The following is a 1,103,169-nucleotide window of genomic DNA, read 5'->3' on the forward strand; positions in this document are numbered from 1 at the left end:
CTCCAAGATCTTATAAAATAAATATAAGATTTTATGAAATTGATGGGCGTATCAAAGGATATCGCACCACGCACGACTATTAAAAATACTTAATTTCCAGCTAAATGTCAAAGATAGACAGCTTGCAGGATTGAAATGGAATCAAAAAAAAATAATTGAAAACTGAAATAAGACATTTCATTTTAGTTGGGAATATTACTTTTCTACGATATGCATCGGAAGATTGCGGGTCACTTCTGGATGAGATTGGCTCGGGACCGGGATAAGTGGCGTACTCGAATAGAGGCCTATGCGGGCATTTTCACTTAACTGTGCACCTTTAACGGCCGGTTAGCAATCTTTACAAAACTGACGGTCAATGTCAAATCCCATATATTTTGTCAGGAATGTAACGGTTAGACGATACTGAAACACGACTTAAGGCGCGTTTTAAAGTGCAAGTTAAAATGAAAATGCCTATGCTCAGCAGTGAGCGAAAAAAAGCTGATATGATGATGATGATGATGATGATGATGATGATGATGATGATGATGATGATGATGATGATGATGATGATGATGATGATGATGATGATGATGATGATGTGAATAAATAGATCATTAATATCAATTACTTTTTTAAAGGTTGAATGCTATGATGCTGTATCAAATTTGTTACACAAGTGCAGCAGACTTGTATTAATGTACAAATTTCCATTACAGACACCTTTACTAATTGCGTAAATCGTAGTCTATTATTAAGAATATAAACATAATGACTAAACCTTATTTACCTCGTATGCTTGAGAAAAAAAATTCATCCGCATATACCTAAAACTCCACGATCTCTGGAACCCCAGCAAAACGGGCTAACATATTCATAACAATTTATAAGCATTCATAATGAGCGAATCGCTTACAGCAAGACGAATGTCCGGAACCATGCTACGTCGTTAGTTACCGGCGACCATTTTATCAAGACCCTTTATTTTTGAGCAAGAAGACCTTCTAGCCAAAGAAGAAGAGGATAAGATAGGTCTACAAATAGTGGTGCATCTGGTAAGAATTGTGTTGTACATCATTTTGCATGTTAAGGTTTTGAGTGCTGTATAGATAGAGTAGGTATGGGGTTTCGTTTGCGAGATGCTATGATATTAGTAAGATTGCATATTTGCATTGGGTCGTTCGCTGAAATTTCTGAATGACGCCGAATTGAATAATTTTATAGTTTGGATCTTTAGGTATTTAAATAAAAGTAAACAAACAATTTGTAAATTTTCGGGCAGTTATAACATTTATTGGTTAACCGACCAAATACAAAACCGCCTGAACCAGTCACTGAACAACCTGACTTTAACCTACATTATTTGATCATTCCGCATTGGGACAGCGTGGGGACTATAGTCCAAATCCTCTCATGCCTGAGAGGCCTGTGCCCAGCAGTGGGACGTATATAGCCTAAATTATGTTATGTTTATGTTATTTGATCATGTAATCTTTTCATCACCCTCAATTGAGTTGGCTTAAGTTTTGAGGGTAGATTTTGTTTACTTTTATTTAAATACCTAAAGATACAGAGTATAGTGTTACTTCATGACGTCGCCGCTCAAAATGAAAGGATATGAGGAGAGGATATGAAAGTTGCATCACTTTTTATGCCTTGCTTGATTCAAAACAGCGCCTTCTGTTTTTAATTTTCTTAAGCGTGGTCTGAAATTTCTAATGCACCAAGCTTTCCACTAAAAGTAAATATCCTGCACGAAACTGTTTCTGTTTAGCCCAATGGTTGACAGGTAAATAATGCCTTAAAGCGTTAAGTCCGTCATTTGTACTCTTTCTTGTAAATCTGTGCAATAAAGTTTAAATAAAAGTTCTTAAATATTTAACGTTTGGTCTGTTTACTTAGAAATGCTAAATAGACTTACCGTGGGAATGCTAATGCAGTGACTGGCTCAAATTAAGGAGAGCAAAAGAAACAAGATTAAAACAGGTCAATGGATTAGAAACCTTAATAGTTACAAGATAGGGTGTGTTTTTAAGTGTAGGTGTTACTTGAATCCGTATAATGAATGCGGAATTAATGGAGTGTTTCCCATTTTTTATTTACCGCCCGGCGTTTGATTCGAAGGATTTGCGAGTAAATCTTGTTTTTGTTAATTTTGTTTCATAGTTTGGTACGGTTTTGTTTTCAGAAGACTTTAAGCCTTGGCTTCCTGAAAAGAACGCGCTTTACTTAGCTTCCTAAATAGAACGTACTAACAAAACAACTGACACAGAAAAAGCTAATCTTAAGATGGACATGGGTAATGTGTTGTAACGTAGATACGTTACGTAACCTAGGTTACATTTATAAAATTAAATTAGATTGATAAATAACTTGTAACACTTTAATATTATTTTTACAAAACTGTTCCTTCTTATTACGACTCACTGTACTTCGTGCAACACTCTTTTGTTCGAAGTAAACCGGCTAGCGGCGTCCCCGTCCCGCGGACCCTCTCTCCGCGCGGGCCCGCGCGCGAGTCGATCATAGTCAGGACAGATCTAGCTTTCGTCGCCGGCGCACGCTCGCTTGCCTTCGCGCAGCGACGTCTGTCGTGCCCGGCGAGAATTAATTTGTTCGATTGTATTTATTCATTCCGTTCCTGCACTCATTTAGTGCAAATGGAATCATTTTTTAGTGTTTTAAATCCCCTTTGGGTAAGTGTTGAACATTTCTTACGCTTATTCTAAGCAGGTAGATTTAAATGTTATTGCTAACGGCTATTTCGCTATGCTATTTCTTTGTGTGATTTTGCTTGCCACTTAATTTAGGTACTCTTGCAATCATTCCACTCTTATTTCATCTCGTTTTAATTGCTAAATTGTGTTTATTTAAAGTCTATGAGATAATTTAATTTCCAGTAATTTTTTAAATTCAAAATTTGACCGTTAGATCCTATACTCAGTTTTGTTTTATAACTTGTTCTTTTAAACATAACATCAGTGCAAAGTGTAAACTCCGTCTGACTGTACCATTCCGCACATCACCAAACTTTCACCATCATCATCACGCAGTACTGCTTCCTGCTTTGCTTCTTGCCGTGCCGGGTACAGTCAGCGGAGACATATTAAGAACTTTCCTTTACACAATGGAAATAAATTCCAGGGAGCCTAGTTACGGCTAAGACCGTAGCCGTGAAGACCAGCCGGCAGTTCCTGAGCGGCCCCAGCTGACGTCCCTCAGCTCGTCCGTCTCCTAACCCGCAGTGGCTCCGGCAGCTTCAGGGGAGTACTTGCGTGGTGGAACTGTCCTCGGAGCAAAATCAGTACCGGCCTAGAACGTACCCTACCCTACGACGTAATCGTGTGCTTGCGGCGGAGAATAAAATTAGTTACTTTTCTTGACTCTTTGTTTAATTTCCTCTCCGCCTACCCGTAGCACTGGCGCCCAACGTGGGGCCACGCGCCGGGGTATTGTAACGTAGATACGTTACGTAACCTAGGTTACATTTATAAAATTAAATTAGATTGATAAATAACTTGAAACACTTTAATATTATTTTTACAAAACTGTTCCTTCTTATTACGACTCACTGTACTTCGTGCAACACTCTTTTGTTCGAAGTAAACCGGCTAGCGGCGTCCCCGTCCCGCGGACCCTCTCTCCGCGCGGGCCCGCGCGCGAGTCGATCATAGTCAGGACAGATCTAGCTTTCGTCGCCGGCGCACGCTCGCTTGCCTTCGCGCAGCGACGTCTGTCGTGCCCGGCGAGAATTAATTTGTTCGATTGTATTTATTCATTCCGTTCCTGCACTCATTTAGTGCAAATGGAATCATTTTTTAGTGTTTTAAATCCCCTTTGGGTAAGTGTTGAACATTTCTTACGCTTATTCTAAGCAGGTAGATTTAAATGTTATTGCTAACGGCTATTTCGCTATGCTATTTCTTTGTGTGATTTTGCTTGCCACTTAATTTAGGTACTCTTGCAATCATTCCACTCTTATTTCATCTCGTTTTAATTGCTAAATTGTGTTTATTTAAAGTCTATGAGATAATTTAATTTCCAGTAATTTTTTAAATTCAAAATTTGACCGTTAGATCCTATACTCAGTTTTGTTTTATAACTTGTTCTTTTAAACATAACATCAGTGCAAAGTGTAAACTCCGTCTGACTGTACCATTCCGCACATCACCAAACTTTCACCATCATCATCACGCAGTACTGCTTCCTGCTTTGCTTCTTGCCGTGCCGGGTACAGTCAGCGGAGACATATTAAGAACTTTCCTTTACACAATGGAAATAAATTCCAGGGAGCCTAGTTACGGCTAAGACCGTAGCCGTGAAGACCAGCCGGCAGTTCCTGAGCGGCCCCAGCTGACGTCCCTCAGCTCGTCCGTCTCCCAACCCGCAGTGGCTCCGGCAGCTTCAGGGGAGTACTTGCGTGGTGGAACTGTCCTCGGAGCAAAATCAGTACCGGCCTAGAACGTACCCTACCCTACGACGTATTCGTGTGCTTGCGGCGGAAGTTAAGGGAGAATAAATTTAGTTCGTTATTTTAAAAAACTACAGTTTTATTTATTCTCACCGCCTACCCGTAGCAGTGTGAACAGTCTTTATATAATAATATGATCCTTGAGGAATGCTTTAAAAAAATGCTCTGACAGCACTTAAAACAAAATGTAGGTAGAGTTAGACCAAGATAAGTCTGCAGCGATTTTGATAGCACAGACATTGCAAGTGTTATTCATACGTCTTATTTTCACAAGTTTGACGTTTAATATAACACTTGCAATGCGTGTGCTATCAAAATCGTTGCAGACTCTTCTTGGTTTAACTCTACCTAAATTTTGTTTTAAGTGCGGTCAGAGCATTTTTTTAAAGCATTCTTCAAAGATTATATTATTATATAAAGATTGTTCACACATTACCCATGTCCATCTTAAGATTAGCTTTTTCTGTGTCAGTTGTTTTGTTAGTAGCATTGCAAGTGTTATATTAAACGTCAAACTTGTGAAAATAAGACGTATGAATAACACTTGCACTGTGTGTGCTATCAAAACCGCCGCAGACTTATCTTGGTCTAACTCTATGTATCTGATGTAGAACCAGATTTTTTTGCTATGTTTGGGGTTAATGTTGGTTACCTATATCAAATACTATTTAAATAATGCCGTTACTGTATATTTTTGTAAATAATACATAATTTCAAGTAAAACCATAACCTAAAAAGAACCGTAAGCAAAATATTTACGGAGCAGAAACGACACAAACAGTTCTGAACTTGCTAACTTCACAACTCCGCCATAGTTTTTATTAAGTTAATGTCAAACTCGCGGAATTTTTCAAAGTTGCCAGCCTCGGGCGTGTCTCTTTCACCTAGAAGTTCCTATTCAATTAACACAACTTTAAATACAGTCCTTTAAAATAGTCGGCCATTCTGGTATTAAGAAGTCCTATGTGGCTTAAAAGTATTGTGACTTAAGGCAGTTTTATTTATAACATAACCACCCAAGCGCATAAGAATAAAATGCCATAACTGTTACAAAAATCCAAGAAGCTTAGACTATTTCATTTTAAACCATAAAATGCCAAGAAAAATGATGTAAAAGGCGAGAATTCTCAGATAAGTTGCTCTCTTAAGCAGGATTAGGTCTTAAAAAAGTTTCTGAATGCCTCAGACAGCGAAGGTAAAGTTTCTTTTCCCGGCTACTTCTTCAAAATATTAAACATTGGAAAAGATACGTTTTAAGGGTAATATTTTTGCTTTGAAAGCTATTTTATAAATTGTCGGAAGTGAAAACAGAGATATGAAAACACCAGTTCAAAACAATAAAATAACTATGAGGTGGGACGATGTCTTAATTATCTAATACAGCACCTAATCCGTGAAAAGTTATTTCAGAATTCCTTGGTTCCTGGAAAAAAAGCTTCAAAAATATATATTTGATTAGGGTTATTTCGTAGCGGCTTTCTTTTTAATAGTTTCGTCGTAGTCTAATATTTAGGTCGAGTAGGTATAACCTAAGACCGTGACATACTAATTCAACTAAACTCCAACTGAATAAGTTATCATTCAATGCAAGCCCAGTCTAAAAATTAAAACGTTATGAGAAACGCAACAGAAAACTAATGCCTTGCTTCAGGTGTAAAACTCGGCAAAACCTAGCAACACTAGCGCCAACGGAGCAAGAATTCTAAATTCAAATCAGTTCGTGAGCGGAATGCAGAGCGCGAGGACGTCTTTATTATTCCGTTACAACGTTCTTAAAGCTAAATATACCGAGGAAAACGAGAATTGTGGCCTGTTTGCATAATTTACCTGTGCAAACAATCTTGTGGAGATTTGATTAGGTTAATTTATAATAAGATTTGCTTTGAGATTTTGTATGGGAGAAATACTTTGCAGGAAGTAAGTACTATTTCTACAGTAAATGATGTACCTATTATTGTTATATAAAAACACGTAGATATATAAGAATTATCTAAGTAATATACTTTTTACGATGGGATAGTTTCTAATAATAAAATCTAATTGTTTCAAAGGTTGGTTTTCAGGAAAGCAAATTTATTATTTTATAAAAATAATGGTATAACGTCTATTAGCCATTTAAAGGAATTTCTTATCATCAATAATCATCATAATATAAAGGAGGTGGATTCGTTAGGACGACACAGACTGCCTCTCTCATAGGTATAATTATATTAACCTCATATTAACAAATCGTTTTCTTCATAGAAACAGTAGTCTATTTCCGTGTTACCTAATACCTGTATACAATTTTTGAATGCTGGCCCGCCAGCCCTAATGAATAGTAGGTTAACTTTAATTTATTGCAATCCTTTAGATTAAATTACTCAAATTTTATTAGTAAAAATGCATCGCTTATGTTTATCCTTACATTTTATAACGAACGTAGCTTCCGATCAACATAAGAAAATATTAAGTAACCGAAGAGAACCTATCACCTATACTTTTCCCTACAAAAGAGCGTTCAAAGTTCCCCCGAGAATTTTCAAGCGATTAAAGACGAGCGTTTGATGTATTCATCCCACTGAAGAATGTCGGGGAATCCGGAGATAAAACGAGGCTCCCCAGGGAAAGAGTCTGTAAGTGAATCGCGGTCGACTTTGCATCGTAACCGCATTTTGAACCGACAGCATTCAACTTTGCCCCGCCTGCCACTTGGATGCGTTTTATTTTGAACCTTGACTTGATTACAGGAAAGCGTCATTCGCTTGTTTATGCTTGAAGAAATTTGTTTTGGGATATAATGAGATTTATAGTCGATAACCGGAGATTCTTTGGTTGTTACCCGTCGTAATTGGACGATGAAAGTGACGTGATACTATGAAGCGCCATGCATTTACGAGTGAGCAAACTGAAAGCCTACTTGATTAGTGTAACTGACAGTTTATAACGAGACTACTAAATATTGTATCCTTTAATAAAGTAGAAAGGTAAAAACACACATGAAATATTATGTAACCCAAGACTTACTAGATTTGTGACTTTGACGTAAGTCATAGGCCCTCTGATCTATTACTATTATTACACTCTTAATTAAAATCTCCGTAAGACACACACAGCACAACATTTTAAACTTCTTAGGACGAGTACTAAAATCAAAGATAATAAGATGTAACCTCATAAAGACTGTACCGTCTACCTCGAATACTTGTCCATTTAGTCAGCAACACGTTCCTGCATTTGCTTAAAGAAACCGTCTAGTCACACGTTGGGCGCAAATTTTCACTGTCAATCGACAGCGCCACCTCTCGCCCAATAGCGGAACGCAGAGCATCCGTGACCGAACTCCGCAATAAGTAGATATGTCACGTTTAACAGTAACAAAATACGCGTCGTAATTTTCCAATCCTACTAACTTACTCGCGTCTTAATAAAAGCAACCTTAACTTTAGTAAAATAGAGTTGAATATCCTTGTTATGCCAGGGAAGAGTAGAGGTTTGAAAAGTAAGTTGATATACGAATTCGTATTCAGTTGTAGTGCTAGGATGCCATTGAATGTATTTTGCGACGCTGGTGAAAAGCTTTGAGTAAATTTGGAGGTATTTGCGTCAGACATGGAATTCAATAAAGCTGTACCAACTGACTGGGTTCCATGTGTATGGGAATGACGTTACTTAGTGTTATTGATTTGTAAGTTTTACTCATAGAAGGGGACACCATATTAAATTTACTCTACTATTATAAAAAAGACAATTTGCGATAAATACCATATGTATCTGCTTTAACTTTAAGAAAGTTTTGTATATCACGGTAGAAATTCGTCTTGGTACAGCCACCTGCAATAATATGTTACTCTTCGAAGGATGCAAAAATATGTGACACACTCTTATGTATGTATGTATGTATGTATTAAAAGTATGTTTATTTCAACAACAAAAGCACGTGTTTATCATGTTTCTATCGTAAGCAATAAGCGTGATAAAATTCTTTCACTGTCACCAAAGGTTTATCTGCCCACAAACAATATTATCACGGGGTGTTAGGTGGTATTATTTCATTGAATTTACGTCAGTAAAAAGTGATAAAAACGGAGAAAAGGATGGATTGGAAGCAATAGTCTGATCCGTATATCCTAATAGTTACAGCCTTAATCTGAACAGATTGGATTCGAGGAGGATTGCAAATGGCAAAATGCCAACAGAAGTCTCGAACTTGTTTCAGGGTTATTCCAGGGTAAAAAAGTGCAGTAAGCAACTAAGCAGTCAAATACTCTTTAAGAAAATGTCGAAATTATTCGTTACTGTGAAGTTTTTATGAGAAACGAAGACATTGATGTCACAATGAATCCACTTCTTTCAATTAATTTTCAAAACCCTTTTCCAAGCCGCACCAAACTACAATTTTTTTCCAAAAAATGCAAATACATTAATTATTATTATTCTCTTTATTTATTTTTCATCTCAAGTTAGGTTATTTATAATATGAATATAAAAGTAAAATATAAAAACACTTACAAAACGATAAAAAATACATATAAACACATTATAAAAAACCTAACCTAGGGTGCCGCCAGCAGCGGGGCAAGGCCCAAGCTACCGGTGGTCAGGGCCGCAGAGAGAGGAACCGGCGGACTATCCGCGCCGTGTCCAAGATCACCGCCTTCTGCATCTGACCCTTGATCCAACCACCTAGCGAGAGTCTCTCAAGATGTTGGTCGAGACTCTTCGCTATTAGACCGTTCACTGAAACGACTATCGGGACAATGATCGTCAAATCAACATCCCACATGGCGGTTATCTCGTGAGCCAAGTCTAGGTACTTACTGGACTTGTCCTTCTCGGCCTTCACGAGATTCTCATCATGGGGGATGGTGATGTCAACGAGCACAGCCCGACGTTGCGATCGATCTATTATCACTATGTCAGGCTTATTGGCTACAATAGTCCTGTCAGTGATGATAGATCGATCCCAATAGAGCGTGGCACGACCATTCTCGAGAACAGGCGCAGGTAAGTACTTGTAGTACGGTACTTCGCGGTCCACAAGGCCATATAGAAGAGCAAGTTGCTGGTGAATAATCCTGGCTACGAGATTATGTCTGTGCAAGTACTCGCCGTTAGCAAGATGAGAACAACCGGAAATGATATGCCTGAGTGACTCTCCGGGACGGCGGCATGCCCGACAAATGTCGACCGTACCGTCCTTCAGGATATATTTCCGATAGTTGTTCGTCATCATCACTTCGTCCGCAATTGCACAGGCAAAACCCTCGGTTTCTCCGAAGAGGTCCCCGAATCGTAACCAGTTCACCGACGCGAGCAGGTCCACATCGGGTCCCGTGAGGGCCTTGTAGTACCGCCCGTGTAGCACCTTACTCTCCCATGCCGCCTTGCGATCCGCAGTACTTAGTACCACAGGTTTGCGCCAGTTCTCGTTTGCCAAGGAGAGCGGCGTGAGGTTCCTGTCTACTGCCACTACATCACGATGCATCCCACACTCGTTGTTAAGGAAATAATTCCTGAGATTGTACACCTCGCGGTTATGGAGATCCTTGGCGTTTAGGAAGCCTCGGCCTCCACACTTCCGTGGGATGTACAATCTCATAACTGACGAGCGTGGGTGCAGCATGCGATGTGCGGTGAGCAGTGACCGGACCCTCATTATTATTATTATTATAAATAGCTTTCTTAAATTACATTATACAATATTGGATGACCAATTTTTTGACCTCTAAAATGGGATTATAATTTATGTTCTAGAAATTCGCCGTCATGTTTTACACATTTTTGAGCACCTTGGCAACTCCAATGTATCTGATGGCGACTACTAATACCAATGCATATTGACCTTTACTTCTTTGCAAAGCGGGCAATAAATTGATGTGATGTTGATGATGTTGTTATAACTTTGGCTAAAGCGCTCATTTAGGTAAGTGGGTAACTTATTTTAATTCAGGTTCATTCGGTATGGTACAGTCATCGAGAAAGTAGCTAAGCGAGTGAAGTGGTCAAAATGATCTACGCATGTTTCTAGTCCCTTGTTGTGCAACAAGTTGTGCTCGGGTCATTTTAAATATCTCTCACAACTTCTTTGACTCATACAGGACCTCTGACAAATAACCAGATTAGTTTTATGGCAGACCGAAAAGGACATGGCGGGATGACTTGGACGCATTCTACCCCAAATGGTGGGAAAATGCCGATGACAGGGTCGAGTGGAGAAAACGAGGGGAGGCCTTTGCCCTTCAGTGGGACACCAAAGTAGGCTAGAAAAAAAAAAGTTTTATAGCATAATAGTCCAACTAGCTACATAAAAAAACGTCCATAATAATGATGTTATTTTTGATTCTCTTATAAAAGATACATTTTATAACAAAAGAAAAGAATCCAAACTTTGTATCCCTCAAAGTTAAATCCTCCCAACGTCGAATAAGATCGTATCTCATCCCATCCAAGCGCCAGACAGAAAGGCTGGCATAAAAGGAATCTAGGCTTATATACAAACCTTTCAAGTATATAGATCTCTATATTATATCCTCATGTATTATCGGACTTGAGAAGAAAATGACGATTCTTATTCTTAAGAAGTTTTCTATACGCATGCGTGGGCTATAAGCCACGCCTTGGAGGGAAAGGGATGAATATAATTTTCTGGGCTCTGAAAAGTTTAATCTGATTCAACTGAAGATTGATTTCAGATAAATTTGAGACGAGGTCTTTAAGGTCATCCGCAGATGTGGAATTCTTTTGATGTGTTGATGGGGTGACAATAAAATGGAAAACAATTTAGATAAGTTTGAATTTCGTTTATTTATTTGTATGTTGTGTTGTACTCAGTAAGATTGGCAGAAATTTTAAGCACTGTGTTGAAGTTGACGGTGACAGACTGCATTTTGTACTAGTTGTAGAGTTGAACAGAACAAAGTGAGTAAATGTCAGTATTTAGACGACCAGTCTGGCCTAGTGGGTAGTGACCCTGCCTATGAAGCCGATGGTCCTGGGTTCGAATCCCGGTAAGGGCATTTATTTGTGTGATGAATACACATATTTGTTCCTGAGTCATGGGTGTTTTCTATGTATATAAGTATGTTTTTATCTATATACGTATGTATATCGTCGCCTAGCACCAATAGTACAAGCTTTGCTTAGTTTGGGGCTAGGTTGATCTGTGTAAGATGTCCCCTAATATTTATTTAGTTATTATGAACGTCATATGTTCATAGAAATTTGACATTAATGATATGGCAACATCTTATTTGCCTACCTACACGGACATTTTCGTGGATACCATTTTGGTGGATCATGTTAGTAATACTAGAGGTTTTACGGTTTAAAAAAAACGATCGTAGTTCATAGTACTGTCTGCATTCTAATTAATCCCGATTAGCACGTAGGCCATACGCTTGGTTAAGATATTTATTTAATATATAAAATGTATATAAAAGTAATGAATCTTGCTGTGCTGAACTATATAACTTTATCTTAGGATTTTGGCCGGAATAGAAGTAATATCTTCGGAAAGAGAAGAGAGTCGTAGAATGTATGGGCTCCCTTACATTCCACGACTCTTCTCTTTCCGCACAGACTCTAAGCAATACATATCCATAATTAGTTTTTCTTGTTATTCAAGAAGTATGTTAGTTTTATTTTATTGTGCTTATTACGAGTTTGGGTAGAGATTACGACCAGGCAGCCATACGAACGGAATGGCGGGCAGCAATAAATGCCAACGTAGAGTCGGACCAAAAAAAAGTCTGCAGCGGATTTGATAGCCCACGCAGTGCAAGTGTCATTTATACGTCATAATTTCATAGAATTTTGACGTTTAAAATAACACTTTCACTGCGTGGGCTATCAAATCCGCTGCAGACTATTCTTGGTCTGACTCTAACCGAATTTGAATCGCGACGGCGCTTAGAGCTGGATGCCAAGCGCCACGAAGTAAAAGCCAGACCACCTGCGGCAATACATTATAATTACACAAATGGTGTGCTCACATTGTTCGCGAACTTTAAGTAACAAGATCGGTTACGTCAGCCACTTGCGAGCACACCAGAGACAGCAACGGAGTTGATAGCAGTCGCCGTGGCCGAATCGGCCGTGGGGTTATTATTATTATTATTTTCTCTCCGATAAATACGACTGTTTATTAAAAAGGTCAAGGTGAATTGTTCTAAATGTTATCAATGTTTACAAAAGTAATGTATCTGCGCACTATCGTGTTTTAATTATAACTTCAATAAGACGAAAATTTAAGATTATTATTTGTTTTTTAATACGCAATCAAATTCATTTTATAAAACTTATCTTAATTGCTGATCTCAATGGAAGAAAAATAATATAGAGAAAAAATTAAGTAGGCAGCGAGGTCTAGAAAACGTTAGATAGCCGAAATTAAAGATATTTATCTCTGGTTTCTTAGTTCTTTACTAACCTCCAAATATATTTTTGGGTTTCAAAAAAATTCTGTGTCGAATCCTGGCACGGTCGTCATGTAACGATAGCGTTAGCGAAGGCATAATATGTTTGAATTTGAATTACTTTTTTATCAAATTGGGCATAATATACGTTTAGATAGACATAACATAATGTACTAATTATTCCTATACTTACGTTTGACAATTTTGTGGACAATTCGGTGAATATAACCATACTAATATTATAAATGCTAAAGTAAATGAAGAAACTGTCTGTCTGTCAGTTGACTCTTCACGCTTAAACTGCTGAACCGATTACGATGAAATTTGGTATGGAGATAGTTTGAGGCCTGCGGAAGGACATGGAGACAGGATGGGCAGGAGAACATATTTTTATCAATTATCGTCATCATCATTATCATCCCACGACAAAGTAAGTAATGAAAGTCGCTATCGATTTTTTTTATTTTGAATGACTTACTAAGTACTGAAATAAATATTTGAAGCATACTTTTAGAACTTCCAAAAGTAAGTCTACTACTCTGGTAACTCACGTAAAACCTGTACTGAAAAATGTAGCTAGAAACAAAACTTCATGAAAGCCCGGGTATCTCAGTTGGTATTTACACTTTTTTTCATTAGTTTTCAAAGCCTCTTCGTCCTTCAGATTTTTGCAACTTCAACTCATTACACAGGAAGCAAAGTTGCCGTTTTAATTAAAGATATTCAGTGAAAACCCGCCCCAAAGCCTTAACTCAGTGAATCGTGGTTGGCTTCTTTTTTTTGACACACTCATTCCCGCCTCTGCGACCCTCCCAAACAAACAACGAAGTACAACGAAAACAAATTCTAACACAAATAAAAGTCAACCTTTTTACGTCTAGATAAGTTCCCTTATCCTTTATCAAAAAAATTGCTTAAAGCTCTTTTGCTTTTGAGTGGGACCTTTCAGTTCATTTCGTGAAAGTGGAGACAGCCAGGCAAGTTAGTTGACCGCGAGCATTCGCGCGGGTGGCCGTGTCTGGGGAAAGGTGTCGCTTGTCGCTAAAAATTACGGAAAACTTTTTCGTAAGTGTAACCTGAAGGTGAAAGTGAGAATTTTTGATTTTGCGAAGTGAATATTGAGTGTGTGCTTGTTTTGAAGGGTGAGTTTTCATTATATATTAAAGCTAGTAAAGATAAAAACATACTATATAAAGTAGATAATAAAGACATAGTAATATATAGATGAGATAATATTTAACTTTGTTTATAAGAGGTTGGTACTTTCCGAAATAAATACGGATAATGAAAAACAAATCCTGAACACAGACAATTTCTTCTTAAACAGATAACACTTAAAAATCGCAAAATCTCATCACCGAAATACATAAATGGAACGCCTTAACTTTTTTATGGTTTTTTATGGTGGTAAAAATCTAAAAGGACTAATCTAAAGAGATTTATTTAGTGATCTTCTTCTTCCTCGCGCTATCCCGGCATTTTGCCACGGCTCATAGTCTGGGGTCCGCTTGACACCTAATCCCTTGATTTGACGTAGGCACTAGTTTTTACGAAAGCGACTGGCACTTGACCTTCCAACCCATCCAACCCAAAGGGGAAACTATGTCTTATTGGGATTGTCCGGTTTCCTCACGATGTTTTCCTTCACCGAAAAGCTACTGGTACTTAAATATCAAATGATATTTACCAGTGCCAGAGATTTATTTAACTATACGAAATTAAAAGTTTATATATGCCCACTTCAAGGAGAACTGAATTAAAAATTTCACTCTAAAATACATTGAAATGCAGAACTAAATCAATCAATTATTTGTGCAACTTCGAAAACTTCCCGCTTCAAGTTCTAGCATATTACTTCAAGTGTAAAAGGACCTATGTCTTTTAGAAATTCACTTAAGTTACGTATTTCTGTGCTCAGGACAGAATTCTAACTTATTATTGTTAAGAGTTCCGACTTCTAGTTCCCTTGCCGTTTGCTTCGTTGGGAAGTTTGTACGAACTTGGATCAAAGACTTAATATAAACTTAGAATTAAAGTTAACATGAAATTTTAAAAGTTTTGAATAGGTATTCTACAGTCAGCAGCATAAGTTGCTAAGCGGGCGAGGTGTTAGAAATTACCTTGACACGCTCTTAATTAACAATAAAGTCGCGTGAAGTTCATTTTGAACACCTCGCCCGCTTAGCAACTTGTGCTGCTGACTGTACAAGGTATAACAAAAATAATGGGGATCCGTTTAAGGTCATATTCTGTATCGTGTTCTGATGAGGAAAATGTATAGCAAAATATTTGAAGGCGTTTATTTTTTCTATATTGATAAACGGATTAGGTAGTAAGATTTTCTTAATTCCACTCAAAATTTTAATTTATTTCTCTGTTGTAGTAAAAATTAAAAACTTCTACCAGCTCTATTTTCTTTGTATAACAATTTTTCGTACCTCCTAACAAAACTAGTAGGCCAGGGGCCCGTTTCTCAAAATCTTGTAACTTGTAATACAAGTGGAAGTCCCTTTCTAACAAAAGCTGTCAAAAAGTGACATCCGCTTGTATTACAATTTACAAGCTTTTGAGAAACTGGCCCCAAGCATAGATATATGTTACATAAATGTTCATGCCAAGTTTCATTATTATTTTTATTTTAAATTAATAATGAAACTAACTTGAGAGCGTAATTTCGTTTGTAGGAAGCGGTTTTTTGGCCGTGGGACTTGTGGACCTCATCTCTAATTCAATCTCACAGAAAACCACCGAATAGACCTAACTCCAATGCCCTTTGACTGACTTTGATCATTGACATGGATACATGTATAAGTGTTAATTATCAATCATATTAAAAATGATAACGATGTAGCTCATGTAGCAAAACACGCAAAGTGATTTGGATTTCCGGTGATTATCCTCATTATACTTCACTGGGCATTAATAATGTAACATATACCATTCACGAATGTACAATCAGTATCAAATAGACAGTGACGGCGAAGGTGGCCAAATATATCTTAACAACACCTTTATTACCATACATAAGGATTCAATAATGAAATAAAACTATAAGTTACATATTATTATTAACCTGTACTTTATTTCGCAATAATTTCTAATCACAAACGTAACAAATATAAGAGCCTCGGTAGAGAGTACCATTTTGTACCATTTGGTGTTGAAACTCTAGGTCCATGGGGTCCCAGCGCGCATAAGTTGTTCGCAGAAATCGCGAAGCGTCTGGTTGACGTAACTGGTGACCGAAGAGCTGGCGGCTACCTCGCACAACGTATCAGCCGTAAATGCCGCCAGCATCCTTGGTACAATGCCTCAAGGGCCTATTTTAGATTTAAGCTAGTTATTAATTTCGTTTAGTAGTACCACTGTATATATATTGTATGTAAATAAATGATTTAAAAAATCACAAACACATATAAAAAACAAGATTAAAAAATAATCGTAGGGGAAAAAATTACCTACTATGATACTGGTTAATAGGGTATTTGACTACTAGTCAAATCAGTTTCTTTTTTCCAACTGTCGAAACGATTTTGTTAGTATGAAATTTATATGAAACACTAGCATGTGACGTCACAATCAAACTACCTATTACTCTTTATAGTTTTATACGGGTTTAAAATATAAATTGTGTCTAAAAATAACTGCTGTCTACGTTTCTCTATTAATCTTCTGGTGCTTTATTTCATGCATGGTGTAAAATAATTTATTTTAAATACAGTCAAATACCCTATTGTGGTAAAAAGCGACTGGATTATTGTAGCAGAACCTAAAGTATTCCAATTTACTCAGGGCGATAAGATTTCCCACAAGTTTTCGAAATAAAATTAATACCTTGAAAAAACACAGATATGTATAAAAACACTTTTCAACTTAGGCTCGACTTTTAGACTAAACTGTCAATGTAAATAATTATTCAGAAAAATTGTGATTCGAGCATTAAACTTTAAGTCAAAATTGCAGATTAGGTTTGAGCCGCCCACAAATTAAAACTTGGCAAGACAATTGCAAATTTTATTTGTCAAATTAAAGATTCTTAATAGATATAATTGAATGGAAGACCTTTTTATAAGCCATTGGGTGGCTGTAGATTATATGTAGATCGTTGCTGATCGTAGTCGATCGTTAAAGAAGATCAGTGATATAACCGCGAAAATCAATGTTCGAAAATTGCGGGCATCTTTCCCTGTCACTCCAATCACTCCTTTATTGGAGAAAAAGAGAAGGATCATTCCCGCAATTTGCAAATTTCGGTTTTCGCGGTAAACCCTCTGTACTCTGTGGTTACCGTCCCCAGTTCGTTACCTTACTAGCAATTCCTGTTGGTACATAGGATCTGAAACCAAATGAAAGGTAAAAATTTAATGTTGCCTCGGTTGCTGCGATATACTGCGGATTTTTTTAAATGTTAGTAGCTTTGATATAAATTATAATATATTCTGTTAAAATAATAGCCGCAACATATCGGTATTCTATATTTCTCTAAGATTCCCACGTCACAGGCTGAGCCTATAGTGTGGGGATCACTGTACTGCCTCTCTTGGAATGCTACTTTCTTGAACTAAATATATTTTGAATTTTGAATTTGAATTGCTATTATCTACTAAGCAAGTTGCATATTTCCGGTTGCAGTTCAGTCAGTTACTCAGTTTACCAAGGCAATTCATCGATTTTGTTTACAATATTAGTACCTTATTTGATGATACAGTGGGAATTCCTCCGCCAGAAAAAGCAACCACATAGAGTTTCATTTGATTAGAAAACTTGGGAGTAATACATGATAGGGAAAGATCATGAATGATGAATGATTATTATATAAAAGCTTTAAAACAAGAAAATACACTCACCAGTCGAGCGACATTCATTACACTATTCAATTCCAAATCATCTAGTCATTGCGTGTCTGTTTTACTTGGTTGAGTTGTAGTGAATGAGGTGTATGACTGAGAATTGAAGCTCTCCCTTATTCCATTCATCAGACCGTCCACCAGTAAAGTAAACACATCTGGCATAGGGCCGATTTGATTGACGCTATTTTGTTGTAAATTTGGTCTCGGCATCCCTAGCCCGTTTAGGAAGCCAGAAACGTTGACTCCCATCTCGTTTAGAACTTGTACACCTCTGTCTCTAAACTCATTTAGGAGGCTTCTGATTACTAGTAGCAATTCCTTTACCAGTCCTCTTACTAGTTGTAGTAACTCGTTTAGCAAGCCTCTTATGACTTAGCAAGTCGTTTAGGAGATTTATACCCAACTCGTTGATCTGAGCCCCTGCTGGGGCAAATACCTGTGCTGCTGAGTTCCCAATTCGTCCTGAATTAGGGTTGGTGGACAACTGTGCTAAACTGCCTGAGACCCCGCAGATCAAAAACAACAGGCAAAATTCCTTCATGGCGGTTTGCTTCTTTCGATGATCGAAATAAACTGCACATGCGAGTGAACGGTGTGTTTTTATACATGCAATTGAAAATAATTATATGTCTATTCGATAGATTTATATACAATTATTCAAATCTAAATATATTTATAAGAAATAAAATAAGGTTAAGAGAATATTAATTATTTATAGTGGTTTTAGAGTTGGCTTGGAACCATATAAATAAGAAGTAACTATTAATAAATTTAAGAATTATGTAAAGCGTAAACTTATTTCTAAAGCTTATTATACCACACAAGACTACATGAATGATATTACAACGTGGGATTAATTGTTATTCGAAATGATTATTTATTTATTAGGTATATTTGATTATTGATGAGGAAATGGATATTCCGATGTACTACTATCTACTTCTTTTGTTACTTATGCTTTTTTTTTTGACATTTAGATTTTATTCTAGAAATTCTAGACTAGTATTTTTTATACAATCTTTTTAATGTTTGACGATCCTTTTGTGAAATTCTTAGTGTTAAATTTGATATGTATAATAATCCAATTTTATTATGGAATAATATTAACATCAACAAATTGCTCTGATAATTAGATTAAGATTAATTACGATTCATAAGAGCTTGTTGCTAGGCCTACATAAATAAAGTATATTTTTGATTTTGATTTTGATTTTGATGGTTGGATATATTATAAAGTAGAAAAAATAATACTAGATTAATGTTTAATTCGAAATTTTGAACGAAATGTGTTTCAAAGCACGAGGGTTAAACAAATTTTGCCCCCGAGTGAAACACAAAATTAATAGAGTTAGACCAAGAAAAGTCTGCAACGATTTTGATAGCACACGCAGTGCAAGTGTTATTTTAAACTAATTTATGACGTATAAATAACACTTGCACTGCGTGTGCTATTAAAATAATTGCAGACTTGTCTTGGTCTAACTCTAGGGTCTTTAATTTTAACTTTGACATAAATAATCATTTTAATCTCATCCAAAGCCTTATAATTATTGACTTGGACGTTTAGGGCTAGAAAAAATCACTACCCAAGATTTTTAATATGTCCAAACAAGGGCCAAGTAGAATACCCCGAATAAGCCTTAATTAAATAATCCTCAACAAACTAATTTCAGTGGTACCTATGATAATTTGAGAGTTAACACCGGGGAAGAGAGACGCAAACGCGGTGGGCACCTAGAGGAAATGTAAACAGTAGGTAAGCTGATTTGTGCGAGGTGCGAGACGTGGGTGACATCATCACCAAGCTTAAATGGAGTTGGGCGGGACATGTTGCTAGGCAGAGTGATGGCAGGTGGACCAAAATGTTGACGGAATGGTGGACGCTTTCGGACGAAAGAAGCGCCTGGCGTCCGTTGGCTCGTTGGGTGGATGACATTCGGAAAATCGCAGGGCACTTTTGGATGAGACTAGCCCAGGACCGGGATTAGTGGCGTACACGAAGAGAGGCCTATGCTCATCAGTGGGCGACTGAAGGCTAGAATGATGATGAAGCTGATTTGTATGAGAGATTCGAAATAATATATTCTATTAGATAAGAGAAAAAAAATCTTCATATTGTGATCTTTACGCAATTAGGTCAGTAAGCCTCCAGCTGTTTAAAATAAGCTTTGAGTGATGTGTTAAAAACGTTCTAAAAAACGTACATTTTATTATGAAATTCATGATACAAGTCGTGAAAATTAGTAGGTTTGAACATGCCTAAGGACCCAGGAAGAAAGGCAGGCTTTAAAGTTTTTACGACGTTTACAGAAAATACTCTTAACTCTAACTCATACTTAAATATTTTCACCCTGACATACTGTAACAGCCCAACTGTGTAAACCGCAGAACGCTCGAGTCTTCCCAACTTCACGGCTGGCAGGTGCGAGCACTTTTAAAATATGCTAATCTGACCGAATCTGACGACTAACTTCAGCCAACTTGACGAGCAAAAATAAAAAGTTACAAAACTAATTGTAGATGGCGCCCTTCTGGATTTCATACGACAAGAGAATGAAAGAGATGAATTGGGACCATTCTGTCTATATATGTACCTACATAGTTCCTATGAAAAGTCAGTTGCCTTCTACATATAACAAATAAGGTTTTTTTTTTACCTTGACCTACCTTTTTCGTAAAATGATGGATTCCTATTATAGAGCAACGCGGAATAACTACCTACTTCCTGCCATACAAATTTAGGAACTATTTTCTTTTAGGAACCATTGTTAGGAATGAAATTTTGACAGTTGTCTTTCGCATTTTAAGTAGGTAGGTAACGAATGGTTTGCTAGACTATATTTTCAAATTGCTTGTACACATGTGCAAATTCCCACCTACATTTTTCTTCCCCAAAAGCTTAAGCAATGTTATTCTTAAACTATAAAACCCCTCACGTGCAGACAAACAGTGAAAGTTAGCATATTGTTTACGGAGGTGAAAGACGTTTTATTAAACCCCGCACTCAATTTCATGGAAAAACTTAAAACGATTCGACGCATAAAGTTTCTGAGGATGGATGTGGCATTGCGTGGTTTTTTTTTCATTTATTTATACGCTTTTAACTTTCACAAACATACCCATGTCATAATAGGGAATATTACGCGAAACACTGCGTAAGGGGCACCACTACCAGATTCCATTACAATCACCCCCAGGGGTCTACCGGGGAACGCAAAAATCGAAATTTAGTTATCTGCCTCTTAGAACAAACCGCCTTGATGCATCAATGTCATATTTTATTGTATGTGAAAACTTGCCAAACAACAGTTTAAGGCACAGTATGTATAAGTTACTCTATGGTTTACTATAGGCGCTAGTGCTGCACTCTGGCGGCAGAACATTGCAGTAATGCCCCATATTGAAAGGTTTTTAAAAGGGCAGCCTAATTAGAATAGAGTTCGTCTACGCGAAATCTTTAACTAATACCGACTTGGTGAAATCTTTCGTGGTCGTGCTATACTTGTAGATTTAAAAGTTTAACAGAAGGCCGTACAGGACCGCAACCTTGATCCGGTCAGCTTATCTCTTTCTCGCTTTAACTTCAAGTACATCCTTGACAGACGTACGGCGAACCACCTTCCACTCGATCCAACAGGCCTCGGACCGTACCAAGGTCGCGGTCCGGTACGCCCGTCTATTAGTGCATTAGTGTAGACGTGTACTCCCAATAAAGAGGGACTTACCTAATCATGTCAATACGTAGTTTTAAACATCGCTCAAGTCTACGCCAAATGGTAACAGTCTTAACTAGATATTTACAGGACGGAACAGAAAAAACTTGACAGTGTAATTTTTTTATGAACTTAGATAATTTTGATATGTGTCGTTGCCATTAGAGCTGACATTTTAGTGCAAGGTATGGGTTTAGTTTCCTTTAATCTCTCGATTAGTACAAAAGCAAGATTAATTCAATATCTGTACGTCTAATTGTTGATGAAGCAGGAGTCTTTCCACTGCTATTAGGACAAGAAACCTAGGCATCAAGCCATGTAAAGGTTAAGATACGCTAGATTTAAAATCAAAATTCCATGCTCTACTCGTACTGTAAAAGTTCTACATGAAAATAAAATACTACCGCATTTGAAATTCTTCGCGCATCGCCATCGCAAAGATAGGAGTAACTTTTTGACGTAGTCATGGCAGAAGGTTCTTTGTAAGAGTACTCTTTTAACCAAAGTTATGGCTTCTGGATTAAATTTTCTTTTTCTTTAACACTTCGGGCGTGTGTTTGAACTTTGTTCATAAGATAAGTGAACTAGGTATTTTACGGTTTTTAATATAAGTTTTAGTAAGTTTTTACACGACTGCCCAAAACAAGGAGTGTATTGTTTTCAGCGTTCATGTTTGTATGTAGGTATATAAGTATGTAAGTATGTATGTGAGTTTCTTTTGTAAGACTGTAGGTATAAAGAGTAACAGGCTAATTTGAACGTAGGTACATTGACATTATAATGTTAATTGGATCATGTTATTTGGGTATCGTGCATGTCGCTCGTACTTGTACGTACATGTATTAGCGCAAGCGAGACGCACGATTACTAAATAACATTATTCAAATTTACAGTGCGACATGAATGAGTAGAAATTAAATAAAATGGAACTAAACATTTTGCATACTGAATGGTTGCCATGTTTGCCATGGTTGCATTTTACGTCAAAAATGTGCCAGTTACGAAGAAAGTGGCGCCCTCATTTAATTTCTACTCTTTTATGTCGCACTGTGGCAAAGTGGCTTACCTTCATATTGGGGCCTTTTTACACATTGTTTAGTGTTTATTGCGAATCTCGTTCGCGTCTAGGTAATTTCAAAAGTGATAATTTTTACACAACTTCTGCAACAATTCTCACACCACTTCTGGAAAACTTTCGCTCAAAGGAAAGCTTAAAGTGCGAGCTCGAGTACTCTTAGTTCACCGTATAAGCAATTGAAAGTCAACAAGTTCAACAACAGTCCAGCGGTATTAATTAATATGGATTTCCGCAAAGTAACGCCTGATTCTATTCATTACTTAAATTAGCATTAGCATTTTCTAAAAATATCAGTAATCAAAATAGGTTATCCAACATTATAAAGATAATAGCAGATCCACCCAAATCAGGAATTATAGGCTACAACAGACTTCCCTTTGTAATACTATTGTCTCAAATGGGGTGTAAACAGGGTTAATAGTCAACCCTCCAACACGGGTTTAATTTTATCCTTTTTGTGAAAACACCTGGCTATTTCAATATGTAGGTATGTTTACTTAAGACCTCCAGAAACGTCACTGATAATTATTGGTGCATGCAATTTATGTGACATAGCGGCATTTGATCGATCGATTGAATATGTATAATAGGTAACTTGCACCTACTTAGCCGGCAATTCTAAAATTGTATTTTTCGCAACATAATTGGAGCACTTTAGTTACAAGTCAAATTACCGTTTTCGAACTGTAAATATCAATCGTCGTCATCGTCAATCTATGCGTCCAAAGTTAAAACGGCCGTTTTAGTTTTGAGTTCATAGATCTATGAATCCAGCAACATAAAAACTAGTTTGATGTATTCAAAAGGTACTTAAATACACAATACAGTCAGTAGCGGCCCCCTTTTTTAAATATCTTTCGTTAACTTTAAATAATCACGATTATTTAGCAGTGGCGCTAGTGTGCACGTTGATGGGCTCTTAAGAAATGCAGACAATACAGTGACATCTCGAAGACGACAATCGGTTGAAAATTGCGACCTGCAGAAGAAAATAGCCGGATAGACATACGGAATCATTTTTACCGAGGCTGGAACGAGACTTTTGCTTTCACTTGGTCAATAAACAGCCTAAAGCTAGGTTCACACGGTGTAATTTTTTCCGTATATCGTATACTAATATCGAATACCGTAGTGACAGCAAAATTTCTATGGCAATTTTCAAAGTCGTCCACACTGCTAGACGGCTTTCCCCTTAGAGGATATAACCAACGGAGACGCCATGTCTATAATTTTCGGTACAAAATAGTCTGCCGTCTTTTGCGGGGGAGGGGCACATCAAATGTATACGTAACGTAGCCATGTCAGATAAACGTCAGTCCATACATGTGGTTGACATGTCGTTGACCATTGGCCGCCTATTTTCGACTGAGGGGAACGCCTGTTAATGACCACTACGTTTGGTTATATTCTCTAAGGCTTTCCCGCATGGACGCTGTGTGAACGATATTAAACGTTGTCATACAAATGTTGCTGTCACTACCGTATTCGATAAAATCCCGTATACGATATACGGGAAAAATTAACACCGTGTTTTGAAATAAGTTGCTACGTTACCAATACCAATCATTTATTCCCGTATTTGATAGTTATATATAACTGTCACGATCAACTACCGTTACCTAGTTTGCGTTGTAACAGCGCCATCTTTTATGAAATTTGGATATCAAACTAAACACCGTGTGAACCTAGCCTAAAGCTCTAACTAAAACAGATCACTAGCATAAAGGCGAGTCATCCTGTCTCATTTGGTGGTTTTGTATAACATCATTAGTATTAATTAACGCGTTATAAATGGCTTTTCATCCGTTCTTAAAACAACGGCTTTTGCGGATTCATTGTGTGGCGATTAATTATGTTTAGCACAAACAAAAGACTACGTAGCAGCGGTACGTTCGGAAAAAATATAAAAAAAGGCCAACCAACAACGGCCTAGCCTAGTTGGTAGTGACCCTACCTATGAAGCAGGAGATCCCGGGTTCGATTTCTGGTAAGGACATGAACTAACACTACGAACGGGTTATTCCCACTAGTTACCACCAAGTTTTTACCAGTGGTAACTACTGGGAATTTTTTTCCCACCTTTTACCACTGGTAACTACTGGGAATAAAAATTACAAAACCAAAACCTTACAAGTCCAAACCAACCAAAACTTTGTTAGTGTTAAATACTAATAAAAACAGTAGGTATGAATAGTATAAATAGAGTTATTTTGAATTACCTAATAAAATCACTTGAAAAATCATCTAAATGGATTATTAAATTTATCCTTTAGTACATATATCATAGTTTTTGTACTAGTACCGGTTAAACTGTTTCAGTATTTTTGGTCACTTTTAAGGGAGTTTACTAAAACACTAATCGACTTATAATTATTTATTAAATTACTCTATATATTTATACTACACTATTTATAGTGTTTTTATTAGTATTTAAGTCTAACAAAATTTTGGTGGTAACTACTGGGAATAAAAATTCCCAGTAGTTACCACTAAACCGAGTTTGTGGTAACTACTGGGAATTTTTATTCCCAGTAGTTACCAGTGGTAAAAGGTGGGAAAAAAATTCCCAGTAGTTACCACTGGTAACAACTTGGTGGTAACTAGTGGGAATAACCCCTACGAACCATATCATTTATAAAATCGGCCATCATGCCCTGCTGAGCGCTAGAATTACCACATATGGCCAGGCATTGTGCGGACAGAATAACGTTAGAAACCAAAGCCACATTACAGGCTAGCTAGTATTTTATGCACTGGGTATATTTACTGGATATACTTTAGTATTCACTGGGCCAAAAATCGCTCTATTTTTGAGCACTGATGATGGGTCTCCACAGTCGTCACGTCCCTCAAGATGGATACGACAAAAAAAGAAGAGTTATCACTCGCAGTGGACCTATGGACATGGCCTAAGATACACTTGTAAGTTTTACTTACGTAAGCAGGGACAAAACTATTTGTTAGAATAAGATAATGAGATTCATCTCTCATTCTGTAGTATAGCTTACGTAAATAAAACTTAGAATAAATTTAAAAGTGTTTCGTTCACAGACGTTCCTGCTTGTTAAAAATTAAAAGTAAATAAAACTTACAAGTACTGCACGGCCAGTATTACCAAAATGAGTAAAATTTTTAATAGGCCAGTTTTCATACCCCAAAGTTATTTATCTCTTACCCTACCGTAAAACGGGGTGAGTAGGTTTCGCGGGGAGAGGTGGGTTATGAATGGGGGGAGAAGATTTGAGAGGGGGGTGAGAAGGGATTTTAAGGCTACTGCTACAAAAATAATGTATTCCAATTTACAATGGAGCTATAGTAATACGCATAATAATAAAAATCGATCCAACATTTTTCCAAAATTACCTTTGTATGAAAACCCCTCTCACCCCAAATACGAGGCACTACGGGGTGAGGTGGGTTTTCCTCTTTATCGTCAAAGTTATGAAATAGAACTACCCAAAATAAAATAAAAACTAAAATACAAACGTCCGGAACACTTATTATATACACCATTCAGTTTTCATATGTAAAAATAAAATGTTATCGAGGTTTGATTTTCAGTTTTGACCCTACTCACCCCATTTTACGGTACTAGTTTTTCCCTCCTACACGACCTACGGTGCTTATTAATTCAGCGGGCGCAATCTCACGGCATCTCAGACGGAGGTGTAACGCCGTAATCCAGGATAATTAGAGTGTGCAATATTAAGCTGTGCTGCTTCTGCCCCGGATTATTTAATACAATAGATACGCCAGCCAAATTTGTTCCCGAATTTTGATTAGTGGGCGATTGTCCACGACATTTGATATTTATTCAGGGATATTTTTACAGCATGCATTGCATTTATAGACGGCCAAGCAAATCTTGTCAGTAGAAAAAGGCGCGAAATTCATATTTTCAATGAGGCGATATCCCTTCGCGCCTACATTTTTCAAATTTGCCGCCTTTTTCTACTGACAAGATCTGCTTGACCAACTATAGATATGCAATTCGCTTAGAGCATTTAATAACTGGAGTCGCCTTTGAAAGCTTACCCCTCTGCCGAAAACCTTGCACAATTGTGCAAACTTTTGTATGGCCTGACGTTTACCTGATATGGCTATTTGTACGTTACGTACAAATCATGTAGAAATAGCCATACATTTGACGTGGCCCTCCTCCACAAAAATCGGCAGACTGTTTTGTACAGAAAATGACAGCCAAGGCGTCTCCAGTTACTAAATACTGTAATGCAATTCGTTCCGCGCGATGATAATTAACCGTAATTTAAACTGTCAGCATGTGTAATGTCTGTAATGAGTATTTAACATGATTTGTTAAGTAAATGTTCAAAATGGTAGAATAAACAAGCCAATACAAATTATAACAGTCGTTATATAGACCGGGAGCTTATAATTAACTACCTATTTGCTAGAAAGAGATAGATACTTACTTAGAAAAAAATGCATTGTAGTATTATAGTATTAACATCACAAAAATTACGCATAGAATTGGCACAGAGAACCACTATTTTGCGCCATGAGTTGATGTTTTGACATCAAACTAAACGCGTAAGCGCGATGAAATTTACGGGGCTGACGACTTTTTGGTCGCGTGGTACAGGTTGTGATTACGACAATTTCATTGTTTTCTATGGCTTCTCTTTAGTAAATAATAACTCAATTATTTTAATTGAATTTATTTGTAAATGCTGTTTTTCTAACGCCTAGATAGCGGCATTGATGCTTTATCTGCTTTAGTTACTCGTATTTAATCTGTGAACCTGGCTTATTCACTACTCTAGAGAATACAATACCGCCTAAAGTCAAAACACAGTATGTCATTACGAAAGTTGTTTGGCGATACGGCATTTTGGCTAGGAACGAAAATTGAATGTGGGAAAGATTGTAGCTAGACTAAAAGAAATTACAAATGTATGATGCTTTAGGCTCGTACGAGTATTTACACTGATTTAAGTGGGTTCAGAGGCGTAAGGTGATGGTACTAGTGCTCGACATAAATTTGTTATCTTTTAGTTACTGTTATATTATTTTTTTCCTGTATGTGTTGTCAATGTAATTATCCTCTGTATTCCTTATTACTAATAAGTTATTAGTTTTAAGTTAGTGATAAGTTAGGTCCCCACTGAAAATCAGCGCTGCGGCTTACCGTTCGTAGCATTACGCTGAGTGGGGGTCCTATTTAACGTCTATGTATGTGCCTATGTAAAATTTGTAATTTAACTGGTTGGTTGACGTAAATAAATGTATTTAAATTCTTTCTTTCTTTCTTACATGCTAATGCCCAATAGATGACACCCTGTTAAGTTTCAAGATGACATGTACTGTGACCGCGTCGAGCACCAGTATCACCACCTTAATTTGTGTCAGATAAGCACACTTAGCGTTTCGCTTTGATTGGTAGGTAATATTTTAAGTCGGTGCTATTTTATCATAATTATATTTTTTTTTACTTTTTTAGGAACAACTGATTAAGAACTGGTTTTTTAACAACTGATTTTATTTTGATACGACCTTGATCACTCACGCTGATTAGTGCATGCGAAATGTTAACTTTATATTCTAGATATTTTTAAATTAATTTTTAAATCAAATTTCAATAAAAAAAAATACACCATGTATGTAATTGCATGAATTCTACATTAATTTAATTGTATTTTTTCTTATTTACTCGTAATGCATGTTAATTATAAGATGTAGGTAATATTTTGAAAAGACGTGTCCCGAGTTTGTTGCCGGTTCCATATTGGGATACCCTCCTCCAATTGAGAGGGGATTTAAATCTTCTTCATAAGTTCATAAGCGCATTGCCATATTCCTACTTGAATAATAAACTATATTTATCTTTAGGTAACAAATTTCCAGCTACTTGCAATACCTATAGCCATGCGTTCTATTTTTACGACAACAATACTACAATAACTATTCAAAGCAACAAAGCTACATACCCACACATTCTCACTATTCATGTGAATAAGTTTATTAAAGTGGCGTTGTTCCTCAAGTTTAATACCATTAGTCGGTCGGCCGACGATAAACAAGCGTTGACAATGGCAAATCCACTCAGCTAAATTAACTCACTGGTCGGCTGGCACTCACAATGTACTGGAATTTGCCTTATTGTAAAAAATAAAAGCTGGATTTTGCCTTATTGTAAAAAATAAAAAGTACGAGTCGGACTCGCGCACGGCAAAAAAATCACGTTTGTTGTATGGGAGCCCCACTAAAATACTTATTTTATTCTGTTTTTAGTATTTTTTGTTATAACGGCATCAAAAATACATCATTTGTGAAAATTTCAACTGACAGACAGATAGACGGACATTCGGACAGACGGACAGCGGAGTCTTAGTAATAGGGTCCCGTAGGGTTTGGGTACGGAACCCTAAAAAGGAAATAATTAGTTTTTAATAAATGGGTCATTCTCTGACTGTAATTGCGTCTAATTGCCAAGACCATACCTTTTGTATTGGTCGCGGCAATCAGACCGCAGACATATTTTTTGAGAATGACCCTAATTATGTTATTACTTTTAAAGTAAAACAAAGATTTATATTGGTCTAATGAAGTTGCTATTCAAATAAAATGGTCTCTGCCCACCCCTCCGGGAAATAGGCGTGATTATATGTATGTATCAAATAAAATACAGCAAAAGAAAAAAACTTTATTACCCCTCCACGTACTTAACGCTACGTCTTACGTAAGCGAACAACTCGCGAACGCGACGCGGCGCGGCGCGGCGGGCCCAAGGCGTTCGCGTTCGCAACGAGATCGCCCACGTAGGACACTTCTATAGGTATCAAAGGATTGATTCACCCCGCGCCGCATCGCTTCGCTTCGCGTTCGCGTGTTGTTCGCCTACGTAATAATAGGCCTTTATCATCTGTGTCAGATGTTTTAAGCAGCATCCTGGTTACGACACTTGCGTTCGTGGCTGTAAAGCCCTATACGAGAGAGGATCCCTCGGCCACACACGCGGCAGGTGTATGCTCCCCCAGGTGGGCGGGGGTTGGAGGCCTGCTCGTGGCGCCTCATGCGTTTTTCTTTTAATGAGGAAAACCAGGCATCGTCGTGCTTGAATTGACCATCGTGAATAGCACGACGCCACACGGGTCGGTCTTCGGCCAGTTTCTGCCATTGGTTGCATGAGATGTTAAAGGCAACCATGTCACGTTTCGCGCAATCTTTAAAGCGAGCAGTCATTTTGTCATGCTATAAATTGAATGTCATACCAGTGACGTCCAAACAAATACCAATAATCAAGAATATGATCAAAACGGTGTAATAGGCGGCAACATTTATTTGTATTTCGTTTGCGGGAATCCGATATCTTCCCCCATGTGAGCATTGAGCCACTGAGTACTTGCAGACCGTACTGTGACGTATCTGTGGCTTTATACTAATCTGAATCAATAGCTATATACATGGGCTTTACTTTATTATTGAACGAGAAATACTTACAAGGATTAAGAGGGGGCTTACGCAAAATTGAAGTTTTTATCTTGTATTTTTAGACACGGAAACTAGACCATATTTTCAAGAGCAGACTCCCACCAAAATCTTAAAGGGTTAAAGTTGGCTAGATAGAAAAAATCGCGAAAACATGTCCAATTTGTCATTTATTTTGAGTTGTATTATCGTTACCCTGCATACCATAGCAGTGTAATTTTAGTATATGCAGCATAGCAGATTAACATTTCAGAATAGGTACCTACCTACTTCTAATTAGTATTTTTCAAATAACTTGGGTATTGTGTAGGTGAGTCTTGCCACTTGCAGCCTTGATCAATACATTTTTAGGGTTGCGTACCCAAAGGGTAAATACGGGACCCTATTACTAAGACTTCACTGACCGTCTGTCTGTCACCAGGCTGTATATCATGAACCGTGATAGCTAGAGAGTTGAACATTTCACAGATGATGTATTTCTGTTGCCGCTGTAACAACAAACACTAAAAAGTACGGAATCCTCGGTGGGCGAGTCCGACTCGCACTGGTCCGGTTTTCTTCATTTTAAGGCTATTAATTGTATTGTTGCGGAGACGCCTGTCACCGTACTGAGCTATGTAAAAAATACTATAATGAGTCCACACTCATCCCTTATATTTAGTAGCTACTAGTCTAGTACTTAGGATAAAAAAAAACATATGTAAGCAATATCTGTTACAAGCATGCCGTGTGTTGCCTGTAATTAGGTGAATACTCTAGCAATATTATTTTATAACTTGTTATTTATAAGTATTTTTTGTATTGCACCTGTTGGCGAACCTAATAATAGTAGATTGTACAACAAGGGCATAAAGTGACCCATTTATACCCGAGGCAATTTTTGGTCTGAGCGAAGCGAAGACCAAAATAGTTAGACGAGGGTAAAAATTGACATTTATGCCCTTGTTGAACACTCTGCTTTTCTCTTCGATTGCGAGGAAATTATATTTTTCACGGCAATTTACACCACGAAATTGTCGTAAAGCGAAAGAACATAATACATAACCAATTCCCGCCAACTAACTTTTTAATTTTTTTTTTAATTTTGAACATGTGATCAGAGTTTCAGACGCTTGGTTTTCTGCCAAGTCAAACATTTCGGAGCATTCATGAACGATAATCGACTCCTATTTTATGTGATTTACTAAATTTAATGACAGAAAATACGGAATAAACGGAGCAAAAATAAAATAATATAACAAGTTTTGTCATCTACACAATTTTATTGCTCAGCAAAATTGTGTAATATGTTTTAACAGTTTGGCTGTTGAGACCGATTACCTTTTTACTTTTATGCTCTAGAGCATAAAATGCGATTTTATGTCGTCTACGCACGACATAAAGGTGCACTTTTTGAGCATGAGAAGTGAAAATAAATAAATAAATCCCACGAACAACCCATATTCATTAAACGACATTCACATTAAATTGAAATTGCATTGGCATCAACTGTCTGTGTCTGAATAAGGCCGCAGTTTAATTTCGTCAGTATTTTTGCCGTCTACACAACACATCCGGTGGTCGCTATCTAATTTCCTCTAATGTAACATAATCCTTTGTCCCTCCGTCATTTTACAGTACAAAAAGACTTATTTGACAAAAGCACACAGTTTTTGGTGACGGAACATCGCATTACGGCAAACGGGGTTAAATGTAGCGGTTATTTTTAAATTTAAGGGCCAAATAGAATTTTGAGGAGTTGACCTTATTTTGGGGTAGTTTTGCATACTAATGTAGGTTGTTAAAAACACACCGGGCGAAGCGAGAGCGTTTCATATTGTCCGATCTGATATCGGATGTCAAATACGACCACAAACAGGCCCCGGTAGGCAAATTGCCGGATCATAATGGAAATTCATAATGTACCTAATGATTGTCAGATTATCATTAATCATAATTCTAAAACCGTTAATTTTCAGGATTTTCGTAAGGTTATCCTATATATAGGTTAGGTTAGGTTAGGTTTGTTTTATGGCAATACTGAAAAATTACGCGTTTCTGAGAAAAAACAAATTATGACTAACGAAAATGCGGACAACCAATGCATTATGACCAGGGATCGTACATTTTCCAGCATTTTTGGTGCACGAAGTGTTGTTAACGGAATTGGTATAAATAATTTCAACCCTAATGATTAATTAGCGTTTATTACGTTGATATTAACCATAATTTACCATTTCAGTTGAAATTATCTATACCAATTCCGTTAACACCACGCGAATCGATTTGGTGCAGTGGAGTGGTGTTAACGGAATTGGTATAAATAATTTCAACTCTAATGATTAATTAGCGTTAATTACGTTAAAATTAACCTTAATTTACCATTTCAGTTGAAATTATCTATACCAATTCCGTTAACACCACTCTGCTGCACCAAAAATGCTGGAAAATGTACGATCACTGATTATGACTTAACACTTTATGGGAAACAATAGCTTAGCGCTTACACCGCAGCCACACTTAGGTACCCGTATTGAGCTTATGTGATTAGGGCTTGCATTCCGGAATTCCGGAATTCCGAAATTCCGGAATCTCGGACAAATTTTCCGATATTACAATTCCGGAATTGATACCACTCAATATCGAAAATTCCGGAATTAGATTTAAGTACTTTTTGTACGTTTTAATACATTTATTATTAAAAATTGTTAAGAAACTACACTGTACGGGTATTTTTTGTCGTTATTAAGTGCTTCTTAATCATTCAGTGAACTACCTATAGTATAGGTATATGTATTTTACTTTTCCGTTTGCTAAAGCAGTGGGACAATATAGGCTCAGAGCGATTTACTAAGAATATTCAGAATAGTCTGAATCCTACATAAGCGAATTTGTAGAATTGAAATTTAAAAATATTTGGACTTTTTATCTTGAATTCAGAGAGAAAGAGGTTTTCTCTATTAACTATTTCGAATCCTGTAGAAGTGATAATATATAATATATGATATCCTGAATCATAATTAGGAACTAGGAAGGAAAAAGCCAAACTTAGACCTTCAACTTCTTAAACAACACCACTACCTACTAGGTTAGGAAGAGTAGGAAGCTATTATATTTAACTATTTTATAAAATTATGCATCGAATGGTTTGCTAGCAACTATAGTTTCCCCAAATAAATACCCCGTATCATAGAAGTGAATAATTGTAACCATTTTAATAAGTTGGTATGGGTGGTAAAAAAAACGTACCTACTTCAAATTAAATTTTTCTTAAACATTACTAACTTTAATAAACGTAAAGTATCAGAATTTCACATATTTTGTTGTTTTTTTACTAAAAAATCGAATAAAAATATGATAAACCCTAATTCCGGAACCAGTTCCGGAATTCCGGAATTGGACTCCAATATCGAAAATCAGTTCCGGAATTGAAAACCATCCGATATTGCAAGTCCTATATGTGATACATTAGTATATCTAGATAGTTGCCCTCTATATAGTTAGTGTTATCACTATTCAGTGGTTGCGTTAAGGTATTAAACTGGTGTCGCGTCCCCCGGGCCCCATCCATAGTAATTTACTAGTGCCGTCTGATGAATGAGTTCGGAGCGTTCACGTTTTTCTACTGAAGCATTTTACCTAGTATCTAGTTTAAAAAAATATTAGTTAGAAGGTAGCACCGAAATTAACGAAAATCAAACTACTTGTCAAAAGTACCTATTTACCATTCTCTAATAACGTGAAAAAAATATCTCTATACATAGAACAATTAGACTGTGAAAAATACCTACGTATGAACCATTTACAAGGTGGCTAAAAAATAAGTGCATTCCCGTTGCCAGGGACGTTTTGGGATTATACTGAGCAACTTTTACTATGGGACCAACCCCAAATTTGCGAAAAAAAATGTATCCTCCCATTGAAAATGGACCAGCCAATTATTACTCAACTGTTAGTATACTCCCAAAACCTCCCTGGCAACGGGAATGCAGTTATTTTTTAGACACTCTGTATATTACTTCGTAAAGACGAGCCTTACGGGCACTAAGAATGGTGCCAATTCAGCGGTGTCATTTTAAATGTCATTTTGGGTGTGATGCAAACTCATCAACCAATCACGTTGTAGCATTCCACCCAGGCACACCAAACGAGAATGTTAGGTTGTAATTATATGAACGGGCATATCTTTACTTTTGAAATTTATTTATTTATTTATTATTGATCAAATAAGTAACACAGCATTACAGTATAAAACCAAGGCACTGTGAAACTAAAAAGTAAAAGAAGAGACAAAGAAAAACAATACACATAAAAATGAAATTAACTAAATATTAGATTTGGGCGACGACGTAACGGCGTGGCTCCGTAGCGTCGTCTGACTCGGCGTAGGGTTCGGCAGGTTGCCCCATTCAAAAATCACCCTAAAATGAAATGAATGAATGATGGTATGGTTGAAATCATTGTTTTGAACGCGAACTGTAGAGTTATATCTGTTTTTGGAAATATATTCCAGAGTGGCATGGCAGATACTTTTGGCGCGTTGTTTCATTTGTTACTATTGATGCTGACTGTACGACAAGCCATACAGCGCCATCTGTTGATTATTTAAATATTTAGTAGAATAAAGTGACGTCACACCCCCATTTTGAAAGCACCCTTATCTGCGATAGAGATACATTCCGGCAGTCGCGACGTTTTGGCGCCACGAAGGCAATGACCCGACTACTACCTACCCCTGCTTTTATGGAACGGAAACTTAGTTTTGGCACTATCATAGTTAATAAGTGGACATTTTAACTCGCGGTAGCTGGAAGTGTTGGTCATATGGTAGCAAAACTATTTCGGCGTTGGGCGATAACTAGGCTTAGGACTTTTCATAGCATACCGTGGTTCTAAAATCCTTGGAGCCGCCATATGTAAAATTTTCAAAGTCAAAGTCAAAGTCAAAAAGTATGATGTCATATTAAATATAATGATTTATACATAGGTACTGTCACATCGTTACTGAGTTCATTTTAATCGAACGTAATTAATTTTATCATAAAACTATATAATAATACTAATTACTGATCACATGTGATGCTACAATATTATTTATCTAGTTATACATCCTCTTTAATGCCCATGTTTAGTGAGTAGTGCAAATTCATTCGCAATTTCAAATTAAAAAATACGTTTGATAATTGTAGAACTCGTTTAACCATGGAAAATATTGGGAAAATCATAACTATCCATTTCTATTACCATTTCAATGACGAAAATGAAGTAATAATTGATGAGGATTATGACACACTTATTCCAACAGCCAGTACTTTCTCAAATATGTATAATTATTGCTTGTAAATAACTGACAGAGTTGACCTAAAACTGTTTCATTCATTAATTTTGTTATAGCCCCTTGAAGCTTCAGTTTAAGTTTGATTTGTTGAGTAAAGCTTAGCGAGATATATTATAGCTTTTGACCGATCGCGTTTCGTCTGCTGAAATTAACGTTATATTTTCTAGGTTTTTTTTTATATCACCGTTTCACCGTTATAAAATGCATTGTAAATGAATATACATATTATATTATACTATTTATATTAAATGTCCTTTTTTTACTTTATTATATATTATTTTACAACTAAAAATTCCATAGAATCTAGAACCACGGTATGCTTCAAAAGTCCTTTAAAATAACTTCATACTTTTTGAGTTCGACTTTGACTTCGAAAATTTCACATAATATGGCGGCTCCAAGGATTTTAGAACCACGATATGCTACGAAAAGTCCTAAGCCTAGCTAAAACACTTGAATCCTGAGCGTAGTGAGTCCTAAATAGGTAGGTGTATCTCATTTTGCTTCATTGTGACAGAATCCGTAAATCTCGAATACTTAATCTTGATGAATCTTGTTGCTTCCGAATAAAGTAATTAATTGAATATATATTAAAGAAAAAACTATGGTATATGTCATATTTAAAAAAAAATATCGGCCTTGGTCAAAACAAATAAGTAACACAATAAGGTTTTTTCCATACTTATATACTTAAATTTTCTCATACCACCCCGTAATACGGAGTAATATTTTCAATATATTAAAACAGCTGGCATGAAAAGTGGCACCGATTTACACACCTAATGTTATATTAAAGAGTCTTAATTACACATAACTAGTTAGTTAATTATGCATTCGAGTACAATAGATACATAATTAATGTGATATTCGGTTACGGAAAGCAGGCCAAGGCAGCGATCGCACGCTGTTCATTAAAGGTATCATTCGGATCCAGACTGCATCAGCGTTACTGCTGCAGTATTGCGGCGAGACACCATCACCACAGAATAATAATAGTACTACCGTACAGAAAGGAAACTTCCTACAGAACCGAAGTTTGACAGCGGTTCAAGGTCGAATCATGCTGTCCCTTTCTATAGTTCGTTTTTTTTAGCATTAGAAAGAACTTGAAAGATGGTAAGCGATCTTGACAAATGTCTGTTAATTGAAAAACGCTTTTTAAAAATCAGTAACTATTACTTATGAAAGCAGAAGAATATAAAATGATCGTACTAGATTCATAATTGTTACATATTTTTGCCCACACTTATTTTTTAAATGTTCAATTCAATTTCAATCAAATTTCAATTTCAATTAAAAGACACATCAAGATTGTTTACCTTATTTCTAATGCTAAAAAAAACGAACTTTAACATATGGCACTATCCCTTTCGGTTATTTATTAGGGTTGTCAAAATTCAGGTCTTTATCTCATCTGCAGTCGTGCACGCAAAGAGACGTCAAGTTGTGTCAACACTAACAATTGCTCGGAGCAATGCTGAGCCGAATGGAGCCGAGTTTGCCCGAAGGGAGGAGTTTCGCACCCCTGACACCACTGCTAACTGCCGCAATGCTGGAAATGTCAAAAATCAATTATGATTTTTGCGGCGTAATGTCGCGTCGCAATAAGAGTGACATTCGATTTCCAACTGCAGCTGCAATACTGTTCATTTTACTATGGAAATTGACAATGACAGCGACGCGTTCAGTACTGGTAGTGCAGCTGCGGTTAGAAATGGAATGTTACCATAATGCAGTCGACTGCATTGCTGCCACAAATGTCAAAATAGGTAATTTCATCGGGACATTGATAGAGTTAGACCAAGAAAAGTCTGCAACGATTTTGATAGCCCACGCAGAGCAAGTGTCATTTTATACGTCATCATTTCATAGAAGTTTGACGTTTAAAATAACACTCGCACTGAATAACTTGTTCACAAACATGTGATTCGGTAGATCGGCAACAAAAATCGGCAATCTATTATTTAAGTGACCTAATTTCATTTATGCAATTTATGCACTGCGTGGGCTATCAAAATCGCTGCAGACTTTTCTTGGTCTAACTCTATAATCATCGTCAGAGAAAGAGAGAGAATAAGCATACTGGATCTTATCTTTCAGATAACTCAAGTCTAAACTAAACAATAGGGTAGAAAAACACTTGTATTGCATTAACAAGTAACGTAACTTGCAGATACACCCACTTCCGGTGCAGAACGAGCTTTGTCTACCAACCGCTGTTTACTTCCGGTTGCGAGGAATACTTTTAACGACCACCCAACGCATTCTGATCTTTACCATGCTAAAAACAAACATTAAAATTGCGTGAGTCGTGGAGAAAGTAAAGATTTATTATTTCTACCTTTTTCTGTTGGAAACAAGTTCACATTTAATGAGCTATTCGTAAGGCGTTTTTTATGTTACGACATCTTATAAAATAAAGATTTCTTGTTGTAGCTGCTCCTTAAAGCTAAATTTTGGATATGAAGTCGACGTCCCAGATAAATTGCAGAAGCGCCAACTGAGTGCAGTTCCCAACAATTTGAGCGAACAAGAAAGTATCTGTCCCAATTCTCTCGGGGTACGGGCGCAGACAGACTGGCGCCCGCCGCGCTGGCGTCGGGGGGACCCAAATGTTATTATTGGGGGATATGGCTTGTTCACTTGCTTATCGATTTGCAGTTCAATGCCAACGCTTTTGCAAAATATCAGATGACTAAGAGTTAAGAGTCATACCTAGCCGCCGCCATACAATCTAAGTTACCAACTCTCTCATTTTAAAACGACATTCGGAAATAACATAATAATATATAATTTATATAATTTGGGATCAAGAATCCAAGATGTCCCTTAGCAGAACGCGAACCCAGGTCCACCGGATTCATAAGCGTGATCACTGTCAACTAGGATGACTTGAAAGTAAATCTATAAAGTGCATTCAAATGTTACAACCCACCACCATAATAATATCGCAATACTCCTTATCAAAGACTCAGAGTCAAATTCGAATTTAACAAATTGTTATGGTTTGGAACTGGTTTTGATACGACCTTCACGGCCGTTTGGTAATTAGCGCTCTTCTAGCACACGGCACGACTTTCACTTTCATTTCGCATGCACCAAACCAGGGATGTTGCGAATATTCGCATCCGCATCCGCATCCGCGGAACATCAGCATATTAATTTTCAACATCCGCATCTGCATCCGCATCCGCATAAAATCGATGCGGAGCATCCGCATGAAGCGGATGTCGACCAAGTCGGTAACAGGAACGTATTAGCGGCGGCGCCGACGGCGTAAGTGCTAGGTAGGTAATTTCGTCATTATATATAACGAAATCGTCTAGATCCCGAAAAGTCTGCCAAGTTACTGTTTATTAAATAAAACACACCTATATTCTTGCTCAAATACTAAACGTTACGTTTTTTTAATAAAAAATGCTGAAAATGTAATATTTGACATTTTTTAAGTACCAAATCTTGACATCCGCATCCGCATCCGCGGATGTGAGGCTTTAAATATCCGCATCCGTATCCGCGGATGTCATAAAATCTGCATCCCCAACATCCCTGCACCAAACAGCGTAAGAGATATTCAAACTCGTATCAAAATAAGGTCAAAACCATATCTAGTTGCTATATCTGAATCGAGCCCCTTGTATCCTTAACAAAAAAGATTCTTCGGAGAGGAAATTAACCGTATCTCCGTTCTGCAGATAACGCTAATGCCAAGCAAATTAAACGCTCGTACTTATTTACAGCGCTCATAACTCGAGGCGGGGGATGGTGCATGTTATGCAGTGGTGCAAACTTAGAATGTTATTACTAAGTATTAGCAAAAAGTATAGATAGTATAGAGGGGTCCTGTCATTGTAAATTTTGTAGTCACTGTAAATTTACTGCCATCTATCGACACACGACTAAAACTCAAAATGAAAACGTATAAAGTTATCAAATAATCTATACATATAATAAAGCTGAAGACGGTCGAAAGTCTGTACATGGAAGATATTTGAAAAAAAGTTGGCTGGGGATACTTAGAATCGATAACAGAACACGTTCCAAAAGTTTTTAGAATTTTTGTCTGTTTATCTGTTTGTCTGTTTGTCTGTTTATTTGAACGCGCATCACGTGAAAACGGCTGAACGGATTTTGATGAAAACTTTACTAATCTGTCGAGAAAATCCCCGGTCAGGTTATAGGCTATAAAAATTCAACCCCTAAAAGGGGGGGTAGCCACAATACCCGATTGACTTAAGTTTGCCCCTGAATCTTATGGCGCTACTTAGGAAGGAGGGGCAAACTTTTTTCAAATATGTGCTACCACTATTGAGTACCCTGGTAAACTAACAGATGGCGCTGAATTTAATACGTTGTGGCATGAATACGCAACCGAGGAAAGATTTTGCCAAATTAACTCTAAGTTTAGAAGACACGGATATCAACAAAAATAATTGAAGAATTATGTTGATTTAATAAATTAATAATATATCGAAAAATGTTCGCGCTCGCTTCGCTCGCGTTTTCAATAACTTTCTAAGATGTGGCGACTGCAGCAGCATTACTCTGTTGCAACGTTACTGCTGTAGCACTGTCAATTTTCGTGATAAAATTATGTGACTGACTTCCATACTAAAAGTAAAAATGTACAACTATCTATCAAATTGCCCATTTATATCGAAAAAATTTCGCGCTCGCTTCGCTCGCGTTTCCAATCACTTTCTAAGATATGGTGACTGCAGCAGCATTACTCTGTTGCAACGTTACTGCTGTAGCACTGTAAATTTTCGTGATAAAATGATGTGACTGATTTCCATACTAAAAGTAAAAATGTACAACTGTCTAACTGTCTATCAAATTGCGTTTGTATATCGAAACATTTTCGCGCTCGCTTCGCTCGCGTTTTTTAACACTTTCTAATATATGGCGACTGCAGCAGCATTACTCTGTTGCAACGTTACTGCTGTAGCACTGTAAATTTTCGTGATAAAATGATGTGACTGATTTCCATACTAAAAGTAAAAATGTACAACTGTCTAACTGTCTATCAAATTGCGTTTGTATATCGAAACATTTTCGCGCTCGCTTCGCTCGCGTTTTTTAACACTTTCTAATATATGGCGACTGCAGCAGCATTACTCTATTGCAACGTTACTGCTGCAGCACTGTGAATTTTCGTGATAAGATGATGTGATTGATTTCCATACTAAAAGTAAAAATGTACAACTGTCTATCAAATTGCGTTTTTATATCGAAAAATTTTCGCGCTCGCTTCGCTCGCGTTTTTTATGCCTATCTAAATGTATGGCGACTGCAGCAGCATTACTCCATTGCAAAGTTACTGCTGCAGCACTGTCAATTTTCGTGATAAAATGATGTGACTGATTACCGTACTAAAAGTAAAAATGTACAACTGTCTATCTAATTGCGTTTTTATATCGAAAAAATTTCGCGCTCGCTTCGGTCGCGTTTTCAATAACTTTCTAAGATATGGCGACTGCAGTAGCATTACTCTGTTGCAACGTTGCTACTGCAGCACTGTCAATTTTCGTGATAAAATAATGTGAATGATTTCCATACTAAAAGTAACAAGGTACAACTGTCTATCAAATTGCCTATTTATATCGAAAAAATTTCGCGCTCGCTTCGCTCGCGTTTTCAATTACTTTCTAAGATATGGCGACTGCAGCAGCATTACTCTGTTACAACGTTACTGCTGTAGCACTGTCAATTTTCGTGATAAAATGATGTGACTGATTTCCATACTAAAAGTAAAAATGTACAACTCTGTCTATCAAATTGCGTTTTTATATCGAAAAATTTTCGCGCTCGCTTCGCTCGCGTTTTCAATAACATTCTAAGATATGATAAAGGTGACATTCGGTGGCGACTGCAGCAGCATTAGGTACTCTGTTGCAACGTTACTGCTGCGGCACTGTCAATTGTCGTGATAAAAAAATTATGTGATTAATTTCCATTATCAGTTGTAATGCGGCAATGAACGTCACTCAATATACCAAAAAAATTCAATGTAATCTTGATGACCCTAGGGAGAGGGGGCACCATGGTCTAGGAATGCTTAGGGTATCAAAATATCTTAATCCGGCACTGGTCGTTTGCGGAGTCAAACGATTTGGAACTCGCATTTTATACGCATTAACTACCATGCATTCCCGAAAAAAATCGAATCATTCCCGAAAGTCTCGCAACGCATTGAGGTTACAAGGAGCCACGTGCCTTCCTCAGGAGTCTGAAGAAGACCACGGTGAGTGGCGGTCTAGCCAGGCAGGCCGCTTCGCTTTCGCTCGCGCGCGTATACCTTACGGCTTACTGTATCGTCCGATATATACACCTACTACTCTGTCGCTTAAATCACGTGTAAAATTTGAATAAGGCCGAAACAACTATTGACTTTGGAGTGTAGTTTTATTTAGTGGTACCTAATTGTAAAATATTTTATCTGGACTACAGTCCTCTAGCATATCCATCTGTCAACTTTACTTCAAGTTCCGCCTCCAGGGGAGAGGGAGAGAAATTAAGATTAGAAATTAGCCGCTTACTGACACAGACCGAATTCCACGCGGGCGGAGCCGCGGGCACAGCTAGTGTATATATATGGATAAATAATTTTATTATTTTTATATCATTTTGATCTATGTTCATTCACTGATATCTATGTGTTAAAATTGTTAAATATGAAACGGTGTCGTCACGCCATCTAGCCGAGGATAGGCTAAAGGTGTGTGCGGCATCTATTCGAGAATGACTTTTACTTGAATTCCGAGGCACGTTTTTTCCTTAGACTTTATTCGTCTTATACGAAGTTACATATGTCTTTGGTATTAGCAATCTTCCTAGCATGGTACCTAGAGTATTGCTAAGGAAAAGCATTCAATATGAAACCATGAGAGGAATTAATGGAAACTTTATATCGAGATAACCTAAGTTTGACTTGAGAATTTGTTATTAATTGCAACTTGATACCTTAACACAAGAAAATAACTTGACAGACTGGCAAACAAGATGGACTAAATCTGATCCTTTAAGAGTTCAGGGGCATTATAGTTTTACCTTTCGATTGGCGTTGACGATTTTCATCTTGGCTTCGTCCCCAGGCTACGATTTAATATTCCTTACTAAACTCTACTTAAAGAATAACAACAACAGGTCCCTAACGGTGTGGAAATCCCATATAAAGTGACCCGTGTCACTTGGTCTAAATTGTAATAATTAGTAGTGAAAATCCATCTACATAAGTGACCTGCGCCTACAAACATGAATCAGTGGTTGTAATTAACGCTAAAGACAAATATGAGTTCGAGGTAATTGCGAGTGGACACGCGAACTGGACGGTGGGACCGCTGGAGTAAAATTATTACAAAGGCGACTACTTCAAATTCAATAGGGAGTATTACTGCAATGTTCTGCCCCCAGAGCGCAGCACTAATTTTATCTTTATCTGCCTCTCTATCGATCGAATAAGCAAGACTAATAGAGAGGCAGAAACCGAACTTTCCAATGTCGTGTTTCACGGTAGGCCATGTGATTGGCCTAGTGACGCCCTCTACGCAGTTTTGCGTAATATTCCCTATTTTGTATGAGTAACCAACAAATGTAATAATGTGGGAATTGTCTAGGTGCGAAGTCGGTGGACGGAGAAGTGGCGCTGATTGTCACAAACGTAGTCTTATGGAATGTCAAACATTAATGCTAGCGGCGGCCGTTGGAACTAATTATACTCCATAAGATTTAACGTAGAAAAGCCGACAAAATGAGGGCAGCACCAGTCGTGCAGGAATAGCAAGTCCGTGAGTATAATCAGTAGGCTGGGAACTGATTCTGAATCAATTTTTTACATATGCAGATACATTTGCGAGCGATATTCCAAATTTTATATTAATTAATATAAAATTAAGATTCTGAAGTCTAAAAAGTAAGATTTCCTGTGGTACCCTTGCCATTATTCTAATAGCTCTTTTCTGCGCAATGAAAGCAGCCTGCACATTATATTTACTATTGCCCCAGAGTTGGATACTATAACGCAATTTGGATTCCACCAGTGCATGGTAAACCATTTTCAGTTGAGTAAGGATTGTAAGATTCGGCAGCTTAAGAATATTTACTTCAGTACTTAACTGTAAGGTTGCGGGTTCATGTCCCGCTAGAGCTTTTCTATTCAGACTTTTTTGCTTTATAAAACACTAGCTTTTGCCCGCGACTTCGTCTGCGTGGAGGTAGTAATTTGGGTACCTAGCTTATAATATCCAATCTGCTTTTTATCGATTCCCCATTCAAACTTCCACCCCTCTTTTTACCCCCAAAACTACCCTATACCAAATTTCAATTAAATCGGTTCACTGGTTTAAGCATGAAGAGGTAACAGACAGACAGACGTACTTTCGCAATTTTGATTGTTTTGTATAGATTGTATAAGGATAATTTAAATAATCACTTAAGAAAACGGCGTAAACACGGCCGATACAACCCCGTGGGACGATTACAATCTTTAACGAAAGCTTTCGCGCCAAATATCTTTTAGAGCCGCGGGCAATCTTTGGTCGTTAGCCACTCCTACTTGCGTCGGTGTTACACAAGGCATGAGCGCTATGCGTGAAATAAAAATATATTTTTTAAGTGTAGGTACGGGCGTCATGTCTGTACCTACACGCACCAATGTTTTTATTTTATTTTATTTTATTTTATGAGAGTGTAAACTTGTAAAGGTACCGTTCAGTTCAAGCTGCACCAGCTTTACTGCAGCACAGCACAGAATCAGTGAGAGCGAGGTTTTGAATACAAGCTAATCTGATGATGCATTTTTTAATTTATCATTGTAGGTAAATGAAAGTGACACTGCTACTTACGCGTATTGTTAGTGATAACTAATATAAGTAGGTGCCTACTAGCATAATAATTTAAAATAAGAACGCTAAGCACGAAACATTTTGTGCATTCACATGTCATTTTATATCTCTATCGCACGCGCATAACTATATTGCTGTCCCGCTGATGATACTTGCGCTCAAGCCACTCTGCGATCCAGACAGCAATATGATTTATGCGCGTGCAATAAAAATAGGAAGTGGCGTGTCAATGTACGAAATTCTTCATGCTCAGCGTCTTTACTTTAGTCACAGAATAAATAATAGTACTAGGTACAGAAGACTCACTCTCTAACAAAACGCGTCTGTTACGATTACGACGGATATGACCGCTAGGTGGCGCAAGCGCCACGCGCGGCTTATGGCTAGCCACCAAAATTGGTGTGGGACGGATGTACTTGTAGCTACTTGTTGCGACGCGACGAAATCGCGGAGTGAGCATCGCCTGCTTTAGTAAGGCCATTCCCGCTATCGCTCATGCCTAAGGCCGCGCCGTTAGCCCGCTGATAGCGGTTCCGGCGCGGCTACCCTTTAACGAGCCGCGCTATCATTTGAATTCATTTATAAGCTCTCAACAATGCCCGTGATTGCAGGTTGGCTTGATTAAGTGAATTGATTGCACTTTACACCTGTTTGGATTACCTAAGGCGAAGTTTAAGTTGCGGAAGTGTGTTTTGTTTCGAATAACTCGATTGTAATGGATCGTACACGCCGATCTTGTAACAGCTCAGACGTGAAATTATTAACTGAGCCTTAGCTTGCTAAAACAATTATGCACTATACTCCGTGCATTCTTATTTGCGTTATTTGACACATTATGACTGACGTATATAGAGATGTAACTAACCCAAATCGATTGTCACAGCAAGCGATTACGATTGGATGGCACGTAGACTGAGGTATCGAATTGTGACGTATAACGAATTTTTATTTGAGATTTAAATTTTAGATTTTAAAGTTTATTTATGTTATTTCTGTGTTAAATTTGTTGTTTGTTAGGTGACGATAAATAAATAAATAAATAAATAAATATTATAGGACAATTTTACACAGATCAATCTAGTCCCACAGTAAGCTCAATAAGGCTTGTGTTGTGGGTACTAGACGACGATATATATAATACATAATTATATATAAATACTTATATACATAGAAAACATCCATAACTCAGGAACAAATACTTGTGATAAACACACAAATAAATGCCCTTACCAGGATTCGAACCCGGGACCTCTGCTTCGTAGGCAGTGTCACTAACGACTAGGCTAGGAGGCCGTTGAATATATCCATATTTACTTTTAATTATGCACCTTTTCCTTATTTTTATTAAAAGAAAAATGAAAAATTCATATCGATTTACTTAGACGACTAACAATTCATAACGGTGGTGTCCGGCCAACCCTAAATTAAAAAAAAACGTAGAACGTAAACGTTTGCAGTGCAATTGTCTTCCTTTGTGATTTCGATGTGCAAGACATTTTACGTTGTATTGCTGTTGTGAGTGACATGTGTCAAATAACGCAAATAAGAATGCACGGAGTATAGGTACATCTGTAAATAAGTAATTAAAACGCCGTGATGAATTTCTATAGCAAACTGTACACATTAAGTAGGTAGGTGGTAGGTACCTACTTACTATTATAAAATACCGTCAGCGGGTTTATTGCATCTGTATTCGAATATAGGCCTCCATTTATCCAGGCATGTCGAACTATTATCATCTGCAAATCTGCATCTAATTTTCACTAGCTCGGTGGTAGATTTGGTTAGGTTGTGTTGATGTAGGTAAATTGGTGGAGCGTGGAAATACGTTGTAATTTATGACTGACATGCACTGATCAAATGCAACCATTTTTAACTGACTTGAAAAAAGGAGGAAGTTATCAATTCGACAGCTTTTTGTATGTACAGTCGCCATCAGATATATCGGATCGGACAAGGTGCTCACTAAAATCTGAACATTTTCGTAATTTACAGCCCGCTAACCTTACGTTCTATAGCCTTTATAGCGGCCGCTAGTAGCTAGTTTTTTTTTTCATATCTAATTTACCTCTTTTGCACTCCTGAAATGTAATAAACGTGATGTCTCCCATACTCCCTGGTCCCTCATTGCTGAGGATCGTGACTCCGTTTGATTCCGTCAACTAGTTGTCTCCATCGGTCCCGTTCTGTAGCTTGGACTTTGGAGGAGTGCACGTGCGTGGAGTTTTGCATACTACAATTATCATTAAGTGTCATTTTAGACCTTTAGAAAAATATTGTATGAATTACATATAATTATTTTTTGTTGTTACAGCTCCAGACCCGATGCTGACGTGACCTCAAGCACCATGCACCAATGCTCGCTCTTCATACTCACGCTGCTCTGTGTTTCAGTCAAAGGTCAGTTGCTAAACTAAAGTTAGGACGCTAAGCTGTTTCATATAAATTCCATAGTAGCAAAATCGTTTTAACAGTTCAAAAAAAGAAACTGATTTGACTAGTAGTCAAATACTAGTGTAGTAAATAAAGGTATAGTGGACCCCGCATTAATTCCTCTGCCAGAAAAAACTTTACAATATGATAAAGTATAACTTATTTTGTACAAAAAATTTGGACGGAGGAATTACTCGGTTAAATATATAAACAGATTTGTATTTTTACGTATACATACCTACTTTAGGAGTGTTTTTAGGGTTCCGTACCTCAAAAGGAAAAAACGGAACCCTTATAGGATCACTCGTGCGTCTGTCTGTCTGTTTGCCATAGCCTATTTTCTCGGAAACTACTGGACCAATTAATTTGAATTTGGTACACATATGTAAATTAGTAACCCAAAGATGGACATATTTTTTTATAATTTTATAATACATATGTTCGAAGTTATTTAAGAAAATATAAATAGCCATAAAATGACCAATCCCCCCTTAATCTCCGAAACTACTGGGTCTAAAATTTTGAAAAAAATACACAAAATACTTCTTTACCTATAGATGACAAGAAAACCTATTAGAAATGTGCAGTCAAGCGTGAGTCGGAATTATGTACGGAACCCTAGAAACGCGAGTCAGACTCGCACTTGGCCGGTTTTTTTTTTTGGATATTTATATGTTACTTTCGTCACATACTATACAATAACCAAGCAAAATTTCATCGACTGAGAAATTAATGCATGGGTCTCCATACAACAACTTGCTTCGTTTCCTACACTATACCCTGTCCCGCCGATAACGCCGGCGCGGCGGTCATAATGCCACTGGACGAGCGGAAGAGCCATATAATTATGCGCATTCGATATAAATAGAAAATCGCGAATCAATGTACGAAATTTTTCGTGCTTTTATCACTACTTTACTTTTATCTTATTAATCTTTCCGAATTAGGTAACTTTATAAACGTAAAGCTAAAAAAATCCTGAAGTTTTGTTTGAAATCAATCTACTTTAGCAATAATTTGTGTTTGTGCGTGTGGCTTACTTCACTTCCGCTTTAACGTGAACTTTCTTGATATTGTGGGTTCTATTGTTTTTGTATGGAATGAAAAATAAAAGGTTTTTTGTATAAAAAAAATACTCATCCGTATTCTCCATTTTGAAAGTAGGTAAGTAAAGTACCTATTATATTTCTTCTATTTTATTTCCTTACAGATATATCAGGAAGCTGGGAGGAATGGTGGACGTACGATGGAATTTCCGGTAAGCGTTTTCTACATTTCTCAGTCATTTTCCATGTAAACCAATAAACTTATGATATTTTTAGAAATCTAATAGTTTTGTAATTACCATTCTGTACTATCAAATGACACTATCATATCAATTCTCATTCATTCCCCTAATCACGTTCACTCGAAAAACTACCCGGCACGGTAATGACACGGGGTAATGACGGAGATACCATCTTAATGACGGCCCGTGTCATTTGTATCGGCTAGTGTCCGACCCGGGTGACATTTATCTACAGTCAAAGGACATTGGAATCTGATGACATGGTAATGACTGTGTTGCGCGATTAACCTCTAGCCAAACATAATTATTTTAGGAAATATTCAAACAGTCATGTTTTGGTTGGAATATATTTATCTTTCCGGGCGTATCTATGTAGTCATTTAAGGGTAAATTTTCAAATTGGCATTTTTTGTTGTCCCACGGCTAAAACTAGAAGTCCATAGGACTAAAAGACTGGGTATGTATATATTTTCATTCAATGTATTATAAGCTTTAAAAAAATGTAAAACTGTACCTTAAATATTATTTGTGTCCGACAAAATCGCATTTGTAGTTCCAAAAACGGCGAAATTTACTGTTTTTCGCGTGTAACAGTGGCCGCATAGCCCATTAAAAAAATTATAACTTTGAATGTACGCAACGTATTATGAATAACTTTGAATTTTTATAAAGAGCATTTTCTAGAGAAGTGATTTAATCCTTTCGATAAATTAATGCGTTATTTGACGACCGGTCTGGTCTAGTGGATAGTGACCCTGTCTGCTAAGCCGATGGTCCTGGGTTCGAATCCCAGTAAGGGCATTTATTTGTGTGATGAACACTAATATTTGTTCCTGAGTCATGGTTGTTTTCTATGTATATAAGTATGTATTTATCTATACAAGTATGTATATCGTCGCCTAGTACCCATAGTACAAGCTTTGCTTAGTTTGGGGCTAGGTTTGATCTGTGTAAGATGTCCCCTAATATTTATTTATTTATTTATTTAATAAAACAAGGGAAGCCTTTTTATCATTGTCCCGCACGGCACTTGTTTTGTTATGAGTTAAAGATACCCCCCAAAATCTTCTTTGTCTAATGAATAACGGTTAGATTAAATTTATGACGCAATAGTGCGGTTAGTTGGGCGTCGATTGCCATGGAATGTGGACGCAGAAACAGTTTAATTTATATAAAAACAGGTGAGAACCTCTTTCGATATATTTTGGTACGACTACAATGACATTTGTATGGACGCTTAATATGATGGTACACAGTCGAAATAAAAATGTGTATTTTATAATAATAGTTGCAAATATAGTGTTAAAATATATAGTAAAATATATAAGTGAATCGATTGTATTGTGTAGGAAATTTCGCAAAAAAAATATTATTGGCGACATTTGTATGGCGACATTTATACGGCTATTTTGACCATACTAATGTCGATTGTGGCATACAATTGTCGACATAGTGATATATAAATGTCGAAAAGGTGCCACACAAATGTCGCTAGGGTCTTATACATGCCGCAAAAATAATAAATAGTGGCATAAAAAAATTTATACTGCCATACAATGTCGAAAAAATGCCATATACATGTCAAAAGCGCCTTACAAATGGCTAAATAGTGCCATAAAAATGTCGATCTTTAAACGTCCATATCTAACTAACTATAAAAAGTAGAGTGGTGCCTCGTACAGTATATTTTTTGTTGTTAAAAACCCTTCCTAAAACTATGAAAATAATTGCCATACAAATGTCGAAAAAACACCCTCTTCAAATATTGACCCTTAAGGTCTTGGGACATAAGTTTAAAGGGTCAGAATTAGATTACATAATTTACACACTCATAGGTATATAACAAAAAAAAAATATCATTGGCTTTCGGGTATTGCAGACGGTTTAAGGAGAAATATCGGATAGACACTGTTTATAATGGCTGTATAAATTTATGTGAAAATGACATAGAATAACATATAAAAAATTCATAATGTAATTGATAAATTATTTTTCAACAATAATTCAACTATATGTACTAGTTAGTAGGTGAGGTTATTTGGCAAATTATTTTAGATTTATTTACACCATTAATATTGAATAAACAAACATAATAAAACATTATCAAACTACACAACGGGACTTAATCGCGTATTTAAGTTTTAAGGTTTATTTAGATTTGTGTAGTTTGATAATGTTTAATAATCGTGAAAGTTTAAATCAGTGTTAAACATAATAAAATTTACTATTTAAATACAAAAAAAACTACAGATATAAAATTTGGCCTCGATCGCTACCAGATATTGAATGCCTACAGTAACCGGTTTGATCATAATTATTTATACTCTTACGGACTCATAAATAATACATGACCGTATGAATTGTAAAATATATTTGTTGAGTGCATTTTCAGATACATGTCCCGAAATATTTTTATAAAATATTTCTAGCAACGCTCCATTAGACATGCATGATACTATAAATTAGATTACACACACTGAAACCCAGCACGTATAATTATGCTAGCCTAATTACACCGTATCTCCAATCTATCTTTAATAACACATCGCCAAACTATTCATACCTAAACAAGAGTGGGTATTTTCGTTATAAACACATGCTTTTATCACGTTTGGTTTTTACAAAGCAAAATAATTACCGTTATGTATATTTTATTTGACCTACAAAAATCTCAATGTAACGGTAATGACGGGACCCCGGTAATGACACGGACACCCTACTAACATTACGTACGTTTCAATGCACAGCGATGGCCGAATTTTGCGGTCCCGATTTCCCATTGAATTGGATAGTGTATTACGTGGGCTTGGATAGCCCATTCTGTTTGAGTAGCGAGGATAATTTTGGTGCGTCATCGTTTTAAATATGCCCATTCGTAGGATTCGTTTAAATGTTAATTCAGTTGTAAAATGTAGGGTTAGTGAAGAGTCTAGTAAATATATAAGACTGACAGCCTTCATACAACGCAGCGAGAATAGTCAATGTTGTCGATGGTATTCAATATTTTTTTGTTTTTTGAGTATGAAAACTGCCACTCTGTTATCTTTAATTTCAAAACGAAAAATTATTTGATTGACCGTACTTTAGTCACAAAAGTAGATTTAAAGAGTAAATAAAGCATTTTGAGCCCTTAGAAAAGGTTTAAAAATCTTAAAACTAGCTCCATTAAATAAGAATATGTCTAAAATTCTTTTAAAAAATAATAATATGAATTCAGCCTATATACGTCCCACTGCTGGGCACAGACCTCTCATGCGTGAGAGGGCTTGGGCTATTATAGTCCCCACGCTAGCCCAATGCGAATTGGGGACTTCACATACACCTTCACATTACCTTTGAATTTCTTCGCAAATGCTTTTATTATTATTTAAATTATATTTTGGTGCATATTTCAGAGGCTAGAAAAGTTGAATTTTAAATTAAGAAGTCATAAAAGCAAGAAATTTTATACGTACCTATAAAGCTATAATGAAAAAAATGTAAAAAGACACGCGAGGAATGGAGGTTGTGGAGCTGTATGGAGGTTATTCGTCTTGAATATTTACTAGCCTTTGTGGAATACAGGTTTTGTGTCGATGCGGTAGTTCGGATGGAAATGATTATGAAGCTGGGAACTGTTCAGCTTTTGTATGCTTTCACTGAAAATCGCTGTAATTTGACGGACAACGGTTATTTTGCTCTCGAAAATGGAGCCGCTATGGATAAAGGAACAATACGTAGGTATTTACCTATTGTTTTAGTTTTAGTTTTGGATGATATATGTATAACATAATACTGTCAGACTATAGTATCATGGACTTTTGTCCGGCTGCACCAATTTTAATATTACTCAACTAACAGCTTAGAACTAATACGCTTATCGTCGGTGCGAATAAAAAAATCGCTATGTTTTTTTTTACGATTTTTTTGATTGTGGCATATTTGAAATCCTTTTTCAATTTCCCGTCGACCTAAATATATAAATATGTTATTTATATCTTTATTAGTTTTGAAAATAACTAACAAAATTTGTACAAAAAAATAGTTATGTGATTTTTTTAGCACATAACGAAATTAAATGCCTTGTTTTCCGTCGAGGGCGAGTTTAGTGGAACTGGTTCTTTTCTTACTTATACTTTTAGTCCTCAAGTAAGGTAAACGTACTAGTGTTCGACATACTAATGCCCAATAGATGACACCTTGCTGTCACCTCTATTGACAATGACTTAAGTTTCAAGATGACACGTACTGGGACCGCGTCGAGCACCAGTAAGTTTACCTAGGTTTACCTTACGGTAGGTAGAATAGCTAGTGAGATAACCGAGGGACCTGACAAGCAAAATTTAAATAAGATGTATATTTTTAAAGTAATTGAGATAAAAGTTATTTAAACACCCATGCAATCGCCATATCTTCTCTCACAGGTTTCGCGCGGCGCGCCATATCTTTTATTCCCTTCTAATTTCCTGGCTTTACCTACTATTTAAACACCGTTGGCAATCGATACCTTTCAAACTTTACCGCGAACTATAAACTTCTCTATTCCACTGTTACTTATCTGGAGATCGCTTTGCGTGCGTTTTGGAATGGCAGATAAGGGGGACTATGGGGAAAAATAGTGCGGATACACATTCTTTTAGGAATTTGGTTATTTAAGATTTAATTATTTTTTTTCTTTTACAATTATAGTACTCATAGCGTTCATTTTTGCATCACTACACCTTATAAAACAAAGTCCCCCCGCCGTGTCTGTGTGTTTGTGTGTTTCGCGATAAACTCCAAAACTACTGAACGGATTTTCATGCGGTTTTCACCTATCAATACTTGAGGAAGGTTTAGGTGTATAATTTGTTAATCCCTGCGAAGCCAGGGCGAGTCGCAAGTTTTCAATATAGAAGTAGACATCCACTCGATAGTGGATCTTAAGAATTTTGGGTTATTCGCGGATGGTCTAGAACGCAAAATGGCTAGTGTAATATTTTGCCTATATCACGTTTAGTCTACATCGCGAACGGTCCAGAACGCAAAACGCCTACTCGTTTTATCTTTACGTTACCGATGTCGACGGAGCCCCGCTGTCACGGGGCTCCTATTCTGTGCTGTTTGGCCTTCGGCCATTTGAAGATAACTAACGAACCTAACCTACCCTAGTGGTATTAAAAAAGTGGTCATTTTGCGTTCTAGACCGTTCGCGACTATACCAGAATTGTCTACATCGCGAACGGTCCAGAACTGACTTGACTTGTTTCAACCGTAACCAATTGTCAAATTTCGATTAGACCTCGAGGTCAAACGACTAACCTACGAGCTACGTACTTAAAGTTTTAAAACTTTTTTTTTTCAAATTGTCATGTTGTTATTTATTTATTTCCACTTCCGTTCTACAGGTCCCGGCTTCTGGGGTCTGATCAACCCGCAGTGGAGCATGTGCAACAAGGGGCGGCGGCAGAGCCCCGTCAATATAGAACCCGACAAACTGCTCTTCGACCCCTGGCTCAGGGACATACAGTTTGACAAGCATAAGGTACGTTAAAAAAAACCGACTTCAAAAACGATAAAATAAAATATTATTCCGTTTTATATGCGCTAGCAACTGAAACGTTTGAAGTCGGTGCCAAGCTAAATACTTATTATATACTGGTTCCTTCTTTCTTATCAAACTACACCAGGGTTGGCATTCGATTTAACGGGGTGTTGACGCTTTTAAAATTTGGCAGCAAAACGTTGTACAAAAGTCAATCGGTCTGCAATTCCGGCGGCTACTTTAGTTAGCAGGCTAGTTCAAAAAAAAATCGCATGTGTGAGACATGGATTTGTTGCATCCTATTCTGGGATTCCAAATAGGTTAAGGTTTATACCTTAAAATATAGTTTGTACTTATGTACAAACTATATTTTAAAAACCAATACACTACATAGGTTTTAGAAATATGCGTTCCAAAAACAAATTTTAGGGCACTTCAACCCAGCCTACCGTTTCACGGAATTTTTATTAACATCGAACATGAACAGAATTTCCCAAAAGCAAGTTTGCACGTAAATTTACTTTAACACCAGAGCGAAGTTCGAAAAAAATGCAGCTAAATAAATCAAAAGCATACCGATTCGGCCATTCTGACTGAACCGAAAGAAAGTAAGTCCCTGTGTGATTCGTATGGGATTGCCGCTTTTTCATTAAACTTTACACGTACACGATATAAAGTGCATACGGGCACTAAATGTGAGACTGTTTATTTATTTGAACCATTAACGGCACGTGGATTTTACGATTTGCCGTTAAATAACCGTGTTTTATATTTCATTGGAGTGGAATTATTTCGCATAACTAGTAGGTGAACTGAAACACTTAGGCCATATATGACCAAACCAGAATAAAGACTTTTCTCATTTTTAGTTTTCGCATTTACTTTATGAATTTACCTCTTCTAGCTTTTGAATTTATCAGACTAGTGAGGAAAGTAAGTGCAGTGAGTTTGCACTTTTGTCTCAGGCGACGCAGCTTGGCACAATCGTCCCTTGTATCTTACTAAGTAAGCTGATCTAATGCCCTAGCCAAGACTGCCACGAAATTTTCTTTTGGCTACCCACCAACAAGGGACGGGGAAAAGTCTGCTCAGGCGCTCCAGTTCACGTCTGATACAACTCCATACATTTCTGCACTTGATTCTCCTAAACCAAATAAATTAGCTCTGACACAAAGCCTAAATCTCACTCACAAGAACGAAATTGCCAATAAAAAATGCAAGGAGCACTGCGCCGCCAATCTAGCTCTAACAAAACACTAACCACGAAAACGTACGCTATTCAACCTTACCGTTAATACTTTAAAGCCCATAATCGCTTGCAATGTTTGGCTAATGAATATTGTAACGGCTCAGTTCATGCAGAATTATTCATTTAGAGTGTATTACGGAGGTAATGCTATGGAAATGTATGCGTGCGATAGGCTATCGGGCTGGATATCGAAGGCGTTTTTGCAACACACTGGATTAGCACGGCTTACGATGTATCCTCGAACGGGTTTTGCATACAGTAAAGTGGGGTGACTTAAGGAAAAACGGGGTTACGTTGACTGTGGGTTATCAGGGAAACGAAAAATTGTTACAAAATACTAAGAAAAAATTCAATGTCGGTAGGTCATCGTTCCCGTGGCAATATTCAAAATCAACGAAATTAATAGTCCGCTGCTTTAAACAAATGGATGTAACCGTATTTCCCCCACGGGATAGGCTTTGCCTAGTATGGGGTTCAGCATAAATGAAACACTGTTATTATTATATTATCGAAATTAAAAAAAAGAAATGTATACTTAGTTGATAAAGTGAAATCTGCATCTAATCTATTCTACCTACTGTTTTACCTGTAATCGTATTTAATCTGTGGTACGGGTAGCTAATGTTGGATGCAGGTAATCCGTGAAAAGCGGGGATTACTGCCGCGGCCGATTGGTCCTATCGCTTTACGTACCCACCCAAATTAACCGACCAAATCTGAACCTTATCGCAACTAAATAAGGTCTACGAATGATCAGGTAGTTGATGGTACCGCAGCTAGATTTGTCAACTCTATTCAGATTTATCTATTTGTGTCCAAATGAGGATTTTAACCAAAGGATTGAACGTGGATAGTATTCTGTTGGGCAACTAATGCGTAAATCTCGGCTCGCATGTAATTTGCCGCGCTAATTTTCCCGTTAAAGTATGTGACCACACGTTACACATTTTATGAATCGAATTTAAACAATTCAGAAGCTGTTTTTTTAAACGACGAAAGTTTTTAATTTAGTAATGGGATTTGCCCCTCCAAAGGGGTCTTACGGCTCGGCCAAGACATCGAGCGACTTGCGACGGCGCTGTGTCACGTTCCAACCTATGGTTATCGCTCCCGCCGTCGCAAGTCGCTCGATGTCGTGGCCGAGCCGTTTCGAATGCTGAGTTTCTCGTAGGGCCAAAAGTGTCCAAGCGTGACACCCTCGAACGAGGCTAAAGGAAAGCTAAGATCGAGCATAAGATGTAAGAGGAATACTGAACAAAATAACATGTTTCACGTACTTCACTGTGACTGCATTAGTGACACAAATGTAGCCGTTTTTTTTACCCGACAATGCAAAGGATGGTAATTTGTTTATCAGTCTTTGTAAGTATGTATGTATGTTTATTTGTTCCTTTGTGCTACTCTAGAGATCAAACCAAACTTTGATGATGACGTCACTCGTTTTCCAAGTCGAAGCTTACAGAATCTCTTATCTACAAGTATGATTCTAGTCTTTAAGCCCCATTTAAACGGATCATGAATTTTCATGCGTGTTTCGTTACATTGCGGTATTTGATCGATGGACTGAGTTATTGTACCTACTCTGTAGTTAACAATGTATCGAATATTGGATGCAAGTTATCACGCCTTGTAAACGGGACCTTATTGACGCGGATAGCGATGACGTCACTAGTATTTATAGATCATAACGCCACGGGCGGTGGATCCTATCAATCAATGGTCGCACCTTGATTAAATCCAGAAAGTTGCTTTGAGTGGGGATGACGTATTGCTCGTTGACACGCGAACGATGACTTACGGAACTAGATAAGGCGTGCATAACAGCACGCTATTTAAAACCGTGAGGCCAATCCAAACTTATAGTTGGTCAAACCAATTTGTCAGTCAGTAAGAACCAGGAAAACTATACTCATCCTTTTCTTTTGGGTACACTAGTGTAAAACAAAGATAGTATGATTCTCTCTGTCTATAATTGAAATGAGACAGTCCTTTATACATTTTGACATGATAATGATGTCATTTTATTATAATTTTGATTGCAATGTAACATCATAACATCATTGAGATATCAAAATGGACGTTCGAATTGCCCTCCGTGTATCATTTGTTCTTCACGTGACTTCTGACGTCAGAGTCTGCACTAACGCTATTACGGGTTTGACGGTATCTCTGAATGTATCTTGGATTGAGCTTAAGACGAACAGAACACCAAAAGAACCTGTCGAAACTACAACAGAACTTTGTGAACTATACAAAAATGCCTTTGTTAAGCAATACACAACATGTCAATGCAAATTGTGGTTTCCTAATCTATATCCGCGTTGGCCTATTTCAGTCCACTACTCTTTGTGATGCCAATGGCTGTTATCATTCATAACAGAGCCAAATTAAAGTTACCCTAGTGGCTTTTAAAATTCAACGCGGTTTTAATGGCAATTTGAATTAGTTTTCGAGTTGATTACATTTAGGGGCTTATTTTAATCTAGTGTGATTAATGTTTGGGTCGGGCTCTTCAACAGCGATAGTGATTTTCAGCGCTAATGACTTTGTGCATTGTTTCGGGACCAAATTATAACTGGGAAGCCACTTATAACGCAATATGATTATAAAATTATTACGCGTAACAGATTATACATCAGACAGAAATAACATCTGTCCCTTTACATATTTTACAGTACATCTGGTGCTACATTATGACACCAGTGCCATAATAAGCACATTACGTAACTACGTCCAAAATTTAAAGGGCCGTATGTAGTAAAACGTTGTACGATACACGTGCGAATAGGTAATTCGCAAATTTCCTATTTTTCGCACTTGTATCGTAAATAACTATTTCGATCGTGTCATATAACGAATAAGTTCTTATTACCTTTTCTATCTTAGTCTGAAATTCGTAAATTAACCTTAACCTTTAACCTTATAGATTGAGTTTGTAATAACCGCACAAAAAAAAAATTGTATTGCCCAACAGTATTTACAATATTAAATTCAACGGCTAAGCAAAATAGATCGACATTTCTTATTGACGTGCCGAGACGATGACATAGAGCGAGGTACAGGCATGCGCGCACTATGTATTCCGTTAAATGGACCTTTTAAAATTAAATTATTATCTGTTTTACCAGGTCAGCGGAGTCCTCCAAAACACTGGCCAGTCCCTCGTGTTCCGAGTGGAGAAGGACTCAAAACATCAAGTCAACATTAGCGGAGGGCCGCTCTCCTACCGCTACCAGTTTGAGGAGATATACTTCCACTATGGGCTTGAGGATAATCGGGGCTCAGAGCATCAAATTGACCACCATACATTTCCTGGAGAGGTAGGTTCCTACTTAAAAAAAAGACATTTACTAATGATCCCCATAATGGATGACATACACCTACACATTCGAGGATTTTTCAAATTTGATCAGGTAGTCAGACCACGTTGTTAGGGCATTTCACACTGCCTTAACAAATATATAAGGGCTTATTTAGACGGTGCGAGAAGTCGCATGCGAGTTTCATTACATTGTGGTTTTTGATCGGTCGGTTGAATTGGACATACCCAACAGTACGCAATGTAACTGAAATCGCATGCGAGTTCGCACGCCGTCTAAATCAGCCCTAATTATGGTCGCCACTAGAAAAACTTCCCACGCAAAATAGTTTTGTGCTGCAAATATGCCCCTTGCCCATTCATTTGCGGGACCGCTCTCTCGCCGCTACCGGGTTGAGGAGATACTCGTACTTCCACTATGGGTTTGTGGACAACCGGGGCTCAGAGCACCAGGTCGACCATCATACGTTTCCTGGCGGCCTAGCCAAGTTGACGATCGCTTGCGCTTCGCCATCGAATCGCTTTGTGTCTCTCTATCACTCTTCCATATTAGTGTGACAATGACAGTTTTGTTTCGTTCGCTAAGTAGATCTAGCGATTGGCATGTTGTCTACGGGGCCCGGAAAGGTAAGTACACTGCACAGGAGAGTCGAAGAAATTGTAGGGGATAATCTGGTATTATTCAATGAGTAGGTAACTGGTTTTAGCTATGCCCACTTGCCCAGACAAGGAGAATACTTCCTGGTAATATTGGTAAAATACCGAGTAACATTGGGAATATTCCCAGTAGTTTTGGTAATTTACCAGAAAAGTAAACCTATGTTGATATTTTGCACATCGTATAATGCATTTGTTGACAAGTAATGATTTAATGTAACAATTTATGTTGAGATTTACTTAATTTTAATATTACCGTAAATTACTGATTATTGGGAATCTTACCGGTAACGTTACTGGGAATTTTCCCACCTTGGGTATTTTACCGGTAACGGCACATCACTAGGGGATTTACACACTATGTAGCCAATTCTAATTTAAGAATTTGTTATAGTTTTGATCATGTTATGATACGACAATTTTTTTTGCGTATGCGTAATGTTGACAAATCTAAGAGCTCGTTAGGCGTCTAATTGAATACTTAACTAAAGAGACACAAAATTCGCTCAGTACTTCGTGGTACTTCGGATTAGCTACAAAGACGTTTAAAATAAATATTCCAAAAGAATTTCCCAAAGAATTCCCTAATAAGATTATTGGACCTTAAAATCGTTAAAGCCAAGTTTTAGCAAATTAACACGTCCAAGTTTCACCCCATCGCCGTTATCGCGATCCGTTTGTTCAACTTCTGGACCCCCGGTTCCAACTTTTGTGCTAATTGCAAATGAAAGAGTTTAATTTTTAAGTGCCTCGATTGTGAAATTTTAAATGCGAGGTTTCTATGATAGGAATTGTTCATTGAAATGATACATGCGAGTTTTTATAGATCGAGCGTTTATTTAATTTCAAGTTATTATGTTAGAAACTGTATCTTAAATTACACGTATACATTATTTATGTAATGCCAGAAATAATTATTTTAATAACAAAACTCGGTACGGAGTGAAAAATGTCGAGCGTTTTTCGAACTTAAAATACGTGAGTGACCCGTTCTTAATATATTTAATATGCCAGAAAAAACGTTTAAGAAGTAATATCTACTTAACTTGAGGTGCAATACTTCGAGGTTTATTAACATTTATATAAAGACGATAGATATTTCTATGATTTTGTGAAATTCTGTCTTCTTTTGTATTACACAGTCTGGTAAAAAAACAAGCTTTTCGACAACTTTAACCAAAACCATCCCAACCAAATGAAAAAATATATATTGCTGTACATGTACACGATAGATGTAATGACTTTCTTTTTCTATGTCATATAGATCCAGTTATACGGCTTCAACAAGGAGTTGTACCACAACATGTCCGAGGCGCAACACAAGTCGCAGGGCATCGTGGGCATCTCGCTCATGGTTCAAGTAAGATTCCTTTCTACTTTCTACGTAAGTAATCTATGTTGCCAACATTTTTTTAGGATGGTAGATGCATGCATTTTTGCATGCGTTTCCGCAAAGAGTACCAGTGCACTGTTTATCAAATGCTTGTAAGTTGTAATACAAGCGGATGTCACATTTTGACAGCTTTTGTTAGAAAGGGACTTCCACTTGTATTACAAGTTACAAGCTTTCGATAAACGGGCCCCTGGTGGTTTTAAAAGTTGCTAGAAAGTTTTCACTTCAGTCAGGATAGGTACAGGTAACAAAGATGAGATAAAAAAAGAAAGAACCAAAAATCTGTTGTAGGTACTACCTATATAAGAACGTTGCTATTTTGTTCCTATTTTTCATTTTGCTTTTGGCTCTCAATTTTCACAAGCACTGGGTGATACCGAGCTGCGGGAATACCGCGATATAGTACAATCAGTAGTACAGTCACCTGCAATAATATGTTACTCTTCGAAGGCCGCAAAAATATGTGACACGCTCTTATGACTCTACATATAAGATCGTGTCAGATATTTTTCCGGCCTTCGTTGTGTAACATATTATTGCAGGTGATTGTACAATGCATTTAAAAATCTAAACAGAGAAGGGTAAGAAGGGAGCCATGCTACATGGATGCTGTTGAAACTTTTTTAAAGCGAGATGTAAAAAATGTGTAGGTACTGCATATTTTTTTTTACAAGTGATAAAATTTATTCATCAAAAATGTAAAATTATAAAAAAACTGAATGAGCAACAACAAAAACATGGCGATAGTGCAGAGTGGAGGTAGACGGGTTAGGTAGGGCTGCACCGTCATTAAGACCGAAGAACAAAAACAAAGAACCGTCATTCAAAACAAATTGTTTATTTATTATTGAGCATTTTTTCTTTATTTATCTGCTTATGTTAGAGACATCAAATATGAAATGAAATGAAATGAAATGAAATGAAATGAAATGAAATGAAATGAAATGAAATGAAATGAAATGAAATGAAATGAAATGAAATGAAATGAAATGAAATGAAATGAAATGAAATGAAATGAAATGAAATGAAATGAAATGAAATGAAATGAAATGAAATGAAAATATTTATTTCAGACACCAAGTATCCATATTTTTGTCTACAAAACGAAGTATTAGTAGTATTAGTAGGTAACAAAGAAATATAAAAACTATACAGATAAACTCTAATATTAGTGTTAGTAAAACATATAATGCTCATTGGACCGAACATGCATTGTCATCCAGTGAGTTATAAGAGGGCTGTCGACCCTTTCCGCAATCACCTTCAGGAGTGTGTTGGTGCTGCCCCGCACGCGTTGCCACAGGGACGCCACCCTTTTGCGCAGCACTGCGTGGAAGCCGTCTGTGCTCCACTCGGCGAACATCCCCGACGCGCTGCATCGCCAGGGCAGCCCCAACAAACCCCTGAAGGCGTTGTTGTACTGGACACGCAGAGCACTAAACGTTTTTTTGGTGTAGTTGCTCCACAGGTTGCACGTGTACAGGTTTTGGCAGTATGTTTTGAATAGTGTAATTTTGACCTCACGGGAACAACGTGCAAACCTGCGTGACAACATGTTACCCCTAACCGATAGTGCTCTGCGTTCCCTTTCAACGTCTTCATCATCTTTGAGAGTGTCTGTGACCCAATGGCCAATGGCCAATGGCAATAATAGCCTTTTTCATGAAGTTAGCTGTATACATAAACAATTTATAATTAGATCAAGAGGGATCTAAATAAAACGTACTTTCTATATTTCAATATGCTTACTTGGAATTTTAGGTGCGCTATTAACTTCCAGTACATGAGTCCCCACTTTACAGGCTAAACTGGATAGTTGTCCAAAGTCTGAGAACTATTCTCATAGTTGCATATTTGTTCCAGATCGGTGAGCCGACTAATAAAGAGCTCAGGTTAATAACTAGTGCTTTCAACAGAGTCAATTATAGAGGTAAGTGTTTTAGCTTAAATTTAAGCTCTCAATTATCTAAAATTACTCTATAAGTCTACATGCCACGATAATTGTCTAGATTTAATTTACAAAAGCCTTGTGACATGTGTGACACCTTATGTGACATGAGAATTGATGAAAATTAAATATCTTTCTCACTTTGTAACATTTTATTAATTGCATTTTAAAGCCATATCAATCGCTCTTTTAAATTAAAAAAAAAACACCGTATGTTCTACCACAATGTCCACCGAAACCTCCTGACTGTATCACTCAGCATATGATACAATATCTATGTCTTACTTACTCAGTTATTAGATACCCCCCGTGATCATATTGCATGAGGGTTAGTTGAATACTTTCCATACCACGGAAATAGCTCTTTAATAGCGTGAATAGATCAAGATTGGAATAAATAAAAGAAATTATAAAACTGATAATTTGTACCAAAACTAAAGAGTAAATAACAAAACTACCACTTTTTCTATTACCGTGGCATACCACGGAATTACTCATGTTTATCTACTGTTAACGTCCTTCAATACAGTGAAGTATGTATTGTATTTAATTAATAGAAAATGTACAAAGGTTTCTCAAATATAGGTACCATCGTCCAAACTATGATTTGTGATTTGTGATTCAAACGGTGATTTGCAGCTCTTATTACAAGGGACCTTCCTTCACGATCAACATAACTCATCACGTATCGTCAGCTTTATATTTCAAGTTGCTAGGAAATGTGGCCCGCCTACGTCATCTGAAGCAAAAAAGAGAACACCTCAATATTTGATTAAGATAGCTAGGTTACTTTTAATTAGTTCACCAATGTTCAGTAGAATTTTACAGTTAGTCCGTACCTTAACCAATTTTAACATCACAGGTAGCTCGGTCTCTATCAAGCATCTGCCGCTGAGTTCGTTGCTTCCCAACACTCAGCAGTATCTCACGTACGAAGGGTCGACCACGCACCCCGGCTGCTGGGAGACCGCAGTGTGGATCATCTTTAACAAGCCCATTTATATCTCCAAGCAAGAGGTAAATACTCTCTCTCTGATCCCTAGTATCCATTGAACATCACCATCATCACCACTAATTATTTACTACACACTCTCACGTTTGCTAACACGTTTTTGATCTTCCGAAAATGAATTTCCGAACCTTTCCCAGTCTCTTGTCTGTATCTTTAGTAGTTATAAGATTTATTGGTTAACCAACCAAATACAAAACCACCTGGATCTGTCACTGAGCGACCTGACTGTAACCTACATTATTTGATCATGTAATGTTTTCATCTACCCTCAACGGGCTTAAGGAGCCATTTAAGGGTACATTTTGTTTACTTTTATTTAAATACCTAAAGACACAGAGTATAGCTTTACCTCTTAGGGCCACATGCACCATCCAGGGTTAGTAACTAACTCGGAGTTAACCGTTAACACAGGGTTAACTGTACTGGTAACTCCGGGTTTAACCGGTTAACCCATACTTGCGTAATTGTAGATGATAATTGTTGTTCCCACAGATGTACGCCCTCCGCCGCCTGATGCAAGGTTCGGACATATCTCCAAAAGCTCCACTGGGGAATAATGCGCGTCCTACTCAGCCACTGCACCACCGCACCGTCAGAACTAACATCAACTTCAACAAGCAAGGCTCTCAGGTAAATCGTCTTTTATCATTACCACATCAGCCAAAAGATATCATCACTAGCCTTTCACATGAACAGGATGATTACCTACTTTTAAACCTCCAAAAGTCATCCCTAGCCTTTTCTTTTACATCAACGTAATGATTACTTTTACACCTCTAAAAGTAGCACTTCCTTAAGAGACTTGTAATTTCCACTTGGAAGAGACAACCCAGGCAGCATGGACAAGCAAATGTCTTGACAATAAATGGGCGAAAGCCTAATTTAATATTAGTGAAAAAAAATCCTTCGCCCGGGATTTTCAACCGGTGGTCATGATCTTAAGTTAAATTTCTTAGTTGGTGGGTTCGATCCGTTCTTCGACTTCTCCAATAGTAGGTACGGCATTTAGTATATCGTTGCATCATGTACTTAAGTCAATCATATCCAGTATGAGGTAGACACATCGAAGATTATATTAATCATCATCATTCTCTTGCCCTTGTCCCATTCATTTGGGGTCGGCGCAGCATGTCTTTCACTTCCATACCTCTCTGTCGCCCGTCATCTCATCATTCACTTGCGTTCATTTCATATCAGCTCTCACACAGTCAATCCACCTTTTCCTAGATTTTCCTTTCCTCTTATCTCCCTCCACAAAAATAAATAAATAAATAATTAATAATTTCGAAGATATTAATAGGACTCTAGCCAAAGACTACAAGAAAATTGCTTAAAGCAATTCTCAGCGGTATCCACATTTTTATGCGAACAATAAAAACGCGATATCAACCGCAACTGCAGTGAGCAATAAAACGGGCTGTGATAGCAAAAACAGCACGGTTTATCAAACGCAAATGAGCTGTTTAGAACGTGTGAACAAGAACTAGACAGAGATTGTGCTGCACTTGGAACAATGGTTACATGGAGTCGGTGGGTCTCTATTGTTTCCCATAACTTTTTAAGTCATAATGTATTGTTTGTCCGAATTTTCGTTAGTCATAATTTGCTTTCCTCAGAACCGCATAACTTTTCAGGATTGCCATAAAACAAACCTAGCCTAACCTAACCTATCTATTAGTGATGTACCGACTATTGATTTGGCCGACTAGTCGGCTAGTCGGCCAGATCATTAGTTTCGTATAAGTTCAGGTGCAAAACTATATTTTTGCTCCTTTGGTTGCGCTATTCATCATATTAGCTTGGCTAAAAGGTGTTCTCTACAGGTTCAAAGACCTATCACAACAATCCTCGTTCAATTTCTGTCTTTAGATCTTTTATTTTGCGATCCTGAACAGACCGTCAGTACAGCTTGTAGGAGGTATTTCCAAGGCTCTATTTCCTGTACGTAATCGCCAGTTAAGAACCTATCCCCTGTGGTCAGCGTCTTTACGAGCAACGTGCCCTGTCTAAGTCTCTAAATTTAGCAATAACATTAATAGTTCCTCGTGGCTCCACCATTAAAAAAAAACCAAAAACAGAATAACGATAATAAAAAATTTACTATAGAAGTTGCACATGAAATTACACGAGAATCAGTTGAGATCGACCTGTAGAGGAAAAAACCAGCCCCCCAACATACGATAACGATCAAACGGTAAATAAACATAAACATAAACATAAAACGTATGGTAAATATTGACTGTTGATTTCTATTTTTTCTGTTTTTCTTTCACTAATAAAGTGCCGACTAATCGGCCATTTTTGCCGACTAGTCGCCGACTAATCGCCGACTACAAATGGCTTTCCCGACTAGTCGGCGACTAGTCGGTACATCCCTACTATCTATTTATGAGATAACCTTGCGAAAATCCTAAAGAGTTAACGGTTTCAGAATTACCTATGACTAATGATAATCTGACAATCATTACATTATGACTTTCAATAATTATGTCAAACAAAAGGGATACGGGAGTCGGTATCTAGTTGAAAATATTTGTTTTATACTCAATAGGAATAGGTATTAATCATTTGACGATTTTACAAAAACGTTATGTGAATGTAAAAGTTGTAAATATATTATTATGTAGATCGTCGTTAGTGCTGTCGTGTCACTTTTTAGGGTTCCGTACCCAAAGGGTAAAAACGGGACCCTATTACTAAGACTTCACTGTTCGTCTGTCTGTCACCAGGCTGTATCTCATGAACCGTGATAGCTAAAAATAATAAAATAAAGTTAGTACGGCACCCCCCGGTGGGCGATCCGACTCTCACTTGACCGGTTTTTATCTAAAAGTTACTTGATTAGAACAATTCACTGTCATAATTGTGCACTTAGTGATTGTGTACCGATGGGTATTAAATAAATCTCAATGAGGTGAGCTTGATGTCGAATTCCGTGTCATAAATTAAATAATCCCACCCTTAATTGATATTTACTATGGAATGTCACGACATGCATTTTAATCATTTGATATGTTGTGAAACTAAAGACTAAACTATAGAAGACTTGAGACTGCCAAATAATTCGCATGACATCTCCACGGACGCCATAAGTCCGAGTTTCTATTACAGTTTATTTACTGCTTCTAGTTCCAAGACAGTCCTTGGATAAGTTCAGTCGCCTGTGTCACAGACAAGACGCTTCTCCGTTTTATTCCCTAAAGACTGGAATTAAGATAAAGGAATTAGGAACATTTTACCAACGTTACTTTTACAACTGAATGGACAAGCTCCTTTGACTTTTGTATTTAAATATAAAGCGCATCGTAATTCTAAATTCTAAAAACTTTGAAAAATGGCGGAGCCATACATTTGTTGAGTTTAAAATGTTTAGTTCTACACGTTAGTCTCGCGAGGTCTACACCGCACAGAGCCAAAAGTTCTATTAAAGTGTTCTTTCGAAGTTAATGTTTGCATTAAGTACCTACTTGTAAGTGTGCTGGCGTAAGTTGTAAACTTATAATATAAACAAATAAATAGTCATCATATCAATTTCAAGATTTTAGAGCCCCATAAACTAATGCCCTAACTCACTATCCAAGTGCGCCTAGACACAATACAAGCCAGGAGATAATATCGACATCTCTTGGTCCGACCGGAGGCAAGGCCTGTTAAATACCGCACGGCGGCGGTGTACAATCGAACTCTGGTAACAATGTACTAAGCGATGCTATAACTCAAGGGGGTGTTACTGTCAAACTGAACATATCGCAGCTTACACTGCGATATGACTGCACTGCAGTGCACTGCACTGTAGAAAATATTTGATATTTGGTTACCTGTATGAACTGCCCCCCGCTACACAATGTTTTTAACATACGAAATAAAGAATAAGGGCGATTGTGCACTACAATGAATTTTACCGTCCTGCAGTCCGAGTTTTCAAGGTCCGATATGGCATGAAAAAAACGGATGATTGGCTTGTGCACTACTTGTCCGTCTTTTTACTCGCAAGTGCGGCGCAGTGGCATGAAACACACACCCCCCTAGCCCGCTCCCGCCCGGCCAAGTCATGAATAATACTAATTCCAGACGCAGTGCACAAGCATAAACACGTTATTCATAGCTGTCATTTCGGACCGGAAAAAATCTGTCCGGAATGGGGAAAAGTAAAATGTCGGACGCTAAAATTACGTCTAGTGCACAAGCTACTATATACATTTAATGGCGTGCCATATCGGACCGTAAAAACTCGGACTGCCGGACAGTAAAATTCATTGTAGTGCACAATCGCTCTACCTCACGCTAGAATGGTCCGGATCCGGGGCGAGGCGTCCGATGCTTCGTTTTCTATAGAATTGATCACGTGGTCACCGATCGGCCATAGAAAACGAAGTGTTGGACGCTTGGGCCTGGACCCGGACTGCTCTTGCATGAGTCATCCTTAAGTCTCACCACAAATATTCTTCGAAATTGAGCGAACGAGCTTCGAACGAACAGTCCAATAAAATAGAACTATTAGAGTTCCATTTCAGCCATTTTTGCCAGTGAACTCTAATAAGCATAAACAATTTATCAAGGTCAAAGCCCTATAGCCAATAACCTAAAGCTACCAGCCCTCAAGCCACAACCGCAGCACTGCAGAATTAATTAACATCGGGTGTAAATTATATTTACGCCGTGAGTCGAACAAGCTCGTCTTAGCCGGGGATCCCCCGCGATTTATAGGCGGAAGTCCGGTGCACAACATCTGTAGTCTGGCCGGTATAGTCTACATCTATAATGGCGTAGACTATAGTAAGGAAAACAATATGGCTGGTCGAGTTTGGTAACTATACTCTGGCAAGCCAGCTTTTTAGTAGAATAAGGTGGCAGATTTTAAAAAGGCGCGCTGTATGGAGAACCCATGCTAATTTTTTTTTAACTCCGATTCCTTTACTACAGAAAAAGTTGGCTTGCCAGAAAAAAAAATCACAATTTGCCTTTAAATTGTTTTCAAAACTTAAAAAATATATATATCTTAACGAGTTGCACAATGTGTACCTTTCTTATTATGTAATGAATAGAGTCATAAGTAAAAAGATAACGTAATATTTAAATACCAGTAGGAATATTGAGTATGTCGCAGCGTGACTTCAGAAGGACGTATTGCAACGTTACAACGTTACTGCGCACACCGCCTTAGGCAATCTCTTCGTCAGAGCATAAAAGTTAAATTTCATAGTTACACAAAACACATAATTCTGCTCGACACGATAAAAGAAGTAAAAATTAAATATAACGTGCCGAACCGCGCCGCAACCACATCTTACCCTCAAATACTGCAACAGATACCAAATTGCTTGCGGCTATTCTATCAGCCAATATATATTGGCTAAACCAGGTTCCACACTTAATTGAACGATTCAAACTATTCCCACCAAAACCGCTCAAAAAATCCTATGTCCATCAAACTAGTTACGGTAAAAACGACCTAAGCGAAAGCTGATTAAAGGTTAAATTAGATTAAGCGGGGCAGTGAGATAGGGTTTTGCAGGTGGAGTGTGGTAGGAGAGAATGCATATGACGTCATTTAAACGTGCGACTTGGTAACCGTCGCATTGCGCATATGCGCAATTTAATATCGAACTAGCAACACATGACCGTAATGACTAAAAACGGGAGATTTTAATGCTGGATTTTATTTTATTCGTTTCTTATCTAGCGAAATTGACTACAGGTAAAATTGTATGTTTAATTTTTAAGGATGACTCACGCTAGACCGGCTGATCGGTGATCACGTGTTGCTTTTCATAGAAAACGAAGCTCCGGAAGCTCCGGCCCGGCCACGGCCCGGTCCTGCAATTTTTTGTTTTTGTAATTAGTCACTTTTGCTTGTCACCTGATGATATATGTTGTATGTCTTCCACAGATCAACAGCAACTGTCCCGACATGTACCGGAATATGCATTATACAGGTATTTATTAATAAGTTTTATACTTAGGTACTTATTATTATTACCCAATATCAAAAATCAACTGGCACATATAAATGAACGAAGCATGACAGAAAAGTTGAAAAATTCCATAATTCTTCCATGAAATTGTAACATTTTCACTTCTATGTCTATCTGCACTAGCATGTAGCATAACAATATTTTATTACCTTCATTGTATCCTATTCGTTAATGATTGTTATAATATATTATAAAACTTCCATCGATACCTTTCATATGTGTAAATGCACGAAGCATGTTGAAAGTTTTCTAACTTTACAAAAAGGGGTAAGAAATGGGATAAAACAACACTTATTAAAAAACTAACGCGTCGGCTACAAAACCCACGCTTTGAGCGTACACGCTCGACGCTGACGCCGACCGCCATACGCCATCATTAGTTAAAACAAATGTATGGCGATATTTGACGATCGGCCGAGCGTCAAGCGTCACGGTCCGAGCGTGCGTTCCGTGGCCCTTGAGCTAGATATTATGCACCAACAAAATATTTAGTTGTTATAAATATTTTTAATAATTTTAATGTTACATGTTTTCAGCACGATATTCACGCAAGATTCGTACCAAAAAAAGTATTGCATGTAAACCCAAGCATGTGCAAAAAAAGTGTCACAAAAAAGTAGGTATTGCTGGTTCGCACTTGTTAATACATTTTTATGCTTTAGATAGTTTTTTTTAAATTTACTATAAGTATTTTCAAAACTACCCTGTTACCTGCACGAGTGTTATTAATTTGCTTTCTTTGTTGTTTTATTAAATTATTTTAATAATAGATGCATGCCAGTAAAAAAAAACAACTTAAAATGTTTCAATCAAATAATTTGTAGGTAAGGCTCTGCATATAGATTGCTCATTTGTAAGTGCATATGATTTGCTCGGAGCTTCTGCGAAGACGTTATTCACGTTAGCCAATTCTGATATAAATATTGGTAACGTTAGCTAGCGGCCGGTATGATGCTCAAAAGTGGTCACTTTTTTTAATTTTTAGTCTGTCTCTTTTGCGCTCATGAAATGATAACATAATTATGTGCTTCCCTTTTGCACACTTCAATTATCTTTCAGCGTGCGCGTAATAAAGTCGCCATCAGATATATCTGAGCGGCTAAGCCGCACACAAATATCTGAACACGCCTCTATTGTCAGGGCGTTAGAGTGCCTGTTCAGATATTGTGAACACCTTGGCCGCTCCGATATATCCGCGACTGTACCTGTAGGTAAATCAGCATGAGCGGCTCAAAATGAAAATCTTACCAAATCCTTAGATCAGAATCGGTATCTTTGACCTTTTAATGTCCGTGTTATTACCTAAGAGCCACTTGCACCATTTCACTAACCCGGGGTTAGCCCGTTAAACCTAAAGTTACCATGGTTACCAGTACAATTTGACACTGGGTTAACGGTTTAACCGCTTAACCCCGGGTTAGAGGGATGGTGCAAGTGGCCCTAATGTGTTATTTTTTCAGCAACTCAATGGCCTCGTGAACACAACCTTCGGTACAGGAGCGCGGAAGACCTAGCCATGCTGCAGCCCAATTAGAGCCTTACCTGTTTCTAATAGAGTCCATATTTAATTGAACCTAATGTGACGTTCTTGTAAATGATACCATGTTGTTGGTTACCTATCAACAAAACCTTAAAATATTGCATATTTACGACAAAAAGTAGGATAACGAAGAGCCTTATGGTAACATTCCATTTCTAACCGCAGCTGCACTACCAGTACTGAACGCGTCGCTGTCATTGTCACTTTCCATAGTAAAATGAACAGTATTGCAGCTGCAGTTGGAAATGGAATGTCACCTTTAACCTGGAGACGCCTTGGCTGTCCTCTTCTGTACAAAACAGTCTGCCGATTTTTGCGGGGGAGGGGCATGTCAAATGTATGGCTATTTCTACATGATTTGTACGTAACGTACAAATAGCCATGTCAGTCCATACAAAAGTTTGCACAATTGTGCAAGGTTTTCGGCAGACGGGTAAGCTTTTAAAGGCGACGCCGGTTAAAATGCTCTAAGGCCTTAACCCTTCATAATAATATGTTTGTGGTGGTCAAAAATCGTTGGTACAGTCAGCAGCAGAAGTTGCTAAGCGGGCGAGGTGTTCAAAATGATCTTAATGCGACTTTATTGTTAAGAGAATAAGAGCGTGTCAAGGTAATTTTGAACACTTCGCCCGCTTAGCAACTTCTGCTGCTGACTGTACAGTCGCCATCAGATATATCGGAGCAGCCATGGCGCTCACATATATCTGAACACGCCTCTATTGTCAAGGCGATAGAAACCATGTTTAGATATTTTTGAGCACCTCGGCCGCTCCGATATATCTGATGGCCACTGTCTAAACCTCGATTGCGCTGTATTTAGCAAAAAAATCGTTCTCAAAAAATGCAAAATATTACTTAAAATTCGGTCAGGATCCTTATCAAATCATACACAGTCTGGAGGTCATGGTAATCGACAAAATTGTAACTTTTGCGAAAAGAACGATAATATCTTGTAAAACTGCATGCATGTTGTATTTATTGGTGAAGCATGCCGTTGTTTAGAAGATTGTTTTACCTAAATCTGTAATATCCATCTATAAAAAGTCGTATGTGAAATTATAATACGAGTATTTAGGTGCGTCGTAATTTTTTAAGCTTTGTAAATAGGAATGTTTTATAGAATTTAGATTCAATTTGTAACTTTTTTTCTTTGCCTAAATATTAAGTAATATTCAAAATATAATTTATTAGGCCTGTGCCCTGTTTATCAGAAGCTTGTAACTTGTAATGCAAGTGGAAGTCCCTTTCAAACAAAAGCTGTCAAAAAGGGACTTCCACTTGTATTACAAGTTACAAGCTTTTGATAAACAGGGCACTAAGGTAAGTTATGCGGTATTTGAAACAATACCAGCAGGTCAATTCTACTTGAACCGTCACTGGTAACAGTGGTAACCGTTGCAGTTATTAGTCTACTAGCATTGGTACTAGTAGATTTTTAACCCATACCCCAAACCCATTATTCCTCAGGTTGTTCTATATTATTATTATTCTGTTATTATTGTAATACGTCAATTGTGTAGACAATATCTTCCTGGATAACAAACTAAGCAATATGAAAGTGTAACAATGCTTTTAACTATGATTAGTACGCTGGATCACAGATAAAACCTTGGAGCAATAAACTCACTTTACACGTTTTATAATTTAAATGAATTTATTATAATTTAAAAACAAACACAAGTCAGAAACAATACATTAAAAAAATATTTACATTATCCTAAATACAAACTAAAACTAACCTAAATCTAAAAAAGGCCCCTCTGGCAAGGCTCTGAAGAAGCTGGCTGCATTACCCCGCTGAACTGCAAGACTAATGAGCGAGGTAGCTGCCAGCTCTCCGGTCGCCAGTTGTGTCCCTGAGTCTCTGTGAGTGAGTTGCGTTTTATAATTGAATTAATCGAGTTGAAATTCGATATAATTGCCACTGAGTCGCACTTTTAGCGATGCCCTTAAAGTTGATAAGTTGAGAGAAAATTGAAACGTCATTGAAATTTGATCCTAAAGTCCGGTTACCAAACTGTTTGTAATCCTAGCAATTTTTTGTTCGTTTCAATTAGCTTAATTCCATTGCTTGACAATTAAAGAAATGACAGCTGGGTCGTGCTAAATTTATTCGCAGTGCAGTAGGACTAATATGGTCGGCTCTTTATCATTTGTCACCATTCCTGTCACGTTCTAACAAATATGTAAGTGCGAAAGTGACGCATGGCATGACAGGTGATAAAAATGCGACAATGATACCGTTGCAGGCTACCTTAAATCCGTCATAATATAATGCGAGAATTAATGCATTTTTAGTAAATATGACATTGGTACAACAATAGGGTATTTTCCTACTAGTCAAATCAGTTACTTTTTTAGAACTGTCAAAACTATTTGCTAATTATGGATTTTATATGAAACATTACATCGTGACGTCACGGTCAACTCACCTACTTTTTATATTTCTATCCGATTTATTAAATATAACTTGTGTTTAAAATTAACTCCTATCTGTGTTTTTATAATAAATATCTGGTGCTTTATTTCATGCATGGTGTAAAATAATTTATTTTAAATACAGTATAATACCCTATTCCCACATAAAATGTAAAGTGTAAAGTGAGCCTACTGTTCTGACTGTTATTTGCGTAAATGTAGTTGTAGATCTAAACCATAACTTTATAAGTATATGTATGTACTACCTACCTGTATATATGTATAGGTGTTTTATAGGTTAATTATAAATGGAAGTATCGGATTTCGTCCACAATTTAATTGTATTTATCCAAAACATAAGTATACAGGAATATTATACCTATGAGTAAGCTTTGGCAAAACTATTATTAATATTATTATGGTATGAGGTTAATGCTTCAAAAGAAACGCCAGTAGGCGATGTAAATTTTAAATTTTGACACCAGACAATCGAATTGTAATATACGGCTAAGAATAAATGTAAATAATATATCTCTATTTGGTAGAGATATGCGTAGATTAGTCTTAAGGGAGCAAAATATAAACATTCATGAGAAAACAGACATTAGATCTTTAGCGTAAAGAGTGCTTCTAATAATGGTATTTGTTTTCAAATTTAATGACTTATTATTGATTTTTAGAGTACTGTTATTTGTTTTTACAGAGCCTTCGCCATTTAAATAAAAGTCTTAAAGTTTAGTACGGTGTGTTATTAAGACTATTATTCTTCTTATAGCTGTGAATATGATATGATAATTCAATGTTATAATCATTTACTTAATATACTTGGTAGGTACATATTAAGTAATAAGTATGGTAAAATTGAAAAAAACTAATTATTAGACTTAAAAAAAAGCTTATGACTAGGTAACTACTGTTAAGATGGAAACAATATTTTTACGACTATGCGTATGCGTAATCTATGAATTAAGTGTAGAAATATAACCGTACTCACTGTTTCTGATACTTAGGTACTGCCCGATTCTAACTTTAAGATACGTCAAATATTACGTCTAGATACGATATAGATTAGATATGTCAGTGTTAAATATGACATTTCTTCAAAAAAAACGTCACTTTTGACACTGACATAATCTATATCGTATCTAACCGTAATATTTGACGTACGAGTATCCCAACAATGTTCGAATCGGGCCGTAACTATAGGTACCTATAGAAAAAATGTTAATTTTAATTTAATTTTTAACACATAGTGTGCTATTTTGTTCCCTAATATTAGTTTAATTCACATCATTTAATCGTAAAATTGTTCCAACAAATCAAAGCATTTAATACGTTTGCATTTTTATAAATATTTGTTTATAAATATACTCTAACAAACTACTGCTATTAGGTAGCTGTTATTTTTAAATGTTAAGATTTTATATAGACGTTCTTAAAAAGCTCATGTATTGTATAAATACTGTAAAAACTGTATCCTTCGTGTATACTATTGTAGATCTAGGCTTGTGTCGTCTTAAATCTGATAAAAATATTAAACAATTATAGAAACTAAACGTATTTTATTTTAGTATAAGCTATTCCACAAAAAGTTGCCCAGAAATTTAATTAAACAACTGAATGATAAAAATTTCCAACACAACAGCTAAATTAGGCTATAAGAGAGACATAAAGCTAACGTGTAGGTATATTTATGTCGCTTTTTAGGGTTTCGTACCTAAGGGTAAAAACGGGACCCTATTACTAAGACTTCGCTGTCCGTCTGTCTGTCCGTCTGTCTGTCCGTCTGTTTGTCCGTCTGTCCGTCTGTCTGTCACCAGGCTGTATCTCATGAACCGTGATAACTAGGCGGTTGAAATTTTCACAGATGATGTATGTGTTTTTAATATTAATAATATACGTTATTTTAACGAGCAAACGACGTGTCTTTAACAACGTTCTCGAGGCTATTTTCTATTAAAGCGGAAATAAATCATGTAGGTGTATTATTAAAAAGCTAGCTTTACTGACTTAAAAAAATACCACCCTGAATATAAAAAATACTGTATGCATAACCCTATCAGAAAGACATCATTGCACAAAATTTACATACGCCTCGGCTGCGACATTTTTAAAACTTATTACATCCACTGGAAAGCTAAAACCGGAAACTGAGCCGGCGGAAGTGGCCGGCGGCCATGTTGTCTGCGGCTGAACTTCCGGTTCCGCTGTCGGTTGTCTTCCTGCTGAAGTTGTGTAACACTTTAACATGTTTTTAAACATGGCGGCGTGCACGGGAAGTGCATTAGCGTTTGAAAGTGCCTGGTGCTATACATCATAATATAATATGGACTGTCAGCCCGAGTCGAGCTTTAAGATCCTTCAAATATTACGTCTAGATACGCCATCTTTAGCGGTCACGCACACTACAACAAGCATTATGCTTACACGTACGCACACAAACAAATATTATCGGTCTGAAAGATGACGGGGGGCTCCAACGTGGCTGAATTTATCGGAAGGGCCTTTCCGATGACAAAAACAGCTGCAGGAGAGTGCCATTGGCATTAAGTCCGCCTTTTTTGCGTTATTTCTCGTTTTTAGTGTTCGGTACAAAACTTTGTTCACGGAACACTTATGGGATCACTTCGGTCTTGCAAATTAGTTATTGACAAGCTTTTATTAGGTCGACCTGTATGTAATGGAATCTAAGGTAACTAATTTAACCATCTTCCAAGGATCATAGCGTCATGAAAATTGGCAGCTATATGTAGTTCTGATGACAATACAATAATATGGTATTGTCGAACTGATCTGATGATGGAGACAGGAGGTGGCCATAGGAACTCTGTGATGAAACAACGCAACCTAATTGTGTTAGGGGTTTTTAGAATTGTCTCGATTAGTATTAGTTGTCTGTCGTAAGAAAAAAACAGTCAGCGATAAAAGCTTGTACCAAAAATGAAATTTTTGCCAAAAACTTATTTTTAGTAATAATGATTTATTAAATGCATAAATAAATACAGAGAAACACATATATCTTACATTTTACTTGCTTCCGACATCCGATATCGGATCGGACAATGTGTAAAAGCTCTTAAGGTCTTATCAAAACCATTTCAAAAACGGAGCTAATTGTTAAATCTAAATGGGATCTAGAGTGGCCCGTTTTTACTGTTCCGTACCCAAAGGGTAAAAATGGGACCCTATTAAGACTCCGCTGTCCGTCTGTCCGTCTGTCGGTCACCAGGCTGTATCTCATGAACCGTGATAGCTAAATTTTCACAGATACAACAACAACAAATACTTACTAAAAAGTACGGAATCCCCGGTGAGCGAGTCCGGCTCGCACTTGTCGGGTTTTCTAGGTTTCCGTAGCTAAAATGGCAGAAACAGAACCCTTACAGTTTCCTCATTTCCGTATGTCCGTCCGTTCATCTGTCATAAAATGCTATCAAACTTACATTAATGAGCAAATAACGATAAGAAAATAATTTTGATTAATTTTCGCCATTAACAAATGGAAATCCAAGCCAAATTCTATCCTTGTAAGCATAGCAATCGTAAGTGACATTGGAAAATCAGTTGAACTTGAAGTTTAAAGCACTACGGTAAAAAAAATTGTTTTTAATGTCACCTTTAGTTTTTATACGAAATGGGACAAAATTTGTCTTTGTACGATTTAAAAATGATTTACTATGTGTTATGATTAAACAAAACCAGATTAAAATGTTGCAATATTTACCATTAGGAAAATATTTAACGTGTTTCCTCGTATTTATGGTAAAAGTGCCATAAAACTCAGTAATAATTCGATTAAAAATACTTTCAGCAAAATATTTGGCACTAACTTTGTTTTGCCTGGATGCCCCTGATGGGTGTTTTAGCACAATGTAGCGTCAGCAAACGTTATCAGATTTTTATTACAATAATTACAGTCTTAATACAAGTTTTCTTCCAAGCAAAGTAACAATAAGTACCTACGTTTTTAAACTTTTACGATTTTACACATAATTTTTTACTTAAACTGGATTTCCACATTTTCTCCACAACATTTGTAACGCCGTATGGTCCACACACCAATGGCCTTCAGACTGGGTACACTCATCGATACTTCCACTGCACAAGAAAGGTTCTGTCAAGAACTGTAACAATTACAATCCCATGCTAGCAAGGTGCTACTACACGTCATTAACAGCCGTTTGAGGTATTTCTTAGATTGGCAAATACCTCAAGAACAGGCAGGGTTTGTTAAAGGCCGAGGCACACGCGAGCAAATTCTCAACGTCAGACAGATCATTGAAAAGTGCTATGAATTCAAACAACCGTTGGTCATGTGCTTCGTGGATTACCAGAAAGCCTTTGACTGTGTAAAGTGGAACAAACTTTGGGAAGTCCTGAGCGAGTTTGGTGTCCCGCAGCATTTGGTTAAACTAATACAAAACCTGTACGACTCTGGCTTTGGAACGGTGAGGGTGGAGAACACAACATCTAGTCGTTTAGTGTTCCAGAAGGGTGTTCGACAAGGCTGTATCATATCCCCGATACTATTTAACATTTACGGAGAGCACATCATGCGACGTACATTGGAGGACTGGGATGGAGGTGTTACGGTGGGTGGATGCAAAATCTCTAACCTCAGATATGCCGACGACACCACACTCTTTGCTTCGACGGAATACGAAATGAGAACATTGCTGGACCGCCTTGAAGACACAAGCCGAGAATACGGACTAACTATCAATAAGACAAAAACCAAAATCATGATAGTTGACAGATTCAATACCCGTCAGCAAACAGACGCCCTTAACAGCTATGAAGTAGTTGAAGAGTTCACATACCTAGGCGCTGTTCTGAGCAACAGGGGCGGATCTGAGGCCGAAATCAGACGAAGAACCGGTATGGCAAAATCGGCAATGTCTCAGCTGCAAAGAATATGGAAAGACAGAAATATTCTCAACAAAACCAAAACCAGAATAGTTAGGACCCTTGTCTTTTCCATATTTCTCTACGGGGCGGAAATCTGGACACTAAAAGCGGATCTACGGAAAAAAGTCGATGCATTTGAGATGTGGGTGTGGCAGCGTATGCTCCGAATACCCTGGACGGCACGCCGCACTAATGTATCCATATTAGCGCAGCTCAAATTGGAAAAGGAACCTAGACTATCCACCATCTGTCTTCAACGAGTACTGAGATACTTCGGTCACATAGCTCGCAGAGACTCTGACAAATTGGAGAGACTTGTGGTGATGGGAAAGGTGGACGGCAGACGGCCTAGAGGACCAAGTCCAACGAGATGGTGTGACAAAATATCCGCCCAGATGGACATCATACTAAGCAACGCTTTCCACAAAGCAACCGACAGGGAGAAGTGGAGAGCTGCCATAGGAAAAATTTGTAAGCGGAGTCACGATCCTCAGCAGTGAGGGACCGACTTAGAAGAAGAAGAAACTGGATTTAATCGGCATAATATTGCCAGTTGAAATAAAAAAACATCGTGAGTGTTGTGTGTCGACCGAGTGACATCACAATGTGCGCAACGTTCAAGGTGATGAGCGGGGGTGGGGACTTCAAAAACAGTAATTAGCCGGATGGTTATTAATTTTCCTATTATGTATTAGGTATTCATTACTTTTTGGCAGAAATTTACTTTACGACGAGATAGGGACTGGAAAAGAATAGGGGTGTGGTACATAAAAAAATATTTTGTGCTTTTCAGTGGATTGGTGTTTTAAAATTAAGTTATCTCGGAAACGTTCGTATTTGTCATGCTACTTCAGCAAGTTCAGTACTTTTTTTACTGAGACTGACTGAAATAGCATAACATGTTCGTGTGTTTCCGTGAAAGTACGATGGTGTAGGATTATGCACTACATCTGTACCATGGTAGCATGAAATTGTAATTTTATTGTATTACCGCTCGTGGCATTACCGCTTGTTCTGCTGACGCTCGGGCCCGGTCGCAACTAAGTTACCCTTCATTGACAGCATAATGCAGCACTCATTGTTCCAACAACCTTGTTAGCGAGTAATGTACGGTGTACAAAGTTAGCGTGACGATATTGTTAAGGCAAATAAATTATAATAAAAACCGGCCAAGTGCGAGTCGGAATAGAGCACGAAGGGTTCCGTACCATTACGCAACAAACGGCATAAAAAACACGTTTGTATGGGAGCCCCACTTAAATATTTATTATATTCTGTTTTTAGTATTTGTTGTTACAGCGGCAACATAAAAACATCATCTGTGAAAATTTCAACTGTCTAGCTATCACGGTTCATGAGATACAGCGTGGTGACAGACAGACAGACGGACAGTGGAGTCTTAGTAATAGGGTACCGTTTTTACCTTTTGTGTACTGAACCCTAAAAAGACGATTCTAGTCACAGAGAACCTAGCTGCCTCCATACAATCGAACTTACGATCTCATAATGTATCGGACCAATGTTTTAGTTACTCGTTGTTTTAATTACTTAAAATTTAACTAAACTACACTTTAAACTAGTTAAACTAAATTGTTCACAACTAATAAATAACAAAGTTCCGTTCCGCCTATAGTCGTAAAACACACGGAGCATGTGTTAAATGGTATTTAAATTATAATGTAACCCTAAATTGCCTTCGAAGAAGAAAGTTCATAAATTAGCACGTAGCGAAGATGTGTTCCACTTTGCGCTATTTAATGAGGTACAGTCCACCAAAGAATTAAAGTGCTTTAGGGCTTTATTTTAGAACACGAAGACGCATTATCAATTGCGCAAAAATGAAAATGAAAATGGTGTGGCCATACAGCACGTACGCATAAAGAGAGGTGGGCGAAAATACGAGTAACCACCCTATGGCGGGGCCCTTCGGGGACAAGGAATAGAGGGAAGGCTAAAGAAAAATGGCTCGACGAAATCGTGGCTACAGCCGGTCAAGACTGGTCACAGAAGGCCAAGGACAGGCAAAACTGGCTCAATCTGGAGAACGCCTTCACCCGAAGAGGGGTCTTTACAAAATATTTTTTTTTTTACTTTTTTAAACCTTTTTAATTTTTTATGTACTTAGGTAATAAGTAAGTAAGTAAGTAAATATTCTTTATTGCACCATTAGTTATACAATACTATAATAATATAATATTGTAGAGTGTTTTGTAAGTGTTTCTATAATTTACTTTTATACTCACATTGTAAAATCCTAACTTAGGGTAGGTACAACTTAGGTCTTAGGACCCTAGTTGAATAAAGGAAATAATATTGTGGAGAATAAATAAAGATTTTATATTTTATTAATTTTATCTTGGTATTTATTGCAGCCCGCCATTCAATCAGCTAATAATCATATCATGATCAGCTAAACCGCGGAATGAACTTACAGCATTTACTTTTTAGAGAATTAAATTTAGCACGTTAAAAGTAATCACAGTAAAATAATAAGCAGTACAAAGTGCAGAGAGCCAGGCCGCTAACTAGGTGTTAAATCACGCGCGAGCGAATGTTTACTGTGATTTACACTTAGAGCGCACTTAGACAGAGAACATAGACACAATCAACGCGTGACACCGACTTATTTATGTAATAACTAGCGACCCGCCCCGGCTTCGCACGAGTTACACAAAACCTTAACAAATTATACACGTATAACTGCCTCACTCTATCGAGGTGAAAACCGCATGAAAATCCGTTCAGTAGTTTTTGAGTTTATCGCAAACATACAAACACACAAACAGACAGACGCGGCGGGGGACTTTGTTTTATAAGGTGTAATGATATTGCTTCTCATATACGTAATCTCTGACATAGTCACCTCCACCCCATCTGTTCTTTAGCCAACGTCGGTAAGTACATAGGTAAAGGTCGGTAAGACCAAGATAAGTCTGGAACTTCTATGAAATTATGACGTATGAATAACACTTGTACTGCGTTTTGCTATCAAAATCGTTGCAGACTTATCTTAGTCTAACTCTAGCTACCTATTTTTTATATATCATGTTGTTCTATCGAGACAACCTGGGGGTTATGAAATACAATTTAAAGTGCCTCAAAAAGGTGAATCAACAAAAAAGATGAGGCAAAAAGTTTACTTAAAAGTAGGTAGTAATTAGTAAATTTCTTAAAGGAGAATGTGGGTAGCAGAGCCAGCTGTGTTATGTTAATAGCAAATTAGTGCAGGTAGACTATATTTAAAACTCGCAGCACTTTGTTACCGTGAATATAGTGTCATAATATCAGGAAGTCGCTAAAACAAATATACCATTTGGAGTCGAAACTCTAGGTCCATGGGGTCCCAGCGCGCATAAGTTGTTCGCAGAAATCGCGAAGCGTCTGGTTGACGTAACTGGTGACCGAAGAGCTGGCGGCTACCTCGCACAACGTATCAGCATTGCGATACAGCGAGGAAATGCCGCCAGCATCCTTGGTACAATGCCTCAGGGGCCTATTTTAGATTTAAGCTATTTTAGTATTCATTTCGTTTAGTAGTACCACTGTATATATTATTGTATGTAATTAAATAAATGATTTTTATATCCCTTAATAATCGTAATGATGTGACTTGTTATTTTAACTTTAAACTGACATGATTTGGTAGGATTTATTATAAGTAGGTGCAAGATTAGCATTTCCGCTCCGCTTATGCGTTGAAACCGCGATGTTAAGCAAACAGCGGCGGTCGCAGTTTCGTCGGCCACATAAATGGGTTTACGTTGAGACAATTCGTCTGCTCCCTAATTGCCTTCAAGCTGTCCAGTCTAAAGAAAATAATGATTTGTTTTTTATGATATCACTCGTAACGCATCTCACTCGCACCTAACTACGAGCGGGCAGCCGGGCGAGTGAAAAATTATATCAAATCAACTTCAACTTGTAAATTCGAATCGAACTCCCGGTTTTCGATTGAGAAGAAGTTTTGCATACTATGCTGATCTGCTTGTTTGACACTGACATATCCGATCCATATCGTTTCAATATCTAGTATTTGACGTATATCATTGTTCGAATACGGCTGAAACTCGTTTTAATGAGTAGTATGTGCCTGTTATGTATGTGTATGTTAATTAGTAGTACCTATGTGTAGTATGTGTCTTCATTACGTGTCTCGTCGTAAGCGATACCTACTCAAAAACTCATTAAATTACCATGTTCTTGCACAAGTGATTTATAAATGAAACTGAATTTCAAAAACTGTAGGTACGTTTATGGCGCACGTACTTTCCCGCACTAGTGCGAGAATGAGCTCTTTCCGTGCCTATGTCAAAAGTTTAAAGGGCCTTTATGTATTGTAAAACGTTGTACGATACACGTGCAAATAGGTAATTCGCAACTCGTGTCGATTTAAAATACCGACGGGAGTATTTTAAATCGACACGAGTTGCGAATTACCTACTTTCCGCACTTGTATCGTAAATAACTATTTTCCGTTTATGGCAGTAATAAACTAGTTTTATTTAACCTCCTACTTCACATAACCTGTATATCTAAACCGCGGGTGCGGTTGTACAAACGAAATTGAATTGAACAAGTGATCCTTTTCTTGTGCTCTCTATTTGATTGGTCGCTTTGTGTTAGACATCCAATGCACTCGGAAACTTCACGTCAGGTTTTATTCGCTCTATTTTATACGCGTTCGGTTTTTCGTATTTGGTTACGCGTAAATTGGAGTGGGAATGGAGATATTAATGCAATAATATTTAACATAATTTTAGTTCTACTAAATTGTAACGTTTTTTAGGGTTCCGTAGCCAAATGGCAAAAAACGGAAGCCTTATGGATTCGTCATGGCTGTCTGTCTGTCCGTCCGTATGTCACAGCCACTTTTTTCCGAAACTATAAGAACTATACTGTTGAAACTTGGTAAGTAGATGTATTCTGTGAACCGTATTAAGATTTTCACACAAAAATAGAAAAAAAAAACAATAAATTTTGGGGGTTTCCCATACTTAGAACTGAAACTCAAAAAATTTTTTTTCATCAAACCCATACGTGTGGGGTATCTATGGATAGGTCTTCAAAAACGATATTGAGATTTCTAGTATATTTTTTTTCTAAACTGAATAGTTTGCGCGAGAGACACTTCCAAAGTGGTAAAATGTGTGCCCCCCCCCCCCCCCCCCCCCTGTAACTTATAAAATAAGAGAATGATAAAACTAAAAAAAATATATGATGTACATTACCGTGCAAACTTCCACCGAAATTTGGTTTGAACGAGATCTAGTAAGTCGTTTTTTTTTAATACGTCAAAAATCGTAAACCGCAATTTTATTATGTTACTTGCTGCTACGGAACCCTTCATGGGCGAGTCCGACTCGCACTTGGCCGCTTTTTATAATTTATATCCATATATCCAGTTACATCTTTTGATTGCTACTTAATTAGGTACATGACAACATTTAAACAAGACATTTTTTGAAATACATACATATTTTTATCTAGTCATTTTACCCATAAATAAAATAGCTACGTTTATTTTTTACTTAGTACCTACTTCGCCTTCACAAAATTGAATAAAACCGTTTGCATGTACTGACAGGTCAACATGATCACGCTCATAATGCATCGTCGTGCAACATGCAAGCCATAAACACAGTAACACGTGTTAATATGTGTTATCATGGCAGGCGTCTCAATTATATGCAGTGTACCTAACTAAGTATGCAAATCAGAGACCAAAGTGATCACCTCGATTACCAGATTTAAGTATTAATTAGACAACTCGCGGTCATCCAACATAGACTCACCCATATTTTTGTATAAGAGTGCGACCGTTTTTGCTTTGCTGTAAACATCACCTTTACGGGAGTTTTCAGAAAAAATGGTACAATTTAGGTATTTTTTTTTTCGAAAAATCATCAACTTTATTATTTAAAAGACTCAGAATCACGAGTACTATTGAATAAGACACAGAAAAAAGTATCCCCAGATTGAAAATAAATTTTGTGTGTCAGTTTTGTGAAAAATGCGTCACAAATCTGACATATTTTGGGACACGTTTTTTTTCTTTTTAAATCGATAGTCCTCGTGATTTTGAGTAGAAATAACCCAAAAGTTAATGCATTTTCAAAAAAAGTAAATTGTACACTTTTTAAGTGAAAATGAGTACATATTAAGGACGCACGCCTAACACTTTAGGTTTTGCAACACTACTTACTTTTGATTTAAAACATAATTTAGTTGGTACCAACTTTGCTGGGACTTCGGCGCAAAAAAAACGTACTTAATATCCTATGTCCCCTAGATGGGGCAGAGGGCATCCACAGTGCTACGCCATCCCGTTCGGTCTTGAGCTACGCGCTTCATTTCGCTTCACGTCTTGCTAATGGTCGCCGCCTCTGCGTAAAAAAAACTTAACACTAATATATTATTTAAAACAAAGCAAAGCTTTGTGAATCCCCCGCAGGCTGGTACAAAGGTACAATTACTGGCATCGCTATTAGGTGCACAAACGTATCGTCGTAATGGCAGCACTTCAAACGGACTCAAAGAAATCATTATTCTGCGAGCTCCGCGACCACTTGGAAACATACGGGGGGGTGGGAATATGTCGATAGTTTTGATATCGATACTTACTTCAACTACACCGGGTATGATACTCGTATAACTCACAATATGTTTTTTTTGTCACAAATATCGTTTACGCATGCACTGCCAGCAATCCGCCAGGGCGCTCAGTCTGTATTCACTTTTCGCTACATACGGGTTTCACATGTGTTAACACGGGTTTTACCTGGTAAGCTACGCTCGTAGCGCGTAGCACTCGCTGGCCCTGAATGTGTTAAGCTACGGTCGTAGCGCTACACCGTGACCGATAACATGGGTTTCCGAATGTAGCGAAATGCTGCGTGGAGGCAAAACGACAACGTGACAAGCTCTATATGACTAAAGCAAGCTATGACTCAGTGAATCGAAAACAATCGCGTCAAACATGATAATAAATTTCTTTATCTAGGGTTTTTATTAAATAAAACTTTACTTATAAGGTTATAAGTATAAATACTACCTATCATTAATTGGAAAGAATCGGTAAGACAGCTAAAACGTAAGTTATTCTTACACAATCAAGCAAAAAAATATTGAAATATATTTTCGTCTGTTCTTAAAAGTTATGGATGCTGATCCTAATTTCTGGTTGTGACTTTTGTCCCCAAAATGTGTTCCGATGTAGTTTAGTGTTGAAATTGTGGGTACGTATTTTATCCAATATCCCTATATCTAATGTCCTTAATTTTTGGTAAGTTATGTCTTCTTCTTCTTCCTCGGTCCCTCATTGCTGAGGATCGCGACCATGTATGCTACGTCTCCACAGTGTGCAATCATAGGCCATATGGGTCACGCACTGCATGTTGCCGCCAACCACCCTCTTCACAACATCAGACCATCTTGTGGGTGCTTTTCCTCGCGCTCGCTTGCCCTCTATTTGGCCCAAGATAATCTGCCTTTCTAGGTCGTGCTTTTTAGACCGCATGATATGACCAAAGAAGCTGAGTGCGCGTTCTTGATATTTTGTAGAGAGCCGTGTGGTGATCTTCAGCTCCTCTAGGATAGACTTATTAGGGTTATTAAATTATGTAGGTAAATGATAAATGAGATGAATGTAAATGCGTAGGGCAAGCCTTGGCTATTCGGTGATACGTAGTTATTCGGTGACAGTCAGTTTTATTGTCTTTTAGCCGAGTTGCCCGGTAATTATATTGCTTAGGTAAATCAATGTTTAAGAGATACCATAGATGAAGCTAATGTGATATAATATGGTTTAACATTAATAAAATTACCAGGTAACTCGGCTTAAAGACATTAAAACTGACTGTCACCGAATAACTACGTATCACCGAAAAATCATTTAAATATGTGTGTTTGTCGCAATTACACGCGTTCGCGAGGCAAATGTCGAGGTGAAAAGCAAACCTGTGGAAAAACGGAGCTCTCGCTATTTACCTCATCAATCGCTCCTTTACTTGCACGAATATGTAACCCCGCTGTTATAGTAATCATCTATCTGTGGGCGGCCGTAAGATCAGGCATATCGTGAAATTCCTAGGCATATCGTGAAACTTGAAAATCTTTGTCTCGTTCCCTGAGTCGACGAAGCCCCGCTACGCGGGGCTCCTATTTCTGGGCAGTTTGCCCTTCGGGCATCTGAAGCAACCTAACGAACCTATCCTACCTATATATTGGTTTGATGTGACTATCGTCAAAACATTACACAGGAATATTACGATCTGCCTGATCGTACGATCGGCCTACGACATATCGATAGCGTTCCCCTCCCTAAAGCCAGGTACGCTCCAGCGCAGGGTAACGAAGCTAATCTGTACTCAAGTGTCGACAATTTGAGGCGTAACAACGGAAAATAAGCGTCTCGCGTTTAATACGATGCACGCTTACAATCTACAACACAAGTAATGGTCTCGCTTTCAATTCATTAAAATGTTGCTCCAGTTTTGTAGAATAGTAGGTACGCCTAGTGTAATATTTATTTCGATAGCATGACGTGCCGTACGTGTTTGCGTTAAGTGTCATTTTGTATGGAATTTTGAGTTTTCAAAACGGCCCACTTGCAAATGCGAACGTTCATCAGCTTGACACGCTATCGAATAAAATTTACACTAGGGGTTCTGTAATAAAGAAAAATAGACTGACATACATACAATACAAGTACGTACATACCTACTTCAAAAATAAAGAATAATCTCTCTGCTTTGCCTTAAGGTTGACTGGTAGAGAATGCTTTTTGCTTTTGGCATTAAGTCCGCCTTTTGTACGATAAGTTTTTCTTTTATGCAACAAAGTTTAAATAAATAAATAATAATTTAATATATTCCTGCTGCCGGAGAAACGCCTGAAATTATATAGATATTTCGCTACCTATAAGATGTGTCAGATAAAGTAGGTGTAAAGTATGACTCGCGCTAGAACGGTCCGGGGCCGGGACGAAGCGACCGAAACATCAGTTTTCTAGACAAAGCATCATGTGATCACCGATCACCCATCATAAAAAACGAGGTGTCGGAAGCCTCGGCCCGGACCCAGACCGTTCTAGCATGAGAGGCCAAGTTCCGTTTTACGGATAAGTCCGAGCTAAATGAACGTGAGAATGATAACTACCTAACTGACATTTAGATACCTATTGTTTTGATGTCAAGTGTACAGTTCGGACTGGCCTATGTGTCGTAACTGAGTTTGAATCGCGACGGCGCTTAGCCAAGCGCGATAAATTAAAATACAGACTACCTGCGGCAATACATTATAATTACACAAATGGTGTGCTCACATTCACATGCCCACAATGTTCGAGAAGTTTTAGTAACAAGATCGGCTACGTCAGCCACTTGCGAGCACACCAGAGGCAGCAACGGAGTTGATAGCAGTCGCAGTGGCCGAATCGGCCGTGGAGTTATTATTATTGTGTCGTCCTCAAAATAAGTATTGAGGGTAGAACTTGAGGGATTTATTCAGAAAAAATATAACTTGAAATACACGTTCGGAGTCCCTCCTCAATTTAATCCGCGCGCAAAAAACAAAGAAAAGTAAATCATATTATTACCTCACATTCGCGACAAAATTAATATCAGAACGCTTTTCTCTCACTTCAAAACGGACTTAAGTACATTCAAATATCCCTACATTTAAGTCGTTTATATTCTTTGATTAGCAGAAGCGTACGTTACAATAACGCGCGTTCAGCGAGATATTTTTTCGCTATAAATTAAAAAGGTTTGGCGAAGTTTTATTTTCCTCATTTTGGCGGCAGTCGGTTAACTTTGCGACTTCATTTTGGAAAATTGGACGCATAAATTACCGTGTAAATGGTTTTTTCATGTATGTTACATTTCAGTTTGTGTTTAGTGGGTAAGTAACGTAAATATTTCCGTAATAAAAAAATGCGAGTAGGATTTCGTTAAAGAGAATTGAATTTGCTTGAAAAATAACGGTGTACCTAACCAACAAACCATACATATTCAATAGGTATATTAGGTTTTACAAGTGCGAGTAAGCATACTAAAGACTGCCATTGGCATGCCGCCAGTTGTCAAATATTCTTCAACAAAGCTAGAAAGTGTCTTAAATATGTGCTTATTTTTTCTCTCCGCGTCTACAACAATCGTAACCAAACAGCCATTCTTTCACTTAAAAGTATTCACAAACATCTTTCACTGTCAACATTCGTTACTACTTTAGAGCTAAACCATCCTCTCCCAGTTCAGTCTTAGTTTAAGCTAACTTGCGGTGAAGTCTAGTCTTTAGAAATAGATAGAATGTACTCCTATCAAGTGAAAGAACTTAGTTTCAGTCAAGAGAAAAAGAAATCTTGGATTAAATATGCTATCGCTATAACTTTATTATGCTGCGTGTTGGCGTCCACTTTTGTGCCAAACTTCCTGCTATACTATGCAAGTAGCAACAAATATCACCCTCAGATGCAAAGATTTGCATCAGACCTGAAGTATATATTAATTTGGACGACGAGCGAAGATCATTCGTACTTGGACCACAACGAGGGACAGAAAGATTTTGTGAGACAACAGTGCCCGATTTACAACTGTTATATTTCGTACAACAAGAGTTTGCTCAGAGGTGATGTTCGCAACTATGACGCTGTTATTGTCAACATAAGAGAAGTTTTAAAATCTTACATGCTGCAGCCTCATCAAAATTTTCAACGATCCCCTCATCAAGTTTACGTGTTCCATGCTTTAGATCCATCTTCAAAATATTCGATCTGCAATCCCAATCTCGACCAATTCTTCAACTGGACCTGGTCCTACAAACTTAACTCAGATATTCCGCATCCATTTTTCAACATCCATAATTTGAAAAGAGAAATTATCGGCCCTAAGATAAATATAACCTGGCTTGATAAGTTAAAGCATGATTCTAGAAATAAAGATTTGATAAAGCGGAAGACAAAATCAGTTGCCTGGTTACTAACGGAATGCTCATCGAAAGTGCTACATGAGAAGTTTGTAACCCAATTCCAAGCTGAATTAGCCAATTACAACTATACCTTAGACGTATACGGTGCTTGTGGACATCAAAGCTGTTCTGAGAAAGGAAAATTCAAATGTTACAAGATGATAGAAAAGAACTATTTTTTCAGTTTAGTAACAGAAGAGATAAACTGCGAAGATTGGGTGACTGATAGAATCATTAATACTTTGAACCACATCTCTATCCCCATAGTTGTCGGACGAGCTAATTACTCGAGGTACATTTTGAACTTTGCTCGTTAAAATTTACGATAGTCAGATCGAAGTTTTTAAGTAGCGGTCATTTGAGTGTGTTTTCATAAAGTCTTAATTCTTTAGTTCCTCTTCTTCGAGATGGAACCTTACTTCACCATTAATAAGGTTCACAATCCATTAACTTTTCTTATGAGTTGCTGTTTTCCAAAATCGCCTCTCATTTGGAAGACCATTGGTTTCTACTGATTGGAATTAAAGTTACTGAATGAGGGAACTACACTTTCGTCCAGCTACAATTTTCAGATAAAGAACTATCTTAAACTTTTAAACCTCATCAATACATTTAATGTAAATCCTTTCGTTAAGAGTGTATGAATTATGTTAAGTATATTTTGTAGTTCATTTTAGGTAAGATATTGTGATTAATTATCTCGATTTATTTTCATAACAGCATAGATAGGTTAAGGGAAAATGTACTTACAAGCAATATCAAAGGGTTCATTTAGCTTACAGCGTTTGTCTCCTTCTAAGGCCTAGCCAAAATGGCAACCATTGATTGAAAACTCCAATGGAAACTAAAATAATGTATACAGGGTGGCCAAAAAATAACTGCATACCCGTTACCAGGGAGATTTTGGGATTATACTGAGCAACTTTTAGTATGGGACCAACCGCGAAATTGCAAAAAAAATTTTGGCTGTTTCATACATTTTGGCTAGTTCATTTTAGGGTAATTTTTTTTTTTGCTACCGTGTAGAAATAGTCACGTGATTTTTCGTAGCATGTGTCTTACCGATACATTTTTTTTTCATTTGGCGTTTGTCAATGTACGATTGTCATCTTTGTGGCTATCGGTTTTATAAACAAAATGACCCACGCCCACTACCATTTAACCTGGTTCTAACCTATGTCGACTAAGGGCCACTTGCACCATCCCACTAATCCGGAGCTAACCGGTTAAACCGTTAACCCAGTGTCAAATTGTACTGGTAACCATTGTAACTCCAGGTTTAACCGGTTAACCCCGGGTTCCTGGGATGGTGCAAGTGGCCTTAAGTAGCATAACTTTTTTTTTCAGTTTCCTTCCTCCCGGCTCCTACATCGACGCGAAAGCCCACACAATGAAAGAACTGGTCGGTATCATGAACTACCTCATGACTTACCCTGACACCTACTCTTTCTTCTTCGATTGGAAGAACCACTATTACTACACACCTCGACCGAGGAACTACATCTGCGATCTGTGTTCCAGGATGAATGAGAACTATAAGCCTCAAACGCTGAGTAATGTGAGAAAGTGGTGGAATCCGAATTATATAAACAGGTGTGCTGCTATGAGTGATCCGTTCCTTGAAGGGGATTATGATTAATTACAATATCTTACCTAAAACTTATACTTAAATGTATATTTTTTAACGACACATTGAAAATCCGATCAAGTATATATTTATAAGGATGGAAGTGTACAACGGGATTTACTTTTAAAGTTAACTGTGTAAGTGTGGGAATTTTCACCAGGACTATATTTTTAAGGGATTCCAAAAAGAAGAATAAGGTTTTCAAATGTTTTAGTTGCGTGATTTACCTATATTTGTTATTAATTTTGTTTTAGAAACAGTGTTATATAAATATATATGTATTATGTGCAATCCAAAGAAATACCAATTTTTACCTCTATAATATCAAATCGTAGCACGCAGTCCTTTTTTTTTTACAAAATTAGATTATTATACGTACCTACCTATGCCTTGGCACTCAATTTCAAGTACGTAGAACAACATACACGTGCCCAACGAACAGTTATATGTATAACAGGCAATATTGGAACTATTTAGGGGACTCAGGTGGCCGCTGAAGCCAATTAAGAGTTCGGCCGGGCTCCAACACCGTGCGAGCCAATCTACCATACAGTGCCGAATTGCCGGGTTGACAAATGGGACCCGAACTGAGATTTCCAAAAAATGGGCGATAATAAAACGCAGTCTATCTGTAGGTACTACTAGTATATACATTAAGTCCGCTTTTTGTAATTGTATATTTTTTTTGGGGCCTACCTGAACCACTGTGGTGCACTCCACATATTATGCTTAAATAAATATTAATATGTAAGTATGTAGTTAGATAGTTAATAAGTTTGTGTGTGTACCTACTAACATTCGTTGTAAGATTAAAATGTGTCACTAACGAAATTCGTCCTTTGTTGGTCTTAAATAAATTTAATTTTTAATTTTACGGTGTAATAAAGATTAAATAAATGTCGACGGACGTCGTGATAGCGAACAATATCACACCTGAGGATGCCGAAGACCGGGCAAAGCGGACCCTGGCGCTAGGCCGGGAAAACGGTTAAAGTAGGTTAAAGAAGAAAAATAAAGATTAAATAAATAAGATACCTACCTATAAGTATAAATCAATACGAAATGTAAAACTAAAAGGACACAAAAGCAAACGTCTGTTAAACTTAGTTGAGGTAGGTAACTTAGTTTTGTCTAATTTGAAACCAAGTTTGAAACTAAGTCGAAATAATACAGCCAGCAGCAGAAGTTGTTAAGCGGGTGAGGTGTCATTAATGTAAATATTTGGGAAACCGAGCTTTGCTCGGTAAGCGTATCAAAATCAAAAATGCTCGTTTTCCCAGACATAAGACCTAGCTATAAATCGATTTTTCGCCCACGAAAACCACTATATAGCAATTTAATCCAGAATCGTTTTCGAGATCCCCTAAATATTTATAAATATATGTATATACAAGAATTACTCGTTTAAAGATATAAGATATGTTAGTCTCTATAGAGTACCTATGTATCTAATAATTTCGATTTCATAAGCAGCAAAATAAATCACTTACCACAAATTTCATCTCTAATTACATCAACAATCTATTGTTTTGGCGAGTACCTTTTCGCCGGGTTGACGGCAAAGCTCCCGTAATCCCAGCTGTCATCAATCATAATCTACATTAACTTTCTAACAGTGATACGCCCGGGAGCCGATCAGTTATTTAACGTGATTATTAGGAGGCGAAGTAATGGCACGGTAAGTAATTGATAATCTAAATGCTAAATACGCTTCTAGGTATAATTATGAATAGGATTTGTCAAAAAAAGCTTTCAAGTCACACCCGCCGCAGAAAAGCCGCTTCCAAAATGCTTACTGACATGAAACTCGACATAAACATGTACGTAACGTAAGTAATAAATCTATATCTGATTCTAGTTTTCATTGCTAAAAATTGTTAAACAAAGAAAATAACGCCAAAAAAATTGTATGTAATACCGGTACCAGATATAATATTAGGTAAGTACTTGAATGATTCATGTTATTTCAGAATATCGTTTTAAATTGAGAGTGTTACTTCGATTTTACGGCTGCGGCTAGATTCGTGTTACTCTTTAACCTCAATTTTCATATAATTTTAATTAAAACACTGCCTATAATAAATGTTATTATTATTGAAAAATAATGCATCTACTATAAAATCGACTGTAAGATAAAGAACCGTCAGCACAGACTGAGAGCTAGTTATATCCAAAAGTACCGTCGGCAGCCCCTCTGGTTAGCATACCGCCGACGCGCATATTCATCAGGCCCTACTTACCCACTACGGTATGCTAATTCACAGTCAAGAGGGTTGTGTACTATCGGCGTCTATTTTCAACCAGGGACCCAATACCGGTATATTTTTCATACATAAACCGGTATTCAATTTCAGTATCACGGTTTATGTATATTTATGCACTTAATTTAGCTAATATGATCAATCATTATGTAGGTACTATTCTATAATATCAAAGAAATATTGTGAAAAATTAAATATTTTGATTTTTAGTTATACCCGTAACGGTCCCTGTTTTCAACAGTAACGGGAAAAGGTTTCAACAAATTTTCAATAGGACTTTAATAGCTTATTTACTACATAAGTTAATTATATCTCTATTCTTTTTTATACAGCTTGGATACCTATGGTAATACCAGATATGTGACGTAATTAGAGAACGTTTTTTATTTATAGGCCCTTTATTTGAAGTTTATTTATAAATAGTCTTTATTATTATTTTTAAGGTAATTCAATGTTTTATTTTTATTTAATTGTGTGGTAATAAATATAGTTTTCCTTTTTGATATGTTTAAAACTGGCCAAAGGAGACCGAAAAATATATGGCACTTTCAATTGAAACAGTTTTAAAATTAAACAAACGATTTATTGCGGATTAATTTTATTAAAATCTTCATATCAATTTATTTCATACCAATCGACAATACAATGCCAAATATGTAGTAGGTACGTATAGGTAGTGACGTTGCAGATGTAGTGCATAATTATTTTCTAACGTTTTTTCACGGAAACGTACGAATATGTCTTGCTATTTCAGTCAGTCTTGGTACGAAAAGTAGTGAGGTTGACTGAAGTAGCATGATAAATACGAACGTTTCCGAGAAAATCCGATGGAAAACACCTGGCCCCTATTTCACCACCGTGACAGGTGCGACAATTGTCGACATCACTGTTACTGACGTCACAGACCTCCATAGGCTACGGTAACCGCTTACCATCAGCCGGGCGGTGTGCTTGTTTGCCACCAACATGTTAATTTAAAAAAACTCCACTATATCGCCAGTTAATAAGTACTTATTTTGCGAAGCTAATGACAATTGTCACAAGAAACACGACATTTGCTGTCAAGAAATTATCGAAAAAAACTTTTAAATCTTGTGACAATTGTCATCATTATCATCATAAACATCGCAAGAGAAATACCTGTTTTTTGCCGATATAATAAAGTTTTTTTTAATAATACTATGATGGTGACAAATAGGAATACGGCCCGCCCGATGGTAAGCAGTAACCGTAGCCCATGGATGCCTGTCACGTCAGCAACAGTGAGATTTGTCGAATTGTCGCACCTGTCACCGTGGTGAAATAGGGGCCTGAAGGTAACATTTGCGTGGCCTCTTTAACCGGTACAATAGCTACTATTTATTCGCTTTGATTTTGCCGTAATCGGGTAAAAAAGACTCAAGACTGACCCCGCACAGCTAACAATTCGTACTCGTATTGCTAAGACAAAGGTCCACCAATAACCAGAGGGCCTACCGCGAACGACGTCCGACCTGTTGCCTGCCTATCACACTCACGTACGAATTTACAAGTGCGACAGAGAGGCAACACGTCGAACGTAGTTCGCGGTAGGCCTTCAGTGCGGCTGCTGGTATATAGGTATACAGGTAGATTCAGCGACAATCGTTTTAGCCAAGTCTGTGATCAACACCCTGTTGAATATTCGAGAAGGCTCGACGGTGAGTGGCTGAGCTTGCTCGGGCCTTGTTATTACTGGGGGAAGCATGACATTATCAATTGGCATAGTTGCTTAGAAAATAGTCAGGCCATGCGTGATCCTAAAAAAGTATCGCTATTTAGAAATAGGTATTCCGAATGCAGGCCAGACGCTACCTAAAGGGGCCCACAGATTACCAGTTCGCTGGACGATATCAGCCTGTCAGTTATACGCAAAAGGTGACAGCTCGTCCGGCGAACTGGTAATCTGTGGGCCCCTTAAGTATAAATGGAGTTGGCCGGTCGAAGTATTTTGCAAATGGCGCCAACATAGGTTTTACAAATAGTCCAACAAATAGTGTAAATTTTTTTCGTTTCTGGAATTGGATGGTCTTTTTTGGAGCTATGAAATTTATCTCCATCCAACTTAAAGGATATAATCAAACGGAGTAGACATTAACAGGCGTTCCCCTCTGTCGAAAATAGGTGGCCAATGGTCTTACACATTGTATGGGCTGACTTTTATCTGACATGGCTATTTTTACTTTACGTATACATTTGACGTGCCCCTCCCCGACTAAAATCGGCAGACAGTTTTGTACAAAAACTTACTGACAAGGCGTCTGCGTTTGATTATATCCTTTAAGATTATTAAGCCAGAACAAAACTAAAGATGAGTAAAACCTTTGCTAGCGCCATCTATGAAAACCTTTAACAGTTGCTAACCCCATTACTGGTGATAATATATTATGAGTTAGTATAAAAATTAAGAGTGAAATAAAGGAATAACAATGCCTTCACAACCTATAGTCCGTGGCGCTCACGACAAAAAAGTGTGATTTACGGCAAATGATGATAATGGAATTTCCTTTTGCAGAGTTGTTCCTTTTGACTCACTAATTGATTTAGGGAGCCAACCAAATTTTTCATGCAAAATTTTGACTTAATGGGGGGTGCCCCCCGAAATTTGTAAAAAATAAAGTTTTGCTATGTGCCTAATGTGCCCAAGTTTGGTATCATTTTCAGGTAAATCAAGGATGCTAAATTCATTTCTGATATTTAATTTATACGGTTTCATATACATAATTAAAAAAAAAACGAGAAATAAAAATTTGCAACTTTATTTTTTTCCGAATAAATGCCTAAATTTTTCTTATTTTTTATATATGCACACAAAAAAATTCATGAAAAAGCCCTACTATTCCTCGTTTTAAAAAGTATACACATGGCATATTTATTTTTAAAAAATGTAGGGAAAAAAAAATGAAATGTAGACCTACTTTCGACCACCAGCTCACTGAATAGACAAAGATGTGAGTTACAGCTATGAGAATTAAGGCGTTTGATGATGATGAGATACCCTTTAGCATAGTGAGTCCTTAAAATAGAACCATATAAATAATCCGATTTAAGGATACGGAGGAAAATAATGTAAATATTAGTCAATCTTTACATATTACTTTGTATTTTAAAGATTAAATTACCTAAATGATTTCATGCTTTTGATTTACTCGAAAATGTCACCAAACTTATTGCAGAAACCTAAACAGGTGCTTGCATAAATTTATGATTGTATGGGACAAATCATCCCAACTCTTTCATCCCCACCCCACCGTACCAAAAATCAATGTGGCTCTCCTTTCTAAAATGATCTAAGGGTTCTAAGGACTCACTATGTAAAAAGGGATCTCATCATCATCAAACGCCGTAAATCACTTAGCTGTAGCCTGCCGTAGCTCACGTCATTGTATCTTGTTCAATGAGTGGTCGAAAGTAGGTTTACATTTCATTTTTTTCGTTCATATTTTGTAACATAAATAAGCCATAATTATGTATACTTTTTATAACAAGGAACTTTTTATAACAAGGGGCTTTCTCATGAAATTTTTATTTTTTATGTGTATATTAAAATAAGAACAATATAGGCTTTTCTTCGGCAAAAAATTAAATAGCAAATTTTTATTTCTCCTAAATTAAATAGCAGAAATGAATTTAGCATCCTTGAGTTACACGAAAATGATACCAAACTTGACCACATAGCAAAACTTTATTTTCTACAAATTTCGGGGGGCACCCCCCCTTAAGTCAAAATTTTGCATCAAAAATTCGATTGGCTCCCCTTCCTAAATCAATCTGTGAGTCAAAAGGAGCAACTCTGCAAAAGGAAATTCCATCATCATCATTTGCCGTATAATTAAGTGAATACCAGGGACTACTAGCCACAGCGCAAAAAATAATGTTTACCATTTTAAATAATGATTAAAAACTTATACAAAACCTATAAAGTTAAGCAGGCCACTGACGAGCCTTCCAAATGGATGCCGTTACAATGGATTCATCCAAATGGACGGCATCCTAATTGACCGAAGCGAAGCGAAGGTCTACGTTTTGACTCGGGCATTTTGCTTTCGTATGTCTGGATGTTCTCCTCTACAGGTCGCAATTCTTAACCGATTCTCGTGAAATTTTGTGACCGAATTTTATGACTAAATAAAATTTTTTTGTCAATCCGGTTTTTGGAAATTTTCAAAAATGGCGGAATCGTGATACCTGGCGCCTAAACAAATAGTCGTATCGATATCATAAGAGTTTTTTCTTTTTGAGACATGTTTACAGAGTTAATAGCAAAAAATGCAGAAAAAAATTAACGCTGGTTTAGGCGGTATTTAGATATTTAGTTTTGTATTTCCGGATGTTCTCCTCTACAGGTCGCAATTCTTAACCGATTCTCATGAAATTTTGTGACCAGGTTCTATGACTAAATAAAATTTTTTTGTCAATCCGGTTTTTGGAAATTTAAAAAAATGGCGGAGTCGTGATACCTGTCGCCTAAACAAATAGTCGTATCGATATCATAAGAGTTTTTTCTTTTTGATATATGTTTATAGATTAAATGGCCAAAAATTCAGAAAATTTGTATCACTGGTTTCGGCGGTATTTAGATATTTAGTTTTTACTTGAGAATGAGTAGCTAAATTTCGTCAGCTTTAGTAAGAACTATCATGGCGCATTTTGCAAACGTTCGCTTTTTTGTTTGCATAGGGAGGTTCCTGGTTCCATCCCCAGTAATTGTATGCTGCTACATAACTTTTTGTATTTTTTTATACTTAAATTTCGTATCAATTGTTGTTTTTTATTTTATTTTTTTATTTTGAAAAAATGAAAAAAATCGTATTTTTTATTTATCAAGCGCGGGCTAAGCGCATTCGTTTATTTTTTGCAACAGATGATGGCTTTTTGCGCTTTAAAGAAAATTTGATTCTTGAATATACGGCGCCATACCTTTGACCTATGCTCGTCTAGATGGCGACACCATTTTATATTTAACAATTTTTACTCATATCAGTAAAAGAACATGGGTCAAAATCATATGGCGTTCTAAAAATAAAAAAAATCATTTATCCATACATATATACATTTATTTATATTTTTTTTTCATTTTCATTTTAATCCTGTATCGAAAGATGGCAGTAAATTTACTGTAACTACAAAATTTAGTATGACAATAACCCTCTACTACATATGCAACGGAGCCACGCCGTTTTGTCGACTAAATAGTGTTTAGTTTTAAGTTTATAAAATACATATGTATGTTAGTCTGTAAGGTATTTGTAATATGGGCCTTGTTGCCTGAATTAAATTTCTAAATAAATAAATATAGGGACCGTGCGCGTTGGAGGGTCTGCCATCTTGTGGCCTGAATCGGAAACATGTACATTGCCAAAACAAGTTCTACCATCTACCGTTCTTGTAGGTACGTTTCCTTATGCATAGTAGGTTCTGTCATCTTGTGGGCTACATCGGAATCATAAACTACACATCTACGCTTCGCGCCAAAGATCTGACGGCTCCTGTGCTGCCCCCTATAGTTCATGCACGTCCCCTATACACTTTATTCTCTTTAGATTAGATATTTAAATTCTTACTCGAGAATAAGTAACCAAATTTCGTCAGCTCATCTAAATGCTATCATAGCGAAGTTGGAAAGACGCTTACAAGCAAGGATATGGGAATAGGTACCCGGTTCGATCCCCAATAAATGCAATTTTTTTTTTTTTTTTTTTGCACTTAAACATCGTATTGCTGATTGATCAAGCGAGCGCGAAGCGCGAGGTAAGCGTATTCGTTTGAGTTTTTGTTTGAACATTTTTTAGCGGTTTTAGTTCAAGGGCATGGCTGTTCCAGGAGTCAATTTCCACTTACGTTTATAGCATGGGCGGTCACCATCCATAAATCGCAGGGGTTAACATTGCCTAGGGCTAGAACTAGCTGTAGGTTGCTCGTACGTTGCGCTTTCCCGGGCTCAAAGTCTAACTAACAATAATGTTAGTTAAACAAGAATGTTAGTTAGACTGAGCCTTTTAATTTGGATCGCCTCGCTAAAATGGCCCATAATTTCCGCAAATAATTTTTTCTTCGAGGCAATTACTCCGTTCTCATTTTTTCCCAGTGGAATTTCTTCGCTTTATTTAATTTTTCGTGTACATTTTTTCATAAACTAAATTTTCCTTTTCTCAATTTATTCCCTTTTCCTTTTAATCCCAGTAGTAGTTAAAATAACCAGTAGGTTTTTTTTTCACTAACTAAATATTCTCTATCTCCATATTTTCTCTTTTTTTTAATGCTAGTGGTAGAAATAACCAGGTTTTTTTCAAATAGGTAGGTTAGGGTTATTTTTTTTGATGACCCTATAAACGAAACTGCTCCCGGAGATAGGTAGGTTAGGGTTATTTTTTTTTTGATGACCCTAAAAACGAAACTGCTCCCAGAGATAGGTAGGTTAGGGTTATTTTTTTTTGATGACCCTAAAAACGAATCTGCTCCCAGTGATAGGTATGGTTAGAGTTATTGGCTGACAGCGTTTGGTTTTTTACTTGTAGTTTTTTAGATTATGTTTTAATTTTAGTGTTTTTGATATTTGTTGTATGTGAAATACCTACAAGTAACAAATATAATTACTACACTATTAACATACAGTAACAAGAAAATATTATCCTAGATATTTAAAAGAACGAAAACTATAAGGAAAAGATTAATTTAAAAATATTAAAAATAGGCGATTGCGGAAGAAAACCATTGGGAAAATATGGGAACGGAGTAATTGCTACCGAGAATGAATCATCATCATCTCAGCCATAAGACGTCCACTGCTGAACATAGGCCTCCCCCTTGGACCTCCATACGTGCCGGTTGGAAGCGACCCGCATCCAGCGTCTTCCGGCGAGAATGAATGATTTCGGGAAATTATGGGCAACGCAAAATATGAGAACGGAGTAATTGCCTCGAAGAAAAAATGATTTTCGGAAATTATGGGCCACGCTCGCGCACAAAGATTCTTAGTTGCAGTTTACAGGTTAATTCAAAGGTAATGTTGGTTTCCTAACATAGGTAGAGTTAGACCAAGAAAAGTCTGCAGAGATTTTGACACTGGCACAAATAACATTGGCACTGCGTGTGCTGTCAAAATCTCTGCAGACTTTTCTTGGTCTAACTCTATCCACTTTTCTATACAATTAGTATGGCGACGTGTATACTTAAGGGGCATCGACCGTACACTGACATCGGGATGATATTTTTATCATGTTATTTAGTAGTCATCGTGCGTCTCGCTTGCGCCAATACATGTACGGACAAGAACGAGTGAAATGCACGATAACTAAATGACATCAGTTAGATGTCTTTCTGATATCAGTGTAAGTTTGAATTGGCCTGTTAGCCAAAAATTGTTTCGTATGTCCATATGTTCTACTCTACAGGTCGCATATCTAAACCAATTCCCGAATTTTGTAAGCAATTGATAGCTAAGTTTTTATGGTCAAATTAGATTCTCTAAATTCTTCAAAACAACGGAACCATACATTTATTCAGTTTTAAACTCTGCTCGCGAGGTCTACAGCTCACAGAGCCACTAGTATTAAACATTGTAGGTTTTTGACATTCACGGACCGATTTTGGATTGCAGCCAAGCTATTTGGACTGTTGGAAGGCTCGTCAGTGCCCACTTTTATATAAAAATTCCAAATAGCCTCACTGGACGGCAGGTACCATCTTTCTTATATCATAAACTTATTCAAAACTTAAAATAAATCAGAACACCCCAAACGCCCATCCTGAATAAACAACCTAAAAATCCAAGGAAGAAAACGAAGGAAGATGGATGGACAATCGTCGTATTGTCAGGTTACGGCACGTGTAGATTACCTCCCCTGGATACAGTGGATACCGCTTTTGGAAGGCACTCGGCACACATACACCAGAAAAATTAAACAGACATTTTTGGGAGCGTATATTAAGTATTTAATGATATTTAACTACTACGTTATTTTTTATTTTATGCTACGCCAGTAGCAAACAAATATAAGGCCTGGCTAATGTGAAGCGACTACCGTAGCTCATGGACACGTGCAAGGGTGGCTTCAGGAGTGTCACGTTGCCGACCTTTGAAAAACCTATACGCTGCTTATTTGAAGTGCTGTACCTACTCTCTTACGTAATATCATTTTATTTAATGGGGTCATCCATTAATTACGTCACACGTTTAGGGGGAGGGAGGGGGTCAAGAAAATGTGACATGTTGTGACATGGGGGAGGGGGGAGTCACAAACATTGTGATGTCACTTTAACTTCATCAGTAACCGAAAATTAATTTATATTTTTTTATTCGCTGTACAGTTAAATAATGAGATTTTGGATGTAACTTTCGTTGTGTTATAAAATTACTAATATTTATATATCAAAAATATTTTTTTATTAAAAAAATAATGCCGAGTTAATATTGTCGATTTCGTTGAAAACAAAATTGCCTAAAATGTGACGTCACACCAGGGGGGGAGGGGTTTGTAAAATGTGACCAAGTGTGACAAGGAGGGGGGAGGGGTAAAAAAACCTAGAAATTCGTGTGACGTAATTAATGGATGATCCCTTAGTAATTTTTCAAAATAGCGGATCTAAGTATATGGGTTCGCGAAGTTTAAGTCTACACGTCACAGAGCCACCTAGTTTTAGTAGTTTTACTTCTCCTATCGGTCAAATTTGTCAATATTACTTACACTAACATTAATAAAATTATGAAAGTAAGTTTTACCTGGCGACCAACATTATAATTACTGACTGCCCGGCTTATAGAATGCAATATTTTTTATGTTCTCCTCTATATTAGCGGCATTTCTCAGCCGGTGTTCGTGAAATTTTAAAGTACATAGGTATGGAAACAATAATCTGCATATTTTCACTACGTCAAGCGTCATCGATTTTAATTTCCCCATAGCACACAGTATTCTCCACAATATAATATATATGCACTATCTAGAGTGTAGATACTGTGTGTATGAAGTAGGGATAAAAAGTATTCAATAATAAATCTGTCTCGGGGGATGTCTATCACAGGCGCGCCATTCTGATGCAAAAGAAATATACAAAAGGTGACTTTAATAATTCAAGTGATTGATATTGGGAGACAGTTCCTGGAGCTTGAATATTATTCGGGGAATTTCGTTTGTAATGTTTGTGATTTAGAAAATTACACGCGTGCTTTCTTTGACTTCGTTTTTGAAGTAGATTAGTGTAGAATCAAAGAATTAAAATCGAAATACAATGGAGTAATAAAGGAACTATAAGAGGCAGTTAGTTAATTTTGTTTTTATTAACTAAAAGAGGTATATAATAGTTATCTAATTTTGTTTTTAGGAATCACAAGAATATTTTTATATTTATAAAACTAGGTTCTGAGTTAAGCAGTTTGCAGCTATTTTATTAAAATAAATGTAGATTGTAGAATTATGTTAATATTCGTGTAATTCCAACAATTCATAATGCCGGCTAATTCTGAAACCAAACTGGTTATGCTGCAAAAGTTATCAATTCCTATTAACGGGTATTTTAACTTGTCATATAGTAAGTATTTAGAATGAACGATAATATCCCACGTGGATTAAAATATGAAAGTATTGTGTGAGCCAAGAGTCATCATCATCATCATTCTAGCCCTCAGTCGCCCACTGCTGAGCATAGGCCTCTCTTCGTGTACGCTACTTATTCCGGTCCTGGGCTAGTCTCATCCAAAAGTGCCCCGCGATTTTCCGAATGTCATCCACCCAACGAGCTAGCGGACGCCAGGCGCTTCTTTCATCCGAAAGCGGCCACCAATCCGTCAACATTTTGGTCCACCTGCCATCACTCTGTCTGAGAGTATTATTGCTGAATGAAATTATGCACCTTAAACGCGTCTCCGGTTTTGTGGATTGGATCATTTACCTTAAACTGCGTCTAAATATGAAAGCACCGATTTTTATTAATGTTCTTTAGGATAGGGTTGATATGATATTTCAGTAGACTAATTTCTTAACGTCGTACATTTTCCAGAAATAATTAGGAAATTTAAACTCTATCATGTTCCAAATAAGGTTCAAATTGCCATGAAATACGAGGGTAAGAAATAAATCGATTTAAGTTAAATGTCAAGATTATTTTCTTCGGAAATTTCGGGACAAGAAAATGTCACTGAAATGATAAAATGTCATTAATACAGAAAGGGATATCTTCATAAGTTCAAGGGCGATTTGTTTAATACCTACTATAATATATTACTTTTATGTTTATATTTTAAATCCTTCAGGTAAACCATCTTTATCTTTTGAATAGGGGATATTACTGCAATGTTCTGCCGCCAGAGTGCAGCACTACTGACTCTAGTAAATTCATAGACTAACTTATACATACTCTGCCTTAAACTGTTTTTTGACAAGTTTTCACAGACAATAAAATATGACATTGATGCATCAAGGCGGTTTGTTAACAAGGGCCTACCGGTAAACGCGAAAATCGAGATTCGAGTGATAGAGAGATTAGATAACGAAATTTCGATTTTCTTGTTTCGCGGTAGGCCATGTGATTGACGTGACGTGTGATTTGTCAATGTGGTTTGTTTGTGCCACAAAGGTGCCACCTACGCAGAGCTTTGCCTACTATTCCCTATTAGTGACATAATTTGTGCGTTTTTTCTTACAAATATAAAATAATAGTAGTTTATGTGACTGCTACATAATGAAAGGCATTAAAATACGAGTGTGGGTTTATGAAACGAATGAAATGAGTTTCATAATAGTATCACACGAATGTTTTAATGCCTAATTATGTACAGTTACATACACTGCTTGATCTACACACATATAAACTTTCTATGATATATTCACTAACCACATATTACAGCCGACATTGGGGCACTTTCCTCTCTGGCGGAACTCGCGGATATGAGCTGGCGTCTCCGAAATATTTTTATCGCACATTTTACACGAAACTTTTATTATAGTTACTTTAAAAACAACAAAACAAATTATTGTTTACTTACAAACTAATTAAAATATAAACTGTACGTCAAATGGCGGCAAAAGAAAACTTTTTTCACGCATGTCACGCATCCGTAGTTTTTTTTTAATTCAGAGACAAACTAGAGTCGGGGTCAATTACCATATCGTCCGATACCAACTTACATGCGGGATTTGTCAATATTGTATCCAATTGTCATTTGATTTCGAATAAAACGTCATCTCGACTGATATTAGAATAGGGGTCAAATCAAATTGTTTTTTTTTTCAGAGATGTTCGAAATTTGAATGCATTACCAAATCGATTTTGATATAGTAATGAAGCTATTACCACATTTTCACAGATAAGAAATTTGCTGTAACAAAACAGTTTATCGTAATGTGGGCCATTATTTACGGATTTTGACAGCGTCATAGAGGGTTTATGATATGTGTGTAGATAAAAATTGTTATAGTTCTACATGGCATAAAAGCTCTCCAAAGGGCATCTACGTGTTGCATCTATATCCCCACGCCAGCCTATCAAAAGAAAAGGAAGGGATTTATAGGCCCGTGAAATACAAGACGGAGATACAAAAATAGTTATAATAATAATAATTGGGAAGGTACTAAGTAAATTCTTTATTAAAATTAACATGTAACAACCGCAGCACGTAATAATTTTATCAAAATTAAACACAAAACTGAAAATATTCAGTAAGTATAAGAAAACAGAGCCCTTCATATCACGATAATTATTCGCGTTGATAATCATTACCTTGAGCTGCACTAACTTTATCATTTTAGTTAATACCACTGTATGTACACTATGTACAATCAGCATCAAATATATTGTAATAGCCACATCGCCAAATATATCGTAACACATCTTTGATACTACGCACGACGATAAGAGATCTTTTTAGTACTAGTCCGACCGAAGATTCGGTTTCGGTTTCGGCCAATTTCGGCAAAAAGATCATGTTTCGGCCGTAGTTTCGGTTTCGTCCAAAAAACGGCCGAACCATTCGGCCGGGCCGAAACTTATGTAATGGTACCTACTTCGTACTATAAACTAAACTATGTGACAAAGACCAAAAGTCGGGGAACAAGTAGGACAACAATATTAATACATAATATACCGATTTATTTATACAGAAATTAATTGGTTTATTATAAAACACAATTCCACTAATTACTAATTAATTACTAATTAGTGGAATTGTGTTTTATAATAAACCAATTAATTTCTGTATAAATAAATCGGTATATGTATTAATAAGGGGGAGGCCTATGTTCAGCAGTGGACGTCTTATGGCTGAGATGGTGATGATGATGATGATGATGATGTATTAATATTGTTGTCCTACTTGTTCCCCGACTTTTGGTCTTTGTCACATAGTTTAGTTTCATAGTACGAAGTAGGTACGTGACTGGACTGGACGTGACTGGATAAATTTATATTTTGTATTCACAGCACTAATGACTAAGTGCATTGATTATACCAGTAAAAAATAAATACTTTACAATAAAACAAAATTTCACATTTTGTAATTGCACTGACTTTAACCTACATTATTTGATCGTGTAATGTTTTCATCTACCCTCAACTGGCTTAAGGAGCCATTTGAGGGTAGATTTCGTTTACTTTTATTGAAATACCTAAAGATACAGACTATAATAGGGATGGTGGCCAGTAAATCTAATTTTGGTGGCAATCAATTTTTAAAATCATAATATCTCGAAAACTACTATGTATAATGAAAGGCCATTACTACACAATATCGATTGTGACTAGTTACGTACGTATTATCGATACATAATTTAGACATAAACTTCAAAAATAAAAAATCCCACCAAAATTAGGTAAATTTTGGACCTGTTGAAATTCACCCCAAAATACCTACGGCGCGATTCGGGAAATGAATAAGAGATTCACTAGATATGAAATACTTGAAATAGTAAAGATATGTGACGTTCCACGGAAAAAGGTACCTTATGGCGGTTGGCGCTTGCTCTAATTCATTTCCCGAATCGCGCCGCTACACACATAACACATAACATACACGTCACATAACAGATTTACCACACCGTCCATTTAAAAGAGTTATGAAAACCAATTTAACTAAGAGGCTTTATTAGTTAAATTAGTTTTAACAACTTATCTATAATTAACAAATCAACGACTATAAAATATCAGATTTTTTAACTGATAAAAATATTTGGGATGATTGTGATATTGTAACGTAAAGAGTAGATACTAAGTCTGTATAAGTGTTTAATTGTTACTACTAATAATACAAACTGATATATGTAACAACAATGTATTGTACACGACGGACACCACTGTATCTTGTATACTTATGTGGGAAAAATAAAATATAAAAAAAATAAGATACCATAGAAATAAGGATTTTTTCCGATATATTTGGCCGTCACCATACTATTTGATGCCGAATGTACTAACATCGGTTCAATATTTAAAAAAAGAAACATAGTTTAATACGCACATTTAATTTTACTTATGCTACTGGACTCCCACCACTCTCTCAAATGCGCACTGGAATTGGAGTAAAACAAAGCATTATCATTGAGAAGCCTGCAGATTTGGCAGATCCCGTCGAACTCCTCTCGTTTGTGGAAGGTGTAGAAGTTCCGCCACTTGAAGAAGCTTCGGTAAACGGACGGGTTGTTGATGCTGTAGTGGACGATGGCTGCGATCTGCCCGGGGGTGTGGAGATGAGCGTTGATGTAGGACCCTGTAGGGAGGAACCTGAAAAGTGAATTTGGGATTAATCTTTTTTAAAGGCATAGGTAAGCGCTGGTGGCCCAGCGGTAAGAGCGTGCGACTTGCAATCCGGAGGTCGCGGGTTCAAACCCGGCTCGTACTAATGAGTTTTTCGGAACTTATGTACGAAGTATCATTTGATATTTGCCAGTCGATTTTCAGTGAAGAAAAACATCGTGAGGAAACCGGACTAATCCCAATAAGGCATAGTTTACCTGTGTTGGAAGGTCAGATGGCTGTCGCTTTCGTAAAAACTAGTGCCTACGCCAATTCCTGGGATTAGTTGCCAAGCGGACCCCAGGCTCCCAAGAGCCATGGCAAAATGCCGGGACAACACGAGGAAGAAGAAGAAGAAAGGCATAATTATACCTATAAACTGTCTTTTTAACCGAGTACTTACCTACGGAAAAAGTTATGAATTTAGCAGTTTATGTGAGTAACATATTACTCATGTTTGTATCGTGTGTTCGACGGTAATAGATTTTGATAGAATGAAGTGTCAGTCGAGTCGCTTTTATAATGCATTTTTACTAACTTTGAAAGAAGTATACGCGAAAGTTTTTTCTAATTTTTGCTCGTTAGCCAGTAGAAGTGAACATTCACTCGCAATGTTTGTGTACTGAAATTCAACGTACGATCTCCAAATATTCTATGAAAACGTTGACAGTTCAGGACACAATATGGTGCTAACTATTGTATTAATACCTGTGTATAAAATAGTATACAAAATCTATTCAAATGGCTTCTTTAGCCAGTTGAGGGTAGATGAAAACATTACATCATCAAATAATGTAGGTTAAAGTCAGATCGTTCAGTGACAGATCCAGGAGGTTTTGTATTTCATTCTTTTAAAATTATGGCTTCAGCCCATTGGGGCTATTTCGCCAGTGTCAAGTTCGTAGTAGCAGGGTAAAACGATTGAAATTGTACGGTTAGTACAAGACAGTGTACGGTGATTTAGCTCTTGTAAAGCGATAGCGGGCTTTACAAGAAACACGTGGACAACCGGCCATTGACTCCAAAATGATGGTTAAACGTGCTTCAAGATAAATTCTCCATTCACTGCACACTACCAAATTAGTTTACTGTATAATAGGCTATCGATATTACACTTTAAACAATATTAATGAGCAAAAAACAAAGCAATTGATCCCGACGCGTGCCATCAAGATGGCGCTCGAACCGGAAGTCCGGTTTTGTATTTGGTTGGTTAATCAATAAATGTTATAAGTACCCGAAAATGTTCAAATTATATGTTTACTTTTATTTAAGTACCTAAAGATACAGAGATAGATAGAGGTAGACAACAGCCAGTCATATCGCTAAAAAGCGATTTCATCCCATTGTAAACTTGTGCTCAATTCTTGCATATGCTAATGATATATTTTATGATGCAAATTGAATTGGGTCGTGCGCTTGCGGCAAAAGGTTGAATTTTAATTAAATTATTTAATTGTTGCGGAATACAGACATACTGCGATTACTGCGAATAAAGTCACGTCATAAGCAAAATTGTGTTATTATATAAGGTGCTACTTTATTAGTTGCAGATATTTTAACAGGTGATAGTTTACTTTAAAACAATTACTTAACTTTAAATAAAAATTAAGAATATTTAATTAATTTTTCTTTTGTTTTAATTTACCGAAAAAAAAAATTATAAGGAAAACTGCAAAAGGTTATTAGGATAAAGTGGCCAGACAGTTAGGTGCCAGGTAAAATAGGTACTAGAATCTGTTCAATGAGTTCACATTTAATAATCACATTAACAGGGTGTTTTTACGTAGCAAATTAGTTTTTCAGTTTCCTCCAAAAAACATCGTAAAGGCTATAATGTTTCATACTTAAATATACTCCAGGAACAAAGTACTATCAGCTGTATAAATATCTGCAACTAATAAAGTAGCACCTTATATAAAGTGCCATGGGTCAGTTGGCGGTCTCAATACCTACACATTTATTAATAAAAATAAAATAAATAACTACCTATATTTACACACTTACTTCGTATAGGTACAACGACGTTGGTGTGACAACAACTATAATACAATCATAATATTTATTTTCACACGTGTGTAAAAATAGATGTTATAATAAAATAAAAAAAAAAAACAAAACTTACTTGGTAAGATCCGCTCGTGCCCTAATAATAGGCACAGCATTATTCCAATACGCCTTCAATACTTTATCCGTAACATAGTCCTGAGCCGTCCCTGCCGTCACCAGAACATAGTAATACTCCCTTGCAATAACTGCACCACTGCCTGCCAGTGGGTAACTCCTTTTACATCCAAAAACATCCAATTCTTCCGAATACACTTTCAAAGCCTTTCTTAATTTTTCAGCAAAGATTCTTCCTTCATTATCTTTACAGCCTTTAACGAGCATAGCAACAGCTTTATTTTTATTCTTAAACTTCATGACTTCTTCCAGCTTTTGAGATGATTTAGGCAAGCTCATTGTCCATTCAGCATACAGACTTGGAGCGACAGCAGAGCCGTTCATATCACGCACCACAAAAAACGGACTTACAATATCTGAGTCCAGTTTATAAGACCACGTGTAGTTAAAAAAGTTATCAGCGTGCGGATTGCAGACAGGCACTTCATCTGATGGTTCCATGCCATAGAATATATATCGTTGATTCTTTGGTCGTGATAGAGGCAAATAATTTTTAGACACATCAGTCACATTTATGATCACAGCGTCAAACTCTTGTTTAGCACTTATCCGATTCTTATTCGTTGTCAAATAACACAAGAAATGCGGGCATTGGTAATCGAAAAACAGTTTTTGGCCTTCTATATGTGAAAATAACTCTGGATTTTTCGTCTCCAGCAATATGTATTTCAAGCTTAGATCAATCTTTTGGGAAACATCTTGCCAATTTCTTCTTTCTTCGGCGGTATGCTCACTCATTTGTGCTTTGTGAAGAGAATAAAAAGCCAATACTACATACATAACTAAACCGGAGAAAGTAAGTATGAAGAATAGTTTTGCCACTTTTCTAGACTTTGTAATGACCATTGCGGTGTCTTAATAACGTCGATTGCGAAGAATGACTGATGTCTGGAGATTGCACACAACCAATGCTTGTAAACAAATAACTTTGTATCAAACAAACGAAATGCGTAATAAGACTTTGGTATTTCTCCTCGCGTACCATTTCCTAGTAACCTCCGTGATATGTTGTAATTACAATGAGAGATTTATTCTTGGAATAATGTGTAAATAATTTTGTAATTATTTATATGACGGTGACACGAAATGTCAATGTGTCCGAATTAGATCCACAAAGTTTTTTTGTTAGAGTATATGTGCCTCGGAGTAAGATATGTGCGGAAAGAGAAGAGTCATGGAATATAAGGGAACCAATACATTATATCCGACTTTAAAGTGGGACCGAGCTAAAGTCAGACCAAGAATAGTCTGCAGCGGATTTGATAGCCCACTAAGCCCACGCAGTGAAAGTGTTATTTTAAACGTCAAACTTCTATGAAATTATGACGTATAAATGACAATTTCATAGAAGTTTGACGTTTAAAATAACACTTTCACTGCGTGGGCTATCAAATCAGCTGCAGACTTTTTTTGGTCCGACAACTCTGTATGGTATTTGCAATCACAAAGTGTGATAATGTCATCATTAATGTCAAATTTCTACGAAAAGTACGAAAACTTCTGTGACGTTTAAATGACACTCATCACTTTGTTCTGTACAAGTCAGTGCAAAGTTAACTTAGACGGGTTCTTGGTATTATAATAAACTAGTATAATAAGCTCATAAACTGAAATAAATTATGAAGCTTATTAGCTTATTTTTTATGAAATCATACATTCTATAGGTACTATCAAGTACTATAATAAAATAAAAATAAAAAAGCCTTTAATCTATCATAAAACACTTTACAATTTAAAAATACTACATTAAACTTAAAAATATTGTACTGTGATTTTTGGATTATAAAACTAACTTAAAATATAAAACTAAATTCTAAAACACGTACTATATTATTTAAAGTTTTTCACTACATAATGTTTATTTACAAATTCTACTTCTATTAAACACGTTTGTTTATGAAAGTCGCCTGAGCGGCGTAGGCCTCCCCCGTTTCTCTCCAATCCTCTCTGTCCATAGCCCGTCTTCTCCATGTTGGTCCACATACTTCGCGGAACACGTCTTCCCAACGTTTCCTGGGTCTACCTCTTTTCCTGTGGCCGTTGCGAGGTGTCCAGTCTGTCACTGTTTTAGTCCACCTGCCATCATTTATGCGACAGATATGCCCAGCCCATTTCCACTTTAGGATTCTTATTTGTTTTACGACATCAGGCACTCTCGTTCTGTTCCTAATTTGTAAGTTGCTTATTCTGTCCGATAGCCGAATTCCTAACATGCTCCTTTCCATTTTCCTCTGTTGTATGGCAAGTTTATTTTCTTCTTGTTTTCGCAGTGCCCATGTTTGACACCCATACGTCAAACAAGGCAAAATAGCTACTTCATATAATCTACTTTTAATTTTTATATCTATGTCTTTGTTCTTGAGAACTTCTTTTAAACTCCAGTATTTTTTCCAACTTAAAGCTATCCTTCTATTTATTTCCTTTACGGTTAAATCATCAAATGAAATGGCTTGGCCTAAATATATGTACTCTGTCACGTGCTCTATTTTCTCGCCGTCTACTTTTATGTCGTGGTGCATATTTCTACTATTTGTTAGTATTTTAGTTTTCGTCGCGTTTAGTGCTAGACCAACTTTCCTGCTCTCGTTTGCTAGGTCTTGGAGCATGCTTTGCAAGTCATCTGGGTTTACAGCAAAGATAATAATGTCATCGGCGAATCGCAGATGGATTAGGTATACGCCGTCAATCTTGATGCCTTTATTACTAAGTACTATACTACATTAATATTTTCGACACTTCAGCTTCTTGCTACTTTAAAGAAGGGTTAAATAAAAAAATAAGGCGAAATTAACCCATAAACAAAGTAAAGGCCATCACACGCCGAAGGCAAACAGCGAGCACTTTGCCGTCAAAGGCGACAGTGCGCCGAAAAGCTCCCGTTTTTTTCCTATCCGTCGATGTCTCCCTCTATTTGCTAAGACCTGTTTCGTTAGAGGCGGTGCGCAGTTCCATTGTCAAACAATACGAAATATTTCTCCAAATCACTAGAGTCTGTTCGGAAAGTAAAGATTCGTGGAATGTGTTGGGCCCCATACATGGCTACGACTCTTTCCGCACAGACTCTATTCATTACAATTTTATATACTTATCGATTCTTCTCAACGATTGTTCATCCATTTTGTGCTACATATGGAGTGCCTAAAACATACATCAATATCTTTATCTAACGGTTATTATGTTATTAATCACAAACATTCAAATTCTATACATTCTATATCATATTCTTGACATTACGGACGTGTCACCATTCTCCACATTCCTAGATGGCTAATGTATATTGAGCCATGGGTATGTATACGAAAGTACAATAACCTCACGAAATGTACTTAAAAACCATCCATTCCATCCATCTTCCCCTTGCTTTTCTTTGCTCTTACGAATGTACGAGTAGTATAATTATTTTCCATCGTATTTTCTCGGATAGGTACGTTCGTATTTGTCATACTACTTCAGACAACCTAAGTGATCCGTGATCACCATCTATTTATTATTTAATCCTGACTTTCACATGCGTGCTTGTGGCTTAGGCGAATGACGAAGTAAATAGGAAGAGGTCCATTTTCTGGTATCCAACTGTCCACATATTCGTGTTCGCTATTCGGCTCGTTATGTATAATATGTTAGGTATACTATAAAATATCGTGACGGTATCGGACAACTATGGACACATGCCCAGCTCTTTGCATGTAGGACGTGGAGTCTTCGGCAAATATGGACATCGCGTATGAAGTCAAACAAAATTACGTATTCCATAAAAATATACCCCTTTTGAGGCACGTGACAACTGGGAGGCTGCCTTCACACTTGGAGGCATATGTATAGTTTTATAAAGGGTGAAGTCTAAGACGTGTTCAGAAATCACTTTTAGTTTCTCCCTTTGAACATGATATCACCATAGAAAATGCGTAAAGCAGTACTTTTGACTTCGAATAACGTTTCAGTGTCTGAAACTAGACTTTATTTTTCAGAAAAGTATGGTACATTTTAAACCTATATTAGGTTCGCCAAACTTACGTTTAACGGTGACATGATGCACTCATTTTCAACGTTAGTACCTTAACCTAACTTTCATTACTAAGCTTAATACATAATAATAACACATGAACACAGTATAAGCTGTATTTGCAAGAGCAGGCGCTAACCAAAACCTTAAAAGGTTGAAGTTGGCTTAATAGAAAAAAATCCCGAAAACATGTTTAATGTTCATTTATTTCCAGTAGTAAAAGTATCGATAAATAAATAAGTAGTATACTTATCGTAACCCTGCATACGCATACCATATAACCAAGGTATCTGACGAACGAAACATAAAACTAATTTGTCAAAATACTGTAACTCCGATTTTAACTACTTATTTATGCCTTATTCCCGTATCTTTAGTTACCACAAATAAGCTTAACAAGCGCGACACGCTCGAGGTTTGCCAATCTGCGGAAACTTTCGATAGGTAGCACGGTAGTAGGCAGGTACATGATTTTGGCGTAACCGTACTTGTAGATACCTGTCGCGAGCGCAGCATGTGTAAGTTACGGCTTGATGGTTTAATGGTCAAATTATAAATTTTTATGTTCCAAAAAAAAGTGATATCAAAAATTATGTTGAAATTACAGATTAAGTACTATGTTTGTTATAGAGGTCCCTGGAGGTTTGGTGACCATTTTTTATTTCAAACAGAATTTACCAATTATTTTTAATTATTACTGTATTCATTAAACTACTTTCCCAAAAATGTGACTTTTCTTTTAGTGTTACCTATGTGATTTCAAAGCACTATTAAGATACTGGAGATCGGCATAACACCGTCCGTATCGGTTGTGCTACCAACGGAGTAAAGGCCGACGCCATATTACCGTATCTGTAGATACCGCATTTCGCGTAACTTAAAAATGGATGCAAATTTAGACCGTCCATATTTTTAATTTGGCATAATTAATTAATATAAATAGAATTTTAGTTTTAAATACGTCTCGTCGGTGGTTCCTGTACTTCTTATTCGTATTATATAAAAAAATCAAAAATGGAGCATTATTTTGTAAGTTATGATAAGTTCTTTGTTTTAAACTTTAACGTCGTTTTTTTTCGAAATGGCCATTTCAAAGATACGTGAGTTTGGCTTGACTCGGCACCCTTTTACCTACTGTAGGTGGGTAAAAGGTAAAAACCCATTTGTAAGTATTTAACGATTTTTATGAAAGGAATATATTTCCGGTTAAAATCCCTTATTTGTATTTTTAACAAACATAGGAGTGGAAAATACTGTAAGCCTTGTAATACCCAAAGCTCACTGTGACAATTCTGATTTTGACTACAAATTTCAAAAAAGCGTAAGCGCCATTAAAGCCAAATGTACTTGTCTTTTTATGTAAACATAGGAATAAAATCTGACAGTTTGAGTGTTTCGTTCAGTGATATGGAAATGGTAAAGTAGGTAGAGTCTGTGTGGAAAGAGAAGAGTCGTGGAATATAAGGGAACCGATACATTATATGACTCTTCTCTTTCCGCACAGACGCTATCTGCGATATTTATCTCCATTTGTCGTTTGTCTTCATGGAGGAAATTATAAAAATTACTGGGCCGTATTGCATAACAAACTACAACTAGTATTACAAGCGGAACTCATTTTTTAATTATTGATATTAGAAAAGGAGTTCCGCTTGTAATATTAGTTGTAGTTTGTTATGCAATACGGCTCTGGTATTTGGTATTTTTTAGGTCATGGAATAGAGAAGAACAACACAATACTATTTTTTTAATACCTACCTAATAGAAGAAAATAGTAAGTACAGAAAAACATCAACACAAGTTGATGTAAACAATAGGCGGTTCCATCGCTAAAAAACGATTTTTTCCAGACACCAAAGCATGTCTGGAAAAAATCGTTTTTTCAGACATTCAGATTCAGACTCTAAATTTCTGGCAAATTTAGCCCGTGTGTGGTGCGCCATATAGTAGTTAAATCGATTTGTCAGTATAAAGGATGACTCACGTTAGAACGGGCCGTGTCCGGGTCGGAGCTTCTGGCGCATAATTTTCTATGGAAAGCATCACGTGATCGCCTGTCATGTCATAGAAAAGGTACCACGTGCTTACATTTGTCAAATTGGCCGCATTTTTGTACTGACTAGGTAAATAGGCGTACCGTACTGCAGAAATTTACTTATAAAACTATACCGAAGCCACTATTAGCAACTATCGCTGATTGCCATGCCAGCCAGAATTCCAGTAAAATTCGCGGAATACCAGCGATGCCCTGCATGCCTGCGCGTCCGCCATCTTGGAATATTTGTGACGTAGCGCTAATCTGTGGTAGCTGCGAATGGCTGGGATTCTAGTTGGTGTAAATATTTCGTTACATCGTTATACGGGGTTAATTAGGGTGAAAGGATACATTCCTTTAAAATTAGTTAACCCAAGAAAAGTCTGCAGCGATTTTGATAGCCGCATCTGCAGACTTTTCTTGGTCCAACTATAATACAGATTCATACTAAGAAGAATATGGATATATTTAATTGATTTAAGAAATATTCATTCCCATAAAACCTACTTTTAAGAAATCGGTTAAAGATGAAATCTATTTCAGGCCTCATGGATCCCATCATCAGAACCGAGTTTTGACAAAAACGGGACAACTAGGGACTGCATTAAAATATAAAAAAAAATCTAAATCGGTTCAGAAATGACGGAGTTCGGAGGTAACATACCTACATACAAAAAAATATGGTCAAATTGATCACCTCCTCCTTTTTAGAAGTCCGTTAAAAATAGAAGTTGCATCAAGACATAAGAAAATTAATTCATTTGGGCCTATAATACTGACTCTCCATATAATATGTAGTTGTATCAAAAATATACGATGTACATGCACAAACAAGCCCGTTGTTCATCGGACATTGTTTCCAACGGATAGGACGTTATAAATGACAATTTGTTGGTCCGTATCCCGTTGTTATTGTTGTTCAGTATTGATAACGGGAAATAAATTGTGTATTCAACTTTTGGGCTTTTTGACCGACTTCCAATAGCATAACTTTTAACACAATGTCTGTAACAGGCTGGCCTTCACCACAAGTCAAGAATGACGCTCACGCTTTAAGAAAATTGAAGTTAGCTAAAGGGAGCGATGTAGTATATGAACATTTCATGAGTGCGAAAGAGGCAGACAATAAATGGAAAACGTGACTACTGTCAAGCTTCATAGCGGCCGTTGCCCTTGATTTAGAACATATTAAAATTCAGAATAAAAACCACAATTTTGCGTTAACTCACAACAATTGCCACTAGAAGTTGCTACTCGGAAATATCACAGCTATTCAATAACTGACAGTCGACCACAGATTCTAAGATTACAAAATAGATGTTTTAATCATATTAATTGCCGTGAAAGTAATTAACGCTTTCACGAGTTTCGTTAAAAACTGGAGTCTGCCGCGACTGCAGAAGGCGGGATGGCATTATACATTACTGGAACTAAGAAATGTATTAATCAATACCATGGACCTTGTTGTCTGAAAATAAACGCTTTTTATTTTATTTTTTATTTTATTAAGTAGATTTAAGCATAGGTAATAGAAATAACTTACTGAAAGCTGCGAAACATTAATTTTATCATCATACCACTATTGTCCTCATTACCATATACCATTTTCCAGGTCTAGCTCTTAGTCTATAAAGGCTTGTTACCGACAATATCACGGAGACGATATAATAATATGCTTTCAATTTGTGTGCAAAAACAAATCTTCATATTTATGTCCAAACCGAATCGACCGACTGAATAGTTGCGGTTTTCTTTAAAGGTTTGGACGTCAGCAATGATTTTAGATACATCATCAATCAGGTGACTTTCAGTAAATTTAAATTTATATTTATTACTGGTTCCTTTTCGCATGTGCCGTCCAAGCGCGAGCCGCGAGGCAACATCTTGCACTAATTGGTCCGCGGGAGGATGGTCTCAATTTATGGCGCTCTGGTACCTGCGTTGCTTAGCCTTTATCTGGCTCTGAGGAAATCTTACTTCTTTTCACTGTTTTGAGGGTCATTAAGGAGTATTTGTCAAAGTAGGACAGCCTAGGATGCAAATAGGCTTCCAAAAACGTCACTAATGATTGCATTCCATTTGCGGTACAGTGCGACTTCGGTATTGTCGGTATTTGATCGATCGATTGAAATCGTTGCACCATCTTAGCCGGCAATTATCTAACTTCACATGCAATTTTATTCTATTTCTTCTTCAGGTGCCTCTCCAACTAGTGAAGATTAGCAGTCATCTCAGCATATTTTTGTTTGCCCTTGGACTCCTTAGCGAGGTGAAAGAGTTCGGCCACCCTTTGAATATTTTTTTGCGATTTGTTGCAATATGAATGGAGCTGTGAAGCCCCTTTAGATGTATGACAATTTTTTCCCTTTTTTGACAGCTTTATTGGTGGCGAGATCGAGTGAAGGATCACGCAAAAACGCATCTTAGTGACATTCATAAAATGGTCTATTAAGCGAGAAAACGTATTAAGTCTAACGACCGGTCTGGCCTAGTGGGTAGTGAACCCTGCCTGTGAAGCCGATGGTCCTGGGTTCGAATCCCGGTAAGGGCATTTATTTGTGTGATGAACACAAATATTTATTCCCTAGTCATGGGTGTTTTCTATGAATATAAATATATAGTACAAAGCTTTGCTTAGTTTGGGGCTAGGTCTATGTAACATGTCCCTATTTATAAAATAAAAATAAATAAAGTAAATCTACCTACTGTATTTCTAGGTATTTACAGGTCCCACAATAGCTTACATCAGTGTATCGCGAGTGTATCACGATTGTGGGCGACACAATGAGCCCTAATCAATCCGGGTGACCACGCTCCTGCCCGACTTGGATTACTCGATTAAGCTTCTAGATTACAGGATTTAACCCTTAAGGCCCACTTGCACCATTCCACTAACCCGGGGATAACCGGTTAAACCTGGAATTGCCATGGTTACCAGTACAATTTGACACTAGGTTAACGATTTAACCGCTTAACCCCGGGTTAGTGGGATGGTGCAAGTGGGCCTAAGCCCATAGATGCAATATTACTTGCTATCGTACTTACTCGTAAAACAAAAACGCATCTCTAAAATAAGAATTACTGTTCAAAGTCGAATAGAGTTAGACCAAGAAAAGTCTGCAGCAATTTTGATAACCCACGCTGTGCAATTGTCATTTATACGTCATATTTTCATAGAAGTTTAGCGTTTAAAATAGCACTTGCACTGCGTGGGCTATCAAAATCTCTGCAGACTTTTCTTGGTCTATCTAACTCTATCTAGAAAGGAATGTCAAATGGTTTAAGGGTTAAGGTCATTTTTAGGGTTCCGTACCTCAAAAGGAAAAAACGGAACCCTTATAGGATCACTCGTGCGTCTGTCTGTCTGTCCGACCATTCCTCCCCTTTATCTCTGAAACTACTGGGTCTAACTTTTTGAAAAAAAATACACAAAATAGTTCTTTACCTATAGATGACAGGAAAACCTATTAGAAATGTGCAGTCAAGCGTGAGTCGGACTTATGTACGGAACCCTTGGAACTAGGGTTGCCAACTTTTTTTTGGTGGAATATAGTATTTTCCAGAATATGGCATCAAAAATATAGTACATTTAAAAAAAATATAGTACTTTTAGATAAAATACTAAACATGAGTGTAATATACGTTTAATCGGAAATATAGTATTTTAGCGTACTATATATTTTTCAAAAAGTATATAGTATAGAGAGCCAAAATATAGTACAATACTATATAATATAGTACGGTTGGCAACCCTACTTGGAACGCGAGTCCGACTCGCACTTGACCGGTTTTTAAATACCTAGATTCGCTGTGTCTCGGTTTATCGAATAAAAGTAACCCCAGTTTACCGGTAATTGCGCGATATTTTTGTAGTACAAATAAATAGCTTTAAATGAAATTATAGTAGGTACGTATGTTGCTTGAAGGTGACAGTCCATTTCCAACAACAGAGCAGCACCATTACCATTCATTTTACTATGGAAATTCGTACACAATAAACATCGACGCGTTCGTACTAGTAGTGCAGCTGCGATCAAAAATGGAATGTTACCCTGAATGTTCGTGTCAAAGTTCATGTTATTTTCGAATATTCCTTTAAAATGAGAGTTCTTTCAACTTCTATTATATGGCAGCGGCTAATAGATATGTGTGACTCTTACTTACAATCGGGTGGTCTACCTAAACACATCGAAGGCAGTGAATCATCGCATATTGTGGCTGGTCTGTACGGACAAAGGTGGCTATGGTTTAGACTAACTTGTGTATTTTAGATGCGGAGTTTCAAGCATTTCTACTACAGATATAAAGTTAATATTGTTTGTTGTTTGACCCCTCTCCAGAGCCCACATCTAAGTAAATACAGACGCAATACGCACGATCTAACTATGAAATAAACGATTTTAATTTTGTTTGTTGTTAAAATGGTTGATGTCTTAAATTCTTGGCGTTAGAGGAAACCTTGGGACCAATAAATATCCAATTTGAGTATACGCAGATGCGAATACTAGTAAAGTTGTAGATACCGTAAAATGGGGTGAGTAGGGTCAAAACTGAAATTCAAACCTCGATAACATTTTATTTTTACATATGCAAACTGAATGGTGTATATAATAAGTGTTCCGGACATTTGTATTTTAGTTTTTATTTTATTTTGGGTAGTTCCATTTCATAACTTTGACGATAAACAGGAAATCCTACCTCACCCCGTAGTCCCTCGTATTTGGGGTGAGTTGGGTTTTCATACAAAGGTGATTTTGGAAGATTGTTGGGTCGATTTTTTTTATTATGAGTATTACTATAACTCCATTTTAAATTGGAATACATTAGTTTTGTAGCAGTAGCCTTAAAATCCCATCTCACCCCCCTTTCATCTCTTCTCTCCCCATTCATAACCCAACTCTCCCCGCGAACCCTACTCACCCCATTTTACGGTATGTTTATAAATGAAATAAAAAACATGGAGTAAACCAAAAGGAACATTGGTATTGACATTTCCTTTTGTACCTGTGGACCATAGAGTTGCAGTATTGGACTATAGTTGGTAGGTTTTACATTAAAGCTTGCATCTACCCCGTCTTGAATCTATGGCCGCATGAATATTGTTTGCGGCTACAACTCAGTGCCCTGGGACGGCGTAGGCAGTCTGAGATGCAACAGAAGCCAAGATAACACTGACACTATTGTCGTCTGTGTCATAAGATCTTATGTCACAGACTTTGTATTGTTTAGGGTATCTTACTTTGGAAGATATTGGCCTGAGTCACCATGATGGCGCCGTTACTTACGTATGTGTCGATAGTACATAATTATGACATTTTTGTTCTATTAAGGCCGCAGTACACAGTGGTCAAGGATGGTTCCATGACAAGCCAGCGCCATTCTGTACAGGGGAAATGGTATACAATGGCGGACGACTGACCATGAGTTGTCTAAAGTGGTGCGCAATCGGGAAGTTGTCGGTTTTTTTGACACTTCAAAAGAATCGTGGCTTAGCGTGATCTGTGGTGTTGACACAGTGGCCACTGTGTATGGGGCCAAATATAGAGTTTGTAACTGAGTTTGATAATACCTCTTTAACCTCTTAATTAAAAATAAACAGATAATTTTATTTTTTCATTAAAGTTCTCATTTCCTCAAGCCTTGCCCTGTCATCGCTTGCCCTTCCGCCAACCACGTGCTTTGCAAAACAAACGTTACAGACTTGAACCCTGAAGTAAATACATTTAATGCATTGCAAAAGTAAAGGTAATAAATTAATGCACGGCATGCATAGTAATTTCTTTCTTCGCAACTTATGATTGGAAGCGGAATACTAGTTGGGACCGCCAACTTTACTCAACTGTACCTTTAGGTACATCTAGACACGTTGGTATTATATGGACAAGCTTTTATAGTTTGGCCAGGGACTGTCTCATTTCAAACATAGACAGAAAGAATCGAACTCTGTCTTACACTAGTACTAGCACCCAAAAAAGGGGTGAGTATTGATAGTTTTTTTTTTCTAATAAAAAAAAAATTGGTTTGACACACAATATTTCTACTATATTTCGGGCCTTTCCTTTTTTAACAAAACTGCTAGCTAGGCCTCATTTTGCAACTCAGAACTTCTCATTTTGGAGGATTGGAGTGGAGTGGTGGTAGGTAGGTACTCTCTTTAATGCCTGCTCTTCGGTAAACGATATTAAAGAGAGACCATCCACAATAGTTCATCAATAGTATAAATGCGACTAATGGTCCGCCATGAGCTTTATTACAGTGGTGTTACTAATGACATTAGCTGCGTTTATGCTCACGATTTTGCGTAGTTTTGCATAATTCCACATACCTATAAATGTTCAAAATTTCGACCTATTATTGTGTTTAAAGTGTAATGTGGCTCTAGATCTATAATGTACTAAGTCTTAAGACTATCTAGATAGCCCAGCGCATCTCAGACTTATTATTAATGCAATCTATTTCTGGAACCTACTAGTAAGTATATGATGGTCACGTCGCACACAGTGCAGTGTTGAAAGAATTTCCTTCCGTGAAAGTTCTAGCCATGGAATCAACTCCCAGTCAAGGTTTTCTTCAGGGAGTACATTATTAAGTTCTCAAAAAAAGGAGTGTACAGGTTGCTGGGGCTCGGCAACGTACATTTGTGACCTCTGAAATTGCAGGCCATATTACGATAACCACTTACCATCAGCCAGCCGTATGCTTGTTTGCCACACGTGGTACAAAAAAAGCTTATCCACACTATTCTTACCTACCTCCCAGCGCGCCGTACCCAGGTCGCGTATGAAGGAAAATTAGACTTTTAAAAGTCTTACCGGCGAACTTCGATTCTGCCTGCCTACACTTCGAAACTAAAAGGACTTATCTTCGTATTAAATTCTTATATAGTTACAGCGTTTTTCTTTGAGAGAGACCACTCTTGAGATTCCCAGGTGCCCTGAATGCTTATTACGGGGCTTTTTGTAGGCTCTGTATAGGTATTATTACCATGAAATCACAGTTACATCCTTTATATTAGTATTTGTAAATAACTATAATTATATATTACTGATGACCCACAAAACAGAACTAAGCAAAAACGCGTAAATCCGTTTTTAGGGTTCCGTACCCAAAATTATTAAGACTCCGCTGTCCGTCCGTCTGTCTGTCCGTCTGTCTATCACCAGACTGTATCTCAATGAACCGTGATACCCTCGGTGGTCGAGTCCGACTCGAACTTGTCCGCTTTTTTATATTCGTATTATGTTTGACCGATGTGTAACATAGCCCATATTATTATTAATATATACGTATTTATGCGAATAAGTGTTTCAAAGATTTTCTTTTCAGCCTGTGAAGCAGTCTGTATTGAATTTCGAGCACTCGATTTCGTCACTCGGAAATCGGTGGAAAACAGCCAAATGCAAATTTTTGAAATACGGGCGATAGAAACTGGGAATCGAGTGGTATTGACCACTCGTTTTAAATTCTATTAGTAGAATTTAAATGCCGGGTACTGGAGATATTATTGAACGAAAAACACGAAATCGAGCGGTCGAAATTCAAAAATCGGCCCCCTCCCATACAACCATTTCCAGTCGCCGTTACGACGCGGTGTTGACACATCTTTACGGTTACCATCAGTTTGTCACTGACGTAAACGCCGTCGAGAACGTAATTTACTTTCTATACATCCCGTTTGCAGTAATATGCGAGTGCGAGCGAGATGTATAGAAAGTAAATTACGTTCTCGACGGCGTTTACGTCAGTGACAAACTGATGGTAACCGTACTTGTGTCGACACCGTCTGTTTCGGTCACAATTCCAGTCGCAGAGTCGTCGCCGTGTCGACACAGTTACCAGAAATGGGGAAGGGTCGACACATGACACAAAGTGACATAAAGTGTGGTCGCCGTGTGCACACATTGTTTCGGGTTTGCGACTACTTTATGCCAAAATCATTCGTTCATTCGTTCATTTTGTTCCTGTCAAATGGAAACTGTCAGATGGAAAAATACTTAAATAAAAATAAGTGACATTAATACGCCATCTCTAAAACGGATTACAAGACGTAATTATATATTGTTTGCATTTATATTACAATATGACTTAAATTATTATGGGGAATTAAACTGCTCGAGTGATTTGATAAACTAAGTGTAATATAATCAACGCGCCACCACATTGTTTTAGTTTAGCCGGAAATGAAATTGTTTACTTCTCAGTGCCCGTGTTCATAACTATATTATTTGAAGCATTTTTAGTACTTCGATGCGTATACTATACTTAAATAACAGAAATAATGCTTTACATACTACGAAACTTGTTAATTATGATGTATAAATATGGTTTAAGGCTGAGAAATATTGCAGTCACAAAGTAGTTGCAATGTTTCGACTTTGTGTCGACTCTGTGTTGACACATGACACGCGCTGTCAAAAGTAATAACAAAGTTACTGGATTTGCAAAATGGCTCCTTGTGTTGATTTGTTTTCAGATATTCTCAAAGTGTAAAAATGCCGTGGTCAGAGATGGGCATTAATCGATTAACTGTTTATTCGACTAATTAATGGAATAAAAAAAGTTAATTCTCAAATTTTAATCGCGATTAGTTTAGTCGACCTAACATAGATTGAAATTGAATTAATCTGAATATTAATCGAATAAATTATCGATTAAATCTCGATTGAAAGTTGACAGGGGGCCATTTTTGTACGTAAAAATAATAGAAATGTCTTGCATGCAGATGGTAGCAAAACACTTTGTCATAAAAGTCGAGATGGGTGTCGATATATAGGTTTTAGGGAGTGCCGATTTCGAAAATAATGACCATTTTGGAATCCGAAATGGCGGCCATGCACTGTGTCATAAAAGTCGTCATGGATGTCGTTTTATACGTTTTAGGGGGCCTCAATTTTGAAAATGATGACCATTTTGGAATCCAAAATGGCGGCCATGCACTATGCCATAAAAGTCGTCATGGGTGTCGTTTTATAGGTTTTAGGGGGCGCAGATTTCGAAAATGATAACCATTTTGGATTCCAAGATGGCGGCCATGCACTATGTCATAAAAGTCGTCATGGATGTCGTTTTATAGGTTTTAGGGGGCCCCGATTTAGAAAATGATGACCATTTTGAAATCCAAAATGGCGGCCATGCACTATGTTATAAAAGTCGTCATGGGTGTCGTTTTATAGGTTTTGGGGGGCGCAGATTTAGAAAATGATAACCATTTTGGATTCCAAAATGGCGGCCATGCACTATGTCATAAAAGTCGTCATGGGTGTCGTTTTATAGGTTTTAGGGGGCGCAGATTTCGAAAATGATGACCATTTTGGATTCCAAGATGGCGGCCATGCACTATGTCATAAAAGTCGTCATGTATGTCGTTTTATAGGTTTTAGGGGGCGCAGATTTCGAAAATGATAGCCATTTTGGATTCCAAGATGGCGGCCATGCACTATGTCATAAAAGTCGTCATGGATGTCGTTTTATAGGTTTTAGGGGGCCCCGATTTAGAAAATGATGACCATTTTGAAATCCAAAATGGCGGCAATGCACTATGTCATAAAAGTCGTCATGGATATCGTTTTATAGGTTTTAGGGGGCGCAGATTTCGAGGAATCATCTGTATTTTTGCTTGTTTCATTACCTCCTCGCTTCTTTTTTGTCCTTTGTATTCTGTAGCAATTTGTTAGATCTGAAAATAAAGATAACTTGCGTCGTCACGGATGTCGATTTATAGGTTTTAGGGAGTGCAGAATTCGAAAACGATGATCATTTTATAATCCAAGATGGCGGCCATGCACTATGTCATAAAAGTCGTCATGGATGTCGTTTTATAGGTTTTAGGGGGCGCAGATTTCGAAAATGATGACTATTTTGGATTCCACTTTTATGACAAAATACGTAGCCGCCATATTGGATTATAAAATGATCATCGTTTTCGAATTCTGCACTCCCTAAAACCTATAAATCGACATCCGTGACGACGCAAGTTATCTTTATTTTCAGATCTAACAAATTGCTACAGAATACAAAGGACAAAAAAGAAGCGAGGAGGTAATGAAACAAGCAAAAATACAGATGATTCCTCGACGCAATTGGGTGATTCTTAAATTGTGTCCAGATTTTTTTTGTCATAAAAGTTTATATTTTTCACATATTACTCTCACAAGTTCCGTGACATTTCGACCTTGTAATTTTTTAAGTAAATGTTTTTGTTTATCTATGAGGATCTCACTAGAATAGTATAATCAAGGTATGTTTATATTTGATGAATGTAATAGTAACGCAAAAAAAAATATATTTGTGTCTTATATTCCTGCCGAAGACTTTTATTTTACCTTTTCCTTCTACACAAGTTTGGCCAAGTAATAAGAATTTAGGGGTTTTCAATTTTATTTTGACTTCTACAACAGTAAAGCTACGAGGCCATGTTTGGTATCGTTTTCGTATAAATTCGCAGTACCAAATTTAGTTAAGGTATCACATTGACACCATTCCGAAGTAAAAACATATAAACTTATTAAAATACTTTCTTTTAAACTCCTCTTCACGCTTAAACTGCTGAACAGTTTTAATTTAAATTTGGTACACATATATTTTGAGTCCCGAGACAGGATATAATAAGTTATCTCAAAAATCATCCTTTAAAGGTCATACGTTCTTATACTTTATACTTTAAAAATCATACGTTAACGACCTAATCGACGGACTCAGCAGCACCCATGTCGGATGCCATATTGACAGAGTCTGTTTTAATAATATAAGTTATGCGGATGACATGGTGTTGCTGAGCCCATCGGTTGGAGGATTGAACATACTAATAAACATGTGCGAATCGTACGCTCGTGACCATAACTTAAAGTATAATGCGCTTAAAAGCGAATATATGGTTTTTAAAGCCGGAACCAAGAGTCCATCGTATGTCCCTCCTATACTTCTTGATGGCCAGGAACTAAATAGAGTGAGCTCATTTAAATATTTTGGGCATTTGGTTACCGAAGATCTGCGCGATGATGCAGACATCGAGAGGGAACGCAGAGCTTTAGCGATGAGAGCAAACATGATAGCGCGCAGGTTCAGCCGATGTACAGCCCAAGTAAAGATAACCTTATTTAAAGCGTACTGTACATCGCTGTACACCTGTAGCCTATGGACAAGATACACTCAGCGATCGTTAAACGCTCTGCGAGTCCAGTATAATGACGCTTTCAGGGTCCTGTTGCGGCTGCCGCGGCACTGTAGCGCGTCCGGAATGTTTGCGGACGCGAGCGTGGACGGTTTCCACGCCACGCTCCGCAAGCGTTGCGCCGCGATGCTAAGCAGGGTGCGTGACAGCCGCCACAGCCTCCTGGCTATAGTGGGTAACTGGTGGGACAGTGGCTTGCTAAAGCACTGGTCCTCCCTACATGTTAGTTTTAATAATTGTAAATTTAATTTAATCTAATGTTATTTATGAATGTTAATAGTAATTTCAAATTTAAATTGTATTTTAATTATGTGTAAGTTGTTTGTTAATTTTAATATTTTATCTTTAATTTAATTGTAATTTTAATTTTATTTCATTTAAAATATGGACTGTCAACTGTCTGAAATAAATTATTTTTATTTTTATTTTTATTTTATTTTATTTATTATTTATTTATTTAAAGGTGTGAAATGAGGTGTAGGGGGGAAGTCAGAATTGACTTCTTGAAGTTAATACTGTTTATGTTTAGGTTTGAAGTCATGTTTTTTCATCATTTTTAACTAAATCAAAGATGTAGACCATCCCAAATTTCATATAAATCGGTTCAGCGGTTATTGATTGACAAATTTCCACGCCACTTTTCACACCTTCAAAAGATGATTTTGGTTATAAGATCTATCCTATGTCCTGTTCCGGGACGCAAACTATTTCTATACCAAATTTCAACGAAATCGGTTCAGCGGTTAAGCGTCAAGAAGAGTTTAAAAAAAACCGGCCAAGTGCGAGTCGGACTCGCGTATTAAGGGTTCCGTACATTAAGTCCGACTCGCGCTTGACTGCACATTTCTAATAGGTTTTCCTGTCATCTATAGGTAAAGAACTATTTTGTGTATTCAGACGGACATACATACAGACGCACGAGTGATCCTATAAGGGTTCCGTTTTTTCCTTTTGAGGTACGGAACCCTAAAAAGATTTATTTTTATTTTGTGGAATGGTGTCAATGTGATATCTTAAATGGATTCAGCACCCCAGATTTATACGAAAACGATACCAAACACGGCCTAGCACCTTCACTGATATAGATATATCAAGATAAAATTGAGAGCCCTAAATAAACTTTCAAGAGCGGATATCTCAAAAACTATTCAACATATCGAAAAAATTGACTGAATAAACTTGTAACAAATTAAATTAACTTTCATTTTGTATAAGTGGCCATGTCGCTGAGATGCATAGTTTCCGAGATATAATCGAAAAACGGGAAAATGGGACCTTCAAAGCCCCCTCTCTCTCCCCCGCTCAAGGGCTACGGCCGGGGACTTTTGATATGTTCACCTCCTAACTTGTCAAACCGAGTTACGGAGTCAAAAATTGTGTTCCGAGCATTTCCCTCTACAACTTTTGGAGCATTCGTTGCCTGACCTAAGTAGCTTATTGAATTTCTTTAAAAACTTTTCTGTAAAAGGTTGACGGGTGTTGGGTGTTTATATGGTTTCGGTCGATTATTATCATTTGCATTGCCCATGATGACTTACTAGAATTACGAGCACACGAGACACTAATAGTAGTTTGAGAAACCTTGGTTTTCAAGAGGTATTTTATATTGACATTTGCTGTCACAAATTTGCTGTCAGATTTAGTCGCAAACCGCACGCAAAGTGCACACAAATGTGTCGACACCTTGTTACGGAAAAGTGTAGACACGGCGACGACACTTTGTTTCGAAACAATTCTAGACACATTGTGTGGACTCTGTTACGACACATCTGACATTTAGTTACCACTTTGTGATTCTGCGACTGGAATGGTTATATGGGCTGTTTAGGGTTCCGTACCCAAAGGGTAAAAACGCGGGACCCTATTACTAAGACTCCGCTGTCCGTCTGTCTGTATGTTACCAGGCTGTATCCGTGATAGCTAAACAGTTGAAATTTTCACCAATACTGTATTTCTGTTGCCGCTGTTATAGCGCAACTACTAAAAACACAAATACTAAAAAGTACGGAATCCTCGGTGGGCGAGTCCGACTCGCACTTGTCCAGTTTTTCATATCATATATCAATCTAAACTAAAACCCGCGCTCACCCTTCTTACAAGCGAATAAAAAGAATCAGCCTAAAAGGCAAAAACTACCCAACATGCACAACTTCTATAGACCCTCGCTCTCTTTCCCTCTAAAAAGCGCAAGCGGGACGCAAGATAGACATTCACTGAGGGAGATGGGGGCACTTGAAAACTTGCTTTTTCCAAGTAATGCCTTTGAGGAAATTAAATAAACTGCAACACCGCATCATAAGCGTACTTACGAGACGCGCGGAGCGGCGCGCGTTCGCATTGACATACACGACACAGGTACACCGCACACCGAAGTGTTTGCATGCGAACACAAAAAGCTACTATTTATCATGATGGGGGAAACAGTAGTAAAGGATGACCCACGCTAGAACGATCCGGATCCGGAAGTGTCGAATGCCTCGGCCCGGACCCGCTCCGTTATAGCGTGAGTCATCCTATAGGCGTATTAGATGCCACGCGGTTAATACACCTATAGCCAATAGTACCTTCAACAGTGTGCGTGTGTTAATGACGTCGCACTCGCAGTCGCAAGTGCGACAAAGTCACTTTATGAATTAATTTCTTACATACCTAATGTTTCCATGCAATTTTGCAGCTCGCTGTGTTATAGTTTCGGCGGATTTAGGACATTGAACCGTTTTAAGTAAGCCCAATTCCACAGCAAAGATTTATATAATCTCTTATAGTTTCGAAGGCCTCAACCCACATGTTAATAGGTCGAGTTACGGCCCGATTCTAACGTTAAGATACGTCAATTGATCTATCAATCTTGAAACGATATGGATTAGATATGTCAGTGTCAAATGTGACGTTTCTTCAAACAAATACGTCACTTTTGACACTGACACATCTAATCCATATCGTTTCTAGATCTATTAATTGACGTATCTTAAAGTTCGAATCCGGCTGTTAGACTTTTATTAAGTACCTGGCTTATTACATGGTTATCTACTGGCAATCTACCGGGTGTAGCCTGTAACACGAGCAAATAATTAAAACATAGATTGTACACCTCAAACGGTGACACTTTTGTTCTACAACTTTAAAAAATTATGAAGTATCTAGACTCCCTATTTTTCATACAAAATAAATATTATCTTCAATGGACGCCATCGCCACGCCATATCATTGTGATTGACGTTGCTTGTCACGCCTTAAACATAACAAAATTCGCAATACATTGCGTCTTAGAATAAACTTAGAAGTGTATTAAAAATCAAACCACAAGTTATTTTTAAAAGTCGCTGAACAAATGTTTGTCAGCATGAGGAGTACAGCCTACAGTTTAATTTTTTGCTCATATTACAGGCCACACCTGGTATAGGTACAAATTTTCTAAAGCCTTCCTTAGGCTTTTTGAGTATTTATTTAGGAAGGGACTTCGTCATGGGAGTACTATTAAGGTGGAGGTCAGGGCTCGGAACCGGTATTTAAAAAAAACCCCAAATAGACCAATATTTTGAATTATTTTATGCTCTTTACGTAAGACTGGATCATGTATTTAGGAAACGAATTTGTTATCAGATTGTCCAATTAAAAAAGAAATAATAAACCAAAGAACGAAAAAGAACGTAATAATACCGGTATTTTTGTATGGAGCAAATACCGGTTTCCGAGCCCTGGTGGAGGTACTGATGCTCGACGCGGTCCCAGTACATGTCATCTTGAAACTTAAGTCATTGTCAATAGAGGTGATAGCAGGGTGTCATCTATTGGGCATTAGCATGTCGAGCACTAGTACCACCACCTTATACATATCTATAACGTTATGCAGTGGACACGCGCGCTTCATATCGCAATGTACGGATGCCGCGCGATGTTGAGCTTCCCTCAGTAAATATACGGCAAATACGATTTTATCTCGAGATACGACAAAAATGCGAGGGACGTAAGTAGTTACCCGAAAACAGCCGAAACAGGGAATCTTGGGCATGGCTATTTGGAAATTAAATTCTGAGATTTGAGCTTAGAATTTGAACTGAACTCTTACCGCGCTTGTGTGTGCGAACATTTGTTTCTGAGTTAAGCATGTTTTCTGTGTATCTAAAGAAGCCCACTGATTAACAATCCGCCGAACGGTATCGGCCTGTCAGTTAGAACAAAATTTTGACAGTTCCGAACAACTGACAGGCCGATACCGTCCGGCGGACTGTTAATCAGTGGGCCCCTTTAGTAAGGTGCATTGAGTTAATTTGGAAAGCGGAGTAATTTTGAAAAGGGCTAATATCTATATAACCATAAGCACAGTTTTGAATGATTGATGGTTACACCCACCCGCTATCTTCAGTTACCCGTGAACAAGATGCATGTAACTGCGTCGAAATATCGGGAGCTCGAACACAATACAAAATGTAATCACAGTTCATATCCCGGTCGATATAAGTCTAGTAAAACCATAAGGACTTCATACATTAGCAACACTTACGCTACTGTTGCTAAAGTAAAAGTGCTTCCTGTTTAGTAAGTAGATATATACCTAAACCATTTTCTAAATTAACCTTTCGTAGTTGCCCCAATGCACCTTATATATTAATCTATTGAGGTATAGTTCGTAGCTTTCTAATAGAGCCCGACGGCTAATCCTATTGTCTATTGTTAAGTAAAACAGCTCGTGCCACGTGCCACAACCACCTGCATAAAAAGTACAGTACTTCGGTTACTGAGTGCCGGCGAGTCGAACACTACAGAACCAGTCTAAAATGTGTCATCGAGATGCGTAACAAAGGCGCGTTATCGGAGCGGATTTTTTGAGCGTTGGACTAGCCCGCGCTCAGATGCCAAATAGAATAATTAAGACCCTTTTTTGCAGGTAACTAGCGCGTGCGGTTTTACTTAACAATAGACAATAGGATTAGCCGTCGGGCTCTATTAGAAAGCTACGAACTATATGTTTGTATGTCGTCTTCTAGTAGGTACCTACGTTAAACATTTTCACTCTGGTGCTATATTGTAAAATATCCAATAACACTTTTTTTGCTTTTTTTGTACTTTCTTTGCAACAAAATTGGCTGCGGGAATCTGAGTTTGAACTATTTCTTCTACCATTTCCCATTAAATAAAAAGTTTTTTTAAGGCCACCTTTCAGTTAACGTTTTTATATTTTCCTTCGCTCTACATTACATATGTTACTTTATTCTAGAGGTGACTAAGTTATATTGACATTAATGGGAAACTAGTCACCGGAACAATAAGAGAGTACGGCCGTGTATAAAAACATCGGCCATCATAGTTGTAAACATTTTTCGCTAATAAAAGTGCGCGTTTGTAGGTACTCTTTAGTGCTGATTCGACCGTAGAATGGTTACAATGTGTGCTTGTGCGAAGTTCATAGTGATTCTTCTTATTATGGTTAGTGTACTATTTGTTAACAAAGAGTTATTGATTGTAATAGTGAGATAAAGTCTAAGACAAAATAGTTCCTCCTAGTTTGACAGCTGAACCAGATTGCGCTGTACTGCGCCATATGTTTTGTGATCACTTTTGACTTCTAGCTATCGCATAGTGTGCCGGGTCGTATAGCGCCATCTATGACAATTCCAGACAGTCGTAGACTTTACACATATTACACAATCAATGGATCTTTGCCATTAGGTACGGTCAGCCAAGAAAGTGGTCTATCAATCAGATGATAGAGTCGTAAAGTGGTAGACCACTTTCTTGGCTGACTGTACTTACAAGTCGTAACTTACACACACGACTTTTACTTCATTTGCACTAATCAGCCCAAGTGGTCTTCAAGGTCTCTGTCATTTCCTCTGTCAAGGAGATAGGATCTCGTATTTAACATATGATTTTAATTCACAGTGAAAATTGTTTATCGTGTGACGTAGTGTGACGTAGTGTGACGTGTAGATCGTTGTTCTTCTCGTCAAAGTATGAATAGCTTCTGGTTTAGATATTAGTGGTTTTCAAAACTACCTAGTCTTCGGAGTTGCCCCTTAGTTCACCTTAGTTCTACCCGAAATTTGCGCACGATGACTGACATTTACTCGTTTTTAGGGCTCCATACCCAAAGGATAAAAACAGAACCCTATTATAAGACTCCACTGTCCGTCTGTCCGTCTGTCCATCCGTCTGTCTGTCACCAGGCTGTATCTCATGAACCGTGACAGCTAGACAGTTGAAATTTTCACAGATAATATATTTCTGTTGCGCCGCTATAACAACAAATACTAAAAACCGAATAAAATAAATATTGAAGTGGAACAAACTTGTTTACTTTTTTTTACATAAAAAAAACTTGTTTTTTTGCTGCATTTTGCGCACTGGTCCGGAACCCTTCTTGCGCGAGTCCGATTCGCACTTCTCCGGTTTTTTCAAAATGTTTTGCTTATAGCACATCTGCTGTATGCTGATCTGCAACGCCGAGCCCTGTCACGGCACCCCCGCCAATAGTTGTGCAACCAACACTAGACGTTGCAAAAGCTGTCACAAGGTGCTCTGTTTTACTGTAAATGCCCAAAGTGACTAACTTAGAGATTAGTGTACTGCATCTCCATACGTACCTAGTCCCCATTTTCCTTCCTGGATATTAACTTCATGGAAAATATTTCTACACAATTTATTGTATATTCTATGAGCTATAAGTATACGAGTTTCACTTTTATCGATTTTTTAATTATTCAATCTAATTCAATACAGATCTTACCCCCACCCAGTCCAAAAGTGCTAAAGATACTAGCGGCATTACCGCGCTGGATGGCAAGCGATATCTGTTGGACTAAGTAGGAGCCTGAACGGGGATCGCACCCTCTGTCACGTAGACGCCGCCCCAAGACTCTAACAAACTTCCTTGCCTCCGAACACCACGGCCCAGCGGTTTCCACCGCGACCGGGACAAAATCGTACGCTGGTTCCAAGTTGGCGTATTTTAAGCGTTTGAGCTAGGGCATGCAGTACCGGTTCCGGTACCAAGAATTTCATTTCCCGGTTCTGGGCAAGGCCGGAACCGGGAATCCCGGTTCTTCCCGGCTCTCAAGGCATCTTTTGATTACTTTTAAGAAATTGTTTGTGTTAGCATCTTTATGAATGACTTATTTTCATATAAATAATTGCATAAGAATTAATAAATGACTAATTTTATTATAAACAAACACTTAATTGGCGTTTCAACCTATTTTACGAAACTAACCGGCACACATTGGCCTGGGCCGAGCCACACGGCCGTAGCGTAGTCGCTGCACTCAGCACTATATGACGGCACGGCCTGCCTGCACGAACGCCTACTTTACTAAGTTAGTTTGTGGGGTTATTTGGGTCCCCCAATTTCATAGCACCATTATTAAATGTTATATAATGTCCCGAGCTAAAGTACTAAAACATTACTACTATTGAAATGGGAATAAATAGTCATATGATGAGAACCGGGAAGTACCGGTACCGGGTCTTCAGTACCGGTTCTTTTAACACTAAAATTCCCGGGAATATGAGAACCGGGAATTCCCGGGAGCATGCCCTAGTTTGAGCCTCGCGGCGTTTGCCACGGCTGCGCCTGCCAGCCGGCTACCGGGAGCATTATATGGAGATTACGTTTGTGTGGAGAGGCGATCGTTTCTAATTCCGTAGATGCCTCGAATTGTAGTTAGGTTTAAAGTAACTCCACTATAGGCTATTACTATTGCCAAAGAGAATAGATAATATATAGGGGTTCTGTCATAGTAAATTTTGTAGTCACAGTAAATTTACTGCCATCTATAGACACACGACTAAAACTCAAAATGAAAACGTATAAAATTATCAAAAAAATGTGATGAAAAATGATTTTATTATTTTTATATCATTTTGACCCATGTTCATTCACTGATATATATGTGTTAAAATTGTTAAATATGAAACGGTGTCGTCACGCCATCTAGCCGACCATAGGCCAAAGCTGTGTGCGCCATCTATCCGAGAATGACTTTTTCTTAATTTCCGAGGCACGTTTTTTTCCTTAAACTTTATTCATCTTATACGAAGTTACATATGTCTTTGCTATTGCCAATAAACTGTTTCTAAGTTTCACGTGACGAGATTTAACCGATGTTCTTACTGGGCAAATATTTCAAAACGTATTTAAGATTTTTTTATCTTTTTGTTCCATATAACTTTGTGCAGGTACCTATATGTTATTCATATTAAATAATTTATATACCTAGAGTTAGACAAAGAAAAGTCTGCAACGATTTCATTTCATAGAAGTTTGACGTTTAAAATAACACTTGCACTGCGTGTGTTTGCAAAATCTTTGCCGGCTTTTCTTGGTCTAGCTCTACCTTTGTGTTTAACAACTGTTTAGTTTTTGTCACCACGTTGATTCTACAAAACGGTTGTAATAATCTTTTCAGAACGTCAATACTGAAGCAGAAAAGAACCAAACACATACAAAGCGGGATACTTCAAGAATAAATCGACCTCAAAGATCTAACAACTACGCCAAAGCGACTTATAGAATCATGGACAACGAAATCTCAAACACAGATGTTATTAACATACGAAGCTCAGAAGTTGACACACAGACATCAGTAACACTAATATTCTTAAATGCTTCTTACGCAACAGAAGTAACTAGTGTTAACACTGTCGAAACGCAGAAGGATTCGGAAGAGAACTCATCTACAGAAGAAAAAAGTAAAACAGCACAATCTACGCCATGGATAGAAGAAGAAACTACCAAACAAACTACAGAAAAAGTACCAGAAACTTTAGTAAACAAAAAATACAGTAAAACTACTAAAAAACCTTGCCAGAGAGGCATACTTGACTTGCTCTTGCCAGCCGAAAGAGTGCGGATATTTAAGTCATATTTCGATTCTTTCAAAAGATTTTTATCATCAACATTTTAATATTACGAAACAGTGTCACCATCAAAAGTAATAGATTAGACTACGCGTCAAAGTATCTTCATTCTCGAATAGAGGGTATTTGATTAAATCAGTGGGTATTCGGTATGCATTTAAAGTCAAAAACTTGCAAAACGAAGGAACTTTTGTCTCGATTCCGCACCATCGGGTCTTTCATCGCATTACTGGTAATTAAATCGACTTGTGTTTAGTGATGGACCGTAGCCGGAAATATTGCATTAAATTGAAACTAGGGCCAGTTAAATTGGTAATATTGATCTCAAAGAGTTCACTTTATTGTAGTTAATAACACAGGGAAAGACTAAACAAAGAATACGAAAATTTATAAATTGTAACCCACTGATTTATTAAGAAACGCTTCATATGACACGTTAGGATAAAAAAAAATGTAAATATTCTTGTTTCCGCTTATGTTCAGCAATTATACATACAAAAAGATGAATGTATATAAAAAATACTTATACCTAATTCTGACTTTGGATTACTATATATTTGCCCACTTTGACCGTCACTATGTTATGAGCAATGCGTGATGAGTAGTGATTCGGAAACGCGGTTTATTTACGAGTATAAGGCCGTGCAGTTGAGTTAAAGGAATATCCGACCGTGCTAAAACCGATTTTTGATAATATTTCATAACTAAGCTAACACTGAGACACCACCAGTCTTACAACGTTTTATGATTTAAAATAAATCATATTTGATTTAGGTATTACTAGTAGGTATAATACTGAGCGATGACCTCAGTAAAGCTTCCGAGCGAGTTGGTCTCAGGATGAACATGGACAAGACGAAGATCATGTCAAATGCCCGTGTAGAACCAACTCCCGTTACAATCGGAGACTTTACACTTGAAGTTGTAGACGATTATATATACCTAGGACAGACTGTCCAGTTAGGTAGGTCCAACTTCGAGAAAGAGGTTAATCGACGAATCCGACTCGGTTGGGCAGCGTTTGGGAAGCTACGGCACATCTTTTTGTCCAATACTCCGCAGTGTCTCAAGACGAAAGTCTTCGACCAGTGTGTGTTGCCAGTGATGACATATGGAACTGAAACGTGGCCACTTACTGTGTGCCTCATAAGAAGGCTCAAAGTCACCCAAAGGGCAATGGAGAGGGCTATGCTTGGAGTCTCTCTGCGTGATCGCATCAGAAATGAGGCCATCCGCAGCAGAACCAAAGTAACCGATGTAGCCCTCCGAATCGCTAAACTTAAGTGGCAGTAGGCGGGGGGCACGGGCAGTTGCCCGTAGAACCGATGGCCGTTGGGGCGGAAAGGTTCTCGAGTGGCGACCACGTACCTACCGGAAGGCGCAGCGTGGGAAGACCCCCAAGAAAACAAGGTGTACTGACGACCTGGTAAAGGTCGCGGGAGTCCGCTGGATGCGGGTGGCACAGGACCGGTCATTGTGGCACTCTTTGGGGGAGGCCTATGTCCAGCAGTAGACGTCCTTTGGCTGATATGATGATGATGATGATGATAATACTGAGTGAAAAACATTGATCTACATATTATGACGTTTCGGTCGCGTGGTAAAGGTTGCGATTGCGATAATTTCATTATTTGGTTTGGCTTCTTTATAATAATAATAACGCAATGGTGAAAAATTGGTCATAAATGCCGGTGGCTGGGATGGTGCCGGATCAACCGACTTCGAACTGAGCATGGACGCTGTGCCGATTATATGTTCAAGTGCGGGTGGCGAGACTCGCCAGAGTGTGACTGCGGAGCTCCAAAGCAGACTATCCACCACATAACAGTCGACTGCCCTAAGAGAAAGTTGATTGGTAACCATGAAGACTTGCTCGCTCCTAGTGAAGACGCAGCCCTATGGGCCAAGACATTGGATATAGTTATTTAATTCTTTATTACTTTCTAATACTTTAAGCGACTCGAATCTTGCCATACGATTAAATAAATGCCGGTGGCAATATTCCCGGGAACTCGGACGCATCGGACAACACTAGTTGTATTCAGCGGTCTGCGCTCATTTCGCGTTAACTTGAAAACTTGGCTTAATCTGATGGAAACTCGTCATTTCATGAATTTTCACTACGTGCAGTGCAGTTTACAATTTCATCGTTTTGTACATACTGGTGTTATTTTTATTAATACACAAATTTCCGAACTAAATAAAAAGTGTTTTTATTTTATTTTATTTTGGTAAGGTGCACCAAAAGTGGCAACAACAACTTATGGACTAACACACTTGCGTGCTTTTAAATGAAGGATGACTCACGTTAGACCGGGCCGTGTCCGGGCCGGAGCTTCCGGCGCATCCTTTTCTATGGAAAGCATCACGTGATCGCCTGTCATGTCATAGAAAAGTAAGTGCCGGACACGGCCCGGTCTAAAGTGAGTCATCCTTTATTATTGCGCCGCCAATTACAGGCAAACACAGCATACATTTTACTTTAAACATTTTAATAAGGTAAGAAGAATTACCATTATGCCTTTAGCTATGTTTTTTCTACTTATAGTGAACGAAACTTCATTTATATTAAACTAGTCAGGTACCTATTTGTTTTTACAAGGGGGGAAAGCTGTTGTTTAGCCCCCCATGCAAGCACATCACTTAGTCATTCTAGAGGATAAAATGCAATTATGTACCTACTATCAGTTTTTAAAGAATAAAGATAAGCTTTACGAGCTGGTGCATTGAAAACGTCATTTATTATAGTTGTGATCGTTAATGTTTTGGTCATAAAAAATACATTAACAGTTATCGAATAGTCTAGCTCTTTATCTATATGAATACCCATTAATATTTCGTATTCACAGTCCAAATCTAACTTTCAACAAATTAACATTCTACCTTTGAGCTGCCCTAGTTAAAGTAATGACTTATCACTTCAGAACTACGCGAAAAAACCGCACAAAACTTCCAAAGCCCCGCAGAATATTAGCAAAAAGTCATTAAAAAGTGAGCGCTGTTCATCACCTTAAAGTCGGTATTACGGAACCCTAAGTTATAAAAGTTCATTCATTTAACGGTTCCGCGCCTCCGCCGAGCGACAACACTGAATTTCAAATTTCACTAAATAGTCCGAGAGCCCGATGTGCTTAGTTGAAAAAATAATAAAAAAAATATGTTTTTACCGTATTTTTATTACTTATATGTTACATCTCTAAAGGAATGAATGTGCTAAACTTTCCATAAATGTCTACAAACATTTTACGTGATAGCTACCTATGTGGCTACCACTCGTTTGGCACTCGGATGGCATAAACGCCATCGAAAACTTAATTTATTAAGTTCTCGATGGCGTTTATGTCAGTGCCAAAAGAGTGGCATAAACCTACTCGCATATTAATGCGAGTGAGTAGTAAAGAAAGTAAATTACGTTCTCGATAGCATATTTATAGTTCAGTTTTGACACTGTCAGTGACTCATGGTACGGGCTCTACTCCGTGTAAAACTGAACTGTCATATGGACTATTCTCATATTTATAGATGGTCAAGCAAATCTTGTCAGTAGAAAAAGGCGCGAAATTCAAAATTTATATGAGACGATATCCCTTCGCGCCTACATTTTTCAAATTTGCCGCCTTTTTCTACTGACAAGATCTGCTTGACCAACTATATGATCACCTATTTAATTTCACGTTTGTCTCACGAACAATACTCAGGGTTTTACGTACCTAACGATGGAAACTGCGTAAACGTAGTTGCAGGATCGAATCGGGCTGAAGTTGCTTGTGGTAGGAAATGTTTCTTTTGAAAATATTCCTTGTTAATTGCTGTCTGTCCAAGTTTCTATAAGAAAAAATCGGATTTTATAATTTTTATTAAAATGTTCGTTAAGTAGATGACTTGTACGATTTCTTGTATTTACAATTTGTATTTAATGTACATTAAAGCTGTAGCGAATAACAATTGTAAACTTTTTATAACCACTTTCAAGAGGTAGGTACATAATTTGATTTAAGTAGGAATGTAGTACTTAGGTACGTACATTGAAAGAAAAAAGCTTTTCGTTTCATAAAAATTACACCGACAAAAACAATACCTAGCTAGAACTATGGGGCTGTCCATAAATTACGTCATCGATTTTTGACGATTTTCGACCCCCCCCCCCCCTCCCTAACATCATCCAAAAATCATGCTTCGAATGACCCCGTTTCCTCCTACGTCATGCTACCATCATCCGATGTCCAGACCCCCCCTGCCCTAATTTGAAATGACGTAATTTATGAATAGCCCCTATTCTTAGAAATACGATGTCAAAAAATATGTTCAAGGAGCCTAAAGGTAGGTACAGTAAAAAAGACTCATACAAGATGTCCTGGAATACATAAAAATCATAAAGAAAAAAGACAAAAAATTTACTGGTAAATTTTTAGAACCCTTCAAAATACTTATTGTTAAAATAAAACTTAATATTATTCAGCACTTTGTTTAAATCATAACAGGTTAATTTAAAATAAAGGAATAATTAACACGGCCTACCATCCACAAACTTCAAAAGCGTCGAATTCATTAAAATCGTAGCTTTAAGCCCTCTGCGCGCGTTGTGATTATAAATGCTTATTACGATTTCGGCGATTTAAAACGAAATGTCGAATAGCATTTTGTCTCTTTGCCTCGTCGATTTTATTAATAGTAGGCCCGAGAGCCCTACACAATCTTAATTATTTTTAGTGAACATTAAAGTAATTCCGTCCACGAGCGTATAGGTATTTCTTTGATTTTCAATCGTAGGAAAAAAACCATTTGCTTTTCATTGCTGAAACAATCGCTGTTTTGTCGACGAAATTAGCAATGTTGTTCGTAGTTCGAGAAAAACGCTAGTGGACGGAATAGTCCCTATGACAGAATTAGCCACATTGACCTTAGACTACACGATTTTCACTTACTTATTAGGGCACGTATTCACTAGTTGATAATTAATTATAGCAGATAGAGCAGGTGTAAGCTGACGTCACGGCATTGTTTGAAGAGCTACAAACTGGTACACGCTCTCGAGAGCAGTTTACGCTGTGTAGTGTCCGCTACTAGGTGCACTCGAATGCTACTCATTGGTAAACAATGCACCAAATTGTTGGGAAAGTCAGGAGCGAACTGAAAAAAAACTTTTTATAGCCTGTATGTAACACTGTGTGTATTAGTTGTCAAAACGGACCTCAGGCTCCCATGATGATCCCAGGCAAAATGCCGGGATAACGCGAGGAAGAAGAGGAGAGGTACACTGTGTGCCATCGCTGCGTAGAATTCTCCCCCGTTTTCTGCCACTCGTTATGTAAATACATGTTCCTACTAGTCGTCCCACGACATGAGGTCGTCTCGTTGTTTCCTGGGTACTTAGCCAACGTGCTAATCGTTAACTACGTGCTAGCGTATTACCTCTCTCTATCGCTCTTCCATATTAGTGCGACAGCGACAGTTGCGTTTCGTTCGCTGCGGAGCGTCAACGATTGGTACGTTGGCTAGGTACACAAACTGTTTTGTTTTGTCTCCTGTCGCCTGCCTCTGCCTCAACCGGTCATTCTTTACAGAGGCATAGGTAGGTACAGATCTACTTTTCCAGTCGAATCCCACTTGAGCTTCTGCTAAATGTATGTCGCAGTTCAGACGGTAATCAGATTATAGGCCAGGTGCTCTACATATTTCACCACCTCAGGCTTTTCCGTCTATTGCAGACCATTTATGCATTGCTGTTTATACAACGGGTTTGGTGACTGTGGAGGCCGATGCGTGAGTGGCACCTCCCATATTTTTGGCAGAGAAAGCTCATACCACCTGAGGTTCCAGTCCCGGTTTGCTTTCTGCGACACCTTCTGCTATCTAAAGCATTAAACCAGGCTTGGTCGCATAACCTTCTCCCCTCCACAACACAGGAATGCAGAGGGGTGTACGACAAGGCTGTGTTTTAGCTTTAGCACCCACACTGTTTAATATTTTCTATATATTTACACAAGAACTATATAGTTCTAAGAGTATAGTTATAAGAGTGATGAAAAATATTTTTCTAAGCTATATTATAATTTTATTTTATCATATAGTATAAATTGTAGATTAAAGTTAAGGCAACTAAGTCAATTGATGTTTTCCCTCAACAAAACAAGGAAAAAGGTAAGGGCAAATATCTCGCCGCCTCACTAAAACGTGATTCCCGCTGATTGCACTAATTACGCCTGCAAACGTTGAGCATCCGAGCAGTTTGAGCATTCAAGCATTCGAGCATCGAGCACTTGAGCACTCGACTGTCTCCAATTATTTTTTGGAGCGCGGACTAGTTTGGCTGATTCGTGATTGTCGTTAGCGCCTTGTTTTGGTACTCTTAGCAAATTTAAAAAGGCAAAGTGCTAACCATATAAATCGAAGCGCCAGAAGCTCCGGCCTGACCTCGGCCCGGTATAGCGTGAGTCATCTTTTAATCCAAACCTCGTGATTTTAAACAAGTTTTTAGTTAGGCAGCCCGAACGCTAATGATACGCTTTTAAAATCAGATTAGATGATAGCAAGCTTCTTATTATTTGAACTAAAATGGAACTGCTAAGAACTTAGCAACCTGCTTGTATCCTTTTGACCTAATTTCTTTATCCGAAGATTGTCTACTGTACTTAAAAACTTAATCATTACCTAGAGGTAGATTTCAAATGGAAATTATTTTTGTATCATGCTTGCATCATGTACCTATGTTTGTCTGTTTATTTGGCATGCCTCACTCCAAACGGCGCAGATTGAAACGTCCAAAATACGAGTGCAAAAATGATTGTACAAGATGAAAATATTTAAAAAATAAACCCTGTCAGCACCCCCGACAGTTGAATATGAAATTATCGCCGTAGACTCAGCAGATAACTTCATTTTATTAAAAATGCGACAGAGAATTACGTCGACGGTTCGTTCCCGTATTCTGAAAGCTTTTCAAGCGAAGGCGAACAGAGGAGCTGAGAAAAAACACGTTTCTGCGTGTGTAGTTATGATCTAATTACCCATAAGTACTTTTAAATCGGAACTCATTAGAGGGAATAGACGATCCAACTCTGAATTTAGATGTGACTATGTGCCGTATTTAAGTGTACCTAGCTAATCTTCTGCGAACCGAACTAGATCAGTATCAGACTTGTAGAACTCGGGAACCCACATGACTATTAGAATAATTCCCAAGAATTGATACGACAATTTGCTTGGCTTGGGCAATAAAAATTTAAACTACGTGTTAAGTATAACATTGGAATGAAATGAAATGATTGAAAAGGTAATAAAACGAAAGGAAGACAGGGAGAGATAAGATAAAAAATGATAAGATAATGTTTAGAGTAATATGCATGCTGTGTTCGCCTGTAATTGGTGGCGCAATCACAATTGAATAGTACGCAAGTGTGTTAGTGCATAAGTTGTTGTTGTCACTGTTGGTGAACCTTAATAATAAAATAAAATAAATAAATAAATAAAATACCTGTCATATTTTTCTTACGGGTCTTATTTCGGATATAAATTGGTTTGCCCGAGAATAATAATTTGTAAGCGATGAGAAGAACATTACAGTTGATTTTCTTTCTCAGCGCTTTTCAACCGTCAATTTAATGAACAAATCGACGTTTCTGTGTTACGGATATATATTTTTATTGAAGAAATTATACGATTTTTTAAGAACACCTTTGATGTTGTACTCCAATTCTTAATCTTTTACTATATAAATAATTCCATAAATTCCCGGGCTCTTGACGTCTTCGTTATAAACAAGACTTTTACAAGACCAAAGTGTTCCCATGAGATTTCCGTGAATTAAGTTTAACACGTTGCTCTAAAAATCATATTACCTATTAATTAAATAGGTATGTAATACTTCAGCCCAATCTAATAGAGTACTATACTCTATACCTAAGTACGGTCAACATCTTTAGACACTGGCATGTCAACAGCAGCTGACGATGTCGGTTCGGGAGCCTGTTTTGCATACCGTACCGGTTTTACATTACAATGTACTGAGAGCCCGTACTGAATATATTTTGACATGAATGGAGTTGTGCCGGCTATGTTAGAATAGTTAAACAGAGAGTTAAATCATTAACTTAATTTTGTTTAGCATATATTTTACTGTAAGTACATAAGAAAGATTACAAACACAATTAATACTAATACATTATTTTACAAAATGTCATTAAACATTAAAACCATAATCATTTAAAATTAATAATAAATACAGACCTAAAAACTAAGAAATAAGTAAGCAATGAATTATAAAACAATAAAATACAATATACATACAATTTCATTCAATATTATAAAATTAAATCTAAAATAACCCGTCCTGGATCGTACATGGCTCAAATGTCCCCATTATTCCCGCGAGAGCGTTAAATTATTTTCATAAAAAGTATAAGTAGGTACAGTCAGACCATGATAACTACGCAGCGATTTTGATAGCCTAGACTATGCAAGTGTTATTTTAAACGTCAAACTTCTATGAAATTATGACGTTTAAATAACCCTTGCTCAGTGTGTGCTATCAAAATTGCTGCAGAATTTTCTTGGTCTAACTCTAGTCACATAGTTTATTCACATAGAATGTAACGCCATTATTTTATTCTATTTTCCGAATATCTTTCCGCACTATTTTACACTAAATGCCATTATAATTGACAGATGTAAAATATTAAAAAAACATACGTGCCCCCATGATTAATGCCTCAACAAGCGACGTAGAACCTTCACCTTCACAAAAGAAGGCCCGGATCTTAATCTTGCTAACTTCGAAAATTTCATACTTTTATAAGTGTGAATGAGTTCAAATTGTATGTCCATGTTCGCTAGAACCATAGACAAAACCGCAAGTTGATATTAAACTAAGTATGTACATACATATGTTAGAAAATAATGATGGGCCTTCTTTAGTGCAGATAACTTATTGCTACAGTACAATTACTTAAAGCGTGACCAGTAACATAATTTATAATCACGCGCCATATTGCAGAATTTCACTGGAACAATTTTTTTCAAACTATGAACTGTCACCGAATAACAAATGAGAATAACAGCGCCCTCTTGACAATGATCATATATTACTGGCCAGGCTTTACTTATATTACTGACCATTATATTCTCTCTATCTACAAAATTGTAATATGTACTGTTTGTGTATAAATACGTGACCAGTCACAGCTCCTCTTATATACAGATATATTAATTTTAATGTAGGTACCTATATACCTATTATGTCAGTCGCAGTCGTATGTCAAGTGTAAAGGCCTGCGCAAACCGGCGGAGCGCAGCGCAGTTCTCTTTAAAATTATCAATTTATTTTCTTCTCTATTTCAATTACCTTCAGGTATAAATTTAAATGCTTTGAGACCGACCGACCTCGGAGCATCACGAAGGATTGTTACCCCGCGGCATCGAGGAGCACGTGAGAGGATACCGCGGCAGTACGCGCCGGCATGCCGCGGCATCCCCCGGTATGCGCCGAGGCCTCCCGAGTGCGCCGGAGTAGCGCCGGGACGACGGGGGAGAACTCGTGCACTCTAGTCACTAATAGTGATAGTGTGATAGAGTACACGCGGCGGTATGCCGCGGCATCCCCCGGCCTGCGCCTAAGTGCTCCCTGGAGCGCCGGCCGCCAGCGTTCGGGCTGGCGGGCGCTCGCGGTATCGCAGGGGATTTTACCTCGCCGGTGTGCGCTGCGCGGCGTAAATCTTCCTCGGTGATCTGCGCTGCGCTTCGCCGGTTTGCGCTGGCCTTAAGGCCCCTTCTGTTTTTTTTCACCTTTCATGTAAATCCACTAAATGCAATTTGAGCCTTGATAAATTTTATTGAAGTGCATTAAAGTACAAGTGCATTAAATCATACGGCTATTAATTTTTCACTCTGAATTGTCACTTTATTGCATTTCATATTCAATATCGACTATAAAATTTACCGTTTCAACGCTTTAACTATTTGTCTTGGAATTTTGATAGTTATTTCATACGGCATTAGATCGCTTTTACAATGAACAATCGGTATAGCATATTGAACATTTAAAATATAATATCTTAACGATTTTGGTCCGATTAATATGTGAAATTCTAGTTCCATTTATTTTTAGTTAAAGGACATAATGTCTAAATTAGCAGTTTATGACATTCTGCTATATTTCACTTGATTTTTCGAATTAAGAGCCAACAGGAGTGGTCATTCCTCCATACAAACGTAGTCCTCGTTTTCCTCCGTGGTTTTTGAAGCTAGAGCAATGATTTTTTCAACACAGATTAATATTGTCAATATCTGTGTCGGACCGTTTAGCTTTTTTTGATATTTTTGTTTTTTAAGGCGCTAGAGCCCTTCAAAAACGGCCAAAATGGCCTAATAGACTATGCCGCAATGAGAGGCGTGGTATTCAAAACTGATATCAATTAGCCAAAAAAGCAAAACGGTCCGACACAGATAATTTCATAATCATTTAGATTTCCAAATTTGGTTACGATTGGTTAAGTTTTGGGGGAGGAAAAAGAGGACTACGAAACCTCGATTTTTGTCATTTTTACGCAGGATTTTTCGCCTCAGCTGCAGTTGTCCCTATCGCACTAATTTTAGGGGCGGAGTCAAGTTTCTAAATACGTACACAGCCAGAAAAGTGATGGGCAATAGTCGACATTTAATGTCGATAATCTAGTGATGTAAGAAGTTATCGATAAACCGTCTTGTGTGAAAATATCTAGATCCTAAGATACAAGGGGTTTTGGGTTGAGAGTAGGGAACACATTTTTGTAGTTATGATATACAATCTATTATGAACTTTTTGATTCTAATATTTCAAATTAGAAATCAAAATCAAAAATATTTTATTGCATGGTTAAAATGGGTTAACAAAATTTTTAGGTACCTACAGGCACGCTTCGTAATTGTCGAGCAATTTAGGGTCCTAGCTGAATTGGTTGTTCCATACTTACTCGTGCTCTATGGAATGTCCAATTTAGCTAGAACCCTAAATGGCTCAACAATCACGGAGCGTGACAGTACAAATGATTCATGTTCTGTATATCCTGCCCTACAATGGCGTTAATATTTGGTTGTCATGTCTATACTTCGTTTTTAAGCATTATTGAAAAAAAAAATAGTAAATACTAATATTAACCACTAAGTACATAACTATTACAAAAAAAAGCTAAATAATTATACGATTGCACGTCACCTTCACTCTAATGCTAAATAAACGAAGAATAAGAACTAACAGCGATAAGACCGCCTGTTGCTACCTTTATCTACATTGTAAATCGGTTTTAGGGTTCCGTACCCAAAGGGTAAAACACGGGACCCTATTACTAAGATTCCGCTGTCCGTCCGTCCGTCTGTCACCAGGCTGTATCTCACGAACCGTGATAGCTAGACAGTTGAAATTTTCACAGATGATTTATTTCTGTTGCCGCTATAACAACAAATACTAAAAACAGGATAAAATAAAAAATTTAGTGGGGCCTCCCATACAACAAACGTGATTTTTGACCGAAGTTAAGCAACGTCGGGCGGGGTCAGTACTTGGATGGGTGACCGTTTTTATAAATAATGGTACGGAACCCTTCGTGTGCGAGTCCGACTTGCACTTCGCCGGTTTTTTTTAAATTTGTTTTTATGTTTGTGGTGTAATAAAGAATATTTTAGAGTCAGACCAAGAAAAGTCTACAGCAATTTTGATAGCACACGCAGTGCAAGTGTTATTTATATGTCATAATTTCATAGAAGCGACGTTTGAAATAATACTTGCACTGCGTGTTCTATCAAAATCGCTATAGATTTTTCTTGGCCTAACTCTACTTTAAATTACAAAGTAAGGCCTAAATTATAAAATAAGGCCCATCAATGTTTTTTTTTTGTGTTTATTAAACTTGATATTTTGTCTATAGTATTAGCGGACATGGCCTCAAAATTTAAACCCGCTTAAGAATCGGGCCTTATTTCGTGCATTATATACAATACTACCCATTTTTGTGTAGTCATTATTTATACTATAGAAGCATTGTTTGAGTAGCCAATTATTTAAACAGTATTTTTTTAAAGGGCAACGGTGGCAATATTTTAAGGTCTGGATAATAAGATACAGATCTTAATAAGGATATCAATGTAAGTGAATGTTACCATGACTACCAAACAAACAAATGTGATAGAATTTGCCAGCTGGCATTGTAACATTCAGACAGTTACCTATGTACCTAATCTGAAATATGAATAAATTAGTAATATTTTAAACAGGAAAGTAAACCGAATTTTGGCCTTTTGCTGGACACAATCACAATAGTAATTTGTTTTACAAGAGGGCAAAGTTTATCGCCACCGGTTGATGCATTTGCAGCACCAATGGTAGAAAATGCAAGCTCATCATCAACTGCATAATCGACGTTTGATATGACTATTGAATCCGAGCTTTTTGATCATGAATCATGATAAAACAAAATTTTAGAAGGTCGCAGAATAGTGGATTTAAAATATTTATTTTCTGTGATCTCAAATATCAGGCACGATCATACAAATTGTACATTTGCTGATCTTGCCTTTGTCATTGAAAGACGTAAGGGTTTACACAGAGAATATATATTTAAGTGTAATATGTGCAAAAAAAAGGAAACGATACACTCTGAAGACCCAAAAAGAAAATGTTAGTAAATACTGCTCCTCCCCATGGTTACTTGGTTCCTTATTCAACCTACCTGAAATTAAACGAGTAGGTTAGTAAATTATATCATTTTACATTATAAAGTTAAATGTTTAGGTATCTCAATCACTTACTCACTGGTGGACATGGACGCAAAATTTTTGCCCATCTACTTATACTATCTTATAAAAAATGAAATTTTGAAAGTTAGCACGCTTAAAGTTCGTTTTTTTTTGCATTAAGGTAACAGATTTTGACATGTCTTATTAAAAATTACCATTGAAAAATAAGTCATAGCAAATATGTTAGAATAATAAATCATATTAATCATATTAATGAGCAAGAGCACCCTAAACCGGCGAGCGTGTATGAGGAATGTTATGAATGTGAAGGAAGCGAAAGTGGTATGTCAGGATCGTAGCAAGTGGAAATCCGTGGTCTCTGCCTACCCCTCCGGGAAATAGGCGTGATTGTATGTATGTATATATGTATGTATTAATCATATACTTTTTTATATTCTTTTGCTTTCATAAGTAATATAAACTAATTTTTGAAAGCGTTTTTCAATAATTATTAATAAAAAGACACGTCATGATTGTTTACCTTCTTTCTAATGCTAAAAAATAACGAACTATAATAACCGGGCCTTATTTGGTACAGAACCTTGATTTGATAGGTACATCGGATATTCTGGGCCCCTGAGTTTGTTACGTAAAGGACAAAATGGTGACATGTGGTTAGAGCTGATACTGTTAAACTAGTGGTTCTGTGCGCTAAGTATAAAAAATAAGCTTCAGCGAACTCATTAAGCCTAGAAAAAACCCTACACCCTACTGCCACTTAAGTCAGTCTTGAGTCTTTGAATCAATTTCCGTAGTAGTACTACTACTACTAAGGTACTAGGAGGTAATAAGGCCTATAGTAGGTATAATAAGGCCTACCTGAAAAATAATGTTCTTACAACAGTGTAACCGTGTTAGTTATTTGAGTAACATATATGTAAAGTGATACAATTAAAAGCTAACAGCAAACCAGTACATAAATTATATCTTATGTACTTCTTATGAATTACACTCTTATAAAGGTTTCGGCTAATTACGCTTAATTACTTGAATAAAGGTAGATGAATTGCGTGCGGTCCAATAGGTAACCACAACTCACGGAGTCCAAAACAATAAGCTGATCAGCAAAGTCAAGTAAACAAAGCCAAGTCACAGTAGTAGAAAGATTATCGAGTTCCGTAAACGTAAGCCGGGTCAAAAAATTCAATCGCAACACAGTAAGTAATAAGTGAACGCCTCGTGGCAGTAACGCACGAAAAATAACATTGCAAATTGTCGGCAATGAGGCGCGCGCGGGTGCAAGCGTACGCATCTGTGTGCGTGCATTACACACACAAATACAGTCTCTCACGCCCCGTCAGAGCGACGGGTATATTCAGCTTGAAATCTCAAAATTGACTTTTAGCTCAGCTCCCGTTTCGTCTTAAGATGACGCGCAAATTGAGTACTTAGTGAGTTTTTTGGGACCAAATTCTATTAGCAAACTTTAGGTAGGTATCTAATCTTGTAGGTTGACATTGACACTGCCTCTGTGCTAAAAAAAATATATTCAATCCGAACGTTGGGAAACGGCCTGTATTTCTTACTATAATTCCATAAACATTTTTTAAGTATGTGATTTATAAATAATGACTGAAATTCAATAGCGGAGAGAAATATGGAGAGCGAATTTAATATATAGAATAATAATAAAAAAAATTAAATAGCGAGTGCGGAGTTTTCTCTACGTTCCATGAAGGTACATAAAGCAAAAGCACTACGCACTTTCTTCTAGAAAATATAATCCACATAATCTCCAAATACCCGTAATTCAAATATTTACCTTACCTATACCAAAAAATCTAGACACTTAAAATATATTTCAATTTCAACAAACGTTCTGTATAATTTCCCGGTAAAACTCACGTATGCAAATAGTACAAAAACTACACAGAGCGAAATATGTCGGCAATTATACTAAACAGAAAATTAAATATGAAAATCTCTTTGTTCGGACGAGCGCGTGTCGAATAAGGACGTAGAAACCATACTGCGGCGAAATGTTTTATACTTTTTAGGTTAGAATCGCGTACACGAGACGTGCGCTCCTCTCGGCGGACGCTATGCAAATCCTCCTAAATAGACGAGTAGCGCCGGGTAGCGTACAGCGTACTATTTCTGTGACATGAGCGATTGAAAATGGACTTTGTTCACAGCCAATTGTGTTTAATTTCCTTCCGCAGTGACGTATATGTATACAGATTGTTTATTTCAATTTGTCGTGTACTTGCTTTTTACAACTTTTAAATATATTTTATACTCGTACTTTAAAAATATGGTTGTCTGTTAAGTCGGTTTACGGAAGATAATTTTGCTTGATAACGTCATTAGAAAACACGTGGCCGTAACGTTACCATGGAGATCTGTCCACAACGTTACCATGGAGATTTGTCCACAACGTGACACTTTTTCGTGCATGCTACCGGTGTTCATCGATTTATAAAACGTTATCACGTCAAAAATACCTAGGTACATGTTTGTATAAATTGTTAAATCAAGCTACTTAACGCTAAGTATAAATCAACTTTTAGTTTAAAGTTGAAACCAGTTTAAACTTTATCGTGTTGTCTGATCTCGGATAATTTTGCTGGCGGCGAACCTCTTATTTACAGGAGAAACAATAGGAAGAAACAAATACTAAGCATTCAACCTTTCCACGTAAACCTGATCATTTAACGTCATACATTCCGCATTCATCCCACAATCACGCAACATAAGTAATTTGTAAACAACAGTCATTTAAGAGAACACACGCAGTCTGGCACTCGCGTCTCGAACATGTCTCAAATACTGAAGGCCGTATTATTTGCCGCCTATATAGCGCTTCTCATACACTTCCTCAAACTCCTACGCCCACAGCAGAAAGCAATCGAAATTGAATACATCGTCAGACCTCCCGGCAGTTACAAGAAGATAATGAGAGAAATTAAAAAGATTAATGAGAAAAAGCAGAGCAAATATCGGATTAAAATCGTTGATCTAACCTTTCAGAAACCGCTTAGATTACCAACAGATTTAATATATATTTTAAAGTGGACGCAAGCTATGACTCACTACTCAAGTCCGGACTTTATTAACGGACAGAGGCCATTTTTGGACAACGACTGCCCAGTTTATAATTGTTTTATGACAAACGATAAAGGCCTGCTCCAAGATCCTAGATATTTTGACGCTATATTATTCGACGTTGAAAACAATTGGGATTATCATCCGAACATCAGAACATTGCATCAGAAATACATATTTACTGCTTCTGAACCAGCCGGCATATTTCCTGTCTGCGAACCTTTATATAACAACTACTATAACTGGACATGGAGCTACAGACTTGACTCAACAATTCCCCAACCATTTTTCAATATCTATTTCAAAAACGGTACTATTGCAGGACCTCAATTAAAAATGCAGTGGCTTGATAATTCTTACCCACTCTCCAACTCTGTAAAATCGAAGCTAAATAGCAAAACAAAGATGGTCGCTTGGTTTGTATCACACTGCAAAACAAAAAGTAAACGGGAACATCTTGTATCCGACTTGAATAAATATCTGGAAATGTATAATTTCACAATAGACATTTATGGTATGTGCGGTAAACATGCTTGTCCTAAGGATGATACGAATTCTTGTTTGGAGATGTTACAAAGGGACTATTACTTTTATCTGGCGTTTGAAAACTCGTTAGATGAGGATTACGTGACGGAAAAAGTGTCTAATGCGTTGAATTATTATACTGTGCCTATAGTTTATGGAGGTGCTGATTATTCTAGGTGAGTTGATACATCCTAAGTGCCTTTTTTTGTTGCTAATACCTTGTAGTTGTCAATATAACTCATAACTACTTAACTTATTCTACAATAACTCAATCTCTACATATCGGTTAATATCATATTCTATTAAATAATAAATATTCCTGTTTAACCTAGAGACTGATTGTCTGTAAAGTGATCAACTTGGAGATATCTTCCATTGTAAGGATACTAAGCACGAACCAAATTTTTATTTTATTTATGTAATAAAATACAGGGGTATTCTTAAAAATAGTCAACTCAAAGATGAGTTTGACTGTGGGGTCATCAGTCTCTAGTTAGTAACTTAATAACTTATAGTATAGAGAGCTTATAATGCCCTAAGAGTGCAGTATAATAATGCCTTCAAAATGCTGTTGGGGCTACCTAGGTGGTGCAGTGCTTCAGGCATGTTTGCTGAGGCCCGAACGGATGACTTCTATGCAATCATGCGCAAAAAAATTGCATCCATCTTGAGTCGGGTAAGAAATAGCCACAACAGCATTCTGAAATTGATTGCAGACAGATTCGACTGTCCAATTCAAAATTACTGGGTTGTGCAAGTCAAATCAGTATGGCAATATGTTAAGTAGAATAATTTGTGTTTTTATTTTATATTTTTAATGTATTTTAATTGATTTCGATTTTAATTGTTTTATTATTTTTAATGTAATTTAATTTTAATTTAATATATTGGTTTTACAATTTATGTACTCAACTAACATATTTTAAGCACCGTGTATACTAACAGAATATGGGTCGACAGACCTGAAATAAAGATTTTCAATTTCAATATAGTAATTATTGTTTTGCTTTCAGGTTTTTGCCACCAGACTCGTATATTGACGCGAAAGAAATGACCCCAGTGGCGCTGGCATCGCTGATGTTTGAGATCATTAAGGATCCGGCCACTTATTCCACATATTTCGGGTAAGTTTAACATAAAGGATGGCTAACGCTAGAACGGTCCGGGTCCTGGCCTAAGCCATAGAGTTAAAAATACTTACATAGAGTGCTCACTCCGTACTTCAGTTTTAGTACCAAAAAGACTATTATTTTCGTAGTCGACATCTAGCATCGAGTAGCGTAATTATCGCGTAGGTAGGTACTGCAGACCTGCTAGCATGAGTTCCGTTCTCGCGCGCGACTCCATACATCTAGCGCGACTTCAAGTATGTGGACACGCGCGCGAGTTTTATATATGCCCACCGACAGCACAGCTACACCCAAGAACACAAACAAGATCATCGTTGTCTAACACGGACAATTGTCCAGTGAAAAGAACGGACGTATAGCGGTCTTAGGCACTCCATCAGATACAAACTTCTGTTAAATAATGACTGACTGGTAAAATATCAAATTACATAATTAGATTCTCACTGGGTGGTTGGATCAAGGGCCAGATGCAGAAGGCGGTGATCCTCGACACAGCGCGGATAGTCCGCCGGTTCCTCTCTCTGCAGCCCTGACCACCGGCAGCTTGGGCCTTGCCCCGTTGCCGGCGGCACCCTAGGTTAGGTTTTTTATAATGTGTTTATATGTATTTTTTATTGTTTGTTATGTGTTTTTGTATTTTACTTTTATATTCATATTATAAATTACCTAGCCTAAGAAGAAAGATAAATAAAGGATAACTCCTCGGCCGATTCGGCCACGGCGACTGCTATCAACTCCGTTGCTGTCTCTGGTGTGCTCGCAAGTGGTTGACGCAGCCGATCTTGTTGATCAATGACATATCGTACATAGGTAGGGTTAGGTTAGGGCTCATTTAGACGGCGCGCGAACTCGTATTACGATTTTAGTTACATTGCGGACCATTGAGGTTACATCAATTCAGCCGACCGATGAAATAACGCAATGTAATGAAACTCGCATGTGAGTTCTCGCACCGTCTAAATGAGCCCTTACCCTTACACCATATGTTTCTTTACAGGTGGCACAATAACTACAACTACAAAGCCAACTCGCTGGGGTCCCACCTCTGCCGGCTCTGCGAAATGCTGAACCACTCCCATCAGCGTTCTGAACTTAGGAACTTCACCCAGTGGTGGAACACTGAGGGCGCCTGCCAGGAACAGGTGGCTGATGCAAAGGTATTAGATGATCAAATAAATTCCAGCAGTGCCAAGGTATAATTTATGATGAATTAATAAATTGTTTATACTTAGTCTTTTTTTAATATAATATTAATCATTAATTTATTTCAATCCAAAAATATGTTTTTTTTATATACCTAGGTTAATCCTTTTGTATAAATAAATTATTTTTATTATTTTATGATTTAAAAAAAATATCCAAAGATATTAATAGTAGTTTATAATTTTTTGTTTATATTACATGTATTTTGGATAGAGATTTGATATAGTACATGCCTCTATCCAAAAAATACAATCATAAAAATATCCTAAGAACTAAGAAATATTTATTATTATTTATCTAATAAGTTAAAGTTTATTTACTTATAGGTACTTCTTTTACTTTATTTACTTACACACTTATAATTATTTTTTAGAAGAAAGCTACGTGAATCTTGAAAATTATCCTAGAGGAGGAGGAGGGAAGGAGAATTTTATTTTACTATATTGTAAAAAATACTATAAATTAAAAAAAAACTCCATGACGTACCCATATTTTGTTCCCGTTCGGCTTAACTGGACTAATTTGAACCATCAGCAAAAACAAAGTTTATGTTAAGTATGTAGGTGTGTATGTTAATTATGTTTGGTACTATTTGTCTGTGACGTAAACGTCTGCGTCACCTAATAACTATACTAGTTAATTATAAGCCTACTAAAATTATAATTTTCACTTCCATCCGTAAATTCAACCGTCCTATCGAACCGAGAGGCCGTCATCATAATATAATAGCCTTAGCGGCGAAGGTGTCAGCAAAAATTTTAATTATATTCGTAAAAAAATGGCGGCCAACGGTAACGACTCTGTAATTGGAATTATCCCGAATTGAGGCTTTGAATAATGAGTCTTAACGAGCGCGGTAAGAGGATTGGGAATAAACGTTTGGGGACTGCTTTTGCTGTTGCTACTGTTACCAGGTCAGGGTTTTTTTTTTTAAATATAATGGCACACGCAATTGTTTAGTTACAATTTCAGAATTAAATAACCGTCGTATAATTACAGTAAACGTACTAGTGCTCGACATGCTAACTTGCTGTCATCACCTCTATTGATAGGTAAGCATGTAAGCAAGGCGTCATCTATTGGGCTGATTAGGCATTTCGTTTCAAGATGGCATACTAAGTATATTGGGACCGCGTCGAGCACCAGTACGAGTACGTTTACCATACCTATAATGATCCTGGTCATCTTAACTGCCCCACCTGCAACAGTGTTTAAGAGTAAGTTCGGCTTTGCAAGCCATGTTAGAGCTCACGCTCGTAATTAGCTAGGGTCGCCGTTGCCGATCACGGCATGGATAGCTATATACCTATATTAAAATTACAGCGTTTTAGGCATTTTAACGTGAAGATTTCTACACGAAAGAGTGGGACCATGCAAATAAGTGAATTACCTACTTTATGTTTTGCTATCGCCGTGTTGCCCAATACCAAACTGCGACGTTTTTTACTTTATCGCTTTAGGTATAACTTACTCGGCTTATTCGCGCTCTCTTGGTTTTGCTAGTCAAGTTAATAGTATTCGATAACTGAAATCGGGAGCTGCGCGTGCGTACATCTGTACTTGCTTTACGCAATACACAGTCGGTATTTATATCAAAACATTAATTTTATCTCTCAACATATAAATCCTGGCTATACTTCATACAACATCGTATAAGTACGGTAAGGTAAAAGTACTGGTGCTCGAAGCGGTCCCAGTACATGTTATCTTGAAATAGAGTCAATAGAGGTGACAGCAAGATGCCATCTATTGGGCATTAGCATGTCGAACACTAGTACGTTTACCTTACCTACATTGTTTCTGAAGATTTCTGGAAAATTGCTATAGATGGAAGAGTTACCTACGCCTCATAAACAACACGATTACACCTCAGCAACTCGATAATTTTGATACTATTATACAATGGAAATCAAAACAAATCTATGTGCATACTAGCCATCATTCATACATAATTATTTACAAAATAACAATTATGCGAACTAGGATCATTATTATGCTACTGCCCGCACTGGCTTTTGGCAGAATTATCGTCAATATTAAAGCAGCAGCAAAAAACGAGTCGTCGGTAACCATTGCTGGGACTGACCGAAACATCATCAGCGACATCGAAATGATAAGCTTCGACATTACTACTTCAAATCTAAAGGCAGCAGTGCGTGCATACTCAGGTGGCAGCCCTAATGATGTCTTTGTGAAAAGACCTACGCCATGGGGAAACTTGTACGAAAGGTTCAATTGGACAGAAGTTACAAGAGTAACAAATGTTAAAAGAGCAAAGATTATTAATATCGCAACTGAGGTAGTAACACTATCTAAATATAACTGTATCAACCAGTCAAACAGTACTGAAATAGTTTGTGATGTTAAAGCAGATGTTAATAACTATGTTAGCAACAACTTCACTGGTAAACGAATGTCTATAAACGCTGAATATAATATAGATTTAGTATGTTTAAATCGGAAATTGATGTTGCGTTTAGGTGTCAATAACTTTACCGAAGATGCTATGAATTTGCAAATTAAAGAAAAAATCAGTTTAGAACCCACCCAAAGTGCTGTGTACGTATTAAACGCTACTAAAGTTAATATAGACGTGTTAGTGGATTATGAGTCAAGTGTTTTTGGAGATGTGGCTGCTAACTTTTATCCAAGATATAAGGGTCATCATTTCTGGGTATATAATGTAAGAGAGCTCATAAAGACCATTGGCAGTATGTCGGCTGTCCAGAATAATACTGATATAATCACCATGGAATATTTTATCAACGCATTTGCATACGCAATTGATTAAAATACTGGGAAGATGATTAGTGGAAAAAGTCACATCGTGCCGCCCAGTGTTCAGCAAATTGACACTTGATTGATTGAAATGACACTTAGAAGTGTCCAGACTCAAGCAACAAAACAGCACGCGTGTACGCATGTCTACCGTATCAAATTTTCCCTCTATTCCTCAAAGCTGGAAGAGATCCCTTAAAGGGATAAGTTCGCCTTTGTACTAATGACGAATGTTATTTTTCCTCTATTGTTTTGATTTTGGTACACTAAAGTGTTTTATTACTATTACTACTACAAAAATTTAAGTTTATCATTTCCTAATAGTGAGAAACAAAGAGATGTTTAACATCATCATTTTGTATTTGAGTACAATCTTTCAGAATTAAGACAACGAAAATTCTAACCAAACGAAAAAAGGAGCCCAAATAACAATGTATTTTTGTGATCTTGACAAGTACTTAGGTCTACTCTAGGTCTACCGTTTTTTGTCATTTACATACAGTTTCCATAAAAAAAATCGTTTCCATGACGTTTAAAAATGTATAGTGGATAAAACCTTACTTTATTAGTTACTGAATCCCTATTACTATGCACCGTATTAAAAATTACCTACATATTTTGATCATCATGAATTACGTATACTCATTTTAGTTTTAGTTTTCAAATAAACATACCAACGCAAACCCCCTGTAGTGTTTTGCTAGCAAACGAAACAAGTCAGTGACATACATCATTAGTCGCAGTTCTCCAACTTTATTTGACTGCAACTTTGGCGGCGCCGAACGAGTTCTGCTTAAAACCGCTATGGACATTCCCAGGATTTTCTTCTAATCAACTAGAAAAAAAAATGGTTGTCTGTAAAGTCGGTTTACGGACGATAATTTTGCGTGATAACGTCATAAGAAAACTTTACCATTACATTACGTAACGTTATCATGGAGATCTGTCCACAACGTGACACTTTTTCGTGCATGCTACCGGTTTTCATCGATTTATAAGACGTTATCACGTCAAAAGAACCATTTCGTTATACAAAGTAGTGTTAGACCATGCATTTTTTTAACATCAATTGTCACTATTTAAATAGCACATCTTTGACAAGCCACAGATGAAAGGTTAAGAGTTGGTTCTGTATGAGAGACATAAAAAGGTGATTTCTGCAGATGTCACCTGTATATACTTTCTTAAATCATCGGATACATCGACATCGGCTAAACTTTTGTCAGTTTTAAATGGAATTTTTAAGCATTTTTTTTTTACCCCAGGAAACCTTAATCCTTAATAATCTCTAATTATGAAGCCATATCCACTGTAAGCTGTCAGTCGAGGTAAGGATCCCAATCATAGCTCGAGCACACTTCCCACTTCAGCAAACTGCAAAAATAAACTCACAGCAAACTCTACCTGGCTAACATAATGAATGTTGTAACAGACTGACATCTACATTCATTTATTTACTCTCTCGGAAATTACTGAATCTGTTAGGATTGAATTTCCCGCGTTATATTGGCACTGTTAATGCGACAGTGGAGTCGGAGCGCCATCTGGCCTTCAATGGGTAAACTAGTAGGTAGCTTAGTTTTGGTTCACTATTTGCTACCCTGCAAAATTATATAATTTAATATTTTAGATGAAAATTATTAGAGCAATATTTATTGTTTAATTAATTAAATACTACTACTCCTTCATTGTGCTTTTTAATTTATTCATGTTATCCTTAGAGATGCCATCTGTTGTAAGGTAGATGAATCAAAATACGCGGGAATGAAGTAGACCAATCATATGCAAGGGTGGCAAATGTTAACCAATCAAAACTTTCGATTTTGGTTCAACCATTGAGGAACTTGCATTAACATGGCGGTTTAGGGGTTCTCATGGAACCCGCGAGCGAGGTTATTTAAGGAATCGAAAAGAGGATTCGAGGCTTTTTTCCGTCAGCAGAGCGTCGAGTCAATAAGGAGTCCTGTGAGTGTTAGTTTGTAAGGAAAACCATGTGTTAAGCTTGTTTGCAGATATGAGGATTAGCTGCTGTCTTCACGAGTTCAAGATTTGGACAAGAGCCAGCAACCTCCAATGGGCGAGACGCCGCTGACAGCACCTGGTACCATGGTTGAGCCATGGGCGTGAAGACTGGGCGTGTGGTCACCGCGGGGCAGCTACCAAAAGATGCAGATTTCGCAATCATCAAGCGAAGCTTCACCCGGGCCGTGGGCGTGTATGATTACACGAATCCATCACGTGACCGCTGCCCATTGACTACTTGTACGTTAATTCATTTAAACTTAATTATTTGCATGTCATTTTATATCTTGAGGAAAACCTACATACATGTTGCGTTCGTCCATAGGCTGCATTGATGGCATACTATCCGTAGAATTGTAGGTTTGTTTGATACTGGCGAGTTAAAAATAGAATCATTATTTTTATATTATCGTTGTGTGAATATAGCGGGTAGTTTGCATAGACCGCGTTTTATACCCTCCATTGTGCGACAGAAGCACCTAGGTACAATATCTGTTCATGGTGATTGTAAGTTCGATCCTCATACGATAGTGTTATTCTAATAACTATGACAGAGAGGGTTGTAGTTTAATATATTCAAATATATTTATTTGGTGAAAACATAAATCGTGTATGTGCTTATGTGCTTACATTAACTCAATATTGAAGATAGGTGTTTCAGTGTTCGTGTGAAATGTGGATATAGGATATATGCATTCAATTGCAATGACGTGAGAGAGGTTGGTATGTTTTGTCAAGTACATAATATTTGAGCTGTGAATCTTTTAGCTGTAATTTAAAGTATGCTTAGTAGCAAATGAGCGTGGTTATGATTGTGGGTTAACTAACAACCCTTCTAGTGTTACAGGTTACGGGTGTTACTCAATTTACGAATACCACATATGTAATTAGTGTTCAATATTTATTGTTAATCGAAATATTTACCACTATCGATAGAAAATTCAGAAAGGAAATAATTAGTGTGTAGGTATGTATTTTTGACGTTTTATTTAATGAGTAATTGTGGGACTTGCTTTGATTTTAGATATAAATGAAGCTATATTTTTATCATTGAATGTAGGTATTTAGTTACTTTAGCCATAAATATCACTCATAGATTTATATAAATAGTATGGGCGCGAGATTAACGAACGTTGTAGGTACAATCATTAAATGTTTTAGCATATAACTATAACTATTTATTTATCAAATTCTCGGTTTACGTCTTCTTCGAGCTTCGAGTCCCGCCATCGGTTCCAGGCTGCTTCCGCTTCCGAGAGTATACTCGTCACCTTGGAAACTCCTCTGCATGGGCTCCAAGTCAAGATGCAGATTTCGCACATAAGGCATCAAGGAGATTTACTTGTGGACAAGGTGGCCGAAGCTAGTTCAAACGGTGCGTTGGTTCCGATTTAATGTTATCTCAATGTTGATTTGACATGCCTTTATACTCTATGCTTTCATGTACATATAATTTACCTTTTAACCATAGTTCGAATAATAATTGGTTGTTTAATTGCATAAGAAAGTATACCAGTGTTTAGGGACATAAACCAACGTCTTAATACTTTATTAAACACTATTTATTTCTCAATTCCCGGTTCACGAGTGAGTGCGGCAGCTAGCCCTGTTCCATCGGCGGCTTCGGAGTGGCTGTCTCAGAGCATCCTCGTCTGAAGCTGACCAATCCCACTGCTGCAACGGGCGCCCCTACCTTCTACATGAAGAAGCGACCGGCAGCGCTACGCCGCATCTGAACCTTCACTCTACTCATTGGATCCGGTGCAGTATTCACCTGCGTGGGATGAGCAAGCTTTGGCTTCTCCACGACGTGAGAGCATCGTAGCCCACCAATCAGATCCTAATACGGAAACGGTGACGTATATCATTACCAATCATGTTAGGTGTACTAAAACGGTTAAATAGGATTATTAATTTATTACGGTATTTATCTGTAGGTAGAATTATTGTAGGACATTCGCCATATTTGTATGTTTATATTATTGCGGTTTTAATAAATTAATAGGTAGAGATATTTTATTATGGACTCTGGTTTCAAATGTAGGTACGGATTTTATTTCTTAACGTTCATTATTGATTTAGAAATCTAGTCAATAATTCTTGTGATTATCTGATGATTTATTTGAAAGCATATGACTCCTTGACGATGTGAGACTTCTAGGACATTCGGTAAAGCCATCTGTGTGATAATTGATACCTATTTAATGATCGTGATTATGTATTCATATTTTAATGCAAGTATTTACTAGTTCATACAAACGTATGACTTTGAGCTAATCATATACATATATATCTCTCTCTCCTACGATCTGGTTCAGCTTTAGCTGGTTGCGAATCACTGTATCATTTGTAAAGCATTGTAGTTACATTGCTAATGCGTATCATTTTATCTATTATTACTGATAATATTTGGTAAACAAATTGGTATATTTCTTATGGTCTTACAATTATACTTGAGCTACGAGTCCGTGTGATTCGCAAATAGCTATATGCTATACAGTTCAAGAGTCGTGAAATGCTATTGTGGGTGTATATTTTGAATATTTGGTATATAGTTTGATCTATATTTAGTCAATATTTTATACTTGCCCCAAATTCATTTGTCATATTGAATCAAGTCATTTGACTAGTGTGGTTATTAGTACCTATTACTACCATTTTGGATTACGTCCAATTGAAAGTATATTATATTTATTTACTTTCTTCAAGGTTCTTCGAATTACCCATAATTCAATTATTTTAAATATCGCTAATAAGTCAATTATTTTAAATATCGCTAATAAGCGATGGTTTCACTCCAGGTTGATGGAGTACAGCATGAGTGCATGTATCATTGAGTATGATTCAATCTGGACGCAAGCCGTGATGCAAATGCTTGGCTTTTAATTACATTAATGGGTAAAGGTAGCAAATCCTATCCACAACTGGCTTTTAACTTAAATAACAGTTGTTTTACCCTTTGCGTGATATTGCGTAATATATTAATATAATAAAATGGCTGATCTCATGATAGTAGGGGCAACGCTTATATCATTGTCTTGTTTATGGTCGTTCTTGGCACTCATGTCAATTACTTACTTGGTATAAGTCTCGGTTTCTGTACTCGATAGTATAAACCATTACGTGATATATTCCATTTAGGCGACGGGCCTAAGGTACTGCAGACGGTGCAGGTCCTAGTGACATACCTATGGATATATTCTCGTAGAGACTTGCGGCTCGACATATAGGAGTTGTCCATGGATCGACGTATGCATGATAATTTTATGAGACTTAAAAGGTTGCCTTATAGTTGACTGCAACCAGCTATTTTATGTTACAATATACTTAATTAAGATAATAAAATCGTGCGATGCCAGAATTCACCCGTCAGTCCTATCTCATGCTAACATATCGTTATATATTATATCTGAACTTGTTAGTAAATCTTATATTTTCATATTTGATCATTTTGTCAGAAACACATTTAAATCTTTTACTTGTTTTCATAATTTTCAGGCACCCTTTTATATAAATTAGAAATATATTAAATTCTGATATATCTCACAATGGCATTTTATATGAAGAAGGTAGGGTTTATAATAGCCGTTTGTTAATAAATAATATTCAATTATTTGGATAGGATTTTATAAATTCTTCTCTAGGGGCGTTACCTGATATTTCTAGTTCTTTGAGGTTTTATTTATTAGGTAATACTTGAGGTTTTTATTTATTAGGCAATATTTAGGATCCTTGTGACATATGTTAGCTTCATCCTATTTTAGGAGCGTTATCCGTTAAATCTCGTATTTTAGGTTGTTATTTACGTATTAGGAAATATTTAGAATTATGTATTGCGCTTGTTGGAACATATTCCAGATTTTATGTTATGTAGTAACATGTCTCACACCTCGGAGAGCTTAGGTTATTACTTGTCATAATGTTGGTCTATATTTCCCAACTAGATGATCTTGGCATACTTTCCTTATATATTTACATAAGGTTTTATTTATTACTGTGACATATTTTATTATGGTTGTGTACAGGTTAAACTTGGGCAGTCAGGTTTTTGTCCCGTCTTGTTTTCCTGACTTAGGTATTTGGCCCTAGCAATCAAGGCGGTATATCCTAATGCGTCCTAACCAGACGTCATTGGATATAGAGCTTATAAATTATTGAATTAATTCAGCTTACAAACTTAATATATTTGAATGCAATAAATCAAATTCGTTAGCATTCAATACCTTGTTTAATTTATATTTCATCCCCTCTAGCCCAGACCCTTATATATTAAATTTCAGTATTATTTTCCAAAGGTTTCAATAATAGAGAAAGCTGAGGAAAATTTCAGTATTTCAGGTTATAAAGGTTATAAAGTAGAGCTTAGACTGGGTAAGACGTTACAATGTGAACTTCGAACGCTTGACTTTTAAGGGTAAACCCAGAAGGTAATGTTAAAAGGTCCAAGGTTCCGTACCATGATCAAAAAATCACGTTTGTTGTATGTGAGTTAAATAGTTATTTTAATTCTGTTTTTACTATTCGTTGTTGTAGCGGCAACAGAAATACATAATCTGTAAAAATTTCAACTGTCTAGCCGACAGGCCGTGTTAGACATAACACGGTTCATGAGATACAGCCTGGTGACAGACAGGCAGAAGGACAGTGGAGTCTTAGTAATAAGGTCCCGTTTTCATTTCACCCTTTGGGTACGGAACCCTAAAAAGTATCATAAACATTGAATTAAAGAATTGTCGTTGTGTTTGAAGCGCATCTTTTCACTTCATTTCGCATGAAATCTTGACCTGGAAGGTCGTATCAAAATAATCTAAAAACCGTAACAAGTTAAGTCTGAATCGAGTTGTTGCTATACCCTTGCAGGGTTTATGTTGAGAGTGTATTTATATCATAAGATCCTCTGTACACATGAAATGCAATAAAATATATGAGTATGAATATAAGTATGAGTATGAGTATGAGAGCTCCCGCTTTCCTCGTAACTCTTGTGAAAGCGCAGGTTGCGCGACTTCCATAACTTCTGTTTCTTAATTTATGTTTTGATTAAGTTGAGGAAGCTTTGAAACTCGAAGAGACTATTTGTCAACTTTTAATAGCTATTTTATACTTCTTTTTCCCTATTTTTAGTATGTATTTTGTACTTTGTAAAAAAAATAAATAATAATTAATGTTGTTGCAGTAAATGTTTTTTACACAAATAGATTCTAACCTTGGTGATAAATTGTCATTGATTTTGTAAATAACCAAAGACAAAAGTCGCAATGTAATTAGCGAAGTTAAACAATGAGTACCTAGCCAAAACTAATACTCTATTTTACTAAAATACCAACTTATAAATTTAATATAACAAAACTTGGTGGATTAACCGCTATTTCTGTTAGTTAATGCTGTTATTATTGTTATTAGCGAAGAAACAATATACAAATATAAATTCGTAGAAGAGTCTATTAGGAAATCCCAATTAACTATGTTTTTCAAACTGTAAGGATAGGATGACACCTGTCATTTCAATACATTTTCGCGAGATTTGGCGTATTAGGTTATAAATTATATGGAGATGACAGGTATCATCCTACCCTACTAGTTTGAAAAATATATACGCCATAATATGTATTATGGCCCATATATTATATTACAAATAGTACTCAATAAAGTGCGCTTTTGCCACCTTACCAAACAGCGTATATCATTACTATAGTTACGCCATTTACGACCTTATATCAAACTAGAAAGGTTCTAGTAACAGGCTCAAGCATATTAGTAGTTCGTGGAAAGAAATACCTTTTGGATTCGATATTAGTTTTAGTGGCAAAGTTCGGTTGATAACTGTGGCGTTAACAAAATCACCGCTCGGCTATTATTATTATTGCTTACTTAGCGCAGGCGAGCGTCTGCTTCTGCAAACCAGTTAAGAGTCCGCAGCAAACTAGGCCGAATTTTACTTTAAACCAATTTTTAAACAAGCATATACGTCTGCGAGCGATATTCCAAATTTTGAGGTTCTGGTACGCTTCCGTAGCTCAATTGGTTACAGCAAACGATTGCGGAGGTTGCGGGTTCAAGTTTTGCCGGACACGGAGTTTCGTTCTCATTTTAAAACTACGTGTTGGATTTTAATGAAACTTTGCACATACTCATGGGGTATATCTAGGCCTGTAATATACAAATTATTGGTTTACTTTTATTTAAGACTAAATGCATTTATTCAACAATCCAAATATTACATACACCATCAATACAACTAATCCTATTAGAAATTAAAACTTATGCCTGTAATTAGTTTATATAGCGCCAGCCTTAAACAAACGAAATTGAGCCAAGACAAGTTTTGTATGAAAAACTTAAAATCGCTGTATTTTTTCACTATGGTATCTAAAGCTACATATACTAAATACAGATATAGATCTCCCTTATCCCATTGTAAGTACAAAGTTTCAGTGCAATCTAGCTAGAGAGTCGTTTTAATGTGAGCGTATTAACTACGTTTGTAAGGAGAACCGCGCTTTCTGCGTTTTTGAGAGAGTAGGTATCGTATATAATGTATGGAAGGCACATTTCCACCCACACGACGATGCGAATGAACATTGATATGGTAATTCGATTGGCGTAAAAGTTTTTTTTACTAAAGAAAGTGAAAGGTACCTCTTACTTTTTCTGTTACCATAATATGGTGGCCGGTGTATAATGTATATTATACACCGGCTCCTCCGAGTCCAAAGCCAGGAATACGAGGGGAATACAGACGCTGGGCTCCAACTTGTTAATTAGTTTCGTTCACTACTTTGCTGGCCGTACTTACGGGGACTCTTGAGATATTGGAGGTGATTAGGTTGGAGCAGGATTTGGCCGCTCGCCGAAATCGAATGAAGTGTTTAAGAAGCATGCTCATAGTTTTGTACTCTGGTACAAAACTATGAGCATGCTTCTTAAACGCTTGAGGAGACGACGAATAGCCAAGCAGAAATGGGGGAAGTTAAATCATTGAATAACTGTCGAACTTTAAGAAGGTATTATAGTCTGTTGAGAAACTGATTTGTATTGTTATGTAACACACAATGTAACATAACATAAACTACATAGTTTTAGTTCCAAAACACAGCTATTATCTACTAGAAAATCACTTATTTATCGACGCCTGGGATAAGTATCAGTACATATACTTAACTCTCCCTTAGTTACACAAAATATTTCTAAATTAAGTCAATTCGGGTACCCAGTTAATATTCGAGTTAGTGGCACTATTTAGACAGTAAAAATCGTTTTACGGACCCATAAATAGTTAGGTTGGAAAGCAAACGAATCTTACTCAACAAAAGAAAATGCTTAGAAGAGAAACGTAATATGCGTGAACAAAGTTTAAGCCAAAAACTAACCTTTCGTTATTGAACGATGTTTTAGTCCTGAGTCATCGGTGCACGCCCTTTCCGTGTATAGAGAACGTTACTTTTCTAAACAGTGCAACGATTTTATGTGAAAAAGATAGGTTGCCCACCGAAGAAAAAAGCCGAGAGTAAAATGGAGCCATTTTCAATTATAGTATATGTACAGTCACCAGCAGAAGTGGCTAAGCGTTCGAGGTGTTCAAAATTACCTTGACACGCTCTTATTCTCTTAACAATAAAGTCGCGTCAAGATCATTTTGAACACCTCGCCCGCTTAGCAACTTCTGCTGCTGACTGTACGGGGGTTACTGAGGGATAAAGAAATGGAACATGGTGTGATGGTGTTGTTCATGAGGCGTTTATTTCAGAACTGATTTTTATAAATAAATAAATAAATATTATAGGACATTCTTACACAGATTGACTAAGTCCCACAGTAAGCTCAAGAAGGCTTGTGTTGTGGGTACTCAGACAACGATATATATAATATATAAATATGTACGTAAATACATAGAAAACAACCATGACTTAGGAACAAATATCTGTGTCATCACACAAATAAATGCCCTTACTGGGATTCGAACCCAGGACCATCGGCTTCACAGACAGGGTCACTACCCACTAGGCCAGACTGGTCGTCAAACTGATGGTGGTGGTGGTGGTGGTTTTATAGAATTACCTACATTATAAATTACAAACAAAATTGAGATTAGGTACCCTTAGTAAATATTTCACATCAATCTTCGGTCTGATGATTGTTTTTAGTTGAACCATTTTTGTTTTTCGTGAACCAATGTGGTCCAACGCAATGTAAGATTATTCAAATTTTTATTACATAGGTAATAATTAATAATGGTGTATTAAAAATGCACCGCTTAGGTACAAGGTATGTACTAAGTATATAAATCAAAGAATAGGTATTTATACACAAGGAATAGTTACGTAACTCTCAAAAAGGTCAATAAATAAAATGTACTCTATTTATATTAGATTAAACCCATATGCTACATTTATGATGTAAAATTTTATATATAAATTTAATCAAAAAAAAATTGTCCCCTTATTTTTTTATATAATGTCTATTCCAATCAATGGGGATACGACTCTGAAGAAATTACAAATTGATAAAAATAAGAATTATTTCATCATCATCATCATCATCATCATCATCATATCAGCCAGAGGACGTCCACTGCTGGACATAGGCCTCCCCCAAAGAGTGCCACAATGACCGGTCTTGCGCCACCCGCATCCAGCGGACTCCCGCGACCTTTACCAGGTCGTCAGTCCACCTTGTGGGGGGTCTACCCACGTTGCGCCTTCCGGTACGTGGTCGCCACTCGAGAACCTTTCCGCCCCAACGGCCATCGGTTCTACGGGCAATGTGCCCCGCCCACTGCCACTTAAGTTTAGCGATTCGGAGGGCTATATCGGTTACTTTGGTTCTGCTGCGGATGGCCTCATTTCTGATGCGATCACGCAGAGAGACTCCAAGCATAGCCCTCTCCATTGCCCTTTGGGTGACTTTGAGCCTTCTTATGAGGCACACAGTAAGTAAATTGTAATACTAATTCTTTGAATACAACGTGTTGCTGTAGAAGAATAAGTACAAATTCAAACCACATCACATTCATTAAATTATATACGCAAATAAATTATAAGTTTAAAATGACAAATGAAATCGGAATTCATTTTAAAAGTGTGCCGTAAATAACACACCCACATCAGCGTAAAATGTCAACTGAGAATAATCCACGTTCCGGCGCACCTGCGGCAAAGAAATGTATTTGTTTGGTAAGTTGGTTGTATGATAGGGCTCTAGATCTACTGATGTGCCGTTGGAAACTTTCCAAATTTGCGATATTTCGACATGGAAACATTTCAGAAACTGGTCATATTTTTTTAGGAATCGTAAGCTTCCATTTCCAAAATGATCGTTTCATTTGTCACATTTGTGAAATTTTACTGAAAATTCCGAGAACTTTTCGGAAACTTTCTGCAACTTACACTTATGTTACGTAAGTACATACTACAGTTTAATACAGTTTCTTCAAAATACACAAAAAAAGAAATTCACTACTGCAAAAAGCACGAATCCAAAGAAGATCCGTAAGATACCAAGGAATCCAACGAAGAAAGTTTAAATAGACTATCGAAAACGGAAGTGTCCAATCAGCAAATTAAAGCCGTTTTATACTTTTTCATATCTCATGCTCTGAAAGTGGGTCGTTGTTGTTCTAAAAGGTGCGCAGAAAGTGATACGTTTATGCTCTAGCGCAGAAAAGTGGTGTACTCCTCTGGGTCCCCGTCCCACGAACAACTGGGTGGAAACAAAATGGAAAAATAGTGTCTTTATTTCCTCGCCTGGAACAATTGGTAATTGTTTAATTTTACTAATCCCACGTTGATAGTTTTTTTAATAAAAAATGATGTAAGTAAATTGTTAAAAACAAATTATTCTTGATTTCTTTCGTTGAATTCTATTTACTCGATTTCATAAGGCGGGAACCAAAAGGAATACACCAAAAATTTTTTTTTAAACCTTACACTTGCGTAAATGAGCAAAGGCAGAATCTTATACAGCCACAGTTAAACGTTTGTACGATATTAAATTGGTTTTTAAAGTTATTTAGCACTATATTCATGAAATAAAGTAAAATACAATATAATAATTTCTTATATTATTAATTAAATTGTTATTTAATATTTAAAATACTTTTATTATGTTATTACGTGGTGCGGCGCACCAAGGTCGCGGTGCGGTCCGGTAGTCTGTTGCGGCTTTAAGAATAAAATTAAAAAGTAATTAAAAAGTAAGAGGCGATCCCGCTGATTTTCATACTATAATGAACAAATCATTTTAAAATTACTGCAGTTTCTTAAAAAATGTGTGTTTTCGTAAATTATATTGCAATCTAAATGATTTTCGCTAGGGGTTATTAATCTTCACACATGTAAAGTCTCCGATTGCAAGTAAGTCCTAAGGAAAAAATCATGGCCGTAGGTCTATTGGGTACTTCAATTACTGATTTTGCGAAATTGCCTTGTCTTTTTTGGTTTCCTCGCATTCGATATGAAAAGTAGAGTGTTTAACTCGGGTGAAAGGCACCATTTCCGTCTCGGACTATTGGCGCTCTCACTGCGTTCGAGCGCCAAACTACCTCGACAGAAATGGGTGCCTTTCAACCCTTGGTTAACAATCTACTATTTACATTCCATAATTATTTTGATTATTCAACAATTTAAAAAACATAAATGTACCATCACGCTCCGCGACTGTTGCGCCATTGAGGTCCTAGCTAAATTGGTTGGTCAATACTTACAATTTCCAATTTAGCAAGAACCCTAAATGGCATAAAAATCCCGTGTGGTGACTGTACCACAAATACATGTATATGTATTAGATAAGACACCTACATCAGCGTAAACTGTCAACGGGGTAATCCACCGGCCACACGTACGCACCTGCTGCAAAGACATCTCTGCAAAGAAATATATCTGTATAAAACGCCTAATTAGATATGTTTACTTAATTTCCCGGTATATGTCACTTTTTATTTCTACAACTAGCGAACGGTTGTCTATCGTGGATTTTATATTAAATTGATTTATTTTTGTATATTAAGATGATATGTGTGAAGCCAGATTAAACATACTTCTGTTTATAAAGTTAAGTTAAGTTTGTTTGTTTTGTTTGTTTGTTTTTGTTTGTTGTTTATTGTTCAAGGTGTTTGATTTAAGCTTTCCCTTCGAAACCAGAGTCCAAGATTATATATCTTTTCGGTCGTGTTATATAGGTATAGTCCTCCACATCGATTTCGATGACAGTGACCTAAGCAAGATTTTTCCTCTCCTGAGCTAATGTGGCTGGCCGGGCCAAACTTGCTCTGCACCCTTTCACATTCACGACAACAGAGTTGACCGGCCGTGTTGTACAGTCAGCAGCAGAAATTGCTAAGCGGGCCAGGTGTTCAAAATGATCTTGACGCGACTTTATTGTCAAGAGAACAAGAGCGTGTCAAGGTAATTTTGAAAACCTCGCCCGCTTAGCAACTTTTGCAGCTGACTGTACGTATACACGAAGGAAGGCTTAGGTATCGGTCGTGTGACCAGGGACGCCTATATCTCTTTCTGAGTGTTGCTTAAAACAGTCAAATCTAGCCTCCTCAAACATCCCTGATGCGCTGCAGAAGCGAGGCCGCATTGCTTTTCTTTTATCCATTGTTTTTTTTTTCTCTCTCTGCACCAATTGTAAGTATCTCTGTTTGGCTCTATGGTTGACTAGTAGAGAATGCCATTTGGCATTAAATCCGCCATTTGTACATTGTTGTATATATTTTGTGCAATAAAGTTTAAATAAATAAATAAACAGTAGCACATTACTGTCCGCAAGCACCGACCTCAAAACTGTTTTTGCGCACATTTATTGTACTCCGCTGAATACTGTTATCGCCGCCAATGGCTGCCCACAAGCAAACTCGATTCACAACTAATATTTTACACATTCACTCGAAAGTAAAAAGTATAGGCCATCGGCGCGTTTTGTTGCCAGTAACAAAAATCAGGTACATGCTTTTTTCTCGTAAACCGTAAGATGTATTAATGTTTAAAAAAACCTGTAAAAATAACATTGTGTATTTTATAACATTATGTATTTTGAGTTATGGAGGACCAGGGAAGAGAGAAGAGGCTAAGATTTTTGAAGTGAAAACTTCTTTAGCGGCGCTGAGCACTTTTTGAGGTGGGGAAAAAACGATAAACTCGGGACAGCGTAACGCGTAACGCGAAGGCGTCTCTCCTCTCTTTTTACCGCACGGCGAAAATGAATGCCTGAGCCGGCTGTTTCATGTAGGCGGCGCAGTGCGCTTACGTGACTTATGTCATGTGTGACGGACAATGTTATTCACCAAAGAACTTTAGTCATAACGTATCATAATCAGGTCAATTATTTAAAATTGGACTTTTATATTAAGCAATAAAGCTCAATGTTCTAATCTTGTACGGGCTGAAATACGAGGATCTCACAGTTACATTCTAACTTTATATCACTCCAATATAATTCAATAATTCAATAAAGTCTCATCTTGATGAAATCGCTAATAAAAGTGAACTCTAGTACCTACTGGTGAATAAAACTCAAAATATCATGACCAAATATATTTAGATGCGAGGTCTGCAAGGTAACTTTACAATTTCTATTCGAATTTTAAACAATTAACGCTACAAATTTAAGTTCACTGGCCAGCAATTTCGGAACTAAAGTTTTTCAATAGAAAGGAGGATGGGTCAATTATACATAGTGCTGCAAACATTTTGGACTAGTTATTGAGTTTTCACTTCTGTCGGCATTCCCGGAGTGCAACCCGTTGTTTGTTTTTTTTTTATAAGCATATAAGCATAAGTTCTCTAGATCAACACATTAATTTAAATATGGCGATAGACAGTCATGAATATGATCTGACTGTGTCTATAGTGACATATCTGGTTAATAAATAATCACTTTTGACACTGACAGATCATGTCCATAACAAATCCAGATCAAAATCATATCCTCGAACAGAATAAGCCTCCTGGATGGCTAATTTCGTAATACTACGCCGTAGTGCGTAGAAGTCCCCTTTCGTAGCGAAAACTCATTCCAACATTACCAACGCAACTTTTCGTCGAATATCCCGTCATGGACGACGTCTAAGATAAAAATATGACTTGTTTTTATTATAATACACACGACTCGAAGTGCATCTCGAGCGTACTAATAAAAGCGAGCGAGATGCCTAATGAACTCGCAGTATATTGCGCGCGCACCAATAAGCGTGAGCATTATTGTTTCAATATCAAACCCATTTAAACATTTTAACACATTCACTGCCCCCGACGCACATGTGCGTCCACCGACATACAAGTTTGTTCCTAGGCCACGCCCCATGGCAGTGAATGCGTTAAAGCATCAAACAAGAGAACAAAAAATTAACCTGACCATAAAATGTCACATACCCAGTTATCACCGTCAACAGTAACAACTGGCGCGGGCGACCGCTCAAATGAAAATTAAATGGTGAACAGATATGCGGTCGCCGGCAAAAACCGCCATTAATTCTACTGACACTCGCTGCGCTCTGTTGTTACTTACTCTGTTTTGATTTTTGTCGGTATCAAATAACACATTCAGGGCCAAGAACCCGACTGTCGGGTACACTGTTCGTAGCGACTACGCGCTCCATACGGCGAAACCGTGGCTACGCGCTACCAGCGTAACCCGTAGCACTTAGTGGCAATGAATGTGATAAGCATACAGTCCTAGTAGCCTGTGGACACCTGCAAATAATTAACTTGGCTCATTAATGTTTATATCTGTCCTTAACCATAAGCTGCCAAGCTGCACTTGCATGTTGAATGGCGTTATGCTATATGTGACAATTATTTAAAATACTTATTAAAGTTCCCGTGAAAGTGTTAGTTAAGTTTATTTTTCAACGAATGAATCACGCCACGGTTTGACGATAAAGATTCTGAAAACTAACTCTAGTTAGCTCTAATAATTATCTGCTAAATTATTTCTGCGTTTTTAATTGACCGGAGCGTAGCGAAGGTCTACGTTTCGACTGGAGCATTTTGCTTTTGTATGTCCGGATGTTCTCCTCTACAGGTCGCAATTCTTAACCGAATCTCGTGAAATTTTGTGACTGGATTCTATGTCTAAATAATTTTTTTTTGTCCGTCCGGTTTTTTGAATTTTTTTAAAATGGCGGAGTCGTGATAGCTCGCGCCTAAACAAATAGTGGTATCGGTACCATACGAGTGTTTTCTTTTTGAAATATGTTTATAGATTAAATGGCAAAAAATTCAGAAAATTTATTTCGCTGGTTTCGGAGGTATTGAGATATTTAATTTTAACTAATTTTAATTTGAGAAGGAGTAGCTAAATTTCGTCAACCCATCTTAGAACTATTTGGCTCAGTTTGTAAACGTTCGCTTTTTCTGTTTGCACAGAGGGTCTGGGTTCGATCCCCAGTAATTGTATGCTGGGATATTATAACTTTTTGTATTTTTTTACACATAAATTTCGTATTGTTTTTTTTTTAATTTACTATATTTAAAGCTCTTAGCACCATGTTATTTAAAGCTCTGCTCGCGAGGTCTACAGCTCACAGAGCCACTAGTTTATTATTTATCAATTAAAATATATTGACCATGTAGTCCATGTATTGTAAGCATAATGAAAAAATTAATTAATTTATTTAAATATCATAGGTACCACGCATATATTACATCAGTTTAATAGCAAAACACTTTTTCTTACTATTCAGTTACATAATACAATCACGATAAAATTATTAAAGTATCACCTATCACAAGCATAATCCGACACAAGACTAGACGATTCAACGGAGCCACGCCATTTTGTCGCCTAAATAGTGTTTAGTTTTTTAAGTTTATAAAAATGCATATATATGTTAGTCTGTAAGGTATTTGTAACATGGGCCTTGTTGCCTGATTTAAAATGTTAAATAAATAAATAATAATGATGAACTCATTGGTCTCGGACCGATACGACGAGCGTACCTACTCCCATGTTAAATTTCGGCAACGCAATTGCAACCCCCTGGTATTGCAGGTATCCATGGGCAACGGTAATTGCTTACCATCAGGCAATTTGTGTGCTCGTTTGCCTCCTGTACCTATTCATAATAAAACTATTCATTGTAATAGTCAACTTAGTAACGTATGAAACTCTAGGCCTATTTTTAGTAAATTTTGTAAGACTTATTTGTAAAAGGCTGTATGTTTTCTAAAAAAAAAAAAGTAACAAGTGGTAAAATCATAATCAATCATATTCTTTATTCCCACAAATAGAATTGCTACATCCTACCCAGAATCCATTTTACCCATATAAGTATTATTAAATTGTACAACGGGACTTAATCGCGTATTTAAGTTTTAAGATTTACCTCCGACGTTTCGAGGACGGCGTTGCCCCGTGGTCTCGGACAAGACTGGCTCAAGTTGACTTCAACATCTTCTAGCCGCCCGAGTTTTTCGAACTACCCGCACTTGGTATTGTTTATCAGTTTGAACGTTTTTCGCACTAGGGATGTTACTGTGTCGACATACAACACTAACGATAATCGATTTATCGACTGTCGAATTTAGTAATGTGTAAAAATCGTGAAAGTTTAAATCAGTGTTAAACCCATATAATAACAATAATATCTCAAATTGCTTCCCCTAAATTTAGGAGTCCGCTCTAATTAAAGTAGATACGTTCTTTAATAGCCCTTCATTAACGTAATTATTGAAACATAAACTGTCTGCCGACGTTAATTCCTTTGAAACATGGCTACGATTTGGGCACGCGAAATTATTAGGTAGGTTCATATTTACAAAATCAAATAAGGCAAGAAAATAAAATATACCTACCGTAGAGTCGAATCTTCAGTTTTTGTCGTATTTCATATTTTCTAGGGTTCCGTACCCAAAGGGTAAAAACGGGACCCTCTATTATTAAGACTCCGCTGTCCGTCTGTCCGTCTGTCCGTCTGTCTGTCTGTCTGTCACCAGGTTGTATCTCATGAACCGTGCATGATAACTAGGCAGTTGAAATTTTCACAGATATTATGGTTTTAAAATTGCGTAAAAAATACGACCGATTGCAATTATAGTTTCTTGGTCACCTTCAACATATCGTCTTCTAAGTTTGGATTTGGCAAACGTTTCTAATTACACTGTGAATGCATAATTACAGTCAGAAATTATCTCAGAAACTATAATATGTAAATCATAAGATTAATTATTATTTATATGATTAGGCCCTTGTCCTTTGTTGTTCATGTTCAGCAATGTTCTTTTCAGTTGTTTTTTCGTAGTTCATTATCTCATATATGAAAAAAATTTGCCTCAGTTTAAATAATAATATTTTTAATAGTCTCAGTTATGATATTCTTATTACTTTTAGACCATATTTGGGAGATTTTTGACTATAGTTGGGTATACGGTATTTAATTATAAAAAAGCCTAATATAAAACGACTAATATTACCATTGACATGACGGTGCAGTCTAAATACGGCCGCTATCGCTGGCGCCGCGCCAGCCCTAACGACGACGGCGGAATCTTGCAAATGCCCCGCAATATCGACTCCGGCACTTCCTATCACTGAAAATGTACTGTTTAATATTGTAAAATTAGTTTGCTAGCTTAATAACTTGAAATGCGTGATATATTATGAGCATCGGTGATCACGTGATGCTTTCCGACGTTCACGGAAAAGTGAACTGCCGCCATCATGGAATCCAAAACGGAATTTCGAAATCCGAACTCTGGATGCGTAGCTGCAAATCGTTTACGCTCTGTAGCGAACGAAACGCAACTGTCATTGTCGCACTAATATGTGAGAGTGACATAGTGTTTCCTTGTCGTAGCGCAAGCGATTGTCACCTTGGCTAGGCACCCTAGTAACCAAGGGAAACAACGTGGTGATGGATTAGACGACGGTGACGTTTTTGTTTGATGAAACCTCACATTTGACACTGACATATCTAATCCATATCGTTTCTAGATCTATTAACTGACGTATCTTAAAGTTCGAATCGGGCCGCATATCTTTGTAGCGTAACATCGATTTTATAGAGGCGGCTAGATTCGTATGATTCTTATTAGAACTACTCTGGTATTTCGCGATGTTTTCAATGCAGCAAAAATTCTTAGAACTATACAGGGTGATTCAGGAGACGTGAGCAGGACTAACACTGCGCATATCGTTAATTATAAGCAACTGTTTCGTATCAGTATTAGTGAGGTTAACGTTAATTTTCTAGTCGTGTTGAAAAAAAAAGTTATTAATTTTTTTACGACATGCATGGTCACCCTAAAATTAGAATACTAAACTACCGAGATTCTGTGTCAAATTGAATGTTATTACTGACATCACGGTCTGGTTACTTTTGAAAACTCGTATCTCACTCAAGTTTGACAGTTTATTTTCTTCGTAATCAAAATGTCATTACGGTTAAAGAGGTTTTATGTTTATTAATTAGGTCCTGTAGGGTGACCATGATTGTTGAGAATTAAATTTGCCCTCACCAAAAAGTAAAAAAATAGGAAAAAGTGTTGTTTGTTTCTCCTAAATACGACGGTGATCGATCAATTATCAGTTACTGAGTGTGCAGGATTAGTCCTGCTCACGTCTCATGAATCATCCTGTATAGTTCGAGTAGTTCGACAAGAAATTGTAGAAGAAAATGAGGGCGCCACTTCCTACGTAACTGTAAAATGCTAACATGGCAACAATTTAGTATGGAATTTGTTTAGTTCCATTTTATTTAATTTCTACAATTTTTTGTCACACTATAATCTAGTTTATCCGCACTTTCGTCTTACGAGTGAAGCCAGTATCTTACATTAAGTAAACGTTACCACAATATTAATCTCCAAAGGATTTTCTTATAAATAGAAAATCACATTTTTCTTGGCGTGGAGCTTCAAAGTGAAGTTTTTCCTTTAACATGCCAGGAGGTTCACAAAGTACACAATTACAGTAGGTCAATAAAATCTTTGCTTGTTAAGGTTACCTGGTTATTTATACCGCGCAGATAAAGATTGAGAATTTGTTGAAATTCCCAATTTATCAATAAGCTTTCTATTTGATTAGTATTTCTTAATAAATCAGTTATATATACATTTTATTGTAAAAACAGCTATTCTCCAAAAAACCGAGCAATTTAACAGCTGTCTTATGTAGAGATATTTTAATGTTAACTTAAGTTCCATATGATTTATAATCATACTCAGCTACTGTATATACCTATAGCATTTTTCACATAGCTTAACGCATAAATTGTATGAAATGACCGCAATCACCGTACCCAAGCTATGTAAAAATACTATAGGTACGAAACATAAAGACATGAACGAAGCCCAAAGCTTAGGAAACAAAACATAAAATCATAGCATAAATACGAGTATGAGGCGTAATAGCTGACGTAGCTTTATGAGACATTCATAAAAGTGCATTGTAATATGCCTACTTGTAAAATAAACTATCTTTAATAGCTCCTAATGCCTAATTCATCATTATCTTTAACTTTTCGTATTTTCATGAATAAAAACAAATAAAAAATGCCTTTCTTTTGTCGGTGTAAAGGTTACCTACAAATTCTGACCTACTGTGACTGTCTCCCCTATAGAACTAGTTCTAATTAGTTAAAAGCAAACCCAGACGCCAGTAAATACTTATACCAATGGCCGTTCGGTGAAAACAGTGACCTCGGCTATAGAGGTAATTAATTTCACCACAGATAGTTGTGGCCACAGCTTTATTGGTGGTTTTAAATAAATCATGGTATTTCTAGAGTTCCGCACCCAGGTGGTAGAAACTCTATTATAAGTACTAAGACTCCACTGTCCGTCGCCTGTCTATCTGTCTGTCACCAGGCTTCTCTCTAACTCTAGTTATTAGGTAAGTACTTAGCTTAAGATAAACTAACAAAATCTATGGATTGTTGTGACCTGAAATAAATGATTATTTAATATTAATGTATATTTTGTCTACTATCCGTTAGGCCCTCATCTTGCCTGGAAATGGTGAATCAGTGAAAAGTCCTTTATTTGTCATATACAAACAGTTCAATTCCAATAAACTCCCATTAAGGGTCATACAGAAATAAGGAATTTGAAAATAAAAAAAATAAAAAGTCTTCAGATCAAAATCAAATCAATATTATATTTTTCTGACGTCAAAAACAGCGTTTTAAAAAATCAGTCTTTAAATTTAGGGTTAAAACTAGTGGTTTTATGTTTTTCTACGTCCACAGTGGAGACTAACTTGTCTACAGGAGATAACAGTTTTAAGCATATACTTAGTAGGGAACGACGTATCACCGGTAGCTATACAACTTATACTACTAAGTATTGGGTCAAACAATATAATGTCAATATGTTCCAGATAATAGTAGTAATTAAAGCGAAATATTTTTTTTTTAAATGTCCACAGAAATGGCATCTCTTCTGAAGACGATGCTACAGAAGATATCCAAATCGTACACAGAAGATAACAAAAACAATCATTATGTATGGTAGGTTAAGTTCTAACTCGCGAGATTTGAGTTGTTAACACTCTTTAGCGTAATCAGGATTATTGAATTAAGTTTCTTAATCGTACAATTCTTGTTTGATAAAAAAATCAAAAATTTTCACATTGTCCTCAGAAGATACATCTCCTTCTGTGGATATACCACAGAAAAGTTTTACTTATCCACAGAAGATAGCACAAAGTAAACTAATTATAACTGGGTAAGTTGCGTCTCGTGAAATAAATGATAGTGTACTGCTTATTATAGTCATGATTATGCTTATGATAGTTCACTTACTACAAATACGTTGTATAAAAAACAAAAACAATATTCCAAAATGTACACATGAGTGACATATACTTCTGTGGACGTTAACAGATGAGATCAAATTGCCCACAGAAGATAACAAACACGATTATTTAGCATATAAATATGTGTGGTAAATTCGTGAGATCAAAGCTTAAAGTATTTACCTACCCTTAACAATCGTCATAAAAAAAATCTTAAAGATAAATTAACATTCTCTTATCTTTTTTTTATAATTAAACAGATCACCTTCTGTGGTCATGTAGGTACATAATAGTATAAGAGATCAAATCAACAGTTCTTTCATTTAAAGTACTAATGGAATATATTTAAGTAATACGGAATAAAGTATTACTTACGTAACATTGAGTTAATATATTTTTCCTTAAATTTACGTAATCAACATTGCACACATTTAATAAAAATGTTTAATTAAAAAGAACACAATAGTAAACAAATCAAAATAATTATTTGTAAACAAAATAGAAATCTACTTACGTTAATTACCTTAGTAGGAACTGAAAAGCTAGGAATAGGTTTTTTACGCATTACAGGAGCAAACTCGACTTATCTCAACTGTAAAACTAACTATCGGAGTCAGTATCAGTATCGAAGAAAAATGTTTTGCGTCGAGCCCTCTTTGGCAAGTCTTCATTAACTATTGAGTCTGACTCGTGCGAGTTGATAGTTGCAGCAGACCGTTTTCTATTATTACGCAACGTATATATTGAGCGACCTGGTGATATATCAGAATCAGTATCAGAGTTAAATAATAATCCTGGGTGTTTTGCTGGCCTCGTGTTTCTAGTTTCGGTTAAGACATCCGGTGTTATTCGTCCAGAAAATCCCGGCGAGTTGGGTTCCGTCGATGCGGATGATGTATTATGGCTGCGACGCGGTGACTCGTCAGGTATGTTCAAAAAGTCAGGCACCTCAAAAAAGGCTTCAATATCAATATCTGGAGATTCAGGCGATTTAGGTGAGTTAGGCATCTTAGACTGAATTTGAACTTGTCCTATTTCGTAGTAGATATGAGCGCCGATAGGCATTTAGCCGGCGGCGGCGCGCCGGTCAAAATCGGTCGGCGGCGGCGGCGAATCGGCGGCGTGGCCTTGAAACACATTTGAATAATGAAAAACAAATTCAAACTAAAATTTTACCGAAAAAACATGGTTATGCTGTAAGAAAGTTATAAAATAAGTGCATTTTTCAATTACAAGCAAAATTGATTGAATAAAGGTACGAAAAAAGTTTTATATAGCATAAACGGGTATCGCGCCGATCGCGCGGCAACAGTGGCGGTCTTAATCTTGGCGAGGCCCTGGCCGGAAGATCTATGCGAAGCTCTTATCTTTTGTGCTAAGTAAAAAGTAGCGGATTGACTGTATCAGGGGAACGTCTGGTCGACATTCCAAAGAGCCGAAGTGAGGAAAATTCAAGCTCCGTCATTAGCCAATATCGACCCAACAAACCGATTTATGGTAAAAAGTGAGGCCCAAGGCCGAGCTCCACCTAAAACCGTAGACCTGATTTCGACGCCTTCCCATGCGAGGCCAGAGGCTGAGCTGCAGGTAAGCATACAGCTTAGAATCGAACGCCAAATATGAGCTTGGCTGTCGGCCGAATGCCCGGAGCGCCTTTTACGGCGCGCCTCTATGTGAGGCCGAAGGCCAAGCTGCAAGAGAGCAGAGCTTGGAATTGAACTATTGGTCCAGTGTAACCAATTCCGAAGGCCGATAAAGACCGAGGTCATAGTGTTATAGACCTGGAGCTTTCCTGCAGGTGCATTCGTGTGAGACCAAAGGCCGTGCTGCAGTGAAGCTAAGATCGGAGAAGAACCAATGACCAGGCATTTTAAAAGCGAGCCCGAAAGTTAAGCTCCAAACAGGGCCGAAAACTTACGAGGTTCCGATAGCGTCTTCGTCAAAGATTGGGGTGTAAGAGAGCACATTTTGAAATTTGAACAATGGCCAAGCTTAAATGAGTAATTTCCGATGCCCTTCCGTGCGAAGCCAATGGCCGAACCTTTGGGCGTGAAAAGGCTTAATATCTGAAATTAACCCCATTTTACACCTTTTAAAGACATTAAAACAATGCTTGCAATGATTAAATTCGCGGTGAATGACGGATGAGCTAGCCAGCTGGCAAAATTAGTCATTTCGTTGCCCTAACACTAGCAGCACGGTTACCAAACAGAAAAGTTTGAATTTACCATCAATATTTTTTTGAATTATATGGACCTAAAATACCTTTTGAATGTCTATAAGCTATTCAGAGTTGCGCCGTTAAACATCTAAACTAGATAAAATATATATTATCTGATTCTGAAAGTAGTAGTATCTAACAAGGTCACGCCGATGCCACGCCGATAGGGCAGCGTCGGCGGCGGCGGCGCGAAAATTTTGTCGGCGGCGGCGGCGCGCCGGCGCGGCGCTCATATCTATTTCGTAGTGGGGACATATTCTATGAGCCGCACATACTAAGCAACTTAGACGTCTTGCATGTAGAATTTCGGGCTCTTTCTTACTCCATGTCAGCTGGTGAATGTCAAGCGTACCTTTAAATGGCCGCGTTATGCTAGAATCCGCAATTTGTTTTACTTGAGTAACAATTCCTTCGTCGATAGGAAAAGTTTCGATTCCTTTGCAATTTTCATCTAAGCATGACATCAAGGCTTGTAAGTCTGCTACATCATTGCCTCTTGCGACAGAGTTGTCACAAATTCTTTTAATACAGCCGCCGACACCGTCCGGAGCGCCTTTCCCGTGACCTTTTTCGCTGTAGTGCCACGTAAGTGTTTCGATGTCAAAGATTTTACTTAAAAATACTGCGATAAGGTGAAACATAGTTTTGTTTCTGTACTGCGTCAGAGGACCGTCGCTAAGAATGTGAAGGTGTTTTAAATTAGGAGAAAACTCTCTGATTCGTTTTAGTAACGGTTCCAAATGAGCACATACCATGACAGGATCATGGTTTAGATTATCTGTAGCAGTACAAAATGATGTGGTTTTTAGGAAATTTATAGGTGGATCTTCGTTAGTACTATAGTATACAGACGTATGTAACGATATTTGGCCTTTAGATCCTCCGAAATGTGCCGCTTGTACCTCACTACTATATTTACAATTATAGTTTTCGGAGAAATCTATATGAAGGAGTCCATGATCAGGGCATAGTTTTTGTTTCAAATTTTGAATACTTTTCATTTGATGGAGCATGTTACCTACATGCTTCATAAAAGTAGGCAAATTTGAACTCAAAGACTCAGTAAGTGCCTTTTTTGTAGTAGATACTGTTTCTTTCATAGTTTTCCTACATGTTTTAGATTGACCCTTTATATCTACTACGACGTTTTTGGTTACCCACCTTTCGTATAAAATGGTATCGTTATCGTTAAAATCGTCACAGGGGATTGATTTGTCCTTACAATTTGGGCATTTCGCCTCCAAACAATTAATATTCAATGACCCATTACAGCACACCGATCTTACGAGCTCGGTGGCAGATTTAAACGGTATTATTTTAGCATTATAAAGCGCTCTTACCATAAAGTCGCTATTGGTATGTAAGGCGCATAAGCAAGTATTTCGAGAAGTATATTTGGGAAACAAAACCCAAAATGGTCTATGCTTGCGGAAGGTTTCATAGGCGATATCAATACCTGTTTTGTTGACAAAAGCTTTATGCAGGTTCAAAAGGGAATCGTTTAGCAAACGAATCTGCTTTTTTACTTTTTTTCGAGTTATTGTTTCTTTTTTTCCAGAGGTTGATCTACTCTGTTCGTCTTGTAAAAGAAAATCATGAATAGCTTTTTCAGTTTTCTTATTTACTAACCTTTTTTCTCGGGGTCGTCTATCCTTAGGTACTTTGGACAATGCTGAAGTCAGTCTTTTTGATGTTCTACAAAGACGCATCCGATATTTAGCGATTGTAGTTCTTAAGGATTTTACTTCAGCTTTCAGGTTGTCACGTTCGCGTTTTAATTTTCTTTTGTTCCGTAAGCGTACCATTTTGCCAGCATTAACACGCGAGAACGAAGGACTCGCTGGTGGTGTTTCGTTTTGCATGAAGTTAAGAGCGATTTTCATATTCTTTTTCTTTTGTCTTGCTTTAACTGCTTTCTCCCTCCACACTTTACGCATCTGTCGTTGTTGCCTAGGCGTGAAATCTTTAATTGTTTTTATCAAACCTTTACTCTTCTTCAGTTTATATCTCTGTGTCGTCTTTACGTCGTTTTTCAAGATCAGTTTTACTCATTTTTGCACGGGCTCTTTGCATACTAATTTTCTTTTGTTCTCTGCGCCGTTTCTTTTTTTCTTCCTCAGAAAGGACTTCCCTCTCCCTCCCTCGTGGCATTGTTGCTACAACAATACATTAACATGCGTTACATGCCATAAAACAAGAATCAAACAATGAAAACAGCAGAAAACAAAGTAAAATTTACCAAAGAAAGTCTTTTCTGGGGACATTTTTCTTTCCTGTGGACACCTTGACCACAGAAAATATGTCCACCGAAGAGATGCACACGTATGAATTTTGAATTTACCCGCTAAAATATCACGCCACTATTAAACCAACGCTGTCTGTGACTTTTGCTCCCAATTAGATGTAGCAGCCAATAAGCCAATAATTAATAAATACATTACTTACCAGTTCAATTGCAGAACAGGAAAGACGCACTGAACTTTTACATGCACAGTTTATGAAACAATAATATATATTTTTGATTATAAATTGCGCGTACGCGTCCATCAATCGTTTGGTATTATTGACAGGGAATCAGGAGTTGCCAGGTGAAAAAAAGTTAAGGATGCGATCACTCGTTTGGCTTCTAGGTCAATTGAGCTTACGTCCACAGAAAAGACTCGTAAAGTTATAACACATAATATATTAACTTTTTTTCATAGTAGAAGTTCAGATTATTTTTTAATTATACGTATACTAGATTATTAGTTATTTTCTATAGCTCATAAATATGAAAAAAAGCTCAATTCTAATTGTTTAATATTTTTAATGCTTGATCGATGAAAAATAAAGTTCCTCATAACTGACCACAGGAGGAGATTTTGGAACGAAAAAAAATTTTTTTCTATCTTATTATCAACTACATAATACTACAGCAATGACAAAAACATAGGTTTGCATAAATACATACTTGACAAAAAATGAATTGAGCGGTAGGCACACAAAGTATTTTTTTATGCGATGTGAACGCTTTTTGTACCGAATTTCTGTATGACCCTTAAATCCGGCTTCGAACATGTTTATACTTCTACAAACAGCTATGACTCCGACCGCCGACCAGAGTATGTGGATTAGACGTGTGCGCCGCGCCGGCGCGCGCCGCCGCCGGGCTTTTTGACCACGCCGCCGCCGCCGATAAATGATCGGCGTGAAATCGGCGTGACCTTGAGTGGTGTTAATTAGCTATTCCAAGTTGGTTTTTCGATTAGAATATGGATTTTTTTTTTATTATTTATGTTACAGTTGTCAAATATACATCAATTATTAATTAAATGAAACTAAATAGCCAGTTGCAGAAACTATTTGACACACCAATTAAAGTGAATGAGTAATCCTAAGTATTCACCGTCTACTGTTAACGAACGAATGAAAACTGCTGCTTATACCTTGGACAGCTAGAAGAAGAAACCCATTCTCAGAGAGCTCTATATCGCCACTCAGCTCTTCCCAACATGTCATGGGTGAGCCCTTAGATTCCTCGGACATATCATCCAACGCATGATGTGGAGAAACACTTGAATTTAAAGCCTAATAAATGGCAGACGTGCCCGAGTTGGAGCATGTATGAGATGGTCGAACGCTATGAAGAGTGCAGCAGTCTGCACCGTGCAGTCCATACGGCTTATGACCGCATGAAATGGTGACAAATTACATGTCACGATCCTCAGAAATGAGAAAACGAGAAAGAAGATACGGCTCAGTGAGCCTGGTGCTTGTTCGACAACAAAACCATTAAAAAGAAGCCATAGCAGTGCAGCTATGTCTAGCAAATTTCAAGGATATGTGGAGTTCTGTTTTGTTAAAGTATGTCATTTTTAATAGGATAAGCCATGGAAAACTTGAGAAAACGGAGAGTTACAGATCGGATCGAAGGTCATTGGGACCAGGTACTTTTTAATGCAAGCCAATGTTAAGGAAATCAAGTTATTATACCTATCTTATATTCATTTACAAACCCTATTTTACTCACAGCATATTCAAACTATACGTAGTTCACTGACCAGCAACCTGCATTGATAAAATTTTCAAGAAAAACAACAAATTAATGATTTTTCTTAAGAAACCTGAAAATCAATGTCACGCCGATTTCACGCCGAAAAAACGCCGCCGCCGCCGATTTTTTGGCAAACGCCGCCGCTGATCATTTCTTAATCGGTGCACACGTCTAATGTGGATGTCCTTAAAACTGGGCCGGGCTTGAATTCTGTACATTTGATTGTAAATATACCTTGGTACCTACTTATTTCGGTTGTAGCTACAGATGTGCAAGTTAAGGGAAGAAATGAAAAAGTTGGAAAATTTCTCGAAAATTTAAACAAATTTTTCATTTTTGAAGTGGAATTTGTCGTTTCCCACACAAACATATGAGATGTTGACGATGTTTTTCAATACGGAAATTTTGCAATTTTGGTAACTTTTCGACAGTACATGATAGAGTAGACCTAGGTACTTGTCATATTTACGTGGTACAAGTATTCCAATTTAGTCCGTTGTACAAAATAGCATGTTGTCAGTGCAATGAATAACTAGTGTGGCCAGATTACATGCGGCGGCTTAGCACGCGGCCGTGGTGCTTGATGAAACTATTACTATTTTTACAGTAGGTACATATTGCTACTTTACCTCCCTAGGGCGGGATTAAGGACAATACGTGCCTAAGGCAAAAATTTAAAGGGCCATATGTACTGTAAAACGTTGTACAATACACGTGAGAAAAGGTAATTTGCAACTTGTGTCGATTTAAAACACTCCCTTCGGTCGTGTTTCAATTTATCGCCACTCGTTGGGAATTTTCTACTTATCGCACCTGTATCGTAATGTAATGTACTATGATTATAGTGACGTTTCGCGTCGCATATAGGGATACATTGATGTAGAAAAAGGAAAAGAAACAACCCGAACGCACGCACGCACGCATGTACGCAAACACGCACAAAGAAGGTATTCCTTTTTTAACTAATGAAAATATTTATTTAATAAACACATTATTACATTTATTACACACATTATAAACTAAACTTAAGAAATAAAACTAAATATTTCCAAACTTAAATAAAAATATAAACAAAATGTTCATATATAGGTTTCAGGTAAACACACACACTACACAAACACACACACTACACACTACACACACACACACTACACAAACTACACTAGTCAAATTAATAAAAGTAAAAGGCGTGCACCTACACAACTATTGAATTGGTCTTACATTGACACGACTAACTGAAGTTTATGATTACAATGCCTACAACTCCTACCTACAACCCTACAAGCTTATAAAAATGCTGATATTTATCACTTCGGTATCATATGTTGCGTATCCGAATATGCCCCCAGGCGCCATATTAAAACTTCTGACCCCGCAATGTTTTCGGCTTAGCGGGGTCAATAGTGTCGTTCACATGTTCAGCTTTAAGCCTACTTTGGGTGACTCTGAGCTTTATTTGAGCTAACTGGATACAAATTAATTAAACACTGTTTATTAACCGACTTCAAAAAGAGGAGGTGCGTATATGCAGGGTCAGGTGGGGTAAATATAAGACACAGGTAAAATAATAAGTTTTACACACAAGCCTTCTTCTTAAATGGAATAGGAATGAAGTAGAATAAGTTTTCGAGTGTTAAAAACTTACGGTGCGATTCGGGAAATGAATTCGAGATTCACTAGATATGAAATAGTAAAGATATCTGACGTTCAACGGCAAGAGGTACCTTATGGCAGCTGGCGCTTACGCTATTATTAACGCCGCTCCAATATTCAGCCGAGGCAATGGTACCTTTTGCCGTGGAACGTCACATATCTTTACTATTTCATATCTAGTGCATTTCTAATTCATTTCCCGAATCGCGCCGTAAGTCTTATTTTTATCCGTCCGTCTTATATTTGCCCCACCTGGCTCCAATTTCACCACGGTGACAGGTGCGACAATTGTAAAACATCACTGTTGCTTACGACACAGGCATCCATGGGCTACGGTTACCGCTTAGCATCGGGCGGGCCGTATTCCTGTTTGCCACCATCATTGTTTTATTAAAAAAAACTTTATTACTTATATCGGAAATAAACAGATATTTCTCTTGCTAAGTTTATGACAATTGTCACAAGAAACATTACAATTGTCACGAAATTCCGACATATACCTCATTACCTGTCAAGAATTACCTACAATTCTTCTAAATCTTGACAATTGTCAGAAACTTCGCAAAAGAAATATCTGTTTTTTTCCGATATAATAAAGTTTTTTTAAATAATACAATGATGGTGGCAAACAGGAATACGGCCCGCCCGATGGTAAGTGGTAACCGTAGCCCATGGATACCTGTGACGTCAGCAACACTGATTTTACAATTGTCGCACCTGTCACTGTGGTGAAATTGGGGCCTGACCCTATGTTCCACAATTTCTCTAAGACGCCATCAAAAGTCCTAGCCACGATGATTATCGTTGATAGAATACGATAATCGAAACTTTAATGATGTATGGAAATAGTCGCGTGACTTTTCGTATCATCTGTCATCCAGTTACATTATTACTTTTCGTTTGGCGTTTGTTTTTACATGTTTGTAACCTCCATAGAAAACCTCAAACGTCCGTCGTTTCTCAGCCGATTTGAAAAACAATTGTCATGTTGGCTGGCCCTCCTGGAGTAGATAGTTTTTTTTTTTGTAAAGGACATTTTTACACAAATTGACTAAGCCCCACGGTAAGCTCAAGAAAGCTTGTGTTGTGGGTACTCAGACAACGATATGTATATAATATATAAATACTTAAATACATAGAAAACAACCATGACTCAGGAACAAATATCTGTATCATCATACAAATAAATGCCCTTACCAGGATTCGAACCCGGGACCATCGGCTTCATAGGCAGGGTCACTACACGCTAGGCCAGACCGGTCGTCAGTTTATTTGTTTAAAATTCGAACCCCGGAATCCCAGGTTCTCCAGCTTCGAAGGCAATCACTACTGATTAGGCTAGGAGATCATTCCATTTTATTGCTAGAGTACTGATAGGCTTATTTTTTTTTAAGTTAAACTATTTCAGTTGCGTATCATTGACCAATAGTTGACGTAACTGGTGACTGAAGAGCTGGCGGCTTCCTCACATAACGTATCAGCATTGCGATACAACGAGGAAATGCCGCCAGCATCCTTGGTACAACGCCTCAAGGGCCTATTTAACATTTAAGCTAGTTATTAATTTAGTAGCACCACTATTCTCCTTCTCTGTCGTATCGATCTTGACAAAGCAGTCGTGGTCACATTGAGGCGTCCGCATCGGTAGTAGAGGCGGACACAGCTCTTCGCACGATCTCCCGCCATCTCTCCCTGTTGGCTGACTGTCTGGCACAGTCAGATACGCGGTTGCCCACTGCGGATTTTATTTGGTCAATCCAGCGCATAGGTGATCTGCCGCGACCACTATATATATCTTTTATGTAAATAAATGCCTCCCCACATAACTAATGTATAATATCATATGTGCAATATGTAGAGCACATTGGATAACTGATAGGGTAATTATATAAAACGGGGTTTAACACCGGGCAATTAAGTTTAAATTAGTAAGTTAACTACATTTGCAAGTATTAAACGTTAGTTTCTGGTTGAACGCAGCTTAATTAGGGACATTTGTATTTAGTTGGGATATGTAGCAGGAAAGAGTAGGTAAATAAAGTTATGATCTCTATAGAAATACGTAAGTACTTATAAAAATCATAACAAAACCTACACTGCCAAGTTATTATATAGATAACAGGCTGATCACAATTTGTCCTTCCAAATACAAATCCTACACAAGTTTTACGCAATAAACACAAAATCCTTTATAAACCACCAACGCACGGGTGCTCAGTGCTCACCCAACAACTTTCACAACCACCTACTACATTCCCCTTTCACATAAATATAAACCTTACCGACAAAGCTACTAGACTGGTTTACCAATCCCATGTTGAAGTTAGATAGGAGGGTTTGAACGTAATGTTCGAAATCCAACCCAAGGGCTCAACGAGATTATGGTATCTTAAAAGCGTGTCACTCTTACACTATTTGTCATATGCTAAGTGATTTCCCTGGTAGTTCCACCGTTTCGCTGAATCACGGCCTGACGTGGATGTATGGGCTTTTTCTGCAAAACTAAGTATATTTGGGTAGACAGATATTGCTTAGGGAGCAGTTTGTAGTCGATCAACGACACTTTTATTTCCACCCCGGGATATGTCAGCTTGAGTTTTGCAGCTTCTAAACGGATATTTTTAAGGTAAGTAGGTATACACGCCTATACGGGGTCGAAATATGCCCCGACGATTAGAATCCCGTTTCAAAAATAATTTGATTCAAACCACGTCTTAATTCTTAATCTTCATTCATAACAATGGTCCCTACCCAATGTAAATTAGAATTTATAATAAGCTACCTAATCACATAAAAAATGAGCTAAATGATAATAAATTCCTGAAAAGTTTAAAGGCATTCCTCGTAGACAAAGCATTCTAGTCTGTAATTGAATATCTAGACTCCGTGTCGACCTCTACACCACCCTTATCTACGGCCGGTCATTACACTATATATTTAATGACTAGTGTTATTAGGAGTAGTTGATTAGTTTGTAATTTTATTGCAGTGCCCGGACAGGGTTGTGTTGAATGAATGAATGAAATTAATTTATTCCAGAATGTGGATCCATATGTGATTAAAACATTTAAAACTAATTACATAATAAAATGTGATGATTAAATTAAATTAAATTAAGACGTACGCAAACACAACAATTAATTATAAGAACCTGAGTCTCGGGTCACCCCGATCCCGATACGACAGGCTTGTGGTAGGCCCTCCATCGCTCGTGCAGCGGACTGGCGTCCCACTCTCTGACCGCCGACAGTAGCGTGTTGGAGGAGAAGTAGATCGCCTTTCTGGCGGTGGCGCTCCTTACGCGCAGCAGCGCGTCCCAGCCCGGCGCGCGCCCTTCTGCGAACATGGCGCTCGCACTGCACCAGCGCGGCAAGCGGAACAGCGCCCGCCATGCGTTGTTGTACTGCACGCGGAAGTCTCTGATCGCCGCGCAGGTGTAGTCTGCCCATAGCTCCACCGTGTAGACGCTTGTACAGAAACTGAGGAACAGCTGCCTTTTTACCTCGTTGCTACACTTGGCGAATCTACTAGCCAGCATATTCGCCCGTACCGCAGTAGCTCGCCTTTGCCGTTTAAACATAATATAATAATCATAAGATATTTTTGTACCTACACACAAAGCAATGATTAAATGAAATGAATAGCGGCTTGGAAAAGCGTTGATGAAGAGTGTTCACAGTCGTCACATCCATCAGTCGTGAATGAAGATACGACGACGGAAGAGATTTTTTTAAGTATAATGACTAGGTTAAGATTAGATAAGATGAATGGAGGTTTCCTACATATGAAACTCCGACCGTCAGATCCAGCATAAGCCCTAAATGAAGTACAAACAGCAACACTCCTAACTGTACATCGGTGGACCTTATTACAAAAGGCATAAGGTCTACCGAGGTACAGTTAACAGTGTTGGCGATGGTACAACTGGCCGCCGCTGGACTTAGCAAGAGTTCGTTCAAAAACTTCTCTCATTTGCGGCTGCCCAGTCTTCATCCAAACGCTTAACGAACGCGGGCAATTCGAGATTAAATAATCGTTCATTTGCTTATCTTTCGCTCTTATGATAGAGATGTAAATAGACGAACGGAGTCAGTTCTCGGTTATAACCCCGGTGACCCGTTTATAAATAGGGAGAGTTTACCCTTCTCTGGCGATCTATAGCATAAGTTGCGTTTTCGCGCGCGACTCCATACATCTAGCGCGACTTCAAATATGGACTGGCGCGCGAGAACGCAACTTATGCTAGACCACCTTTACTTACTTGATTTAAACCAATTATTTTCCAAGGATCTCGAAAACCATGAGGACAATTCAAACTTAAATTTTGACTTCTAAATGATTTAATTTTATTGTCATTCGCTCATGCGTCTCCCTCGCGCCAATGAGTTCGGACAAGTATGAGCGAAATGCATATATAGGTACGAGAATGATAACTAAAAGACATAATTTAAATATCAAAATGTACGTTCGAATCGGCCTCATTGCTACGGTTATACTGGACACAGCATTGGACATGTCTGCATGCAAGTAATCAGAATTACACTGCCAGCTTAAAGCCCGCATGGCCGATGTGTTGGGATTAGGTTTCCGAACGTTTTCAATGAGTCGGTGTGTCTGGCCGAGATAATGGAGTCCGTAAAACCAGCTTGAAATATTGAAGCACAGGCAGGCGAGTGGATTCTGAACTGGGGGTGGAAGGTTCGAACCCCGGCTCATACATCCTTATGATCTTGGAACTTAATTTCATTAACTAGGGGCCCGATTCGGATTTTGAAATAGACATCTATTAGATACCTTTTAGACATCACCAAGATACGATAACGATATGCTTAAGATCTAACCTGTCAAATTTTACGTTTGCGCGATTCTAGAGATACTCTTGAACGATTTCCACAGGATATGACTTAGAGATCCAATTCACATAATAGATATCTTACTATATCGCGTAAAAGTGACATTGGTTGCCCGAATCGCGCTGCAAAAGAGAACTAGTTGATATCTAAACTATAACGTATCTAGAATGTATCTAGTACGTGTCGTCTCTTGTGAATATCTTGAAGTTCGAATACGGCAGTCGCTTCTGTAGCGCATCAGGGATGTTCGCGGAGGCGCGCGTCGATTGTTTTCAGGCGACCTCGCGTCGCGCCGCATCCCTAAGGGCCTACCGTGAACCACGTTCGACTTCTTGCCTCCCTGTCACACTTACGTACGAATTTACAAGTGCGACAGAGAGGCAACACATCGAACGTGGTTCGCGGTAGGCCCTCTGGTGCGCCGGGTGCGGGACAGTCCCAACACCATCTTGAGAATAGCGGACAAATCAGTCTGTCCGATAATGCCCCACTGTGCGGGTTGAATGAGTTTTTCGAATGTCGCTAATCGTTTCTATGCGTGATGATGAAGCATAAATACTAGGATGTATTAAAAGACTTTAAAGAAAAAAAAATATATTTTCAGCGAATCCAGGTCCAGGTGTTGTAAAATAGCTAAAGTGTCATTCTATGGAACTTGCTAACTATGTAAACAAACCGAACCGCCATATTGAAATTGTCAAAGAATGATGAATTTACTAGTGACTTTTGTTTACTTAAATAGTTAGCAAGTTCCATTGACTGAGACTTTACAAGATGTGATGATAAATGTCATATATATTTAAAAACCAAACTTTTGAATTTCGAACGCAATTGACTTGACAAGCCAATCCAATACCGTTACACTGTAAACCTCCAGATGTTTGCGGACCGCTCCAGTCACTGGCCCCTGTGAAATGAAATGCGGCTTGCTATGTTACCCGATACAGACCGGGGCTACCGTGAAAATCGGAAATCGAAATTTCGTTATCTGCGTCTCTATCACTCTTGCGTATTCGAACGATAGAGAGGCAGATAGCGAAATTTATATTTTGTATTTTCGCGTACACCCTCAGTTTTCGAATTGAAATTAGATCTAATATAAGTCATAATGAGCAATTTTTATTATGGAACCCACTACGAAACTGCGAAAAAAGGTTTGGCTCCCTCATAAAAAACTTCAATTTGCCATATTGTACGAAACAGTTTTTTTTGCGACGAGGTTGCAGTATGACACAGATTCACCTCGCAAAATAAAGCTAAGAGCATAGTCTAATAAAACATGGTCTTCTCCAGTGTTGCCAGATGGTCACAAAAGTCACATTTTTCGTGACTTTTCGCCTTCTCGTGTGACATGTGCGTGACTTACGATCTTGAGGCAATTTTTGTGACTTTTTAAGCTAGTCGAATTTTGGACAAGTTTAGTTCTGCAATTTGTATTAGTTAGGAACGCGGTGAACGCACCCAAGTTGACACTTGCACTGACACCTTGACGTTAAGCCCCCTCCAGACTATGCGCGTGAATCGCGGGCGAAGCCGCGAATGCGAGTGTGGAGTCGATTTCGTTGTCTGCGAAAATCGACTCCACACTCGCGTTCGCGGCTTCGCGCCGTGATTCGCGCACGAGTGTGGGGGAGGCTTTACATCCACCATCACATGTTTATTATAATAGTCGTGGCAAGATGAGACTTGTTACCTTGACATGACGGTGTCATTTAGTTTGATAGTAGTAGTTATTTTTAGGGTTCCGTACCCAAAGGGTAAAACGGGACCCTATTACTAAGACTTCGCTGTCCGTCTGTCCGTCCGTCTGTCACCAGGCTGTATCTCACGAACCGTGATAGCTAGACAGTTGAAATTTTCACAGATGATGTATTTCTGTTGCCGCTATAACAACAAATACTAAAAACAGAATAAAATAAAGATTTAAATGGGGCTCCCATACAACAAACGTGATTTTTATGGGTGACCGTTATTTTTTTTTTTGCTTTTTTTTTGTTTTTTTTTTTTTTTTGAATTTTTGTACGGAGCCCTTCGTGCGCGAGTCCGACTCGCACTTGCCCGGTTTTTTTTTAGTGTATGATTCATTTCTTTTGGCCTCATATCTCGAATATCTGTACGAATAGCATTATAATTACTTCGGACAAAAGTTTTATCACAAAATTTTCTACAAATTTGGTTATGTTTATTTTTACTCTGCGATCAATACTTTAGGAGCTACAGGCTGTTAAAGTTAAATAACAGATAAAAATAGACGGTTTAAGAAAACGTCGTTTTTTCGTAATTGTTCATCATAAATAAAAAAAAATAGTTTAGGATAAGCAACCTAAGCGACCTGCTGATATAATATTTAAAAAAACCGGCCAAGTGCATGTCGGGCAATGCTCAGTGTAGGGTTCCGTGGTTACCCGTCCGTCAAAATAGACTATTTGCAAAAACTCAAAAACTGCTAAACCGATTAGGTTCGCTCTATTTTTCCTTGAAAGTCTTTACTAAGTTTTACTTTCACGATTTTTTAAATATTTTTTGGACCCATGGTTAAAATGCTAGGGGAACTAAAGTGGAAAACACAACTTTTTTTCTTTCAGATCGATTATTTCCGAAAATATTAAGTTGATCAAAAATGGTCCTTAAAGACTCTTATTCATTTTAAAAGACCTATCCAAGACATCCCACACTATAGGGTTAAAGCGAAAAAAAAAATCATCCCCACTTAATGTAGGGGTCACCCTAAAAAAATATTTTTCTAGTTTATATCTTACGACTTTGTCAGTGTAACAAATTTATATATTTATGCCAAATTTAATAATAGAAACTAGAAAAAAATATTTTTTTATGGTGGCTGCCCTACATTAAAGTGGGGATGAAATTTTTTTTCGCTTCCACCCTATAGTGTGGGATGTCGTTAGATAGGTCTTTTAAACGAATACGGGTCTTCAAGAACCATTTTTTGATCAACTTAATATTTTCGGAACTAATCGATCTGAAAGAAAAAAAGTTGTGTTTTCCCCTTTAGTTCCCCTAACTTTTGAACCATGGGTTCAAAAAATATGAAAAAAAAATCATAAAAACATAGCTTAGTAAAGACTTTCAAGGAAAAATATAGCGAACCTAATCGGTATAGCTGTTTTTGAGTTTTTGCGAATAGTCTATTTTGACAGACGGGTAACTACGGAACCCTACACTGAGCATGGCCCGACATGCTCTAAGCCGGTTTTTTTTTTATATTTGATCAGCAGGTCACTTAGCTTGCTTACTCCAAACTATCATTTTTATTTATGATGAACAATTACGATAAAAACGACGTTTTCTTAAATCGTCTATTTTTTATCTCTAATTTAACTTTAACAGCCTGAAGCTCCTAAAGTATTGATCGTAGAGTAAAAATAAACATAACCAAATTTGTAGGAAATTGTATGATAAAACTTTTGTCCGAAGTAATTATAATGCTATTTGTAAGTACATATATTCGAGATATGAGCAAAAATAAGAAAAAAGGTACCTTTAACCCTCCCTGCACCCTCAGCACAACACCCCCTACCCTCGAGGACTTTTAGTATGTTTATCTGGACACCACAACTGTACCAATTTTCAAAACTACACGAAATATTTCCGCAGATTTTTCTAATTTGCTTGGGTTATTGAAAATCTGATTTTTTTAACTTTCTCATTGACCCCCCCAAGAGTAGCCCCCATGCTTAAAATTCATTTGTTTACGTTACATGACTTACATGTCCGTCTTTGGGTCACTAATTTCCATCAATTTGTACCAAATTTCAACTTAATTGGTCCAGTAGTTTCCGTGAAAATAGGCTGTGACAGACGGACAGACAAACAGACAGTCGCACGAGTGATCCTATAACGGTTCCGTTTTTTCCTTTTGAGGAAAAATCATAAAAGGTTAGTAGATTTTTTTTTAAATATATTATTTTCTGAATTTCTTCTAACAAAATCGATTTCATTTTCATTTTTTTCATTTTCATTTATTCACCATAAAGTAATATGTGCATTACATGGTATGTCGTTACAGACGTTACAGGCAATCGAATACTTAAATTAAGTACAATACATTACAATAAATAGAAATTAATATAAAAGCAATTGTTGTCAATCAAAATAATTATAAAATTTCCCTTCAATAGCTTATTTAACATTATGCAAAGTTATTCATGTCAATATTACAGTTTAAATATTCGGTCACAGAGTAGAAGGCACGCTTCCTGAAATAATTAGATATTTTATTTCTAAAACTATGTATTGGCAGGTTAGTTATTTCCAATGGCAGTTTATTGAACATTTTCATCTTTAAGTAAACGCCCTGTTTACCTACCTACCCATTACTACCTACCCATACATTTACCTACCCATACAATACAATAATATAAAAATGTGACTTGAGCAGCAAAAACGTGACTTTTAGGGAAACGAAACGTAACTTATGGTTTCAGAGCCCTGGCAACACTGGTCTTCTCTTCCCAGAGTGACACAGGCCTACGTCACAATAACATGGCCGCTATATATAGCGCTATCGCATATTATCATATAGCGCGCATGATGACGTAGGCTTGTGTCAGTTAGGTGACCTAGAAAAGACGGGAAGAGAGTACCAGGCGGAGTATATTATTATACCATGACTAAGAGTTCAAAAAAACGCCCTGTACTGTACTCGAGTAGTGGACCCTACTTACCAATACGTACGGAAGTCCCGTGTTCGAATCCCGGTAGGGACATTTATTTGCGTAACGTGCACACATATGCAATTTGTTCTTGAGTTATGGATGTTTTCTATACATTAAAATACTGGTGTGATAAAGATGCCTAATAAAATATTTACATACGAATAACAAGAGAATAGGGTATTGTACAGTCAAATGCCGAGATAGTTCGGTTACAAACAAACTACTATGCATAGGGATCAACTATTTCCGCAGCTGACTGTACTTTAGCAGACCAGAGCCGAGGAAGGATCATTCTGAACACAGCATTCCTTTGATGGTACGCGTGTAGCTAACTTACACAAGCTAGGCAAAATTAAACCTTAAATCAATGACATAAAGGTACATGATGCTTCTCACATTGTCCGTCAGCGGTCACGCTCTGTTCAATAGTATAGTTACTTTGTCTGACCGCTCCGAACGGCAAACAACGAAAACTTCCCGCACAAAAGAAAGTAAACAGAAATAGAGCGCTGGAAGTTAGCTAGTTAGCGCACGTGGCTGCCCAAATGGGGGCCCGGTTGTGGTAGGTATAAGTAACGTGGCCAGTAAGTTATCTAAGGATGTAACGCCAAAATCGAAATTTCGTTAGCTGTCTGTTATTTAGCTAGCTAGTTAGAGTGTCATTCTATGGAACTTGCTAACTATGTAAACATAAGTCACTAGTAAATTCATCATTCAGAGGCAATTTCAATATGGCGGTTTGTTTACATAGCAAGTTCCATAGAATGACACTTTAGTTAATTATTACATTACATCGTTAATTTATTAGCTCGAATATGCAATGAATAATTGATCGCCTGATTCTAATTTTAATAAACGTCAATCATACAATCAATCTTTGGGTAATATGGCTCCATCGATACTGTCGATGATTTCGCCAACGTCAAAGTGGATCCCACGTGGAATCGAATTAATATTATTTGTAATAAATAAACTTCAGCCAGTGTACGGTTGATAAAATTGTGGCCTCTGGGGCTCTAGCCAGTCACGGTTAGAGGTAGAAATACCAAATGCTCGTAGAGCACGACGTTGTTCGGTAGTTGGGTTTTGAGGCTCTTGTAAGGCGATAGCTGGACATTACAAGGACCCGCGTGGGCTACCCGGCGTTGATGACAGAATGGTGGTTAAACGCGTTTCATGATAAATTTTTCATCATCAGCACACTTCCACATAAATTTACTACATAATACGCTATCAATATTACACTTTAAACAACATTACTGCGCAAAAACAAAGAAATGAATCACGAGGCGATGTTACCAATATAGCGGTCGACGAATAACCCTCTTAATAAACGTCAAAAAGTTCGCGATACATTAAGAATCGAATCTGTCAGTGTCAATAATGTGTGTTTTTTTTTAAACAAAAGTTATTGACATTTATTCAAATTAGAATCAGGCCGTGAGACAGATCACGATTTTTTTCGTTTTTCGCGGTAGGGCCCTCTGATTCTACATAGTTGCGTTGCAACAAATAGACGGGGATAGTAAAGGAAATTTGATCATGATTAATTATAATAATTATTTTGCATCGATATATTGAAAAGAAAAGGTTTAAAAAAGTTTTATTTTTAATATAAAAATCAGCAAGTACCTAATTGACTAACATTTGGCACAAACTTAATGCAAGCAACAATTGTTACGATTTAACCAATCCGATTTCACGGTGAAATTGGTATCCGGTTTCACTCGCATACAAGTGGTGAAATTTTCACCACTTGTATGCGAGTGAAACCGGATACCAACATTTCTGAGTTAAACACTCTACTTTTCATTTTAATACAAGGAAAGCAAAATAGGTAAAAATATGTCATAGTTGTTAGAGTTTCCACGTCCATCTTTGTCGAAATGCAAGTATTGGACACGGGCTAGTATTTATAGTCAATGTACTGTTAATGAAATATAAACTGTGCGCTAATATAACAAAGTTGCTACCAACTTGTTATTTATCTAATTCGGGTCGGGTGTTGTGGGGAAAAATGAAGTAGGCTTGTAAGGATGTAGCTGACAACTATCTCTATTGTCTTTTATTTAATTATATCGAATAAACGTCCACAAATAATATAAACCTACATGTCCTTCTAACTATAGTTCGTTTTTTTTAGCATTATAAAGAAGATAAGCGATCTTGACATGTCTTTTAATTGAAAAACGCTTTTTAAAAATCCGTAACTATTACTTATGAAAGCAGAAGAATATAAATGATCGTATTAGATTCATAATTGTTACATATTTGCCGTAACTTATTTTTAAAACGTGTTTTTCACTAAAAAGACACGTCAAGATTGTTTACCTTATTTCTAATGCTAAAAAAAACTATAAAGTAAAGGCGCATATCTACTTGGACCAGGAGGATCAGGCGTCTCTATAAATATATTTTATTGACGATATTAATATTTACATACATATTTTAACTATATTATGTAACATAAGTATTCTTCTAGATTACATATAGTACATAATTTTATATGGCATATGTACAAGTAGCAGGGTCAAAATTCTTTACGTTGTCTTGTTTTTTGTCCCTAAAAATGTGACGGAGCTTTTTGTATCGGGTGAAATTTAGTTTTTAATTTTTCTCAAGAGAATCATTAATCTATTAAGGCATGCAGTAGCACTCAACCTTTTTTATTTACTTTCATTCATTCATTCTTTTATAATTATGGCTTCAGTCCAGGTGGGACTAGTTTGCCAGTTTATCAAGGTATTAGGAGCTAAATACGACGACTAAACTTGTACCTACGGTTAGTACAAGACAGGTACGGTGATTTTATTAGCTGTTGTGAAGCGATAGCTGTACTTTACAAGTAGCACGTGGACTACCGGCCGTTGACTCCAAAATGGTGGTTAAACGCATTTCAAGATTAATTCTCCATTCACTACACACTACCACACTAGTTTACTGTATAATAAGCTATCGATATTACACATGAACAAAAAACAAAGGAATTACTCACGACGCGTGACTATCAAGATGGCGCTCGAACCGGAAGTCCTTTTTATTTACTTGATAAAATACAAATATAAAAGCGTGACAGAGTGGTCAGAAACAAGACTACCTACGAGATTTACGAAAAGAATTTGGAACCAGCATTACTCGTATCTCCGTGAATCATTTCTTCCTTTCAGCTCTGGGTGGTTTTCGCCTAATTTCGGTTCGACGACCTTAAGATGAGGGCAGCGCAGGACCAGTCGTTGTGAAGATCCTTGTGGAGGTTTATGTCCAGCTGTGTTCGTCTTCCAATGTAAGTATTACTCTTGTTTCTTATCAACATTAATATTGAGATTACATACATATTGAATAATAACGAAAGTGTTTAAAATTTGCACTCCTGCATGCAGGTTGACAATGCATGGACAACATAGCGATAATATCTTGCCTTTGATTTTGATGGATTTTGATTTTTCTTAATTTCACATTAAACACTCTCAGCATTTTCTGTTTTATCTATCCGATCAACTAGTGACCCAGAATAAGAGGTCAAGTAATACACTAATGGCACCACGACTAGAAGAGTGAGGCATTTTTGCGCCAGCAAACTAAAGATCATCATCGTGTGGTCGTCAATCTTATACTAATCTAGCTACGCAGAAATCCTCTCATTTTATACTCGACCAGTATGTTTTGTCTATACTCAAAAATGTTATATCACTTCTTTAAAATGCAACCTTACTCGTGTGAACATAAAGGCTAGATTTGTGAAGGCTTTTTTAAAAGCAGTGTCGAAAAATCATGGATATTTCGAATTTTAGGATGTTTGGATGTCTTTGTTCCAGAACAATGGAATGCCAATATCGTTGACAAACAAATGACATTTTTGTTTCTAAGTAACTAAGTAAGTAAGGACGAGTACAGTCGAGCCAATATAAGGTGAAATGTCACATTATATTGGCTACCTGGCCACCTACTACCAGCCCAAGCCGAAAAATTCGCTCAATATTAATGACTAGGGCAGTAGGGTGAGGGTGACACTCCTCCTTTCGGGCATTCTCAGCTCCGTTCGGCACAGCATTGCTCCGAGAAATTATTATGGTTGACACAACTTGACGTCCCTTTGCGTGCACAACCACTAATAAGATAATGACTTGGATTTGGACAAACCTAAATGGCCGAAAGGGATAGTGCCACATTAGAAAGGAACAGCATGATTCGTCCCTGATGAATCGCTGTCAAACTTCGGTTTTGTAGGAAGTGTCCTTTCTGTACGATAGTACTATTATAGTTTGTCAAAGGACTGTCTCATTTCAATCATAGACAGAGAGAATCGTACTATCTTTATCTTACACTAGTACTAACAGCCAAAAGAAAAGGATGAGTATAGTTTTCATGGTTCTTACTGACTGACAAATTGGTTTGACCAACTATATTTATTCTGCGTCATGATGCCGATCCGATCATGACTGAGGGACGTGACGACTGAGGTGGACACTTCGCACATAGCATGGTATAATAATATACTCCGCCTGGTACTCCATTCCCGTCTTTTCTAGGTCACCTAACTGACACGGGCCTACGTCATCATGCGACAGCGCTATATGATAATATGCGATAGCGCTATATATAGCGGCCATGTTGTTGTGACGTAGGCCCGTGTCACTCTGGGAATGGAAGACCATGTTTTATTAGACTATGGCACATAGCTCTTATCCAGGGACCTAGGGTTGCCAGATGGTCGGGATTTGGCGGGATTCTGCCGATTTCTAGCATGTGTTCCCGATTCCCGACAAAGTGAAAACTGTCCCGAAAAACAGCTTCACGTTATAAAACAATAATTTCAAGTTCCGGACTGTCGTCGAGCGAGCGAGCGACCCGCGTCGAGCGCGTCAGCGTATAATAATGTAAAATATCGTTGTTTTTAATACAATGACTTTAATTTGAATGTTTTTTGTTTTCCCGACTTAAGTCCCAAAATCCCGAAAAATTTATAATTTATCCCGATAATAGCGCCTTTCGATCTGGCAACCCTATCCCTACCAAATCAATATCAATCTCCATGATCGCCTATTATCGGTGTACCAATATGACGAACACTCCCGTGTTTGCGTTCGGCACCGCATTCGTCATTCGTCGGTATTAGCTGTCCATAGACATATAGTTGGTTATACTTCGTACCAGTCCAAGATAACTTGTCGTTTATGCATTTAAGAGCCACTTGCACCGCCCAGGGTTAGCCACTAACTCGGAGTTAACCGTTAACACGGGGTTAAATTGTACTGGTAAGTCCCGGCTTCACCGGTTACCCCCGAGTTAGTGGCTAACCCTGGATGGCGCAAGTGGCCTAACCTAACTTATATTGGTCTCGGAGAAGGACTGGCCAAAGTTGACATGAACACCTTCTAGCTGCCCGACTTTTTCGAACTACCCGCACTTGGTCTAGTTTATCAACTTGAACGTTTTGCATAGGTAATTAGTCTGTACCTGTCAGGTATTTAAAAAAGAGTAAACAAAATCTACCCTCAAATGGCTTCTTAAGCCAGTTGAGGGTAGATGAAAATATTACATGATCAAGTAATGTAGGTTAAAGTCAGATCGTTCAATGTTAGATCCATGAATGAATGTATAGTCCTCTCATTTCCGTCTTAGTGCAAAAGGCAGCCTTAGAAGTTAGACGGGCACTAATAGTGTTCCTAGATATCTGCGGTGTTAGCTAATGGCGTCGATATGCCCTGAATTATTGTAATTGCCGCGGCACGAGCCGCAAACACGACGTGCCGCTGAATATGCGTATGTATAAGACAATAGGCAGCTTTGGTTAGAACCTGCCTTAGTCATGAGTCTAACCCCTACTTATATTCAGGGTAGGCACCATATTGGCGAAAAACTTCGCCTAATTTCATGTCCCAATGGCAAAGCGTTTAGTTCGGAAATGTAAATGTAACGTATAATGGATTCTTAATACTTATTTCGCGGATTACCAATGGCATAGATAGGGTTGGCATAGGCACATAAATTAGGTAGTCAGTCAGTGCACGCTAAGTTTTCACGACAATGCTACGACTAAGTAGGTATAGATGGTCAAGCAAATCTTGTCAGTAGAAAAAGGCGCGAAATTCAAATTTTCTATGAGACGATACCCCTTCGCGCCTACATTATTCAAATTTGCCGCCTTTTTCTACTGACAAGATCTGCTTGACCAAGTATATATGTTGCCTTGAAAACCAGTTTCCCCTTGTATAAAGTTATTTCCAAAAAGCCCAAGCTTACGTTCGTGACATTGACAAACAATGCACTTACATTTCCAGAAAACACTATTCAACCAATTATTACATCAAACTCGCATCCAACTTACACTTATAGTTCAATAAACAACCTTAACACTAACACATAGAGTTTAAATTTGAACAGACAACAGACAAACGACAAACGAATATAATAGCCATTCGATTTTCGAACACGGAGCAATCGAAGAGGCGTTTTCCGGACAATGCAAATTGTGTCGCGAAACAGCGATAGTAGCTGTCAAAGCCAACGGACACTTTTGAATGGTTAAAAAGAAAAAATACCTTTAAGGCCGGAAGTTCCTGTCGGATTCCTTTGATGCACGGTAGGTAAGTACAATAGTGGCATGAAAATGAGAAAAAGTCTCCGTAACTAGCAAAAAGAATAGATAGTATAGAGGGGTCCTGTCATTGTAAATTTTGTAGTCACTGTAAATTTACTGCCATCTATCGACACACGACTAAAACTCAAAATGAAAACGTATAAAGCAAGTATAAAGTTATCAAAAAATGCATATACATGGATAAATGATTTTATTATTTTTATATCATTTTGATCCATGTTCATTCACTGATATCTATGTGTTAAAATTGTTAAATATGAAACGGTGTCGTCACGCCATCTAGCCGAGGATAGGCTAAAGGTGTGTGCGCCATCTATTCGAGAATGAGTTTTACTTGAATTCCGAGGTACGTTTTTTCCTTAGACTTTATTCGTCTTATACGAAGTTACATATGTCTTTGGTAACTAGACTTAAAGTTCAGAACTGAGAAGGCAATTTTCACATGCACCTTTATACATCTAGACACGCGGTAGCGTGTCCAGCCAAGTTCAAAGAAAAAGGAACTGGCGACGCAGCAACCGTGTGTAATATTACACGAACCATTTCGAGCTACTTTTGACCCCTTCACAACTTGAAACCTACTTAACCTACACTAATGAAATTTGGCACATGTATTCAAGCCCCTTAGCTTGTCCAAAATACAAAATTTCATAAACGTAGCTCAAACAGTTACTGATAAATTAACGTTTAAAAACCGGCATTTTTGTGACTGACTGACATATAGATCATAAACCTAACCCACTTCCAGATGACCTAGAAACTTGAAATTTGGCATCAAGGTAGACAATTAGGTGTATATAGAGGGAAAAATCTGAAAAGTGGAAATTATTGATATTTCGATGGAAAAAAAATAATTAATACTTATAGACCAAAAACCTAACCCACTTCTAGATCACTTAGAAACTTCCCAAGTAGCATGGAAGTGTCGGCAACATCAATATAGCAGCCAATTAAGAACTTAGAGTGATTTAAGGGACGTATAAGAGTATCAGAAAAGATTTAAGCTGTATAAAAGGTACTTTACAGACATTATACAGCTCAAGCTATATAAAATCATTATAAAGGATTCTGCGGAAGCATGGGGTGCTTTATCAGAATATAAAAAATCTACTATAAAACTAAAAGTGTTGTGAGAGACTACAAGCTAATTCTATCGTAAAAGCTGTATACAGGCTGTATTGTAGTAACACTTGGCACTTTTAGCTGTACAAAAGTATCTGTCAACTCCGTTTTAAAACATTAAGTGTTGTGAAACACTACAAGCTAATTTTATCGTAAAAGCTGCATACAAGCTGTATTGTAGTATCACTTGGCACTTGTAGCTGTACAAATGTATCTGTCAACCCCGTTTTAAAGCTATTTCTTATGGCGTAATCTTACTCTCCTATAAGAATAGTAGTTGTATAACTTCTGTCTGTAAGGGTATTATAAAACCAAATGAATAAATGGCAGCTATAGTACAGCTTTTTTCTGTATTACTGATAGAGTCGCTTATAACAATCTTTTGGCGTAATTTTACACTCGTATAAGTATAGTAGTGTAATGATTTCTGAAAATAAGTGTATTATAAAACTAAAGGAATATATGACAGTTACAGTACAGGTTTTTTATTTGTTATACGGATCTCTAAAGAGAATTATAACTTATGTACGGAGAACCGAAATACAGCCAAACGAATACAAATATTCTATTATAAAGCTGTTTTAATTACAAAAGCTGTAAAAGACACTCCATTTATTACACAGCACAGCTACTAAGATTATAATGCTCTCCAACTATCCTGTAGGCTGTTTAAAAATTGTCGCCATTTTACAATAAAAAAAAACGTATTTGTAAATATAATTAAAGAAATACTTGCAAATATTTAGCAGACTAACGCCGTGTTATGATTACCAGCTAAAATAAATTGTTTAGCCTTAGAATTAATATTTATAAATATTTTTGATACTCTAACCTTAAAAACAAACAGTAACTTTACCGATTTTTGATATTTTCCTTATGGTTTCTCTTTGTTATTTTGTAGGCGCGTAAATATTTTGCCAGAAAAGATACACAGGTTCACAATAAATAATAATCCGCACTTACCAATAATGTAATATTCCATTCAAGTCCTGTATAATATTTACTTTTACTTTTACCATCCACTATAACACTTTATTGTCGCCATTACTATTATATTACGAATGAACAAGATTAAGACATTTTAGTTTCTTAAATGATTATTATTCTCTTGTAATTCTTTCTTATAACTCATTTAAAACTTATATTCTTATATCGTACTTATAAGAGATTATCTGTAGTGTTAAGGTTTCCTGTTACACCGAAATATAGCTGTAATGCAGCTATTATGCAGCTTATGTATTGCTTATACAGCTACTCTACAGCTCTAATAACGCCAAAGGCTGTTTAATTTGGGCCCTTTTTTTACTTATAAGGGCTGTATAAGCGCTTATACAGCCTTTGTACAGCCTAACTGTACAGCTTATAGTGTACAAATAAACTTTAATACAGCTTATATACAGCTTGCAATGCTACTTGGGTTGATATTTGGCACCAAGATAGACTATTAGGTGTATATAGAGGAAAAAATCTGAAAACTGGAAATTATTGACATTTCGAGGGAAAAAAAAATAATTTATAGTTTTAGACCAAAAACGTAACCCACTTCTAGACCACTTAGAAACTTGATATTTGGCATCAAGGTAGACTATTAGGTGTATATAGAGGGAAAAATCTGAAAACTGGAAATTATTGAGATTTAGATGGAAAAAATAATAATTAATACTTATAGACCAAAAATCTAACCCACTTCTAGATCACTTAGAAACTTGATATTTGGCATCAAGGTAGACTATTAGGTGTATATAGAGGGAAAAATCTGAAAAATGGAAATTATTGATATTTCGATGGTAAAAAAAGAATTAATACTTATAGACCAAAAACCTAACCGCTTCTAGATGACTTAGAAACTTGATATTTGGCATCAAGGTAGACTATTAGGTGTATATAGAGGGAAAAATCTGAAAACTGGAAATTATTGATATTTCGATGGAAAAAAAATTAATACTTATAGACCAAAAACCTAACCCCTCTTCAAGATCACTTAGAAACTTGATATTTGGCATCAAAGTAGACTATTAGGTGTATATATAGGGAAAAATCTGAAAACTGGAAATTATTGATAATTCGATGGAAACAAAAAAAAATAATACTTATAGACCAAAAACCTAACCCACTTCTAGATGACTTAGAAACTTGATATTTGGCATCAAGGTAGACTATTAGGTTTATATAGAGGGAAAAATCTGAAAACGGGAAATTATTGATATTTACATGTAAAAAAATTAATTAGGTAATACTTATAAACCAAAAACCTAACCCACTTCTAGATCACTTAGAAACTTGATATTTGGCATGAAGCTAGACTATTAGGCGTATAAAAAAGAAAAAAATGTGAAAACTGAAACTTTTTAACAATTGACCGCGCGTTAGCTAGGGTCTCCTTTTCAGCTTAGGGGCTGTCCATAAATTACGTCATCGATTTTTGACGATTTTGGACCCCCCCCCCCCTATAATCATCCAAAAATCATGCTTCAAATGACCCCATTTCCTCCTACTTCACGCTACCGTCATCCGATGTCCAGAATTTTTGATATAAAAACGCAATTTAATAGACAGTTGTACATTTCTACTTTTAGTATGGAAATCAGTCACATAATTTTATCACGAAAATTGACAGTGCTGCAGCAGTAACGTTGCAACAGAGTAATGCTGCTGTAGTCGTCATATCTTAGAAAGTAATTGAAAACGCGAGCGAAGCGAGCGCGAAAATTTTTCGATATAAAAACGCAATTTGATAGACAGTTGTATATTTCTACTTTTAGTATGGAAATCAGTCACATAATTTTATCACGAAAATTGACAGTGCTGCAGCAGTAACGTTGCAACAGAGTAATGCTGCTGTAGTCGTCATATCTTAGAAAGTAATTGAAAACGCGAGCGAAGCGAGCGCGAAAATTTTTCGATATAAAAACGCAATTTGATAGACAGTTGTACATTTCTACTTTTAGTATGGAAATCAGTCACATAATATTATCACGAAAATGACAGTGCTGCAGCAGTAACGTTGCAACAGAGTAATGCTGCTGTAGTCGTCATACCTTAGAAAGTTATTGAAAATGCGAGCGAAGCGAGCGCGAAAATTTTTCGATATAAAAACGCAATTTGATAGACAGTTGTACATTTCTGCTTTTAGTATGGAAATCAGTCACATCATTTTATCACGAAAATTGACAGTGCTGCATCAGTAAAGTTGCAACAGAGTAATGCTACTGCAGTCGCCATATCTTTGAAATATATTAATAACGCGAGCGAAGCGTGCGCGAAAATTTTTTGATATAAAAACGCAATTTGATAGACAGTTGTACATTTTTAATTTTAGTATGGAAATGAGTCACATAATTTTATCACGATAATTGACAGTGCTGCAGCAGTAACGTTGCAACAGCGTAATGCTGCTGGAGTCGTCATATCTTAGAAAGTTATTGAAAACGCGAGCGAAGCGAGCGCGAAAATTTTTCGATATAAAAACGCAATTTGATAGACAGTTGTACATTTCTACTTTTAGTATGGAAATCAGTCACATCATTTTATCACGAAAATTGACAGTGCTGCAGCAGTAACGTTGCAACAGAGTAATGCTACTGCAGTCGCCATCCGAATGTCACCTTTATCATATCTTATAATGTTATTGAAAACGCGAGCGAAGCAAGCGCGAAAATTTTTCGATATAAAAAACGCAATTAGACTTAGAAAGTTATTGAAAACGCGAGCGAAGCGAGCGCGAAAATTGTTCGATATAAAAACGCAATTTGATAGACAGTTGAAGTACATTTTTACTTTTAGTATGGAAATCAGTCACATAATTTTATCACGAAAATTGACAGTGCTGCAGCAGTAACGTTACAACAGAGTAATGGTAACATTCCATTTCTAACCGCAGCTGCACTACCGGTACTGAACGCGTCGCTGTCATTGTCAATTCCATAGTAAAATTGACAGTATTGTAGCTGCAGTTAGAAATGGAATGTCACCATAAAGCTGCTGCAGTCGCCACCCGAATGTCACCTTTTTTTATATCTTATAATGTAATTGTAAATGCGAAAATTTTTCGATATATAAAACGCAATTTGATAGACAGTTGTACATTTTTACTTTTAGTCCCAACCAGGCGCGAATCCAAGATGACATACAGAGAAGGGATGGGACAGTTTTCTATCAGCCTAGCTTCGCATGGGGCTCGATATTTAAGGGTCTCAGCGAGGTTGTTTTACCTCGAAGACTACAATGCTGATGCAGCCTGCGCGTTTTTTTGCCTATGATGGTTGGTTTTGGTGCCCCCTAGACGTGGTGCCCTAACCAATTGCTTATTTTGCTTAAAAGGATTAATCCGGCACTGCAAATGACAGAGGTCAATGCTTTTTTTTTTCAAAGTACCCACCCACCTTCGTGGCTATTATTAAGTGCGAGACGATACCTCCGTATGAATATGGATTTGATATGGGTGCGATATAATTACGATTAGGTATAATTCATGATGGAGAAAATTTATAATTTTAAATAATTATGCAATTATACGCGTGTTGATATGTGTGTTTATTTTACCACTACTTACGTAACTATGTAAACTCATTTTTAGTTTTCTTGATTACTTAATGTTTACTCAGTTCCCCAAAAGATGGCACTGTGCAATGAGGGGCAATTAATTTACTGTCGTTTAATTTTGTTGTATTATTAATTTATTAAATTTATTTATTATTCAATTATTTTTGTTGATATCCGTAACCCCTCTTCTAAACTTAGAGTTAATTTGGCAAAATCTTTCCTCGGTGGCTTATTCATGTCACAACGTATTAGATTCAGCGCCATCTGTTAGTTTACCAGGGTACTCAATAGTGGTAGCACATATTTGACAAAAGTTTGCCCCTCCTTCCTAAGTAGCGCCATAAGATTCAGGGGCAAACTTAAGTCAATCGAGTGTTGTGGCCTTTTAGGGGTTGAATTTTTATACCCTATAACCTGGCCGGGAATTTTCTCGACAGATTAGTAAAGTTTTCATTAAAATCCGTTCAGCCGTTTTCACGTGATGCGCGTTCAAATAAACAGACAAACAGATAAACAGATAAACAGATAAACAGATAAACAGATAAACAGACAAACAGACAAAAATTCTAAAAACTTTTGGAACGTGTTCTTATTGGGTTTAGAGTGGAATTCTACCAGGATTGAATAGAGTAAAGCATTATTTGTGCAGACAGAAAAACGATATATATATTCATTTGTTCAAGTAAACTGACAAAATAGAAAAACCACAGACAAAACAAAATAGTCGCCAGCTCATGGCGTAAGGTTTACAACCTGATAGGTTTATATGTTCTAACACCTGCCCTTAAACCGAACAGTTTAAACCGAGATTAAAAACACAATTAAAATGTTTGTCCTTGGTTAGAGGCTTTGTCAAAACATCCGCAGGCATTTGATCAGTAGACAAGTATTCTAAGTTAATAATTTTATCACTTACGACTTGCCGCACATAATGATGTCGAATGTCTATATGTTTACTTCTACTATGGTTGATTTGACTGTTGCAAATCTTCTGCGCCGACTGACTATCGTTGTATAGAGTAATGGGTAAGTATTTACCTAGGCATTCATGTAAAAAGGTCCTTATGAATGCAGCTTCCTTCGCTCCTTCACATAACCCCATGTACTCAGATTCGGTTGAAGACAAGGCAATGGTTCTTTGCTTACGACTCTCCCATGACACTGCTGAGCCGCTAATCTTGTACACATACCCTGTATACGAACGTCGGTCTAGCGGGTTGGATGCCAAATCAGCATCTACATATCCTGTAACAGATAATATTGATTTCTCATATTGTAAGGAATAATCCATTGTTCCTTTTAAATATCGAAGAACACGCTTCGCCGCTTTCCAGTGCGTTTCAGAATAACAGTTGTTGAACTGGCTTAATAGGCTTGCTGCATGGGCAATATCTGGTCTTGTGCACATCGCTAAATACATAATACATCCAATCAGGCTTCTGAACTTTGAGTCAGGATCAGTCTGTTCTCCCTTTTCAAATTTCAAGCCGGTCTCTAAAGGTGTGCTCACAGGTTTGCAGTCCGCCATATTAAATTGTTCTAATACTTTCTGTATGTAATTTTTCTGATCAAGAGTAATTTTATTTTTATCTTGAGTCAATCTCATGCCCAGTACATGCGTAGCACGACCAAGATCCTTCATCTCAAATATTCTCATCAGTTCTTCCTTCAGCTTTTTCTTCTCTGGTGTATCTTTACTGAAAATCAGAATGTCATCAACATATAGTGCTAATATAATGAGGTTACCACTATCATTCGATTTTATGTAAACACAGGGCTCGCTGAGTGATTTTCTGAACTTGAGAACCTTCAGGGCATTATCAATTTTGTCGTACCAGGCCTTTGATGCCTGTTTCAGTCCATAGACTGCTTTGTTAAGCTTGAATACGTAGTTTTCTTTACCTTTTACTTTGTACCCATCTGGCTGTTCCATATACACAGTCTCCTTTAAATCACCATTAAGAAAGGCTGTCTTCACATCCATGTGATCAACTTTCATGTCTAAGTTGACTGCCAGGGCAAGTAAAGTACGTATGGTTGAGTATCTTACCACAGGAGAGTAGGTCTCATTGTAGTCTACGCCATATTTCTGGGTAAATCCTTTAGCTACAAGTCTAGCTTTGTAACGAAGTAGCTGACCTTCCAATCCAAGTTTCTTTTTGAAAATCCATTTGCATTTTACAGCTTTCTTTCCAACAGGCAATGTTGTCAATGTCCAGGCTCTGTTCTTTTCAAATGACTTGTACTCATCCGCAATTGCTTCCTTCCAATGTTCTTTTTCAGGTCCTGACAGCGCTTCATGAATTGTCTTTGGTTCAGCACCTTGACAAGCAGCTGTCATTGCAATCGCAGCATTAGCGGAGTCTGTCATTTCCTCATACTCACTGGAGCCTTGATCCGTAGTCATATCAGGATTCCAAGTGACATCGTTAGGATCATCCACAAAACTGGAACTAGAAGTGCTCGATTCATTTTCAGATACTTCAGGTACTTCCTCAATAAGATCAGCTGGCAAAGGATCTGCAGGTAAAGGTTCTGCATTTCTAGTAGTATTATCCATGCCATCACTAAGTAAATGTAACTGACCATCAGTAGTAGGATTTTGCTGATTCAGTTTTATATCTTTAAACATTTTCTCTTCAAAGAACTGTACATCTCGAGACTTAATACATTTAGACGGGTTTTGAGGGTCAATCAGTCTATATCCTTTTGATCCATCGCAATATCCCACAAATACATACATTTTGCTTTTTGCATCTAATTTCTTACGTTTTTCACTAGGGATCATTGCATAGGCAACACAGCCAAATACTCTCAAATTGGATAAATTAACTTTATTACCTGACCATAGCTCTTCAGGTGTGGTCCCTCTTACCGCCTTACTTGGTGACTTATTCTTAATGTATATTGCTGTATTCAACGCCTCGGCCCAGAACCTCGGGTCCATTCCAGCATCCTGCAGCATGCAGCGTCCTGCCTGCATAATTGTGCGGTTGGCGCGTTCCGCGACTCCATTCTGGGCTGCAGAATATGGTATGGTTGTCTGGTGCTGGATGCCGTGCTCTCTCAGAAACATCTGGAACTGTTTATTCACATATTCAGTGCCGTTATCTGAACGAATTGCTTTTATCTTTAAGTCAGTTTGATTCTCAACAAAACTCTTAAAGGTTTTAAATACAGACAATACTTCATCTTTACTTTTAATAAAATATCCAAAAGTCATTCTAGAATAATCATCAATGAAAGTCAAGAGATATCTACTGCCACTGAATGAGGAAACTGGCATAGGTCCCATTAAGTCAGTATGAATCAGACCAAGTTTCTCAGTAGCTCTGGTATAAGACCTTTTAGGGAATGGTAATCGACTTTGTTTCCCTTCAAGACATGCTACACACGGAGTATGTTTATCATTAGTGTAATCAATTCCACTAGCCATACCTTGTTTCAGTAAATCCATACTCCTTCTGTTCAGATGTGAAAGTCTGCGATGCCACAACTCCTGGGATGGCTTCGTTTCACACAGATTAGCAGCTTCCGGAACCCTTGAAAGAACCTCAGGCACTCGCTCACCCAAAACCTCAGAGTGACATGCCGCAGCTAGCTCGCATCCATGTGACGGTTGACTCGCCATGTCCAGTTCATAGACGCCGTTCACCTTCGTGGCACTGGCAATTACGTCTTTGCCACAGTAAATATAGCACTTTTGCTTCTTAAAAAGCACCTCAAGTCCTTTGTCTACCATCTTGCCAACGGAAATAAGATTTGTTGACAATCCCGGCACGTAAACAACGTCGCTTAGTTTCGTTGTTTCACTGTGTCCTTTTAACAACAATTCCACGGTTCCATGTCCCTCACTATGTAACTTTTCTTTATTCGCCACTGTTACTGAACGCGGAGTTTCCAAAACATAATTTTGCAATAACGTTTTATCGTTTGACATGTGACTTGTAGAGCCACTGTCAACGTAGAACGAGTTTGACTTGACGTCAACTGTCAAAGCGGTTAGCAACGTTCCGTTCCATGCTTTTTCACTCTTCTCACTGCGTTCCTTACTTTTATTGGCTTTGTTCGGACAGTTTTTCGCATAATGATTTGGTTTCTTACATATGAAGCACTTAACCTTCGATGGATGTTTGTTGACACTTTTTGTACTAGAACCCCGGTTTGTAAACATAGAACTTTCTTCGGTCTTATCGTCTCTTCGTAAATTTTCTTGTAGTAATTTACTTCTAACTGTTTCACTGCACAATGTAACGTTCAAGTTTTCCAATGCCATTATAAGTGGATCATAGTCTGGTGGTAGACCACTTAACATAATGACTGACAGGAAATCGTCATCTAATGGAGAATTTATGTCTCGTAGTTGTTGATCTATATCCATGATCTTCAAGAGATACGCCTCCATATCTTTACATTGCTCTAGTTTCAATCCAAATAAAGTACGTAGCAGGCCTAGTTTTCTACATAGCCCTTTGTCTTCGTAGGCCTTTTTTAAATTGTTCCAAGCTTCGTATCCAGTCTTTGCGTTACGTACATGTGAAAACGATGACGGTTGCACCATCAGGCATATTTTTGCAAGCGTTCTCTGTTGTCGACGCTCATCGCTGATCTTGGGAACGCCGGGTGACGCTTCCTCTGTGCAATCCCATAGATTCTCGTGAATCAAATACATACGCATCGAAAACTTCCAGTTTCCATAGTTGGCTATGCCACTGAGCTTTTCAAAGTTGACTGCGATCCCGGAACTCGACCCGGAAGACGAGGTCGTCGTCGACAAATTTTCATTCGACATTTTCGAATTAATTTTGTACTTTTTGCCGAAAACTATTTACGTACTAATTAATCGCGTATCCTGGGCCCAAACCTATTGGGTTTAGAGTGGAATTCTACCAGGATTGAATAGAGTAAAACATTATTTGTGCAGACAGAAAAACAATATATATATTCATTTGTTCAAGTAAACTGACAAAATAGAAAAACCACAGACAAAACAAAATAGTCGCCAACTCATGGCGTAAGGTTTACAACCTGATAGGTTTATATGTTCTAACAGTTCTGTTATCGATTTTAAGTATCCCCAGCCAACTTTTTTTCAAATATCTTCCATGTACAGACTTTCGACCGTCTTCAGCTTTATTATATGTATAGAATGATAGCAAGTGACTCAAAGAGGCAACGCAATAAGTTTCAAATCGTGTTACTTGAAAATGCTGAAAGCTGCTTTGCAAATTCAAAGTTATTTAACACTTTTTTTTTTAAACTTGCCGCAAAAGTTCGCGTAAACTTAGCCCTATAAGAGTTAAACATCGGCAATATAGACTCAACTAAAGCCCCGGCACCTTTAAACCGCCTTCAAACAAAGAGCTAACTCCCAACCTCAACTGCCACGCTAAAAAGCAGTAATTTCAATGAAACTTTAATGCAAACATGTACCTTAAAATCTTAACCTGAAAGTTCAATTTTCAAGTTCATTTGTTTTTGACATGCCGCTTTATAGTTTAGGAGCACAGAACTCGAACTGCCAAGTACCGCCGCGGCGTCATTTAAAAAATAAAAATGTTTTAAAATTCCTGAAGTTGGCGGGGAATCCCGCGGAACTCGGCTTAGCAGTTGGGAACTTTCAATCGGCGTTAGGGATATTAAGGGGAGGTTTCTGGGAGCGTAAGGCTGATCATAAAAAGTCAGTATTTAAAAGTAGGTAAACTTATGTTAGGTACCTAAGTATAAGAATCTTTCGTAATAATGTCTAAGAAATTTTGGATTCAGGAATTAATAGGTACCTTACCTAATAACTAGACCTACTTACCTAATTATTACGTGTTAATAAAAAAGTTTTTAATTTTCAGGCCTTGTAGAATTTTTTTATTAATATTAGGCTTCATAAAGTACATAGTAGTATTGCCCTTTTTTAGGGTTCCGTACCCAAAGGGTAAAACGGGACCCTATTACTAAGACTCCGCTGTCCGTCCGTCCGTCTGTCACCAGGCTGTATCTCACGATTAATACCTACATAATATATCTGTAATTAAGTAGGTAAGTATATAATTAATACAACTAGTGGGAGGACTTACTTAATCAAATGTTGACATTAAGTACGGCATATTTTAAGTTTTTAAATGGCAGTACAATAGTAAGTTTGTCTCATCGGACAGAATTTAACAACAACAACGTTAATAATCATAATCCTTAATCAACGGACACAGATAGTCGGTTCCAAATTGAATGCCTCGCGCTATCTATTGTGATCAATCTTGATTGACAGCTTGATTGATGGGCTATTTCGTCACGAGCGCCGATCGTAATCAGGATTTTGTGCGCATGATCAGATCGCAGCGGGCGGCGGCGTCAGTCGAGACTCGGTCGCCAATGGAGATGGACGTGCCTGTAACGCCGCCCGCGGCTGTGGCCGTAAAACCTACATTTGACGAACAGTTTATAACCGAATTCGAGACTCTCTCGGAACTATGGAACTCCCAGCATACGGATTACACGAACAAACTAAAAAGGCAGAAAGGATACAATAAGTTGTTGACAATTTTTAAACGGTACAAGCCGAATGCCACGGTGGACGATGTGCGGAAGAAAATAAACAGCTTGAGATCGAATTATAGGCGGGAGTTGAGAAGGATTGCGGAGACGCATAGAAACGGGGATGTTTATACGCCAAGGTCGAAGTCGTTTAAGCTGCTTAGTTTTTTGTATGACACGGAGATGCCAGATTACACTGAACAGGTAAGACCTTGTTATATCTATGAAAAGGGAAATTATTGTCGATGGCGCTTACGCCATTATTAATGATGCTCCGATATAAATACAATGCCGCGCGACGTTGTGTGGCCTAAGAGCAAACAATAAGGTCCCTTTTCATAATAGATAATACCTCATCGATGATTTTAGTGGAAACTAAACTTATGGACCGGCCAGGTACTTAAGCGCTAACCATAGCCTCTTAATTACTGCCGCGATGCAATTTTTAATCCTTCTAAAAATAGCTAGGCATTTAAAAATAAATCTCACCCGTGGATTTCAATGGGACCGGATGGAGCATTTTACAGATGGCACCAGCATAGGTTTTACCTAGTCAATCCTAATAGAGTATTTAATGTTATGGCCTGAATGCCAAATCTCATAGAACAAAACTAGAGACAGGAAAAATGTATGCTGGCGCCATCTATAAAAACCGTTGACAGTTGCCAACCCAGTGTGCCAACCTCATTGTCGAGCCATTTACAATTTACTTTACTTTGGTCAAGTTTGGTCATTCATTTCATAATGTAAGTACCTATTAAGTAACCAAATTAACTTGAACCCTAAGTCCGTCAATGCCACAGCATGGTCTTTCTCATTTTGCAAATTATTATTGTAATAATTATGGTATTCAACATCTTAATTTATTTCAGAGCCCTCAGACAGTAGATGTGTTTGTAAAATGTGAAGAACCAGAAACCACGGAGTCACTCCATCTTTCAATGTCTCCCGTCAACGATACCTTTGACTACAACAGCATATCACCTACAACACAGACCAAAGACGAATGCCAACCACCCTTTCTACCAGTTCGCAGTCCAATGTATGTACAAGTTCATCATCCTTCAACAACTGATGAAACATTTAACAACTACAATAGCATATCATCAACACAAACCAAAAGCGAAGCATGTCAAGCCTTTCTGTCATCAGCTCGAAATCAACAACAACCTTTCCAGCACACTACAGCTTGGTCACTAGCGCACATTTGGTCTCAAAAGCTGGAGAAAATGGAGCCGATGCAAAGGTTATTGGCAGAGAAAGCTATCAATGATGTGTTGTTTGAGGCGGAATTGGGGAATTTGAACAGGCATTCTGTTAAGATTAATGAATGTAACGAGGGGGACAAATAGGAATATTAAAATTTACTAAGAATTTTCTAAGGATTTTATTTATAACCAATTGACAGTACCTATTAATAAATTTGATATTCCCGATATTCCTATAATAGTACATTACGGTACAAGTGCGAAACATTGGAAATTCGCAACGAGTAACGATAAATTAAGGTAGTAGGTACTTGAAAAGTTCTGGAGGAGCTTTTACAATGTTGCAACAAGGCAATTATCATAAGCGGCGAATACGAATATTGGAAATATGCCCAATACCGAATAATTACCGAATATTCGGCCCATCTCTAGTAGACAGTTTAGGTACAGAAGGTGAAAGTAGGAATATTTACTATCTACCTAAGTAGGTACCTACTAAATATTCCTACATTCTAACCAATTTGGTATGCTGCTCGCCGGTCTGGTGATTTTTCACCGTAAAACATAAATTCCTCTTACAAGTTTGAGTGATCTTCCTGAGGTTTATACCTAATTTTACGGCAAAACTTTTGGAGGGGGCGTGTTCCAATTTGGCTATTTTGTGGCCAGGAGGTCTATTCGAACGTACAATTTAAATTAATGGAAGTAAGCTATATAGCATTTAGCATTTGCAGCATTTTTTTTCTTTCATAACTTAAGACAAGACACATATTGTAAAGAGTGGCGGAAATGAGCATCGGATAGGACCAAATGGCGGGAAAAAGGGAGACCTTTGCCCAGCAGTGGGACACTCTTATAGGCTACTAAATAAATAAAAAACATAACTGGACTACGGCTACTCCATACCATACAAACCAAATACAAACTTAGTCCCCTTTTTCCATCATGGAAAATATTTTTACACAATTTGTTGTATATTACTTAACAAAATACATAACAATATGTCTTATAATTTTAATATCCAAAGGGAAAAATTACGTGATGCCGTCCCCTTTCCTCTAAGGCAGCGGTCTGCAACCAGCGGCCCGCGGGCCGCATGCGGCCCGCGAACCTCTCACTTGTGGCCCGCGAGCCTCCCTGGCTATTTTGTATGTAATCAATGACAAACGACAATATCTGATAAAGTCATAAATACTAACAAAGTGCGGCCCGCGTCCGCTTCGTTAACTGCTATTTGGCCCTTGGCTGCTAAAAGGTTGCCGACCGCTGCTCTAAGGAGTCTAAGGAGTCACACAAAATTTCAATATTAAAATTTTTAGTAGCACTTGTTTGACACCTTTTGTTAGAAAGGCACTTCCACTTGTATTACAAGTTACAACCTTCGAGAAACGGGCCCCTGCTAGACATAGATATTTGTTACGTAAAAATTTAAATCGGGAGCGTAACTGCGATTGTGTGATAGCTGCTTTATGGCTATGGCTGTGGGTTCGTATGACTTGTAATGTAAGAATAACAAAACTTAGTAAAAGGTAACAAAACTTAGTAAGTAGGTACCACAATATGAACAGCGCAGAAACCGGCCGTTTGGTAATATAGCACACTTATTACGGTTCGTAATATAGCTCCTTCATAACTTGTGATTTGGTTGCGCTAACGGCGGTTGTTCAATGTGTTTTGTGATATACGGAGTACGGAGGCATTGATGGTGAACTAGCGCGTTAAGAGTGATTTAAGCTGAATAAAGGAATAAAGATTGGGAAACCTATTTGGAATTGGGAAAATTATCTAATCGCAAATTTATTGGTAAATGAAAACCTATTTAATTTAATTGATACATTCTTAAAAGTGTCGTTTTTAAGAAATTAACGATTAACACAAAAACAGATTAATCACATAATGTCGTTTTTAAGAATGTATCAATTAAATTAAATAGGTTTTCATGGTTAACAAAGTGACCTTGGAGGGCTAAAGTACCCCGACCTTACGGTATTAACAGCGTAAGAGGGTTTTGGGCACCTATATACCTACCCCCTTAAGGATGATTCACGTTAGCCCGGGCCAGGTCCGGGCCGAAGCTTCCGGCGCTTCGTTTTCTATGGAAAGCATCACGTGATCACCGGTTATCTGTCATAGAAAAATAAGCTCCGGAAGTTCCGGCCTGCACCCGATCCGGTCTAACGTGAGTCATCCTTTATGCTCCTGGGTCAATTTTCAAATAGGCATTTTTTGCTGTCCCACGGCTATAACTCGAAGTCCATAGGACTGAACGACTGGGTACGTATATATTTTCATCCATTGTATTGTAAACTTTAAGTATATGTACAACTGTACTCTAACTATTATTTGTTTCTGACAAAATCTCATTTGAAGTTCCAAAAACGGCGAAATTTGCCGTTTTTTCCGTGTCCCAGTGGCGGCACGCACCCAATAAAAAAATCATAACTCTGGATGTAGGCAACGTATTATTAACAACTTTATATTTTTATAAAGAGCATTTTCTAGAGAATTGATTTAATAGTTTCGATAATTTAATGAGTTATTTAATAAAACAAGGGAAGCCTTTTTATCGTTGTCCCGCGCGGCACTTGTTTTGTTATGACTTAAAGATACCCCCCAAAATTTTCTTTGTCTATTGAATAACGGTTAGATTAAATTTACGACGCAATAGTGCGGTTAGTTGGGCGTCGATCAACATCGAATGTGGATAGGGTTGCCAGATGGTCGGGATTTGGCGGGATTCTCCCGATTATTAGCATGTGTTCCCGATTCCCGACAAAGTGAAAATTGTCCCGAAAAACAGCTTCACGGTATAAAACAATAATTTCAAGTTCCGAACTGTCGTCGAGCGAGCGAGCGACCCGCGTTGATAATATAGGTAGATAATGAGAAGACATTTTTTTTGTTTGTTCAAGATTTCAAAGAATTAATACCTACTATTTTTATATAAAAACGTTTATGGGCAGAGCAGCTGACGTAATGTAAAATATCGTTGTTTTTAATATAATTACTTTAATTTGAATGATTTTTTTTCCCGACTTAAGTCCCAAAATCCCGAAAAATTGATATTTTTTCCCGATAATAGCGCCATTCGATCTGGCAACCCTAAATGTGAACGTGGAAGCAGATTTATTTATATAAAAACAGGCATGAATCGCTTTCGATATATTTTGGTACAACTACAACGACATCTGTATGGACGCTTAATATGTTGGTATATACAGTCAAAATAAAAATTTGTATTTTACAATAATAGTTACGAATACAGTGTTTAAATATATCGTAAAATAAATAAGTGAATCCGTTATATTGTGTAGGAAATATCGCAAAAAAATACTATCGGCAACATTTGTATGGCGACATTTGTACGGCTATTTTGACCGTATAAATGTCGATTGTGGTATACAAATGTCAATATACTGCCATACAAATGTCGAAAAGGTGCCATACAAATGTAGTCAGGGCCTTACAAATGCCACAAAAACAATAAATAGTACCATAAAAATGTTGATACTGACATACAATGTCTAAAAAATGCCATATACATGTCAAAAGCGCCTTACAAATGGCTAAATAGTGCCATACAAATGTCGATATTTAAACGTCCATATCTAGCTAACTATAGAAAGTAGAGTGGTGCCTCATACAGTTTATTTTTTGTTGTTAAAACCCCTTTCTAAAGCGATGATTATAAATCTGATTTTCCAAAAATAAAAAATTGCCATACAAATGTCGAAAAAACACCCTCTTCAAAAATTGACCCTCCTCTACTGCTGACTGTTCTTAAATAAATGATCATTTTTAACCGACTTCAAAAAAGGAGGAGGTTATCGTTTCGACCGTATTTTTTGTATTTATGTCACCTCAGAACTCCGTATTTTTTTTTTGTTTGAAATAGGTCAGTCCGAGTGAGTTTGGACTGCGATCGAGTTTACGTAGTCGCTAACGTAAACTTCAAGTGTCAATGGAATCACAAAACGGGATGCATATTCTCTGCTCAGCAAGTTAGAAAAAACGAGAGCAACCGAGTGGTGGAAGTTCGTTAAAGGACAAGAACACTCGAAAGCTCTAATCAAAGGGTTCAACAGCAGAACTGCTAAGGAGCTTTTAGGACTCAAAAGGCACAAAACCTGCGCGGTGACCAGAATACTGACTGGACACTGTAAGTTGAATAAACATATGTTTCAAATTGGGAAGAAACAAGATGCGACATGCAGGTTCTGTCAGGAGTCAGAGGAGACTGCAATGCACATTCTCTGCTCTTGTGGACCACTAATGTCAAAAAGAAGTACCTACCTAGGGCGACACGTAGTGCAACCCTATGAGGTACAGAACATTACGGCCCAAAGAATCTGGAACTTTCTGGATGCAACGGGCATTAGTAATGAACTTTAAAGGGCCGTCACAATAGATCAATGCTGGTCGATGCGACACTCAAAGGCCCACAACACCACAATAATAATAAAATAAATGTCAACTCGTGGTACAGTCAACTGTAAATATATTAAATATTATAGGACATTTTTTACACAAATTGACTAAGCCCCACGGTAAGCTCAAGAAGGCTTGTGTTGTGGGTACTAAGACAAGGGTATTGTATATATAATATATAAATACTTAAATACATAAAAAACAACCATGACTCAGGAATAAATATCTGTATCATCATACAAATAAATGCCCTTACCAGGATTCGAACCCGGGACCATCGGCTTCGTAGGCAGGGTCACTACTCACTACCCACTAGGCCAGACCGGTCGTCAAACTGTAAAAATATGGATGCACAAATCATCTCAAAAATATGTCCCATAGCTCTTATGACAGCGAATTAAGAACTATGGGACATATTTTTGTATAAGTTGGCTACACCCATATTTTTACAGTTGACTGTACAGCATACTTATAATGCGACAGTTTTATTTAGATCATGGTATAATAATATACTCCGCCTGGTACTCCACTCCCGTCTTTTCTAGGTCACCTAACTGACACAAGCCTACGTCATCATGCGACAGCGCTATATGATAATATGCGATAGCGCTATATATAGCGGCCATGTTATTGTGACGTAGGCCTGTGTCACTCTGGGAATAGAAGACCATGTTTTATTAGACTATGATTTAGATGAGCCTACCTAGGTAGGTAGGTACTTGTACTACAGATAAGTCGCCGTGGACACTGAAGCCTGTAGCATTACTCTGTTGTCGGCTCCTCAGAGTTTAGCTGTTTTGACATGTAAATAGATCTGCCCAATACACAGCTTCATTATAAACAGATATTGTATTTGTGGTATTTAACGCCTTGTTGTTTTCTTTTGCAGGAGTTAACTCGATTGGTTGTATAACTGAGCTCCATAATTGATATTGCAATTGCAGATATGGGCGGCGTGAAGGATAGATGTGGTCCAGCTTAATACCTGATTAGGAAATGCATGAAGCTATTGTTGTCCGCCGCCTACATCTAAATTTGCTTTGTGCACTGTAGAAATGCGTCTCCAAATGCAAAAAACCTATACCTATCGTAATTTTAATGTTTTAAGAGAGTCTTTCAAAGTTCGGCTTCAGGTAAGTATTTGTATTAGTTTTGTTTCAATTGCCTCTATTGTTTTAATCTGTGCAAACATGCAAATTACTGAATAAGCCGCTTATTGGAATGCGACGACAATCAGTCGCTCTGTCGTAGGCGACAGTTGTTCTCCATCGACCCGACAACTTTTAGAAGGATTCGTTTGGCATCGCTCACCGATTTATGCAAATGAATTATCTGTTCTATTTTGCTTCTGTGACTCGTATTTTATATTGATAAGATTTTAGTACCTACATTATTATATGCGCTTTTTCATAGGTATAATTTTTCAAAAGAATAAGTACCTACTAATCATTCAAATGTTATTATGCGTTGGACACAGGATTGTAATTTAAAATCAATTTAAAACCTACAAAGAGCGTACTCCCATCTTAAATTCCGGCAGCGCACTTATAACTCCTCTGGTGTCCATGGGCGAGGTTAATCGCTTACCATCAGGCGATTCGTCTGCTCGTTTGCCACCTAAATCATAACCGACTTCAAATTTCCAAAAGGAGGAGCTTCTAAATTCGGTTCTCTGATTTTTGATACTTGGTAGTTTTGGTACCCACTCATCACAGAAAAGGATGTGTCGGACGCCTCGGCCCGGACCCAGATCGTTCTAGCGTAAGTAGACTTAATACCTGACATATTTAGGTTTTAATTTAACTTTTTTGTTCCGAAAGTGATCAGGTAGGTATAAGTAAGTAGCAGTGGCGGCGCGTCCATAAAAGCCGATTCCCACCGGCTTGCCTGTTTTTGGACGTTTGAGCAGAGTTGTTAAGGAGATATCTAAGCCAAATTAGCCCCGGCTTGCCTATGGATATGTTTGACGCACCGCCACTGGTAAGTAGTTCCCTATACGCACACTATTTATTTCCACCTTTAAAAAGCCTCAGAGACCCATGGCTCTCTCAATATCAATTTGTAAACGCCGTATTTAACCAAATGGCTCGAAAAAAGTCAATCAATAACGTACATGTTGCTCCATCGATCAGCAGTAGAACTAACTTGTCAGATTGGAGCGTGATCACTCAATCCGACCATTACGCGGGACTATCCGTCAGTGTGGGGTACATTTCCATTGGTATACGGTACTTAGTACTTACTTCAACCCTCACATTACCTTTGACCATTTTTTTGCATTTTTTTTCTGAAGGAGAATCAATTAGCATCACGGAGCTTCGACTTACTAACGCCACGTTTGGACCTTTTTATCGCCAAAGATATCAACTGACTCGCGGCTACAGCCTAATATCAACCCTCGCGCATTTCCGTCAAATCGTGCATGAATTGAGATTTAGTTTAAGTACTTAATTACGCGGAAGATGGCGCTGTTACGTGAGGAGAGAATCCTACATCGCCCAAGCGTTTGTTTTCTCTAGATGGTAGTTATATAAGGTTTTGCAAAAACGTGTTTCAGTAGTTTGTTGTCCTTTATCTGTAAGCAGTCAGAACCAACTTGTCAGATTGGAGCGTGATCACTCAATCCGGCCATTACGCGGGAATATCCGTCAGTGTGGGGCATATTTCCATTGGCATGCGTTAAAATAGGCACCTAATTTATACAGGCGTTATTATAAATCAATACTATTATTATTCACTATTTCCCCGAATTTTAACTTTTCGGTGAACGAAACCTCGTGAGGAAAGCTGCATACGTCCGCAAATAAGTTTAAAGTCCCAAACCAGCGGGCTCAGCACGGTTCAATTTTTATCGACTATCACTATGCGCGTCCCTTTCGCACTTACATACTTGTTAGAACGTGACAGGCATGGTGACAAGGGATAAAAACGCGACCGTGCTAAGCCGCCAGCATATGGCTAGCATATGAGCACTATTATAGTCGTAACCCTCTCGCGCATGATATAGGAGGCTATTAGTGGCCAGCAGTGGAACTATTATTATTGATAATTGATCAATAGAAATCAATTCGGCTTAGCCATATTCGACGTATCACGGAAAATGCACAAAAAGCTCCCGACGAATTGAGAAACCCTTTTCATGAAAATTCCGAACGTAAATACGAGTAATCCTTCAAATTCCTCTTGCATAAAAAACCAACCAAACAAATGGCACTCAACATTGTTGATCAATTCATCAAACACGGTGTCCACACGGAACAATCGGAGGACAATGGACACGCGCGGCCGAGATGAAGACAGATCGAGTCCGGACGAGACGCGTGGTCACCGTGTCTGCGTGAGGGCTAAAGCGAGACATAGCTCTGCGATTAAGCGACTGAATTACCTAAAATTATTTTTATGCCAAAAGCTAAAGCTAACTTTGCATAGAAAAAAGAGAGAGAGTGTAATTTTATAAACATCATATTTTCATAGAAATTTGACATTAGGGCCGGTACAGACGGACTGCAACCCGGCTGCAATTTGTATGGAAACGTTACAGTAAGGCGGCCTAGCCAAGGTGACGATCGCTTGCGCTTCGCCATCGAATCGCTTTGTGTCTCTCTATCACGTGTGACAGTGACAGATGTGTTTCATTCGCTACGTAGCGTTAGCTTTTGCCATCTACGGCATCTATACAGTCGTCGTGCAGTCAACGTGCGGTTCCTATATAAATTGCCTACCGGTTGCAGGCCGTCTGTGCCGGCTCTGACATTTCCACACTTTGCCATTGCAAATGCCATGCATGCACTAGTTAGCTTGGCCGATGTAGCGTCCTTTTATCAGTCATCGCATTTGTCCTTATTGCGGAGACCGATGGTTCCCGTTTTATTAATGGATACCGCAAAACTTTCCAACATAGTTCAAAGCTCCCAAATATGGTCCAAAACTTACTTGGTACTTTTACTGTACTTACCTATTTTTTGTAGTTCTAAGGCAAGGTATATTTATAAATGGAAGAAAAAACCAAAAGGAACATTGGTATTATTATTATATACTTAATTTTCTTTTGAACTTGTAGAACATGGTTGCAGTATTGGAGTATGTTGGTTTACGGTCTGGAGGAGGTTTTACGGTAACATCCTCCAGAGTTGTGTCCGAGTCCGGACGGCCGCTGGCGAGGTTGCGGAAGAGTCGACACTCTTCCGCAACCTCGCCAGTGTCCCTGTGACCTCGCCATATTGCGTTGAGCCGGCCAAGAGGGGTTTTAGTGGGTATACCGTGGGCCTCATTAGCCTATACGGGAGTCCCACATAACCACCCAGGCCCGTCCCCGCGCCTGGGTGGCATGCGTAACGCATTTCCCCTCGATAAAAAAAAAGAAAAAAAACATTTGCAAGTCGTTCGTGTGGCTCTGCCCTTATATCCGCTCAGATCGGGTGATCGATGCGCGCCTTGTTAGAGAACGTTGCCTTTGTTTTGTAACCCGACCTTTTAAAGCAATACATCCCGATATAATACCCAGGTATACTTAGGTCTCACAAATTAAAGATATAGAAGAAGATAAAGATACATTTAAGAACATAAATGGAATTGACATAGACATAGACATAGAAAAACTTTATTTAACATCACAAACATCACTTAATGGTACATTTGAACATAGATCTAATCTAATAATGTGTATTTAGTCTAAGCATTTGAACATAAAATCTTAAAAACTTGCACACACAGGTAAACTTTATTATACGTATAATAATAGCGTTTTTTTTTCATCTAAACACCTAAAATGCGATTTAAACTACTCGACGACAAGTATTTTAGGTCATAGGGCTAATTGTAATTGTTATGAGCACAATGCATGTAAATAATATTAATTTTTGACTTTTCAGTTTTATGGAGTCGGTTTTTTATTTCTTTTAAGGATTTAATTATTTCTAATGGTATAGGTATATTAAAGCCACAGTGTAGCCTTTTAAAATTACTCTGAATTAGTCAATGCGATGGCGGCCCAACATTGTAGAAGACTCACTCGCAATGTCGCAACCATAAAAATAAAGTGAAAACTTGAATAAAACTATCACATAATACATTATGGCGACAAAAAGTCGCATGTTGAGCAAATGTATTCAAGGGGCCCATTTTGGATTCAGCGTCGCATCTGTCATAGACAGTGGGCCCCTGGGGAGCAAAAACTGAATATTACAGATACGAGTATTATGCTGCGTTACTACGGTTTCGAAAAGTGAGAATTATTATAAAATTAGCAGGTATGTAATAATCTGTCAAACTTTGTCAGTAGAAAAAGGCCCTAGCATTAAATTTGCTATGGGATGATGATCCTTCACGCCTACATTTTTTAAATTTGCCGCTTTTTTCTACTGACGTAAATGGATTGACAGACTATAATATAAAAAATCCTATATGGAATCTTAAATGGTCATTCAAAATTAATTTTGAACTGTCGGAAGCCGGTGTTGCTCGAAGATTTTGAATGACCATTTAAGATTCACGTCTTTTCATTCTCGCTTAAATTTTGCTTGTTCATATGTAACTTATACTCATTTATAAAACTACATAATTACTAGACACCTTACCTAAACCGATTATCATTTTTTTTTTCCTTTTTTCACAATAAAAAAGATTTTGGTGACTGATCGTCGCCATATTGTTTAGTTTTGCTATTTAGTGACGGTCGGACAATGAGAAATCAAACAAAAAACATCAAAACTCGGCCCACGCGTTTGGTCAACAATGGAACGCATACTCGTACATAGACTAATAAGTACCTGCCTACATTACCCTCCTTTGCGTTGCTCAATCGGATAGAGTTAAACCAAGAAAAGTCTGCAGGAATGTTGATAGGCTACGCAGTGCAAGTGTTATTTATACGTCATAATGTCATAGGAGTTTGACGTTTAAAAACCACACTTGCACTGCGTGGGCTATCTCTGCAGACTTTTCTTGGTCTAACTTATATACTATTAAAAAGGCAGTTTTAATAACCGTTTTAAAAACTTTGTTTTAAATATATTTCTACCATGTGCAACACTAGTAGGGTGCCCACGCCGCCCCGAGCGTCTAATACATAATGGATAACGGCCAGGCTAGTTTCAATAAAAGGATTTTTTGTATGCCCCCACATTCTAGGATATTGTAACATCGTTTTCTTCTTCATATTTATTCTCTTTTTACACGAGTCACGTTTTAGCGCCGTTTATAAATGATTTATGGACTATTATGGAAGTCTATGCTGTCATTAGAGGTTATTTGAAGTACTAGCCGTAGCGTGCGTAGAGTAGTAGGTAGGTAGGTATCTTTGTCCTGACCTAAAAAGTTTTTTTTTTTATATTGTAACGTGTTACTTACTCCTTTTTTTGGAGTGACTTGTGTACCTAAGTAAAAATTCTTACCTATGTATTTTACTTACTGAAAACTCTTATATACTCTTGAAATTAAAAAACCGGGCAAGTGCGAGTCGGACTCGCGCACGAAGGGTTCCGTACCATAATGAAAAAAAAAACGGAAAAAATGCAAAAAAAAAACGGTCACCCATCCAAGTACTGACCACGCCCGACGTTGCTTAACTTTGGTCAAAAATCACGTTTGTTGTATGGGAGCCCCATTTAAATCTTTATTTTATTCTGTTTTTAGTATTTGTTGTTATAGCGGCAACAGAAATACATCATCTGTGAAAATTTCAACTGTCTAGCTATCACGGTTCGTGAGATACAGCCTGGTGACAGACGGACGGACGGACGGACGGACGGACGGACGGACGGACGGACGGACGGACGGACGGACGGACGGACAGCGAAGTCTTAGTAATAGGGTCCCGTTTTACCTTTTGGGTACGGAACCCTAAAAATACATAATATTACAAGTTATTTTTAATTTGAATGGTTTGTTTCAATAAAAATACTTTCAAACATTTAAAAGTTCCTAGAAAGTTAAAATTATTCTGTTAATTTATTTTATTTTTATATTTATCTTAGTATTTTTAGTCATTATTTTTTTATTTACCGATGACAATTAAGTATTTTACGCCAAATTTTACGAAAATAATTCAACGAGAACAAAATAAAAGTACCTACTCAACCAACCTATTTTTAAACAAGATTTAAGAAAACTGTAGGTACATTTTAAGTGAATCCTTTGAAATGTATTCAAACTCATTCTTCCTGAAAAATAATTGTCACGAAACTGAAACGGTTGTCCGCGAAGATTTATTTAAAGTTTCAGCTTAAAAAGGCAAAGTGCCTATCTACATTTCTCGCTAGGTACAGTCAAGTGTAAAAATATGGGTGCACAAATCATCTCAAAAATATGTCCCATAGCTCTTATGATTGTCAGCAAATTAAAACATGACATACTATGGGACATATTTTTGAATAAGTTATATATTATGCACCCATATTTTTACACTTTACTGTACAATTGATAATGACCATTTACAGGTAGATAAAATAATAATTGGAATCAAAACCATCAGACACCTCAAGGAAACCAGTAAGAAGGCGTAGTTTTAGGTATAAAATATTAATCCACTAGATTTTGGCAACATAGACAAATTAAGACGGTAATAATAATAATTCATTTTCATCATCATATTATGATTCGTACATACCTACAATGTATACTTAAGTTTTACTCGTACTGTGATAAAACTTTAACGCGGTAAATAACGTCTTTAGCAAGAAAATTATCAATTTTCACCATGAATCTAATACAATTATTATGCATTGCAGTAGCGAAAAATATAATATTCAGCTCACACCTGGCCCCGCATTGTCTCTGTATTAATATCGCAGATTACCTGCAAAACAAATTCTAGTGCAGATACGCCACTTGGAATCAAATGCGTCCTCTTCTTACTCTCACAACTAGCCGTTTTGTGTTCGTGAATTGTTTGCAAATACCTAATATACCTAAATATCTTTCAATTTTCGAAACTGGAGAAATATGACATTCGCTAAATTGCGATCTTATCTATTTCGCGGAAATTAATTACCATTATCAAACTGCACTCGGGACTTAATCGCGTATTTAAGTTTTAAAATTGACCTCCGACGTTTCGAGGACGGCGTTGTCCCCGTGGTCTCGGAGAAGACTGGCTCAGGTTGACATCAACATTTCGTTGTCAAAAATCGTCAGGTGAACAAGTCTGCCGTGGCTGAGCATTTCCTTTTTTTTAAGCCAGTCTTCTCCGAGACCACGGGGACAACGCCGTCCTCGAAACATCGGAATTAAATTTTAAAACTTAAATACGCGATTAAGTCCCGACTGCAGTTCGATAATGTTTAATAATCGTGAAAGTTTAAATCAGAATTAATTACCATAAGTACCATAACCAAAGCGACTACTGTCCGTGAGTTCAAAATCAAAGAATAAAACTTAGAAAAAAACTGCGCTATTTTATAACTTATGTCCTGCCGAGTCGAATTTTAAAATTTAAGATGTCAATTCGTTGTAAAAAGTTTAGTTTTAGTTTTACATACGTTAGGTTCAAATGTTGATAATATTAGAAAAATATTACCCTTCTGATAGTTTGCTAAGTTAACAACTCGAAAAAAGATGCGAGGAAAGCTGCGAGGTCCTTGGATTAATTATTTTTGAACAGTGTAAATTTCATCCGACAGCGTGACGAGCTGATGAGCGTTTGCGTTATGTCTATTTTTGTATGGGATTTTGAACAACTCGCCAAGCGGGACGTTTTAGAAACTCAAAATCCCATAATATAAAATTACACTTAACGCAAATTCGTACCTACGTCAAGTTATCAAATGAAATTTACAGGTACAGGATAATTCAGAAAAGTTTTTTTTTTCTGAAGTAACACATCTGCTGCAATAATGTAATCCTTGTTAATACCCGGTTCGGTATGCCGCGGGCGGCAGTGATTTGCCGATGAGTGGGCTGGAATGCAAAGACGCGATGTCTTCAGCTTCGCTGCGGGCATATTCTGGAAGCCTAGTTAAGTCGCCACATGGGCGTAGCGTGACGCCCCTTGCCAAGTTGTGAGACCTGTACGGCTACCACCAGTTTTGGCATTGACATAACGCTCACGTTTACGCAATTTACTTTCTGTACATCTCGCTTGCCCTAATATGCCAGTACGAGCGAGATGCATAGAAAGTAAGTTACGTAAACGTGAGCATAATGTCAATGTCAAAACTGGTGGTAGCCGTACTTGTGAGTACCTATGCCTATGACTCTCGACAGTTTATTCGAATACAAGCGTATTCCGAGTGTTGAGTATAATATCACACTGACAATTTTTTCAATATTATTAATAGCACTACAAAACCAACTCTGTTTTTTGACAAAGATTCATTCTTCATCTTTACTTACTGCGCGAATCCACGTTCCGACATTCGAGAGGTTAAAGTTTACCGTTACCATTTAACACAATCATTTATGATGATTTTAGTAATGAAAGGTACTAAAATGATGACGTCCTATTATTTTCAATGGTCAATGAATGAATGAATATTTATTTATTACGTGTAACACATGGACACAATTTTTATTAGTAATGCTTACAAAGTAAGGGGTTAGTAGGTACAGGGTTTTTTAAAACAAAACAACACTGATGGGCGAATGCAATCCCTCACAGTGTAACAAGTAGGGACAGTCAACCCTATCCGCTATCATGCGAAGGATGCTGTTGGGACTGCCACGCACACGGCGCACCAGGGATGCTGCGCGTGCACGCATGGTAGTATAGAAACAATCCACGCGCGCCGCCGCGAACATCCCTGGGGGCCTAGCCAAAACGCATTTCGAAAAAAGATATCGCTAACGAATCGATAAAAAATGTATGGGAATGACAGGTACCGTAGATGAGTCTGTCGAAAAATATTAACGAATACAAAAATGTTAGCCAAGTTGCAATGTTGTAACGAAACGCAAAACTTTCGTTACCGGGATTCGACATCTGTCATACATTGTCTAGCCAAGTGACACTTTTGACAAGCGTTATCGCCTCCTAGGTGTCGATACGTAGCGCGAGCTATCCCCTTGCAGATAACTTACCGAAGCACAAGAAAATACCGAATAATAGTGTTTGTAAATTAGAATTTGTAATAAAAAGCATACTTCAACATTATTGTGGGCGGCGAACAACGCGGAAGTGTCGCTTAGACGCAGGCGCCGTCTGAAAAATCGCCTCTATTGAAACTTGAAACTGCTTAGGAAAGGACTGCCCTTAGCTGGTGATCTTATCATGTATGCTACGATCAAAGGATTGTGGGCCGTACGCAGCATTTCACCCAAAGGATCCAATGTGACCGAGGCGCTGAATATCTACCTATCTATAGTGCCAGTGTCATGGAAAAATGGATTATGCACCCACAAATGCAACACGAAACAATGTCCCTACAAAGGTAAGAGTGAGTCAATAACTTATCCCTACTATACCTACTAATAAGTATATAAAATATGTTATTAATGCTAAAATAACTAATGTGTTCCTGTTACGTCATCAAATATAAACCGATGAACTGTGTAGATTAAATTTGGTACCCATATGCGCAATGGCAAGCACTTGTTTTTCAATAGGAAAGTGAATTGAATGTGTAAAGGCAAAGGTATATAGGTAAAGGCTTTACAAATATAGATAAAGACTCGGGAACAAAAGTTCTTCACACAAATAAATGCCCTTCCCAGGAAGCAAAACCATCACCTTCATAGGCAAGGTCACTAACAACTAGCAATATTGTAGTGTCATCCCATTTTCTTAAATTGATTTGAAAGGGATGAGACTACAGTGTTGCTACTTTTTAATTTCTACAATTTCTAGTCGGACTCTACAGTAAGCTCAAGAAGACTTGTGTTGTGGGTACTTAGGGTACTTAGATAACTATATATAGATGGTCAAACCAATTTGTCAGTCAGTAAGAACCAGGAAAACTATACTCATACTTATCTTTTGGGTGCTAGTACTGGTATATGACAAAGCTAGTATGATTCTCTCTGTCTTTGTTTGAAATGAGACAGTCCTTTGACAAACTATACTTAAATACATAGACAACACCCATGACTCAGGTACAAAATATCTGTGCTCATTACACAAACAAATTTCCTTACCGGGGATTCAAACTCAGGATTATCAGCTTAACCGGCAGGGTCACTAGTCACTACCAACTAGGCCAGACGGGCTGTTGTCATACATATACATTATCAACCATATTAATGAAACTTTTTCATATTATGAAACATTGTATATGACTTCTTTTGGCAGGCGCAGATACAGTCAGCTGCAGAGAAAAGGTCCCACCCCTGCATACAAACTTCTATGTAGTGGTGGTACCTTTTCTCTGCAGCTGACTGTACCTACACACTATATAAAAATAATCATAACATGTACTTACACAAAACATTTAATTTTTTTTTGTCATATGACTGGTAGAGAATAAGTATTATAACCAAATGTTACAGAGTTTGTTGAAAAACTAAGCATTCATTTTGTTTCAGGTGACTTGGATATTCATTGCAGCCTTGGCATATGAACCAATACTTTATGGTGCTCCAAAGTCAGGGTCAAGGGAAGAAACTATGTCACATGTACAACCACAAAAATATATTGAGTGTTGTTTTACTACTTTAATACACTGTACATAATATATGTACAAACAAGAAAAGAATGCTTGGCTACTGATTTCATGCTGCTGGCAAAAAATACCTGCTGCATCTTTCATTAATAGATTTTCAATAAAATAAATTAACTTTTTAACCCAATCATTGTGTCATTTATTTATGGTGGTTACCACCTTAACTTTTGGTATGCTTAGGAGCAGATCTGCTCCCATGTACTTACCTATATTCAACTCTAAAAAATGCATTAATTTTTAAAAGTTGTCTTTGTAAAACGACCGGTCTGGCCTAGTGAGTAGTGACCCTGCCTGTTAAGCCGATGGTCCTGGGTTCGAATCCCAGTAAGGGCATTTATTTGTTCCTGAGTTATGGGTGTTTTCTATGTATAGATGGTCAAGCAAATCTTGTCAGTAGAAAAACGCGCGAAATTCAAATTTTCTATGAGACGATATCCCTTCGCGCCTACATTTTTCAAATTTGCCGCCTTTTTCTACTGACAAGATCTGCTTGACCAAGTATATATAAGTTTGTATTTGTCTATATAAGTATGTGTATCGTCGCCTAGCACCCATAGTACAAGCTTTGGTTAGTTTGGGGCTAGGTTGATCTGTGTAAGATGTCCCCAATATTTATTTATTTTATTTTATTCAATTATGATTGATATATAAATTACAAATTTTTGACAGGAGCATACAAAAGGTTAAATATGAACAGCCAGTAGCTTAGCGGGTGAGATTACCTTCCCAAATTTCCATTGACTATAAATAATAAAGATGTGTTTAATTCATTTTTAACGCCTCACTCACTTAGGTATTTCTATTACTGAGTAAACAAAAATCAAAGACAGGTAGGTAATAAAAAATAATATTAAGTAACAATATGATTTATTAGTTTTGGTTTCACAGGCAGCTTTTATCTTATCTAATGCATCTTCTTAGTCGGCGTCTTCATTGCTGAAGGTCGTGTCTAGTTTGAAGAGTTTCCTGCGCGATGTACCATGCTTTTCCAAGTGTTCCTGTCCTCGGCGATCTTAATAGATAAATCTAATGCATAACATCTATGTATTCAATGTCCGCTTGACTTTTGTTAATTTCGAAAATGTTTGAAGTCTATGAAGTAAATGAATTCACTGAGGTTACACTGATTCGGGCAAACCTGTCCACAATTTCACTTCACGGTTTGAATCAATACTAACGCTTAAAGTATTGTCTCTTCTGGTCAAGTAAGCCAGCAGTGCACGTCCTTAGCACTGGTAACTGCCATGAAGGCGTCATTGCAGCGGCAGCTCTGACTGTACGTGCCAACTTGGCGAGGACTTCTCAGCGTGGAAGAAGAGCCCGCGGAGCCGCTCTTGCCCGCTCTGGCTGCGTCGCCGCCTTGGTTGGGGCTGCGGGGACGACGGCTGTCTGAAATTGTTAAACTTTAGGTCAAAATTATATGCAATTAACAACGCACTCTTCAAATATTACACTATATAGAGTTATCTTATCACGAAATTGTGATAAACTAAGTTAAACAAATACCAACATATTTAATTTGCTTACCGATCACGTTTGTTGTATGGGAGCCCCATTTAAAGCTTTATTTTATTCTGTTTTTAGTATTTGTTGTTATAGCGGCAACAGAAATACATCATCTGTGAAAATTTCAACTGTCTAGCTATCACGGTTCGTGAGATACAGCCCGGTGACAGACGGACGGACGGACGGACGGACGGACGGACGGACGGACGGACGGACGGACGGACAGCGAAGTCTTAGTAATAGGGTCCCGTTGTACCCTTTGGGTACGGAACCCTAATAAATGACACAATGATTGGGTTAAAAAGTTAATTTATTTTATTGAAAATCTATTAATGAAAGATGCAGCAGGTATTTTTTGCCAGCAGCATGAAATCAGTAGCCAAGCATTCTTTTCTTGTTTGTACATATATTATGTACAGTGTATTAAAATAGTAAGACAACACTCAATATATTTTTGTGGTTGTACATGTTACATAGTTTCTTCCCTTGACCCTGACTTTGGAGCACCATAAAGTATTGGTTCATATGCCAAGGCTGCAATGAATATCCAAGTCACCTGAAACAAAATGAATGCTTAGTTTTTCAACAAACTCTGTAACATTTGGTTATAATACTTATTCTCTACCAGTCATATGACAAAAAAAAAACTAAATGTTTTGTGTAAGTACATGTTATGATTAATTTTATATAGTGTGTAGGTACAGTCAGCTGCAGAGAAAAGGTACCACCACTACATAGAAGTTTGTATGCAGGGGTGGGACCTTTTCTCTGCAGCTGACTGTATCTGCGCCTGCCAAAAGAAGTCATATACAATGTTTCATAATATGAAAAAGTTTCATTAATATGGTTGATAATGTATATGTATGACAACAGCCCGTCTGGCCTAGTTGGTAGTGACTAGTGACCCTGCCGGTTAAGCTGATAATCCTGAGTTTGAATCCCCGGTAAGGAAATTTGTTTGTATAATGAGCACAGATATTTTGTACCTGAGTCATGGGTGTTGTCTATGTATTTAAGTATAGTTTGTCAAAGGACTGTCTCATTTCAAACAAAGACAGAGAGAATCATACTAGCTTTGTCATATACCAGTACTAGCACCCAAAAGATAAGTATGAGTATAGTTTTCCTGGTTCTTACTGACTGACAAATTGGTTTGACCATCTATATATAGTTATCTAAGTACCCTAAGTACCCACAACACAAGTCTTCTTGAGCTTACTGTAGAGTCCGACTAGAAATTGTAGAAATTAAAAAGTAGCAACACTGTAGTCTCATCCCTTTCAAATCAATTTAAGAAAATGGGATGACACTACAATATTGCTAGTTGTTAGTGACCTATGAAGGTGATGGTTTTGCTTCCCGGGAAGGGCATTTATTTGTGTGAAGAACTTTTGTTCCCGAGTCTTTATCTATATTTGTAAAGCCTTTACCTATATACCTTTGCCTTTACACATTCAATTCACTTTCCTATTGAAAAACAAGTGCTTGCCATTGCGCATATGGGTACCAAATTTAGTCTACACCGTTCATCGGTTTATATTTGATGACGTAACAGGAACACATTAGTTATTTTAGCATTAATAACATATTTTATATACTTATTAGTAGGTATAGTAGGGATAAGTTATTGACTCACTCTTACCTTTGTAGGGACATTGTTTCGTGTTGCATTTGTGGGTGCATAATCCATTTTTCCATGACACTGTCACTATAGATAGGTAGATATTCAGCGCCTCGGTCACATTGGATCCTTTGGGTGAAATGCTGCGTACGGCCCACAATCCTTTGATCGTAGCATACATGATAAGATCACCAGCTATAAGGGCAGTCCTTTCCTAAGCAGTTTCAAGTTTCAATAGAGGCGATTTTTCAGACGGCGCCTGCGTCTAAGCGACACTTCCGCGTTGTTCGCCGCCCACAATAATGTTGAAGTATGCTTTTTATTACAAATTCTAATTTACAAACACTATTATTCGGTATTTTCTTGTGCTTCGGTAAGTTATCTGCAAGGGGATAGCTCGCGCTACATATCGACACCTAGGAGGCGATAACGCTTGTCAAAAGTGTCACTTGGCTAGACAATGTATGACAGATGTCGAATCCCGGTAACGAAAGTTTTGCGTTTCGTTACAACATTGCAACTTGGCTAACATTTTTGTATTCGTTAATATTTTTCGACAGACTCATCTACGGTACCTGTCATTCCCATACATTTTTTTACGATTCGTTAGCGATATCTTTTTTCGAAATGCGTTTTGGCTAGGCCCCCTGATGCGCTACAGAAACGAGGCAGTCCCATCAACACCCGGAACGCATTATTGTACTGGACCCTAAGGGCCCCATATGCCATATGCAATAATAAAACAATTGCAATTCACAAATTGATATTTCAATTGAGCAAAATAGAAACTACGAGTATATTTGCGAACCGATACTAGGTAATGTTTGGGCCCGTTCGGTTAACTATGTTTGTACACAAACATCAATACCTGCTCTGCTGTAAATAATGATATTATATTTGATTGGTTTTACTTTATGGTCCTAATTTCATTTAGGTACTAATGGAATACAATAATTTTAAGTATGAACTATTTTTAAGTACGTATATAAATGTCTCTAAATCCTGGTTACCTAAGGCCTGTCGAAACTGCTTCTTGCAAAAGTGGAAAAATAAGTTTAAATGAAGTTATAATTACCTGGAGCTAGAGATTTTTTTTTAAATTACTTAACCCGAGTTCAGGCTCGAGGTCGACTAATGAGATTCTTTGGCTCGCGGTTCGCATTTCAGAATAATTTCAAATACCTACTGTTGAGCTAACTTTCTAAAGCTTATTATCAACACTAAAATGAATCCTGACTTTTCATATATAGTTTCAGAACCAGTGTTTAATTTGGAGCCATTTTCTCAAGTTTTCCTCTTCAGAAATAGTGATTTTCCGTACTCCAGAATACGGCCTCGTCTCAGGCTCGAGGTCGCACTAATGAGATTCTTTGGCTCGCGGTTTGCATTTCAGATTCAGATGGTCGCCTGCCGCCCCGAGCGCTAATGAGCTTTCGAATAACACTATTATCTAAATAACTTAATTTACTAGTAATCTCGTTTTGTAGTTGAAGGTGTTATTGATTACCTATATTTCAAGGCCAGGCGTTTATAAGGTAAACGTACTGGTGCTCGACGCGGTCCCAGACGTCCCAGTACATGTCATCTGGAAACTTAAGTCATTGTCAATAGAGCTGACAGCAAGGTGTCATCTATTGGGCATTAGCATGTCGACCACTAGTACTTTTGACAGTATTTGCAATCTCCATTATAAGGTACCTAACCTTATAATGGAGATTTTGCAAATACTGTCAAAAGTTCAAATAAATCTAACAATAACTACTTGCTAACTAAACTTGAAAATCCCTTAAGGCTTAAAGGATGACTCGTTAGACCGGGCCGGGGCCGGGCGAGCGTGCGGAGCTTCGTTTTCTATGGAAAGCGCCACGTGATCACCGATCAGCTGTCATAGAAAATTACATGTCGGACGCCTCAGCCCGACTACCGGGCGTGTGCATGTTGATATATGTTTACAGGTTGCAAACTTAACACTTTAAACTCTCGCGTTTTGTACACATATTTAATTACACAAACGGGTCTACCGCGATATAATTTCATTGTTTTTACCTTTAATTCCGACGTTTCAGCTGAGGTGCACCAGCTGTGGTCACGGAAAGACAAAAAGAAGCTGAAAGCTGTGGTCTTTCCGTGACCACAGCTGGAGCAGCTCAGCTGTGTAATTAAATAGTTGCAAACTTATTACCTAAATATAAATTATAACAACGGACATACTTTGTCAAATAAGTTTTAGGCATGCGTCCCACTTAGATTTTCTTTTATTCTCTTGTAACAAAAAAAATCATTTAACCCTTAGGTACATATGTCACAAATATTAATGTAACACGTTTTCCTAAACCATTTATCGTACGTACTTTTTGATTCCACTTCCACGTCACAACAAAAAATAACTTTTCTAAAGCGTCCATCAAAATGATTTCCGTAACAGTAATCGGTTGTCCTTTCAAAAACCCGTACGATTTTGTCCCGGACTGTCCGGGGGACCCACATCATGGACACAATACAAGCGGTGTGTTAACAATGAGACGCCATTTTGAAAAAGCGGAAAAAATCGCGACAAGTCAAATAAAACGAGCGTTTCAATTTGTTGGCGTTTATGAATTACAATTGGTTTATATCGTTTTGGTAAATGTGATTATAATGAGAGTTCTTACAATATCAGAGGCTCACCGCAAAAAACAAAAATCGAAATTTCTTCGCTCGAATAATGCGGTACAGTAGGTACCTTAGATACGTGCATTCCTTCGTCACCAAAACAAACAAACAAAATAATTAAAAATTAAAAAACACGACTGCGAAAAAGCGAACTGAAAAGACAAAAATAATTTTTAGTTGTGTTAGTTACTCAACTTAATGAATGTAAAAAATTATTAGAATATGAGTGTTTAGTGAAGGTTATAAACAACAAACGCAAAAGTTTTATGCTCATTTAGGATCGTGACTGTACCTGTGTATTTTATTTCAATTGCAGTCGGGGACCTTGATGTATTGACATTTTCCCATTTAAAAGGTCCCCGACTGCAATTGAAATAAAATACACAGGTACAGTCACGATCCTAAATGAGCATAAAACTTTTGCGTTTGTTATTTATAACCTTCACTAAACACTCATATTCTAATAATTTTTTACATTCATTAAGTTGAGTAACTAACACAACTAAAAATTATTTTTGTCTTTTCAGTTCGCTTTTTCGCAGTCGTGTTTTTTAATTTTTAATTAATTTATTTTATTTTATACTTTTTAGAATTTTTACATTCATTAAGTTGAGTAACTAACACAACTAAAAAATATTTTTATCTTTTCAGTTCGCTTTTTCGCAGTCGTGTTTTTTAATTATTTATTTATTTAATTAATTTTGGGGTCATGATTTCGTTAATAATCATTTGAAGTCACTTTATATTACTTTTGCGAGGGCGTCCTCAGTACAGAAAGGCACGCAGAGCGCCGCATATATCGGGCTACGCCCGACTACTTTGGAACGCGTACAGTGCGCCACGAACGTCGGGCTACGCCCGACGCTTTGAGCAAGAGGGCACTGAAGGCGTCTTGGTAAGGGTACAGCGTGTCACGTATGTGGGCCTACGCCCGACACTTAGTATGAGAGAGTCAAAGGCGCCTGGCTTTGGACCGAGTGCAGCGCGCCACGTACGTCGGGCTACATCCCACTCTTTTACCATTAGGGCGCCGAAGGCGCCCGGCTTTAGAACGCGTACAACGCGCCTCGTACACGCCCGACGCTTTGAGTAAGAGGGCGCCGAAGGCGCCCGGCTTTGATAAGCGTACAGCGTGTCACGTACGTCGGGCTACGCCCGACGCTTTGAGTATGAGGCCGGCTTTGGTAATCATACAGCGTGTCACGCTACACCCAATACTTTTAATATGAGAGATTTGAAGGTGCCTGGCTTTGGACTGCGTGCAGCGCGCCACGTACATCGGGCTACGCCAAAACCTTTAAGTGTGATGGCGCCGAAGGTGCCCGGCTTTGGTATGCGTACAGCGTGTCACGTACGTCGGACTACGCCCGACACTTTTAGTACCCATACAACCATTTCCAGTCGCCGTTACGACGCGGTGTTGACACATCTTGTGTCGACACCGTCTGTTTCGGTCACAATTCCAGTCGCAGAGTCGTCGCCGTGTCGACACAGTTACCAGAAATGGGGAAGGGTCGACACATGACACAAAGTGACATAAAGTGTGGTCGCCGTGTGCACACATTGTTTCGGGTTTGCGACTACTTTATGCCAAAATCATTCGTTCATTCGTTCATTTTGTTCCTGTCAAATGGAAACTGTCAGATGGAAAAATACTTAAATTAAAATAAGTGACATTAATACGCCATCTCTAAAACGGATTACAAGACGTAATTATATATTGTTTGCATTTATATTACAATAGGACTTAAATTATTATGGGGAATTAAACTGCTCGAGTGATTTGATAAACTAAGTGTAATATAATCAACGCGCCACCACATTGTTTTAGTTTAGCCGGAAATGAAATTGTTTACTTCTCAGTGCCTGTGTTCATAACTATATTATTTGAAGCATTTTTAGTACTTCGATGCGTATACTATACTTAAATAACAGAAATAACGCTTTACATACTACGAAACTTGTTAATTATGATGTATAAATATGGTTTAAGGCTGAGAAATATTGCAGTCACAAAGTAGTTGCAATGTTTCGACTTTGTGTCGACTCTGTGTTGACACATGACACGCGCTGTCAAAAGTAATAACAAAGTTACTGGTATGTTACTGGATTTGCAAAATGGCTCCTTGTGTTGATTTGTTTTTAGATATTCTCAAAGTGTAAAAATGCCGTGGTCAGAGATGGGCATTAATCGATTAACTGTTTATTCGACTAATTAATGGAATGAAAAAAGTTAATTCTCAAATTTTAATCGCGATTAGTTTAGTCGACCTAACATAGATTGAAATTGAATTAATCTGAATATTAATCGAATAAATTATCGATTAAATCTCGATTGAAAGTTGACAGGGGGCCATTTTTGTACGTAAAAATAATAGAAATGTCTTGCATGCAGATGGTAGCAAAACACTTTGTCATAAAAGTCGAGATGGGTGTCGATATATAGGTTTTAGGGAGTGCCGATTTCGAAAATAATGACCATTTTGGAATCCGAAATGGCGGCCATGCACTGTGTCATAAAAGTCGTCATGGATGTCGTTTTATACGTTTTAGGGGGCCCCAATTTTGAAAATGATGACCATTTTGGAATCCAAAATGGCGGCCATGCACTATGCCATAAAAGTCGTCATGGGTGTCGTTTTATAGGTTTTAGGGGGCGCAGATTTCGAAAATGATAACCATTTTGGATTCCAAGATGGCGGCCATGCACTATGTCATAAAAGTCGTCATGGATGTCGTTTTATAGGTTTTAGGGGGCCCCGATTTAGAAAATGATGACCATTTTGAAATCCAAAATGGCGGCCATGCACTATGTCATAAAAGTCGTCATGGGTGTCGTTTTATAGGTTTTGGGGGGCGCAGATTTAGAAAATGATAACCATTTTGGATTCCAAGATGGCGGCCATGCACTATGTCATAAAAGTCGTCATGGATGTCGTTTTATAGGTTTTAGGGGGCCCCGATTTAGAAAATGATGACCATTTTGAAATCCAAAATGGCGGCCATGCACTATGTCATAAAAGTCGTCATGGGTGTCGTTTTATAGGTTTTGGGGGGCGCAGATTTAGAAAATGATAACCATTTTGGATTCCAAAATGGCGGCCATGCACTATGTCATAAAAGTCGTCATGGGTGTCGTTTTATAGGTTTTAGGGGGCGCAGATTTCGAAAATGATGAACATTTTGGATTTCAAGATGGCGGCCATGCACTATGTCATAAAAGTCGTCATGTATGTCGTTTTATAGGTTTTAGGGGGCCCCGCTTTCGAAAATGATGACCATTTTGGAATCCAAAATGGCGGCCATGCACTATGTCATAAAAGTCGTCATGGGTGTCGTTTTATAGGTTTTGGGGGGCGCAGATTTCGAAAATGATAACATTTTCAATTTAAAAATGGCGGCAATGCACTATGTCATAAAAGTCGTCATGGATATCGTTTTATAGGTTTTAGGGGGCGCAGATTTCGAAAATGATGACTATTTTGGATTCCAAGATGGCGGCCATGCACTATGTCATAAAAGTCGTCATGGATGTCGTTTTATAGGTTTTAGGGGGCGCAGATTTCGAAAATGATGACTATTTTGGATTCCACTTTTATGACAAAATACGTAGCCGCCATCTTGGATTATAAAATGATCATCGTTTTCGAATTCTGCACTCCCTAAAACCTATAAATCGACATCCGTGACGACGCAAGTTATCTTTATTTTCAGATCTAACAAATTGCTACAGAATACAAAGGACAAAAAAGAAGCGAGGAGGTAATGAAACAAGCAAAAATACAGATGATTCCTCGACGCAATTGGGTGATTCTTAAATTGTGTCCAGATTTTTTTTGTCATAAAAGTTTATATTTTTCACATATTACTCTCACAAGTTCCGTGACATTTCGACCTTGTAATTTTTTAAGTAAATGTTTTTGTTTATCTATGAGGATCTCACTAGAATAGTATAATCAAGGTATGTTTATATTTGATGAATGAAATAGTAACGCAAAAAAAATATATATTTGTGTCTTATATAAGAGTTTTATTTTACCTTTTCCTTCTACACAAGTTTGGCCAAGTAATAAGAATTTAGGGCTCTCAATTTTATTTTGACTTCTACAACAGTAAAGCTACGAGGCCATGTTTGGTATCGTTTTCGTATAAATTCGCAGTACCAAATTTAGTTAAGGTATCACATTGACACCATTCCGAAGTAAAAACATATAAACTTATTAAAATACTTTCTTTTAAACTCCTCTTCACGCTTAAACTGCTGAACAGTTTTAATTTAAATTTGGTACACATATATTTTGAGTCCCGAGACAGGATATAATAAGTTATCTCAAAAATCATCCTTTAAAGGTGTGAAATGAGGTGTAGGGGGGAATTCAGAATTGACTTCTTGAAGTTAATACTGTTTAAGTTTAGGTTTGAAGTCATGTTCTTTCATCATTTTTAACTAAATCAAAGATGTAGACCATCCCAAATTTCATATAAATCGGTTCAGCGTTTATTGATTTCCCGTACAAATTTCCACGCCACTTTTCACACCTTCAAAAGATGATTTTGGTTATAAGATCTATCCTATGTCCTGTTCCGGGACGCAAACTATTTCTATACCAAATTTCAACGAAATCGGTTCAGCGGTTAAGCGTCAAGAAGAGTTTCAAAAAAACCGGCCAAGTGCGAGTCGGAGTCGCGTATTAAGGGTTCCGTACATTAAGTCCGACTCGCGCTTGACTGCACATTTCTAATAGGTTTTCCTGTCATCTATAGGTAAAGAACTATTTTGTGTATTCAGACGGACATACATACAGACGCACGAGTGATCCTATAAGGGTTCCGTTTTTTCCTTTTGAGGTACGGAACCCTAAAAAGATTTATTTTTATTTTGTGGAATGGTGTCAATGTGATATCTTAAATGGATTCAGCACCCCAGATTTATACGAAAACGATACTAAACACGGCCTAGCACCTTCACTGATATAGATATATCAAGATAAAATTGAGAGCCCTAAATAAACTTTCAAGAGCGGATATCTCAAAAACTATTCAACATATCGAAAAAATTGACTGAATAAACTTGTAACAAATTAAATTAACTTTCATTTTGTATAAGTGGCCATGTCGCTGAGATGCATAGTTTCCGAGATATAATCGAAAAACGGGAAAAATGGGACCTTCAAAGCCCCCTCTCTCCCCCCCGGTCAAGGGCTACGGCCGGGGACTTTTGATATGTTCACCTCTTAACTTGTCAAACCGAGTTACGGAGTCAAAAATTGTGTTCCGAGCATTTCCCTCTACAACTTTTGGAGCATTCGTTGCCTGACCTAAGTAGCTTATTGAATTTCTTTAAAAACTTTTCTGTAAAAGGTTGACGGGTGTTGGGTGTTTATATGGTTTCGGTCGATTATTATCATTTGCATTGCCCATGATGACTTACTAGAATTACGAGCACACGAGACACTAATAGTAGTTTGACAAACCTTGGTTTTCAAGAGGTATTTTATATTGACATTTGCTGTCACAAATTTGCTGTCAGATTTAGTCGCAAACCGCACGCAAAGTGCACACAAATGTGTCGACACCTTGTTACGGAAAAGTGTAGACACGGCGACGACACTTTGTTTCGAAACAATTCTAGACACATTGTGTGGACTCTGTTACGACACATCTGACATTTAGTTACCACTTTGTGATTCTGCGACTGGAATGGTTATATGGGTATGAGGGCGCCGAAGGCGCCCGGCTTTGGAACGCGTACAACGCGCCACGTATGTCGGGCTACGGCCGATGCTTTGAGTATGAGGGCGCCAAAGGCGCCCGGCTTTGGTAAGCGTATAGCGTGTTACGTACGTCGGGCTACGCCTGACCCTTTTAGTGTGGGGGCGTCTTTGGCGCCTGGCTTTGGACCGAGTTCATATACTTGGACCAGTTGCAGGAAGCGCACATCTTTCTTACGCTCTGAGCCGTAGGCCCTACGTGGAGCTCACCCTTCGGCCTTAAAAAAAATGTCATCATCATCATAAATGTTAAAATTAAATCAAACCATACGGTTATAATGATACTTTCACGATTTGTTCTGCCAAAGTCGGTGCAGAGTTAGCTTAGACGGACTCTGTATCGTATCGATTAATAAATAGAAGTTATATTTTAAACTTTTCGATTCCATAAGCGCAATTACGAACATGTTTTAAAAACTATGAGTAGTATGTACCTACCTACCTAATCAAATATAATTATATTTTTTTATGATCAGCGGCCAAACCCTTTCCTTTTATTTTAATAAGTATCCCATTCAATAATAATATTTGGTTTTATGAGATTAGCTTCTCTTAACATATTTTGTCAATTCTTACTTTCTCAAAATGAAACTTAAACCCACATGTTGCATATATAGTATCAATCGGCTTTCAGCCCTTCATTTTGATACCCTACTCGATAGGTTTGCACGATATTTTTTTCTAAAGGTTGCGTAATATGGCGTATTAAGTCCGCCATATTGTTTTTATAATGACGTCACATAGCCTATGTTACCCGGGATGACGTAAGGATTCTAATGATGTATCATACGTCTAAATCGGTTAAGGCATTCAGAAGTTAAGGTGGAATAAAGAAACTCACATACATACAAACATGAACGCTGAAAACAATACCTCTTTTTGTTTGGGCAGTCGTGTAATAAATAAGAACCGAATGAGGTCTCTGACGTCAATTCCACTCAAAAGTAAAGTTACAAAAACAAAAAGGTGGCCACTGTAAGCTTAAACAGACCGATCTCCACAAACACCACCCTTCATAATCAGAATCACTCACTTAAATCTTTCAAAACGAAAACTTAATGCAACACTGAAAACGAGGAATTTTGTTTGAAAACAAAAGACAATCACAGCATGCCACTTTCAATTTACACTTTAAACTCATCACACGTTTCAAAAGAAAGGCGGTTAAATACATACATACACAATTTAAGAATATTCATTTTTAAAGCGAAATGGGGCGATCATCGTGCAAATATTGGAAATTTATAGTTCACGTCATCTGCATAATAATAAGTGCCCATTGCGTCAACGAGAGATTGAACTACAAAAAAATCGTAAAATTCGAACGTCACTTAATTGATATAAAGCATATTCTTATTTGGACTACTCTTCCAGGGGTCAGGCAGGAGGGCCAAAAGCATTTCATCAAAAAAAAGTGCAGCAAAATCAATTGTTACTTTACTAGAAATAGAACCCTGTTCGGTGATATCAGGTTTTTTGATGCTATTGTTTTTAACGCAGTTGATTTAAAAAACGATACAAACGTGGACATACCGAAAGAAAGAGGTGTGAATCAAGTGTATATTTTCGCTTCCAAGGATTCTGCTGATAAGAACTACATTTGTAACCCTATATATGACGGGTTTTTTAATTGGACTTGGACGTACAGGTACGTAAAATAATAAATCAAATGTGTTTATGGGTTGAAAATATTTTTTCAAACGGTTACTCTCACACAATTTGGCGTTTGCTAATACATAATTAGCTACTAAACTTTATTAGTAATTACTAAATTAAGTCCTTGGTCAAAATAAGCTCAATATTTTTAGGGTTCCGTACCCAAAGGGTAAAACGGGACCCTATTACTAAGACTCCGCTGTCCGTCCGTCCGTCCGTCTGTCACCAGGCTGTATCTCACGAACCGTGATAGCTAGACAGTTGAAATTTTCACAGATGATGTATTTCTGTTGCCGCTATAACAACAAATACTAAAAACAGAATAAAATAAAGATTTAAGTGGGTCTCCCATACAACAAACGTGATTTTTGACCGAAGTTAAGCAACGTCGGGCGGGGTCAGTACTTTGATGGGTAACCGTTTTTTTTTGCCGTTTTTTGCATTATGGTACGGAACCCTTCGTGCGCGAGTCCGACTCGCACTTTTTTGTTTCGCTTTGCCATTGTTTCCATGTGAATGATTCATAAAGTGAGTAGGTACCTACGCCTAAATTTGCAGCTGTGTGTACAGTATATAAGACCAAAGTTATTCGCACCATGGTGCCTCTTGCGAGACATGTCTCTTGAGAATCACGCTACGCTCATAATTCTGAGTTTTTGAATGCCGGCAACGCACTTACAACCCGTGTTGCGGGTGTTATGGGCGGCGATCTGTCTGCTCCTTTGCCTCTAAAGTAAGTATATATCATAAAAAAAAACCGGACAAGTGCGAGTCGGACTCGCCCACCGAGGATTCCGTACTTTTTAGTATTTGTTGTTATAGCGGCAACAGAAATACATCATCTGTGAAAATTTCAACTGCCTAGCTATAACGGTTCATGAGATACAGCCTGGTGACAGACGGACGGACGGACGGACAGTGGAGTCTTAGTAATAGGGTCCCGTTTTTACCCTTTGGGTACGGGACCCTATAAACAACGGGTTGCACTCCGGCAGTGCCGGCAGAAATGAAAACTCAATGACATTGTAACAGTTTTTCGATCAGGCCACGTGTCCGTCTTACGTCTTACGAATCTTACGGACACGTGACCTGTCGCGAGTTTAACATTTTTTCCCCATCACAAAAAGTGCACAGCGCCGCTAAAGAAGTTTTCACTTCAAAAACACATTTCACTACTTTGTTCCAGGCAAGACTCCACAATACCCTACAGATTCATATCAGTATACAACAACCGCTCAGAAGAGCTCGGCTCTCATTTCCCATGGCCAATTTACACAGAACCTATCAACCCTACCATTAAATCTCTTTTAGCAACCAAGTCCAAAGCCGCAGCGGCCATTTTAGACAAATGCAAATCAAACAGCAACCGAGAAAGCTTCATACACAATCTACGGAAAGCAATGGCCAAATACAACCTCACTTTAGATGTGTTTGGCAATTGTGGCACGAAACAGTGTAATAGAAGGTCATTTGGGGCATGTAATTGGAGGTTAAAGAATCAGTATTTCTTCTATTTGGCGCTGGAAGACTCGATAGATCGTGATTTTATTACTGATTCTGTTTTGAGGGCGTATAAGAATAATGTTGTTCCGGTGGTCTATGGTGGAGCGAATTATAGTCAGTAAGTATCGTGTTGTGCTGTTTATAGAGCATAAAAACACTAATTACTATAGTTATAAATGCCCGAAATGGTTGCAAAATATTCGGGTGTATCAAAATTATCGATATTTTTATCACCAATATTTTTAAGTTTGTGGAACATAAAACAAAGTTGAAACTTATAGCGTCTGCTGCTAATATTGTCGTTTTAAAGAGATAGTACTATTTATTCATAGAAACATTTCGCATAATTTCCCTACTTCGTTTTCAGCTATCTGCCACCTAAATCCTACATCGACGCAATAAAACTAGGAATACCAGAAACCGCCAAGAAAATGTACGAAAGCATCCAAAACAGGGAACAATACTACGAATTCTTCAAATGGGGGAACCACTACCAAGTCCGGGCTTCAACCCCCCTAGATGCCTGTGCTCTGTGTAAGAAGTTCGCGGAACTGCAGTTGAAGGGCAGAACAAGTTATGACATGATTAGAAAATGGTGGTTGCCAAAGTATGCTGAACGGTGTTGGATGGATAATCTGATGGAGGAGTTGGAGGACGACTAATCGAAATATCTTCCATGCAGGGATGTTGCGAATATCCGCATCCGCATCCGCAACCGCGGAACTTCCGCATTATTCTCAACATCCGCATCCGCATAAAATCGATGCGGAGGTTATGCGGATGCGGATGTCGAACAAGTCGGTACAGGAACGTCTTAGCGGCGGCGTAAGTGCTAGGTAATTTCATCATTACCTATAACGAAATCGTCTAGATCCAGAAAAGTCGGCCAAGTTACTGTTTATTAAATATAACGCACCTATATTCTTGCTCAAATACTAAACCTTTCGTTTTCTTTTTAATAAAAATGACTAAAAATGTAATATTTGACGTTTTTTAAGTACCTAACCTTGACATCCGCATCCGCATCCGCGGATGTGAGCCTTTAAACATCCGCATCCGCATCCACATCCGCGTCCGCGGATTACAAAAAATCTGCATCCGCAACATCCCTGCTTCCATGTTTAACATTATTAACTAGAGTGCCATATACGTCCAGATAGCGAAAAAGATGTGTTGTGTGTGACTCTAGTTAATAATATAAAACATGGAAGATAATAATATGTCGATTAGTTGAAATTACCCCGCTGCACCTTATAAGGAATTAAAAAGACGTAATACTTAGTTACTAGGATCGGTTTAAGTCTCTTTGAAACTTATTGCGAACTCGATGTGATGTGGATTTATTATGGCTCCCCTACACTATGGCCCAGCGCTGCGCCAGCGCCAATATCCCGCCGAGTTTCTTGCCGGTCCCATATTGGGATACTCTCCTACAATTTAGGAGGGAATTAAATATTCTCGGGGCAGAGGTGTAGGGTTAGAGCCGGCATAGTTTTATCGCGTATTTTTAGCTTTACTTGAAAAATAGTTGTAATGTAGAACTAGCCTTATGAACCAATTTTGCATGTTTAACTGGCCTTAAAATTTATAGTTTATGATGGTTCATTATTTTGTAAGTGGGTAGTTTTTGCGCAGTACAGTTTTTCGTCAGTCACCCGTTGACCACGAACGCTGTAAAGGGTTCGAAACGACGGGATGTAGTATGTATTCAATATACACCGTATCAAATGTTTTATATGTATGAATAAAACACTTTCATGTATGTACTACTATTATACTTTTCTAACACCGCACGCCATGCCACTTCACCAAATAACTAGACTCAGACCAAGAATAGTCTGCAGCGGATTTGGTCGGCGGTAATGAGCTACATTAGAGTCGGACCAAAAAAGTCTGCAGCGGATTTGATAGCCCACTCAGTGCAAGTGTTAATTTTAAACGTCAAACTTCGATGAAATTATGACGTATAAATGACACTTGAACTGCGTGGGCTATCAAATCCGCTGCAGACTTTTTTGGTCCGACTCTAATGTAGCTCATTACCGCCGACCATCCTACCTGTCATGCACATACTAATTAAAGTAATTAAGGTTTAAAAGTCCTCATTCTATCAAAAACTACCCTCATATCCCCACAATAAAGTTAAACCCGCGGATTACGTTCCCAATCGGCGGCGGATTAAGTTAAATTATTTTAACCGATTAAAACGTATGATAAAATGGCGCCCTGATGGCCGATTCTGTTTTGACAATTCGGTATGGCATGGATGTTTTGAAACCTTGAAGTCAATTCTAATTCAACAATTTGTTATGATTTTGGTTTGGTGGGGTTTGTTATGATTGAACAAAAAATATATTAATTACTTGAAGACGGAAATTAACATACCTAATCTAAACATAAAACGAATTAAAAACTAAACTTTAGCTCGTGGAGCGCCCTAATATCACACGTGTGACACTCAATTTGGGTCATAGCGACTCAGTATCAGACGTGTGTTACCACAGCCCAATATTGGTTTGTTGTATGGATGTTTGTTGTTGTATTGTGTTGTATGGTGGACGTCCGACGTGTTAATCACTAAACCAGGCGTGGCTCACTCCGCGATTTCGTCGCTTTGCTACTGGTAGCTAAAAGTACATCTGTTCGGCCCCAATATTGGGGTTTGCCATAAACCGCGCGTGGCGCTGTCGCCACCTAGCGGCCATATCTGTGCTGATCGTAACAGACGCGTTTTGTTAGAGAGTGAGTCTTCTGTACCTAGTACTATTATTTGTTCTGTGACTAAACCTAAATGTACCTAAACTGGTTTTGATATGACCTTGACGATCGTCTTGATGATTGGCGTGCACGGGTGCAACCAAAGAGTAAAGTAAGTATAATAGGTAGGTGCAACTCACGCACGTCTTTCACGCATTTCTCATGCATCAAAAGGGAATATTACGCAAAACTCTGCGTAAAGGGCGTCACTAGGCCAATCACATGGCCTACCATGAAACACAACAATCGAAAGTTCGGTTTCTGCCTCTCTATCACTCTTGCCTGTTCGATCGATAGAGAGGCAGATAAAGAAATTTCAATTTTCGCGTTTCGCGGTAGGCCACCTGTAAACAAACCGCCTTGGTGCATCAATGTCATAGTGAAAACTTGTCAAAAATCTGTTAAAGTCCTAGCATGTATAAGTTACTCTATGGTTTACTAAACAAATAGGGGATATCACTCCAATGTTCTGCCGCCAGAGTGCAGCACTACCGCCTCTAGTAAACTCTTAGAGTAACTTATATACATACTGAGCCTTAAACAGTTTTTTGACAAGTTTTCACAGACAATAAAATATGACATTGACGCATCAAGGCGGTTTGTTAACAAGGGTCTACCGCGAAACGCGAAAATCGAAATTTAGTTATCTGCCTCTTTATCGCTCGAATATGCAAGAGTGATAGAGAACCATGCCATGTGAATGACCTAGTGACGCATGATGTGTCATTTGGCTCCTCTACACGTTGGCCCAACCTATTGGTCCAATATGTTGGGACAACGTGTAGAGGGGGTATTGGTGTCGGTTGGCTTTTGGCGCGCGGGTTGGCGATGAGTTGGCCGCGGTGTCGGTTTTTCGGCCGCACATCAAAGGGATTAGCCAATTTGGCCAAGCGATTGCGGTACGCATCTACACGTGGCCCAATCCACAGTGCGTGCTCGAACGCGGTCGAGTGCGGACGTTTGTGCTCATTATCAATTTTAGTTTTTTTTTTATTAAAATGACGAGTATGTGGCCTCGTTATGGAAGTAATGAAGGAATAGGAAATTTACCCAGACAGTACATTTACAATTTAAATAAATAAATAAATATAACAATACATACTTATAATTAAATAAATGAATATTATATACATATCTAACTATATATAGTAAGTACCTACATTGCACAATTTGCACAGCTATGTTGGTAAGCTAGTAACAAAATAAAATAAAATTATAATATGCTCTAAAATAATTTAAGCAAATTATAAGGTAACATGAAATTAAAAAAGATATTTAATTAATTTAATTATTTAAACAAATCTAACATTCATTTATTTTCGGGAGGTAGGTATCATCAAAAAACTCTTGCAGCTTCTACGACATTTTTTAAAATTACTTGATGATAATAATGGTACGTGGCGTGGCGTATCTTAGATAAATTGCTGCAACGGCTAATGCTTCCACGTCCATCTTGGAAACCGGTCAGATCACAACTGAAATTCGCCATCGTGTAGTAGTGTTCCGACCAAGGCACGGCCAACTCATGGGCCAAGCGTTGGCGGAACGTGTAGAGAAGCCAATTGATGATGTCAGTGAGGTTTGTTTACTGTATGTGCTAGTGGTGCTACCTACGCAGAGCTTTGCCTAATATTCCCTATTAGTGCTGCACTCTAGCGGCAGAACATTGCAGTAATACTCCCTATTACCGTGAGCGATCTTCAAGTTCGTATCAAAACCAACTGGTTTTGAACTCAAACCCATAACAAAATGTTGAAACTGAATCGGGCACTTGTTAATTTAACTTGTGCATTGTCGATTTGTTTATGGCTCGTGACACGCCCTGCGTTGTTTTGGAGTTTAATTTATAGGTTTACACATGCTTTGGTGTTCGTTTCATGCAAAGTATGGCAGTCTATTTACAAAAACTGGGGCTCTGATATTGATTCTAAATCTGTTTAAGTCGCCATAGGTGCATTTATTCAAATAAATTAGGAGATGCATAGTAAAAGCAAAAAAGTTAGAGTTATTAGACCAAGAAAATGATCAACAACGAACGGTCTGGTCGGTTGTGAACGGTCCGCAACGATTTTGATAGCACACGCAGTGCAAGTGTTATTTATACATACGTCATAATTTCATAGAAGTTTGACGTTCTATCAAAATCGTTGCAGACTTACCTTGGTGTAACTCTCTTCTCACTATGACATGGTCTCTGCATACTCAAATTGATTCACTATGTCATGGTGCATTCTAGATTTATGGTATTTACCTCATTACCTACCTACAACTTACCCATAGTCTGTCAACCCATTTCCGTTAGTTGGACACAAGCGGCAAATTTTAAAAAATGTAGGGGCGAAAGATAATAATTCTAGAAAATTTTAATTTTGCGCTTTACGCTACTGATTATCTTGTTTGACCAGCTATACACCTACCTACAAGTAGGTAGTTAATCCTACATAAGACACAGCTTCATACACTTAAATGACATTATTATACACCTCTATACAGCTAAGCACCATCTGCAGGCAAATCCTAATCTCCATCTATCCCCCATATCACAGTTAATTGCTATGCTAAGCGGGTCTTCCTTGGCGAACTTTTTGTTAGTATGCCGCATTGAGCCAAAATGTCGGATCTGCATATTAGCAGGCCGGAAACACACCAGGAATGTCTTAAGAATTAAATTACTGGAGCAGATTTTATAGAGAAAGATTTTATTTGGACTTCGCCATGTTACGGATTCGCCATGTTACGGTTACGCCATGAACTAGAGTTTCAACAACCTAAAGAGCAGGCCGGGTTCAGACGCGGCTACTCTACCCTGGATCACATATTTACAGTGAGACAAATCATTGAAAACTATACAGAGTATCGTAAACCGCTCTACCTATGTTTTATAGACTACTCGAAGGCGTTCGACTCTATATCTCATCAAGCACTCTGGGTCGCCTTAAAGGAACAGGGAATACACAAAAAGTATATAAACATCCTGAAAGTTATCTATCAAAGCAGCAGAGCGCTGGTGAAACTTGACAGAACTGGCGATACCTTTGAAATACAGCGAGGAGTGAGGCAGGGCGACCCCATCTCACCAAACCTTTTTAATTCACTTCTAGAGCACATTTTCAGGAAAGTAGAGTGGTCAAAATTAGGAATTTATATCTACGGCGAGTATCTGAATCATTTACGCTTTGCCGGTGATATTGTTTTGCTATCTGAAAGCCACAAAGATCTCCAGTACATGATCGAAACGTTGAATTTTTACAGTAAGGAATGTGGTCTAGAGATGAACTTGGAAAAAACATGCGTCATGACAAATAGGAAGAAGGAGAGTATACACGTAGAAAATACCAGTATCGAATACGTGACTGAATATAAATACTTGGGACAAGTTATCTCATTTAGTGGTCGTTATGTAAATGAAGTGGAACGTAGAATTCAGAAAGCTTGGAACTCATATTGGTCACACAAACATATTTTTAAATCCAAACTAGACATCACACTGAAAAAAACAGCTATCGACACTGTGCACTGTAGTGACACCGACCCTTCTTTACGGATGCCAAACATGGGCAATAAACAAAGAAATTATCGACAAAATTCAGAAATTTCAAAGAGCCATAGAACGAAGCCTACTCGGTATAAAAATAAAAGACAGAGTAAGAAACACCGATATTCGTAAGAAGACAAATATAATGGACGCAGCGGAAATGGCATGCCGCCTCAAGTGGCGATGGGTCGGACACACAGCGAGAGCGAAAGACGACCGGTGGAGCAAAAGAGTTTTACACTGGTACCCACCAGATGGCGGGCGAGGGCAAGGTCATCCGCTCCGCCGCTGGCGAGACGACATAACCGAGCAGTAAGTACTGACATTTTATTTGAATAAGTACCTATACAAATGATGTAGGTACGCACATTATTGCCACATATACCTAAGCTGCTCCTAATAGTTCTAATGACACTATCTCAGGGCCAAAAATAAAAGAATATAATATTTATTGATAATCACATAGTCCAACAAATTACAGCCACACAATAGTCATTACACTAGATTATCTAAAACTAATATATAAATAGGTACATCTATCTACAACTAGTCCAAAAAATACAATAACTAAAACAATATTAGGTACTTAATCTGACCTCCATCACTTATCATAAAACTAATACACAACAAAACTACAAATACACATTCCATACAAATAGGCATAAAATACAAAAACACCGACAATCATTAAAAAAAAAAAAAAAAAAACACACACACACACACAAAAAACCAAACTAATCAAATAACCCACCCCGAGTCATTCCAGGCGCAAAAGTCCCCACCACGCTCGCTGCGTTTCCGCGTTGAATCGCAATAGATAACCTCTGGACCAGGAATGATCCGGAGCGGGGATCAAGACCCCTCTCGCGCAAGCGACTCCCGAGCTCCCTAAAGAAGGACAGTGCCTCCAAGCACCAACACCCAGCGGTCTCCACCGCGAGCGGAACAAACAAATAACCACCCAAGCACGCATACTTTTCCCGCTTTCTAAGAGCGGCTATCTCGGCAGCTGCCCCTGCTATACCTACTGTGCGACTTATGTGGGAAGCAGCAAAAGTGCTGACGCATGTAGCGTCCCACAGCAAGCACTTCCCTTTCTGCCAAGGCACTAACGTCATGCCATCCGGCCTTTTGCCATCAGACCGGCTAAGGCCCGGGGGCTCAAGCACGCAAGGGACATTAGCCGAGACGAGCGCTCTGCGAATAATATCGTTTAGAGCGTGATGGCGTGGGAACCTTCCCGCACATCGGCAACAACTCAAAGCGTGGTGACCGTTGCTCTCCACCATGGTGCCGCAAATGCATAAATGAGGTACGCACACATCGCCTGCGAACACCCGCAACGAATCGTTGTCGAGGAGGGTGCCTATATGCGGGGACGGAAGCGCATGCAACCACGCCCCCGACTCCGGCCTCGACCCTGCAAGAAATCTTGCTCGATCCACTCCCGAAGACCGCTCTAACAGGCCCTCAAACACCCGCTTCACCCCAACATCGTCCCACGACCGTTGAGATTCCAGCCTCTCAGGCACTGAATTACCCGGATTGAGAGCCATCCAGGCCTCCAACGCATCGGCAAAGTACGGTATGGCTACCCTATTACCATCTGAACCCAAAATTTGAGTAACCAGTTCCACAACCCCACTCGCCGATGCCAGGAAGGCAGGAAGACTCACGTCTCGCGCGCGCCGGATACCCAGTCCGCCACTCCGAATTGGCAAAGAGGCCAGGTCCCAATGGTCAGGATTGAGGGAGACGTTAATTAAGAACTCCACAGTCTCCTTTAACACGCTGTCAAAAGAATCCAACTCGTCAGGATGAAGCCAAGCCGGCACGGTGCGCAAAAAGTATGTGAGCTTGGGGACAGCGAAGCAGAGCCGAAGCAGGACAAGGGCAACGTGCGCCGACAACTTCCTCAATCTGTCTCTAGCAGAAAGAAGAAGTTGCCTTCGCACCTCAAACGCATCCGGGACAGCATCCTTAAAAATAGGGGAGCCCAGAAGGGTGAAAGTTTCAGCCGACAACCCCTTGAGACCGGGAAGCAGGTCGCTAAAAACTGGAAAGGAGGAACGGGAATCGGACCCACAAGGGAAGAACTCGCACTTGCCTGCGTTTACCTCCAACCCCAATTCTTGAAAGCGTGGAAGCAGTGTAATCAAATCCTGCTTCACGTCCTCTGGCTTGCCCCCTAGAGTACCGTCATTTAGGTACCATATGTTTAAGGGAGAACGAAGCCCAGATATAACCTTCTGTATTCCAAGACTAAACACAAGAGGGCCCAGTGGATCACCCTGCTGCGCACCGACCTCTGAGAGAATGAGGGAACCATTATAAAATAGGTAGGAAGGGGAAGAGTAGACTTGGAAGAGAAAAGGGTAGAGGGACGGCACCTTTTCCTTAACTTCCGACAACACAACATCTCGTTCTATACAATTAAAAGCATTTTTTTATGTCTAATTTAACTATGACGCTATCCACGTTATTGGGATCTGTTGAGAAAGCTCGAGTCGCATGAATGGCCGCTTCGCAGCCCAATTTTGTGCCGAATCCCAACTGGCAGGGTCGGAGATAAGAGGCCATCTCTTCCCTTACCGCACGGCAACCGAGTTTAGCAGTTAGCCGTCTGAAAGTGCTGCCGATCGCAATAGGTCTTATACCCCCATCTTTTTTGGATAACGCACACAAAGAACCCCCATAAATATAGGGACAGACGGCTAAGCTTAACTGGCCACTCAGCAAGAAATTACATAATTTAGTTAAGTTTCCCAGCAACCGAAGACCATTATCCCCCGCAGGGCCAGAAGTGAGCTCCTTTAAATGCGCCGGGCGGATACCGTCCAAGCCGGCCGCCGAACTACTACTAAAGGAGCTCAGTGCCTGTGCTACATCTTCCGGTTTCACAGAATATGCTGAAACAGAGTTATCAGGTGCCTGAGGCAATGCAAGAGGCCTAGAATGGGTCGGGTGTTTCGACCGTAAAGCGGCAAGAGTCTCCGGGCCCGAAGGCGCCACACTATCGTCCGACATCAACACCCGGACTGCCCCCCTGAGATCACCCTCAAAAACCTTCGACTCAACCGTCTTAGCAAGAGAAGGCTGTCTCGCTACCCAAGTGTCCGCCTCACCATCACCTGCAGGACTAAGGGCACATACTGAGTCAATATTCCTTTTGACTTTGGTTGTCAGATTGCCCGCGTCCGTAGCTTCTGGCGTCTTAAAAGCAGAATAGGCGAATGACAACAAAGCAAACCACTCAGACACACCATTAGTATCTAAACAACGGTCTATAAGGTCACTCATTTTACCTGCAGCATGATTCCGTGCACCTCTGGGAATATGCCGCAACACCCGCACCGACTGTTTCAGGGTAGCTAGATCGTCCAAACCTAAAACGCTGGGGCTGACCGTTTGTGTTACAGGCGCCACGGACTGGGCAATGTTCTGCAAGCCCGAGAGAGGTCTAGGAGAAACCGAACGGCGCACATCTTTATGCTTAAGCCCTATGTGAACCTTGAGCCCATGCTCACTGAATGTCTTAGATGAATTGGGACAATGGGGACACAAAGTTAACACAGGCTCAGCCATTTCAACTAACTTGATAACGTATATAACTCAACGCACACTACCATAATCAACTAAAAATAAAAATTGTTAAAAAATATCAGCAATTCGAAATAAAACATATCTATCACACATTAAAAAGCCATTAAATAATACTAAATGTCGTTGTAAATTACAGCAACTACAATTACTTACAATATAAATGTCATTGAAAGAGAGAGATAAAAAAGGGTTTAAAACAAATAATTTAAATATGTATCACTGACCTAAAATTACAATAATTACATTATCCTCGAACATCCGTATACGTCGGATATGGTGCATGTCAAACATTCAAACATTAATAAAATACGAAATGTTATAAAATACAGCCAGTATAAGTACAATATATTTATCAAATTTATATAAAACTGACGTTATAGTTACTAAAATTAAATTAAATTATTTTCGAACATACATAATATCCAAATATCATAACACAAGCAAAAAAAAAATAAAAACCAATAAGTAAACAAAAAAAAAAACAAAGTTCGTTACAAATTTCTTTCAAAAAAACGCGCGACACCATTTATGTTTAACGCGGTATCCACCAGACCATGTCGACAGTCGCACAGTTGACGAAAAGTTAGGTCACATAAAGTTGTTGCTTGCACTTGTCTTGATACGCTAGAGGAGTAGATAAATATATTAGCATACCCTCCTCTAAAGCGATGAATCCGAAATATAACACGCACCAAAACATACGGCGTCCTAATGTCACTTTCACGAAAACACTGAATAACTGCACCAGCACCAGTAAACAGGAATCTCAACCATCGAAGTGAAGCACAAGTGAAGTTTATGCGTGTTTCCCCGTCGTGTTTTGTTGTTGTCCAGCCAGCCAATGCCGGCTATCACCACATACGTTTTGGGACTTTTGGGTCACTGTTACCGGATACTGACCCGGGATAACATTTTCCCTAGCTTATTGCGCCGTGGACAACACAAAAAAATACCAATTATTGATTATTTTCAGCGAAAATAATTTATAACGACAATAATAAATGTAGTGATATGAATAAATAGACTTTTAGATATAATATAACGACTCTAATTAAGAGAACATTCTAAGACCGAGACATGAGATAATAGACCAACATAGAACATGTGTAATAGATAAACTAGAATGTCTTAGTATAGTATGAACATCAGTGATACCATCATAACATCCCCCTTATTTTATACAAAATTGCCACTTAGCCTCTTATACAAGATATGCATTAATTTCAATTATTAAAACAATTACCAGTCAAATTATAAGTTTAACCTTCTAGGTGGTTTAATTAATCGACCAAATCTAGAATAGTTAGGTGCAGTAGTCTGCGATGCAGGAGTCGGTGTAGCTGTATACTCTGCCTGACCCGTTGCTGACTCTGCCTCCTGGGATTGGGTTTCCTGCTTAGCTGACTCTCGGTGTTGAGGTTCCTGCTTAGGTGTGTCATGGTGTTGGGGCACCTGCTTAGGCGATGGTGATACTGACCTTGATTTTGGTAGAAGGATGTGCTGTCTGTTGCGTCTACCAACAAATCCATCTGGACTGCTCACAATATAGGATCTTGGTTCCGGACCGACATCTACAATTTCCCCTGGCACCCATACACTATCTGGACTCTTTTTATAGTATACTTCATCTCCTTTTTTAAGCTCTGGCAAAGAATTTGTTTTTTTATTATAATATTTTTCTGAAATTGTTTGATTTTGTTGTTTGGTAATTAAATGTTCCTCAAACCTAACTGTTTTAGGCCTTAACTTTTCTGCTAGGGTAGGCAACTGAGTTCTAAGACTACGTGACATCAGCAATTGCGCTGGAGAAGCTAAATTTCCTCGTGGAGTGTTCCTGTATTGGAGAAGAGCAAGGTAAGGATCTGCACCTGACTCATCACATTTAGTAAATATTTTTTTACACATTTTCACTCCAGACTCAGCTAAACCATTTGACCTGGCTAAGTATGGACTAGAGGTGGTATGTTTTATGTCCCATTCAGAGGCAATTTTTTTGAACTCAGTAGAGTTAAACGGAGGACCATTGTCACTCACTATTTCAAATGGAATACCATGACGGCTATCTGACACTCGCACTGGTTGTACTAACACTACTAACTTCAATATAATTTGAATAATAATCTTCAACTACCAAGTAGGTTTTATTTTTAAAATACATAAAATCAATTCCAAGTTTTTCCCATGGAAGTCTTGGTAAAGTATGTGACAGTAGAGGTTCTGGAGGATTGGAATTTCTGTGTTTTAGGCATATTGGACAAGACTCTACTAAATTTTTAATGTCACTTGACATGAAAGGCCAAAACACATTTCCTCGGGCAAAAGCCTTTGAACGCTCTATCCCTAAATGACCACTATGTATAATTTTAAGAATATCTGGCCTGATTTTCTTGGGAATAAGGATACTGGTACTCCTAAACATGAGATCATTTTCAGTATGCAAGTCATGTCTATATTGCCAATATTCTTGTACTTGTGGCCAAACTTGCGATTTTGTTATAGGCCACCCTTCAAAGTAATATTTTTTTAGAATTTGCATATCGTCATCTGCGTTAGTGGCATCCTTTAGCCACTGAAGACGCTCAGGCGACACAGGTAACGATTTCGTTAACAAGTTGACGTGGACTACTATGTCCTCATCAAGCTCATCAACACTAGTCTCAGATAATGCAGCTCTAGATAGAGTGTCTGCAATGAACATGAGTGTACCTTTTTTGTATATGACATTGAGACTATATGCTTGAATTTTTAGCATCATTCTCTGCAAGCGTGTAGGTACCTCTGCAAGTGGTTTATTAAAAAGTGTTATTAACGGCCGGTGATCAGTTTCGACAGTAACTGTTTGGCCATAAATAAATTGATGAAATCGGACACATGCGAAGACTATAGCATAAAGTTCTTTCTCAATCTGAGCCATTCTTTGCTGAGTTGCTGTTAAGGTCTTAGACGAATAATATATCGGGTGATTATTTTGCAGTAAGACTGCACCGACAGCTTTACTGCTAGAATCTACCGAAAGAACTATCGGGACTTTCACATCGAAATGCGCTAGGACTGGCGCATGACAAATTAGACGTTTGAATACTGCCTCATAGTTTTCATTCCATGTGAAAACATTGTCTTTTTTTAAGAGATCCCTCAGAGGGGCTACTTCCTCGGCTAGATTTTTTATAAATGGACCTAAATAATTAATCATGCCTAAAAACCTTTGTAGGTCCTTAGTACATATAGGTGACGGCATTCCTGTTATAGCTCTAATCTTTTCATTATCAGGTTTGACACCTTCGGTTGTAAAAATATGACCTAAGTATTTGACATTTGTGACCGAAAATGTGCACTTGGCTTTATTAAATTTTATGTTTAATTGCTGTGCTCTCTCAAAGACCATGGTTAAACGTTCATTATGCTCATTTATTGACATGCCAGACACTAATATATCATCACTATATACTGTGACACCCGGTATATCACTAAAAGCTTCAGTCATCACTCTGTGAAAATACTCTGGGGCACAGCTCACCCCAAACGGCAAACGTTTGAACCTGTACCTACCGAAAGGCGTATTGAAAGTTGTCAGATAGGAGCTTTCTTCATTAAGACGACACATCCAAAAACCACTGCTAGCATCCAAAGTGGAGTAATATTTAGCTCCAACCACTTTGGAACGTACCATGTCAACAGTTGGTATAGGATAGTGACTACGACAAATGGCTTGATTTAAATGTCTAGGGTCAATACATACCCTAAGCTGACCATTCTTCTTTTCTACAAGAATTAAAGAACTTACCCATTTAGTTGGCTCTGTGACTTTGGCGATGACATCCATCTGCTCCATCTTATCCAATTCCTGTTGGAGTTTGGGATACAGTGCGAATGGCACCTTTCTAGGCGCATCTACTCTTGGCGGCACATTTGGATCGACTGTTATATTGCACTCGCCTGGTAGACAGCCTAGACCGACAAAAACATCTTTAAATTTAGTCATCAAGCTTTTTATACACTTATCCTTTGACTGTGTGTTTGACATTTCATTATTGTTGATTTCATTAGATTGACCTGACTTATTTTGACATTCCATATGTACATTTTGACTTACTTCAGACTCAATACAATATATCCTTTTTACTAGACCCAGTTGAGGACATGTTACTTTTCCTAAGACTGTAGGTGAAGTTACATTTGCAATTACAAAAGTTATGGGTCTCGTAATACACACATTATTTACTGACAGTTTACATAAAAATGTTTGTTCACCCAAAATTTCAATACTATGACTACCATATGCTGTAATCCTGGTCTGAGACTTGTCTAACTTTGTCTTGAGGTTGAGACTGTTGTAATCTTCTATATTCATTACATCTACACCACTCCCGGTGTCTATAAGACAATTGATATCCACATCATTTATGGTAACCTTGATTGACCATTCTGTTTCAGATTCTGTGCTTGCCCTGATGTGTCCTATGAAGAAATCCGATGGTGTGGTACCAACCTCTGGTTCTTCCATTGTTTCAACATAGTGTACTTTGATTGCCTGCTCTACACATTCTTTTGTAGTGACCTATTTTGTGGCAATTCAGGCATTCTACTGTAGCAGCTGGACAATTGTATCTATGAACTTGACCACATACCATCATAACAGTCTTGATGATTGGCGTGCACGGGTGCAACCAAAGAGTAAAGAAAGTATAATAGGTAGGTGCAACTCACGCACGCCTTTTACGCATTTCTCATGCATCAATAGGGAATATTACGCAAAACTCTGCGTAAAGGGCGTCACTAGGCCAATCACATGGCCTACCGTGAAACACAACAATCGAAAGTTCGGTTTCTGCCTCTCTATCACTCTTGCATATTCGATCGATAGAGATGCAGATAAAGAAATTTCGATTTTCGCGTTTCGCGGTAGGCCACCTGTAAACAAACTACCTTGATGCATCAGTGTCATAGTGAAAACTTGTCAAAAAACTGTTTAAGGCCTAGTATGTTTAGGTTACTCAATGGTTTACTAAACAAATAGGAGATATTACTCCAATGTTCTGCCGCCAGAGTGCAGCACTACCGCCTCTAGTAAACTCATAGAGTAACTTATATACATACTGTGCCTTAAACTGTTTTTAACAAGTTTTCACAGACAATAAAAAATTACATTGATGCATCAAGGCGGTTTGTTAACAAGGGCCTACCGCGAAACGCGAAAATCGAAATTTAGTTATCTGCCTCTTTATCGCTCGAATATGCAAGAGTGATAGAGAGGCAGAAACCGAACTTTCGATTGTCGTGTTTCACGGTAGGCCATGTGATTGACCTAGTGACGCATGATGTGTCATTGATGATGTCAGTGAGGTTTGTTTACTGTATGTGCTAGTGGTGCTACCTACGCAGAGCTTTGCCTAATATTCCCTATTAGTGCTGCACTCTAGCGGCAGAACATTGCAGTAATACTCCCTATTACCGTGAGCGATCTTCAAGTTCGTATCAAAACCAACTGGTTTTGAACTCAAACCCATAACAAAATGTTGAGCCTGAATCAGGCTCCGTGTTAATTTAACTTGTGCATTGTCGATTTGTTTATGGCTCGCGACACGCCCTGCGTAGTTTTGGAGTTTAATTTATAGGTTTACACATGCTTTGGTGTTCGTTTCATGCAAAGTATGGCAGTCTATTTACAAAAACTGGGGCTCTGATATTGATTCTAAATCTGTTTAAGTCGCCATAGGTGCATTTATTCAAATAAATTAGGAGATGCATAGTAAAAGATAGAGTTATTAGACCAAGAAAACGATCAACAACGAACGGTCTGGTCGGTTGTGAACGGTCTGCAACGATTTTGATAGCACACGTAGTGCAAGTGTTATTTATACAAGGTAGTTTACCTTGATGCATCAGTGTCATAGTGAAAACTTGTCAAAAAACTGTTTAAGGCCTAGTATGTTTAAGTTACTCAATGGTTTACTAAACAAATAGGAGATATTACTCCAATGTTCTGCCGCCAGAGTGCAGCACTACCGCCTCTAGTAAACTCATAGAGTAACTTATATACATACTGTGCCTTAAACTGTTTTTAACAAGTTTTCACAGACAATAAAAAATTACATTGATGCATCAAGGCGGTTTGTTAACAAGGGCCTACCGCGAAACGCGAAAATCGAAATTTAGTTATCTGCCTCTTTATCGCTCGAATATGCAAGAGTGATAGAGAGGCAGAAACCGAACTTTCGATTGTCGTGTTTCACGGTAGGCCATGTGATTGACCTAGTGACGCATGATGTGTCATTGATGATGTCAGTGAGGTTTGTTTACTGTATGTGCTAGTGGTGCTACCTACGCAGAGCTTTGCCTAATATTCCCTATTAGTGCTGCACTCTAGCGGCAGAACATTGCAGTAATACTCCCTATTACCGTGAGCGATCTTCAAGTTCGTATCAAAACCAACTGGTTTTGAACTCAAACCCATAACAAAATGTTGAGCCTGAATCAGGCTCCGTGTTAATTTAACTTGTGCATTGTCGATTTGTTTATGGCTCGCGACACGCCCTGCGTTGTTTTGGAGTTTAATTTATAGGTTTACACATGCTTTGGTGTTCGTTTCATGCAAAGTATGGCAGTCTATTTACAAAAACTGGGGCTCTGATATTGATTCTAAATCTGTTTAAGTCGCCATAGGTGCATTTATTCAAATAAATTAGGAGATGCATAGTAAAAGATAGAGTTATTAGACCAAGAAAACGATCAACAACGAACGGTCTGGTCGGTTGTGAACGGTCTGCAACGATTTTGATAGCACACGTAGTGCAAGTGTTATTTATACATACGTCATAATTTCATAGAAGTTTGACGTTTTATCAAAATCGTTGCAGACTTGCCTTAGTGTAACTCTCTTCTCACTATGACATGGTCTCTAAATACTCAAATTGATTCACTATGTCATCATGGTGCATTCTAGATTTATGGTATTTACCTCATTACCTACCTACAACTTACCCATAGTCTGTCAACCCATTTCCGTAAGTTAGACACAAGCAGCAAATTTTAAAAAATGTAGGGGCGAAGGATAATAATTCTAGAAAATTTTAATTTTGCGCTTTACACTACTGACTATCTTGTTTGACCAGCTATACCTACCTACAAGTAGGTAGTTAATCCTACATAAGACACAGCTTCATGACACTTAAATGACATTATTATACACCTCTATACAGCTAAGCACCATCTGCAGGCAAATCCTAATCTCCATCTATCCCCCATATCACAGTTAATTGCTATGCTAAGCGGGTCTTCCTTGGCGAACTTTTTGTTAGTATGCCGCATTGAGCCAAAATGTCGGATCTGCATATTAGCAGGCCGGAAACACACCAGGAATGTCTTAAGAATTAAATTACTGGAGCAACTGCGTCTGATCTTAAACCCTGAAAAGATTTTATTTGGACTTCGCCATGTTACGGATTCGCCATGTTACGGTTACGCCATGAACTAGAGTTTCAACAACCTAAAGAGCAGGCCGGGTTCAGACGCGGCTACTCTACCCTAGATCACATATTTACAGAGAGACAAATCATTGAAAACTATACAGAGTATCGTAAACCGCTCTACCTATGTTTTATAGACTACTCGAAGGCGTTCGACTCTATATCTCATCAAGCACTCTGGGTCGCCTTAAAGGAACAGGGAATACACAAAAATTATATAAACATCCTGAAAGTTATCTATCAAAGCAGCAGAGCGCTGGTGAAACTTGACAGAACTGGCGATACCTTTGAAATACAGCGAGGAGTGAGGCAGGGCGACCCCATCTCACCAAACCTTTTTAATTCACTTCTAGAGCACATTTTCAGGAAAGTAGAGTGGTCAAAATTAGGAATTTATATCTACGGCGAGTATCTGAATCATTTACGCTTTGCCGATGATATTGTTTTGCTATCTGAAAGCCACAAAGATCTCCAGTACATGATCGAAACGTTGAATTTTTACAGTAAGGAATCTAGGAAAGGTCTAGAGATGAACTTTGAAAAAACATGCGTCATGACAAATAGGAAGAAGGAGAGTATACACGTAGAAAATACCAGTATCGAATACGTGACTGAATATAAATACTTGGGACAAGTTATCTCATTTAGTGGTCGTTATGTAAATGAAGTGGAACGTAGAATTCAGAAAGCTTGGAACTCATATTGGTCACACAAACATATTTTTAAATCCAAACTAGACATCACACTGAAAAAAACAGCTATCGACACTGTAGTGACACAGACCCTTCTTTACGGATGCCAAACACATAGATGTAAGTAAATTGAGGTAGATATGGTACCAGGCGCACGATTGTGAGCCATTAAATATAGGTTCCGGAACCTATATTTAGTTAGTCGTATGGGTGACGCCAACCTGTCAAGTTGTCAAAATAGTTGGATCAAATTTTAGTTTTGTCAACTATGAACGTCACACGTCTACATAAATAAAAGGTCATTGGCCAAACATGGGCAATAAACAAAGAAATTATCGACAAAATTCAGAAATTTCAAAGAGCCATAGAACGAAGCCTACTCGGTATAAAAATAAAAGACAGAGTAAGAAACACCGATATTCGTAAGAAGACAAATATAATGGACGCAGCGGAGATGGCATGCCGCCTCAAGTGGCGATGGGCCGGACACACAGCGAGAGCGAAAGACGACCGGTGGAGCAAAAGAGTTTTACACTGGTACCCACCAGATGGCGGGCGAGGGCAAGGTCATCCGCTCGGCCGCTGGCGAGACGACATAACCGAGCAGGCAGGCATAGCCTGGGCCAGTCTGGCCGCCGACAGAAAACTATGGTGTGACATGGAGGAGGCCTACGTCCAAAAATGGACAAACCCACATAAAAATACTTAGTAATACTTAGTAGTTTTTAAATTCTTTTCTTTGTAACTTTATTTCAAAATAATACTTAAACTCTAAATTTAATTGTAACATTTATATTTGGGAAATAAAAGGCTTTTATTTATTATTTATGTTACGGATTCAGAGGTACCTACTAATTAATTTGACTGGCAAGGAGACTCTTTGACAAGAGACGTTGAAAGTCATCGAGGTCAACCATGTCATGTAGAGTCTGTGCGGAAAGAGAAGAGTCGTGGAATGTATTGGGCCCCATATATTCCAAGACTATTCTCTTTTCGAACAGACTCTAAACATAATGTAAACAGAAGAAAAGATTACGCAAGCTGCCTGTAGTTTCTGCTTTTACTTACCACTTAGATTACGTTCCCTCTGCATTGCCATAGCACATTACTTTTAAAAATGTTATTCTCGCCCTCTTGTGACTCTCTATATGTAGTTAAATCTGTATGATCGATAAAATATTGCTTAAACTGCTTTTGTTCGTAACAAATCGACCTGTTTTATTTGTCATTTTAGTTTAGTTTGCGCAGCTGCCGCATGGCGCTAGATGTAATGTCAGGCGTAATGTACGGCCAAGATGAGTTTGACCTGATAATGTAACAGCTGTATTGTACGTAGTAAAACTATACATAGTAATTTATTGTAATGTATTCTTGACTAATTGCTATCTTTGTCTTTTGTATTCTTATTACTATCTTTGTATTTTGTATGTATTAATTTTGTTGTTAATTCTCTTGTTATTCATGTTACCTGTCGTGATTGTTTCACCGGATGGTCTTATCGGAAGATCAGCGCTGGAAGTCGCCAGCAACATGCTGAGGTGAGACCATTTCGTGGCACTTTCTCTTTTTTATGTTTCTCTGTTTAGTATAAGTTTTTATTTTGTGTTTGTGCTTACGAATAAAATTATTTCTATTCTATTCTATTCTATTCAAAGTATTTCACCAAAAAAAAATTCCAAAAAATTTCAAGCATTCAAGATAAAATGTTTTACATACAATAAAATATTTACATCAATAAAAGGACGGAGGATTTCGTAGCATTTCAATAAACAATGTTTTGAAATTAGTCGTTGTGTCGTTGATATGACCAGTAAGTACTGACATTTTATTTGAATAAGTACCTATACAAATGATGTAGGTACGCACATTATTGCCACATATACCTAAGCTGCGTCTAATAGTTCTAATGACACTATCTCAGGGCCAAAAATAAAATCATGTTAACACCACCAAAAACTTTTAAGGACATTTCGACATGAGCAAGTTTTTTAAGAAACAGTGTAAGAACACCCTTATTGGACATAAGGCATTTTGGCTTCATATAACACTAGTGCGGTAATCTACATTTCTAATCGGTACCTCGGTACCTAGAGAAACCGTAAATTTTAACTCGCATACATCCCTCTAAAACTGTAACGCATTAAGGGTAATATTAGCCATGCTATTTTCAACCTTAGTGACTTTTATTAAAGTCTAATAGTTCAGTAAATTAGATTTGCATACATAGGTTTCTTAAAACTAAAACGTATTAAAGATGAGAACATTCACATTCTATTTTGAGCTTTGTTGTATTGTGATTGAGTTTAAAATTTTATGTCTGCGTATTGTTTTGTTTGCAGAAAGAGATATTGGTGATTCGCATACGGGTAAGTATATAAATTATTGCAAATGAATATGGTTTGAATTTGAAATATGCTCACAGAAAAGTCTTTTTAGGATAGATTTTCTTGAGATAGTCTTATAGCGTATGTACCAACTTTACCTACTTACTTCAAACTTGTACAATTGTTCTACAATTAAGCCCATCAGTGCCCTGTTTATCAAAACCTTGTAACTTGTAATACAAGTGGAAGTCCCTTTTTGACAGCTTTTGTTAGAAAGGGACTTCCACTTGTATTACAAGTTACAAGCTTTTGATAAACAGGGCACTGGCGACGCCCTTGGATAGGGCTCACGGCAGGTTTTAACAAAACACGATAGATTCAACCCTCGCATTTCTAATCTACTCGAAAATATTTCTGTAAGAGTCCATTTAAATTTAAACTGTGAGAGCAAAGTTATGAAAATGTTTAATAGACCCGACTGTTTACCCAAGAAATAGTTCGCAAGTCAGGCAATTTACCAGAAAAGTAACTCTTCTCTGTATATTGCAGTTTCTGAGGAGAAATGTGTTTCTTTTTAGTTTATTGTAAGTCTCGATAAAATGTAAACATACTTGTGGCAAAATTTATGTTAAGTTTAAGTTACATACGAATTTATCGCTGGCAAATAATTTGGAGACATATTCATATTGTAAAAATGCAATCCCAATATGATTACATTTATATTATACTTTTTTGTATGGAACAGGCTATCGAAATAGGCGCACGATTCATAGGGGAGGACGGGTTTGATAGTTCCCGGGGTAAGGTGTAATCAATCAGAAACAGAAACATTGCCAAGTTTGACCTCAGGGCCGTCTTTTCCCGGGTGTGCAAGGGGTGCATGGGACCAGCAGGGGTGTGGAGTCTGTGCGGAAAGAGAAGAGTCGTGGAATGCATGGGTCCCAATACATTACACGACTCTTCTCTTTCCGAACAGACTCTACCGTGTACCTACGTGTAAACTGTGGACGCAAGATGACATTGACGCGATTTTATTTTATTTTTATCTAATCAAATTATCAATTTGATCATGAATGAATGCCGCCATAAATAATGCAGCAAGGAAGGCAGATACATGGTTGTCACGTTATATTTATTTACAAATAAATTACCTCGTAATCTTGTCAACCAACATTTTTACCCGCATAAACTAGGTACCAAGTACCAATAGCCACATAATCAAGCCTCCTTTGAGCGAAACTTTTTAAAACCTCGTAGAAACCTCTAGACTAAAAATTAAACAGCCGTTCGCAGACTTGCAATCTAACTTCAACAGAGCCAACTAATTTACCTACGCAAACGTTGCCGGCGGCGATGTGGATTGCTTTTTCTCTGGACTCCATTTTAACTTGAGAAATTCACCTTTGCCTGGTTGATTATGGGGAAGTTTTCTAGACTACTGGAGAAAGGAACTTCCAATTTTTTGTTGATATCTACCTACATAATTCTTATTGTCTGAAAAAAGCAATAAGTACTTATATAGAGTAAGACCAAGAGAAGTCTGCAGCGATTTTGATAACCCATCAGTGCAAGTGTTATTTTAAATTATACTGAGGTTACAAACGGCACGCGCTCTTCCTCAGGAGTCTGAAGAAGACCACGGTGAGTGGCGCTCTAGCCAGGCAGGCCGCTTCGCTTTCGCTCGCGTGCGTATACCTTACTGTATCGTCCGATATACACCTACTCTGTCGTTAAAAATCACGTGTAAAATTATAATAAGGGCAAAAAAAACTATTGATTTTGGAGTGTAGTTTTATTTAGTGGTACCTAAAATATTTTATCTGGTCTACTGTCCTCTAGCATATCCATCTGTCAACTTTACTTCAAGTTCCCCCTCCAGGGGAGAGGGAGAGAAATTAGGATTAGAAATTAGCCGCTTACTGACACAGACAGAATTCCACGCGGGCGGAACCGCGGGCACAGCTAGTCTCTAATATTTTTCTTGTGTAAGGGTTATTTTATGTACTTTTAGTCGTTTTATTTTCTTGAACCCGATACTAAAACCTGGCTACGCCCGTGCTACAGATGGTGAATAGCTACGTATGGTCTAAGAGCTGGCCACGGAAATAGGTAGGTATGCAATTTATAGAGCAACGAAATCCCTCTAGTTAGTATGCCATACTATCGTTATTAATTAATCCGGGCGCCTGGCAGCTGTTTAGCGGTGGGTGCGGGAGTGGTTAGGCAACAAAGGGGTTGTAAAATCAATCGAAGTTGTGCAATTTATAGAGCTCTGATTTTGGTGTGATATAATAGCTAAACATGTATTTAATTGAAATATAACAATGCCAGGCGTTTTAATTGGGGGAAAAGTAGTGCCAGGTGACGTACAAGATTTCGCGAAAAAGTAACAAAATAGGTTTGCAATTTATAGAGCAACGAAATCTTTCTAGTTTGTTGTATCTCTAATTACATTAAATAATAATATAGAAATATATATGTGCTTTATTTGATAGCTAAATCAATAAGACAAGTAAACTCAAATATGACATTCTTCTAGTCATCGATATCTAACTAAACCATGAAGGTCTAACACTCTCCCTCGTTAATAGATTCAAAGTCAGGTTAGAGATTGAGACGTGTTGGTGCTTTTCTATTTCTTGTACTCCGGCGTAGCACGGGCTCTGTAGAGTTCTCAACCGTCTCTGGCAATGGAGTTGCCTGTGCTTTATCTAGGGTTTGAGGTTCTGGTTGTACATCCCTGGATATAGGTAAAGGTAAGGTTCCTAAGTCAGACACACCACTTTGCCTTGTACTTGGACTAGGTACATTTTGCGGATCATTAACACCTTCAGGGGGTGTAGTTGTTTCTAAATCCGGTTGACTTGGTATAGGCTCTGTGGTCGGTGAGCTTGGCCTGGGTAAATAGACGTATGGAACATCACCAGTGCATGACGTCTTTTATATTTGGTCTGTATGTCTCTGATGTAATTTTCCTTCTACTTCGACCTCGTAGTGAAGTTTCCCTTTTCTTTCTGTGATGGTACCAAATTTCCACTTGTTGTCGTCGTACATTCTTATTTGAACTCTATCACCTCTTCTGAATTCCTTTTTCACAATCTTGTCGTCATTATCATTTTTCATCCTTATCTCTGGTACTCGCTTGACTAAGTCTATCCTTGTCCTATATAATCTTTTAAACATCATTTCTGCTGGGCTCAAACCCGTAGCGCTGTTTGGTGTTTTCCTGTACATCGTTAGAAATCTATATAGCTTGTCTTGTAACGTACCCTCTTCATTTGCCATTGCTTTCAGCTTCCTTTTTACTGTCTGTACATATCTTTCGGCTTGGCCATTCGTCGAAGGATGAAAAGGAGCAGTAAATTTAGCCTGGATTCCATTTGATTTGAGAAATCTTTGCATTTCTTCTGACCGAAACTGTCTGCCGTTATCTGAAACTTGCGTAATTGGTAGGCCAAATGTAGTATATAACTTTTTAAGAATATTTATTGTTGCCGTTGATGTAATTGAATTTGTTGGTGTTACTTCTAACCACTTTGTATACGCATCCACAACAATAAGAAAGTAATGGTTCATAAACGGTCCGGCATAGTCTATGTGTACTCGGCTCCATGGCTCTTTCGGATATTCCCAAGTATGTACTGGTACTTTGGTAGGATTCTTCTGCATCAAACAACATACTTTGCATTTCTTTACCATATTTTCAATGTCCGTGTCAATATGTTTCCACCAAATGTAGCTTCTGGCTAAAGCTTTCATTTTAACAATGCCTGTATGGGCCGTATGAAGTTCTTCTAATATTTGAGGTTGTAGCTTCTTAGGTATGACAATTCTTATTCCATAGAAAATGCATCCATTTTGCAGTGAGAATTCATGAAGTCGATTAGGGTCGTCTCTACCCGACTGTATGTCCATGTAAAGCTTTTGTAGCTCTGAGTCCTTCATTGTAGCGTCTTTTATTTGTTGTAAAGTTATTGGCATCTCTGATATTTGATTTAAGTAAAACGCGTCATCATCTGTAAGTGTATCTTTTGCTGTATCTGTAGGATTAGGTAGTCTTGAAAAATAATCGGCATTTGCATGTTCAGTCGTCTTTCTCAGCTTTATATTATAATCAAAACCTGCTAAAAAATTTGCATAGTGTACTAGTCTGATCGCAGTAGTAGCTGGTGCCGCTTTTTCAGGGTGTAGTATTCGTGCTAATGGTTGATTGTCGATGATCAATGTAATTTTTCGTCCATAGCAGTATTGGAAAAATTTCTTAAGTCCCCATATCAGTGCTGCCGCCTCTTTATCTAGCTGACTGTACCCTTTTTCTGCTTTAGATAGAGATCTTGACGCAAAAGCGATAGGTCGTTCCGTCTTGTCCGGCATAATGTGCGATAGAACCGCTCCAAATCCTGTAGGGGACGCATCTGTGGCAAGTGTCACTTGTAAATTAGCATGGAATGGTATTAATACTTTATCTCCGCATATCTCTTCCTTCAATTCATTAAAAATTTTATCACATTCTTTTGTCCATACAAACTTGGTATCTTTTTGCAGCAGCTTGTAAAGTGGGTTTAGTTTTGATGCAAGATTGGGAATGAATTGTTGGTAATACTTAATTAATCATCCCCAGAAAAGTACGGAGCGATGATACGTCTGTAGGTCGTGCACTATTTTTAATGTCGTTTACCTTATCTTGCATCGGATGAAGGCCTTTTTCGTTTATTGTGTGTCCCAAGTATGTAATTGACTTTTGGAAAAATTGGCATTTCTTTTTATTTACATGTAATCCGCATTCCTGTAATTTTTGGAATACCGCCTCGATTCTGTGTAGTAGTTCCGTATAAGTGCGTCCTTGTATGGCAATGTCATCGAAAAAACAGGCTGTACCTTTCATTCCTTGCAGGGTTTGGTCCATGTATCGTTGCCAGATGTTCGGCGCTATTTTAACCCCAAACATTAACCTCTTCACCTTGTAGGTGCCTTTGCATGTACTAATAGCTTGCATTGCGGCTGTTTCTTCATTCGTCGTCATATGTAAATATGCCTGATTAATGTCTAGCGTGCAAAAGTATTTCCCGCCGCTAAGTTTCGAAAATACCTCTTCTATTCTAGGGATCGGATAGTTGTCATCTTCCAGGTTTTTATTTAATGTAGCTCTAAAGTCTGCGCATAAGCGTACCTTTCCAGTTGGTTTTATCACAGGAACTACTGGTGTGCCCCACTGAGAATACGTAACTTTTTCTATTATCCCTTCTTCTTCTAATCGGTCTATTTCGGCTTCAACCTTGTCTTTAAGAGCAAATGGTACTGGACGTGGCTTCAGAAATATAGGTATAGTACCTTCTTTTAACTTAAACGCAACTTTAAAGTTTTTAATTTCTCCCACTTTTTTCCGAAAATAGCTCTTCATGATCTTGTAATAATTTGTTCAGTTTATCTTTAAATTCTTTCTCTGTAACATCTTCTTCCGTAATTGTTTTAATGTCAAAGTCTATATTTAACGCTCTCAACCATTCTCTTCCAACGACTGTGTCTACGTTATCATTGATTACAAAAATTCTTCCCACAATCTCCTTATTTTTGTAGAGGATTTTGACTTTGCATATTCCGATAGGTTCCATTATTTGTTTGTTGTATGCACGCAGTTTTATATGAGTATCTTGTAGTTTCACGTTTTTAAAATTCTTTTCAAAGTATTCTTTAGAGCATGTAGTGACTGCAGCTCCCGTATCCATTTCAATAGTGTGCATTTTTCCATTTATCTGAAGTGTAATGTTGAATTTGTCTGTAGATGAATTATCATGTATTTTCTTTATTTCATATATTTCTTCTTCACTTTCGTAGAATGATAGGTCACTATCCATATCTACTTGGTTTTGGTCTTTGAAACAAACTGACTGTACATGTCCCTTAGTGTAGCATTTCTTGCAGTATAATTTATTTGTCAGCTTACATTGATTAGCCTTGTGGTTATCTTTTCCGCATCGAAAGCAAGTGATGTTTTCCTTTGTATTATTTCCGTTGTATGTATTTTTATTTTCATTATGTGTATTAGCATCTCTATTATATGTATTTCTTTTTTCATTGTATGTACTTGTATTACCATTGAATGTACTGTTTCTGTATTTATTTTTTATTGAAATTTTGTTAATGTTAGGCTCTATTTCTTGTCCCATTTCTTTCGTTTCAGATTTGGATGTTTCTATAGCCAAGGCTATCTTGATTATATCATCAAACTTTGTATCAGGAGATTCTTGTAGCAGTTTTTCTTTAATTTCAGAACTTCGGAGTCCGCGTATGAATTGGACACGTAGGTGTGTGTCAAATGTTGTTTTGTTGCAATTATGGCATATGAAATTGCATTTACCACCTATTTCTTTGAGTCCGGCTACATAGTTGGCAATACTTTCGCCTTCATGCTGTAATCTCAGGCAAAACTTGTGTTGTTGTGCTACTTCACCGGGTTCGGGTGCAATTTGATTTTTCAATATCTTTACTAGGTCGTCGTAAGACTTTGATTCAGGTGTATTCGGTGCTGTAATATTTTTCAACACTTGGTAGTATTTCGGCCCGATGCAGTTTAAGAAAATTTGTAACTTTATATTTGCATCCGTAACGCCTTTAAGAGTAATGTAATTTTGTAGCCGTTGTAAATAACTATCGAATGTTTCGTGTAATTCATCGTAAGGTTGGAGTGTAATTCCGCTTACTGGTTTTGTATTTGCGCTTTGATTAAGCAGTGCGTTTTGCAAAATTATTTGTTGGCTTTGCATACCTTTCATGGTTTCCATCATCTCGGCGAGCACTTCTGCTAGCTTTTCCATTGTAAAGGAATTATTCAACTAGCTGTAATTTGAGGTACCGCGGATATAACTTCGCGTGGAATTATTGTATTTTTATTCAATCATAACTCGTCGCCATTCTGTTGTATCTCTAATTACATTAAATAATAATATAGAAATATATATGTGCTTTATTTGATAGCTAAATCAATAAGACAAGTAAACTCAAATATGACATTCTTCTAGTCATCGATATCTAACTAAACCATGAAGGTCTAACATAGTTAGTGTGCAATACTATCATTATTAATTAATCCGGGCGCCTGGCAGCTGTTTAGCGGTGGGTGTGGGAGTGGTTGGGCAACAAAGGGGTTGTAAAATCAATCGAAGGTGTGCAATTTATAGAGCTCTGATTTTGGTGTGATATAATAGCTAAATATGTATTTAATTCAAATATAACAATGCCAGGCGTTTTAATAGGGGGAAAAGTAGTGCCAGGTGACGTACAAGGTGCGGAAAAAAGCTCCCACTTAGCAACGAAAAGCGACTATAAACAGAGAATTCGCTCAGTGGGTCGATGGCAGTGAATGTGTAGGTGCAATAAAGATATTGTCGATCGCTTTAGCTCTTCAAGCTTACCAAATTATATCTGAAGAAAAAAACGACAACAAAATAAAAATCGACCCTAACTCCGGGTCATTATCGCAGATTCAGGAATTTTACCGAACTGAACATTTTTTAAATTTGCCGCTTTCTTCTACTGACGGAAATGGCTTGACAGACGTATAGTACAGTGTGTTCGCCGTTTGAGACACCCTTAACAAACCATAAAGCGTTGAGGCAATCGGCAAAATTCCCTAGAATCCACATTTCAAATCGACCATAGAGTAAATAAAATAAAAAGTTTGACATCTAAATTGACAAGTAAACGAAAACATCTGTACAATAAATTCAGCAATTTACTCCAATTACTCCTATTAACATAATATAAATATTCACTCCCATAACTACACCATCGATGAGAAAACTTCGGTTAAAGTTTAGGGGTTGTACTTTGTTACATTATTTACTTTTTGTTAAGTTAGGTTATGTTTTGTTATAAGTCAATATAGCTTCGAGATGATATGAGTTTTCGAGTTAGTGCCTTGAAAAAGTTGGCCTTATTTGGGAGTTACTATATCGCAGTTTCCTTCAGTTTTCCGTGATGAGTGAACGCGAGGGCTCAAGTAGTTCGGGGTCCGAGAATTCCAAGAAAGATGAAGCGAAAAGTTCATCTCAGCCTGTGCCTACTGGACCAAGGTACGAAAATTGCATCATTTACCTTTGTTACTGATGTTATATGATCCTTTGTTATATCATTTCTTCTTTTTCTGACCTAACAAAGTTACTTAAATCTCCTTCGTCATTCTCAAACAAGTTCAAGCTCATAATGGGAAATATTTACTGAGTTATGTCTTATAAGAAATGTAGCAACTCTGTTTTATCTGAAGTCCTTGTTTTAATTCATAGGTTAATACCAACACAGTTTTTTTATTTATCTTTAATTAAAAAAATGGAGTTGTATTCAATGATGTGTGATGATGTCACCCCTGTGATGAGATCATACATTGTTTTATTATTATTAATACTTATTCTTTATTTATTTTTCTTCTGAACTTAGGTTGTTTATAACATGAATATAAAAGTAAAATACAAAAACACATAAAAAGCTATAAAAATATATATATAAATACATTATAAAAAACCTAACCGCTGGCAGCGGGGCAAAGCCCAAGCTGCCTGTGGTCAGGGCTGCAGAGTGAGGAACCGACTTACCTACTATACGTGTTTTGTCCAAAATTAAGGCCTTCTGCATACCTGACTCTTGATCCAACCTCCCAGCGAGAGTCTCTCTAGGTGTTGGTTGAGACTCTTTGCTATGAGACCGTTCACCGACGTGACTATAGGAACAATGATCATCGAGTCAATACCCACGTGGCAGTTATCTCGTGAGCCAAGTCTAGGTACTTGCTGGACTTGTCCTTCTCAACCTTCACGAGATTCTCATCGTGGGATGGTGATGTGGACGAGCATGACCCGGCGCTGCGATCGATTTATTAGCACTTATTCTATTATTATATAATACATGACAGGTACAACAAACGACAATGATGAAAGATTATGAGTACTACCTAAATTATTTTTAGATATAGTTTGCACATGCACATCATCCTGGAATCAGATAGTGACAGTGCTATTAATATGTTTTTCTACTCGTCAACTGTAATTCTTGAATTAAGATTTCTTGTACCAAACTGCAATTGGGTATTTTTAATGTATGGGCTCCCAACTCAACTATAATATTCATATCGATACAGTTTAGTCAACTATAATGAAATTGACCAATCACAGCTCGCCGCGATCAAGAGGACGAAACAAAACCATAGCTCAAATTAATTATTTATTTTAGGTTGTATAGTAGAAACAAATTGGTTCATAAGTCAGAAACGCGCATGTGACACCCTTAATATAGCAACATCCATAGACTACGAAAACCACTTAGTGTTGCTTCTTAGTCTCCATAGGCTACGGTGGCCAAAATCGAGAAAACAACTGTCTAAAAATTGAATTTAGCGCGGAGCAAGTACCAGGGCCTCATGAGTTACGAGAAGGTGTCGTTGACCAACGCGGCGGCCGGGGCGCGTACCAGTATGAAAGTATCGCGGCTGCTTGCGTATCTTTCTATCTGTATACTTTGGGTTTGGTTTATTTGTATGATTCTACTAGTTTAAAGTATTATTTATGTTGACTCATAGAAAAAGTATTGTATACAATAGTGATATAATCAAGCTTTTCAATCTCCTACCATACTTAGGCAACTCAGCAAGCTTCGTTGCCTAAACACGGTACTCGACTGAAAAACTCTCTATTATATCACGATTGTATAAAATACATAATTTTGGTGAAGTTGAGGATGGGTGACGAAGCTTAGGGTATTAGAATTTATATTTTAGACTTTAAAATTATTTTCACACCACTATTTATTTTGAATTCAACGGACATCTATTTGGTAAAATTATTATTTTAAAATTTTACTAGGGCGATGTTGGGCACCAAATGTGAAATTAGGGTTACAGCAGATAGTTTTGGCAATACTTATTTTCAATGATTTGCAACATTGATAAAGGGGTTTTTACATAATAAATATGTTGTCCGAAAATAGACTGAGTGGTCTCTAGATTAATTAAATGTCAAAATATCATTACAACATTCCAGTGCCCACAGCTACTATGCCAACGAGCCCATCCAGTTCCGCGTGCGAGGCTCCACCATCACCGGAGCGTCTCCGCCGAGCTTTGTGACGCTGGATGACATCATGAAGGCTGCACACGGCATGCAGAATATGGCACTGGCCCATGAGATCGCTGTTGATAATGACTTTAAGCTGGAGCCTTTTGAACCACCAGATAATAGGTAAGATTTAAAAGATTTTTTGAGATTTGTTCTTATAAGATTTAAATGGACTAGAGTCAGACCAAGAAAAGACTGCAGAGATTTTGATGGCACACACAGTGCAAGTGTTATTTATACGTCATAATTTCATAGAAGTTTGATGTTAAAAATATCATTAACCTATAACTGTGTGCTTTTATTATACCTAGTATTTACAATTTGTTTACAGCTACCAAAAACTGGTGAAAGAGACAATGCACAGAGCATACTTCGACATTCTGAAAGAACAACTCAACTCTGACCCTCCTTGCTTCAAGCAGGCTCTAGTGCTACTTGAAGATGTCAAACAGGTAAGATAATAAACTAAAATTACGTACACTTAGACCAAGCTAAGTTGGCAGCGATTTTGATAGCACAGACAGCGCATGTGTTATTCAAACATCATAATTTCATAGAAGTTTGAATTTGATGTTTAAAATAACCCTTGCTCAGTCTGGGCTATCAAAATAGCTCTAACCTTGGTCTAACTCTACATCCTTCTTGCTTGACTAGTGCCAATTGTGGGAATGCCATTCGAGCAAAAAACATCAGCAGTAACTCAAGGGAATCGGGCCACGGTTATTGACAGCCCACCTAATTCCAGACAAGTCTTTATTTTTCTATAAATGGTTTTAATGGCTTTATTATGGCGTTAATTTTAGCAAGGTGGATTCTGCCAATGTCGAGGTGTAGACTTTTGATCTAGACAAGTGCACAGAATAAATAATAGTACCAGGTACAGAAGACTCACTCTCTAACAAAACGCGTCTGTTATGATCAGGACAATCAGGAGATATGACCGCTAGGTGGCGACAGCGCCACGCGCGGCTTATGGCTAGCCACCAAAATTGGTGTGGAACGGATGTACTTTTAGCTACCTGTAGCAAAGCGACGAAATCGCGGAGTGAGCACCACTCACTCGCGCCATTTAGAAGTTAAAATTAAATTTCCATGTCAATTTGCCATGGCCCACGGCCAATATTTGACAGATTGCATTTTCATTGAAAATACGCGGCTTCAATGTCTTTAAAAAACTCGCGTTATTAGTGTTCGTATGTCGCAGTGTATGTCATGGCGAGATTTATTATTATTATTTATTGATTCATAAAACAATTTTACATTGTGTTTGAATTATGTTATAAATAACTTAAAACTACATGAACAACAACAACAAACATGCAACTAATATTAAAATTAAAACATAAAAACACACAAAATGTATAAAATGGGAATGGTAGATGCATTTTAAGTCCCCTTATGCTGGAACGCGGAGACGCGTACATAAAACAACACTCTTAATTGAACATTATTACAAAAGGTCCACCGATAGACAGTTAACAGCCTGGGCGATGATACGAGGAAACTATTAAAAAATAAATAAACGCGGCGCACGACAGGTTAATTAGTGTTCCATTTTCCACAGGGCCTATTCTCCATTCTGCTCCCGCGGCACACTCGCATCCGCGAAATGATCGAAGAGGTCATAGACTCAGATTTCATCAAACAACAAGTAGAGAACAACAGCTTAGACTTCGACAAGTATGCCAAGTTCGTCATAGATCTCATGGCCAAGTTAGCTGCCCCGGCCAGGGATGAGATGATACAGAACATCACCACGCTCACTGACACCGTAAGTGTTTTTCATACAGTAAATATTCTAAACTGAAACATCAGAAAGTAACAAGTAGGGAACAACAGTTTAAACTTCGACAAATACGCCAAGTTCGTCATAGGCAAGTCTCCCGGCCAGGGATGAGATGATTCAGAACAGAACAACCTGACACTAAGTGATTTTTAATACAGTTATAAATCAACGATGATCAACTCTGGTCAACCTGGGACTCGAATTCACATCTTTGGATTACTGGTCCAACACGTTACCAATTCCGCTAGCTGACAAAAAAAAACAAAGTAAAGTGACAAAGTAAAAGTGCCCTTGTGGCCTATTTGGTGAATAAATGTTGAAGTTTGAACAAAAGTGAAACATCCACAGGTGGAGATTTTCAGAGCGATCCTAGAGACCCTAGAAGTACTGAAACTGGATTTAGCCAACACATTGATCGCCATGATACGACCGCACGTGCAGAAGGAGAGCGTGCTCTACGAGAAACTCAAGTTTGAGGAGATGCTTAAGGTTACTGAAGGTAATTAATGTGCCGTTTTCAACCAAAAGGGTACTTATTGTTGGTTGTCAATAAGACGCTATTTCCACAAGCTTCAATTCAACGAGGTACCTTTTAGTTGAAAACGCCACAAATATGGATGATGATATATGTTGAATTTTATAACAAAATCTAGTAAAATTGATAGCAAATGAGCAATTTATCACAATGTGGATATGAAAATGATACAGGAGCTGGACGAATCAAAATCGAAGGTTTTTTCTAACTTCCAATAAGGAATAAAGTAAGGGTAACATTGGATTCCTTATATTATATCCAAAAAAAAATTTGTAACGCTACTAAATATATACATAAATAAACGCAATATTTCACGGACAAAATTCCAATTTGCTTGTTTTTAGTACTTCAAGAGTCGGACTTTGACTATCATTTCTTAATTTTATATTGCATTAATGCAATGGATACCAATGCCCCACTTTGAGTTTTGTTTCCGCCGGTAGATAAAGTTTTAAAAGCCTGTAAAGCTTTCCTTTTCTTTAAAGTTCCAGTAGAAGTTATAGGTATATTCTGTTACATATATATTTTATACGTGATAGCTAATCTTAATCTTATTTTGTGTTTTCTTTTATACTATGTACTGTTCCGATTGTTTGTGCTTACGAATAAATCTATTCTATTCTATTCTATTCTAATTGCCTTGCAGTGGTTCTTAGCTATGTTTGACAGAAATCGATCCAGCAGTTTAAAGAATATCAGCTCTGTCATCATTACAAATCATTATATCATTATTCCAAAATAATGTGAGGCATTTATGGCATAAAATGGATACTTTTGGGATATAGCGTAAGGGGTTTTAAACCACCTTATTCATAAACGCGCTACAAACGTCAATTAGCGAATAATCGTTTGTCCTTATCTGTCATTTTGAATTATGTATTTGTAAGAAAGGGATAAAACATAATTTAACTAAATCAGTCCCGTATTTAATGAATAAGGGTGTTAAATTATACTTTATAATTTGCCTTCACTGTAAAAGAGTCTCAACGGCCTATACAATAAAGTTCACAATTAATAATTCCTTTTCAGACGGTCTTCAGCACACTCGGGCATGGCTAATTCGTCACATAGACAAGACCGACCTAAGCTTGCCTGTCACAGACACTAACATCATCAGGAATGTGACGGCCCAGACTTTGGCAAAGGCGTATCTGGAGTTGTTAGAGTGGGACAAGGGATCTGACACATATCCAGAGGTGAGTGAATATACATACGTCACATAGACAAGACCGACCTTAGCTTGCCTGTCACAGACGCTAACATTATCAGGAATGTGACGGCCCAAACTTTGGCTGAGGCGTATCTGGAGTTGTTAGAGTGGGATAAGGGATCTGACACATAGTGAATATACATACGTCACATAGACAAGACAGATTTAAGTCCGGACACATAGACAGATACCAAATATTTTTACATCACTACACCTTATAAAACAAAGTCCCCCCGCCGCGTCTGTCTGTCTAAATATGTATGTTCGCGATAAATTCAAAAACTACTGAACGGATTTTCATTCGGTTTTCACCTATAGCAATTCATTCAATGTTTGATGATTGGTGATTCATATCAATAGAGTGATTCTTGAGGAAAGTTTAGGTGTATAATCTGTTAAGGTTTTGTGTAACCTGCGCGAAGCCAGGGCGGTAAGAAAATTTTCAGTTTAATCAGAAACCGGGAAGTAGGTCAAATTTAACTTGCAAGATTTGACCCGTACAAACATAGTTACATATTACATAGGTACATTGGAAGTTAAATAAAAGCTTGTAAAAATACATGAGGGCCCGGTTTTAATAAATTGAATGTGTATATGTCTCACGGAAGTTTTGTATAATTCTTACATTTTATTTCAGACGGTAACTCTAGACGCTCCCCGCTTCGCAGAGCTCGGTACACAAGTGTACAGATTAATTTGCGTGGCGTCGCTCATACTGTCCAGCCCTACGTGTGGAGATGCGAGCGCAGCTGCGCGACACAAGCTGAACCTTAAGGAGAAGATAGTGATTATCTTAGGAGATACTGCGACTGATACGTGAGTTACAATTTGATATGAAAATAAAACCTCAATAAATATTTTCCCACAAACCTTTTTTAGGGTTCCGTACCCAAAGGATAAAAACGGGACCCTATTACTAAGACTCCGCTGTCCGTCTGTCTGTCTGTCACCAGGCTGTGTTTCATGAACCGTGACAGCTAGATAGTTGAAATTTTCACAGATGATGTATTTCTGTTGCCGCCATAACAACAAATACTAAAAACTACGGAACCCTCGGTGGGCGAGTCTTGTTACTGAAACTGAAATTGCCTAATTCATTGTACTCCTAGATAGACCCTTGCCCCTAAACGATGTACTTATCTAAATGTGTTTTTTTTTTTGTTTTGATGAATGATATTTTTTCACAGTTCTGTTTCTGTTTGACGTTTATGGACTCATTACACCAACAGTGTGTTCCACAAATTTTATTATAACAACTTTATTATGTACCATGGTTCGCAATAAATGATTCTTTTCTATTCTATTATATTCATTCAGTATGAGATGTTATTGATTTTATTCTTACTTTTTAGGCAACTGAAAGCAGTGCTGCCATCTGTCGCCGAAGAAGTTATAGTGGTCACCGATCAACTACTAGACTCCCTTGATCAGCAACCTCTGACAGCAGACACTAAGGAACTCATCCGGACCCAGATTATATCCCTGAGGGACCCCGAGCATAGAGTCAGGCAGATTGTTCGTGAGTACTCAAATAGATTTTAGGTTATACATAGACAGTGTTGCCATCTATAACGTGAGACACTACATTCGGTTTTTGTCTATTTGTCTGATTTAATTTCTTGTCTTTTAATTACTAATATAAGAATTCAAGTCTTGGAGACCCAAGTAGATAATTTGAAGTACGATTTTTTTTTTATCTCAGACAGTTAAAGACTTTTTCTCAAAAATGGACGGCAAAGTCGACTTTGCCGTTTAAAAAATAGGTCGCGAAGCGCGTAGTTTATGGTCAGTCAAAAATAAAAAAGTGAAAAACATTGCAGTCTCGATTTTGGGACTGCAATGTTGCATACAAATTCCATTATTTGTCGAGTTCCAAACTTTTTAAAAGTTGAAATGGCCATATCAAATGAAGGCACAGGCCCATTAAACAGCCAAACAGATGATTAGTACCGCGACTATTTAGCTGTCTCAAATAGGTTGACGTATTTTCGGCAGAAAAATACACTTCTATTTTTTTATTAAAAAAATAAAAAGGCGGCAAAGATAATTTTTTCAATTGTTTCTACTTTTTTCTGTGAAAATATATACGTAAGAACGTTGCTTTTGTAAAATATTCCTATTATATTTATATTTCTGGCACCATTTTTGAGAAAAGCACTATATATGACTCGGCTGGAAGGCTACTTGCTGGCTTCGGATTCAATTAAACAGACTCCCAAGGTCGTCCGTTTAAAACGAATCCTCAGCCTGCAAGTAGCTACTTCCGAGCCTCGACAATAATGTACTATTATATCTCTATAGTACATTATAATAGGAATATTTTACAAAAGCAACTTTCTTACGTATATATTTTCACAGAAAAAAGTAGAAACAATTGAAAAAATTAGCTTTGCCGCCGTTTTATTTTTTTAATAAAAAAAATAGAAGTGTATTTTTCTGCCGAAAATACGCCAACCTATTTGAGACAGCTAAATAGTCGCGGTACTAATCATCTGTTTGGCTGTTTAATGGGCCTGTGCCTTCATTTGATATGGCCATTTCAACTTTTAAAAAGTTTGGAACTCGACAAATAATGGAATTTGTATGCAACATTGCAGTCCCAAAATCGAGACTGCAATGTTTTTCACTTTTTTATTTTTGACTGACCATAAACTACGCGCTTCGCAACCTATTTTTTAAACGGCAAAGTCGACTTTGCCGTCCATTTTTGAGAAAAAGAATTTTAGTATGTGTCTGTTTTTATTTTTGGTGTAATTCGAGATTTAAAGACTGCATACATCTCTAATAAAGTATCTAATATTTCATTAATTTCATATTTGTAATTGTATTTTGTAATTTTTGGTTATTTTTATTGCTTGTAATAATTTTGCATGTAAAAGTGCCCCTGTGGCCTATTTGCTGAATAAATGAATGAAGAAGTGAATATGTTAATGTTTTACTTATTTATTTTCTCTTTTTTCAGGTCAAAGGGTCCTAGAATTCCTGAAAATGATCCTGGTCTGCGCGGGAGGCTCTCGCCAGATACCCGTCGGTCTGTCCGCTCTAGCTCCCGAACTCACCAACGTTTCCGGCACTCTCCTGCGCTACGTGATGCACAACAAAGCTGTATTCACGAGTTACTATATCGACATTGTTACTGAAGAGCTCAGTAAGGGCTAGATTGGAGAAATCAGGCTAATTCGAGCAGGCACTGACATCAAAATGATATTAGAATGATATAGGGACCGTGCGCGTTGGAGGGTCTGCCATTATGTGGCTTGAATCGGAAATGTGCACATGTACATTGTCAAAGCAAGTGCTACCATCTATCGCTCTCGTCGGTACGTTTCCTTGTGCATAGTAGGTTCTGCAATCTTGTGGGCTACATTTGACGGCTCCTATGCTGCCACCTATAGTTCATGCACGGGGCCTATTGGAATCATATCAGTTAGCTGTCATTCGCGCATTAACCAAAAAACGTCACTTTTGACACTGACAGATCGATATCGATGTGACTTCTTATGGCTCCTCTACACGAATGGCCAACGCCGGCCAATCCAAGGGACGCAGCCATGCGGTAGACTGAGATAGCAATATCACTTGCTCCCTTATCTAATGCATAAATGCGTCCCTTGGATTGGCCGGCGTTGGCCATTCGTGTAGATGTAGAGGAGCCATTAAAAGCATTGTTCGAAATTCGAATCGGGCCGTAATACTTGTGCGGACAAGTCTGACCGAAGTCTGAGTTGTGAAGTGTAATGAACGCGCGAATGACAGCTAACTAAATATGAATCTAATATCATTCTAATGTCGGTTTGATTCGAATTAACATATGTGTTGCGTTGATTCTGCTTTATATCATGGATTCTACGTAACTTTATAATATATTCTTCCCTTTTTATGTGGACATTATGGAGGAGTAGAAAAGAGACGACAATGAAGTACAGAGATGAAGTACTATACGAACGTACAGTCGAGTATAAATATATATACATTTCTTCACCTCCAATCGTCCATTGCAATAAGGTGAAAAAATGTATACATGATATTTATGAATTCGACTGTAGAAGGATTAATCAACTTTTCGTCACTGGTCACGTGATCCTAGGCCACTTTCTAAAGCCTAAATTTAAGGCATTAATACGCACTATAACACGCTTTTTGTGGTAGTTATAATTATAAAGTTTATAAACTCTTTCTATGAAGGGTCATAGAACGTGTCAGTAGTACGTGGTATACAATTTTCAACTATACAATTTTCTTCTAACAACTATTAAAAAATGTGTTGATCCACCCTCGAAATAGACACTGTTTAACAAAACCAATTTTTGACAGCAAGAGGTCACGAATTATGTTGTTCCTTTCTAACGCATAGCGCGTTCTGTTTTTCTCTCTCTCTATACTGTGCCTCAGTTATTGCTGTAAAAGCACACTGTGGAACTACGCCGTACTTGAGGTTGGATATGAGAATTTCCTATTTTTTTGATGATAACTTTTTATGGTGTTGACAAAAAAAACGTAAAAAAATTCTCATGTCCAATGTCCAACCAAAAGTATGTATGTCGCACAGTGTAGAACCCTGCTTATGGCGTGAAATGACAAAACCAAGTTTCAGTTTCCGATTTAGGTCACAAGGTGGCATACCTAACGCTGTATGTATAACGTTCTTATGAGCTCCTATTTAAGCATGCATTATACCGACATTCCTCTGTGATATAGGTCGATTCCAGAAAGCTGGCTCGGATTTTACGAATAAATGAGAATTTTGACAGTTCGGTACAAATTTTGCGCCAGCTGTTATGAATTGATCTATACGTTTTGCATGGATTATGTATTAATCGATTGAATATTGATGACACAACAAAATATGAATGAAATGAAATAATATGAATTTTGTGTTATATACATTTTTACCGCTAATATAAGAAAATATTTTTTTACTAAGTACTTAAACTCATAGATTGCTTTTTGATTTCACTAAACAAATATTGTATTGGTGCGCGAGTCATACAGTAATTACATATATCAATTGTTTTTATTTACAACCACTGCCTCGTCATGTATTTTTTTTAACTTTAAAATGGTGCTTTATAATTTAACTTTGTACTTTAAACCTTAAAGTTACCTTTTAACAAAAAAAAACTTATGTTGTTTAAGTCTCAGTCTCAGGATGTTTACTCTGTAATTTATTTAACCTTTTCGACGCCGTGTCAAACACAAAAGCTGTCACGCGGACGCCACGTCACCGAAGTGTCAAAACTGAAATTGAACTCTATGCATATGCCCGTAGGTCTATGTTGCTCTGTGGTTTGTGACCGATTAATCAGTCTTTGGCGTTGAACCTGCGGTGCGGATATATAGGTCATTGGCGTCCAAAAGGTTAAGAATATGAAAATGTAGCTATTTATTTGTGTAAGTGTTACAAAAAATTAGCTACGCTCTAAAACTTTTATGTAACATGAAAGTGGCTGTGCCCTAGTTACTTATAAAAATGTCAAACATAGGTACCTACTCTACCGTCTTAAAAAATGGAATAATCTAAATATCTATCAGACATATATAAATATAACATAATCCTATGTGATACTGATATTTGTACTTTTTTTTTAAGTAAGGTAAACGTGCTAGTGCTCGACATGCTAATGCATAATACTATAATATAATGCATAATAGATTACACCGTACTGTCACCTCTATTGACAATGACTTAAGTTTCAAGATGGCATGGCACTGGGACCGCGTCGAGCACCAGTTTACCTTACTAACCTTATTGTAATCACAATGTTTTAGAATAGCTAAAATACGTTTTTATAGTGAAATACATATAATACATATTAATTACTACTAAAAATAAATCAACATAATATGTATAACAAATATTACTGGGATATTCTCCCAAACAACATTATTTTTTTGGAGTCAACACAATTTTATAAATTAGTTGTGTAATCAAAGAAAATATTTCGTTGTCAACATATAAGTATATACGTATTTAGCAATCCTGTAATCAATATTACGTTTTCTACGTCACAAATGGGAACAATTTTTCACGTTTATCAAAATCTGATGTATTTTTATTCTTATGAAATCAAGTGAATAGCCTCTAATAAAGTATCGCTTTTGATCTATACTACTGTTTTTTTTACAAGATCCTACTAGTACAGATAGGTTTTAAGGTTGCTTTGAATACCTCACCTGCATAACAGGGTATTTGACTGTATTTAAAATAAATTATTTTATACCATGCCAGAGAAACGTAGACAGTAGTTATTTTTAGACACAATATCTATTTTAAAACCCATTTAAAACTATAAAGAGTAGGTAATTTGATTGTGACGTCACATGCTAGTGTTTCATATAAACTGTTTAGACGACAACGGTTTCACTCACTTGAATTTTTAGTCGCTATTGGTTTTTTAGCCTCGAGCCTTAGGAAGGACCCCAGAAGGGCCCGAAACATGTCGCCAATAGCGACTAAAAATTCAAGTGAGTGAAACCGTTGTCGTCTAAACAGTTTAAAATATGTCTCACGAAAGTTTAATTTCGATTGTTTCATATAAATTCCATAGTAGCAAAATCGTTTTGACAGTTCGAAAAAAGAAACTGATTTGACTAGTAGTCAAATACTCTATTTAAAATAAATTATTTTACACAATGCATGAAATAAAGCAACAGAAGATAAATAGAGCAACGTAGACAGCAGTTATTTTTAGACATCATTTTTATTTTAAAACCCGTATAGAACTGTAAATAAAAAACTAAAATTTGATCGTGACGTCACATGCTAGTGTTTCATTTCATATAAAAAATCGTTTTGACAGTTCGAGAAAAGAAACTCATTTGACTAGTAGTCAAAGGGAACCACTAATACACAGCCAAATAATGCTCAACACAAGAATGTACAGCCCAATAATTGGCGTCCATGATGTACGCGTATTATTGGGTCGTGAATTATTGGGTTGAGCACTGGGTTGAGCTTTCTCGGTCCGCGCAAGTTTGGTCCGGGGCGATAATACGAAGCCTCTCTTTTCACAGGGCAATAATGTACGACCCCATAATTCGCATCCACTAATCTGAGTCCCTTGGCTTTCAGTTATTGGGCTGCGCATTATTGGTACGGGTCGAGACAGCGCGACCCAATAATTTGAAGCCAAAAATAAATAAAAACACAAAACCAAAATAACTTACTTATTTTTTTTTTAAAGGGAGCCGCCTTCAACAACCAACGCACAGAAAAGAATTAAATAATTTTTATATACCCCCACCCCTATCCTTATCCAGTCCTTATCCCGTCGTAAAGCAAATTTCTGCCAAAATGTAATTTAATACCTATAATAATAAGCAAATTAATAACCATCCGGGTAATTACTTAATTTTTGAAGGCGGTGCCTTAGGCACTTGTCCCACCAAGAGCGAGTAAGCGATTAACTATCGGCGATTTTCTCGCCCAAGAAACGAACAAAAGATTAGGATCCTGTGTTAGTAAAAGAGACACATATATATTAATAGTTCATCGCTGGCTGTTCACACTGCCGGCGAGAAAACTCGCTCCACTAGTTTGTCGCCGCGATAAATAAAACTAGCTCGGCGATGCTCGCTTCGTAGTTAGAACTCAAGCTGCGAGACCAATCAGTCTGCGTGTTTGGCCCGTCGCACTCGAAGACTCGCCTATAGCCGAGCGACAAAACTATTGGAGCTAACACTCGCTTCTCGCCGCTCGCCCACTCGTTTCTAGTTTATCGTTCTACTCGCTTATCGCTCATCGTCGGCGGTGGGACAAGTGCCTTAACTTACTTTGCCTAGGGTTAAAATCAATACATCTCAATACATATTATAAAAACAAAGTCCCCCGCCTCGTCTGTCCGTATGTTCGCGATAAACTCAAACACGACTGAAAGGATTTTTACGCAGCTTTCACTTTCAATAGAGTGATTCTTGAGAAAGGTTTACTTTACGTGTATAATTTGTAGATTAATTGAACTACCCGTGCGCACCCGGGGCGTATATTATATAAGAAGAAAAAGTTAACTCTCAAAAGACCCGACAAGATACGAGTATATTAGGCATGTAAATGATAGACCTTACTCCCACTCGCACTCGCACTCGGACTCCCACTCACACTCGTACCTCCCACTCCCACTCGCACTCTCACTCCCACTCCCACTGCCACTCCCTTTCCCACTCCCTCTGCTACTCCCAATGACACTCCCACCATTTCATCTATCTAATCTAAACTCATCTAAATCGGTCTCAGCAAATCAAATCTGACGATATACCGATAGCAGCGCCACCTATCGAGTCCAAGTAGTACCACCCATGTATACTCCAGAATTTAACAAATACTTTTCTGAAAACCGCATCAAAATCAGTTCAGCCAAACGCGAGATAATCGCGAACAAACATTCAGACATACATACAAACATACTGGTCAAACTGAGAACCTCCTTTGTTTTTAAAGGCGATTAGAAAAAAGTTAATCGATCCACCTAGTGGAACCCTGCACATGGAACATAGGCACACGACGACGAGTCGGTTAACCAAAACAGTAGGCGCCTATGTTACAACAAACCTGAGTTCTATTAGGTACAGCCAGGGTTCAGCATCAGCTCTATCTATCTTGGGTACTGCTCTCCCAAGCGCTATTTCGTAAAATAGACTCGCTGTTTTGAAGAGCGGAGTGAAGATTTATGTTTCTCGAAACCGAGAAAAAGTATCTACTCATGTGGTAGGTATTTTTTCTTAGTTTCGTCATAGATGCTTTCGGTTTCGTTCACTGTAGAAAAATACACGTGAGGTCCACAGTCTCCTTAGACTTTCAGATCGAACACGGAGCGCCTGGCCAGCATGTCTCCGGCGGCGCGGCGCCTCGCCACCAAGCACCTGCTGTCGCCGCGCCTCAACTCTCAAGCTCACCCCCAAGGGCGTCGGCGTGCACCACCGCACGCCCAAGCCCACCCCCTCCCCCCTCCCGCGCCGCACCCCCGCACCCCGCTGGTCCAACCGGCTGCCGGTCAAGCCCAAACCGACAACCTGACGGATTTCAAAGATCGAGATTTAGCGCAGGATTTTTTCAAGCAGCAAAGGAATTCTCGGACACCAGGGGGCCGATTTTTGAATTTCGAACACTCGATTTCGTATATTTCGTCCAATAATATCTCCACTACTAGGCATTTAAATTCTACTAATAGAATTGAAATCGAGTGGTCAATACCACTAGATTCTAAATTTCGATCGATCGTATTTCAAAAATTAGCATTTCGCCGTTTTCCACCGATTTTCGAGTGACGAAATCGAGCGATCGAAATTCAAAAATCGCCCCCCAGTATGGATATGTAACAGTGTGTTTTTTAATCGAGTGGTGTTACAAAAGTGACGTTTATTTTATCAAGTGGATAACGCCATCAAGCCTGCGGTTGATTGTACCGAGTTAGCTCGAGTTACAATAGTACGGGACGCGCTACGGGTTACGCTCGTAGCGCGTAGCCACGTTTTCGCCGTATGGAGCTCGTAGTCGCTACGAACAGTGTACCCGACTGTCGGGTTCTTGGCCCTATTATATGTGTTAGATTTATTAATCAGTGTGATATACTGCTAACGGATGGGACCGGTACACGATTGAGTAAAAGATTTGTACGTTATGTATAAAAGATTCTGGCTTATAATTATTTATATGATAAATATTTTATAATAAATATTAAATAACTTTAATCTAATACTGAAATAAAGTGTCTAAATCACAAAGTTTTAAAGTCAGTCCGAGCAAGTACTCCCATAAGAACTATATACAGTGCCTAGTGCGTACCCTAGACATGTATTTTCACCACACCAGCTCGGAAAGGCTTACTTTGCACTTCAAAAACTGATAGCAAAGTTGCATTTTATTCACATGTGAGGCAAAGTAATCAAATGCAAATTTTGAGTTGTTTTCTTATGTTTGCTGGTAGATTTGACTTTTAAATGATAATTTTGGATGATAAATATTTAATAACATTCATTTGGATTTGATTTGGTTTGATTTTGTTTGATATTTTACATTTAATATTTGCTTCGGGTTGGTGTGGTGAAAAATTTTGTGTTTCACTCGGGAGCAAATTTTGTTTAACCCTCGTGCTTTGAAACCCTCGCAACGCTCAAGATTCCATTTTTCGAACCACTCGCTACGCTCGTGGTTCAATTTTGGAATCTTTCGCTTGCTCGGGTATCAATATTAGCACGAGCGGTTAAACAACAACTTTGCCCCCTTGTAAAACAAATAACTATTTCACCACACCAGCTCGGAAAGGCTTACTTTGCACTTCAAAAACTGATAGCAAAGTTGCATTTTATTCACATGTGAGGCAAAGTAATCAAATGCAAATTTTGGTTAATTTCTTATGTTTGCTGGTAGAATTGACTTTTAAATAATGACTTTGGATGATAAATATTTAATAACATTCATTTGGATTTGATTTTGTTTGATATTTTACACTTAATATTTGCTTCGGGTTGGTGACGTTGGTGTTTGGTGTGGTGAAAAATTTGAGTTTCACTCGGGGGCAAATTTTGTTTAACCGCTCGTGCTAATATTGATACCCGAGCAAGCGAAAGATCCCAAAATTGAACCACGAGCGTAGCGAGTGGTTCGAAAAATCTTGAGCGTTGCGAGGGTTTCAAACCACGAGGGTTAAACAAAATTTGCCCCCGAGTGAAACACAAAATACAAACACCAACCCGAAGCAAATATTAAACAACTTTGCCCCCTTGTAAAACAAATAACTCTTGTCACTTTAGATTTTAAAAAATCGTTAGGTTTATAACAAACAGACAAATGTAATAAAGAGCCGTTTTAATACTTACTTGAGAAGTTAGTGAGTATTAGAATAACTAAACTATATCATTGAAAAGAATACTGACCGGTAAGTAAATAACTCGGCAACAAGAAAATTATGAAGAAATGAAAAAAATATTACATTGATGGTCCCAACATTTTAATACAACTTCGATAAAATCTAAAGTTACTTGATATTGTGCTTATAATAAAATAAATTGCTAATATTTCTATTCAATATTATAACATTGTCAACCCATCATCATACTGATAATGGTTATTCCTAATTAGTAATTACAAAATAAATACAAATGATAAATTTCAATAACCGACTTTAGTCCATCATTCGGGGTTCTAAGATTAATTATTATACATGATACATGTAAACATTAAAATCTGTCAACCATTAAGTTTCATTTTAAAACAAATATAAACAAAATAAATTATTATTTTTAAGTCGGTTAAAGTAAAATAAATGTCATTATAAATTGCTCTTATATGTTACAACAGTCAAAATACTATTTAATTATTTTATATTGGCAATAACATGCTTCGTAGAGTCACCCTGCACCACTTAAACTAGAATTGAGGTAAAGATTGTTCAAGCGTAAGCCAAGACTCACTAATTTATGGTATTATCATCGACTTTAAAAACCACGTTCACCAAAACGCGCCTAAAATGATTCTACACCACGTTTCCGGAGGTTTCGGTTTGTTGTACTCCGAATTAGGCTTCGGCTTCGTATCATCCATAGGATCCTCCTTAAACATGTTAACGAAAGAATTCCTTATTCCGAACTTGAAGAACGCCAGATACGGGCAGTACTTCAACAGCCAGAGGCTATATAGATAGTTTAGTTTGAAGTAGATGCGGCCCAAATAAGTGGTGTGGAAGAATATGATGAGAGAGGCGAAGTTCAAATTGTATTTGGACCAGAAAGGGAGGGAGCTGTATTCGGGAGCCTGGTCGATGGTCTCGTAGTCGCGCAGGCGCAGCAGGCGCGGCGCGCGCGCCGGCAGACCCTCCACGGCCGGCGCCGAGATCAGCTCACAAGAGTCCACACCTGCGACAATCAACTACTAATGAACAAATCATTTTGAAATTGCTACAGTTTGCCTAGTATTTCACTATGGGTTAGATATCTCCGTACATACAAAGTATCAGATTGCAAGTAAATTCTAAAGAAAATTCATGGTGATACCTAGGTCGATTTATTTTACTTTAATTACAAATACTGTTAGGTACTTAATAAAAATGTGTTTTTTTTTTCTCTAAAGTAATAGGAAATCAGCATTTCGTCAAAGCAAAACTCACTAATTACCCCCACGAGGTCATAGCCATAGGGAACCATATTAGCACTCAAATAAGGTTGATGTTTGTTTAATTATTTTTTTAGTAATCAGTGAGTTTTGCTTCTCACCTGACGATATGATATGAACGAAACTGTTCTTTTCATCATAATTTATCTTTCGTTATTTTAAATATGTATACCCAATTACCCATGTACTCGTACATACCTACCTGACGTACCCGCTAAGCTAAAGCTAAATTGGTTGATACAAGTGTTTACAATTATATTACAAGCCGGGCCAAATGAAATGTTATGTCAATGTTTAAAGGTTGAATAGTGAAAGCAAATTTCACTATAGATAAAATATCACAGTACTCCCTCGTACTTAACAAGATATTTATATAAGTAATTCTGCGTATTATTTATTTTGTATAAATTGTAGCTTTCCAAGGGTTACATATCAGAATACCGAAAACTGATTTACCTAATGTTGAATCACCTATGCTTGATTCACCTATTTTTAAATTACCTATCGATCATTTTACCTAAACATTGACTGACCTAAGTTTATAATACCTAAGCTCAAATAACCTAATGGACGAAACACCTAATGCACGATATACCTAATGCACGTTTTACCTACTGCACGTTTCACCTAAAGCTATTATACCTAATGCACGAATCACCTATAGCTGATATACCTAATGGACGATACACCTAAAGCTGATATACCTAATGAACGATGTACCTAAACTTGATTTACCTAATGGACGAAATACCTAAAACTGTTAAACCTATCGCACGAAATACCTAAAGTTGATATACTTCCTGAACGAATTACCTAATTTCGATATGCCTAATGCACGGAATACCTAAAGTCTATATACCTAGTACAAAATTCATATCATTTTGCCGAATGATCAAGTGGCAACTCCACCCAATAAATCGTATGATTTCCCAACCTTACAGTAGAAACTGTTTGTTTGGATAACAATTTAAAAATACACTTTTTGAAACGCTACTTTTTAGGTAGTAGAATGATTTCGTTAGTCTAATACAAAATTAGTTATGTTATCTTATCTTATCAAAAACTAAAGTTAACATCATGACGATTAATAAAAGTCGGTTTTGGCACTGTTTGGTCGTAGTTAACCTAACACGCTCCTCCTCGCTTTGCTCGTCATCGCACCTATCTCGACTTCTTGTATGTCCTAATAATATTCTACTAAACAATAATTATATTTTTGATTTCAGGTACATATTTCGTTCATTAAGTGCATCGACTTCAGGTATTTCGTGCATTAGGTGTATCAAATTTAGGTATTTCGTTCATTAGGTATGTTAACTTTAGGTAATGCGATCATTAGGTATACCGACTTTAGGTAATTCGTGCAGTAGGTATGTTAACTTTAGGCAATTCGATCATTAGGTATACCGAGTTTAGGTATTTCGTGCATTAGGTATACCAACATTAGGTGTTTCGTGTATGAGGTATATTAGCTTTAGGTATTTCGAGTATTAGGTGTTTCAACTTTAGGTAAATCGAGCATAGGTATTCTGAGCTTAGGTAAACCAATTGTAGGTGAAACGTGCAATAGGTAATTCATTCATTAGGTGTTATGAGCTTAGGTTAACTGATCAATAGGTATTTAAAAAAATAGGTGAAACGAGCATAGGTGATTCAACATTAGGTAAATAGATTTTCGGTATTCTGATATGTAACCTTTCCAAGTACTGTACCTTTTATGCCCTGAGTACAAACATAGGTCATATTAATGATTTTAAAACTAACATGACAATGCCATATTGTATGACATTTTTGGTCCCTTGACATTTTTGGTATACTTGTGTAGGTATCAGGGATGTAACGAATGTGGTTTTATCGGAACCGAAAACGGAAACAGATGTTTTCAGTTTCGTTTATCGGAAGCGGAAACGGAAGCGGAACCAGAATCGGCACCGAAAACGGAGCCGGAACCAGAATCGAACCTGAGTGATAGATAGGTGGACGAGATGTTATAGTCCGTGGCAGTGGCGTAGCTAGAGGGGGGCGGCGGGGGCGGTCGTTGGCTCCTGGTATGTAGCAATAATATTTTGGCGCCTCGTAGGTTTTTTTAATTCAGGACCATTGTAAAGGTTTTTTTTTTAAATTATGTGATTATTTCTGTAATTGACAAAAAAAAGTTAAAATTATTTTTGGGTGACAGTTTTACAAATTATAGCATTTATATTTTATGTACAAAAAATCGAAAAACAATTTTATTTTGGCGAAATTGACGTAAACTCTTTTAGTATTTTTCCTTATTTTGGCCTCAGAAATGCATGGTTAAAATGTCTCGGGGTTCCTGGTACAATAATATGTTGGCGCCTCGTAGGTTTTTTTATTCAGAAAAGTTTTTTTTATTATGTGATTATTTCTGTAATTGAGAAGCTATGTCACTGTTTCTAATTCGGTGACTCTGGACTATTTGAAATTCATTGTGAAATGGGATTTTACAGAATCTCTTTCAAATCGCGCACTTGGCAAAAAAAGTTTTTAATTTTTTTTTAACGTAGATTATATGTATATCTTTCACGGGACAATGATGACTCGGACCTTTGCGAGGCGTGCGCGGAGCCCAAGCCAACATGTAGATGCCCTTATGACACTTATGAAATGTGGGTTACACCGAGCGGATGCTGTCCTTGCCCGTGTCATAGAACGCGCGCAGAGGCAACACCCGCGGGTGTGGATTATTGAGAGTTCATGGAATCTAAAATGAAAGCGATGGAGTAAATTGTGAGCTATGGAATATTAAACGTAATTTTATAATTGTAAAATATTAAACATATTTTACAATTTTGATTGAATTTTGGGGTGACACCCACAATTTCCGCCCCGGGTGCCACCCATGCTAGCTACGTCACTGGTCCGTGGTGTTAACGACAAAAAAGTGCGATTTACGGGAAATGATGATGATGGAATTTCCTTTTGCACGTTACTCCTTTTGACTCACAGATTAATTTAGGAAGGGGAGCCAACCGAATTTCTGATGCAAAATTGACTTACCTAATGGGGGGGTGCCCCCCGAAATTTGTAAAAAATAAAGTTTTGCTATGTGGCATCATTTTCGTGTAGCTCGAAGATGCCAAATTCATTTCTAATATTTAATTTATACGGTTTCATATAATAAAGTCAAAATTTTGCATTAAAAATTCAATTGGCTCCCCTTTCTAAGTCAATCTGCGAGTCAAAAGGAGCAACTCTGCAAAAGGAAATTCCATCATCATCATTTGCCGTTCTGCAAACGATGATGATGGAATTTCACGTTAAAACGAACAAGACTGGTTACATATCAGAATCAGAATACCGAAAATCGATTTACCTAATGTTGAATCACCTATGCTCGTTTCACCTATTTTTAAATTACCTATCGATAATTTTACCTAAACATTGACTGACCTAAGTTTATAATACCTAAGCTCAAATAACCTAATGGACGAAACACCTATAGCTGATATACCTAATGGACGATACACCTAAAGCTGATATACCTAATGAACGATGTACCTAAACTTGATTTACCTAATGGACGAAATACCTAAAACTGTTAAACCTATCGCACGAATACCTAAAGTTGATATACCTCCTGAACGAATTGCCTAATGTCGATATGCCTAATGAACGGAATACCTAAAGTCTATATACCTAGCACAAGTTTCATATCATTTTGCCGAATGCTCAAGTGGCAACTTAACCCAATAAATCGTATGATTTCCCAACCTTACAGTAGAAACTATTTGTTTGGATAACAACTTAAAAATACACTTCTTGAAACGCTACTTTTTAGGTAGTAGAATGATTTCGTAAGTCTAATACAAAATTAGGTATCTACATCATGACGATGAAATAAAAGTAGGTTTTGGCACTGTTTGGTCGCAGTTGACCTAACACGCTCCTCCTCGCTTTGCTCGTCGTCGCACCTATCTCGACTCTGTCAAATGACTAGACCTTATATTATAATAATAAAAAATAGTAAGCCAATTGAATGATTTGGCTAAAAAATTTATACCAAATGTTGTATCATCATCATCATGTCAGCCATAAGACGTCCACTGCTGAACATAGGCCTCCCCCCATATAGTAAATGTTGTATGTCCTAATAATATTCTACTAAACAATAATTATATTTTTGATTTTAGGTATTTCGTTCATTAGGTATGTTAACTTTAGGTAATTCGATCATTAGGTATACCGACTTTAGGTAATTCGTGCAGTAGGTATGTTAACTTTAGGTAATTCGATCATTAGGTATACCGAGTTTAGGTATTTCGTGCATTAGGTATATCAACATTAGGTGTTTCGTGTATTAGGTATATTAGATGTAGGTATTTCGAGTATTAGGTGTTTCAACTTTAGGTAAATCGACCATAGGTATTCTGAGCTTAGGTAAACCAATTGTAGGTGAAACGTGCAATAGGTAATTCGTTCATTAGATGTTATGTGAGATTGATCATTAGGTATTTAAAAAAATAGGTGAAACGAGCATAGGTGATTCAATATTAGGTAAATCGATTTTCGGTATTCTGATATGTAACCACAAGACTACATACCGAGGCTAAAAAGATGGCACATCCTAGGGCTAGACCAGAGACAATAAGCCCCCACGTAAACTGGTGACGGTGCTCAGTGGAACACCACCCTAAATAACAACCATCTGATTATGGCTAGAACAGCTGATTGCAGATTTAAGTTGAGAAAAAGAAATCATTTGCCGTATAATTAAGTGAACACCACTAACTATAAGGCTAGGTCTATTAAAAACAAAATTCCAAATCGAACTTTGAAACTGATGTTGATTTCATTGTTCGTTTTTTTACTCACTAACATTCACCACACACAGTCTACTGAATGTCTGTACTGTCCATAGGTACACATTACACAACACAACACATACGAATAGGTAGTTTTAATTTCAATAGGTAACACGAATAATAGTGCAGCACGTGGCAAGCGGGGCGATGAGCGAATGACTGGCGGCTCGATTCGGAAAATGAATTAGATTTCTACTAGACTTCAATAAGTTACGATACTGATAATTTAAAGATATTTGTAAGATAGATATGTCAATTTTGACGTTTCCGCGATTCTGGAGGTCCTCTTGAACGATTTCGACAAGTTATGACTTAGATATCCAAGTCACATCTAGTCGATATCTAATGTAAATCTAGTTGATCTCTAAATCGTCTCAAGATCTTGTGATTATCTCGAAATCCGAATAGGCCTGTGGTATAAACCTGTTTGTTTTTGATGTACGCCGCTCATGTCCCGCTGCCGCGCTAATATAAGCATTGACATCCGATATACTTACATTTCAAAAGTAACGGAACCGGAACAGAAACGGATGTGTAATACCAAACGAAAATTCCGTCTTATCGGAAACGGAGCTCCGTAACATCCCTGTGGTAGGTATCCAGCTCCGCGTTTTTGATGTCTGTAAGTTACATCCTAAAGATTGTCACAAAATATTATTCTTACCTGAATCTATCGGTTTTCCCTTGAGTTTCTCTCTAATTCTCCTCTGAAGCTCTATTCTGTCGGCCTCAGTATAGATGTACCCCGGCACGTCCGCCAGTTGCCTCACTGTGTATAAAGCCGACTCGACGTTGATAGTAGGGTTGATGCACAACATGGCCTCGAGCATCACTCGAGCCATGTGCTCGAAGTACTCGGGCACGTTCTCCAGGCAAGGAGTGTAAACCCTGTCGAGGATCGCCTGACAGACTTGCCGGGTCTCTTCTACGTTTCTGCGGCAGAGGTTGTATCTGCAAAGAAGTTTGAGAGTTGTTACACTAAAGTTGCAGATAAAATCGAATTTCACTAGATGGCATTGGCTACACAATGGTATCTAACTATCGCGAAACGGGGTTAACCCTTATCTTGGCAAGGCTCAAAATATCTTAAATGTAAACATTTTTTTACTTTTTCGTCACCTATTGAGCATACTAGACTATTAAAAAATAAGGGAAAAAATCCAGGATTTTCCAGTTTCGGAAAATCATATGTATCATATTTGATACAATGCCAATCTCTCGACAAAATAGTTACCTAGTTTCTAGAAGAAAAATGTGGATTTTAATAAAAATAAAACATGTAATGCAACAGAAATTATCATTTATTGCTAATTAAACGCAATCTAAAGCATCAGATGACTATTACACCTGTAAAAATTAAATATATCTACGAATACCTGATCACATGGGCGGAAAATTTGATCCCGTAAAGTTTAAAAAAGTCGTCAGCAATAAGTTGAGTAAAATATGAAAAGTAAACAAATAACTTAAAAGTTAAAAAAAATATTTTTTTTTACTTTGGGGGCATTTTTTGCCATACACATATTCTTCCGTGCTACGGGCTACGGCGTAACAATAATGCTACAGCGTACGAATATACAGTAGAATAACATTTAGTACTTAAAAAAATCAAAGATGAATAACTGCATAATAAGACAACTAATATTACATACTTGAAACATGTTTTGTAACCCCACAAATAGAAAAAACCTAAAAAAACATGTAAAACTATTTTGACGACAACTTGGCAATGTATTAAATGTAATACAATTCCTTCAATATGTATATTTCTGAGTTCTTGGCAATGTATCAAATATAATACATAACAGTTTCATGTAAGGTTCTATGTATTAAATGTTTTTAAATTCATATGCATTGTAAATATGTATGCACTAACAGATAGTAAATGCATCAAAATGTAGATTATGGAAAAATATATAGGTACTAATCTAAGAAATAAATGCAAAACTTCCAGTGCGAATCGAACTCTGTTGTTTCCGTGGCGCCATATTGATTATTACTAATTAATTTACACTTATGTCCATTATTTTTTTCTATAATAAAGGAGGGTAGCTGGACATAATAATGGCAGAATTATTTTGTTAGGTAATAAAGTGGACCTGCTAGATTTTTTAAAGTTCCATGTATCACGGGTGTTACAATGCCAAGATAAGGGTTAATTACATTCTTCACAAAATCTGTTTTTAACATACAGAAATACATGGAAGGAATATGACGTAGATTCAGTGCTTGGAGCCGCTTCACCAGCTTAGGTACTTAGATATTTCGTGTTTAGATCTTGTTATCAAAGTCCCAAAAGCAAGTCGTTTGTCAACCAAGGTAAGAAGCGACAATTTCGGAAGACGTCCTTTAAGTAGGTAGTTAATTAGGTATTATTTAGGTACAAATAGGGCTATAACCACAATTCGTTCGTGTACGGCGAAATAAGAGGCAAATAGAAGATTTAGCGGTAGCCGTAGCCTTGGATACAAATGTTCATTTGATTGATAATATTGTGCTCACCTATCCTGCAGCCCGATCATATGTCCAATGACAGCCCACGTGTGACAATAGGCGTCCCAGTCGAACTCCCGAGTCTGCCGCACTCCGAACTTGTCCGGCTTGAGAATGGAGAATCCAATGAAGCCGAACTGGGTGAGCGCGATGTCGCGCTGTGAGACAACGCCCAGACCCTGCAGCTTGGCGGCGAGCCCGGCCTTCAGGTGGCGGCTGCGGACCGTGTACAGCGACTTCCAAGCCCTGAAAACAAGCACCAGGTAAAACCAGGACCACCGTTCTCCAAATCTACTACCTACCCACGTACCCGCAGCCGACGTTCGCGACTTAATGATAAAAACTGTCCAAAACATCCTACGTATTAACACCCGATTTTTCCTTTGTCGTGACGTAGATGTCTATACGCTGGAACGTGAAAAGATTATGTCATAAAACTCTCGAGGACACCTAATGGGTGCATTACAAAGTGGGGTGGGTAGATGTGGATCTATGGGGAGTGAACTACTTCATTCTCAGGTCAAATGGAAGATGACAGCAGTACTAACGTCGTACCCGGTTTGAGTTCACAATCAAACCAGGAGCTGGTGTGTAGAAGAGTGGAGAGGTATCGCTTGTAGCTGGTGTACTGCGAGGAGGAGCGGCGCGAGCTGATGAGTATCTTGAGGATGGAGGGCACCGCCAGCACGGCAAGCAGCCCCAACACCATCGAGGCCGCCAGCGAGAAGGAGTTGTCCCAGTAGAAGCGGCGGCCTCTGCAAACAAGAGGTACACATCTTTTTTAACCGACTTCAAAATTGCGAAGGGTTTCAAATTTCAATTTGCATGTTCCCTGATTTATATTCTTTTGATAAGTTATAAAGGGTACCATGAGTCACAGTCAGTTATGGTCAGAAAAGGTGACTTTTCAATGACGATAGAAATTTTGACATTATAAACTGGTAAGTCAAGTCGGTTCTTATTACAAGCTTTTATTTAACTTGCAATGTACCTATGTAAATTTGTAACTATGTTTGTACGGGTCAAATCTTGCAAGCTAAATTTGACCCACTTGCCGCCTTTCAATGAAGCTGAAAATTTGCATACATATGTACGAGTAAGTCGGATGACAATGCAATATTATGGTACCATTGAGCTGATCTGATGATGGAGACAGGAGGTAGCCATAGGAACTCGGTGATAAAATAAGATTAAGGGTCGCAGTTCTAACCTAACCCACTTTTCTGGTAACAGTTCGTTTTCTTGGGGGTCGCAGTTCTAACCTAACCTAACCCACCCTTGGAGGTTGCAGCTTTCTTACAAATACATAAGTCAAAATGACAGAAAAAGACAAATGATTATTAGCTAATTGAGGATTAATTGTAGCGCGTTTATGAATAAGGGAGTACGAATTTACTTACATTGCATGTTCACGGTAAACAAACATGACGGCGAGACTCCGCTCGACTACGTATTGTGACAGCATTAATGTTTAAATATGTGACGTTCCACGGAAAGAGGTACATTATGGCGGCCGGCGCTTACGTCGCATAGCGCCGCAATAATATTGGAGTGGCGTTAATAATAGCGTAAGCGCCAACCGCCATAAGGTACCTTTACCCGTGGGACGTCACATATATCGCGACAATTGCTAATCCATTTGAGTAAATGAGTATTATTAAAGTTTTGATATCACATTCAAACGTGACTGACCTTACTAAACTCGACTAGGTTTTGTCGTGAAGAATATTTGAAAATATGTATGCAAAAAGCTAATCCATTTCAGTGACTACTTTTTACCGAAACGGTACCTATAGATATTGTTAAGTAATATGCTTAAACAAAAGCTCACCTATTAGAATCTGAGTCGTGACTGAAATAGTATAGCTTTTGTAAATTCGCTACCGCGTGGCAAAAAAATAAGTGCAGCAATAAAATTACCCTCCCATGGAAAATGGACCGGCCAAAATGTATGAAACGGCCAATTTTTTTTTTTCGCGATTTCGGGGTTCGTCCCATAGTAAGTTGCTCAGTATAATCCCAAAACCTCCCTGGCAACGGGAATACCTACTTAAATACATAGAAAATGCTATCTTTACGATGCTTCAGGTAATTTCGATTTTTAGATTCAATGGTCTGAGGAGAGGAGAGTTAATATGCGGACGGAGTGTGTTATTGTTATTGACGAGCTGCTGATAAGCTGATACAACTTTTGTTTTCTGACCTTAATGAATTCTTAATAGGCTTTGTGACTGGCTGGTTGACTTACGTATTTAAGCTACTATGTTAATCTTTTTTACGTAGCGCCTTTGTTAGGTATGCCATTGTTTTGGTACCTTTAGGTTATGGGCCCAGATGAGATGACCCAGAGGAGCTCAGATCTTCGAAGAAGCATTAAAATTCAAAACAGGATATGCCTGCTATTTTAACAATAATGCCATCTCATCAAATCCAGGTTTATATTTGATGATGATGATTAAAGTTATACTCACTGGTTGTATTTCTTCTCGTCGAACCATTTTGGCAGCTCGATGTCTAGCTCCTCTAGTTTGACCGAGTCGGATGGAGTCTCGGCGGCCTCCTTGGAGAGGATCCCGTCAATAACCTCTTGAGCTGAAACAAGTATGTTTTTGTCATAATTAATTAGTCTGGAAGTCGGGTAGGTTATCTAGGAAGCGGGTTAAAAGTACGACCGTTGAACTAATAATTTTATTTTACTTACCTACTGTTAACAATGAAAGTTCGATAATAGATTGGCCGGATGATTTCCATTTTCGATAATAATTATTTAACTCAATAAACCACGATCCTTATATCTGCCTGACCTACCTCAATTATTAATTTATCCAACCTCAAGACATACTACAACGTATATTCTCCGTTAAGTATATAAAATACACATGTATTTTACTATCCTCGTAGTCGAAATAAAAAGTAGTGTTTAACTCGAGTGAACAGCACACTCCGTCCGCATATTAACTCTCCTCTCCTCAGACCATTGAATCTAAAAATCGAAATTACCTGAAGCATCGTAAAGATAGCATTTTCTATGTATTTAAGTAGGTATTTACGTTGCCAGGGAGGTATTGGGATTATACTGAGCAACTTTTAGTATGGGACCAACCCCGAAATCGCAAATAAAAATTTACTCTCCCATAGAAAATGGACCGGCCAAAATGCATTCTGAAACAGAACAGACAATTTTTTTTTCGCGATTTCGGGGTTGGTCCCATTATGGGGACTCCCATAGGAAAAGTTGCTCAGTACAGTATAATCCCAAAACCTCCCTGGCAACGGGAATGCACTTATTTTTTGCCCACCCTATATATTATCGTCTAGTACTCTAATACTCGCTGTCTAATACCCACAACTCAGGCCTTATTGAGCTTACTGTGGGGCTAGATCGACTTAGTAATGATTGTCCTATGTTTTATTTATTTAAGTATGGGTATGTACCTTCGTTTTATGAAAATACCCATTTTATTGCTGGAGCAACGGGATACATATTTATACAATTCGCATTGTCAATAAAGTTGCGTTGGGGTTAGACATATGTCACAAAGGCCACTATGTTAATATTTTTAAGGCCACGGCCACATGTTAAGTTCATATTTATATTGTCAATAACTCCGATTATTGGATTGTCGTTTATCTAAAAATAGTGGCTCCAAGATGACGTCGACGACAACGACAACCAGGTACTTTATTTATTAAAAATCACTGCCTCCTTCCTACCTCCAATAATAAGCGATAATATAGGAGGAAACAAGATTTACATTAAATAATCGTAATACCTACTAACTATTACTCAGTAAATATATATACCTCAGAAATTACGTGACCAGTAGTGGACTAGGTAACTATTATTTTCTGATGAGGCCAGTTATTGGCAATTTAGCCTATTAAGAAATAAGAGATAAGAGATCTTTATTTGCATACCGTAGTACTGATGTTATATACATGGACCCTGGAAAGGGTGTAGCAAAAATAGATGGTTCACAATTTCACAGTTTTGGTTATTATTACTACTGACTTATACTTAGGTTCGATATTATAATACTTATACATTTTCTAATTACTGTTAGGCATACAGGTTAATCGCTCGCCTCGCTTTCTTGACGATTGATCGCGCAATTAAATATTTACTTTAACTTACCAGATAAATCCATAGTTGATTATTCTTCTATCGTAGCCGCATATAAGTTAAATTTTTACCAGCACTTGTAGGCAATTGATGGTCAATAAGGCTAAGACACAAAGACATGTAACAAGAGTAATTCTCAAAAAAGTGGCATCTTAACCTGTCATCGAGTTTTTGAATTGAATGGTTGTTTATTTGCTCTTTTTCATATGAAACAAAAATGTATCTAGATAAACTAAAACAATGTTTATTGAGGCCAAGTCATCATTTTTATTTAAATGTAATACTTATATATATAAAAAATAAAGAGTAGCACTTTTCACAGTAACCTTGTCTTGTCCCAAAGCATCGCTCTTCCAGTTTTAGTTCTTTAGATTTTATAAGCACCAATTCATGTAAATAAAATATAATGCTATATAATAACATAAACAATACCTTTTAAAATGTACATTGCACAGGCCTTATATAATTTTTTTTACAACAATATTCACGCACGAAGTTTGTCCAAGGATATTTTCACTGTAACCTGTATATACATCCGCGGTATTGCGTCTGACTCATACACAGAAAATTTTATTTATATCATAACTATGGCAAAATATTAGGTAAGTATCAAGCTAACCACCGTAGGGTACCATCATGACCCAAATGTCGTAGTTTCGTAGAGACAAGTGGTTAAAGGCAGGAATCTGGGGTTTGTAACGGAATGTTAACTTTAACTTGTCTCGATTATTTTACGAATTTGGTATGGGGCCTAATGTAATGTAATCATTTTAATATTGTATGAAGGTTTATTCATCTATGCTAAAAGTAAGAGATTCGTATTATTATCCGTTCAAGAGAAAAAATAAAAAATAATCTATTTTTCACTGTAACCTGCTTAACTTTAACCTATGTTCAATGTATAGGTTATTGTAAGTCTTGAAAATAACTTCTTCATTTTCCGTTCCCTTTTGAAATTTTGGGGTACCTACTTGAAGTAGTAAAACATATTTTTCATTCTTAAAAGTAAAAAAAATACAAAAAAAATAAATTCATTTACTTTAACCTGTCGATGCCACTTTCTTGAGAATCACTCGTATATGTAAGTAAATAAAATACCTTACACTACTTAATCTCCAGTTTCCCGTTATTTATGTAACTGCGATTTTAAATGCTCTTCACAGAAAATGTGTTTGCATGGGCACTCTGTGTTATGCGCTATGAATAAGTATAGCTTTAAAATAGTTGTGTCAGCGTTTTTAATATGCGTTTATCATTTCCACGGCGTTCGTGATAGCGTGGTGCGCGAGCCCGGACCGGCCGCTTACTGCCGTATCGCGGCCAAAGGAAACACCTATTGTAACTCGCTCTCCACCAAAACACCCGTGCTAGTCACAGAATGATATTGGCCCTGATCTTTTATAGCAATTTGCCTTAATTATCCTACTCGTAAACACTACTCGCGTATGATTATATTTATTGATTAGGTATGATTAGGTAATAATGGAAATTATTTAATTCCGAATGAAATATGAAACATGCTGTAGATGCTTTAAGTTAACCTATCATGACTACTTTGATAAAACTCGTAGGTATGTCTCGTGCTGTCAATCATAAGAAAAATGTGGTAACTTTGTATGGATTGCATGCAGAGTTAATACTGCGTTTTAACTTTGACTGGCAGTGCGAGATATGGGATTATTTCAAAGTAGTGACGATATGGGTTATTATTTAAAGGGGTTCAATTGTGTTCAGACTCAAATTTCCAATCATAATTTAGAAAAATACTTACAGTTTATTTTTTTAAAGTTGCTTAGGATGTTATCACTTAAACTTTTGGTGAATAGATTTTATTATAATTTACCTTTATTTTGATAATATTTTAAATTTTCTGCACGAACGTCATCATAATATAATCATTATACTTTTCATTTATTTTAAACCATCTCCTTAACTGTACTATATTTTCTTTCAGTGTACTATATTATTATATATGTAATTTTGCAATATATTATATTTCACTCAAAAAAAGTTGGCAACCCTATTTACAGTAAAGATATTAACGCTCGATTGAATTACGACGCCGACCTGAAACAGTATGAAGGTCAAGAGCTACAAATACCCAACCAAAGGCTCCCAAAAACGCTGACAAAGGCCAACGAGAGCAACGAAGCTCCCGAACTGGGTAGCAACGTGTCTACGCCTACGCTGCAGGCGAAGTTGGGGGCCGCGCTGAACCTCGCGAAGGAACTCGCTACGAAGCTTCGAGAGAAAATAGCTTTGTTAAGTGAACGGGAAGCTACGCTGAAAGATACATAAAGAAGGTAAGGATTTTTTATAAAAGCTCCCGCGAAACAAACTAAACTACCCAGTTATTAAATATTTTAGAAGGTAGGTACAGTAACTCGGACTATTACTCTAATTTACAAATTGAATTATTTACCGTACATTACGTACATAGCTCAGATAAGAGCGTCCAAGAAAACACGCTGTAGGACATTAACTTAGGGGTCATCATCATTCAAGTGTCATGTAAAATTAGGGGGCGCGATGAGACGCAAACGGGTCAAATTTTCAGGAAAAAAAGAATCACATATAACCTTTATACCCCTACTAAACGTTCTGTTTTTGACCGGTCAGGTGTATCGGTGGTGACAGTCCATACGCTATCAAGGGCGCCGCGCTCATACCTCGTCCGCGACGGCGACGGTATGTGGACAAACTGCCAGGGGCTGCTTCAGCTCTTCTACGGGACTGTGGGCCCCATGGACGTCGGTGTTGAGGTACAATCTGTGTCTGTAGTGACATGACATACGCTGTCGCTCATACCTTGACGACGGCGTGTGGGCGACCTATCAGGGGCTGCTGCAGCCCTCGTACGGGACCGCGGGCCGACGTGCGTCGGTATTCAGATACTGTCAAAATATCTTTAGTGACAGGAACAGGACATACTTTGCCGCGCTCTTACTCTATTATTGTCATACATTTATACATTATATCAATTTTATATATATGATTTTTATACGTAAGTACCTATAATGTCTTCTTTGATTTGCGGTGTCATCAGAAAACAAACTAAAATAAAATTCAGCGTAACCCTCTAAGCCCCTAAATTTCCCCCTAAAATCTGAAATAAGCAGTTTCGACTTCTTCACAGTGTTAGTGATGGTACTTGCCATAACTATTCCAAATTTCAGGTACCTACATCAAACGGTCTTTGAGAAAAACGCATTTAACCGATTTGCAAGACCGAAGTGATCCCATAAGAGCACCGTGAACAAAGTTTTGTACGGTGCTCTAAAAACTAAAAAAAAAATGAATAGGTACCTACCTTTTTTATGTGTACGAAGATAATATTCATTGTGCAAATACTCTGACGGCTCGATTCGGAAAATGAATTAGATTTCTACTAGACTTCAACAAGTTACGATACGGATAATTTAAAGATATTTGTAAGATAGATATGTCAAATTTGACGTTTCCGCGATTCTGGATATCCTCTTGAACGATTTCGACAAGTTATGACTTAGATATCCAAGTCACATCTAGTCGATATCTAATGTAGATCTAGTTGATCTCTAAATCGTTTCAAGATCTTGTGATTATCTCGAAATCCGAATAGGCCTGTTCACTCTACCTGTACGCCTACTAACTACTAACAAAAGACATCAACGAGAATCTAACTAAACCAACATGCCTGCACTTCGTTTTACGGAGCACTTAGGTTTTTCAATATACATATGTATATAGTTTAGATTATTATCATTTGATATTTACCAGTCGCTTTTCGGTGAAGGAAAACATCGTGAGGAAACCGGACTAATCCCCATATGGCCTAGTTTACCCTCTGGGTTGAAAGGTCAGATGGCAGTCGCTTTCGTAAAAACTAGTGCCTACGCCAATTCTCGGGATTAGTTGCCAAGCGGACCCCAGGCTCCCATGAGCCGTGGCAAAATGCCGGGATAACGCGAGGAAGATGATATAGTTTAGATTATTATTTCGGATGACTAGTAGATAAAGTATATAGTGACATAATAAGCTTTAAAAACGCTTCGTCACGCACAAATCACCTACTCTTTTCCTTGAGAAGATACGTTACAAGGCCAGGTGGTAGGTACTTGGCCACCTAATATTGACATCACCGCTGGTTGTGCTATCATTAAATTAAATCATATTCAACATTTAGAACGTATTGTCAGCTATTCTGCATATCAACCTGTTATTGTTATTATAGAGCTGTTATTACCATTTTAGTCCGGTTTTATGAAGTCTAATATTGCAAGTCATTATGATTAAGGTTTTGGTAACCTACTCGTATTAATCTTTGCGTAGCGTGATGTTGAATTTTTGATTCAACCCATTAGCATACTTACATAGATACTTAAAATCTACCAACTCAAATTGTGTGGCCTCGCATCAAAAGTAGCATAGTTATGTACCTATTTGTTCTACAAGGGGTAAAGTTATTGTTATACCTCTCGTGCTAATATTGAGCCACCAAAAACATTTTCATGTAAAATGTTGCCAAGACGAAACCATAAGGCTCGCACTGACAAAAAGTTATCAGATCTCTTGTAGAGCCAAGCATCTAACCTCTTCACCTTAGTCAAAATATGTGGCTTGACCGTTTCGCTACTGTCACATGGACGTAAGGTGAAAAATGTATTCACTATTCATTATTTTTTATAATACAATAGTTCTTGGAGTAACGAAACGGCCAAGCCACATATTTTGACAAGGGTTTAGAGTTTGTGAAGTTAGGGCTTGTAGAGTTAGAAGCTTGGCTCTACAAGAGATCTGATAACTTTTTGTCAGTGCGAGCCTTATGGTTTCGTCTTGGCAACATTTTACATGAATTTTTTTTTGGTAGGGCTTCCATCCCCTAATTTAAAGGGTTGCGCGTGTGATTTAAGAACCTACTATTAAAAATCCTGAAATACGTACATCGGGCATCTTTTATACAATCTGCTTTTTACTGATTCCCCATACAAACTTCAACCCCCTTTTTCCCCTAACGCCCTTTTCCACCCCCTTTTCACCCTTACGGGATGATTTTGGGGTTGAAAACTATTATATACCATTCCCTATTACAAAAACTAACTACATACCAAATTTCAACTAAATCGGTTCAGCGGTTATTGATTTCCCATACAAAATTCCACCCCCTTAGGGGCCAAAAATTTCAAGTTTTTGAATTTTTTTGTTGTTTGTGTACTAATACTATCTTACATACCAAATTTCAGCTTCCTAGGACTTCAGGGAGTACCCTAGAGGTTTTGATGATCAACAGTGAGTGAGTGAGTGAGTGACTCAGTGACGAAATCGGGGTTTTTTAGATATGAATAAAATCTAAACTATAAGAGCTATGCAATTGAAATTTTTTATGTTTAATAAGTCCACTATTGACATCATATCCCGAGAATTTTGTTTATCTGGTATAATCCAAACCCATATTATGATGGTTCAAAAAAACGACGAAACGCTTCGAGAAAAGGTAGATAGTGCCCTTGCGCTTCGCTTTGCTCGTCTTGGCGGGGGCACTACCGTGCCCCCAGATACCAGAGCAAGCGAACGATTCCAAAATTGTATTCGAAAAGTGGAATCTTGAGCGTTGCGAGGGTTTCAAGGCACGAGGGTTAAACAAATTTTGCCACCGAATGAAACACAAAAATTTGCACCGCACCAACACAAGAAAAATAGTAACTCTAAAATATCAAACAAATTCAGAAGCAAATCGATTCGGAATGAATGTTATTAAATGTTTATCATTCAAAATAATTCATTTAACCTTTTGGACGCCAATGGCCGATATATCCGCAGCGCAGGTTTAACGCCAAAGACCGACTCCCATCTTAAATTTCGGCAACGCACTTGGACACAACACAGTCCATGGGCGATGGTGATGGTGACAGTCACTGTTACACTCGCACAGTGACATTGACAGCCGGCATCATGGGCGGTTCAGCAATTATGCACGAGCAATAGAAATATCATCAGGCAATGAAGTTGATATTGGTAACAAAAGTATAATAATCCATACTAATATTATAAAGGCGAAAATGTGTCTGTCTGTCTGTTACCTCTTCACGCCTAAGCCGCTGAACCGATTTAGTTGAAATTTGGTATATGTACTAGAGATACGGCTCGATTTGGGAAATGAATTAGAGATTCACTAGATATGAAAAAGTAAAGGTTCCACGGCAAAAGGTATCTTATGGCGGCTGGCGCCGCGATTCGGGAAATGAATTATAGATTCACTAGATATGAAATAGTAAAGGTGACGTTCCACGGCAAAAGGTACCTTATGGCGGCTGGCGCTTACGTCGCATAGCGCCGCAATAATATTGGAGCGGCGTTAATATTAGCGTAAGCGCCAACCACTATAAGGTACCTTTATCCGAGGGACGTCACATATCTTTACTATATCGTATCTAGTTATCTCTAATTCATTTCCCGAATCGCGCCGATAGTTTGAGTCCCGGGGTAGGACATAGGATAGTTTTTAGGGGTCGTCCAGAAATCATGTGATCATATTTGGCCTATTGTTGACCCCCCTTCCCCCTTGGTGATATTTGGTGATTTTAACGCAACCCCCCCACCCCTCCCCCTGCCACAAGATCATCTGATAATTATGATGTGGGGACTGTGGGGTACCCTTAGACGCTAAGCAATCAAGGCCATGGCGCCGATGCGAGCTTTTATTATTAATGTTTTAAAGTTGGTGCTTTGGTGGTTCTCACCACCTTGGGGGATGAATTTTCAAAAATGCTTAAATTCGTTTTCATGTTCTTTAATTTAATACCTTTTTGCAAAGTTTCAAGTTCCTAGCTTATAATAAACTTTTGCACCCCAAGACGAACTTTCATCCCCTTTTTAACCCCCTTAGGGGTTGAATTTCCAAAACCTTTTTTTGTAATCGGCTATTATTATGCCTTTCTACGAAGTTTCAAAGCATTTGTAATGGATTCAAACTTTCAACCCCTTTTTAACCCTGTTAGGGGATGATTTTTACAAAACGCTGAAATCACTTTTCCTGTCTTAATAATATTCCCAAATACAAAGATTCAAGTCCCGCGTTCGAAAAAATGTTTGATATCCATACAAACTTTCGACCCCTTTTTCACCACCTTAGGGGATGAATTTTCAAAAACGCTGAAATTAGTTTTTTTTTGTATTTTAATAATATATCTTTTTACGAAGTTTCAAATTCCTAGCTTAAAATAAAACTTGAACCCCATACAAACTTTCATCCCCTTTTTAACCCCCTTAGGGGTTGAATTTCTCAAAATCGCTTCTTATCTCTTGTGAGTCTTGTACACTTTATAAATGTAATCTGGTGTGCAAATTACAACTTCAACTTCTCCAGCTTCAACTTCCTCAACTTCTCCAACTTCTTCAACTTCCCCAACTTCTTTATCTTCCTAACCTTCTTCGACTTCTGCAACTTCTTCATCTTAGTCAACTTCAACTTCTTCAACTTAAACTTCTCCAATCTATTTCAACTGCGACAAAGGCATCCATGGTAATGAAAAAGCGGATGAAGCCGCAAAAGCGGCGGCTACAAACGGTAATAGCTCTTTCTTCCAATGTTTTAGTAAGGACTTGGATGTAGTTTCCTCTGCAAAGCTGTTTTCTGATTGGTCTGATCCAAAGACATATGTAACTTCGTATAAGATGAATAAAGTCTAAGGAAAAAACGTGCCTCGGAAATCAAGAAAAAGTGTCATTCTCGGATAGATGGCGCACACACCTTTAGCCTATGCTCGGCTAGATGGCATGACGACACCGTTTCATATTTACAAATTTTAACACATAGATATCAGCAAATATCAGTGAATGAACATGGGTCAAAATGATATAAAAATAATAAAATCATTTATCCATATATATACATTTTTTTGATAATTTTATACGTTTTCATTTTGAGTTTTAGTCGTGTGCCGATAGATGCCAGTAAATTTACTGTGACTACAACATTTACTATGACAGGACCCCTCTATACTATCTATTCTCTTTGGTCTGATCAAACACTAGCATGTGACATCACAATCAAATTACCTACTATTTATAGTTTTATATGGGTTTTGAAATAGAAATTGTGTCAAAAAATAACTGCTGTCTACGTTCTCTATTAATCTTCTGGTGCTTCATTTCATGCATGGGGTAAAATAATGTTTTAAATACAGTCAAATACCCTATTGACGTGCATTCCAACAAGGTGCACGATACGCGTGGCGTTCAAAGGAATCAAAGGGTTAAAGAAAAACAAAGATAATTATTCAGTCAATGACTTTAATTCGAACAGATATACTTGGTCAAGCAGATCTTGTCAGTAGAAAAAGGCGGCAAATTTGAAAAATGTAGGCGCGATGGGATATCGTCTCATAGAAAATTGAATTTCGCGCCTTTTTCTACTGACAGGGTTGGCTTGACCATCTATCTATATCTTATAAATTACAATACGCATAAGTCTAAATTCACTAGTCGGAGCCGCTATGTTTAGATGAGGCGCTAGATGCTGATCCACTTCGAGAGCCCTGCAACAAAAATTTAATAAATCTTAATATAATTTATTAAAAGTATGCATTACCCGTTTCTAATTTAGCTTATTATGTTAATCCTTTGACCGCTAAAGACCCTTTGCCTCGAGCCTTTGGAAGGGGCTCTTGGGCCTTTAGACGAGGCTCTTGAGCCTTTAGAAGAGGCCCTGTGCAACCCGTGAGTATATACGCTACTGGTGCGAGGAAAACCCTTGGGGGGAGGCTTCTGAGCCTTAAGATGACAAATTCATCGACTGAATAACACGTGAATCACTTAGGCCACTTACCCGTTTCGACCCGCTACCAGAGCGGCTACGACTCCTTTCAGATCCACTCCCAGAGCCCGACTTCCTCGAGCTCGCCCTTGAGCCTTTGGAAGAGGCTCTCGAGCCTTTAGAAGAGGCTCTTGAGCCTTTAGAAGAGGCGCGTGAAGCCCGAGAGGACGCTCGGCTGGAGCGCTTGCTGGCGCGGGATGATGCGCGGGAACTCGCTTTGGAAGTGGCTTTGGAGCCCTGAAAATAAAATATAGTAAGTATAGATAACAAATTTAATATTTACTTTTTTTCCTCTATTATTGGCCTCGTAGCCTAGTCTGTAAAATGATTTTGCCTAAGTATATACACCGAATATAGTTTCTGGTTTAATGATCAAGAGTTTATGTGTGTATTTAAGAATTTATTTTTTAACTTCTAAGTAGTAAGTACTATTTCCTTCCTTTCCGCCCGCTACTTCGTCCGCGTAGAAGTCGTTAAAAAGTTTAAATCCCATTTTAACCGTCTTGAATACATCAATGGCATACACAACCGTATACAATGTTCGATGGCCTTACCTTCCCACTGCCTTTGGAGCTGGCCCGAGAGCCCCTCGAGCTGGCGCGGGACGAAGCCCGCGATCCTGAGCGGGATCGGGAACGCCCGGACCCGGACCTGGAAGCCAACAATACACATTATCATCTATACCAAAACTTATTTAGAGCAGAAGAGGCACAAAATAAAAAAAAACGTGCCTCAAAATTTACAGTAAAGTGTCGTTCTATAGAACTTGCTATCTATGTAAACAAAAGTCATTAGTAAATTCATCATTCAGAGACAATTTCAATATGGCGGTTTGTTTACATAGTTAGCAAGTTCCATAGAATGACACTTTAGATCTACATATTCTTAATGTGCGGTCTAGTACATTGTGCGGTAGTTCAATTGCATTGAACAATTCGGTTACGACGCAAAATACGGCGCCGTATAGCGCCATCTAGTTCGGCTTCTGCCCAGGACTTAGTCTGTGTAGAACGGTGATTTTTGTCCGAAAAAAACTAGCCTGTGTCATTCCCGGGTTTCCATGGAGTCAAATTATATCCATACAAAATTTAATCTGAATCGGTTTTGCAGTTTAACTATAAAAAGGTAACAGACAGAGTTAGTTACTTTCGCCAGGGGTGCAAAACTCCTGACTTCGGCTAAACTCGGCTCCGCTCGGCTCAGCACTGCTCCGAGCAATTATTAGGGTTGACACCACTTGACGTCCCTTTGCGTGCACGACCACAGATAAGATAATGGCTTGAATTTTGACAACCCTAAATAGCCGAAAGGGATAGTGCCATATATTAGAAAGGGACAGCATGATTCGACCCTAAACCGCTGTCAAACTTCGGTTTTGTAGGAAGTTTCCTTTCTGTACGGTAGTACTATTATTTATTCTGTGCTTTCGCATTTATAATACTAATAAGGATTGTACCTCGCTGAGCCAGACCGGGCTGAGCCCGACCTCGATCTTGACCTCGACTTCCGCGACGCCGCCGAGCCCGAGCGTGACCTTGACCGCGACTTGGACCGTGACTTGGACCTGGACTTGGATCGCGACTTGGACCTGGACTTGGATCGCGATTTGGATCTAGATTTGGATCGCGAACCGGAGCGGGACCGCTCTGAACCCGCTGGGGATTTTGAGACAGATTTCGAGCGGGAACGAGATCTGAAATGCATTAATAGGGGTATTTGACTGTATTTAAAATAAGTTATTTCACACCATGCATGAAATAAAGCACAAAATAATTATTAGAAAAATATAGATAGCAGTTATTTTTAAACACAAGTTCTATTTAAGAAATCGGATAGTAATAACTATATGCGGCAAAAAGGCGAGAAAGACAACGCTTTGCGCCTGCATTTTTTAAATTTACCGCCTTTTTTACTGACGTATATGGCTTGCCAAACTATATATCATTGCCTAACTAAAAATTCATAACACAAGCTTACAGTGGGCTTAGTTAATTTAGTAAGAATCTCCTATATTACTTATTTAATTTGAATGTGTGTAGAATATTCGTACCTTTCTTTTTCTCCATTCTGCTCTTGTTTTTCCTCTTCTTCCTCGTCCTCTTCCTCTTCTTCTTCGTCTTCCTCTTCCTGTTTGAAACAACATTTGTTACTTTACCAACAAAAGTGAACTATGTATTTATAGTTGGTCAAGCAGATCTTGTCAGTAGAAAAAGGCGGCAAATTTGAAAAATGTAGGCGCGTAGGGATATCGTCTCATAGAAAATTTGAATTTCGCGTCTTTTTCTACTGACAAGATTTGCTTGACCAGATATAGTTAAGAGAAACTTAGGCGTTGCGGATATATGATAAATCTGAATCAAAAGAAATAAATCAGATCTGAACACACTTTTGGGTTTTTGATTCTTATTTCAAGGACTACTCCCAATAGGCTCTAACTGTTTCACGCAGCCTCAGTAGGTGGTGTTCAGCCGCGCTGTGGTCAGTGCTTTACTACGAGCGCTGTGACAGTTACACTAGTAAAACCAGATTGGCCGCCGCTGTTTTATATTTAGAAATCTCTGAGACCCTCAAATTGTGAATAGGGTATTTGACTGTATTTAAAATAAATTATTTAACACCATGCATGAAATAAAGCACCAGAAGACAAATAGAGAAACGTGGACAGCAGTCATTTTTAGATACAATTTATATTTTAAAACCCGTATAAAACTATAAAGAGTAGGTAATTTGATTGTGACGTCACATGCTAGTGTTTCATATAAATTCCATAATAGCAAAATCGTTTTGACAGCTCTAAAAAAGAAACTAGTTGTCAAAAATCGGAATGTTAACGCAAAACAAAAAAGGCGCCCAATTTTTTTTAGTTACCACATCTGAACGGGCTCTTCCCTGAGCCTCAGTCGAGCTTCAGTTAGGCAACGGTTACCTGAACAGGTTCCAATTGTTTTTCTCTGAGCCTCAATATACGGTGTTCGTTCGCGCTGAGCGGCCGGTGCGTCACCACGAGCCGCGTCAGCGCCTGCGCGGCCGCCCCGGCGCGCGCGCGGCGCTTGGAGAGCCGCACGCGGGTTTCTAGCTCGTTGTAGTACACTGCGTGGTTTCTCACAACCTGGAGGAGAAATAGAATACATCACTGAAGTATACTAAAATACTTAATTTTATTAATTAATAGCTGTTTCATATGTGGAAGCCTATGTAATTTTTCCCTGCCAACACCACTGGGTGTTGCCTAAATAAATTTGCCTATGGAGAGTCCAGGACTAACGCTTACTATTAATTAAAATCGGGTTCCATAGGTAATTTGACTATGAAAAGGTAACGAGCAGACAAGTAAAGTAAGCACAAATTTCAAGTACAATGTGACTAAGTATTAAATTATCATTTTTACCTAACTTTCATTTTATGGCTACAATTCGTACTAATAAAAAATATTTATCTTATTACTTGTACAACAACGTATGCAATGTAAATATATAATGCAATCAGACAAGCATTGGTAGCACAGCTGTAAGAGCGGTGAACTAGGCTAGTTTCCCAGGATCGCTAGATTGAATCTTGTGAATATTTTCAAAAATTGCCTTAACACATTCACTGTCATTCTTTTCCAAGAATATGCTAGGTGTGTCTATTTAGTATTGGAAATGCGGTGAAAGTGTTAAAAAACTCACCAAGAAATAATTCTCCTCATAACCCTTAGAAGCCTTGCTCTTAACGTTCCAGTTGTATTCCCGAGCCATCTTGTACTCGTAAGTATCCCCGTCCAGGTACGGAACGTTTTCGGTGACGTCTCTGCGGCGCTTCAATATCGTGTCTTCGGTGGGCAGACAGTAGGCTACGAATTGTTCTCCGCTTTCGTCCATCACACCTCTGTGAACACATTAGAAGTGATTTAATTTTACGTAAAATTTTAACAATGGTGTTCCAGACCTTTGGGAGGCGTGCGCGGAGCCGAAGACGACACGTAGAGGCCCTTTTGACACTTTAATGAATAAGGGGTACACCGAGCGGATGCTGCCCTAGCCCGTGTCATGGGACTTGATAGGTTTATTATTAATTTATTATGTAGTGTTGTGGCTGTATATAGCCATAGCCACTAGGGTGGTTCACGTTTGTATGGGAAAAATTCAAACTCTAGCTAGAAGAAGCGGCACCCTCTCATTTTGTTACACTTATTATATTGACAAAATACGTCAAGTTTTATAATCTTATCTCAACTACAAGGGGGTGCTCAAACACTTTGAAATTTTTCAAAGTTGTATTGAATAAAAAAAAATATTTTTTTTTATGTAAGTTGTAGTTTTGACGTTATTAGAAAGTGTGATTTAAAAGTTTTTAATTAAATAAACATTTTTATTTCTATCTTAATGATTTTTTTTAGGTGAAATTCAAAAAATCTTACTTTTGAAAAATTATAAAAAATAGAAATAAAAATGTTTCTCTTCTTTAAAACTTACAAATGACATGTACAAATAGTGCGAAAACATACTTCAATAAAATTCTGAATAATAAAAACTTTTTTTTAAGGGTTTTATACAAAATACAAAATTTCAAAGTGGTTGAGCACCCCCTTGTAGTTGAGATAAAGTTACGAAACTTGCTGTATTTTATCAGCATAATAAGTGTAACAAAAAGGGGGTGCCCCGTAGGAAAATAAAAAAAATGTTTTTTGAACCACCCTAATAGCCACTTTTGTTAATGAGCCAGTGCTCATTAACAAATCTACTATTTTGGTGAAATATAGTATGAGGATGAGAAATGTATTGTTGAAGTTCATTAATTAATTAGGTTATAGAACTTATAATTACTTAAATTATAAAACACAGTATCATTTTCTAACCATTGTACCTGGCTGGACCGACTTATTTTAACGCACATTAAAAAAAAATTGTGGGATGCCAATCTTTAAAACAAACTAAAATACTTTGAGTTTTTAGAGCCATAATTTTTCTGCTTTAAAGCCTCCTTGATCTCCTGCCAACAATGACCAATGGGCATTATTTGGCCATCCCTATATAAAAAGAAAAACCGGAGAAGTGCGAGTCAGACTCGCCCACCGAGGGTTCCGTACTTTTTAATAGGTATTTGTTGTAATAGCAGCAATAATCATCTGTGAAAATTTCAACTGTCTATGAAGTGGAGTCTTAGTATTAGTAATAAGGTCCCGTTTTTACCCTTTGGGTATGGAACCCTAAAAATTGCAGCAATTAGTTTTAAGAACGATAATTTTTCTGCTTTATAAGCCTTGGGCCAGATTAAACATTCATTGGGCATTCTTTGCCCATCCCTGGATAAAAAGAAAAATGTACAATGAAATACTGACCGAATCATAGCCTGTGACATAGCTTCAATTTGTCCGGCGACATTCTTATCCGCCGGTGCAGGATCCGTGTCAAATATGACCTGCGCACATGGATACTTCCACATCTCAAAGTCTGGGAACACCGGCATAATCTCCACGGGCACAACTCCTGGCTTGCTGTAGTGCTTCTCGATAGGCAACTTGTTGTCTTCAAATGTCTTTTCGATGGCCTTGATCTGGCTCTCACGGTCCATGTAAAGAGTCTCTTCGCTGAATATCTTCTTGACATTGTAACCGACTTTAGCTTCAACCTGTAAATTTTGTTAAATGAATTTGTATATTATAATAGGTATCTTGGATTCTTATTTATCTATGGGTGGTATTTCACCTAATTAAAACCAAAATATTACTTTGCTATAAATTTTTGCTTTTGGTGGTGGTTTGTTATATTTATTTGCGTATTTATTTTTGCGGTGGGAGGGTGGGAACATTAATTGCATGTAAAATTACGCAAGTAAGTATAACGGGTTAGCACTTAGCAGTAATTGATCTTTTTCGCGGATTTGTTATATTTATTTGCGTATTTATTTTTGGGGTGGGAGGGTGGGAACATTAATTGCATGTAAAAATACGCAAGTAAGTATAACGGGTTAGCACTTAGCAGTAATTGATCTTTTTCATGGATTAGCAAAGTAATATTTTGGTTTTAATTAATATGGATTTCGGCAAAGTAACATCTGATTCTATTTGGTATTCCACCTGTCCAATTAAAGCAAAAGCAAATCTCACTCTCTCATTAAAGCAAAATGTGAGACACAATACACATTGGACAAAGAAATTGGAATACCACCCTATTATAAATATCTAAATTAATTAAATTAATGTGGTGACTGATTTTATAAACAATAAATGAGTTTGGAAGATTTTACTCATATTATTATCATTAAATCATTTTTAAATAAATTACTAAAACTATGTTATGTAATTTACAGTTGTAAATAAAATTTCATTACATAAAAAAGGTTCATATTAGTAAGAGTCCGGCCTTCATAAAACACCAGTTATTATTATTTAAAAACAGTGGTTGATTTGCCCTAAGGCCCAGTAGGCCCAGGCCTGTGGCAAGATATTAGGGGCGGCAAATTGTGGCAAAAAATTCACAGATGATAACAAAAAACAACTCAAAATGTAGTCAATATGTTGGGTGCTTAGAAAGGGGCGCCTACAGGGCCTGGGGCCTAGGATTGCAAATCCGCCACTGTTTAAAAATATAAGTAAGTGTAAACAATCTTAAGGCAGATGTACCTTAGGTATAGTTACCCAGGGTACATCTGCCCTAAGGCTAAGGCCCTAAGGCCAGTGCCTTTACTGACCTTTTCCATAGACTGAGGCTGGAACCTGGTCTGCTCAGTCGAGATGTACTCCGAGCGACGAAGCCACGACACATTCTTTGCATGATGACGCGACCTCTTAGAGTCCTGTGGCGTCAAAACGTCGTCTTCTAACAATTTCTCATCTGCTGGGTCCAGAACTGCGTTGCCATCGCCTTGGTAAATGTCCCGGTTTATCAGATCTATGTGGACACCCAAATCATGCTCTGTGAGGACTTCATACCGGTAATTCTTTTCCAATGAGGTGGGATTGTACTGAATGAAACGAGTCGACGGGAAAGGATAAGTAATAAACTTTAAGTCAAATGGTATGTCGGGCAGCGTATTACAGAATTTAACGCGGGTCACAAGCTCCGATCTGTAATGAAAATAATTATGTTATGTATAGAAATGCCTACGTAGCGGCAGGGTTGTTATGTTTTGAGAAACTAACCTCCTTTCGCCAGTTCTTTGCGGGCGTTTGTCCCGTTCCGGCTCGTTGGTCTGAACCGTTGGCGGCATTATGGGATTCACTTTGAATAAGTATTACAAACACATGTTAAACTTTAACGCCGTTAAAAACATTTGCAATCGCTGTAACTTTATAGCTCGTTTGACAACTGATCGAGTCGAGGTCGCTCATGGGTCGCTCGCTTGGCAGCTTGACATAAGCTTGACTGACAGGCGGAAAGGTCCAAATTAAAGCCATAACACACTACCGCACCGGACGCATCCTTGGTGCGCCACACTCATAAGTGAGAGCGAGAAACAGATATCTCTTTCTCGCTCTTGCTTATAGGTAATCATAGCTCGGTTCGGGTCCAAAGAGAGAATTAAGGGTACACTGGGGTACACGGAAAGTACATGTCTAGTCAGTAGTAAAAGGCGCGAAATTCTAATTTTCTATAGGACGAAAACCCTTCGCGAGTACGTTTTTAAATTTGCCGCTCTTTTCTACTAACGAGAGTATATAGTTGGTCAAGCAGATCTTGTCAGTAGAAAAATGCGGCAAATTTGAAAAATGTAGGGGCGAAGGGATACCGTCTCATAGAATATTTGAATTTCGCGCCTTTTTCTACTGACAAGATTTGCTTGACCATCTATATTTGTAAAGGCTAGTCTATAAGGCCGCATACGCACGGCAGCTTTTTCAACGCGCGTTAAAAAAGCGTTTGAATGACACAAATGGATAACCATGTATCTATTCACACGACAGCGGTGGTGCTTTTTATCAAGCGTTGTTGGATTTTCGACTTTAAGCCTTGGTCGTTAAATTGAATTTAGAGTGCGGACAGATTCAAGCGCTTTATTAACGCGCGTTGAAAAAGCTCTCGTACGAATGGGGGATAAAAGTTTTCAGTTTTTCATGTATGGCAATTTATTTAATTACTTCCGGGCAATTCCATTCGTTCCATTCCAAATTCTAATCAACCGTTCATTTCATTCATTCACTTTGTGCCAATCACATTGCCTCTCCGTTTGCTGCCGTTTGATTTCTCAGTTCATGAGTTCACACCGCCATCTTTCTTTTCCAACAAATTTTGTCCGCAGTAAGGTACGTTGATGTTTCAAATAAATTGTATTAAATAGTTTTAGTGATCGTTAATTGAACATATAGTTTCCTTTGTAATTCGTGAACTCTTGTAAGTATATATTGGTGTTTCCTTTTGGCTAATATCAGCGTGTAACATCTTCAGCCATGTGGTCGGTCAGCGAACCGAAATTGGTTTTTATATGTACTGCGCACTATGTTTTCAGATATGAAATCTTATGAATAGCCTGCATGTTTCATTGTATAAATGGTTATTTTGCTTTTTGGTTGTCAGTTAATTAATGACATTGACATGAGTATAGAAATTTAATAATATATTGTTTTTTCTAGCCGGCACATCGTTTTGTTTCAACGTGGCGGCAAACTTAACTTTTGGTGTTGTTTTAGGAGAAACCATGGGTACTGTTGAGCGTGCTGGCGATGCGACTTCGGAGGTGGAATCCGGTGATGAGGAGGAGATTGTTGGTGGTGGTGAACTGGCGCAGCACCTCATGAAAAGGTCAGTTCATGTTTATAGGTTATGTTCTTTGTGAAACTTTGTTTCGTGTAGTTCCTTAGTAGTTCTCGTAGTTAGACATGTGGGATAACATGTGCAGGGTATCCTTTTATGGTAGTCCTCATGAATCACTTAATAAATACGGCCGCGGCATGATCATGTCCCATAAGTTAGGATTTCTTATGATTATTAAAAAAAAATGGACTAGGTTATTTTGTTGGAAGGAACGTCAAGTATTGGTGCAAATTAAATTACTATCTTCATTAATTATTTAAGAAACAATTTGTAGTACAATTAGGTTTACAATTTAATATTGAACTAAATTACTCATAACACATTTAATGGTTCTAGTTCTACATAGCTAATATCACAGATTTATTAAGTCCTCTTTTATAATTTAAAGGCTCTCATGAAAAAATACTGTTATGGCAATAAGTTGAAATACAAGCATAATGAGATACCTACATCTCTTATGCCCTGTGTGGCATCAATAAGCAAAAAACTGATACTTCTAAAACTGACATACATGGTAGACTACGGATAGTAAGACCATGCTTCCCCATCACATGTTCAAACTTTAATTGAATGTGTCATGTGACCCGAATACTCATCCAATGAGTAATGATCTTAATTTAGGCAGGAATGATTCAAGAAGCTTTAACAGTTAAACCAAGTTTACTTTGCAGTAGAATTCCTTACAAATGACACAAGGTAGTTTTATATTGTACTGAACAACTAAGATTATTACTTAGATGATAGTTTTAAAACAGTTTCAAGTTTTGGTTTCTCATAATATCAGCTTACTGATGTTAATTTTTTCTGAAAGATTTCTACATTGACATATCAGGTTTCTATAGCACTTGCGTATCTAACCGTTGTGAAACTAAACTCTTGTCTGGTTTTCTAAGGATTTATGAAGCCGTTAATTTCTTACAAAGTGAGCTCTGTAATCTTACAAGTGCTCACTGACTTAGCAAGGTCTTCTAAAAACAATATCTCTTACCTGATGATAAGCAGACAGATGTGTCACAAGCATGGTGCCTACTCTATAGGTAGACAAGGACTCATTTTGTTAACAAGTTGAGAGAGACATGTAGGTCTGACAATGTATTCACATGCTATGTTAATTACTATGACAATGTATGGCTTCATAAAGTTCTCATTGAAAAAAGTTTCATCAGAAATATATTAAAAAACCCACATGTTCAACAACACGTGTTTACTACGCATGAAAGTATGCTACTATGGAGCATTCCTAAAATAGCATGCCTCAGCTGACCTTGAAATATTTTATAGGTCAATCATCTTTTCAACACGCCTATTCTACAGACAAATTAGCATTGCAACTGAAAACAATTAGTAAGAACAATAATCTTTACTTGTTCAGTCTTAAACGTAAGGTCAATGACCCAATGATGATTCATTTCATGCTCTAGTTCAAACTCAATCTAGCATGGAAATGAAATCACTATCTTGTCTTCATCTTACTGATTTATAAGCGCACGATGTAACTATCCAAGATAAGATATCAGTAGGAGATAAAAATAAACATTTATATAAATTGGAGTAGATCTTAGCTACCTAGAGACTTTTATGGTTGGCTGGTCTTCGGATTCGGAAACAATTTGTAAGGTTTTATTGTTATAAAACTGGCTTGATTAAATAAAATATGTATACAGGGTGGAAAGGCACGACGATCCTTCCCGGAAGTATTAGGTCGTTTAAGTGATACAGAGACTATTGGTAATGGTAAGAATCGTTAATTGAGTAAAAAACAAAAATTGCAAAAATACTACTTTTTAACTGTGGTGATAACCCTATAGCATGTGCACATGACGGCTAGATTAAGGATCTCCGTCGGGAAAGCTCGGGACTTTACACTTTTTTCCGATCGTTGACAGTATCGCAATGATGTATGAATGACGCATAAATGTCAAATAAATCAAATGCATGCAAAAATATTACAAACAATTTTATTACTTTCTTAGATAATTACTTTTTTCCAATATTTAATACTATCTTCTTTTCACATACGGTGTTCAAATGTACCTCCGTGTATTACAACGCCGCCGCAGCCCGTACCCGAGTATGTCGATGCACATGCGGTCATTTATCCTCCGCAGAAAGCACCAATTAGCCTTTGTCTCATTTCGTCCGCAGTTTCACATTCCGTTTGGTTTGGTACACCATATCTTTTACACAGCCCCACAAATTTAAATAGCCACGAGCATCTAACATTTTTATTTGAAGAATATGACATTCAATAAGTATAGTTCAATGAAAATTTAATTTCAAACATCAGACGTCTTGTCTATTTCCTACCACGCAAGAAGGTTTGTTAGTTTGGTATTGAAGAAGTATTTATTCTTGATTTATTCTTAGTATTTAATTTTTGCAAGTTCATTTGGTGCAACTAACACAACCTACTTGTTATTTTTAATTATTTTAGATAGTTTCCAATTCGAAAATAATTTTGTGAAACGTGTTAAGAAACTAAAACCTTTTTATCAGTCAAGGAAACCAGAGATATTTATAAGACGATTGCGTACTTTTGAGTGGTTGTCAATGTCACCATTTGAACTGTCGTTGTAAACAATGTTGTGGTTAGTATTATTAATATTAAGGAATAACATAACTATTTCATTCAAGTATTGAACAAGTGGAACCACTAAGAAAGCGAAAATCCTGCAATGATTCTTACCGTGCTGTAAGCAGACCTAAAAATGGTTAGATGGCAACAAATTAGCATAATTTCCTGTCGAATACTGATTGTTTACAAGTAAGTTCATTGACTCTGTCACCTGTTAGGGTTAGAACAAAGTAGTTTTTTGCGTGGATGTTTAAAAGGTCATAATTTAGAAACGGTTGCCCATATTAACATAGTTTCTATGGAGAAAATATAGAGCTTAGGCTAAACTATCTCCCATTTCCGGAAAGGATCGTCGTGCCTTTCCACCCTGTATACATAGCAGGGATGTTGCGAATATTCGCATCCGCATCCGCGGAACTTCGCATTGAAAATGAAATGAAAATGAAAATTCTTTATTTGCATAAAATATGGTATAACAAGGTGTTATTGGAAAAATATTCCCGTACAGAAACATATTTTGCTGGTTAAGCATGCAAATATTATCTTAAAGCTATTAGTCTTCATCTATTTGATAGGTAGGTACATAGTTAACTTAAAACGAATATTTCTACTTAATACTAGGTACCTATTACATATCGAACAACTCACTTACAGAGTAAAACACCTGTTTTTTGAGCCAACGATATAGTTGTGCTTTAAATGGGTTTAGAGGCAGGGGTTTGATGTTTTCCGGAAGGGCATTAAATATTTTCATACATAAATAATTTCAACATCCGCATAAAATCGATGCGGAGCTTATGCAGATGTGGATGTCAAACAAGTCGGTACAGGAACGTCCTAGCGGCGGCGTAAGTGCTAGGTAATTTCGTCATTACCTATAACGAAATCGTCTAGATCCAGAAAAGACGGCATAGTTACTGTTTATTAAATATAACGCACCTATATTTTTGCTCAAATAGTAAACGTTTCGTTTTATTTTAAATAAAAAATACTAAAAATTTAATATTTGACGTTTTTTAAGTACCTAATCTTGATATCCGCATCCGCGGATGTGAGCTTTTAAATATCCGTATCCGCGTCCGCGGATGTCAAAAAATCTGCATGCGCAACATCCCTGATACATAGTTACAAAAAACAATGAGCACAAATCATACATTCTTTAAAGAAAGGGGAAACCTTTATCCTGCAGTACACAAAATAGCAATTAAAAATATCTTGTCTTTTTAATCAATACTGTTAAAAGGGTGAAGTTTTTTCTTGTTACACTTTGCCATGGTTACGTGTCATGGGAGTCCAGAGTCACCCTTCAAAATAATGTCATTTTTGTTGTAGTACAAATACTTGCATTCTAAGACCCAAGCCATTATGGAACAACAAAAAAATTGTCAATCCCCACATAAATGAAAAAGCTTGATTAAATACAGAATTTCTAAAAGATTAATCTACTATAGTAACACTTCATTAACTTGAAGAAAATGAAAAAGCTGTAAAGGTATATCAATAGATTCCCACATCATAGTATCTTCTTAGAAAAAGATTAGCAATCATGACTTAGCACTTCAAAAAAGTCTAGCCTTGCTAGTTTTTCTCCCATCATTGTTCTCTTCACCTTGGAACTGAAAGTGCGTACATGATAAATGAGTGGGTTAATGACTGATTGAAGAATTAATCATTCTTACTTAATAGTACCTATATGAAGGTAGTAGGATTATATCTTTGGTTTGTTTTTAACAATTTGTTCTTATAGCATATTCTAGTCTTTCTTAAGTGATACATACTGTTAATAATTTCTGTAAAAGCGTTAAATAACCCCTAGAGATGAGGTTAGTGATGTGCCACCGGAGTTCCCAAAATGGAATTTCCACGTGGAATAATTTCGGAAACCAATCATATTTTTCTATGGAGAACGAAGCTTTCTGCAACTTGTAACATCGCCCACACTCTTTATCTGTCCATAGGTGGACCGTATGCCTTTTGTAATAAGGTCCACCGATGGATAGTTAAGTGTTGCTGTTTGTACATCTCTAGATGAGATGATAGTCTGCAATCTATACTTTGTATCTTTAGGTACTTAAGTAAAAGTAAACAAATAATTTGTACATTTTCGGGTTGTTATAACATTTATTGATTAACCAACCGAATACAAAACCACTTGGATCTGTCACTGAACGACCTGACTTTAACCTACATTATTTGATCATGTAACGTATGCGGAGGTAAATTTGGACAAAGTTCAATATTGTTTTAAATAAAAAAACACCATTCTTTTTTAAAATAATTATGTTCTTATAATAATGTAAAGGTATATCATTATCATATCGTGTAATCAAGGCTTAATGTAAAAAATAGTTTACTCCCATGCGAGATGCTTTACGGCAGTTCTGTGGTACTTTGTCCATCGCTGTCGAAAACACAGATGTCGGCATTTTATTCAGCTCCGATTTTATTTTTCGAATCAAACTGTACATTTTTGGGACGAAAATTATTGCAATATACTCGCCTCTTTAGATTTGCCCAAAAATCTTCTATAGGGCGAAGTTGCGGAACATTAGGTGGATTTGATGTCTTCGGTACGTATGGGATGTTTAACTCCGCCATTTTGCTAAGGGTTTTTTTGGAATAATGGCTTGAGGCTAAGTCTGGCCAAAACACTACATTTTCTCCTCTATGACTCGTATTTATGAAATCCCGCACTAATGGCAAACAACGCTCTATGTAGCGGTCGGCGTTCACAGCTAAACCTGACTCAAAGAATACAGGCTTAGACATTCCGCGTCGACTGATGGCAAGCCATAGCAAAACTTTTTTAGGAAATTTTGTATGTTCAACATATATTTCTCGTTCTCATCGGTTGGACCATCGGTGTTCTCAAATCACTCGTTTCCATCTAACGTGAAATATGACTCGTCATCCATAACGCAAGTGACATTTGTTTTTGGCGTAAAATATTTCTTTGACTAATTTACGCAGCCGTACTTTCTGAGTGATTTCTTGGTTTTCAGAGACAGTGGGCTTAACTTTTCTACATCGCTTATCGATGCCCATGTCTTTAAGATATTTTTTAACAGTTTTGCCGTCAGTTTTAAATTTTCTTCCGAGCTCTCTATAAGATTTTGCGACACGGCCGGCCGTAATTTTCTTTAATCGAGCTCTCTCAGAAACCTTGCTCAAGCTGGAATAGTTTCCAGAACCAGGCTTTCTAGCAGTGGTTTTCTTCAAGGCAAAGGACGCCAGAATATTGTAAATAGTGCTTCGACTCTCACCCATTTGCACAAAATGTTCCACCACCTTTGATTTCGGCCATAGGGGATGGCTACTATATAGTGTAGTAAATGAAGCAAGTTGTTGTATGGAGACCCATGCATTAATTTCTCAGTCGATGAAATTTAGCTTGGTTATTGTATAGTATGAGCCGAGACTAAAATTATAAATATCCAAAAAAAAAAACACTCCTAAGTTAGGTAAAAACACAAATCTGATTATTATTGAACCGAGTAATTCCTCAGTCCAAAATTATTTTACAAAATAAGTTATTTGTATCAGTATGTGATACTAGAAAAAAATCTAAAAGTTTTGTCAAACATGAGAATATTTTTTTATGATACTTCCTTTTTTTGACGCTCATTTTCATCGGAAAATTGCTGTCATTTTTTTCTTCTTATATGATCTTAGAACATAATTTGGCGCAGTGGGTAAAAAAATCCAAAAAAAATGCGTATCGAAATGTATGTATTATAGAACTATTAAAAACTGAGTGGAAAATTTTTAGATTTTCATTTTGTAGGTATAAAACGGCAATAAAATGGCATTCCAGTGAAAAAATTAGACTGAGCAATTTTCCGGTCCAAGACACGCCAAAAAATTGTATTTTATTAATACTGGTATTTCTGCTGGGATATTTTTTTGATATTTCATATATTGTTGCAATACGTTACATGAATATGTCTGGTGAAGAAAGTTTGAACGGAGCATTTTTCCGTAAAAAGATATTAACGATTTAAGACTTTAGGTATTTACTTTAATTCTATTATTATTATTCTTTGGAAATGTATACAATACTTTTTATTTATTGACACTTTATCATACTGTAAAGTTTTTTCTGGCTGAGGAATTACTGCGGGGTCCACTACCTTTATTTACTACATTAATAGAAATTACATGCTGTCTGACGACGGCGTTCTTGTTGATTTACCATAATTACAAAATTAAACACCCAATCTTTATGAGACTTACCAAACTGATTGACAGATATATTGACTTTACATTGACAACACATATTTTTTATTTAGATTTTTGTGTTTTTATATTTTATATGTACAAAATACGTTAATGTTTTCATCTACCGTCAACTGGCTTTTAAAGCCATTTGAGGGTAGATTTTGTTTACTCTTTTTTAAATACCTAAAGATACAGACTATAGTCTAATCATGCAGCAATCGCAGCTTTTCGTATGCTGGATATTTACGTCCCGTCAAAGATGTTAAACAGCCCTATCCCGATTGTTTACATCGTAAAAGACGATTGGCCCTATTTTTGAGAGGAATTACGTTCTTGACCTTATTTGCTCAAAGAACCTCTATAAAGACTTCTATAAATAAACAATATAAAAACGTGGTAGCTCCTTGAAAAGTTTTACTTCTGAGATTCCGTACGTAATAGCTGTATGGATTTATTTTAGGAAAGGTTTCTTTCTGGAAACAAATTCTTTCAAATTGAGTCTTCAGAACTTTGGTGTAGCCGTAGAGACTACATATGTATAAGCCGATTTTTATTGTTGTCGAATTTATTTCGTAAAATTTTCCTAAATTAGATTATCAAAAATATTATAATTATTATAAACCTCTCGAGTTACGAAAACGTACGATATTTTCATAACTCAACGAAAAATTACATAGGCACATTTTTTTGCATCCATTTTTGCTTCCGGATTTATGAGAACGAGGTGCTTTTCAAACCGGACAAATTTTATCCACATCGAACTAATAACAAAATCGAGAACAAAATAAAATTCGGCCCATTTAGGCAATCCCAAAAGCCAACAATGTATTTATTTGCCCTTGTTACAGCGGCATGACCCGCGGCGAGATGCTCGCGGCCATCACGAACCGTATCCACGCGGAGGCCATAGCGTCCCTCCCTCCGAACGTGAGACGGCGGGTCCGCGCGCTCAGGGCGCTCCAGAAGGAGTTCGTCGATGTCGAGTCCAAGTTCTACAGCGAGGTGCACCAGTTGGAGTGCAAATATGAGAAGCTGTACAAGCCATTGTTTGAGAAGGTAGGTTACTCACACCACGTAAATTAGTCTAGTTGCCCTGTCAACATGAGGTGAGAACGATACAGATAACCGATAACCGTTGGGGTAAACGAGTTCTCGAGTGGAGATCGCGCATCGGCAAACGTAGTGTAGGACGCCCTCAGACTAGATGGAGCGATGACCTTCGCAAGGCGGCTGGCAAGAGCTGGATCAGAGTTTCCGTAAATCGTGCTCAATGGCGTGCAATGCAATAGGAGAAGCCTATGTCCAGCAGTGGACGAGAGTAGGCTGATGATGATGAGAAAAAGACGGGTCGGGACGAGATACTGTCGCGCCTATCATGTGCTAAGCCTACAGTGCGTGTGTAAAGAGAAGTTGTCTTCTAGACACATTTTACGGTTTACATCTATATTCTGTATCTTTAGGTATTTAAATAAAAGTAAACAAACAATTTGTATATTTTCGGGTAGTTTTATATAACATTTATTGGTTAACCAACCAAATACAAAACCGCCTGGATCAGTCATGAGAACGACCTGACTAAAACCTACATTATTTGATCATGTAATCTTTTCATCTACCCTCAACTGGCTTAAGGAGCCATTTGAGAGTAGATTTTGTTTACTTTTATTTAAATACCTAAAGATACAGAGTATAAATAGTTACCTAAAACTTGAACCATTATTATCACGGCAGTTACTGAACTAAACAAATTAAGTCTCGTAACACAGAAGATAGTCAAAATGTATTGAAAAGTACCCTACTATGAACTAACCATCACTTTATCTAAACAGCGCGCTCAAATCGTGAACGGCGCGTACGAGCCCACGGACAACGAGTGCCTGAACCCGTGGCGCGACGAGACCGAGGAGGAGGAGCTGGCCCGCGCCGTGCAGCAGGCCGCGCTCACCGACGGCGAGGAGAAGAAGGAGGGAGAGGTCAAACCGCCGGCTGAGTAAGTATCATACTGTCCTCCTAAGCCAAATAGTGCTATCTCAACAACAAATGATTTTGAAAATGGAATTCTCAGTAATAGAAAGTAAAGTATAAGCTAGCAAAGAATTTTTACTATTCTTAAACAAGCTAAGTACCTCCATTCTTTGGGCCGTAAAGAAATTGATGAAGAATTTAAAAACTCCGTATGATTCGGTGAAATCCCGCGTCGTCCCGTTTTAAAATTAATAGAAATGTAGGGACCCCCTAAATGTCCAGGCTCTATCTGAACACTTTTTAAACCCTTGAACAAAGGGCTTCGTGAAACGGCCCAAATCTAAGGATTGGGGACTGGACCCACGGACGCCCGGTCACGACCGGCACGATCGAAGTGTATAGACTTGAATGAACTTGTTTTGGACGACAGCCCGCCGCCGTGTGCGTCCAGTCCGCGGCCTTAGTATGATCTTTTCGGCTACCTAAGGACAAAAGTAAATAATAGTACTACAGTACAGAAAGGACACTTCCTACAAAACCGAAGTTTGACAGCGCTTCAGGGACAAAACATACTATCCGTTTCTAATGTATGGCACCATCCTTTTCGGCTATTTAGGGTTGTCAAAATTCAAGACATTATCTTATCTGTGGTCGTGCACCCAAAAGGAAGTCAAGTGGTGCCAACCCTAATAATTGCTCGGAGCAATGCTGAGCCGAACGGAGCCGAGTTTGCCCGAAGTGAGGAGTGTCTCCCCACTGACCTAAGTCATACTTAGCAAAAACTTGTACATGATGACCTACTTATCACCAAGATCTGAATGCCATGAGGATCCAAACATGCATCACCAACTGAGGCTCCACACCGTCCAAGCCCATCAAACTTGTTTTAACATGTCTACTAACCAGCCGTACCTTTTCAGACCCCCAATGGACCCCAATGTCAAAGGAGTGCCCGACTTCTGGTACACGATATTCAGAAACGTGTCCATGCTGTGCGAGATGATGCAGGAACATGACGAGCCTATCCTTAAGACCTTGCAGGATATTAAAGGTGAGGTTTAACTTTATAATAATCGAATCTGCTCACAAAATAACGCGAGAATCGATTGAGACGGCGAACTGTAGTGGGGAACAACCGAGCATACAAAGGCATCATTGCCCAAGTTGAAATGATTTCCCATTTATGCTGAGCTAAACATTTATTTGTTCTTAATTAAGTATTAAAAAATAAGTAGGCGGACTTAACGCCTTAACGCATTCTCTACCAGTCAGCCATAGGGCAAAACAAATTTTCGAATGTGGGTGCAGTCAGAAAAATAATTCGAAAACATAACAACTATACCTAACAACTTTGTCACATACTATAATCTAATTACCTTTAATCAGCATTGCGATACAGCGAGGAAATGCCGCCAGCATCCTTGGTACAATGCCTCAAGGGCCTATTTTAGATTTAAGCTAGTTATTAATTTCGTTTAGTAGTACCACTGTATATATATTGTATGTAAATAAAAAAAATAAAAAAATTACTATTAGGTGGTTTAACATTGTCAAATTATCATACTAGATTTTGTTTTTGTTAATACCTGTGTAGGCGAGACAGCATTGTATGCAGAATTAGGAAAAATCTCAAATGATGACTTCTTTATCACCAAGACCTGAATGCCATGATTATTCAACATGCACTACCAACTGAGGCCTAACCTGGGTAAGGACCCACCACAGAATTCTACAAAACCCAAACTAAAATCAACCTTTATTTCCAGTCCTAATGCACGAAGACCCCATCGGCTTCACGCTGGAGTTCCACTTCGCGCCCAACGACTACTTCACAAACACGGTGCTCACTAAGGAATACTCCATGAAGTGCAAGCCTGATGAGGAGAACCCACTAGAATTTGAAGGCCCTGAAATCTATTCATGCAAGGTTTGTATATCATACTTGTAAGTTGTATTTAGCATTTTTAGTTTTTACGCAGTGTCCCACTTTGAGGTAATACGCACAAAATTTTAGTTTATACAATTTGGTACTTTCCTACTAGTCAAATCAGCTTCTTTTTTAGAACTGTCAAAATGACCGCCGCCATGATGGGCGAGAGAGCAATATAATTACGCGTGTGGGATAGAGATAGGAAATGGCGGGTCAATGTACGCAATTCTTCGTGTTTAGCGTCCTTACTTTATTACTAAAGTTGCTTCCTGAACTTATAGACTTGTACTAAATTTCTCTAGCCACTAGCAAAACTGATCAATTTTACATAAATAAATATCAATTTCAAAATATTGGACAAAATTGAGATGAAACGCTTTTAAAACGCAAATACGCTTGGTTAAATGATGACAAACCTTACACCGATATCTGAATACATTGATGTTCAACAACATGCACTACCAACTGAGTCAACATTCCACCAGCACCCCAACTTTCACACTCTGCATCCACTACAACATCCTATAATTCCAGGGTTGCGAAATCAACTGGAAGAAAGGCAAGAACGTGACAGTGAAGACGATAAAGAAGAAGCAGAAGCACAAGTCCCGTGGGTCCGTGCGCACGGTCACCAAGTCCGTGCAGGCGGACTCCTTCTTCAACTTTTTCTCGCCGCCCGCCATGCCTGAGGACCCTAACTCCACTCTAGCGTCCGATATCCAGGTAAATACTTCATTTTGATGGGTTTACCCTTGCCCACCCCACTAGCGTCGGCGTCTGGTCAGATGGAAAATGGCGTCGCTCCGCAGTTGCGCCAACGTTGCGTCGAGCAGCCATAGAATTGAATAGACGCTGACGCTCGGGAAACGGTTGTGTGGGGTGGCCTTAAATTCGACTGGAAGAAGAGCGACAACGTGATAGTGAAGACGATAACGAAGAAGCCAAAGCACACGAATACCCACGAGGGTATTCACAGACAAAAAAATACGGAACAACTGCTCAAAACATAGACAACCTAACCCACCTCTTAAGTCAGTAGGATTTTGACTTCATACGTTTTTTATGGTCTCATGTGCGATGTCACGGCCGTGGGACTTAACGTGACTTAAACAAACAAGTGTTCTATACGTCCTATGGGTAGGACAAATGTAGGCATAAGGAGGTATGTTTTCTGCAACAAATTCTTGGTCTGTCCTAACTAGAGTTAGACCAAGAAAAGCACGCAGTGCAAGTGTTATTTATACGTCATAAATTCATAGAAGTTTGACGTTTAAAATAACACCTGCACTGCGTGGGCTATCAAAATCCCTGCAGATTTCTTGGTCTCTATGCATTTTTTTGTAAATATCCAGTAACAGGAAAACCACAATCATGTCAACGGCGAATTCCTATACGGCTAAACTCTTCCGAGTAGCATTACCAATTTGAATATCTTAATCTTACAAAAGACTCATAAATATCACATTACTAACCACCATAGATGCTAGGATCCTATAGATGTGCTATACGCGTGCCACCGTGAGGGATAATGGACAAAACATACGCAACGCGACACTATGATCACTATGATTGGTCGAATTTATTTGTTGCTCATAATTCATACTAAATTTACGGTGGGGAATAAAAAAATGTAAGGCTGTAACAAGGACAAACAATAATAGCGCTTTCGCTGCTACTCCTACTGAAAGATACATAAGACTATCCCGTTCGGTCATTCCCCCCACCCCTCATGCCTAATCCAGTTATATACTAGATTGATGCTAACCACTATGTTGTGCAGGCGCTACTGACGGCGGACTTCGAGATCGGGCACTACATCCGCGAGCGCGTGGTGTCGCGCGCCGTGCTGCTCTACACGGGCGAGGGGCTCGACGACGACGATGATGATGATTACGAGGAGGAGGTACGCACTAATACCCCTACTACACATCGAAACGAGGCATTCCATGAGCTGTCCCTTCCAAAAGCATTATTTCAATGTTTCAATTTACAGAGCATTGTTTGTGTCAAAAAAAAAATGTATACCTGCAAAAAATCGCGTTTGTACGGGACATCGGTAGAAAATTTCGTGGAATGCAATGAGCATCTTGATAATTTTGAACCGCAAACACGTTACAGCTATCATATTCATGTTGGCTACCACAACTCACAAACGAATCTGTATTAAAAACGCATGGTGTTGATATACGATGCCTAAAGCATTTAATCCAGCCCTTGAAGGGAAAATTTGCCAAAATAATGAAATTTTGATTAATACAAAATTGTGCAAACTATACTGAAAGTGAGTTTTGATGGTCAAATGACGATAAAGCGACATTTTAGCAGCTATCATAAGTTCACTCATCATTCTCACCAAATAAACGAAATTGAAAGATTGGGTTGTTGGTATCATTTCTAACAGCAGTACAATTACGGTGATTTTGATAGTTACATTTTAAGATGTAGCAATCTAAGTCACAGTGAAGACTGAAAAATGTAGTTATTTATGATGCTTGCATATATATATTACTACATTTCTATTGAGATTTGTAAAAGCTCAACTTAAACCATAAATAGTTTGCTGTCAATGCTTTCTTTCAACAAAAAAGATTCACGTGTCACGCGATTCATCAGTATTTTTGAATATCATGCTAGCTCGTTGTGGTCTGGTCACGACAGACAAATAGCATTCACGCTTTCAATCGCTTCGGATAATGGTACACCGTTCTTCATTCTAGCTTTTAAAATTAGATATTGTATGGCGTTCTGTTCGGACCCATTGTAACACCAATCGATTGATTGTCGACTACGGTTACCCCGACTCATTTGACGGCCATAATATTGTGGGTTAGGTTTAGTCCAGTCTTAAAAGACTGATGTTTCAAAGGCTTGCACTCATAGTAGAAAGAAACTTGAGCGTTTAAGACTTCTGAGACCTAATTCACAACATTAGTCGATCATTGATCGATTGGTGTAAAAAATGTGTAGAATGCCGTTCGCCACATTTTTATTGACTCATACGGATAAAATGTTTACAGCTATACCTAAGCTGTGATCATTTATTATATTATAAGTAGTTAAAGAATATTACAAATCTATCTATATTCTATTAAGATTTATATTTACATTACAGTATAGTGAATTCTACAGCCATCTAGCTCCCATACGTTTTAGTTGCATGGTAGATATTTCAAACGCTTACGTAGTTAGTTTTGAGTGGATTTTATTTTGTCCCCATCCCTCCCCTGTTCAGACGAAGGTCCCTTGTTTGTTTTGTTTTGCTTGAAATTGTTATTCGCGGTAGCAACATGATAGATGGTATGCAGATCCTTTTTAAAACCACTGATATCTCTAGTTTAGTTTGCGAGTATTGAATGCTAGACAAAAAATAAAGGATGTATATGTGATATATTTGCATGCTTATTTGCGATTTTGCCGTGTCGAAAATATCGACTGTACCTAATCTACATACCATTTATGATGAGTTGAAAACGCGTTCAAAGTGTCATGCGGTATCTACGTCTGGAGGCGGGGCAGGGACCGGGACCAACGTCGGTGTTTGATTTCAGGAGGATTCGTATTCCGACGAGGACTCCGGTACTGAGGAGGTCTCGGACGCGGACGACTGATGCGACCATAGCCTTATGTAGCACCGAGAGGCCTTAATGCGCACATATCTATCACATATTTAGATATTAAACACTATATCGCCTAGCGACAAGTGATAGGCTGTTAATACTCTGCAATGAACCCGGTAGAATTATAAATTTATAGTTAACGCCGCTAGATGTTATTAGGATATTATACTCGCGATCCTGATCTATGCATGGTTTATCCTCGGACCAGATAAATATGTAGTAGAACAACCTGTTGGCAGCTCGCGAAAGGTGCCTTCGATGCACGACTGCATGTCTGTTAAGATAACTTTATTGCATTTCTAGTTTAGTTTATACAATAATTTCGTTTTTATTTATTATTATAGTAGTGTAGTGTATTTTTCTTTATTGGTTTTACTATTTGATTGTACTTTAAAATTTAATGTGATATTATGATTCACGAAGGCTATTAATGTTTTTTCTACTATGTATGAAATTGTAAGTGTCATTCCATCGTGAAGCTTGTCGCCGTGCGACTGAATCTCTAGTGCCAAACTGCATTTCTACTCGAGCATCGCAATACCTGTGATCTTTCTCTCAGAGATATATTTTAATAATAATAGTGACTTGACAATAGCTAGATCGATAGTCGTATATTTTATTTATGTAACTTTTTATTGAAGTTAGCATAATATCGTCAAGTGTATAGCAGCTCGTCAGGTAGTTTACATAATGGTTATGGCTTGTGTTTTGGCATGATGTCGCTATGACGACAATAAAAATTATGAGCTTTTATTCATGTGTTTTATTTTGGCTTGATTCATATTTTGCATGCGTCCCCTTGTCCGTTCGTGTGTTGAATGCTGATGGCTGCAGAATTCACTTGCATAGTTACGAAAATAAAGACAAAAGGTAATATTTATTCTTTAACTATTGATGTTATGTTATTTATTTTTATAGACAAACTACATTCACTATAATATCATTGTCGGTTTTCTCACGCTGTTAACCTTTTGACCGCCATTTGTCACTTTAATATTTCACGCACACGCCAACATTAGTTATTAGAAACTACAAAAACAAAGTTTATGAAACAGGTTGCGTTTGCCATCTCATTCACTATTAATTTTCGGCGTTGTTAGCATAAATCCCAAAGTATTGGCGTTCGAAGGGTAAAAATCAGTTTTATTAGATCGCATTAGGTCCTCACAAGTCACAGGCATTGTGAAAGTGCAATCTAGTGGAACTACTTTCGGCACACGATTTTTTCTTTGACCAGATACTAACTTTCCTGTCGTGTCCACGTTAGCCACTTAATATCTGTACAATTGCCTGTCAAAACAATTTAGTTTAACAGTAACATGCCACTTGCTTACCTTTCACTAATAACGCAGGAGGAAGAGGAATGCTCAACCGAAGAAAGCGAAGACGACGAGCCAGCTCCCCGGAGGCCCCGGCCTAAGAAACCCAACAAGGCGCCCCAAGAGAACCCCGCAGAGTGCAAGCAGCAGTAGCTTGCACTTGACCCTAGCCTGATAACCCATGGGTAAATGGTACATGGTGCTGTCAATTCTTCGTGCGAGTAGCGGTGCAAGTTGAAAGGTATCGGTTCGAAGCCGCATCATTGCATATGTAAGGATTTTTTTGTTGAAATTGAAGCCAAATCTGATGCATTTTTACATTGAAAGTGCCTTTTGTTTTTGTAGCATCTGAAATTTTGTGGAATGCCGGCGCGACAATGAATGTAACGTAATTAAAAACAGTTTCATAAACAAGGCCACTCAAACATATTTTACACGTGATCACATTTTTTGAAGTGATTGCGAGTGTGCTTTGATATAAGGTTTCTCTTTTATATCTCGATTTACTTGTGATAGTCAGCTGGTACTGACGAGATTCTTGTCGCCCTTAAAGAAGTTTTGACAGTTGTAATCATATGTAACCTCGCAATAGTTTTCATTTCCCATACATTCCTTCATATTTTGAATGTTACAATTATTTTTATTGCAGTCTTCATTTTAAAATTAATTTTGTAAGAATTATCCGCCTTTAGCGTGGCCATTGAAATTGATTTTCTTATAGTTTTGGTGCTTTGCGCCTTCCTGCCGTCCTAAAAGCGCAGTTGATATTTGTATTATCTGCGTTTTTCGTTTCGTCAGTTATTTAACGGTTACGATAAACACATGTGATGTAGCAACAGCCGATAGTTATAAAAACGCGTTTTAAGACTAATACATAGTTGTTTATAATACATTTTACTGATGCATCGTTTAGAACGCAGCGCAAGTAAGCCCGTTACATAGGCGTAATTGTTATGTTAAGGAACACAGGAGTTGTCGATGTCTTATGGTGTAATAAGACATTGGATTTAGTATTACAATATCAACCGCATACACCAGCTATAAGGTATTTGTACACGTTTTTAAAATAAACTTATTAATGTACGCTACCTATTTTATTTCATCTCCTTTTCTTTTCCCTAGCAGTGTTGGCAGAGATGGGATAACAATTTGATAAATAAACACAACATTAATCGCGAATCCGCGATGGCCATTTAAGGGGCCCACTGATTAACAGTCCGCCGGACGGTATTGGCCTTTCAGTTAGAACAAAATTTTGACAATTCCGAACAACTGACAGGCCGATACCGTCCGGCGGACTGTTAATCAGTGGGGCCCTTTAAAGCTCAGTAGTGGGACCGAATTTACCCTTAGTTTTGATAATTCTAAAGATGGCCGCTAGAGTATGCTGCGTGAGGTGGATTGGTCTACGGCTACGGTGTTCAGAAAAAACTGCAGTCGAGCTCACAACGTACGATCTAGTTATTTCCTTCAGGATTACAACAAATGTGCAAGTTGCGAACTTTTCCAAAAAAAACAACGGGTTGCACTCAGGGAGTGCCGGCACAAGTGAAAACTCAATGACTAGTGCAAAATGCAGGAGGTTAACGCCATCTAGCGTTATTTCGTCGCATTACTTGAACCCCTAAAGTACATCACTGTTAGTACTCATATTAATACCAGTTAGAGCGAAACTCACTAGATGGCATCAATAAAGAAAAACTCAATGACATTACATGTAACAGTCTTACGGTCACGTGATCGTCTTACGGTGACGTAATCTCACGCGAGTTTAACATTTTTTCCCCACCTCAAAAAGTGCACAGGGCCGTTATAGAAGTTTTCACTTCAAAAATGCAAATTTCACAGGAAAATAGGAAACTTTCATATTTGAAACGGAAAATCTCTATTCCCATAGATACAAAGCAGCGATATACGAAGCTTATATCTTCGATTTTATGATTCAGTTTTTTCTGTGGACAATAGGGAGTATTACTGCAATGTTCTGCCGCCAGAGTGCAGCACTAATTTGTTTATCTACACACATATCATAAACTCTCTATGATGCCTTCAAAATCCGTAAATAATGGCCCACATTACGATAAACTGTTCTGTTACAGCAAATTTCTTATCTGTGAAAATGTGGTAATAGCTTCATTACTATATCAAAATCGATTTGGTAATGAAATTCAAATTTCGAACATCTCTGAAAAAAAAAGCAATTTGATTTGACCCCTATTCTAATATCAGTCGAGATGACGTTTTATTCGAAATCAAATGTCAATTGCATACAATATTGACAAATCTCGCTTGTAAGTTGGTATCGGACGATATGGTAATCGACCCCGACTCTAGTTTGTCTCTGAATTAAAAAAAAAACTACGGATGCGTGACATGCGTGAAAAAAGTTTTCATTTGCCGCCATTTGACGTACAGTTTATCTTTTAATTAGTTTGTAGTAAAAAATAATTTGTTTTGTTGTTTTTAAAGTAACTATAACAAAAGTTTCGTGTAAAATGTGCGATAAAGATATTTCGGAGACGCCACCTCATATCTGCGAGTTCCGCAAGGGAAAAAAGTGCCCCAATGTCGGCTGTAATATGAGGTCAGTGAATATATTATAGAAAGTTTATAATATATGTGTAGATAAAGCAGTGTATGTAACTGTACATAATTAGGCATTAAAATACTCGTGTGATCCTTTTATGAAACTCATTTCATTCGTTTCATAAAACCACACTCGTATTTTAATGCCATTCATTATGTACCAGTCACATAAACTACTATTACTAAACCATAGAGTAACTTGTACATACTAGGCCTTAAACAGTTTTTTATTTTAAGTTTTTACTATGACATTGTTGCATCAATGCGGTTTGTTTACAGGTGGCCTACCGCGAAACGCGAAAATCGAAATTTCTTTATCTGCCTCTCTATCGATCGAATAAGCAAGAGTGATAGAGGCAGAAACCGAACTTTAGACTGGTATGTTTCACGGTAGGCCATGTGATTGAATTAGTGACGCCCTCTACGCAGAGTTTTGCGTAATATTCCCTATTTTGAAAACTCCGACGGCACATTGATCAATGTTACTCAAAACCAGGTAAGAAAAAGAAAATGCTGTTTTCGTTGGATCAATTTATTGACAGTTATTTAACAATGTATCACGATTTGTCTTTTATTACATATCACGTTCAGATCTACATCGTGATAACTAAATTAATATTGCATTTGCTAACATTATTCTTCTTAAGTGGTCTGCCGAGCCACGCTCGGAAGACACCCTTAGCCCTTTCGACGCCGCTTGGCATATCTATAAACATCTAGGTACAACTTTAGGCATCCTTAGCGTTGAAAGGGTTAAAAAGTTAACTTATTTTTGTTAAATTGCTTTTGTATGTCCTGAATTCTTATCTTGTAAATTTATAAAAAATCCTATTTTTTTTTTCAAACCTCGATAACAAATATTGCTAAATTATTACTAAATAGTTAAGGGTACGCGAACCCTTCATCTCACAATAACTTCAGTAGTTTTCTAAATCACAAACATTGGGTAAGTTATTACTTATTAATCCTAACAATTTTATTAGCATATAATACACATGGGGTTCCTAGGGCATAGTCAAACGTTACACTGCTGATGTCACGATAATATTACCTAGAGTGGGACCAAGATAACTCTGCACGGCATTGCAATGTGATTAATTGATCATTACTTAATGTCAAATTTCTATGAAGATATGACGTGTATAATAATGTTCTATTCAAGTTTGTGCACAGTTAGCTTGGACGAACTATATTATTTTACACATAGCTTGGGTACGGAAAAAACTGTCATATTTATACAATTTATAACCTTAAAACTAAAATATGTATTGAGATGACGGCTGTCACCGTATCCAAGCTATGAGAAAAATCCTATAGTCACCGATAGATAAGATACAACTATGTAAAGTCAAGGGTTCCGGCTTAGAGCATGCCGAAGTGTAAGTTTAGCCTAGCAAACCATCGGTATAGGTTTTTTACACGATTAAAATGACAGAACTGACTCTAGAACTAAATACCTATAGACTCCTTAGAGTAAAAAAAATGTGATCACAATTGCCATTTTAGTCGAGAAAAAAACAATACATAGAGCCGGCGGCAAAAAGGTTTAGTTGAAAAGGCGCACGGTAGTGCGTTAGCCAAGTTAGAACCGAACCGACCTCCACGCTAGCGATTGCGTACACAATTAATAAACTGACAACACTTATATAATGTAAATTTTCAAAATTCTACGTTTCACTAAGCCGGCTAAAAACTCTAATAAATAAAAAAATCGGAACTGAGTGGCTTTTTGTAAATTTCATATGGGCGCCATCAATACAAAAGGACATAACAACCACATGTAGGTATATTTGTGACGATTTTAAGCAAAAGACAGGTTTCTTTATGATGTTGAAGGCAAACAAGCAGATCCGCCTGGTGGTAAGCAATTACTGGAATACCATCTGCATTTTTATCGGAGTATTAACAACTACAACTTTATGAAAATATCACCTTAATGGCCTCCGATAAAGTACACTTTTGCAAAAAAACGTCACATTGAAAAAACAGCGAATAATAAAAATTTGAGCCACGCGGTTTTTCAGTCTGACAACGTTTTAGCACCGAATTACCTTAAAATACGCTACACTACACAGATAGGGGTGACATCGCTATCATACTACGCAAACGAGGGAATGATGCGACATGACTTGTTTAGTTTTACTAAATTTTACTTACAGAAAATTGACACGTACGTTTTAATGAGGGTTATCAGGATTGGTAGTATAACTAGGTATATTCAGAGACGGGCAAAAAATATTCCAATATAACTGGGTTATGATAGAAACTGCAGTTGACAGAAAGCGGGTTTGATCTAATATGATTACAGTCGAAGACATGTTGTGTTTCAATCACGAAAAAGTGTCTTCTTAAATTGTTTAATTTATTCGAAAAATATCATTATTTATTCTAAAACGGAATTTCCGAGGAAACTACAGTTTGACATAGATATTCACATAGAATATAGACAATTATAGTATTATGAACCGTCTGTAGCAAACATAAAGTAACTGAAAACCCTCATTAATAGGCTGTAACAGTTATTTACAAAAGTATTATCTAGTTAATTTTAAAGTAAGCGCGAATCCTATGTAAACATGAATAATATATATTAAAGTATAAAATAGAGCGAATAACCTATTGATTTGCTGAAATAATTAAAAATATGCCGAAGTCTAGTCAAATCCCACTATGTCGCTTACAATAAGGACGAGATTTGCTTGAATAGATACGAGTAACCTGTCAAAGCGTCCTTCGCCATAAGCAAGCGACAAAGTAGAACTTTTTGCTTGGAAACGACACAAATACTCTAGTTGAAAATAAATGTTATGTTTACAATGATATGCTCATGTATCACTACTAAGCGAAAGTAGGCAGTTAGATCGAAAAAAGTGATTAAAACTGTCAGCACAAAATAGCCAAATCAAAATCTAGTCAAAATATAAGATAAGTAAGCCCCAAAAATAAACAAACTGGGAGAGAGTTAACAATTTAGAAATATAAATACTAGATAGTCGAAAAGAAAACATTCCAAACAAGCATTTGAAAGTGTATAAAAATCATCACATATATTTTGGGTCATTCCACGAGAATGTCGTTTACGTAACGCTATTGCCGTGTATGGCAGCTACCTCAACTGAATTCGTAAAGTTCAAGAAAATACTGCCAATTTCTTCGCCATTAGTCATGAAATATTACCAGACCCAATATCGCTTTCTCAGCATTTTCAGAAGTATTAGAAGAATGGCGTGACGTAAGCTACATTTTCGTGGAATACCCCTTTTGTGGTCGATCAGATCACTCTTAAAACGCTATTCATAAATATTAAACTGACTTTTATATTGCCTAGTTACGTAGTGGATCTAATGCAAATGCAATGTCACATGATTTGTTATTAACAAAATACTTGGCGATTTTTTTCGGTGTGTTTTTAGGGTTCCGTACCCAAAGGGTAAAACGGGACCCTATTACTAAGACTTCGCTGTCCGTCCGTCCGTCCGTCCGTCCGTCCGTCCGTCCGTCCGTCTGTCACCAGGCTGTATCTCACGAACCGTGATAGCTAGACAGTTGAAATTTTCACAGATGATGTATTTCTGTTGCCGCTATAACAACAAATACTAAAAACAGAATAAAATAAAGATTTAAATGGGGCTCCCATACAACAGACGTGATTTTTGACCAAAGTTAAGCAACGTCGGGAGTGGTCAGTACTTGGATGGGTGACCGTTTTTTTTTTTGCTTTTTTTTAGTTTTTTTTTTTGCATTATGGTACGGAACCCTTCGTGCGCGAGTCCGACTCGCACTTGCCCGGTTTTTTTTCGTTTATATGTGACCAGGGTTGGGCAGTATTTCAATTACATGTATTTGAAATACGTATTTGAAATACATTTTTGTATTTTGTATTTGTATTTCAAATACTACCTGGAAAAGTATTTTGTATTTGGTATTTCAAATACTGCACTCACATGTATTTTGTATTTCAAATACTTAAAGCATCAAAATACATTTCTACAAAATACATTTTATTAAATTCTATAATCCTAAAATGGAACGTTTATTTAAATATAATGTACGACTTGTACGAGGGCAAATACAATGCGCGAACTATTCTGCGCGGAACTTTTCTTCAACAGCCAGGGTATAGGGTCATTGCAGTAGTTTCCGTCCATGCTCTAGTTTTAGACTACTTGACGGATTAGCAAATAATATATTTCATTTTTAATTTACTATTTGCGAAATATAATTTTGATATCCCTCAGAGAGACTCCGAGCATAGCCCTTTCCATAGCTCGCTGAGCGACTTTGAATTTATGGACCAGTCCTGGTCTGGTCCATAATTTTGATATGTAGACAGATATATATATTGTTTCGACATTAAGGATTGAAATCAGTCCAAATTTGTGCAGCAATGTAGGTTTATATTCAAATTTCGTCAAGTGGACGAAAACTAGCGCAATGACCCTATAAGTTTTTAGGAAAGGATATTCGTTAAAAAAACTAAATGATTAAACAAAAAAATTGGAAGGTATTTTGTATTTGAAATACATTATTTTAAACACTGTAAGGGGTCATCCATTAATTACGTCACACGAATTTCTAGGTTTTTTGACCCCCCCCCCCCCCCCCCCTTGTCACATTTGGCAAACCCCTCCCCCCTAGTGTGACGTCACATTTTTTCTACGAAATCGCCAAATCGAATTAAGTAAGTACCTAAGTATTATTAATATTTTATCAAAATATTTTTGACGATATAAATATTAGTAATTTTATAACCCAAAACTGCTTAGGAAAGAAAATTAAAAGAATAAAAACGATTATCGTTTTAAAAACTTGTTATTTAAATGTACAGCGAATGAAATAATTAAAAAAAAAATCGGTTACTGATGAAGTTAAAGTGACGTCACAAAGTTTGTGTCTCCCCCCTCCCCCATGTCACAATATGTCACATTTTCTTGACCCCCTCCCTCCCCTAAACGTGTGACGTAATTAATGGATGACCCCTAATTTGTATTTTGTATTTCAAATACCCGTCACCAAAGTAATTTGTATTTGGTATTTCAAATACTTTTAAAAATGTATTTTGTAATTTGTATTTGAAATACGTGGAAGCCAGTATTTTGCCCAACCCTGTATGTGACACAGCATCTCACATGGTATTACATAAAATACATTTATATACAATGTCCACAATACTCCGTCATTCGTAATACTCGACAACTTTAAGTACATACGTCGGAACAAATAATTAATAAAACTATTTAATTAATATAATAAATTCTACCTAAATTCAAAACAAGTGTAGACAACAGTAACATATGTGCAAAAGTGCTAAACACACTCAGGGCTAAATACATTGAACTATTTCTCGCTCACTCATAAATATATGTTGTATTTATTTACAGTCCATTAAGATTTTAGTACTTATAAAAAACAATGCAGCAATGCCGACGGTTTGGTAAAATAATATATTAAACAGATAATAAGGTGTATTCGTCAAATGTAGTGGCTTTTAATTTTTGCAGTACCTATTGTCACAAATTCCTTCAAATCACTCACTAAAAGGTAGGACCCTAAATATTTGCAATTTTCATATGTCGGAAGCACTCTATTGGACCTATGGTCTGTTCTAAGGTATTAGAACCATGTAGATAAAATTGACCTATGAAATGAGTGTGAAACAGTCAATTCTTATAACGTAAAATTGTCGTATACAAAAATATTTTTTTACATATTGGCGCCACTATCGTTCGAGATTTAACTATATTTTTGAACGTGTAAGTTAATTTCCACGCGAATGAGATAAGATAATATGGAGTCGATATAAAGGTGTCACATTTCAAAAATAATGTAACTATTCATTATGCTGCTAAAAGTCAGGAGTGTTAATCGCATAAGGCCGTTTATTTATTACGGTAATTAAGAATGGTACTGCCATTATGTTACGAGAGGTGCCATTCTGTCATATAAACAAAATGCATAATTTCAAATAGCAGGATGAATGATGATTAAGTTTATAATTTATAACAAACCAAAGTTAAAATATCAAAGTGAATTTCCTACAAACTTCACTGATGGCTGAGGTAGGTTCGTTAGTTACATTACATTCCGCCACTCAAAGCGCAAATACAAGTGTGGCTTGATGGACTTTTCATTGGTTTTAAATGTACAGTACAATCTCACTAATCCGGCACTAATGCTGACACAAGAGAGCCGGATTACTGGAAGTTAGAGAAAATTGCATATTATTGATGTGTAGAAATACATTTTACTAAAATACTATATAAAAAAAACTACTCTTATTTGGAACTTAGCCATTAATAAAGAGATTGAATGGCGAAAATGTTAGCGCACATAGTAAATTAGGGCATAGAATGATCATTTTTGTATCCCAATATTAGTGCCGGATTACTGGATGTACCGAACCATCGAAGTGCCGGATTATCGAGATTTCACTGTATTTGTAAATATAAATATACTCAGTGGATATATTTCAAAAAACTACATGGTTTTAGTTATTATGGAAAAATTGAATTATGCTTTTTGTTTCTATAAACAATATCCACCCTAACCATCCTAATTTCGGGCCTTATACAGCCTAGGGCCTTACCGCACCGTGGGCCGGCGTGTGGGTCACGCCGGGGTCTTGGCCTTCTTGCCGAAGGGCAGATGGAGGCGCCGCCGCCGCGGCTTGGGGACCCCGTCCTCCTCCACCAGAGAGGAGTCCGTGGATTCCTCCTCAGGAGGCGTGATGCTCGACGGGCTTGGGGCGTCCACGCTCATTGAATCTGAAATAAGGTTTATCAAAAGTTTAGTTTTTAAAAATAATTAAAAATATTGAAAAACCGTGCACAGTGTAATTAGATTCGCGACAGTTATTATTTTCGTCAAGTGGTCACGATCCTAAGTAATGAGGGTCCGACTAAGAAGAAGTAGGTACAATCACTTGCGCTCGCGGTGTTCCAGTAAAGAAAAAATTGCCTTGCACCTTACTACCGGCAAAGAGAATAAATAGTATAGAGGGGTCCTGTCATAGTAAATTTTGTAGTCACAGTAAATTTACTGCCATCTATCGACACACGACTAAAACTCTAAATGAAAACGTATAAAATTATCAAAAAAAATTATATATATGGATAAATGATTTTATTATTTTTATATCATTTTGACCCATGTTCATTCACTGATATTTATGTGTTAAAATTGTTAAATATGAAACGGTGTCGTCACGCCATCTAGCCGAGTATAGGCTAAAGGTGTGTGCGCCATCTATCCGAGAATGACTTTTTCTTGATTTCCGAGGCACGTTTTTTCCTTAGACTTTATTCATCTTATACGAAGTTACATATGTCTTACTACCGGCTACCTGCAAGGCGTTCAAACGAGAATCGCCCTAAGGGTGGAACACCGTGAGCGCAGGCGATTGTACCTATTTATGTACTCACTCTCAGTCAGAGGCTTCTGTTTGGCCAGCGTCGGTCTCACTCTGTCCGGATCCAGTGCGACGATGTCAGTAGAGCGAGATCGAATGATCTGTGCGGGGGTGCGGCGCGGCGGGGGGAGCGGGGCGCCGCGGAGGGAGGCGCGTAGAGCAGGTTGGGACTGCGAGTGCGGTGCTCGTGTTAGCTCTTCGCCTGTCCAGTTTACGCTGAAAACGGAATGATAAACATTAATTCCACCTAAACTTATACCGTAAAAGCACCCAACTATAGTCCAGTACACAGACAAAACATCCTCTAGACTGAGCATAGTCGCGCTACCCCCGCTGCCACGCATACGGTAAATTTACTCCATGTTCGAGTCGAAAGTGTCTTTGTGTGACGTCCGTGAACTCGTTCGTCGTTTGAACGGACCAATCACGGCACGGGATCTCGCTAACCTCGTCCCGCGCACCCCCGCATTTTTGGCAGCATCGGTTGCATGAAATAATTGCTCTAAACTACGTCTAGAGGATTCCTAGTCTATGGTCCAGTACTACAAATATGGTCTACCAGGGGCCTATTTCTCGTACGTTACAAGTTCACAAGTCTATAAGCTTACATTTAAAATTTCATTGTACAAGCGTGTTTTAATTCTGTTTCTCGTAGGAATGATTACTACAAGTGCTACAAGGCGGCTGTCTAAAGTTAGAAAATAGGTTTGTTTACTATGCAAAAAGGAAATGCAATTATAAAGGTCTTCGCACACTATATCAACTCCACGCCACTTCGGCAGCACCTCTACTCACACTCTTGATGAGTAGTCAACTAGTTGATCCACCCAATGGTCACTAGTGGGCAATGCGTTGTCAACGAGTGGACAACGCGGTGTCAACGAATTAGGCCGCCAAATGGTTACCCGTCACGCGTCAGTCGCAAACGCATAGTCGTTGCGGGGACGACGTGTGGTCAATGCGTGGCAAACGTGTCGGAGTTGACCTTTAGTGTACGACGCGTAGACCACACGTCGTACACTACTTTAATATATTTTTTGAAATTAAACCTAGAAATTCTGACATAGGGCTTAAATTTCAATATTTGGCATAGAATCGAGTCGCCGTTGAGTTGTTGTAATGTGCGAAGACCTTAAATGTTATCTTAATGTCAATGTCACTGTTATGCATCATAATCTTAATAAGAGAAAATAAAATGGCTGACTTGTGGTTTCGGAATATACAAGCGTATAATAATACAAGTAGTAATGAAAAGCGTTTCTCAAAATTATCAATTACAAGTGTAAAATCAAACTCAGTTTCGTCAGTCACTCTATGAATGTTTACAAGCTTCAGGATGGGTCAGTTTTTTTTATAATACGGGTGAATTCGTTACAAAATTATTATGTTATTGGTCATTTACTGGTTCTTTCTCAATTATAATAATTTCATAGGAATGAGTTTACTGTTTTTTTTTTTGGAGAATAAAAGCTAAATTTAAATAATATTACTGATTTTAACGAAGTGCATTCAAAACTTGCACGTTTGAGATCTTAAAAATGCAATATTTTCATTTATTTATTAATAGATTTTTACCAAAAACGCATATTAGCAGTTTATAGAGACTCCTCGTTATTTCGTGATAAGTCACAAGCTACAAGTATAAAGTACAGCTTTTGAGAAACGAAATCACTATTTTAGTATATAATATCTACTAGTGTTTGTCGACTTGTGAAACAACAACACTTGTGAAAACTCTTTTATCCCCGCTCTTGTAACAATTATACATTTACGTGAAACGAAGAACTTGTAAAAAATATTGAAATACAAGCGTTACCATAGAAGACAAGCTTTGTAACGTACGAGAAATAGGCCCCAGTTCGATACGTAATGAAAGTCAATGTTGTTTTTAGTTGTCTGAGCGCTGGTGGCCTAGCGGTAAGAGCGTGCGACTTTCAATCCGGAGGTCGCGGGTTCAAACCTCGGCTCGTACCAATGAGTTTTTCGGAACTTATGTACGAAATATCATTTGATATTTACCAATTGCTTTTCGGTGAAGGAAAACATCGCGAGGAAACCGGACTACTCCCAATAAGGCCTATATAGTTTCCCCTCTAGGTTGGAAGGTCAGATGGCAGTCGCTTTCGTAAAAACTAGTGCCTACGTCAAATCATGGGATTAGTTGTCAAGCGGACCCCAGGCTGCCATGAGCCGTGGCAAAATGCCGGGATAACGCGAGGAAGAAGTTGTTTTTAGTTGTCTGAGTTTTTTCCTACATTTATAATAATATGCCTTATTATTATCACTGTGTACAATCGCCCTCGAGCAGGGAAATTGTATTTGGCGAGAAATTAAACAATCTAATGCCAGTGAAAGCGAATCAATCGAAAGCCAACTCACCCAGTCTCTGCACGCCAAACTGCTGGTCGGTACCGACACTCTGCATTGGCGAGCTGATGCTGTGGCGACTGGGGTGAGGGTTTTTAGCACACAAATCGACAGTTTTAGCGTATTTTTGATTTATCACGACGAATGAGCTTGCGCATACGGTCATGAGCAGCCATCAAATCGATCTACCTTCAACTGGCTTTTATAAACGTCAACATATTCGAAAAAACTACCCTACCTACTGTCGCTAATTAATGCGTTCCATTTTACTATATATAGAAATGACATGTATCAAAAAACTAACAAATAAAACTAAACTAGATACAGGTGCCTCCAGAATCTCGCGAACTAAATTGACAGGTCAATGTGCACAAATGATACCACAGTTTGGCCAGTGCTGTTCATATAGATATTTTCAAAAAAGTTTGAATTACAGAATATCGCGAGAATTCACCACTAGGGGCGCTACTGTTGCGCGGTCAGTTAAAATGTATCTTTATATAATTTTGTTAAGTTATACCTAATATTTTACAAATGTTATTTGGTACCTATTTCGAAATTTGTGCATTTTTATAGTAATAGAGACAAGGATATTGAGATAAACATATTGAAATTGAATAAATATTTTATTTTATTTATTTTGTTTTATTTGTTAGGAAAACTTAGAGCTAGAGTAACAACTTAACAAGTTGGGTGATAACACAGAAACGGTGATTTTGGCTCAAAATACAAATAAGGCCAGCCAAGACAGGGAGATATTTCGTACAATGTGATTAATTTCTCATTTAATTTGTGTGGTGTGGACGCAAAAATTGAATTGTCTCGGTGATGCATATTGCTTCGATTGTAAAGACCACCAGTCACCAGTCCCTAAAGTGGACATTCAAGTTGACAATTAGGTCACAATGGATCAATCTTATCTACCGGCTACATGTACAAAATTAAATCACCAATTTTAGGTTTATGGCGACAACCAATAAGCTCTGGAAATAAACAACTTGCCCCCAAACATGCATACTAAATACTAACATTGTGTCAATTTCGCATCCACACCTGATTTGATCGGTAACGTCACAATCTTACAATCAAATCAACCACTTTTCTCGTCACATTCATATAAATCGAAATCGTTTGTGACCCCTAAAGAATTATCACATCAGTGTTGCCAGGGCTCTGGAGTCCTAAGTTACGGTTCGTTTCCCTAAAAGTCACGTTTTTGCTGCTTAAGTCACATTTTAATATTATTGTATTGTATGGGTAATAGGTATAGCTGGTCAAGCAAATCTTGTCAGTAGAAAAAGGCGCGAAATTCAAATTTTTCGCCAATCTGATCAAATTGCCCGATCGAATCGACGTGCGGACGCAAACGCCAATTTGGCTCGCCGAATTAAACCGCCGATTATGACCGATATTACCGATAAAATGGAGTGTGGATGCAAGAATTCCAATTTGTGACGCCAGTATTTTAGTTTTGAAGCAAATTTCCAATTTAGGGGGCTCTAATATCACCATAAATCTAAAATTGGTGATAAAATTGGAAATTGCCACCAATTTCATTTCTGATCAAATCGTTCGATTTGATCACTTCTGTCCATACAGTCCTGTAAGTTCCTTTTATTATTTCTTGTTTTTTTTTTCTCCCTGAAAATAATCAATTCTTGTGGATAAAATGCAGCTTTCTTATCAGTTTTCGAACAATCACGAGAGCCTTTAAGCAGTATCCAGACGGGATGACCAAATCGACTGATTTGATCAGAAATGAAATTGGCGTCAATCTCCAATTTAAGGCGTATCCAGATTAGTCAACTTTTCGCCAATCTGATTAAATTGCCCGATCGAATCAGGAGGTGTGGACACAAAAATACTAATCTTCGAAGCTAGTATCTATGGAATGCTAGGATCTGTACGTGCGTTTGTTTATGGTACTAAAATTGGTGATTAAACTGTGTACGTGTGAACGCTAGATGAGATTGGCGCCAATTATTTTCCTGATCAATTCGACCGATTTGATCAGGCCTGGATACCACCACGGAGAAGAAGTAGAGGCAGGGCTCCAACCTGGTGGTCTGATGCCATACGCGACGCTACGGGCGTCAACATCCAGGGGGCAATACAGCTGGCCCAAGACAGGGGGGTTTGGAGAGCGGTGGTGAAAAACTGCACTCCTGATGGTCACGACCCTCAGCCTTGAGGAACCGACAAAGAAGAAGAAAGGATACCACTTAAATCACCAATTTTAGATTTGTGATATTAGAGCCCTCTAAATTGAACAAATGCCCCAGAACGAAAATACTGGCGTCACAAATTGGTATTCTTGCGTCCGCAACTCCGCACCTCATTGTATCGGCCATTATCGGCGGTTGAATTCGGCGAGCCAAATTGGCGTTTACATCCGCACGTCCTGATTCGATCGGGCAATTTAATCAGATTGGCGAAAAATGTACTAGTCTGGATACGCCTTTACCAACTGGTGTAGTGAAAATGAAATAGCCAAACGCAGATTGTTTTTGCAGTCACAGACAAAGAAATATTGAATTGAACTTTTGGTTGACGATATATTCCAGACATTTACGTTGATACGAAATCTTAATAAAAAACAATTATTAATCAAAGTTAACCTATCTATCGAATCGTAAACAAATTCGGAAAAAACACTGTTATCTTCACAGGCATATTAATAAAAGCGCGAAGCGTGAAATCGCCGGACCTAGTCACACAGTCAGTGCGAAAGAAAAGTTTTGAATGTTTACACTGTTTACATTGTTCACCGCTCGCGCGACTGCAAGACCGTGCAAGTGCAACTAGTGCAAGCAACGGTTCATTTAATGGCGTCTGTACTCAACTTGCGGCATTTATTATTCATTAAACTTAATCAAAAGAAAATAAAAAAGTATATGCGTAAATAATTTACCCCCGGATAAAAATAACACAGTAATGGTTTTTGAGAACTCATAAATCTCAAAATAACTGATGTAGTGCAATGATTAAGGTACAGACTAAAAGAAATGAATCATTACACTAAAAAAACAACTACTAGGTATACTATCAAACTAAATAACACTTTCATGTCAAGGTAACAAGTCTCATTTTGCCACGACTATTATAATAAACATGATGGTGGATGTAACGTCAAAGTAAAGTAGCTAACACACTATCGCACCGCACCAAGGTCCCACAATGACCTTGGTGCGGTGCGATAGTGTGTTAGCTACTTTTAACAGTGCAAGTGTCAACTTGGGTGCATTCACTGCGTTCCTAAATAATACGAATTGCAGAACTAAACTTGTACAAAATTCGACTAGCTTAAAAAGTCACAAAAATTGCCTCATGATCGAAAGTCACGCACATGTCACACGAGAAGGCGAAAAGTCACGAAAAATGTGACTTTTGTGACCATCTGGCAACACTGTATCACATGGTAGTAAGTGCAATATCTTACTTATCGATATCATTTTATCGACATATACTCGTAACTATTTTTTCTTTGCTATTCCTGGTATCATTTTATTTGTCAAACTCATGTCAATTTAGTTCGCGAGATTCTGGAAGCGACCTTAGGTATGGTGTCCGGAACCATCACACTGCGATTTTTAAATGAAAGTTCCATTTTTAACTTTTCCAGGCCATTTTGAACTTACCCTTCTCTACGGTTGTAGATCAAACAACCACCTGTGCTGACTTGTCTCTACACTACCCGGCATCACTCACTTTTCTCCCCCCAGTATGAAGTGCACGGGGTCCGCCCGCCGGCGCTCGTCCGCGGGACTCCTCCGCAGGTCGCCGAGGGAGCTCTTCACTCGCAGCTCTTCTCTACACTACCCGGCATCACTCACTTGTCTCCCCCCAGTATGAAGTGCACGGGGTCCGCCCGCCGGCGCTCGTCCGCGGGACTCCTCCGCAGGTCGCCGAGGGAGCTCTTCCCTACGGTCGTCGATCAAACAACCACCTGTGCTGACTTGTCTCTACACTACCCGGCATCACTCACTTGTCTCCCCCCAGTATGAAGTGCACGGGGTCCGCCCGCTGGCGCTCGTCCGCGGGGCTCCTCCGCAGGTCGCCGAGGGAGCTCTACACTCGCAGCTCTTCCCTACGGTCGTAGATCAAACAACCACCTGTGCTGACTTGTCTCTACACTACCCGGCATCACTCACTTGTCTCCCCCCAGTATGAAGTGCACGGGGTCCGCCCGCCGGCGCTCGTCCGCGGGACTCCTCCGCAGGTCGCCGAGGGAGCTCTACACTCGCAGCTCTTCCCTACGGTCGTAGATCAAACAACCACCTGTGCTGACTTGTCTCTACACTACCCGGCATCACTCACTTGTCTCCCCCCAGTATGAAGTGCACGGGGTCCGCCCGCCGGCGCTCGTCCGCGGGGCTCCTCCGCAGGTCGCCGAGGGAGCTCTACACTCGCAGCTCTTCCCTACGGTCGTAGATCAAACAACCACCTGTGCTGACTTGTCTCTACACTACCCGGCATCACTCACTTGTCTCCCCCCAGTATGAAGTGCACGGGGTCCGCCCGCCGGCGCTCGTCCGCGGGGCTCCTCCGCAGGTCGCCGAGGGAGCTCTACACTCGCAGCTCTTCCCTACGGTCGTAGATCAAACAACCACCTGTGCTGACTTGTCTCTACACTACCCGGCATCACTCACTTGTCTCCCCCCAGTATGAAGTGCACGGAGTCCGTCAACGGGACTCCTCCGCAGGTCGCCGAGGGAGCTCTACACTCGCAGCTCTTCCCTACGGTCGTAGATCAAACAACCACCTGTGCTGACTTGTCTCTACACTACCCGGCATCACTCACTTGTCTCCCCCCAGTATGAAGTGCACGGGGTCCGCCCGCCGGCGCTCGTCCGCGGGGCTCCTCCGCAGGTCGCCGAGGGAGCTCTACACTCGCAGCTCTTCCCTACGGTCGTAGATCAAACAACCACCTGTGCTGACTTGTCTCTACACTACCCGGCATCACTCACTTGTCTCCCCCCAGTATGAAGTGCACGGGGTCCGCCCGCCGGCGCTCGTCCGCGGGGCTCCTCCGCAGGTCGCCGAGGGAGCTCTACACTCGCAGCTCTTCCCTACGGTCGTAGATCAAACAACCACCTGTGCTGACTTGTCTCTACACTACCCGGCATCACTCACTTGTCTCCCCCCAGTATGAAGTGCACGGGGTCCGCCCGCCGGCGCTCGTCCGCGGGACTCCTCCGCAGGTCGCCGAGGGAGCTCTTCACTCGCAGCTCTTCCCTACGGTCGTAGATCAAACAACCACCTGTGCTGACTTGTCTCTACACTACCCGGCATCACTCACTTGTCTCCCCCCAGTATGAAGTGCACGGGGTCCGCCCGCCGGCGCTCGTCCGCGGGACTCCCCCGCAGGTCGCCGAGGGAGCTCTACACTCGCAGCTCTTCCCTACGGTCGTAGATCAAACAACCACCTGTGCTGACTTGTCTCTACACTACCCGGCATCACTCACTTGTCTCCCCCCAGTATGAAGTGCACGGGGTCCGCCCGCCGGCGCTCGTCCGCGGGACTCCTCCGCAGGTCGCCGAGGGAGCTCTTCACTCGCAGCTCTTCTCTACACTACCCGGCATCACTCACTTGTCTCCCCCCAGTATGAAGTGCACGGGGTCCGCCCGCCGGCGCTCGTCCGCGGGACTCCTCCGCAGGTCGCCGAGGGAGCTCTTCACTCGCAGCTCTTCCCTACGGTCGTCGATCAAACTACCACCTGTGCTGACTTGTCTCTACACTACCCGGCATCACTCACTTGTCTCCCCCCAGTATGAAGTGCACGGGGTCCGCCCGCCGGCGCTCGTCCGCGGGACTCCTCCGCAGGTCGCCGAGGGAGCTCTTCACTCGCAGCTCTTCTCTACGGTCGTCGATCAAACAACCACCTGTGCTGACTTGTCTCTACACTACCCGGCATCACTCACTTGTCTCCCCCCAGTATGAAGTGCACGGGGTCCGCCCGCCGGCGCTCGTCCGCGGGGCTCCTCCGCAGGTCGCCGAGGGAGCTCTTCACTCGCAGCTCTTCTCTACGGTCGTCGATCCGCCGCTCGCGGGCCTCTTGAGCTAAGCGCTCTTCTAATTGTAACCTTTAATAAATAAATTAATGAACAATTTTAATGGATAAAGTGAGATTCGGTTAACCCGTATGAGAAAAATTTTCTGTAATTGTTGGTCAGATATTTAGTTCTATTGAAAAAGTTCTGACATGAATTAAGCTGATTAGTTATTAGACAGTTTTTAAGCGAGTGATGAATCAATAGTGTATATTTAGTTAAATATATCATCCTAAATAAAAAGCAATCGTGTAATAATCTGTACAAGGATCAAAGTGATTGCAGGGTGTAAAAACGTAATTATTCAAAGCGTCACAACTAAAGTCACAAAACTTGCGCGGTGACAAGTATCCTGACCGTTCACTGCAAATGGACAAAATATGAACTTTAGTAAGGTATGATCATGTGAACAAATTATTTAAAGTAATGTCCCCTAACAAGGAAGAAAACATTTACGGACTAAATTATTTAAAAGTTTTTAGGCGACGCGAAAAAATCGACGAATGCTTTTGACTACATCGTCGCGGAGATTTTGAACATAGGTATTAATTAACGTAAATTTGGATACTAAAATATCCAAAGACGTTTCTCGCTTAAAGTCTGAGAAATATTCAACGATATCCGAGCATTTATAAAAAAATTACACGTTTTTTAGTTAAACCCACTTAAACCGTGGAACCGATGTAAGGTTATAAAGTTATAATATTACTATCAATTATCATTGGCCGTGGAGTCTATAACAGACTATACAAACAGTATCAGGTCATCAACACAATACTTATGTATGTTTATGGTTATACGTATTTAAGTATGTTTATTTAAATGAATGTTTTGTGTTTTTGGTTAAGTATTTAAATTCAATTCGACTTTTCATATTTTTTCTTTGCGCCACCTACCGTATATTCTAATTCCATTGTCTCAGACATCCAAAGGTCGTCTGGAAGAGATCGCTCTTAAGCGATAAGACCGCCTGTTTTTACTTCTATTGTCTTAAACTACGAGTACGTGAGGTGTGCAATAAAGAGTACTGTATATTGTACTTTACCTAGCTTCAGCCAACCGCAAGTCCAGAGGATAGTGGGGTGCGTCCGCCTCGCTGCCTGATGAATCCTCCCGCCACCCGAAGTTGTCGGCCACTGCACACCAACCAACCATTACAACAATTGTATAATTTAATGTACATTAGAACCGAACATTAAAATGATTATATTGTAACTATTTTATTCATGTGTCATAAATTCGTTAAACCATATCATAGAGAAATATAGTAAGACAAGAGTGCTCACTCCATACATCAGTTATGGTACCAACAAAAAGACTATTATTTTCATAGTCGACATCTAGCATGGAGTAGCGGAATTATCAGTAGGGAAAAGGAGTTGAGACCGAAAATAGGTTCTGGACCTATATGCATGGGTTAAAAGAGACTGAGCTATAGCCCTATATGTATTAACAGACAATATTATATATTATAAGCCTACAGTATAGTGTCTCAGGGCCTCCCTCCTCGATTTCCATACAAGACAATACAAGTTCTAAATATGTTTTAGTGCATATAAAGATTAATTTTTACGAGCCATGTTAATGATTGAGAAAATATAAATTTTTTAAAGTTTTTTTTTATCACAAACATTTGGAAGAAGACTAAAAATAACTAACTTTGTGTATTAGCAGACAAGACAACATCGCAAGGTAAGATTATTCATATTAAACTTTGAACACATCTAAAAATCTAAATATTATAATTACTTAAAGTATTGTACGAGCTATACAAGATTACCTACATCATTTTTTGAATGTTAAATTGTTAATAGTCAATTACTTTGCTACTCGTGACTAATAAAGTGACAAAATGTTAATGTGTAAGTAAATCACCTACTTTTTAACATTAAAACATTATATAAAAACTCTAATGTCAATTCCTAAAAGCATGTATGAAATATACTACTCGTATAATATATTAGATTAGACCATTTCATGCACCTAAGTATTGACTTGAAGGTCCGTTGATACTATAAGATAAGGTAGTCAATAGTATTAGTAAGTTATCAAAAACAATTTGAAGAAACAGTAATGACTATATACAGTTCAACGGACCGTCAAGTATAGAAAAGCAACAGAAAGCTAAACAGAGGCAAAAGCTGGCAAATTAAAAATATCTTACCTTAAACAGAAAAACGACCAAACTCAAGATATCTTAGTTTCCGTAGTGTCACTACAGCGTACTGTCAAAGAATTTGTTGTAATATTTCATATCATGTCACAATGATCGTGTTGCTAGGGATCTCAATTGATTGTCACTGTGACAAGGCATGAAACGGTACAGAAATAAAATTCCTTAACTGTAAAAAATGGGCACTAGAGTAACCAAAGAACGCTTGAGTAAAGTCTGGCGTCAATGTAGCTCGAAGTCTAAGTAAAACTTGCAAAAGGTGGTTCAAATAAAACACAATCACAATCGTCAAAAGCTTTCAAACGTGCATTGTATAACTACCATATATCTTCAATACTCAAAATTACTACGATTTAAAAAAAATTGGTGCAAGTTACAGGGAACAATAATCTTGTCCTTTTTATATGCGCTAACGAAACTCACGAGGGAAGGTCCAAAAGTTACTATTATAATTACTATTTTTACTTATCATTGTCGTATTCTGAAGATGATTTTGATAAAATAGTTACTTGTACTTTTTATGTAAACAAGTTGAATCAGAGGAATTCTAGACCATACAAAAATCGATACCATACTGTATATACAGGCTAAACAGGCTTTTTTCATAAGATACGCCGTTTCGAACAGAGTTAGGGGGTTTTATATATTATTATTTTTGTGTGATCTTTGTACAAATGAATGCTGTGTATCTTATTACCTATTTCATATATTTTAACCACTTGACAGTCCGATACACCATCTTTAAACAAAACTTTCTAGAATTAAACACGAATCTATTTTTGACGACCGGTCTGGCCTAGTGGGTAGTGACCCTGCCTGTGAAGCCGATGGTCCTGGGTTCGAATCCCAGTGAGGGCATTTATTTGTGTGATGACACAGATATTTGTTCCTGAGTCATGGTTGTTTTCTATGTATTTAAGTATTTATATATTATATATATCGTTGTCTGAGTACCCACAGCACAAGCCTTCTTGATCTTACCGTGGGACTTAGTCAATCTGTGTAAGAATGTCCTATAATATTTATTTATTATTATTATTTATTTATCTTACCAATTTAAGCATTTTTTTTATTGAAAAAATGCACTTTGGTTACTAAAGTACCCTCGGACTGATAGCTGTTTCAAGTAGGTAATTTAAGAGAAGCTTGTTGCATTTTCGAAATCTTCGTTATTCGAACAGGGATTGTAAGTAATAAATCATGCACAATTAAAAAAAAACCCACACCAAAATTAGGTACAGTCTGATATTTATAACGCAATGTGCAAGCAAAATAAATTACAAGTGTGAAATGAGTGAGAAATTGTACGGGTTCAAAACGTTGTGAAAAGCATGTCAACGAACATTAAATGTCAAAAAAAAACAACTACCTACTTAGTATCTTGTCCTTTTGTGTCAAGAGGGGCCCATTTCTCGAACGGTATTAGCCTTATAATAATAAGTGTGTTGCCATGGTAACCCATACGATTTGACAGTTCACGGGCTAATAATAGTATGTAATAATATTAGTCTAATACCGTTCGAGAAATGGCCCCAGCATTAGACTGATACTATTAGTCGACAAAGTGTCAAATTGTATGATTTTCCATGACAATGTGGTTGTAATATTAGTCTAATAACTTTCGAGAACTAAGCCCCAGCAAATTTACTGTACCATAGATTATAATAGCGTATACTTATATGCTTCACCGTATTTGCGTAAAAACTGTTAAAGTCGGACCAAAAAAAGTCTGCGGCGGATCTGATATCCCCCGCAGTGCAAGTGTCATTTATACGTCATAATTTCATAGAAGTTTGACGTTTAAAATAACACTTCCACTGCGTGGGCTATCAAATCCGCTGCAGACTATTCTTCGTCTGACTCTAGGTATGCGTGTGTTCTTGTTTAGAAAATAGATACAATTCGAACAAATACGACGAAGAACTGTGCATGTATAATTCAACCAATGAATTTCATTGATTGTGTGACTAGAAAAACGTTTTAGCTTTTAAACACTAAGCTAAGCGAAAAGCACACGGCAAAAGGGTTATAATTGTCACGTGATAAATTAAAACCAATATTTCTATTCCATATTAGAAAGAGCGTATAGTGTTTGTTAAGCTTATTTCACACGAGTTATTTATTGTATAGTGTGAGAGATGACTTAAATTTATTAAGAACGCGAGGCGCCATTTCTTGTGCCCCTTGAATTGTCGAAGTATTATGTTTAGTTTCGGCACAAAATAAGATCGTTGCTTAAAATATCCACTAGGAGTTATCTGTCACCCCTTTTTTGTTACCTATTCTTACTTGGATCTGTATCTTTAGTAAATAAAAGTAAACAAAATCTACCCTCAAACGGTTCCTTAAGCCAGTTGAGGGTAGATGAAAGTAGTGGTATTACCCAAAAAATTCACCCATACAATATCATTGCTTGCTTATTATAACGAAACTGCTATAACGAAACATATGTGCCAACACCAATGATCATCTAAGAAGTATTTTAAGTATAACATATTTCATACATGCTTCTAGATAACTTGTAAAATTAATTTACAGCCTGAAAGCTTCCTATCGATTGTGATATAGAATACGGTTTTTAAATACTTTTATTCATAATATAATAAAAAAGTTAAACACCAAAAAATATATTTTAACATTCATACTTAATGAAATAGCTTCAAATGTCAGATCTATAAGGAACTCATATCTTAGCCGTTATACTGTTAAACAATAGAAAAATATATAATTACATTAATGCTTAATTAGGTAACAGGGCATCTTTGTATCTGATTATAATAAAACTAGTATTATTGAAGTTAATAAATAAATAAAAAATTAAACGTATCTTCGTTGGTGGTGTAACTATTCGTCCCTCAAAAATCAATTGACCTATTTCGAAAGTTTCACTTCATTTAAGTTATTTTACTGAAAACAGTTGATTTGTTAGAAATATCTAAGAATCATCAATCATTTAGGTTTGTTTTATGACACTCCTTAAGATTGTATTGTTTTTTGAAAAAAAAAATGCATGTTTCCATTAATTATAGAAAGAAATCATCACATTGTACCAAAACCTTTGTATATTAACCCCCCTACAAATAATGATTTAAATAATAATCTAGGAATGTTGAATAAAGTTCAACTGCTATTGAAGTTAAGTACGCGATGTAAGAATGCTTTAAATATATCGCTTTGAGCACTAACTTAAAAATAATTGTAGCTTAATTAGGTTAAATGTTATTCAATATAAATAGTTATCACATAGCCTTAGTATGGTTATATGTTGATATCAATCCGCAATTTACTTGTCTTTATAACATTTTATTCTATATTAATTAACGTATACCTTCCTAAAAAAACATTTATCTGATATGAAAAATTGCTGTAAAATTAGCTGCAATTGCTTATAATCGTATTGCTTTAGAGTAGTTTAGACAATTAAGGGCCACCACGCACTAACGTCTTTTGAGCGTCTGCGTCTTTTGTACGAAAATGATTTCGCGCGGGTCCTCCAGTTTCGTCTGATAACTGAGCTATGATGATACTATAGAACAATTATTATAGAAATCTCCTCTTTTAAGAGTCGACTTATGGTGACTTATTTAAGACATAAACTGAAAATCGCAATTAAATTCCAAAAAAAGTAAGACAAAGTTGCCAATTATTACTAGCGCGTCTTGTATTTATGTAAAAATAACTAAATAAAAGTACTTTTTTAAATCGTAGGAGTAAAATTACCAATAAATAAATTATCTTAGCGTGTTTATTTATAAAAAGGAATTTACTATTTTACAAACAAATTATTGCAGTGGCAACATTGTCTTACTTTTTACACGACTGCCCAAACAAAAAGAGTGTATTGTTTTCAGCGTTCATGTTTGTATGTATGTGAGTTTCTTTATTCCACCTTAACTTCTGAATGCCTTAACCGATTTAGACGTATGATACATCATTAGAATCCTTACGTCATCCCGGGTAACATAGGCTATGTGACGTCATTATAAAAACAATATGGCGGACTTAATACGCCATATTACGCAACCTTTAGAAAAAAATATCGTGCAAACCTATCGAGTAGGGTATCAAAATGAAGGGCTGAAAGCCGATTGATACTATATATGCAACATGTGGGTTTAAGTTTCATTTAAGAATTGACAAAATATGTTAAGAGAAGCTAATCTCATAAAACCAAATATTATTATTGAATGGGATACTTATTAAAATAAAAGGAAAGGGTTTGATCGCTGATCATAAAACAATATAATTATATTATATTAGGTAGGTACATACTACTCATAGTTTTTAAAACATGTTCGTAATTGCGCTTATGGAATCGAAAAGTTTAAAATATAACTTCTATTTATTAATCGATACGATACAGAGTCCGTCTAAGCTAACTCTGCACCGACTTTGGCAGAACAAATCGTGAAAGTATCATTATAACCGTATGGTTTGATTTAATTTTAACATTTATGATGATGATGACATTTTTTTTAAGGCCGAAGGGTGAGCTCCACGTAGGGCCTACGGCTCAGAGCGTAAGAAAGATGTGCGCTTCCTGCAACTTGTCCAAGTATATGCACTCGGTCCAAAGCCAGGCGCCAAAGACGCCCCCACACTAAAAGGGTCAGGCGTAGCCCGACGTACGTGACACGCTATACGCTTACCAAAGCCGGGCGCCTTTGGCGCCCTCATACTCAAAGCATCGGCCGTAGCCCGACATACGTGGCGCGTTGTACGCGTTCCAAAGCCGGGCGCCTTCGGCGCCCTCATACTAAAAGAGTCGGGCGTAGCCCGACGTACATACGTGACGCACTGCGCGCGGTCCAAGGCCAGGCGACTTCTACTGTCTCATACTAAAAGTGTCGGGCGTAGTCCGACGTACGTGACACGCTGTACGCATACCAAAGCCGGGCACCTTCGGCGCCCTCACACTTAAAGGTTTTGGCGTAGCCCGATGTACGATTACCAAAGCCGGCCTCATACTCAAAGCATCGGCCGTAGCCCGACATACGTGGCGCGTTGTACGCGTTCCAAAGCCGGGCGCCTTCGGCGCCCTCATACTAAAAGAGTCGGGCGTAGCCCGACGTACATACGTGACGCACTGCGCGCGGTCCAAGGCCAGGCGACTTCTACTTTCTCATACTAAAAGTGTCGGGCGTAGTCCGACGTACGTGACACGCTGTACGCATACCAAAGCCGGGCACCTTCGGCGCCCTCACACTTAAAGGTTTTGGCATAGCCCGATGTACGTGGCGCGCTGCACGCAGTCCAAAGCCAGGCACCTTCAAATCTCTCATATTAAAAGTATTGGGTGTAGCGTGACACGCTGTATGATTACCAAAGCCGGCCTCATACTCAAAGCGTCGGGCGTAGCCCGACGTACGTGGCGCGCTGTACGCGTGTACTAAAAGAGTCGGGCGTAGCCCGACGTACGTGGCGCGCTGCGCGCGGTCCAAAGCCAGGCCGACTTCTACTTTCTCATACTAAAAGTGTCGGGCGCCGAAGGCGCCCTCTTACTCAAAGCGTCGGGCGTGTACGAGGCGCGTTATACGCGTTCTAAAGCCGGGCGCCTTCGGCGCCCTAATGGTAAAAGAGTCGGATGTAGCACGACGTACGTGGCGCGCTGCACTCGGTCCAAAGCCAGGCGCCTTCGACTCTCTCATACTAAGTGTCGGGCGTAGGCCCACATACGTCACACGCTGTACCCTTACCAAGACGCCTTCAGTGCCCTCTTGCTCAAAGCGTCGGGCGTAGTCCGACGTACGTGACACGCTGTACGCATACCAAAGCCGGGCGCCTTCGGCGCCCTCACACTTAAAGGTTCTGGCGTAGCCCGATGTACGTGGCGCGCTGCAAGCGGTCCAAAGCCAGGCGCCTTCGACTCTCTCATATTAAAAGTATCGGGCGTAGCGTGACACGCTGTATGATTACCAAAGCCGGCCTCATACTCAAAGCGTCGGGCGTAGCTTTTAAATGGGAAAATGTCAATACATCAAGGTCCCCGACTGCAATTGAAATAAAATACACAGGTACAGTCACGATCCTAAATGAGCATAAAACTTTTGCGTTTGTTGTTTATAACCTTCACTAAACACTCATATTCTAATAATTTTTTACATTCATTAAGTTGAGTAACTAACACAACTAAAAATTATTTTTATCTTTTCAGTTCGCTTTTTCGCAGTCGTGTTTTTTAATTTTTAATTAATTTATTTTTTTTGGAATTTAATTATGATTTTCAGTTTAGTTAAGTATGATTTTGCGAGGCCCAACTATCCGAACATCTTAAAAACCCAATCGTTCATTCAAGTAACAAAATCGTTAAATAAGTTAGACTCGCACTCGTTAGTGTCATTATAAACGTCATATTTTCATAGGAATTTGACATTAATGATGCCATTGCCTTACTTTGTTACTGCAAAAGCCATACAGTTATGTTGGTCCGACTTTACTCTATGACTTTATTATTCTATTTTTCGTATTGTTTCCAGCTGTGTTTAATTATCCAGACTGTTAACTGAAAATCAATCTTATTGCTACGACATACGGTCCACCAATGGTCAGTTAAGAGTGTTTCTTAGTTCCTTGAGTGAACGACAGATCAGACAAGTTCTATCAAACAAGCACATGCCAAAAACTGATCTATGCGCTTATTTACAAGGTAGGTAATCCAATGTAGATAATGATATAATAATATAGCTTTAGGTCTTGCATGGGACTACAGAATAATATCCTAACCCACATTGTAATGAGAAGAAAACTAACTTATAACTTTACTAATAACTTTTTAAATAAATGTGAGTTAAGATGCTATTCGGCTTAGGGTCACCCCACACTATTAGCGTCTCCCGAGCGTCAGCGTCTAGTTATATGGCTGTTGCTCGACGCAACATTGGTACAACTGCGCAGCGACGCCATTTTGCATGACGCCGATACTCATAAGACGCTAATGTGGGACCTAAGGGCTACCCCACACTAGCGTTTCTCGAGCGTCAGCGTCTACTTAACTCTATGGCTGCTGCTCGACGCAACGTTGGTGCAACTGCGCAGCGGCGATATTTTGCATGACGCCGACACTCATAAGACGCTAGTGTGGGGTCTCTAAGGGATAGCCCACACTATACTTGCCGCCAAAAAGTGGCGAGTTAGGTCATAATGCCTTCTTTCACTCTTGGTTGATTTTAACAAGGGTAAAGGAGATAGCATTATGATCTCAGTCGCCAGTTGGTATTGCAGCAAGTATAGCGTCTTGAGCGTCAGCGTCTAGTCAACTAGTCACCGCTATGGAAAATGACGTTGCTGCGCAGTTGCCTGGGCCTGCCCTACGCGCGCGATTAATCGCGGCGCTACTAGTATGGCATGCGCTACGATTAGCGCGGCCACACTACGTCTCTGCCTACTTCCCATGCCACTCGTCGAGTATGTGACCAGGGTAATAGAATTGACCAGACGCCGACGCTAGTGTGGGGTCTCTAAAACACGTTCTATTCTACATGTAGGTGTTCGTAGAGCAGCGACTTGACGTCGTGGTCGTCGATCTTACCTGAGCCGCAGATGGACGCGTCGTCGCCGACGCTCAGGTCGTCCTGCGAGCTGCTCATGCGCACTGGAACGACAACGGTTTTTCAGAACGAGTACAGATGTATTGCATACTCAGTTTTTTACGAAAACGTATAGTAGGTACGAACGTGTCTTGCTATTTCAGTCAGTGTCGGCAGGCGTGGCTCATTCCGCGATTTCGTAGCTTTGCAACAGGTGGTGGCTAGCCATAAGCCGCGCGTGGCGCTGTCGCCACCTAGCGGCCATATCTGTCGTATCAGACTGATCGTAACAGACGCGTTTTGTTAGAGAGTGAGTCTTCTGTACCTAGTACTATTATTTATTCTGTGGTATCGGTAAAATAAAAAAAAACCGGGCAAGTGCGAGTCGGACTCGCGCACGAAGGGTTCCGTACTATAATGCAAAAAAAAAAAAAACGAAAAAAAAAGCAAAAAAAAACGGTCACCCATCCAAGTACTGACCACTCCCGACGTTGCTTAACTTTGGTCAAAAATCACGTTTGTTGTATGGGAGCCCCATTTAAATCTTTATTTTATTCTGTTTCTAGTATTTGTTGTTATAGCGGCAACAGAAATACATCATCTGTGAAAATTTCAACTGTCTAGCTATCACGGTTCGTGAGATACAGCCTGGTGACAGACGGACGGACGGACGGACGGACGGACGGACAGCGAAGTCTAGTAATAGGGTCCCGTTTTACCCTTTGGGTACGGAACCCTAAAAAGTACTGAGGTTGACTGAAGTAGCATTACAAATACGAACGTTTCCGAGAAAATACGATGGAAAACAATTATGCACTACATTTGTAAATGGGACATTTCAAAAAAAGGAGTGTACCCTTTCTCAATTTGAAAAATGTTGTATTGGATTGGACCTCATAAGATATAAAAAAAAAATATATATATATACGCGTGAACTTGAGAACCTCCTCCGTTTTTTTCGTCGGTTATAAAAGAAAGGATTCCGAAATTTCCGTTCATTTTTCATACCATCCATTTCGTTACCTTCATACATACAGTCTTTGAATAAGGGATTGCTATCGGAATGCAAAAAAAAAAACACATGGGAGACTTTTTCCCTTATTCGTAAGAGCTCGTAATTCTGGATAGAAATAACATAAAATTTCCAAAGTTGTGTTGACAATTTTTCTATTTTAATACAGGTTTAATGAAACGTATTAAATCTCGCAGATTTCTACAACTTCCTCTATTTCTACGTTTGTTTTGCCATTTCTAGAAACTAATCTCAATTATTGGTCCGCCATTTTGCTGCCGTGTATGGAAAATTTTGACGATGGGATATTTCATAACATAACTTTTATTGTTCTACCTATGGTTGAAAACATTTGACACGCTATTAAATTTACTTTACAAAATATACAGGGTGGCTAAAAAATGACTGCATTCCCGTCGCCAGGGAGGTTTTGGGATTATACTGAGCAACTTTTACTATGGGACCAACCCCGAAATCGCGAAAAAAAAATTAGGCTGTTTCATACATTTTGGCTGGTCCATTTTCTATGTGAGGGTAAATTATTTCGGGATTGGTCCCATAGTAAAAGTTGCTACTCTGTATATTTGTGATATATCTCACGATAGACTAGGAATCCTCTATATACGGAGTTTAGAGCAATTATTTCATGAAACCGATGCTGCCAAAAATACGGGGGTGCGGGGACGAGGTGAGCGAGTCCCGTGCCGTGATTGGTCCGTTCAAAGACACCGACGTCACACAAAGACACTTTCGGCTCGAAAATGGAGTAAAACTACCGTATTTGTGGCAGAGGGGGTAGAGCTACTATGCTCAGTCTGGAGGATGTCTTGTCTGTATATCTCACTTACCTCTAGCGCCAGGACGACCGTTGGAGGTCCTGTACAGCATGCCCTCTAAGAACTGAATGCCGTTGTTATTGATTATGTTAAAGCCGCACAGCCGCTCGATCTGTTTCCATCTGTGCATCCTCTCCTGCAAATAAATGTTTAGAATTAAAACCAGGCGTGGCTCACTCCGCGATTTCGTCGCTTTGCTACAGGTAGCTAAAAGTACATCCGTTCCACACCAATTTTGGTGGCTAGCCACCTAGCGGTCATATCTGTCGTGATCGTAACAGACGCGTTTTGTTAGAGAGTGAGTCTTCTGTACCTAGTAGTATTATTTATTCTGTGTTAGAACTAACTAGTATCAAGATATTTCTTAAGGGAGTGAATATGTATCCAAAAATTTAACAACAAATATGAATGCTTGGTAGCGGTAGCGGCGCAGAGAGGTAAGGCGTGCGAAATCCAAATCGGTGGTAGTGATTAGTGATTAACGATCCTTTGCTCGCTGAAATATCATTTTATATATACCAGTCGCTTTTCAGTAAAGGAAAACATAGTGAGAAAACTGGACAAATAGAAATAAGGCGTGGTGGATATTCTGAACTACACTGCCAAGAGCTTATATAATGTACAACTAGGATAGCGCTGAAGAGCTATGACAGGTTATATGCAGTTTACATACCGATAGTTCCTGAGTGACTTCGTTGAGCGCAGTGCGCGCCTCGACGATGGAACGGTCTACGTCGTCTATAGACTTGCCGTGGGTAGATACAAACGCTCCGACCAGACTCGAGCGCTTCTTGCGGAGTTTCTCGCACTGAAAACATGAACAAACATTTAGATAACAGTTGAATGTTCTTCTCGTTGATCCTAAGATACAATGTACTGCGAATTCCATTAAGTATGCCACTCTAGAGCCGTATTCAGCTCTGACTGGGGGGATACATACCACAGTTCACAGCTACTTTCTCAAATAAGTCGAAGTGATTCGTTATCAAATATAAAGGGCCTACGTTGGACCACCTACTACGTGTGATTTCGAATGATCGGTGCGTCTAAAATTACGCACGCTTGCCTAGAAGAGACCAAGAGAGAATTCAATTACCTACTAGTTAGGTACTACACCAGGGGCCCGTTTCTCAAAAGCTTGTAATTTGTAATACAAGTGGAAGTCCTTTTCTAACAAAAGCTGTCAAAAAGTGACATCCGCTTGTATTACAAGTTACTTGTATTATTAGCTTTTGAGAAACGGGACCCAGGGAGGCTATTAGCCAAGATGAAAAATGTATCGGGATGACATATCGTCGCTATACTTACTCAACCTCATATCTGCAACAATCATTTGATGGAAATGTCGCTTTTCTTTCATTCGGAATACGGGTGTTTTTGTCATCAAATGAGTGTTGCAGATACGAGGTTGAGTAAGTATAGCGGCGATATGCTACGAAAAGTCACGTGACTATTTCCATACATTACTTTCAATTGGAGTTTTCTATCAAGGATTGCCATCTTGGCCAGGCCCTCTGTGCATCAACCCAATAATTTGTAAACACCTTGGACACCTACCGCTTCTCTGGCCTGCTGTAGTTGCAGCTGCTGCTGTTTCTTACGTAGGTACGACCTGTCTTCCACCTCGTGTGTGAGTTGGAGCCACTGCTGCAATCCCGACCCAGCACCAGTCACATTTTCATTTACATTTTCTTGACCCCCCCTCCCCCCTCCTAAATGTGTGACATAGTTAATGGATGAGCCCTAATTTGTGAACACCTTGGACACTCACCGCTTCTCTGGCCTGCTGTAGCTGTAGGTCTGCCTGCTGTTTCTTACGCAGGTACGACCTGTTTTCCACCTCATGTGTGAGTTGGAGCCACTGCTGTAATCCCGAGGGTGGCGCCCAGCACCGGTCCTCAAGTTCGCCTTCCGCACGCCTCAATTCTGCTCTTAACATCTGTCAAATATAAATAATAAAAATAAATAAATAAATATTATAGGGCAATTTTACACAGGTCAACCTAGTCCCCTTGTGTTGTGGGTACTATACGACGATACATATAATATACACATATATATAAATACTTATAGAAAACATTTATAACTCAGGAACAAATATTTGTGATAAACACACAAATAAATGCACTTACCAGGATTCGAACTCGGATATAAAAGATATAGTTAATTTTTTGCATTAGAAAAAAGGTAAACAATCTTGACGTGTCTTTTTATTGCAAACACTTTTGAAAAATAGGTCACGTCAAATATGTAACAATTATGAATCATATTATGATTATTTACATTCTTTTGCTTTCATAAGTAATAGTTACTGATTTTTAAAAAACTTTTTACAATTAAAGGACACATCAAGATCGCGTAGTCTTTTTCTAATGCTAAAAAAACGAAGTATAGAAGTCAGATTTCCACTAACTATGTATTAACAGTATGTCTTGGCATAGGTAGCTGTAAATTTATACTTGTGTTTGTTCGAATAAAGAATAAAAACCAACCGGCCCGGGCCCGGACCGTTCTAATGTGATCACCCTTAACTTTATAGAAGTAACTCTTGTAGAGTTGTGTCAAAGGCTCACCTCAATCTCGGCTTTCAGCTGCGTGACCTCAAGATCTGAGGAGGCGGAGTTGAGTAGCGGCGTGTCGCCGGCCTCTCTTAGTTTCTTTTCTAGGTTTCTCTTCTCTGTGGTGGCGCTTTCCTGAAAACAAATTACTTGATCTCAATTGTTTAACTCTTGGCTAAATAGATGGCGTGGTATGAAGAAGTGGCACATAAAGAAACATGAGGAGAATCACAAAAGCAGCGGGCGATTTGACAAGTCAGTTTCAAAACATTTATATTCTGAGAATACTTACAGCCATGTCAACATTGTCAACTATGACATTTCAGAGATCGATATGAACTAGCAATACGTGACCCACTCTATCAAGGAATGTAGTAAACATTTCATGTCAGGGTCGCCATTTGAGACTCTCATAAATTTCGTACGTAGCCTAGCCATACGTATTGTAACTTGTCCTAGCATCCTCTGGACCTGGTGCCGACTGGCTCGTCTAACTCACCGCCACTCCGCAAACAACTGTGTAACAACATGTCGGTACCTGTTCCAACCGCGCCTTCTCAAGTTCCTTCTGCATATCATCCAGCGCCAGCTCGGCCCTTCTCAGCTGCTCCATGTCTCTCAGCATTCTCTGGACCTGGTGCCGACTGGCGCGACCAGCCCGCAGCGCCGCCCAGCCGCCGGCGACGGCTCCGAGCATCAGCGACGCCAGCAACCAGTCCTTCCAGCGACTGCCTTCTGGAAGAGAGCCCGGTCTAGGTAACTAGTATGGGTTGTTTTGATGGTGGCATTGGTGATTACAACTAATGTCTGGTCAATCGTTTTCGTCACTAAAGGTGTGAAATTCAAGCGGTCTAAAGAGCGATCTCTTTTAGACCTTTGGGCAGTGGAGACAAGAATATAATATATGTACTATACTAGAATTATACACGAGGTGGTGCAACAGACGATGGAGATGTTGAAAAAATCTTACGCGTGTACATTTTTCATGTATTATGTCGCCTTTTTTTGTGACGATGATGATTGACAATAACTTAAACTGTCACTTTCATTATAACTAGTGAACGGATATTCTAACGTAGTGCCTAGCAGTATAGGTAACACATATTTGATGACTGCAAAATGAAGCAAGCATTCACAAAATATTTTTAACCGATTGTGTACAGTCAGCAGCAATAGTTGCTAAGCGGGCGAGGTGTTCAAAATAATCTTGACGCGACTTTATCTTAACAATAGCTTAAGAGCGCGTCAAGGTAATTTTGACCATCTCGCCCGCCTAGCAACTTCTGCTGCTGATTGTAGGTAAGTATATAATCATATTATAAACAATTCTAGTTTCTGTTGTGTCGAAACCAGACCTTAAGGCGACGGTAGCGGTGGGTAAAATTTCAGATTCTGTCAATTTACCCCATTTCACACACAAGCGCACTTCACGCACACTACCTCACTTTACTGGGACAGGTCAGTGACCCATCATGTTTTTTTAAGATTGGACTTTTAGTTTAGTATTGACCACTAGCCTCCTTTGAGGGTAAAAGCGTTCCATTTAAAGATGAAATAGAAACAATGCATTTAATCTTGCTTTCCTTGTCTGTTCATGTCACACGTGACGTACCTATTTAATTCATTTGATTGTTGACTGTTTTACTACCTAATATTGCTTTGTCGAGATACGCGTTTTGTACAATTAAAGCGAATAAAAATAAATTAATTAAAAATTAAAAAACACGACTGCGAAAAAGCGATCTGAAAAGACAAAAATAATTTATAGTTGTGTTAGTTACCCAGTCACATGATTGATATTTTTCATTGACTGTACCTGTGTATTTTATTTCAATTGCAGTCGGGGACCTTGATGTATTGCCATTTTCCCATTTAAAAGGTCCCCGACTGCAATCGAAATAAAATACACAGGTACAGTCAATGAAAAATATCAATCATGTGACTGGGTAACTAACACAACTATAAATTATTTTTGTCTTTTCAGATCGCTTTTTCGCAGTCGTGTTTTTTAATTTTTAATTAATTTATTTTATTTTATACTTTTTAGATTTTTTAAACCAACCATATGTTTTATGATTTGCACCTGGCTTTGGACCGCGTGCAGCGCGTCACATACGTCGGGCTACGCCCGACTCCTTTAGTATGAGGGCGCCTCCAGCGCCCAGATTTGGTAAGCGTACAACGTGTCACGTACGTCGACTCTTTTAGTATGAGGGCGCCGAAGGCGCCTGGCTTTGGAACGCGTGCAGCGCGCCACGTACGTCGGGGTACACCCAACGCTTTAAGTATGAGAAGGTCGAAGGCGCCTGGCTTTGGACCGCGCGCAGCGCGCCACGTACGTCGGGCTATGCCCGACGCTTTGAGTATGAGAACGCCGAAGGCGCCTGGTTTTGGTAAGCGTGCAGCGTGTCTCGTACGTCGGGATGCGCCCGACTCTTTTAGTATGAGAAGGTCGAAGGCGCCTGGCTTTGGAACGCGTACAGCGCGCCACGTACGTCGCTTTAAGTGTGAGGGCGCCGAAGGCGCCCGGGTTCGGTAAGCGTACAACGCGCCACGGACGTCGGGCTACGCCCGACGCTTTGAGTATGAGAACGCTGAAGGCGCCCGGCTTTGGCAAGCGTACAGCGTGTCACGTACGTCGGGCTACGCCCGACACTTTTAGTATGAGAAGGTCGAAGGCGCCTGGCTATGGACCGCGCGCAGCGCGCCACGTACGTCGGGCTACCTACTACCGACTCTATTAGTATGCGGGCGCCCGGTTTTGGAACGCGTACAGCGCGCCACGTACGTCGCTTTAAGTATGAGGGCGCCGAAGGCGCCCGGGTTCGGTAAGCGTACAACGCGCCACGTACGTCGCGCTACGCCCGACGCTTTAGTATGAGGGCGCCCAGCTTTAGTAAGCGTACAACGTGTCACGTACGTAGGGCTACGCCCGACACTTTTAGTATGAGAAGGTCGAAGGCGCCTGGCTTTGGACCGCGCGCAGCGCGCCAAGTACGTCGGGCTATGCCCGACGCTTTGAGTATGAGGACGCCGAAGGCGCCTGGTTTTGGTAAGCGTGCAGCGTGTCTCGTACGTCGGGCTGCGCCTGTAACACGGCTGTTTAGAAAGGGGGTAAAATATAAATAAATGAAAAGCTCCGGCTTGTGGAAAATGGAAACAGCCATGTTAACAAAATAAAATTAAATCAAAATAAATTAAAATAAACTAAATGGAAACCTTGCTGTAGGAAAGCTAGCAGGAGAGACAATTAAACAAATTTATATCTAACAAACTTTATTAATCTAATCATTTACTGTTAAATGCTCAGTGGTAAAGCTGGGTCGCTTCACAGGTTCTAGTTATAAGGGTTTACACCCATTAATTAAAAACTAAAAACTAAATTTCGAAATACCTAAGTTTTATGCACCAGAACTTTCAAAACTTCAAACTGAATAAAATTAAATTATAATTAACCATTTTAAATTTGTAGTTGGTGGCGAATGCCACTCAAAAGTTATGCAACAGACCGACCTCAAAAACTGCTGCTGGAACTGCAGCAGCGGGGAGCGAATTCGCCTTTCCCCGGGAAGCTGGCCGCTAACCTGGTTGGAGCCGGCCGCTGCAGATGGCGTGGTACAGATCCCACAGCCTCATATTACAACTTCTAAACATCTTCAAATGAATTCCAAAAGAAATCGAAAGCTCTTCCAAAAATATTCACAAGCTCTTCAAAGGAAAGTTCACAAGCTCCCGGCTCCTGTAAACCGAGAAATGGATACATTAGCCGACGCCTTAATGGCCGCTAAAGAAAATATGAAACAATTGGAAATTTAGCTCACCGCACTGGAAGCTGTTAGGACTTCTGGCGGAGCACTCCCAACCCTCGAGCAGGAGTCAACTCTGTAAAGAACCAAAAACCTGGTTAAGGACGAACCCACAACGTTTCGCGCCATTGTGGAGTTGATCACACCTAAATTCCATTTGTACTTACTCAGTGGAGCACACCGAAGGACTCGAGCTGCTTCCAGCATTTCGACCAACATGGCGAATGTGTGGTCTCACCACAAATAGTACTCATGCGAGCGTGCGTCCCCGGAGGGGTCCACACATCAAATGTGCATGTCATCTCAAAATGACCTCCTCATATGTTGAGTACAAAAGGCCAAAACAAAAGTAGGGTGCCAATCCCTTGAAGACACAAATCCTACGAAAATTCTGACTGATTTATTTAACAATTCACTCCTGAGCCTAAGAACAATATATTTTATCAATAAATCTAATAAAGTTTCATTTCAGAGCCCCCTTTTTGGAGTCTGTAATTCCTATGTTTTATTTAACATCTAAATTCTCTCTTACCTAAAAAACATATCTAAATCATACAAACTTTTCCTGGAGTGACAACCTAAATATCTCAGGTTTTAATTATTTTTACTCGTATGACAACCCCGACAACAGATAAGCATAAAGAGGTGCATCTGAATGCAACAGATTATGCAAATAAGTGCAACCAATCGAGTTAGTTTGGGATATTGTTAAAATCATCGAAATAAGAAAAGGAATTCAACCCAAAAATATCAATTTAAAATTTTAGAAAATGTCTACGTTACACGCCCGACTCTTTTAGTATGAGAAGGTCGAAGGCGCCTGGCTTTGGACCGCGCGCAGCGCGCCACGTACGTCTGGCTACCTACTACCGACTCTATTAGGATGCGGGCGCCCGGTTTTGGAACGCGTACAGCGCGCCACGTACGTCGCTTTAAGTGTGAGGGCGCCGAAGGCGCCCGGGTTCGGTAAGCGTACAACGCGCCACGGACGTCGGGCTACGCCCGACGCTTTGAGTATGAGAACGCTGAAGGCGCCCGGCTTTGGCAAGCGTACAGCGTGTCACGTACGTCGGGCTACGCCCGACACTTTTAGTATGAGAAGGTCGAAGGCGCCTGGCTTTGGACCGCGCGCAGCGCGCCACGTACGTCGGGCTACCTACGCCCGACTCTATTAGTATAGCCTCCAGCGCCCAGATTTGGTAAGCGTACAACGTGTCACGTACGTCGACTCTTTTAGTATGAGGGCGCCGAAGGCGCCTGGCTTTGGAACGCGTGCAGCGCGCCACGTACGTCGGGGTACACCCAACGCTTTAAGTATGAGAAGGTCGAAGGCGCCTGGCTTTGGACCGCGCGCAGCGCGCCACGTACGTCGGGCTATGCCCGACGCTTTGAGTATGAGAACGCCGAAGGCGCCTGGTTTTGGTAAGCGTGCAGCGCGCCACGTACGTCGCTTTAAGTGTGAGGGCGCCGAAGGCGCCCGGGTTCGGTAAGCGTACAACGCGCCACGGACGTCGGGCTACGCCCGACGCTTTGAGTATGAGAACGCTGAAGGCGCCCGGCTTTGGCAAGCGTACAGCGTGTCACGTACGTCGGGCTACGCCCGACACTTTTAGTATGAGAAGGTCGAAGGCGCCTGGCTATGGAACGCGTACAGCGCGCCACGTACGTCGGGCTACGCCCGACGCTTTGAGTATGAGGACGCCGAAGGCGCCCGGCTTTGGTAAGCGTACAGCGTGTCACGTACGTCGCTTTAAGTGTGAGGGCGCCGAAGGCGCCCGGGTTCGGTAAGCGTACAACGCGCCACGGACGTCGGGCTACAGCACATGTTGCGTATATATTATTAATCGGCTTTCACAGCCCTTCATTTTGATACCCTACTCGATAGGTTTGCACGATATTTTTTTCTAAAGGTTGCGTAATATGGCGTATTAAGTCCGCCATATTGTTTTTATAATGACGTCACATAGCCTATGTCACCCGGGATGACGTAAGGATTCTAATGATGTACCATACGTCTAAATCGGTTAAGGCTATCAGAAGTTAAGGTGGAATAAAGAAACTCACATACATACAAACATGAACGCTGAAAACAATACACTCTTTTTTTTGGGCAGTCGTGTAAAAACAAGATGTCATTAAGTCGGATGTAAAATGTTATTTACTACTCTATACGGTTTTTCATAAGGTGCAAAATCCATTCAATAGGAATTAAAATAAATAAAGTTTCAGCAGGGTGGCAATTCCATTTTGGCGGATAAAGCGAAACAGAGTAGTTCTATTGAACCTGCTTACAAATTTTCACGAGACTCAGTTGAGAAATGTGATCTGCAAAGGAGAACATACAAAAACATTTTTGCCCAAGCTGAAACGGAAACCTTTGCTAACGCTCGGCCAATGATGGTTTAGGTACACCTATAAAAAATGGTTGCCCTGCTGTAATTTTAATATCTTTATATTTCAACCGGTATAGCCCCGATGGTCCCGGGTTCGAATCCTGGTAAGGGCATTTATTTGTATGATGATACAGTTATTTGTTCCTGAGTCATGGTTGTTTTCTATGTATTTAAGTATTTATATATTATATATATCGTTGTCTGAGTACCCACAACACAAGCCTTCTTGAGCTTACCGTGGGGCTTAGTCAATTTGTGTAAGAATGTCCCTATAATATTTATTATTTATTATTTATTTATAGCTTTACCTTCAAAAATAATCGGTATCGCTAAACAATAGCGGTACCTTACTACTTATACGTTCACGAACTCGGTATAACCTGGAAAATAATCTCAAAATCACCGAAACATTTATGTACAGTCACCTGCAATAATATGTTACGTCATTAGCGCCAACTTTGGGCAGGTCTGGACATCGGATGACGGTAGCATGAAGTAGGAGGAAATGGGGTCATTTGAAGCATGATTTTTGGATGATTATAGGGGGGGGGGGGGGTGTCAAAAATCGATGACGTAATTTATGGACAGCCCCTAACTTGATTTAGGAATTTTAAGCGAGTTGTCTAATATAGGGGAAATTTCGGCGGGCAAAAAATTGATAAATAATGAATGCAAGTAGAAAAAATTGAGAACCCTTTGACAAATATTTCCGGGTTTGAGTTATGACACATGAAGCATAGATTATGTCTATTGAGATTTAAACTAAAAAGGCCTAAATACACAAAAGTTATAGCGGTGGGCAAAGTAATCCGGTAATTTGGCATCCATACCAACATTGCCCACCACCAAAAACAGATTAGGGTTGTCACTTTCATCTAATTTACCCAACTTCGCAAGTAAAAGAAGGTTATGTTTGTACACTAAAATAAGTTTATAAATATATACTGTATTTAATTTGTCTTATTATCCTTTATTTAGATGTTTTATCCCGTTAACGAATGAAAAACACAACAAAAATCATATTGTTGGCCATTAAACTATTGTAACAGATTTTCTCAAAAGTGACAACCCTAGCCTTTGTAAAGTGCTTAGGCGAGCCTTATTTGGAAATGGGCAAAAACGGGTAGGCAACATTGCCCAGCAAATTTATTTAAAAGTTTTTACACTTATCGCTAAGTTATTAACAGGGAATGGTAGGATTGCCCAAAACCTTTAAGTGATCCTTAGACATCATCATCATACGAGCTGTATTTGAATACCAAATTGACGTAGGCAACGTTGGCGAAAACCCCGGATATCTTTGCCCGCCCTCTAAAACGCAAAAAAATGGGTAAAAACACGATAAAAAATTTTTTTCTTCACTTAAACTGATGCGTTTGATCACAATGGACGTGCTGAGCAAAAAAAAGTCATATGATGTGTTTTTTTTTTGAGAAATTCGTGTTTAAAAAAAAAGCGGCCAAAGTTGGTGATAATGAGTAATGACGGTACCTACTCTTCGAAGGCCGCAAAAATATGTGACATGCTCTTATGGTTCTACAAATAAGATCGTGTCAGATATTTTTGCGGTCTTCGTTGTGTAACATAAATTGCAGGTGACTGTACATTTGGAATAATTATTTTATTTAGTTTCAACGAAAGTTTCAAGTTTAGTACGAAAATACTTCAGATATGCAATATGCACAAAATGTAGACCTAATCGAAATAAAACATTGCTTTTTATAGTAAATTTATAAAACATTTGATACATAGGTATACATAACAATAACCAGGCCACAGCGCTAATTGGCCTGTAAGCTTCATCTCGGTCTCCAAAGCCCCGAAAATTTGCTAGTACTTAGTGCTGGTCTAGCCGTTATTTTTTCTTGAAGATTTTCAGAGAACAGCACGTACACGCATTATACATATAGACGGAACGAACGGCATAATCATAATAATTTATTCGTCGCAATCCATGGTATTACAGATCTAGGTACAAGACTTTCAGGTATTACTTATACGAATTACATAACTCTTCCTGTTAATAGGCAATATTTTAAGATAAAAGTTCTATAATATAATACAAGATTACAGTTGTCATCAAAATTCATTGACGTACAGAAGTCAAATACGTTTTTAAAATGACGCAAAATGATACCAGCATAATAAAAATTGATCCCAATCAGTAAAGATGAGTCTTTAAACTTTTTTCATTTTAAGCGAGTTTTGAAGGAACATAATACTTAAATTCGACTGTAATCGTATTGTTTTAAGATAGTTTACTGCGGTTTTCAACCATTATGACCCGTAAATAACAGCAAATCAAATTTAAATGAGACGCGAGCTGATATTTATGTACCCTATTTTTTGAAATACAATTTATCTACTGGTATGCTTTCTCGTGTGCGTATATGATTTAATGTCAATATAATTGTCAAAAGCAAGAAAATCAAGCTGTCATTTTCATTTAAAGACGTACACGTGGGCTCCGGTGTAGCCCCAACGGGCATCTGATTTGACGAAGGATTTTGAGTGATGTCGTCAATGTATGGAAATTGTTCGAAAGTTTACATTTGAGATTGTATTTCTGTGTTGTCTTTGTGAGTAAAAATATAAATCGATAATAAATTGGTAGCTGAATTATCTAGCTTTCAAAATCATACAATAATTCAATTACTGTCAAAGACAAAATTGTTTTGCTTCTGTCTCAAACGGAACTCCATATTTTGATTTTTTGATACTTTTAGTGTCGATTTGTAGAGAATAACAGCAAATTAAAAATATAATGGCATGAAGAGTCGGTACACGGTTTCTTCGTGAAAAAATTTACGTGTAATTTAATGCAATTATTAAACATTTATTGAACAAATTATGGTTATAAAGTGAGGTCTAAATCGAAAACATCATATACCGGCCCCTTAATAGATACGACCATCATTTATCATATCCTTACAGGTAGGTATACTACAATTAATATTCCTGGCATAAACGCTTGACCAAATTTATAATATGAACATCTATATAAATACTTAAAATTAAATTATGCTCTATCGCTGAAATAAAAACTTTAATCGTAGAACACGGAGTTATAATATTGGTCATCTTACTAAATGACAAAGTCTCGAACGACCTTGTTTAAGTCACAATTTTAGATGATACATAGTCGCATGTTAATTGAAGAGTGGGTTGTTACGGATCAAATTGAGTTAGTTTTTATTTCCTTTATTAGTGGCTGTGGTATAAGTTTTATAATACCTATCTGTTGTCATCGTGTAGGTCTAACCTCGACCGTTGACTGAAAGTAATAGCATAAAGGGTGACTTTTTGAAACTTTTTTAAGTGTTGGCATAGAATGGCGCACCATACACCAGCAATTTTTTTTCTGCGACCATAGTGATTCCGGTGTCTTAGTTTCAGTACTATTATACTTTTCATCATCATCATCATCTCAGCCATAAGACGTCCACTGCTGTACAACGACTGGTCAGCCACTGCGAGAGATCAGGCCTCGCAATAATCATCGGGGCCGACTCCAACGCACACCACCCACTGTGGGGAATGGAGACCAGCAACAACAGAGGTAAGACACTTGTTGAATATCTTGTGACTACTAATCTAAACATTCTAAATATAGGCGCTGAACCAACATTTGTAAACAAACGATGCAGGACGATTATCGACCTGACTCTGGCTTCGGAGGAGGTCAGTGAACTAATTATGGGATGGCAAGTCTCCCAGGAGGCCTCCTGCTCAGACCATAGATGGATTCGCTTCAATCTACTAGCATCTAGAGACACACCAACCGCCCGGAGGAATCCCAGGAAAACGGACCGAGCCACTTTTAGGAAGGTCCTAGTAGGGGAAAGCCTTGACCGGCTTCCACCGAGGGATGACCTTCGGGAACCGGCTCAGATAGAACAGCAGGTAAATATCTTAACTGATACCCTCGTAGACAGCTACCACAAGGCGTGCCCCTTAAAACCACCGGCAAAGACTGCCATAAAGGGTCACCAGTGGTGGGGCCCAGAACTGGAGAGACTCCGGGGGAAAACCAGAAGACTCTTCAACAGGGCCATGAACACAACGGCTGAGGTGGACTGGGATAACTACTACGAAGCCAAGGCCAGGTACAAAAAGAGATTGCGGTACTGGAGATCCCTGTCATGGAGGAACTTCTGCAGCAGCATTGAAACACTTGACCACGCCAACCGGGTAAGGAAAACCTTAGCGCACAAGCCCACATCACAATTGGGCTCACTGCGTAAACCCGATGGCACATACACATCTAGCCCTGCAGAGACCCAACGCCTTCTCCTGGTAACTCACTTTCCAGGATGCGTAAGTCTCGCCGATGCAGATCAGCAGGACGAGGAATACAGTACAACGGACAACAACTGGCAAATGGCGCACAGAGTCGTCACCGCTGAGAAGCTCAGGTGGGCCATAGACAGCTTCCATCCCTTCAAGGCGGCTGGTCCGGATGGGATCTTCCCCGCTCTCCTACAGTGGGGTCTAGGACTCATCCAGGAAACCCTGACCGACATCATGGCAGCCTGCCTAGCCTGGGGGTACGTGCCCAGGAGATGGAGAGATGTAAATGTGGTATTCATACCTAAACCAGGTAAGAACGACTACACAGCTGCCAAATCCTTTAGGCCCATCAGTCTCACATCATTCCTGCTGAAGACCTTGGAAAAACTGTGCGACAGGGACCTGAGGGACCGAGCGCTAAAGAACATACCGATGCACAACAACCAGCACGCGTACAGCTCAGGTAAATCTACGGAGTCGGCTCTACACATGGTTGTAAGCCGCATTGAGAGGGCCATCCACGGCAAAGAAATGTGCCTCGGCACTTTCATTGACATAGAGGGCGCTTTTGACAAGACTCACTTTTCCAGTATAGGGAACGCCTTGGAAAGCCACGGCGCTGAACCCGGACTAGTAAAGTGGATCATGAACATGCTAAATCAAAGGACAATAAGGTATGTAGGTGAACCGCAGGCCGTAGCGGCGGTGCGAGGATGCCCTCAAGGGGGAGTTCTGTCACCTCTGTTGTGGAACCTAGTAGTCAACAACCTCATAACCAAACTGAACGAGGAACACTTCTACACAATAGGCTACGCTGATGATCTGGCAATATTAATATCGGGTAAATTTGCCAGTACAGTATGCGACCTCACCCAGGCAGCTCTTCGGATCGTAGAACGCTGGTGTAGAGATTTTGACCTATCAGTTAACCCCACCAAAACAGAAATGGTAATGTTCACCAATAAAAGGGCACTTGGCAACTTTACCAGACCAACACTTTTCCAGACTGAGCTACAGCTGACCGATGAAGTTAAGTACTTAGGGCTAACGCTCGACAGTAAACTCAACTGGAACAATCACATCAACAAACGCATAGACAAGGCGGGAGTAGTCTTCTGGCAGTGCAGAAGGATGATTGGTAGGAGGTGGGGACTCAACCCGAAAATTACCCTTTGGCTCTATAAGACTATAATCCGCCCCCTACTCTGTTACGGTGCTCTGGTTTGGTGGCCAAGAACAAACCTAGGCAACGTACGAGACAAGCTACAAAGACTCCAGAGGCTCGCATGCTCGGCCACCACTGGCTGCACGAGGTCCACTCCGACTGCAGCCATGGAGGTCATGCTAAACCTTTCACCGCTGCACCTACACATACAACAAGAGGCCAGTCTCTCAGCGGTAAGGTTACGAACCCTCAATATATGGTCTAACACCACAGGAGCTCTTCACACAGCATGCCTGGAAAAAGTATACAGCGAATTTCCAGTGCTCATGGCGGGCACGGATCGAATTCACAAACAAGCCATCTTTGACAAAAGGTACAAAATACAATTATTTGAGGACGACAACTACGAAGGACTCAATCCCCGGGAGCTGAGAATCTTCACTGATGGGTCCAAAACAGACAGCGGATCAGGCTCTGGAACCTTTTCAGAAGACCTGAACATGTCAATCACCACTCCGCTAGGAGCCCATAACTCGGTATTCCAGGCTGAGTGCATGGGCATCATTAACGCGGCGGCTGCCATCACTGCAAGGAAGGTAGTAGGATCCTCCATCCGCATACTCTCCGACAGTAGAGCAGTCTTAATGGCCCTAAAAAGCCATATAGTCACATCCAAACTTATACACGAATGCCACGAACGACTAATGGAGGTATGTCAGAACAATAAGATCACCTTACAATGGATCAAAGGACACAGTGGATCCCGAGGTAACGACGCCGCGGACGAGCTCGCCAGACAAGGATCGGGTGCGGGGGCGATTGGCCCGGAACCGATCCTCCCGATACCGTTTAGTAAGGTACGCTCAATGCTGCTGGCACGTACAGGGAAACTACACACAGAACACTGGCTAAACCAAACTGGATGCAGACAGGCCAAGCAAGCCATGCCGAGCATGAACGGTAAGCTCACAAGGGCGCTCCTTCAACTAGGAAAGGTTCGACTGAGTATGGTAACCAGTGTCATAACAGGTCATGGACTTTTTAACAAACATCTTTTTATAACAGGTGTCACAGACAGTCCCCTATGCCGTGGATGCATGGAGGAAGAAGAAACAGCCTCTCACGTGGTGTTGGAATGCAGCGGATTGGCCCCATACAGGGCAAAACATCTCGGATCCCCGAGTGACCTCCCCGAGGTCCTACTCAACATCAAAGGTCTGATAGGATTCCTCGAGGAGCTGGGCTGGCAAGACTAGTCCACCCCCTATCACGCAAAATAGGCGCAAGACGTCGAGTTGCGGAAAATCGCCCGAACTACAATACAATACAATACGTCCACTGCTGAACATAGGCCTCCCCCTTGGACCTCCATACGCACCGGTTGCCAGCGACCCGCATCCAGCGTCCTCCGGCGACCTTAACAAGGTCGTCTGTCCATCTTGTGGGTGGGTCCATCACTGATAACACACACAAGACTTTCGTCTTGAGGCACTGATTATACTTTTAGTTTTCTGTAAAAATGTATGAAGAAGAATTCATACCTACATTTGTTATGACGTTTTCTCTATAACGGCTCGGTCACGACATTGCGCGACCGGCGACGGCGGCAGTGGCAACCAAAGATTGAAGCGAGACACAGCGTTCGGACCTTTCGTCCCCAACTATGGTTGCCGCCGCTGCCGGTAACGCAATATCGTGGCCGAGGCGTAAGATCATGTGGGAGTTAAGAGTAACATAGTTTATTTTGCTTGGGGCAAGTGTTTCTCTCATCCCATTTAACCTTATGCCGTTTTAGATAGAATAGATAGAAAATATAAACATTAATAAACTGCACTGGGGACTTAATCGCGTACCTATTTAAGTTTTAAAATTTACCTCCGACGTGTCGAGGACGGCGTTGTCCCCCTCGTCTCGGAACGAACTACCCGCACTTGGTCTTGTTTATCAGTTTGAACGTTTTGCGTACTAGGGATGTTACTCTGTCGACACACAACACTTCGATTTATCGACTGTCGATATTCGCCCCCCCCCCCCCTCGCTAAGTGTGGGGATTAAGTCTCGAGTGCAGTTTGATAATGTTTAATAATCGTGAAAGTTTAAATCAGAAAATATAAACGATTCAAAATAATTTCAAAGGTTTACGGCGGAGACTGTTTCAGAAATAATGAACCATTCATAATTACTGAAGCTTACAATACCTACTGATCGTGAAAACATCATTGATTATTTATCACGATATCTGTTTTAAAGGACAATCGCCTTCACGATATTCACGATAACAGTATGAAAAGGTATACTTAGATATAAGTACATAAAATTTCACCGATCAACACACCTACAAGAGCCAAGCACACTATAGCGTCTTTTGAGCGTCCGCGTCTAGTCAGCGCTATGAAAAACGTTGCGTCCAGCAGCAGCCATAGAGTTGACTAGACGCTGATGACGCTCAAAAGACGCTAGTGATGGGGGTAGTCTTAAGCATTAAGCATAGCTCATAGCATAAATGTGCCGCGTGCGCGATACTGGTATCTTTTTAGTTGTAAGATCAAATGGGGTAAGACAAACACTGGGGTTGTAGGGAATCCTCATACTGTTACTCTTGCCCCGAGTAAAATAAACTATGTTTGTCTTGACCCCTTCTGACCTTAATTATTAGAAAGAGACGGGTAGTCTACTCACTAAACCTTGCAAATCTTGACATATATTTGAATCAAAACTGCAATGGCAATTTCTCACGCAACCAGCGAGGTTGATCTTCCTGTGCTAATTGCAATAATTACAGAAAATTCACAGTAACCTTAACTTAAGGTACTTGGTAAAACATGAACATGCCTTTACGGAGTTTACGGGTATAGTGTAAACTGTGAAGTAAGTACACAAACCGATTCGACTATGAGTACTGCGAGGGCCGTTCGAATACGATGACACGAGTGCGACTTAACGTCGCTGTTGAAATGGCTTCACGGGGGATGTACGAACACTCGATCTATCGTTATAAATCTATGTTTTCCATATTAATATCCAGAGAGGAAAATAAGGACTATTACGTTTGTATGGAGAGGCGGAGGTCCACTTTACTCTTAACGGGGTTTTACGTAGTGAACTATTCAGATGGAGACTTGATTGTCCTTAAACCTTGTAACAAATGAACATAAGGTAAACTGCAGCACGGTTAAATACCATCAGTTGATATTTGCCGTATACTAGCGAGTGCATGAACTCGATCGCATTCCATCTCGCTCGCACTGATGTATTGGTGCGAACGAATTAACGCAGTCGCTAACGTATGTACATATATGTCAAATGCCCACTCTAGCCTTGCTTGTAAACAAAAGGAAGATAAGGTAAACCGCAGCTTACGCGAACAGTAATAACATCAATGTTACCGAAAAAAATATATTATAATACACATTCAAATTCAAATTATAACTTATACACAGCCCAGGCTAACTGTCATGACATTTGCAATGACAAAATCTGGGCATGTCATCATTAATGTCAAAAATCTCTGGAAGTATGACGTTTATGAAGGTATATTTTTTGTTTCACGTAGCATGCCGTAACGTAAGTAAAATCACAGAATAAATGATAGTACTACGTAACTACGTAGGTACTACCGTACAGATTAGATTAGATAGATATATTTATTTCTTAAAGAAAAAGACACAGTATTTAACACAAAAGGATAAAACAAAGGCTTTCACTAAAATATACAGAAAAGCTTTGACAGCTATTCAGGGACGAATCATGCTGTCCCTTTCTAATGTACCTATGGCACTATCCCTTCCGGCTATTTAGGGTTGTCAATATTCAAGTCACTATCTTATCTGTGGAGTGTGGTCGTGCACACAAAGTCACTTTGTGCCAACCCTAATAATTGCTCGGAGCAATGCTGAGCCGAACGGAGCCGAAGATGCCCGAAAGGAGAAATGTCGCCCCACTGGTAAAATATAGGTAAGTCAACAGGTAAATGAGAAAGAGCTGAGTCTACAAGCCCCAATGGGTAAATAATAACCAGTTATAAACACAATAGTTCAATGTCAGCTCTCATTACGCTGTACGTAAGTACCTACTACTTATATAATATACGGGGTTATTATATATGATCATTTTTGACAAACATATTTCATGTTTTATTTCTATTTTGATAGTAATATTAGTAAGATATGGTTTTTGAATAATAAGCAAAACTTACTATCACAATTATCAAAAAATACTATTACTATATTATTATTCAGAAATAAACAATTCATTCTGAACAAACTATGTACAGTCACCAGCAATAATATGTTACACAACGAAGGCGCCAAAAATATCTGACTAGATTTTATTTGTAGCACAATAAGAGCGCGTCACATATTTTTGCGGCGTTTGTTATGTATCATATTATTGCTGGTGACTGTACCTATGAGTTTTAGTTTATTAAAACATTCGCTAAATTTTATTAAATGGGAAGTTTATAATTCTCTACTGAGTGACGGTGATCAGTCCGCAGATTTGCGATTTGTGCAACGGGCCCTAAGTTTATGATAGTAGATACCTAAAGCACTACCACCAGTTTTAACATTGACATATTCACTCACGTTTAAGTAACTTACTTTCTATGCATCTCGCTCGTACTCGCATATTAGTGCAAGCGAGATGTATAGAAAGTAATTTACGTAGACGCGAGTTAATCTGTCAATGTCAAAACTGGTGGTAGCCGTACTAGAGGTTTTAGAGAGACCCCACAGTAGCGTCTTTTGAGCGTCGACGTCTAGTCAGCGCTATGAAAAAACCGGCCAGGCGCGAGTCCGACACGCACACGAAGGGTTCCGTACCATTATCTATAAAAACGGTCACCCATCCAAGTACTGACCCCGCCCGACGTTACTTAACTTCGGTCAAAAATCACGTTTTTTGTATGGGAGCCCCACTTAAATCTTTATTTTATTCTGTTTTTAGTATTTGTTGTTATAGCGGCAACAGAAATACATCATCTGTGAAAATTTCAGCTGTCTAGCTATCACAGACCACGAGATACAGCCTGGTGACAGACGGACGGACGGACGGACAGCGGAGTCTTAGTAATAGGGTCCCTTTGGGTACGGAACCCTAAAAATGGCGTCGCTGCGCAGTTGCGCCAACGTTGCGTCGAGCAGCAGCCATAGAGTTGGCTAGACGCCGACGCTCTAGAGTCTCTAGACTAGAGTCGCTAGTGTGGGGTAGCCCTTTCGAGAGGAAACAGAAAATCCAAGTATGCGCTATTTCTATACAAGTATATTTTGACATAAGCTCCACGGTATAAGATTAGGACTGGCGAAGAGCGACTGGTTATTTTTTATTACACATAACATAACACAACATATTACCATCATCATCTGTCAAATCCACGTATCGGCCACTGAACAGTAAATACACGAAGTAGGTCGTCCCTAGAGCGACCCAAGTTTCGAACATCACATCATAACACTACATTTATAATATGTCACTGCGTTACGAACATCGCGAAAACCGGCGCGGACAATGCGGCACGATCGAATGATATCATTCGTGGTAACCGTGATGAGACGGTGACCACGATTGAGGACAATATTTGAAACTTTGTATAATTGTTTAATTCGCGAGGCCACTTGTATTGAGTGTTTGAAGGGACTTACTTACTGACTTAATGGCGCAGCGACCCAAAATGAGTCTTGGCCTCCGACACGGGTACACGCCAATGGGGTTGGCCGGTGGAAGTTTTTAGCAGATGGCGCCATCATAGCTTGCCCTGTCAATCCCTAGAATTGTGTCAAATTTTTGTTTTTTTAATACCCTGGATGCCAGCCCTTTAAGCCAAATCTCATAGAAAAAGGGGCAAGCTATGATGGCGCCATCTATGCAAACCTTTGACAGTTGCCAACCCCATTGTCTCGTTCCTGTGCCATCTCATGCCAGTTATCGGCCTGGAGATCGCGCAAGTCCGCTTCAACCGCATCGCCCCAGCGATACTTGGGACGTCCGATCGGCCTCCGCCCTACCGGTCGTCCCAGGTATGCCCTTTTAGCGCCGCGATCCTCCTCCATTCTCAAAACGTGGCCGAAGGAACAGTTTTTGTAAAAACTGTAGATGTAAACCTATTCGCAAAACCGGTGGCGCGGACAATACGGCCCGATCGTGGACCGCAGTGGCACTGTAACCACGCCTGAGGACCGATCAAAAGGAGTTTCTTAAAAAAAATTGCAAAAAAACTTTAAATACGGGTGCGGTGTCCACACACAGATATCATAGGAAGACGGCTTCGTAAAAGCCTGCGAAGCGGGCAATGATTGTGTCGCAACTTTTAAAGACTAGTGTAGATTTATTCACAAACACCTCCTATGTGGATAATAAGTCGGAAAACTGACATTGTATTGTACAATGTGGGCGTGATTAGCAAATGCACATGTTGGGACTATCGAGAACGTCAGTTTTTTTGGACTTTTTAGATGATTAAAAAAAACTGCAGCACAGACAATATGTTACATTGGAGTGATAATATACCAGTGTGGCTAATTGTGAGAATGAAGGAACAACCACGTTAGAACAGTTAAATAATTTTTAATACACCACTGAGCTTTACAATCCGTTAGAATTATTTCTTGGAAATATCTACAGCAATTTTTGTAAGATATTATTATGTGTGATACTTACTGATGATCATATTTGCGTACAATTAATGAGATGAACGCAGAAAGATTTATTTGACCTTGACGAGACAGCAAGTAATGACCTGTATACTGCCAGGCTAGAAGGCCGCGACCCGCAAAGTAAATATGCGAGCAAAAAACGATCAATGAATATGCTAACCTTCTATTAAAGAATCCTAAAAAACTGCAAAAAAGCGTCACTTATATTGAACTCTGTTCATTTTAAAGTAGGTAGGTAAGTTTGAATTTGAAATTCAATTGAATACTTCGTGATAATCAGCAATGAATTTTAAAACAATGATAATTGACAAAAAGTCGATATTTATTTATAGCAAGTGTTTGTGTAGGTCGTCCCTAGAGCGACCCAAGTTTCGAACATCACATCATGACACTAGACTTATACAACGAGAAAGTAATCATAGAGAGGGAATACATGATAAATCGAAAAAGTTGGTAAACAAACCACGGCACATTTTTTCAGGTCTGTCCTGAAACTATGTAGAGAATATGGTGTCACCAGTAAATATGACTTAATAACACGTTGGAAGTAACTCGCAGTCGGATATTACGAGCTCAGTCACAATTCGATGCTTCGACTGAATGAAAATTGTACTTCAGTAATGCTCTCGTGTAAGGCTTTAGAGCGAGACAGAGGATAAACTATCCTGTGAATTATGATTTGATGGGCCAGTATTAATCGGAATGTATTGTATGGGAAACGTATAGGCTACTATACGTTTCCCATATAAAATAGTTAATTCTGAAAAAAAAAGCGAACGAAACGCAACTGTCACTGTCGCACTAATATGGAAGTAGGTAAGGACGAGTGATAAAGAGATATTACTACGCTAAGCCACGGATTGTTAATGATTGGTACGTTGGCTAAGCAGGGTTTGCATTCGCTCGCTCGTGTCAGCTCGGAAACAGTAACCAAACGGCATTTTTAAAACTCAGAGCGGTAACTATAGTTCGTTTTTTTTAGCATTTGAAAGAAGGTAAGCGATCTTGACATGATTTTTAATTCAAAAACGCCTTTTAAAAATCAGTAACTAATTACTTATGAAAGCAGAAGAATATAAATGACCGTATTAGATTCATAATTGTTACATATTCGCCGTGACTTATTTTTAAAACGTGGTTTTCAATTAAAAAGGCATGTCAAGATTGTTTAGGTACCTTTTTTCTAATGCTAAAAAAACGAACTATAGTATATAGGAAAAGCATCGATAGTTAAGTTTATCGATATAGGAACTCCCTCAACTCATTAAATTTTGCCCCTTGAAATCCGATGTCAGGTGATGACACAATCCTGCGGCGAATGACGAGTACAATCGGTAGAGCTATTTAATTTATGGCTGCCAATAGCACGAGGAAGGAAATATTGTGGTTTCAGTTAAACATTACGAAGTAAATGGTTCCCGTGTGATGTCAGCTGACATTCAATAAAATAAACGGGGTGTCAATATATACAAATTCAGTTCTTTACATGTCTGGCTGGAATTTCAGCATTCAAATATTTATCACAAAATTACATAACAAATATTAAATAAGCAGTACAGAATAATGTTGAAGAGAAAGAAAAAAAAATATTGTTAATTATAAATAGTTGTATTAAATTTTTAATCATTCATGTCATTATCGATTTTCCAACAGTAAACTGTACAATTATTTACATGTCCGGCTGAAATTTCAGCATTCATAATCAAATTAAATTTCCAATAAAAGAAAAAATACAGAAAAAATAAAAAATGTTAATGTGTATCAATGTCAAATTCCTACTTAATTAAATCCTATCTAAAATTATTAATTTTAAAATGTTGTTTTATATCATTTAAGGTATAAAAACAATGTTCCAATAGTAGACTATACAATTTTTTTTGAAAGGCCTTTCCTTCTAGTATCCTTATACCAACAGGAATAGAATTATACAAATTTACAGCCATACAATAGCAGTTATTTTGGAACAGCTTTAGCCTTTGATGCGTCGGTATCTCTAGGTCGTGTTTGTGCCGTTTATCGGTGCCCTTTTTTTTAAACAAACCTATATTATTTTTAACAAATTTACACATTTCGAACACGTACAAGGATGGTAAAGGCAGTATTTTTTTTCTTTTAAATAATGGCTTGCAGCTATCTAAGTAGTGGGCCCCGCATAATGATCTCACACATCTTTTTTGCGCTTTAAAGACTCTATCGGCCTCGGTAGAGTTGCCCCATATTATTAAGCCGTATCGAATTTGTGATGATACATAGCCGTGAAAGGCTGCGGTTGCTGCCGCTTCAGAGACAATAGAACGCAAACGATACAAAACATAAACAAAACGATCTAGCTTATTACATAAGTAGTTGATATGAGTTTTCCAATTGCAGTTTTTATCAATATGTATACCCAAGAAAACTGCAGCATCCGTTTCCTTAAGTTGCACGCTATTGAAGTCGGTAGTTACATCAAAGGATTTACTTTTGTAAGTTTGAAATTGGATTAACTGTGTTTTCTTTAGATTTACATTAAGATTATTATCATCTAACCATTTCGTAATATTTGTTAGCGTCTGTGCAATATTATGACATAGAGAAGCACCATTCGTCTCTTTAATTATAATAGTTGTATCGTCTGCGAAGAGTATCGTATCATTATGTGTGGCTCTAGGTAAATCGTTAATATATAATAGAAACAATATCGGCCCCAGTATGCTGCCCTGTGGGACGCCACATTTATTTACCACGTAGGGTGAGTTATATGACTCCTTGTGATTATTCACCATTTTCATAACTTCAACACATTGTTGCCGTCCATTGAGATAGCTTTCCAACCACAAATATGCTTGTCCCCTTATGCCGTATTTATATAATTTTGAAAGTAAGGTCTCATGGCACACGAAGTCAAACGCCTTACTCATATCCAGCATAAGTGCTACTACAGCTGCTTTGTCATTTAAACCTAAGGTAACGTTTCGTATTAGCTCGAAACAGGCATGTGTTGTTGATTTATTCTTTTGGAAACCGTACTGCTGGGGGGTTATTAAATTGTGCTTGGCTAGAAAGTCGATTATTTTCCTAAAAACTAATCGTTCAAAAACTTTAGATAGGACAGGGATTAAAGTGATAGGACGATAGTTTGACATGTCACATTTATCGCCCTTTTTAAAAAGCGGTTTCACTACAGAAATCTTGAGCCTATCCGGAAATACCCCTTCTGTGTATGACAGATTTATAATATGATATAATGGTAATGAGATAATATTGGCAGTTAATTTCAAGATTTTTGCATTAATGCCGTCGTAGCCCGTAGACTGGGTATTTTTAAGGTTCCTTATAGCTTTAAAAATCTCATAATGATCATCAGGTAAGAAAAATATAGTGTGCCTGTTTTGATGAATTAAGGATGTTACATTACAAGTGTGTTTAATACTGTTGTTTGTTAATTTTATTAGGTATTGGTTAAATTGTTTTGCAATTTCTAAGGGGTTGTTGTATGTAATATTGTTATGAGTAATTTCTTTGAATTCAGAAGGTTCTGTGGTGGAGCTACATGTCTTTTTTATAATGCTCCATGAAGTCTTGCACACGTTTTTGGCATTTCGAATTTTTTTAAGGTTAATTGCTTGTTGTGCTGCATTCATACATTTTTTAAGAATTATCAGTATTGTTTGTAGCGGCTAAGATTTTCTTTTTTATTAGAATTGGAATATTGATACTTACAATATAAAATTCTTTTTTTAATGCAACATTTTTTAAGGCCCTTTGTTATCCACACGTTCCCAGTGGGTTTAGTTACATGCTTGATTCTGACAAATGGGAAGCAGAGGTTATAGAATAACATGAATAAATCGTGAAATGCATTGAAGGCCGCATTTGTGGTATTGTTTTCATAGACCTCGGAGAACGAAAGCGAAGCAATAGCGTTTATAAATTTCTGAATGTTTTCATCACTGTAGTCTCTTTTCTTTTCATACCACACTAAAGGTTTTTTCGAAAAGTTGTTTTTTATACTAAGACTACATGATAATGTTTGACCAGTATCATGGTCAGATAAGCCAAGTGTGTGTATACCAGGTATTCCCTTCTGAATATTGCTAGCTATTATGTCAATGCATGATGTCTTTCTCGTTGGTTTTGTAATGTAATTAATTATGTTGTAGTTACTTAGAATACTTTTTAACTCTCTACTTTGAGTGTTACATAGGTATAGTTCGTAGCTTTCTAATAGACCCCGACGGCTAATCCTTTGTCTATTGTTAAGTAAAACCGCTCGTGCCACGTGCCACAACCACCTGCGTAAAAAATCGTTCGTTCACTTTACCCAGGTAATTGAATTACAACTCCTATGGAAATTGCAATAAGATTCGAAATGAACTAATGGATAAATATTTTGTTACGATGTGTGTGGTCCGTTCAACTCGCCGGCACTCAGTACTTCGGTTTCTGAGTACCGGCGAGTCGAACGCTACAGAACCAGTCTAAAATGTGTCATCGAGATGCGTAACAAAGGCGTGTTATCGGAGAGCGCACCTACACTGGTTTTTTGAGCGTTGGACTAGCCCGCGCTCAGGTGCCAAATAGAATAATTAAGACCCTTTTTAGGGTTCCGTACCCAAAGGGTAAAAACGGGACCCTATTACTAAGACTTCCCTGTCCGTCCGTCCGTCCGTCTGTCACCAGGCTATATCTCATGAACCGTGATAGCTAGGCAGTTGAAATTTTCACAGATGATGTATTTCTGTTGCCGCTATAACAAATACTAAAAAGTACGGAACCCTCGGTGGGCGAGTCCGACTCGCACTTGTGCGGTTTTTTTTTTGCAGGTAAGTAACACGTGCGGTTTTACTTAACAATAGACAATAGACTTATAAAAGTCGAATATTGTAATGCCGGGCAAGATGACAGACATTAGTATTTTGTTTGAACCATTCAAAACTTTTAGTGATCAATAAGATTTTTTTAACAGCGGGAATTGTGTATGGGGCAATATTCTAAAGCCTGACCATGAATATATGATCACGCGCCATGTTGCGGAATTTCACTGAAACAATTTTTTTTCATACTATCTATACTGAACAGTACTGGTCAGGTTTTAAGCTGCTAGCGGGGTATATTTAGGAGAGGGGATATATAACTGTCAGTCATATATATGGACCGTTTCACGAAGTCAAATATGTAGGTACCAAGAGCTTCGTCTATATATATTCCATCGCTGTGTTATGGGTCTACCATTCTCAAACCGTTGGTAAAGAAGTTGCGCGTTGCTGTACTAGTAGGTACAGTCAAATGTTAAAGTATGGGTGCATATAACTTACTCAAAATACCTATGTCCCATAGTTCTTAATTCGTTGACATAAGAACTTTTTTTATTAGCCTATAGGAGTGTCCCACTGCTGGGCAAAGGCCTCCCCTCTTCGCCATTCGGTCCTATCCGATCTCTTTCCCGCCATTTGGTCCTATCCGATGCACAAGAGCTATGAGACATATTTTTGGTATAATGTGTGCACCCATATTTTCACTTGACTGTATAATCAATAACTCTTTGCAGTAAATAATAAAATAACAGAAACCGACTGAGAACAAACACAACAATGACCAATTGTACAAACTATTTGAAGAAATGCTCATTTATTTTAGTTGTATATATTAAGTTTAGCGTGGGAGAGTCCATATAAGGTGCGGCGATTTACCATTATTGCGGTGTCATCGATGTTTTAGTATAGTAGCATAGAGAACAAAACATAGAGTGCTCACTCCATAGCTCGATACATTAGTTTTAGTACAAAAAGACTATTATTTTCGTAGTCGACATCTAGCATCGAGTAGCGGAACTATCAGAGAACTACTTGACAATAGATGTTGCACCGACCGAAAAGTCTAATATTATAACCGGAACTCTATTTTCAACGCCTTCTGCTTTTAATATTAGTTGTAAATTGTTGTTCAATACAATTTTCGTGAGTCGCGACACTCGAGAATTCTAGTATCAAAGTAGCGGTTAATTCCGCTACTGGATGCTAGATGTCGACTGCGAAAATAATAGTCGTTTTGGTACCAAATCTGATGTATGGACTCATATGGAGTGAGCACTCTATTCTTACTATATTTCTCTATGGTACAAATATGAAAAAAATCTCGTCAGACTTTGGTAAGTACCACAAAAACTTGTAGTTTTTATAGTACTTTAGCGGTACCATGACATAATAGATACATTTTTGGTATGTTCGAGTTCAAGCTAATAACGTTCCGGCCGTTCCGGGGAATTCGTTTCTACATGCAGAAGCAATGAAAATGGGACTTTACCTATATAAATGTTTATAAAAGGTAACCTATTTTCATTGATGTTGAATATATGTAGTTTAGCAATTTGCTATGACTTTGAGCTGTACTGTTGACAAAAATAATTGCTGTCATTTTTACCCACAGATCTACAATGACGCGGAGACTTCCGGTTCGAGCGCCATCTTGATGGCACGCGGCGAGATTAATTGATTCGTTTTTTGGTCATTAATATTGTTTAAAGTGTAATATCGATAGCCTATTATACAGTAAACTAATGTGGTAGTGTGCAGTGAATGGAGAATTTATCTTGAAGCACGTTTAACCATCATTTTGGAGTCTACGGCCGGTTGTCCACGTGTTTCTTGTAAAGCCCGCTATCGCTTTACAAGAGCTAAATCACCGTACACTGTCTTGTACTAACCGTACAATTTCAATCGTTTTACCCTGCTACTACGACCTTGACACTGGCGAAATAGCCCCAATGGGCTGAAGCCATAATTTTAAAAGAATGAATGAAAAAAAACTACAATGACGCTTACCTACGCTTAAAGATAATTGAAGTGTGCAAAAAAGGAACAATTTATCACGTATACCTGTATACGTGATAAATTGGATTTTCTTTTTGGGTCAGTGAGGGCAGCTACCAGATCCCGTGCTGCTACGTGAAAATGGTCTTGATAGAAGACCTTCCCTCAATGTCAAATTAATGAAGATTGGCGTTTACAGATTTTGGAAAAAAACATACAGGCTGCGAGAAAAAGGTCATTTTTGACAAACTTTTTTTGATGCCTATTGTCACGGGGTCTTCCTTGCCCGGCTGGGGCTTTGCCCAGGGGAAACTCACGGACAATTAAGGTTACTAAATTAACCAATCTAAATCTTAACCAAAAACTCAAGCAGGTGCTTACACTTATTTCCATCAACTATTCAGGGGTTTCTAAAGGATGTCAAAATGAAATGTTAGTTTTGTGACACATAATTTATTTCTATTCTCACACTGGGGAAGTTGTTCTACGAGTAAATCATTTATTAAGCTAGCATTAAGCACCCTATTCTACAATGTCAGACGATAGAGCCGGGTCGCGCCACAAATGGTTCTACAATGATTTACAAGCAGACCCATCCAAATTTGTTAGTCCCCAATTTATCATTTGCCATCACATATGATTCTACTAAATTCTTTAACTTTAAATTTGGAAATGCTTCTAGGATGGAAGGAAAGCGTACACCAACCTCATAACAATATTGCACCGCGGAGCACCACAGAAAGCCAAAGGCCTCAGCTTGAAGGTGTCGTCTCCTCCACCCAGCAGAAAAGCGAAATTCTTATGGCGAACTGCTCACCAGACACACTTGAAGTTTTAGGAATATGGACAGACTTCCATACTCTGATATGCGAACTGATTTCACATACGTAGTAACATAAAAACGAAAACCCGTCAGCTGAAAGAAACAATTCAAGATTAATAACTAGAAGCATGTGCTCTGCTAACCTAAGAGACATTATATGATCTAAGTTTCTCACCAGCTGGAAATTCCTACAGTGGACTCATCTCACAGCTCTGATACCCATCCCACCACATTGTTTCGCCAGGAGACTGGAAACAAAACGAATGGTCAAATAAGCAGGGACAAAGATTCAACAAGGAGTCAAACCTGAAGACAATTATATTATCATATTCTACTTACTGTCTGTGGCAAAATAACTTCTGCATGAGCTTCCTAGCTCATGGATACAGCGGCTGCTGCCTAACCAAGACTCGGATCGATGCTACCAGAGCATGATGTATTTAGCTTCACTTTCTAAATTAAAAGATGCCCATCCAGGGCAAAAGCCAACCAGGAAATGATCTCAACCTAACTGTCCCTGGGATAACACAATCAAAATAACAGTAACTAATGAAATTCATGGAATAATTTTTATATGTAAGTCCAACATATAGAAATAAATCATATTTAATTATCTAAACATATTTCCACCTTTTTTGTATTTAAAAATTAAGTTTTGATTTAAATATTTAATTAATATTATTCCATCAATTTAGGATTTAATTTGAAGTAGCAACACCATCAGATTTAATTAGTTTCTCATTGGCCAAATGGTTGTCATTTGTTTTGTTGCTACATCAATGACTTCCTTGCCATAAAACAAAACTATACTATATTCGAGACAATCCTAAAAACGTAAAACTGGATCATTCATGCAAAGTGCCGTGTCACAATACCCCTCTCCCCGCTGTTGCGGTTTACCAAGGGTAAAACGCTCGCTGTCCTCAGCGACTATCCTAAATCTAAAACATGTGTCACAAAGAAAAGTAAACAAAACAATACTAAACTACCTCGACCATACCTAGTATGGGAGCACCTAAAAAAAAACAACCAAAATGATTGCCGCAGGTTTCGAGATCCCTATCTGGATAGGAAAAGAAAAGTCAAAGTAAACCAAACTATCAATCAACACTACATGCCAAAACCGCTAAACCATAAATTTTGAATTCACGAATTCTCGAACCCACGCAACACTAAATAACTAAAACCCTAACGTGTGTGGTATCCGAACACATCAGAAAAATCCACCACCTTTTTCCTAACTAACCAGTGATATTCCTTGGTTTTACCAGCACAACATTGCGTCATTGCGCTGGAAAAACCAAACCCTCTGCCAGGACTGATGATCAGCATTCCAAACTTATCTCTACTAGACCGGGCAAAATAAAATTCCGAAATAATTCCTACTTCGAAGTTTACTTTATAAACTTGAGAAGCTAAATAAAATCCAATCCAAAATATAATTCGCAATTCCGAAATTTCCATACTAATCTTAAAATGTCGCAACCCTACAGGTTGAGGACACCCATAATTGTCTCAACCCTTCAGGTTGACAACCACAACAAACCCAAACAGACAAAATACCAATCCTCAAAAAACCAACAACAAACGGTTGAATTGGACACATCTTAACTGTGCCAACTCTTCCATTAAACAAAACTAATCAAACCACACCAAAACATCTAGGCCCTTCGAGTTGGTGAGAGTAACCTATCCCCCAACTCTCCGGATCACAAAACAAACCGACCAAAACCTTACACAACTCTGAGGTTGCAACATGCCCAAAATCTCAACCATTGAGGTTGAGTACTGAAACAGTATCGCACGCCAGGCATGATTGGCGGCGATACCGCGTGTCGCATCAACGCCTACATAAATATTTGTCATTGTATCGGCAGCGCGAACACAAAAATCGTGTGCCTCACCAACGCCTCTATGGCTTGGACTTATGGGCAACACGTACACAAAAAGATACCCACCAGCGAGTACCAAGTCGACGCCTGAAAAGAGCAAGAACCCATCGGAGTACACAAAAGAACGCAAAACGTCCGTGGCATGCAGTGCGCGCCCCGCCATACCTCACAAAATCTCCTGGGTGTGGACCCCTGTCGACCCAAAACACCAACGCACCAACACGGCGCTCGGGTGTGGTAAGCACCCAAAACTTCTCACAAAAAACCTACTGGCCGTATTAAGGATCGCTCCAAAACTTAAAAAGTGAGCTAGATTGTAACGCCCCTTTCATACTCCACGCATTTAGAGAACTGTTCCAAGAACCCTTTCATTCATCACACACAACAAAAAAATAGTAGTGAAAACAGACATTGCTGCTCACCACGTTCCGTACATACAGTCGTGATTGAATATTTTTACCACAATATCCAACACTCCAAACGAAACAACCGTAGAACGAAACGTTATGGCGTAAGCGAGGGCGTTTACTCTGGCGGCAAGGTGAAAGCTAAAAAACCGGGACCTTGCGTCCAGAGAAAACCTCCACCTCCAAAACCTACCAAAACCCTTGTGTCCGAATCCTTAATACGCCACGATCCAAACTCCATGTCCAAAATCCAAAACGAAACTTCACCTAGCACCATATAAAAAACTTCAATTTAACTTAAAACTTGGTGCTAAAAAACACTATCGTAACGTTACATCATTAAATGGAATGTTTTGAAACACCCCGTAATGATAAACCAAGTTAATCAATAACTTCAAAAACGAGCGTTTATTAAACGCTGATACGTTACGACTTAAGTTTGGACCCTAAAAATATCATGTTTCTGAACGCACCCTTTGTTGAACTTATTTATTTACTCTATGGTATAGCGTCTATGCTTTTAAAAAGTTAAATGTCACTGAGATATTTTGCGAATTATAACCTTACCTACAAAAAACTTTCGCCGCATTTATCATTTATTACTAGATTCATCTATATTTTAGCCATTACTGTAATAACAAATTTGAAAACTAGATATGAGTGTGATCAAACTTCGAACAATACTTACTTAGAACTTCAATATTTAGTTTGCCAAAATGCGAACTTGGAATGGAATTAAATCCACTAATAAACACAGGTAATCAACCAAATAATGAGAAAAGGAGTCAACTTTCGTTCTCATACTCTAAACTGAACGCAAAACCTCTGTAAAGTTCCCTGTATTTTATAAAATAACCAACCTAGTATGTATAATCAACTCTAATTTTAATGAAATTGTTACAGACTACTATAAAACTGTGCTAAATTTGAACAACAGACCACCATAAAAGCAATAGATATCCAGCTATGCCTATAACTGGACACCGGACTACAGGAATTTGCAACTTTGAAAATCAAACAATGTTAAATCATGAGAACACAGGCACTGGCAGTGCGCTGAAGAAGTATATCTTCACAAATCAAAGTCATTTACTAATCAGGAACCAACAGAAGTCACTTGCCGGAGACTATCAACCTTGCTGCTGCCGGACACTCAAACATTTCCACTTCTCTGCCGTTCCTGCAAACTTCCAACTACTGCCAGCGACGCCTCAGATTTGATCCACCTTCATAAATAAGTTCAACGGGCATTAAACATTAAAAGTGTACTGAAACCGCCGTTGTATAATAAGTTTAACTCAAAATATTGAAATATGATGGCAAAAGACTTACAAATTGATGTGGCACTATTGTATCATTACTATTTATAATAAACAATGCTAAACTTATTGTGTTTTTTACTACAATGAACCCTTTTTAGCTCTGTGTAAGTATCTTACATATTTCATATAAACAAAATTTGTATCAAAGCTATTGATAACAGTGAAAGCAAGCCACTAACTAAAATAAATTACTACACAAAATTGTCCTAAAATTGCAAGCTTTCAAGTTGAAGTCTGTCTAGAAAAAAAACGTTCCAAAATCAAGTATGTACACACTGTATGTTCATACAATTTACCAAAAACAATTTCCTACGTTCTTACAACTGAAAAATATCCATCTGTGGCTAAATATCTAATATATTTTTAAACTAAAAGGTATTTTGAGTTAAAATTTTACACTTAACCAATACTTCTCAAATTTCTTAACAGTTTCTGCACAAGCTCAGTAGCTTTTCGAACTTGACCTAAAAGATCATTGATTTGACCTTAACAAAATGACTTACAACTCAATTGCAGTACTTATAAAGCTCTGCCCAAATATTTGTCTATAACTAACCAAGTTATACAACAAAATTAAAAAAATGCTTTTTAAGTCCTCAAAAATGCAAAATATCTTAGGTCTCAGTCTTTAGAGACTAGCTCATAAGCATAAAAAGTAGCAAAATGTACTAAAATTTTGACACTTTCAACTTCCTGACAAAATGTCAGCACAAATTTTACTAACTGAAAATCAAAGCATTTCATTTACGGATTTCACCAGAAATTCTGAATTTCGTGCAGAACATTGGACAAAACTAACTGTAAAACAGCTAAAGCTTAACCTGGATGGTATCAAAGTGTGCAAAGCCAAAGCACAAGCTCAAAATTAATACTTAACCGTAAGTATTACAAAACTTTTCTCATCAATATGTAATGTAGGCTTGTGCCTGCTCGGTCACTACAGAGAGCGCTCCGCTCTCGGTCAATCGGTCAAACGAACTAGTTCGGTCTTTTAGTTCCTTTAGTTCAGTTCGGTCTTTGAGAGCTGGGAATGTATGAATCGATTTTACAGTAGTTTTTTCCTAAATCTTTGGCAACTGAATTACGATTCAAGTTGTACGATACTATATGACGATTAAACATCAAAAAGCTAGACATAATAAAATAATATAAAAAAAACAGAAAAAATATTTGATTTTTCTTCATACTTTTCAGGTTTAGGACTGTTTGTCACTCTTTTTTCTCGTTCGCACTCGTGCCAGCGTCATTGTGAACCATTTCGTTCAGTCTATTTTCTGTTTCACTCATGTCAAGCGCTCACCAATCCCACTGAACTAAAGGACCTAAAGACCGACTAAGAGCGTACAAAAAGATTTAGTTCCTTTCGGTCCTTGATGGGATTTCATTCTTAACAGTTCTTAGTTCATGACCGACACAAGCCTAATGTAATGGCAATGATATAAACTGAATTTGATGGAAATAGTTAGCTTAAAACAAAAAGGGAATTACCTTTAATGGGCGCCATATTGTCACGGGGGTATTCCTTGCCCGGCTGGGGCTTTGCCCAGGGGAAACTCACGGACAATTAAGGTTACTAAATTAACCAATCTAAATCTTAACCAAAAACTCAAGCAGGTGCTTACACTTATTTCCATCAACTATTCAGGGGTTTCTAAAGGATGTCAAAATGAAATGTTAGTTTTGTGACACATAATTTATTTCTATTCTCACACTGGGGAAGTTGTTCTACGAGTAAATCATTTATTAAGCTAGCATTAAGCACCCTATTCTACAATGTCAGACGATAGAGCCGGGTCGCGCCACAAATGGTTCTACAATGATTTACAAGCAGACCCATCCAAATTTGTTAGTCCCCAATTTATCATTTGCCATCACATATGATTCTACTAAATTCTTTAACTTTAAATTTGGAAATGCTTCTAGGATGGAAGGAAAGCGTACACCAACCTCATAACAATATTGCACCGCGGAGCACCACAGAAAGCCAAAGGCCTCAGCTTGAAGGTGTCGTCTCCTCCACCCAGCAGAAAAGCGAAATTCTTATGGCGAACTGCTCACCAGACACACTTGAAGTTTTAGGAATATGGACAGACTTCCATACTCTGATATGCGAACTGATTTCACATACGTAGTAACATAAAAACGAAAACCCGTCAGCTGAAAGAAACAATTCAAGATTAATAACTAGAAGCATGTGCTCTGCTAACCTAAGAGACATTATATGATCTAAGTTTCTCACCAGCTGGAAATTCCTACAGTGGACTCATCTCACAGCTCTGATACCCATCCCACCACATTGTTTCGCCAGGAGACTGGAAACAAAACGAATGGTCAAATAAGCAGGGACAAAGATTCAACAAGGAGTCAAACCTGAAGACAATTATATTATCATATTCTACTTACTGTCTGTGGCAAAATAACTTCTGCATGAGCTTCCTAGCTCATGGATACAGCGGCTGCTGCCTAACCAAGACTCGGATCGATGCTACCAGAGCATGATGTATTTAGCTTCACTTTCTAAATTAAAAGATGCCCATCCAGGGCAAAAGCCAACCAGGAAATGATCTCAACCTAACTGTCCCTGGGATAACACAATCAAAATAACAGTAACTAATGAAATTCATGGAATAATTTTTATATGTAAGTCCAACATATAGAAATAAATCATATTTAATTATCTAAACATATTTCCACCTTTTTTGTATTTAAAAATTAAGTTTTGATTTAAATATTTAATTAATATTATTCCATCAATTTAGGATTTAATTTGAAGTAGCAACACCATCAGATTTAATTAGTTTCTCATTGGCCAAATGGTTGTCATTTGTTTTGTTGCTACATCAATGACTTCCTTGCCATAAAACAAAACTATACTATATTCGAGACAATCCTAAAAACGTAAAACTGGATCATTCATGCAAAGTGCCGTGTCACACTATCGATCAAATTCCTATTCAGGATCAGAAGCTTGTATGGGACAAAAAAATCCAGCTAGAAAAGCCACAAACCGAGGAATACTTTTCCCATATAATTTTTTATGAAGATGGAAACTTTTATGTCAATTTTAAGCCAATTTTATGTTATTTTATGCAATTTTTTATGTCAATCGATTCCATTCCTATCCAGCATCAATATAGTTTCCTAGGCATGGGAACTCTGTTATAAACAACGCAAACTAATTGTGTTTGGGGTTGTTGGAATTGTCTCGATGAGTATTTAGTTGCCTGTGGAAAGAAAAGTAAGTACATCTTCTTCCTCGCGTTATCCCGGCTTTTTGCCACGGCTCATGGGAGCCTGGGGGCCGTTTGACAACTAATCCCGAGAATTGGCGTAGGCACTAGTTTTATCGAAAGCGACTGCCATCTGACCTTTCAACCCAGAGTGGAAACTAGGCCTTGTTAGGATTAGTCCGGTTTCCTCACGATGTTTTCCTTCGCCGCAAAACGACTGGTAAATATCAAATGATATTTCGTAGGTACATAAGTTCCGAAAAACTCATTGGTACGAGCCGGGATTTGAAGCCGCGACCTCCGGATTTAAAGTCGCTGCAGGCTCTTACCGCTAGGCCACCAGCGCTTTTCGGAAAGAAAAGTACAGTCAGTGATAAAAGCTTGTACCAAAACTGAAACTTTTGCCAAAAACTTATTCTTCAATGACATATTTTTCAGCACGTGTGACATTACAGTAAACACACTCATACCTACAGCGCACACTCGTGATCATCGTGATGTGTTATTATAATAATGGTCGGCCATTAACTTGCGTCGCCGGTTTATTATAAATGAGGGTCGTTAAGATAAAAAAAAATCGCTTTGTGATGTGAGGTTGATGTACTGGTTTTAAATATTTGGGCGATCGGGCTAGAGTTAGGACATGTTAGATATGTAACAAAACATATACAGTACGACTCATGGTTATACTATACCAAAGATATATGTATATAGTAGTTATATCTTCATTAATTAAGCTCTTGTCCTAATTAGACTGTTGTTGTTAATTTTTAAATTTTAGTTATCCCGCATTTTGTTAAACTTATTGGTTTATGAAGTACATATATATATATGTATAGACATTAGTTATAAGAAACCTGTACCGTTTGTGCCCAAATAAACATTAAAACATATGTAACTTCGTACAAGATAAGTAAATTCTAATGAAAAAACGTGCTTCGGAAATCAAGAAAAAGTTATATTCGAACATATGGCGCCACACCTTTGGCGTATACTCGTATTACTCGTCTCTATTAAAATTCTCTTTGGTACCTACATACACAAGAATTAGCAGTAAAGAACTTAGTTTTATGAAAATACGTAGAAAAACAAGGTCTAATTTTTTTTTAATAAGCAGAAACTGATACGAATGAAGTATATATTCATCACTATCACCAAAAAGAATAGATAGTATAGAGGGGTCCTGTCATTGTAAATTTTGCAGTCACTGTAAATTTACTGCCATCTATCGACACACAACTAAAACTCAATATGAAAACGTATAAAGTTATCAAAAAATGTATATATATGGATAAATGATTTTATTCTTTTTATATCATTTTGATCCATGTTCATTCACTGATATCTATGTGTTAAAATTGTTAAATATGAAACGGTGTCGTCACGCCATCTAGCCGAGGATAGGCTAAAGGTGTGTGCGGCATCTATTCGAGAATGACTTTTACTTGAATTCCGAGGCACGTTTTTTCCTTAGACTTTATTCGTCTTATACGAAGTTACATATGTCTTTGCTATCACTATACTCGTATTAGTCGTATTATAAGTCACACGACTCAATATAGCTTTAAACTTGGCAACATAGCGCGCCATCTATGTACAAACTTGAACAACGCGACACCACATAACTGCGCTCTCCTGCGCAAACTATTACTCATAGCATAGACGGAAGTTCCATTTTCTGACGACAGGTGAGACGAGACGGCTGGCATAGAGTATAAAGGGTCTAGCAGGCTAAGGAAGGAGAAGTGGCCCCTGTGACGAATATCGGATTTTTATAATGTCATTTGTTGTCATCTTATAATATAGAAACACCTTAACTTTCAGGCTTTTGAAAAGAGCTGTCATAAAATTCTCTGACATTTTAATCATTATTTTTCAGGGAATTAAATATTTAAAAAAAATCTGAGTTATACTCCTACTCATTCTTTGTAGCTATGATTTGGTTTGATTGCTCTACCTTATATAGTTCAGGAAAAACGACTTTGAAAAATGTGCCCATAAAATGACGTTTTTGACATTATCTCGGTGACGGACGGTTCAAGATAGGGGGCTGAAAGTTAAGGTGTTTCTATATTATAAGATAGCCAACAAATGACATTATAAAAATCCGATATTCGTCACAGGGGCCACTTCTCCTTCCTTAGCCTGCTAGACCCTTTATATTTTTTTAACTGATTGACAAAAAAGGAAGTAAGTAATATTTTTCGAGTGTAAGTTTGTTTATATATTTATTTGGCACACCATGCCACCAAACGCAGATATAAAAAAATCCCTATCGAATTCATTTTTTAAAGCGAAATATAAATAAGCAGTCCCACTTTTGGTTTGAGGTCAAGTAACGTCTTTGCCAGAAATACTTTATCTATAATTATGATCGTAAATAGTACACATCAGAATTGAAAGACAGGAAAGGTTAGGATCGTTAGGAGCCTGATGTTTACACATTGATTAGTGTTTAGTACGAGATCATAAATTTGCTACTTGATGCGTTTAGTTTAGATGTAAAAACAGGCCATTAGGGTGGTATTCCACCTGTCCAATGTGTATTTTATCTCACATTTTGCTTAATAAAGAGAGAGTGAGACGCAATGACATTAGACCAAGGTATTGGACAAATGGAATACCACCCTAACACAAAGCTGTGTTTTCATAATAAGCCGATTTCCTAGTACCGCGGAAATAATGGCTCCGATCCGATAAGTAAACGTGTGCGTGTGAAACCGGCTTGATATGAAGCTACATTTCGGCTAGTTAGGGTTATCAAAATTCAAGTTATTATCTTATCTGTGGTTGTGCACGCAAAGGGACGTCAAGTTGTGCCAACCCTAATAATTGCTCGGAGCAATGCTGAGCCGAACGGAGCCGAGAATGCCCGAACGCTCCAGTTTCCTACTCCTGGTACAAATAAGAATGGATATTACCTTTAGGGGGCCCGAATAGGACCACGTCCATGGCCTTGAGGGCCAGCTTCTGCTTGTGTATGGGGTCCTTGATGCCAAGGACGTTGCTTAAGTATTGCATGTTGTTCACTGCCAACCTGCGGAAGGAGATAATGTTACGAATATTTTATCTGCCCACAATGTCACATACTAGTCATGCTGGAAAAAATTTTGTCGTCGAGACATGTTGCTGCCACAGAATAAATAATAGTACTACCGTACAGAAAGGAAACTTCCTACAAAACCGAAGTTTGACAGCGGTTCAGGACCGAATCATGCAGTCCCTTTCTAATGTATGGCACTATCCCTTTCGGCTATTTAGAGTTGTCAAAATTCAAGCCATTATCTTATCTGTGGTCGTGCACACACAGGGACGTCAAGTTGTGTCAACCCTAATAATTGCTCGGAGCAATGCTGAGCCGAGCGGAGCCGAGTTTGGCCGAAGTCACGAGTTTCGCACCCCTGTCGCTGCGTGATGACGCGAGCCGCAGACGACACGTCGGCCGACCGCAGATCATACATGTATGCATCAGCCAAAGACATATCTAACTTCGTATAAGACGAATAAAGTCTAAGGAAAAAACGTGCCTCGGAATTGAAGCAAAAGTCATTCTCGAATAGATGGCGCACACACCTTTAGCCTATCCTCGGCTAGATGGCGTGACGACACCGTTTCATATTTAACAATTTTAACACATAGATATTAGTTGAATGAACATGGATCAAAATGATATAAAAATAATAAAATCATTTATCCATATATATACATTTTTTGATAACTTAATACGTTTTCATTTTGAGTTTTAGTCGTGTGTAGATAGATGGCAGTAAATTTACTGTGACTACAAAATTTACAATGACAGGACCCCTCTATACTATCTATTCTTTTTGCATCAGCAGTAAAGTCGCAACAGTATTGAAGTTGTAGTTGACATCCGAATGTCACCTTAAAAATCACAGTGATCTATGCCCATAGACTAGGAATCCTCTAGACCGGGGGTCTCCAAACTTTTTTACCTGAGGGCCATATTACGCCTCAGAAACTTTCGCGCGGGCCACCGTGGGTTTTTGCGCCGGGGGAGGGTGTCTGGTTGCTGCTGTTAGGAACAGTTCCGCTCTCAATTAATGCTGAACCCCGCGGGCCGGATTGGAACGTCTCGCGGGCCGGATTTGGCCCGCGGGCCGGGGTTTGGAGAGCCCTGCTCTAGACGGACATTAGAGCAATTATTTCATGAAACCGATGCTGCCAAAAATACAGGAGGGCGGGGGACTAGGTGAGCGAGTCCCGTGCCGTAATTGGTCCGTTCAAAGACACGGGCGTCACACAAAGACACTTTGACTCGAAAATGGAGTAAAATTACCGTATATTTGTGGCAGGGGGGGGTAGCGCTACTATGCTCAGTCTGGAGGATGTCTTGTCTGTGTCTACGCCTAACCCAATAAGATAGATGTATTAGATGTCGGCCGCTACCAATAGATAATTGTCCCTCCCTAACACACATGTTCTCTATCTCGCACTCTCGACTACTATTAAGTTTAAATATTGAGTGATAAATACTCTGGCAAGGCAACTTTGTCAGTACAAAAAGGCGCAAAATTCAAATTTTGTTCGGTAGTTCGATCCTTTGCACCTACATTTTTCAAATTTGAGTACTAGCAAAACTGGCTTGCGAGATTATAGCACTAGTATAGGTACATATTAAACGGTAGAATCGTCATCCAGCGACGTTTGACATCACTACGATAACCGGCGAGGTCACATAACTATACTCTGTATCTTTAGGTATTTAAATAAAAGTAAACGAAATCTACCCTCAAATGGCTCCTTAAGCCAGTTGAGGGTAGATGGAAACATTACACGGTTAAATAATGTAGGTTAAAGTCAGGTTGTTCAGTGACTGATCCAGGCGATTTTGTAATTAGTCGGTTAGCCAATAAATGTTATAACTACCCGAAAATTTACAAATTCTTGGTTTACTTTTATTTAAATACCTAAAGATACAGACTATAGAGATGTTCCATCCTAAGTAGCTAACACACTATCGCACATATATATTGTGATAGTGTGTTAGCTACTTTAGATTGGTTCTGTTCGAGAGCGTTGTCGCATATTATTTTCAGACCTATACTTTCATATTTGTGATTCCCTAATAAATATTGTTTAAAGTGGTGCCTGGTGTTTTTACTCTTACAGCTTCAGAAGTGCGATGTGAACTTCTCGCCTACTACGATATGATTTGTCGGAAATTGGCATTACGAAATTAACCTCGCGTAGTCATATCTGTTTCATTGTTGTGAACGTTATCGTTATATAAAATAATTAATCTGATTGTAATGAGTAAACGCATCAACACCACTCATCAGTGAGGGAATAAATTGATGTCAAAAGTATACCTACAACTAACCTAACTAAACTAACCTCATCCGACAATTACAAGTATGTGACTAACCTACTAAACTACTACCGGCTGCCTTTGCCTTGTCTTGTGTTTGCTTTCAGATACCTATTGCAGTTATGAACAAGTACATCAATGATCATGACTGTCAAAAAAAAATACATATTGTCAGTGTAATAAAGCTGCTTGTATGTATTACAATATTCACAGCAGAAGATCACAAGACATAGGCAGATGTATGACAGATACCATTATAATGCAATGGTATGGTATGAATAAAATAAATCCTTGGGATTACAGAGTAAGAATTGAAGTTAACTCAGGTAAGAAGTCGTTGACCCAACACCTAAGAATGCTCCGGGGCCATAGTGGTATTCTAGCCTGCATGTGGTATTTTAACACGGTAATGTTTTCTTTTGTCTAACAATCAAATCTGTGGATAACCGCCATTAGTCACGATGCTAAAAATTGGTGACATGATGTACCTACTTGATTACGTCGTCATTGAGGGTGATTATGTAATTTATTAACAATGTTGCTAAAGAGCGCTCATGAGTTCTGTCCAATCATAACTGCAACTTTCTCATGTATTTACAGAAGTAGACCTTTGACTGTCATGGTTATTACGGTATAATTTTATGGCTATCAAGCCGGACCTGTGATCAAAGGGTCTAACTGTGCCATTTGCGCATTAATATATCGTCGAAACCTCATCATGGTTATTTTGAACAACATTGGTGGTATACTAATGTCGAAGCCTGTCGATGGCTCTAGTTCTAAAGGTGACTTATAACGCCTTGTTATATTAAGGAACTGAGGCTTTTGACATGTATGTTACAGAGTTTTGTCAATAAGAGTTTGTACTGTTTACATGTGCTGTATCGGAGGACAACTATGCACACGCATGAGACGTGTCCCACGTGAGCCTCCCACCAGTTGAGGAGCCAACTCAACGGAGGGGCCAACTAGTAACGAACAGGTGGAGGCTACCGCCACCTGGTGAAGGCCCAGCTTGCTGCGACTGCGTTGGCTGCGGCAGTCTTCAGTGGCGGCTGATGACAGTGACCTGACGGGGCGTAGGTCGGGTCAGAAGATGGCCGAGCTAAACGGTAGAATCGTCATCCAGCGGCGTTTGACATCACTACGATAACCGGCGAGGTCACATCACTAGAGATGTTCCATCTTAGATTGGTTCTGTGCGAGAGCGTTGTCGCATATTATTTTCAGACCTATACTTTCATATTTGTGATTCCCTAATAAATATTGTTTAAAGTGGTGCCTGGTGTTTTTACTCTTACAATATCGTTGTGTGAAAATTACCTGGGCAGCGTAGCGCCTGTAACTTTGTGTTGCAGAAACAGACTTCTGTACTGCGGGAGGTCTACAGACTGTGTTAGCCATTCCACCGTCTGCTCCGCCGTCCAATTGTGCACCTGAAACGAAAGAGTTATAAATTAGGGTAATTATACAAAATAATAAATTTGAGGCATGGAAGGGTCATTGGAGTAACTAGGAAATCTGGATTACTGATGATTTGCTACAGCATGGAGAAAAAAATACATAGAGTGAGCACACTCCATACATCGGTTTTAGTACCAAAACGACTATTATTTTCGTAGTCGACATCTAGCATCGAGTAGCCAAATTATCAGTACTGCTACCTTGACAATAGATGTTCCGACGACCGGAAAGTCTAATGCTCAACAATTTTCAGCTAATATTATAATCGGATTAACCGGAACTCTCTTTCAACTCCTTCTGCTTTTAATGTTAGTTGTAAATTGTGTTCAATACAATTTTCGCGAGTCGCGACACCAGAGAATTCTAGTATCAAGTAGCGGTACTGATAATTCCGCTACTCGATGCTAGATGTCAACTACGAAAATAATAGTCGTTTTGGTATCAAAACTGATGTATGGATTGAGCATTCTATTCTTACTATATTTCTCTATGGTAACAGGGGGACTAAAGCAAAGAAATTCAAAAACTCTCATGCCGTTACTGACAGGTTTATAATGATTTTTGGTAGTTCAAGGAATACGCTCATTAGAACTCGATTAGGACGTTAAAAGCCTCCTGTTACGGTTGTCATCAGGAGCTATTTCTCCGTTGACACCGTAACGCGTTTACGCTGTAAGCTGCGAACAGCGACAAGTCCAATGCAACAGCAACGTGCCATGTGGAATCAGTGGAATGCAGCTACCTTCCCATGTCATGTGACAGCATTCGGCGACAGGCTTTACTGTAGGCCTAGCACATGATTGGCGCGACAGTATAGACTACCCGTCTTTTTCTATGTTAATTAAAGAGGGACGGGAAGTCTATCTCGCCGCGAGATACTGTCGCGCCAATCATGTGCTAGCCCGGCTGGTTAGCATAATTGGAAAACCGTCTCATGGTGTCGCTCTTATAAAAAAATATCAGATGCAATGGAAAATCAAGTTTAGCGCACTATTTTAGGTGCACCTAAGCGTGTACCATCACGCTCCGCGATTGGTACGCCATTTAGGATCCTAGCTAAATTGGTTGTTCCATACTGCAATGTCCAATTTAGCTAGAAACCTAAATGGTGTGACTGTACAACGGGCGCTAATGGGACATAGCGTGCGCTTAGTTACTTCTGCTGCTATTTGAACAAAGTAATAACGCTATGTTGAGTAACTCACTTCTGATCTAAGCCAGGCCTCCCACAGCTCCTTGACGGATATGTGCATGTCATCGTTGTGGTGGAAGGCTCGCTGTCGCTTCTCGTACCCGCTGTCATACTGCAACTCCTCGCGGAGGAACTGGAATAAGATAAAACATAGGTCATTATTAAGAAAGTAGATGCTACTAGAACAAGTACGTCTAATCTGAACAGAAGGGGGTGTGTAAAAGATTTGTATGGATGAAAGATGGAGTTCGTATGAATTGTGCCAATAGTCATGGTTACAATCATTAAAATCGGTAATTGCCGCCTTCTTTAGGATCAAAAGGGACACGAATAAAGACACAAACATGACCTTCTTACCTGTTTAAGTCTAAGGAGTTAATTTTGGATTAATCATTTAAGAAAATTACTCCTACTGAGGTCCCGTTGGCATCGATAGTTGCTTGTGAACTGTGTGATGGCTTCGAGCCCTCGGTTCTGACACCCGACTCGTTAGTAACCTATAGTTTGTAACAGTAACTTACAACGTCAGTCACTCTCGCTAAGGTAGACATTGCCGTTAGCATCGTCGTCTAGTTGCTTGTGGAGCTGCGTGATGGCTTCAAGCCCTCGGTCCTGACACCCGACTCGTTAATAACCTATATACAGTTTGTAACAGTAACTTACATCGTCACTCTCTAGCGAGACCTTAGCAGGTCGACATTGCCATTAGCATCGTCGTCTAGTTGCTTGTGGAACTGCGTGATGGCTTCAAGCCCTCTGTTCTGACACCCGACTCGTTAACATTACCTACAGTTTGTGACAGTAACTTATATCGCCACGCTCGCTAAGGTCGACATTGCTGTTAGCATCGTCGTCTAGTTGCTTGTAAAGTTGCATTTTGGCTTCAAGCCCTCGGTCCTGACACCCGACTCGTTAATAACCTACAGTTAGTAACAGTAACTTACATCGTCACTCTCGCTAAGGTCGACGTTGCCGTTAGCATCGTCATCTAGTTGCTTGTGAAGTTGCGTGATGGCTTCGAGCCCCGCTCGGTCCTGGAGACATCCAGGCTCGTTGTGACACGCCTCCACGAGGACTGGAAATAGAAAATGATATGGTCAGATTTGTCTTCAGTTGCATGGCAATATAGGCGGTCTAAAAACTTATAAAAAGTAACACGAATCCGATAAACACCTACGAGATACTACTTCCAAGTCGTTTTCATGTTTTAAAGAGCTTTAAAATAGTTTCGCTATCAGCCATTTATCGATGATTGCATGAAAATCAGTGAGGGTTTGTTAGAAAATAAATGACACACAACGAGTGTATGATTTATTTTTTTACAAACTTTCATCTTAATTTTTTCACATTGTAAGATATGACTGTCGAATTCATTTCGGGCGAATGAAATGATAGTTTATTTACGTTGTAATAAACGAATATGTCTGTCTGTTTACACCCTACGCATATTACATCTGCTAACGATTAATACGCACAGTAATGAAATAACTATCAAAATAAATGCTTTGCAAAATGAGCTTTAATTTCATGGTAAGTAAGGTGATTGTGAAACAGCAGCATATGGCAAGATAGGAGTTTGCTGGAGTTATCAATGAAAATTAAATGCTAGCAAATGTCATTGTTTACGTGCAAGATAAATAGAATGGCTGAATGGCCTGTTTCTGGCCCTACGTTACAATTGTTACGTTATGAGAACATGTACCTACGATTATAAATCAAAATTAATTTAGGTTTCAGTCAGTAAGTTTTCACAATAGGTTCACAGGCATTTATACCTACTAATTGGCATCCAATTTGTGCATTACTGTTTTTTGTAGGTACTCGCCAATCATCACTATTTTAAGATATTTTGCAACGCTTGGGTGTTACCTACTAGCAAGATTAAAATAATGAATTATTAGCACCCAGACGAGGATATGATGTTTTGATGCGACTGAACCAACCAGTTTAGACTGTCCAGTATGTACCTACGGATACATTTATGATGTGTGATTTTTTATCGTCAATTGTGTCGTGTGCCGTGCGTCACCCTTGCAAAGTCACAAAGACAGCCACGATGTCAAGACGACATAAGGGGGTTTTTAGGAAAAGATTGCTTTATTTGGAAAAACTTACATAGAGTATGCGCGGAAAGAGAAGAATCGTGAAGTGTATATGGGCTCCCTTACATTCCACGACTCTTCTCTTTCTGCACAAACTCTATCTTGGGTTATTTTGACTCAAAATCAGAAGAAAAAAAAGTGTCCTAAGTTTATCTTTGTCATACAAATTATGGATGTCAGTTTTGTGTAATGGATGTAAAAATGCGTCACAAATCTGATCATTTTTTGGGACATTTTTTTCCCTATTTAAATCTATCTGTAGTCCTCGTGATTCTGAGTAGAAAATTAACCAAATAATGATGGTTTTTCGACAAAAAGTAAATGGTACACAATCATTTTTCTATAAATGCCCATAAACACGATCTACGACCGCTGTACAGTCCCTGCAATAATATGTTACTCTTCGAAGGCCGCAAAAATATGTGACACGCTCTTATGGCTCTACAAATACGATCGTGTCAGATATTTTTGCGGCCTTCGTTGTGTAACATATTGTTGCAGGTGACTGTAAAACTGAGAAAACTTTGTGAATTATGTACTTTATATCTATACGACGCACTTCACTAAAAAATATCAGCTGTCACCACGCATGTCCATTATTTATATAATTTAAACAGTTTACTTTTAGGCTACAACAGGTGTGACCATTTAACACGTCGTAAGATAAGTATCTAAATCTATTTTAGACAAATATTTGATATTTGACACTTTAACACCGGATGGTGAAACCGTGCGTCTTTAAACTCGGGTTCGCTGATACCATCGACTCAGGTTTAATAAAAATAAGTAAAATATCGTTTTTTGGTAGTGATCGTTTACCCTAGCCTGAAAATGGGTAAAATAGAAGATATAATTACAAAGTATCCTAGGCTGTGTTACAGATATTTAAAATATGTTCTAATATATAATAGAACCAGGTTAATCTATAAAGTGATTAAGTTAAGCCGAATTAATTAAATTATAGTTACCTAATGGTGACATATAAATAACACATGTTTATGTCTGTCAAAGTTAAAGATAAAAGTCTAAAGATGTATTGCAAGTGAGCTCAGAGGCAACGAAAAATATTCTTTTGGTTATATGTAAAGTACAGTTTGTTCAAGTATTCAACAAACAACACAGACAAAACATCCTCCAGACTTAGCATAGTCGCGCTACCCCCTCTGCCACGCATACGGTAATTTTACTCCATGTTCGAGTCGAAAGTGTCTTTGTGTGACGTCCGTGTCTTTGAACGGACCAATCACGGCACGGGACTTCGCTCACCTCGTCCCGCGCACCCCCGCATTTTTGGCATCATCGGTTGCATGAAATAATTGCTCTAAACTCGGTCTAGAGGATTCCTAGTCTATGACAAACAATAAACAAAAAATAAAACACGTGAATCGGTCATTCGGATATAAACACTATGATTGCCTTTACTATATAACAAGCCACATGACTAAGCAATTCGCTGTCCGTTCAGTTTAGAGAGATAAAGATAAATATTATAATTATTTACCTAATTTAACTATTTAGCACCTGTGATAATATTATTTTATTTTTTTGGGGTGTTATGGGCCTTTGAGTGCCACGTCGACCAAGCAGTGATCTATTGTGACGGCCCTTTAAAGTTCATTACTAATGCCCGTTGATAAAATTTTGCCGTGGCAAAATGGCGGGATAACGCGAGGAAGAAGAAGACTATTGTATTACTTAGCTATATTTTAAATATCGTAAGCCGTAAAGGTACATCATAGCTGCTGCATTGAAAAAACACCCTATCACCTGTACTAATGTATTTACACCTATGATGACGAAATAAAATTATTGATTGATTGATTGATTGACTAATCCAGAAAATTCCAGATTCTTTGGGTCGTAATGTTCTGTAAAGTCTATTTCAATAGAACTTGCTAACTATGTAAACAAACCGCCATATTGAAATTGTCTCTGAATGATGAATTTACTAGTGATGGGCAAGACTCCTACTTACTACTTTACTAATGTCAAACCATCTCGAATAATAAAATACCAAAAGTAAAAAACAAGTAGTTACATATTTTTAATTTGTTTAATCACGATCAGAAGACAAATTAGTACTTAAGAATGATGTATTGATGTATTTTATAACCGCGGCGGTAGGTACAGATCATGGGTTGGGTAGTGTGTAGCGGGTTTATATCACAAACTTTAGTCACAACACTACCCATCATAGGCAATTGTAGAATTTAAAAGAAACAAAACCGTCATTCCATCAGGTCCTCATAACCTAACTTATGAACCCATTTTAAACTTTTAATTGAATATCCAAGATACAGTTATATATTTATGTATTTTACGGAACGGACCGTTTCAATAGTGTATATGTGTATGGTTTCAATGGTATTTGATGAGGTGGTGTAAAAATTCAAAGAGAAACAGTGATAAAACAAAGTTACGTTGTTTGTTTACATAGTTAGCAAGTTCTATTGAAATAGACTTTACCTCATAGAGTTCAATACTTGGACAACGCAAGATATCATGCAAAACTAATATGATACGTTCATAACTCTAACAAAGAAGATTGTATCCGATTTTCTACGCTAATCATTGTGCAAAATATATCGTCCCTACTTTGAAAAAATCTCGTATCTCACACTGTTACTAAAAACTCGAAACTCAATAAGTCTGTATGCATCCCATACATAGTTATCACATTTTTATTTTTATTGACAGAACAAGATACGAGTGTTTTCCAAAGTAGTCACGATATGCATCTTTGTGTAGCCGACTGTATCGAATCGTCGACAAAAGTTTGACTCACACTTGCCAGTTTTTAAGCCTCGCAACATATTTGAGTATTTTATAAACACTGTGTTGATGTGAGAGTTAAAAATAATTCAATTTAATAGATTAGTCAAATGTATTTTTGATGTAATGGCAGCTTTTATGCACGAATGGGAAGCCAACAATAACGAAAAGCAACGGGTGGATTTATTGTTGGATTCTTGGAGGCGAATGGTATTTATCTGGAGAAATAAGTGTATGGCATTTATCTGAGACTAGCATTTAAGTAGGCACCTACTAATTAAAAACTAAAGTGAGGATAAGGAGGTAAGATAATTATCTTAACTATATTAAAGAAAGAAGTAAGGAAGAAAATATGTACGTTTATTTAACGCCACAACATAGTACATAAAGAAAAAGTAGACATGCAGACATAAAAAAACATAGGATGCTAAAATAGGACACTCAGCACAATGCTGCGGCAATCCGTGGCGCTGGTTTTCAGTGGTTTTCATAATGACCAAAGAGAATTTAGACTAGAGGAATATTGTCAAAGTAAACTATGTAGTCAGTACATTTACTGCCATCTTTTGACACAAATGATAGGCCAAAGGTATGGCGCCATCGTTCGAAAAGATGGCACCATACCTTTGGCCTACTCTCGAGTAGATGGCGATACTTTTTGACATTTAACAAATTTAGCACATATCAGTGAAAAAATAAGGATCAAAGTCAAATGGCATCATTTGTGTCGATCGAAAGATGGCAGTAAATGTACTGACTACATAATTTAATTTGACAATATTCCTCTATTTCAAATTCTCTTTGATAATGACTTAACTAAATTTGTTCTTAGGAACCGCAAGACGTATTTTGAATAGTGGTAAACTACATTTATGGGTTTTGAAACAGGAATTGAACCTGACTCGTAAATATTTTCAAGACGGTAGTAGTTTTTTATGAGATTTTATAGTCGTAACTGTTTATGATTTCACTATATTCACTTGATTCGCTTCATGTATTAACATTATAACAATTTTTAGGCACATTATATATGTTCGCATCGCCTTTGTGTCGAGGATTAATAGTTTTGCAATAGTTTAGTTTAGTATCTACATGCATCATTGAGTCAAACCGCTAAAATCGACGCCAGACGAGCGGTAGACGAAGTTATTTTTGGCTAGCCTATATTGTTATCATTGGAAAATGATATCGCTTTACGATCCATTATTATTATTACATAGATACTCCACTGGTATTTTACTCCATCGCCTAGTTTAAAAATGACTTCTGACCTAATGGCTTAAGTTGCTGATTTCCCATATATAGTTCGCGTTCTTAGCTCAAAGTATAGTCCCGTCCGGCACAAAACATTGACAACTTGTTTCCACTTCTATTTCTTTGCACCTCGATAAGCCGAACACAAAATACTTGTATTTTTTCTTTTTTCAGATCTCAGTTCCGAGTAAAGTTACCTGCGATAATATGTTACTCTTCGAAGGGCGCAAAAATATGTGAAACGCTCTTATAGCTCTACAAATTAGATCGTGTCAGATATTTTTGCGGCCTTCGTTGTGTAACATATTATTGCAGGTGACTGTAGTAATTACATGTGTGTCATGTCTCACTACTTCACGCTTGTCTTGCTCCAAAACTGTCAAACCTTTTAAACAGAAGCAAATAATGAAAGAGCTCGGTTAAGGACAGCCTAAATTTTTCGTAAAATAGTTCAATGTCAATATCGTCACATCTTTAAAGATGTCAATGCTATTGCCAGTTTGTAAAATTTTTAGTCATCCTTAACCTAAGCGATATAAAATACCATGCATGTAGACTGTTAAAATATCAGATTATTACCTAGAGGGAACTGAGTTTTATACTCGTACAGGTATCCTGGAAAAGAAGACTCAGTTTTAGGTGTGTCTTAACCCCTTATTCATAAAACTTTACGGGCCTGATTTAGTTAAATTATGTTTTATCCCTTTCTTACAAATACATAAGACAAAATGACGGATAAAGACAAACGATTCATAGCTAAATCAGGCCAGTAACGCGTTTATGAATAACGCCATTAGCCTGTAGAAAATTCTTGTACCCATGTGAATTCTTAGGTACCCATGTGAATTATTAGGTACCCATGTAAATTCTTAGGTACCCATGTAAATTCTTAGGTACCCATGTAAATTATTAGGTACCCATGTAAATTATTAGGTGCCCATGTGAATTATTAGGTACCCATGTAAATTATTAGGTACCCATGTAAATTCTTAGGTACCCATGTAAATTCTTAGGTACCCATGTAAATTCTTAGGTACCCATGTAAATTATTAGGTACCCATGTAAATTATTAGGTACCCATGTAAATTCTTAGGTACCCATGTAAATTATTAGGTGCCCATGTAAATTACTAGGTACCTACCCATGTAAATTCTTAGGTACCCAACCAAAGGCTTAAGTTAAGAGGATATATAGTGGACGACCGCTGCTCCATACATACAAATGTAGTGAAAGTTTTCCTCTCTGGATAGGTATTGACATTGTGGAATAGTTATTTGTACAACAAGAGATCAAAGTTTGATATTTCTTCGAGTGCTTATTTTGAGTCCCGTGCAAGCGAAAGATTCTATAATAATATATAGCAAAATCGCATTTTGCTCACTGTTTTTAAGAAGCAAAGTACCCTTGTTCGAGCTGCTGAGGTGAAAAATAATTTACACAGTTTTATATATACCTAATATTACCCAAAGCTATGCCCCTTCGTGTGTTTTTTTTTTGTATTATTATAATAGGTAGGAGTTAGTCAGTCAGTCAGTTTTATGGAATTGGTTGTTCGCAGTTGTTGTCAATGTGGCCAGCGACAGCATAAACGTCAAAATCCTATGGAAATATGACGTCACAGTTTGTCGCTGAAAAATCGGTGCGATTAAAAAAAGAACACGGTATAAAGATTAATTAAATACTTAAATAGTAAATGTGGTGCGCCTACCGAATGTACGATATATCACTGTTATGACTGATATCTCTCATATTTTGTGGTATACAACTGACTATTCATCGTAAATTGCTTGCAATTTTACAATGAAATATTGTGTAATATTTTTTAATTTATGTGGAAGGCATGCATCAATGTCTCAAACAAAAGTCTCGTTAAGCCTCGTTTTATAATTTCGACCCTTGGATATTCAGACTCCTAATTATTATGGCACGGTTACATAAATTACTACTATCTAGATTCTAGTTACTAGAGAACAAATGAAATATTATTTAATTAAATATTGGTTTCGGTTGGTTACCGAATGGACACCGCAGGTTAGCCGGGGCAGAGGCAGACCAAAAAAGAGATGGCGGGACGACCTCGACGCATTTTGCAGCGACTGCGGCGGGAGCATGCACCAAACCGTAGCGAGTGGCGGAAGAAAGGGGAGACCTTTGCCCAGCAGTGGGACTCGAAAAAAAAAGCGGTTTATAAAATAACCTAGGTACCTACATAAAAAAAGATTGCTAGTTTACCTACAGTCTTTTCAACAGCAATCAACTTACATTTATCTTATCTCTTACGATATCACATATCAATGCAACCAATCGTAACTAAACTTGTGGCGACAACGCTCGTGTGTCATGCAGTTACATGCGTGCATAACCTGCTACGGCTACGGTAACATCTTGCCTTCAGCATAAAGCCTATTACTGCTTGTTCTCTGTTTGGGCCGAGGGTTAACTGGTAGAGAATGCCTTCTGGCATTAAGTTCGCCTGTTGTACAATTTTTACCGTGCAATAAAGTATAATTAATAAATAAATAAAGCCATAAAAAATCAAAATAAATAAATATACCTACAGTCAACAACCGATCTAACTAAACGGACAACATTTAACATCTACAATTTCTATTATAACATATCTACAACACCTTTTGTCGTGTTACTGGTACGGTTGTGTATTAGGCAATCGTACAGTCGTGTGTAGATCTTTATGAGCTCTTCGTCCGTGTAGATATCACTGCTGCCGACCGATTGTCCTGTGAAGATGGTAATGATGAATGAAAAATATGGGTTACTATAAAATTTACCTTATCGCTAAACAACCATTTCAGCTAGACAAAGACATTCGAATATAAAGAATTTTTGCTGCTAGATCATTTTAAATTGTAACATTCTAAGATCCAGACGTTTTGCTAAAGAGGCATTTATCATTCATGTCTATGTTGTCACAAAGACATAACACAATCCAGAAATTTCAGCTATATTGTCCTTTAGCGATAAGGTAAATTTGATGGTAACCCAAAAATATATATTTACTTGACCCATTCAGTTTATATACGTCTACTCTAAAGGATAAAAATACTGTGTACTTTGTTATCCTTATCAGTAAATACGTTTTGGTTATCTCATTATGTTTTGTTTAGGTATATTGGTTTTATCTCGGCGAACGATAAGCTAATAATGTTCGAGTATAATGTGCAACAAATACCTATTAGTACGATTAAAGTACGCATATAATGGGGATGATCTGCTATTGAGGATCGAAAATCAAAATGCCTGCCTCTATCGCTCTTGCAAATTCGAATGATAGAGAGGCAAATAGACGAACGAACGAAGTGGTTCGCGGTAAGCTATTTGTTATTTGTTAAATCTAATGTTTAATTAATTTCATTTTTATGTGTATTGTTTTTCTTTGTCTTTTCTTTTATTTTGTAGTTTCACAGTGCCTTGGTTTTATACTGTAATGCTGTGTTACTTATTTGATCAATAAATAAATTATACACCGTTTATACTCTTCTGCTGTGGGATGTTTTTACGTTTCTCCGGTTTAGTAGAAACTGCTTATAAAACCGCATTTTGTCTTTTAATGGATAATAAACTGTACAATATAGGGGCCCACAGATTACCAGTTCGCCGGACGATATCAGCCTGTCAGTTAAACGCCAAGGCTTAAGGCTCCGTCACATAGGCGCGTTTTGCGGGCGGGGCGTGAGCGTTTTATACGTCGGCGCGCCCCGCTCAAACCCCGCCGGAAAACGCGCTTGTGTGACGAAGCCTTTAAGAACAGTTTAATACATACCTAGTAAAAATGTTCTTTACCGAACAGTAACGCTCAGCTAGCTTTACGATACTTCATTTCTAACAGCTGGAAGCTTAATTCATGTAATGGGTGCTAAGTATAAAGCAAAAAATAAGTGTGTTAATTAATCCATAGACTTAACTAGATCTTTGTCAATTAACATGATTAGTTTTTGTTACACGCATAAACGATATTTTAAAAGATTCCACTACATTTCCTACGTTTTATAATAGTGAATTAATAGCCAATTCGTCCCCAAATTACATGATACAAATTGCGATTAACCCGGAAGACCGCAAAATAAATGACGTAAAACACGAATTAAGACTATAATGAATTGTAGGAATCTTGTAGACAATTGAAAAATTAATCATCGTTCAGGACTTGTGCCAAATGGCTCATTCAAAATTGGCTTACACCATTGAGCATGAGTACGAGTTCGTAATAATTATCTCTAGTTATAGTAGACTAATTACTGGTAAAGTAGCTGAATATGATGAATCCTGTTAAAAAAACCGGCCGGTGTACACCGTGGAAACGAAGTATCAGAAATGTCAAAGATTTATCAATTTTGAATTGTGTAGTATCAAATATATCGGAGCGGCCAAGATGTTCACAATATCTGAACGCGCACTCTGCGCACACGCTACATCCACGGCCCACGTTTTAATACAAACCGTGGGAAAGCCCACGAAATTTTGTATAGGAACGTGGGTCGTGTACATAGCGTGCGCAGCAGTGGGGCTCCGGCCTAACGCCCTGACAATAGAGCCGTGTTCAGATATTTGTGAGCGCCTTAGCCGCTCCGATATATCTGATGGCAACTGTACACTGTTAGCTCACATCGTAACCACTACTACTATTTTCACCTTTTATACAACTGTCGCATAAAATACCATTATACGAGTACTTCCTTACAATGCCAACCGCTGCATGTGATAACAGTTGCTAGCGAGACAGGCCGGCCTTTTATCTGAACGACCTCACGGCTGAGGTCACATTGCAAATAGGGCCAAGCGGAACATTGTTGTGTATGTCTGTCTAATGTGTACATTGTGTGTCCAGAGCGCAGTTTCTGAATGGATTATGCATAGGACAAGATAGTTATAACCACTTAGACCACTTGAAGTTGTATAAAATAAAAATAACAGAACTGGTACGGGAATTTTGATAAGTGATAATCTATATACAGAGTGATTTTGTTATGTCTGACCATACTCTGAGGGGTGAATGTGTAGGTCATACTGAAAAAGCAAAAAAAAATATTTCTGTCTCATACATTTCGGCGAATCTCATATCATGTCAATATTTTTTATGGAACAGTGATTTTTTTCCAGCGATTTCGGGGTTGGCTCCATAGTAAAAGTTGTTTAGTATGAACTACATATTCACCCCTAAGAGTAAGGTCAGACAAAAGAGTCATTCCTGTATAACAGAAGTCTCATGAGATATTTAAACTCTTAATTCTCTATAATTATAAGTATACAGTTTTTACGGATTTTGAGGTCACGTTAAGCTAAATCTGCCTAACCCTAAAAGTCGATTCGTCCGCGCTATGGAAACTACACGGCCTGATCGTGTGTCGTCCCGCCATCTGCAACTATCATCGCATCTGTTACCATGCAATCCATATGGCGCCCGGCAATAGGATATGCGAGATCCTTGAACTTATCATATTCAATTTAACGTCCTGCTGTGACGTCTATTTTGCGTCCTGCTATGACCGATTTTAGTATGTAAAAAGAGCGCGGCATTCAACGGGAAGGGATACGTCTTAGTTCAAATATACAAGGGTCAATTCAAAACTTTCAATAAACAATTCTTACGATACTCTCGTTAGCGCGATTTAGAGGACTGTGCAAGAACTTGTATGCGATTTTCATTACACTGCAGTCTGCTGAGCAGTGTTGGGCATAATGCAATTAATTTTAATTGCATTACGCATTAAATTACATTTATTGCAATTACTTGTAATGCATTACGCTCGTAATTGAATTAAATTAAATTTGAATTACCTGGTAATTTTTAATTTAAATTACATTAATTCGTAATTGCATTACGCAATTACGTTCAAATTTACCCACGTGGAATGGTTAAGGAAAATATTCAGTCTAGTTTAAAACATTTATAATTAAAACACGTACTCAAAACTTACACAAGAATGTAAAAAAAAAATAGTTGAAAATTTTGAGGATAAGTTCCTTAAAATTGAGTTGCAAAATTAAAACACAAACCCACAAACAAGTATCGCATGCTATATAAAAACAATGAAAATGTTTTACTAAGTGAGTGTAATTTGTAATGCATGAAGTAATGCATTACGAATTAAAATTACACAATGTAATTTCTAATTGCATTGCGAATTACCTACATTTTGTAATGCAGTGTAATTCGTAATGCAATTACTTTTTGCCCAACACTCCTGCTGAGGTATTATCAATGTAACCGATCTATCAAATACCGCATTGTAAGGAAAATCGTGAGTACTCGCACGGTCTAAATGGGGCGGTTTACTAATATGTGGCCGAAAATTGTATGGCAAATTATCACTACCCAAACTATTTTTCCCATAGTATAATTTGGCAAAACTATCAGATGGCAGACCAATGTTTCGCATATATAACATGTCGCAAATGATTATTTACAATATTATCGTATGGCAAAATATTTAGTTGGTCATGTTTCAAAATGTCTTTTATTGTTATGTCGAATGTATTGATAGGCATAAATTATTGTTCGCCTAATATTGTGAATAACGTACCTATCCCTGGGAGCAGTTTCGTTTTTAGGGTCATAAAAAAAAATAACCCTAACCTACCTATCTCTGGGAGCAGTCTCGTTTTACGGGTCATAAAAAAAAATAACCCTAACCTACCTATCTCTGGGAGCAGATTCGTTTTTAGGGTCACCAAAAAAAAATAACCCTAACCTACCTATCTCTGGGAGCAGATTCGTTTTTAGGGTCATCAAAAAAAAAATAACCCTAACCTACCTATCTCTGGGAGCAGATTCGTTTTTAGGGTCAACAAAAAAAAAACCCTAACCGACCTATCTCTGGGAGCAGTTTCGTATTTAGGGTCATCAAAAAAAAAACCCTAACCTACCTATCTCTGGGAGCAGTTTCGTTTTACGGGTCATAAAAAAAATAACCATAACCTACCTATCTCTGGGAGCAATTTCGTTTTTAGGGTCTTAAAAAAAATAACCATAACCTACCTATCTCTGGGAGCAGTTTCGTTTTACGGGTCATAAAAAAAATGCTAAATATAGTTGTGATCCAATAAAAAGTATGCGAAATTTCAATTTGTGCAAACGTTATTTAACAATAAATAGTTAGGTATAATAAAACATTTGCTTAGTAACTATTTTTCTAAATGAGTCGTGGTAAAATGAACATCTGCTAAATAAAATTGTGTTCAAATAAAAATTATGCTAAATAATAATATGCTAAGTATTGGTTTGCCAACTAAAAGTACTGCAATTAGTTGGTTGGGAAGTGAAATTAGGCGAAAAATATTTCGGCGAGATGGCAGTACACCAAATGGGGCTTAATAGAAAACCTTCATAAGCTTGTTTTGACATGGCATTCCCAAGCCCGATAGTGATCAACAACAACATACATATAACTAGCGTCGCGTGCGCATGTAACCGTTTAAACCGAGCTTATTGACATCAATTAATGTTTGGCCGCAAACGACTGTACTCATTGAAACCAATATCGTACTGGCGAAGATATGCGTGACATTTGATCACGAGCGTAGTGATATGACTTTGTGACGTTTGTGTGTGTGTTGAGTGGCATGAACTAAGCTTTTAACTTTCAAAAAAGAAGAGATTCTTAATTCGTCGGGATCTTTATTATGTTCCCAGATTTCTTTAAGACGTCTGGACCGAATTCGATATTTTGTTAGAAAGGATATAACTTCACAGTTGGCCCTATTGCTATCACATTACGATCTGATGATGGTACCCAGGAAAGTCGGGAGAAATCTTCAAATATTCAACTTTTGGGTACTTTGCTCTAGTCTAAGAAAACAACAAGCAGTGGACTTGTATATAGAGAGAGAGTCAAGGAATTTGATTTATGTACCATGTCGTACAGTCACCTGCAATAATATGTTACACACGAAGGCCGCAAAAATATCTGACACGATCTTATCTGTAGAGCCATAAGAGCATGTTACATATTTTTGCGGGTTTCGAAGACTAACATAATATTGCAGGCGACTGTACCTTGTCACAGTGACAATCAATATAAAAGCCGCTAGGGTTCTCATATTATTGTCCGTGTGACCAGGTACTAAATGGCACATAAAAGTAGAGATGCAACGGATAGTTGTTTGGCCGGATACCGGCCAATAATAATATATAACGGATACCGGATATTCTGCCTGACCATCGGCCGAATATCCGGTATCCGGCCGCCGAACACATTTCTAGGTTCGAAATGAGTGCAAGTCAGTAGAATGTTTTAATTGTTTAAAAATAATAAATAAGTACGATTATGACCGTGTCTGTTTCTTAAATCCAATTTGTTTACTCCAAAATCAAGCAATGTTACTATCCGGTATCCGGCCGGATAGTAAAATAATGGCCGGATAGGCCGAATACCGGATAGTAACCGAATATCCGGTGCATCTCTACATAAAAGTATTTTTTATTTAAACTTTATGGCACAGAATAGGTAACTTAAAACAAACAATATAGCGATAAATAATATATACTTACATAAATAGACTTAGGTAAGTTATGTAATTCCTTGACCGTATGTATGTAGTGTATGCAGTATAGTATAGATATATGTACCTATACTAGCGACCCGCCCCGGCTTCGCACGGGCTACACAAAACCTAAACAAATTATACACCTAAATCTTCCTCAAGGACCACTCTATTGATAGTTGAAAACCGCATGAAAATCCCTTCCGTTTTTGAGTTTATCGCGAACATACAAACACACAGACAGACGCGGCGAGGGATTTGTTTTATAAGGTGTAGTGATTAGTCATGGCACATAGAAGAGACAAACAGATGTCGAAGCACAAAATAAAATGATCGTGAAGTTGACCGCCCCATATCGAGTGCCCGCAAATGGCATATCTATATCGTTAGTTCATCGTTAGTTCACGTTAGTTCAGTATATTAAATCGTTAGGATCCGACTACAACATCGATTTTTTTAAAAAACAAAAGTGGGGAGGTCAACTTCACGCTACCGCCCCAAAATCGATTTTATGGTTTTTATCAATTAGAATCGATAGATAATCGTTAGTTCACGTTAGTTCAGTATATTAAATCGTTAGGATCCGATTCTAAGTATTTTTTTTTTTCAATTTTGTGGGGCGGTCAACTTCACGTGAAGTTGACCGCCCCATATCGAGTGCCCGCAAATGGCATATCAATATCGTTAGTTCATCGTTAGTTCACGTTAGTTCAGTATATCAAATCGTTAGGATCCGACGCATAACTTGTGTACGAATTTTTTTTTAAAGTAGGGGAGCGCCAACACCGTCTTCCGCTCCAAAATTGTATTTATGGTTCCAATCAATTGGAATCGATATGTAGTCGTTAGTTCATCGTTAATTCATGTTAGTTCAGCATGTGAAATCGTTAGGATCCGACTACATTACGTATTTAAAAAAAATAACATAAGTGGGGCGGTCAACTTCACGCTACCGCCCCAAAACCGATTTTATGGATTCTTTCAATTAGAATCGTTAGTTCATCGTTAGTTCACGTTAGTTCAGTATTTTAAATCGTTAGGATCCGACTAAAAGATGTTTTTTTTTTAAAAACGAAAGTGGGGAGGTCAACTTCACGTGAAGTTGACCGCCCCATATCGAGTGCCCGCAAATGGCATATCTATATCGTTAGTTCATCGTTAGTTCACGTTAGTTCAGTATATCAAATCGTTAGGATCCGACGCATAACTTGTGTACGAATTTTTTTTAAAGTAGGGGAGCGCCAACACCGTCTTCCGCTCCAAAACTGTATTTATGGTTCCAATCAATTGGAATCGATATGTAGTCGTTAGTTCATCGTTAGTTCATGTTAGTTCAGCATGTGAAATCGTTAGGATCCGACTACATTACGTATTTAAAAAAAATAACATAAGTGGGGAGGTCAACTTCACGCTACCGCCCCAAAACCGATTTTATGGATTCTTTCAATTAGAATCGTTAGTTCATCGTTAGTTCACGTTAGTTCAGTATTTTAAATCGTTAGGATCCGACTAAAAGATGTTTTTTTTTTAAAAACGAAAGTGGGGAGGTCAACTTCACGTGAAGTTGACCGCCCCATATCGAGTGCCCGCGAATGGCATATCTATATCGTTAGTTCATCGTTAGTTCACGTTAGTTCAGTATATCAAATCGTTAGGATCCGACGCATAACCTGTGTACGAATTTTTTTTTAAATAGGGGAGCGCCAACACCGTCTTCCGCTCCAAAACTGTATTTATAGTTCCAATCAATTGGAATCGATATGTAGTCGTTAGTTCATCGTTAGTTCACGTTAGTTCAGTATTTTAAATCGTTAGGATCCGACTAAAAGATGTTTTTTTTTTAAAAACGAAAGTGGGGAGGTCAACTTCACGTGAAGTTGACCGCCCCATATCGAGTGCCCGCAAATGGCATATCTATATCGTTAGTTCATCGTTAGTTCACGTTAGTTCAGTATATCAAATCGTTAGGATCCGACGCATAACTTGTGTACGAATTTTTTTTAAAGTAGGGGAGCGCCAACATCGCTTTCCGCTCCAAAACTGTATTTATGGTTCCAATCAATTGGAATCGATATGTAGTCGTTAGTTCATCGTTAGTTCATGTTAGTTCAGCATGTGAAATCGTTAGGATCCGACTACATTACGTATTTAAAAAAAATAACATAAGTGGGGAGGTCAACTTCACGCTACCGCCCCAAAACCGATTTTATGGATTCTTTCAATTAGAATCGTTAGTTCATCGTTAGTTCACGTTAGTTCAGTATTTTAAATCGTTAGGATCCGACTAAAAGATGTTTTTTTTTTAAAAACGAAAGTGGGGAGGTCAACTTCACGTGAAGTTGACCGCCCCATATCGAGTGCCCGCAAATGGCATATCTATATCGTTAGTTCATCGTTAGTTCACGTTAGTTCAGTATATCAAATCGTTAGGATCCGACGCATAACCTGTGTACGAATTTTTTTTTAAGTAGGGGAGCGCCAACACCGTCTTCCGCTCCAAAACTGTATTTATGGTTCCAATCAATTGGAATCGATATGTAGTCGTTAGTTCATCGTTAGTTCACGTTAGTTCAGTATTTTAAATCGTTAGGATCCGACTAAAAGATGTTTTTTTTTTAAAAACGAAAGTGGGGAGGTCAACTTCACGTGAAGTTGACCGCCCCATATCGAGTGCCCGCAAATGGCATATCTATATCGTTAGTTCATCGTTAGTTCACGTTAGTTCAGTATATCAAATCGTTAGGATCCGACGCATAACTTGTGTACGAATTTTTTTTAAAGTAGGGGAGCGCCAACATCGCTTTCCGCTCCAAAACTGTATTTATGGTTCCAATCAATTGGAATCGATATGTAGTCGTTAGTTCATCGTTAGTTCATGTTAGTTCAGCATGTGAAATCGTTAGGATCCGACTACATTACGTATTTAAAAAAAATAACATAAGTGGGGCGGTCAACTTCACGCTACCGCCCCAAAACCGATTTTATGGATTCTTTCAATTAGAATCGTTAGTTCATCGTTAGTTCACGTTAGTTCAGTATTTTAAATCGTTAGGATCCGACTAAAAGATTTTTTTTTTTTAAAAACGAAAGTGGGGAGGTCAACTTCACGTGAAGTTGACCGCCCCATATCGAGTGCCCGCAAATGGCATATCTATATCGTTAGTTCATCGTTAGTTCACGTTAGTTCAGTATATCAAATCGTTAGGATCCGACGCATAACCTGTGTACGAATTTTTTTTTAAGTAGGGGAGCGCCAACACCGTCTTCCGCTCCAAAACTGTATTTATGGTTCCAATCAATTGGAATCGATATGTAGTCGTTAGTTCATCGTTAGTTCACGTTAGTTCAGTATTTTAAATCGTTAGGATCCGACTAAAAGATGTTTTTTTTTTAAAAACGAAAGTGGGGAGGTCAACTTCACGTGAAGTTGACCGCCCCATATCGAGTGCCCGCAAATGGCATATCTATATCGTTAGTTCATCGTTAGTTCACGTTAGTTCAGTATATCAAATCGTTAGGATCCGACGCATAACTTGTGTACGAATTTTTTTTAAAGTAGGGGAGCGCCAACATCGCTTTCCGCTCCAAAACTGTATTTATGGTTCCAATCAATTGGAATCGATATGTAGTCGTTAGTTCATCGTTAGTTCATGTTAGTTCAGCATGTGAAATCGTTAGGATCCGACTACATTACGTATTTAAAAAAAATAACATAAGTGGGGAGGTCAACTTCACGCTACCGCCCCAAAACCGATTTTATGGATTCTTTCAATTAGAATCGTTAGTTCATCGTTAGTTCACGTTAGTTCAGTATTTTAAATCGTTAGGATCCGACTAAAAGATGTTTTTTTTTTAAAAACGAAAGTGGGGAGGTCAACTTCACGTGAAGTTGACCGCCCCATATCGAGTGCCCGCAAATGGCATATCTATATCGTTAGTTCATCGTTAGTTCACGTTAGTTCAGTATATCAAATCGTTAGGATCCGACGCATAACCTGTGTACGAATTTTTTTTTAAGTAGGGGAGCGCCAACACCGTCTTCCGCTCCAAAACTGTATTTATGGTTCCAATCAATTGGAATCGATATGTAGTCGTTAGTTCATCGTTAGTTCACGTTAGTTCAGTATTTTAAATCGTTAGGATCCGACTAAAAGATGTTTTTTTTTTAAAAACGAAAGTGGGGAGGTCAACTTCACGTGAAGTTGACCGCCCCATATCGAGTGCCCGCAAATGGCATATCTATATCGTTAGTTCATCGTTAGTTCACGTTAGTTCAGTATATCAAATCGTTAGGATCCGACGCATAACTTGTGTACGAATTTTTTTTAAAGTAGGGGAGCGCCAACATCGCTTTCCGCTCCAAAACTGTATTTATGGTTCCAATCAATTGGAATCGATATGTAGTCGTTAGTTCATCGTTAGTTCATGTTAGTTCAGCATGTGAAATCGTTAGGATCCGACTACATTACGTATTTAAAAAAAATAACATAAGTGGGGCGGTCAACTTCACGCTACCGCCCCAAAACCGATTTTATGGATTCTTTCAATTAGAATCGTTAGTTCATCGTTAGTTCACGTTAGTTCAGTATTTTAAATCGTTAGGATCCGACTAAAAGATGTTTTTTTTTTAAAAACGAAAGTGGGGAGGTCAACTTCACGTGAAGTTGACCGCCCCATATCGAGTGCCCGCAAATGGCATATCTATATCGTTAGTTCATCGTTAGTTCACGTTAGTTCAGTATATCAAATCGTTAGGATCCGACGCATAACTTGTGTACGAATTTTTTTTAAAGTAGGGGAGCGCCAACACCGTCTTCCGCTCCAAAACTGTATTTATGGTTCCAATCAATTGGAATCGATATGTAGTCGTTAGTTCATCGTTAGTTCATGTTAGTTCAGCATGTGAAATCGTTAGGATCCGACTACATTACGTATTTAAAAAAAATAACATAAGTGGGGAGGTCAACTTCACGCTACCGCCCCAAAACCGATTTTATGGATTCTTTCAATTAGAATCGTTAGTTCATCGTTAGTTCACGTTAGTTCAGTATTTTAAATCGTTAGGATCCGACTAAAAGATGTTTTTTTTTTAAAAACGAAAGTGGGGAGGTCAACTTCACGTGAAGTTGACCGCCCCATATCGAGTGCCCGCGAATGGCATATCTATATCGTTAGTTCATCGTTAGTTCACGTTAGTTCAGTATATCAAATCGTTAGGATCCGACGCATAACCTGTGTACGAATTTTTTTTTAAATAGGGGAGCGCCAACACCGTCTTCCGCTCCAAAACTGTATTTATAGTTCCAATCAATTGGAATCGATATGTAGTCGTTAGTTCATCGTTAGTTCACGTTAGTTCAGTATTTTAAATCGTTAGGATCCGACTAAAAGATGTTTTTTTTTTAAAAACGAAAGTGGGGCGGTCAACTTCACGTGAAGTTGACCGCCCCATATCGAGTGCCCGCAAATGGCATATCTATATCGTTAGTTCATCGTTAGTTCACGTTAGTTCAGTATATCAAATCGTTAGGATCCGACGCATAACTTGTGTACGAATTTTTTTTAAAGTAGGGGAGCGCCAACATCGCTTTCCGCTCCAAAACTGTATTTATGGTTCCAATCAATTGGAATCGATATGTAGTCGTTAGTTCATCGTTAGTTCATGTTAGTTCAGCATGTGAAATCGTTAGGATCCGACTACATTACGTATTTAAAAAAAATAACATAAGTGGGGAGGTCAACTTCACGCTACCGCCCCAAAACCGATTTTATGGATTCTTTCAATTAGAATCGTTAGTTCATCGTTAGTTCACGTTAGTTCAGTATTTTAAATCGTTAGGATCCGACTAAAAGATGTTTTTTTTTTAAAAACGAAAGTGGGGAGGTCAACTTCACGTGAAGTTGACCGCCCCATATCGAGTGCCCGCAAATGGCATATCTATATCGTTAGTTCATCGTTAGTTCACGTTAGTTCAGTATATCAAATCGTTAGGATCCGACGCATAACCTGTGTACGAATTTTTTTTTAAGTAGGGGAGCGCCAACACCGTCTTCCGCTCCAAAACTGTATTTATGGTTCCAATCAATTGGAATCGATATGTAGTCGTTAGTTCATCGTTAGTTCACGTTAGTTCAGTATTTTAAATCGTTAGGATCCGACTAAAAGATGTTTTTTTTTTAAAAACGAAAGTGGGGAGGTCAACTTCACGTGAAGTTGACCGCCCCATATCGAGTGCCCGCAAATGGCATATCTATATCGTTAGTTCATCGTTAGTTCACGTTAGTTCAGTATATCAAATCGTTAGGATCCGACGCATAACTTGTGTACGAATTTTTTTTAAAGTAGGGGAGCGCCAACATCGCTTTCCGCTCCAAAACTGTATTTATGGTTCCAATCAATTGGAATCGATATGTAGTCGTTAGTTCATCGTTAGTTCATGTTAGTTCAGCATGTGAAATCGTTAGGATCCGACTACATTACGTATTTAAAAAAAATAACATAAGTGGGGCGGTCAACTTCACGCTACCGCCCCAAAACCGATTTTATGGATTCTTTCAATTAGAATCGTTAGTTCATCGTTAGTTCACGTTAGTTCAGTATTTTAAATCGTTAGGATCCGACTAAAAGATGTTTTTTTTTTAAAAACGAAAGTGGGGAGGTCAACTTCACGTGAAGTTGACCGCCCCATATCGAGTGCCCGCAAATGGCATATCTATATCGTTAGTTCATCGTTAGTTCACGTTAGTTCAGTATATCAAATCGTTAGGATCCGACGCATAACCTGTGTACGAATTTTTTTTTAAGTAGGGGAGCGCCAACACCGTCTTCCGCTCCAAAACTGTATTTATGGTTCCAATCAATTGGAATCGATATGTAGTCGTTAGTTCATCGTTAGTTCACGTTAGTTCAGTATTTTAAATCGTTAGGATCCGACTAAAAGATGTTTTTTTTTTAAAAACGAAAGTGGGGAGGTCAACTTCACGTGAAGTTGACCGCCCCATATCGAGTGCCCGCAAATGGCATATCTATATCGTTAGTTCATCGTTAGTTCACGTTAGTTCAGTATATCAAATCGTTAGGATCCGACGCATAACTTGTGTACGAATTTTTTTTAAAGTAGGGGAGCGCCAACATCGCTTTCCGCTCCAAAACTGTATTTATGGTTCCAATCAATTGGAATCGATATGTAGTCGTTAGTTCATCGTTAGTTCATGTTAGTTCAGCATGTGAAATCGTTAGGATCCGACTACATTACGTATTTAAAAAAAATAACATAAGTGGGGAGGTCAACTTCACGCTACCGCCCCAAAACCGATTTTATGGATTCTTTCAATTAGAATCGTTAGTTCATCGTTAGTTCACGTTAGTTCAGTATTTTAAATCGTTAGGATCCGACTAAAAGATGTTTTTTTTTTAAAAACGAAAGTGGGGAGGTCAACTTCACGTGAAGTTGACCGCCCCATATCGAGTGCCCGCAAATGGCATATCTATATCGTTAGTTCATCGTTAGTTCACGTTAGTTCAGTATATCAAATCGTTAGGATCCGACGCATAACTTGTGTACGAATTTTTTTTTAAAGTAGGTGAGCGCCAACACCGTCTTCCGCTCCAAAACTGTATTTATGGTTCCAATCAATTGGAATCGATATGTAGTCGTTAGTTCATCGTTAGTTCATGTTAGTTCAGGATGTGAAATCGTTAGGATCCGACTACATTACGTATTTAAAAAAAATAACATAAGTGGGGCGGTCAACTTCACGCTACCGCCCCAAAACCGATTTTATGGATTCTGTCAATTAGAATCGTTAGTTCATCGTTAGTTCACGTTAGTTCAGTATTTTAAATCGTTAGGATCCGACTAAAAGATGTTTTTTTTTTAAAACGAAAGTGGGGAGGTCAACTTCACGTGAAGTTGACCGCCCCATATCGAGTGCCTGCAAATGGCATATCTATATCGTTAGTTCATCGTTAGTTCACGTTAGTTCAGTATATCAAATCGTTAGGATCCGACGCATAACTTGGGCACGAATTTTTTTTAAAGTAGGGGAGCGCCAACACCGTCTTCCGCTCCAAAACTGTATTTATGGTTCCAATCAATTGGAATCGATATGTAGTCGTTAGTTCATGTTAGTAGCATGTGAAATCGTTAGGATCCGACTACATTACGTATTAAAAAAAAAACTTAAGTGGCCCCACTTAAGGGTCAACTTCACGCTACCGCCCCATAACCGATTTTATGGTTTCTATCAATTAGATTCGATAGATAATCGTTAGTTCACGTTAGTTCAGTATATCAAACCGTTAGGATCCGACGCGTAACTTGTGTGCGGATTTTTTTTAAAGTGTACGCCAGCGTACCTACAAAAAAAACGGTCACCCATCCAAGTACTGACCCCGCCCGACGTTGCTTAACTTCGGTCAAAAATCGCGTTTGTTGTATGGGAGCCCCACTTAAATCTTTATTTTATTCTGTTTATAGTATTTGTTGTTATAGCGGCAACAGAAATACATCATCTGTGAAAATTTCAGCTGTCTAGCTATCACAGATCACGAGATACAGCCTGGACAGACGGACGGACGGACGGACGGACAACGGAGTCTTAGTAATAGCATGCCCTCCCATCCCGAAGGCGTTATAATTATTTTCAAATGGATATCATAGTGTGTGTATCATAATCGGCCATTACGAAATTTTTATCGTACAGATTAAGATTGATTAAGAGATATTTAAAGCGTCATAAATTAAAAACGTTATAAATGAAATACAAACATTAATAACAACACGAATTCAATGCATTAATTTACGAAATTTGAAACCCCAATTATATTGCAACTGACTACGTTATGAGCAACAGCGCACGACAATTATTTCAAGCTGTCGAAGTAATATTGAATATTGACACTAGATGGAGCCACCACGATTCTAGTATGTTTTACGTCATTCGAAAACGGAACGAGTGTGGGTTTCTTTTCCTGAGTTTTGTTTTTCGTTTTAAGACATGATGTGAAGTTTGATTTAGAATAATTATTAATTACAATCGAGTTTTAAATTACGGAATTTAGGTACATACCTAATCTAAATGAGTAATCTATTTTAAAGTAGGCCTGACGTTAAAATACAAATTAAAGAACTCATAGGGCGATGTCTTTCAAAACACATGAATGCTTTGTTTCTAAACAAAATGCATGTTTTGATTTCGCTTGGTGTCCATGTCCAAGTCAAACGCGCATTTTACTCCTTTATTGACCGAAGCGTTTGCGAAGGTCTCCGTTTTATCTCGGGCCAAAATCGTATGTCCGGACGTTCTCCTCGGTTCAATTCTCAACCGATTCTTATCAAATTTTATGACCAGATTCTAGAAATAAAATAGTTTTTTTTCGATCCGAATATTAGATTTTTTTTTCAAAATGGCGGAAAGAAATAGTCGTATTAATATCATAGGAGTTTTTTTTTCTTTTTGAGATATATTTACAGTGCTTGTCAAAAATGTACTAATTTAGTAACGCTGGTACATAAGCCGTCTAGGAGGTATTTAGATATATCATTGTATGTAGATTTTTACTTGAGATTAAGTAGCCAAATTTCGTCACTTTAAGTAAGTGCTATGATGGCGCAGTTTGCAAACACTTGCTTTGATGCATGGAGGTGCCTAGTTCGATCCCCAGTAAAGTGTAACTTTTTGTAAATTTTAAATTTTGTATTTTTGATTGATCAAGCGAGTGCAATCTTTTATTTAACTTTTCGTTAATTTAGTTTTTCCAAATTATTCTAAAAGGCGTAGCCTTACATTTTTTATTCAGTTTTAAGCTATGCTCGCGAGGTCTACAGAGGGTCTACCGCGAACGACGTTGCCACAACTGTTGCCACAGCGCCACTGGTTTATTAATTTCCTTAAATTGTAAACGACGATCTGCATTAACCGCGAAAATCGAAGTTTGTAAGACTTCGAGAGTTAGACCAAGCTAAATTGACAGGGATTTTGATGGTACAGACAGACTGTGCAAGTATTTTTTTTTTTTAATTTCATAATTTAATAGAAGTTTGACGTTTAAAATAACACTAATGAAATAGCTTGGTATGACTCATGCAACTATCTCTGTCACTCTAATTACGACTTAATTTGACTAAAAGAGAAAGATGCCCACACTTTGCAATATTCGATCGCGGGGCATGCCTGCCTCTGGCATTCAGGCGAACTTTTTTGTTGACGGACGGACTCCGACAATTACTGCACTCATTACTGCGACGGGGAGTACGGGCCGATTTATCAATTTTAAGCACAAAAGACTGTTGAAAACGATATATAGATAGGACACCATTTTACAAATTGACCAAGTCAACTCCCACAGTAAGCTCAATAAGGCTTCTATCTATCTATCTTTTTCAATATATAAATATGTTTTTATAAATACTGTACCTATACGTGTGTGTGAACCTAGCATATCAAGTGCTAGCATCTCAAACTTTTATGAGAGTTCTAGTAGCATCCCTAATAGTTCTACAGTTCTAGATGGTTTTTTTAAATAGTTATGCTCATTTTCGCGAAAAAAATGAAATTTTAAAATGAGATGCTAACTTCACGTTTTGACACTCCAGCATCCCAGCCATTACCCACTCCACAGCCTCGAAATAGCATTTAAATGAAAGATACTAACATTTTTAGACGATATATAATGAGTTCTAGTCAAAAGTGTAAAAAAAAATGTTTTCATATATGTATGGGACACGAACATGAAAAATAATTGTAGGTAAATTCTGATTAATGCTAAGTTTGAGCAAAAATCCCAGTTTGGACAACCAGCTTCTCAGCAGTTCTGGATAGCCAGCTCCCACGTGCACTAGAATAACCACAGTTCTATCTTCTAGAAGAAAATTTGACAGAGTTTTGATAGAATATCTCCGAAAATAGTCTTAAAATCGAGTAAATGCTAAGTTCTCAGCGTAGCATCCCAGCCAATGCCGGTCTGATACCCAGCATCTCAGCAGTTCTGGATACGCAGCTCCCTAGTGCACTAGAATAACCACAGTTCTATCTTCTAGAAGGAAATTTGGCAGAGTTTTGGAGGATTATGTTTGAAATAATCTCGAAATCGAGAAATAGCTAAGTTCGGAGCTTAGCATCCCAGCCAATGCGGGCTAGATACCTAGCATCTCAGCAGTTCTGGATAGCAAGCACCTTAGTGAATTAGAATACATGCAGTTCTATCTTCTAGAACGAAATTTGGCAAAGTTTTGAAAGATAGTCTTTCAAAACTCCGAAAAAAGTATCGAAATCGAGGAATTGCTAAGTTTTGAGCTTGGCATCCCAGCCAATGCAGGTCAGACACCCAGCATCTCAGCAGTTCTGGATAGCCAGCTCCAAAGTGAAATAGAATAACCACAGTTCTACCTTCTAGAAGGAAATTTGACAGAGTTTTGATAGACTATGTCCGAAAATAGTCTCGAAATCGAGTAAATGCTAAGTTCTGAGCGTAGCATCCCAGCCAATGCAAGTCTGATACCCAGCATCGCAGCAGTTCTGGATAGTCAGCTCCCTAGAGCACTAGAATAACCACAGTTCTATCTTCTAGAAGGAAATTTGACAGAGTTTGAATAGACTATGTCCGAAAATAGTATCTAAATCGAGAAATAGCTAAGTTCTGAGCGTCGCATCCCAGCCAATGCAGGTCTAATACCCAGCATCTCAGCAGTTCTTTATAGCCAGCTCTCTAGAGCACTAGAATAACCACAGTTCTATCTTCTAGAAGGAAATTTGGTAGAGTTTTGATAGACTATCTCCGAAAATAGTCTCGAAATCGAGTAAATACTAAATTCTGAGCGTAGCATCCCAGCCAATGCAGGTCTGATACCCAGCATCTCAGCAATTCTGGATAGGCAGGTCCCTAGTGCACTAGAATAACCACAGTTCTATCTTCTAGAAGGAAATTTGGCAGAGTTTTGGAGGATTATGTATGAAATAGTCTCGAAATTGAGAAATAGCTAAGTTCGGAGCTTAGCATCCCAGCCAATGCGGGTTAGATACCTGTCATCTCAGCAGTTCAAGCACCCTAGTGCATTAGAATACACGCAGTTCTATCTTCTAGAACGAAATTTGGCAAAGTTTTGAAAGATAGTCTTTCAAAACTCCAAAAAAGTATTTTAATCGAGGAATTGCTAAGTTCTGAGCTTGGCATCCCAGCCAATGCAGGTGAGACACCCAGCATCTCAGCAGTTCTGGATAGCCAGCCCCCTGGAGCACTACAATAACCACAGTTCTATCTTCTAGAAGGAAATTTGACACAGTTTTGATACACTCTGTCCGAAAATAGTATCGAAGTCTCAAAATCGAGAAATAGCTAAGTTCTGAGCTAGCATCCCAGCCAATGCGGGTCAGACACCCAGCATCTCAGCAGTTCTGGATAGCCAGCTCCAAAGTGAAATAGAATAACCACAGTTCTACCTTCTAGAAGGAAATTTGACAGAGTTTTGATAGACTATGTCCGAAAATAGTCTCGAAATCGAGTAAATGCTAAGTTCTGAGCGTAGCATCCCAGCCAATGCAAGTCTGATACCCAGCATCTCAGCAGTTCTGGATAGTCAGCTCCCTAGAGCACTAGAATAACCATAGTTCTATCTTCTAGAAGGAAATTTGACAGAGTTTTGATAGACTATCTCCGAAAATAGTATCGAAGTCTCGAAATCGAGAAATAGCTAAGTTCTGAGCTAGCATCCCAGCCAATGCGGGTCAGACACCCAGCATCTCAGCAGTTCTGGATAGCCAGCTCCAAAGTGCACTAGAATAACCACAGTTCTATCTTCTAGAAGGAAATTTGACAGAGTTTTGATAGACTATCTCCGAAAATAGTCTCGAAATCGAGTAAATGCTAAGTTCGGAGCGAAGCATCCCAGCCAATGCAGGTCTGATACCCAGCATCTCAGCAATTCTGGATAGGCAGCTCCCTAGTGCACCAGAATAACCTCAGTTCTATCTTCTAGAAGGAAATTTGGCAGAGTTTTGGAGGATTATGTTTGAAATAGCCTCGAAATCGAGAAATAGCTAAGTTCGGAGCTTAGCATCCCAGCCAATGCGCGCTAGATACCTAGCATCTCAGCAATTCTGGATAGCAAGCACCCTAGTACATTAGAATACATGCAGTTCTATCTTCTAGAACGAAATTTGGCAAAGTTTTTGAAACATAGTCTTTCAAAACTACAAAGAAGTATCGAAATCGAGGAATTGCTAAGTTCTGAGCTTGGCATCCCAGCCAATGCGGGTCAGACACCCAGCATCTCAGCAGTTCTGGGTAGCCAGCTCCCTAGAGCACTAGAATAACCACAGTTCTATCGTCTAGAAGCAAATTTGACAGAGTTTTGATAGACTATGAGTATAACATGAATAAAGCCTTTGTTATACAAAAGCGAGCCATGAGGACTATAGTGCGTATTCCACAAACTGAGTCCTGCCAGGAATATTTCATAAATCTTAAAATACTAATTGTCCCGTGTCTGTACATCCTTCTGCTCCTCACTGACCTGGTCAAAAGTCTAAAGGAGTACGAGACCAATGAAGAGAGGGAGACAGCTCTACAACAAGCTTCCCAGTGAGTGGAGGAACATCGATAGCCTTGTTATCTTTAAAAATAAATTAAAAACACTGCTGCTGAAAGAATGCTTTTATTTTATAGTGGAGTTTACGACCTACTTTAGTAATTTGTCTACGTAATGTTGGTAGTAATTATTTTAGATAAATACGTCTGATATTGTTCTGCATGTTAGATTTTATAATTCTTAGATTTAAGAAGGACCTAGATTTAAGGAACTTAGTATGTAGTTATATTAAAATACAATTGTCATATTGTTCATGAATAAATAAATATTAATAAATAAAAAAAATTGCCCTGTACGCTTGCCTCTTGCTCACACTATGTTGGTGCGAGCGAGACGGACTGCGAGTGAGTTAACGTGATCACTGAAATTTAGGTCCGCCTTCGACTCAAATAAGGGTATACAAGGAGGGCCTGTCGCTACATTAGAAAGTCAGCTGCCTCTATCGCACTTGCATAATGGAGCGATAGAGACGCAGATAACAAACTTCGATTTTGTGATTCTCGATTTTTCGCGGTGGGCCAGTTAAATCTGATTGAATTTGCTTATCACCCATTTGCAATGTAGGTATTTTTCAAGTAAATTTAAAATAGTCAAATTTGGCATCAGTTTAGACACATAAGGAGTTTTTTTATAAACCATAGTGACAAATACTAGTAGGTTGAGTAAGGTCATTTTGCATGCACTTTGGTCTCAGGCGATGCCGCTTGGCACGATTGTTCCTTAGGTCAAACAAAGCTGATTTGCCCCGGTAGCCGGGAGATCGTACCATGCAGACCCCCCAAAAAGGGGGGGGGGGGGGTGAAAGGGTCGGCACCCCAGGTCCAATCTATGCTATATTCCTTCCTTCTAGCAACTAGGGCAAGTTGTATATCATTTTCGTATAATTTAGGGACGGGGAATTCATTTTCGAAATAATTATTATACCATTCCATACAAAAAAAATATTTTTGTACAAAAAATGAAAATGTTATGTAATTTTTTATGACAATTTTGGATGTTACAATCACAGTGTGGCGATTTGCACTAAATAAAAAATTGGACGATGTATCCCATGTATTCCTTATTCAGAAAAATATCACTTTATAGTAGGCACTTATACATTTTTTCGTAATAAAAAAATAATTTATAGAGCGTGGCGGTAACGATTTCCATACAAATGGAACTATGCCCAAAGTCAAAGATTAAAAATGTTTACTAAAACACTGAATTTGGCATTTTAAAAGTTTAAATAATTTTTCTATGCGTTTTTGCCCTTTTTTGGGACAAATTTGTTGTTTTTATTTTTCTTTCATACAAACTTTCTCCCCCCCATTCCCCCCCCTTAAGGGTTGATATTTTTAAATTTGTTTTTATAACTAACTTATACCTTTTGTAATTAATCGATGTTCAAACTTTCAGGTTAAAATGTTCAGTAGTTTAGGATCTACATGTGTTTGATCTAAAGACATTTTATTTCATAATATCCCATACATTATAATATCTAACAAAACTCTGCTTACTTCCAGACATCATACAATCTAAACCGCTGAAGATATGAAGCTGAAATTTTCAACATCAATTAAATGCGACAGGTCTAAGTTTAAGATAAAATAAAATTTTATAAAATCAACCCTTAAGGGGGGGGGGGGGGAATGGGGGGGAGAAAGTTTGTATGGAAGAAAAATAAAAACAACAAATTTGTCCCAAATAAGGGCAAAAACGCATAGAAAAATTATTAAAACATTATATTTCAACTTGTTATTTTTCTAAAAGGTATAATAATTATTTCGAAAATGAATTCCCTGTCCCTAAATTATACGAAAATGATATATAACTTGCCCTAGTTGCTAAGACTAGGAAGGAATATAGCATAGATTGGACCTGGGGAGCCGACCCTTTCACCCCCCCCCTTTTTGAGGGGTCTGCATGGTACGATCTCCCGGCTACAGGGCCAGGTCAACTTTGTTTGACCTAAGGAACAATCGTGCCAAGCGGCATCGCCTGAGACTAAAGTGCATGCTGTTCCATACATTTGTGTTCCTTACTAAACCTACTAATACAAATGTGTTAAGTACTTTACACTCTCTACAGGACAAGCCAAAACTAATAATATGAGCCCAGGATCGAGGCATTTATGCGCCCGAACTCGCATGCGATTTTAGTTACATTGCGGACTGTTGGTCACGTCCAATTCAACCGACCGATCAAAAACTGCAATGTAATGAAACTCGCATGCGAGTTCTCGCATCGTGTAAATGGGCCCCCGTAATAGATATTTGCTGACAGGGTCGAATAAATTTTCCCGAGTTTGAAGTTAAGCCGCAAGTTAAGCACGGCCAAACTTGAAAAAATCAATCAGTAAAAGCGAAATAACTACAGTTACAGATACACTTTCTGAAGAAAGGGAAGTGTATCTGTATCTACTTTTAAGCAATTTTTTGCTCATGTTACAGGCCACACTTGGTATAGTATGCTACATAGTAAACGTTGCCAAAAAATTTAACTTCTTATACCGGGTGTCTCTTGCAAAATCAAAAGATTATGTTTCTTTAGTTTTTGTCTTATTCATACAGTTTAAATATTAGTTTCAATGAACGCTATAATCACTTAATTGACGTCATTTGTGGCTCTTTAAACAACAAAATTCGCAATACATTGCGTCTTAAAAAACATTTTTAAAATCAAATCCTAAGTACAATATACCTACAGCTATGAATACAAGGATGAGCTCAATTTTAATAAACTCAAAATCGAACTGGTTACATACGTAGGTATAAATATATTATACCCAGACATAGAAGTTTTTGTGGCATAAACGAGTGTTTGAGAAAATGAAACATCGATAAGTCATAGATTAATATTTAGAATATGTAACTTCTGCTTGCTTTATATAGGTAAGTTACCGAGAAATTTTAATAATGCAAATCAATACAAAGCGCTACGTAATTTCTTTATTACATATATTTAGTACTTAAAAATTAAAACGTAAACTGTAGTAAGTATACGGTGTCAAAAACATATCAAAAGAGAAGAAGATATCGAACGTGTTGTGTATTTCGCGGTAGCTATATTCTTATAAAATGTAATACATATCTAAGTACATAACGTTAAGGTAACATCGATAACTGACATGTCGATATTTCATTTGGTCAATCACTTTTTTTTGCCACAAAAACTTCTATGTCTGATTATACCACTAAACCTTCGGACGCTAAACACTGGCAAATATTGTTGTCCTTAAACAAAAAATATAGCATAAGAATTTTTTATTAAATTTCAGATATCTTTTTTTCATACAAATTAACAAATTAATTATAATTTTCAACGCTACAAAAAATACTAACTATAAAAATCAAACCTAAATGAACGTCATTATACTCGTATATTAATCATTCAAATTTATCATTTAACCTTTTCGACGCTGTGTCAAACACAAAAGCTGTCACTCAGACGCCACGTCACCGAAGTGTCAAAACTGAAATTGAACTTTATGCATATGCACGTAGGTCTATGTTGCTATATGGTCAGTGACCGATTAATCGGTCTTTGGCGTTGAACCTACAGTGCGGATATATCGGTCATTGGCGTCCAAAAGGTTAAAAGTAAGTACCTAGGTATATTCTACCAGCCAACATAACCTCTAGCCGCCCAGAGCCTCTACCATCAGTTTTAACATTGACATAACGCTCACGTCTACGTAATTTACTTTCTGTACATCTCGCTTGCACTATTGCTCGCATATGCGAGTACGAGCGAGATGCATAGAAAGTAAGTTACGTAGACGTGAGCGTATATGTCAATGTCAAAACTGATGGTAGAAGTACAGAGGTCTATAAAAAGGTCTCCAGTTCTATTCTAATTTGAATCTTTATTTAAACAAATCAAAATTACATTTGCATTGGCAAGTTTTGATGTCTGGGTGGCTAGTGGATAAAGAAACTATTATCTACTCAAAATTTGCATCAAATTTTATTTCCACACGTAGATAAAATGCAACAAAATTCCTCTCAGGTTTTGAACAATCAAGAGCTTTACGATTACGAGCTTTATAGAGCTGAGTATCTCTTATTATGTTTTGAACGCCCACAAGGCACTGTAATTTATCGTTTAAATATCGTCTATATAAGTTTATTCAAGCCAAAGAATCGTTAGTATCCGTGTCGATTGCTTGCTAGGCCACATTACTTGGCTCGGCTGGTCCATATACAGGGTGATTTCGGGGTCGTGGAGCAAGAGAGCCAGACATCATACAGAATCCAAAGATGAGCCTAATGATGTTGTTAATTATTGTTTATCACCAATAATGATGATTATTTTCCAGATGACGAGTAGGAAAAAACAATTTTGCATACAATTTGGTGACCCTACTCAATGTGACGTCTTGTCGCTGTCCATACAGCGTATGTCAAAAGTCATAGGGTGACCATAATTACTTAGTATAACATTAATTTTACTTGAAAAATCAGAATAATTCAAGTAATTATCTTTTAATCAAATACTACCATATGATAATGTGGATCATTTACAGAGTCAGAAAAAGTGGTTCTGGATCACGACCCCGAAATCAACCTGTATATGAATTTTTCGATTTTATTTTTTTATGGGAAATCTAATGAGATCCTAACGATTTGAATGCCTGAACAAACGTGAACTAACGTCGCTCGATGACTTCACATGGTTGGTTTGGCTGATTTCGGGGTGGGGTGGCTAGCGTGAAGACAGCCACCCCAATTTGAAAAAATAAAAAAAAATGAAGGAATCGGGTCCTTACGATTTTACCTACTGAACAAACGTGAACTAACGATGAACAAACGATATAGCTATGCCATTTGCGGGCAAACGATTTGGGGTGGTCAACTTCACGAGCATACCCTGGTAGGTTATATTTTTGCCGCCAAAAAAGATATTCAGACTTGAATTTGTTTTTGGTTAACCTAGAACTTTCTTTGGTTTTTGGATTAAATTTTTGGAAATGTTACTTTTTGTTACTAAATATTCCCCCTGAGCATTAGGTGACACTTAAATAGCCCAGCTTTCGCACGTATCTGTAAAAATCCGGAATCCTATTTGAAGGTGCTATATGTAGCTTATTTATTTAAAAATATCGGAATAGGTAAACTTGGATTTCCCGGTTTTTTAAGTTTGGTAAAACCAGTTTTGTGACCCCTATTTGTGATCCCCTTGCGTAATTAATGAACGCCCTCTTACTAAACATACATATAATAAGTAGGTAGGTATACGAATTAAACTTTCCTAATTTCTGATTCGGGAGTTCCTATCACCGACATCAAATTTTCTTTAAGTTTCGATCGTTATGGTAGGCCCTCTGATGTTTGATATCATAACAAATTAAATAGGTACCTACAATAACCTAACTTTCCTAAATCATTGATACACTTTAACCGTATTGTTTCAATTTTCCGTATAAATTATAAGTCATTCAAGATTTACCTCTGACGCACAGTGTTCCGTCTAGAACAAGCTAGGTGGACAAAATTCATTATCAAATTTCCACTAATGAGTAATTAGATTAGATAAATAACATTCTTAAACCCCCAAACCCATGAATAGATCATGCCTAACTTTCTAATTTTATAATTTATAGGGCGCCGAAGTCAGCTAATGAGCTAACTAGGTAAGTGCAATCGCACAATTAAATCAGTTGCAATTCTGTGATGCGTACCAATATACGGAAAAGAGAATAAAGGACGGCACGCATGACTGTAGCGTTCACGCCTATGTACAGTCGCCATCAGATATATCGGAGCGGCCAAGGTGTTCACAATATCTGAACACGCGCTCTAACGCCCTGACAATAGAGGCGTGTTCCGATATTTGTGAGCACCTTGGCCGCTCCGATATATCTGATGGCGACTGTACCTACCTAGTTGTATAGTAGTTTGCTTACGCACACAGACGCACCTTAAGGCCTGCCGGGCCTGCGCAAACCGGCGGAGCGCAGCGCAGATCACTTAAAAATTATCAATGTATTTTCTTCCCTATTTCAATTATCTTCAGGTATAAATTTAAATGCTTTGACTCCGACCTCGGAGCATCACGGAGGATTGTTACTCCGCGGCATCGAGGAGCACGCTAGAGGATACCGCGGCGGTAGGCGCCAGCATACCGCGGCATCCCCCGGCATGCGCCGAGGCCTCCCGAGTGCGCCGGAGTAGCGCCGGAACGACGGGGGAGAACTCGTGCACACTAGTCACTATCCCTTGTGATAGAGTACACGCGGCGGCATGCCGCGGCATCCCCCGGCCTGCGCCGAAGTGCTCCCTGGTGCGCCGGCCGCCAGCGCCGGGCTGGCAGGCGCTCGCGGTATCGCGGGGGATTTTACCTCGCTGGTGTGCGCTGCGCGGCGTAAATCCTCCTCGGTGATCTGCGCTGCGCTCCGCCGCTTTGCGCTGGCCTTTAGAAATCTGAGTGTGCAGTTTTGGTCGCTGTGCAGTCGCGGCCTTGAGAGGCTGCGCAAGGTTACGCCAGCGCCCATCGATACGAACAATTGTAAAAATCGAAAATGAGCACATATTAAATTAAAAGTAAATAGAACAAACCTATAGATGTAATACGTCGTATTGTCAATACAAGTTTCCAAATCGCACTGTTTTTTGGAAGCGGAACATCGACGTTTGACCGGTCATGACCTTGCATTGGAAATACGAACACCTAGGTACCACTAAAAGGACTAGGTAATAATTATAATTGAATACGAGTATTACCAGTGATGTGATCAATATCACTCGATTCTTAATTTCGCTCGTAGGTACCTATTCCAAAAATAGCATGTCATCGTTTTGACAACCGGTCGGGCCTTAGTAGGTAACCCTGCCTATGAAGCCGATGGGCCCGGGTTCAAATCCTGTAAGGGCATCTAATTGTGTGACGAGCACAAATATTTGTTCCTAAGTTAAGTTATGGATGTTTTGTATACATAGCTATATGTATTAGGTACAGTATTTATAAAAACATATTTATATATTGAAAAAGATAGATAGATAGAAGCCTTATTGAGCTTACTGTGGGTGGGAGTTGACTTGGTCAATTTGTAAAATGGTGTCCTATCTATATATCGTTTTCAACAGACTTTTGTGCTCAAAATTAATAAATCGGCCCGTACTCCCCGTCGCAGTAATGAGTGCAGTAATTGTCGGAGTCCGTCCGTCAACAAAAAAGTTCGCCTGAATGCCAGAGGCAGGCATGCCCCGCGATCGAATATTGCAAAGTGTGGGCATCTTTCTCTTTTAGTCAAATTAAGTCGTAATTAGAGTGACAGAGATAGTTGCATGAGTCATACCAAGCTATTTCATTAGTGTTATTTTAAACGTCAAACTTCTATTAAATTATGAAATTTAAAAAAAAAACACTTGCACAGTCTGTCTGTACCATCAAAATCCCTGTCAATTTAGCTTGGTCTAACTCTCGAAGTCTTACAAACTTCGATTTTCGCGGTTAAAGCAGATCGCCGTTTACAATTTAAGGAAATTAATAAAAAAGTGGCGCTGTGGCAACAGTTGTGGCAACGTCGTTCGCGGTAGACCCTCTGTAGACCTCGCGAGCATAGCTTCTGAATAAAAAATGTAAGGCTACGCCTTTTAGAATAATTTGGAAAAACTAAATTAACGAAAAGTTAAATAAAAGATTGCACTCGCTTGATCAATCAAAATTACAAAATTTAAAATTTACAAAAAGTTACACTTTACTGGGGATCGAACTAGGCACCTCCATGCATCAAAGCAAGTGTTTGCAAACTGCGCCATCATAGCACTTACTTAAAGTGACGAAATTTGGCTACTTAATCTCAAGTAAAAATCTACATACAATGATATATCTAAATACCTCCTAGACGGCTTATGTACCAGCGTTACTAAATTAGTACATTTTTGACAAGCACTGTAAATATATCTCAAAAAGAAAAAAAAACTCCTATGATATTAATACGACTATTTCTTTCCGCCATTTTGAAAAAAAAATCTAATATTCGGATCGAAAAAAAACTATTTTATTTCTAGAATCTGGTCATAAAATTTGATAAGAATCGGTTGAGAATTGAACCGAGGAGAACGTCCGGACATACGATTTTGGCCCGAGATAAAACGGAGACCTTCGCAAACGCTTCGGTCAATAAAGGAGTAAAATGCGCGTTTGACTTGGACATGGACACCAAGCGAAATCAAAACATGCATTTTGTTTAGAAACAAAGCATTCATGTGTTTTGAAAGACATCGCCCTATGAGTTCTTTAATTTGTATTTTAACGTCAGGCCTACTTTAAAATAGATTACTCATTTAGATTAGGTATGTACCTAAATTCCGTAATTTAAAACTCGATTGTAATTAATAATTATTCTAAATCAAACTTCACATCATGTCTTAAAACGAAAAACAAAACTCAGGAAAAGAAACCCACACTCGTTCCGTTTTCGAATGACGTAAAACATACTAGAATCGTGGTGGCTCCATCTAGTGTCAATATTCAATATTACTTCGACAGCTTGAAATAATTGTCGTGCGCTGTTGCTCATAACGTAGTCAGTTGCAATATAATTGTGGTTTCAAATTTCGTAAATTAATGCATTGAATTCGTGTTGTTATTAATGTTTGTATTTCATTTATAACGTTTTTAATTTATGACGCTTTAAATATCTCTTAATCAATCTTAATCTGTACGATAAAAATTTCGTAATGGCCGATTATGATACACACACTATGATATCCATTTGAAAATAATTATAACGCCTTCGGGATGGGAGGGCATGCTATTACTAAGACTCCGTTGTCCGTCCGTCCGTCCGTCCGTCTGTCCAGGCTGTATCTCGTGATCTGTGATAGCTAGACAGCTGAAATTTTCACAGATGATGTATTTCTGTTGCCGCTATAACAACAAATACTATAAACAGAATAAAATAAAGATTTAAGTGGGGCTCCCATACAACAAACGCGATTTTTGACCGAAGTTAAGCAACGTCGGGCGGGGTCAGTACTTGGATGGGTGACCGTTTTTTTTGTAGGTACGCTGGCGTACACTTTAAAAAAAATCCGCACACAAGTTACGCGTCGGATCCTAACGGTTTGATATACTGAACTAACGTGAACTAACGATTATCTATCGAATCTAATTGATAGAAACCATAAAATCGGTTCGGTTTCGGTTCGACCCTTAAGTGGGGCCACTTAAGTTTTTTTTTAAATACGTAATGTAGTCGGATCCTAACGATTTCACATGCTACTAACATGAACTAACGATGAACTAATGACTACATATCGATTCCAATTGATAGGAACCATAAATACAGTTTTGGAGTGGAAGACGGTGTTGGCGCTATCCCCTACTTTAAAAAAATTCGCACACAAGTTATGCGTCGGATCCTAACGATTTGATATACTGAACTAACGTGAACTAACGATGAACTAACGATATAGATATGCCATTTGCGGGCACTCGATATGGGGCGGTCAACTTCACGTGAAGTTGACCTCCCCACTTTCGTTTTTCAAAAAAAAACATCTTTTAGTCGGATCCTAACGATTTAAAATACTGAACTAACGTGAACTAACGATGAACTAACGATTCTAATTGAAAGAATCCATAAAATCGGTTTTGGGGCGGTAGCGTGAAGTTGACCTCCCCACTTATGTTATTTTTTTTAAATACGTAATGTAGTCGGATCCTAACGATTTCACATGCTGAACTAACATGAACTAACGATGAACTAACGACTACATATCGATTCCAATTGATTGGAACCATAAATACAGTTTTGGAGCGGAAGACGGTGTTGGCGCTCCCCTACTTTAAAAAAAATTCGTACACAAGTTATGCGTCGGATCCTAACGATTTGATATACTGAACTAACGTGAACTAACGATGAACTAACGATATAGATATGCCATTTGCGGGCACTCGATATGGGGCGGTCAACTTCACGTGAAGTTGACCTCCCCACTTTCGTTTTTAAAAAAAAAACATCTTTTAGTCGGATTCTAACGATTTAAAATACTGAACTAACGTGAACTAACGATGAACTAACGATTCTAATTGAAAGAATCCATAAAATCGGTTTTGGGGCGGTAGCGTGAAGTTGACCGCCCCACTTATGTTATTTTTTTTAAATACGTAATGTAGTCGGATCCTAACGATTTCACATGCTGAACTAACATGAACTAACTATGAACTAACGACTACATATCGATTCCAATTGATTGGAACCATAAATACAGTTTTGGAGCGGAAAGCGATGTTGGCGCTCCCCTACTTTAAAAAAAATTCGTACACAAGTTATGCGTCGGATCCTAAAGATTTGATATACTGAACTAACGTGAACTAACGATGAACTAACGATATAGATATGCCATTTGCGGGCACTCGATATGGGGCGGTCAACTTCACGTGAAGTTGACCTCCCCACTTTCGTTTTTTAAAAAAAAACATCTTTTAGTCGGATCCTAACGATTTATAATACTGAACTAACGTGAACTAACGATGAACTAACGATTCTAATTGAAAGAATCCATAAAATCGGTTTTGGGGCGGTAGCGTGAAGTTGACCGCCCCACTTATGTTATTTTTTTTAAATACGTAATGTAGTCGGATCCTAACGATTTCACATGCTGAACTAACATGAACTAACGATGAACTAACGACTACATATCGATTCCAATTGATTGGAACCATAAATACAGTTTTGGAGCGGAAAGCGATGTTGGCGCTCCCCTACTTTAAAAAAAATTCGTACACAAGTTATGCGTCGGATCCTAACGATTTGATATACTGAACTAACGTGAACTAACGATGAACTAACGATATAGATATGCCATTTGCGGGCACTCGATATGGGGCGGTCAACTTCACGTGAAGTTGACCTCCCCACTTTCGTTTTTAAAAAAAAAACATCTTTTAGTCGGATCCTAACGATTTAAAATACTGAACTAACGTGAACTAACGATGAACTAACGACTACATATCGATTCCAATTGATTGGAACCATAAATACAGTTTTGGAGCGGAAGACGGTGTTGGCGCTCCCCTACTTAAAAAAAAATTCGTACACAGGTTATGCGTCGGATCCTAACGATTTGATATACTGAACTAACGTGAACTAACGATGAACTAACGATATAGATATGCCATTTGCGGGCACTCGATATGGGGCGGTCAACTTCACGTGAAGTTGACCTCCCCACTTTCGTTTTTAAAAAAAAAACATCTTTTAGTCGGATCCTAACGATTTAAAATACTGAACTAACGTGAACTAACGATGAACTAACGATTCTAATTGAAAGAATCCATAAAATCGGTTTTGGGGCGGTAGCGTGAAGTTGACCTCCCCACTTATGTTATTTTTTTTAAATACGTAATGTAGTCGGATCCTAACGATTTCACATGCTGAACTAACATGAACTAACGATGAACTAACGACTACATATCGATTCCAATTGATTGGAACCATAAATACAGTTTTGGAGCGGAAAGCGATGTTGGCGCTCCCCTACTTTAAAAAAAATTCGTACACAAGTTATGCGTCGGATCCTAACGATTTGATATACTGAACTAACGTGAACTAACGATGAACTAACGATATAGATATGCCATTTGCGGGCACTCGATATGGGGCGGTCAACTTCACGTGAAGTTGACCTCCCCACTTTCGTTTTTAAAAAAAAAACATCTTTTAGTCGGATCCTAACGATTTAAAATACTGAACTAACGTGAACTAACGATGAACTAACGACTACATATCGATTCCAATTGATTGGAACCATAAATACAGTTTTGGAGCGGAAGACGGTGTTGGCGCTCCCCTATTTAAAAAAAAATTCGTACACAGGTTATGCGTCGGATCCTAACGATTTGATATACTGAACTAACGTGAACTAACGATGAACTAACGATATAGATATGCCATTTGCGGGCACTCGATATGGGGCGGTCAACTTCACGTGAAGTTGACCTCCCCACTTTCGTTTTTAAAAAAAAAACATCTTTTAGTCGGATCCTAACGATTTAAAATACTGAACTAACGTGAACTAACGATGAACTAACGACTACATATCGATTCCAATTGATTGGAACCATAAATACAGTTTTGGAGCGGAAGACGGTGTTGGCGCTCCCCTACTTTAAAAAAAATTCGTACACAGGTTATGCGTCGGATCCTAACGATTTGATATACTGAACTAACGTGAACTAACGATGAACTAACGATATAGATATGCCATTTGCGGGCACTCGATATGGGGCGGTCAACTTCACGTGAAGTTGACCTCCCCACTTTCGTTTTTAAAAAAAAAACATCTTTTAGTCGGATCCTAACGATTTAAAATACTGAACTAACGTGAACTAACGATGAACTAACGATTCTAATTGAAAGAATCCATAAAATCGGTTTTGGGGCGGTAGCGTGAAGTTGACCGCCCCACTTATGTTATTTTTTTTAAATACGTAATGTAGTCGGATCCTAATGATTTCACATGCTGAACTAACATGAACTAACGATGAACTAACGACTACATATCGATTCCAATTGATTGGAACCATAAATACAGTTTTGGAGCGGAAAGCGATGTTGGCGCTCCCCTACTTTAAAAAAAATTCGTACACAAGTTATGCGTCGGATCCTAACGATTTGATATACTGAACTAACGTGAACTAACGATGAACTAACGATATAGATATGCCATTTGCGGGCACTCGATATGGGGCGGTCAACTTCACGTGAAGTTGACCTCCCCACTTTCGTTTTAAAAAAAAAAACATCTTTTAGTCGGATCCTAACGATTTAAAATACTGAACTAACGTGAACTAACGATGAACTAACGACTACATATCGATTCCAATTGATTGGAACCATAAATACAGTTTTGGAGCGGAAGACGGTGTTGGCGCTCCCCTACTTAAAAAAAAATTCGTACACAGGTTATGCGTCGGATCCTAACGATTTGATATACTGAACTAACGTGAACTAACGATGAACTAACGATATAGATATGCCATTTGCGGGCACTCGATATGGGGCGGTCAACTTCACGTGAAGTTGACCTCCCCACTTTCGTTTTTAAAAAAAAAACATCTTTTAGTCGGATCCTAACGATTTAAAATACTGAACTAACGTGAACTAACGATGAACTAACGATTCTAATTGAAAGAATCCATAAAATCGGTTTTGGGGCGGTAGCGTGAAGTTGACCTCCCCACTTATGTTATTTTTTTTAAATACGTAATGTAGTCGGATCCTAACGATTTCACATGCTGAACTAACATGAACTAACGATGAACTAACGACTACATATCGATTCCAATTGATTGGAACCATAAATACAGTTTTGGAGCGGAAAGCGATGTTGGCGCTCCCCTACTTTAAAAAAAATTCGTACACAAGTTATGCGTCGGATCCTAACGATTTGATATACTGAACTAACGTGAACTAACGATGAACTAACGATATAGATATGCCATTTGCGGGCACTCGATATGGGGCGGTCAACTTCACGTGAAGTTGACCTCCCCACTTTCGTTTTTAAAAAAAAAACATCTTTTAGTCGGATCCTAACGATTTAAAATACTGAACTAACGTGAACTAACGATGAACTAACGACTACATATCGATTCCAATTGATTGGAACCATAAATGCAGTTTTGGAGCGGAAGACGGTGTTGGCGCTCCCCTATTTAAAAAAAAATTCGTACACAGGTTATGCGTCGGATCCTAACGATTTGATATACTGAACTAACGTGAACTAACGATGAACTAACGATATAGATATGCCATTTGCGGGCACTCGATATGGGGCGGTCAACTTCACGTGAAGTTGACCTCCCCACTTTCGTTTTTAAAAAAAAAACATCTTTTAGTCGGATCCTAACGATTTAAAATACTGAACTAACGTGAACTAACGATGAACTAACGACTACATATCGATTCCAATTGATTGGAACCATAAATACAGTTTTGGAGCGGAAGACGGTGTTGGCGCTCCCCTACTTTAAAAAAAATTCGTACACAGGTTATGCGTCGGATCCTAACGATTTGATATACTGAACTAACGTGAACTAACGATGAACTAACGATATAGATATGCCATTTGCGGGCACTCGATATGGGGCGGTCAACTTCACGTGAAGTTGACCTCCCCACTTTCGTTTTTAAAAAAAAAACATCTTTTAGTCGGATCCTAACGATTTAAAATACTGAACTAACGTGAACTAACGATGAACTAACGATTCTAATTGAAAGAATCCATAAAATCGGTTTTGGGGCGGTAGCGTGAAGTTGACCGCCCCACTTATGTTATTTTTTTTAAATACGTAATGTAGTCGGATCCTAACGATTTCACATGCTGAACTAACATGAACTAACGATGAACTAACGACTACATATCGATTCCAATTGATTGGAACCATAAATACAGTTTTGGAGCGGAAAGCGATGTTGGCGCTCCCCTACTTTAAAAAAAATTCGTACACAAGTTATGCGTCGGATCCTAACGATTTGATATACTGAACTAACGTGAACTAACGATGAACTAACGATATAGATATGCCATTTGCGGGCACTCGATATGGGGCGGTCAACTTCACGTGAAGTTGACCTCCCCACTTTCGTTTTAAAAAAAAAAACATCTTTTAGTCGGATCCTAACGATTTAAAATACTGAACTAACGTGAACTAACGATGAACTAACGACTACATATCGATTCCAATTGATTGGAACCATAAATACAGTTTTGGAGCGGAAGACGGTGTTGGCGCTCCCCTACTTAAAAAAAAATTCGTACACAGGTTATGCGTCGGATCCTAACGATTTGATATACTGAACTAACGTGAACTAACGATGAACTAACGATATAGATATGCCATTTGCGGGCACTCGATATGGGGCGGTCAACTTCACGTGAAGTTGACCTCCCCACTTTCGTTTTTAAAAAAAAAACATCTTTTAGTCGGATCCTAACGATTTAAAATACTGAACTAACGTGAACTAACGATGAACTAACGACTACATATCGATTCCAATTGATTGGAACCATAAATACAGTTTTGGAGCGGAAGACGGTGTTGGCGCTCCCCTATTTAAAAAAAAATTCGTACACAGGTTATGCGTCGGATCCTAACGATTTGATATACTGAACTAACGTGAACTAACGATGAACTAACGATATAGATATGCCATTTGCGGGCACTCGATATGGGGCGGTCAACTTCACGTGAAGTTGACCTCCCCACTTTCGTTTTTAAAAAAAAAACATCTTTTAGTCGGATCCTAACGATTTAAAATACTGAACTAACGTGAACTAACGATGAACTAACGATTCTAATTGAAAGAATCCATAAAATCGGTTTTGGGGCGGTAGCGTGAAGTTGACCTCCCCACTTATGTTATTTTTTTTAAATACGTAATGTAGTCGGATCCTAACGATTTCACATGCTGAACTAACATGAACTAACGATGAACTAACGACTACATATCGATTCCAATTGATTGGAACCATAAATACAGTTTTGGAGCGGAAAGCGATGTTGGCGCTCCCCTACTTTAAAAAAAATTCGTACACAAGTTATGCGTCGGATCCTAACGATTTGATATACTGAACTAACGTGAACTAACGATGAACTAACGATATAGATATGCCATTTGCGGGCACTCGATATGGGGCGGTCAACTTCACGTGAAGTTGACCTCCCCACTTTCGTTTTTTAAAAAAAAACATCTTTTAGTCGGATCCTAACGATTTAAAATACTGAACTAACGTGAACTAACGATGAACTAACGATTCTAATTGAAAGAATCCATAAAATCGGTTTTGGGGCGGTAGCGTGAAGTTGACCGCCCCACTTATGTTATTTTTTTTAAATACGTAATGTAGTCGGATCCTAACGATTTCACATGCTGAACTAACATGAATTAACGATGAACTAACGACTACATATCGATTCCAATTGATTGGAACCATAAATACAATTTTTTAGCGGAGGACGGTGTTGGCGCTCCCCTACTTTAAAAAAAAATTCGTACACAAGTTATGCGTCGGATCCTAACGATTTGATATACTGAACTAACGTGAACTAACGATGAACTAACGATATAGATATGCCATTTGCGGGCACTCGATATGGGGCGGTCAACTTCACGTGAAGTTGACCGCCCCACAAAATTGAAAAAAAAAAATACTTAGAATCGGATCCTAACGATTTAATATACTGAACTAACGTGAACTAACGATTATCTATCGATTCTAATTGATAAAAACCATAAAATCGATTTTGGGGCGGTAGCGTGAAGTTGACCTCCCCACTTTTGTTTTTTTAAAAAATCGATGTTGTAGTCGGATCCTAACGATTTAATATACTGAACTAACGTGAACTAACGATGAACTAACGATATAGATATGCCATTTGCGGGCACTCGATATGGGGCGGTCAACTTCACGATCATCAAAATAAAAACATAGATAGTTCATAAATGTTCCCAACCTTATTTGTTAGTTGTCAAGTACAGTTAGGTCTCAAAAAGGATCTGGTTATAATAATGAGTGAGTCAGCCTACGTACGAGGCTTATTAACGTTGCTTAACGTTAACGGCTATCGTTAAAGACTGAAAGACCTATTGTCTTGGCCAGACGCGATTATAGGTTGATTAGATTGATTTAGTTGCGAGTATTTACTTGTGGCGTCGTTTATTTTTTATAACGTAACAGAACACATACATACATACTTTTTGTGATATTTGTTAGTCTTTTGGCTAATCGACATAATTGCATCATCTCATAAAGGTGTACCTACACTCTCTAGAAATGGAAAAAAAATCAATCTTTAGTTACTTAATTAATTCAATTCTTCGTGCATGTAGCGGGAATTTTGCGAATTGTTTAATCCAAATTTAGTTATTATTTAAAAATATGTTTTTCTGTCTATGTATATGTCTTGCCCATAACGATTGACTTAAATTTGGCAGGTCATATCTTACAATGACATTGCAGTACTAGGTATTAGAAAACACAAGTCGTTATAATAACATCGCGAAAGTTTAAATTTTTGTATCAGCCATGTTCTTTTATCCCGGGAATCTTAAAGAATGCCAAAAGATGAGTAATAGTTTTTTTTAATTAGTCCAATCTACTTTTTTTTTATACATCTATTTGCCGTATGGTTGACTACATGGGTAGGTAGGTAGAGTATATATGAAAAACATGATGTCTGGCAGTTGTATTTAGTAGTATTTACTGCAATTCATTTTAAATAAATACAGATAACGTGGAAAATAATTCTTCACGTCACTCTGCAGTCTAATTCGACTTTCTATAGCCGATATGACAAAGCAACGGCCGTGACGATATCTTGTGTAACGATGTTGTATTGTAAACATAAATATACCTACAAAACAAAGTCAATAACCAACATACAACATACTTGTGACACACTGCCAACACTTCTGCCGTAACTGCAAGTTTGTACTACATATAAGTCTTGTGAGTGTGTGTGTGTACCTAATCTAATTAGTTAATACACAGTTGTGTGTGTTGTTTTTGCTTGTTTATTTCCCAAAGCTTTAACTAAATAAATAAATATAAATATAACTAGCTACCCGCCCCGGCTTCGCACGGGTTAACAAATTATACACCTAAACCTTCCTCAAGAATCACTCTATTGATAGGTGAAAACCGCATGAAAATCCGTTCAGTACTTTTTGAGTTTATCGCGAACAAACATACAAACACATAAACAGACAGACGCGGCGGGGAACTTTGTTTTATAATGTGTAGTGATATGCACAACTATGACTATGTTTGTTGCCATGGGAGCGTTCAAGTATTACGCAACGCAATTTTTGGACATTTTTGACCCCCCTCCCCCCCATGTAACGCGCCGTAACGTTTTTCTTTACAAGACCCCCTCCCCCAAATTCGTAACGTAGTACTTAAACGCTCCCCATGTAAATGATGGAGAATTCAGAACATCATAAAATTGTGGTCATCATTGCAGCCTTATATCGCCCAGGCATAGGTCTCTCTCTAGGTTCAAGTAGGTACGCCACTTGTCCCGATCCTGAGATAATCTCATCCAGAAGTGACCCCAATATTGTCCACCCATGTCAAGAAGTAAGGGAGCATTCCATGTTAGCACGAACCCAAAATTTTCTGAAGATTTGCAGGTAAAGAAGTTTAGTTTTTCTGTCACAAATGGTCAAAAATATGCCCAGAAAAATAATCATCGGCTTTAAACGCTGAAAAAAGTTATAATAATACACAAAATAATGCGTTTTTACGGACCAATGCTTCAACGATCAGCAATTGATCGTTATTTGATCGAAAATTTAGTACATTTGTCGCGTCGTGATACAGACAACCCAAAATATGAACCCAAGACTTGCTCATGCGCGTGTATATGACCAAATCATTTGCCCGCAAATTGCATATATGTAGGTATCTATTTTATAATGTTAGTTCATCGTTACTTCATGTTTGTTCGGTAGGTAAAATCATCAATTATGCTCGGACCGTTAAACATATAGTCTGACCCGGCAGCCATTGACCAAACACCGCGGAATATATTCAGAGTCCACGGCCCTGACATTGATTATAGATTAGTCATGCTATTTATCATGCGTTTCGCTAAATCTTCCATTCCTCTCGTATTAAGTTACAAACGATGTTTCTAAATGGTTTCTAAAATGAATACTGTCAAATAGAGGTTAAAACGCCGACTGAGTTGTAAACAAACATAACGCCGCCCTTTCAAACGTGTATTTGCAACTTTTTCAAACATCCCAAAGGAATATTATTTGTGAACACAAAATACATCATTGTAGGGGTAATTAGACGTACCTAGGTACTTCACATTAATACTAATGTGAAATGTCAACGGGTAGTGTAATTAAGCTAAGAGCTAGAATCTCTTAAGTCCGATTTGTGAAGAGTGTAATTTTTTCGACGGCGAATTTATCAGAATTGTAATGGGGCAGCAATTCTAATGGCTGGTGGTGGTAACCTGACAACATCGGGTTTCTTAAGAGCGCTCTTACAAGAAAAGTCGAAATAATGCAAAATTGATGATACTAGTCGACGAAATTCAGGACTTTGCGCTCATTATTAGAAACAATGAGTACTTGTTCCAGTAAAAGCGTCTTCTTATCTTTATAAATGTCGTTGTAAATATTAGAAAAAGGACTTATTAAATTAGTAATGATTTTTTTTCTGATGGTCGTTTCCGAAAAACCCCGTGAAGCACTGAATGGCGAGCTCTTATTTGGAAATGTTGAGAATTTTACTCTGCTAAACCTGGCTATTTTGTATTACTAATACCCTGTACTTTAGGCATATCAAACTATATTTTTCCTACATACCTTTGAGAAAGAGAAAATCAAAGTAAAACGAACTCGATTTTCTCTCCGAAACAAGTGTCAATTCCTACGAAAATCTACTTAATATCGAAGTCATTCTCATACTCAAGCAATCTGCAACGTTTGCTTATACTGTTGGTATACATTAGTGTTTATGAAATTCTACTATAATTTTTTGGCAATTTTTTGAAAACTACTCTATATTACCGATGACGCGCGCTGCGCCAGCTCAGTGCCGCGGCAGAGCTTGTAGAGGCAGGACGTGTGTCGGTCGGCTCCGCACATTTTCAACGGCGACGACGAGGTTTTTTATCATTGTGTGCGGCGGGCGCCGTGTAAAACGCTATACTGTGTGCGTGTAAACCGCAACGAGAGACTTTGATCCTAGCACCGTTTTTATAGTATTATAATTTATAATGGTACAGTTTAATAAACTACCGGACAGGATTAAAAATATTTGAAACGACCTGACATTCTATATGTATTTATTTGACTCAAGATAGTACTCAGGGTCTGATGATGGAGCCGGAAGGTGGGCACCGGTACCAATCAACCATGCAACTAAACCACTTTGTGTTTAGGCTCGTTTTATTCATCTCAACAAGATCTTTGACACAAGATAGTACTCAGGGTCTGATGATGGAGCCGGAAGGTGGTCACCGGTACCAATCAACCATGCAACTAAACCACTTCGTGTTTGGGCTCGTTTGATTCGGCTCAACAAGATCTTTGACTTAAGATAGTACTCAGGGTCTGATGATGGAGCCGGAAGGTGGTCACCAGTACCAATCAACCATGCAACTAAACCACTTCGTGTTTGGGCTCGTATGATTTGTCTCAACAAGATCTTTGGCACAAGATAATACTCAGGGTCTGATGATGGAGCCGGAAGGTGGTCACCGGTACCAATCAACCATGCAACTAAACCACTTCGTGTTTAGGCTCGTTTTATTCGTCTCAACAAGATCTTTGACTTAAGATAGTACTCAGGGTCTGATGATGGAGCCGGAAGGTGGTCACCGGTACCAATCAACCATGCAACTAAACCACTTCGTGTTTGGGCTCGTTTGATTCGTCGCAACAAGATCTTTGACACAAGTTAGTACTCAGGGTCTGATGATGGAGCTGGACTGTGGCCACGGGTACCAGTCTACCATGTAACTGAACCACTTCGTGTTTGGGCTCGTTTGATTTGTCGCAACAAGATCTTTGACACAAGGTAGTACTGAGGGTCTGATGATGGATCCGGAAGGTGGTCACCGGTACCAATCAACCATGCAACTAAACCACTTCGTGTTTGGCTTCGTTCGATTCGTCGCAACAAGATCTTTGACACAAGTTAGTACTCAGGGTCTGATGATGGAGCTGGACTGTGGCCACGGGTACCAGTCTACCATGTAACTGAACCACTTCGTGTTTGGGCTCATTTGATTCGTCGCAATAAGATGTTTGACACAAGATACTACTCAGGGTCTGATGATGGAGCTGATGATGATAGACAGGTACCCGTCGCCACCTTCGCGCTCCAACATCAGACCCTGAGTACTATCTTGTGTCAAAGATCTTGTTGAAACGAATAAAACGAGCCTAAACACGAAGTGGTTTAGTTGCATGGTTGATTGGTACCGGTGACCACCTTCCAGCTCCATCATCAGACTCTGAGTATCACTTAGTGTCAAAGATCTTGTTGAGACGAATCAAACGATCCTAAACACGATGTGGTTTAGTTGCATGGTTGATTGGTAATGGTACCTTCCAGCTCCATCATCAGAGCCTGAGTACTGTCTTGTGTCAAAGATCTTGTTGAGACGAATCAAACGAGCCCAAACACGAAGTTGTTTAGTTACATGATAGACTGGTACCCGTGGCCACCTTCCAGCTCCATCATCAGACCCTGTGTATCTTCAGTGTCAAAGATCTTGTTGAGACGAATCAAACGAGCCTAATCATGTTACTACATGGTTGATTGGTATCCGTGACCACCTTAATCATCATCAGATCCTCAGTACCAGTTCGTTTTTAAACCCTCGTTGATACAAACTTTACAACCTATAGGTACCAAATGCAATGACGAAACATGTAAATAAGCGAGTAGGTACCTATAATTTCTTTCGAGTAATATACCTTCATAAGTACAAGTATGGGGCTATTCATAAATTACGTCGTTTCAAATGGGAGGAGTGGGGGGGGGGGGTCTGGACATCGGATGATGGTAACATGACGTAGGAGGAAACAGATTCATCCGAAGCTTGATTTTTGGATGATTTGAGGGGTGGGGGGGGGGGGGGTCAAAAATCGTCAAAAATAGATGACGTAATTTATGAACAGCCCCTATGTACATTTGCACTGCATTTAGTATTTTCGTACTTACCAAATAACAGTTTTAGAACTTTAAAAGTTAAGTACAGTTAGTGTTGTTATGGTTGATTTCAATATGCTTCGCGAAGGATCAAGAATGTTTAATCCATCATTGTAGTGCGAGCGTGGTAGAAGGGATCGGCGTACTGAGCTCGCACGGCCTGCCGCAGCGCGTAAAATACCTAAACTCGCTCAACGCCGAAATGTAATAGCGCTCTTAAGCCTAGGAACACCACTACAAGGATCCGAAGTCACAATGCGGCCTAATAACTATGCATACGACACAGTTCTAGAGATCCTGGTCTATTCAGAATTTTGAAATATGTGACTTTACAGCAGCGGTTCTTAAACACACGAGTAAGAGCAAAGAAAACAGATCACTATTGTATGGAGTTTCTATATAAATCTGCATGATGGGCTATGTAGTTCCAGTTTTAATCTCATTAGTCGCACAGTTCAAAGCCCTGCCTAAAAATAGACCAATAAATATGTACATGGGTTAAATCCCACGTCTGGAATAACAAGGAAAACAGAATGTTCCAAAATAAGTAATATTGACGTCATGTAGCGACAATCTGACGGCTCGGCCACGACATCGAGCGACTGCGACGGGGGGAGCGATAACCATAGGTTGGAGCGTGACACAGCGATCGGACCTTTCGCTCCAACCTATGGTTATCGCTCCCGCCGTCGCAAGTCGCTCGATGTCGTGGCCGAGCCGTTATACTGGAAGTGTACAGTCAGCAGCAGAAGTTGCTAAGCGGGCCAGGTGTTCAAAATGATCTTGACGCGACTTTACTGTTAAGAGAATAAGAGCGTGTCAAGGTAATTTTGAACACCTCGCCCGCTTAGCAACTTTTGCTGCTGACTGTACCGACATGTCGACAATACCTATACCTCTTGCGCCGAATGATGGTCCCTATGACAGTTCGTTTTTTAGGGTTCCGTACCCAAAGGGTCAAAACTACTACTACTAAGACTCCGCTGTCCGTCTGTATGTCATGATCATGAAGCGTGATAGAAACAGTTGAAATTTTCACAGATGAAGTATTTCTGTTGCCGCTATAACAACAAATACCATAAAGTACGGAAGCCTTGGTGAGCGAGTCCGACTCGCACTTGTCCGGTTTTTATATGGAATAGCTATCACGTAAAATGTTTATAGTCATTATTTGGAAGTTTAGCACATTTATTTAAAATAAAAGTTATCGATTATTTTTTAAATTAACTGTCAGAGGGACCGTGCGCGCTGAAGGATCTGTGGCCATCTTGTGGCCTAAATCAGAAACATAAACTCAACTGATATTGTTGTTGAAAGTATGAAAGAAAAAACTGTATTTCGAGGTAACTACAGTTGCAGGCTCGGCGCGTTTAGTCATCCAATTACTCCCATAACAAAGCCTCGTATATCATGTGATGCGATCTCACCAATTAGGAACAGGCTTCTCTTGCGAAACTACAGATAGTACAGATACTGTATGAAAAGGAACGTAACAGTACAAATTTGGAAGTTAATTATACTCGTTATGGGGTCCCTTTGTTTGACATAAAGTTTTAAGTAATAATGTATTGTTTGTCATATTATCATTAGCCATAATTCTGAAACCGTAACTTTTCAGGATTTTCGTAAGGTTAACCTATTAGATAGGTTAGGTTAGGTTAGGTTTGTTTTATGGCATTCCTGAAAAGTTACGCGTTTCTGAGAAAAACAAATTATGTATGACTAACGAAAATGCGGACAAACAATACATTATGACTTAAAACTTTTTACCACTGGTTATAGCTAGTTTTTGCAAAAATTAAAAAAGAAAAGCTCTGTAAATCTCATAGAAATCTGTAAAGCTTTTCATATACGTTAAAGACAACATGTCCATGACATGTCCACTTAAGGCTCCGTCACACAGGCGCGTTATGCGGGCGGCGCGTGAGCGGGGCGCGCCGCTTTTACATATAAAACGCTCACGCCGCGCTCACGCCCCGCCCGGAAAACGCGATTAGACTTAGTATGTACCTACTTCTACTTATATTACTATGACTTTGACAAATGACAATGCACATATTTATAATACCATTAGTTTGGTAACCGCTTTTGAACATTTGAGGAAAATATACATTAAATCGTCGGCCTTGAACGGATGAGCAGATTTGAATAGCCACATTTGCTACGGGGTCGGCTCTCATGCAAACTGATTGCGTATTCTGTACAGACTTTCCTGGCTGGATTTTGTATTCTAAATAGGCAATTACGTATGGAAACTGAGAGGAAAGATGGTTAAGGTCAATTGCGGTAGCTATCTATTTCAAACGTACAGATTGGAGAATTAACTGAAAGAGAGAGAGAGAACATAGAAATCTATGTGCCTCTCTGTTAGTGTTTTTACAGAACACACAATACTAGACCCTAAGTACTCATAAGTGTTGTGGTCCTGCCGGTGAAAAAGGTTGCCAGAGCTCAACGAGGGTGCGGAGTGTTAGAGTCGGCAACGCGCATGTAACATCTGGAGTTGCAGGCGTCCATAGGCTACGGACGCTTACCGTCAGGCCGGCCGGATGCTTGTTTGCCACCGACGTAGTATATAAAAAAGAAGGCTATAGGACAAAGAGAGCGTGATTATTGCATGAACTTTTCTAGAAAATCAATTTGTTTTTCAAAATTTGTACAGGAGATCGACAAGGTTGAAGGGATATTGCAGTGTTGAATTTGGAACCTCCAAATTCCATTTGGATTTAATGATTTATAAAGGCCTCAGGGACTCAGGCGGCTAGCCTAGACCAGGGGTCTCCAAACCCCGGCCCGCGGGCCAAATCCGGCCCGCGACGCGTTCCAATTCCAATCCGGCCCGCCGACACCCAAAGCGTCCGGCCTGCGGGAGCCAGGCTCCAGGGGTTCAGCCCTAACAGCAGCAACCAACCAACGGCACTGAAATTTAAAACATCGAATGTTTTTGAAGAAATACCCCCACAGAAAATGTTACAGAAAACTACAGGAACAATGATAATAAAAACTAATTAAGTACCAAAATTCAAAGCTAGAACAATGATAAGAAACACAATACAACACCTGACTATTAACAAAGAGAGAGAAGTCACATGCATGCCTACATACATTGATAAAACACGTATGTATCACTCTGCATCAAATTAGCGTAAGAGATTCAGGCAATCGTTGTAGGTACGTCGTTTTGTAACTGAGCGGGTGTATATTTACTTATACGAGACGGTACAGATTTAGCGATGGAATTAATCAAGACATCGGCGCATGGGTGCCAAGCCGTGGTTTTGACGCGGTCATTTCCTGAAGAGATTTCATAACAGAACGTGATGACCGATGAAATTTATTTGTATTAAATACACGGCAACTGAAATTTATTTGTATTAAATATCTGGGATACTTAATCGACTCTGGACTTACATGGTCCCCGCAAATTGATCAGTTGTACAATTCGCTTTCGTCGGCATGTTTTGCCTTGTCTAGGCTCGCGCCCACCCATCGGCAGATAACCTAAGAAAGGCCTATTATGGATACTTCCACTCGATTGCAATCCGCGGTGTTGACCTTTGGGGCCTGGCTGCGAGTCGGGACAGTGTATTCAAAGTACAAAAGCGGGCGCTGCGGATAATATCTAAGAAACCTTACGACCACCCAGCTAAGGAACTATTTACACACAACAAAGTGTTAACGCTACCATCGGTCTACATATTAGCAGCGTGTCAGTACGTCAGGTCAAACCTCGCTAGGTATAAAACTAATTGTAGCCGCGCTGGGAATAACCGCAGACAGCCAATGCTGGTTGCCCCCGTAAAGAGACTAGCCAAACTCAGGAACTCACTCAGTGTCATTGGGGCAAAAATCTACAACTCAGTTCCGCCCGATATAAAATCAGCGAAAAGTGACATTGAGTTTACCAGGAAACTTAAATCGCTACTAATTGCGCAGGCGTGCTACAGCGTAGACGAGTTTCTTCGTGGAGATCATTAGCTTTGAGTAAAAAAATTAATATTATTATTTATGGTGTTGAATGAATTACGTAGCTTAAGATTTGGTTGTAAATGTTATAATTTGTAAATATTAGTATTTTAATCTCATTATGTAAATATGTACAAAAACTTGACTTGTAAAACAACAAATATTACCAATAAATAAATCAATCAATCAATCAAACTGATACGGCAAACATGAAGTGCTTAAATATTTGAGGAGTCCCAACGATACCTCGTAGATCTTACCGGATACTACAAAATGTACAAATGAATTTTGATAGAACCGATCCCCTAGTTTGGATGCCACCATGGTATAATAATAATATCCGCCTGGTACTCCATTCCCGTCTTTTCTAGGTCACCTAACTGACACGGGCTTACGTCATCATGCGACAGCGCTATATGATAATATGCGATAGCGCTATATATAGCGGCCATGTTGTTGTGACGTAGCCCCGTGTCACTCTGGGAATGGAAGACCATGTTTTATTAGACTATGGATACCACTAGCTTTTTATTATATAGGAGGCAGACGAATCACCTGACGGTAAGCAATTAGCGTCGGCCATGGACACTTGCATTGCAACACCAGAGGGGTTGCAAGTGCGTTGCCGGCATTTAAGATACACTCTTTTCTTGATGGTTTGAAGGTCGTATCATTCCGGAAATGCCGCGGGCGACAGTTCATTCCACAGTTTAGCGTGTGAGAAACAGGAAGTTAGCGAGTTATAGTTAGTGTAGCTGCATTATCATATTATCAACAACAGTTTTTGTCGTATACAGAGCTCTTTTATCAAGGGCCCATCGTGTGTGTGAACCTAGCATATCAAGTGCTAGCATCTCAAACTTTTATGAGAGTTCTAGTAGCATCCCTAATAGTTCTACAGTTCTAGATGGTTTTTTTAAATAGTTCTGCTCATTTTCGCGAAAAAAATGAAATTTTAAAATGAGATGCTAACTTCACATTTTTACACTCCAGCATCCCAGCCATTACCTACTCCACAGCCTCGAAATAGCATTTAAATGAAAGATACTAACATTTCTAGACGATATATAATGAGTTCTAGTCAAAACTGTAAAAAATTTTTTTCATATATGTATGGGACACGAACATGAAAAATAATTCTAGGTAAATTCTGATTAATGCTAAGTTTGAGCAAAAATCCCAGTTTGGACAACCAGCATCTCAGCAGTTCTGGATAGCCAGCTCCCACGTGCACTAGAATAACCACAGTTCTATCTTCTAGAAGAAAATTTGACAGAGTTTTGATAGAATATCTCCGAAAATAGTCTCAAAATCGAGTAAATGCTAAGTTCTCAGCGTAGCATCCCAGCCAATGCAGGTCTGATACCCAGCATCTCAGCAGTTCTGGATAGCTAGCTCCGTAGTGCTCTAGAATAACTACAGATCTATCTTCTAGAAGGAAATTTGACAGAGTTTTGATACACTATCTCCGAAAATAGTCTCGAAATCGAGTAAATGCTAAGTTCTGAGCATAGCATCCCAGCCAATGCAGGTCTGATACCCAGCATCTCAGCAGTTCTGGGTAGGCAGCTCCCTAGTGCACTAGAATAACCATAGTTCTATCTTCTAGAACGAAATTTGGCAGAGTTTTGGAGGATTATGTTTGAAATAGTCTCGAAATCGAGAAATAGCTAAGTTCGGAGCTTAGCATCCCAGCCAATGCGGGCTAGATACCTAGCATCTCAGCAGTTCTGGATAGCAAGCACCCTAGTGAATTAGAATACATGCAGTTCTATCTTCTAGAAAGAAATTTGGCAAACTTTTGAAAGATAGTATTTCAAAATTCCGAAAAAAGTATCGAAATCGAGGAATTGCTAAGTTCTGAGCTTGGCATCCCAGCCAATGTAGGTCAAACACCCAGCATCTCAGCAGTTCTGGATAGCCAGCTCCCTAGAGCACTAGAATAACCATAGTTCTATCTTCTAGAAGGAAATTTGACAGAGTTTTGATAGACTATGTCCGGACATAGTATCGAAGTCTCGAAATCGTCTAAATGCTAAGTTGTGAGCTTAGCATCCCAGCTAATGCAGGTCTGATACCCAGCATCTCAGCAGTTCTGGATAGCTAGCTCCGTAGTGCTCTAGAATAACTACAGTTCTATCTTCTAGAAGGAAATTTTAGAGAGTTTTGAAACACTATGTCCGAAAATAGTCTCGAAATCGAGTAAATGCTAAGTTCTGAGCATAGCATCCCAGGCAATGCAGGTCTGATACCCAGCATCTCAGCAGTTCTGGATAGGCAGCTCCCTAGTTCACTAGAATAACCATAGTTCTATCTTCTAGAACGAAATTTGGCAGAGTTTTGGAGGATTATGTTTGAAATAGTCTCGAAATCGAGAAATAGCTAAGTTCGGAGCTTAGCATCCCAGCCAATGCGGGCTAGATACCTAGCATCTCAGCAGTTCTGGATAGCAAGCACCCTAGTACATTAGAATACATGCAGTTCTATCTTCTAGAACGAAATTTGGCAAAGTTTTGAAAGATAGTATTTCAAAATTCCGAAAAAAGTATCGAAATCGAGGAATTGCTAAGTTCTGAGCTTGGCATCCCAGCCAATGCAGGTCAAACACCCAGCATCTCAGCAGTTCTGGATAGCCAGCTCCCTAGAGCACTAGAATAACCACAGTTCTATCTTCTAGAAGAAAATTTGACAGAGTTTTGATAGACTATCTCTGAAAATAGTCTCGTAATCGAGTAAATGCTAAGTTCTGAGCGTAGCATCCCAGCCAATGCAGGTCTGATACCCAGCATCTCAGCAGTTCTGGATAGCTAGCTCCGTAGTGCACTAGAATAATCACAGTTCTATCTTCTAGAAGGAAATTTGGCAGAGTTTTGGAGGATTATGTTTGAAATAGTCTCGAAATCGAGAAATAGCTAAGTTCGGAGCTTAGCATCCCAGCCAATGCGGGCTAGATACCTAGCATCTCAGCAGTTCTGGATATCAAGCACCCTAGTGAATTAGAATACATGCAGTTCTATCTTCTAGAACGAAATTTGGCAAAGTTTTGAAAGATAGTCTTTCAAAACTCCGAAAAAAGTATCGAAATCGAGGAATTGCTAAGTTCTGAGCTTGGCATCCCAGCCAATGCAGGTCAAACACCCAGCATCTCAGCAGTTCTGGATAGCCACCTCCCTAGAGCACTAGAATAACCACAGTTCTATCTTCTAGAAGGAAATTTGACACAGTTTTGATAGACTATCTCTGAAAATAGTCTCGTAATCGAGTAAATGCTAAGTTCTGAGCGTAGCATCCCAGCCAATGCAGGTCTGATACCTAGCATCTCAGCAGTTCTGGATAGGCAGCTCCCTAGTGCACTAGAATAATCACAGTTCTATCTTCTAGAAGGAAATTTGGCAGAGTTTTGGAGGATTATGTTTAAAATAGTCTCGAAATCGAGAAATAGCTAAGTTCGGAGCTTAGCATCCCAGCCAATGCGGGCTAGATACCTAGCATCTCAGCAGTTCTGTATAGCAAGCACCCTAGTACATTAGAATACATGCAGTTCTATCTTCTAGAACGAAATTTGGCAAAGTTTTGAAAGATAGTCTTTCAAAACTACAAAAACGTATCGAAATCGAGGAATTGCTAAGTTCTGAGCTTGGCATCCCAGCCAATGCAGGTCAAACACCCAGCATCTCAGCAGTTCTGGATAGCCAGCTCCCTAGAGCACTAGAATAACCACAGTTCTATCTTCTAGAACGAAATTTGACAGAGTTTTGATAGACTATGTCCGGACATAGTATCGAAGTCTCGAAATCGTCTAAATGCTAAGTTGTGAGCTTAGCATCCCAGCTAATGCAGGTCTGATACCCAGCATCTCAGCAGTTCTGGATAGCTAGCTCCGTAGTGCTCTAGAATAACTACAGTTCTATCTTCTAGAATGAAATTTGACAGTTTTGATACACTATCTCCGAAAATAGTCTCGAAATCGAGTAAATGCTAAGTTCTGAGCATAGCATCCCAGCCAATGCAGGTCTGATACCCAGCATCTCAGCAGTTCTGGATAGGCAGCTCCCTAGTGCACTAGAATAACCATAGTTCTATCTTCTAGAACGAAATTTGGCAGAGTTTTAGAGGATTATGTTTGAAATAGTCTCGAAATCGAGAAATAGCTAAGTTCGGAGCTTAGCATCCCAGCCAATGCGGGCTAGATACCTAGCATCTCAGCAGTTCTGGATAGCAAGCACCCTAGTGAATTAGAATACATGCAGATCTATCTTCTAGAACGAAATTTGGCAAAGTTTTGAAAGATAGTATTTCAAAATTCCGAAAAAGTATCGAAATCGAGGAATTGCTAAGTTCTGAGCTTGGCATCCCAGCCAATGTAGGTCAAACACCCAGCATCTCAGCAGTTCTGGATAGCCAGCTCCCTAGAGCACTAGAATAACCATAGTTATATCTTCTAGAAGGAAATTTGACAGAGTTTTGATAGACTATGTCGGGACATAGTATCGAAGTCTCGAAATCGTCTAAATGCTAAGTTGTGAGCTTAGCATCCCAGCTAATGCAGGTCTGATACCCAGCATCTCAGCAGTTCTGGATAGCTAGCTCCGTAGTGCTCTAGAATAACTACAGTTCTATCTTCCAGAAGGAAATTTGACAGAGTTTTGATACACTATCTCCGAAAATAGTCTCGAAATCGAGTAAATGCTAAGTTCTGAGCATAGCATCCCAGCCAATGCAGGTCTGATACCCAGCATCTCAGCAGTTCTGGATAGGCAGCTCTTTAGTGCACTAGAATAACCATAGTTCTATCTTCTAGAACGAAATTTGGCAGGGGTTTGGAGGATTATGTTTGAAATAGTCTCGAAATCGAGAAATAGCTAAGTTCGGAGCTTAGCATCCCAGCCAATGCGGGCTAGATACCTAGCATCTCAGCAGTTCTGGATAGCAAGCACCCTAGTACATTAGAATACATGCAGTTCTATCTTCTAGAACGAAATTTGGCAAAGTTTTGAAAGATAGTCTTTCAAAACTACAAAAACGTATCGAAATCGAGGAATTGCTAAGTTCTGAGCTTGGCATCCCAGCCAATGCAGGTCAAACACCCAGCATCTCAGCAGTTCTGGATAGCCAGCTCCCTAGAGCACTAGAATAACCACAGTTCTATCTTCTAGAACGAAATTTGACAGAGTTTTGATAGACTATGTCCGGACATAGTATCGAAGTCTCGAAATCGTCTAAATGCTAAGTTGTGAGCTTAGCATCCCAGCTAATGCAGGTCTGATACCCAGCATCTCAGCAGTTCTGGATAGCTAGCTCCGTAGTGCTCTAGAATAACTACAGTTCTATCTTCTAGAATGAAATTTGACAGAGTATTGATACACTATCTCCGAAAATAGTCTCGAAATCGAGTAAATGCTAAGTTCTGAGCATAGCATCCCAGCCAATGCAATTCTGATACCCAGCATCTCAGCAGTTCTGGATAGGCAGCTCCCTAGTGCACTAGAATAACCATAGTTCTATCTTCTAGAACGAAATTTGGCAGAGTTTTAGAGGATTATGTTTGAAATAGTCTCGAAATCGAGAAATAGCTAAGTTCGGAGCTTAGCATCCCAGCCAATGCGGGCTAGATACCTAGCATCTCAGCAGTTCTGGATAGCAAGCACCCTAGTGAATTAGAATACATGCAGTACTATCTTCTAGAACGAAATTTGGCTATGTTTTGAAAGATAGTATTTCAAAATTCCGAAAAAAGTATCGAAATCGAGTAAATGCTAAGTTCTGAGCATAGCATCCCAGCCAATGCAGGTCTGATACCCAGCATCTCAGCAGTTCTGGATAGGCAGCTCCCTAGTGCACTAGAATAACCATAGTTCTATCTTCTAGAACGAAATTTGGCAAAGGTTTGGAGAATTATGTTTGAAATAGTCTCGAAATCGAGAAATAGCTAAGTTCGGAGCTTAGCATCCCAGCCAATGTGGGCTAGATACCTAGCATCTCAGCAGTTCTGGATAGCAAGCACCCTAGTGCATTAGAATACATGCAGTTCTATCTTCTAGAACGAAATTTGGCAAAGTTTTGAAAGATAGTCTTTCAAAACTACAAAAAAGTATCGAAATCGAGGAATTGCTAAGTTCTGAGCTTGGCATCCCAGCCAATGCAGGTCAGAAACCCAGCATCTCAGAAGTTCTGGATAGCCAGCTCCGTAGAGCACTAGAATAACCACAGTTCTATCTTCTAGAAGGAAATTTGACAGAGTTTTGACAGACTATGTCCGACAATAGTCTCGAAATCGAGTAACTGCTAAGTTCGGAGCTGGCATCCCAGCCAATGCAGGTCAGACACCCAGCATTTCAGCAGTTCTGGATAGCCAGCTTTCTAGAGTACCAGAATAACCACAGTTCTATCTTCTAGAAGGAAACTTGACAGAGTTCTGATAGACTATGTCCGAAAATAGTATCGAAATCGAGTAAATGCTAAGTACTGAGCGTAGCATCCCAGCCAATGCAGGTCTGATACCCAGCATCTCAGCAATTCTGGATAGCCAGTTCCCTAGTGCACTAAAATAACCACAGTTCTATCTTCTATAAGGAAATTTGGCAGAGTTTTGGAAGATTATGTTTGAAATAGTCTCGAAATCGAGAAATAGCTAAGTTCGGAGCTTAGCATCCCAGCCAATGCGGGCTAGATACCCAGCTTCTCAGCAGTTCTGGATAGCTAGCTCCGTAGTGCTCTAGAATAACTACAGTTCTATCTTCTAGAAGGAAATTTGACAGAGTTTTGATACACTATCTCCGAAAATAGTCTCGAAATCGAGTAAATGCTAAGTTCTGAGCATAGCATCCCAGCCAATGCAGGTCTGGTACCCAGCATCTCAGCAGTTCTGTATAGTCAGGTCCCTAGTGCACTAGAATAATGACAGTTCTATCTTCTAGAACGAAATTTGGCAGAGGTTTGGAGAATTATGTTTGAAGTAGTCTCGAAATCGAGAAATAGCTAAGTTCGGAGCTTATCATCCCAGCCAATGTGGGCTAGATACCTAGCATCTCAGCAGTTCTGGATAGCAAGCACGCTAGTGCATTAGAATACATGCAGTTCTATCTTCTAGAATGAAATTTGGCAAAGTTTTGAAAGATAGTCTTTCAAAACTCCAAAAAAGTATGAAAATCGAGGAATTGTTAAGTTCGGAGCTTAGCATCCCAGCCAATGCGGGCTAGATACGTAGCATCTCAGCAGTTCTGGATAGCAAGCACCCTAGCGGATTAGAATACATGCAGTTCTGTCTTCTACAACGAAATGTGACAAAGTTTTGAAAGATAGTCTTTCAAAACTCCGAAAAAAATATCGAAATCGAGGAATTACTAAGTTCTGAGCTTGGCATCCAAGCCAATGCAAGTCAGACACCCAGCATCTCAGCAGTTCTGGATAGCCAGCTCCCTAGAGCACTAGAATAACCACAGTTCTATCTTCTAGAAGAAAATTTGACAGAGTTTTGATAGACTATGTCCGGAAATATTATCGAAGTCTCGAAATCGAGAAATAGCTAAGTTCTGAGCTAGCATCCCAGCCAATGCGGGTCAAACACCCAGCATCTCAGCAGTTCTGGATAGCCAGCTCCCTAGAGCACTAGAATATTTACAGTTCTATCTTCTAGAAGGAAATTTGACAGAGTTTTGATAGACTATGTCCGAAAATAGTCTCGAAATCGAGTAAATGCTAAGTTCTGAGCGTAGCATCCCAGCCAATGCAAATCTGATACCCAGTATCTCAGCAGTTCTGGATAGTCAGCTCCCTAGAGCACTAGAATAACCACAGTTCTATCTTCTAGAAGGAAATTTGACAGAGTTTTGATAGACTATGTCCGAAAATAGTCTCGAAATCGAGTAAATGCTAAGTTCCGAGCGTAGCATCCCAGCCAATGCAAATCTGATACCCAGCATCTCAGCAGTTCTGGATAGTCAGCTCCCTAGAGCACTAGAATAACCACAGTTCTATATTCTAGAAGGAAATTTGACAGAGTTTGTATAGACTATTTCCGAAAATAGTCTGTAAATCGAGAATTAGCTAAGTTCTGAGCTTGGCATCCCAGCCAATGCAGGTCGAACACCAAGCATCACAGCATTTCTGGATAGCCAGCTTCCTAGAGCACTAGAATAACCACAGTTCTATCTTCTAGAAGGAAATTTGGCAGAGTTTTGGAGGATTATGTTTGAAATAGTCTCGAAATCGAGAAATAGCTAAGTTTGGAGCTTAGCATCCCAGCCAATGCAAGTCAGACACCCAGCATCTCAGCAGTTCTGGATAGTCAGCTCCCTAGAGCACTAGAATAACCACAGTTCTATCTTCTAGAAGGAAATTTGACAGAATTTGTATAGACTATGTCCGAAAATAGTCTCTAAATCGAGAATTAGCTAAGTTCTGAGCTTGGCATCCCAGCCAATGCAGGTCGAACACCAAGCATCACAGCATTTCTGGATAGCCAGCTTCCTAGAGCACTAGAATAACCATAGTTCTATCTTCTAGAAGGAAATTTGGCAGAGTTTTAAAGGATTATGTTTGAAATAGTCTAGAAATCGAGAAATAGCTAAGTTTGGAGCCTAGCATCCCAGCCAATGCAAGTCAGACACCCAGCATCTCAGCAGTTCTGGATAGCCAGCTCCCTAGAGCACTAGAATATCCACAGTTCTATCTTCTAGAAGGAAATTTGACAGAGTTTTGATAGACTGTCTCCGAAAATAGTCTCGAAATCGAGTAAATGCTAAGTTCTGAGCGTAGCATCCTAGCATCCCAGCCAATGCAGGTCTGATACCCAGCATCTCAGCAATTCTGGATAGGCAGCTCCCTAGTGCAAGAGAATAACCACAGTTCTATCTTCTAGAAGGAAATTTGGCTGAGTTTTGGAGGATTATGTTTGAAATAGTCTCGAAATCGAGAAATAGCTAAGTTCAGAGCTTAGCATCCTAGCCAATGCGGGTTAGATACCTGTTATCTCAGCAGTTCTGGATAGCAAGCACCCTAGTGCATTAGAATACACGCAGTTCTATCTTCTAGAACGAAATTTGGCAAAGTTTTGAAAGATAGTCTTTCAAAACTCCAAAAAAGTATTTTAATCGAGGAATTGCTAAGTTCTGAGCTTGGCATCCCAGCCAATGCAGGTGAGACACCCAGCATCTCAGCAGTTCTGGATAGCCAGCCCCCTGGAGCACTACAATAACCACAGTTCTATCTTCTAGAAGGAAATTTGACAGAGTTTTGATACACTATGTCCGAAAATAGTATCGAAGTCTCGAAATAGAGAAATAGCTAAGTTCTGAGCTAGCATCCCAGCCAATGCTGGTCAGACACCCAGCATCTCAGCAGTTCTGGATAGCCAGCTTCAAAGTGCACTAGAATAACTACAGTTCTATCTTCTAGAAGGAAATTTGACAGAGTTTTGATAGACTATCTCCGAAAATAGTCTCGAAATCGAGTAAATGCTTAGTTCTGAGCGAAGCATCCCAGCCAATGCAGGTCTGGTACCCAGCATCTCAGCAATTCTGGATAGGCAGCTCCCTAGTGCACCAGAATAACCACAGTTCTATCTTGTAGAAGGAAATTTGGCAGAGTTTTGGAGGATTATGTTTGAAATAGTCTCGAAATCGAGAAATAGCTAAGTTCGGAGCTTAGCATCCCAGCCAATGCGGATTAGATACCTGTCATTTCAGCAGTTCTGGATAGCAAGCACCCTAGTGCATTAGAATACACGCAGTTCTACCTTCTAGAACGAAATTTGGCAAAGTTTTGAAAGATAGTCTTTCAAAACTACAAAAAAAGTATCGAAATCAAGGAATTGCTAAGTTCTGAGCTTGGCATCCCAGCCAATGCAGGTGAGACACCCAGCATCTCAGCAGTTCTGGATAGCCAGCCCCCTGGAGCACTACAATAACCATAGTTCTATCTTCTAGAAGGAAATTTGACAGAGTTTTGATACACTATGTCCGAAAATAGTATCGAAGTCCCGAAATCGAGAAATAGCTAAGTTCTGAGCTAGCATCCCAGCCAATGCGGGTCAGACACCCAGCATCTCAGCAGTTCTGGATAGCCAGCTCCAAAGTGAACTAGAATAACCACAGTTCTATCTTGTAGAAGGAAATTTGACAGAGTTTTGATAGACTATGTCCGAAAATAGTCTCGAAATCGAGTAAATGCTAAGTTCTGAGCGTAGCATCCCAGCCAATGCAAGTCTGATACTCAGCATCTCAGCAGTTCTGGATAGTCAGCTCCCTAGAGCACTAGAATAACCACAGTTCTATCTTCTAGAAGGAAATTTGACAGAGTTTGGATAGACTATGTCCGAAAATAATCTCTAAATCGAGGAATTGCTAAGTTCTGAGCTTGGCATCCCAGCCAATGCAGGTGAGACACCCAGCATCTCAGCAGTTCTGGATAGCCAGCCCCCTGGAGCACTACAATAACCACAGTTCTATCTTGTAGAAGGAAATTTGACAGAGTTTTGATAGACTTGTCATATATGTCAGTATGAAAATTGGCAGCTGTATGTAGTTCTTATGACAATACAACAATATTGGAACTGTCGAACTGATCTGATGATGGAGACAGGAGGTGGCCATAGGAACTCTCGACCTGTATGTAACTAACTATGTAATGGAATCTAAGGTAACTAATTTAACCATCTTCCAAGGATCGTAGCGTCATGAAAATTGGCAGCTGTATGTAGTTCTGATGACAATACAATAATATGGTACTGTCGAACTGATCTGATGATGGAGACAGGAGGTGGCCATAGGAACTCTGTGATGAAACAACGCAACCTAATTGTGTTAGGGGTTTTTAGAATTGTCTCGATGAGTTTTAGTTGTCTGTCGTAAGAAAAGTACAGTCAGCGATAAAAGCTTGTACCAAAAATGAAATTTTTGCCAAAAACTTATTAAGGTGTAATCGTTAAGTGTAGCCAGGCGATAATTCCGTAAATATAACAGATATCAGAAAACTTCAAATTTATATCGAAAGTGCGTTACCCAATGAGTAAAATTACATTAATAACTTTTTTTTAATAAAAGCAGAAATATCCCAAACATTAACTTCAAACCCTCCCATACATTTAGCACGACAACTCACCCCTCAAAGAACGTCGGTGTCGTTTATTTATTATTCCATAAACGGTAGTTTTATTATTTTATTACAGTTTATTATCGCAAATAATGAATCTCAAGCAGTTTTATCTCCTACGACACCGACGTTCTTTGAGGGGTGAGTCGTCATACTAAATGTATGGGAGGATTTGAAGTTACTGTTTGGGATATTTCTGCTTTTATTAAAAAAAACAACGGGTTGCACTCCGGGAGTGCCGACAGAAGTGAAAACTCAATGACTAGTCCAAAATGTCTGCAGCACTATGTATAATTGACCCATCCTCCTTTCTATTGAAAAACTTTAGTTCCGAAATTGCTGGTCAGTGAACTTGTTTAAAATTCGAAATTCAAATTTGTAGCGTTAATTGTTTAAAATTCGAATAGAAATTGTAAAGTTACCTTGCAGACCTACTCGTAGCATCTAAATATATTTGGTCATATTTTGAGTTTTATTCACCAGTACTAGAGTTCACTTTTATTAGCGATTTCATCAAGATGTAGCTTTATTGAATTATATTTGAGTGATATAAAGTTAGAATGTAACTGTGAGATCCTCGTATTTCAACCCGTACAAGATTAGAACCTTTTTCATGTAATGTCATTGAGTTTTTCTTTATTGATTTAAATGCCATCTAAATGAGTGGCCATCTAAACCTCACGGTCACGTGATCGCGTTACGCTGTCTCGAGTTTATCATTTTTTCCCCACCTCAAAAAGTGCCCAGCGCCGCTAAAGAAGTTTTCACTTCAAAAAGTTATTAATGTAGTTTTACTCATTGGGTAACGCACTTTCGATATCAATTTGAAGTTTTCTGATATCTGTTATATTTACGGAATTATCGCCTGACTACACTTAACGATTACACCCTGTATAAGATTTGACTCTTGTAATAGTTGATGCTATGAACTTGCTTGTTTTGGGTCAGGTCACTGAGCCAGTGAAGTACATAGTAACTTGCTTAGTATTTTAAGTTGTTACATTATAAATACATATTATTTACAATTATTTTAGGATTTATCACCAGTAGTAGAGGCGGTTAGTGGGATTCTCAGGTAGCTGCTAGTAAATGCCTCGATCCTGGGCTCATATTATTAGTTTTGGCTTGTCCTGTAGAGAGTGTAAAGTTCTTAACATATTTGTATTAGTAGGTTTAGTAAGGAACACAAATGTATGGAACAGCATGCACTTTAGTCTCAGGCGATGCCGAAGTTGATCTGGCCCTGTAGCCGGGAGATCGTACCATGCAGACCCCCCAAAAAAGGGGGGGGGGGGGTGAAAGGGTCGGCACCCCAGGTCCAATCTATGCTATATTCCTTCCTTCTAGCAACTAAGGCAAGTTGTATATCATTTTCGTATAATTTAGGGACAGGGAATTCATTTTCGAAATAATTATTATACCTTTTAGAAAAATAACAAGTTGAAATATAATGTTTTAATAATTTTTCTATGCGTTTTTGCCCTTATTTGGGACAAATTTGTTGTTTTTATTTTTCTTCCATACAAACTTTCTCCCCCCATTTCCCCCCTTAAGGGTTGATTTTATAAAATTTTATTTTATCTTAAACTTAGACCTGTCGCATTTAATTGATGTTGAAAATTTCAGCTTCATATCTTCAGCGGTTTAGATTGTATGATGTCTGGAAGTAAGCAGAGTTTTGTTAGATATTATAATGTATGGGATATTATGAAATAAAATGTCTTTAGATCAAACACATGTAGATCCTAAACGACTGAACATTTTAACCTGAAAGTTTGAACATCGATTAATTACAAAAGGTATAAGTTAGTTATAAAAACAAATTTAAAAATATCAACCCTTAAGGGGGGGGAATGGGGGGGGGGGGAAGTTTGTATGAAAGAAAAATAAAAACAACTAATTTGTCCCAAAAAAGGGCAAAAACGCATAGAAAAATTATTAAAACATTATATTTAAACTTTTAAAATGCCAAATTCAGTGTTTTAGTAAACATTTTTAATCTTTGACTTTGGGCATAGTTCCATTTGTATGGAAATCGTTACCGCCACGCTCTATAAATTATTTTTTTATTACGAAATAAGTATGAATGACTACTATAAAGTGATATTTTTCTGAATAAGGAATACATGGGATACAACGTCCAATTTTTTATTTAGTGCAAATCGCCACACTGTGATTGTAACATCCAAAATTGTCACAAAAAATTACATAACATTTTCATTTTTTGTACAAAAATATTTTTTTTGTATGTAATGGTATAATAATTATTTCGAAAATGAATTCCCCGTCCCTAAATTATACGAAAATGATATACAACTTGCCCTAGTTGCTAGAAGGAGGGAATATAGCATAGATTGGACCTGGGTTGCCGACCCTTTCACCCCCCCTTTTTGGGGGGTCTGCATGGTACGATCTCCCGGCTACCGGGGCAAATCAGCTTTGTTTGACCTAAGGAACAATCGTGCCAAGCGGCATCGCCTGAGACTAAAGTGCATGATAAATGAGCTTACTCAACCTACTAGTATTTGTCACTATGGTTTATAAAAAAACTCCTTATGTGTCTAAACTGATGCCAAATTTGACTATTTTAAATTTACTTGAAAAATACCTACATTGCAACTGGGTGATAAGCAAATTCAATCAGATTTAACTGGCCCACCGCGAAAAATCGAGAATCACAAAATCGAAGTTTGTTATCTGCGTCTCTATCGCTCCATTATGCAAGTGCGATAGAGGCAGCTGACTTTCTAATGTAGCGACAGGCCCTCCTTGTATACCCTTATTTGAGTCGAAGGCGGACCTAAATTTCAGTGATCACGTTAACTCACTCGCAGTCCGTCTCGCTCGCACCAACATAGTGTGAGCAAGAGGCAAGCGTACAGGGCAATTTTTTTTATTTATTATTATTTATTTATTCATGAACAATATGACAATTGTATTTTAATATAACTACATACTAAGTTCCTTAAATCTAGGTCCTTCTTAAATCTAAGAATTATAAAATCTAACATGCAGAACAATATCAGACGTATTTATCTAAAATAATTACTACCAACATTACGTAGACAAATTACTAAAGTAGGTCGTAAATTCCACTATAAATTAAAGCATTCTTTCAGCAGCAGTGTTTTTAATTTATTTTTAAAGATAACAAGGCTATCGATGTTCCTCCACTCACTAGGAAGCTTGTTGTAGAGCTGCATACTCTGAAATTCTGCGCAATGAGTGACTATATTAAGTTTAGGCTGAACGTGTCTCCCTATCTTCATTGGTCTCGTACTCCTTTAGACTTTTGACCAGGTCAGTGAGGAGCAGAAGGATGTACAGACACGGGACAATTAGTATTTTAAGATTTATGAAATATTCCTGGCAGGACTCACTTTGTGGAATACGCACTATAGTCCTCATGGCTCGCTTTTGTATAACACAACAAAGGCTTTATTCATGTTATACTCAGTCTATCAAAACTCTGTCAAATTTGGTTCTAGACGATAGAACTGTGGTTATTCTAGTGCTCTAGGGAGCTGGCTACCCAGAACTGCTGAGATGCTGGGTGTCTGACCCGCATTGGCTGGGATGCCAAGCTCAGAACTTAGCAATTCATCGATTTCGATACTTTTTTGTAGTTTTGAAGACTATCTTTCAAAAACTTTGCCATATTTCGTTCTAGAAGATAGAACTGCATGTATTCTAATGTCCTAGGGTGCTTGCTATCCAGAATTGCTGAGATGCTAGGTATCTAGCTCGCATTGGCTGGGATGCTAAGCTCCGAACTTAGCTATTTCTCGATTTCGAGGCTATTTCAAACATAATCCTCCAAAACTCTGCCAAATTTCCTTCTAGAAGATAGAACTTTGGTTATTCTGGTGCACTAGGGAGCTGCCTATCCAGAATTGCTGAGATGCTGGGTATCAGACCTGCATTGGCTGGGATGCTTCGCTCCGAACTTAGCATTTACTCGATTTCGAGACTATTTTCGGAGATAGTCTATCAAAACTCTGTCAAATTTCCTTCTAGAAGATAGAACTGTGGTTATTCTAGTGCACTTTGGAGCTGGCTATCCAGAACTGCTGAGATGCTGGGTGTCTGACCTGCATTGGCTGGGATGCTAGCTCAGAACTTAGCTATTTCTCGATTTTGAGACTTCGATACTATTTTCGGACAGAGTGTATCAAAACTCTGTCAAATTTCCTTCTAGAAGATAGAACTGTGGTTATTGTAGTGCTCCAGGGGGCTGGCTATCCAGAACTGCTGAGATGCTGGGTGTCTCACCTGCATTGGCTGGGATGCCAAGCTCAGAACTTAGCAATTCCTCGATTAAAATACTTTTTTGGAGTTTTGAAAGACTATCTTTCAAAACTTTGCCAAATTTCGTTCTAGAAGATAGAACTGCGTGTATTCTAATGCACTAGGGTGCTTGCTATCCAGAACTACTGAGACGACAGGTATCTAACCCGCATTGGCTGGGATGCTGAGCTCCGAACTTAGCTATTTCTCAATTTCGAGACTATTTCATACATAATCCTCCAAAACTCTGCCAAATTTCCTTCTAGAAGATAGAACTGTGGTTATTCTAGTGCACTAGGGAGCTGCCTATCCAGAATTGCTGAGATGCTGGGTATCAGACCTGCATTGGCTGGGATGCTACGCTCAGAATTTAGCATTTACTCGATTTCGAGACTATTTTCGGAGATAGTCTATCAAAACTCTGTCAAATTTCCTTCTAGAAGATAGAACTGTGGTTATTCTAGTCCTCTAAGGAGCTGGCTGTAAAGAACTGCTGAGATGCTGGGTATTAGACCTGCATTGGCTGGGATGCGACGCTCAGAACTTAGCTATTTCTCGATTTAGAGACTATTTTCGGGCATAGTCTATTCAAACTCTGTCAAATTTCCTTCTAGAAGATAGAACTGAGGTTATTCTAGTGCTCTAGGGAGCTGACTATCCAGAACGGCTGAGATGCTGGGTATCAGACTTGCATTGGCTGGGATGTTACGCTCAGAACTTAGCAATTCCTCGATTTCGATACTTTTTTCGGAGTTTTGAAAGACTATCTTTCAAAACTTTGCCAAATTTCGTTCTAGAAGATAGAACTGCATGTATTCTAATTCAGTAGGGTGCTTGCTATCCAGAACTGCTGAGATGCTAGGTATCTAGCCCGCAATGGCTGGGATGCTAAGCTCCGAACTTAGCTATTTCTCGATTTCGAGACTATTTCAAACGTAATCCTCCAAAACTCTGCCAAATTTCCTTCTAGAAGATAGAACTGTGGTTATTCTAGTGCACTAGGGAGCTGCCTATCCAGAACTGCTGAGATGCTGGGTATCAGACCAGCATTGGCTGGGATGCTACGCTCAGAACTTAGCATTTACTCGATTACGAGACTATTTACGGAGATAGTCTACCAAAATTCTGTCAAATTTCCTTCTAGAAGATAGAACTGTATTTATTCTAGAGCACTACGGAGCTAGCTATCCAGAACTGCTGAGATGCCGGGTATCAGACCTGCATTAGCTGGGATGCTAAGCTCACAACTTAGCATTTAGTCGATTTCGAGACTTCGATACTATTTCCGGACATAGTCTATCAAAACTCTGTCAAATTTCCCTCTAGAAGATAGAACTGTGGTTTTTCTAGTGCTCTAGGGAGCTGGCTATTCAGAACTGCTGTGATGCTGGGTGTCTGACTTGCATTAGCTGGGATGCCAAGCTCAGAACTTAGCAATTCCTCGATTTCGATACTTTTTTCGGAGTTTTGAAAGACTATCTTTCAAAACTTTGCCAAATTTCGTTCTAGAAGATAGAACTGAATGTATTCTAATTCACTAGGGTGTTTGCTATCCAGAACTGCTGAGATGCTGGGAATCAGACCTGCATTGGCTGGGATGCTACACTCAGAACTTAGCATTTACTCGATTTCGAGACTATTTTCGGAGTTAGTCTATCAAAACTCTGCCAACTTTCGTTCTAGAAGATAGAACTTTGGTTATTCTAGTGCACTAAGGAGCTGCCTATCCAGAACTGCTGAGATGCTGGGTATCAGACCAGCATTGGCTGGGATGCTAAGCTCCGAACTTAGCTATTTCTCAATTTCGAGACTATTTCATACATAATCCTCCAAAACTCTGCCAAATTTCCTTCTAGAAGATAGAACTGTGGTTATTCTAGTGCACTAGGGAGCTGCCTATCCAGAACTGCTGAGATGCTGGGTATCAGACCAGCATTGGCTGGGATGCTACGCTCAGAACTTAGCATTTACTCGATTTCGAGACTATTTTCGGAGATAGTCTATCAAAATTCTGTCAAATTTCCTTCTAGAAGATAGAACTGTATTTATTCTAGAGCACTACGGAGCTAGCTATCCAGGACTGCAACGATGCTGGGTATCAGACCTGCATTAGCTGGGATGCTAAGCTCACAACTTAGCATTTAGTCGATTTCGAGACTTCGATACTATTTCGGGACATAGTCTATCAAAACTCTGTCAAATTTCCTTCTAGAAGATAGAACTGTGGTTATTCTAGTGCTCTAGGGAGCTGGCTATTCAGAACTGCTGTGATGCTGGGTGTCTGACATGCATTAGCTGGGATGCCAAGCTCAGAACTTAGCAATTCCTCGATTTCGATACTTTTTTCGGAGTTTTGAAAGACTATCTTTCAAAACTTTGCCAAATTTCGTTCTAGAAGATAGAACTGCATGTATTCTAATTCAGTAGGGTGCTTGCTATCCAGAACTGCTGAGATGCTAGGTATCTAGCCCGCATTGGCTGGGATGCTAAGCTCCGAACTTAGCTATTTCTCGATTTCGAGACTATTTCAAACGTAATCCTCCAAAACTCTGCCAAATTTCCTTCTAGAAGATAGAACTGTGGTTATTCTAGTGCACTAGGGAGCTGCCTATCCAGAACTGCTGAGATGCTGGGTATCAGACCAGCATTGGCTGGGATGCTAAGCTCCGAACTTAGCTATTTCTCAATTTCGAGACTATTTCATACATAATCCTCCAAAACTCTGCCAAATTTCCTTCTAGAAGATAGAACTGTGGTTATTCTAGTGCACTAGGGAGCTGCCTATCCAGAACTGCTGAGATGCTGGGTATCAGACCAGCATTGGCTGGGATGCTACGCTCAGAACTTAGCATTTACTCGATTTCGAGACTATTTTCGGAGATAGTCTATCAAAATTCTGTCAAATTTCCTTCTAGAAGATAGAACTGTATTTATTCTAGAGCACTACGGAGCTAGCTATCCAGGACTGCAACGATGCTGGGTATCAGACCTGCATTAGCTGGGATGCTAAGCTCACAACTTAGCATTTAGTCGATTTCGAGACTTCGATACTATTTCGGGACATAGTCTATCAAAACTCTGTCAAATTTCCTTCTAGAAGATAGAACTGTGGTTATTCTAGTGCTCTAGGGAGCTGGCTATTCAGAACTGCTGTGATGCTGGGTGTCTGACATGCATTAGCTGGGATGCCAAGCTCAGAACTTAGCAATTCCTCGATTTCGATACTTTTTTCGGAGTTTTGAAAGACTATCTTTCAAAACTTTGCCAAATTTCATTCTAGAAGATAGAACTGCATGTATTCTAATTCAGTAGGGTGCTTGCTATCCAGAACTGCTGAGATGCTAGGTATCTAGCCCGCATTGGCTGGGATGCTAAGCTCCGAACTTAGCTATTTCTCGATTTCGAGACTATTTCAAACGTAATCCTCCAAAACTCTGCCAAATTTCCTTCTAGAAGATAGAACTGTGGTTATTCTAGTGCACTAGGGAGCTGCCTATCCAGAACTGCTGAGATGCTGGGTATCAGACCAGCATTGGCTGGGATGCTACGCTCAGAACTTAGCATTTAGTCGATTTCGAGACTTCGATACTATTTCCGGACATAGTCTATCAAAACTCTGTCAAATTTCCCTCTAGAAGATAGAACTGTGGTTTTTCTAGTGCTCTAGGGAGCTGGCTATCCAGAACTGCTGAGATGCTGGGTGTCTGACCTGCATTGGCTGGGATGCCAAGCTCAGAACTTAGCAATTCCTCGATTTCGATACTTTTTTCGGAGTTTTGAAAGACTATCTTTCAAAACTTTGCCAAATTTCGTTCTAGAAGATAGAACTGCATGTATTCTAATTCACTAGGGTGCTTGCTATCCAGAACTGCTGAGATGCATTTACTCGATTACGAGACTATTTTCGGAGATAGTCTATCAAAATTCTGTCAAATTTCCTTCTAGAAGATAGAACTGTATTTATTCTAGAGCACTACGGAGCTAGCTATCCAGAACTGCTGAGATGCCGGGTATCAGACCTGCATTAGCTGGGATGCTAAGCTCACAACTTAGCATTTAGTCGATTTCGAGACTTCGATACTATTTCCGGACATAGTCTATCAAAACTCTGTCAAATTTCCCTCTAGAAGATAGAACTGTGGTTTTTCTAGTGCTCTAGGGAGCTGGCTATCCAGAACTGCTGAGATGCTGGGTGTCTGACCTGCATTGGCTGGGATGCCAAGCTCAGAACTTAGCAATTCCTCGATTTCGATACTTTTTTCGGAGTTTTGAAAGACTATCTTTCAAAACTTTGCCAAATTTCGTTCTAGAAGATAGAACTGCATGTATTCTAATTCACTAGGGTGCTTGCTATCCAGAACTGCTGAGATGCTAGGTATCTAGCCCGCATTGGCTGGGATGCTAAGCTCCGAACTTAGCTATTTCTCGATTTCGAGATTATTTCAAACATAATCCTCCAAAACTCTGCCAAATTTCGTTCTAGAAGATAGAACTATGGTTATGCTAGTGCACTAGGGAGCTGCCTATCCAGAACTGCTGAGATGCTGGGTATCAGACCGGTATTGGCTGGGATGCTACGCTGAGAACTTAGCATTTACTCGATTTTGAGACTATTTTCGGAGATATTCTATCAAAACTCTGTCAAATTTTCTTCTAGAAGATAGAACTGTGGTTATTCTAGTGCACGTGGGAGCTGGCTATCCAGAACTGCTGAGATGCTGGGTATCAGATTTTTATTGGCTGGGATGCTACGCTCAGAACTTAGCATTTACTCGATTTCGAGACTATTTTCGGACATAGTCTATCAAAACTCTGTCAAATTTCCTTCTAGAAGATAGAACTGTGAATATTCTAGTGCTTTAGGGAGCTGGCTATCCAGAACTGCTGAGATGCTGGGTGTTTGACCCGCATTGGCTGGGATGCTAGCTCAGAACTTAGCTATTTCTCGATTTCGAGACTTCGATAATATTTCCGGACATAGTCTATCAAAACTCTGTCAAATTTTCTTCTAGAAGATAGAACTGTGGTTATTCTAGTGCTCTAGGGAGCTGGCTATCCAGAACTGCTGAGATGCTGGGTGTCTGACTTGCATTGGCTTGGATGCCAAGCTCAGAACTTAGCAATTCCTCAATTTCGATACTATTTCGTAGTTTTGAAAGACTATCTTTCATAACTTTGCCAAATTTTGTTCTAGAAGACAGAACTGCATGTATTCTAATCCGCTAGGGTGCTTTCTATCCAGAACTGCTGAGATGCTAGGTATCTAGCCCGCATTGGCTGGGATGCTAAGCTCCGAACTTAGCAATTCCTCGATTTTGATACTTTTTTGGAGTTTTGAAAGACTATCTTTCAAAACTGTGCCAAATTTCGTTCTAGAAGATAGAACTGCATGTATTCTAATGCACTAGGGTGCTTGCTATCCAGAACTGCTGAGATGCTAGGTATCTAGCCCGCATTGGCTGGGATGCTAAGCTCCGAACTTAGCTATTTCTCGATTTCGAGACTATTTCAAACATAATCCTCCAAAACTCTGCCAAATTTCCTTCTAGAAGATAGAACTGTGGTTATTCTAGTGCACTAGGGAGCTGCCTATCTAGAACTGCTGAGATGCTGGGTATCAGACCTGCATTGGCTGGGATGCTACGCTGAGAACTTAGCATTTACTCGATTTTGAGACTATTTTCGGAGATATTCTATCAAAACTCTGTCAAATTTTCTTCTAGAAGATAGAACTGTGGTTATTCTAGTGCACGTGGGAGCTGGCTATCCAGAACTGCTGAGATGCTGGTTGTCCAAACTGGGATTTTTGCTCAAACTTAGCATTAATCAGAATTTACTTAGAATTATTTTTCATGTTCGTGTCCCATACATATATGAAAAAAAATATTTTTACAGTTTTGACTAGAACTCATTATATATCGTCTAGATATGTTAGTATCTTTCATTTAAATGCTATTTCGAGGCTGTGGAGTGGGTAATGGCTGGGATGCTGGAGTGTCAAAATGTGAAGTTAGCATCTCATTTTAAAATTTCATTTTTTTCGCGAAAATGAGCAGAACTATTTAAAAAAACCATCTAGAACTGTAGAACTATTAGGGATGCTACTAGAACTCTCATAAAAGTTTGAGATGCTAGCACTTGATATGCTAGGTTCACACACACGGGCCCATCCATATTTCATCAATAGTTTAGCGTATGTCAAATTGACGTCTCCATACAAGTACAGTATAATAACGCGTTTAGGGCGCTGATGGGGCTGCCGCGATATTGCAGCGCGTCAGGGATGTTTGCGGAGGCGCATGTGTCGTGTTTTAAGAGCCAACGGGAGTGGTCATTTCTCCATACAAACGTACTCCTCGTTTTCCTCCGTGGTTTTTGAAGCTAGAGCAATGATTTTTTCAACACAGATTAATATTGTCAATATCTGTGTCGGACCGTTTTGCTTTTTTTGATATTTTTGTTTTTTAAGGCGCTAGAGCCCTTCAAAAATGGCCAAAATGGCCTAATTGACTATGCCGCAATGAGAGGCGTGGCATTCAAAACTGATATCAATTAGCCAAAAAAGCAAAACGGTCCGACACAGATAATTTCATAATCATTTAGATTTCCAAATTTGGTTACGATTGATTAAGTTTTGGAGGAGGAAACAGAGGAGTACGAAACCTCGATTTTTGAGATTTTTGCGCAGGATTTTTCGCCTTGTCCTTATTGCACTACTTTTAGGTGCCGCTTCCGTTAGCGAGACGGGTATATTTACCTAAAATATTTAAAACTCAGCTCCTGTTTCGTCTTAAAGCTACCATGCGCCTGCGAGCCACGTCCCTGGTGCGACGCGTGCGCGCCAGCTCCAACAGCGTCCTGTCAATGTGCTTACCACGGTTGCTGTAATGTTGTAAATTATAATATTAAGTATGTGTTTAGTGTTTGTTTAATGATAAATGATAATGCCTGTATTTTAATTATGTATTTATGAGTCACAGATACTTGAAATAAATGAATTTTAATTTAAAATTTAATAAGGCACATCTCTACAGCATTGCAGCAGCACCTTGCCTGCATTTAAATGGCCCTTATTTCAGAAAGCTTCCGTAAATGAGAAATGTTTTTAAATATAACGAATCCACGTATGGTGGCAACACCGCAATGCACTTGTTAAAATCGGCTGTAATAGTTATTTACGATACAAGTGCGGAAAAAAGGAAATTCGAAACGAGTGGCGATAAATTAAAACACGACCGATTCGTGGAAATTCGCAATTCGTGTCGATTTACAACACTCCATGTTGTACACGAGTTGCGAATACCTAAACTAACTTTTGACATACGCACGGAAAGTGCTCTTTCCCGCACAAGTGCGGGAAAGATGGACCATATGTACTGTAATAGTATAGAATTGCTATCGTGTGCCTAAAATAAGTCGATAGCAGGTCGGGTCGTCTGCCATTGATCGCGATTAGTGACTCATTGCAACGTCTACAATGGTTAAACGTAACGCGTAAAGGATGTATGGATTTCCCCATCTAATCTACCACTGAGTCAAATGCGTGACAGTCGGAAGATTGTCGGTAACTTCCTGAAGCCTTTTAACCTTCAGGAAGTTACCGGAGTGTTTTGTATTTTTAACCGACTCGACTTTTAAACAGGTTTCCAATTCGGCAGATCTTCTTTATGTACGTTCTCCGATTTCTCGAATACTGCTGGATGGATTTGAAAAATCTTTTTTTTTTTTGCTAGAACGGATATACTTGCCAGTTGATCCTATTGTAATTAGAACTATAATGACATGAGTATATAGTCAATCGATCATATGGTCTCAAACCGTAATTGTGATTATTAGAGAAGACGTGTTACACGCTAATTCTGGCGTCAGTTCAGTCCATTCGAGTTTTGACTGATACCATCAGAATGATGGAAAATGGACACGGTTAGACGATCAGTCCAGACTGACAACAGACTGGACTGAAATTACGACACAGTCGCCGTTTGGACACAGAACGCAACACAGTAATTTAGTCTTGTCTAATATGGTGACTGACGCGAGAATGACACAAACAGGTTACACGATCAGTCTCCTATCAGTTTTCTGTCATTCAAAACGGTATGACGAATATTATCTAAAAATTTAAATTTTCATCAGTCCAGACCATCAGTCCGCGTGTTACACGATAATTCTCCCGTCAGTCTGACCAGTCTGATGGACTGAACTGACGCCAGAATTAGCGTGTAACCGATGTATATGACCATCCATTCATAATTTTGTTAGCATTTCTTTTTTTTCCTTTTTTTTATGAAATAGGAGGCAAACGAGCAGACGGATCACCTGATGGTAAGCGATTACCGCCGCCCATGGACACCCGCAACACCAGAAGGGTTGCAAGCGCGTTGCCGGCCTTTAAGATGGGAGTACGCTCTTTTCTTGAAGGTTTGAAGGTCGTATCGGTCCGGAAATACCGCTGGCGACAGTTCATTCCACAGTTTGGCTGTGCGAGGCAGGAAGTTTCTGGAGAAACGCACAGTTGAGGACTGCCAACCATCCAAGTGATGAAGATGGTAATGTTGTCGCGTAGGGCGATGGATTTCAAACTGATTTATATTTTATTTTACGGTGCTGTTGTATGTACGTTATTTGTACGTATTGCATTTCATAACTCTCAGAATGCTAAGTTTCCAGCCATTCTCTCCTTTGTATAGGTATCCAGAGAACTGGTTAACACCTTAAGCAAACATCGCAGACTGTGTGTTAATCTAAATTGTAAAGAGATGACGCCATATAGAGATCTCTAGCATACACGAATTTAAATAAATTTAAATTTGTGTATACTAGAAATCAAGAAGATAATGGTAGACTGAGACGGAGACAAGTCTGCAATGATTTTGATAGCACACACAGTGCAAGTGTTATTTTAAACATCATACTCCTATAAGTAAAAGTGTTAACACTTGCACTGCGTGTGCTATCAAAATCATTTCAAACTTACCTCAGTCTAACTCTACAAACATTATCACTCTGTCTTACAAATATTCTTTAAATTCTGGTAGCACACAAGGTTGCCGTATGCCTGATAGTAAGTGTTCACCTGTGGGGGTTGGCAACTCAAGGGTGTCACTCTATCTGTTGTACAGTCAGCAGCAGAAGTCGCTAAGCGGGCGAGGTGTTCAAAATGATCTTGACGCGATTTTATTGTGAAGAAAATAAGAGCTTGTCAAGGTAATTTTGAACGCCTCGCCCGCTTAGCAGCTTTTGCTGCTGACTGTACCTGAATCACAGATCAGCTAAACAAGTTGGTCGAATCAAACAGATATATTTTGTATAGTCCGTCCGTGTTTCTCTAAGAACAAGTACGCCTAGTAAATGTATGGCGAAGTAGATCTTAGGACACGGACATGCCATACCTAGCATATAAAAACAAGGTTTACATCCTACCAGTGGGGAGACACTCCTGACTTCGGACAAACTCGGCTCAGTTCGGCTCAGCATTGCTCCGAGCAATTATTAGGGTTGGCACCACTTGACGTCCTATTGTGTGCACGACCACAGATAAAATAATCACTTGAATTTTGACAACCCTAAATAGTCAAAAGGGATAGTGCCATACATTAGAAAGGGATAGCCTGATTCGTCCCTGAATTGCTGTCAAATTTCGGTTTTGTAGGAAATGTCCTTTCTGTACTGTACTACTATTATTTATTCTGTGATCCTACACAGGCAGCATGCAGCAACATTAAAGGAGTCAGATTACTATGGTTTGATAAACTACCCACATTTATTTGAAATTAAAGGCACACTGAAAACTCAAAAACAAAAAATTGCTTTACAGATCCTGTTCCTAAATTAAACAGATCTTCATGATGAAAATTCATGATTGTTGAATCATATAAAGCCATGATATGAAAAGATGGCAAGTACAATAAAAAAGGTTATTTATAACAAACTGCAACTTTATATTTTTGTAACCAATGGCGGTCATGTCAAATTAATTATTAATTACAATTCTTCTACCTAGCGTTATCCCGGCCTTTGCCAGGTTCCGCTTTCCTACTTGCTTTCCTCCACATTGCGTGATCCTGAGTGTCGTCTCGTGTAATTATTAATTACAATTATGTGTTGTGTAAACATTTTTTCATTTTCATTTTCATTCATTTTCAAAATTATAAGTAAATCGTGTTTATAACATGTATTTGTTACATTTTTGTTGTTTAAGCCTCCTGAATAAATTCTATAAATAGTATAGTTTTTATGTCAATGATTGCAATTTATGAACAGATATCAGATAATAAGGGGCTAAAGGTTAAATACATACATGTTAACAAACTTGTTTATCATGCACCCAAATAAGTCGATACTTCAGCAATCACTGTATTATCTTAACATCAAATAAATAAATGAAAAAATAATAATAAATGAAAGAGTGCAAACAAAATAATGACTTTCCTATTATTAAAGGGTATTTATTAGCCTTGCAGGGTAAGCCAACGTCAAAATTTACTAGAAGTATCTGACCGTTTAAGGCAAACAGATGTTTTAAGGCCAAACAACTAAGTAACCTTCACCTAGTCCATTCAGAATGACTCAGACTGTCCTAGAAGAACATTTACGTGATAAAATCGGTGTTAATAAGAAGGAAATACCGTGACCCGATTGAAGGACACCAACAGGTGTCACGAGCGTGCAGCCAATCAGTTTGGTGCCAACAAGACTAAACTTACTCTGTTCATTCGATGCGGCGATCGCAGCCTCGCTCACGAACGACCCGCTCCGCACTGTTGTCCCCCACTGCGGCCTTCTGGCACCCTCCCTTGACTCTGTCCTCTCCACATCTTCAGCTTTGCACAGATGCAATGCTAACACGCACCAATAAAACACAATTCCGATACGCATCGTGATCCTTCAATAACACTTAATGCACTGATCGCAAACGATAATACGAGAGCACTTCCGTTACACCGCACTCTATACGCATTCTAAAATTAATTATTAATTTAAAGATCCACACTTGTAAGGCCACATTTGACAATCGTATAAAAACCTACGGATTTTATCACAGCCAGCCAGACACGGAAAAAACTGGAGGTCAAAAAAATTGACACTTGTTTTTTCTGCATAGGCTACACTGGCAAGATTATATTAAGTATGGCAATACATTATTTAAGGCACATATACACTATGTGGTTTCATGAATTATACTTGGTCAAGCAGATCTTGTCAGTAGAAAAAGGCGGCAAATTTGAAAAATGTAGGCGCGAAGGGAGATCTTCCCATAGAAAATTTGAATTTAGCGCCTTTTTTTACTGACAAGATTTGCTTGACCAGCTATAATTGCTCAAAAGATATTACTCATTACTTATATGGCTGCATGTGGAAATTATTAAACTGACATTATTTTCATATTATTTTCTCATGATTTTTCGCATAATAATATGAGTAAGTATAAACTAAAAATAAAAACTGAGTCAGGTCCAAAGAGTAGTATAATATATAGTCAGGTCCATGTACGGTCGTGCAAAACCTTGTTATATAGCATAGACCATACACTATTTTTTTTATTAATATGTACAGTCTGTTTGACACAAATTTACTTCTTTTCTCTTATTTACTAGGTACTGTATGAGCAATGATTATAAGTTTTATTTCATTAAACTTAAAGTTTAGTGTCGTTTGAAAAGGTTTCTTTAATTTAAGTAGGACTTTGGACTTTATCCACAAGTCTAGCAATATATGCTGTGAAATTATTATTTTAACTTTCCACTTTCCTATATAACCGTTTAAATAAATAAAATTTTATTATTAATGAAATTGTAATTAAATTTACTCACTGTTAATAAACAAAATAATCAATACATTTGTGATGTCATAGTGACGTAAACGTCTATTTACCAAAATATGTCAAATGACCTTGCTAGTTTGTAAACATTACTTCGGTAAAACATATTGAAATATTCTCATTAATCTTGAGGATTTTGCATCAATCAATCACTTTTTTTCGTAAACTAAGCAATACCTGTGTGAGTACAAAATGAATATCGATTTTGAAACAATGGCAGTGCTAGAAGAGGAATCTCAAAACGTGAGTATTTTGCCCTTTGTTGTTAGAATTAGACCAATTTCCGTTATCTGGGACAGCTTATCAGAGTCATGTGTTAATTTATCTCGGTTTTGCGTGGAATCAAATGTTAAATTCGAATAGGTTATGATTTGTTTCCTGGTTTATTTTTGTTTATGTTGACTCTGGGCTTTAATTAACTGGTTTATAGCAAGGTGTTATTGCACAACAAAATGAAGGTCTTTCGTGGCCGATTTTGAAGGTTCCATACTTATATTTTTATTTTATCTGACTATAAGATTGACTAAATCGGGTGCCTAAATATTTTCAAATTAGAATCCAATAAGACTAGCAAACCTTTTAAACCCAAGGGAGTAAAATAAAAATGTATTTTTCTAAATCTACCAAGTTAGACTATATAAACTATATTTTAAACATACATCAAATCTGTTACAGGAAATCAAGTTGGCTACTCTCAAATTATTTATTTATGTTAGGCTTCAAATAATGGTTCAAAGCTTAATATACCTTTATTATTATTTGATTAAATTTACATTAAATATATGTGTTGTTTCCAAGCAAAAAGTTCCACTTTGTTGCTTGCTTTAAGGATGATTTGACAGGTAATTTGTATAAAGATACAAGCAAATCTCGTCCTTATGGCTGGTATTCCACCTGACCAATTTCATTGTCCAATGTGCATTGCGTCTCACTCTCTCATCAAGCAAAATGTGAGATGCAAATACACATTGGACCCATATGTTGGACAGATGGAATACCACCATAAGGTAAGCGATAAAGTGGGACCTTTGACTAGACTATGACACATGTCTATTAAAATTTGAAATGTATAAACTTAAAATATTAAACAAAGTTTTACACACATTTTAAAAACCATTTTTGTATCTTTTATATACCTTCAGAATTTTCTACTATATTAAGGCGCATCTGAGGCTAGACCACACGATTTTTTTATTTGCCAACTTTAAGGCTATAGGTATTTCGTACCTATCTGACCAGTGATGAGAAAAGCAACTAGCGATCAACTATTTTCATTGGTATAATGTTACTTGTAAATTGATTGTCCACACAGCCGGCATAGAGAAAATACCCTAGTTAACTCTGTGCACCCAAATCAGATCCCTGAGTCAATGAAGTAAAGTAAAAGTTAGTTAGTTTGCCTTTACACTATTTTCAAATTTGAAACATGTTTTTAGTTAACTGTGTTCACCCAAATTTCATTAATAGCAGGGTACAAAAATTTGTGTTATATTATGCTTTCATAATGTCGTAATTATTTGCGATAACACATAAACACAATGTATACGTATAGTTATTTATAGATACACTACACGTGTTAGCTCCATACAAGATTGGTCATAAATATTAACAATGCATGACAATCAACTTCACGTAACATACAAAATATGAACTTTAAGACTTTGGGAGTGCTAAAGTGCAAATTAATATCAGCTCATATCAGTTTCTAGATAACGCTTCGACCTATATACGCAATTTGATACTACTGAATTTAAATAAAACTAAAATTAAACTTCGCCATTTTGATTATGAAGCCATCTAGCGCGCTTTACGTAAACTATTGAGTATTGACGCACGTAGTTAGCTTTAGTAGTTTCGAGGTGGTTTGATAGATGGCGCTGTCGCCGAAGGCTGCATGTGGATTTTGAAAAAAAATATGCACTTGAATCCCTGAAAATGCGCAGCAAGGCGGGTCTCGTTGTTAAAAAAGTTTTAATATCAAAACGGGCTTCCTTGGTGCCAAGGAAGATTGGACATGTCCTAGCGGTGAGTGACTCTCAAGAAATTCTATTAAAATTATGTTTTTCGTGTGTATTATTCATATTTTAACTCTAGAATACCTATGTTATGTGGTCAGTTCCAGGTATTGGGGTAGCGGGTATTGATTTTTCAGGCAATTCTAGGTTATTCTATGTAAATGACGCTGAATTATTAACGACTAAGTACAGTAGCAAAGCCTAAGGTCCGATTAATTCGCTTCATTTATATATTTTTATTTTAATATTTGGACACGGCTTAGGGTGGTATTCCACTACTTATCCAATTTATTTGTCCAATGTGTATTGCGTCTCACATTTTGCTTTAATGAGACAGTGAGACGCACTGACATTGGACAGGGGTACTTAATACCACCCTAACTACGTTGTAACTATTTATTAATCTGTGCCCTAACTTAGATTTTTTATTTATTTAGACCGCTATGTGTGGGAAGGTAGATAGCTACTTCTACTTACTTATATATTTTCTGTAGATCTAGTCTTAATTTTTTTTTAAATAGGTATTTTATGTACAGTCACCTGCAATAATATGTTACTCTTCGAAGGCCGCAAAAATATGTGACACACTCTTATGGCTCTACAAATAAGATCGTGTCAGATATTTTTGCGGCCTTCGAAGAGTAACATATTATTGCAGGTGACTGTACATGTGTAAAAGAGCAAAACTTCTCTATTACTAAAACATTTATTGCAAGTGTTGCCCACTTTGTTAATTACGCCTAAATTGTATGACTCATCGTAGACATGACGTCATCTATTAATTGTTGAAGTCAATTTTGGGGGAAGAACGGAACGGACGGGTGCGGTAGGTACAGTCACCCGCAATAATATGTTCCTCTTCGAAGGCGGCAAAAATATGTGACACGCTCTTAGGGGTCATCCATTAATTACGTCACACGTTTAGGGGGAGGGAGGGGGTCAAGAAAATGTGACATATTGTGACATGGGGGAGGGGGGAGACACAAACTTGACGTCACTTTAACTTCATCAGTAACCGAAATTTTTTTTGAAATTATTTTATTCGCTGTACATTTAAATAACAAGTTTTTAAAACGATAATCGTTTTTATTCTTTTAATTTTCTTTCCTAAGCAGTTTTGGGTTATAAAATTACTAATATTTATATCGTCAAAAATATTTTGTTAAAATATTAATAATACTTAGGTACTTACTTAATTCGATTTGGCAATTTCGTAGAAAAAATGTGACGTCACACTAGGGGGGAGGGGTTTGCCAAATGTGACCAAATGTGACAAGGGGGGGGGGGGGGAGGGGTCAAAAAACCTAGAAATTCGTGTGACGTAATTAATGGATGACCCCTTATTGCTCTTCAAATAAGATCGTGTCAGATATTTTTGCGGCCTTTGTTGTGTAACATATTATTGCAGGTGACTGTACTTAGGTACAAACAGCAACACTCCTAACTGTACATCGGTGGACCTTATTTTATTACAAACTAGCTGTGCCCGCGGCTCCGCCCGCGTGAAATTCGGTCTGTGTCAGTAAGCGGCTAATTTCTAATCCTAATTTCTCTCCCTCTCCCCTGGAGGCGGAACTTGAAGTAAAGTTGACAGATGGATATGCTAGAGGACTGAAGTCCAGATAAAATATTTTACAATTAGGTACCACTAAATAAAACTACACTCCAAAATCAATAGTTTTTTTCGCCCTTATTCAAATTTTACACGTGATTTAAACTTAGAGTATATAACCAATCGGAGTGGTCATTAACAGGCGTTCCCCTCTGTCGAAAATAGGCGGCCAATGGTCAACCGACGTTTATCTGACATGGCTATGTGTACGTTACGTACACATTTGACGTGCCCCTCCCCCGCAATAAACGGCAGACTATTTTGTACCGAAAATTAAAGACATGGCGTCTCCATTCTCTAAGGATTTAAACGACAGGGTAGTAGGTGTATATCGGACGATACGTAAGGTATACGACGATACGAAAGCGAAGCGGCCTGCCTGGCTAGAGCGCCACTCACCGTGGTCTTCTTCAGACTCCTGAAGAAGACCACGTGCCCCTTGTAACCTCAATGCGTTGCGAGACTTTCGCGAATGATTCGATTTTTTTCGGGAAGGCATGGTATGCGTATAAAATGCGAGTCCCAAATCGTTTGACTCCGCAAACGACCAGTGCCTGATTAAGATATTTTGATGCCCTAAGTATTTCTAGACCATGGTGCCCTCTCCTTTGGTAAATTGAGTGACGTTCATTGCTGCATTTCAGCTGAGAATGGAAATCAGTCACATAATTTTATCACGAAAATTGACAGTGCCGCAGCAGTAACGTAGCAACGGAGTACCTAATGCTGCTGCAGTCGCCACCCGAATGTCACCTTTATCATATCTTAGAAAGTTATAGAAAACGCGAGCGAAGCGACCGCGAAAATTTTTCGATATAAAAAAAACGCAATTTGATAGACAGTTGTACATTTTTACTTTTAGTATGGAAATCAATTACATCATTTTATCACGAAAATTTACAGTGCTGCAGCAGTAACGTAGCAACAGAGTAATGCTACTGCAGTCGCCAACCGAATGTCACATTTATCATATCTTAGAAAGTTAATGAAAACGCGAGCGAAGCGAGCGCGTAAATTTTCCGATATATAAAAACGCAATTTGATAGACAGTTGTACATTTTTACTTTTAGTATGGAAATCAGTCACATCATTTTATCACGAAAATTGACAGTGCTGCAGCAGTAACGTTGCAACAGAGTAATGCTGCTGCAGTCGCCAACCGAATGTCACCTTGATCTTATCTCAGAAAGTTATTGAAAACGCGAGCGAAGCGAGCGCGAAAATTTTTCGATATAAAAAAACGCAATTTGATAGACAGTTGTACATTTTTACTTTTAGTACGGAAATCAATCACATCATTTTATCACGACAATTGACAGTGCCGCAGCAATAACGTTGCAACAGAGTACCTAATGCTGCTGCAGTCGCCACCCGGATGTCACCTTTATCATAAACATCTTAGAATGTTATTGAAAACGCGAGCGAAGCGAGCGGGAAAAAATTTCGATATAAAACGCAATTTGATAGACAGTTGTACATTTTTACTTTTAGTATGGAAATCAGTCACATCATTATATCACGAAAATTGAATGTCACCTTTATCATATGTAAGAAGCGAAAATTTTTCGATATAAAAAACGCATTTTGATAGACAGTTGTACATTTTTACGTTTAGTATGGAAATCAGCCACATCATTTTATCACGAAAATTTACAGTGCCGCAGCAGTAACGTTACAACAGAGTACCTAATGCTGCTGCAATCGCCACCCGAATGTCACCTTTATCATATCTTAGAAAGTTATTGAAAACGCGAGCGAAGCGAGCGCGACAATTTTTCGATATACAAAAAACGCAATTTGATTGTACCTAATGCTGCTGCAGGCGCCACCCGAAGGTCACCTTTATCATAAGCATCTTAGAATGTTATTGAAAACGCGAGCGAAGCGAGCGCGAAAATATTTCGATAATTTTTGGTGCCCCCTAGACATGGTGCCCTAAGCAAGTGCTTATTTTGTTTAAAAGGGTTAATCCGGCACTGCAAATGACAGAGGTCAATGTTTTTTTTTTCAAAGTACCCACCTTCGCGGCCATTATTAAGTGCTTAAGGAGGCGATACGTATGAATATGGATTTGATATGGATGCGATATAATTACGATTAGGTATAATTCATGACGGAGAAAATAAATAATTTTATGCAATTATACGCGTGTTGATATGTGTGTTTATTTTACCACTACGTAACTATGTAAACTCATTTTTAGTTTTCTTGGTTACTTAATGTTTACTCAGCTCCCCAAAGATGGCACTGTGCAATGAGGGGCAATTAATTTACTGTCGTTTAATTTTGTTGTATTATTAAATCAACACTTATTTAATTAAATTTGTTGATATCCGTACGATTGATTGAAATTTTAGAAGAGGGGTCTTCTAAACTGAGAGTTAATTTGGCAAAATCCTTCCTCGGTGGCTTATTTATGTCACATCGTATTAAATTCAGCGCCATCTGTTAGTTTACCAGGGTACTCTATAGTGTTAGCACATATTTGAAAAAAGTTTGCCCCTCCTTCCTAAGTAGCGCCATACGATTCAGGGGCAAACTTAAGTCAATCGAGTGTTGTGGCTACCCCCCCTTTTAGGGGTTGAATTTTTATAGCCTATAACCTGGCCGGGGATTTTCTCGACAGATTAGTAAAGTTTTCATCAAAATCCGTTCAGTCGTTTTCACGTGATGCGCGTTCAAATAAACAGACAAACAGATAAACAGATAAACAGACAAACAGACAAAAATTCTAAAAACTGTTGGAACGTGTTCTGTTATCAATTCTAAGTATCCCCGGCCAACTTTTTTTCAAATATCTTCCATGTACAGACTTTCGACCCTCTTCAGCTTTATTATATGTATAGAAGGTATAAGGGGTCGTCCAGAAATCATGTGATGGTTTAGAGGGGGGGTTGGGGTAAGAAAAATATCACGAATGATGGGGACGGGGTCAGAGAAGATATCACGTGTATTTTTTTTTTCAAAGCGGGAAAGCCAAAAGTAACGACATTACTCAAAAATGTAATCAGATCAAATAATCCGCTCTATTTTATATGCGTATTTACCCAATAAAAACATTTATCGCACCAACTTTAAAACATCGGCAACTTTAAAGCTCGCATCGGCGCCATGGCCTTGATTGCTTAGCGTCTATAGGTACCCGCATCATAATTATCACGTGATCTTGTGGCAGGGGGGGGGGGGGGGGTTGCGTTAAAATCACCAAATATCACCAAGGGGGAGGGGGGGACAAAAATAGGCCAAATATGATCACATGATGGGCGATGGTACTCGCTGTTGCATACTCTGTTTAATTAAAACTATTTGCTCTGTTAAACAAATTTAATTATTGCCTAAAAATACGAATAAAATCGGAGTCCACTTTGAATGACTTTCAGACTTTTGCGCAATTCTGAAACCTTTCAGTCAACTTCGGGCCAGCTTTCAGATCATGGCCACGTTACATAGCCATCTGTATTTTTAGGCACAGTATTTAATGGCTCCTCTACACGATGGGCCAGCGCCGGCCACTCCGAGGGACGCATTTATGCGTTAGAGGGAGCAAGTCATATTGCTATCTCATTCTACCGCATCGCTGTAGAGGAGCCATAATAGCTTGGTTGACCAATAAGTATGATTATATATGAGACTTCACGGGTGTTTATCGTACAGTCAGCAGCAGAAGCTAAGCGGGCGAGGTGTTCAAAATAGACATGTGTCGTTCAAGAGTGAGTGATTTAAATGAACTATATCTTTTGATTGAACTCGCTCACTCTTCAACTCACTGATGATAGTGATGATTTAACTCGCTCAGTCGCTCATCTATCTCAGTGTTGTTTGCGCGCTCTGATTCTGATCTGATTGGTTGACATTTCCCTCTACTCTTGAACAATATAGTCTACAGATCCACTGAGCGAAGTGAGCGAAATTAGTGATATATATCACCGCGAGCGAAAGATATGAATCTATCTTTTCAACTCAGTGAAGCGTTTTGCGCACAGAACAATAAAAATATAGGTCTGTGGTTTTGCGCATCTCTAGTTCAAAATGATCTTGACGCGACTTTATTATTAAGAGAATATAAGAGGGGGGCGATTTTTGAATTTCGATCGCTCGATTTCGTCACTCGAAAATCAGTTAAAAACGGCGAAATGCAAATTTTGGAAATACGAGCGATCGAAATTGGGAATCTAGTGGTATTGACCACTCGTTTTCAATTCTATTAGTAGAATTTCAATGCCTACTAGTGGAGATATTATTGAACGAAATATACGAAATCGAGCGGTCGAAATTCAAAAATCGGCCCCTAGGTAATTTTGAAGTTCTGCTGCTGGTGCCGACTGTACCTACCCAGCCAAACACTTACTCGTATTTCTATTTGCGTTTGATAAAGATAAAGACTTGAATGTTTACATTTATAAATAAATAACTGTTATCGATACTACTTTACTCACAGACGTTAAAACTCTCACATTGAGTGCCGGGTAGGTACCCGCTCGGCGGTCGGCTCGGTTCTCTGTTCGTAGTCCCTTTGCTCTACAAAGCGGGAAAACACTGGGATCGGCTACGAGCGTAGCGCTACGAAAACATTTTCAGTTGGTAGCCCAAAATCGGTAAGGGTAGTATTCTACCTGTCCAATTTCTAGGTCCAATGTGTATTTTGTCTCAAATTTTGCTTAATGAGAGAGGGAGACGCAATTACACTGGACAAATAAATTGGGCAGATGGATTACCACTCTAAGGCCCACTTGCACCATCCCACTAACCCGGGTTAACCGGTTAAACCTGGCGTTACCATGGTTACCAGTGCAATTTGACATTAGGTTAACGGTTAATCCCGGGTTAGTGGAATGGGGGCTATTCATAAATTACGTCATTTCAAATTAGGGGGGGGGGGGTCTGGACATCGGATGATGGTAGCATGACGTAGGAGGAAACGGGGTCATTCGAAGCATGATTTTTGGATGAATTTAGCGGGGGTGGGGGTCAAAATCGTCAAAATACGATGACGTAATTTATGGACAGCCCCATGGTGCAAGTGGGCCTAAGGAGCGCAATTTTAACCCGAAGATCGTCGGTTCGAATTCCGGCTCGTAATAAATAGACCTTATTGCCCATAATATTAATAATATTTTTGGCACTTGTCCGTATCGATATTTTTAGACGTGACAGTACCGTTGAGTTTGTTAGAATTTATGTGAAAAAAAAATGAAAAAATGAAAAAGATTTAATGAGGCAAAAAACATGTAGGCACGAAATTTTGTTTTGTTACTTATTAGGTAACCTGCTGCTTCTCGGTAAAGGATTTCTTTTTTAACATTGGAACTTGAGTCGGCCGGACAATCCGGCCCTGTTTCTCAATACCCTAAATTTAAACATTTTCATTTTAGCTTACCTAAGATTTTGTTTTGTTAGGCATTTAGGTACTTGTTGCTTTTCGGGAAAGGAAAACTTCGTAGGTTTCGTAACGAAGCCGGACCAATCTCAATACCTAAGCCCTAGTTTGCCCTCTGCGTTGGAGTACAAAATACTTTGTAAAAAGTTTTTAATACAAAATGTATGAAGAAACTGTAAAGGTTAAGGGGCCCACTGATTAACAGTCCGCCGGACGGTATCGGCCTGTCAGTGAGAACAACATTTTGACAGTTCCGAACAACTGACAGGCCGATACCGTCCGGCGGACTGTTAATCAGTGGGCCCCTTTAGGGCGCGCCCAAAACAACTCTTTAGGCCAGGGGTCTCCAAACCCCGGCCCGCGGGCCAAATCCGACCCGCGACGCGTTCCAATCCGGCCCGCCGACACCCAAAGCGAGTGCCCACTGTCCGGGCTCCAGGGGTTCAGCATTCATTTAAAGTGGAACTGGTCCTATCAGCAGCAACCAGACACCCTCCCCCGCGCTAAAACGGTGGCCCGCGCGAAAGTTTTTCAGGGGCAATATGGTTCTCAGGTAAAAAAGTTTGGAGACCCCTGCTTTAGGCCCACTTGCACCATTCCACTAACCTGGGGTTAACCATTACCATAGTTACCAGTACAATTTGACACTGGGTTAACGGTTTAACCGGTTTAGCCCCGGGTTATTGGGATGGTGAAGTGGGCCTTAGGCGTTTACGCGGTAATGACACAGAATAAATTTATAATAGTACTACCGTACAGAAAGGACACTTCCTACAAAACCGAAGTTTGACAGCGATTCAGGGACGAATCATGCTATCCCTTTCTAATGTATGGCACTATCCCTTTCGGCTATTTAGGGTTGTCAAAATCCAAGTGTGACGTTCCACGGGAAAAGGTACCTTATGAGGGTTTCTAGTTTCGGAGATATTAAATGTTTTGTAAAGAGGTGAAAAAATGCTCAATTTTTTTTTATTGTGTGATCTGAAACCTTAATGCTTAACGTTTGTTTACCTGTTTTTATTTTTGTTATAAGTTAGTTATAAGCCTAGTAATGTCGTCTCAGAGTTTAGTAGAAAAGGTACCTTATGGAAAAAAGATTGAAAATTCCCAAAAAAACTAGTCAATACGGGAAAAGAAGTTTGGTAGAGAACTGTATTAGCATTCTGCAAAACTAATTTGATAATTTCAGTTCTGGTTGGGGCGCCTCGCAAATATTATAACCGTACATATACCGACATCACAAATCCAAGTAGACTGCTATTATACCAAAGTTACTCTCGTCAAGTCTTTCTTAACTAGAATAATCTTCATTTGGTTTGGTCGCATGCAGTAAATCAGCCATTGGTTTGCTGAAAAATGCCAATACCCGACGCATTACCTTATGGAATATCTGAGGTCATTGAACCTCAATGCCGCTTATCTTCAATAGCAACCGAAATATATTATTGATAAGAAATAGACGATTTATACCATCTTAACCCCAAAATATTATTAGTTTATCCTAACTGTTCCATCATCATCATGCCTCATCATGTAACTTGACCACAAGGTACCTTTTCATTACATACAAATTATTGGTCTTTTTTAAGATTATTATGACGAAGAACTAATTAAATTGGGGGCAGTTTAATGTAAATTAATATTTTCTATTCATAAAAGATAAACTATAATATGATTGATATTTTGTAGTGATGTATTATTAGATTTATTTCCATAAGGTACCTTTTCGTAAATGTATGGAGCAAATACTGTTATTGTTATGTAAGTTTAAAGTGGCATAAGGGGTTAAATATAGTATTTAGTTGGGGTTTTAGGATTTATTTCATTTGAATGACAGAATTTCTTTCATATGTGCTCAGAAAAATTGATTGTGTGTCACATTAAAAGTAAAAATATTCAATTTTGTGATTTTATATGAAAAAGTCAGAAAATACATTTTCACCTCTAAATCGGTATTGTTTTTTGCTTAAACTGTCTGTCAGTGTCGTTTTCTAATAGATAAAATTTAAATCTTGAGAGCTCATTGCAATCAATCGTGAAAATGAAATAAAACTTTATTTTCAAGAGATTGGTTAGTATACACATAAATCAGTCGATATCAAAAGTTTCTATTTGCATTACAGAACAAGTCGCAATATTTTTTTAATCTCAGATATATAAGGCATTATTATTTGTAGTCAACTATGTAACTTACTTCAGGAACATAGTTTTTTAGGCGGCTAAACTTAAAACTTCTCTATCGTAAAGTTGCTCATTTCACAACATTATTTTCAAAAAATCATATCTCTGTAACTACGCAACCTAGAAGGTTGATCTTTTGTGTTATCGATAGCTTATTTATTGTAGATTACTGGGTTATGCATAACTCCATACCCGCCATAAGGTACCTTTGGCCGTGGGACGTCACAAGTTAGCTGTGGTTGTGCACGCAAAAAGGAAGTTAAGTGGTGCCAACCCTCATAATTGCTCGGAGCAATGCTGAGCCGAACGGGGCCGAGTTTGCCCGAAGTGGGAAGTGTCTCCCCACTGGTAATGTTTGATAAGAAATCACGTAAATCCTGTGCGGATCGCGATTTCTTATCGTTATCAAACTGCTTTTTATTAGTCACAAAAATTAAAGGCCAAATCACACCACATGCATTGAGTTAGACCAAGATAAGTCTGCAACAATTTTGATAGCATACCTACGCAGTGCAAGTGTTATTTATACGTCATAATTTCATGAAAGTTTGACGTTTAAAATAACACTTGCCCTGCGTGTGCTATCAAAATCGTTGCAGACTTTTCTTGGTCTAACTAACACAGCATAGCTCCAGCTCGCTGCCTAAACAAGTTGTAGTATATGAAAATAAATGTCATATCGTCGTTGCGCTTATCAAATCTGATATGTGCGAGATTTTAATCAAATGAACGAATACCTTATGTATTTTGTTCTTCGAGCAACACCGGCTTCCGACACATCGGAAGGGAGGGGCCCAAGCGATATCTCACCGTACAAATCTTTCTGCCATTTTTCGCGGGGGGAAAGGTGCACACAGTTGCACTTCTCACACACTTACATACAAAATCCAATCTGTAATGACGACACAAATACATAGAAAATGACACACGTCAAAGACAAATCTTGCAAACCACGATCTCTTTTTGTGTACGGACGAGTGACAAGTGTCACAACACGCACACTAACACATTTTCATTGAAGTATGTTATTGTATTCTGAGAGATGAGAAGTCGGATTTGTCGCTCGACCGATCCGCAATTTGTACTGAGCGAGCAAAATCGTTAAATCCAACAATTACATGAGACTAAAATATAATAATTTTGTTTGAATGTAATTAAACGTATGATATGTAAACAAAATATTACATGTGAAATGTAACACTTTCTTTTTGTAAATTTGATATCCCCGACCTCTTTTTATAACAAAAAACCGAGCAAACAGGCATTTTTGTGCAGCAGTGTTCACGCGCGCGTCTGGACTCGGTCTAGTGAAAAATCCAAGTGCAACTAGTTTTATTACCCGCGCTAGATTAGATTGACGCGCTAATCTTGTACCTCGGCAGAGGGGAAATAGTGCGAATGCCGCCTCCCTTCCGTGTTGCTCGAAGATTTTGTTGCTAGGTGACTATTTGTCAATCAAAAATCGAGCACATATCAGCTTTGGAAAGCGCAACGACGATATGTCAAATCGCATGCGTTGCGTCCGCGTATCGTAATAATGGCGCTTAGTCTGTACCTACTTAAATTACTCATTTTCTCCTCGTAACTTTCTCTCTTACCTCTACGGACTTCGACAAGCAATATTCGGTATAGGTATATATGTACATTGCTAACTACAGAGGTACAGTCACCTGCAATAATATGTTACACAACAAAGGAAGCAAAAATATCTGACACGATCTTATTTGTAGAGTCATAAGAGCGTGTCACATATTTTAGCGGCCTTCGAAAAGTAACATACTAATGCAGGTGACTGTACAATGAATTCAGTCGATCGACCAAATACCGCAATCTAACGAAAATTGCAAGTTTTTGAACCGTCTAAATGGGGCTTTACATACCTATATCAACCTATATGAAAAGACAGAATATGATTGGATTCGATGTGGAAAGTTACAGACAATTTCTTAACTGCGCTGTTTAGGAAACGTGGCTTTAATTTTATTCCAGATTAGATAGTAGATACTACAAACTAATACCTACAGATGAATTCTATTTGATTCTTTATGGCAGTAGCGTTTTATAATATGTTTTCGTCCTCGTTAACATTAGTTCTACTGAGCTCAACATTCGTTCCCCAAACTACGAGCGAATTATTATCTTGCACATCGAATTCGGGAATATATGAAGGTCAAAGCTGCATGAGAGTTAGGGTTAGTTAGAGGTTAGTATTATTATACCATGCTATGGCTATATTTAGCCCTTTCCAATGACATATTCACCTATTGACATAATACGACGTAGCATTTAAATTTTGTCATGTACTTAGTATTTAGACATTTGCGTCTCAATTTTCTAATTCTTTTAACGACCTAGGACATTATATGCGCAGTTAAGTAAAACGCAGTAAATATTTACGCCGATGCATTCATAAAGTAAACTCACTAAGGAAAACGCAGTCATTCAGCCAGTATTCGTTCGAGCGTTAAGGTCACTCAAAAAAAGGTAATCTATTGCGTTGCAGTTTTTAATGCTGGCTGGTTATCCGACGAAAACTTTTGTTTTTAAATAAAGAACGCGACGCGTTCTGCGCAGACCGAGCGGCGCAGTCAGTGTGCGTTCGAACGGTAGGAGGAGCGGACACGGCGGGCGATCCACTGGCAAAAACGTAAGTTTTAATCTGTTTTTAACTAGTTTCTTGAATAAAAACCTGTGTTAAATAAAAGATTATATAATATTGCGTGTTTAAATACAAGTTTAAACTAGTTTTTAGTTTAGAAAACGGTTTTATTTTAAGGTTAGATTTACTACGTCGCAAATGAGCAACGAAACGTACGACGCAGTTCGCGCGTGCCGGTATTGTGTTGCTAACCGCGATACAAACAACTGCGTATTTGCGTAACTACAATGTGACTAAATGTATTTGAATGGTTATTAGGTGTTAGGATATTATATCTAGTAAGATAGGTCATGGCAATTGCATATTGCAGGGCGTAGGCATGCGCAGTTACAGAATCCCGGTGCATTTCATCGATTTGTATGGTTTATTAATATACGTCGTATGCATTTACAACATTGTTACAGTACCTATAGGTACATACATATAGGTAGACCATGGATAGCTTTATGCAATAGTACCTGTAGCTGTAACTAATCGAAATTTCGTCGCAGTTCCGTTTCAAACTTAACGTTTTTCGTTCAAAAGAAACGTAGGTTGGTATTGGGTAGGTATTTACCTACGAACCTATTAAGTAGCCATTGACCATTATTCATTTAAAAATGTGCAAACTCAAAATTGTGCAAGGGCCACTAAATATTGAATTTATTTGAATATGACAGCTCCTTATCCTAATAAAACGCAATTGAGGTAAATGCAAACCCAACCCAATGGCCGCTTTTATACTTTATCGTGCCGTCTACGGTAACGACACGGCTTCATCGTCACGATACTGCAGGAAACGTAAATGTTTGGAATTTTATGTAGACGGCGCGATTCGGGAAATGAATTAGAGATTCACTAGATATGAAATACCTAGTAAAGATTATCTTTACTATTTCATATCTAAATAAATAAATATTGGGGACATCTTACACAGATCAACCTAGCCCCAAACTAAGCAAAGCTTGTACTATGGGTGCTAGGCGACGATATACATACTTATATAGATAAATACATACTTATATACATAGAAAACACCCATGACTCAGGAACAAATATTAGTGTTCATCACACAAATAAATGCCCTTACTGGGATTCGAACCCAGGAGCATCGGCTTCGCAGGCAGGGTCACTACCCACTAGGCCAGACCGGTCGTCATATCTAGCTGCTTCTATAGGTACTATCGTAGACGGTAACGGTAAATCGTGTAGGTAAGATATCGTTGATGACGGTATAAATGCGACTCCATACAATTTCATATACCTATTTTGGTCTTCTGCTGTGTAGCAGAATATATGAGACCGTGACTATTATCTTATATAATATCCTGTGTCGTGTCGTTACCGTTGGACGACACGATAGTATAAAAGCGGCCAGTTCCCTTTTACCTAATTAATTCATGATGTTTCGCACCTTAGGAAATTATATTTGATTAGGTACTTGGATTATTTAATAGTAGCGACCATTAGTACCCACTGATGGTACCTACCCCGAATGCTGCTTACTTATTTCTTAAAACATCTTGGATTTAAGCGCAACGGGTTTTTTAAGTATTTTAAGTTTTTAAGTTTAAAATTTGTGACGTACCTAAAGGCCGATACAGACGGACTGCAACCCAACTGCAATTTGTATGGGATAGGGGACACCAACGTCGGCGTGCAGATAAGAAACAAAAACGGAATTGAAAATAATATAAAAATATAATGAAATACAGCAATTTTCCTAGACGGGAAAAGCCTCAAAGGCAAAGTAAATGAGCTTTCCAATATTTGAAAAATACCAACAAACACATCAAATAAAATATTTTCTGGAATTAAAAACGCATTGCACTCAAACCCTATCTAAGCTATCAGCGCTAAAAGAAAAAAATTAAAAAGCAAACACCTTACCTCATTGCAATTTCAACCCTACTACACTTACATTAAGGCGCAATAATCGTTGCACCGCTTGTGCAAGTTCCAATAAGGTTTTAGGGTCAACGACCTAACGTGTTTGTCGCGTTATCTGAGGACATTACTTTCAGGGCCAGAGAGTATTCAATTGGCACTGCACTGTGTTTTGTGAAGACCAACTGGCTGGGCATAATTTGTGTTTTGTTTTTAACCTACATCTTCCATTAGGAAGACAATGAAAATAAACTGGCGACTGTATTTTTTACCTCAGAATTCTGGAATATGAACTGAATAATCTCCTTATTGTCGGAACTCAGATTGGGTATTGAGATACGTGTGAAATTAACGGGAAGGTTTATTTGGGTAACTTGGCAAACTCAGTACGTAATTTTGAAAATAATAAAACCTAATATCTAGTAAACTAACACATTTTCTGCTGTAGCAACAGTAAGCAATATGCCTTGGTAAGAGTTGCAGTGCTAACTTGAATGGATCTGATCTGTTCCTGGCAGTATTATATTATGTCGTAAAGTTCGCACGCATGAAGGCCAAAGCACACGGGCTGCGTGTGCGTAAGACGTGAAGTCGTGAACGTGCGCGTGCCCTAAAATGTTGGAGCCGTGCACACGCACGTCACGCAAGCGATGTCCCGTCTCTCATAAGGATCTGTATTCGCTATGTGCACGACTGGTGCTGCCCTCATTTTGTCGGACTTTCTACGTTAAATCTTATGGAGTAAAATTAGTTCAAGCGGCTGCCGCTAGTACTAGTCTCGGACATTCCATAAGATTACCTGTGTTTGTGACGATCAGCGCCACTTTCCCCTCCACCGACTTCGCACCTTCCCGATATCACGACGCGCACGAGCACGCGCACACGAATTCGGTGTGCACGGGCCTTAACCCCTGGAGCGCCCCAGAATTACCGTAGTATGGAACTCCTGTACTAGTTACCAGCACACGTGTCTGTTTAGGGCGCTCCACGGGTTAAAGACGCGCTTAACGCGTTTTTTACTATACATACTCTAAAATCTAACCGTAGACGTATTGCCAACAGGAGTCCATAGACGGCGTATACGGGTCGCTCGGCGCGTCGGGTCCGGAGACGGAGCGCCGCGAGAGCGGGAAGCGCGGCCGGCGGCCTGGCAGGAAGGCGCAACTCGACAAGCAGGACATGAAAGCCAAGCTGGGTAAGTATCTATGTTCTAGTGCCTAAAGTGTCATTCTATGGAACTTGCTAACTATGTAAACAAAACTCACTAGTAAATTCATCATTCAGAGACAATGTCAATATGGTTTGTTTACATAGTTAGCAAGTTCCATAGAGTGATACTTTACAGCTAGTGAAGGTTGGCAGTCAGGTCCGCACATTTCTCCCGATCTTTGGCTAGGTTGAAATGGTCGTCTTTTCCAATTCCCGTCCATTCTCGGATGCTACACAGCCACGTCTTTCTACAACCAGAACGTCTTTTTCCAGCACTTTTTGGGTGAGTATATATAGACAGGATTTTATAAACTGGACATGAAAGCTAAGCTGGGTGAATATCTATCTCCCTCTAACAGGAGTCAGACGGCGTATACCTACGGGTCGCTCGGCGCGACTATAATACCTATATAAAATTCATACTATAATTTTGTTAAAAATATTTTCAAAAGTATCGATTTTAGAAACAAATGTCTTCTGAGATGTCGTGTGAATCTTTTCTTAAGTATAATTAATAGGTTAGGTATCAACAATTGTAGAATTAGTAACTTTTGACGTAGCTTTCACAAAACCGTTCAAGCGCTATATTGTTAACCGGCCCTTTCCAGAGCGCAGTAGGCAGTCAGCGCGCGAGTGTCGCGCCAGGAAGAAGCTCCGGTACCAATACTTGGAGGAGCTGGTGGCTGACAGGGAGCGCTCCGTGCTCGCACTCAGGAAGGAGCTCGACAAGGTACGATACATACATACATACATAAATCACTGGCTCAATGACCCAAAGAGGATCTTGGCCTCTGACACAAGAGAGCGCCATTCTGCCCTATTCTGCGCCACTTCACGCCAGTTGGGTACAGGTCTTTTTGGGCTTCGTCGCTGGAGTGACGACGACGACGAGGTACGATAAATAGAGAGTAATTAAGAATGTGATATCAAAGATCTACAATGTACAAGATTGCCTGTCGACGATTAAAAGCGCTACGAAAATTGAAATGATGTCAAGTGTCAGTGGAAATACCTGTTGAATTCAGAAGAAACGGCGACATTTAGAGTGATAAGCAAATTGTTTTTTTTTTTTTTTTTTTTTTTTTTTTTTTTTTTTTTTTTAACTAACTTTTCCGAATCATGTCTAAAATAGATTGACCGATAGTCCGATACCGATATGACTGCGGATTGGCTGCGGATTTTTGAAACACCAGCAATTCTAAGATAACATTTAAACATAACAAATATTATAATTGTGGGGAGGTATTTTACTAAGTATTATGTTATAATTTTTGTAACGATTCAATAAAATGAATATGTTACTACTTTTTTTTAAATAAATTAAAAATTCTAAACAATTTGAATACAGCTACAAACTGTTATTCATAACTTCTGAACATGAAGAGTAATTTCAAATTTTATATTTTTTATAAGTTTGGATCAAAACCATACAGTTTTCGTTGTTTGCTTTTTAAGTACAAAATGGATAAGCAAAATGAACATTACTTACTCGTATTACAATTAATTATAAGCTGATTATAACCGAAGTATTTCAATATTTCAGTATTACAAATGGAACCAAGAGCTGGACCAGGGCCGTATGCCCGAGGGCCTGGAAGCGATGCTCCAAGAGCTAGGCGTAGTGAAACAGGAGGAGAAACCGTTCTAGGCCTGCCGAGGTTCCCTGCTATCTCCCCCTTGGAGCAAATGAGGTAAAATCTACCAAAAATCTCTTTTTAACAAACCCCGAAGACCATCAAAAAATCTTCGTTGGATCCTTCATCAGATTTTCAAGATTTCGGCTCTTCGTTTGAATCCTAAATAACACTTCCAATTTACGTTACCTTGTAGTTTACTAAGATTGAAACTCTTTGTATGTTCAAATTTAAAAATTGAGTCTTTATGTAAAATATTTGGATTCTAATTTGTATGTTATGTTTTTAAGGAGTAGATTCGATATGTTTACAAAACCGTTGACCAATTATTTAAAATATTTGGATCCTGAATGAACTTATCAAGACTTAAAGTATTTAATCAACTAGATCCTTATAATTTTATCAGCTTAAAATTTATTTACACCATAATTTTTGCAATGTTACTGTTTATATTTTTAAAAATGAGTGTATGACACTATTATTTTTAGGACAGTTTTGAAAAAACTTAAAACGTATCATGTAAGGGACAGAAAAGCAGGGAATTAAAAGAGTTGTGTATTTTCAGATCAAGTATACAATAATTATATTCCATATACATACACTTTTGATTTTGCGGAGTACCTAACACATACAATAAATTTAATATATTATTTATGATTTTGAAGCCAGAATATGCCTTATTAATCATACATGGTTTAGTTATTTTTTTAATTCAGGAATTTTACTCAGCTAAGTATAAAAACATTTAATAGGGGATAGGACTGTAATCAAAGTAATTATTTTATATAATAAGACATTAAAAGAAACATGAAACTACACAGAAATAAACTTATTTTAGGTATTCTATTATATATTTATAGTCAAAGAATATCATACTGACGGTTTGTTTTGATATTTCCAAAAAGTAACTAATTAAAACTAGTTCTATCCTCTATTATAAGCAGAGGTCGGCGAGGGTGAGCTATATACCTTTTAATATGACATGTCTTGCATCATATTATAATGCAAAATAGCTCACCCTTTCCGAGCTCTGATTATAAGCTTAAAAAAGTATAATCTTAGTATTCTTAGTTGTCAAATAAAAAGAAGACCGGTATTTTTCGAAGTTCCTTTATTAAACTCCGCAGAATCGAAAGCTCTAGGCGTAAGTTAATTTTATTTAAGGTTATGATGTGACGCACATATTTTTAGAGTGTTATATATGTATTATTATGAATAGTCACAGAAATAGTTTGTTAATTTAAGTTTTAGTTTTGTGTTTTTATGTTTATTGTGAATCTATGAATCTTGCTTATGTTTAGTTTTGTTATTTGCCAGTTTCCGGGATCATTTACTTATTTTACTTATTTATCATACGTCAATGTTAATCAATTAGTTATGGTTATGTGTTAGGATTAAGCTTATCTTTTGAATTGATGGAAAATTACGTGGTTTTCATTATTTTTAACGAATTTAATTGGAATAACGTAATCAAACTGTGTGCCAGAATTATTTTAATGCGATTTAAGTTTTAGTACCTACATTTTAATTAAATATAATGTTATTGGTGTTTGATATTTTCAATCTTTACTGAACATGAGTTTTACAGGTTGATTATTTAAAATCTCAACAAAATGAATTTCTAATCGTTGTAATTTTCATATAGACCGATATCTGTTGAGAGTTCAGTACTAAACTCGTGTATTTTCTTTTAAATACATATATAATTTTTGCATGTTAAAAAATAATTAAGATTGAACATTTCAAACAAACTCATGTGTCCATATTTCGGGCAAAGGATCTCGTCTTTTCTAAGAAGTGTGTAAAGTTAGTATTTAATCTCAATGTGTCTTTATTAATTCATAAAACCACAATAATTATAGTTATTTGACCTATGGGTATATATTTGAGAACCATCGAACCTTTTTTTCTCAAATAGAGAGTGAATAGACATCTCTTAGGTAAGCATGCTCCATTCTAGACCACATCGGCACTTATCATCAGGTGAGATTGTGGTCAAATGCTTACCTTTATCCAATAAAAAAAGTTTGTGATCGTACTGCTTGTATAATTGGGGCTTTATAGTTATTTTATCTAGCTACTTACATATTGTTTGAGAATGTTTATCTAAGTAAGTAAGTAAGTAAGTAACACTTTATTATATTAACACATCTATATACGCCATACGATTAAATAAATTGAGGCCAGATCTTTTGTTGAGTATTGCCACTAGTAACATAGTATATTTTATTTACCAAAAATATCTAGGGTGATATACTCGTCAACGGAGTGATAAAGTAGTTGTTTTCATACACATAATATTTGAGTTTTGCATCGAATATTATTTTAATTCGTTAATTAAGTTTAATTATACATTAACTTATGTTTACTTTATGTGATTAAGTCATACATTGAAAGAAAAGACAGCAAAGGAAAAGGTAAAGAAAAATATATTTATATGTTTTGCGTGATGAAAAAAATATATTCATTCTAAAGTTACGTATATTTAATTTTCGATGTATATTTATTTTTTTGCTTTAAGAACTGTTCGTTTAGCAAAGCCACTGTTTCTGCTTTTCCTATATTAATTTATAATAGTTACTTTTGATTTAAGGTTTCTATCATTTTATTATTATTATTAAAGTTAATTTGCAGTGTACTTCCTTCGTTCAATTATTAGTTTTAATTTGTGTTGACCTTTTATTTTACCAACATGTGGCTTAATAGTCATTTAGCATAAGTTTTTTCTTAAGTTCTTCCATAGATCTTAACATTTGCATTATTAATGACAGTTCGTTCAATTATAGATCTTTGAGAAATGTTTAAACTAGTGGCTCTGTGAGCTGTAGACCTCGCGAGCTGAGCTTAAAACTGAGTAAATGTATGGCTTCGTTGTTTAGAAGAATTTAGAGAATCTAATTTGACAATTAGATTCTCTAAATTCTTACCTTAACTATCAAACCTTAACTATCGAACCTGCTTACAAAATTCGGGAATTGGTTTAGAAATGCGACCAGTAGAGTAGAACAGATGGACATACGAAACAATTTTTGGCTAACAGGCCAATTCAAACGTACACTGATATCAGAATGACGTCTAACTGATGTCATTTAGTTATCGTGCATTTCGCTGGTTCTTGTCCGTACATGTATTGGCGCAAGCGAGACGCACGATGACTACTAAATAACATGATAAAAATATCATTCCGATGTCAGTGTACGGTCGGTGCCCCAACTTAAGTATACACGTTGCCATACTAATTGTATAGAAAAGTGGATAGAGTTAGACCAAGAAAAGTCTGCAGAGATTTTGACAGCACACGCAGTGCCAATGTTATTTGTGCCAGTGTCAAAATCTCTGCAGACTTTTCTTGGTCTAACTCTACTTATGTTAGGGAACCAACATTACCTTTTAATTAGCCTGTAAACTGCAACTGAGAAGCTTCGTGCGCGTTTGGTTTGCCAGTCTTTTCAGTCTTTGTTCCTCCTCGAGTCGCAATAAAAGGAGTTTCATGCTTTTAATTTTAGCGAGACGATCCAAATTAAAAGGCTCTAGGATAATGTTAGTTAGACTTTGAGCCCGGGAAAGCGCAACGTACGAGCAACCTACAGCTAGTTCCCTGAGCCCAAGGTCGACCACTACCCTAGGCAATGTTAACCCCTGCGATTTATGGATGGTGACCGCCCATGCTAACGTAAGTGGAAATTGACTCCTGGAACATGTAAGTTCTTTAGAACGCCAAGTTTTTGTGACAGCGGCGACCGGCACTGATCCCATTATAGCCGGGCCGCTGTAGTTGTCAAATCTGACCATTACTACCAAAGGGCGATCAACGGGTGGTGCACGATTAGGTAGATACACCAAATCGGTAACAGTGCCAACGGAACCATTCACCAAACCTTTTTTAACCCACAAATTTGTTTTGAGCATGACCCTGCTGCCAACGCAGAGGTACAGAGTTTTCTCTAACCCTTGCGCTTGTCGATCTGCACATGCCTGTGCAGCTTCTTTGTTATTATGTTCAGCCGATACTTTAGCCGTGGGCTTATGGAGGTCCTTTAGTTTGGAAATGTTATACAAACTAACATTCCTGTTTTCCGGGTAAAGTCTCATTGCATTAGAAAAAAGCCGTCGTTCCGCATCACTTAGTCTACTTTTTTCCCGCGACATTAATATTTCCCAATCAGTCTTAGTTGACTTTCCGTCGCCCAGACGATCCAAAATGTCCCTAAAATGTGCCTGGCCTGCACCTCCTTGCCTATAAGACGTTGACAAAATGACACATGATGTGATTTCTTTGTAGAGTAGTTGTCCCTGATCCGCTAGCACGCAGGTAAATCCCGTTCCATAAACCGGACGATCAAGTACTGGTGGTAATTGTTTTATATCACCCAACAAAAATACAGTAACATTTCCGAAAGGCAAGTGGGAAAATAAGGGCTTACCTTCCCTACATCTCAAATCAATTTTTTTGAATAGTGAGCAGCCAATCATACTCATTTCATCAATTATAATAAAGTTGCAATCTTGCATATTCTCTTGAAATAGTTGTAGGTTCTCATCGCCTAGTTTTCGGAATTGTCTTTCAATGCCGAGATGCAAGGCCGAGTGAATTGTGCTACCTCCAACGTTAACAGCAGCAGCCCCTGTGGGGGCCATCAGGCGAAAACTATTAGGTCCTAGCTCCCGGTTCAATGTAGCACACATGGCTTTAATTACGGTACTTTTGCCACTACCAGCTTTGCCTTGTACGATCATAATACGTGGTTCGAGTTCGATACAATTTGATTTAATGCACGAAATGCGTTCGGATAGAAATGAGAGTACCGTCATTTGCTCACTGGAAAATGTTACTTTTGGATCTTCCCAAATTTCATTCTCGACGCAGTCCTTTAACTTTTCCAATGTAATAAATCCAGGCAAGCTCAATGGGTCGTTGAATTTCTCAAATGCATCTGCCCATGAATGATTTGTATCAATTTCTCTTAGTCCCATTTCCACTTCGAGTCCTAATTCGCCAGTGGGACCCATAGCTGCTACCACCATCCACTCCTCCGCTACATCACGAGCCTCGTCATCATCCTCAACATTTTCGTACTCTTCTTCAACTCGAGGTAGGACTAAAATATCATTAGGCTTTTCCACCAGACGGTGATATAACCGTTCCCACGACCCTTGATTACTCAAGGCTTCTACCGATCTCCACGGCACATGGATGAGAACTTGTTGTCGAAAATATGCCTCTCCTTGATCTGTGCGAAGCTTGGGGAACACTCTAACTATACATGATGTTCTTCTTTTGACCCAATTTTCCCCTTTTTTGTAGAACTTGGACGCGTGCTCAAACAGAGACATAGTCTCTTGTTCCTTTGGACGCAAATGATACACGTCATAGGGAGAATTAAGAGACGTCGCCTGAGCATTGGTACTCTCCATTGGCACCCATTGCTTTTTATCAACATTAATTGTGACAAATACTCTTGAGCAATGATAAAGAGGCCAACTCATTAAAATTTGAGCAGTCTCTTGGGCCGAAAAGTCCCTTTCTGCGATCATGCGGATAAATAGTTTCTGGACAACTGTTTTTGCCGCGTCTTCTTCGTTTTTAAGGGACTCGCCCAGCAAGACTTCTAGGGTTTTTGAGCAGGGCTCAGCTTTGCTAGCGTATTTAGCTATATAGTTCAATACCGCGTTATAACTGAGAATAGCTTGAACGTCGGTGTTAGCTCTCCAGTGCTCCGTTATGTATCTGTTATGCCTATTCACCAATTCGTGATTGCGTTTTGTTATCAATTCCCAATGCCCACTACTCTTGCTGAGGTGAGTCCTTTCCTGTAAAGGAAATGGGAACTTATAACGACATTCTTTTTTTTTCGATTTTTTGTTTAAGCGCAAACACTGTGGACCATGCTTTGTGTGCATTTGTACGCAGTTTATTAAGTTTAAATAATCTTCGTCGTGGTCAGATATGTCGGAATAATGGACCTGACAGGGATGCACAGGGGGGAGCGGCCCTATTCCTGGGCTATCAGTACATATGAGCGCATCGAAAAATTGGCAAACGGATTGTTTTTCTGGTTCGTCCATGTTGTCCAAAGTATGCAAATCTGGAGCTTCATTTAACCATAATACCCCGTGTATGTGCGGGCTACCCCGATGTTGGAACTCAGTCCGATACCAAAAGTCTCGAACATTAAACTTGGGGATTATAACTGATTTTATGAAAAAATCAGCCCTGTTGGCAAAAAACCACGCTACAATAACCGGATTATCGTTTAAAATAGAATTTCTTCTTCGGCTAGCCTCTGATTTACTTAGCTTACTGTAATCTGTCCCGGGATCAAGCAGACGATAAATATCCGGCCAATGAATGTCAGCTGCACTTAAAGTAAAGAAGAGGGTCGGCGGTCCCAACTGTTGCACCATATCTAATAATTCTCCACACCTTGCGTGCCAGTAGGCGCTAGTCCCTCTCAGTGAAGAGTTAAAACAAAGCATATTTTTTAATAAACTCGGATTTATAGCTAACCTCTCTTTAACGCCAGCTGCAGTAAGATTTTGAAGTTCTGAATTTTTCTGAACGCAGATCTTCCCATTCTGAAGAGCAGCCCATCTTAGCGAACTATTCATTGCAAAAAAACGAAAACGCGGATGTTTCGCAAACCTACCATCTTTATACTTGATTAGATGCTGGAAATAATCACTGGGGGTTACCTTTATCAGTCTAGGCTCACGCAAATCGGCACTGCCATAAGGAAACAGGGTCGGAAAAGCCATAGCTATGTAACCCACAGTTGAGAATTCATTAACTGGCTCATTCCCCAGTTTGGGCCAAGCAACGACCTCGGGGTCATCCTCGAGTACGCTTTTAATTTGACCCTTTTTCTCATTAATTATAAAATTGGGAACGTCAGTAGTCATTACTTCACACGCTTCGTCTTTGTCCACCTGATCATCGGCGAGTCCAGTAAATGTTTGTGGAATTACGTCTATCAGCGATCCGTCCACAGGTATATCATTTAGAGCATTAACATCAATCTCAATGTCCCGATAATATCTATTATTTACTTTGAGATACTCCAATGCTGACCTAACTTTATCCCTACGAACTCTAAAATCAACATAGCCAGATGATTTTTCTTGTCTGACTATAAGAATAGAGGACAAAGTAGAAACCGCTCTGGGCAATTTGTTTGCAATGTCAGAAACCTCCTGTGGGAAATTTATAACCTGACCTGAGTACCCTAACTGTTGACCTTTTATGCGATAAACAGATATAACAGGATGGATTTTAGCTATTATCTGTTCCTCCACCATTGAGAGATCCTTTAGGACTGGTGGAACTTCCCCTGGATCCATGTAGTTCGTTGCAGAAAATGGGTTAACTTTATCACCCCCCCGGTATTTTAAGCAACGAATACAAGACCCTGATTTTATTTGAAGACCAGGAAACCGTTCCGAACACTCTAAACAAATATCCCAATCAAAGTCTCTCTGAAAATAATCAAACAAAGTCACATGTGGCTTATTTTCCTTTACACGCTGGTCAGTCTGTAAAGTACAGCTAGTCCTAGCAGACGTTGTGCAAATTTTCATTTTTAATAAACGGTCTCCCCTTTCCTCATCCGTCTCCATATTCCTTCTAGAAGACTTACGTTCTTTATCTGTATTAAGACGCTGTTCCTTTTCCTCTTCTGTCTCCGCAGTTATTCTAAATGACTTACGTGCCTTATTTTTATTAAGGCGCTCGGCTGTCTGCTCTGGGGTCTCATTAAGCCGTTTTTGTGCAGTTTCCTTAGCCTTCATTGCGGCAGTTTTTTTTTTTGGAGTTGGTTTGGGCTTTTTACGCTGGGATGACGCAGATGCATTGTCTGATTCCGACAAAGATACTATAACTGGAGGAATCAAGGGTGAAGGCAAGGCCCCAGGCAGGGGTCGCTGCCTCCTACGTGACTCAGCAAAGGACATCAAAATTGCATCATTAGGCCGTGTAAATATTGGGTTTCCAAAAACTCTGACCATTTGAAGCCAGTCAGGACCTACATTGTTTCTGTAAATTCCGCACAGCAAAGTAGCAAGCTGTTCAATTGACGTGGTTTTATACAAATATGCAGCCCCTGACTGGTAATCTACCAACCGATGACTAATATCTACAGAATGGGAATCGAAAAGAAAATACTCCCCTTCCCGTTTCCAGACGCCTACCGTCATCCCCTGAGTGGTAAAAGTAAAACCACCTCCATGTTCGTCGGCAAAAGCCTCCCGGAGGGCCATCAGAGCCTCACTCTGCAGTGTTCTATCTCTATAGGATTTGGTGATTTCATCCGCTAAATCACATTTTTCTACATGGAATACCTTTCCTAAAATATATATAGGCGATAATAAATCGTCGGAGCACAGTTGATCATGTAAATTCGTGCTCCGCATTTTTTGTAAACAAGACCTATAGTAGGTATCGCCGGATGTTAGTAATTCATCTATATGAAAATTCGCAAAAGTAATTCCATGAGCCGTGCCGTAAATTACTGCCGCGACAGCCATCCCGAAACATTGCTGCCGGGGCTGGGTAAAAATGTTAGAAAATTGACTGAATTTCCCTCTTTTAGCTATGATATTATTCATTTTGTTTAGGTATAACGTATATACTTCTATTCCCAAAATAATACCAATATTCCATTCACTAAGCAACGAAGTCCGAATAGAAAAGCCAAAGTTTATTATTTAATTCAAGATAATATCAATATTCCATTCAGTAAGCAACGAAGTCCGAAAAGAAAAGCCAAAGTTTATTATTTAAATCAAAATAATATCAATATTCCCTTCAGTAAGCAACGAAGTCCGAATAGAAAAGCCAAAGTTTATTATTTAAATCAAAATAATATCAATATTCCATTCAGTAAGCAACGAAGTCCGAAAAGAAAAGCCAAAGTTTATTATTTAAATCAAAATAATATCAATATTCCATTCAGTAAGCAACGAAGTCCGAAAAGAAAAGCTAAAGTTTATTATTTAAATCAAAATAATATCAATATTCCATTCACTAAGCAACGAAGTCCGTATAGAAAAGCCAGTTTATTATTTAAATCTAAGTGCAATACTGTTCTGGAAAATTCTGAAAATCAACACAAGCGCCAACGTCGTCTGCCCTTACGCGTCTGCCCGCTCGGGTTAGTTACTCTAACACCTACCCCGCCCCGCCCCCACTCACCGCGCCCGCTTTCGCCCGCGTAACGGTCCGTGTCCTTGAACTTAAACCGCAAAAAAAATGTTCAAACAAAAAAAAACTCAAACGAATACGCTTACCTCGCGCTCGCTTGATCAATCAGCAATACGATGTTCAGGTGCAAAAATAAAATAAAAAAAGTTGCATTTACTGGGGATCGAACTGGGTACCTATCCCATATCCCTGCTTATAAGCGGCAGAGTTCCAACTGCGCTATGATAGCATTTAGTTGAGCTGACGAAATTTGCTTACTTATTTCGAGTAAGAATTTAAATATCTAACTAATCTAAATTCTAAAGAGAATAGATTGTATAGGGGACGTGCATGAACTATAGGGGGCAGCACAGGAGCCGTCAGATCTTTGGCGCGAAGCGTAGATGTCTAGTTTATGATTCCGATGTAGCCCACAAGATGGCAGAACCTACTATGCACAAGAAAACGTACCTACGAGAACGGTTGAAGGTAGCACTTGCTTTGGCAATGTACATGTGCACATATGTTTCCGATTCAGGCCACAAGATGGCAGGCCCTCCAACGCGCACGGTCCCTATAAGGGGCATGCGTGAACTATAGGGGGCGGCATAGGAGCCGTCAGATTTTTGGCGTGAGGCGTAAATGTGACGTTTATGCTTCCGATGTAGCCCACAAGATGACAGAACCTATACTATGCACCTATGCATAAGGAAACGTACCTACAAGAACGGTAGATGGTAGAACTTGCTTTGGCAATGTACATGTTTCCGATTTAGGCCACAAGATGGCAGACCCTCCAACGCGCACGGTCCCTATAGTAGAGGGTTATTGTCGTACTAAATTTTGTAGTCACTGTAAATCAGTGCTGTAAATTTACTGCCATCTTTCGATACAGGATTAAAATGAAAATGAATAAAAAATATCAATAAATGTATATATGTATGGATAAATGATTATTTTTATTTTTAGAACGCCATATGATTTTGACCCATGTTCTTTTACTGATATGAGTAAAAATTGTTAAATATAAAATGGTGTCGCCATCTAGACGAGCATGGAGGCCAAAGGTATGGGCGCCGTATATTCAAGAATCAAATTTTCTTTAAAGCGCAAAAAGCCATCATCTCTTGCAAAAATTAAACGAATACGCTTAGCCCGCGCTTTTCAAAATAAAATAATAAAATAAAAAACAACAATTGATACGAAATTTAAGTATAAAAAAATACAAAAAGTTGTGTAGCAGCATACGATTACGTCGATTACTGGGGATGGAACCAGGGACCTCCCGATGCAACCAAAAAAAGCGAACGTTTGCAAAATGCGCCATGATAGTTCTTACTAAAGCTGACGAAATTTAGCTACTCATTCTCAAGTAAAAACGAAATATCTAAATACCGCCAAAACCAGCGATACAAATTTTCTGAATTTTTGGACATTTAATCTGAGCTGTAGACCTCGCGAGCAGAGCTTGAAATAACATGGTGCTAAGAGCTTTAAATACACCGTGTTTTTTTTTTATTTCCGTTAATTTCAAGGGTGCATTCCTGAGCTTAAATCAAGTAACTTTCTCAAAGACACCGATGTTCTAATTAAGTCCATTTCGGAGATAATCCATAGTTTATTTTTTTACTATAAGGTCTCTACAAGCGTGTACACTTGCCTTAGGGCCGGCTTACATATTGATTAGTGTTTAGAATGAGTTCATACATTTGCTACTAAACTTAAGTACAATCTCGGTCGATTGATGTACGAAATGACATTGATATGTCACAGATTTCAATTGTTTGGTTGAGTTAAATGTAATGCCCGTGTTACAACAACGCTATATGCTACATTTAATTACTTTTTAAACAAAAAAAAAAACAAAAAAGAAAACAAAAAAAAATTTTTTTTTGAAAATTAACTATGCCATTTAGTTCTTATAAACGTACTTAACTATACCCCGAAGTTAACGGAATTCAATAAAAACACGGTGTATAGTAAATTAAAGAAAAACAATACGAAATTTATGTGTAAAAAAATACAAAAAGTTATAATATCCCAGCATACAATTACTGGGGATCGAACCCAGACCCAAACAGAAAAACTGCAAACAGAAAAAGCGAACGTTTACCAACTGAGCCAAATAGTTCTTAGATGGGTTGACGAAATTTAGCTACTCCTTCTCAAATTAAAATTAGTTAAAATTAAATATCTAAATACCGCCTAAACCAGCGATAATTTTTTTCTGCATTTTTTGCTATTAACTCTGTAAACATGTTTCAAAAAGAAAAAAGTCTTATGATATCGATACGACTATTTGTTTAGGCGCCAGGTATCACGACTCCGCCATTTTGAAAAATTTCCAAAAACCGGATTGACAAAAAAATTTTATTTAGTCATAAAATTCGGTCACAAAATTTCACGAGAATCGGTTAAGAATTGCGACCTGTAGAGGAGAACATCCGGACATACGAAAGCAAAATGCCCGAGTCAAAACGTAGACCTTCGCTTCGCTTCGGTCAATCAGTATATAAGTTTTGATTTAACAAAATTTATATACTATATTACTAAATTTTGGAGTTACATTTATAATCATAAACCATGTCTTTAAACTATTTTCACTGTCACTTTTAACTTATGAATCAAAGTCTAGTATAGTATTAAAAGTCGCCTTACTAATATAAATAAAATTGAGGACTGTCAGTGATAATGCTAAAAACTGTTTTTTTTTATAAATTCTTCATTTAACTTGGATATTTAACCTGCAGGGATAATTTACCTGTTACATAGCTGTGAGCAGATTTAGGAAAGTGATTATTTTGTTAAAATGTGCGATATGAAACCCGCGTAAAAATTTTTTTTTTTTTAACAAGACGTAAGTGTGTACGATAAACCGACGTTTAATTTTTCGTTAGTACAAAATAAATAAACAGACATTCTATTTCCTTTGGAAATTCAGTTCATGTTTTCTGAAAAAATAGCACCAAAAGTGACAGCCAGCAGCCAGCTTAATTGTTAACATTAATTTAGTAAGTTTTGTCGGCAATCCGCCTTCCGATCGCATCATCTATTTTTGTGAAAGTTTATATGGTTTCATTGTTGTCGTTTTCAAATTTTTATATTTCAAAAATATTTTTACAAAGAAAACAACAAAAACTAAAATCGTGGGCCGGCAATCCTAAGTGGAGGTTTGCCTAACACTATGATATTGCATTGTAGGGTACTTCAATACAATGTTATATTTTAGCCAAAAAAAGGAATACTTCATACAACCTATGGAAATCCACCTCAGTACAATTAAGATTTTAGTGTTTAGTATTAGTTAAGTACTATAATAACTGCATGTTTGACAGTTGATTCAATTGTTAAATTATGAGTTCAGTTATAAAGGTATACTTTAATAATGAGAACTTGTATTTAACTATTGAGAAACTGATGACGGCCTATCGCAAAAATATAATTTCCGTTATCTTCCTCTCTATCACTCTTGCGTATTCGCGCGATAAAGAGGTAGATAAAGAAATATCGATGTTCGATTTTTGCGGTAGACTCTCTGGCATTACATCATATTACATGGCTAAGTGTAAATATAGTTAATGGAAGTAAGGGTACATTTACACTGGTCCGTTTAGGCTGCGTTCGCTTTGCACATCGGATGCAGTCAGCGGAACAGTGTAAAGCTATTTTTAATATATATTATATTGGTTCTTTATGTATTCATTATTTTGTTTTATTTAATTTATTACCTATTTATATAACCTACTCATTGAAACGTAACGAAAAGTAACCACGAAAAGTTCTGTCTGGTAATGAGCACCAGATGCTAAGTAATATTCCTATGTATGAAAACAAAAGTATCAAAAAAAATCTGATTAAAAATAATTAGGTATTTTTTTGGCCCGAAGTACAAAAGTAGGGAGCGTAAGTAGACACAACAAAATAGTAAGCAAGTTCAAATACCTCGGCTCGGTTTTGTCCGCGGACGCAAATGTGGACATGGATGTATCACATAGGGTAAATGTAGCTTGGCTGAGATGGAGGTCGCTCTCGGGGGTGCTCTGTGACCGCCGTGTGCCGATAAAGACTAAAGGCAAGGTCTACAAAACAGCTGTGAGACCTGCTATGGTGTATGGTGCAGAATGCTGGACGATCAAACAAGCGCATGAACAAAAACTCCATGTCAATGAGATGAAGATGCTGAGGTGGGCGGCCGGTGTGACGAGACTCGATAAAGTACGTAACGAACACATCAGAGGAAGCTACAAGGTCGCCCCCATCACCGACAAGATTCAAGAATCTCGCTTGAGATGGTACGGGCATATCATGAGACGCGACGAAGACCATGTCGTGAGGAAAGCCCTTGCATTACCGAATAATAAGAGAGGCAGAGGTCGCCCGCCTGCTACGTGGTGGTCCACCATATCAATGGATTTGAAACAGACCCAGTTGAACAAAGAGACAACCCAGGATCGCCCGACCTGGCGCTTGAGAACGAGGAGGGCCGACCCCAAATAATGGGAAGAGGCACGGAAAGAAGAAGGTTCTTTATGTATTCATTATTTTGTTTTATTTAATTTATTACCTATTTATATAACCTATTCATTGAAACGTAACGAAAAGTAACCACGAAAAGTTCTGTCTCGTAATGAGCAACAGATGCTAAGTAATATTCCTATGTATGAAAACAAAAGTATCAAAAAAAATCTGATTAAAAATAATTAGGTATTTTTTTGGCCCGAAGTACAAAAGTAGGGAGCGTAAGTAGACACAACAAAATAGAAAACACAACAAAACAAAAACTAAATACAAAATAGATTAAATCGGAGAACCTGCCACATGCAAAAAAAAACACATTGAAAAAGATTTTCACTTACTTTTTTTTAATACTTACAGTACAGACTAAGACTAAGTATTACTTCGACGGATCGTCGTTTTTTGTTACACCCTGAAAAATAGTTATATTTACCTATAACATATGTATAGGTATATAAGTAAATTTATATATATATACTTAATATAATATACATTTACTAATTAAGTATGTTAGCTTCTCTCAAGTCCCTATGCAGTGTTAGATAATAAGTTATTAAGTATTTATTCTTATTATTTTTCGTAGCAAGTCAAAAGCCATGTAAATATAAATTCTACTAACGGCGTACCTAACGGCGTATTTCTGAAATCAAATATCGTAAGCGATTACAAAATAACAATATATGTAAGTGCTATAAGTAGATATAATGTAGGAATACTAAGAATACGATTAAGATCGCAAGTTAGAGCTCTTAGTTTGTGACAGTAATTAAATCCTTATGGTGTACTATAAAGATGTTAAGAACTTCCACATTAAATGCTATTAAAAAGCATATTAAGCTAAGCTTAAGTCGGTATTTAGATTATCGGATATAAATTCAATATAACAACGGTATTAAATAAGTATAGCGATAAGCTACGGAAGTTGAAAACAGAGTTATAGTTAATTATAAATCGCCTTGTAATTTTTAATAAGTATTTGCCATTTTGATACTACGATTAAATACGGTAATAATAATCGCCATAATGTCGCCATATAAATATTAATATTTTTTTCAAGTATCTAACTACGACTTGAAAAACAATAAGTATTTTTTTGTAATGACTTAAAAACATTATTCAACTTATAATAATTGTTGAAGATAAGCCTCCAAAATAGCTTCCTCCATTGCCATTTGAGATATTTAGACCTTTAGTGTTGACCAGTTGACTACGTTTCATGTCATTACTGGTAACTACAGTCGACGTTAAAAATATGTTTACATTTTTCGCCTTATCAAAAAGGAGAAGTAAGGTGCTAAAGTGTAAACATATCTTTGACGTCGAATGACCAACACACTGACAACACACCTTTGGCTATTTTGAAAGATTTCTTCTCTTTTCTTCCTTTTTCTTGTTTTTCAAATATTTCTGCAATCACAACTCACTTTTTTATGCAAAAAATAATTTGTAGGTATTTAAGACCGCTGGCCCAATATTACAGGGTTCTATGTTTCACTTTTATCGAACTGAAATTTGAACATTGTCATAGTGACATTAAGTCGAATTTCAACTATCTTAAAAATATAACATAGAACCCTGTAATATTGGGCCAGCGAGATATTTTGAAGCATCTATCCCTCGAGCACTGCATGTCCGCGTATGATTCGACGAGTGACCCGTTTATTAAAGTTATTTTTGTTGGACATATAATAATATTTTCTAACAACCGACAAATTATTAATTTTAGGTTAATATGTGTCATAAGTCTAAGAGAAGCTCGAGCTTCCAATTTGACAGCTGATGTAGACGGTGCTGTACGACTCCGTGCATTATCCGGTATTATCAAAAGTCGATGTTTGACTGGCAAGTGACCACACAGCACCATACCCCACCTATTTCAGCCGTTAACCCTTTAGTGGGTAACGGCAAGATATTTGCCGTCAGACAATTCAGACATTAAATTGTTTTCGCAATATACGCGTTGTTAGTTAATATAATTTTTAGTTCGCATTGGAGTATATACTAGTACCAATCTACGAAAAAAAAGGAGAGCTGATAAGTTATTCCAGCTCTTGTAAAATGTTAATTCTTTGGCAAGATCATAGATATTGCCTACATTTGAACAAAAATATCTATAAATAAATTTGCTTACGCTTGATTTTGTGGATAATTATAATTCTTATATTTCAAACGTCAAATTAATGCTTTTAACCTTACAATAACTTATTTTATAAAAAAAAATCCTAAATGTTTCATTCGCATAATGAAAATTGGTATTTTTTGACATTCATTGACCAACAATGGCAAACATATTGCCGTCTTGTGAACATGGAAATGACAACAGATGGAAAAAAATATTCTCGCTTAAAAATAGCTGAAATGAAACATTGAAACCTAAAATGGTATATCCATTTAGGTATAGCTGTTAGTGGGCTCAGTTAAGAACTGAAGGCAGATTTTTTAAAATTACAATATGTACAATACTCCTTATTGCACATCTCACACAATTTACAATACACGAACAGAAACAAAAACAATTGGATTGGGGTTGGAATTACATTTTTTTAATTATTTGTAAAGCGTAGGAATTACGAGTGTACATAAGGACTCAAAATATGGGAACCCACTTTTAGCACTAAAATTAAAAAAAAAAACAATGCCAGTAATGCAAAAAATGTAATTGTATATATACGAGCAGCCTTATTAATTAAATAAATGTTAATTAAGTTATTTAGGTACGACAAATCATAAAAGGGTGTTATCGAGTAAGTATTAATGTAGTAGTAGAGGTAAATAAGACAATATTGTATTGTAAATTTTCATCAAAACGGATGAACTTGTACCTAATAATAGGTATGCGCGTAATTAATAAATATAAACTGAAAACCAATCTCAAAGTAGAAAGTCACTCTAAACACACAGTGCTTTAACTTTGGCTCCTATTTCTATTTCTCCATGTCATGAATGCCATTCATCATCATCCTATTAACGTTGTCCCGATATTTAACCATGGCTTGGTTACTTGGATTAAGTAAATAAATACCTACCTGAAAACTAGCATACCTTTTATAAAAATATATCTTAACTAAAAATACATGGCTGCTATGAGTTACGCAAGCCCCTCAGGGAAGAAAGGTGGAGGGAGGGGAGGAGGAAAGAGGGTTAAATGCTATTGTTTTTTATACCTGCTTTTTTACTGCTGTAGGTACACGGTTCGATTCAGATTTGATAATTTGTTAATAGTTCTAATTTTATTTTGATACGACGTGGAAGATCGCTCACAACGATTGGTCCAATGCGAAATTAAATGAAAGTCATGCGTGAGCTGTGCGCCAATCACCAAGAGGAACGTCAAGGTCATATCGAAACCACAACAAATTAGCATAATTTTTATATGGACATGTCTGAAATAAAGTGATTTTAATTATTTATTTATTTTATTTAAATAAAAGGTAAAGCGTATTTTTCTGTGACAAATTACAAATTAGGTACTCAAAACAGAGAATATTATACAAATTTACACATAAAATTACAAACTAACAAAAATCCTTACCTTACTAATATACAGTATGTAACTGAACTAAAAGCAATCACTCAAACCCTTTAATGTTTAGGTCATACTAAGCATCTTTTACTATGGGACCAACTCCGAAATCGCGAAAAAAAAAATTGACTCCCATAGGAAATTTCAACATCAGACCAGCTAAATGTATGAAACATACAATTTTTTTTTCGCGTTTTCGGGGTTGGTCCCATAGTAAAAGTTGCTCAGTATGACCTAAACATTAACGGGTTTGAGTAATTGGGTGAATCAACTTTTAAGTGTTCAACGTCACACGTACAGGGGGCCGATTTTTGAATTTCGACCGCTCGATTTCGGGTATTTCGTTCAATAATATCTCCACTACTAGGCATTTAAATTCTACTAATAGAATTGAAAACGAGTGGTCAATACCACTCGATTCCAAATTGATATCGCTCGTATTTCATAAATTAGCATTTCGCCGTTTTCCACCGATTCTCGAGTGAGGAAATCGAGCGATCGAAATTCAAAAATCGCCCCCCAGAGTCCCTGATCGATAATACAAATTTATACAAAAGTATGAGTTTTTTTAGTATTCCGCTATGTTCCTATTAATATTTTCTAACATTTTATTACAAATCATTTCATTTTGTTTACAATTTACCCGTTCTTTATTGGTTGTCTAACAGACCATAAGTTGGTTTTCCATAGTAGGACGGATTGTCCCCTTGCAACAGTGCACCGTAAAACTTTGTATTTTGAAAAAATACTGTTGTGGAATTGATATTTAAACACATAATCATTTTTATGGTTAAGTATCATCAATAAAATATACCGATTTGTTATATTAGCATGTAACGGTTTATGAATTTCTTGCGTTTAAATTTTGTCCCTTGAATTATCCACGTCACGCAGGTCAACTGGACAACCATAAGTTAGTTATGAAATCTAAATATATATAACGTAGCAAGATACTTGACGACAAGTTCAAGTTTCTGGTAAGCAGATATGCCTACTCGCCATTTTGATTACACGAAACTCGCGGCGTCAGTCGGTTGAGTACTGTTGGAGAGTGTGGGTGGCTTTATTATATGTCCATCGGACCACTGGCATAAATACATAAATACTTAACATATTACAATAAATTGTATTGTACCAGATACTACTTCACATATATTTTACCGTAAGGGTGAAATAAACACAAAAAATGTACCAGATACTACTTCACATATATTTTACCGTAAGGGTGAAATAAACACAAAAAATCTTTAGAATTTATTATACGGCTCAAAGTTTTAGATAAGTCCCTCTGACAACTAGTCACTTGGACAACGGAAGTGGTTGTCCATAGGACATTTTGGTTATCTCTTGGACTTTTTTATAGGGTCTGAAACAAATTCAATAAAGTATCAGAAAGCACTAACATACATATATATGTTGGTGCTTTCTGATATTTTATTAAATTTGTTTCATTTAGTACCCTCTTTAAGATTTATTATTAATATTTCCATTGGACAACCAGATATGTCTATGGGACAACTAAGTTGTCCCTAAATTGAAAAACATATCTTTATTTTTTTCTTTGTAAATTAAAGAGCAGTTGATATTTTTTTTAACACAATATAAAACAAAGTAGCAGGGGCAATTTTCTTACATCACTATAACTATTTCGCGATTTAATTTAAAAAAATCCGATTATGTGAAATAAGAGTTGTCCAGGGGATATATTGTGAATTTTCGTGAGTATATGCCATATATAAAGATACAAAATTATACAGAATTGTTTAATTCATGTAATTAAAACAATTATTTAAAAACAATAATTGATGTCTAGTATGTTTAAAAATACTTTTGGATAGTGGTCCAGGGGACAGGGCAGATTTGGGCTGGTGATTTTTTTTCGTCATATTCACTAAATTCTTAAAGAAACAGCTCTGCTTTATACATAATCATTAACTAGAGAAACTAATCTTTTAAATAAAGTATATAAATATGGACAGTAACAAATAAAAATAAAAATCCATAATTTCATCATGTGGACATTTAAAAGTTGATTCACCCAATTGCTTTTCGTTCAGTTACATACTGTATACTATTACAAATTAATTTAAAATCGACCTCCTGTTTTGCAGTTTCATCACCACTTACTTATTCTCATCACCAAATTCGATATGGCTGTTTTATTTTAGACGAATTTACTTTGCAGCCTCTCGATCATCGTAACTATGTGAAGTGAAAACGTATAAAGTCGTTCTAAAATATATATTTTTCTTTTGACGAATAATGCATGCTTTCTCTTGTACTTCTTATTCCTACATAGGCCCTTTATTGGTACTTGGACTTTAGTTTGTTAGATAGTTTACGAAATATTGCTCTTCGGAGAACGAAAAGATTGTATGATTTCCAGATAACTTAAACTATAGAAAATTTCAAGAAGGTCTAAGCACTGAACAGGATTCAAAAATAAAACTCAAATGATGAAGGATCTTAAAAAATCATCAATCACCAAACAATGAAAAAAAAAATGACGCTCAATTCAGTTCATCATATAGGTAGGGCAAACTATTATTATGAAATACCTATTTATTCTGTGCTATTATGTTACCATATTTACATATATTTCATTGTTGTATGACATAATATTTAACATAAATTTTTAAACGTAACTTGTTAGCATGCGTTTAATAAATACTCCCTTTTATTATATTATTAGTTAAGTATATACCTACCTACAGGTTGGCCCAAAAATACGTGGACAATTTTTTCAATGTGTATATTGTTGATAATTTTAACAAAGCTTTGCGTTTGTTAATTAAAGTTCAAAGATAATATTTTGAATATAGGTGTTTTGGCGTTATATGGTTGTAGTTTTAATTTTTATTGACGTTTTGTAAAAGATGTGTAAGTACCTAAGTAAAAACATTATTCCTTCCGAGGCAAAGGTTTTTGTAAGGGACCTGGGTAAACGCTTGCGGGATAGGGGTTGCGATCCTAGATCTGGTTCGTACCTGGTCCAGCGTATATCGTAGGCTAAATATTCAGCGCGGGAACCCCGCTGGTATTTTGGGGACGTTTGTGCCAAGTACTAACCGGATTTGAATATAGGTTTTATGGCTTTCTATTATGTTTTTTTCTTGTAATGACCAATTTCCTTTTAATTTTGACGATGCGTGTTGCAGATGACAAATGTGAAAATGTACGTTTTATTTTGACGAAACCTGAGGTGGATGAGCTTTCTGTATTATGACGAAGCCTGTTCCTTTTTTTCTGACAACGTAAATAACCTTGTCAATTTAACTACATATATACCTACATACTAACTAGGTACTCGTTGACATACATCACTCAATAAACAATGCCCTATAAGATAAACAAATCGATTCATTATAACATGGTTCTATGTACTGTGGCCTAGGAATCAAATTGGTTGATACCTACTTTCTTTATCGTTTCGGTGTTTTTAGATAGGTACTTAGATTTTTATCTTTCGGTAATAAGGTTGTAGGTACATGTTTGGTGCCGTAACACCGACGGACCCGACGGTCATAATATCTTGAACAGTTACAGTAGAGGTGTCTAGGTATAATACATTAGTACATATTCCCGAGTTGGTTTTTGCTTGACATTCTAATTTGCTCCTTATTGATTAGTACCTAGAGTCTAGAATAACAAGACGTGCTTCTAGTAAAAGTAGGTATCTGTATTGCAGATATTTAGTTGTTAGCTTGACGTTGCGTTCTGCATCTTATTTTGTCCTCAGGTAGAGTTGAAAATTGAACAATCGCAATCATAGTCCGTACTTCCGTAGTAGAGGGAGACGATAAAAGTTGCTATCAATAGGGAATATTAGGCAAAGCTCTGCGTAGGTGGCACCTTTGTGGCACATACAGTAAACAAACCACATTGACACATGGCCTACCGCGAAACAAGAAAATCGAAATTTCGTTATCTAATCTCTCTATCACTCTTGCATATTGGAACGATAAAGAGGCAGATAACTAAATTTCATTTTCGCGTTTACCGGTAGGCCCTTGTTAACAAACCGCCTTGATGCATCAATGTCATATTTTATTGTCTGTGAAAACTTGTCAAAAAACAGTTTAAGACACAGTATGTATAAGTTAGTCTATGAATTTACTGAGTCGGTAGTGCTGCACTCTGGCGGCAGAACATTGCAGTAATATCCCCTATTGAAGTAGACAGTTTGTTTATTTTTTCTTATAATTAATACTTTTTACTTTGAAATTGGGCAATAATATTTTTTAGAATTATATATGTAAGTATATAGGTTTTAGAATTAGTAGAATATGCGACCCGTGGTATTTGCAAAATAATGCTTTTCTTTATGTTTAGGGCTAAGAAATAAATAAGTAATTTTATAGGTATACCCACACAATGTATAAAAATAAAGATATGTATGTAACTGACAAAAAAATTGTAGTTTAGCAATTAAGTAATTTAAATTTACCTAATAGTTATTATTTAATAATTCCAAAATGCAATAATTGTCATGATTTTCAGTTTTTATATATGATATTTCAAAAACTGCTGGCTGAACCCACTGCACCTTAAGTTGATAAAAACGCGTTTAAAGTACAAAATAGTGTCTAATCTAGAGGAAGGGGCAATTATTTATAAATATGTAGGTACGGAATATTTGCCGAATATACAGGGTGACCTTAGCCATTGGACAAACCCTGAAATCCCACGTAGGGTTACTTCTCAGAAATGCTCTAACGGTAATATTTTTTTAATTAGAACAAAAGATAAAAAAATAAATTTTCAAACAAAAGTTATTTCCAATAATCGACAACAAAAAGAAACATAGGTACTGTTAATCATTGGCAGTGCTTTCGACAATTTGTTTGAAAATGTGCGGCAATGATGACATTTGTCAAAAGTCAGAATCTTATTAATGTCATAAATAAAAAAGATAATCAAAACGGTCGAAGAAGGTTTCATACTATTTATTACCTCAGGAGCTACTTACACATACAGGTTGCTCCAAAGTAAAAATTCGTAATTTGTTAATTTCTTCGTAACCGCTACACCGATTGTTATGATACTTTGTATACTGGTTCTAAATACCCTAATGCATATGTACATTTCGGCTTTGTCCAATGGCTAGGGTCACCCTGTATAACTGAATCTTTTGTTGTTTTGTTTTGTTGTGTGTTGTTGTTTTGTTGTATGTTTTGTTGTGTTGTTGTTGTTGTGTTTTGTTGTGTTTGAATTTCAAGACACTAGGTTAAATCATTAATCATTATCAGACTCTTCAGCAGAATTCTTTAGCCTCTAGCACCGTAAACTCGGGTAACTATTGTCCTATCATACAACTATGGTCCAGGTTTTAACATTGATTTCGAGTCGTTTTGATTTGTACTCGTTACATTTATTTTGGAGCTTAGATATAATATGTACTAATGCTTTTTCTATATAACGCAGCGTACTACGTAGCCGAACAACACGCGAACGCGAAGCGAAGCGATGCGGCGCGGGGTGAATCAATCCTTTGATACCTATAGAAGTGTCCTACGTGGGCGATCTCGTTGCGAACGCGAACGCCTTGGGCCCGCCGCGCCGCGCCGCGTCGCGTTCGCGAGCTGTTCGAGACGCAGCGTTAGATACTCAACGTCTTTTTTTACTGATACTTGAATTTGGACCACATACGTAGTTGTAAGTTGTGGACTAAAGTTTTCAATAGTTATTTTTAACTCCTGTGCGAATGTGGTGGGAGATACAATCTTGCGCTAACATCCGTCTATACAAATTTTGCACCGAGTTGAACATAACAAAGTGAAGGCGTGTCATTATAAACGTCATATCTTCACAAAAAATTGATAAAAATGATGATATTTCCACACGTCATTGCAGAGTCAGCTTGGTCCGACTCTACTTAAGGCTTGGCAAAAGTAGGTGCCTATTGGATATCGGTCACTGAAAAAGGTTAAACTCCACGTCACTGAACAAATAATAGTACTAGGTACAGAAGACTCACTATCTAACAAAACGCGTATGTTACGATCAGGACAGATATGGCCGCTAGGTGGCGACAGCGCCACGCGCGGCTTTTGGCTAGCCACCAAAATTGGTGGGGAACTACGGATGTACTTGTAGCTACCTGTTGCAAAGCGGTGAAATCGCGGAGTGAGCCACGCCTGTCCACGGGTTATTAAATGGTTCCATTTCAACTGTGAGGAACACAAAAGTCTGTAGGCATATAGGTAGTGTGGTTTAATTTGTTTCTTTGGATTTCATATCTAATGCCATGTTTTTTATTCAAGTTTTACGCTTTACTCGTCAGTCTAAAAGTGCTAAATAGTTAAGGATGAAATAATCATGCTGACTAACGCACTAGCCAAGTAGTCTATAAGTAAGTTAAGTAGTAGGTAAACTATACGAGTAGGTATTGTAAGTATGAAGGTTCCGTCACACAGGCGCGTTTTCCGGGCGGGGCGTGAGCGTTTTATATGTAAAACGCTAACGCGCCGCCTGGAAAACGCGCCTGTGTGACGAAGCCTTAAAATAGTTCGTGCAAGTAAAGGTTCCATATTCATTTTGTCTTTAATATCACATTCAAGTTTTAATATAACGTACCCTAATTTTTAGGGTTCCGTACCTCAAAAGGAAAAAACGGAACCCTTATAGGATCACTCGTGCGTCTGTCTGTCTGTCTGTCTGTCTGTCTGTCTGTCTGTCCGTCTGTCACAGCCGATTTTCTCCGGAACTACTGGACCAATCAAGTTGAAATTTGGTACACATATGTAAGTTTGTGACCCGAATACGGACATGTAACGTAAACAAATGAATTTTAAACATGGGGGCCACTTTTGGGGGGTAAATGAAAAAATGAAAAAAAAAAAATTTTTCAAACTATATCATGTTACATATCAAATGAAAGAGCTTATTGTAAGGATTTCAAATAATTTTTTTTTATAATTTTCGAATCAACAGTTTAGAAGTTATTCAAGCAAATAGGCAAAAAATGACCATTCCCCCCCCCTTATCTCCGAAACTACTAGGTCTAAAATTTTGAAAAAAATACATAAAATAGGTCTATACCTATAGACGACAGGAAAACCTATTAGAAATGTACAGTCAAGCGTGAGTCGGACTTAATTACAGTTTTTAATCCGACCCCTACGGATTTTTTAAAGAGATTTCACTCACGTTTCACATAAAAAATACATTGTTAACAGTGCCGGATTACTTAGAGTAGTAGTTTTCTTAGAGTAATTGGTGATAATTTTCCGATAAGATAATCATTTTAAATATTTAACGGTCTTACCTACTTACGAGTAATTGTAAGGTCAAATTAAAAATAATGTTTAAAAAAAATGTTAAATTGAGAGCTAGCTTAAAGTTTTTTGTACTCGTCGACTTTAAGAAATTAGGGACAGACACATCGTTTTTACCACACGATTTTTTTAGCTGTCCAAAAGCTAATTTGCAAAAATAATGGCGCGTAATTCTTTGGGAAACAATCGGTAGCAGTAGAAGAGTCGTGATTACATGCATAGATTCGATTTCAACCCACTCTTTTGCGGTTCGGCGTTAGGTCTTATGCGAGGCCTTCTGCCTTACGGCAAAGTTGATCTTCTGCCTTAATTACACTTGGGCGTGGATCCAAATCCAAGCTTTCCTCTTTCGCAGCTGGGCCTACTGCCTTTCTCACACTTCGCCAATTCAATTCCAAGTTCCTGCTTTCTTGCATATTTTATGCATGAAAACAACCTCGCTGAGACCCTTAAATATCGAGCCCTATGTGAAGCTAGGCTGATAGAAAACTGTCCCATCCCTTCTCTGTATGAAATCCTGGATTCGCGCCTGGTTGGGACTAAAACTAAAATTGCGTTTTTATATCGAAAAATTTTCGCGCTCGCTTCGCTCGCGTTTTCAATTACTTTATAAGGATATATGATAAAGGTGACATTCGGGTGGCGACTGCAGCAACATTACTCTGTTGCAACGTTACTGCTGCAGTACTGTCAACTTCCGTGATAAAATGATGTGACTGATTTCCATACTAAAAGTAAAAATGTACAACTGTCTATCATATTGCGTTTTTATATCGAAAAATTTCCGCGCTCGCTTCGCTCGCGTTTCTATTACTTTCTACGCTATGATAAAGGTGACATTCGGGTGGCGACTGCAACAGCATTAGGTACTCTGTTGCAACATTACTGCTGCGGCACTGTCAATTTTCGTGATAAAATGATGTGACTGATTTCCATTCTCAGCTGTAATGCGACAATGAACTTCTCTCAATTTACCAAAAAATCAATGTAATCTTGATGACCCTAGGGAGAGGGGGCACCTAGAAATGCTTAGGGCATCAAAATATCTTAATCCGGCACTGATTGTTAAAAATTGTGTAATATACGGAACCCTTGGAACGCGAGTCCGACTCGCACTTGGCCGGTTTTTTAGTTAGGTATTTAGGTACCGTTAACGTTAAGCCACCCAAATATAGTCCATAATCTCACAATTATCCTTTGTTTAGGTATGACTATTATTTTAACGCCGTAGTTTAATGTCAAAAAAACGTAAATGCATGAAAAAAAAAACAGAAAAAAAAGGTATTGATACTTATAGACGGTCAAGCAAATCTTGTCAGTAAAAAAGGCGCGAAATTCAAATTTTCTATGGGACGATATCCCTTCGTGCCTACATTTTTCAAATTTGCCGCCTTTTTCTACTGACAAGATCTGCTTGACCAAGTATAATTAGGGTTTGAAGTACAAAATTTAAATTTGCGGACCATATAGTTGTAGTGGGTGGGTGGGTGGCTAACTACCTATAGCTGGGTGGTTTGACTTGATAGTACACTTTCGATGCCTTGTTTACAATGATTCAATTCTTAGATTCCATTATGCATTATGTTTTTGTGTCCAATGATTATTCTGTTTAAAATGGAATTGTAAATAGTATTAAAATACTGTGCTAATATTATAGGTAATAATAAAAGTAAAGGGTTCTAAAGGACATTTTCTATTTATAGGACATCATGCACATATCGAAAGCTAAAAACGTCAAACTAAGAATTAATTATATTCTCGTACCTACCTACATTTAAATTTTTAAGTATATATTATATATGTATTATTTTTTCTCAAAACGTATTATGTGCGTACATTTTTCACAACTTTTTCATTCCACGATAAGCTTCCCTTCTTATTAGGTTAATGTGGGGAAGACCGTTAAACCCCTTATTCATAAAACTTTACGGGCCTGATTTATAGTTCGTTTTTTTTAGCATTAGAAATAAGGTAAACAATCTTGATGTGTCTTTTAATTGAAAAACACATTTTAAAAATTAGTTACGGCAAATATGTAACAGTTATGAATCTAATACGATCATTTATATTCTTCTGCTTTCATAAGTAATAGTTTTTGATTTTTAAAAAGCGTTTTTCAATTAAAAGACATGTCAAAATCGCTTACCTTCTTTCAAGTTCTTTCTAATGCCAAAAAAAACGAACTATAGTTTAATTATGTTTTATCCCTCACTTACAAATACATAAGTCAAAATGACAGATTGTAGCGCGTTTATGAATAAGGGGGTAATTATGTAATTATTTTAGCTCTTTCATCGCTTATATCTCTTGCGTTTGTACACGTACTTCCCTTACAGAAGGTCGGTAGAGCAGGAGTAGGGAGCTTCCTTTGACTGTGTCCTGTGTCAGCTACGTACGTATACAAACACGAGAGATCTATGACGGTCTTCCCAGAAATAAAGGTTATATGTCGATCTTCCCCACATTGAGCTTATATTTTTCTTAACATTTTTCCTTGCGAGTATCGATAAGTTGGTAATATATCATTCGTATTTCGCGTTTTTCTTTACCGATTAATTCCTTTACTTTCTACTTTTCTAACTTGTTCTCTTAAAAGTTTTACTAAACTTTACATACATATCATCATCTACAGAAATGTTAACACATTTAATGATGTATTGCTAAAATTAAGAATAAAGTGAATATTTTTCGCGATATAAAAACTGAGCATTACTTTTCGCTTTATTGCATGGATAGAGGTAGGTACCTATAGGGATTGGCATATGTGTCACAAGTCGCAAGGAAAAAATGAATACCTAAGGTTAGATGGGGTATGTTTCTCTTACCACACATGACCCAAATCGATTAACTTACGACGCCTTAATTTTTCAAATATCCATCTATTTGCCGACAAGAATACCAGCAAATTAAATACACTACGTGTTCTCTGGGGCCACTGTTTTTCGAATAGATAGGGCGCTTATAAGGTGTTGATAGACTTGAGCATTCACTCGAGCAGAACATTGAGTATTCGCCGTTTTTATGTTCTTAAGCAGATTCGGTGAAGTGTTCGACAAAAGCTAGTACATTCTTCTGTTCGTGAGAATGCTTATTACAACTGAATGTTCAAATCTATCAGCACCTTTAAAACATACGGCTGAGCTAGACATCGCATCAAGTCTGAAGCAGGGAAATCGTTACCACTCACATTCATTATTATAGACAATTTCCCTATTCCTATAGGCAAGGCCTCAGAACGAGTAGTGTAATTTAATCTTTAAAATCGGAAAAACATTGTATACTATAGTACCTATCTCAATCTGACGAACTTATACATATGTGTGCTTTTATGTAATTTATTATCGTATTTTCAAACTGATTTTGATTTATTGTAGGCATTTAAAACTTGTCTCAAAGTGGTCAAATAACAAATATGATTTAAGAAAACTGTTTAGTATCCATTTAGTTTCTATTGTTTGTTTTATGAAATGAATGAAAAATACGTACATATTTATTTCGACTACCTACTCATACAAATTTGTTAGTAGACTTACGTTTCTAATGTTAGTTCTAATTAACTATTCTTTAACTATTTATAATGCTATTGCAATGTTGGTTTTTGTGTATAACCTCTGCTGGAAACATGCATTTCGCAGCAGTGCCACGTGTCTGTCCGCTATCAAACACTATGCTATACTTCGTCAGTTTTACCGTATGAAATTGTTCTCGAATAGAGGCTTAGTTCACTACAAAAGCAGTGTGAACTTGTGAAGCTCTCGTGTCGTGTGTTAATTGTTTTATGTTATGATACACAGTGACATAATCTGTAGACGATCTTTAACATAATACGACTATATGTTCAACTTAGCGATAAACATTTAACATCTTTAGCGCAAGATATAAGTATAATGGTCTTAAACCTTAGCGGAAAATTTGTCGGTTCCAAAAATGTTGACGACCATTAAAAAAAAGAAAGTGTGACTTCTAATTACCACGACCGTGTATACATATAATGTAAGCAGTGACGTGTTTTTCCGTTTCTTTTTTGGTTGTATGAATATTCAAATCGAAGAGTATTTAGTATTTACCTACATACCATCTAGCTTAACATTTCAATCTGACATTTATATAAAAAGCAAAATCTGTAATATCTTGCAGCTAAGCAATTTCAGACGCTTGTAATAACGTTTAGGTATGCTACGCTTTTTAAGATACGTTTTTATATTGAGTTATATTGTTTAATGTTTAGAAATACGAAAATAATGTAGTTATATTGTTTAATGTTTAGAAATACGAAAATAATGTTAAAACTTTATATATTTTGAACATCGCACATATGCATTTCACTTTAACGTTTGTAATCATAGGTTTCGTGATTTCTTTATAATAATGAATTTCTGATGTAATTAAAAAGTTTATTGAGTACAAAATGGTATTGCATTAAACTATGACATGTTATTTTTTTAATATAATTTGCTTTCAAAGCCAAACATAGTGTTTTATTAATTAAATAATTTCCTTCACCTTATTTGATTTTTAAATGGAGTCCCTTTGTTTCCCATAAAGTTTTAAGTCATGATGTAGGTATTGTTTGTCATATTATCGTTAGTCATAAAACTGAAACCGTCTTTTCAGGATTTTCGTAAGGTTATTCTATAGATAGGTTAGGTTAGGTTTGTTTTATGGCAATCCTGAATAGTTACGCGTTTCTGAGAAAATCCAATTATGTTTAACGAAAATTCGGACAAATAGAAAGAAAGAAAGAAAGAAAGAAAGACATTTATTGTAAAAACCTTCTACATACAGCGCCACTTCAGTTACAAAAAAGAGAGAAGAACTTACTCACTAAAACACTTAAAGCTAGATACAGGGTAATTGTTAAAGTAAATGTTACACAAAAATAGACAAGTCCACCAGCAAAGTGAAAAATAAAAGAAAAAAGGAGTAAGATAACTACTAAAATAAAATATGGCGCCGCTATAGTGGCTACAAAAGGACACCACTCAGCATATGCTCTGGTATAAATACCACAGCGCTGGTTTTCTGTGGAGCCCCAGGCCGGAGGGTAGTTTAGAACTTATTACCTAACGGTAGTGGCAACCATACAATATTGCAGAAAGGAAGCAGAAAAATAAACATAATCATTTGAAAAATATTTAAAAATACAGATAATATAATTACTAATAAAGTTACAAATTGGCTTTAATGTTATGATGGTAAGGCTAGGTATTATATATAGTATAAGACATTATAAGAGGTTGAGAGGTTGAAATATAATAGAACTTATCATACTCATATTCAGAAAATTTGAAAAATCTAGTTTAAATTCATGTAAACTCTGGTAAAAAAAAGTTTTACGTCTGACAATTTGAGAAATCCATGGGACGCAACGAGCACGGCAATTGCAGGCTAAAGAGATATTTTCTAAACTGGAGTTAAATGTGGATAGTGTCTTGGAGTTACGTATAGGCGGAGGTATGTTGTTCCAGCACTTCGTGGCAGAGTAATAATACAATACATTATGACTTAAAACTATTTGGGAAACAATAGAAACCCTTTTTAAATACATTTAAAGTTCAAATAGGTACCTACCTTAGACTATAGGTATAAACATGGATTAACAAAACAAACACGTTTTTCCTCAAGTTGTTTTTATTTTTTGTTTGGGCTGAGTGGAAGTAAGCTACTGAAAAAAGTTACCTTTTTCATACAATTTTCATATCAGGAGAAAACTTACTAAATCTTAACATATCACTTTGATTTTAATGTCGATCGCTTCAGCATGAGCGTTTCAACCACTCAACATTTAAAATATTTTTTTATAATATGGGAAGGTTTACTTATAAAGTATTTTTATTTTTCCGGTGTTCAAACGATATAAATAATGATTAAAAAAAGTCATGCATGAGGCTAACGATCAGCTTAAAAAATCGAGTTCAATGAGGTTTAATTAATGTCTGTTTGTCTGACGACAAACAGAGAGCATCGGAGTTGAAACTCCGAGAAGTAGGTAGGTACCTCTAACTACCTAGCCATTTGTAAACTTAGTAATAAGACACGCATTTTTTACCATATTTTAATGGGTAATTTTCAAAGCATTTAAATGTATACCTGAAGGTAATTGAAATAGGGAAGAAAATACATTGATAATTTTAAAGTGATCTGCGCTGCGCTCCGCCGGTTTGCGCTGGCCTTTAACGCTTTGATCAAAGGGCCTTGACACGCCTTAGGAAACCATTGAGTTAACGTGGACTTCAAATAACAGGAAATTTAATCTCCTTTATATATATGGTATATTAAATGTTCTATTATTTTTATGATACTAAAAACAATAATTTGGACATTAAAATATAAATAAACAAAAAAAGAAATTTTTACTACCTAAGGCAGCGGTCGGCAACCTTTTAGCATCCAAGGGCCAAATAGTAGTTACCGAAGTTGACGCGGGCCGCACTTGGTCAATATTTATGACTTTATCAGACATTGTAGTTTGGCAATATTAATTGTCGTTTTTAGGGTTCCGTACCCAAAAGGTACAACGGGACCCTATTACTAAGACTTCGCTGTCCGTCCGTCCGTCCGTCCGTCCGTCCTTCCGTCTGTCACCAGGCTGTATCTCACGAACCGTGATAGCTAGACAGTTGAAATTTTCACAGATGATGTATTTCTGTTGCCGCTATAACAACAAATACTAAAAACAGAATAAAATAAAGATTTAAATGGGGCTCCCATACAACAAACGTGATTTTTGACCAAAGTTAAGCAACGTCGGGCGTGGTCAGTACTTGGATGGGTGACCGTTTTTTTTTATTGCATTTTTTTCCGTTTTTTTTTCATTATGGTACGGAACCCTTCGTGCGCGAGTCCGACTCGCACTTGCCCGGTTTTTTTTTTTTTTTTATTCGTAAGCACAAACAATATTACATACAAAATTTGTCAGTTACATACAAACGTTTGTCAATATTACATACAAAATAGCCAGGGAGAGGTTCGCGGGCCGCATTCGGCCCGCGGGCCGCTTGTTGCCGACCGCTGACCTAAGGGAATGTATCAAGGGAGTGGGTCACAAAACATAACCTAAAGTTTGTAGAACTAGGAAGTTACGTATTATATTTCCGATTTATTTATCATAGTCTTACAAATAGTAAGGTGCAATCTTGTATCTATGGTATACTTCCAATTGAGGGGGGTTTTAAATCTTCTCGAGGCAGAGGTGTAGGGTTGGAGCCGGTGTAGCTTTATTTGACGTTCATAAGCGAATTGTAATATGCCTTCTTGAATACCAAACTATCTTTATCTTATCTTCCAAGAAAGGCCGATGATTTGTGAACATTAAGTAGCTGTAGCGATACACGAATCTGCGATGGTCGTATTATATTTTTTGCTGGACTCCTTGGCTACACTAGTCATTGGAACATGTTGTTGTCTTCTTGTCCTGGTAATGACCTCCTTAAATGCTTTTCGATACCTGTAATATATGTAAAACGTTAAGGCCCCAGTACACAATGGGCCATCGCCGGCCATTCCAAGGGACGCATTTATGCGTTAGAGGGAGCAAGTGATATTGCTATCTCATTCTACCGCATGGCTGCGTCCCTTGGAGTGGCTGGCAATGACCCATTGTGTACTGGGGCCAGGGGCGTATTTACCCTAGGGCCAAGGGGGCCATGGCCCGGGGCGGCAGGCCGCGGGGGGGCGGCGAAGCCGCCCCCTCGCGGCTTTTTCTGGGCGCCTTTTATAATCAAACTTAGCTATATTTTTTATTATATTTTAATTGACATTTAAATTAATAAACAAACGAACGCTTCAAACCCGCCTAAAATATCTACCAACAAGTACCTAAATTAAGCAACATATTCGTTCAAGAAGTATTAGTACGGCGCAGTGCCGGATTTACCACTAGGCTGAGTAGGCTGAAGCCTAGGGCGGCAGATTTTAGGGGACGGCAAATTTGGGTCAAAAAAATATTTTATTTGCTGTTCAGATAGGGTCGACCAGAATTTTTTCGCTCCCCTATTTATTTGTAAAATTTACATAACAAGCATTATTTTGCCGCCCTCTGTCATGTCAAGACCCTTTATATTGAGACAGACAATACGGCCAGACGGACAACAAAGTAATCCTACATGGGTTACGTTTTTTTCCTTTTGAAGTACGGAACCCTAAAAATGTACCTACTATTTTCTCGAAAAAATTTCGCGCTCGCTACGCTCGCGTTTTCACTTACGTACCTACATTATTTGTGACCCATCTTACTACATTGGGCGATTCTTGTGTCTTCGTGATATTGAATCTCACTAAAATTGTTCCGATCCCATGCCGAAACTCAGTATAGATAGAGTGCTCTCGATATCAGATACAAATACAATACTTTTCTAGACTTTCCAGCACCACAGAATGTGGGATAATGGCACGGCCTGTGTAATACGCGCCTCTACTACTGTCGTCTGCATAGCAATGATTATCATTGATATGCAGCAATGACAGCACAGAACCTAGTGCAACGCCAGCGGTAATGTCCACACTATCGTTGCAGCTTCCGTCTACTACCTATACGGCTCATATGCGTCTACCGGAAAAAAAGCTAGCGATCCATTTGTATAACATAGTCCCTCGAGCAGACTCGATGCCAGACCCGACCGAACTCCTTAGCTATATCCAGCCTGACTGCCAATGCCTCACCTTGATTCTCAATGGCCAAAACCCAGCAGTACCCACCGCGGTCACCGATCAGATCAGGCAAATATAACGTCATTGAGTGACAAAAACGGCCCATATAAATCTGTTTCTGTATCTAGAATAGTGACATTAGTGACGTCACCTTTCTGCACTCAAAAGAATAAAAAATTATATACGTTCCACTATCAGCGAAGAGCGCCTGAATAGCTTAGCTCTTCTTAATATAGAAGGCGAGCTGACAAACGTTTTAAATTACGACAGCGTCATTGATGATTTTGTCAACCAATTTGTACATAGGAAAACAATGTAAATGCCTATGTGAGTAAATGGTAAATGTTTAGTTTTTTAGGGTTCCGTACCCAAAGGGTAAAAACGGGACCCTATTACTAAGACTCCGCTGTCCGTCCGTCCGTCCGTCTGTCACCAGGCTGTATCTCATGAACCGTGATAGCTAGGCAGTTGAAATTTTCACATATGATGTATTTCTGTTGCCGCTATAACAACAAATACTAAAAAGTACGGAACCCTCGGTGGACGAGTCCGACTCGCACTTGTCCGGTTTTTTTTTGTTTCACACCCCAAAGATACTATTGTTGCAGGTTTTTTTTTTCTTAAATAAAATACTTTATCAGCAGATCGTCACTGATGAAGGGGGGCGGCAAATCAAAATGGCCCGGGGCGCCAAATTTGTAAATACGCCTCTGACTGGGGCCTTTAGGTAAATGAATTTCCATTGGAAGTCAATTTAGTTTGGTGTTTTTGGAACAAACTATTTTTGAAGTGAAAACTTCTTTAGCGGCGCTGTGCACTTTTTGTGACGGGGAAAAAATGTTAAACTCGCGACAGGTCACGTGACCGACAAATTCGACAGATTGAAAATTCGTAAGACGGACACGTGACCTGATCGAAAAACTGTTACAATATCGTTGTGATTTCACTTCTGCCGGCACTCCCGGAGTGCAACCCGTTGTTGTTTTTTCTTTGTACTTTTACTTGATATTATTATATAACATTTTATTAGGAACGAATAGTACAGATTAATATTCGGTATTCGGCATATTTTTCAATGTTGGCCGTTATAGCTCGGTTCGAACTGCCGAATATTTACCGAATAAATAAATTCTTTTTTAAGGGCGTCCGCTAGCTGGCGCGTGTGCACTTCGCGGTCATGCGTGAAACGGTTTCGTTTTTTTTTCATAAACATTCCCGGCCGGTCTAGAGGTGAAAGGTCAAAAACACGGAGTGCAGATCGCGTACCTGTATGAACTTGTTTTCAGCGTTTTAGGCAGTTTTAGCTCAACCGAATATTCGGTTGGGTTGGGTATGATCTGAACCGAACATTGGGCCGAATATTCGTATTCGGCAAAGTCCATATTCGGCCCATCTCTAGTGCTGTACAGATACTTACAATTAGTAAAAGAAGATAGGTACTTTAACTATATACAGCTCTATATAGTATGTTATATTCTTTGTTGTTTTAAATAGAAATAACCAGTCAGAACTAAGCATGAAATTTTTTATGGGGCACTTATCAAACAATTTTAACTAGGTGGCACAATTGGTCTTTTTGCAAACGGGAATTCTGCCGTGCAGTACTTAAACAACAGCAAGTGCTACTTTTGCGTTTATTTGTTTTTTCTTGATCTTGGACCAACATGTCAAGACGCACACATGTATATAGTCCATTTGCGATTATGATAATGGGAACATATAAAAATCGAAGCATCCATGTACAGTAAATCAGAAGAATTTAGTAAATTATTGAGGTAAAACTAACTAAACTGCAGTAATAAAGTTGTCGGCTGTGAATTTTGAGACTTTACTGATTAAAATACAGTAAAGGTCTCACGTTAATCCTATATTAACAAGTAAAGAGAAGTTAATACTTACGCCAAAAACTGTTTAAAATGCAGTACAATATAAATATTCTAAAATATTTGTACTGTGTTTGAAATGTTATTGATCTTTCAGCATAATTACTAATTAAAATGCAGTAAACTAAGCTGTGATTTAAACTGTCGTTTTGCTATTTTCAAATGTATTTACTGCCTGAGACCTGAGAGATTTAACTAGCTTTCAAGTGTCGTTTCATTTAGATAGATTAACCACATTGTATGACAAAAGTTAAATAATATCGATACCATTGATATAATTAAAAATTAAAAAACACGACTGCGAAAAAGCGAACTGAAAAGACAAAAATAATTTTTAGTTGTGTTAGTTACTCAACTTAATGAATGTAAAAAATTATTAGAATATGAGTGTTTAGTGAAGGTTATAAACAACAAACGCAAAAGTTTTATGCTCATTTAGAATCGTGACTGTACCTGTGTATTTTATTTCAATTGCAGTCGGGGACCTTTTAAATGGGAAAATGTCAATACATCAAGGTCTGAAGGCGTCTTGGTAAGGGTACAGCGTGTCACGTATGTGGGCCTACGCCCGACACTTAGTATGAGAGAGTCAAAGGCGCCTGGCTTTGGACCGAGTGCAGCGCGCCACGTACGTCGGGCTACATCCCACTCTTTTACCATTAGGGCGCCGAAGGCGCCCGGCTTTAGAACGCGTACAACGCGCCTCGTACACGCCCGACGCTTTGAGTAAGAGGGCGCCGAAGGCGCCCAGCTTTGGTAAGCGTACAGCGTGTCACGTACGTCGGGCTAAGCCCGACGCTTTGAGTATGAGGCCGGCTTTGGTAATCATACAGCGTGTCACGCTACGCCCGATACTTTTAATATGAGAGAGTCGAAGGCGCCTGGCTTTGGACCGCTTGCAGCGCGCCACGTACATCGGGCTACGCCAGAACCTTTAAGTGACACTTTTAGTATGAGAATGTTGAGGGGACTGGCTTTGGACCGCGTGCAGCGCGCCACGTACGTCGGGCTAAGCCCGACGCTTTGAGTATGAGGCCGGCTTTGGTAATCATACAGCGTGTCACGCTACGCCCGATACTTTTAATATGAGAGAGTCGAAGGCGCCTGGCTTTGGACCGCTTGCAGCGCGCCACGTACATCGGGCTACGCCAGAACCTTTAAGTGTGAGGGCGCCCTAGGCGCCCGGCTTTGGTATGCGTACAGCGTGTCACGTACGTCGGACTACGCCCGACGCTTTGTGCAAGAGGGCACTGAAGGCGTCTTGGTAAGGGTACAGCGTGTCACGTATGTGGGCCTACGCCCGACACTTAGTATGAGAGAGTCGAAGGCGCCTGGCTTTGGACCGAGTGCAGCGCGCCACGTACGTCGGGCTACATCCGACTCTTTTACCATTAGGGCGCCGAAGGCGCCCGGCTTTAGAACGCGTATAACGCGCCTCGTACCGTACACGCCCGCCGCTTTGAGTAAGAAGGCGCCTTCGGCGCCCGACACTTTTAGTATGAGAAAGTAGAATTCGCCTGGCTTTGGACCGCGCGCAGCGCGCCACGTACGTCGGGCTACGCCCGACTCTTTTAGTATGAGGGCGCCGAAGGCGCCCGGCTTTGGAACGCGTACAGCGCGCCACGTACGTCGGGCTACGCCCGACGCTTTGAGTATGAGGCCGGCTTTGGTAATCATACAGCGTGTCACGCTACACCCAATACTTTTAATATGAGAGATTTGAAGGTGCCTGGCTTTGGACTGCGTGCAGCGCGCCACGTACATCGGGCTACGCCAAAACCTTTAAGTGTGAGGGCGCCGAAGGTGCCCGGCTTTGGTATGCGTACAGCGTGTCACGTACGTCGGACTACGCCCGACACTTTTAGTATGAGAAAGTAGAAGTCGCCTGGCCTTGGACCGCGCGTAGTGCGCCACGTATGTACGTCGGGCTACGCCCGACTCTTTTAGTATGAGGGCGCCGAAGGCGCCCGGCTTTGGAACGCGTACAACGCGCCACGTATGTCGGGCTACGGCCGATGCTTTGAGTATGAGGGCGCCAAAGGCGCCCGGCTTTGGTAAGCGTATAGCGTGTCACGTACCTCGGGCTACGCCTGACCCTTTTAGTGTCTGCGTTTAGTGTCTTTGGCGCCTGGCTTTGGACCGAGTGCATATACTTGGACAAGTTGCAGGAAGCGCACATCTTTCTTACGCTCTGAGCCGTAGGCCCTACGTGGAGCTCACCCTTCGGCCTTAAAAAAAATGTCATCATCATCATAAATGTTAAAATTAAATCAAACCATACGGTTATAATGATACTTTCACGATTTGTTCTGCCAAAGTCGGTGCAGAGTTAGCTTAGACGGACTCTGTATCGTATCGATTAATAAATAGAAGTTATATTTTAAACTTTTCGATTCCATAAGCGCAATTACGAACATGTTTTAAAAACTATGAGTAGTATGTACCTACCTAATATAATATAATTATATTTTTTTATGATCAGCGGTCAAACCCTTTCCTTTTATTTTAATAAGTATCCCATTCAATAATAATATTTGGTTTTATGAGATTAGCTTCTCTTAACATATTTTGTCAATTCTTACTTTCTCAAAATGAAACTTCAACCCACATGTTGCATATATAGTATCAATCGGCTTTCAGCCCTTCATTTTGATACCCTACTCGATAGGTTTGCACGATATTTTTTTCTAAAGGTTGCGTAATATGGCGTATTAAGTCCGCCATATTGTTTTTATAATGACGTCACATAGCCTATGTTACCCGGGATGACGTAAGGATTCTAATGATGTATCATACGTCTAAATCGGTTAAGGCATTCAGAAGTTAAGGTGGAATAAAGAAACTCACATACATACAAACATGAACGCTGAAAACAATACACTCTCTTTGTTTGGGCAGTCGTGTAAAAATACGATGCTGTCGATCGTGCTACAAGTTGTCAAACACGGTTCTTAACAATCCCCTATCCTCTTAAGGCCCAAGGCCCTACCTATAACACTTATTCAGTTCGATGACATTTAAATCATATTCAATTGGAACAGAGTCGTTCAATTTTAATTTTTTTTGTAATAATAATTTTGTAGTAATAATGGATATTCTTGTATAAATGTATGTGAAAGCTTTTTATTACTAGTATTTTTATTCAGTAGCCTTACCACGACTTTGACACTGACATATTCGCTAACGTCGTCTGCGTAACTTACTTTCTATAGAACATCGCAGGCATGAACGAGATGTATTGTAAGAAAGTTATGTACAGGTTAGCGAATATGTCAGTGTCACGTCAGTGTCAACTTCGTGGTAAGACTAAAGCATACAATCGAGAAGATAAAGATCTCATTTTTATTGAATTTGTATGTGACATAGTCACAAGTTAGATTACATTAATCTGTAGGAATTGATTATAAAGATTGAGTGCCATGGAAAAAGTCTGATTTTTCTGATAGATACTCTACGGGTTACTACTACTAATTACAACTACATAGTAAGGGATATACTTATTTAATTTTTTATGATTGATGTGATTTTTTTAAATATAAATTCGTGTATTTTTATGAACATACCTTATTTGTACCACGACTAGGGTTGCCAACCGTACTATATTATATAGTATTGTACTATATTTTGGCTCTCTGTACTATATACTTTTGGAAAAATATGTAGTACGCTAAAATACTATATTTCCGATATTACACTCATGTTTAGTATTTTATGTAAAAGTACTATATTTTTTTTAAATGTACCATAAAAAAGTTGGCAACCCTAACCACGACGTGTTGGTATCTCGAAGAACTCAATCAATATATACACTAAGTAAAATACAGTAAATAGTTATGAATACTGTACTTTAGCTTGCAATTCATTCAAGTAGCTATAAATGTACGAGGGTTGTTTACAGTAATCCGCTTTTTTACTGCACTTTATTCTGCATTTATTGTGTTTTTACTTCTTTCCGAGGGTACAGTAAAACTGTAAAATTTTGAAAAATTGTTTCAATAATTGTTAAAATAAAAAAGTGTTCACGTATTCGTATTTCATGTATTCCATGCTATATTTTGACATTCAAGCATTTGTAAATAATCATCGAGACCACCAAAAAAAAAACGGTTATAATGGTTTTTTGCGTTTTTCTCGAAACTCACTTTTTGCACTTACTGTTGTTTAAGTATTGCACGGCAGAATTATCCCCCACCAAATACTCATTGAAAATCTAACCTGAATGATAAAACAATGTAGGTACTTATATATGTAGTAAACATTTGAATAAGTAATTGGTGTGGGTTGGTTCCGGTTTGACAAATACGTCCAATTATTACAGTGAATAAAAGATTGTAATAAAGTAGATATGAAATAAGCTGCAAAATTTCTCCATCTTTTTGGATAAAAAAAAAGAATCGAGTAAATACGGAACTCTAAGAGGAATGAATCTCCGCAGTTGTGAATTATTAAACATTAAAGAAATTGCTGATTCACCGATTTGAATTTTCCTGAATTTTACAAAAGGCTGGCGCAGTGGCCTTTGTTTCTGTTTTTCTCGGTTAAATATTGATAAAGAGATTTAAGGGCAGTTTTTAAATTCAAGGTCGATGAAGCGAAATATACAGGCGCCATCAGATTTCGGAGTAAGTATATTCTCAAAAATATCTGAACACACACTTTAACATCTTGTTTGTGAAATGTGAACACATTGGTCGCTCCGATATATCTGATGGCGACTGGAGCGGGTATCGATTCGTCTGCTAGTTGGCCTCTTAGGTATATTATGATAAAAACCGGCCAAGTGCGAGTCGGACTCGCGCACGAAGGGTTCCGCACCATTATGCAAAAAGCGACAAAAAAGCATGTTTGTTGTATGGGAGCCCCACTTAAATATTTATTATGGCGGCAACAGAAATACATAATCTCTGAAAATTGCAAGTGTCTAGTCTATCACGGTTCTCGAGTTACAGCCTGGTGACAGACAGACGGACAGCGGAGTCTTATAGTCTGTATCTAGGTATTTAAATAAAAGTAAACAAACAATTGTTACATTTTCGGGTAGTTATAACATTTAATGGTTAACCGACCAATTACAAAACCGCCTGGATCTGTAACTGAACGACCTGACTTTAGCGTAGGGTCATTCCATAATAAACGCTACCAAGGGTTCAAAAATGAAAATTAGTTTAAGAAGTCAACACTAGCCTATTTCCATAGAAAACATACCAAACCTTCATGTCAGAAAAAATAACCGAAAAAAAAAACAATTTTTACATGTTTTTCATGTACTTGATCGCAACGTTTAAATGATAGGCGTAAAACTAATTTTATACAGCGATATTGGCAAGACTAATTAAAAAGAAAGTAACTGTAAACTGTTACAAATTTCCCGCAGTTATTTCAGGTAAAATATCGTAATTTTATAATTTGTTTTTAAAAATATTAAAAAGCATGGATTAATCGGTTTTTAGAAGAGTATTCTAGACTGTGGTCTCAAAGTAACACCCGAAACGAAAAAGAGATAAAAGTATGTGTAACTTTTCCCGTAATTAACTATAGACAAACATGTTTTGCCAAAGAAAGGCTATGATGTGAACCTATGCAAATGTGTAATAGTTGTTGTTTTAACGTCTGCTTTAGTCGTATGTTTTAAAGTTTGAAGTTGTGTAACACCCGAAACGTGTCGATCGTCCGCCTGTCAGTCCCCGGCTTTTCTCCGTGATGGTTAGTGCTAGAAAGCTGCAATTTGTCATGGATACATAAATCAATCATGGCGACAAAGTAGTAACACAAAAATTACAAAAAATTTTTTTTTTTTGGTTTGCTCCTGTACAAAATATTTTTAATTTTTTTGCGACTTTAATCCTGTGATGTGGGGTGTCGTTGGATAGATCTTTCAAAATGAATAGGTGTCACCATCAACCATTTTATGATTAAGTGAATATTTTCGGTAATATTCGCATCGAAAGAAAAATAATTATGATATCTTCGAGAAACAGTTTTTATTGTTAAGATTAATGTATTTTATAATCATTCAGCATTTATTACTTATGTTTTTAATCGAATTTATTAAAAAGACAATAATTTCAATAATATGAGCCATAATTTCGTATAAATCTGTCTTAATTTCGTACTCGTAACACCCGAAACGAACCATGAGTAACACCCGAAACAGGTAATTTATTTTATTAAAATTAATTGAAAAGTGATACTAAGTGTTACTTCAGTGTTTCAGTAGACTATACTAACTATTATTACTTGACATAAATAAAACTGGAGGTTACTTGACAAAATTCGCTAAATTATGCATTTTGGTACTGATGGTCAGAAGGTATAGGCCAATTCCCGTAACGCCCGAAACAGCTACTTTTTAGTGATTCTCTCGTTATTGCTCTTATACTTTAATTATGTGTGTACAGGAAAAGAAAATATTATCAAAGTAGTAGATGAATCAATAGTTATAACCTCCTAGTTCCTGTTACAATATCGAATAAAACCTTATTTTAAGAGTTCAAGTGTAACACCCGAAACGGTGGAATGACCCCGTACCTACATTATTTGATCGTGTAATGTTTTCATCTACCCTCAACTAGCTTAAGGAGCCATTTGAGGGTAGATATTTTTTACTTTTATTTAAATACCTAAAGATACAGACTATAGTAATAGCGTCCCGTTTTTACCCTTTGGGTACGGAATAGTGATGTGCCGAGAGTAAAATACCATTACCGGTATTTTACCATTTGGGAATATTACCAGTAAATTACCATTCTTCCCGGTAATATTCCCAAAAGCGGGTAATATACTCGCACTTGAACACTTACGTTATAAATGAATTAATTTAATTTAAAACATGTAGAAATGGCTTAATTATGTCACTAAATAAATAAAATAAATAAAATAAATAAAATAAATAAAATAAATAAAATAAATAAAATAAATAAAATAAATAAAATAAATAAAATAAATAAAATAAATAAAATAAATAAAATAAATAAAATAAATAAAATAAATAAAATAAATAAAATAAATAAAATAAATAAAATAAATAAAATAAATAAAATAAATAAAATAAATAAAATAAATAAAATAAATAAAATAAATAAAATAAATAAAATAAATAAAATAAATAAAATAAATAAAATAAATAAAATAAATAAAATAAATAAAATAAATAAAATAAATAAAATAAATAAAATAAATAAAATAAATAAAATAAATAAAATAAATAAAATAAATAAAATAAATAAAATAAATAAAATAAATAAAATAAATAAAATAAATAAAATAAATAAAATAAATAAAATAAATAAAATAAATAAAATAAATAAAATAAATAAAATAAATAAAATAAATAAAATAAATAAAATAAATAAAATAAATAAAATAAATAAAATAAATAAAATAAATAAAATAAATAAAATAAATAAAATAAATAAAATAAATAAAATAAATAAAATAAATAAAATAAATAAAATAAATAAAATAAATAAAATAAATAAAATAAATAAAATAAATAAAATAAATAAAATAAATAAAATAAATAAAATAAATAAAATAAATAAAATAAATAAAATAAATAAAATAAATAAAATAAATAAAATAAATAAAATAAATAAAATAAATAAAATAAATAAAATAAATAAAATAAATAAAATAAATAAAATAAATAAAATAAATAAAATAAATAAAATAAATAAAATAAATAAAATAAATAAAATAAATAAAATAAATAAAATAAATAAAATAAATAAAATAAATAAAATAAATAAAATAAATAAAATAAATAAAATAAATAAAATAAATAAAATAAATAAAATAAATAAAATAAATAAAATAAATAAAATAAATAAAATAAATAAAATAAATAAAATAAATAAAATAAATAAAATAAATAAAATAAATAAAATAAATAAAATAAATAAAATAAATAAAATAAATAAAATAAATAAAATAAATAAAATAAATAAAATAAATAAAATAAATAAAATAAATAAAAAAAAAAAAAAAAAACGCTTGTCAACGGATAAACACGATCCTAAAAAGTACTCCTGGAAATTTACTATGTTCCAGCATATTTGTGACTATTCTTGTTTCAGCACCTAGCCCTACCGAGATTATACCGCAATAGGCAATCCGCGGCGAAACCTCCGCGTCGGGACCGCAGCCCGAGCGCACATAATACCTACGCCTCTGCGTTGCTGTGCCGCCATGACAGATGGTTGTCAACAAAATGTTTATAAACAAGATATATCTTTAATACATGTTTCTCTTCGCGCTTATTCTATAAACTGTGCTGTGCCCTTCCGATACACCGTAATCACATTGCTACGCATAATAGACCTGGAAGTTTTGCAAAGGTTTAATTCGCCACAGACTGACCGGTGCCCTTACCCCACAACCCCAGGAGATCTTACAGGACAATTGTGTTACCTTAATTTACGATTATTTTTTTACATCCTTTATATATTTCTGTAAGTTTCATACTTTATTCTACTTTATCTATAAGTAATTTTTGTTTATAAGTAGCTTTTAGTTTCAATATTCTATATATTAAGTGTGAATGCAGCCCGCGACGCAACCTGCCGGCAATAGCACGTCGTACATATGTCAGTTATGCCAAAAGTCTTTTAAGAGCACTAAAGGGCTTAATATACATACAACAAAAGTCCACAGACCTTGTCTCACACAAAATATCCCTCCAATAGACAACAGCCAAATTAATCCGCCTCCCTTCCTCGCAGCCGCCCAACCTACCACTCCATTTCATCTTCACCTCAGCCATCTTAAAAACAATGTCTCCATAGTCAAAAGAATACCTCGCGGAGCTAGAATAACTGTCGCGTCACATCTTTCTCATCTCATAAACAAATGCACCGAAAACAATACTACCGCAGACTGGCACAACCTCCTTCTTTTTCCCTACCACACCCTGCACGCCCAAGATGATGACCCGAGCATATGCCTGACCCAAAAAATAAAAAACAACTGCATTAACAATCCACCGCCGCCCACATATAAAAATAAGACAAATATAATGTACGACCGAAAGAAACACATAGAAAACAAAATAAGCGACGGCGACCTTAAAGGTGCCGCCCGCCTCCTTTTCTCTAACGACGTGCTATCGCCGGATACCCCCGACACTCTTTTGGCCCTACAGACAAAACATCCCCCAGGTCCCACCACCCCGCACTTTTTGGACCCACCAACGGCAAACCAGGCCTGCCTACAAATAAAAAACAGAGACGTAATTATAGGTATCTTGTCATTCAAAATCGGTTCTGCTGCAGGCTTGGACGGACTCTCACCCCAACATTTAAAAGACCTCACTTCCCATTCCGTGGGCGACGCTGGCGAGCGTCTCGTCGACTCCCTTACTAAACTGATCAACCTCATGTACACAGGCAACGTGAACCCAGAAATAGTCCCGATCCTATACGGGGCAAATCTCATCGCACTCACCAAAAAGGACGGAGGGGTGCGACCGATTGCCGTTGGTTCTACTATAAGACGTCTCGCCTCCAAAATTGCAGTCAGGTATATCATTTCCAAATTAAAACCACTTTTCGAACCTGTTCAGCTCGGTTTCGGCATAAAAGGAGGTTGTGAGGCAGCCGTCCACGCCTTACGTACTTACCTCTCAAATTCACCCTGTGATGTGCTGGTCAAAATTGATGTTCGGAACGCCTTTAACTCAGTAAACAGGGACACCTTGCTGACAGAAATAAAGAACAACATTCCCGAAATATACAACTATCTCTTGCATTGTTATGCTGACCCTACAAATTTGATCTACCGTGAAAATGTTTTATCTTCTGAAGTCGGTTGTCAGCAAGGTGATCCTCTCGGGCCGGCAATATTCAGTTTGGCTATTAACCCAATTATTCAAAATTTAAAATCAAAATTTAACGTCTGGTACTTAGACGACGGAACCCTGGGAGGCGACCTCGAATCAGTACTGTCAGATCTCTCAACTATAAAATCAAAATTTGAAACAATTGGTCTAGAATTAAACTATAGCAAGTGTGAACTTTTTATTAACAATACTTCTTTAAATTTTTCGGATATAAAACCAAAATTTGATCTGCTTACACCAAACATCAAAATAACAGACAAAGACTCTCTCTGCCTCCTTGGGTCTCCTATCTTTGAAGAATCCTACTCAAAATTCACATGCGATACTACCTCTAAATTTCAAACTTATGAAAGTCGTCTTCTCGAAATTAGTCCGCATTTCGCTTTAACTATTATCAAATTCTGCCTTTTTGTACCAAAATTAATGTATGTACTTCGCTGCTGCCCTTTTACAAAATTTCTAAATTTATTAACCCCTTTGGACGACTTGATAAAAACTAATTTGGAATCAATTTTGAACCTGCAGTTTAGCGAAGAGTCATGGACCCAGGCATCCCTTCCCATTCGCCACGGTGGATTAGGGATCCGCAAAATTTCAAGTGTTTCTACACCGGCGTTTTTATCTTCCGTTCATAGTTCAGCAACTCTCATAGGTAAAATCCTGAGGGCCTGTCCTCCAAACTACGAGATTACTGGCTTAACGGAGTCTAAAAACGCCTGGTCCATCGCCTGCCCGGGTAAGGATTTTCCCGAAAATCTAAATTCGCAAAGGGCCTGGGACGACATACAATGCAAAATTACTTATGACTATCTTTTAAGCCGCAGTACAGGTTCTGCACGCGCCAGACTGCTAGCAGCCGGTTCCAGGGAGTCCGGCGCCTGGCTGCACGCCTTCCCATCGGTGCATACCGGCACTTTCCTGGAGCCGCACACTCTGCGCGTTGCGGCCAGCCTGCGACTCGGCGTCCGGGTCTGTGCTCCACATAGGTGCCCCTGCGGCACTGACGTCGACGCCTTCGGACACCACGGGCTCTCCTGCCAAAGGAGCGCCGGCCGCTTCTCTAGACACGCCGCGCTTAACGATATTCTCCGCCGGTCTCTTACCAGCGTCAACGTACCGGCTCTTCTCGAGCCTCCTGGTATTGTAAGAGACGATGGTAAGAGACCAGACGGAATGTCACTAATTCCGTGGAAGATGGGTCGGGTGCTGGTGTGGGACGCCACCTGTGTGGACACCCTAGCCCCGTCTCATCTCCATGGCACTACTTCAAAAGCCGGCGCGGCAGCAGAGGCGGCCGAAAAATTGAAAAAGACCAAATATAGGGGTCTCGGCCCCGAATACGATTTCGTACCTTTTGGTGTCGAGACCCTTGGCCCGTGGGGTCCGAACGCGTCTACCCTTTTTAAGGAACTATCAAAAAGGATAGCTGACGCCACTGGTGACCGTAGATCTGGCAGCTTCCTCGCACAAAGAATAAGTATTGCGATACAGCGAGGAAATGCTGCCAGCATCTACGGCACCATTCCGCAGGGGAATATTTTGTAATTTTTTTTTTTTTTTTTTTTTTTTTTTTTTTTTTTTTTTTTTTAAGTTTAGTTTTATTTATTTTTAGATTTAGTTTTTAAGTTTTGTAGGTTAGTTATTTAATTATGTTTTTTTTTTCTAGTTATGTATATTAAGTTTGTATGCACTAGTAACTACATTCAATAAAGTTATGCATTATATCAATTAAGCTATAAAAAATTAATGAATAAATAACGTATAAAAACAATGTCATTAAACTACACCTTACCTACTCATAAAAATGTGATGATTATTATTAAATCAATGTGATTTTTACATTTTCGTTTTAGTTTTACTAAAATTCTAGTATTATTCATTGAGTGGTTTTGACTGGAACTGGTTTTGACTATGCCCACTTGCCCAGACAAGGGGAATACTTCCGAGTAATATTGGTAAAATACCGAGTAACATTGGGAAAATTACCAGTAGTTTTGGGAATTTACTAGAAAAGTAAACCTATGTTGATTTTTTGCACTTCGTATGATGCATTTGTTGACAAGTAATGATTTAATGTAAAACAACTTATGTTGACATTTACTTAATTTGAATATTACCGTAAATTACTGATTCTGGGTAATATTACCGGTAACATTACTGGGTATTTTACCACCTTGGGTATTTTACCGGTAACGGCACATCACTAGTACGGAACCCTTAAAAGAGTTCAGGCCTCGCATCGCGCCTGCTAGAGCAAAAATTCAATAGTAGATTGTTAACCAAGGGTTGAAAGGCACCCATTTCTGTCGAGGTAGTTTGGCGCTCGAACGCAGTGAGAGCGCCAATAGTCCGAGACGGAAATGGTGCCTTTCACCCGAGTTAAACACTCTACTTTTCATATCGAATGCGAGGAAATCAAACAAGACAAGGCAATTTCGCAAAATCAGTAATTGAAGTACCCAATACGGCCATGTTTTTTTCCTTAGGACTTACTTGCAATCGGAGACTTTAAATGAAGATTAATAATAAACCCTAGCGAAAATCATTTAGATTGCAATATTTACGAAAACACACATTTTTTAACAAACTACAGTAATTTTAAAATGATTTGGTCATTATAGTATGAAAATCAGCGGGATTGTCTCTTACTTTTTAATTTTATACTTTTTCCTTCTTAAAGCCGCAACAGACTACCGGACCGCACCGCGACCTTGGTGCGCCGCACCGCCCGCACCACGTACACGTAATAACATAATAAAAGTATTTTAAATATTAAATAACAATTTAATGAATAATATAAGAAATTTTTATCTTGTATTTTATTTTATTTTCATGAATATAGTGCTAAATAACTTTAAAAACCAATTTAATATCGTACAAACGTTTAACTGTGGCTGTATAAGATTCTGCCTTTGCTCATTTACGCAAGTGTAAGGCTTAAAAAAATATTTTTGGTGTATTCCTTTTGGTTCCCGCCCTATGAAATCGAGTAAATAGAATTCAACGAAAGAAATCAAGAATAATTTGTTTTTAACAATTTACTTATCATTTTTTATAAAAAAAGGATCAACGTGGGATTAGTAAAATTAAACAATTACCAATTGTTCCAGGCGAGGAAATAAAGACACTATGTTTCCATTTTGTTTCCACCCAGTTGTTATCGTGGGACGGGGACGCAGAGGAGTACACCACTTTTCTGCGCTAGAGCATAAACGGATCACTTTCTGCGCACCTTTTAGAACAACAACGACCCACTTTCAGAGCATGAGATATGAAAAGACAAAATACAAACAGGGTGAAGACTTACCTTTTGCTCATAGCATTGTAGAGGATGGGATTGATTGTGGCCGACAAATAATAAAACAGCGCCGTGAGCACGAACACCTTCCTGTGATACTCCGGGTACTCGTCCTGTTTACAATACAATTCTTTTTATGGCACACCTCCAATAACAACATCCAGTGGCGTAGCTAGGCGTGGGCGAATGGGGCCTTCGTCCACGGCCTCGCACTTAGGGGGGTCTGGCAAAGCCAACCTGTTTATTACGCTGGGAAAACACATTGATAAGGGCCTCGCAGATTTGGTTTCGCCCACGGCTAGATTGTTTCACGCTACGCTACTGACAAGAGCTGATAAAAATAAACTAGGCTACACAGAATTAAGGGCCGCCATACACGGACTGCTTTGAGCAGTCAGTGCCAACAGCTTCAAGCGGTCGCCGTTGGGTGATCTGCAGTTTCAATACAAAATCGTCATTCGCAATACACGAACCGCTCAAGCAGTTGCAACTGCTTCGGGCGGTTGGCTGCGCGGTGAAATTTCATCATGCAGTCAAGCTGCAAAAGCAGTCCGTGTATGGCGGCTCTAAGGATGACTCAAGCTAAAACGGCCCGTGTTCGGCACGAGACGTCCGACACTTCGTTTTCTATGACAGGTGATCGGTGATCATGTGATGCTTTCTATAGAAAATGAAGTATCGGACGCCTCGGCCCGGACCCGGACCGTTCTAACATGAGTCAACCTTAAAGGTTACAACAGGCAGTCTTATCGCTCAAACGATATTAGCCAATATTAAATCGTTAGCGGTGAAGCTCACCAAACATACGTTTTGAGAAGTTTTGTATTCAAAGATTTTATATACCTATAGGTGTAGATTATGTAAAAAAATATGTGTCAGTTCTATACGTTAGAAGGTAATAGTAATTCAATGGAGATATCAGGGCCGGATTGCATAATAAATATAAGCTAATACTAATAGTAATTCTACACTAGTTTACCGCACTAGTGCGATAATTAGCACATTATGCAAATTTTAAAGGGCCATATGTACTGTAAAACGTTGTACGATACATGTGCGAATATATAGGTAATTAATAGTAACTCGTGTCGATTTAAAAAACTCCCTTCGGTCGTGTTTTCATTTATCGCCACTCGTTTTGAATTTTATTTTCCACACTTGTATCGTAATGTACTATTACATACAATATCACTAATAGTATTAGTTTGTATTTTATTATGCAATAGGCCCCAGACTGTAGTACCGATTCACTGTATATTGTAGTTAGGCGTTGGTAGTGGTACGGAGCGCCACACATGAAGAACGTAAGCACTACTGCCACTGAAAAAAAAAACATAATTATAGCAACTTAGTGATTGCAAGTGCGTTGCCAGCCTTTAAGATAGGGGTACTCTCTTGCTAGGATAAATGACTGGGGACTGTTGTAGTAACCTAATTTCAACGTCTTTATAATTATGTATAATATTATATGTAAAATTTACCTAATACTTTGAATATTTTATTGTCCTCAGAGCAGTTGTTTCTGATGCCGGTGTTTCTCGCCAGTTGTCTATGCGATCTGAAACCAAAAAATACAGCTTATTGTTTTAAAAATCAGAGCGTAACTACGATTGTATGGAAGCGTATTTTTAGCGGTGAGTGAGAGACCAGACTTGCTAGCATGAGTTGCGTCCTCGGGCGCGACTCCATACATCAAGCGCGACTTCAAGTATTGACTCGCGCGCTAGAACGCAACTTATTCTAGACCGCCAGTTGTTGTTTACCTTATAAACACTGCAATTTTAATGTACACCAACATCAGAACAGCCATAGGTATGAAGAAGAACAGCGCGCAGGTGGTGGCGTACAGATGGTTGTAGTATTTATACTGGCTATCTCCAGGGACCCGGCACAGCTGGGTGAGTGACGGAACCTTTCCTGTTCCTGAAAATAGTTGAAAAAGGACTGACTGACCCTCAATAAATACCAATATGATTAAAAAAATATATACAACGTGTCCCAAAATTTAACGATAAGCTGGCACCAGAAGATGGACCTGCTCATGACTACCCTAATGGTATTCTGGTATTTTAAGGGTTGTGGTAGATAGCAGTGCTACTTAGGTTGCCGATACAAAAAAAAAACAGGAATATTTGAAAAATTTTAGATATGGTCTTTAAAAATACCATTAGGGGTGTCGATTTTATTTTTTTTGTAATTCCATAATAAATTGAGATATATATATATATATATTTTCCTCAAGTAGTCATGAGCAGGTCCATCTTCTGGTGCCAGCTTATCGTTGAATTTTGGGACACGTTGTATATATATAACCATTTACAATCTCTAGTAAAATAGACGCTGTGTGGCACATTTTAATTGGGAGACTTGAGTACTTTTGAGTTGCGCTTAACTCAATAAAATACTCGGAAATTAAAGCACTCGGAAGAAATTTAAGCTCTGAATCTTGAAAAACGAGTCGTGTTACTTAAATTTAGATTTCAAAGATCAACACTATACATAACCTACCAGGATACACCACAACAGGGTTCGTCACAACATGGTGCACATGCAACGCTGGCAGTGCAGTCGCGACGCTGACGCTCCAAATGGCGAGTATCGCCATCGCAACTTGCCTACGGTCCCGCGAACGGGAGGGACAGTGATGGCAGATCGCGGCGTAACGCTCTATGGAGAACGCGACCACAGTGAGCGCTGAAGCCCAGGTGCCCCTGTGAAGAAAATCACCTGCTAGCATGAGTTGCGTTCTCGCGCGCGACTCCATACTTCTAGCACGACTTTAAGTATGGACCGCCTTGCAAGTGGTATTAGTGTTTAGGGTTCCGTACCCAAAGGATAAAAACGGGACCCTATTTCTAAGACTCCACTGTCCGTCTGTCTGACACCAGGCCGTATCTCATGAACTCATACTCATACTCTTTATTGCATATCACATTGTATTTTAACCTATTGCATAGAATAACCGTGATAGCTAGACAGTTGAAATTTTCACAGATTATGTATTTCTGTTGCCGCTATAACAACAAATACTAAAAGGTACGGAACCCTCGGTGGGCGAGTCCGACTCGCACTTGGCCGCTTTTTATTTATGTGCCCTTAGCTGACTTTTGTCCCTAAATGAATTAAGATAACTTACGTTGCTCTTAGGAAGTTGGTGAGACGACATGTGATCTCGCCGAATATGTACGGGTACATCTGCCAATAGTACCATAGCTCGGGTGCCAAGCCTGGAATAATATTTATATTTATTTTTATGTTTTCTATAAAAAAACATACACGTACACTTCTGCTTATTTTATTCATATAATATTATTAATCGAATTTTAAAAATGTTATTCAAATAATATAATACTTATTATTAATATTCTTTTCGTGTATCTGTCTAATTTTTGGAAATATAGCCCACGAAAACGATCTGTTGAACATTTTCAATGTCGAAATCTTATAACAATAGCTTCATAAATAATTACTTTCAATGAAAACTATAGCGTACATGATTGGTTTTTGAGTTACTGCAAAAAGTCTTCTCGTCTCTCGGCCGATTTTTATAATCAGAAACAACGATAATTTTATATTTAGATAGTACCATTTTCTTCAAAAAATGCTCTAGCATGGTTTATCCTAATATATCTGCAAATGCTTTAAATTAAATTTATAATTATAATATTATTTATAATTAACATCATGGTCTCTCGGCGTAGCGTAAATTTGCAAGCAAATAAGATAAGATTATTAAGTAACACAAAAAAAACACGAAATTTACGAGTTTGGTTCTCACAAAAGGAGACATTAAAGGAAGTTGATTCTAATTCAACGACTTGTTATGGTTTTGATACGACCTTAATGATCGTCTTGGTGATTGACGTTTTTCTTACGCACGACTTTCAAATTAATTTCGCATACACTAAAAAAACGGATGGGCGATGGACTATTTGAATAAGAGAGATTTTACCTTCAATATTGAGTACCTATAGGTATATTTAATTATGTTTTAGTATTTACAAGGAATTTGACACGAGCAATGAATGAAATCTGAAGATCTATAATGTCAGTTTCTTTTTTAAGACAATTTTGAATTTATAATAAGTATTAATAAAGTTAAGAAAAAATAGATAGAGTTAGACCAAGATAAGTCTGCAACGATTATGATACCACACGCAGTGCAATTGTTGTTTATATTAATTTATTAACTAATAAATAATAATGATTAATAAAGTAGAATAAAGCCTCCAAAGAGTCTGCAAATACACCAATCAGCGTGAACGATCTTTAAGTTCGTATAAAAATAAAATCAAATCTGTAACAGATTATTTAATCTGAATCGTACTCAAGGAGCCGCCATAATAAGAATAAAAAACGTGTTTTCAGGGGTCTACAACCTTTTCAGACATTATTGCAGATATTGTCAGTACCTACTCCACGGTCAATACACTCTGACCCGGCTCCTTGGACAATTTACTCCATCATTACCTACTCGTTGTTATTGAAATACTAAATTACTCTGCGACCCTTTAGTAATGAGGAAAAAGCTGTGTAGAAAATAATGAAAAAGTTTTCCTTCACCCACGTAGGTAACTAGTCCGTTTTTTCGTGTGATGAATCCCTTTTAAAATAGACTTTCCATGATCATAAAGGTCAAAAGCCAAAGAGATGTCTCTACAAAATAATATTTCGTACCTTAGGGAAAAGAAAATATGGTAATTGGGCTCATGTATCTCCATAAGGTGACCTTTGTTTGATATATGAAGAAAATCAGTGCTACTACCCGGTTTTATATGCCCGAGACGATTGTGATTACTGGGGGCCAATTTTCGAATTTCGGTCGCTGGATTTCGTTACTCGAAAATGGGTAGAAAACGGCGAAATGCTAATTTTCGACATACTAGCGATAGAAATTGGAAATCTGGTGGTATTGACCACTCGTTTTCAATTCTATTAGTAGAATTTAAATGCCTAGTAGTGGTGATGAGTTGAAATTAATGTCTTCATGCGTAAATGCTGATACAAACTTACCCAATCCACGAAAATAATACTGTCCCGTAGTTTTTTTTTAATTTTGCAGAGCAGTCTGCTAACGATACCACTATGATTTTGATAATAAAAGAAAAAAAAATACTGTCAGAAGCTCGATCTACTCTCTACCCAATTAGCTATTGAGACTTTAATTATTATGCACTTTACAGAATTTTTTAATTATTCATTTATTTTCAAAAACAATTTTTTATTTATTTAATTTTAAATCAGGCAACAAGGCCCATATTACAAATACCTTACAGACTAACATATATATGCATTTTATATAAACTAAACACTATTTAGGCGACAAAACGTCGTGGCTCCGTTGAATCGTCTGGTCTTGTGTTGGATTCGGCAGTTAGCCCGGAACCTCCGGAACACGACACGCTTCGGCCAGAAGTCGGCGCACTCAATGGTCCGTCCCCTGCAGCGGTCGCGGCACGCGCACCACAAAGGAGTTGAAGTGCAGGCAGTGGCGCGATCGAAGCCGGAACACCCTCAGCGTGTAACCGGTCTTCTGGTGTGCATACTCCACCACTTCAGCAGCCGTGGCGGTGTAATGCAGGCGCGACACATATAGCGCCTTACTCGGTGTAGCAACCCGCAAGCCAGAGTTAGCCGGTTCGGCGGTACCACACCGAGTCTCACGAGGCGCTGAGCGCGCCTTCTTCTTTCTTGACACCAGAGTGAACTCCTCCTCATCCACACTGGGACCAGGGAGCTTCTCTTTGGGAGCCGCTCGCTCTTCAGGTACCTTCAAAGGTACACTAACCCGGTTCGATGCGACTTTCGGACCGGCGACGACATCTGCGTACACACGATGACGTGATTTTTGTATATACTCAGAAGGTTTAAAATTGAATGTCAACAAAGGGATTTTTTTAGCTGAGCAACGTTCTCTGTAAAGTTTTGATCGATATGTTCAATATTCGCGCTAAACAATAGCCCGATCATTCTAAGATATTGGGTCATTTTCTATTGTTTATCAGGCATGACTAATGATCGTACGCGTTACAGACACTATATGTCATAGGTAATGCACAACAATATAATGCCCCTTTCCCGCACCCTCTTTACCCTATTGGAACCAATGATTTATTATAACCAGTGATCGTTAATTTTCCAGCAATTTTGGTGCAGCATAGTAAAAATAAAGGATTTTCTTAATTTTTTTTCTAGGGAGAGGATTGGTTAAGGTTAATATTACTGTTATTAACCCTAATTATTTATTCCACCTAGAGTAGGGCATACAGATTCTTTTAACCAACAATGCTGCACCAAAATTGCTGGAAAATTAACGATTACTGATTATAACTCAAGATGTTATAGGCGTTGCAAATTTTAAGCCCCTACCTTGTGACAAATTGTACAAGTTGCCTTTAGTTGCACCTGGGCAGGCGAGAAAGTGCAAAGTGCACGTGCTAACGAGCTCCCGCTAATACCGAGAGAGAAAGAGACAAGCTCATGTAACAACAAGTATGACAAAGATGAATGGAATACGAAAATTAATCTTAAATATCTAATTTCTTCGTAGGTACAGATATGTAAGTATTTTATGAGCATAACCAATCTATAGTTAAGTATATAAAATCATTGATTGGAGGTCCTGAAAATTAGTTTCTCTGACCCGCCTTACATCTCTAATAAAGTATCTAATATTTCATGAATTCCATATTTGTATTTGTATTTTTAGTGTTCCGTACAAAACTTTGTTCACGGAACACTTAGGTATTTAATAATATTTTTATTGCTTGTAAATAGTTGTCATGTAAAAGTGCCTCTGTGGCCTATTTGCTGAATAAATATTTGATGTTTGATGTTTAACCTTAGGGCCATTGAAAGCGGATAGCTCCTTCTAATAATTTCCATACAAGATATCCCGATTTCATGGATTTAACTGTATTTGGTCCTTGATAAGGGATAATCCCTCACTAAAAGATCAAACAAGATAATCTATATTACAGACCGCAGGCTTCAAAGGAAGTATTTTAATAACCCAACCAATTATTGGAAACGATGTCGACCTAACGAGAAAGGTAGCGACAGCATATATATGATGTATTTTATAAATATACCCCGGAGTTTTGGGAGCGGGAATGATGAAAATAAGGTGGTGGTACTGGTGCTCGACGCGGTCCCAGTACATGTCATCTTGAAACTTAAGTCATTGTCAATAGAGGTAACAGCAGGGTGTCATCTATTGGGCATTAGCATGTCGAGCACTAGTACCACCACCTTAGGGCTACATTAGGGCTCATTTAGACGATGCGAGAACTCGCATGCGAGTTTCATTACATTGCGGTTTTTGATTGGTCGGTTGAATTGGACGTAACCAACAGTCCGCAATGTAACTAAAATCGCATGTGAGTTCGCGCACCGTCTAAATCAGCCCTTACGAGTATATAGTTTTAAAATATCTATCTAACGCCTAAGGAATGCAAATGGGTCAAACAGATCACTGTGTTATGTCTTTCCTGTAGACATACACAAGAGTTAAGGGCTATAAAGGTTAATTTTCTTATTTAACCCTTATCCACGTGAAAAGGTCCTCCTTTTATTTAGAGAACTATGATAAAATCATTGCTTACACGCCCACAAGCTGTTAACTATAGCCCACAGGAGAGAAAAATGTGCTGTTCGCGATAACACACTAGTTTTCTCTCCCGTGGGCAATAGTTAACAGCTTGTGGGCATGTAAGCAATGATTTTATCATAGTTCTCTAAATAAAAGGAGGACCTTTTCACGTGGATAAGGGTTAAATAAGAAAATTAACCTTTATAGCCCTTAACTCTTGTGTATGTCTACAGGAAAGACATAACACAGTGATCTGTTTGACCCAAATCGGTTATTTTTTGTATGGAAATAACCGCGGTTTCGGTTAAAAACCGAATATTTCCATACAAAAAATAACCGATTTGCATTCCCTACTAACGCCTCACACCATAGAGTTGAAGCGAAAAAAAAATCACTACGCGTGGTGATCTAATAAAATATTTTTCTAGTTTTTAGGGCTCCGTACCCAAAGGGTAAAAACGGGGCTCTATTACTAAGACTCCACTGTCCGTCCGTCTGTCCGTCTGTCTGTCACTAGGCTGTATCTCATGAACCGTGATAGCTAGACAGTTAAAATTTTCACGTATGATGTATTTATGTTTACTTATTGTTGTTTATTCACAAACACCACACAAGCTTACAGTATATACCAAAACGCTTACATGCTGCATAATAAGATTTATACAGAATTTACAATATATAGGTACTTACACAAAAAAGTTAAACATCACAATCTAGGTACGAACACTTAAAAACATATACTGTGTGTTACTGACCATGGGGCTTTAAATCCAGGGCTCGATTCTACTCGCTAAACTGAGCTACTTTTACTATGGCACCAACCCCGAAATCCCGAAAAAAATTTTTACTTTTTCATACATTTTGGCTGATCAGATGTCGACGTTTTATATGGAAAAGCCAAAAAAATTTCCCCGATTTTAGGGTTGGTCCCATAGTAAAAGTAGCTCAGTTTAGCGAGTAAAATCAAGCCCTGGATTTAAAGCCCCATGGTCAGCCACACCATGTATAGAGCTGCGTAAAACGAGCCTGGAGAGTCATAAAAGACATCTACATCGGGTCTTTGCACTGATAATTCGTTAAGGAGTGAGAGTGCCCGATTGGTGGGTGGGTAGGAATGGTGGGATTTTGCCGCTATAAGTAACAACAAAATATCTGGACGACCGAGCTTTGCTCGGAAAATATATGAAAACTCAAAAATGCGCGTTTTATCAGAGATATTAAGAGCTAGATCGATTTATCGCCCCCGAAAACCCCCATATAGCAAATTTCATCGAAGAGCCGTTTCCGAGATCCCCGAAATATAGGTATATATATATATATATAAATAAACAAGAATTGCTCGTTTAAAGGTATTAGATATATAGATCAGGGACCGTTACCGGTATTCTGACTACAGGTTATTATTGAGGTATAACCGGTGTAATTTGAATTTGGGTATTTATATCACTTAAGCTCCGAATAGAGGTATTCGAATACCGGTATTCAATAGTGTTATCGGTTTAGCCAATTGACAACAAATACCACTATTTGATAGTTTACTCCTAAAGCTATTACCGGTAATAAGTAAGTGCCAATACCGGTTGTAGTAGTACCACGATTCGTTCCTTCGCTACTCGTCAAGGACGTTGTCCGGCCCGCTTGTAAAGTTGTAAATACTTAAGATCCGGATCTTAGAATGCCCGTTTTCATGTTGGCTGGTAAAATTAGCTGTTAGGTGATGATTTTCAATGATAAATATTTAATAGCGTTCATTTGATTCATTTAATTGTTTTTTTTTGTTGATTTAATTGTATTTTATTACGTATGTAGTTTATAATCTCAAATACATGAGCGCCGATTAGACGTGCGCGCCGCCGCCATAAGGAGTCCGCGCGCCGCCGCCGCCGCCGGTGGGTCATTCTCGCATTTCGTGCAAATCGGTATTATTTGCAATTTACCAAAAATGTGATGGTGTTTTCGAATATCTGTTAATGCAAGGTTGTAACATAGGACCTAAAGTATATTGGCCCGCCATGAACAATTCTAAAAAGGTGGTTATTTTCTTTATATTTACAATTAACCCCCACTATTTTCATTCCTCTCTGCATGTAACGCGTGAAGTTAAACTTTGACCTCCATTTGAACCTTAAGATACTAAAAATAGAAAACTTGTTGTTGGTTCAGTAAACAAGTAATTTAGTTATGTTTTATATCCTATAATATTATACGTTAAGAACTTAACAATAAAACTATACAGCCTTATAAGTGATGGTCCAAGCAATTTCTTCATTACCGACGCGAGAAATGGATTAGCTATATTTTGCTATATAGCAAGGGTATATAGCACTCCCGCGGATACAACACATTGTTCGTCAGTCAGTTGGCCGCGTGCTACCACAGCGGTCGTCCGTATGTTGCTTTTGACGAAAATACCTACGTTCTCTCGTGTCGGGAAGGAGTGTGGTTCAGATAAATCTTCATCGCCATCTAGTGATTTATACAGTAAGTACCAATTGTACATTATTAAAATTATACCTAATTGATGTGTTTTAGGGTTGCCTTTCGTGTGGCTTATTCTGCAAAATCAAGGTCTGATATCAACCGACCTAGGCGACGAAAACTTCCAAAACTTCATTCATATCTGTTTCATTCATTTCTTTTCCTTCCAATTTTGCCAGGGAAGGTAATGAACGAATTTAGAAGGTAATGATAATGTATTTGAGGCAGTGCATTTAATGGAAAGAGGGTTAAGTTATTATAAATAGAATGTTGGTATAAGCATTTAAAACTGTATGTAATAATATATAGGGGAGCCCAACTGGTGATTTTTTGGATTTAACTAGAGCGCAGTAGATTAACATAATCTGCCGCTCTACATATAATACTAGACCGCACTCAAGGACTGTGCTGAGAAATTTGACACGTTACTAAGAGACTAAGTGAGTTGGAATCATCTGATACCTGTCGACGATAAGGTAGAGAACGGGGCAAATGTTTAGAATAAAGGGCAGAAACTACAGAAACATAAACACAGGCCGATGAGCAATGATAGTGCCTCCGCCGTCAAAAGCGACAATTCCCAATCCGTGCGTGATAAATCTCAGAAAACTGATACCAGCAGTAAAAAGCGGTGTAAAATCCCTCTCAGGGCGGTGGACCATCGCAAGTTCATCCATCTGTGGAATATAGCTTGAGGATCGGAGGACATACGGGCATATCTGCTGTTATTCATGGTGCACTGTCGATGAACTTAAGCTCAAAGGGGACTCCAAGACTTTCAAAATAGGAGTACCCTCGACAATGTATGAATCCCGTTTATTTCCAACTATGTAGCCCGATAATCGTGGTCATTTCGTAAATCCAACGTCAATGGGAGTCAGACAAAAACCAACCAGTAATACTTAGTTCGGAATCCTGATTTGAATCCTTCACTGGATCTAATTTACCAAAATGTAAGGGGTCTTAACACCAAAGTAAGTTTTTCGGGCTTCTATGCTGTTGGTCTAGACTACTTAGGTACCTGCATAAGGGGTCTTAACACCAAAGTAAGTTTTTCGGGCTTCTATGCTGTTGGTCCAGACTACTTAGGTACCTGCATATATTAAGAAAGGGGTGTTTAGAGCATTTGAATGGTCCAATACACTCAATGCTTAATCTGGTACCTACTCTCCACAAGTACATATCCTCACCATTGGAACATTTTACGGGTAAGACCGATCCCAAAGTCAAGGTATTCTTTTCTTTCAGCTTTAGCAAAGCTGTTTGAGTCCACACTCCATGGCACGTTGTCGAAACAAGTGAAACCATTATTCCTATGCAACACTCAGGATGGTTTCAGAGCGAAACGGCCTGTGAAATCTAACCTGACCTTGGTTGACACCATATCAGAGCATCTGGATATGGGTATCCTGATAGACGTCCTGTAACATATTATGATTTCCGAAAAGCCTTCAATCGTGTGGGTAACGATGTATTCCTACACAAACTAGACGCTATTGGGTTCAATCCACATTTGCTTAACATTTTTGCCAGTTATCTGCGTGATCAACCGCAGTACGCAACGACCAGCATGGCCACTTCGTACCAGATCCGTACCATATTCGTTCTGGTGACAGCCAAGATTCAATCTTGGGGCCTTTCCTATTTGGAATAATGGTCAATGACCTGCCCTCGGTTATCCATAACGCTCGTTGTCTACTCTACGCCGACGATCTTAAATTGGTATATTGAGTTGAGAAGGAAGAGGATTGTATAAGTTGCTGGAGGATGTTTCATCTCTGTTCCAATGGAGTCGGGATAACAAACTGACTTTCAATGCGGCTAAGTGTCAAGTGTGTAGTTTTAATCAAACCCTATTTCCTACACATGCTCAATTTTTTCTTGGACCTGAGCCAATAGACTCTTAGATCAATAAGAGTCGTCTCAGTAAAGGATCTTGCGGTCATATTCGATACGCGGCTAACATTTCACGACCATATCAAACCACTAAACTTGGTACTGTAGCTTCAGTAGATAAGGCTTTGTCACTCGCTGCGTCAGAGAATTCCATGACCCTTGCCCCATAAAAGTTTTTTACAATGTTCTGGTCAGAAGCAAGTTGGAGGCGTCAGCATTAGCCTGGATCCCTTACGAGTCAACGTACATTCTACTATTGGAAAAGGTCCAAAAGAATTTCCTTAGGATTTATTACCAAAATTTATTTTAGGAACCCTGGGCTTCATTTCTTTGGAGGTGAGGCACAAATTAAGCCTACTACTTTTAGCTTGTTGGGCTTTTCGTGGAGACTCTGGCTGCCTTGAACTAGTAGAGAGGCTTGTAAGACTTTTTGTACCGGACATTAGAAATATAACCCTTAGGCTTCTCCTGGTGCATCTCCTGTTGACTATGAGTGCTTGAGATTTTGCGAGTTTATGGAGCTACGGTGGATGGATTGGCAGTCGAGTGTATTTGGATGTTAATTTTAAATTAAAGTATGTAGTTTCTCAGTGTGTTGGTGACAAGACTGATGTAGTGCTGTGTAATCATTAAATAAATAAACAATACGAAATACGTCTTCAATCACGTAAATTGTGCTTGACAATCGCTACAAGCTAGGTGGTAAATCATAAGTCGCGATTGTCAAGCCGGAGTATTTGTTAAGTCGGCTTGATCGTCTGCACAGCGCTTAAGACACGTGATTTTAATGTTGTTCATTATATTAATGGTGTTAATTTTCGTTAACTAAAGTTTTTTTATTGCGATTTCATAAGTTTGTTTCATTACCCTCCACTGATAAAATTACCATCTATGCCCATTTCATTACCAGCGCGTAGTTCATTACCACCAGTCTTATTAAATGAAAAGGAATAAGGTTACGAAGGTGCCTTTAGCATAAAAGTGTCAATAAATGAATCCACAATGCATGAAAACCCAAAAATTTACCATTTAAAAGAAAATTTACAAATCGAGAGAACATCACCGATTTGCACGAAATGAGAGAACGACCCCGGTAGATTAAAATGCGCGCCGAATATTTTTTATAAGACAGTATTATGCAGCGTTAAAATATGTAATAGGTTATAGTCCGATAAGAAATAGTTGAAATAGGCGCCACTTCCTACGTAACTCTCACATTTTTGACGTAAAATACTTACTTAAACATGGCAATAATTACGTACCTACTTACGGAAATTTTTTGGTCATATAATTTAATTTCTACTATTTTATGTCGCACCAACACCATACTAACTATTTATTATGTGGCAGTACGATTTACATAAAAATGTGTTGTATGTACCATGTACCTATGGGTAAAACACATTTACAAAGTATAATGTCCAGTGTTTTAACCGTTGTCGATTACAGGGCACTAGTGCCAAGTATGCGAAGAGTAAAATTATCACGTTTTCTGGTAGTTTTTATGAATATGAATATGAATTAAACAGAGGGATTTTAGGTGTTTCAAAACCTTTTAAAAAGTCATTACTTGTCGTCGTATTGCAACGTAATGAACCAAATAGATAAAAAAATATTATTACGGTTTTTTTTTCCTGTGCGTTCATCAAGACATCAAGAGACAGACCCGATTTCATTTGAGAAATTTCTTACGAAAATATTGAAAAAATTGCATGCATTGTTGTATACCATTGCTCAGATGTTGCTGCATCCTACGATACCCCGCTAAGTTTGATTTAATGTTAATAAAATGACGCCAATGACTGGTAAAATTTTACCACCTACGAGCTATAAAGCTATTGGAAAAATATAAAAATAATAGGTTTTACTTTAGTTCATAACATAAGTTGACATTATCAGTAAGTGTATTTGTAATTAAAAATGCAATTATTCTATATTTATTAAAAAAAAAACATGAATTTGACAAAAAAAACCTTATGCATATAAAGTACTGTATACTAACTAGGCAACGTCCAAAATACTAGACGTCTTTTCATTATGCGGCGTATCTTTTTATTTACACCGACTGGCAACATCCAACATATTTGACATACCTATGTTTTTTTCGAAACTATTACAAATAGATTTTTTTCATGATTTTTCTACAATAAACAACCACATAATAAGATAATAACACCAAAAAAATGATACTAACACAGTTTTTTGAGATTTTTTTCCCTTGTCGATTTAAGGGTTAAGCATGGCTTTTCATTATACGTCTTAATATTGAAAAGTTGAAAAATTCCACGCCGCCGCCGTGGATTTTTTTCTGGCGCGCCGCCACCCAATTTTTTTCGACCGGCGCGCACGTCTAGCGCCGCCCAATAGGCATTTAGCCGGCGGCGGTTCGCCGGTCAAAATTGGTTGGCGGTGGCGGCGAATCGGCGGCGTAGCCTTGAAAACTTGGTTTATGCGAAGAGAATTCAAACCTTAATTCATTTAATTTCATTTCATTTAATTTATTTAATTATGGTAGGAAAAAAGTTTTTCATGGCATTAACTGTAGATAAGCAGCATAATGAACATCTCTTTATATTGTGAGGTTACTGTTAATTGAATCTATCACTAATTCACTACACTTTATAAAACAAAGTCCCCCGCCGCGTCTGTCAGTAACTATATGAATGTATGTTCACGATGAACTCAAATACAGACCACCTACTAATCGCAAAAATAGTATGAATGAATCAATGAGTGAATGTGACTTAAATGTACGATATTAAAAGCCTATAAAAACCCCTTCAATAAACTTTTTTGCAGTTGATATCAACTTGATATTGGTACGAAATACGGAACCCTAAAAAGAATATTAATTTCAAAAATGTCTCAAAAATTGTATTGAACAACTATTTACAACTAATATTGCTCAAAGGTTAACTGGAAGAGATCCCTTAAAGGCATAAGTTCGCCTTTGTACTAATGACGAATGTTATTTTTCCTGTTTTGTTTTGATTTTTGTACAATAAAGTGTTTTACTACTACTACTAATATATTAAAGCAGAAGGAGTTGAAAATAAAGTTCCAGTTAATCCTTGTTTAATATTCGCTGAAAGTTGTTGAGCATTAGACTTTTCTGAGTGAGCACTCTATGTATTTTTTTCTTTATGTGGTTAAATGCACGTAATGATTATTTTTAGATATAATTTTAATTTATATTTTTGTTCGGTAAATAAAACAAAAATATGATATGAAAAGTTTTCTTGATTTCTATTTAAAGTTAATTGTTTTTATATAAAGTACCATCTCTTAAAATATCGGTACCTAATTTGTTAGCACGTTATATAAAAGCAATAAATTCCCGATCAAACTAATCTGCATAGCATTTGCAACGACAACGTGTGTAAATATCATCGTTAATGTCAAAGTTCTATGAAAATATGACGTTTATATTATAATAACACTCCCTCACTTTGTTCTGTTCAAATCGGTGCAAAGTTAGCTTAGACAGACTCTAGTATCTAACAAGGTCACGCCGATGCCACACCGATAGCGCAGAATTTTGGCGGCGGCGGCGGCGCGAAAATTTTGGCGGCGCGGCGCTCATATTTCATATGGAAATGTTTTCTGGGATTAATTATTTTCATTAATTCATTCATTAACCTCGTGCCTTGAAACGGTCGCAACGCTCAATTTTACAGATTTCGAACCACTCGTGGTTAAATCATGAAATCTTTCGCTTGTACAGCGATCAATATAAGCATGAGCAAAAAGAATAGATAGTAAGTTACATATGTCTTTGGCATGAGGACTTAACAACAACTTTAACCTCTTGTCGCAAAGTTTTTGGTTACTCTTTGATCAAGTGCAATGAATACCGGTATTAAATACGAAAACCATTACCGGTATACTGAATACCTGTTATTATTGAGGTATTAATGAATACCGGTATTTCATTATGTCAATTAGTGTACAAATAGCGATAAAGACAAAAACGGAATGACAGCAATACCTCTAATGCGAATATAGGTATAACATTTTAACCGGTATTCGTTTGACAGTTTTTATACAGGTATTTAATAAAACCGGTTATACGGTCCCTGATATAAATAATAAATAAATAAATAAATATTAGGGGACATCTTACACAGATCAAACCTAGCCCCAAACTAAGCAAAGCTTGTACTATGGGTACTAGGCGACGATATACATACTTGTATAGATAAATACATACTTATATACATAGAAAACAACCATGACTCAGGAACAAATATTAGTGTTCATCACACAAATAAATGCCCTTACTGGGATTCGAACCCAGGACCATCGGCTTAGCAGACAGGGTCACTATCCACTAGGCCAGACCGGTCGTCAAATATAGATACTAACAAGTACGGAACTCTTGGTGGTCGAGCCCAGTCCGGTTTTTTATGTTACCACTTTGTCGGGATGATTGATTTACCGACGTAGTATAAAAAAATATGTCTGATTATGTCAAACACTCAACTAGACTTCTTTTACATAGACTGTTTATTTCCTTAATAAAACAATCCTCAGTTCATCTAAATCGGTCCAGTGCTTTAATTTCCAGATAGGATTAAGGATGATTCACGCTAAACCGAGCCGTGCCCGGGCCGAGGCGTCCGACATGTCATTCTCTATGACGGCTGATCGGTGATCACGTGGTGCGTTCCATAGAAAACGAAGCGCCGGAAGCTCCGGCCCGGTCCCGGCCCGGTCAAGCGTGAGTCATTATTTACGCAATTATAATTAGTAGGAATCTTACTGCGCAGATTTCCTGATGAGCGTTCAGAAAAAGACCCATTTTTGTTTTAATAAATTCATTTAATACGCTAATAAATAAATCTTTATTTACATACAATATATATACAGTGGTACTACTAAACGAAATTAATAACTAGCTTAAATCTAAAATAGGCCCTTGAGGCATTGTACCAAGGATGCTGGCGGCATTTCCTCGCTGTATCGCAATGCTGATACGTTGTGCGAGGTAGCCGCCAGCTCTTCGGTCACCATACGCTAATAGTGATTCCTTTCGTTCAAATTATTATGCCTGATTATCGTACGCAATGGTACAATTAACACGGGGAACATGTTAATCAATACAATATCAGTTCCTAATTGGTAATTAGCAGTAATGGCAACATGTTAATTAGGATCAAAATACTGCAGTCTGCATCAATAGTAGCGGATAAAACATTGTGTCAAAAGTATCTGTCATCATGTCCTCTAATCTTTTACATACAAGTTTCGGAGAGTTTCCTAAAGGTTGTAAAAATTGTAGGAAATTACCGGATATTTCACAAGAAATAAACAAAGTTTCAAATTTGAAAATAGAATATTTCATTACCCATACGAAAATATGAGAAAATTTCGAAATTTTTGCATGTGGAAATTTCTTAATTTTTGGAACTTTTACGTTCAAAACAATCTTCCGAAGCTCATAAAGTATCTCTTTATTACTTCTCCAACAACAGCCGGCCTAGCCAAGGTTACAATCGCTATCGCTTCGACAACGAAAAGCTTTATGTCTCTCTATCTCTCTTCCATATTAGTGCGAGAGTGACAGTTGAAATCAGAATCAGAAATCAGAAATTATTTATTCGCATTGATACAGTATGGGGTATGGGGATGTTACAATATATGGTGTTACAGATCTTGTACTTAGCTTGCATGCAAGCGTGCAAATTCATCATTATAATCATAAAGGACATAGTCGGCTTTCCACAGCAAGCCGGCCCCCAAGTCAATCCGATTCGGGTCCCTCTCGTGAGCACCTCTCATGGTGAAGGACACCTCCGCTGAGCACCAACATCCCACCAGTGACAGCTCCTGACCCATGATCCTATCAATCTCCTTCCCCAATGTATTGCCTTTCGGGACGCACTCAAGCGACTCGCTTAAACTTTCCAAATAGTGTTCCTTACTTAGGCACGCATCGACACTCAAAAAACGAATACCAGTTGTCACACAAAAAAAATCGTTTCGATCGCTACGGAGCGCAAGCGATTGGCATCTTGGCTACGCGGCCTGATGAGAAAGTGGAATTTTATCCGCAAGAATGGCGAAGTAGTGTGATGCAGATGTTGATTTGTTTCCTCATGTTGGCCGGTGATTTTTAAAATGTATAATATAGATGGTCAAGCAAATCTTGTCAGTAGAAAAAGGCGCGAAATTCAAATTTTCTATGGGACGATATCCTTTCGCGCCTACATTTTTCAAATTTGCCGCCTATTTCTACTGACATGATCTGCTTGACACCGTATAGCTCTTATTTGTATTTGGTTTGTAATGTTTTACAGTTAGCATTTTCCTCGCGTTGTAGGTTAAAAAAAAGATTTTCACGCGGTCGCAGTTTGCTGTGTTACAGCGCTATAACCGTGAAAATCGAAGTACGCAAATTGCGGGCATCTTTCTCTGTCACTCTAATTACGCCTTCATTGGAGTAAAAGCGAAACATCTCCGCAATTTGCGAATTTTGGTTTTCGTGGTAGGCCCCCAGATTACCCAGTTCGCCGGACGATATCAGCCTGTCAGATGTTCGGAACTGTCACCTTTTGCGTTTAACTGACAGGCTGATATCGTCCGGCGAACTGGTAATCTGTGGCCCCCTTCGTTTCTGAATTTACGTTACAATGATGTGTGCACGTGTAATTTTGTTACGATTAGGTAGCATCGTTTGCAGATAAGCAGGCATCTGCTTAAATTTAATAATGATTTTCAATATTAAATAAGTTAGTCATTGTTTCTGCTGAGTAAATTTCGTAACCTGCTTGCGCATTTATGTTGTCGTTTTAAGCTGAATGGTATATATAATAAATGTTCCGGACGTTTGTATTTTAGTTTTTTTCATGATTTTGGGTAGTTCATAACCACAAAATCCCTCCTCACCCCGTAGTACCTCGTAGTTGGGGTGAGATGGGATTTCATACAAAGGTGATGAACATTGTTGGATCGATTTTTTTTTTCTTATGAATATCACTATAGCTCCATTTGTAATACGAATACATTATTTAGGTAGCAGTAGCCTTTAAAAACCATCTCACCCCCCTGGCATTGCTTCTCTCCCCATTCATAACTCAGCTCTCCACGCAATCCCTACTCACCCCATTTTACGGTATACAACTATCAATATCTATTATAAATCTAAAACAAATGTCATATACAAAATTAAAAAAATGCATATTTCAATACGGACATGGACAAGTATCGATACGGACAAAATGCCAAAAATATGTATGACTACCTTATTTAGACCGTTACGGGCTACCCAAAAAGCTGGGTAATACTAGGTACCTATACCCAGGTAAACTTAGCTTTTTTGAAGTGAAAACTTCTTTAGCGGCGCTGTGCACTTTTTGTGATGGGGAAAAAAATGTTAAACTCGCGACAGGTCACGTGACCGTAAGATTCGTAAGACGTAGACGGACACGTGACCTGATCGAAAAACTGTTACAATGTCATTGAGTTTTCACTTATACCGGCACTCCCGGAGTGCAACCCGTTTTTTTTTAAATTAAACCCGATCGAATATAACAAACATCGGAAGACATAAGTCCTAATTGGCAGATGAGCAAATTATCCTGATACCCCGATATTTGAAAAATCGCTTAACGAGGTAATAATTTGAGTTTATTGGTCGCTCCCATTCCCTACATTTCGATAACTTTCCGGGTCATCGGAAAAGAACGTTCATTAAAACTTCCATTACACGAGTTCAGATAAATAACCCGATGGCACGATTAAAATCAGAGGCCCTACCGCGAAAATCGAAATTCAAAAATACCTTATCTGCCTCTCTATCTTGCATATTCGAGCGACAGAGAGAAAAATTGATGAACGAACGAGCAAAGTGGTTCGCGGTAGGCTCTCGGCTCGCAAAGTTCGGAAACTCGGCACCCAAGTCATTTGAAAATTGACGATCGAATAATCAAATTTAAACGATACAAAACAGGGTAATTTCTATATTAACCTATTAAAAAATTGGAGAGGAAATCAATTCAATACGAACTATTTTATTTACGACTTCTGTTCGTTAACAAAAGCATTCTACATTCATGTTTATGTACTTAAGATTTTGTATCTGCACTTAGGTACAGTCAGCTGCAGAGATATGTGACCCCCCTTGAATCGAAAACTTTAACTCGCCGCTCGGCAGGCCGAGACTCAGTATTCCAATCGATTCTTACAAAAATTGTATTTCTCCGATGCTATTCAACGTCCGCTAGTGGGAATCGATCCTTGGACCTCAGCGATATGTCTGGCCTTACTATGCCATACTTTAGACCGGCCCTCATTCCACTGGGCTACGGGAGCGCTTGCTTAAGGATGTGAAAATTTGAACCAGTAGCAGGCGGCGCCGTAGACGCAAATGATTCCAACTATTATTATATATGCGTCCCTGTTTAGCAAGCTTGTGTTACAATATAGTATTGTCTTGGTTTATCAATATTTTCCTGCCCTCATATTATTTTTGAAGGCGACTAACAACGACTTTAAGTAATTATATTTAAGGTTGAAGATCTGGAGTAATTCAGTTTTGTCATTTCGTGTAGAAAAATACAATTTGAGGGCAAGTAATAATTTACGATCCAAGTGATTCCTACCGTGTGTCAAAGCAATTACATTTAGTGACCTTTGTCTTTGAATTCTTAATCAATTAATTTAATAGCCCACGCCCGATTCTAATTTCGAACAACAATATGGTGCGATTAACAGTTTTTCTTAAAGCCAAAATCGTAAATCTCTGGGAAGATAACAAAAGTATCAAGGAAATAGCACGAAAGTTGAATATTACGGTAAGTAACTATTGTGACTAATGATTTTTTTTCTGTTTGAATGTAGCATATTGTATTACCTAATAAGATAAACCAACAGATATATTGTGTGTGGGTATATAATAAAAAGAGTTTTTTGAATTGGGGCTGTTTAGAGAAATCCCAAACAAATAAAACACATCGTAAGTATTTTTTGTGAAAGTAAGTTAGTCGTAGCTAAAAATTCGGTTTACTATTTAATTGTGTTTTAACTTTATTTTAAAGAATTGTCCCATCTTCTGTATCTTATGAACCGCAACATTATAGTTAAAATCTTCGAGTGTATTTTTCTGTTACATAAGATAATATTAATACCTATAAAATTTAAAAGGGGTCCATGTGATGTTTTATTGCATATTTAGGACGGTTTTACATGCAGTTATTTTAAACATGTAAACAACAAACTTGTAAAATTGTATAGTTACAATATATGCAAGATAGACTCAACAAATTTCAATCAAAACGGTATAAAATATATACACTAAATATTTCTCTCATATTTTTTTTATAATGAAACGTTCTCCTCTTACACAGCATTAGAAACATACTATAGATTGTTTTATACGTATTTTTATTTGCAGAGAGACACGGTTCGTAGGTGGGTAAGACGTTACCAAAAACAGGGAGACGTGGAATGTGAGAAACCAGGCCCTCGTCCTTCGGCTTACACTGAACAATCTGAGCGGCATCGTAATATAGTGCAAATTCATACTGATGCTCCGTTTACCAGCACTCGCTCCACTGCGGAAACTTTTGAAGTGTCACTTAGCACGGTTAGAAGACACCTTCATGCTGCTAACATACACCATTTTAAACCAGCCAAAAAGATAAAGTTAACAGAAGCTCATCGAAACGAACGTGTAGGGTTCGCACAAAAATACGAAAATTTCGATTGGGAGAATGAAATCGTAATTTTTACGGACGAAAAATGTTTTAAGTCCGACAAAGATGGCCGAAAAATATTGTGGCGGAGAAGCGGGGAGAGATTTAACCCCAAAAATGTGCTAGACCTTAGAACAAGCGGAAGGATAACGTTAGGTAAAATATATACTTTTTTATGTTATGGGTATGAGAATAGATATTTATAGGTATAAGTAAATGATATTTATCACAAAAATTATTTTCAGCGTATTACGGATGGATGTCTTCCATGGGCCCTGGTGAGCTTGTAGAAGTAGGAGGACGAATGAACGGTGAGCGATACCTTGAGGTATTGCGTGACGTAATGATGCCATCAGTTCGCGTCGCCTACCCTGAGGGCCAAATTTATTTAGTGCAAGACAATAGTGCCGTGCATCGTTCGCGTATAGTTCAAGACTGGTTGTCTTCTCAGGCGGACATTACAGTCTTCGATTGGCCTTCTAAAAGTCCTGACCTGAACCCAATTGAGAACTTGTGGGGTCAAATGGTGCTTAACTGGGACCCTACCCAAGTCAGATCCAAAAAAAACCTAGACGACGAAGTTCACAGGACCTGGGAATTGTTGAGGAACTCGAACACTTGTTCAAACATGGTGGCGAGCATGAAAAGCCGACTCAAACAAGTCGAAGAAAGTGATGGATACCCTCTTCGCTATTGATTAATGAAAAAAATATACCTACTGTGTTTCCATTTGTGTTCTGGGTCTTTCTCCACTATTGGCGAAATAATTGTGTAAATAAGTTAAAGCAAATTAATAAGACATGTTGAAATTATATAAGGTCGAAAATAGGTCGACATATTTCGACTTTAATGACGTGGTAACTCTATGTAAGTATTCAAATAAATTAAAATAACTAAACTTATTAGAAAGTAATCACATTTTTTTTTAAATACCTACAGTTAACTTTATGGATGAGTCAGATTGTTCAAATATTAACTCATTATTTTTTCCCTAACTAACAGGCCTCGATAATAGTCTTCTAAACAAAAAAAAGAGACCCACGGTTTCAAAAACAGTTCCCTGTAATTTAAAATAACATAAGCACAATCGTATCGTCACATTTTAGACAGTAATATAATTTAGCAACTACGGTTGCAAACAGTATTTTTTTTATAAAATACATATTTTAATTTATCGGCAATTTAAAATTAACTAAACAGGGAACTGTATCGAATCCGGCCCATTTAGTGGAGAAAGCCCTTGTATTATAATTGTTTTAAAGTGCCGACGGTTACAGGAGATGAATATTGTTATCTTTGATAACATGTGGTTTCTCGCTGTAACGTCAAAGTTCGTTTAGATTATTTCAATCAGAAAGAAAAGTAACGTTGTGGTATATTGTCATATAATATGGTCCAATCTAATAAAATTGATTCTAATTTACGTCTACAAGTTTTCCTTTTGTCAACAAGATTGTTAATGAAAGTATTTTTTTTATACTGTACTGAAGTTATCGGATTTGTTTATATATAATAATTATTATGCGTTTTTTGCAAGACTCAACAATGTATTTACATAGGTGTAAGAAAACATGACATTGGTATTTAAGGTGCAACCACACATTGCTTAAATACGGAACCCTAAAAACGGTGACGGTCCGGAAATTCAGATGTATGAAAATCAATATACGCGTGCCGTTCGCGTCATGTCTTTTCCATACTTTTGCATGCGATCAAAAATGTGTGTGGTCGCACCTTTAGAAAGTAAACGACCAACGTGCCAACTGACAATCAATACATTATAAACAAAATTACTTTGGTAAACCACCACGTTACTTATTTAACACACCAAAAAAATGCTGAGACATTGTTACTTTGAAGATTAAAAAGCTGAAGGTATTTACTTCTTAATTTTACATAATTCAAATTGCTTTAAAACCCCTTCAGATGTTGGCTTATCTACATATGTATTGTATAAGATATACAGTATAACAATAACACTTTTACACTGTTATTTCAAGCTTGTTTTTTGTGGTGTAATCATCTGCTAGCTGGCCAGATCATATTAATAAAATAAAACTATCTCAAAATTCTAATTCACAGGAAACCAATTTACTATTGTAGATCATGCCATTGACGAAGACATGCGCCTTGGTTCCTATTATCATGTTATTAACGGTTAAATTTGACAAATCTGCGCGTCTTCGTGGATGTAGCGATCTATACCCGCGTGATACCCGCACTATTGATTTTGTAAACAATATTTTTATAAATAAATAAAAAATGATCATCTATAGATTTTTTATTTACATATAATAAGACATATATTTTTTAATTATGTTATAATATAACATAATTATGCATTAAAAAAAAACATCAAATAAAAAATAAACATCAAAATTTCCCAGGCCAAGGTTCGAACTACTAACCTTACGATTCATAGTCAATGCTGCTAACCGTTAAGCCACACGGCCGTTTGCTTTTCTGACGAAATTATTGTTCTAGGTATGACTGGCAGGAAGGATTTTTTAAATTTCTTTCTAATACTTACCTTTATCGTCATCTTTTTTTTGTATAGTTGTCATACAAAATTTTTAAATGTTTGTTTAAATTATGCAATTCAGTTAATAATAAAAAAAGTATGGTCTTTATGAGATTTGAACCAGGAACCGTAGAAATGCCTTATTCTTGGGGGGGGGGGGGGGGGGGTCACATAACTCTGAAGCTGACTGTACTTTAGTTTCGTGTAATCGAATAATCGAATCTTTGAAGTTCAATTAGAATTACTCGGAAAACGGCTGAGGGAGGCAACGGGCGACCCCCGCGCGGGCAGCTTTCTCGCGCAGAGAATTGCCATCGCAATCCAGCGCGGGAACGCTGCCTGCGTGTTGGGCACCCTCCCGAGGGCACCAAATTTTGATAGGTATTTTTAATTTTTAGTTTTAGTTAATTTAATTGTATTTAGTTTGGAACTAATTTATTCAATAACAAAACTTATACAAACTAAATAAATTAAAACTATATAAAACTAATAAAATAAATTTAGTTTTAGTTTTATATTCCTGTTTATGTCTTTTAGTAATTTATATTAATAAATCCCCGTTTACTATTGTAAAATTAAATTAATGCATGTCAAAAAAAAAAATTAGAATTACTTCGTAATTTGTTGATATTTTTGATTCCTACCTTTGTTGACAACGTAATACCTAGTACACGTGTTGTGCTAATGTGGGGCCCTATCAGAGGCTCGCACCTCGCAGTTACGTTCAATTCAATTCAATTCGTTTATGGTCTCTATTGTTTCCCAAAAAGGTTTAAATCATATATAAAGTATTGTTTGTCCGCATTTTCGTTAATCATAATTTATTTACTTCAGAAACGCGTAACTTTTCAGGATTGCCATAAAACAAACCTGACCTAACTATAGGATAACCTTAAGAAAATCCTGAAAAGTTAACGATTTTAGTTTTAGGACTAATGATAATATGATAAACAATTCAATACAACTTTATGTGAAACACAGGGAACCCGTTTATTAACCTTATGTTTATGCTTATGCGCATGGTATAATAATATACTCCGCCTGGTACTCCATTCCCGTCTTTTCTAGGTCACCTAACTGACACGGGCCTACGTCATCATGCGACAGCGCTATATGATAATATGCGATAGCGCTATATATAGCGGCCATGTTGTTGTGACGTAGGCCCGTGTCACTCTGGGAATGGAAGACCATGTTTTATTAGACTATGCTTATGCGGTTATGCGGAAGAGGAGGCAAACTATTATAAAATAATATCTTGTCCCGTATCTGTAGCGGGTATTATGTTCAAAGCTGGTCATAGAAATATCATTCATTCTAACTTGATTCTAACGATATAATTATGTATATCTTGTGTTATTGTGGCCGAAACGACAGTCAAAATTCAATTCTATATTTAACACCTCAAGGACGGTTTTTGGCTGGCAAATTGACATCCCTTAGGCTTTAGGGGTCAATACGTGAATCAGCTTATTTTATATAATAGTTACCTATTTCAATATGTATTTGTTCTTTGAGTCCGTTGACTTACTCGGATCATATCTGCGATCGACGATATAGGAGTCAATTTAACATCATAATTAGATTTTGAATGGATCCCTCCCTTTTGTGGGCGAAGGTTCAATCAATACGATTTCAGTATCATTTGAATGCGCGTGGGCCCATTGAAAACTTTAAAACATCGAATTAAATAGGTTTAGTTTAATTAGGAAGATCCGATTAATGGTAGCAATTTATAGTCTTTCATGGAATTAGTCGCTGAACGAGCCATTTATTATCATTATTTGATAATTGCGCCTCGAGCCTGCTGCGTGGTAGTGTGTATTCTGATAACACTAGGTATAAGTAGGTACAAAATGTGGGGTTATTCCGGATATCCGGAAATCACCCATAATCTCATACTAAGTAGAATGCATCCGTCATTTTATTGTTTAAAGTTAATCAATTCACAACGAGTTTCATATCTATATTGCTTTAAAAAGCATGCCAGATGTAATTTATGTTTCAAAAACCGGACAGGTGCGAGTTCATCCCTCGCCCTCCGAGGTTTCCGTACAAATTTAACTAAAGCTTTTTTTTTTTACCAATCTATAGTTTTTAGATTTTTCCCTGTACTTGTAGTATAAGAAGATTTAACTTGCCAAATTTCATAGTTCTAAGTCAACTGGAAGTAAGGTCACTGTGGGCAAGTCCGTCTACAAGGCAAGTCCGTCAACACGTTATAACTTTTGAATTTGAAGGCGTATGCGACTTTGGAGTCCAGTCGAGTAACCAGTTTTTCACGCTAGTTCCGTCACTGTATAACAGATGGCGCTGTGACAACCAACTTCAGAGCAATCCGCCTCAACAAGTCATTTCGTGTTTTGAACACGAAGTCATAGTGCGACAACCGTTCGAAAAATGTTTTTTAAAAATAGTTTTTGAAAAGATTGTGCATCAGAAAGTAACTACGTAGGTAGCATAAGAACCAGTTGTCTTTATTCTATTTTTAAAATATCAGAAATTAGCTTAGTTTTGTAATTATACGTTCCACAATTTATCATATGAAAATTTGACTAAGTTGGAAAGTCCGTCTATTATGTTCAAGGCAAGTCCGTCATATGCCGCCGGACTTTCGTTAAATCAGAGATTACCAACTGTTTTTGCGACTTTAATATTATAACCATTTGATAAGGTATCAAAAAATCCTCCTGACTTTGCACATGATGTTACTTTATTAAATTTTGATCTCAGTAAATTAAAAGAAACGATTAAAATTCATTTTAAAATTACTATTGATCTTTTATTTCAGAAATCAAAAAAATAATTATGTTTAAATATTTTCCAAAAAAGGTTTACCACCCCATCTTGGTAGTATATAGTAGTGGACTTGCCTTTGTTTTAGAAAAATGGTGTTTATTTCGAATCTGAACCGTATATTGACAAGTTTAAAATACACTTTTCATTGTCTTGATCCGTTCTTTTTAGGAATTTGACTACGAACATATACACACCCATAGATTGGCTGATATCATAACTAGACGGACTTCCCTTAAACTGCACGGGAAGTCCGTCTACTCGCCGAATTTTTAAAAATGTCATTGTTTTTGCTTAATTTGTGCTTGAAATGATCTGTCACTAAGGCTAAACTATTAATTATTCAATTCTTCATCGTATGCGATTACAAGCAGTAACATAGGTGAATAATTAACGGAACTAGATCACTCCAAAGTCAAAAAAAAATAAAGTATGCCGGACTTCGCCACAGTGACCTTACCCTCGATATATACGTTCTTTGCGGCATAAACGGCTGTATCTTTTTTTTGCGTTAACTCCAAAGTATGATTTATATTGACAGCTTCAAGAGACACTGTAGACCTGAGTATATGGTTCAAACTATTTTCAATTAAAACTGAGTTACAAGGTGTTTTTTTCGATCCCGTAACCAAAGGAATTCAACCATGCTCCCTTCCCAATTGATTCCAAATTCAAGTTTTTTGTATGGTGGGCCATAGGAGGCTTATTACCATTTTATAAAATAAAAACGCGAATAAAACTTACCGAACAATAATAGAAGCATATCACTGACAGCCAAACTCAAGAGATATACATTGGTTTCAGAGCGCATGCTCGGATGTTTCAGTATCACAGCGCACACGCTCAAATTTCCGAACAACCCGGTTAGGAATATCACCACGAGAAAAACAGTGACTGGCACTAAGTATCCCAAACCAAGTATCCTTTTAGGATACATAGCACAGTCTACGAAATGTGTCTCCGTACATACACTATAATTCGCTGTTGCTTTGTCAAAACATTGTTCGTTGCAAAAACGGACGAATTCTTCAAACGTCGGCATTTTTAATTCGATTTTGGATGCGTCCTGATTATACAGGGATTAGGGAATAACTGAAAGACACTGATAAAATTGTTTAAAATTAATTACCAAAACAATGTAATTCGAGTACTGTTCATAATTAAATTTATCAATATCATAAGCCACGAGGAAAACCGCGATACATGTATACAAGATCTATACATATAATAAAGCTGAAGACGGTCGAAAGTCTGTACATGGAAGATATTTAAAAAAAAGTTGGCTGGGGATACTTAGAATCGATAACAGAACACGTTCCAAAAGTATTTAGAATTTTTGTCTGTTTGTCTGTTTATCTGTTTATCTGTTTGTCTGTTTATTTGAACGCGCATCACGTGAAAACGGCTGAACGGATTTTGATGAAACTTTACTAATCTGTCGAGAAAATCCCCGGCCAGGTTATAGGCTATAAAAATTCAACCCCTAAAAGGGGGGGTAGCCACAACACTCGATTGACTTAAGTTTGCCCCTGAATCTTATGGCGCTACTTAGGAAAGAGGGGCAAACTTTTTTCAAATATGTGCTACCACTATTGAGTACCCTGGTAAACTACCAGATGGAGCTGAATTTAATACGTTGTGACATGAATAAGCCACCGAGGAAAGATTTTGCCACATTAACTCTAAGTTTAGAAGACACGGATATCAACAAAAATAATTGAATAATTATGTTGATTTAATAAATTGATATATATATCGAAAAATGTTCGCGCTCGCTTCGCTCGCGTTTTCAATAACTTTCTAAAATATGGCGACTGCAGCAGCATTACTCTGTTGAAACTTTGCTGCTGCAGCACTGTCAATTTTCGTGATAAAATGATGTGGCTGACTTCCATACTAAAAGTAAAAATGTACAACTGTCTAACTGTCTATCAAATTGGGTTTTTATATCGAAAAATTTTCGCGCTCGCTTCGCTCGCGTGTTCTATTACTTTCTAAGATATGGCGACTGCAGCAGCATTACTCTGTTGCAACGTTACTACTGTAGCACTGTCAATTTTCGTGATAAAATGATGTGACTGATTTCCATACTAAAAATAAAATGTACAACTGTCTATCAAATTGCGTTTTTATATCGAAAAATTTTCGCGCTCGCTTCGCTCGCGTTTTTAATCATTTTGTAATATATGGCGACTGCAGCAGCATTACTCTGTTGCAACGTTACTGCTGCAGCACTGTCAATTTCCGGATAAAATGATGTGACTGATTTCCATACTAAAAGTAAAAATGTACAACTGTCTGTCAAATTGCGATTTTATATCGAAAAATTTTCGCGCTCGCTTCGCTCGCGTTTCAATAACTTTCTAAGATATAGCGACTGCAGCAGCATTACTCTGTTGCAACGTTGCTGCTGCAGCACTGTCAATTTTCGTGATAAAATGATGTGACTGATTTCTATACTAAAAGTAAAAATGTACAACTGTCTGTCAATTTGCGTTTTTATATCGAAAAATTTTCGCGCTCGCTTCGCTCGCATTTTCAATAACTTTCTAAGATATGGCGACTGCAGCAGCATCACTCTGTTGCAACGTTATTGCTGTAGCACTGTCAATTTTCGTGATAAAATGATGTGACTGATTTCCATACTAAAAGTAAAAATGTACAACTGTCTATCAAATTGCGTTTTTATATCGAAAAATTTTCGCGCTCGCTTCGCTCGCGTTTTTAAGCACTTTTTAATATATGGCGACTGCAGCAGCATTACTCTGTTGCAACGTTACTGCTGCAGCACTGTCAATTTTCGTGATAAAATGATGTGACTGATTTCCATACCAAAAGTAATAAAAAAAACCGGGCAAGTGCGAGTCGGACTCGCGCACGAAGGGTTCCGTACCATAATTAAAAAAAAAAAACGAAAAAAAAGCAAAAAAAAAACGGTCACCCATCCAAGTACTGACCACTCCCGACGTTGCTTAACTTTGGTCAAAAATCACGTTTGTTGTATGGGAGCCCCATTTAAATCTTTATTTTATTCTGTTTTTAGTATTTGTTGTTATAGCGGCAACAGAAATACATCATCTGTGAAAATTTCAACTGTCTAGCTATCACGGTTCGTGAGATACAGCCTGGTGACAGACGGACGGACGGACGGACGGACGGACGGACGGACGGACGGACGGACGGACAGCGAAGTCTTAGTAATAGGGTCCCGTTTTACCCTTTGGGTACGGAACCCTAAAAATGTACAACTGTCTATCAAATTGCGTTTTTATATCGAAAAATTTTCGCGCTCGCTTCGCTCGCGTTTCAATAACTTTCTAAGATATGGCGACTGCAGCAGCATTATTCTGTTGCAACGTTACTTCTGTAGCACTGTCAATTTTCGTGATAAAATGATGTGACTGATTTCCATACTAAAAGTAAAAATGTAGAACTCTGTCTATCAAATTGCGTTTTTATATCGAAACATTTTCGCGCTCGCTTAGCTCGCGTTTTCAATCACTTTCTAAGCTATAGCGACTGCAGCAGTATTACTCTGTTGCAACGTTATTGCTGCAGCACTGTCAATTTTCGTGATAAAATGATGTGACTGATTTCCATACTAAAAGTAAAAATGTACAACTGTCTATAAAATTGCGTTTTTATATCGAAAAATTTTCGCGCCCGCTTCGCTCGCGTTTTCAATGACATTCTAAGATGTGATAAAGGTGACATTCGGGTGGCGACTGCAGCAGCATTAGGTACTCTGTTGCAACGTTACTGCTGCGGCACTGTCAATTGTCGTGATAAAATGATGTGATTAATTTCCATTCTCAGCTGTAATGCGGCAATGAACGTCACTCAATTTACCAAAAAAATTCAATGTAATATTGATGACCCTAGGGAGAGGGGGCACCATGGTCTAGAAATGCTTAGGGCATCAAAATATCTTAATCCGTCACTGGTCGTTTGCGGAGTCAAATGATTTGGGACTCGCATTTTATACGCATTACCATGCATTCCCGAAAACAATCGAATCATTCCCGAAAGTCTTGCAACGCATTGAGGTTACAAGGGGCACGTGTCTTCCTCAGGAGTCTGAAGAAGACCACCGTGAGTGGCGGTCTAGCCACAGGCAGGCCGCTTCGCTTTCGCTCGCGCGCGTATACCTTACGGCTTACTGTATCGTCCGATATACACCTACTACCTACTCTGTCGTTTAAATCACGTGTAAAATTTGAATAAGGGCGAAAAAACTATTGACTTTGGAGTGTAGTTTTATTTAGTGGTACCTAATTGTAAAATATCTGGACAACAGTCCTCTAGCATATCCCTCTGTCAACTTTACCTACTTCAAGTTCCGCCTCCAGGGGAGAGGGAGAGAAATTAGGATTAGAAATTAGCCGCTTACTGACACAGACCGAATTACACGCGGGCGGAGCCGCGGGCACAGCTAGTATATAATATTTGATGAAATCTGCACGGTTTTGAATGAAATTTGGAACAAAGGTGTATTTTGTGAGCCGCCACTAAGTTTAGAAGTTAATTATTATGTATCTAAAAGTGAAATGTTTTTCAGCAATATTCTGACTTTTGAATCGTGGGTTAAAGTAAAACTTTTAACTTTAATGCTTTTGGCCGCATTTATTTATTATTCCACATTTTAAAGGTAAACCTCAAAATGAGCATTGTATTCAGCAGCCAAATAAGAATTCACACAGTAAATTTGGCTTCACGAAGCTGTATTAATTTGACTTTAGAGTCAGGTACCTTAGTAGGTATATTTTAACAGTCTTAAATGTATTATATTAAATACATATTCATTACATACACATATTGAGCACCTAGCTGTAAACGTGTAAGCAAATACTAAATATTGCAAGCTAATGTAAATATTTGCATAAGCTCTCTCACATGCCTACGCTGTTTGTTAAGTAAGTAACCGCACAAACCAATCAATACGATGCCAATCTAATTGTTGTCAGAAATGTCGGATGAAGTCTTTTCCCGTTGGTTTATAAGGGTTTAGTACATCAACATTTTCGTCTGCTCAGAGGGACAGGGAAATAACATATCTCTTTCTTTGTCCCTCTCAGCAGAAATTGTCCGAAGCTTTAGTTGGCATTCATGGTAATAAGATAGGCGTCAGGCGGTAGACGGTGATCGGAGAATGATTGCAATATGATATCGCTTAGGTACTTACTCAAACTAATCTAATTTTATACAGGGCGGCTTAAAAATAACTGCATTCCCATCTCCCAGGGAGGTTTTGGGATTATACTGAGCAACTTTTAGAAGGTATAGGACCAACCCCGACATCGCGAAAAAAACTTTTGTCTGTTTCATACATTTTGGCTGGTCCATTTTCTACGGGCGGGTAAATTTTTTTTCGCGATTTCGGGGTTTTTCCCATAGTAAAAGTTGCTCAGTATAATCCCAAAACCTCCCTGGCAACGGGAATGTAATTATTTTTTGGCCACCGTGTATATACGAACTCAGAATCACGATTAACAGCTATAACAGCCATTGGAAAATTGAATTTCCTTTCATATGTCGGGCAGACAGCGTAGCATTGCCATTTGCCACTCGGCTGAAGGAACGGTTAGCTGATGTCAAGCACCGTCGACCTAAGTCTGTAGTTTGGGAGCATGTCATGGATACTAAAGCCAATCAATAAAGTTTGATAAGCCTTTGGCTCATGCCAAGGAGAAGCGATATATTCCCAGAATGTTGCGCGTGGCCATTGAGGTTAAGAAATATCCAAACTTCAATAGGGAGGATGGCTTTTCTCTACCTTCAGCTTGGGATCCAGTAGTCCATCTGTTAAGGAACAAGCAAGACATATACTGTAAGACCATTGTGTTGGATATTGTTGGACATTCTTAATTCACATTCATTCAATAATACATTCAATAATATTACCTACTTGTAAAGTGGTTGTAATGTTTAAATAGCCTTATGAACCTATGTTTGCATGTATAACTAGCCTTAAAAAATATAGTTTTTGATTCATTATTTTTGTATGTAGTTTTGCACATTGTAAATTTGATAGAGGTATATATATTTTATTTCCTCGGTCACCCGTTGACCACGAACGCTGTAAAAGGTTCGAAACGTCGGAATGTATTATAAATTCATTATTCGAGATATACCTAATCCGCATATTTAATTACACAAACGGGTCTACCGCGATATAATTTCATTGTTTTTACCTTTAATTCCGACGTTTCAGCTGAGTTGCACCAGCTGTGGTCACTCATCAACTCATCATGTCATCTCTGTTGACATTTGTTGGGACGTCAGTCTTTCCGTGACCACAGCTGGTGCAACTCAGCTGAAACGTCGGAATTAAAGGTAAAAACAATGAAATTATATCGCGGTAGACCCGTTTGTGTAATTAAATATGTGTACAAAACGCGAGAATTTAAAGTGTTATACCTAATCCGTTTCTATAGTTAGTTTTAGTTTTGAGGTTCTAATTAATATTTGATAGCTTGCTGGAACCAGCGGCAAATCGTTATCGCGTTTATTTAAGCTATAATTAATTAAATTTACATTGCATTCAGTTTGTTGGTAATTGGGTCCTTGAAATAGATTTAGCACGTGCAAAGTTTTGTATTATTCGAACGTAAATTGACATCAGAATCATTGAATCATGTAATTTTATTTACCGTGCTTTTAGCTCGTTCTTGTCCGAACTTGTACATGCGTGGGCGAGACGCACGATAACTAAATAATATAATTCAAATATCATTTTTATGTCAGTGTATGTTCGAATTGGCCTGTAAATATAATACCTACATTCAGTTGAACTAGATAATTAATGAGGTTGCGGTTTACTGAAGTGAAGCGCTTTAAATTATCTACCCACGCTCTGATTCCAGATATGACAGTACAATTTCCTCGATTTGCCCGAACTATCTAACATTTTAGTACAAAGTCGCACAACGTCGTCGTCGTCGTCGTCAGCATCAAAAGTAGGGGATCAGACTACGCGTCAAAAATTTCTACCTTTCTCTAATAACCAAAAGAGATAGGTATGTCTCTATATGTTGTAGCATTACCTTGGGATACCTCCTTCCTTTTTCTGTGTACTGTATTCCAATTCCAGCAATTAGCTTTCCACGTCCGTTCATTCTGACTTGCTTATTATGTCTGCGATCACATTACGATACTTCGTGAATTATATCTGAAATTTACAGACATTATAATAAGACTCTTAAAGTCCTTATCAACCCTCGGGATATATGGGAAGACTGGGACTTCTGCCTGGCTTACTTTGGGCTATTATTTCTATGACTTTCCATATGCAATGCGGCCCTAAGCCACCTCAATACATACCTTTAGGTTTTTCCATTTATTTTATGTAATTTTAGGGGAATTTCATTAATTTTAATGCTGTATATTCCGGGATTCTTTCATTGTTTAAGTACATTTTGCAAGATGATTGACGTAACCCGTCAATCACTCTTCAACTGTTCGGATTTCACCACTAAAAAGGCTAGTATGTATATTTTCGGCAAAGGTTATTCTAAATATCGTTACAAATAATAACTGGTACTCAACTAATTTTAAATTTCAAATTATGTAATTCTAGTTCTTAAGTTCACCTATAAAAGCGGTACAACCGTCATTCTGAGGGGTTCATCAAAGAGTATAATAATATATGTATAGTATGTATATAGTATGTATAGTATGTATAGTATGTATGGGGGTTCATCGCCAGCTCTCTAACGGAGCATTATTCTAAATTAAGGGTCCGTGCGGGGCCAAGGCAGGCCCCGCACCCTGAAGAAACCCTCTTTCTCCTGGCGTAATAAACAACTACCAAATACGGTCTCCGCGCGCCCTTTCGCAAATCGCAAGGCCCCCCTGATTTGGTGCCACTCGTCGCGTGCCTGAGCGCGCCACCCTCCTAGACGCCGCGTGCCTGAGCGCACCCTCCCAGACGTCGCGTGCTTGAGCGCGCCCTCCCAGACGTCGCGTGCTTGAGCGCGCCCTCCCAGACGTCGCGTGCCTGAGCGCGCCACCGAACGTTGCGTGCCTGAGCGCGCCACCGAACGCCGCGCGCCTAAGCACGCCCTCCCAGACGCCGCGCGCCTAAGCGCGCCCTCCCAGACGCCGCGCGCCTAAGCGCGCCCTCCCAGACGCCGCGCGCCTGAGCACGCCCTCCTAGACGCTGCGCTCCTATGCGTGCCCTCCTAGACGCTACGCGCCTGAGCGCGTGAACGCGCCCCTCCAGGCGCCTTACCCCGGAGCACGCCCTTGCTGACGACGCGCGCCTGTGCGCGCCCTTACAACGCTACGTACCTACTGTTATCTCGTGCTGCTTATTGGACTTTTAAGTAACTCGAAGTGCCATATTGACCTTACTACCTGGAAAATAAACAAAACCTACCCCTGAGTTCCTACTTTTATTGCTTCACACTCATTTTCACCTTCGACCCTACCTGCTGCTCAGTTGCGTGCTCTATCAAGCTATTAACAGAGCACGTAATGCGACAATGTGGAACAAGACTGTGATGACAGATAGTTTTAAACACGAACTGTATGTAGACTTACGTATATGGTATATCCCTATTTGGAAAAGTATCCAGCAGCGGTATTATTGTCGCATTTTATTACCTGTCATGCAATGTGTCACTTTCGCACTTATTTATTTGTTAGAACGTGACATGCATGGTGACAAATGATGAAGAGCCGAATTAGCCCTACAGGACGGCAGCTACTTTTGGCACGTTGTTTCATCCGCTGCTATTGCTAGTGCAGTCAGCAGCACAAGAGAAGCATGATTAAGCAGCAAATTCCGGAAATCGAATTACCATTTCAGAATTCGGAATATAAAAATGGGCCGCTATAAATTATTGTTTGGTGTACGTCAATAATATATTTGGTAGCCTAATTTTTATAAGTACGAGGATCTAAGTATTTTGTCAAACAGTCTTTCTTCCTCGCGTTAAGGATGACTCACGCTAGACCGGGCCGTGCCCGGACCGGGGCGGGCCGGAGCGAGCCGACACAGGGGCTGTCAGGAGCGCCACCGTGACCGGGCCGTTCCGGGACCGGGGCGTCAGGGCCACCCGACACTAGTTTATTACATTAACACTAGTGCTGTCCGAGCAATGTCCGAGCCTCTAGTGTTTGTAGAAACTCGAGTCTCTTGAGTCTGAATTTGAAGAACAGATCGTTTTCACAAGACTGCGCTTAAAAAACTTCTCCCGAGTCGAGTCCTTTGTAGTCTTTTTTAAGAGCAACTCAAAAGAACTCGAGCCTCCAAATAAAGACTCCGTGAACAATTTTATAGGTTTTTCCTGTATAACAGTAAAGAAATTAAGGGTTAGTGTATGATTTATGTATGTATCTAATCTACAAGTTATACATAAAGACAATGCATTTCGACATTTTTAGTAAAAAAAACGAGAGTCCTCTGAAAAGTACTCAAGTCTCTACAAGAGACTTGGGTCTCTCTCTAGTTGAAAAGAACTCTAGTTTTAACTTAATTATAAGAGTCTGAAAAACTGAGTAGTCTTCAAGTAGAGGACTGGAAGGACTCGAGTCCTACCCAACACTATCCGAGCCGACCGGGACGTCCGAGCTGACTGTTCATGACAAATGTCATAATAACTGTCAATCAGATTGAAAAAAATGGTTCGATCGGAAGTAAGCGGATATGGAAGGAAATAATAAAATCAAAATATTGGCCCTGGCTGCCTTAATGACTAATGAAGAGGCTACTGCATACTCTAGGTAATGGGGCGTACATCCACTTTGGTCGACACGTTCGGAAAAATGAGAATACACAACATGATGTAAAGAGCTTTATTTACATATGACCCAAGACTTTTTCGAAGCCGTTCACGACAGAATTAAACAACGTTTGGTAAAACAAAAACAAGATTTCAGAAACCAATATCCAGCAGTCACCGTCTGGTTCTCTGCTTAAGGTAAGATAGGCAACTTACCTACAAATAAATATGTATAATCATGTGCCGAAGCATATTAAGCTATTAAGAGGAAAGGGAATGACCGGTTCTCCATACAAACATATTTCCCGTTTTCCTCACTGGATATTGATATTATTATGTCCGTCTGTCTGTCTGTCCATATGTCACAGCTATTTTACTCAAAAAGTATAAGATAACGAATTTGGAAAGTAGGTATATTTTGTAAGCCACTACTTAGTTTAGAAGTTCAAATGTATAATAATTTAATATTTTTTTAGGCACTCCGTACAGTCCGTACCAGTGACTATATTCTCTTTGCTCCTTACATGTAACTAAAAGTGCGGGGCGCCCAGAACGCAAGTAACACTCTAGCGCTTTCAACGCCCTCATACAAAAAAGCCGTGCAGATGAAGATAACAATATAATACTTTAAATATGTAAATTCCAGATTTCCTGTGACTTATAAGTATGTATGCAGCCGTTTCCATTTCACTATACCTTATAAAACAAAGTCCCCCGCCGCGTCTGTCTGCTTGTGTGTATGTATGTTCGCGATAAATTCAAAAACAACTTACTGAACGGATTGTCATGCGGTTTTAACCTATCAATAGAGTGATTCTTGAGGAAGGTTTCGGTGTATAATTTTTTAAGGTTTTGTGTAACCCTTGCGAAGCCGGGACGGGTCGCTAGTTTATATTTATTCGTAAGCTTGCATTGCAATGTCACTTTAGGCTTAGCCTGTAATTACTAAGATTCTAATACTTAGATCTAATAAATAATATGTTGTGGACTCTTTTCTTAATGCCTTTTTACTTATATACATTTTACGACTTTTAAATATTTGACGCTGTCATGTTTTTCGAATAGTATCATAAACATGTCAAGAGAGAAAAAATAGTGATATTAAATTTGTAGAAAGATACTAAATGTATTTGAATTTATACGCAAGAACACGTTGAATGCAGGTATATGTATCGTGTTACCCCGCGTGTCAAGGTATTGGTTAATTGGTATGATATGGTGTAGCGCCGTTTGTATCAGCATAGGAACCAGATCGACAGAGCTACTTCTGCTGCTGCTTTCGCCTTTGTAATACCTACATATTAGTATACATTGATGCTGTTTGCGGATTGTTTGCGGTTTATAAGGGGTTTATTTCAAATAATATTAATAATGTCTATACTGAGTGAGGTTCGCAAACTATTATTTAAGCTCTTAAATAATTACGACAATGTGTGAAGTCGACATGTAGCGTTGTATAACGAAAAATTGCAATGTTTACAACTCCTAAACAAATGTAAACAAATTAGGAGGTTGGTGCTCTATAAATATTTTGATACTTAGCATTTAGCATATTTGGCATAGTACTTATGTATTTTTTTGGTGATGGATTAATATTACGGTATTATCGAGCTAGGTCTTATTTAAACTACATTTCATTTTTCGCCTTGTTACAATGGTATATGGTGAGAAAGTGTTAACATATGTGTTTATCGTTGACTGATGGTTGACTGTACTTTACATAGTGGTAGAAATTATGTGAGCTGCTTTGAGTGCACGTCAACGTATATTTAACTTATATCCTTAAGTACCCTACGTGTTCACAGAAAATCAAAAATATTTTCTAGTATCAAAACTATAATTCCTTCTACACAAAATGTGACCAGCCCAAGATTTTTTGAATTTCCCGCCAAACATTTGTGTAATATTTCAGTAGCCAGACTCTATACTTAAGAACAATAAAATATACGAAGAGTTTTATTGTATTATTTCAGTAGTTAGTGCCTTTGGGTAATTTTAGGCAGGAAATAGGGAATATTACGCAAAATTCTGCGTAGGGGGCGTTACTAGTACTAACCCCAGGACCTACTGCAAAACACGAAAATAAGAATTTCGATATCTGCCTCTCTGCATATCGACGGAGAGGCAGATAACGAACTTTCGATTATCGCGTTTCGTGGCAGGCAGTTTGTAAACAAATCACCTTGATGCATCAATGTCATAGTGAAAAGTTGACAAAAAACTGTTTAGCCCGCTCCACACTCGTGTGGGAATCGCGGCGCAAAGCCTTAAGTTACTCTATGGTTTACAATACATGCTAGTGCTGCATTCTGGCAACACTTAAACTAACCACCACAACTATAGTCAGACCGTGAAAAGTCTGCAGCGGATTTGATAGGCCACGCAGTGCAAGTGTCATTTTAAACGTCAAACTTCTATGAGATTATGACGTATGAATAACACTTACACTGCGTGGGCTATCAAATCCGCTGCAGACTTTTATTGGTGCGACTCTAAACACAAAGCCTAAACATAGCCTATACATACAATAACCAAGTTCTGGTCTCAACTGAAATATGATATATGTTTGTACTCTGTGCAGGCAGATTTATAGAAGATCAGTTGAACTCTAAATGAATGAATAAAAATGTTTTTTATAGTTTGTCAAAGTTTGTCTCATTTCAAACATAGAGAGAATCATACTATCTTTGTCTTACACTAGTACTAGCACCCAAAAGAAAAGGATGAGTATAGTTTTTTTGTTCTTATTTACTGACAAATTTGGTTTGACTAACTATAGATATGTTATTGATATATATATTTCTATGAACTTCGTACGAAATAAAAAGTATCTAAGTAATAAGTGGGAATGTGAGAAAAAACTAGTATCTTTATTTCTATTCTCATTATTGAATCAGTTTTACAAGCAGTAACATCAATAGGTGTCTCATTTAATATAATCCGACTAAATTATATTTCAGCAACACCTCCATATTTCACAAAATGAATCAAGACATTATCCAACCTATATAATCTTGACGTATATTATATCAAAGACGCCTGGCTAGCCAAGGTTACAATCGCTATCGCTTCGACAACGAAAAGCATTATGTCTCTCTATCACTCTTCCAAATTAGTGCGACAGTGACAGTTGCGTTTCGATCGCTACGGAGCGTAAGCGATCGGCATCTTGGCTACGCGGCCTGTACCTAATATAAACCGACCAAGTAACGAATTAGCTATACCATCATATTTAACAAACAAATTTATGACGTTTTGCAACCTTCTTATTTTGGCAAATATATTCCGACACAGCCGGGCATGTATATTGTGAAGGGTGGTATTCCATCTGTCCAATCTTGGTCCAATGTGTATTTGCGTCTCACATTTTGCTTAATGAGAGAGTGAGACGCAATGCATATTGGACAAAGATCTTAAACAAGTAGAATACCACCCGAAGAGAAAAATTGAGTCTCCGGGCTGTCAGGAGCCTCCGTGACGTCAGGGCTATGACGCCAAGTACCTAATATAAACCGACCAAGTAACGAATTAGCTATACCATCATATTTAACAAACAAATTTATGACGTTTTGCAACCTTCTTATTTTGGCAAATATATTCCGACACAGCCGGGCATGTATATTGTGAAGGGTGGTATTCCATCTGTCCAATCTTGGTCCAATGTGTATTTGCGGCTCACATTTTGCTTAATGAGAGAGTGAGACGCAATGCATATTGGACAAAAATCTTAAACAAGTAGAATACCACCCGAAGAGAAAAATTGAGTCTCCGGGTAGTCACGGGCCTCCGGGACGTCAGGGCTATGACCGGGCCGGGCCCGCACCGTGCCACGTCCGGGCCCCGGTGATCACGTGATGCTCTCCATAGAAAACGAAGCTCCGGAAGCTCCGGCCCGGCCACGGCCCGGTCTAGCGTGAGTCATCCTTTATCCCGGCATTATTTTGCCACGGCTCATGGGGTCCGCTTGACAACTAATCCTAAATCCTACACCACATTAGTGATTCACAAGAAAGCTGAGAGAGGTTCTTAGAAATCGAAGGCTAGGGGATTTTCAAAGGGAAATATAATCCCGAGCATTTCCACACGGAAAAGATGTTTCAATGTAAATAAGTACATGTTGTAGAAAGTCATTTGAGCGACCAAAAATACGTTGTCAAAGAATTTTTACTGCTTCATATTGATGATTATTCTCACAAGCGTGTGTTAAGTAAGTTATAATATTATTGTAATTTTTAAGGCCATTTTGTAAAAGACTTTAAAGTAAGTATTTATGAAAATGTGATATTTCATAAGATTTCAAGAATAAATTATAATTATTTTGTGTGCGTTATGTTAAACTTATGGCATTCAGTGGGTAGTGATTAGAAATGTGATTTGTGTTTACCCGAATATTTGTTAATTAATATGTCGGTAGTCGCGAAAATGACCCTACTCTCCTACCCGCCAATTCAAATGATGAAAAAGTATAAATGTAACTTACCATGAGATGGAAGGGGCACACACCACCCGCACGACTACATCTACAGACACCATCGCCGTAGCGGGCTTAACCGCCCGCACGACCTTGGACGACCACCACAGCTCCATCTCCTGCAGCACCAGCGCGTCTGCCAGCAACATGGACGCACAGAAACCCACCTCACAACAGAAGCACTGTCATCCCCAAAATGATGACGTTTGACCTCCCCACGAGGTGGGGAGCGACCCGAATCAGCCGTCACAGCCGGAAGGCGGGCGCGGCCACGCATACCTCCTCCGAGGTATCGCAAGATTATCCATCCATCCATGGAAGGGGCATTCTCGCTTTGGCGCTTGAACCGGTAACATTGAGTAGGAAGGCTTACTGCTTGTTAAGTTAAGAATGTCGAAAGTGTTGAAGTAGGAACTTAGAGTAAAATAAAGGCAATTGATTGTACGAAGGACTTTGATTCATCACAAGTCAGAAGTGGTAACACGGCGCCCATAAAAGGACCAGAACGTGTGAGTACCTAGTATATCTACATATACATATTTTATATACATACATATTTTATATACTTACTCTGACGTTATGGTAGTAAGTTTTAAGTTGTGTAATGCTTATAATCTCAAAACCTGATTAATAATATGCAGATACGCGATCATAGTCAAGTTGAAGTAACGAAGTAGACTTGTTACGTAATTTATAACTCTGCGGGTAACTTTTTACAAGAGTCATGTTACGATTATGTACAGTGCAGTTACTACTGCACTGTACATAAGATGTTATTTTTATTTTTGTGTAGTATCAATGTTTAGCGAAGTTGAATACAATGGATACGATTTGGATAAATATTTAATGAATCCGTTAGCAATTACAAAACAAACAAGTACTGTACGTGTACCATTAAAGGCAAGTACGTTTATTGTCGTTAAAGGAACAATTTTATTTAACTGATTTTAAATTTTAGTGGTTTTAAATTTTAATATGCCCATATTGTGAAGAGACATGCAGAAGTTCTCGGTTGTTATGCAGATCTAGTTGAAATACGTCCTGTCGTTAAATGAAAGTGTTTACATACATGTGCATCCTATATTTGAGTTTCGAATACTGAACCTAATCTATTAAATAGTAGGTATATTTAGTATGAGCTAAATGATCCAATAGCAAGTCATGCTTGATAACCGCCTCTGGTTAGTTTTGAAATGAATGAAGAGTGTCTTAAGTGATTACTATGTACCTTAAGTGCCGTGTAACGACAATTACGTGGTTTGGTAACAACAATTAAACTTTCAATATTGATTTGGCTATTATGTATGTGTACCATGTAGGTAATATAACCGGGTCTAATGTTTAGTTACCTATGTAGGTGGGTAAAAGTATAGTTAGCATGTAGTTAGTCACCAATGTCACCATGTATGTGGTGTACTATAGTCAGACTCTAATGGTTCTAGATATCATGTAGGTGGTATCATATAACCGGGTCTAATGTTTAGTTACCTATGTATGTAGGTAAAAGTGTAGTTAGCATGTAGTTAGTCACCATGTATGTGGTGTACTATAGTCAGACATTAATGGTTCTAGATATCATGTAGGTGGTATCATATAACCGGGTCTAATGTTTAGTTACCTATGTATGTAGGTAAAAGTGTAGTTAGTCACCATGTATGTGGTGTACTATAGTCCGACATTAATGGTTCTAGATATCATGTAGGTGGTATCATATAACCGGGTCTAATGTTTAGTTATATATGTAGGTGGGTAAAGGTGTAGTTAGCATGTAGTTAGTCACCATGTATGTGGTGTACTAATAGTCAGACTCTTAGGGTTCTAGATATCATGTAGGTGGTATCATATAACCGGGTCTAATGTTTACAGCCATGTAGATGTGCTGTTTATGAGTGCGGCCATGTAGTGTGCTGCTAGAGTCTACAGCCATGTAGATGTGCTGTTTGTGAGTGTAGCCATGTAGTGTGCTACCAGAGAATTTAATACGAGTTTGAGTCTAATACGAGTTTGAGTCTAATACGAGTTTGAGTCAAATACGAGTTTGAGTCTTATACGAGTTTGAGTTTAATACGATTTTGAGTCTAATACGATTTTGAGTCTAATACGATTTTGAGTCTAATACGATTTTGAGTCTAATACGATTATGAGTCTAATACGATTTTGAGTCTAATACGATTTTGAGTCTAATACGATTTTGAGTCTAATACGAGTTTGCGTCTAATACGAGTTTGAGTCTAATACGAGTTTGAGTCTAATACGAGGGTGAGTCTAATACGATTTTGAGTCTAATACGATTTTGAGTCTAATACGATTTTGAGTCTAATACGATTTTGAGTCTAATACGATTTTGAGTCTAATACGATTTTGAGTCTAATACGATTTTGAGTCTAATACGATTGTGAGTCTTAACGATTTTGAGTCTAATACTATTTTGAGTCTGATACGATTTTGAGTCTAATACGAAATTGAGTCTAATACGATTTTGAGTCTAATACGATTTTGAGTCTTAACGATTTTGAGTCTAATACGATTTTGAGTCTAATACGATTTTGAGTCTAATACGATTTTGAGTCTAATACGATTTTGAGTCTAATACGATTTTGAGTCTAATACGATTTTGAGTCTAATACGATTTTGAGTCTAATACGATTTTGAGTCTAATACGATTTTGAGTTTAATTAATACGATTTTGAGTTTAATACGATTTTGAGTTTAATTAATACGATTTTGAGTTCAATACGATTTTGAGTACAATACGATTTTGAGTACAATACGATTTTGAGTTTAATACGATTTTGAGTTTAATACGATTTTGAGTTTAATACGATTTTGAGTTTAATACGATTTTGAGTTTAATACGATTTTGAGTTTAATACGATTTTGAGTTTAATACGATTTTGAGTTTAATACGATTTTGAGTTTAATACGATTTTGAGTTTAATACGATTTTGAGTTTAATACGATTTTGAGTTTGAGCTTAATACGATTTTGAGGTTGAGCTTAATACGATTTTGAGGTTGAGCTTAATACGATTTTGAGTTTGAGCTTAATACGATTTTGAGTTTGAGCTTAATACGATTTTGAGTTTGAGCTTAATACGATTTTGAGTTTGAGCTTAATACGATTTTGAGTTTGAGCTTAATACGATTTTGAGTTTGAGCTTAATATGAGTTTGAGTTTAATACGAGTATATAGTACGAATTGTCTGAATAGTCTAGAGCTGTTTATGAATGTGGCCATGTAGTGCGCTGCTAGAGTCTACAGCCATGTAGGTGTGCTGTTTATGAGTGCGGCCATGTAGTGTGCTGCCAGAGATCTTAAAGAGTTTAAAAATTTAAAGAGTTTAAAGTGTTTATTTTCAGTTTAAAGAGTTTATTTTCAGTTTAAAGAGTTTATTTTGAGTTTAAAGAGTTTATTTTGAGTTTAAAGAGTTTATTTTGAGTTTAAAGAGTTTATTTTGAGTTTAAAGAGTTTATTTTGAGTTTAAAGAGTTTCTTTTGAGTTTAAAGAGTTTCTTTTGAGTTTAAAGAGTTTATTTTGAGTTTAAAGAGTTTATTTTGAGTTTAAAGAGTTTATTTTGAGTTTAAAGAGTTTATTTTGAGTTTAAAGAGTTTATTTTGAGTTTAAAGAGTTTATTTTGTGTTTAAAGAGTTTATTTTGAGTTTAAAGAGTTTATTTTGAGTTTAAAGAGTTTATTTTGAGTTTAAAGAGTTTATTTTGAGTTTAAAGAGTTTATTTTGAGTTTAAAGAGTTTATTTTGAGTTTAAAGAGTTTATTTTGAGTTTAAAGAGTTTATTTTGAGTTTAAAGAGTTTATTTTGAGTGTAAATAATTCGAGTTTAAAGAGTTTATTTTGAGTGTAAATAATTTGAGTTTAAAGAGTTTATTATGAGTTTAAATAAGTGTAGGGTGAGAAGAAAGTTTAACAACCTGCATGATTGGTTGGCGCACTGAAATTTAATTACAGGGTAAAATGGATTCCAATATTGACACCCCGAGATCACCTAGACTGCCGACACGAGCAAGACTGATGCAGAGTCGCGGTAGACGCTGGAGGTTAGCGACGGTGAATCTACCACAGAGGACGCTGTGGACTGCGACGGCCGAGCGCGAGAACAGCCTGAATACAGATGTCGTCACCACAGCAGGCGCTGACGACGAGGGCCTCTCTCAGATGACCCGCACGAAGAAGGACCGCGGGAGTCAAGGCGACGCTCAAGAAGGACCTACAGTAGAGGACGTCATCAAGCATGTAACTAGTATTGTAATTTGAAAAAAAAAAATGTTTGATTTCATAGAGAAAATATTAGATAATTGCAACTGTTAATTACAAACCTGATTAAGCCATTAATGTAATTACGTAGCTTCCCCAAAACATTATACCCATAAACAGTTCTTACATTTACCATAAAAGGTCTAAAAATTTGATTATTGATGTCAGTTATTATGGCTCATACTGTGGTAGTTGTCTCTTTCTTCTTATTCTGATATATTAGGCTAAATTGTATTGCTCGTGCCATGTTTGTTATAAGTATGTTACAGTACTAAAATCAATGCAATGAAATTTGGGCTTATTCTATAAGTACGTGCCGATAATAATGTCTGTAATCCTGCGTGTAATAAGCTAAAATAACTAATCGTATGGGGTTGACAGTGTGGACGATGTATTTCGTGAACGTTAACATGATCAGTAGTATAAGTAGGTATTTAAATAGGTATCCCTTTTTATGTAATAGTAATACTAGTCTGAAGAATGAATACCGTTTACATCTGCAATACCGGATACCATGAGTAAATTAAGTAATTTGAAGTTTACCTCTACTAGAGTTGCTGTAATTCTTTGTATTATTTTATTGTATTCTGGTGTACAATGAAGAGTATTGGTATTGTATAAACAGACTAGTCTAACTATAATAGGATTGAAAAGGCATCGGGCAACACGGCCGAGTGTGATATTATTGTTGATCGTGCACCGGAGGTAGCACGCAGTCGGATGGCCGAGTGTGATATTTCATAAGATTTCAAGAATAAATTATAATTATTTTGTGTGCGTTATGTTAAACTTATGGCATTCAGTGGGTAGTGATTAGAAATGTGATTTGTGTTTACCCGAATATTTGTTAATTAATATGTCGGTAGTCGCGAAAATGACCCTACTCTCCTACCCGCCAATTCAAATGATGAAAAAGTATAAATGTAACTTACCATGAGATGGAATGGGGCATTCTCGCTTTGGCGCTTGAACCGGTAACATTGAGTAGGAAGGCTTACTGCTTGTTAAGTTAAGAATGTCGAAAGTGTTGAAGTAGGAACTTAGAGTAAAATAAAGGCAATTGATTGTACGAAGGACTTTGATTCATCACAAAAAAAAAACCTAAACATTATTAACAAGCTTTTATTAGGTCGACCTGTATGTAACTATGTAATGGAATCTAAGGTAACTAATTTAACCATCTTCCAAGGATCGTAGCGTCATGAAAATTGCTGCTGTATGTAGTTCTGATGACAATACAATAATATGAAATTTTTGCCAAAAACTTATTATTGGGCTGCCCTGTAAAACCTCAATAAATCTTTTGTGACAGGTACTTAGACAACGATAATATAATATTTATAGGTAGGTACCTAAGTATCTATGTAGGTATTACGACCGGCACTAAATATGCTTTTTCGCATGCCAAGGTGCCAAGCAGGCCTCCCGTTCTTGTAAATTGCGTCCAAAGTTAGTCGATCAGATCCAAAATTCTTTAAGACCAGTTTTTTCCCTCGGGCCCACCCAGTACTTGAAGACAGGCCATAAATTATGGGATCTAAGGCTCTTTAAACTTTTCCATTTTATTTGTGAAAATAGGACGCGTAACACCTATGATTGCCACCAACATCGACATAGATATACATAGTAAAAATAATAGCACTGACCGCGAATTGGCTGCGATGTAGGCGGTAGCTGGCTTTAAGTGATGATTTTAAATGATAAATTTTGAATAATAATAACGTTCATTTGGATATGTTTTGTTTGTAACGAGTCTGTTTGATATTTTATTTACAGTTAGCAGGTATTTTCCTCGCGTTGGTGTGGTGAAATTTTTCTTGTTTCACGTGGTAAAATTTGGCAAAATTTGTTTAACTTTCGTGCCTGGAAACCCTCGCAACGCTCAAGATTCAACTTTTCTAACCACACAAAAAATGGGACCTGCTCACGCATGTGTTAATTACACCGGCAAACAGGTCCGTTTGTAACAAAAAATCGGTTTTTAGGATATTGATCAAAATTTATTTGAAGTACTTAAGTTCAGCAAATTATTTTTCGGTGTGAGTTGCAGGAACCGGTGTAAAATGGTGTATTTAACGGGAAAATTTATTAATCGTATTTAGTTGAATTAAGCGGGTTCTAATACCTACTTTGCAGATTGTTTACAGTGAACATTGCCCCAGACATGTGTGCCAGCCTTCGAGCAACACCGGGAAGGGCATTCGCACTATTTCTATCTGCCGAAGCACATGCCCAACTGGGCATGCTCACAACTACGCGGTACGTGTTGTGACTCATCCGTACACAAAAAGAGATCGAGGTGTGCAAGATTTGACTTTGACATGATTTCACTTTCTATGTATTTGTGTCGTCATTTCCTACAAATTGGATTTTGTATGTAGTGAGCAAGAAGTGCGACTGTGTGCACGTTTCGCCCTGCAAAAAATGGCAGATACGTAGGTACAGTAAGATATCGCTTGGGCTCCTCCCTTCCGACGTGTCGGAAGCCGGTGTTACTCAAAGGCGCCAGCATATGGAAGAAGAAGTTTTAATCCTTTTCTAAAGTGACAATCGAAAGATCGATGGAGGCATACCCCTAGGGCGTTTTCAGTTACCTACCCAATTCACAACAAAGAAAGACGAACGAAGAGGTCCTGAGCATGGCGGGAGAGAAGAGATGCCTGTTAGACACAATAGCGTTAGCGTTAGCGTTTTCTGTTAAGAAGGGGCAAGGGCAAGATGGTTGGCCACCTGATACGTCACGACAGATTCTTTTTAAATATCCTGGAGGGCAAGATTGAGGGGAAAAGACGCAGAGGAAGGCCCAGGCTCACATATCTCAGCCAAATAAAAAATAAAGTTTCTGTCGTGTCGTAAGAGGGAGTTAAAAAGGCTGGCCCAGCAAAAAGAAGAGTGGCGATTACTCCACCGACAAGAGCATAGCACTCTTAAATATTGATGATGATGACCCAATTCACAAACCTTTCTATCGAAACTAAAAGCTTGTAAGCTCTCATTTTTATAACCTGAACTCTGGATCTGTAGAAACTACGCGTGATTTGAGTTTATTTTTATACTGGTTTATTATATCGTGTGCGTTGTTAGACTAATGAATGGTTAAGACGTGACCATGTCAGACATCATTTGCAAAGTTTGGGTTTATACAGGAGCTGGTAGAGGAAATATGCAATCAAATATAGGTATTTAGTTGCAGTAGGATCAGCCAGCAGGGTTTTTAAAAATTAAAGCTTTTTTAAATCATAATACGGTTGTCAAAAATACGAATAGCAAACTTGAGGGCTCTCTCTACTCTCTAGTAAGTTCATCGATACGAAACCTGATTTCTTCACATTCGCTTAATATAAAAAAAAAACGAACTTAAAAGTAACAAATATTGCACAAAAGCAATTTTAGTTTATATCGAACTAAGAATTCTTTTTAAGGTTCCGTAGCCAAATGGCAAAAAACGGAACTTTTATGGATTCGTTATGTCTGTCTGTCTGTCTGTCTGTCCGTCCGTATGTCACAGTCTCTTTTTTCCGAAACTTATACTACACTTAAACTTATACTATACTGTTGAAACTTGGTAAGTAGATGTATTCTGTGAACCGCATTAAGATTTTCACACAAAAATAGAAAAAAAAAACAATAAATTTTGGGGGCTCCCCATACTTAGAACTAAAACGTAGTGATTTATGTCTCTTTGCTTAGAACGGAAACTCACAAAATTTTTTTTTTCATCAAACCCATACGTGTGGGGTATCTATGTATAGGTCTTAAAAATGATATTGAGGTTTCTAATATAATTTTATTCTAAACTGAATAGTTTGCGCGAGAGACACTTCCAAAGTGGTAAAATGTGGGTCCCCCCCCCCTGTAACTCCTAAATTAAGAGAATGATAAAACTAAAAAAAATATAAATGATGTGCAAACTTCCATCGAAAATTGGTTTGAACGAGATCTAGTACCTAAGTAGTTTTTTTTAATACGTCATAAATCGTAAACCGCAATTTTATTATGTTACTTGCTGCTACGGAACCCTTCATGGGCGAGTCCGACTCGCACTTGGCCGCTTTTTTTGTTAAAACTTAATATGAAATAACAATTCAAAAACATGTTATCCGCGTGTCTGGGCACGCACAGCCGTCTCGCTTACGCTTACACTGAGTGAGAGTGAGGGAATAACCTGAACCCACGGGGTCTTAAGGAACCAATCGCGCTTTAAGTTTTAACTTTGAACAAATGAAAATCGGATAGGCCCATATTCGGGTAATTTCGTATGTCGGATAATTCCGAAAATCAGATGAATAACACCCAAAATTCCGCCATAATAAGTGTTTCTTTTCGGAATTATTCGACGGTTTTCGACATTTGGAAAATACCTGGATACACCTTAAATAAAACGTTAGGCCAAACATTCTAAACTATCCTACTCTACTTCTACGAAGTTGTAGGTGATCTAAAGTTTCTGACGCTATCTCCCTGACTACAGCACTAGCAGTACGTGCCCGCGAATCAATCCCACGAATTGCCTCGTCAGTGTTAGAACTTTACTCATATCACGAGTCGTGTCGTAACCAACTTAAATAATCATCGTACGAGCTCTGGAGTGGCGCCCTATCAAGTTATCATATCATAATATATACTTAAGGAAGACTCACGTTAGACCGGGCCGTGTCCGGGCCGGAGCTTCCGGCGCATCTTTTTCTATGGAAAACATCACGTGATCGCCTGTCATGTCATAGAAAAGTAAGCGCCGGAAGCTCCGGCCCAGTCACAGTCCGGTCTAACACGAGTCATCCTTTGCAGCGTGCATTTGTCAACCGGTCAATATATTAACTGTAATTATTTGTGAATAATTAATCCGTAGTAAGCTACGCGAAGACATAAAGAACGTAAAGTTAAATTAAGACAGAGCATTGTTGCAAAGACTTTACTAATAGACCTTTGGGGTCATCCATTAATTACGTCACACGAATTTCTAGTTTTTTTTACCCCTCCCCCCCCCCCCTTGTCACATTTGGTCACATTTGGCAAACCCCTCCCCCCTAGTGTGACGTCACATTTTTTCTACGAAATCGCCAAATCGAATTAAGTAAGTACCTAAGTATTATTAATATTTTATCAAAATATTTTTGACGATATAAATATTAGTAATTTTATAACCCAAAACTGCTTAGGAAAGAAAATTAAAAGAATAAAAACGATTATCGTTTTAAAAACTTGTTATTTAAATGTACAGCGAATAAAATAATTTAAAAAAAAATTTCGGTTACTGATGAAGTTAAAGTGACGTCACACAGTTTGTGTCTCCCCCCTCCCCCATGTCACAATATGTCACATTTTCTTGACCCCCTCCCTCCTCCTAAACGTGTGACGTAATTAATGACTTGACTTACTTTTGACTTATTGTCCTATGTCCCCTAGGTGGGGCAGAGGGCGTCCACAGTGCGCCGCCATCTGGATCGGTCTTGAGCTTCGTGCTTGAGTTCGCTCCAAGTCTTCCCGATAGCCTTCGCCTCTGCAACAATAGTCCGGCGCCAGGTCTGTTTTGGGCGGCAACGTTTCCTCTTTCCTTGGGGATTCCAGTCGAGGGCTTGCCTCGGTATGTGGTCAGGATCCCTTCGGAGTGTATGCCCAATCCAACTCCATTTCCGGCGCTTGATCTGCTGGTCGATCGGGGTCTCATTGCAGCATCTCCACAGGTTGGCATTAGAAATTTTCTCGGGCCAGTATATACCGAGAATGCGGCGGAGGCAGCAGTTAATACAAACCTGAAGCTGGCGCGAGATGTCTTTTGTGACCTTCCACGTCTCGCATCCATATAGCAATACGGTTTTTACGTTTGACCGGAATATTCTGAGCTTGACTCTCCGTGTCAGTTTGCTTGATTGCCATACGGGGCGGAGCTGTGCGAAGGTTGCTCTTGCTTTGGCTATTCTCGAAGCGATGTCCTCTTCGGTCCCTCCAGTTTCCGACACGACGCTTCCGAGGTAAGTAAATTTGTGGACTTGCTCCACAGCCTCTGTGCCAATAAGGAGCGGCACGGTACTTGTGTCCCTGCACCTCATCTCCTGTGTCTTCCGGGTGTTGACTTTGAGTCCCGCCTTCATTGCCTCACTTCGAAGGTCGTCCAGCTTGGGTGCGTCCCATGAGATATAACTACATAATATATAATTTCATATTAATAACGTTCACAAGATATAATGAACGTTTGCTGTAACATCAAAATCAATATTTTTATTAGGAATAACGGTCATTTAACATAATACTCATTTTGTATAATGATTTTTTATATAACACTCAAATACTATAAATTCAGTTTATATAACATACATAACGTATATTGATCATAGCATATACTATCTTTTAGTATAATGATTATAAAATATAATAGCGTATGATATACCAAATAGGTTATAACTGCTACCCCTATACAAAACAAGCTGTTGCCAGAAAAGTAGGTTAGGTTAGAACTGCGACCTCTACAGAAAACAAACTGCTGCCAGAAAAGTAGGTTAGGTTAGGTTAGAACTGCGACCCCTACAGAAAACAAACTGCTGCTAGAAAAGTAGGTTTGGTTAGAACTGCGACCCCTACAGAAAACAAACTGCTGCCAGAAAAGTAGGTTAGGTTAGGTTAGAACTGCGACCCCTACAGAAAACAAACTGCTGCCAGAAAAGTAGGTTAGGTTAGGGTAGAACTGCGACCCCTACAGAAAACAAACTGCTGCCAGAAAAGTAGGTTAGGTTAGAACTGCGACCCCTACAGAAAACAAACTGCTGCCAGAAAAGTAGGTTAGGTTAGGTTAGAACTGCGACCCCTACAGAAAACAAACTGCTGCCAGAAAAGTAGGTTAGGTTAGGTTAGAACTGCGACCCCTACAGAAAACAAACTGCTGCCAGAAAAGTAGGTTAGGTTAGGTTAGAACTGCGACCCCTACAGAAAACAAACTGCTGCCAGAAAAGTAGGTTAGGTTAGGTTAGAACTGCGACCCCTACAGAAAACAAACTGCTGCCAGAAAAGTAGGTTAGGTTAGGTTAGAACTGCGACCCCTACAGAAAACAAACTGCTGCCAGAAAAGTAGGTTAGGTTAGGGTAGAACTGCGACCCCTACAGAAAACAAACTGCTGCCAGAAAAGTAGGTTAGGTTAGAACTGCGACCCCTACAGAAAACAAACTGCTGCCAGAAAAGTAGGTTAGGTTAGGTTAGAACTGCGACCCCTACAGAAAACAAACTGCTGCCAGAAAAGTAGGTTAGGTTAGGTTAGAACTGCGACCCCTACAGAAAACAAACTGCTGCCAGAAAAGTAGGTTAGGTTAGGTTAGAACTGCGACCCCTACAGAAAACAAACTGCTGCCAGAAAAGTAGGTTAGGTTAGGTTAGAACTGCGACCCCTACAGAAAACAAACTGCTGCCAGAAAAGTAGGTTAGGTTAGGTTAGAACTGCGACACCTACAGAAAACAAACTGCTGCCAGAAAAGTAGGTTAGGTTAGGTTAGAACTGCGACCCCTACAGAAAACAAACTGCTGCCAGAAAAGTAGGTTAGGTTAGGTTAGAACTGCGACCCCTACAGAAAACAAACTGCTGCCAGAAAAGTAGGTTAGGTTAGGTTCGAACTGCGACCCCTACAAAAAACAAACTGCTGCCAGAAAAGTAGGTTAGGTTAGGTTATTCTCTACGAGCATTATGCATTTTGGTGTTAGGTGTATTGAGTAATATACATTATAAATCTGAGATATTATGAACGTTATACATAATGATCGTTATATACAATGATATTATTCTTAAATAACGTTATACTTAACAAAAATAGATATTTTGATGTTATATCTAACGTTCGTTATACACCTTGAACGGTATACAAAACAAACTTATACAATATGAGCGTATATAATATGAATATTATAGTATAAGTTCTTATATCTTATATTACTTACCCGTCCAGCTTGGCTTGCATATCAGCGCGTGTGTGGCTCAGCAGGCATAGATCATCGGCATAGTCCAGATCTTCTAAGATGTTGGACAGTCCCCACTCTATGCCGCGGCGCTTATTGTCAATCGTTTGATGCATGATGCCATCGAGAACAACAAGGAAGAGGAGAGGAGAAAGAAGACACCCTTGTCGCACACCAGCATTTACTTGAATATCCTCCGAGACGAGGCCATTGTGCGTCACTCTACAAGAGTAATTCTTGTAGATAGCCTTTATGAGGTTAGTGATTTTCTCGGGGACACCAATTTCACGCAGCCTGTTCCAGATACTAGCCCACCTTAGCGTATCAAAGGCTTTTTCAAAGTCTACAAATGTTAGGTACATTTCCCTCTGCCATTCAGTAGCCTGTTCTAAAATGATACGCAGTGTGTTGACTTGATCCGTGCATGATCTGTGGGGTCGGAATCCAGCTTGCTCTTTGCGTATGAGAGGTTCAACGGCCCTCGACAACCTATCCAAGATGATCTTGCAGAGCACCTTAGATGGGGTCGAAAGCAAAGTAATGCCTCTCCAGTTGCTACAATCGCTGAGGTCTCCCTTTTTTGGCACGGTGATGAGAAGTCCCTTGTTCCAGTCGTCCGGTAACTCTTCAGCAAGCCAAATGCTATTCAAGAGTGGTGTAAGGGCATTCACGGCGGTCGGCAAGTCAGATTTTAGCATCTCCGCTGTGATGAGGTCGACTCCTGGGGCTTTGCCGTTTTTGAGCGATTTGATGGCATTCGCTACTTCTTGATTCGTAGGTGGAGACACGTCGATATTCAGTCTCAGCAAGGGCGAGCTGTCTGCGGGTGTGTTGTCAGTGCTGGGGTCGTTGGGGACGCGGAAGATATCCTCAAAGTGTTCACGCCAGCGTTCTAGCTGTCCCTCGGATGTCACAATCAGTTGGCCTTCTTTGTCTTTCAGGGGTTTCTTCTTGCGCTTCTGGCTTCCGGCTAAGACTCTTGTTGCCTTGTACATCTCCCTGAGATTACCGGAGTCTGCAGCACGTTGGGCGGTATCGGCAACACCATCTGTCCAAACCCGCTTATCATACCGGGTACTACGGTAGATTCGCCTGCGGATCAGACGGTATTGCAGCTTCAGGTCTTCTAATAATATCGCGTCGCTGGTCGCCAGGATTTTAAGATGAAGTTCCCTTCTTTCTTCAATGAGGTCCCAAGTCTTCTGTGACATCCAGTCTTCTCGTTTGTGTGTTTTAAGTCCAAGAACGACGGAGCTGGTTTCTGTGTAGACCATTTTAATGCGATTCCACTCCGTGTTGACTGAGGTAGAGTCCGCATCCAGCACCGAGAAACGATTTTGTAGCTCCAATTTGAAGGCGTCTCCTGTTTCCAGGTTCCGCAGTTTTGTGACGTCAAATTGTTTGCCTAATTTGGTGACATTGTCGGTGCGTCGAGCTACGGCTACTTTGAGCCGCACTTCGGCCACCACCAGGTGATGATCACTGTCAATATCCGCCCCACGGCGGTTACGAACATCGAGCAGTGATGAGCGCCATTTAGCGCTAATGGCAAGGTGGTCAATTTGATTTTTGGTGACTCCATCGGGTGAATTCCATGTGTATTTGTGGTGTTCTCCATGAATAAAAAGCGTCCCTCCGATGGTAAGATCGTTGTCCAGGCAGAACTCCATAAACCTTTCTCCATTCTCGTTGCGAACTCCCAGCCCGTGCCTGCCCATGTGTCGTTGATAGCCATCGTTGTTCGCTCCGACTTTGGCATTCAGGTCTCCCATGACGATAACTATGTCTTGTTTTCGGATGTTCTTCAAAGTTGAGTTGAGTGCACTATAGAAATCGTCTTTCTTATCCTCTGATGCCAAGTTCGTCGGCGCGTAGCATTGGACGATAGTAATCTTGCGGGCTCTTGTGTTAAAACGGGCTGTAATGATTCGTTCTGAGATCGGTTTCCAGTCTAAGAGGCTCTTCTTCGCTGCATCGGTGAGGAGGAATCCCACGCCGTTTTCGCGGACGTCTTCTTCATCTTCCTTCCCGGAGTAAAGTAGTGTGAGGCCTCTAGACGTTCTCAGTTCCCCGAATCCATTCCTGCGTACTTCACTGAGTCCGAGTATTTGCAGTTTGTACCTTAGCATTTCTGCTTCTGCTTGGGCTAATCGGCTATCATCGCTCAGTGTTCGCACATTCCAGCAAGCAATTCGTGTCCGTGTTTTCATGCCAAAGGTCGTCGTATTTTGATCGGTCCGGTTTTGCACTGTTTCGGTTTCTTTAATCAGTTAGTTTCAGGCAAGCGAGGGATTAGCCCACTATACCCTAGCCCAATGGTGGGGCTGCTACCTTGGAGCCATTGGGCATGCTCGGTTTTGTTTCGGGTTGCCTCCCTAGTGAGTCGGTTCTGCTTTGAGGCGCAGAAGGTTCGCCTTTCGCACTGCATCCTCAGCTCAGCTGCAACACAAAGGTAGCGGTCGCGCGGCGGCGCGGTTGCAGCAGTTCCCAGGGGAGACGGCGGGGACGTGGATGACGCGGACTGGCCAGGGCTCTGCGGCAATACGGTGTTCCGCTACGAACACAGCAGATGGCTTCTTGGCATTTTGTAGGTAATGCTGTACTCACTATCAGCGATTCCCACCAAGACCATACCCTAGCTTCCCCCCCAACGTAATTAATGGATGACCCCTTTTTTCGCTAAAATTCTCTTGACATTACTGTGCATGAGTGGCGGCCACAGAGAGTGACACATTGTCACCATGCCTGTCTGCCTCTAACAAGTGTGTACGTGCGAAAGGGACGGGCATAGCGACAAACGATAAAAATGGAAACGTGCTGCGCCCGCAGTAGGACGTATATGTGCCTAAGAGTCTGAATTAGTACGAGTATAATGGCGTAGGAATGTGACGACCCCATCGCCCGCTGGTTTTACCAGTATATGTAGTCGGAATATTTATTATTAAAATATGTTTGTTTCTCAGCATAAGCTGGTAATTAATACAACTGTAGATACACATACACTACTATATTATAAACTGAAATACATGTCATATAGCAAGAAAACAGTGACCAAGCCTTCCAGTGGCCGAGAGAGAGTTGGTCAAAGTTGGAGCTGCACGCCGACGTTGTACCAGCCCTAAGTCGTCAAGTTGTGGAAACCTGCCCGAGTGCCCGTACGTATTACAATTCAATTATGTCTTTACACTCGTCTTTTATTTGTAGGTATTTTACTTTACACACTGAAAAGCACTACCTACATAGCTTTATATACCTGTATTCGAACAATGAGATACGTCAAATACTAGATATTGAAACGATATGGATCGGATATGTCAGTGTCAAACAAGTGTCAAATAGACGTTTCTTCAAACAAAAACGTCACTTTTGACACTTGTTTGACACTGACATATCCGATCCAATATCGTTTCAATATCTAGTATTTGACGTATGTCATTGTTCGAATACGGCTGCTAGTCTTTGCATGACCTCCAGCTGAAAAGGTTAATAGACTTAAAACAAAATAAATTATGTTCCTTACGATTTAGGCCCCATACTAAACATTTGCGTGGGCTCACTGTGGCAACGGTCAGACCGACGGCGATAAGCGAGGGCTAGCACATGATTGGCGCGACAGTATCTCGCCGCGAGCCGTATTTTTCTAACTGTATTAATTAAAGAGGGACGGGTAGTCTATCTCGCGGCGACATACTCTCGCGCCAATCATATATGTGCTAGCCCGGCTGAGCGAATGTTTTCTTTGGAGGCGCGTGTTTTGTCTAAAAGAATCTGCACATTGTCCGATCCGATATGTCGGATATGACCTCAAAGGAATAAAATGTGGAAAAGTGCATACCATTCATTTTTATTTATTAATTTAATAAATGATTATTCGTCAAAAGAAAACGGTAATGCAAAAGAAGCACTTCATCCCATAGGGCACTCTCCAAGGGTTATCCGACATCTGATCGGATAGTGTGAAAATGGTCTAATTCTGTGTTTTATATCCTAATTGCAGTTTATTGAAAAACCGAACATAATAGGTACCAGACTAAGAATCTTTGATATAAATAAAAACATCGGGTTGCACTCCGGGAGTGGCAGAAGTGAAAACTCAATGACAGTCTTACGTCTTACGGTCACGTGACACCTGTTACGAGTTTAACATTTTTTCCCCATCACAAAAAGTGCACAGCGCTGCTTAAGACGAAACAGGAGCTGAGTTTTAAATATTTTAGGTAAATATACCCGTCTCGCTAACGGAAGCGGCACCTAAAAGTAGTGCGATAAGGACAAGGCGAAAAATCCTCCGTAAAAATCTCAAAAATCGAGGTTTCGTACTCCTCTGTTTCCTCCTCCAAAACTTAACCAATCGTAACCAAATTTGGAAATCTAAATGATTATGAAATTATCTGTGTCGGACCGTTTTGCTTTTTTGGCTAATTGATATCAGTTTTGAATGCCACGCCTCTCATTGCGGCATAGTCAATTAGGCCATTTTGGCCATTTTTGAACGGCTCTAGCGCCTTAAATAACAAAAATATCAAAAAAAGCAAAACGGTCCGACACAGATATTGACAATATTAATCTGTATTGAAAAAATCATTGCTCTAGCTTCAAAAATCACGGAGGAAAACGAGGAGTACGTTTGTATGGAGAAATGACCACTCCCGTTGGCTCTTAAGAAGTTTTCACTTCAAAAACTGCAGCAACAGCAAAAGCATAGAACATAGAAAACGTTCTGCCGTATTTCAATTTAAAAAAAGACATAGTGAGGAAACCGGGCTAATCTTAATAAGACTTAGTTTGGATCCCGTAGTAGGTAGTAGTAATGTCAAAACGGAACCCTTACAGTTTTATCATGTCCTTACGTCACATCCATTTTACTCATAAAATTATAAACTTTTGATTAATTAAGAATAAAAGTGTAATTCGTAAGTTTAGAAGCTAAAATTAAAATATGTACCTAAGTATATTTTAAGGAGGTCGCTTCGTTGGCGCCGGTCTAACAATTGCCTATAGCCGCTCTTTTATTGGGTTCAGACTATTCTAACGGGTCAAAGAGCTTCAAGCTACGTCGGCGCGTAATTATAAATCAATTTATATTTACTTTGAAGCTACAGTCATTGAAAACGGACAGGGGTTTAATTTAACAATCCTCGTATTCAAATAGGCTGGAGAAATGGGTTTTGTAGTAAAATACCAACAAAACCTATTATTAAACATTATATGTAATTGTATTTTTGTGCAGATCCTTTATTTTCTGTTTTCCAGTCAACCTGCAGGCCTATTATGGATGGCTTTATCCACGTGACAAAATATCCGTCACTTTTTAACAGAGCATGATTGAAGTGACGGATACCGTTTTATCACGCTGTCACGTAGACAAGAACGACCATCATATCCGTACTGAGTATGAAGTGGGTTAAAATTCGACATGTGTGTAGTTAGAGTCAGACCAAGAATAGTCTGCAGCGGATTTGATAGCCCACGCAGTGAGTGTTATTTTAAACGTCAAACTTCTATGAAATTATGACGTATAAATGACACTTGCACTGCGTGACTTTTTTTGGTCCGACTCTAATATAACGAGTCCTTTTGTTCTGGATTAACTAATTATGGCTAATAAACTGTTATTACTGTCACTGTCTACAATTTGCTTTAGGACAGGCGTATTCTGATTTTAATAACAGGTTATGAATTAAGCCCTTGCTACACGGTCGCCGACAAGCCTTCTAACCGCCTGACCTTGGTCTGTCCATGGTCAGTTTTGGTCAAAGTTCAACAAAATGTCTACACGGTCCGGGATGGACCAAGGCCACGCGGTCTGAAGGCTTGTCGGCGACCGTGTAGCAAGGTCTTTAGATCCATAACTAATTCGAAATTGTTTGCTGTACAATGATCAGTGATCATTGATCAAATGATCATTGAAAAAAGACCTTGACATTAAAACAATATATTTAACACATTCACTGCCCCCAACGCACATGTGCGTTCAGCGTCATATAAGTTTGTTCCTAGGCCACGCCCCCTGGCAGTGAATGCGTTAAATTCCCACGCGCGGATCCGTGTCTAAGCATACGAGGGGTTAAATATGACAGTTTGTCTAACCAAAAATGTGGCTTTTTATCAGAAAAGGGTCGTTATGCTTTACCTGCATTAAGATTCATTTTATCAGAATGTCTATTGAAATTTAGGCATGGAACGCCACAAATGTGTATATGCCGGTTTTTCCACATTGACATATTTACTCGAACTTCAAATAAAGTTTCCATTTCTAGTACAATGGGAGAAAGCATAAAGTCTCGCCGTGAAATCTTTAGGACCCCATTTTACCAAGCCATAAATATTAAGCTTTTTCGGGCAGATTTATGGCACTTATTCAGCGTCTGAAATAAGAATAGGTAGCATATTACTACACCTTATAAAACAAACTTCACCGCCACGTCTGTTTGCGTGTATGTAATGTTCGCGATAAACTCAAAAACTACTAAACGAATTTTCATGTGGTTTTCACCTATCAATAATGGAATCTTTAACTTGCTCGGGTATCAATATTTACACGAGCGGTTAAACAACAACTTTGCCCCATTGTAAAACAAATAACTATTTTTTTCACCACACCAGCTCGTAAAGGCAGAGGGCCTTTCTTCAAAAACTGTCAAGAAAGTTGTTTTTTAGGGTTCCGTACCTCAAAAGGAAAAAACGGAACCCTTATAGGATCACTCGTGCGTCTGTCTGTCTGTCCGTCTGTCACAGCCTATTTTCTCGGAAACTACCAATTAAGTTGAAATTTGGTACACATATGTAAATTAGTGACCCGAAGATGGAAATGTTTTTTTTATAATTTTAAAATACATAGGTTCTAAGTTATTTAAGAAAATAGCCAAAAATTGACCATTCCCCCCCTTTATCTCCGAAACTACTGGGTCTAAAATTTTGAAAAAAATACACATAATAGTTCTTTACCTGTAGATGACAGGAAAACCTATTAGAAATGTGCAGTCAAGCGTGAGTCGGACTTATGTACGGAACCCTAGAAACGCGAGTCCGACTCGCACTTGGCCGGTTTTTTTTCATAAGAGTGGTAAACATGCGAATGTTGAGTTGTTTCGTTAATGTTGGCTGGTAGAATTGACTTCTAAATTATGATTTTAAATGATGAACTGTACCGCATACCCTAAATTTATATGTATTTTCTATAGATTAGGTAGTATACGAGAATGTCACAATGGGGCCGTGCTGCGTAACTGCAGTACCTATATATCCCCATTAAAACGTTCACAAGCGGATATATCCAGTTTCCAACTCCGAACTAAGCCAATAACGCTTACGACCAATGGAACTCAAACAATCCGGTTAACTGCGAAGCTTTTATGGAGATTAGACGTCACAATTATGTATACAATACTCGCCTTATCACAACGCAATAGGGATCAAATGTGTTTACATATTTTAGACGTTGAATGCACGTGTTTGTTGCTAGGGCGAATGAGTGTTGTAAATGAAGTTTCATGACCTTGCATATAGTTAATGTTGTTTTTTAACGGCAAATCTGTTTGATTTGGTGAAATGTATGGGTCATTAATTGCAAAAAAGACCTAAAAGTTTCTCCAAGGTAATTTAGCTTAAATATCCAATTTGTGCTTTTCTAACTTGTTATAATAATTATGAAGTCATAGGAGGCGTGTTATATGAGTAAATTATAAACAGGTATTGACAATAGGTATATTAATTGTGTTTAGATAGAACATCAAATGAATTGAAACGCTCTATTGTTTGCAAATTAACTTTAAAGTATTTGGGATATTCTATGAAAAGGGGCCTTATTTTCGATGGCGGTTACGCCGCACAACGTCGCGCGGCATTGTATTTGTATCGGAGCATCGTTAATAACGGCGTAAGCGCCATCGACTATAACGTCCCTTTTCATAGATAACGTCACATTTTATATTAATTAAAATTACGGATCAGAACAATTCGTCAAATCAAGACTTATAAAAAACTTTGCCAGAGTCGGAAATCAAACAAAAAATAATTATAAGTGTGGCTACCACCAGTTGGGCACTGACATACGCTATCGAGAATGTAACTTAAATATTATCCATGCATCTCGCTCGTAATTTTTTGGTTATTTTTTTAATGAAAACTGATGTTATGGCTCTATAACGGGGTGTTGGGGGTCTGACGCCATAGCTTTTATAAGGGAGGTGGGACGTAGAATTGGGGTGAGGACCTCTGATGCTCGCGCGGGTTCGTACCTGTGCAAAGGTAACTTGAATGTACTCTATTATCATTTTTATTTAACAATAAAATTGTATCCTATAACAAAAATTGGTTCAATCAATCCTTAAGCCATACAAATACTGTAAATGTCTGTTTGTTTATGAAAAACCTGAATAAATATACCGAAAACGTACAAAGAAAGATAACAGGAATGGTTTGTGACAATGGGTTAACAGAAAATAAAATTACGAGTATAGTTCTCCTTTGGGAAATATGTGTTATTGAAGACACAAAAATAACTTATCTTTATGTATATGTGATAACAATGATTGTTTATTTATCAAATAAGTTGGTGATTGAAGACAAACTTTTATCTCGCCTACTCTTTTCGCTTTGTTTGCGCAAATACAACTCTGTATTATCTTTTTATTTGAGTACATTTACATATGAAAGAAAGGTACATAAACATTTGATAAAACATGGCAAGGTATGTGTGCCTTACTAGTTATTGGTAAATTTATTTAACTGAGAATGTATGTTGTAAGTGTAAGTAATAGTAGTTTATGTGACTGCTACATAATGAAAGGCATTAAAATACGAGTGTGGGTTTATGAAACGAATGAAATGAGTTTCATAATAGTATCACACGAGTGTTTTAATGCCTAATTATGTACAGTTACATACACTGCTTTATCTACACACATATTATAACCTTTCTATGATATATTCACTAACCTCATATTACAGCCGACATTGGGGCACTTTCCTCTCTGGCGGAACTCGCGGATATGAGATGGCGTCTCCGAAATATCTTTATCGCACATTTTACACGAAACTTTTGTTATAGTTACTTTAAAAACAACAAAACAAATTATTTTTTACTTACAAACTAATTAAAAGATAAACTGTACGTCAAATGGCGGCAAATGAAAACTTTTTTCACGCATGTCACGCATCCGTAGTTTTTTTTTTAATTCAAAGACAAACTAGAGTCGGGGTCGATTACCATATCGTCCGATACCAACTTACAAGCGAGATTTGTCAATATTGTATGCAATTGTCATTTGATTTCGAATAAAACGTCATCTCGATTGATATTAGAATAGGGGTCAAATCAAATTGCCTTTTTTTCCAGAGATGTTCGAAATTTGAATGTCATTACCAAATCGATTTTGATATAGTAATGAAGCTATTACCACATTTTCACAGATAAGAAATTTGCTGTAACAAAACAGTTTATCGTAATGTGGGCCATTATTTACGGATTTTGAAGGTATCATAGAGTGTTTATGATATGTGTGTAGATAAAATATGTAAGGTGAAATGAGGTAAATATTTTCAATATTTTTTCTAGAGAGTGGAGTGTGGGTTGTGTTTGGATTCGACATCACAAAAAAAGGGGAAATGCGAATTGAACAATAAACATTATCTTTTCTCTTTTCAAATAACCAATGTCAATATCCGGGAATTAAAAAAACCGCCAAGTGTTAGTCTGATTTGCGCCCCCAAGGGTTCCGTATTCGCATAACATCGGCGCCCACTTTACCTTTCGTATTTTAAGTTTTACTGTCACCTATGATTATATATGTAATTTAATATATTTAACTAAATTTTATTAAATATAGGTATATAGTACATGTAATATAAACAAAAAATTATAAACTAAAATTAAAAACTACATAAAGCTACAACTAACTACAACATAAACTAAAATTATAAATAAAAAACTGGCTCCAGCTCTGTGCCTTTGGGCAGGGTGCCAAGAAGGCTGGCGGCATTGCCGCGCTGGACGGTAATTCCAATGCGTTGCGCAAGGTAGGAGCCAGCCCTCTTGTCACCCGTCGCCTCCACGAGGCGCTTCGCCAGCTCGGAGAATATGCCGTGGGCGCCAGGTCCCCACGGCCCAAGGGTTTCAACCCCAAACGGCTCAAACATGCAGCCAGAATCAATGGCTGCATATTTGCGCCGCTTGAGGTGTTCAGCCGCATTGGCGGCCGCACCAGCTCTATTTGATGTTCCTGGAAGATGGGACGGCGCAAGGGTGTCCAAGCATGTGGCATCCCAAACTAAAGGCCGTCCAATCTTCCAGGGAACGAAGGTCATGCCGACCGGTCTTTTCCCATCATCGCGGGCCAAACCAGACGGTTCCAGAACCGCCGGCACCCCAGCCGTGACAAGAGCTCGACGGAGGATGTCATTTAGACGGCCGACAGGATAGGCCGTGGAAACCAAAACGCGTCACGTTTGGACCGCACTGGCATTTAAAATATCATTTATATTTTTGACAACATTTTAGGTGCTGTATAGTTTCGGAGATACAGGTGATTAGGAGGTAGGAAGGGGGTTTTAGAATTGACTATTCTAAACCCCCTACATATTCGCTTATTCAGGTACCTACTTAACTAAACAAACTAGTTTGGCGCGATGACCCAAAATGAGTCTTGACCTCCAACACAAGAGCACGCTATACCTACCTACCTAAATAACCCTACCACCTAAATATATAGGTACCTAGTTAAATAACTTAAAATTATCACAACAAGCTCTTTCATTTGATAAATCTCTCGCACGATATAGTTTGCTTAACTTCTTTTTTTTAATTTTTCAAAGTGATCCCCTAAAATTGGCCACCATTATGTTATCGGTCCAGGAGTTCTGGAGATAATTGGCTGTGGCAAACAGACAAACAGAGACGCAGGAGTGATCCTACTAATAAAAGGGTTCCGTTTTTTCCTTTTCAGTACGGATTCCTAAAAATAAGAACCTAAATTCTCCCTTCGGTCGTGTTTTAATTTATCGCCACTCGTTGCGAATTACCTTTTCGCACGTGTATTGTACAACGTCTTACAGTACATATGGCCATTTAAATTTTCGACATACGCAACGTATAGTGCTAGTTACCGCACTAGGGCGGTAAATTACCACCATATGTACTGAAGTATATTTATGACTTAAACACTAAATATATACCTTCATACTTAAATGTTACTGTACGGTCTTTTATCACTCTGCAACAATGTAATTTTCTTAACACTATCTCACCTAATAACACAGGCCTTAACAGCCTTTGCAAAACGCATTCAATTGTTGACCGTAAGCTCTTGAAATAAGTTTCAAATTGGTGGAGTTATAAAGGCACATAACCCGTGAACTTAGATTGTAACTGTTATAGTGTTCAGCATAGTCTAATAAAACATGGTCTTCCATTCCCAGAGTGACACGGGGCTACGTCACAACAACATGGCCGCTATATATAGCGCTATCGCATATTATCATATAGCGCTGTCGCATGATGACGTAAGCCCGTGTCAGTTAGGTGACCTAGAAAAGACGGGAATGGAGTACCAGGCGGAGTATATTATTATACCATGGTGTTCAGCAAACTTTACGTAATATCTAGGACTTTGCTGGAAATAAACACCAGTAGTCGCTAAAATGTTTAACCCCGAGAGCACCATCAACGTGCACACTAGCGCCACTGCTAAATAGTCGTGATTATTTAAATTTAACGACAGGTAAGTATTTAAAAAGGGGGCCGCTACGTACTGTATTTTGTATTTAAGTAACGTTTGAATACATAAATTTAAACAATCACGATTATTTGTCAGTGGCGCTAGTGTGCAGTGTGCACGTTGATGGGCTCTTAAGCACTTTACGTAAGTACAGCATCAATAGTAGTGGATGACCCAACGTGTCAAAAGTAGTTATCTCATCAAAAACATTAAGTACCTGTACCTACATTATAAAAAGATGCAAGTCTCGCAACGCAGTATTACTACGAAAAAGTGTCAAAATGTAATGTTATACCAAGTCGGTTATATTAAATTTACGTACCGAGTATAGTCCCAAGAACTCGATTTCCACCGACTTGCCTATTTTAAAACCGTATCATAGATATCTTTATTTTTTAACCTTTTAACCGCCATAGAATTTTTCATCGAGCGTGCTCGTGTCGCTGGCGGTACGAACTTAAAGTCCATTTCAATAGAACTTGCAAACTATGTAAACAAAGGACGTAACTTTGTTATGTCACTGTTTCTCCTTGAATTTTCACATCATCTCATCAAACACCATTGAAACACATACACTATACACTATTAAAGCGGTCGTTACCGTAAAATACAACAATATATAACTGTATCTTGGACATTTCAATAAAAGTTTAAAATGGTTTCATAAGTTAGGTTATGAGGCCTTTATGTAATGACGTTTTTGTTTCTTTTACATTCTACAATTGTCTATGATGGGTAGTGTTGTGACTAAAGTTGGTGATATACTCGTAAAGCCGCTACACACTACCCGACTCACAGTTGTAACACTTCCCACCTCTCTCCTCAACTAACCCTAATTTACCCCTACTTAGCTAGACCTAGGCTTGCCTAAAATACTAAAAATTCCAATAAGAAAAATCTAAAAATCTAAAAACCCTTAAAATACCGCAAACCGTAATTACCTTTACTAGTTATCATAAAATAATGCACATAATCTAAATAAATTATAATTAAATAAGTTAATATCTTGAATTGGATCAGTAGATTGGCCAAATGATCGTTTAGTGTTTATGTAGGACCCTTCGTCGTAACCGTTAATAGTAACCAAAATCCTTTTCGCATAGTAAGAAAGAGTTATGTATTATACGCCTATAAATCCTAATATTGTTAAATAATTATTAAACCGTGAATTATGTCAGAGTAATAAGAAATATCATTGCAGGTTGTAGTAATGTTTGACTTAATCAGATTAAGTCTGTAATAAGATGTAATCAATAAGTCAATAGTAAGTATGTCAAAATCAAATAAGTCTGTAGAATGTCATAGTTAAATTGTCAATAAATTATGTCATAGTCAAATTGTCAGTAAAGTATGTCATAGTCAAATTGTCAGTAAAGTATGTCAAAGTAAGTAAAGTCTGTCAAATGTCATAGTCAGTTGGTCAAAGTACAACTACTAATAAATGTCACAATATTTTGTTTTTGGGGTATAGATATCGCCCCGCCTCCGCGACACCCGTGATCTTCATCCAGTTGCAGGACAGAATCCCCGCCCCAGTTCTGAAGGAACTATATTGTGGTCCAGAAGGGACATCTTTTAATAATGACTGGCCATCACCATCATTCGACCATGTCATTATTTGTGACATTTTTCGTCATAAATGAGAGGACATCAAAGGGACAATTTAACATAACAAAATACTGGTAGTAGAGCAGCTGTATTTGATCCACTCAAATTCTCCAGAATACTGTAATTTTGTAGTATACGTATTTTAATATTCAATGAAATGATATTATCCAAACTTTAATTGTAGTCATTTTGAATCACACTTTCGGACCAAAATAATCTACGATCGTGCATCTGCCTTGATCCTAGCCCGGATAAATCACTCATTGATATAATTTCAATAATATATGACCCTGTATTTTTAAGGTCAAGTGTGAAAATCACAGATAATCTGCAGAAAACAGAATGTAATCGTCATACAAACTGCCAAGGGACAGGCAAAACAAATATTTATTTGTGAGCAAATTGATTCTACAATACTACATTATATTGTGGTTATTAACTTTAGTTTTTCCCACAATATATTTCTACCAGTAGCGTTGCAAGGGACCAAATATATACAGTCATGTCATAAGTAAGTCAAGTTTGTCAATAAGTCATAAATAAATATATGTAATAAAATCCTAACAAACCCTAACCCCAAACTACATCCTAGCTATCTCTAATCTGAATTTAACCCATAAACCCATAATAATGAACAACAAATGCAATAAAATAGCCATAAATGTATCGAAAAGGAACCTAGCTACCTACTGTAAATATCTAATGGCTTTGATATATTAAAATTATAAATCTAGATCAATCCTACAAAAGCCCTAGACCTGATAAATAAAAACCCTAACCTAACAGCTAATCTATCCAACTATTCTACCGATATATTTGAAAACTAGCATCCCGGGATGCACATTTAATTTACTCGCGTAATTACTCGATGTGCAATGAGTAATTTCTATGCTATAGCTAACTAAGACGAGTGGAGACACCTCGTTTTAGACCTAAAAATCCTATTTCTCCGTGTGCTAGCCATACTTCCACACAGTGGATTGGGACAGCAGAAGTAAGGCCGGAAAGGGGTAATATAAAAGTGAATATATAAGTATATAGATACGGGATAATTGGTCTAGAATCTGGCTTTTTTAAGAAGTCTAGATGACAACCCAAATCTTCCAGATCCTAGGAGGTGACCCTGTCTTAATAAATGCAGGAACTGTCAGGTCCCCACCTGATATTATCAAAAACACCGCAAGTTAGTAATTTGGACTATAGTTGACACCGTGAGGTTACCCGTCCAACTTACTAACCCCCCAACACTATGTTGGATCGGAACTAGTTCTCTCTAACCCATAAGTATGAACGAAACAACTCACTAAACTAAATTAAAAATTAATATATAAAGTATTCCAACCAAGTTCATTTCAGTGCTTAATATCACTAAAATAAACCAGGCCAAACACTACACATATTAAACACAATTAAAACACAAACTAATTAATTTTCACTGGAAACAACTCAAGACTTTACAATCTTTAAGACTCTATTGATTTATAACTTAAACTTCACTTAGTATGTTCTCACACACTAGCGCTTGTCTGAGCACAAATCAATAAATAATTAAAATTCACTAAAAATTACAAAACCACTATGAACAATACTAACTTTACAATATTAATAAGTCTATTGATTTATAATTTAAACTTTACTAGTACAATATTAAATACTAGCACTTGTCTGAACCACAAATCAATAAACAACACAAAAAGAATTAAACCCACTAAAATTAACACAATTTAAATGTACTTCTCTAAAATTATTCAAGTAAAACCCCACAACAAATTACACTACATTATGCTCCAATCCAAACTCTACCAGCATCATGAGAAACTAGCAAAGTCCAGGTCAGGACACAATATAGGTAACCTAGATAGACCTAGCTAGAGAACCGACGTCCGACGGTTTGCGGAAGGCAACGAAGAGTGATCTCGTAAGGGACTCTATCGATCCCTACCATAGATCCCGTCATCCCTGCTATTTCCCACTTCATTGTACGTTATTGGTTTCCCAATAACCAATACTGAAATTCATAATTTCATACAGTCCTTTCACTAATTACACCTTATTTCCTAATTAAAATAAGGTCCAAATTGACCTACTTTTGGGTGTGGTTTAAACTATTTCTTTACGCCTATGGGATTGACACTACAGTTTTTATTCTAACCACCGTTTGTTTTTCTATATGAGCACATATTGTAGAACTCCGCCCCTTTCTAAATTCTTTATAATATGGTTCAATTTTGCATAGAATATTTTAACCAAAACAAACATTATTCATTCATTTTTACGACGACGTGCGAAATACGAGTCTACGCACTTGAAACATAAGAAACCAAACTGATTTTTAACAGATTTTTAAACTATAAAGCTTTATGACATTGAAATAAAGTTCAAATTATTTTATGAATAGATATCTTAATATATTGGTTTACTATAAATTACTAGGCCCTCCAAACTTTGTTTCTAGAATTTCAGACGAAATGGCCCACTTGAGATATGAGAAGAAATATAAATACTTAAATTACCGTGGGACACAATATTGGAAATTTAACCGACTTAAAAATAGAACAATACTATGTTCATATATAATGTTAACATGGAAGGAGCCTCTGACATGTTACAATCGCCTCCCAAAATTTGCTGTAGCTTAAATATATTAGCTATATATTTGCGAAAGTAAATTTTCGAAACAAATCAAAATAAGTAAAAAAATAATAATCGTAATCAAAAATAATGCAATTAGATTATAATAAGAACCCTTTTAACATTCTTCCCTTCTGTGTGTGCCTTTTTTTTTTGTTGCGGCTGTGTGTGGTGTGTGTTTAAACCAAACTAAAGAATGAACATTTCTGAAAGAATAAGTTTCTAAGTTCTGACATGTTAGAAATAAACAATTAAAAAACGCAACCAGTTCAGCTTGCCTCAACAAGAAAATAGAAGTTGTGCTTGTAGGACATTTGTCCTAACCTTCTATCGATCCGAATGATACATACGACGTTTCCGACTTTATGTCTATATTTTAGCGACCAAGAGAGGAACAGACGTATCTCTTTTTAAGACAAGATTGAACCTTTTACCAAGGAGCATTCTATGCCACTCGAGGGATCACTATTCTTTAAAAGATTTAATTCCAACACCGTAACTCATGACTTAAATTTTCAAAAAGCCTTTCCCAGTCAGGCGCATGTACATCATTAACGGGACGTTAAAATAAAAGATTAAACTATTGTTTAACCTTTCGCTTCTACAATGAAGCGCTAAATAAATTAATTTATTATAAACATTATTTTGTATAAAATTCCTAAATAGTACTGACCAATAAAAAAGCACAACTAATCAATAAACTGATTCGAAATGAGCTAAATAATACATATTTTCATTAAAAGTTCTAAGCTCACTTCGCATTGTGCTTTTCCATATGAAGAAAGTACTATGACGTCACATTAATGATGGGTGTGTGAGTTCTAGTTCTGATGTTGTGTGTAGTGTAGAGATAACACGGAGGCAGTTTAAACTCTGCAAGTATGCTCTTTCTTTTTTTAGCGAGCCTAACCTAACTCCAAACTACCGTGTTACCTCCCTTGTATAGTGTAGTGTTCCAGTCAGAATGTCAAAAGAAAGTATTTTTAATTTAGTCTTGCTATTTTCTCAGGGCCCTGCATTCATTTTTTTTTGTTTCACCAAACATTCTTCATATTTATGCATCAACATTCTCACTTTTATACGCCCCTGAAAATCTAACAAAACTTTCGCTACCTAATAAAACAATTAAATTTAAAGAAATGTTAATAATGTATAATCTTTTTATGAAAGTTTACTGTCAGCAAACACAAAATCAACATATCTATAGTAAAAAAGTTACTTATTTTTTTAAACTCTATTACCCATTTGAAAATACCGTCCAATTTATTTATAACATCTTGTGATAAAAAACTAAACTACATCTACTTGCTATAAAATATAACTATGGAGAGCCTAGCAAAATAATAATAAACATGTTAAACTTTGAAATTATTTGAAATTGACAATAATATTAAGTATTTATGTCACAACCATGAAAAGAAACAATTTGGTGTGATAACCAACTACATAACAGCTATAAAAAATAAAACTTTAAACTGCATTTAGAAATTACTAAAAATTCAAAACGTAAATAAAGAATAAATAATATGTTTGTAATGTAATATCTAATACATTATTATTTTTATTTTAACCTAACCTACTTATTGACCAATATATCGTACATAATTATTTATTGAAATTTCATTATTTATTTCTAATTTAGTCTAAATTTATTAAATTTACACGTAATTAGATCTAAATGGAAACCTAGATTACCTAAACCAACTGCAAGAACGCCCTTATTATAAGTGTCACAAGCTTCACAAATTACCTGTTTGTGGATATAAAACTATTTAAGTCAACCCAAAATTGTGGCTTATAGAAAAATGTTTACTGTACTATTTACTCATAAATATTCCTAGCATATATGTGAATAATGTAAACATATATGTGAAAAATGTATGTATACCTGAAAAGGTAAAGTCTCAAAATAAATGAACGTGTAATTATACACTATGCAACTCGATTTTTATATAGGTGCCATAAAAACGTTGAACTTTAAAATACTTATTGTCATTTTATATTTTAAATTATTCGCTTTTACAATTCTAGCTCAGAAATTGTAATACTATTAACAACCTATGTTTACATATAAGAACAATAATAAAAAAAGTAATGCCATTTCAATAAACACTAGATAAAAAATAAATCAATGGCTTAATCGCGACCGAATAACTCACGCATTACTATACCTACTCAAAGATTTCAAAAATAAAGTTAGACCCATTCATATGAATATATGCACCACAACGTAATTAATATACACAAAGTCCATTGCGTACCAATTATCTAGCCCACTTCATTATGTTCGTAAAACCCGTTTGTACCAAATAATCTATAAGTCAATGCATTTATCCTACGGACTTTGTCAAAACAAGTTTGTTTAATATCGCAGTGTTAACAAGATTGAGTGTTAGAGTATGCTACAATATTAGTGAAATAACAAATTAATATTAATGCTCAATCATGTATGTATATTGTATAATATACTTTGATGAATTAAACAATTATCGTAACCAAATGTAGTGAATCTATTAAAATAATTTTATCCTAAAGCAGTAAGCATAAAATCAACCCATTAATATGTAGGTAAGTAATTTTAAAATTTATTTGAATTCATACTAAACGCTATTCCCTACATGGTAAAAAAATAAAAACATTCAAACTTAAACTTTGAGCGATAACAAAAACAATACTCACGTTACCCTCAAGTGGTTTGGCACAACACTTTTTGTAATTCTACGAATGACTTCAACTCTAAACTCAAATTTCAGTCAAGTGGCCGGCGCGACATGCGACATTCTCGATAACTTTTAAGAATGTCTCGAGTGACGTCGATAACAAATGAACACTAAACATACAGAGTTAAAATAACGTATTAACTTATTTCAATGTGACTATTTTACGTACCCTACTGTACAGTTTTTTAACACACTACTAACCTAACCTTTGGTTTCCTAATAATTAAATGTATGATAGGTAGATAAACTAGCAATACCTCTAAATGACTAACCCTAGTATAATTTTTAATGCTTTATAATACTACACTTTATTCGAGTATTTATTTATGCCAAACAACGCAATTATAAGAGAGTGTACTAAATAATGTATGAATACATGTTCATGATTTATAGAAACAGAAACACAAGACACAAAGTTACAATGTAAATTAATCCAAAAAATGAACTTATCCCTGAATGATAATCTCCCTAAATGGATAATTTTGATGGATAATTATCAATAATATTATGTGTAGTATATGACCGAATTTTAGCAGTAATTAACTTTTATTTATGAAACCAAATAAAATGATAGAATGATGCCATTTTAAATTTGCTACAAAAACAGGTAATTCACATTATATACGTATGTTAAATCGCAATGCTATCATAATCAAATTTACCTGTATTTTTTCAACTTTTAGTAAATGACTGAAACTACAAAGATGTCAATATTGTCCTAATGAAACTGTAATATTGAACATATATGCCGAAACAGCAAAACTTCATTCAACCTTGCCAGTTAGCAATGATAATGGTTGTGTTTTGTTAAGTAGGTAGGTATACTAAAATATACGTATTAAAATGTTTTCTAATTTTGACTATCCCTATTTTAAGCCACTGCATCTGGGAATCGAACCCAGATTTTATTTATTGTAATTACACAACTGACTTCAACACAAACTAAGGCTACGGTAGTTTATATTAATATGCCTAAGTGTATATAAAAGTAACGTAAATTTATTTTCATTATAGTTTGATGAACTAATTATTACACAACCTAATGGCAAAACTTAACATGAGATCACTTTACGCTAAGTGAACCTTTTATGTTTAATTTATGTTAGACGAAATAAAATATAAATATATAGACTTGTGTCTCTAATTTCTAAAATCTACATTGTACACATCAAATTCATATCGAAATCTAATAACAACAAAACCAGCAATTTTAAAATATTTTAAACATTACTACGTACGCCTCCCCATGTATACAACTTTAATAATTTTAGCTAACTAAATATCAAATTACATTTAGAATATTACTATGTACGCCTCCCCATGTATACAACTTTAATAATTTTAGCTAACTACTTTTCATAAAACAATTCTATAAATAGACCAAAATATATTTTCATAAGTTTTAGTATTTAATCGCGTAAAAAACTTGTAAAAGCTATGACTAACATGGCATACGCATAAAAATTGTTTTATAGAAATAAAATCATAAAAAAAAGTTCTTCAATCACTCAATAACTCTATTCCAAAATATGCTATCCGTCTTCACGTCAACAATTGTGTTGCTATAATCGACCGTTTACACAAATCAACTATAACAACAACTTTGATCCAAAACAAGACATGTAACTCAAAATCAAAATGAAACAATAAAACTAGTAACGTTAATCAAAATAATAAAACCCAAATTAAAATAGACTCGCGGCATAGTTACATAAATATTATAAAATATACATAATATATTAAAATTTATCCTGGTCTCATGGAACCAATCGCATTAAATATACGAATTATTATAAAATAATAAACTTAATCCTGGTCTCAGACAACAATTTTAACAAATATACGAATTATTATAAAATAATAAACATAATCCTGGTCACTACGGCACCAATTGTAACACTTCCCACCTCTCTCCTCAACTAACCCTAATTTACCCCTACTTAGCTAGACCTAGGCTTGCCTAAAATACTAAAAATTCCAATAAGAAAAATCTAAAAATCTAAAAACCCTTAAAATACCGCAAACCGTAATTACCTTTACTAGTTATCATAAAATAATGCACATAATCTAAATAAATTATAATTAAATAAGTTAATATCTTGAATTGGATCAGTAGATTGGCCAAATGATCGTTTAGTGTTTATGTAGGACCCTTCGTCGTAACCGTTAATAGTAACCAAAATCCTTTTCGCATAGTAAGAAAGAGTTATGTATTATACGCCTATAAATCCTAATATTGTTAAATAATTATTAAACCGTGAATTATGTCAGAGTAATAAGAAATATCATTGCAGGTTGTAGTAATGTTTGACTTAATCAGATTAAGTCTGTAATAAGATGTAATCAATAAGTCAATAGTAAGTATGTCAAAATCAAATAAGTCTGTAGAATGTCATAGTTAAATTGTCAATAAATTATGTCATAGTCAAATTGTCAGTAAAGTATGTCATAGTCAAATTGTCAGTAAAGTATGTCAAAGTAAGTAAAGTCTGTCAAATGTCATAGTCAGTTGGTCAAAGTACAACTACTAATAAATGTCACAATATTTTGTTTTTGGGGTATAGATATCGCCCCGCCTCCGCGACACCCGTGATCTTCATCCAGTTGCAGGACAGAATCCCCGCCCCAGTTCTGAAGGAACTATATTGTGGTCCAGAAGGGACATCTTTTAATAATGACTGGCCATCACCATCATTCGACCATGTCATTATTTGTGACATTTTTCGTCATAAATGAGAGGACATCAAAGGGACAATTTAACATAACAAAATACTGGTAGTAGAGCAGCTGTATTTGATCCACTCAAATTCTCCAGAATACTGTAATTTTGTAGTATACGTATTTTAATATTCAATGAAATGATATTATCCAAACTTTAATTGTAGTCATTTTGAATCACACTTTCGGACCAAAATAATCTACGATCGTGCATCTGCCTTGATCCTAGCCCGGATAAATCACTCATTGATATAATTTCAATAATATATGACCCTGTATTTTTAAGGTCAAGTGTGAAAATCACAGATAATCTGCAGAAAACAGAATGTAATCGTCATACAAACTGCCAAGGGACAGGCAAAACAAATATTTATTTGTGAGCAAATTGATTCTACAATACTACATTATATTGTGGTTATTAACTTTAGTTTTTCCCACAATATATTTCTACCAGTAGCGTTGCAAGGGACCAAATATATACAGTCATGTCATAAGTAAGTCAAGTTTGTCAATAAGTCATAAATAAATATATGTAATAAAATCCTAACAAACCCTAACCCCAAACTACATCCTAGCTATCTCTAATCTGAATTTAACCCATAAACCCATAATAATGAACAACAAATGCAATAAAATAGCCATAAATGTATCGAAAAGGAACCTAGCTACCTACTGTAAATATCTAATGGCTTTGATATATTAAAATTATAAATCTAGATCAATCCTACAAAAGCCCTAGACCTGATAAATAAAAACCCTAACCTAACAGCTAATCTATCCAACTATTCTACCGATATATTTGAAAACTAGCATCCCGGGATGCACATTTAATTTACTCGCGTAATTACTCGATGTGCAATGAGTAATTTCTATGCTATAGCTAACTAAGACGAGTGGAGACACCTCGTTTTAGACCTAAAAATCCTATTTCTCCGTGTGCTAGCCATACTTCCACACAGTGGATTGGGACAGCAGAAGTAAGGCCGGAAAGGGGTAATATAAAAGTGAATATATAAGTATATAGATACGGGATAATTGGTCTAGAATCTGGCTTTTTTAAGAAGTCTAGATGACAACCCAAATCTTCCAGATCCTAGGAGGTGACCCTGTCTTAATAAATGCAGGAACTGTCAGGTCCCCACCTGATATTATCAAAAACACCGCAAGTTAGTAATTTGGACTATAGTTGACACCGTGAGGTTACCCGTCCAACTTACTAACCCCCCAACACTATGTTGGATCGGAACTAGTTCTCTCTAACCCATAAGTATGAACGAAACAACTCACTAAACTAAATTAAAAATTAATATATAAAGTATTCCAACCAAGTTCATTTCAGTGCTTAATATCACTAAAATAAACCAGGCCAAACACTACACATATTAAACACAATTAAAACACAAACTAATTAATTTTCACTGGAAACAACTCAAGACTTTACAATCTTTAAGACTCTATTGATTTATAACTTAAACTTCACTTAGTATGTTCTCACACACTAGCGCTTGTCTGAGCACAAATCAATAAATAATTAAAATTCACTAAAAATTACAAAACCACTATGAACAATACTAACTTTACAATATTAATAAGTCTATTGATTTATAATTTAAACTTTACTAGTACAATATTAAATACTAGCACTTGTCTGAACCACAAATCAATAAACAACACAAAAAGAATTAAACCCACTAAAATTAACACAATTTAAATGTACTTCTCTAAAATTATTCAAGTAAAACCCCACAACAAATTACACTACATTATGCTCCAATCCAAACTCTACCAGCATCATGAGAAACTAGCAAAGTCCAGGTCAGGACACAATATAGGTAACCTAGATAGACCTAGCTAGAGAACCGACGTCCGACGGTTTGCGGAAGGCAACGAAGAGTGATCTCGTAAGGGACTCTATCGATCCCTACCATAGATCCCGTCATCCCTGCTATTTCCCACTTCATTGTACGTTATTGGTTTCCCAATAACCAATACTGAAATTCATAATTTCATACAGTCCTTTCACTAAATACACCTTATTTCCTAATTAAAATAAGGTCCAAATTGACCTACTTTTGGGTGTGGTTTAAACTATTTCTTTACGCCTATGGGATTGACACTACAGTTTTTATTCTAACCACCGTTTGTTTTTCTATATGAGCACATATTGTAGAACTCCGCCCCTTTCTAAATTCTTTATAATATGGTTCAATTTTGCATAGAATATTTTAACCAAAACAAACATTATTCATTCATTTTTACGACGACGTGCGAAATACGAGTCTACGCACTTGAAACATAAGAAACCAAACTGATTTTTAACAGATTTTTAAACTATAAAGCTTTATGACATTGAAATAAAGTTCAAATTATTTTATGAATAGATATCTTAATATATTGGTTTACTATAAATTACTAGGCCCTCCAAACTTTGTTTCTAGAATTTCAGACGAAATGGCCCACTTGAGATATGAGAAGAAATATAAATACTTAAATTACCGTGGGACACAATATTGGAAATTTAACCGACTTAAAAATAGAACAATACTATGTTCATATATAATGTTAACATGGAAGGAGCCTCTGACATGTTACACAGTATAGTCATACTTTGAATGCAGTTTTGTTTCTTTTAAAAAATAAAGGATGGTCTCCTTTAAGTAAAATGAGCCAGCTTAAGGATTTAAGATAGTTTCCCTCCAGGGCCCGACTTATCTTTCCATCCTGTATAGTTCGTTTTATTTTAGCATTAAAAATAAGGTAAACAATCTTTATGTCTTTGTTTTTGATTGAAAAACACATTTTAAAAATAAGTTACAGCAAATATGTAACAATAATGAATCCAATACGATCATTTATATTCTTCTGCTTTCATAAGTAATAGTTACTGATTTTTAATAAGCGTAATTAAAAGACATGTCAAGATGGCTTACCTTCTTTCAAGTTCTTTCTAATGCAAAAAAAACGACTTATGGGTGCGACGCACCAAGGTCGTGATGCAGTGCGATAGTGTGTTACGGCCTTAAGTAAAGGACTAAGTGAGACTCTTGCCCATCACTAGTAAATTCATCATTCAGAGACAATTTCAATATGGCGGTTTGTTTACATAGTTCCCAAGTTCTATTGAAATGGACTTTATATGAATTTTTGTCTTATTTATCAGACCGCGGCGAAATGAGCCCGATTTTGGCGATTTTGTGTGTCTTATAATCAGTCTAAGGCGGTTAAAAGGTATATAAATATAGGTAATGACTGATGGAAACAATAAATGTTACTGCTAATAAATGTTTAGCGGACAGACGATTGAGTGTCAACACGATTTAAGACTTAATGCGACATTGAAGCAGTGGGCTACCGATATTAATTAGAAAAGACTTAAAAAAATTGTATCTATGGTAAATTTTACCATGTCCTAAGTGACCTTCCTATCTTTCAACGTTATTACGTGGAAAAAAGCTTGCATAATGCCCTATTATTGTCATATTTGACGTTTGTACGTAAGTATGGCAATAAAAGTTGGGCTTCATAGATAACAACGTTCCGCGGAAAAGCCACAATTATTTTATTAAGATTATATGACTTGCACGTTTTGTTACAAAATACTAGATTCGTTAGATACCATTTTACAAATTCCCATCGAAACTGTATTAGGTAGGTATATTTACATTTGACTATAGATGCTGGTCTCTATTACATATGTAATAATTGAAAACTAAGTTATAGTTGAATCATCGAGAGCGTGGAATTGCATATGTAGTAGTATTGTTGGTTTTCATATCTCATGCTCTGAAAGTGGGTCGTTGTTGTTCTAAAAGGTGCGCAGAAAGTGATACGTTTATGCTCTAGCGCAGAAAAGTAGTGTACTCCTCTGCGTCCCCGTCCCACGAACAACTGGGTGGAAACAAAATGGAAAAATAGTGTCTTTATTTCCTCGCTTGGAACAATTGGTAACTGTTTAATTTTACTAATCCCACGTTGATCCTTTTTTTATAAAAAATGATGTAAGTAAATTGTTAAAAACAATTTTTTCTTGTTTCTTTCGTTGAATTCTATTTACTCGATTTCGTAAGGCGGGAACCAACAGGAATACACCAAAAATATTTTTTTAAACCTTACACTTGCGTAAATTAGCAAAGGCAAAATCTTATACAGCCACAGTTAAACCTTTGTACGATATTAAATTGGTTTTTAAAGTTATTTAGCACTATATTCATGAAAATAAAATAAAATACAAGATAAAATTTTTGTTATATTATTAATGAAATAGTTATTTAATATTTAAAATACTTTTATTATGTTATTACGTGGTGCGGTGCACCAAGGTCACGGTGCGGTCCGGTAGCCTGTTGCGGCTTTTAGAACGAAAAAGTATAAAATTAAAAAGTAAGAGGCAATCCCGCTGATTTTCATACTATAATGTACAAACCATTTTAAAATTACTGCAGTTTGTTAAAAAATGTGTATTTTCGTAAATATTGCAATCTAAATGATTTTCGCTAGGGGTTATTAATCTTTACACTTGTAAAGTCTCCGATTGCAAGTAAGTCCTAATGAAAAAAATCATGGCCGTAGGTCTATTAGGTACTTCAATTGCTGATTTTCCGAAATTGCCTTGTCTTGTTTGGTTTCCTCGCATTCGATATGAAAAGTAGAGTGTTTAACTCGGGTGAAAGGCACCATTTCCGTCTCGGACTATTGGCGCTCTCACTGCGTTCGAGCGCCAAACTACCTCGACAGAAATGGGTGCCTTTCAACCTTTGGTTAACAATCTACTATTACAGGCATTCTATATTTGAATTTTCTATTTTCTTGTACTATCAGCATACAACCACTACAAATGCAATTCCATCTTCTCGATAATTCAACTATACCCCTTGTGGGTATTATGTAGAATTGTAAATGTTTATAACAGGTGATTTAACCGTTAAAATATTTTGAACTATTTTATTTTATTAATTAGATTTTTAAATAAATCTTATTAAGTACGGCAATATATATACTAAAATATATATTTAAAAAAATGGTGTTATTCAAACAATAAAAACTTCTTAACTGGTTACTTTAATTTAATCAGTGTCTTTTTATAAAAACATAATTGCTATATTAATTGATGTTTTCACGTCACATAATGCATGCTAATTTGGAATGGTCATAGATTTCCATCTAAATGTAAATGTAGGCTTACCCAGGCTTTTGTTCGTGTCTAGATTGGGCTCAGATGTATTTCAGTGCGATTACAGTAATGGCTTTAACCAAACTTTTACAATTGTCATCTGAAAAATTGGGGCTATGATGTTATACCTATACAAAATATTTTTAGATTTTAGTTAAGTTTTACGACATTTTAATTTGATTTCTATTTTATTTTATTTTTGACATCGATTCACAATTTACTATTATTTTTTAATATTTTTAAATCTTATTTGTATACACTTGACGATCTTTTTGTGAGTTTCTCCTATTTTTAAGGAAAAATAACATCTAAATTTTCAATAAGAAATAAATATTATCATCTATCTATCTATTAGTGGTCATAATATAGGAGCGTATAATGACAATTGTATTTTAGACAGTAAAATCTGCAATTATATTATACAAAGTAATTTAATTTAGCACTCCATTTTAACAGTAAAGCGTTGGTGGCCTAGCGGATGTGCGTGCGACGTTTAGACCGAATATCGCGGGAAACCCCAGCTAGCATAGTCCAACTATCAGTAAAGTCGGACGGTTTTAAAAAGTCGGTATCCACTTGAGAGACTACCTGATGATGAATTGGATTGTTATCTTTTGTTAAACCAAATCGCTAATTACCTGTGCAAAATTAAATGCAATAACAACAAAAGATTCTAAACAGATAACATCTTTGCCGCTTGAATTACATTATTTAATCGCGAATCCATTGTGTTATCTTTATTTCCGACATACTCGTTATTTTAATTGAACTTTTCAGTTTTCATAATTTTTTCAATAGGTTAGTAAATAAATGAAACTGTACAAATACCAGTGTACGTAAAAAGCTGTAGGTATTTCCAAAAGAATTCCGAATATTAAATTCATTTTATTTTCTGAAAAGCTACCAGAGTTAATTAAATTCTTTACACATATATACTCGTACATACATAGCTATCGTTATTTGATGGAATGGAATTTCATTGTACCTACCGCGAAATCCAAAATTAACAGTAGGCCCTTGAGGCTGATTCACGATGAATATTCGCTGTTTGTGTATCATTTATTTAAAAAAATATGAGTAGAGCCACATGAAAAGAAGAGCTATGTAATATATGTATAGGACGTTTAACTTCTGGGGCCAAATTCGACATGTACAACTGTCAGATTTCGCATCCACGTCAAGTCAACAGTTGAGTTTATTGCATGTTGTTTCTATCAACTGTTGAATCGTACAACTGTGGATAATATCATTTGGTACCTACAACCAAAACTCAACTCTGAACTCGGGGTGGTTCGGTTTGATTTGGTTGTCACCTAACTGTGGATTGCTAATGTCAAATATTGACATTGTACGTATTCGAGAACTTTAGATTTTTCCCACATCAACGGGAAATCAACACGATACGTCAAACGTCGCTTGTCCTGATGAATGATGATATATACATATAAGTCGCAGTCAAATTGTAAGAACCAGCCGTTTACAAACCATTTTACAAACGTTTTCACGTTTGCAAATTGCCGAAGGCAAAATGGTTAGTGCGCTCAACAGTGTCAACGTAAACGTGATGGTTGTCTGAGGGTGACCATGATTTGGTGTTTTATCAATTTATATTAACTTTTATACCAATCCTCAAGGCCACCAAAATCTCAAAGTCACCCGAAACCGAATCAGAGTTAAGTAGGTCAGCGAATCAGGGAATGTAGCACAATATTACCATTACATACCATACCATATGGTGCTACTTTCCCGCACTAGTGCGGCAATAAGCACTTTCCGTGCCTATGTCGAAAATTGAAAGGCTCATATGTACCTACTGTAAAACGTTGTACAATAATACACGTGAGAATAGTTAATTCGCAACTCGTGTCGATTTAAAATTCTCCCTTGGGTCGTGTTTTAATTTATCACCCCTCGTTGCGAATAGTTTTTTTGCGCTGTCTTGTATCGTAAATAACTATTTTAGTTGTATTCTTATACAAATACTTACACTTACACTTATTTACAAGCTTTTATTTACTGTCCCGTTGTCTAATTAACTTACAATGTATGTATAAATAACTATGTTTGTACGGTTCAAATCTCGCAAGTTAAATTTGTCCCACTTCCCGGTTTCCGATGAATCTGAAAATTTGCATACATATGTAAGTCGGGTGACAATGCAATATTTTGGTACCATCGAGCTGATCTCATGATGAAGATAGACAGGGGGCCATAGGAAAAACTTATTTATTCATAATATTAAATGTCTTTATATAGAGCCAACTCGACACACCAAATAAAAGCAATAGGCATAAAGACTGTGTGTGTCGGTTATATTTACGTCAACCTCTCACATTAAAGATTCTCGCCAGACATACAATAAAAACAGATGAGAAACTGTTACTAAGGGTGGTATTCTATCAGTCCAATATATTTGTCCAATGTCAGTGCGCCTCACTCTCTCATTGAGCAAAATGTGAGACAAAATACACATTGGACAAATAAATTGGACAGGTAGAATACCACCCTTAGTAACAGTTTCACAGGTGTTTTTTTTTTCAAATATAAACTAAGTATGAACTTTATTCCGATTATAAAATCTATTATAATAGAATAGGTAAATAGGTCGTGTTTTAAAATTCGCCACTCGTTGCGATTTTCTTATTTTTCGCAATGCTTAGAGCATTTAGTAACTGGAGACGCCTTGGCTGTCATTTTCTGTATAAAACATTCTGCCGATATTTGCGGGGGAGGGGCACGTCAAATGTATGGCTATATGTACATGATTTGTACGTAACGTACAAATAGCCATGTCAGATAAACATCAGTCCATACAAAAGTTTGCACAACTGTGCAAGGTTTTCGGCAGAGGGGTAAGTTCTTAAAGGCGACTCCGGTTATTAAATGCTCTATGTATCGTAAATAACTGTTTACCAACAGCCTCAGTTCAATGGTAGACCTATAATTTTATGATTACTTCCGGTTTGACGTCAACTAAGGTCACTGATCTCGTATGGTGATACATTCAGGTTCAGTCCTGAATATTTTATGAGGCAATCAAAAATATTTCAGGAAGTAAGCTCGCGTTTTGAGAGGGTTAACGGCCTACAATTTAACGACATCTCAAATTTTCAGTTGCAATTTAGTAGTTGTAAATTCAGTTCGTCAAATATATTTTTATCATATATTTCCCAGTATCATAAATATTTGAGAAAATAGATAGAATTTAATGAGTTCTAATCAGTTCTAATAATCATATGTCACTTTTTCAGACTAGCTAATGTAACATTATTAATTACTAGACGGGCCCGCAGCTCCGCTCGCGTAAATGAAATAAAGAGTTCGTCTTATGTTTAGTTAAATACCGACATTATTATGTATTCAACCCTGCCATGGTTTAAAACTGTGATAGGGATTTCTTATTTGTAGCCGTTATTTGGATAACTCAATTCGCAAATTTGTCAAAAAATGATGTGATTTGATAAAAGGCAAGATTGTATTTTTTCATCTACACGTATTTATTTAAAACTTGTTTCAAGATAAAATTATTATTTGTTCTTATAAGCCTAGTTGCAAAAACGTTCCTTAAATAAATTTTCGCCTTAAGACGAATATGGACGACCACCGCCCTTAAATCGCCTTTTCATACAAACATAGGTAGTCTAGTCCTCTCGGTCTTGCGATAGCTCTCGCCAGTCGCCATGGCCGAGGTAGAGCAGGTCTTGAGCAACTACGTCGTTTCAGCGGTACCTAGGACGTCCATTCGGGCGTCTCCCATTTTGTTGTCCCAAGTACCTGCGCTCTCTTCACGGCACGATCCTCTCCCATTTTCTCTAAGTGTCCGAGCCACCACTGAATTTAGCCGCTTTTGTCTCTCTATATTTCGGCACTATATCGGACCACATCCTTATTTGTATGGCAACAAAATTATATTACGATATTTGGCTGACTGCTGACTGTACATTTGCTTATTTTTATCAGGTCGCTCAATATTATCTGAACATGCACTTTAATCTACCTACATAACTTACTATCAACTTTGTATTTTTGGCCCATCTCAGCATTCTTAGCCCGTTCCCCGGACGAATGGCAATATTTGCCGAAGCCGTGAAAGTCAATCTGAATAATATAACTCAAAAATAAATTTAAAACAACAAAATACAAATTGATAATAATAATATAGTAATTACTTTGATTGATAAGAATGATAAGTCATATGATTTTTGGATGATTATAGGGGGGGGTGGGGGGTCAAAAATCGTCAAAAATCGATGACGTAATTTATGGACAGCCCCATACCAACATGACAAACATAATTTAGTTAACTTTAACTTACGGATTATTTGGTCTAATCTGTAGCACCGCCAAACGAAAGCAACCGAGAGTTGCCGAGAAATGGCCGATGTCGTAAAATGAAGATTGTTATGAAAATTTCTTTTCCTTATTGTAAATTAAATACGCATCGGAAGCGATAGATTTTATGCTCTAGTTCTATTCCCATATGTAGATAATTGATTTGAACAGGTTTTTCTTATCATACGTGCGTCGTATTCGAGAAACGTGTCAAAAACTTTTTTAGAAATTTGTAAGGCGCCATCTCGCTTCTTCCCTCGTTTTTTATCCCGTTCTGGTTTTTCAATTTTATATATATGATTATCTAACCGCAGAGACGAATCTTCCTGTTAACAATACTATAAAATGCTAGTCAAGAGATACGAAAAAAAAATGTTAGTCATGGCAAAGGCAACGAAAGGCGACAGGCGAACCCTATAGTGCGACATAAAATACCTAGTAGAAATTAAATAAAATAGAACTAAAAAAATTCCATACTAAATTGTTGCCATGTTTAGGTAAGCATTTTACGTCAAACTTGTGACAGTTACGTAGGAAGTGGCGCCCTCAATAATTTTCTACAATTTCTTGTCGGACTTGTCCATGACATGTGGATGTGGACATTATTTTATGTCTATTTCCTAGTAGAGGATTGCGTGGACCAGAAAAAGATAGGCAACCTAAACCTAACGGATTCATATTGTGTACCTATGTTGTACACTTTCTATTTGAACTTAAAGTTGGTCAAGCAGATCTTGTCAGTAGAAAAAGGCGGCAAATTTGAAAAATGTAGGCGCGAAGGGATATCGTCACATAGAAAATTTGAATTTCCCGTCTTTTTCTACTGATAAGATTTGCTTGACCATCTATAGAAGTGTACAGGTTTTTTAAAGGGTCGGCAACGCGCATGTAACACCTCTGGAGTTGCAGGCGTCCATAGGCTACAGTGACTATTTACTATCAGGCGGGCCGTATGCTGGTTTGCCTCCGACGTGGTATATAAAAAAACTTGGTTCGTCGAATTAAAAATAGCCTTAACCATATTTTTATAGGCAACCCTATTAATATATATGTACAGGAACATATTTTATATCATAAAATATAAGTTTTGGGTCTCTATTTCCCATAAAGTCATAATGTATTGTCCGCCAAATCTAACACCGTACGCCGCCGTACGGTGTTAGACGAGGCGAAGAAGATCGGGAAGTCTTGGAGCGAAATGAAGCGAGAAGCTCAAGATCGATCTACATGGTGAGTCACTGTGGACGCCCTCTGCCCCGTCTAGGGGACATAGGATCTTAAGTAAGTTTGTATTGTCCGCATTTTCGTTAGTCATCATTTGTATGGTTCAGAAACGCGTAACTTTTCAGGATTGCCATAAAACAAACCTAACCTAACCTAAGCATAGGACAACCTTACGAAAATCCTTAAAAGTTAATAGTTTCAGTCTTAGGACTAATGATATTATGACAAACAATACATTATGACTTAAAACTTTATGTCAAAGGGACCCCATAAGTTTCATAAGGTAGCTTAGGCAGGTCGGTGAAGGTCATCGGCCTCACGTGGGATCTTAGACCCCCGTCTGGTGTAAAATAAGGTCACTGATCTCGCATGGTGATCAGTGTGGAACACTTTACAAGGCAATCAAGATTATTTCCGGAAATGTACCTTAATAGATATGCCAAACATGTTCTGTCAGGGGATAGGTTCAATGAAAAACATTCGATAATCTTACAAATTAGTTTATTACCGTAAAACTTCTTTGCCGACCGGCTTTGGCTAGTACTGAACTGTGACGCAGTAGGCAAAGTTATGATGAAAGGGCAATGTTATAGTGTTTTACGGTATAAGTGTCGGCAGGAGAGTTGAGGCGAACGATTACGCGCACAGTGAGATAGGAGTAATCATTGCCCAAAAGATAGCGAATGAACGAATGAGTCTATTTGATTTAAGTAAACGATATTTAAGATGGGACTACAGTTGCGGTGCAATTTTGTATCGCATTTTCGTATACGTTAGGGTATAGGTGTGTCAGTTTTGACACTGTCAGTAACTCATGGTACGGGTACTGGAAGGGTGTTGCGTTACACTTCATTTCGCATGCACCAATCACGGATTTTGAAATATACATCTATTAGATATCTTTTAGACATCACCAAGATACGATAACGATATGTTTAAGATCTAACCGGTCAAATTTGACATTTGCGCGATTCTGCAGATACTCTTGAAAGATTTCCACAGGATAGGTATGACTTAGGGCCACTTGCACCATCCCACTAACCCGGGGTTAACCGGTTAAACCGTTAACTCAGTGTCAAGTTGTACTGGTAACCATGGTAACTCCAGGTTTAATCGGTTACCAACATACCCTTGAGGTATGCCGAAGATGGGACATGGAGAGACAGCAGCTCATAATTGATGCTGAAATAGGAGGTGACCTTTCGCTGCACAATGTGGTATCTGCTATGTTGCGCGGCGAGAGGCAATGGGAAACGGTTGCCTCCTTTTGCGAAACTATAATGAAGCAGAAGGAGGAAGCCGAGCGAGTGCGTGAAGATGACGTGAACGCACACCCGCTACGGCGCAGGCGAAGGGGAAGAAGGAGGTTACAATACATTAACCGCCTTCTTCCCCAGTAAAACCACGGATTGGGGACCCGCAGATGAGGCTCTATATAATACGTCTGGGGAGGGGTTGTAGCGTTACACAATCCCTCCTCCTTCGGCCGAGGGTACCCCCGGTAAATTTGCTGGGGCAGCCGGGGGAGCATCCTGGTAGAATACTCGTGATCTCATGGTGCTCCCCGAAAACGGCAGAGAGGGTAACGCCGCAGGGGAAGTTAGTGGGTATTCTCCTCCCCTCCCTCTGAGTAATCAGAGAGAATACGGGAGGAGCGAGTCCCACATACCACCCCATCCCCAACGGGCCTTCGCAGCCCGGGGGTGAGATACGTAAACGTATTTACCCCTGCGAGAAAAAAAAAAAAAAAAAAAAAAAAAAAGGTTTAATCGGTTAACCCCGGGTTAGTGGAATGGTGCAAGTGGCACTTAGAGATCCAATTCACATCTAATAGATATCTTACTCTATCTGACGTAAAAGTGACATTGGTTGCCCGAATTGCGCTGCAAAAGAGAACTAGTTGATATCTAAACTATAACGTATCTAGAATGGATCTAGTACGTGTCGTCTCTTGTGAATATCTTGAAGTTCGAATACGGCAGTCAGTCTGAGAGATCTTCAAGGTCGTATCAAAACCGTAACAGGTTGTTAACTCTGAATCAGGCTCCAGTGCAAATATTTAAATCCTAACTTTATACTTGTTTAAGCACGCACCATTCCACTAACCCGGGGTTAACCGGTTAAACCGTTAACCTAGTGTCACATTATACTGGTAAACATGGTAACTCGAGGTTTGACCGGTTAACCCCTGGTTAGTGGGCTGGTTAACCGGTTAAACCGTTAACCTAGGTTAACACTAGTGACACTAGTGTCACATTATACTGGTAACCATGGTAACTCCAGGTTTGACCGGTTAACTCCAGGTTAGTGGAATGGTTAACCGGTTAAACCGTTAACCTAGCGTCACATTGTACTGGTAACCATGGTAACTCCAGGTTTGACCGGTTAACGTCAGGTTAGTGGGATGGTTAACCGGTTAAACCGTTAACCTAGTGTCACATTATACTGGTAACCATGGTAACTCCAGGTTTGACCGGTTAACCCCAGGTTAGTGGGGGGCAAGTTGTCCGTATGGGATATTTCGGTTCGAAGAGAATTCCATTTTTCAGATTATTAATTAAGCTGAGTGAATGTACGGACTGTTTGAAGGGCATCGGCCATTTTTGACGAGACGCCATGGACGTTGCTCTCAGAATATTAAACTCTGTTATTTATTTTCGTGCTATTTTTGGACACGGATGGTAAATATTTCCTTTGAAAAATTAAGGGCAACAGTGTTTTCAGGGGTTACCGACCTAACGCCCTATTTAGCTAGACAGTAAAGAAGTATTTATTTTGGACCATCCCACTAACCTAGGGTTAACCGGTCAAATCTGAAGTTACTATGGTTACCAGTACAATTTGAAACTGGGTTACGAATTAACGGGTTGATCCCGGGTTAGTGGGATGGTGCAAGTGGCGTTAATAATTGTCTCGATGAACTAATAAGTTCACTGTTGAAAGAGAAGTACAGTAAGCAATAAAAACCGGGCAAGTGCGAGTCGGACTCGCGCACGAAGGGTTCCGTACCATAATGAAAAAAAAAACGGAAAAAATGCAAAAAAAAAACGGTCACCCATCCAAGTACTGACCACGCCCGACGTTGCTTAACTTTGGTCAAAAATCACGTTTGTTATACAACATACCATACCATACGGGAGCCCCATTTAAATCTTTATTTTATTCTGTTTTTAGTATTTGTTGTTATAGCGGCAACAGAAATACATCATCTGTGAAAATTTCAACTGTCTAGCTATCACGGTTCGTGAGATACAGCCTGGTGACAGACAGACGGACGGACGGACGGACGGACAGCGAAGTCTTAGTAATAGGGTCCCGTTTTACCTTTTGGGTACGGAACCCTAAAAAATATTATGAAGGAAATTGATAGTGCCATGACTCGCGTCAACGGTGCATCAGTTGCAGTTCTGCAGTCATCATTTTAAATGTAACCCTCTATAGTCCTATGCCTCATAAGGTTCCCATAGGAAACGGTCGAAGAGATAGTTCAGATTTGGAAACCGATACCAACTTTTAGTAATTATGTTGTTGGCATGGTATTGGATCTCCAAAACTGCCGGAAGACGTTGAAGTTTTCGGTTTCCGGATCTGAACTATATTCCCATAAGGGAGAGTACTACTACAAGTTGAAACACTCACACAGTGTGAAGAGGAACCTATTGTACTTCAGCCAGTAGGCCGGATTTGGCTTAGCACCTGCTAGTGCACATGAAAAGGGATAATATTTAATTTTGAAGTATGAATTTGATACTTATACTCTGAAAGCTCGCAGCTATATATTAAACAAACAAACTTTTTCTGGATCGAAATTGGCAATTCCAGTATTTGCCATAGAAAAAACCTGCGCGCTTTAACGACTTTTTGGTTAGCGCGAGTCAAAATGATAATAAGGTGGTACTGGTGCTCGACGCGGTCCCAGTACATGTCATCTTGAAACTTACGTCATTGTCAATAGAGGTGATAGCAGGGTGTCATCTATTGGGCATTAGCATGTCGAGCACTAGTACCACCACCTTACCCTTGGTCGTTTTTTCTGTAGTGGCAGTAAATTTTGATTATTGGTACCAGGAATCCAACAAATAACCGGAAATGCTACTAAAATCTGCAGATACACTGTCAAATGAGGCCACGAGGGTAGGCTGCGGTTGAAAGGTTTGAATTTGAATAACGACCCTTAGAAGGGTGCGACCGCCATGGGTTATAAATTAATATTGTCGACCCTGTTAAAGGCTCCTTAGAGGTTGTCCACAGACATGTATATAAGTAGACCAACAAAACGCACTTGGGTGAGTTAACTTTTTAGTGTCACCTCCAGTTTCCATCAGATCAGATCGATGTCATCATCGTAATATTGTCACCGATATTTCACGATGTAAGTCCTGACTGAAGCTTGCTTGATGAGCCCTATGTCTCTGTATCTTTAGGCATTTAAATTAATGAAAACTAATAATTTGTACATTTTCGGGTAGGTAGTTGTAACATTTATTGGTTAACCAATCAAATACTAAACCGCCTGGATCTGTCACTGAACGACTTGACTTTAACCTACATTATTTGATCGATCAATGTAATGTTTCCATCCACCCTCAACTGGCTTAAGAAGCCATTTGAGGGTAGATTTTGTTTACTTTTATTTAAATACCTAAAGAGACTATAATGCCAAGAAGTGATCCTAATTCCTAAATTACTATTGTTTGGCCATAGTCGTTCGTCAGTGGTGTCTTTCTATAATATGTTAGGATTAGGTCAAAGAGAATTTGAAATAGAGAGTTACTGTCATGGTGGTAAATTATGTAGCTACAGGACATTTACTGCCATCTTTCGACAGATGATTAAAACTGTTAGAACGCCATTTGAATTTGATCATTATTCTTTCACTGATATGTGTTAACTTGTTAAATATTAATATTAACGCCATCTACTTGAGAGTAGGCTGAAGGTTATGGCGCCATCGCTCGCATAGATTGTACCATACCTTTGGCCTATAGTCGAGTAGATGGCGTTAGATGGTGGTACTGGTAGTGCTCGACATGCCAATGTCCAATAGCCGACACCCTGCTGTCACCTCTATTGACAATGACTTAAGTTTCAAGATTACATGGACTGGGACCGCGTCGAGCACCAGTACCACCACCTCATAGCTTGTAAAAATAATCAAGTTGGTAACGTCATCTTTTTATAATATACATCTGTTTGCACATTTATCTTGTCATTTCACACGTAATTTCACTTATATTCTAATTGCCGCGTCCATTCCATCCAATGGCTATTGTTGTAATAAGTAAAAGCCGAGGATTTTAGCAGGGCGCGCTCATTATGTAGGAGGTTTACATATAAATTAGCTAATTAACGTTATTCGCAGTTGAATTTGAAGGTTAATAGGGAAAAAACCTAAGAAATATGAATTATTTAGGCAACTGTACAATATTTACCCCCTTGTTCATAAAACTTTACGGGCCTGATTTAGTTAAATTATGTTTTATCCTTATATTATATTATGTTTAGGCCCGTAAGGTTTTATGAATAAGGGGGTTAATATTAGTGTCCGACCGAAGGTTCGGTTTCGGTTTCGGTTTCGGCCAGTTTCGGCCAAAACATCATGTTTCGGCCGTAGTTTCGGTTTCGGCCAAAAACGGCCGAACCTTTCGGCCGGGCCGAAACATACGAAATGGTACTTCGTACTATGAAACTAAACATGTGACAAAGATCAAAACTTGGAGAACAAGTAGGAACAATATTAATATACTGATTTATGTATACATAAATTAATTGATTTATTAGAAAACACAAACTGGTCGGTCGACGCAGTTTTAATGTGTATAAATAGTGGAGTGGCCAAGTTGAAGAATAGCAACTTTCGTAGGACTAAAAAGGTTTATACCAACAAGTGGTATTGTTGGGATCAGCATGGTCTACTGATTATCAAAATGCATGTTGTCGCTTCATAATGTGGTGGAAGGTGTCGTGACGTCATAAAGTCGGTAGTACAAAGTTGTATACTTTTTTCTTTTGAAAATACCATGTGTGTAAATACCAATACCAAATGAAAGGGCTTTGTGAGTAGATTACAAATATGTAACATAGTCTAACATGTTCTCCACTTGATTTAACAAATTATTGGAAAACTTTCAAAAATTTGACAATCCAGAGATGAATTTGAACTGCTCTAAATTGAAAATAGCTAAATGGATTAGGCCAAATTTTATACAAAATGACTGGGAATATTCTCTATACTATGTCTCAAATAATTAACCAAATATATCCAAAAATAAGAAAAGTACATCAAGTTAAATAACAGTATAAATTTCTGTTACAGTAGACTACTAAATATTTAATTGCTTTCATTTAATACCTCACATGGTATGTTTTCTGTGAAGAAAATAGTATTTTAGAAGTTTCCCATAACAGAAAATTATACTGTTATTCAAATTGATGTCCTACTATTGATGTTGTACTATTTCTCTTATTTTTTAATATTTCTGGCCAATTTTTTTTTTAACATTATATAGAGGATATTCACAGTCCCTTGGTATGTATTTTAGAATAATCCATTCAGTAGTTTTCAATGTAGACCAGTTCAAAATCAATTCTGCATTATGTAATTTTTGGACGTTTTCTTCTAATTTGTTAGACCAAGTAGTGAAAATGGTATAATATGTTAAATTTTTGTAATTTACTCACAAAGCCCTTTCATTTGGTACCGCACGTGGTATGTTTAAAAAATAAAAAGTTAAAAACTTAGTACTGCCGTCTTAATGACGTCATAAGAACTCATTCCAAAGAAGCGACAACGTGCATTTTGATAATCAGTAGACCACAATATCACTTGTCGGTATAAACCTTTTCGGTCTTACGAAAATCGTAAATAAGGTGGTTTTTACGAATTGGCCTCTCCTCTAAAAAGCGGTTTTATGACATATTTTGAACGATTTTAATAAGTCTACCAAATGTTCGGTTTCGGTTTCGGCCGAAACTGGGGCCAAAGCCGAACCTTCGGTTTCGGTTTCGGCAAAAAAACATGTTTCGGTCGGACACTAGTTAATATTATACAAAATATTAAATCCCCCTAGAATACTTGTTTCCGAAATTATTTTGGATCAATAATCTCATAATTAATGTACTACTTATACCCATTGCTAATTTTCTCACTTAAGTATTTATATAATTAAGTACGAGAAGTTAAACTGCCGAATCCGACACTAGAGCTAACGATTCAACGGAGTCACGGCGTTCTGTTGTCTCAAAAGTATTTAGTTATAATTTTATGATTTTTTTAATGTATGATAAGGTATTTATGGGGTCCTTTGTTGCCTGAATATAAATTTCAATAAATAAATAAATTTCTTTTACAAGGGGGCAAAGTTATTGTTTAACCGCTCGTGCTAATATTGATAGCCGAGCTAGCGAAAGATTCCAAAATTGAACCACGAGCGTAGCGAGTGGTTCGAAAAATGGAATCATGAGCGTTGCGAGAGTTTCAAAGCACGAGGGTTAAACAAAATTTGCCCCCGAGTGAAACACAATTTTTTTCACCACACCAACCCGAAGCAAATATTAAATGTAAAATATCAAACAAAATCAAATCCAAATGAATGTTATTAAATATTTATCATCCAAAATCATCATTTAAAAGTCAATTCTACCAGCAAACATAAGAAAACAACTCAAAATTTGCATTTGATTACTTTGCCTCACATGTGAATATAATGCAACTTTGCTATCAGTTTTTGAAGTGCAAAGTAAGCCTTTCCGAGCTGGTGTGGTGAAAATGTCATTTGTATGACTAACTGAGCATTCAGTTACCAAGATTTCCTGGCCCCGTAGACAACATGCCATTCGCTATCGCTCCGTAGCGAACGAAACGCAACTGTCACTGTCGCACTTATAAGGAAGAGTGATAGAGAGACATAAAGCGTTTCGTTGTCGAAGCGATAGCGATTGTCACCTTGGTTAGGCCGCCTGTTAAGAAATCTGTAGCTATTTGCAAAAGAGAGGTGTATCTGATCTTGTAAAACGTAATCTGTGTAAAATGCTTTGTTTGAGGAGCCCGTAACGGAATAATAAGCAGTCTTTTTTACAACAACATACCTACCTATAACAACATAACATAATATACCTATGCTAATGGGAGTTTTTTTAGGGGAATCGAATCATTTATAGCAAGCCTTTTGTTCAAACGTTCATTTATTTTCTAACAATATTGTGCCAAACATACAACACATATAGGTACCTACAGACCTGCTAGCATGAGTTGCGTTTTCCACGCCTCCATACATCTAGCGCGACTTCAAGTATGATGAACTCGCGCGCGAGAACGCAACTTATGCTATACCGCATAATTATTTTCCATCGGCTTTTTTCGGAAACGTTCATATTTGTCATTCTACTTCAGTCAAGCTCAGTACTTTTTGTACCGAGACTGACTGAAATAGCAAGACACGTTCGTACATTTCCGTGAAAATACAATGGAAAACAATTATATACAGATATATTACACGAAACTTTATATGAGTGAATCAGAAAATTTATTTTAAGATTTACAAGATATAAAAAGTCTAATTTTATTTACATGTACATTAACTACATTGTGAGAAATTACATATTAGCCTATACACATAGCAAGTACAATGCGAGAGGTTGGTTGGCCCAAAAATATGTTAAGTAACATTTTTTTTTACTGCGGAATGTTGTCGATAATTTTAACAAGTTTATATTTAGGAGTGTAATTTTAAGATAATACGTTTCGTTTTAGCTAAATGATTGTAGTTTTAATTTTTAAATACAGTTAGTAAAAAAAGTGTAAGAATATATTTCTAAAACATATTTGTCTATTTGTCAACATATTTTGGGCCAACCTGTATTATCGATCATACATAACATAACGAACAACTTTTACCATGAGAATAACCGGAAATTACGAAATTCAAATGTGAGCAATATTTTGACAGAGGTCGATGTTTTCTTCAACACCTAAAACTTTTTTCGCAATGTTGACATTATGAAAAAATAAATTAACTTAGAAATATTCAAGCCTTGCTAAAGGTTGAAAAAAAAATCTTTATTGATTACAATGCGCAAAAACCTTAATTTTAACATATTTTGTATTTATACTATATACATTTTCCTTACTGAAATACAATTTGATACTTATATTTAGTACAACATCACAATTAGATACAAATCTCTAGAGAGCCAACCAAGATTTTGCTCCTTATAATAATATAATCTCATTTAGACAAGTACAAATTTTGGTCTGATATTTACAACAAGAAAGCATCTATCACCTAAGATATTGGAAAACCTAACACTACCCTTAACATACCATATGAAAACTACGCGAGCACGTAATCTCACTTATAAAACTTGTTACGACAGATACTACATCAATATCTAACCTAACTTAGCCACTCACATGCTTGATATTTTCCAGTGACCTCTATTATTATAATAAAATAAGGGTGACAGCTGGTAGCTACAGTTACCAAAAGCAAGTGAGTGGCTAGACAACCCTGTGGCTACCCAACTCACTATCTCAATTATACTGTTTTTGTGAAAGCCTGTCACATGACAAACTCATCGAGCGATCATCCCTATGACACTATTATTTGGAGTAGCGGTCACGTAAATGTTTGTAGACCACCTGTAGACGTTTTTAGGTCCCGTACCCAAAGGGTAAAAAACCGGCCATGTGCGAGTCGGACTCGCACACGAAGGGTTCCGTACCATTACGCAAAAAACGGCAAAAAAATGACGTTTGTTGTATTGGAGCCCCACTTAAATATTTAATTTAATCCGTTTTTAGTATGTATTTGTTGTTATAGCGGCAACAGAAATACATCATCTATGTAAATTTTAACTGTCTAGCCTGAACATGGACAGTGGAAGTGGTCTTAGCAATAGGGTTCCGTACCCAAAGCGTAAAAATGGGTCCCTAACACTCTTCTGTCCGTCCGTCTGTCTGTCTGTCACCAGGCTGTAACCCATGAACCGTGATAGCTGGACAGTTAAAATTTTCACAGATGATATATTTCCGTTGCCGCTATAACAACAAATACTAAACACAGAATAAAATTAATATTTAAGTGGGGCTCCCATACAACAAATGTGTTTTTTGCCGTTTTTTTGCGTAATGGTACCCTTCGTTGCGAGTCCGACTCACATTTAATCACATGGAGCTTGGGACGGATGTTGGTGTGGGATGCTACCTGCGTAGACACACTGGCACCGTCCCACCTCCTACAGACTACTGTAAAAGCGGGCGGAGCGGCGGAAAGCGCCGAAATTCTAAACCGTAACAAATATAAGAGCCTCGGTAGAGAGTACCATTTTGTACCATTTGGAGTTGAAACTCTAGGTCCATGGGGTCCCAGCGCGCATAAGTTGTTCGCAGAAATCGCGAAGCGTCTGGTTGACGTAACTGGTGACCGAAGAGCTGGCGGCTACCTCGCACAACGTATCAGCATTGCGATACAGCGAGGAAATGCCGCTAGCATCCTTGGTACAATGCCTCAAGGGCCTATTTTATTTTAGATTTAAGCTAGTTATTAATTTCGTTTAGTAGTACCACTGTATATATATTGTATGTAAATAAATGTTAATCACGTTAATTATTTTTAAAATTAAGCCCAACTAAATGAGACTTGATGGAACCGTCATAGGGACCATAATTCGACGCTAGAGGTATACCTACATGGCAATAATTATTATTGTGAGGGGGCAGATGATGGGGCCTCAGATGGGAATACAATTATAGTTACCGTTACAATTATAGGGACCGTGCGCGTTGGAGGGTCTGCCATCTTGTGGCATGAATCGGAAACATATGTACACATGCATGTACATTGCCAAAACAAGAGCTACAATCTACCATTCTCGTCGGTACGTTTCCTTGTGCATAGTAGTTTCTGCCATCTTGTGCAAGCATAAACGACAAATTTACGCCTCGCTCCGAAAATCTGACGGCTCCTATGCTGCCCCCTATAGTTCATGCACGGAGTCTATAGAGATATGTCACAAACTGCCCAATGCCAGATGCCAAAATACATTTTACATGCAACTGTCAATCTGCATGCCATCCTGCTTGTCGTCGTAGAAGTAGAAGACGGTGCTGTCCTCCATTTTGATGTCGCCATTGTCGCCACAAAATGGCGCCGGTTGGTTTTTCACGTAGTCCACCTTAAACAAAAAGGTTGTTTTTACACACTTTTATTTAGCTTGACTGCGTATATACCTATGTATATCTCTTTGTACCTATGGTGCTTCAAATCTTGTAACTTAAATTTGAACCACTTCCGGGTGTCTGATTGAACAAAAATTTCGCATAGTTCTCCCTGCAATAATATGCTAACATGGAGCTGATCTGATGATACAGTTGGAAGGTAGCCAAAGGAACTCTTCAATGGAAAAACATAAACACATTGAGTTTAGGCTCATTTGAATGGTCTCGAGAAGTACTTGATAGACATGCAAAGGAGAGAAAGTACAGTCGGCAATAAAAGTGTGTATCAAAAAATATTTTGACGGTTACTTGTTTAAAGTGCAAAATCTGGTAAACTTTATCTATCACGGGTCATATAGCGTTCCGGCGTGAGCGGAGCCGAAGACAACACGCAGAGACCTATTGACACTGAAATTAAATGTAAGAAGGGCTACACCGAGCAGATGTTGCCTTTCTCACAAATCTCACCTCATTAAAGAAAGCTATCGGGTACTGAAATGCCATGATTGAGTTCATTCTACAGTTAGGGTGACTGCTATAATAGTTATTTGCCACTACATACTCTACATAGTAATTGGCCACTCCTAACAATTCAGAAAGATACTAGCCAATTGAAACCTCATTGTTAAGAGTGGCCATTGTCTATGTAGTCGCCAATAACTATAGCAGTCACCCTATAGACAAAAAATACCTAGAGTTAGACCAAGAAAAGTCTGCAGCGATTCTGATAGCTCACGCAGTGCAAGTGTTATTTTAAACGTCAAACTTCTATGAAATTATGACGTATAAATAACACTTGCACTGCGTGGGCTATCAAAATAGCTGCAGACTTTTCTAGGTCTAACTACTCTAACTCTACTCTAAAACCGTGCCGATGCTTATGAAAAGGCATAGATTCTTGTGAAACCGCATTCTCACCTTACTGACGAAGGCTATGCGGGACTCTCTCTTCCGGTACTGCGATGCCTTGGAGGCACTCGTGTGGTCCAGGTTCGTGAGACGCGAGTCCCTCCGTGCTTTACGACAGAGCAGGGTCTCTTGGAATGCGATGCGGTATCTGTAACAAGGCAAACGTATCTATACAATCTGTGAATTGGCCACATACTTGTTTGGGATTGGATCAATGACATATTGTCTAATGAACTCAAGTTTGTATGAAAACAAATGGAGACTTTAAAAAAATATTTTCACTAATATGAAACAAGTGCGAGTCGGACTCGCGCACGAAGGGTTCCGTACCATAATGCAAAAAACAGCAAAAAAAAAAACGGTCACCCATCCAAGTACTGACCCCGCCCGACGTTCCTTAACTTCGGTCAAAAATCACGTTTGTTGTATGGGAGGAGTTGTTATAGCGGCAACAGAAATACATCATCTGTGAAAATTTCAACTGTCTAGCTATCACGGTTCGTGAGATACAGCCCGGTGACAGACAGACGGACGGACGGACGGACGGACGGACAGCGGAGTCTTAGTAATAGGGTCCCGTTTTACCCTTTGGGTACGGAACCCTAAAAATCTAGTAGGTACCGTAAAATAGGGTGAGTAGGAATTGGGAGGAGAGTCGGATTATGAATGGGGAGAGAAGGGATGACAGGGGGGTGGATGGTTTTTAGAGGCTACCTAAATAATGTATTCCTATTACAAATGGAGCTATAGTAATATTCATAATAAAAAAAATCGATTCAACAACGTTTCAAAATCACCTTTTGTATGAAATCCCATCTCACCCCAACTACGACAACAACTACGGGATACGGGATTTTGTGTTTATCGTTAAAGTTATAAAATGGAACTACCTAAAATCATAAAAAACTGAAATACAAACGGCCGGAACATTTATTAATAAAATTAAGTTTGCATAAAATGTAAAAATAAAATGTTATCGAGGTTTGAATGTCAGTTTTGTCCCAACTCACCCCATTTTACGGTACCTAAAACAATTAAGAAATATTTTTTAATGTCTTGAAGTTCAAGACATTTTAAAATATCATGATTTAGTCACTTTGAATCAGCAATAAAGCTTTTAATTTCTCACCGAAAAGAATCTCAAAGGCGTTGCCAAAAACGAATTACCATTATACACGCCCCGCTTTAGCAGGTGTCGGATTATGTAATCCTTTATGGACGTGGATAAACGTGTGCCTTCAGGGGCTTGGTTTCGCACGTCGCTATAGTAAAACGAGTAGGTTCCCTTAATTATATCGGGGCTTTCAAGACCCAACTTCCGTATGACCAAACATCGACTTGCTGATTGACTTACATTTTGGAATGAAAAATATTAAATTCAAATTGGACTTAACAAAACTGGAAATATCTGACTACATTGTAGTGCATAATTGTGTTCCATCGTATTTTCTCGGAAACGTTCGCATTTGTCATGCAAGACACGTTCCTACGTTTCCGTGAAAATACGATGGAAATAGTTATTTGTACAACAAGAGATCAAAGTTTGATATTTCTTCGAGTGCTTATTTTGAGTCCCGTGCAAGCGAAAGATTCTATAATAGATTCACGAGCGTAGCGAGTGAATCTAATTTAGAATCTTGAGCGTAGTAAGGGATTCAAAAGCGCACGAGATGTAAATAACTTTGATCTCGTGTAGTACACAAAATTTTTCACCCTAAGCAGTGAGAACATACCTAGAGGGACAGAGATAATAGAACCCAAGTATATCGAACTTGTATTAGACCCCGCATGTTGAAATAACATTTGACTATAAAGATCACTTGAATGTCATTTTGTCTCACTCAGTGAGCAAAATCGCATTTTGCTCACTGAGCGAGACAACTCAGTGAGCAAAATGCGATTTTGCTCACTGAGTGAGACAAAATGACTCAGTGAGCAAAATCGCATTTTGCTCACTGTTTTTAAGAAGCAAAGTACCCTTGTTCGAGCTGCTGAGGTGAAAATAATTATGCACTACATCTGTATGTTTAATTAACAGAGATAGTATTTTTAAATAGGATTTTTTAAATAAAAAGTTTATTACAGACTAATTAATATTTTCTGAGAATTTAAAATGGAATTCCGGCGTCACAGGTAGGTACAGGTAAGTGCCCCAATTTATAAAGTATATTAGCTGAATTTAGGATAGTGGATACTTATGTTAGAGCGTTTTCACATTGTCCGATCCGATATCGGATGTCGGAAGGAAGTAAAATGTAAGAAATATGTGTTTGTCTGTATTTATTTGTACAATTAATAAATCATTATAACTCAAAAACGATGTACAACACAAAAAAAGGCGGACTTAATGCCAATGACACTCTCCTGCTGCAGCTGTTTTTGTCATAGGCGCCTTCCAACATCCGATATCGGAAAGGCGCTTCGGATAAATTCAGCCATGTTGGAAGCCCCGTCAGCTGTCGGACGGATAATATTTGTGTGTGCGTATGTGTATGCATAATGCTTGTTGTAGTGTGCGTGACCGCTAAAGACGGCGCCCGGGCGCGCCGCCGCGGCCTGACTACATGGATGTAGGATCCTATATACATCCGATATCGGATCGGACAATGTAAAAACGCTCTTAGGGCACTTACTGCTACTACAAGCTTTTATCGTTGACTGTACTTTTCTTTCAACGCATAACTTACTCATCAAGACTATTCTAACAAACCTAAAACACAATTAGGTTACGTTGTTTTATCACAGAGTTTCTATGGTACCATAAATATTTCATTGTCACCCAACTTACATACGGACTATGTGAAGTTTCAGCTCAATCGAATAATGGGACGTGGGTCTAATTTAGCTTACAATATTTGACCCAAACATGCATACATTGGAAGTTACTTAACTAACAGGTAGCTTGTAAAATGATGACATTTTAATTTCTATAGTTTGTATTTGTAGCGCGCTGTTTAATGGGTCATTAATGTTATTACAATATCCCTCATCGGCTCACGTTACAACCGCTAGTGCGTAAGAATAGGACATACACTACTTTTTCATATTTACTTTGGTTTCCTATATGTACGTGACGTCGGCAAAAAGCCGTGTCGCCGGGCTACTTATGGTGACATGCGCCTTTTTACAGATGCCTTAAATCCCATATACATACAAATATATACGTAGGCACACAGAGATCGCATTACGAAGCGTTTACAGTGAGCACGAGGTACACACACACACACATATGTACAATTTTACTTGTAAAATGCTACGAATCCAGCAGCACAATAGAGTTGCATTCTACGCTATTTTATACTATAATAACCCAATAGAGTTAGACGAAGAAAAGTCTGCAACAATTTTGATAGCACACGCAGTGCAAGTGGTATTTTTAAACGTGAAACTTTTATGAAATTATGACGTATTAAATAACATTTGCACTGCGTATGGTATCAAAATCGCTGCAGACTTTTCTTGGTCTAACTCTAACACTCCTAAAGCTTAAATAATTATAAAATATTTAAAAAATACTCGAGTAGTGTTTCTTATTGTGGTCGCAAGTGAAACAAGCGGTCGCTCTGCCATACAATTTTTTTAACGGAAGAGCATATGTGTGGTGAACCTCGATTGACTTATGTGCTCCGTCTAGTAATTGAGGTGGTCTGTGCACACACACATGTACTCAACATACGTTTATGTGACGTATGCGGGCCATCGATCACGATACGTAATTTATGTGGCACTTTGTCGGACTTAGGCTATCGTCGATGTCACCCTCTTTGACTTAGGACCTGTGCACACCGGGACACACCGGTGTGTGTGCGTAGATATGCCCGTTGTATTATACAGATCCTTATGAGAGACGGCATACTGCTTGCGTGACGTATGCGTGTATTTATTATAATTAATACGTTGGTACATTGTATCTCGTTTTTATTACAAAGTTAATCAATTCAATAACGACACCCTCAAATTGAGGTAACTTGGACTATAAATCCAAATTACAGCAGAGTCTACCGTTCTGTAATAAAAATTAATGATGCTACATTTTAAGTAATATACAATATATATACAGTGGTACTACTAAACGAAATTAATAACTAGCTTAAATCTAAAATAGGCCCTTGAGGCATTGTACCAAGGATGCTGGCGGCATTTCCTCGCTGTATCGCAATGCTGATACGTTGTGCGAGGTAGCCGCCAGCTCTTCGGTCACCAGTTACGTCAACCAGACGCTTCGCGATTTCTGCGAACAACTTATGCGCGCTGGGACCCCATGGACCTAGAGTTTCAACACCAAATGGTACAAAATGGTACTCTCTACAGTAATATTAATTGGCACCAAAATGTTAACAACATTACCTAAACTTTCTAAAAAAATACATTTAAGTACGTAGAGACAAATGTTTTATTAGATTTTAAGCGGTATGGATAAATTACACATGCGCAAGTTGCGGAAAGTTTCCACAAAATTCCAAAAGTTTTCGGAAATTTCTGGAAAATTTCGCAGGATTAATAAGAAACTTTCACATGAGTATATGCTAAATGCAAAAATAAAGCAAGTAAATTAAATGTTCGCATTAAAAAAAAGCTTAAACCGCACCGGTTCTGTCAGCGGTCATTAACATTAACATTTTTTGGCAACTTCATTATAATAACGATAAAGATTTATTCATTAAAATATCAAACAAACTTAAACATCTTGTACACTAACATGTAAACAAGTTTTTAATTAGTTAAAGTTTGTAATGTATCTATATTTACATTTTATTCATATTACATATGCATTCTGTTCCAAAAAAACTAGCACCTACATTTTAATTAAAGCAGTTTAAAAGTATTAAGTTAAAAACCGAGCTTACCTAGTTTACAACTAGGTCAAATCGCGAGTAGACCTTACAACAAAACTAGGTTTCCGTGTTTTATGAAGAGAATATTAAATTTATAACAAATTATGATTAGGTATAATATTTACGAGACCCGATGCATTAAGTATATTATTAATTTTGAATGTCTTTCCCATCACGGAACAATGGTGTTCCGGACATTTGGAAAGTGTACGTGGAGCTCAAGCCAACACGTAGAGGCCCTATTGATAGGTACTTTAATGAAATATAAGGGGTACACCGAGTCACCGAGCGGATGTTGCATGCTGCCCTTACCGGCGTGTCATGGGAAGCACGCAGAGGCAGCACCCGCCAGGGTATAAGTGTCGTAGTCAGATCGTATAATCCGCCGTATATTACATTACGGCTAGCCGTTTTCAAAAACCGGGGCGTTTTGAAATGCGGCGGTTCGACGATTAGCCGGATTGTCATTGCGATACGTTCTTCAATAAGGCGGCCAACGTTTAGCCGCATCGTACTACTATTTAGATTGTAGAGTGACCAGTTCTTTCGGTCGCCTACGTAACCGGAGTTTGACAATGTTTGCAATTTAATTTATTTTTACCATGGTCCCACCGCACTACATGTGTTTCTTTTCCAAAACATTTCCTTCACAACTTAAATAGATCCTATTCCTGTGTTCCTATTTCTGGGCGGTTTGCCCTTCGGGCATCTGAAGCTACCTAACGAACCTAACCTACTTACCTAATACCTACGCTTTTTTCCCCAAAGTGTAATGTTTTCACGGACGTCTCACTAAATCAATAGGTAGGTAGGTTAGGTTCGTTAGGTAGCTTCAGATGCCCGAAGAGCAAATCGCTCAGAAATAGGAGCCCCGCTAGTTAAGTTGCGAAGGAAATGTTTTTTGAAAAGAAACAGTCCGACGAACTCCAGATTTGATGGACACCCCAGCGTTTGTCATAGTTTGTTGTTGTTATGTCAGGCAGCGCCACGAGTGTTAAAAATGGGAACTAAAAACTGTCAAAGCGGCGGCTAATGACTAGCTGTATTACATTACGGCTAGCCGTGTTGAACAACGTATGACGCCGAATACATTCCGGCGGATCTTCATTCAGCCGCATTCAATCCGGGTAATCGTTAAACCGCCGCATTTCAAAACGCCCCTGTTTTTGAAAACGGCTAGCCGTAATGTAATACGGCGGATTATACGACCCGACTGCGACATAAGGACTATTAAGAGTTGATGGAATATAAAATAGATTAGGCTATTGGGAAAAAGTGATGGACTAAAGCACTGTGGGCTTGTATATAAAACCGGACACCTGCCTAGTAAAATGGCATATAATTTCATTACCAGCAGACGGTGAGTCGCCCGCACAAGATGAGCCCCCACAAAAAGCGACATCTAGGATGATTCAAGGGCATCACCGGTATGAGGGCTGAGGGTAGAGAGTGCCACTGGACTTTAAACATATAGCCCACTCGCCACTTATGTTTTCACATCTACCCTCGAGAACGCAGCTCTGGCGGCTCCACTCTGGACAGCAGGCTAAGGCAAGCCAGATAATCCTGAGAGTGAGAATCCGTATTGTGATCCTAGAAAGCGGTACAACTTTTTAAAAACTCCATTTTCTAAACCGACTGTACCTTACGGTAATAAGATTTACTCCGCAATTTATAGTGATCCACGATCCAGATTAGTAGAGTGAATTAAGGTACTTAATCTAGACATTAATTAATTTCCTTAATTCCTACTTAGAACAGCCAATTAATATTAGAGCTAACGAGTGCATGAGTTATTAACTATGATACTTACTTATATTTTGTTACAGCTGACATGACCCACGTTACATTTTAAGTAATGTAAATTACAAATACCGTAAATTGTGCCTACTTAGCTCCAAAATTCGTAAGTTACTTAATTTTAAATTATTATAGTATCACAATATGATAATTTTAAATTATTATATTATCACAATAAACGCTGGTAAAACAGCTAGATGGTTGGTTAAGTAATAATAATTGTATGATGATTTTCTTGCAAAATGTACCTTAGTTTTGAGACTAAATCTAGTTTTTTACATGTAGGTAGATTTTGTTATTCCCTACTTAAGTTACATATCTTATAGTCCTAATACCATGTGTCACATAACACTCTCATACAATCAAGCCTGCAGTCTGAATTTATGATGCTCCTACACTACACCACTGGCAGTTACATAATGTTATATAACAGGGACAACATAATTATATTATAACATAATTATATTAGTGTTATAACACTATCACGTTGTCCGTCATACGATGTTATATAAGGTTATTAAGCTGCAGTGTGGAAGCACTAAATACTAAACGTAATTATTAACTTATCGACCGCCAATATGGTTTCATGTCATGACTTCTAATTAAGTTACATAAAAGCTACAGAATATCATGTTGTTCTAAGCTCCATGATTAAAATGTGAAGTCACGACCGTATAAAGTACACGCTTTACAAATGAATTTTCATATACAAGGTGCTCACGAGGAATGCGAAAGATTTTAACCACGCATTTCTGAGGTCAAAAGAAGAAAAAAATGTAATATGAGTTTAGGTCAATTTCGCAAAAAAATAAAATTTTTGTTTGTTTTTTTTCAATTTTTTGTATGTATATGTATATATACATAAAAAGTAAATGTTATTGGTAAACTTGTCACTTAAAATGGATTTACTATTTTTATCGTAAAACTTAGTTTTTGCAAAGTGTTACTTGTCACTTTTTGACATCTATCAATAAAGATATTTAGACTACACCTATAGCAGCAACATCGCCATCAAAAAGGCTTTTTGCACTATGTAACAATAAAAACTTGTTTTTTTTTTTTAAATTGGTAAACTAGGCAAATGTCAAAAAAGTTTATAGGACATTTTTGTCTCTAAATATGATCAGGAATAAGCTGTTAAAATTATTCGGTTTCCTCATGTTACACCGTGTATATACAGGATGAAATTTTAATCACCAGCCATACTCTGCGTAGTGTCTTTATAGATCATACTGAACAACTTTTATTATGGGACCAATGACTGTTCCATACATCCCGGCTGATGTGATGACGCTCATTTCTATGGGACAGTCAATTTTTTTTTCGCGATTTCTGCATTGAGCCCATAATAAAAGTTGTTCAGTATGTCCTATAAATTCACTACACAGAGTATGGCTTAAAATTTCATAAGCCCTGTATAATAGGGTTTTAACTTAATCGGGTTGAAATCCAATCAATCATGTTGTTTGAACGTCAAATTGATCCTTCGACAGCACCTCGCTGATAGATTCGTGGGTTGAATGCCGATGACGTTATTTTTGTGGGTAATTTGCACTGATAAAAATTCTATTACTTTAACAAGGACGGCGAGCTGTAAAAATTGGGACACTTTGTCAATGAATGAATTTGTCGTCCTAAAAGTCGTGAAACTACTTACTTACTACTTACTTACTACTAGCTTACACTTTGTATTTTTGTACAAAATTATACTATGTATTATTATGCTGTGAATTTTGTACGTGAAAATTAATTTGCATTAACAATGTTTGCCATATTGTGAAACCTGAAACACAGGGAATCCTAGTTCAGGCACATGTAAACCATCACTATTTTTAAGTTTTTGTTTTATATGAATGTAACCATGAAATACGTGTCTTTACATAAATTATATTTATGTTTATTGAATATGTTCTGTCATAAGGCATGTGAAAATGATTTTTCCATGACACGACAAAGCCATGTACGTTCCAAAATTAAAATTCGTTTTTCCGTTTTTGCCTCATGGAGATATAGGAATATGTACATCTAAATATACAAACTTTTCTTATATAATATTAAAATTTAAGATACGTAAAACGATTGAATGTCATAGTGCGAGTTGAGTTATAAATGTGTTTCACCCCTTATTTGATTCAGATCAAGACTATGTTTTATGTTAGTCGTACTTACACTGAAAAATTGCATATAGGTTGCCCTGCTAAATCAGGGGCAAAGTGGAAAATGTGTACCGGAATAGATTTAACGATAGAAAATAAATATATTTAATAAGCTCTAAAGCTTTTTTATATTAACTAAGCCTTTTTTAAGTAAGCTTAAAATACCTACAAGAAAAAAAAGTTCATGATGTACGATTTAGGTCAATTAGTACTCATAGCCACTCAAAATGATCGAATATTGAAATACTCTAAACAATTCGAACTATACCTACTAGCAAAGACATATGTAACTCCGTATAAGATGAATAAAGTCTAAGAAAAAAACGTGCCTCGGAAATCAAGAAAAAGTCATTCTCGGATAGATGGCGCACACACCTTTGGCCTATGGTCGGCTAGATGGCGTTGACGACACCGTTTCATATTTAACAATTTTAACACATAGGTATCAGTGAATGAACATGGGTCCAAATTATATAAAAATAATAAAACCATTTATGCATATATATACATTTTTTCGATAGTTTTATACGTTTTCATTTTGAGTTGTAGTCGTGTGTCGATAGATGGCAGTAAATTTAGTGTGACTACATAATTTACGATGACAGGACCCCTCTATACTATCTATTCTCTTTGCTACTAGCTATCAAACTTCAGGATCACGGACGTCAGGAGAAACGTCAGGATCTTAGCAACCTTTAATACAGTCACCAGCAATAGTTGCTAAGCGGGCGAGGTGTTCAAAATGATCTTGACGCGACCTTGTTGTTAAGAGAAAAACGGCGCGATTCGGGAAATGATTTAGAGATTCATTAGATATGAAATAGTAAAGATATGTGACGTTCCACGGCAAAACGTACCTTATGGCGGCTGGCGCTTACGCTATTATTAACGCCGCTCCAATATTCAGCCGCGGCAATGGTACCTTTTGCCGTGGAACGTCACATATCTTTACAATTTCATATCTAGTGAATATCTAATTCATTTCCCGAATCGCGCCGTAAGAGCGTGTCGACTTGTGTCAAGGTAATATTGAACTCGCCTGCTTAGCAACTTCTGTTGTTGTTGACTAACTATACCACAAAGTTATAATACTTATGATTGTTCGAGAATCCATCAAAACAATCCAGTTTACTTGTTTGTTGGGTTCACAAAGGACCGCCAATACTTTGACTTGACAGGTTTCCATTTGTACGATTATTATTTAATTATATTTACAATATTGAGTGCCTTTGTCCATTAATAGGCTGTCACTGTCACGGAATAGGCTGTCAGCCATATTTTTTTCCAGTTTTAATAGCTATTCTGTTAATGGGCAGAGACGAATCCAACAAATCAGAATACGTTAAAATCAGCACAGCCACAGTGTAAAAATTAACAGTGGACCGACGCCTTTGATGTTTGCGTAAATGCCGACACCGCACAACACAGTAGGGTTGTCACAGAATTTTACACACCGACACAAAACCAAACATTTCAAATAAGACACGCTAGCCCTGTAAGTAGTACCGAGCTGCTAACAATGGCGATGTATGCAGCTCCGGTGCGCGCGACCCACTCCTCGGCCCACGCACCCCGAACGTTTGCCCTGCCTATAGTCTGTATCTTTACATATTTAAAAAAGAGTAAACAAAATCTACCCTCAAATGGCTTCTTAAGCCAGTTGAGGGTAGATGAAAACATTCCATGATCAAATAATGTAGGTTAAAGTCAGGTCGTTCAGTGACAGATCCAGGCGGTTTTGTATTTGGTTGGTTAAACAATAAATGTTATGTATTAATTACCCGAAAATGTATTACTTTTATTTATTTAAGTATCTAATGATACAGAGTTATTAGACGGCTTCGTCGAATGACTGTATTGTTTTTTAGGCTGTGGACCAACCGTGCATGAATTATAAGTAATAAAAACCGGTAAAATATAAGACGATTTCAGGAATAAAATATTGACACGTAACGGAACCATTCGTGCGAGAATGAGGCGTATTTATCTGAGATGTTGTTTGTAAAAGTTTTTAGTATCTTATAACATTCACTGAGCTTCAGATTGTTTTGAAGAGGGATGTTTGTTTATTGTTTATATGATGTACGCTGAATTGTTATGAATTCAGTAAAGTTATAGACTACCGGAGGCTGATTATATTTTAACGATTTGATATGTTTTCTTTTCATTTTGATACGACCTAGAGTCATGTCAGAATGACGCTTACGGTTAAAGGTAATGGAAGCAGAGTGTAAAAAGTAGCAGTGGACCGACGCCTGTGATGTTTGCGTAAATGCCGACACTGCACAAGAACACAGTAGGCGTGTCACAAACTTTTACACACTAACACAAACATACCAAACATTTAAAATAAGATACACTAGCCCCGTAAGTAGTACCGAGTTACTAACAATGGTGATGTACGCAGCTCGGGTGCGCGCTTATAACAGAATCGGTCTTCTAGAGAATGATTCAAAATAGATGTCTTTTATATTTCACCTCATTTTGACATCATTCGTCCTGGGCATCTCGCTTACTTCAAGGTGTGAGAGAGATTCGCTGCAAGTACGTAACACTAACAAATCAAGAACAGATTATTAGGGATTTCCGGCTTAACTTCGAAACACTGAAGGCGTCTCTAGATTTTGTTTGTTTTTTGCTCATTAATGTTATTTAAAAATTACAAACAAGGCGACTCCGAATTACAAACTTGAATTTGATATTTTGTAATATTTTACAGTAAGTATTTTACTCGAGTTGGCGTGGTGAAATTGTTTGTGTTTGATTCGGGAGCAAAGATTGTTTCAACCTCGTGACTTGAAACCGTCGCAATCAATGCTAAATGGCTTGGGCATGTGCAGCGTATGGATAACACTCGTTTGCCTAGGCAGATTATGTTGAGCCAGATAGCATTTCAAAAGCGCCGCATTGGACGTCCCTTACTGCGTTTTAAGGACTGCGCGAAACGCGACATGATCGCTTTTGATATCGACAGGGACACTTGGGAGGAGCTCGCGTCAGATCGCGATGGATGGAGGAGTACCATCGCGAAAGGTCGCGAAATCCACGACAAAGCATGGTTCCAAGACCTTGCCCGAAAACGCGCAAAGAGGCAAAATCCACCTGATGATGCCGACGTGGCTCCCAGCTTCAGCTGCCACAAATGCGGTCGCAAATGCCGGTCCCGCATTGGCTTATACAGCCACGAGAGACGTTGTTCCTCGCTTACAGACGCTGCATAAATCATCTGTCAAGATGTTAAAGGCCTGAATGAATGAATGATGAGTGTGTTTTGTAGCGTAAACTGCTAGTGTTAGCTAAGGTCAAGTAAAGTAAGCTGCGTGGAAACTTGATCACAGGGGGGTCAGTTAACTTTGCAGCTTACTGTACAGTCAATACCCGAAGGAATAAAAATGACTCAAGTCTTGCGAAAACACTGAATGCAGGTTTTCCTGGATGTTACGTCCAAAAAAGGGCTTGAGTCGAGCATAACATACGAATTTTCAGCCCTTTCGGATTGAATAAAACACTTCAACCTAAATAAACATGCTGGGTTGCCAATTGGGGCTATCAATATAAAAAGGCACACATGTGTTTTACGACTATGTTGATAGCTTTATTAACGAAAAAGGTTTGATACCCTTAACTTTCGGGACTTACTTTCGGGACCCCCGAGGGGCCCGAAACATGTCGCCAATAGCGACTAAAAATTCAAGTGAGTGAAACCGTTGTCGTCTGGGCATTTCTATTTAAAATTGTACCAAAATTGTTTGTGCTAGAATTGGGATTTTTTATATTATTTCTACTCAGAATCACGAGCTTTTTCCATTTTCACTGAGAAAAAAAGTATCCCCATAATTTTTGGTCCGTTTGGTTACGGTTTTCAATACAACTTCTATGACAAAACGGACAAAAAAAATTGTATGAAAAGCAGGGGACACTTTTTTTTCTTGTATTAGGATCGAAAAAGCTCGTGATTCTGAGTCGAAAATATATAAAAATTCCAAAATCAAAAATGTAAGTTGGGGGTACAACTTTAAATAGAAATGCCCGTCTAAACAACTTACTTTGGTGCTTAAAAATGGCTTCGGAATTGAATATTTTAGATAAGATAGATAGATAGATAAATCATTTATTTGACAGCTACAATGACACACAATATAAATTTAAACACATCATAACAGAAAGAAAAAACAATAATTATTACACTAACAAAGAAAATTGAGTTACAAAGAAAATAGCATAGAAATGAGTAGGTACAAAAGTAAAATTTTATAAAAGTAGGTAGGTACAAACTGTGCGTTGCAGCAGGACAAAAGGGTCACGGCTCAGTGATATGCTTCGCTCTTTCGAGCAAAGCACTGATTTTCTGCCGGAACCCAGGTCACAACAAATATTATATTTATGTAGAAGTATTTACGTACGTCGAAAACAATCGTACAGTGTAAGTGTGATATGTGCATGTCGTGTGATAATTTTTTGATGAAATACTTAGATAGTAGGTAAAATTGACCCGTGTGTACTGTGTAAGTCTCCTAGTTTTGTGTCACCAGCCTCACCATGTTATATCCTAAAATCTGCAACCAAATAGCCGAATGGAATCCCAGCGGTTTGTTTTTCAAGGAGAAGTTTTTTAAAGTGGTTTTTAAATGTTTTTTTGGATTTAAGTTGTCTTAAAGGCGGAGGGATATCATTCCAGCATTTGGTCGCGAGATAACGGAAACAACCGGTAAAGGCAATTTTAAGAGGAAAGGGGACGGCCGTTTCTCCATACAAACTTAGTCCCCATTTTCCTCTCTCGATATTGACATTATGGAAAATATTTTTACATAATTGGATGTATAATAACCATAGCAATGGCTCTGTTTGACTTTTTTCGATTTTTTGATTATGGTAAAAATTTGGAGCGAAAAACAGATTTCATACAAATGTTTAAAGAGTTAGGCGAACTTTTATATTACCTAATTAAAAATTTGAAAAAAATCCAACGTAGGTAAAATCCACATAGCTGGTTGATATTATTTACAATAAAAATATGTCAAAATATTTTCAATAATCTTAATATCCAGAGAGGAAAAAGAGGACTACGTTTGTATGAAAACTTGAAAAGGCATTTACGCGCGCGTCCTCTACTATCGTCTTGTGTGTTTAAAACGGTGTTAAGACATGTTATACACACAAGCATGTAAAAAATATACAGAATGGGTACTTTTAACAATGGTAGCTTGAGATTGTACAGTCTCAAAGAATTTAATTTCCTACCCAATTTCTACTTTCTCACAGTGGTAATAATAGGAGGTCTCTAACGACTTCCATATTTGATTGTCACTGTGACATGGTACGAAGTGGGTCGCAAATTAAATTCTTTGACTGTATCTACAGTAAAAAAACCGGCCAAGTGCGAGTCGGACTCGCGTTCCAAGGGTTCCGTATATTACACAATTTTTAACAATGTATTTTTTATGTGAAACGTGAGTGAAATCTCTTTAAAAAATCCGTAGGGGTCGGATCAAAAACTGTAATTAAGTCCGACTCACGCTTGACTGTACATTTATAATAGATTTTCCTGTCATCTATAGGTATAGACCTATTTTATGTATTTTTTTCAAAATTTTAGACCTAGTAGTTTCGGAGATAAAGAGGGGGGGGGGGGTGGTCATTTTTTGCCTATTTTCTTGAATAACTTCTAAACTGTTTATTCGAAAATTATAAAAAAAAATCATTTGATATGTAACATGATATAGTTTGAAAATTTTTATTTTTTAATTTTTTAATTTACCCCCAAAAGTGGCCCCCATGTTTAAAATTCATTTGTTTGCGTTACATGTCCGTATTTGGGTCACAAACTTACATATGTGTACCAAATTTCAACTTAATTGGTCCAGTAGTTCCGGAGAAAATCGGCTGTGACAGACGGACAGACAGACAGACGCACGAGTGATCCTATAAGGGTTCCGTTTTTTCCTTTTGAGGTACGGAACCCTAAAAACGGTCAAGTGCGAGTCGGACTCGCGTTCCAAGGGTTTTAAGCAATGTATTTTTTTATGTGGAACGTGAATGAAATGTCTTTAAAAAACCCGTAGGGGTCGGATCAAAAACTAAGTACATAATTACGTCCGACTCACGCTTGACTGCACATCTATAGGTAAAGAACTATCTTGTGTAAAAAATTTAGAACCAAACGTAGTTTGGTTCGGAGATAAAGATGGTCGGACAGACAGACAAACGCACGGGTGAGCCTATAAGGGTTCCGTTTTTTTCCTTTTGCGGTACGGAACCTTAAAAATTGCAATACATAAAGTCATTACTTAGGTAGATCCCGTGGCAATATTTTCAGAGAACAATCGCCGGGAAAAATAGAAAGTTCTCATGATTAATGACCTTATTCATTTAGATTATGTCTGTCAAAACTTTTTTTATTAGTTAATGTGCCGTTAAATTCAGTTTATACAGTTAGTCTTAGACATTTTTGCGTGTAAGAAAAGCTAATAACAAGGGCAGAAAGTTTCACGAATAACAAACAAACAAACATCGACAAAAAACGTGACAGTAAAACTTACCCCATAAACGAGCGTTTCTAAAAAAAATTACAATATTATGGTAAGGGAAGGTAAGAGTTTCAACTTTTTAATTTCCTGTTTTTGCGACATTTGATAAGCATTTGATAGATAGATTGAATTCCTACGTAGCCGGCTATTGTCTAAAATCGCATGGCTTTTGTTGCAACGGTTATAGTTAGAAGCCTTGTAATTTATGTTTCATAAACAATAAAAAAAAACTATTTCGTAATAAACCAAACTAGCGAACCTCGTTTTTACTCTGTGATACAAAATACGAGGTGAAATAATTCTGCGGACAGTGCAGAGGATCACGCACGTTTTATAGAGCTTTGTCAACTTTCCCTGGGCCGGTGTTCAGTTACGGGTATTATGAATCCGTTGACCTCATGTTTTATATATATTATATATTTCTAAATTATATCAATATTATGAGGTCTCCTAGACTAGTGGTTAGTGACTATGCCTACGAAGTAGGAGGTCTCAGGTTAAAATTTTGGTAAGGGCAATTTATTTGTGTGTGTTATCACGGATATTTGTTCCTGAGTTATCCTAAAGATTTAGTCGATTGTCCTATAAAATGTATTTATTAATAACCTAGTAAAGCTGTAGTAGGACTCGATGTCTAAATTATTTTTGTGGATTTTTTATGCGATGAGTCCGGCTAGAGCCTCTGCAAATGTGTTCAGAGCGCTTCTGCAAGTAAAGTTTGACAATTTCTTAAAGAAACTTTCAATAATCACCATACTCTTTTTAAAAATATTACTTTATGATATGACGACAACGTATATTACGAGCGACGTGTTGACATTGACCAAGCATGTCTATATTTTTCAATGTTGGTTATGGTCAGGCGACTACCAACATTTTAAGCATTTTATTCGCTAGTGCTGAACGTTTGTCGAACCACGGGCAACATAAAACACTTTTATTTCGCTGTAAAACAAGCTCTGGCGAAATCTATTCACGTTTATATATCGCTGTTACGCTGTTACGTGACATACTCGAGTACTTGAGCTATTACAAACGTTTTAAATAATTTTGTAAATGAATTATATACAAATGAGTATTTGCTTTTGTTATTCGTATTTGACGACCGGTCTGGCCTAGTGGGTAGTGACCCTGCCTATGAAGCCGATGGTCTCGGGTTCGAATCCTGGTAAGGGCATTTATTTGTATGATAATACAGATATTTGTTCCTGAGTCATGGTTGTTTTCTATGTATTTAAGTATTTATAAGAGCCTCGGTAGAGAGTACCATTTTGTACCATTTGGTGTTGAAACTCTAGGTCCATGGGGTCCCAGCGCGCATAAGTTGTTCGCAGAAATCGCGAAGCGTCTGGTTGACGTAACTGGTGACCGAAGAGCTGGCGGCTACCTCGCACAACGTATCAGCATTGCGATACAGCGAGGAAATGCCGCCAGCATCCTTGGTACAATGCCTCAAGGGCCTATTTTAGATTTAAGCTAGTTATTAATTTCGTGTAGTAGTACGACTGTATATATATTGTATGTAAATAAATGATTTAAAGTATTTATATATTATATATATCGTTGTCTGAGTACCCACAACACAAGCCTTCTTGAGCTTACCATGGGGCTTAGTCAATTTGTGTAAAAAATGTCCTATAATATTTATTTATTTTTTTAGTTTATTTTTATTTATAGTTGAATCATCGAGAGCGTGGAATTGCATATGTAGTAGTATTGTTTGTTTACAGGCATTCTATATTTGAATTTTCTATTTTCTTGTACTATCAGCATACAACCACTACAAATGCAATTCCATCTTCTCGATAATTCAACTATACCTGCCTACAATGAGTGAAACGCCATATTTAAACATTTCTTTTTCCTCGGAATTCTTACAAGATTCTCGACATCGGTTAAACCAATTCCATTGACACGTGTCGATTTCAAAGGATACTCGTGCCTCAAACAAAACATTTTCGAATTCGACGGCGAAATTAATCAGCATAAATTGATCCCCAGATTCATAGCTAGAGTGTGCGGCTGAAGATCAGCTTATGCCGGAATGTAGCGTTATACTGTGGTTGGTGTAAAGTAGGCGGGTAATTGAATGACTGCATTTAACCAGTTTACGTCCGATGCAAGGCTATTAAAGCAGCAGAGAGCTTTATAGGTAGTACCTACGTTTGTAACTGAGCGTTTTCCAAAAAAAATTACATTTCATTCATGTCTTCAAAATATCGTCTTCTTGGGCTCATTTTACTCAGAATCATTTGTACATTCACGCCTCATACATGTAAAAATGTGTCCCAAGATTTCCTTTCCAGATCGTCACATTTTTGTATGAAAAGTTTTTTATTTGTATGAACGTGACGCACTGGAAAATATTTTTTCATACAAAATTTTAGGACACATTTTTTCATGTATGAGGCGTGAATATACAAATGATTCTGAGTAAAATGAGCCCAAGAAGTCAATATTTTGAGGACATGAATGATATGTACATTTTTTTTTGGAAAACGCTCAACTACCAAGCAATTTCAGTCAGGTTTAAGAGAGGTGTAGTAGTATCGATACGATTTCCTATCTGTGTATATATAGACCGTGTTATGTAATTATTTAACGATTTAGCAAAACCAGTGGTTGAAGATCCGAGTTTGAGATCCTGGTATTTCGGAAAAAGTAGGATAGAATAAAACTCGTTTAGTTTATAAAACTTCGTAAATTTACCTACTGCGCTGGAAATATCCGGAAATAGAAAAGTATTTTAGCACATATTATAATGGAATTTTTGAGGTTAGAAGCGTTAAATATTCGTGCAGCTGACAGGTGCCAGAGCCATACGAGTATTTAATGGTTTCGTCATAGGTATACGTGCTCCGAAATTTCCCCGATAAAACTGGGTCATTTTAATGTTTTTGAAAAAGATGGGATGGGCGATGGACTGTATTTAAATGATAAAAGGATTTCACCTTCGTTATTGAGTATATTTAATTATGTTTTCTTAATCTATAATGTCAGTTTCTTTTTTTAAGACAATTTTGAATTTATAATAAGAAAGAAGAATAAAGCCTCCAAAGAGTCTGCAACAGCTTTTATACCGTTAGAGACAAGGTTATATATAGGTGCAATACATAAAATACTTATAAATGACAAGTTATAAAATAAGATTGCTAGAGTAGAGATTTGCAATTACAGGCAAATACAGCATGCATGTAACAGATGTACATATCGGTACACCGTCGTACACCCTTATTTTTATTCTTGACTGTAAGATATAAATGTACGTTTTGAAGCTAACATGTAATGAATGTGTGTGTTACTAATGTGTATGACATCCTGTATGTATGGTATATACCCCGTTTTTTGTATTTTTATAAAGCACGATTGTGTGTATTATCGAAAGAGAGCCAGCTTGTTGACATTACAATTCACAGGTAACGTCGTACATAGACCACTCTAATAGGTTTAGCAGTTTGCAGACGCCGGAAAAATAATCCCATCCACAGTCACGCTCTGCATTTCTGCCGACACAAATTGAGTAAACGCGGCGGTAAATCTTTTTACGCAAAAAATATTTTAGCATTTTGAAAATGGAGCGCTTTTACATAGTAAAGATCTTGGTCTTGAGCTACTATTACTAACGTATAGAACATACACACAGAACCAGTATTTTGCGCCATGAGTTTTGTGTATGAGTTTTGACAACAAACCATAGAAGCGGAGCGTGAGTTTCGCGATCTAATTGAATTTTACGGCGCTTACGACGTTTTGTTTGGTATGGCTTCTCTATATTATTGTTAGGTACTATACGGATTTACACATTGAGATAATATAACAATTACCTTTTATCCTTTTATTTATGTAGACGTGTGACGTTCATAGTTGACAAAATTAAAAATTGATCCAACGATTTTGACAGCTTGACAGGTTGGCGTCACCCATACGCCTAACTAAATATAGGTTCCGGAACCTATATTTAATGGCTCACAATCGTGCGCCTGGTACCATATCTACCTCGATTTACTTACATCTATGTAATATAAGCTCAAATATTATAAGTTATTCTATGTACAATATACGACCTTCATACTCGTGTGCGTTAATACAATATATACTCGTAGTTAATAGTTAAATACTTAATACAACGTTGTTTCTGTTCATCTTCAATCCACTTCCTTCCGCTTGGTGCATCAGAGATAGGGATCTGCATTATATTAGATATAATAAAGATGAATCATTTTAGGACGGCCCCGCGGGCCGCGTTCGAGCTGAGGCTTCCGACAATACGTTTTCCATGGAAAGCATCATGTGATTAGCGATTCTAGGAAGTGGAGGCGGACCGGTTATGCGGCCTGGTTCGAACTTTAAGATACGTCAAAAATTTGCTAAACATACAACATGGATCGGAAAAAGTCAGTCAGTCAAAAGTGACGTTTTTGTTTCAAGAAACGTCACTTTTGACACTGTCATATCAGATCCATATGATTATCGTATCTTTAGGAAATCTTTGACGTACCTATCTTAAAGTTGGAATCAGGCCGATGTTCTGTTGTTTGACGGCCGTTCAAGTTATCAGCATACCCCGGGGTTTTGGGTGCGGGAATGATTTCGTGTATTTATAACTATTTATAACATTGTTTATTGTAAAATAATTACCGAACTACCTAAAACCCCGGAATATGGTAACGAGCAAAGCTCAAAGTCGGGTCAGCCGTTAAATACACGGACTGTTGGCCTACCGAATACTTGGAGACTCAACTACACTACATGTATGGTCTGATTTCCGAGTTCGAATTCGTTTCATTTGCAGAAATTTTAACGAATTGATGCGACTAACCAGTATTCTAAAATGTACCGATTTATATTTTGATTTCAATACACTTAGGTACATATAATATGACATGTTTTCGTCACCGTTAATAAACACAGAAAAGGATTTAGGAAATCGTACAAACCAATAAAAAATATCTTCGTCAATTTGCCTGACTGGACGCGTGGGCACGGTATTTAGGTAGGTAATACCTACATAAGTTTGTGAAAAGGGGACATAAGCGGCTTCGGACGGTAATACCTGAGGATTGTGGCCGAACCAAGAAAGACTTAATAACGAATCCGTGATTTTTGTCACATTTGGGTTTTGATAGTGGACATGAAACTCGAATCAACCAATTACTACTCTAGGACATTGATGTTTGAACGAAATGCAGGTACATTAAAGTAAAATAGTCCCTTTCTGTGTTCCTTGACTTTAAATGATTCTTTACAATAGGTACAATAGGGTCTATTTAAGAAGCCCCCTTCAATTTTTTCGAAATGATTACTAGGAGGTGCTCGATGAGATTATTTTACAAAATATACCTACATCTTTATGTGTAGTATGCCAAAATAAAGCTAAAAAGTAATTTTACTGGATAAAACTAATAAAATGTCCATTAATTGACAACTTGACTAAAAATATTTTTACATTTATACTAAAACTGTTTTTTTTTTCTAAGACAGTTTAATAAAATTACCTAATTAGAATAAACACAAAAGTCCCAAAAAAACAAGAGATTTTGATATTATCTATAGTTCGTTTCTATCTTGGCATCTCTTTTAATTGTAAAACGCTTTTTAAAAATCAGTAACTATTACTTATGAAAGCAAAATAATGTATAAATAATCGTATATATATGATTTATAATTGTTACATATTTACAGTGACTTATTATTCAAAAGTGCTTTACAATTAAAGACTCGTCAAGATTGTTTACCTTTTTTCTAATGCTAAAAAAACGAACTATAGTAGAAATTATGACAAGTAACTCTAGATATTGGATTTGGAAGTTTGTCCAGACCAGGGACCGAATACCGGTTTAATTTTCATACAAATTTACCGGTATTCAATTTTGGTATCATGGTTGTTTATGTATATTTATGCACTAATTCAGCTTATCTGCTTAATCATTATCCTTACCTAAATACTATTCTATAATATCAAAGAAATATTGTGAATGCTATGAGATATTTTGATTTTTAGTTAGGTATACGGTCCCTGGTCCAGACACCTAGAGGTCACCTTGTATGGCCACATGTGAATTTCGTCACTGTCAGTTAGGCTAGTATTTCTGCGTTAATTAAACTCAGGCCCATTGGCATAAAAACGAAATTGGCAATTACTACTGGACACCCGATGTCCTTGTCCAGTTTATTGGCCCACGACATGCGACATGCATTAATAGGATTCGATGGAATATATGTTTATGCCAAAATAAAAATGTGCTCACACTTGTTTTTACATAAACGACATACTTTTTTTCTCACGGAAGTAGGCGGAACTTACAATGTTAGAAAAGAGGATTACGATGACACAGAAGTTAGAATCAAAGTGGAAAAAATAAACATCAAAAGATATAGGTCTATTTCTAGTTCGACATTTTCCATGACTTAATCCGTATATACATACAGAGATAGACGGACATTTTGAGGCTGAGCAATAGGGTTCCGTATTAGTAGAGATCCTTCAGATACGGAATCTTTTTTAGAGAAAATTTCTAATCAAATTATTTTACAAGATTCACAAAAAAAATCTGAAACCACTGCTCTGCTTATAAGAAGTCACAGCGGTACGATAGCGAACTGTCAGTGTCAAAATGACAATCATTAATTCTTTCAAAATTATAGCTTCAGTCCAGTGGGACTATTTCGCTAGTGTTCATGGTATACTAATATACTCCGCCTGGTATTCTCTTCCGAGATTCGCGAATGACCTAACTGACACAAGCCTACGTGTTAAGCTGTTTACAGGTTCTCAAACTTTAAAATGTGGGAGAATTTTAACCAACGGTGAAAATTATTTTAACGGCATTAATTTTAAGTTATTCATGTCAAATCTAATGTATTAAATTAAACTTTATTTACAAGACAAACGTTTGAAAAACTAATTCACAATTAATCAATAAACGGTGTTCGACACTTTAAGCAGAACGTGAAAAGTTTGGAAAACACTGCGACTGCTGACACTGAGCGAGAAGGAAATAACAATTAACACGCGTTCGACAAGGATGACGGTCAGGGACAAAATGGCGGATTGTCAAATGTGACAGCGCTATCCTGTGTTGCCAGTAGTGTAAACAGAATTACCCGAACGTCTGAAATTCCTTTCGTGAATCGGAAGATATTGCTAACGAATGATTAAAAATGACGTGTTATTGTAAAATTTAAGATAAAATACATATAAATGAAAATTTTAAAATTATAAAGAAATATTTTAACTTATTAACCATAGATATAATGTACCCATGTAACATGTTATGTTGAAATAAAGTGGCAATGTTATTGTGACGTAGGCCTGTGTCACTCAGGGAAGAGAAGACCATGTTTTATTAGACCATGCTAGTGACAAGGTATTAGGAGCTATAAATGCAAATAAAATTGTACGGTTAGTACAAGACAATGTACGGTGATTTTATTAGATCTTGTAAAACGATAGCTACAAGTGGCACGTGGACTAGCGGCCGTTGACTCCAAAATGGTGGTTAAACGCGTTTCAAGATTAATTCTCAATTCACTGCACACTACCACATTAGTTTACTGTATAATAAGCTATCGATATTACACTTTAAACAATATTAATGAGGAAAATACAAAGGAATTAATCACGAGGCGTGACTATCAAGATGGCGTTCGAACCGGAAGTCAGTGACATTTCAACAACCAAAAAAACGTCACTTTTGACACTGACAAATCGGTATCGTACCGCTGCATAGATATAATATACCTACTTAAAGATTACGTCTAAGCGAGCTGTAACAGTAACCACTTTTGATTAGTGTACGATTAACAATGTGGAACCAATGTGGGAACGAAGGTGCGAACAATGTGGGCCACCTTGCTGTAGCCATGTCGATAAAGTCATATCGATAAACTATCGAAATTTCTTGCAGTTTTAATTTTACTTCAAAGGTTTAACGATACCTAAAATGAACAAACACGCTTTTATTCTTTATTGTGGTTACCAGATCACAATTTTATCGTCACGCTCCGGCAGGGAACAAAGGGAAAGTTCAGATATTTAATTAAAATACATAAATACCTACTAAAATATGTGTTCCGCAATAATTGAATTATTATATTATTTTAACTAGGTTTAGTTACTGTTACCTACTCTTTTGTAAGCCCCAAGATACAGCCTAGTTTGGGGCTTACCGGACACCTTTGTGCATGTGTATTTTATTATAAGTAAAAATTATTATATTCTATTCTATTCTATATTATATTCTAATATATTCATTATCCATTAGCATTTCAATTATGTTTATGTTTAACGAATATATTGAAGTTCATCTTGTCAACAGTATGGTTGTCCTTTTTTGACAAATGGCATTTTTAAAAGAGCGAGGAGAGAGAAATGATACTAGTTGCTGCGCCGTCAAAGTGAACAGACAACGTTGGGGCCTTGTACCGCTGTGATTTCTTGTAAACATTGTGCGAATCGGGCCGTTAGCCTCCAAGAATTAAAAGTTCAAGGGACGCCCGAAATAAACACGCTTACGTCATTCAATAAAATGAAGTAACAAGATGAAGGCAGTCGGGAAAATGCTTAGGTACAGTCGCCATCAGATATATCGGAGCGGCCAAGGTGCTCACAAATATCGGAACACGCCTCTATTGTCAGGGCGTTAGAGCGCGTGTTCAGATATTGTGAACACCTTGGCCGCTCCGATATATCTGATGGCGACTGTACTATCTCAACCGAGACTGACAGTAAGCCAGGCTGACTTCCGAAAATGAAATACATTTTTTTGCTAAATGTCTGAAGATAATCCTGTAAGGATTAATCAAGCCCACGCGCAAAGCCTAATGCAGATTCAATTAAAATAAATTATAGTGAGAGATTAGAGTGATAGTTAGAGTATTCTAAAACAAATTAATAGGTAATAGTTAAGTATTCTAAAAATAAATTAGGAATAGCAGGCATTAAAGTAGGTCTTAAACTAATTTTACGGATTAACCCACGTATTTTGATCGCTTGCGTGTTGCGTGGCATGTTTCGGAGAGCCTAGATCTCCAACTGAAGAGCACTAATTTAAGGCGGGCTTCATATGTGTGCGAGTGGGACATTGTTATATACGGGCATAGCGCTGTCACTCTCGTGCACCGGAGCGACGTATCAATTCACATCCAGTAGGTGTGATTTTTTTTCAGTAGGTATGATAACCACGTAAAGCATGTGCTGAGCAGCAGTTCACATTTACATTATTATAATAGGTCTTTCAAAAAAGAGAGAAGAACAAAATTTAAAGATATTTTACGCACTAAACGATTTATAGTTTAGTAAAAAACCGGCCAAGTACGAGTCGGACTCGCGCACGAAGGGTTCCGTACCATTACGCAAAGAACGACAAAATAATCACGTTTGTTGTATGGGAGCCCCACTTAAATATTTATTTTATTTTGTTTTTAGTATTTGTTGTTGTAGCGGCAACAGAAATACATCATCTGTGAAAATTACAACGGTTCTCGAGTTACAGGCTGGTGACGGACAGACGGACAGCGGAGTTTTGGTAATAGGGTCCCGTTTTTACCCTTTGGGTACGGAACCCTAAAGACCCGCCAGACCACCACACATCCACAACATCTCCAGTGTCGCTACTACCAGTTTGGCACTGACATACACGCTATCGAGAAAGTAAGATGCATCTCGGTGATCTCGGTCATACTCGCATAATAGTGCGAGCGAGATGTATAGTAAGTAAATTACGTAGACGTTAGCGTAGGGAGGGGCTGTTCATAAATTACGTCATCTAGTTTTGACGATTTTTGGACCCCCCCCCCTAAAATCATCCAAAAATCATGCTTCGAATGACCCCGTTTCCTCCTACGTCATGCTACCATCATCCGATGTCCAGACGCCCCCCCCCCCCCCCCCCCCCATTTGAAATGACGTAATTTATGAATAGCCCCGTACCTATGGTACCGTACCAGTGACTCATGGTACAGGTACAGCATTTCCTAATGGTGCCTCGGAGAGAGGCGAAACACATGTCAAATTTTGTAATATTAGTGATGGTTTGTTATATTTATTTGCGTTTTTATTTTCGCGACGGGAACATCAATTGCATGCAAAATATAATATAAATAAGTATAACGGATTAGCACTGATTGACTAGGAAGTTATTATTTCGCGGATTAGCATAACAATATTATTATATTTAATATGGATTTCCGCATAGTAACGTTTGATTCTATTAATTAAATTTATCATATTACCTGTTTAAATATCCCCTTTGATGTTCAGGGAAAGCCGACTCGAAATTAATTAATTCTAATCAAATAAGCGTACAACTTCGTATTGGTATTATGTATGAAACAATTGATACAGCAATCAAAACACGTGGAAACTTAGGATGGGTAGGTACACACATTTCTAGAGCACTGAGTTATTATTACTATAGAGACGACATACCAAACAATGAAATTGCCGCAATCACAACCTGTACCAATCGTACATTATTACATACATACATACATATAATCACGCCTATTTCCCGCAGGGCTAGGCAGAGACCACGGATTTCCACTTGCTACGATCTTGACATACCTCTTTCGCTTCCTTCACTTTCATAACATTCCTCATACACGCTCGCCGGTTTAGGGTGCTCTTGACCTGGCCTTTCTTCAGGATTTTCCCGATCTGATCAGAGAAAGTCCGCCGAGGTCTACCCGTTCCAGCTCCCACTTCCACTTCTCCCTTATACACTCTCTTTGTTAGCCGTTAGCCACGTATCCAAACCATTACAACATACCTTTCTCAATTTTTGTCACTACATCTACATTCAGTCCACACTTTTCCCTTATCACACTGTTCCTAATTCTATCTTGCAATCTCACACCACACACACTTCTCAACGCTCTCATTTCCACTGCATTCACTTGGCTCTGATACGAGTACCTCTTCTGCCTTACCCAACTTTCGCTACCATACATAAGTGTAGGCACCAACACCCCTCTATGAACAGCCAACCGTGCTTTTTGCAACACCTTCTGGCTGCTCATAAAAGCGTTAAGTGCCCCATTCACACGATTTCCAGGATTCACTCTCCTTTCAATGTCTTTATCATTCTTACCGTCCCTAGTGAACAAGGTTCCCAGATACACAAACTCTTTCACTTGTTCCACTCTTTCTTGACCAATCGAAATTTCACAGTTTGTCATATTTTCTTCCTTTTCAAATACCATTACTTTGGTCTTGCTTACATTTATTTTCATTCCTTTCCTTTCAAAAGACCCATTCATGACACAAGCAATACTTGCCCCTATTTCACCACGGTGACAGGTGCGACAATTCGACAAATATCACTATTGCTGACGTCACAGGCATCCATGGGCTACAGTTACCGCTTACTATCGGGCGGGCCGTATTCCTGTTTGCCACCATCATTGTATTATTTTAAAAAACTTTATTATATTGGCAAAAAACAGGTATTTCTCTTGCGAAGTTTATGATGATGATGATGACAATTGTCACAAGACTTAAAAGAAATTCGGTAATTCTTGACAGCAAATGAGTTCTGTGTCGGAATTTCGTGACAATTGTCGTGTTTCTTGTGACAATTGTCATTAGCTTCGCAAAATAATTGCTTAGTTATTGGCGATATAATGTTTTTTTTTTAATTAAAATGTTGGTGGCAAACAAGCACACCGCCCGTAAGATGATAAGCGGTTACCGTAGTCGATGGAGGCCTGTGACGTCAGTAACAGTGATGTCGACAATTGTCGCACTTGTCACCGTGGTGAAATAGGGGCCGGTCATCAGCGTAAAGAAGACACATACATTATTATATTCTATAAAATACGAGTAGGTATATATAAATATATTGGTTACTGAAAAATAATAACATATTTTGCATTACATATGGTGTTCCTTTATGTCACCCCGTGCTATAATAAGTACATTACGTAACTACGTCGAAAATTGTATTGTAAAACGTTGTACGTTACACGTGCGAATAGGTATGTAATACGCAACTCGTGTCGATTAAACACACTCCCTTCGGTCGTAAAAGTATTTACCTACTCCAAATTTCAATTGAAAAGCAAATTACAGGAAGTAGTTAAAATGTATGTTACTTACATGATTTCAAACACAATTAAAAGGAGTGAACTTTGTAAAATAAACCATTTATTTCACTTTGTGAAGTCTCGTATTTGTCCTTTACAAACAACCCGCACCATCTGACGTGTAAAGAAATTGGGTCAGTAAGGACACGTGCAAATACATACCGGGTGTGGCCTGTAACACGAGCAAAGAATTAAAACATAGATTGTACTGCTCAAACCGTGACACTTTTGTTCAACAACTTTTAAAAATTATGAAGTATTTAGACTCCCTATTTTCATACAAAATAAATATTATCTTCAATGGACGCCATCGCCACGCCATATCATTGTGATTGACGTTGCTTGTCACGCCTTAAACATAACAAAATTCGCAACACATTGCGTCTTAGAATAAACTTTAAAGTGTATTAAAAATCAAACCACAAATTATTTTTAAAAGTCGCTGAACAAATGTTGGTCAGTATGAGGAGTACAGCCTACAGTTGAATTTTTTGCTCATATTACAGGCCACACCCTGTATAAGTTCCAAATACTTACAAGGGTTATACACATTTTATAGTATGCTTCACTTGGTCGCATCTTTCCTGTAGACATCGCAAATCGCTATCGCTAATTTTAACGCCTAAAACTCAAATATCTGGGAGACCGAACCGAGCTTTGCTCGCAGAACATATCGACGCTGGAAAGGAGAAATTGGATAAGCGACATTTTCAGAGATATTGAGTTATATACATCGTTGGAATCGCCAGATTTTTCTGCATCGAATGGACTAGGTTTCGTACCCATCTGACGACTTTAGTGTCGCTTATCCAGTCGGTGATTTGGAGAATCACTGGTACATTTATGTTACTAAACGACTTAGTTTTCAACAATTTTTTGAAAAGTGGAGATCAGATGAAAAGTTATTCGATGTAATGAACCTTAGAGTTTTTTACTTATGTGCCAGTTCAGCTTAACCTTAGCTTGTATAATTTTGCCTTATGACAACTAACCTTTCACTGTCGGTTAACTATTTTTACCTGACCGAATAATAGCTTTCTATATCATATGGATAAATTAACTTAACTGTCAAATGTGAATTATTGGCGTTTATCATTATTTACCTAATTTCAGATATAAAATTTTTGTCGTTTATTCCATTTTACCTGAAATTTGTTGGAAGCTACCTAGTAATATTTTAACTTAAGTACTTTCTTTTTGTTGTTATTTTTCATAATATCAGAAAATGCCAAGTAACGGAAAAAAATATATTAATCTCAGGTATGAAAACACGAGATAATATTTTTTCCTATTTTGGTTTCAAATATAAATTTCCCATTCTTACTGGTACTTCATAATTAAGTTGACCCTTTTAAGCAATTTTGGTCTCAAATAGAAATGGTACACTTGTTATCTTAAGACTCGTTACATAACTTCTTATTTGAAATAAAGCTATACAAATTCTTTAAAGGGTGTTTTTTTATATGCGTAGGTATGACAATCAACCTTGTGGTTGATAACTATAAAACTCATAGAATGTAGATGTATCATAGGTTGAATGTGTCGCATAAGCAGCTTATCGAGTTTGAAATTGCTCCTTAAAAAGTGTTAGATAATTTATCAAGATTTGTTTTTTGGAAAATTTTACGTATATACTTTTTTGCTTGACTATAAAATAAGCATACTTTGCAATAAGATAGTTTTTACTCGATCAATTCTGACAACAAATTTACCTTGGAGTTTCTTACCTGACTAATTTCTTGTGAAATATGTCGGTAAGATAAATTTACCTAAATTTATTTTTACGATCATTTTGCTTAAGCGACACTAAATTCTTAAATAACTCATTTGAAGGTAAAATAATAATAGGATAATGTAGAATACATCACTATAATCTTATAAAATGTCTTATTTAGGAAATACGTCATCATTAGGAATTTTAATGATTTTTTTTAGAAAGTTTTGCAGTTTTTTGGCTCTCCCGTAAAGTTAGCTGCGTGTCGCTTACCCAATTTCTCCTTTCCAGCGTCGATATAAAAACTCCAAAATGCTCGTTTTTTCAGAGACAAGACCTAGCAAGATCGATTTATCGCCCCCGAAAACCCCCATACAGCAAAATTCATCGAAATCGTCAGAGCCGTTTCCGAGATCCCCGAAATATATAAATAAAGAAGAATGGCTCGTTTAGAGGTATTGGATAGATTAGATTAGATAAGAAATGTAGATAATAAAGCCTGACTAGTAATGTATGTATTATGAGCATTGTCAAGAGGGTGCTGTTATTCTCATGTATAGGTGACAGGTCAGTATAGGCAAAGACATATGTAACTTCGTATAAGACGAATAAAGTCTAAGGAAAAAACGTGCCTCGGAATTCAAGTAAAAGTCATTCTCGAATAGATTCCGCACACACCTTTAGCCTATCCTCGGCTAGATGGCGTGACGACACCGTTTCATATTTAACAATTTTAACACATAGATATCAGTGAATGAACATGGATCAAAATGATATAAAAATAATAAAATCATTTATCCATATATATACATTTTTTGATAACTTTATACGTTTTCATTTTGAGTTTTAGTCGTGTGTCGATAGATGGCAGTAAATTCACAGTGACTACAAAATTTACAATGACAGGACCCCTCTATACTATCTATTATTTTTGGTATAGGTACTAAAATGAAAAAAATTGTTCCAGTGAAATTCCGCAACATGGCGTATGATATATTCCTGGTCAGGCTTTACGTCATATATCCGAGTTTATCCGAGTACCCGAGTTAAGTTAATAACATCCACAGAAGTGATTTTTTTCTAAAAAGTATTTGACTCACTAATACTTCAGCTAAGCATGACAGAAATGTGGGTTAAGTCGCAGGTATTTTAAGATATTTCGACATTACTGTGCCTACGCCATTCTAATCCGGCTTTACGACTTCGAAACTAAGTTTAATGTACTGGAAAGCCCTAAAAGAGGCAGAAATCAGACTTTTATGAGAGTGGAGTCTTGATCTGACTCATGTCTGGTGTAGCTGATTGAATTTTAAGCTGGTAATTGTCGTAATTTTATCATGTTTTAACAAAATTTAAGTACCTAAATAACACTGTTTATGAAAAATTGTAGTTTTAATATTGAATTTTCACACGTTTTATCAAAGGAAAATTCCATGAAAAAAATCACACGAAAACTAAACTATATTTGCAAGGGCAGACTCCAACCAAACCATTAAGGCATGTGCAAACAAGTGTCATTGTGAAGGATGAGGAATTGGATTTAGTTGATAGTACAGTTTTTCTTGGTATAACTTTAGATTCTAAACTCCAGTGGGGTCCCCATATTGCTACTCTTTCGATTAGACTGAGCTCTGCAGCTTTTGCAGTGAGCAAAATCCGTCAGTTAACTGATGTGAAAACAGCTCGATTAGTATATTTTAGTTACTTCCATAGCATTATGGCATATGGTATTTTACTGTGGGGCGGTGCTTCAGAGATAAATACCATTTTTGTTCTGCAGAAGAGGGCTATTCGAGCAATATACAAAATGAACCATAGAGACTCACTTAGAGATAAATTTAAGGAAATTGACATAATGACAGTGCACTGTCAATACATGTATGAGAATATTCTGTATGTACATAAACATATTGTAAATTTTAGGAAAATTTGTGAAATTCATAATATTAATACTAGAAATAAACATAAGCTCGCAGTGCCCTTCACTCGGCTCCATAAAATTAAAAAATCATTCATGGGTAATTGTGTAAGATTTTATAATAAACTTCCAAACCATATTACTGAATTATCTATTAATAACTTTAAGAATGATGTAAAGCGTAAACTTATTTCTAAAGCTTATACCACACAAGACTACATGAATGATAATACAACGTGGGATTAATTGTTATTCGAAATGATTATTTATTTATTAGGTATATTTGATTATTGATGAGGAAATGGATATTCCGATGTATATAATACTATTTACTTCTTTTGTTACTTATGCTTTTTTTTTGACATTTAGATTTTATTCTATAAATTCTAGACTAGTATTTTTTTATACAATCTTTTTAATGTTTGACGATCCTTTTGTGAAATTCTTAGTGTTAAATTTGATATGTATAATAATCCAATTTTATTATGGAATAATATTAACATCAATAAATTGCTCTGATAATTAGATTAAGATTAATTACGATTCATAAGAGCTTGTTGCTAGGCCTACATGAATAAAGTATATTTTGATTTGATTTGATTTGACGAGCAAAATTTTAAACAGAAGTATATTTTCAGAGTAGGTAATTGTGATAAAAGGTAAAAACCCACGCGATGGCTATATCGTCCGTCATAATTTTTGAGCGCCATATCTTTAGTTTCCTTTAATTTCCTGGCTTTACCTCCCCTTTGTTAGATTATGAACGGTAGTCAGGCATTTTCGCGAGAAGAGATCCAATCAACTTTCTTTGTAAGGTAGATAAATTTAATATTTTTCCTACTCAGAATAACGAGCTCTAGATCTAGGAGAAAAAAGGTAGGAGAAAAAATGTCCCAAAATGTTCACTAATCTTACTTACTCTTCATTTTGTAACCGCCGTACAAAGTGTTTGAAAAATGGTTACGGATAGGAAAAACAAAATTTGGGACGGTTTTTTTTCTTCTAGTAGGATCTCGTGATTATGAGTAAAAAAAAACATTAAATTTACCTATTTTAGAAAAAAGTTGTTTGGTTCTCTTCTCGTGAAAATGCCGAGTCACGGAATTGAATAACACAAGTCGAAGTGCCAACCCAATTTTTAAAGTTTCACGAGATTCGTTTAGGCGAGCCAAGCGACCGAGATTTGAAGAAGGGGAAACATTGTGGAATAAATTGGCATTTAAAACTTTTTGATCGTTTAACTGTAGGTTGATTAAAGCAATTCTGGGAAATCAATGCGTATAATTATGCGGCGACGGACATCGTTTTGATGTCCCTCATTAATTAACAATTTAACATAGTTAAAAAAACGGGTAGTCTATCTCGCCGCGAGATACTGTCGCGCCCCAATCATGTGCTAGGCCTAATGAAAGAAATTACTACCTATCTATAGTAATAGACATACATAACCCGCAGGTCACACGTTTACGATGCCAAGGCAAAGAGCTACGAGGTTTTGCTACGATGGGTAGTATTGCGCTACGCGCTACGCCGTAGCGCTACAGAATGAGTCGTCGAGAAAAACAACAACCTTACAATGAGCAGGCTGATGGTGTTGTTTTGATGTAGTTTTGAATCTTGTTTTGATACGACGATCTGCGGCATTTATCGATGCGTGAGATGCTTAACATCAGTAACAAATTATTAAAAATCAGAATCCGTCTCCGGTATTCTGATTTTACAAGTACTTTAAGAACAAATTAAATTACTTTAAGAACAAATTAAATTATTTAAGAACAAATTCCGGTCTGGCCTAGTGGGTAGTGACCCTGCCTATGATGACGACCGGTCTGGCCTAGTGGGTAGTGACCCTGCCTATGAAGCCGATGGTCCCGGGTTCGAATCCCGGTAAGGGCATTTATTTGTGTGATGAACACAGATATTTGTTCCTGAGTCATGGCTGTTTTCTATGTATATAAGTATGTATTTATCTATATACGTATGTATATCGTCGTCTAGCACCCATAGTACAAGCTTTGCTTAGTTTGGGGCTAGGTCGATTTGTGTAAGATTGTCCCCAAGTATTTATTTATTTATTTATTTAAATTTAAATACTTTAAGAACTAATTAAATTACTTTAAGAACAAATTAAATTACTTTAATCTAAAATTAAATTACTTTAATCTAAAATTTAATTACTTTAATCTAAAATTTAATTACTTTAAGAGCAGATTAAGTTACTTTAAGAACAAATTAAATTATTTTAAGAAAGAATTAAATATCTTTCTATAAACATATTTTATTACAGTTTGTAGATTTTACAAATTGTGAAAGTTTTAGGTACATTTTGCGTGCACGAATAACAGTTCTCTATCGTACTAATATGTAAGAGTGATAGAGAGGCAGAAAGCGTTTCGTTTTCGTAGCGCAAACGATTAGCATCTTGGCTAGGCTCCCAGATTTACATCAATATCCAACCATAACTAATTTTAAAATTTGAATGAATTTAAATTTTAAATACGGCTGAGGAATCGGCTCCCTTATTCCTCAGCCGTATTTAAATTTGAAGGTAAAAAATTATAAGTTTAAATCTTTGGTTTTCTTGAGGGGCTTACAGTATGGGGTTTTTCAAAAAAGGAGTGTACAAGTTTTTAAAGGGTCATCAACGGCAAATGCAGGCGTCCATAGGCTACGGTGACCGTTTACCATCAGCGGTTTACCGACGTATTAAAAAGAGTATTACAGCCACTTCGCCTTGAACTTTATTGGTCGTTCGTCCTTCAAACATGATAACCTGTCAAACGCATTTGACAGCCTATCATTTTGACAAACAAGACCAAGTTCGTCGGCACAACAAAGCTAGTAATGAAATCTAGTTTAAATATCGCTCAATTTCAAACGGCAAACAGTCAGAAATTGGCTGTCAAATATTGGCAGATTTGACCTCTTTATTGAAAGTCAGTGATATGGCTAACGATTTATGACAAGATTGACAAGCTTAATTAAGGCTTACAAACTTTATTGATGACGTACTTGCAAATACACTCTAGGTACAGTCACCTGCAATTATATTTCGCAACTTCATTCTTTGCGATTTATGGTTTACATATTGTAGTTACGCCCCCACGCATCAGCCTTGCACGATTTTTTAGTTTTTTTTTTTTTTTTTTTTTTTTTTTTTATATATACTGGCAACACTAAAAACTTGTTCCCACTCCCATCCCCGCTACGGCGTCATGGTAGCTCCGTTAACCGCCATTCAATCATTCAACGGTTCCGTGCTCAAGCCTTCGCACGTCACGCAACACTTCATCAATAACTATGAAGAGGAAACGCAGAAGCAATGACGAGGACGACGACTATATTCGAAAGAAAATAAGAAAATTGGAGCGCAGACTTTGGCAGAAGTCACGCCGCCGCATAAGAATGGTCGACTCGTCGGAAAGTGATAGCAGCGGTAAGTCTATAAAGAACACATGGTACTAAAAAAGTGATGCGTACTGCTAAATTTGGGCTGTTACTGTCACGCTATAAAAAACGATGCGAGCTACTATCCTGGGTAGTCTCTGTCGTAATTTAAAAAACCATATATATGGCCTTTGTAAAAAGCTTTAATGTAATGCGAGAAACTATCCTGGGTTATCTCTGTTACAAAACACAAGCTTTTAGCTAAATACACGTTTTAAAGAACGTTTTTGTTCGATACAGGCGAAAACGAGTCCGTTTCGGCGGATATTGAACCACGTGCTTCACGTCGAGCCTCGACGGGTCAAAGGTCTGCTTCACCAGCACCGAGGACATCGCACCAGGAGGAAACAGCTGCAGCGCAACGCAGCCGAGATCCTATACGTCCGACATCTCCTCAACCTGGTCCGTCGTCTGCACCAGATCAGTACGTACCTACCGAACCCGCACAGCCCGCGCAGACCGCGGAGCCCGCACCGTCCTCGCTCGAGGACATAGAATTGGACGAGGATATCCTCAATTTACTGGGCGAGGCTCCAAAATTGGATACGCAGTTGGGAAAAGGTGTTCACAAGGACGTAGCTTGTAGATGGCAGGAAGTATTAAACAAGGGATTACAAAAAGAAGTTAAAGACAAGTTAGCTGAAGAATACCTAATACCTGACAATTGCACTTTGTTAGTCCCTCCTATTTTAAACGCCGAAGCAAAAGCGGCGTTGCCTGATGCCTTGATAAAAAGAGACACCTCTTTAATTCTTAGACAAAAACAGATAGCGTTAGCGTTGTCGGCACTCTCACAGGCTACGGATATTTTAATAAAACAGAAGTCTTCGTCGCCTGCCATACTAAAACCTATTAGCGACGCATGTCGTATTCTATGCGACTCTCATTTTACCGAGACGAAAATGAGAAGAAACTTTGTGATTTCCGCTATAAACACTGATTTGAAGGATACTTTAATTAATACCGAAAGGGACAAATTTTTATTTGGCGAGAACGTATCTGAGAAACTGAAAGCTGCGCAGACTGTACAAAAATCAGGAGATACATAAAAAAATACACAGAAGTCATATAATCCATTTAATAAAGCAAATTTCATAAAGAAAAATAGGTATCAACAAAATAAAGGAAATTTAAACTACAACACCCCGTATCGGAAGATGACGAACTACAACAGCAAGTCGGATGCGGGGCGGCCTCGTGCAGCAGCGCGGCCCGCGCCGGTGCCCTCCAACAGGTACAACACCCGCTACCGGGCCCGGGAGCGCCAGCGCGAACGCTCGCGCACACCTCCTCGGAGATACCAGCGGAGACAATAGACCATGAGGTAAAATACGCCGGCCGCTTGCAGCACTTCACTGAATCCTGGTCTGACATCACTGATGACCCTGTTATTTTATCGTGGACACAGGGTTATAAGATACCATTTTTATCTCATCCAATTTGTCAAGATCCTCCTGTAGTTTATTCAAAATCAGAGCATGAAAGATTTGATTACAATATGGCTATTAAAAAACTATTACTAATAAACGCAATTTCAATATGCGAACACCACCCTGACGAATTCCTATCTAGCGTATTTTTAATACCTAAAGCTGACGGTAGTAAGAGATTTATTTTAAATTTAAAACGTCTAAATGAATTTGTAAAAACGACCCATTTTAAAATGGAGGATTATCGTACAGCGTCAAAACTAATTACGAATAATTGTTACATGTCTACGATTGATTTAAAAGATGCATATTATCTTATCCCCATTTACAAACCACATAGAAAGTATCTTCGATTCATGTTAGATGATGTTTTATACGAATTTAATTGTTTATGTTTTGGGTTATCGTCCTCGCCGTATGTGTTTACAAAAATTCTAAAACCAGTATATGAATACCTCAGACGCGAGAAGTACCTCTCTTGTTGTTATTTAGATGATACCCTCTGTATAGGAAAAACATACGATGAATGCAGACAGAACGTAAATTTAACAATATCTACATTAACGAAGCTTGGTTTTCTAATTAACTATGAAAAAAGTAGCTTGATCCCTAACACCAGTTGCAAATTTCTAGGATTTATATTCGATTCAGAAAATATGCAATTAAAATTACCCTCATCAAAAATAAATAAAATTAGAGAAAATATCAATTCATTTCTGAACGTTAGTAAGTGTAAATTACGAGACTTTGCAAAACTTATTGGTCTTCTTACGTCAGCTTGCCCTGCATTGCAATTTTCCTGGTTGTACACCAAATTACTTGAACGACATAAATATTTATGTTTACTTAATAACCCTAGTTACAATGCAGTTATATCAATCCCAAAAACCTTACATTCTGATTTATTATGGTGGGCACGACACGTAGATCGTAATTTCAACCCTTTTAGATTTAATCAATTTGTAACTGAAATTTATTCTGACGCTTCTACTACAGGATGGGGGGCTTACAACAATGGTAATGAAGCTCACGGGTATTGGAAGCAGTCTGAAAGATTATGTCACATAAATGAGCTAGAATTGAAAGCAGCATATTTTGGCTTAAAGGTTTTCGCTCATGATATGTATGATTGCGAAATCCTCTTACGTATTGACAACACCACGGCCATTTCATGTATAAATAGAATGGGTAGTGTGCAATTCGAACATTTAAACTTAATTGCAAGAGAATTATGGCAGTGGTGTGAAAATCGTAAAATTATGGTTTTTGCTTCATACATAAACACGAAGGAAAACATTCAAGCTGATGAATTATCCCGTAAAAGATTTAGCGATACCGAATGGGAATTAGGAAATTATGCTTATGATCAAATAAAACAGTTATTTGGTGAACCGGAAGTAGATTTATTTGCCAGTAGATGTAATGCAAAATGTCACAAATATGTCACATGGAAAAATGATCCCGACGCTTGGAAGATAGACGCTTTTACAATATCTTGGAGAAAACTATATTTTTATGCTTTTCCTCCATTCGCTTTGATTTTAAAAATGCTTCAAAAAATTATACACGACCGAGCAGAGGGCATTGTAGTTGTTCCAAATTGGCCAACACAACCTTGGTTCCCATTATTTAAACAATTAACCGTTTCAGAGTCCATACATTTTGATCCGAATATTTATTTGTTGCAATCTCCTTTCAGAACAACCCACAGTCTTCACAAGACTCTGTCACTAGTTGCCGCCAAATTATCAGGAAAGCACTATTGAAGAGATCATTGACCCCTAGGTCTGTAGAAATAATGTTGTCTTCTTTAAGCGATAGCACTTACAAACAATATAATGGTTGTATACAGTCATGGCTTACCTTTTGCAAAAACAATGGATATGATTATGAAAATACGTCGGTAGATGTTGTAATTAATTTTCTTGCTGAGATATTCGATTCAGGTGCCAAGTATGGCACTCTTAATAATTATAGATCTGCTTTGTCATTGTTACTAGGAAAAACCCTTGATGACGAAAAAATCAAGCGTTTTATGAAGGGTGTTTTTAGATTGAGACCTACGGCACCAAAATATAATTTGACATGGGATCCAAGCATGGTGTTAAACTTTCTAGCTCAAAAATGGCCTAATGAAGGTCTAAATCTAGAAACACTCTCTAAAAAGACACTCACTCTGTTGGCTTTAGCTACCGCACACCGTGTACAAACTTTTTCGTTTATTCAAATGCAAAATATTGATATGAGTTATGCTTTTGAAATAATTATTAAAATACCTGATATAATAAAGACGTCTCGACCAAATACTTTACAACCGGTGTTAAGACTTCCATTTTTTAATGAAAAACCAGAAATTTGTCCAGCTAGATGTTTACAAACGTACATAAATAAAACTACTTCACTTCGCAGTTCAGAAAACAACACTTTATTTATTAGCTATAAAAAACCACACTCAAAAGTATCATCACAAACATTGAGTCACTGGATTAAAGACACACTTCACAAAAGCGGTGTAGACACAAAAATATTCACTGCCCATAGTACTAGGCATTCGGCCACTTCTACAGCCAACAGATTGGGTGTTAGCCTAAGACGTTATACGCAAAACTGCAGGTTGGAGTGATTCTTCTTGCGTTTTTGCCAAGTTTTATAATAAAGCAATTGTAGATGATTGCAATCAGTTTGCTCGGGTAATTCTCTCGAAGAACCTGTAAAAAAAAAATTATATTATGTATGTAAGAACATGATTAAAAATAAATAAATAACAAATTATAAATGTTATCTTGTTTTGATTATATAACCTATACTTACCTTTAAAGAGATATTTTTATATCTCGTAACTTTATTTATTTTATCTCCTCTGTGTTTGAGAATTATTTCACAGTTTGTGCTCTGAACATCCTACAATATGTAAACCATAAATCGCAAAGAATGAAGTTGCGAAATATAATTGATGATCAAACGAACTTACCAAGTGAAGTTCGATCACAATTATGTGAGCAACTTCATTCGACGCGATTTATCACAACCCACCCTCAATATTTAAAAATATTGTTGACTGACGTCACCCTACCCGACTTAAATAAGTAAAAATGATGAAATAAATTCTCAATATTTATGCTGTAAACAAAATGATTGAAAATGGCGGTTAACGGAGCTACCATGACGCCGTAGCGGGGATGGGAGTGGGAACAAGTTTTTAGTGTTGCCAGTATATTATATATATAAAAAAAAAAAAAAAAAAAAAAACTTTAAAAAATCGTGCAAGGCTGATGCGTGGGGGCGTAACTATACTTGGTCAAGCAGATCTTGTCAGTAGAAAAAGGCGGCAAATTTGAAAAATGTAGGCGCGAAGGGATATCGTCCCATAGAAAATTTGAATTTCGCGCCTTTTTTTACTGACAAGATTTGCTTGACCAGCTATACAATATGTAAACCATAAATCGCGTCGAATGAAGTTGCTCACATAATTGTGATCGAACTTCACTTGGTAAGTTCGTTTGATCATCAATAATATGTTACTCTTCGAAGGCCGCAAAAGTAATATATCTGACTCGATCTTATCTGTAGAGCTATAAGAGCGTGTCACATATACAGTATGTAACTGAACGAAAAGCAATTACTCAAACCCGTTAATGTTTAGGTCATACTAAGCAACTTTTACTATGGGACCAACCCCGAAATCGCGAAAAAAAAATTGACTCTCCCATAGGCAATTTTAACATCAGACCAGCAAAATGTATGAACCATCCAATTTCTTTTCCGCATTTTCGGGGTTGGTCCCATAGTAAAAGTTGCTCAGTATGACCTTAACATTAACGGGTTTGAGTAATTGCTTTTCGTTCAGTTACATACTGTATACAGGATGATTCATGAGACGTGAGCAGGATCAAGCCTACGCATACAGTTAGTTATAAGCAACTGTTTCGTACCAGTATTTGTGAAATGAACTTTAATTTATTTTATACTGTTTAAAAACAAAAGTTTTAATTTATTTACGACATTTATGGCCACCCTCTTCGTTTTATCCATTACAAGTGCCAAATTGAATGTCATCACTATCATTAGAGTCTGGTTACTTTTGAAAAATCGTATCTCGCTAAGTGTGACATTTTATTTTCTTCATATTAAAAGTGCTGTCATAACGGTTAAAAAGGTTTTATCTTTGTTCATTAAATGTTGTAGGGTCTCCATTATTGTAGATAAATAAATTAGTCGTTACCAAAAAGTTTAAAAAAACGTGGTTGTTTTACTTAAATATTGTAGTGAACGATTCATTAATATTTACTAATTGTGTAGTCTTAGTCCTGCTCACGTCTCATGAATCACCCTGTATAGAAAGTACGTTACACTCACGTTAGTCGGTGTCAAACCGGTGGGGCTTCTTATCAACTTACGGATGTAGTGGGTGCATAATTCTTTTCCATCGTATTTTCACGGAAACTTACTAACATGTCGTGCTCTTTGGGCCCGATTCGGATTTTGAAATAGACATCTATTAGATATCTTTTAGACATCACCAAAATACGATAGCGATTTGTTTAAGATCTAACCTGTCAAATTTGACATTTGCGCGATTCTGGAGATACTCTTGAACGATTTCCACAGGATATGACTCAGAGATCCAATTCACATCTAATAGATATCTTACTTTATCTAACGTAAAAGTGACATTGGTTGCCCGAATTGCGCTGCAAAAGAGAACTAGTTGATATCTAAACTATAACGTATCTAGAATGGATCTAGTACGTGTCGTCTCTTGTGAATATCTTGAAGTTCGAATACGGCAGCTAGAGTCAGTCTCGGTACAAAAAGTATTGACATTGACTGAACTAGCATGACAAATACGAACGTTTCCGAGATAATACGATGGAAAACAATTATGCTCTACACCTGTAACACTAAACAGTACACAAAAATCTGCCTGGGATGCAGTTTTTAAAAATTGTGACCAACTCTGTCCTACTAGCGAAAATCTTCACTACACCTTATAAAACAAAGTCCCCAGACGCGTCTGTCTGTATGTATAATCGCGATATACTCAAAAACTACTGAACAGATTTTCATGCGGTTTTCACCTATCAATAGAGTGATTCTTGAGAAAGGTTTAGGTGTATAAAATGTTAGGTTTTGTGTAATCCGTGTGAAGCCGGGCGGGTCGCTAGAGTATAATACATAAATTGTCACCCGATCTACCTACAGCCATTAGTTTCAGGGGTCCATTATCCGTCCTACACCGGTTCACATTTTTTCACAGAGTTAACAGTCAGGGGGTTACAAATAGCACATGATATTCACACGTAAGGGCCATCCATTCTGAAACCTTTTCCATCTAACGTGAAAATAACAGTATAAAAACGTACAGTATTTCTTTCACTTAAAGAATCTTCGTGGCATTGATACAAGGTGGAATTTTGCGTGGCATGCGCAAGAAGATCCACTATACCTTTAAGTGGAAGTACTTGTGAGTTTCAGGTCAGTGAATACACAAGTTTTGCAGTGGAACTATAACTTAGTAAAGGACCTAAGTGATAACGACTTTCATCTGAGATACGTCATTTTGTAAGCTAATATTTTCGTGGATTTGGGGCTACGATCATGCTTAAAATGGTTAAAGTTTATAGGAATATGAACTTTAATGCGGTAGCTTTAAGAGTGAGACGCATAAGAATCGGCCCTGAAACGTAGTAGTAGTAAATGTTTTACGCGTTATTGGCCACACCTATATGATGTCGCTCGAGTCAAAATTAATTGGATATAAAGCCAATTTTTTTTTCACCTCAGCAGCTCGAACAAGGGCACTTTGCTTCTTAAAAACAGTGAGCAAAATGCGATTTTGCTCGTTGAGTGAGACAAAATGATATTCAAGCGACCTTTATATTCAAATGTCATTTCAACATGCGGGGTCTAATACAAGTTCGAAATACTTGGGTTCTATTATCTCTGTCCCTTTCACCTCGTTAGCAAAAAGAAACAGACAAAAAAGTTAAAACGACATTCAACGGTATATTGACGGTTTATTATAATAGACCCTCGAAAAACGTCAGAACACATCGTTCGAAACCACGTACGAGTATGAATTCTTAATAATTAATTAGTAAAAATAAAGTTTAAGATTTGATAAAAACACTATATTTTACGTATTTTATTGTACAATTAAAATAATTAACTCAAAAAAATACACAGATTATCACGATAAATAATTTATTCTGCTTTTAAGAATCTCTACTATAGTTGAAAATTCCGTATCGGCAATTCGGACCGTAAATTACAAAGTTTTTTTTTACAAAAAAAAGTTGTCGATTGTATGTGTCACTTGATGTTCGTTATTTCCATATTATTTTACTACAATTTATTACGTTTTGTTTTGTGTTTGATTGCGGTAATTAAACTTAATTGTTAGTATAATCTTAAGAAAACATGAGTGCATAGGTTAATATTAAGTGACGAAGAAGGATTACATTTTCAAGTTGTCTAATAGGTATGTTCTCACTGCTCCGGTGAAAAGTTGTGTGTATTACACGAGATCAAAGTTATGTACATCTCGTGCGCTATTGAGTCCCCATATTTGCCTTAAATATTTACACTTTCCACGCTTAGTAGGGACTATAAGCACATGATATATTCCTAAAAAGGAACTGCGCATTATGACAGCAAAGCTTTTTTTGGCTATGCAGATGACTTAACATAAGCGAGTCGAGAAAAGTGATTGAAGATACTTTTCCGGCAGCAAAATTTGTTCCCTCGGCGATTACATCAATTTTCTCTCGTTTCCTTGCTTGCTCTAGTCATGGTATATTGTGCAATATACTCGTAATATCTTAAAAGTGAGTTTGTCATTTTTGTGAGCTGAAAGTGCTCACACAAATACAGCTAAAATATATGATTATTTACAATACAAATGCTCCGCCATTTTGTAATATTGCTGCGATTTTTAAGGTAGAGTTTGTGCGGTTTATTTTCCAAGCTATATTTATTACTAGCAAAAAGCAGAGCTTTGTAAGGGCTCGCGGAGTTTTTCTACCTAAACGTATGTACCGGACCGCGACTTTGATCCAATCCGAGGTTTATTTCATGTTCGATCGAGTGGGTGGGTATGTAATAAGTCAGTTAAGGCCGTAACACACTATCGCACCGCACCAAGGTCGCGGTACGGTGCGATAGTGTGTTACGGCCTTTAAGAACGCAATTATAAGTGAGAGCAAGAAAGACAAATACTAACCGGACCCCGGTTGCTGTCAAGTACGCTTGTTTGTTGCAGCTTTTACTTTGTCCATTAAAAACGTCTCCAGACGACAAAATCAAATTGCCAATATCATCCACACGTAATATACAATTTCATAAGCGCTTAGTAGATCCTACACGGTCGCCCAGTACTTTTTGTAAGGATGCCAACTGGCTTTCCTACATAATGTTGGGTCAGCGAGCCAATGTCCTTGAATTTATTTTTGCGTCCACACCACTCAATTCAGCGAAAATCTATCCCGTCTGGACACCTACTGGCGGTAATCACACTGCTCCGCACATTTATAAACACACACACACACACAGTTCCACTAGGTACAGCCAAGGTTCAGCATTAGCTCTATCTTGGGTCCTGCTCTTGTAACTGCTCGTTAAGACGTGTCAGATGACCAAAACAGCGTGTGCCTATGTTGCACCAAACCTGAGTTCCACTAGGTACTGCCAGGGTTCAGCATCAGCTTTATCTTGGGTACTACACCTAAGTGCTCATCAAGACGAGTCGGATGACCAAAACAGCGTGAGCCTATGTTGCAACAAACCTGAGTTCCACTACGTACTGCCAGGGTTCAGCATCAGCTCTATCTTGGGTACTGCTCTCCCAAGTGCTCATCGTGACGAGTCGGATGTCCAAAACAATGTGTGTCTATGTTGCATCAAACCTGAGTTCCATTATACCTAATGGAACAATGGCAGTACCCTGCCAGGGTTCAGATCCGCTCTATTTTGGTTACTGCTTTCCCAAATGCTCATCAAGACGAGTCAGATTACCAAAACAGCGTGCGCCTATGCTACACACCACATCCGCTTTATCCTGGGTACTGCTCTCCCAATTGCTCATCAAAACGAGTCGGATGACCAACAGCGTGTGTCTATGTTGCACCAAACCCGAGCTCCACTAGGTACTGCCACGGTTCAGCAACACCTCTATCTTGGGAACTAACTCTCCTAAGTGCTCATCAAGATGAGTCGGATGACCAAAACATAATGTGCCTTAGTTGCACCAAACCTGAGTTCCACTAGGAACTGCCAGGGTTCTGGGTCATTTTGTTGAACTGCACGCCGTCGTTGCAATTGGCGTGCAGTCGGCGTGTAGTTCCCATACAAGTTGCAGTCGTGTGTCGGCCCTAAGTCACTGAAGTTTGTATTAATATGCTTATCTTTATTTATAATTTTAGCAGTTCCAAGCAATAGTAACACTAAAGGCGCCATTCATTAATTACGTAAGACAATTTTTGCCAGTTTTTGACCCCCTCCCTCCACTATGTAAGAAATAATAAGAATAGGCTGACCCCCTCCTTCTCCCATTCCCCTATATTACCATATATTACGTAAAAATCTAAAGGAAAAATTGAGTACCTACACGTTTGGTTTGTATTAGTGCTTATTTTACAAAAAAAATTTTTTTGAATGTGATATATGTACCTGTACAAAGGTTCTTGAGCTCGTTTAAGCTAACTCTGCACCGTGTTTGATAGCATAGTGTGGAAGTATTATTATTATGTATTTTAAACGTCATAATTTCATATAAATTAAATAAAAAGTCGCATCTTTGTGATCTTCCGTAAGAACTATGAAAACCCCCTCCCTCCCCCATGTAAGAAAAAATAAGATATGTTCGACCCCCCTCCACCCCAAAATCGTGTTACTTAATAAATTAATGGCGCCAAAACTGTTTCTCGAACTGAAAATACCCTGATTTAAGTTTGCCAACACAACATGATTGATCAGTTCATCAGCGTCACAAAACCAAAATTGACCTCCGCAGTGAATAGGTATACAGCAAGATTGATTGTTCTAGTAGGTATTCACAGAAACTTAATTGCTAAATTGGGAGTCAAACGAAGTGAAGCGAGGTGGGTCTGCATCCAAAATTTTAACCCACTTTTGTATTCATCGTTGTTAATGGCGTAAGCGCCATCGACATTATTGAAATTGAAAACACCACATAGGTATCGTTGTCTGAGTACGCACAACACAAGCCTCCTTGAGATTACTTTGGGGCTTAGTCAATTTATATGTCCAATATTTATTTATTTATTTTTTTACTAGTAACGCCATCTGTTAGAGAAGTAGATAATTCATTATTTTGCCAACAGATGGCGCTAGTAGTAATACAAAGTGTTATTACTTTATTTTATTTTTTTAGGTTTATAAAATTATATTTTTATGTTTGATAACACATCTAGACATGAATTTACATTACTATGTCAAATTTCAAACCTAACAGTGCAGTAGTTTTTCCGTAAAGTGTACCACAAGAATGCATAGTTCGTCGAATAGTGATAGGGCTCGCTTCGCTCGCCCTAATAAATGGATATATTTTTTGTAAGAACGAATAAATATTTATAAGTATTATTTTAATCGTTAGCGAAAACTTGTTGAGGTGACTAAAACATCACTGTGATTGGATTTCCTTCTTAGGAAATGATAGGGATATTCCTCCAGTTTCCTCTACTTAAAATAAATTATTTCACACCGTGCATGCAAACACTATTTCTATTTAAGCAATCCGATTTAAATATTTTAAATAGTAGTACCTAAAGGCAAGTAGGCAATTAGGTGAGTTGACCGTGACGTCACTATACACGTTAAGCTTAGAATGAATTTAAAAGTGGAAAAATTACTGTCTTGGGTGAGACTTGAACTCACGATACTCCAATGCTCTGCCATCTGAGCCACCAAGACCTCATCCATAGCCAGCAAACCTTTCCACCGTATTATGGGTCAAGGGGACCCTAGCGACATCTACCGTAAGAGTGTTACACTTCTTAAGGGACCCACTGATTAACAGTCCGCCGGACGGTATCCGCCTGTCAGTTGTTCGGAACTGTCAAAATTTTGTTCTAACTGACAGGCCGATACCGTCCGGCGGACTGTTAATCAGTGGGCCCCTTTAAACGGCTACCGGAGTTCCAAGTTAATACATTGGAAATTCTCCAGTTACGATATGCTACCCATACTAATTTTATTTTTTAACAAGCAGAAACGTCTGCGAACTATACACGTTTCCATATAAATTCCATATTAGCAAATCGTTTTGACATATCTAAAAAAGAATCTGATTTGACTAAGTAGGAAAGTAGCCTATTGCGTCAGACACAAATATTAGAAATGGGATAGTACCTAAGTAAATAACAAAGCTCTCGCTGTGAAAGGCCAACGTTTGCTGGATACACAAACGGACAGCTATTTGTGCTGAAGATAGATATATCCGACACTCTTGTCGATATTATTTACCCTTTTTCCTATATGAGAGACTTGTGAGGCTGTATCTTTAAGTACCCACTCTTACAGATCGATTTGCAAAAGTTTGTGCCGAATGTCTTTAAAAATATTATTGACAGCTTAGTAGTCGTTGTGTGAAAGGGAGATAATAAAATGTCGTTTGAATAAATAAAAAGGTGTCACGGGATTAAAGGAGATCGTCGATTTTGGGCCCACAGTAAACCATCACGTATATGGTACAGACTATTACAGTAATTATATACGCATATTATTACTGAAAAAGATTTAATATTGGGTAAAAATTAAACGGGATATAGAAATATATAATTAAAAGACATTATATTATTCATTTCCGTAAATCAATGTATTATATATTAACAAAAGCCTTGCCGTCGTCAACATCTTTATTAGCATTGACATAACGCTCAAATTCACACAAACCGTGAGGATTTTTCACTAAGGAGTTATAACATCTCATTGCATTAAACTATAAGGTGGGTAGCCAGAAGTCATAGTTGACATAAGTGCGTTTCGATACTATTCAAAATATCAGTAGTGTCATTCATTATTTATTTAATATATACCTACTTTTAAATTCTAAATCGACTGTAAAAATGCCTAAAATAAGTAGTTAAGAAATATAGTAATTTGACTTTTTATTTAGTTACATAGTTTGGAGATTTAAACGAGTTCAGAATACGACGATATCATCCTATATACTTTTATTTAACGAAACGCAACCATTTTTATCAATCTGTCAAATATTTTCAAGTAACGCCAAGCTTAAATAAACCTTACTTCATTGAAAGAAGATTTAAAATGAATCTGTTCACTCTCCGTAGAAGTAACAATGAACTTCCGAATAAGATCAAAATATAACTTTTTATTGAACGCGGATACGATTTCAGTTTCATTTACATGTCAGACTTTGACTATTTTCTTTTAAAAAGTTAAAACACTTTTATAGAATAGTGTGAGTAGTATACGCTTCTGTATATAAAAGGTTTTCTTGTCATGTTCAAGTTTTTATTGCAGTATTTCTCATAATTCCCGTTATATTTCGTGATTCTGTTTTTATCATTATGATCTAGCAATTATAACGATAAATTTCCTATATATATTACATGTATACGTTCATTTGCGAGTGGGCCCAAACGCCTAAGAAAATCGACGATCTCCTTTCAATTAATAAAATACTTAAAATTAGGCTTCTTGGTAGAGTTGGGTTGGCAAGAATAGTGCCGCGAACCCATCACGCAAAATAGGCGCAATAATATGACGTCGAGTTGCGGAAACCAAGCCCGCGAGGACCTATAACTTATATACTTGGTATTAGTTTAGTTTCAGCTATTGAGGCTTAAAGGTCTCTGCCCACTACACCGTATCATACCATGACCGTGGTGTGAACGTATCAGGCACGGAATGAAAATGAAAAATGAAAAAATGAAAAATTGTTTATTAAGGGTTACAATTTCCATTACAATAGTAATAAGGTTGGAACCTTCTTTTAAGTATAAAATATACTTGTGGCAGAAGGCCCCGCTCTTCCATAATTTGAGAGGGTACAATCCATAATATAATTTAGTATGTTACAACAAAGTATGTTACTTATAATTACTATAAGACATGCTATAAAATTATTTCGAACTTAATATACTTAATAATATTACATATTTAACTAACTTAACCTAATTTATAGCTAGCGCGCGCGTGTATGTATGCGTGAGTGTGTGTGTGTGTGTGTGTGTGTGTGTGTGTGTGTGTGTGTGTGTGTGTGTGTGTGTGTGTGTGTGTGTGTGTGTGTATGTGTGTTTGTGTGTATATATTTATATTCTCTATTTATCATACGATGGCTTCCAATTCGTTATAGTGTAGGGTTTTTAACCATTCTATGACCTTTATCTTACATTCATGCATTTGTAGAGGATATATATCTAGTCGTTCGTTAATAGAATTATATAATTTCGGTGATTGATAGTGAAACTGTCTTTTTGCGAATTATTTAGGAATGTAACGCGATACGGACTACTATGCCCACTACACCGTGTCCACATTGTTTCATAAGCGTACAGTATAACGGGTTTAGTGCCCGTAGTAACCGCGCATCATCCCCATAGCATCCGCCTATAATCCCCGTAGCATCCGCGTTTCATCCCCTTAGTACCCGCGTTTTATCCGCGAGAGCATGACTCGTCAGAAAGAGCGAGCGAATAGTTATCAGACTGGTAAGAGCGAGCAAGAAATATAGCAACGCGTTTATAACGGGCTTAGAATGGTCACCATACGCAGTTATAACCCGTATGCCCACCCTTTCGCCGCCTGCACGCACCGTTCCGGCAACGTTGCGTGCCATGCACGGAGCGTTTCGGTACCGGCAAAAAATCCTCGCCGACTGTTTTTGACGGTCCGTGCATGGCACGCGACGGGTATGGTCGGTGACGGAACGGGCTAGTGGGCATAGTCTCATACTTTTGACATTGGAAATGTCTTTTCGTTCGCTCCAGTATACGGTCCGATTTCACGAAAAAGTGCGATCCCCTTATATCTCGGAAAGTTGTGAACATATGATATTAAAACATAGGCTCAAAAGACGCATAATCACGAGAGCTGTAAGGTGCAAAAATAATTATTCGAGAAAGTCAAAAACGAAAAAAGTTATGGTCGAAATTGTGAAAATAAAATTATTTTTTTTCCGAATTTTTGATTTTGGTGCTCGATAATTTGGAAACGAAGAATGATATCAAAAATTTGAGAAAAACGGCTCTGGACAATTTAGTCAGCTATAATTAGAGCCTAAAACAAAGACGATCGGGTTAAGGGTTTGTCCTGTAGCCTAACCTTAAAATAGTCAAAAAGTCAGAACGCACTATTCGACAATCTATGCATTCTTGTGGTGGTGGAAATAGAAATAGAGATAGAGGTAGAGGTAAAAATAGAGGTAGGGAGAGGGAGAGGGAGAGGGAGAGGGAGAGGGAGAGGGAGAGGGAGAGGGAGAGGGAGAGGGAGAGGGAGAGGGAGAGGGAGAGGGAGAGGGAGAGGGAGAGGGAGAGGGAGAGGGAGAGGGAGAGGGAGAGGGAGAGGGAGAGGGAGAGGGAGAGGGAGAGGGAGAGGGAGAGGGAGAGGGAGAGGGAGAGGGAGAGGGAGAGGGAGAGGGAGAGGGAGAGGGAGAGGGAGAGGGAGAGGGAGAGGGAGAGGGAGAGGGAGAGGGAGAGGGAGAGGGAGAGGGAGAGGGAGAGGGAGAGGGAGAGGGAGAGGGAGAGGGAGAGGGAGAGGGAGAGGGAGAGGGAGAGGGAGAGGGAGAGGGAGAGGGAGAGGGAGAGGGAGAGGGAGAGGGAGAGGGAGAGGGAGAGGGAGAGGGAGAGGGAGAGGGAGAGGGAGAGGGAGAGGGAGAGGGAGAGGGAGAGGGAGAGGGAGAGGGAGAGGGAGAGGGAGAGGGAGAGGGAGAGGGAGAGGGAGAGGGAGAGGGAGAGGGAGAGGGAGAGGGAGAGGGAGAGGGAGAGGGAGAGGGAGAGCTGTTTTGGCTGGCGCTGTTTTGGTCATCCGACTCGTCTTGATGAGCACTTAGGAGAGTAGTACCCAAGATAGAGCTGATGCTGAACCCTGGTAGTACCTATTGGAACTCAGGTTTGGTGCAACATAGACAAACGCTGTTATGGTCATCTCTCGTCGCGTCAAACTGCTGTCAAGAAAATTTCATATCTTGCAGCAAATGGGCCGCTGCCGATCAAGACTCGAGTGACGATAACGCCGATGTGGCTACCACTTCTCGAGTTGACTACTGATTTGCCGTGTAATAATTTTCTTGTACTTTGAACATTAATATATCCTGCTTATTAATCGAAAAATGAAATATGTACCTATACTTATGCGCCACGGCGACAATTATTCAAACTTCGATACGCGTGTGGAAATTTTGCAATTTTTTTGTTCACATGCGTTATGTCCAGGATACTTGTGTTAATCTAAGAATAAAATAATTATCATTCAACGTTGTAGTTTTATTTTGTAACTTTTTCCTGATCCAGACTTTCTCGTCGCTCAGCGACAATATGTTTTCGAATTCCGTAGATTCATTTCCAATGTGCTCGATAGTCGTGTGAGGCACGAAATCTGTGAATTTTTAATACAAAGAATATTTTTTTGCCTGACACGTTCATAGCACGGTCATGGTATGATACGGTGTAGTGGGCAGAGACCTTAATGCCGAGCGTCAGAGGAGGACTAAAATAGGGCCCATTAAAATTAATGATTGAACTTAGGTAAACGACGTCGATAATATATTCTGATAGAACATAATAGAAACAATGTTGTACCTATTCAACTACTATACTGGATTTGAACTTGAAAATATTTACTTAATTTGTTATTACTTGCCGTCACGGGGATCAAAACATACCTATAATTATGCAAACTTATTGACGACTGGTCTAGCCTAGTGGGTAGTGGCCCTGTCTGTGAAGCCGATGGTCCTGGGCTCGAGTCCAGGTAAGGGCATTCATTTGTGTGATATACACAAATATCTGTTCTTGAGTCATGGGCGTTTTCTATGTATCTATATCGTCTCCTGGCACCCATAGTACAAGCTTTGCTTATATAACATTTTAAACTCTCGCGTTTTGTACACATATTTAAGGTACAATGAAATTATATCGCGGTAGACCCGTTTGTGTAATTAAATAAGCTTTGCTTCGTTTGGGGCTAGGATGATTGTGTAAGATGTCCCCTAATATTTATTTATTATTTTTTATGTGAAAAATTAATCAGGCTATTTTATAGTTCGTAAGTTCATTAAAATTAACAAAGGTATCTGACTGACCTGCCGCTCATGACGTTGTACAGTATCGGGTTGACAGTGGCGGACACGTAGTACAGCGCCCCAGCGATGTTGAACAGGTGTTCGTTGATCAGCTCGTACTTGGGGTGCTGGCGGCCGTACACGTAGAACACGCGCTGGATGTGGAACGGCGCCCAGCACACGAAGAATGCGACCACCACCGCCGCTGTAACAATAAGGCATTTGACTGTATTTCTTCCTCGCGTTATCCCGGCATATTGCCATAGGAGCCTGGGGTCCGCTTGATATTTACTCATACTCATACTCATACTCGTACTAGTTATGTAAGCTGACATGTAATTACCTATTACCAATAAAGAATGAGTATGAGTATGAGTATAACAAAGTTATCTTGACATAATATTACAACTGCCCCCTCGATATAACGCAAGCAAGCAGACACGGGTTTTAAAATCGATAAATGTAATTAGATTTATTTTTGATCAAACATCTTTTTGCTCGGAAATGCCCTCAATTTGTTCGTAAACTTTATGTATAGGTACATGCCTCGGGTTGGCGTCTAGCCCCATCTACCGAAAGACTGTTTCATCTTAACGGCACAGGAGTCTCTGAGTCAAGTTTTCCATTTTTCCTTTAATATAAAGTGTGTAGTGCAGTCCACAGGGGACCCCAGGGCTGGCGCGTACCTCTCTCAATGTATTTCCCTTGCGATACAGAGAGGTAACGCTGTCAGTGTCATGGGGCCCATGCTGCAGTCCGACTTGTTAAAGTTTGTAGGTAAGTGTATTTTATACTTTGTGTTTTTGTTTTATTTCTACGTTTAACTTTAGTTTTAATATTGTAATATAATAATTTAATTTAATTATTTTACATAATGTATACATTTAAATACCGATGGCCGTTGGGGCGGAAAGGTTCTCGAGTGGCGACCACGTACCGGAAGGCGCAACGTGGGTAGCCCCCCACAAGGTGGACTGACGACCTGGTAAAGGTCGCGGGAGTCCGCTGGATGCGGGTGGCGCAAGACCGGTCATTGTGGCACTCTTTGGGGGAGGCCGATGTCCAGCAGTGGACGTCCTCTGACTGATATGATGATGATGATACATTTAAATAATAAATTAATGTAATTAAAAAAAAGTTCAGTCCATATCGCTCGCTTTCAAGGTGACATTCGGAGGGCGACTAGATTGTGGCAGTGTAACTACTGCTACACTGCTATTAGAAGTATTAGAACAAATTAAATTATTTTCAGAAAATATTTAATTTGTTTTTATTTCACGTAGAAACACTACTTTAAATTATAAACTTTTCTTAGTATATGACATTTATTGCATCGTTGCTGATGCAGAGTTGCACTTACTGGAAAAAAGAAATGTTACCGTGAATATCCTTGGTAAGGGTAACATTCCATTTCTAACCGCAGCTGCACTACTTAGGGCATACTGAAGATTCCTGGACTGGCCACTTAGAAAAAATAAGTCATCTCATATATCAGAATCCAGAAACTTTCAGTATGGCCCACGTACTAGTACGAACGCGTCGGTGTTATTGTCAATTTCCATAGTAAACTAAGTTATTGGCAAAAAATTCATTTTTGGTACAAGCTTTTATCGCCGACTGTACTTTTTTCCACAGGCAACTAATACTCACCCAGACAATTCTAAAAACCCCAAACACAATTAGGTTTCGTTGTTTTATCACAGAGTTCCTATGGCCACCTCCGGTCTCCATCATCAGATCAGCTCGATGACACCATAATATTGCATTGTATGCCAAATTTCAGCTCAATCGGAAACCGGGAAGTGGATCCAATTTAACTTGCAAGATTTGATTACACACAGACAGACAGACAACGGTCAGGTGAAACTAAATAAAAGCTTGTAAATGAATGGTAGTGCTGCTGTCGTTGGAAATGGACTGTCACCTTTAGTTGCGTTGCTGCCGTTGCCGCACTGCTGTAGATCATACTGAACAACTTGACTATGGAACCCACATTAAAATAGCCATAAAAGGTGTCTGCTTCTCAGATATTATTATGTGACAAGCCAAAATGTAGGTATGAGACTGCCAAAAGTTTTTTCTCGTTTTCGGGGATGATTACCAACATGACCCATGTCAGTAAGGCTGAGCATTGAAAAAGTTACAGTATAAATCCTACTTAACTCGTATATCCTTCAAGTGTTTGTCAAATGTTTTGTACTAAGTGTAGAGATAACGGTATGTCACTAACGAGAGGGTAAACAGACACATAAAATTACGAAACGTTCTTTGTTTGACTTGCAGACGTGTGTTTCAAGAGCGTCATATGAGATTAGGGGGCTTATTCGAATTCGACTCGTCAGAATGACAGGTCGTGGCGACCATATGAGCGGTTGGAGTATTAAAATGGACATATGTCCGCTATGTCATGATTTAGGTATTACTGCCCTTATTAAGGCGAGTCGTGCTTACAAGTGAACATTAAAGTATTTTAGGGCAAGTGCCCTGCTTCCACCCGTAACCGCACAGTTTCTTTTACGAGTAAAGAAAGGCAAAAGTTGGTAATGATGCAATGTACAAATGTAGAATGGTTAGACACCATTCTACATTTATACATTATACAATAACGCTCAAGGTACTTAATACTCTCTTAAAGTTTTACAAATAATGATACCTATATCTCCGCAGTTCAAGTTCAAAAGTAGGTATGTGTACCTACTTAAAGACATCTCTTTTTAAAAAGCTATTAGAAAATGGGTACAAACAGCAACACTCTTAACTGTCCATTGGTGGACCTTATGCCTTTTGTAATAAGGTTTACAATCTGTTAGTTAACACTAAGGGCGATTGTGCACTACAATGAATTTTACTGTCCGGCAGTCCGAGTTTTCATGGTCCGATATGGCATGAAAAATACGGATGATTGGCTTGTGCACTTGTCCGTCTTTTTACTCGCAGGTGCGGCGCAGCGCTTGGGGGTTTCATGCCACTGCGCCGCACCTGCGAGTAAAAAGACGGACAAGTGCACAAGCCAATCATCCGTTTTTTTCATGCCATATCGGACCATGAAAACTCAGACTTCCGGACAGTAAAATTCATTGTAGTGCACAATCGCCCTAACAGTGTGGGCGAAATGGTACATGCTTTCGACGCGTAGGAAGATGAAGCGATAAACGGCGCGATTCGGGAAATGAATTAGAGATTCACTAGATATGTGAGTAAAGATATGTGACGTTCCACGGCAAAAGGTACCTTATGGCGGCCCAATAATATTGGAGCGACGTTAATAATAGCGTAAGCGCCAACCGCCATAAGGTACCTTTTGCCATGGAACGTCACATATCTTTTCTCACATATCTAGTGAATCTCTAATTCATTTCCCGAATCGCGCCGAAAGTTAATATATAATATCACTGCCGTATTCGAACTTCAAGATAATATATTCACAAGAGACGACACGTACTAGAATCATTCTAGATACGTTATAGTTTAGATATCAACTAGTTCTCTTTTGCAACGCAATTCGGGCAACCAATGTCACTTTTACGTTAGATAGAGTAAGATATCTATTAGATGTCCTCCAGAATCGCGCAAATGTCAAATTTGACAGGTTAGATCTTAAACATATCGTTATCGTATCTTGGTGATGTCTAATAGATGTCTATTTCAAAATCCGAATCGGGCCCTCAGTTTTTATGTATTTTGGGTGGGCAGTACAAAACTTTGTTTTAAGTAAAATTTAGTTAGTTAGTTTTTAGGGGCCCACTGAGGGAACTGTCAAAATTTTGTTCTAACTGACAGGCCGATACCGTCCGGCGGACTGTTAATCAGTGGGCCCCTTTAAGGTCTGAAATAAATGATTTTTATTTTATTTTATTTTATATTTTATTTATAGTATTTTTTTTTTCAGTTTTTTAACCGTCTGTAGAATTCAGACTTATTCGATTTTATTTTCAACTTGTTGTCTCCATCATCATCTGAGACATGGACATGGTTAAACAAGTTCTTGAGTAGGCGCGAAATAGGGGCAATCATGGTATAATAATACCTATACTCCGCCTGGTACTCTATTCCCGTCTTTTCTAGGTCACCTAACTGACACAAGCCTACGTCATCATGCGACAGCGCTATATGATAATATGCGATAGCGCTAATATATATAGCGGCCATGTTATTGTGACGTAGGCCTGTGTCACTCTGGGAATAGAAGACCATGTTTTATTAGACCATGGGAGCAATTACACCAAAGATCCCCATGGGTCGAAGTGTATCCGCTAAGGCCCCGAAATACACGATAATATTAAGTAAAATAACGTGACGTCACGATGATAAGAGTCCTCACAGACGGCGAGACACGGCCCGATTCGAACTTTAAGATGCGTCAAATATTTGTCTAGATACGAAATTGATGTCAGTGTCAAAAGTGACGTTCCTTCAAACAAAAACGTCACTTTTGACACTGATATATACAAATCTAATCTTTCTTTCTTTTTGAAACACGTTTTTCTAAAGAATTACAAATAAACCTGCTATTTTTTATGAGTGTTGTCACGTTTTGTTAGACTCGTCTCGTCACGTCAAAGCATAAATTCAAATTTAACGAGTTTTATCAAAGAATATCCGTGTGCCTTGAAATTGCGACACGTCACTCTTAACTGAGCACAGACGGGTTGAGACAGGTTCAGGCACGTCACACTCAGTCAGAAAAAAGAGAAAGTTTAATGACCTCATGAATACAAACGCAGATTTATATAAAAATTCTGTTCACGATATTTCATGAAAATCAGTGCCCAATAAGAAGCAAAAGTCGTTATAAACAATATTTGCAGTGTCAACATTTTTAACCGAAATTACTTAATTTTTTGCAATATCAAACCTTCTTGCAAATTTAAATTAAATAATATTAATTAACTAATATTTACCGAATATTCTTGTCAGTAAAATAGGTAATCTCTTTGGCTACAAATATAATGACCACCAAAAAATACTTTGTTACCCTAAATAAAAAAAACATGCTTACCAAAAAAAATTGCTGAACACCAAAAAAATAAGGCCTAAAAATACAAAAGTACCACCGTTTTAAATACGACTGCCCTTCAAATTGTATTCAAATACCAAATATATTGAATGACCACCAAAAATCATTAATGATCACCAAATCTTGAAGACCAAATTAATGCGATATTTTCACCTAAATAAACCACTATGATTACCAAATAAAGTAAACTGATGCCAAAATTACTAGCCCCTTCCGCTCAACCCCCCGTACCCCGCACCGCATAACACCTAACCTAACCTAACCTACTTTTCTGGTAGCATTTCGTTATGCTACTAGAAAAGTAAGTTAAACTGCTATCTGTTAAGTGGGTTAGGTTAGGTTAGTACTGCGACCCTTACAGAAACGAAATGGTACTATAAAAGTAGGTTAGGTTAGGTTTGAACTGCGACCTTTACAGAAACGAAATGCTACTATAAAAGTGGGTTAGGTTAGGTTAGAATTGCGATCCTCACAGAACTGAAATGCTACTAGAAAAGTGGGTTAGGTTAGGTTTCAACTGCGACCCATACAGAAACGAAATGCTAATAGAAAAGTGGGTTAGGTTTGAACTGCGACCCATACAGAAACGAAATTCTACTAGAAAAGTGGGTTAGGTTAGGTTAGAACTGCGATCCTCACAGAACCGAAATGCTACTAGAAAAGTGGGTTAGGTTAGGTTTCAACTGCGACCCATACAGAAACGAAATGCTAATAGAAAAGTGGGTTAGGTTTGAACTGCGACCCATACAGAAACGAAATGCTACTAGAAAAGTGGGTTAGGTTAGGTTTGAACTGCGACCCTTACAGAACCAAACTGCTATCAGAAAAGTGGGTTAGGTTAGGTTTGAATTGCGACCCTTACAGAAACCAAATGCTACTAGAAAAATGGGTTAGGTTAGGTTTGAACTGCGACCCTTAACAGAAAAGTAATGCTACTGGAAAAGTGGGTTAGGTTAGGTTTGAACTGCGACCCTTACAGAAAAGAAATGCTACTGGAAAAGTGGGTTAGGTTAGGTTTGAACTCGACCCATACAGAAAATAAATGCTACTAGAAAAGTAGGTTAGGTTAGGTTTGAACTGCGACCCTTACAGAAAAGAAATGCTAACTACTAGAAAAGTGGGTTAGGTCAGGTTTGAACTCGACCCATACAGAAAATAAATGCTACTAGAAAAGTAGGTTAGGTTAGGTTTGAACTGCGACCCTTACAGAAAAGAAATGCTACTAGAAAAGTGGGTTAGGTTAGGTTTGAACTGCGACCCATACAGAAACGAAATGCTACTAGAAAAGTGGGTTAGGTTAGGTTTGAACTGCGACCCTTGCAGAAAAGAAATGCTACTAGAAAAGTGGGTTAGGTTAGGTTAGAACTGCGACTGTTATAGAAATAAAATGCTACTAGAAAAAGGTGACGAAGTGGATTAATTAATTGAATAGTATTATATTAAATATTTGCACATTTTTAATAAAAATGTGGTTACAATTTTGGTGGTCATTTACTATTTTTGGGTTTACAATGATTATTTTTGTGTCATTTTCTTTAATAGGATAGGAAACTGTAAAAATTTGGTTATCATTTCACATTAAAATGGGGTTTGAAATTTGGTAATCATTTACAATTTTTGGGTTAATAATTATTAGTTTGGTGTTATTTCCTTTAAAAGGATAGTAAAATATAATAAAATTGGTAATCATTTCAGATTAAAATGGTGTTATAATTTTGGTGATCATTCATTATTTTAGGGTGGTAAAATATATTTTTTTGGTATTAAATTTTACTAAATCTGGTGATCAGTTAAATAGCAGCCAATCTCTTTGTCTACAAAGACCAGGAGCCTAATTCAGATTTAACCACTTAACTTGTTACGATATTGATACGACATTTAAGATTGCTTACTAGTACCAAAGAGAATATATAGTATAGAGGGGTCTTGTCATAGTAAATTTTGTAGTCACAGTAAATTTACTGCCATCTATCAACACACGACTAAAACTCAAAATGACAACGTATAAAATTATCAACAAAAAGTATATATATGTGTCGGGAATTGTGGGCGTATCATAATATCGGCAGCACATCAGAACCTTCAATCGTGGATGACGAGGGCCTTCAATGAAATACGATGTTCAACTCACAATCTTTACTGCACAAGACTCATTACAAATCACAGCACGCGTTACGTTTTTTATCTTAAGCAAACCAGTGGATTAGACCCAGGAGCCGCCACAGACGTCATCTTCTCCCGTTCGTTCTCATCGTGCTCCTTCTGAAGATTGATTGACAGCATAACTTCAATTGTTCTGGACTTCAATTGTTTTAAGAGCGCACTCTATGACGTCTTGGCGGAACTGCGTCGAACGCCACTCAAGTGTACGTAACACCCTAGTTTGCTCTATTTGTCAAGGTTTGCATGACAAAACGCCCCTTGAAGGCGATAGATGGCACATTTCAGCCATTCTCCGACACGGCCAACCTGACATTGTACGGGTCCCTCCGTACGTTATCCATCCCCCTTTATGATTTTCACTGGTAGACTAGAGCGAAGATGAGATCTTCTTCTCCCAAAAGAGACTGTAGAGCGCAGATCATCTGCACCACCACGGCATCCTGACTCACTCGGCATCATCACTGCATACATCTGCGGACAGAATACAACAATCTGAGGTATCTAAGCTCATTGCTCGGCCTACCTGACCAAAGTAAGTTCCTCCATAACTTTTGTATACTGACAGGCAACTCAACTCAACTCTTTCAATAACACGCACATAGATCATTGTTGTGAATGAACAAGTTCAGCATCAGTAGCATCACGATATTCAATCAGGCCATATTTCAACGGAAATGGGGTAGAGATACATTTCGAACAATTCATTAAGAGACTTAAAATGCAACAGCGTGAAAATAATATCACCATAAAGATACAATACAAACTAGCTTTTAAATGAACCTCACCACAGAGATTCCCCTCAGTTGAAACACATCTTGTATTGAGTTCTCGAAAATAAATGGTTTTCCATATTTAACTGATTTTATGAACATTATCTGCGCACCTATTCTTTACTTAAACGTTTAGTATTCCCTAAAAGTTTAGTGTTCCCACTAATAGATTTTCTTATTTGATTTCATTGATACCTTGATCCAGATATATTTGCCATTTTAATCATTACCTCAAAATGTTAGCTAGGATCACAGAAAACAGCGATGAAATTAGTTTATCCGTTTGAAAGATACTTGGCCGCACGCACACAATGGCCTCTCACCCAAGACGCGTGTATCATCTCCGTTATCTCATGGTTAAAATGTTTAGTAAGTTTGATTTAAACTAGTAGTTCGCCCCGAACTGAGAACTCGCGGTTCGCCAAAAAGTTAGATCAATTTAATGAACCTACTACTTAGTCGGCAAAGGATCGAAAACCGCATGTGATTTATTGCAAGGTCGCCGGAGCCCATCACAACACCATAGAGATTAAAATAAACTGTATCTGTGGTAAGCCGTTATCTTTCTTGTCAAATGTCAAATACCTATATTATGTTTATTTTTATCTTGTTAATTATTTAAAAATGGTAAACTTAAAAACAATATTATAAAAGCCGAGCACTTTCATTTGATACCAAACTCGACCATACTTTCTTGCAAATAAGATGACCAGAAAAGCAAGACCCCTCACAAATAGCTTTCTAGCCTTTTAAGCTCTTCTAACTCAATAACACCTTGATCGAGCCTGCTCATAATTTAATGACTAAAATGCCCTCAACTACACGTTTACCCAATTTCATTTAAATTAGAACAAATTTACTTAAGTTATTGTGTATCAAACTATCCTCTGATAGCTCAGCTTAAAAACATCGAAATGCCGGGACGTGCCCCTAGCCAGCCGTGTGTTCCAAGTTGAATGTAAGAACTTCACTTCGCTTCGCTCGCTCGTTCGATCACCCGCCTAAGTATAAAAAGATTGAGCCAGGTCAATTGATTTCAAATCAGCTTTCTACCATACCCTGAATATTTTGATTAAATTTTGGCACCATTAATTATTTGTGTATTCCTAAACACAATCATTAATTCCATAAACAAAAAGAAGCATATTGTAATTAATCGACACGTAATTTTAAGTTTCGGAATAGGACTACGACAGTTTACTTATTCGATTCTCATATTAAATAGTTTAAACACGTACCAAAATTGCGTTCAGTTCAGTTTAAACCGACTTCTCTATTTTATTCCTTCTGTACGGACAACACATTTACAAGACAGCTTGAGAAATTTTCAAAACTTGATATATTATCAGGTAAGTCCAGTATTATACTTTCTACGAAAACCAAATTGTATTTTTTTTTTTATCGCTTTCATAATTTTTATTAAGAAAAAGGCAAGAAAACTTGATCATTATGTGATATTTACACACTGACACGACTTGTCTTTAGCTGACTGACACAATACTTCAAAAACCAAATAGCTCTCAAAGATGTTCAAAAAGGTTGAACATGCATGAAATTAATAAAGAAGTTCACAACTCGTTTTACAACGAACGATCTAGCGTAACAGGTATTAGTGGCAGAATTTCTATTCTAAATCAAACCGCTGTAGGTACTCAAATTTTGCTAACTTCTTTATCGATCAAACAGAAAATAAATGCGTTCGACTCTATTCGCTAAACATCGACAACTAGTTTCGTAAAAGATCATAAGGAACATTATAATTACTGTAAGGAGTACGAACAACTTTTTGTACTAGTTCCATAACGTGCGTAATAGCGTACGTAGTAACATACTTTAATAATTTTGGATAATAAGTGTAATAGACAAAGCGTTATTTTCCCTTTTTTTTCAAGTCTCATTTTTGCTGCCTTCTACCGAAAAATACTAAAATAGCATGCCAAAACCGTTCTGTCATTTGCCTTCACATTTAAGGGGAACAATAATTTTAACCATAATATGAGGAATTTTAAAATTTGTTTTAAATCACGTTGCGTGTGTTTTGTCCCTAATGGACGCACGCGCGCACAGCTTTGAGTGTCGAGCGAAAAACTAAAAATGTGTCTATCTGCACATAATCATTGACACGTTCTTTTTTTTTTCTTTGGCATACACACATAATTAATCATTAATACTTTCTTTTCACATACATCAACCAATGCCTACAAGTCAACACCAACTTCCAAATAACAGTGCCAACACCTTGGCTTTACAACAGCTTGGTTCCAACACACAGCTAGCCTCATCGCCCGGTCCGAAACCCCCATGAATTGCAGTTACGAATAGGACTGTGCCCTCCAGCACCCAGCCCTCAAACGCCCTCTGGACAACTCAGGTTCCGGTTGCGACCGCCAACTCAAATGATGAACCTCTCAAATAAACTATCCTCAAAGAGGCATGAACTTCACGTTTCGTTTCTTACGACAATGTCATAAAACCAACGCGGAAAGTGGTATACCTACGTAGAGAAATCTAATCCCAAAATGTGTCCCTTTAAATAGGTAGTGTTTAAAAAAATCATTGAATAATATCCTTCTCAAACTGCAATTCATACAATATGCAAAATTATCTTAACCCATTGAGTGATAAGTAAGTCAAATCAAGTGTCAAATCGAATCCAAAGTTAATCAATTAATTTTAAATTATTTTATCATTGTTCATCAAATTCAATTTGATAATCATAATGGCCCTTTGACAGATACACATCGCAAACAACATATCACTGAATCACAGAATTATTGAAAAATTAAATGTCGGGTCTAAAAATTGTTCTGTAGTTACTGTAAACTCTAAAATCTGACTGCAAAAATGACCACAAAAGGATTCCTTCGGCTTCGATGCGGTTAAAATAATCACCATTTAGGTTCTTCAAATAGGAACACACAATTTTCACTCATTACGTTTACGTTTCGTTTTGACTAGTTAATTTTGGATGTGAAGTCATTTTAAGTAATCAAAGGAATGCACAATTGCACATGATTAAAACTAAGTCAGAACTATCCGTCAACGGTCATGAACTTTACCACTAAGTTCTCGGTTTACTTTTCATATCAAAAAAATATCACGCACATACTTACCACCATCATAGGCACAAGCTAGCAAAATAGAAATCATACTTAAAGGTAAGAATTTTATATTCACAGTGTGATCGAATAATGGCATCAACCACTCGTGACGCTTCTCACGATAATATTATTTGGTCCACGACACAATTTGAAATAGTACGTCTCCACACAAAAAAATTAAGGTGCATTTTGCTAGAAGCTATTCAAGTTGTGACGGTATTACATGCCATAGTGCTCAGAAAATCGTTAAACAGCCTTACATCGTCTTAACAGCAGATTACAAGTCCACGTACCAAAAGTTTTTTTACATACATTCTGATTCTGACCATTAAAGGCTAGAGTAGATATCTCGAAGGTATCTGTTCTCATATTTTCCTAACTAGAACCCATCACGCCGGCTTTGTGAGGTACACTCAACACAGTTACAAATCATAAAACAATGGACGCAACTCACGCGATTTCCAACTTCCAGCGACAGTCTGGCAACCAGTAAATATGCAGCTCCTCTCAGCTTCTGTAAACAAACTAAGGCACCCACGTTTCTGCAACCGCAGCTCCAACCCGTGCGAGACGGGAGATCTCGCAGCAACTATCTTCATTCTTCATGGTGCAAAGGACTGTAAACGTATTACTTAGAGTTACAACATTAACAACATTCACGAAAATTTCACACAACATAACATAAAAAGCAATACAAAAACTGGATCACAATTTATAAAATATCAAATATGTCAACTGTCATTTCACTTCAAATATTTTCCATCACGATACTTCTTTATTTTCCACCAGCGATAGCATGAGATTTCTTCATTTTCTAAGGCCTTTAAAACTCTTGAATTAAGGAATGCCAGGGATTTTCAAAATCAGGGTAGATTTTTGGGACCTTCAGTCCACCTTCATTTGGCAAATTTGAGCTTTCAAGAGGAATTCCGTAGCGAATTCCGTGTGTTCGGCCACACTTCTGATGTCGGGAATTGTGGGCGTATCATAATATCGGCAGCACATCAGAACCTTCAATCGTGGATGACGAGGGCCTTCAATGAAATACGATGTTCAACTCACAATCTTTACTGCACAAGACTCATTACAAATCACAGCACGCGTTACGTTTTTTATCTTAAGCAAACCAGTGGATTAGACCCAGGAGCCGCCACAGACGTCATCTTCTCCCGTTCGTTCTCATCGTGCTCCTTCTGAAGATTGATTGACAGCATAACTTCAATTGTTCTGGACTTCAATTGTTTTAAGAGCGCACTCTATGACGTCTTGGCGGAACTGCGTCGAACGCCACTCAAGTGTACGTAACACCCTAGTTTGCTCTATTTGTCAAGGTTTGCATGACAAAACGCCCCTTGAAGGCGATAGATGGCACATTTCAGCCATTCTCCGACATATGGATAAATGATTTTATAATTTTTATATCATTATGACCCATGTCCATTCACTGATATCTATGTGTTAAAATTGTTAAATATGAAACGGTGTCGTCACGCCGTCTAGCTGAGCATAGGCTATAGGTATGTGGCCATCTATCCGAGAATAACTTTTTCTTGATTTCCGATGCACGTTTTTTCCTTTGACTTTATTCATCTTATATGAAGTTACATATGTCTTTGCTAGTACGCTGATTGGTGCATGCGAAATGATATGAAAGTCGTGCGTGAGAAGCGCGCCAACCACGTACACGATCTAAAGGACGTCAAACTCAAAGATGTCCTTCTGTTCTGCAGGAAAACAAGAAGATTTGAGGAGAATAGTGTGGGAATGCCGCCGGGATAGTAACCTGCAGCTCTAACTCCAGGGAACAGGGCTGAATGAATTCGACACGCGATCGACAGCCCGCCTGCTTCCGGCCGGGCGTCCCTACACTACATCTACATCTACCTACACGATCGTCAAGGTAAAAACCATAACAATTTGTTATATCTGAATCAGAATCAGTATAAAGTTATAGCTGATGTACCTACCTATATATAGACCAAGAAAAGTCTACAACTATTTTAATAACATATGTAGTGCAAGTGTTATTTTTATACGGCATAATACTCATAATTTCATGGAATTTTGACGTTTTTGAAAATATATTTACGTTGCAAAACTATAAGAAATAAGTGCATTAAACAAACATCCGGGTATCATAATATCTGGGTGTCGAGTAACATTCATTGAAATAATAATTTTCTGTAACATATCAAAGGAAAACCGTCAGATTTTTTCCTGATATTAATAAGACATTTCTGATCTTCTTTTAAAAGTATATTCCGCCGTCTTTTTTTTTAAGATTTTTTTAATTATCGGTTTTATTGATATCGTTGACTTAAAAAGGAAGAGCCTTTTCCTTGTTGAAATCTGTTTTAGTAATTAAATATGTAGAATGACCGTGGAAATCGAAACAATTGGATTTAAGGAAATGGTGGAATAAGTACCGTATTTCGAAATTGTAACTCTAACACGTGTCACTTTTTTTCATTTGATTTCTTCACCAGATCATGTTTTATCAGGCCCTTTTAGCCGAAATAGTTCCTACTTTTCTTATTCTATTGTTTTTAGGGTTCCGTACCCAAAAGGTGAAATCGGGAGACTATTACTAAGACTCCACTGTCCGCCTGTCCGTTTGTCCTTCTGTCCGTCCGTCTGTCTGTCACCAGGCTGTATCTCATGAACCATAATAGACAGTTGATGTATCTCTGTTGCCGCTATAACAACAAATACTAAAAAGTACGGAACCCTCGGTGGGCGAGTCAGACTCGCACTTGTCCTGGTATTTTTATTTACGTCAAGTATCTTTGAAACGGATTGTCGTGTAGAATTAATTAAAAAAAAGTATTTTTCACCTCAGCAGCTCGAACAAGGGTACTTTGCTTCTTAAAAACAGTGAGCAAAATGCGATTTTGCTCACTGAGTCATTTTGTCTCACTCAGTGAGCAAAATCGCATTTTGCTCACTGGGTGTCTCTCAAATTGCTCACTGAGTGAGACAAAATGACATTCAAATGACCTTTATAGTCAAATGTCATTTCAACATGCGGGGTCTAATACAATTTCGATATACTTGGGTTCTATTATCTCTGTCCCTCTAGGTATGTTCTCACTGCTTAGGGTGAAAAATTTTGTGTACTACACGAGATCAAAGTTATTTACATCTCGTGCGCTTTTGAATCCCTTACTACGCTCAAGATTCTAAATTAGATTCACTCGCTACGCTCGTGAATCTATTATAGAATCTTTCGCTTGCACGGGACTCAAAATAAGCACTCGAAGAAATATCAAACTTTGATCTCTTGTTGTACAAATAACTATTTGCCCTTCGCAACGTGATGCGAGGACCACCGTGTGATACCTAGCCGGCGGCTAGTAGCCGCCGCCATACAATCTAAACTTGCTCCCATTTTAAACCATCATGCTGAACTAAAATGACATGAAACTGTATTTTAATATTATGCGTCGTGATGATTATAAGTACAGTAGCCATCAGATATATCGGAGCGGCCACGGTGTTCACAAATATCTGAACACGCATCTATTATCAAGGAGCTAGAGTGCGTGTACAGATATTTTGAGCAACTTGTCCGCTCCGATATATCTGATGGCGAGGTTGGCGACTGTACATTATACTATACCTAGCCAACAAGGAAGTAAAAACGGGGGCCTATATTGTTTCTCATAAAGTTTTAAGTCATAATGTATTGTTTGTCCGCATTTTCGTTAGTCATAATTTGTTTTTCTCAGAAACGCGTAAGCTTTCAGGATTGCCATAAAACAAACCTAACCTATCTATAGGATAACCTTACGAAAATTCTGAAAAGTTAACGGTTTCAGAATAACTAATGATAATATGACAAACAATACATTATGACTTACAACTTTGTGTCAAACAAAGGGACCCCGTAAATTCGTTTGTGTGGGAGCGGCTATTTGGCGGCGAGTTTGTGAGACTCACCGCCCGATTCGAACTTTAAGATACGTCAATTAATAGATCTAGAAACGATATGGATTAGATGTGTCAGTGTCAAAGTGACGTTTTTGTCTGAAGAAACTTCACATTTGAAACATATATATCTAATCGTAATCGTGCCCAAAATGCGCTCAGTATTTAGCAAGAAGATAGGTACGTGAGCTACTTAAGGGTGCACCAGAGAGTGGATCAGCTACACTCTAAAAACACGAGTTAAAAATTGCCTACTCCAGAGCACACAGCCGCTGTGGCCGAAATCGGTCAGGAGAGCATCATCATCATCATCATCAACTGGCGTATCTTAAAGTTCGAATCGGGCCGTCACAGACTTAAAGTACTCTAATACTAACGAGGGGCCGTATAAACCTAAACCTAAGAAACGAAAATCTAATCCTAATTCCATTGGAGTGCCTACGACAACAAAGGATTGCGAACTAAAACAACAACTGAATTAGTATCTCGAATTCTCGAGTACTATTCAGTATTTTACTCAATTGGCAGGTCCAATGTACTATCGGAGGGAGGGAGGTTAGGGTGGAATTCCATCTGTCCAATTATATTGGTCCAATGTGTTTTTGCGTCTCACATTTTGCTTGATGAGATAGTCGAATTTCAAATCGAATTTAACGCATATTCCCATTTTGTGGCTAATCGGTAGATAAATACACTTTCTTTTTATACCACGATGGACCGATGACGGAAATTAAAATACCTATTTACCGTTTGGCATGTACGTATTATGCCCGAATAAGTATCATTAGATAGGTGGGAAAATTATTAGGTATATTTAATTTATCAGCACGTATCAAAATGTGTATGAAGGTGAGTTTTTTAAAGTTAGAATGTGACTCGAGGGTACGCAGCTTTTATAACGTAAATGCTCATTCTCTGTGATATATTACCTCATTACGAAGAAAAGCCAACAAGGGCTGCATTTTGCTGCCAAGATAAGGTTGCTCATAATTTTCAAGCGCCAAGTTGCATTTCATAGTATAAGAGGCAAACGCAAATTTGCGTTGGCTGTAACCTGCCTTTTCTGCTTTAGAATTAGGGCCACCCACACTAGCGTCTTTTGAGCGTCGGCGTCTAGTCACCGCTCTAGAAAATGGCGTCGCTGCGCAGCCATAGAGTTGAGTAGACGCCGACGCTCGGGAGACGCTAGTGTGAGGTGGCTCTTACAGGTCGTGTGTCGTAATTTTTTCGCCAAATGTCGATAAGGCGAATGGAGCTATGATAAACGAATGAAATTACACACACTGGTATAAAATAGTATGAAGAATTCTAAAGGACCCCGGACCTAAAGTATGGAAAATGTGGTTTCAGTGTTACCTAGTACAAAATCAGTCGAAACTCTGAAAAGGACTCGGAAACAGTGGTAGCACCCCTAGAGACTTTTGTTCAGGACTCTAAAATCTATAACATCAAAATCTCAAAATATTTAACTGAAACCACATTTCCCATACTTTAGGTCCGGGGTCCTTTAAAGTGGCGCTGGCAATTTCACGGGGCCGATACTGACTTGAGTTTTGATACTGGTATGATGCGACCTTGATACGACTCGCAGTGCATTTCGCTCGCACCAGTCAGGGTGTGCAAACGTCAAACTCGTATCGTAACAAGATTAAAACTTTATCAAATTGTTAATCAAAACCGGCCTCCATGTCGAAACACGAAGTGTTGTTGTAGCCTCTCTTTACGATTGAATACCTATGTAAATATGAGAATATCAGGTAGGTACGGATGAGTCAAATAGGACCTATGTAACACAGTAAGTTACTGACAGGTCTGACAGTTTCTACCCTTGTTAGATTATACCTTTCCTAACTAAGAACTTGCAGACGCGGGTTACGTAATGGCGTAAATTCCAGAACAGGTTCGGAAACTATGTTCGACAATTTCTGATTTAGGTAGCCAGCTCGTTGCGCCTGACAGCCATTTAGTTATATTAGAAATATTAATATTATTATTTATCGCATGGTCTGGAGGCCTAGACAAGATTACAATCGTTGATAGAAAACGCGAATTAAAACTTAAATAATGTACTTATGGGAATAGTCACGTAACCATGTCCGTCTGTCTGTCTGTCCGTCTCACATAGGTCAGAAATTACGATTTAGGCCGCCAAAAATATTTTATTGCATTTTTGCGCTTTATATACGATGTCGAACTAAGAAAACATATTTTTAGATAATTACAATTATTATTTTTAAATTTATTCATAAAAATTAAAAAAAAAATTATTTTGCTCCTCCTCGCTTGATTATTTTATATATTAATGATATATATTATAGTAAATAAATATGTATTTTCTTCCATTGAATATATAAATAATAAAATACACATATAATTATACATATATATTATATTTAGGTAAAAGAGTAACATATGTATTACAGAAACTAATAGAAATATACAAAGGTTGTTATCTAATATTATTACGACTGATACATTTACTCAAAAAGATTAACATAAATAAATTAATCACACGCCACATTTAATCATCATCATATCTTAAAGAAAAATCCTCCTCATCGCTTGGGTAGCATTGATCATTCTCCGCTCTCGCCTTATGTGGCTCAGCAGAAATCAATAAGTAGCTGCATAGTTTCTGACAGAAATAATTTAACTCGAGGTTTCGTTATCTTTCTCGTACTGCTGATAAGCGGATCGGAGGTCAGAAGCAACCTATGGTAAATGTCCAGATTGCAGAATTCTCTAGAAAACTTTCGGGCATAGTTTAAACGATATCGATATGACCGAAAGTGTTTGTTTCGGGCTTCTGCAGCTTCCTCCGAAAGTTGTCCAAAGGGAACTATTAAGTTTTCAATAATATGTAATTCTGCCATGGATCAGTATTTTGTGCATTGTCGGTGTCATCGGATGCCACTCATACAAATTTATATAAAGCTTTGCCGTTTCCAGAGCGTATGAGCGGAGCGGCGGAGCTTCCTTCCAACCAAGATTCATTAGATATCAGAAAATTTTCCACAATGCGACGTGATTTAATCCATCTCTTTTTAAATTCTGATTTAAAATGTGAAAATTTACGCTTCATGTTCTTTTTTTCTTCATCTCCGTCACCTGAGCGCATAAGGAGATGATTTTCCAAAAAGTCCAATTTTTCAGTTATTGACTGAAAATTTTGTTCATTTAACTTATCAGACAGGTATTTTTGAGTCACAACTTTTAAACCAGAGGCATTTGATGAACCTATAATAACAGAAAAGACATTTTAACGCTAATGAAAAAAAACGTAATAATTTGCTAATTCCGAATTTTTTTTTGAAACTCGATATTTTACAAAGTCCCCAAAAGTGCCCCCCAATTTTTTCATAAAATGTAAAGATATAGTTGATTTATAGAATGACATAAAAATATCACTGGGACGGGCCCGGAAGCATAGTATTTTCACAATTCAATATGAAAAAATAACAAAATTTTCATCAAGAAAAGGGTCATGTTTAGTGGGTTGTATATATATCATAAAATAAATATTTCTAATTCAAAATAATTGAAAATAATAGAAACTTACCTGAATTTTCGATATCCATCACTTTCACTGACAAATAAACTCCACAAAAATAAATATTGGCTTAGAAATGTTTGCTTCGGATAACAGTGCTAAGAACCGCGTGTGCAACGTAAGGTTTACTCGGGTAATTCCGAATGTCGAAAACTGTCGGATATTTCCGAAAGAGACTTTTATTATGATGGAATTAAGGGTGATTTTCATCTGAATTTCGGAATTATCCGACATTCGGTAATACCCGAATACATCTTATGTGATAACTGAGTTTTGAGAACCTGGTAGATTACCTCATCAGAGATGGTCTGACGCCATGAAGAAGACGAGTGGCGGCAGCCTGCACCGTGCGGTCCACTTGGCTTATGACCGCAATCAATGGAGACATGTTGCATGTGGTCGCGATCTTCAGCATTGAGGGAACGAGGAAGAAGAAGAAGAAGAAGAAGATTACCTACGTAACTGATAAGGGTGGTGGTGGGGTGGGATTAATTCCGTGATAGTGTGGTGTTTTTCGAGAACTAATTAGTTTGGCGATAAGCCGACTTTTAGAAAGTTGACTTTTGGCGGCCTAAATCGCGATTTCCGACCTATGTGCGTCTCTTCGAGGCTTTGCTCCGTGATCGTTAGTAGTCGAAAGCTGCAATTGGGCATGGATACATAAATCATGAATTACAAGAAAACGGTAAAATAAAAAGTACTTAAAACATTTTTTTTAGGGTACATGGCCAATTATTTCTTTCGTTTGGCGTTTGTTGATGTATTGTCATCTTGGTCAGGCCCCCCCGATTGGTTTAGGTGTGTTTAGTAGATTTTTTTTGCGTTTTTTTATTTTTAGCTTTATTTGTAGATGCTATAACAGTTTTTATTGTGTAAAACATTTATTAGATTTTCATTTAATATAGATAAAAGTAGTCTAAAGTTAGATTAAAATTTGCTTCTTTAATAGATATATAATATGTATATATAATACACCATTTAATAGGTATCAAAGGTTTTAAGAAGAACTCTGGCGAGTCACATGGCCTATCTTTTTTATGTGAGGGCATTTTATGAAAGCTCGCTTTGTTAAAAATATGTTTTACCTTGTTTATTTCAACGTATTCTTACAAATCGAACGTCACAACTTCTTCAATTTTTTTTTAAATTGGAAAGGTGCTAATTTTATCCATCGACAATAGATATTATTCGATGATATAAGTAAATTGCAATATATCTCTCAGGCTACAAGTTATATTTACCGACGTTGTAAAATGTCGAGAGCCGAACGCTACATCCAATTGACTTTTTCTGCTGTCGGAGAATCTGTAATTACCTAGATTTATTTATTGTATGGAATTTTATTTTTGTTCTGTATACAATTTTGCTCAAATCCGCAATGTGAGAATGACACGAAGTTGTTTACCGTTGTTCCGAACAGACGCAAAGTGTCTAAAAATTGGCAGCTATTTATAGGATTTAATTTTTCAAAGGATCAAAAAATTGCTTATAAAAGTAATCATCGCCTTAAAACTTAAAACATTGAATTATAAATTGTGATACACGAAACAAAATGTGTTTCTGAACTCTACCATATGTCTAAGCAACGGGGCAAGTTAAATAAAACCTTGCAAAAAGGCCAACAGACGGACAATCAACTCTTATTATGAAACACCCAGTTAAATGATCAAGAATTTTCCTTATATTACGTGTCAGTCACAAGATTCGCATTTAATTTTAATTAAAATTTCTGTATTTCTTTGTTTTTCAGAAATCCAATTAACTATGGTGAAATGTTAAGAGAAAACCACTTTGAACTTTTCAATGTCATGTTTTGTAAAGATCGCGCCTTAGAAATAAAATAAAGGAGAACGGTCAGGTACTTCAAAAGATCAGGATTTAATTTCAGGGTAAATTGTTTTAAAACGATTTTTAAGACAACGGCCTCTTTGTCGGGTCATTTTCAAATTTTATTATAGGGATGTTTAATTTTTAAGACATTTACTGCCTGCGGACAACGCATCTATATGCGTTGCGTCTATGCGGTGTGTGTGTGTGTTGTGTTTGACAACGCCAAATCGCCAACAACAACAAGTCACAGTTGTAACCTACCTAACCTAATTTCCTGGAAATAATTTGTTTATGTTTTGCGTTTCATGATTGAGAGGGGATAGACGAGTAACCCACCACGCTCGTCCAGTGCGGGTTGGTGAGTGAACAGTGAGCCTTCTGACTCGGCTCATGTACGCTGCCGTTGATGTCCTTGACATTCTTCGGCCACCGTACTAGGCCTAACCTAACTAGGCCATAGAACGAGACGCGTGGAAGAAAGAGAGGGAGGCCTTTGCCCAGTAGTGGGTAAACACAACAGGCTAACAAATAATAAATTTGTTTATGTGGGGTCGCAGTTCTAACCTAACAAAACCCACTTTACTGGTAACAGTATTTTTTGTGAGAGTCGTAGTTCTAAACTAACCCACTTTTCTTGAATTAATTTCTAGTTCGCGAAGGTATCGCTTTTTGTGGTGTACCCTTATTTTATCGCCAAATTTTTTGCAGAATTTTGTTATACAGAAAATTATACATAGAATAATCGAATCGCACATTTTTGTTACAATTAATTCTGTTTCTTCGATTATTCATTTCAAAGAAACATATTTTGTAACTTGATTAATATTCAGAATATTTATTCAAAATTTTTTAAATAAAATAAAAGACTGACTGTAGAATTATTATTCATTGAATATTATTTGTGCGACACTACAGTTTACAGAATATTAATTTTAACAATTATTATTTTACAAAATTACCTTTCACATACCCGTAGTATTAATTGAAATTGCTATAAAAGGAGTTTAGGTTACTTTAGAGCTGCAACTTCTAAGAAAACGAACCCTTGCTGGAAAAGTGGGTTAGGTTAGGTTAGAACTGCGACCCCCCAGAAAAAGAACGGTTGCCAAAAAAGTGGGTTAGGTTAGGTTAGAACTGCGACCCCCAAGAAAACGAACTGTTGCCAGAAAAGTGGGTTAGGTTAGGTTAGAACTGCGACCCCTAAGAAAATGAAATGTTGCCAGAAAAGTGGGTTAGGTTAGGTTAGAACTGCGACCCCCAAGAAAACGAACTGTTGCCAGAAAAGTGGTTAAGGCTAGAACGACAACCCCTAAAAACGAATTCCTTCCAGAGAAGCAGATTGCGTTAAATTAACGACTAAATAAATAAAATTCGACTTAATGACTATTCTGTATATTAAATTTTGGTGAACCGTATTTATAAGAAGTGACTTTTCTACAGATCAATGATTCTGTGAAATGAAATTACATGAACAAATTGTTCTTGAAACAAAACTAATGTTTTAAATTTTTGGTGAAACATAAATAATCCGAACTAAAATTATTTGAAGTAAATATTCTATGTAAAGATTATTTTGCGATTTGAAATTACTTGAAAAAATTTCTGTGAAACGAAAATCTTCAGAAAAATTGACGGCAAAATAAAGGTAAACCGTTTTTTGTTGAAGTGTGTTGTATAGAAATGACTACTGTATGAAAGCTAATTTACTCGTAGTAAAATATAAATCTAAGTACAAACATCTGAACATCGGTATTCCTCTCACTGACTGACCTGTATTGACTGACTGACTGACTCACCTAACATCAAAAACCTAACCCACTTCCAGATGACTAGTTGAAATTTGGCATTCAGCTGGGGAATTGTGTGGGTACGAAATTAAGATGTAATATTTTGCCTGAAAATTTTATCTTTAAACAACTGCATTATTTAAAATTGGAATGTAAATTACCCATAATTAATGTCATTAACGGCCCAATGTTATGCCTGGCTGATACGTCGGAAAAAAAGGTAAAATAATGAAATTTAATCGCGTTAGACCCGCTAATGACATTAATTACCCAAGTGTGCAAGACGCGAGAGTTTAAAATGTTATTTTAAGTAAATTACTATTTTATAGCAGGTCAAAATTATTGAATGACATTTTTTAAATGTACTTAATATTGAACAAGAAAAGAGATGGCAGAATGTCCTCGACGAATTTTGCAGCGACTGGCGGGAGCCACAACAAAAGCTATTTAAAAAACCGGGCAAGTGCGAGTCGGACTCGCGCACGAAGGGTTCCGTACCATAATGAAAAAAAAACGAAAAAAAAATGCAAAAAGAAAACGGTCACCCATCCAAGTACTGACCACGCCCGACGTTGCTTAACTTTGGTCAAAATCACGTTTGTTGTATGGGAGCCCCATTTAAATCTTTATTTTATTCTGTTTTTAGTATTTGTTGTTATAGCGGCAACAGAAATACATCATCTGTGAAAATTTCAACTGTCTAGCTATCACGGTTCGTGAGATACAGCCTAATGAGAGACAGACGGACGGACGGACGGACGGACGGACGGACGGACGGACGGATGGACGGATGGACGGATGTACGGACGGACGGACGGACGGACAGCGAAATCTTAGTAATAGGGTCCCGTTTTACCTTTTGGGTACGGAACCCTAATAAAAAAGATAACCAAACTATAGAAGCTTTTGAAGAAATATGTTAAAGTTAGACCAAGAAAAGTCTGAAACGATTTTGATAGAACACGCAGTGAAAGTGTTATTTTAAACGTCAAACTTTTATGACATTACGACGTATAAATAACACTTGCACTGCATATGCTAAAAAAATCGTTGCAGACTTATCTTGGTCTAACTCATCGCTTAGAGTTAGACCAAGATAAGTGTCCAGCGTTGGTTTTTCTAAAAGTTACTAATATTGCTAGTCAGCTGGAAGTCTAGATTATCTTGTCTAGATAGAACTTTTGGCAGTTTGATTGATCGCTAGCTGTAATGGTGGGCTATTTTATTAACAAGACTTAACGTAGTCTCAGACCAAACCAGTGTATTCGTGATCCCTGATAACACATAGTTGAATACCAGCGAATATATATAGACGAAGCTCTTAGTACAGTCGCCCTAACACACTAAAAACACATTCGAAGCATAAGGACCCTTCTGTAATGGAAAGCCACATACAGAGACGAAATTATATTGACCGATCTTCTATGTCAGGGGTCTCCAAACCCCGGCCCACGGGCCAAATCCGGCCCGCGACGCGTTCCAATCCGCCCCAAAGCGAGTGCCCACTGTCCGGCCCGCGGGAGCCAGGTTCCAGGGGTTCAGCATTCATTGAGAGTGGGACTGTTCCTAACAGCAGCAATCAGACACCCTCCACCGGCGGAAAAACCGACGGTGGCCCGCGCGAAAGTTTCTGAGGCGCAATATGGCCCTCAGCTAAAAATGTTTGAAGACCCCTGTTCTCTTCTTCTACCTAGCGTTATCCCGGCCTTTGCCAGGGTCCGCTTTCCTTCTTGCTTTCCTCCACTTTGCGCGATCCTGGGCGTCGTCTCGTGTGAGCCCGTTCACGCTCATATCTGCTTTCACAACATCGAGCCATCGCTTTTTTGGTCTGCCCTGGGGTCGGCGTGAAAACCCCTGTTCTATGTGATAAAATGTTTCGTGAATTAGGTGGCCGTGAACTTGAAACTAACGGACAAAAAAAAAATTTGACAGTATCAGTTTTTAATTTGACAAAGACAATTTTCCTTTGCTCATACGTAGGTATTTTTGCTTGACTTTGATCTAACAAAAACTCCAACCTATTTTATTTACTATAATAAATAGGTAATAATTCACCCTTCGTCCCGATGGTGTGGTGTGCACATGCCTCCGTATCGCAAGAGAGGGCTTGTGCTGTAGTCCCCACGCTAGCCCAATGCGGGTTGGGGACTTCAAATACACCTTATAAAAATGCTACTCCATACAAAAAATGAACTATCATAGGGACAATTATTCGACGGAAGAGGTAATAAAATATCAAATAGTATTTCGTACACCAGTTCCAAGAACCTCATCAAGTCGACGAGCTACGCATATACGAGCCTATTTATAATTACCAGCAGCCCTCTATTTTACCCTAAAATACCTGACATACATTTCTTGTTACATTAGAGCGTTTTCACATTGTCCGATCCGATATCGGATGTAGGATCTAGATCCCCGTAGCAGGGGTGCGAAACTCCTGACTTCGGCCAAACTCGGCTCCGCTCGGCTCAGCATTGCTCCGAGCAATTATTAGGGTTGGCACCACTTGATTTCCTTTGGCGTGCACGACCACAGATAAGATAATCACTTGAATTTTGACAACCCTAAATAGCAGAAAGGGATAGTGCCATATATTAGAAAGGGATAGTATGATTCGACCCCGAACCGCTGTCAAACTTCGGTTTTGTAGGAAGTTTCCTTTCTGTACGGTAGTACTATTATTTATTCTGTGCCCGTAGTAAGGCCGCGGGGGCGCACTCGGGCGCCGTCTTGCTGTAAGGCGACTACAATAAACCTTATGCCTACACATACGCAGACAAACAAATGAAGGGATGTTTACAAAAACAACATAACTGATTACACTGGTTGACACCTGAAACGATTAACAATGTTCTTAAAAAAGTGTCAACCGCTCTAAGCAGTTATGTTGTTTTTGTAAACATCCCTTCAAATATTATAGGTCCGACAGCTATGGCTGAATATAGGTAGGGACACACTTATCCCACGTACGCAACTTATGCAATGCATTATGAAATCTGGACCTTGATATTTGTATGCTTAGAAACATACTTGTCACACGCAATGCTATCCCACGCGTCCCATGCAACGTTCGACCTGTCGCGCCAGATCGGCGTGGGAACGTGGAGGGGATAATCACACGCTTTCAAACGCGTACGATCAGTGTGTTTCTAGATCTTACGTTCCTAGCGCATCATCCATCAAACAAACCACGCTCGCGCTGCAAAAATGGGAGATGAACAACTCATCGAATTGGTTAGGCGATATGAAGCCATTTATATCATGAACCCAATAACTTCTCTTCTTTCTTTTTTTTTCTTTGTGACGCGGAGATATTCATTTAAAAATAACAAAATCGTCTTCAAATTCACTCTAAGAATCGGAAAACATTGTACATTAGTGCACCCGGAGAACTAACAACAGCGTCTGATGTCAATACATCGTATACGTGGGACAAGTGTGCACACAATCTCTCCCACGTTGCATTGCATACGTTGCGTACGTGGGATAAGTGTGTCCCTACCTTATATCGGAAGCGCCTTTCCGATATCGGATGTCGGAAGACGCCTATGAGAAAAACAGCTACAGGAGAGTACCATATGCCATCTAGTCCGCCTTTTTTTTGTGGTATCTATCGTTTTTTAGTAATAAATATTTATTAAATGAATAAATAAATACAATATTATACATATGTGTCTTTACACATATGTATATTTTACTTTCATCCAAAATCCGATATCGGATAATATGAAAACGCTCTTCCGTGTCACTAAGCTAAAACACGAGTTGAGACCATTATCTACCGTAACACCGTGTTATGCATAATATGCGAGTCTTGCTAGCCTAACAACAATGATCATTACTTACTACTAGATAGAGCATGCCTATAAGGTAACAATCAGGTCACGAAAGAAATTAAGAGGAAAGTACATAGATAACCACTTCTCCTTACAAATGTAGCCCCCAATTTTGTGTTTGGATATTGACGTTATGGGAAATATTTTTTTCACCACACCAGCTGGTGCATTTTATCCACTTGTGGGGCAACGGATTAAAATGCAAATTTTGAGTTGTTTCCTTATGCCGGCTGGTAGAGTTGACTTTTAAATAGGTAATGATTCTGAATGAAAAATATTTGATAACATTCATTGTGAATTTATTTGCTTTGATTTTGTTTGATATTTTACTAGACTAACTAGATACCACCGTGCGAGGAGATAAAGAGAGGCCAATTCAAATTTACACTGTGACATCAAAATGATATCTACATGATGTCAGTCGCGCGTGCATTTCGCTCGTATTTATATTAGTCGCACGAGAGAGACGCACGAGCGCATGATATTATATTTTACTACCTAAGTTGGAATGGGCTTTACGTAGAGCGTGTCGTCATACACGCTCTCAAATACGGAATCTAAAGGGAGATGATCCGTGTTCTAACCTAATAAATGTCTTATTAGGACGTTACTGAATTCCAAATTGGTATTCTTGGGTGTCTGGCATCAGCAATATATAGCGAGAAGCAGTAGTAGTAGGGGATTGGATTGAAATATAAAGATCGTGTCACACTTGATGCAATTCGTATTTGGATTACGTATCCCACTACGTAGCAAATACCTACCTTGAAAATCGATATTTCGTTATCTGGCTCTCTATTGCTCATGCATATCCAAGCGATAGAGAGGCAGATAAAGAAATCTCCATTCCTCAGGCGCAACGGAAAACGCGCGAGGAGTTCCACCGTCCAACTATGTTCGCACGCCTTTCCACACTTTCATACTCGTATTTGCACTCATGTAAAATGGGTGATATACAGTCTATAAATAAAACCGGTCAAGTGCGAATCGGACTCGCCCACCGAGGGTTCCGTACTTTTTACTATTTGTTGTTATAGCGGCAACCGAAAATACATCATCTGTGAAAATTTCAACTGTCTAGCTATCACGGTTCATGAGATACAGCCGGTGACAGACAGACAGACGGACAGTGGATTCTTAGTAATAAGGTTCCATTTATACCCATTGGGTACGGAACCCTAAAAAACGATTTTCTACTTACCCGGAATGAATGTAGGTCAGCATGTGCTTTGCAAATCAAATCCTTGTTTAAAATTAAACAAACTGTGAAAATAACAACTTTGCGGCGTCAGTTTGTCGGAATCGTAATTAAAACTACTCTCATATTAATCAAAGCCTCGGAAAATTCCGAGTATAATTATAACTGGAAACTGTATAAAACTACCTGAGGCCCTACTGCGAAACCACGTTCGACATGTTGCCTCTTTGTCGCATTTGTAAATTCGTACGTAAGTGTGACAGGGAGGAAACACGTCGAACATGGTTCGCGGTAGGCCCTCTGCTTCAATTACCTGATTCCGGTATATTTTGTTTGCTCTCTCTGCATTCTCTCTGAAACACTGCCAGTAGCGGCGCGTGAGAATTTTTGCTAGGTAACCCGTAGCAAAAAAATAACACCTACCTAACCTAACATTAGGTAGGTACTTCTTCTGCGCTAGATGTGACCTTGGACGCGAACCGTTGCAGTTAGTGTAGCCCCTAGTAATATAATATAATAATAATAATATGTTTATTGCTTTCATATTGGTGTTTACACAGATGTTCTTAACTAATAATGTTTCACAATATGAGACCCTGTAAGGGTATGGCAATTTTATCTAACACTAACACATAAAACAATTATAACATACAAATTACAGAATACACAAACAAATAGTAGTCACAATATTTTTTTTTATAGTATAATATATGCCTATTTATGGTATTTATTATCATCCAAATATTCTTCTATAGAATAAAAACAATTACTTATTAAATAAGTCTTCAAGCAACCTACAAATTTGACATATTTTAATTCTTCCGCTATTTCTTTAGGAAGACTGTTAAAAATTCTTATAGATATGCTATAGGGGCTTTTATTACTCATTTGTAAATTACTGGCAGGAAGGGCAATCTTATTTTGATTTCTTAAGTTCAAGTTACTAGTATGACGGTCCTTAGTTTTCATATATAGGTCAGGATGTTTTCGTACAAATTTGCATGTTTCTAAGATGTAAAGGGATGGTAAAGTTAAAATATTTAATTTTTTAAAGTAAGGTCTGCAACTTTCTTGATTTTTTATGTTACTTAATATTCTAATACACCTTTTTTGCAGTATGAACAAATCTACACTATTTGTGCTGTTACCCCATAATACAATCCCGTATTGGAGCCATGTCTGTGTAAATGCGTGATAAGCACTAAGAGCTGTTTTTAAGTCTGAAGTTTTTTTAATATTTCTGAGGGCATAAGCAAAGCATGATATTTTTAAACTAATTTTATCTATGTGTGTTTTCCAATTAATGTTTTCGTCAATATTTATACCGAGGAGACTACAGTTTTTTATAGGTAGAATTGGGTTGTTGAGGTAAGTAAAATTAACATTTAATGGACTCCGCTGATGGGGTCGGAATTCGAGTAAATTTGTCTTTTTTAAATTTAGTTGTAGATTATGGTCGGTGAGCCATTGTATTACGGTATCAAGATTACTATTTAATGTATGGGTTAGATCATTGCTGTTTAAACAAGAGAATACAATAGAAATATCGTCGGCATATAGGAAACTTTTAGTATATTCGGTGTTTATTATTTTTGCCAGATCATTTATATAAATTAGGAAAAGGATGCAGCCTAAAACACTGCCCTGCGGAATAGAGCAAGATATTGCCTTTTCTTGTGATAATGTTTTATAAAGAGAGTTAGTTGCTTTGTTAAAATAGTCTATTTCTACATATTGTATCCTATTTGTTAAGTATGACTTGAACCAGTTATGAGCTGTTCCACGGATTCCTATGCCATATAATTTATTTAGAAGAATATTATGTTGAACGCGGTCATAGGCTTTACTCATGTCAAGTAAAAGCCCGAATGCATATCTCTTACTATCAATAATATTAATAACATCATGCATAAATTTGTGAACGGTTAATACTGTACATCTTTTCTTCCTAAAGCCGAATTGACTATCATCTATTCTATATAATATAATATATAGAATACATCTATAGTATATAATATAACCTTTGTCGTACTTGTCATCACTAATTAATCTCAAAAGATAGCGAGGTAAACGTGTTGACTCATTTAGCAAACAATTTACAACACAACAATCAAAATGGGCTACGTAAAAATACCTATTCTTAAAAAACACAAACTGACCTTAAATACACCTGCACTGCGAAAAATACACAACACTTACTTACACACAAAATACTAGCAAAACTAAATTTCACTGGTTAAGTAAGTTTTAAATATCAATTTATGCATAAAAGTAACTAAATCACATATAATTTTCCAATAACAAGTGTTTGTAAAACACCGGGAATGGCGTATGAATGTTGCCATGATATTCTTTTTCATCCACGAATTAAAAAAGCTAGATCTAGAAATAGGACTTTATTTGAAGAAACCTCCGTTAATAAATAACTCAATTTGAAACTATATAAGATTCTTGGGCTCAGTAATAAAAATTATCTATATTTTCAATCTATGGTTTCCACAAAATATGATATTAATAGCAGCGAAATACGATAACATTTTCCACATGAACATTCAATTAATATTTTATATGGCAACATTAAAGAATTGTGGAAAACATTACACACTCAAATTTTAACCTTATTGCCTTGAATTATGGTTTATATTTTCAAATGAAGCAATTTCCACAAAATTGTGGAAAATTACACACTCCAATATAAACCTTATTGACTTGAATTAAGGTTCCTATTTCAAATGAGGCAAGAAAAAATAGTGGAAACACTACACAGTACACACTCCAATATAAACCTTATTACCTTATATTTAAGGTTTTTATTCAAATAAATAACTCGACGCAGGACCGAGTTATTTTTGATCAGATACGCGGACTCTCCATAGCGGAGTTTATGCGTGTGTGCGTGAATTTTCATAACTGTGGTGGTGGCTCATCAATGAATAGTGAAGTTTAGACTCGAGAAGCTACACTTCGCGCGCCCGCTATGATTGGTTGAAAAATCTATTACAAAGCTTTAGTACTACCAAGTACTACGTAGTGTTTTCGTTATGGATAATAAGTTTGGTATATGTAGCAAGAAATGTTAGGCAAGCCGGTGGGAATCGGGTTGTATGGAGTCGCCGCCACTGAACTCTGCATCATTCAATGATAATTAATCAGAAGCCATTCATAAAATCTATTTATTTAGTCGATGGTTTTCGCCAAATGTTTATCAACAGATGTTGTTTACGTCGGTGGCATTCATTCGGCTTGGCTATCAGCTTGTTAACTGTATCGGTGGTTTATACAAAATAAGTAATTACATAAATACCTACAATATTATCGCCAACAATTAATTGTAAACCGTAGAATGCAGATGTCGCTAGTGACGTTGTCACAGTTGCAATGACTAAATTCGCTGGTCGGTCAGCTGCCGGCAAGCCTTTTGGGTAAAGCCCGAAAATTAAATCAACTTTTACACCACTGACCCAGCCAGTGTTGGGTAGACCTAGCTGTGTGTACGGGTAAACCCCGAATACATTCATGTTGTTTAAATTTTCGTACTTTACCCAAAAGGCTTGGGTAATACTAGTTATAACCGGGTAAACTTAAGTTTAATCATCCTTTTAACATTACATGTTACATATATACAATATATACAGAGGGGCTACCGCGAAAACCGAAATTCGCAAATTGCGGGGATCTTACGCTTTTACTCCAATGAAGGCGTAATTAGAGTGACAGAGAAAAATGCCCGCAATTGACGATTTTCGGTATTGGCGGTAGCCCTACAGGGTGGAAAGGCACGACGATCCTTTCCGGAAATGGGAGATAGTTTAGCCTAAGCTCTATATTTTCTCCATAGAAACTATGTTAATATGGGCAACCGTTTCTAAATTATGACCTTTTAAACATCCACGCAAAAAACTACTTTGTTCTAACCCTAACAGGTGACAGGGTCAATGAACTTACTTGTAAACAATCAGTATTCGACAGGAAATTATGCTAATTTGTTGCCATCTAACCATTTTTAGGTCTGCTTACAGCACGGTAAGAATCATTGCAGGATTTTCGCTTTCTTAGTGGTTCCACTTGTTCAATACTTGAATGAAATAGTTATGTTATTCCTTAATATTAATAATACTAACCACAACATTGTTTACAACGACAGTTCAAATGGTGACATTGACAACCACTCAAAAGTACGCAATCGTCTTATAAATATCTCTGGTTTCCTTGACTGATAAAAAGGTTTTAGTTTCTTAACACGTTTCACAAAATTATTTTCGAATAATTGGAAACTATTTAAAATAATAAAAAATTACATGTAGGTTGTGTTAGTTGCACCAAATGAACTTGCAAAAATGAAATACTAAGAATAAATCAAGAATAAATACTTCTTCAATACCAAACTAACAAACCTTCTTGCGTGGTAGGAAATAGACAAGACGTCTGATGTTTGAAATTAAATTTTCATTGAACTATACTTATTGAATGTCATATTCTTCAAATAAAAATGTTAGATGCTCGTGGCTATTTAAATTTGTGGGGCTGTGTAAAAGATATGGTGTACCAAACCAAACGGAATGTGAAACTGCGGACGAAATGAGACAAAGGCTAATTGGTGCTTTCTGCGGAGGATAAATGACGAAGAGCATACACTATATCGCATGTGCATCGACATACTCGGGTACGGGCTGCGGCGGCGTTGTAATACACGGAGGTACATTTGAACACCGTATGTGAAAAGAAGATAGTATTAAATATTGGAAAAAAGTAATTATCTAAGAAAGTAATAAAATTGTTTGTAATATTTTTGCATGCATTTGATTTATTTGACATTTATGCGTCATTCATACATCATTGCGATACTGTCAACGATCGGAAAAAAGTGTAAAGTCCCGAGCTTTCCCGACGGAGATCCTTAATCTAGCCGTCATGTGCACATGCTATAGGGTTATCACCACAGTTAAAAAGTAGTATTTTTGCAATTTTTATTTTTTACTCAATTAACGATTCTTACCATTACCAATAGTCTCTGTATCACTTAAACGACCTAATACTTCCGGGAAGGATCGTCGTGCCTTTCCACCCTGTATAACTATATTATATACTAGACGGGCCCGCAGCTCCGCTCGCGTAAATGAAATAAAGAGTTCGTGTTATGTTTAGTTAAATACCGACATTATTATGTATTCAACCCTGCCATGTTTTAAAACTGTGATAGGGATTTCTTATTTGTAGCCGTTATTTGGATAACTCAATTCGCAAATTTGTCAAAAAATGATGTGATTTGATAAAAGGCAAGATTGTATTTTTTCATCTACACGTATTTATTTAAAACTTGTTTCAAGATAAAATTATTATTTGTTCTTATAAGCCTAGTTGCAAAAACGTTCATTAGATTAATTTTCGCCTTAAGACGAATATGGACGATCACCGCCCTTAAATCGCCTTTTCATACAAACATAGGTAGTCTAGTCCTCTCGGTCTTGCGATAGCTCTCGCCAGTCGCCATGGCCGAGGTTGAGCAGGTCTTGAGCAACTACGTCGTTTCAGCGGTACCTAGGACGTCCACTCGGGCGTCTCCCATTTTGTTGTCCCAAGTACCAGCGCTCTCTTCACGGCACGATCCTCTCCCATTCTCTCTAAGTGTCCGAGCCACCACTGAATTTAGCCGCTTTTGTCTCTCAATATTTCGCCACTATATCGGACCACATCCTTATTTCTATGGCAACAAAATTATATTACGATATTTGGCCGACTGCTGACTGTACATTTGCTTATTTTTATCAGGTCGCTCAATAACATCTGAACATGCACTTTAATCTACCTACATAACTTACTATTAAAAAAAAATTGTCCTATGATATTTATTTATTTATTATTGAACTCAAATGGTTGTTAATGTTATTCGTTGGCCATTGTCGACGAAATTGGTTCTCCTTCAAATCTTATTAATTTCTAATAATAAAATAACAGGTCACAAAGAAAAAAAACTTCATAAAAGTAAACCACAATGTTATTGAAACAAAAAAATCTAATTAAGACGTGAAGTGACATTGTTTTTCTCGGTTCATTTGTTTGGGAAAATTTGTAATTAAGTTTCCGTTCCATTTTTTTGTTTATGCCTCGGGGCTTTTCGGGGCAAAGACCAAAGTTTTGTTATGCCTAAAATGTGTATTATGACGTAGGTACCTATGCCGCGTGGCAACAGAAAGAAATGAAGAAAAGTAGTTTAGTTTTTGGTTTTTGTCTGGTAGGAAATTTTCAGTCAAAACAATAGTGACAGTAGTATATTTCACAATTGCAAAGTGAGGCGACGCTGTTGTTTTTCCACGCCTAAAAAACTTTGGGTAAAAAAAAGAGCAATCAATTATTTATTGCTCGATTAATCAGCGTATAACATCGTCTTGCCCAGTTTAAGCCATTGAAAATTAAACCAAATTATTGGGAAAGTAGAGTTGATTTTCCTTTGTTTCACGTTTTAAGTAAAAAAATAATAATTTCAGTATAACCTCAACCTCTCCAGGCTGTGAATTTATAATTTGTTAAAAATGGAATATGTCCCTTAGGAATCACACTGGGCAGGACGAGGATAATGAGCAAGCGACGTGATATCCGCGTCATGGACAATGCCGGTCGTAACATGCGGTTCTGGAACACATCATAGAGCTCATAATATATGTGTAGATAAAGCAGTGTATGTAAATGTACATAATTAAGCATTAAAACACTCGTGTGATCCTATTATGAAACTCACTGCGTTCGTTTCATAAACCCCCCAACAAACAAAAATCCCTCTTGTTGTGGCTTAAAATGCCAAAAATAATATTCTTATATGAGCCATATTATCGCTAATAAGTGTGCATTTGGGCACAAATTATAAGGACAATTACCTTATATACCCCTTGTAGTTGCTTTATTGTGAGCTTTCTTATCTTGTACGTGCTTTATTATGACACACAACAAGGAAGTTAAACTTATAATGGCAAGGAAAGTGCTCTTAAAAAGCTAATATACTTATAAGAATCATATAGAAAGCATTAATAAGGGCAATAGCCCTTATACTCGTGTTGTTATCGTCAGATTTAAGGGAGTAAAACTCATAACGGCAAAACAGAGGCTCTTAAAAAGTCTTTGGGAATTATAACTGTGCGTTTATGACTTTGCAATAAATGTTTTTTCTTAGGGATTTACATGTTTGTAACAGTTTGACAAAAAAAATTACAAGTGTCATCCATGTTACTGAAAATAAAACGGTAAGTTATTGAATTTGTATATATACCTAGATTACCCGTATATTTGCTTATTTACTATGAAAACTGCGTGGGAATTCAATATCATGGTAAAATGTTGTATGTAGTGTGTTGTGTTATCAACGCGCCCTTGAATTTAAGCGGTTTTATGCTAAAAATGCGGTTAATTATTTTGTCATGTTTTGAGCAAGGCCATTATAAGAGCAAAAGCAGTTAGCACAACGTCTATAAATACTCTATGAGAGTTTAAACTTTATAATAGCGACAGGTGTGCGTGATAGTGACAGTGCGATACTAGTGTTTAGTGTTTACATGCCGACGGATTGTTTTGATAATCTCGATGAATTTACGGTATGTCTTAGTGAACTAAATGCAATAATAAACGATAATAGTGATGTCCAAGCAGCATTTATGTTGGGTGATTTTAATGCACACCCGAATCAATTGTTTTATAAGGAAATGTTAAAGTTCTGTGATGATCTTGATTGGCACTGTACCGATATTAACAAACTAGGCCTCAGTTCTGATACTTTCACTTTTATAAGCGAAGCCCATGGTTGTAGGAGGTGGCTAGACCACTGTCTGACGACAAAGGCTGCTTATGACTCTGTTCGAGATGTAAGAGTTATATATGACGTGTTTTGGTCCGACCATTACCCTCTTGTACTCGAGTGTGACCTGAAGCAGCTGCGCGTACGTCTAAGAGCCCTATTTATAAAAACTTAGTGGGTCAAAACGTAGTCTGGGGCGAGGGATCCCTTTGTTTCCCATAAACTTATTGTTTCGAATTTCGATAGTCAGAAATTGATATCCATATAATTTATGGACATATACATCAAAAGTCATAATTTTTGTTAAGTATAACGTTTCATAGTTCTAATGTTAGACATCTATAATATTAAACGCTATAATCACAAAAGTTATAAAATTGATGAGTATAACATTCAAAGGTATATCAATAATTATTCAGAAATATTTTAAGGCATATATTTTATCGGACTAATGGTCGTTAATCATATCGTTTTAATGTCAACACTTTGTTTCCCATAAACTTACTGTTTCGAATTTCGATAGTCAGAAAATGATATCCTCTAATATTCTAATATTTAGGAGCTATCATATTAAACGTTATGACTTTCAATAATTATGTCAAACAAAGAGACCCCCATTTTTAATGACTAAAGTGAATTACGTCTAAGAAACCAAATCAATAACATACTTCATATAAAGAAAAAAGAAATCTGTTTCCTCAGGTAGGTTTGTTAGTTACCTTGTGTCCCTCAGAGCGGAAAAAGGAGCCCCGCGAAGCGGAGCTCCATCGACTCGTTGGCGGGACAAATTAGCTTAATAAGCTACATGAAAAATAAGAAATGACGGGGAAATCAGTAAGCCAAACATAAGAAATCTGTTTCCTCAGGTAGGTTCGTTAGTTACCTTGTGTCCCTCAGAGCGGAAATAGGAGCCCCGCGAAGCGGGGCTCCGTCGACTCGTTGGCGGGGCGAAATGGCTTAATAAACTACATGAAAAATAAGAAATGGAGGGGAAATCAGTCAGCCAAATTTAAAATAATCCCCAGGTAGGTAGGCAAGCATGCAATTTGTATTGTTTAATTTTATAACTATTGACAATATGACTAATAAAAATTATGATGGAAAACGTTATGGTCTAAAAAAATCGGAACTTGAAATTTAGGGAATGCAATAGAGCCCCTACTTATCATTGTAACCTGCGATAAAAGACCTTACAACGATTATTTTAAGCAAGTTTATTGCCTTCAACATTATGTAATGGTAGATCTTCTGGACTTTGAATATTATGAGTCACAGATTTTATGACTAACAATAATAATGACCTTCGTTAGGTTTTTTATAATGTGTTTATATGTATTTTTTATTGTTTTGTAAGTGTTTTTATATTTTACTTTTATATTCATATTATAACAAACCTAACTTAAGACGAAAAATAAATAAAGAGATAATGACCTTCAAAACTCGGAACTGCAATTTATATTGTTAAAATTTATGACTCTTGACAATATGACTAATAAAAATTATGATGGAAAACGTTATGGACTGAAAAAATCGGCACAAAAAATTTATGGGAACCAATAGAGACCCCTGGGGCGACCGTAAGCCAGAGCAGGTCAGGGCATACTCAGAGTTGTGTCATGAAAGGTTCAGTGAAATTGATTGTCCTCAGGAGTTACGTGCATGTTGTGACTATATGTGTACAAATAATGAGCATAGACAATATTTGGATGCTACGTATAATAAAATCATAGGAATATTGACTGAGGCAACTATGAGTACTGGTAAGCGCGTTGTACGACGGAAGGGCGGCTATGTACTTGGTTGGAACAAACACGTCGCGGAGGCGCACAGAGAGGCCAGGGTTAAATTTCAACTTTGGTCTGATGTAGGTAGACCTTCTTCCGGTCCACTTTATCAGGAAATGTACGAAAGTAGAAAAGTTTTCAAATCGAGATTAAAATGGTGCCAGGTTAATGAAGACCAAATTAAAATGGACAAATTGGCTAGTGCACATTCGTCAAAAAGATTTAGGGATTTTTGGAAAAAAACCAATAGTTTGAATAGTAAACCTGGCCTCCCTATTAACGTTAATGGAATTACGGATCGAAAAATGATAGCGGAATCCTTTAAAAAACATTTTACAGTTGACCCACTGCTTGTTCCTTCCAATGTCTCATTGACTATGCAGAACTTTAGTGTCGTTGCTGGGTCTGGCATGACGGGGTGTTATACGAGGTTTACGGCTTCTGAAGTTGATAAAGTCATACGTAAGATGCAAAGAGGCAAATCACCCGGTCATGACGGACTTAGCATTGAACACCTGAAGTTTGCTGGTATTCACTTACCACGTGTGCTTTCCATGTTCTATAACCTGTGTATGGGACACTCCTACTTACCGGAGCCTTTTATGCGAACCTTAATTGTACCTATTGTCAAGGACAGAACAGGCGACGTATCGGATGTTTCAAATTATAGACCGATTTCTTTAGCTACAGTTCTGGCAAAGGTACTGGACAGTTTACTGGACGCACGCCTCGAGATGCACCTTAAACTTCATGATGCGCAGTTTGAATTCAGAGCTGGTGAATCAACGGAAAGCGCAATATTATGTCTAAAACACACGGTTGCGCAATACACCGAGCGCAAAACACCCGTATACGCGTGCTTTTTAGACCTTTCCAAAGCTTTTGATCGTGTTGTATACGAAGTGCTATGGAAGAAGCTGGTGGATGCGGGTGTGCCCGAGGAGTGCGTTAGGTTGTTCCAGTATTGGTATGGAAACCAAATAAACCAGGTTAAATGGTCGGACGTGCTATCTAGCGAGTACAAGTTACAATGTGGTGTAAGACAAGGCGGACTAACGTCACCTAAATTATTTAACTTGTACGTTAACGAGCTGATCGTTGAGCTCAGCAGCATGTATGCCGGATGCCATATTAACGGTACCTGTGTTAATAATCTTAGTTACGCGGACGATATGGTGCTGCTGAGCCCTTCGATCGGAGCGTTGCGTGAGCTAGTCCGTACGTGTGAAAACTATGCTCAAGCGCATGGCTTACAGTACAACTGTAAGAAGAGTGAGGTAATGGTTTTTAAAACGGAACGAAATTTCCAGCCTTCCAATATTCCTCCGGTTGTACTGAATGGTTCTGAGCTGAGCTTAGTTAAGCAGTTTAAGTATCTAGGGCACATCATCACTGAGATTTTGTCTGATGACCCTGACATTAAGAGAGAGCGCAGGGCGTTGGCTGTGAGAAGCGACCTGCTGGCCCGTAGGTTTGCCCGTAGCACGCAGGAAGTTAAAATAACTCTTTTTAAAGCCTTTTGTCAGATTTTCTACACGGGTACGCGACGAGCATACGACGCACTGCGTGTCCTCTACAACAATGCTTTTAGAATGCTGATGGGACTGCCCCGTAGATGCAGCGCCTCAGGTAGGCTGATAATTTGGTATCAGATTGTTCATTTCGTAGTGGCGAATCTAGGTATGTAAAACCTTTTAATACAACACTTTAGAGAATAATGCCTTTATAATTATTATATAAGTGAATATGGATTGCTTTAATTCTTGTAAGTACCATATAAAATGCTCCTGTGAGTCAAAAAGCATCATAGTTATCTTGTGCATTACTTTTATAATAATAATTGGCCACATTAAAAGCCTGCTTTGAATATTATACAGCTAAAAAGCAATGTAACCAACCTCTATAAGAACAAAACATTTTGAACCCTTATTGTAGCCATATTAAATGGGTTTATTAAACATGGCCAAATTATAAGAATAAAGATAATATTAGCCAAATGTTCTTATAATGTGCCTATATAAGAACAAAACCTTTTGAACCCTTATTGTAGCCATATTAATTGGATTTATTATCGTGTACATGGCCAAATTATAAGAATAAAGGTAATATTAGCCAAATCTTATAACGAGCCGTTAAAAGGTACCTTGACATAATGAATGCTATTTTAAAACAACTATGAGTATTTAGCCCTTATAGATTTAATTTTATAAGGATATTTTGTTTCTTGGGCCACACTCGTATTATGTAGCAGTCACATAATAAACTACTATTACGTAGGTACCTATAATAAGTCCATTAAAATTTTCTTGACGTTGAACTGAATTACTTATTTTATTTCGGGATGTAAATCTCTTTCTGTAGAAATTATTCTATATACAATTCTACTTAAGTTATTAATTTTAAGAATAGAAAAAGCTTCGAGTACTATAACCTTCATTCGCGACATCAAAAAATAATTATTTTTAACTAGAAAAAAAAGAAAAGAAATTATTCTGTCACTCTTTATATGTCCTCAGTAAAATAAGTAGATAATTTTGCGATTTATATTTAAACCAATCGTAAAGTGTTTTACTGACGCTTAATGTATAGTTGTAGGTATACCTAATTATCAATACGTTTGTTTACGCTCACCTCTAAGCGTGTCGATTTGTTTATTATTAAATTAAAATCGTATAGTGGCCTCCCCTCTCGATCATGTAAGTATGTATAAAACAGTGATATGTCCATAAACGACATCCGCATATTGACGGCACCTATACTTTATGCACATAGGTACATATTATGGTACATTTAAAAAAAGGTTCTTCAGTTTACACGACAGCGCTTTAGCAGAATGGCTTTTTATGAGGACCTGTAACCTGCAATCTCCGTTCGCCTCTCTTTCTAAAAACCACATTTGCTAATAGGAATATTTGAAAGAAAGAAATATGTAGGTGCATACGATTACAGGTTACAAGCTTTTTACAAAACACAACTAACTCCTCGATTGTGACATCGGATTATGAAATAAAATACGATATGGATTGTGTTAAATTCTGATTATAAGATTCGATCAATCATAAGTGCGTGCGCTTTTCATTTATACCAACATGTATTAAGGTGGCATTTATGATATATTTTCTTTAATAAGGGTAACTTTGACAGATTTAGTAATTAGGTATGTTAAAGGAGTATAAAGCCATGTCGCACCAGCGCAGGTGGAGGCGGATATGCGCGAACTTCGAGTCAACAATTGGCGAGAGGTCGCACAGGACCGAGAAAAGTGGCGCTGTCTTGTGTCGGAGGCGAAGCCTCATTTTGGGTTACTGAACCTACCGAGTAAGTAAGTATAAAGCCAGGAGATTTAAAGAAATCAAAAGATATGGCGCGCCGCGAGAAACTTGCGACGGAAGATATAGCCACCGCGCGGGTTTGTAACTTTTATTAGCAACTAGCTGTGCCCGCGGCTCCGCCCGCGTGTAATTCGGTCTGTGTCAGTAAGCGGCTAATTTCTAATCCTTATTTCTCTCCCTCTCCCCTGGAGGCGGAACTTGAAGTAAAGTTGACATATGGATATGCTAGAGGACTGAAGTACAGATAAAATATTTTACCATTAGGTACCACTAAATAAAACTACACTCCAAAATCAATAGTTTTATTCGCTCTTATTCAAATTTTACACGTGATTTAAACTTAGAGAGTGGTCGTAACAGGCGTTCCCCTCTGTCGAAAATAGGCGGCCAATGGTCAACCGACGTTTAAGTATCTGACATGGCTATGTTTACGTTACGTAGGTACACATTTGATGTGCCCCTCCCCCGCAAAAAAACACCAGACTATTTTGTACTGAAAATTCTAGACATGGCGTCTCCGTTGGTTATATTCTCTAAGAATTTAAATGACAGAGTAGTAGGTGAATATCGGACGATACAGTAAGGTATATGCGACGCGAGCGAAGCGAGCGCGAAAATTTTTCGGTGTAAAAAACGCATTTTGATAGACAGTTGTACATTTTTACTTTTAGTATGGAAATCAGTCACATCATTATATCACGAAAATTGAATGTCACCTTTATCATATGTTAGAAAGTTATTTAAAACGCGAGCGAAGCGAGCGCGAAAATTTTTCTATATAAAAAACGCGTTTTGATAGACAGTTGTACATTTTTACTTTTAGTATGGAAATCAGTCACATCATTTTATCACGAAAATTGACAGTGCCGCAGCAGTAACGTTGCAACAGAGTACCTAATGCTGCTGCAGTCGCCACCCGAATGTCATCTTTATCATATCTTAAAAAGTTATTGAAAACGCGAGCGAAGCGAGCGCGACAATTTTTCGACACAAAAAAACCCAATTCTATAGACAGTTGTACATTTTTACTTTTAGTGTGGAAATCAGTCACATCATTTTATCACGAAAATTATCAGTGCCGCAGCAGTAACGTTGCAACAGAGTACCTAATGCTGCTGCAGTCGCCACCCGAATGTCACCTTTATCATATCTTAGAAAGTTATTGAAAACGCGACCGAAGCGAACGCGACAATTTTTCGATATAAAAAAACGCAATTCTATAGACAGTTGTACATTTTTACTTTTAGTGTGGAAATCAGTCACATCATTATATCACGAAAATTGAATGTCACCTTTATCATATGTTAGAAAGTTATTGAAAACGCGAGCGAAGCGAGCGCGAAAATTTTTCGGTGTAAAAAACGCATTTTGATAGACAGTTGTACATTTTTACTTTTAGTATGGAAATCAGTCACATCATTATATCACGAAAATTGAATGTCACCTTTATCATATGTTAGAAAGTTAATTAAAACGCGAGCGAAGCGAGCGCGAAAATTTTTCGATATAAAAAACGCGTTTTGATAGACAGTTGTACATTTTTACTTTTAGTATGGAAATCAGTAACATCATTTTATCACGAAAATTGACAGTGCCGCAGCAGTAACGTTGCAACAGAGTACCTAATGCTGCTGCAGTCGCCACCCGAATGTCACCATTATCATATCTTAGAAAGTTATTGAAAACGCGAGCGAAGCGAGCGCGACAATTATTCGATATAAAAAAACGCAATTCTATAGACAGTTGTACATTTTTACTTTTAGTGTGGAAATCAGTCACATAATTTTATCACGAAAATTAACAGTGCCGCAGCAGTAACGTTGCAACAGAGTACCTAATGCTGCTGCAGTCGCCACCCGAATGTCACCTTTATCATATCTTAGAAAGTTATTGAAAACGCGAGCGAAGCGAGCGCGACAATTTTTCGATATAAAAAAACGCAATTCTATAGACAGTTGTACATTTTTACTTTTAGTGTGGAAATCAGTCACATCATTATATCACGAAAATTGAATGTCACCTTTATCATATGTTAGAAAGTTATTGAAAACGCGAGCGAAGCGAGCGCGAAAATTTTTCGGTGTAAAAAACGCATTTTGATAGACAGTTGTACATTTTTACTTTTAGTATGGAAATCAGTCACATCATTATATCACGAAAATTGAATGTCACCTTTATCATATGTTAGAAAGTTAATTAAAACGCGAGCGAAGCGAGCGCGAAAATGTTTCGATATAAAAAACGCATTTTGATAGACAGTTGTACATTTTTACTTTTAGTGTGGAAATCAGTCACATCATTTTATCACGAAAATTGACAGTGCGGCAGCAGTAACGTTGCAACAGAGTACCTAATGCTGCTGCAGTCGCCACCCGAATGTCACCTTTATCATATCTTAAAAAGTTATTGAAAACGCGAGCGAAGCGAGCGCGACAATTTTTCGATACAAAAAAACGCAATTTGATAGACAGTTGTACATTTTTACTTTTAGTGTGGAAATCAGTCACATCATTTTATCACGAAAATTAACAGTGCCGCAGCAGTAACGTTGCAACAGAGTACCTAATGCTGCTGCAGTCGCCACCCGAATGTCACCTTTATCATATCTAAGAAAGTTATTGAAAACGCGAGCGAAGCGAGCGCGACAATTTTTCGATATAAAAAAACGCAATTCTATAGACAGTTGTACATTTTTACTTTTAGTGTGGAAATCAGTCACATCATTATATCACGAAAATTGAATGTCATCTTTATCATATGTTAGAAAGTTATTGAAAACGCGAGCGAAGCGAGCGCGAAAATTTTTCGGTGTAAAAAACGCATTTTAATAGACAGTTGTACATTTTTACTTTTAGTATGGAAATCAGTCACATCATTATATCACGAAAATTGAATGTCACCTTTATCATATGTTAGAAAGTTATTTAAAATGCGATCGAAGCGAGCGCGAAAATTTTTCGATATAAAAAACGCATTTTGATAGACAGTTGTACATTTTTACTTTTAGTATGGAAATCAGTCACATCATTTTATCACGAAATTTAACAGTGCCGCAGCAGTAACGTTGCAACAGAGTACCTAATGCTGCTGCAGTCGCCACCCGAATGTCACCTTTATCATATCTTAAAAAGTTATTGAAAACGCGAGCGAAGCGAGCGCGACAATTTTTCGATATAAAAAAACGCAATTTGATACACAGTTGTACATTTTACTTTTAGTGTGGAAATCAGTCACAGCATTTTATCACGAAAATTACCAGTGCCGCAGCAGTAACGTTGCAACAGAGTACCTAATGCTGCTGCAGTCGCCACCCAAATGTCACCTTTATCATAAACATCTTAAGTACCCACCTTCGTGGCCATTATTAAGTGCTTAAGGAGGCGATACGTATGAATATGGCTTTGATATGGATGCGATATAATTACGATTAGGTATAATTCATGACGGCGTAAATAAATAATTTTATGTATACGCGTGTTGATATGTGTGTTTATTTTACCACTACTACGTAACTATGTAAACTCATTTTTAGTTTTCTTGGTTACTTAATGTTTACTCAGCTCCCCAAAAGATGGCACTGTGCAATGAGGGGCAATTAATTTACTGTCGTTTAATTTTGTTGTATTATTAAATCAACACAATTATTCAATTAAATTTGTTGATATCGTACGATTGAATGAAATTTTAGAAGAGGGGTCTTCTAAACTTAGAGTTAATGTGGCAAAATCCTTCCTCGGTGGCTTATTTATGTCACATCGTATTAAATTCAGCGCCATCTGTTAGTTTACCAAGGTACTTGTTAGCACATATTTGAAAAAAGTTTGCCCCTCGTTCCTAAGTAGCGCCATACGATTCAGGGGCAAACTTAAGTCAATCGAGTGTTGTGGCTACCCCCCCTTTTAGGGGTTGAATTTTTATAGCCTATAACCTGGCCGGGAATTTTCTCGACAGATTAGTAAAGTTTTCATCAAAATCCGTTCAGCCGTTTTCACGTGATGCGCGTTCAAATAAACAGACAAACAGATAAACAGATAAACAGACAAACAGACAAAAATTCTAAAAACTGTTGGAACGTGTTCTGTTAGCAATTCTAAGTATCCCCAGCAAACTTTTTTTCAAATATCTTCCATGTACAGACTTTCGACCCTCTTCAGCTTTATTATATGTAATAGATTATTAGTTACTTTGAATATAAACTTCTGTTTAAAATGTTGCTCGTCAGATCTCTCGGCTATATAACAAGTCGAATTAAGGAATTTTAATACCCAACTGCGGTAAGGCTTCGCAAGCGATATCAATATACCCCACACATACATTGTAATCCGTCAAACTGTGTAGGTTGTGTGTAGGCCGTGCCAACATTAAATGGAAATAATCGGCCAAAGAGCATGTCGGGCCATGCTCAGTGTAGGGTTTCGTAGTTACTATTCTATCAAAATACGGCAAACGGGGGCTATTAGTAAGTATCATGTATGTACATTACAAGCATAAGAGAGTAGTTACCTCTGCAGCGCTTTGTACGTCTTTTTTCTAAAAAAGAAAGTTTTTTTGCAATAACTCCAAAACTACTGGACCTATCAAGTTCGCTATACTTTTCATTGAAAGTATTTATTTAGCTTTTATTGCAGGATTTTTTAAATTTGTTTTAAACGCGAAGAGATCCTATAAATTTCACATAACTTGTTCTCCAAAAGTACCTCAATTAGCATGCTCAATTAACATGAATGATGTACCTAATAATTAACATTATTACATTTATTATATCAGCAGCACGCGAAAAGTTTTCGTAACCTAAATTATCTCCCGTCTTGAGAGTCTTGAGACGCATTCCAAACTCTGCTGTAGAATTTTCCATGGAATTTGCTGACGTTGGTTCTACGTAAATGCGTGTAATATTTTCATTTTGAATAATGTAACGTTTCTAATGTCTTATTTCCAGCGGGTAGTCTCTTGGGTACATTATTAATACTAGCTTAGATGGACTCTAGTTACACCGTAACATTAGTTTAATGTTAGTATGACTCACGACAGCTTAAATCTGATTAGGTACTTATGACTTAAGTATTGCCATGCCATTACATTATATGCCACCAGCATGTGTATCCGTGGGACACGGCACAAATTCAAACCCATCCAACATTTCTTCGGTCTCAATGACGGTGCAGCCGTACCTAACCCGTCTACCTCCACTCTGCACTAGCGCCATCTTTTTAACCGACGAAAAAAACGGAGGAGGTTCTCAAGTCGACGCGTATATATTTTTTTTTATGTATGACCACGCATAACTTTTTACAGAGTAGTTCGACTTTGATAATTATTTTTTTATTGGAAACCCCATCCCATATAAATTTGGAAAAAAAAATCCAACCTTAAGGGTAGGAAAATAGGGGATGATTGATTTTTTCACTCACCGATTGTAACGTATGACCACGCATAACTTTTTACAGAATAGTCGTAATAATAATAAAAACTTTGAAAAAAAATCCTACCCTAAGGGTGGGAAAATAGGGTTAATTTATTGTTCACTCACAGATTTTAAAGCTGAGTTTTTACAAAAAAAAAACCTCACGAAAAATGAGTTTTAGACCTGCCAGTCTCTGCATTTCTGCTAAAGCTCGTTCATCGTGAGGTTTATGTAATACGTAATACCTTATTTGGCTTTAGGTCAGATAAAGCAATACCCTCAAGTGTTTTCACTCTACTAGCTCCTGTGAACGTATTCATCGAATTCTCTTTCTATTTGCTTCCATCCTTTTTTTTCTCATTATTAGATTCTTCTAAATATCTTTTTCTCATTCGAGCATAATTTTTTGTGGGCCTACCCATGTTGGTATATAAAGCCTGTTTTTTTTAAGTATTTATATTACAGAACAAAATAATAGTTAAAGTAGGATTATTAATATAACAGTTAATAGCTAAAGCAAGGTAGGTAGCTATTTTAAAAGTAATCAAAAATTAAGCATGTAATAATTTGTATAAATTATAGCCACAGAAAATTATAAAATAAAACCTTTTTAACAAAAAAAATTAACCGCCGAAAAAAAACTAAAAGGCAATAAAAAAACCGGCACTAACACGAAACGAATCGACCAACAAAAAACAATAGCGCACTGAAAAGAAAAAAATAATAATTTTGTCTTCAATAACGCAAGTGAATACCTACCCTACAATTAGGAACACGCAAAATATCGAGTGTTACTCTGCCGGCATTCTTGTCCTCAATCCATAGCACGTCTGATCTCGCAGGTAAAATCCTTAAAACAACAAACTGCGAGATCGCGTGCTTGGATGAGGCCAGGAATGCCTGGCTAGCCAAACTGCGAGATGTGCCACCTAGACCCGAGAGGCAAAGGGCCTGGGACAACTTGGCCTGCACCGCCGTCATGAAATCCCTAGTTGACAGTTCGTCGGGAAGGGACCGCGCAAGGCTCTTAGCTGTGTCCAGACCAGAGTCTGGACAATGACTACACGCCTACCCATCACCCCACACCGGCACATTCATCGAGCCAAACTCACTAAGAATTGCCATCGGACTCCGGGTCGGGGCCGATGTATGTGTAGACCATAGCTGCGCTTCTTGTGGGGCCCCTGTTAATCGCCTTGGCCACCACGGACTCGCCTGCTCCTCGGGCGCCGGCCGCCTATCCCGTCATGCCGCGCTCAACGACATCCTGAGGAGAGCGCTCGTCAGCGCCGACGTCCCTGCGGCTCTGGAGCCCCAGATCGCAACGGATGACGGCAAGCGCCCCGACGGGATGTCGTTGATCCCCTGGCGGTTGGGCCGCGCGCTGGTGTGGGACGCCACCTGCGCAGATACGCTGGCGGCGTCCTACATTTCAGCCACCAGTAAACAGGCCGGGGCGGCGGCTGACGTCCGAGAACGTTCCAAGGTTAATAAATATAGTTGTCTCGGCGCACACTACGAATTTGTAGCCTTCGGCGTCGAGACACTAGGTCCGTGGGGTAGGGGGGCTCGGGGGCTCCACAAGGAGCTCAGCAAACGCCTAAGGCAGGCCACAGGTGACCCTCGCGCGGGCAGCTTTCTCGCGTAAAGATTGGCCATAGCAATCCAGCGCGGGAACGCTGCCTGCGTGATGGGCACCTTACCAAGGGCGCAAAGTTTTGATAAATATTTTTAATTTTTAGCTTTAGTTTTTAGTTGTACTTAATTTTAGTTTTGTATTCATTTTATAACACTTATTTTACAATAAATGAGTTTTCCTCCTTTAAAATTATAATCTATTTCTATACACTTTCTATACAGGGCGAAATCGGGGTCGTGATTCAAACCTATTGTACTTAACTCGGTAAATTAATGCGGTGTTAGGTATAAAGTTAATTTTTAACTAATTGCAGCTATCCATTAATTAATCAGCAATTTAAGTATCCCAGTTGAAAACACAAATTATGGTTACCTTACAATTAACGTTATAAAACCTATTTAATAAACAACTGATTAGACGAGTAAGAAATGTCAACCGTCACTGTTATGACAAAGTCAAAACTTTAAAATAAATAAAATCATTGAAGGATTGTACATTGAGTTCATTAATTCTGGCAATTCTAAAGATAATTAAGCAGAAAAATGCCCGCGGCATATCCGTTTTCAAATGTTGAGCGGTCTGACATGGTAATGTTTTATTACCAAGCACGTCGTGCTACCACTGCTCGGAATTTATTTATTTATTTACTGCGAGAAGTGCCGGAAAATTACTGGCATAACTTACACTATCAAAACGATGGTGCTTCGGCTCATTTTGAACACCGAGTACGCAATTACCTCGATGGGACGTTGGATTGGCCGCGGCGAACCCGTGGCATGGCCTCCCCGTAGTCCCGACCTGACGCCCTTGGATTTTTTTCTCTGGGGCGAAATCAAAAGATTGGTGTATGAACAAGAGTCCAACACTATCCTTCGATAGTTCGATAGCTTCGTCAGCGAGTTATTGGAGCATTTGAAAGTGTGAAAATGAATCACTTTGCTCTCGGCAGATTAAAAGATAACCTAAGGCGACGAGCCGAATTGTGTCGACAGCAAAACGGATCACACTTTGAGCAGCTCGTGAAGTAGGTATGTTTAAGTTTTGGTCGTATTTGTTAAAAGCTTGTGGAGTCTCCGTCCCAGTGATTGTAATATTATTTTAATAAAGTATTTAAATTATTTTTTAAACTTTTTAATTGCTTTTACACTGAATGTAAAACCGAAAATAAGTGTTATCAATTAATTATCGTAAGTTACCACTACTTTCTTTACTAGGTGTTTGTCTTGTCAAGTCTGTACAGGGTGACCATGACTCTAAATAAGAAATTATTTTGTATTTAATTTTTGTATGTACGAAAAAGATACAAATTAATGCACTCTAATCTACAGTGTTGTATTCCTAATTAAGTGGCAAGTCTTATTTTTCTTTCTTGCTACACGACCCCGATTTCACCCTGTATACCTAATACAATCGCTAGGCTTATATCAATTTAATTACATCTAGAAAGTATGAACTATATACATACTTCTGAAATCAAATACACAAATCTGCGTATTTATATATGTATTTACAATCTGTTATTTTTGGAGTCCTTGCCAGCCTCAAACAAACTTGAGCACCTTAGTGAAGAGTTGAACGCAACACATTCCAAGTTGCTCAAGTTGGTCGATTCGTTTCGTATTAGTGCCGGTTTTTAGGGTTCCGTACCCAAAGGGTAAAACGGGACCCTATTACTAAGACTTCGCTGTCCGTCCGTCCGTCCGTCCGTCCGTCCGTCCGTCCGTCTGTCACCAGGCTGTATCTCACGAACCGTGATAGCTAGACAGTTGAAATTTTCACAGATGATGTATTTCTGTTGCCGCTATAACAACAAATACTAAAAACAGAATAAAATAAAGATTTAAATGGGGCTCCCATACAACAAACGTGATTTTTGACCAAAGTTAAGCAACGTCGGGAGTGGTCAGTATTTGGATGGGTGACCGTTTTTTTTTTGTTTTTTTTTTGCATTATGGTACGGAACCCTTCGTGCGCGAGTCCGACTCGCACTTGCCCGGTTTTTTTATTGCCTTTTAGTTTTTTTTCAGCGGTTAATTTTTTTCGTTAAAAAGCTTTTTTGTTGTTGCCCATTCTGTTTTTTTATAATTTTATATTTTTGATGAATAATACTTACGTCTTAAATATATTAAGAACGGGTCACTCGCGTATTTTAAGTCGAAAACGTTTTTTGACTTAAAATGCGTGAGTGACTCGTTCTTAATATATTTAATATGTCTGGTACTTATGACTATTTAAATAGAGTAGACGACCCTATTGTTGGCACCCCACCAGTACCTAAGTAAGTAGGTTATAAATACTCTTGATTCCAAGCATAAATAAAACCTAATTTAAAAATATGTAATAACAAGTGCACAGAAAGCGCCATTTTATTAACATCTTTGGAATTCATAATAAGATGCCGGGAGGCCCATGAGGGCCGCCTGTTGCGTCACTAAGGAATTTCGTTAAGCAGTTTATATTAATTAAATCCTTAGAGACGTCTGATACCTTACACGAGCCTCTCTTATTGTTATGAAATGGCATCATTGATTATTACAGTGACCCAAATACTTATTTGCAATTATTATCACTATTCGACAAACTGATGCATTCTTGTGGTACACTTTAAGGAAAAACTATCGCACTGTTAGGTTTGAGATTTAACATAGTAATTTAAATTCATGTCTAGGTGTGTTATCAAACATAAAAATATCATCTTATAAACCTAAAAAAAAAAAAGTAATAACGCTTTGTATTACTACTAGCGCCATCTGTTGGCAAAAAATGAATTAACATTCGTGCTAATGTCAATTATTTATTTCTCTAACAGATGGCGTTAGTAGTAAATAAATAAATAAATCTTGGACATTCTTATACAAATTGACTAAGCCGCACAGTAAGCTCAAGAAGGCTTGTGTTGTGGATACTCAGACAATACGATAACTATGTGCTATTTTCAATTTCAATAATGTCGATGGCGCTTACACCATTAACAACGATAAATACAAAAGTGGGTTAAAATTTTGGATTCAACCCACCTCGCTTCGCTTGGTTTGATTCCCAATTTAGCAATTAAGTTTCTGTGAATACCTACTAGAACAATCATAGTACCTATATTCACTGCGGAGGACAATTTACTCGTATGTTCTGTGACGCTGATGAATTGATCAGTCATGTTGTGTTAGCAAACTTAAATCGGGTATTTTCAGTTCGAGAAACAGTTTAGTGCCATTCATTTATTACGTAAGACGATTTTGGGGTGGAGGGGGGTCGAACATATCTTATTTTTTCTTACAAGGGGGTGGAAGGGGGTTTTCATAGTTACAAAGATGCAATTTTTTTTTTATTTCTATATTTCTATGAAATTATGACGTTTAAAATAATACTTCGACACTCTATGCCAGCGGTCGGCAACCGGCGGCCCGCGGGCCGCATGCGGCCCGCGAACTTATCTTGCGGCCCGCAAGCCTATTTTGTATGTAATATTGACAAACGACAATGTCTAATAAAGTCATAAATATTAACAAAGTGCGGCCCGCGTCAACTTCGTTAACTACTAATGTGGCCCTTGGCTGCTAAAAGGTTGCCGACCGCTGCTCTATGCTATCAAACACGGTGCAGAGTTAGCTTAAACGAGCTCAAGTACCTTTGTACGGGTACAAATAAACATTCATAAAAATATTTTTTTGAAAATAAATTATATTGGTGGGACGGGGAGGGGGTCAGCCTATTCTTATTATTTCTTACATAGGGTGGGAGGGGGTCAAAAACTGGCAAAAATTGTCTTACGTAATTAGTGAATGGCGCCTTTAGTGTTACTATTGCTTGGAACTGCTAAAATTATAAATAAAGATAAGCATATTAATACAAACTTCAGTGACTTAGGGCCGATACAGACGGACTACAACCCGACTGCAACTTGTATGGGAACTGCACGCCAATCGCAACGTCGGCGTGCAGTTCAGCAAAATGACCCAGAACCCTGGCAGTACCTAGTGGAACTCAGGATTGGTGTAACAAAGGCACATTATGGTTTGGTCATTCGACTCATCTTGATGAGCACTTAGGAGTGTAGTACCCAAGATAGAGCTGATGCCGAACCCTGGCAGTACCTAGTGGAGCTCGGGTTTGGTGCAACATAGCACACGCTGTTTTGGTCATGCAACTCGTCTTGATGATTACTTAGGAAATTAGTACCCAAGATAGAGCTGATGCTGAACCCTGGCTGTACCTAGTGGAACTGTGTTTGTTTGTTTATGTGCGGAGCAGCGTGATTACCGCCAGTAGGTGTCCAGACGGGATAGTTTTTCGCTCAATTGTGTGGAGTCGACGCAAAAATAAATTCAAGGACATGGCTCGCTGACCCAACATTATGTAGGAAAGCCAGTTGGCTTCCTTACAAAAAGTACTGGGCGACCGTGTTGGATGTAATAAGCACTTATGAAATTGTATATTATGGACGTGTGGATGATATTGGCAATTTGATTTTGTCGTCTGGACACGTTTTCAATGGACAAAGTAAAAGCTGTAACACTAACAGACAGGCGTACCGGACAGCAACCGGGGTCCGGTTAGTAGGTATATTTATTTCTTGCTCTCACTTATAGCTGCGTCATTACGTACCCACTCGATCGAACATGAAACAAGCCTCGGATTGGATCAAAATCGCGGTCCGGTACGTTTAGGTAGAAAAACTCCGCGAGCCCTTACAAAGCTCTGCTTTTTGCTAGTTAGTTGTCGTCTCTAGCGACCTTCACCAAGGAGGAGTTTTGGCCGAAGGGTGTCAAGTTTCGGCGGTTCCGCGGCCGGCTCCCTGACACTGCGGGGTTGCGTAATGCATAGCAGCCATAATGTGATATGTAGTGTTTAGTTTTTTAAAGTTTAGTTATAAAATATATTTTTATATAATATGTATGCTAGTTTTAAGGTATTTATGTATGGGCCATTAGTTGCCTGAAATAAAGATTTTCATTCATTCATTCATTACAGATTCTGTATAAAGTGTAATCAGAGAGTCACATAAATATAACGAATTCTGTCTTTGCAATAACATTGGTGCAAAAACTTTCAGAATACAAGAAACTGTATATTCTGTCCGCCCAAAAAACTACTCAAACACACACAATTTTTTGTTATCACTTTATCACACTTAATTAGCTTGGCTTGGCATAAATTTTGTCTTCTCCATCTTGCCCATACACCAGGGAAAAAACATACATGTCACAGTAAGCGGGCATCTACTTCAAGTTAGAACATTAAAATTTGTTATCTTTTAGTTACTGTTATATTCTATTTTTCACATCACCTACTCGGAAAAGGGCTTTTTCCTTCCCCGCTAGGAGGGATCAAAGTGGCACTTTTCCTCCCTGCTAGGGAGGATCAAAGTGCCACTTTTCTGTTGTATTACACTGTTTTTGTTATTATTCGCATTCCTTTTTTAGCTTGAATAATATTTTGAAATAAAATAATTGAGTCTACACTAAGATTTTTTTATTTTCCTCATAGTTGATGTGAAAAGCAGTATGTGTCACACGGTATCAAAATTATTTCGTCTTGGGCGTTAACACTTGAATCCCTCATTACGCTCAGGATCTACGTTCGGGATTCTATTGTAGAATCCATCGCTTCATTCAGGATTCAATGTACGCCCTTGACGGAAATATATCATTTTGATCCCTTGTAACACAAACTACTATTTCCTGTGTGTGTTGTCTGTTTTAATTTAATCATCGTCTGTATTCCTTATTAGTTTTAAGTTAATTATAATTTAGGTCCCCACTGAAAATCAGCGCTGCGGCTTACCGTAGCATTACGCTGAGTGGGGGGGGGGGTCCTTTTTATAATCCATCTGGTCTATGTCTAGTTTGTAATTTAACTGATTTGGTTTGACGTAAATAAATGTATTTACTTCTTTTCTTCTTTCTTTCTTTCTTTCTAAACACAAACTAGAACAACAATTCTGTTTAAGACCTTAATACTAAGTTCTTAAACAGAACTCTATATGATGATATAACTTTACTTATAACACAGTTTCTAACAATGTCGTGTTTTCAGGGCTTCATATTAGCCTTTCCAGAAATCTTTTAACTAGATTAAAAAGTTAGACGACTTGGAACCGACGAAGGATTACTCACAAGTGCTACCGTGTTTGAATTTAAAAAGTTTCTATATGAATGTGGGATGACATTGTGCGATCTATTTAAACTTCTGTCTATTGATTTTCTGGTAAACGTTCAATTTTATTATATATTTAAATATTAATTTTATTTAAAATATAGACGAAATGGTAAAGGCAAAATAATCATAATAATACAAATTACTTGGCAGCTTGTGGCGAGCTGTTGGGAAGTAACGACCCCACGGACCCGAGTGCTCCCGAGAGTAGGTCAGGGTCTCCGTCTCCGGCGTGTCTTCGTCGGTCGGAGTGGACCCCAAGGGGACCCGCAGGACTCTCAGCTCTGGCTTGCCTTAATTGGCCGTCCAGAGAGGAGTCGTTAGAGCTATATGCTCCAGGGGTGGAAGTGAAAGATGCATAAGACGCGAGTTGGCACAGTGGCTGCTAACAGCCACTGGGTAGAAAGCGGCGCACACCTCTCGACACCCCTGAGCCGCTCACACCGATGTTGCTCCTGGTCGTCTTCGCGACGGCAGTTTCAGGGGCCCATCTAGTGCGCGGCAAGTCACCACCTGCCTCGATAACTTGTGTGAACATTGTTATGGCAGGTGTCCGTACGTCTTTGTAATAACCCAGTCTCATAGTCCACCCAAACTTCAATCCATAGACCGGTATACTGTTCTCTTTTTCTACAATAGTCCCAATGCCTGCTGAGACCGGTTCATGGGTGTCTATTGTAGCACCTGTGAACGGGTTCCAGCAGGCGTTCTACATGACATAAAAACTCTCCAAGGGGCCTCTACGTGTTGGATCTGTGTCCCTACGCAAGCCTATCAAAAAGCCGGGATTATAGGCCCGTGATATCCAAGGAGATACAAATTACAACATTTAAAAGTAATAATTCAATATGATTTAGGTGTAGACTAAAAGAACATTGTGAATAAAATAAAAACTACTAAACCTATCCAGAAAACGCTATTTTAGTAGTCAGTCAGTAACTAACATTTATAGAAAATATTATCTATCTAATTACCTTTAAACGAGCAATTCTTGTTTATATATATATTTCGGGATCTCGGAAACGGCTCAAACGATTTCGATGAAATTTGCTATACACCGTGTTTTTATTGAATTCCGTTAACTTCGGGGTATAGTTAAGTACGTTTATAAGAACTAAATGGCATAGTTAATTTTCAAAAAAAAAATTTTTTTTTTATTTCTTTTTTGTTTTTTTTTTGTTTAAAAAGTAATTAAATGTAGCATATAGCGTTGTTGTAACACGGGCATTACATTTAACTCAACCAAACAATTGAAATCTGTGACATATCAATGTCATTTCGTACATCAATCGACCGAGATTGTACTTAAGTTTAGTAGCAAATGTATGAACTCATTCTAAACACTAATCAATATGTAAGCCGGCCCTAAGGCAAGTGTACACGCTTGTAGAGGCCTTATAGGAAAAAAATAAATTATGGATTATCTCCGAAATGGACTTAATTAGAACATCGGTGTCTTTGAGAAAGTTACTTGATTTAAGCTCAGGAATGCACCCTTGAAATTAACGGAAATCAAAAAAAACACGGTGTATAGGTGTTTCCGGGGTCGAAAAATCGATCTAACTAGGTCTTATCTCTGGGAAAACGCGCATTATTGAGTTTTTATATGTTTTCCGAGCAAAGCTCGGTCTCCCAGATATGGATTTAGTTATATAACAATTTCTAGCAATTAAAACTAGTGCCAACATAATATATGTTACTTGAATGTTCATGTCAAATTTCCTGTTATTTCAGAATGCCCTATTAAAATGAGAGCGTATCGGCGGTTAAAACATAAAAAAAACGGCCAAGTAGTTCGGTTCAAATAAATGAAATGTTTTGAGTAAATACTTTATGAAAATTAAGGCTGTGTGTTTTTATGAGTTTTATTTGTGTTTTTTGGGTTCCGTACCCAAAGGGTAAAAAAGGGAGCCTATTACTTAAGACTCCGCTGTCCGTTCGTCCATCTGTCTGTCACCAAGCTGTATCTCATGAACCGTGATAGCTAGACAGTTGAAATTTCCACAGATGATGTATTTCTGTAGCCGCTATAATAACAAATACTAAACAAACAAAATAAATATTTATGTGGGGCTTCCATACAACAAACGTGATTTTTTTGCCGTTTTTTTTTCGTAAAGGCTTCGTGCGCGAGTCCGACTCGCATTTGGCCGGTTTTTATTTCAGATACTTAACACAAAGAGAATAGATAGTATAGAGGGGTCATATTAAATTTTGTAGTCACAGTAAATTTACTGCCATCTATCGACACACGACTAAAACTCAAAATGAAAATGTATAAAACTATCGAAAAAAATTATATATATGGATAAATGATTTTATTATTTTTATATCATTTTGACCCATGTTCATTCACTGATACTTATGTGTTAAAATTGTTAAATATAAAACGCCATCTAGCCGACCATAGGCCAAAGGTGTGTGCGCCATGTATCCGAGAATGACTTTTTCTTGATTTCCGAGGCACGTTTTTTTCTTAGACTTTATTCATCTTATAAGGAGTTACATATGTCTTTGCTTAACATTAGTGAAAAACAATTCGTCATTGTGTCGGAAAGTGTCGGAACCTCATTTTTCAACTCGCTTATTGTTCGTGACTCGACTATTTTTAAAGAAATCGACGCGTTTCTTTCTCAGGATCCAGAGAGTGACTCTCAAAAATGATAAAATAAGGCACTTTCAGTTCTAAATAAGCCAGTTTCGTTACTTTGCTGACTACTGAGATAAAGCCAACAATCAGTCAATCTAATGAATCAGTCTCCAAATGAAAATGTATAGCTGAAGAAAGATGTGAAGAAGTAATTATGAGGAACCAATATGTGAGGATTGGATCCAGTGTTTTAACACAAAGCTCGGTGGCAAGAGAAGTGCACCAATTATAAAAATATTGGCAACTTTATCTGCGTCAAACGTGTTCATTTCATTATTCCTATTATGTTATTCCACGAAGGAAACTCGCATATGAATCAAATGGTGATTACAGCAGCCTTACTAGGGTGGTTCAAAAAACCTTTTTTATTCGATGGGGCACCCCTTTATTTTGTTACACTTATTATGCTGATAATAACTGTGTTTTTTACATACAAAGTTTAAAATTATTCAAAGTGGTTGAGAACCCCTTGTAGTTGAGATAAAATTACAAAACTTGGCATATTTTATCAACATAATAAGTGTAACAAAATAATAATTCTCAAAAAAGTGGCATCTTAACCTGTCATCGAGTTTGAGAATTGTTTTTGAATGACTGCTTATTTGCTCTTTTCATATGAAACAAAAATGTTTATGGATAAACAAAAACAATGCTAGCTTATCGAGGCCAAGTTATTATTTTTATTTATCTTTAATACTTAATATTATAAAAAAAATTAAGAGTACCACTTTTAACTGTAACCTGTCTTGTCCAAATGCATTTTATATTTTATAAGCACCAATTGATTTTAATTAAAATTAAATGCTTTATAATAACATAGACAATATCCTTTAAAATACACGTTGCACCGTCTTATATATAATTTTTGTACAACAATATTCACGTACGAAGTTTGTCCAAGGATATTATTTTCACTGTAACCTGTACATCCGCGGCACAGTCCATCGCATCTCACTCACTCACTCTAAAACTGAAAAAAAAAACAAATTTTTTTTTTCTGTAGATGCCACTATTTTGAGAATTACTCATAAAAATAGTTGGTCAGGCAGATCTTGTCAGTAGAAAAAGGCGGCAAATTTGAAAAATGTAGGCGCGAAGGGATATCGTCTCATAGAAAATTTGAAATTCGCGCCTTTTTCTACTGACAAGATTTGCTTGACCATCTATATTTATCAATTTAAAATGAGTGACGTTAGCCGCCGTATTACTGCCGTGATTATGACGCTTATTCCGTCACTCATTTTATCATGGAAATTGACAGATACAGCCCGTGTCAAGGCAGGGGTGCGAAACTCCTGACTTCGGGCAAACTCGGCTCCGTTCGGCTCAGCATTGCTCCGAGCAATTATTAGGGACACAACTTGACGTCCATTTGTGTGCACGACCACAGATAAGATAATGGCTTGAATTTTGACAACCCTAAATAGCCGAAAGGGATAGTGCCATATATCAGATAGGTAAAACGCTATAATGATATCTACAAGGATCGCCTGATCATGCATCCAAATCCACTGACCATCCCATTACTTAAACCGGACTATGTCAGGCGACTTAAAAGAGCTGATGTGCTAGATATTTAATGGAGGGTAGGGCAATGGCCCTATCATTCTGGAAACGTCATACATATTTCCCTGATCCAATCTGATTATAGTCTTGCGACTGATTGCAGATATTATATAAGAAAAACAAATATATATATATATATATATCAGATAGGGACACCATGATTCGACCCTGAACCGCTGTCAAACTTCGGTTTTGTAGGAAGTTTCCTTTCTGTGCGGTAGTACTATTATTTATTCTGTGGTCAAGGCCGCAGCAGTAATGTCGCGACAAGTTGCAGTTGCCATCCAAACGCCGCCTTTCGGCACGGACTTGTCATCGATTACCGGCTCGATTCGGAAAATGAATTAGATTTCTACTAGACTTCAACAAGTTACGCTACGGATAATTTAAAGATATTTGTAAGATACGAGTAGATATGTCAAATTTGACTTTTCCGCGATTCTGGAGGTCCTCTTGAACGATTTCGACAAGTTATGACTTATATATCCAAGTCACATCTAGTCGATATCTAATGTAGATCTAGTTGATCTCTAAATCGTCTCAAGATCTTGTGATTATCTCGAAATCCGAATAGGCCTGTACCTTAGTTTATTTGCCATAACTGTTTATTTGGCAAATATTTTTTCCCGAGAGGTTACGCACGTGAAGAAACAAGTCTAAGTTACCCCTTCCTCCCCGTAAAGTTATATTACTTAGATATACTTGTTTGACGTCCTTATTGTTACACGTGTATCCTTTTTATGAACTTGGGACTATTTGGTTTGTCGGTTTTTTTTTAATAAACATAGGTAAATACCATCATATAAACTCAAGTTAATAACTAATTTGTTAGGGCCACTTGCACCATCCCACTAACCCGGGGTTAACCGGTTAAACCTGGAGTTACCATGGTTAACCAGCACACTTAACGGTTTAAGGATGACTCACGTTAGACCGGGCAGTGTCCGGGCCGGAGCTTCCGGCGCTTACTTTTCTACGACATGACAGGCGATCACGTGATGCTTTCCATAGAAAACGATGCGCCGGAAGCTCCGGCTCGGACACGGCCCGGTCTAGCATCTCGAACTTATTTTTTAAATATATGTTACTCTTTGAAGAACTGACAAGAAAGTTGCATTTTATTCACATGTGAGGCAAAGTAATCAAATACAAATTTTGAGTTGTTTTCTTATGTTTGATGGTAAAATTGATTTTTGAATGATCAACATTTAAGAACATTCATTTTGAATCGATTTGCTTTGATTTTTTTTTCATATTATATTATTTTACAGTTTTAGTACTTTCCTTGTGTTGGTGTGGTGAAAATTTTTGTGTTTCACTCGGTGGCAAAATTTGTCTTTGCCCCCTTGTAAAACAAATATTTATTTTTTTCTCATATTTTTCACCATCGGGTTTTTTTTGATCCCTTCACATTTTTCTTATTTCGCCTCTTTTCCTTAAAGCCAATATTAATAAATATGGCTTCTCAAGTGTCTCCATCCTAACCTATCAAATTTAATCAAATTATTTCGCATTTCCAAGAACATTTTCGTCTGTAAATAGATTTGAATTTCCTCAATATTATAGGCAGTTATATGTCGAAGAAAAAATGTGATACGTAACAGTGACATATTACAAATAAAAAAGAAATTGAAATATTTTTTTTAACGAGCCTATAAGGTGAGCCTATAACATGTTTAAGCATTTTACATCAAAAATGAGACAGTTACGTAGAAAGTGGCGCCCTCATTTATTTTCTACTATTTTATGTCGCACGTACCATAGAGATAAAAAAAAACAACGGGTTGCACTCCGGGAGTGCCGACAGAAGTGAAAACTCAATAACTAGTCCAAAATGTTTGCAGCACTATGTATAAATGACCCATCCTCCTTTCTATTGAAAAACTTTTAGTTCCGAAATTGCTGGCCAGTGAACTTAAATTTGTAGCGTTAATTGTTTAAAATTCGAATAGAAATTGTAAAGTTACCTTGCAGACCTCGCATCTAAATGTATTTGGTCGTGATATTTTGAATTTTATTCACCAGTACTAGAGTTCACTTTTATTAGCGATTTCATCAAGATGAGACTTCATTGAATTATTGAATTATATTGGAGTGATATAAAGTTAGAATGTAACTGTGAGATCCTCGTATTTCAGCCCGTACAAGATTAGAACAATTGAGCTTTATTGCTTAATATAAAAGTCCAGTTTTAAATAATTGACCTGATTATGGTACGTTATGACTAAAGTTCTTTGGTGAATAACATTGTCCGTCACACATGACATAAGTCACGCAAGCGCCCTGCGCCGCCTACATGAAACAGCATGCTCAGGCATACATTTTCGCCGTGCGGTAGAAAGAGAGGAGAGACGCCTTACGCGTTACGCGTTACGCTGTCCCGAGTTTATCATTTTTTCCCCACCTCAAAAAGTGCTCAGCGCCGCTAAAGAAGTTTTCACTTCAATAAACTGTATCTGTGGTAAGCCGTGATCTTTCTTGGCAAATGTCAAATGCATAGGTATTTGACATTTGTTTTTATCTTGCTATTTTAATATCTTAAAAAACACAATATTATAAATGTCTAAACCGAGCGCTTTCATTTGATACCAAACTCGACCATACTTTCTTCCAAATAAGATGACCAGAATAGCAAGACCCCTCACGAATAGCTTTTTGGCCTTCTAGGCTCTTTTAGCTCCATAACCCCTTGATCGAGTCTAAATTAGATTAAATTTACTTAAGTTATTGTCTATCAAACTATGGTCTGATAGTTCAGCTTAAAAACATCGAAATGCCGGGACGTGCCCCTAGTCAGCAGTGTGTTTCAAGTTGAATGTAAGAACTTCACTTCGCTTCGCTCGCTCGTTCGATAAGAACTTCACTTCGTTTCGTTCGCTCGTTCGATAATAGAGACCTTTTTATAGGCTTCTAGGCAGCTATAGGTTAAGTATAATTAAACTAGAGCAAAACAAAAGTATTTAGGCTGCTAGGTTCAGACTCCCGAATACATTAGACTCGTATAAGCGAGCGTACTGGTCATTACTTGACTAATTACAGAGCAGAGTAAAAGTACCCGTACCCGTACAATCAGCTAATTACGAGTACATACAAGCAAATACAAGTATAAGCTAAGTGAGAACCATCGATGTTTTTTATCAAGCAGATATATACGTCTGCCAGCGATACTAAATAGATAAATGAAAAAAAATCACCACTTCGGGCAGAACTCGAATTTGTGACCAGAGGGGCTACCGCAAAACACGAAATTCGCAAATTACGGGCATTTTTCTCTTTTACTCCAATGAATGCGTAATTAGAGTGACAGAGAAAAATGCCCGCAATTTGCGAACTTCGATTTCGAACACCAGTCCAATCATTCTTAATCTTAACCAACTGAGCTAGGTACAGAAACAAGTTGTGAAGTGAAGTGTGACTACAGTATGGGCTGTATGGATTTTTAAGGTTCCGTACCCAAAGGGTAAAAACGGGACCCTATTACTAAGACTCCGCTGTCCGTCCGTCTGTCTGTCACCAGGCTGTAACTCATGAACCGTGATGGCTAGACAGTTGATATTTTCACAGATGATGTATTTCTCTTACCGCTTTAACAACAAATACTAAAAACAAAATAAAATAAATATTTAAACGTGATTTTTTTGCCGTTTTTTGCGTAATGGTACGAAACCCTTCGTGCGTGAGTCGGACTCGCACTTGATTGGTTTTTGTAAACAACTTTATTCAAGAATGGCCTGACACGTGTAACATACTCGTATTGTACACGCGTAACCTTTTGTTATGAAACTTTTGTTCATTAAGATAGTTTACCCTCAAGTGTATTAGTGTGGAAGCATCTATACATTTCGATTCACAAAACCAATACATTTCAAAGCATTTGATTTCCGCTCGGGGCTTAATTTTGGACACTTTCGCTTGCTCGGGTATCAATACGAGTATTAGCACGAACTGTTAAACAACAACTTTTCCCCCTTGTAAAATTTCTTCTTTAATTATCTTTGTGTTAGCGTAATTGTACATACATATGTGGAATGAAGACTGCCACCCCCCCTATTCATAAAACTTTACGGGCCTGTTTTAATTAAATTATGTTTTATCCCTTTCTTACAAATACATAAGTCAAAATGACAGATAAAGACAAACGTTTATTAGCTAATTGAGGTATGTAGCGCGTTTATGAATAAGACTGTTAGTCTTTACTCTTCACTCGTCTGTGTCAGAATATTATTGGCTTCTTCCTACCTTCAATTTTTCGATGATCAATCACATAATATATTTGCCGAAACTGATACTTTGGCAAACCCTGGCCCACTATGGCGTTGTTTGGATGAATAAACACTATTTTACTACGATATATTTAGAAAGTAAAAGAAAAGAGCGTACTCCCCTCTTAAAGGCCGGCAACGCGCTTGCAACCCCTCTGGTGTTGCGGGTGTCCATGGGCGGCGGTAATCGCTTACCATCAGGTGATCCGTCTGCTCGTTTGCCTCCTATATCATAAAAAAATAAAAAAATAAAGTAATAATACCAAAAACCGGACAAGTGCGAGTCAGACCCGCCCACAGAGTGTTCCGTACTTATTCCGTACTTTTTAGTATTTGTTGTTATAGCGGCAACAGAAATACATCATCTGTGAAAATTTCAACTGTCTAGCTATCACGGTTCATGAGACAGCCTGGTGACAGACAGACGGACAGATGGGCAGTGGAGTATTACTATAGGGTCCTGTTTTTACCCTTTGGGTACGGAACCCTAATGTGTTTGGAAAATACATAAATATCTACACAATACTCTTGTCAACGCGTTAGAGCTATCCCAAACTAGCGTCTCTCGAGCGTCGGCGTCTAACCAATGCTCGACGGCGTCGCCATTTTCCATGGCGCTGACTAACAAAAGACGCTAGTGTTGCGTGGCCCTTAGAGTAAGCACTCTCAGACATTGTAAGTAGCTTTAATAACAAAACTTCCGTGAATACGTGAATGACCCGTTTTTAATATATACCGGGTGTGGCCTGTAACATGAGCAAAAAATTAAACTGTACGTCTACCATCAGTTTTGACATTGACATATACTCTCACGTTTACGTAACTTACTTTCTATGCATCTCGCTCGTACTCGCATATTAGTGCAAGCGAGATGTACAGAAAGTAAATTACGTAGACGTGAGCGTTATGTCAATGTAAAAACTGATGGTAGACGTACTGTAGGCTGTACTCCTCATACTGACCAACATATGTTCAGCGACTTTTAAAAATAACTTGTGGTTTGATTTTTATTACACTTTAAAGTTTATTCTAAGACGCAATGTATTGCGAATTTTGTTATGTTTAAGGCGTGACAAGCAACGTCAATCACAATAATATGGAGTGGCGATGGCGTCCATTGAAGATAATATTTATTTTGTATGAAAAATAGGGGGTCTAAATACTTCATAATTTTTAAATGTTGTTGAACAAAAGTGTCACCGTTTGAGGAGTACAATCTATGTTTTATTCTTTGCTCATGTTACAGGCCACACCGATATATTTAATATTGTAAGTATAGCTATTTAAACTTTAACGATTTTCACACATTATTAAATTGTACAATAACGGGACTTAATCGCGTACCTATTTAAGTTTTAAGATTTACCTCCGACGTTTCGTCAATTTTCTCCGAGACCACGGGGACCACGCCGTCCTCGATACGTCGGAGGTAAATCTTAAAACTTAAATCCGCGATTAAGTCCCGTTGTACAATTTAATAAAATTGTAAGTACCTGCCCTGAACATGTCTGTACAGAAACTCATTTTGTACACATTATTATAATTTGTTGTTCTAATATTGCTTTTCTTTAGGTCTCAAAAGAAATAACATTGTAGGTATATAGGTACTTTAACGCTAAAATACTTGTAATGTTTGAACCGATGCTTATATACATAATTGATTATGTATGTATTCTCTCGTGTACACGCGTCACATTATGATTATTATATTAATACCCAGCACATTTTTTCTTTGTACACCTAACCATTATAATTTCCAATGAGATTCGTTTTTAAAGGGATCAGAAAATGGAAAACCAATTTCCACTTAGTCGATATGGGTTCTATTATTTTTTTTCTTTGTCCTATATTCTGAAATCATTTGCAGGTATGGGAATGGGATACTTTGTATTATTATATACACAGTGTTTTTGAAAATTGGACAGTTGAAATTCTAAATTGTAAAAGATAAAAGGAAACCATGTTAAACATTTTAGCTAATTTTTTATTGCAGATTGACCCAACTTTATTTGTCAAAAGAAGCGTCCTTATGGAAAGTGACAAAGTGAGACCTTTTGCTTGGAAACGACATAATACAGGGCGTTTTTTGAACAATATGGCATTGTGCGAGGTGATTAGGTAGGCTATATCAAAGAGAATAGAGAGTATAGAGGGGTCCTGTCATAGTAAATTTTGTAGTCACAGGAAATAATCAAGTATATAATTTTCTATATACCTACGCGACATGTTTTCTAAAATCGATATATTCTTATGACACGCACTGACAGTTACTGACGTTATAAGTTGCAGCCACCAACTGTCATGAGGAGAAATTACGTAAAAATAATGGTTAACAAACACATATTTTGTAAAAAACAATTACACTGAATATTTCTGAAAGTATACTTCTGAGAGAGTTGTGCCCATACAAAAAAATAATCAGGAGAGCCAAATTACCATCATACTAAAGTTTCGTGAGATTTAACTGAAACCACTTTTTCCCTATGTTTGCTGCGGTGTCCTTTACTGCCATCTATCGACACTCGACTAAAACTCAAAATCAAAACGTATAAAATTATCAAAAAAAATTATATGTACATATGTATGTATAAATGATTTTATTATTTTTATATCATTTTGACCCATGTTCATTCACTGATATCTATGTGTTAAAATTGTTAAATATGAAACGGTGTCGTCACGCCATCTAGCCGAGCATAGGCCAAAGGTGTGTGCACCATCTATCCAAGAATGACTTTTTCTTGATTTCCGAGGCACGTTTTATCCTTAGACTTTATTCATCTTATACGAAGTTACATATGTCTTTGGCTATACTGAACAACTTTTTCTATGGGACCAACTCCGAAATCACAAAAATTTTTTGGCCGTTTCATACATTTTGGTCGAGCTAAATTTTTTTTTTTATTTCGGTCTTGGTCCCATAGAAAAAGTTGTTCAGTATGGCCTACCTAATCACCTCGCACAATATGGCTAGTTGTTCAAAAACTGCTCTGTATTTTTAGGAAAAATCCACTCCTGCGTTTTCCATAACCATTAGTCTTTCGCTTACATAAAATATTCAACGCATATTTGCATAATGCCAACCCTTTTCGCGTTTTGCGGACAGGGTGTTCGAGAAGCCATTAACCCAATGGTACTCGAGCATTTTTAAACATTAAGAGGAAAGGGGACGGCCGTTTCTCCATACAAACGTAGTCCCCATTTTCCTCTCTGGATATTGACATTATGGAAAATATTTGTACATAATTTGATGTAGGTATACTTATATTAACTATAACTATGCCCCTACGTTCGACTTTTTTCGATTTTTTGATTATTGTAAAAATTTAGAGCGAAAAACACATTTCGTAAAAAGAATTAAATGCTCCAATTATACTAATTAAAAATAAAATAAAAAAACAAACGTATAGGGGCATAGCTGTGGTTGATATATAACAAATTGTGTCAAAATATTTTCAATAATGTTAATAGCCAGAGAGGAAAACGAGGACTACGTTTGTATGAAAAGGCGATTTCGCGCGGGTCCTCCACTTATATCTTAAGGGGTCGGTACTAAACCGATTGTCACCGTTCAAGCGTTTGCTTAACCTCCTAAGTCCCTGCGTACAATTTTTTGTACATATTCCAAAATCTATTTTGAACTTTTATTGTGTAACTAAGGGTTCCAATTTCAAAAACGAAACAATTGCTTCTGGGTCTCAAGAGGTTAAAATTTTAGCTGCTGAGTGAGGTTGATCACTCCACAATAAAATTGTAGGTAGTTGGTGCAGCTGGCCAAGACTCGAGTCTTTTTAGTCCACTTTAAGACTCATTTCAATTATTAAGACTTTTTCGAGTCGAAGCTAGAGTCCTTTTCAATTTGATAGATACCCGAATATTTTGTAGGAACTCTTAATTCAATTGTCTTCATGTAAATTTGATACACAAATCAATACAATAACGCCTATTTTGGTAAAACTTTAAAGCAGGCCACGACGACGAGCCTTCCAAATGGATGCCGTTACAATGATTCATCCAAATGGACGGCATCCTAATATTAAACATTGTACGTTTTTGACATTCACGGACCGATTTTGGATTGCAGCCACGCTATCAGAGGGGCTACCGCGAAAACCGATATTCGCAAATTGCGGGGATCTTTCTCTTTTACTCCAAGGAAGGCGTAATAAGAGTGACAGAGAAAAATGCCCGCAATTTGCGAACTTCGATTTTCGCGGTTATAGCCCTGGACGGTTGGAAGGCTCGTCAGTGGCCACCTTTAGAAGACGCCGGTTCGAATCCTGTCTTCGCCACGAGAGGGCTTCGTCACTTTTTTCTTTAATATATGACATCTATTTCAGTTTATAATTTGTACACATTACTTAGTGTGACTACTTACTTGTTTAAAAATATTTTAAATTTAAATTTGTTCATAAAAATAATATATTGTACCTATTATAATGAATGTACATATTTCGAATATTACAATACGATACGAACCTATTCTTAGATTATGATTATATTACGAATGAAAATGTTTATTTCCGTAACCCTCGTGAATTCTAATGAGGACACATATTAATATTAAAAACAACGTCTAATTCACATCCATCGTAATAACAAAACATGAGAGCTACTTGAAAACACACACGCAATATAGGGCGCCATTCAACAATTTTGCCGGCTTGGTTCTAGCGACATGGCTGTTATAAAAAATAATAAAATAAAAATAAAAATAAAAATAAAAATTATTTATTTTCAGATTCCTGAGATCCATAGATTGTTAGTTACAAGACACTTATAAAACTACATTAGTAGTGTTATATCGCGAAATGTTTTCCTAATGAGTTCTGCGCCCATTAAAAAAATACAACTCGAGTAAGATTTTTTCATAAATCATGTTTTCTAAATATGGACAGGAAAATAACTGACTGACAACACAGTAGCCAAGAACCTCACCAAATATCACCAAAGGAAGGGGGGGGGTTGAGTCAAAAAGTAGCCGAAAAAACCTCGAGTGATTTGTGCACAAGCTCAGGATTTACCTAGTTCAGGTAGAACACACAAAGTACTTAGAAGCTATGTACGTATTAGTAGCCTAAAGTATTGTAAATAAATTGAAATTGAAAAACACTGTTGTACAGGGTCGAACTGACCCCATGCAATGAACGTGTTTAAACTTACCCAGCATCCGGATGATGGCCTTACGAGACTTGGCCTGCCGCGTCTCTCCATGCACTTGTCCGTTCAGCAGGCCCATCTTTGTCTTCTCTGATACCTTTGTTGATCTGAAACAAACAAGATTATTTATAATAACTGTAATAATAAGCCAAGATGTCGTATCATGCTCAGTGTTAGATTTCATAGTTGCCCGTCCGTCACAATAGGCAGGCTCGAAAGGGGTATTTTTGTAGATAGTGTTCCAACTGTTATATAGATACGTCTAGTGCTATTTATATAGATACATAGGTAGAGAGCGTTAGGTAACAATTTTTATTTATTAGGTAAAAAGCGCTGGTGGCCTAGCGGTAAGAGCGTGCGACTTTCAATCTGGAGGTCGCGGGTTCAAACCCCGGCTCGTACTAATGAGTTTTTCGGAACTTATGTACGTACGAAATATCATTTGATATTTGCCAGTCGCTTTCGGTGAAGGAAATCATCGTGAGGAAACCGGACTAATCCCTATAAGGCCTAGTTTCCCCTATGGGTTGGAAGGTCAGATGGCAGTCGCTTTCGTAAAAACTAGTACCTACGTCAAATCATGGGATTAGTTATCAAGCGGACCCCAGGCTCCAATGAGCCGTGGCAAAATGCCGGGATAAGGCGAGGAAGAAGAGAGGTAGAGGAAAAATTAATAAAATCACCGCTTTTGGAAAGTTTCAATCTTGTGACCTTTCGATTAGGGCATGCAGTACCGGGCCCGGTACCAAGAATTTTATTTCCCGGTTCTGGGCATGGCCGGAACCGGGATTCCCGGTTCTTCCCGGTTCTCAAGGCATCTTATGATAATTTGTAAGAAATTGTTTGTGTTAGCGTACAAACTTTATAAATGACTTATTTTCATATAAATAATTGCACGGCCGTAGCGTAGTCGATGCACTGAGTACTATGACGGCACGGCATACAGAAGTTAAAAATTCGACCCGAGAACGGAATATTTTCATATAAATAAAACCAACTTCCTCGAAGAAGAATAGTTATTCGAATATAACTAATATCCTACTTAAGATTTTAAAGTTGTTTAAAGATAAGCTTAAGTCACCCGGGTCAAAATGTATAGAATAGATAGACACCTAATTCATCTAAATACGTGTTACCTATATAATAATTTAGTAGCTGTAAGGCTCCATCGGGATATACGACACAAACATGCATAGATTGCTAATAACATAGTCCTTTATGTTACCGGCATAAAAGTACTTACTGAGCGATGTTTCAGATAAAAACAAAATTGAAATAGAAAACTGGGTGAATTTTTACAATTTACCATTATCCGTAATATCAATTGAAAATATTGGAATGCTTACTTTACTAGGTTAGTTTGTCGGATTATTTGGGTCCCCCGTTTCATATCACCATTATTAAATGTTATTTAATGTCCCGAGCCAAAGTACTAAAACATTTCTACTATTGAAATGGGAATAAATAGTCATATGATGAGAACCGGGAAGTACCGGTACCGGGTCTTCAGTACCGGTTCTTTTGACACTATAAAATTCCCGGGAATTCCCGGGAGCATGCCCTAATTTCGATACACCGGTCCGATCACTCTTCAAAACCGTAACGCTGCGGTTGACATCCAATCAACTTTAAAATACAAATTATACTTTGAGTGACGTAACAATTCGACAATCACATCAGAATAAGGCAAACAGCGACTACAAAGCACCTTTTTAAATTGAAAAAAGAAAGCAAATGCGGAATAATTTATTTCTTGAAGATTTACAGCTACTTACCTAATTAGTTTAGAGTTTAGACTAACAGTTTGTGGCGAGTAAACATAGTTATCTCAAAGGCAAACATAATTTCACTGAAATATTAAAACAGTAGGATTTAGGTCATGTTCCCGTTCATATTTAGGTAAGATGGCAGTCTCTTTCGTAAAAAACTAGTTCCTATGCCAATTCTTTGGATTAGCTCTTTGGAGTAGTTACTGTTAAAAAACGCCGTGAAGGGTACCAGCCGCCGTCAGCAGTTACCGCTGCAGTAGGCCCCGTCCGAATGGAACCTTTAAGGCCTGTGCATACCGGCTGCGTGTGCGTGACGTGCACGTGCGCGTGCGCCGTTGTAGTATACAGATTCTTATGAGAGACGGCACACCGCTTGCGTGACGTGTGCGTGTGCGGCTCCACCATTTTAGCGCACGCGCACGTGCACGTCACGCACACGCAAGCCGGTGTGCACAGGCATTTATACTGGATTATGTAAGTGCAATGAGTAAATAATAAATATGAACTTCAGGTGACTCCCAAAACTCACTAATTACTGTAACAAGTTAAGAGCCATAGTGAACCGTGCTAATACCAAAATTAGGTTTATTTTTGATTAATTATTATTATTTTTGCAATTATTTTCATTCAAGGTTATCAACTGAGCCCTAATAAGTTATAAATGATGAGATATACACTAGATATTTTGTTTGAGCAGACACAACTTTTCGTCTTGTTAGCTTTGCCCTACTTTGTTGGAACAAACTTGTCTTTTAAGTAATTGGATCGCAAGTTCTAAAGCTCCTGAGCCGTGCTGAGTGAATCTTTTCTTATTTAGGAACAACGTTTTATAATACATTACTAAGTTGTCTAGTTAAAGAAATCAACGGTAAACAATCTAGATCAAAAGTCAAAACGACATAAATAACAAAAGTGTGTGAAGCAAACTTGAACCTAAAGTAAAGCTGTATATGGTTAGTTTTACGAGGGACTGTAAGGTCTAGTGAAAGGGAGCTCGAGAATTTACTCGTATCCGTGACCTTGAGTTCCATAATGACTTAGCCCTAATCTCTTTCACTTGACTGATAAATTACCTATCTGTCTACTAGATAGATAGATCCTATTAATTAACGTCTGATATCGATGTTACATAGATCAATAGATATATAGGAAGTTTTTTGACAAAATATCCTATTAATTAACGTTTAATATCTATGTTACAGTGTCAAAACACTTCTCACATGTAAACAACGTACGGAAAGTTACATTGAATAGGTATGCTCAGAGGCTAACAGAAACAAATTAGACGGCGGCACGGTTGCTTAAGGGGCCCACTGATTACCAGTCCGCCTGCAGTCTCTGGCCTTATCGGACGGCCTGCCGTCCTAGACCAATAACGTCCACAAACATAAGCGATTATTGCCGGCCGGCAATGGTCTGCTGCCACCTCTGCGACTACAGACGAGTCGTCAGTTTCCCACCGTACGGCCGTCCGCCGGCAATAGTCTGATATAATTTTGACAGATCCCTACAAATTGACAGTTCGCCGGACGATATCAGCCTGTCAGTTGATCGCAAAAGGCCACACATTAACAGTTCTACTTCAGATTTTGGACTGACGGCTATTCGAACTACGGCTCGTCGATTCCGGTCAGCGTCGACAGATATCTGCCGGACAGTCCGTGGCCTGCAGGCCAATTTACACACACATTATCAGATAGTCGGCCGGTGGCCTGTTGGCCGTCATCTGCTGTCAGTCGAGAGCCTTCAGTTTCATGTTTTTCAACTAGTTTAATTTTTTCATCAAAATGGACAGTCGACGTCAAAGATAATGTTTACACTTTTGGACCTTATTCCTTTGTAATAAGGCAAAAAATGTAAACATATTTTTGACTACTATAGTGAAACCTGGTTAAAAGGGGATATTACTGCAATGTTCTGCCGCCAGAGTGCAGCACTACCGACTCAGTAAATTCATAGACTAACTTATACATACTGTGCCTTAAACTGTTTTTTGACAAGTTTTCACAGACAATAAAATATGACATTGATGCATCAAGGCGGTTTGTTAACAAGGGCCTACCGGTAAACGCGAAAATCGAAATTTAGTTATCTGCCTCTTTATCGCTCGAATATGCAAGAGTGATAGAGAGATTAGATAACGAAATTTTGATTTTCTTGTTTCGCGGTAGGCCATGTGATTGACGTGACGTGTGATGTGTCAATGTGGTTTGTTTACTGTATGTGCCACAAAGGTGCCACCTACGCACTAGGTTGTTGTCGAATACAATGGCTCGCTTTTCGTATATACTTGCGAATTATTACATCGAGGATGAATGTGTCACTGAGTTTCATAGGATACTTTCCCAAAACACAAATTACCGTCCCCGCGACGTACTTTTGATGCAGGCTATGCATAGTAAAAACTACAAGGGTTGCGAAACTATAAGGGCTATAAGGGTTCCTATAGGGTAGTTGAATACGGAATCATAAAAACAGGCAAACAACCTCTGTAAAATATAACGATGCGAGCGGAACACTAAATGCCTCGAGCTATCTCGGGCTTGGCCAAATTATTTATTACAAGGTATCAAACAAAAAAATCACTCGGGTAACGGCCAAGTAGACCTAATATTATGTAGAAAAGGTTTAAAAGAGTAGAATGAATATAACAAAAACCGGCCAAGTGCGAGGGACTCGCGTTCCAAGGGTTCCGTATATTACACAATTTTTAACAATCAGTGCCGAATTAAGATATTTTGATGCCCTAAGCATTTCTAGGTGCCCCCTCTTCCTAGGGTCATCAAGATTACATTGATTTTTTGGTAAATTGAGAGAAGTTCATTGCCGCATTACAGCTGAGAATGGAAATCAGTCACATCATTTTATCACGAAAATTGACAGTGCCGCAGCAGTAATGTTGCAACAGAGTACCTAATGCTGTTGCAGTCGCCACCCGAATGTCACCTTTATCATAGCTTAGAAAGTAATAGAAACGCGAGCGAAGCGAGCGCGGAAATTTTTCGATATAAAAACGCAATATGATAGACAGTTATACATTTTTACTTTTAGTATGGAAATCAGTCACATCATTTTATCACGGAAGTTGACAGTACTGCAGCAGTAACGTTGCAACGGAGTAATGTTGCTGCAGTCGCCACCCGAATGTCACCTTTATCATACCTTATAAAGTTATTGAAAACGCGAGCGAAGCGAACGCGAAAATTTTTCGATATAAAAACGCAATTTTAGTTATAAGTAGTCCCAACCAGGCGCGAATCCAGGATTTCATACAGAGAAGGGATGGGACAGTTTTCTATCAGCCTAGCTTCGCATACGGCTCGATATTTAAGGGTCTCAGCGAGGTTGTTTTCATGCATAAAATATGCAAGAAAGCAGAGAGCTTGGAATTGAATTGGCGAAGTGTGAGAAAGGCAGTATTAGGCCCAGCTGCGAAAGAGGAAAGCTTGGATTTGGATCCACGCCCAAGTGTAATTAAGGCAGAAGATCAACTTTGCCGTAAGGCAGAAGGCCTCGCATAAGACCTAACGCCGAACCGCAAAAGAGTGGGTTGAAATCGAATCTATGCATGTAATCCCGACTCTTCTACTGCTACCGATTGTTTCCCAAATAATTACGCGCCATTATTTTTGCAAATTAGCTTTTGGACAGCTAAAAAAATCGTGTGGTAAAAACGATGTGTGACCTAGAAATGCTTAGGGCATCAAAATATCTTAATTCGGCACTGATTGTTAAAAATTGTGTAATATACGGAACCCTTGGAACGCGAGTCCGACTCGCACTTGGCCGGTTTTTTTTAATTTGACCTTACAATTACTCGTAAGTAGGTAAGACCGTTAAATATTTAAAATGATTATCTTATCAGAAAATTATCACCAATTACTCTAAGAAAACTACTACTCTAAGTAATCCGCCACTGTTAACAATGTATTTTTTATGTGAAACGTGAGTGAAATCTCTGTAAAAAATCCGTAGGGGTCGGATCAAAAACTGTAATTAAGTCCGACTCACGCTTGACTGTACATTTCTAATAGGTTTTCCTGTCATCTATAGGTATAGACCTATTTTATGTATTTTTTTAAAAATTTAAGACTTAGTAGTTTCGGAGATAAGGGGGGGGGGGGGATGGTCATTTTTTGCCTATTTTCTTGAATAACTTCTAAACTGTTTATTCGAAAATTATAAAAAAAATATATTTGAGATCCTTACAATAAGCTCTTTCATTTGATATGTAACATGATATAGTTTGAAAAATTATTTTTTTTCATTTTTTCATTTACATTTTAAAAGTGGCCCCCATGTTTAAAATTCATTTGTTAACGTTACATGTCCGTATTTGGGTCACAAACTTACATATGTGTACCAAATTTCAACTTGATTGGTCCAGTAGTTCCGGAGAAAATCGGCTGTGACAGACGGACAGACAGACAGACAGACAGACAGACAGACGCACGAGTGATCCTATAAGGGTTCCGTTTTTTTCTTTTGAGGTACGGAACCCTAAAAACATAACAGTAAAGTATTTTCATTTCTTTCAATTTGGTATACATAGATAGTACCTAAATAAGAGCCGGTGTAAGTAAAAGTATGTTGAATCCACCGCTTGCAGCTTGTGACTCATATCCTTTTTTTGTAATAATTGTCACATATTACGAGAATTTCGGGTAGGTAATATCGCCACGCCACGCTCTGTAACTCCGAACACAGTTTGCTCCAGATATTCTCTTAACTTAAAACGGAATGAATTAATGATGTCATAATTCGGATCCCACTTGTAGCTGAAGAATTTCAAGCGTAGGTCTTATCTCTTGTCTAAGCAGGTACCTCCATACTTGCGCTAGTGTTTCTACCACGTGTCTTTATAGCGGAATCAAAACGCACAATAGCTAGTCTTTTCATTGCTAGCTGCCGTGAACGCCATCGAAGGTATACCTCCCGGCGTTGTCTTGAGAACTATTAAAATTTTAACCAGTGTTGTTATATTGGGACGCTAATTTCCCTATTTGAATCTTTCAATGTTTGCTCCTTTTTTACTCGGTTACTTACTCTTCCAGCAATCAATAATCAAGTCTGTATTTTCAAATATATAAGCCATGCAAATACTATAATAACATGTCACATTTAAAATTAATAGGGAAAAAAAATAAGGTTTATGTTATAATTCTCTCTATGACATTTATTTTTGACTGACAGTAAACAACAGCTGCGAGGTAACAACATGATAAATAAAGAAAAGTCTTGACAAACTAGATACTATGCAACCTTCGCATTGTTGTATTCATGCCTTAAAATTAAAATGATGCCTATGAACCAACTATGAACTCTAACTACTAGAATTAAAGTTGAATTTTACTAACGTACATATCTGTTTTTTTTTACTGATTCTATTTCAATTTGACAGAAGCCCTACCGTATTTAAGGTTAATAAGGTCTACTGGCCTTAAAATTGTGTATGAAATTACAAGCAAATATCAGCGTCATAAATTAAGTATTTCCGTGATGTTCGAAGACAAAAAGTCGTATGCTTATTTTAGGGACTATGAACTCTTAAGTACTAGGAATAAAGTAGAATTTACTAATGCTGTAACGTGTGTCGATCGCCGGCCGGCTACCTCATGATGTGTGTTTGACTGGACTCGAGGCCACGGACTGTCCGGCGGATATCTGTCGGCGCTGACTGGAATCATCAGGCGGCCACACACTATCGGTTCGTGTAAGTCGTCAGGCCGAAAACTGACAGAGAACTGTTTAGTGTGTGGCCTTTTGCGGTCAACTGACAGGCTGATATCGTCCGGCGGACTGGTAATCAGTGGGGCCCTTTACTCAATCTCATGAAGAGGATCGGCATTGTTAATTTCTTAAATTCGAAATATATTAGCTATTTTATTGATATTCCTCAAAGCGAACAACGACGCAAAATGCTATATTTTAAAACACTTATTTTATGAATATTAATCATAAATTAATATTAAAACTTGTAAAATCGCAATAAAGTTAAACACAAAAATTATTATGTCTCAAGCAATTATTAATAAGTTGAGCAACCACTTCTATTTTAATCATCATAAATTAAAATCGAAATTTACCTTTAATAACGCTTCTAGGCCAATTCTTCATTAATTGAAGTAGATAATTGATTCACCTACATTCTCAATTAATTGAGTTCCTTGAAATTTAATTCAGGGACCAAATTTAAGGGTATTAATTTCAATTGAAAACAGATTTGTCATTAGTAAGGTAAAGAAAACCGTTTAAGTTGTTATAGGTTGTTTGACCTAAAAACGAATCTTTGCAAAGCCTTATTCCACGCTTTGTATTTAATACCACAGCCGTGTTCTGTTTATCTTCATCATCATCATCATCAGTAAATAAGAGTATACCTACTGTAAGACGGCACTTGCGCAAATGACTAGTACAGCTTGGCAAAAAAGGGTAGAAATTAAAAAGTGGCAACACTGTAGTGTCGTTACGTAAAAGATATGTTTTTGCTGTGGGCTATCGTTTACGAGTTATTTACGAAAAACAAGAAAAATAAACGATTGTAGAACAAATTATAGGTAACTTTCCCACATTCATAATATTTTGTATTGAGATCACTCTGACCCACGCTTAATATTATTTTTTATGTCCCATTTATCAACAGTTTTGTATAATAAACTATATATTTTCTTAAACGTAATAAGTGTAGCTTTACGATTGTATTTTTTGTTTCCAGATTCCTGCTACACTTTAAAAAAAAATTGGTAATTATGAAAAAATCAAAAATACGTTTTTTAGTCTTTTCTACTTTATGCTTTTTTTTTGTTAGAAAGTGCATTGTTTTTGTTCCAAAACTAGATTCCTCATCCTTAATTTATCCGAAAATGATATATTACATGCCCTAATGGGTATAGTTTTAGAGAAATATTGCTCCAAGTGAAGCGCGGCAGCGTCGAACTTTCCCCCCCCCCCCCCCCCCCCCCCCCCACTAAATGAGACGTGGCTCTCGAGGTCTCCCGGTCTGTATCTGCTCATGACCAGCTAAGAATCAACTGTGCCAAGTTTCAGCGCATAGTCTCAAAGTGCAAGGTCCCCATACAACGGTGTGCAGTAACAAACCAGCTACACATACATTTGCTACCAGACCAGACGCAAGTAGCAAGTAACAAATGTATGAACTCGCAATACACACTAATCAATGTGTAAACAGGCCCCAATATGAATCAGGTCAGCCAAAGTTAACCCGTATTGATCTTAGGTACAGTCACCTGCAATAATATGTTACACAATGAAAGCCGCAAAAAATTTTGACACGATCTTATTTGTAGAGCCATAAGAGGATGTCACATATTTTTGCGGCCTTCGAAGAATAACATACATGTGAGTCGCTTAACTTCTAACTCGGGTAAATCCATCTGTCAGATTATGCGATTTTGGTATTAAGAAAAGGTAATAGGGTAGATATTTGCTGAGAGGGTCGAATGGATTTACCCGAGTTTGAAGTTAAGCGACACATGTAGTATTGCAGGTGACTGAGTACAGTCACCTGCAATACTATGTTAGTCAATTAAATTTATATACCAGACAAAGTAAAAAACTTACGTAAATCCCGTTTTTGCCAAAGCTAAAAACACGGATAATGATTCAACATCTATCACGCTCATGTGTCATATCGTGTTCCGTGTCACGTTCGTAACATGACATCGCGTTCTAGTTTTTTTCCAACTGACTTAATACCAAGAACGTGCGAAATACATCCCTGTCGAAAATGTAGGCAAGGTATTTTCCAAGGGCGCGATTCAGATTTAACATATGGTTACAGTTTTGAACTACAACAACACCAGTTTGACACTGACATATACGCTAGCGTACTTTCTATGCATCTTGCTCGTACTCGCATGTTAGTGAGAGCGAGATGTAAGTCAGTATGACACTGCTAAGGCAGTCGTGGTAAGCCAACTGGTCTTGATACACCCTTAAAGATCGCTCACGCTGGTTGGTGCATAAGCATGCATGCATGGTTTAAGCAGACCATAAATAACTGGACTAGCCTTTCTATAACTTACCCCTCTGTCAAAAACATTGCACTATGTGCAGAAAATCGTATAAAGACATATCCATGTGTGATATGTGTGTGTGCCTCAAAATGAGAACTAATGTGTTATTTTTTATTTAAATGTGCGTGTTTCTTTTGTGTTTCCACACAGGTCTGTTTCGCATGTAGGTATGAAGTCATCTTTTGCATGTGTTACTCACCGCAACTCCCCGCAAAATTCGGCAGATATTTTTGAACGCAAATACGTTCTTTAGTATTTTTTAAACTGGAAGGGTACGCAGATCAGTGTCATCTCCATACAATTTATAACCTAAAAATACCAAATGTCACTAAATTGTTTGTGTGCCAAATATCACAAAAATCTATCAGCGTACCCATCCAGTCAAGACGAAGTTGTTGAACCTGAATTGGCCTCCTCGTCGAAAATGTAGGACAGGTATTTCCCAAGTTAGAAATAGAATTTGCAACAGTAACGGAACCCTCCCTTTGAGTTGTATTTACGTTTGTTATCGGTAGATACTTTACCTACACATATTTATTTGTTAATTCTTTTGCGTTGCGTCGGTAAATACAAAGATTATGTCATGCGCACATAAATACAAAAATGTCTCTATTAATGGCGTTAGGTAGAAGTACGAGTGCTCGACGCTGCACTAGTATTCGACATGGGCACTTTATGTCAAAATGACAAGGATTAAATTTGAATACAGAAAAATCTTCGCCGTTCAACTATAACCTATATTACTTGACATAAAGTGCCCCTGTCGAGTGCAGCGTCGAGCACTTCTACCTTAATAATATATGACGCCATAATTATAAGACACTGTGAAGTAAACCAATGACATGTCAATGTGTACTAGTGAAACCTGGATAAGTGAGACTTCAAGGGACGAGCAGATTTGTCTCACTTAAAGAGGTATTCCACTTACCCAGGCTCTCAGTTAGCCAGGTACAAATAAATTTCTGTCTCATTTACAGAGGGTTCCATTAATAGAGGTGAGAATAGAGTATATTTCAGTTATAGAGGTGGTTAATAAGGTATTTTGTAATTATGTATCTTTAAAAATAAATAAGGTAAATCCTTGTCCCTAAACATTTTTTAAGTCTGTTTAAATATTTCTTTGAATTTATTTTGAATGATTCTCCAAAGGATATATATTTTAAAATTAAATTAAATTTGATACGGACTTCATTGCGTTATAGAAATTTAATAAATGAAAATTTGTTTATTCGTGTTACTTATCAAGATTTCAGCTTTCGTTTCGATAGTTTTAAATACAAAAATTAACTAAATCAAACTTGAAGTCGTTTGAATTTGTGGATAGACTAAGAGTTAGTAAGAATACGGAAATTGATGAATTAAGTCCAAGTTAGAGAGGTCATATATTGACGTTATCTCAGATACACAGGTCAATTCCTATAAAATTCTAAAAAACAATTAGGAAAATGTAATCTTATAAATATAGTCTCAGTAAAAGAGGTAAAATACACTCTCTGTCTCAATTATAGAGGTAAATGTGACTATAAAATCACAACAACTAATCCCAGTTATAGAGGTTCGATTTATCTCACTAACAGAGGTAATTCAGTGCTAAAGTGTCGGGATCGCACCATGAGTCCCAGCTATAGAGGTTTCTCACTTATCCAGGTCCCACTTAACCAGGTTTCACTGTATAATACTCAAAAAACTGTTTATTATACCTAATTTGAATTAGCAAACAATTTACCTTGTCCTTAGTAATTAATATTTTATATTTTAAAATTGTATCACATATTACTAAGCACATAAATGGCGACCTTGATATAAATTAACCCCCTTATTCATAAAATTTTACGGGCCTGATTTAGTTTAATTATGTTTTATCCCTTTCTTACAAATACATAAGACAAAATGACAGAATAAAACAAACGATTATTAGCTAATTGAAGTTTGTAGCGCGTTTATGAATAAAGGATGACGTGAGTCACGTTAGGCCGGGCCGGGCCCGGGCCGGAACTTCCAGAGCTTCTTTTTCTATGGAAAGTACCAAGTGATCACCGATCAGCCGCCATAGAAAATGACATGTCGGACGCCTCGGCCCGGGCACGGCCCGGTCTAGCCTGAGTCATCATTAAGTATTTACGTAAATTATTTTAATACTATTTTTTTATCAAGTATACAAATCAGTACTTTTTGAATAATAAATTTAACATTACTAAGTTTATTATTAATATTTTCTACGACATCAATGGCAAAAGCTTTAAGCGTTAAGGGGCCCACTGACTACCAGTCCGCCGGACGATATCAGCCTGTCAGTTAATCGCAAAATGCCACACACTAACAGTTCTCTTTCAAGTTTCGGCCTGACGGCAAACACGAACCGATAGTGTGTGGCCGCTTGACGATTCCGGTCAGCGCCGACAGATATCGGCTGGACGAAATCGTTTCGACGTTATTGGCCTAGAACGGCAGGCCGCCCGATAAGGCCAGAGACTGCAGGCGGTCTGGTAATCAGTGGGTCTCTTTAGATATGTAAAGAAAAACGCCCAAACTCAGTTACCATTATTGTTTTTAATAGTTATGAAGTTAGGTTCATTGGACAGACTATGGGGGTTACCTATCACATTACATCAGGTTATCAGTGTTATCACATTATATCAGTTTCATTGTATGTTGTATTATTAACCCTTTTGTACACACCTACGCTTTAGATTAAAATATAACAATACCTGAGATGAAAGAATTCATTGATTTCAATCCCACAGCCGTTCAAGTATGAAAGGAGCTTTATGAAACTGTGTGTTTTTATTTTTATGTTTTTCACGATCTTAATCTGAATTTGAATCTCGCCACATGCGAGCACGAATAGAATAGAAGGTTATCTAAAACCTATTTGCAGAGGCCTTAATCCTTAAACAGGCCTGACACTTTTTTACTTTTGTGTTTTGATGACAGGTTAATATAAAACTAATTTCTTGAATTATTTTTCTCCTATTCAACTAGGGTCTTAGGTTAGGATTTTACAATGTGAGTATAAAAGTAAAATATAAAAACACTTACAAAACATTACAAAAAATATATAACCACATTATAAAAAACCTAACCGGTGGTCAGGGCCCCAGAGTGAGAAACCGACGTACTATACGCGCCGTGCCCAAAATTACCGCCTTCTGCATCTGACCCTTGATCCAACCACCCAGCGAGAGTCTCTCTAGGTGTTGGTCTTCATATTACTCTTCGCTATGAGACCGTTCGCTGACACGACTAGGTATAGGACTGAACAATGATCGTCGAGTCAACATCCCACATGGCGGTTATAACTATGTGAAATTGATATAAATATAAATATGTGAAAACATACGATATAAAGATTTAAAATAGAATGGAATGGGAGACCTCTTTATAGGTCTCTGAGCGTCTAGAACATAGAACAGTGAAAAAATGCAACCATCATAGACAGGAAGTGCCGCTAATCTCAACCTATACTTGTCAAGTTTGAGGTAACTCATGAACACAATTCAAGCTAATTACCACCTCTGAATTTACAGTTAATGAATTATTTCGAAATTCAAACAATGAACGTTGAGGCAAATAACCTTTTACTTAACAAAGAGGTGATTGACACCCTACCGAGCCGTATCTAACCGTAACCGAAGTCTTTAAAGAAAATTTTCATGAAAATTTATTAAAAATCTTCGTCATCTTATTTTTGTCCTCCGGGAAAATGAATTATAAATGATAAAACATGAAACTAAATTGGTTTTGAAAGTAATAATTTACTTTTAAGCAGATTGTGTAAAGATTAAAGGACAACTAGTTATTATAATATTCACAAAAGGAAAAAACTTAAATGAAGAACAATAAATGAATATGAACATGAACACGTCACCAGCCTTCCAATCGTTCCAACAGTGTTCCACGACACTCGCCAATTTTTTATTATAAACTGATCGGTGATTGGCCGTAGTCATACCTGATGGAAAGTGAAGACAGGGCTTAAGATGGAGCTCATCGGTTCAGTAATACCCATTTGAGTAGCTTAACTTACACACACACTTACTAACTCGGGTAAATCTAAATCCACCAGATTATGCGATTTTGGTATTAAGAAGAGGTAATAGGGTTGTTATTTTCTAAGGGGATCGAATGGATTTACTCCAGTTTGAAGTTAAGCGACACATTTGTTCACTGTTAAAGGAAAGCAACGTTCTTTAACGACCCCAGCTCGTGTTTCTGATTTTACTCTTCATTTTACACATTTCTATTCTTACTTAATTCTCTGAAGATCTTAAGGATGACTCACGTTAGACCGGGCCGTGTCCGGGCCGGAGCTTCCGGCGCTTACTTTTCTATAAAATGACAGGCGATCACGTGATGCTTTCCATAGTAAACGATGCGCCGGAAGCTCCGGCCCGGACACGGCCCGGTCTAACGTGAGTCATCCTTAAAGTCTATGATACTCGAATAAACAGTGCCTGAAAAGGTCGGAGCTTGATTCGCAATAAAAACGAGGAAATCTTGCAAAATATAGGTGTAATTTTTCCGAATGACATTAGTGACAGTAAAAACAGTAAAATATAGAAAAAGGTATAAAAAGTATATCGATATCAAAGGAGGCCGTCATCTACACTCCCCACCCTAGTGCGCAAACTAGCACTAATCAGCTAAGGGTACAGGAGCCACGCGCGCCACAGACCGGCGCAGCACGCCGGTAGCGGTGCTGATGTCGACTACCCTGATGCGACCGTCTTTTCCAGGCAGGATACTTTTTATTAGGCCTCGTGGCCACACGTTTCGAGGCGAGTCAGGGTCAACGACAAGCACTAGGTCACCGACACCCAGTGGCTTCTGCTCCTGTTGCCACTTCTTTCTCGGTAACAGAAGCGGGAGGAACTCCTTCATCCACCGCTTCCAGTACATGTCGGCCAATCGCTGCGCTATTCGCCATTGCTTCCTTAAGGCTAAATCTGAATCGTCAAATACGCCATGTATTGGCAACCTGGATGAAGAGCCTACAAGAAAGTGGTTGGGCGTAAGCGCGTCAGAGGAGCCCGGCTCTACCGACACGTGTGTTAGTGGTCGACCGTTGACAATACCTTCTACTTCCGCTAGTAGAGTGTTGAGAGTTTCGTCTCGGGGCGCTCGTTCTTTTAAAATGACACGAAGAGATCGCTTTACGGTCCGAATCAAGCGCTCCCACGCCCCACCCCAATGGGGGCTGGCGGGCGGAATAAAAGTCCAGCGAACTTGATTGTTAAGAGCTTCGGCTCTAAGTGATTCTTCGTCGAGCTCCTGTATGGATCTTCGCAATTCGACGTCTGCTCCGCGTAGGTTCGTGCCGTTGTCGGAATAAATATGCGACGGCCACCCACGTCGAGACGCCATTCGTCGAAGCGCCATAATCAATGAGTCAGTAGTAAGTGTGTGAACGACTTCTATGTGGACTGCACGAACGGTTAGGCAAGTAAACAAAACGCCGTAACGTTTTTCTCGACGTCTGCCTACTGTGACTTCCATGGGCCCAAACAGATCGATCCCGCAAAAGGTGAAGGCACGTTGATGATGCGCCATGCGCGCTTGAGGTAAGTCACCCATCCGAGGCACCTGTGGGGTAGCCTTTCTTAACCTGCAGAGCATGCAATGAGACGCAACATTTTTGACGGTAGGTCGCAAGTGGATTATCCAAAATTCTTGTTTTAAATCATTTACTACCGCTTCTTGGTGTCCGTGGGCAGCCTTCACATGATAGTGCTTGACCAAAAGCTTGGCAGTAGGATGCCGTCCATCAAGAATAATGGGCCTTTTCACTTCCTGAGGTACGTCAGAAACAGCATCAATGCGGCCGCTCACGCGTAAAACATTGTTCTCATCCAAGTATGGAGATAGATTTCTCAGCCGACTATCGCGTGGCAAGTCTTTTCCTGCCTTTACTGCTTGTATGTCACTGGCAAAGGAATCTTCTTGAGCTTGCCGCAGGATTAACTGCTTTACTTGTTCCACCAGGGCGTAGTCGTCAAGTGCGATACCTCTGCATTTATTTGTAAACTTGAGAACACAAGCGGTAGATCGCATAAATCGTAGCCACGAGGAGAAGCGCTCAGGGTCAGGAACCGGGAAACATGTACGTGAGTTTTGTACTACGGTCATGCAAGCTTCAGCGCCGACTTCATTTTCGGGTTCCAGGACGTTCGCTGGCCAGCAAGTCTCATCGCTGTACAAAAACTCGGGTCCCTTGAACCACTCATTAAGAAAGGACTGATAGTTGAACGTTTCTCTTGTAGCAATGTCCGCCACGTTCAGTCCTGTTGGCACATATCTCCATTCAGAGGCTTGTGACAGGTCGTCGATCTCGCCTAATCTATTAGCCTCGAAAGTCTTGTATCGACGAGTGTTGTTGCCAATCCAGTGTAGCACCGTACTTGAATCGCACCAAAAGTATCGCCGTGTGACGTGCAAACGATGTGCCTTCGCTATTGAGTCAGCGAGTCGAGCTGCTAGCAACGCAGCTTGAAGTTCCAATCGCGGCACAGTTTGAGGTTTCACCGAAGATACTCGGCTTTTGCTAGCAACAAACGCGACACATATCTGATCTTTACTCTTCCAACGCCAGTACGCAACCGCTGACATTGCCTTTAGTGAGGCGTCACTGAATAAATGCAGTTCTAAGTCACTGTAGCATTGCTCGGTCACGGCATGAAAAGAAGAGCCTGGTAAAGTTGTGGTCAACTCATCTCCCATCTTACACCTGGCAGCGCATGACTGGTACCATCTTGGCAGGCGAATTTCTCCAATAACCTTCAATAATTCCAACCAACTGCACCATTTTTTATACAATTCATCTGGAATAATATCGTCCCAGTCGATATGGAGACGCCAGGTGTCCTGCAGCATAACTTTGCCTTGTGTAGTGAAAGGTGACAAGAACCCAAAAATGTCAAAAATTGACATAATAACACGCAACATGACCCTCTTCGTAGGTCTTTGTTCGCCTTTGATAACGTTGTCGGGAATGCGCTTGAATGACACATCGAACCCCAGTTCATCCTTGGCAGGGTACCAAATCAGTCCAAGAGTGCGCTCACCTTCATCATGTTCGTCCAGTCCAAACCTCACAGCTGTATTACCTAAAATATCCTTAGGTATAGTGTCGAGCACATTTGCGCTATTACACGTCCAGTTGCGGATTTCGAAACCTCCCGCACTGTGAATATCGCGAATATTCTTTACCATACTGATAGCGGTAGCTTCATCCGGCAGACTATCAATATAGTCGTCCATATAGTGCTGGCGGTGTATAGCAGAGACGGCAGCTGGAAGCGTAGACTCGAACCTGCTAGCGTTCTTGTTCTTAATGTACTGGGCAATAAAGGGCGAGCAGTTCGCGCCGAAAATAAGCGACGTCATCGCGTACGTCTTCACTGGGCCTGTGGGGTTCCTACTTCTCCACAGGAATCTGAGGGCATTCTGGTCTACGGGATTAATTTTAATTCTCAAAAACATATCTTTTATGTCACCGGTTACGGCTACCCTATCCTCTCGAAAACGAACCATAATGCCGAACAAGGAAACGAGTAAATCCGGACCCGTGAGAAGAAAGTCATTTAGAGACTTGCCTTGACTTTTAGCTGCTGCGTCATAAACCAAACGCAGCTTCTTCTTGTTCGGATTGTCAACTCCGAAATGTGGCAAGTACCATGTATTAGGCGTGAGTGACGTGTCGGCCATTTCCCGTGCGAAATTGTTTTCAAACAAATGGTTGACACGTTCCTCGTACCTGAGTCCATAAGCTTTATCAGCTAGCATTTTCTTTTCTACACCCTGTAGCCGCTTAAATGCGCTAGGGTAACTATCGGGTAAGCTGACGTACGGATCTTTCCACGGAAGACCCACTGACCACCTGCCATTGGTGAGCACTGCAGACTTCTCTAACATTTCCTGCGCTTTCACATCGTCAGCATTCTCTCTAGGCTTACCTGCAACTCCCAAAGAGTCGATCGCAAACGAGCGGCGTACCTCGTCGTGTAGCTCACGCAGTGCGTGCGCGACGGCGTCTTCCTCAGGCACCACGCAGAGGTTGAGCGTGGCGTGCGCTGATCGCGAGGAGCGTGCAGCCCGCGACGCGCGCGGCACATGTACCGGCCCATGAACACACCAACCTAAGGGGGTGCGTGTAGCTGACGGTTCGTTATCAGGCCCTAAGCATACTTCTAAAGGTACAAGTAAATTATAATTGTCCTGACCTATTAACAACTCTGGCTTAGAAATCTTAGCAAAGGGAAGTTGAGTCTTAAGTTTTTTCAAATGCTCATACTTGTCGCAGTCTACTAAGTTAACATTTTGTACAGGTATACTTAATTGTTGAACGCTACGTACATTTAAATCATGTGTACTACCACTAGCACTAGAAATACGTAAAGTCAGTACAGTTGCTTCGTGCACAAGCTCGTCGTCTTTCCAGGCGCCACACACGCGCATGGATTCGTTGCGGCCGGTGAGGCCGGCGCGCGCTGCTAACTCGGAGCTGAATAACGAAACTGAAGACCCGTCGTCCAAAAATGCAGTCGTGCTAAACACGCCGTTCGGTCCGTGAATGTTGACAGGAACTACTTTCAATAGTACGCGCTTTTCAGTATTTATAGAGCACGTCGTAGCTTCTGTTACAGACGATGACTGTATTGTGGAACTCGATGGTGACTCCGTGACTGAGGTTGACTCGGGCTGCGGCAAGGCGCTGACGTTAACGTCAACCGGGCGCGAAGTTGAAGCTTTGCCATCTTTGTTGATGTCTACGTAGTGCAATAGACTGTGGTGTGCTCCTCCGCATTCATCCTTGTCGCACGCAGGCGCAGAACAAGTCTCACGATCGTGGCGTTGCGATATGCATTTGTAGCAAAGTCCGTACTTCTTAACGTGGCGCCATCTGTCTTTGCGTAAAGCGCGTTTAAACTTCTTACAATCAGGCAACTTGTGACATTGAGTGCGGCAAAAGAGGCACTTATCGTTCTTCCCTTCATCGTCGCGTTGGTCAGTTTGCAATAAAATTGCTTGCGCTTTCGGTGCAACTTTAGTAGTAGTATCGTGTTGCTTTTGTTTATTCTGCTCAGGGCGATAACTTTGCAGATGAACGTTGGCGGTCGTGGTAATCTTGAGAGCTTCCATGTTGAGAAAGTTGGACATAATATTCAAACGTGACTTTGCTCCGTCCTTGATTAGTGGATAGCTATAATCCGACCACTTTGAAACGAGTACTGGAGGTAGTTTCGATATTAACAAAGGGACAATACTAAGCCCTTGCACGTACTCCTCGCGCCCCACTGCCTTCACAGACTCGACGAAGTTTTGGACTTTGACAGAAAAATTGACAATATCTTTCTGGTACTCTTGGGACATGGTCTGAAGCTTCTTAATGTCATGAATGAGTCTGCTTATAATACACTCGGGGTCGCCGTGACGAAGTTCAAGTGTCGCCATAATACGATCAGGAGAGGCGGCGGTCATAAGCAGGGCTGACACGGTTTCTTTGGCTTGTCCTTGCAGACACTTACGTAATCTCCATAAGTTTTCCTTCGGGGTAAATTTACAAACGTCAGTTGACTCCTCAAACGCTTGTTTAAATTGCAGCCATTCGAGCGGATCGCCGGAATATTTCGGTAAATCTCGCGGCGTACATATGCGGCTCAAAATATTGGCATGTGCCTTATCTTTAGTGGAGGCGATCGTCAAATTCTTTACTGCGGCTGCGAGTAGCTTGATAGTACCATTAGAGTCGGCGAGGGGAGGTGCCGGCTGGTTGCGGTCGCCCAGGTTATCATCTTCCTCGGGGGCGGGCTGCAACGGATCAAGTTCTCGCGCGCTACGCTCCATCCAGACTTCAACATTTTGACGAGTGCTCTTACTGGCGTCGCTAATGCGGGAACTGTGACGTGAGCTTTTACTACTCTGGTGTGAACTGTATTTTTCTGACTTTAGGTTGGCTAGTTCAGCCTCATACTTCAAATCTAATAACTCGTTAGCAATCTTGGCCTTTTCTTTAGCGCGCTCATATTCTAACCTTTTCCGTATGGCAGACGAGGATTTAGATACCATGCTGTGCGCTGGCAGCGGGTGCGGCACGTCGGTGTGCGCCGAGGTTTCCATGTGGCTGCTGCCAGCAACGAACGTCGTGTCTGCTGGTCGAATAGTCGTTGAGTGCGAGGGCGAAGACTTGGACATTCTTATTACCTCAGGTTTTGCATCGCGCTCTGCGCGTGTTAGACTTCTTGTTCTTATGGGAGTGCGAAACATCTCGTAGCTCGAAACTTACTTAGTGCGCGGTTCAAACATAACACTAGGACCGGCTCGAAGACCAATGAAAAGGTCGTGAGCTTGATTCGCAATAAAAACGAGGAAATCTTGCAAAATATAGGTGTAATTTTTCCGAATGACATTAGTGACAGTAAAAACAGTAAAATATAGAAAAAGGTATAAAAAGTATATCGATATCAAAGGAGGCCGTCATCTACAGTGCCTCTAGCAAGGGTATTCTTGTTACGCTACAAGCCTCAAAGCGCATTAGCTCTTATTTCTATCCAATTAACAAAATGTTCTGTTACTAAGATTTACTTCCCTGAAAATCCGTCCGCACGTAAATTATTTGCATGTACACTCTGCTGCGGTCTTTAATATAGAGAATAGTAAGAAACTCTCTAATTGGATTTTCTAAAATAAACTAGCGTTATTAAGAGAAAAGAGCTTCTCCACACAGACGTAGTTCCCGTTTTCTTCGACCTCGACCGATACGACCTCATCTCATTAGATCGAACGCGCTTAAAAAAAAACATCGAATTTCCAGAAGGGTCACAAAACTAACATAATCCCTACCATCGACTTCGCAGACAAAATGCACTGAAAGAAAAAAATAGACGTACTAATTGAGTAATCACTATAGGGGTCATCCATTAATTACATCACACGTTTAGGGGGAGGGAGGGGGTCAAGAAAATGTGACATGTTGTGACACGGGGGAGGAGGAGTCACAAACTTTGTGAATTGTGACGTCACTTTAACTTCATCAGTAACCGAAAATTTATTTAAATTATTTTATACGCTAATATACATTTAAATAACAAGTTTTTGAAACGATAATCGTTTTTATTCGTTTAATTTTAAGTATTTCTTAATTAGTTTTGGGTTATAAAGTTACTAATATTTATTTTGTGGAAAATATTTTTTTTAATATTTAATAAATATTTGCCGATTTCGTTGAAGAAATGTGACGTCACACCAGGGGGGAGGGGTTTGCCAAATGTGACCATGTGTGACAAGGAGGGGGGGGAGGGGCAAAAAACCCTAGAAATTCGTGTGACATAATTAATGGATGACCCCATACGAGTAATAGTATCATAGGAATTTTACGTGTCCCGTGGCACCACACTCCATCATTGCAAATTCTATGAGTAAGGTTGGTCCGACTTACTCACACACCACCTCAACCACTCGAAGCACATAAGTCAATCGAGGTCACCACACATATACTCTCCCGTACAAATTTTCTCCTTTAGTGTTATAATCGCCCAAATCTAAACAAAATCTGAAATGTTCGCGGTTTTTTCGATTTTTGACGAAGTTGCGTTCGGCGCTCGAGGTCTCATACTTGTATTATTCATTGGCCCAACATCATAAACAAGTCTGCAAAAAATCAGAACTACCGGATTTAACGCAAACGCAAAATGTATAACATTACTGTATTATTAAGCTTTAGCATGGCTTTAGCGTTGTATTACTAGTAAATTTCGTAAATGATTTTGAACACGCTTTAGAGGTATTCTTGGGTTATTATAGTATAAATAAGCGTAGAATACAACTCTATTGTATGAGCATTTTACAAGTCAAATTGTACATAAATATGTGTGGTGACCTCGTGCTCTTTGTAAACGCTTCGTAAATGCAGTGTCTGTGTTGTCTGTAGACTTACCTGATATGCAAGCCCATCCTGACATAGAGGCAGAGGATGAGCACACCAGGCAGGAAGAAGAAGAAGATGCTGCTCAGCTCGAGGAGTGGAGAAGGAGCCATGAGGGCGCAGAATGCGGACTCCGTCGAGATGTTGCCAGAATCTGCGGGAGACGTGTTATGATATAGTTTGTCAAAGGACTGTCTCATTTCAATCATAGACAGGGAGAATCATAGATACTATCTTTATCTTAAACTAGTACTAGCACCCAAAAGAAAAGGATGAGTATAGTTTTCCTGGTTCTTACTGACTGACAAATTGGTTTGACCAACTATAGTTAACTCATTGCGAAATCTACTCCTAAAAAATTATCATATTTATGGAGATTAAAATTCTCCATTTGCAAAATGAAAGTTTCCTCTATTTCCTGTGAAATTCTCATGATTACCGTTTTTTTTTAGCTTTTTGGGAATTTTCCGCAACTTGAACATCTGTAAACTGGTGTATTGGCGCGACCGAGACGCACGGGCAAATTATTAACAAAAATATATCATTTTAATGTCAAAATGTAAGTCTAAATTGGTCGACGGAGCTCACCACTTTTAGTGCTTGAAAATGGAGACCTAGGCTCTCGAGAGCCTAGGCTAGACTAAAATACTTGAATTAAACCGATACAACCGACCGACCCTAAAATTAATGTAAACTTACACGGGTCATTCTAAAAAAATATGTCGTGGCAATTAGAGAGTTGCGTCTACAAATTCTCTGAGAATGACCACACACAGTTTAGTGAGCTGCCGGCGTCCATTTAGTTATAAAATTTAAACGTGACACCCCGCCTTGGGCCAGCATGGAGACTATAGCCCAATTGGCGTGAATTTTCTTGAAAGATCAAAGGCAATTGCTTTTTTAATCAACACAATACAATACAAATACCCTCAATAGAAGAAAACAATACAAAAGAAAACAAACATAAAAGCAGAGGTAACAACAGGCGGTCTTATCGCTAAAAGCAACCTTATATTTGCATGTGAAATATGACCAACTTTGCGAGTGAAAGAAGACCTTCTTAATGGAGGTGACTGTGTACATGTCAGGCTGGTGGTGACACGTACTGAGGTATCATTATCAGCCTAAGTAAATCTATTTAAAATATGCCCGACTGGCACATTTAGCGTATCTTGTAAGTAAATAAACCTCTCATCCAAAATACAAATACCGTCTCCATACTCTCCATTCACTCGGAGGTAAAAGTAGAGATGCCCCGAATAGTGAATTTGGCCGAATACCGAATACCGAATATTCGGCCCCACTCTCGGCCGAATACCGAATATTCGGCATGACGTGTGAGCATTTTGAGTTACAATTATTATGAAAACTCTTCGCCAACAAAGCACAACCGTTTGCTAAGATATATTTTTATATTGAACAGAAATAATGAACCTAGTTAGAGTCAATCAAATCAGACCCATGATAAAAATAAAATATTTTGTAATCAACAAATGCTCAAAAACGTGCCTTCGTATTTAACTACTTTCCAAGAATACCTACATTTTAAATATTAAATATACTAACCTAACTAGTTTTTGGTAACTTTTTTTTGTTATTTTTCTTTTTAGGTAGGTGCAACAGATATTCGGTATTCGGCCAAAGTGGCCGAATAGGCCGAATACCTAATAGTTGCCGAATATTCGTGGCATCTCTAGTAAAAAGTAAGTACTTAAGTCATATTTAAACACCATTTCTACGAAAGAAGGTTATTTGATAGCAGATACAGAATTGAAAGTGGGTACTTATCCATAAAAGTGATGATATTTTCAGCATTGAGAAACGACCGTTATAGTTAGACCAAGATAAGTCTGCAACGATTTTGCAACGCAGTGCAAATGTTATTTATACGTCATCGTTTTATAGAAGTTTGACGTTGCGTGTGCTATCAAAATCGTTGCAGACTTCTCTTGGTCTGATTTTAGTGGCATATGGAACAGATATTCGTTAGGTTTCTACTGACTTTGGCACAATGCAAGCTCCGTGCCAACTGGTTGGCTGCCAAGTATCGGTTTGGACCATTCTTTTTAACCACATTACTTAAACTTGGTTTTTTTATGAGTGAAAAAGAAACTATACGAACTCTAGGCGTGGCTGAATAAAAACATATTGGTATGATGATTTATCGATGTGAAGGTTTTATAACTTTTGGCAAGTTTGGCTTTTGCAGGTTATTGTCTGTATGCATCACAATGGGGCGCACCTGGCTCCAATTTCACCACGGTGACAGGTGCGACAATTGTAAAACATCACTGTTGCTGACGTCACAGGCATCCATGGGCTACGGTTACCGCTTACCATCGGGCGGGCCGTATTCCTGTTTGCCACCATCATTGTTTTATTAAAAAAAACTTTATTATATCGGAAAAAAACAGATATTTCTCTTGCTAAGTTTATGACAATTTATTATGACAATAGGTAGGTAATTATAGGTAGCATTTACAAAATAGCACGTAAGAGTTAGGAGAGAGAAAAAAAAGTGCCCTAAGTGAGTACCTAACTGTTCGTTTCTAAACATTTCATAAACTTGATAGGCCTTGATAACTAACGGAAGAAAATAATAATATTTGCACTTCCTGCAATAAAATAACGTTGCGCTGAACGGACTGCGGAAATTAAAAATAAATTAGCGAGCTTGGATCGACAGGAGTTATGTACCTACCTACTAGAAAGCTCAATTCTGATTTTACGAGTTATCCAACATTTTGATATTGTTACGATACGACCACACGACTCACAGTGCTCAAGCGCACCACTAAGCGAACTTACCATATCGAAATCAAAACCTTAACAGGAGCATGCCACCGTTACGTAATCGACCTTTGCACATTTTTATTTCTTTGCAAGCCTGGTACCTACTCCTTTGGCTTGTCTTTTTATCGTGTATTATTAGTATCAGCTTAAAGCCGCTTGTGTTATTAAAAAACTTTAAAACCTACTTTTACTGTAATACGTAATAAAGTTGACAAAGAAAGATTAAAGCAAACATTACGTTAGCGACTCGTACTCGACATTCGACGCGACTCGTATTTTTAAGGTACATTTAGGCATTGCTTAAATAAACGATTTTGTTAAAAGAGACTAGATGAAAAACTTACCGTTTTCATGGAATGGTCCAACAGATTTTAGAATCAGAAGATGGTGGTGACTCATTAAGTCAGAATTTCATTAAAGTTGATCCAATCCAATAATTAAATACTGTCGCATCTTAAGCCGGTTTCGGTCTTATCTTGAAATGTACCCTTCTGACGAGAATTAGTGCTAGATACCAAGATTAAGAGGGTTTTAAATAAGGGTCGTTGAATATGATTGCCTCGTTTTGTTTTATTATTATTACTGCAGTTTACAGACAAGCTATTTAAAAGCTACTTATCTAACAAACCTATAAATATTTTAGCGTTACTTAGGTAGGAATCCTATTTTATACCTATCCTGTAATAGAAATTATATTGAAAACATTTTATAAGATAAATAAAATGGCCACCAAACACCAACAACAACAACAACAAACTTTGCAGTGAAATTGATGCCTTCTATCGTAACCTAATCAGAAGCAATTTTCTCCGCAAAATGAATCGGACATTATTAACGTTTTGTGAATGGTTTAAAAAATATTACGTAAGTAGGTCTCACTGGACTTGTGGATTGTGAGCGCCCTAAGAAGAAATTTGCGGCGTACAAGATTAATGGCGTAAAGAATAATTAACATAATTGAAATGTATAGAGCGTGTAGCAACAATGAATTGAATTGAGTTTAATTTGAATTTCCTATTTTCCAATGGAGACGAACTCTCTGGTTGCATGCGTCATTTTCTATTGTGTTAGTACAAAAGCTCGCACAGCGATACCATGGTCGTTATCATAATCAGGTCAGGAGATTATCATAATCAGCTTAAAAAATTATTCAAATCATCAATACCTATCGCCGTAACTAACTTTAATCACCACCTGAAATTTTATGGATTCAGATCCAGACCGTGAAACTTGAAACGTACCCGAACCGCAAAACTTTTTAGTGACCTGACTGTTTGACCAGACAGGAACAAGTCCTTGCGTCACCCCTAACAATGGAAAAATAAAATTAACCATTAAAAAAACCGACTTTACGAGCTATTTGTTGAAAAGTTAAAAGCGTTTTTGATTGAAAGAATTTTATAGTAAATTTAATATAAAGTTATTCCCATATATATTGTCATTTTTATTTTCGTTTTTTAATGGATTTTAGACATTTATATATATTACTTTTATTAATGCCGTTTTTGTTTTTTAATTTAGTGTAAGTTGTGTATTTTTAATTTTATTTGTATTGTAATTTTTTAGATGTGTTTTTGACATTAAAGATATTGATTGAATTGAATTGGTAAAGGATGTATGTAAGTAATAAAATTTTAATTCTACCTTAAGTCGTAACATCAGGCATCTCACGCGCACCAATATGGAAATGCCTAAAGCCCCCCATTCACACTCCTACCTCGTAGTCCGCCTCGTTGGGTAGGATTGTGTATGGGGGTTGCGGACTACGAGCCGTCCTAACGTTTAGCTGTTTGTAGGACGGCTCGTAGTCCGACTTCTGATTCCATAACATTAGCACTAATATACTCGTATAGGACCAATCAGCGTAAACCGTTAATTGATGGTGCTCACGGTCAAGGTTTTTTCAAAATAATATGAAAATTATATCAAATTATTAGAACACAGTTAGCCTTCTCCTGGTTCGCGGGTTCTCCTGATACAGGTATACCTACATATACTTACAAGGAGGACTCAAATCTAATTGTATTCAAATTGTACTGTTTAACACAATAAACATTTTTACATTTCATTTTTATTTCATTTCATTTTTCATTCAAGTTTTTAGGGTTCCGTACCCAAAGGTAAAAACGGGACCGTATTGCTAAGACTCCACTGTCCGTCTGTCTGTCTGTCATCAGGCTGTATCTCATGAACCGTGATAGACAGTTGAAATTTATACAGATGATGTATTTCTGTTGCCGCTATAACAACAAATACTAAAAACAGAATAAAATTAATATTTAAGTGGGGCTCCCATACAACAAACGTGATTTTTTGCCGTTTTTAGGGTTCCGTAGCCAAAGAGTAAAAACGGGACCCTATTACTAAGAATTCGCTGTCCGTCGTCCGTCCGTCCGTCCGTCCATCCGTCCGTCTGTCACCAGGCTGTATCTCATGAACCGTGATAGCTAGGCAGTTGAAATTTTCACAGATGATCTATTTCTGTTGCCGCTATAACAACAAATACTAAAAAGTACGGAACCCTCGGTGGGCGAGTCCGACTCGCACTTGGCCGGTTTTTTTGAGCTACTCTACTTATATCCATCCTATATCAACTATGTTACCTGACACATATAATACATAATTATATATATTGTATCAGGTTACATAAATTGTGGATACGTTTGCTTAGAACCAATTCTAAAGCCTTTGGGAATAGGTCGATATCTGTAATGACAGTGTCCTCAGAATATAAAATATTCAAACAGGCATAAAAAAAATATTTATCCTCAACTATACCTAATCACTTGTTACGAAAGAATATGAATCCTTAGTACACCCATTACGCACTTAAACCTTTTCCCGTATACATAAGGTCGTAATTCCAGTGGTGACTTTATATAGGTATCGAAAAGTTAAACTACGACTTATTTTAACAAATTTAATCTCAAGGGACCGGGGATTGGTGAGACATGGCCTGTAATCAAGCATTTTTCTCAAATTTCTGACCATTTTATCCTAATTTCGACGGTGTTTCTGGATTATTAATTCATTAGGTGGAAATTTTTAAGTTAATTGAATCAGTAATTGAAAATGTCTTCTTTGCATTGGATATTTTTTGCTTAAATGAGAGTCTTAATAACTCACTTGATAAATACTTGTTACTAGGTAAATATTTCTTGTAGTTAAAGACAAAAAAACAAGCAGCGAAACAGCAGCAAAACCCAAGGTGGGTTTTACTTGGGGCGCATAAAGTCGCTCGACAAAAAATAATTTTGCTAACTGTAAAATTGAGAGCTTGTTTTGACAAATGTTTTTTGCCAGATGATAATTTGAGTGAAATAGTTTGCGATGCGATACTTTAGGGGGAAGTTTATTGCCATACACCATACATTATAATAAACCGTCTGTACATATTGCTTTCAAAAAGACTGAATTGATATTGATTTATCTCTACTGTTGATAACTCTTTACTTACTGAAAAACGTAAATACAAGCAAATACAAGTAAATGTCAGGCAGCTAATGGTCCCGTGGGTGTAGCTAAATATAAGTAGAAGCATATATTTCTTCTTATTATAAAAGGACTCTGTGTGGGTGTTAGTCAGTTACAGGACAGCTAATCTCTAAAGGGAGCTACTTTAATATCTCAACGTCTCTCTCTCTCGCCTCGAATAGTTAATTTTTATAATAATATTATGAAGTAGCTGTCACGTAATATGTTTGTAGACATTTTTTGAATGTTTAACACATTAATTTATACAGAATTGTAACATTTAAGTAATTATGAAAAAAAAATCATTTTTGGTACAAGATTTAATCGCTAACTGTACTTTTTTTCCACAGACAACTAATACTCATCGAGACAATTCGTAAAACCCCAAACACAATTAGGCTGCGTTATTTTATCACGGAGTTCCTATGGCCACCAACTGTCTCCATCATCAGATTAGCTCCATGGTACCATAATATTGCATTGTCACCCGACTTACAGAAGTATGCAAATTTTCAGCTTCATCGGAAACCGGGAAGTGGGTTAAATTAAAATTGCAAGATTTATCCTAATAGTTCTGTTACATAGGTACCTAGTACATACAATACAAGTTAAGTACCTAAAAGACAAAAAACATAAATCTTCAATTTTTTTAAATTAAGCCCAACCAAAAGAGACTTGCACCATCCTTTTAACCCGGGGTTAAGCGGTTAAACCGATAACCCAGTGTCAAATTGTACTGGTAACCATGGTAACTCCAGGTTTAACCGGTTAACCCCGGGTTAGTGGAATGTTGCAAGATGGGCCTTACTTGGTGGATAATCCCTGTAGCTAATGTCCGTGTAAACCGCAAGGGGCGTGGCGCAAATCGCAGAGATGATCCACAGAACCAGGATAATTCTCGAGGCCCGCGTTAGTCCCGCCATGGCATACAGGTGCAGAGGCTGGCATATGGCCAGGTAGCGCTCCAGGGAGAACGCGGAGATTGTCAGCACGGACACGTAGGTGGCTCTGAAAGAGAAAAAAGAGAATAACGTGAAAAACTAAACACTTTTAATTTTCTAATGTACCCCCCAAAAGTGGCTCCATTCATTTGTTTACATGGACGTCTTTGGGTCACAAATTTACATATGTGTACCAAATTTCAACTTAATTGGTCCAGTATTTTTGTAGAAAATAGGCTGTGACAGACGGACAGACAGACGCACGAGTGATCCTAAAAGGCTTCCGTTTTGCTTTTGAGATACGGAACCCAAATTTTTATTTGTCGATAATGGTGTTAATAACTCCGTGAGTCACGACAGTAAAAATCGCTCAAAATTTACGAATTTATTTAATAAATAGCTTCTGCCCACGACTTCGTCTGCATAGGATGAAGATGAAGATTGGTATAAACTATTCTATAGCCTTCGGGCCTTAAACAATTTTCATCTAAATCGGTTCAGCGGTAGAAGCGTGAAGGAAGAGGTAACAGACAGTCCGAGTTATTTCACATTTATAATAGTAAGTAGTAGGGATAGTAAGTAGTAGGGATAGTAAGTAGTAGGGATAGTAGTAGGGATAATAGTAAGTAGTAGGGATAGTAATCAAAGAAACAAGATAAATCATTGATATTTTTCTTTTATTTTGGTTGGATTTAACCTAACCTCAACCTATACTCTGTATCCTTAGGTATTTAAATAAAAGTAAACAAAATCTACCCTCATATGGCTCCTTAAACCAGTTGAGGGTAGATGAAAACATTACACGATCAAATAATGTAGGTTAAAGTCAGGTCGTTCAGTGACTGATCCAGGCGGTTTTGTAATTGGTCGGTAACCAATAAATGTTACAACTACCCGAAAATTTACAAATTGTTTGTTTACTTTTATTTAAATACCTAAAGATACAGACTATATCTAAACTAACCTCATTTAGCATGGCATCATAAGATGTTTTAAGATTGACTCGCGAGTTAGAAATCATTAATTTTCCATCAAAGTAAAAGGTTTACCAAACTTTGCGTGCTATGTTTTGGACAAATTGATTTACCAGTAGTAGTCAGATGAAGATCTATTATTACTTTAATCTGACTTCTGTTTTTCTCACTTGAATTTCAACGCTTGATTAGATACTTGTAACATCATGGGGCTTACTAAAAGGGGTTACCCGAGGTTTTCATCGATTTTTGACAAGATTTGAATCGTATCTCCTTTTTTTGCACTACAGATAGAATTATAAGACAAACAGTTATCGGTTTTTCAATCTTTTATCTCCGGTTTTGTCCACCGGATTTTGAAAGAAATGAATACTTATTTTTTTATGAATTTTTTAAACATTGCTAAAAAAAAACACTTTTTTCGTATCTAGTTTGCAGTGAAGGATCTTACATGTACGAAATCTACATATTTGGGTTCGTCTTTGACGTCTCGAAAAACGTGTCCAGAGTTTTAATTTTATACTAATTAACACAAAAGTTATGGCCAGAAAACCAGTTTTTTAACCTAAAATTGTTCAACTTTGATACCAAATATCTCGAAGACAATGAACTTTGAAGTAAATATGGGATACTATATTGCTTAAAGCCGTTGTTGTTAATATAATAAGCTACAAAAAGCATTAGAAAACTAAGGAATTCAGATCGAAGTCATTGGCGTGGGTAGTCCCTTAAAAAATCTGAAATTTAATTGTTGAGTTAAATATTGTTTTGACATTATACATTCACAGGTTAATGCACTAATACTTATTAGTTATTTATTTATTAATAACGTCGTTATCGATTTAATAGTTACAAACAAACGTCTCTAAAAACTATAAGGAATTTTACTGTTGTGAGAGATGACGTTTTTTTAATTGTGTGATCAAATGATCAAATGCCCCAATGGCAGTCCTAAAATGCGTTTTCTGAACACACCATAGAGGACTTATAATAAATATGGGTGTAATTAAATCAGTGTATACAACTGTACATAATTTGGCAATGAAACACTCGTTTCCGGCTCGTTTCATAAAACCACACTCGTATTTTAATGTAGTAATCACATAAACTACTATTAAAATTCTAATAGGTATCCATTATTCACTACATACGGCTCGATTCGGAAAATGAATTAGATTTCTACTAGACTTCAGCAAGTTACGATACGGATAATTTAAAGATATTTGTAAGATAGATATGTCAAATTTGACGTCTCCGCGATTAGGAGGAGATCTTGTGATTATCTCGAAATCCGAATAGGCCTGATAAGCTACTGGCTGCAGCATTAACCGTAAGCCGGACAAATCTGTGAATAAATCCCTCGTTCGGTTGACAACAAAATAAACGACACCGCCAGCACAGAATAAATAATAGTACTAGCGGAGCTAATATGAACTAGGTACTATAAATAGTGTTTGACAGGAGTCAGGCACATCACTACATACACTCATGTGTAATAATTTGATCTGGATTTGTTGTAGATATGATCTGTAAGTGTCAAATTTGATCGGGATTATTATGGATATGATCTGTCAATGTCAAAAGTGACGTTTTTTCAACCAGAAATGACGCTTTTGCCACTGCCTGATCGTATCCAAAACAAATTGATTACAATTAAAATACTCCTCCTGCAATAAATCCCATAAGTTACTACTCGTTCCGGATTTGATCTTATGATTTTGATACGACCTAGAAGATAGCTCGGGTTGATGCGAAATGAAGTGATAGTTCAGAAAGAGATGCGCGCCAATCACCAAGACGATCGCCAAAGTCGTATCAAAACCATATCAGATTGTCAAGTCAGAATCGACCCCCTTGCTTGCTTCAAATATAATATGCACATAGTAATTTGGGTATTAAATGATATCTTGTTTTTTTGTAAAATTCGATATTTTATTGTCAAAAGAAATTTTTAGTTATGACAACTTCAATTTTCTCGGGACTTTTACAATCCTTTCGTCATTCGTCATCGACTGCTTTAATGTATGAGTATGTAAATTTAGCATATAATGTGGTTTATTGCCCTAGGTTTTCCATTAAAGCCTAGGTACTTTCTACATTCATTTAATTTCCATTTGACAATATATTCGTACTTGACAAGTAAATCTCGTAGACGTGAGACTCCGTATTAAAAGTCTTGTAAAAAGCCGCCGTCAGCTGCGTTAATATAAATTCTTTTTCATAATGTGACAGCTGAACATCGTATAAAAGCTCGGAGATTATTGACTTAAACAAAAATTTAATAATGAAGATTCTATTTGCGCCATAAACGCGAAATATGTGGATACAACAGTAGGTAATTATAAGTGATATGAGCCAGCATTACCAGAATATTTTAATATGGCCCGGTAACAAAGCCACAAATAATTAATGTCGTTGTTTGTTAAGAGGCGACGTAAAGCCAGGAAATTTGGAGACAAAAAGGGGTTTTAACCCTTTAATGTTTAAAATTATGCTGGTCAGATCCCTCGACAATATCGCTAGCTATTTAATACTAAAATTATAGGTACTGTTATACTCGTAGTACGCATGTTAACAATATATTTACAACTGGGAATAAATGAAAATTTGATATTTTATCATGTTTTTTTTTATCAAGCCCACTTCAACCTTAGATTTTGGTTGCCCTTGAAAATATTATTCTAGTTTCCGTGTCAATTTTTAGGGTTCCGTACCCAAACTAACTATTACTAAGACAACTGTCCGCCGTCTGTCTGTCTGTCTGTCAACAAGCTGTAATCTCATGAACCGTGATAGCTACATAGTTGAAAATTTCACAGATGATGTATTTCTGTTGCCGCCATAACAACAAATATTAAAAAGTACGGAACCCTCGGTGGGCGAGTCCGACTTTTTTAAAGTCATTTAACCTTGATTAAACGTGGAAAAATTTAATATAATACTACAATTTTGCGTTAGCCTTCTTAAAAGTGACACTGTTAAGTAATGATTACCATTTTTGTAGCCACATTATGCTGTAATAACAAAGCCCGCTGAAAGGCTCATAAATAAAATAAATGGTCGTTCTAAAATATAGTCGGCGGTCGAATTTATCAAGAGGTAGCAGTAATTAAACATAACGGCTGACATTTTATAAAAATGACCGATATCATCAATCTTCGCGTTGAATATGGCTACTAAATATATTAAAGCTTTTACCGTTTACAATGGCCACGGCTTTAGCTAACAAATCTGAAATGTGTCCATGTATAGCGGGAATTAGGCCCAGATTAAGGCCACGAACTGAACGGAAGCGGTGCGCGGCAATATACGGTCGTTTGAATACATGCATTTGTTCAGTATATGGCCTTGATTTGCCGATCGCCGCTCCGTGCGCCGCTTTTCGGCGCGATTCGGGAAATGAATTAGAGATTAACTAGCGTTACATATCTTTACTATTTCATATCTAGTGAATCTCTAATTCATTTCCCGAATCGCGGCGCCAGCCGCAATAAGGTACCTTTTGCCGTGGAACGTCACATATCGTCGGCGCGAATAAAAAAATCGCTATGTGTTTTTTTAGGATTTTTTGATTTTGGCATATTTTAATTCCTTTTTCAGTTTCCCGTCGACCTATATAAATATTTTTTTTATATCTTTATTAGTTTTGAAAATAACTAACAAAATTTGTACAAAAAAATAGCTATGTGATTTTTTTAGCACATAACGAAATTAAATGCCTCGTTTTCCGTCGAGGGTGATGGCGATTACGTTGCACATGGCGATTTATTGACCCTAAAATCCGCTATGTATCATTTTCTCGTACTACTTTGGCAATAAATCGCTACTTATGTGTAAACTTTACACATGACGATTTTAAGTGAATCAAATTTAAGTCGTTATGTAGCAAAATTCCGGTTAAAATAATTAATATTGTAAAAAAATACGAAAAAAACTGTTTATTTCTTCATAAGTATCAGGTAAAAACCATTGATCTACCAGAAAAAAAAAACAGGTGCAACAAATATATTACAAACAGGAAAATAAACAGTTTTTTTTTGTCTCCTGAAAAGTAGCTAAAAATACATGGCGATTTTTTTATTCGCACCGACGATATCTTTACTAAACTGAAATAAATGTCATATACTAAGAAAAAGTGACCAAGGCCTCCAGTGCAATATTTTCTGAAAAATAATTTAATTTGTTCAAATACTTCATAGTATTGATATCTTTACTATTTCATATCTAGTGAATCTCTAACCCGTTTCCCGTTTGTCCAATCCGCGATAAGATTAGATCGCGGTATTTCTGGACTGATACAAACTTCAAACCTTCAAAAAGAGCGTAGGTACCTCCCATCTTAACAACAAACACATCTTTAGGTACGTACGTATGTAGTGTGTAATTATTACTCGTACACACACAGCCTTGTATGTATATGAGAATTTTAAAAATACAGACTTTATGAACTGGAACAAACTACGTATACCTAATCCAGTATACGTTTTCAAAGTTCCCATTAAATCACTAACAACTACCTTTTTTTTTACGGAGTGGAAATGCATTTACGCACGGTGTGTGGGACTCGCCGCTCCTTATCCCTCTCTTGGCGAGAGGGGGGGAGAATTTGGCCCTAACCCACTAAACCCACTCCGGCGTTTCACCCTCTTTGCCGCTCGTGAGGGCGCACTGGGATCGATGTCATTCCACCACGGCGCCCTCCGCACTAACAACTACCTCCCAATCTGTTGGAAAAAAACTCTTTAAGAAATCTTCTATACTTAACACTAACAAACGACTTTAGACATCATTATCATTCTGATTCATCGCTAACTACCTAATAACGCCAACTCGCTTATACAAAAACCACCCGTACAGCTTTCATATAAAGTTGCTTTTCCTATTTATATATCAAAACCTGAAATACAATCCTAATGACCATAATAAGGTACCGGAAGAGATTCCCGGACTTAAACGTAAACAAAGCCTTCCAATTTCATCTTAGATTGCTTTTTTCACAGCCTGAAATGAGGTCATTAACCCGTAGGCCGATTCTGTAATTCTGTATCAACAACTTCATATTAGTTTTCATCTTGTTTTGATTCGACCTTGACCGTGACGACCAATCACCGTTAGGGCATCCGCTTATAGATGGCGGGAGTGCGACGAGCGGGCCATTGTAGGTAAAACCCGTCGCAGGCTTCAGCGCCAGTTAGCAACGCTCATAGGTATTATTTTTCGTTAACCCCCTCACCCGCTCCGCTAGCTGACGCCCTTAGAAACTGTGGATTGTGATTTTTTTGCACGTTTTCTAATAATTTGTTAGACCAAGTTTTGAAAATGTTACAGTATGTTATATATTTGTGATCTACTCACCCTTCATTTGGTACCCCACATGGTATGTTTAAACAAAAATAAAAAAAGTTTGTACTACAGACTTTATGACGTCACAGCAACTACCCCCACCACTTTCGCGCTTGTCATCTCATATATTTGTGTTCAGGGCATTACACTGAAGGCATCGATACCATATTCACCCATATCCGAGACGACATGAGCGAAAATAGATTTCTAGAAGACTTTTCTTTCGCTGGCCCCTCTACTATAGTGGCTCCCGCTGATTGGTGCTGCTGCTGATGTAATGTAATCAGGAGCTTCAGTTAAGCATCCATACATATCCAGCATTACTCGACCAGGCCACTTGACCCGACCCAAGGTCGTATCATAATATTTGAAATTGTTAATACAGAATCCATCTCTAATGCTTGCTCGGGATCGAATTGGATTTACCTAGTTTAGTATGCAAAGAAAATCTGTAATAAAAGGCTACTAACGCCTCAATTATTTACTCTCCAACGTTTTGGTTGAATAAGTTGGTATTTTAGAGAAAATCTATTTTCTTTTTTATACATGCGTCGGCCTGGTGAGTTTGGCCACATTGAGGTACTTGATTGCATAGACCTAGTTGGAATTAGGGTTGCCAACCGTACTATATTTTGGCTCTCTGTACTATATACTTTTGGAAAAATATATAGTACGCTAAAATACTTTATTTCCGATTAAACGTATATTACACTCATGTTCAGTATTTTATCTAAAAGTACTATATTTTTTTGAAATGAACTATATTTTTGATGCCTTATTCTGGAAAATACTATATTCCATCAAAAAAAAGTTGGCAACCCTAGTTGGAATCCACAAACCTTCACATTTTTGTCACAACCATGTCATTGCTTTAAGTTTTCACATCACGCACTAGTGCCTAAGCTTGCTACTAGGTAGTACTTTACTATAATACTAAGTACCTAATACTTTGAGTGCTTCACCAACTTTGCAGGGTTAGGAAAGTAACCTAATTATGTTCGACTGTGACCATTCGGACCACAACTGAGCACAATTTATACTATTTTATTCTACACAGGCATTAATTAATTTTTACCACAGCATTTAACCTAGGACAATCATAATATCGCGGAATAATTTTCGCAAATCGTAATAAATCATTTCCATCTAAATAACCCCAGGTTTCACCTAATTCATTAATCTCCTAACACCCAGAATAACATATTTTCATGAATGATTGACTTGGACTTGGAGCAAACATTAACATTACGTTTGTGGTTACACTTGACATGATTAATTACACTTAATTAATGATAAACTAACCTCTTTAAGATCATTTATTAATGTTTGAAAATCAAGACAAGGAGCGTCAGGATCCTTTAATTTATCTAAGTATCACAAGCATTGTTTTAAAATCTATTTTAACGAACGAACAAGTAACCATCGAATACATATAAGTTTTGGTACACACTTTTTTTGCCGACTGTATTTTCTCTCATTTGCATGGTCATCAAGTTCCTCTCGGTATCTTTCTAATGAGCCTAAACTCATTGTGTATGCTTTTACATCGAACAGTTCCTTTGGCTATCTTCCGACTGCATCATCAGATCAGCTTAATTTTTATTTATTTATTTTAAACTTTATTGCATAATACATGAAGGTACAAATGGCGGACTTAATGCCTTAAGGCATTCTCTACCTGTCAACCAATGGGTCAAACCAGAAAGATTAAGTAGGTAGGTACCTAGGTAGTATTTTTTGCATATTATTGCATTGTCATCGGATATACTGAAGTACATATACCAAATTTCAGCTCAATCAGAGACCAGGAAGTGGTTCAAATTTAAGTTATATAATACAAGGAATATTCTTATGCGGTGAAGCTAAATAAAAGTGTGTAATATAAACCGGCCAAGTGCGAGTCGGACTCGCGCACGAAGGGTTCCATTACGAAAAAAACGGCAAAAATAATCACGTTTGTTGTATGGGAGCCACTTGAATATTTATTTTATTCTGTTTTTACTACATATTTGTTGTTATAGGCTATAGCCTGTCATATCTGTATAATATATCATAGCTAGGCAGTTGCTGCTATAGCAGCAACTGCCTAGCTAACAAAATTTCAACTGCCTAGCTAACACGGTTCATGAGATACAGCCTGGTGACAGATAGACGGACAGCGGAGTCTTAGTAATAGGGTCCCGTTTTTACCCTTCGGGTACGGAACCCTAAAAAAAAAAACAAGGTAGGCTTAACGAATGAAACGCGTCAATATTTTGTTCGTCTCCAGGATGGTTTAATTTGAATATTTTTCTCGTGAAAAAGGTCCAAGACACTCAAACTTAATCCTATTCAAATTTCTTACGGCTTCTAACAGGCCAGTTCGAACGTACACTGTTATCAGAATAACATCTAACCGATGTCGTTCAATTATCGTGCATTTGGCTCGTACTTGTCCGTACATGTATTGGCGCAAGCGAAACGCACTATAAAGAAACAACGTGATTCGAATATTATTATAATGTCAGTGTAAGTTCGAATTGCCCTGTATAGGGTACATATCGTATTGTTACCTGTGTAACTTTACAGTTATTTTTTCGTCTGTTATTAATTTTGTCAAAAAGTATTTATATAAGAAAAGAATTAAAAGTAAAGTAAAATGGCGGAAGAATAAACTTAAAAACTGATAAACAAACCGTTAAATAGGTGTAAATATTTTTTAATAAACAAAGTTTTTAACGTTTGGTTCCTCTTCTGTACTTAAAACACCATCAGACTGCATTTTTTTTTAAGAAACTCTGCAACTTTTAATAAGAAATATCGAATTTATTTTTAACTCTTTCGGTCAGCTTAAAAATTCTTTTGAGCCGTATGCTAGAGAATCTTCTTGGACGCTTTCTGTCCCCTAAAACATTTATCGTTAAATTATTTACACCAGATTTACACCAGTCGAATCACCTTTCTGGGATTCCTGACACTGCGGATTTCTGTTGCGGTTGTCTTTCTTACCTCGGGAGGCACCATGTCATAAAGATACATTGGATTTGTACTAGTACTCTGTACAAACAGGAACACTCTTTACTGTCCATCGGTTCGGTCTATTGGTTAACAGTGGGGGCGATGGTACAGTCACCTGCAATAATATGTTACTCTTCGAAGGCTGCAAAAATATGTGACACACTCTTATGGCTCTACAAATAAGATCGTGGCAGATATTTTAGCGGCCTTCGTTGTGTAACATATTATTGCAGGTGACTGTACATATACAGTGCTAAAGTTAAAAGTTTGAAAAAAGTACGTCACTGGGCCCCAGGAGTTTAGTAGTCATCATCATCATCATCATCATCATCATTTGCCTAGATCTAGATACTTAAGGCGTTATTGACGACCGGTCTGGCCTTGTGGATAGTGACCCTGTCTGCTAAGCCGATGGTCCTGGGTTCGAATCCCAGTAAGGGCATTTATTTGTGTGATGAACACTAATATTTGTTCCTGAGTCATGGTTGTTTTCTATGTATATAAGTATGTATTTATCTATACAAGTATGTATATCGTCGCCTAGTACCCATAGTACAAGCTTTGCTTAGTTTGGGGCTAGGTTTGATCTGTGTAATGTCCCCTAATATTTATTATTTATTTATTTATTCATAAACGCACTACAATCCTTTGTCTTTATTTGTCATTGACTTATGTACCTATTTGTAAGAAAGGGATGAAGCATAAATTGAGTAATTGATGCTTATGAAATTTTATAGTTAGGGAGGCGAATAGGGGAATTTTCGGCAATACTCGAGCGTGGCAGTTTAAGATATGAGAGATACCTTAGACCTAATAGAACAACCTTGTAAAGTATTTAGCTCTATATGTAGTGACGCGCGCCTAGGATAGAGGATCAGATTAGTAAAAAAAAATGGATAGAGTGAAATACTCGAGCGCCTCAGATTAAGATATTGGGGGTTGATTTTAGTGTTTAAAGACTAAATTTAACTAATCTGACGATAAGTCCTTGACGCCGCCGAGTTATAGGGTCGCGAACTTGTAAAAAAAAAACGTTAATCCGGCATTCTCGAGCGCGATTTTTTTATTTTTTATTTTGAAGAATATAATCTAAAACTTACTAAAAATACAAAATCTGCCGGTTTCCGCATGACCGGAAGTGTGGAGGAGCCATTTCGTCTTCCTAGGAACGCGTTGCGGCATATAAGTCGCGAACGATACATTTTACAAAAAAAAGTTTAAATAAACAAAAAAGGTAATTTTATTTTACACAAAAAAGGTCTCTTTACATTTTTGTCCAAAGTTAAAACTTTTTGACTTGAAGCATCATAAAATTCGGTCAGATTAAGAGAACCCACCAACATTTTTGTCAGATTAAAAAAATATGCTTTCAGGATACCGAGATAAACCTCCCCTATGAAAATCTGACGCGCTCGAGTATTTCAAAAAAACTTTTTTTTTTTGCATTTTCAAAAATTCATCGTAACTTATCGTCACGCCGAAATCGTCAGTTTTTTTAAAGGAAGCTTCCTTGGGGCCTACTTAACACCCCTTCCGAAAATCTGACGCGCTCGAGTAATTTTTTTTTTTTGCATTTTTGACTACTTTATATGCCTTTCCCCACCACGCAAACCGGCAGATTAGTATACCGTTGTTATCAGAGGCACTCGGGGCATACGTAGTATGAATATCTGACGCGCTCGAGAATGCCCAAGTAACTGTTTTTTTTAACATTTTTGAAAAACCGTACACGCCAAACCCACCGCTAAAATGGTTTTTGCCATACGAGCTTTTCTTTTCGAAATTATTTTATCTTTCGATTTTGATAGGTCTCGACGGCGCCGTTGAATTACGCCATTTAGCTACCTCGCCTCCCTAACTATTATGAAGAAGGGGGTTAGTTACTTACGCTTCAGATATAAATGCGCGCAGCTTGCAGAACACGATGCCCAGGCTGTAAGGATACTGGTGCCAGTAGACTGACAAGTCGTTTGGCAGACCTGCAACAAAACACAAACATTTTAGGAGGAAGCTTACATGCACAAGTGTAAGGTTCTATACAAAAATCCAAAGAATTATTTTAAATGTATGTTTGTTTTAACCACGGTAGAAAGAATGAGCGCGCTGCGCTCTTCTTTGTTTTGTGGTTTTAACCGATTAAAATTCATAGAGTCTGGCTAGCCAAAAATTGTTGACAGATATTTCGTTGTTGTATCACCAATTGTCTATGATTTAAAAAAAAAGCTAATAGTCAGTTGTCAATTTATGTCATTCATTCAAATTCTTTGCGGTTTATAAGGGGTATATTTTAAATAATATTAATAATGTATATACTGAGTGAGGTTCGCAAACTATTATTTAAGCTCGTAAATAATTACGACAATGTGCGAAGTCGACGTGTAGCGTTGTATAACAAAAAACTGCAATGTTTACAACTCCTAAACAAATGTAAACAAATTAAGAGGTTGGTGCTCTATAAATATGTTGATACTTAGCATTTAGCATATTTGGCATAGTACTTATGTATTTTTTTTTTTGATGGATTAATATTACGGTATTATCAATCGAGCTAGGTCTTAATTACACTACATTTAATTTTTCGCCTTGTTACAATGGTATATAGCTATCCATGCCGTAATCGGCAACGGCGACCCTAGCTAGTTACGAGCGTGAGCTCGAATGTGGCTTGCAAAGCCGAACTTACTTTTAAAAATTCTATCGCAGGTGGGGCAGTAAAGTTGACCAGACATATTATAGGTGTAATTATTATAATGGTATATGGTGGTGGGTGGTAGGTGGGGCTCGTAAGAGATGGTCTGACGCCATGAAGAAGACGAGTGGCGGCAGCCTGCACCGTGCGGTCCACTTGGCTTATGACCGCAATCAATGGAGACGTGTTGCATGTGGTCGCGATCCTCAGCATTGAGGTAACGAGGAAGAAGAATGGTATATGGTGAGAAAGTGTTAACATAATTATGTGTTTATCGTCGACTGTACTTTACATAGTGGTAGAAATTATGTGAGCTGACTTTGAGTGCACGTCAACGTAGTATATTGAACTTATATCTTTAGGTACCTTACGTGTGCACAGAAAATCAAAAATATTTTCTAGTATCAAAACTATAATTCCTACTACACAAAGTGTGACCAGCCCAAGATTATTTGAATTTCCCGCCAAACATTTGTGTAATATTAATATTTCAGTAGCCAGACTCTATTAACTTGGCTAATTTCGTAGTAAAGATATGACAGTTTGATTTGGACCTAAAAATAAATAACTGTCATTGATCTGACGTTTCTAAGCTGTCAAGAGGGGGCTTTTTGGCGGTTTTTGATGTGAGAGAGATATTATTGGATTTGTCTGATTGTTCATATTGTGCTGGTGATAACAATAAACGATTGTTTATCTAAAAGTGTTCAGGTGTCTTAATTATCGACACCCAGTGTTATACAAGCAATACACGTAAAGCTACATAGCTACATATTAAATTATTTTTGGAATTGCTTGATGATGGATATTTGTAAGCTCGCTGAGAGTTAAATAAAACAGAAAATGCGTATTTTATATATTAAAGTCTATTATATATTATATTAATAGTATTTGTATAAAATTTATAATGTTGTTATTTCGGAATGGTGTCAATGTGATACCATAAATGAATTTGCCGATTATAACACTCCCGATTTCTATGAAAATGATACCAAAAACGGCCTAGTAGCTTTACTGACGTAGATATCAAGATAAAATCGAGAGCCCTAAATAAACTATCAAGAGACCTCAAAAACTATTCAAGACATCGAAAAACTTGATGAAAATAAACTTGTAGGAAATTTAATCACCTTTCGTTTTGTGTAAGTTGAATGTCGCTAAGACGGCGAGTTTCCAAGATAGTGAAAAACCGAAAAATAGGACCTTCAACCTAGGCTTAGACTCCGTCTTTAGGAACATTATATCTATGGCTGCGGCCGGAAACTTTTGATATGTTAACCTCCTAACTAGTACAAGACAAAGTTACGGAGTCAAAAATTGTGTTCCATGCATTTCTCTCTACGAAAAGCTCATTTTAAGTTGAACCGGCATTAATGCCTTTGTAAAAAAATGTTTTACTGCGTTTTTGCTGTCAAAACTAGTTTTTGTGAAGTGCCTCGTGATGTGAACTCAAGTGAAGTGATGTAGGTGAGTATGTAGTTGTTTACCTTATATCCGCGTATTGCGTCGCACAATAAATGATGTGGGTACAGTCGACGTCAAAGATATGTCTACACTTTTCGCCTTATTACAAAGGAGTAAGGTGCAAAAGTGTAAACATATTTTTGACGACGACTGTACTAAACGAGTGAATATTGCGTGAAATTCCGTAATTCCGCGCCGGCTTGTCGAACGATTTGCTTCAAATTTGTCAGCATCGGAATTTACTCGAACAGAATCATTAAATAACTATAGGTACGTGCGAATTTTATTTCGCAACCCTGCATTTTTGTCTCGCGTCTATAATATTGGAATATTTTGTGACAGTCCGTTGAACTCTGTTCGATCATCAGTTATTTTCTGTATCATCGATCAACTTGGCATCGACGTAATAGGTATCATAAGGTCACCGGCGTCATTACCTTTCCGGGGTTCCATAAAAAACATAAGGAAAAGACGGTCTCACGGTAATTAAAATTTTTCTTGTTCCTTTTTCTCCCTTTCCTCAAATTGTAGCGTTAAAATTGGGACACTGGGGCACAATTAGGGCACACGTTTATGAAAGTGGAGCATAGAGTGCACAACGGGAGAAATCAGATTAAATGTAGCACGTGAAAGCGTTCGTTGTAGGTACTGGGGCTATGTTCGAACTTTACAAACACAGGATGATTTGGTAATGTAATGAATTATAATGTCCAGACCTCGGATAATGTTAATCCAGTGTCAAATTGTACTGGTAACCATGGTAACTCCAGGTTTAACGGGTTAACCCCGGGTTCGAGGGATGGTGTAAGTGGCCCTAACGAAAATGCTGACAAACACTACATTATGACTTTAAACTTTTTGGGAAACAGACCCGTTTGTGCCGCACACTGGTGGAATCCCGCCTTTAAACCGAACATTATTGCATATATAGATATAATAATAGATAGGTATGCTCTAAAAAACATTATCAAAATATGGCAACATTATTTTTATAGTTGTCATCTATTAATTTAATTATATACATAATTCAACATGCCTTCGTTAATTTACACAACTTTTTAAAAACTGTAGAAAGCATAACCTTTATTTTCAATGTACCGTAATATTTACTCTACGAGTATACAAAAGTGACAGTCTAGGTACAACTCTACATTATACTAGTCACAGACACATACCATATATATTTACGTTACAATTTACGTCTTTACTCCTAGGTACAACAACAAAACCTAACATAATACTTAAGTAGTCCGAGGGTCACCGCCGAGAACGGCCTAATTTGAGTCGCAATCGAGTCTGAACTAACACAGTTAAACTCGATTTGACATAAACACGGACTGATCAATCCATTACTATAGATTCTGACCCTCAATGTCCCGACCTAAACAAATACTCGTCCCACAATTGTTTAAAGGTGACCAGCGGGATTTTGTAAGGCGCCATAGTAACAAAATTTAATCAGATTTTATTACTGTACCGTAAAACCATGTAATTAGGCTGCATTCCCACCAAAGCTGTGCAAGGATGCGTACCGAGCTAGCGAGGAATGTGTTTGTCATGAACCAATAGAAACACTTAATTTACCTACTGCCGCTCAGCGCAGCTCTAGTGGAAACACTCAGCGGAGCGAGGTTTTTGTACATAGAAAACAAGTGAAGGATGTGAGCGAGGAATGTGTTGCGACTGCGAGGTACGGACGCGAGCGAATAACATTAAAGGGTAAATTTTTGAAGAGGGTGTTTTTTCGACATTTGTATGGCAATTTTTTATTTTTGAAAAATCTGATTTATAATAATCGTTTTAGGAAGGGTTCTTAACAACAAAAAATATACTGTACGAGGCACCTCTGTACTTTTTATAGTTAGCTAGATATGAACGTTTAAAGATCGACATTTGTATGGCACTATTTAGCCATTTGTAAGGCGCTTTTGACATGTATAAGGCATTTTTTCGACATTGTATGGCAGTATCAACATGTATATGCCACTATTTATTATTTTTGTTGCATTTATAAGACCCTGACGACATTTGTATGGCACCTTCTCGACATCTGTATGACACTATGTCGACATTTGTATGTCACAATCGACATTTTTACGGTCAAAATAGCCATATAAATGTCGCCATATAAATGTCGCGACATGTCGCCAATAATATTTTTTAGCGATATTTCCTACACAATACAACCGATTCACTTATTTATTTTACTATATATTTTAACACTGTATTTGCAACTATTATTATAAAATAAACATTTTTATTACAACGCTGAAAGTACGCATGCCTTGCTTCTAGAAAAGGTACAGAAGGCATTCCTAAGATTCCTGTACAAAAATGTTTATAAGTGCTATCCATTTTTATACCCTACTAAATTTTTGTTAGGATTCCTGGGATTCAACTCTCTGCAAGTGAGGCGTAACCATAATCTTCTGGTAGTAGCTTGTAGAACTTTGCGCGGAGATTCCGACTGCCCTGACCTAGTGGCACAGATAGTGAGGCTCTCTGTGCCTTTCCTATCCAAGCAGGAACTTAGGCCTAGACACCATAACCTTCTTGCAGTTCCAGCAACGCGTACTGCAGCACACCTAAAATATCCTCTCATTCGCGCTCTAAAATTTCTGAACGCGCTTCTGTCATGGGCTCCTGAAAGTGATTTGTTTGCAAGTCGATGGGCAAGTGTATGTAGTATCTGTCTGAAGTATTGCGAGGCGATGGATGGTAGTGGTATTTTATAAAACTGTTTTTGTAAAGTGTTGTGTACCGTAGCGTATAAGTTAACTCTAAATTGTACAGTGATTTGGTTTATACTGTCAGACTGTATACATTTTGTTTGAATAAATAAAAATAAAAAATAAAATAAAAAACTATGTACCAACGAATTAAGCGTCCATACAAATGTCATTGTAGTCGTACCAAAATATATCGAAAGAGATTCTTACCTGTTTTTAAATAAATTAAACTGTTTCCGCGTCCACATTCGATGTCAATCGATGCCCAACTAACCGCACTATTGTGTCGTAAATTTAATCTAACCGTTATTCAATAGACAAAGAAGATTAAAGGGGGTATATTTAACAAAACAGGTGCCGCGCGGGACAGCGATAAAAAGGCTTCCCTTGTTTTATTAAATAACGCATTAATTTATCAATATGATTTAATCCATTCTCTAGAAAATGCTCTTTATAAAAATACAAAGTTGTTTATAATACGTTGCCTACATCCAAAGTCATGATTTTTTTTATTGCGCTATGCCGCCACTGGGACACGCGAAAAAGCGGCAATTTTCGCCGTTTTTGGAACTTCAAATGCGATTTTGTCAGAAAAAAAATATTTTAGGTACAGTTGTGCATGATTTTTTAAAGCTTATAATACATTGAATGAAAATATATACATACCCAGTCTTTTAGTCCTATGGACTTCGAGTATTAGCCGTGGGACAGCAAAAAATGCCTATTTGAAAATTGACCCAAAAAGGTCCTCTTACCGCACCCCGCTCGTTTGAAAAGAACCACATACCGTCGCTACACATCCTCGCACCGTTCAGCTACCTCGCACATCTCTGGTGGTAACATTCTCGTCATTGTTCCACATTCAAATTTTATGTAATTGACTTGTAACCTAATGTTATTAATAAATTTTCATGTTCCTTTTTTTTTTGATTATCGCTACGTATCCTCGCATCGCATTCCAACTCTGGTGGAAACGCATCCCATCCAGTACTTACCTACTGCAATCATGAATAGCACGATCCACAAGTTCAATAAGAAATTAAGTATATAATAAATACAAATGTTCTTTTAAGTTTTTTATACATTCATAAAAATGTGTTGCCATAGAACTACCTACGACAAATATTTATAATAATTTTAGACCATACCTCTTACGGTCTGTTACCTTTTCACGCTTAAATCGCTGAACCGAATTAGATGAATATTGAAATGGAGATAGTTTGAGACCCGAGGAAGGACGTAGGATAGTTTTTATCAATCATCATCATCATCGTCCCACGCAGACGAAGTCCCGGGCAGAAGCTAGTCAGTCTATAAATAGACAGCGAAACTTTGCAGTTATGTACTTGATAAGTCAACACTAAATTGACAAACGTTAAGGCCCCGTGGATTCAGTTAATTCTCTGACTCTCACTGAGCGTAAGTTGTGCAAAAATTGTAACATGGTACGTTTTCAAGTCAAGAAACCAGGTTTCGAATCGATGAAGTTACTAGAGAAAGGCCTCAAGATTGCTTATTAAATTATTGGCAACCGTTTTATCATCTAAAAAGGCTACGATTTTTTAAAAACTCTGCCGGCTGAAACTACTGCACCTTAAACTTACTATCGAAAACACAGCCTGTCCATTACTAGGGATTAGTCTGACCCAGTCCTAAACAAATACTCACGATACAATTATTTTGATATCTCTGGCATAATGTTTAACTAGACTATGAACGGCACTTAGATAATAATATTATAGTTAGGGTGAAAAAGGACGACGAAATGCATAGGGAATTTTCATTTTCATTAATATATTAATGTGATGTAAATAAAATACCTACGGAGCGTAAGCGATTTGGCAATATTGGCATGTTGGTTACGCGGTCAGTGTCGCGAGTATGTTTTTTTAATTTTTTTTAATTGCCATATTCCACCATTCAGTCTTTTCGATATATGCATAAGGTAAACGTAGTAGTGCTCGACATGCTAATGCCCAATATATGACACTTTGCTGTCACCTCTATTGACAATGATTTAAGTTTCAAGATCACATGTACTGGGACCGCGTCGAGCACCAGTACGTTTACCTTACCTTTTGTAAGTCAAAACCATCTGTTAACTGTTAATGTTAATCAAGTGTTAACTGAAATCACCAGATTTTGCGATAAAAATAAAGAGGCCACAAAAATATCCACATTTATTTTTTGGCTTTTCGGTTGTTTATCGGCACAACCCGCTTTTTGAATCTGCGACCTAAATGCTAATTTTACTTATTTTTTGCCGTTCTAGAATCTAGATCGTGTCATGTTCAAATATGTAAAAATATAATATCGGGGTTCGGAAACTGGGTAAAGAATTCAATGTAAAAAAAATTTTGCTGAAATATTTATGCGGCGCATATTTTTAAGTCGCGTTTTTCCTACACGTGTTTATTTTTTCTGTTGCTAAATAGTTGTATTTTTCCGAATATTAATACGAGTTGAACACAAATATATTGATGTTTTATTTTGTCTTTTCTTTTACCAAAAGTTACTGTCTATAGATCATCACGAGTATATATATGTACACGTACGTCAGTGAAGAACACGCCACAATACTGTAGGCGGTTGAACGGTTTCTTTAATTAGCAGTAATTGATTAAAATAGAATAGAAGGTGGAATAAGAGGACGATAGAAAACCTATTATCACATTGACGTCAAACGCATGTTTAATATAAGGTTAAGTTAAACACTGATTTAAACTTTCACGATTATTAAACATTATCAAAACTACACAACGGGACTTCATCGCGTATTTAAGTTTTAACACATTCAACACCAAGAACCCGACTGTCGGGTACACTGTTCGTAGCGACTACGCGCTACATACGACGAAACCGTGGCTACGCGCTACGAGCGTAACCCGTAGCACTTAGTGGTATTGAATGTGTTAAGATTTACCTCCGACGTTGTCTACGAGGGCGTCCCTGTTCGGGCGCCATATTTCTGCCGAGACGAAAACTAAGTTCACAAGCTTACTGCTGCCAAATTTATATTTCCACCGAAAAGCCTTGTGAATTCTGTTTTCGTCTCGGCAGAAATAAAACGTCGGAGGTAAATCTTAAAACTTAAATACGCGATTAAGTCCCGTTGTGTAGTTTTGATAATGTAAGGTTAAGTTATTAACCGCTGGCCAGTTTTACCCTTTATTTTTCCCTTACATTTTATTTATTGATATAACTACTGTAATTGTGTAAATAAGTGATAATATTCTACGTACAGATTTTACATTGAATCACATCAGAATATAACACATTTTATGTGAATGTTGAATAGAAGAGGACCCGCCGCATTCCCTTGCGGTACGCCTGACTAAATTTCCTTAAGTAAAGATTACTTAACCCGTCCCGGTTTCGGGATGGCGAAGATTTCTGGATTTCAGATGGCTTATATAATAGTTTTCCTTTGACCAGTGTGGGCAAACTACGGCCCGCCGGCCAGCTCTGGACCGCGAAAGGACTTTATCAGGCCCGCCGCCGGACCTTCGAAGTAATTAATATATGGCCCGCGAAATAATGAAAATGTAGTTAAGCTGCAATTCTGGCCCTCCTCTAAAATCTCTTAACTTAACTTTTTGGTCCCCATAGAAAAAGTTGCCCGCCACTGCCTTTGACAGTAGATGTCATAAAAAAAAATTTAATACAGAAAATTGTCGTGCGATTCTATTCTAAACTGAAAAGTAATATTTATTTAACTACATGTGGTGGTACTGGTGCTCGGTCCCAGTACATGTCATGTTAAAACTTAAGTCATTGTTAATAGAGGTGACAGCAGGGTGTCACCTATTGGACATTAGCATGTCGAGCACTAGTACCACCACCTTACCTATTCCTTTTGTGCCATTCTACTTTATGTTTTTTCATATTGATATTTCCCCGTTACCATTTTCCCTTAGGGGTTTCAAATCCATCCAAAATTACTTTACATTGTATACGATGATCAGAAAACCGAGCAGATCAGCGAGTAATGTAATATTATCGCGAGGTAAATTAAATTCGGGCATTATCTTTTGCATAAGTAGCTTTCCATCCTTATGTACTTAAAAAAAAAACTTTGGGAAAAGAAAAAGTAAAAGCATAAAATGGACTTATTACGATCATGTCATAACCTCTTACCGCTCAGATGCCTAAAATAACTTAGTACATTACGATTCTAGCGCGAAAAGTAGGAAATTCGCAACGAGTGGCCACAAATTAAACCACGACCGAAAGGAGTGTTTTGAATCGACGAGTTGCGACCGTACGTTACGTGTGCTGCGAACATCGGTCATTAACCTCCTGACGATCGCGGTGTCCCACACGTAGTATAGGCCCCAATTATATTTGACTCTTTGACAATTTCACAGAGTTAAAATTTTAGCTGGCACTTTAAAGAAACGCAGTCGTTAAGAAGAAATGAAACAACGTTTCACACCGGTACAGTATAAAACGTTCTAAGGAGAACGTACATAGATCAAGTAAAGGAAAAACTCAACGTCGTTTCGTATCAGACTGTTAAAGAGAAGACAGAGGGCCGACATATATGAAAATCGCTCCACCGACAAGTCTAACTCAAATATATGATGATGATGAGTATAAAAAGTTAGTGTAAACGATCGCCTTTAGACCAGTCGCACCTTGCTTAAGAGGCCGTTATCGATTTTAGTAGCAAAAATGTAAAATTGATAGATTTTGACGAAGAAATTCTACACTTTGTGCTACCTAATAGAAATAACAAGTACTGGTTTCTATTCGCACGTCTTCCCATCTTGTACTTTTGTAGATCATTTTTTTGAAAAGAGACTCACTAAATTAGTAATGATTTTTTTTCTGAAGGAATTTTAGGTAAACGCGCGTAAAGCACTGATTTTGACAATCTTATTTGTAAATTTCGTAAAGTTTGGACTGCTAAAAATGGTAAATTTGTATTACACATATCCTGTACTCGAAATTTTGTAGACTACATTTTTGTTATTATGACTTTGAAGTAGTGTAAATGAAAGTTAGACGAAATCAATTTTCTCCAGAAATGACTTCAAAACAGGTGACAATTTCTTTGAAACTCGACTTAATTTCAACGTAATTTTGATACTTAAACAATCGACGGTGACGCACGCTCGCGACCTCATTATTAAAAGCCAAGATGAAAAGACATGCTAATAGAAACCAATATTTGCTATTTAGATATTACGTAACAAAAGGTGTACAATTTCAACGACCAAATCCATCAATTTCACATTTCTGCTCTAAAATCGATCACGGCCTCTTAAGTTTTTGCACGACTTGCAAGAACAAAAAGACGCAGAGACGGTCACAACCTTCAAAGTGGGACAGGAGCGTGATGGGTGCGAATTACCGTTTTACAAACAGCAACACTCCTAACTGTACATCAGTGGACCTTATTACAAAAGGTCCACCGATGTACAGTTAACAGTTTGAGCGATGGTACTTGCTGGAATTTTCTTAAACGAACTTAATAAAATGGTTACACAAGTTTAAACTCAGTTAAAGAACATAATTTATCTTGTCACAGTCTGTAGAGGATTAATTAGAAAATGTAATTTGATTTTTGCAATAAAAAATCTAGCCTAGATATTTACCAAATTAAAGCCCGTTTGATAGTGGCAAAGAGAATTTAGACTAGAGAAATATTGTCAAAGTAAATTATGTAGTCAGTACATTTACTGCCATCTTTCGACACAAATGATTAACACTTTTAGAACGCCATTTGATTTTGATCCTTATTTTTTAAATGTCAAAAAGCATCGACTCGAGAGTAGGCCAAAGGTATGGCACCATCGCCTGAAAAGATGGCACCATACTTTTGGCCTATCGGTACGATCAGTAGATTCTACAACGCTAAGTTTGCAACTTGGCACTCTTGGCTGTGACTTTGTGCATAAGGACCCTTCTCTATGGAAAGCCACATATTATTTACGCGTAGTACTCGTAGTTATTAGTTTCATAACCGGTTTGGCCTAGTGGGTAGTGACCCTGCCTGTGAAGCCGATGGTCCTGGGTTCGAATCCCGGGCATTATTTTGTGTGATGAACACAAATATTTGTTCCTGAGTCATGGGTGTTTTCTATGTATTTATCTATATAAGTATGTATATCGTTGCCTAGCACCCATAGTACAAGCTAGCTTAGTTTGGGGCTAGGTTGATCTGTGTAAGACGTCCTCTAATACTTTTTATTTTAAGATCGGCAACGCGCATGTAACACCTCTGGAGTTGCGGGCGTCCATAGGCTACGGTGACTGCTTACCATCAGGCGGGCCGTATGCTTGTTTGCCACCGATGTGGTATTTCTTTATCGTACTAAGTGTGTTTATGTAGTTGTCGTAAGTTTTAAGCGGTGGTGGCCGAGTGGATATGACGTCCGTCTTTCAATCCGGTGGTCGCGGGTTCAAATTCTGGCCCGTACCAATGAGTTTTTCGGAGCCTATCACTAGCTTTTCGGTGAAGGGAAACATCGTGAGGAAACCTGCATATATCTGCGAAAAAATTCAAAGGTGTATGTGAAGTCCCCAATCCGCATTGGGCTAGCGTGGGGCGTGGGGACTATACTAGGAGGCCTGTGCCCAGCAGTGGGACGTATATAGGCTGAATTATTTATTTATTGTACTAAGTGGCCCGAGTTTTCGCAATACAAGTACACGTCTATCTTGTTACGTGAATACAGCTTCAAATGTACCATAAAATAATATGAGGATGAGTCAACATAGCTTCAACGTTTGGATATACGCCAAAACCTACGGCCCGATTCGAACTTTAATATGTTAATTAATAGATTTAGAAACGATATGGATTAGATATGTCAGAGTCAAATATGACGTTTCTTCGAACAAAAACGTCACTGACGCATCTAATTCATATCGTTTCTAGATCTATTAATTGACGTATCTTAAATTTTGATTCGGGCAGCTAAACATACTACTTATACAGGGAGGTCAAATAAAAATCGCAGATAGGCAAGTAGCGTCTTTATTTCTTTATTGACCCTCAAAAGTTTTTCAAGATGCACTGAAAAATAAGAACTAGGCGACTCAAATGGTTCAAAAAGTAACTGGACTTAAAATTAATACTATTAAATATTTATCATTCTAAATCATCAGATCATCACTTAAAAGTTATTCCATGAGGAAACAACTCAAAATTTGTATCTAATTACTTTGCCACTCTTGTAAATAAAATGCAACTTTCTTATCAGTTTTTGATGAATAAAGAGAGCTTTTACGCGGTTAAGATACTGGAGCGGCGTATGAATCAAAGGCACGATACCGATACCGTTATGTAGTGACTAAAGTGACATTTCTTCATTTTTTTTCAACCAAAAAACGTCACTTTTGACACTGACAGATCGGTACCGTACCGCTGTGACTTAAGCATTGTTCATACGGCTCGATTCGGAAAATGAATTAGATTTCTACTAGACTTCAACAAGTTACGATACGGATAATTTAAAGATATTTGTAAGATAGATATGTCAAATTTGACGTTTCCGCGATTCTAGAGGTCCTCTTGAACGATTTCGACAAGTTATGACTTAGATATCCAAGTCACATCTAGTCGATATCCAATGTAGATCTAGTTGATCTCTAAATCGTCTCAAGATCTTGTGATTATCTCGAAATCCGAATAGGCCTGATAGTCTAATAAAACATGGTCTTCTCTTCCCAGAGCGACACAAGCCACGTCACAATAACATTGCCACTTTATATAGCGCTATTGCATATTATCATATAGCGCTGTCGCATGATGACGTAGTGTCAGTCACGTGGTCGGAAGAGAGTACCAGGCCCCAATTTAACCACGGTGACAGGTGCGACAATTGTAAAATCACTGTTGCTGACGTCACAGGCATCCATGGGCTACGGTTACCACTTACCATCGGGCGGGCCGTATTCCTGTTTGCCACCATCGTTGTATTATTTAAAAAAACTTTATTATATCGGAAATAAACAGATATTTCTTTTGCGAAGTTTCTGACAATTGTCAAGATTTAGAAGAATTGTAGGTAATTCTTGACAGGTAATGAGTTATATGTCGGAATTTCGTGACAATTGTAGTGTTTCTTGTGACAATTGTCATAAACTTAGCAAGAGAAATATCTCTTGTTTTCCGATATAATAAAGTTTTTTTTAATAAAACAATGATGGTGGCAAACAGGAATACGGCCCGTCCGATGGTAAGCGGTAACCGTAGCCCATGAATGCCTGTGACGTCAGCAACAGTGATGTTTTACAATTGTCGCACCTGTCACCGTGGTGAAATTGGAGCCAGGCGGAGTATATTATTATACCATGGCATTGTTCGAATAGGGCCGTTACTCTAACCTGGTTATTTTGTGACTGATTTTGCTTTAACCGTAGCACCGTAGCTGCCTCTACGACCGTAGCCGTCTACGCCGTAAACCGCTACGAACTATTAGTATGCACGCCTCGGTGAATCACAAAATTACCTTTTCTCAAAAATGGACGGCAAAGTCGACTTTGCCGTTTAAAAAATAGGTTGCGAAGCGCGTAGTTTATGGTCAGTCAAAAATTAAAAAGTTAAAAACATTGCAGTCTCGATTTTGGGACTGCAATGTTGCATACAAATTCCATTATTTGTCGAGTTCCAAACTTTTAAAAAGTTGAAATGGCCATATCAAATGAAGGCACAGGCCCATTAAACAGCCAAACAGATGATTAGTACCGCGACTATTTAGCTGTCTCAAATAGGTTGACGTATTTTCGGCAGAAAAATACACTTCTATTTTTTTATTAAAAAAATAAAGAGGCGGCAAACCTTATTTTTTCATTTGTTTCTACTTTTTTCTGTGAAAATATATACGTAAGAAAGTTGCTTTTGTAAAATATTTCTATGATATTTATATTTCTTGCACCATTTTTGAGAAAAGCACTATATATGACTCGGCTGGAAGGCTACTTGCTGGCTTCGGATTCAATTAAACGGACTCCCAAGGTCGTCCGTTTAAAACGAATCCTCAGCCTGCAAGTAGCTACTTCCGAGCCTCGACAATAATGTACTATTAATTCTACAATGTCTTAAGTCACTACCAGACTTATATCGACATAAGACATTTTGACTGCCAAGACAGAATAGGATATATTAAGTGTAAAAAGGACGTAACTACCGTGATGTTGTTACTAAGTTAAGACTTTATAATATTAATAAATAAGGAAGGTATAGAATGGGGCGGAATCGAATTAAGGTCATGAAATGTCACTTTAGTATCCATGCCTACCTTCAGCATATTGGATGAATTGGTGAATCCTTCAAGGTCTTTACTATAGAGTATAGACTAATGGGTAAAGAATACCTTCTTGCATTTTGCAGATTTAAATAGAGCTAGACCAAGAAAAGTCTGCAGCGATTTTGATAGCCCACGCAGTGCAAGTGTTATTTATACGTCATAATTTCACAGAAGTTTGACGTTTAAAATGACACTTGCACTGCGTGGGCTATCGAATTCGCTGCAGACTTTTCTTGGTCTAACTCTATGTACATTTATTTTGATTTACGTCATTCTTGAAGCCCAAATCGAACTTATATTGTGATGTTAACATGATACATAAATGATGACATTTTCTTATCATTTGGGCGTGCCTATACATAAAACAAAATTAAATAACTTACCTATAAAACTTAAAAACTAAATCTAAAAATAAATAAAACTGATCTTAAAATAAATAACTAAAAACTATTTCCCCTGTGGCATGGTGCCGTGGATGCTGGCAGTATTTCCTCGCTGTATAGCTATACTTATTCTCTGTGCGAGGAATCTGCCAACTCTACGATTGCATTTAGATATCATATTGCAACGGAGCCACGCTGTTTGTCGCCTAAATAGTGTTTAGTTTTAAGTTTATAAAATACCTGTAAATAAATAAATAAATAAATAAATATTAGGGGCACATCTTACACAGATCAACCTAGGCCCAACTAAGCAAAGCTTGTACTATGGTTGCTAGGCGACGATATACATACATATATAGATAAATACATACTTATATAATATACATAGAAAACAACCATGACTCAGGAACAAATATCTGTGTCATCACACAAATAAATGCCCTTACCGGGATTCGAACCCGGGACCATCGGCTTCGTAGGCAGGGTCACTAGCCACTAGGCCAGACCGGTCTTCGTCGTGTAAGGTTCATATTTGTAATATGGGCCTTGTTGCCTGATTTAAATTTCTAAGTGCACTAATACATTTTAGAATAAAACTACACATGTAAAAAAAAATCTAAATAAAATAAATATTAATATAATATAATTAATAACGCCACCTGCCCATGCGATAACGACACAGTTCAAACCATAGAACATCTAATTAAATATTGTCCCAGATATGCACATGCCAGATGTGACCACGAAACTATCTGTGGAAAATACCAGGACGTAGAACCGTACACCATAAAACACATCATCGGAAAAGAAGACACACTCGATTCCTTTATCAAAATCCACAAAATATATAATTGACACCTTAAAAACCTTCAATAAGTCCTAATAAAATTGCTTACCTGACTTACACCATGAAACCGCCAATCCCGGCGAAGACTTGGAAACCAAAGTAATATGCACCTACACCTACTGTCTAGTAGGTGCATATTACATCACATATAATAGCTACTATTTGCAAAGAGGACCGATTGACTCACACAAATGATACAACTAGATAAAAAAAAAAATATTGACCGCAAAATGTACGTTCAAATCGGCCTCGTGATCTCTTTACGTAGTCTCCTGAGGAATAAAAAGACATCCGTACCATTTTCACACATTTTCTACTGTGCAGCCGCGACTATTAGTAGTTGAGGTGGTCTGTTGAATCACTATTTAATTTCCAATTCCATGGACGAAACTTCTAACCGTGTTAAATACCTTAGTTTCCCAAAAGTGCTGAAGTCACCATCGAGAAACGATTAGGAAGAGATTACTATGCATTACTAAGCCCGGCACGTTCTAAACTTTCATCCCTGTAGAGTGTAGAGGCACTAATGTCGAAGGAATGTAATCATAGATTACTTAGTTTAGATGGGACTGGACTATAAAGGGGCCCACTGATTAACAGTCCGTCGGACGGTATCGGCCTGTCAGTTGGAACAAAATTTTGACAGTTCCTAACAACTGACAGGCCGATACCGTCCTACGGACTGTTAATCAGTGGGCCCCTTAAGACTATTTGTGGTCGCCACACTTTGGTGTATATGTCGTAGGCCGATCGTACGATCAGGCAGATCGTAATGTTCCTGTGTAATGTTTTGACGATAGTCACATTAAACCAATACATAGGTAGGATAGGTTCGTTAGGTTGCTTCAGATGCCCGAAGGGCAAACTGCCCAGAAATAGGAGCCGGGCTCCGTCGACTCAGGGAACGAGTCAAAGATTTTCACGTTTCACGATATGCCTAGGAATTTCACGATATGCCTGATCTTACGATCGGCCGCCGACATATATATGGTCGTGAGAGTCGTAGTACCGAGTATGTGTCATATCCTCTAGCCGCTCAGACGTCAAAACAAGTGCCAAGTCAAATGCAATTCAAATTGGAATGGCACGGGAGACCTTTTAATAGGCCTCTGGGCGGCTACAGGATATTCATATCTTTGATTGACTCGTGAACTCGTGTCGTTCGTGTTTTAAACTCACCGACACTCGTTGGGAAAGACCTACTTTCCACACTTGTATCATAAACAGACATCGTATATTTTATAGCATTTTCGGTACAGCGGAGTGGTGTTAACGGAATTGGTATAAACAATTTCAGCGCTAAAGATTAATTAAATAAATAATAAATAAATATTATAAGGACATTCTTACACAAATTGACTAAGTCCCACGGTAAGCTCAAGAAGGCTTGTGTTGTGGGTACTCAGATAAATATAATATACAAATACTTAAATACATAGAAAACATCCATGAATTTGGAACAAATATCTGTGCTCATCACACAAATAAATGCCCTTACCGGGATTCGAACCCAGGACCATGCTTTACAGGCAGGGTCACTACCTACTAGGCCAGACCGATCGTCAAAATTAGCGTTAATTACGTTAATATTAACCTTAATTTACCATTTCAGTTGGAATTATCTATACCAATTCCGTTAACACCACTCCGCTGCACCAAAAATGCTATAAAATTTACGATGTTTGTTTATGATACAAGTGTGGAAAGTGGGTCTTTCCCAACGAGTGTCGGTGAGAGGTGAGTGATCATAAATAACTATTCCTAAACTGCAATAAACAATTATTTCTTTTAAAAATAATTAACAAAAAACTTTAGTTTTCTAAATGGTTTGTTAAATAGATTTACAGAGCGTCTCAACTTGGTTCTTAACTCCCTAGCTGCGGCAATTAGTTTCCACAGTGAACTTGCAATTAAGAAGTTATCGTAGTTCTTGGAAATCTAAGCATTAAACTAACGAAGAAAAAAACTACATTTTTATTTTCTAGGGAGGAAAAGTTTCAAATTTTGCAGAACCTATGTACCTAGTTAATTGAGTCATAAGGCCACAGCACACCGGCTGCGTATGCGTAGACACTGCGTAGAATATGTTGGAGCCGTGCACGCACACGTCACGCAAGCGGTGTGCCCTCTCTCATAATAATCTGTAGATTACAACGCGCACGCGCACGTCTACGCATACGCATCCGATGTGCACAGGGTTTTTATTATTTCCACTATTTAATTGTTTCCAAGGGTAATGGATTACCGAAATATTTTTGCCAGATTTTCATATCCCAAATAATTTATCCCAAAAATATAAAAGCGAACTAATCATTTCCCAACTAAACAAATAACATATAAATATTTTCCAAGAGATATGCAAAAAAATATTTTGACATTTCCTTACTTTGGCAACATTTATTTTACCAAATTTTAATTACTCGAAATGACTAGTTGCCAAAGAATACAAAAACCAAAACAAAACGTGCTTTCTGTTTTTTCAAACTTTCTATTTTCTGCTCTGAAGGTAACTAACGAACCTATCTAGGTAATAATATTGGTAGTCCTGTAGTGTTTTTTTTTCAATGCTCCGATAACAATCCCTTTTTTAAAGCAAGTGAGACCCGGCCGCCGGTCGACGAAGCCCCGCTTCACGGGCTTCTATCTTCTGCTCTAAGGGGCACAAGGTAACTAACGAACCTATATAGGTAAAAATATAGGTAATACTGTAGTGTTTTTTTTTGGTAGTTTTCGGGCTGTTTAGTTTACCAAACCAGACTAATTGCACCCACTTTGCCTAACCTAGCCGTAACACATTTTTAATAACATAATGTTTTGGATAGACATCATTTGTCAAGTAGTGGTTTTTCAATACATTTATTTGAACAAACATTTTTTAAGTAAAGATATTTTTGGACAAAATAATTTTGTCCAGTGATTCATTTGACAAAAATAAATTTGAGGGAACATTTATAGTCTAAGTAAAACATTTGGGGAAAAAACTGTTGGTCTTATAAAAGTTGTAAAGTAACAGTTTGGGAAATGATCATTTGTCGGATTTTAAGTTTGTCAAATGTTTATATGGGAAAGATTGAGTTGACAAACGTGCAGTTGGTAAAATTTGGTTGGGAAACGAAATTTGGTCAAAAAAGTTTCAGTAAATTAAAACGATCCCTTGTTTCCATTGTGATGCCGGTGTTATCCACCAGATGGAATTAATTGAAATTTAGACTAAGGTCAATCCTTGCTTGCTTGCTTTAGCTTGTTTCCCCACGGAAACAAGCTTTTTTTTCGCTTTCAATTTCAACTCTTGAGTTTGACACTTACAAAATGTCGGTAAAACCATAGAGAAATAAAGTAAGAATAGAGTGCTCACTCCAAACATCAGTTTTGATACCAAAACGACTATTATTTTCGCAGTCGACATCTAGCATCGAGTAGCGGAATTATCAGTACCGCTACTTGATACTAGAATTCTCTAGTGTCGCGACTCACGAAAATTGTATTAAACAACAATTTACAACTAATATTAAAAGCAGAAGGAGTTGAAAATAGAGTTCCGGTTAATCCGGTTATAATATCAGCTGAAAATTGTTGAGTATTAGACATTTCGGTTGTCGAAACATCTATTGTCAAGTAGCAGTATTGATAATTTTGCTACTCGATGTACTCGGTCGGTTTGGTACTATAACAACTGATGTATGGAGTGATGTATTTTTTTCTCTATGGTAAAACCGCCACTAAAATAGCCACTAGCTGGCATCTCCAGGGTAGTCGAGGCAGAGGCAGACTGAGAAAGAGATGGCGGGACGACCTGGATGCATTCCAGCCGGATTGGCGGGATCTTGCTCAGCACAGGGAGGATTGGAAAGGAAGAGGGGAGGCCTTTGCCCAGCAGTGGGACACACACATAGGCTATTTGGTAAAATGGTAAAACTGAAAACCGAACGAGTGAAGTTCTTCCTTTCTGAATGTGTCTGTGCGGCGCGCTCATTCTTTCTTCCGTATAGTCTGTGCTAAGTCCGTAATCAAATACGACAGGTCTTCCCTGCAATACATTTTTATGCCGGTTTTCCCCACTTTGACCTGAATTAAATTACTTAATATCTAGGTACAATTTTTATGCAATTCAACCGATTGCGTTTCTGTGGAGAAATTGCCACCACTAGGCAATATCAGCATATTCTAGTTATAGTTCATATTCTCTCAGGCTCTCAAAAGCTATTAAAAGTATTGCAATTCACGAGTTGTTTCTAGATGGTTTAATCTGTTTTTATAAACTTATGCTTTGCCTTTGTGTGATCAGTAGGTGAGGATTTTACTTTATCAACGATTTCATAATAACATTTTTTTTAATAACTTTAGACTACTTACATACTTGCATGAGAATTTAGTGCCGATAGATAAGTAGTTTTCTAGTGCCAAAGAGTGAGGGCGCCATAAGGTGACATTCGGATGTCAATTGCAACTGCAACACTTTGCGACACTATTGCTGCGGCGTTGATCTGTAAATTTCTGAAAATTTTTGATAAAATGCGAGGCGTAAATCACACATTTTATGAAGCAAATGGACAGACACAGCGTCCACGTCTAGCCCACAACTGGACCCCTATACATAGGCCCCGTGCATGAACTAAAGGGGGGGCAACATAGGAGCCGTCAGATTTTTGGCGCGAGCCGTAAATGTGTCGTTTATGCTTCCGATGTAGCCCACAAGATGGCAGAACCTACTATGCACAAGGAAGCGTACCGACGAGCGTTTCTGCCCTCTTAAGCTAAAAAGCCGTATTTGCATTCAGTTTTCATACAAATTGACTGCAAATACGGCTTTTTAGCTTAGGAGGGCAGAACGGTAGATGGTAGCACTTCGGCAATGTACATGTGCACATATGTTTCCGATTCAGGCCACAAGATGGTAGACCCTCCAATGCGCTGTAATGTCGCAGGTCGCAGCATTAATACAACTGCAGTATCCTGGCGAACGTTACCTTTATTTGAATCTGGGAGTGAAACGTACCGTAAAATGGGGTGAGTAGGGATTACGAGGGCAGTTGGGTTATGAATGGGGTGAGTAGGGATGGTAGGGGGGTGAGATGGTATTTTTAGACCAGAGTTATCACATTGTTACTTAAATGCTTTATTCTCTTGAGAAGTCAAGCTATTGTAATATTATTTATTATGAATATTATTTATTTATTGTAATATTGTGTCAATTCTAGCAATTGTCCCATCTCACTCAATTCCTATCCCCCCTAACCCCGACTAGGTGAGCTGGGATTTCCTACTATTGTGTGCTGATCGTTGAATCTATGAAATGAAACGACAGATTATCATTGAAAAACTAAAGGTCATACTACCGGAACACTTTTCAAGTATATAAATCAACGTGCCACATATAAAAATAAACTACACATTATTGAGGTTTGAACTTCGGATTTGTCCCAACTCACCCCATTTTACTGAAGTGACAGAGCGCGGCGAGGTGGAAGCGGGAAAAATCCACAATAATTTGTTACTAATCGGGCCCCATTGCCCCCGTTTCACAAAAGCTTGGAACTTCTATAACAATAGCGAAAGTCTCTTTTCAATTAATTTATTTTATTGGAAACGGCTCGGATCATCAATTTCACAAGTTACAAGGTCTCGCAAAACGGGCCCCCGTAATCAAAATAAAATTAATCTTTATCACTTAAACCAGCCAAGTGCGAGTCTGACTCGCACCTTGAGGGTTCCGTCCATCATATATTTTATACAGTGTTTTTTTTCTTTAAGTCTACTCAGGCAATTTATTATTATTTATTTATTTTTTATTGTTTATTGCATCGCTATATTATTTTTTTTTCAAATCTACTTTGAGGTTTGTAAGTTTAACGTTAATAGAGATTAAAAACCGGGCAAGTGCGAGTCGGACTCGCGCACGAAGGGTTCCGTACCATAATGCAAAAAAAAAAAAAAGCAAAAAAAAAAACGGTCACCCATCCAAATACTGACCACTCCCGACGTTGCTTAACTTTGGTCAAAAATCACGTTTGTTGTATGGGAGCCCCATTTAAATCTTTATTTTATTCTGTTTTTAGTATTTGTTGTTATAGCGGCAACAGAAATACATCATCTGTGAAAATTTCAACTGTCTAGCTATCACGGTTCGTGAGATACAGCCTGGTGACAGACGGACGGACGGACGGACGGACAGCGAAGTCTTAGTAATAGGGTCCCGTTTTACCCTTTGGGTACGGAACCCTAAAAAAGCATTAATATTTTCTTGTATACCCACCACTCATAAGTTTTTTATTTTTTATTTGATTATACTTATAATGTTTGCTGAGAATATATATATAATAGTTCTTGAGATACCCTGTGACAGATAGACAGACCGACTGACAGCAAAGGCTTTTGAATAGTAATAATTGGTTTTGTTTGTCACCCTTCGGCAACCCTTCGGAAACGGAATCCATATATAAGCTATACAGGGTAATCTATTAACCACTATAAATTAAGTAAGGGCACTCTGCTACAGGATATACTACTTCAAACGCAATATATTCTCAAGCGCTGCTATAACTCACCAAATAATAATTTAGGTTACCGTTATTTTGTGGTCGAGATAGAAAACCGATACTCGGATGATGGATGTAACAATTACAAGTTTGACAGGCCGCGTAGCCAACATGCCAATCGCTTACGCTCCGTAGCGATCGAAACGCAATAGGGATGATGACACATGTTGAATTTTATAACAAAATCTAGTAAAATAGATAGCAAATGAGCAATTTATCACAATATTGTGGATATTAAAAAAATATATGGAAATAATACAAAAATACAGCACCTGAAAGTTTCAAAATTTAAGTTTTTTTTTTAACTTCCAAAAACGAAATAAGTAAGGATACCATTCGATTCCTCACATTTTATTCAAAAAAAGATTGTATAGCAACTATATCCAAAACGCAATATTTCACCGACAAAAGCGCAATTTTCTTCTTTTGTTCATACAGTTCATACTTACTTCAAGATGGACTCTCAGTGACCTTGACGTCACGGTCACTTATCGTTTTGTTAGGGGCGTTTCGCGAGTGAAGGACGACTGTCGGACTTTGACTATCATTTCTGACTTTTGTATTGCTTTAATGCAATGGGTCCCATTTAGACATTTGATCCTAAAAACAAACCTGATTGATTGATACCATAAATGAAAATTTGTCATCTAGCCTATTGTCACTATTGCACTAAAACAGAAGAGTGATAGAGAGACACAAAGCGTTTCGTTGTCGAAGCGATAGCGATCGACACCTTGGCTAGGCCGGCAGATAATTTTATGATATAAATGAATTAATAAACAATAAATAAATGTATGAAATATATGACTATTTATATGTACTAAATTTAAGGTCTACATTAATGTTGATCATCCTGTTATTATTTATACACTAAATAATAATGATGTGATAATTATAAGTATAATGCTTGTAAATTTACAAACCGACCTGTAACTGTACCGATGTTACTAATAAATATGTTCTTTTCTTTTCTTTTTCTATGATGATTTAAAATATAACCATAAACTAAGCTTAATATGGTAGCCGCAATACTGACAGCAGCACGGAATAAATACGAGTAAATTAGGAGGTATGTACAGTCAGCAGCAGAAGTTGCTAAGCGGGCGAGGTGTTCAAAGTTACCTTGACACGCTCTTATTCTCTTCTCCTTAATAATAAAGTCGCGTCAAGATCATTTTGAACACCTCGTACGATTAGCAACTTCTGCTGCTGACTGTACCTATATTACGATACGCTCGTGCAAAAAGTAGGAAATTCGCAACGAATGGCGATAAATTAAAACACGACCAAGGGGAGAGCTTTAAATCGACACGAGTTTCGAACTACCGTAAAATGGGGTGAGTAGGTGCAAAACTGACATTCAAACTTCGATAACATTTTATTTTTACATATGCAAACTGAATAGTGTATATGTCGCAGTCAAAAGTGTGAACTGGTCAAAAGAACTTTTAACCGACAAAAACAGGCAAAACTGCTTTTGACTGAGCATGGTGGTCAAAAGTAGTTTTACCTGAAAATCATTGGTTAATTAATAGTAATTGTGACTGTTACTATCAGTCAAAAGTACTCCCAGAAATAGGTTAGGTTATTTAGTTATTTAGTTAGGTTAGGGTTTTTTTTTTGCTACGCCCTAAAAACGAAACTGTTCCCAGAGATAGGTAGGTTAGGGATTTTTTTTTTGCTACGCCGGTCGTTGGTCGTTGTCGGTTAAAAGTTCTTTTGACTAGTTCACACTTTTGACTGCAACATATATAATAAGTGTTCCGGACGTTTGTATTTTAGTTTTTTTTTATTTTATTTTGGGTAGTTCCATTTCATAACTTTGACGATAAACAGGAAATCCCACCTCACCCCGTACAGGCCTATGGATTTCGAGATAATCACAAGATCTTGAGACGATTTAGAGATCAACTAGATCTACATTAGATATCGACTAGATGTGACTTGGATATCTCAGTCATAACTTGTCGAAATCGTTCAAGAGGACCTCCAGAATCGCGGAAACGTCAAATTTGACATATCTATCTTACAAATATCTTTAAATTATCCGTATCGTAACTTGTTGAAGTCTAGTAGAAATCTAATTCATTTTCCGAATCGAGCCGATAGTCCGTCGTATTTGGGGTGAGTTGGGTTTTCATACAAAGGTGATTTAGGAAGATTGTTGGATCGTGTTTTTTTTATTATGAGTATTACTATAGCTCCATTTTAAATTGGAATACATTATTTTTGTAGCAGTAGCCTTAAAATCCCATCTCACCCCCCTTTCATCCCTTCTCTCCCTATTCATAACCTAACTCTCCCCGCGAACCCTACTCACCCCTTTTTTACGGAACCTATTCGCACTTGTATCGTACAACGTTTTACAGTACATATGGGCTGGTAAGCCAAATGTGCCCTGATGCCCTCATTGTCGAGTGAAATACCGCTGACTGTTGTATGTTTTGTTTATTTATTTATACTTAAATTTATATAAAATATCAATGACTCAGGAACAAATATTAGTGCTCAAAACGTAAAAAATGCTATATATCTATTGCTATCCAGAACCACCAGCTTACTAGCAGAATACATAAGTATATTATGCAGTTTTAGCCGCAAAATATTTAAATTGAAAAAGTTTGAAACTACTAAATTTCTTCTATTGAATTTCTGACACTACTAGATAAAACTTACTCTCTATCTAAGTAGTCACGGAGAACGATTCGTATTTTAAATTACTGTTATGAAACTATGATGCATATGACGTTTTCCTTATAAAAACGTTTCATAACAAGAAATTAAAATTGAAAGCTCAGGATTCTAGTCAAGAGGTTTTATCCTCGCATACAAGCAATATAAACATAAAAGTAATATAAGGACTGTATCGTTTATTATGGGTACAGATAAAACCTGGTCTAACTGTTGACGTGTGTATTATTTTGTATTACTATGTTCTTAAGGTATAATCTGGGGGTATTTTTAAGCCATATCTGATATAAGAAGGTTTTACATTTATTTTATTTTAGGGACTTTATGATGATTTTAATACCGTCTAGCAAATATAATTTGGACAAGCCTATCGAGCTTAATTTGAGACTATTTCACCGATTCCTTGGTACGATTTAAAGAAACAAAAGGTTAATATGTTGCCAAAATATGCCATCTAAGTTTCCTTTTCATGATTGCTCAATTGAACATCCACAGAATAAATGTGGTGAATTTTTATCTTTACATGAAAACGACTTTTTATGCAACATTTTGGATTCCCGTCAATTTCTGACGCAAGCGAAATGAGGGAAACAGCTAAAAGAACCTACCGAAATCCAAAGCCTAACGGACATTCATGGCGTTGAACCATGGCTAGAACAGGTCGATAGAAGTAACATAAACAGACAGACTCGTAAGTAACATGCCATATTCTCTAAAAGGCCACCATGCACAGATCCAAAACTTTTTTTCCAACAAAAAGAAATGATTAGACTATGCCCAGATGTTTCGCTTCACGAATCATATGTAATTGCTGTTTACATAGTACGATTTTTTTTGTGTAATATCTCGTTTTGTTCGCAAACCGCAAATCGGCTGCCCTAAGCAGAAAACAAGTAACTCGGAAATTTTCAAAAACGGGTTTTTTGGATTTTCGGAATCTACAATTTCAGGCGCATCTTTCACCAAAAACATAATTGTAAAATAATGCGTAGTTTTTAAAATATTCATGTTTTTAAAATCCAAGTTTTTTTTTTGACCCTGTATTCTACGCTGAATCCAAGTATATGTCCCATTTCTACGCTAAATTCAAGTAACTAAACAGAGATACTTGTAATTCATATAGTGGACTGAGATACTTGAGTTTAGCGTAGATGTTCGTAACTGCGAATCAGTTTATTACAATGGTAAAACAAGTATCTCCCAACACAATCTGCAATTTAGGTTAGAAATTAGTTACATAGTTATACAGAAAATACCTTGTTTAAACATATACATAGAGAACAAATTTGCTTAGCAATATTCGTGTCAAAGGCTAACACGTGAAGAGTCTGTGAGATTTAAAAAAGTATAAAGAAAAAAGTGTTGTTAAAATAATTAAAATTATCTGTAGGTATTGTCTACAGTAATGAAAACAGAATACTAGAATGCATGACATAGACGCCTACGTCAAAGAAAGAGGAAATCATAATCATACCGTATCCATGCCAAAGGTTTTGGAAAAAAATAGAAACAAACAATAACTCACTGGATTCAATTGACCAAAAGGGAAATATTTAATCCAGAAATTGAATTTTTATAAAGACATATATTATGTGGTAAAGTGAATCATCTAAGATCAATCTCGAGTCTATTAGTAGAGTTAGACCAAGGAAAGTCTGCAGAGATGTTGAGAGCACACTCAGTGCCAGTGTTATTTATATCATAATTTCATAGAAGTTTGTCGTTTAAAATAACACCTGCACTGCGTGTGCTGTCAAAATCTCTGTAGTTTTTGGTTTAACTCTAGCCACTAAAGACAACCACCAATTATTTACCATATTAATAGGTAACATAGCCAAGAATCGATATTGCTTTATGAGAAATAGGTAAAACTGACTTGAAGGATTTAATTAGATTTTTACTTTGTTACATAAGTAAAGTTAAATAGTAAATAAAGTAACTATGTACCTAAGTATTTATCTATGCAAGTATGTATATCGTCGCCATCGTCGCCTAGTACTCATAGTACAAACTTTGCTTAATTTGGGGCTAGGTCAATGGGTGAAAGATTGTCCCCAAATATTGATTTTTATGGACTCACCAGCTCTCACCATGCCATGCACCCGCCTCATTCCTATCAAAGACATCTGTCAAATAGGACTATAAAAAATACAAGTGCAAGTCGAACTCGCCCACCTTACAAATTTAAATTATTTCTTTTTTTGTAGGTACTTTATAGTTTCAGATTATTCCCTCTACTTATAGTGTAAGACAATATTACTTGCCACATTTCATAGTTCTAGGTAAACGGGACTTCCCGTTGACCTAGCTACCTGCTACATACCTACTTAGGCACCTTTTAAATTTTGATTCCCTTGAGACTGTCGAATACTAACGTATTTTGGCATAAACGACCGTATCTTTTTTACGTTAATTTAGAAGTTTGAAAACACCCATCTACTAAGACAGAGGGTTTGTTGAAGGAATGGGACATTGTATCACAAAATAATCGCTGGCAATAAAAAAAATCGATGAAATAGGTACTAATAACCATGTGTCAGAAGGTCTGAGGATGGCAACATCAATTACTAATAAAAAAAGTATATTTTCCAAGAGAAAATGAGTTTTAAATATATATAAAAAAAATATAATTTTTTCAAGCGTTTTATTATGGAACAGAAATTTTGAAGTCGACAAACCTGAAAGAAACAAAAATGGGTTATCGGTAGCTTATGTCGTTAGCTTTCATTTGATACCATTTCCTTCAGAATTGCATGAAAATTTGAAAAGTTATTGAGCGGAGAGCCAAATATGTTTAGTATTTAAGAAGCTAAAGTGCTTGCTATTTCAAAGCTAAACACGAGATACTTGAATTTGTGTAGAATAGTTCTGAGATTTTCGGGCAGTAAACTACACAGAAAACATTTTATGCCTGTACAAAGTTTTATATACAAGGATATAAAAAAATAAAGTCTGTATAAGCTTAATTTTATCGCCCTTAACATAATGGTATAAAAACATGTTATATTTTAGACCAAATACCTAACAAAACAGACAAATTACGTTTTTTTGCTCTCCTCAAAAATTTGTCAAAACTGGGTTACTTGTTTTCTGTTTAGGGCAGCCGAAATTTTCTTGTAGTATTTGTCCAAAATCGTTGTAGTTACTCGGGAGGATTAGGTAAATATTGTCCAAACCATATGCTTTACGTGATCTCCCAGGGCGAAATGTTACTTATTATTAAAGCACTAATTAAACTATATTTGTAATTTTTTAATAAAAACATAATACCAGAAAAAACGGCTAAGTAAAGTTGTACCCATAATAAACGATTCAGTCCTTATAACTCATATTGCTGTAGCAAGTTAACTAATAACTTGCATTCCACGATATGAAAATCCATTTATGTTAATGTTTGAAGTTAGACTTAGACTTTACTACATGTCGGCGTAAATCCTATGCGATGTCACAGTAATCAAATCACACTTCGAAACTTCATATCATAGAGTTAGATCAAGATATGTCTGCAACGATTTTGATAGCGCACGCAGTGCATGTGTTATGTAAAAGTCATAATTTCCACGAAGCTGTATATAATTTAATGGACTTGAAAATTGCCCTAGACGAAGTGATTAGATTTTGAGCAATTATCCAAAATGGAGTAAGTACTACACTATCCAACATGGCGGCGGTTCCTCGAAATCCTTAAGCGTGAAATGTTCAGGACATTAACGGGACCTCAATTAGCATATAAACCAAACTTCAATACGGAACTGTTCTCGCCATTTCGACCTTTGGCTTTCCCCGATTGTGTTAGAGACCCGATCCCGAGCGATATTTAATGATTCGGACCTAAAATAATTTAAAAAAACCTATCATAAATATACATCGCACTCAAGATTAGACAGTTTTGTATGTAAAGTAACGAAATGAGGCGAAATTTATGCCTACAAATTCTAGGCAAGAGATGTACTTAATAACAGAGGCAAATAAAATCTTATTAAAGTTATGAAACAGACTAATTATTCACGTAATATTATGCGCATATCTGTGATCTTATTTAGTATAAGTTGACCTCGACATTCGTAACACGTACGTATAAATACAGGTCAGACTGATAATGGTTTAGATCTGTAGTTCGGTTGGTAACTTTATGAATAACATTAGGTTTTGAGCTAGCTGTGTGTTCTTCAGAATTACTGATGTTCTAGACGGATGATTAATTAAAGATACGCCTAACAGTTGTTTGTGAAATGAATATTGCTTTGTTGCCATGTCTGTCCAACTGCTTAGGGATTTGACGGTCGGTACAATCAGCCTCAAGTAGGTAAAGTTAGACCAAGAAAAGTCTGCAACGATTTTGATAGCATACGCATTGCAAGTGTTATTTATTCATAAATTTGACGTTATAGAAGTTTGACGTTTAAAATAACACTTGCAGACTTTTCTTGGTCTAACACTAGGTATAAAAGATACTATATTTTCGCAGCAATAAAATGTGTATAATATATGCCAAGCGGTTAAATAAAACATACGCCCAACAAAATAAATGCCCAAGAACGAAAAAAACACACTATGTGACTTAACCCCATATGTCGATATTAATCGGTCATCGTAATTGGTCATATATAAAATAAATAGTTACTTATGCGATTCTTATGATGGATTCTAGCGAGAACGTCTAAAACTAATTTTCCCGGAAGTGAAGCTTAGGTACTCATAGTTAGGGTAATCTGTCAAGAGAAACTAAGTATTGACAAATATACCCATATCTAATTAATGATATACGACCATATAAATACCTAGTATAAATTTCGTTAGATAAATATAAGAACATCTATTCCTGTAGGAATTATCTATGTATAATGACTTGAGTAGGTACCTTTATATATATTGCTTGTTTATTTAAAATATATATCTTGACGCAGTTTAGTGAACATTAGAGAAGAGTCGGCTATATATATAGTACCGATGGCAGTGCTTCCGAAAAAATGCATTTTGATCTCCAAAAAAATATCCACCTTCAAAACTGGTGCAATATAACCGGATCTCCCCTTACTACTAGGTACTAACTCACTCAATCAACCACTACAATTTATTATATCCTCTAGCCGCACATACGTCAAACCTTGCCAAGCAAAATGAAATTTTATTTTATCAACACAAAGTTCAAATTAGAATGGAACAGGAGACCTTTTTATAGGTCTCTGGGCGGCTAGAGGATATAATATTCATAAATTTATTATGAACGTCAAATTCGTATTTGCACACCAAAGAACGCAATGGAGTGCGTCCAGTTGGAATATTATAATAGAGGCTATTCAGTCAGTAATATTAGGTCCGCATTGAGTTTCATTCATGCTTAAACGTTTCAAACATCTTGAAGCCTTTTGGGATTTTTACGGTGCTTTATTTACAAAGGTTTTCGTTTTATAATTGTACGATATTAACTATTTTGTGGTGAAAATCCTAACCAGGGGTACTTGGGTCGGCCGGATGGTCGTCGACCTATAGGGCGTCCCACGTAGACCCCTTTTTTTATCGTTGACAGAGACCTACTCGCTCTGAAGGCAGAAAAGTCGGAGGAGGCTGGCGCCAGCTAATATCGAAGGCCAAAACCTACTTTGGGTAGCTCAGCCCACGCAGTACTTAAGTATTAAAAACTACTTTTCAGTAATCAATAAAAATGCTAAATTAAAAAGAAGGGATTAAAGGATACGTGAGTACTAACGTGAGTCGACCTAAATAAGAACACGGTCACGGTCGAATTGAGCTCCTAAGTTGCTACGTGGTAGGCACCAATAAGCTGAGCGTTAAATCTGGGCCTAAAAGCTGGGCTCGAAGATCATAGGACTGAATCGAAAATGTCGCAAAGGAAATGGCGGACGGCCGTTTCTCGATAAAAATCCACGGAGTAAAAAGATTTTATCATGTTTCTTTTGTTATTTGATAACGACAGGGTCAGTAACAAGACTAATAAGAGTAATAAGTTATTACTGACCCTGTCGTTATCATTAAATGAAAGTCTTAAAAACTAGACCTAAGTAATTAAAATGAACGATTGAATGAATGAATGAATGATTTAATAAATTGTCCTTTTCTTTTGTATCTTTTTACTGAGGTGTGCCAATAAAGAGTATTATATCTATATATCTATGAACCTTACATTAAAATTGTAAGCACTAAACAAAACTGTTCAACAAGTTGTTGAAGTTGAGTTAGCCGCCTTGACTAATTTCCTTAACTTAAACTTATTTAAGTAAATTACCGGTAATTTACCGAGAAAACGCCAACCCTCGATAGTTTTGAAAGGAAATATGAGCAAGTTTAAGGGTTCTTTCATTGAAAACATTTAATTGGGTAACTCGTTACGAAGTCAAGAAAACATGTAATATTATGACAGGTAAGAACAAAGGTATCTATTATTCATTAGCGAAGACCAGCTGACACTAAAGTGTATCAAGAGTAGAGGAACGCTCCAAAAGTATCAGCCATCCTCAAGTTAGTTTCCAAATAGAGATATTTCTACTATCAATTCGCGGTCTAAAGTATCTATCACAGTCTACATATAAAGACAATGTCTTTTTATTACGCTATTCGATTAGAGAATACTTTTGACATTTGGAGATACTTTGTCTTAAATAAAAATAATGTTGTATAAAGTGCTAAGCTAAGCCAGGTGCGGCGGCGGTAAAAAGAAAATAGACAGACAGAAAGAGAAAATATATACACAAGCAAATTTTGGGGGATTATATGAGAGCCTCGAGATCTTACGTTATTACCAAACAAGTTTTTTTTTTACTTTCAAACCTTTAACACAAACAAACGGAAGAACGATTAAAGCGCCATCTGCGTCAAGAATTGCTCGTTTATCCTCATTGTAAAACTATTCCAAATTGCAGTTAAAACTCTGAGCTAAGCCGTGCAGCAAACAGTAAACACACAGTAGTGAAACTTCATGGGTTCATTGCTGCCTACAGAACCCTAAATATTAAACTCAATTTGTATTCATTAAATCCAATTTGAAAAACTTGTATTACAATCCACTTATTCAAATAAAACAAACGTCTTAAGGACTGTAGACTTTTATTTACAGGGCTATAGTACGTTTTTTTAGCATTAGAAAAAGACTACGCGATCTTGACGTGTCTTTTAATTGAAAAATGCTTTTTTTTAATCAGTAACTATTACTTATGAAAACAAAAGAATGTAAATAATCGTATATGATTCATAATTGTTACATATTTGCCGTGACTTATTTTTCAAAAGTGTTTTTCCAAAAAAGACACGTCAAGATTTTTATCTTTTTTCTAATGCTAAAAAACGGACTATATACAATACCAAAGGAGCCACGGTTGAGACGCCGAAAGTGCAATTTATTTTATGAGAAGGCACTTGGGAGTTGGACATCATTTTTTGCGGAATATGGGCGAATTTTTCTTGTCGCAGAGCCCATATTTTGCATACTCAAACCCGACAAAGGAATGGGTATATAGACGTAAAAATAAGAGCTAAATATTGTAGAAGCATATATGACAGCGTAGTTAGTTACTACTAATTATTTCTGGCTCTTCATAGTTACTAACTTAGTAGCTATGAAGTGTGTAGGTACTTTGGAGGAACTGAGCTAATATACTTAGAACTTAGGCATCAATAAGTTCAGTTGTCAAAAGCACACTAAAATTAAGCCGAAAAAGCTGATATAAAAGGTAACCGACTTCGAAATATTAATTAATCTTAATTGTAAATAGTCGTTATGTTGTATCTTCTTGCTGTGTAACTTTTTTCTTATTTAACTAACTGTTTACTGTATGTTATTTCTGTCTTTTTTCTTCTTGTCTGTTACCTTCCGTGATTCTTCTCACTTGATGGTCTCATCGGAAGATCAGCGCTGGAAGCCACCAGCAACATGCTGAGATGGGGCCATTTCGTGGCACTTTAATCTTATTTTGTGTTTTCTTTTATACTATGTACTGTTCCGATTGTTTGTGCTTACGAATAAATCTATTCTATTCTATTCTATTCTAAATAAGTTAGATGGGTTACTTTACTGATATCTATATTCAAAGCGTCTATCGTTATACTGACGTGGCGTCGGAAACTTTCAGAAATAGCGAAATTTCCACACGGTAAAACTTCGGAAACATTTCATATTTTTTATAGGTACTTATCGAAATTGTTCACTTCTAAAATGAAAGTTTCCTTCGTTTCCTGTGCCATTTTCCTGAAATTTTCTAGTACTTTTTTAACGTTTTGGAAACTTTCTGCACAATAAGCCAATCAAATTAGATAAATACGAGTAAAGCGTTTTGAAGAATTAATCCCCAGCAGCAAGGAAATTGTTTTAATACCTTCATTTGGTTCAAGATGCGTGTAATCCGAGTTCGCTCAATCCCAGAACCCAGGAGGTGTGAATCAATGGGTATTATATATTACTTTGAAATAATATATGTATGTAATTTTATTCGCCTACAACTGTAATCGTAAATATTATATTGTTTACTTTCAAAAATGCAATCAGAAATACCGATGCATATTACTTATGTTAAATTTTCAACCGCCAAGATACAGCCTTTTAAAATGACGTCCATTTACATACAGATCCCTAAAAAATAAATTAGAATGTATATAGCGTTTTATACTAGTTGTCGAGCAACACATACAATGATAAATTATTTACACCATCACGTAGGTACGTGGAGGGGCTGCTGACGCTAAATTATTACTGAGAACTTAGCGCTTTTCAGAACTCAATTGAAATTTAAGCTTAGTTATTAATTTCTTTTAGTAATACCACTGTATATATCTTGTTTGTAAATATAGGCACCTATTGAAATTTAATATTATATTTCTCTTAAGTCAGAGCTTAACAAATAAAAGCCACCATAAAGAATGACTCACGCTTGAACGGTCCGGATCCGGGCCTGGGCTTCCGACACTTCGTTTTCTATAACGGGTGATCGGTGATCACGTAATGCTTTCTCTGAAAAACTAAAGGGGCCCACTGATTAACAGTCCGCCGGACGGTATCGGCCTGTCAGTTGTTCGGAACTGTCAACATTTTGTTCTAACAGACAGGCCGATACCGTCCGGCGGACTGTTAATCAGTGGGCCCCTTAAGGTGCAGTGGGTTCAGAAAACGAAGTTTTTAAAAAGCCGTAGCTCTTTTTTGGTTCACAATACGGCTGCCATACATTCAATTAGCAATCTTGAGGGCTTTTTCTAGTGACTTCCGCGATTCGAATCCTAAATTTTTGACTTTTGCTCGATAGAAAACGATCACGAACATAGGTCTAAAACGGACTTTAAACATTCGTAACAATTTGTGCACAAAAGATAAAAATATGAAAACTGCTTCTAATAACGCGCAATTTTATGCTTGAGCGAATTCCGCGATTACTTTTATTTTTATTTTAACATTAAATAAATAAGTTCAAAAACATGATATCAGCGGTCCCGTGCACGCAACTTCTTTGATCAGATGCCCGCTGGGCTTGAACGAAGGCGGTCCTATCGCGGGGCGCACTAAACTGACAGTTGTGTTTTGCAATTATTTTGACATTAAATCATATACGTATACGAAAAAGTATACCAGTAGACAAATTGTATTTACAAAAATAGGGTAAATTAATTATCATCACATAGAGCTCGAGTCTCATCTTAAATTTGATTTGTTGTTGTTTACGGGGGATAATTATTGAAAAACGCAGTAAACTATCTTAAAACAATACGGTTCTAAAATCATTTAAGTAATTTGCTCCTTGAAACCCCGCTTAAAATGAAAAAAGTTTGAAGACTCATACTTACTGATTGGAGTTAATTTTCATTATGCTGGTATTACCTAATATTGCGTAATTTTAAAAACGTACCCATGTGACTTCTGTACGTCAACGTCAATGAACTGATTGTGATGACAATTTTGTGATCTTGTATTTATGTTAGAGAACTTTTGATCTTCAAATATTACCTATTAATATGGAACGATATGTAAATATTTCGTGTACTACTTGAAAATCTTGAAGCGGTACACCTATTTTGTTGCTGTGAGGTCCGCCCAGATTTATAATGCGGTTACGTGCTGTTCTGCAAACCTTCATGAAATCAAGAATAAATAAACGACTATGGTCTATCCTCAGTCCTAGTGAGTTTTTGCGGCTCGTGAGGCCGAGATATACTTGCCTACGAGGCTTACAGGCCAATACCGTTGCGGACTGGTTTACTGTGATTGTCTATGTATCGATTGTTATCCAAATTTACTATAAAATAAAACAAAGTTTCTCGTTCAATTATATTCTGTGCATATTTTATTTTATTATTTATACCTCGTCGATGACAAACAAGCATACGGCCCGTCTGATGGTAAGCAGCCTCCGTAGCCTATGGACGCCTGCAACTCCAGAGGTGTTAGGTACATGCGCGTTGCCGTGCCTAACCCTCCGCACCCTCGTTGATAACTGGCAACCATACTCACCGGCAGGAACAATACTATGAGTAGGATCTAGTGTTATTTGGCTGCAGATTTCTGTAAGGTTGAGCTCCTACCACACAAAGCGAGATGTAATTCACAGTGCCCATACCTCTCTTTTGGACGTAGTTCAAGGACCAGAGGAATGTCCATATATCTTCGTTCAGTATTTTCGTAGTAAATAACTACACAGATTCAGATTCTGAACATATAATCGTAAGTTTACCAAAAATTTGGCGTAGCTGTACAGTCAGATGCAGAGAAAAACTATCCGCCAAAATTAAATTTCCACCCTGCCAGGACTTTATTTATTGATGAAGATAACGATATGTTTGCAAAAATGTAGTGATGAACATAGGTGGACAGTAATTTTGGATGCGTAGGGGAGAGCGGGGAGAAACGCAACACTTTGTACTTTGACCTTAGTTTCTGGCTAACCGTTATTATTTTGATGAAATGAATGTAGTCATATATAACTTCATTGCATGTTCTGTACATTAACATCTTGATTAACCTTATAATTGTGTATTTTGTATGTAAGTACCAGAGTGACTAAAAAATCGTCTTTTGTTACTCATGACCCCGTTGGCGTGCAGAAAGTAACACGTGTGGGTCAAAAGTAACAAGATACAGTGGGCTGTAATTAATATAATATGATAGGTATATCAAATCAAAAAGTACTAATTAAATATGTAAATTATTATTGATCACACACTTTAATATTTGCATTTTAACTAAGTACATAAACATTAGCATTTTAAGAAAATAAATCAATATTAAGTCCTCGTTAGAAATTGTTTTTATTTCAAGTATCAATCAATTATTCTGTTATAAACATGTTTTCTACTCAGATAATTCAGGGTCAGTTTTTTCACTCACAAATATGGCATACATCGTTTAAATCATCATTGACGCATTAAGCATGTGACACCATATTAGATTCAATAGGTATATATTATATGGGATGTAAATGTTACTTTTGTACCTATACGGCTTTGTTACTTTTGTACCCGACCGCATTTTTCTGAAAACATGAAAGATATCTTTGAAACGGAACGTGCTCGAGAAAATAAATTGCAATCAATCTAATCAATAATCAATATCCCTTCGGGTGGCAGGGCCTCCGGTTGAAGGGTAGGAGAAATGGCGCGGGCATTTTTTTAAATATGCCCCTGCGTGGCAGAGGGCGGGAGCCGGACACTTCCCTAATTGGCGGCGAACCGGGAGACGGTTCCGTCATAACAAGCCCGTGAGTGGCAGAGACCGTCTCCCGGCCTCTGTGCGACATCGTATTTCGCGCCTAAAATAAAACCGTTAAAACTATGCCTTGCTTGCTTACTCTTGCAAGATGCATTCGTCAATAAACAAGGATGGTATTCCTTAACGGTCGAATTCCCGCGTAAAATAAAGTTTATTAGAACTGTGTGAACCATATTAAATGTATTGTTTTGTCATAAAAACTGCTTTTTCTACAGTCAATTGTTTTATTTCCTAATTATACGTATTTTTATACATGAAAGTAGAAAAAACTTGGTAATAATATGAGATTTGATCAAGTCCAGCATAATTCACGTAAAATAGAATGTAATTCATTGGTATACAATCAAATAAACCATTTTATGCTGAATTCAATAATATATAGTTAATATATATCATTCATACATATTTTTTGAGAAACGGTCATATTTCTAACACGCGCCAAATTCGCGATGACCATCCTGGAGGCCCCGCCACTTGACGTATATTTTTTCAAAATGGCCGCGCCACTCAACCTCAACCCACCGTTAAATCTGAGGCGCCGCCATTCAACGGCTTGTTATGTCTGTCCGTCTCCCGGCTCCGTAGAGACCGGGAGCCGGACAATGCCACTCTAGGGGATATGCAAATATTCAGAAAATGTATGTATTTTAATACAACGTAAACATCAAATAACTAAAAGTCAAAAAACGTACTTTTGATTCGAAAAATCACGTTGCGTCCTCTCACAGAACCTAATAGCACGTGGCGCCCGTTTCGACTGAATGCAAGTGAAGGGGGCGCCACTGTCTATTACCTAATAGCAGCGGAGTGGTGTTTTGACTATTAGATACACCTACAGAGCAATAGTTACTTTCCTTTCCACCCGCCGTTACGTTTGTCCCCGCTCTCCCCTACATTTCACTTGAAAAAGCATGCAAAATTTTCTTATTAGCTAGGTACTACAACTAAATATATACAGATTGAAGCTAAGCTAAGGTAAGTAAGTTATATAATAATAACATCATCGGAATACACATAATATGATTTCAAGGAAATTGTCATTGAATTGATTTTGCGCCTTATCGAAAGCCCTATTGAATAGAGTAGTACCTAAATAACGTTTTTCATCTGACGACTTCTGTATTTATTCGGTTTATTTAGTACGCGTATCTAATGAATTCGATTTTAGTTAATTTACATTTAAATACGTCACATATGACATGAACAGACAAGGAGAGTAAGATAAAATATATTGTTTCTCTTCCTTCTTTCAATGGAACTTTTTTAGAGTTTCTCTTCCTCAAAGGAGGCTAGTGGTTAACACGAAACTTAAAATACTCTCATTTGCATCTTAAAAAAAACAGGATGGGTCACTGACCTGTCCCAGTAAAGTGAGGTAGTGTGCGTGAAGTGTGCTTGTGTGTGAAATGGGGTAATTTGACAGAATCTGAAAATTTTCCTCGGGCATACCTCGCCTTAAGGTGTTGGAAGCCTCAGCCGGGACCACGATCGATCGATCGTGAGGGTGACTTATTACCTTTCCCGACAACATTTTTCTATTTTTATATCTGTAGTTTTATATTTGTTATTACAAAATGTTCAATAAGTAATATATCCAATTTCGAACTGTCTTCAGATGTAAGATACACTTGGGATTCGGGTTATGTTAAAAGCATTCTAAGGAGCTTATTCCCAACATGTTTGGAGTAAGAATTAGATATGTCGAAAACGAATTGGTTGTGTACGATCACTGACGCAGATGTATATCTGTGAGTGAGGGTAATGCACTGATATTCATATTGTATTGTTATTGTCAAAGATATATTCCTACACCTCCGTATAAGATAAATAAAGTCTTAAGAAAAAAACGTGCCTCCGAAAATCAAGAATCTGTGCTCGTAAAGATGGCGCCATACCTTTGGCGTATACTCGTGTAGATGGCGACACCGTTTGATATTCAACAGTTTTAACACATATCAGTGCAACACTTACAAATAACTTACCGCAAACGCGTACGTGTCGTATCTAGGGTTGCCAGATGGTCGGGATTTGGCGGGATTTTTAGCATGTGTTCCCGATTCCCGACAAAGTGAAAATTGTCCCGAAAAACAGCTTCACGTTATAAAATAATAATTTCAAGTTCCGAACTGTCGTCGAGCGAGCGAGCGACCCACGTCGAGCATAGTGCCCTTAATGTAAAATATCGTTGTTTTTAATACAATTAAGTACTTTAATTTGAATGTTTTTTTTTCCCGACTTAAGTCCCAAAATCCCGAAAAAAATATATTTTTTCCCGATAAAAGCACCTTTCGATCTGGCAACCCTAGTCGTGACGCTATTGAATGAAATTTACGCTACGGATACTCTACTTTCGTTCACTGACTCGACCCATTCATACAGATTTTCTTAAACGCTATTTTAGTGTAGACTGAGGACATTGACCGCGCCCACCCGTTTTCGCATTTTCTTAATCATAATAGACAGGAATTTTCACGGAAAGGACATTCACCCAAGCAACTTATTTCAGTTCTTGGGTTTCGTTCGTGCGTAAAGACGTCTTATCTCTTAACAGCCCTTCAAGTGGAAACAACCATTTGTGTGGGGCGCAGACTTCACTGATATAGACGGTCAAGCAAATCTTGTCAGTAGAAAAAGGCGCGAAATTCAAATTTTCTATGAGACGATATCCCTACGCGCCTACATTTTTCAAATTTGCCGCCTTTTTCTACTGACAAGATCTGCTTGACCAAGTATAGTTATGAAGCGTTAAGGTGTTATGAGTTATGACTTATATTATGAGATGTACCATTAGGGTAACATTCCATTTCTGACCGCAGCTGCACTACTAGTACGAACGCGTCGGTGTTATTGTCAATTTCCATAGTAAAATGAATGGTAGTGCTGCTGTCGTTGGAAATGGAATGTCACCTTTAGGGTAACATTCCATTTCTGACCGCAGCTGCACTACTAGTACGAACGCGTCGATGTTATTGTCAATTTCCATAGTAAAATGAATGGTAGTGCTGCTGCCGTTGGAAATGGACTGTCACCTTTACCCGTACCATGAGTCACTGACAGTGTCAACACTAACGCATGCCTACGCCAACGTCTAAAGGGGCCCACTGATTAACAGTCCGCCGGACGGTATCGGCCTGTTAGTTGTTCGGAACTGTCAAAATTTTGTTCTAACTGACAGGCCGATACCGTCCGGCGGACTGTTAATCAGTGGGCCCCTTAATACTGGAATTACGAATATCGATCCAGAACTCATAAAAAATGACACAGCTGCGAGACCCATTGCACCAGGATATTATAATTTAACGCCAACATCATAGTTTTCGAATACTATCCCAGACTTCGTTCTAGATTTCAGAGCCTGTACCATGAGTCACTGACAGTTTCAATACTGACATAAATATATGTCAACGTCTACGTAATGAGGCATATCTCGCTCGCATTAATATATCAGTACGAGCGAGATGCATAGAAAGTAAGTTACGTTCACTCTAGCATGCCAGTGCCAAACTGGTGGTGGCCACAACGGTCCATTTTTAGGGTTCCGTACCCAAAGGGTAAAAACGGGACCCTATTACTAAGACTCCGCTGTCCGTCTGTCTGTCACAAGGCTGTAACTCGAGAACCGTGAATAGCTAGAGTAGCTAGACAGTTGAAATTTTCGCAGATGTATTTCTGTTGCCGCTATAACCACAAAAACAAAATAAATATGTAAAATAAAATAAATATTTAAGTGGGGCTACTATACAACAAACGTAATTTTTTGACGTTTTTTGCGTAATGGTACGGAACCCTTCGTGCGCGAGTCCGACTCTCACTTCGCTGGATTTTTAATTATTCGTGTTTCAATATTCATCTTTCACACAAAGTGCTACATCTGAACACAAAGTGAACCAAAAGTGTAGAATTAATTCATTAGTGAAACGACCCAATACCATTCGGCATTATTTACTGACACTCCGAATTAACATAAGAGTACGAAGATTTACGGTTAGTCCCACGCAGGGTCGAATAGGAGTGAAAAAATATTTACAACAACATTATACAAAACAATACGAAATAAACACAATATAAACTTGCACACTGACACGTTAGACAGTCAACAAACAGTTTGGTCTTTAGTTTCAGTACGAGTAATTTGTTCTTTTTTCAATGTCTCCTCTAAAGTCAGGAGATGGTAATTTTAAAAGGAATTTGTCAAAGGTAGGTATTTCAAGAAAATTAAATATAATAAAAAAACAGACATCATACCTAAGCTTCCATCCTCAGACGGTTGAGGCAACAAGAAAATAAAGAATGCAGGCAAGGTATATACAGAGCACGGGAGAAATATCGAAGAGCTTCGGAGTAATGGCAAATTTATTGCAAATAAAGTGATTGATTGAGTTATTTGATACAAACCGAAATTATGCCTGCCTGTAAATAAACATTACGAGTAGCTACTTACAAATATGTTTTGAATTTAATCCCTTAAAGATCTGAGTGATATTGAAATAATTCAAATGATAAGACAGACTAATAACCGGATACAAAGACGTATTTGTGTCCTACGAGTTTGATTGACTCAATCGACCGATAGTGCGAAAAGAAGGAAATTCGCAAGGATTAGCACTTTACACTTAAAGTGCTAATCGTTGTCGAAAATTTAAAAGGCTGTAAAACGTATGATACACGTGTGAATAGGTAATTTGCAACTCGTGTCAGTTTACTTGTCTCGTAATGTACTATTAAAGATACTCTCGATTTATAAACTAAGTAACTCTGCCTGTAATTCTGTACTACGCGCAAAAACCACTGAAATGAAATTTGGTGATAATGGATAATTGGATACAGTTAAAGATATAAGTATAGAGAGCGGGTGAAGGACACAGGAAAGTTTTTATCACGGAAGTCAGCCCTTAATGAAGTGTCACTCCGAGGTGTCTTTTGTGATTTATGATTGATACGAAGTATGTGGTGGGGGATCTAAACGTGATAATCCCGCTTAAGAGACCGTTGTCAGCATTTTACGAAAACTGACGACGGTTTTAGGCATTTTATGGAAGCTCAGTTCAATCGACTGCATAAAGGAATCAGTTTTCTATTTTAATTTTTAAATCGAAATAATGATCCTTAATTTATCTACTTACAATTTGGCAAGTAATACTCGTATCGTCTTACAAGTACCTACAGGGAAAAATCTAAAAACTATATACATTTGTAAAAAATAAAAATAAAATCGAAAATTCGTATTTTTGTACGGAACGCTCGGTGGGCGAGCCCGACTCGTACTTGTCAGGTTTTTATTAATATTTAAAAAAAAGCCTTCGTAAAGTAAGTACAGTGTGTAAAAATACACTCATCATACTCTTAAATATGTCCCATAGCTCGTATGTCAGCGAATTAAGAACTAATGGGACACATTTTTGAGTAAGTTGTATGCACCCATATTTTTACACTTGACCCCTGTAAAACGTCGTGTCACTCGTGACCCGTTTAAACATATTTACCAAGTGCACTCATTCAAACGAACATCTTTACAGTTGGATTCACCTCAAGAGCACTCCATCTTGGAAACTATATTTTCCTCTCAAATTCCTCTGTCGTAGGAACTCGATTTATTCGAAGTATTTGAGACTAGTAAATACGAATGTATCTAGTATGTACAGTCACAAAGAAACGTGCAATAGTTATTTGAATTATTTTTTAACAAACAGAAACGTCTGCGAATGATGCTACTAATAAGCTTAGAATAAATTCAAAAGTAGAAAAATCCTGCCTTGGGTGAGGCCTGAACTCACGGCAGTTATTTCATAGCCAGCGAATCTTTCCACCATACGGGACTAGGGGACCCTAGCGACATCTACCGTAAAAGCGCTCCCCTAGACCCGTATGTTGGAATAATTCGCTGGCTATGGATGAAGTCTTGGTGGCTTAATTGGCAGAGGGCTGGAGTATCGATCCAGAGGCCGTGGGTTCACGTCTCACCCAAAGCACTAATTTTTCCACTTTTAAATTTATTTTAATCTTAATAGTTATTTGTTTTACAAGGGAGCAAAGTTGTTGTTTAACCCTGCGTGCTACTATTCATTTTCAGGCATTAGGTTTAAACAAATTTTCCAACCGAGTGAAGCACAAAATTTTACATCACACCGACCTGAGGAAAATACTAAATGAAAAACATTCCAAATCAAATACTAATGAACTCTATTAAATATTTACCTACCACTCAAAATACATTCTGGCACATACAAAACAACTTATAATTAGCATCTAATTACTTTACCACACTTGTGGATAAAATGCAAATTTCTCATCAGTGCTTGAAGAGTAAAGAGAGCATTTACAGTTTGGTGTGGCGAAAAATATGTAGATACCTACCTGACACACTGTTATGGCTTAATATTTTGTACATCAGATTTTTTGCGCGCATCGTTTTTTCTATCATTACTGTTGACTGTACCCTATAGGTAACGTACCTATGCGCGTGTAAAATATAACATTGACACAAAGATCAAACACTAACACCTAAACCTGTTCGGCACTTGCCCAAAATAAAACTGGTCAAGTGTGTGTCTATATAATGAAGTGTTCTATATGATTGTACAATAAAGATGTAGAAAATACATATATTTTTCTCCACACTAGCTCGTAAAGGCTCTTTTTATTTTCAAAAACAAGAGTGACAAAACAAGGTGAGGCAAATTTTGAGTTGTTTCCTCATGTTGACTGGTAAAATTAACTTTTACCAGTCAACAACAACAACTTTATTTGATTTGTAATGTTTTAAAATTACGTGTTCCGTACGACGTTATTGTGGTAAAAAATGTATTACACTCGATAGCAAAATTTGTTTAACCATCGTAGGTAGGTACCTTGAAACCCTCGCAACGCTCAATTCCACGTCCAATCTTACAGGCCTATTCGGATTTCGAGATAATCACAAGATCTTGAGACGATTTAGAGATCAACTAGATCTACATTAGATATCGACTAGATGTGACTTGGATATCTAAGTCATAACTTGTCGAAATCGTTCAAGAGGACCTCCAGAATCGCGGAAACGTCAAATTTGACATATCTATCTTACAAATATCTTTAAATTATCCGTATCGTAACTTGTTGAAGTCTAGTTGAAATCTAATTCATTTTCCGAATCGAGCCGTTAGAATCTTACGCTTGCTCGGGAATAAATTTTAGTACGAGGGGTTGAACAACAACTATTACTTACTTATTACTTATTTTTCGTGAAAAGTATTACTTTTACATTAATTTTCAGTTGTTTTAGTTAACTTACTAAAGACATGTAATTTTTTTATGATTGCGTATTAAATTGTAGTAGACAAAATTCTTAATTTAAAATTCAGATTCTGAATCCCTTCTCTGGGTCAAAACAGCCGGATAGGCATAATGGTTTACATTACATACACAAGAGCCCTTTTTCCTACGGAACCCTAAAGGGGTGTAATATTTGGAATGTCATTAAGCCTTCACCTAATAAGTGGAATCACTCAATTACGTCGCTTGAAACGCCATTTATATTTGCCAGGAAATTAATACCGACGCACGTTTGATCTTTTTGGGGTTCTGTAGACGAAATAACACAAAGGGACTCTTAAGAGAATATAGAGTCAGACCAAGAATATGTAGTCTGCAGCGGATTTGATAGCCCACGCAGTGCAAGTGTTACTTTAAACGTCAAACTTCTATGAAATTATGACGTAGAAATGACACAGCTGCACTGCGTGGGCTATCAAATCCGCTGCAGACTTTTTTTGGTCCGACTCTACCTACTTCGGCCGCTTCTCCATACAAACGTAGTCCTCATTTTCCTCTCTAGGTATTGACATTATGGAAAATGTGTCAACATATTTCGACGAATATAAACCATAGCTATGCCTCTATGTTTGACTTCTTTCGATTTTTGTATTTTATTTGTGTAAGAATTAGGAGCGAAAAAGACATTTTGATACAAATTTTTAAATGCTCCTAAAACTTCTATAATAGGTAAATAAAAATTCCTAAAAAATCATACGTAGCTGTGATTGATATACAACAAATTGTGTCAAAATATTTTGAATGATGTTAATAATATATCCAGAGAGGAAAACGAGGACTTTGTTTGTATGTATGTATGAAACGGCGCCAAAAAGCCGTATAATACAATCGAATTTACGCTCTCACTTTAAAACGGCATGAAACTTGGCATGAACGTTCACGCTTTTTCGACCTACGCAAACATTAGGTAATACAGCTTCTTCTTGTGACCTACAAATATGGTTAGACATCTACAACACAATTTCGGGGGCTCACAAGAGATACAAGAGTCGCTAGTCCCTGCATTTGTTATACATTTTCTCACGGTTAAAACTCTTTTCAGCTTAAGATGCATTTTTGACGTGGTCCGTTCAGATTCTTCTTAAGTGGGTGCTAAGCTTACTGTAAAAAATGTGCCATTCTCAACCAAAAGGGTACTTATTGTCGGTTGTCAATAAGGCGCTATTTCCATATAGCTTAACTTTGAAATCAGCCTTATCGATAACCTACAACGTGGTACCTTTTAGTTGAAAACCTCACAAACAGATAACTTACCGAACATCAGTAGAAGCAGATCGCTGACCGCCAAACTGAACAGATAATAGTTAGTCGCCGTATGCAGTCCTGGATGCTTCACAATCACCACACAGACGCAAATATTCCCCACCACGCCAGTCAAAAATATCACCACAAGCACTATACTTATGGGAATTATTTCGTTCAGAGGCAACCGCCGGGACCCCATCATCCACCATAGCATTTCCTCTTCACTGCAGTCGAAATAAGTCAAATTGTTGCAACGATTGTAAAAATCGTCTATCGTTTCGTTTTCACGCAACTGGAATTCCATTTCCATTTTCTTTTCGAAACTTTTAAATATTTTCAACACACTAACTACACTACAAGTCCAGTAATCATTTGGAAAACACTAACAAGTCATCTAAAACTGAAGTTGGAAATTATTTGCCATTATTGAATACATATTCACAATTATCAACACGAAAGTTTACAAGTTTTCCCATTTAAACTTTTCAAAGTTTCAAGCGACAATAGCTTAAAGTTATTTTCACATCGAAATCGCACTTACATTAACGTCTAGGTATTATTTAAAATATTTATAGACTTTGTTCATTCAACGAAAGTACAGAATTCAAACCATTCGCGAAAGAAAACTTCGGCTTCGCGGGAGTAGCGGCGCGTGTGTCTCTCATCCGAACGACCGCCGACTGACGCTGAATCGGAGACGCGATTTGCTGATTCAGGCATACCATCGTCCACTGAACTGACAATTTCTATACCTTATTGCGAAGATATAAGGTTCACTGTTGGTCCGCTAAGAGTGTTGTAAAACAAAGGCGGATACTCGTAATTAATAAATGAATGAAATAGTTTTCAGTCATCTTAAAAGTCCGCAGCAAGCTCGGTTCTCCATACAAACGTAGTTACGCTCTCGTATTAAAACGACTAGTAAGATTGCTCTGAAACTTTGTACTTACAATGGGATAAGGTATATCTATGCCTGTAATTAATTTATGTAGCTTCAGATAAAAAGCTTCAGTTTAAAAAACACAGCGAATTTAAGTTTTTCATACAAACTTTTATTTGCTCTATTTCATTTGTTTTATAAGCTTGAGCTATATAAATTAATTACAGGCATATATATACTTCATGTCAAGATTTCTATAGCTCCAATGATGTTTACATCTAGCTAAAGCATAAAATTCACGACTAGTTATTTTCGAAACATTTTTTAAGACAGAGCGCGCATGTAATAAACAGTTTTAACCTGTCGTCTACCAAGCTGTCAAAAAAAGCATCCCTCTATCTACCCCGACCGGAGATCTCCGTCAATTCTTTTGAATCCCGTATTTGTTACGGCCGGAGATCTCCGGCCATTTTAACCCCAGTCGAAAAGCAGTTTTTTTTTAATTAAATTAAAGCTGCTTTTCACCTGCCAATTATCTCGGGTGCAAAAAAATCGGTCGTAACAAATACGGGATGGCCGGCGCGTGTGGAGCGGGAGGCAAGGTTAACGAACAATTGGCCGGAGATCTCCGGCCTGGATAGACGACAGGTTAAAAGGTTTCAGTGGCAAAACTCGATTCCTTTACTTTTATCATGTAAATCTCATTAAAAAAAGCACCCGGCATACCCAAGGGAAATATACCTACGACACGCTTTCACTGTAAGCTTCGAGGGATTATGTTTTGGTACGTTTAGATTTATCTATTTGTTTATCGCGCCAAGAAAATGTTTCTTACTCGTATCATCGCTATTACTCGCCTACGCGAATCGGTGTTTTAGGGCTAATACCTAAATATGAATGTATACGAGTAGTACTTTATATACCTACTTAGCACAGATTAAAGTAAGTACAGGCCTACCTGCTGTGTAACGACAGTAAAACTTTTTATTCTCATTTATTTATTTTTCTTCTTAGGCTAGGTCATTTATAAAATGAATATAAAAGTAAAATACAAAAACACATAAAAAACAATAAAAAATAATTACATATAAACACATTGTAAAAAGTGGGGGGGCTTGGCCCAGCGGGGCTTGGCCCAAGCTGCCGGTGGTCAGGGCCGCAGAGTGAGGAACCGACGTACTATACGCGCCGTGTCCAAAATTACCGTCTTCTGCATCTGACCCTTGATCCAACCATCCAGCGAGAGTCTCTCTAGGTGTCGGTCGAGACTCTTCGATGATGAGACCGTTCGCTGACACGACTATAGGAACAATGATCGTCGAGTCAACATCCCACATGGCGGTAATCTCTTAACAATAATATAAACTTTATATTATTGTTATAGTGTTTGTTTAGCCACCTAAACAATGTTTTATACATAATATTGTCTTCGGTTACCGCGATAGTTATTCACTTATAACCCTTAATTACTATTTAGACGGATATATAATAGGTGACCCGTTGACCTAGAACGCTGTAAAGGGTTCGAAAAGTCATGTATTTTAAATTAAGTATTTATACGCGATCTCGAATCCGTCTAAATAGTTTTATTATAATGTTTTAAGGATGACTCCGGTCGGTTCAGCGGAATAAACGTGGAGAGATAACAGACAGATAAACAGACAGACACAGTTATTTTCGCATATATACCTAACCTTAGTAGGGATTTTTAAAATTATTAGAGAATGGCAGACTTGAAGCGTTGTTTGATCCATCACGCACTATTGGCAGGAACTACTCATGTAGGTATAGATACCTACTAAGCCGATTTTGTTCAATAGGGTGCCAATCGATTCGTCTTTATAGCCTGGTTGACTTAGGCACACTTAGGCAACACATAGGTTACATTTTGGGCTTTCAAAAAGGTCGGGGTTAACAAAATAAATCTGTAATCAGGTTTACAGACGTCTTAAGTACTTCTTATAAAGCTTTCGTCGGATGAAATAAAAATAAATAGGGCAGACTGAGTTAATTCGGATTCGAAAAACCTCTTTCCAATTTTAAAATGTTAGAGTTAGAACAAGAAAAGTCTGCAGCGTTTTGACAGACCACGCAGTGCTAGTGTTATTTATCCCACCAAAAACATAAATGTAAAAAAGGAGAGCCAAGTTCAATACAAAAATTATGCTTGGCTGTGGGCTTCGCCGCAAATAGAATGGAGATCTAAATGAGTGCCAAGTTCTATGCAAAATCGAAATATGTATTTATAGGAACAAAATAACATTATGATCAAGTATTAAACTCTATTTCTTTGCTTTATTGGATACCTATAACAATTGCTGTTATTTAAAAAAAATGTGAGATCTTAAAGTAGGTTAGATTTGACTTGGCCAGTTTTCATTTCTTTAGTCATTTTATAAAGTTATTCAACATACATATATATATATATATATATATATATATATATATATATATATATATATATATATATATATATATATATATATATATTTTTTTTTTTAATTCTGTGTAAGTGCAATCAACATAGTATGGCAAAGCATCGTTTAGCACAGCGGTTGGCAACCTTTTAGCAGCCAAGGGCCACATAGTAGTTAACAAAGTAGTCGCGGGCCGCACTTTGTTAATATTTATGTCTTTATCAGACATTGACGTTTGTCAATATTACATACAAAATAGCCATGGAGGCTCGCGGGCCGCAAGTTGCCGACTGCTGCTTTAGCATAAAATAAAAATAAATGCCCGAGGGATGCCGCTTTCCTAAGTAATAAAAAAAGCTAAAATATATATTACCGTGCCAAGGCGATACTGGCTGCCAAGCTTATTAGAGTAATTATTCTGGAAATATGGAACATACATGAGAACAACTGAGTTGTTTTAAAGGAACTTATAATATGCTTGTCAGATGCAGAAAGGAACAATACCCCTATCTGCATCTGACAAGCATATCTATTGACAAAATTCAAGGTATTCTGTAAGTAGGGCTCTTCCACTATAGTCAAAAAACATTTGCAGTGACTTTAAAAATACAAAGCAATATTTATAAAACTTTAATACAACTACCAATACCTGGGTCAAATAAAATATAATATGGCTTGTCTTCTTGTCACTGGAATTTTATTTGTGTTCAACCAGTCATACATTGAAATATATTTAACCCTAGCCATGTATTGGAAATAATGTTCCAGTACAGTACCTACTGATTAACCTACCTCAAGTCCCTATATACATAACATTTAAACCTAACATAGGTACCTAAATAGCCCTGAATTTGTCACAAGAAAAGGCCCTCCGTCTGAATAATTTTATTTTATTTGTTTTCCCTCCATACTGGCTTTTTAATTATTTATCTACACCCGAAGAAAATAAAATAGTTAATAACCAAGTTACCTGTATGACTGAAAATATAATAACTGATAGGTAGGTACCTCCTTAAATATAATTGTAAAATAAATAAGTTCTTTATCTACTCTCCGGGTAACCCTTTACCTCCATTGGTCACTAAACTGCTTAAGTACCTAAAAAGGATAATAGTATGAAATGGAAAATAAAGTAGATAAGGTAACTAGCAATATATTTTCTTGTCAAAATTGAAATTCAGATAATATTTCTAATTGTACTTTATTTTTTGTAACAAGTTTCTTCCGGTTAATTTAATTGTATAATTTGTTGATTTCTTGAATTCATTCACTTGTGTGTAACTTTTATCTTGTATTCCATATCATATGGTGTCAATCTAACCTGAAAAGAAAGCAACATGATATTATTATAAGTCATCATATTCCTCGCGTTTGTCCCGGCATTTTCCACGGCTCATGGGAGCCTGGGGTCCGCTTGGCAACTAATGCTTAGACCAAGCAGTTTTAAATTAAAGTACAAAAGTAACTCAAATGCCTGCTACTAACAGTTATGCATTATTTTGTCAACAATATAATTGGAATTTTTTCCCTAACTATCGTCTTTGCTTCATAGTTGTAGATAGCGTAGTTAGCGCAAGTAATCACTTGTGCATGCTTGTGCTTAGGGCTCTGAAAGGACTGAAAGTAGGAAGCAGCTATAAGCATTAAACTAATAAGATAACTTACCGGGCAATGGCGCTCCTTGTTTGATTCCGACTTTAGCTAGGCCATTCAACAATCGTAGTCAGACATTTCACTTTAGAGTGTTTTTAATATATAACCATAAATATATTCAGGAATGGCTTATATTGTTGAATATTTAGATTTTAAATCTGCAAAGAAAGTGTAGTTCGCGCCTACAAAACTTTTCTCTTTGAGAATTTTGACAACTCAGTTTGGCATTTATGACTGGGTTGCTATATAAAATAAAAATTCTACCATAAAATTTTTGGTAGGAATGCGTTCATAATACGGCAATACGATTACCGATTAGTAATTTTAACGTCCTGTTATTTTATAGTTGGTGCAACGCATTTTATTTAGCAATCGTTAAGACCCCCACGTCAGCGTTAAAATTTAGCGAACCGTGCTTACGTTAGCAGGTGGTTTGGTGCAACCCGCCCTAAAACATTTCATTGTTCTGTTGTAGATAATTATTATTGACCGTATGTTTGTTTGATCATGTCAGCTAACTTCTCCCCGATCATAATAATCGGTGCATTCAGGTTGCCACTGGTAAGGCTCGGCATAATGCTGGTGTAGGTTAGCTGTTACTAGTATGGTAGGATCTTCTGTATGGTTGATGAATGTAATTGAGAACACTGCTTTATTTAATAATGTCTTTTATTTAATTAAATAAATTTCAGGCACGTTTCGCCAAGATGTCAATTTTCCGGGTATTGAATAAGTAGGAAATGCGTCATCAATCAATAATCACTGTTATTCATAGCTGCATTAAAAAGAGTAGTATAATATACAGTACTATAATATATATATGGGACAACAAGCGAAACGGCGAGCCGAGGGCAGGTTTCCCCAGAAAGTTCCTCTTCCTACCACGTGGAGCTTGGGAACGAACTGTCGTCTCCAATATTTCCGGACCGATATACGACCTTCAAGAAAAGAGCGTACTCCCATCTTAAATCCGGCAACGCACTTGCAACCCATGTGGCACATTTTTAAAATTTGGAGCTTTTTTCTATTGACGGAAATGGCTTGACAGACTATAATTATAACTCTAAGCTTTTTGGTGTTTTTTTTTTTGTCATTTAAGCATATTTTCTTGCAACGAAAACCTGCTGACCATAGATTATAGACAAGCAAAATCAAACATAGACCTATATAATAGGGACAAGACATATTGTTCTATACGTACAATTGCTTATAGAAATAGCACCCATTTTGACGGCACACACATAAATATATATCTATCTCGTTTTTACTCAGCACTGTAACCCATAGCAAAAAAAGGTGACAGTATTTCAGTACGGACATAAAGTGTTCCATGAAAATACGTAAATACCTAATGCGGCCGAAAATCCGCCATGTTTAGTCACGCAAATGTCATTGTCTGTCAGTTCAGCAGGTACTTGTCCTGTCAAAAAGTCGTGGTGAAAATTAAAATTATTAATTATCTTTCAATATTTTGCTTGTGATTGAAAATAATTGAAGCCAAATGTGAATAATTACGTCGCGAATATGCCAGTGTGTAGTGTATTAGGGTGCGGCATAAGAAAACCACCAAATCAGCCATCTTTAACCATACACAGGTACGCTATAATTTACATGAAAAATATTGGTTATTGTTAATGTTCCTGGGAAATTTAAGGATGTTTCACATTATAAATAGCAAGGTTCTTCTGTGCAGTTATAGATCATGAAGTGATTGGATTTATTTAACTATATTTTTACGCTTAAATAATGTAAACATTTCAGCTAGGGTTGTACTTTATTTATCGACTTTGATATCGATATATTATGATTGCCTATTTATATTTTCTTATTTTATCATGCTACCCCGCTTCAAACCAACTAAATTATCTTAATTTAATAATTAAATCATTTTTATAGCTTACCAAGAAATGAACATAAAAAGAAAGAGCTGGAGATGGAGACCCTGACCGACTCTCGGGAGCACTCGGGTCCGTGGGGTCGTTACTCCACAAGCTGCCCTGCGGGCTTTTTTATATCATTATTATAGTTTTTTTATATAATTCGACATTAAGAGACCATATACATATAGTTGTAATTTATAAAATGGTTAATGTATTGTTATTATTTTGACGTATAAAAATGCCCTTGTGGCCTATTTGCTGAATAAATGTTGAAGAAGTTGAAGAGCGGAAGTCATTCCTTATTTTTGTAATAAAAAGTGTTCTGAAGGTGTTTTGTTTTTTTTCACCCGTCGCTTAATAAGCTTGAATTTTGTATCGCTCTCACTTATAGATACGGCGCACCAAGGTCGAGGTGCAGTGCGGTAGTGTGTTACAGACTTCAGGGTTAGCAACACAACAAAATTGATTGTAATAGAGAGGTAAAGTCCAAGAAAAACACGTACACTTATTCTGACATCCAAAACAGATGGCGCTGTACTGCGCCATGTGTTTTGCGGTCACTAAGTTGTCAAACGTCAACTTTTGAAAATCAGTGTTACCGCAAAAATCGCAATATGTATTGAGTAGTACAGCGTCATCTCGTTTACCTGTCAAATTTGAAGCACGAAATTGTCCTAGACTCCACACATCTTACTAAATCAAAGTATCTTTTCACATAACAATATACTAATAAAGAATTTTTATTTATTTACTTACTTCCTATTAAAACATAAACTCCACAAATAATACATACTTAGTATTTTAAATAAAATGAGCCGAGAACGTTAAAAAGGTATCGATGTATCGATAAAACCTAGTAACAGTAAAAATCAACTGGGCAGCACTAAAACCGCCATGTTTAGTTCTAAGATGACGTCACAGTGGCACGCATTATTCGTTGACGTTTCACTTCCATAGGTTTCATATTTCAGTGAAATCAAACGTCAAGATCTGTCAAGTGTCAACGCTACGACGGACGCTAACTGTCACACATTCCAATAAATCTGTTTGTTGAATGCAAAATTATCGAAGAATAGAAAACAATTGTGGCGAAACGGCCTGAAATTACGCGTTTCCTAATAATTAAGTGTTTGTGCCGCCAAAATGTCTCAGTTACCGGATGATATTGGAGATATCACCATGGCTTCGGCCGAGGCAGATTCTTCACAAACTCACGGGCATGAAGGTAAATAATTCTAAAAGTGGTATTTTAATAAGTATTAGATAAAAAACAAAAATTCTGATTACTACCACGTTTATTTGGAAGCTAGACAAACAAGCATTTGATTACCAAAAACCAGCCTGCAGCATATCCTACCTTAAAGTTTAGAAGCTTTACTACACACTATAGTTAGTTTAAAGTAGGTATAAAATAACTTTAGAGTAGGTAAATAAAATAACGTAGGTCTCTGTATGTAGTTATAACAAGAAAGTACATATAATATTGAGAGCGCACTATTCACCAACAAACTGTCTCAGTTTGGCGAAAATATTGTATACCTAGTCAGAAGTGTCTTTTTGAAATAAATAAATTAAAACTTCTCAAGGAATTGGTTTTTACTTAGAAGTATCTTCTTATTTGTATATTCTTGACAGTATAACTATAATCATAGTTGATATGTACCTGTGTTGTAATTTTTCTAAACAAGTTTTAGCAGCTACTGTGTTACATATCTACATTAATCTGTTTAAAAGATTTCAGATACAATATACTGATGAGCAATATGTTTTAAATGTACAACACAATCTTTGTAAACCTTGGATTTTATTGAAAATATAATGAAATGTTGTTTTTACTAGAAATGTCATTATAAGTAAAACATAGTCAATTTCTGCTGGGTAAAAAACATGGTGCTTTTTTTTCTGAGCATTTTAGCCGTGCGGGATTCTCAATACTATCAAGTACATAAGTATTTGTAATCATGCAGTGCACCCCAAATATTCATCAGATCAGCTTGGTCACCGTACTTACGCAAGTATGGGAAGTGTCAGCTCAATTGACTATGGGAATTTTTATAAAAAGCATACCTAAGATAAAAGATCTAGCTAACATGAAACAGTTGCATTTATAACTTGTCTATAAATAACTGTTTAATAACTTGGCCATAATACAATTATGTTTACAGCAACATCAAGTGCCAATAGCGAGGACCCAGCCTCCGGTAGTGCTGCAACCCCCGCCGGCAGCGAAGGTCAAGCGTCCCGCCAGTCCAACCTGCAGCGGATACAGCAGCGCAAACAGCAGGTGTACAACTGGCCGCATAACAAGAAGTTGTTGAAGCTCGCTATTTACTCAGCATGTCAGGTGAGAATCACTTACACTGTGAAATATGACACTGTTTTTCTTGATTAATTTTGTATTAAGCAGAATTGTCTGCAAATGATACCACAATGATGATGATGAATAATTTATCACTGTCAACAGGTAAGGCTTGGTAGCTCAGTTGCCTGTATCATAAGTTTTTAACCCTTCGTATGTCTAAACACTGATCAGTGCGAATGAATTTAAACCTATTGTATTAAACATCATCAATTCATCTCACTGGTGTATGACCGTTTCTCCTCAACTCTTCTACAACCAAAGTGTCCATGCAACATCTGACTAGGTGTCTAAAGCACTACGGAAAACATAATTTTGCAGTGTATGCATGTCGCACAGATGTGAAGACACAAACAAGACGTGATTATTAGTATGTGGAGGATCAGCAGCAATAATGTACAAACAAAACAATATGTAATACCTTAAGAGCGCTATTACATTTCGGCGTTGAGCGAGTTTAGGTATTTTACGCGCTGCGGCAGGCCGTGCGAGCTCAGTACGCCGATCCCTTCTACCACACTCGCACTACAATGATGGATTAAACATTCTTGATCCTTCGCGAAGCATATTGAAATCAACCATAACAACACTAACTGTACTTAACTTTTAAAGTTCTAAAACTGTTATTTGGTAAGTACGAAAATACTAAATGCAGTGCAAATGTACATAGGGGCTGTTCATAAATTACGTCATCTATTTTTGACGATTTTTGACCCCCCCCCCCCCCCCCACCCCTCAAATCATCCAAAAATCAAGCTTCGGATGAATCTGTTTCCTCCTACGTCATGTTACCATCATCCGATGTCCAGACCCCCCCCCCCACTCCTCCCATTTGAAACGACGTAATTTATGAATAGCCCCATACTCGTACTTATGAAGGTATATTACTCGAAAGAAATTATAGGTACCTACTCGCTTATTTACATGTTTCGTCATTGCATTTGGTACCTATAGGTTGTAAAGTTTGTATCAACGAGGGTTTAAAAACGAACTGGTACTGAGGATCTGATGATGATTAAGGTGGTCACGGATACCAATCAACCATGTAGTAACATGATTAGGCTCGTTTGATTCGTCTCAACAAGATCTTTGACACTGAAGATACACAGGGTCTGATGATGGAGCTGGAAGGTGGCCACGGGTACCAGTCTATCATGTAACTAAACAACTTCGTGTTTGGGCTCGTTTGATTCGTCTCAACAAGATCTTTGAGACAAGACAGTACTCAGGGTCTGATGATGGAGCTGGAAGGTACCATTACCAATCAACCATGCAACTAAACCACATCGTGTTTAGGATCGTTTGATTCGTCTCAACAAGATCTTTGACACTAGGTGATACACCAAACAATGTATTTATTTGACTCAAGATAGTACTCAGGGTCTGATGATGGAGCCGGAAGGTGGTCACCGGTACCAATCAACCATGCAACTAAACCACTTCGTGTTTAGGCTCGTTTTATTCATCTCAACAAGATCTTTGACACAAGATAGTACTCAGGGTCTGATGATGGAGCTGGAAGGTGGTCACCGGTACCAATCAACCATGCAACTAAACCACTTCGTGTTTAGGCTCGTTTTATTCGTTTCAACAAGATCTTTGACACAAGATAGTACTCAGGGTCTGATGTTGGAGCCGGAAGGTGGTCACCGGTACCAATCAACCATGCAACTAAACCATTTCGTGTTTAGGCACGTTTTATTCATCTCAACAAGATCTTTGACACAAGGTAGTACTCAGGGTCTGATGATGGAGCGCGAAGGTGGCGACGGGTACCTGTCAATCATCATCAGCTCCATCATCAGACCCTGAGTAGTATCTTGTCTCAAACATCTTATTGTGAGGAATCAAACGAGCCCAAACACGAAGTGGTTCAGTTACATGGTAGACTGGTACCCGTGGCCACAGTCCAGCTCCATCATCAGACCCTGAGTACTAACTTATGTCAAAGATCTTGTTGCGACGAATCGAACGAAGCCAAACACGAAGTGGTTTAGTTGCATGGTTGATTGGTACCGGTGACCACCTTCCGGATCCATCATCAGACCCTCAGTACTACCTTGTGTCAAAGATCTTGTTGCGACAAATCAAACGAGCCCAAACACGAAGTGGTTCAGTTACATGGTAGACTGGTACCCGTGGCCACAGTCCAGCTCCATCATCAGACCCTGAGTACTAACTTGTGTCAAAGATTTTGTTGCGACGAATCGAACGAAGCCAAACACGAAGTGGTTTAGTTGCATGGTTGATTGGTACCGGTCACCACCTTCCGGATCCATCATCAGACCCTTAGTACTACCTTGTGTCAAAGATCTTGTTGCGACAAATCAAACGAGCCCAAACACGAAGTGGTTCAGTTACATGGTAGACTGGTACCCGTGGCCACCTTCCAGCTCCATCATCAGATCCTGAGTACTATCTTGTGTCTAAGGTCTTGTTGAGACGAATCAAACGAGCCTAAACACGAAGTGGTTTAGTTGCATGGTTGATTGGTACCGGTGACCACCTTCCGGCTCCAACATCAGACCCTGAGTATTATCTTGTGCCAAAGATCTTGTTGAGACGAATCAAACGAGCCCAAACACGAAGTGGTTTAGTTGCATGGTTGATTGGTACCGGTGACCACCTTCCGGCTCCATCATCAGACCCTGAGTACTATCTTAAGTCAAAGATCTTGTTGAGACGAATAAAACGAGCCTAAACACGAAGTGGTTTAGTTGCATTGTTGATTGGTACTGGTGACCACCTTCCGGCTCCATCATCAGACCCTGAGTACTATCTTAAGTCAAAGATCTTGTTGAGCCGAATCAAACGAGCCCAAACACGAAGTGGTTTAGTTGCATGGTTGATTGGTACCGGTGACCACCTTCCGGCTCCATCATCAGACCCTGAGTACTATCTTGTGTCAAAGATCTTGTTGAGATGAATAAAACGAGCCTAAACACGAAGTGGTTTAGTTGCATGGTTGATTGGTACCGGTGACCACCTTCCGGCTCCATCATCAGACCCTGAGTACTATCTTGAGTCAAATAAATACATATAGAATGTCAGGTCGTTTCAAATATTTTTAATCCTGTCCGGTAGTTTATTAAACTGTACCATTATAAATTATAATACTATAAAAACAGTGCTAGGATCAAAGTCTCTCGTTGCGGTTTACACGCACACAGTATAGCGTTTTACACGGCGCCCGCCGCACACAATGATAAAAAACCTCGTCGTCGCCGTTGAAAATGTGCGGAGCCGACCGACACACGTCCTGCCTCTACAAGCTCTGCCGCGGCACTGAGCTGGCGCAGCGCGCGTCATCGGTAATATAGAGTAGTTTTCAAAAAATTGCCAAAAAATTATAGTAGAATTTCATAAACACTAATGTATACCAACAGTATAAGCAAACGTTGCAGATTGCTTGAGTATGAAAATGACTTCGATATTAAGTAGATTTTCGTAGGAATTGACACTTGTTTCGGAGAGAAAATCGAGTTCGTTTTACTTTGATTTTCTCTTTCTCAAAGGTATGTAGGAAAAATATAGTTTGATATGCCTAAAGTACAGGGTATTAGTAATACAAAATAGCCAGGTTTAGCAGAGTAAAATTCTCAACATTTCCAAATAAGAGCTCGCCATTCAGTGCTTCACGGGGTTTTTCGGAAACGACCATCAGAAAAAAAATCATTACTAATTTAATAAGTCCTTTTTCTAATATTTACAACGATATTTATAAAGATAAGAAGACGCTTTTACTGGAACAAGTACTCATTGTTTCTAATAATGAGCGCAAAGTCCTGAATTTCGTCGACTAGTATCATCAATTTTGCATTATTTCGACTTTTCTTGTAAGAGCGCTCTTAATGGTGTATGGGTAAAGTAAGGACACTAAGCACGAATAATTTCGTACATTGAACCGTCATTTCCTATCTCTATCGCACGCGCATAATTAAATTACTTTCCCGCTCGCACAGTGGCATTGACCGCCGTCATGATCGGCGGGACAGCAGTATATTTATGCGCGTGCGATAGTGACAGGAACAGGCGGGCCAATATACGAAATTCTCCACTCTTAGCGTCCTTACTTTATTTATTGATTGGTGTAAAAACAAATGGGTTCCAGCAGGTGAACAAAGAAACAAAGATAGCATAAATCAATAGCCGGGTCCACACGGCCGAGGCGGTGCGCGCGGGGCACGTCTACACTGGTCGATTTGTGCGCGAGGAAATTGCCTCGCGCGTTTGCTCGCTCTGTATGGACCCGGCTAATGACAATGGCAATTTCCAGACCCCGGACTGCAACTGCACGGGGTGGAAGACGCCCATGCCGCAGCAGGCCATCAAGGCCAACGCGCGCGCCGACAACCAACCTTTAGCCACCTTCAACGACCCTTGCCGGAACTGCAACCATATTTTAGGTAAGTCCCCAGCACAAACTACACAGACACCGCATTATGAAGCGTTTACAAAGAGCACGAGGTCACCACACATATGTACAATTTTACTTGTAAAATGCTACGAATCCAGCAGCACAATAGCGTTCTACGCTATTTCATACAGAAGAACACCCCAAAAGCTTAATAATTATAAATATTTTTAAAATACTCGAGTGGTGGTCGTGATTGTGGGCGCAAATACACGACAGCTTAAATTCGATTAAAAATATTTGACATCATTGCATTATATAAACAAGTATAGCATTTAAATTCGTATTGATTATTATTAGTGTTAATTAGATTCCTTAATTATTATTTACTGTGATGAAACTAACTAGATATTAAGCAATACATAATATGTTTTATAAGGTAACTTTAAGTATGTATTTAGCTATTAAGGTTAACTTGCCATACCCTATTCAGGGTCCATGCTGTTCAATTCAATTTAAAATACCATCTGTAAATACCATGGAATGCAATAAATAAATGAAATGAAATGAAATATGTACTAAATTTGTACGGGAGAGCATGTGTGGTGACCTCGATTGACTTATATGTGCTCCGTCTAGTAGTTGAGGTGGTCTGTGATCCCCAGCCCGCAGCTAGAGTGTAGGTACTCTTTCGTCATAAAATAATTCACAAAATATATTCTCAAATACCTGTCGGTTTGTTTTATCAAATCCTGTATATCACTTTAAAATTTTACATTATTCGAATTTAAACTGTTGTGAGACATACTAACACTGAATAATTTTACGGTTTAGACTCACTTGTTTTTAGTCACTCGCGCGACATGTTTCGGAGAGCCTAGGTCTCCTTTCTCAAGCACAGTGAGTGTTGTGACAGTGCAGTGGACATAGTGAGTTCGTGCTGTGTATCGCTACAAGTGTTAGGTGACCCAAGCCCAAACACACCACAATGCCCGCCTACAATAACAGCGGAAGACCTCCCCCAACCTGTTTACTCGGCGCGCGCGCAGCGTGCGACGCGGCGAGCTGCAGTACGCGATACACGGCCGTCGTGAACACTGCTTGCACTGTTAGTGCTTGAGAAAGGAGACCTAGGCTCTCCGAAACATGTCGCACGAGTGACTAAAAACAAGTGAGTCTAAACCGTAAAATTATTCAATTTTACATTATTTGCAGAAAAACATGTGACCCAACTGCAAGGTCTCCAAGTGTCGGAAGTGAACCGTCTCCTGGGCGCCGTGGTGGACGTGGAGAACATCTTCATGTCCATGCACCGTGAGGATGATCACGACACCAAGCGGGTTTACTATTATCTGTTCAAAGTGAGTTCAATGTAGATAGAAAACATGTGACACAACTGCGAGGTCTGCAGGTGTCGGAAGTGAACCGTCTCCTGGGCGCCGTGGTGGACGTGGAGAACATCTTCATGTCCATGCACCGTGAGGATGATCACGACACCAAGCGGATTTACTATTATCTGTTCAAAGTGAGTTCAATGTAGATAGAAAACATGTGACCCAACTGCGAGGTCTCCAGGTGTCGGAAGTGAACCGTCTCCTGGGCGCCGTGGTGGACGTGGAGAATATCTTCATCTCCATGCACCGCGAGGATGATCACGACACCAAGCGGATTTACTATTATCTGTTCAAAGTGAGTTCAATGTAGATAGAAAACATGTGACCCAACTGCGAGGTCTCCAGGTGTCGGAAGTGAACCATCTCCTGGGCGCCGTGGTGGACGTGGAGAATATCTTCATCTCCATGCACCGCGAGGATGATCACGACACCAAGCGAGTTTACTATTATCTTTTCAAAGTGAGTTCAATTTAGATAGATGACAAGTGCTGGTGGCCTAGCAGTAAGAGCGTGCAACTTTAAATTCACGGGTTCAAACCCCGGCTCGTACCAATGAGTTTTTCGAAACTTATGTACGAAGTATCATTTGATATTTACCAGTTGCTTTTCGGTGAAGGTATAACATTGTGAGGAAACCGGACTATTCCCAATAAGGCCTAGTTTCCCCTCTGGGTTGGAAGGTCAGATCCCAGTCGTTTTCTTAGAAACTCCCATGAGCCGTGGCAAAATGCCGGGATAACGCGAGGAAGAAGAGAGACAATCTACAGATAGATGGTCTATTGTTCTCAAAGTAAATGTCGCTAGGCGGTCACCGAATGGAGGAAGGGGGGATATGTTTTAACTGCGGCATATTGTAGATACACACCTAGTAAACACTTCTTGCCGAATCGTGTGGTAAATGTGTGGAACTCTACCAGGAACTGTTGTTAGTGCACCGTCGCGGTCAACACTTTCAAAAATAGACTGGATACACATTTCGTTTTGCTAGTTCTAAAAAATAAGCTTATTTGACTAGGAGGATTGTAGCCTATTCTAATCTGGCCTGAGCCGGTGCATATGTTCTTTATCTCAGAAATTATAATTTGTATTACCTTCGCAGCTCCTCCGGAAATGCATCCTCTCTCGCTCCAAGCCCACCATCGAGGGCCCCCTCGGCCAGCCGCCCTTCGAGCGCCCCTCCATCGCCAAGGCCATCACCAACTTCGTACTGTACAAGTTCAACACGCTACCCCAGAGGGAGTGGCAGACTATGTATGACTTGGCCAAGATGTTTCTACATTGCTTCAACCATTGGAACTTTGAGACCCCTAGCGTTAGAAAACTGGTGAGTTAGTCATCTATTTACGCCCCACTTTTGGGCACAGACCTCTCATTGTAGAAAAGGGCCCATGTGTGTCCACTGGGTCCACATCTATTTACGTCCCACGCCTCTTATTTAACAAAAGAACATAGGTTTGCCAGAAATAAATACAACTTAGTATTGTGCAAGTTTTCTTTACATTTTCCCTTGTTGTTTCATCAATTTATTCTTATTTTCAGCAAGTGTCTAATCCAGAAGACATATCAGCATATCAAATTAATTACACAAGGTTAGTATCACAACAACTTTATTGTGTTCGATACAACCAACCAAGTATTCTTTCTTTAGTTAATCAACAGTCTATCTGTCGGTTTTGGTTTGATTTGTCGTGATTGAATCAGTTAAGTAACTGAAAAAAATATCACTTAGTTTTAAGTCAGATTAATATATTTATAACAACGACGTAACATTTGAGAAAGAAACGTTATTTCAACATTTTCTAACGTTTCAAACACCTAATTTCATCGGACACATTTTTGACGAACTGTTAGTACATTTGAATGGTGTTTCTGTGTAGTGAAGTAGTAGTCAGTCATTTCTACCAGAAAAACAAATTATCATCAAAGTATAAAAAAACTGCGTTATAAATATGTATTCCCAAGAAATGAGGGTAAGAAACGCACTGATATTGACCCATCATTCATCATCATCATCATTCTAGCCGTCAGTCGCCCACTGCTGAGCATAGGCCTCTCTTCGTGTACGCCACTTATCCCGGTCCTGGGCTAGTCTCATCCAAAAGTGCCCCGCGATTTTCAGAATGTCACCCACCCAACGAGCCAACGGACGCCAGGCGCTTCTTTAATCCGAAAGCGGCCACCATTCCGTCAACATTTTGGTCCACCTGCCATCACTCTGCCTAGCAACTTGTCCCGCCCAACTTCATTTAAGCTTGGTGATGACGTCACCCACGTCTCGCACCTTGGATTGACCCACTAACGAGATACTTGTTCCAGATGGCTAGTATTCTGCCACGTGCCAGCGTTCTGCGACTCGCTGCCACACTACGAGACCTCCCTGGTGTTCGGGCGCACGCTGCTCCGCGCCGTGTTCAAGTCCGTGTGCCGCCAGCTCATGGACAAGTGCCACTCCGAGCGCGACCGCATGCCGCCCGAGAAGAGGGTAAGCGACGCCCCTGGATCATTTATTTAAAGATAAGAGGGGGGGGGGAGGGCAATTTTTCAAACTTTCGGAGCAATTATTTTTTTAAAGTATTCACTTTAGTAGGCAAAAAACTTTTTTTGAAACCTAAAAGCTATTTCCAAAAACTATCGAATCCCCTTAGGAACACATTTTTGTAAATTTGGACATTACAAATTACACCAAATAAAGCGTATAGTTTTTGAATAAAATTGCTATGACATGCTGACAGACGGACGGAAAGACGGACATGACGAAATACGACGATTTAGTTTTTGCCATTTTACCCATGGTACAGTCGCCATCAGATATATCGGAGCGGCCAAGGTGGTCATAAATATCTGAACACGCGTCTATTATCAATGCGTTAAAGAGCGATGGAGATGGCGACTGTACCTCAAAAAGCGTCCCAAAATATAACTAAAATTTCGTTCTTCCATTCATTTACCGTTGTTTAAACTTTTATTTACAGGTGCTGGTACTGACCCACTTCCCACGCTTCTTAGCTTTGCTGGAAGAAGAGATATTCAGCGCCAACTCGCCCATCTGGGACCCTGAGTACAAACAGGTCCCACCAAACCACCTTCAGGCTATACTGGACAATAAGACCAGTAAGTTTTTCATTACCATTTCCAGGAGTCCGAAAAAAATTTGAAAAAATTCCATAACCACATTCGACAAAACAAAAAACCGGCCAAGTGCGAGTCGGACTCGCCCACCGAGGGTTCCGTACTTTTTAGTATTTGTTGTTATAGCGGCAACAGAAATACATCATCTGTGAAAATTTCAACTGTCTATCACGGTTCATGAGATACAGCCTGGTGACAGACAGACGAATGGACAGACAGACAAACTGACAGTGGAGTCTTAGTAATAGGGTCCCTTTTATACTCTTTGGGTTCGGAACCCTAAAAACAATATTATGTTTTATGTTATGCTTACGAATTTCATGGGAATCTGTTGAAAAATAAGACCTGTAAAGGAGAACAAACGAACATACGAAAAAAATGTTTGTTTAATGAATACGAAAAACAAAACAACTACGAACAAAGATTTCACGCTAACTAGGTCAAAAACAATTTTGCCGTCCTCATTTTTACAGCTCATTCATTCATCAGAATTTAAGGAGACGTACAACATCATCTATACCAAATTCGAAGCACGGTTACCACACACACACACACACACACCGACACACACGCACACACACACACACACACACACACACACAAACACACACACACACCATACAAGGTGCATGCGCGTTTATTTAACTTATTAGTTTATAAATTGTATAGTTAATGCTCTTTTGTTAAATGTAAGTATAAGTATAGCATAATAATCTTAATGTTAAACTTGCTTTGCGCTCCAGGGCCCAAAGATACAGGCTTAGTCTAGTTTATTGTACTGCTAAACATTTTTTGTCATTGACTTTACACATGAAGAGTCAAAGAACCTTTGACATACAGCCTCAGCGTCATTTGTCAGTCACGTTTTATTTGTATTTCCACTCGGCATAGTTACCGCTCATTTTAGCCAAAACTGGGTCAAATCTCGACCTACAGGCCCGCACGATAACTTATCTCCGATAGTGCATCGTTCAGATAAACTGATTTTATCTCTCTCCTTACAAATGTAGTGGTGTATAGTGGATGTTAAGGTGAAAGTAAATATTGTTCTAAGTGTGTAATTTAGTGCAGAATGTGGCTTGATATTTCTGGCAGGATATTAAGTTTTAAACCATATTTTACCGACGGACGACCGGGATGGTTATTGTAAAAAAAGTCGTTGAGTATGTGATGATATTACATCATTAGGATTTATTTATTAGCTGCTTTTTCACAATTTCCCCATGAGAGATTTCCAAAGTAAGTCTTCATCAATATCTTCTAATCTGTTAATTTTGAGAGGATTTAAACACACGCGTATATCAAAAGGCTATACAACCTTTTAACCTATTTCCCTAGAAAATATTATTTAACATATAAACCACTTCCGTAAAAGTTTCCAACAGTAGCCCAGACCAGAGGTAAAACTAAACTAAAAAAAATATCGACACAAATGGTATTCTACTATTCTCGGTGTACATTTATAAAATAATTATGATATTGGAGTTATTTATGGTCTTCTAACATCATCACCATTATACACGGTGTAACATGAGGAAACCGAATAATTTTAACAGCGTATTCCTGATCATATTTAGATACAAAAATGTTCTATATTTTTTTTTGAAATTCGCCTAGTTTCAGAGTTATTACCATTTAAAAAATAAACTAGTTTTTATTGTTACATAGTGCAAAACGCCTTTTTAATTGCGATGTTGCTACTATGGGACGTAGTCTAAATATCCTTATTGATAGATGTCAAAAAGTGATGAGGAACACTTTGCAAAAACTAGGTTTTACGAAAAAAAAAGTAAAAATCTATTTTATGTGACAAGTTTACGAATAACATTAACTTTTTATGTACAAATACATTCAAAAACCTGAAAAAAACAAAACATAAAAAAAAAATTGTTTTTTGGCGTAATTGACCTAAACTCATATTTTTTTTCCTTCTTTTGACCTCAGAAATGCGTGGTTAAAATCTTACGCATTCCTCGTGAGCCTTGTATACTATGTCAAGCCATTCCGTCAGTAGAAAAGAGTGGCAAATTGTAGGCGCGAAGAGCTATCGTTCCATAGAAAATTTGAATTTCGCGCCTTTTCTTTCTACTGACAAACTTGTTTGACCGGCTATATTTGATAACTTGCAGCGCCGCGGCGGGGCGAATTCGAGCGGGTGACGACGAGCGGCGACAGCAAGGATGGCTTCACCACCGTGTCGCTCTCTGCTGGTAAGTTTGCACTTCACCATAATTCGAGTGGGTGACGACGAGCGGCGACAGCAAGGATGGGTTCACCACCGTGTCGCTCTCTGCTGGTAAGTTTGCACTTCATCATAATTCGAGCGGGTGACGACGAGCGGCGACAGCAAGGATGGGTTCACCACCGTGTCGCTCTCTGCTGGTAAGTTTGCACTTCATCATAATTCGAGCGGGTGACGACGAGCGGCGACAGCAAGGATGGGTTCACCACCGTGTCGCTCTCTGCTGGTAAGTTTGCACTTCACCATAATTCGAGCGGGTGACGACGAGCGGCGACAGCAAGGATGGGTTCACCACCGTGTCGCTCTCTGCTGGTAAGTTTGCACTTCATCATAATTCGAGCGGGTGACGACGAGCGGCGACAGCAAGGATGGGTTCACCACCGTGTCGCTCTCTGCTGGTAAGTTTGCACTTCACCATAATTCGAGCGGGTGACGACGAGCGGCGACAGCAAGGATGGGTTCACCACCGTGTCGCTCTCTGCTGGTAAGTTTGCACTTCATCATAATTCGAGCGGGTGACGACGAGCGGCGACAGCAAGGATGGGTTCACCACCGTGTCGCTCTCTGCTGGTAAGTTTGCACTTCATCATAATTCGAGCGGGTGACGACGAGCGGCGACAGCAAGGATGGGTTCACCACCGTGTCGCTCTCTGCTAGTAAGTTTGTTCATCATAATCGATTAATCATCTTCCTACATTTCATGATTTCTATATCTCTCGCATGAAATGGTGGTCTCTATTATAGTTATTTTTATAACGGGTAGCTGTCACGTGAAATTTCGTAGACATTTTTTGGAAGTTCAGTCCATTCATTTATTCAAAATATAAACATTTAAGTAATGAAAATGCGGTAAAAATATGTTTCTTCAATTATTTTTTAAATTAAGCCTAACCGAAGGAGATTTTAAGGAACTGTCATACTTACTTACTTGACTTTACAAAATGGGTCTTGGCTTCCAACACAAGAGCACACCACTTTGTTCGGTCCAGAGCGGTATCACGCCAGCTTTTGCCGACGCCGAGCTCACGGAGATCTGCCTCCATTCTATCTGCTCAACGATATTTATTATTTAGGATGACCAACAGGACGGCGTCCAGTTGGTCGACCCATGTAGGCCCTTTTGGCTGCCCGATCTTCACCCATCCTTTCGAGATAGCCAAGCCAGCGGAGACGACGCGCTTTGGTCTCACCTATTATAGGAACTGTCATAGGGTAGTTCCTATATCCCCTGTCATATGATAGTTCATTCGACGCGAGAGTTACAGTAGACATTGAATACAACTAAAATACAACTATTTTGGCCCAAACAGGTTCAATAAAGCAAGAGTCCCTCAAACGCGCCGCCGAGTCCCGAGGCGAAGCCGCCAGCGCCGCCGGCGGCAAGCGGCGGCGCGTCGTGGAGGACAGTGCGGACGACGTCAGCGAGCGCTGCGTGGCCGACATCGTGGCCACCATCACCGACCCCGCCTACATGTGCGGGCCCGACGTGAGTACCCGACATCAGTGACATTACACAAGCGTCGGCGCGTCGTGGAGGACAGCGCGGACGACGTCAGCGAGCGCTGCGTGGCCGACATCGTCGCCACCATCACCGACCCCGCCTACATGTGCGGGCCCGACGTGAGTACCCGACATCAGTGACATTACACAAGCGTCGGCGCGTCGTGGAGGACAGCGCGGACGACGTCAGCGAGCGCTGCGTGGCCGACATCGTGGCCACCATCACCGACCCCGCCTACATGTGCGGGCCCGACGTGAGTACCCGACATCAGTGACATTACACAAGCGTCGGCGCGTCGTGGAGGACAGCGCGGACGACGTCAGCGAGCGCTGCGTGGCCGACATCGTGGCCACCATCACCGACCCCGCCTACATGTGCGGGCCCGACGTGAGTACCCGACATCAGTGACATTACACAAGCGTCGGCGCGTCGTGGAGGACAGCGCGGACGACGTCAGCGAGCGCTGCGTGGCCGACATCGTGGCCACCATCACCGACCCCGCCTACATGTGCGGGCCCGACGTGAGTACCCGACATCAGTGACATTACACAAGCGTCGGCGCGTCGTGGAGGACAGCGCGGACGACGTCAGCGAGCGCTGCGTGGCCGACATCGTGGCCACCATCACCGACCCCGCCTACATGTGCGGGCCCGACGTGAGTACCCGACATCAGTGACATTACACAAGCGCCGGCGCGTCGTGGAGGACAGCGCGGACGACGTCAGCGAGCGCTGCGTGGCCGACATCGTCGCCACCATCACCGACCCCGCCTACATGTGCGGGCCCGATGTGAGTACCCGACATCAGTGACATCACACAAGCGACGGCGCGTCGTGGAGGACAGCGCGGACGACGTCAGCGAGCGCTGCGTGGCCGACATCGTGGCCACCATCACCGACCCCGCCTACATGTGCGGGCCCGACGTGAGTACCCGACATCAGTGACATGACACAAGCGACGGCGCGTCGTGGAGGACAGCGCGGACGACGTCAGCGAGCGCTGCGTGGCCGACATCGTGGCCACCATCACCGACCCCGCCTACATGTGCGGGCCCGACGTGAGTACCCGACATCGCACAATAACACTTAAGTTAGACCAAGTCTGCAACGATTTAGATAGCACGTTTAAAATAACACTTGCACTGCGTGTGCTATCAAAATCGTCGCAGACTTGTCTTGGTCTAAACTCTACGCCTATGTCTTCTGTAAACCTAAGTAGCCATCACTCACCTCATCTACAAGTGCGGGTGCTATTCATTTTCATTATTAATATCACATTGTGGCAGGGTTGCCATGTGAAGTTTACGCCGTCATCAAAATATGGACGTTTTCAACTCTGTTTCTACGATAAACTGAAATAAATTAATGTCATATAATCCAATGCACGAGGAATCAAACCACTATCTTCAGCATTTGCGGCTGACGCTTATAACCTCTTAGGCAACCCAGATCACGGTTCCACCCGTCCAAATTTTTCGAGTAAGTATAATGTAATCTTGAAAGGGCAGAGCATCTTTGGATAGGGTATTTGGTTCATTAAAACAATTTGATTTGTTGTATCTTCTACCAAGGCTCCAAAGTGTTCGCAAAGGACAAGTCTATTGGGCAAAGCCAGCTGACAAAGCTGAAACGGGAAGATGGCAGCATAGCGTCGAGCAAAGCGGAGGTTTTAGGTGAGATCGAGAGGTTCTATGGACAGTTATACACTTCGATCGCAAAGCCCGTTGACAGCTTGGTAGGAGATCCAAGAGCCAAGCTGTCCCGACATTATACCGAAGATATCCCGGACATCAGTCTGTACGAGATTAGGATGGCCCTGAAGCAGCTTAAGAACAACAAGGCGCCGGGCAAAGACGGAATCACTTCAGAGCTTCTGAGAGCGGGTGGAACACCGGTACTTAAAGTCCTCCAGAAGCTCTTTAATTCCGTCTTGTCCGAGGGCATAACGCCTGAAACATGGAATAGAGGCGAGGTGGTGCTGTTCTTCAAAAAAGGTGATAACAACCTATTGAAGAACTACAGACCCATCACGCTTCTGAGCCATGTCTATAAGCTGTTTTCAAGGGTCATCACGAACCGTCTCAAACACAGACTTGATGACTTCCAGCCTCCCGAACAAGCCGGTTTCCGAAAAGGCTATAGTACCATAGACCACATCCATACGCTGCGGCAAGTTATACAGAAGACCGAAGACTATAACTTGCCATTATGCTTAGCGTTTGTGGACTATGAGAAAGCCTTCGATTCGGTGGAAACATGGGCGGTGCTTGAGTCTCTTCAGCGATGCCATATTGACTATCGGTACATCGAAGTGTTGAAGTGTTTGTATAGTAACGCCACCATGTCGGTCCGAGTACAGGAGCAGAGCACGAGGGCGATTCCATTGCGAAGAGGCGTAAGGCAGGGAGACGTTATCTCTCCGAAACTGTTTACTGCCGTAATGGAAGACGCCTTCAAGCTCCTGGAATGGGAAGGACTTGGCATCAACATCAACGGCGAATACATCACTCACCTTCGGTTTGCCGACGATATCGTAGTCATGGCAAAGTCGATGGAGGAACTCAGTATGATGCTCGATGACCTCAACCGAGTTTCACAACGGGTGGGCTTGAAAATGAACATGGACAAGACGAAACTTATGTCAAATGCCAATGTTTATGGTTTCGAGCGGGTGATGGGAGTAGAAGTCAAACACCTTATGTGTGATAGTATAAGAACGTATATTCTCTAAATGCCTGCCTATATATACACGTTAGGTTGCGCTGACACAAGCAATACGCGTTTATGTCGCAGTAAACCAAAGCGTTACTGCTAAACACTAAATGTGGACAATCGCCATATTACACCTCCCCCGAACGTTCCTCTCACCGCCGGGGTGGCAGAAGAAAAAAATTAAACGCATGTTACTTGTTTACAATTTTTTCTAAAATCAATAAAAAAAATGTTAATAAATTATAATAGGTATAATGCAAACAATCTTTATTTAGCTTGACTTTATGTGTCGTATTAATGTCGTAGTCCTTGTAAAAAAATATCGTTATCTTTTAATAAGAAAATATTATCTTCACTTAAAATGTTATCATCTCTCAAACGTTAAAATATTAATTTACTTCCTTTTCTCATAAAATATAAATCTCGTTCTTTAAAAACATTTACCTACTCTTCATCTTTAAAACATTTACTATTCAACTTTAAAACATTTAAAAACATTTGGTATTCAACTTTAAAATATTCACTCTCGCTGTTTATAGTTACGGTACCCTATAAATCTCGTAATAAAAATAACTAATGCCGTATTAAGACGGAGTCCTAAGCTCCTAACATAATTAATGGGAATGGTTACCCAGGGCATGGTCACCCTATAATCAATACATCATGGGCTACGCTCCCGTGCGTACCCGAACTTCATAACTACACGCGGGATTGGCTACCCGAGGGCATGGTCACCCTAAAACACAATAATAGCGGCATATCAGGCCAGGCTGTACGGCTCTGCCTGTACCTAGAGACACAAATACATTAAGACTTAAAAGTCTCCTACAACTTTCACGGAGGATACTGTATATCACACTATGATCAAGTACGAAGGACTAGTGCTCTAGCTATAAGGTCACATTGTACGAATGTGCCTATTAAACTCCTTAAAACTTCTCAAACTTGTACCGTACTGTAAGGTTTTTTATAAAATAAACACTTTTATTTAACTTCCAAAATTAAAAAAAAAATTTTAATAAATCAAACTTTCGCTGTATATCAGGTGATCAGTCCGACACGTAGCTAAAGTATTAATCATTACTCAAAAACAATTAAATAATTTTATTGAATTGAGTTGTTTATTACTTAATCGTTATGCGATGTATCTAATTTCATTCATCGCTTAACAAACAACAAACAAACAAAATTTACTTTATTCATGTAGGCCTAGCAACAAGCTCTTATGAATCGTAATTAATCTTAATCTAATTATCAGAGCAATTTATTGATGTTAATATTATTCCATAATAAAATTGGATTATTATACATATCAAATTTAACACTAAAAATTTCACAAAAGGATCGTCAAACATTAAAAAGATTGTATAAAAAAATACTAGTCTAGAATTTCTAGAATAAAATCTAAATGTCAAAAAAAAAGCATAAGTAACAAAAGAAGTAGATAGTATTACATCGGAATATCCATTTCCTCATCAATAATCAAATATACCTAATAAATAAATAATCATTTCGAATAACAATTAATCCCACGTTGTAATATCATTCATGTAGTCTTGTGTGGTATAATAAGCTTTAGAAATAAGTTTACGCTTTACATAATTCTTAAATTTATTAATAGATAATTCAGTAATATGGTTTGGAAGTTTATTATAAAATCTTACACAATTACCCATGAATGATTTTTTAATTTTATGGAGCCGAGTGAAGGGCACTGCGAGCTTATGTTTATTTCTAGTATTAATATTATGAATTTCACAATTTTTCCTAAAATTTACAATATTTTTATGTACATACAGAATATTGTCATAAATGTATTGACAGTGCACTGTCATTATGTCAATTTCCTTAAATTTATCTCTAAGTGAGTCTCTATGGTTCATTTTGTATATTGCTCGAATAGCCCTCTTCTGCAGAACAAAAATGGTATTTATCTCTGAAGCACCGCCCCACAGTAAAATACCATATGCCATAATGCTATGGAAGTAACTAAAATATACTAATCGAGCTGTTTTCACGTCAGTTAACTGACGGATTTTGCTCACTGCAAAAGCTGCAGAGCTCAGTCTATTCGAAAGAGTAGCAATATGGGGACCCCACTGGAGTTTAGAATCTAAAGTTATACCAAGAAAAACTGTACTATCAACTAATTCCAATTCCTCATCCTTCACAATGACACTTGTTTGCACATGCCTTACGTTACTACTAGTGACAAACTTAATACATTTAGTCTTTTTCTCATTTAACAGTAAATTATTAACATTGGACCAATTTACTACTTTTGAAATAGCATTGTTTACATCATTGTAAGCTTGTTGCTGTCGTTTGACTTTGAAAATAAGTGAGGTGTCGTCTGCAAACAATACTATATCATGGTGGGTCTTAACAAGGAATGGCAAGTCATTTATGTAGATAAGGAACAGGAAAGGCCCCAATATTGACCCCTGTGGTACACCCATAGAGACCAATGACCCAGGTGATCGCTGTCCATTCACATCGACCCTTTGTATTCTACCATTTAAGTAGGACTTAAGTAAATTCAGTGCCGATCCTCTAACTCCGTAATAATAAAGTTTCCTGATTAATGTTTCATGACAAACACATGAAGTAATTTAACAATGCACCTGAAATTTTTACTTAACATATTAGGGCATTTCTGTTTAAAGTACCCAGAACTTGAATTTTAAAGTTTAGAATTTTTATATTATTTCCACTCAGAATCGCAATCTCTTTCGATACGAGAAAAAAGTGTCGCCAAAATCTCATACAATTATTTTCTTTTGTCCGTTTTATTAAGGTCATAGAGGGTTGTATTGAAAACATATTCAAATGGACCAATAACATATGCCTATTACAAATCAACTCCGAGTTCTCTCGCACTTCTTTGAAGTTCATCATCAGGTCCATCTCGTGACATGAGACCTAACTGCTCACCTAGAGGATTCTAAAAAATCCATACAAAAATTTCTATCACAAACCAACACCGAGTTCCCTCGCACTTCTTTGAAGTTCATCATCAGGTCCATCTCGTGACATGAGACCCAACTGCTCACCTAGAGGATTCTAAAAAACCCATACAACATATGTCTATCACAAACCAACACCGAGTTCCCTCGCACTTCTTTGAAGTTCATCATCAGGTCCATCTCGTGACATGAGACCTAACTGCTCACCTAGAGGATTCTAAAAAACCCATATAACATATGTCTATCACAAACCAACACCGAGTTCCCTCGCACTTCTTTGGAGTTCATCATCAGGTCCATCTCGTGACATGAGACCTACCTGCTCACCTAGAGGATTCTAAAAAACCCATACAACATATGTCTATCACAAACCAACACCGAGTTCTCTCGCACTTCTTTGAAGTTCATCATCAGGTCCATTTCGTGACATGAGATCTAACTGCTCACCTAGAGGATTCTAAAAAACCCATACAACATATGTCTATCACAAACCAACACCGAGTTCCCTCACACTTCTTTGGAGTTCATCATCAGGTCCATCTCGTGACATGCGGCCTAACTGCTCACCTAGAGGATTCTAAAAAACCCATACAACATATGTCTATCACAAACCAACACCGAGTTCCCTCGCACTTCTTTGGAGTTCATCATCAGGTCCATCTCGTGACATGAGACCTAACTGCTCACCTCAGGATTCTAAAAAACCCATACAACATATGTCTATCACAAACCAACACCGAGTTCCCTCGCACTTCTTTGAAGTTCATCATCAGGTCCATCTCGTGACATGCGGCCTTACTGCTCCGCTGGCCTAGAGGATTCTAAAAAAAATACACAACATATTACCTATATTTTATGTCTAAAATGGTACAATACGGTATGACGAAGCACGAAGTTTCCGCAACTGAAAAACCATCATCGTCACATCACTAGTCGAAAGGGAATAGGATAGCGCATTGCATTTTCAAGTTGACGAAAAGGGACGGACATACTTCGCCTCTGCTTACTGACCAGTATAAAATGAACCCCGCGGACAAGAAACATTATTCAATGAAATAATGAATTTGACTTTCCTGTGGGATGTTATTCCATCTGTTTCGTAAGTAGATGTCTTAGATGACTTGCCACACCATTTTACGCTGCAATATCCCAGGATTTCCCAATTAATTCAATAGTTTACGATTTATTTTCTTAGACTCGTGCACACTGCTAACAGGTCGTAACCTTGGGCGCAACTGATCGGAGCGGCGCGCGAACAATCTTATTAAAATATTCTAACTCGCGGCAAAGTCTCGCGGCCTAGTTAAGTTTTCTGTCGACGTGCGCACAACGTGTGGCACGCGCTGCAAATTGCAACATACATAATTGAGGACACTATTCGACACTTTTAATTTTTATATTATATTATGACTTCTTATGAAAATTATTTATGCTCGAAACGAAATTGAGTTTAGCGACAACCTTTAATAATTATGAATGATTTAAATATGACTGCTACTGCTACTGAATTGGAAAAAAAAATGCTGGCTTTTAGAGAAAATTAAATAAAATACTAAATTACACGTAGGATTTACATCCTATTGCTGCGTGGCTGGCCGTCCTCGGCTTCGTCTTCGTCCGGTCCGGTGCGAGTTCGCGACCGGCATTCTTGGCAGCTGTTGACGCGGCCTGGCGAGCTGGCACCTCCACGTGGCACTCGCTTTGTTGGTTCTTAATGCTGGTTGGTTCTGACTGCGTGGATTCTTGCGTTGAAAGTGTGATTGATTTTCTGGGTTGATCTTGACTGCGTTGGTTCTTCTCTTCTTTTGTGGTCTTGGTAGATTTTCCTTTTTAAGTGTTAGTTCCTTGGTTCGCTGGTCCGGGTCGCCATCAAATAACAGGAGAGATCTTGTTATGTTGTTTCGAGCAGTAGCAGGGAGTATGTATTGAAACACCTTATGTGTGATAGTATAAGAACGTATATTCTCTAAATGCCTGCCTATATATACACGTTAGGTTGCGCTGACACAAGCAATACGCGTTTATGTCGCAGTAAACCAAAGCGTTACTGCTAAACACTAAATGTGGACAATCGCCATATTACATGCCCATCCCAGTCTCTGTTGGGAACTCGGTACTCGAAGTTGTTGACTCGTACATCTACCTAGGACAAATAGTCCAATTAGGTAGGTCCAACTTCGAGAAAGAGGTCAACCGCCGAATCCAACTCGGTTGGGCAGCGTTCGGGAAACTACGTAATGTCTTTTCGTCCGACATACCTCAGTGCCTCAAGACGAAAGTCTTTAATCAATGTGTGTTACCAGTGATGACTTACGGCTCCGAAACGTGGTCTTTCACTATCGGCCTCATCTCAAAACTCAAAGTCGCTCAACGAGCTATGGAGAGGGCTATGCTCGGAGTTTCTCTACGTGATCGAATCAGAAATGAGGAGATCCGTAGACGAACTAAAGTCACCGACATAGCCCACCGGATTAGCAAGCTGAAGTGGCAATGGGCAGGCCACATTGCACGCAGAGAAGATGGCCGATGGGGTCGAAAAGTGCTCGAGTGGAGACCACGGACTAGCAAGCGCAGCGTAGGACGTCCACCCACAAGATGGACAGACGATCTTGTTAAGGTCACCGGAAGACGCTGGATGCGGGTCGCTTCCAACCGGCACGTATGGAGGTCCAAGGGGGAGGCCTATGTTCAGCAGTGGACGTCTTATGGCTGAGATGATGATGATGATGATGATGATGATCTTCTACAATCTTATATTAGCCAAATGGCTTGAAATAATTTTTTATATGATATATTTACTTGCAGGCGTTGTTCCAAATGCAAGCGCCGCGCGATGAGGCCGCTAAAGTGGAGGAGCAGCGGAAGATGATAGAGTTCCATGTCATCGGGAACTCTCTCACTGGACCTGTTAACAAGCAAACCATGCTGTGGCTCATAGGTAACACACAACATATTACGTGTTACAGATGTAGTGCATAATTAATTTCCATCGTATTTTCACGGAAACTTACGAAAGTTTCTTGCTATCTCAGTCAGTCACGGTACAAAAAGTACTGACATTGACTGAACTAGCATGACAATTACGAACGTCTCCGAGAAAATACGATGGAAATAGTTATTTGTTTTACAAGGGGGCAAAGTTGTTGTTTAACTGCTCGTGCTAATATTGATACCCGAGCAAGCGAAAGATTCCAAAATTGAACCACGAGCATAGCGAGTGGTTCGAAAAATGGAATCATGAGCGTTGCGAGGGTTTCAAAGCACGAGGGTTAAACAAAATTTGCCCCCGAGTGAAACACAAAATTTTTCACCACACCAACCTGAAGCAAATATTAAATGTAAAATATCAAACAAAATCAAACCAAATCAAACCAAATCAAATCCAAATGAATGTAATTAAAAATTTATCATCCAAAATCATAATTTAAAAGTCATTTCTACCAGCAAACATAAGAAACCAACTCAAAATTTGCATTTGATTACTTTGTCTCACATGTGAATAAAATGCAACTTTGCTATCAGTTTTTAAAGTGCAAAGTAAGCCTTTCCGAGCTGGTGTGGTGAAAACAATTATGCATTACATCTGTAAGTAGATTTAAACTAGTATTTGCTGGGCGAGAGTCATAGCAACTCGACCGAGGATATATTTTTCATAAGAAAATACAACTAATACATGTTGTAGAAGTTGATAGAAGTACTTATAAGATGTGTTTATTTTTCAGGTCTTCATAACGTTTTCTCTCATCAGTTACCAGAAATGACCAAAGAATACATCTCACAGCTAGTTTTTGACCCGTAAGTATTCATCCAAAGATTGCATTTCAGATAACTAACAGACTTTTACTTTGATTTTATTTTCAAATAAGTATTATTAAATATATTAAAAACGGGTCGCTCACGTATTTTAAGTCGAAAAACGCTCGACATGTTTCACTCTGTACCGTGGAGTATCATCAGGAGCTAGCGTTTACGGTGACGGGCCGGCGCAGACTGCGTATAAGCATTAAGAGCGCTATTACATTTCGGCGTTGAGCGAGTTTAGGTATTTTACGCGCTGCGGCAGGCCGTGCGAGCTCAGTATGCCGATCCCTTCTAACACACTCGCACTACAATGATGGATTAAACATTCTTGATCCTTCGCGAAGCATATTGAAATCAACCATAACAACACTAACTGTACTTAACTTTTAAAGTTCTAAAACTGTTATTTGGTAAGTACGAAAATACTAAATGCAGTGCAAATGTACATAGGGGCTGTTCATAAATTACGTCATCTATTTTTGACGATTTTTGACCCCCCCCACCCCTCAAATCATCCAAAAATCAAGCTTCGGATGAATCTGTTTCCTCCTACGTCATGTTACCATCATCCGATGTCCAGACCCCCCCCCCCCCCCCCCCACTCCTCCCATTTGAAACGACGTAATTTATGAATAGCCCCATACTCGTACTTATGAAGGTATATTACTCGAAAGAAATTATAGGTACCTACCTACTCGCTTATTTACATGTTTCGTCATTGCATTTGGTACCTATAGGTTGTAAAGTTTGTATCAACGAGGGTTTAAAAACGAACTGGTACTGAGGATCTGATGATGATTAAGGTGGTCACGGATAGTAGTAACATGATTAGGCTCGTTTGATTCGTCTCAACAAGATCTTTGACACTGAAGATACACAGGGTCTGATGATGGAGCTGGAAGGTGGCCACGGGTACCAGTCTATCATGTAACTAAACAACTTCGTGTTTGGGCTCGTTTGATTCGTCTCAACAAGATCTTTGACACAAGACAGTACTCAGGGTCTGATGATGGAGCTGGAAGGTACCATTACCAATCAACCATGCAACTAAACCACATCGTGTTTAGGATCGTTTGATTCGTCTCAACAAGATCTTTGACACTAGGTGATACTCAGAGTCTGATGATGGAGCTGGAAGGTGGTCACCGGTATCAATCAACCATGCAACTAAACCACTTCGTGTTTAGGCTCGTTTTATTCGTTTCAACAAGATCTTTGACACAAGATAGTACTCAGGGTCTGATGTTGGAGCCGGAAGGTGGTCACCGGTACCAATCAACCATGCAACTAAACCAGTTCGTGTTTAGGCACGTTTTATTCATCTCAACAAGATCTTTGACACAAGGTAGTACTAAGAGTCTGATGATGGAGCGCGAAGGTGGCGACGGGTACCTGTCTATCATCATCAGCTCCATCATCAGACCCTGAGTAGTATCTTGTGTCAAACATCTTATTGCGACGAATCAAACGAGCCCAAACACGAAGTGGTTCAGTTACATGGTAGACTGGTACCCGTGGCCACAGTCCAGCTCCATCATCAGACCCTGAGTACTAACTTGTGTCAAAGATCTTGTTGCGACGAATCGAACGAAGCCAAACACGAAGTGGTGTAGTTGCATGGTTGATTGGTACCGGTGACCACCTTCCGGATCCATCATCAGACCCTCAGTACTACCTTGTGTCAAAGATCTTGTTGCGACAAATCAAACGAGCCCAAACACGAAGTGGTTCAGTTACATGGTAGACTGGTACCCGTGGCCACAGTCCAGCTCCATCATCAGACCCTGAGTACTAACTTGTGTCAAAGATCTTGTTGCGACGAATCGAACGAAGCCAAACACGAAGTGGTGTAGTTGCATGGTTGATTGGTACCGGTGACCACCTTCCGGATCCATCATCAGACCCTCAGTACTACCTTGTGTCAAAGATCTTGTTGCGGCAAATCAAACGAGCCCAAACACGAAGTGGTTCAGTTACATGGTAGACTGGTACCCGTGGCCACAGTCCAGCTCCATCATCAGACCCTGAGTACTAACTTGTGTCAAAGATCTTGTTGCGACAAATCGAACGAAGCCAAACACGAAGTGGTTTAGTTGCATGGTTGATTGGTACCGGTCACCACCTTCCGGATCCATCATCAGACCCTCAGTACTACCTTGTGTCAAAGATCTTGTTGCGACAAATCAAACGAGCCCAAACACGAAGTGGTTCAGTTACATGGTAGACTGGTACCCGTGGCCACCTTCCAGCTCCATCATCAGATCCTGAGTACTATCTTGTGTCCAAGGTCTTGTTGAGACGAATCAAACGAGCCTAAACACGAAGTGGTTTAGTTGCATGGTTGATTGGTACCGGTGACCACCTTCCGGCTCCAACATCAGACCCTGAGTACTATCTTGTGTCAAAGATCTTATAGAAACGAATAAAACGAGCCTAAACACGAAGTGGTTTAGTGGCATGGTTGATTGGTACCGGTGACCACCTGCCGGCTCCATAATCAGACCCTGAGTACTATCTTGTGTCAAAGATCTTGTTGAGACGAATCAAACGAGCCTAAACACGAAGTGGTTTAGTTGCATGGTTGATTGGTACCGGTGACCACCTTCCGGCTCCATCATCAGACCCTGAGTATTATCTTGTGCCAAAGATCTTGTTGAGACGAATCAAACGAGCCCAAACACGAAGTGGTTTAGTTGCATGGTTGATTGGTACCGGTGACCACCTTCCGGCTCCATCATCAGACCCTGAGTTGAGTACTATCTTAAGTCAAAGATCTTGTTGAGACGAATAAAACGAGCCTAAACACGAAGTGGTTTAGTTGCATTGTTGATTGGTACTGGTGACCACCTTCCGGCTCCATCATCAGACCCTGAGTACTATCTTAAGTCAAAGATCTTGTTGAGCCGAATCAAACGAACCCAAACACGAAGTGGTTTAGTTGCATGGTTGATTGGTACCGGTGACCACCTTCCGGCTCCATCATCAGACCCTGAGTACTATCTTGTGTCAAAGATCTTGTTGAGATGAATAAAACGAGCCTAAACACGAAGTGGTTTAGTTGCATGGTTGATTGGTACCTGTGACCACCTTCCGGCTCCATCATCAGACCCTGAGTACTATCTTGAGTCAAATAAATACATATAGAATGTCAGGTCGTTTCAAATATTTTTAATCCTGTCCGGTAGTTTATTATACTGTACCATTATAAATTATAATACTATAAAAACAGTGCTAGGATCAAAGTCTCTCGTTGCGGTTTACACGCACACAGTATAGCGTTTTACACGGCGCCCGCCGCACACAATGATAAAAAACCTCGTCGTCGCCGTTGAAAATGTGCGGAGCCGACCGACACACGTCCTGCCTCTACAAGCTCTGCCGCGGCACTGAGCTGGCGCAGCGCGCGTCATCGGTAATATAGAGTAGTTTTCAAAAAATTGCCAAAAAATTATAGTAGAATTTCATAAACACTAATGTATACCAACAGTATAAGCAAACGTTGCAGATTGCTTGAGTATGAAAATGACTTCGATATTAAGTAGATTTTCGTAGGAATTGACACTTGTTTCGGAGAGAAAATCGAGTACGTTTTACTTTGATTTTCTCTTTCTCAAAGGTATGTAGGAAAAATATAGTTTGATATGCCTAAAGTACAGGGTATTAGTAATACAAAATAGCCAGGTTTAGCAGAGTAAAATTCTCAACATTTCCAAATAAGAGCTCGCCATTCAGTGCTTCACGGGGTTTTTCGGAAACGACCATCAGAAAAAAAATCATTACTAATTTAATAAGTCCTTTTTCTAATATTTACAACGATATTTATAAAGATAAGTAGACGCTTTTACTGGAACAAGTACTCATTGTTTCTAATAATGAGCGCAAAGTCCTGAATTTCGTCGACTAGTATCATCAATTTTGCATTATTTCGACTTTTCTTGTAAGAGCGCTCTTAAGCTGCTAAGTATTATTTTTAATATATGTTTGTTTCAGAAAACACAAGACTTTAGCTTTGATCAAGGAGGGAAGACCAATCGGAGGGATATGCTTCAGGACTTTCCACTCACAGGTATCTCGTCTCTTCAACTTTCGACTCATTATCTGGTATCTAATTCACGGCTATGTCATAGTTTCCCCTCTTCAAATTTTTTTTGAATCTCTTCGGGTCTGCCATCCAAATCTTAGTCCATTTGGCCCATGACCTAGAACTAGTTTCCAGGAAGAGGTATTGGATCGGGTATTTAATGATTACATAGGGTAAATCGTCAATAACTGGCAACCTTGCACCTTATACTAAAAATTAATTCTATTCACCTAGTAACAGAATTCATTTTTAGTATACCTCACCTTACACCTCACCTCACCTCACCTTATACTAAAAATTAATTCTATTCACCTAGTAACAGAATTCATTTTTAGTATAAGGTAACAATAATTGGCCACCCTCCAATAACTAGCCACCTTATACTAAAAAGTGAATTATGTTTATAGATGCATATAATTCATTTTTAATATAAGGTGGCCTGTTATTAAACAGTGGCCAGTAATTGACGATTTACCCTAATTGTTTTTGAAATTAACCTATTTTAAAAACGAGAAAACCTATTTTAAAACGTGACATAACGATAGGGTAAAAACCATCAATAGGGTTTCCTTAAATGAAGCTGCCGGCGTATTATGGATAGCTTTATCCATGAATTATGGATAGCTTTATCGATCTTTATCCACGTGATAAAATAACTGTCACTTTTTAACACCGTGGGATCCGTCACTTTCTAGTGACGGACACCGTTTTATCACGCTGTCACGTAGACAAGAACGACCATCATATCCGTACTGGTCTTTTGATATTTAATTAGGCGCCATATGTAACATCATCAAATTTGTCATAACTGTCTTACTCGGCGCTGATTTTGAACTAAACCTGTATTCCATCCAGGGTTTCAGCGAGGTGGTGTTCTGTGCGGTGACCTCCAACGAGCAGGTGAAGGGCTACGGAACGCATCTGATGAACCACCTCAAGGACTACCACATTCGGAACAACATTCTGCACTTCCTGTCGTTCGCAGATGAGTTCGCCATCGGTAAGGATTATAATGAATAAAGTAGGCCAGTTTCCTATTAATTGAGTTATTCTATGTAATCACTAATCAATGTATGGGAAAATGAAACAAATTAATATAGTTTTCAAACCTGTGTGACGTAATACATCTAGGTGTTCTGTTTAAAATTCACCACTCTCCCCCTCCCTCCACCTGACGCTCGACCCCCCCCCCCCCCCCCCCCCCACCTTGAAATGTGTCCCCGTTGGTGGTTTTTTGACATTCTCACGAAAAATATAATAGATATCAAAAAAGTGTCAGATGTCATGTAAACAAGGTTCTTTCAAATAAATATATTCTTATTCTTATGTATCACGTCACACAGGTTTGAAAACTATATTAATGTGTTTGTCTGAAAACATAATTACCCAACTATATATAAAAAAATAAATTGTTTTCTAGCAGTCACTCAGAAATAAAATTACTATTAAAACACACTGAATAAACATGGTCATTTTAGTTTTTGTGCTTCCATTCTGTCCGCACCTTTTACATTGTTCAAGATTTCGTAATAAAAATCACTTTCTATTTAGATAAGATAAGAATCCGTTTTTTTTTCGATGTTTAGCTTAGGGTAGTGTTCCACCTGTCCAATATTCGATCAAATGTGCATTGCGTCTCACTCTCTCATTAAGCAAAATGTGACACGCAAATACAAATTTGATAAAATATCGGTCAGGCGGAATACCTACCTTATATTGCAATCAACATTCTGAAACAGTCCGAATTACGTCAGTATTTTTTTTATGGTTTTCCCTTCATTATGATAATCATTACTACACCTTATAAAACAAAGTCACCCGCCGCGTCTGTCCGTTTATGTGTTTTAATGTTTGTTCGCGATACTCAAAAATTGCTGAACGAATTTTCATGCGGTTTTCACCTATTAATAGAGTGATTATTGAGGAAGGTTTAGGTGTATAATTTGTTAACCCGTGCGAAGCCGGGGCGGGTCGCTAGTAATTTATATAAAACTAGGACTTATGTCTAGGACCATTACCTCTCGGTATTCTAATCGAGGGTTGTCAGCACGCTCTAAATTCCTTATTCCGCGCTACAGGCATAGATGGTAGGATCCTATAGAAGTGATATACGCGTGCCTCCGTGAGGGACAAAACATACGCAATGCCCAATTGCCCAATTGCCCACCATTATACATACTAAATTTACGGTGGGGAATAGAAAAAATGTGAGACTGTGACAAGGACAAACGATAATAGCACTTTCGCTGCTACTCCTACTAAAAGATACATAAGACTATCCCGTTGTGTCAAAACACAACGTGTGTTGTTTTGTGTGTGTGTGTTGTGTGTTGTGTGTGTGTGTTGTGTGTGGCGTTGGATCAAAGCCACACGACTCCGCTGGCTCGGTCACCTGGAGAGGATGGGGGAGGATCGTGCTGTGAGAAGAGCGTATGTGGGGCACCCGGGCGGAAAACGTCCGTCGGGGCGTCCCAGATACCGCTGGAGGGACGAAGCCCAAAAAGGCCTGTCCGCCCTCGGAATACCCAACTGGCGTGAAGTGGCGCAGAATAGGGCAGAGTGGCGCTCTCTTGTGTCAGAGGCCAAGATCCTCTTTGGGTCACTGAGCCAGTGATGTAATGTAATGTAATGTAATCCCGTTGTGTCAGTTCCCCCCACCACTCATGCCTGATCCAGTTAAATAATAAATCCATGGCTACAGGTTACTTCAAGAAGCAGGGCTTCAGCAAGGACATCCGCCTCCCTCGCGCCATGTACCAGGGCTACATAAAAGACTACGAGGGCGCCACGCTCATGCACTGCGAGCTCAACCCCAGGATAGTCTACACGCAGTTCACCTCGGTCATACGCCGGCAGAAAGAGGTACATTCAGCAGCAGAAGTTGCTAAGCGGGCCAGGTGTTCAAAATGATCCTGACGCGACTTTATTGTTAAGAGAATAAGAGCGTGTCAAGGTAATAAAACACAGAGAAAGTTCCACTTGCTAAGGCGTGCCTTAATCTTTTCCTAAATTCACTCATTTATTTGCACTTGATTTTCTTTTTCAATGGTTATATGTGCTTTCTGACGGGCGAGACCATGTTTTTTGAGGGTTCCGTATTCAAAGGGTAAAAACGGGACCCTATTACTAAGACTCCTCTGTCTGTGTGTCACCAGGCTGTATCTCATGAACCGTGATAGCTAGAGAGTTGAAATTTTCAGAGATGATGTATTTCTCTTGCAGTTATAACAACAAATACTAAAAACAGAATAATAATATAATACATATTTAAGTGGGGCTCCCATACAACAAACGTGATATTTTTTGCCGTTTTTTTGCGTAATAGTACGGAGTCCTTCGTGCGCGAGTCCGACTCGCACTTGGTCGGTTTTATTTTTTTGTTAAGAAGCCGCAGCTAGATATAGATCAAGATAAGTCTGCAACGATTTTGACACCGCACGCAGTGCAAGTGTCATTTATACGTCATAATTTCATAGAAGTTTGACGTTTAAATAACACTGTTTAACAAAATCGTTGCATACTTGTCTTGGTTCAACTCTAAGTGATTATATAAGTAAGTATCATCATTACCTACTAGTAGGTTTTGTGACCTAAAAGGCGTATAATATTTTCTTTGGAAATACATATTTATTGTTTTTTTTTTTTTCAGATCGTTAAGAAATTGATAGATATGAGGCAGAAAGAAGTTAGGAAGATTCATCCCGGGCTTACGTGTTTTAAAGAGGGTGTAAGTATTTATTTTACATACATATTTGTGACGTTTTCGAACAAAAGGTACCACATTGTCGGTTGTCGATAAGATTGATTTCAAATTGAAGCTATATGGAAATAGTGCCTTATTGACAACTTACAATAAGTACCCTTTTGGTTGAGACTGGCACATTTTTTAATCTTAGAGTCATAAGATTGAAACAACACAAGATTGTCTGTTTGTTTATATAATCCTCAAAACTTCAATCGTTTCTTGTCATTTTAGCCTCAGTAAATAAGTACTGTGACAATGATGTTCAGAGTTATTCAGAGTAGAGATGATGCTTCGGGTTGCGGCGCGATTCATAGGGCAGTCCCGTGTGCACTGGTTTCATCACTTTCATCAAATGTTAAAAGTAACAGTGGACCGACGCCTTAGATGTTTGCCTAAACGCCGACACCGCACAAGAACACAGTGGGGTTGTTACAGACTTTTGCACAACTGCCCAAAAATTACAAACATTTCAAATAAGACACGCTAGCCCTGTAAGTAGTACCGAGCTGCTAACAATGGCAATGTATGCACCTCGGGTGCGCACGAAACGCATTATTTATGGTTTTTTAGTAATAATGATTTATTAAATGCATAAATAAATACAGAGAAACACATATATCTTACATTTTACTTTCTTCCGACATCCGATATCGGATCGGACAATGTGAAAACGCTCTTAGGCTCAATTCTGTGTTTGTCTGCACAGGTCCGCAGTATCCCCGTGGAGTGCATCCCCGGGCTGCGCGAGACGGGCTGGCGGCCGGCGCGTGCGCAGCCCGCCGACGCGGCCGCCGACGACGTCACCGCGCTACGCACCGTGCTGCACGGAGTACGTGTCAAGTGTATACTTACAAGCTACATGCAGTATGTGCAATGTGTATACAAGCTACATCCAGTGTGTGTATACAAGCTACATGCGGTATGTGCAATGTGTATACAAGCTACATGCAGTATGTGCTATGTGTATACAAGCTACATCCAGTATGTGTATACAAGCTACATGCAGTATGTGCTATGTGTATACAAGCTACATCCAGTATGTGTATACAAGCTACATGCAGTGTGTGCAATGTGTATACAAGCTACATCCAGTGTGTGTATACAAGCTACATGTAGTATGTGCAATGTGTATACAAGCTACATCCAGTGTGTGTATACACGCTACATGCAGTATGTGCTATGTGTATACAAGCTACATCCCGTATGTGTATACAAGCTACATGCAGTATGTGTATACAAGCTACATCCAGTATGTGTATACAAGCTACATGCAATATGTGTATACAATACTTTCCACTTCTTAAGATCGTAAAAGGCGTCTTTATTTCGTGTGTAGACTGCAGGAAATGGCTATTCATGCTAAAGTAAAACCATCTGTTAAGACTCTTAGGGCCACTTGCACCATTCACAAACCCGGGGTTAACCGGTTAAACCTGGAGTTACCATAGTTACCAGTACAATTTGACACAGGGTTAACGGTTTAACCGGTAAATCCCGTGTTAGTGGGATGGTACAAGTGGCGCTTATTGACTTAGCAATAGGGTCCGAAACCTGCCGAACAACCACAGTAGAGCCAGCCGCACATGAAATTGTAATATTTCCGAGTATTAGAGTATAAATGTAGACTGCTACGAATAGGTTATTTTATGCTTGCGAACGATCTATTATTTTTTTACTAGTTAAACAAATTTCGCAAAAAGGAAATGCAGGCCCATTGATGTCTTTTCGTCCGAGTTGATTAAAGTTAAGTAATTTAAGTATAGGTAGAAGGAGTCTTACGTACCGCCGCTTGCGTTAAAGTGCCACATTTAAATATTTATTGCAGGTAAAGAACCACGCGGCTGCCTGGCCGTTCTTGAAGCCGGTGGACAAGGCGGAGGTCCCGGACTACTACGACCACATCAAATATCCCATGGGTAAGATACATTTACAACATTGGGAAACTATCAAAATGAAATATTGGCGAAATTTATTAATATCATTTTTAGGGTTCCGTACCCAAAGGGTAAAACGGGACCCTATTACTAAGACTTCACTGTCCGTCCGTCCGTCCGTCCGTCCGTCCGTCTGTCACCAGGCTGTATCTCACGAACCGTGATAGCTAGACAGTTGAAATTTTCACAGATGATGTATTTCTGTTGCCGCTATAACAACAAATACTAAAAAGAACAGAATAAAATAAAGATTTAAATGGGGCTCCCATACAACAAACGTGATTTTTGACCAAAGTTAAGCAACGTCGGGAGTGGTCAGTACTTGGATGGGTGACCGTTTTTTGTTTGCTTTTTTTCTTTTTTTTTTGCATTATGGTACGGAACCCTTCGTGCGCGAGTCCGACTCGCACTTGCCCGGTTTTTATTAAATCCATTCCCAACTTTTTGGTAACTTACACGTCTGTACACAGAAACAGAACTCGTACCACAGTACTGCTTGAACTGTCTCAATGTACAGTCATGGAAACTTGTTAGACAAAACATAATATTATTGAAAAACGGGGCTTTTTTGGCCATTTAGGTAACTTAGATCAAAACTTTACGCTACAGTCAGCAGCAGAAGTTGCTTAGCTAAATAAAACTATATTAAATCTAAAAAAGGCCCCTGCGGCATAGTACCTACCGAAAACGCTGGCGGCATTTCCTCGCTGGATTGTTAAACTAATACGATGAGCTAGGAAGCTGCCAGCTCTTCTGTCTCCTGTGGGGTCTGAGTCTCTTCGACAGGTCTTTGAATAGACTCAGAGCGCCATTAATTTATAAAAGGATTATCGCCAACTCCATCAATCAATGTTTGTTGACAGATTTACGCACGATGGGCGAGCGTTTGAAAGCGCGCTACTACGTGTCCAAGAGGCTTTTCATCGCCGACATGACGCGGATCTTCACCAACTGCCGCACATACAACTCGCCCGAGACAGACTACTACAAGTAAGTCCTTCCATCAACGACAGTTAAAATTACTATACTCTGTATCTTGGTATTTAAATAAAAGTAAACAAAATCTACCCTCAAAAAGGGCTCCGCCAGTTGAGGGTAGATGAAAATATTACATGATCAAATAATGCAGGTTAAAGTCAGGTCGTTCAGTGACAGATCCAGACGGTTTTGTATTTGGTTGGTTAACCAATAAATCTTACAACTATCCGAAAATGTAAAAATTGTTTGTTACTTTTATTTAAATACCTAAAGATACAGACTATATTTTATTCCTCATTCTCTGAAAGTAGGTCATTGTTGAACTTCATAGGAAGTGTGCAGAAAGTAATACGCTTCTGCTCTAGAACATTTTACTTTCCAAGTACTTTTTTTACGATAAGCAATTAAAATTTCCATTCTGATATTTAACTTCCCATTCCATAAATAACGATACTTTTACCTAAATTATTAATTGAAAATATATACCTTACAAGAAATACTATAAAAGTTTATACTTAGCCATGTAATTTTTTTAAACACATGTATTTACTTTCCTCGTATTCGAAATGAAAAGTAGAGTGCTTAAACTTGGGTGAAATGCATCTTTTCTGCCTCGGGACTATTACTACCTCGTCTGTAATGAGTGCGTTCCTGAGTTATGGATGTTATGTATCTCGCCCATAGCACAAGCTTTGCTTAGTTCCGAGTTAGATGGATCTGTTTAAGATTGTCTACCATACTTAAGTTATTTATTTATTTTTATTTTATTCATTTGGAGATCCAACAGCTATGACATTAACATAGAAATTATATTAGATAAAGAAAGCCAATTATTTTAAGTTAATTTGTATGTCATGTACTTTTTAGGGTTCCGTATCCAAAGGGTAAAACCGGGACCCTGTTAGTAAGACTCCGCTGTCCGTCTGTCTGTTACCAGGCTGTATCTCGTGATCTGTGATAGCTAGACAGCTGAAATTTTCACAGATGATGTATTTCTGTTGCCGCTATAACAACAAATACTAAAAATAAAACAAAATAAATATGTAAGTGGGGCTCCCATACGACAAACGTGATTTTTTGCCGTTTTTTTGCATAATGGTACGGAACCCTTTGTGCGCGAGTCCTACTCGCACTTGACCGGTTTTTCATATTGGTGAGCAATAAATCATATTTATTTATTAATCATTAAATATATTTCCTAGGCTAAATGTAAGGCCTACGTTCAGCAGTGGACGTCTTATGGCTGAGATGATGATGAAATATATATCTTGTTACAGGTGCGCAAACACGCTGGAGAAGTACTTCCAAACGAAGATGAAGGAAGCCGGGCTGTGGGACAAATGATCGGAGTTCAGTTTCGACGCGTTTTTCCTGCGAGAACTCCACAACATCCCCGCCGCCACCCCTGCGGCCAACGCCACCGAGACTTGAATCTTTACTGTTCGGATACATAAGTGCACTTTTACCTATGGTTCGTTTTTTTTTAGCATTAGAAATAAGGTAAACAATCTTGATGTGTCTATTAATTGAAAAACACATTTTTAAAATAAGTTACGGCAAATATGTAACAATTATGAATCTAATATGATCATTTATATACTTCTGCTTTCATAAGTAATAGTTACTGATTTTTAAAAAGCGTTTTTCAATTAAAAGACATGTCAAGATCGCTTACCTTCTTGCAAGTTCTTTCTAATGCTAAAAAAACGAACTATAGTGTTGGTTAAGACTCGAGTCCTTTGAGTCCTCTGCTTCAAGACTCGACTCCGTTTTTGAGACTCTTATAATTAAGTCTAAACTCTACTTCTTTTCAACTTGTTAGAGACCCAAGTCTTTTGTAGAGACTGGAGTCCTTCTCAGAGCACTTTTGATTTCTTTTACAAAAAAAAAACACAACGCATTGGCTTTATGTCAAATTCGTGAATTAGGTACACAAATCATACAATAACGCCTAATTTCTTTACAGTTATTTATTAAAAACCTATAAAATTGTTGACGGAGTCTTTATTCAAAGACTCGAGTCCTGTCCGACTCGACTCGGGACTTAAAAGACTCAAGTTTTTTAAGCGCCGAGTTTCGTAAAAACGAACTAAGTTCTTCAAAGTCAGACTCACTCAGTCGACTCAAGTTCCTGCCAACACTACTTTTACCCGATAGTCTACTTTGGCCCCTTCCTTCACATTTATTTATTTAAACTTTATTGTACAGCAAAAATTGTACAAAAGGCGAACTTAATGCCAGAAGGCATTCTCTACCAGTTAACCCTCGGGCCAAACTGAGAACAAGCAGTAATAGGTGCAAGAAAAATTAAATATTAAATGTAAATGTTACACACATTACCCCGGCCACCCCTATGTGAACTTACGGTGTTACCACACGAATCTATCGATCGGTTTGTGTATGTAGAAACTATCGATCGATTGGTGTGGTAACACCTTTACTTTGAGATGTAACATATTTCAATGTTTGTAGTTTTATTAGTCAATCATCATCATCTTCCTCGCGTTATCCCGCCATTCTGCCACGGCTCATGGGAGCCTGGGGTCCGCTTGGCAACTAATCCCGAGAATTGGCGTAGGCACTAGTTTTTACGGAAGCGACTGCCATCTGACCATCCAACCCAGAGGGTAAACTAGACCTTATTGGGATTAGTCCGGTTTCCTCACGATGTTTTCCTTCACCGAAAAGCGACCAGTAAATATATCGATGATATTTCGTACATAAGTTCCAAAAAACTCACTGGTACGAGCCGGGGTTTGAACCCGCGACCTCCGGATTGAAAGTCGCACGCTCTTACCGCTAGGCCACCAGCGCTTTAAGTTTTATTAGTCAATAAGATATTAAATAATCGTTTTTACCTAATGTTAAGACTGATGTTATTTTCAAATTATGGTGTAATTGGTGTAGTATTTCACTTATTCAGTATTTTATGTACAGTCAGCATAATTAATAGCTTAGGGGGGGCTATTGGGGATAAGCTACATACATATTTGTATACACCCCTGCTAAGCTAAGCTGATTAAGGGTCGGTTGCACCAAACTGTTCGTATCGTTAAAGAGTTCGCTAAATTTTTATGTATGGAAAGTTTCATAGTAAAGCGCCGGGGGCGCCGGCTGACGTTGATCAGTCTGTCAAATGTGGTTGGTGCAACTGGCCCTAAGCTGAGCTAATAGTTAAGCTGATTGTACGCCAAAGACGTCAACTGACGCGCGCGGCTACAGCGCACTGGCGAGAGCTATCGCAAGACCGAGAGGACTAGACTACCTATGTTTGTATGAAAAGGCGATTTAAACTTAAGGCGCTGTGAGTTCAGGTCCTCGGCTCACTAAGCACTGAACGAATACTAAATATTAGTCCAATTTCTTTGTCCAATGTAATTGCGTCTTACTCTCCCATTAAGCAAAATGTGAGACGCAATAGAGTTAGACCAAAAAAGGCCACAGCGATTTTGATAACCCACGCAGTGCAAGTGTTATTTATGCGTCTAAATTTCATAGAAGTTTGACGTTTAAAATAACGCTTGCACTGCGTGGGCTATCAAAATCGCTGCAGACTTATCTTGGTCTAACTCTACACATTGGACAAAGAAATTTGATAGGTGGAATACCACCCTAAGTAAATAAGGATAAGTATATGTAAATAATTTATTAACAACATTATAATGTGATAATACTGAAAAGTTAGGTAATTTCTTGTAATGTTTAATACAGTGTCAACTTTGTACAATTCAAACCAAGTTTATAGTTGGTATAGCGGTGTATTTCAATAGAATGAAACAAGTACGACGTACTGTTCTCTTGCTAGAATATATTTAATTGAATAAGTACTAAATGGTCAGGTGACAACCAAAACTCATTAATTACCTACTACCACAAGTGCGAAAGGTCGCCCATGAGGTGGACGAACCAAATAAAGGTAGCAATGGACGGTCCCTTGCACGAATGCGCTAAACGCGCAGCCGTCAGGGAGGAGTGGAGGCGAGCCGTCAAACGTGTCAGAAAGGGAGACTTCCAATTATGACCACGACCGCTCTGTCAAGAGTGTCCCGATCAAGAAGAGAGACCACAAGTTCAGAGCCATAGTGATCGGTAATAGTAATAAAACATTTTTTTTTTTGCAATTAGCGAATTTTGGTTGTCACCTGACAATATAGTGCAGATGTAGTGCGTAATTATTTTCCTTCGTATTTTCACGGAAACGTACGAACGTGTCTCGCTATTTCAGTCAGTCTCGGTACAAAAAGTACTCAGTACGTTGACTGAAGTAGCATGACAAATACGAACGTTTCCGAGAAAATACGATGGAAAACAATTATGCACTACTTACATCTGTACGTTAGGACTGGTCACTATACCGGGTGTGGCCTGTAACATGAGCAAAAAATTAAACTGTAGGCTGTACTCCTCATACTGACCAACATCTGTTCAGCGACTTTTAAAAATAACTTGTGGTTTGATTTTTAATACACTTTAAAGTTTATTCTAAGACGCAATGTATTGCGAATTTTGTTATGTTTAAGGCGTGACAAGCAACGTCAATCACAATGATATGGCGTGACGATGGTGTCCATTGAAGATAATATTTATTTTGTATGAAAAATAGAGTCTAAATACTTCATAATTTTTAAAAGTTGTTGAACAAAAGTGTCACCGTTTGAGGAGTACAATCTATGTTTTAATTATTTGGTCGTGTTACAGGCCACACCCGGTATATTATTTATATTGTAATGAAATATAATCTAGATTTTTGCTCAATGTGTAACACGCTATGACGCATAAAATAATTCGATGAGATCTTTTTTAATGTAATAAATGATTTTGCATATGTTTTGTGTTTTAATTACTCAATTTACCAAACTTAGGTGACTGTTACACACACCTAACTGTACACCGGTGGACCTTATGCCTATTGTAATAAGGCCCACAGATGTACAGTTTGGTGTTGCTGTTTGTACTGTATCGTTCGTTCCTTCTCCACTAGGTAAAGCTCTGGTTTCCTAGGATAGCGGTACAGTCATATAACGGCCGTCTCCATACAAAATACTACTCATCCTTATTTCGGTACACGGTGGGAAGAAGTTGATAACTCGAGATATTTTGTTGAAGTAATTTGAACTTAAAATAAATACACATAAGGTTCAAATTTTTTCCCGAAAGTTAGTTGATAACTTCCCGCCGTGTACGGATTTAGCCTTATTATTTTGCATGGAGACGGCCGCTATATGACGGCACCGCTATCCTAGGAAAACCGAGCATTATTGTGTTATGACTCCGATATTATTTTACCTGGCTCGATCAACTCCAAAGACCAAGATCGTTGATGGAATACGCCAATCAAAACTTAAATAAATGAATGAAAATTTGCATACAATATGTAAGTCGGATGACATTGCAATATTATGGTACCATCGAGCTGATCTGATGATGGACACAAGAGGTGACCATAATAACATATACTAATCTATTGCGGCCATAAGAACTAATTGTTTGGGTTTGTTAGAATTGTCTCGATGAGTACTAGTTGCCTGTTAAAAGAAAAGTACAGACAGTGATAACAGCTTGTATAAATAAACGGTTTTGACTTATTCACAGTGTTATACTATCCACAAACCAAACTGACGGCCGGGGTAGTAAAACTTCTCTTTCACACTTACACGGTCGTAGAAAGAGTGAAAAAGATAGTAATATGACCCCGGTCGTCAGTTTGGTTTGAGGATACTATAGTGATAGTACCTACTTGCTATAACTGTTCCAAATTGTAGGTACCTACATCGGCTACATCAAACGGTCTTTGAGAAAACCGCATTTAACCGATTTTCAAGACCGAAGTGATCCCATAAGAGCTCGCGAACAGTTTTATGCTGAGCTCTAAAAATGAAATGTTTGACAAAAAACTTATTACTTCGTACCTAGGTTTCAAAACAGTCGAATAGTTGAATGTTTGAGGAACAATACAGACTATAAGTAAATTTCTTATAAGGGCACACATATCACAGGTCAAAGAAAACGCAAATATCAATACTGTATTGGTTTTTATTGTTTTTATCTTAACTTTTCACGTACACGTGGTAACCACGCACAGATGGGAATGTATCATTAATGTTAACATCATTACAAGTACATACCAGTCTCCTTTGTTATAAAAATCGGTTAGATTTTCGTATAAGTACCTAAAATGTACTAAGTTATAACTTAAATGCTTACTTACAGCTAAACGTAAATATTGTTTCTTATAAAATAAACATTTGAACAAACATCGCTTTTGAATGCAATAATTTTATTGTGTAGAGATAACTTCATTAAACGTCTATCATACTGTATAGACATGTTAAGTTAGGCTACGTCTTTGAAATGTTTTCGTATTTACATGCCTGCAGCTTACCATTGGCAATGAGCCACTAGATTCACTAGTTTCGTTTTATAAAAGGCTTGTGATTCTGAACGCAACTACCACGGTTCACACCGCTCTGTATAAAAAATTTAACATAAATTAAAAATACAGAATTTTCATTGATAAAAAGTGTTTCTATTCATCTACCAACAGCTTGTACCGTAATTGCTTAGAGGCAAACTTCTCTTTCTAACAAATACGGTTGGTGGAAAGAGGTCCAGCGTTTTATAAAACGAAAACCTGTATAAAAATGGTAATCACAACCAAATAAATCATATTTTGACGAATACCTTACGAGAGACATAATATGTAAAATATATTGGGGCATATTCCATTGCACCCACATAAAACAATTGCATTAAAAAGCGTAACTCGAAGTTAATTTCAGACTAGATTTTATTAAATACCACAGAGCCACGTCGTCCTATAACCGCTACCTAGCTCGACTGCAGATTGATAACTGTACTGTGGCCACACCCTAACGAAAATATAAGGACCTTTAACCCTAACGAACCCATTATTAAGCCCCGGTTACACTCTCGCCAAAACACTGGTAACCTTCGTGCCTTGTCTGACCTCTAGTGCTTCTAGTAGGAGTACAAGAGAAAGAGAGGCGCGCATGGCCCGAGTGCTTTCAGCGGCCGGGCCATTAGGTGTAAAAACTATATAACGCATGCTTACATATCAATAGTACGAAATATACGCCTCAGATGGGCAAAGGGTTCCGCCACACATATTGTGAATTAAATCACTGAGCAGTGTTAAATCTTTCACAACATATAGATACACTGAATTTTAACTTTTTAACATGTAAGTATTATCCTACATTTGTTAACTTTCATTTCATTCTGATACGGTTTTGCCATGTAAATGTCTCTCTCGTCTCGTTGCTAATTATACAATACATTTCAAATTGGCCAATCAAAATTTCTTCCAAAAAATATTTTACAAATATACTAAAAAACAATTGCGATGCCATTTGATACTGAACCTTGTTGTGTACACAATAAAATACAATTCAGTGAATCATGTGTGGCGGTACATCCTCCTCAATATAAAATGAAATAGCAAAATATATGGACGGAGACACTTTACATAATGTATGGCCCTAGATCCACAACCGGTGGTGAGGTGTGTACACAATCTGACACTAATCATTAACTTAGTAGTCATATGCACGTACAAATATAATATAACATGATTGGCTAAGCGGACAAGCTGTTCAAAATGATCTGCGCACGTTCTTATTCTTGGCAAAAAAAAAAATCTTTATTTTCAATCGAGAGGTTAGTTGTACAATCAGTCTCAGTTACAATCTCTATATTTGAAGATTATTTAAACTAAGCTTAGCCTTAAGGGGCCCACTGATTAACAGTCCGCCGGCCGGTATCGGCCTGTCAGTTAGAACAAAATTTTGACAGTTCCGAACAACTGACAGGCCGATACCGTCCGGCGGACTGTTAATCAGTGGGCCCCTTTAGATCCACAGCCTTAGCAATAAAGGTGTGTTGAAATAATTTACAGTTGCCATCAGATATATCGGAGCGGCCAAGTCGCTCACAAATATCTGAACACGCCTCTATTGTCAAGGAGTTAAAGTGCGTGTTCGGATATTTATAAGCACCTAGGCCACTCCGATATATCTGACGGCAACTGTACCCGGGTAACTTTTAATGTTTAGTTCACAGAAGCCGACCTTTTTCTGAAATATTTTTGACCCGGGGTTGCCAAAAGCCAAACAGAATAAATTGTTGTATTAATTTGTACATGTATATGTCTCACTATTGTTAATTTAATGTGAATATCGCAAAATTCAAAACAATATAATATAGCAGTGAAGTTACCTAACACGCATATATGAGATCAACAGCCAATCCTTGTATTAAGTACAAATACTTCCAAATGGTATTTAAACATGTCATATATTATATAAACGATTTGGCTTCTAAAACTTCATTGGTTAAAATATAAAGATCCCTTTTCACCATGCCTGTCACGTTCTAACAAGTATGTAAGTGCGAAAGGGACGCGCATAGTGATAGTCGATAAAAATGGAACCGTGCTGAGCCCGCAGGTTTCTACTCGTACATAATTATTCTAAGCATAGTAACAGTTTAAATAGTAAAATCATTTTATATTGGTACAAAATTGATTAAGTTAAGTGCAAAAGGCCGATTATAGCTAATGAGTCTTTTTTTTTTATTAGCCTGTTATAGTGTCCCACTGCTGGGCAAAGGCCTCTCCCCTTGACTTCCACAACTTGACTTGTGAAAGTCAATGAGTCGTTAGTAATCAAAAATATCTGAACACGCCATTGACATTTAAATCGTGTTGATTCTTAGTCTTGTATTTTCTCCGATATCTTATACCATATGTACAAAAAAAGAAACCATCAAACATAGCAAATAAAAAGCTATAAGTTTATTATACATTGTATACCTACCTTATTCCATCTCCGTAAGGTTCAAAGCTCAAAGTTAAAACTTATACACAATAAAAGTACTATATCGGCCTTCTGCAACTTAACCACTATATTACTAGCTAGAACATAGTTGTAAAAGCATTTGTCCCACTCTAAATAACTTTGTAGGAAAGAGATGATAACTGCGACTTATCTAGGCTACTTCAGGTAGGGGGGTATGGTGAAAACAGTTACTTCTACATCGCAAAGGTAAAAGTAGGTTACAGGACCCAGAAGATTGCGTAGAGATGCCTTTTCAGGGGACCGATGGGGTAACTTTAGACAATATTTTTGACTATAATGGAAAATTACCCTATCAGGCTTATTCTAATTTTAATTATAGGATATGAATTCGATGTGGGTTAGATATGGATTAAAACGGTCAGTGTCAAAAGTGTCATTTTTTCAAACACAAACGTCACTTTGGACACTGACAGATCCCATCCATATCGAATCCAGATCGAATTCATATCCTATAATAAAAGTTAGAATAGGCCTAAGACTGGTAAATCTTGATTCAAATATTGTAAAAAGTACACACGTTTAAATGATTGGGGAATCTTTCCTTTGTCTAATGTTACCCCTCCTGTCTCCAGTTAGCCCACTCGACGGTACATTATAAACTGTCTAGAATTAGACTAAGCTAAGATGGTTTTGATAGCACAGACTGTGAAAGTGTTATTTCATAATTTTGACGTTTAACACATTAATTGCCAACCAGGCAAACAAGATATCCGCACCAGGCCACAACAATATCGTCATATAAAGCTGTAGTATCTCGATCCCGACTATCGGGTCGTCCGGCCTGCAAACGAAATCATAAAATACCCTAGAGTTGGGTTTTCGGCACTGAATGTGTTAAAATAACACTTGCACAGTCTGAGCTATCAAAATCGCTACCAACTTATCTTGGTCTACCTCTAGGCATCTCTACGCATATCTTATGTGAGAATAGGGCTCAATATAGGAAACCTATACTCTGTATCTTTATGTACTTAAATAAAAGTAAACAAACAATTTGTAAATTTTCGGGTAGTTGTAACATTTATTGATTAACCAACCAACAAAGCCACCTGGATCAGTCACCGAACGACCTGACTTCAACCTACATTATTTCATCATGTAATGTTTTCATCTACCCTCAACTGGCTTAAGGAGCCATTTGAGGGTAGATTTTGTTTACTATTTTTTAAAGACCTAAAGGTACAGACTGAGCCCGTCGACTAGGCGGCGTGGTATAACTAGCTTACGATAAAATATCACTTGTCCACCGAACGTCACTGGAAGTACCATGAGTATTTTATTCTAAGGTTATTTTATGAACACATCACTGACTCACTTCACTCAAACAAATGTCTTTCCGGGGCGCTGTGATTACTCTGTCTCTTTTATTTAATATAGACGGAGGAAGACAGCTATAGTACGGTCTTCTACTGGCTTTTATAGTCCATTTTTTTGTACAGCTACATTTTACGTACGGGTATTCAATCTTGATTTTCAATTTGTTTTTTCGCATCGTTTTTTTTTAAGTTTTGAGGGGTTACTTGGCTTCAATTGAACTGTTAGAACAGTTATGCCATATTTTTCCTGTTGCTATTTCGTTCCAACACTATACCCGAAGCCAGTTTTCAATGAACGGACTATAAAACCTCACAGACAGCGCACTTGACGGTCAACGCTGACGGTAACGCACGGAGGGCTCTAGCCGTCCCTGTCACACCTGCGTGACGCGGCCGTACAGCCGTGTCCCGTCTCAGTCTTGCGCGGCCGACGTGTCGGCGCGCGGCGCGGTGCAGTCTGGTGACGATGTGTGAGATCTGAAAATAATGGTAGTGGTTTTTACTAAAAATCTGTTACAGATCCCGTGGCATAGCTTTCTATGTTACATTTTTAAGCCTCCGAATTTTAAAAGAATAATAATAGAGTAGATTTTTTTAGGGTTCCGTACCCAAAGGGTTAAAACCCTATTACTAAGACTCCACTGTCCGTTTGTCTACCACCAGGCAGTATCTCATGAACCGTGATAGACAGTTGACATTTTCACAGATGATGTTGCCGCTATAACAACAAATACGAAAAAGTACGGAACCCTCGGTGGGCGAGTCCGACTCGCCAGGGGCCGTTTTTTCGATCCACAAGTTACAGATTTTTTTAAACTTCTAACATTTAGGAAGTGTCAGATTGTCAGATTGTTTTTTTTTTATTCGCTTAAATTTTTTTTTCCACAATTAGGAGTTGTGCGTAACAGCAGCCGAAGGACAATTTAAGAAAATTTTGCAACCTATATAGGCTATATAGTATAGCACGTACATTTAACTTTAACATTTATTCCTAAAAGCTTGAGGCGAGGCTGATCAAGTCAGTATAACCTACTAAGTTCGCAACGTCGTGAATGCTTCACGGACAATCTCAGGTATCCATAATGAGGGTATACCTACTAATTCCTTCACATGGTCACAGAATAAATAATAGTAATAGGCACAGAAGGTTCACTCTCTAATAAAACGCGTCTATTACGACAGATATGACCGCAAGGTGGCGGAAGCGCGAGCAAGCGTCCGTTCCGTAGCGTTGCGCGGCAACTGCTACTGCTAGACACAAAAATTGGTGTGGGCCGCATGTATGTACTTGTAGCGACGCGACGAAATCGCGGAGTGAGCCACGCCTGACATGGTATACTTAACCCGCGGTTTATATTCGGGTTGCCAGCCACGAGCTGAGCCACGAGACGCGAGTGCAAGCGGTTGGCTCGTGGCTCGGCTCGCTTGGAGAAGCGGTTTTTTGGGCACGAGTCAAAGGGGCTCGCAATGGGCTCGCGCGGGACGCGCGCTTGCTGTCATTCTGTTACAAAACTTATACCGTGCCGTTTGTGTTTAAAATCGATTAGCTCGACGAGCTTACGAGCTGTGGCCGAGACACAAGACGAGCCACGAGGCGAGAGTGTAATCATTAACTCGACGAGCTTACGAGCTCGAGGCGAACACGAGACGAGCCGCGAGCCGAGCCTCGAGCCGCGAATGTAAATAAGCTATAATAATGAGGTGTAGAAGAGATAGGTATGTCACCTGTCGCCGGCGTCGCGGCGCGGCAGCGACGGCGCCAGCTCATCGGGCGAGGAGGCGCGCGACGAGCGCGAGCTGCCCGCCTCCGAGTACGAGTTGTCGCTCGTTAGCTGAAACAACCACATAAGTTTTACTCACTGCTGTTCATTCAAACCGTTGTATGCAACCAGTGACGGATTTGCCCTAAGGCCTAGTAGGCAAGACATTAGGGGCTGCAGTCAATAGATGGGTGCTAAGGGGCAGCTAGTAATTACTACAGCAATAATCTTGCATCGAAGCACACAGAAATAAAATCATAACTAAAGATGCGCATTAAGTACCCGATGCTATCCAAATAAAGATGGATCACAGAATAAATAATAGTACAACCGTACAGAAAGGAAACTTCCTACAAAACCGATGTTTGACAGCGGTTCAGGGTCAAATCACGCTGTCCTTTTCGGCTATTTGTCAAAAGCCATTATCTTATGTGTCTTATATTATCGTGTCGTGCACGCAACGGGACGTCAAGTTGTGTCAACCCTAATAATTGCTCGGAGCAATGCTGAGCCGAACGGAGCCGAGTTTGCACGATGGGAAGAGTTTCGCACCCCTGGATGGGTGCGTTTTTACAAGCTTTTATTTACTTTCACCTGTGTCCCGTTGTCTGTAATCAAATCTTGCAAGTTAAATTTGATCCACTTCCCGGTTTCCGATTGAGCTGAAATTTTGCATGCATGTATAAATCGGATGACAATGCAATATTATGGTACCATCGAGCTGATCTGATGATGGAGGTGGCCATAGGAACTCTGTGATGAAACAACGCAACCTAATTGTGTTGGGGTTTTTAGAATTGTCTCGATGAGTATTAGTTGTCTGTCGTAAGAAAAGTACAGTCAGCGATAAAAGCTTGTACCAAAAATGAAATTTTTGCCAAAAACTTATTTATTAGGCGTACTCACCAGTGTGAGCGGATGGCGGTTCCGCGCAGGGCTGATGGCGCGGCTGCGCGCCTCCTCCACCTCTAGCTGCAGGATGCTCTCCTGGCTCCCCGTGAACTACGGGGAAAAGGTTAAAGGTTCATTCCTTCACTTAGATTTATTTATTTAATCGTATGGCAAACATATTTTAAAAATAGAAACTAATACAATCAGATGTCTACACTGAGACGATTCAGCCACAAAATTCTGTATGAAATAAATATTTTTCCAGTGCATCACGTATACAAATAAAAAAAATATTCATATAAAAATGTGACGATCTGGAAAGCAAATCTTGGGACACATTTTTTCATGTATGAGGCGTAAATGTACAAATGATTCTGAGTAAAATGAGCCCAAGAAGTCAATATTTCGAAGACATGAATGAAATGTAAATTTTTTTGTAAACCACTCAAATGCTGCTCTTTAGAGGCACAATTGCAGCTCTTCAAGTCACCCAAACAATAAATACTTGAGAGTTGTTAGACCCCTAAGACCCACTTGCACCATCCCACTAACCCGGGGTTAAATGGGTGAACCGTTAACTCACTCACGTTAACAGTGTCAAATTGTACTGGTAACCATGGTAACTCCAGGTTTAACCGGTTAATCCGGGTTAGTGGGATGGTGCAAGTGGGCCTAAGAGGGTGAAAATGGGGATACTGTAATATTCGTACTTCAGTCGGAACATTGTGCGTTAAAAATCCATATCGAATTGATCAGTTTTACTACCACCACCTAGAGCGAGATTCAGATACTTGTGTGTAGGACACGCGTTCACCTTTTACCAACTGTACGGTTACCATCAGTTTGTCACCACAGAACACCGCCTCTAGAAACCTAATATTGGCCATTTTGTTCCCGACGCAAATCACCAAACTGTGAGGTGCGGGAGGGGTGCTCACGGCGTTGCGATTGGTCGTTTCAAACATGGCGCGCTGACACGTGCAAGCGTAGGGATGGGACATGTTCATTACAGGTAGTGGGTACTGCTACCAGTGATACCGAAATGTATTGTGGTAAAATTGTTACCAATTTAGTATACTTAGAGTAAACTTACTTAATAATTATATTGATTAATTTAATATTTCATTAAGTAATTTAACAATGTACCTGAAATTTTTACTTAACATATTAGGGCATTTCTGCTTAAAGTACCCAGAACATGAATTTTAAAGTTTAGAATTTTTATATTATTTCCACTCAGAATCGCAATCTCTTTTGATACGAGAAAAAAGTGTCGCCGAAATCTCATACAATTATTTTCTTTTGTCCGTTTTATTAAGGTCATAGAAGGTTGTATTGAAAACATATTCAAATGGACCAATAACATATGCCTATTACAAATCAACTCCGAGTTCTCTCGCACTTATTTGAAGTTCATCATCAGGTCATCTCGAGACATGAGACCTAACTGCTCACCTACAGGATTCTAAAAAACCCATACAACATATGTCTATCACAACCAACACCGAGTGCCCTCGCACTTCTTTGAAGTTCATCATCAGGTCCATCTCGTGACATGCGGCCTAACTGCTCCGCTGGCCTAGAGGATTCTAAAAAACTTACACAACATATTACCTATATATTATGTCTAAAATGGTACAATACGGTATGACGAAGCACGAAGTTTCCGCAACTGAAAAACCATCATCGTCACATCACTAGTCGAAAGGGAAAGGGATAGCGCATTGCATTTTCAAGTTGACGAAAAGGGACGGACATACTTCGCCTCTGCTTACTGACCAGTAAAAAATGAACCCCGCGGACAAGAAACATTATTCAATGAAATAATGAATTTGACTTTCCTGTGGGATGTTATTCCATCTGTTTCGTAAGTAGATGTCTTAGATGACTTGCCACACCATTTTACGCTGCAATATCCCATGATTTCCCAATGAATTCAATAGTTTACGATTTATTTTCTTAGACTCGTGCACACTGCTAACAGGTTGTTACGTTGGGCGCAACTGATCGGAGCGGCGCGCGAACAATCTTATATTTGACCTATACACCATACGGGCGGTGACCGCGAGTCGTCCTATAAGCTCGGTCTATAGGGGTTGGTCTGTGTTTGTCACTGACATAAACGCCGTCGAGAACGTAATTTACTTTCTATACATCTCGCTCGCACTCGCATATTAGTGCAAACGGGATGTATAGAAAGTAAATTACGTTCTCGACGGCGTTTATGTCAGTGACAAACTGATGGTAACCGTACTTAACTATTGGTAGTTGACTTGACAGGGCCCCAAACAGGAGGGGCAAACCAAGGCAGCGGTGACGTAACGTCATCGCCAAAAATTTAAACGCCTGTGGGTTAGCGGAAACCGATGGCCAGGATAGAGCGAAGTGGGAGGAGAAAAGTAGGAAAGCGGACCTCGTCACAGTACGGGACAAACGCTAGGAGGATGATGATGAGCTACCAAGACTTAGGTATTCCAATTCAATGCGGCATTATACTCAAAGTGGTAAGTTAATCTATATTTCACTTATTCCAAAACTATGCCTGTGGGGGTGTAAATCGGCCGGAATCACTAACGCAGTGACCGATTAAAAAGTAACTACATACTTATAAACAACAGACAAAAATAAATTTGTAGACATATCTGATTAACCTTATTTTTGACTAAATCCGACCTACACGATGTAATCTTGTTTTAACAAGTAAACAAGATATTTGTTAATGTTTTTAGTTTCGAGCATGTATCTCCGATTGCACTTTAAAGATGACTCACGCTAGATCGGGCCCGGGCCGGGCCGACGCGTCCGACATTACATTTTCTATGAAGGCTGATCGGTGATCACGTGGTGCTTTCAATAGAAAACGAAGCGCCGGTAGCTCCGGTCCGGTCTAGCGTGAGTCATCCTTTATTCTTTATTTTATAAGAAGTATTGATTTTCTTCGTGATGGTGTCACGATGGATTATCGTCCGTTAACCTCCGTTATCGGTCGTCATGGTCATTGGTTTTATAGTAATTCGCTGGCAATATTACAGGGTTCTATGTTTCACTTTTATCGAACTGAAATTAGAACATTGTCATAGTGACATTATAAGTCGAATTTTAACTATCTTGAAAGTGTAACATAGAACCCTGTAATATTGGGCCAGCGAATTGGTAATTGGTTTCGTTTTTCATATTCTCACGTGATTTTTTTATGTTTGTAATATTTCTAACCACCTACATATTTATTTATCTGCCGATTACAAGAATCTACAAGAAATAATATGTGGCCAATGACCTATCTTTTGGTAAAATTCTGTCGTTCTGCTGTTACTCGGAAAACCAAAGTGACAGATTTAGAATCTGAATCAGGTAAAACCAAGATCCAATGACAATAAAGTTTGAATTGAACCGAGCGGTTAAAGAGCTCGAAAATTTGTCTAAATGGCTGTTTAGTGTTTAGCATATCAGTAAGATTTTTTTTAATTATAAATATTTGTGGACAAACTTACACAGACCGTTAGGTACCTAAACTAAGCAAAGCTTATACTACGGATACTGGGCGACGATATGCATACGTATGATGAATACATATGTCGGACCCTGACACCAGAAAGACGTATTGCAGCGTTATAGTTCATTATTTTAGACGCCTGTATAAAATCGATTAGCAATGTTGAGCTACGTATTATTTGGTTGTAACAAAATAAATAAAGTTGCGTAGAGAGTAACGCCATCTATTGGCGTGTTGTTGAACTGAGATGACAGGTAGAAGGCTTTGGAACGTCGAGAGGTTTCTCTCGAGTGAGCGTAGGCACGAGTTGGCGTTTTGTCGGTATGTTGGTAGACTGGTCGAGCAGGTTTGCCAACTTGACTGAGGCGGGAGCGGAGAGGCTCCGCCGCTGGTAGTTCTTCTTGATCGGACCGCGCTAGAGATCGGACGTACTCGTTAGCCAACCTCGTGCCTAACTCGCTACGTTCCTGAAGGTTTATACCTGAAGGATTATTCTGATAGCTTATAGAATCCCGCGTTCTTTAACCATTTAGCTAAGTGTTTTATTTCAAGTGTTATTTTGATTTCTTATGTTTCATTAGAAGCTTACTTTTGTGAAATAAAGAAATGATGTGTTATGTGTTGTTTTAACTTGTTTTGAAAAGATTTGTCCTTCTGAGTTTGTTGCCGGTCCCATATAGGGCTAAATCTTCTCAGGTCAGATAATGTAGGGTTGAAGCCGGCCTAGTTTGACTTGAATAAAGATTTAAACGGTTTCTTTTTACTTTCATATCGCTCCCTTGAGTTAAAAATAGCAATTAGTTCTTTTAAACATTTAGTACTGAAGTATAGTAGGCACTAGTATGGTTAACGAGTCCTAATGTTTATTTCATGCACTGGTAGCAATGGTAGCATATTGGTTTAGCTGTGAAGTAATACATTATCGTACTACCCCCACGCGCCCACCGCCTTTTAGGACCATCGGTACTCGACATCAGCAAGTGGGATTGTCAAGGTATCATGTATTGCTTACACAGCCACCTGGGAGCGTGGTGTATTTCTGGTGACCTACATTCCATAATCTGGACACGCGGTAATGGTAAGCTCACGTGTCTAACCTTGATTGAAAGGTGAGTGTAATTCATTATGTTATTTGGTGAGAATTATTGTGAAATTGTGAATTATGATTGAGGCAGTCTAGCATAACGGTTGTGACGTGACGTCATCTCTGGGATCGTTACGTTTCTTTGTAATTAATTTTTATAATCCATTTAAATCTAAGTGATCTTGAATTATTTTGATGTGAAATCCATCTTGTTAATTACAATCAAATATCGGCTATCACGACGTGATATTATTTTATCGCTCGCTTGTGAATCTACCCTCAATAATTGATTTTTTATGAAGATACAATTAATTTTTAAAATCCATTTAAATCTAAGTGATCTTAAGTTATTTTGATGTGAATTCCATATTGTTAATTAAAACCAAATATTGGCTGTCGCGACGTGATATTATTTCATCGCTCACTTGTGCATCTACCCTCAAAAAATATTTTTTTTCATGAAAATACAATGCACCGTTAGAAATTGATCCTGCTGATTTGCCAATGCATAGGATTATGTAATACTACTTACATACTTTACGTTACCCTGTAACGTTTAGTAATTAGTAAAATTGCTACAAATTCTTGCCCGTAATGCCGTGATAGATCACAAATCGTGCATACTATGAAAGCATGAGCTACGCATATGAAAATTAATGTTACAGTGTGCTGCAACCTGAGCAGGGACAACTTACAGACGCCATCACACCTGTAACACAGAAGCAGCTGTGCAGTATCGTCTGTTCTGGAGATTTGGAAATAAAAGGACAGGTTTCGTTCCAATTGTTTATTAGTGAATTTTATTTTCAGTGTAATGGCGAAGCATAACAGTCTAACGTAACTAATTAGCTGTCACTTTTCGTATTGGCCCATTTTACCGTCTTACCTATTTTTGGAACACATGTTTGTTTGTTCATAGAATGAAATAAAACGCACTCATTGAAGTTTAAATTTTATTCTGAGATTTTTGAAGTCCCGTATACATTGGAAACATGTTTTTTTTTGTCTGCTACATTGCATTTAATAAACCTTTGAGTTTAGCCTGCATACATGATAAATGATAAATCTGATACCGTGCAAATGATGATTTCAGTAACAGCCAGCTATGATGAACCACCGCTCTGTCAAGAGTGTCCCGATCAAGATGATAAACCACATCGTGCATCTCGCCATCTGCCGCAGCAACGGCAACTGCAAGTCGGAAAGCATCAGCCTTCGTGCTTGGGTCGGACTTCACCACCACCACCTTTGACTTGGTCGCGTGCATCATGCTTTATTAATCTGGTGAGCAGTTCCCATTTCGTTGGGATTATTTTGAGATGTTTTACTTCTGTATAGAAGTGTTGAGCGAGTTTCTGTTGTTAAAAGCTAAAGTAGAAAGCGACCTTTAGTGATTTTGATCAGTAATGTTCAGTTTCAGTCGGTCAGTTGACGCTGATAGTACCAATGGTTCTGAGTAACATGATTTAAAGACCTGTTTTTATTTTCTTTTTGGAATTCACTCTCAACATTGTTTTTGCTTTCGATGGACTGAAGGCAAGCCCGATGGACTGGGCACTACTGTTTTGCTTTCGATGGACGGAAGGCAAGCCCGATGGACTGGGCACTACTGTTTTGCTTTCGATGGACTGAAGGCACGCCCGATGGACTGGGCACTACTGTTTTGCTTTCGATGGACTGAAGGCACGCCCGATGGACTGGGCACTACTGTTTTGCTTTCGATGGACGGAAGGCAAGCCCGATGGACTGGGCACTACTGTTTTGCTTTCGATGGACGGAAGGCAAGCCCGATGGACTGGGCACTACTGTTTTGCTTTCGATGGACTGAAGGCACGCCCGATGGACTGGACACTACTGTTTTGCTTTCGAAGGACTGAAGGCACGCCCGATGGACTGGGCACTAATTTTTTGCTTTAGATGGACTGGGTATTGTTTAGTGACCGCATCAGAAGTGCCAGAGCATGTAAGAGGTGCACGTGGTCTGCTTTTTATGTGCAGAATGCTCTTTGCAAGGAGTAGCACTTACGCGGCTGAGATGGTTACTTCTGACGAGGGTCTGGTATCTGCCGAAGGACTGGCAATGCACCGAAGGACTCGTGTTGTTTTGTTAAAAATGAATTCCCGTTGATGTACTGTGTTCACAAGAGTAAAATTGGCATTATTAAGTCAGAGTGCTATTTATTTTAAGATGTCCTACAATGATTATTATCACATTTGACCAAAATATTTTTTTTAATGCCAGATAATTTCCCCGTAAATTGATATTGATGACAATAGTAGTGATACTGTCAAGCAATGAATTAGAGCTGTTGTGATTTGTGTTTTTGATGTTTGAGATTGTTCTGTTTTCACATAAATTTGAGAGTATCCGCCAGATGGAGGCGATGATTAATGGAGTGTATCCGCTAGATAGCGGCGATGATTACTGATTATTTTTATTAAGTCGTTGCTCGATGGACTATTTTTGACTAGAGAATTGAGGATTGTTAAAGTAATTTTGAACAATCATTTTTTGTGGTTGGATTGATAACAAAGTTTGATTTTAATAGTAATTTGAGAGAGACCCAAATTGTGGGTCAGGAATGACCGAGCGATGAGATACTGTGCCGAGTATTTTGTTACAGAATCAAATGCATACACCCACACACGAGGACGTGTGTAGCGCAGGACGGCCGTGTCGGACCCTGACACCAGAAAGACGTATTGCAGCGTTATAGTTCATTATTTTAGACGCCTGTATAAAATCGATTAGCAATGTTGAGCTACGTATTATTTGGTTGTAACAAAATAAATAAAGTTGCGTAGAGAGTAACGCCATCTATTGGCGTGTTGTTGAACTGAGATGACAGGTAGAAGGCTTTGGAACGTCGAGAGGTTTCTCTCGAGTGAGCGTAGGCACGAGTTGGCGTTTTTGTCGGTATGTTGGTAGACTGGTCGAGCAGGTTTGCCAACTTGACTGAGGCGGGAGCGGAGAGGCTCCGCCGCTGGTAGTTCTTCTTGATCGGACCGCGCTAGAGATCGGACGTACTCGTTAGCCAACCTCGTGCCTAACTCGCTACGTTCCTGAAGGTTTATACCTGAAGGATTATTCTGATAGCTTATAGAATCCCGCGTTCTTTAACCATTTAGCTAAGTGTTTTATTTCAAGTGTTATTTTGATTTCTTATGTTTCATTAGAAGCTTACTTTTGTGAAATAAAGAAATGATGTGTTATGTGTTGTTTTAACTTGTTTTGAAAAGATTTGTCCTTCTGAGTTTGTTGCCGGTCCCATATAGGGCTAAATCTTCTCAGGTCAGATAATGTAGGGTTCAAGCCGGCCTAGTTTGACTTGAATAAAGATTTAAACGGTTTCTTTTTACTTTCATATCGCTCCCTTGAGTTAAAAATAGCAATTAGTTCTTTTAAACATTTAGTACTGAAGTATAGTAGGCACTAGTATGGTTAACGAGTCCTAATGTTTATTTCATGCACTGGTAGCAATGGTAGCATATTGGTTTAGCTGTGAAGTAATACATTATCGTACTACCCCCACGCGCCCACCGCCTTTTAGGACCATCGGTACTCGACACATATATAAACAACATACATAACTGAGGAAAAAATATTCATGATAAACACAAAAATAAATTATGCCCTGGTCGGGATTCGAACCCGTGACCTCTTGCTTCGTAGGCAGGATCACTACAGACTACAGTCGGGTTAAAAACTCGCTTCACGTGAAGCAAGTAAAAAAGAGACAGGACACCGCCCACCGCAGGCAGGTGTAACCGAGAGCACACTACGTAATCGCATGCAGCCAGTGTTTGACTCAACTATAGGCTAGTAGGCCTTCAAAGAAACGGAGGGCGCCGTGGTGGTATGTCATCGATCCCAGTGCGCCCTCACGAACGGCAGAGAGGGTAAAACGCCGGAGTGGGTTTAGTGGGTAGGGCCAAATTCTCCCCCTCTCTTGCCAGGAGAGGGGAAAGGAGCGGCAAGTCCCACACACCGTGCATAAACGCATTCCCACTCCGTCAAAAAAAAAAGAAAAAAAAGGCCTTCAAAGGAACAACTTACCACGAAGCCATAATACTTGAGTATGTCCATCTTGCACATCGGGCACGTTCTGTGCTCTAACAGCCACGGATCGATGCAGTTCTTGTGGAAATCGTGTCTGGAACACACACACGATAATTAGTAACGCAGTCAATCAAACAATATGCATTGAGGTAATCTCTCAAGTGGATTCCATTGCTTATAACATTTTACCCCTTATAACAGTGGAATTCATAAGTGAAAAATGTTTATTGTGTTAAATGAAAAATGAGTATCTTTGACGATGACAGTACAACTCCAAAACGCGAATTAATTAATATTTCACAATACGAAATAGTATCTAACTCACCTACAAGGCAGAGATCTGAGCGTCTCGGACACTTTGTAAGGCTCTATACAGATGGCGCAACACTCGCCGTCGCCTTGGACTTCCTGAAAACATCAAGCCCTGCTTAATATGACAGCCATAAAAAAAAATCATGTAGTACGTGCTTAATAATTCGAGGATAGATGGGAGAAGAACCTACCCATCCTCGAATCGTGAGGTGATATTTGGGTCGACCGACTGGACGCCGTCCTGTGTCATCCTAAGTATCGGCGGATAGAGTGAGGCAGATCTCTGTGAGCTAAGCGCCAGTGAAATTGGCGAATCCGCACATGATCGGGTAAAATGGCGTGCTCTTGTGTCGGAGGCCAGACTAAATAAGTAAGTAAATACTTCCGAAACAGTTGGTGGTCCAAAAAATCCAAAATTAATGTTAAGGACTACTGAACTTAAGGGAGAAATAATTAATGAAGTACGATTAATAACTTTATCTTACTCTGTCTTCAGTCTTTAAACTCTTAACGGGTATTTTTGATAGCGCCTTCTTCGCTGCACAGCAAAGTCGTTTCTGAAAACAGGAAAACAACCGTAAAATATTTAGGTACTACATACTAAAACTCTTCAAATTCATCATTTCAGCCTATATACGTCCCACTGCTGGGCACAGGCCTCCTCTCATAAGCGAGAGGGCTTGGGCTATAGTCCCCACGCTAGCCCAATGCCGATTGGGGACTTCACATACACCTTTGAATTTCTTCGCAGATGTATAATGGTTTCCTCACGATGTTTTCCTTCACCGAGAAGCTAGTGGTAAATATTAAATTATATTTCGTACATAAGTTCCGAAAAACTCATTGGTACGAGCCAGGATTTGAACCCGCGACCTCCAGATTGAAAGTCGGACGTCATATCCACTCCGCCACCACGCCACCACCGCTCTTCGAATCACCACCATCGGTCTTCAAATTACTATAAAAAAAAACCTAAAAGTAAAACACAATATGCAACTTATTTGGGGAAACTGTTTTCTTGAAAAATTGTTGCACGGATATTTTATCAACAGTCAATAGGCATTATAGGTACATGGCGTGTGTGACAAAAACAATTCTCATTTAAAATTGTAGTTAATAATAGACGTGTGTCGAATTCGCACGTGACGTGTCGTTTACACTAGTCATACCGGTTCAAATTATTATACATATTACACCATCTATTACCTACGTAAATTGATAATGATGACTGTAGTGCCGACGGAAAATTTCCAAAATTCCGAAATTTTGCAGGCAGACAAAAAATCCTTTTTTTCTTGTAATTCTTTCCAGAAAATTCCTAGAACTTTTCTACCTTTCTAAAACTTAACGCAACTTCCACATGCCAAAACCACGTCGGTGGCAAACAAACATACGGAGCGCCTTATGGTAAGCGATCACCGTAACCTATAGACACCTGCAATTCCTGGGATCCAGGGGTGTTACATTCGCATTGCCGACCCTTTAAATCCTAAACTTTTCTTTAGATTATGTACCTAATAAGAATAATACTTAATACAATGCTTAATGCTTATGCTTACCGAAAGTCTGTCCTTCGCATGAATGTAGCGGAAGCGCTGGATGTAGTAGAAGACGAGCCACGCGAGGCTGATCACCATCAGCACGATGAACGATATTGACACGAACAGCACTGATGTTCTGGAACAGAAGAATCCCATTTAATTTCAATATAAGTATATTTCCTAATATAAGTTTAAAATGTACCATACTTTTCTAAAAAATAAATTAAAAAAAAAAAATTGGATGCGGATACTGGTGTGCAAACGGGACATATACTCGTACTTGCATCGCCGGCTCGCTCACACGACCCACACATCGGTCTTCTGTCTAAATGCTTCAACGTCATCAAAATCCGTCGTAACGTGACGATCATTCTAAACAAAATTATCGGTCGCATGCAGTGTTAAGCATTAGACAGATTGCCGTAATCATTGTCACATTAGTTGGACACTTGTCCAGGATCTCATTATTAAACCACTAATGGAAAGAAAATTAGTACCAGCATTGCGGAAATTGGAAATGTGAGGAAATTCCCTTGTTATGGACAGTGGACACGCAATGCTCCGTAGTGGCCCCTGAGTAACGTACGCATTTAATTTCATAAGCCTTACAACAATGTAAGAAACAACTTAATTTTTCATAATTGTAGTTAGAATTTTCCCGGAAGTTTGTGCAGCATCTTACAATGGTTTATTTGTTGCTGATGGGGTTTTCTCATGCAATGGTAGCTGAATGGTTCAAGCGTGCCATTTTCAAGGTAAAACCCGATGGATGCAAGTTGGAATCCGGGCTCTTATTAATCCTTTGATCGACAAAGACATCGACTAAAAATGCTCAAATGCTCAGAATTACACTAGTCGTGATATTCTATTTAGATACCTATCCTAAAGTATAATATGGATATTATTTTTCGCGTGACAATGTCGCGTGACCGTTTGACCAAGTAATGCTAGGTCTTCATTCAAAGATGAGTGAGTTGAATATAGCTACCTCCTGAAAGGCTTTTTTACAACCAAAATAGATAACGTAGTGGCGCCTTTCCTATCAGATTTACAAAGACCCTTGACGTAATATTTTCTTTTGATGTAGATGACGGGCAAGGTACTTCATGAATTTTCCCATTCAAGCTTTCACGTCGCTGTGTGTGTTTTTCGCTCTTATTGCACAGACATAAAGCTTTTTCCTATCGGATTTTGCCGATTACGCGTCGACATATGTGGGGGAACCCTAACAACTATGACTGCTGTAGCGGACCCAGCTTATCCCAAGGTGTTATACTTAATAAAATGTAACTCAGATGTCTCTTATTTTTCTCCAGGCTCGATGTATCCCAATAAGTTTAAAACGAAGCACCGCATTAGATAATGGATTTCTATTATACGCTAAATAACTGCCCTCTTCTCAAATCTATCAACAGAAAAGTCAAAACAACGTACGAAAAGCTGACACCCTGATGAATGACGACCCCCAATAATACAAGTATCGCGTCAAGCTGGAGGTTTAAGGGTTGTATGAAGCATGCTTACTTATTGATGTTGTTGTTGATGTGTGTGAAGGTGCGGCCCTTGATGATGCCGATGGTCACGTTGGTGTTGTTGTCGATGAGACGGGCTATTTCCTCACCCTTCCATTTGTTGAAGGGTTGTATGAACAAGCATGCTTACTTATTGATGTTGTTGTTGATGTGTGTGAAGGTGCGGCCCTTGATGATGCCGATGGTCACGTTGGTGTTGTTGTCGATGAGGCGGGCTATTTCCTCGCCCTTCCATTTGTTGAAGGGTTGTATGAACAAGCATGCTTACTTATTGATGTTGTTGTTGATGTGTGTGAAGGTGCGGCCCTTGATGATGCCGATGGTCACGTTGGTGTTGTTGTCGATGAGGCGGGCTATTTCCTCGCCCTTCCATTTGTTGAAGGGTTGTATGAACTAGCATGCTTACTTATTGATGTTGTTGTTGATGTGTGTGAAGGTGCGGCCCTTGATGATGCCGATGGTCACGTTGGTGTTGTTGTCGATGAGACGGGCTATTTCCTCACCCTTCCATTTGTTGAAGGGTTGTATGAACTAGCATGCTTACTTATTGATGTTGTTATTGATGTGTGTGAAGGTGCGGCCCTTGATGATGCCGATGGTCACGTTGGTGTTGTTGTCGATGAGACGGGCTATTTCCTCGCCCTTCCATTTGTATGTGAACACCGCGCTTATGTTTCCTGAAAAAAAAAGAACAAATTCTTTTGTGAATTTGTTAAATTCTCTTTCAAACGTATGTAAAGTGTCATTCTATGGAACTTGCTAACTATGTAAACAAACCGCCATATTGAAACTGTCAAAAAATATGAATTTACTAGTGACTTTTGTTTACATAGTTAGCAAGCTCTATAGAATGACACATTAGTGTAAGAGAGACGGATGATGGTTAGTTCGCGACAGACGAAGGTACTAATAAAGTCGGTTTATCATGTGTAATAACTTTCTGAAACAAAATCTAGATGATGATGTTGACTGGTGGGAGGATTCCTTCGCCTTTTGCTGTGCTGTCAAAACGGTTAAATAAGTTAATCGTGAACTGATAAACACTGACACTAATGTCGTCATAGTCATAATATCTATGCCTATTCTACATAAGACACAACAGTATTAACTTTTAAAGACAGCAATATCTATAGGGTGCTTAGATCCGACTCAAATAAAGAACTTTGAGAGCCACATGCACCATTCACTAACCCGGGGTTAACCGGTTAAACCTGGAGTTACCATGGTTACCAGTACAATTTGACACTGGGTTAACGGTTTAGCCGGTTAACCCCGGGTTAGTGGGATGGTGCAAGTGGCGCTGAATGGAGCCTTTCTTCAGAGGTATTACAAGGTCTCCTTTATACTCTCAAGAGGTTGAAAATACGAAGAAGCTATGGCTTCTTATTATTGAAAGCACCATAACTTCATTAACTTCGTTAGAACCCAAGACGCCTGAATACCTAGGAAGTCTAGCATGACCTATTTATCACGAGACGTTGCAAACAAGATCAAGCTCGCGTGCATAAGTAATTCAATTTGCCTACGAGACGAGTCACTAATGTGTTTAAGAAATACGTTTATGTAATAACGTCAATTGTGACGTCAAAGAAATGTTTATGAGTTACGAGCAGAGAACATAATTGAGAAATGTACCTAAGGCAGTAATAAAATTTTCTTAAATGAAAATAATTATTTCAGATCTTGGTCCATACACTGTTAGTGTTAGTACCTACTTAACGTTTTAAGCCCGCTAAATAAAATTGTTATTATTATACTAAATTTAAATAAAATTAAATAATGAAATAAAACTTTTATTTACAATTTTAATTAAAACTTTATTTAAACTTCATATGTCATAAGTATAACAAGTACCAACGTACCTAAGGTAGTAATTACCTATGTGACGTGTTGTTTACTAATGATATTAACAGGCAAAAATTGATTACGTACCTAACATGTATCTACCGATACACAGGTGATAAAGGTAAAAAAAGATAGTATGTACTTATTTTAATACAAACAAATGAAATCGAGAATATTCTGAAATTGCATACGCTTGGGCAAACAAACTCGGTACCTATCTACTTGAGTAAAGTACGAGTAGATGTCATTGTCAATAGTGCGTTTTACCTAATACGCCTTATTCATTTAGGACAAAAATGATATGGCGCATTGATAGTAGAAGTCGGAACAATCGAACTAACATTTTATCTGGGAGAAAACAATATTTAGATCAACATTTAGTGCAATTAGGTCGTTTGAACAGCGTTGAAATTGCCGTGGAGAATAGCGTGACAAATTATTTAACCATATTTTCAAACGCCAATATTTATTCTACCATACACCACAAAGCCCTAACCCCAGGGGCCACGAGGGTTTCGTGTCTGAGGCATAAATGATTGCCTACAGCTAGCAGGCTTCGGTCACCTAATTCACCTTTCATCACCTACAAAACCACGTGAACCCATTCCACGTGTCCCTAACAAGGCGATAATCCAATAACGATAAGACTAACTACATAAGTTCACCAATGACGCGGCCATGCTAACCATGCCTTTAGCGGTTCACTTTAGAAACGTCGTAACTAAGCTCAGAGATTATAGTAAATATCAGCTTTATTCTGATGGAGTTAAGTCGAGTTTCAGAAGGAGTGTAAAGGTTAGTTGGTGGTTAGAAGGCACGTGAGCTAGGGTTTCATTGTCAAGGTAACCTAATCCAATGTATGCCGACACACACGTGCTGCCCCCTAGTTATAAAAGGACGTAACTGCAATGACATTTGTATAGGAATTTGACGTTTGATTCCAGGTTCCAGGGCTTGGTACGCTAGGTTAAATTAGTAATTCGTGTTTGTTTACGCACAGCAAAGTCTGGGTTTGTTCGTGACCTTAAAGCTTGGAATATAGGGGGGGGGCGTCCATAGAACACAAAAGGTAAACAATTAAACAATACAGGTTAAAACACGCAAGGTTTAAAAATATCGTTTGAATGTCAAATTAATAAACTGACAATATTCAGTGATTACGTCATTAGTATACCATTTTAGGAGGACTAGAGAATTTTTTATAAACATCTACCTATCTAAGAGCGATTGTTCAAACCTTTACACAATACCTCTATTCAAGATCACTCAAGAATTGGCGTAGTAGGTAAAACTAAACTTTGTTTTTAGTAAAGCGACTGATCTGACTTTCCTACCCAGAAGGTTCGAGTCCGGTATCTTTACGATTTTCCTTCGCCGAAGAGCTACTGGTAAATACCAAAACCAAATACCTAAAAATTCGTGAGATAAGTCGAGCCGGGATTCAAACCGAGGTTGCGGTGAAACAACCGCACAAAGTCTCGTCTAAAAGAGCTCTAGCTAGTAGGTTGGTACCTACTTATCTATATTTGAGCAACTCCAAATGTTCGGGCCTAGACTTAGTTGCAGCAATGATTTCTGTTCCAGTTCGTATCTTGTCACAGCGACAATAATACGAGATCCCTAGCGGCTTTTATATTGATTGTCACTGTGACATACAACGTGTCTACAAAGTTGCACAGAAATCAAAATCCTATATATATAACTTTCATTTCATTCGGACCGAGGGTTGGGAGAAACGCACCGAAATGAGACCGGAGTGGCGTCATGACGCCACTCCGGTCTCGGACTTTAATGTCATGACATTAAAGTCGAAACTTCAAAGCATGACGATGACTGGCTGGAGAACCTAAGCGGAAAAGTCTTCGTCGTGCTCTACCTCTTGCGGACTCGCGTTTTGTGTGCGATCGATGTGGCAAGAAATGCCGCGCTGCTATAGGACTTTATAGCCATCAACGGCGATGCGGGACCCCATAAACCCACAAGCGCCGCAACTAGCATCTACAACAGATGATGAGGCCAATGATGAGCGGAAAACTAGAATAAACACTACAACGGGTCCTTGACGGACTCACTGCTCAGCCTGTCTTTTTCTGCTCTTTACGCTTCGTCATTTGCCCAAGGCACACTACTATGTATGTATTATATACGCTGTACGTACAGTCGGCATCAGATCGGAGCAGCCAATGCGCTCACAAATATCTGAACACGCCTCTATTGTCAAGGCGTTAGAGTGCATGTTCTGATTTTGTGAACACCTTGGCCGCTCCGATATATCTGATGGTGACTATACTCTAAATAAGCCCGGCAGTACTTGCTCACAAGTAGGTACTAAGTTGGCAAAGGGCCGTCTACTTTCTCTCGCGTGGGCTGGTACAAGGTCGACCGCTATCAGATGCAGCCAGATGTACCATCGAGCATACCCTCTGACCGTTCGTAGACCGTATTGCAGGGCCATAAGGTTCATCGATGGTAAATTAACCCTTTCAACGCTCGCCTATCGTGCGCGGAGCGTCATCGTGAACCTTGACGGGGAATGCACGAAGTTTGATATTGGGCTATAGCGCGTGTCAGTTGACGTCGGTGGCGGTCAAGGGGTTAATAGTGTTGTTGTGTATCATCGACCTCAATGTACAGAGTTATGGACTAGACGCGTAGTTATTAAAAGATTTCACAATATCTTCTTGTGAATTGAGTGTGGACAGTGTGGTATATCGGTGAGGGAGTTACAATTTGAATCTTCAATGGTGGTGGTTCAACCTTCAGAGTACATAAATTACTCCTTAATCCTTACGATTCTTATAAACAAGGAAAACATTAAAATATCTACACTTATAGGTACATATTAACTAACAAAACAAATCATAAAAATACCATACACTTTGATGGCGCTACTAGTTATGTAAATAATGTACATATTATTGAAACAATAGGCCTGATGACAAATTTTGAAAACCCTTTTAATATCGTCGGTACACTTGTATTAGTTCCGAAAAACACTATATTTCAGTTATACTCATAAGATTTAACATAGATAATTGCATTTTATTATAGCTAGTTTAAACTTCGCGCGAAAACGCCTCGCATGCCATTTGTGACGTCATTATTTAGTTGGTGGTAGGGTGGTAGATATTGTTTACATACTTACAGTTACGAATTTCCCTTGAATCCGAATGATATTGTTAATTCAGCACCATATATTACGATTAGGGATGATAAATACATTACAAAAATTTATCACAATAACTCATTTTACACAAAAACTCTCACACGGTTGCAGTTTAAGATGAATTATTTAGATACATGTACATTTTGAGTGAAAATCACCGAACGCCGGTTTTACTTTTTAATTTTTCATTTTTTCTAGTTACGACAGCCAACATGGCAATGATAGTTCCATTCAGCCAAATAATTAAAAATGTTTGTTGTTGAAATATCGTATTATTTAGCATTTTATTTAAGTAATAACAAATAGATATCTACTTTATATCGTGTAATAATATTTTTTGGACGTAATAAATGTTTAGTGGCGAAATAACATTTTTTTTGCACCTTTCGAACTCTTTGGTGCCCACGTATAGATTTCGGTCAATGAGGTTGTCTATGTTGCTCTAAGAAATATGTTATGGATTGATGACGTCACTGTTTGGAACGTTTCTGATTGGCGTTTCAGTAAAAATGGCCGATTGGAGAATTTTGCACTTTTATTTTATTGAATATATTAATAATCCTTCAGTTTATACTGAGATTGGGCCATTTTTTAGAATCATATTAACATATATGTTTCGTTGAAACCATTATTTCCATGATTCTTTGTTACTTGCAACAGGCCTATTATATTATGCCCACAATCAACGTTTTACTATAGCTATGTACATTAACAGCTGCGTATGATAATAGTTGTTAGTCATCATCATTTAATTTAATTAAGACCATATTTAATTAAATATGCATTAATAAAGTACAGTCATAAATTTGTAAAAAAAAAACGTTTTCTTAAGCCCTGGGCACTTTATAATATATGCATTAATTAAGTATTTATAAATCTTCAAAGGCACTTTCTTCAATATCAGCTTCTAATCTCATCTCCTGTTACTGCTAATTTCCCTAAGGAATGCTTGGCAGGGTAACATATGTCCCGTATTCGTTTTTACATTGTACGCATATACCTACTTCCCTCGCTGGTCGTAATAGGTACTAATGTTGTTGTGATAATGTTTCACTTCATTTTACTTGACTTATTGTGCATACATTCTGCAAAAAATAAGGAAAACTGATCATTATTAATGGAAGACTTTTGTAAATTGGGATATGTGCATTATGGACCGAAGTTATTTTTCATCAACCCCGAACCAAACCTTTACTTTTTCTGTATCTTGAACGGTTTTCTTAAAAACTGAGGAAACCACTACGTACAGTCACCTACAATAACATTTTACACAACGAAGGCAGCAAAAATATCTGACACGATCTTATTTGTACAGCCATTAGAGCGTGTCACATATTTTTGCGGCCTTCGAAGAGTAACATATTATTGCAAGTAACTGTACATAACGTACACTACGTACTACGTACATAACCTAATTGAAAAAATCTTCCATTAATTATGATGTCATTTTAGCTAATTTCCTTGTATTATTAGTCCGTCATTTTAATTTAGTTCAATTGGAAAAACAAACATAGCTTCTTCAAATTTATAACATATCTTTAGGTACTTCATATTTACTAACAACACATTTTTAATGACTAGTAATAATACCGCTAATAAATAATAAGACATGCATAATCATTTGTGTCCATTTAAGTCTGACATTAAAAACAGAAATAATAACTTTAAACATGATTATAATTATAACCAGTGATCGTTAATTTTCCAGCATTTTTGGTGGTTGGTGGAGCTGGAAAATGTACGATCACTGGTTATAACACATTCCTCATTCTGTCATAACTCGTTCGAAAGGGAAGTTAGCAACAATTATCACTTCAGTGTCACAACACAACCCGTGATAAATTATCGATGGTGTTTAAAATTAGTCTTCTAAGCGCCACTTGCACCATCCCACTAACCCGAGGTTAACCGGTTAAACCGTTAACCCATTGTCAAATAGTACCTACTGGTAACCATGGTAACTCCAAGTTTAACCGATTAACCCCGGGTTAGTGAATGGTGCAAGTGTTAAGGTTAGCAGACAAATTTTAACCACCATCGAAAATTTAACGCCATCCGGAAATACGGAAGCGCTGACAAAATCACGGAACCACCGGTAACTACAGATCTATGCTAATCCATCGATATTTCCTGGTTCAGTGACGTGGAAGTCAGCTGACCGATAAAAACGGCTTTACTTTATCTGTTTGATTGTTGAATCACGTTTTTAATTAAGTCAGACAGGTTTAGTAAATTGTCGTTTTTTATAACGTAGAAGTAGGGTTCCTGTTTCTTAAGTTCTATCTCATGAAAAGTAGGTATACAACTGACTAAGATTGCTGTTTGAAGACTAGGGGCCACTTGCACCATCCCACTAACCCAGGGTTAACCGGTTAAACCTGGAGTTACCATGGTTACCAGTATAATTTGACACTGGGTTAACGGTTTAATCGGTTAGCCCCGGGTTAGTGGGATGGTGCAAGGGGCGCTAACTAGTCTAACTACTTACATAATTTGCGCCGATTGGTCAAAAGAGTCTTATGGCCGGTACAGACGGACTGTAACCCGACTGCAACTTGTATGGGAACTGTATAGCTCGACTCGAACTGCAACTTGTATGGGGACTACAAGCCAACTGCAACGTCGGCGTGCAGTTCTCATACAAATTGCAGTCGGGTTGCAGTCCGACTGTATCGGCCCTTACACATAGCGGATGAGGTGTTTAAAATGTCATACAATTATTATTTTAAAGTTGTTAGAGAACGGTATAACTATAGTAGGAAGCTAATTTTGCACAGACTTTGACATGACAAAGCGAAGTGCCCTAATCAATGTCATATTTTCATAGAAATTTGACGTTTATGACACAAAAAAACCGTGCATAGTTAGCTTGGGCCGACTCTAACATTATATGTTGGCTATATTCGTACTACAACGTATGGCACACTCTCCGACAATATTAGATTATATCCCGATCCAATAAGAGCCGTATGAAGCTCCATTAACTCAGCGAAGCATTCAGCCGGGAAGTAATCGGTAACTCAATGAATACGTTACAATGCGCATTTACCTCAGGAAAGTGTAACGATCGCTTCAAAATAGAATAAAACATTAATCGTGATTTATCCCTACTGATATTATAAAGCCGAAAATAACTCTGTCTGTCCGTCTGTTTGTTACTTCTTCATGCTTAAACCGCTAAACCGATTTAGATGAAACTTTGTATGGAGATAGTTTGAGGCAAGGGAAAGCACATAAATTAATATGGTAGCTTTTATCAATCATCATCATTCCACGCAGACGAAGTAAATATAAATATTATACAGTATACCTAACAGTAATAACAGATCATATGTGACGTCCCACGGGTAAAGGTACCTTATGGCGGTTGGCACTTACGCTATTATTAACGCCGCTCCAATATTATTGTGGAGCTATGCGACGTAAGCGCCAGCCGCCATAAGGTACCTTTTACCGTGGAACGTCACATATGTAAACAATATTAGAGGTCGACATCTGTAATCGATATTTTTCCCCTGACACTTTATTTTATTAACAGTAATTTGGGAAGTCCCCTGCCACAATAAGTTTAAAAAAATAACTGTACATTTTTAAAACCCCAATTAAGATAAACTAGGGAAATTCCGGGCCAATGGTAAACTTGACCAGAAAGTTAGTGATTGCCGGAGTGTTTTATAGACGAGTGTCACTTGGCAAGTTGGCTAACGCCGGCAATGTTGTATAACCATCCATTGCCAGCATCAAAAACGACTCTAAACTAAAAAGCAGGTTTAGTCTATAGGGAGTATTACTGCAACGTTCTGCCGCCAGAGTGCAGCACTAGTGCACATAGTAAACCATAGAGTAACTTATACATACTAGGCCTTAAAAAGTTTTTTGACAAGTTTTCACTATGACATTGATGCATCAAGGCGGTTTGTTTACAGGTGGAAGACTGATAGACAGGCAGAAACCGAACTTTTGATTTTCATGTTTCCCGGTAGGCCCTGTGATTTTGCTAGTGACGGCCTCTACGCAGAGTTTTGTGTAATATTCCCTATTGGTAAAAATTGGTATTATAAATGTATCACTAATATAATGTTTAAAAGACCATAATCAGTTTGGATTTTTTTAAATAATGGTTTGGTCGTATTTTGTCTCGAAGATTATGTAAATTAGCGCCGTGTGTTATTTTCAATTTAAGCGGCTGTTCGAGTAAACATTGATCCCATCAAAAACATAAATGTGAAATGAGAGCCAAATTCAATATTAAGAATATGCGTCATTGTTGACATCGCCGGAAAAAGAATTGAGATCTATATGGGTGCCAAGTTCTGTATCTTTGGTACTTAAACAAATCATCCTCAGTATTTAAGAGCTATGCTCATGTCGGTGGAGTAATCGCCACTCTTCTTTTGCTGGACCAGCTTTTTAACTCCCTCGTACGACACGACGGAAACTCTATCTTTTAATTGGCTGAGATATGTGAGCCCAGGCCTTCCTCTGCGTCTTAAACAAAAGTAAACAAATAATTTGTAAATTTTCGGGTAGTTCTAACATTTATTGATTAACCAACCAACTACAAAACCACCTGGATCTGTCACTGAAGGACCGACCTGACTTTAACCTACATTATTTGATCATGTACATGTTTTCATCTACCCTCAACTGGCTTAAGCAGTTATAATTATTTTATTATATGTTACTTTTGTAAAATTTAGGTATAAAAGCTAATTACGACTTAATTAATTAATGAACCTTGTTTAATTACGACTTACGACTAATGTCATATTTGATTTGATTTTGTCCATTTTATAGCACATCCAGACAGGGGCCCACTGATTAACAGTCCGCCGGACGGTATCGGCCTGTCAGTTGTTCGGAACTGTCAAAATTTTGTTCTAACTGATCATCTGAAATCAGCCTTTTATATTTAACAAGTGGAATTACATCTCTATAAAAAGCACAACCTTTTCTTTTCGTTTTTTCATGTGTCAGACACAGGAAAGCCATTATTCAATCTATCATTTCGGCCGTTTTTCCATCTGCGCCAGAATAGAATTCGTATTAACTTGTCAAATACGTAAGTGGGATATGATATGACGAATAGAATTCTTCCCATTTATATGTTGTTTTAAAATAAAAAAAGGATGTTTTATAGAATGTTTACTGTCCATATTATAAAATATTTTTTGCTCAAATTACATATACTTTAAAAGTTTTAAAACTAGGTGTCTACCCATTTTCGTTAACCTTATCAGTTTCTCGCTTATTTTATTTGATTGTGAAGTACCTAGTGAAATTAAATTAAGTCATTTAGACTTAATATGGTTTATATAATATAGGACAAAATGCACCATAAGTAGTTATATCCGTGTAATATTTTGTGCTGCTGTGCCCAGCAGTGGGACGTATATAGGCTGAAATGATGATGATGATGAATATTTTATAATTTCGTGACTTGTGTACAATCGACCATACTTATAAGTACTTGTATAGGCATATCATGGCCATACTGAACCGTATCTCGATGGCGAGCCCTTAAACAATGAAGGTGGGCGGCCTTCGTCGCTAGCCATACAGAGATATAATATAAACATAATTATAGGTGTATGTTACTTTATATCTTGTAGGTACTGTCAGCGTCTAAAGTCACGGATCAAACTACGCTTATCAAAAAGAGATATATCTCTCTATGTAGAACAATTGAGAGTATAAAACAGCTATTCTCAAAGTGTGCCGGACCCCTAGGGCTCCGCAAAGCCTCCGTAGGGGCTCCGCGAGAAAAAGCGTAAACCAATCAATAACCAGCTCTCCTATATCTCTGGTCCACATTAATTTGTCAAACCCATTTTTTTTTAATTTGGGGCTCTGTCAAATATTTTGCTTTCCAAAAACTCCGCTCTCTGAACCTATGGAACCTTAAAGCTTCGTCTTACGCGGTCTTACGCTAACTGATGTTTGTCAATTCTCTACAGGATTATATGATACAATGCATGACATTAAACAGTCCGTGAAAAGCGGTCGGATGAACCCGCCCTAATAATGGTTTGGGGGTCACGCCGCCTCGCCTGAGACACATCGTTAATTCCTTGTTAATTCCGTAAATGATTACTCATTTTGTTCACATTTTAAGTACCTCCCGCGACGAATGATGGTCCTTATGGACATTTAATTTTTTTATGGAGTTGATGTCACGTAAAATGTTTCTATAGTCAAGTTTGGTACATTAATTTACTTAGAAATGTAACATTTAAGTACTAAAATTACGGTAAATACATATTTCTTCAATTGTTTTTAACTAAGCCCAACCAAAAGAAACTTGAAGGAACTGTCGTAGAGACCATCATTCGACACGAGAGGTAAGTATAATACCAGAGTCTAGTAAGATAGAAGACCTTTTTTTGTCGATGTGGGAATGCTGTTACGTATCATCCCTCTGACCTGAGGTGGTCCCACTATGGGGAAGGTATGTGGGACTCTCACCTCCCGGCTCTTTTCAATTGTGAAAAGAGGGGGAGGAGCCTACCCACTAAACCCACACCGACGTTTCCCACAATATGCCGTTTCGGGCGCGTCCTGGGATCGCGATCGATTCTACCACGACGCAAGATAGAAGACCTAAAGTCTCCATACAACACCACATGCCCGATATGCGGCTGAGCCGCATGCCTCATCATTGTTGTGGGTCTCTACTCTCTCTACTCTAATCTACAATATTTTAGCGCCATCATACAATGACGATGCTCGCGGCGTTGTATGGGGGTGGTCAGACTTTTAATATAACTAAGTTTCAATGTTTTATTTGCGAAAAAATACTACACGTGACCCTTCGCTGACCATACTGCTGGATCCGCCCTTGATCATGGGCGGGACTGCGATATAATTACGCACGTGCGATAGAGATAGCAACAGGTGGATGAAATTCTTCGTGCTAGCGTCCTTACTTTAGTAAAGTTTAGTAGAAACAATACTATGAATACTTTTTTTATGAATACTTACGTCCATTGTCAGTGGACAGTTTCATCTTCTCTAAAACGGTGGTGTCCCTGTCGTTGTATATGAGCACCGCACTCGCGTTCGCGCGCCACGCGTTCTGTACCTGAAACAATATTACGTACAAGGGTTAGGGAGAGTCTGGGAGACTTGCCATATTACAAGAGCTAGGTTAGACGGGAGACTTGCCATGGGGAGACTTGAACCACTGTACAAATATATTTCTGCCAATAAAAATATTTTACAAAGTAATTTATTACCACTGTACTCATGTCCCCCAAAGTATATATAACCTTTCATATATGTGTGGTGGTGAAAAATCATGAGTTTAAATCTCGATTGTGCTGTATATATAAAGCAGAAAAAATCTTTCTCGAAAAAGATGACTAAAAAATCGGTCAGGAACCTTAATATAATACAGACAAGAGATTATGGGCCCAATCTAGATATAATATATATCTACCCTGTAATTTCTTCCAAAAACAGAAAAAAACATATCCTTCTCTATTCTTAGCGACTTGTGTGATAACGTCCAATATTTAATTATTTACTTAGGAACCCCTAAAATCAATTTTTTAAACATGCAGATACGTCCGCGAGCGATATTCCAAATTTTATATTAACGGAAAAATCTATTGCGCAATGCAAGCTCAATTGGTTAGAGCTAACGCACGGATTGCGGAGGTTGCGGGTTCAAGTCCTGCCGGAAGCGTAATTTTTCCATTTTTTCCTTTAATATAAAATTTGAAACCCCTAAAAATTACATCATTGAAAACCGTCACTTGTCACTTCAATTTCATACTTGGTTTCTTTGGCAACGGCCTCCTAGCCTAGTCGGTAGTGACCCTGCATACGGAGCAGGAGGTTCCGGGTTCAAATCCTGGTACGAATAAAGGATTTATTTCTGATATTTGTTCCTAAGTTATGGTTGTGTTCTATGTATTTAAGTGATTATCTATATACTCGTATAGGTATATATCCTTGTCTAGCACCCACAACACAAGCCTTACTGTGTAGCTAGGTCGATTGGTGTAAAATTGTCTAATAATATTTATAGGTATATTTTTTAACTAAAAACTAAAAAGATAGCGATTGAACCCTTTAGGCGCGTAGACGAAAAAAACAATACTTACACGCCTTTTTTTGGGCATTCGTGTAATAATGCTGAGAGAAACCAGGGAAAAAAATATAAAATATTTATAATGATTCAATCGCTATCTTACGTACATAAATATCAATGCCATATAACTCACGCTCCGTATAAAGCCCTGGAATGCTATATAGAGCTTTATCAAACGATCCATCTTCGATATCGGAAGACAAATGAGACCTATGATTCCCAATAATACATCGATAACGCTTATCTGTCAGACTGATGTAAAACACGATATTGTTCATTTATTGTTTGTATAATGTAATCTTTTCATTCTTTTTATCAATATCTAGGAGATAATCTACATATTTTGGTTCTAAATATATGACTATGACGATAGGGAACCATAATTAACTCTATTGTACTCCAGCAGGCGTATTGTGGATGGCTTTATCCACGTGATAAAATAACTGTCACTTTTTAACACAGCGGGATAGACCGTTTTATCACGCTGTCACGTAGACAAGAATGACTATCATACGGATATGATTAGCTATGTTAGGTAGAAATGATAAAAGCTTTGTTTAAAATCAATCTACTAAATATGATTTTCTATATCAAGATATGGATCACCGACTGAAATTAATTATTTACTAAAACGTCATTACAATCCGTTGAACCTGCATTTTATCAAAAATAAAACAATTAATTAAAACTTATGACGTCCATTTAATAATTAACACAAACTGGTAGATATTTTGTAGATACCAGCAGACCCTAAAGACCTATGACTTTCCATATCAGCTTATTGATTGTATACTTATTTACTTACTTTACAAACACAGATATATACCTAATTTCAAAATAGACAGCATGTGTATAATTGTTGTGTGTGTATTGTGTATAATTTAATTGTACACAAATTTACCCTTCCACAGAAAATGGACCAGCCAAAAATGTATGAAACAGCAAATTTTTTTTTCGCGATTTCGTGGTTGGTCGCATAGTAAAAGTTGCTCAGTATAATCCCAAAACCTCCCTGGCAACGGGAATGCAGTTATTTTTAGCCACCCTGTATGGGAACCCCGGAATTTCATAACAAAAGTTAAAAGTTTAAAAAATCATAACTCGAAAACTACGAAAAATCGGCTAACATACGAGTACATGGGGTATATTCTGATAGCCCACGACGTGAGGAATCTAAAAATAAATTTTGGACGTCAAGGTTTGGACCACCCTGTATAAATATAACTAGACCACAAGTTCAAAGCAACGCGTGAGATCGCTAGATTGCCTTTGCCTTGATAAGGGTTAAAACACTGGATTTGTTGGAAAACCTACTCTGTAAAGTGTAAATGATACGAAAATTAAAACTATGGGCCATTTCTCCCAACCACACTTGACGAAGTGATCAACGTCAGACAGCAGAGAACTATGAAACTTCTCATACAAAATAAATGAAAACGTTTTAACGGTGACAGCCGGGCTAGCACATGATTGGCGCGACAGTATCTCGCCGCGAGATAGACTACCCGTCCCTCTTTAATTAATACAGTTAGAAAAAGACGGGTAGTCTATCTCGCGGCGAGATACTGTCGCGCCTATCATGTGCTTGGCCTACAGACGTTGCGACCGACCCTAAAAGCGTCTGCGTGGTCTATGTAGACATATGTCCATGTACCTATGTGCATAAAAGGTCATACAATTGTTAGGGTCAGTGATAGTTGGCTTGAGTGTGTGACTAATTGTATCATTGTGTTATCATTATCGATGAGGGAAGTTCAGCGACACTTGTTGTAATATATGTGTGCGTAGGTACATATATGCCGCATGCGTCATTAGTGGTATATAGTTTAATGTGTTGCATAGTCATCTGCCTAGCGTTGTTTAGGCTTTTTTGCCACGGCAGGGGCTCGTACAAATGAGTTTTTAGGAGCTTATGTACGAAATATCATTTGATATATTTATACCAGTTGCTTTTCGGTGAAGGAAAACATCGTGACTATCGTGAGAAAACCGCACTAATCCTAATAAGGCCTAGTTTCCCCTCTGGGTTGGAAGGTCAGATGGCAGTCGCTTTCGAAAAACTAGTGCCTACGTCAATACTTGGGATTAGTTGTCAAGCGAACCCCAGGCTCCCATGAGCCGTGGCAAAATGCCGGGACAGCGCGAGGAAGGAGTCCGGTTTCCTCACGATGTTTTCCTTCACAGAAAAGCGGTTGATAAATATTATCTACGGGTCACTAGTTGCCTGAAATAAAGAAAGAATAGCAAAAAGGATTATCGAAGCACACAATTAAAAAAGCAAGTACAGTCAGCAGCAGAAGTTGCTAAGCGGGCCAGGTGTTCAAAATGAACATGACGCGACTTTATTGTTAAGAGAATAAGAGCGTGTCATGATAATTTTGAACACCTCGCCCGCTTAGCAACTTCTGCTGCCGACTGTACGTTATTGATACGATGTTAGTATATTTGCTTCTAACATCAATATAGCCTTAAAAGGTTGTGGCATAACAGGTTTAGCGGTGCCTGCATGCCGGTCCATAAAAGTCAATCTTAAGTTTACATTCGAAAGGCAACTGCAGCTGCATTACTGTTGCGACATTACTGCTGCAGCCTTGACGCGGGCGGTGTATCTGTCAATTTGCTTGATAAAATGAGTGACGTTGGCCGCCGCATTACTGCCGCGATTACGACGTTCAATCCGTCGATCATTTTATCAAGGGAATTTACCTTAGACGATATAACCAAACGGAGTTCCCCTCTTGTCGAAAATATGGTCATACACATTGTATAGACTGGCGTTTATCTGACATGGCTATTTTTACGTTACCGTATACATTTATGTATACATTTGACGTGCCCCTCCCCGCAAAAATCGGCAGACTATTTAGTACCGAAAATTACAGACCAGGCGTCTCCGTTTGGTTATATTCTCTAAGGCTGCGGTCGGCAACCTGCGGCCCGCGGGCCGCATGCGGCTCGCGAAACTGTCACTTGCGGCCCGAGTGGCGCCTTGGCTATTTTGTATGTAATAGTGACAAACTACAATGTCTCATAAAGTCATAAATATTAATAAAGTACGGCCCGCGTCACCTCCGTTAACTACTATGCGGCCTTGGCTGCTAAAAGGTTGCCGACCGCTGCTCTAAGGAATTGACAGACACAGCGGCGGCATCAACGCAGCAGCAAGTCGCAACAATAATAACAACAACAACAGTTGACATCTGAATGTCACCTTTAGTAAACATTATCTAATTATTTACTGTGGATAGGGTTTGCACGACGGATCCGAAATGTATGGAAAGATCCGCGAATCCGGATCCAGAATCCAGATCCGGATAATTTCATACATTTCGGATCCGGATTGCAAACCCTAACTGTGGACCAATATATCGCCCATAGTCTTATCGCCAGACGTATCGATCAGTGTGATACGGGCACTCTACGGGCACGATCACATGTTTTCTGTAGGGATATGATGGTCGTTCTTGATGTCTACGTGACAGCGTGATAAAACGGTGTCCGTCACTTTCTATCCTACGGTGTTAAAATTTGACAGTTATTTTATCACGTGGATAAAGATGGATAAAGCCATCCATAATACGCCGGCTGATTGTGAAATGATAACCATAAGACAATAAAACTGAATTTAGCTATGGAATCTGGGAAGCGAGTCACACTCACACAATGACCACATGATAGTTGCGAGAAATTGGTGCATTAATCAGTGTAAAATAAACATGTTTGTTTAAATTACGATATAATAAAAAACTTGGTGACGTGAGTCATAGATTGGTTACGAAAAGCTTATAAACAGAAGTGGGTTGCCTCATTATTTAATATTAAACGATGAGACATGGTATGTGTTGTATCATAGTTTAAATAGCCTGATAATTTGAATCAGCCCGTGATTCAAATTACACTTTCGCCTCATATTCCGCTCGAGCAGACATTGTACAGTCGGGTTTATATATATGCACATATACATTTCTTCACCTTAATCCATTGCAATATGGTGAAAAAATGTATACATATTTATGAAATCGACTGTACTGTATATACCGTACATAAAGCTTTATGAAGAAGTCTCTAACACTTATTAAGGAGGATAGATTTGTTTAAATTAATCTGAGACTTGATTTAATGACAATTTTACAAGCCATTATCTCGACCATTGTCTGTAGGCAGTTGGCAAAACTCAGGAACGAAATTTTTGGGATCAGAAATGTTTTCTAACTAAAACTTGTATTAATCTGAGCATTGTGCTTGTTTGAGAAGTTTACTAAGTAGTTTAGTTGTTTCTGCTCATTTTTGCCTTATACAGTCTTAAATTGCCGTGCTTAAAAGGGAAAACCGTAAGAATATTGCCGTATCACAAAAATAAAACGCAAAAATGCTAAAAAAATTATGGGAGATGCGGCAATGGAACTCCTGCCGTATGCCGTATACGTGTTTTTGATCAGAATGCCTGCATTTACTGCCTGTGAATTGCCCTAATATTTTATTTTAATACGGCAAATGCCGTATCAGGAATAACACTAAAGTAATCTCTTATGCACCATCACAGACCTCATCGCTCTAACATTGCAAGCGTTGAATTTATCAACTGATGTTGCATAAAGATAAGTGATAAAAAAGCAAACACGATTTTTATATCGCTCCGTTGACGCAACATCCGACAGTTGAATAGGTTGCGTGTTTATTTTAACACTTAGTTTCTTTGCCGGCATATTTATCATCTAAGTGAGAACAACTTGTGCAAGATGTGCTACTATCCAAGATTTATTATAATATCGATCAAGTGTACCTATAATGAGGATTCAAGGATGTAGCAACAGATAGTTGAGAATTATAGCAAGGAAGAGGTTAATGTGACATGACACAGCGACAAACATTAGCTACGTTATCATTTCATAGATGTCACTCTAGCGCTAGCCAGTCACCTAGGCTCATGTGTTAGAATGTTAGAAAACGACTAAAAAAAGGATCTAGTAGGGTTTAAATGTTCTACGATCAGTATTTATTCAGACATATTTGGAAACATGCCACATCAGGCGACATAATAGTATCGGCACTGGGCAGCGATGCCAGGTGGAGAAGAGCGACTTCGTGAAATTGTATGGGTTGTGTCGCATCGCTTTATGTATGCAGCTCTAGCTAGACAAAGTATAATAAGCAATGTTCGCTAAGCATGGTTTTGTGCAGAAACGGATTCTTTAATCATAATCATGAGATACGCGAAGCCGGGGCCATAGTAATCTAACGCAATGCATAATGTGCCGAAAGGATGCCAGTGACATTGCCACTGCTTTTGTACCACTATGTCAAGCTTTGCTGTAAAGACCTTAGTGACTACACTCACCTTAATCTCAAAGTTACAGCTGCCCCACCTCATAACCGCGATCCACGGCTCCTCGGGCAGTGGCCTCAACGGAGCAGCGACGGACAACAGGGGCCAGGTGCACCCCGTGTGGTCGTGTGCCCCGTCCTCGTCTTTAGCCCGGACATGGACGGTTTAGCTCTAAAGACCTTACTGTCTACACTCACCTTAATCTCAAAGTTACAGCTGCCCCTCCGCATAACCGCGATCCACGGTTCCTCGGGCAGTGGTTTCAACGGAGCAGCGACGGACAACAGGGGCCAGGTGCACCCCGTGTGGTCGTGTGCCCCGTCCTCGCCTTTAGCCCGCACATGGACGGCGAGGCCGCGAGCCGAGCCGATGAAACCTTCACCGTACTTGCCAGACTGTGGAAGAAAGATCATTTATTAGTGATACATGATTGACATATAAGTACAGCTTTTATTTGACGTTGTTAGAGGATCGTTAGTATTTATTGGTCATCAGCGATAGACATGTTTAAGTTAGGTAAAACCTACAATGCGAATATTAAAACATAAAATGTTATGCTATTTAACAGAATCCCGAAGCACTTTCGATTCGAATAGGAAAATACAGTATGTATGACATGTGTATGACGATAACGGATTGCACGATACGAGAAATTCATGAATATAGGGCGCTTTTTTCTTCTTTATGATCGAAAAAACCAGTTCGTGATTTTAGTAGGTCCGTAAAAATAACATAACATTTCCCGAATCAAAAAAGTGGATCTAGGTTTTTTAAAAGAGACTCTTTTGTAGGTAGGTATTAGTCTATGCAACGATATTGAAACCCTTTAGGAGGAATTAAATTCAATCGCAATATGTTCCATAGAACGTGTTATGAAAAACTATTATTGAACGGGAAACACCCGGTTAAATTAGGACACGCAAGGATGATTTAACACACATTGTTTCATAATAACAAAGTTTACAAATTGTCACGTCACGTAGCGTAATAAATAGGTGTGTTTCTATAGGTACTTGTCGAAAATATGGTAGGCACTTAAGAAATAACTAAAATAATGAAATAGCTTCTAAAATATGTTGTAAAGGAATTTGCCTTTTGAACGTTATTAAAAGTTAATTATTTCTGAATTAATTTTTGTATCAAGCAGAGACTCCGCAAGGGACACAAATTTTTAAATTAAGTAAACGATTCTGTATCTTGCCTAGAGCGGTGAAGTTTTCAATTTTTCCTTTAATAAAAAAAATATATTCCTGTAACTACCTAACAATATTTTATACAAATATCTGCTTGTTTTATGCTAATTTTCGTATACTCGTAGAACTCCTTGAATTGAACACTGTGGCAATTAATCACGTTCCTAGTTTTGCAGTAAACATAGTATAGCTGGATTCTTCTCGAAAGTCTATATATGTTCGTGTCTACATGTTGTATATGGCAAGTCGATGAGTATCGAGATCTGTTAATGGTAAGACATTAAGGCTGGCGATGCAATTAAGAGCGTAAGATCTCATCACATAAAAATACTCTACATATAATTTCTGTCCCTAATTGCACTCAAGAGCCATCAAAACGTACGTAAGCTCACTGTTTAGAAATTCTAAGTCTGAGCCGATGGTTATATTATCTACGATCATCATCATCATCATCATATCAGTCTGAGGACGTCCACTGCTGGACATAGGCCTCCCCTAAAGAGTGCCACAATGACCACTGGGGCCCTTACGGATATATTTCGACCCATCGGATTATTTTGTGCAATCACCCCCTTAAGATCAACCGTTTGCCTACTCGAGACCTTTTTCGACCATCTCCATGTTTTGGATAACAGAGCTCAAGGATAGAGAATTCCTTTGGTTCTAGATAGTCTGCCAAAGTCCTTTATTCTCTGGCGAGGTATACATCAGTGTAGACTACGTTCAATTATCCGCAATTTACAAGTATGTAAATCGAGTTATTTATTTTACATAACAACAGTTTGTCTAGACTCGACGTAAGACGGGTGCTAAGTTAAAAGAAAAACAAGGAAATCATCTGATGCAATTACTACAAGCTATTAAGTTATTATCTATGTTATACTGGAATATCGAGTAAAAACAGCCTAGAACACGCAAGAAGCCTATAGAAAGGTCCACAACAAGGTAGGCATCTCGTAAAGATTGTAGGAAGCTGATGCTAGCAGCGCACTAATGGATGTTGTACCTATCTTCACTTAATTTGTTTGCACTTTTGCAGGAACCTAAGTAAACTACCGAAACACTAGACATTCTAGACAACAATTGTCCTTGTGGCAGGGTCACTTAAGGTTACATTTTATTTGGGACAGCATTGCCGATATCAATGTCGATGGACAATTGACAGTTCCTGCGGAAATGCATGGTCAAGTGGTGTCAAAGGTTTCTATGGGAGAGATATTTGTCATCAGAAGGTGTTTTTATAGTTATACCGGCTAGTTAATAGGGCGATAATGTAGTGATATTTCTGTTCTGGGTTCAGACAATTGACTACCTACTTCTCTGACTTATGGGATCGCCTCGATGTCAGCCGTCGGACTATCACAGGATTTTTTGTCGCATCCCTAGCAAAAATGTCCAAATCTAAACTAAACGTTGAAATTAAACCTGTCATGTGCTAAACTAAAAAGTTAATTTAATAACAGCTATAAGGAAAGGTTATCCAAGTACCTACTAAAACGTATGATAACAGTTTCTAGAACGTTTTATTTACAATCACAACGGAGTGGATACATGAGTGATAAATAAATAAATTCATTATTCTTTGACAAACAAGGAAAGGAATCCTTATGCAGAGCCGGTTTCAATATATAAAGTTGGTTATATCCGTGTAGCAGGCACATAATATGTGTTTAAATTAGCTAGTTATGCAGATAATGCGCGTTCGATATGTGATATGACGAGTAAAAGTTGATTTTTATAATATGTACAGTGAATAAATGTATCATTATATCACACCGTGCTGTAATGCACAGATTGCCGTCTGCTTCTTCTTCTTCTTCGTTAGGGGCTATGTCAGTCTTACCCTGTCACACACTTACGTACGAATTTACAAGTGCGACAGAGAGGCAACACGTCGAACGTGATTCCCGGTAGGCCCTCAGGTACCATTCCTGATCTTTGTGATGGCCACATACTATAGGTTCTCTGTCAAGCCCTGTAGCTTCGAACAGTACCAAAAACAATCATATGTCTTAAAGTGTTTGTTGGTATTTTTGAGATAATTTCTGTATTATTTCTCTGCACAAATACATAATTATACTAATAAGTATATGTCAAAGGTAACCTATACTTGTATTCTTTGAATTTGCCTTATCAAAATTCTATTATATTTATAGTTACAGCAAATGATTCCATATTAGACTCCCAATCACAAATATTTACTTTGACGTTTGTGTATCTCTGGTACACACGCCTACCAAATCAGCTTAGCTTGATTGGACGTACATTGGATTGTATGCTAATAAACACGAACGGGTATCTAGTGGAAATATTCTAATTGACATCATAAAATATCTGTCGCGTTGGGCAACTCATGCATTTTGAAATCAGAAAATGAGAATGGTTAAAGTTAGTACAGTCGAGCGTATTAAGAATATGGGTGCATACAACTTTCAATAGAATGAAGTACTTGCTACTGGTAGATCTCATATATTGGGAAGCTACCATTACTTACGTCTCATATTTATACGAATTTTCTAAATACGAAAACGTCACGTCTACTTTGGAGACTGAGCGGGACGTAGCATTTGCAATCTACATTTATTACATTAAATAATACAATTTTAAACGTATTTAACAACAGTTGTACGGTAGAAAGAAGAGAAATCTAATCTTCAAGGATGGGTATTCCACAGCCGTCTTCAGATCCAAATCTTTCTATCCTTCTTCTCGTTCCTCTAATTCTTAGATAGACCGCTCTGATGATTGATATTTGTATTTTATCTACATGTATAATTTTTTTTAAAGAAAATTTAATTAAATATAATCGAGGCAAAAGCTAAAGAACTTTTAGTAACCGCGGAGTAACCAATGACTCGACAATCATGCCGTTAAAAAGGGCCTGGATGTAGTCACGCGATGCAGATAATAAATAATATTTACTCCGTGACGAGATACGCGGCTTGTGCTGCCCTTCTCCGGCGACACGATAGGGAAAACAATAAAACGAGAAAATAATTGCCACATTGTTAGTAGACGATGCGACGAAGGCTGCTGCAAAACGCCGCATCATTGTCTTTGTAATGTGGGCTGTGGGTACCACGCGACAAGAAGGATACGACGATAATTTTTTAACTTATATTCTATCATTTGGGCCCCATTCGAGTCTCTTTTAGTAGGTCCTTTTAGGTAATCGTTCCCTATATCTACCTACAGTGGCAGCGTCAAGATGATTCGTAGGCAAACCTGATAGCTCCCTCTCTCTCTCTTGGGTCGAGCCTTCATGTTTGAAGATCGTGGTCAGGGTTGCATCTGGAGCGGATGACCTGCCTCCAACGGTTTCTGTTCAGCGCGTCTCCTACGACCGCGTATAAATCACAGGGCGACGAATCTTTAACTTGATCATTCGATCTCGTTATAAATCAGAGCTAAGATGGCCTTTTACTTCCATTAGCTTTAAAAAAAATTGGTATAATAAAATTAGACAAGCCGATTTATAAGGAAGTACCAGCCGTGCGACCTGGTAGGTACAAAACTTCAAAGTCTTACCATACAGACAGTGAGACAGACCAATAGCTGTGCTCTGAATTCCTTCTATTCGAAGGAAGTGGAGTGGGTTCCAAGCAGAGAGTGCTATATCATCTCCTACTCCAATTCTCCACAAAGAAACTCAAAAATTCTAATATATCCCATCCATAATGCAGAGGATCTTAAGGCCTAACTCCTCGGCATATCAAGCTGAAACCCTGTTTACTTTAAGCCCAAAAGGTTTCCCTAAACCTCCATATCAAGAGGCACAAAAACTTATTTGCCCGCCAGGAACACGGCCTTGGTCCGTATGTTTATTCATCAGCCGTCCACAGCTGTCGGACACTTCATAAATAACGCAACAGCCTGCTTAAACGGTATGCAAAGAAATACTTTGAAATCTTGGATCGAATCCGTAAAACGGCATCTTGACCTTTTTAAGAGTCTTTGTTCTTTGCTGAGGACTCTTTTGTACAGGACAAAGAAAAGTTTATTTAAAAAATCTATTTTTTTTTTGCTTAATCATTAGAGTCATGGATGTAGCTGGATTTGAGAGCGGTTTAACCTTTGAAATAAACATTAGCATAAATAAACCTTTGGCAACAAAAGATAAACTCAGCCTAACTTCCTTGTTTTCGTTCCCATGAACTCTGAACTTTGATTGATTTCGCTCCAGTATTAGTATTGATGATAATAATTAACTCTCTTATCAATTAATAACCATGTTTTAACTTCATCTGTGTCTTGTCAGTTTACTTGTATGTGCTTTATTTACCTATTTTATCTATATATGCTCGTAACTATGTATGTACGTATTTATGGTAACAACCAGTCCCTAATGAGGTAATGACGTTTCGGCAGCTCAATATCAGACGCTAATTGTGGTAGCAATTATACGTTGACGTTTCTAGGCTCTATGCTTAACTCCAATGAAGGCAACGAGGCATAATACACGTACATAAGTAAGTACCTGATTAGTCTAATTAGTAATTACCAACACAATTTTGTTTACAAGAACCACGGAAACACAAAAAACAATGGTCCTTTTGGTAGGGTGATTTAAGGTTGATATTTCCTACAGCGATGGAGTCGGCAGTAGGTATGAGATTGAAATGAATTGAATAATGTGTCATGTAATCAATAATGATGCGCTTTGTTGTTCTTGTTGATTTTATGATCAAGTCACTTTATCTCAGTGTCACTGTTGCCCAGATGCATTTTCCCTTTTCGATTGGCGTTTGTTGACGTACGAATCGTACGATTGACATCTTGGCAACGGCCGTAGTTTTTAGGGTTTGGTACCCAAAACGGGACCCTATTACTAAGACTCCACTGTCCGTATGTCTGTCACCAGGTTGTATCTCATGAACCGTGATAGCTAGACAGTTGAAATTTTCACAGATGATGTATTTCAGTTGCCGATATAACAACAAATATTAATTAAAAACAGAATATAATAAATATTTAAGTGGTACCATACAACAAACGTGATTTTTTTGCGTAATAGTACGGAACCCTTGGCCGGTTTTAAGACAACAATAATGTATAGTTAAATACTAAATTAGCCAGGCGCCTATTTCACCAACTTGACAATTGACCGCTGACACTGACAATTTATTGTACATTTCTGGGTCGGTAAGTAACGGTACACATCGTCAATGTTAACTTGTTGGAGCAGCAATCTACGGTGAATTGTCAATGTCAATAAAATTGTCAGCGTCGTGTAACAGGGGCCTGATCACTAAATAACTCAAATTAATTCTTACTAAATCAGAATTACGTATAACTGTATCTTGTGACTTGAAACGAGGTTATAGCAGTGCACTAAAAGGGGACAGACCATTTGGAACGGCATTAGCTCCATGTTTGGACCGCACGGTTGTTGCACGTGCGGTACAGTTGGTGTTTACCGGTATATTTGAAGGTTCTTACTGTTTTAGATACTGTCTACTGTAGTAAATTACCGGACTTGTCGGCTGAAATTGGCACATCCTGCCAGGCTGCCAGCCTAAACGGTTTCACAGTTTCAACGTGTAAAAATATTGTAAAGTAGGTTCTGCTGAGCCATCGGGATTCTTACAATTATGATAAACTCATCGTTGGACTGAACAACAGTATTAACAACAATCTGTTTTACTCCATTTAAATAAAACCAAAGAATTATGTACGTACCTATTATGGCTACTATACTTAATCAGTCAGTTTTTGTTATTTAATTATTATCATCATCATCATCATCATTGAGCCTTCAGTCGCCCACTGCTGAGCATAGGCCTCTCTTCGTGTAGGTACGCCACTTATCCCGGTCCTGGGCTCTCATCCAAAAGTGCCCCGCGATTTTTCGAATGTCATCCACCCAACGAGCCAACGGCAGGCAGGGGATTTAATTATTAAATTTTGTTTATAGTTCAGATCTCATAGCGACTTCCGATGCTGTGTAAAACAACGAAGAGCAACGAAACAAAAATAACATTAATTGTCATATTTGTAATGCTAATTGGAATGTGTATAAATAAAGCTTGCACTAAACATGTTCTTACAAAATCTTATTGAACGTTACTAAAGCCATGGATGAAACAATTGCCATACATGTCGCGTTCGAATACCACGATGAATGGCAAATGTTTAATATGACAGGCTCGTCTGCGCTTGCGTTTCCGTTTCCTCGATATGCAGACGTCATAAATATATTAAAACTATTAAAAGGAAAAAGTATTAAGGTTATATTCTGATTGCAAATATGCAGATTTAAGATTGCAACGGGAAACGGGCGATGTTACTTTCAATATAGGTAATAAAATAAGTGATAGATTGAATGCGGTAACGACAGTAAACAACTAAACAACAGACAAGAAAGTTGCATCACAAACATCAGAATGTAAACATTAAGTATACTTTACAAGTTTTATAACTAAAATAAAGCTTAGGACCTTTTCCTAAGTAACAACACATCGTCAGTAAGTCCTAATCAAAATGGCAACAGATGGCGTTGACGTCAAGACGGCGAATTGGTTTTATGATTTACAACCAATTTACAACGCTGTCGGCAGATTTTGAAGTGTTTGACTAATCGGCTAATGAGGCAACTAGGGCTATTATAAGGACTAATAGCCGGAGAGCTAGCCACGGAAATAGGTATGCAATTTATTATGCGCCCGGGTTAATTAATAATCATAGTATGGCATACTAACTAGAGGGATTTCGTTACTCTATAAATTGCATACCTATTTCCGTGGCTAGCTCTTAGACTATAAGAGCCAAGTTCTTCTGAAAGATTATTACTACTCGTAAACCAAAACTGAAATCGCAAATAGAATTGCTGTTTCATAGCTTCCGGTTTATTTTTCTGAGTAACTCTCGAAAGTTGATGAATACCTAGATGTTCAACTCGTATATAGTCTTTCGATTTGTAGCTGATGGTCCCGAGCGGCTAGTTTATTTATACCAACTAGTGTGGTCAGGCCACATACTTATATGCATCCTAATGCCTGCAACGTAATGTTTCGCAGACTAATCGAGGGCCATATTTCCGCGTATGTTTGAGAAAACTATGAATTTTATATTTTCTTTTGTAATAAATCATCATTTGTGCCGTTATATAAAGTAAGCAAAGAAACCACTAATGGAGTAATTATTAACTGGCTACTAGTTAGCTGTTAGTGATATTTGTGAGTCAAAGTTGATAAGTAGGTAGGTAAAATTATAAATAGATTCAAACCTTACTCATAAATGGGGTTATTTAACAGTAACCGCAAATAATCCAATACACTGAAGAAACCGCAACGACAACCGTTTGTAAATGCACTAATAACATAGTTAACTGACCATTGGTGTACTTTAGTACATTTGCAATAAGATTTACGTTTAAGGGCTTGTGCACAAATCACGCGAGGTTCGATAGGGGGAGGGGGGTCACGAAAAAATCACGATAGATCACGTTGGGGGAGGGGGGTATAAGGAAACCTCACGTGTATTTTTCTACAGTGAACGAAACTAAGAAAAAATAACCTACCGCATGAGTACCTAGATACTTTTTCTCGATTTCGTTAAACATAAATCTGCACTTCAAAATAGCGAGTCTATTTAACGAAAATGGAAAAATAAACAAGATTTTCTATATACAATACTATTTATCTTAAAATTAGGTCAAATGACAAAATTTCAAAAAAATAGACGTGACGTTGTGGGTTGTGGGGTTAGCCAAAAACCTCACCAAATATCACCAAGGAGAAGGGGGGTCAAAAAGTAGCCGAAAACACCTAGCGTGATTTGTGCACAACCCCTAATTGCTTAACTGTGTTGGTCGACGGTACGGTCCCTAACAGACCACGTCAGTCTGATACGATTGTATTTAGCTCAAACATTGGTCTGTTTCTAAGGTGGTGGTACTGGTGCTCGACGCGGTCCCGGTACATGTCATCTTGAAACTTAGTCATTGTCAAGTGTCCTGAATAGGCATAGAAATAGTGAGTGTAAAACTCACTATTTCTATGCCTATTCAGGCAGGATGCGCTGAACAAAATTGTGTTATTACATCTTTACTAATGTACCACATTCAAAGAAATAAATAAATGATTGATTGATTGATTGATTCAATAGGGTGACAGCAGGGTGTCATCTATTGGGCATGTCGAGCACTAGTACCACCACCTTATATTTATTGGGATATATTTTGTGACAGGTTTTTTTTTTTAATCACGTCCTGGCGGCGAACTAGCTTATATGGTAGATGGAAGTTGCATATGTTCTATTACCTAAGACCCTAAGAGCCACCCACGGTCACGTCTGTGAGAACCCAATCAACTTGATAGTATCAAAACATTGCATAATATGTGATTTACCTATTGAAGATGACATCGTGACATTGAATTACGCAGATATTCCAAATTTCAGCTCAATCGGAAACCGGGAAGTCTCGATAAATTCCGGTCAAATCTATCCTACATTCCATTACAAACAGAAACCGGATCCGGTGAATGTAAACAAAACCTTTCAATTAAGCTCTCAACATAGCGACGTTGTCAAACCTGTCAAATTTCTAATTTGAAGTGCATTAATAGCCAGTTGCACCAACCAAATTTGACAGACTGATCGACGTCACTCAGCAATGAACTATGAAACTTCCGATGTAATAAAATTTAGCGAACGCTTTAAAGGTTCCGTCACACAAACGCGTTTTCTGGGCTGGGCGTGAGCGTTTTATATGTAAAAGCGTCGCGCCCCGCCCGGAAAACGCGCCAGTGTGACGAAGCCTTTACGGTGACAGGCGGTTTGGTGCAACTGACCCTAAATCTTGGGCCAACTACGGATCCAGTCTGGACACATTACGGCTATATTACGATCTTCAATAAAAACGTCTCGAACACACGTACGGTGTGCAAATGTCAATTGCGAATTGCATGTTAACTTGGTTCATGTAACAAACAGACCGGATCAAAACATGGCAATCATTCATTATGTCATGCAACGCTGACAATCAGTACCTACGGATATGATGGTCGTTCTTGTCTACGTGACAGCATGCTAAAACGGTGACCGTCACTTTCTATTCCGCGGTGTTAAAAAGTGACAGATATTTTATCACGCGGATAAAACCATCCATAATAGCCTGTCAGATCAACGCCACGAGCCCTATTTGTGTCGGTTTCTGTGAAAAGGGACTTTAGTACACATTGTTGCAAGGAGCAGCAAGCGACCTTTAACTAAAATTTAATGATGGCTCGGTTTCGATCTTATGGTGCTACACTTACGTCCTTTTAGGTATTAGTGCATTAACAAAACCAAAGTGCTTGCAGATTTATGGACAAGTGTGTAGGTACACTATTACCAGGCGTGGCTCACTCCGCGATTTCGTCGCTTTGCTATACAGGTAGCTAAAAGTACATCCGTTCGGCCCCAATTTTGGGGTTTGCCATAAGTCGCGCGTGGCGCTGTCGCCACCTAGCGCCCATATCTGTGCTGATCGTATCGCGTTTTGTTAGAGAGTGAGTCTTCTGTACCTAGTACTATTATTTATTCTGTGATATTACTACTATAGTAATCAATAAGAGACATGTGGTCACGGTAGAAGGTTCTAACCCCGTAAGACCCAAGCCTATTTATGCGCTTTTGAATTTGGAAAACTATTTTATTTCTATAAGAGTTCATAATTCGAATTTAATTTGTATTTGTACAAATTCGCGGGGACTTACGAGGCTAGATCTAGAACACCTACTGACCATACTAGGAGTTTATATTAAGGAGTACTTACATAAAGTACCTAATACTATTAGTACTACAAAAACGTGGCATTTCTTGAGTTGTTGGAACTCAAGAAATGCCACGTTTTTGTCAGATAGAAGATAAAGACTGGCATTATTCATAAACGCTTGTCAAGTCTGGCAACCCCTTGACAATCGTTAGTCCTTGTCCATCATTTTGACATTTGTGTTTGTTAGAAAGGAACCAAATTTAACAGAGATTTGCTAAGTTTTATGAATAAAGGGATACGGCTATAATGTCGGCTGTACAGTCACCTGCAATAATATGTTACACAACGAAGGCCTCAAAAATATCTGACACGACCTTATTTGTAGAGCCATAAGAGCGTGTCACATATTTTTGCGGCCTTCTAAGAGTAACATATTATTGCAGGTGACTGTACACACTCGTCGAGAGCCTCTCGCCGAGTCTCGGTGCCCCTGCCGCTCCGATCTACATCGGAAAAGCGCGAGATGGGACGAGGAAGAGTGAAACGAGAAGGGAGCGGTATGTACACACACACTCGTTCTCGGCCTGTCTCGGGTCTCTCTACGAGTGTGTACAAGCCCGAATCAAGATTGTAAAGCACTGACCTTGATGTCATTAATCCGGTACAGATGATGTAACAAGCTTTTATGAAGGTGCAATCGGGTGATTGTTACACTACAAATATACCAATGACTCGAAACATCATCGTATTCATAAAAACCGGCCAAGTGCGACACGGCCTCGCGCACGAAGGGTTCCGTACCATTAAGCAAAAAACGGCAAAAAAACGTTTTTATTATTAAATTTCAACTGTCTAGTTATCACGGTTCATAATCATGAGATACAGCCTGGTGACAGACAGACGGACAGTGGAGTCTTAGTACTAGGGTCCCGTTTTTACCCTTTGGGTACGGAATCCTAAAAACGAACTGTCACAGGAATCATCATTCTACGCGAGAGGTATCTATAGTCATGTTTAATTGTATCTTCCATATAGGATAAGTATACAATGGTGTAGGTACTAATACTAATAAGATAGGTCTTTGTGCACTAACTATGCACTAGCATGCATTGTCGCAATGTTGATGACACGGATGAGTCACGGTAGGACTGGCAGACGTGTAGGATGCATTCAGTCAGATTCCCATAGCCATCTGACTTTGAAAAGCCACAAATACACATGACAAAACAATAAAGCTTCAGACTCCTCCGAGACAAAATTTCGTTGTGATTCTGTATCATTCTTACAATATCTGGGAGACCGAGCTTTGCTCGGAAAACATGTACAGAAACTCAAAAATGCGCGTTTTAAATAGAAATTATTTACGACAAATTAAAATTATGGCAAACCGGTTTTGTAAGGTATGTAAAAGTAAATGTTTTAAAACAGATAATGCCACGGAGACTAATAATATATTCGTGTTTTTCCCAAGTTAAAAATACCACTGATTAGTCAACAAGACGCTACTGGCACACGGACGCTAATAATACCTACTAATAATAAACTGATACAATTTGCCGTTAAACTCACACATCTATTTCAGTACTATCACGTAAATCTATCACTACACCTTATAACACAAAGTCCCCGCCGCGTCTGTCTGTGTGTTTGTATGTTTGTTCGCGATAAACTCAATAACTGCTGAACGGATTTTCATGCGGTTTTCACCTATCAATAGAGTGATTCTTGAGGAAGGTTTAGGTGTATAATTTATGAACCAGTGCGAAACCGGGGCAGGTTATAAATTAATCCCTATTTCCCTTGGTCACGCCATCACGCGTGAACGGCTGGACTAATTTCGCTGATTCTTTTTATGTGCTGTGTTTGTTAACTTTGTTATGTCAGGAGAAGTTTCTTATGAAAGAAAAGATTTTGAAAGTGCAAAAAAATGGATAGATCCAGGTGAAACCAAGTTCGCTGTGGGTCATCTAGTTTTATCATACGAAAAAAAATTCGTTGGTCATATCTCATATATTACCTTCGGCATATGACTTTTTTTAAACAAACTGTTAAATTCATAACTAAACGCAAGTGAGTAGGCAGCTTAACACGCATAAACACAATAAAATTATTAAAAGTGGAACAATAGAGGGCGATAACGACTGTTTACGATTCGACGAGTGTGTGCGATACAACATTAGTTGTTTGTAAAAACCGCGGAATCGAAACACCAAACAGCATACAACTTCATATTGGTCTAGGACAGGGGTTCCCAAACTGTACGCCGCAGCGCTCTGGGGCGCCGTAGACAGGGGCGTCGTGAGGCAATCCTTCTCACCATGTTACCTATCTATTTCGAATAGCCTAGCCTAGCTAGGTTAGGGCGCCGCCGCCGAAATTTTAAACTTGCAAGTGCGCCGCGGACTGAATAAAAAAGATTGGGAACCCCTGGTCTAGGAAGTTACTTCTGGACTGGAGGTCAATTCTAACGTACACTTTGACATCAAAATTACACCTAAATACCTAATGTAATTTAGTTATCATTCGAATACTTGATGTCCGTACATGTAGGTAGGTATTGACGCGAGCGAGACGCACGGGCGAATGAGAACATAATGAAATCAATTTGTTGTCAAAATGTAAGTACGAACTGGCCTCCTGTTCACGAAGGTGGCATAATAGCATTGTACCTAATCTTATTCCGTTCTCAGCTGATAGCTAAGTCCTAGGTTCCCATTTGGCATAGTTAAATAACTATGTTTACAGCCACTAACAAACACTTTATAAGTCATAACTCGTCTTAACTGTTTGCGGTTTTTTTATTCAACATTGTTGGCCAGCTGGCCCCAATTTCACCACGGTGACAGGTGCGACAATTGTAAAATCACTGTTGCTGACGTCACAGGCACCCATGGGCTACGGTTACCACTTACCATCGGGCGGGCCGTATTCCTGTTTGCCACCATCATTGTATTATTTAAAAAAAACTTTATTATATCGGAAAAAAACAGATATTTCTTTTGCGAAGTTTCTGACAATTGTCAAGATTTAGAAGAATTGTAGGTAATTCTTGACAGGTAATGAGTTATATGTCGGAATTTCGTGACAATTGTAGTGTTTCTTGTGACAATTGTCATAAACTTAGCAAGAGAAATATCTGTTTTTTTCCGATATGATAGTTTTTTTTAATAAAACAATTATGGTGGCAAACAGGAATACGGCCCGCCCGATGGTAAGCGGTAACCGTAGCCCATGGATGCCTGTGACGTCAGCAACAGTGATGTTTTACAATTGTCGCACCTGTCACCGTGGTGAAATTGGAGCCAGGTAACGTCCTAAATATAAATCTTAAAAAAATGCTGTTAACTAATATTGAAATAAACCAACAATATTTGAATACAATGGAACAGCGCCGTGAATAATAACAAGTTAAGTTTTCGCATATTTTAAGGGCGTATAAAACAAAAGTTCGTCTAAAACTAACCTTGAAGTTCGTTGACACGGAAAATATGTAAAAGCGTGAAAATTCTATAAATATTAGCGACTTGGGAAAAGGCGCCTTAACGTCTAGATATAAGGTTATTTTTGCTACCTTATCTAATCACTCGAGAGCTGCATAAATAGAATTCACTCGGCATAGTGAATGGAATGTTACTACTATTGTTAATGTGCCCCTGAAGTTGTCAGCACATAGATTCCTCGCAGTACTAGTGGGGAGACGCTCCTCCTTTCGGGCAAGCTCGGCTCTGTTCGGCTCAGCATTGCTCTGAGCAGTTATTTGGATTGGCACCACTTGACATCCTTTTGCGTGCACGACCACAGATAAGATACTCACTTGAATTTTGACAACCCTAAATTGCCGAAAGGGATAGTGCCATACATTAGAAAGGGACAGAATGATTCGTCCCTGAATCGCTGTAAAACTTCGGTTTTGTAGGAAGTGTCCTTTCTGTACGGTAGTACTATTATTTATTCTGTGGCTGTACAGTTGCCATCAGATATATCGGAGCGGCCAAGGTGCTCACAAATATCGGAACACGCCTCTATTGTCAGGGCGTTAGAGCGCGTGTTCAGATATTGTGAACACCTTGGCCGCTCCGATATATCTGATGGCGACTGTACTTAGATAGTTTAGATACCTAGCCGAAAACGGCCAGCAAAGAGTATGTTATACTTCATACCGTCGCATCTTCCTGAGATGCCTACGTACTAGGCTACATTATTAAGTATAATGTGTAGCTTATAGTGATCATCTCACACAAGCGGCAAACCGCAGATTTTAGCAGGTAAGAGTCGGACCACATTAAGTTTTCATGCCAAGTGCTACGTCAATTATTGGGCTCCTATGGGGCTATTCATAAATTACGTCATTTCAAATTAGGGGGGGGGGGGTCTGGACATCGGATGACGGTAGCATGAAGTAGGAGGAAATGGGGTCATTTGAAGCATGATTTTTGGATGATTATAGGGGGGGGGGGGGGTCCAAAATCGTCAAAAATCGATGACGTAATTTATGGACAGCCCCTATGGCACATGTATGCATTATCACTGCCAAGCACCTGCCAAGTCAATACAAATACAAACATAACGCGGTCGGAGTCTAATCATACTTTCAAAGAATTTTTGTCGACTATACGATGAGGTTGATATACCTACTTATTATATACAGGGTGGAACATTTCTAGAGACTGAGCTGAAAGGATAGTGTTATCTAAGTGATCTACAATCGAGTTATTAATAAATAATAAATAAATAAATAAATATTATAGGACATTCTTACACAGATTGACTAAGTCCCACAGTAAGCTCAAGAAGGCTTGCATTGTGGGTACTCAGACAACGATATATATAATATTTAAATAATTAAATACATAGAAAACAACCATGACTCAGGAACAAATATCTGTGTCATCACACAAATAAATGCCCTTACTGGGATTCGAACCCAGGACCATCGGCTTTACAGGCAGGGTCACTACCCACTAGGCCAGACCGGTCGTCAAATCGCTGTTATTATAATCGTAAAGCTGAATTAAAAAGTAAAACAAAATCACTAAAATGAAATATTTTGATATCAGTGACAACCCTACAAAGTTATTTACATTTTAAATTGACACATGTCATGTCATACAATAGGATCTACTTGCTAGGGTTGGTACATACAGATTTTTGCACTAATGTTCAACAAATTGTATCTCTAAAACGGTTAGAAATATTAACGTGATTAATAAGTGAAAAATAAAGTACGTAGCCTAAACAATTCCCCGTTTCCGTAAAAGTCCTTCGTTCTGTTCCACCCGATATATGTACCTACAGCGGAGAAAAACAACGATTACAGCAATACAGCTGCATTACCCACAAACCTTCCGTAACCTAATTAACTCTTATGGTGTAACTGAATTCTATTTAAAGAGCTGTTTTACGTTCTATTACGAGTATAGCAGCGATTAGACGCGCCCGCCTTCCGTTCACTTCCCGAATGTAACTTCAAACCAGTAGAAGAGGAAATTAAATTAATTTGGTATGTTTAGGTAATTGATTGGTTCCGCCTTACTGACGCTTAAGCTTTTAATTAAATGAGATTAATCGTGTTTCGCGGCTTTTCATATTAAGGACCTGCCTTGCGCGAAACCGTTTTCAGTTTATTTTAATATTTACAGTTTTAAATGGATTCACGACAGGACGGAACGTATTAGTCCGGCTTATTGGATATTAAGGCAGATAATTTAATACAAAACCAAGTAGAGGCAGAGGTAAACCGAAAACAAGATGGAAGGACGTAGTACAACCCTAATAATTGCTCGGAGCAATGCTGAGCCGAACGGAGCCGTATTTGCCCGAAAGAAGGAGTGTCTCCCCACTGGCTTAGACGGATTTTAGTTTAGTTCCCGAATGGAGCTGACAACTCGTAACTTGAAAGTTGTTGGTATGTCGATAAGGCTTGGAAATTAATTACTTATTCGATATCATTTACGTACACTTGTTTTATAGTTTTGCGTTACGGTAGAGTAGACGATTAGGCACGTCAAACTGACGTGCTTTGGTGATAAATAAAAGTATTGCGTAAGGATTTCCAAACGTTATACGAATCATTAATTTCTTGAATTCACTAATTAAATACTATTGCTATAATTTTCGTAAAACCCTTGGTTTAGTTTAGATTGTTATACCTTCTCTGTACAGTCACCTGCAATAATGTGTAAAGGCCAGCGCAAACCGGCGGAGCGCAGCGCAGATCACCTTAAAATTATCAAAGTATTTTCTTCCCTATTTCAATTACCTTCAGGTATAAATTTAAATGCTTTGAGACCGACCTCGGAGCATCACGGAGGATTGTTACTCCGCGGCATCGAGGAGCACGTTAGTGGATACCGCGGCGGTAGGCGCCGGCATGCTGCGGCATCCCCCAGCATGCGCCGAGGCCTCCCGAGTGCGCCGGAGTAGCGCCGGGACGACGGGGGACAACTCGTGCACACTAGTCACTAATCCCTTGTGATAGAGTACACGCGGCGGCATGCCGCGGCATCCCCCGGCCTGCGCCGAAGTGCTCCCTGGTGCGCCGGCCGCCAGCGCTCGGGCTGGCGGGCGCTCGCGGTATCGCGGGGGATTTTACCTCGCCGGTGTGCGCTGCGCGGCGTAAATCCTCCTCGGTGATCTGCGCTGCGCTCCGCCGGTTTGCGCTGGCCTTTACTCTTCCAAGGCCGAAAAAATATGTGTCTTATGGTTCTACAAATAAGATCGCGTCAGATATTTTTGTGGCCTTTAAAGGGTAACATATTAATATTATATTAAGATTTACTTACATACACGTATAATTTATTTTCACTGGATTACAATATTTATAGCCTAAAACACCTTAACAACATATAAACGCATGTTACGGTCTAACTGCCTTTCACTAAGGGGGCTGTCCATAAATTACGTCATCGATTTTTGTCGATTTTCGACCCCCCCCCCCCCCCTAATTTGGAATGACGTAATTTATGAATATCCCCAAGGACTATTTTGTAAGTGACCTACATATACATAGCCGAGTATTAATGCAGTGACTTGCCCTTTGCAACACGACCAAGTTATCAAATGCACGTGGAAAACCTCGGAGTTAAAGCAGTGGCGTACAGAAATATCGAGAAACGTTTAACAGTAGCGACGCTTGTACCTGCATTGATAAGTTTGTTTTATGCTGTGTGAGATACAGATACTTCACATGAGTGTAAAGAAAAAATGCATATTTTATAAAATTATTAGTAAATATTAGAAATTAGTATATTAGTATGGAATATGCATAATATGTTAGCGATCATATAAAAAAAAACGAAACATGAAATAACCTACAATTGACAACAGCCGTATAGACGTGCGCGCCGCCGCGGCGCGCCGCCGCGGCGCGCCGCCGCCATAGAGAGTCAGCGCGCCGCCGCCGCCGCCGGTAGTCTAAAATTCGCGCCGAATATTTTTTTATAAGACAGTATTATGCAGCGTTAAAATATGTAATAGGTTATAGACCGATAAGAAATAGTTGAAAATTATTGCGGGCGCCACTTCCTACGTAACTCTCACATTTTTGATGAAAATACTTACTTACTTACTTGGCAATAATTTAGTACGGAATTTTTTTGATTATTGTATAATTTATTTTCTACAATTTTATGTCGCACCAACACAATACTAACTATTTCTTATGTGGCAGTATGATTTACATAAAAATGTGTTGTATGTATGGGTAAAACACATTTACAAAGTATAATGTCCAGTGTTTTAACCGTTCTCGATAACACGGCACTTTTGCTAAGTCCAGTATGTTGGACATTGCCAAGTATGCGAAGAGTAAAATTATCAAATTTTCTGGTAGTTTTTATGGTAAATAAATTAAACAGAGGTATGTTAGGTGTTTCAAAATGTTTTAAAAATTCATTACTTGTCGGTTTACAACGTAATGAACGAATGAACCAAATAGGTAAAAAAATATTTTTACAGATTTTTTTTCCTGTGCGTTCATCAAGACATCAAGAGACAGACCCGATTTCATTTGAGGAATTTCTTACGAAAATATTGATAAAATTGCATGCATTATTGTAAAAACCATTGCTCAGACTGCCTCCTAGTCCTCCTACGATACCCCGCTAAGTTTGATAAATGACAGTAAAATTTTACCACCTACGAGCTATAAAGTTTTTGGAAAAATATAAAAATAATAGGTTTGACTTTAATTCATAACATAAGTTGACATTATCAGTAAGTGTATTTGTAATTAAAAAATGCAATTATTCTATATTTATTAAAAACATGAATTTGACAAAAAAAAACCTTATGCACATAAAGTACTGTATGTATCCAAAATACTGGACGTCTTTTCATTATGCGGCGTATCTTTTTATTTACACCGAACCTGGCAACATCCAACATATTTAACATACATATGTTTTTTTCGGAACTATTATAAATATATTTTTTTCATGATTTTTGTACAATAAACAACCACATAATAAGATAATAACACCAAAAAAATTATACTAACACAGTTTTTTGAGATTTTTTCCCTTGTCGAGGGGCTACCCGAGGTTTTCATCGATTTTTGACAAGTTTTGAATCGTATCTCCTTTTTTTGCACTACAGATAGAATTATAAGACAAACGGTTATCGGTTTTTCAATCTTTTATCTCCAGTTTTGTCCACCGTATTTTGAAAAAATGAATAAGTACTTATTTTTTTATGAATTTTTTAAACATTGTCTAAAAAACACTTTTTTCGTATATAGTTTGCGGTGATCTTACATGTACGAAATCTACATATTTGGGTTCGTCTTTGACGTCTCGAAAAAGATGCCCCGGGTTTTAATTTTAAACTAATTAACACAAAAGTTATGGCCAGCAAACCAGTTTTTTAGCCTAAAATTGTTCAACTTAGATGCCAAATATCTCGAAGACAATGAACTTTGAAGTAAATATGGGATACTATATTGCTTAAAGCCTTGCTGTTAATATAATAAGGTACAAAAAACATTAGAAAACTAAGGGATACAGATCGAAGGTCATTGGCGTGGGGTAGCCCCTTAAGGGTTAAGCATAACTTTTCATTATACGTCTTAATGTTGAAAAGTTGAAAAATCCCACGCCGCCGGCGTTACGCCGCCGCCGTGGATTTTTTCGTGGCGCGCCGCCGCCTGATTTTTTTCGACCGGCGCGCACGTCTAAGCCGTACTATGATAACATAGAGCCAACTGAAAATGTATGTTTGTATAACAAATACGCGTAAAATAACAACGTACCAACTGTACAAATAATACAAAGACACAAAGTACATATTCACATGCAAATCGCTCTAAGTACTAAAACGTCTCCAAAAGAGTTATTAGCAAACAAGCACTCATTATACACAAAGTATAAGCATTATTTATGTAGCAAATACTGGAATTACAAGAGTAATTATCGCTTTCGTTTGACTAATGTTTAGTGTCTTAGTCTAATTTATACTAAATAATTTGATTTTGTTCAGTAGGTTTTTGTAAACAACGTTACGAGAATAACAAATGATATCTGATAGGGAAAAAAATACGAACAGAAATATGACTTTATAATTGATTTGGTACTCAATTTTGTAAAATTTGATGTAAAGTATCATCTTCAAGCATCTTGTAAAGTAAGGTTTTCGTAAATAGGTACGTACCTAATTCTTATTTTAGCTCTATTGAGCCTAAGGACTCTAAGGTTTAAATTGGTCGGGATATTCGGGTCCGCCCTGTGGCCCTTGTCTTGTGTAATATAGTCAGCCTATTTACGTCCCACTGCTGACTACAGGCCTCCTCTCATGTGCGAGATTGTTTGGGCTATAGTCCCCACGCTAATACACCTTAAATCGCGGATGGAGGTTTCCTAACGATGTATTCCTTCAACGAAACGCTAGTGTAATGTACTCCTAGTGTCATATTACCTAAAATTAAATGTCTTACCTCAGAAGTCTCCGAGTACTGTTCCCCATGTTCATCCTTATACGATATATTGATGTTAGCCTGCGTAAATGTGTCACTGGTGAATCGGTCGTCTCCCGGCCCGTACCGGACCGACTCCAGTTCCGTGCCGGGCGTATGGCACCCGACGACTGCCAACCACCCCAGCGCTGCTAACCGCGACCACAATACACGCATTTTACAACACTATCACGTCACATTAACACTACACGTCTCACTGTACTGAAAGCACCGACGCGAATGATATCTTTGCTATCGGTCAGCGAAAACTTTAAAGATAACTTATCACTTCACTTTCTTCGCTCTAATTCCTTAGGTTTTCGTCATGAACTCTCTAGCGGTTGTTTCATGTTCTGTATAACGAAGTCGACTGCTGCACCATAACCGACGAGAAACTTGACTGCCTGAAACAATAGAACGGTTACGTCAGGATTGCTTGTAATTTACACGGTCACGCTGGTAATTATAACTATAAGCCAGCTAATTCGTTAACAGATTCCCGCGGTTGTTAACTAGTATCCAGTTTGTCTAGAACTGGAGATCAGTAACAAGTATAAGAAATCGGAAACCGCGTAGTTACATTGGTTAGTATATGAGCGCGAGGAGATTATAGGTAAAAGATGTTCCAACTTAGATCAAAGACGATCTGTGTTAGCATTGACACGACCTTTGTAAGATGAAACTAAGTGTTATGTTTCATAAGGAATGATAATAATAACAATACGAGGATCATTTGAATATCGATAGTGCGATTGTCGAGATTGAGAAATTGAGAAGATTGTTAAAGCGCAGTCCTTTGAAAGACGAAACTAAGTGTTACGTTTCATAAGGAAGGCAATAGGACGTATCATTTGAATACTGGTTTCAGTGTTGTTATACTAATGAATATCTACTTATCTAGTCCTATATATGATAAGTATTTTGTAAATTGGATTACACTATGAAATTAGATATGTTTAAGTTAATAGAATCTTGACTTCAATTTTATTCGTCATTGGACTGTTTTGTGGAATTTTTCAATTACCATTCCGTTTTTACTGACGTATGTCATGTAGGTATGTAACACCATATGTAATAGAAACCATTTCTATACAGAAATAGATCAACAGTTGCAAAGTCAGTCCTGTCACGTTGATGTTTTAATTATCCCCCTACGCGCAGAAAAATAGGTATTCCGAAGCGCTCATATTCGATTTACAAAATGCTAGCCCACACTCGAATAAAACCCATCGTACTTAGGACGATTTACAACGGGCTACGTAAACAATGTGTTCAATTTATGTAAAAGGTCAGTAGCGCGAGACTTGTGACCGATAAGTGAACCATAAAACGATAAACCGTTGGTGACAAGTCTACACAGTTTCTCCTGATTGATAATAGTTATCTTATAGGTAAATCTTAACCACGAGCGTAGCGAGCGAGCAAAGAACTTCAACAATTATTTTGCTTTGATAATCTGATTAGAAAATCAATTAATTAATCAATACAGTACGGTGCTCAGTTTTAATCAATATTGATTTCCGCAAAGTAACTTTCATACCATCTGTGGGAAGGTATGAAAGAAGACCCTTTTGGGGATTTTTGACGGTCTCAACACGCCGCCCGTGACTACGAGCGGGTCTATTTAGCGCCCTTATTCTAAGGGCGGGGGCTTCTTGGCCGTGACTGGCCATGTGAGTTGGCCTGTCATGGCTTTGTGGTATGTCTTCGTTGGCCTGTTTGCGGCTTTGTGGCTTGCGGGGCCCCCAGCTGCAGTCAAGCATTTCGTCTGTTTGCGCCAATGCTCTGGGGAGCTGGCGCACTCGGATATCAAGTTACTCGTATTTATAGCATTTATCTGATAAAGCCGTCTGGTCCTATTTAATATTTGTAGGTATATGGCAGGGGCACGGTCGTTCAACCGAATGAAAAACCACAATATAATGGCGAAATAGTCGTAAATACACGCGATGTTTCGAAATTAATTCTCAGCGATAAGAAATACATTAGATTAACTACTTGGTAAACAATGTTATAAATGTAACGGCTTGACCTGATGATTTATTGTCGATCGTCTCTTTTGCACTTACGTATAATAGAGATATGCTAGTAAGAGAGGCAACGTTTTACGTCGGCGATAAACGATTTGGGGTGAAGCGATTTTTCCTTAATATGAACTATTAGTAAACAAATAGTATGACGGATACCTATTTGGGTTAATTTATACAAGTGTTCGACGAATTTGCTGGTCATTTTCTAGAACGCGGTGTAAGTGTTATTCGATTACACACCTTGTGCGGTAAAGTAAATATTGTCTCGAATCGTAGCAGCAGACAGGTATGCGTACCTACAGTAAAGGAATTCGATTTCTACTTGTAGGCCACTTCGTCCCTTCATACCTTGTCACAGTGACAATATGAAAGGATCTCATATTAAGTACATAGGTAATACAAAATGGCACACATAATTGAAATCCTTGACAGTAACCGACTTGAAATTTCTTGCAGTTAGGTATTTACATTAATTGTTACTTTGTTTGAGAAAACGAAACAAAATAACAATGTACCTACTGCAAGGAAAGGCAGACGTAAATGAGTACCTTTGCAAACATTGCTGATATTAGAAAACCTATTGGATAGGTGTAGCTAGGGCCTAAATAAAACAGTTTAAAGAAGGTCAAGTACCATGACCTCGACCCTTATTTGCGTAATCCTTCGTGACCAGACGCCATTTATTCCTTATGGGATTCCAGCTTAGCCTAGTTTCTAGAAAAGTAGCGTTTGTAATGAAAGTTCTCAGTAAATATGAAAATAAAATGTGACGGTTAATAGAAATACTTTTTAGTATTTGTTGTTATAGCGGCAACAGAAATACCTACATCATCTGTGAAAATTTCGAATTTCAACAATCACGGTTCATGAGATTGTAGCCTGGTGAACTGGTGATAGACAGACGGACAGTGGAGTCTTAGTAATAGGGTTCCGTTTTTACCCTTTGGGAACGGAGCCCTAAAAAGATACGAGTATTTAGATTTTTGGTTGCTATACGGCGCTACCTACTAGCCTAAATTAAATACACATAGAAAACCTCTACAACCAGTATACTTATACATAACAGGGTTTACAGCATAATTATATAATTAAAATATTGATTATTGACAACCGACAACTAACTATTAAACTTAGATATTTAAACAGATATTTGAAATACAATTTTAAATCGTCTAAATATAGGATTTATAGGATATAAATTTAGTCCTAATACTGACAGACAACGAAATTAAATTTAACCCCTAAGGGGGTGAAAATTGGGTTGAAAATTAGACGCAGGATGTAGTTTTATTACATATAAAACAAAATAAATTAAACGTATGCACATATACGGTGAGTTATTCGTCTAGCAAGCATTTTTGCTTCGGTAAATCAGACTCAGATTGTGTGGGCAAGACTTACGTCAAAGCGCTAAGTGAAATCACGCGAACTACTAGTTTCATCTGATTTTTCTGAGAACCAATTTACATTTGTTTGGACTAGTTTCTACTAGTTAACATAAAATCGAAAATTGACTGCATTACATATCATCTTCCTGCTTTAGATACAGAGACGTACTTGTTTTTTTTTTAGATGAGTATAATAATGAGTGAACAGTGTCGCGGCCCGTAAATGACTCCGCGAGCCAACTTCAATCGCAGGCCAGGAATCTAGAGGTCACCACTGGCTTAACTGTGTGCACTCATTCACATCAATTTATAATTACCTACGAGCGAGATGCATTGCGAGTAATGTCAAATTAAGATCAGATTTCCAAAGATCGAATGCCGCTCATAGTTAATATTCATGAGTTATCTGATGCGTATCAATCGAGTAGAGTTATATTACAGTGTCACATCTGACGCACGTATTGGTGACAATGGAATCTCCTTATCATCACTAGATCATTAGCTGGAGTGGCCTACTATCAATAAAGATGAATGACAGGTCCATTGCCCGTGTAATATAACCTATATTTAGGGAAAAATCGTTATCAGTGACTAGATTCATATAAGCAAAGAGTGCTATATTTATATTTTAGTCAAATTTAAAATATTGTATTAATAAAAAATATCTTACTCTTTTACTCGAATTACGACGTACTTAATTAAAGTGATATAAGTGATGTAAGTGAAATAGAGATAGTTCCTCGAAATTTACGACATCGATTTTCGCGGTTAATAGACCTTGACACGCTGCACGCAGTATATTCTCTAATCACTAGACGTATGTATTCTTAGAAAACTTACATCATCTGGTTGCACTTAGGCAGGTATTAACAAACCGCATTTGACTTTTTAAAATTATTTGTGATTCTTTGAAATTCCGCTGATTTCTGGTTAGAATCAGGCGCAGTTGCGCCAGCGCCAAGCCTTTGCTGCCTGCTTTCCGGCCTTTAAAAGTTTGCTGATCCCTGCACTCGACCGCACTAGTCAAACGCCGACAATATACCTTGATAAAACATTGCCAATGCCAACCAAGCCAACAATTCACTGACACTTCCAAGCTTGTATTTGCTTTGTATGGCTGCATCAACTACATAAAGGTGGCCACTGACAAGCCTTCCAACAGTCCAAATAGCGTGGCTGCAATCCAAAATCGGTCCGTGAATGTCAAAAACGTACAATGTTTAATATTAGGATGCCGTCCATTTGGATGAATCCATTTGGGAGGCTCGTCAGTGGCCTGCTTAAGAGATGCTTCACGAATATTTTGGCAAATACGGCCTTGTGGGTGTTGCGGCATTTCATTCACTTAACTAATACGGATAACCGCCGTTTTGTGAGATAAACCATAAACGATTTCCTTAAACATCTTAACAATAGCATTCATTGTCGATTTAAATATGTAGGAAATTCGGCTCCCACTTCATGAAGGCGGAGCGACTTCCTACTTACGTAACAATAGTAAATTACTCTTATTTGTTCAAGATTTGGGTATCTCGTGATATCAGGGGCCTTTGTGATTCATAGGTGAATAGGATCTAAAAGTCCGTTTCATAAATAGGTAATCTATATGACGCTATAATATGTATATTTTAGGCGTTATCTTGCGTGGTTGAAGAAATAGGAACTGTATAGCGTTAAGCGTATAAGCTATTATTGTATAATTTGTCTACGTTGGAGTACATAATACAGCAGCCACTCTGGTCATTGGTGGACCTTATGTTATTGCAATAAAGTTTACGATCTGTCAGTTAACATTGTGAACGTTGGTGTATCATTTCGATAAACGGGGTCAACTCGGTATGTTAGTCAGGGCCATATACGGCGACAATGCTATCTGCTATATTCCATATCAAAATCCCTTATTCTTCTTTATTTATTCTACAAATAAACCTATTAACCTACCTACTACCTACCTGCCGGAAATGTTAGTTAACACTGAGTAAATGTGTACGATGGTGTATCATTTCGATCAACCAACCGGGTAGAATCCGTATGTTTGTCAATTCATAGCTTTGACCGTGGGTGGGTTCTGTAGTCAGGGCCATATAAGGCGAGGTTGAACGATATCTGCTATATTTCATATCAAAATCCCTTCTTCCTTATTTATTTTACAGATTAAAACTATACCTTCCGAAAAATGTTTGATATCGTAATGTTTTCATACGAAGGAATTAAGTAACAAATATATACTCGTATTCATTACGTATTTAACGATTATTTTTATGTCCTTACGCAGTCGTAACTTCATTCTGCTACCGTAGTATTATTTCGGGTTTGTTTTACGACACTCTTTTGTTTGGTTCTTTTATGACCCGTTAGTTTTTTTAACAGTATCCATTGTTTTACGTGAGGAGATTTATAATTAAAATTTTGATGAAACACAGCCATAGGAAATACAGTACAACTGACCTAAGTTGGAGTTCAACCTAAGTTTTTCAAACAATTATTTTTACCTAACTTAATACTTTTTTTGTCATTTCAATAAGTTATATTTTGATAATACTTATTAATTATACATTGGATTTGATTTACAAATGGGCTCATATTTTATGTAGGTACATCATCTGTTACAACGTTTTAAAATTGGTCTAAAATTAAAATAAAGTACTTAAGTTAAAATATAATAAGTACGTATTTGAAAATCTGTCATTAAAATCGAATAAATGTACAGTTTAAGAAAAAACTTTGTTATTTCCTAAATTATTATGAACATATATTTCATTTGAATTAATCTTAAGTTCTAATAAAAGGGTAATAAAAGTACCAAACAAGTTAACGTACATTCTGAATAAATGTTTTGACTCAGTTTCCACCATTGCCTATACCTATTAATTAACATTACAATATTTACAATCCCGGGCCCGTTTCTCAAAAGCTTGTAACTTCTAATTGTTGTAATACAAGTGTAAGTCCCTTCCTAACAAAAGCTGTCAAAAAGTGACATCCGCTTGTATTGCAAGTTACAAGCTTTTGAGAAACTGACCCGTGCTCTCAATACTAAGCAAAAATACAACAATGTTTGTATAGTAACAAAAAGTCACACTACACGCCCTGAAATGAAAAGCTGTGACCACAAACAATTGTGTGTTAACACATTCAATACGACTAAGTGCTACGGGTTACGCTCGTAGCGCGTAGCCACGGTTTCGTCGTATGTAGCGCGTAGTCGCTACGAACAGTGTACCCGACAGTCGGGTTCTTGGTGTTGAATGTGTTAAGCAGCACGGACAGGGGTCAAGCACCTTTATCACGGTTACTTGTGATGAATATGATAATCCCACACTTGTGTACTTGATCAAAACAAACTTAAGGACGAATATAAAGTATTTGATCGTTTTGTGCCTTGAAGAAGATTAAGTAAGTAAGATTACATAAAGTCACCTGCTGTTAGTCTGTAGTAAATATCTAAGCTCGTATTCATCGTAACTCGTAACGGGTTGATTTCCAAAAATACAGTAGCCTGTGTACTGTGTACGTATTTATGTAATTACGATATCTGGATAGATACGGAGGGGAATATACATAAGGTATTTTTTGTGTTGAACATACGTTTAATTTTTATTTGCTCATTTTATAGTAGGTATTAGTGAGGAAATTTTAGAAAGAATTGAGTGTTTACGTTACATACACTTGAAATTTATTTCGAAAGTATAAAATAAGTAGTTGTACGTAGGTACACATGTCTGGGTACGGTATAAGTTAGTGAAAACGAGAAAATGTCATAAAAATACGTTTAATGTAGGTTAAGCCGGTCGCAAAACAATGTGCGTCACCGTTACATGAATGAATGCTAATTTGTGTTACTTATTACCCGGTTATTGGTTTTAAATTAACTCAGAGCTATTATTTTTTGTAGTCAGTAGTCACGTTTACACCGCAAAGTCACGTCAGACTGACGTCTACGGACTTCTTTAGGAGACATTTTTTATCGCCATATTTAAAGGGTCAGAAGATCTACCGCGATAATCGAATCACACTTTGTCATTGCCAAGTCTGTGTAGAGTCAGCTATATCGAGTCTAGTTGTTTGATGAAATTCATCATCATCATATATTTAAGAGTATGACTCTTGTCGGTGGAGCAATTTCCATGTTTGGCGGTCCTCTGCCTTCTCTTTGACAGCCTGATACGACACGACGTTGATCTTTTCCTTTATTTGATCCATGTACGCTCTCCTTGGTCTTCCCTTCTTCCTGTTTGCTTCAACTTTCCCTTCTATGCTGTTTTTGATAAATGCGTCGTGTCGTATCAGGTGCCCAAGCATCTTTCCTCTTCTATTATCTATAGTTCTTAACAAACTTCATAAAATTAGCTTATATGAAATGTTCCGGTGCCTATCTCGTCGCATAATAATTGATTGTCCTAATGTACAACAAATAATCAAATATTCGAAAATTTGCATAGGTTGTGTAGAATAGGGTAGGTTAGGTTACGATGTTTTATAATTTTTCAGATATGATAATAATTTCAGCACAATAACAATTATGAGAAATGAGTTTTATGCGTAACATTATATTAGGACAATCAATTATGTATTATGCGACCCAATATAGACCCGAAAAGTTAGAAAGCTCTCTAAAAGAGAACTTGCTAATGGAGTGAAACCTTTAGTAGGTACCTACTCAAAGAGCGCTTTTATGTACCTATTCTAGTTACAGTGGCATTTCTTTACTAACTACATACATACTATCTCTTCTGTATCCCGGAAAATTATGACCAAGCCCACCCTCTAAAAAACCTACCTACCTACCTACCTACCTACCTGCTAACCTACCCGTTCAATTATCATTAAAACTTCTAAATTCACTCCCGCTGCGCCCTAAACACTAATAAATGGTAATTCAAAACAAACATCCACGTTAAACTAAATTAGCTCGGCCTTAAAAACCTTTAGGCAGCGTTCAGTGTCAAATAAAGGCATTAACAAAGTTTGACATCCATAATAGCCTTATGCTGTTTCGCTTCTGAGCTTTAAAAACGGGCATGTTAAAGATATACAAACGTAAGCCTTATTCCAACGCCATACGTTTGATAAGTTTCATGGGCAGGGGTCGTATGTACAGTAGTAACATTATTAGCTGACCATGTTTGAGCCTTAATCCATCGCAATAAAGTCTGTGAAGAGTCATTGATTAACAGTAGACGATACAAGGGCGCAAGACGGCCGTGACTGGGCAAGGTTCCTGCCACGGCCGGGGGGTGAAAGTTATGGTCACTGGGAGGGTGGCTCGTGGGAGGCGTTTTGGGTAAACGTGATGTTTCGCGGCAGATGTCATGTTCGGGAGAACGGAAGTATTCAATTTCGCTGCGTTTTTATATTTTAGGAGCAATGAAAACGTTATATGGGTTAAATTGGTATGCGATCTAATATTAAGAAAGCCAATCTTAGTAGGTACCGAAATAGCCGGAAAATAAATTATTTAAAATATGTAAATATTGACTCTAAGGTGTGCTACAGGCGCTACGTCGTAGCCCGTAGCATTGTTTTCCTCGTATGTAGCGAAAACTGTCTGTAAAGATACGTAACGTCACTTTTCCTTCCTTAGCGCTGTAATAGAGTCTTCTATATAATTTAGGTGACAAACGCCTACCGCAGCCCGTAGAGACTTGGATCTTCATAATTGAACTCCTGTTTTGAAGAACCCAAGTAGGCCAACAGAAGAATACAGAGGGCCGCGACAGTATCTCGTCAGCGAGGTAGACTACCCGACTTTTTCTAACTGTATTAATTAAAGAGGGAGGGGTAGTCTATCTCGCCGGCGAGATACTGTCGCGCCACTCCTGTAGCCCGGCAATACTCCTCCTCCCTCGAGAAAACCGAAAAGCCGGGTAACCCCTACCTGTATAACTCGTTAGGATCGATACGAGTATTCGCTATATAACGTAACGATTTACATAAATTTCGCAACAGTTTATTGTTAAGTGAAGGTAATTACACTAATGACTTAATTAATAATAAAAATAAAGTTAGTGTCCAATTCTACCTCGTGTGACTGCATGAACCTAAACAAGAAGACTGTCCAGTCGCCATCAGATATATCGGAGCGGCCAAGGAGCTCACAAATATCTGAACACGCCTTTCAAGGCGTTAGTATGCGTGTTCAGATATTTTTGAGCACCACGGCCGCTCCAATACAGGGTCATTTTTGGCCCGTTAGCCATATTGTGCGAGGTGATTAGGTAGGCCATACCTACTGAACAACTTTTTCTATGGGACCAACTTCGAAATCACTAAAATTTTTTCGGCCGTTTCATAGATTTTGGTCGAGTGGATGTCGACGTTTTCTATGGGAATACCAAATTTTTTTTTGGGGTTTCGGGCTTGGGGCCATAGAAAAAGTTGTTCAGTATGACCTACCTAATCACCTCGCACAATATGGCTAACGGTCCAAAAATTACCCTGTATATCTGATGGCGACTGTCCATGTCCAACCCTGGTCCAACCCCACCGTTCGCGTGACGGCACGAACCCAAACAAACGAAGGCAGACGCTAATGACAGTGGCATTGGCTGCCATGTATCAAGGTTCATTATAGCAGTGCCATTAAAAGTTAGGTTAGGTCAAAAAGCTTTGGTATAGGTTTACAGCAAACGGTCCGTGGCTGATAGGTAGGTAGGTAGGTTTACAATCCCTGAAGATGTTGGTCAAAGCTTTGGTATACACAGCAGCTGAGGATACTGATTCAATATTGGCTGCCATGCCATATATCAAAGTTTATTTATTTTACTTTAAGCTTTATTGCACATCATAAAAGGTATGGCGGACAAATGTCTCATGGCATTCTCTACCAGTCCAGCAAAGAGAAAAGGTGGGTGCAGTGAGAAGAAATATAAGCAAACAAGTATTACATACTGTAATACTAAAGTATATCTAATCAATATCGTAATATTCGTAATATATAAATATAATAAAAAAGGTTCGCGTAAGTATGTTCGTATCATTGGAAGTTAGTGCAAAAGCGAGCCAGGTGCAAGTTTCGTTAATAGTAATAACTTCCCGGGCTCGTCGTAATGTGGCATGACTTTTACGAGGTTTCATTATCCATCTTCCTAACTGATTTATGAAACGTTAGACTTCAGACATATTAGTTGGTAACACAGGTATACTAAAGGGATAATATTTTATGTCATCCTTTTTGAAGTCGGTTTTCTTTTTTTTTGCAAAAAGAATTTATTCTTATTTAATTACTTATAAATATTAGTTGTTTTTATATAACCAAGAAATGACATGATCGGAGTATTATCCAGTAATATAGCATCTTGAACAACTAACAATGGAAATGCAAATTGGATATGTAAGTGTGCTTTCATTGTTATTTTCTCCAACAATTAAATTCCAAGTTGTCTTTCAGTCCACTCCATTGTCATTATTTACATTTTGGACGACGAATTTTAATGGGTTTTCCCGCCTCGAAATTTGTACTGAAATTATGAAAGCTTTTTTAATTAATTGAAAGAAAAACAGAATATCCGCAAGTGAACCAAAATGATATTTTTGATTTCAACAAAAACATCGATTAAAAGAGTATATAAGGTTATTGAATGTCGTACAAACCAGTCACTGGTAAAACTTTTCCGCGCTCACATATAGGGACAACTCGGGTCAACTAGGGTCTTTACCTTAATTTTATTTAAGTCTTAGGTCACCTTGATTTCAGATGCCATTTATTATTTTATCAAGGCTACAAATAGGTATTATTTTACATACTATTTTTAAACTGACTTAATTAACTTTCTTATGGGGCCCACTGATTACCAGTCCGCCGGACGATATCGGCCTGTCAGTTGTTCGGAGCTGTCAAATTTTTCACTTTCTGTTAGTCAGTGGTCGGCTTTACAGAATCTCACCAAGTCACCACAATTATAATAACAAACCTCACCGCAACCAGGCGTGGCTCACTCCGCGATTTCGTCGCGTCGCTACAAGTACATGCGGCCCACACCAATTTTGGTGTCTAGCAGTAGTAGGTGCCTTGCCGCGTACCGCTACAGAACGGACGCCTGCTCGCGCTTGCGCCACCTTGCGGTCATATCTGTCGTAATAGACGCGTTTTGTTAGAGAGTGAATCTTTTGTACCTAGTACTATTATTTATTCTGTGCCACAACACAAAAGACAAGGTTAACGCGAATACAGCATGCAAATAACGGCACAAGCGAAATGATCCATCGCACCATTAAACCGAGGGACGTCCGGAAGCTCTTGGCATTGCCTGCGAATCAAGGTCCATCGAGCGAGCAAGGTAGAGGTTACGGCATAAGGGTAGTCCAAGGCTACGAGAAAACGGTTCGTTCAATCAATGAGGGCTACTGTTTTTGTGCTCGCCAGTTGACGCCACTGTTTTCCTACATCGGCTTTTAAAGTACTGACACTCATTGAGTCGTAACTTATATTTTCAATAAATAATCCGAGATATTACAAGAAGTTCACAAATTAATTATAATTGTAATAAACGCACCTTATCTACCCAAAAACAGTGAAAATCGACATTTCGGAGACCTCACACAACACTAGCGCATCGATTCCTTATTCGATTTGACTGATGAACGTATGTGTTTGGAAGCTCTTGGCATTGCTCCGTGAATCAAGGTCCATCGAGCGAGCAAGGTAGAGGTTACATAGAGGGTAGTCTTGCCCAAGGCTGAGCCAACGGATTCGATACAATTTGATTGATGACGGCCAATAGTAGATTACCGCTGTTTCGGGTGTATGTGTTTGCTTTAAAGGGGTTGAATGAAGGTGAAGGTTATGGAATACGCGGGTAGTCTTGTCCAAGGCTCTGAGACAATCGTTCGATTAGATACAATTTGATTGATGATGGCCGATAGTAGGTTTACCGATGTTTCTGGTGTATGTGTTTGCTCTCTCTCTCTCTCTCACTCCTATTTTTCCCACATGGGGTGGATTCAGCTTTCCTGCTTAACCTTCTCCGCTTCGCCCTGTCCACGACGTCGTCCTCGGATAACTTGCACTCACTCGTGTAATGTCATGTTTGCTACTTTGCTTTAAATGGAGCATATGAAGGTGAAGGTTACGGTGGGGGGAAGGGGGAGTCCACGTCCAAGGCTCTGAATTCGAAACCAAATGATTGATGGTTGATATGGGTGTCTCAGGCACCTAAGTGTTCACTTTAAATGAGTATATTGAGTATGAATGTAAGTTACGGGGTCCATGTTTAAGGGTAAACGTGTAAATTGGGTTTCGTTCGATTATATTGTTGATTGTCAAATGATTAGGATACCGTTCTATATATTTAATCAAGATGAATTAATGTAAAGGTTATGGCTTATGGAATACGTAGTTTACCGAAGGATGAACCGTTTGGTGTCTGGTTACAGGTTTGATAAGATAATCAATTATGATTGTTTTGTAACTGTTCCTTGTAGTTGTGTTAAGTATTTTGTTTTCGAATACTTAATGCGTGTTTGTGTAATACACGCGAGAATTCTACGGTGCGATGTTTGCACCGTGCACCGTTGAAATCAAAAATAGATCTACATTCGCTAAATAACTATTATCTGCCTATCTATAATAGTTGTTTTATCTTTTGTTATATATTTTTTGACATTTAGATTTTATTCTCGAAACATTCTAGACTAGTATTTTTATTAATTTTTTTATGTTTGACGGATCTTTTTGTGAAATTCTTAGTTTTAAATTTGATGTGTGTAATAATCCAATATTATTATGGAATATAAAAATAATATTTATAGTTTGACAAACAGGGCTATGTACAGTAGCAATGACAAGTGTTTTTAAATGGTCGTGCTATTACAAAGTTCGCTGTAAGGAGTCTATTATACAACTGTACCTTTTAATATTAGCTCAATCTCGAGTTTCCGATAAAAACATGAACTGCATCTAAATACATATATAAAAAAACTGTTAAAGAAAGTCTAACAAATAAACTATTGTTTCGCATCATCTAAAACTTCCTACGTTCAGTTTTTGCGTCATCCAATCAGGAATTGGAGAAATGGAGCGGATCAGTCTTAATTGGCGGTTTTTGCAACCGGCCGCTTCCGCGAGAAAAACGTTTCCACTCTGTTGGGCTCGTCGCTAGGCGGATTCGTGCATTGTCGTTCATTCAGTAACGCGACACGACACGCAAAATAGGTACAAGAATTCTCCAATCACAAATCGCAATGCAAATAATTTTGCGAATCAGGGCCCTTTCCCACGGAAGCAAAGAAAGCCTTATTCTGACTACCGGCGCGATTCGGGAAATGAATTAGAGATTAACTAGATGCGATATAGTAAAGATAATATAACTTTACTATTTCATATCTAATGAATCTCTAATTCATTTCCCGAATCGTGGCGCCAGCCGCCATAAGGTACCTTTTGCCGTGGAACGTCACATATCTTTACTATTTCATATCTAGTGAATCTCTAATTCATTTCCCGAATCGAGCCGTACGTAGGAAATTTGGCACTACAACTTTCCATCCCAGGTCGAAGATCCAGGGAGAGACCCAGAACAAGATGGAAGGATGTAGTGCTAAAGGACATGAGTGAGTGCAAGTTATCCGAGGACGATGTCGTGGACAGGGCGAAGTGGAGAAGGTTAAGCAGGAAAGCTGACCCCATCACCACCATGTGGAATAGATAGCTAGGAAAAGAGAGAGGGCCCTTTCCCACGGACGTCCAGTTCAGCGGGAGTATAGGTTTTTACTGAATCTTGCAAAATTATTAGTGTGTTCGAACACACTAATTTGGGGTACCTCCCCTGCTTCCCGCACCACGTCCAGCAAAAGATGCAGGAAGCATGGGAATACTTTCATTAGACGATATTTAATAAAACTGGATCCTGATTTTCACTGGACAATGTCATCCAGTATGTGGTAGCAAAACCGAACAGCGAAATTCGGATGTTTAATTTAGGTACCGTGACAAATATTATTGTTACCTAATGTTAAAGTTATGCTTGTAGCGCAATAAAACGACCGTCTCTTACTAATCTTACTATCAAGCTATATTTATATCATTATCGCGCGATGAAGATGACCATTAAAGGCCCGCACTACAGGACAGCATTATTCGCTGGAAATCTTACTCGTAGCTCGTAGTCAAAACGATCCTCTTTATTCCTAACAAGGTTCAAAATAGAATCAAAGAATCAGAATGCAGCCATCAAACTAATGTCCATTATGTTATAATGTTATTATATGCGTTGGTTTGAAGTTCATGGTTATGACAATAATAAAGTATAAGATATGATCACGGATATGGCTATGCGAATGTTTTAGAACTAATTGAGTGAAAAAGCAATTGTATGTCGCAAGTCAGGCAAAACTAAGTCTTATATCAATGGCTCAAAGATTAGCATGTCTTAGATTAGTTGACTTAATATATACAGGAATACAGGTGTATAAAACATCGTAGTAAAATGAATCATCAGTAGACCCGCACGGCGCACATTGGTAGCTGTCTAGCTGAGGCAGCTGAGCGAATGAAGTGTACTAAATGCCACTTTTTAGGGTTCCGTACCCAAAGGGTAAAAACAGGACCCTATTACTTAAACTCCGCTGTCCGTCTGTCTGTCTGTCATCAGGCTGTATCTCATGAACCGTGATAGTTGAAATAACTAAGTAAAAAACTACCTAGTTGAAATTTTCACAGATGATGTACATATTTCTGTTGCCGCTATAACAACAAATACTAAAAACAGAATATAATAAATATTTAGGTAAATGGGGCTCCCATACAACAAACGTGATTTTTTTGCCGTTTTTTGCTTAATGTTACGGAACCCTTCGTGCGCGAGTTCGACTCGCACTTGTATTGTTTTATCTGCTAAAACAGTCTTTATCAACGCTTCTATTTCCGTGTATGTGAATTGAATTAAAGGTCAATGAACGACCCCACAAAGTATATGGATATTGGTATTATAAGTATATAGCTAATTTAATTTAAGGCTAATTAATGCAATGACTCCACCGATGGTCAGTTAAGTGTTGTTGTTAGTACCTACCTTGTCTACCTAAAGCAGCGGTCGGCAACCTGCGGCTCGCGAACCTGTCACTTGCGGCCCGAGAGGCGCCTTGGCTATTTTGTATGTGTTATAGCTATCTATAAGTATAGGCTAAGTACCGTTGGCTGCGTCCAACGGCCGACCGTCAGTCGAATACAGGACTTCTATAAGCGAGCACGTTTGTTTATCTTCCTGCCCCCTTAACCTCCAAACTAACACTGGCGACGAGGATGGGATTTAACAACGGCGTCGTAGTCAAGAATATGTGCAGATTACTCGGTTTCCCTAAATAAGCAATTAGAAGTTGAGAAGTATCCCCTCCCTAGAATTGAAGAGTTGTTTGCGAAACTGCACGGCGGGCAGCAATTTTCAAAGCTGGATTTATCCCGTGCATATAATCAGTTAGTGCTTAGCGACGAGTCACAGATGTTAACATGCATAAACACTCATAAGGGTTTATATAAGTACACGCGCCTTGTTTTTGGCTTGTCTAGTTCAGCGGCTATTTTTCAACGTACAATTGAAAGCCTCCTGTCCGGTATACCGGGGGTCCTTTTGTTCCAGGACGACATTTTGGTCACTGGGGAAAATCATGATCAGCATTTGCATAGGCTGCAAGAAGTATGCAAACGTTTGCAGGATGCAGGCTTAGTGCTACAAAGTAGCAAATGTTCCCTGTTCCAGGACTCCGTTACGTATTTAGGATTTATAATCGATCGTAACGGACTCCATAAATCGCCTGATAAAATAAAATCCATTTTAGAGGCGAAAACTCCTTCTAACGTAACAGAATTGAAGTCTTTTCTTGGACTAGTAAATTATTATAGATCGTTTGTCAAAAATGCCGCCTCCATCTTGCAACCTTTGCACTCTTTATTGCAAAATAACACCCCGTGGTCATGGGAGGCCAAACATGAGACGGCGGTAACGAACATAAAAAATATACTGGCATCCGATGAAGTTTTAGCACACTTCAACCCAGATGCAGATTTGTTTTTGACAGTTGACGCGTCACCAACTGGTTTGGCAGCCATTTTGTCCCAAAAAGAAAAAGGCTGCCCTGAAAGACCAATTTCATATGCGTCTCGTTCACTCACCTCAGCTGAAAAATCGTATAGTCAGATACAAAAAGAAGCTACTTCTATTATCTATGGTATTCGTAAGTACCATCAGTACTTATACGGCCGATCCACCCCTTTTGTATTGAGAACTGACCATAAGCCCCTCCTATCAATTTTTAACCCAAACAAAGGCATACCGGAAGTCACAGCTAACAGGTTGCAACGCTACGCTATATTTCTAGCCTCATATAACTTTAAGATAGAATACGTAAGCAGTGCCCACAACACAGCTGATTTTTTGAGTCGTGCCACGACTAGTGCCACAGAGACATGCACTAACCATGACGATGAATTGTTAGATAAAGCAACTTATATTAATTTTGTTTACGACGGTGTTCGTTTTTTAAGCCTAGATGACATAATATGTTATACTAAATCTGATCCATTATTATCAGATGTTATACATAGCGTGCTAAATGGATGGCCACAAAAGAATAGCGATAAGCGCTTAACACCGTACTACAGTTGCAGACACGAACTATCATTAGAAAACTCATGCTTAGTACGTGGGCACAAGGTTGTGATTCCAACAAACTGTCGGAAACAAATAATCTCAGAACTGCATAAGGGTCATTTAGGTAGTACTAAAATGAAGTTAGAAGCGCGCAACCGGTTTTGGTGGCCAGGCATGTCAGCTGATATCGAATGTTTTGTTGCCAGCTGCAGCATTTGCGCCGGGCTGAGGCCCGCCCCTCCCCGCGCGCCCCTTGCCTGCTGGGAGTACCCTCCCCAGCCTTGGTATCGCGTACATGTTGATATGCTAGGACCTATAAATAACAAACTTTACCTAATAATTGTCGATGCCTACTCCAAATGGGTAGAATGTTATGACATATCTTCGGGGTCGAGTACTCAAGTCGTGATTGAAAAGCTGTGCGATGTTATGTCGAGATTTGGTTTAATTCATACAATATGTTCGGATAACGCGAGTTCTTTTGTTTCCACTCAGTTTAGGGATTTTTGTAGTTTAAATGGCATATCACATGTAACATCACCGGCGTACAACCCTATAAGTAATGGACAAGCGGAATCCTTTGTAAAAATTGTTAAAAATGCTATTAAGGGCATCATTGTATCCGGTTATAACAAAAGAGATTTGCCGTGTAAATTAAATGAATTTTTGTTCAATTATAGAAACTCCATTCACAGTACAACAGGAAAATCACCTGCCGAAATCTTATTCGGAACCAAACTACGTAGCAGATTAGACTTTTTAAAATGCAAACAACCACCTCCTCTGAACGCAACACTCGACGAAGTTGTAAAACAAAAACAGTGCTCGCAGGCTATTAGTTATGGTGGTAACCGTGTGGTGGAGTTCTTAGATAAAGAATTAGTTTTAGTTAAAGTCTATAAAGCTCAGAAAACGAGCTGGGTGAAAGGTGTTATAGTAAAAAAACTCGGTGCTACTGTATACCTAGTTAGTTTACTCGATTGCAATACTGTGTTAAAAAAACACTCAAATCAACTTTTGAAGTATAAAGGGGAGAACGTTGAGAATTGGCGCGAAAGAGAGAGTGGTAATAATGGTCAACTTTCACTGAATGAGATGGATATGCCGGCCATCATTTTGTCACCTACGTCTTCGGGTTCCAGTCAGCAACTTCAGTCCGAATCCACCTCGACGGTGCATGCGCCGGCAGCACCTGACCCTGTCGCCTCCGACAACTGGGCTGACTGCGAAGAGGGTTTGACTCTGGCCGCCACCAATGCCTCGAGTCAAGTCGCCCCTTCGAATACTGCGCTCCCCCAGGACGCCGAGGCACCGCCGCCGCTCCAGGTCGGCGCGCCCCCGCCGTCGCCGGCGCAGAATACCGCGGCGCCAGTTTCTACGAGTGTTTCTGACCGACCATCTCATGAGCCATCTAAACGGCCCCGCAACGTAGTTAATTATAAGAAATATTTTTAGACTAAGGGTGGAGGGATGTTATAGCTATCTATAAGTATAGGCTAAGTACCGTTGGCTGCGTCCAACGGCCGACCGTCAGTCGAATACAGGACTTCTATAAGCGAGCACGTTTGTTTATCTTCCTGCCCCCTTAACCTCCAAACTAACAGTATGTAATAGTGACAAACAACAATGTCTCATAAAGTCATAAATATTAACAAAGTACGGCCCGCGTCACCTCCGCTAACTACTATGTGGCCCTTGGCTGCTAAAAGGTTGCCGACCGCTGACCTAAAGTAAAACGTTACTACACAGTGTGACAGACAGACGGCCAGCTATACGTCTATAAATAAACTAGTGGCTCTGTGAGCTGTAGACCTCGCGAGCAGAGCTTTAAATAACATGGTACTATAAGAGCTTTAAATATAGTAAATTAAAAAAAAAAACAATACGAAATGTATGTGTAAAAAAATACAAAAAGTTATAATAATATCCCAGCATACAATTACTGAGGATCGAACCCAGACCCTCTGTGCAAACAGAAAAAGCGAACGTTTACAAACTGAGCCAAATAGTTCTTAGATGGGTTGACGAAATTTAGCTACTCCTTCTCAAATTAAAATTAGTTAAAATTAAATATCTCCATACCTTCGAAACCAGCGAAATAAATTTTCTGAATTTTTGGCCATTTAATCTATAAACATATCTCAAAAAGAAAACACTCGTATGGTACCGATACCACTATTTGTTTAGGCGCGAGCTATCACAACTCCGCCATTTAAAAAAAAATCAAAAAACCGGACGGACAAAAAATTTTTATTTAGACATAGAATCCAGTCACAAAATTTCACGAGATTCGGTTAAGAATTACGACCTGTAGAGGAGAACATCCGGACATACGAAAGCAAAATGCTCCAGTCGAAACGTAGACCTTCGCTACGCTCCGGTCAATAACGCTTACCACCGCCTCAAGAAAACGAATGCAAGTATGATCTACGATTACCTAGGGACTCCCTCTGGTCGCATAACAACTTTTGTCATATGCATAAAATTGTAAGTCATAAAAATCTTTAGTCAGAATTATTCCTGAGCATAACTGGGTTTTTGTCATAAATGAGTTATGTCATAATTTTTATAGTCATTAATTTAATTCGCATAAAATTTTAAGTCATCTGCTTGATATCCATAATTGTTTTTCGTTCGAAGTATTGCAGTGCATAGTATTAATATAGACATAAAAAAGTCATATATTTAGTGGTCATAATATGTTTTTTTTCATAAATGTTACAAAGCACGAATAATAAATATGTATGGTTGCGAGCAACCTATGAAGCAAATTTATATTACTTTGGTCATAAATGTCATAATCATAACCACACAAAGACCGTATAAAAGAGGAGATCGAAGGAGAGGAGCCCCCTCCAGTAGGAGAAACGGTTTTATAAAAGAAACTAATCATAATAGGTAAGTTAGGTTCGTTAGGTTTCTTCAGATGCCCGAAGGGCAAACTACGCAGAAATAGGAGCCCCGCGTGAGCCTCCGTCGAATTAAATGTTTGGACAGAGATTAGGGAAAAGGTTTTTTATTCGAGGAGTTGTTGAGAGGCTAAAATTAGTTTCTTAAATTATTTATGTAATAATTTTTGTAATAATTTTAAACCATTATGGTTGAAAATTATTTTGCTACAAAACATTATAAGTAAAAACATTATAAGTATCGATAAATATGCTTTTAGCTGGTATGACATTTGATTCATTATAATCAAAACCTATATGCACAAAAAATATATGACAATTGCTGAGTATGTCATCAAATATTATGGCTAAAAATGTATGACACAATATCCTAATATGCCTTTTCATTTGTATGCGCAATGATGATTATGACACAAGTTGTTATGCGCATCAAAGATATGACCTAAACTTGTATGCAACCCAATATGGACCCGATTACCTATCGTTGTCGGATTTCTAAGTTATAATGGACGATCATGACAAGACAAAGAGTTTTCTGGATTAGGTAGACGGTTTATTGTGATTACTATTACATAACACAGCGTAATAGTTAATTGGTTGCATTAAAAACCATCAGTATTAACGTCATCGATGTCAAAGTAATTAATGGGAACTGTTTAAGGAAATGTGTTTTGACGCACGAGTGCATCTTGAGGTAGTGGCTGTTCAATAAAGACAAGTTATGGCAGAGAACAAAAGCCGGTAGCTACAGTCACCACAAAAGGACCGGGGATATCTATATGTCTATTTGTCGCTCGAACAAACAAAGAAGCAGATAATTACATTTCTATTTATTACAAGCTTTTATTTAGTTACACCTGTCCCGTTCTGTCTTTCTGTTGGTCTGTAATAAAATCTTGCAAGTTAAATTTGATCCACTTCCCGGTTTCCGATTGAGCTGAAATTTTGCATGCATGTATAAGTCGGATGACAATGCAATATTATGGTACCATCGAGCTGATCTGATGATGGACACAGGAGGTGGCCATAAGAACTCTGTGATAAAACAACGCTACCTAATTGTGTTTGGGGTTTTTAGAATGCTCTCTATGAGTATTAGTTGTCTGTGGAAAGAAAAGTACAGTCAGCGATAAAAGCTTGTACCAAAAATGGAATTTTTGCCAAAGACTTATTTCCATCGTATATTTTACACCAACATCGAAAATTCGAAAATCGTTATCTGCCTCTTTATCTGAGCGTGAGAGAGGAAGATAACGTTTTAACGGCCTGGCCACGACATTGGTCTAAGGCGATCGGCGGCGGCGACCGGCGATAAGTCGCAAAAACAATAACCCGGCGACGCATAATGCATGCCACGAGCCTTGTCGCCGAGCGATCTTCCTGGCAGACCGGCGCTTCCACGTTCAAGTGGAAGGCGTACAGTCACAGGAACGCCCGATACAGGCAGGCGTCCCCCAGGGGAGCTGCCTGTCGCCCGCATGCTATGTACGCTACACCGACGACATCCCAGTCGTCGGGCAAGCGCAACTAGCTCTATTCGCAGATGACGCCGCTTACTTTGCTTCCTCTTTCCAGATGCCGCACGCAGTCGCCAAGATCCAGCCGACGCTTGACGCCCTCCCTGACTGGCTCTCCAAATGGAGACTATCGGTCAATGTGGGCAAGACGCAAGCGCTCATCACAGGGCAAGCCATCAAATTGCCTAATCCTCCTTCCCTTCTAGGTCAGCCGCTCACATGGTCGCCCACAGTGAAATACCTGGGGGTGACCATAGACAGGAGACTCAACATGGATCGCCACACCAGAGACACAGTAAGCCGAGCGAAAGTCGCTCGCATGTGTCTACGCCCAGTCTTTAGTAGTAAGCTTCCTGTACGGACCAAACTCGGTCTGTACAAAGCTTACGTACGCTCTAGACTAACATACGCTTCACCTGCCTGGCATTCTTTCTGTTGCAGGTTCAACAAGGAGAAGATGAGGCGTCAGGAGACCCTCACACTGCGGAGCATCGTCAAGTGTCCACGCTACGTCAGCAACGCATCCCTCGCCGAGACACTGAAGTGGCGCGGCCTGGAGGAGTTCATCGAGCGTCTCGCGCGGTCCATGTACGACCGCGCGGACAACAGCGGGCACGAGCACCTCAAGAACATCGCGCCACACCACCCCACCAGACCACCGGAACGGTGGGCCCGGGACTTGCCCCGAGCTCTGCTACACCAGTAGCGGAGCCAAGCCAAGTCCCAACTTTCATCGGATGCACCACGCCACACACGCCAGCCTAAGCTGCCGGTCGCCTTCCCTGCGTCCCCGATGCCCGGCCCCGCTCAAACGGTATCACCGGGCTAGGGGTCGCGGGGTTGGATAAACGATCGGTGGCGAAAAAGCTGGCCTACACCAGCAGCACTGACGTCCTCAAATTGACGTCCACTGACCTCCCCACGCGGTGGGGAGCGACCCGCCACAGCCGTCGCAGCCGAAAGGCGGGCACGGCCTCCCATACCTCTCTATTAATAGAGAGGTATCGAATGATATCCAGTCCCAGTCGCCGAGCGGCAACGCGCGCGGCGTGCACCGGGCGACCGGCGGCGGCGGCGAGCGGGGCGGCGCGCGACTCGAACATTTGTATCGGGCAGCGCGGGCGATGCCACGACTTTAGAGCGGCGCGACCGGCCTAGGCGGCGAGACGGATCGAGCGGCGCCATGCGGAACAAAACATTTTGTTTTTTTTTCGAGCGGCATAGACACGGAAGCGTTAATTATTGAAATTTTAAATGTACTTTCGCGTATTTAAGTATGTTGTAACGTCTCCTCACTCATTCTTGTGTACTTGTTTTTTTTTCTGGGTGTTTTCTATACACAATATAGTAAAATACTAGACTAGATGTAAATAAATTTGTCGTCCTGTATTTAGGCCATGCACCCCTTCTCTTCTATACAAGATGCTATTGACAAACAATTAAACATATTCTAGGCACTGAAATGCCACTTTAGGGAAAAAACATGTTTTTAAATACGTCTACGTCCCAGCCGCTCCTAGTCGCTGCCGCCGCTACTGAAAGTACGTGGCATGCCTGGCGGTCGCTCGCGTTTGTCGCGCCGCCAGCCGCCCCGCTAGTCGCTTTAGACCAATGTCGTGGCCAGGCCGTAAGATTTTTCGTGGTGGATAGTAGGCGCTCTGGGCCGGCCGGGTCGGTAAAGAAGAGAAACGCAAACCCCACTAGATATCACCAGTTTTTAGAATCTTTAAGCCCAAATGCTACGAGTATATTCAGTGATCTAAGAACACTCAAATGCCTTTTGGCGGCTTGAAGAGCCGCAATCGAATCCTTCAAATAGTTAAAATAGCTAATCTCTACTTTCTTACCCAACTGGCCCTGTCAACCATTATACTCCAAGCTCCAATGTAGCAAAACACAGGCTTAAAATGGTAAACGTTTTTACCAGTTTACTATGTATGTATTACAATCGACATCTGTGAGACTGAGGAGTCGATTAATGTTAACAATATACAATGCACGAGCGAAGTTTTCTATACATTTTCTCACGTGGAAAAACAGAAGTGTCGTTTCCAGATAATGAGGACCTTAGTGCGCCTGGCGCTTACGACATTATAACTGATGCTTCAATACAAATGTGACACTTCATGGTGTAAGTGCCTACCGCACTAAGCTCGATTATTCGGAAAAACAAATGGAACCAATTTTCTCCCACCATACAAAGACATTCAATCACTAAGGTTGACTGTGTTGATGAATTTTATTTCAACAGACTTTAAGAATTTATCTCTATCCGTCTTGGTTTTAGCATCTTCACCTGCTGCTTTCGCTTTCCACTTTACTGTTGTAAAATGTATAAATCTTGACTTCTGCATTTGGTCGGGTTATCTTAGGCAGCTTACTTTAGGCTGCTAACTTCACACCCATTCCGGCTTGTCTCCTCCTATTCTAACGATCGGAACAGAGGTAGGAAGTCATAGCGAAAACCTAACATATTTAGCATTATGTAATAACTTTACAGCTTTCTGTAGACATGTTAATATGTATAAAACTTATGTATAGTCTGGGGGCTTTGTACTATCTAAAAGATGTTGATTGTACTATCCTAAGTATGAATGCTAAAGCCTGCAGCCACACCACCAGGAGTTGAATAGCCCTAGAATAATTATATTACCTATCTAATGGCTAAGGTAAACATACTCACGTACTAGTGCTTGACATGCTAATGCCCAATAGATGACACCTTGCTGTCACCTCTATTTACATTACAATGACTTAAGTTTCAAAATGACATGTACTGGGACCGCGTCGAGCACCAGTACGTTTACCTTATATGGGTGTACGTACGTTTGTTTTGGATGGTTTCAGTCTATTTCGGATCTTAAAAAAACAAAGAGTATCCAGTTGAAATTTTATTGTATTTTACTACATGACCTGAACATAATATTGCTCATTGAACCTGTAAGGCATCCCGGGCTAGTGACCTACAGCGGGTTCATCGGGTTTTCACTGGGTCGCTCTCCTTTATCGTGCCCGCACCAAAGGTTGAATGACCAAGGCTCACGTATCTAAGCGAGAGAATTGTCTCAGTGTATAGTCGCCATCAGATAATATATCGGATCGGCCGAGGTGCTCACAAATATCTATTGTCAAGGCGTTTAAGTGCGAGTTCAGATATTTTTGAGCACCTCGGCTGCACCGATATATCTGCTGGCGACTGTAACGGTCCAAAATCTACTACAACATTTAAAATGCCATTATTTCGTGGCCTTGAGCAGTCCCACTTTACGAAAAGATGACCCTTTTATGACAACTACCAAGTACCTAAAATGCTAGGTTAAATTAATTTAACCTACTGTGAAAATAATTTGTTTCAGAATGTTTAACCCTGCCAACAAAATAATTTTACAAAATCATTAGATCAATAACTTCTAGATCCATCGTACCCACTACCTATCGTACGTGACCTCCGATGACAATCACACGTCGGTTACAACACACAACAATGGCAGATGTGTTTGTGACGTCACGTTGCAAGTGCAACTCCTTTGTTTTACTTCTATAGTACAGTTATTAATTACGCTTCAATCATGTTTTGCAATATCCCTATATAACGTATAAATGCCATTGACGTTGGATTTTTTCTGAATAATTTATTGATTTAATTGAAAACGTCACAAACACACGTCACATAGATTTACCCATCTACGAAAGCGACATTCGGATAAATTAGGTACAAATAAAGTAGGGTAGTACGAATATATCTGTATAAAATGATACAAGCATGGCCGAATATGTGATTCTCAGATCAAAATTTAGTTTTCGAGGGCTCATATGAGCTCTCGAAAAGCGGTCTTTACATTGGACACGGATCCGTACGTCCGTCCGCTCCGGTGTGCAAACGGGACATCACATACCGCTGTCTCGTTCACACACCAGTTTGATAACCCTGTATGTTACAGGCACTCCCGACATTCAATATGGCATTGTTTCCACGTCCCAGAGATAACATCCACTATTGTGTTAGTGATATTGAATCCTATTTGCTCTCAACGCTATTGTAACTATTGAAGAAAGGCTTGTGAATAGACAATTGTTGGGGTTAGGTGACATTTTTTCGAGATAATGCCTGTCTGTAACTTTTGAGATAATAAGGTAAAAGTACTGGTGCTCGACGCGGTCCCAGTACATGACATCTTGAAAACTAAGTCATTGTCAATAGAGGTGACAGCAAGGTGTCATCTATTGGGCATTAGCATGTCGAGCAGTAGAACGTTTACCTTACCTGTCTTTGATGATTTGGTTCCGAAGTACACATTTTGTGTTTTAAAGGGTTTTCAACTCGTAGGCTAGTTTCTTAAGCAGCCGAATGAGCCAATCGGCTACTAAACTGCAAATCTGGACTACAAAAACACTACTTAGTTACACTTTTCGTAATGCAAACAAAAACCTAATTAAAAGCAGTAAGAAATACTTTGCAGCGACAAAATTATAACGAAACAATTAGAGATAATGTCACTTTTTAACACCGCTCGGTGATTCAAATCTTGTCAATATAGCATTATTCGCATTAAAGTTTATAGCGCGATAAAGATAAAATACAGTATAAATGTAAAGCATATTTTTATGGTATATAAGAAATTGTATGCCTTGTAGTTGTTCATTTGGACCCTGTAATCCGTGCCAAATTACATATATCATTGGATCAATTGGATGCTATTTGATATTAAATACGAATATTACTAGTTCGCCGACTTCATCTCATAACTGGCCATAATGGTCGTGCCACAATAACAAGTCGAATAGGGCCCAAGCTATTCAAATATAATACAGTACCTATCAGAGGGTATCAGAAGCCACTATTATACGTGATAACATCTCGTCAAGAACGCCGTCGGAATACTAAGTGACCTGTCTGTTTGGTGGCCAGACACAATGGAGTATTCTGTTCCGTATTTTAATACATATGTATTAACGTATTATACTTCAACAACGGCCTTCTAGCCTGGTCGGTTGTAAGTGTTGTAACCCTGCATAAGAAGCAGGAGGTCCCAGGTTCGAGTCCCGGTAAGGGCATTTTTTTGTGTTCATAACGATTATTTGTTCCTGAGTTGTGGATGTTGACTATGTCAGCTAGAGAGATAGTTGAACCCCCCTGCTAACAAATTTATATGATCCCAGGGTAGGGGGGATCAGTTATCTCTGCAGCTAACTGTGCAATCATCAAAATGATTAGCTTATCATCCTTGCGACTGTGTACTAATATGTATGGAGAACTGCTAAGCTAATAGCTTTGCTAGACAGCCCTATAACGGGTTAAGCCCTGAATCCATAGTCTTAAATCTACAGTCTAGCTGGAATAGTCTAACTCAGGGGTCGGCAAACCGAGCCGCATGGAGATACGATTGCGGCTCTTCAAGGGACCAAAAAAATAACATTTAGAGATTTTAGACCCCTGAAAACAATATTTGCGACTCTTTGAGATTTCAAAAACGGGTCATTTCTACTGCGGTTGACTCTTCTTCTCAAAAGTTTGCCGACCCTTGGTCTAGAATTCTAGATAGGTAATCCTTTTTTCACTTCACCAGCCCAAACCGAAAAGTTCACCTAACATTAGCTCAACTATACTGCCCTCTATCAGCGTTCTAAGCAACTAACCAGCAATTAGGAAATAACGAAACTGATTAGTCAACATCGCACGAAAGCCGATAGCGCAACAGGTGGCCGAAACAATGGAGTTTACCGGCGTAACAATATAAACAGTGGCTTGATTTCGTTTAACGTTACATGCGGCTTGTACACAATCATACTGTTTACGGGTTATATGGATGTTTTTACACATTATTAATAGTGAACGGGACTTGAGCCAGTCTTCTCCGAGATCACGGGGACAACGCCGTCCTCGGAACGTCGGAGGTAAATCTTAAAACTTGAATACGCGATTCAGTCCCGTTTTACAATTTAATACTCGTAATGTGTAAAAATCGTGAAAGTTTAAATCAGTGTTTTTCCATATGGCTTAAAAGGCTTGCAAATAAGGCACTACCCATAGAATTATTTCAAAATAAGGTTACTGAAATTTCGGAAAAATCTGTTTTAAATTAGATCATTTATTTCTCGGGATCATTTCGTCTCGTTTTGTAACTTCGGCCCTAGAATTTTAAGAATCCACAAAATACTATTGTGAGAATAGCAGCATATACACGGTGGCTAAAAAATAACTGTATTCCCGTTGCCAGGGAGGTTTTGGGATTATACTGAGCAACTTTTGCTATGAGACCAACTCCGAAATCGCGAAAAAAAAATTACCCTCCCATAGAAAATGGACCAGCCAAAATGTATGAAACAGCCAAATTTATTTTCGCGATTTCGGGGTTGATCCCACAGTAAACATTGCTCAGTATAATCCCAAAACCTCCCTGGCAACAGGAATGTAGTTATTTTTTAGCCACCCTGTATATGATATAATCCTGTTATCCCTCATTAGGGACACAGCTGACACAGGGCTATTAGAAGAATATTCCATTTGTCGCGATCCTGAGCGGCTACTTCCAGCTCTTTCCAGCCAAGTCCACTTGAGCCAGCCTCCTTCTCAACTGATCGCCTCCATGTGGTACTGGTACCTAAGAGGCCGCCCCGACCGTCTATCATCATCATCATTTATTTAAGAGTTAGACTCTTGTCGCTGGATCGATTTCCATGCATGTCCTCTGCCTTCTCCTTTACAGCCTGATACGACACAACGTTGAGCTTTTCCTTTACTTGATCTATGTACGTTCTACTTGGTCTCCCCCTCCGTCTCCTTGCCTCAAGTCTCCCTTCAATGATATTTTTGATAAATTCGTCGTGTCGTATCAGGTGTCCAAGCACCTTTCCTCTTCTGTTTTCGATGGTTCTCAACTCCTCTTCTCTCCTACCAATCCTACCATGCGTAAAACCTCTTCATTTGTTTTCTTCTCCGTCCAACTGGCCCCAATTTCACCACGGCTACAATTGTCAGTGACATATGTCGAGCGACAATTGTCAAACGACAGGTGACATATTACAATTTTATAAAATATTTCCTATAGAAATACTTACAAACATGACAGGCGTTTTGCTACAATTGTATGTATTACAATTATGTTGTGAAACAATAATTATTTTATCTAGTCGACATATTTGTAGAATTGTTGGTGAATCTCGACAGGAAATGAGTTATATGTCGGAATTTCGTGACAATTGTCGTGTTAAACTTAGCAAGAGAAATATCTGTTTTTTTCCAATATAATATATATTTTTTAATAATACAATGATGGTGGCAAACAGGAATACGGCCGACCCGATGGTAAGCGGTAACCGTAGCCCATGGATGCCTGTGGCGTCAGCAACATTGATGTTTTACAATTGTCGCACCTGTCACCATGGTGAAATAGGGGCCTGGTACCTAAGAGGCCGCCGCATCTATATATCATTGTAAATTGTTAGAACACTGAACATAGGTACTGATTATACCTACACGTATTGTGATATTAGCATCGATTAACACACGTGTTAGCATGAATTAAGCTTTTGTTCAACTTTGAGTCATGCGGGCGAGGTCGAAAAACAAACCTTAATGAAATTCGCATAATTAAAAACTAATTTTAAAGTTCAATTAGTTTATAACGTATTTCGTATTTGCATGTTGAGGAATAGAGTGTTAATCCACATTGTTTTTTTTTTAATTTGAGTGAGAGAGAAAGTGACTACTACCCACTCGTAAACTATTCGAATACCTAACTGAACGAAGCTATCTAGCGAAGAGATCGAATGAAAATAGTACCTACTCATCTCACTCTTGATCTCAATGTTTTCTGAAGATACCTAGAGATAAAAACGGGCCTATCCCAAGGCAGACCGCATTTTCCTCAAGCCACTTTACAATGAGGTTGTAGATTTATTTTCGGTGCAAAAACTTTAACAGGTCTTTGACTCTCGCGTGGGGTCAAGTGTTTTGTTTTTTAATGTCAGTCAGGGCAGCGTTCCGTGTCTGTTCTATATCTTTAGTAATAGAACCAGAACTTTTAAGAGTTTTAAGGTACAACTGGAGACGTGTCGCGGCGACACGACTGGTCTCATGTATTTCTATGAAGTACCATTCGTAGTCAGCGACACGAAGTGAAACTAGTGCCTACGTCAATTCTTGGGATCAGTTGCCAAGCGGACCCCAGGCTTCCATGAGCCGTGGCAAAATGCCGGGATAACGCGAGGAAGAAGAAGAAGTCAGCGACACGAAGCTAGCGACGAGACGGCGAGCGGCAGACGATACATGTCGCCCGACTGCAGATCAGCGGCAGTAGCACGGTCGCATTTTTATCGCTTGTCACCATGCCTGTCACGTTCTAACAAGTATGTAAGTGCGAAAGTGATGGGCATAGCGACATGCGATAAAAATGGAACCATGCTGCGCCCGCCGTAGTGCCTCTTTCTCTCGGAACAGTCGGAACCAACTGCATATATGGCGCTGCCGTCGGGTTCAACATTGTAACATATTAGTGAATTGGCCTCCTGTTTAACATGGTCTTGTAATCTCCGTATATATGTTACAAGTTACAACAAGAAACTGTAAAACGAAAACTTTACATACATACAATTAACGCGAAAATGTACGAAGGTGAACGCTCAAAATTAACATTTTCGCTTTCATGGTCTTTAGAAACGGCACATTTAAAATGACAATTAAATATTGAAATCGTCGAAAAAAGAGCGTAAAGTGAAACCGTCTGCGTCACGGCCTTCGAAGAAAGCAACCTTTGTTGTGGTTAAAGGTTATGATGAATAAATGTAACGATTGGATTTGGGACAGCAGTAAACGTCCGCCGCTGACTCATGAATACTTTAACAAAGGGAATTAAGAAAACTAACGTTTTAAAGCTTTTTACCGAGAACAGAAGGCAGACAGTAGGTTATTATTTATTCGTATGGCAAAAATACAATCGTGCATATTATATAGATAACGTATACTATATCTTATCTATAGCAGTAGGTACGCCCAATTGCTGGATCAGACAGTAGGTATATACGGGTTAAGGCAGATAAGATTTTTTTTGTAGATACGAATGAAAGTTCTCATTTATCTTTATCATATCATAAATATGTGAATACAGACTGCATGTAAAGATATTTTTGAGAAACCTACGTATCTATGTCGTGAGTGTCGTGACCAGATCATAGAATTTCATTTCACGAAACGCCATTTTAGAATTTATCGCTTCATGAAATGATTAGTGCAGTTATAAAATCGTTAAAACTAAATTTGTAAACTCATCCGTGCACAAAGTCACCCTTATCACTACATCTTATAAAACAAAGTCCCCCGCCGCGTCTGACAGTTTTCACGGATTTTCAATATTTTCATGCGATTTTCGCCTATTATCAATAGAGTGATTTTCGAGGAAGGTTTAGGTGTATTAATTATTAATTTGTTAAGGAATACCCGTGCGAAGCCGGGGCGGGTCGCTAGTATACAAGAAAACTATTTATATCAATTCACATTTAAAGTTATGGTGTTTTATCGAGGAGATAGGAAGATCCTTGGTGCACCAGGAAGCGGACGACTGGTCGTAAGCCTGCCGTATCCAAGCACGTTTTTATAAACGTGCTAAGTGTAGGTACCTCCTATACCTATACAAACAGGGCCGTCTTAAACTACGCAGGGTCCCTTAGGCACATAAGAATTTGGGGCCCTTTTGGAAAGTAAAGAAAGCGAATTAAACTAACATTTTTCTACTATGATCTTCTATTTATTATGAGTAATCATAATCAAATTTACTGTTACTGTCTGTGCTTCGGGGCCCCTTGAGGATGGGGGCCCTAGGCACGGGCCCCGTGTGCCCTTATGGTAAAGTTGGTACTGTATACAAAGTGGTTCATAGAAAAGGGTACTAAGTGAAGTTTTCGCCATGAAACTGTAACGTATTTTTAAACGAATGTAGAAACTTTTACAGGGTCACGTCGTTGTCCGTATGTCTGTTGTTCGATGATAAGTTGATAACGCAGTGAGTATACAAAGATTAAGAGATAAAAAATAATCTGTTTCTTATAAAATTCTTGCACAATAAGCCTAAATATAATACTTAAACCTATTAATGTATTCTCGACTTTCTATGACGAATTGACGCTTTTAACTTACGGAATTTAAGTTTAAATTCGTTTTTTACACGACTGCCCAAACAAAAAGAGTGTATTGTTTTCAGCGTTCATGTTTGTATGTATGTGAGTTTCTTTATTCCACCTTAACTTCTGAATGCCTTAACCGATTTAGACGTATGATACATCATTAGAATCCTTACGTCATCCCGGGTAACATAGGCTATGTGACGTCATTATAAAAACAATATGGCGGACTTAATACACCATATTACGCAACCTTTAGAAAAAAATATAAAAAATATAAAAAAAAATAAACCTATCGAGTAGGGTATCAAAATGAAGGGCTTTGAAAGCCGATTGATAATATATATGCAACATGTGGGTTTAAGTCTCATTTTGAGAAAGTAAGAATTGACAAAATATGTTAAGAGAAGCTAATCTCATAAAACCAAATATTATTATTGAATGGGATACTTATTAAAATAAAAGGAAAGGGTTTGATCGCTGATCATAAAAAAATATAATTATATTATATTAGGTAGGTACATACTACTCATAGTTTTTAAAACATGTTCGTAATTGCGCTTATGGAATCGAAAAGTTTAAAATATAACTTCTATTTATTAATCGATACGATACAGAGTCCGTCTAAGCTAACTCTGCACCGACTTTGGCAAAACAAATCGTGAAAGTATCATTAACCGTATGGTTTGATTTAATTTTAACATTTATGATGATGATGACATTTTTTTTAAGGCCGAAGGGTGAGCTCCACGTAGGGCCTACGGCTCAGAGCGTAAGAAAGAATTGCGCTTCCTGCAACTTGTCCAAGTATATGCACTCGGTCCAAAGCCAGGCGCCAAAGACGCCCCCACACTAAAAGGGTCAGGCGTAGCCCGACGTACGTGACACGCTATACGCTTACCAAAGCCGGGCGCCTTTGGCGCCCTCATACTCAAAGCATCGGCCGTAGCCCGACATACGTGGCGCGTTGTACGCGTTCCAAAGCCGGGCGCCTTCGGCGCCCTCATACTAAAAGAGTCGGGCGTAGCCCGACGTACATACGTGGCGCACTGCGTGCGGTCCAAGGCCAGGCGACTTCTACTTTCTCATACTAAAAGTGTCGGGCGTAGTCCGACGTACGTGACACGCTGTACGCATACCAAAGCCGGGCACCTTCGGCGCCCTCACACTTAAAGGTTTTGGCGTAGCCCGATGTACGTGGCGCGCTGCACGCAGTCCAAAGCCAGGCACCTTCAAATCTCTCATATTAAAAGTATTGGGTGTAGCGTGACACGCTGTATGATTACCAAAGCCGGCCTCATACTCAAAGCGTCGGGCGTAGCCCGACGTACGTGGCGCGCTGTACGCGTTCCAAAGCCGGGCGCCTTCGGCGCCCTCATACTAAAAGAGTCGGGCGTAGCCCGACGTACGTGGCGCGCTGCGCGCGGTCCAAAGCCAGGCGACTTCTACTTTCTCATACTAAAAGTGTCGGGCGCCGAAGGCGCCCTCTTACTCAAAGCGTCGGGCGTGTACGAGGCGCGTTATACGCGTTCCAAAGCCGGGCGCCTTCGGCGCCCTCATACTCAAAGCGTCGGGCGTGTACGTGACACGCTGTACACTTACCAAAGCCGGGCGCCTTCGGCGCCCTCATACTCAAAGCGTCGGGCGTGTACGAGGCGCGTTGTACGCGTTCTAAAGCCGGGCGCCTTCGGCGCCCTAATGGTAAAAGAGTCGGATGTAGCCCGACGTACGTGGCCCGCTGCACTCGGTCCAAAGCCAGGCGCCTTTGACTCTCTCATACTAAGTGTCGGGCGTAGGCCCACATACGTGACACGCTGTACCCTTACCAAGACGCCTTCAGTGCCCTCTTGCTCAAAGCGTCGGGCGTAGCCCGACGTTCGTGGCGCACTGTACGCGTTCCAAAGTAGTCGGGCGTAGCCCGATATATGCGGCGCTCTGCGTGCCTTTCTGTACTGAGGACGCCCTCGCAAAAGTAATATAAAGTGACTTCAAATGATTATTAACGAAATCATGACCCCAAAATTAATTAAATAAATAAAAAATTAAAAAACACGACTGCGAAAAAGCTAACTGAAAAGATAAAAATATTTTTTAGTTGTGTTAGTTACTCAACTTAATGAATGTAAAAATTCTAAAAAGTATAAAATAAAATAAATTAATTAAAGATCGTGACTGTACCTCTGTGTATTTTATTTCAATTGCAGTCGGGGACCTTGATGTATTGACATTTTCCCATTTAAAAGGTCCCCGACTGCAATTGAAATAAAATACACAGGTACAGTCACGATCCTAAATGAGCATAAAACTTTTGCGTTTGTTGTTTATAACCTTCACTAAACACTCATATTCTAATATTTTTTTACATTCATTAAGTTGAGTAACTAACACAACTAAAAATTATTTTTGTCTTTTCAGTTCGCTTTTTCGCAGTCGTGTTTTTTAATTTTTAATTAATTTCTTGTAAAATAACGATGCTCAATACAAATGCGACGCTTTGCGATAAGAGCGCCAGAGTAAGGTCCCTATTCCCTAAGATCAACACACAATAACCTCCAAAGGCCCATCATACAAAATATTGCCAGTCGAATTTTAAATCAATTACGAATCCAAAAAAAAATACACCTTATATGAGGTTCGTTTTGTTTTGTTGCGAAATCGAACAAAACACAAGAAATGCAAGTCTTCCGATTGAAAATGGTTTAAATTGCATTTAAAGTAATAAGTTCTACGGGTGGGACCGTGGGCCTTACGAGGATTTATGAACCTCGAGTGCATATAAGCCGTTTTGGTTATAAAACAGGGCAGTGCACCTGCGTACTGTCGTATCGTACGAGCAACGTATGGTACTGCAAGGTTAAGAATTGTCGATATGGCTTTGTTTCTTGTGTTTCTGCCGATGCGGAAAATGGTTTGGAACTTTGTTTCCGTGATGGCGTAAATAATGTATTTATTGATTGAGTTCAATAAAAAAAAACAAAGTGAATAGATAAAAGAACAAAGTGAATAAAGGTCACAATTGGATTTAAGTCTCAAAAGTTTTTACCTTACTTGTCAGCTCGCACGAATCACACCAATGTACCTGCAAACAAACATAAAAAATATAATATTGTTTAAAAAACAATTTATAATGTATATATTATATCAACCATTATGTCTAAGTATGTACAGTCGCCATCAGATATATCGGAGCGGTCAAGGTGCTCACAAATATCTGAACACGCCTCTATTGTCAAGGCGTTAGAGTGCGTGTTCAGATATTTTTGAGCACCTCGACCGCTGTGATATATCTGATGGCGACTGTAGGTGATTTCTGATTTATGGATAAAGTAAGATATTATTAAAACAACCGGTTTAAATAAAGATAAACACGGCATCGATAAACCTGAACCGTGATGATGAAAACTTAATCCGTTTTCCGTCCAATATCTCAACGGCAGACAATGTGATTAATCCGTAAAACGTGGCTAATTGCCTTAATAGTAAAGTAATTAAGAGTAAATGCCCTTTAATGATCATTTTATTGGGTCGATAGCCTTACCATGTCGAGTGCCATTAGTTATCTTAACTAAATGGCACTTGTATTCTGTTAAGGTTGCTAGAATATAGGTAGGTGCCTGTAGCCAGACATTATCAGTAAGAATGACATTGCTATTGACAGTGTGCTGGTTGGAATTAAATGAACTATATAATATGAAAATTGGAAAGGAGCGAATAACTAATGTTATAACTTTATAAGATTTACAGAAGTGTCCGTTCTTCATACGTCGAATGTAAAAATTGAACAATGTTCTTTAATCGAAGGAAGCTATAATGGCGAAAAATAAATAGGGGTTTTATTATTGAAAAACCGTTATTTATAAGCAAATACCACACTGGTAGTATTACGAACTAAAAGACCAGCTAAGGATAATGATTTCATTAAATTAACATGTCTATCGAAATACGTGTAACAATTTGTAATATTTGTATATAGGTACCTCAGCTAGATTCTGATAGAATGTGCCTGTCTGTGACACTTTTGCTAAAAACAACGATAATCTAACGGAAAAGGACCATTATGGTTTGACACAGAAACTTTCTCTTCAATGAATTAGGTAGTGACTATATTCTTATAAATATCTCTACTCGAATTATAAACAACTTAAGGTTTTTTTACAGTTGAGAAACGATAACCGTTCTTAAAATTTCCCGAGAGGTATAATCTTTCCGCATAGTCATTCAAAGATTGTGCAAATGCAAGTCATAATCAATACAACAGCATAGTCATTAACATAATTAAATAAATATTATGATACAACCTTAATACACAAATCGACCTAGTTAGGTGGGTAACGGGTACAAATACTTAAATACACAGAAAACATCCATAACTCAGGAACGAATATCTGTGATAAACATACAAATACATGCCCTTACCACGATTCGAACCCGGGACCTTCTGCTTCGTAGGCGGGGTCACTACCGACTGCCTATAGGCCATTAATGAAAAAATATTTTATGCAACACAGAAATTCAAATTACCTATCTGTAAGTTGATTCATAACCTGTATTATGTATACAATAAACAACATATTATTGTTATATCGTCCGCAGTTTCATTTTTAACTACTTCCTAAGGCACGACCTCAAACACAAATTAGAAGCACTTACAAGGGTTAAATATTCAAAGCAATTTGCCTTCAAATAGAAGCCTACCTAACAGAAGGGTTACTTTACCTTCAAATACATAGTTACATAAGAAGGAAGTTATATAATAAGGTTATTTGAAATTAATCACGTAGCGGCCGCCATTGCGGGCGAAACCGCGAGTCAAGTTCACGACCGGCCAATAATGATGTGGTTAACTAAGTATTCCTTGTTTACAAGCACTGTGTTTTACTTATATTAAGTAAGCCACCGCCCGGGCCTGTAGTCTACGTAAATATTGTAACAAAACTTTCCATTTTCACATTGGCTTCATAAAGGTCAAAAATGACAAAAGTATCTGAAAATGTATATTTACGTCCTTATAATAGAAACTTTGTTCAGATATTTGTGAAAACTTTGGCCGCTTCAATAAATCTGATGGCGACAGTACGAGTACATTTTAAAAACAATGAGAAATGATGTAATGAATGTACCTAAATGAGATAAGGAGAAGATACGACCTATATTAATACAAACAGGCGATATATAGGTAGAAGTAGAAAATAAATAAAGCAATGAGTAATGGAGTATAAAATGCAATAAAGTAATGCAGATTATATGTTCTGATAACGATAAGATTGTAGATTCACGATAATGATAATGAGTAAAAACAGAGCTAATAAAATACACAGCAATGGCATTAAGTACAAGGTGCGTGAATTGAATGTACTCTCTCTTTGATTATAGGCTAGATTTTAAGAACAAATTGTGGGGCGCTTGGAAATTTCACATTGTTAGAAATCGCTTTTGAAAACGTACGACTTTACTATACAATATTGGAGTACAGATAACTACTATACAGACATCTATATTTCTTATATGTTTACACAAACTTATTGCACGAAAACCACGGATATTTACATATACTCAGAAATTAATTGATACTGTCACTTTTTTTACTACTCATAATTGATCCTTATCACACCTAGCAAGACAGTTTGATCATATCATAGGATACAAGAGATAATGGTCCGAAAGAGGGGATCAAAAGTACGTGCAATAGTGTGGAAATACTGTCCGATTGTGACGCACTTTATGTAACATAAACATCATTTCCATTACTCACTTTCTTAGCTTCACGGTTCACCGTTTTTTTCTGACAATAAATGATTTGTATTTGATTTGAGGTCAGTTATGGCCCTTATGGGGTTGTTGTAACAATTAGCCGCATCAGACCTTACGTTTGACATCATTTTGATATCAGCCAAGTTAATAGCTTCTACGAGCGAGAACTACGAGTGTTGTTATAATGAGATGAAATGTAAACTTCGAATGCCGCTCCAAGCCTTACGGCTGCCAAAAATAAGAGTCAACTCAACGCCAAAACACACCAGGATTAATTAGAATGAAAACGATTTATTTGCGATGGGATAATTTTAGAATACGTTTAATTAGATTAATTTGTTGTAACGGTGCTATTAACGGCCAAGAATAGTGATTTGCTTTACCGGTGTGATTTTAATTTTATATATTCAGCGCATGCGAGTTGGCAAGGCTACAGTATGCAGACAAGGCTTGTACCATCGTCCACACTGTTAACTGTACATCGATGGACCTTATACCTTATGTAATAAGGTCCACCGATGTACAGTTAGGAGTGTTGCTGTTTGTACATCGTTTAATTTCATATTCAATTCGAATATGTAGATAGATATAAAGGCATGAAAATCACTGACATGTCTTACATTTCCTTACACTGGGTGAATCTTCGGTTTCAGCTGGTAGTGCTGGTATACCTATAGATTTAAAAAAGGGTCACCTGGGGACCTAACCAAAAACATAGAGCAGTTATTGAATAGGTTCAATACTATTACAAAGATGACAAAAAACGCCAATAAACACTAAACTTCAGTACCTAATGTATTGAAATAGTCACGTGACTTCGTAGCGCCTGTCACGCCGATACATTTTTGAAGTGAAAACTTCTTTAGCGGCGCTGTGCACTTTTTGAGGTGGGGAAAAAATGTTAAACTCGAGACAGCGTAAGACGTAACCCTCTCTTTCTACCGCGCGGCGAAAATGTATGCCGAGCCTGCTGTTTCGTTTAGGCGGCGCAGGGCGCTTGCGTGACGTCACGTGTGACGGACAATGTCATTGTGTTTGATTTAAATGCCATCTAGTGAGTTTCCCTCAAACTGGTACTTATATAACTGTAGTACTCACAGTGATGTGCTTAGGGGTTTCAAGTAATGCGACGAAATAACGCTAGATGGCGTTAACCTCAATTATACATAGTGCTGCAGACATTTTGCACTAGATGGCGCTGTTATTAATATTTCAAGTTACAATGTCGTTGAGTTTTCACTTTTGCCGGCACTCCCGGAGTGCAACCCGTTGTTTCTTTTTTCTTTTCGTTTGTCTATGTGCGATTGTCAACTTAGCTAAGCCCCCTGATATTACATACTATACTACTCTAGTTTCTGTCGGGCATTAATGGCATTTTGTTACTATCGATCCCACTTCTAATTATCCTTTCCGTATTTTATCAACCCTCCATCTTTTATCCATTATTATATTATTACAACGCCCCTTAAAACCCTTCGTCAGAATAACTTCGTAACAGAATTTAAACTGACACGAACCAAACTGTAATTATATTAGCTGTAAAAGGAAACTATAAAGTCCGACAGCACTACCACTTTTGGTAGACACACCAGAAGCGTATGCAGCACAGCGGTTGCAATATATGGAATTATATGTGAGACGGTACATCGCTTGCGTTGCGTGCGTAACATAACACAGGGAGCATATTTGGACGGTCAGAAACAATTTTCTCATTGTATGTTGCCTCTTAACATTCTATTTAACACTTAGTGGATACGGGATAAGATCCAAAATTGTGTACATATTTCTGCGCACGATTCTGTAAATTATTGCAATGAGTTCGAGTGATACTACCGCAGCGCTGCATAATTTCCTTGAACACCTATTTATAATCCTGGAATTTAGGTCAAATAATGCAATCACTTATACAATTTAGTGATACATTATCTTTAGTAACGTATTTATTTATGTGCAAACAATCAGTAATCATTGAAGATATACTCAACCTTCACGCAAATTCGTCAAATTTTACACCTTTGGCGATCACAATAATGTAAATCCTTCACGCTCTGCAAATGCATAATTGGCATTTCATTGAGAATATGTTAAATTTCGAGCAGTGGCTATGCATTTTTACAAACTTCTAGACGTGCATGAAGTATTGTCGATTACAGAACAAATGTCGGATAAAAGGTATCTTCGATTTACAGTCTCAAATTCAAATTGGTCTTTTGTTTGTTTGTCGAATAAGTCAGTTCGAATTGTGTATCCAGCCCGTATCCTACACAATAGTAGGTAATGGTCTGTCCTTTATCACAAAGCTTCCTGGATACTGTGCCAAGCTAATTCATTTGATTTCTCATATTCGCCCCGGACTAACATTGTGGCCTAGAATGCATCCTTGAGGTACTCCTGTATTCCAGCTCTATTTACAACTATTTTCATACATTCTAAAGCAAAAATGGATTGTACTTGACATAACAAAGTGGATTATTTTAGTGCCTAATTCGATAATCCGGCTTTAAGTCTGTGTCAACTTGATAGATATGCAAATATTTACATACGTAGGCAATGACTCCTAGATTCCTACAATATTCTTCTAAAACTAAATTAGAGACCAAAGCAATATAATATTTTAGTAGGATTCATATCAATTAATATATATATAGTAGAATGAATACAGATCAAAGAAATAAAAAACAACACTAAACATACCTTAAACTATTTAGAACAAGCATTTCGTTTTATAGTGAGCCTAACATGCTTATCGCTTTTATTCTTTTATGAGGCCGATTATATTTCACGGGTAATAGTAACCGGGACACACAATCATAAAAAATATACAAATAGTTCTCGCAAGACCCAAAACAAAAGATCATTAAATCTAAAGTTTTACGGTTACTTATAAAGGAACTGTGTCATTAACATAAATGTGAGAAGTGTTAAATCTTGTTCATAGGTTGATGAAGGTCTACTTACAGTTTAAACAACAGAAAGTGTCAGACATGTCTGTTTAGCTGAGAAAGTAAACAACAAGGCGTATTAAAAGATTATTTTCAAACGTCATAAGCTCATAAGTATGACTGATAGTGATATGATAGTGAAAGAAAGACTTGTACAAACAGCAATACTCTTAAATAAATATCCATCGGTGGACCTTATGCCGTTTGTAATAAGGTTTACGAACTATCAGTTAACAGTGTGAGCCATGGTATAATTGGAAGAATTTAAATGAAAATCCATCAAAACCAAGATTTACAGAGTGATTAAGAAAAAATATGAGATTATATAATTTTCTCCGCAGCCGATTAACCTTCTATTGTGTATCCTTCCTTGAGTCATTGTTTTCGATATCTTCAAGTGTTGCTTTATAGAGTTTTTAATTAAAATAATTTACTACATCCTTGGCTCCTACAGTCGAGTCCTTGTTTTCTATATCTTCAAGTGTTGCTTTATAGTGTTTTTAATTAAAATAATTGACTACATCCCTGGCTCCTACAGTCGAGTCCTTGTTTTCTATATCTTCAAGTGTTGCTTTATAGTGTTTTTAATTAAAATAATTGACTACATCCTTGGCTCCTACAGTTAGTACACGTATGTATGTACAAGTAAGCACCAGAGATCATTTAGCTGTTAGCTTTTAACATTTTAATCATCTCGCAACTGATAAAATAATTTGTTGATTCATTACAAGAGCCCTCGAATTTGATTCGAGTGTAATCGAGTACTTTAAAAACGGACTATCTTTTACTGCACTGACCTATTTGGCAAGTACCTCTGTAACTGGCGATGTACGAACAGCAACACTCCTAACTGTACAACGGTGGACCTTATTACAAAAAGCATAAGGTCCACAGTACAGTTAACAAGGTGGGCGATGGTACGTGCGATCTGGGTCGCCGGGTACTATTGAGTATTGGGAATTCACTTATAGGCAGGCTCTGTGGGAAAATAAAATATTTAGTGGAATATGCAAACGTTAACTACATTTTGAACTAGAAACTAGAACTACGAGTAGATCGGAAAAATGACGGTGATGTAATAAAGGATTATCGAACATTCTGTGTTACTTTTCATTAAACTACAAAGTTATTGGGTGTATATTAAAATAGTACATTTCGATGCTAGTGCGGAAGGTATGTCATTACTTCACGAGTACCGAGATATCTTGCCACGAGCCGCAGGCGAGTGGGAAGACTCGGGACGAGTGAAGAATGACATTTCCGCACGTGTATCGAACGACGTTTTTTAATACAGTTGCGAAAAAATAAGTAAAACATTGTTAATCGTACACTAAACAAAAGTGGTAACAGTGACAGCTCGCTTAGACGTCGTCTTTAAGTATATTATATCTATGGGCGTTTGGCAGCTATTCCGTTCCATTCAGACACCTTATTAAGAACGGAATTTTCAATATTCAATATTAAAAAATAAACGTGTTATAATGATGAAGAGGTAAGTATTAAAATATGAAATATGTATATTTTTCATATTCTTACATTAACAGTAGGTTTTTATGCTGATTACGACGTTTAAAGGAAACTAATATTAACACTCATCAATAAGTAGTCGTGAATTGGAACAAGTATAAATTTAAAAAAATTGGAAAAGTAAAAAGCACTAGTTCGACATAACCAACTTTCCGCACGCTAAACAGCTACGTAAAGTAGCACTTTGTGAGCAACTGTATTAAAAATCATATTTACAGTACATATGGTCCTATTTTCCCGCACTAGTGCTTAAAATAGCACTTTTCGTGCGATGTCAAAAGTTTAAAGGGCCATATGTACTGTAAAACGTTGTACGATACACGTGCGAAAAGGTAATTCGCAACTCGTGTCGATTTAAAACACTCCCTTCGGTCGTGTTTTAATTTATCGCCACTTATTTCGAATTTCCTCTTTTCCGCACTTGTATCGTAAATGACTATTATGCGTGCACTTTTTTGTAATACCTACCCTACCTTACCACCTACCTTTACCTTACCTTCCGCCTACCTACCTACCTACCTCACCTACCTACCTTTACCACCTTACCTACCTTTTACCTTTTTACCTACCTTATACCTACCTACCGTACCTTACCTTACGCAGTTACGGTACCTTTTTATTCGCAACAACACAACTCAAACATTGCAGTACCCAAAGACACACTGCTGTTAACTGACAATTCCTGAATCTTTGTAAAAACAAGATCTTACTATCTAAGACAATAATAACATGAAAGTTTTGTAAATGGGCGAAAAACATGTGTATGAAAATTAAACGTGACATGAAGTGAAGCGTGTCCATAAGTATTATATCATACATGCATAGCTAATAAAATAAATCTACAACAGCTGTAAAAATGTAATTTCAATTTATTATGCAAATTTTACTACAACGCCGTAAAAAAACCATACAACTGTAATACTCGTAAGCACTTGTCACGTTTTGGTGGTATTGATAATATATTACAAGTATTACAACATTTGTGACACCAACAATTGAAAATTAAACTTGATTATAATAGCCATTAAAATAATAAATTGCATATCCTTCTAATATTATGAATGTGAAAGTACTTACATACTTTAGACACATACATATGTTTAGATGAAAATTATATTGATTTGGGAAATAGGTAGATAGTTTAAAACCTGTAAAAGTCATTAATCCCGATCGATATCGATCCTTGAATGCATCCCCTATAGGGTTAGAAAGTTAGAATGTTATACCTACGGAAGTATGTATATTCTAAAGAGCAGCGGAGAGGCGGGTATTTTAACGACTTCTACCTATAATATGCGGCCGGAGGCGCGGGCCGAGACTAAATCGGAATCAAAGTTTAATGACATCAGCATCACTATTAAAAATATTTCAAGAATTATTTTACGTAAACTGTAGAAAACTTGAAGAACCATAAAAATAAAAGTAACATTAATTCACAACGAGTTATCTCATTAAATACACTCCTACAAACGTTAGTATACTTATCTAATTCTAACCACACACTTGTAGCGTGCATAGAATATTCATGTTGGTATCTCAACGCTTGCATAACATGTCGATCATAATCAACATTTGGTAGCGTCTATACAAACAGCATGCTAATAGGCCTCCCGTGATGGTTTGATTAGCTTCGCGTGATTTTATGATGCCTTAGTTAATATGTTTGTTTTGCTCGTAGTTATCAATGTCTTTCGGAACTCATGTACGAAATATCATTTGATATTTACCAGTCGCTTTTCGGTGAAGGAAAACATCGTGAGGGAACCGGACTAATCCCAATAAGGCCTTAGTTTACCCTCTGGGTTGGATGGTAAGATGGCAGTCGCTTTCATAAAAACTAGTGCCTACGCCAATTATTGGGATTAGTTGCCAAGCGGACCCCAGGCTCCCATGAGCCGTGGCAAAATGCCAGGACAACGCGAGGAAGATGATGAGTTAAGATATTTGTTTAATTATCAAACTGCTGGTATGTGTGAACTCTTAAAAGCGCGAGTGTTCAAATACGAGAAGGATTAGTAGATGTAAGGGTAAAGTAAAGTGCAACAACGGGTTGCACTTTTTGAAGTGAAAACTTCTTTAGCGTCGCTGTGCACTTTTTGTGATGGGGAAAAAATGTTAAACTTGCGACAGCGTAAGACGTAAGACGCTTCGTAAGACGGACACGTGACCTGATCGAAAAACTGTTACAATGACATTGAGTTTTCACTTCTGCCGGCACTCCCGGAGTGCAACCCGTTGTTTTTTTTTCTTCAAACTATTAATCATCTACAACTCAGCAAGAGTATTCTTACGGCACTGAATTTGATACACAGGTTTTGTTAGTTACAGAAAGGCAATTATATGGTCAACTCTCGTCTCCATCGTCAGAGATTGATACCTCGTCTCCAAAGTTACGTAAGTATCCTAAATTTCAGCTCAATCGGACAACGGAAATCCGTTCTAAATTGGTTTGTCTGATTGGATTTAAGCGAATAAGAAAACTTACTGACACCTGAGCTTCTACAATTGGAATGGAAACAGCTTTTCCATGTAATTCTCTTTAAATTCCTACAAATTTGCATTGACAGTTATTCCATTAAGCTTCGCGGCGCAATAGAAGCAGACAACAGAACCATCAATTACTAATTCAACAGATCTTGATTAATTCAATCTTGAAAGGCCGCGTCAGGCTTATTCGATTAAAAGTCATCACGCGGGCGCCGAGCACGTGACAAAGTGGAAAAAGTGACAATAAGCTTTATTGTTGTCAGTTGTGACACAATGACACTTCCGGTCATGCGGACCTTAGAAATTGACCTCAATGTGATTGAGTCTCAATACTGAGACAAAAAAAGTACCTATTAAAACATGCTTTGAGACTTTGTAGATTTTGTCAAAGCGAAAAACCTTTACCAAGGGTCAGTTCTCTAAGTAGATTACATAGTTTTTTGTAAATGTTTAGTTAAGCTTCCGTAGCGGATTTGTGTTTGATAGCGAGATGAAAGACTAGAATAGCGAAGTAAAGGACAAAAACAAAGGAAACATACTGAAGAGGAGGCAGTAGGTTTTATGCTAATAAGCTTTACGGGAGAGGGTCAAAGAAAAAAAAAGCACTTTGTGTAAACGTAAATTCTTAGTAGATTCTTTGATGTTGCTTCTACTCTATGGACGTTAATGGCTTGCCTCTTGACTTATCAAGCGTTTGTTATCATAAAATTTAAACAAAGACTGCCACACTACATTTAAAAAAATGTTAATTGTATCCCCTGTAATGCAAAAAAATAAGTATCCACTTCAAAACACAAGTCTAAGAATAAACTAAGTACTTATGTATATATGTATAAGTTAATTCTCAGTCATAATAACAATGCGTATAACACCAATGACGAACGGAACAATAAATTTAAAGCAATAACAAGTGTCTGCCGCGCCTTACTTAAGCTTTGAATCATCCTTTGGTTACTCATCCTCGTTAGTTGTAAGGACTAAAACGAATGCCATATCTTATCGGATCTAATGACCGAAATGGCGATCTGCGGCTGAAGCATGGTAGGATTTTTATCGCCTGTCACTTTCGCACTTACATACTTGTTAGAACGTGACAGGCATGGTGACAGTCGATAAATCCATACTACAACCGCAGCCAAAAATTTACGGATAGGTAAGCGTGGGTAGAGTCTCCAAACCTTATGTGTATGCAAAGCAGAACGATCAAATGAAGGTTGTTCTAGTCAAATCCAATCAAATGAAGATTTAGGCTTTTGTTTTGGGAAGGGCTTGAACCCAGTGAGAGTATTTCTAAGGTGACATTCTGATATTTCGGATGTCAACTGCAGCTATCGGATTGAAAGTCGTAATCGCGTCACATATTTTATCAAGATTATAAGTAATGTCAATGCAAATGATACCTTTATGTAGGTTTCTAAGTCCGCTAAATCCGCTACTGTGCGAGTATACACTAGATTTGGAGTTCTCAACTAATACAGCGTCCAATCCCAGGGGCGATACTACAAAAGTATAGGTTGAAACCTTTATCAGTAAAGAAAACCCGACGATTTTTCTGTTCACAGGTAGTTAAATAGAAAATGAAGACATTTTATCTGGGAGAAAAGCGGCAGCTTATCAAATGATTGCCTGAAGAAATGGCGTTACCAATAATCGAAAAAGAATTAATTATTTAAAGAAAATGGCTCGCCAAGCAAGTCAAGCAACCAACAAACGAATCTTGGAAAGGACTTGGAAACAAAAGGCCCTTCGGATCCCCTGCAAGTCTTGCAACTCCTAAATTACAACATAAATTGGCCTAAGTTGAATGACCTTCATAAAAACCCTATGTTTATGTTTACCCAGCCACACGGACGCGCCCATATGGTTCCCCTACCCACAAAAGGGTACTTTTAACAAGTAATAACACTGTATTTATGTGCTGGCTAATAAGAGCTATGTTTAGTAAGCCCCCGGCGCGACAAAAAAAGACCCCGTGCAGTGAGCTATATTAGCTCGCAACTGTTCCTCATAAACTGGGAAAGTGACGATCAAGCTTGTAAAGGGCTCCGTAGCTATAGTAAAAGGCAGACTGTTTTTATTATCTATCAAAAGGCATCATAATGCACGCCTATAATTTTCGACTTTTTGTGTTAGGTATATTTGTATGTAAACGCTAAGGAGAAATAAAAACTTGGACGATAGTTTTGATACATGAAATAAAAGGAATTATGGTTCTTAATATGTACTAGAGCGATTACGGTAAGATAGGCTTTTCTACCAAGCGAACTTTAATAGTTTTATGAAACCATATAGCCATGTTAATGGTGACATTGTTAATATTGTTATACATATAATAACACAATCACTTGAAAGTTCGCTCAGTATCGAATCGAAAATTTGACTTTTTGGCTTCGGCCCAAAATACCTAACTCTCCCAACTGGTGATGCAATGATTTCTTCAACGTTTTATTTTTCCCTTATTTCTTAAACATTACATAAGTCAATAAGATGAAGTTGTGGAAAAGGAGGATAAAACCTTGCGCGTTTTTATATAAATTGTGATAAGATCAGAATTACTCGTGTTTTAGAAATGTGCCGTTGAGCGCGAGGCCATGTGGCTAGGGAAAAGTTGGCAGCCTTATGCACTTAAGGTTATCCAGGACGATTCTGACCAGTCTTTGAGTGATCTGCTATTTTAAGATTATCTTTGTAGTTGTGTACAGAATCCAGAAGTTAACATCAAATCGAATTAGAGATGACAAGCCATATCTCATTGAGTTGTTATACCTTTGCCGTCATCAACTGTACTTGGAAGTGGTAATTTTTTCATCCGATTTCATGCTATTTATTTCGTTTTTATGACTTCATACTTCATCGGGCTAGTCAGCCCAATTTCAACTCAAAACTATGTCGTAACGTAAGGTCGTAGACACAAATGGTCGTAGCACCGTTATCTGCTTCGACAGGAAGTTTCTTGAGGAATTCAAAATGACCGCCGACCTGATATCTGATCAAGATCACAGTTAAACTTTGGATGAGGATATCCTCCGACCGATCGTCGTGATCCTTGGGTTGCGCCATACCGCCTGTCTCCGTTAGAACAATTTTTCTTTGGAAGTTTCCGATTTTTCTGCTAAGTCGATTGTATATCTGTATATATGGCCAGTTTCACCAACCACAATCGACCTATGTCAAATTCAAATACGTATAATCAATTATCACTGCACTTTTTAAAACAAAGTCCCCCGCGGCGTCTGTCTGTTTGTATGTTCGCGATTAGGGTTGTCATACGTCCGGATTTGTCCGGACATGTCCGGATTTTTGACCCTTTGTCCGGATTGCGGCCGGACTTGGCATGTGTCCGGATTTATAGGAATGACCTTATAAAAACTAGCAAAAAGCAGAGCTTTGTAAGGGCTCGCGGAGGTTTTCTACCTTAAAGGGGCCCACTGATTAACAGTCCGCCGGACGGTATCGGCCTGTCAGTTAGAACAAAATTTTGACAGTTCCGAACAACTGACAGGTCGATCCCGTCCGGCGGACTGTTAATCAGTGGGCCCCTTAACGTACCGAACCGGTTGCTGTCCGGTACGACTGTCTGTTACAGCTTTTACTTTGTCCTTTAAAAACGTGTCCAGACGACAAAATCAATTGCCAATATCATCCACACGTAATATACAATTTCATAAGTGCTTATTACATCCTACACGGTCGCACAGTACTTTTTGTAAGAAACCCAACTGGCTTTCCTACATAATGTTGGGTCAGCGAGCCAATGTTCTTGAATTTATTTTTGCGTCCACTCCACACAATTGATCGAAAAACTATCCCGTCTGGACACCTACTGGCGGTAATCACGCTGCTCCGCACATAAACTAACACACACAGTTCCACTAGGTACAGCCAGGGTCCAGCATCAGCTCTATCTTGGGCACTGCTCTTCCAAGTTCTCATTAAGACGTGTCAGATGACCAAAACAGCGTGTGCCTATGTTGCACCAAACCTGAGTTCCACTAGGTACAGCCAGGGTTTAGCATCAGCTCTATCTTGGGTACTAATCTCCTAAGTGCTCATCAATACGAGTCGGATGGCCAAAACAGCGTGTGCCTATGTTGCAACAAACCTGAGTTCCACTAGGTACTGCCAGGGTTCAGCATGAGTTCTATCTTGGGTACTGTTCTCCCAAGTGCTCATCATGACGAGTCGGATGTCCAAAATAGCGTGTGTCTATACTGTCTATGTTGCATCAAACCTGATCGAGTTCCACTAGGTACAGCCAGGGTTCAGCATCAGCTCTATCTTGGGTACTACTTTCCTAAGTTCTCATCAAGGCGAGTTGCATGACCAAAACAGCGTGTGCCTATGTTGTATAAAACCCGAGCTCCATTAGGCACTGTCAGGGTTCAGCATCAGCTATCTTGGGTACTGAAAGTACTGATCTACCCAGTGATCATCATGACGAGTCGGATATCCAAAACAGCGTGTGTCTATGTATGTTGCATCAAACCCGAGCTCCACTAGGTACTGCCAGGGTTCGGCATCGGCTCTATCTTGGGTACTACTCTCCTAAGTGCTCATCAAGATGAGTCGGATGACCAAACCATAATGTGCCTTTGTTACACCAAACATGAGTTCCACTAGGTACTGCCAGGGTAGTGGGTCATTTTGCTGAACTGCACGCCGACGTTTCGATTGGCGTGCAGTTCCCATACAAGTTGCAGTCGGGTTGTAGTCCGTCTGTATCGGCCCTAAGTCACTGAAGTTTGTATTAATTATGCTTATCTTTATTTATAATTTTAGCAGTTCCAAGCAATAGTAACACTAAAGGCGCCATTCATTAATTACGTAAGACAATTTTTGCCAGCTTTTGACCCCCTCCCTCCCCTATGTAAGAAATAATAAGAATAAGCTGACCCCGTCCCCCACCCACCAATATAATTATTTTTCAAAAAAATATTTTTATGAATGTTTATTTGTACCTGTACAAAGGTACTTGAGCTCGTTTAAGCTAACTCTGCACCGTGTTTGATAGCATAGAGTGTGGAAGTATTATTTTAAACGTCATAATTTCATAGAAATTAAAAAAAATATCGCATCTTTGTGATCTTACTTAAGAACTACGAAAACCCCCTCCCACCCCCTTGTAAGAAAAAATAAGATATGTTCGACCCCCCTCCACCCCAAAATCGTCTTACGTAATAAATTAATGGCGCCAAAACTGTATCTCGAACTGAAAATACCCGATTTAAATTTGTGTTGTGTAGACACAAACATGCACAACATGACTGATCATCACATCGTCAGCGTCACAAAACATACGAGTAAATTGACCTCCGCAGTAAATATACAGCAAGATTGATTGTTCTAGTAGGTATTCACAAAAACTTAATTGTTAAAATGGGAATTTCAAACCAAGTGAAGCGAGGTGGGTTGAATCCAAAATTGTACCCACGTTGGTATTCTGGCGTAAGCGCCATCGACATTATTGAACTTGAAAACACCACATAGGTATCGTATTGTCTGAATACCCACAACACAAGCCTTCTTAAGTAGTCAATTTGTATAAGAATGTCCAATATTTATTTATTTATTTATTACTAACGCCATCTGTTAGAGAAAGAAATAATTAACATTAGCACGAATGTTAATTCCTCATTTTGCCAACAGATGGCGCTAGTAGTAATACAAAGTGTTATTACTTTATTTTATTTTTTTAGGTTTATAAAATGATATTTTTATGTTTGATAACACATCTAGACATGAATTTAAATTACTATGTTAAATTTCAAACCTAACAGTGCAGTAGTTTTTCCGTAAAATGTACCACAAGAATGCATAGTTCGTCGATTAGTGATAGGGCTCGCTTCGCTCGCCCTAATAAAATGCGCGCCCGGGGAGGGGGCTACGGGATCGGGCGAAGGGAAAGGGAGAAGTAGATCCACGATACAGTACACCGCAGAGAGCAGCGCGCCGCCGGGGCGTAGTTCAAGTTACGCCAAATCTCTGCTACAAGAAATGTCCGGATTTTTAGGGTGATGTCCGGATTTTTACCAGGACATTTAATTGTTCCATATGGCAACCCTATTCGCGATAAAGTCAAAAACTACTGAACGGATTGCATGCGGTTTTCACCTATCAATAGAGTGATTCTTGAGGAAAGTTTAGGTCTATAATTTGCTAACCCGTGCGAAGTGCAATACAGTGCAAAATTACAAGCTAATGAAAATTAATCCTGCCGAAAACCCCTCGTCTTTTAAGAGTTTTAAGCAAAAAGCAGGTAGATATTTATTAAATTAATAAGTAGAACATGGCAGTATAATTACTTAATGCTGATGAAAGGCCTTTCAGCTTTTGTTAGTTACCTAATTCACTTGAATATGATAAAGTAAGAGTGACTTTGAGCTAAGGCTCTTAAGTTAAGATTTTGATTTTAATTTATGAGATAGATTCTATACACTTGGGTAATTTATATATAATTTAAGACGTGTATCATTAAGTTGATTAACATTATTATTTATCAAAACGGGACTTAATTGCGAATAATTACACGCGTAGCCTAATTATACGCGATTAAGTCCCGTTTTATTAATTTTAATATGTGAAAATCAAGTTTAAATCAAGGTATTGAACAATTTAGCTCTTAATCACAAATAATTAATAACTAATCAACTGCAAAATCAAACATAAGCTTACCTTTAAGTTGATAAATTCTAAAACGAACGTAAACTTCATATAAATCGCACATAATATCTCAGGCACACAGACACACAGTAAAATGAAAATAAACGGACAAGTAAAAATTGTTCAAAATTTACGCAAGGTACACATAAGAAAAACACTACCCGACAATAATATTTAAAGTACACATATACGTACAAACTGTTCAAACAAACTGATTGTGTAAGTGTATCAATAAAACCAGATATGTACCGCTAAGTGTAAGCCTTTTAGTCACATGACTCGCAACTTTGATATGACTTGCTCATTATGATTGCAGGTTAATATTAGCCTACTCGTATCTGAGGCCGAGTAGGTCATGATACTCATACTCACGATATAAATGGGTTAGGTATGTATGTATAAAAATCGGATATTTCCGGGTTTTAAGATATTGTTCATTACAGTTCAATGCCCTTATGGCTTTTAATTTTTTTTATAATATGATAAATCAAGGTTGACTTGACAGTGAATATACCATGGAGAATAAATATACGATAATAACAATTTATTATTTATACGGCCTGCTGATAGTTTATAATACGAATAATAGGTTTAAAATATAGGGAATTACCCATTCCGTGTAACAATAGGACGAACATTATACCAGGGCTCGGAAACCGTTTTATTAAAATGTGTCACTAACGAAATTGATCCTTTGTTGGTCTTATATAAAAAAATTTTTCAAACCGGTTTCGTTCATTCCGGTGTCATACCGGTTAAAGAACTGTTCTATTGAGATACTGATTTATTTATGCCAAATTCGTTCGCCTTCCGTTTTTGTGGAACGAAATTAACCGGCTAAATTGAAAATATCGAAGCGAGATAGAACGAGTAAGTATTTGCTATCTCTTTCATGTATGACAACGAGTTAACCGAGCGTCTCCGAAAGCAAAGAGTAACCGGTATTATATCGTTCCTTGCGAACCATAAAATTCAGTTCCCTCTTCTTACCGGTTAGGAGAGAGAACGTAATTTTTTAGCTCGTGTTCCATCAATTAACCGGTTTTTTAATGAACGAAATAATATAACGGTTTGGGAACGATATTAACAGGTATTTGAATACCGGTTCCGAGCCCTGCATTATACCCAGGTCGTTTTAGCTTAGACTCGCGGTCACACACGCACATCGGCATAAACTAAAGCCTTATTGAAACCTTTAACAAAATCTGTGTACACAAGAACTGGCCCTGGCATTAATTTGGGTGTTCATTATATAGCACCTACGCCATAAACGGTTAAACAAATAAAATCGCCATTGAAAGCGAATAGAAGCACGATCGGGCGATCACGACGAGGTTTGAAATAGCAGAAATTTAATTAAAAATTAAAATACCTAGAACTAGAACTAAAGTGTATAGAAATGACAGAACAGAAATTAAATGGATAGTGTGATCCCGGAGAACTGTTGAGTTTCATTATGCGAAATGCACCTCATAGAAAATTAGTGCAGTCGTGTCACAACTAATTCGATATCACAACCTGTCAAAGAATCAACTATATTATTATAATAGAGTCAGCAGCAGACGTTGCTAAGCGGGCGAGGTGTTAAAAATTACTTTAACACGCTCTTATTCTCTTAAAAATAAAGTCGTGTCAAGATCATTTTAAACACCTCGCCCGCTTAGCAACTTCTACTGCTGACCGTAAGTTACAGTTGTGTAAGTGTTTCTAGACAATTGTTTCAGGTTTTATGAATATTTGCCAGTGTCAAAATTACCCCACTAAACCTTATAAACCTACGAGTATCTAGGAACCACCGCTGAAAGTAAACTCATAACTAGACAGATAGATCGACTGAAATCCATCGGGGGCAAAAATTAATACTAAAGTGACATTTAGATTTAAATAAAGTCGATTTAACAAAAAAACCGTCTAAGCTAAGGGCTACATTTCCGCGCCTTTCGTTACATAAATAAAAACTTTACTAATCGAAGATCACCAAACTAACATATATTAAACACAAATGGCTGATTGTAAACTCCTGTTTTAACGAAACACGTGCTGTGTGTTCGTGGTGTTCAAGTAATTAACACAGCTACTATATTAGTTTGTTTTGTGGAACTCACGTTTCAGACCATGTTTCTGTAACTTTGGTAATTTAAGATTGGCTTAAAGTTTTCACACTTGGGAGACGTATTTTAAAGGCAAACTTATAACAACAGTGGGGCTTAAATTAGTTTTGGTCGCCTAACGTTAAGTCGTGCGATATATGAGACTTTGATACCTTATGTACGAGATTTATCATCTGCTATTTATCATCTGATATTTGATATTTACAATCTGCTGTTGATGAAGGAAATATCGTGGAGAAATCGGGCTAATCCCAATAGGATATAGTTTCCTCTCTGGGTTATAATGTCAGACGGCAGTTGTTTTCGTAAAAACTAGTGCTAGCCCTAATTCTTTAGATTCGGTTCCCGAGCGGACAACCCTTAGTGAGTCATGGCAAAAAAAAACACTAACAAAATGATAAGTTTGAGTTAAAATATTATAGGGCAGAGTAAATATTATTGTCCGATTGCAGTAAAAACTGTCAAAGAGATTTCTTAACAAAAATCCGAGGCCGAGGAATCATAAAACGCCGGCGCCATTTGCCAAAAAAAAACATTTTATCATAAAGGAAGCATGTTTGTGGTAAAATAAATTTATAAATCGGCATCTCGAAATCCTAAAATGACATTACATAAATCAACACTTCAATATAACCCGATCAGCATAACTGGTTCCAGGTCGAACCATATCAAGTCCTTCGAGGTCACTTCCTGTCGGCCATGTTTGTTTATATTCAACCGGAAGTTTCTTAATCTTATGCCAGGCGCGACGGATTGGAAACAATACCTTTGCCCTGTGGTAACATCCTTTGTTCGACAAATGTACGGCGTTGGCAACGTTGCGGTTACTATATTATTATAATACCGTAAAATCACCGAACTGTAGTCCAAAATCTCCCAACTATCCTTCTAAGTCCCTGCGTACAATTTTTTGTACATATTCCAAAATCTATTTTGAACTTTTATTGTGTAATTAAGGGTTCCAATTTCAAAAACAAAACAATTGCTTCTAGGTCTCAGAAGGCTATGGTCAATCTCTCGTTCTTCGTTTAGGTATACCGTCAAGTTTGGTAACTTTAGACAATCTAGCTAGTTGACAAATTTACCCAAAGACTGGAATCCTGATTCAAAGATTATAATATTTATAATAAGTACACTGCTGTCCGCCACGTTAATATAATCGGTAAATATTTCTTTTGTCTGATTGTCTATAGATAAATAGTTAAATACATACATACTTATAATAAAAAATACCCATGACTCGGGAACAAATATTTGTGTTCATCACACAAATAAATGCCCTTACCGAGATTCAAACCCAGGACCATCGGCTTCACAGGCAGGGTCACTACCCAACCCACTACTCCCACTAGGCCAGACCGGTCGTCATCGTCGTCGTCGGTTGTATTCAGCCAACGTAAACATTATATCCATTGTAAATAATATTACCTAACATTAAAAAATCTTCAAATCTAACTAAATAATAAATAAACGTGATGTAATCAAGTTATTATCTAACAATAGCAAGATTCACGCCTACTAGAGTTTACGTCGTAACTAAAACGAAAGTGAAATTATTCGAAAATGAAATCGTACTACAAGTACTACAACTCATTTCATAAGCAATAACCAGTTAATAATCGAATACAGCGTATTGTATTTTCGTTTAATGCAAATAATCCTACTAGCAAGGATTAAAAAGACCACTAGAGTTAGACCAAGACAAGTCTGCAATGATTTTGATAGCACACGCAGTGCAAGTGTTATTTGTACGTCATAATTTCATAGAAGTATGACGTTTAAAATAACACTTGCACTGCGTGTGCTATCAAAATCGATGCAGACTTTTATTGGTCTAACTACTCTAACTCTACTCCCGTCTTTACATTTATCTCCAAAAAGTATTACATTATTAATAGAACAAGTAGAATGTTTACAACTATATACAAACCCATGGTATAATAATATACTCCGCCTGGTACTCTATTCCGAGATTCGCGTATGACCTAACTGACACGGGCCTACGTCATCATGCTGTTTACAGGTTCTCAAACTTTAAAATGTGGGAGAATTTTAACCAACGGTGAAAATTATTTTAACGGCATTAATTTTAAGTTATTCATGTAGAAACATAGTAAAATAAAACAAATCATTAGAATTTAAATTAAACTTTATTTATCTATACAAGACAAACGTTTGAAAAACTAATTCACAGTTACACATTAATTACCAAGCTTACGACGTGAAAAGTTTGGAAAACACTGCGACTGCTGACACTGAGCGAGAAGGAAATAACAATTAACACGCGTTCGACAAGGATGACGGTCAGGGCATGAAGTAATCTAGATCCGAATTGTCAAATGTGAGAGCGCTATCCTGTGTTGCCAGTAGTGTAAACAGAATTACCCGAACGTCTGAAATTTATTTCGTGAATCGGAAGATATTGCTAACGAATAATTAAAAATGACGTGTTATTGTAAAATTTAAGATAAAATACATATAAATGAAAATTATAAAATTATAAAGAAATATTTTAACTTATTAACAATAGGTATAATGTACCCATGTAACATGTTATGTTCAAATAAAGTGGCAATGTTATTGTGACGTAGGCCCGTGTCAATCTGGGAAGAGAAGACCATGTTTTATTAGACCATGATACAAACCGATTACGGACTTTTCATAAAATCTTCTCCGTTTTTCAAATCTGTTGAAAACATTGCTGGTAAATGCAGATTCCACAGTTCCACACTCGACAGTGGAACAAACTCTCCAAACTGCTCAAGCATACCCGTAAACATATGTATTCCACAAACCATAAGTAGTATACTTACATACATTACTCAGGGAAAACATCTTTCTACATTATCCATTACCCAAAAAGAAAATTGAACATTAACATATTATGTCTCCACTTCTTAAGCATATTTCTTCATGAATACTAAACATAAACATGCATAATTATCTCGTGTCGTTAGGCCCGCATCTGTGTTATGACTTAAGTTATGATATAAAAGTTATCCGCAAATGTGTGTCAAGCCGAATTTAGACCGGTGTCGTTCAACTCTACGGTCCGGAAACCATTGACCTGTATAAAGATAAACCATGGCCGTTTTATTGGTTGTTGGCAACCGTTCCGACTAACGCGAATACTTGGAAATTCATAATTTGTAGTGAGAGTAACAAATAAACATTTCAGGATCGGCACACTTATAAGTGAATTAGAGAAGACAGATTCGTCAGAAAGACATCTCTAATTCTTAGTAATAATATATTTATTAGTGCCGGTGATTATCATAAGGCCTCTTACAATTTGAAAGATGTTTTAAGTCACTTGAATCCGCCGCCATAAAAGACGCTATCATTTAGAAACTAAATTATGAAATACAGTGGAAACTGGATAAGTGGAACCTGGGTTAGTGGAAAACCTCTTTAAGTGGACCCAAGTTCTCGGTTTCAGTCCCTTGGCAACGAATTACCTCTATAAGTGGAATTTTGGGACCTCTATAAGCGGAATCCATTTTTTCGAAAATTTCTTATTTTTACCTCTGTAACTGGAAGCAGCCGTCTCCGAAACCTCTATGAGTGGAATAGCTCGGCGTTATAAAATTTGTATTTTTAATAAACCGTCACAAGGAGGGTAGTTTGTTTCGTTAACATTATGGTTCGTGTTTTAACTACGTATTTTGTATGAGATCACCCATCGTTCAGTTTTTTTTGCATTAAAGTACAATCGGTACATTGATTTATTTAACCATACTGGTTTCTCTTGCATAAATAAATATTAGGAGTGATTTTGTTTTTGTAATTTTTAAAATTGTATACGAGTAGGTACTGTGGATTATTTACAGTATTGCTTTTTTTAAAGTCAGGATTACATACCTATTTTTGTTAATACATACATATCTACATACATATTTAATAAAAGAGGATTATTTAAGTCTTGATCATACCATACGTGACCTCTATAAGCGACATTACTAGCATCCACAACCTCTGTTAGCGAGAGCCTCTGTAAGTGAGAAAATGTTTTATTTGAACCTCGTTTAGTGGAAAACTGGATAAATGGAAAACCTGGATAAGCGGAACTAAACAGCCGGTCCCTTGCGATTCCACTTATCCAGTTTCCACTGTAACATAATAACATAACATTTTGACATAATAAACATCTAGATATATCTATGTCTGTTACTAGTTTTCATTGCTAAAAATTGTAATAAGTAAAAATAAATTAGAGCGGGTACAAGTTTTACATACAAAACTTCTATTAGATACCCACTCGCTCTATTTTCTTTATATCTGTCTGAGGACTATCAGTTGGGAACAGTTTTAGAAATAGGACTTTTTATAGCAACCGGTCAACTATCCTAGCAATAACTTTCTAGGATTATAAGGTTAAAGTCAACCCAGATCGCAAAGTGACATAACCGTAGAATTAAAACGTAATAGGATTCGGTGCACCGGTCGGGTTTCGCCGTGATTCGATTATCCGTCAACGCAAGCATGCACTGCTAGGTATGCGAGAACTTGGCTATTAGCACGACAAGTCGTGACGGACTACTTTCTTAACTGCACTTTCTGGCTTGTCGGTACAATGTATATCTATACCAGTGGTTCTTAACCTTTCGAGAAAGAACCACTCGACAAAATTTAATTTTTTGCTAGGGACCACAAACTACTTGAGAGCTATTTACGTATGATAAATAAAGTCAACAACGGGATGTTCTGTTTATAAATTCGCAGATCATTTCAACTAAACAAATTATGTTGTTCTTCTTCTTCTCCTCGCGTTATCCCGGCATTTTGCCACGGCTCATGGGAACCTGGGGTCCGCTTGACAACTAATCCCATGATTTGACGTAGGCACTATTAGTTTTTACGAAAGCGACTGCCATCTGACCTTCCAGCCTAATTGGGATTAGTCCGGTTTCCTCACGATGTTTTTCTTCACCTAAAAGCGACTGGCAAATATCAAATGATATTTCGTACATAAGTTCCGAAAAACTCATTGGTACGAGCCGGGGTTTGAACCCGCGACCTCCGGATTGAAAGTCGCGCGCTCTTACCGCTAGGACACCAGCTTTTCCAAATCCTTTTAAAGTTTAAAAACTCTTTTGTTTTTTACCCCAGATACTAAGATTCATCATCATCCTGTCTTAGCCGGTTTCGGCCTCGGGGACTGTTGGTACTGGCTAGTGAGAGCGACGATATTAAAATTACAGTTCGATTGGCCACATTATCCTACCTATCTGCTTGATCCAACTATCTTTACAGTATAAAAATAAAGCCGGAGCTTAAGGGCTGATTTAGACGATGCGAGAACTCGCATGCTAGTTTCATACCATTGCGGGTTTTGATTGGTCGGTTGAATTGGACGTAATCCACAGTCCGCAATGTAACTAAAATCGCATGCGAGTTCGAGTTCGCGTCGTCCACGTACCACCTGGAGGCGCAAGCCGCACAGTCAACATAGAGGTGGCATCCGCTGGCCTCGACTGGAAAAAACTCGTAGAGACAGCGCAGGATCGACAACAGTGGAGAACCCTTCTGAGAGCCCTATGTCCCTGATGAGGTATAACAGGATACCATCATCATCATCATCATCAAGTTGGAAACTTAAACCATCTGGCCGGCCCAGTTGCATATTCACGGACACTACGCGACTTGATGCAAGATAACTTAGTGGCCACTTTTAAAAGTTGCTAGAAGATAGTCGAAAAGCAACTAAATGGCAATTATAGGTGCTACAGCTTCAAAGGTTCCTAAATTAAGCAACTAAGTTAGAAACTGAGTTCATCTGTCTGCGCGGGCGCGTGGCGTGAGTCATGATGGCCGGGTTGCATATCCGCAGACAATACGTGACTTGATGCACGATAACTTCGCGGCAGCTTTAGGGCGTTTACACCAGACCGCCCAGCTTGATGGAGCTAGCGGGTTGAGTCCTTACTGCGGGTTGGTAGGTACCTTAGTGTTTAGTGTCCGATCGAAGTTTCGGTTTCGGCAGGATTCGAAACATGATTTTATATGTTTCGGCCGACGGTCTGGCTTCGGCCGAAAAACTACCGAGCCTTTCGGCCGTGCCGAAACTGTATTTTCAGTTGTGTCCGATCGATGTGTCGGTTTCGGCCGAAACTAGACCAAAACGCGTTATGAAAAAGATAGAAAAACACTGTTTTAGACTTTAGAGTAACATCTTTGTATAATCAAGACGAGAGTTTCTGCTTTTAACATTCCTGGAAAATTTTGTTGCCAAGTGATTGTAAAGGATAATGAGGCAGCCCAAACGGCCGAATTATTCATACACCAGCTGTACTAATTAGAGAATAATTATAATATTTTAATTTACAAGAATTGTTTGTTGGAGGTCAAATGGAGGAATAACTTTGTCGAAGTTGTTAACGTAATTTCGGCAGGAGAATAGGAGAGCTATCCTTCAATTGAAGCCCACTCTGTGCTTCAATTAGGTAGATGTAGGGACACTATGACAAATCTGTCTTTACATAGCACGCCGATTTCCTAGTATTTACGCGCAAACTCACACAATTATAAGTGCTGAGTGATAAATGTGCGACAATTAAGTAACAGTTTTGTCTGTATGTGCTTCTTTCTGTCAACTCTAGAAGTTGACTTTAAATCCTGTGATTGACATGTCATTGATTTGAAATGAAATCATCCTTTCGTAAACTGCAAGTCATCTTTTCTACTTTGCAGTAAATACGTTAAAACAATCGCCAATCTATCCAGCCTCGATAAGCGTTCGTGCGACCCCGATGGGTAGAAGGCTGGGCAGCTGAGTAAGAAACATTTATAGTTTCATCAGAAAACAAGTCCTTTTGAATATGTGCTGTTGTAAATAAACAACCGAAGAATAGACAAAGTACACGGAACGTATAGGAACAAGCGATAGAACTAGGTTTGGAAATTGATTTGCATGACGCTTTTTAGGGTTCCGTACCCAAAAGGTAAAAACGGGACCCTATTATTAAGACTGCAAAACCTTTAGAACCTAACCTTAACCCTAACCCCCTAATCCCCCTCCTAACCCTAACCTTTTAAACCTTTTTAGAATATTAAGGCAAGAGCACATAAAACTCTCATAATGCAGTTCACGGCAAGCTTTTGGCTAGTGGTTAGCGTCCAGTAAGTACGTCCAGCGAGTCGGGCTCGCCCACCGAGGGTTGCGTACTTTTTAATATTTGTTGTTATAGTGGCAACACTGGCAACAGAAATCTATCTAACTATCACGGTTCATGAGATACAGCCTGGTGACAGACAGACAGACGGACGGACAGACGGACAATTGAGTCTTAGTAATAGGGTCCCGTTTTTACCCTTGGGGTACGGTACGGAACTCTAAAAAGCGTTTACACTATGGCAGATAAACTGCTGACTGCGAGGCCTCCTGCGATGCGAGTCAAATGTGAACGAGCCTTTATAGCTTTCATCAACTGTAGATTAAGTAAGGGTAGGATGCTTTTAAGCACTTTAACATTGTTGTAAATAATTAAGCATTGTGACTGAAGTTGACAAAGTTAAAGAGCATAGCCAACACATAGAGGTCACTTTACGACAAAGTCGACCCTCATCAAAGTATGTACTACCATTATAGGTATTACATAAGAGTAGGTGCAATAATTGTTGTAACCAATGTCATTCATCTTATGAAGCTTCTAGCAATTAAAAAAACACGATACGTGAATCAATTGTTGTTGAAAAAGTTAATTGATTTCACGACAATGGCCAATGGCGATCAGGAAGTGGAAATGAAGTAGTTGCAATTGTACTGGCGCCCTGGCTGTTTTTTTTTTTCAATTGCTAACCGAAGGCAGTGGGGAGACACTCCTGACTTCGGGTAAACTCTGCTCCGTTCGGCTCAGCATTGCTCCGAGTCCTTTTGCGTCACGACCACAGATGGGGAATGAATTTTAACAACCCTAAATAGCCGAAAGGGATAGTGCCATATATCAGAAAGGGATAGCATGATTCGACCTTGAACCGCTGTCAAACTTCGGATTTGTAGGAAGCGTCCATTCTGTACGGTAGTACTATTATTGACCGAAGCGAAGCGAAGGTCTACGTTTTGACTCGGGCATTTTGCTTTCGTATGTCCGGATGTTCTCCTCTACAGGTCGCAATTCTTAACCGATTCTCGTGAAATTTTGTGACCGAATTTTATGACTAAATAAAATTTTTTTGTCAATCCGGTTTTTCGAAATTTTTAAAAATGGCGGAGTCGTGATACCTGGCGCCTAAACAAATAGTCGTATCGATATCATAAGACTTTTTTCTTTTTGAGACATGTTTACAGAGTTAATAGCAAAAAATGCAGAAAAAAATTATCGCTGGTTTAGGCGGTATTTAGATATTTAATTTTAACTAATTTTAATTTGAGAAGGAGTAGCTAAATTTCGTCAACCCATCTAAGAACTATTTGGCTCAGTTTGTAAACGTTCGCTTTTTCTGGTTGCACAGAGGGTCTGGGTTCGATCCCCAGTAATTGTATGCTGGGATATTATAACTTTTTGTATTTTTTTACACATAAATTTCGTATTGTTTTTCTTTAATTTACTATACACCGTGTTTTTATTGAATTCCGTTAACTTCGGGGTATAGTTAAGTACGTTTATAAGAACTAAATGGCATAGTTAATTTTCAAAAAAAAAAATTTTTTTGTTTTCTTTTTTGTTTTTTTTTTGTTTAAAAAGTAATTAAATGTAGCATATAGCGTTGTTGTAACACGGGCATTACATTTAACTCAACCAAACAATTGAAATCTGTGACATATCAATGTCATTTCGTACATCAATCGACCGAGATTGTACTTAAGTTTAGTAGCAAATGTATGAACTCATTCTAAACACTAATCAATATGTAAGCCGGCCCTAAGGCAAGTGTACACGCTTGTAGAGGCCTTATAGTAAAAAAATAAATTATGGATTATCTCCGAAATGGACTTAATTAGAACATCGGTGTCTTTGAGAAAGTTACTTGATTTAAGCTCAGGAATGCACCCTTGAAATTAACGGAAATCAAAAAAAACACGGTGTATTTAAAGCTCATAGCACCATGTTATTTCAAGCTCTGCTCGCGAGGTCTACAGCTCACAGAGCCACTAGTGTATTCGGTGCCGAAGGATCAGTATAATGGGACGTCGGTATCAGTGACAACTGTGTGGGAAAGGAGGTCACTCTTAACCTGGTACTTTTTTGACGTGTCCTTTATAAAATTTAAATAATGAAAGTAAAAAAATATATATAAATAAAAAAAGTAAGTATCATAGCATAGCATGTGTTGTCAATATCAGCAAATATCAGTCATTGGCCTAACTTCAGGACAGCCGTGACAGCTGTGTCATGTCATATCAATACCTATGTTTTTTATGTTTGTCTTTTAAACAATATGATAGGTATATTTACATTACGACTTATTATTTACATGTTTTAAAAACAAATGTATAATGTTGTGGAAAAATACACATTAAAATTAGAAACATTATTAAAAATTTAGGTATTCATTGTTTCTTATTCTTTTAATAAATTGTGGGGTCAAAGAGGAATGCCACTACCTACATAATTAATCATCATAATTTTTAAAATTAATATATTTTACTCCATACTACATATAAACAGTATAAACAACCTAATCTTAGAATGTAAATAAAATAAATATGAATAAGATTAAAGATAGTCCGTCTATGTTAACTTTGCACCAAAGTGAACAGAACAAAGTGAAAGAGTGTCATTATTAACATCATATTTACATAAAAAAATTGACATTAATGATGCCATTACCACACTTTATAAATTCATATGCCATGCAGAGTTAACTTGGTCCGACTCTATGTGTATACTCTGTATCTTTAGGTATTTAAAAAAGTAAACAAACAATTTATACATTTTCGGGTAGTTATAAGTGTTATAACATTTATTGGTTAACCAAGCAATTACAAAACCGCCTGGATCAGTCACTCAACAATAACCCACATAATTTAATCATTTAATGTTTTTATCTACCCTCAACTGGCTTAACGAGCCATTTAATTATTACCCATTAAAATTTAGTAGGTTTTTTTTTATATTGCAATCTGACTAGCAATTAGCACTAGTAATAATCTGAATCACAACTGTAGATGTAGCTCACTAGTTCAGTAAGTTAACTCTCAAATAATAAATGTATCTATGTTACTATACATCTATTCTGTATGTTATATCAAATAAACAGGTTCCGCTGGCAACAGTGCAACCTCAACTGGTTTCTCCTATTATACAATCAGCAGTTTCGGTAACATAACACTAGAATCATGAGTTCATTGGTTACTGATTAACGTTTCATGTGTGTGGCTGTTAAAAATTGTGGGTTCTAACCTCAGTTTTGCTGTATAGAGAAGAAAAAAAGCATTAAGCTTAGAATAAATTTAAAAGTGGAAAAATTGCTGCCTTGGGTGGTTGTTTTGTTTGTTTTGGGTGGTTAATAGCATCGTTCGCAGACATTTCTGCTTATTAAAAATTAGGAAAAAACATTGTCAAAAAAAAATCCAAAAAATTCAGGCAGGATCGTCATTATAGGTACACAGACAAGACGAGAATGAAAGTCTTATTAGAATTATACATATTATGATGCTGTAGTTTCGGAAACTGGTTTAAAATTACAATTCAATGTTAGACTAGTACCTAGACTGTAAACTTATAAATATATTAATAAAAACTAGATAAGTAATGAAGTAGTTTTACAATGTATGATTAAATAAGGAAACCTGTGACTACAAACATTAAGACAGATATTTAAAATTTTTTAGCTTTAATTATTTTAATTTTTGAATTTTTTGGAAGAGACTGGTCAGCAACATTAGGACATGATGTCACGATCCTCAGCATTGAGGGAACGACTGATGATGATGATTTTAATTTTTCAGTTAGTTTTTTGATATGTATTCATGTTATAACACTTATTATAATTATAATAAATATTTATTTGTAACACCTGAAAAGCTGCAAAAGGAATTTCCCAAGCCTTTGCAATATTTAAATAAGATTTAAGTTTTTTGTCCTGGCGAACAAAGGTATAGGTAGGACGGTAGGTAAATAGCAAGTTAGATGATGAGTACCTAATAAACATGTTGGTGTAATTTGATGCCAGAGCATTCAGACAACAAAAGTTTATAATTATTTACCTATTTCAATGTTGACTTTTAAATGTTTACTTCCAGCATATTCATTTGTAGATTTTTTACTGTTATTTTATAATTCTCTTTTTATTTGAGTCACAATAATACTTGAATGTGGCTTACCATATCAACAGCTAAATTCATAAGGATAGAGACATATTCAGTACTAAAATTTCGGCAATGTAACTTGTAATCAATTTAGATGAACGTTACATTTTCAAAATTAAAGGGTAGTCTGATTGTTTTTGTGTATTGCCTCTTATAGTGGTCAGATTGAGGTAAGTTATAAGAATAGTAACGAATATGAACTGTTTTCTCAACACACTCTCGCTTTGGTACTGGAGACCGAAATCCGGGCGGGGTTTACGATCTACAGGTTTCTTTGTGTATACAAAGAAATATATATAAGAATACATAAAAGAAGATGTACTTACAATGTGTATCATACTATGATTTAACAGCAGTCACAATTCCGTTTCTCGTTTTATAGTTCAAAGCAATAGTTTCGCCTCGACACAAAATAAAAACACAAATATTAGCCGTTGTTTTTAGTCTATTTCACTCTTGTGTTGTTTATTTTTTGACCATAGTCATCATAGCCACTCACAGATATGTGAAATATTAAGAAATCATACAAGTAAACCCAAATCCTTACTATCGTTGTTACAAGAACTGCGAACGCACGGTATTCACAAAACAGCGATATACGTCTCGCTCGCCGCTGTTCTCAAACAAAACTGATTGAAATTGAATGAACAACATTTTGCAAGTTGTTGATTATTCGAACCGGCATAGAACGAATAAGAACGAATGAAAGAAATGGAACCAAACCATTCGTTCTCTTTGTTCCAACCAATGACATACATTTATTTATTGACAGCAGGATAGCTATATACTATTTCATTGCTTTCAAAAGAGACAAAAGATATGAATTTGTATATGTCACCGTAAAATTGTAAACACTCGTCATATTATAATCTCGCTAGTTACATTATAAACTGACGGTAGGGAGATTATAATCTAACCTAACCTAACCTACGTTAGATTATAAACTAACGGGTTTACAATCTTACGGTGTCATATATAAAGTAGGACAACGAATGATTGATTAATTCGTAGTGATACCACTGTATTCTTAAAATTTCCCTGTTGAGTTTAAGTTTTTTTTTTAAACATTATGTATATACAATGTGTATATCCAATATGGGCAATAAATCAAACCAGAGGGGCTACCGCGAAAACCGAAATTCGCAAATTGCGGGGATCTTTCTCTTTTACTCCAATGAAGGCGTAATTAGAATGACATAGAAAAGTGTCCGCAATTTTCGAACTTCGATTTTCGCGGTTATAGCCCAGATATAGAATTCATCCGTGTAATAATTAATTTAGAAGTTTTTAAATATAACAATGTAATTATTTTTTGAAAATTTACCGAGCAGCAATGTGCTACAAACATTACGAGACATAACTATAGTTCGTTTTTTTTTTGCATTAGAAATAAGGTATAGGAAGTAAGAAGTATAGGGTAGCATAGGACCAAAGAATATAATACTCACTAGGAGAAGAACGGTAACTCCATACAAAAAAATGTCCCCAACCGTTTATACGTTTATACTAGTGGCGCCGTCGTTGTGTACCAATGGAACTAAAGTTGACAACCGGTTTAGCCTGGCGGGTATTGGTAGGTAGTAATTCTGTTGATAAACATATTTGTTATTTTCATATCACGAAATATATGAAAGATGCAAATATTACCCCTTGTTTGTGGTATTATCAATTAATTTAAATAAAAGGCATATTTATGTTTATAAGTTTTATAACATTGTATTATTTTATTTATTAAAAAAATGTTTTACATATAGAAATATACACTGAAAATTAAACCCTGACAACTTAATAAAAAAATAGACATTAATAAAGCGCATTCACAAAGTTTTCAGTATAATACAAATAACTTTAGGCATGCCTACCTATTACACTTTACACACACAGATACACTACACTTTACACACGGCATTTTACACAGATTTCCAACTTGTATTCATACATTTCTTCACGGTTAATTAATACGCTTTCCAGATGCGTTATGACGCGGTTCCTTCTGAACCCACTAAAGCTATGAATTTCACTCAAATATGTATCTTCAACAGCCGTTGCTCCGCATTTAGCACATTTTCTATGTGCATTGCTGTAATCCATGTAGGTACAGACTTACAGAGTCTTAAGTGGTAGTACCGCTACGTTGTATTTATTATTTAAAGATTTAATAACTAAAATTTTCGTTATGAACTTTAACCACAGCAGTTGGACAGAGTCATTGACAAATATATTTTTTTATTATGGTGGGTAGACGTACCTACCCTCCATATATTTTATGAACATTGATAAAGACAGTTGGAAGCAAATATTCATTATAAAACTTAATCGCTTGTAGTTAAGTTTTAACTGTTTTAAGTCCCGTTTTATGATTAATAATGTAAAAAAATCGTGAAAATTTAAATCTTAGTTGGGAGCAATGTTGCTGTAGAAAAATGTTTTTATTTGATTACTGGCAACTTTTTCTAGGAGGCCAAAGCACACATAGAAGCTTCAGGCGCATACATGCGCAATTATTTGGGGACATAACTTTCTTAGGAAGTGAACAGGCCTTGCATAGGACCTATACTATGCTAACCACCGTTAAAATTTATTTGCCCCTATTGGATTTCCACACTGTATAACAATGAGTGCGTGTAACGTGTAGTGCCCCACTCGCACAGTGGCATTGACCGCCGGCATCACGGGCAGGACAAATACAAAATACAAATAGGTACAAATATCTTTATTCAGTAATAAAGGGCACGTAATTTTTGTTCACAACTATATAGCACGGCACAATTCCTGGTTTTTGTTGGTTCAAATCATCTAAAGTCCTCAATATTTTTTCTTTATTTTCTTGTGTATTTTTGTAAATTCTATTTGTTAAACATTTTTTACAACATATGAGTTCATTATTAAGAAACACCTTTTTCCTGACAGTGGGGTAAAATTATTCTGCTAGTAATATTATAATTGTCTATGATTCTTGTCTATGAATTGACAACGCTTAATGTTGTCAGACTTGAAAAAATATATTAATATATTCTCTTAAACTTTTGATTTATAAGAAACAAAAAAAAATATCGTATTCGTGATTAACATTTGAAATCAGGAAATTATCTTGATTTAAAACTATTCATTTCCCTTGGTTCAATATTCTTCAATATTTCGATATTTTTTAAATTATTCCTGGCAACACCATTCGATCTTCCGTCCATTTTCATTTGCAAATTCTAAAAAACGACGACGGAATACAAAAAATCTCGCCTTTTTGTCGGTTACAAATATATCTTGTACTAGATAATGTAAGTGATTTACGGTTTATGCAGTCAAAGTTTAATTTTTACTGAATGTGAAATAGATCTTCGCCAGGACAGCTGTTTAACGGTATGTTTCTTGACATTTGACGAATTTTGTTTGTATCAGAAAGAAAGTGACCGTTGTCTAGCGTCCGCAGTGGTTGTAGATGTGATCCAGTTTCACACCTCGCTTTATTATGGACACGGCTATAAATGAACCGGCTCGCAATTAACCATTAGTTCCGCCACAACGGTCAGGTGGCCATTTCTTGAATTCAGTATTCGAAAGGAGTTGCCGTTGTTTCGCCGTTTCACGTTGAGTTTAGCGGTAAGCAGTCGATAAAATGTACAATATCTCGCCGCCTACACGCGCTGTTTGTTTAGAAAGTTTAGTGACAATACCAATTTTTAATTAGGCAAATTAACATATCTTTTGTTATTGCGTGACTCAAGTATTCATGATTCAAAAACATCTGCAGAACTGAGAAACTGTACCGAATATGTGTCCCAAAGTTATTTAATTGGGTTTGTATTTAATCCTCCTTGACCTTCAGATGAAACTCACTCCACTGGACTTAAAAGGTCATTTAATTGCATGTAACTACATATGCAGCATGTACCTACCATATTTGGTTACTTTTAACACAACATTGTGTTCAGGGTCTTCTTGATGCTCTAGTAATGAAATGTTGACAAGAAAATTTACAAACACATAATGCTTCTTTTATGCTGTTTTATTGACTAAAATTATTGTTAAAATCTTTTAATATGTTTTAAAACATTTTTTGTTCCTCCTTGTAGGCCAGAAAAGATGACACTATAATTATAGTGTATAAGTATAGTATATAAGCAAATTTATTTCATAATTAAAATAACACATAAACTAAACATAAACCTAATTAAAAACTAAACTTAAATATAAATATAAACTAAATAAGTATAAAATAAATTGCCTACTGAAGCCCGTCTGGGGCTGCCCCCGACGCAAAGGTGCCCATCATGCTTGCTGTGTTGCCGTGTTGGATTGCGATGGACAACCTTTGCATCAGGAAAAACCCGGAGCGGGGGTCAAGGCCCCTTTCAAGCAGGCGACGAGTTAAATTTAAAACCAATTTATTATACTTTCTTTCTCATGTTAGAATGTGTGTCAGATATTATGAATTCATTTAAACAGTGGGTTAAGTTGATTTGTAACTTATTGACTTGATATTATAAATGGTTGCTTAAAAAGCTATCAATTTATTTGTAATTCATGAAATAAAACTATGAAAACGGATTATATAGCATATCGCTGGCCCAATATTACAGGGTTCTATGTTACATTTTCAAGATAGTTATATTCGACTTAATGTCACTATGACAATGTTCAAATTTCAGTTTGATGAAAGTGAAACATCGAACCCTGTAATATTGGGTCAGCGATATAATGAATTTATTTGATCCCGACATATAATTCACACCATCTTGACATCATGAGTATAGTTGAAATTTTTTAAGCTGACCAGTAACCGTATGAGCTCTCATAGTCCTAATTGGTCACCTTAAAAAATTTCAACTATAACTATTGCGGTAACCGAAGACAATATTAATTTGTAATTCAGTTGTTGCCACATGCAAACACAAATGCATTTGTGCTCCATTTTACAAAGCTAAAAATTACAATTGGTCAACACTCACCACTCAATCGTCAAGTGCTTGACGATTGTGTGTTGATCAGATTAGGTAAATTAAATGCAAAAATATGCATAAACAACTCTGATACCGAAATTAAATACTCGTTAATTTGTATGAAAAATATACCTGTATTCATTCCCTTATTTTAGTTGACAATATGAAAGGACTAGACTAGTGGCTCTGTGAGCTGTAGACCTCGCGAGCAGAGCTTGAAATAACATGGTGCTATGAGCTTTAAATACACCGTGTTTTTTTTGATTTCCGTTAATTTCAAGGGTGCATTCCTGAGCTTAAATCAAGTAACTTTCTCAAAGACACCGATGTTCTAATTAAGTCCATTTCGGAGATAATCCATAATTTATTTTTTTACTATAAGGCCTCTACAAGCGTGTACACTTGCCTTAGGGCCGGCTTACATATTGATTAGTGTTTAGAATGAGTTCATACATTTGCTACTAAACTTAAGTACAATCTCGGTCGATTGATGTACGAAATGACATTGATATGTCACAGATTTCAATTGTTTGGTTGAGTTAAATGTAATGCCCGTGTTACAACAACGCTATATGCTACATTTAATTACTTTTTAAACAAAAAAAAAACAAAAAAGAAAACAAAAAAAATTTTTTTTTTGAAAATTAACTATGCCATTTAGTTCTTATAAACGTACTTAACTATACCCCGAAGTTAACGGAATTCAATAAAAACACGGTGTATAGTAAATTAAAGAAAAACAATACGAAATTTATGTGTAAAAAAATACAAAAAGTTATAATATCCCAGCATACAATTACTGGGGATCGAACCCAGACCCTCTGTGCAACCAGAAAAAGCGAACGTTTACAAACTGAGCCAAATAGTTCTTAGATGGGTTGACGAAATTTAGCTACTCCTTCTCAAATTAAAATTAGTTAAAATTAAATATCTAAATACCGCCTAAACCAGCGATAATTTTTTTCTGCATTTTTTGCTATTAACTCTGTAAACATGTCTCAAAAAGAAAAAAGTCTTATGATATCGATACGACTATTTGTTTAGGCGCCAGGTATCACGACTCCGCCATTTTTAAAAATTTCGAAAAACCGGATTGACAAAAAAATTTTATTTAGTCATAAAATTCGGTCACAAAATTTCACGAGAATCGGTTAAGAATTGCGACCTGTAGAGGAGAACATCCGGACATACGAAAGCAAAATGCCCGAGTCAAAACGTAGACCTTCGCTTCGCTTCGGTCAACTAGATGATTCTATGTAAAACAGATGAATAATAGAATTTTTCTTTCATTAATTTTCCCATTTTGTCACCAGATCAAAAACAACAAAAAAGTATATGAAACTAAACATTTGACCACAAGATGGAGGACGAAAATGAATACAAGAAGCTACCGACAGACGAGAAATGTGTCCACAAGCTCTGGAAAGCCCGTGTTGCGGGCTACGAGGAGGCCATCAAGCTCTTCAACCAGATTGACGATGAGAAGAGCCCGGAATGGAACAAGTACTTGGGGCTCATCAAGAAATTTGTGACGGATAGCAATGCTGTCGCCCAAGAGAAAGGTATGTCCTAAAGTTTTAACTTAAAACCAAAAGGGTACTTATTGTTGGTTGTCATAAGGCGCTATTTCCATATAGCTTCAATTTGAAATCAACCTTATCAACAAGCGGCAATGTGGTACCTTTTGGTTGAAAACGTTACACCTTATTTAAGAATTAGTACTTGTTAACTCAATAATTCAAGAATATTATGTTAATCTCGACCTTGCCTGGTTGTAATGTCAGGTTAAGGATGGAGTTTCACTTGTGTTAATTAGAACAGGGTGCTAATTAACATAATATGAGTTAATTTTTATTAAATTGGGTCAAGTTGTACTTTTTAAAGTTCCAATTTTTTTAATGCGATAAACGCAGAGTTGAACGCATGCGATCAACGGAATGTAGATGTAAATGTAGTGTAGGGACGCCTGGCCGGAAGCAGGCGGGCTGTCGATCATGTGTTGCGTTCATTCAGCCGAATTCCCTGGACTTGGAGCTGCAGGTTACTATCCCGGAGGCATTCCCACACCTCGAATCTAGTACGGAACTTTTGAACGGTTTGAACAGAATTAGGAATCTAATGACACTAAGTTTATTGTTTTACACGGTAAACGCGGCGGTAAGCTCAAATCATTGTCATTTTTCATACATTCTATTTCCATTAACACATGCGTTTATCACATAAAACAACCGCGCGCCTTACCGTTGCCCAAGACACCTGCAATGCAACACCAGAACAGAGGAGTTGCAAGTACGTTGTCGGCATTTAATACATTCTCCATTTGCCAACGTTTTCGTAGCGCTGCGCTCGTTGCCGATCCCAGCGTTTTCCCGCTTTGTAGAGGAAAGCTACTACGAACAGAGAACCCGGCAAGCGATTTCCCGCCACTCAATGTGTTAAGATGGGAGTACGCTCTTTACTTCAAGATTTTAAAGTCGTATTGTACTTTTGGAGATTTCATTTCTCAAAAGACATTGGTCGCCGATTTATTCAACTGAATTGAGTCACCAACCTGGCTATTATGCGGTTACCTTAGAGGATATAAATATAACCAAACGGAGACGCCATGTCTGTAATTTTCGGTACAAATTAGTCTGCCGATTTTTGCGGGGGCGGGGCACGTCAAATGTATACGTAACGTAAAAATTGCCATGTCAGATAAACGTCAGTCCATACAATGTGTATGACCATTGGCCGCCTATTTTCGACAGAGGCATAGAGAAAGTAAGACAAGAGTGCTCACTCCATACATCAGTTTTGGCACCAAAAATATTAGTATTTTCATAGTCGACATCTAGCATCGAGTAGCGGAATTATCAGTACTTTTAGTAGTAGTAGTAGTACTGTCAACTTGACAGTACTACTACATTATTGACAGTGTTAAGTGACTGAATGGATGTAGCACTGACCGGAAAGTCTTATGTTGTTGAGCATTAGACTTTCCGATCGGTGCTACATCGATTGTCACTTGACAGTACTACTACTACTACTACTTAAAGTACTGCTAATTCCGCTACTCTATGCTAGATGTCGACTATGAAAATACTAATATTTTTGGTACCAAAACTGATGTATGGAGTGAGCTCTCTTGTCTTACTATATTTCTCTATGACAGAGGGGAACGCCTGTTAATGGCTACTCCGTTTGGTTATATCCTCTAAGGCGGTTACAGTCAATTGAACTATCATCGTTCACAATGTTAACTGACAATCGTAAACCTTGTTACAAAGATATTAAGGTCCATTAATAGTCAGAAAAGAGTACTGTCATATCATACACGTCAAGAGTAATGTCTTGCATTTATCGGAGCACCCAGCAATTACGGCAATTATGTTATTAAAATAATTTCGATACTTATTGTCGACAATTGCCGTCGAAAAACAATCGAAATCGATTACTTGTGTTCAATACATGATAGGTATATACTTCGAGCAACACCGGCTTCCGACACATCGGAAGGGAGGGGCCCAAGCGATATCTCACCGTACAAATCTTTCTGCCATTTTTCGCGGGGGGAAAGGTGCACACAGTCGCACTTCTCACACACTTACATACAAAATCCAATCTGTAATGACGACACAAATACATAGAAAATGACACACGTCAAAGACAAATCTTGCAAACCTCGATCTCTTTTTGTGTACGGACGAGTGACAAGTGTCACAACACGCACACTAACACGCACACTAACACATTTTCGTTGAAGTATGTTATTGTATTCTGAGAGATGAGAAGTCGGATTTGTCGCTCGACCGATCCGCAATTTGTACTGAGCGAGCAAAATCGATAAATCCAACAATTACATGAGACTAAAATATAATAATTGTGTTTGAATGTAATTAAACGTATGATATGTAAAAAAAAATATTACATGTGAAATGTAACACTTTCTTTTTGTAAATTTGATGTCCCCGACCTCTTTTTATAACAAATAACAGCATTTTTGTGCAGCAGTGTTCACGCGCGCGTCTGGACTCGGTCTAGTGAAAAATCCAAGTGCAACTAGTTTTATTACCCGCGCTAGATTAGATTGACGCGCTAATCTTGTACCTCGGCAGAGGGGAAATAGTGCGAATGCCGCCTCCCTTCCGTGTTGCTCGAAGGGTATATATAATGATACGTGGAAACGCGATACTTCATATGCCTATTGACAAAACTTGGAAAGAAATTTCGATAAAAACCATAAATTATATTACACTCAAGTCAACAGAATAGTAACAATGAATTATAAGAAGATATTATTTTTCACCACACCAGCTCGGAAAGGCTTACTTTGCACTTCAAAAACTGATAGCTAAGTTGCATTTTATTCATATGTGAGGCAAAGTAATCAAATGCAAATTTTGAGTTGTTTTCTTATGTTTGCTGGTAGAATTGACTTTTAAATGATGATTTTGTATGATAAATATTTAATAACATTCATTTGGATTTGATTTGGTTTGATTTTGTTTGATATTTTACATTTAATATTTGCTTCGGGTTGGTGTGGTGAAAAATTTTGTGTTTCACTCGGGGCCTCGGGGGCAAATTTTGTTTAACCCTTGTGCTTTGAAACTTTCGCAATGCTCAAGATTCCATTTTCCGAACCACTTTCGCTTGCTCGGGTATCAATATTAGCACGAGCGGTTAAGAATGTACCTAATTATGTTTTGAATAATGCAACTAATGTGGCCTCGCATACTTTTCAACACGCCACAACTTTAGCATAAAACAATATTTTTGTCCCTCATTTTCGTTCGTTCATTACCTATAAGGATGGTATTCCACCTGTCCAATTCTTTATCCAATGTGTATTTGCGTCTCACATTTTGTTTAGTGAGAGAGTGAGACGCCAGGGATCGGAACCGGTTTTTTGCAAAAACGTCGAAATAACCATATATTTCGAATTATTTTATTCTCGAAATGTAGGACTCAGTTTTGTTTTTAGGTAACGACTTCGTATTATTAGATTGTTCAATTAGAAATGAAGTAATTGACAAAGAACGAAAAAATACCGTTATCGTTCCCATACAAAACATACCGGTATCCGATCCCTGTGAGACGCAACGCACATTGAACCAAGAAATTGGGTAGATGGAATACCAACCTTTATAAGGCAATTACAACTCTCTTTTTCTTGTCATTTGACTGCGAGTGTAGTATTTGAATATTCGGGCCTTAGATTGTCACCTTTTATTATTTATCATCGTAACCATCACGTTTTTGCACGTGACGTTATTCACGGATAGACGATAAAAGCGCAACCGTCCTATTTTAACAGGTTTAAATATTGTCCAAATACCAGAGTGCTTAAAATAAATCGTTACGGAATCGGTGCAGTTCCTTGAGTTATTTTGGTAGCAAATATGTTAGGCATAGATTCGATCTGTTCGGAATTTGCTATATCGGGACTTTAGTATTTTGATCTTTAGAGATATAAGCTAGAGTAGAGCTAGAGAAATACAATATGTCAAAAATGTTTACATATTTCTTGACATATGTTTACATATTTCTTGACATATGTTTACATATTTGTTGACATATCGCTGGCTCAATATTACAGGGTTCTATGTTACATTTTCAAGATAGTTAAAATTCGACTTAATGTCACAATGATAATGTTTAAATTTCAGTTCGATAAAAGTGAAACATAGAACCCTGTAATATTGGGCCGGCGATATGTTTACATATTTGTTGACATGGTAAGGCTTCACTACGGTTGCTTGTACTGACATTCTAGGTTTTATTCTTATACTTATTGCGAGAGTTATAAGTGTTATAACATAACAATCTTATTAAGTAGCGCCCGCAACTATTTATAAACAAAATATGGAGTACTGACAAAAAATACTAAAACTTTTTTCGATAAACTAATAGCTAATAGCCTTTATCTTATCTGAATTAGAAAGCTTGTAACAATCCATAGGGGTATTGCAGTGGTGCAATGCAGTGTAATAGACTTAGTTAACGGATATGTTATTCCCTCTGCGGTTGTTGAAATAGTTGGTGCAAAAGTAAGTTGTAAACACTAGGTTTTATTCAGATTCAGTCCTGCTCCGTACATAAAAAGGTATTTTCTATACTACGCTATAGGTTTACCGCTATTAATATGTCTATATTAAATGTTCAATGGTACTTATGTTTTTTTTTCAGTCATTGGACTAAGATTTTTTTGTCTATATAATATGAATTAGAAGGATTTAACAGTTGTATGGACCGAATGAGATGAAGAGAGAAAACTTAAAAGTTTAGTGCGATCCCGTCCAGTCACCAACTAAATGCAGTTACTATGTAAATGTAGCTACCTACGTGACCCTACGTGTCGTCTCGTAGACGCGCTAAGATTGGCCCAACGTGTATTTTAGTGCATGTGAAGCCAGCATTACCACACGTAAAATTATCTCTATTTACCCTCGTGCGAACCAAAACCTAAACTAATCTCGCCAACGTGAATCACGAGTTAGGCTTCACGCACACGCGCACACGTGATGTTGTATCTTGTTACGTTTCTCACGTGGTTAAGTATGTTAAATCGCTTACGGAGGGTATGCTACTATCTATCAATGGAAGTTCCAAGCTCTGGTTGCCGAGCGCCGAAGATCAGGCCAGCCTGGCTTGTGTCAATCAGGTAAATTCGAACGAACACTGAGATCAGAATGGGAATACAGTAATATTAATATTATAGGACAGATGAAAAATCTGTGTCACATGTTTTAAGAAGCATCCTGTTGATGACACATGCGTTCGTGGCTGTATAGTCCTATGCGAGAGAGGATCCCGCGTCCACACACGCGGCAGGTGTATGCTCCCCCAGATGGGCGGGGGTTGGAGGCCTGCTCGTGGCGCCTCATGCGTTTCTCTTTTGAACAGGTAAACCAGGCATCGTCGTACTTGGATTGAACATCATGTATACTTGTATAGCACGATGGCACACGGGTCGGTCTTCGGCCATTTTCTGCCATTGGGTGCATGGGATCTAAGGATCAAGGAATACAGTATACACCGACGAAATCACAAAACCGATAGCTGATTGCTAAATGTCACAAATCTTACAGTTTCTGCCTTCGTTAATAGGAAAGAAACGTGGTTAATGTCTAATAAGTATTTGATATTCTTTAATAAGTAAATTGCATGCGTACAATGTAGTCTTCGAGAAAACTTCTAATATAAAAAAACTCACGCCTCGCTGACCGATACCGCTTAGCCGGTTTTATGACGACATTTACGATTGAAAATTGAATGTTTTTTTGGTATCTTGTGTGAAAATATCCGTATCGAAAATATCTCAAGCCTAATTGCGATGCAATTCAACTGATGGTGGTTGTTGTAACTGAAACCTCGCTAAACTAAACTGTATATATATATATATATATATATATATATATATATATATATATATAGATAACTGTAGATATATCTGCACCGCAGGTCCAACGCCAAAGACGGATTAATCGGTCAATGACCACAGGGCAACATAGACCTACGTGCATATGCATAAAGCTCAATTTCAGTTTTGACACTTCGGCGACGTGGCGTCCGAGTGACAGCTTTTGTGTTTGACACGGCGTCTAAAAGGTTAAAACTTATACAATTTATGTGAATAGAAACATTTCATGCTTTTGTACCAATTATGGACTAAAATGGGGCAATCTAATTGTCACAAATCAAGGTTTAGTCACCGCTATTGAACGTGACAATATCAATAATTTTGGGGTCAACAATGGTACAGTTTACCCTAGTTTTCATTGATAACTGCGAGTGATATGTGTAACCTAGTTTCATTGAGCTTTTTGAGCGCTAGAGGCGCCTAGCTGCAAGCCGTGCTTTGAAATCGAAGGTCGTAGCTCGTACATGTGCATACCACAGTTTCTTGGGTTTTATGCATGTGATTGTAATACCATTTAATATTTACCAGTTGCTCTTTCTTCAGTGAAGGAAATTATCTTTAAGAAAACGGACTATCACTACACCTTATAAAACAAAGTCCCCCGCCGCGTCTGTCTGTTTGTGTGTTTGTATGTTCGCGATAAACTCAAAAACAAATGAATGGATTTTCATGCGGTTTTCACCTATCAGTAGAGTGATTCTTGCGGTTTAGGTCTATAATTTGTTAACCCGTGCGAAGCCGGGGCGGGTCGGTCGCTAGTTCGAAATAAGGCATATATTTCTCTTTCTGTTATATCCAGGATTAGATAGAACTACGTAGAAATAAGTTATTGGTTAGAAAGTCAGATATGTGAGATGTTAGTCGTTTTGATTGTACGTTCTGTGCCTATTCTTGAGCTCAATTTGACTTTAAGCAAGATAAGATGGATACCATTTTCTCTGTACAGTCACCTGCAATATTAATATGTTACATAACGAAGGCCGAAAAAATATATGACACGATCTTATTTGTAGAGCCGTAAGAGCGAGTCATATATTTTTGCGGCCTTCGAAGAGTAACATATTATTGCAGGTGACTGTACTAATGCATGTAAACTTTATTTCTATATCTACTTTAGCACGGGACCGAAAACGTTCTATTTCTATACTGCAAAACGTAATTCAAGACCAAAAAAAAAGTAAAACAATGTTGCCACTGCAATAATTTGTTTGTAAAATAGTAAATTCCTTTTGATAAATAATCACGCTAAGATAATTTATTTATTAGTAATTTTACTCCTACGATTTAAAAAAGTACTTTTATTTACTTATTTTTACATGAATACAAGACGCGCTAGTAAAAAGTGGCAACATTTTCTTACTTTTTTTGGTCTTGAATTACGTTTTGCAGTTTAATATAGTTTAATATTTTTGTGCAGGTATGGAGGCAGCGTTGGTGTTTGTGGAAAATTGCGGGCACGCCGGCAAGACGACTGGCGAGGTGATGTCTGGCATCGTGGCCAAGTGCATCGCGGCGCCGAAGACGAAGACCAAGGACTTGGCTTTACAGGTACATAATAATACAATTTCAAAAACTGAAACACACACACACATCTTTTAGGTAAGCAAGTTCCATCCTAGACTGCATCGGCACTTACCATCAGGTGAGATTGTGGTCAAATGCTTATCCTTTTCTAATAAAAAAAAAATGAACATTAGAACAGGCGTGAGTTAATCACGGCTTTACGCTACGGACGTTTACTCGATCGAAGTAAATTATTTCCAAGATTAATTATTGCTAAGTATTGCCTTCAGAACGCTCGTTGGGTTTTCTATGTAAGTATCGCTGCGCTTTTGTCATGTTTGAAAAAGTGGAAACCTGCAGTGGATTTTGCAGTTATCATGAAGAGAACAGTTGGACAAGGAACGAGCGTTGTTTTGGAGAATTTTGGTGAAGGCATTGGCCCATCAGAGAATTCTTCGGCTATGCTGATGATGATGATCATGCCCAAGAATGGCAAAACTTAGAACCTAAGCAGTGTTCTGCAATTTAGTAAAATTGTAATTAAAACCGGAGTAGTGCGAGTCGGACTCGTCCATCGAGGGTTCCGTACTTTTTAGTAATTGTTCAATCTGTGAAAATTTCAACTGTGATCTATCTCATGAACCGTGATAGCTAGCACGGTTCATGAGATACAGCCTGGTGACAGACAGACAGTGGAGTCTTAGTAATAGGGTCCCGTTTTTACCCTTTGGGTGCGGAAGCCTAAAAATCTTGAAATCTTTTTTATGCTTTATTAAGTACGTAATTGTTATTTCTTCATAAAGTAAATATAGTATTTTTTTTAATCCATAGATCACCCTAATGTACGTCGAAATAGAGAAACACGAGATCGTCCAAGAAGAGCTGATGAAGGGAATGGAACAGAAGAACCCCAAGGTCGTCGCGGCCTGCATCACGACCATGAACACGGCGCTCAAACAGTTCGGGAACAAAGTCATCGCCATCAAGCCGATGGTGAAGAAGATACCAGTACTGCTGACTGATAGGGATAAGGGAGTGAGGGATGAAATGAAAGCGCTGGTCGTTGAGATGCACAGGTTTGTACTGCTTATACTTTCTCTCGCATTTTAGAGGCTCATTTGGAGACGGTTCCTTATGACGATCACAAGGATGAACACAGTGCTCAAACAGTTCGGGAACAAAGTCATCACCATCAAGCCGATGGTGAAGAAGATCCCAGTACTGCTGGCTGATAGGGATAAAGGAGTGAGGGATGAAATGAAAGCGCTGGTCGTTGAGATGCACAGGTTTGTACTGCTTATACTTTCTCTCGCATTTTAGAGGCTCATTTGGAGACGGTTCCTTATGACGATCACAAGGATGAACACAGTGCTCAAACAGTTCGGGAACAAAGTCATCACCATCAAGCCGATGGTGAAGAAGATCCCAGTACTGCTGGCTGATAGGGATAAAGGAGTGAGGGATGAAATGAAAGCGCTGGTCGTTGAGATGCACAGGTTTGTACTGCTTATACTTTCTCTCGCATTTTAGAGGCTCATTTGGAGACGGTTCCTTATGACGATCACAAGGATGAACACAGCGCTCAAACAGTTCGGGAACAAAGTCATCACCATCAAGCCGATGGTGAAGAAGATCCCAGTACTGCTGGCTGATAGGGATAAGGGAGTTAGGGATGAAATGAAGGTGTTAGTCGTTGAGATGCACAGGTTTGTACTTTTACATTCGTCGCATCAATGAACACGGCGCTCAAACAGTTCGGGAACAAAGTCATCACCATCACACCGATGGTGAAGAAGATTGGTGCTGCTGGCTGATAGGAATAAAGGAGTGGGGATGAAATGAAAGCGCTGGTGGTTGAGATACACAGGTTTGTACAGGTTTATCGTGTATTTTTAGATGCTCATTGGTAGACAAAATGAATAACTCTTTGAAATTACACACTATCATTTGTCTTAGCTACCAAACTTATGGCGTCAATATTTTATACCGCTTACGGATAAAGCTTAATTGTTCTTTGCTTTAACCACGAGCTTTGCAAAGAGCCATAGTGTACGGCCTGAGTGGCGAGCGTTCGGTGGAGCTAGAAGGAAGGCAGCGGCAATGTTCTCTGTGCATGCACTCGGGTATCTCATACGTTTCGTGTTTAACATGAACCCAGTCTCCCCACCCCCCAGCCCGGCTCAAGCGTCCACTCAGCTCGTACACTTGCAAAGTTTTGCACTCGTTTCTCTGACCCAATCATAGAGAAAAAATACCTACATAGAGTGCTCACTCCATACATCTGTTTTAGTACCAAAACGACTATTATTTTCGTAGTCGACATCTCGCATCGAGTAGCTGAATTATCAGTACTGCTACTTGACAATAGATGTTCCGAAAAGTCACAATTTTCAGCTAATATTATAACCGGATTAACCGGAACTCTACTTTCAACTCCTTCTGCTTTTAATATTAGTTTGTAAATTGTTGTTCAATACAATTTTCGTGAGTCGCGACACTAGAGAATTCTAGTGTCAAGTAGCGATACTGATAATTCCGCTACTCGTTGCTAGATGTCGACTGCGAAAATAATAGTCTACTTAAAGAATACTTGAAAAGAATACTTTTTGGTACCAAAACTGGTGTATGGAGTGAGCACTCTATTCTTACTATATTTCTCTATGGCCCAATATAAAGTTGTTTTCGAGGTGGATAGCGCATATTTCTAAATCTACATTCCATTCCAGATGGATCGGCGGTGCTATAGAACCACACATCGCCACTCTTCAAGCCGTAGTGCAACAGGAATTAAGGGACTCCTTTACGACGGGAGGCGCCCAGCCCACCAGATACTTGAGGTCGCAGCAACACAGAGTGAGGGACACGCCCGCCGCGGACACGGGAGATGGTAAGAAGATTATTTTTAGGGATGTACCGACTAGTCGCCGACTAGTCGGGAAAGCCGACTATCCGGCCTGATTTGTAGTCGGCGATTAGTCGGCGACTAGTCGGCAAAAATGGCCGATTAGTCGGCACTTTATAAGTGGCAGAAAAACAGTGCAAAAAGAAATAAATAGCAAATATTTACCATAAGTTTTTCACCTATTTTACCCAAATTCCTATTTAGGGTGCTTACTAAAGCTTTTGTTCGAATTATTGACCGCTTGGTCGCTTTCTTGTCCGATTGTTCGGTTGTCGTATAAAATATAGCCTTTAGTGTAGTAAATGAAGCAAGTTGTTGTATGGAGACCCATGCATTAATTTCTCAGTTGATGAAATTTAGCTTGGTTATTGTATAGTATGAGCCGAGTCTAACATTATAAATATCCAAAAAAAAAACACTCCTAAGTTAGGTAAAAACACAAATCTGATTATACATATATTGAACCGAGTAATTCCTCAGTCCAAAATTATTTTACAAAATAAGTTATTTGTATCAGTATGTGATACTAGAAAAAAATCTAAAAGTTTTGTCAAACTTGAGAATATTTTTTTATGATACTTCCTTTTTTCACGCTCATTTTCATCGGAAAATTGCTCTGTCATTTTTTTCTTCTTATATGATCTTAGAATATAATTTGGCGCAGTGGGTAAAAATATCCAAAAAAAATGCGTATCGAAATGTATGTATTATAGAACTATTAAAAACTGAGAGTGGAAAATTTTTAGATTTTCATTTTGTAGGTATAAAACGGCAATAAAATGGCATTCCAGTGAAAAAATTAGACTGAGCAATTTTCCGGTCCAAGACACGCCAAAAAAAATTATTTTATTAATACTGGTATTTCTGCTGGGATATTTTTTTGATATTTCATATATTGTTGCAATACGTTACATGAATATGTCTGGTGAAGAAAGTTTGAACGGAGCAATTTTCCCTAAAAAGATATTAACGATTTAAGACTTTAGGTATTTACTTTAATTCTATTATTATTATTTATTGATACTTTATCATACTGTAAAGTTTTTTCTGGCTGAGGAATTACTGCGGGGTCCACTACCTTTATTTACTACACTACTTAGGATTTTTCATTTTTCAGCGTTACTATTTATAATATGACGAATAGCGCGACGAAAGGGGTAAAACGGTTGTTTTTAGGGTTCCGTACCCAAAGGGTAAAACGGGACCCTATTACTAAGACTTCGCTGTCCGTCCGTCCGTCCGTCCGTCCGTCCGTCCGTCCGTCCGTCCGTCCGTCCGTCCGTCCGTCTGTCACCAGGCTGTATCTCACGAACCGTGATAGCTAGACAGTTGAAATTTTCACAGATGATGTATTTCTGTTGCCGCTATAACAACAAATACTAAAAACAGAATAAAATAAAGATTTAAATGGGGCTCCCATACAACAAACGTGATTTTTGACCAAAGTTAAGCAACGTCGGGAGTGGTCAGTATTTGGATGGGTGACCGTTTTTTTTTTGCTTTTTTTTTTGTTTTTTTTTTGCATTATGGTACGGAACCCTTCGTGCGCGAGTCCGACTCGCACTTGCCCGGTTTTTTTTAAGTGCATCTGAACCGAATTTAGACGAAACTAATGATCTGGCCGACTAGCTGACTAATCGGCTATCCGAGCGCCGATTAGTCGGCTAGTCGGCCAAATCAATAGTCGGTACATTACTAATTATTTTATTACAGTTGTAGTTGTAATAAACCTTGAAGTTTAGTTCTGGAATACAATCAGAAAAATTCAGGAAATCTTGTGAAAGAATGTTCATAAATCTTACGTTAAGTTATAATGGGAAGACATAATATGACTCCATTAATCTCTTCTTCCTCGTTCCCTCAATGCTGAGGATCGCGGCCACATGCAACACGTCTCCATTGATTGCGGTCATAAGCCAAGTGGACCGCACGGTGCAGGCTGCCGCCACTCGTCTTCTTCATGGCGTCAGACCATCTCTTACGAGCCCCACCTTGAGCGCGTTTGCCATTCATTCGCCCCACTTCTCCATATCATGCATTGGTGATCTCATAATGTGTCCGAAAAATCTAAGGGCTCGTTCATGGCATGCTTTAGAGAGCCGTGTGGTAATACTGAGTTCTTCCAAAATAGAGATGTTAGTTCGTCTAGCTGTCCAAGGTATACGCAGCAGTCTTCGCCAACACCACATTTCAAAAGCGTCAATCTTAACCACATTACAGCTTTTCAGGCTCCAGACTCCATTAATAGTCAGAAAGGGCATTTGCCCACCACCATTTGGTTGACATTTTTAATTTTCTTGCTATTATCGAATTGCGTAAAGACCAGAAAATGATATAAAGGATGATGATGTATAGGAATGCGACACAAAACACTGAAAAATGGTGGTCATTTTGATCTATTTAGTCAAGTGTGTATCTTATTAAGTGTTTTGCCATGCATATTGCTGTGTAATTCATAAGGCTAAGCGTATGCTGAGATGCAGGCGACGCAGTTCACGTAACGCAGCGCAGCGCAGATTTTGTAAAGTATAGAACGTCCTTTAGCTGCGCACGCTGCATCGGTAGGACATTCCATACAATACAAAATCTGCTCTGCGCTGCGTGAACTGCGTCGCCTGCGTCTCAGCATACGCTTAGCCTCAGACTTATTTAAAATCTATTGACCTTCGAGTCTATTACAGACCATACAAGCAGTGCCAGGTAGGGCGCAACGTTTTTCGTGGTTGTGTAAGCCAATATGGGAGCGGCAGACACGACCAATAGGGTATTTGACTACTAGTCAAATCAGTTTCTTTTTTCGAACTGTCAAAACGATTTTGCTACTACGGAATTTATATGAAACACGAGACGTCACAATCAAATTACCTACTCTTTATAGATTTATACGGGTTTTAAAATAGAAATTGTGTCTAAAAATAACTGCTGTCTACGTTTCTGTGTCAATCTTCTGCTCCTTTATTTCATTCATGCATGGTGTAAAATAATGTATTTTAAATACAGTCAAATGGATGGTGTTTAGCAAAAATGAGTCATCCCACCATCCATTCCATTATCCATCCCATCCATTGATCCATTTTGCAATAAAATGTCAACTTTAAGCGTCAATTTTTTGAGTTGACATCTTATTGAAAAATTAATGTGGGTTGACACATTATTGATTAACTGCATCCAAATACCCTATTATTAAAAGTAATTTAGCCATAATCTGGCCTTTACTATCGCTGTAATAATCTAAAAATAACCTAAACTTATCACAGGTGCCGTTGAAGACGATGATGTGGACGCTGCGGCCGGCGACACCGCCGACATGGACCCCTACGACCTCCTCGACCCCGTCGAAATCCTCTCCAAACTACCTAAAGACTTCTACGACAAACTGGAAGCGACCAAGTGGCAGGAGCGAAAGGAGGCGCTAGACGCTTTGGATAATATTCTGAAGACTGCTCCGAGATTGGAACCGGGAGATTATGCAGATTTAGTCAGGGCCTTAAAGAAGGTATGTTGATATGTTCTTTACTTTCATATTATTATGAACCCTTATCATCCCTTGATCCTCTACAAACTGTTTAAAGACTTCTATGACAAACTAAAAATTACAAAGTGACAGATTAAGTTAAAACCTAACTTGTGACCGATTAAGTTAAGACATTTGGATAAGCTTTGATTTACTAAGCTAGCTTTGCTTTTGAACGAATGAGTGAATTAGACATTGAACTAACGAGTTAATTAGCCAGCAGAGCTTTTAGAGAATCAATATACATATATCATCATCATATCTACCGGAAGACTACTTCTGGAGATAAATCTCAGGATCTCCACCACGAACAGTCGTACGCTGCCTTATACGATGGTTCCCTAATATCTTTCCCTTGTTGGTAGCTTTCTCTTACTGCGTCCTCCCACTCGCGGGCGTCACCTTTTGATACCAGCGAAAGATAACCTTTAATACCTACTACATTAACATTGTATTTCATTCCAGGTGATATCAAAAGACAGCAACGTCATGCTGGTCGCTCTCGGAGGCCGCCTTCTCGCCGCCGTAGCATCAGGGCTCCGGAACAAGTTCCAGCCATACGCTACAGCGTGTGTGCAGGCCATACTAGAGAAGTTTAAGGAGAAGAAAACTAATGTTGTGACCGCGCTGAGAGAGGCTATAGACGCTATTTATCCTGCTGTAAGTAATATATTACTATTATACAGTTGACGTCATATATTAAAACTTTTGCACCTTAAGATCGGTTTTCCTAGGATAGCGGTGCCGTCATATAGCGCCGTCTCCATACTAAATAATACGGCTAAATGTGGATGTCGTAGTATTTGTATGGAGACGGCCGCTATATGACGGCACCGCTATCCTAGGAAACCAGAGCATTAGTCCTTCGTAATAAGGCGAAAAACTAAACATCTCTTTAACGTCGACTGTACAAACTCTGAGGTTTCAATGAGGAATTTGGTTCCTTTATCGCTGTTACACCTTTACATGCCGCTTAACAGAATTAAGGGTCAAAATCGCTCAAGTTTTTATTTTATTTTAAATAAGACACGGAAATACTGGCTTTAAATTTGCGTTCATATAAATGGCACGATTTTTCTAACTTGAATTTAAAGAAGGCGTATTTCTCTTTAACTGTTTAGTGTTACTGCGTCTCTTTATTCCAACATAATAATCATAAAAACCACAATATTGCAGACGAATCTCGAGGCCATAATGGAGGACATGCTAGCCGCATTCGACAATAAAAACCCGTCGATCAAGGCCGAAAGCGCAGTCTTCCTTGCGCGCGCCCTCACCGTGACACAGCCCGCCGCCTTCAACAAGAAACTCGTCAAGGCATACGTCGGGGGACTGCTTAAACTCATGGAGAGTGCCGGTATGTGTAACTATTAACTCATGGAGTGTGCCGGTATGTGTAACTATTAACTCATGGAGAGTGCCGGTATGTGTAACTATTAACTCATGGAGTGTGCCGGTATGTGTAACTATTAACTCATGGAGAGTGCCGGTATGTGTAACTATTAACTCATGGAGTGTGCCGGTATGTGTAACTATTAACTAGGCACTGTTCAAGCACGGGTTCAACAATAACCTCGCGTTCGACAGCATAAACCCGTCGAGCGAGAGCGTAGGGTTATTAACACGCGCTGCCTTCAACAAGAAACTTATTAAAGCCTACGTTGGCGGACTGCTTAAACTCATGGAGAGTGCTGGTAAAGTATTAGATGTTTCAGTATTTGATAGCTATATGCTTCGAGTTCGATACAAGATCTCGTCGGACAAAAGAGAGTCTCGTTTTGGATAACAATCAGAATATTATTTTTGACGACTGTATGATCTTCAGCAAAAATTAGCAAATAATGTCGGGAATCATGGGCGTATCATACTATCGGATGCTCGTCAGAACCTTCAATCGTGGATGACGAGGGCTTTCAATGAAATACGATATTCAACTCACGGCTTTTACTGGACAAGACTGATTACAAATCATAGCACACGTTACACTTCTTATGTGGCTTGGGGTCGACGACGGTGCCGCCCTTCCACACATTGATTGAAATCCCCTTTCTACCCTACCTATGTATTATCTACCCCTTTGCCAATGTATTATGATTGTTATGATTTTTATTACTATATTAAATGGTGTTATTTTAAAAAATTAGCAAATATCGAGGCAATAAGTTTGTACATATTAATACATTGATTTCTTTCAGACCCGGCCGTACGCGAGGCCGGGGCCGAGGCGCTGGGCACGGCCACTAAGCTGGTCGGCGAGAAGAACATCGCGCCGCACATCGGCAAGTTGGAACCGCTGAAGGAGCAGAAAATTAAGGAGTATGCTGATAAGGTAATTGTCATCCTTCGGTATCTATAACGTCAGTAATGTAGTGCATAATTAATTTCCATCGTTTTTTCACGGAGTCGTACGAACGTGGCTTGGTATTTCAGTCAGTCTCGGTCCAAAAAGTAGTGACGTTGACAGAAGTAGCATGACAAATACGAACGTTTCCGAGAAAATACGATGGAAAACAATTATGCACTACATCTGTACTGTTGGTAAAGATGGCACAGGTTACCGTTTGATTTTTCTGTCAAAAGTCAAAAGGAAAGCATAAAAAGGCTGGCTGCTTATTTTAGTATTTGTTAGTTATAATTTTTAGGGTTTTTAGTCATTTGACCGCCAAATACTTTAACTGACGCGCGCAGCTACAGTCAAATATCAACCTTCGTTCATTCCGACAAGGTTCAAGATTCAATATACGGAGGCGCGCCGTTCAAAGGATTAAAGAGATACACGTTTTAAATACTTTGAGCGTTCGGTCTACTGTACACATTTTTTTACGATAATATATGTGTATTTGAAGTGTAAAAAGATACATCACGTTTTCATCTTATACGTTTTTAAACGAGCAATTCTTGTATATAGGTATATTTCGAGGATCTCGGAAACGGCTTTAACGATTTCGGGTAAGGGGGTTTTCGGGGGCGAAAAATCGATCTAGTAGGTCTTATCTCTGGGAAAACGCACATTTTTGAGTTTTTATACGTTTTCCGAGCAAAGCTCGGTCTCCCAGATATTAATGTTTAAATGTTTTTGTAAACAGGCGGAGATCAAAGTGAAAGTGGCAGGCCCCAAGAAGGAGGCGAAGGGCAAGACGGCCGCGGCGTCAGCACGCGGCGACCAGCCCGCCAAGCCGGCTCAGGCCGCGCAGCCCAAGACGGCCAGGAAACCTGCGCCAGGTATCACAACACTCTACTTATATTAGTTTTAGGACTTTTAGGAGGATGGTATTCCATCTGTCCAATTTCTTGGTCCAAATGCCAGACAGACAGACGGACAGCGGAATCTTAGTAGTAGGGTCCCGTTTTTACCCTTTGGGTACGGAAACCTAAAAAAATCTATGAACTGAATGGCTGCTTACTTTTGTTTTATTCCAGGTGCAGCTAAGAAGGCCGGCGGCGCGAAGAAAGCGCCAGCTCGCGCGCAACCCAGCCCGCCGCGAGAAATGGAGCTATCCCAAGAAGAGGTTGACGCCAGGGCCGAAACTTTATTGTCTGCCGACATAGTTTCAGGTTAGTCTTAGACCTTGAACTCTGGATTACACCGAACGCTGAGGACCATCTTATAAAAATGCGATACCTATTTCCGAATGAAAATTTGCAATACGTAAAGAATGTATATTTACTGCTTCATGAAATTGGATTTCCCAATTTTCGAGCTATAGCCACATTTTATGGCATGTCCCGAAAAATAAGGAACGTCTGATCAGTGATCACCCTATATTTTACATAGTGTATGGCAGTATTGGCAATGTAAGTGATAAGTTGTTCAGAGTAGTCATTTCATGTCATGTGATGAAATGTTGGAAATTACATGTCTCTCATTCTTGGCATAATTTAGTTTTACTTCGTTTTATTGTGTTACATATCGTCGCTGTACTTACTCAACCTCATATCTACAACAATCATTTGATGGAAATGTCGCTTTTCTTTCATTCGGATTACGGGTGTTTTTGTCATCAAATGAGTGTTGCAGATGCAGATACGAGGTTGAGTAACAATAGAGGCGATATTCAACATCCTTACTATATAAATTACTTATACAACGGGACTTAATCGCGTATTTAAGTTTTAAGATTTACATCCGACGTTTGACGACGGCGTTGTCCCGTGGCCTCGGAGAAGACTCCTTTTAACATCATTATTGTACGAAATTCTTCACCCATTATTCATAAACGTCTACTAAGGTTGACAAGCCGATAATAATCTTTTGTCCCTTTCCGTAATACCAATACGTCGGAAATTATCTTATAATTTTAGTACCTATAGCTTTTTTATTACTTACTTAATTTTACAGCGCACTGGCGCCCCTTAGCTGTAATGCTGTAAAATTTTATTTCAATAAATATCAATATCAATGAATAAGGGGGTTATTCTTATTCTAAAGGTCTCGGCGACGGCAACTGGAAGACCCGGCTGACGGCTACGCAAGGCTTCCACACCACCGTCCAAGGCCTGACGGCCGAGGACGCACCCGCGCAGGTTTTGTACCGCATACTCAACAAGAAGCCTGGCCTGAAGGACACGAACGTGCAAGTCATGAAGGCTAGATTAGAAGCCTGCAAGTATATTACGGAGAACTTCCCTATTTCCACGTAAGTTTTATGAAAGTGGTAGACCTAGACCAAGCTTAAGTGGCTCCTGTGATGTTGCTTATGTCCATGGGCGACGATGACCGCTTCCCATCAGGCGGCTCGTCTGCTCGTTTGCTGACTATTACATTAAAAAAAACCAAGAGAAGTCTGCAACGATTTTGATAGCAAGTGCAAGTGTTATTTATACGTCATAATTTCATAGAAGTTGGACGTTTAAAATAACACCTGCACTGCGTGTGCTATCAAAATTGTTGCAGACTTCTCTTGGTCTAACTATAGAAAATTATAAAAATTAACATGACCCTAAACATGATCAGTTTAGGCGTAATATTTACAATCAAAATGGAAAAGCGACTTATTGATTCCGATCGGCCGTCTGTCTATACAGGCTATCCGGGAAATGATTCTCGGGTATTTTTCTTGCGATCTTTGCGCAGTCTCCATCAAATATATCGGAGCGGCCAAGGTGATCACAATATCTGAACACGCACTCTAACACCTTGACAATAGAGGCGTGTTCAGATATTTATGAGCGCCTTGACCGCTCCGATATATCTGATGGCGGCTGTACTAAACCATACACCATTTTACAGCACGGCAGCAGACTTCGTCCTGCACGACGTAGTGGCCAAGCTCGGCGAAACTTCCTGCGCGTCCATCGCCACCGACTGCCTCACATCGCTTGCCGACGCGTGTGGCTTCGAACACGTGCTCAACGAAGGATTGGGTTACGCTATGGACTCGCAGAAGAATCCTAAAGTACAGTCTGAGATGTTTAACTGGATGTGCAGTGCTATCAAGGAGTTTGGATGCACGTACGTACCTTGTATGTGATAATAAGGATTGCGTTGAGTATCTGGTTGACGCTTACGGCTTCAAAAACGTGCTCAACGAAGGATTAAGTTACGCTATGGACTCGCAGAAGAATCCGAAAGTGCAATCTGATATGTTCAATGGAATGAGCAGTGCTATCAAGGAGTTTGGGTTCACATAAGTTTTATCCTCCTCTCATAACGACACCCGTATCATTAGCGAAGCATTTTTGCATTGTCATAGCGTTTACAGTAACTTAATTTTGTGCGACAGGGTCACATGACTGATAAGATGGGTACTACATATGGGTATGTTTCATAGAAGTTAAAAATCAAAAGACGACATCAATTGCAAGTTATAAAATAAATCTCGTGCAGTATCGGCTTTAGTAAAGTAGAAAATGTCCCTTTCTGGACTAAATAAAAAGAGTCAGATTTGGTTATATTCACTATCTTTAATAATACAATAAGTAATTCATACATACCCAATATTCCTTTTCAGAATGAAAATCCAATCGATCGTAGCACATTCAAAGAAAGCACTCAGTGCGACCAACCCCAACGTGCGAACCTCCACCGTGAACTTCCTCGGCATACTGTCTTTGTATGTGGGTCCGTCGCTCATCACCCACTTCGACAGCGAAAAACCGGCCACTAAGCAGCTTATTACGTTGGAGATGGACAAATATGCCAATAGTTCACCACCTACGCCTACAAGACAGCCTGGGAAAGTTAGCAAGGTATGTTGTAAACTGAAATATATGTCATATACAATACAAATATGTACTCTTTACAGTACATATGGTCCTATTTTCCCGCACTAGTGCGTAAAATAGCTTTTCGTGCGATGTCAAAAGTTTAAAGGGCCATATGTACTGTAAAACGTTGTACGATACATGTGCGAATAGGTAATTCGCAACTCGTGTCGATTTATTTATCGCCACTCGTTTCGAATTTCCTCTTTTCCGCACTTGTATCGTAAGTAACTTATTGCACACCTCATATATTAAAGAAACTGACGAAGCCCTCCAGTAATGAAGGTCGGATTCAAACCGGCGTCTTTAGCTATCCGGGGTAACGCCTTGAACCGCTAGGCCACCTCGGCACGGCGGAACCGGTCCCAATTTCTTTTTTTTTTAGTTCCCAAAGTTGTGTAAGCTGTAAGGTATGTTGTATTTTAAGGATTTCATGAAACAACTCGGTTTGCTGCCAAAATCAATAAAAACTTCACTGTGTGGCAAGACCATTAGTAAATACTGGAATTTACTTAGATGGTGGGCAGTCCTCAACTGTGCGTTTCTCCAGAAACTTCCTGCCTGGGACTGCTAAACTGGAATGAACTGTCGCCTGTGACATTTCCGGACCAATACGACCTTCAAACCTTCAAAAAAAGATCGCACTCCCATCTTAAAGGCTGGCAACGCATTTACAACCCTCTGGTGTCGCGGGTGTCTATGTGCGACGGGAATCGCTTACCATGCCGTTCGTCTGTTCGTTTTTAACCTTAGCCACTATATTTTCTATTGTCTCAATTTTAAACCTGTATTTCGCAGTCTGCAAGTAAAGGATCCGTAGGCGATGACCTAGACGAGCCATACGAGGAAGAAGAACCAGCGGTAGTGGAAGACAGCCGCTCGCGCACAGACATAGCACCGCTCATCACGGATGCACTCGTCGCTGAGATCAACGACAAGAACTGGAAGGTGAGTTTGTCTGTCTAGCTGTCGTATGTCTGGGACGTGACGAAGTAGACCGGTGTATAGAATAGAATGCCGCACTTGCCCGGTTTTTGATATGATTCCATGATTACTCAATCCCACTTCTTATCTTTCAGGTCCGCAACGAAGCTCTCGACAAGTTAAAAGCCATCATCACGAACACCTCACCCATCAAACCGACCCTAGGCGAGCTGCCGCCCGCTCTAGTCGCTAGGTTGCTGGATTCCAACTCCAAGTTGGCTCAGAGCGCGCTACAGATCTGTGAGCAACTTGCAAACGCTATCGGGCCGAAATGCAAGACTCATGTTAGGACGTTCTTCCCTGCCTTCTTCCAAGGTATGTTAATCTAATTGAAACGTGTTAGGACGTTCTTCCCTGCTTTCTTCCAAGGTATGTTAATCTAATTCAAACGTCTCTATGATCGTGATCGTCTCCGTGATGCGACAGACAGGGCGATAAATGTCGCTACCTTCTACAGTCTGAAACCATCGACACGAGAAGAAGAAGAACGTCTCTATAAGTGTATGACAGTTCTCAACTCTTTTTGAGTGAACTCAGAATTCAAGCCTCTTATTTTATTATATAATAGAATAGAATGTTTTTATTCGTAAACACACAGACAAACATAAAAAGAACACAGTGACAATATAGTGTCACGTAATGGCCTCATCTCAGCATGCATATTAAGCTTTGGTCACAATAGGGTATTTTCCTACTAGTCAAATCAGTTACTTTTTAGAACTGTCAAAACGATTTGCTATTATGGAATTTATATGACACATTACATCGTGACGTCACGGTCAACTCACCTACTTTTTATATTTCTATCCGATTTATTAAATAGAATATGTGTTTAAAAATAACTCCTATCTGTGTTTTTCTAATAATTATCTGGTGCTTTATTTCATGCATGGTGTAAAATAATTTATTTTAAATACAGTATAATACCCTATTGCACTCACGTCGCGGTTTTCAGCAGGTATTTGCTTTCTCTCTAAACTCGGCTGATTAAAGCGGGGTGCATTCGAATAGGCAGGTTACACGGCCAGTCGCTTGGCGAGGAAATCGCCACTCTAAGCGGCTTCGTCTGTTGGGACTGGACCCGCCTAATTACGCTGACCATTCGAATAGCTCATTAGGGCTCATTTAGACAATTCGACAACTCGCATGCGAGTTTTATTACATTGCGGATTTTGATCGGTCGGTTGAATTGGACGTCACCAACAGTCCGCAATGTAACTAAAATCGTATGCGAGTTTGCGCGCCGTCTAAATCAGCCCTTAATCGTCAACTGTTGCTAAATTCACCAATTAACTTTCCCAGCATTCGGTGACAACAAGCAATGGATCCGCACGGCGGCCGTGGCCTGCGTGTCCACGTGGTGTGCGACCGCCGGCCCGCACGTGCCGTTCGATGGAGAGATGGTCCTCGACGCACTCAAAGCCGGCTCTCCTGTGCTGAGGGCTTCGCTGCTGCAGTGGCTGGCGGAGCATTTGCCCAACGGTGAGTCTGTAGACAGGTATCCTACCGTACCGTTCGACACCGAGATGCTGAAGTATGCACTCGACGAGCGATGGGTCCGTACCGCTTCGTCCCCTGCGTGTCCTGTAGTGTGATCCTGGCAGGGTCGCCATGTGAGGGTGGCGGCCGGCGGATAGTAAGCAAACAACCATTCTCGAATAAATGTGGTTTATTACCAGAGATCGGACAGATTGGCGTCATTGCTCGCAATAATGTGGACATGGCTCTAAATTTGATTAAATAATTAATCATTTAATTATTTATTTAATTTTGTTCCCTAGTCAATAAATAGCACTTAAATAATTTAAATATATTTTTGATATAAAAAATTAGTACCTACAGAAAATTTAAAAAATATGCTGAATATTTTCTTTAATAAATTTACATTATAAGAAATATTTGTGTTATTTATTGATTAGGAATCAAAATTAAACCTCAGGTAAGAAATTAATTAAATGATTAATTATTTAATCAATTTTGGAGTCATGTCTACATTATTGCGAGCAATGACGCAAATTTGTCCGATCTCTGTTTATTACTGAAGAATAATGTTACATAGGTCTTTATATATTAAACGAGTACACTTACAAGATACACACACTACAACCGCCGGTCCGCATGTCCCATTCACTACAAATCCCAATTCCGATTTGATCCGAGTCCCGAAACTAGTCCATTCGGTTTGTCAACTCACTCATTTACTGGGTTCCTGACATTTTAAAAATAACACTTACTTTTGTTGAAACGCTACTTACAATCGATTCATATTTTTTCTTCGGCCCCAGGACTTGTGAATCGTTTATTTGTGCTTCGTTCATTACCGTTATAGTCCATAAAAACGTGTAACTTATGTAACCAACCTTTTCCCAGTGCCTCCAAAATCGTTCCCCCGTGAGGAATTATCAGCCTGTCTGCCCACTCTGTACGCGTGCATCGAGGACCGCGCCGCCGACGTGAGGAAAGCAGCCGGGGACTGCGTGCTGCCCTTCATGTTGCATCTGGGGTACGACTCTATGCATAAACAACTCGAGAAACTGAAGGTAAGGAAATTTCAAACTTATTAGACCCATATTAACTCACATTTATAGACGGGGCTATCGCGAATTTATTTTGTTACCTTTATTTACCGACGTGTCGACACAGGTTTCACTAGACCCACTTGCACCATCACCATAAGCGGTTAAACCGTTAACCCAGTGTTGTACTGGTAATCATGGTAACTTTAACCGGCCCGGGTTAGCGGAATGGTGCAAGTGGGCCCTATACAGGTCTAAGGTCAGTTGCACCAAATGGTCTGTCACCGTTAAAGCGTTCGCTATATTTTACTGAGAAGATTTGACGTTCAGTTTAACTTTATATTAGCTTGTAAGTTTATAAATTATTGTAAGTTTATAAATTAACAATAGCAAAACTTTCGTGTAAAATGAGCGATAAATATATTTTGGCGACGCCACCTCATATCCGCGTTTTCGCGAGAGAGCAATAATGCCCCAATACCGGCCGTAACATGCGGTTAGTGGATACATCATAGAGACTTTATAATATGTGTGTAAGTAATGTATGTAACAGTACATAATTAGACATTTTAAAACACTCGTGTGATCCTTTTGTTAAACCCACACTCGTATTTTAATGCCTTTCATTATGTAGTTCATTTGCGTATCAATTCATTTCGATGTTTCATTAATAATACCCGAAGTCAATCCTCGGGAAATCATTGAATAATTTTACGGTTTAGACTCGCTTGTTTTATTAAGTCACTCGCGCGACATGTTCCAGTGTTCCTCCCTTCCTCGCCTCATGCCTCGGGAAATCTTTAAAAACACATCCACTCTACATTTGATACGTTATTTTTCAGCCGGCCTCGAAGCCGGTCGTGCAAGCGGCGCTGGACAAGGCGCGGCCCAGCCTGCCCGTGCAGCCGCTGCCCAGCAAGGGCAAGAAGGAGGAGGCGCGCGGCCTCAAGACTGCCGGCGCTCTCAAGAAGGACGCCGAGAAGAAGGGCGCCGCTCCTGCTAAGGGCAAGGTAAGCACTGAAGATCGTCTTTGATTGTTGAACCAACCTTTTATTCAAGCCTGGGTGTTGCGTCTAGACCAGTCGTCAAACTTTTTTTGGAACTTTATGGAAATTCCTCGTGTCCGTCTTTCGTTCCTTTTCTTCATTGCGAGTCGTGCTCGCGTTCCAAGGGTTCCCTACATTACACAATTTTTAACAATGTATTTTTTTATGTGAAACGTGAGTGAAATGTCTTTAAAAACATCGTAGGGTAGGATCGAAAACTAAGTAATTAAGTCCGTCTCACGCTTGACTGCAAATTTAGGTTTTCCTGTTATCTGTAAATAAAAACCTATTATTATTATTTTTTTAATTTTAGACAGACGCACAATTGTTCCTATAAGGGTTCCGTTTTTTTCCTTTTGATAAAAAATACTGAACTAAACAAGCATTATAGGGATTGACAACTGCCCAGTGTATTTGACTATTTCTGAATGTTACCAGGGTCCGGTCAAACCAGCATCGGCGTCCAGCCGCGGCAAGAAAGACGACGACGACCTCACTCCGCTGCTGCCGCAGAACAACGCCAAGAACCAGCGCATCATTGATGACCAGAAACTTAAAGGTCATTAACCCTTAACACAACACATTAACTTAAGTCATTACCCCTTTGATCCCCAATGACGTTAACTGACGCGCGCGGGCTACAGCCCAAAATAAAACTTCGTGCATTCCGACTGGATACAGTCAGTAGCAGAAGTTGCTAAGCGGGCGAGGTGTTCAAAATCATCTTGATACGCTCTTACTCTCTTAACAATAAAGTCGCGTCACGATCATTTTGAACACCTGGGGCCTATACCACGAAACTTTACAAGTGTACAATTCGACAATATTGTTAAATTGTAAACAAAAATACGTACCACGATAATTTTACATATGTCACATATACAATTCTACAATGTACAAATATTTTGCATTTGAGGACCCGTAACACAAAACATAGAGGGTATGTCAAGATAACATACATAATTGTGACAAATGTAAAATTGTATTTATTACAATTTAGTTTTTTGACAAATACGTAATAATATAGTGACATACGTAGAATTGTATTTATTACAATTTGACAAATATGTATTAATATTCCTCACTTAGTTTATGCTGAGAGTATTTCATTTTTATCGTTAAAAATACCTTACGAGCATAAATAGCATATATTTTTACGTTGTCATTAACATTGGTTGAAAATGTTTATGTATAACAAAATTACAGTTTTATGCGATCGCTGTACGTCCTATGACGCCTAACAACTAATTCTTCTTCGCTACGACTATCCAGTGATACTGAACATTTTAACAAAACAAAAAGTACTGCGGTAGAATGGATCTACAATAATTGTATTCTGCTCTTGCAGCTCTTGACTCACGCCGAGAGAATTGTCAACTTGTATTTACATTTCCACAAATATGTATACCTTCTTCTACAATTAGTTGTAACACAAATCTTTTACGTACAATTGTCAATTACAAAGTTGTCAAATTTTCCGGAAAATTGCTTGTAAATTGTAATATTTTGTGATACGCGTAATTGTAGATTTGTCGCGACAATTTACATATTTGTATAAATTTTCCATTACAATTTTATCATTTGTAAATTTTGTGATATGCCCAGTTGTATTAAATACATATTTGTAAGTTGTCACTTGTAAATTGTAATTGTAAGTTTCGTGGTATAGGCCCCTGGTCCGATTAGCAACTTCTGCTGCTGACTGTACAAGGAGTAAACTATTTTGCTCGTAATATTTTAGTTAACCCCGGCTCGTACCAATGAGTTTTTAGGAACATATGTACGAAATATCATTTGATATTTACCAGTTGCTTTTCGGTGAAGGAAAATATCGTGAGGAAACCGGACTAATCCTAATAAGGCCTAGTTCCCCTCTGGGCTGGAAGCTCAGATGGCAGTCGCATTCGTAAAAACTAGTGCCTTTCTTTAATCATGGGATTAGTTGTCAAGCGGACCCCAGGCTTCCATGACCTGTGGCAAAATGCCTGGATAACGCGAGAAAGAAGAGTATTTTAGCTGTCAAGATTTACATTGACATTTATTTTTGTTTCAGTACTGAAGTGGAACTTCACAGTGCCGCGCGAGGAGTTCTTTGAGCTGCTGAAGGATCAGATGGCGACCGCGGGGTTGAACAAGCAACTGGTCGCCAACATGTTCCATAATGATTTCAGGTAAGTTTTTAAGTGATATAAAATGTTTACCAGTATTTACTGGTCAACAATAAATGGGTTGGGCTGTTGGTGGCCCAATGTCGGATTGAAATAGCCCCTGTATAATTTTATACAGGGGGCTATTTCAATCCGACATTGGGCAAACTTAGTGAGGTGGCTGTTTAAGCTGTGTATCATAATCATAATTAACAACCTGCAGGATAGATCGGAGGTAAATGTAAAAACTCAATTATACGCGATTAAGGCCAGTTTTGCTAAATAATAATAAGTAAAAATCGTGAAAGTTTAAGTGCTGCAGTATGGGATCATCATTGAAATATAAGGGAATCACACTTATTTTCTGTGATTTCGGTTAGTTCTGCCTGTAGTGAAAATGGTTACCTGCATATTTATTATTATTTTTATCTTGCAGAGAATGACTAATAAATAAGGTTTAAAAATGTATTGTATAACCACGTATCAAAATTAAATATTACCTTAAACATTTGTCAGTTATTTCAATTTGGATGGATCAAACAATTTAGGGTGGTATTCCACTTGTCCAATATCTTTGTCCAATGTCTATTGCGTCTCACATTTTGCTTAATAAGAGTGTGAGACGCATTGCACATTGGACAAAGAAATAGGATACGTGGAATATCACCCTAAGATAAGAGGAAATGTTCATACAAAACAGGGTCTAAATTCTATAAAAACTTTATATTTTTTTACAGATATCACCTAAAAGCCATAGAATCCCTCTCGGACGACCTCCACGAGAACGGGCCGGCGCTCATGTGCAACCTGGACCTTGTTCTAAAATGGCTGACGCTACGCTTCTTCGACACCAACCCCTCCGTCATCCTCAAGGGGCTGGAGTACCTCGCTACGGTGTTCCAGTTCCTGAGTGATAATGATTATACCATGGCTGAGTATGAGGCTAATTGCTTTATACCGTATTTGATATTGAAGGTGAGATATTATAACAAAAAATCTGCCATTATCTGACTTGAGTAGTAGACCTATATAGTTTTTCTACTCGTCGACTTTAATGGTTGAATTAAAACTTCGTATACCAAACTAATTCCTCCCGTCTCTACTATAATGACTTTTTACGAAACACTTTAGTCAACTGTAATGATTTCGACCAATCACGTGTCGCCAAACGATAGAATAAAAGACATCAACGCGCTACTATTTAATGAATAAGAATTGCGTTGATATTTTTTGTACTATCTTTTTATCTACTGAGATACCTAATTTTGTTTAATTTTTAAAATAAATAAATAGGTAAGTAAATATTATAGGACATATTTACACGAATTGACTAAGCCCCACGGTAAACTCATGAAGGCTTGTGTTGTACAAGCGTTAATTATTAAGGTTTTATAGTAGAAAAGGTATCATTTAAGTTGACTATTCGAAAAAGTATTGTATACAATAGTGATATAATCAAGCTTTTCAACCTCGTACCTTACTTAGGCCACTCAGCATCTAAGGATTTCGTTGCATTCGCAGGTCGGAGATCCCAAGGACACCATCCGCAACAGCGTCAAAGCCCTGTTCAAGCAGATTTGCGTCGTCTATTCCGTCACGAAGCTCTTCGGGTACCTAATGGAGGGCCTGAAATCAAAGAACGCTAGACAAAGAGCCGGTATGTTTTTTCACAAAGAACGTAGCTTTGACTTATCTGAATTGCCCTAGGTTTAGCGTCGTACACAGCTGATTGGCCAACCTGAGCTTATTCTTGAAAAATAAAATTAAGGTGCTTAATTGCTTCAAGCCAAGCAAGTTAGGCAAGCTTGTGTGATGAAAGTTATATATTTTGTGTAGACGCATCGACATATCGACACAGTCTTAATTATATTAAGAGAGCAATACATGCTAGGCCCCATATATATTTCCCCAATACATGTTTAATCGCGCTCTTAATCTATTGGATAAAATTAAACTTTTTTGATTTATCGGACAAATTTATTATATATTTTAAGGTTATAATTTTATATTCCACTTGATAACTACGTAATTTGAAACTACTGATGCTATTTCACAGCTATATAAAATTACATTTCCTTCCCCAGAATGCCTGGAGTGTATCGGAAGCCTGATCGAGACTTACGGCTGGACGGCGATGTCTCCATCAGGCACGGTAGCGTTAAAAGAACTCGCACGACATATCGGAGACCGTGACAACGCCGTCCGCTCCGGCGCGCTCAACTGCGTCGCTTGCGCTTACTTCCTGGAGGGAGAGAAGATCTACAAGATGATTGGACAGGTGAGTTAGACACTAGACATTCGCAAGCGTCATAGAGATATAGTCTATTATCTCTGGTAAGGTTACACTAAAGGAACTGGCGGGACATATCGGAGACCGGGACAACGCCGTCCGCTCCGGCGCGCTCAACTGCGTCACTTGCGCTTACTTCCTAGAGCAGCGGTCGGCAACCTTTTAGCAGTCAAGAGCCACATAGCAGTTAACGAAGTGGACGCGGGCCGCACTTTGTTAATATTTATGACTTTATTAGACATTGTCATTTGTCAATATTACATACAAAATAGCCAGGAAGGCTCGTGGGCCGCTGGTTGCCGACCGCTGTCCTAGTGGGAGAGAAGATTTACAAGATGATTGGACAGGTGAGTACTACACTGATTGTGAGCCTCATAGATATATAGTCTAGACGGCTATGAGGTACAGTCAAGTGTAAAAATATGGGTGCACAAATCATCTCAAAAATATGTCCCATAGCTCTTATGTCAGCGAATTAAGAACTATGGGACATATTTTTGGGTAAGTTGTTATATCCACCCATATTTTTACACTTGGCTGTACCATGACGCTTAAAGGAACTTACACGAGCTAGTCATTCGCTCCGAAGAAAGATCTGGCCAGGCATTTGGAATATTTCAGAAATGATTTCCCTTCTTAGTTCTTACCGTCTTAACCGATTTTGTTCGTGTTAAAACTAAAAAAATAGTTATCTTTATCTAACATTTGTTTTGTAACATTATGCATACAAATTGGGTCAAGTACTCGAGATGTTTTCCATCGAACATTCGAAACACAAACTTAAAAATGCACCCCAAGTTGACCAATAGAGTCGTGTAAGAATTCGACCATACCAATTATCAGTACCGTTGTTTCAATGACATTATTTATCACCCTATTCATTCTAAACGTCGTTTATACATGTTTACCTGATAAACTATAATCTTATCTACTATTATTCATATCAGTCCCACAAATGTAATCACACGTTATTTCGTGTCAGATCTCGGACAAGGACCTGTCGCTCCTCGAGGAGCGAATAAAGCGAGCGAGCAAGAATCGCAGCGCGGAGATTCGCAGGTCGATGGTCGTGCCGCTCTCGGCGACGGGGCGGCCTATACAACAGCAGGCAGAGGTGAGATAAGCTTTATTTTAAATATATACTGTGGAAAAGGTCAACGTGGAGAAGAACTGGTTACTCCAGTTTGGCGCAGTTATTGTATATACGTGGGCCATACTGAAAACTTCTCGATTCTGATATATTTTTCTAAGTGGCCAGTCCAGGAATGTTCAGTATGCCTTAAGTATGTAACGTTGTAATTGTTTGTATGAATAAATGAATTAATAATAATAACACTCGTGGCATCTTCCTTTACAATGTTGGTCTTTGGCTTCGACAAACGAATCCTTTTTTGATATATTTCTTTTACCACGCATAAGTCACTACATGATGCAGTACTTCCTGGTGGGGAAAATGTTTATTTTCGTTTGTTAAACGTAGTTTTATGTTGTGAATAGGAAATGGAACCCCCGATCGAGGAAGAACCACCGCAGCAAGAGGAATATGAGGAGGAGGAAGAGGAGGAACCCGCTCCTCCACCGCCGTTGAGACCGTAAGTTTCCCAATTTTACAAGCTTTTATTTAAACTTCTGCTCTTAGTATGTATGTTAGTGTGGGCAAAGAGAATAAAGTCTATAGAGACGGATTGTCAAAGTAAATTATGTAGCCACTGTAAATTTACTGCCATCTTTCGACAGAACATAAAACTGTTAGAACGCCATTTGACTTTGATCCTTATTCTTTCAGTGATATGTGTTAACTTATAAATATTAATATTCACGCCATCTACTCGACTATAGGCCAAAGGTATAGTTCCATGTTTTCGAGCGATGGCGCCACAACCTTCAGCCTATGCTTGAGTAGATGGCGTGAATATTAATATTTAAAAAGTTAACACATATCAGTTAAAGAATAAGTATCAAAATCAAATGGCGTTCAAACAGGTTTAATCTTCTGTCGAAAGATGGCAGTAAATGAACTGTAGCTACATAATTTACCATGACAGTAACTCTCTTCTTCAAATCCTCTTTGGTGTGGGTTAAATCTTGGAAGCTAAATTTGACCCACTTCCCGATTTACGATTGAGCTGAAAATTTGCATACATATGTAAATCAGATGACAATGCAATATTACGATGACATGGAGCTGATCTGATGATGGAGATAAGAGGTGGCCATGGGAACTCTGTGCTTCTCGCGCCTACTTTTTTAAAATTAGCCGCATTTTTCAACTGTCGGAAATGGCTTGACAGACTATACCTTGTTTTATCCAGTGTGGCCACACGCGTCATCACCGGGCCGTTCGGTCTGGACCCGGAGTTGATCGCCAAGCTGGACGCCGCCGTGCCCGTGCTGCGCCGCCCGGAGCTGCCCGAGCACGACCTCAAGTTCCTCGACGAGCCCATCCCCGTGCGGCCCAACAAACCCCTCACACAGACTGTGGCACCCGCCAGGTAACACCCACAAACAGAAATACACTAAAATAAGCAGAACGCTTTGATGCGGTTAGGTTACCTGCACAGCTTTTCAGCACACGATTTAACGCTTTTGCTGCGGCAATTCACATACGGGCATTTTCACTTAACCGTTTACCATTATAGTCCTCCACATCGATTTCGATGACGGCGACCTCAGCAATCAAGGGTTTTTCTTATGTGGCTGGCCAGGCCAAACTTGTTCTTAAAAACTCTGTCACATTCACGGCAGTAGAGTTGACCGGCTGTGTTGTACGTATACACGTAGGAGGGCTTAGGTCTTTCCTTGCTCAATTGGCGTTTTACGTCTAGTGTCGCGAGGCGGGTTTCCTCAAAAGGCCTTGATGGATTCAAAGGTGGTAGACCGCCAAGATGACCGTTTCGCAGCGAGCTCCTCCCAACGTGCAGGATCGATGGCACACGCGCTTAGGTGACGCTTGAGCACGTCCTTATATCGGAGATATTGACCGCCGTGCTTTCGCTTACCCTCTGCTAATTCTGAGTAGAATATAGCTTTAGGCAAGCGGCGATCGTCCATCCGGAGAACATGCCCACACCACCTCAACTGACGCTGCATCAATAGTGCCTCCATGCCGTACATCCCGGAACGACGCAGCACCTCAGAGTTGGGAATACGGTCCTGCCATTGAATCCTCAGTATAGATCTTTGACATCTTAGGTGGTACTTGTCTAGTCTTTTGACATCTGGCTTGTACATGCACCATGTCTCTGCGCCATACAGAAGGACTGGGATTATTAGGGCCGTATAGACGCTTATCTTAGTCTCAAGCTTGATATCATGGGACCTCCAGACACGATCAGTGAGTCGCCCGAAATTGGCAGCGGAGTTGGCAATGCGAGAAGGTATTTCTGAAGCCAGGGTGTTGTCTTGGCGTATAGTGCTCCCAAGATATTTAAAACTAGCTGTGCCCGCGGCTCCGCCCGCGTGGAATTCGGTCTGTGTCAGTAACCGGCTAATTTCTAATCCTAATTTCTCTCCCTCTCCCCTGGAGGCGGAACTTGCAGCAGTTCAGATAAAATATTTTACAATTAGGTACCACTAAATAAAACTACACTCCAAAATCAATAGTTTTTTTCGCCCTTATTCAAATTTTACACGTGATTTAAACGACAGAGTAGTAGATGTATATCGGACGATACAGTAAGGTATACGCGCGCGAGCGAAAGCGAAGCGGCCTGCCTGGCTAGAGCGCCACTCACCGTGGTCTTCTTCAGACTCCTGAGGCAGACCACGTGCCCCTTGTAACCTCAATGCGTTGCGAGACTTTCGCGAATGATTGGATTTTTTTTGGAAGGCATGGTAATGCGTATTAAATGCGAGTCCCAAATCGTTTGACTCCGCAAACGACCAGTGCCGGATTAAGATATTTTGATGCCCTAAGCATTTCTAGACCATGGCGCCCCCTCTCCCTAGGGTCATCGAGATTACATTGAATTTTTTTGGTAAGTTGAGTGACGTTCATTGCCGCATTACAGCTGAGAATGGAAATTAGTCACATCATTTTATCACGAAAATTGACAGTGCTGCAGCAGTAACGTTGCAACAGAGTAATGCTGCTGCAGTCGCCACCCAAATGTCACCTTTATCATATCTTAGAATGTTATTGTATATTGTAATTTTTTCGATATAAAAACGCAATTTCATTGACAGTTGTACATTTTTACTTTTAGTATGGAAATCAGTCACATCATTTTATCACGAAAATTTACAGTGCTGCAGCAGTAATGTTGCAACAGAGTAATGCTGCTGCAGTCGCCATATCTTAGAAAGTTATTGAAAAAGCGAGCGAAGTGAGCGCGAAAATTTTTCGATATAAAAACGCAATTTGATGGACAGTTGTACATTTTTACTTTTAGTCCCAACCAGGCGCGAATCAACCATTTAAGGGTCTCAGCGAGGTTGTTTTCATACAGAAAAGATGCAAGAAAGCAGAGCTTGGAATTGACCAAGTGAATTGAATTGGCGAAGTGTGAGCAAGGCAGAAGGCCCAGCTGCGAAAGAGGAAAGCTTGGATTTGGATCGACGCCCAAGTGTAATTAAGGCAGAAGATCAACTTTGCCATAAGGCAGAAGACCTCGAATAAGACCTTACGCCGAACTGCAAAAGAGTGCCTTGAAATCGAATCTATGCATGTAATCACGACTCTTCTACTGCTCGCTCTTTGGCTTCACTCGAAAGCGCTACTTGATAGGATGCTTTTTGTTTTCGGCTTTCATAGCTTTCCTTATAACACTTTGACAGTTAGGTCTCAGGATCGCGGCTAAGGAGCAACTCGGCTTGGCCGACAAATCTGGCGTGCAAGAGAGCAAAATTCGCTATAAAATCGGTAACCTATGTCGAAACAATCGGCTGGCCGCAACCCCGAATGCAAGATTTTTTTCCATGACTTTAAGGGCCTCCGCGTAAGGTCAAATCAAAAGCCTACGTTGGAGATGTTCTTACGTACCCTCACTCTCTTACTTGATCCCTACGACCCTTCGTTATTAGATGGGTACTTGTACACGTATAAAAGTTTCATGTAGCTACCTACTCCACGACGACTGCAATGCTGATGCAGCCCTGCGCTTTTTTTTGCCTACGGTTTTGGTGCCACCTAGACGTGGTGCCCTAAGCAAGTGCTTATTTTGCCTAAAAGGGTTAATCTGGCACTGCAAATGACAGAGGTCAATGTTTTTTTTTTTTCAAAGTACCCACCTTCGTGGCCATTATTAAGTGCTTAAAGGAGGCGATACATATGAATATGGATTTGATATGGGTGCGATATAATTACGATTAGGTATAATGCATGATGGAGAAAATTAATAATTTTAAATAATTATGCAATTATACGCGTGTTGATATGTGTGTTTATTTTACCACTACGTAACTATGTAAACTCATTTTTAGTTTTCTTGATTACTTAATGTCTACTCAGTTCCCCAAAAGATGGCACTGTGCAATAAGGGGCAATTAATTAACTGTCGTTTAATTTTGTTGTATTATTAAATCAACATAATTATTCAATTAAATTTGTTGATATCCGTACCCTCTCTTCTAAACTTAGAGTTAATTTGGCAAAATCCTTCCTCGGTGGCTTATTCATATCACAACGTATTAAATTCAGCGCCATCTGTTAGTTTACCAGGGTACTCAATAGTGGTAGCACATATTTGAAAAAAGTTTGCCCCTCCCTCCTAAGTAGCACGATAAGATTCAGGAGCAAACTTAAGTCAATCGAGTGTTGTGGCTACCCCCCCTTTTAGGGGTTGAATTTTTATAGCCTATAACCTGGCCGGGGATTTTCTCGACAGATTAGTAAAGTTTTCATCAAACGTTCAGCCGTTTCCACGTGATGCGCGTTCAAATAAACAGATAAACAAACAAACAGACAAAAATTCTAAAAACTTTTGGAACATGTTCTGTTATCGATTCTAAGTATCCCCAGCCAACTTTTTTCAAATATCTTCCATGTACAGACTTTCGACCGTCTTCAGCTTTATTATATGTATAGATGACAGACTTCATCTAGTGGTTTCCCATCTAGATTCAGCGGTGTTGATTCAGATTCAACTCCCCGGGGTGGTTGTTTGAGGATTTGCGTCTTGGAAGTACTTATTACCAGGCCGAATTGTTGGCAAGAGCGATTTAATGCGTCCAGGTAGCTTTGGAGATGCGCCATACTGTCAGACATAAGGCATACGTCGTCAGCATAGAGTATTTCCAATATGGAGACCTGTTGTACTTTAGATTTCGCCCTGAACCTTGATATGTCAAAGACACCTTTCTCAGTCCTCACATTTAGTTGTATCTGGTTGCCACAACACTTTAAAGCGTCTCTCATCACTACTGAGAAGTATATAGCAAAGAGTGTGGGTGCCATGACACATCCCTGCTTCACTCCGCTTGTAACCTGGATCTCCTCAGAGAGTTCGTTTTCATGTTGAACCTGCGCTTTCATGCCATCATGGAATTGGCGAATGAGGTTTACGAACCTCTTTGGATATCCAGATTTTCGCAGAACAAGCCGTTTACCATTAATTAAGGTATAAAGGAGTTTTATTTTTAAAATGCCGATGTTTACTATCTAATATTTGATTTGATTAATTCAATAGCCGTTTAAAATATTTTTACACAATTTTGAATTGTGGCTGAATGTCGATGGGTATGTGCCTTCGATGCCTACACTGCCAAAAATTTCAATATGGCGGACGAATGTTTGAAATGTCACCGTATTTAAGAATGATTTCGCTTAAAATTTAGTTTTTATTCTTCGCAAATGTGATAAAAAACATTGTGTGTAACTCCGGGGGTAAGAATATTGTTATTTTATAATTCTTGATGGATTATTATTATTTTTGCTTGTATGTAAATTCAATGTTGATGTGTGAAAGTGCCCTTGTGGCCTATTTGCTGAATAAATGTTGAAGTTTGAAGTAAAATTGGACTTACCTGACCGTTGTCACAGATACAAAACTACAATACAGAACACATTCACGAGTCGTGCCGCCGCGGTTGTCAAATGTAAGTGCGTATTATGGGCTCTAAATAATAACCTTGAATGTTTGTTTACAGCATGGTGCTCACGTCGCCGCACCATACAGCGCCGCACCCGCTAGTAACACCGCAGCCACCCACCGTGGACGACTCGCTGCTCGCCGACACCATACACTCCATCGCCAGTCCGGACTTGAACGTCAGTATTACCCCTTTACCACCGAAAGGTTTAATTACAGCGCGGTGTTAATATCGCCGCACCACACAGCGCCGCCGCCGCACCCGCTGGTTGTTACCAGCCACCCACCGTGGACACTATACACTCCATCGCCAGTCCGGACTTGAACGTCAGTATTACCTCTTTACCACCGAAAGGTTTAATTACAGCGCGGTGTTAATATCGCCGCACCACACAGCGCCGCGGCCGCACCCGATGGTTGTTACCAGCCACCCACCGTGTTCACTATACACTCCATCGCCAGTCCGGACCTGAATGTCAGTGTTACCCTTCGGCTATCTCTAGATCTCTAGTTCAGGATTAGAGATTGTTTTTAGGGTTTTGTATTTTTAAGGGTTCCGTACCCAAAGGGTAAAAACGGGACCATATTACTAAGACACCGCTGTCTGTCCTTCCGTATGACTGTCACCAGGCTGTAACTCATGAACCGTGATAGCTAGACAGTTGAAATTTTCACAGATGATTTATTTCTGTTGCCGGTATAACAACAAATACTAAAAACAAAATAAAATAAATATTTAGTTGTGGCTTCCACACAACAAACGTGATTTTTTTTGCTGTTTTTTGCGTAATGGTACGGAATCCTTCGTGCGCGAGTCCGACTCTCACTTGGCCGGTTTTTTTTAATTCGATACCTTTAGTCCCTAATGTAGCGTCGCCTTCTTAGACGCCTTTATCATAATTGAAGAAGACGTAAGATTACATGAATTTTAGTAATGATTGCCGAATTTTGAAATGTCGTCTTTGTTCTAATGTAGCTGTAATGTCGTATAAGGAAATCAAGGAGGCGGCCCTGGATATATCAAATGGACAGAGCTACACTGACAAGAGTGGACGCTCGAGTTGAGCGTGCAGCGGGGCGGGGCGTGCGGCGTGCATGTTAAACAAATGCAAACGTATAGGAGCGGCCTTAGTGCACGCTTCTCAAATCACTTGTGAGCCCAAACGCCACGCTGCACGCCCCGCCGAACGCTCCGCTTCGAGCGTCCACTCAAGCCTTACACTAAAATTTACGACGTGTTTGTTTTGTTATTGTTAAAATAGAAAATTGTTGTTGACAGGCCGCGATCCGAGCGATGTCGCTAATCTCGAACGCCATAGCGTCCGGGCGCGGCGCGGCGTTGGGCGCGCATGAGCAGCGGCTGGTGGCGGCCGTGGCCGCGCAGATCCGGCGCCTGCGCACCTCCGCGCGGCCGCCGCTGCAGACGCTGCCCGCCTACAAGTGCATCGCGGGGGCGCTCATTGCGGTACCTAACTATATTACTACCTGAAAGCTGTCTGGAATGTGTCCCATTCTCCATTGTGTTATAGACTGTGTGAACGGGCGCTAGAGCGTTATAGTCTTGCACCAAACGAACAGGGAGTGTCCTAATTTCCAATGACATTTTATTTGGCCTTGGAACGGCGCTCGACTGTGACCATTGTTATATAGTTTAAACTATATGCGAAACGACGATAGTATAATAATGCACCAAACGAATAGTGAGTGTCCTAATCTCTAATGCCATAGTCTCCAGCCGTGAAGCGACTCCCGGAGTCCACGAGGAGAATCATTGTTACATTCAAACCACGTTTCAAAGGTGAATAAATTAACGACCTCCTAGCCTAGTTGGTCGGTAGTGACCCTGCCTACGAAACAGGAGGTCCCGGGTTCGAATCCTGGTAAGGGCATTTATTTGTGTGTTTATCACAAATATGGGTTCCTAAGTTATGGATGTTTTCTGTGTATATAAGTATTTATCTACCTACTATATCATCGTCTATTGCCCACAACACAAGCCTTATTGAGCTTACTGTGGGACTAGGTCGATCTGTGTAAAATTGTCCTATAATATTTATTAATTATTTATTTTGTTACAGTTCTACGAGTCCGGCGGCTGCGGGATGAACGTAGACTCCACCGCCCTCTGTTCCCTGCTCTGCGAACTACTTCGTCTATTAGGCGGCGGCGCCGTAGCCACAGGACCGGACGGGGAGCGACTCGTGCGCATACTCAACAACGTCTGCGTCAGAGTATTAGAACACTCGCCGCGGACACAACTGCTATGGTCAGTACATGCACGTAGCCACCACCCTCTGATTCACCATCTCGGGCGAAAATCGAACTTAGGACCCACTCGTTCGGTTCGACTTCAGGCTGTGAAATCTTTCATTTATTTCAAAAAAAAATATTTATTTACAGGACTGTCTTTTTTATAACAAAATAAGAAGTATATAAGTATTAAGTACCTTTTATAAGTATTAATACCGCAATGCTAGGACGTGTAAAGTAGAAAACTTGTAGCCGCAAATATGACTACTGAACTGAAGTAGATGTCGCTGTATTACCTTGTAAAATGTAAATATATCTTTTGAGGTCGACTATACTTCAGTATTTGCGGCTTTATTTGTGATCCAACTTTCCAATTAAACAACGTTTATTTCCACAGTGCCATCGTGTCCCTCCTCCACGAATCCATCGGCGTGACGGACCCCGCTTACCCCCGCTACCAAGACCTGCTCCTCAAATGCTTCTGGAAGACCCTCAAGATGATCTCCACGTGGGACGTCAACTCGATCGATTATGATGCCGTGTTGTACAAGATACATCTGTTCTATAAGGCGTATCCGAATAGTTATTGGAAGAAGAATCCCGACATCAGCGACACTCCGTACAGGTAAGTCAAGAGTGCGTAGGTAATAATTTTACTTCTGGAAGACTCAAGATTAAGAATAACATCTCCACGTGAGATGATGGATGACCCTATCCACGACGCATGTTGTCCAAGATACACCTCCTGATGTACAAGATATACCTTACTGGGGTGCAGAAATGTATGGAGCAGTATGCACTTTTGTCTCGGGCGACGCCACTTAGCACGATTGTTCCTTATAGGTCAAACAAAGCTGATTTAGTCCGGTAGCCACGAGATTGTGCCGTGACTACTCCCCTTTTCATACAAAAAAAAATAGTTTTCGTACAAAAAAATAAAATGTTATATAATTGTTTGTGACAGATCTGGCCTTTACAATCACAGTGTCACTAAATAAAACAGGACAATTTAGCCTATTTATTTCTTATTTTGAAATACTTAATCAGTTCAAAGTAGGCATGTTCATACATTTTTTTGTGATGGCCAATGATGAAATAGCCTATAAAAACGCTGTATATTCAACCGTACAATTGTTCCAGAACCGTAAAAACGCTGGTGCACACTCTAGTCAAGATGAAGGGCGGGTCCATCACCAGCCACCTCACGCAGATCCCCGACGTCAACGACTCTGACCTCTACCCCTATCTGTTGAAAGTACTCAAGGTTGGTCCACGGTTCAACGTCGCTTTTCTAGGGAGCGCGTACTTGCTAGGCACGGGCGTATCTGTTACCTAATAGATATTTTATTGAGAGCAGAAATACGTTAATGTTACATGTAAAATGATTTTAAATATGTTGACCCCTGACGTGGAGGACTTGGATCTCTACCCCTATCTGTTGAAAGTACTCAAGGTTGGTCCACGGTTCAACGTCGCTTTTTTAGGCAGTGCGTACTTGTTAGGCACGGGCGTATCTGTTACATGACATGGCATGTTATAAGACATGTTGTTGTTAATTGTAAAATGTTATTAAAAACACTAAGAACGTCTAAACTATGATCTAGTACCATCTAACGCGACCTATCGGACCCTGTGGCTTTGTGCGTGTAAGTGAAACTAAAAATAGGACCTTGAAATTAGTGCCTAGGTATCGGTTAAGTTCTAATTTAGTATTGTCGCGTATTTGACGAAGCATGTTGCTGATTTTGTACATGTATTATAATGACGAAGCCTGCGTTGCGGATTATAAAAACTTTGGTCGAATATCAGTAGAGTTACTTAATTTCCAATCATTTTAATATAATATAAAACTATTTGCTTATATAATTGGTTTTATTCATTTTAGAAACTTTCGATTTGCTTGTTTTACAACGCTTCTAAATAAAATCGAACCTAATAGATTGCAGGCATACTTGAAAATGATTATAATTCTAACAAAAATACAGGCTACTGCGCAACTCAGGAATTAAGATAAATTTATGCCGACGGGAAGGTAGTTAAAGTTACTTATAAATAATAATATAATTCACGTATTAGATACCTTTTATAACTAACCTTCCGTTTCCAGCAATTAAAACTAGACGAGAAGAAAGAAAACACGCCGGACGCCCTAAACGGCGCGTCACTACTACAATCCATGACGGGCAACTCAGCGCCGCTGAGCGCGACTTCGAGGCTACCTCGCGCTGTTCACGAGGAACTGGCGCTGATACTGAAGCGTATAGGTAGCAAGGAGCACAATAGGGAAGCACTCGCACACCTTTACGACCTCCGCGTAAGTTCTGTTCCTACACACCATGCTAGTCTAAAGGCAACTCAGCGCCACTGAGCGTGACTTCGAGGTTACCACGCGCTGTCCATAAAGAACTCGCGCTGATACTGAAGCGTACAGGTAGCAAGGAGCACAATAGGGAGGCACTCGTTCACCTTTACGACCTCCGCGTAAGTTCTGTCCCTATATACCTTGCTACAGTGTAAAGGCAACTCAGCGCCGCTGAGCGCGACTTCGAGGTTACCTCGCGCTGTTCACGAGGAACTGGCGCTGATACTGAAGCGTACAGGCAGCAAGGAGCACAATAGGGAGGCACTAGCACACCTTTACGACCTACGCGTAAGTTCTGTCCCTATATACCTTGCTACAGTGTAAAGGCAACTCAGCGCCGCTGAGCGCGACTTCGAGGTTACCTCGCGCTGTTCACGAGGAACTGGCGCTGATACTAAGCGCATAGGAAGCAAGGAGCATAACAAAGAAGCACTGGCACACCTTTACGACCTCCGCGTAAGTTCTGTCCCTACATACCATGCTACAGTCTAAAGGCAACTCAGCGCTGCTGAGCGTGACTTCGAGGTTACCACGCGCTGTCCATGAAGAACTCGCGCTGATATTGAAGCGTAAGTATAGGCAGCAAGGAGCACAATAGCGAAGCCCTCGCTCACCTTTACGACCTCCGCGTAAGTGTATTTTGTCTAACCTTATAACCATTATCATTTTTTTCAACCTTAACAGGCTTAGCGTAGGCCTGTCGTCAAGTACGCCACCGGTCCTGATTCAATCTGATCCAGAAGTGACTCGCAATCTTCCGATAGTCGTCCACCTATCGAGCTAACGGATGGCTGGCGCTGATCATTATCTAAACCGGTCCCTGGTCGACTGAAGTTTGGGAAGGGTATCCATGAAAGACCTAAATATAAAATCCTCCTCCTCGCGTAGTGTTCCTCATTGCGGAGTGTAAAATCTCATTTGAATCAGCTTCTCTCGGTGTCCCGCCATCTGTGCCTGTTTTTGGCATCGTGAAGCTCGACGCGCAGTTGATGATGATGAGACTTGATCTGCCCGCCTTGTTGGTCTACGGCCTCTAGGTCGTTTGCCATCAATCTTGCCAGTAACGATGAGTTGTTCAAGCTTGTGGTGGCGTGTCCTGGCTATGTGACCGAAAAACTCCAGTATCCTTCGTAAATATTAGATAATTATTTCAAATAAAATATTTTCTAGGAGCGGCACCCAGAAGTGGACATCTGGACGTTCATGCAAGGTTCTTCGTTCTACTTCCGCAACTACGTAGAGCGCGGGCTGCGCGAGGTCGCCGAACAGAGGAAAATGAACTCTATGCCCATGTACAAACACGACTACAAATCGGAAAACATTGGTGAGTTGCTGTCATTTTAGTAGAGAAGTGCCGATGGAAAGTTTTATAATTGCAAACTTTCCACGTAGAAAGGTCTCGGGAATGTTTCAAATTTCGTAACGGGAATCGGGGACTTTCTTAAATAAAAACTTCCTTTAATTATTTCGAAAATTTCCACAAGTTTTCAGAATATTCTCCACTTTGGATTATTACTGTAACTTGCACATCGTAGGTACAGTCATCTGCAATAATAAGTAACATATGTAACAACGAAAGCCGCAAAAATATCTGGCACGATTTTATTTGTAGAGCCATATGAGCGTGTCACATATTTTTGCGGCCTTCGAAGAGTAACATATTATTGCAGGTACTGCAGGACTGTACAATTTACTTGATCGTATTTTAAAACATTGTATACCTATCTACATTTCATTCAAATACTAACGAAATTGAAACGGTTTGATGCTCGTTAACGTTACGAAACTATGCTAAATCGATGTTTTCGTTTATTTTCAGATATTAGTAACGAAACGGAGGAGAAATCTCATTTAGTATTCATGGAGCGATTAAGAGCTTTGCAGGTATGTACCTTTCAATATATTATTATCATGATGCAATAATATGGTTCATAATCATAATCCACTTTAATTTATGTTGTGGCAACATGACCCGGACCTGGACGGGCCAATGCGATTTTGGCTAAAAAAGTATTCTATTGGCGCAATGTGCTTGGTGGGGGGTAATGCAAGCTACAACAACGCGTCATTGGAAAAAGTTTGAACTTTTATGGGACAATTTTTTCTTACTATTTGAATGTTGTTAACTTTCAGATGCATGGTGTCCCATACCCATAGTCATGCACAAAGTGAATATGGTGGCATGGCGTGCTAAATTATTGTCCATGGCGGATTTTTATTACGAATCAGTCTATTCTAATTACAACTGCAAGTTCTCCTGATCGATTACTACTACTTACTAGTTTGGCGCGATGACCCAAAATGAGTCTTGGCCTCCAGCACAAGAGGACGCCATTTTACTCGGTCCTGCGCGGATTAACGCTAGTTTCCACTGACGCCGAGCTCCTGGAGATCTGCCTGATCGATTGGTTAATGTTTTTTTTAAATATTTCCAGGCAAAAGCGGGCATGAAGACAGAGTCAGCGCCCACATCGCAACCACGCACGCCGGTGGACAACCGCGGGCTGCAGGACTCCATCATCGAGCACAGCCTGCCGCGCGCACACAGCATTGACCCGCAGCTAGAGGTGCGTCCATAGGTCTACATGTGACCCCTTTCATAATGCTCGACGTTACACAAATTTAACCGGACTGGACGAAAATAACGCGTGGCGCGGCGAGCGGAAAATCCAGACCAAATGTATGAGATCGACTACACACACATGACGAACGAGTTTTTCAAATTTTCTTTTAGACATCTGCGGAGAAAAACTGCTATTTCTATTTTTCTGAGAATTTTTTTTGATGTTTAAGTTTTCTTCTTCAACCTAGCGTTTTCCGGCCTAGTGCCAGGGTATACTTTCCTACTAAATCTTCTCCACTTTGCCCGGGCTTCGGCATCCTTAGGTGTGAGATTATTCTCTTTCATATCCGCTTTCACGACGTCCAGCCAGCGCTTCTTAGGCCTGCCGCGTGATCTAGGGCCTTAACCTTAATTAACTAACTAGGGGTTTATTTTAGCCTCCTAAGGCCCAAGGTTCTACCTACAGTACTTATTCAGTTCAATGAAATTTAAATCATATTCGATTGGAACAGAGTTGCTTTTGCTTTGTTTCGTTCAGTTTTTGAACAACAAAATCAACTCTATTTCCTACACTAAAGGTTCAAATTTCTGTGGCTATTCTAATATAACTATTATCTGTCTCCAGCTCCACTCGACGCAGGCGATGTCGCACAAGAACGAGGCGGCAGTAGACGCGCTCCGCCTCAAACTGCAACAAATCAAAAGCTCCTCCAAGAGATAAGGACGCCGCGCTCTCTCCAGGCAGCTCTCTGAACCCGGCGTTACGGTTAACCTTTACAACGTCTCGTCTATACGTGAAGTACAAACAATAACACCGTCTGTTGTTAACCTCGTCAAAATCCGTTAGAAAAATTATTTTTTAACAAGCAGAAACGTCTGCGAACGATGATATTAATTAGAATAAATTCAAAAGTGGAAAGTGGCTGGCTATGGATTAGGTCTTGGTGGCTTGGTTGGCAGAGCGCCGGAGTATCCAGAGCGATCCAGAGGCCGTGAGTTCAAGTCTCACCCAAGACAGTAATTTTTCCACTTTTGAATTTATCCGTTAGAAAGTAAATCTATAGAAAATGCGTGAGTTAAAGTCGAACTTTTTGCGCTTCTTGAGTTTTCATGTCACTAGTCACCATTCTCGTGCCACGATGGCGTATTAAAGGTTAATCTTCTTATCGATATTAGATTGGCAATCTTGTAAAAAGCATTACCCCTTTCAGACCTGCAATACTTGTTAAAGCGAACTGAAAATGAAATCTAGTGACATTAAAATTGACAGTTCGATGCAGATGTGCACAAATTGGATGGGTCTGAATGGGGTGGAAGAAGTACTTGTTGTCATTGTGTGAGTAAAAATATTTTGAACTGTTGTTTTTAAACATGCATGTTAAATTTGTTATCGAAATGACCACAAGACATCACAAAATATAGATTGCCTACCTTCATTCAAATCGACAATACGAAACATGACAATTTCATGGACCCACATTCAATTTCTTAGTTAGTTCCTATCGACCTTAGTATTAATTATCTTATAAAAGGCCTATGTGTTTGGAATTGGAAATGTTAGCGTCCACGACTTAATGAACGTTTGCGCATGACGTGAAAAACAGCCTATACAGGGTAAAATATGCTTCAGACGTGCGTAATACGGTTCATTTTTCATTGAATAAACAAATGAATTGTCTGTGTAAATGAACTAAATTTTTTCAGTTGTGACATTGTTCGTTATCCATTTAAGGGATTACTGCATACGAATGTCTTTGTTAGATATTTCTCCAGTTAGATTGGCTTTTGAGATGTTGGTCTTATGTTTCGCGAACCGGACCTACGCATGCTCGATAAGCAGGTCTACATCGAGTAAGTTTTTGAATAAAAATCTATTCAAATCGTTGAAAAAGATTTTACGTCAAACTTTATATTTTACTAGCTTTCATTAAACTTGCCGTTACTAACAGTTGCACTGTTAGTATATAAGTTTGTTGGTTTGTTAGTTACCTACTTAGGGTGGGTCAAATCTTGGAAGCTAAATTTGACCCACTTCCCGATGTCCGACTGAGCCGAAATTTGCATATATGTAAGTCGGGAGACAATCTAATGTTATGGTACCATCGAGCTGATCTGATGATAGAGACAGGAGATGGTCATAGGAACTCTGTGATGAAACAACGCAAAGTAATTGTGTTTGGGGTTTTCAGCCTGTGGTAAGAAAAGTACAGTCAGCGAGAAAGGCTTGTACCAAAAATGAAATGTTTGCCATAAACTTTTTGTAAGATATGTTCGATGTAGACTTGCTTATTGAGAAGCGTGAAACAGCGTAACCTATGTTGTCTTGCCTGTAATATTCGTTAAGTCGGTATGACGGTTGTTTTTAAATGATGACGAATGATTTTAAACATTAGCGAGGTTGAACTAATGATAGTCGACAGAGATGTATACTTATATCTAAATCGTAGGTTGTTAACCATCGTGTCTTCAATGTTATGGATATGTCTGTGTTTAAGCACTAGATTGCACTTGAGAATGCCCAGTACATTGTGAACGTATCTGAAATGAAACATTAAAATTTAATTATCATCTTCATTATAAATTATCTGTAAAAATCTTGTATTCGGTGACTACTATAAGCAGTTCGTAATAACCATGATAGATCAAATTTATCTGTGTATAAATTAAATATTTAGTAATTTTATAACCATGTAAAACTAGCCAAAACACAATATTTACGAATACTAATCTATATTAGTCTATAGACTAATTCCATTGCTAAAATCTATAGTGCTATAATTTTGTATGTTTATGAGATCAATGTAGTTTTCATCGCGCATGAAGACTATTATTGTCGATTCACGCGTATTCTTTTAATTGATATTGTTATTTATGTATGATGTAACTAGGTCAGGAATCCTTAACATAATACTGATCGAAACTGCGGGACATGTTATCGATAAAGGTGCATCCACACCGCAGTTAACCTCTGTCAGGCGTGGCTCACTCCGCAATTTCGTCGCGTCGCTACAAGTACATGCGGCCTACACCAATTTTGGTGTCTAGCAGTAGTAGTTGCTGCGCATCGCTGCGGAACGGCTTGCTCGAGCTTGCGCCACCTAGCGGTCATATCTGTCGTTTAGACGCGTTTTGTTAAAGAGTAAACCTTCTGTACCTAGTACTATTATTTATTCTGTGCTTCTATGGAGCAACACTGCGCAGCAGTAATTAACTAGGTATGTATCTGTAGCATTGTCTGTTTTAAGTCCTTGCCTAATTCCTGATCTAGTTTTATTTGAGCGTTTCGATGTTTCTAAGACTGTTTTCGAGTTAATGTTTTAACCTAATACTCATGTTATGGTTTATCTTGTGTTGGTTGAAGCGAGTAGAGGTCATCCAGTAGGTTTGTAAAAAACTTGGTTAAGCTGCGATGAGGCCATAGTTTATAGTTTGTTTTACTTCAAATATTACTCCAGTTTTTAAAAGGAATATAGCTAGACTGATATGATTTAAAATAATGTTATAATTATAGTAATTTTGCGACTTGAGGGCAAAACTAAAACTACATAATAATAAAAAACATTCCCTTTCCAGTATTGGTTCGATGTACAAAATGTTCATATCTCATTCTTCATTCATCATGTAAACTAGTCCCCCTATTCCATTATAAAATTGTTAGTTTGGGGCGTGAAAGTAATGGTTCTGTATCATATTCAAATAGACCACTTAGGCTGATAGTTAAATTACTGTTACATATATTTTCATTATCACGTGTCCTTTAGATATAGAAGTAGCAGTCGATGGCTGGTTGAGCGCCTTATCATTTGCCTGGCCAAGGCAAGACGTAAAACTTTATACAAACCACGGGCGGTAAATGTAAAAGCCCCAGATCGCATATTTATGCCCTCATCTTCGGTTCGGGCCACAAACACCTGCGATTTGGAGCATTTACGAATTTACCTCCCTAATAGGTATGTAATGTACTATTAAGCGCCTAGTTATAGACGCATTATAAAAAAATACACAGTGTGTAGGGCAGTTTACATTACACATGTAGTGCATAATTATTTTCCAACGTATATTCTCGGAAACGTTCGTATTTGTCATGCTACTTCAGTCAACCTCAGTATTTATTTCGCTACTCGATGCTAGATGTCGACTACGAAAATAAGTCTTTTTGGTACTAAAATAAGTATGGAGTGAGCACTCTATGTATTTTTTCTCTACGAGACTGACTGAAAGCAAGACACGTTCGTAAGTTTCCGTGAATATACGATGAAAAATAATTATGCACTACATCTGCAGTTCGACTGCAGCATTCAACAGCACAAGGGGCTGTTGAATGCTTTGAAGGCTTCTACAGTGTATATGCGTCTCAAATGCAGCTTTTAAATGGTATAGCGTCTTTTATAACTAGGCCGTATTTGCTATGCTTTAAAATCTATATTATAGCCCAATTATTCATAATCATAAACAAGCGTTACTGGCCTGAATTAGGTGCTATGAATCGTTTGTCTTTATCTGTCATTTTGACTTATGTATTTGTAAGAAAGGGATAAAACAATTTAAACTAAATCAGGCCCGTAGAGTTTTATGAATAAGGGGGTAAATCTTTATTGATTGTGTCCAAAACTGAAGGCATGTTTATATTTAAGCCTTGCTTTGTTTCTTTAGTCTAGCGGTTGTATCTTCTTTATTGTTTTTAACAGATTTGACTTCATTAATTACTAGCATTTATTTATTTCATGTAAATTAATGTATTAAAATCATGATTACATATTATTAATTATAAAGTTCATACGACACTGAATAATTGTTTCATTACTCGTATCGTTTACTGTAGGCATGAGGGGTGGGGAGAAATGACCGGACGGGATAGTCTTAAATATGTATCTTTCAGTACGAGTAGCAGCGAAAGCTATTATTGTTTGTCCTTGTCAGTCTTACATTTTTTTTATTCCCCACCGTAAATTTAGTATGGATTATGGTGGGCAACAAATAAATTTGACCAATCATAGTGTCGCATTGCGTATGTTTCGTCCCTCACGGACGCACGCGTATAGCACATCTATAGGATTGTATAGGATCCTACCATCTATAATATGTAGACTAGTTTTGTGCAACTGAGGACCTTTTTGAATGAAATATAGGGTATTCCCACATGGTATCACCACCCAGTCACCCAGTTTTACGACTAGTATCTACTGGGACCAAAAATTCCAGCTGACCAAAGTAAATTTGTGTTAGAATAATAACTGGGATTTTCTTTCTCAGTAGTTAGTTACCAGCTGTAAAATATGGGGGAAATAATGCCCATGTGAGAAACTATAATAACATTGATCGCCGGTACTTTTTGCTGAGAGGGACAAAACTGTTATTCCCCTGTATTTCTTGGCAGAAAGTGTGCGACAGAAATATAAAATATCTGGCAAACCAAATTTGTCAGTAAATAAGAACAAAAAAACTACACTCGTCCGTTTCTTTAGGCCCCGTTCGCACGGCAGCTTTTTCAACGCGCGTTAAAAAAGCGTTTGAATGACACCAATGGATAACCATGTATGTATTCACACGAAGGCGGTTTTTAAGCGCGGCGCTTTTTTATCGAGCACTGTTCGATTTTCGGCGTTGAGCGTTGGCGTCAAATTGAATAGAGCATACGGAACTCCGTGTATCTGTTCTCACAAGCGTTAAAAAAGCGCCGGCGCTGCTGTCAGTTGGCTGTCAAGTGTCAATTTTTGGTGTCAATCGTCAAGATTATTATTAGTTTCACCTTAAAAATGTCAACTTATGCTTACAAATTCCTGAAATATTCAAGCTATATTCAAATAATACGTCGTAATAGCAAATAAAGTATGGCTTTGCTGAGATGCGTACGTGGCATTACGACTCACAAGTGATTTTTAAGCGTTCATATGAACACAAATATTGGAAACGGTAAAAAAGCGCCAACGTCGGGTTTTAACGCAACGCTTTTTAAGCTGTCCTGCGAATGGGGCCTTAGGGTGTTGGTACTAGCGTAAGAAAAAAACAGTATGATTATCTTTGTCTATGTTTGAAATGAGACAGTCCCTGGCCGAACTATAAGCCCCCATTCGCACGACAGCTTTTTCAACGCGCGTTAAAAAAGCGCTTGAATCTGTCCGCACTCTAATTTCGACTTAACGTCCAAGGCTTAAAGTCGAAAATCCAACAACGCTTGATAAAAAGCGCCACCGCTGTCGTGTGAAACACGTATCCATTTGTGTCATTCAAACGCTTTTTTAACGCGCGTTGAAAAAGCTGTCGTGTGAATGGGGGCTAACTTTATAAAATGCAATATTATGCACTATGATCACTCGACCACTATACGTACTACACCTAGTCAGAGGGGCTACCGCAAAAACCGAAATTCGAAAATTGCGGGGATCTTTTTCTTTTACTCCAATGAAGGAGTAATTAGAGTGACAGAGAAAAATGCCCGCAATTTGCGAACTTCGATTTTCGCGGTTATAGCCCAGGCAGTACGTAATTTTTCCGAGCGTGTACGCTGCTCTTAATAAGAAAAAAAGTAGAAGTAGATTTTTAGGTCTATGGTAATCTAGTGTTGTTCACGCTAATGTAGTGTTGTTCACGCTAGTAAAGAAAGTCTGTCGATCTTATGAATACCCCTGCGCTGCCGTAATAGAGTTAGATTAAGAAAACTCTGCAACGATTTTGACAGCCCAGATTGTGCAACTTTTATTTATACGTCATAGTTTAATAGAAGTTTGACGTTTAAAATAACACTTGCACAGTCGGGGCTATCAAAATCGCTGCAAAATTATCTTGGTCTAACTCTAGTAACATTATTGCAATTTTATTAAATTATCGTAGTTGTAAGCTATCTTCTAGAATCTAGAATAGGGCCGCGTGCCTATTTAAATAAAAATAAATTAAATCAAATTTATTCAAGACCAATAAAGGATCAATTTCGTTAGTGACACATTTTAATCTTACAATTAATGTAAGTAGGTACCGTGTGCCCGTTCCTCACCCTGCCTAACAATGAATCGTACTATAGTATAGATAGCCGATTATAATATGTCTGCTTTCAGATCAATGTTACATTGAGGTGAGTAGAAAGGTGTATGCGGTCACTGTCAGTGGCAAATTTTATATGCATTACGTCGTTTATAACCACCATATAAGTATACTGAACGATAAGGGCATGAATCTAAAAATGTCACGTGAACATCCATGATTGTAATAGGCCGTTATGAACCTATCAGGATTTTATGTCACAACATGCAAATGATGCAAAAAATGGATCAGTGATGACAATAAAAAATATATCGATAGTCGACACTAATGTTTAGATAATAAAGGACGTCCCTATCATTCAATAGAGTAATCATAGACAACGTGGTAATAAAGGAGTGAATACGAATGAAAAAAGTCTGTGGGTGGATATGAAATGAAAGTCCGCCATATCTACACGTCTTTCCAATAGTGACTTGACTTTCGTATTATTTTGTGTTAGATAGCTCGGTTGTGTAGATATTTGTTTTAATTTAATTAATTTTAGTTCGACCAGTGCACGGTGAGTAACGTGTTTGAAAATGGATCAATGCATTGTAACTTTTTAATTTGGAACTTGTTTAGCCGCGACGTGCTCTACGAATTGTCAAAATGGAAAATTCTCAAAAAAATCCAATTTTGTAGGCTAATTCCACGTGTTATTCTCAAATTAAAATCGTTGCGATTCTTTGTGGTATATTTTGCTCAGATTGGGTTGTGTTTCTAAAATAACTCTTGTTTTCGTGTGTCGGCATTAGGTACATGGTGTTCGCGTAACTCGCAGACCTTCGCCGGAAGATCACCATGGAGTCCCCAAGAAAATTCAACGATTGTTACTTCTACTATTATTCCACATGCACCAAGGTAATGCGTTTTGCTGATCTTCTAATTGTTATATTTTTTGTAGGGTAGTTAAACCAGGCCTATTAGCATATCCCAAACAATTGAAGTTCTACTGATCGTCTTAGATTTATCAGTATTTTTGGTGTACGACAGAGCAGGATATTCTATTATCTCTATCTATGAATCTCTTTCTTTTTTGTGATGAACTGTTATCAACATTGAAATTATGCATTATACTGTAAAACTGTACTATAGCTTACAGATAAAATGATTACATCAATCAGGTGATTAGATAACGATGCTAAATATTACATAATGTGTCAGGGGGACAACTGTGTGTTCCGACATGAGCCTTCAGCCCTGGGGTGCGAGACCATGTGCTCGGCCTGGCAGCAGGGCAAGTGCATGGACAAACGGTGCAAACTCCGCCACATGGAGCTAAGGGTAAGTGCAAACATGAAGTCCTTTATAATGCTTATTCCTGAAAAATGCATGTGTACTGGGTGCTTTAACCCCTTCAATCTCATAGGCCCAATATTAGCTAGCCAAAAAATTCCTAGAAGTTTTCTTTTGCTGTGTTGGTTGGGACTGCTATCCACCTAGGTATAAGTGTTGAAACAAAATGTTGTCCTCATTTGTGTGATTGAATTTATTTCAGGCATAAGTCCCTTATAGTAGTGATAGTACAAATTTAACCGATTCGGTGCAGATGGCACTATAGGCGTGTCATCAATGTTTTTAACGTGTGGCATATGACATGATAGGTGTGCCATCATATTCTATGGTGTAAGGCACGCCTGTCGTGTCATGAAATAATTGTTCGTCGCCACAGTTTTCGAAAATGGAACACGCAACAAATCGGTTAATAATATACATAGATGTAGCTACCTATATCTCTGTCCTGCGTATTGTATGTGCAGTACTTGTATGAAAAATCATCATTTAAATAAAGAACTTAATCAAAGAGAACAAGATAAACAATTGCATGACTTTTCAACTGCGATTACTGCATATGTTGTTATCACGGCAGATCTATGTTCTAACACAGTATACAATCTATACAACTGATTATTTTTGTTATTATTTTGACAATGTGTTGGGTTCATGTACTCAGTTCCAACATACAAACAAATTATGGTTCCACGGATTAAACTTGCATTAACTAGTGGACATAGTTGCAACTACTGACTTTAAACCACTGGTATCAAATAAGCCAGCATTACAAGTAACCATAGGTATATTTATATGTGAGATAAATGCTTCAGCTTTTATTAATTCTGCTTGAGAAACATAGGGTAATTGCGTCAGTTTACCATCCAGTGTCAGTTTCCGTCCACTTGACGGATTAGCAATTACTAAATTTCATTTTGAATGTGCTACTTAGATAGATAAATTGTTTAGATATTAAGGATTGCAATAAGTCCATATTTGTGGAGCAATGAAGGTTTATATTCAAATATCGTCAAGTGGACGAAAACTAGAGCCAGCACAATGACCCTATAACCCCTTATTAAATAAAACTTTACAAGCATAAATTAGTTAATTTATTTTATCCCTTTCGTACAAACGTACTATGTATTACTTATTTTGACTTATGTCAAAATAAGAACAGATAAGGACAGACAGACAAGGACTGATTGAATAACACCAATAGTGTTTGTGGTGGGAAAACCAGAATATTGTTGTGTCTCATAAGTTTTGGCCAGATTAGTAAATAACATCATTTTCGGACATTCCCTGATGAAAGGTCAATCTAATAAAGTTACCAAGACAAGTGTCATTAAATTTGATACCTCATTAGGTACCTAACAATTTTTCATAAATGAGGTAGGAAAGGTAGTCTCATTTATTAATGGGTGGTTGATTGTATTGTTAGGTCTTCAATAATTCAAGTCACTTATTTATTACAAGTAATAATACACTGAAAATGAAATAGAAGTACAACAGCATTAAATAATTTTCCTACTTCATAAAAGAGTAGGTTCAGAAAGGAGTCCGCAGCTCATAGTGTCAAAATAATCCGAACAAGTTCAAGTGTCACCTTACACTTTGCATTGATGACACTCTACATAAAAAACCGGCCAAGTGCGAGTCGGACTCGCACACACACGAAGGGTTCCGTACCATTATCTATAAATACGGTCACCCATCCAAGTACTGACCCCGCCCGACGTTGCTTAACTTCGGTCACAAAATCACGTTTGTTGTATGGGATTAAATCTTTATTTTATTCTGTTTTTAGTATTTGTTGTTATAGCGGCAACAGAAATACATCATCTGTAAAAATTTCAACTGTCTAGCTATCACGGTTCATGAGATACAGCCTGGTGACAGACGGACGGACGGACGGACGGACAGCGGAGTCTTAGTAATAGGGTCCCGTTTTTACCCTTTGGGTACGGAACCCTAAAAATGAGATTTCGCAAGTACAACAGCTAGGCTTGTTGACATAAAAACCTGTGATTCCCCGAAGAGATTAAATTTTTTATTGTGAAAAATAAATAACATAATGTTTGTATTATCTGTTATACTGTTTCTAAATAAATAAATAAATAAATATTAGGGGACATCTTACACAGATCAAACCCAGCCCCAAACTAAGCAAAGCTTGTACTATGGGTACTAGGCGACGATATACATACTTGTATAGATAAATACATACTTATATACATAGAAAACAACCATGACTCAGGAACAAATATTAGTGTTCATCACACAAATAAATGCCCTTACTGGGATTCGAACCCAGGACCATCGGCTTAGCAGACAGGGTCACTATCCACTAGGCCAGACCGGTCGGCAAAGAATTGTTTGATTGGCTTCGTATGCGATAAAGGGTAAAAAGAAACCTGCATAATTTTAGTATACCTATGTAAGTACAATTAACCTAGTTTATAAGTAGCAGATTAACAAATGTGGACTGTATTTGTCTGAATAAAGAAATTATTTATTTATTTATTATGAGACTGTTACTTGAATTACAGTTTGTTTTGTCAAGGTTAATTGGAAGTAGGGCTGCCGTCTCTAAATTCGCCGAACCTGGACAAAGACAAAAAAAAACCCGGACATTCGGCGTATTTCCCGGACGTGTATTTATAACGTTTTTACCTACTTTGTACACAATAATGCCGGTCCTCTAAACTAGGACAAATCCGGGGAAACCCGGACGGATGGCAGCCCTAATTGGAAGAGATCCTTTAAACTTTTAAAGGGATAGGATTGCCTTTGTATGATTGTTATATCTTTGTATTATTGTGTTACAAACTACCACCTGGGCCGTGTTGCATAACAAACTACAACTAATATTACAAGCGGAACTCCTTTTCTAATAAGTGAAATTAGTAAAGGAGTTCCGCTTGTAATATTAGTTGTAATTTATTATGCGACACGGCCCTGTCGGCCCTGCTTATCTTTTTTGTACGATTTCTTAGTAAAAAAACAAAATAAATAAGGTCATGCTAGCTGATTAGCATACTTACCAGTATTTTGCTGTTTACTTTATTAATTAATATTTATTCTGCTGTTTATGAGGTTTTACGTTATAGAATTGATTTCTCGTCAACTACAAATATACACCGTGTTTTTTTTTATTTCCGTTAATTTCAAGGGTGCATTCCTGAGCTTAAATCAAGTAACTTTCTCAAAGACACCGATATTCTAATTAACTCCATTTCGGAGATAATAAAAAATATTTTTTTTCCTATAAGGCCTTAGGGCCGGTTTACATATTGATTAGTGTTTAGAATGAGTTCATACATTTGCTACTAAACTTAGTACAATCTCGGTCGATCGATGTTCGAAATGACTTTGATATGTCACAAATTTCAATTGTTTGGTTGAGTTAAATGTAATGCCCGTGTTACAACAACGCTATATGCTACATTTAATTACTTTTTAAACTAATTTTTTTTCTTAAAACAAATATATTTATTTTTTGAAAATTAACTATGCCATTTAGTTCTCTTCAACGTACTTAACCATACCCCGAAGTTAACGGAATTCAATAAAAACACGGTGTTTAAGTACCTACTTATACAAAATTCGTTCTGAAAGTGCTGAAATAATCCAGGCGGCTTTTTCATATCCTGACTCTTTGTTGACATTTCTCTCCAACATAAATAAATGAAGTTTTGCACCATATCAGCAGTAACTGTAATTATATTTTGCTAAACTTGCATTGGAAGTTTCATAGTTCTGCTGAGTACAATCAGTGAAGTGTAAGGAAAAATTTTAGTATGGTAACACTACAGAACACTTATTAATCAACATCATTAATTTCTATTGCTAAGATAACTCTTTGGTCACCACACTAATTTAGTATGAAAGCACAATCTCACATTTGAGATGTGTCATGTAATGGTGTACGACTCATGTATAAATACTACAAATATTAACAATTATTAAGTTTACGGAGAAAGTCTTGAACATCTAAAATAATAGTATAGAATTAACTAAATAGTGTGGCCAATAAATAGTTTTTTACAAGGAAAAGAGTGCCTATGTCACCTCGCTATGGCTGGAGTCTGTGGCTGGTTGTTCGTGCATACCATTTGTTTTAGCAACTCTATCTGAACTGCAAATTAAAGTTTGCGACGATGATCTCTATTAACATAATCAATGTTGGTTACAGAAAAACCGCAAGCAGATCCCTTGCTACTGGGAGAACCAGCCGGGTGGCTGCCGCAAGAAGCACTGCCCGTTCATGCACAAGAACCCGGACGCCCGCACCGACGGCATCGCGCCCAGCCAGCCTGTCCCGCAGCAGCCCATCGCTGTGAGTTTACCTTTGTTTTTGTTTTTAACCCTAAAATAGGATCTCCGAGCATCGACACAAACTGGTAAGCAATGTGAAATTGCTAGGATTTTGTGAAGGAGCTGGTTATTAAAACAGAGAGTAGCAGTCTTGAGCAAAATAGTCAAGATGGATGAAACAAAAGAGAGGCAGTGTATGGAAAATGGTAACGGAATGGAAATAAAAATGTAAGAACACTTATTTGCACCTGTGGCCGCCTAGCACATGATTGGCGCGACAGTATCTCGCGGCGAGATAGACTACCCATCTTTTTCTAATTATGTTAATTAAAGAGGAACGGGTAGTCTATCTCGCCGCGAGCGCCAATCATGTGCTAACCCGGCTGTTAGGATCGAAAGAGCTCGTGATTCTGATTAGAAATGTTTAACATAAAAAGTCGAAAAGTGCTCGAGTGGAGACCACGGACTAGCAAGCGCAGCGTAGGACGTCCACCCACAAGATGGACAGACGATCTTGTTAAGGTCGCCGGAAGACGCTGGATGCGGGTCGCTTCCAACCGGCACGTATGGAGGTCCAAGGGGGAGGCCTATGTTCAGCAGTGGACGTCTTATGGCTGAGATGATGATGATGATGATGATGATGATGAACATAAAAAGTATAGTGTATAATTTTAAATAAAATGGCCCATTTACCCTTTGATCTGTGGTTGCAGGGCGCGGTGGGGGCGACGGCGACGGCGACGGCGGCGGCGGAGAGCGCGGAGGCGGCGCCGCTGAGCGTGGGCGTGGCCGCGCCGCAGCCGCAGCCCGTCCCGCTCTTCTGGCAGCAGCAGCGTCAAGGTAATGCCACAAGTGTAAAGTCCCGTCGTTGAGGCCTGTTTAACCCTTCCCTTTCTGCGATATCAGATCACAGAAAACAGTCGAAACTCAATTCTAAATTTATGACTTGAAGGTTATGTGAGAGTAATATCGACATGTTTGCACTTGCACTTGCAGTAGTGCTGGACCCCGCGATTCTGGACGCGCTGCCGGCGGTGGCGGCGGGCGGGGCGGAGCTGCCGCTGCGGCGCCTGGTGGGCGGCGTGCCGCACGTGGGCGTCCACGCCCCGCACGCGCACGCGCACGCGCACGTGCACCAGCACGCACACGATGCGCCCAACCCCTACCTCAGCCAGGACCAGCTCGTCGTCAACTTCGAGGAAGGTATGCGACTCTACTGAAACAGACCCCGCCTGCCGATTGACCGATTTGAGAGGCACGCGAGGGATTAAGCCCGGGGCGACGGCGTTACTGAGCGGTAAAATCGGACAATTTTTGTTTTAAATCGTCTTTGACAGTCTTAAAAAAATGGTGTTGCTGGTTATCTCTAAATATTCCGCTTAGTCAACGCTAACCAACCAACGTAGGAACTCTAGTCCTTTCGGTCTGAATTTGAGGAACTCGAGTCCTTCGAGTCTGAATTTGAAGAACTCGGCTCATTTTTAAGAGACTACGCTTAAAAAACTTCTGAGGCTTTTAAGTCCCAAGTCGAGTGTTTTGGTGAGTCTTCTTTAACCTTTTAGACGCCAATGACCGATATATCCGCACCGCAGGTTCAACGCCAAAGACCGATTAATCGGTCACAGACCACAGAGCAATATAAACCTACGTGCATATGCATAAAGTTCAATTTCAGTTTTGACACTTCGGTGACGTGGCGTCCGCGTGACAGCTTTTGTGTTTGACACGGCGTCGAAAAGGTTAAGAGCAACTCAAAAGGACTCGAGCCTCCAAATAAAGACTCTGTGAACAATTTTATAGGATTTTCCTGAATAACAGTAAATAAATTAGGCGTTATTGTATGATTTGTGTACCTAATCCACAATTTATACATAAAAACAATGCATTTCGCATGTTTGTAAAAAAATCGAGAGTTCTCTGGACGAGTCTTTACAAGACTCTGGTGTCTTTTAAGTTGAAAAGAACTCGAGTTTAGACTTGATTATAAGAGTCTGAAAAACTAAGTTCTTGAAGCAGAGTACTCAAAGGACTCGAGTCCTACCCAACACTAATTCCGCTAGTATATCTGAGGGGTAGGGGTAGGTCTGGCCGAAATATGAAAGTGCATTAGTAAAAAAATTGTGGTCAAAGAAAAAATTGTTACTCGCGTTGTTTAACCTCGAAGTCCCCGCGTACTTGTAGAAGTACAAATTATTCGAGTTATTAACTCTTATAGAAATAAAAGACGGTTCCAAATTCAAAAGCGCAGACTTTGACTTGGGTCTTACGAGGATGAATACCTAGTCTAACTACCTTTACGCCACGATTACGTCTTTGACTTTAACACTAAGATATGAAGCCAGAAAGATGCGGTTGAACGAACCAAAACAACCAAAAAAGCGATTTGCATATTGCCAGTGCTAAAGAAACAAAGTAACAGTAAATAATTACTTAATTTCTTAGAGTATAAATTCATTTGATTAGCGTTGAATAAATAATATTAGCGGAATCTGTTTAAAAAAAAATTGTTCGAATCGCTCGGTAATACTGACTTTGTAAGAGTAAAGTTACATTTTAAGATGATAAGCATTTTGATGTCTTAATATGTAATAGATCCCTTTATAATCGCTCGGTTTTCTGGCTAATTAGATATTTTGATACAGTTACGATTAAATTCTACGCCATTTAAAGGCATCAGATTTGCCCTGAATGTTAGAAATCAAGTAAGTTGTAAAATTACTTGTATTGCAATATTTGCTAATGGTTGTAATAATTGTATGAAGCGATTTGGTCTTCCTGTTGTTTTGAAAGACTTTGAGGGTTGTAGTATTTTATTGTAACTGTGTCTTGAATACTAACATTGGAAATTACTAACTGGATCAAGTAGAATTGATGTAAAATTGGTGGCGTAATATTACTGAAAATGGTTTTATAGAAAATGAAAAGTAGTCCATCAATGGCTTGGACCTCTCATTTTCGGTTGTAGTTAATTTTGAATTAAATGAAACAGATCGCAGGGTCAGGGGGTAACCATTTTTTTTACAGTGTACCTCCGCCTCACGTGAATTGAAAATAAAAAGCGGTCGTTTCATTTATTGAAACTTAGTCTTAGTAATGTGATTTTTTAAATAAATATGACCAAAATAAAATGGTTGTATGATAAATGTTAGCTAGATCCTTTAAGTGATTTCCCATTGTGTTAGTATCTGGTTGTAACTGTCGCCGGGTTATAGTTGTTACAATATTTTTATTTAGACATTACCAATGATGTAATTAAAATAGTCCGTAAATATAAAGTTATCAATAATATCTACCTAAGAATAGAATTTTAAGTCTGTGTTGTACTTTGTATTATGTATACATATACAAAATGTGTTATTCTTCGCAGTATTATGATTGTCACTAGACTAGACACACATTTGTTTGGTGAAAGTACCGGTCTGTTAAAAATCCTGTTAGTATACTTGTTAGAAAAAGGCAAATAGCTAGCAAGGTGACCGGAATGTAATGTAACAACTATAACACACCAGTTACACGGCTAAAGTACCTCTCAAATCGAATGGCGGGGCTTAAACGGCGCTGTTGTTAATATTTAATCTCGTCGAAAACGTCGCCAAGTATTAGCAAATGGATTCAATTTAGTCTATAATCTATTGTTTATTTATTGTCGACGTTTTCGACTAGTTTTGTGGCGGACACGATGGTCCCTCGGATTCATGATTGTTATAAACGCACTAGAGTTTTCAATAATCGCTTTGTTTAGCTACAATTGTGAATAGTATAATATTTACCGATGATATAGTCGGCTCATGAAAAGAACTGTTTGTACGCTGTAAAATGTAACTCAAATTGGAAACTCTAATAGTGTAGGATAAGAATGAAATTATTATATACTTTCGGAAGCTCACTCACTAATTTAATTATAATGAATCACTGTGCTTTAGGAAGAAGCTCAGTGCTGTGTGGCACTATGGTCGGTTTAGATTCTATCTTTGGAATGTCGAGAAATGGCGAAAATTGCGCTTCGAGAATGTACGACCGAGCGATGGCCGTCGCGGACCTAAACTAGAAACTACAAGTGCCAACAAACACCACACGTCGAGAACGCAAGTGGTCTCTTTCCGCCGGTTATACCAAGCAAACGAAACAATAAATGTCACAATAAAATCCCCAGAGTATAACGCGTAAGCTTGGTTTGGGGTTAAAGTATGCATAATAGGTAAAAGCGGCGGAAAGAAAACTTTATAAACGATATTTCGGTGGGGTAGTCACACGACCAGACTGCCCCCGGTTAGTAACAAACTGGGAATTGTTTTAAATAATTTACAGGACGCGTTTTTGCAATTTGATTTAGTTTAGTAGACGTCTTGTGAAGAGAATACTTTTATTTCGTTTGTCTTCCCAGTTTGTGGCGGGACGAATTATTAACTAAATGTCTGTTTGATTGAAGGTAAAAATGTATTTAGATTTTTTCTTCAGTAGTCAATTAATATAGTATTTATTGATGTAGTGTTAGTTGGACCGAGTCGCGCGCGAGGGGCGCGGGACCGGCTCCAAGTTATATTTAACGAGATGTTTTATTTAGGTTTACTTTGAGCTGCCGACTGAGGCGTCGTTTTGTTTGGTTCTCTTACGTAGAAAATGTTTAGTTCTATTTGTATACCATCGAGCATAAAATATATGAGTATTAATCTCAGAGAAAGATTTATTTATGGCTCTCTGTCCGACTTCTAAGACGGCGACGGAGAAAAGCAGAGTCGGTATTTTTGTATGTGCAATACATTAGGAAATATAACCACTTTCATATCTTAGCTAATTAGATTCATACATGAATATCTCTCGCTTTTTCATTTATCGTATAGTAATATCGCAGGCGACGGTGTCCGCCGCGGACCCACGGCGCGGCAGACATCGCCGGCGTAGGGTTTTTAAATAGATGTTTAATAATCTTTGTCTATAATAGAACAGTACATAATAAATAGGATAAATAATATATAAAAATACAAATAAAAATATATATACACGAATATTGTAACTGATATATATAGGCGAAGAAAAAAAGAAAAAAAAAAAGCTTTATGCCTTTAAATCGTTTGTATGTTAGCATTTAGGATGTTGGGCGCCGCGTGCGCCGGTACTTTGTACTCGTGCACCGAGAGCATTAGATAGAGCTAATAAATAATAAAAAAAAACTAGTTATACATCACATAGACAGCACAGTTCCATAATTGCCGACTGAAACTTAGGAACAGATTATTTTGCTGTGCTCTCTATTTAATAACAAAATTGTCGTGCTTAAGATCGTATTACCAATTTAGGAGGGTAACATATAACGAAAAGCTAACAGTGTTGAGCGTGTATAGCGTAGTGTCCCGTACTGTCGACATGGCTCCGATTAGTCCCGTACGTTATCGTAGCATCGCGGTACGTTTCAAATTCACACTTATCATTTGCTGGAACCTTCTCGGTAATGTTATTTTTTATATTTTTGCACTGAGAGTAAAGTTCCTATATTTATTACAAAAAAAAAATAGCAAAAAATGTCACGAGAAATGAAATAGGTACTGTTAAAATAATTTGTCTATGGTCCACGGTACGCCTAGTCATTATTTATATATAAAACTATAATTATCAATATTAAAAGTAATATAAAAGAATAATCTCTATTGGTGGGGGATAGTTTAAGATATGGAGAGAAGAAAAAAAAAGAACGTTCTTATTTTCTACAAAAAAAATGCTCTAGTGAAAGAGAACCGTGTTTGCCAATAAAAATATTTATAAGTTAATTTGTTGTGTTAATGTATAATGAGGGGCGCGGATTAAAAGGTTTCTTTTCCTGAACGCAGCTATTTCGATGACTTCAGTAGGAATAGTTTTTATGGTCCTCCGGGCTAATTATCACTAGTTTAATTGTTGGAATGTTAAAGTTTTTCTGTTAAATGTAAAATTTCACGTTAAGTGAAATCGTCCCGTGAAGTGTTAGCGCCGAGCCGCCGCCGCCGCTGACCAGAGGCCCTACTGCGAAAAACGAAATTTCTTTATTTGCCTCCCTGTCGCTTGATTATGCAAGAGCGATAGAGAAGCAGATAACGTAATTTAGATTTTCGTTTTTCGCAGTAGGGCCTCTGATGGCCGGAGTGACTCGGACCGGCGCGGCCGCGGCTCGTCGCCTTGGTGTTTTTATACCGATTGTATTGTGTGAGGAAGGTAGAAGTAGCCCCGGCAGGAGCCGGCGGCAAATGTTCGCATTCAGGGGTTGTTGTTATGTTAATCTTAGTCTTACTTTGTATAAGAATTTCAAAATATGTTTAATTAGTGACGCGTGTGTTGAGACCTTTCTTTTAAGCTAGTAAACTTTCGAACCGATCGAAATTCGTTGGAACGTGTACTTTGGCTTCGTTTAATCAAATTGTGTTTAATATACCGACGAGTAAATAAAAAAGTTTCATAATATGATTTTTGTAATTATTTTTGAGTACCCCCGATCACTTTCAGATCGAACCGGCGAGAACACACAACTAACTTGGTCGAAGTCGAGCGCGGGCTCAAAACTAATTACGAAAATCGTTGATCGTTCTTAAGGATTCGACTGAGTCGTTGTGTGTTCTTGCAGAGTCAGATAACGAGAGCGCGCCTTCCTCCACGCCCACTAAGGCGGGTTCCTCGCCGCCACAAGACAAGCAGTCGCAGGAACTGTTGCTGCTCGAGCGCATACAGGCCGAGGCGGCCGCCTACTACAGCTACGAGAATCTCCCCACCGACCCCCCTAAAGATCGCAAGATCGTCCGCACCAACCTCTCCACCAAGTACGACCGGCTCTCCCTCGACGAGCTCGCAGGTAAACAGGCCACCGAGCGCCGCAGCTCGCTCGACTTCAAAATACTCTCCCTGGAGGAGATCCGAGCTAGAAAAAAAAGCGACGCCATCGTCCACAGCGCGCCCATCACGCTCAATCTGAGAAAAAGGAAATTATCTACGCAAGAATCTGTCACGACTACCGGTGATAAAATCATCAAGGTCGTTAGAAGTAATTCTATAGTTTACAAAAAGGTTGATCATAATGCGCCTCCGGCTAGCCAATCTAAACCGGAACAGAGGCTCAGTGAAAGTAGCGACGTCAGCAGAAAACGAACCTTATCAGAGCTGAGTGACGTCTACGAGGTCCAAGTGGACGAATTAGTAGACAACTGCCACGAGTTCAAAAAAATCAAACTGGCAGAAACCACCTCGAAACCTAGACTAATTAGAAATAGGAGTAGTAATAGTGAGGCTAAGGAGCCAGTAGCTAAGGCGGACGAGTCAGACACAGAAGTACAAATAGTAAGTATCGATATATCGGACTGCACAAATGTAGATTTATCTTATGATGAAGACAATAGTAAAACGGTAGGACCCGTAGATGTTGTAGATCTGAGTGATGACGCGGACGATTGCGAAGTCACGATATCAGACTACGACCTAGGTCTAATCAAGAACGTTCCTGATGTAGTCGCTAGTTGTCAAAAGAACTCCAATTCGGAAAATATTGAGAGAGATCTTATTAGTGACATAGATAATATTTTGGATGACGTGTTATGATTTCGGATTCTAGTCTTAAATATACGAAGATCGTACAAATTTTTAGGTTTTAAGATGTTAGTTAAAAGTTAGCATTAGGCTTGTGTCGGTCATGAACTAAGAACTGTTAAGAATGAAATCCCGTCAAGGACCGAAAGGAACTAATTCAGTTGCCAAAAATTTTGAAAAAAAAACTAAGGTAAAATCGATTCATACATTCCCAGCTCTCAAAGACCGAACTAAACTAAAGGAACTAAAAGACCGAACTAGTTCGTTTGACCGATTGACCGAGAGCGGAGCGCTCTCTGTAGTGACCGAGCAGGCACAAGCCTAGTTAGCATAGGGAATTCAAATTATAAGTGTTCACTACAAGTTACAACTTGTAGTATTGTTTTACATCACTACAAAGGCTATGGTCGGACTTTCATACATTTGCGACCTTTTATTATTAGAGTATGTATCGATTTTTTGTGGTAAGCACCCCTAATGGTGTCTATTATTTTTCCTAAGTCTCAGCTTCTTTTGTTTGATAGTTTCCGACTTACGTCATTTTTAAGATTTATTAAAAATAATTATTATCCGACAAACTACCCACACAATTTTTCTCAAATTTTTAGTCAATGTTCTATAAATTAAGACTCAACTCTACAAAAAATATTAATATTACTTGTTTAAAAAAAAACGAAAAAAAAGGAATTAAAATGTTAAAAAAAAAATTCAATGTCTTATGAGCTAGCGACACCTACAGTTTTTGTTCATAAAGTGGTTAATATTTCTGTCTACTACTCGTACTTGCATAAGTTTCAACTTTTTGCACTTGGTACTTCATACCTAAAAACTACAATTTCTATGTATAAATAGGTACCTATACTGTACATTCTAACAAGACATTTATAGCTAAAGTCCGACCATAGCCTTTAGTGTGTGTTTCTGAGATTGTTAATGCCATTGATGCAATTTTTCTATTGAAGTTTAGGAGTTGTTCAAAGGATAAGTTTATTTATTGTGATACGGAAATGCATGTTTTCCGAAAGTTATGTTAGTAAATTAGTAGCACGCACTATTCAACGATGTGGCAAAAATATTGGCACTACTTTTTGAGCTACTTAACTATTATAGTGTCAACCTAAAAAGGAAATTGCACTGCCAGATGAGTAATTAGAAATAAGAAGTCAAGGTTTTGATCCAAAAATGTAATATACATACATAATGCTGTTAATAAAACGTACCGACGCGACACAATGCTTATTCACAAAAGAAGTTCATATTAATATGTTTACACCTTAGCTTTAATATAATAAATTCGAAACGAATCCCTCAGAAGTTGAGGCGTCACTAAAGATTTTTGTGCCTGGGCACATGATACATATACATCGTTTTGGGCTTAGGGTTTACCTACGTTAGTAAGTACAGTGTCATAGAGTACCCAGCCTTAGAACCGCAAAAGTTTTTTGCTCGAAGTACACTTAGCATCAAAAGTAAAAGAAATAATTTAAAATTAAGTACTTATTTATTTGAAAATGAGTACAACAGAGGGGTGAACTTTGATGCTAGTTGTACTTGTAATAACATTATTACACAGTAACAATATGTTATCATGGTGAATTTATTCCAAGCATGCGGAGTATCACACGTAAAAAGATTCAGTATCTCGGTTCTAAGGCTTTTATTTTGAACCATGCATACATGACCATTTGTAGACTTTTGCTAATAAGGCTTGAAATGATCATGTAAGCGCATCAGTGTGGTACGATGGAAACAGGCATGCTACAGAATGATTTGTGATACAAATTACATTACTCTGTAAAAGAGACTCACAATTATGTAACGAACATTAAATAAATTATTTACAACTTATGGTTAAAAGCCCTGTCTTTTTGTAAAAATCTAAGGGGAATATTTAGAAATGTTTAATGGGTTATTTCTATAATTTTATAAGCCAACCTTGTGTTAAACATTTCTTAATAACTCCAGTCTGTTAAAATATGTGCGTGAAGGGGACAGGCAATGTGGGCACAGGTATTTAAAAATTGTCAGGTGACAAACAAAACTCACTAATTACTAAAAAAAAATACAAAACAAAAATCAACCTTATGTATGTATTAATATGGTTCACTGTGGCTATTAACTTGTGGTAGTAATTAGTGAGTTTTGGTTGTCACCTGACGAAATCTATGAAAATTACGTTTTGACTACAGTTACATTTTCGAACTTTCTTCTTTAGATCTTTCCTAGCTTCCCTTTTGAGATCTGAATTCCTGCCCTACATACATAATGGAACTTGTGGCTTTGCATATCAAAAGATACCTTGTGTAGTTACAATAAGGTATCTTTTGACATGAAAAATCACATAATTATTTCATTCATAGGGCACTTATTAAATACATTATTGCAGAAGTTATTCTAGTCTAATCTTTCAAATATAGACCATATTGCAATCATATCAGATTCACTTGAAAAAAGACTTCCGGAAATGATACTTTATTTAATGTACAATTTTAGTTTCCGCTGAAAAAAATGTCATTCCACAATATAAATTAATAGTTATATTTTTTGGATTTTGCCTACGTACTATGTTATGTTAGCGACATATACAACAAATATACAAGGCCGCCGGGCGAGGCCTGCAGCCCATAGTTACTACTATATCTTACCTACCCTATCTACTTTGTGTTCATTATCATAAAAAATAAATTTTAACTATTAACACTTACCACCAATTGTAGTAATTAAAGCAGAATGGTTGTCTGTATAGACACCTGCTGCTGTTAAGAAACGACCATCGTATTTTGTATTATAACAATTTTAAATGCCTAAATAATAATAATTTTATTTAAGTTCATGAAACCTTGAATAGAAAGACTCGTCAGTTTATAAAATGACTATTTTTGGCACATAGACCAACTACAATGGTTGAATCATTATGTGTAGTCTCTTTTGATCATACGGAAGTGTTTTCTAATAATTCTTACTAGCAGGTGTCTATTTAAAATAATCACTCCATGCTTTACTGAAAGTCAATTCCTGAATAAAATAGTTTGAGCCTAGATTTGTGCTCTTCCATTTGTGGCATGACTACTGGATATGTTTATTCTTGCACAATGCACATGTGCAGAAACAATACAATAACATTGTTTTCTTTCGGTCTGTTCCCACTATTTTTATTTCTAACTAATAACTATTGGATTTCTTGCATAGTATTTTAATATTTTAAATGTGGTTTTCATTATAAAAAAAGTTTTGTATGGTAGCTACATAAGGTGGAATCCGTGAAATGCTATAAATAATTGCCTTTAGAAGTTTAGATACAATAAAATCCTCAAGTTTAATGTCGCGTTCTGTCGAAAAATTAACTAGTATCATTCAAAATAAAGACAAAATTAGTAGGAACAGACTTTTCACAAATAGTGTACTTACATTGATTATTTTACAAAGATTCACAGTCATGTAAAAATAAATGATACGTCCGTATTAGAGCAAGAGCGACTTGTTTTATTTAGATTCACAATACGAGACTTTCGGAAAACGATAGATTTAGTTGTACATAATACCTTATGTCAGTTTTATATTATCCTTTCTCCATGATATGCCCCTTAGTGATCTACAACCGAGTCGACAGCAACACAGGGTTCAGTAGTTAATGTTGTATAATTAATGGTGTATTATTATATCTCTACTTAATCACATTGTTTTCTTATGTAGGTACAGCCACAGCCATACCACGTAACTGAGACTGTTCTTAAAATAGCTGCGCCATGTTTTTTTAAAAGGAGGTTAGTTTAGGACTAAGTGCAGTGTACGAATAATAACTTCTCACGAACCGTTAAACAATACACCTATAACAACTATTTGAACTACCGAATCCCTCTTCTTAGGGCGTCCGTTTCGCGTGGGTGCCTGCACGCGGGTGCTATTATAGGTAAAATCCGTCGCACGCATCCGCGTCAGTTAGCGTTGCTCATACTATTTTGCGTTAGGGTGGTATCCCACCTGTCCAATGTCAGTGCGCCTCACTCTCTCATTAAAGCAAAATGTGAGACGCAATACACAATTACACATTGGACAAAGAAATTGCATAGGTGGAATACCAACCCTTACCTCGCTCACCCGCTCCGGACGCCCTTATATGCCACCAGTTACCACCAGTGCCACCTATCAACTATATTTCTCCTAGGTGAAATATGAGTGGACACATTTTCGTTTCAAATACATAATTAGGTAATCTTCAAGAAACAAAAGGGTGTTAAGTGTTTAAACCCAATGTCTAAGTACACTTCGCCTCGGTGACAGCAAATTCTTAAAATTAAATCAACTCTGCATTCCTCAAACACTGTCTTTGGATTAAGTTTCTAGACTTTCTAGCAGTCAACTGTAAGAGATTACCATATCATTTCTATGGTTTAAAAA

At 38.1% G+C, this 1,103,169-nt stretch overlaps 22 protein-coding genes and 4 long non-coding RNA genes across 30 annotated transcripts; 15 read left to right on the forward strand and 11 right to left on the reverse strand.

The window, feature by feature from the left end:
• Nucleotides 1–8,868: 8,868 nt before the first annotated feature.
• LOC134795068 (uncharacterized) lies at nt 8,869–10,089 on the reverse strand. Its single transcript, XM_063766906.1, has 2 exons — nt 10,012–10,089; nt 8,869–9,904 (listed from the first exon to the last, which is right to left on the reverse strand). Coding segments are annotated over exons 1-2 (873 nt in total). The 5' UTR covers nt 10,013–10,089; the 3' UTR covers nt 8,869–9,032.
• A 3,435-nt stretch (nt 10,090–13,524) lies between these two features.
• Nucleotides 13,525–70,891, forward strand: LOC134794925 (carbonic anhydrase-related protein 10). The gene is made up of 11 exons (XM_063766782.1): nt 13,525–13,991; nt 46,414–46,499; nt 47,743–47,790; nt 53,187–53,323; nt 57,701–57,892; nt 59,813–59,908; nt 61,805–61,871; nt 62,752–62,906; nt 63,394–63,531; nt 68,792–68,837; nt 70,337–70,891. Exons 2-11 carry the CDS (start codon nt 46,448–46,450, stop codon nt 70,408–70,410), a joined length of 1,005 nt encoding a protein of 334 aa, XP_063622852.1. The 5' UTR covers nt 13,525–13,991; nt 46,414–46,447; the 3' UTR covers nt 70,411–70,891.
• A 17,109-nt stretch (nt 70,892–88,000) lies between these two features.
• On the forward strand, nt 88,001–90,346 carry LOC134795164 (alpha-(1,3)-fucosyltransferase C-like). The gene is made up of 2 exons (XM_063766995.1): nt 88,001–88,999; nt 90,055–90,346. The coding sequence occupies exons 1-2, from the start codon at nt 88,050–88,052 to the stop codon at nt 90,344–90,346; spliced, it is 1,242 nt and encodes a 413-aa protein (XP_063623065.1). The 5' UTR covers nt 88,001–88,049.
• Nucleotides 90,347–105,778: 15,432 nt separating this feature from the next.
• Nucleotides 105,779–109,160, reverse strand: LOC134795069 (alpha-(1,3)-fucosyltransferase 4-like). The gene is made up of 2 exons (XM_063766907.1): nt 108,464–109,160; nt 105,779–106,326 (listed from the first exon to the last, which is right to left on the reverse strand). Exons 1-2 carry the CDS (start codon nt 108,961–108,963, stop codon nt 106,053–106,055), a joined length of 774 nt encoding a protein of 257 aa, XP_063622977.1. The 5' UTR covers nt 108,964–109,160; the 3' UTR covers nt 105,779–106,052.
• Nucleotides 109,161–149,948: 40,788 nt separating this feature from the next.
• LOC134795166 (alpha-(1,3)-fucosyltransferase C-like) lies at nt 149,949–153,250 on the forward strand. The gene is made up of 3 exons (XM_063766996.1): nt 149,949–151,097; nt 151,935–152,045; nt 153,049–153,250. Exons 1-3 carry the CDS (start codon nt 150,109–150,111, stop codon nt 153,248–153,250), a joined length of 1,302 nt encoding a protein of 433 aa, XP_063623066.1. The 5' UTR covers nt 149,949–150,108.
• A 1,404-nt stretch (nt 153,251–154,654) lies between these two features.
• Nucleotides 154,655–156,664, forward strand: LOC134795070 (spherulin-2A-like). Its single transcript, XM_063766908.1, has one exon. The coding sequence runs from the start codon at nt 155,227–155,229 to the stop codon at nt 156,043–156,045; it is 819 nt and encodes a 272-aa protein (XP_063622978.1). The 5' UTR covers nt 154,655–155,226; the 3' UTR covers nt 156,046–156,664.
• A 51,510-nt stretch (nt 156,665–208,174) lies between these two features.
• Nucleotides 208,175–520,973, reverse strand: LOC134794983 (uncharacterized). The gene is made up of 2 exons (XR_010144742.1): nt 520,436–520,973; nt 208,175–208,270 (listed from the first exon to the last, which is right to left on the reverse strand). It is a non-coding gene; the product is annotated as an uncharacterized LOC134794983 (long non-coding RNA).
• On the forward strand, nt 213,709–215,372 carry LOC134795167 (uncharacterized). Its single transcript, XM_063766997.1, has 2 exons — nt 213,709–214,224; nt 214,893–215,372. Exons 1-2 carry the CDS (start codon nt 213,763–213,765, stop codon nt 215,370–215,372), a joined length of 942 nt encoding a protein of 313 aa, XP_063623067.1. The 5' UTR covers nt 213,709–213,762.
• LOC134795072 (uncharacterized) lies at nt 232,098–232,663 on the reverse strand. Its single transcript, XR_010144783.1, has 2 exons — nt 232,286–232,663; nt 232,098–232,163 (listed from the first exon to the last, which is right to left on the reverse strand). It is a non-coding gene; the product is annotated as an uncharacterized LOC134795072 (long non-coding RNA).
• On the forward strand, nt 274,022–283,390 carry LOC134794907 (T-complex protein 11-like protein 1). Its single transcript, XM_063766757.1, has 9 exons — nt 274,022–274,405; nt 276,362–276,559; nt 276,768–276,888; nt 278,001–278,207; nt 278,571–278,721; nt 279,787–279,953; nt 280,605–280,783; nt 281,320–281,486; nt 282,930–283,390. The coding sequence occupies exons 1-9, from the start codon at nt 274,311–274,313 to the stop codon at nt 283,124–283,126; spliced, it is 1,482 nt and encodes a 493-aa protein (XP_063622827.1). The 5' UTR covers nt 274,022–274,310; the 3' UTR covers nt 283,127–283,390.
• On the reverse strand, nt 290,897–734,455 carry LOC134794914 (uncharacterized). The gene is made up of 7 exons (XM_063766767.1): nt 734,436–734,455; nt 303,528–303,545; nt 301,864–301,984; nt 299,941–300,147; nt 299,402–299,638; nt 297,564–297,850; nt 290,897–291,817 (listed from the first exon to the last, which is right to left on the reverse strand). The coding sequence occupies exons 2-7, from the start codon at nt 303,538–303,540 to the stop codon at nt 291,414–291,416; spliced, it is 1,269 nt and encodes a 422-aa protein (XP_063622837.1). The 5' UTR covers nt 303,541–303,545; nt 734,436–734,455; the 3' UTR covers nt 290,897–291,413.
• On the reverse strand, nt 311,841–319,607 carry LOC134794829 (RNA polymerase II-associated factor 1 homolog). The gene is made up of 10 exons (XM_063766629.1): nt 319,433–319,607; nt 318,982–319,357; nt 317,630–317,919; nt 315,978–316,176; nt 315,236–315,418; nt 314,360–314,436; nt 313,766–314,002; nt 312,864–312,960; nt 312,322–312,546; nt 311,841–312,031 (listed from the first exon to the last, which is right to left on the reverse strand). Exons 1-10 carry the CDS (start codon nt 319,498–319,500, stop codon nt 311,975–311,977), a joined length of 1,809 nt encoding a protein of 602 aa, XP_063622699.1. The 5' UTR covers nt 319,501–319,607; the 3' UTR covers nt 311,841–311,974.
• On the forward strand, nt 320,422–337,748 carry LOC134794830 (nucleosome assembly protein 1-like 1). 2 transcript variants are annotated; one of them, XM_063766630.1, is made up of 9 exons: nt 320,422–320,533; nt 320,918–321,029; nt 328,683–328,890; nt 329,664–329,824; nt 330,720–330,850; nt 331,566–331,726; nt 332,264–332,452; nt 333,510–333,632; nt 336,699–337,748. In XM_063766630.1, the coding sequence occupies exons 2-9, from the start codon at nt 320,926–320,928 to the stop codon at nt 336,816–336,818; spliced, it is 1,197 nt and encodes a 398-aa protein (XP_063622700.1). In that variant the 5' UTR covers nt 320,422–320,533; nt 320,918–320,925; the 3' UTR covers nt 336,819–337,748. The 2 variants fall into 2 exon arrangements, with proteins under 2 accessions (XP_063622700.1, XP_063622701.1); XM_063766631.1 differs by lacking the exon at nt 336,699–337,748 and adding an exon at nt 335,278–336,099.
• Nucleotides 344,361–490,284, reverse strand: LOC134794898 (stromal interaction molecule homolog). 2 transcript variants are annotated; one of them, XM_063766743.1, is made up of 15 exons: nt 489,886–490,284; nt 410,884–411,014; nt 409,953–410,072; nt 408,607–408,719; nt 404,873–404,988; nt 369,721–369,917; nt 369,198–369,317; nt 368,396–368,563; nt 367,298–367,432; nt 366,637–366,760; nt 364,779–364,841; nt 356,123–356,213; nt 354,949–355,110; nt 346,673–346,875; nt 344,361–346,015 (listed from the first exon to the last, which is right to left on the reverse strand). In XM_063766743.1, exons 1-15 carry the CDS (start codon nt 490,055–490,057, stop codon nt 345,861–345,863), a joined length of 2,070 nt encoding a protein of 689 aa, XP_063622813.1. In that variant the 5' UTR covers nt 490,058–490,284; the 3' UTR covers nt 344,361–345,860. The 2 variants fall into 2 exon arrangements, with proteins under 2 accessions (XP_063622813.1, XP_063622812.1); XM_063766742.1 differs by lacking the exons at nt 344,361–346,015; nt 346,673–346,875 and having other exon boundaries at nt 354,930–355,110; nt 369,721–369,914; nt 489,886–490,279.
• LOC134794948 (REPTOR-binding partner) lies at nt 491,054–509,630 on the forward strand. The gene is made up of 4 exons (XM_063766819.1): nt 491,054–491,243; nt 507,773–507,905; nt 508,528–508,649; nt 509,463–509,630. Exons 1-4 carry the CDS (start codon nt 491,193–491,195, stop codon nt 509,565–509,567), a joined length of 411 nt encoding a protein of 136 aa, XP_063622889.1. The 5' UTR covers nt 491,054–491,192; the 3' UTR covers nt 509,568–509,630.
• LOC134795222 (uncharacterized) lies at nt 522,707–523,225 on the forward strand. Its single transcript, XM_063767054.1, has one exon. It carries the CDS (start codon nt 522,707–522,709, stop codon nt 523,223–523,225), a length of 519 nt encoding a protein of 172 aa, XP_063623124.1.
• On the reverse strand, nt 654,180–725,428 carry LOC134795223 (neuropeptides capa receptor-like). Its single transcript, XM_063767055.1, has 5 exons — nt 725,334–725,428; nt 708,437–708,492; nt 706,534–706,717; nt 655,346–655,484; nt 654,180–654,384 (listed from the first exon to the last, which is right to left on the reverse strand). The coding sequence occupies exons 1-5, from the start codon at nt 725,426–725,428 to the stop codon at nt 654,256–654,258; spliced, it is 603 nt and encodes a 200-aa protein (XP_063623125.1). The 3' UTR covers nt 654,180–654,255.
• Nucleotides 690,217–693,228, forward strand: LOC134794831 (uncharacterized). The gene is made up of 2 exons (XR_010144728.1): nt 690,217–691,141; nt 692,947–693,228. It is a non-coding gene; the product is annotated as an uncharacterized LOC134794831 (long non-coding RNA).
• Nucleotides 734,456–773,004: 38,549 nt separating the features above from the next.
• On the reverse strand, nt 773,005–858,870 carry LOC134795168 (neuropeptides capa receptor-like). Its single transcript, XM_063766998.1, has 6 exons — nt 858,543–858,870; nt 813,563–813,653; nt 802,228–802,427; nt 795,165–795,306; nt 773,431–773,534; nt 773,005–773,012 (listed from the first exon to the last, which is right to left on the reverse strand). The coding sequence occupies exons 1-6, from the start codon at nt 858,841–858,843 to the stop codon at nt 773,005–773,007; spliced, it is 846 nt and encodes a 281-aa protein (XP_063623068.1). The 5' UTR covers nt 858,844–858,870.
• LOC134794883 (uncharacterized) lies at nt 787,694–791,626 on the reverse strand. Its single transcript, XM_063766712.1, has one exon. The coding sequence runs from the start codon at nt 791,141–791,143 to the stop codon at nt 787,868–787,870; it is 3,276 nt and encodes a 1,091-aa protein (XP_063622782.1). The 5' UTR covers nt 791,144–791,626; the 3' UTR covers nt 787,694–787,867.
• Nucleotides 858,871–866,377: 7,507 nt separating the features above from the next.
• On the forward strand, nt 866,378–903,396 carry LOC134794960 (histone acetyltransferase KAT2A). The gene is made up of 20 exons (XM_063766833.1): nt 866,378–866,588; nt 867,529–867,707; nt 871,999–872,128; nt 873,292–873,437; nt 874,570–874,794; nt 875,010–875,059; nt 875,787–875,952; nt 876,443–876,581; nt 878,729–878,809; nt 880,152–880,327; nt 888,825–888,957; nt 889,742–889,814; nt 893,811–893,886; nt 894,757–894,901; nt 896,603–896,763; nt 897,551–897,628; nt 898,353–898,475; nt 899,472–899,562; nt 900,444–900,570; nt 901,836–903,396. The coding sequence occupies exons 1-20, from the start codon at nt 866,507–866,509 to the stop codon at nt 901,900–901,902; spliced, it is 2,448 nt and encodes an 815-aa protein (XP_063622903.1). The 5' UTR covers nt 866,378–866,506; the 3' UTR covers nt 901,903–903,396.
• A 5,071-nt stretch (nt 903,397–908,467) lies between these two features.
• Nucleotides 908,468–911,244, forward strand: LOC134794981 (uncharacterized). The gene is made up of 2 exons (XR_010144740.1): nt 908,468–909,411; nt 909,450–911,244. It is a non-coding gene; the product is annotated as an uncharacterized LOC134794981 (long non-coding RNA).
• Nucleotides 910,655–1,029,608, reverse strand: LOC134794967 (E3 ubiquitin-protein ligase goliath-like). The gene is made up of 13 exons (XM_063766839.1): nt 1,029,293–1,029,608; nt 999,281–999,316; nt 964,674–965,095; nt 944,053–944,250; nt 937,416–937,515; nt 925,968–926,100; nt 923,910–924,027; nt 922,836–922,907; nt 922,364–922,446; nt 922,036–922,132; nt 913,417–913,512; nt 912,476–912,582; nt 910,655–911,227 (listed from the first exon to the last, which is right to left on the reverse strand). Exons 3-13 carry the CDS (start codon nt 964,866–964,868, stop codon nt 911,164–911,166), a joined length of 1,263 nt encoding a protein of 420 aa, XP_063622909.1. The 5' UTR covers nt 964,869–965,095; nt 999,281–999,316; nt 1,029,293–1,029,608; the 3' UTR covers nt 910,655–911,163.
• A 2,748-nt stretch (nt 1,029,609–1,032,356) lies between these two features.
• Nucleotides 1,032,357–1,044,131, forward strand: LOC134795169 (protein mini spindles-like). The gene is made up of 5 exons (XM_063767000.1): nt 1,032,357–1,032,563; nt 1,035,217–1,035,465; nt 1,042,726–1,042,856; nt 1,043,643–1,043,891; nt 1,043,922–1,044,131. The coding sequence occupies exons 2-5, from the start codon at nt 1,035,264–1,035,266 to the stop codon at nt 1,044,129–1,044,131; spliced, it is 792 nt and encodes a 263-aa protein (XP_063623070.1). The 5' UTR covers nt 1,032,357–1,032,563; nt 1,035,217–1,035,263.
• A 36-nt stretch (nt 1,044,132–1,044,167) lies between these two features.
• On the forward strand, nt 1,044,168–1,080,344 carry LOC134794872 (protein mini spindles). Of its 3 annotated transcripts, none has more exons than XM_063766683.1 (35): nt 1,044,168–1,044,307; nt 1,045,538–1,045,698; nt 1,048,971–1,049,209; nt 1,049,693–1,049,887; nt 1,050,404–1,050,584; nt 1,051,423–1,051,556; nt 1,052,314–1,052,449; nt 1,052,648–1,052,782; nt 1,053,657–1,053,864; nt 1,054,458–1,054,679; nt 1,055,179–1,055,416; nt 1,056,230–1,056,379; nt 1,056,511–1,056,730; nt 1,057,718–1,057,897; nt 1,058,786–1,058,955; nt 1,059,774–1,059,941; nt 1,060,416–1,060,536; nt 1,062,031–1,062,148; nt 1,062,862–1,063,099; nt 1,063,646–1,063,781; nt 1,064,209–1,064,402; nt 1,065,397–1,065,528; nt 1,065,912–1,066,006; nt 1,066,727–1,066,906; nt 1,071,501–1,071,621; nt 1,072,722–1,072,907; nt 1,073,521–1,073,708; nt 1,074,090–1,074,317; nt 1,074,833–1,074,956; nt 1,075,800–1,075,956; nt 1,076,634–1,076,683; nt 1,077,225–1,077,378; nt 1,077,874–1,077,938; nt 1,078,490–1,078,621; nt 1,079,243–1,080,344. In XM_063766683.1, the coding sequence occupies exons 1-35, from the start codon at nt 1,044,171–1,044,173 to the stop codon at nt 1,079,336–1,079,338; spliced, it is 5,589 nt and encodes a 1,862-aa protein (XP_063622753.1). In that variant the 5' UTR covers nt 1,044,168–1,044,170; the 3' UTR covers nt 1,079,339–1,080,344. The 3 variants fall into 3 exon arrangements, with proteins under 3 accessions (XP_063622753.1, XP_063622751.1, XP_063622752.1); XM_063766681.1 differs by lacking the exon at nt 1,044,168–1,044,307 and adding an exon at nt 1,044,378–1,044,517; XM_063766682.1 differs by lacking the exons at nt 1,044,168–1,044,307; nt 1,076,634–1,076,683 and adding an exon at nt 1,044,378–1,044,517 and having other exon boundaries at nt 1,075,800–1,076,006.
• A 5,626-nt stretch (nt 1,080,345–1,085,970) lies between these two features.
• LOC134795170 (uncharacterized) lies at nt 1,085,971–1,098,859 on the forward strand. Its single transcript, XM_063767001.1, has 7 exons — nt 1,085,971–1,086,154; nt 1,086,390–1,086,495; nt 1,086,799–1,086,918; nt 1,091,105–1,091,248; nt 1,091,940–1,092,066; nt 1,092,223–1,092,429; nt 1,097,819–1,098,859. Exons 2-7 carry the CDS (start codon nt 1,086,436–1,086,438, stop codon nt 1,098,781–1,098,783), a joined length of 1,623 nt encoding a protein of 540 aa, XP_063623071.1. The 5' UTR covers nt 1,085,971–1,086,154; nt 1,086,390–1,086,435; the 3' UTR covers nt 1,098,784–1,098,859.
• Nucleotides 1,098,860–1,103,169: the final 4,310 nt, after the last annotated feature.

This window comes from Cydia splendana, chromosome 11 (assembly GCF_910591565.1).
Source record: "Cydia splendana chromosome 11, ilCydSple1.2, whole genome shotgun sequence".
NCBI classification, from domain to species: Eukaryota; Metazoa; Arthropoda; class Insecta; order Lepidoptera; family Tortricidae; genus Cydia; species Cydia splendana.

Excerpts from the sequence above, each read along its gene's own strand:
- LOC134794925 (XM_063766782.1), top strand. The coding sequence starts at position 46,448 with ATGCACCAATGCTCGCTCTTCATACTCACGCTGCTCTGTGTTTCAGTC. Across the intron at positions 46,500-47,742 it reads GCTCTGTGTTTCAGTCAAAG|ATATATCAGGAAGCTGGGAG; the intron begins GTCAGTTGCTAA and ends ATTTCCTTACAG. Across the intron at positions 62,907-63,393 it reads TTTATATCTCCAAGCAAGAG|ATGTACGCCCTCCGCCGCCT; the intron begins GTAAATACTCTC and ends TTGTTCCCACAG.
- LOC134795164 (XM_063766995.1), top strand. The coding sequence starts at position 88,050 with ATGTACTCCTATCAAGTGAAAGAACTTAGTTTCAGTCAAGAGAAAAAG. Across the intron at positions 89,000-90,054 it reads GGACGAGCTAATTACTCGAG|TTTCCTTCCTCCCGGCTCCT; the intron begins GTACATTTTGAA and ends TTTTTTTTTCAG.
- LOC134795069 (XM_063766907.1), bottom strand. The coding sequence starts at position 108,963 with ATGGAACCATCAGATGAAGTGCCTGTCTGCAATCCGCACGCTGATAAC. Across the intron at positions 106,327-108,463 it reads GCACGAGCGGATCTTACCAA|GTTCCTCCCTACAGGGTCCT; the intron begins GTAAGTTTTGTT and ends TTCACTTTTCAG.
- LOC134795166 (XM_063766996.1), top strand. The coding sequence starts at position 150,109 with ATGTCTCAAATACTGAAGGCCGTATTATTTGCCGCCTATATAGCGCTT. Across the intron at positions 151,098-151,934 it reads GGAGGTGCTGATTATTCTAG|GTTTTTGCCACCAGACTCGT; the intron begins GTGAGTTGATAC and ends TTTTGCTTTCAG. Across the intron at positions 152,046-153,048 it reads ACTTATTCCACATATTTCGG|GTGGCACAATAACTACAACT; the intron begins GTAAGTTTAACA and ends GTTTCTTTACAG.
- LOC134795070 (XM_063766908.1), top strand. The coding sequence starts at position 155,227 with ATGCGAACTAGGATCATTATTATGCTACTGCCCGCACTGGCTTTTGGC.
- LOC134795167 (XM_063766997.1), top strand. The coding sequence starts at position 213,763 with ATGGGCTATTTCGTCACGAGCGCCGATCGTAATCAGGATTTTGTGCGC. Across the intron at positions 214,225-214,892 it reads TGCCAGATTACACTGAACAG|AGCCCTCAGACAGTAGATGT; the intron begins GTAAGACCTTGT and ends AATTTATTTCAG.
- LOC134794907 (XM_063766757.1), top strand. The coding sequence starts at position 274,311 with ATGAGTGAACGCGAGGGCTCAAGTAGTTCGGGGTCCGAGAATTCCAAG. Across the intron at positions 274,406-276,361 it reads CCTGTGCCTACTGGACCAAG|TGCCCACAGCTACTATGCCA; the intron begins GTACGAAAATTG and ends ACAACATTCCAG. Across the intron at positions 278,722-279,786 it reads GATGCTTAAGGTTACTGAAG|ACGGTCTTCAGCACACTCGG; the intron begins GTAATTAATGTG and ends ATTCCTTTTCAG.
- LOC134794914 (XM_063766767.1), bottom strand. Across the intron at positions 299,639-299,940 it reads GAACTCAAACCGGGTACGAC|GGCTTGGAAGTCGCTGTACA; the intron begins GTTAGTACTGCT and ends GCTTGTTTTCAG. Across the intron at positions 297,851-299,401 it reads ATGATCGGGCTGCAGGATAG|ATACAACCTCTGCCGCAGAA; the intron begins GTGAGCACAATA and ends ACTTCTTTGCAG.
- LOC134794829 (XM_063766629.1), bottom strand. The coding sequence starts at position 319,500 with ATGCCGCCAACGGTTCAGACCAACGAGCCGGAACGGGACAAACGCCCG. Across the intron at positions 317,920-318,981 it reads AGCCTCAGTCTATGGAAAAG|GTTGAAGCTAAAGTCGGTTA; the intron begins GTCAGTAAAGGC and ends CAAAATTTACAG. Across the intron at positions 312,032-312,321 it reads CTGGTAGCGGGTCGAAACGG|GGCTCTCGAAGTGGATCAGC; the intron begins GTAAGTGGCCTA and ends TTTTTGTTGCAG.
- LOC134794830 (XM_063766630.1), top strand. The coding sequence starts at position 320,926 with ATGGGTACTGTTGAGCGTGCTGGCGATGCGACTTCGGAGGTGGAATCC. Across the intron at positions 330,851-331,565 it reads GACCTTGCAGGATATTAAAG|TCCTAATGCACGAAGACCCC; the intron begins GTGAGGTTTAAC and ends CTTTATTTCCAG. Across the intron at positions 333,633-336,698 it reads ATGATGATTACGAGGAGGAG|GAGGAAGAGGAATGCTCAAC; the intron begins GTACGCACTAAT and ends CTAATAACGCAG.
- LOC134794898 (XM_063766743.1), bottom strand. The coding sequence starts at position 490,057 with ATGCGTATCGGAATTGTGTTTTATTGGTGCGTGTTAGCATTGCATCTG. Across the intron at positions 364,842-366,636 it reads CGGTCGTCCTGGCGCTAGAG|TGCGCATGAGCAGCTCGCAG; the intron begins GTAAGTGAGATA and ends TTGTCGTTCCAG. Across the intron at positions 356,214-364,778 it reads CGCGTCCATCTGCGGCTCAG|TGGCCGACAACTTCGGGTGG; the intron begins GTAAGATCGACG and ends GTTGGTGTGCAG.
- LOC134794948 (XM_063766819.1), top strand. The coding sequence starts at position 491,193 with ATGAATATCGATTTTGAAACAATGGCAGTGCTAGAAGAGGAATCTCAA. Across the intron at positions 491,244-507,772 it reads TAGAAGAGGAATCTCAAAAC|GAGTCCATAGACGGCGTATA; the intron begins GTGAGTATTTTG and ends TATTGCCAACAG. Across the intron at positions 507,906-508,527 it reads GGACATGAAAGCCAAGCTGG|AGCGCAGTAGGCAGTCAGCG; the intron begins GTAAGTATCTAT and ends GGCCCTTTCCAG.
- LOC134795222 (XM_063767054.1), top strand. The coding sequence starts at position 522,707 with ATGGATGTATCACATAGGGTAAATGTAGCTTGGCTGAGATGGAGGTCG.
- LOC134795223 (XM_063767055.1), bottom strand. The coding sequence starts at position 725,428 with ATGTCTCCATTGATTGCGGTCATAAGCCAAGTGGACCGCACGGTGCAG. Across the intron at positions 708,493-725,333 it reads GTCAGACCATCTCTGATGAG|TCAAGTTGTTCAGTATGATC; the intron begins GTAATCTACCAG and ends TGGGTTCCATAG. Across the intron at positions 706,718-708,436 it reads CGGCAGCAACGCAACTAAAG|CGGCGGTGGTGGTCGCATTC; the intron begins GTGACAGTCCAT and ends TTATTGTTACAG.
- LOC134794883 (XM_063766712.1), bottom strand. The coding sequence starts at position 791,143 with ATGTTAGAGAAGTCTGCAGTGCTCACCAATGGCAGGTGGTCAGTGGGT.
- LOC134795168 (XM_063766998.1), bottom strand. The coding sequence starts at position 858,843 with ATGGAAATGGAATTCCAGTTGCGTGAAAACGAAACGATAGACGATTTT. Across the intron at positions 795,307-802,227 it reads CTACAGGGATTATCCACCAA|ATTCTGGCAACATCTCGACG; the intron begins GTAAGGCCCATC and ends CGTCTCCCGCAG. Across the intron at positions 773,535-795,164 it reads AGGATGGGCTTGCATATCAG|ATCAACAAAGGTATCAGAGA; the intron begins GTAAGTCTACAG and ends TGTTTGTTTCAG.
- LOC134794960 (XM_063766833.1), top strand. The coding sequence starts at position 866,507 with ATGTCTCAGTTACCGGATGATATTGGAGATATCACCATGGCTTCGGCC. Across the intron at positions 866,589-867,528 it reads ACAAACTCACGGGCATGAAG|CAACATCAAGTGCCAATAGC; the intron begins GTAAATAATTCT and ends TTATGTTTACAG. Across the intron at positions 875,060-875,786 it reads TATCAAATTAATTACACAAG|ATGGCTAGTATTCTGCCACG; the intron begins GTTAGTATCACA and ends TACTTGTTCCAG.
- LOC134794967 (XM_063766839.1), bottom strand. The coding sequence starts at position 964,868 with ATGCGTGTATTGTGGTCGCGGTTAGCAGCGCTGGGGTGGTTGGCAGTC. Across the intron at positions 922,133-922,363 it reads CTCAGATCTCTGCCTTGTAG|ACACGATTTCCACAAGAACT; the intron begins GTGAGTTAGATA and ends TGTGTGTTCCAG. Across the intron at positions 911,228-912,475 it reads CGCCGCGACGCCGGCGACAG|ATCTCACACATCGTCACCAG; the intron begins GTGACATACCTA and ends CATTATTTTCAG.
- LOC134795169 (XM_063767000.1), top strand. The coding sequence starts at position 1,035,264 with ATGGAGGACGAAAATGAATACAAGAAGCTACCGACAGACGAGAAATGT. Across the intron at positions 1,035,466-1,042,725 it reads TGCTGTCGCCCAAGAGAAAG|GTATGGAGGCAGCGTTGGTG; the intron begins GTATGTCCTAAA and ends ATTTTTGTGCAG. Across the intron at positions 1,042,857-1,043,642 it reads CCAAGGACTTGGCTTTACAG|ATCACCCTAATGTACGTCGA; the intron begins GTACATAATAAT and ends TTTAATCCATAG.
- LOC134794872 (XM_063766683.1), top strand. The coding sequence starts at position 1,044,171 with ATGAACACAGTGCTCAAACAGTTCGGGAACAAAGTCATCACCATCAAG. Across the intron at positions 1,051,557-1,052,313 it reads TTAAGGAGTATGCTGATAAG|GCGGAGATCAAAGTGAAAGT; the intron begins GTAATTGTCATC and ends TTTTGTAAACAG. Across the intron at positions 1,074,318-1,074,832 it reads ATCAGCGACACTCCGTACAG|AACCGTAAAAACGCTGGTGC; the intron begins GTAAGTCAAGAG and ends CAATTGTTCCAG.
- LOC134795170 (XM_063767001.1), top strand. The coding sequence starts at position 1,086,436 with ATGGAGTCCCCAAGAAAATTCAACGATTGTTACTTCTACTATTATTCC. Across the intron at positions 1,086,919-1,091,104 it reads TCCGCCACATGGAGCTAAGG|AAAAACCGCAAGCAGATCCC; the intron begins GTAAGTGCAAAC and ends TGTTGGTTACAG. Across the intron at positions 1,091,249-1,091,939 it reads TCCCGCAGCAGCCCATCGCT|GGCGCGGTGGGGGCGACGGC; the intron begins GTGAGTTTACCT and ends CTGTGGTTGCAG.